The sequence below is a fragment of the Schistocerca nitens genome, chromosome 2 (genome assembly GCF_023898315.1).
Source record: "Schistocerca nitens isolate TAMUIC-IGC-003100 chromosome 2, iqSchNite1.1, whole genome shotgun sequence".
In the NCBI taxonomy this organism is placed as follows: Eukaryota; Metazoa; Arthropoda; class Insecta; order Orthoptera; family Acrididae; genus Schistocerca; species Schistocerca nitens.
In genome coordinates, this window is record NC_064615.1 from 292,110,165 (window position 1) to 293,263,597 (window position 1,153,433).

A 1,153,433-nucleotide genomic window follows, 5' to 3' on the forward strand; every position below is an offset into this window, starting at 1 on the left:
AGAAATTAGAATGCAAAATGTAAATAATTTAGGAGTAAACAAGACCACTTAACGAGTAACACAGTGACGGAAGAAAACTTGTTATCTTTCAGATTAAATCCTTTGATGAGCTAGGTTAAAAAAAAAAACACCCCAACAACACACACAAGTGCACACATGTACACATGCACTGGAAGGGGTGTCAGTACAGAGCAAGGGGAAACTGATAAACTGATGAGTGGGTTATGGGGGACATTGGGTTAGAGTAGATTGAGGCCAGGGGGATTATGGGAGTGAAGAATGGGTAACTCCCATCAGTGTAGTACAGAAAAGCTGAAGCTGCAGGGAAGGATGCAGATGGCCTGGGTTGTGAAGCAGCCATTGAACTCCAGCATGTTGTGCCACAGAGTGGTAAACTTTGTTCTTGGTCACAGTTTGGTGGTGATAGTTTATTTTGGTCGACAGCTGGTTGGGTGTCATACTGACATAAAAAGGTGTGCAGTGATTGCAGCTGAGTTGGTATATAACATGGCTGCTTTCACAAGTGACTCTGCCTCTGACAGGATAGGACAAGTGTGTTACAGGACTGGAGCAGGAAGTGCGGGGAGGATGGATTGGGCAGGTCTTGCACGTTGGTCATCCCTTGTTAAAGGGCAGGGATGGGGAGTGACATATGGATACAACAGGATGTTGTGTAGGCTGGATAGCTGACAGAATACCATTACGGAAAATATCTTTCATATGTTTTTATGAGCTAGCAATTTGACTTACTTATCACTATTATGCTCGCTATTGTTTCTGCCAATTTATATCCAATTGTCGCAAGAAAATGTCCACGATAAGAAGCAAAAAGAGCAACAAAGTAGGGAGAGGTGGTAGGAATATTGTGTGATTAAGAGGGAGAAAATGGCAGGGAGAAAATATTGTGTAGTGGAGAACAAGAGAAATAGAAATACAAAGAAAAAATTTAAAAATCAGTAAAAAGAAAATGACCACTCCCATTGCAACACTGAATGCATTTTGCCGCCATTGTGGACCAGTGCCTTGGTAAGGGACAAGTGGGGAATCATTCTAGTTACAATATGGGACACAAATGGGTAAATGCACTAATATAAGTGACTTGACAGAGGGCAAAGTGTTAACGGCCTAGCACCTCAGAAAGGGCATCTCTGAAATGAGGAACATGATAAGCTGTTCACATGCTACTGCAATGGGCATGTGGAAAGTCATTGAAGGACATTGAAATTGCGAGTAGGTAACAGAAAGTTGGACATAAATGCCTCATGACCAACTATGGAGGTCAGAAGCTTGCTTGCTCTGAAATGCCAAAATAGGCGGCAATTTGTTGCAAATCCGATGGCAGAGTATAATGTTTAGGCAGGTTCAGGTTTTTTGAATTATAAAATGTGATTTCACATCTGGAAGTCTCACATTTATTACATAATTCCAGGCTGTTATGCAGTGGCTGGATGAATTTCTTATTGAAAAACGAAGTTTTGTCTCCATCTGTGGAGAATGTCTTCAAGGGTGGTTTTAAGTTCTTTGAAAGTCTGACGCACACCCTGATTCAATATAAATCTAGTAGGAGCATGCAGAAACTGAATTTCACTTCAGTTTGTAGTGAGCCGGGGTATGCATCACTGCTTCGAAGAAGCTACAACTCACCCCCCCACCACCCCCCACCCCCCACCCACCCCCCGCCCCTCCTCCTCCCATTGATTTCCTCTGCTGATGGGGACAAAATATTGGGTTTTAATAAGAAATTCATCCTACCATGGCATGATAGCGTGGAGTATTTGAATAAGTTTGGCAAGTGTTTCGAGTGCACCATTCAGTGCACATTTTTGAACATTAGGCTCTGCAGCAGGCAACTCCTACATGTTTCCATGTTGATCCTAAAACATCATCAATTATGATTACAGTAGATATGGAATCATTGAAACTGGGCCATAGATCATTGGAAACTTGTAACCTGGTTGAGTGAATCATATTTGTTGTTGCCCCAGTTCAGTGATTGTTTCCAGATATGCCATCATCCAGGCTAATTGCTGCTGAAAACATGCACCATGCCTAGTACTTAGATCAGTGGAGGCAGTATTATACTGGGACCTGTGGTAGTAATTGAAGGCATCATAACAGCTGTGGACTATGTGAATATTATTGCAGACAAACTGTATCCCTTCCTGTTCGTTTTTCCTCCGACAGCAGTGGCAGGATAACTGTCCATGTCATAATGTCAGAGTTATGTTAAAGTTGTTTGAGGAGATTGATAGTGAACTCATGTTGATGTCTTGACCAGCTGATTCACTTGATATAAATCCATTGAACACATCACGGATACTGTTGGGTACTAGGTCCGTCCCCATAAACCACTGGCCCAAAACATGTGGGAACTTAGTGTTGCACATACTTCTGGTGTCACCTCTACATCTACATCTTCATCTTTGTGGTTACTCTGCAATTCACATTTAAGTGCCTGGCAGAGGGTTCATCGAACCATTTTCATACTACTCTACCATTCCACTCTCGAATGGAGCGTGGGGAAAAGGAACACCTAATTCTTTCCGTTCGAGCTCTGATTTCTCTTATTTTATTATGATGATCATTTCTCCCTACGAAGGTGGGTGTCAACAAAATATTTTCGCATTCGGAAGAGAAAGTTGGTGATTGAAATTTCGTAAATAGATCTCGCCGCAAAGAAAACCGCCTTTGTTTCAGTGACTGCCACCCCAACTCATGTATCATCTTAGTGACACAGTCACCCATATTGTGCGATAACACAAAATGAGCTGCCCTTCTTTGCACGTTTTCGATGTCCTCCGTCAGTCCTACCTGGTGAGGATCCCACACCACACAGCAATATTCCAGCAAAGGACGGACAAGTGTAATGTAGGCTGTCTCTTTAGTGGGTTTGTCGCATCTTCTAAGTGTTATGCCAACAAAGAGCAGTCTTTGTTTTGCCTTCCCCACAAAATTATCTATGTGGTCTTTCCAATTTAAGTTTCTCGTAATTGTAATTCCTAGGTGTTTAGTCCAATTGACAGCCCTTAAGATTTGTGCGATTTATTGTATACCCAAAATTTATCAGATTTCTTTTAGTACCCATGTTTATGACCTTGCACTTTTTTTGTTTAGTGCCAATTGCCACTTTTCGTACCATACAGAAATTCTCTCTGGATCATTTTGTAATTGGAATTGAACGTCTGATGATTTTACTAGACAGTAAATTACAGCATTGTCTGCAAACAATCTAAGGGGGCTGCTCAGATTATCACCTAGATCACTTATGTAAATAAGGACCAGCAGAGGGCCTATGACACTACCTTGCGGAATGCCAGATATCACTTCTGTTCTTATCGATTATTTACCATCTATCACTACGAACTGTGACCTCTCTGAGAGGAAATTACGAATTCAGTCACACAACTGAGACGATACTCCATATGCATGCAATTTGATTAGTAGTCGCTTGTAAGGAATGGTATCAAAAGCCTTCTGGAAATCTAGGAATATGGAATGATCTGAGATCCCTTGCCGACAGCACTCATTACGTCATGGGAATAAAGAGCTAGCTGTGTTGCACAAGAACGATATTTTCTGAATCCGTGTTAGTTGTGTATCAATAAGTCATTTTCTTCAAGGTGATTCATAATGTTTGAGTACAGTATATGCTCCAAAATCCTACAGCAAATTGAGGTCAGTGATATGGGTCTATAATTCAATGGGTTACTCCTATTTCCTTTCTTGAATATTGGTGTGACCTATGCTACTTTCCAGTCTTTAGGGACAGACCTTTCGTTGAGTGAGCAGTTGTATATGATTGCTAAGAAAGGTGCTATTGTTTCTGCTTACTCTGAAAGGAACCTGATTGGTATACCATCTGGACTGGAAGACTTGCCTTTCTTAAGTGATTTGAGTTGTTTCACAACACCTAAGATATCTACTTTTATGTCACCCATGCTAACAGCTGTTCTGGTTTCGAATTCTGGAATATTTACTTCATCTTCTTTCGTGAAGGAATTATGGGAATTGCATTTAGTAACTCCACTTTAGTGGCACCATCATTGGTAACATTTCCATCGCTATCGCGCAATGATGGTATTGACTGCTTTTGCCACTGGTGTACTTTACATATGACCAGAATCTCTTTGGGTTTTCTACCATATTTTGAGACAATGTTTCATTGTGGAAACTATTAAAAGCATCTCACATTGACATCTGCACTAAATTTCGAGCTTCCGTGAAACTTAGCCAGTCTTGGGGATTTTACGTTCTTCTGAATTTGGCACACTTTTTTCATTGCTTCTGCAACAGTGTTCTGATGTGTTTTGTGTACCATGGTGAATCAGTCCCGTCTCTTATTAACTTATGCGGTATGAATCTATCTATTGCTGTCGATACTGTATCTTTGAATTTAAGCCATATCTGGTCTACACTTACATAATTAGCTTGGAAGGAATGGAGACTCTCTCTTAGGAAGTCATCAAGCCAATTTTTATCTGCTGTTTTAAATAGACCTCCAGAAATCTACCAAAGACTTGGCAAATCCGTGCCTTGCAAAATTGCTACTGTGATGCGTTCTGCAACTGGACCAACATACTATTAAACAGGCGATCACAATGTTTTCGTTTATTAGTGTTTATAATATGCTGTAAACTTGGGTGGAGGACTATATAGTTCTTGAAGAAAGACAGCCTTTTATCTTTTGAGTAACTTTCCCTGCCAGCAATTTACTTGCTTGTCTCTAATCAATGACAACTTGTGATTTCAGTTAAGTTGAACTATTGCATATTTTGAAGTTGACAGTAAACTTATGGTGTCCCAATCCACCAGAAGGCATGGACCCAGACAACAGTCAGTAGGCAGTGCTCCTAAAAATTGCAAGCACTGCTGCTGCTGCCTCATCGTGATGCACAGGGGCCCGGACCTCAGTCCTGTTTCAGTTGCACTGTTGTATTGTTCATTGTATTCATCATTGTTTGGTTCCTGATATTTGTATGTCTAGGCTCTCAATTTGGTTCAGACTCGGAACTTGTAATTCTGCCGTGTTATCTTCATTGTCCATCCATTACTATTGTTACCTTTCTGTGGTTTTCAGCGACTCACCATTGATGCCCTCAGCTGGATGGCCAGTGTCTCCTGTTTGCGTCCAGTTCTGGTTACTAAACAACTTATTAACCATCTGATTTCATTCTTTATTCTTCCGTATCACTGCAGGCTGCTTCTGTAAATAGTACTGCAGCAGGCAGCAATACAGCAATTGGAGCTGTACTTGACTTGTCACTTCCCACTGCTTGGTCATATGCCAAACATGAATGTCAGTACTTGTACATGATTTTTGTAGGAGACAGAAACATTAAATTTCATATTTTTTATGAGTTAAGTATTGACACATCTGCTGAAAAATGATCTTTTGTGGACCTTACTCATATCAAACATGTTTTGGAAATATGTGTTGTCTTGTGAGGAAGTTTGGTAGTCAAGGCAAAAAGTATTTCAGAGAGTTGAATGATTTTTGGTATATGGCATGATCAATTCAAAACTGTTTCCCAGATAGGAAAATTTCATCTGTCTGAAAAACATTTACAGAATTCTAGCCCTAATTACAATTAAGATCAGATATTTTACTTGGTTAGAGCCACTAGAGAAGTCTGTACTGTAAGCGAATTTCAATATGTTTATGTGGTTTTTGTAGGCAATAGAGACATTAAGATAATTTAATAGAGACATTAAGGTAATTTAATATTGTCGTGGACTTCTATGGTGGCTATCTTCAGGCAGTAGCTGTTGTGACAATATTGCAACTTCAGATGCCAACTGATTTAAATTAGACAATATTGCTAATCTACTCATGCTGACACTGGAAGGAATTACGTATAGATTACTGTGTATACAAGTATGAGGGGGAAGAAAAAGAAAACAGCTACTTTGAAATAAAGCCACCACAATTCCTCCTGCACTGCTTGGCTGCTGTTCGTATATAACATTTCAAACAAAACGCTTATGTAACTCTACACAAACTTACCAGCTGTTTATATACTGGCAAAGTCAAGGTCTGTGAATAAAACCACAGGAGTTATGCTGAACTTACATTCCTGGGACCAAATTTTTGATAAATTGCAAGAGTAGCTAATGATTATTACTGACTTGTGATCTTCAAATTTGGAGTCTGTAACTAGCAATAAATTTCCCTACAAAAACTGAAGACCCTTAAAGCTACCTACGTGCTTTATTAATTATGTGCCATCATAGTAAGTCTAATTTAATTGTTGATTCACTATTTTTAGTACACTGTAATTGTCAGTGAAGCTCTTAACTTAATTTGAATACTTGTATACTAATAGTAATTTGTGTTGTTTCTGATTTTCGTATTTTCTGTTAACTTGCTTGTTAAAATAAAAAATTATCGTCATAAACTCTGTGTAGTAAAGCAAACCTTGTGATATAAAAAGAGAAAATTGTTCTACTTACCCAAAGCTTCAATTGATAGCATATGATATGCTACACATGCAAAATAACAAATCTTTTGACATAGAAGTTGCTTCTTCACCAGTGAATATCCAAATATGAGAAAGAAGGAAAAACATATGGTAAAATGATAAAGGTTGCAGCTATTAAAATACGAGGTGTATGAGAAAAGTAATGAGACTGATTTTTTATCCACCAAAGTTTTTATTTATTTATTTTTTTTCAAATGACAATATTGTCTCCTTCAGAGTAATTCCCGTTGACAGGTATACACCATCTCAGTTGTTGTTCCCAGTCTTGGCAGCAGCACTGAAAGGCTTCAACTGGTAGGGCCTTTAACATTTTGGTCACATTCTCTGGAGTCTCAAAATGAAATCCTTTTAAGACATTTTTCAGTTTCAGGAAAAGAAAAAAGCCACAAGCACTCAGAGCACTTGAGTATGGGGGCTTTGGAACAATAGGAATGCTTTTTGAGGTCAAAAATTAAATGTGGAAGTAGCCGTGTAACATGGGACATTGTGATGCAGCATTGACTTGTCTGCAATGTCTGGTCTTTCTCATTCACCCTTTTCCTGAGCCTTTCAAGGACATCTGTGTAAAATACTTGCTTGACAGTTTGTTCTGGAGGAACAAATTCTTTATGCATTATACTTGCACTGTCAGAAAGGCATATCAGCAGGTCTCCCTGAACAAGGTTCATCGTCAGCTTGTTAACGGCCTTTCAAAAATGATTTGTGTCAGTGAAAAACTCCTGATAAGGAATGTTTCCTCTAGGTCTGTTTCAACTTTTCAAAGATCACACTCCTGTATTCCCCAAGTTTAAAACAAAACTTAATGGCTTAATTGTCCCATTTTAGTAACTTAAAACAAAAACACAACTTCACCAGTAGTGCTCTCAAAAATCATGCACAGGCTGCACAAAAAGGATGAACTGTCAGGTCTACACAAGTAGAGCAACACAGCACCATCAGATAGCTCACAGTGTTGTCAGTCTCATTATTTTTCTCACACACGTTGTATGTCTTTTCAGAACTCTTAGTCAGGAGATTGATAGTATAGTAATAACTATAATAAGACTTCTGCTTCAAGTTGCCTATAGATCACAATCTCCAGGTGAGGTGCATCCTGCTAAAGTCCTGCTACCAAGAAAAATTCCTTCGTAGTAGGTACTATAAATTTACAGAATAAAATTAGAAATGCTGGAAGTGGATAGCCACACAATGAAAATGGACTGCAAAACAATATGTTCATAGATGAAATTGTGTTGTAAGTGTACACTGTTGAAATGGTAATGCTTGGCATTTTCTTCATATCCATGCTTACAACAAGTGTGGACTATGCCAAGCAAATGACAGTTTCAAAGCAGCTACTGTTTACTCATGTTAAGGATTTCAGATTTGTATCATTTATCAAATTCATGTAAAATATTATGAATATCAGTTAATATGATGGAAAACTTTCACATGAAGGAATAATTGAGGAATGGACAAGGATATAAATGTGGTGTGGAGTGCAAACACCTGTGTGAGTTAGTTTGACTTTAGGTCTCTCTGCGCATTTGCAAGTTAGGTTTAATTGTACTGCACAATTATGATATAAAAACTGTAATTTTACTGTTGCAGAAATTTAATTCTGATAGATACACAGGCTTTCCAGATACATCACTGCAGTGACTTGTTTCACTCATATTACAAACACATAGAAATTTTAACATAGCAGGATAATATCTCTGAACAAATTTTATTTTTTCAACAAATATGCGATTTAAATAGTATTTACAAACAGTGACAGGTTTTTGTCTTGTCATAAAATTACTTGTAAATAGTTTTGCACATAGCATTTCAAGCAGTTGGTTGGAATGTTTCACAGACATTTGAATTTGGAGAAATACATATAACATATGGTGGACAGTTTTTTTTAAGTAAATGTTAATGAAGTTAACATTTGTTTTAAACTAACACTATAGTGGCATGTGCGGTTTCCATTGCACTCATTTTAGTTGTTTCTCGAGTAGTGTTCCAGTGTAACACAGGTAAATGCAACCTGTTCGCCTGTTGATTCAGTCTATTTTTTGTCTGTTATGATCACATTTCTTGCCATCATAACTTCTTTTACAAAACAGCTGTTCTGTACTTGTAGTGCTATGTATATTTTATGGCATTCTTTGTAGGTGATCTTTACCAGAGTAGGAAAACTGGAAGGCATATCTTTAAATTATGAATGACAAATTTTAAGATCTTTGTTATGTATTTGACAGTATTTATACTTGGCATTGCTCACCATATCTTTGGCTTTTCATGTGTTAATTTACATTATGAGAAGAATATACACTGACATAATTTTTTGTAACTATGCAAGATGTAGGAAAATGTGGAATCATGGCTTTCAACATGCTTTCAGACAAAATCTTTTCTTTTGGTGACTATTAACTCTGCATCTATACTTCTTATAAAGAACATCTCTGACATTGCATAATGTTAAAAACAAAACACAAGTTTCTTCAATACATTCTGATTTTTCTCTATAAATTATGTCTATGAGAACTATATCATCGTACATAATATACTTACAGTTTAGCTCTATTAATCTACACTTAGTTACAATAAATAAAGAGTCAAAATAAAATAGCATTATCTATTGACTAGAATACATGCATCACAGCCAACAATGAATTTATATAAATGGAATATTTGGCACCCTTCAAAACTATGTATCTGTCATGTCAGTGAATGTAATTGTAATACAGAGGTAGGATCATTTCAGAAAACAATTCCAACAATTTTTTCCCCTCTCTTTTTCCTGGATGAATGAGTTTTTGAAGTGTTTTACATTCCAGGAGACGTACAGGTCACAAAGGTGTTATGCTGATACCTTTCCTGGAAAATATGAAATGAAATACTGCACAATTATTTAATCAACACAAATTGAAAAAACATATCAAATGAGATACTTTATAATTATAATTATTTAACTAATGCAAACTGGAAAGATAATGTCAATATGGTTAACTATTGCTGCTTTGTCGTGCATCAGTTAGAAAGAATTTTTTTTCTTTCTTTCTTTTCTCAGAAGCTTCATTCTGCTTGTTATTTTATATTGGTCAAACAAGAACACTTTTACACTTTTTGCCCAAATGTCTGAAGCTATAAAGAGTCTTTTTTAAGATAAAAAATATTGATATGACTCATAGAATGGGCCAAAAGGAATTAAACAAGTGAAGAAACCTGTAGCAAAACTGCTTTCTTCGTCAGCCACAAAATATAAAATATTCGATACTACCTTATGAGAAATAGCTCCTCGTTTTAGAGAGAAGTGTTCTCAGACCAAAAGAGACAGCGAATCCTATGGTTAGGAAGTTCACAACTTTGCAGAACTACTGCAGATGATACGAACCGACAGTGCAGAATTGTGGGACTGATTAAGTTCAGGATCCTAAAATTGGCCAGATATGTGATTAGGGTGCAAAAGATTGGTAAACATATGGTACCAGGTTGCATAATACCTGCACAAAGACTTGAAAAGAGAAGGATATACAGGGCAAAAGAAGGCCTACAAGCATTATATTTTTCGGATGATAGAGAATATGTGGAACCCTAATCATAGCATTCCATGGTTCCCTGTGCTGAGCACACAGAAAAAGAGAAGATAGGAAAGGGCAAAAAAATAATTTCATTGTACGACAACCAGAGAAGAAACTAGCATTCTTTGGGGAGATGATGCCATTGTTGAAGCAACAAAGTCTAGTCCATTATGCTCTGTCTGGAGTCACTTGCAGTGACATACAGAATATGCTATTCAGATATTGGTTTGGTGAGTGAAATCATCTTTTGTACTGCTAAGATGGGCTATGTCTGCACAACTTGTTTACAGTTGATTCATCTGTCTTTGTTGAATTTGAGCCAAAGTGCTACTATCTGATTATATAGGATATTGTAATTTATCCTCACTCTATCTCCTGGTGTGCCATAGTTACATATGTTAACAGATTAAATAAAATTGTGTTTGAGCCAGTTACATTTCCATAGATCGTTTGAACTACTCTTCTATCAAAGTGGTGTGGAACAACTTAGTCTACAAGATATATGTACATGGCTAGTTTAACATTAATGCATTAATGAATACATTTTGTATTTAAACAATGGAAACTGCAGGTAGTGGCCAGATATCCTGGAATTGGTGGTCGTGTATGAATGTATGCATGAGGTGTGCTTGCTTGTGTGTGTCTCTCTCTTTTCTTTATAGTATGTATTTTGTCCTATTCATGCAGCTACACCACTTGTTGTGGAATAGAATGAGCTGTCCAGGGGAAATGATTTTAAATTAGATTTAAAACTTGCTTCACTACCCATCACACATTGTATATTATTGCATAAATGTTCAAAAATTTTTGTAGCTGCATATTAAACTCCTTTCTAAGCCACTGTCAGCTTTAACAATGGGTAATAAAGATCATTTTTTCCCTCTAGTGTTGTAGGTATGGACATCACTGTCCCTCTCAAATTGTGATGGATTATTTATATCGAATTAATTAGTGAATATAAGTATTGTGACAATGCAAGTAGCTTGGCTAGCTCCTAGAAGAGGTACCCACATGACATTCATGGGTGAACACAACATATAATTCTTACTGCTTGCATTTGTGTAATCGATACATTCTTTCTAACTGATGAGTTGCCCCAGAAAATTATTCCATAAAGGCATTATTAAGTAGAAAAATGCAAAATATGTCAGGAAGTTAGCAGGTTAATACTTTTGTTTTCAAGATTATCAATCATGCAAAAAGCAAAAGTAGCAGAACTTAATTGTTTGAGAAGCCTCTTCCAGATCAAGTTTTCAATATGTACACTCAAAAATTTGGAACATTCTACCCTATTTACTGACTCATGCTCATGTGCTGTATCAATTGTTTTGCACAGAACTGAATGTAACTTCTTTTTTTCAAAATTTATGGATTGTCCATTTTCAGAGAATCACTTAATAATTCTTTGGAAAATATAATTTACAAACTCTTCTGTCGTTTTCTCTCCAATGGGATTTATTATAACACTAGTGTTGTCTACAAAAAGTACCAGTTTGGCTTGCTGAATTCCCATATGTAAGAAGTAGGAATGGAGCCAAAACTGAATCCTGTGGGACCTCCATTGTGATCTTGCCCCCCTCCCCCCCCCCTTTCCCTGCCAGTCATTTAAATTTTCTACCTTTCTGAGCTTTCCTGAATTATTCAGCACAAGATTTTGCATTGTTTGTCAAACAACCTGTGTGTAAAGCTGTCAGTTCAATAAAACTTGAGTTTTCTAAGAGTAACATGATCTACACAATCAAATGTCTTGAAAAGACCACAAAAAATATCAACTTTCAATATATTGTTATTTAATGGCTGTACTATTTGATGAGTGAATGTATGAATAGCATTGTCAGCCGAGCAGCCCTTCTGGAATCCAAACTGTGATGTTCTAAGTAAATTGTTTCCACTTAAGTGTGTGACTACTCTTGAGTACATTACTTTTTCAGATAGTACATTACTTTTTCAGATATTTTTGGGAAAAGACATCAGTAAGGAAATGGCTCAATAATTGTTTAAGTCTGTCTTGTCAACTTTCTTATGCAGTGGTTTAAGAATTGCATATTTTAACCTGCCTGGAAAAATTCCCTGTGCCAGTAACGCATTGCGTATATCCCTAAGGACATTACTTATCAAGTTGAAACAAGTTTTCAGAATTCTGTTTGATATTGTGTCAACCTCACATGAGCTTTTGTTTATTAGAATTTCATGAATTTCACTGAAGGACATTGGTGCTACTTCCAGTTGCTTAAAGTTTTGTGAAATGGTGTTTTTAATATACTCTCTTGCTTCTCCAAGTGAACCATTTAATCCTATATTTGCTGTTAAATTTATAAAGTGATTGTTAAAAGTACTTCTAACTTGTGAATTATCAGTCACAACATTGTCATTTAGTTTAATTGTTATGGAATCAGGTTTTTGTGACTAGATCTGTTCTTGAAATTGTTGACACAAATTAAGAAGGAAGGTGAGGAGATTAGTGTTTTATGCTGTACTAGTGACAAGAGAAAGAGCACAAGTTCTGATTAATTAAGAATAGAGAAGTGTATTGATGACATACTTTTCAAGGAACCATTCAGTGTTTTATGCCCTACTAGTGAGAAGAGAGAGTACAAGCTCTGATTAATTAAGAATGGTGAAGTATATCGATGTCATCGTTATCGAGGAACCATCCCAGTATTTTCTCTTAGTGATTTAGGGAAACCACGAAAAACCAAGTTGAATGGCCAGATAGGGATCTGAAGCCCTTTCCGCACAAATGTGAGACCATTTTCTTAACAACTGCATAACTGTGTTTGGTTTGAGACAGTTCAGGCAGCCAACATGAACCAATCAATTGAAAACCCAGAACTCCTTATCTCACATGTTCAAAATACTTGCTTTTTTTACTCAGTATATGTTTCTTATTGATCTTTGTAACAGTAAAACGTGCCACATACACTAACAAAGAAGTTGAAGTGTTTGGCAGTGGATATATGCATAAACAAGAAGTCAGGACTGTGCCTCAGCTTTCAAACTTGCATTCTTGGGGAAGCATTAATGTGTATACATAGATGTCTGTGATTCAGCTCACATGTGCTCTCACACAAGCAAACAATGTGAGGGTGAGTTTTCAGTCAGGTGATTACATGTGGCTGGATATAGGTGAAGAATTTTCCAGGACATATAATTTTGCAGGACACATAAAGTATATCCAGAGGACATGTTGCCTGTAATTGACAAAGTGCCAAGATGATCACTCTACTAGCAGAAGACTGCAGGTTGGTTCCCCATTCGCACCCCAGATAGGGCTGCCAAAAGGGAAGTTGTCCATGAAAAATAGATTCAATGACGAATGAAAGGGTAACATTCTATGAGTTGGGGTATGGAATGTCAGAAGTTTGATATGGTAGGAAAGCTACAAAATATGAAAAGAGAAATGCTAAGGCTCAATCTACACTCCTGGAAATGGAAAAAAGAACACATTGACACCGGTGTGTCAGACCCACCATACTTGCTCAGGACACTGCGAGAGGGCTGTACAAGCAATGATCACACGCACGGCACAGCGGACACACCAGGAACCGCGGTGTTGGCCGTCGAATGGCGCTAGCTGCGCAGCATTTGTGCACCGCCGCCGTCAGTGTCAGCCAGTTTGCCGTGGCATACGGAGCTCCATCGCAGTCTTTAACACTGGTAGCATGCCGCGATAGCGTGGACGTGAACCGTATGTGCAGTTGACGGACTTTGAGCGAGGGCGTATAGTGGGCATGCGGGAGGCCGGGTGGACGTACCGCCGAATTGCTCAACACGTGGGGCGTGAGGTCTCCACAGTACATCGATGTTGTCGCCAGTGGTCGGCGGAAGGTGCACGTGCCCGTCGACCTGGGACCGGACCGCAGCGACGCACGCATGCACGCCAAGACCGTAGGATCCTACGCAGTGCCGTAGGGGACCGCACCGCCACTTCCCAGCAAATTAGGGACACTGTTGCTCCTGGGGTATCGGCGAGGACCATTCGCAACCGTCTCCATGAAGCTGGGCTACGGTCCCGCACACCGTTAGGCCGTCTTCCGCTCACGCCCCAACATCGTGCAGCCCGCCCCCAGTGGTGTCGCGACAGGCGTGAATGGAGGGACGAATGGAGACGTGTCGTCTTCAGCGATGAGAGTCGCTTCTGCCTTGGTGCCAATGATGGTCGTATGCGTGTTTGGCGCCGTGCAGGTGAGCGCCACAATCAGGACTGCATACGACCGAGGCACACAGGGCCAACACCCGGCATCATGGTGTGGGGAGCGATCTCCTACACTGGCCGTACACCACTGGTGATCGTCGAGGGGACACTGAATAGTGCACGGTACATCCAAACCGTCATCGAACCCATCGCTCTACCATTCCTAGACCGGCAAGGGAACTTGCTGTTCCAACAGGACAATGCACGTCCGCATGTATCCCGTGCCACCCAACGTGCTCTAGAAGGTGTAAGTCAACTACCCTGGCCAGCAAGATCTCCGGATCTGTCCCCCATTGAGCATGTTTGGGACTGGATGAAGCGTCGTCTCACGCGGTCTGCACGTCCAGCACGAACGCTGGTCCAACTGAGGCACCAGGTGGAATTGGCATGGCAAGCCGTTCCACAGGACTACATCCAGCATCTCTACGATCGTCTCCATGGGAGAATAGCAGCCTGCATTGCTGCGAAAGGTGGATATACACTGTACTAATGCCGACATTGTGCATGCTCGTTGCCTGTGTCTATGTGCCTGTGGTTCTGTCAGTGTGATCATGTGATGCATCTGACCCCAGGAATGTGTCAATAAAGTTTCCCCTTCCTGGGACAATGAATTCACGGTGTTCTTATTTCAATTTCCAGGAGTGTATATATAATGGAGTTAGCGAAGTGAAGTGAATTTCTGATCCGATGAATATAGGGTAACATCAACAGCAAGGAAATTGATATAATGGGAGCAGTGTTTGTTATGAACAGGAAGCTAGGGCAGAGAGGGAGTTACTGTGACTGTTCAGTGATATGGTTTTTCTCTTCAGAATTGACAGCAAGCTAATGCTGACAACAAAAGTTTAGGTACATATGCCGACGTCACAAGCAGAACCTGGAGAGAGAAATAAAGTGTATGATATTGAACAGGTAATTCAGCATGTAAAGAGAGGTGAAAATTTGGTAATTACATTCACATATGTGAATATAATCTGCATTTTCGTAAAAAGAAAGGTTGGCCCTCAGTTTTAAAGAATATAACACCAGATCTAATTTTGTGCTTAGTTTTATGTATGTAATTGATTTTCTAATTTATCTTGGCTATTCCTAGTTAGTATCTTTTGTTATAGGGTGAAATCAGTAATTGTTTTGTAACTTAAATTCTATTGTTGATGTATAAACAAATATAAATCCTGTACTAATTATAAACATTTGCAAGACAAATTACTAGTAATCTTAAAGTGTCTGTTTGGCTCTATTCTAAAACACGTTAATTCCATAGTAATTAACAGCTTTATCAAAAGTATTGTTTGCATAACTACATTTATTAATTTCATGATTTAAACAAATAATTTGGCCTAACTCTCAGTGGAGAAGAAAGTGTTAAAAAGACGCAATCTTTCGATGTATTCAGTTACTTGAATGAGTTAAGTTTTAATTGTAATTTCTGTATATTTAACTTTAAACAATGTGTAGTTTCAGTACCTATTATTGTGATGATATATAAGGGCCCGATTTTTGTTCATGAGACAGTCAGTCCATGGTCGAGTTTCAGACGAGGAACCTGTGTTGGTTAGAATGACAACAATGCATAAACTTAACAGTAAAATAAGTGTTACACCAATAGGCTGTGTGTTAAAGCAATGACAGTGACCGTTCAATTTATTTAAAGGACTGTGAACTATGTGGTTATATTTTTACTGCTCGTAGATGTTCAACAGAAAACTATTGTAGCAGTATGTGGAGGTTTGCCTGAAAACTATTAATGAGGCTTATGGAAAGTTTAAACAGTAGTGCACTGGCCATACATATATAACTGTGTGTTACTGGGGGGTTATGCAAAGTGAAAGTAAACTACAGTGAAACACAGATGTGTACCTGTCGGCTACATTATTTACAGTAGTCAGTGGCCAAATTACAAACCCCATTTTTCAGCCAGTGTAACAACGCAGTACGTTGACACCGAGGACAACAAACGAAGAATTAAAAAGCAGGCAGAACTGCTACAAAGTATACATGGAAAAGGCTCGGGGATGTGGGAAAATTCCAGCTGGTTCACATCACGATCAGACAGAGATTTCAAAAGAGATATTGGATTTTAAGGCATACCCAGGAGCAGATTATAGGCTCATATCACAATTCAATAATGATGAAGAGAAGACTGTTGTTAAAGACAATTGTATTGAAGAATCACCATGGAAGGTAGTGCAATATTGAAGTACTGAAGATGTGGATACTGTGATAAGGCAGGCAGTTCAGTTGAAGAGAAGTGGACATATGTAAAAAGAGCTAGCACTAAAGGTGAAAAGAAAACAGTGGGTAATGGAAAGGTAGCTGCAAAGAAACCATGGATAATAGAAGAAATACTTCAGTTGATCAGTGAAAGGAGGACATACAAAATTGTTCACGGAAATTCAAGAATACAGAAATACACGTCAGTTAGGAATTAAATGAATTGAAAGGACACGGAAGCTAAGAAAAAACAGCTGTATGAAAAATGTGAGGAAACCAACAAAAGGATGACTGTCAGAAGGACAGACTCACAAGGAACTGCTTGAGTGCGAGGTCTCAAGTTCAGTCTTTAGCATGGTTCATTTGAAAGTGTTGTGTTAACAATTACAACAAGAAAAATATTAGTTGCTTATGACACAACATTTGCATAAGGAGAGCAACAGAAAATGAGTGTCCGGGAGGTGCTGTGATCAACCTTCTATGAGATGTACATATTATGCTTCACAAAATGGACATTGCTGATATTCAAGAAATGTTCAAAACAAACCATTAACTTGCACCATGAACGCCAAATGAAAAATGGCATGCTACAGTGATCACAAAGATTTACACCATCAAGATTGAAAGTGAACTCCTTGGGAGTGACGAACAGTGCAGGACGTTCAGCAAGGCATCCACTCTTAAAGAACACATATAGAATCTTATTGATGTAACAGGGCGATGAGAACTGGTGGAATGTGATGGCATGCACTAAATGTGAAACAATCTGTTGTGGAGCTTATCGTAAAACTAGCTATCCTATATTGCATAGCTACAGATAGCATGATAATATGTTTTATATGTATGGAAAAAACAAATATCCAGAGGCTGAATTTATCTAGTGGTTCCAGGTGGCATGAATTGCAATGTCACACACTTTTTAGGAGGGATAGTTTGTTCTAAAGGAGAATAATTTTTATATGTACACCAGGGATCTGGCAAAAGCAAGTTATTTTGATCAACTATTGGCCATAAGCAGAGCTCGTACTATAGTCGTAGTTCTCTTACACCCATTTCCCCATGCTTGCTGTGACGTAAATATTCCCTACCTTCTTTGCAAGATCTCACACACGAGACAGAATCGTAGAGGGCAAAGCACATCCAACTTCTTGCAGCTCAATAAATAACTTTCCAGCCAATTTGCCATCTAGATTAACTGTCAGCATAATTGGGTGCAAATTCTTTAAGGCAGTGGTGTTAGTTGATCTTGATACAACTCTCTTGGTACCTCTAGTTTCCAGGGTTCCTTTCACATGCATTTCCTCATCGAATCCTGACTTCCTTACTGAACAATGAGATAAGTTTGTTCACCTCATCTTCAAATTTTCAGGTAGATTCTGTAGTTTTCTGTGCATTGTCAAATTGATGTATTGTTTGAAATTTCACTACCTTACATCTTCAAATTCTCTTGTACTGTTTGAAGTTATGCAACCATCCACTGCCTCCCTTGAAATCACTGTAATATGCCATGTTCAATTTCATGTGCATAACGCTCCCCCCCATGAACCATGGGCCTTGCCATTGGTGGGGAGGCTTGCGTGCCTCAGCGATACAGATGGCCGTTCCGTAGGTGCAACCACAACGGAGGGGTATCTGTTGAGAGGCCAGACAAACATGTGGTTCCTGAAGAGGGGCAGCAGCCTTTTCAGTAGTTGCAGGGGCAACAGTCTGGATGATTGACTGATCTGGCCTTGTAACATTAACCAAAACGGCCTTGCTGTGCTGGTACTGCGAACGGCTGAAAGCAAGGGGAAACTACAGCCGTATTTTTTCCCGAGGACATGCAGCTTTACTGTATGATTAAATGACGATGGCGTCCTCTTGGGTAAAATATTCCGGAGGTAAAATAGTCCCCCATTCGGATCTCCGGGCGGGGACTACTCAGGAGGACGTCGTTATCAGGAGAAAGAAAACTGGCGTTCTACGGATCGGAGCATGGAATGTCAGATCCCTTAATCGGGCAGGTAGGTTAGAAAATTTAAAAAGGGAAATGGATAGGTTAAAGTTAGATATAGTGGGAATTAGTGAAGTTCGGTGGCAGGAGGAACAAGACTTTTGGTCAGGTGAACACAGGGTTATAAATACAAAATCAAATAGGGGTAATGCAGGAGTAGCTTTAATAATGAATAAAAAAATAGGAGTGCGGGTTAGCTACTACAAACAGCATAGTGAACGCATTATTGTGGCCAAGATAGACACGAAGCCCACTACAGTAGCACAAGTTTATATGCCAACTAGCTCTGCAGATGATGAAGAAATAGATGAAATGTATGACGAGATAAAAGAAATTATTCAGGTAGTGAAGGGAGACGAAAATTTAATAGTCATGGGTGACTGGAATTCGTCAGTAGGAAAAGGGAGAGAAGGAAACATAGTAGGTGAATATGGATTGGGGGGAAGAAATGAAAGAGGAAGCCGCCTTGTAGAATTTTGCACAGAGCATAACTTAATCATAACTAACACTTGGTTCAAGAATCATAAAAGAAGGTTGTATACCTGGAAGAATCCTGGAGATACTAAAAGGTATCAGATAGATTATATAATGGTAAGACAGAGATTTAGGAACCAGGTTTTAAATTGTAAGACATTTCCAGGGGCAGATGTGGATTCTGACCACTATCTATTGGTTAGATTAGATTAGATTAATACTAGTTCGATGGATCATGAATACGATATTTCGTAATGATGTGGAACGAGTCGAATTTTCCAATACATGACATAATTAGGTTAATTTAACAACATACTTAAGTTAATATAACAACTTTATTTTATTGTGTTTTTTTTTGTTTTTCTTTATTTTTTATTTTTATTTTTTTTTAATTTCTTTTTTTTAATATTTTTTTTCTTAATTTATATCTAAAAATTCCTCTATGGAGTAGAAGGAGTTGTCATTCAGAAATTCTTTTAATTTCTTCTTAAATACTTGTTGGTTATCTGTCAGACTTTTGATACTATTTGGTAAGTGACCAAAGACTTTAGTGCCAGTATAATTCACCCCTTTCTGTGCCAAAGTTAGATTTAATCTTGAATAGTGAAGATCATCCTTTCTCCTAGTATTGTAGTTATGCACACTGGTATTACTTTTGAATTGGGTTTGGTTGTTAATAACAAATTTCATAAGAGAGTATATATACTGAGAAGCTACTGTGAATATCCCTAGATCCTTAAATAAATGTCTGCAGGATGATCTTGGGTGGACTCCAGCTATTATTCTGATTACACGCTTTTGTGCAATAAATACTTTATTCCTCAGTGATGAATTACCCCAAAATATGATGCCATATGAAAGCAATGAGTGAAAATAGACGTAGTAAGCTAGTTTACTAAGATGTTTATCACCAAAATTTGCAATGACCCTTATTGCATAAGTAGCTGAACTCAAACGTTTCAGCAGATCATCAATGTGTTTCTTCCAATTTAATCTCTCATCAATGGACACACCTAAAAATTTGCAATATTCTACCTTAGCTATATGCTTCTGATTAAGGTCTATATTTATTAATGGCGTCATACCATTCACTGTACGGAACTGTATGTACTGTGTCTTATCGAAATTCAGTGAGAGTCCGTTTACAAGGAACCACTTAGTAATTTTCTGAAAGACAGTATTGACAATTTCATCAGTTAATTCTTGTTTGTCAGGTGTGATTACTATACTTGTATCATCAGCAAAGAGAACTAACTTTGCCTCTTCATGAATATAGAATGGCAAGTCATTAATATATAATAAGAACAACAAAGGACCCAAGACTGACCCTTGTGGAACCCCATTCTTGATAGTTCCCCAGTTTGAGGAATGTGCTGATCTTTGCATGTTACGAGAACTACTTATTTCTACTTTCTGCACTCTTCCAGTTAGGTACGAATTAAACCATTTGTGCACTGTCCCACTCATGCCACAATACTTGAGCTTGTCTAGCAGAATTTCATGATTTACACAATCAAAAGCCTTTGAGAGATCACAAAAAATCCCAATGGGTGGTGTTCGGTTATTCAGATCATTCAAAATTTGACTGGTGAAAGCATATATGGCATTTTCTGTTGAAAAACCTTTCTGGAAACCAAACTGACATTTTGTTAGTACTTCATTTTTACAGATATGTGAAGCTACTCTTGAATACATTACTTTCTCAAAAATTTTGGATAAAGCTGTTAGAAGGGAGATTGGACGGTAATTGTTGACATCAGATCTATCCCCCTTTTTATGCAAAGGTATAACAATAGCATATTTCAGTCTATCAGGGAAAATGCCCTGTTCCAGAGAGCTATTACACAGGTGGCTGAGAATCTTACTTATCTGTTGAGAACAAGCTTTTAGTATTTTGCTGGAAATGCCATCAATTCCATGTGAGTTTTTGCTTTTAAGCAAGTTTATTATTTTCCTAATTTCAGAGGGAGAAGTGGGTGAGATTTCAATTGTATCAAATTGCATAGGTATGGCCTCTTCCATTAATAGCCTAGCATCTTCTAATGAACACCTGGATCCTACTATATCCACAACATTTAGAAAATGATTATTAAAAATATTTTCAACTTCTGACTTTTTGTTCGTAAAGTTTTCATTCAATTTGATGGTAATACTGTCTTCCTCTGCTCTTGGTTGACTGTTTCTCTTTTAATAATATTCCAAATTGTTTTAATTTTATTATCAGAGTTGCTGATTTCAGACATGATACACATACTCCTGGATTTTTTAATAACTTTTCTTAATATAACACAGTAGTTTTTATAATTTTTGATAGTTTCTGGGTCACTACTCTTTCTTGCTGTCAGATACATTTCCCTTTTCCGGTTACAAGATATTTTTATACCCTTAGTAAGCCATGGTTTGTTACAAGGTTTCTTACGAGTATATTTAACTATTTTCTTGGGGAAGCAGTTTTCAAATGCATTTACAAAAATGTCATGAAATAAATTATATTTTAAATTGGCATCAGGTTCACGGTACACCTCATCCCAGTCTAACTGCTGTAGGCTTTCCCTGAAATTTGCAATTGTTAAATCGTTGACTGAATGTACTACTTTGGAGGACTGTTTAGTATTGCTGAATGGAGCTATGTCATATATTGTAACTAGCTGTGCACCATGATCAGAAAGACCATTCTCAACAGGCTGAGCATTTATCTGGTTAAACTTATCTTGGTCTATAAAGAAGTTATCTATCAGTGAGCTGCTATCCTTTACCACCCGAGTAGGAAAATCAATAACGGGTGTCAAATTGAAAGAACCGAGTAATACTTCAAGGTCATTTTTCCTATTACCCTCTTTCAGAGAATCTACATTGAAGTCCCCACAAATAATAATTTGCTTCCCCCTGTCTGACAGATAGCACAACAAGGAGTCCAAATTTTTCAGAAATAGATGAAAATTTCCTGATGGGGACCTATATACAGTTACAATTATAAATGTGCCTTTATTTAATTTAAGCTCACAGGCACATGCTTCTATATGTTTCTCTACACAAAACTTTTTTGTTTCTATACTTTTTGCACAATGATAACTTTTGACATATATGGCAACTCCTCCTTTCTCCATATTTTCTCTCATTACATGTGCAGAGAGCTTATATCCACTTACATTTACCTTATCCATGTAAGTAACAATGTGATGCTCAGACAGGCATAGTATATCTATTTCATTCTCAGCTTCTAAATCTTCTAAACAAACCAGAAGCTCATCTACTTTATTCTTTAAACTCCCAATATTTTGATGAAATATACTTACATTATTTTTAATTATACTTTTATGAGAACCTTTCCTTATTCTAACATTTGCAGTACTCTCCTGTCTGAGTTTCTCATTGTGCTTAGGCCTAGTTCCTATACCAGTGGTCACACGGTGTTCAGAGAGGCAGATTATGTCAACTGGGTTGGGTGACTTTAATTCATCAATGCAATTACCTAGGACTGAGATACAACTTGGTGGAGATAAAATTTCTGGTGATTGGTGAAAATTTATAATTGATAGCTGTGATTGGTGATCCAATGTGCTAGAATTATGCTGTTTAATTTCTTTCCTAAACTGAAGATTTGTTTCAATCCTGACCTCTCGTAGAACTTGACATCTTTCTGTCTTACCTATCCTAAAAAAGGTGCTGCTCCAACACCTGTAACCACTGGTATTTTACCATTCATGGCAGTGCCTCCCCCCCTTAAATTTCCTGCTATTACCCCAGCCAGTTTCCCCTTCCCTTTCCTGTTGAGATGTAGGCCGTGCCTGATATAGTCCCACCTACTGAGATAATCAACAGGAACCACACCAATATGAGCCCCCGCACCTGACCCAAGCAGCCGTTCCAACTCCAAATTAACTCTCCCAACAGAAGAGTTCAAATGAGGCCGGTCATGGCGTCTCAGGACAGATACAAATTCAACATTGGTGTGTCTCGATGCCGACGCAATCTTTACCAGGTCACACTCTATACTGTACCCAGAATCTCTGTCGATGCTGTTCCCTGGCCCTCCCACAATAACCACGGTGTCTTCCCTGGTAAATCCTTTACAGAGTGAACCTAAATCCTCTGTCACCTGATCCAGACTAGCACTTGGTTTGAAATAATTTGTGACCTGGTATTCTGGTCCTAATTCCTCCTGCAGAAGTTGGCCTACACCTCTGGCATGAGAACTGCCTAACAACAAAACTTTCTTCCTTTTCGATGACTTTCCTACATTCTTTTTCAATTTCCTATTGAAAGTTTGTTGTGTCCTGTCTACACCTACCTCTGCTTGAGGCTCATCAGTTTCTAACTGAAGCAACAGGTCAAACTTATTTTTGACATTCACCACAAAACTGTCAGACTTAGTTCTAGGCCTGTTCCTTCTGCTACCTGTTGCCACTTCCCACCTCTCTTTGCCCTTCTCCCTCCTTAACCTGTCCAGATCTTCCCTAGCCTGATCTAGCTCAGCCTGAAGGGCAGCAATTTTCCCCTCCTGTTCCACTATCTTCCTATCTCTGCTGCAAATCCTACATAACCACTGATGAGCCTGATCCACTTTCCCAACACCCACGCCACTGCAATCCCCCCAGTGAAAAAAACTACTACATCCATCACACCAAACCCCGGAACTAACAATTCTAAGGCACGTCAGGCACTTCTCACTCATGGCAAAAATAATACTTTAGCTAGAATAAATCAATTAAATTACCGAAAATCAAAAAAGACGTTACAAGAATTAAGCCTATTCACAAATGTATATAAGCAAGTTTCTGATTTAAAATTCCGCTGTTTTTCTGAGATCTGTATTAAAACAATGAAGGTATACGCTATTTATTATATATTTCACTCGATTGAATGAAAAAAAGGACAATTAAACGAGGTACTTTAACTTTGATTCTCCAAAAACGTTACGAGAATTAGGCCTATAAACAAATGTATATAGGCAAGTTTCTGATATAAAGTTACGCTGTTTTTCTGAAATCTGTATTAAAACAATGAAGTTACACGCTATTTACGGTAGTTTACTTATTTGTTACCGAGAAACTAGTTAAATTACCGTGAAACAATAAACAAACACGTTTACAAAATTTAAGCCTAAGCGCGACTTCGCGAAGTTACGATCTTTTCGTGTTTTCTGAAAAAATACGCAAAGAAAAGTCAAACCTTTAATGGCAAGACTAAACGATACACTAATGCACGTATTTAATTTGTTGTCGGCGTTAAACTAAATTATATTCCTGTCTAAATCACTTATCTTTCTGGAAATGGTTTCTGGCGTCACTTACACTGCAGATTGAAACTGAAGAAACTGCAAAAAGGTGGGAATTTAAGGAGATGGGGCCTGGATAAACTGAAAGTACCAGAGGTTGTAGAGAGTTTCAGGGAGAGGACAAGGGAAGAATTGACAGGAATGGGGGAAAGAAATACAGTAGACGAAGAATGGGTAGCTCTGAGGAATGAAGTAGTGAAGGCAGCAGACGATCAAGTAGGTAAAAAGACGAGGGCTAATAGAAATCCTTGGGTAACAGAAGAAATATTGAATTTAATTGATGAAAGGAGAAAATATAAAAATGCAGTAAATGAAGCAGGCAAAAAGGAATACAAACGTCTCAAAAATGAGATCGACAGGAAGTGCAAAATGGCTAAGCAAGGATGGCTAGAGGACAAATGGAAGGATGTAGAGGCTTGTCTCACTAGGGGTAAGATAGATACTGCCTACAGGAAAATTAAAGACACCTTTGGAGAGAAGAGAACCACTTGTATGAATATCAAGAGCTCAGATGGCAACCCAGTTCTAAGCAAAGAAGGGAAGGCAGAAAGGTGGAAGGAGTATATAGAGGGTTTATACAAGTGCAATGTACTTGAGGACAATATTATGGAAATGGAAGAGGATGTAGATGAAGACGAAATGGGAGATAAGATACTGTGTGAAGAATTTGTCAGAGCACTGAAAGACCTGAGTCGAAACAAGGCCCCGGGAGTAGATAACATTCCATTAGAACTACTGATGGCCTTGGGAGAGCCAGTCATGACAAAACTCTACCATCTGGTGAGCAAGATGTATGAGACAGGTGAAATACCCTCAGACTTCAAGAAGAATATAATAATTCCAATCCCAAAGAAAGCAGGTGTTGACAGATGTGAAAATTACCGAATTATCAGTTTAATAAGTCACAGCTGCAAAATACTAACGCGAAGTCTTTACAGACGAATGGAAAAACTGGTAGAAGCGGACCTCGGGGAAGATCAGTTTGGATTCCGTAGAAATGTTGGAACACGTGAGGCAATACTAACCTTATGACTTATCTTAGAAGAAAGATTAAGAAAAGGCAAACCTACATTTCTAGCTTTTGTAGACTTAGAGAAAGCTTTTGACAATGTTAACTGGAATACTCTCTTTCAAATTCTGAAGGTGGCAGGGGTAAAATACAGGGAGCGAAAGGCTATTTACAATTTGTACAGAAACCAGATGGCAGTTATAAGAGTCGAGGGGCATGAAAGGGAAGCAGTGGTTGGGAAGGGAGTGAGACAGGGTTGTAGCCTCTCCCCGATGTTATTCAATCTGTATATTGAGCAAGCAGTAAAGGAAACAAAAGAAAAATTCGGAGTAGGTATTAAAATTCATGGAGAAGAAGTAAAAACTTTGAGGTTCGCCGATGACATTGTAATTCTGTCAGAGACAGCAAAGGACTTGGAAGAGCTGTTGAACGGAATGGACAGTGTCTTGAAAGGAGGATATAAGATGAACATCAACAAAAGCAAAACGAGGATAATGGAATGTAGTCAAATTAAATCGGGTGATGCTGAGGGGATTAGATTAGGAAATGAGACACTTAAAGTAGTAAAGGAGTTTTGCTATTTATGGAGTAAAATAACTGATGATGGTCGAAGTAGAGAGGATATAAAATGTAGACTGGCAATGGCAAGGAAATCGTTTCTGAAGAAGAGGAATTTGTTAACATCGAGTATAGATTTAAGTGTCAGGAAGTCATTTCTGAAAGTATTTGTATGGAGTGTAGCCATGTATGGAAGTGAAACATGGACAATAACTAGTTTGGACAAGAAGAGAATGGAAGCTTTCGAAATGTGGTGCTACAGAAGAATGCTGAAGATAAGGTGGGTTGATCACGTAACTAATGAGGAGGTATTGAATAGGATTGGGGAGAAGAGAAGTTTGTGGCACAACTTGACTAGAAGAAGGGATCGGTCGGTAGGACATGTTTTGAGGCATCAAGGAATCACAAATTTAGCATTGGAGGGCAGCGTGGAGGGTAAAAATCGTAGAGGGAGACCAAGAGATGAATACACTAAGCAGATTCAGAAGGATGTAGGTTGCAGTAAGTACTGGGAGATGAAGAAGCTTGTACAGGATAGAGTAGCATGGAGAGCTGCATCAAACCAGTCTCAGGACTGAAGACCACCACAACAACAACTTAATATGTCACTATCGTGCACATCCTGTAAATTGCATCGGGTATCCTTGAAACATGCAAACACCAGTTTTTGTAACAAGTGTGCCTTGTCCTCCCTTGAATATCTGTAGTCTTTCTTATGCACTATATGCTAGTATTGCTGTAGACTAATTCAAGATCTGTTCATACAGCAATTGTTTTTTTTTACTATGCTGTGGATGATATTCCACGTGTGTAAGTATGTTTAGACCCACTTCTTGGACAACGATTGTCCTTAACTACGTTTCACTGGAGACAGGATTTGTGGTTCCCTGTCTGCCAAGGATGAGAACTACATGGCTCGACACCTGCTTCAGTACCACTTTCACTTGTTAAGCATATATCGTCGTCATTGTACTCCACATATTTTCTGTCTGCACAATCAAGCACATGCAACACCACACATTCCACTGGCTCATTCTCCAGAATCACTAATATTTCATCTGCCATTTTTTTCTCAGTTGCTTTGCTTATTGTTGCCATTTCCCTGCTTTGTATCAACACCACTAGCACTCTAGCTCTGTTGTGAGTTACTCACTGACTGAGCACTTCAAGTATGCTTCATAGCCTCATGCTGTTCTCACCATTGGATATCTCTAGTCCCAGCCCCTGTTACCATTAGAAGCCAACATTGTGCTAACATGGTAGGCAATAAGTGGGGTGCTGAATGCCATAAACGCCGGCCTCTGTGGCCGAGCGGTTCTAGGCACTTCAGTCTGGAACTGCGCTGCAGCTGTGGTCGCAGGTTTGAATTCTGCCTCAAGCATCAATGTGTGTGATGTCCTTAGGTTAGTTAGGTTTAAGTAGTTCTACATTCTAGGGGACTGATGACCTCAGATGTTAAGTCCCATAGCGCTCAGAGCCATTTGAATGCCGTAAATGTTATTGGCCTATTGTGACCTCACCCTCAAGGAGTTCCTTGTCAGCATATAGAAAAGTGAAAACAACTTCAGCACGAATTGTTTAAAATTTTGAGAAAAATGGGAGTAAGCTATAGGGAAAGGTGGTAATATACAATATGTACAAGAATCAAGAGGGAATAATAAGACTGGAAGACAAAGAATAAAGAGCTCAGACAAAAAATGGAATAAGACAGGGATTCAGTTTTTACCCTATTGTTCAGTGTTGTACATCAAAGAAGGAATGAGTGAAATAAAATAAATGTTGAGTGGGATTAAAATTCAGGGTGAAAAGACGTCAGTGGTAAGATCCTGATGACATTGCTATCATCGGTGAAGAAGAATTGCAGGATCTGTTGAATGGAATGAACAGTCTAACAGTAAAGAATATAGATTAAGAGCAAACTGAAGTAAGATAAAAGTAATGAGAAGTAGCAGAAGTGAGAACAGCGAGGAAGTTATCATCATAATTAGTGATACAAAGTAGATGAAGTTAAGGAATTCTGCTACCTTGGAAGCAAAATAACCCAAGACAGGCAAAGCAAGGATAACATAAAAAGCAGATTATCACAGGCAAAAAAGGCATTCCTGGCCAAGAGAAGCCTACTAGTATCCTTAATTTGAGGAAGAAATTTCTGAGAATGTACATTTGGAGCACAGTATTGAATGGTCATGAATTGTGGACTGTGGTAAAAACAGAACAGAAAACTATTGAAGCATTTGAGAGTGATGCTATAGAAGAATGTTAAAAATTAGTTGGGCTGATAAGATAAAGAAGGAGATGGTCTCCACAGAATTGGTGAGAAAGCAGCATATGGAAAACAATGACAAGTAGAAGGGACAGGATAAGACACTTGTTGAGACATCAGGGAGATTAGATGAGTAGATTGAGAAAAATAAATTATGGCACAGTGTCATTAAAACAAGGGATTGGTTGACAGAATATATCCTGAGCTGTGAGGGGCCAGCAGTTTGGTAATGGATGGAAGCGGAGGGGAGGAGGGAGGGGGATTATGGATGCAGACCAAGGCTCAAATACAGTAAGTAGATTAAAATGGATGTAGATTGTGGTAATTATGCAGAGATGATGAGATATACACAGGGTAGTTCAGTGTGAGGAGCTGCAGCAAAACAGTCTTTGGACTGAAGACCAGAACAACAACAATGTATGGTTTCCTGAGAATAGATGTTTCCTGCACTTAATTCTAATTTAACAGAGAGTAAAGTTGTAACTGTGTCACCTTTAGGCATAATAAGCAAAGGCAACTCACTCATTGATGTAGAGAGCAGTTTTGTTTGGTGACTTTTAAAACTGATCCAGTCAGAGTGATCAACATAAGTTTCTCAGTCCTTTAAGTTAAATAATTATTCTTTCTTACAGCTTAAGAAATTAGGGAAAAAACTGCAGTGCATGAAAATGACAACTCTTACCTGACTTTCTGACAGATGTCCAGTGATGTGCCATTTGTTGTCAGCAGGAGGGCGCTGAGAAGATGAGTGACTATTGCAGCTTACGTAATGGAGGCCTCTTGCGAGGTGATGCCCAGAAGCTGAGACACCTTGATGCTTTTCTCCATTTGTGAACACGTACGCCTAGCCTCTGGCACTCGTGGGCGTAAGCCATGAAAGATTCACAGTGACATCGGCCAGTTGGACATTCACACATGTCCACTATGCAAGCCCTGTACAAATACAGCCACAAATCACTATAGGTAACAAACTAGCAGATCTTTGCAGATATCATGATATTTAAAATGATATGAGGTAGTGGAAGGCTTACAATAGATCAGTACATTTACACTTCTGATAATCTGCTTTGTTATGTGGGGTAACCACTTTGAGATGACAGTGCTGTCAGCTTGTGTGCTGGAAATGAATTAGCCTTTTGTAGTGGATCCAGTGAGTAACTGGCTAGTGAAAATCTTGCCACTGAAAATACCTGCACTACCAGCAAAGGAAATCCAAAAAGAAAGAAATAGTTTATGAAAATAGGACAAAAAAGCAAGCAGGAAGGAGTGACATATGTCAGTGAGAGGAAATTAAGTCACAAAGAAGAGTAGTGGAAATCTGTGTGTACTAAGCTCTTGAACATTATCTTGACAAGGAGTTTTGGTACAGAGTGCTGTTACCTGTAGATGAATGACAGCAAAGCTGTAAGCATATCCACACTGGAACAGCTATCTCTAGAGCTTTTTCGACATTGTGTTTTAGAGTTGTTCTGTAGAGTTAAGTAATTTGAATACAGTGATATAGCAATCTGCATAGTTCCTGGAAGTGCTGTAACAAGTGTTTTCTTAGGTAAATTTCAATGCTTCCTAGAGAAACTTCAGAAAGAGGGTAAGAAAAAAGTGGCAATCACAGCAGACTTTGACTTTAATTTGTTAGTTGAAAGCACAAAATTTTGTGATTTAAATCAGAAATCTATTTCTAAGTTAATTTTTTATGCAAATAAGTACTGCTTAGACCTAGGTATTATGGATCAGTCTGCTCTGTTTATTGAGCTTCCAAAAGAAGGCAAACTTAAACCTCCAGAAATGTACATAAAAAGGAATTTCAGCAAAAGTAATGTGGGTATTTTCCACAATAATCTTAAGAATTGTAAGCAAGCTTGTAGACCACCGTTTTTCAAGCACCATAAACTATGACAAGTTATTGATTTGTTTGTAGATGTATTTAATGAATCTTTCCGCACCTAGTTTTCAGCAAAAGAAAGTAAGGAGTAAACTTAGTGGATTACACCAGAAATAAAAGTTGCTAGTGCCAGAAAGAAACAGCTCCACAGTGAGTTAAAATCAAAGAGAAATCCCGGTTTTGTTATTTACGTTTAAATGCTATAATTCTGTGTTGAAGAAAGTTGTTGTGCAGCTAAAATATTCCAAATAATACATTCAACCTCCAACATAAAAAAAACACAAAATCATTCAGTTAGAATTAGAAGCCAAAATCAAAAGATACTGAAAATTAGATTTGAAAATGATACTATAGTAAACCCTTTTGTCAAGTTGTTTCAATGTGTTCTTTTTAAATGTAATGAGATCAGTTGCAAATATGGAAGACTATCAAGACAAGACAAATGTGATAAGCTCTGAGAACATACAGGACACATATTTTGAAAAATTTGAGAAAATCATCTAAAGGGATGTGGAAAATGAAATGATGTCTTTAAAAAACAAAACCTCATCTGTGTGGGATGAAACATGGGTGGGGTGAAACATTCACAACTGTAATCAAGACCATGTATTATATTATTTCACAACCATCATCAGTTGTTATAAAACAAACTTTTGAGTAAGGATGTTTTCCAAATGCATTGAAATGTGACAGAATAAAACCATTATTAAAAAATGGATCGACAGAAGATATATGAATTACCATCCGATCTCTCTTCTGCTGGTCTTCTCTAAAGTGTTTGAAAAGATTGCAGCAAACAAGTTCAAAAATTTCTTACTATAAATGACATATTAAAAAAAAACTGTGGTTTTCAGCAGGGAAAAAGCAATGTAAATGCTGTCAATGAGTTTACTCAAAAAATGTGCTCTACATTAGATATGGGTAAAAAGGTCACAATAATGTTCTCTGATTCAGCAAACCTCTCTTCTTCTCTACAAATTATATATATACGGTATCAACAACACTGCTTTACAGCGGGTCAACTCTTACATACTTAACAGAGAGGAAACAAAGAGTAATTATAACTTCAAATTCAAGCAATTACTCTTCAAATTGGAAACGAATTTTCCAAAAAGTGCGACAAGGTGTGTCTAATCTTTTTCTACATAAAGGACCTACCACTTGGTATTGATGTTCATTCAGTTTTATTTACTAATGGTGCATCAGTTCTAATGGAAAATGAGATGTCTGCAAGAAATCCAGAAAGTGTCAAAAATGCTTTATAAAAACTTGAATCTTGGTTCCATCAAAACAGACTAAAACTAAATGTAACTAAAACTGAAATGATGCAGTTTGAAGCTAAATCATTAGAATGGAGCAAAAAACCCATGTAAAGTTCTTAGGCTTAAATCTGGATAAAAATTTAAATTGGAAAGTATACCTAGATTACTAAACAAATAAACTGAACAGCTGGGTATTTGCAATGTGTGTTTTGTCAGATGTCCACCTCCATAGCTGAATGGCCAGTGCGGCTGACTGCTGTGTAGAGAGTCCGGGTTCGTCGTCCAGTACTGCCAGGAGTTTTTCCTTGATGGGAGGACTGGAATGGGGTGCAATCAGCCTCATGATGTGAATTGAGGACCTACTTGACTGAGTAGTAGTGGCTCCAGGTCACAAAAACTGACAACAGCCAGAAGAATGGTGTTTTCAACCCACGACCATCCACACTGCATCCAGTAATACTATTGCCAGAGGTTGACATGGTGATCAGATGGTACCAGTGGGCCCTCCAGAACCATGAACGAAGTTAACATTTACATACGAACCAGAAACATGTGCTATTTTGAGTCAGTTATTTGTTGTGGTATAATCTTATGTGGCAATCCAGCAAATGTCACAAGGATGCTAGTATTACATCAGATGGTGCCAGTGGGCCCTCCAGGACCATGGATGGAGTTAACATTTACATATGAACCAGAACAATCTGCTACTTTGTGTCAGTTATTTTTTGTGGCATAACCTTATGTGGCAATCCAGCGAATGTCACAAGGGTCCTAGCATTACAAAAGCAAATAATTAGGATCACGTGTGTTGCCAAACAAAGGGTATCCTGTTGACCAATGTAAAAAAAATTAAAAATCCTCTCTATTCCCTTCCTTTACATATTTGAAGTGTTGTTGTTCTTCCATAGAAATCAACACATGCTAGACATTTTACATTTCTACCACAAGTACAGAACTCGTCAAAGAGAAAATTTTAAACTTCTGATGCACTGTTCAAAGCTCGATGTCAAACACCAGAGTACATGTGGTTAAAAGTTTACAATAAAATTAAAAGCAGTAATATATTTCCAGGACAGATAGAAATTCAGCATCATTTGTAATGTCATCTGTCTGTTTGATTGCATTGCAGATCTAGATCTCAACTGACAGTGCAGCTATAATGTGCGTTATAAGTAGACATGTAGACTGAGTGTAATTGTAACGACACATATTCCAACCTACCTCAGGCACATGCAAGCATTAGTCCAACTTCAGTCTGCATGTCCACTTATAACACACTAATTATAGCTGCACTCTCAGTGGAGATTTAAATCTGGAATGCAATCAAAAAGACAAAAGACATTATGACCAATGCCGATCATCTTTTGTGTCCTGGGTTACATCACGGTTGTGGAGCACAACCATCCCCTTGGAATCGAATGTGGTAATATATATAACATGAAACCTGGTTCACTTAAAAGATTGCTCTTTATTCTTCTGGTGGAAAAATGTTATTATTCTATTGAAGAATTCTTTGAGGACAGTTTCACAGTTTGTATCAGGGATTTACATATTTTATTTTTTGTATATTGGAAAGTATAGTACGTCTTTGTATAGCAGTGTCTCAGAAACATATAAAGAACAATGTAAATTTTTATATTTCTCTAAAAAATATTTTTGTTGTAATCCTTGACATGTCTCCTATACATAAAATCAAATGTTTGGAAAATTGTATGGAAGGAGATGAATAAATCACTTTGCAGTGACACAGGGCAACAGACTGGTGCATGAAATTAAGTTTTCCTATTTCTTTTTTGCGGATACTGAGACTACTAATGGCAATATAACAAATGATGGATTGCTACTCACCACATAGCAGAGATACAGAGTTGCAGACAGGCACAACAAAGACTACAAAACATGTAAGCTTTCCACCACAAGGCCTTATTCTGAAATGGACAAAACACACACACACACACTCACACATATCCATCCGCACATATACCAATGGATATGTGCGGATGGATGTGTGTGTGTGTGTGTGTGTGTGTGTGTGTGTGTGTGTGTATACCTGTCCCTTTTTCCCCCTAAGGTAAGTCTTTCTGCTCCCGGGATTGGAATGACTCCTTACCCTCTCCCTTAAAACCCACATCCTTTCGTCTTTCCCTCTCCTTCCCTCTTTCCTGACGAAGCAACAGTGGGTTGCGAAAGCTTGATATTTGTGTGTGTGTTTGTGTGTTTTTTATTGTGTCTATCTACCAGCACTTTCCCGTTTGGTAAGTCACAGCATCTTTTTTAATATATATATATTCACACAAAGACAGCTCACACATACATAACTTTCTGGATTTCGCACTGTTTGAGAACACTATTGACCTGTATCTTCCTAATGGGGCTGTTGAAGACTTGGTTCTTTAGTCATAGATCCTCTTGCTACTATTTATATGTAGCTTTTGTAACATTACTAAGTTTAACGTCATTTCATTATAGGTGGCCTAGGCAATAACCTACATTCAATAGAGATCTCTAACAAATTGTGAGATGAGAACTAGAGAATAATCCAGTTATTGCAAGATAGCTTCACTTAATGCTCTCTCTACACAAAATTATCAGGGTTAATCATGTAAAAATTACATTTATAGGGGGAATGACTGTGTTGATTATTTCAGCCTGTGAAATTCTCACACTTGTTTCTTAAGTATATAAGATATTAGGACAGTTGTCCAACTCAGTTTAATGACGAAATTTAGCGACAATAGCATATACAAATAGATAAATTTTTTTTCCCAAGGTAAGTATGGCACTTTCACAGTTAAAACATGTTGAAAATATTAGGGATGAATATTGATACAATGTTTCGTAAGATCTATTCATTACAAAATTAAAAGAGACGGAGAGATAAAGTATACAAAATAACAATAAACACACATTCTATTTCTGATAATGATATGAATATGGCACTGCTCAATGTAAATTGTATCAACTCAGTTTCCACTTTTCCAGACAAGACTGAAATCAAAAATTATGCTGCACAGCGTTCATATTCTATGAAGTGCATATACTGGATTTAAATAATGTAGGAGTGAAGGAAACAACTCACTGAATAGCAGAAGCATTGAATCTTTGGCAGACACACATAAAAGCATGAAACTTTGCTAGCTCTTGGACAGATCCTATATTGAATAGCTTGTGCATGTGTGCACCTGCGTGCTTGCTCCTCCCCCACCCCCCCATCCCCCCCCCAGCCCCCCCCTCCCCCACACACACACACATACACACACCGAGGTCCAGTGTAGGCTGTTATTATTGCATGGCAGGAAAACTTGGTAGACATGCTAATGTGTCAACGCAGAACCCATCCACACTGGAGAAACTGTTGGTTCCAGTTGTGGCCACCAGGTGAAAATCTGCTGCTGTGCACTGGTATGACATCAATATTGTCATTTGACAAGCCATAACATGAGTGAACAGTGTGGCTATTGAGAGGAGAGAAGGTGCACTGTTAGTGAAATTGTTTTATGTGAATGGCAACAATTACAGTGCTGCATTGAGAGAGTATTGAAAGGTCTGAGGAGAGACCCGATGCCATTAAATGGTTCAAAGAAGATAACAATGAAATTCAGACACACCAGTTAGCTTAGTGTGGCATCTGGAAGAGGAAGGCGTCCTATTCTGGTGGAAGTTATTGATGAGGTTGCTATTACTGTAACTGACCATGCAGCATGTTATCTGGGTATTGTTTATGCTTGATCAGTGTCAGAGGAATTGGCCATCACACGGTCAACAGTATGGAAGGTACTGTGGTTTATTTTACACTGGTATCCATACAAGATTCAGATGGTGCAGCAATTAAAACCCCATGATCTGTAGAAATGTTCTGAATGTGCTCTTTGTTTCTGGCATGGATCATAGTTGATGACAATTAGCCTGGCAATATTCTGTGGAGAGGCAAGGAACATTTTACACTACAGGGTGCAGTGATACAAAGAACTGCGAAATTTAGGATACTGATAAACCTCATGTTCTGCACAAAGAACCATTGCACTCACTGTATGTGACTGTGTGGTGTGATTCACAGGCAACTTTATCCTTGGTCCAGTCTTCTTTGAAAAGAATGCACCCAGAGATCCTGTCAGGTGTACCGTGATGTCTGCACATTATCGAGACCACCTTATAAAGAATGTGATTCCTGCTTTGGAAGAGCAGAACTGTGTGGAAACTACTGTTTTCATGCAAGCTGGGGCAACACCTCATGTTGCTCGCCAAGTGAAAGATCTGCTTATTGTAGCCTTCCTTGAACGTGTTATCTCCATAGGATTTCCAGCTGTTTGGCCTGAAAGATCACTTGACCTGAATTCATGTGACTTTCGGCTCTACGAATATCTAAAAGAACGCATTTACCAGGGACACGTTTGGTTTCTACCTGATCTGAAAGCCAGTATACAGGAACACATTGCTCAGATTCCACCGGAACTGCTGCGAACAACTGTTGATCACATCATTTTACAGCTGCAGCTTATTGGCGACATCTCTGGTGCTCATATTGAATAAATTGTGTAGACATTGAACTACTTGATTGGAATTTACTGCAAAAAAGTAGCAGTCAAATTCTGTGAACTACTGATGAGTGCTTTAGGTGAATCATTTGACAAAGGCTGCCTGAAAATTCAATTTTGTGAAATGAGTAAAATTTCTACAGCTAGTAACTACATCAGTTCACACAAACACACACACACACACACACACACACACACATATGCACTAAAAGGTAATGAGAAATTTTAAATTTTCATTTGTTACATGTGACTCACTGATAATATGTGTTGGGATTAAGTTTCTTGTGACACTCATTGAAGAGCTTCTCCTTGAGTGGAGCACACTGACGAACACTTCGTTGATGCACCTTAGGTTTCTGGCACTGTGGTTCCCTATTCAGTTGTTCCTGGGGGCGAGTGCATGATTTTGTTCCACCAACTCGCCATGACAGTCCAAACCTGTTTAAAGCAATAAAGAAATACAGTAAATGTCAGAATGTGAAGGACTGCAGCCACATCTATCTCGAAAAATGTACAGTGCTCTTTAAATGTTACAAAATTCTTATACTGCATAAGAGTTTCTCTCTCTCTCTCTTTTTCCCCTTCAATTCAGATCCCAGTGTAATAAATAAGTGACATTCTAAAAGCTTTGCAGACTGACTTGGTTTTCTCTAACTTGTGAACAGCTTAATACAAGCCATCCTCATTAATACTGTTTTGACAACTTCCGAGTGTCAGATGTGTTAAATGAAACTGTTTCTTTCAGTACTGATGACAGTATTTGAAGTATAGTGATGTGTTCATGTTGATGGTGCTGCAAGAGAAGGGAAAGCCTGATCTTCATGGAAAAGGAACAGTTTGAGAAGTACTTAAGCATAGAGAAGCAGTTACCTTGACTTATTTCTACATCTGCATGCCACATACTCAAGTATCATGTAGTGGTGTCATCGATCATCCCTTCATCCCAAGAAGTTCAAGAGCCAGCCATCTGGTGCAAAGGTCATGCTCATCCTGTTTTTTTATTACTGAGTCCCATTCCTCAATGGTTTCATGGAACTTGTATCTTAGTTACTGGGAAAAGGTACTGCACAGTGCTGGAGAAATTATGGCATGCAATTAAGGTGAAGCGTCTAGTACGACTGTGACAAGGGATGCTGCTGCTTCATGATAATAGGTTATGCCAACTCAAATAGGAGATCCTTGAGCACCTGACCTATAGTACTAATCTCTTCCCATGTAATTATCATGCCTTTGGTCCCTTAAAAAAGGCCTTGAAAGGTCGATGATTCCTGTTGGACAAGGATGTGTAGCAGCAGATAAGGACTTTTTCACACACCAGGACATGGTGTTTTATCAAACAGGTATCTCAAACCTGGTGTATGGGATGATTGCCTCAATGCTCACAGTGGTTACGCCTGATTGACATACTGATTATGGACTGTATGGCCTTCGAGCGGAAACGTTTTGATCACCCCTTATATAACCAAATAGGCTGCTGTAGCAAGATATGTAACAGTGTGTGGGGCTTGTATTGGGGGGGAAGGGATGGAAGCCATATATTTTAAGTACATGCAGCATAATAGTTTCAGTGTGCATTTTTCAGATGGCATTCATGTCACATATATACATTATACTGATACTAGACATATGTGACTGGACATCTATATACATTACACTGTTATTAGACTTGTCAGATTGGACCCCTGTGTGTTGGAAGTAAGAAAAGGAAGGAATTATATCATTTACATATTTCCTGTGGTTTTTAAGAGTTTTCCTGGAAGTATCTGCTCAAAAGGCAGTGGACGAGACATCAAAGAGTTTAAGAAACTAAAGTGCAAACATGATTGCATCATACATTTTGATAGTAATTGCATTATATGATAAACAGAACTTTCTTTACAGTTGTTACAAGTCGAGAATAGTTGGTGAAGGATTTCTTCGTGAGACAAACAATTTTTTCTTTTCAGTGCTTAGTCCTGCAAGTGAGCATTTTTCCAGATACTGAACAGTTATGTGTAGTGCCTCATATTGCATATTTTTTATTAAAAGAACAGGTGATGACTTGACTTAGAAACTGATTCTTTTTTGGTCTCAGGATAAGAGCACCTAATAGCATATGAATGACTCAAACACAAAATGTGACTGATAAATAGTACAGTGTTTATAAAACACTGTTACTGAATTTCCTATTTGCCAAATTCATTGCATTAAATTATTGAAAGCATAAATTTGTGATTTGGAAAAAAATTAATGCCTTATTTTACACTAGCACAGATGAATCTACAGCTTGAAATCTGATGTTGTAGGTGAATCTAATTGAATTTTGCACTGTATAAATTTGATGAACTTCCTACGGTGTAAATGTATTTTGCTTGATTCTGTTGTAAATGTGTATGAACTATGAACCTTTCTGCATCTGTGTCAAGGGCTTTACCACCATGGCGCAGTGTGAAGTCATCAGATGCCTTGCGATTGAAATTTCCACATAGTCCACACATTTTTCCTTTATATCGTTTAGGAACAGACACCTCCAAGAAACTGTTGCCATCCCATACAATCTTCACACCAATGAATGTTTCAACTTGAACACCATTGCGTGTTTTATTGACAGATATCTTATTGAGCAGTCTGTATGGGGGCTGCACACGCTTTCCATTCACTTTTACTCTCATGTTCTGTCCCAGATTTATCTTGAGCTCTCCAATCTGTAGACAAAAATATTTCTAAATTAATATTTGCTGTAAATTATAAGTAACTATTCATCAAAACTTTGCTTTCTTTTATTGGAAATAGTAAAATGTGTTGCATTTACAAAAGCTATATGTAAGTAATTTTTGTCAGCAGAAAGAAATTAGCAATGAGCATAAATTACTTATCCAAAAGAATTACTTCTGTCTCCCTCATTTCATATGGTAAAAAATGTGTGTTTTACCTTCATTGAAATGGTTTTTGTCCATGAGGATGCCTTGGTTGCTCTTGCATCATTTGTTACTCTGATACCAAAAGTGTGTGTTACACAGTCTGATGCCAGCTGGTATTTGCATGATCCTTGGAAACTGTAGAACTTCCCATCAAAAGTGCGATAATGTGGATCACCAAAAACTGTGCATACACCATCACCTGTAACAAAAGATATTGGTGACTTTGTATCTTAGAACATCATTTTTTTATTCATTGGCTTTTGATACGTTTTCTTCCTAAAGAAGGTAATACAAATTACAGTGAAGATGGTTTACATTATCATTACATGTATTTGAGGAAAACTGGATTTTAATGTTCCATCTATGATGAAGTCATTATAGGCAGAGCACAGGTTCAAATTGGACAAGTATGAGGGAGAAAATTGGTTATGTCCTTTTAAAAGAAATAATCTGGACATTTCCTTTAATTTTATTTGAAGAAACCACATAAACCTAAATGATCTGGGTGGCCAGATGGGTGAGGAGGGGTCTGCATCCCACTTCTCCTGAACATGATTTGTTTATTAGGTAAAGAAATTGTGTAGATGTCAGAAGTAACATAATTAAAATGGATTAAACTCCTGAGTATCCTGAAGAGTTGAACTCAGTATATTATTGATTTTGAATTCTGTGTGTCATCTTATACCCACTTCATAGCTTTTCACAAAAAAGAAGAAAGAAAAGCCATATGCTCTACAGTGGCTTCGTATGACCATTTCATTTGACATCAATGTGTGAGCACTGGATACAAGGGGGGAGGGGGATATGATGGGTACACAATAAATATTAAATAACAAGCTTTGAAAATTGCAGATTGGATTCAGGAGCCAAGTGGCCAATGTTTAGATTTAAGTATCTTTTATAGCCTATAAATTAAGGAGGGAAGGTCTCTCTTGCCATCCAGGTCTTGTTATCATTTTGTGTTGTGCCACAAGAGTTTTGTCTATTTCATTTTTATGGCTGTCATACTAAATGACAAGCAGAGGATAAATCCACATTCAAGAGAAGTTGCTTTAGCACTTTATTTCATGTTATGGCAAACTCTACTAACTTCAGATATTATAAGCTAGTGTTCTATTTATCCATTGGTATTGGTTTCTCGGATAAACAGTCCTACTTTTGTCTTCTCCCCACTGATAGCTTGATGTCCTGTGTCTTCTCAAAGACACTTTAAATTGTGCAAGTACTTAACACATTACGCCTACATTTTGATTCTAACCAGCTGTCAAGAGACCAAGTATTAGTAGGTTGAATTTCCTACGGTGATTTTATGCCACTTTTTGCACCTAGATAACTAGATTCTGAGTTTAACATGGGGACCTGTTTGTCTAACAAGGGGAAGGCCTCAGACACGGCCAACCGATTCAGCTCAAATTTGGCAGGTCGCTTGTGTACAACCTAAAACGAAGGAATCTAACATATTTTGGGTCAACACCCCCGCGTTATTGAGAAAATCATCCCTAAAGGTTATGACGAGCAATCGACTCAAAATTGGAGGGATCGATAGATAATTGTAAATAGAGCATTTTTCATAATCAGGTATAGGGTCCCAAACGCAAACTTTTCCAGAAATCGAGGAAAGAAATTACAACTGCCCCTTCTGTACCCACATGGTAAATGCTTGTCGCCGACTGCACTGATTACGCAACGGCCAAGACAACTGACTGGGAATCACCTGGGTAAGAATCTCGAAGAAACCAAGCGAATGTTATTCTTTTCGTTTGTATTTTTCCATATCTCAATTGATAGGGATAGGAGTAAGTAAATCAATAAGGAATGATAATAATAAGGTAGGCAGGCAAACTAATTTCCCAAACGCCTGAGTTAGTAAAGTATTAAACTTTTAAGCCTTGTCACATGAAAACAACTCCGAGTAAGAGTGCTGTGAATTCCTCATGAGGGATCACAGATAGCCAGTCGCGCGACGCTTCTTTACAGCGAGGCTCGGGACAGAATGCACGAGGAGAGAGTTATATTGTCCCGGTTGCCTCTTCGTCATATCATAGTTGTGAACCTGGAAGAGTGAAGGTGTCCAGCACGAGCCTTATAGAAGTTACTCGGAAACCATCATTAGGCTGTCGCGAACCTCGCGGATACATATAGTGATTTTTCCATCGTTAATGGGCCGAATGAAATACATTTTGTGAATGAATACAGTGTTCTTCCGTAAGTAACATAAGATGAGTACTGTATGTAGTTTGTACTAATTAGCTCGTCTGTTTATGCCGTAGTAACTACTTATTGTTTGTTGTGTCTTATGTTTTAGGTGCATGATCTGAATAATGGAGTATGTACACCCTTTGACTAGCCCTGTAATATATAGTTGGGAGCTTGTCACAGACAATAGCAAGCGGGAAGTTACCGACGCTGTGTTTTGGTTTGTAAAAGTGTTGCAAGACAGATGCATTATCAATGCACTACCGGAAGCAGGCAGTTCTGTTTATTGGCGTTCCAGATTAATAGGAGCGGCTACTGTGGAGCGGTATTTGGAGCTGATGAACAAAATGACGTTCGTTGATACTGAACTATTATACCATGAAGACAAAGCAGAAGGTGATTCAGTGAAAGATATACCGACTAGTGAATCGCAAAATGGTTGTAACACTTTCGAAATCTCCACATCACTGGGAATATGTGCTTCATCTGTTCCCGGTGAGTATTACGATCCGGTTACTAACTGATTGAACTACATTTTACGTTTGCTGCATCATTATCTTGGGCAATAAATTTCAAATCAGAGTATAAAATTCGTCAATGGCACGTCACTAAATAAGTCTCTCATAAGGAGGTACAAAATATAGAAGATATACGAAATTGGCGGCTCTTTTCAGCACGCAAACGGTGTCACTTATGACCGGTTTCAATTGTGATCAACACTGATCAAACAGGATGCAAGTATCAGGGGAACATTCTACGCACGTTATCGCATAAGGGAGAAAAACGAACCCTTGTCACAGTTGGTAGTAAAAACAAACTAACACATTTGTACATGGCGCAATATGATATCACAGCCTCTGTAAAAGTGTTGCCTAAGGTTTTCCTGTGTTTACTAGAAACGAATATTACATTTGGTCCTCGGGTTATAGAACAGATCAATCGTTTGACCGACTCGTTGAAAAATATTTACATTACCTGCTCCAAATCCAGGAAACTGATGAATGCGATTTACAGAACATTTCTTGAGAATGTTTTAAAACCACACGTTCCTGATAACATGTTTTGTCTAATATTGGATTCCTGGAGTGCACAAATTAATACTACAATATATGACACAGTGTTAGTAGCTGGTGAGGGTCAGCCGACGTGCACAGTAAAAGTATTACCGCCAAACTGCACACCTGTGTGCCAGCCCTGTGATGTTTATTTATATCGCCAGGTTAAAAACTTTATTTTCACACTTCAGAATTGCAGTGTGCTTCTGGAAACCCAGCGAGAATTGCACAACCACACGGATGCATTAGCTATTCACAGCATAATTCATAACCAACTTTCAGCACCAATTTTTCAGGCACTGATATTGTATGCGTGGTACGCATCAAAATTACTTCCCGAAAAAGACATATTTTTAAATGTAAACAGAGTCTGTTTTCTGCCGACTCTTCGGAAGGAACAGTGTAGCTGTCGAAAGATTGCATTCATTAGATGTTCTTGGTGCCGTGAGTAGATTTGTTTCGAATGTTTATATGACAAGTACCATCCCTCTAGTGGTTCGAAGAACATTGAGGACACGTTACAGTGACTGGAAGAGCCATTGTAAAGTGACCTGGAGTAACATTTTGGTTGTTTACCATCCCAAGAGGTTTGGGAAATTTATTGGCCTACCTTATTATTATTATTCCTTATTGATTTACCTACCTTATTAACCCTCCTATCCCTATCAATTGAGATATGGAAAAATACAAACGAAAAAAAGAACATGCGCTAGGTTTCTTCGTGACTCGAACCCGGGTTCTGCGATACCCAGTCACTTACCTTGGTTATTGCGCTATTTTTTTTTAATCTCATTTTTGTTCGATTTGTTTGTTGCATCTGCTCGGGGTGGATGTCGTAAGACATCTGTTTAAGTTCGTTGTTGATTGATTAACTCAGTTTTTTTATTACCCTCTGACCGAACACGCTGAGCTACCGTGCCGGCGCTATCGGTGCTGCCAGCGAGAAGCATTTACCATGTAGTTACAGAAGCGGCAGTTGTAAAAGTTTCTTACCTCGATTTCTGGAAAAGTATGCGTTTTCAGACCCCATACCTGATGATGAAAAATGCTCTATTTACAATGATCTATCAATCCCTCCAGTTTTGAACTGATTGCTCGTCATAACCTTTAGGGGTGATTTTCTCAAAAACGCGGGGGTGTTGACCCAAAATATGTTAGATTCCTTCGTTTTAGGTTGTACACAAGTGACCTGTCAAATCTGAGCCGAATCGGTTGGCCGTGTCTGAGGCCTTCCCCTTGTAAGAATATTTGAAACTGCCCAGAGCAAAATTTGCATTCAGTGACCTAAACTGTTTTGTAGACTGGTAGCATTAGCATTCCTTAGGTAATGGAATGTTTATCGTGAGGAAATATATAACTCAAACTGTAAAATAAATAATGTAGCTAACAAAATATGTAAGAAAGCAAGAAACTTGAAAAAGAAAAGCTTTTTAAAACATTATCATTGCAATTTTTTTTGCAAATAAACTTTTTTTGTCTGATATGTTCTAAGCATATAAAATATTAATTTTTCTGAAGCTCATACATACATAATACCTTTAAGCTTAGGTTGTGTTGAAGAACAATTCAAATTTACCTTTTCACTTTGTCATCAGAGACGTATCAATTAATAATGCCTATGAGTTAAGTTTTCTTGAGAATGGCAGTAAACAATACTATTTGTTGACAGATACAATAAAAGAAAATAGGGAAAGGCAAACAATCACCTGTATTTGGCAGCTCTGCATGTACACGCTGTAGGTTTTTTGTTGCCTTTCTTTATTTTTGCTTATTGTTTTTTTTTTTTTTTTAAATGACTGATCTGCTGCACATATTGAGCTCTAGAGCATGCAGTGTGTAGGCTTACTTACTTTCAACACAACGTGGGCAGCATTCATTGGCCTTGTGCTCCAGCTTGTAGTTGGGAGGACATGGGACATTTTGTTGAGGACACATCTGCATGACGCATCGCACCTGCCCCTGTCGGCATTCACATGAGTGACATGGACCAGGCTGCCACACATCACCATCCTGATCAGGGCAAGAACAACTCAGCACATGTACCATTTTCCAAATCGGCAAGAATATCTAGATACTGTCTGCTCATTTGATGGGATATTTTAGTTACTATATTTTGACAGTATAAAACATATTTGTTTATCGTTTTAGTGTTAAGCATATGAAAACAAGTACATAGGATTAAAATAATATGGAAAGTTCATCATGACTGCCCTCTATAGAAGTAATAGTTGTTAAAACCGATAAGAATTTGAAGAAAGGACATTAAATCTGATGCCTTGTGAACCAAGGGTCATGAGGTAGGAATGGGAGGAACCCGAACCTATGGTCAGGCGGCATGTTAATTACCTGAAACAGCATTGGGGTAACATATTGATGCAGATGTCTGAGCAAATAGTACCCATGTAATGGAAAGAGAGAAACAAACAGTTAATAAGACTAGAGTATTACTTTAAAAACTGAGGGGGGAGGGGGATCATGGAACAGCAGCCACTAGAGTAAAATAGAAATAAGAACTGGTGAAGGAAATCTAAGGAAACATGTAAAAGAAAAACAGGAGACAGAATAAGGGGAAATGAAGAAGCTGATCTTTATAAGATAATCTCATGGACAAGTTAAGCTTTTGATATGGAACTTAATATTGTGGCATATGATTCATTTACATCATAATGTACATTTTGTAATTATATGAATAGGTTACAGGAAGCAAGTCAAAATGTGTAACATAACTTCATTGGTATTGAACACAGCTAATGAGAAATGGGAGAATTTTAAAATTAGCACAACTTTTCATTGTGTACCCAGTAATACTAGTTTTGAACAACATCTTTTTCAAACAACCAGTAGGTTTTTTCCCTTCACTCCACTACTCACTGTTTCATGATTAAAATTTAAAATTGTCTTGTCCTCTGATTTGTTGTAGATTCTTGTCTTTATATGTTTGGGGGATAGGGAGGGGGGGGGGGCAGAGGGGTTGAGCATGTAATTGTAAATGATTAGCAAGGAGCATAAAATTATCTTTATTACCTAGTGAATTTTCAAAATGATTGTCCTTAAATAATTCTGATTTGCTGTATATGGAAATGACAATTTCATGGACATACAGGGAGGGTTCTTTTAATAATTAAAGGCTTTTAAATAAGAGTTATCTTGGATGTATAGTATGCATGTTCGTAATGATGGTTTCATGTAGTTTCATAATGGACAGCATGTCAGCTAAGTTTTCCCAAAACACAGTACCATACTTTATAACTGATTTGCAAATGATTATGTTACCCTATTTTCCATGTGTCAGTGTGTAAATTCAAATGCCTTTTTCTTTGATATATTGCAACAAGGAAAAGGTGTTTGAATTTATAAAATGCATAGCTGTAGAATTGATTAGTTAGATATCCAGCATGTTATTCCCAGTCTAAATTCTTATCTGTATTTAACTGAGTCAGCTTCAGTGAAGTCTTGATTTTTACGGCTCAATTTAATTCCACAGCATTTTGACTGTTTGTTCTTGACCTGTACCATATGGGTTTTTGAGGTGTTCATGGTCAACCTATTTAAATGAAAACATGTTTGTAGGCCTCTGAGTGGCAGGTAGCCTTGTCTGCCACCTCTAGTCCCTGCACGCTCTCCCAGGCAGCATTGCTTCCTCTTTCCCCACTCATACCGTGCATCCCTCCCTCTTCCTCATTCCACTGTGGGCTGTTGCTCCCATTCAGTGAGTTCAGTTGCAATCTGGCCTGAGCAGCCAGAGATAGCAGACATGTATGTGAGGTGTGCTTGCTAGGGTGAATGAATGTGTGTTGTTCTTTTTTGATGAAGGCTTTTTATGGAAACTAAATATGTTAGTCTTTTTGTTGTGTCTGTCTTCAACTCAATGTGTCTGTTCAGCCAATAATAACAAACACCAAGTACACATTATGTGCTGCAGCATCTGACACTAACTTGTATGGTCAACTGGAAGCTAAATAGAATGAATATTTTCCTTTGTCATTACATGCCTGCAAATTATTTGCTGTTGGTGTTTGAAGTACTTTTTATCAGTTCAGCTTTGAATTCAAACATTTTGTAGTATTTTTCTAGGTATTATCAACAGTCTGGGTTTGAATAACAACAACATGAATCAGGATAGATTGCTACTCACCACATAGAGCAAGCATTGAGCGGCAGACAGTTGCATTTAGAAGTAGACTGAGCTATCGGACAGAGTCGTTCTTTGGGTTCCTTTACACGCGCACAACTCTAACATACATGGCTACTGTTTACTCCTGGTAATGAGCAACTTGTGAGATTCTCCAAGCATTACAAACTGTAATCCATTACAGGCTGTTACTTGCCTGTCGCGTGATGTTGCCAGCAGTGCACGAGGCGTGGCTGGGGAGTGTGAGCCGGCAGCGGCCACAGCAGCGTCCTGGCGGGGGTGGCTCCTGGTTCTCTTCGGGGCAGTCCAGCACGGGACACACCTGCCAACATGATGCATGTGTACAGGTTGTAATAAATACCTCGTCTACCCACAACATATGTTGACTGGTGGGGAAAGCTAAACATATGACTGATATTGTGCAGTGTGTGCAGCTATTCCAAATAATGGAAAGATGCGTAACAGCAGTAAATGAATTTCCTATGTAATACTTTTAAAGTCTACAATTAAAGTGGCTGGTACTTACAACATGAAATTAAGCAGTCATATGAAGAAACTCTTTAAACCAGGATCCATAAACAAGTGCTCTCATAGCAAAACGTGTCTGAGAAAGTAAATAATTACGTTTTCTATGTGGTGGAAATAATTTTTTTTTTGTACAAACATTTTATTGATTCTCAAAACTGCGTATAATAAGTTGCATATCATATATTAGGTTAAAAATGTAGAAAAAGATTGTAATATACCATTTCTGGCCATCTGTATGCTCGTTATTTTGGCTGTTGGAGATGCCAGAGCCAGTTTAGGCATCTGACTTTGGCCAGACAGGAGATGGTGGGTCAACCTTTGTGTGTTGCGTCTAATGCTGTTTGTGCCTGGAGCCTATAAGGCTGACTTAAAGAATAGTGACTTCTCCCTGAAGAGAGATGTTTACCAGTAGATGTCAGTATGAAATAATCTTGTGAAAAAGTCTAAGCAAGAAGCAGTACTTTGCTGAGAAATGCTATTAGTGGGAGTGCGAAATCACCAATGAAAATATCTGTACATTTTGGTCCTGAAGTAGATTGGCTGAAGGGCCTAAATGTTAAAACAGTTCTGTGGCACTCTCTATGTATTTCGCAAGATCTGAGTTGATTCATGATCTATGGAACATGTATAAATGTAATGTAATGTAACACTGCCAGTCCTGGGTATAGGTCCTGTGTTTGGGATGGAGGTGCTGTTTTAAAGAAATATTCCTGAAGGTAGGAGTTAGGAAACCTTTGTGATCAATAAAGTCACTTTATCGAATACAGAAAGACTAAGAGAATTCAGAAGTGCATTCCTGTACAGAGGCATTGATTCCTGTTCAGCCATTTTATGATCTGGTAGGCGAGTGTTGCAGTTTAGTGAGCTTGCTTGTGACATAACCATGTCTGTACACAGAAAATTGGAATTATTTAAGGGTAATTATTTTGATAATTCACATAGGAAATAAAGATAATTTTATGTTGTGTGCTAAACATTTATAATTACATCCTCAGCCCCCAACATATAAAGATAAAAACACTGCAAGGAATAGGAAGACAAGACAGTTTTAATCATGAAGCAATGACTATTGGAATGAAGGGGAAAAATACTGGTACGAACAAGCTTCCTGTCAGAGTGTGGAACCATTGAGGTGATGTTCAATAAAAGTGACAGAATAGGTTCGGGTCTAACTGAAGACAATACATTTGGTTCTGTGGAAACTTCAAGTGATGTCTTTGTGAGAGTTTCTACCTACTGACTTTCAACTGCGATCCATTTTTCAGAGATTACATGGCATCACACAGAACCTCACTCGCAGCCGTGGTCAGAATCCTCGCATCGCGATGCACTGCTTGTGAGACAAATTATGTGATGCACTGATCCACAGATGGAATTGGATCCACATTATTTCCCCAAATTGCTACATATGTAAAATCAGTTTAAGTAAGGGTTTGTGGCCTCTCTTTGATCCGCCAGACGAGGTTGACCACCTAATGATTCCAGAGACAATAATTAATGCCCAGTAGCCATCAAATAACTGTCAAACATGTTCCGAGATCACGCCACTGGACTAGAAAATGTACACCACTAACAATTCATACGGTTCCTCCAACTGGATGCTAATACCTCCTGTCGATGAACTCCACAACAAAACAGAAACAAAATTCAAAGACAATAGGGAAAACACAACACAAAAACGCCACACTCATATTTCCACAGAAATGAAAATAATTTATTGGCTTCAACGAAAAACTCTCCAATCCTTCACGTTAAATGAAACACCACTGTCTAGCGAGCTGCTCGATCCCACACCCTAGCTTGAGGTCTCTGCCTACCCAGCGTGTATATGTTCGCTAAACGGCAACACTCTCCAAGAAAACAGGAAAAGTAAATTACTCTGTGATCACAAGAGAATCACCTTCTCCCGACATCCGAAATTCACTACGAAAACACCACCTCCGATCCATGCGGCACAAGACTTCTGCACCCCAAGCGGTCCGCCGGCCAACCTCCTCGATTTCGCGAACTCCAAACCACTCCATGAAATTATTTAAGATGTATGCGTTGCAGCCAGTCATAATCAAAAGCAGATAGTAGGAATTTTCATCGGCGATATACTGGTCAATCAGATGCAGATGCCATTGTCAGGGGTGAAAAAGCGATAAGCGAGAGAAAAAAGTCATATGATACATATTTTGCGTTTCAAAAAAAAAAAAAAAAAAAAAGAAGCATTTGTTTTAGAGGTGCTATTTATAGCCCTTCTGTAAGGTGCTGGTTTTTGCGATGACTTGTAAAAGTTCCTCTCCAAAGGATGTTGCAAAACACTGGTCATCACGGGGAAATCAAGCGACCTCGACCTTGTAGCCCGTCTTGTACGGCCGGACCACTGCCCATTTACGCGAATTAGGGAAAGACCGGTCCATTTACTGCACTGGAGAAAACCTCTTTCCCTGGAGTACAAACATCCACAGAAACGAGCAAACAGTCGCGCTCTGGAAGCGATACGTTAAAACTGTTATTGTGATTTGTTTTTGTGGAGATACTGCTATAAATCAAACTAGCAGTGAAAGCTTGTTCAAGGAATGTGTGTACTACTATCGTCACATTACTCTTTACTATTATCAGAATAAAGTGCTAACCCACAAGAGCTTTTCTGAGTTGCTGCGAGTTACATGTTTGGTTAAATTCGAAGACAAGAAAATACACTGAAGAGCCAAAGAAACTGGTACAGGCATGCGTATTCAAATACATAGCTAGGTAAACAAGCAGAATACGACGCTGCTGCCAGCAGAGACTATATACAGGGTGTTTCAGAAATGACCGGTATATTTGAAACGGCAATAAAAACTAAACGAGCAGCGATAGAAATACACCGTTTGTTGCAATATGCTTGGGACAACAGTACATTTTCAGGCGGACAAACTTTCAAAATTACAGTAGTTACAATTTTCAACAACAGATGGCGCTGCAAGTGATGTGAAAGATATAGAAGACAACGCAGTCTGTGGGTGCGCCATTCTGTATGTCGTCTTTCTGCTGTAAGCGTGTGTTGTTCACAACGTGCAAGTGTGCTGTAGACAACATGGTTTATTCCTTAGAACAGAGGATTTTTCTGGTGTTGGAATGCCACCGCCTAGAACACAGTGTTGTTGCAACAAGACAAGTTTTCAACGGAGGTTTACTTTAACCAAAGGACCGAAAAGCGATACAATAAAGGATCTGTTTGAAAAATTTCAACGGACTGGGAACGTGACGGATGAACGTGCTGGAAAGGTAGGGCGACCGCGTACGGCAACCACAGAGGGCAACGCGCAGCTAGTGCAGCAGGTGATCCAACAGCGGCCTCGGGTGTCCGTTCGCCGTGTTGCAGCTGCGGTCCAAATGACGCCAACGTCCACGTATCGTCTCATGCGCCAGAGTTTACACCTCTATCCAACAAAATTCAAACGCGGCAACCCCTCAGCGCCGCTACCATTGCTGCACAAGAGACATTCGCTAACGATATAGTGCACAGGATTGATGACGGCGATATGCATGTGGGCAGCATTTGGTTTACTGACGAAGCTTATTTTTACCTGGATGGCTTCGTCAATAAACAGAACTGGCGCATATGGGGAACCGAAAAGCCCCATGTTGCAGTCCCATCGTCCCTGCATCCTCAAAAAGTACTGGTCTGGGCCGCCATTTCTTCCAAAGGAATCATTGGCCCATTTTTCAGATCCGAAACGATTACTGCATCACGCTATCTGGACATTCTTCGTGAATTTGTGGCGGTACAAACTGCCTTAGACGACACTGCGAACACCTCGTGGTTTATGCAAGATGGTGCCCGGCCCCATCGCACGGCCGACGTCTTTAATTTCCTGAATGAATATTTCGATGATCGTGTGATGGCTTTGGGCTATCCGAAACATACAGGAGGCGGCGTGGATTGGCCTCCCTATTCGCCAGACATGAACCCCTGTGACTTCTTTCTGTGGGAACACTTGAAAGACCAGGTGTACCGCCAGAATCCAGAAACAATTGAACAGCTGAAGCAGTACATCGCATCTGCATGTGAAGCCATTCCGCCAGACACGTTGTCAAAGGTTTCGGGTAATTTCATTCAGAGACTACGCCATATTATTGCTACGCATGGTGGATATGTGGAAAATATCGTACTATAGAGTTTCCCAGACCGCAGCGCCATCTGTTGTTGAAAATTGTAACTACTGTAATTTCGAAAGTTTGTCTGCCTGAAAATGTACTGTTGTCCCAAGCATATTGCAACAAACGGTGTATTTCTATCGCTGCTCGTTTAGTTTTTATTGCCGTTTCAAATATACCGGTCATTTTTGAAACACCCTGTACAAGAAGTGCCTGGCGCAGTTGTTAGGTCGGTTATTGCTACTACAATGGCAGTTTATCAAGGTACAAGTGAGTCTGAACGTGGTGTTATAGTCGACGCACGAGCGATGGGACACAGCATCTCCGAGGTAGCGATGAAGCGGGGATTTTTCAGTACGACCATTACACAAGTGTATCGTGATTATCAGGAATCTGGTAAAACATCAAATCTCCGACATCGCTGCAGCCGGAAAGAGATCCTGCAAGAACTAGACCAACGACGACTGAAGAGAATCGTTCAACGGGACAGAAGTTCAACCCTTCCGTAAATTGCTGCATATTTCAATGCTGGGTCATCAACAAGTGGCAGCGTGCGAACCATTCAACGAAACATCATCGTTATGGGCTTTTGGAGCGGAAGGTCCACTCGTGTAACCTTGATGGATGCAGGAGACAAAGCTTTATGCCTCGCCTGGGCCCAACACCAACAATGGATTGTTGATGACGGGAAACATGTTACCTGGTCGGACGTGTCTCGTTTCTAATTGTATCGAGTGGGTGGACGTGTACGGGTACGGAGACGACCTCATGAATCCATGGACCCTGCACGTCAGCAGGGGACTGTTCAAGCTGATGGAGGCTCTGGAATGGTGTGGGGCGTGTGTAGTTGGAGTGATATGGAACCCCTGATACGTCTAGACAGGTGACAAGCACGTGAGCATCCTGTCTGATCACCTGCATCCACTCATGTCCGTTGTGCATTCCGACGGACTTGGGGGATTTCAGCAGGAAAATGCGACGCCCCACACGTCCAGAAATGCTACAAAGTGGCTCCAGGAACATTCTTCTGAGTTCAAATATATCCGCTGGCCACCAAACTCCATAGAAATGAACATTATTGAGAATATCTGCGATGCCTTGCAGCATGCTATTCAGAACAGATCTCCACCCCCTCGTACTCTTACGGATTTATGGACAGCCCTGCACGATTCGTGGTGTCAGTTCCCTCCAGCACTACTTGAGACATTAGTCGAGTCCATACTTCGTCGTTTTGCGGCACTTCTGCGTGTTCGCGGGGGCCCTACACGATATTAGGCAGATGTACCAGTTTCTTTGGCTCTTCTGTGTAAATACAGCAAGACAAAGTATAACAGCTAGTTGTAGTGGTACACATGAAAGAGCTTGTTACCAGCTTATGATACATTCGAGAAAAACGACAGTGTGATTAGATTATTCCAAACTAAGTTCGTAATCAGAACCTTCTGTCGACCCCTTCAAATGTGGTGCCTTATTTTCCCACGTTTAACCGAAGTTTTGTATGACGTAGTAACTAACGGATTAGACTGCCGCAGGTATTGTGTTCGTTGGCTTCCCAAATTCCTATGATTCATTACCTGCGTCGTCCAACTAGCAACAGCCCCGGCCCATTCCACCGGACATGATTTGTCTGCCTTGCCAGGCTCCCGTGAGTTTTTCAACCAGTCCACAGACGTGATCTCACACTTGTTTAATTCTTTAAATTCTATTCTGTTTCCTCGAGCCTCACCCCGTTGCACTTGGCGCACGGTGGTCTTGTACTTGGTCTTCACTACCCGATTCACGGCTTTTATGATACTTTTGAACGTACGAATTTCTAGTAAACACGCCCAATTTACTAACTGAACTCCTTCGCATACTGGTTACTTCACGAAGCTGCATGTCGGATGCAATTCTGTCATTGTTTCCTCCAGTTTCTGCATTCAGACAGCTTAACCCGTTGTCAGATACTATTTTGTATTTCATTTTTTTAACGTGGTAGAAACTTGCCTATAAAATCAGGAATTCTCAAGAAAACTGATTTTTCTGGAAAACTCAGAGAAATCTCTGGGTATTCTGAATGATTTAGGGAATTCTGGGAGACTAGGGTATTTGAACTGTTTGTTGGCGGAAAGATTGTTCTAAATGATACTGTTGCAAATCGCTTTGCTTCGGAGGCAATTGGTTGTGGAGTCGCGTATGGAGAGGTGAAGAAGTCCAATGAATTTTAGTAATGTTTCTTGCTTGATCGCGGCTACCTCCAGCATGCGGCTCGTTATTATGTTTGGGTTGTCGGGCTCCAGGTCATTTTTTCGTTGTATTATTGTATGAAAGAATATAACGTTTGAGTAAGGATTTGGTATGTGGATTTGAATGTTTGACAATGACAACCTGTAAGTCTTCGACTGTCATCATTTTTTATTTTTATTATTATTAATAAATAACTACAAACCAAAGCGGGCAGCGTAATAATTTCAAAAATTTTCTGCGGCTGTGGTACCTGTTCGAAGGAAAGTAATAGCTGCGAATTCGTCATTGGAATAAAAGCCATGGTAGTTTATTTAGTTTTATAACAGAAACATAAATAAGAATCTGAACTTGAAGACGGATGTTTTGCAGACCAGTTTTGAACATTCAGGATTCGGTTGTTTTTCAACAATTTCAATGTAAAGCAGTAACTTGTGGAATTTTCTTACATTGTTGTGCTCGAAGTTAACAAAGACCATAATGCAAAGACAGAGCCATTTGAGATGCGATTCGTCGTTACTGTCAAAGTCTACTGACACTACGTTCTAGGCACAAGAGTTCAAAGCGCGTTTCTGCGAGGATCTCTCATACAGCCGAGGTTGTCGCGCAATGACCAGGAACGGCGACTAAGGACGGTAACGGGCATTTCCAGGGACGGGAAAACTTTATAACATCCAGAATTGTTGACAAAACTGTAAATCCTAACTGAATATTGATGAATCACTGATAAGTGACTAGTAAACATTTCGTTCGCAGCCATAAAACGCAGAAATTAAAACTTGCTCTCACGTATATCAAAAACTGGTTCAGAGAAATTTGGAATTTCAACCTGGCAATCTCAGGGAACGAAGTAAAGTCGCCAAACGGTTAAGAAAGTAATTTCTAGTGTGGTTTCAAGTATGCTATATATATGTGTAAGCGAGTAGCACTTGTGTGAGGGGATGTACGTTCCAGCATCACTCTGGAACATATGAAGCAATCTTAACGAATCTTGGTACCATACGACATAGTACCAAGAGACTACTGCTATGTGTTTGACACCCTCAGCATCCCTGTTTGTGAGGCTGGGGAGTAATGGCTTGCAAATTAAAATAGCAACTTCACACATATATGATCTACTATCTGTAAAAATATCATGTTAGGATAACAAACCACTAGAGCCCTTTGGTATGGGTCGCGGCTATGAAAGGTTTACATGTGAAAATAATAGAACTGAAACCATATGTTAGTGCCGTATTCATGGTTTTTATAGTCTCAGCTTAAGATGTAAATGTACCACCTTTCTTTTTACTGTATAGATTTCATTCCTTTCCTGTCAAATATAAGACCATAGCAAGTAAGAGGGCAACGACAGACTATCAACTGACATGTCTGCCTTCGGAAAAAACGCTCCTGTCGGGGCACAAAAAAGACGAATGCGTTCCTCTTTAAAAGACTGCGACAGAAAAGTGGCGAACCAGCTCCCTCAATTCTCAGTCATCTTCCTCATCATACATTTTGGCATTCAACATAATCGCGCTCTTTCAACAAAGAACATTCTAAACCTTTTTGGCACGTCTTTCTTTGTGGTTAAGCCTTCATATTTAGCATCTCTCTCTCGCTGACACTGTCTTTGTAAGTCCCTCACATGCTGTCTCCTTTTTCTTCCGTTGATTTACAATATATCTTACTGCCACTCTCTCCTCTCTCACTTAGTCTCATGTTGTCGTTCTTTCCCATTGCCAGTGCCTCCAGCATACCTCGACATCTCCAAACTTTTGGGAGATCCCACTGCGTCCTCCATTGTACCTATGTGTTAAAGTTGGCCAATCTGGAAGGGTCCAGTACCCCCCTCCCTCGAGCCAATGTATTGTCTCTGCTCATTTGTATTTTAATATCCACTGTCTCCACTCTCTTTGGCTCCCACTGCTATTATCTACATCTACATGGATACTCTGTAAATCACATTTAAGTGCCTGGCAGAGGCTTCATCGAACAACCTTAACAATTCTCTGTTATTTCAATCTCGTACAGCGCGCGGAAAGAACGAACACCTATATCCTTCCGTACGAGCTCTGATTTCCCTTATTTTATCGTGGTGATCGTTGCTCCCTATGTAGGTCGGTGTCAGCAAAATATTTTCGCATTCGGAGGAGAAAGTTGGTGATAGGAATTTCGTGAGAAAATTCCGTCGCAACGAAAAACGCCTTCCTTTTAATGATGTCCAGCCCAAATCCTGTATCATTTCTGTGACCCACTCTCCCATATTTCGCGATCATACAAAACGTGCTGCCCTTCTTTGAACTTTTTCGATGTACTCCGTCAGTTCTATCTGGTAAGGATCCCACACCGCGCAGTAGTTTTCTAAAAGAAGACGGGCAAGTGTAGTGTAGGCAGTCTCCTTAGTAGGTATGTTACATTTTCTAAGCGTCCTGCCAATAAAACGCAGTCTTTGATTAGCCTTCCCCACAACATTTTCTGTGTGTTCCTTCCCATTTAAGTTGTTCGTAATTGTAATACCTAGGTATTTAGTTGAATTTACGGCTTTTAGATTAGACTGATTTATCGTATAACCGAAGTTTAACGAATTTCTTTTAGCACTCATGTGGATGACCTCACACTTTTAGTTATTTAGGGTCAACTGCCACTTTTCGCACAATTCCGATATTTCTTCTAAATCGTTTTGCAGTTCGTTTTGATCTTCTGATGACTTTATTAGTCGACAAACGACAGCGTCATCTGCAAACAACCTAAGACGGCTGCTCAAATTGTCTCCCAAATCGTTTTTATAGATAAGGAACAGCAATCACTTCCGTTTTACTCGATGACTTTCCGACAATTACTACGAACTGTGACCTCTCTAACAGGAAATCACAAATCCAGTCACATAACTGAGGCGGTATTCCATAAGCACGCAATTTCACTACAAGCCGCTTGTGTGGTACAGTGTCAAAAGCCTTCCTGAAATCCAGAAATACGGAATCGATCTGAAATCCCTTGTCAATAGTACTCAACACTTCATGTGAATAAAGAGCTAGTTGTGTTTTACAGGAAAGATGTTTTCTAAACCCATGTTGACTGTGTGTCAATAGACCGTTTTCTTCGAGATAATTCATAATGTTTGAACACAATATATGTTCCAAAATCCTGCTGCATACCGACGTTAACGATATGGACCTGTAATTTAGTGGATTACTCCTACTACCTTTCTTGAATATTAATGTGATCTGTGCAACTTTCCAGTCTTTGGGTACGGATCTTTCGTCGAGCGAACGGTTGTATATGGAGCTAATGCATCAGCATACTGCGAAAGGAACCTGATTGGTATATTGTCTGGATCAGAAGACTTGCTTTTATTAAGTGATTTAAGTTGCTTCACTACTCCGAGGATATTTACTTCTACGTTACTCATGTTGGCAGGTGTCCTTGATTCGAATTCTGGAATATTTACTTCATCTTCTTTTGTGAAGGCATTTCGGAAGGCTGTGTTTAGTAACTCTGCTTTGGCAGCACTGTCTTCGATAGTATCTCCATTGCTATCGCGTAGAGAAGGCATCGATTGTTTCTTGCCGCTAACATACTTCACATACAACCAGAATCTTTTTGGATTTTCTACCAGATTTCGAGACAAAGCTTCATTGTGGAAACTGTTATAAGCATCTCGCATTGAAGTCCGCGCTAAATTTCGAGCTTCTGTAACAGATGGCCAATCTTGGAGATTTTGCGTCTGTTTAAATTTGGCATGTTTGTTTCGTTGTTCTAACCCGTTTTGTGTACCAAGGAGGAGCAGCTCCTTCGTTTGTTAATTTATTTGGTATAAACCTCTCAATTGCTGCCGATACTATTTCTTTGAATTTAAGCCACATCTGGCCTACACTTACATTGTTAATTTGGAATGAGTGGAGATTGTCTCTCAGGAAGGCGTCAAGTGAATTTTTATCTGCTTTTTTGAATACTTATATTTTTCGCTTATTTTTGGAGGATTTGGGGATTACAATATTCAGTCTTGCTACGACAACCCTGTGTTCACTAATCCCTGTATCGGTTTTGATGCTCGTTATTAACTCTGGATTATTTGTTGCTAAGAGGTCGTGTGTTTCCACAACCGTTTACTATTCGCATGGGCTCATGAACTAAATGCTCGAAATAATTGTCAGAGAATGCGTTTAGCATAATTTCGGATGATATTTTATGCGTACCTCCGGAATTAAACATGTATTTTCGCCAACATATCGAGGGTAAATTAAAGTCACCACCAATTATTATCGTATGAGTCGGGTACGTGTTTGAAATCAAACTCAAGTTTTCTTTAAACCTTTCAGCAACTGGATCACCTGAATTGGGAGGTCGGTAAAAGGAACTGTTATTTTATTCCGGTTGCCAACAATGACCTCTGCCCATACTGTCTTCTTCCATCTCTCTTTCTCTTTCGCTGCCACTTTATATCTCCCACCATTACTGTCTCTTCTCTCTTTTTCTCGCACTGGCACCGCCTCCGCTCTCTTCCACCGACACTGTCTCTCTACTACTCCCTTTTAGCATAAAAAGTGCGAATATGTGCACATGGCAAAATTTTTGGTGAGGAATGCGGAACGAGGATTGTAGTAGCTGCTCACTCACTTTTCTGTCAGTGTCTTTTAAAGAGGAATATATTTTTCTTTTTTGTACTCCGAGATGAGCATCTTTCTGCTGGTTCCTTTGTCTTCACTGTTTCAGCAGGTTTGCTACTTGTGTAAAACGAATTCTGTATGTCAGTAAAATTTTGACATTTTATATACTTCGACGCATTTATATACTATGACACACATAAACAACACACAAGTACACATAATATAAGGTCAACACAACATCGTTTGCTTTACATTTTTCCTGAATACTTTGCTTATCGATTACAGTTCACCGAAAATGCCAGGCTTATGATTTCTGTCAAAAGAGTAAAAATGCTATTAGAAACATTTTACTGCATCTGTAGTCTTTCCAGTGTTACATAAGTTTTGGCAGTCATTTTAAGTTCTTTTCTGGAATGTGAAGACCATTTTAGCCCATTTTTTGTCACTGCAGTACCACTTTGGGCATATCTGTGTAGCCATTAAGTGCCCTCTATATAGAAAGTGCACGTCATCAAAATTATATTGGTGAAAATACTGCTGACTGAAAACATTGTTTGGTGACATCAGAACCCTTGCGATGACCCTAGAACCCTTCATGTGTTCACTACGTAATTAAAACTACATTTATGCCTCAGATAGGGCATTACGTAGATATTTTACATTCAAAGGACAGTAACTTTGAACTCCTGGACTTCGGTAAAGCATAACAATAGCGAAAAACGTTTCAAGGTTCCGTGGAAGATAATCTTAAGAACATATGATGCAAAATTTCGAAGATTTGCAATGAAGAGAAATTATAGAAGTGGCCATCTCCACAACTGATACTTTTCGTATCCAAAAACCATGATTTTTTCGGCGTTTTCTCAGAAACCTCCCATTAACAAATTGTACTAATATAAGCCGCCTGAGGTCCATCTTAGACGACACCCAATGCGAAGAACAACCGATTTGCTTCATTTTCTTGGACTGGAGGAAGTGTGGAATGCTTAAATTTTGACACTGTACTGTAGGATAGCTGCAGTATGGCCGTCGTTCCGATAGATATAGAAATGGTCGCTAGTCAAAGGGCTAACCAAAACATTTGAATTCTTTTCTCTGTGATCAATAGAACCTGAGATGCGACCAACTGAAAAATCGCATCTTTGTGCACGGCAGTTTGGAACATGTTGGCACCGCGCACGACTAAGACACAACGCTAAAGAAAAAAAGAGGATAGTCACGTGCAGGATAGATGACACTAACACAGTAAAGCAAAACCTTGATAATGGCCTCCATTCAGGGAGGAAGAAGTTCAACAAGTTTCTTGAGGTATGCCATTCGCAGTTGGACCTGCTCATCAATGATTAAATCCTGTAGAGCCACCTAATTGCTGGAACCTTAGTTGGTAAGTAGCATCCACTGTTCCAAGTAATCCTGAACATTTGCTATTGGTTTAAGATCGGATGATTTAAAAGGCCAGTGGACTTGCGGTGGCATGCTTCAGTGTACGAAAAACCAGGGAAGTATTGGTGTAGCCCTGTGAACATAGCTTTGTCATGCTGAAAGATGGGAATATTCACAGCAAACTCATCGTGTAAGAAATAAAACAAAGAACCACATTTGGTCACCGAAAATGTTGAAATAAACATCCTCGTTCATGTACACAGTAACCCGAAAGAGTGGTCCAAGACCCGATGCGAGAAACCCCCAAAATATAACAGAACCACGTCCAGCCTCAACTACAAATATTGTGGATAAAATATCTTATTGAGGAGTCGTGGCACTCGACGACTTGTATTATTTGAAGAAGAGGTGAAATCGTGAGTTGTCGGACGCCTCTGTGAGCAGTGGCGTTTTGGAAGGTACACATTGCACGCAGTTTGCTTTGCTATGTTCCCTCGGAAACTGTTTGAGATGGACCTGCTGGTGGATCTAAACCGACAGTTATTGGCAAGACACTCGTCCCTGACACTTGGTATCTTCTTAAGGTCACGGTGTAACGCCGGAAATGCATATCCTCCTATTTCCATCTATTGTACTGTAAATTTTTTCCTTATTTTGTTACCTGAATATATGACATTTCTGTGCCTTTATATATTGTAATTGTTTTACTATTTGTGTATATATATATATATATATATATATATATATATATATATATATATATATATATCGATGTATAATTGGTTTGTTTCGTAAATATTATTTGTATTTTTACGCTGGGTCTTGCCTAGGGAAAACTGCTATCGAACGATTACATCGATAGGTCGTGTGAAGAATCAAAGTGTGTAGGATCTTTGGTAGTGTGAACTCTGCCGCGTGGAGCGCGGGCAGAGAGGGAGTCTGGCGGGAGTAGCGAGTGGAGCAGGTGTGTTGTGTGTAGCTCCCGCGAGTTGCCGCGCTTTCGGCGTTTGGCAGCATGTAATTGCGCTCGACTTGCGATGATAGTTTCTGACATGGTTTCGCGGACGGGAAGCATTAGCTGGCGCACATCAAGAGCCCGTTTCGTCTGGTGACCGTGTTGAGAAGAAGGCGCGCCAACATCCAGCTTCTGCAACAGCGACGGCCGACAATGAGTGACTGTCGCCACCTCCTCGATCGACGGCTTCAAACCTTCAATCAACCAACAAGGAAGACTAAAAGCACGTAAAGTTTCAGAACTGTATGGCAGACCTCAGCTTTTCAAATTGTTCCATTTGCCTCGCAAAATTACAGCAACTTAGCATGAACCTTTGTTGCTCATTGTCCCAATTGCATTGCCAAGCAGGGTCCCTTCCTTTTCCGAAATGAACCCGAGTGTCGTCGAAATTCAAACGCCAGCATTAAAATAATATAATTAGATTTCACTGCTTTAATTTCAAAGTTCAGTTAAAGTATTCATAGCTGGCTACAATATTTAGATTACACAAGCACAAATTAAGAGTGCGAGTTTTGTTAGCATATTTTAGCTTACCTGTGACTGCAGCTCAGCTTGGTACGTACTAAATTTTACTATTGTTAATTGTTCAGAATCATTTAATTCAAGTTCAAAGTTAAATCTCTTGTTTCTAAATTGCGTAGAGTCAAGTTGCTTTTGAAATGATTGTTGAGGTAGTCCAAGACTAACCGTATTTTACTGGATTTCGATGTGCTTCAGAAAGAAAGCTCACTATTAACTTCAGTCACTAAATTAACTTTCGATTTTCCGGTTTTATTAATTCTTTTGCTAAATTAAGTCAGAGTGTAGCGAAATTTATTACTTCTGACAAACTTTCAGTTTTCACACTACACGTGTCAACCTTCAGTTGCCACGCTTCTAGTGCTAATTATATGTGTAATAACCTTTCTTTTTCAGTTACTATAGTAATTTTCCTTAGGACTGGCGACCGTGATTTCCCCCAAATCTCAAATATCTAATTACCGCTAGTTAATTGTTAACGTAACGGCCGCACATTGACTTTCTTTATTAACTTTACCCCTTTTCAAAATTAATTTCCACCAGTTTCATTTGCATTTTTCCTTTCATTTAGATGTAACCCTTTCCTCCCTCTTTACCGACAGATTAACTTCGGTGACGATTGCTTTCCCAAATTTCCATTAGGTACACGCGGTTTAATTTTTCACTGTCATTAAGGTCGATAAGTGAGGGGGAGGTTACACGTGGCGACCTGGTGACAGGACAATCATCAGATTTGAGGTTGTTCTGGACACGAATTTTGCATTGTGCAAATCTCGTAACAAAGTACTGTTTACGAAATGGTCGATACGTCAGCGAGAATATTAGTGTGAGGAATCCTAATTAGATTTGAGAATTGGCATTTATATTGAAAATTATTAAAATGAGTGAAGGCAACAATTACAAAAATTTGGTAGACTTGGATACGGAACAATCGGTCGAACAGTGGGAAACGCGCACCGCGGTACCCATTGTTCAGGGGCAGGCGGCTAGCATGAAAGACGCGACCGCCGAAACGCAACAAAGAGCAGAAATGGAATTGCAAACTTTAGAAAATGTTTCGGAATCGGAAGTGAAAATCAAATCGGAATCCCTTGATGACGAATACGGGGGGACAATTAAAGAGGAAGGCGCTACGGAAGTAAAACCGGTAGTTTCCGGGAATTTAACTGATTTATTGAATGTTTTGATCAACGAAATCAGGAGCCAATCGGTAGAAATTAAAGCTCTGTCTGCCAAGCAAGACGATCAGGCTGCCAAGCAAGATGATCAGGCTGCCAAGCAAGAAGCTCAGGCTGCCAAGCAAGAAGCTCAGGCTGCCAAGCAAGAAGCTCAGTCTGAAAAAATTGAACGAATGCTAGACAATCAGAACAAAGCTATTAATGTTGTTAACAACAATGTTGAAGTTGTTAACACAAAAGTTGATAAAATCAAAGACGATATTGTCGTGATTAATACCGAAATCGGTAATCTTAAACAGGAAATGATAGGCGATCAGGCGGAAATTGCGAGCATAAATACTCGTTTTGATTCCGAAATTAGCAGAATCGAGAAAAGTGTAGGAGACGCAGTTGCTCCGATCATCGAGAATAAGGTGACGGAACAAATTCAATTAGTGAGAAAAGAGGATCAACAGAAGGTGGAAACTGTAAAGGCTTTAGTATCCGAAGTAGATACCAAAGTGACGAAGCAGGCTAATACCTGCGAAGAGAAAAAGAGGGAAGTGGAAACGCTTGCGACAACCACTTGCCAGGTAATTACGAGAGTGTCGGAAATAGAAAAGAAACTTGACGAAAAACAGAGCTATGTGCCAATCTGTGCACATAGTTCGGAATTGTTGGCGAAAGAGGAACGGTTCGACCCCTTGAAAAAAGGCGGTATACACGCGACGGATTTCATTAAAAATTGTGAAAGAGTTTTACCCAGATCATGGACTAATGAGAGAAAAATTAATGCGGTTATTGATGTGTTGGCTGGTGATGCCAAGCGTTGGGGCTTAAACCTCAACATTACGAACCTGACTTTTGACGAGTTCAAAAATTTGTTTCTGGCTGAATACTGGTCAGAGCAAAAACAGCAAGGTGTCTGGCGCGAATTTGTCGTATCGAGGCCTTTCGATGCGACTTCGCGCGGCTCGATGAAGGAGTTTTGTGAGGGCTGGATCCGCAAATTGGAATATTTGTGTGATCGCCGCACGGAATCCGAAATAGTCTGGGAACTCTACAAGAAGCTTCCAGATGATACAAAACGCTACATAGGAAGCAATTACAGGACAATCAATGATTTCCTGGAAAGAGTTGAGGACGAGGACAATTGGCGCAATAATCGCGACAGTGGTGGAGGCCGTGGTAACAACAACGGGTACCACAACAACAACTATGGGAATAATGCATACCGCAATCTTGGCAGCAATAACAATAGTGGTTCGGGCCGTAATGACAATCGGTACGATGCAAATAATAACAGGAATGACGGAAACCAGTATTATGGTAGCGTGATACGGGCTTCGCAGAATAGTAATAACGCCAGAGTGTGTGATCAGCCGCCTCAGCAGCATCCGGGGAGCGTATCTGCTGGGACGAGACAGGGAAACCATTAGCCGCGCCGGTGAGGGGCCGACCGGGCGTGGAGAAATTTTGGCGGCCCAATAACAGTAGAAAACCGAGGTGTAGTCGTTATGAGAATTCCGTATGGAATAATCAACGGCGGGAGAGTGTGCCAGTGTTAGGAGAAAGGAGTGCGCCCACTAGTAGTAGATCAGCTGTAGACACGGCAGTAGAAAATACATTCACTGTCAGTGAGAACAATTTAAGTAGTGTTCCGGAAATCGATTATAAAGTGGCAGCTGTAATACCCACAGCGGAACTGGAGATTGGGTTTAAGAACGATTCGTAAGTGTTGAGAGAAGATCAGATGTCGGATAAATCGTCCGTCATCGAGCGAGGGGATGCAGAGAGGGATGAGGTCTGGTTAAGGCAGTTCGGTCGCTTATACGACGAACTAAGAGATTATAGGGGCCTGTATGGGAGAAGTGTTTATGGGGAGCGCGGGCAGGATTTGCCGCGTTTCGTCCCACAGGAAGATAGTATTTGTGAAGTGATAGAAAGTTCTGGCCCTAACCGGCAGACTTTACTAGAAATAGTTGATGTTAATGGGGAGCACGAGCAAGATTCGTCGTGTTTCGTCCCGCAGGAGTTGGATGTTGAAGTAGTAACGGAAAGTTCTGGCCCTAACCGGCAGACTTTAACGAAAATTATAGTGGTAGAAGTAGCCGACCCATCCGACGCAAAACTCCAGTTTAAACATTGCGAAAGTATTGAGGAGAAAGATTACGAGATTTTTAGTGATAGCCGGACACGATTGGTAGAAAAGCATGTGGATTACAGCGTGTATGAGGTTAGAGCTGACATTATACGGTCAGACGATGGCAGTGTGGGTTGCGCAGATCCAGGGGAAGTAATTGCAGATACTACTGGGCACATTCCTCCAGGTAGATTGGCAGATGAGATCGATCTGACCAAAGAGGAATCAACGAAGGTGACAATTAGTGAATCGATAGCAAAGCAACACTCACTAGTTGACGAGTTACAGGATAAGGTTTCGGTATTGGAGGCGAAGCTACAGACTAAGCCTCAGGACAAACGTGTTGAAATTAAAACTGTATGTGAACAGAGGCTGAAAAAGCCGCCAGATAAGCCGGATTTACGATCAAAGCCGGATGGTTTTTTCTGGAATGACCTGGATATAGACGAGGATTTATTGTGGGAAAATAAAGAAACAGTCGAGGACAAGTGTAGACAGGTAGTAGTGTCTGTTAATATGCACGACCTACAACTAAACGTGTTTATTGACACCGGTGCAGAATTGAGTGCTGTATCTGGGAAAATATTTAAGTTACTGAAAGACAGACCTGGCATCGTAGTTATGCCAGTAACAGGAGTGAAAATTATCGGTGCTACTGCGAAGGCCAGTAAACCGGTCACAAAACAGATTTTTGTCAACTTCGAGATATGTGGGGCACGATTTGAACAAGAGTTTGTCGTCGTGCCAGACTTAACTACGGAAGTAATTATTGGGTTAGATTGGCTATTAAAGTACCGTGCAGTGATTAATTGCGAAAGCAAAACTTTGACATGTACGTCACAAGATAAAACAATAGTAGTTAGTTTTGACGAGGCAGGAGACGGTGTGCATAGGCAATACCAGCCTATACACATTGTTAACTGGCCGGATGGTATTGATGTAGGTATGAGTTTGACCTGCCGTAACGTGAGGAATCTCGGCATTGACAATAGTGTAGAAAGTGAATTGGAAAGTATTGTAGACGGTGTGTCAAACGTAACACACGAACAAAGGCGAGGCCTGTATGAAGTGATAATGAGGAGTAAGAGTGTGTTTTCAGACAAACCGGGACTTGTGGAAGGATATAAATGCAAGTTGCATGTAATTCCGCACGAACCATTCTTCGTGGGACCGTATGCTATACCGCTGTCCAAAAAGGAAGCAGTGCAACGGGAGATAGATAAGATGATCGAATGGGGAGTGATTGAAAGAAGTACGAGTCCATACAATAACGGTTTGGTCATTGTAGCAAAACGGGATGGTAGTGTGCGTATTGTGATTGACGCACGCACGTTGAATAGGGTCGTTCAAGGTGAAACAGACAGACCAGAGAGTATGGAGGAGATTTTGCAACGTTTTCATGACGTTAAGTTCATGACTAGCCTCGATCTGACGGCTAGTTACTGGCAAATAGAACTCGAAGAAGAATCTAGGCCATACACTGCCTTCTTGTTTGCGGGCAGGTGTTATCAGTATAGAGTACTGCCGTTTGGACTTAATATATCTGTGTCCGTATTCATCAGGGCCCTAGATAAAGTGCTAGGACCGGCTTTGAGTTCAAGGTTAACTGTATATGTTGACGACCTATTGTTGGCCAGTGCCACTTGGCATGACCATTGTGACCTGTTAGATGAAGTTTTTAGAGCATTGCGCCGTGGCGGAATGACTCTAAAGCTAAAGAAATGCGAATTTGTAAAGCAGGAACTGAAATTTTTAGGGCATGTAATTACCACTGCTGGTATTACGAAGGACCCAGAGAAACTAGAGGCAATAAGGAATTGTCCTCCACCCAAGTCTAGGAAACAGTTAAAAAGTTTTCTAGGGCTCACAGGATTTTACCGTAAATTTGTAAAAGGACAAGTGTTAAATGATGAAAATTTGAATAACCTCTTACGCAAAAATGTTCCGTTTGTGTGGACTGACGGGTGTCAGGCCGCTTTCGAGAGATTAAAAGACGAGTTGTTAAGATCTAACATACTATTTCATCCTGATTTATCGCTACCCTTCCATCTGGGAACGGATTCGTCGAATTACGGGGTGGGGGTAGAACTGTTCCAAGAAGTTGGTAAAGGAGAGGATAAGGAACACCGGACGATAGCGTTCGCGAGTCGAACTTTATCAAAAAGTGAGCGAAACTACACGATTTCTGAGAAAGAGTGTCTCGCTATCGTGTGGGGATTCAAGAAGTTCAAAGGTTACCTATGGGACCGTAAGGTGATTATTCATACGGACCATAAGGCGCTCACTTATCTGAAGGATTGTAAACTACTTCACGAAAGACTGACTAGGTGGTCGCTGTATTTACAGCAATTTAACTATGACATCTGTTACGTAAAAGGGACCGACAATTGCGTTGCGGATGCGCTGTCGCGGTTGCCCGAGTCTAATCAAGATGTATTGAAAGAGGAGTCAGATGGAGTGGTCAAATTATACTATTTTAAAGAAGTTGAGGGACGCAAATTATTAGTGAACATCTGTAAGAATCTACGTCGTCATCAGAACGAGGATGGTTGTTTAAATATGGTGAAAACCCGATATGACGAAAGGAGTCTAGAAGGAGAGAAATTAAGGAAGTATTACAAGATATACGATCAAGTACATACGTAAGGGTGAAGATAGTAATATTTGGCGGGTATGCTGGCCCACCAAATTCGTCACGGAAATAATAGACTACTACCATTTGGCGTATGGTCACTGTGGACCGAAGAAATGTACGGAAAAGCTGTGTGAAGTAGTGCATTTTAACAACATGTTAAAACGCGTTACTGACAGAGTGAAAACTTGCGATTTATGTCAGAAGGTGAAGGTTACCAACTGTACGAGTCGTGGTCCTATGCAAAGTATAAGGCCTAACGACACCTTTGAATTACTGTGCGTGGATTTGTACGGACCTTTGCCCAAGTCATCAGGAAACTTTGCCTACATTTTAGTAGTTCTAGAAGCTTTTTCCAAGTTCATCAAGCTATACCCGATTAGGAAAGCTACAGCCAAAGCGGTCTATAGCAAGCTTGTGAACGATTATTTTGTTCATATTGGTAAGCCCAAGGCGGTTCTATCAGACAATGGGGCACAATTTACTTCTAAGTTGTGGAATGAAGGCATGGAAAGTAATGGGGTCGAGGTGATCCATATTTCAGCTTATTGTCCGGCTGGGAATCCCGCTGAGAGGTATATGCGCGAGCTAGGCCGACTTTGCCGTACCTATTGCCATCACAACCATAGGGCATGGGGCAAATATGTAGCAGTATTTGAGAGAATTATGAACACCTTGAGACATGAATCTACGGGATTTTCTCCAGAGGAAATCCTGTTGGATGACAGAAGTAAAAGTTTAGTGGAAGAGATAATCAAATTCCCTCCACGGATTGACATTAGTATTGATGTGAAAAAAGATCGTTTGCGAGAAGTAATGAAGCTAAAAGCTGATGCTCGCATACGTCGTCATGACGCTAAAGCGCGTTTTGCTAAGTTTGCAATCGGAGACTTAGTACTTGTAAAAGCTTATGAGAAGTCGAGTAAGATAGACAATGAAATCTCTAAATTTAAGTTTGTTTATAATGGACCATATAAAGTCATTGGTATACCTCACACAAATGCTTATTGCTTAGAGTATCCAAGCTCTGGAAAACGATTAGGTATAGGGAATATTGTAGACTTGAAATTGTACCAACCTAGAATTGATTAATACCACAGAATGGGTAATTTGTACAGTATGTGAATATAGAGTGTAAGATGTAAACGATTTGCTAGATTGTCATGCTTTTGCCTGACCAAGAGGTCATTAAAGAAGTTGTAATTAATAAGTAATTAATTTTGACTGAATGATTTAAGAGGAATTGATTAATAATCAATTGAAAAATCCAAGCTGCTAGTTTAAGTTTTCAGCTGAGTCACAGTAGATTAAGTAATGTAAATATGATTTTGTAACTAGCTGTAAGATTTCATGAATATGTGTTTTACTAGTCGTTGCTGATGTACTTAGACGCTGTTTTAAGTTTCAGGCTAGTACATGCGTGTGATGATGGACAGTGTTGAGTTATCCACTGTGATAGTGTTAATGGACTCCTTGAGATTACTCGGGAGTGAGTTTTTACCAAAGAATTCAGTGAAACGGACGTTCTGGAAATGCCGTTACAAGGGCGAGTGAGATCAAGCGTGCCGCACAGGCGGGCGCAACAATACTGACGAGGCGGAGCCGCTGTCGGCTTTTGTGCCGCCGTAGGCTCTCCGTGCCGCTCTCGGCATTCTTTCTACTTGCGGGTACGAAAGGCGGAATAGTTTTTCTTCCCGGACAGCTGATGTGAAAGAATTCTGCTGTCAATATTTATGTTTTTTTCGGTCTACTGAATATTATTGTCTTGTTTAGCGTTAAGTGGAATCTCATGACGAGATAATAATTATGAAAAGGTTATATAAAATGTGTATTCTATGTAATTAATAATTAATTTGCGTATTTTGATCTATCTGTTTTTATGACCATGTACTCTGATTGATTTTGTAAATAGTATTCCATTTCTTGATAGTGTTACGAATTTTAATGATTTTGAAGTAGCTAAACCATTTTCTATGCTTTCTATGAATTTTAATATGTTGTCAACCTGTTTTATTTTGTGCAAGATGACAGAGTGGAATAAGATTAGGACTGTCTCCACTCAATTTTTATGGTCTAAAAATTGATTTATGCTTAATTAGACGAATGCTAAATTTTGATGATGTTTTGAGCATATGCATTTCCGCTGTTTATTTTTTGGGACATTTTCTGAGTCTGTTTAGGTTACACGAACATCCTCAGACAATGTGGGGCACGTGTAACGCCGGAAATGCATATCCTCCTATTTCCATCTATTGTACTGTAAATTTTTTCCTTATTTTGTTACCTGAATATATGACATTTCTGTGCCTTTATATATTGTAATTGTTTTACTATTTGTATATATATATATATATATATATATATATATATATATATATGTCGATGTATAATTGGTTTGTTTCGTAAATATTATTTGTATTTTTACGCTGGGTCTTGCCTAGGGAAAACTGCTATCGAACGATTACATCGATAGGTCGTGTGAAGAATCAAAGTGTGTAGGATCTTTGGTAGTGTGAACTCTGCCGCGTGGAGCGCGGGCAGAGAGGGAGTCTGGCGGGAGTAGCGAGTGGAGCAGGTGTGTTGTGTGTAGCTCCCGCGAGTTGCCGCGCTTTCGGCGTTTGGCAGCATGTAATTGCGCTCGACTTGCGATGATAGTTTCTGACATGGTGTCGCGGACGGGAAGCATTAGCTGGCGCACATCAAGAGCCCGTTTCGTCTGGTGACCGTGTTGAGAAGAAGGCGCGCCAACATCCAGCTTCTGCAACAGCGACGGCCGACAATGAGTGACTGTCGCCACCTCCTCGATCGACGGCTTCAAACCTTCAATCAACCGACAAGGAAGACTAAAAGCACGTAAAGTTTCAGAACTGTATGGCAGACCTCAGCTTTTCAAATTGTTCCATTTGCCTCGCAAAATTACAGCAACTTAGCATGAACCTTTGTTGCTCATTGTCCCAATTGCATTGCCAAGCAGGGTCCCTTCCTTTTCCGAAATGAACCCGAGTGTCGTCGAAATTCAAACGCCAGCATTAAAATAATATAATTAGATTTCACTGCTTTAATTTCAAAGTTCAGTTAAAGTATTCATAGCTGGCTACAATATTTAGATTACACAAGCACAAATTAAGAGTGCGAGTTTTGTTAGCATATTTTAGCTTACCTGTGACTGCAGCTCAGCTTGGTACGTACTAAATTTTACTATTGTTAATTGTTCAGAATCATTTAATTCAAGTTCAAAGTTAAATCTCTTGTTTCTAAATTGCGTAGAGTCAAGTTGCTTTTGAAATGATTGTTGAGGTAGTCCAAGACTAGCCGTATTTTACTGGATTTCGATGTGCTTCAGAAAGAAAGCTCACTATTAACTTCAGTCACTAAATTAACTTTCGATTTTCCGGTTTTATTAATTCTTTTGCTAAATTAAGTCAGAGTGTAGCGAAATTTATTACTTCTGACAAACTTTCAGTTTTCACACTACACGTGTCAACCTTCAGTTGCCACGCTTCTAGTGCTAATTATATGTGTAATAACCTTTCTTTTTCAGTTACTATAGTAATTGTCCTTAGGACTGGCGACCGTGATTTCCCCCAAATCTCAAATATCTAATTACCGCTAGTTAATTGTTAACGTAACGGCCGCACATTGACTTTCTTTATTAACTTTACCCCTTTTCAAAATTAATTTCCACCAGTTTCATTTGCATTTTTCCTTTCATTTGGATGTAACCCTTTCCTCCCTCTTTACCGACAGATTAACTTCGGTGACGATTGCTTTCCCAAATTTCCATTAGGTACACGCGGTTTAATTTTTCACTGTCATTAAGGTCGATAAGTGAGGGGGAGGTTACAACGGTTCTTACATCATGTTACATGGCTGCGATTGGTACACCATTCCTAGTGGACACGTTGGACTGCCCTCGCTTATGCACCAACAAATGCGGAAACTTGATTCATGGTGCTGTCACTGGCACGTGCAAACACGGCAGCTCGTTTCTGTCACTCCGACGCCTTTTACTGCGCCGAATCCGTACGCATCTACAAGCCACTTCACTGCGACTTGCGACTTGCGTCAGCTGTGGAGGCCCGAATGGCTGCTTGCTTCCAGTTGCACATTGTCTGCAGCGCTCCAGAGCGACCACTGCGTGCTTTTAAGGCGATAACTGATATTTTTGTCCGGCGGGTATGCCTATGTTTTCCCTACTTGTGCACACGACTTTCACGTCACGGTCCGCTACCACACCCAAACCGACTGCCAGTTTTCACATCACAAGCGGCCTGAATGAACTGAGTTACCAGGTGAGATAAATACTGATAGGCCAATGGGGTCTCATGTTATTATTCCACCCAGTAGCAGACCGTGAGAAGGCATAGACTACGACTCTACTTGCTGGGTGCCACGGATGTGAATGGATATTGGGAAAGGTGGTAGAATTCGCAACACAAATAAAAGGTTTGGAAATAAGCACAAAGAGACATATTTTGAAATTAGCACAGAATGCCTTTCCGAGATTGACGTCTGAAATACTCCTCTGTGATACAGACAAGAGGGAGATTGAGTCAATAATTAAATCATTGAAGAGTAAGGACTCTCATGGTTATGATGGAGTGTCTAGTAGAATATTAAAATACTGTGCTGCACATGTTAGCCCTCTATTTAGTCATATTTGTAATTTTTCCTTTAGGAATGGTCAGTTTCCTCAGCGATTTAAGTACTCAGTAGTAAAGCCGCTTTATAAAAAGGGAGAAAGGGATAATTAGATAATTTTAGAACTATTTCTATGCCATCAGTGTTTGCAAAAGTTATCGAAAACGCTGTGTATGTAAGGTTAATTGATCATTTTATATCACACGATTTGTTATTTTTAGAAGTCGTTTGACAACTGAAAATACTATATTCTCTTTTCTCTGTGAGGTACTGGATGGGCTAAACAAAAAGTTTCGAACGCTTGGCGTATTTTTTGATTTAACAAAGGCATTTGACTATGTTGATCTCACAATATTGCTCCAGAAGTTGGACCATTACGGAATAAGGGGAGTAGCTCACAATTGGTTCACCTCTTACTTTAGCAACAGGCAGCAAAAGGTCATTATTCACAATGTTGATAACAGCTGTGATGTGGGATCTGAGTGGGGTACTGTCAAGTGGGGGGTGCCCCAGGGATCAGTGTTGGGGCCGCTCCTGTTCCTTATTTATAGAAATGATATGCCCTCTAGTATTATGGGTAACTCTAAAATATTTCTGTTTGCTGATGACACTAGCTTGGTTGTAAAGGATGTTGTGTGCAACATTGACTCGGTTTCAAGTAGTGCAGTACATGACCTCAGTTCATGGCTTGTAGAAAATAAACTAACGTTAAATCACAGTAAGACTCAGTTTTTACAGTTTCTAACACACAATTCAACAAAACCAGACGTTTTAATCTCACAGAACGGGCATATGATTAGTGAAACTGAACAGTTCAAATTCCTAGGTGTTCAGATAGATAGTAAACTGTCGTGGAAAGCCCACGTTCAGGAATTTGTTCAAAGACTTAATACTGCAATTTTCACTATTCGAACGGTATTGAAAGTGAGACTTCGACACGTAAATTAGTCTACTTTGCTTATTTTCATTCACTTATGCCGTATGATATTATGTTGTGGGGTAACTCTTCCCATTCTAGAAGGATATTTTTGGCTCAGAAACGGGCGGTTCGGGACCTCTTGTCGACCTCTGTTCACGAGTCTGGGTATTTTGACGTTGGCCTCTCAATATGTATATTCCTTATTGTCGTTTCTTGTTACCAATATTAGTTTATTTCCAACAATAAGCAGCTTTCACTCGATTAATACTCGGCAGAAATCAAACCTTCATTTGGATCGAACTTCCTTAACTCTTGTGCAAAAAGGTGTGCAGCTGCATCCATTTTCAATAAGCTGCCACTCGAATTCAAAAATCTTAGCAGTAATCCACGCACTTTCAAACTGAAACTGAAGAGTTTCCTCATGGGTCACTCCTTCTATTCTGTCGAGGAGTTCCTTGAAAAATTAAGCTGATTCTCATTGTATTGCTGATAGCGTTTGCTTAAACTTATGGACTGATTTTCTTTCAGGTTCATGAACGTTTATTTTTATCTGTTATTACTTTTATGTTGTAAGTTCATGTACTGACACGTTCCATGACCTTGGAAATTTGCTCCTCAATTTGGTCCTACGGAACTTGACATGTAAATAAATAAATAAATAAATAAATAAATAAACAACGGACCCTTAACTGAGGACACCCACTACTGACATAGACACATTCACAGAATGACATATAGAGGTAGTATTCACCTAAAGCTACATAAATTGAACTGAGAACACCTCGGAGTGAGACTACTGAACCATGAGAACCAGGGTTACGCAACCAAACGGGAGGGGGTCGCAGAATTCCGTGAACCTTACTGTATGTGTGGCGCTGCTGCTCTCTCGTAGTATCGCGAAATACCTGCGATCTCCAATCCACCGAAAAGGCGATCGAATCCGAGCATCATTATTAGACTGTGCCCGAAGCCACGAACCGTTAAGCCTTAACCGTCGCATGGCGGTCGCGGGCGAGACGGCCGCTAGTGGACCTTCCAAGCAGACGTTTCAGGACCGGCCTGGGAGGCGATGCTCGGGTGTTTTGTTAACTGGCCGGTGCCTCACACTAATGTGCCTACGACTGAAAAAACTCAGGAAGGTCAAGCGGCTAGATGTGGTCTGCACGGCCATAGACCTGGCTGCTTCCTTTTTGCCCCAGTCGTTTCCTCGCCTAGCGCAGCCTCGGCCGTTGGGATGCGGGGTGTTCTGTGTTTGTGCGCGCCTCAAACCGAAGGAGATGCTCCGTTTAAACTCGGAATCTTTTTAACGGCCGCTGCCATTGCGAACTGTTTAATAATTCCTCTCAGAATGAAGGCAGCCAAGATCTGTTTACAGATTTCGGCTCCTCTGTACGTAATTACTAGCATAAGGTTTCTTTCGTTTCTGTTATTATTTAGCTGCTTTAATTGGCTTTTGAATTTTTAGATACTTCGAAATAAAACTGGTACGGAAATTTTTGATACAGCAGAGCTTTGTTCCTTGTCGAAAGGTCCCGAATCCGTCACCTGATTTCATGTTCATTAATTACTCTCGATTCGTCGTTTGTTTCCGGCGTTTCGCAGCCGCCCACGAGCTCATCACTGTACGTGGCGTTCTTGGGAGGATTCGTAACACGATGTGTTACAGTGGGACGTAACACGATGTGTTAGAATGTGAATGCCTGGTATAGGCAGGGCCGGTTCGAGAACATTTTCCCGCACAAGCGACACATCATTTGGCACTCCTCCTTCCGTTCTTCCTTTCCTGATACAGGGTGTTTCAAAAAGGACTTAACAACTTTGAAAATTCATATAAGTTAATTACTAGTACCTGTAGAGGTGATTATAGTGTCAATCTGTATGGAAATACTTCAACTTTTGTTTCGCGTAGTTCGCTATTCCCGAATCGCACCGTAAGGAGCGCTAGAAGCAGTTGCGTTAAAGTTGGCTACCATCACTGAACCCGAGCGTGCTAGCTGTGTGTTTTGGTTTGAAGAAACCAAGTCGGCGACAACAGTTCAGCGTAATTTTAGTACCAAATACGCTAAAAATCCTCCTAGTAGGCCTGCAGTTTATGAGTGGCATAAATGTTCTGTAGAAACAGAGTGCTCGGTAGGACATGGGAAATCATCAGGTCGTCCAAGCACATCTGACGGCGTCGTCGAGCAAGTGAGACAGCGTTTTGTCAACAGCCCTACGTAATCGACCCGGCGTGCATCTCGCGAAACCGTGAATTCTATATACGACTGTTTGGCGTGTGCTGAAAAACCGTTTGCATTTGAAACCATATGATTGAAGATCGTACAAGCAATAAAAGACACTGAAAAAATTTCTCGCAAGAACTTCTGTGCGGATATGTTAAGTCGATTACATGTGGATGAACATTTCTTGGACAAAATCATCTTTTCTGACGAGTTTACTTTTCACGTAAGTGGCAAGGTTAATACACATAACTCTAGGATTTGGGGCAGTGAAAATCCACATCAAACATTGCAAGATGTTCGTGATAGCCCTAAACTGAAGGTTTTTTGTGCATTGAGCAAGAACGAAGTGTACGTCCCCTTTTTTTCCATGAGAGAACCATCAGCGGGATAGTGTACCTGGATATGTTGCAATAATTTTTGATACCACAGACCGATGAAGATGGCCAAGAACGAAATGTTTGCTTCATGCAAGATGGTGCACTACCCCATTCCCTGGCTGACGTCCGGTATTTTCTCAGTGAACGCTTTCCAGGTCAATGGATTGGCCGTGATGCGCCAATTGCATGGCCCCCACGTTCCTCAGACCTGACACCACTCGATTTTTTTATGCGGATTCATCAAGGATATTGTGTTTGTACCTCCTATGCCGGCTTCTCTACCTGAACTTAGAGCAAGACTTAGAGCAAGAATTTACGCCGCCACTGAGCAAGTTACACCTGCAATGCTACAGCGAGTTTGGGAAGAAATTGACTTCCGATGGGATGTGTGTAGGATAACCAAAGGAAGCCACATACAACATCTTTAGTTTAAAAAATATATACGAGGGCCGTTCAGAAAGTAACCTCCGGTTGATTTAAAAAAATACACCAAGTTAAATAAAAATATTTTAATATATACATCTTACAACTACATCTTTGCACTATTTTTCTACATAGTCTCCATAGCGATTGAGGCACTTATCGTATCTCTTCACAAGCTTTGAAATTCCTTATGCATAAAAATCACCCGCTTGTGCCTGGAGCCAGCCTGTGACCGCATCTTTGAGCTCTTCGTCGTCATCAAACCGCTGTGACCCGAGCCATTTCTTCAAATGCATGAAGAGGTGATAATCACTTGGCGCCAGGTCTGGGCTGTAAGGTGGATGGTTGGTAACGTCCCACTTGAAGGACTCAAGAAGGGCCGTTGTTCTGCGAGCAGAGTGAGGACGGGCGTTATCGTGCAAAAAAACGATACCGGAAGTCAGCATACCACGGCGTTTGTTCTGTATAGCTCGTCGTAACTTTTTTATTGTTTCACAGTACACGTCTTGATTAATGGTCGTACCACGTTCCATGAATTCAACCAACAACACCCCTTTGGCATCCCAAAACACCGTTGCCATCAGTTTTCTGACAGAAAAATCTTGCGAGGCTTTTCTTGGTTTGGTAGGCGAATTTGAATGTGCCCACATCTTTGATTGTTCTTTTGTCTCAGGGTTCACGTACTTAATCCAGGTTTCGTCACCAGTCACGATTCTGTTTAACAATGGTTCTCCTTCGTCCTCATAACGTGACAGAAAGTCTAATGCAGAGGCCATTCTTTGAGTTTTGTGGTGGTCGGTAAGAATTTTGGGCACCCATCGTGCACAGAACTTGCGGTAACCCAATCTTGCTGTCACTATCTCGTACAAGAGAGTCTTAGAAATCTGTGGAAAACCAGTAGACAACTCCGACATTGAGAAACGTCGATTTTCACGAACTTTTGTATCAACTGTCTGAACGAGTTCGTCAGTCACCAATGATGGTCTACCACTCCTCTCTTCATCATGAACGTTTTCTCGTCCACTTTTAAATAAACGTACCCATTCACGGACAACTCCTTCACTCATAACTCTTGGTCCGTACACGGCACAAAGCTCACGATGAATAGCTGCTGCAGAATATCCTTTGGCTGTAAAAAACCTTATGACAGCATGCACTTCACATTTGGCGGGGTTTTCTATTGCAGCACACATTTCAAACTGCCACAAAAACTAAACTAGTGCAGGTACGACGTTCACTCGACCACGGCTTGATGCCGACTGACCTGTTGAGTGCGTGAACGCACAGATGGCGTCGCTACTCCCCCCACAACCCGCACTGTGACCAATCGTAGGTTACTTTCTGAACCGCTCTCGTATATATAAAAAAAAAAAAAAAACTTGATGTGTTTCCCTACAAAATAGCAGCAAGCCCACCTCTCTATCTTCTTGTAATAAATTAATGTGAATTTTTGAAATTGTAAAGTCCTTTTTGGAAACATACTGTATATTATCTGCCGTTCTTTGGGGCTCTTGGTAAGCCGTTACAAACTGAATCAAATTTAGCGAGCATGGAAATGGGTTGTATTCGCTGTTATTATGAGAGACCCTGTGTACCACATCTGCATTGTTTACCTGGCATCCCTGAGTGCAGGGTGACTGGTCGGCTTACCTGCCTGTGGCAGACGGCGGTGCCGTTGCGGTGGCAGCGACACGTGGTGCAGGGGTCGGGCTCGGCGGCGGGGGTAGGCGCGCTGACGACGGAGCGGTGCGGGGGCGGCGGCGGCGGCAGGATGAGCATGCCGACGAGGCAGCGGCCGGCGGGCGGCAGCAGCAGCGCGCGGCTGCCCAGGCAGCGCGCGCAGCAGTCGCCGGCGGGCCGCACGCGGCGCTCGCGCGGGCACTGCAGCACGGGGCAGGCGCGCTTCTCGCACGAAAGCCGGCCGCCGGCGCCGCAGCGGCACTCTACGCACGCGTCTTGCGACGAGCGCACCGTCGACCCGGGAGACACCTGCCGGCCGTTCAGCTGGCAGCCTGCAACAGCGGCGGCAACAGGTGGCGGCGTCTGCCCTGCAGGCGAGGTACACGGTGACAGTTTCCGAACTACATAAAGTAAAATCGCCATAGCTTCTGAGCGGTTTGCGTCAGGACGCTCAAACTGCACGGCTGGCCGCGGGTCATGATGGGAATCAATATCCGCATGCACATGCGCCTTGTAGTTTGGATGGGTTCGTCAGCATGCAAAATTGGCGCATTTGGGGGACTGAGAATCCGCATTTCGCAATCGAGAAGTCCCATCATTCTCAATGGTTGATTGTGAAGTGTCCAGTCACGGAATAGTCGGTGCGATATTTCTTGATGGCACAGTGACTACCGAACGGTACGTGAAGGTTTTGGAAGATGATTTCATCCCTGTTATCCAAAGTGCCCCGATTTCGACAAGATGTGGTTCGAACAAGACGGAGCTCGACACCATCGAAGCAGGAGAGCGTTTGATGTTCTGGAGGAGCAGTTTGGGGACCGCATTCTGGCTCTGGGGTACCCGGAGGCCACTGGCATGGACCTCGATTGGCCGACATATTCTCAGGATCTGAACACATGCGACTCCTTTTTGTGGAGCTATATTAAAGACAAGATGTGCAGCAGCAACCCCAGAAGCGTTGCTGAGCTGAAAACAGCCATCCAGGAAGTCACGGACAGCCTCGATGTTCCGGCACTTCAGCGGGTCGTGCAGGATTTCGCTGCTCGCCTGCACCACATCATCGGTAATGATGGCAGGCACATTGAACATGTCAGAACCTTAATCCGGATATCTGTAGTCACGTTTACATGTCGAACAGAGTGTGTGCATACCTTAGTTTGTAACTAATTTATGTGAGACCTGAGTTTTCTCTTGGAGTGTACAATTTTCAAACAACCTACGTGAATTCAGCCAGGTAATATTACACCCCGCCATTTTCAAGGCACAAACTGCAACGGACAGGCGATGTACAAGCAAATTTAAAACCTCGGTTCTCAGAGTAATTCAGGAAAGATAACACACACACGACGAACACTAGTGCCACCAAAGATGACCAAAGTCAGAGGTGTCGATAGTGAAACATTACGAACTAGCAGGTGAGGTAACATTTACTCTGAGGTAACATTTACTCTGTCCCTCTGGTTTTTGACAAGGGAGAGAGCAGGATTTCAAGCAGAGTTTAAACAAAAACCTCCACCCCTGTTTACAAAGTTGCTCGCTCATTTAATCTCAACAGCTTCCTTAATAACACTGTCCCAATAGCTGGACGTGCATGCCAATATTTCGTTATTGTTATATAACATAAAGTGAGTGACCAGTATCTAATCAAATGTTCGACAATATAGGAGATCTTCTTATCTGCTGTAATCCTGTGTGTCGCTGCAAATATTACCTGGCTGAGTTCTCGTAAATTGTTTGAAAACTAATTTATGTTTTTTTTCATGTAGTTCAATAATTGTCACCCTGCACGAGCCTGTGCTAATATACGGTGATTCCGCGATGATGCTGCAAGCTTTCAGGGATGATGATATTTGGTTTGTGGGGCGCTCTGCTACGTGACTGGCCTCCAAAATTCCACAAAACTAAGTATGGGAAATTCGAGAGAGTTTCTTAGTTCAAGTTTTTAGACGAAACCGTTCGTGAAAGAGGTTTCAGGCTTACAGAAGACATCTATAACAAAAAACGCATTTCAGAAGACACCAAACGGAGACACTACAACAGTGTCAGCAAACGATAGCGTCTTTACGGGACTGAAAGACATGCTAAACAGAAACAGGGACACTAAAGATATTCAAAAGAGAGAATCAGGAAAATTTTAGGTCCAAATTATAATGAAGAAGGTAAATTCAGATGAAGAACAAATAAGGAAACTGAAAAATATACCTACATTTACTCGAATATGAAAAAATGCATATTAAATTTTTATGGTCGTGTTAAAAAAATGGAACCAACGAGAACAGACAGGTTATGGAATACTACGAAATCTGTAGTAAATCTAAATTTGAAACAATAAAATGGATCGATGCAGTTAAAGAAGACCTGAAGGAACCAGGAATAACACAATTTGATAAGCCAGACAGAATAAAATTTAGGCATAAAATTCTGCACTGAACACCTGGTGTGGCAAAAGAAAAGCGACAAAGACAGGCACAGCTTAGTGTGACGAGCGAAGAAGAGCCCATTCTAAGAGAATGAAAGTAATATAGGCACAAAGGGAAGGTGAACAAAACACTGACTATGCTCCTTGTTTTACAGTCCGTGGTCGAGTAGGGCCCAAATGTGAATGATTGTTACAGCCCCGAAGCGCTATAACAAATACGTGTGAAAAAGCGGCGCGCAGAATCGCGGTTTGATGTGGGAGGAGGGGGGCATTGTCTTGGTGCTCGGTTTCTATTTGAACTAGGAACACGGGACAAAAAGTGTTTGGTTTAGCCCGAACCACCGGCCATTTGTATAACCTTTCGGATACCTGTGATAGCTGTGTCACAGCATATCGGACGTGTCAAATGATTACATAAATGTGTCTAGTTTACTTATCAATCTATTTGTAACATTTGTTGTGGTAAAAGTTGACGGCTCGAACTTTAATTTCTGTAAATATGCACTTTTGTACTTTCTTGGTACAATTACGTATTCTATGTAAACCTGTGTTCGTGATGGCTAAATAGAGTACAAACTCTGGAGGCCAAATAAAACAATACGAAACAAAACAAATACTAAACAAGGTTTGAACGGCGAAACAGAGTCGGCGCCCTGGCAAACTGTGCCAATCGATTAACTCGTTTTGCAAAAGATTGCAGTTGGGCAGAAATTAATGTTCAACTAATGCTCCATTTGTATGTAGAGCATTCGGATTTGTGCAAATACATGCAAAACACGCGTTTTACTGGCAGATTTTTGAAGCGCGCTCCTTCCTTACTTTAAACTTGTACGAATCGGTTCAACTTTGGCACGAATGTAGATAAATGGATAAAGTCAAAACGAAACATTTTTATACAATAATCCTTATCCGTTGTCGAGATACAATGGCTGAAGTTCGAGCTAAATATACCATGTAAAATTCGTTCTTATGTGAACAGAATGAGCGGAAACGGTTCCTAGTGAATCAGAGAAAAATGCGTTATTACGATAAAATTGAAAACTCGCTTTCAAAAATCTAACTTCATTAGGATGTTACATATAAGAAAAACGTTTTTGAGTTTTTTTACGCGCGCCATTTTATGTATTTAACTAGTGCAAATCCGTTCAAATTTTGTAAGAAAGTAGGCAAGAACATGTAATTAATGGTCATCGTGTTTTGTGAAAGCCGTACCTGTTATCACCATACAAGCAATTTGGTTAGAAAGATATTAGAAAAACCTCTACCGAATCAGTCGGTCGCCACGAGTCAGCAAAAATCTACACCGGTTGCCAGGCTATGTCGGCCTAATGTCAAAATTACAGTACAGTAAAAGTTGGGAACCAGAATGAAAAATGCTCCTATCTTGGCACAAAAAAGGCGTATATGTCCTGGGGAGAGTTTGAGATATAAAAGAAGAGAACTAGCTTTTCGACTTATGTGGCAGCTTCAAAGACACTTAAATGAAAACATCTTGACATATTCGCGCCTTTCTACGAGTTAACCCTACTTCCCCGACATAGTGAGCTCTCTTAGTTGCAAGGTGTTGGCACATTTGCATCTTACAATTAATAAGCTGAAGTCCCTGATACTGTGCCCAAAATCCAGAAGATTTCCCAGGCACACTAAGCAATGTTTAATATGATATGGCTGAAGAGCATACACAGGGTGTCTCAAACCGTTTGGGTCAAATTGAAACACGTGATAATGGTTCTAAAAAACATTATTTTGAGACAGGGAGCAAATGGTCGGAAGTGTAAATTTATTGTGTTATGGAAATACACAGCATACACCGCATTAAAACAACTTAATACATAGTAATTGTTCAAAGCGACGACCGCCAGTCTCAAAGTATGCATGGCAACGGTGCATTAACTTCTGCTGCACTCTCTCAAAGATCCCTGCAGTCTTTTGTACTAGGGGACAGGCAGCCTCGACTCTATCAAGTAGGTCTTCATCTGTTTCTACGAGGGTTTCATACAACAAAGTCCTGACGCTGGAAAAAGTCCAGAGCAGTGAGGCCCGGCAGTTGCACTGGCCGTGGGACAGGGCCTCCCCTTCCAATCCAGTGGTAAGGGTACGTGTTGTTCAAGTGTTCGCGGGCATTAATATCGACGTGGGCTGGTGCACCGTCGTGTAGAAGTGACATCCTTTCGCCGACAACAAGGGGTACTTTCTCCAAGAACTGTGGCAGCGCATCTCAACAGGAACATTGAGACTGGGCGTCGTCGCTTTGAACAGTAACTGCGAGTTACGTTGTTATGCGGTGTGCTCTGTGTCTGTCCATAACACAATAAATATGTATTCCGACGATTGGTTCCGTATCTCAATATAATCGGTTATGGATCCACTGTCACCTGCTTCAGTTTCACTCAAAAGGTTTCAGACACGATATGTAATACGTAAAAAAGTTTTTCTGGGGAATAAGATTTCTGGGGGTGATTTCGTTCCTATTTCTACGTGTGGGTGTGTCGGGGGTGGGGTGGGGTGGGGGCGTAATTTTTTCCCAAGGGGACCACTTCACCCCAAAGGGGTCCATTTCGCCCCAAAGCCACCCCAGTGAGGGGTGTAAGAACAATAGACACAAATTTATATGCTTCTGGAGAGTGGGATGCATCTACAATTAGAAGTACTGGAGAGCAGGGGTGCATCTATAATAGCAAGTATCCCAGAGTGGGGATGCAGGCATCCTAAACTTTAATGACACGTTGCGGCATATTGCACGATATGACAAATGCTATGCCAGACAAGTCGAAAAGTTAGTTCCTTCTTTTACATCCTTAACTCTGCCCAGAACATATTCTCTTTTTTTGTGCTACAGTTAGAGCAGATTTCATTCTGGTAACAATAAATTTAAAACACTTTGCAAAAAACAGGAACGTTCTTAGAAGCAAACACAGCACTTCCACTAGAATGTTGAAGGACCAGCACTGGAGTCAAAAATTATTGTTGAATAGGTTTGGAGGGTGTAGGTATAAGCATAGTGATGATGATGATGATGATGATGATGTTCGGTTTGTGGGGCGCTCAACTGCACGGTCATCAGCGGCCATACAAAGTCCCAATTTTTACACACTCCATTTTTTACACAGTCCAATATAACCACTGTCCCGGGTGTCTTAATTTAATAAAATTAATATTCATTACGTTTGATAGTGATATAATTATTATTTTAATCATTTCAGAGGTTAGTTTATTTAAAATATCGGTTTTGGGGACAGATGTTGGAAGCTTTTCCACCTCTGAAGTTTTAAAAGCGGGGGCTAAATGACGATGAAAAGGTAAGGACATCACGAACACCCAGTCCCAGGGCAGAGAAAATCCCCAACTCGGCCGGGAATCGAACCCGGGACCCTGTGATCAAGAGGCAGCAACACTAGCCACTGACCACGGGCTACGGACTATAAGCATAGTGACCCGTAGGGTAGTATCTATGGGAATGAAGATAGGTGTTGTGGTGGATGGTGGGCACAGAAACGGAGGAAGAGTTTGGTGTGTGGGTGCGGCCGTAGTATGGAGAACACTTGGGGTAGGGAATACAAGGAGGGAAGAGGGATCCTAACATGTCGTGGCATAAGTGGGAAAGAAGTATAGTTGATAGGAAGGATAAATATCGAGGCAGGTTTCATTGTCTAGGAGAGGGAGTCAGTTGAAGTGTTGTTGATGTAGGATATCGAGCGTGTGTTAATATATAGGGTTGGTGGAATGTGTCCGTAGCGGCCCCAAAATAAAATGCCGTATGGTATAAGCGAATGAAAATAAGCGGCAGCATTAAGTCTTTGAACAAGATACTGAACGTGGGCTTTCCACGACAGTTTACTGTCTATTTGAGCACCTATAAATTTGAACTGTTCAATTTCACTAATCGTATGCCATTCTGTGAAATTAAAACGTCAGGTTTTGTTCAATTGTGTGTTAGAAAGGGAAAAAATTGAGTCTTACTGTGATTTAGTATTAGTTTATTTTCTACAAGCCATGAACTTATCTCATGAACTTCACTATTTGAAACAGGGCCAATGTTGCACACAACATCCTTTACTACCAAGCTAGTGTCATCTGCAATCAGAAATATTTTAGGATTACGGATAATACTAGAGGGCATATCATTTACATAAATAAGGAACATGAAATCTGCCTTGTCTGCCCGCATCTCGTGGTCGTGCGGTAGCGTTCTCGCTTCCCACGCCCGGGTTTCCGGGTTCGATTCCCGGCGGGGTCAGGGATTTTCTCTGCCTCGTGATGGCTGGGTGTTGTGTGATGTCCTTAGGTTAGTTACGTTTAAGTAGTTCTAAGTTCTAGAGGACTGATGACCATTGGTGTTAAGTCCCATAGTGCTCAGAGCCATTTTTTTTTTTCTGCCTTGTCTTGGTTTAGCTGTGGTTGTTCCTTCGCGTTTCCCCTTCGCAATCACATCAGCAATAGTCGACTAAGACAGCTCTGGAAGAGTGAAATGTTCCTGATGGACTCGTCAGCCAGGTGACTAGTCAACGTTCGAAGTGACCGACCTATTCTGCTGTCACTGCTTCTCTACTGACATCTGGTGGTCTATTTCGTATTACAGAGGGGTGTACGGATACTTTTGGGATCAGGTGGTGTATGACTCGCGCCCCAAACATCACTAAGAGCACTTGGACCAGCTGCAAGAGAGAGTTCACGCGTGGTCACGGAAATTCCGACTAAGAAACATCAGGAACGTTTCAAATGTACTCTCGTTTAGGAAGACCAGAGTTCAAAATTCCCACCCGACTATTCAGATTTAGGTTGCCTCTGCTGCCTTTAAATCGGCCAAATAGGGATGTTTCTTTGAAAGGAACACGGCAGATTTCCTCCAGTCCCGTTCTCCAGACCCAGAGCAGTGCTTCGTCACCAATGACCCTAGTGTCGACAGGACATTCAACTCTGATCTCCCGTCTTTCTATAGAGTAAACTGGACTTTAGTGCCGTCATAAAATTCTTTGTTTTCGTCAATTTATCGTCAACGGAAATTCATTCAAATTTGGTGGTGGCTTAGAGGGAGACTTTTCATTTTTACCTGTTGAGAGACGGACTGCTGAGTTCTAATGCAGCCGTTCGTCTCTTGAGGATATCAGCATTGTAGCACTGAGAACTTCAGCCACAGATGAAAACATCGAGAAAATGTATAGCACAATTCTGGACGAGCAGCGGTTGACAGTGTGTGCAGCGATTCCACACTCAAGTCAGAAGAAAGAGCCGTGTGCATTTTACTTGAAGAATAGACTATGAGAATGTATACCTGCAGATGGGTGCTGTCAATGGAAATGCGATCGTGAATTTCACAGTAATGTGGAAACGGGTGGCCGTATACAGCCTCAAGAGCGAGCAGCGCTTGTGTTGAGGGAGCTGGGTTTTCCGGAAGGACGCTGCGACAGCGGTATGGGAGCGCTGAGAATCACTACCCAGCCTAGCAGCGCAGCGTGCGGTGATTTACTTAGAGGCTGTTCGTGTGCGTTTCTTGCGTTGGTTGTATCAGTTACTAGCGTTACTTATATTATGTTTTCAGATCCGAGAGGAAGGCCGTAGGAAATGTAAGAAACGCTGCTTCCGAACGTATTCTATCATTAAATCTGTCTTGGTTGCTATTCAATTAGAGTCTAAGAAATATGCGAGGGTTTTTCGGAAAGTAAGGAACGATCGGTCGCGAAATGGAAACCAAAGTGAAAATCCGATGAAGTTTTGCACAGGTGTGTTGGAGAGTGTCTCTAGCCTACCCGTCGATCACATTACGTCGTTCTTTTTAGTTCTGAGCACACAGGGAGCGTATAAAGATACCTAAAACAATAGTGTCTCCCGTCAAGCACGAGGGCCTGGTGAGAAATTTCGTCTGAAGCTACGCAGCCAACATTGCATAACTGTCGCGCGTTTTCTTCATCAAGATAATTCTCAGCTGCGTTCTGTATGGGCAATGAAGATGCTCCTGCATCGTTTTCAATTCGAAATGTTCGATTACCCACAATACAGCCCGTACTTGTCTCCCTCTGAGTTTCATCTCTGCTCACATGAACCGCTGGCTGTGAAGACAACATTTTGGCACAGGCAATGAGCTGTAGGCCAGCGCAGAGAATTGGCGGAAAGCACTGGCGGCTGCCTTCTATAAAGAGGGTATTGGAAAGTTGGTACAACGCTACGACAAACGTCTAAGTCGGATCGGCGACTATGGAGATAAGTAGCTGGAAGCTGTAGCTAAATGTTGCAAATAAAACAGTTTTGATTTTCACTGTGGTTTCCATTTCGCGACCTATCGTTCCTTACTTTCCGAATAGCCCTCGTAGCTTAAAGTATTTGCGCAATGTTGTGCAGTACTGAAACTGAACCGAAAGCGGGGTACTGATTCTAGAGTTAAATGCGAAAAAGTTTTAAACGTTAAGAGAATAATCGACATTTCTCAATGCATCCCATCGCATCTCCCAGTGATAACCAGTTTTATTGTTTTTAAATAAGGGACCCTTTCAAATGCTTTGTAATTGCATCATACACATTTGAAAACCGTATTCAAATACATGCTTCCATTTAGGAGGAGACAGTCAAAATTGGTGATTTAAGACGATCGGGCACAGAGTTCTAATACTGCGTATACGTTTAACATACGGCCGCGCGCGTGTAGCCGTGCGGTCTAGAGCGCCTTGCCACGGTTCGCACGGCTCCTCCCTCGGGCATGGGTGTGTCTGTTGTCCTTAGCTTAAGTTAGTTTAAGTTAGATTAAGTAGTGTGTAAGCTTAGGGACCGATGACCTCAGCAGTTTGGTCCCATAGGAACTTACAACCACCATTAAACATACGAATCGCCGGCCGAAGTGGCCGTGCGGTTAAAGGCGCTGCAGTCTGGAACCGCAAGACCGCTACGGTCGCAGGTTCGAATCCTGCCTCGGGCATGGATGTTTGTGATGTCCTTAGGTTAGTTAGGTTTAACTAGTTCTAAGTTCTAGGGGACTAATGACCTCAGCAGTTGAGTCCCATAGTGCTCAGAGCCAAACATACGAATCCCATTTCAAATTCAGTCAGTCTTATGACTTTGGTTTTTATGCAGTTTGCTTTGTAATGTGATTTAAAAGGATGCAATATTATTCTGTATTTCATGTAGTGTTAACGCATTTATTGAAAAATGAACACCTACTGGACGTATCTCCGCACTGTGCCGCCTCTGATTAAAAAGCCGCACTGCGAAAGGGGCAGTGTATCTTTGCGACGTAGTTGGGTAAGGAGAGATGACTAGTCGTTTGTGGGCTTTAAGATTTATTCTTTTTATTGATTAAATTGGCAAAGGGTAAAACAATAACTGACGGAAAACATGCAGGTCTTCTGTACTTATTGTAGAAAGAAAATTCCCGAAAAAGCTTACTCGATTGTAGAAGGGAAAAAGCATATTTCACTAAGACAGTTCATTTGCTCACGAGCACACTTCGGGAGAAAGAAAACGGAAGTAGCTGAAGTAAGAGTTGTTGGAAAATGCGCCAAATCTGACACACTCTCAGTTTCACCGGTTTCCATATACAAACAAATCTGAGCCTGGAAAACGTACTGAGTCGAGTGAAGGGATTAAGGCAACAGCTGATTTTTACCTCGCCAGTCGCCTAGAATCGCAATACAAGAGCTGAATACAGTGCCTGGAAAAAATGTGGACAAACTACATTCACTTACTGCTGAAAAAGAAAGGAAGATAGATTGGCACCTTACTGCCCCGTTGAGATCGAGGTCATTAGAGAAAGAGTAGTGACTCCATTGGAGAAATCTGGCGACAGGAGCCAGCTGCGTTCATACTGAAGGAAACTACGTGAGACTGGCCTCAGAGCGGTCGTGCCCAGATCTGAACCCCCGTCTTTTCGGATAGATGTTTTCTGTTCCAACTCGTTCTGTGGTTTATCAAGATCTACAGTTACCAGAAGGTCTTCCCATTCTATTCGTAAAATGGTCTTCTCGGGAGGGGAGAGAAGGCTCCATGTGCGCTGTAATTGATCGTGTGCAACCTCGCCGCCAGTAAGAGCGACTAGCAGGCGGCTGCTACACGCTGCGCGACGACGTGTTCCTCAAATTGTGAGAGCATCATTCCACGTCGGCTGGAACAAGGGAATCTGCCGGGAACGCCACAGGTGTAGCGGGCGCGTCGCATTCCAGAAACACAAACACACGCACACACACACACACACACACACACGTGGGAGGCTGTGCCTCTGAAGCACCAGGGGTTAACGAGTGGCCCCGCGGCGATTTGGTTAGCCCTGCCGAGAAAAATAATGTTATTAGCCGGTCGTCTGTGTGGTCGGCCTGGCAAGTCAAACAACGGCCGCAGAGGCCACCAGCCCCCCCCCCTTCCCCCTGGCCACCCTGCCTCATCCCCGCCCCTCCCCAGCGGTCTCGTGTGGGAGCACACCTGGCCGAGCCGCGGGAACAAAGTGATTATTTGGCTTTCGTTTTTCACCGGCGGGCCCTTGTAGCGAGTTACACGTCGAGAGACGAAAGGTAACAGACCGCAGATAAAAATAGTCGGCGGGGGTTGCTGCGGTGAGTGGGCTGGGACACTGGCAAGGGAGGAAGGTTGGCCGGCGGGTAATTAATATATACACACACACACACACACACAAACACACACACACGCACACGGCGTGGACCACCCCGGCTGGGCTCGCAGGCGGCCATTAAAGCAGCTATCTATCATCGGCTGATGTCTTATTAGACGGCAGAGCAAATACAGACGCCGGGCGCGCCAGCTCTGTTATTTGGCCGACGACGGCCACCCGGATCCGCCACAGGTGATTGCGCCCTTCCGCCCTTCGCAGGGCCCGCCACCCCCCACAGCGCAGGGCTCTGCGATGTTCAGCAGACGCGGTGGGAGTCTACGAGTGGGGACAGATTCCTGTCTGTAGAGACACGGCAGTTTCCATTAAATGTTTCAGTCCCACCAACATGAAAAGAAATATAATTTTAAAAATATTCACATGATTCATCTTTATTATCATAGTAAACTACGAATACGAGAAGAAATTGACAAAAAGCAAACAATTATTTGTTTTAAGGAGGTGGTTTTGACTTCGGAACCACTAGGACATACAGCTTTCAATCACCCATCATTTCATGTGATTTCTCTGCAAGCAAAAAATGGTTCAAATGGCTCTGAACACTATGGGAATTAACATCTGAGGTCATCAGTGCCCTAGACTTACAACTACTTAAACCTAACTAACCTAAGGACATCACACACATACGCCCGAGGCAGGATTCTAACCTGCGACCGTAGCAGCAGCGCGGTTCCGGACTGAAGCGCCTAGAACCTCTCGGCCACGACGGCCAGCCTCTGAAAGCAAATTTGCATTTTTCGTAGACTCAGTCTCATATCTCGAAACTTCCATGAACTCGTGACGTCTAAAACGAGTTACAATCCTAAATAACAAGCAAGAATGAGCCTCAAATTTAATAAATTTTGTACCATAACTATATACTGCCACGGTGTTTTCATTTCCAAACCACTCATGAAACAGGAGTACAAACTAAAATTTACGTTTCAATAATTTTAGTAAAACGTCACACTGACGACATTCTCCAACAAACACGTAGCACAATATCCACTTTGAGCACTACAAGTGACTGCTACTCTCCTTGCAACAGCATCGATGATTTCATGCTAAGGTCCTCGGTACTTTAAAAAAATTAATAAAATAGTGGTTTCCGGCAGAAACTATAGCTACTCCACGGGTTAAAGCGGTGGCATCGTTATTTGGTGACCCAACTACTCCTCTGTATTCCCTACGCTAAATTGGTGTCTCAGTTCACGAACCCAGAAAGTTGCAGATAGCGCAATCTAAATGATTTAGTTGTGTTACAAAACTCCGAGAGCAAAGAGAACTTCACTGCAGATGTAACCGTCGCCAGAACGTCTTAGACAAACGAAAACTGAACGCAGCAAAACTTGGAGGAAGAAAAGCCCTGTATGAAGCGTTCTACGAATTTGAAAGTAAAATTCTGTCTGCCAGTCTCACAGGAAACCCTAAGGATTTTTGCACTTACGTTAATTCAGTAAACGGTTCAAAGCCATCTGACCAGACACTCCGTGACCACAAAGGCATCGCAACGGAGGGCCACAGATTCCTGGCAAACAGAATACAACATATCGTTTGCAACGGAGAAAAATTTTCAGACGTAAAAATAACTAAGGACGTACACCAAAGAAACGTTATAACACCATCTCTTTTGACAGAATGTATAAATGTGTAAGACACTAATTACGACGCATACAGAGGCATTTGAACAATCATTATTCTTGCCCTCTTGCCATCGCTAGACACTTGACCAGGAGGAAAACGTACATGCGCCCAGGAGGAGGTGGGACTGCAGGAAGACGTAGAAGAAATTCAAGGTAGGCGGCTAGATTTGTTACTGGCAGGTTCGAATAACACGTAAGTGTCACGGAGCTGCTTCGAGAACTCAAATGGGAATCCATGGAGGGAAGGCGACGTTCTTTTCGAGAAACACTATTGACAAAATTTAGAGAACCGGCATTTGAAGCTGACTGCCGAACGATTCAAATGCCACCAACATACATTACGCGGAAGAACCACGAAGATGAGATACGGGAAATTAAGGTTTGCCCTCGCACTGGCTGGCTCTGAGCACTATGCGACTTAACTTCTGAGGTCATCAGTCGCCTAGAACTTAGAACTAATTAAACCTAACTAACCTAAAGACAACACACACATCCATGCTCGAGGCAGGATTCGAACCTGCGACCGTAGGCGGTCGCTCGGTTCCAGACTGTAGCGCCTAGAACCGCACGGCCACTCCGGCCGGCGCCCTCGCACTATTTTCGAGTGGAACAGGTGAGGAGGGGGTGGGGGGGGGGTGGGGGGGGGGAGCAAATGTCAAGTAGTGGTACAGGGTACCCTCCGCCAAGTACCATGCGGTGGCTTGCGGATTATCTACCGGGTGGTTATTAATTAATCTTTCCCTGTTTGAGACGTTATAACAAGGAAAATAATTACTGTACCAGTACCAAACTTGGTAGCACTAATGTCTAGAGTTTGGGGGTGCAAGATTTCCATGCGTCACAGCGCCACCGGCCAGTTCCAACTATGGCCACCAGGTGCCGTGATCAGTCATCGTGATTCACAGCCTCACACACCTGACCAATCGCAGTGCACGTGTTCGCGTGTCAACATGAGCTTGGACAAAGGGAGCAGGGCATTACCGGTGAAGCTCTATTGTCAAACCAACAGTAACCCTGGAGCTGCACTTCAAGAATATTGCCGGCTGAGAGGATTACGAAAGAGTCCTCTTTCTCCACCTGCAGTTCAGGGCACGATGAACAAGTTCGAATCAGCTGGGGAACTGGGCGTCGCTCCGGGAAGAGGCCGACGACCGGGTGCACCACATGTGGTTGATGAAATCGCTGTTGCTATGGCAGACAACGCTACGCGCAATTCCCGATCGTCAGGCAGTGCGCGTGTTGCGTCACGACAGCTGGTCCACTGTACGGAAGCTGCTTCGAACCATTCTCAAATGGTATCCGTATAAGATGCGTGTGGTACAGCAGCTTGCACCATAGGACGTACAACAACGTGTTGACTTCGCTTTCTACTTTCTCGTAAGAACTGAAATTGACGAGGGCTGGCCCTGGACCATCCTGTGGATAGACGAAGCTCATTTTTCTCTGACGGGTGAGGTGAACACACAGAATCGCCAAGTATGGGGATCTTCACCTCCAATTACTGTGCGTGAAGTTCCTCTGTATGGTGAACGTGTCACCGTATGGTGTGGCTTCACGGCTACGTTCATCATTGGCTCATGCTTTTTTGAATAGGCTGGCGCTCAAGGACTAAAGACGTGCCGTGTGACTGGCCAGCGTTTCGCTAGTATGTGATACCCGACCTACAGTAGAGAGACGCATTGAACTCAACAGTTTTCATGCAAGATGGGGCCCCACCGCACATCGATCGGTTCCAAATGCTTGGCTGGCACGATCACCTGATCTGACTCTCTGTGATGTCTGGTTGTGGGGCTACCTGAAGGACAGGGTTCACCAGGGGAACAGTCACACGGGTGCTGATCTGAAGCGCAGCATATCAAGAGAGGTAGCCAGCATACCTTCGGACATGCTTCGTTCTGCTGTCCAGAATGCAATCCTGCGCTTTCGGGCACTTCTGGACTCCGATGAGCGCCGTATTGAGCCCCTTTTGTACCGGTATGTAATGGTATGATGTACCGTAGCAGCACATTAAAAGTGTTTCAATTGAAGTGACTCTGCATTATCTCTGTTCCCCATGTCCTTGACATTAATGCTACCAAGTTTGGTACTCGTACGGTAATTAGTTTCAGTGTTATAAAGTGTTAAATACGGAAAGTTTAATTATAACCACTTGGTATGAAGATGTAGATATGGGAGCACAGCGGGAAGAAACAGTTCAGTTGCATGGATATAACTTGAAAAAGTCGATTGTTTTACTTAGGATCAATAGTGTTTAGTGATGGCAATTCAGGTATGGTAGCAGCTGTAGAATGCAGATAGGTTGGATGAACTGTAAAAGGTCGTCAGACGTACCGTGCCAAGCATAAATCTGAAGACTATGGGAATGGTGTTTACGGAACAGCCAAAAATGCGGTCTTCTAATACTGAGGTGTCAGTCAGGTATTCCCTGTTGGAAAAAAGCTTCGGAATGTGTCTGTGTGTGTGTGTGGGGGGGGGGGGGGGGGAGGAATACGTTAAGAGGCACCGACAACGACACCATGTTTAAGGATCGCAGCTCTCGATTAGTTCGAGATGAGGGTTAAAACTTGACGGCGGTTACCCTGTACAGGAGAGGTGAGTCGGAAGTCGAGGCGCAGTTGGACTGTGCTAGGTTGCGCTGGGCGGGGCGGCGGCCGCTTACCTGGACAGGTGGCGCAGCATTGGCCGGCGGCGGGCGGCAGCGGGTCTCGGCAGGGCGCGTGGCAGCGGATCTGCGACTCGGTGACGATGCCCGCCTCGCAGCGGAACACCGTGCACGGGTCCTTGGCGTCCCGCCACTCGGAGCCGCTCGGGTGCTCCACGCCTTCGTGCACGCACCCTGCACACAGGTCCCGCCGGAGCTGTTAACACGGCTCAGCAGCAGGCGATAGTCCACAACACACAGCGAAAGTCCACCTGCTACTGAATCAGTGGGCATATCAGCACTACAGAACAAGGAGGCTCGCCTCTCGTATCTCTGTTCTAGGCAGGGCACAACAAAAAGGTCTGGCTAACCTTTCAGGAAACATTCTTCACCCATAGAAGAATAAAATGTGTTGTATGGATACGGGTTCGGGAACACTATATTTCCATATTAGAGCTCATTTTCTCTTCAGTAATCACATGCATCGAGCGAAACACAGAAACAAAACTTACCACAGTTACATGAAACGTTTTCTTATATACCAAATGCACAAATACGTCCGACCTCCTGTGGGAATCTCTTGAGTAGCGAACGGTAGTATAATGGACAGGGACTGCGGATAGGTAGCGGTCGGTGGGAGTGTGAATAGGCCACGAGGCGTGCCGAGTTAGTCGGTGCAGTTGCGATAACGCTTTGTTCCGGATGGCGGGTTCGAATCCCGGTCCGGTACACATTTTCGCTCGTCGCTGCTCATTCCGCTTAATGTCCTGCTGCAGCTGACGGCAGTGATTCCCCTTAAATTTAAATATATAGTGATCGAAATATCCCCTGGGTTCCGTTATTTACAATGTACAGTAAGCTGTAGTTCTTAGGTTCGCCGCCGTGACGGATGGTTAGGTAGCTCGACGCTCTCCGGAAACCCATTGGACTTTCATGTGTGGGTGCATCCGTAACCTCTTGTGTACGGAACCCCGGTACAAGAAGTACAGAGTCTTCGTGCCCGTATTGTGCAATGCAGTGAATCAATACGCAGATTTCCAGGGATACATCAGGGTGCCAGGGATCCATTGCTACATCAGATTGATGGAAGTATCCTTGCTAATGGAGGCCATTTTGAACATTTCGTTTAGAAAAGTGTTTCGTACTGTGCTGATACGTTCTATTTCTTTGTGTTTCCCACGATTCATGTGTTGATCTCTAACATGGAAATAGAGCATTTCTGGATTCATCTTTATGTAATACATTTTTTCCGTCTACAGGTAAGGAATTTCTCCTGAAAGCTTGGCCATACCTTTTTGTTACACCCTGTATTTTATTTTCTGCCACTGGCCAGTTTCGATAACACGGCCGTTTTCAAGCTATCCTAGAGGACATATCAAACAAGCTTTAAAACACAAATGTAATCAATTGATAATATCAAGATTAAAAACAAAAATACCAAAACTCTTAAGGGTGAAGCGAAACGATAGTCAATATCAGATGATAAAATGACTACAAACTATACTAATGCGCGTATGATCGGGGCTTAATATGTTGTCCAATCTTACACGCAGTCAAAGTAATCCACGTGCGCATAATTTGTTCATCAGACTCTGTACAGCGTGCTTCACAATTTCTGTTAGAGGCTTCTAACGGTTGAAAAGGGGACTTGGTAGATAAAGTCTTAATAAGGAACTCATGTACGGAAATCTACCGTTTAGATGTTTGAAGATCGGATCAGTTTCAAATCTCAGGCTTCACGGCACTCATACGGCGGAGACGTCGAGTTATGGCCTGTGTGCTCTACAGGAGGCCTCGTCACGGCTCATGTTTCGAGGACTCGTCGTTGGACGAGCCGTTTCTCGTAGCCATTCTTGTAGCCGGACATCATATGTCATAATTACAAAAGGAACTGGCGACAGCGCCCTATGCTCAGTGTGGTGTGCTTACCGTGAAGAGAGAGATCTGAAACTGATCAAATCGTCAAAGATTTTATATTCAGACGATACGATTCCGGTATGGTCCCCTGATTAAAACCTCATCTACTAAGTCCCCTCTACAGAATCATGTAACAGAAATTGGGAAACACCCTGTACAGTACAATGCAAGTTAGTGTCGATATAAGCACGAGATCAGTAAACAGTGATCTGTAGCAAAGACCCTTACCAGCAGGACGTGTGCAAACACTGAAGGCCAAACACCGGAAATTGGTCACCTCCACATCCCTCAGCACACTCTGTGAAATCTAATGTACTCATTCGAGCGCAGGTGAGTCCATTTTGACAACAACACCAGCATCTTCACTACTGGGCGGGAAATGAAGTATGTCCTGCCATAAGTACATGTGTGTAACCTTTAATCTTTTTATCATGTGGTATTGTACATGGGTTCTTCTCATTCTTAAATTTTTGGTATATTTTGTAATTTTTATGTAGTCATGTGACTGTGCGTGTTTTGAAAGATTCTTTGATGTATTTTGTAGTAGACCCTGAAAATAGTTGTGTGATCAACACTGGCCAACAGCATAAAATAAAATGTAGGACAGAAATCGACGGGTTGTAGAGCGTGCCTTGAGAAGATAACTGAGGATAGCAAACCATGTTCGAAAGAAGAACGCCTGCCCTTCCGTCAGCAAACGTGTCAGATAATGAGTTGCGATGCTGACACCCCTCTGCTTATCGGTCCACGCTGTGTTGCTGTGACAGGCGTAGATACGTTAGGCGCCATCTAACGTCCTAAAGTCCCCAACACATACTGGCGGCTCCATTACGGCTAGTTTACACGACGACATTAAGTTGCGAAGCTGATTTGGTGTTTTGCAGTGGACCAGTCGTTCCTAACCTTTCCGAGACCAGTTATCCTAAGTTCAATGAGATACTAGGTATTACAACCTCCTCCCCCCACGTCATCATCAACATTGGCACCTAACTAAACTTTAGAGTGAAAAGTAATTGTATTTCTAAAATAACGAAAGATGATTGATATTTAGTTTTTGTAACGTGTTTCAGTGAACCACGAGATAATGAGTCAGTGATGCAATTGGCGCTGCTTCTTTTTAACAACATTTTCTTGTAGAATATTGAAGCAATTCTCAGTGCATCGCGAGTGCTACCTCCAATTACTTCTCAGAAAAGAAAGTTCACTAATCGCATTGAGGGAAGACACTTATTGTTCCCTTGCACCACTCGTCTTCCTAGCGTCACTTGCTTCACCCACCCAGTGCGCCCGCATTTAAAATCAACCACATTAAAATGTGTGCACTATGCTTAGGCCTACTTTTTGTAAATTACTTGAACGGTCGACTCCTTATTGTGAACTGGCAGAAATTGAAAGAATTCAAGCTACCAATGCTTTGCGTCTGACCACTGCACCTAATAATAATAATAATAATAAATAATACAGTGTAGGCCCTACAGCAGCGTAGTAGCCATTACGCACGAGGGTTGCCCAGAAAGTAATTCACCGCCTTTTTTTTTCTCAGCCGAAACCAAAGATACGAATGCGAAACGTTACGCATGTATTATGTGAAGTCTCCAGAGTGAGCGCGCCAAGTTTCAGTCACTTCCGACAGATAGCGTAGCTGCAGGACATTTTCAAAATGGGGTCTGTAGGTTATGTATGTTACAAGCAACGTGCCGTCATTGAATTTCTCACTGCAGAGAAAGAAACTGTGGGGAATCTGCTATCGACAGAAGTACAGTTAGTCGCTGCACACGGAGGGTGAGGTCATCAGAAAGCGCTTCGGCGGAGCTCCGCGGTTGGCAGCGGTCGTGGAGACCATCCACGGCTGTCACACCTGACATGTTGCAGCGAGAAGATGTTGCCATTCGCGAGTTTGGGCCATTAAAGGATGGCATTCGTGGAAGGCATTTTGAGGACGATGAGGAGATGATTACCACAGTGAAGCACTGGCTCCGCCACCAGGACAAGGATTGCTATCAGATGGTTCATATGGCTCTAAGGACTTAACATCTGCCGGTCGCAGGTTCGAATCCTGCCTCGGGCATGGGTGTGTGTGATGTCCTTAGGTTAGTTAGGTTTACGTAGTTCTAAGTTCTATTGGACTGACGACCTCAGCAGTTAAGTCCCATAGTGCTCAGAGCCATTTGAACCATTTGAACCACTTAACATCTGAGGTCATCAGTCCCCTAGACTTAGAACTACTTAAACCTAACTAACCTAAGGACATCACACACATCCATGCCCGTGGCAGGATTCGAACCTGCAACCGTAGCAGCAGCGCGATTCCGGACAGAAGCGCCTAGAACCGCGCTGGCCACAACTGCCGGCGATTGCTATAGACAGGACATACACGCCCTTGTTTCGCGCTGGATGAAGGCCGTAGAACGGGATTGAGATTGCTTAGTAACATGGAGTGTATAGATAAAACACCATTCTTTCGTGTGTGTAATTCTCATTATGTTCAGTAAAGAATTGTTGAATAAAAAAAATACGGTGCATTACGTTCTGGGCAACCCTGGTATTTGTTGCCATGCTGTCAATTATTTCGTTTATTCTTGCGAAGTGAATAATGAACTAATTTCTGGTCCACAGTGGGAACTATCTACAACTCGAAGAAGACATATTCATGGGATATTTAAGCATATCTGAAGTACATGTCTGTGTTACTGTCCGCAGCTCGTGGTCTTGGGGTAGCGTTCTCGCTTCCCGCGCACGGGGTCCCGGATTCGCTTCCCGACGGGGTCAGGGATTTTCTCTGCCTCGTGATGACTGGGTGTTGTGTGTTCTTCATCATTTCATCATCATTGACTCCCAAGTTCCCGAAGTGGCGTCAGTGAAAAAGGACTTGCAACACGGCGGCCGAACTTCCCCGCATGGGGCCTCCCGGCCAACCATTCCATACGATCATTTCATTTTATTTTGTGTTTTACTGCCATAGATGCGTGGTTCAAAGTACTTAGTGTTGTATGCAGAGGGTGGACTATGTAAGGAAGATGTTCATACGTTTCGCACGCTGTAATCTCCGCCACATTGCGTCACAGTTAAAGCTAGTATCGGGGGGGGGGGGGGGGGGAATGTAATTATTGGTAACTTAAGTAATCAGTATTACAGTCGTACGAAATACTGATAACAGAAATGATCTTTTGAAAATAAATTAGTTTCATTACAAACAAATAACTGAACCATTTTGTATCCACCCCACAGAAAATTACATTCCCCCCCCCAGCTGTAAATACTCCCTGGTGGGGCGCTGTGGATGCAGCGGCACGAGTCCGCTCTTCAGTTTAGGCGTTTTGTGAGCATCAAAATCGTCTCTGAAATGTAAATTCTGGCAGCTGCATAAGTAGTGACAGAGTTAATACTCGTGTACATGAAGTAAGAGATGTGCTTTGAGTTCGTGGTTGACTTAAAAAATGACGTCAGCTCGGTTTTTCAGCGATTTTGCTGCAAGAAATTATTGTGGAAGATCCGATAAGCTATTTCGGCCCTCTGAGAATTGCATCATAACAGTTCACTTTTCTTTTCATGGTGCGACAAGGAAGAAAGATACCATAATGCGTGAGGCACTGTCGCCAGAACTGAAATTGCAATTCACATTGCGTTTTCTGGTAAGCGGGGATTCGTATCCGTCTTTACAGTAGGTGTTGCCTGTTCCACGGCCAGGCATTTTACTGGCAAGTGTTTTTCGTAGTTCATTAGTGTATGACTTTCTAGTGGTATGATTTTTGCTCTTCATCTCAGAGCTCGTCTGTCCAACCATTTCCAAGTCACCCAGCACGGCCACAAGTGCAGCAACACGTCGCTTCTTGCTCGTGTAGACTGCATCATTGAAACCCCACAAACACCCGTGCAAGCAGTAGATGTCCAAGAAGCGAACGATTTTTTCCGTTCCTCGCTTCATATTTAACATTATATACACGCTACCGACAGAACAGCTAACGTCAAACCACGCACGACTAATAGTTGGAAAAAGCTGATACAATTCAGTTTCGCCAGTGAATTGCGCAACCGCACGCCTCGAATAAGCAGTGGCCAACAGTTCAGTTTCGAAACTCGGGTTCGCAACCAGTTTCATCGTGTAAACCAGGCTTTACGAGAAGTTCTGTATGCGCTCCGTCAGCGTTGTAACTCAGTTTTGCTGCAGTGTGGGTGGCCTAGCGACAGGCGTTATGCTACGTGATTTGGACACTCAACAGCGCCGATGGATGGCGTTCCCGGAAACGGTCTGCTATCCTCAGTTTGTTCTCAAAGACACCCTCTACAGCCCCTCAAATTTGCCAGCATACAGACAAATGCTGCTCATCACATGTTTCATCCAATACCCATTGTCAACGATAAACGTCGGTTTGTTTTTCATTACAAGCAAAATGTCTTTTTAAGTGGAATATTATGTTCTTGTTCGATAAAAGTAAGACTTCGCCAACCAGAACTTAGACCATTGTTTCAGCAGATTTACATATCGGTCGGTGATTTTTCACTTTTGTCTCCGAGTAATGTGTATGCAACACTGAATTCTTACGTTACTTTGATCTTATTTACAGATTTGTCGAGGGCAGTACCCGAAACGACGTAATAAATGGACATATATTAAGAAATATGGACGGCGTGAATCGTAAAATAAAGTGTAACAAAGGGTTGTGGCAGACACTTAACTGTGAATTGCAGAGTAATCGAATAGATGTAGATGGGGCTATACCCATTAAAGTTTAGCGCCAAGTTTAACTGCCCAGCGAAGGTGCGGTGCACAGTGTACAAAGGATGGACAGAAATATGGAAACACCAAAAATACAACATATTATCTTACCTAATACGGTATAGGAAAACTGCTGGCATTCAAAACAGAATCCAGAGTTCTTGGAATGGATAAATACAGGCCATGTACAGTTTTCAGAGGAAACTTATTTATTCCATTCTTCCTGCAAAATATTTGTACTTTGGGGTTACGTTGATGGAGCTGGATAGTGGTCACGCACCCTTCTCTCCAAAGCAGGCAGCAAAGGCTGCAAAGGATACCTGGTGACTATGGTGTCCAGGGCAGGTGCCACAATTCATCCTCGTGCTCATAAATGTAGTCTGGGACGATGTGAGCTGTGTGACCATAGGTCCTGTCGGCTTGCAACACAGCATCACCATTGCGGAACAAACATTGTGTCATGGGATGGTCCTCATCAGCGAAAATGGTCACATAATCCGTGGCAATAAGGTGAGCTTGCAGAGCAGCCATTGGACCCATGGGATTTTTGTCCAAATCATTACCGAATCTCAGCTATGTTTCAGCATTGGGACGTAAACTCGGCCAAAAGTTGGAAACCGTGTGAAACAAGACTCATCCGGCCAAATGACATTCTTCCATTGCTTTGTAAACCAGGTTTTAAGGCTTGGGCATCTCGTTTTCCTGTTACAGGGATCTGAATCACTGATGAATGGATCTGGAACTCCAGTACGCCCTGTAATTCCCTGCTTATGGAGCCGCCTTCGTGTTGTCTTAGTACTGACAGGGTTCGAAGTACGACATTGAGTTCTGTAGTGACTTCTGCAGACGTCGTCTCCTTATTTTTCTTGAGTCGTGACTTCAATGACAGTCGTTCATGATCACTCAACACACATTTTCGTCCCCGTTGTGACTTACCAGGTTTAGAAGTATGAAACCTGAATTTCCCTGTAGATGGTGCTAGCAGTCAGAGTAGGGCCCGTGAGACCACGTCTATAGCGCCATCTGCTTCATGTAATGGCTGACGACGAATGTAAACACAGTAACCCAAGTTCCATACATCGTTATCTGTTTCAAACCCGTGAACATGTCGCGTTTCGTGCATACATACTACGATTTGCGGACAGCATTGGTTTTCCGTTATCATTTGAAGAAAGCTGTTGCAGAATCGCATCGAATGCTTGTCGGAGCTTTCGGTTAAACATGCTCTTCGGAAAACCTAGTGTTTCGAGTGATCCAAAAAATTCCAAAGTGGTGATTTTGACGTCAGAAACGATGAGCGAGCCGGCCGCGCGGGGTAGCCGTGCGGTCTTCGACGCCTTGCCACGATTTGCGTGGTCTCCCCCCCCCCCCCCGTCGGAGGTTCGAGTCCTCCCTAGGGCATGGGTGTGTGTGTGTTGTCCTTAGCGTAAATTAGTTTAAGTTAAATTAAGTAGTGTGCAGACGATATTGGATGTAGTTGATACTCAGACTCAACAACTCGCGGACACAATTGAATGTGACGCAGAAAGTCGTTTCTCTTCGGTTGAAAGCTTTGGGAAAGGTGCAGAAAGTGAGAAAATTGGTTCCGCATGACCTGAATGAAAGACAGCAGGCAAATCGAAAGACCACTTGTGAAACGCTGCTCGCCAAGAACAAAAGAAAGTCATTTCTCCAACGAATAGTGACAGGTGATGAAAAATGAATATATTTCGAGAATATTAAGCGTCGAAAATGATGGATGAATCCAGGCAAACCATCGACATCCACTGGAAGACCAACTCGCTTTGGAAAGAAGACAATGCTCTGTGTTTGGTGGGCTCAGAATGTGTCTTCAATTATGGGCTGCTAAACCTGGTGAAACTGTTAACACTGATCGCTACCAATAGCAAATGATCGATTTGAATCGAGCATTACGTGAAAAACGACCAGAATATGGAAAAGGCAACACAAAGTCATATTGCGCCATGATAACGTCCCATCACACAGCAAAATGGGTCAGGGAAACGATCGAGGCGTTCAGATGGGAAATACTAGGGCATACGGCTTATTCTCCAGACTTGGTTCCGTCCGACTGTCATCTATTTGCATCACTGGGACACGCTCTCGCTGAACAACGCTTCAGTTGATATGAAAATGTACGAAAATGGCTCGTTGACTTTGAATGCATTCATAGGCTGCCGGAGAGGTAGGAGAAATGTATAAATAGCAATGGAGATTATTTTGAAGCCAATACTGTTTATCAGTTGCAGACAACACACGTCTAATTATTGCAAATAAATTCCGGTTTCATACTTGTGCACCTGGTAGAGGATGAGACTTTCCCTGTATGCAATATACACTACTGGCCATTAAAATTGCTACTTCAAGAAGAAATGCAGATGATAATCGGATATTCATTGGACAAATATATTATACTAGAACTGACATGTGATTACATTTTCACGCAATTTGGGTGCATAGATCCTGAGAAATCAGTACCCAGAACAATCGCCTCCGGCAGTAGTAACGGCCTTGATACGCTTGGGCATTGAGTCAGAGCTTGGATGACGTGTACAGGTACAGCTGCCCATGCAGCTTCAACACGATACCACAGTTCATCAAGAGTAGTGACTGGCGTATTGTGACGAGCCAGTTGCTCGGCCACCATTGACCAGACGTTTTCAATTTGTGAGAGATCTGGAGAATGTGCTCGCCAGGGCAGCAGTCGAACATTTTCCGTACCCAGAAAGGCCCGTACAGAACCTGCAACATGCGGTCGTGCATTATCCTGCTGAAATGTAGGGTTTGTAGGGATCGAATGAAGGGTAGAGCCACGGGTCGTAACACATCTGAAATGTAACGTCCACTGTTCAAAGTGTCGTCAATGTGAACAAGAGGTGACCGAGATGTGTAATTAATGGCACCCCATACCATCACGCCGGGTGATACGCCAGTATGGCAATGACGAATACACGCGTCCAATGTGCGTTCACCGCGATGTCGCCAAACACGGATGCGACCATCATGATGCTGTAAACAGAACCTGGATTCATTCGAAAAAATGACGTTTGGCCATTCGTGCACTCAGGTTCGTCGTTGAGTACACCATCGCAGGCGCTCCTGTCTGTGTTGCAGCGTCAAGGGTAACCGCAGCCATGGTCTCCGAGCTGATAGTCCATGCTGCTGCAAACGTCGTCGAACTGTTCGTGCAGATGGTTGTTGTATTGCAAACGTCCCCATCTTTTGACTCAGGGATCGAGACGTGGCTGCACGATCCATTACAGCCATGCGGATAAGATGCCTGTCATCTCGACTGCAAGTGATACGAGGCCGTTGGGATCCAGCAAGACGTTCCGTTTTATCCTCCTGAACCCACCGATTCCATATTCTGCTAACAGTCATTGGATCTCGACCAACGCGAGCAGCAATGTCGCGATACGATAAACCGCAATCGCGATAGGCTACAATCCGAGCTTTATCAAAGTCAGAAACGTGATGGTACGTATTTCTCCTCCTTACACGAGGCATCACAACAACGTTTCACCAGGCAACGCCGGTCAACTGCTGTTTGTGTATGAGAAATCGGTTAGAAACTTTCCTCACGTCAGCACGTTGTATGTGTCGCCACCGGCGCCAACCTTGTGTGAATGCTCTGAAAAGCTAATCATTTGCATATCACAGCATCTTATTCCTGTCGGTTAAATTTCGCTTCTGTCGCACGTCATCTTCGTGGTGTGGCAATTTCAATGGCCAGTAGTGTATATATCTTCGATGTGGTGCCTCTTGAAACAGCATACACAGCTGTTTCCATATTTTTGTCCTCCCTCTGTACACTGCACTCGCCATACGAGCACCATCAGTTCGCACACGTTGGAATTCGCTTAGCTCCGAACAGTGCACTCGCAACTACACAGAACACCTTTCTGACCGCAACTGGCGCTGCCAACGTACTGAGAACCCTGCCAGGCTAGTATCGGCATTTATGTTCAAGAGTGCATTTCTCGCTGCGTGTGTCCATATTTTTGTCCGGCCCCTGCAACTTGCGGACAGACTGGAAGCTGTGGTGTGCTCTGTACTCACCCTTGCAGATGCGCCGGCAGCAGTTGTTCCTGGGATCGTCGACGAGCACGTGGCAGCCCTCGTGGCTGGGGCACTCCTGCGGCTGGCACTGCACTCGCCCGTTCTGGAACACAGTGGGGGAGCGCCTGCTTACGTTTACGGTCTGACAGCGACTGCAACCTGTCTGCGGCATCTTTACTGCGTCTCTACACAACTACACAGGCTGTATCAGGCGGATCAGCAGATACAGAGTGGCCAAAATAAAACTGGTTTGGCAAATATTTCATGCACCTTCAGCTAGGCTACCAAAGTTACATGTTCCGCACCTGGGAGTAAAGATCTACTCGTAAGGTGAGTTGCCTACATTATGGTGCACGAAGTATTTACCGAACCAATTTTATGAGAATTTTTCGACCCTGTATTTTAACGGATGATAGTGTAGACTGATTCGAATAGAACATTCCAGACAACATGCGCCCAATTATTTGTTATTGGTAAGAGAGATACAGTTGTTAGAATGAACCCATACAAAAACTAACAGAAGCTGCTAAGCAAAGTCGAATCATTAAGTTCAAAATAGATTTTCATAAATTCCACCAGCGACTTCAATGCGCCTTCTAATTCTTTTAACATCACCACGAGTAGCTCTGAGATCGTCTTGGCTTAGTTTTTCTTTGTAGAGTTCGCCTTTCAGTCATGCCCGTAGCCCATCATTGCCGATCCAACTTCTGCGGAACGTTAGGTTTAGATTGAATGTTACCTGACGACTAGAATGTTTAGGGTCCCCTACATGCTGGGAAAAAATACCCTCCTTGTAGGCAAAGGAACCTCTGCCAATAACGACGTAAGCAAGTTTCCGAAAAGACCTAGGCAATGGGACTCCGTAAGACGATGTGGAAACGCAACAGACTCAGTCAACTGATTATCTACCATACCACACCACACATTTACAGAGAAGTGTACCTGAAAATGTGTATCCACAGAAGTCTTCGTCAGATCACCGATGTGAATTACGAGTAATGTTGATACTTTCAAGAGTGACAATGCATTCAGCAATAAACAGTATTAATGGGATTACTCGGTGATTGGAAAAGTAACCAACAACAAAATTCCGATCGTTTACCTTCATCTACTTCTAACCATTCCTCCTGAACCATCCGGTATTTAACTCTAGCTGACTATTAACAGATAAAAATATCTACGGAATGAGCATTGCCTACACTGAGGTGACAAAAGTCCTAATATCGTGTCGCACCTTCTTTTGCCCGGCGTAGTGCAGCAGTTCGACGTGGTATGGAATCAACAAGTCGTTGCAAGTTCCTTACAGAAACACTGAGCAACGCTACCTCTACACCCGTCTATAATGGCGGAAGTGTTGCCGGTGCGGGATTTTGTGTACCAACTGACCTCTCGATTATGTCCCATAAATGTTCGATGGCTTTCATGTCGGGCTGTCGGGGTGGCCAAATCGTTCGCTTGAATTGCCCAGAATGTTCTTCAAACAAATTGCAAACAATTGTGGCTCTGTGACATGATGCATTGTCATCCATTTCATCGTTGTTTGGACACAGGAAGTCCACGAACGGCTGCAAATGGTCTCCAAATAGTTGAACATAACCAGAATCCAGTCCATTCCTTGTAAACACAGCCCAAACCATTATGGAACCACCACCAGCTTGAACAGTGCCTTGTTGACAACTTGCGTCCATGGCTTCGTGGGGTCCGACGACGACAGAAGGCAAAAAATTTAAACCGGTGCCCGCAAACAGCCTATGCCTCTCGAATAGCACCCAGATGGCCACTGAGTTTAAGACCCCCAACTTATGGACGATTCACAATCAATAGTGTCAAATGCCTTCACTGTGCGAGACACTGCGGTCACGTTTGGGATTATATCAAGGACACTAGCGCAAAATCTTGTGATCAAGAACTTTTCGCCGCAAACTGTCTTCCCGATGCCGCTCAAGGACAGTACAAGGGGCGACAATTTCTTCTTGCACCAGATTTAGAAACTGCTCATTGTTGTGAAGGGGGCACCAACTTGGAAGCTGTAAGCTAAGCTGTGACATGAGAGTCCTCCTTGATTATATGTACTAAAATTGAAAAACTAGAGCCGTCTTTACGATGTTATTTATTATATGGCTACCAGTTTCGGTGCTTCAGTGCACCATCTTCAGGCCTTAACTGACGCTGAGGGGTTAGCTCCAGTCATACACACGTCTCGTCAGTGGCCAACATCTATGAACTGGTTTTCGCCGACCACCGGTAACAACGATGTTCTGTCTCCAACCATCAATTACTAGTTGATGGCTACTAGTTGATGGCTGGAGACACAACATGATTATTACAGGCAGTCTACGAAAACAAGTTCAGCAACTAGTTGATGGCTAGAAACACAACATCATTGTTACAGGTAATCTGCGAAAATCAATTAATAGATGTTGGCCACTGACGAAACGTGTATATGACTGGAGTCAACTTCTCAGCGTCAATTAAGGCCTGAGGATGGTGTACTGAAGCACCAACACTGGTAGCCATACAACAAATAACGTCGTGAGGGCGGCTGTAGGTATTCCATTTTATTACACAAGTGAACAGCTGAGGTCCGTCAAACCTCCTCTCACACACTTTAGACATTGCGCCTGAAGAAATAGTTATATCGAGTGGCAAAAGAACAATAGTACATCGCAGAAAAGAAGGAGAAACATGGTGAACAGTGTAAAAAGGTCGGAACTCAAAATTGTGCTGATATGTAATAAAGCGGTAGTGCGACCTCCAGACGAGATGAGAAGAAACGCAGATCACAGAAAATCGTCCCACTGATGATGCCTTAGAGCAAGAAAAAGGCGAAACGCGTATGGGAAAAATAAATTAAGCGTCAGCAGGAAAAGGCGGTTTTATTTACAAAAGAAGTATAAATGTAGAAGTAACTTCAGGCGTTCCCCAGGACAGTGTGTTGGGATCGTTTCTGTTCATGTTGTATATTAATGAACTTCGGGACACTATAGACAATATAAATAGCAAAGTCAGAGTTTTCAGAGTTATCGCTGTTGTCTACAATGAAGTACTGTCTGAAAAAAAAAAAACTGCAGAAATACTCAGTCGGATCTTGGTTGGATTTCCGAGGTGTGCGAGTGGTTAAATGTTCATAAATATAAAACGAAAATCGTAGAATCCTATTTATTTGAGTCCCGGTTTTAGGATACTCGGGAAGTGCAATCAGTCTGCAAAGGAGATAACTCAGAATACACTCGTGCAGCCAGTCCTCGAGTACTGCTAAAAGTGTGTGGGACGCAAACCAAACAGGAGTAACAGGGGATACTGAACGTTTGGTCACACGTTTGTTTGACCGATGGAAGTGTCACAGCGGTGCTGAAGGAACTGAAGTGTCAGACTTTTGAAGACAGGTGCAAAGTAATTCGAGAAAGTTTCAAGAACCAACTTTAAGTGATCTATCTAGGAATATTCTACAAACCGCTTCGTATCTCTCCAGTACGGGTCGTGAGAACAAGATTAGAATAACGATAGTACTTGGAGGCGTTTAAGCAATCATTTTTATCGGCGCTCCATACATGAGTGGAACTGGAAGAAGCACTAACAAGTGGCACAGTAGTAAGTATCCTCTGCTATGCATTTCGCCGTGGTTTGCAGAGTGTGGATGTAGATGTGGACTGTTTCTTATTATATTCATGAGATGCTGTCGAATTTGTGGGAGCAGAAGTCTCTATCGTTTCGTATAGCCCGTCTAAAAAGGAAGGAAGATTTGATTTATCGTCCCGTCGACATCAATGTCATAAGAGATGGAACACAGCTCTGATTATGTCAAGGATGGGGAAGGAAGTCGGCTGTACCCTTTCAAAGGAACCATCTCGGCATTTGCCTGGAGCGATTTAGGGAATCACGGAAAACCTGAATCTGGATGGCCGGACGGAGGTTTCAACCGTCGTCCTCCCGAATGCGAGTCCAGTCTGCTAACCACTGCGCCACCAGGCTCGGTGGTCCGCCTAAAGGAGTCGCTTTCACGCATCCGGATTGTACGCGACATATTCCTCTAAGGAGGACATTTATTTTCCTCATGTGAGGAGATCTGTTATAGACTGCCAGGTATTGACGTTCAGTCTGTTGATGGATGACTCCAGAAGTACGAAATTCTCTCCGCAAGAATGCCTTCGCGCTTCAGTCTGGAACCACGCGACCGCTACGGTCGCAGTTTCAAATCCTGCCTTGGGGCATGGATGTGTTTGATGTCCTTAGGTTAGTTAGGTTTAAGTAGTTCTAATTTCCAGGGGACTGATGTCCCATAGTGCTCAGAGCCATTTGAACCCTTTTTTGAATGCCTTCGCCTCTTGAATTTGGTGTAGCTGTGGGTGGACGCCACTTCGACCTCGACCCTGGGCGTTGCTGAGGTCACGGGCCCGTCAGCTGCTTACGATAACCCGCCCGCCTGCAGAGGCGTCGCCTCCGTGGGCCAGGTCGCCCCCCTCAGCTCGTCAGGGAGCCCAAACTGCGCGGCCGGGCTTGTCGCGGTTGTAATCTGATGAATTATGTGTAATCGCCGGCCATTATGGTGTTTCCCCGTGTTCCGCATAACTTACCCGGGTGGCGCGCGCGGCATGTTGATGAGGCGAGGACGGCGCACGATCGGTCGGCCGGTCGCGACGGCGGCGCGCGGGACCCGCGCAGCCCGTCCGACCTGACGCCGCGATGCTTATCCAGCCGAGTCCGACTGCGCTCGCTCACACGCCAGCGACTGCCTGCCTCCGGCCGACGGCTCTAGACGGGACGCTCCACCAGTATAGGCGGACTGCTGGGAAACAGTTCGCTACTAGCTAGCCATATTCAAGGAAGGTAGCTCTTGAATGAATCTCTCACTCTGCACCACTGCGTTGAGCGTATATACTGTCCGGACAGCCATTTTTAAGGCGGATTGACCTCAACATACCGGGTGATAATACACTACTGGCCATTAAAATTGCTACACTACGAAGATGCCGTGCTACAGACGCGAAATTTAACCGACAGGAAGAAGATGCTGTGATATGCAAATGATTAGCTTTTCAGAGCATTCACACAAGGTTGGCGCCGGTGCGACACCTACAACGTGCTGACATGAGGAAAGTTTCCAACCGATTTCTCATATACAAACAGCAGTTGACCGGCGTTGCCTGGTGAAAAGTTGTTGTGATGCCTCGTGTAAGGAGGAGCAATGCGTTCCATCACGTTTCCGACATTCATAAAGGTCGGATTGTAGCCTATCGCGATCGCGGTTTATCGTATCGCGACATTGCTGCTCGCGTTGGTCGAGATCCAATGACTGTTAGCAGAATATGGAATCGGTGGGTTCAGGAGGGTAATACGGAACGCCGTGCTGGATCCCAATGGCCTCGTATCACTAGCAGTCGAGATGACAGGCATCTTATCCGCATGGCTGTAACGGATCGTGCAGCCACGTCTCGATCCCTGAGTCAACAGATGGGGACGTTTGCAAGACAACAACCATCTGCACGAACAGTTCGACGACGTTTGCAGCACAATGGACTATCAGCTCGGAGACCCTTCACGCTGCATCACAGACAGGAGCGCCTGCGATGGTGTACTCAAAGACGAACCTGGGTGCACGAATGGCAAAACGTCATTTTTTCGGATGAATCCAGGTTCTGTTAAATCATCATGATAGTCGCATCCGTGTTTGGCGACATCACGGTCAACACACATTGGAAGCGTGTATTCGTCATCGCCATACTGGCATATCACCCGGCGTGATGGTATGGGGTGCCATTGGTTACACGTCTCGGTCACCTCTTGTTCGCGTAGACGGTACTTTGAACAGTGGACGTCACATTTCAGATGTGTTACGACCAGTGGCTCTACCCTCCATTCGATCGCTGCGAAACCCTACATTTCAGCATGAAAATGCACGACCGCGTGCTGCAGATCCTGTACGGGCCTTTCTGGATACAGAAAATGTTCGACTTCTGCCGTGGCCAGCACATTCTCATGATCTCTTACCAACTGAAAACGTCTGGAGAATGGTGGCCGAGCAACTGGCTCGTCAAAATACGCCAGTCACTACTCTTGATGAACTGTGGTATCGTGTTGAAGCTGCATGGGCAGCTGTACCTGTACACGGCATCCAAGCTCTGTTTGACTCAATGCGCAGGCGTATCAAGGCCGTTATTACGGCCAGAGGTGATTGTTCTGGGTACTGATTTCTCAGGATCTATGCACCCAAATTGCGTGAAAATGTAATCACATGTCTATTCTAGTATGATATATTTGTCCAATGATTACCCGATTATCATCTGCATTTCTTCTTGGTGTATCAATTTTAATGGCCAGTAGTGTAATTAATCGTCGGCGGGGTAGACGCGCGGTCCGGGCGTCTTGTCACGGTCCGAGCGGCTTTCCCCCGTTGGAGATTCGTGTCCTCCCTCGGGGATAGGTGTGTGTGTGTGTGTGTGTGTGTGTGTGTGTGTGTGTGTGTGTCGTCCTTAGCGTACGTTAGTATAAGTTGGATTAAGTAGTGTGTAAGCTTAGGGACCGATGGCCTCAGCAGATCGGTTCCATAAGACCTTACCACAGATTTCCAGAAATAATTAAACTCTCCCTATTTAACACGTTATAATACGAAAACTTATTACCCTACGAGTACCAAACTTGGTAGCATTACTGTCAAGGACATGGGGAACAGGAATGATGCTGTCACTTCAACTGAAAAACTTTTAATTTGCTGCTACGGTACATCATACCATTACATACCGGTACAATAGGGGCTCAACACGGCGCCCATCAGTGACCAGAAGTGCCTGAAAGCGAAGGATTGCCTACTGGACAGCAGAACGAAGCATATCCGAAGGTATTCTGGCTACCTCTCTTGATATGCTGCGCTTCAGATCACCACACGTGTGAATGTTGCCCTGGTGACCTGTCCTTCAGGTAGCCCCACAACCAGACATCACAGAGAGTCAGATCAGGTGATCGTGCCAGCTAAGCATTTGGATTCCAAACGTGCTTCGGAGAAACACATGAGCTACACGAGCGATGTGCAGTGGGGCGACATCTTGCATGAAAACTGTTGAGCTGTATGCGTCTTTCTCCAGTAGGACAGGTATGACATCATTGAGAAGCATATCGCACTAACGCTGGACAGTCACACTGCACGTCTTTGGTCCTTGAGAGCCACCCAGTTCAGACTGGGCCAATGATGAAGGTAGCCGTGAAGCTACACCACACCTTCACCATACGCAGATCATGCACAGTGACTGTTGGTGAAGATCCCCACAGTCGGCTATTCTGCGTGTTTACCTCACCCGTCAGAGAAAAATGAGCTTCGTCTGTCCACAGGATGGTCCAGGGCCAGTCCTCGTAACCTTGAATCCTTGCGGGAAAGTGGAGAGCGAAATCAACAGGTCGTTGTGCCTGCTGTGGTGCAAGCTGCCGTACGACATGGATCTTGTAAGGATATGATTTGAGAACGGTTCGAAGCACCTTCCGTACAGTAGAACACGGGATATTCAAGCGTCGTGACACAGCACGCGCCCTTCCTGACTATCGGGAATTGCGCGCAGCGTTGTCTGCCATAGCAACAGCGATTTCATCAACCACATGTGGTGCACCCGGTCGTCGGCCTCTTCCCGGAGCCAAGCCCAGTTCTCCAGCTGTTTCGAACTTGCCAGCTGCTCGGTGAAATTACGCTGTAGTGCCATACATTCATCCAACGTCCGCCAATGTTTATAATTTTGCATTTTCCGTAGATACCTGTATGAATACCGATTTCTGACAAATTTACGCAACCCTTTCGTGGTGCGTTGCTTCTTTTGTCTTAGAATGTAATACTGACTGATTAAGAAACATTATTAGAAAGTTATGGTGTATATTTATTCACGAGATGTTACACTGATAATTTGTGAAATTTAAGAACAATGTGAATTTCTTCAGATGCTACGATAGTATAGCTAAATAAAAAGCTGATACGTGGGATTAAATACTCTCATATAGACAAATAATGATACAGGTAATTAACGTAAATAGCCTAAGTACGAAAGAGTAATACATCATACCATAAGGCCGATTTATAGCGGTATCTCAGTTGACTATGTGTCTTTATATCTTTATAGATGTTTTGTTTTGTTCGTTTGCAGTTTTCATTGTGTATTGTGCACAAAAAATGTGTGTGATGTTTAACATGTTGATTTTCTGCATGAGTGGACACAAGAGAGTCGTAAGTGGGATTTATTTCGAAATTTCGCCATTCACTCTACGAAAAATCTCGGGCGTTTTCACGTATTAAAGTAAGAACAATAGAACAAAGCGAAACCTTACACATCGAAAACTTCGCAGATGAATGGCATAGCACAACAAAAACGCAGCTGAAAATGGGAATCATCTGCGGAAACATGTTGTGCAAAATATAAATAAATAGAAAATCGCAGCAAAAAAGTTATTTTATATAAAAAACTTTATTAGAATTGTATCTTAAGTGTATGTGTTGAGTGAGATGGGTGGGTGTGTAGTGTGGCGTCATGTTTTGTGTTATATGAATGGAGCAGGGCAGGACGAAACACGGTGCCGGTACACGGCCTACTCCTCTTCAGTAACATCAAGGGGTCTGAAGAGCTTAACGTCCCCTTCCGACGGACAAGTCACCTCCAGTGGTGAAACACGCCCTCAGCTCACGAGACTCTGCGGAAGGGTCTGCCATTTAATCCGAAACATTTGCGCAAAAGCTGGTGATCAGGAAGTTTGCGCTGCCACGTCTCCTCCATATACAGGCCAAATACTGGTAGTAAAAAATTACCCCCACCGCCGTCATTACCACCACTTTCACAATCACTAACAACAAGAAGAACAACAACAACACCGGGATTCGAACCGGCTACCTCCGAATAGAGCACCACCGCTCTGATGTGCGTTGGCATCAGGTGTGGAGGTACGTAAGGTCCTCGATGACGGAAGTATAATGCTCGTATAATCATTAGTGGGAATATCAACTGAAATTACTAGCTACATTAAATCTTAATTTGCTTTGATACTCATAACAATGACTGTTAGCCCTAATGCATACGTGTTTAAAGAAGAAAAAAATTCTTACAGTATACTGTGGTTATTTTACTGCTTTGATGTAGTGGGTGTAAAATTATACAATCGGCTAGTTCCGAACCCTGCGCAACCGCACTGGCGCGGGTTACCGACCTCGATTTGTAGAAGCTGCTGGGCAAACTGTAGCCTCGCTACAGTCGCGAGCTGGTCCAGTGGCCACGTGCGTGCTGAGTGGACCGTTAGAGTGCGCTCGTGGCGACGAATAGGACGGGCTGGAGGGGGGGGAGGGGGACGGGGGCGGAGTGACCCCTGGACTAGGCTGGCCGCTGGCGCCCACACCTGCCGGCGCCAGGCGTGGCTGTGCAGACGCTGCCGCGTCACGGCGCACGCCCCAGATGTGGGTCAAGGACGCAGAGGTTGCGCGCCTGGTTCCGGGTGGGGCGCCACAGGCGGACGGTGAGAGGGAGGTGGTGGGGGGGGGGGGGGGGAGGGGGAGTGCCAGCAGGCCGGCGCCAGGCCTCGTTGTTTCGTGGCCGGCGGAGAGTGCCTCAACAGACCGAGCCAGCGGCGCGCGCGGCGCCATCTCGCCTCAAGAAGGCACGGCTGTTGGTCCCTTGTCGGGCATTAGTCTCCGTTATAAGTGTGTCGTTACTGCGAGTATACCCTCTAGAAGCAGAGCCGAATCAAGTGTATGCTACTGGGAAATGAGACATTGTGTGAAAATAAGGTGAGACCTTGAGCGGTCAGATGGACCAGAAACGGACGACGCGGCGCCGCTTACGAGGAGCACGAGCGTGCAACTCACGTACCTCGGATTCCAAATTGCCTCCGACAGCCTTGTGGGATGTGACGTAAGGTGGAGGATGGCCTACGAAGCAGTTAGGAGTCAAGCACCCGTCGTAACTGAAGTCCCAGTCCCTGGGGACTTGTGCAGGCAATACGTCGTGGGTGGAGCTGCCCAATGAGGAAACACGACCATATATCAAGGAGTCACTCCCGGCAGACGCCTCCCTTGGCGAAAACATGGCGAATAACTGGTGGGTCAAAGCAATGTGCACACTGCGCCATTGCTGCTCATTGCTAAACCCGACGTCTTTGCTCCCATTAAACCTCGGAGTTTTCCTGTACAAGATACGGCAACCCGCCTTCGACTGTGCAGTAGTAGTACGAAGCAACGCCGAATACATTAGTTTGGACCGTCTACAGTGAGTCCAAAACCGAGTTCTGACACTGTCATTGCGCCTGCCTCGGGATTTCCCATCGATGAAACTGCACCAGGCAGCCGGAACGCCTGTTGTCTGCGAGAGATTCAGACGTTACGTCGATTAATTGTAAGAGAAATCCAGAGTACCTCGCAGCCGATACATCAGCAACCTGCGACCACACATGCTGCGGCGGGGGGTGGGCTGCCCTCGTCCCTTCCAGCGTCCTAATTACATTTCTTTACGTGTGTTTCAGTTCGACACCACAGAAGATAAACAGAAGAAATGACGGTTGTATGGGTCAACCAGACGGTCTGTACGTTAGAGTCCAGAGGGCTCAGCCCTTCCAGATGAACGAAGGTCAAGGATTCCCTCTGAGAAGTTGTCGATGGTGACCTTGACAAGGTCCTTCTCGAAGCTGTGGCTCATGGCAACGCGGACTAGTTAAGGTATAATTTATTGGTGGCTCCCAAACACATTCCTCGTGATACTTCTGAAACAGTATTAATACTGCTCGCATGTCTTGCTTTAATACTAGATCAATGTTATAGGTTCTATGACACTGCTAAAGAACGTTTCTTTGGAGCTAGACAACATACACCACTAACAATACACTGTCTTCAAGTCGTTCTTTCCATCTCTACAGAAATCTTCTTATTAAAAAGGTTTATCTTCTGTGGTGTCGAACTGAAAAGCACACAAAGAAATCCAAAATTAGTACGCTGGAAGGGACGAGCTCAGCTTCTCCAGAGTTTGTGGCCACTAGGTAATGTTATGAAGCAGCGCCCTGGCGCTCAATTGCGGATGTATCGGTTTTGAGATACTCTTGATTTCTCTTACAATTAGAGCAAGAGGCACACCAAAACCAAAACACCTCAAACTGTCCCCGAAGAAAATGTTGGTTGTTTACATCAATTATATGTTCCGAGGTTCATCTGTCCTGCAAGCATCACCTCCAACCACCGTACCTCCAAAATCTACTACAAGGCCTAAGGTAAGGCTGCTATCAAACCGACGTTTAGTCTGAAAATCGTAGTGCCTAGCAGGTAGGGCACGGTCTTATCGTAGGTGTTCTCAGCAGCTCGTACTCTTGTGGTTATCGTTGCTGACTCTCGATTTCTGGGCTCTGGGTTCGATTCCCGGCAGGTTTGGGGATTTTTCTCCACTCGGAACTGGGTGTGTGTATTGCATCATCATTTCATCATTATCAATACGCAAGTTGTCGAAGTGCCATCAATTAAAAAGTCTTGCACCAGGCGACCCAGCAGGAAGATCCCAGCCACAAATGCCAAACGCACATTTCATTTCATTGCTGTTTTTCGCACAAACGTACCATGCCCACAGAAGAATGGAACCTCGAACGTTTTGATTTGTGTTCTGATATCCACATGCGTGATAGTTGGAAACGAAAGTAGAGTTTATTTTGCTTGTAAAATGGGAATAATGGACTGAGGGAAAATCGCAAAAGAAGATAATCGAAATGTTTGAGATGTGGTGCTACAGAAGAATGTCGAAAGTTAGGTGCGCCAGTAAAATCAGGAATCCCCACAGATTCGGCGGAGGAAGGTGACTATTCATCATAGTTTCAGAAATATAGTCTTCACCGGTAGTCTGAATGAACATCATAAAATTATGAGATTTGTTTTTGCTGACCATGGTCACGAATATGAAATCTTGTTGATAAATTAGAGCTTGTCTTTAGTGTGTCAATGACTCGGACGTCCTAAACCGAACTACGGTATCCCCGTGACGTAGGTAATCCTAATTAGGACAGGAACCTGACGCAATATGTTCACATCTGAAATCATACTAGCTTATCTATTTACTTCAAATGGCAAGATTAGGGGCTTCTGACGCTCTCTCACATCTACACAGACACGCAGAGTTTATTGAATAATATTGTGATATCGTCACTGTGATGTAACGATTGCAATAGTGTCGGTAATATAATTTTTTTCTGACTCAGCCGCACTGTATTTTTGTGAACATTGACAGGTTTCAGTGTCTTTTGAACCTTCATCTGATACAAAATAATTGGCTACATATGTAGGCCATTGTGAATTGCAGTATCATAAGCAGCTGACTCTAAAAACAAAAAATCAAAAAACAAAAACATGGCAGCGGTACGAAAGCAAACAAATGAGAATAAAAAGTTGACTGATCAGAAAAAGAGCGAGCAATAGTAGTGTAAAATTAGTTGTTGCGATAGAAGCAAGAACATAGAAATAGACAGGGATGAGGAAGTCATAGGTAGTGTTGATAATAGCACAGAAATAATGGTTCGCTGTTGGACAGGAGGTAGACTGCCGGGTTTTGGCGAGAGGAAAGCTACGCCAATGGTAACAGGTAAAACTTTTTGTCTCGTCTTAAACGCAGAGTGGTTTTGGTTAAGACCCAGGTTGCAGGGTAATTTGTTCCACAGTCGTATGGGTGAAACGGTGAAAGATTTAGTGTCATGCACAAGTGAAGGTGCTGGAAGTATCAGATCTGGTAATGCAGTTGTGGAATGAGGACAGTTATTTTAAGAGAGACGAGAGGTGCTGAGGACTCAGCGACTAAGAAAGCGACGAAACAAATAGAGAAAATCACGTCGCCCGTTTAGCCACACTCACGCGTGTCTTACGCGTTTACAGATAGCAAGGGTCGTCTGAAACCATCATTATTTGTGCCGTGTTGAGCTACATCATAGTAGGAAAGGCATGCCAGGACTAAAAAATGGACTTTCTCTTTTCTTTTTAGAAGGATAGGTTAACCCAAACATTTGGATTACATGTACATAAGAAGGAGATACCCCCCCATTTAGTGAAGAGTGTTCTTCCCATTTTATATGCTCATCCAAGATAATTCCGAGATCTCTTCATTGCTTATTGGTAGGGTAACTGGATGTTATCAACAAGTGCAGGAGGACTTGTTTGACGAAAAAGTCCTTTTACGACAGTTGATGCTGGTCTGACACTTATTCGAAAGAACGTAACCACGATAGGTCCTGGAAAAGATGGATAAGCAAAAATTAAAAAAAAAAAAGATATATGCATTTGTACCCTGCACGCGTTTCGAGCCGATTCTGTTCCTGAACTGGCATATCACGAACGACAATGAATTTTTATACCTAACGTACCAGCTGTAACACTTGAAACCACAAATACACAAGAACAAAAATTTCAGTCTTGAATCGTTCGACTATGTATGATTCTGGACTCAGAGACATACAGACAAAATTCGAAATATACCTGGTGATCAAAAAGTCAGTATAAATTTGAAAACTGAATAAATCACCGAATAATGTAGATAGAGAGGTAAAAATTGACACACATGCTTGGAACGACATGGGTTTTTATTAGAACAAAAAAAAATGGCTCTGAGCACTATGGGACTTAACATCTGTGGTCATCAGTCCCCTAGAACTTAGAACTACTTAAACCTAACTAACCTAAGGACATCACACACATCCATGCCCGAGGCAGGATTAGAACCTGCGACCGGAGCGGTCACGCGGTTCCAGACTGAAGCGCCTTTAACCGCACGGCCACACCGGCCGGCTTTTATTAGAAAAAAAAAGTATTGCTAGACACGTGAAAGATCTCTTGCGCGCGTCGTTTGGTGATGATCGTGTGCTCAGCCGCCACTCTCGTCATGCTTGGCCTCCCAGGTCCCCAGACCTCAGTCCGTGCGATTATTGGCTTTGGTGTTACCTAAAGTCGCAAGTGTATCGTGATCGACCGACATCTCTAGGGATGCTGAAAGACAACATCCGACGCCAATGCCTCACCATAAATCCGGATATGCTTTACAGTGCTGTTCACAACTTTATACCTCGACTACAGCTATTGCTGAGGAATGATGGTGGACATATTGAGCATTTCCTGTAAAGAACATCATATTTGCTTTGTCTTACTTTGTTATGCTAATTATTGCTATTCTGATCAGATGAAGCGCCATCTGTCGGACATTTTTTGACGTTTGTATTTTTTTGGTTCTAATAAAACCCCATGTCATTCGAAGCATTATTCCGTGATTTATTCAGTTTTCAAATTTATACTGACTTTTTGATCACCCGGTACATTTTTTAACCGTTCCACCGAATTCTTTTTGAGTCTACGAAATCGCTAACACTATGCGCCAGTGAATCGGTGACACAAGAATAATATTATTAGAATACTGTTCACAAATTGCTGCTTCTCTCAAACTATGTAAGAATTTTTTCATCTTGACTCACAGCCGAAATATATTTTTCAAACGGCAATAATTCGCTGCGTTCGCTGCCGTAATTTATACTAGAATATCGTTTTACTTTGTGAACTTCCAGCATGCTGGAGTAACTAGTGTCGACAACTTCTGTTAATAGAACGAAAAACGAGTCCAAGCTGCAAATACTTTATCTTTCATTTGATGTCTAGTTTCGGCCGAGACCCATTTTCAAATCAACGTAACGAAGTCGAAAATGGCATTTCCGAAGATGTCAAAAAAAGTGCAATGTACATTCACAATGCATACAGGTAACTAAGATGTCAAAAAAATAGTTATCTGTATGCTCTGTGAATGTATATTAGACTTTCTTTGACATTTTCGGAAACACCATTTTCGACTTTGATATCTTGATTTGAAAATGGGTCTCGGCCGGAAACTAGTTATCGAATGAAAAATAAAGTATTTGCAACTTGGACTGGTTTTTCGTTTTATTGATTTTATTTTGACTTTTTCACTTCTGGCCGGTTTGGTATGGTGTAATTCGCAAATGGACGGCCATACATTGTTAAAATGCAGTTGGTTGGGTGGACTTTAAAAATAAAAAAAACATGACACCAAGGCTTTTTTGAATAAAATTTTAAAGTGCGGCCAGCCAACTGCGTTTTAACAATGTATAGCCAACGTAGAGTTTCACTGTAATCGAAACACGTGCGTTTGAGGGGTTATACCACATATCTGAAAACGACTACACAGCCGAAACTGTGCAGTAGAAAAAATAGAAAAAACGCAAAACAAAAGGACATACAGGGTGATTCACGAAAATATGCAAATATTTTAATATGTTATCCTACAAGTAAAACTAAAGGAAAAAGTTCATATAAACGTAGGTCCGCAAATGTTTAGTTACGGAGTTACGGCTAATAACAGATTTTGCCTGAAAATTAGGAAATTCGCTAATACGAACCCATCGCAAAAATGTATGAGGTAAAAGTAAAGCACGATTTCGATTTATTCTGTTGTTATTGATCTGGTGAATTTAATAAAACATGTCCCAGACGTGTATCTGCAGTATTTTTCCGGAACATCCAGAGAAGCAAAGACGTAACTTCGTAAATTTTTTAATTTATTAACTACTTGACCCAACTTGTATTTTCTTTTTAATTCCTGACAATTGCACAAAGTTTTCAACAGAAGTTGTAGAGAATTTAATTTTGGAAAAATGATGGTAACAACGTTAATTGAAACTGTATGAATGTGTCAGATAATCTGCTTCTATTAACACCATAGCACCCTGTATTTTAACGGATGATAGTGTAGACCGATTCGAATAAAAATTTCAGACAACATGTGCCCAATTGTTTGTTATTGGTAAGAGAGATACAGTTATTAGAATGAACCCATACAAAAGCTTACAGAAGCTGCTAAGCAAAGCCGAATCAAAAATGGTTCAAATGGCTCTGAGCACTATGGGACTTAACTTCTGAGGTCATAAGTCCCCTAGAACTTAGAACTACTTAAACCTAACTAACCTAAGGACATCACACACATCCATGCCCGAGGCAGGATTCGAACCTGCGACCGTAGCGGCCACGCGGTTCCAGACTGAAGCGCCTAGAACCGCACGGCCACACCAGCCGGCCGCTAGGTAGAGAACCTGTCTCCCGTAACAATCGAAATACTCCGCTGCTGGTTTGTGCATTCGGAATCCTCCGAATTGAATAACGTACGCGATATTCGTTAACTGCAACCGTAGCATTACCATCACATTTGCCATAAATAAACACCATTTCGGCGTATTCCTCTGTCGTAAATCTGAAAGGCAACCTTATTTCATAAATAATCTACGAACTACAACAGTTACTGTGTGGTTTAACTTAAATACACTGCTGTTTTTATGTTCTTTCACTGAACAATAAAGAAAACTAACTCGTTTCAAGGTTAGGAAACGATTGAAACAACTCATTAACTGCGATAATGATCGAAGCAGAAGAAATGAATTAAAATTTGTGCTGCGGCCGGGATCAAACCCGGGTATCCTTGCTTGCTAGGGAGAAATGCTAACCATTACACTATTACCTAGCAAGCAAGAAGACCCGGGTTCGGGTCCCGGCCGCAGTACAAATTTTAATTCATTTCTTTTGCTTCGATCATTATCGTAGATAAAGAGTAGACTTCAGTGTCTCAGGGAAACATTTAATTGTAAGATCTATAAGATCAACTCATTAACGGTTGACAACAATGACATAAACGTTTCTACATTCTAAATGGAAAGAAAACAAATTTACTTGTTCTGGAAAACTACTGCAGATACACGTCTGGGACGTGTTTTATTAGATTCATCAGACCAATAACAACAAAATATAACGAAATCGTGCTTTGCTTTAACCTCGTAAAGTTTTGCGATGGCTTCATATTAGCGAAGTTGCTAAATTTCAGGCTGAATTTTTTATCAGCCAAACTCCGTAACTAAACATTTGCGGACCTATGTTTATATGAATTTCTTTCTTTAGTTTAATTGTAGAATAACATATTAACATATTTGCATATCTTCGTGAATCACCCTGTGTAATAGGAGCTACGGCAGCATGGGCGGTAAACTACTGTCACTCGAAAAAGCCGTAGCTTCGTTTTGTTCCAGCTGGTGATCCGTACCGGGCAGCCCGCGGTAGCGCCGGCTTAGTCCTAGCCGGGTCACCGGCAGCTGGAAACACTCGAGCACCCGTCGCCGTCGCTCTCCTTTTTTTGCCGCCCCCTGGAGGCGCCGCTTATGATTCAGCGCGGCGACCAGACGCGCCGTGCGGATGTTTGGCGACGCCACAGCCTTCCGCTGGCTGACTCACGCCGGTTCGACGCCCGAGCGCCGGGATCAACTTCGTCTGGCAGTGACCGCGTCACGGCTTCGCTGCTGACCGCATTCGGCAGGACTCTCGTTCTAAAAGCCTTGCGGCCAAACCAGCTCAGGTCCTCTCTGGTTTCCTTAGGTGACTTAAAGCGAATAACACAACTCTTCTTTTCGAAGAAAAAGAGACACTTTCCTTATCTATTGAGTGCTATTGGCAAGGGATTTCAAATTGATTCCGTGATTCTGGATTTCTAGAAGTCTTTTGCCACTGTACCACACAAGCGGTTTGTAGTGAAACTGCGCGCTTATGGAATATCGTCTCACAGGGTGAGGCCACGACATTTGGGACGCGGATTTACTGTAAACTTCGTACACTCGTAGTACTCCATGAGGACAACAAAATGTGTAACAAGTAGCGCGTACTTCTCAAGCGTTATTGAGAAAATCGCCAGATAATTTCGGTCGTTAAATATATACCTGTGCTTGGCCATTTTTACCATGAAGCGGCGGCAGCCGAGTGGTTAGCGTTCAAGCCCTGTGATCGATGGATCGAGTCCCGTTCGTCAGTTTTTTTTTATTTCTAACACAGTCTAACACATTTTCAGTATCACTTTATGCGTTTGGTCGTTTACTAGTCGATAATAAAAATTTGTAGACTGCCAAATAACATTATAAATTTAATAAAAGTTCATCCGATTACAAGTATTTTTCCCATTACATCAATTGTAATATAAATAGTAAAGAAAATGACTGTGTTAAAAATAAAAAAAACTGACGTACGGGACTCGATCCAGCGATTACGGGGCTTGAACGCTAACCACTCGGCTGCCGCCGATTCGTGGTAAAAATGGCCACACACAGGTATATATTTGAGTATCGAAATTATTTTGCGATTTTCTCAATAACGCTTGAGAAGTACGCGCTACTGCTTATACATTTTGTTGTCCTCATGGAGTACTATGAGTGTATGAAGTTTGCAGTAAATCCGCGTTCCAAACGTCGTGGCCTCCCCTTGTCAGTTATGTGACTGGATTCGTAATTTCCTGTCAGAGAGATCACAGTTCGTAGTAATTGACGAAAAGTCTTCGAGCAAGACAGAGGTGATTTCTGACGTTCCCCAAGGTAGTAATATAGGCCCTTTGCTGTTTCTTATTTATATAAACGATTTGGGAGACAATCTGAGCAGCCGTCTTAGGTTGTTATTAGCAGATGACACTGTCGTTTATCGACTTATAAAGTCATCAGAAGATCAAACATATTGCAAAACGATTTAGAAAAGATATCTTTGTGGTGCGAAAATTGGCAATTGGGCAATTGACTCTAAATAGCCGGCCGGTGTGGCCGAGCGGTTCTAGGCGCTTCAGTCTGGAACCGCGCGACCGCTACGGTCGCAGGTTCGAATCCTGCCTCGGACATGGATGTGTGTGATGTCCTTAGATTAGTTAGGTTTAAGTATTTCTAATTTCTGGGGGACTGATGACCTCAGATGTTAAGTCCCATAATGCTCAGAGCCATTTTTTTGACTCTAAATAATGAAAAGTGTGAGGTCATCCAAATGAGTGCTAAAAGAAATCCGTTAAACTTAGGTTACACGATAAATCAGTAAAATCTAAGGGCTGCAAATTCAACTAAATACCTAGGAATTACAATTGCGAACAACTTAAATAGGAAGGAACACAAAGAAAATGTCGTGGAGAAGGTTAACCAAAGACTGCGTTTTATTGGTAGGACACTTAGAAAATGTAACAGATCTACTAAGGAGACTGCCTACAGTATGCTTGTCTGTCCTCTTTTGAAATACTGCTGCGCGGTGTGGGATTCTTACCACAAAGGATTGACGGAGTACATCGAAAATGTTCAAAGTAGGGTAACACGTTTTGTATTATCGCGAAGTAGGAGAGACAGTGTCACTGAAATGATACAGGATTGGGGATGGACATCATTAAAACAATGGCGTTTTTCGTTATGGAGCAATCTTTTCACGAAATTCCAATCACCAGCTTTCTCCTGCGAATGTGAAAATATATTGTTGGCGCCGAGCTACATAGGGAGAAGCGATCACCGTCATAAAATAAAGGAAGTCAGAGCTCGTAAGGAAAGATATAGGTGTTCGTTCTTTCCGCGCGCTATACGAGATTGGGGTAACAGAGAATCGTGAAGGTGGTTCGATGAACCCTCTGCCAGGCACTTAAATGTGATTTGCAGAGTATCCATGTAGATGTAGATCTATGTTTTTCGTATCAGAGCTTGTATTCTGCCTCCAATGACTACGTCGTATTTCTTTCCTGCAGGTCCAGGTAATTGCCGCAAGTTGCCGCATATCCTGGTCTGTAGCAATTTTCACCTCCATCACTAGGTGTTGTAAGCGACGAAAGGCGTTGTGGGGGATTACTCAATTTTCTCTGCTCACTACATGCACTGAACAGCTGAACTAGCGCTGTAAGGGAATCGAAGCAGATGAACTTATTTAGCTCGTTTTATACACTGAAGTAACAAAAGTCTTGGGATATCTCTCAGCATCGTGTCGGACCTACTTTTGCGAGACGTAGAGCAGCAGCTCGACGTGACACGGTCCCAACAAGTCGCTGGAAGTCCCCTGCAGGAATATTGAGCTCTATACCGGTACATAATTGTGAAAGTGTTGTCGGTGCGGGATTTTGTGCACGAGATGACCTCTCGCTTATGTGCCATAGATAATCGATGGAATTAATGTCGGGCGACCTGGGTCGTCAACTCATTCGCTTGAATTGCCCAGAATGTCTTTCAAATGATAGAGTACAGCAGTCAGTCGTCCTTTCTTGCAGGTTTCATTCGTCAAATCTACATTTCGGCTAGTGCCTAACCATTATCAATGCACCATTTTATTGTATCTGTGCATGTTCTAATACGTCAGTCCCCTGATGTTCGGGATTCTGTCACATTTCTTTCAAGGCCACTCAATGTAGTCCATAATGTCCTTCAAACAAATCGGGAATAGTTGTGGCTCGCTCATATGGCGCACTGCCATCCATAAAAATTCCATCTTTGTTTGGGAACATGAAGTCCACGAACGGCTGCAAATGATCTCCAAATAGCGGAATGTAAAGAAAAATTCGGAGTAGGTATTAAAATCCATGGAGAAGAAATAAAAACTTTGAGGTTCGCCGATGAAATTGTAATTCTGTCATAGACAGCAAAGGACCTGGAAGAGCACTTGAACGGAATGGACAGTGTCTTGAAAGAAGGATTTAAGATGAAAATAAACAAAATCAAAACGAGGATAATGGAATGTAGTCGAATGAAGTCGGGTAACGCTGAGGTATTAGATTTGGAAATGAGACGCTTAAAGTAGTAAATGAGTTTTGCTATCTGGGGAGCAAAATAACTGATGATGGTCGAAGTAGAGAGGATATAAAATGTAGACTGGCAATGTCAAGGAAATCGTTTCTGAAGAAGAAAAATTTGTTAACATCTTGTATGGATTTAAGTGTCAGGAAGTCGTTTATGAAAGTATTTGTATGGAATGTAGCCATGTATGGATGTCAAACATGGACGATAAATAGTTTGGACAAGAAGAGAATAGAAGCTTTCGAAATGTGGTGCTACAGAAGAATGCTGAAGTTTAGATGGGTAGATCACATAACTAATGAGGAGGTATTGAACAGAAGTGGCGAAAAGAGAAATTTGTGGCACGACTTGACTAGAAGAAGGGATCGGATGGTAGGACATATTCTGAGGCGTCAAGGGATCACCAGTGTAGTACTAGAGGGCAGCGTGGAGGGTAAAAATCGTAGAGGGAGACCAAGAGATGAATACACTAAGCAGATTCAGAAGGAGGTAGGTTGCAGTAGGTACTGGGAGATGAAGAAGCTTGCCCAGGATAGAGTAGCATGGAGAGCTCCAGCAAACAAGTATCTTGACTGAAATGGCTCTGAGCACTATGGGACTTTACATCTGTGGTCATCAGTCCCCTAGAACTTAGAACTACTTAAACCTAACTAATCTAAGGACATCACAAACATCCATGCCCGAGGCAGGATTCGAACCTGCGACCGTAGCAGTGGCGCGGTTCCGGACTGAGCGCCTAGAACCGCTAGACCACCGCGGCCGGCTATCTTGACTGAAGACCACAACAACAGCAACTGTTTCCCTTCACTGATCGGTCAGTTCGACCAGAGGACGCAGTCCATTCTATGCAAACACAGCCCACACCATTACGTAGCAACCACCATCTTGGACAGTGCATTGTTGACAGCTTGGGTCCGTGGCTTTGTAGGGTCTGCACCACCCTCTAACTCTACCGTCGCTCTTACCAACTGAAATCGGGACTCATCTGACTAGGCCACGGTTTTCCTATCGTCTGCGGTCCAACCGACATGGTCACGAGCCCAGCAGAGGCGCTGCAGGCGATGTCGTGCTGTTAACAAGGGCACTCACGTCGGTCGTCTGCTGCCGTAGCCCATTAACGTCAGATTCCAAGGCACTGTCCTAACGGATACGTTCGTCGTACGTCCCACATTGACCTGGCCGGTTATTTCACGCAGTGTTGCTTGTCTGTCAGCAATGACAACTCTACGGAAATGTCGCTGCCGTCGGTTGTTAAATGGAGGTCATCGGCGACAGTGTTGTCCATGGTATGAGGTAATGCTTGAAAGTTGGTACTCTCGGCACACTGTTGATGCTGTCATCTCGGAATTTACTGAACTCACTAACGATTTCCGAACTGGAATGTCCCATGTGTCTAGCTCCAAGTATCATTTCTCGTTCAGAGCCTTTTAATTCTCGTCGTGCGACCATAATTACGTCGGAAACATTTCCAGCCGGCCGGAGTGGCCGAGCGGTTCTAGGAGCTACAGTCTGGAGCCGCGCGACCGCTACGGTCACAGGTTCGAATCTTGCCTCGCGCATGTATGTGTGTGATGTCCTTAGGTTTGTTAGGTTTAAGTAGTTCTAAGTTCTAGGGGACTGATGACCTCAGAAGTTAAGTCCCATAGTGCTCAGAGCCATTTTTTGAAACAGTTCCATTACTTGAGTACAGATGAAAGCTCCGTCAATCCACTGCACTTTTACGTCCTGTGTACGTGATACTACCGCCACCTGTATATGTGCATATCGGCATCCTGTGGCTTCTGTCACCTCAGTTAATCTGAAGTTGAGCTTACAATCGAGGCACACCACAGAGCAGCCTAGTTTCTCCCCCTGCGTATGTTCGTCAGTGCAGACGGTAATATAGTTGTGATATTTATGGAAGATTGTAAAGTAACATTTCCCGTGCTGCAGCGAACGACGGTTGCGCGTAACAGCGGAAGATCGTCAGCGGTACTGACCAGGGAAGAGCCCTCAAACGTTGGCGCGACAGCTACACTAAATCAATGGCCATGGACTTCACTCCAGTCCGCCACAATCAATGGAAGACGAATCTCTGACAGTGCCAGCCACACATGCAAGCGGAACGTCACAATCTCCAAACAAACGTTGGCCGAAGATCCGGAGGCAAAGGCGAACAGGCAATAGATCAACAAGTGGCCTCGAAAGCCTCTTCAGTTTATATTCTTTCATCTTTATCATCTCCTTTGCATTTATGCCGTGACACTGACGCGGGGAGCAAGCATTCTACACCGCCGCTTTTGTTTCACTGTAATGGAGTTCCTTCTTTTCCTCCTTCCCTACAGACATGCAGCTAGAGTGGTGCTTCTCGAACAGGTGTGAGTGAAGCTGGTCTGTAGGCCGGCTGCTTAGCGTTCATAAATATGTACAACGCAGTTCGCCGTGCGGTTAGCCGCAGGAAACCGCGCTGCGGCAAAAAGCCGCACTCACTCTCCGCAGCCGCCCGCACCCGCGCTTAGGGTTTCGCCATAATTTCCCACTCCAGACCGCTGCACACTCGCATGCAGCGGGGGTCGGCTTTCCAAAGACGCTCCTGCTTAACAGGATACGTCGCCACCTGCTACAATGTCGCTAATATCGATGTGAGGACATCTACATGTTGCGCAAGAAATACTCTCCGGATTAGTGTTAACAAATCGTATTGGGTGAGAACGCAACGGACAGAATTTCTCGGTTAAGAGATAATTAGAGCATAGACCTAATCTCTGGTAAGACTGACGTGGAGCAACTCGGTGAAGTCGTCAATATATATATTCTGTCTTTCGGTAGTCGATAGGTTAGTGGTATCTTAGGACCGGGTGCGCAAAATACTTCGGATAATATTTCGTACATCTTGAGATAAGAAATCCAACTTACATCATCCGCAGCCGTGGCAGATTATGTAAGTTGGGACGCCTATCTCAAGGTGCATGAAATATTTTCCGAGCCAGTTTTATTTTGCCCACCTCCACCTAGCACACTGGACTCGCATTCGGGAGGACGACGGTTCAATCCCGCGTCCGGCGATCCTGATTTAGGTTTTCCGTGATTTCCCTAAATCGCTCCAGGCAAATGCCGGGATGGTTCCTTTGAAAGGGCATGGCCGACTTCCTTCCCCGTCCTTCCCTAATCCGATGAGACCGATAACCTCGCTGTTTGGTCTCTTCCCGCAAACAATCCAATCCAATCTACCTCCACCTCGGTGACTAAGTAAAAGGCTTTTTTTTTTTTGTTCTCATAATTGTTTTCCTTCTTTTATTTTTCAAACATCCTCAGTGGCTTAAAATTCATGTTTTCCTTGGGAATAGCGCCACTGTAGATAATCGTGATTTACTTTACCAGACAAACATGTGGTTCCTGAAGAGGGGCAGCAGCCTTTTCAGTAGTTGCAGGGGCAACAGTCTGGATGACTGACTGATCTGGCCTTGTAACATTAACCAAAACGGCCTTGCTGAGCTGGTACTGCGAACGGTTGAAAGCAAGGGGAAACTACAGCCGTAATTTTTCCCGAGGACATGCAGCTCTACTGTATGATTAAATGATGATGGCGTCCTCTTGGGTAAAATATTCCGGAGGTAAAATAGTCCCCCATTCGGATCTCCGGGCGGGGACTACTCAGGAGGACGTCGTTATCAGAAGAAAGAAAACTGGCGTTCTACGGATCGGAGCGTGGAATGTCAGATCCCTTAATCGGGCAGGTAAGTTAGAAAATTTAAAAAGGGAAATGGATAGGTTAAAATTAGATATAGTGGGAATTAGTGAAGTTCGGTGGCAGAAGGAACAAGACTTTTGGTCAGGTGATTACAGGGTTATAAATACAAAATCAAATAGGGGTAATGCAGGAGTAGGTTTAATAATGAATAAAAAAATAGGAGTGCGGGTTAGCTACTACAAACAGCATAGTGAACGCATTATTGTGGCCAAGATAGACACAAAGCCCATGCCTACTACAGTAGTTCAAGTTTATATGCCAACTAGCTCTGCAGGTGATGAAGAAATTGATGAAATGTATGACGAGATAAAAGAAATTATTCAGGTAGTGAAGGGAGACGAAAATTTAATAGTCATGGGTGACTGGAATTCGTCAGTAGGAAAAGGGAGAGAAGGAAACATAGTAGGTGAATATGGATTGGGGGGAAGGAATGAAAGAGGAAGCCGCCTTGTAGAATTTTGCACAGAGCACAACTTAATCATAGCTAACACTTGGTTCAAGAATCATAAAAGAAGGTTGTATACCTGGAAGAATCCTGGAGATACTAAAAGGTATCAGATAGATTATATAATGGTAAGACAGAGATTTAGGAACCAGATTTTAAATTGTAAGACATTTCCTGGGGCAGATGTAGATTCTGACCACAATCTATTGGTTATGAACTGCAGATTGAAACTGAAGAAACTGCAAAAAGGTGGAGCCGGCCGCGGTGGTCTAGCGGTTCTGGCGCTGCAGTCCGGAACCGCGGGACTGCTACGGTCGCAGGTTCGAATCCTGCCTCGGGCATGGGTGTGTGTGATGTCCTTAGGTTAGTTAGGTTTAAGTAGTTCTAAGTTCTAGGGGACTTATGACCTAAGATGTTGAGTCCCATAGTGATCAGAGCCATTTGAACCATTTTTTTTGCAAAAAGGTGGGAATTTAAGGAGATGGGACCTGGATAAACTGAAAGAACCAGAGGTTGTAGAGAGTTTGAGGGAGAGCATAAGGGAACAATTGACAGGAATTGAGGAAAGAAATACAGTAGAAGAAGAATGGGTAGCTCTGAGGGATGAAGTAGTGAAGGCAGCACAGGATCAAGTAGGTAAAAAGACGAGGGCTAATAGAAATCCTTGGGTAACAGAAGAAATATTGAATTTAATTGATGAAAGGAGAAAATATAAAAATGCAGTAAATGAAGCAGACAAAAAGGAATACAAGCGTCTCAAAAATGAGATCGACAGGAAGTGCAAAATGGCTAAGCATGGATGGCTAGAGGACAAATGTAAGGATGTAGAGACTTGTATCACTAGGGGTAAGATAGATACTGCCTACAGGAAAATTAAAGAGACCTTTGGAGAGAAGAGAACCATTTGTATGAATATCAAGAGCTCAGATGGCAACCCAGTTCTAAGCAAAGAAGGGAAGGCAGAAAGGTGGAAGGAGTATATAGAGGGTTTATACAAGGGCGATGTACTTGAGGACAATATTATGGAAATGGAAGAGGATGTAGATGAAGACGAAATGGGAGATAAGATACTGCGTGAAGAGTTTGACAGAGCACTGAAAGACCTGAGTCGAGACAAGGCCCCGGGAGTAGACAACATTCCATTAGAACTACTGATGGCCTCGGGAGAGCCAGTCATGACAAAACTCTACCATCTGGTGAGCACGATGTATGAGACAGGCGAAATACCCTCAGACTTCAAGAAGAATATAATAATTCCAATCCCAAAGAAAGCAGGTGTTGACAGATGTGAAAATTACCGGACTATCAGTTTAATAAGTCACAGCTGCAAAATACTAACGCGAATTCTCTACAGACGAATGGAAAAACTGGTAGAAGCCGACCTCGGGGAAGATCAGTTTGGATTCCGTAGAAATGTTGGAACACGTGAGGCAATACTGACCTTACGACTTATCTTAGAAGCTAGATTAAGAAAAGGCAAACCTACGTTTCTAGCATTTGTTGACTTAGAGAAAGCTTTAGACAATGTTAACTGGAATACTCTCTTTCAAATTCTGAAGGTGGCAGGGGTAAAATACAGGGAGCGAAAGGCTATTTACAATTTGTACAGAAACCAGATGGCAGTTATAAGAGTCGAGGGGCATGAAAGGGAAGCAGTGGTTGGGAAAGGTGTGAGACAGGGTTGTAGCCTCTCCCCGATGTTATTCAATCTGTATATTGAGCAAGCAGTAAAGGAAACAAAAGAAAAATTCGGAGTAGGTATTAAAATCCATGGAGAAGAAGTAAAAACTTTGAGGTTCGCCGATGACATTGTAATTCTGTCAGAGACAGCAAAGGACTTGGAAGAGCAGTTGAACGGAATGGACAGTGTCTTGAAAGGAGGATATAAGATGAACATCAACAAAAGCAAAACGAGGATAATGGAATGTAGTCAAATTAAGACGGGTGATGCTGAGGGAATTAGGTTAGGAAATGAGACACTTAAAGTAGTAAAGGAGTTTTGCTATTTAGGGAGTAAAATAACTGATGATGGTCGAAGTAGAGAGGATATAAAATGTAGACTGGCAATGGCAAGGAAAGCGTTTCTCAAGAAGAGAAATTTGTTAACATCAAGTATAGATTTAAGTGTCAGGAAGTCGTTTCTGAAAGTATTTGTATGGAGTGTAGCCATGTATGGAAGTGAAACATGGACGATAACTAGTTTGGACAAGAAGAGAATAGAAGCTTTCGAAATGTGGTGTTACAGAAGAATGCTGAAGATAAGGTGGGTAGATCACGTAACTAATGAGGAGGTACTGAATAGGATTGGGGAGAAGAGAAGTTTGTGGCACAACTTGACTAGAAGAAGGGATCGGTTGGTAGGACATGTTTTGAGGCATCAAGGGATCACAAATTTAGCATTGGAGGGCAGCGTGGAGGGTAAAAATCGTAGAGGGAGACCAAGAGATGAATACACTAAGCAGATTCAGAAGGATGTAGGTTGCAGTAGGTACTGGGAGATGAAGAAGCTTGCACAGGATAGAGTAGCATGGAGAGCTGCATCAAACCAGTCTCAGGACTGAAGACCTCAACAACAACGAGGGATAAAGGCATTTGACTGTGTAAATAATGCTATCCTTTAAGTAGACTAGAATTACGGTGTAACAGAAAATGTTGCAGAATGTTTGTAAACCTGTCTCTCCGACAGAAAACGAAGGATGTCAGTAGGAAAGAGACGTGTATTAAGCTATCAGGTATCATACAACTGGGAACCAATAACATGTGGTGTCCCCCAGGGTTCCATCTTAGGGCCCTTCCTTTTTCTTGTGTATGTCAATGACCTTTCATTAGTAACATTACATGATCAAATATGTTTACAGCTGATACAAACATTGCAATAAACAGTAAACCAAGTATAACCTTAGAAAAATAGGCTAATGAAATGTTCATGGACATTAACAAATTACTCCTATCCAATTCTCTGTCACTAAACCTTGAAAAAACTTTCTATATGCAGTTCAGAACTTGTAAAAGGCTTCCTGCCAGTATGTGCCTAAAATATGACGACAAGCAGATAGAAGAAGTTAACAGTATTAAATGGCTCAAATGGTTGGTTCAAAATGGCTCTGAGGACTATGCGACTTAACTTCTGAGGTCATCAGTCGCCTAGAACGTAGAAGTAATTAAACCTAACTAACCTAAGGACGTCACACACATCCATGCCCGAGGCAGGATTCGAACCTGCGACCGTAGCGGTCGCTCGGCTCCAGACTGTAGCGCCTAGAACCGCACGGCCCAGTATTAAATTCTTGGGATTACAGCTTGATAATAATTTAACTGGGAGGAGCATACTAGGGAACTGCTGAAGCGTCTAAACAAATCTCTGTTTGCTATGCGAATGTTGTCAGACTTAGGTGACATAAAAATAAAAAAAAGCTAGTGTACTATGCTTACTTTCATTCCAGAACGTCATACAGGATTATTTTCTGGGGTAACTCATTAAGCCAAGCTAAAGTTGTCCGAGCACGAAAACGTGCAATACGAATTATTTGTGGTGCGAACTCAAGAACGTCCTGCACAGGGCCGTTTAAAAATGGTTCAAATGGCTCTGAGCACTATGGGACTTAACATCTATGGTCATCAGTCCCCTAGAACTTAGAACTACTTAAACCTAACTAACCTAAGGACAGCACACAACACCCAGCCATCACGAAGCAGAGAAAATCCCTGACCCCGCCGGGAATCGAACCCGGGAACCCGGGCGTGGGAAGCGAGAACGCTACCGCACGACCACGGGATGCGAGGCCGTTTAAGGAATTGGGGATACTGACTACTGCTTCCCAATTTATTTATTCCTTAATGAAATTTGTCGTTAAAAATATATCTTTTCTTTCAAACCTATAGTTCTGTTTGTGGAATCAGTACTAGAAAAACAAATAATTTTCACAAAGATTTAAAGTTACTTACATTGGTTCAGAAAGGTGTCCACTATTCGACAATACTCATTTTCAATAGCATGCCAACAGCCATAAAAAGTTTAACTAGTAATAAAATTCAGTTTGACAAGAGTGTAAATGGCTTTATTGGTGACCAACGCCTTCTACGCCACTTATGAATGTCTTAGCAGAACCGACTGATGGGTGTATGTTATTAATAATATCACTTAATGTGACTATGACCTACAATCATACTTCTGTACAAATTTTGTGCAGTAATGCGATCGTTGTAACTAAATGCTGTAAAAATGTTTTTTATTTAATTTTTCAGATGATACATGGCTACAACAGCCAAGAATTATAATACGCATCTAAGTGTACTGAACATTTAATATTTGGCGACAAGTTTTATATCGTTTTGAATGCAAATATGCTTAAAACTTTTTTTTTTGAACGATTCCACACCCACAAGGGCAATTTCATTTGAGATCAGTGGAAAGTACATTAGCATATCTGTTCTTATTTTGTAGATATTTATTGTGTATTCTTTTTTTCTGACATTTTTTTTTCAAATCGCAGAGGATCTCCTCAATATGGATCAACTGGAACGAAAAGTACATCTAATCTAATCGAAACTAATCTCCTCTGAACGAGATTCGCTGAAATGAAACGAAATGAGTGGTGGATGGACCTGAAATCAACGAAGATATAAGTACGTGAAATATCAGTGAAAAGCTTGTAGAAGGGATACCACACTCCTCCAATGACTCCGTCCCCCACTGCCGCTGTTCCTCCTAGCGTCTCTGTTACACTTTAATATGGTCCACAGTGGCCTATTACCATGTTAGCAGCGCATCTCTGAGTTCCTTTGGTGTCTGCTGTCGTGACTGTTTGATAAGGATACCAAACGCTCGAGGCATACTCTAGAGTTGGTTGCACTATCATGTTTTACACGATTTCGTTTACAGATATACCGCAACTTCCGAGAACCCTTCGAACAAATCTAAGACTCCCGTTTGTGTTCCCTAATACTGATTTTACCTTAATCGCTGCATATACATTCAGCTTAGAATCATAAAAGAAATGGTGGAAGAAATACTTTCCCATTTCAGCGACATTTCTCCCTCTGTCTAACAAGGGGAGGCCGCCAATTGTGAAATTCAGATTCGATTCATACTGCGCATAATAAAAGCTCATGGCCAGAGGTGTAATGTGGAAAAGCACCAAGATGCACTTCTCAGCCGTTGTCGAGAAAATCGACAGTTAAAAGAAACCGTTGCGGTGAAATACTCTCTACGATTTATAATTTCCTACAGCGTCGTGGCGCAGCGGTAAGCGCTCGGGTTCGTAATCCGAAGGTCGCCGGATCGAATCTCGCGCCATGCAACTTTTTGTTTAGTATTTCTTTTTTGTAAATAATATATATAAAATTCCCGGCAATCAGTTGCAACAATTATGAATATAATAAGTTGTTGAAAGTCGTTTGTCGTGGAAAAACTGGCGACTTCGAACATGATTATGTTTTCCGCAAACAAAGTTGTATTTCACAAATGTTATTAATTATCTTCATAATGTTTACACGTGTAGTTAACGGAAGACGTAGAAACGATATTCCGAAACGAATACGTATAGTGTAAGTCAAACGTTCGAATTAGAGACCCCTCGATATATATATATATATATATATATATATATATATATATATATATATATAAGAATTACAAATACTAAAAAAAAAAAGGTTGCATGGCGCGAGATTAGATCCGGCGACCTTCGGATTACGAACCCGAGCGCTTACCGCTGCGCCACGACGCTGTAGGAAATTATAAATCGTAGAGAGTATTTCACCGCAACGGTTTCTTTTAACTGTCGATTTTCTCGACAACGGCTGAGAAGTGCATCTTGGTGCTTTGCCTCATTACACCTCTGGCCATGAGCTTTTATTATGCGCAGTATGAATCGAATCTGAATTTCACAATTGGCGGCCTCCCCTTGTAAGAGATATACGCACTGAAACATGGCCAAGCGATGCACTCGGTAGTCTTTTTAGAAACAACCCACACACTCTAAAAACTTAGTGAGTAGACCTTATCGAGGTTTATCCGGTGTCAAAAGTGTACGGAAGTATACACGATGCATGGACTGGATTTGCACACAAGGGAAGCTACTGTCGTAAAAGTAGTGGCTTGTAGCGAGTGACGTCCTGCTACTGAACAAGGGCGTCCACCGCAGAAATGTGGAATTTCGTGACCTGAGCAGCTTTCGTGTATTGAACATTAGTGGCGAGTTTGAAACGAGATGTGTCGGTACATCAACGCGGATACTTGGATCTTGGTATTTTGTACCCAGCGACCCACCAGAAAGCCCTTGACGGACGCACATTGGCACTGGCTACTTGCACAGCCCGTCGTGAAATTGCTATCCCTGAAGGTTTAATACGAGGGACTGTTTGTCGGCCCTAAGCTGTGTGCTTACGCTGTGAAGAGTTCCATCAAAACGGATCACCCTAGCCGGCCGCGGTGGTCTAGCGGTTCTGGCGCTGCAGTCCGGAACCGCGGGACTGCTACGGTCGCAGGTTCGAATCCTGCCTCGGGCATGGGTGTGTGTGATGTCCTTAGGTTAGTTAGGTTTAAGTAATTCTAAGTTCTAGGGGACTTATGACCTAAGATGTTGAGTCCCATAGTGCTCAGAGCCATTTGAACCATTTTTTGGATCACCCTAGAGGCGGTGGGCGAGCAGTTGCCGTGAAACACCACGTATGAAAGCTGAGTCAAAACAAAGAAAGATTAGGGTTCAGAGAGCAGTCGACAACAAGATCGTTACCGGCAATGCACCAGCTCGGACAGGACAATACTGGGGAACGAAATCCGCCACGCTCCTTCCAATGTAACCGTTCCGGTATCAGTCTTGATTAAGAAAACTAATCAAGGTGTCCGGATGGAGGTTCGAACAAATGACTCCTCTCGAAAGGTGGCGTGTCCTGATGCTCGAGGAATTTGTGATGGTTGTGCGGAGATGGAATGTGACGAAATTTCTTTCGAGCCCAAGGTACTTCAGCTACTTTTCTGCTATCATATTCATTGGCTTCGCCATCTCACAACCACCCTGTTACATTCTAACGCAACCAAGATCCCAGACAAAGGTACAGATCAGTCTGTCACCACAAGGAGGTTTCCTTAGTGTGCCTGTACGCTGCCCTCGAAAAGCCGCTTATCCCAAAGAGAGTTCCAGGCTCCGCGGAAACGTTTCTCCGCAGAAGTATCACACCGAACGTGTTTCAACCCCGTGTTCGCGGCGGTCGAAGATCACACCTGGGTGGCTCGCTGTTACGACCATACTTTTGGAAATTGAGGTACGCTGCACAGAATATACTGCTGCTTCGTTCTAGTAGTCTACTACAAGGTAGTCAGCCACACGCGGCGCAGGTGTTGTGGATGCGCTGTTGAGACTCTCAGCACAGACAGACGGTGTCTTCTTCGCGTGTAGCTGGGGCACCGGACACACACTCACACACACACACACACACACACACACACACACACACACACACCACATTATTAAAGCTACTCTTCCGAGATGTTTTCTAGATTAAAAACCTTAATTTAGGAGTAGAAATATAAATTAAGCGCGGCATTACGCGTGGAGATTACGTAAGTAATGAGGTTGTTAAATTTAAGGTGGCTTGTGGAGCGGCCGGCGAGAGGACCGCGCCGCTCTGAATAGCGCAATCACCGCTCAGCTCGCGTCTGCCGCTGCCGCTCTCCGGAGAGACAAGCGCCGCAATTAAGCCCTCTCCCGGCACGGCACAGCACAGCACATAGCGTGGCATAGCACAGAGCAAAAGCAAAAGCAGAGGCAGAGGCAGAGGCGTGCCACAAGACAACGCGCTACTACTGTGCCAGCTCTCCACCATGCTCGAGGGTGGGACGGTTCGACACGAGGAGCGTCTGCCCTCAACTGGCCCTCCCTCGCCTTTGCTCTCGCCAAGAGGACAGCCCAAAACATCGCCGCCACCACAGACTCTCAACCAGTGTTGTCACTGTCGTCTTCCCTGCACAGCTATAGGATCGCCGAAACGAACGTTTTTGAAATGAGTAGTAGTTATATGTTTCAAACTGATGGAGCGCAGCAATCAGTCGTCCTTTCCTTTCAGGCTTTATTAAAGCAAATCTAGACCTCGGCTGGTGCCTAGCCATTACTTTGAAGGGGATTAGGGTCTCAAACCCGTAAGGTATTCGAAATGATTTTTCTGGCCAAAGGTCGGATACTTTTTAGACAGGCCTCGTATTCAAGGCACACTCGTGAAATTGTGGTACGGGAAAATCCCCACTTCATCGCTACCTCTGAGATGCTGTGTCCTATCGCTCGTGCGCCGATTATAACACTACCTTCAAACTCACTTAAATCTTGGTCACCTGCCACTGAAGCAGCAGTAACCGATCCAACAAATGCGCCACACACTTGTGGTCTTAAATAGGCGTTGCCGACCGCAGCACCCTATGTCTGTATTTGTATTCGCATGCCTATACCAGTTTCTTTGGCGCTTCAGTGTATTTCAGCAAATGGATGGGAACTTGGCAACAGATACCAGAAGTGCCAATTTGTCTACAATTACTGCAAGAGCAATTACGTCTCAAAGTCACTTTCCAAGAGCTTTAAACTCAAACATTACAAGTCAGCAGTGAGGTCCTCCGTGTTCTACGCCTCTGAATGCCTCTTGATGAACAGAAAGGGTCCATTCAGTGTGCTAGAGCTCAATGAGCGGATAATCCTAAGGCGAATACTAGGGGCATTAAGAGAAGGCATGGCACCTACAGGATCAGAAACAGTAAGATGTACCGTCACCAAGAAGTTATAGTCAGATTTGTGAGGAAAAGTCAGTGGCCTTCTATGGACATTTGAACCGCGTGAACCTCTGCAGACTCACAAATAGGATCTTCACCATGACAGGCGGAGGGAAAACCCCCTAGAACAAATGGATCACTACAGTGAAATCAGATCTGGCGCAACGTACCTCTAGGAGCCATATAAGACCATTCCAAATTCAAGCAGATCATCCTACAAGGTGTATATCCAGTGTCCCTTATTAACAAAGGGACACTAGGAACCAGCAGACCGAAGTGGACAGAGGAGTGGAAGCGAAATCTTTCTGGGCTAACAAGAAACAGAAGACCCGTATAAAGAGCCAAAACGAGCCCCGTGGACCTAAGTAGGCCCAAACGAAAAGAAGATGAAGAAGAATTAAGATAACTCCTGAAAGTTTCGATGTTTCTCGTGACTGTTCAAAACATGTGTTGCGAGTAGCACACCGAAAGAAAGAAGCTACCTGAATTTCACAGGCTCTGTTTCAGTAACAGGTGACAGTAGCGCCCTTCTAAGTACTTCGTCGCACTGCGCGCGCAGTCCTGGTGAAGCCTGAGTTCGGAACGAAGCATTTGCAGTTTCCATGGGCGCGAATTCTTTTTGTGTAACGCCTCAGACTTCCGCACTCACGTGAAAGTTGTTTCGCATGCGCCCAACGAGAACAGGATACACTCTCTGCAGATGTTTCCCATCGCACCTCGCAGCCGGAGACCGGTTCTTCCGTGGCGCGAGACGGTTGCGAAAAAATGTTGAATGATATGAAATACCAGAGACCGAAAAGGGGAAAACTTCAGTCTTAACCTGGAGCGAAGGTTAGTTAGTTGCATGTGCCATTGATTATATAGGCGATTCTTTATCGAAAAATGTGGAACGAGTGAGTTTACGGGAATGTATACGTGATTAGTGTTAACATTAATGGACAAATTTCTTTAGTCCCAATGACACAACAACACTTGAAAAAAAGGTAGGGCTTTTTAAATTGCTGCCACTTTTTAAGTTGAAATTCGTCAGTGGAATAGTAGGACTTGCCCAGGAGAAATGATTTTAAATTAGATTTAAAACTTGCGTTGATACCTGTCAGACATTTTATGTTACAATAAAGATTTTTGTTGCTGCATGTTGAACTCCTTTCTGAGTCACTTGAGCGCTTTAATAATAGATAATAAATGCCATTTTTCCCTCTAGTGTTGTCAGTATGGACATCACTCTTTTTCTCCAATTATGATAGGTACCTACATAACACCTGCTGGTAATCACCACATATTATTGTTACTTCTCCCATTTGTGCAGTCAATACTTTCTGTCTGAGTGATGAGCTACCCTAGAAAATTATTCCATAAGACATTCTAGAGTGGAAATATGTTTGTTTCCAAGATTAGCAATTATACGAAGACCAAAAGTAGCCGAACTTAATTGTTTGAGAAGCTCAGGTACATGCTTCTTACAGTTCAACTTTTCATCAACACGTACGTCTAAAAATTTGGAGCATTGTACCCGGATTACTGACTCCTGCTGATGTGCTACACCAATTGTTGATATGAATATTTGTTGTAGAGAACTGAATGGAGTGTACCACTTTTTTTCTTTCTTTCCAAAACTTAGAGAGAGCCCATTTTCGGAGAACCACTTTATAATTCTTTGGAAAACATCATTTAATACCTCTTCTGTTGCTTTATGTCTTGTGTGGATTTTTTATAATACTAGTATCGTCTGAAAATAGTACCAAGTCTACTTGTTGAATGTTAAGTGGAAGGTGGGTCAGAGAAACAGGAGCGGACCCGAAACTGAACACTGTGGGACTCCGTTTGTGATTTTTCCGTAGTCACTAAAATTTGACACATTTCGAAAGTTATTTGACTTATTAGGCACATGTTTATTAAGCCTGATTCGAACTAGCTGCGCATAAAACCATCAGTTCCATAAAACTTGAGTTTTTCTAAGGGAGTAATTTGATCTACAATTTACACTATCAAACGCCTTGGAAAGATCACAAGAAATACCATCTGGAGATATACTACTATTTAAGGCTTGTACTATTTGCTGAGTACCTCTGACAGGCACTTTATTGTGAATTGCAGAGTAATCACGTAGATGTAGATGTATAAATAGCATTCTCAGTCGAGAAAATCTTCTGAAATCCAAACTGTGATACTCTGTGTAAACTGTTTCCATTTAAGGCTGAGACTACTCTTGAGTACATTACTTTTTCGAATATGGAAAAAAAAAGATGTCACTAACGAAACTGGACGATAATTATTCAAGTATGTCTTGTCACATTTCTTATGAAGAGGCTAACCATTGCATATTTTAACGTGTGTGGAAAAATTCCCTGTGGCAGTGATGCATTACGTATATCACTAAAGACGTTACTTATTAAGTTGGAACATATTTTCAGAATTGTGTTTGAAATTCCACAACACCAGCTGAGCTCCTTTTTACAGAATTTTTATAATTCTATTAATTTGAGTGAAGGATGTTGGTGCTTCTTCTAGTTGCTTAAAGTTTTGGGGAATGACATTTTTAATATATTCTCTTGTTTCTTCAACTGAACAATTTAATCCTGTTTTTGCTGCTACCTTTAGTTTAACTATTAATGTTATTATTCTCATTATTGCTTTGTGTCATGATGTACATACTTCTTCACATTTAAGGACTTTTCTTAAAATACTATACTATTTTTCTGTAGTATGCAGGTAATGTCGGATCTTGACTTACTCTACGCGGAAAGTTTCCGTCTGCACCAGGGTACGCTAAATCTAAATATGCATAGAATCACACTTCGAGCCGAAATTTTAGTTCAGTTGTTACAATATTTCGCCACATTGCTCCATATAAATTTTGGAACGTTTGTGTCTGTAGGATTACCTAGCGATTTGGCGTTGTGGTAAGACAGTGGTTCAGATATCCACGAGTTCAGCCACATTTACGTTTTCCGCGGTTTCCGTGAATCACTTAAGGAGTGTTTGCTTTAGAAGAACTCTTCCGATTTCTTTCCTCGTTCTTTACAGTCCGAGCTAGTACGCCGTCCCTAATAACCACATCGCCGACACAGCGTTAGATCCTGACCGTTAGTCCTTAAGAAGGACTTTCAGCGATTTCTTTGCAGCGTCGCATCAGTGAGGTGGTGTTAGGCTTGCACTTTCAGGTTTTTCGCGGTAGAAAACATGGTTAATTTCACTAGCAAAAAGTGCCGTGGGTGGATTGTGTTACCTAGGGCTGTGGACAACACTGAAGCCAATGTAAAATTTGTGAAATGCATGAATGGACAGACAGGCGGACAGTGGAGCGCGTTATAGCGCCGCTACCGGGATACGGGGAGGCGAGTCGGCCGCGGGTCGAACACACCCAGCGGATTAACGGCGAGGGTTGGTGGTCGGGATAGCCTGGATGTGGTTTTTAGGTTGTTTCTCACGTCCACCTAGATAAATACTGGGCCGCTACCCACGTCCGCCCTCGGATACACGCTACGCAAGCATTTCAATGACTTTGTCACACTTGAATATGATATTTATTCTAGACGGCGGCAGATGGAGTACACAGATCCCGTCCCAGAGGGAACTGCTGGCCTCAGGAAGGACATCTGGCCATCAGTGATAATAACACATCCAAAGCCGTGATAACAGCCCGACTCCACAAAGAAACGATAAAAGGCAAACGTGAAGATATTTCTTTGGGCAACAAACTATCATAAGTTTCTAAAATACCCAGACTGAATAGAGGAAATGATTCTGCAATTGTTACATTAATAATTCAGTAAACTTATCGCAGCCCATGTAAACCACCTACCACATGATGACAACGACATCTACAAGAAGCAGTCAAATGAAAATGAGGCATATGAAAGAAAAATAAGTAAACTGATTATTGTTTCAAAAGTAATCGCCATAAGTGTTAAAACGTTATCACACTTTCCGACAAGACGGTCAGTGCCTTCATGGAAAATGTTTGAGGTTACCTACCTACTGTAACAATTAGAGGGTAATTTTTTTCTCTTCCAGATTGATTCTACCGATTCTAGTCTCACTGTTAATGAATCGCTCGATACCACTTTTTGTCAATATTTGCATAATTCTCGGTTTTTGCTGGAGTGCTGCTTTTTATTGTATTTATTCATTTTTTCTATTACTTTGTCCCATTGGATAACACTGGGGAAAATATTCGCTATGGTTATTATACGAAAATACGTGCATTCGAAAAAACTAATCATCCAAGTAACTTAAAACAAAATCAGATAAAAATAATTATTGTCAATACAAATTATATTTTACAGTAACACATAAACCTCTATTTTTCAAATGTACGAAATATATGTCACAAATTCTTTGAAAAATCACTTTTGATTTATGAGAACCTTTTGTTATAACCTGATTCCGTGTGGGACTGTCTGTTCTGTCTTTTGATCAGTGTGTGTTAAGTTACGGTTATGGCGCCACTCAGTTTATTTCGTCTCTATTTTATGAATCAATGTTAAATTTTAAAGATGTGAATCTGATCTGAAGAAACTATGTGATGAAAAGTTTGATAAGTATCATGTTTGGACTCAAGAAAGCCGGAGAAATCAATGTTACAGTGATAGAATATTAGTATTTCAGTCATTTCGTATGAAAGAAAATTAGTAGTTCAGTCATTTCGTAAAAAATCCAGACCACATTTATGGAAGGCAATAAATGTGTTGACACATAATACGCAGTGCTACCTTGATTGTACCTGGGAGTGCACCTTTTCGCCGGAACCAAATCGACGCCTGCACGGTACCAAGGTTGTTTCGAGTACGCTGCACAAGTTTCGCTGGGGAGCGTTTACAGATCCTCCATACAATCCTGATCACTCACAATGCGATTTCGGCATTTTTGGAACCGTGAAGAAAGACATTTTATGGCCGTTATTTTCTTCGGACGAATAGGTGCTCTTCTGGGCTTTTCTACGGAACTGCATTTTTCCATGAAGGCACTGACCATCTTGTCTCACAGTGAGGTAAATGTACTAACAGTTATGGATATAATTTTTTAAATAATAAACGGTTTCCTTAACTTTTTCCCATCGGTGTCGTTTTCATTTGGCTCCCTCTTATATTAAAGAATCCATAAGGGAGGAACGCATTTGTGAAGCTATAAAGGAGGTTTTGACCGTATATTTAGAATTGGCAATCGTAACGCTGAAGACAATAGCCATAAAGAACAAAGACTGAAGACTAGTTGCTACATCCCTCACGCCCCCTCCCTCCCCACCACCTCAACCCCTCCCCCACCGCGAAATAAAAAAGCTAATAAAGAAATAACTGTGGTTAAAGAATATATCAGTCTTATCGCCTCTGTTATTTTAGACGTATGTTGAAGAAGCAGTGCACGAAACCTTTCCAGTTCGTGGCACAGAAATGTGTGCTAGGATAACAGGTAGTATTGATAAGGTAAGTGAGGGAGATGGAAATGTAAGACGAAATGGATGGGTGGCGTAGAATCCAACTCGGAGAAAGGATGCTCACTATTAAGGCAAAAATAATGAACAAGAATACCAACGAGAATGTCAGCTCACTAAAGTTCAAAAATTTATGGAATAAAATGTAAATCCTCAATCTTTCTGCTGACTGGCAGGAACAATGCGCACGACGACCGAAGCGACATAGCGACCAGGTTGGAATTAGTAGCGGAGAAAACTTCTTTTGATAACGGAGATCAGCTGGTATGAACCACTGGCTTACAGTTCTAGATGAACTTGGTGGAATCAAAACACACCTGAGAAGGAAATTTGCACTGTGGAAAAATCAGATACTTAATAAATGGAAGCATTTGAAATATAGTAACAACAAGTTAAGAGCTAAGAGTACTGAACTAAACTTTACAAGGCAAAGTAAGCGCTAAACAGACTCTATAGTATATAGAGTACAACAAATAGTCCTTATTGCTGAGTAACGAAGCATTACACATATGTCGAAGGGAGGTACTAAAACACCAGAAAAGTAAGCTAACATTTTTGGTATACACATTGATAAGTATTTGGAGTCACTTGTGATGCATATTCTTAACTGTCTGAATTACGGGAGAGAGCAGTAGAGGTAAATATTCTTTGACGAGTGTTTGTTCCTCAGAAACGAACCACAACGATAATATGTTTCCTCCAGTTATGAATATCGAATCGCCGGCCGGTGTGGCTGAGCGGTTCTAGGCGCTTCAAAAAAATGGCTCTGAGCACTATGGGACTCAACTGCTGTGGTTATCAGTCCCCTAGAACTTAGAACTACTTAAACCTAACTAACCTAAGGACATCACACACATCCATGCCCGAGGCAGGATTCGAACCTGCGACCGTAGCAGTCGCACGGCTCCGGACTGCGCGTCTAGAACCGCGAGACCACCGCGGCCGGCCCAGGCGCTTCAGTCTGGAAACGGGCGACCGCTACGGTCGCAGGTTCGAATCCTGCCTTGGGCATGGATGTGTGTGATGTCCTTAGGTTAGTTAGGTTTAAGTAGTTCTAAGTTCTAGGGGACTGATGACCTGAGATGTTAAGTCCCATAGTGCTCAGAGCCATTTGAACCATTTGAATATCGAATTTTTGATAGCTAGGTATACTGAAATCGGCTTCACGCTATGTTTTTTTTTCTCCATAATTACGAACTTTAGTGGTAGCAGTCAATCTATATATTTAGAATACCTTAATTTATCTTCACATATGTCGAAACGGCTCAAGGAAGGCTCCATGAATGTTCGGCATGAAACCGTAAAAATACATGAAAAAATCACACCACCACATTCTACCCCGAGAGTTAGGTTCTTTCACCTGTTGCTAACTTCGGATTTCAGGTGTGGTTGGTTTCTTCACGTTGTCTGTGGCCTGTCCGTTCTGCAGAAGCCCAGAGTTGGAACTTATAAACTACAAGTACACAGCTATAGGCAACACGCAGCACTCCGCTGTCATACGTGAGATCTCCACTGCAGGCTGTTCGCCACAAGTGTATCATTTATGGAATGCATGTTGAGTGACGGGCGTGTATACCGAATTTGATTTTCTTTTTCTCCCAGTAGCGGCAGTAATTTGTCGAATACACCACTTTTCGTATGACTGAATGCCTGCAAGTACGAAACCATGCTACATTTACATGTGTGCGCCTTTTACTAACGGTGAAGTATTCCATGAAATGTATAGATTCTATGTTTACCGTCAACATAACCGAATACTGAAAGGGTATGGACAACGAAGGCAGACTGATCACTTTTATTAGCGGTACATTTGTGAACAGCAAACTTCCAGCGGATTGTAATGGGCCATAAAAGGTTATACTTCAACGTAAATTTAAAATTTTACGATTATGTCCTCTCTTTAATGATAAATAGGCATACTGTAATGCTTCTTCATAGCTTTACGCTCGTTTTCAGAAGCTAGTGATCGCAGGAATATCTGACACTGCTTATGTGACTTACCGACACTTTCCGCAGTCACAACGAACTGCAGCGCAAACTGGTCCACCCGGTCAGTGACACACAAATCCAAGCTAAATTGAACTGCGCGACGTCTGTTGCTATTCTAGAAGCACGACGGATGTTTCACAGAAAGGAAACATCGGAAGCACAAGAGGACCCCTGATGTCCTGAATACACACAACCGATTCATCAGTCGGAATCAGCAGCGCTCAGAGACTGTTGGCTGACTACGCAATAGTGTACAGGGAAGTGTCGTTGTTGGACAATCATCATAAGGAAATGCAGAAAGACATGGACAACATTTCTGCCTGGTAGAATGAATAGCAGCTATCCTTAAACGTGAATCAATGAAAGAGATTGCCAGTAACAGAAAGAACCCGACAGTGAATGCTTACAAGATTAGTCGTGAAAATCTCTAGTACTTCACATCGATATGATATGGAACGATCACGTACATCAGCATTGTGGAAGGGGAATGGAAGATTTAGATTTGCGGGAAGGATTATGGGAAAATTCAAGGCATCCTGTAAAGGAAATCGCATGCAAGACGCTAGTGCGACCAATTCAAATTGTTCCAATGTTTGGAGTGCTTATCGACGAGGCATTACAACAGACATCGAACGAATTCATAGACGCAGGTCTAGGTTCGTAAAAAGTCGTAATAGCTCGTACCAAAGCGCTAACACAAATGATGGGAGAATGACGTGGGAATTCTTCGAAGGAGGAAGACGCCGTAGTTCTCGACAAACTCTGTTGGGTAGCTTTAGGAACCTATGCTGCTGATCGTGAGTTCACCAGACAAAAAATGTCCGCAGCTCGAGGTCTAGTGGCTTGCGTTGCTGCCTCTGGATCACGGGGTCCCGAGTTCGATTCCCGACCGGGTTGGGGATTTTCTCTGCCCGGGGAATGGTTGTTTGTGTTGTCCTCATCACTTCATCATCATCATCATTCGTGACGGTGGCTAGATTGGACCGTGCAAGAAAATGGACTGTGTAAAAATTGGGACTTTGTACGGGTGCTGATGAGCGCGCAGTTGAGCGCCCCAAAATCAAACATCATCATCACCGGACAAAAAATTAGTCACTCCAGTGCGCATGCGCAGATGAATGGTTAAGCCTTTACAGAAGGAGCAGCGGTCGAGTCACGTGCTCTACAACGCGCGAATTGCCTCTACGTGAGCATAAGGAAGTTGCGATCAGCGAGACATTTATATTTCGAGCGGATATTGTACGTAAATATGGGTAAATGTAAGAAGTGACAGAATGGCAAAAAGAGGCATCGTGTTTGACCGTGCCCGTGCCCATGCGGTATATGAAATTGCTGGATTTTTTGGTGTCTCGCGGCGTACTGCTCAACGTGTCTACAAACAATGGTGTAACACACGAAACACGACGACAGAGTTTTGGTCCAGACTGAGGTGGACTGGAGAAGCGTTTCACGGCTTGTCAATCAAATTCGCTTTGAAACCCGACAGGAGTTGCTACAGGCAGTGTGAAGGTCCATTCCAACCTGTCTGCTGGAGAACATTGCGACGTTAAATGCATGCAATGAACATTTGGTCACCTCGCAAGAGGCCATTGCTCACACTGACCCATAAAGCTGCGCGTCTCCAAGAGGGTAGAAATCATCTAACGTGGACAGTAGTTGACTGTCGGAGTTTTTGCCTATATTCAGATGACGCATGTCGTCGAGCGCACCGAACGCCAAATGAAGCATTTCGTCCTGTATGTGTGCAAGGTCAGGTGCATGCCGGAGATGGGTCTGTGATGTTTTGGTGGTGTTTTTCTTATCATGAATTGGGCCCGCTGACTACTAACAGGAACCAGCATGTTTATTTGAATACTATGAGGGATCAGGTGCGGCCTTTCAGTCGCTATCTGACTGATGAGTATGCTATTGAAATGAAATGAAATGTGCCTCCCGTAGGGTCCACCGGTCGCCGGCGCAAGTCTTCGTCAGTCGTCGTGTCGATGAGGATGAAATGGTGATGAAGACAACACAAAATCCAGTCTCCGAGCGGAGAAAATGTCCGACCCAGCGGGGAATCGAACACGGGCCCTTGCAGCTCTCACAACTCAGCTATGGAGGCGGACAGTTGCTATTGGTACGACAATTTTTTAAGACGACAACAACAAAGTTCATCGCGCTGGAGAAATATATGACTGGTTTTAACACAGCCCCACCCTGTTACATTTCCACTGGCCTCCAAAATCACGTGACTTGAACCTCATAGTAAACTGCGGGCCATGTTGTAACAGTGGGAAAACGGCGATATCAGCATTCCCGCAATTTGGTTGAACTGCGCGATCAAATCCTCAGCGAGTGGTTTAATCTGGATCCGACGCACCTGCACAGCCTTGGGGATTCACTAGCTAACAGAAACCATGCGGTTATCAAGTCCAGCAGCGGAATTGCACGGCATTAAAAGTTGTTGTTGTTGTTGTGGTCTTCAGTCCAATGACTGCTTTGCTGCAGCTCTTCATGTTGCTCTGTCGTGTGCAAGTCTCTTCATCTCCGAGTAACTAATGCAACCTGCATCCTTATTAATCTGCTTATTGCATTCATCTCTTGGCCTGCTTCCGGTTTTTACCTCCCCCCCCCCCCCCCACGCTTCCCTCCAGTACTACATTGGCGACCCCATTGATACCTCAGAATGTGTCCTACCAACCGATCTCTTCTTCTAGTCAGCTTGTGCCACAAATTTCTTTTCTCGCCAGTTCTATTCAGTACCTTCTGATTAGTTATGTGATCTACCCATCTAATTCGAGCATTCTTCTGTAGCACCACATTTCAAAGGCTTCTATTCTCTCCTTGTGTAAACTGTTTATTGTCCATGCTTCACTTCCATACATCGCTACACTCCATACAAATAATTTCATAAAGGACTTCCTGACACTTAAATCCATACAAGATGTTAACAAATTTCTCTTTTTCAGAAACGCTTTCCTTGCCATTGCCACTCTACATTTTATACCCTCTCTACTTCGACCATCGTCAGTTATTTGGCTCCCCAAATAGCAAAACTCATCTGCTACTTTAACTGTCCCATTTAATAATCTAATTCCCTCAGCATCAACTCATTTAATCCGTCTACATTTCAGTATCCTCGTTTTGCTTTTGTTGATGTTCATCGTATATCGTCCTTTCAAGACACTGTCCATCCGTTCAGCTGCTCTTCCAACCACTTTCTTGTCTCTGACAGAATTACAATGTCATCAGCGAACGTGAAAGTTTTTATTTCTTCTCCCTGGACGTTTATTCCTATTCCAAATTTTTCTTTAGTTTCCTTTACAGCTTGCTCAATATACAGACTGAATAACATCGGGGATATGCTACAACCCTGTCTCACTCCCTTCTCAACCATTGCTTTCTTTTCGGACCACTCGATTCTTATAACTGCCATGTGTTTTCTGTACAAGTGGTGAATAGCCTTTTGATGCCTGTATTTTACACGTGCCATCTTCAGAACATGAAAGGGAGTACTCCAGTCAGCACTGTCAAAAGCTTTCTCCAAGTCTACAAATGCTACAAACGTAGGTTGGCCTTTCCTTAATCTATCTTCTAAGATAAGTCGTAGGGTCAGTATTGCCTCGCGGGTTCCAACATTTCTACGGAGTCCAAACTGATCTCCCACGGTCAACTTCTACCAGTTTTTCCATTTTTCTGTAAAGAATACTTCTCTAGGGCTGACTAATTTTTTGGTCGGCGAGTTTATATCTCACATATGAATCGTGAAAATTATATAACAAGGATTAAGGCACGTACGGAGGCACATGAACAATTTTTCCTTCATTAAATACGCAAATGGAATAGGAATAGGAATAGGAAAGAAAACCGAATAGGAAAGAAAACCGAAAATATTGGTACGCTATACCCTCCGCCGTGTACTGTACATTGAGTTGAGGAGTATGTATGTAAATATAGATGTCGAGTGGTGAACAATTTTTACGGACATATTACTGGAAAAGTTTGGATGAGCTACAGATAACGAAGAGTAGGAACACACAAAGCAGGATTTCTAGAGGAGACAATGGTCGCAGTTTACATCAAATCGTAATCACGGCGTTGAGTAACAAGTGTGAAGACACAAACTATTAACAGAGCACACAAGCCTTGGGAAACGGCGAATGAGGACAGAAACGCACAACTAAAACGATAAAAATATTTGACGTCCTCACAATAATTTGGTCTCTGTATGTGAACTGTGATTGTACAGAACTAAATAAGGCTACAAAGGCGATGGTGTCGTAAATCGTAAGTAGTGGTTATTGGCCCAGCTCTGCAGTGGCCTTCAGGGGCGGCTGCTGATCTCTTCATCGCGTGGGAACGTGGGAAGCCGCTTTACGGAATCACCCCGTGACGTCACTGCGTGCGAACGTTGTGTGAGAGTCCCCCAATCAGAGGCGTCCCGCCGCTCGAAGCTTATTAAGGCGGAAAATGGCGCCGGGCACGGAAATGAACGAAGCGGTGCTGGCCCAGCTTGTTTACATGTAAATCGGCGTGGCTCGGCCGTAGTTCTCCACGGGCGTCGATTACGCTTCATGAAGGAATCCCCTGCCGCTTTGCAAGTGCCCCATTACGGCAGCGAGCGTCGCGTCCGTTTCGTTTGAAGCGTACACGCCCGGTTGTTTCCACCCGTAACGACTTCATTTTGTCCGGTGCTACGTGACTTGGAAGCGGGCCTGCGGACGCGATCGCTTCTGCAAATGGCTTCATTACGCTTACCGCCTTCCTGTCGGAGGTTATCGTCTCGCTTATATTATGTGCTTTTCTTTGTCATTAACCTTCTCAGCCTTGACGAGTACTATCGGAATCATTGAGTTGAGTGGTATCAGAAACCCGTGAAACGTTTTCGAAAAGCTAAAGGCGTAGTTATACGCTGTTGGCCCATTAGAACTGCAGCAGCCAGCCGCGGTGGTCTAGCGGTTCTAGGCGCTCAGTCCGGAGCCGCGCGACTGCTACGGTCGCAGGTTCGAATCCTGCTTCGGGCATGGCTGTGTGTGATGTCCTTAGGTTAGTTAGGTTTAAGTAGTTCTAAGTTCTAGGGGACTGATGACCATAGATGTTAAGTCCCATAGTGCTCAGAGCCATTTGAACCATTTGAACCAGAACTGCAGCGCCATGAAGATGGTATAGAACAAACGTCAAATTGGCATGCGGTGTGCGGCATTTTTGGATACGCAAATGATTAGCATTTAAGCGGAACCGCCCGGAGTGGGCAGCAGGAAGAGATTAGTGTTTGACGTCCCGTCGATATCGAGGTCATTAGAGACGGAGCACAAGCTCGAAGTAGGGAAGGATGGGGAATGAAATCGGCCGTGCCTTTTCGAAGGAACCATCACGGCATTTGCCTGAAGCGATTTAATGAAATTACGGGAAACATAAATCTGAGTGGCCGGACGCGGGTATGATCCGTCGTCTTCCGGAATGTGAATCAACGTGCTGTCCACTATGCCGCCTCGCATGGTCCAGAATAGGTAGAGTGAAACCCAGTGCCTTCTGCATTTGCACGCAAGGAAAAATAAAGTGGCACGTTTCTTTTTCAGAATGTTTGTTGTTTGTGAGATGATGGCATTATGTGCTGTGTGAGAAGGAGAAACGTCGACAAGCAAGTTGAAATGGTTCCCACCAATGCCTATCCTTACCACTCAATTTCCACCCTCTCTAGTAGGACTGGAGTGAGCACGGTATTAATCTATAGGAAAAACAACTGCCGAAGGTCTACAAGTGTGACTGGATTCGTGATTTACTGTCAGAGGTGCAACAGTTCGCAGTGACTGACGGAAAGTCATCGAGTAAAACAGAAGTGATTTCTGGCGTTCCACAAGGTAGTGTTATAGGCCCTTTGCTGTTCCTTATGTGTGTAAATAATTTACAAGTCAATCTGAGCAGCCGTCTTAGGTTGTCTGCAGATGATACTGTCGTTTATCGTCTAGTAGTCATCAGAAGGTCAAAACAAATTGCAAAACGATTTAGAAATGATATCTGTATGGTGCGAAAATTTGTTGTTGATCATAAATAATGAAAAGTGTGAGGTCATCCACACGATTGCTAAAGGGACTCCGTTAAACTTCGGTTACACAATAAGTCAGTCAAATCTAAAGGCTGTAAATTCAACTAAATACCTAGGAATCACAATTGAGGAGCGCCGGAACAAAAACTGATAAATCCGCATTTGCTGTTAATGCAGAAAGTAACAAATAGTGATCTCTAAATGGCTCCACAAGCTATAAAAAGAAGAAACACACCATAAAACACTTGATGTCACGTTGTGCTGAAAATTATTTTGTGGCAGCACGTATTATTACTCCCGTATCTCCCCCCTACAGCTCAAACACGCGAATACAGAAAAAGTGGATATATCGGGTTTTGTTCCGGCGCTCCTCAATTAAGAACGACTTAAATTGGAAAGAACACACAGAAAATGTCAGCAGAACACTTCAAAGACGCAACTGAACTACTGAAGAGACAGCCTACACTACGCTTGTCCGTCCTCCTTTGGAGTACTGTTGCGCGGTGTGATATTCTTACCGGATAGGACTAAAGGCGTACATCGATCAAGTTCTTTGAACGTTTTGCATTATCGAGAAATGTGGGAGGGAGTGTTACTGAAATGATACAAGATTTGGGGCTGACATCATTAAAACAAAAGCGTCTTTCGTTGCGGCGGAATCTTCTCACGAAATTTCAGTCAGCAACTTCCGCCTCCGAATGCGAAAATATTTGTTGACGCTGACCTACATAGGGAAAAACGATCACCACGATAAAAAAGGGCGATAAAATAAGGGAAATAAGTGCTCGCACGGGAAGATATAGGTGTCCGTTTCTTCCTAGCTTTATTCGAGATTGAAATAATAAAAGTGGTTCGATGAACCCTCTGCCAGGCACTTAAGTGTGATTCGCGTATCCGTGTAGATGTAGATGAAGAACTCTCTTGTAATGCAGTTGCATCTTATGGCAGGGGCAGAGTGTTAGCAGTTTTTACTATCCGGAATAAGAAAACAAATTCTTAACTAGTAATATAATTTAAGTTCGTAGCGACAGCCCACAGTTAAGCAATGAAGGTGAGCCCCTGGTGTAGGGTGGATGTATCCATCACGGAAGACAGGTTCCCGCCCTGCCGTATGCTTTATAAGTCATTCGCTCGATGGGAAGTCGCTGTGACAAAACGACCACAGTTGTGTCCTATGAAGGTGGTCTGAGGCGAGATTCTTCGACGGGTCTGGCTCGCTGGCGACGCAAAGGCGAGACGCCTCGCTGCAGTTACGCGCCTCCCTACTATGTAACAATGGGCGCTTCTCGCTCGGGGCGGCCCTGTGGCTCCTAGAGAGTCGAGGCCGAGGGAATTACTCTCCTCGGACAGAAAGAGAAACCCTCTTTGTAGGATCCGATGCAAGTCTAACAACAGGATATTTTCTAAAAGTTTCGAAAATTCCCTGGAATTCAGCCTCAGACACGCACTGTCGCCCCATCCTTGTCTTCTTCGCTCACTAGTCTTACGTGGAATTTTTCCATTCGATTTTGCTAGTCGGGGATGATGGAATGACGGTCTCTATCAGTCCCATAGAATTGCCTCGGAAGTTTAAAGTAGGAGTATTATGAACCGAAAACAGCCTATCGTCTGATTGGCAGAATAACTGTTGTTCATGCGTGATTGGCTAGTAAACTAGCTTATGCGTTTTTCCTACGCCGAGTGGAGCTCTGACAGGAAGTACGAAAATTCATTCGGGTGCTAAAACTACTGAGGCAGAAGAGTCAATCGGATGTTGATCGCGAAAGGAGACAGACGCAGTATTCAACTCTGGTGTTAGAGTCTGATGGCAAGTGACCCGGTTATGCAGATGTTAGAAGTCATCTAACTTCTGCAGTTGGTATTGAGGGACATCAGTTCCCGATAGGAGCCCACTCTGGTTTAAGACGTGACTTCGGCTCTTCAGAGGGTGAACACTGCTTTGCCAAGCGAGATGACAGGTACGGCTAGGTATTGTTGATTCTGAGTAACAATCTGGAGAGTTTTTATGCCATTTAACTTTCGCAAACGCACTAAACTCTTTACCTACGGTTCGGATTAGTTGTTCATACGCACAGACTCATTTCCAAAGAACTACTAACGCAAATTCCAACTAGTTGGATTGGCTCTTTTTGCATGCTAGATTAACCTTTTTCTGGAACCATTATGTCGATCGATGCTATTGTTTTCGGTAACGCCAGAATGGTGCGAGCCTTGTGACACTGCTTACTAGAGGTGATGCCTTTAAATTCTTTTCTCTTGCTTGTTCCTCTTTGCGGCTCCCTCACATGAGATTATGTGTTGTGCCAGTAATCGGATAAGGATACTGCATTAATGATGTATCAACTCTATGTAATTTGTGCAGGCCAGTTGTTCAACTACAATGATGCTCATAAAATAAGGATAATTGCAGAATGTGGTGCCACACAACGTGGCACAACACAAAACTGGCACTAATAGCATAGGCACGTAGGGAACACACACGACACAGATCTGTAAGTCCACGGTATTGGTGATAAGTTGAGAAAACCGTCCCCAAAGACATGTGCTACAAAACGCCACTGTTTCCTGCGCATGTACTCCGACATCAATATGCGATATGATCAGCATGAACACGTACACAGGCCGCACAACGAGTTGGCATACTCTGGATCAGGTGGTCGAGCAGCTGCTGGGGTATAGTCTCCCATTCTTACACCAGTGCCTGTCGGAGCTCCTGAAGTGTGCTAGGGGTTTGAAGATGTGCTGAGATATGTCGACCGAGAGCATCCCAGACGTGCTCGATGGGGTTTAGGTCTGGAAAACAAGCAGGCCACTCCATTCACCTGATATCTTCTGTTTCAAGGTACTCCTCCACGATGGCAGCTCGGTGGGGCCGTGCGTTATCATCCATCAGGAGGAAGGTGGGACACACTGCACCCCTGAAAAGGCGGACATACTGGTGCAAAATGACGTCCCGATAAACCTGATCTGTTACAGTTCCTCTGCCAAAGACATGCAGGGGTGTACATGCACCAATCATAATCCCACCCCACACCATCAAACCACGACCTCCATACAGGTCCCTTTCAAGGACATTAAGGGGTTGGTATCTCGTTCCTGGTTCACTCCAGATGAAAACCCGGAGAGAATCATTGTTTAGACTGTACCTGGACTCGTCCGGGAACTTAACCTGGGACCACTGTTCCAATGACCATGTTCTGTGTTCTTGACACCAGGATTTACGGGCTCTCCTGTGATCAAGGGTCAATGGAATGCACCTTGTAGGTCTCCGGGCGAATAAACCATGTCTGTTCAGTCGTCTGTAAACTGTTTGTCTGGAGACAACTGTTCCAGTGGCTGCGGTAAGGTCCCGAGGAAGGCTACCTGCAGTACTCCGTGGCCGTCTGCGAGCACTGTTGGTCAGATATCGGTCTTTTGTGGTGTTTCACACTGTGGACGTCCCATACTGTAGCGCTTGGACACGCTTCCTGTCTGCTCGAATCGTTGCCATAATCTTGAGATCACACTTTGAGGCACACAGAGGGCCCGTGCTACGACCTGCTGTGTTTGACCAGCCACCAGTTGCTCTAGTATTCTAGTCATCAATATGTGTTCTTTGAGCCTTTTTTTAACACACAGTCACCATTAGCACATCTGAAAACGTCTGCACACTTACTCGCTGAACCGTACTCTGACATGCACCAACACACCTCTACGTATGTGAACTGCTGCCAGCGCCACCGTGCGACGACCGCAGGTCAGATGCACCGCATGGTCATACCCCGAGGTGATTTAATCCCGCAAACCGCCCACCAGAGCGTTGTTTCACCATGTATCAACATTATTCTTAATTTATGAGCATGAGTGTAGTAGAAGTAAGAAGTCGTGAGGATCATATAAACCAATGGTTTACAACCTGCAAGTAGTATAGTCCTCTACGTCACCGGCTAACGATTTAGATGATACCAGCAGTTGCAATTGAATGTGTCTCAAGTCAATTAGAACCTTCCAGGAGGCATTAAAAGTGCTGGAATCCGACAGTAGCAGGACCTTGACCAAATGAATTTAACCGTTTAGGTATATTGCTGTTCTCGTTAACTGGGATCATGTAAGTGTCATTCGAATATTTAACTGATGGGTTATGACTGAATTCCATATTCGAATGGCACTTATTGGGTTATGACTGATTTCACGGGGTCTCGGGTTCGATTCCCGGCCGGGTCGGGAATATTCTCCGCCCGAGGACTGGGTGTTGTCCTCATCACCTCATCATCACTCAGGAAGTGCCGCGACTGGAAATGGAAAGATTTGGAACTTTTATGGGCGCTGCTGACCACGATGTTGAGCGCCCCACAATCCAACACCATTCTCATCATCTATGATTTTACTAAAAGCCGGGTAGAATCTCAGCGGCTCCAAGCGACTAGCGCCCGAGAGGCTGTGCAGGATCGTACTACATTGTCACCAATCTTGAATCACGAAACGAGCTTGTTTGCAATAAGACGAACATCCAGATGGACATTGCGACGTCGTTTAGAGCACCACGTATTGTCAGCACGGCGACCACTATCGTAGCTGCTCATGACGCAGCAACAGAGAGGGGCGTGGAGACAGTGGTGCAGCCAGCAGCAACACTCCACCCACGAGTGGCACCAACTCATCTTCTCAGAGGGTTCCCGGTTCTGCGTAAGCGTCACGGTGGACTATTAATGTGTGAAAGCTCTGAGGAAAACGATCGTTACCGGACAGCATTTGCCATCGTGATACGGGCCCAGTACCTGGCGTGGCGGTATTGACTGGACAACACGGTCCTGTCTGGTCCGCATATCCAGCAATTTGGACAGCAACCGTTACATTTCTGACGGCTTGAGGCCGGCGGTTGTGCCCTGTTTTCGAGCTGTCTGTGGCGCTATCTTTCAATAATATAATGCAAGACCGCATGTTTCTGGTATTATTCTGAACTACCTACTGTTGCCGTAGGCACCTTGTTCACCAGACTTCTCATCCATTCAAAACATCCGGTCATGGGTTGCCGAGAGAGTTCCATCCCACCACTCACCAACCACTACGATTGGAGAAAGCTGGCACAAGTTGAAACAGCATGGAATGAGGCGCCAGTATCCGTCATCTTAGCGCTGCTGGGTTCGATGCTGAGTCAGTTTACAGCCGCTGTTGCTGCAGGAGGTGGCGGTTCTGTGTTCTAAATTTCGTACCCTGTATACAACTAAGTCACCTACAAACTTAATCTCGTATTGTACCCACTCTACTTCCTACAATCCATAAGTATAATTTTATTTGCTATCCTTTTTAATGCTGCAATTTTATAGTGAGTAATGTAGTTCCATGACCGTTCGACAGGCCACTGGGGACTATATACTCCGTAACACTCAGCTAATACTGCGCATTTTCGCTATTGTTTGATGAAGTATGCATGGCATTCAAACTTCTGGATGCACTTGAATGTTCCCAAAAATATAATCGGTTTAGTCTGAGGTGACAAAAAGCACGGGATACCTCCTAATATCGTGAAGAACCTCCTTTTCCTCGGCTCAGTTGAGGAACTCGACGCAGCATGAACTCAACAAGTCGTTGGAAGTCCCCTGCAGAAAGAGTGAGCCACAATGCCTTTAGAGCCGCCCATAACTGCGAAACTGTTGCGATGCAGGAGCTTGTGCACCTCTCGATTATGCCCCATAAATGTTCGATGGGATTCGCGTCGGGCGATCTGGGTGGCTGTCAAGAATCATCTCCAAACCAATCAAGAACAAAGGTGGCCCGGAAACATGGCGTATTTTCATTCATAAAAATTCATCGTTGTTTGGGAACATTAAGTTCATTAATCTCTGCAAATGGTCTCTAAGTAGCCTAATATAACCATTTCCAGTGAAGGATCGGTTCAATTGGACCGGAAGACCGAGTCGATTCCATGTAAACACAGGCCACACCATTCTGAAGGCATCACCAGCTCGCACAGTCCCTTGTCTACAACTTTGGTCTTTAATTTCGTGGGATCTGTGCATTAACTCTTACCAACTAAAATCGGGACTCATCCGACCAGGCCATGGTTTTCCAGTCGTCTAGGATCCAACCGATATGGTCATGAGTCCATTGACTCCAATTCCGCCGCACTATCGTAACGGATACGTTCATCGTAAGTCTCACATTGTATTCTGAGCTTATTTCACGCAGTGTTGCTTGTCTGTTAACACTGACAATTCTACACGATAGCCGCTGTTCTCGGTCGTTAAGTGAAGAATGTCGGCCACTGCGTTGTCCGTGGAAAGAGGTACTGCCTGAAACTTGCTGTTTTCGGCGCACTCTAGACACCGTGGATCTCGGAATATTGAATTACCTATTTCTGAAATAGAATGTCCCCTGTGTCTAGCTAGTTGCAACTATCATTTCGCGTTCAGAGTCTGTTAATTCCCGCCATGTGCCCCTAATCACGTCGTAAATCTCGCTTATGAATCACCTGGGTACAAATGACAGCTCCACCAACGCACTGCCCTTTTATACCTTGTGTACGCGATGCTACCGTCATCTGTATATGTGCATATCGCTGTACCATTACTTTTGTCATTTCAGCGTACAATAGTTACGCATTTCTTAACAATATTCATCCTGTGTCTTTAGAAACTCAAGCACTAGATTTCTGATAGCGTAACCATAAGCTCAAATATCTAGTCCCAAAATGTTTGAATCACCATTCTGCATCTGACCTTCTGCTTTGCTACTGGTTTCTTTTTTTGATAGTTATTGTATTTACTGTTAACTAAATTAAAGTAAAATTAATTCGTAAATTATGGTGTGCATCAATAACTACATCATTATTTAGCTCGTCTTTCTTAATATAAACCCGGACGTTCATACATTGTATGTCGCACTTGTAGGAATCTCAGAAATACCGGGAAGAGATATTTAAGAGGATTAAGGCTCTGACTGGGAAGACGGCGATAAAGAGGAAACATAGGACAAACAGGGTTGAAAAGGGAACATTTTGTGACCTACTTTTGAACATGGACTGTAACAGTGTGCATATGAAGTGTCAAATACGGCGTGATCAAGAAGACATTTTATTTGCTATGTGACTTTGAATAATAAACGAAAGTTCAAAAAAAGAAGAAAGCTTCATTGGTGACCTGTTCAAGGAAGGAAAGATGGACCGTACAAAGCCACTTACTCTATTCCAGACTGTTACCTTCTGTCCTTAGCTGATTTATAAAATTATTATCGAATGAGAAAACATTTTGCTTTTCCTTTGCTTTCCCAGACACAAAACCCAGTCACAATGATGCGAACTGAAATGGCTTTGGCCGCGCGGGGTAGCCGTACGGCCTGGGGCGCCTTGCCACGGTTCGCGTGGCTACCCCCGTCGGAGGTTCGAGTCCTCCCTCGGACATGGGCGTGTGTGTTATCCTTAGCGTAAGTTAGTTTAAGTTAGATTAGGTAAGTGTAAGCCTAGGACTGATGATCTTTACAGTTTGGTCCCATAGGAACTTGCCACATATTTCCAAATTTTAAATGGTTCGGAAATTTCTGAGTTGAATCGTCTATTAATGCAAAATGTTAGATAATACTGTTTTGTTAGAGGAAAAGGCAACATAACTTTGTCAGAATCTGAATCTACTTTAATGTTAGATGTTCGTACGTCTCGTACGAAAGGTTTCCTATGATATTTGTTAAATGGAATTAAAAAATACTTCAAAGATATATATTCTCACTCAGTCTGTATCAACTGTTATCCTAGTTAGTACAGACGTATTTGAAATGTAAACTTTTCGATTAACTCTGCATCTAATTGGGCTCAAATCTCAGCCATTGCCCACACAACATACACACATCCCTCTTTACATTTAAATTTAACTGAAATACGTTTGTTTCTACGCAGTAAATGTACTAATTTAGAGCCAGCCGGTGTGCCGTGCGGATCTAGGCGCTTCAGTCTGGAACCGCGAGACAGCTACGGTCGCAGGTTCGAATCCTGCCTCGGGCATGGATGGGTGTGATGTTCTTAGGTTAATTAGGTTTAAGTAGTTCTAAGTTCTAGGGGACTGTTGACCTCAGATGTTAAGCCCCATAGTGCTCAGAGCCATTTATTTTTACTAATTTAGAAATGCTTTAATAACAGGCATAGAAGCGTTCAACGTCCGACGTAAGAATATCTTGTACACCGGAAATATGATCAACACCTTACTCACACTTGATTGCGCAATGTAGTGCAACATTAAGCTTTTCAGGCTGTGAGGCTCAATAATCAGCTGTAATCAACACCATTAGTCACATTAATTGTGCAGTGTCGTGTAACATTAAGATTTTCAGGCTATGGGACACAACAATCACCTGTAATTTGTTTTTTACATTATTTCTCCTACCCTCGAGTGAAACAGGGTGTAACTGGGCGTCCCTGTGACATAAACGACGTGCTAGCTTCGCATGCGGTTGTAAATTATTGATAAAATTAGGTGAGTGTGCTGTGACAGCAGGCAGTGTCGGATGTGTTGACCGGATTAGAAATGCATTTTTTAAGAGCCATTTTGTGTCTGAATTGTCACACAATCAAAGTCGTCACTTGAGGATTTTGCTTTGATCTGTTATGGGGTAAAAAAGCGTCAGAGTACCATCGAAACAGCGGCTTCGGTCCTGCAGACATCTTAGCGATTCTTTCTCTCACGCGGGCGAACAGCCACGGCGCAGCTTCGAGACGGTCCCGGCGCGGCAATTCGAGACGAGTCTTTCCCACGGGCTGGCTGGCCGGCTGGCCGGCTCCTCGCTGTCACGTGACCACCGCCGACGGCGCACCTGCGCGCCACGCGGCCGGAATCTCAACTAGCTTCCAATTTATTTTACAGCCCCTTTAAATGCTTACGTACCCTCCCAATAAAATATATTGCCTTTCAAACGGTGACTATTCCCGCAATGTAGATTCCAATCGTCTCGCTGATGTACTGTGTTTATGGTTGCAAACGACAGCCGTGGAATTCGGAATAGACCCGTCCGTGTTGTGTTTCCATTAAGCGGCGGGCCGCGACCTTATAAATATCCCGAGCGCGCATGAATATGTACGTGCTGTCGCCGTTGCGGTGTTTGTTTGAAATATTCCCGCCCGGGTTATTTATTGGGCAGAGGCTACGGAATTCGGCTCCTCTTAACATCTTAACCGAGCAAGGGGTACCGCGAGGCGCTGAGTCTCAGCGCATGCGTCACTACTCTATACTATCTCTGCCATCCTGAAGCATTCACGCTAATAGCACACACTCCCGAAAACGAAGAATCGCACAAAGTACACTTTGCACATTATACTGCACCTACCGAGACTGAGTGTGCAAAACGAAATGACATAAATAAGCTGTCGCAGTGATTGATTAACACTTTACAGTGCGTTTCGGGGTATTAGCTCTCATCATCATGCAGTTCAGAATTTGATTTTATCTTCCCAATTTACATCACAACTACCTATGAAGAGCTACAAGCGTGCTGTATTGTGATTTGTTACTTACACCAGTCTGGTTTTCACTCCACTTTTCTTACATTTCTGTCGCTTCAAAAGAGATTACTGAGATCCTGACAGAGAAAAGTAAATCGCAACTCATGCATCTGTAAGGTGGGCCTTGTGTGAAGCCTACAATAATTTATAGTGACAGATCCTGGTCAAAGGCTTACGAAAATCTAGCCATACGTAAGGTCAGTCAACGGATCTGTCTAGTGTCGGAAACTGAAGATAGCAGACAGAAAGCAAAACCTTTTAATACCGCATTTAAAAATGCATTCACGCTTGAGGACACCACCGTAACTATGTTTGACCACCGTACAGACTAAAAAAGAGCGATAACGGTATTAATATCCCCAGCATTGAAAAATAATTATGAGTAGGTAAAGAAAAAAAAGAGTCCTGTTACGTTTTACATTGAACACGCCACGGAATTAACTCCTTTCACAGTTCAGATAGTTCAAATGGCTCTGAGCACTATGGGACTTAACTTCTAGGGTCATCAGTCGCCTAGATCTTAGAAGTACTTAAACCTAACTAACCTAAGGACATCACACACATCCATTCGAACCTGCGACCGTAGCGGTCGCGCGGTTCCAGACTGTAGCGCCTAGAACCGCTCGGCCACCCCTGCCAGCCACAGTTCAGATCTATCGAGATTGTAAAACAGTCTGTAGCAACGGGAGAGAGAACCGTAGAGTATTTGGTTATAAGATTGGCGAACATGTCGAGCGTGTCATAATGTATAAGTGTTTAGGAGTGACGCTGAGGAGCGATATGAAACGGGGCGACCGCGTAAAATCAGTTTTAGGGAAGCCAGTGGAACTCCTGGATTTGTTGAAGGGATTCTAGGAATGCGATGCATCGTTAAACGAAATAACAGACAAGACACTAGTGCAAACAATTCTAGTCCTTGTAAGGTAGGTACAACAGACTTCGAAAGAATTCAGAGACGCGCTGGGTTGGTATAGCTAAACCATACTATAATAGAAAGCGTCGGGAACTTACATCGGATTCCTTCGAAGAAAGACGCGTATAGTTGTAGCGAAACTCTGGTGCCTGAATTTAGAGAACATGTATTCGAAGATGAGTCTACGACTATTGCGCTACAATCAACGTATATCTGGCGTAGCGACATCGAGGAAAAGACAAGAGACATTCTGTCGCGTAAATAGGAGGAGGAGATTAGTGTTTAACGTCCCGTCGACAACGAGGTCATTAGAGACGGAGCGCAAGCTCGGGTGAGGGAAGGATGGGGAAGGAAATCGGTCGTGCCCTTTCAAAGGAACCATCCCGGCATTTGCCTGAAGCGATTTAGGGAAATCACGGAAAACCTAAATCAGGATGGCCGGAGACGCGATTGAACCGTCGTCCTCCCGAATGCGAGTCCAGTGTGCTAACCACTGCGCCACCTCGCTCGTTTTCGCGTAAATAGGCACACAGGCAAGCATTTTTCGCTCGGTCAATACGCGAATGGAACGGATTTGAAGATGTAGATGAATGGAAATTCACATTTGAAATAATTATATTGGACTGGAAGTTTATAGGAACGAATTCCCTGTCTGATTCTACGTCTACGTCCCAATTTTTTCTTTATCAATCACTGTGAAGCTCGTGGGTACTTTTTTTTTGTGCCCCAAATCAAGGTTTCTTTCCGTTCCATTCCCAGATGGAGTGTGGTAGGTACGGCCGTTCGCACATCAGTGGGCGAGCAGCTATTTGGCTGGTCTCATCTGCACGATCTCTACGGTGTAGAAACATAGAGACGCAGCACGCTCTAGGGAGATGTACGGCGTCTAACTTTGATTTCTCAACACTGCACTTACTCTGTTCATCAGCCAAACACGTCTGTGACCATTCGTTCACACAGTCTTTGTTTCTATAAGAATACGCTGGATGTATGTTGTCCGTGGATACGATTCCCACACACTTGAGCACTTTTCAAGCACATTTCGTACAAGCGTTTCGAATGCAATCGCTTTTAGAAAAAAAATAGCAGTCTCATACCAACTAATCTAAGTTTGCCGTTAGCTTTCAGCTGAGCCTACGTCGCCGTTTCGCTTGACATCTCCACGCGTTCTCACTTTCATATTATGACGTGACTGACTCGCTTTGTGACTTATTAATCCTGTAGTCAAAGAACACCACGCTTTCATATCTCGTGAAGTGCACAACTTTGAACCTCTCTGCATTAAGAGCTAGTTCCTAACCTCTGCACAAGGGTGATGTATTTTCTTGACCTATCTGAATATTACTTCAATTTCTACCGGACAGAATTTCTTCACAGATAACTGCATCATCCGCGAAAAGTCTGGAGCTGCAACCAGTAGATTCATCAAAGTCATAAATGTGTAACATAAACAGCAAGGGCTCCGTTAATGTTCGCTGGGTCGCAGCAGTGTCCGTAGAGTTTTCAGGCAGTGTGAAAAGACCGCTTTACACAGGTCAGGATATTATTTTTAGGATACGTTTGTTTTCATATACTAGTTAGTGATTATTTGACTTCACAGTGTTAAACCTTAGTCTCTATTAGTTATTCGACTGTAACGATGTACTAAAATAACGAATGCAATACGACTGTCAGTAATTAACGTAAGGAGTACAAGGCAGTTATTGTCACATGCTAAAGAAAAAACAGGAAGCTTATATATTTATGTTATTGTGAGTGATAATAACTAATTAGAATGACAGGCATGTACGGGTATACTGTAAGTTCACTGCAAAACACGTAAAAATAACAACTTAGCTGCTTAAATAGTTGGGCAATTAGAAGACAAAAGTACATATTAAAAAATTAATGGTTGTAAGAAGATTCTAGCTAACGAAAACCGCGTGCAGAACATTGAAATACTGACGTAGCGTGATTGCTATCAGTTAATAGTGTACACCATTCTCTCACAAAAACCACCAAGTCGGTTGTCCAGACATTACATCATTTGCTTCTCTGTACGGAGATACCCTGAGCTGTAGAATAAAACTTCATTGGTTTTTATGCTGCGTCATTTCGAATAAAATACTTGACCTTTCGACAGCTGTCTCTGCTGTCGTCATGAGGTGGAAACAACTGACGGCACCAAGAATGAAGATAAGCCACGCCCCGTTAAATGCGGCGTCGCTCTTCCATTGCATGGCGCGTGTGGTGTGCAGTGAGATGCGGGGGCGTCTGCGTGGGTCGACTAATTTGCACTGAGGCTTGTGCTTTGCGCTGGGCGCACTGCCACGTGAGAAAGAGGGAGCTTCAGAAATCTACTGTGGAAAAATGTAGCCTACAGAACGGGCACTAAATACAATTTCGTAAAAGGAAGGCCTATGTATCTTCAGATTGTGATCCCGATATAAAGGAGGCGGCTGAGATTAGGTTCAAAAATGGTTCAAATGGCTCTGAGCACTATGGGACTTAACATCTGAGGTCACCAATCCCCTAGAACTTAGAAATACTTAAACGTAACTAACCTAAGGACATTACACACATCCATGCCCGAGGCAGGATTCGAACCTGCGACCGTAGCGGTCGCGTGGTTCCAGACTGAAGCGCCTAGAACCGCTCGGCCACACCGGCCGGCCGGCTGAGATTAGGGTTAAATATCTGTATCTCCGTGAATACTCTGCAACTCACATGTAAATATTTGGTAGACGATCAATAGAACCACTTTCAGATTCATTTTCTCCCATCCCAGCCTCGAGCAGCACGTACGTAAATTGATTACCTAAGTCTTCCAGTGCCTCTTTTACGATGGGCACTTCTCCTTATGCAGATGATAGGCGATAAAATATTTTCGTATTCTGAGGAGAAAATTTGGTGATAGAAATTTCGTGAAAAGATGACACCTCAATGAAAATCTCCTTTGTTTTAATGACTGCCCCCAACGTGCTTATAATGTCCATGACAGTCTCTCCCCTGTTTCGCGAGCTGCCCTTTCTCGAACATTTTTAAAGGCCTGTACTGTACGGCGCAGCAGTACACTATGCGATCAAAACCATCCGCACACCTATTAGTGGACATTAGTACGGGCTGAACACCCTTCACCTTCATGATGTCTTGAACTCTGCTGGGAACAATTTCAACGAGGTCTCCGATGGTCTATGAAGAAATGGCAAACCTTTCTTCGTTAAGAGCCCAAACCGGAAAAGGTATAAAAGGTATTGATGTTGGACGGTGGAGTATGGGGCGCAGTCGACACTCCAACTCATCCCTGCGGTGTTCCATTGGGCTCAGGTAAGGACTCTTGGCGTGCCAGTCCATTTCAGGAATTTTATTGTCCACAAACCATTGCCTCACAGATGACAGGGCGTATTGTCATGCTGATAAAGGCTTCATCGTCAACGAATTGTTCCTCAGCGCTACAGAATACGCTATGGTATGACATGTATTCATATTCGTCCGCAATTAGCATCTAGCATTTTCTTGAGCGAAATAAGGGTACCACACACTGAGCGCGACAACCATCCCCATACTGTAACATCACCTCCTACATATTTCCTTATTGGCACTGCATATGACGACAGGTTACTTTCTTCAGACATTCACCAAAACCGAACCCTTCCATCGGACTGCCACAGGATATAGAGTGATCCATCACTCGAAATCACTTGTTTCCAGTCATCCACCGTCCAGTGGAATCGCTCTTTACAGCATGCCAAGCGTCGCTCGACTCTGGCTACAGAAATGTGGAGCTTTGGTGGAGCTGTTCTACCGCTGTATCGCATTCTTTCTAACTCGCTCCGCACAGTGACTTAGCTAGCTGGACAGTAACTAGCGGGTGATTCCTTCCGCTGATTTCATGGCATTTCGTCATCATCCCACGGCAATGCGCGCGGACTGTGTCCGTCAATATAAGAGGTCTGCATAGCCTTTGTTGTCCTGTGGTTGTTCCTTAGTGTTTCCACATCAAATCACATTTACAACAGTCATCTTGCGCAGCTTTGGAAGGGTTGAAATGTCCCTGGTGGATCTGTTACTCAGGTGACGTCCAGTGACGAGTCCAGGTTTGAAGTCATTGGGCTCCCATGACCGACTCGTTCTCCTGTTACCACTCCTCCGCTGATGACACAATATTCCCCGCCGCCTCTTATACTGACGGATCCCGCCTCTCGTGCCATCTGGTGGTCAATTTCCCATTGCGTACGGGTGTCCGGACACTTTTGATCAGATAGTGCACTCCAAAAGAGGAGGAACAAGCGTAGTGTATGCGGAGTCTGTAGTAGATTTATTGCATCTCGTAAGTGCAGTGAAATTCAGTCTTTTTCGTCCTTTTTTCGTCTTCCTACCATATTTTCCAATATAATTTGCTCGTAAATTTAAAACGTAAGTATTTAGCTTAATCGAGAAACTTTAAATTTTCGTTATTTATGGTGTGACCGAAATTTAGCGCATTCCTTTTAGTACCCGTGTGGAAGACATCGCACCTTTTATCGTTTAGAGTCAATTGACACGTTTCGCGCCTCACACATATCTTGTCTGTATGACCTTGGAATTGGTTTTGTTCTTCTGATGCTTTTACTAGACGGTGAACGACAGCATTATCTGCAAAATTTCTAAGAGGACTGCTCAGATTGTTCTAAATCTTTTACATAGATTGAGAACAGTAGAGGGTGTATAACACTTCTCTAGGGAGCGCTATATATCACTTCTCTTTTAATTGTTGACTTTCTGCCACTTGCTAATAACTGTTACCTTTCTGACAGGAAATCGCGAATGCAATCGTACGGCTGCGACAATACTCCATAGTCATACAATTTGATTACAAGGCACTTCGTAAGAAAAGTGGTCAAAAGCGTTCAGGAAATCTATAAATGTGAAATCCTCTGTGGATAGTCCGTTGTGTTTCAGAAGGATGATAGGTTCTGAGGCCGCGCTGGTTTTGGCTAGTAGACCGTTGTCGTCATAATGTCGGACCGAGCGAGGTGGCGCAAAAGGTTAGCACACTGGACTCGCATTCAGGAGAACGACGGTTCAAACCCGTGTCCGGCCATCCTGGTTTAGGTTTTCCATGGTTTCCCTAAATCGTTTCAGGCAAATGCCGGGATGGCTTCTTTGAAACGGTACAGCCGGCTTCCTTCCCCATTCTTCCCTGATCCGACGGGACCGATGACCTCGCTGTTTGGTCCCCTCCCCCAAATCCACCAAGTAACCATAACGCTGGAACACTGTATATGTTCCATAGACCTACTACTCATCTGGGTACCGAGCAGAAGGAGGCGGATGTCTGACGTTTGCGGGGAGACGAGCGGCAGTTCCAAAACTTGGCGCCGCGGTGGCGCATCACCCTGCGTGACGTCAGTCGGTCCCACGGAGGGCCGGAGCTGCCAGATGCTGCCCGACCCTCTTTCACGCGCGTGCGTCGTTTCGGCCCCCTCTACGAGCTTTCAGACGCTGCCGCTTGCCTCTATAACCGGACCATTATGCCACCTCTTTCATCAACTATTCTACTCCTAGAGACGGCTGTGGAAAGCTGGAGGTTTCAATTCGAAACGACGAGGCTAGAAAACAGAAGATATTTTGATCAGGCACGCCGCCGCGATAGACTTCCAGAAGATGTGAGCTGCTACCGGCTGCAGCTGCAGTGTTCATGTCTGAGGCTGGGCGTCCCGCGTGCGCCTTGTACTGTGGCGTTGATTACTGCGGCACACTGGGGAAAGAAGAGGGGAGCGGGGGGAGGCAGTGGCTGGAATGCGTGTCCGCCGTCCTGCGCATGCGTAATTACGCTCCGTTAATTTAGACTGGCCGCCGGGCGACGGCTATCTACAGGCGGCAGGGCAGCACCGTGCTCGACCCTGCGCAGTCGCTGCCGCTCTTGTCGAAAGCTCTCCTGCAGTGCTCAACAGCCGTCCTCCCCCCCTCGACCCTCATCCCTCCCCCCCGACCGCTATACCACTCTTTACCCAATTATTCATTTATATCCAAGTCACTAGGTACTTTATTTTAATGTAGCTCAGAGTGGCTGGTTCATCCAGTTTCAGTATTCCATTATTATGTGAATCAGTTTTATAAGTACGATTACATGTCGATTTCTCAATTAATATACACTCCTGGAAATGGAAAAAAGAACACATTGACACCGGTGTGTCAGACCCACCATACTTGCTCCGGACACTGCGAGAGGGCTGTACAAGCAATGATCACACGCACGGCACAGCGGACACACCAGGAACCGCGGTGTTGGCCGTCGAATGGCGCTAGCTGCGCAGCATTTGTGCACCGCCGCCGTCAGTGTCAGCCAGTTTGCCGTGGCATACGGAGCTCCATCGCAGTCTTTAACACTGGTAGCACGCCGCGACAGCGTGGACGTGAACCGTATGTGCAGTTGACGGACTTTGAGCGAGGGCGTATAGTGGGCATGCGGGAGGCCGGGTGGACGTACCGCCGAATTGCTCAACACGTGGGGCGTGAGGTCTCCACAGTACATCGATGTTGTCGCCAGTGGTCGGCGGAAGGTGCACGTGCCCGTCGACCTGGGACCGGACCGCAGCGACGCACGGATGCACGCCAAGACCGTAGGATCTTACGCAGTGCCGTAGGGGACCGCACCGCCACTTCCCAGCAAATTAGGGACACTGTTGCTCCTGGGGTATCGGCGAGGACCATTCGCAACCGTCTCCATGAAGCTGGGCTACGGTCCCGCACACCGTTAGGCCGTCTTCCGCTCACGCCCCAACATCGTGCAGCCCGCCTCCAGTGGTGTCGCGACAGGCGTGAATGGAGGGACGAATGGAGACGTGTCGTCTTCAGCGATGAGAGTCGCTTCTGCCTTGGTGCCAATGATGGTCGTATGCGTGTTTGGCGCCGTGCAGGTGAGCGCCACAATCAGGACTGCATACGACCGAGGCACACAGGGCCAACACCCGGCATCATGGTGTGGGGAGCGATCTCCTACACTGGCCGTACACCACTGGTGATCGTCGAGGGGACACTGAATAGTGCACGGTACATCCAAACCGTCATCGAACCCATCGTTCTACCATTCCTAGACCGGCAAGGGAACTTGCTGTTCCAGCAGGACAATGCACGTCCGCATGTATCCCGTGCCACCCTACGTGCTCTAGAAGGTGTAAGTCAACTACCCTGGCCAGCAAGATCTCCGGATCTGTCCCCCATTGAGCATGTTTGGGAGTGGATGAAGCGTCGTCTCACGCGGTCTGCACGTCCAGCACGAACGCTGGTCCAACTGAGGCGCCAGGTGGAAATGGCATGGCAAGCCGTTCCACAGGACTACATCCAGAGTCTCTACGATCGTCTCCATGGGAGAATAGCAGCCTGCATTGCTGCGAAAGGTGGATATACACTGTACTAGTGCCGACATTGTGCATGCTCTGTTGCCTGTGTCTATGTGCCTGTGGTTCTGTCAGTGTGATCATGTGATGTATCTGACCCCAGGAATGTGTCAATAAAGTTTCCCCTTCCTGGGACAATGAATTCACGGTGTTCTTATTTGAATTTCCAGGAGTGTATTTTTAAAAGTGTGACTCATCGTTTCAATAAAAGCATCTTTGACACCCGTGTATAAAACTGTTACCCAATAAACGTTCTCGCAGTGACTAGCTCTTTCCCCATTTTCACTGGTGGTCAAAAATGGTTCAAATGGCTCTCAGCACTATGGGACGTAACATCTGAAGTCATCAGTGCCCTAGAACTTAGAACTACTTAAACCTAACTAACCAAGGACACCACACACATCAATGCCCAAGGCAGGATTCGAACCTGGGACCGTAGCAGTCGCGTGGTTCCGGACTGAAGCGCCTAGAACCGCTCGGCCACCGCGGCCGGCTCACTGGTGGTCAGTCAGTTACACGTAACAGGGAACAAATTTCAGCAATTTCTTCTCTTAATTCGCTTTTTATTTACACAGTCCAGTCACCTTAATGTGACCAGTGCCTATGTTCAAAGTCAAGGCGCAATTATCATACACAGACGGCAGGTCGCAGCACTAGTATTCGACAGTCATTGTCGTAATCCGGAAATGGTGCGATTTATCTGGCGTCCAAACGGGCGTGATCATAGGCTTTTGGGCCAAGGGAGGAAGCATTTCCCAAATGGCTAAGTCTGTAAACTGCTCGTTAGGCGCCGTGGTCAAAGTACGTCGTGTTTGGCGAAATGGCGCTATCCAAAACCCATCAAGGCAGCCGGACCATAAACGACACGGACCGTAAGCGACAGGAGTGAGCGACAGGTGTGGAGATGTGTGCTGGCGAACAAATGGCTCAAATGGTTCAAATGGCTCTGAGCACTATGGTACTTGACATCTGAGGTCATCAGTCCCCTAGAACTTAGAACTACTTAAACCTAACTAACCTAAGGACATCACACACATCCCTGCCCGAGGCAGGATTCGAACTGCGACCGTAGCAGCCGCGTGGTTCCGGACTGAAGCCCCTAGAACCGCTCAGCCACACCGGCCGGCGCTGGTGAACAAATGTGCAGCTGTTGATAAGCTGACCGCCCAGATGAACCGAGGGGCTACCAACAGCGTCCAGTCAGCGACCGTTCAGCGATCAGTGCTGCGTATGGATTTCCGCAGCGGGCGCCTGGTTCACGCACCCACGCTCACCGCTGTTCGTCGCGCGACGAAGGCTGGAATTTGCGCGCCAATACCGCAACAGGACGCCCACGGAGTGACGACAAATTAATCACGTTTTATGCTCCATAGGACAGACGCTCACTGGCGCGAAGCGTCTCAAAGCAAACACCCTCCAACAATCGTCGGATGGCTCCAGGACGGGGGAGAGACCGTTATGGTCGGGGGAATGTTTTCGTGGCATTCCCTGGGTGATCTCCTTATTCTGGAAAGCACATTGGATCAACACAAGTATGCATCTGTCCTTGAGAATCATATCCACCCCTACATGCAGTTTTTTTCATCAGCACGGTGGCATCTACAAACAGGACAACGCAACGTGTCACACGCCTCGCAGTGCATGTGCGTGGTTCGAAGAGCACCAGGATGAATTTTCCGCACTCCCCGGATTTAACCCTATTCGAGAATGTGTGGGACTACCTCGATAGGGCTCTTCGCGTTATGGATAGACATGGCTCCACGTCCATTCCAGAAACTCAGTGACGCTCTTCCTGTACGTCTCGCAGCGCTCCATACAGCAATAGCTCATTATTCAGACTTTTGACAGGTGATCACGTTAATGTAACTGGACAGTGTAGTGTTTTGTGACTATACTATAATTTTGGTTCAAATGGCTCTGAGCACTATGGGACTCAACTGCTGAGGTCATAAGTCCCCTAGAACTCAGAACTACTTAAACCTAACTAACCTAAGGACAACACACACATCCATGCCCGAGGCAGGATTCGAACCTGCGACCGTAGCGGTCGCCATACTATAATTTTATTTAAGCGCGAGGAAAGGGCGTGGATGTGCATGCAGACATGCACCTTCCCATCTGTGGTTTTTGCTATGTATTTGAATATGTTGATAAGCAGCCACTGGCTGTGTTGTCATTGACTGATTAGTGATCGTATGGCATGGTTGGCTATTTCCCAGTGAACCTTTCCTTTGCGATCTATGAGAGTCGTGTGTTACGTTTCTGTTAAGTGCAGGTGACTACAAAAGGTGTGTGTAGTGCAAAGTCATCTTGGAGTTGTATGTTTATGAGAGGGAGAGGGTGAAACCAGGTGTCGGCACGCATTTCTTTACTAGTCAAAGAGGCGAACCCTAGCCCGCGTGTCCTGTTGGCGTAAGCTTCAACAGAATCAAAAATAGAATAAGGGTATATAACATGAAATAGTATTTACAGTTCATTTCCACATTTTTCTAGAAATTAATACTTTGCGTCCCCAAAAATGTAGAAAAAATATTACAAGATGTACTTCTGTGCATGTTTTTTCAGGCATAACAAATTTCGTCTGCCCATCGCTGTAACGCGATGACCGTATTTCGTTCTGTTGATGAGCCGTATAGATCGTGCTGGTCCTTCGTGATGTATTAGTGTTCATGATGCACCTGTCTGACGGCAATGTGAGGAGATTTGTTGTTGTACTTTGTCAGGATTGGGATAAGAGCAGTAGCTGCACGACTGGTAGAACCACATTTTACACCGCTAAGAAAATGTTGTAACTGATCGTGGATCCATATTCATAAAGGATATGTGGAGCCTCTCTAACGCGAGGATGCTAGTGGGAAACTGGTGTATTAATTTTTCTAGTCTGATGAACAAATTTACTTGCTGATTGCGCTGCCACTTACACGATACGAATATATTACTTAAATTGATTTTAGATGTCGGATCGTACGAACACGTTAGAGAATCGATGAGTCCTATCCTACGGAGGTCATTAGGGATGATTCGCGAGCTTTGTTTTACGGAAGCGCAGCCTCATGTTGCACGTTGGATATCGTCTACAGGATGTTCAGTCCATAAACAACCATCTTCTGTGAGAGCAGCTTGGAGATTGCCGTATTGGCGACCCCTCCGCCTTCGTATTTCTCCCTCTTGTCAATATCTGCATCCATACGCCGCAAACCACAGTGAAGCGAGTGGCAGTGTATACTGCCCCTGCCCACTGCACAATACGTTAGGGTTTCTTCCCATTCCATTAGCGTATGGAGCCCGGGAAGAATGCCCAAATGCGTGTAGAACTCTGTAATTACTGTAATTTCAATCTTTTTTGCTATCTGACGATACGATCTACATCCATCAAATATTTTATTTGAGGAAACGACTAATGTCTGAAGTAGTGCTAGAGGGAACTGACGCCTTGAATCCTGCAGGCTGTCCGTAAGTCCGTAAGAATGGCAAGGGGTGGAGATCTCTTCTGAAAAGCACGTTTAAAGGCATCCCAGATATACTCAATAATGTTCATGTCTGGGGACTTTGCGGGCAGCGGAAGTGTTTAAACTCAGAAGAGTGTTCCTGGAGCCACTCTGTAGCAATACTGAACGTGTGGGGTGTCGCATTGTCCTGTTGCAATTGCCCAATTCCGTTGGAATGCTCAGTGGGCATCAATGGACGTAGGTTATCATACAGGATGCTTACGTACGTGTCACCTATCGGAGTCGCATCTAAATGTATCAGGAGTCCCATATCACTCCAACTCCGCACGCTCCACTGCATTACAGAGCCTCCACCAGCTTGAACAGTACCCTGCTTACATGCAGGGTTCATGGATTCATGAGGTTGTCTCCGTACCCATACACGTCCATCCACTCGGAACAATTTGAAACGAGACTCGTCCGACCAGGCAACATGTTTCCAGTCATCAACAGTCCAGAGTCGGTGTTGACGGGCCCAGGCGAGGCGTACAGCTTTGTGTCGTGCAGTCATCAAGGGTACGCGAGTGGGCTTTCGGCTCCGAAAGCCCATATCGATGATGTTCCGTTGAATGGTTCGAACGCTGACACATGTTAATGGCCCAGCATTGAAATCTGCAGCAATTAGTGGAAGGGTTCCCTTCTGTCACGTTGAACGATTCTCTTCAGTCGTTATTTGTCCCGTTCTTGTAGGATCTTTTTCCACTCGCAGCGATGTCGGAGATATGATGTTTTACCGGATTCCTGATATTTGCGGTTCACTCGTGAAATGTTCGTACGGGAAAATCCCTACTTCATCGGTACCTCGAAGATGCTGTGTCCCATCGCTCGTGTGCCGACTATAACACCACGTTCAAACACACCTGCCATTTTAGCAGCAGTAACCGATCTAACAACTGCACCAGACACTTGTTGTCTTAGATATGCATTCCCGATCGCAGCACCGCATTCTGCCTGTTTGCCGGCCAGGTTGGCCAAGCGGTTCTAGGCGCTACAGTCTGGAACCGCCTTACCGCTACGATCGTAGGTTCGAATCCTGCCTCGGGCATGGATATGTGTGATGTCCTTAGGTTAGTTAGGTTTAAGTAGTTCTAAGTTCTAGGGGACTGATGACCTCAGAAGTTAAGTCCCATAGTGCTCAGAGCCATTTTGAATTCTGCCTGTTTAAATATCTCCGTATTTGAGTACGTTTGTCTATACCAGTTTCTTTGGCGCTTCAGAGAAGTGGTCTTCTTTTGGCCAGGATTGCTCCCATTGCCTTTGCTACTCTGCTTTTTATGTCCTCCTTGCTCCGTGAGTCACATGTCCTCTTTTCCTGTTCAACGTGCAAATGTACGGAGGAGAAAATGACTGCCTAAATTGATGAGCCAAAAAATTAGGGCCGCCTGCTTTAATAGCTTGTTTGTCCGTCTTTAAAACGAAATACATCACTGATTCTGCGTACCAAGGATCCGACAGTGTGTCGTAGGGTTGTGGAACTGTGTCGCATTATATGTCTACGCACAGGTTATGTAATACGCGTAGGTAAAGGGCCACTGATTTGCGTACTCGGTGACGGCGCCCAATGGCGCCCGATGGCGACCCAGATGGGTTCTATAGAATTTACATCAGGCCTATTTGGTAGACGAGACATCAACCTGAGTTCACTATAATGCTCCTCAAACAACTGTAGCACGGTTCTGGCTCCGAGACACGGACAATTATACTGCTGATAGATGGAATCGCCGTCGGGGAAGGCATTAAGCATAAAGGGATGCAAGTGGTTCGTGACTGTTCAAATGGCTCTGAGCACTACGCGACTTAACTTCCGAGGTCATCAGTCGCCTAGAACGTAGAACTAATTAAACCTAACTAACCTAAGGACATCACACACATCCATGCCCGAGGCAGGATTCGAACCTGCGACCGTAGCGGTCGCTCGGCTCCAGACTGTAGCGCCTAGAACCGCACGGCCACTACGGCCGGTCGGTTCGTGACTGTCAGCGTGTCTTCGATTACTACCGCAGATCCCATGCAAGCGCAGGAGAATGTCTCCCATAGCATAATACTGCTCTCGCCAACCTGCGTCCGCGACTCGTTGCAAGTTTCGATCTGCCGTTGACCTCGATGAAGGCGTTGACAACTGTTGACCTAGTGTAGCAAAATTGTGATCCACCCGGAGATCCATTGACCGACCGTCGAATCCTGATGGTCTCGTGCCCACTGCAATCGTAATTGACGATGTCGTTAGTCAACATGTGGACACGTAGGGGTGGTCTGCTGCGGAGCTCCATGTTCAACAATGTACGCCGAACGGTGTGCTACGAAACACTTGCGCGTTCACCAGCATTATGCTTTTTCGGCAGAGATGCCACATATCACTATCTATCCTACTTTACAGAGCAGACAAGCTCCCGAGGACGTCCAACCATTTAGCGACTAGTGGTAGTTTCTCTGTCCTCCTACCACTTTCCGTAGATGCTCACGATGGAAGCACGTGAACATCCGACCAACTTCGGCGTTTTAGAGACACTCATTCACAGGTTCCGTGTAATCACAATCCGCCCTTTGTCGAAGTCGCTTAACTCAATGGATTTGCGGCCTATATCTTCGCTAGGGTAACTTCCCATCCCCGCATGCTTCGCTTACATACGTTTGTTACCGCGTACGTTTGTTACCGCGTCACATGCCCACAGCGAGACCAGGCGGCATCTAACGTCGCGTTGAGCGGGGGTCGTAATGTTTTGGCTTATCAGTATATATGCCTACGTACGAACCCTATTTTCCGTTGTCTTCGTGGTCCTTACGCGAAATGTACGTTGGCGGTAGTACAATCGTCCTGTATTCAGCTGCAAACGCCTGTTCTCTTAATTTTAAACCTGCCTGAGTCACCATGTATCCTTCTACAACCACTTCACGATGGCACTTTCCCATGTACTACACCGTTATCAGCGTACAGTCCCAGATTGCTGCTCACTCTATCCGTCAGATTATTTATGTACACGAAGAACAAAAGCGGTCCTATTACACTTCCCTGGGGCACTCCTGACGATAACCCTGTGTCTGATGAACCGTTGCCATCGAGGACAAGGTACTTGGTATTATTACATAAGAAGTGTTCGAGTCACTGACATATTTTAATTAGTTAGTACGTTAGTTAGTTACATGTTCCATAGATAATCTTAACGATTTTTTTATCGAAATGATGTGTAACGCGTTAGTTTACAGGATATGTATACATGATTAGTGTTAACATTAATGTACACGTTATTATACAGAGTGTATATAAAGTTCGGAAACACTTTCAATTATTTATTGCACAAGAACTAAACATTGTACAGGTATCACACATATTGCATTTTGAAGAGAACGTCTGGAAGTTCTTTTTACAAACATTCGATATGCGAACCATGAGTGACCCGGCAGACGTCAATACGGTAATGGAATTCCTGCCATACTAACACTGGGACGCCCGCTTCTCTTTGCCGGGCACAAGCAACCCGTCGTAACGAATCTTTTGTGCCAGTGGTAAATGGCCTTCCTTGTTTGTGGCTTCTTACCATACTTGGTTCTAAACATCTGTTGAACAGCTGTAGCACACTTGTTTTTGTCGAACTCCAACACACAGAAAGCTAGCTCCACACCTTAACTACCCATGTTTGCGACTAGCGCTGACAATCGGCAAATTACCAAACTATGCTGTGGAGGTATTCATGAAAAAAAAAAAAAAAGACTTTCAGGGTTTCTCTTCAAACTGACATGTGTATAATATCTGTACAATGTTTGATTCTTGTGCAATAAATAATTGAAAGTGTTCCCGGACTTTATGTAAGCCCTGTATTTAGTCGTACTTATATAAATACACTTAATTTATCAGGTTCCAAGCAGAAAATCCTCACTGGAATAGAAGCAATTGAATAGGAAAAATGATTTAAATTAGATTTAAAACTTGTTTCGCTACCTTTCAGGCATTTTATGTTATTGTGCAAATGATCAAACATTTTTCTTGCTCCTTTCTGAACCACTGACAACTTTAACAATGGTTAATAAAGGTCACTTTTCCCCCTAGTGTTGTAGGTATGGACATGTCTGTTCCTCTCAAATTTGGATGGATTATTTATGACGAATTTCGTTCGCGCATATTTATACTACGACGGCGCAGTTAAAATGCCTAGCTCCTTGACGTCCGTGGGTGAACTTCACACGTTAGTCTTACTACTCAGTTTGGGGAGAAATCAAAACTTTCTTTTACTCTGTAAGATTTATTAAGTGGAAATATACAGAATATGTCTGGAGGTTGATACGGTAGTTTCCAAGATTATCAGTTACACAAAAAGCGAAAATAGCTAAATTTAATTGTTTCAGAAGCTCAGTAGTATGCTTAGTCCAGTTTGAGATTTTATCAGTACGTGCACCCGAAAATTTGGAGCAATCTGCGTTATTTACTGGCGCCTGATTACGTACTACATCAATTGTTGGTATCACTATTTGTTGTACAGAAGTTAATTAGTTTGCTTTTTTCAAAATCTTGAGAGATTATATTTTCAGAAAACCACTTAATAATTTTATGAAAAAAGTCACTTATCAAATCTTCTGTAGCTTTCTTTTTAATAGGATATATTACAAATGTAGTATCATCTGCAAAAATTACTAGTTTTGCTTGTTGAATGTTAAGTGAAAGGTCATTGTTAAGTGGACCTATAATTGAATCCTGTGGGATTCCTTTTGTGTTTTTTCCCAGTCATTAAAATTTTCTACCTTTCTGACATAATTTGAATTATTCAGCACAACATTTTTGCATTATGTTCGTTAAGTGTGGTTCAACCAGGTGTGCATAAAGCCATCTGTTCCATAAGGCTTGAGTTTTTCTAAGAGAGTAACACGACATACACATCAAATGCCTTGTAAAGCTCATAAAAATACAGGCTGGTGATATATTATTATTTAAGGCTTATACTGTTTGATGAGTGAACCTATAAATAGCATTCTCTGTCGAGCAACCACTCTGGGATTGAGACTGTGACATGCTAAGTAATTTGTTTCCACTGCAAGTGCGACTGCTTTGAGTACGTTACTTTTTAAAATATTCTGGAAAATGATGTGAGTTGTTTAAGTCTATCTTGTAAACTTTTTTTGCTGTGGTTTAAAATGGTATAGTTTAACCTGCCTGGAAAAATTTCCTGTGCCAGTGACCCATTACATATATCATTAAAGAGATTACTTTTTAATCGAGATACAAAGGAATTCAAGACATTAGGTGCCAGTGGGCATTGATTTAAGTCACTGGGGCAAGATGTAAATTTGTGCCGGGCCAGAACTGGAACCGTGGTATGATGCTTACTAGAAAGATGCGCTGACCACTACGCCATCCGGACACAGTGGTCGTCACGTCCGCATGGACCACCCTAGCACGCCTCCCATCGGGACCAAATTCTCAAGATATACCGCACATAAGTGATGTAGACCCCTTCCATTAGCCTCATTACTTGTGGTATTCCCGTAAGAAGTCGAGCTTGGTGTGCATTGTACATCGGTACTGAAGGCATCATTGGCCTCCATCACTTTATATGTGTGTGTATGATGTGTCTGAAAGAACAGACATCACCAATTTTTTACTTATTAAGTAAAAACAACTTTTCAGAATTCTGTTTGATATTCCATGAACCGCACATGAGCTTTTGTTTTTTAGATTTTTAGTAACTGCATTATTTTTAGTGAAGGAAGTTGGTGCTACTTCTAGTTGTTTAAAGTTTTGTAGAATGAAATTTTTTGTATATTCTCCTGCTTTTTCCACTGAACTATTTAATTCTGTTTTTGCTACTATATTTAGAAATTGATTGATAAAACTACTACCGAATTGTGAATTGTCACTCACAACGTTGCCGTTTAGTGTAATTGTTGTAGAATGTTGTACACTGACTAGCTGTCCTGTCTCCAGTTTCACAGTGTCCCATATAGTGCTTAATCTTATTATCCGCGTTATTTATTTGTGTCAGGATACTTCCGCACCTCCGTTGACACGATACGTTAACACACTATGATGAATCTTTGCAGTGTGTTTCTAGACACCGGAAGCAGAGGTTTCGCAGTCGCACGCCAGTGTTTTCCCCGTCCCCTGTTGTGGGAGCCACTGGCTGCGCCCGCTCGCCCCCACGGCTCCCGTCCTCTCCTCTCCTCTCCTCTCCTCTCCTCTCCACTGCTTTCCCTATCGCATTGCCACCGGTAACGGCTGCAACGCCCTCCTTTCACTGCAGATCAATTACGCATCGGTTTCCCCAAGTCTGTTCGCACCTCGTCTGTGGACCCATTTTCCGTGTTTCGCTTGTTTAAGCTTCTGGGTCACTTGTACACGGACTCATTAAAAATAACCGCTGATCGTTATAATGCGCGGGGCTGACAGTTACTGCCGACATTTACCGAGATAAATTGTTATTGTAATTCTCCGCGAGACTTGTATCGAGATTAAACAAAGTGGAAACTTATCCATTACGGCAAAGAACGTGACTGCTTAAAGTCGTTAATAATGTATAAATGGGCTGTCGAGCAGAAACGCTTTTGCATGAGCTGTGTCGCGTTATTCGGTTCATAAAAAAAAAAAAACAAAAAACGACGTAACAGGTTATGTTTGAAACGCGTTTCGGCGTAATGCAGGGTCACTTACAGTAATCAAAGAGCACAGAGTGGATTTGGAAACAACACGCAAAACTGCCGGAAATATCGTTTCCTGTGGTATATCCCTAATCGCCGCTGCCACACTGATGTTACGAAATGCCTCTGTATGAAAAGATGGCATAATTTTTCAGACGCTGATGCAATGGTCAACGTAGTTCTTTCCTATCATGCCCATGCGGTATTATTTTGGACTCTATTCAACAAGCTGAGTATTCTTACAGCGACATCATGGTACATCGACTTGCTCATTAGGTCTGTTGTAGACAAAAAAGCCTTGGCTAAAGGGATATAAAACATGAATTCAGCCAAAGCAAGACAGAAGAGCTATTCTGTATGGGTAAGTTTTCTTTCTTTTCACCATTAATCATATGATGCCACTCGCCACAACTCCCTCTCTTGTACCAACCCCTTTACGTCAGATTAGAGCTTCCACCCAACATTCTCGATTATTTGTTGGATTTATTCCAGCTACTCTCTTCGCTTACAGTTTTTGCCCTCTACGGTTCTCTCTGGTACAGCGGATGTTATTCCCTCACACCTTAAAACACGTCCTATCAAAATGGTTCAAATGGCTGTGAGCACTATGGGACTTAACTTCTGAGGTCATCAGTCCCCTAGAATTCAGAAATACTTAAACGTAACTAACCTAAGGACATCACACCCATCCATGCCCCAGGTAGGATTCGAACCTGCGACCGTAGCGGTCGCGCGGTTCCAGGCTGTAGCGCCTAGAACCGCTCGGCCACTCCTATCATCATGTCTGTCTTTTCGACACATTCCATTCCTCGCTAGTTTCGTGGAGAAACTCCTGATTTCCTGTCTTATCAGTCCATTTAATCTTCGACATCCTTCTGTAGCACCACATCTCATACGAATCGATTCTCTTCTTTTCTGGTTTTCTCACAGGCCTTCATATCTACACAATGCTGTTACCGATATGTATAATCTAACACATTTATTCCTCACTTTCAGGCAATTCCTGGGTGACCTTGCACTTTTATATGCTGAACAAAATACTGATGGCCGTTCACATGTGTGAGTTAGTTATGAGATGTTAACAACTACAGCCGCCAGCTAAGGCATGAAGACCGGTTAATTTGTCAACAGAGTTAGTGTGAAGGGGAAGCATTGATTCAGGACGGAAATTAAGACGTTCAGAATGGAAAATTCACAAAACACAAAATGTTAGTAGACCATGGCGACAATAACAGAACGTAACGATTGATGAGTCATATAACGCAGATACCAAAGCGTAACAGTTTAGAGGGATACGAAAGGGAACGATCACATAGGCTTAGCTGTAAGTAAAGTAGGGAGCGGACTGTGGTTCATCGGTGGGATACAGCGAAGGAAACTGCTGAAGAAACACTCATGCGACGCATTCAAGAATATTGCTTCGGTGTGTGGGACCCATACCAAGAGAACAAAGTTAGAATTTTAAAAGCATACAAATAAGCCTCTGTGGTCTAGGCGTAACGTCTCTGACTAGTAGTTAGGAAGTCCTAGGTCTTGAGTTGATATCGGTCACATATTTTGAATAAAAAACATGAGCAATGGCGATCGAAGACTCCCGGCATAAGCAGTCACCCTCGTTCTGCCAACAGCTTAGTCATAGGGGACGTAGAAGCTGGCAGAGGTTGAGGGCACCCTCTTTCCCTTGGGATTGGGATACTGCCCCCAAAAGGCGGAACAATCAGCAATGATCAAAAATCCACTCCTGGAAATTGAAATAAGAACACCGTGAATTCATTGTCCCAGGAAGGGGAAACTTTATTGACACATTCCTGCGGTCAGATACATCACATGATCACACTGACAGAACCACAGGCACATAGACACAGGCAACAGAGCATGCACAATGTCGGCACTAGTACAGTGTATATCCACCTTTCGCAGCAATGCAGGCCGCTATTCTCCCATGGAGACGATCGTAGAGATGCTGGATGTAGTCCTGTGGAACGGCTTGCCATGCCATTTCCACCTGGCGCCTCAGTTGGACCAGCGTTCGTGCTGGACGTGCAGATCGCGTGAGACGACGCTTCATCCAGTCCCAAACATGCTCAATGGGGGACAGATCCGGAGATCTTGCTGGCCAGGGTAGTTGACTTACACCTTCTAGAGCACGTTGGGTGGCACGGGATACATGCGGACGTGCATTGTCCTGTTGGAACAGCAAGTTCCCTTGCCGGTCTAGGAATGGTAGAACGATGGGTTCGATGACGGTTTGGATGTACCGTGCACTATTCAGTGTCCCCTCGACGATCACCAGTGGTGTACGGCCAGTGTAGGAGATCGCTCCCCACACCATGATGCCGGGTGTTGGCCCTGTGTGCCTCGGTCGTATGCAGTCCTGATTGTGGCGCTCACCTGCACGGCGCCAAACACGCATACGACCATCATTGGCACCAAGGCAGAAGCGACTCTCATCGCTGAAGACGACACGTCTCCATTCGTCCCTCCATTCACGCCTGTCGCGACACCACTGGAGGCGGGCTGCACGATGTTGGGGCGTGAGCGGAAGACGGCCTAACGGTGTGCGGGACCGTAGCCTAGCTTCATGGAGACGGTTGCGAATGGTCCTCGCCGATACCCCAGGAGCAACAGTGTCCCTAATTTGCTGGGAAGTGGCGGTGCGGTCCCCTACGGCACTGCGTAGGATCCTACGGTCTTGGCGTGCATCCGTGCGTCGCTGCGGTCCGGTCCCAGGTCGACGGGCACGTGCACCTTCCGCCGACCACTGGCGACAACATCGATGTACTGTGGAGACCTCACGCCCCACGTATTGAGCAATTCGGCGGTACGTCCACCCGGCCTCCCGCATGCCCACTATACGCCCTCGCTCAAAGTCCGTCAACTGCACATACGGTTCACGTCCACGCTGTCGCGGCATGCTACCAGTGTTAAAGACTGCGATGGAGCTCCGTATGCTACGGCAAACTGGCTGACACTGACGGCGGCGGTGCACAAATGCTGCGCAGCTAGCGCCATTCGACGGCCAACACCGCGGTTCCTGGTGTGTCCGCTGTGCCGTCCGTGTGATCATTGCTTGTACAGCCCTCTCGCAGTGTCCGGAGCAAGTATGGTGGGTCTGACACACCGGTGTCAATGTGTTCTTTTTTCCATTTCCAGGAGTGTATAAGGATACAGAGGGCAGTGTAAACCACTACATGTAAATTGAAGGGGGATCACTGCTGTCAGCTGCAGCTGGACATTAAACGGAACAAGCGGTGACGAGCGAAAAATATGTACCGGACAGGGATTAGAACCCGGGATCTCCTGCTTACTCCCCACACCCCAGCGAGAGCCACCTATCCGACGTGAGGCGGGCCGCGACAGTCCGTGCAGCTGCGATAACGGTGTGTCCCGGATTGCACAGTGGTTACCGCACCTGCCTAGCAAGCAGGAGATCCCGCGTGATGTCCCAATGCAGCAGACATCAGTAATCCCCCTTCAATTTACATGCAACATTTCACAGCTGCGGATTCTGCGTGGTGTCTATTCTTTCGGACATGTCAGAAAGAATAGACACCACGCATTCATATAATTCATATAAATGTAATCCGCTACATTAAACAAAAAATTATGTGTATCCACACGACATGTAGCCTGTAACTGAAAAAACGTCATGATGATCTCTCCGTTGCCAAAGATTCCAGATTTGTCCCCCATACGGTTCTCCGGGAAATGGCCGAGAGAAAAAAACTGAATAACCCATCAGTATGTTAGAACATCACTAATGAAACAGTAAAGGTCTACGAGTCGGAGCGCAGAACGTCAGAAACTAGAATGCGGTAGCGAAGCTAGAAAATGCGAAAATAGAAATGCAAAGGCTCAACTTAGGTATAGTAGGGGGTCAGTGAAACGCAATGGAAAGAAGATGAGAGTATATGGTTAGACGAATATAGGGTAATATCAACAGCAACGAGAGTAGGATTCGCTATGTATTGGAACTTACATTGAAGAGTAAGCTACTTTGAAAATTCGGTAATAGAATCATTCTCATGAGAATCTACAGTAAACCAACACCGACAACGTTAATTAAGGTATACAAGCCGACACCACAAGCAAAAGATGAATAGATAGGGGGACTATATGAGAGGTTTGAATGGGCACTCAGCGTGGAAAACGGAAACGTAAATATGAGGGATGGGAACGGTGGGGTAGGGGAAGTAACTAAAGAGATGCTACGATGAAATATGGGGTCAGTAATAGGAATGAGAGAAGAGAAAGATTAACTGAGATGTATAACAAACTTCAGCTAGAAATAACACATAGACTGTTCAAAAATCACAACAAAAGGAGGAACCATGTCATTTTTCCTATTACTTTTTCTGTTTTTAATTGATAGGTTGTCAGTATACTTTGTAGGTCAGTGTCTCAGCCACTCTTATTGACAGTGTAAAATACTACGTATCTGACCACATCGAAGTTTGAAGGTCGGGTTAGGCACTCGATAATACAAAAATGTTTAGGGTTCCGTAGAAACATCTGAAGCGGCTCGGTGGTTCAATGGATGTCTCAATACAATTTCAAAGGTCTGGTGTTCGAGACCCCTTGGATTCTAGGACGCTTTTTATCTCCAACTACACTTTCACTTCTGACAATGATTTTTTAGTGTGAGGAGTGCATGCTGGGTCTTGGTCGGTCCGTTTACGCTATAGGCCCACGTGTAAATAACTGGCTAAGATGGTTCAAAATGGTTCAAATGGCTCTGAGCACTATGGGACTTAACATCTATGGTCATCAGTCCCCTAGAACTTAGAACTACCTAAACCTAACTAACCTAAGGACAGCACACAACACCCAGTCATCACGAGGCAGAGAAAATCCCTGACCCCGCCGGGAATCGAACCCGGGAACCCGGGCGCGGGAAGCGAGAACGCTACCGCACGACCACGAGCTGCGGACACTGGCTAAGACAGTTTGCACATCAGAGAATGGCAACGGCATAGCACCTCCATCTGTACCTGCCTATCAATGCACTGCAGTGTTCAAATTAGCTTTCAGCTTCCGGAAAGATTTACTTGCATTACTTGATACCTGACTTTGAGAACCCAGTATAGTGGTAAGCCCCCACGTTCTCTAATTGGAGACAGTAAACGTTGTCGTATGGAATCAGAGGAAGAGTACATGTAGTCCTGCTGTACCTCGTTCCTTGCCATTAATACACTACTGGTCATTAAAATTGCTACACCACGAATATGACGTGCTACAGACGCGAAATTTAACCGTCAGGAAGAAGATGCTGTGATATGCAAATGATTAACTTTTCAGAACATTCACACAAGGTTGGCACCGGTGGCGACACCTACACCGTGCTGACATGAGGAAAGTTTCCAACCGATTTCTCATACACAAACAGCAGTTGACCGGCGTTGCCTGGTGAAATGTTGTTGTGATGCCTCGTCTAAGGAGGAGAAGTGCGTATCATCACTTTTCCGACTTTGATAAAGGTCGGATTGTAGCCTTTCGCGATTGCGGTTTATGGTATCTCGACATGGCTGCTCTCGTTGGTCGAGATCCAATGACTGTTAGCAGAATATGGGATCGGTGGGTTCAGGAGGGTAATACGGAACGCCGTGCTGGGTCCCAACGGCCTCGTATCATTAGCAGTCGAGATGACAGGCATCTTATCTTCATGGCTGTAACGGATCGTGCAGCCACGTCTCGATCCCTAGGTCAACAGATGGGGACGTTTGCAAGACAACGACCATCTGCACTAACAGTTCGACGACGTTTGCAGCAGCATGGACTATCAGCTCGGAGACCATGACCGCGGTTACCCTTGACGCTGCATCAGACAGGAGCGCCTGCGATGGTGTACTCAACGACGAACCTGGGTGCACGAATGGCAAAACGTCATTTTTTCATGAATCCAGGTTCTCTTTACAGCATCATGATGGTCAGATCCGTGGTTGGAGACATCGCGGTGAACCCACATTGGAAGCGTGTATTCGTCATCGCCATACTGGCGTATCACCCGGCGTGACAGTATGAGGTGCCATTGGTTACACGTCTCGGCCACCTTTTGTTCGCATTGACGGCACTTTGAACGGTGGACGTTACATTTCAGATGTGTTACGACCAGTGGCTCTACCCTTCATTCGATCCCTGCGAAACCCTACATTTCAGCAGGATAATCCACGACCGCATGTTGCAGGTCCTGTACGGGCCTTTCTGGGTACGGAAAATGTTCGACTGCTGCCCTGGCCAGCACATTCTCCAGATCTCTCACCAATTGAAAACGTCTGGTCAATGGTGGGTGAGCAACTGGCTCGTCACAATACGCCAGTCACTACTCTTGATGAACTGTGGTATCGTGTTGAAGCTGCATGGGCAGCTGTACCTGTACACGCCATCCAAGCTCTGTTTGACTCAATGCCCAGGCGTATCAAGGCTGTTATTACGGCCAGAGGTGGTTGTCCTGGGTACTGATTTCTCAGGACCTATGCACCCAAATTGCGTGAAAATATAATCACATGTCAGTTCTAGTATAATATATTTGTCCAATGAATACCCGTTTATCACCTGCATTTCTTCTTGATGTAGCAATTTTAATGGCCAGCAGTGTATCTGGGACCACAAAACATTGGCTTGGTTACTGGAGACTTATGTTCGGGAGATGTGGATCACTCGTCAACTCCCGCACTTCAGTCTGAAACACTGCGCGATCGTGTACGTCGTATACTACTTTATACTGTGGAATACGGGTGCTTTCTCTAGTTCCTTAAATGAGTCACACGCTTTGGCAAGACGTAGAGTGAAGCGGCGGCGCGTTAACGTGGCGGGCACTCACGGTAGACACCTTACCGCTAGCTATATGACCCGGGAGCAGCAGCAGTGAAAGTGGAGGCCCGCGCCGCGCCGCCTCGTCTGCTAGCTCCTGCGCCGAGAGTAGTTGCTTTCAGCTACCGGAATTGTATGCAGTTCCATCAGCAAGGAAATGCTGAAGTGGGGTGAAATTTGGAACAGAGGAAAGCGGTATCGGGTGGTGACATTATTACATCCTCAACCAGCAGACCAGGACATTTATCATCAAGTGGACTTAAAACGTTATTATAACCGTATGATCACCTATAGCACATTTATTATTGTTGATTTCGTTCGGCACTTCGATAAAGTTCAGGCTAATATTTATGAATTATGACGCCAAGTTGCCCTAGCACATACGAACGAAGTACTATACCACCTGTTGAGAACTTGCTTGGTCTTTGCACTTATTAAATGATTTTAGTAAGGATATACCTATTGTAAAACTATAATCATAATGAAATACCAAGGGAAAGATGGCAAGTGACTCCTCTCTCTCTCTCTCTCTCTCTCTCTCTCTCTCTCTGTCTCCCAAACAGGCACACACACACGTTCATTCAACTTCCACCGAAGTAAATTGTTCTGCAGTGTTGCATAAGCAACATGACAAGAGGCGTAAGAAATGTGTTGCGTGTTAAAAACACGAATTTTCTGCCGTCGACGATATTGTTCTTGTGAATTTTATATTGTTTTCACATGACAGTCAGATCAAAATGTCCACAAATTATAAATACATCATTAGGCACCATTAAAACTTGCGAAGGTATGCGCTCGACTGACATTATGTTTCAAGTATAGGAACGATCAAGGACATGTAAGTTTTCAGTTATTTGTTAGCCGAAAACAGTGCTGTCAAAGTACTGAAAATAGTAATGAAATTATTAGTATGAAAATTAAGTTTACGGTCTGAAACATTTTTTATCGTGCACTTGCAACTCGCATATCAATCAACGTTTAAGTGAAGGAAGCAACATATGTAATAGTTCTCTTTAGATTCTTGAAAACTTCGATTTACAATATTATATTATTTGGTTGTGCAGGATGGAGTATTTTGCTGGCAGTTTCGAAAAATACGCGAGAAGTTAGAATTCGCCAAAAAGGCCACAAGGCGCTGTCACAAGAGTGCAAAAGAGTTCGTCGCTGTACGACGCATTGTAGTCTCCACTCACCGTACACATACAGGAGAAGCAGTGGACGCCCACGACGTTGATGGCGTCTGCCGGCACTGGCTCACCCTCATTTTCGCACGTCTGTGTCGTTCCTGCAACAAAGCATTACTGCGTGTCAAAAATATTAAACAAGTTCTCCACTGAATAAGAGAGTATTCCAGCAACTGTTACGCCAGTTGGTGATATTCTCACAGTGAGTAGCTATCATTTTGTTTACGTCACACATATTTTGATAGTTCCCATCGTCGTTCATTTTAACACAACACATTTTCAGCTGTTGAGTTACGAAAGTATGCAGTATACTAGTTTACATTCTATATACTCGTAGAAGTGGTTCGAGAATTTATGGTAATGTCGCAGTTATTGTAATGATATTGATAACTGACAACATTAACTTGTTTATGTGGAACAATAGAAAGCCTAAGAGTAGATAATAATTCCAATGTATTTAAGGATTATTTTCATATTCTTTAACTTTGGTATCATATACAAACCACGTTTTCTCTATAAATTCGGTGTTATTGACATTATGAAGCTATATTACTCTCTATGAAGATAAACAGCGTACTGTTTGCTGGTTTCAAGCTATCGTCTGTAGTGTTATTAGGGAGACAGACGACCCTAAATGAGCACTTTTCTCTCAAATCAAAGCCTGCTACGAGCCGCTGAGATAGGCCAAATAAATATTGCTTGTCGCAATTTTTATGTGACACCTACAGCTATTTACGGGAAAATGCCAGTTTGTTTCTCGGTATAAACATTTTTTTAAATTGTATTCGCTCATTAGATAGAACAGTCCCAACGTATTCTAGGACGATATTCGGTTCTCTTCGTGATCTAATACTCTCGCCATCACAAGGTAACGCACAAACTTATAGATGCTGCAAAAAGTAAAAAAAAATAATTCCGCACACACTTAGTCAGCGAACATGAATTTTGTATCGTAGTGTTATAAAATTTGACATAGTTTTTAAAGACAGGTGCTCCTAATAAAATTTCATTATTTTTCGAAACAGCGCAGCTATAATGGTAGGAACGATGTTGATCTGAAGAAAGTTCTTGAACCACTCACTACGCATAAATGACTATTTTTACTGTAGGAAATAAGATGGCCCCCCATGAATAAAGAAACAAAAGGTAAACAAGAAGTCTTATGTTACTAGATTACTTTTAACAGAATAAAGGACAACTCATATGCAGTTCATATAACATTCCATAGAGAAAATGGTGAAATACGTAAAAGCAATACGAAATATACACTGAAAGTGTAACAAGGAATACAACAATTTAGAATTGCAGCAGTGCTATCGGTTGTCCTTTTCTTGCAAATTTTGAAGCGTATGGTTGATTTTTTACATATCCACCGGCAATCTAGTGCCGGAAATGTCTTAAAGGTTCAAACCTATTAACATTTTCCAAGCTTAGACAAGACCAGCAGCAACTAGAATCATAGCTAACAGATTTAACAACGAAACTTCCTGGAAGATCAAAACTGTGTGCCGGATCGACAATCGAACTCGGTTTAATAATTATCGTATGGACACTGATACATTGTTACACTGTTACAAATGAGAGAGAACAGAAAGCTACGATTCTGGAAATTTAGCGGGAACGTGTTCTGCGCTTATTTTACTTATAAGGGAACTAACGCTCGTTTTTGCATTTGAAAGATTAAGTTCGACCATATAGCCGATACTGAAAAATTCCGCTACTTAATAGCATTGTAATTTTTTTCTGGTGTCACCAACCAGAAGTTTGCGTTAGATTTAGACGTGGAAATGAAAAAAAAACTACTAAGGAAGGAATATTACTGTTCGTTGTACCGTCGACGATGTAGTCACTGAAATCGGTGCACGAGTTTGGGGAGCTCAAGAGGAAGGAATTTGACCTTGTCTTTCTCAAAGGAACCATGCAGGAATTCGATTTAAGCAATTCAGGGAAATCAGGACAACCGAACGGCATTAGTATGGAAGCAGTAACAGATTGATTAACTTTTTATTCCATCTTTTCATAATATAATGATGTAAAAGAAAATCGCAACACCAGGAAGGAGTTGTGCGATATAAACTGAAGTTGATAGTCGTGTTTCTGCATATGAAAGATAATGTCTGTTCCAGTTTCACGCCAGTCGGCGAAGAGTGGCGCTAGTGGCATGCAAATCAGTTTGCTTTAAATACACGCTGTAACGATCGTAAGCGTCAGTTACCTTTGAGACGACATGGTGAATTGGTCAAGCATGCCTTTAAGGTGACAAAGATACCATTACCAACACCTCGTCGAGTTTGAAAGTGGTCGTGCAATAGAGCTACCAGAAGCTAGGTGTTCCTTCTGCGATGTTGCAGAATGACTTACCAGGAATGTAGCCGCTGTACAGACTGCTGGCAGTGGTGGTCACGAGAATGTACGGTCGCACGAAGACCGGGCTCCGGACGGCCAGGTGATACAACCGAGAGGAAAGACCGTCGTCTTCGGCGTATGGTTCTGTCGCATCGTTTGGGTTGATTTGGAGGTAGGAGACCAAACTGCGAGGTCATCGGTCTCATCGGATAGAGAAGGATGGGGAAGGAAGTTGGGCGTCCCTTTCAAAGGTGATTTAGGGAAATCACGGAAAACCTAAATCAAGATGGTCGGACACGGGATTGAACCGTCGTCCTCCCGAATGCGAGTCCAGTGTGCTAACCACTGCGCCACCTCGCTCGGTGTGTCGCATCGTATTGCATCTGCAGCAGCGATTTGAGCAAGAATTGGCACCATAGTGACACACCGAACTGTTACAAATTGGTTACTTCAAGGACAGCTCCGAGCCAGACGCCCGGTAGCGTGCATTCCACTGACCCCAAAACCACCATTTACGACTACAGTCGTGTCAAGCGAGAGTGGAAGTCTGTTGTGTTTTCTGACGAAAGCTGGTTCTGCCTCGGTGTCAGTGATTGCCATGTGCGGGTTAGGTGGAGGCCAGTTGAGGACCTGCAATTAACTCGAGGATCTGCTCGATCACCAGAACTGTCTCCAATCGATCTCATATGGGACTCCATCGGACGATAACTCCAGTGTCACCCACAACCAGCATTAACCGTTCCCGTATTGACCGACCAAGTGCAACAGGCATGGAATTCTATTCCACAAACTGACATCCTGAGAAATACAGTGCATGCAATTTTACATGTCTGCATTCTGGCAGATACACCGGTTATTAATGTACAATCGTTTCACATTTGCAATGGCTTATGTCGCTCATACCGAGCCGTGGTAAAAATTGCTGTTTTGAAGAGCGCGCCGCAGCGCGTAGTGTGAAGCAGTCGCCCTCCGTTACTGGCGGTGGAGCCGCTGTGGCAATCGCAGCTTTGGTGTCTCCCTCTGGTGGGAAAGGGGAAAGGTTGCCTGTTCACGTGCATTTAAGGGACGCTATGAGCTCGCCAGTGGGTCAGTCTGGGTCAGTCTCTCGTCCCCGGCGTGCTAGTCTGTCTCTCGTCCGCATTTCTTAGGCAGTTAGTGTCTGTCTGTCGTTCGTATTAACCTTTGAAGCCGGCAAAATGAGAGTCTTTCCACTCCGCCAGTAGGAGAACACAGCGAGTGGTCGCCCGGTCGGGGCTTAGTTCCTGCATCTGAGTCTGCGCGTTAGGCCGCCGGTCTGCTCGAGTTTGCTCAGGCAATGGTCATTGGCGGTTGGATCGATCGGTTGGTCGGTCGCGCACTGAGACACAAGAAGACTTGTCCGTCTAGAGCGTCGGCGCATGTGAGGTCGCCACGTGAGTCCAGTGGGCCGTGGTGTATAGCGAGGGGTAGTGGCTTCGCGGCCGACACGAGAGCAACAGGAGTCAACCCACGACATCGGTCTGGCCGGTGCGAGCTGCGACGCCGTGAGACGGGAGATGGGCGCGCCTTCCTGCGTCCCTTGAAGCGGCTGGCAGCGGACGGTTCGGGGGAGCGATTTGGGGGTGCTGCGCCAGGTCTTCTCGAGAAATCGCAGTTTATTAGAAGTTAAGTGATTGGTGATATGTTGTTTGATTTACTTTTGTTAATTCTACCTGTTTTCTTGGTGAGGTCACCAGCCGTTTTGCTCTGTGCTCGTCCCACCATTCTTCTCCGTTTTCCCACCCGCGGGAAGGTGGTTGTTTATAAATTGGGTGGTCCGTTTTTCCCTTGTGGAGTAGGGGCGAGTTAGAGCAACCTGCGGTCCGGATTGTTCGGTAATCTCCCTATCAATATACCGTACGTTAGTAGCTGCCTCTGTCATGTTTGTCGGATTTGGTGTGTTAACGAATTTATTGCTTGGAGTGTAACGGCCTAGTACCTGAAATATGTTTTGATCTTTGGAAACTTGATATTATTGCCTATGATCTTGAGAGGCTGTATCTGTGTACTGTAGAACATTGTTTGGCCAAACTTGTAGAATTTTATATAAGATTTCATTTCATGGGCTTTTATTTAAATGATCAGTTTAGTATATAAAGTTGCCACCCTTTCACCGTAAGACTTTTCTTAGAAGTTGAGATCAAGTTGCACCTTCGGTGGCAAGGTTAATATTTTAATTGTTAGTGTTTTGTACCATTTCCATCCCTCCTACGGGGGTGCATAGTTTGTGTGCTTGTGTAAGTTGTTAAAACTCTTGGTTTAAAGTTAGCTGGTGTGTTGCAGATTTGCACCAGTGTAGTCTTTCAGAGGCTGTTGTGAGCGCTCGTATCTACGGCCGTGTCAAAAGGGAGCGGCAAGGTTCTCTGCCCGAAAGCTCATACAGTCAAAACTTATTTCTTTCTGCCTCTGAACAAATTATAACTTTGATATTTAGAGGGCGCTTTCCGATTACAAATTTAAATCTGTTTCTTTTAAAAAACGCTTTTAGGCACTATTAAAGTGAATAAAATTCCCATTTGTTAAAAGGAATTTGGTTATGATTTCATTAGTTACTCCCTGGCAACTACTTCCATGCTTACATAGTGTGATTTAATGTGTTAATGTTCTTGATGAATCGCGAGTAAATAAAATAAATTCTTAAGAATATTCTTTGAAAATAAATCACGGTTCACATACATTAACATATGATCTTGCATTGTTAATCACATAAATATTTTATATATGGAAGTGTATTCCCGAAATTTCATTACTCTACATTAATTATTTTTTGGTGTTGCGATTTTTTCCCGTGATGATTGGGTGTTGTGTGATGTCCTTAGGTTAGTTAGGTTTAAGTAGTTCTAAGTTCTAGGGGACTGATGACCATAGCTGTTAAGTCCCATAGTGCTCAGAGCCATTTGAACCATTTGATTTTTTTCCTCATTGTAAACATGTAAGATGAAATACGGAAACTGGCAAGGTGCAAAAATGATCTAGTAACCCTGAACGTATGCTACAATGTCCAAAAATGGGGCATATGAGTATATTTACCCGCAAATAAAAGTTATGATGTTATGATTATAGTTGCTTCTCACATGCTTACTAGCGAGTGTAGTCCTTGACAGGTTACACGAATGGACGAGGTGGGATACAGAACGTGGCAAAGATACTGTTGGTTATTCTGCTGCGTTAATTTTGAAAGGTGAGACTCACAGGGAACGGTCGTTTAGATTACAGCGTCGAGGCTTTGTTAATAGAAAATGGGGCAATGGAAAAGAAGTTGGATGGAGCCTCAAAGGTCATCTGATAGGAGCGGAGTTGTACAAATGAAATTAAGCCGTGTAGAGGAAAGCGAGCCGGTGTGTAGCACGGCGACCCGCGTTGTTTGTGTTGCAAGCGGGGCTCCTCGGCAAGCGCGATGGCCGGCCAGATTGCGGACACCTGCCCGCCTTTCAACACCTGTCCTGTCCGGAGCAGACCCTTTGCAGAGTTTCCAGACGAGTGCTGCTGGCGGCAGCACTTCTGCAGCGCTCGTGTCGCTGTGTCTGCAAAATAGCCCGGCCGCTCACTCGCTCTTAACTGGGGCCGTCCGGCAGCTGCGAGAGTGGGTGCAACCTTTTGTTGACGTTGTGGTCGGAGTACATTACGACGGCGTTCTTTCCTCGCGCGCTCGCCTCCCTAGAACCAGGTGGCGCGCCCGAGAAGTATTGGCGCAATTAGCGGTTTGGACGGTTGCGAAACATCGCGAGAAGCTGGCAGCCCGGCCGGCGTTCCGCTACGCTGAACACTGGCCGGAGGGTCGCGCTGAACACTTTGCGGCCGGCCGCGCCGTAGGGGCTGAGGCTACCGCCGAGGCAGACGCGTAACAGGCTGTAAAGTGATGGAGCTTTCACTCTGACCGCCCCTTTGTCTGTACGTGAAGAAGCACTGCAGGAAATGGGAAAGAGTAGCCTACGCCATAGCTACTGAGGTGCAGCAGAAATGACATTAGCGACATAGCTCCGCGTTCTGGCCCAGATGGGCCAATGGGGACCGACCGACCACCGTGTCATCGTTTGCAAAAGGCGTCAGTCGGAGGAAATGGAGGGAGATTAACGTTTAATGCCCCGTCGACAACGAGGTCGTTAGAGACGGAGCACGAGCTCGGGTTAGGGAAGGATGGAGAAGGAAAGCCGCCGTGCCCTTTCGAAGGACGCATCCCGGCATTTGACTTGCGGGGCTTTTCTGATCTAGAGTTCCGATTTTTACCTCATTTTCAACAATTTTTTGAGGCGAAATCAAAAGATAAATTAAACAACGCTTATATCCTTTTATTCATATATCTTTTATCTGCATTAAAAATAATTTTTTGTCCAAAAATATTAAGATGTTACTAAACAAAGTGTCGCCCAAGATCGTAATGCACGCCATGTACCGCTAGGCGCGTGGACCAGGTTCAGGTAACTGGATGGTCTGAAACAGACCTGACCAAAAAGTTATTAAAATATACGAGTATAGCTATGGTCAGAACCTCTGAAAAGTGAATAAATGTCATTTTTCACAAAGTGGCTGCTATTTGAAGAAACGTAAGAAAAATCGACTTTTCAAGCGTACATAAAAAATCGATATCTTGAAAATTGTTTAACTTTGAGAGGTTCCCACCAGTCAGTTCAGTTCTCGAGAAAAAATAGCTAAAGAGCATTAAAATCGGCCGAGTAGTTTTTCGGCAATCCAAACATCCACCAAACAATGTGACTTTTAGGAAATCGGCGTTTAAAGTTTTGGAAAGGGGTTTTGTCGGTTTTTTGGGACTTGCCATCAGCCTGTGAGGCCTGGAGCATCACCGCTTCCTTCCGGGCCGCAGATCTGGCTTCTTTACTGGCCGTAGACGCGCGGTGTTCTCAGTGTACAAGGCGGTCCGCGTTGCGCCTTCTGCAAAATTGGAACGACCTGTTGCCAAGTTGAATGCCTATGACTTCATGGTCTGTGAGAGTCCCATAAAGCCGTAGTTGAATATAACTGTACCGAGCGAGGTGGCGCAGTGGTTAGACACTGGACTCGCATTCAGGAGGAAGACGGTTCAATCACGCGTCCGGCCATCCTGATTTAGGTTTCCCGTGTTTCCCTAAATCGCTCCAGGCAAATGCCGGGATGGTTCCTTTGAAAGGGCACGGCCGACTTCCTTTCCCATCCTTCCCTAATCCGATGAGACGGATGACCTCGCTGTTTGGCCTCTTCCCCCCCCCCCCCCCCAAACAACCCCAACCCTAAGACGGAACAATAAGAAAGTTCCATTGAGGGCAGCACAAAAAGTGCTGAAACATGTTACGGCAAAGAAAAAGTAAACAAACGGTGTCTTCTATAAGGCGGAATATCTCTCCAAGAGAAATCGTTTTGATAAATCGCTTGTAATGCAACAATCGATCAAAATCGTAATATTGATACTGAATTTCAACGAGAATGTAATTATTATTGCGGATATTCGCAGTTGTATCCATCGATGTCCATTTCGGCGCGAGCTTTCATCCGCAAAATCAATGACACCGCGAATACCCACCTAAAGAGCGACTCTACTGGGTGAAGTAGGAGCCTACCTGTGCGCGCGGTGAGTAGATCCGGGTGCCCCGCGGGACCGGACTGCTGTGTGTGATGGGGCAACGGCAGAGGGCCGGCGCGCCGCGGCTGTACACCTGCGCCCAGCGCGGCACGCAGTACAGAGCGGAACGGCAGAGTGCGGCTTTCGCCGGCCGGCGTTACGCAAAGTGAAGGGCCAGGCGGAACAGCAGGTGGAAGGCAGCGAGGCGAAAGTCCTCCGGGCTGTGCAGATAACATCGCTGAGGCCGCAGCCGTAACCCTCGCCGTACAACAGCCACAATAAATACTGCCCACTGCAAGTCGCTATTGGGACACGCTCCGGGGCGTTCCGCTACCAGCCTCTGATATCTAATGTCCCTAAACCACTATCATTACTGTCGAATCAACGCTGGAGCACAAAGTAGCTGCAGTTCTAGCAGTTGCTTCTCGCAATTAACAGAACTTTATTTTCAGTTGTCGAGGTGAGGGTGCGTCTGATGGTGTACATCGGTGAGAAATCGTCTGCTACTGAAAATCTTCACGTGGAACCGTGTAGTGCATTCCGTTGAAACTGAAATATGAATTCAAAGGTCATCCACCAATCTCATCTCTGGGCCTCGAACATGTCGGTTTCTAGGACAAAGAGTTTTTCACATCACTCTTCCATTCGTAAGAAGTGCTCATAATAGTCGATTTTATGTTCTTATAGCGTCTTTCGTTTATGTTAAATACCTGTAACTCTTGTCTTATGTCTTCGTTCTTTATTTCAGCGCCGAGCATACAGTGAACCACGCACTGTGGGAAAACCGGAAAGGAAAAACGTAAAAGCGTTACAGCTGTATTGTTTTACACACACACACACACACACACACACACACACACACACACACACACACACACACACACACACACAAAATGCGCTCTTCTGCTCTCTCTCTGGCTCTGAGCACTATGGGACTTAACATCTATGGTCATCAGTCCCCTAGAACTTAGAACTACTTAAACCTAACTAACCTAAGGACATCACACAACACCCAGCCATCACGAGGCAGAGAAAATCCCTGACCCCGCCGGGAATCGAACCCGGGAACCCGGGCGTGGGAAGCGAGAACGCTACCGCACGACCACGAGATGCGGGCATGCGCTCTTCATAAGACAAGAAATGAGGAGAGAGTCACTGCAGAATCCGCGAGGAAAGCAATATGTGCAAAATGCTGACTGGAAGAAGGGACAAAACGGTAGGACATGTTTTAAGACCTCAGGAAACAACGCCATGGTATGAGAGGGAGTCGGAGGGGGAAAATATTATAGGGGAAAGACAAATACAGAACAGTGTTTTGATTAACATATTTGTTAGGACATCTGTGGTGTTCAGTGGCAGACCATTTGAATTATCTAAGTTTTTACGAATACGTCGTTGTGGTTTATCACTTACTTCCATCTTTCTGTCCTTTTCGTGTATCTATAGGTTCTTCTGGAGCTACTAAATGGACACTGTACGGGTTTCCCATCGGTAGGTCACATTCGTACATTTCCCTGCACAGAACAAATCGCCGGCCGCGGTGGTCCAGCGGTTCTAGGCGCTCAGTCCGGAACCGCGTGACTGCTACGGTCGCAGGTTCGAATCCTGCCTCGGACATGGATGGGTGTGCTGTCCTTAGGTTAGTTAGGTTTAAGTAGTTCTGACTTCTAGGGGACTGATGACCACAGACGTTAAGTCCCATAGTGCTCAGAGCCATTTGAACCATTTGAACCAATCCTGGTGCACACTGCACATGGTCTTGCTCACTTGCTGACTCGCCGACAAGGAAGATATCGAGCACGAAGGAATACAGATGCAGTTCACGTAGTTCACAGACCAAACCTTGCGGACACTTCTCAACGACTGTGTGGAAAGAGTATCTAGAGCACTGCATAAAGAGCAGAGCACTTGCAGCGACGAGAGAGTGGGCATCAACGAGCACAGGCGACAAATAATTCCAAGGAGAATACTAGCGAGAGAAATGACTATAGTATCGGTAGCACATCAGATAACAGCGGCGCAGGCAAAGACAGAGAAAGACAGAATAACACTAGAAGTGTAGTCAGCGAAGTATCACGAAAACAACTGCTAATAAGACGTAAGAGCAATGTACACACGCTGCTATGTAAATTAACCTAAAGTAGATTTAGAATCACGCCATCTGAGGGTAAGACGCTCAAAGTACTGCTGAGGTTCTCGCCCTCGGGTGGTGAATAGTAGTTGTAGTAGACCGGATGGAAGCTGTCCAAGAGCGATACGCTAGATGACTTTCTGAGGCACTCCCACCTAGACAGAATTGGCGCTAGCGTTCTATAAATCTAAACTCTTTTCTATTTTATTAATATATAAACTGTTATTTTAACCCTTCATTTCGCAACGCACTCTCAAGGAATATCAAAATTGCATAATGTTTTAAGTTTCGTCCTTGGATAGGCAATGGTACTTGTAAGCAACATGTAAGCTCTCACATATAGCGATATTCTGTTGTCTCTGGCGAAAAGTTTGTGAATAGTGTGCATATTCAGCAGATAACGTGCAAGGTTATGTGAGCGTCAGTTACTGGTGTATCAGTTTCTTTCGATTCTGTGGCGCTGTTTTTTAATGTGGAAACGAAAACTGCTTGTGAATGGAAAGAGGAAGTCTAGAAGGTGAGTTAGTACACCGACGTATTAGCGACTTCTTACCTGGGACATTGCAAATGGACTTATCTTTCCTGGGAAGAGGAGCCGTGGCGTTGAGTATTGGATTGACAACAGACTGGAAGAAGGAAACAGTGGCGCCTGGCCAGTGAATGAAATACGGTGTATGTGCAACCCTCAGTTGGCCCGAGTATGTGCCAAAAGCGAAGATACAGACTTTGCCCTCATAGATAGTCGACTGTAAAACGCGGAAAATGTGGAATTGTTTTAAGACATTTCACATGCAATAGTTCAAAATGCAACCTCTTTTTTCAGCCACAGGTACAACATTTAGTACCTTTATTAAAGCACCCATAGATTTTTTTGTGGACAGTGATACTTACACGTAACATACTGTTGTTTGAAACAATGTATATAAAATTGTCCACATATATATCTCTAATTTAAGTAACGTAATACTTTTTCTTCGCGATATTTCTGTTTGTGCCAAATAAAGGGTTAAGTGTTTCCGTTTCCCAATTAGTTTTACAAGTATTTAAAGTTGCAAGAGTGTTAAACTATGCTGAAACAGTAAGTTCATAATCTGTACAAGTACAATTTCACATTGAGAAAACACTATCTGTCTTGGTAACACTGAGGCAGGTCATTTGGAGATGGCAGCAAATGAAATAAAATAAAAAATTACAAGTCCACATCGTTCGATTAGTCTCCACACATCCCAGGGAAACGCTTGTGGTACCACGTAAGGCCCTATTTACCCATGGCCAAGTGCCCCTGCCGATATGTTGATTGAGAATCGGTGTTGATGCCCTCTTTCCTGAAGTGCTTGGGGATTTACATCTGCCAATACAAGCTGGTTATGGAATTCACATCACCATCTCTTGTGAATCCTTCCTCATCGGTAAATAAAATCTTGGTCATGAACAGTGGATCTGCGGCACACTTCTGCAACAGCCTTTGACAGAGCCGCCGCCGTCTGCCATGATGAGCCTGTGGCCGTTGGTCTGAACGTGCTGTGGATGATGTGGGTACAGGAGTTGTTCGTGAAGTACCCCCATAGTAGAGAGAGACACGCCTTCTGTTGCTGCTAATCGTCGCACACTGCTCCCAGGGGTTTCTTCCACCGAACGTAGCACACGCTCCTCCAAGTCAGGCGTGCGGACTGTGCGCCGCCTTCCACTGTCAGTCTTCCAAGGTGCGAGGGTACCTGTGTAAAAGTCTGCCAAACAGGCTATCAGGGGTCAGTGTCCGCTGTGGATATCTTTTAGCGTAGAAGACACGGGCTCGCAGGCTACGTCCATTTGCTAAACCACAGTGGAATATCGTTTCCGCAATTTCGCTTGTCGAGTAGAGGCTTCCATTGCTAACAAGTGGTGGAAGAGAGAAAATGTAAATGTACTATATCATCGAGCCCGCCCGGTTGGCCGTGAGGTCTAACGCACGGCTTTCCGGACTGGGAAGGAGCGCCTGGTCCCCGGCACGAATCCGCCCGGCGGATTAGTGTCGAGGTCCGATGAACCGGCCAGTCTGTGGACGGTTTTTAGGCGGTTTTCCATCTGCCTCGGCGAATGCGGGCTGGTTCCCCTTGTTCCGCCTCAGTTACACTCTGTCGGCGATTGCTGTGCAAACAAGTTCTCCACGTACGTGTACATCACCATTACTCTACCACGCAAACATAGGGGTTACACTCGTCTGGTGTGAGACGTTCCCGGGGGGGGGGGGGGGGGGGTTATCCTTGTCCACCGGAGGCCGAACAGCACAATAACTCTGGGTTCGGTGTGGGGCGGTAGAGGGACGAAGTGGACTGCGGTAGTCGTCATGGGGTTGTGGACCACTGCAGCTGCGGCGGGGACGGAGCCTCTCCGTTGTTTCTGGGTCCCCGGTTAACATACATACAATACAATACTATATCATCTGTACGTACAAACAGCGCAGTAATAGGAAACACATAAGTGAATCCGCGTTTGGAAGAAGGTAAAACACTATGATACATACCCATAGTTGACAGTACTGTATCCGGCCGGAGTGGCCGAGCGGTTCTTGGCGCTTCAGTCCGGAACCGCGCGACCGCTACGGTCGCAAGTTCGAATCCTGCCTCGGGCATGGATGTGTGTGATTTCCTTAGGTTAGTTAGGTTTAAGTAGTTCTAAGTTCTAGGGGACTGATGACATGAGATGTTAAGTCCCATAGTGGTCAGAGCCATTTGAACCATTTGACAGTACTGTACAATAATGCACATAAACGCGACGAAAACTGACGTAGCTTATAAAAAGACTTGAACCACAGAACTGACTGCAGACCATGTAATGATAGCTGGAGTACTGTGAGTAAGACATCATAATACCCTGCCGACACCTTTGACAAGGCGCCAATGCAACGACTGTGCTAATATCCGCAACCAGGCGTCTCGCAGCCCTTCCTATAAACATGTGTTTATCTCTGAAAGTATGCATCATTTCCGGACCCTTGTTTGCTGGACTTATTTTTCTTGCTTCGGTGAGTACTACCACCTCTCATAGTACTCGACCTTTTTTGTTTTTTTGAACATTAGTGTCCTAACTGACTGACTGACTCATCACCGCCCAGCCCAAACCGCTATTGATAGAAACTTGAAAAATGGAGAGTGTTGATCTCGCATTGTAGGCGTCGTTTAAGAAGGTTTTTTCGAAATTCCATGCCTAAGGGGATGAAATGGGGGATGAAATATTTTATGAACTATTTCATTATGCAAGCACTTTCATAGCTAAAGCTATGAAAGTTTGTATTTGGCTTCTCTGTTAGAAATTTAAAAAAAAAAAATCCGTGTTTCACTGTTTTTGGTGGTGATAAACTAGGGGATGAAAATTTTTAAGAAAACATTTCGTTATATTAAAAAAATTTTAAAGCTAGATCTATGACGATTGGTCTTTGACTTCTAGGCTGGAGATAAGGAAAATTGTGTTGTGGGATGGGAGGTTTTTATGGAAATATCTAGAGAAGAACCCAATAGGCATGATTAACGAAAACCTTGGACTCCAGCGACCAGAATCGCTTTCCGGTCAGAATTGTATTCGGAAAAGACCATGGTTCTATGGCCTTAATTAGCATGGAAAATTTACAAGTGCAGCAATTTGCGAGCAACTTAAAAATTCGATTAAAGGAAAACTAGAAAACAAAAACTCTGGCGGATCATATAGTCATTTACAGTCTACATGAGCGTAGCGGCGGGCGCTAAGTTAGAGTATATTTTGAACACGTTGAGGAAAGCGGTCCATGTGAATACTCGGCGTGGAGTACAGCTCGCGCAGAATACGGTGGCCGATTCACAGTGATCAGTTTTCGTCCAAAGCGCTGGGCGAGTTCATTCGTTTGTTCGGAAGGGAATGCCGATATGTGTTTGGCACCTTTCGACCGGTCAGCGATAACAGAATCAACACGCGCCCTGCAATATTTCTCAAGCGATTTTACAGAAACTATTCCGTAAAAAATCATTTTTGCTTTACTTATAGGTTTATATGTCAGGTTCATGATGGCGTGTCCATAATTTCGTTAATGGTCATAGTTATTATGATATTTACGTGAAAGTAAGACACTGGCCGAAATCCGGAAAAGCCGGCCAGACTGGCCTAGCGGTTCTAGGCGCTTCAGTCTGGAACCGCGCGACCGCTACGGTCGCGCAGGTTCGAATCCTGCCTCGCGCATGGATGTGTGTGTTTTCCTTGGGTTAGTTAGGTTTAAGTAGTTCTAAGTTCTAGGGGACTGATGACCTCAGATGTTAAGTCCCATAGTGCTCAGAGCCATTTGAACCATTTTTTTTTTTTTTTGAAATACGGAAAACAGTGCAGAGATTTGAACCATTTTTTTTTAAATACGGAAAACAGTGTAGAGAAAAACAGAGGTCGCTATGATTTTGCATTTGGTGCATATTACATAGTATGTTGTTGCGTATGAAATTTAGCTAACATATTGAATTTTTCTTTAGACTTGGGTAGATACGATGTAGCACACTCATTTGCGATCGCGCCGCGCCAGTGATAAGGCCAGAGTGAAATACCTACAGCATCCCTCATATTTGATAAACGTTTTCAGGTATCCAAATGAGATTTTGGAAAATGACAACGCGCAAAGACGAGAGTATTTTACCACATCGTCATTACGTAAAACTTCATTATCTACCGTGTTATTCCAATGACTACAGACTTTTTCAGTGAAAGAATGTAATTTTTAACAGTCATCGATAGCTGGTGAAATGAGATATGCTATGGATTTTGGTGCAACATATATGAAGACATTACACTTTTTTTTAAACAAAGATATTCTTTTAACTTTCCTCAGTTCCTCACTTAATAAACCACTTTTTCAGAATTCTCTCGCAAATGTTTCTGCGCGACTTGTTATCGAGGTAAGAGCGTCAACTCCGCTCTATTTTGGTAAAAGAAGCAAATCTTGACATGACAAGCAGATAAATTTGTAGGTTTTACTCAAAATTCGGCATCCATGACGCTTCTCTGGAAGTTACAAATGGTTAACTAGCCAGGCGAAAACAAATCACTGCATTTTCAGCGGAATTGTTTTTCGATACTAACGAGAGCAGAGGTGACAGTAGATCTGTTTGAATAATCAGCAGGCAAATGTGGAAGTGGAAGGCTGTAATCTGCCCCTCCTTCCTTCTTCCATCTATTGTCTACATTAGTCTTTTATGAAGATCTGAGAGGAGCTAAGATTGCAATAAACTTTCTAGTATACTTAGATTTTTAAGTAGAGTTGGCTCCAGTTTTTCTTGTCTAGGGATTTGATGCTTTCAGCTGAAAAGGTCACGTTAGAGGTCCTCTTGGTTGGATTGATCTAAATAAATTTGAAGATTGTTGCTGCAGAATTTTTGTTTATACGTTAATATATTTTCTCACATTTTAGTGTATCATACAGTCTTTTGATATTTCACATTAACAAAGCCGAAATTACATTGTTCGCAGAAAATACAAAATTACGTCCGATCACATCAGAGGCATGCATACGACTCTCACACTCTGCAGAAATAACCAATATTCCAAAGGATTTACAAGTTTTCTTAACAAATGAATTTCTTCTTGTTTCTGTTATACTATTAATTTCGATTATTATTTTACAAATGAATCGAGAAATAAATACAGTAAACAGTGCAGTATTGCGTGATTAATAATAGAAACTTTAAGTGTGCCAATAGTTTGTAATTTTAAATGTTTCTAAGAAAATGATTTTAATTGTACATTCAGAACTAGTACTTACCGAGTATAACACTGAGACTAAAACATGTTATTAAGTAATTCATTTTCACAAATTTTAGCTTAATATATAAGATACTGTGTATAAAATTATATGAAAGTCTCTAGAAAAGCAACTGAGATATTATTGACCTGTCCAAAATTTGAAAAATAATACTGGTATCGATGACTAGTGCCGAGAAAAAGTAGCCAGCCACGGTAGCCAAGCGGTTCTAGGCGCTTCAGTCCCGAACCGCGCGACTGCTACGGTCGCAGGTTCAATTCCTGCCTCGCGCATGGATGTGTGTGTTTTCCTTGGGTTAGTTAGGTTTAAGTAGTTCTAAGTTCTAGGGGACTGATGACCTCAGATGTTGAGTCCCATAGCGCTCAGAGCCATTTGAACGATTTTTTTTTTTTTTTTTTTTTTTAGAAAAAGTAATGCTAGAGGAGGAGGATGACAAGATGTCGTGTTACAAGGTGCCGCACTTGATATTTACAAAAAATGTGGGCGTTGACTTCAGTTTAGAACGGCACTTCCCCTCCAGCGCTCGGTATTTCCCCTACAGCGCCCTGAGCGACCCCCGACCACTGCCACTCTCCCCACGTTTCCCCAGCCGACTGCGCGTCTAGCGGCAACGGCACTTTACGCGCACTGTACTGGGGTGTTTTAAACTGGTGACGTCCTGGAGCGGGCGAGAGCGCCCGGTGCGCAGAATGTGAGTGGAATGGACAGCGGCGCACCTGGCTGGCCCTCGGCCGCTGTCCGCTGGCCGGCGCTGGCCGTAGCGGCGCACCGCATCGCATTGCCTCGCGGCTGTCCGGCTGTCGGCAAGGAATCCGGGCCAAGGTAGGCCGACGACCCGCGGCTGCGCGCAGCGGCAGACGGGGCGCAGGTGCGCTGCTGCCGCCGCCGCCGCCGCCGCCGCCTCTTCCTGGTCCAGCGGCGCGGCTGGCTGTTGCACAGGAGGCGGGCCGGCTGCCTCTGCACACCGCTCCACGGTCCCCGCAGTCTACCGCTGCTCAGCTGCGGCGCTCACTATCGTGTCTGTCAGCTGAGTGACTCCCACAATAAGACCGGCTTGCGAGTTAAGTCCGCTTTACACCGGATCCATTGCAAACTGGGGTGAATTCTCTCTGGTCTAAATGCTAGGCGAGCGCGTGCGAAATGCATCTACTATATCAATCTATGGAAGTCCATCCCACTGCATACGTGAGGGACTTCAACTGATGATATACACTGAAGAGCCAAAGAAACTGGTACACCTGCCTAGCCGCAGTGCGGATCGTGTAGAGTTATTAGGATCTACTGGTTTAATCCCGCTAATAACTCTACACGACCCGCACTGCGCTACAAACTATCACTGAAATTGTGGAACACCTGAGGATGAGTTTCCAGGCGGCTCGAAACCCGTCTTGGTATAATAGAAATTGAACCATCACAAGAGGCGACTGGTTGCAGCTATTTCTGAAAACCTTCGTCTAGGAAACATCTTGATGCACAACCATTCAAGTAGTACGTAAATGCTAGGCGGAGAAGTTACAAAAATGTCGCAAAATCTCTGTGTCACTTCTTTAGTGTTAGTTAGTAAGCCGGTCGGAGTGGCCGAGCGGTTCTAGGCGCTACAGTCTGGAATCGCGCGACCGCTACGGTCGCAGGTTCGAATCCTGCCTCTGGCATGGATGTGTGTGATGTCCTTAGGTTAGTTAGGTTTAAGTAGTTCTACGTTCTAGGGGACTGATGACCTCAGATGTTAAGTCCCATAGTGGTCAGAACCATTTGAACCATTTTTTTTGTTAGTTAGTAGGATCTATTGGTTTAATCCTGCTAATAACTCTACACGACCGCAAGCGCTACAAATGATCATTACCAGTTTTTGTCATCTAATGATGAGTCGCAAGTTGGCTGAATGCCAGTCACTGTACAATAAAAACTGAATTAGCACAAAAATCGACTGGCTCCAGTTATTTCTGAAAACCTTTGTTCATCACAGTCACAGTGTTCCAACATCCATAATGGATAAAAGTTTTTTTGTTTTCTGTTGATAAATTCTAGGAGGTGGTGGCTGACTGATCCGACAATATTTCATTGTTCGCAAAGTTACCAGTACTCTGCATTTCCGCAGCTTAATGAAGAGCACGGGCGCAAAAGGTTCACACTGGTACGAGAACATTAATTTTCTCGCCCTGGACGGCGGAGTTGCTGACGTGTGCAGTAAGACGACTGTCGGGATGGTGAGTACACTCTGTGCTTCCTTTCAGACCGCGCTGGTGTCTCTTCTGCCTTTTGTTTTGCTCGGGCGGACGCTCAGCTCGCATTAGCGTTCGGCCAGCGCCTCTTTTGTGAATGGCACTTCAGCGCCCAACAGCAATCGGAGACTTTCGCTGTATGCGAGCGAGCCGGCCGTGGTGGTCTCGCGGTTCTAGGCGCTCAGTCCGGAACCGCGCGACTGCTACGGTCGCAGGTTCGAATCCCGCCTCGGGCATGGATGTTTGTGGTGTCCTTAGGTTAGTTAGGTTTGAGTAGTTCTAAGTTCTAGGGGACTGATGACCATAGCTGTTAAGTCCCATAGTGCTCAGAGCCATTTGTATGCGAGCGGCGCGCTAATTGCTGCTCCTCCCCCCGCTAAGTGCATCTCTTTGTGTGCGGCCGCCGGGCGCTTTGTCGTCGCCGCGTGTGCGAGCGGCCGAGCAATGAATCTACCTCGCGAAACGCACGCACGCACGCACGCACACACACACACACACACACACACACACACACACACACACACACACACACACACACACACACACACACAGAATGGCGCACGAGACCGCCGTATGTGTCTCTCTCCTCTGCAACTCGCGGTACCAACCTCAAGGAAAAGTACCTCTTTAAGTGCGCAAGCTGTAACGCTTATCTGTTCCAAAGTCGCCAACATACCAGATGAAAAATTTCTGCTAGTATCGCTGTGGTCTAAATTAGGCCAATTGTGTTTATAAAGTCACGAAAGTCAAATATCTTTTATACGATTAATTGGTATTTATTCGTATGCAGATTCTTAGTTCTTGCCTACGATAAAAAGAAAGAACTGTCGCGTATCTTAAAGTGATACAATAGACATAAAACTGTGTCTAAAATGTTTGCCTCAGAACCGACCACAGCAATCGCTACATAGCAGCAGCGAATATTATTTAAATAATTCTTTGGCTTCTCTTTCACTGTTCGATGATTTGAAGGGAGTCCTTGCTAAAGTGCGTTGAAAAGTAAATTTAGTGTTAACGGCGGCAAATTAGCCTGGATGATGATCACAGAGTTAGTTGCGTTTACTATTAGACAAATGTAAGGGAAAAAACGACGCCAATAAACAACGTAACGTATAGTCTGTGTTGCGTCCGAAGGCTGCGTTACTAAGATGTTTTGTTTTACGCTGTTGACAACATCAAGAGCCAAACAGTTGTGGCATTGTAGCTGCCCGGTATGCGTGTGTTACTGCAAATAACCACCTCCATCATTTAAACATCAAGGTCCCTAGAATGCGACTTCAAGAAACATTCTGAGTTTCGTGTGTCATTTCTACTATAACACCTGATCGGTACCGGGATAAAATTTGGTGAGAGACAGAGAAAAACTTTTCTGACGTGTGTATGTTTACTTCCTCTTACCTCTCTTCACAGCTACGTACACACGATTTTTTTTTTTCGTGTGCATCTATGGCAAATTCCCTTTCGATTTATACGCGGTGGTCGTAAACAGTCTGAAAATATTTTTAAGGCTGTTGCAGGGTGGTTTGTGCTGAGAAATAGTTGTTAAGAAAAAAATTCGATACGTTGCGCCGTCTCCGAGTTAATTAGCACTGAAGCTAGTCAGTCAGGACATTGCGTGCGCAAATTTAAGCGGCTCGCAGTAGGCGGTGTTTCCAAAGGTGTTCTTCGTTTAGCTTCCTAAAACCGAACACGAGAGCGTCACAAAAATTGGACATGGGTCGGTAATAGGGATCGAATCCGAGCCAGAGACTGGGCTGTCTCGTTCGCCATCGTCTACGCTGTGACAACAACTGTATCTGGCCTGCATTTGCACGCGCAGCGGTATGATTGGCTAACTTCGAAAATAGCTGAAAATCGATGTTCTAAACTATTCACAAGCTGTACATCAGCTCGGATCCCCCACGTGCTACAGCACGAAAAGATTTACCCACACATCACACGACACAAACACTTCAATGGGCCCTCGTAAATGTGTTTGGACTTATTAAGTTTGTCTACGTTTCGTATATGGGACGCCAGCTCACATTCGTCGCCATGTACCCAATGTTCCACAAAAGTATTTCATGTAAATGCAGGCAGGATTTGCTATGGAAAAATCACGTACGCACTAACCTATTTTTTAAAGTTTCACAAATTTGAGTTCACACAGAACAAATCGAAAGTCACAGTTCACAATAAATTAATTTCAGAGTCTGGCCGAGTTTCTTAAGATCTTGGAGGCGGTTGAATAAACCCACGATTAATTGCGTGAGTTATGTTTAGAAAACCGTTAAAGTTCCACAGTAAATCAAACTATAAATTCCCCAATAGCCACACACTGAAACCTTATAAGTGCGGCTTGTATCACACTCAACCCGAAAGTAACAAATTCATCAGATGCCGGAAAATTCCTATGTCCGAAAGTAGGAACTCTGAATAATTCACATACGTGAACTTGCGACTATTTCATTGCTCGTCAGATAAAGTTTTCTGCTAAGACAGATTAACACAGCCTGACCGCCTTCAACGGCGTCCGAACCTAGACTCCCACTCCAAATTGCTATTCACCCAGGAAACCTCGCTCAAGCACACTACTGAACGTGAAAATTACTGAAATTCTTAATTTTAACCGTTTATACACACGTAATACATCAAATCACACGGAAATTTTCCGAGAAATATTATGCTGTTTTCAGTTTTATTTTATGTACCATAGTTTATTTATGAAAGTTTATTTATGAACTATAATTTCTGTGGTTTTCCTCCGTTTTCGGATTTATAAGTGTAAATATTAAGAAACAATTTAAATTATACAGTAAATAATTTCCTATATATCTAAAGTTTAGAGTACTGCGGCTACTTTAAATTTTCTCTATTAATTTAGTAAGGAAAGGTGTTTTTAATTGCTTCTCATTTAAATATGTGAATAATTTCAGTAAATCTAGTATCCCAGTCCGATACAGTTCTACAAAATGTACCCATAGAGACCACGTTTGTTGCAATTGTATAATGCGTTGCCGAGTTATTCACTTTTACATTTCAGGAATTACTTATAACATTTAACTCGCAGTAACTTATAACCTATTGCAGAAATCGAAGGGGAGTCTTCACACGCGTAATCGTTCATCGTTTACGCTACAAATGAGCCCTCAGTGACACGGGTTTTCCCCGTCATGCGGTCACCTTAGCGGCGGGTGGAAGTCCAGAGACAACTCCATCTGTGGAGAAGTGGCCCTCCACGTGCTCCTGTCAAGATGATTTCAGCTGTTAACACGAATATGACCCGATATTAGCCGCCGCCTGTGCGTCGTCGGCCACGTGTTTGTGATTGAAGAAAGTGTCTCTTCCCTTAACAGCAGGCTGTCGTGTTAAAATGTGCCCACAAATTGTTACTGTCAGGTCCTTTGGGTTAGGTTTGAACTTCGTTTGAAATTTTTACGTTTACATCCCTTTATCTGTGTGGCACCTTGTGTTTACCGTTTGTGCTGCGTTACCAATGCAGCCTGCCTTTTTTTTCTTGAGTGACTTGCCTTATTTAATCTACATCTACATCTACATTTATACTCCGCAAGCCACCCAACGGTGTGTGGTGGAGGGCACTTTACGTGCCACTGTCATTACCTCCCTTTCCTGTTCCAGTCGCGTATGGTTCGCGGAAAGAACGACTGCCGGAAAGCCTCCGTACGCGCTCGAATCTCTCCAATTTTACATTCATGATCTTCTGGGGAGGTATAAGTAGGGGGAAGCAATATATTCGGTACCTCATCCAGAAACGCACCCTCTCGAAACCTGGAAAGCAAGCTACACCGCGATGCAGAGCGCCTCTCTTGCAGAGTCTGCCACTTGTGTTTGCTAAATGTCTCCGTAACGCTATCACGCTTACCAAATAACCCTGTGACGAAACGTACAAGGCGAGGAGTATGTCAGAAATCTCGAGCAACAAGTACAGCGTCGAATGCTGCCCTGGAGGAGGGCGGTGCAACACCGCCGCCATCTAGCCGCAGTCCGCTCGCATCCTGCGGTCCGCTTCGCTCCGCCGTCCTTGGCCGGCGCTCCGCGTCGTCCCCCGCGTTATACAGTGTAGTAACGAGACGACGACGCGGCGCCCCACCCACGCCCCGGCACAGCCGCTCCTGACGGCTTCGCGAGAGAGCGGCACTCCAATTAAGACGTCCGCGGCGCCGCTGCGTTCTCGCCGCGCCGTACTAATTACACGTTTCGTCTCGCCTCTCATTTTTCGTGTCGTCATTTTATTTCCAGCGAGTAATGGTAAGTCCGTCTCTCGTTCCCAGGGCCGCTCCCAAAGGCGCGCTGGTAATTTATAGCCATCAGCGGCTGAAAGGAGCGCATTTGGACCGCCGATATCAGCGCGGGCCCGGCCTAATCGAACGGCTGGAGCGTGGCCAGCGCTGGACGCCAGAAAGGAATCGCCGCGTCACTGCGGGAATATCGTGTGCTGCGTCGTGTCGTGCCCTGAGCCCCCAGTCCTCAGCCTCGCTGTTCGCGGCGATGCGGCCGCAAGTGGCCACACCAGAAAGAGAGCAACGCGTTAGTCGCCCAGCACTACACGCGCACCACCTCAGGCCCCTTTGTACACGATCTACTTTCTTGTCTCACTTGACTACTCGAAACTAGTGCCTCTACTGCAGCGCCCCTGGCGTTTTATTCCCATACTGAGTCTCGTCTGTTTTGAGTGATCATTTTCGTTTGCACGTCAGCGCCAAAATTACCGGTACACACTAATTCAACAGGCAGCACAACTACATCCGAAATATTCCACGATTTGAATAAGCGGCAACGCTGCGACTGTTAGAATTCTTTGTTGGAGAACACGACCCGTTTCGCAAATCAAACGTGGATCTTCAGGTGCTTCACTGTATACAAAGCGATAAAGGAACTAACAGAAATTTAGCCATGCGAAGAAACGGACAAATAAAAGCGGGACAGTCTGTGTCTACTTACACTCAATAGATGAAAGGTTCTATTTAAACCAGATAAAGCCATTTCCAACATTTATATCCGGTATTACAAACATCTGCCTCACGAGTGTCCGAGCGTCTGTGATAAAATGTATTGGGGGGCTAAGGGCATCCCCAACCTCTACTGTAGACAGCCTGCGGAGGAAGTGTCCTTTTATGCCTTTGCATACAGTGAAGCACCTAGATGCAAGTTTAATTTGCGAAACCGGTCGTGTTCTACACAGTAACAAAGTCTAACCGTCGCAACGGTCCTGTTTATTCAAATTATAAAATTACCGGCGTTGTAACAGCTGCTGCTGTGCAGTGTGGCATCTGAATAGTGGAAGTGACTTTACGAGGGCCTTTCCTTATTACCCACGCCCCCAGCCCGCCGGAGTTTCGAGTCGTCCCTCGGGCATGAGTGAGTGTATTGTTCATAGCGTAAGCTAATTTAAGTATTGTGTAAGTCTAGGAACCAATGACCCCAGAAGATTGGTCCCTTAGGAATTCACAAACATTTGACATTTGACGGAAAACTCTAAATATACTAAATACTAACAAAATTTAGAAACAAGCAATGACAATAGAATTTATTGATGACAAAAGCAGAATTCACAGTGGAAGTTCTTAATAAAGGCTGTGTGGTAAACTGTTCACACTCCTAAGAAATGAAAGAATAGGAAAAATGCCGGCCGCTGTGGCCGAGCGGTTCTAGGCCCTTCAGTCCGGAACCGCGCTGTTGCTAAGGTCGCAGGTTCGAATCCTGCCTCGGGCATGGATGTGTGTGATGTCTTTAGGTTAGTTAGGTTTAAGTAGTTCTAAGTCCACGGGATTGATGACCTCAGATGTTAAGTCCCATAGTGCTTAGAACCAAGGAACAGTGTCATCTAAACATTTCAGAACATTTAAGAGGGCTATTCGGAAAGTAAGGTCCGGTCGGTCGCGAAATGGGAGCCGCTTGAAAATCAAACACGTTTTATTTGCAACAGTTAAGCTACATCTTCCAGCTACTTCTGTACATTGTCGTCGCTCAGACTGTTAGACATTTGTGTTTGCGTACTACCAACTTTCCGATACCCTCGTTACAGAAGGCAGCCACCTGCGCTTTTCGCCAATTCTCTACGCTGGTCTGCAGCTCGTTGTTTGAGCCAAAATGTCTACACGGCCATCGGTTCATGTGAGTTGAGAGGAAACTTACGGAGAGTCCATTACGGGCTCTACTGTGGATGATCAAACACTTCCCATCGGAAACGCTGCAGGAGCATCTTTATTGCCCCTGCAGCGTACGGACGAGAACTTTCATGAAAAAACAAATGCATTATGTAGGATTGCATGAAATCAGGCGAAGCCTCTTACCAGACGATAATACTTGGCGGAAGACACTATCGTTCTAGGCATCTTTACGTGCTCACTGTGCGCTCAGAACTGAAAAGAGCGACGTCTCGCGATCGACGGCCATACTAGAGACACTGCCCAACATATCTGTGCAAAGCTTCATTGGGTTTTCACTTTATTTCCCATTTCGCACCTAATCGGACCTAACTTTGCAAACAGACCTCTTACATTTATTTACTCGAGAAAGTACGTACTTGCAAATGCATCAGACAATTCGTAGAACGCAACAAATAGAACCTTTTGGCTTTATCCTTTGTACCTTCTTTTCTTGCTAAGTACCAAATAACAACGAAGATTACTTTTCTCGTCCAATAATTTTCACTTTCTCGCTGTTCAAATAATTTTAATTAAAACATGTTTATCTATGTACGTTCTAATTGATGCATAGTTGAGGTTTTTCTCTTAAAAGTAAACACTTCTTGCCTTCACATATTTCATCTCTCTTCTTCGAGAACACTACTAGGAAAAAACACCAGGACCCTGTGTGTCTTTTCAATGTACCCCTAAAAGAAAGCAACCAACACAATAAAGATTAAGAAGGCAAGAAAGCACAAGTTATATTTCCATAATAGCGATGAGCTGGATCAGAATAGGTTACAACAAGCGTTATCTGCTTCTCTCGTCGCCACTTGGTTGCGACGTATTCTTCTGTCTCTCCAGATTCAAACGAGGATAAGTCCACTCCAACAAAACTTCATCGTATTTCTTGCCAAGTCAAATCGCATTTGTATGCGCAGAATTTAGAAAAGCATACACTCCACTTCCATCTTCCTTACGAGGAAGATGAGTTCAGCGTATAAAACATTAATTGCACACACACTGATCGCTTTGGAGCGCTGTAGATGGCGTAAGTTTTAAACAATTCCACACGCCGAACTAAATCTGCAACCTTGGTGGTTGACACTGAAGCATCGTTTCAACTAAATGACCGTTACACGTGTTAGTTTGTCGATAAACAAACAAAAACGACGGCACAAAAAACAATGGTCTGAGCGAAGAAATCAAGCCTGTCGCTATTACCTTTGAAGGATAGTTTTGGTTGTTTCGAAAGTCCGTAAACACGCAAATCAAACAGTCTAAATCCCATCGAAACGATCTTTTTTCTTCAACAAACATTACCACTCAATCATTTTCCGGTGAATGTGCACTGGTTTGCGTTTACTTGTTTCTCTTTATTCTGTAGCCAAAAATTTTATGAATTGTCACAAGACAATCATCATTTTCAAAATTTCTTTGACACTCATTTGTTCGCTTTACCTTAAAAAAAAATCAGTTGCACGGTATGCCAGATTTTACCCGTCGCTGGAGTGTTTGTAGAAGTATTCTGACATTCAAATAGAGTTCGTTCTTTTTCAGTTGCTGCTTCTTTCACGTTAATTATAGTTATGAGTGTATTAACAGCGCGCGCTCATGTATTAGTTCACGGTCTCTGCCCCACTGTCAATAACACGTTTCCTCACCAGCAGCTGACTGACAGTGCTCACACTACAGGAAAAACTGGTTTGATGCAGCGCTCTGCGCTAGCGTATCCTGTGCAAGTATCTTCATCTCTGCATTACTACTGCAACCGACATCCGTCCCTATCTGCTTCCTCTGTTCAGGCTTTAATCTCCCTCTACAACTTTTACTACCCACACTTCGTTCCATTAGATAACTAACTATAAAATGTGACTACATCTGCATACATGCTCCGCAAACCACTGCGTAGTTCGTGGCGGAGGGTACTTGTACCAGTTTTCACTATTTTCTGTTGCTTCTGTTCGCGTATTCAGTGAGGAAAAAGTAACTCTATACATGCAACGGTACTCGCTCTAAATTCTGTTTTCTTATTCGCATGACCTCTAGGCAAAGATGATGGCAGCAGAAAAAAAACCACACATGTGTAATAAAATGCAACACCTAGAGCCGTCCTTGTGATGTCATTTACTGTATGGCTACCAGTTTCGGTGGTTCAGTGCACCATTTTCATGTCTTAGCAGATGCTATGGGGTTAACACCACCCATATGCACGATGCATCAGTCGCCAACATCTATAACTGGGTTTCGCAAATTACCTGCAACCGCGATGTTGTGTCTCCAACCATCAACATCGCGGTTACAGGTAGTTTGCGAAAACCAGTTATAGATGTTGGCCACTGATGCATCGTGTATACGGATGGTGTTAACCGCCTCAGCATCTCTTAACACATGAAGATGGTGCAGTGAAGCACGGAAACTCGTAGCCATACAAAAAATGACATCATAACGACGGCTGTAGGTGTTGCATTTTCTTACATAAATGTACGGCGGTAGTCCCCCAGATCTCCAATCATAAGGATGGACATACAAATAATAATAATAATGAAACTTCCTGGCAGATTAAAACTGTGTGCCCGACCGAGACTCGAACTCGGGACCTTTGCCTTTCGCGGGCAAGTGCTCTACCATCTGAGCTACCGAAGCACGACTCACGCCCGGCCTCACAGCTTTACTTCTGCCAGTATCTCGTCTCCTACCTTCCAAACTTTAGAGAAGCTCTCCTGCGAACCTCGCTGTGAGGCCGGGCGTGAGTCGTGCTTCGGTAGCTCAGATGGTAGAGCACTTGCCCGCGAAAGGCAAAGGTCCCGAGTTCGAGTCTCGGTCGGGCGCACAGTTTTAATCTGCCAGGAAGTTTCATATCAGCGCACATTCCGCTGCAGAGTGAAAATCTGCCGGCCGCGGTGGTCTAGCGGTTCTGGCGCTGCAGTCCGGAACCGCGGGACTGCTACGGTCGCAGGTTCGAATCCTGCCTCGGGCATGGGTGTGTGTGATAGGTTAGTTAGGTTTAAGTAGTTCTAAGTTCTAGGGGACTTATGACCTAAGATGAGTCCCATAGTGCTCAGAGCCATTTGAACCATTTTTTAGAGTGAAAATCTCATTCTGGAAATAATAATAATAATAATAATAATAATAATAATAATAATAATAATAATAATAATAATAATAATAATGACTGAAGTTAATATTTTGTAGATTGTTGGTAGGCATGTTATGGGGCGATATTTAGCTGGGTTTGCTGTGTCTGCTTGATCTTTAGGTTTCAGATAAGTTATTCCATGTGTAAGTGTATCAGGGAATATGCATGGGTCTGCAATGTAACTGTTAAATAATTTAGTTAGATGTGAATGTGTTGAGGTGAACTTCTTTAGCCAGAAATTTGCTATTTTATCATTTCCAGGGGCTGAGAAAGTAAAGAAATAATAATAATAAACCCCGTGGAGGCCCGGGAAAAGAATAGGCCTCCGGTATGTTCTGCCAGTCGTAAAAGGCGACGAAAAGAACAAACCACTAATAGGGCTAACCCCCCTTTTAGTGTGATTAGTTGGTTCAGGACAGAACTAAAGAAGCCTCGGACAAGCGCCGTCATGGTCGGGGACGGCGCTTGAACCCTATGCCCGCCCACAATGGTAACGACACTGCTAGCCAACTGGAAAATGATTTAAATCCAAATAGAGGTGTTTTGCAGGATATGCTTCCTGCAACCCACCCTAGAAGGAAAACAAAGACAGAGGATGAGATGGTCAGATGAAGTTAATCGACACCTCATGTTCTGTTATTACCAAGCAACAAACCTAGGAACCAACACAACTGGATACAGATCACAAGTATACACAACATTTATTACCAGATACCCAGAATTAAAATTTTTAACAGAACAACGTCTAGCTGATCAGATTCGTGTAATAATAAAAAATAACAGGATACCCCAGTCAGAATTAGAAAACATCAAACAACAAGTACAACAAATACTGGAACAAAATAATGTGCAATTAGAAGAAGAAGAAAATACAGTAATGGACTCAAACATCCCAGAGCAAACAAACAAAGAACAACACGCATCAATTAAACAATCAGAGGAAAATGAAATCTTAAGACATCCACCAGCACAAGCACAAATAGAACACGAAGTGACACACATGTTAGATATAGAAGAAAAATTTCAGTTGACATATATAGAATACAAAGACACAAATACAGACATTAGACCATTCTTGCATAGACCACCAAATAGCCCACAAGTCGAAACAACAATAAAAACTATCAACACAATCATACACAACAAAATAAATGAATACACAACTATGGAAGAGTTACAACTACTGGTTTATGTAGGAGCACTCACTACACTAAATATACACACTAGGCAGATATCAGAACCAACCAACACACAGAAGAAACCCACAAAACCAGCATGGCAACACAGGCTACAGATCAGAATAGAAAAACTGAGAAAAGACATCGGACAGTTAACACAATTTATAAGAAATGAAATATCAGACAAAAAACGAAAAAGGTTAGGTAAAGTCTCACAACAAGAAGCAATAGAGCAATTAGATGAAAAGAAGCAAAAATTACAAGCTTTGGCGAAACGACTTAGAAGATACAAAAAAAGTGAAAATAGAAGGAAACAAAACCAAACATTCAACACAAACCAAAAGAAATTTTACCAAACAATAGATAACACACACATAAAAATAGACAATCCACCAAACATAAGAGACATGGAACACTTCTGGAGCAGCATATGGTCAAACCCGGTACAACATAACAGGCATGCACGGTGGATACAAGCAGAAACAGATACATACAAGATGATACCACAAATGCCTGAAGTGATAATTTTGCAACATGAAGTCACCCGAGCAATAAATTCTACGCACAATTGGAAAGCCCCTGGAAATGATAAAATAACAAATTTCTGGCTAAAGAAGTTCACCTCAACACATTCACATCTAACTAAATTATTTAACAGTTACATTGCAGACCCATACATTTTCCCTGATACACTTACACATGGAATAACTTATCTGAAACCTAAAGATCAAGCAGACACAGCAAACCCAGCTAAATATCGCCCCATAACATGCCTACCAACAATCTACAAAATATTAACTTCAGTCATTACACAGAAATTAATGACACATACAACACAGAACAAAATTATAAATGAAGAACAAAAAGGCTGCTGCAAAGGAGCGCGAGGATGTAAAGAGCAACTGATAATAGATGCAGAGGTGACATATCAAGCTAAAACTAAACAAAGGTCTCTACACTACGCATACATTGATTACCAAAAAGCTTTTGATAGTGTACCCCACTCATGGTTACTACAAATATTGGAAATATACAAAGTAGATCCTAAATTGATACAGTTCCTAAACATAGTAATGAAAAATTGGAAAACCACACTTAATATCCAAACAAACTCTAATAATATCACATCACAGCCAATACAGATTAAGCGTGGAATATACCAAGGAGACTCATTAAGTCCTTTCTGGTTCTGCCTTGCTCTGAACCCACTATCCAACATGCTAAATAATACAAATTATGGATACAATATTACTGGAACATACCCACACAAAATCACACATTTGCTATACATGGATGATCTAAAACTACTGGCAGCAACAAATCAACAACTCAACCAATTACTAAAGATAACAGAAGTATTCAGCAATGATATAAGTATGGCGTTTGGAACAGACAAATGTAAGAAAAATAGCATAGTCAAGGGAAAACACACTAAACAAGATGATTACATATTGGATAACCACAGCGACTGCATAGAAGCGATGGAAAAAACGGATGCCTATAAATATCTAGGATACAGACAAAAAATAGGAATAGATAATACAAATATTAAAGAAGAACTAAAAGAAAAATATAGACAAAGACTAACAAAAATACCGAAAACAGAATTGACAGCAAGAAACAAGACCAAAGCTATAAATACTTATGCCATACCAATATTGACCTACTCATTTGGAGTAGTGAAATGGAGTAACACAGACCTAGAAGCACTCAATACACTTACACGATCACAATGCCATAAATATAGAATACATCACATACATTCAGCAACAGAAAGATTCACATTAAGCAGAAAGGAAGGAGGAAGGGGATTTATCGACATAAAAAACCTACATTATGGACAGGTAGACAATTTAAGAAAATTCTTTATAGAACGAGCAGAAACTAGCAAAATACACAAAGCAATCACCCATATAAATACATCGGCTACACCACTACAATTTCATAACCACCTCTACAACCCGTTAGACCACATAACATCAACAGATACGAAGAAAGTAAATTGGAAAAAGAAAACACTTCATGGCAAGCACCCGTATCATCTAACACAGCCACACATCGATCAAGACGCATCCAACACATGGCTAAGAAAAGGCAATATATACAGTGAGACAGAAGGATTCATGATTGCAATACAGGATCAAACAATAAACACCAGGTATTACAGCAAGCATATTATTAAAGATCCCAATACCACAACAGATAAATGCAGACTTTGTAAACAACAAATAGAAACAGTAGATCACATCACAAGCGGATGTACAATACTAGCAAATACAGAATACCCCAGAAGACATGACAATGTCGCAAAAATAATACATCAACAGCTTGCCTTACAACATAAACTTTTAAAACAACAAGTTCCTACATACAAGTATGCACCACAAAATGTACTGGAGAATGATGAATACAAATTATACTGGAACAGAACCATTATAACAGATAAAACAACACCACATAACAAACCTGACATCATACTCACCAATAAAAAGAAGAAATTAACACAACTAATAGAAATATCCATACCCAATACAACAAATATACAAAAGAAAACAGGAGAAAAAATTGAAAAATACATCCAGCTGGCTGAGGAAGTCAAAGACATGTGGCATCAGGATAAAGTTGACATCATACCAATTATACTATCAACTACAGGAGTCATACCACACAATATCCACCAGTACATCAATGCAATAGAGCTACATCCAAACGTATATATACAACTACAGAAATCAGTAATTATTGATACATGTTCAATTACCCGAAAGTTCCTAAATGCAATATAACACATACCATACAGTTAAAAGGAAGTGACGCCTGATCAAGGTCCGCGTCATTTTTCATTTTTTAACCAGACTTAACGTCTGAGAAAGTAAATAATAATAATAATAATAATAATAATAATAATAATAATAATAATAATAATAATAATAATAATAATAATAATAATAAACATGGTCTCCCAAACATGGTCGTATAACCCTCCACCTCTAACGCAAGTCTTGGCGATCAAACGGTGTGTATATCAGCGCGTTAAGTTGGGGCGACGTCGAGACGTCGCAGAATGGCAGAAAGGAGCCACGTAACACGAGATAAGAGCAGTGTCGTAAAGCTGTCCTAAGGCAGGGACGAGTGTAGCGCCTTGTCAGTTACAGTGCGTTCCAAGTCGGGCAATAATTTCTGGTTTCAGTCAATGCAGCTGCATCTCAACCAGCTTCCGAGCAAACATTGCGAAGGGAACTAAACCCATGGAGCATTTGGAGTGAGGCACCTCCCAAACGTCAATTGCTCGCAAGGGCACATAAAGCTTCACGTCTGAAATGGGCCAAACTAAATGTGATATCGTCCAGTGATCATGGTGGCACACCGAAGTCGGCAACACATATCGATACCACAGACGTTAGTGAAGTATGACGAAAAATCGTCGAGTAAAACAGGAGTGATTCTGGCCTTCCCGAAAGTAGTGTTATAGGCACTCCGATGTTTCTCATCTACATAAACGAATTAAGAGACAATCTGAGCAGCCCTCTTAGATTGTTTACAGATAATGCTCTCTTTTATCGTTTAGTAAAGTCGTAAAAAGATGAAAACAAATAGCGAATCTATTTAGAAAAGATATCTGCATGGCGCGAAAATTGGCAATTGACCGTAAATAATGAAAGTATGAGGTCATACATATGAATATTAAAAAGAATAAACTTCACTTAGACGATAAATCAATCAAATCTAAAGGCTGCAAATTTAACCAAATAGCTAGTAATTGCGGTTACAAACAACCTGAACTGGAAGGAACACATGGAAAATGTTGTGGAGAAGGTGAACGAAAGATTGTTTTATTGGCAGGACACTTAGAAGATGCAACAGATCTGGTAAAGAGACTGTCTACACTACGCTTGTCCGTCCTCTTTTGGAGTACTGCTGCGCGGTGTGGAGGGTCCTTACCAGATTGGATTAACGGAGTACATCGAAAAAGTTCAAAGAAGGGCACCACGTTCTGTATTTTTTAGAAGTAGGGGAGAGAGTGTCACGGACATCATACAGGATTTGGTATGGACATCACTGAAACAAAGGCGTTTCTCGTTGCGGCGGGATCTTCCCACGAAATTTCGATCACCAACTTTCTCCTCCGAATGCAAAAATATTTTGTTGACGTCGATCTTCACAGAGAGAAACGATCATAATTATAGAATAAGGGACATCACAGCTTACACGGAAAGATATAGGTGTTAGTATTTTCCGCGCTGGTGGAGTAATAGAGAATTATTGTGAAGGTGGTTCGATGAACCCACTGCCAGGCACTTAAGTGTGATTTTCAGAGTATCCTTGTAGATGAAGACGTATGGCAGGTGCTCCTGAATCCCACAGCTCCCCTCTAGCGCAGCAGCGCCCTCGCACTGGAGGTCAATATAGAGCTGAGCACGGAAGTACTCTGCCCCAGTTTGTGACGTCATATGAAGGAGTCAACGTCACAGTGTACCAACGAGTTGCTAAAGTTTCTGGTAGACTTGTACATTCGTACATACTGTATGTTGTGCTGCAAGAGAAGAGTTTGTGAATTAGTGCATCAAGTGGTGCTTTGCTAGTCGATGACACTTGCACATGATCCAGTACTCCTGTGGCAAAGAAATGTGTCAATTTAAAGTAAATCTTTTTCTGGTTTATGAAATTGAACTAATACTTCAGGTGTTCTAGTTTGATGAGCCTTCTCTCAGAGCCGTCAGAGAGCCCACAGTTATGGCCGATCGAAGGTAGTTTCGCCTGGTCACAGCACTAAACACAAAGTGGACAGAAGATCGCTCTAATAACGGCCGGCCCTGACGCCAGCGGCGAGTCGCGATTTTGCTCCTACTCGCATGATGCTAGGCGTCGCCCTTAGCCCGTAGGCTGTCGAGGTCGTAGTCTGGAGCGGAGGCGAGTCTGTGACGCTCTTTAGGAGTTTCTCGTACGAAGACGAAGGGTCACTCATTCGGGTTACTGTGCACAAGAACCAGAATGTTTGCGTATTTTAACATTCTAGCTGCCCTTTCTTCAGCATCTTCACGAGAAATATGCTGTGGACCCTCCCGTGTTCCACCATGAGAACTGCCCCTCTTCCTTCATCTCAAACCCCTCACCCTGTTCTCATATCTCTCTTCTTCTGTCTCTTCCTTCCCTCTTCCCCTCTCCATCTTTTCTCTCGCTCTCTTTCTGACTCTCCCCTCTCTTCACCCACCCCCCTCTCTGTCTCACAGAGACTAACTTACTGTTTATCTAGATACTTAGTAGGTCCCACACTTACATTGTGCGATACTTCTTTTTTGTCAGTCATACATGTGTTGTTGTATATTTGTGTTATTTTATGAAAAGTGTTTAGAGAAAGTTTGTAAATATATAAGTTACTATATTATCTACTTTACTGTGCCCTGACTATATTAATCAGGAGACCCAATAACCATGCATTTCGTATCATTTACAATTGATATTATCCTTTCATAATTGTTGCTCCACAATACTATTAGTATTAAATTTCACCAACCTGGGCAGAAGTGGTGCGCAATCCAAAATTATTTCTGTGCTGTGACCCGTCGTCTGCGCTTTATAACGCGGCTGTCGGCATTCTCTAATTTAGTAGTAGCGATTTACGCAAAAGTGTGACCGTGGGCATCGGTTCACCCAACGCCGTGGCATAAATTAATTTCAGATACACAGAAAAATACTGTTTCTTGCGGATGTACTGACAATTTTGAAATCAGTAATAAATAAAACTTTGACAGCATTGGATTGTTGGAGAAAGTTTCCAAACTATATCAAGTCGCTCTGGACTACCCAGTAACTTACAGGGATTGTACACTCAGTAACGACTCAGACTGTCACACGAACTACTAAACTACTACAGGGTGCAACACGCAAAAGCGGCGTGTAACATAACTGACGCTCCTCTTCTATCAAGTTTGAATGAAACTCCTCCAGGGATCCCAGATACACGCCACTGTTCACTGTCGTCTCAAGGAATATGGGCCCCATAACGCATGTGGTGGAAATGGCACACCTAACACCAACCTTCTCGCCATGTAAGAATACCTGGTGGATCGCGTGTGGATCTTCTGTCGACCAATACCGGTTGTTTTGGGAATTTATGTACCCAGACAAATGAAACCACGCCTCGTCACTCATGACGAGCCTTAGTGGCTCCAAGACACCACTGGCGAATTTCTCAACAGCCATGAACAGAAATCCACTCTCTTCTGCAGGTCAGGCTCCTTCAGTTCTTGCACTGTACTTATCCTATACGCTTTTAACTTCAGTCCCCTTAAAACACGTCTGCAACTGCTCTCACTCACATGAACCTGTCGACTCAGTCTTTTGGTTGACTTACGAGGAAGGACTTTCTTGTCGTTATCTCCTGCACCTGCCTCTTTAATTCAGGTGTGCAGGCAGGTAGTGGTCTGTTCCTGGGAGCATTTTGAACCGATCCTGTACGCCGCCATTTTTCAATCAATTCCTGTATGGTGCTTTTTGCTGTCACAGAACGTCCTGGAAATTTCTGCTGAAACAAATTCTTTGCTTTCACAAAAGATCCAGAGCGAATGAACGCTTCAACAATGGCAACGCGCTCGGGCATTATCACAGACTCACACTAACCCGGCTTCACACAACGAGGTCTTTTTCTCAGCTGGTTTCGACAAGTTTCACTGGTCTGCGGCTGCGGCTGCAGCTGCCTTACACAACAACCAAGTTCCGTGCAGTGTCGGTACATCAGAGGAAATGATAGTTCGTGCGCGACTTTGCGGACGGCGTTTCTCGTTTTCCATTATTACTGACGCGCGCGGAAGCACTGGAACATTACGTTGCCTACGAGGGGCTGGTTTCACGGACCGCTCCCTGCAATTATCAGTTACACAAAATACTTATTCATACGAGGAATACTGCACAGTTTTCGATTTCATCAGTTTTCTACAATGGCAAAACAGTACGTTTTATGTCATTCAGTGGCAAATGTTTTGTGACAGAGGGGTAAAAAAGTAGTCAGATAACGCGCGCATCCATTTGAGTATATACATTGATACTAAAATAATTCTTATTTCCTGGGAAACTGCACTTTACAAAGAGAAGGTTCACTTAGCTAGGTTGCTGTCGTCGTGTTTTTGTCGTAGATAACCTTCGCGTCCTTCATCGTTCATTTTATGGCAATGTCACATCAGTGATACCATAGTGTCTTCCTCGTCTTCCAATATCCAATATACTGCCATTTTCCAAGTAAATTTCCGTTGTGCATTCTTTTATCATCAGCAACACTTGCTCCTGGTGTATTTTATCACACACCAACTAACCGCCACAGAGTCTTACTGTACTCAAATATATTACAAAAATAAAGTCTTTGCCTGATGTGCAGCTCCTGTACAACTATGTTGTTATACATGCTGCATTTGCTTCCACTACATATTTAATGGTTTCTGCACTATTCAGCATATGAAAGAATTATTCACGGAAATAATAACAGCATTTACGAGTTTGTTCGTTCAGGAAAATGACAACATTTCTGCAAATAGTTATTTACGCTTCTAGAAAATGGCATTACATATTACATTCACAGAATAGTGGGGCCTAGTTTCAAATATCTCAAACTGCTATATGAACTGAAATTTACAGATATACGAATACAATTTATGCTGGTCTTCATGTTCTAAACGTGAGTGTTTCAAAATGTGTGCTAGTGTCTTGATGTAATGGTGTCACTGCAGCTTCATACTACGATGTGGCCTGTATCATTGCAGGATGTGATCCGGGAGCAAAAATCAAAATTGCTGGTGAAGAACTGCAAGGTGCGGAGCGGCGCGCTCGCAGACGAATGCCGGGACGCCGCACAGCGCCGGGTGCGGGCCCTGGGTCTTCCCCGACCCCAGCACCTCTCTGGTGTGGCCCGCGTGCTGTGTCGAGGCCAGGCCTCTCTGCAGCTCGACACCGCACCGACTGCAAGTGGAGCCAGCTAATTACGCGCCACAGCTTGCTACACTGGTTCCTAATTGACTATTTTTCTTTTTTAACTTTGCGATTCCATCAAGGCATCCGAAGTGTGATGTGACGTACTTGGCCACAAGCCGACGAGTTGGAGAGCGGCGCCTTCAGTGTGGTAGTATCACCCCAAAAAAGTAAGGGCAAGATCCAACATTTACCTGAGATTGAAACACGGACAGTCTGAAGACGAGGGCGTGACACTCGAAACCCTTACCTGCGTATTAACATCGCTTCACTATGTCACTATGTCTTGTCTGCTGAACAAACATAAAGACTGACGTCCATAACACGGATAATACCAAACAGTTTAAAAGAGTTGTTGTAAATGTACCCTAGCAGAGGATCAAACGTTTTACAGAAGGCATTTTATAAAAGATCTTCGAAAGACACAGGGCTGAGGCCAAGGTAAAGTCTGAATAGCCGTCGAGCTACGCTGACTGCTTGGTAGCGATGTTGACGGAGGTAGTTCCGGCATGAGCGGACACTGTATGGAAGGTGTTTCCATAAGAGCGTCCAAAAATTTAACAGGACACAGAGGATGCTCCACTGAACTATTCGAGGTCGGCAACTTGGGTCGGAGAAGCCAGCTTAAGGAGATAATAGGGATAAGATCACATTACTGTGTACTTTTTTAATATATTTTTGTGTAAGTTAGTCACGGTTAACTGCAAATACTATCATTGACACAATGAACGCACCATTTCGACTGTATCTTACAAAGTGTGCTCGAACTGACGGCCATCAACCTCAATTCAACCATGACACCGGCGAACTGACAAATATCCATTGTGTTGTCCTCATGTTGCCCAGGTCTCTTGTTTCTTCTTGCCAATCAACCAGCCTCCCGCATTCGTCGGTCGACAGAAATAAACACTCGTCGTGACGGTTGATGTCTGTTAGGAAATCGTTCCCTGTACAGCTTTACAGCAGCGAGAGCATTGTGATGTACTTCCTCATACAAAGGGTACATTTCATTGAGTTCTGCGAAACTGTACCGGTACTGCTGTATCGTATTGTACCATACGTCTTTGAAGCCGGCCGGTGTAACCGAGCGGTTCTAGGCGCTACAGTCTGGAACCGCGCGACCGCTACGGTCGCAGGTTCGAGTCCTGCCTCGGGCATGGATGTGTGTGACGTACTTAGGTTAGTTAGGTTCAACTAGTTCTAAGTTCTAGGGGACTGATGACCACAGCAGCTAAGTCTCATGGTGCTCAGAGCCATTTGAACCATTTTGAATGTCTTTGAATAGCACTGGGTAATGGATACGTCTGTCGTTGATTCGTAGCAAATTCTGTTGTGGGACAATGTAAATAGGACACAGAGCCACCTTATGAACAAGTAAAGTAAACAAAACCTGGAACATGCCTTCCTAGGAATCAGGCTAGTCCTCCTTGTTTCCTTGCAGGAAGTAAAGAGTGCACATGTACATAAACAGCACAGTACGTGTAAACTTGTACGCATGTTAATTGTAAATAAGCTGGAAAATAGTAATGCTAGACAAAGCCGGCTTCTCCAACCGCAAGTTACCTACCTCAAATTGTTCAGTGGAGCATTTTCTATGTCCTCTTGCACTTTTGCATGCTCATACGGAAACACGCAGTCTGACTGATGTCAATGCACGGTATGAGTGCAGAGCTGTAAAGGACGGGAATTTTTGCTTTACATGTGCACAGTTTATCGAGTCATGAAGCTGCAGCCTATACGAGCCGAAATTGATGTATAGCGATGCGTGTGGGCAAAACGTGGGCCACAGAGAACGGAACGCCTCATAAAGCCAGCAGGAGCTACGGTTAGCAAATACTGACACATACGCATCACTGGCGTGGCAGTGTGCGTAGAACGGAATATCAGTGAGTGGTCTGCAAAAACGAAAGACTATGGGAGGGTGTACTGGGCGCCGGGAGTCGAAGTCAGCTATAAAAAGCGGCACGAGACCAACAGTAGTCCAAAATCTGGTTGGGGTCCCGGCAGCGAGCACATATAACAAAACTCGCTCGTCGAGATATTGTGGACAAAATCAAAACGACAACGGCTCAATTCCTGGAAGGACGCTATTAATCGATTATATTGCAGAATATTGGTGAGCAATAAAATTGATCGTCTGCGGGACGCTTTAGGTTGGAAGCAGGAAGCCCAACGCATCTATTCATTCTTGATATCCACCAACCGTGGAACGTCAGACAGTAATTCTGTCCTACATCTAGGCTGTCGCGGAACATGGCTGGCCCCTGGGGCTACCCATGCCGTGTCGACCACGCCGCAGTGTTTTGGAGAGAATCGGTGTTTCCGTGTGCAGTTATTGCCAGGCAGCGGTCCGGGTCCAGATAGTGGCCGAAGCGATACCGTAGCGCACATTTTTAATAGCGGCGCCGCCGCGCGGCGATTACATAATAATTACGTGTGGCAACAGCGCTTCCGCGGCGCGCCGATAGAGGGCTCTGCGATAGGCGCCGCCGGCTTCCGGGAGCCTGCACGCAGCACGCTGCTACACGCACTTCTCGGAAGCCGGTCTCATTCCTAGTGGCGTGGTCCCGCGAAAAGTCTGCACCGCCGCCGTTTCAAGACACTGGAGCAAACAGCACCCTATTTCACAGCACTCTGGACAACGCAACTTCAGGCGATGCGAAACGTGTTTCTCGCGACGTCTGACGTCGCCTACAGTCTTCTTCTTCGACAGATTTTACACGATCTTCGACTCTGGACCTGATTTGAGTACTAAACTGTGTCATTTGGAATGGATATATTGTAACCAACTTGATTAAAAGAAGATATAGGTTGGCAGGAGACAATATGATGCATCAAGAAATAGTTGACGGGGCCGTTGTCCACAAGGAAATATTGTTCATTCGTTCACATTTCGTGGTTCCGTAAATGTGATCAGGAAGCACAACCTTCACAGATTTGGAGCGACTGAAGTTATACATTAAGAGAAAGAAGCATCTACTGCAGACTATTTCTGCAAACTATACTTAATACCAAATTATGACTAGTGCTAAAGACCTCAGTTTTTCTTGTCGTCTGACGATCTTAGTGAAAAGCAGAAAGGCCAGGACAAAATCTGCCCTTTGCCTAATAAATTGCAGCTCTCGTTAAACGTGGTAAATCTATTATTGAGCCCATAATTAAGCGAACCCGATGGTATCCAACATTGACGAACATCTGGTTCACGTCACATGAGTTACGTATTTAGGGGTAATGCTCATAATCAATATGAAACTGGTCGAACGCATAGAAGCTGTACTGGCTAAGGCGAATGGAAGGCTGATCTGTTAGGAGGTTTCTGGGAAAGGAGACAGCATACAAGACGCCGGAGCGACCACTTCTAGAGTTCTGTTCCAGCGTTCGCAGCCCTTGTCAAGTAGACACGACAGCAGGCATGGAACGCGCTAAGTCTGGTCCTAACGAGTCGGTACAGCTTGTATGAAAGTACGTGAAACACTGATAGGCAAACAACTGATTTAAATTTGTTTGACTGCCTAGCTAGTGCCCCATTCAGTAAACTACAACCATAGTGAAGTACATTAAGATAATAATTTTTATTAAATGAAGACAAATTGCAAGAAACTATTCTTGAGATGATAAGAAACAAGGTCATATGAACATATGACGAGAAATACTGTTGGAAGGGAAGTGGACCCACTTGAACGTGAAGATGCAAGATCTTTGACAGCGCGAGTTTGAATGACTGAAAGCATAAGTGAGAACATCCTAGGCCGGTCTTACCTCAAGACGACAAAAAGGCTGTTCACGACAACTGCCACTATCTGTGTCACTTAAAACGTGTCTGGGCCCTATTATCTACGCACTTGCCTCCCGACGACTCTGTAGGAAGGACACAATGCGCGCCCTCTTGAATGTGGAGCTAAAACTCTGTCACAGACAGAACATTCGCACTTGCCAGTCTGTCCTCAAGTGTGCTTTCAATTATTCAAACCTACACCGTCAAAGATCTTTTATCTCTACTTTCAAGTAGGGATGCCTCCCTTGGAAGATCATGGTACTCTCTTAGGAAAACTCAAGTTTTATGGAATTCATGGCTTTACACACAATTGGTCTGAATCATATCATTCAAACAGAATGCAAAGGGTTGTACTGAATAATTCACCAATGTAGGAAAGGTAGAAAATTTTAGTGACTGGGAAAAAAAAAACCAAAAAGGCAGTCCCACAGGGTTCAATTTTGGGTCCGCTCCTATTCTTTACATATATGAATTACCTTCCGCTTCACATTCAAAAGCAAAATTGTTCTTTCTGCAGAAAATACTACTACCATAATAAAACTCATTAGAGAGAGAATGCAACAGAAGACTTATTAAATAATATTTTCCAAAGAGTTATTAGGTGGTTCTCTGAAAATGGACTCTTTTTTGACAAAAAAAACCATATTGCATTCAGTTCTGTACAACAAGTAGAATCAAACCAACAACTGATGTAGCACAAATGCAGGAGTCAGTAAGTAGGGTAGAATTCTCCAGATTCATGGGTGTACATACAGATGAAAACTTGAAATGGAAAAAGCATATTACTGAGCTTCTGAAACAATTAAGTTCAGTTACTTTTGCTCTTCGTATAGTTGCTAATCTTGAAAACAAACATAGCAACCTCCTGACATATTTTGTATATTTCCACTCTAGAATGTCTTATGGAATAATTTTCTGGGGTAACTCATCACTCAGAAAGAAAATATTGATTGCACAAAAGCGAGAAGTAACAATAATATGTGGTGTTCACCCGCAGGTGTTATGTAGGTACCTCTTCAAGGAGTTGGGCATTTTAACTGTGCCGTCACAATACATATTATCACTAGTGAAATTGGTCGAAAATAATCCATCATAATTTGAGAAAAAAAGTAGCGTCCATACTCACAACACTAGAGGGAAAAATGACCTTTATTACCATTGTTAAAGCTGTCATTGGCTCAGAGAGGAGTTCTATACTCAGCAATAAAAATTTTTGATCATTTGCCCTAAAACATAAAATGTCTGACGGATCGCGAAGCAAGTTTTAAACCTAATTTAAAATCGTTTCTCATGGACCAGTCCTTCTGTTCTATTGACGAATTTCAACTTAAAAACTGGTAGCGAAAAAAAATTTTAAGTGTTGATACATGAGAAGGAATAAAATAATTCGTTCATTAATGTCAAAAGTAATCATGCATGAATACATATCCTGTAAACTGACTCATTCCACATCATTTCGATAAAGGAATCAGTGAAATGATCTACGGAACATGTAATTAACTGACTGCCTAACGCACTTCCGGCCACTTGTAAATATGCCTTTTTTGCGCCTTCTCACAGGTATCGTTCGTCCCCACGTAGCGAAATCATAGATACTCGCGAGGTGAACCTTAACTCCACCGACAAACTTCCGTAGGTAGGAGGACGACCCAAAACGAGAAAAATGGTAACCGTTCGCTAAAATGCATCAAGAGCTTGACCACTTGTTTAGTAGAAGAGACGTGTTTCACAGTAGCGAAGAGGAACAAGTGGTCATAGCCCTTAAGGTATGCATCTTGGAGACCATGTTTACAATTTTCTCTGCCACCATCGTATATCGTGTATAGAGATTATGAATAAAAAAAAGAGGTATTAGAGCGGGTACAAATGCATATAGCGGTCACTTTTTCCTCCACTGAGTACGCGAACAGCATGCGACAGAAAATAATGAAAATAGGTCCAAAGTACCAACCGCCACGAGCAGTACAGTGACTTGCGGAATATATGCGCACATGTAGTCACATGTAATAGTTAATTACCTAATGGAACGAAATTTGGGTGGTAAAAGTTTAAGATTGAAGCCTGAACAGAGGAAGTAGGTAGGGAGTGATGTCGGTTGCAGTAGTAATGCAGAGATGAAGATACTTGCACAGGATATGCTAGCGCAGAGCGCTGCATCAAACCAGTTTTTCCTGCCTTGTGGGCACTATCAGTCATCCCGTGGTAGGAAACCTGTTATTGACAGTGGGGCAGAAACCGTGAACTAACGCATAAGCGCGCGTTTTTAACACACTCATAACTATAATTAACGTGAAAGATGCAGCAACTAAAAACAGTAAACTGAGTTTCTTTATTTGAATGTCAGAATATTTCAACAAACACTCGAGCGACGCATAAAAACTCACGAAGCGTGAAAGTGAAATTTTTAAGAAAGGTAAACCAAACAAAGGAGAGTCAAAGAAGTTGTGATAATGGGATTGTCTTGCGACAATTTACAAAATTTTTGGCTGCAGAATAAAGTGAAACTAGTAAATACAAACCAATGCACCTTTACCTGAAAGTGTTTAAGAGGTTACTTTTGTTCAACAAGAAAGTTAGTATCGATGGGAGTCTCTAAGTTCTGTATTTAAGGACATTTAAAACAGAATTCAAACCGTTCTTTAAAGATAATAGCGACAGGTTTCATTTCTCCGCTCAGACTATTATCAATAAACTAAGAACACATGTAACAGTCATTTACACTGAAGAGCCAAAGAGACTGGTACACACGCGTAATAACGTGTAGGGCCCCCGCGAGCACGCAAAGTGCCGCATCACGACGTGGCATGGACTCGACTAATGTCTGAAGTAGTGCTGGAGGGAATTGACACCATGAGTCTTGCAGGGCTGCCCATAAATACGTAATAGTACGAGAGTGTGAAGATCTCGTCTGAACAGCACGTTCCAAGCCATCCCAGATATGCTCAATAATGTTTATGTGTGGGGAGTTTGGTGGCCAGGGGAAGTGTTTAAACTCAGAAGAGTGTTCCCAGAGCCACTCTATAGCAATTTCGGACGTGTGGGGTGTCGTATTGTCATGCTGGAACTGCGCAAGTCTATCGAAATGCACAATGGACATGAATGGATGTAGGTGATAAGACAGGATGCTTGCGTATGTGTCACCTGTCAGAGTCGTATCTAGAAGTATCAGGGATTCCATACCGCTCCAACGGTACACGCCCCACACCATTACAGAGCCTCCACCAGCTTGAACAGTCCCCTGCTGACATGCAGGTTCCTTGGATTCATGAGGTTCTCTCCACTCGATACAATTTGAAACGAGACTCCTCCGACCGGGCAACATGTTTCCTGTCATCAACAGTCCAATGTCGGTGTTGGCGGGCCCAGACGAGGTGTAAAGCTTTTTGTCATGCAGTCATCAAAAGTACACCCAATATCACTGGTGTTTCGTTGAATGGCTCACGTGCTGACACTTGGTGACGGCCCAGCATTGAAATCTGCAGCAATTTGTCACGTTGAACGGTTCTCCTCAGTCGTCGTTGGCCCCGTTCTTTCAGGATCTTTTCCCGGCCGCAGCGTTGTCGAGATTTGATGTTTCACCGGATTCCTCATATTCACGGTACCCTTGTGAAATGGTGTACGGGAAAATCCCCACTTCATCGCTACCTCGGAGATGCTGTGTCGCATCGCTCGTGCGCTGACTATAACAGCACGTTCAAACTCACTTACTTCTTGATAACCTGCCATTGTAGCAGCAGTAACTGATCTAACAACTGCGCCAGCTCTTGTTGTCTTATATAGTTGCGACCGCAGGGCAGTATTTTACCTGTTTACATATCTATGTATTTGAATACACATGCCTGTACCAGTTCCTTTGGCGCTCCAGTGTAATTGAAATGACTCTTCAATGTCAACCATTTCCATTTGAAACTGTTTAAAAATTAACGTTTCTAGTCATCGTGCAACCCTTGAACATATACTAAGCATGCGGTGACCTAGAATCATTATGAATGTTTCCCTGTTGCTGTTCGAGGCCTCCCTTCCACATTACGCCTCCCTGTGTTTTCCTCAAGCTAGGCAACCTATGGAGCGAAATCACTTCATCACGTCGTACGCCCATCCCGATGTAGCTCTCCCGTCGATGACCATTTAGCACACAGCCACGAATTTTATCGCTCCCACTTATAATTCTAAAGTGTTTGTTACACAAACACTGCACTCTTGTAATAATCTATAATTTTGCTCTTTTGTAACAAGTTGTTTGCAGATGTTGATTACAGCATTTATAAAACAGACTAGCGAACTCGGCAATGCTTCTCAGTAGCTAAATATGTATGGGAATCGAATATATATCCTAATCTCCTTCTCCATCCTCTGGCTGTCTATCTCCTCCTCCCTTCTCTTGGTCCATCTGCTCTTCCTCCCTCCCCCTCTCTGTCCATCACCTCTTCAGCCGACTTTCTGTCTATCTCCTCCTTCCCCTTTGTCTCTTTCCACTTCCTCTCCTCCTTCTCTGTCCATCTATTCTTCCCCCTCTCTCCAATCTCGAGCCTTGTTTATTGTTATTGCAAATTCAGATTCCATAGTAGTATTCTAATAATAAGCTGATGAGCCATAAATGAAACTTTTCTGTCTTTTGTGAAAACCGACTGCGAGGACGAAAATAAAACAGCACATTGTTGTCTGCACAATTTTTGTTTTCAAATATGTATAACGAAATAGAATATGTGCAGAAGAAACAATTTTTCTAATGGTTTAAATGTTTGATTCAGCTCTCCATGTTACTCTTACTGTGCGAGCCTCTTCATCTCCGAATAACTACTGCAACCTACTTACTATATTCATCTCTTGACCTCCCACTACGATTTTTACCCTCCCACGCTTCCCTCCAGTACTAAATTTGTGATCCCTTGGTGCTTCAGAGTGTGTCCAGTCAACCGATTCCTTCTTTTGGTCAAGTTGTGCCACAAATTTCTTGTCTCCCCAGTTCTACTCAGTACATCCTCATTAGTTGCGTGATACGAGGTGTGGCTAGAAAAAAGCCGGACTAGTACTGGTGAAACAATAAAACGAATGCAATAAGGCTGAAAGTCGCGTGGCCTGTCACGTGACTCTCGCTCCGCCTACTGCTCGAGTTTCATCTGCCTCCTGCACTCAGTCTGCCCGTGGCGTCTGTTTTAAGTAGTTGACGTTTTGTCTGTGCGTCGGAAAATGTTGAGTGTACAGAAAGAACAGCGTGTTAACATCAAATTTTGTTTCAAACTAGGAAAATCTGCAAGTGAAACGTTTGTAATGTTACAACAAGTGTACGGCGATGATTGTTTATCGCGAACACAAGTGTTTGAGTGGTTTAAACGATTTAAAGATGGCCGCGAAGATACCAGTGATGACACTCGCACTGGCAGACCACTGTCAGCAAAAACTGATGCAAACATTGAAAAAATCGGTAAACTTGTTCGACAAGATCGCCGTTTAACAATCAGAGCAGTGTCTGAGTTAACAGGAGTTGACAAGGAAAGTGTCGAACAAGTTTACCGATTTTTTCAATGTTTGCATCAGTTTTTGCTGACAATGGTCTGCCAGTGCGAGTGTCATCACTGGTGTCTTCGCGGCCATCTTTAAATCGTTTAAACCACTCAAACACTTGTGTTCGCGATAAACAATCATCGGCGTACACTTGTTGTAACATTACAAACGTTTCACTTGCAGATTTTCCTAGTTTGAAACAAAATTTGATGTTAACACGCTGTTCTTTCTGTACACTCAACATTTTCCGACGCACAGACAAAACGTCAACTACTTAAAACAGACGCCACGGGCAGACTGAGTGCAGGAGGCAGATGAAACTCGAGCAGTAGGCGGAGCGAGAGTCACGTGACAGGCCACGCGACTTTCAGCCTTATTGCATTCGTTTTATTGTTTCACCAGTACTAGTCCGGTTTTTTTCTAGCCACACCTCGTATACCCATCTAATCTTCAGCATTCTTCTGTAGCACCAATTCGAAACCTTCTATTCTGTTCCTGTCCAAGCTTTTTATCGACCACTCTTCGTTTCCATACAAGGCTACACTCCATACAAATACTTTGAGATAAATATTCATAACATTTTAATCTGTACCAAATGTTGAGAGACTTCTCTTCTTCAGAACCGCTTTTCTTTCTATTGTCAGTCTACGTTTTACATCCTGCCTACTTCGGCTATCGTCAGTCACTTTAAGTTTCTCGTTTCCTAATCTGATTCCCTCAGCATCACCTGACTTGTTCGACTACATTCTATAATCCTTGTCTTGCTTTTGTTGATGTTCATCTTATACCAACCTTTCGAGATGCTGTCCATTACGTTCAACTGCTCTTTCAAGTCCTTTGTTGTCTCTGACCCTCGTAGTTAAAACTGCTTGCGAGAAAGAAAACAGAACCCACACACGCTCACAACAGAGCAAAGCACGGCATTTTCTTTCTCACCGTTCGTTAAAAAACAAAAAATCTATACAGTATGGTTTCAAAAAATCGCCATGTCCATACGAATGTACTGTAAAATCTGAAGTAAATTCTCAAGAATTTTTCTAGATTCCTCTTTATATATTAAAAATGTACTCATGTATCAGAAAAATTGGAAATTTGTGGTAAGGTCTTATTGGGACCAAACTGCTGTGGTCATCGGTCCCTAAACTTACGCACTACTTAAAAACGGACGAGTGGCTGTAAATCGCTTTTGAACTTGTCCCGAAGTGTCCGTCTGCAGTATTAGTCAGTCACAGCTTCTCCTACGACTTGGCCCGGTACGCAGCTTTAATGTGCCACGAAATTTCAAAAAGAGCACGAACTTTTCTGCAGAGTGAAAATTCATTCTGGAAAAATCTCCTAGTCAGGCGGCAAAGGCACTTCTCCGTAATACCTTTTCTTCCAGGAGTGCTAGTCCCGGAAGTATGCAAATTTTGCGAAACTGAAAGGTAGCGGACAGGTACTGACAGAGTGAAGTTGTACTGAGGAGGGAGGTGGGGGGGAGTTGGGTTCCGAGTTTGAGTTCCGGTAATTAAGTGCTGTTTTCCAAGTCAGACACAAATTACGTATAGCTGACAAGCTTACAGGCTTTGCACTTCAGTCAAATCGTACTATTAAATACTCTAACGAGAAGTTACAGATAGTACTTAAAAACTATGCGAAACAAATTTACGAGAGCTTGCTTTAATGTAATCTTCTGTGCTTCAGATTTGTATTGCTCACGCAAAATGGCTCAAATGGCTCTGAGCACTATGGGACTTAACTGCTGTGGTCATCAGTCCCCTAGAACTTAGAACTACTTCAACCTAACTAACCTAAGGACATCACACACATCCATGCCCGAGGCAGGATTCGAACCTGCGACCGTAGCGGTCGCGCGGTTCCAGACTGTAGCGCCTAGAACAACTCGGCCACCCCGGTCGGCTGCTCACGCAAGGCAGGTGGTAGAAGAAGAACAAGAAGCAGGTGATGATAAAGAAAAAAACAGAAGATGTGAGTGGTGTTGTTTGAGCAGACGCTGAACTCTGCTGAGGTATTGTCCACAGAGCGCCGTGCTCGCGGATGGCGCCAGACTGCTGGCCGTTTATCTCTCGCGCTCCCCAGCTGTTCCGTCTTTAGCCTTGTCTTTATCTCATTGACCTCGGATGCTTTCTTCCGCTTAGGCGCTACGCGTTTCCGTACAAAATAACGGACCTCTTCCCAGGAGCATATCACACTAACGGTACATCTCGCAGAAGCCGCTTCCGGGTCCTAGGGATTCCTATACTTAAGTGACAATGTTTTTAAAGACTAATATTTGTATTTAACAACAAGAGCGAATTTAGGACGAACTATTCAACTGGCAATCACACTAGTAGCAAAATACTTAACGTATAGAACATGCATCTCTCTGTATAGCTGAGAATGGAGTTTTATATTCTGGTACAAAAGCATATAATAGGTTGTCAGTGTACATCAGACAGGAAACTGAAAATCCTAAAAACGGTCATAAACGAAATAGGTGAATACCTTTGTGTGCACCTCTTCCGCAGCTTATCTGAGCTCTTTAATCAAACTAAACGACTTATCAAAAGATGTTGTGAGGCGGATAGTCTAGGAGTTTTACAATTGGAAGTACCAAACGCATTGTTTAATGTTTTCCATTGGAGAATTGAACGTAGGAGGTATTCCCTCACGACACGCTCACTAGATACTTCTTAAACCAACGCCACAAGCTGCAACAGAGACAGTTTGTACAGTAGCAAGATTTTTTCTTACAATTGTTGTTTTTCGATAACATATCACGGCATTTCTTGGTATCATCGTTACTGAGTCTGTCTATCTTCCGCAAATATTTCCTAACGAGGGTGCATGTAGATGCTAACACTTCAGCATAATTGTGTACAAGAAGTTTTACACATTTATAGATACTTTGGATTGTGGATTTTCTTTGCCACCGGAACTCGGTTGGCTTTTTCGGTTGCATTTTCCCTGCAGTCAAGGTGCGTCTTGTTGGAATTGGCGCAAGGAAATCTCTCTTTCTTTCTGCTTTTCCATTTTCAAGTTACGCAAACACTTTCACTCAGTAAATAACACCACGAAGTGCACTCTTTTATTTCCAGTCAAACTGCCGAAACTAATAACTCAACAAGCAGTGGAAAACAAGACCTGCGCGATAATCTACACACCCCCTTGTTACTGGCACACGACTGGCGCTCGAACTAGGCAACTGCGGACGCTCAGCGTTGCCATTTTCGAGTGTTTAGACGGACAGCTCTAGGCGAGACTAGGCACAAGTGCGGCACCAGCGCGCTTGCAGCCACCTGTCATTACACCTGGTCAAAGCTATAGTTGCTGAACAACACAAAAATATGTGCTGGGGAATACCCTACTGGCCATTAAGATTACTACACCACGAAGATGACGTGCTACAAGCGCGAAATTTAACCGACAGCAAGAAGATGCTGTGATATGCAAATGATTAGCTTTTCAGAACATTCACACAAGATTGGCGCCGGTCGCGACACCTACAACGTGCTGACACGAGGAAAGTTTCCAACCGATTTCTCATACACAAACAGCAGTTGACCGGCGTTGCCTGGTGAAACGTTGTTGTGATGCCTCGTGTAAGGAGGAGAAATGCGTACCATCACGTTTGCGACTTTGATAAAGGTCGGATTGTAGCCCGTCGCGATTGCGGTTTATCGTATCACGACATTGCTGCTCGCGTTGGTCGATATCCAATGACTGTTAGCAGAATATGGAATCGGTGGTTTCAGGAGGGTAATACGGAACGCCGTGCTGGATCCCAACGGCCTCGTATCACTAGCAGTCGAGATGACAGGCATCTTATCCGCATGGCTGTAACGGATCGTGCAGCCACGCCTCGACCCCTGAGTCAACAGATGGGGACGTTTGCAAGACAACAACCATCTGCACGAACAGTTCGACGACGTTTGCAGCAGCATGGACTATCAGCTCGGAGACTATGGCTGCGGTTACCCTTGACGCTGCATCACAGACAGGAGCGCCTGCGATGGTGTACTCAACGACGAACCTGGGTGCACGAATGGCAAAACGTCATTTTTTCGGATGAATCCAGGTTCTGTTTACAGCATCATGATGGTCGCATCCGCGTTTGACGACATCGCGGTGAACGCACACTGGAAGCGTTTATTCGTCATCGCCATCCTGGCGTATCACCCGGCGTCATGGTATGCCATCGGTTACACGTCTCGGTCAGCTGTTGTTCGCATTGACGACACTTTGAACAGTGGACGTTACATTTCAGATTTGTTACGACCCGTGGCTCTACCCTTCATTCTATCCCTGCGAAACCCTACATTTCAGCAGGATAATCCACGACCTCATGTTGCAGGTCCTGTACGGGCCTTTCTGGATACAGAAAATGTTCGACTGCTGCCCTGGCCAGCACATTCTCCAGATCTCTCACCAATTGAAAACGTCTGGTCAATGGTGGCCGAGCAACTGGCTCGTCACAATACGCCAGTCACTACTCTTGATGAACTATGATATCGTGTTAAAGATGCATGGGCAGCTGTACGTGTACATGCCATCCAAGCTCTGTTTGACTCAATGCCCAGGTGTATCAAGGTCGTTATTACGGCCAGAAGTGGTTGTTCTGGGTTCTGATTTCTCAGGATCTATGCACCCAAATTGCGTGAAAATGTAATCACATGTCAGTTCTAGTATAATATATTTGTCCAATGAATACCCGTTTATAATCTGCATTTCTTCTTGGTGTAGCAATTTTAATGGCCAGTAGAGTATAAAGGAACGGAAGGACCCACCGCAGCACAGAGGAGACAGAGACAGGGACAGATAGAGGTCAGAGTTGTCCGTTGAGCGCAAAAGCGAGCTTCTGGAAGGCAGGTACGACGGCTGCTGCCGTCTATTCAGCGGCTCTGCAATTCGCCACAGACGTCATTAGTACGCGTGCCAAGTGCCTCCGCAGAACGCCACCAGACGGCAGCCCGCAGTCCGGCCTTTCACAGCCCGCCTTCCTTATCTGCTGCTCCATTCACAGCCAGGAGTGGACGGCCTCGCCCGCTGCTGACGATGGCAGGCTCGCACTGCCCGAAACGTCTCTCCGCTTCTTTCCGCAGGCGACCCGACGTCTGCAAAGGATGGACCCCCTCGCAGATTCTCAGTTGGGAACAACCACCTTTTCTGGTGATGCATATGACAGTTTAGTCAATAATTAACGCCAAAGTTTTTAAGGAACGACCTTTAGAAAGCGCCTGTGACGAGAAATGGAAGTCCGGAAGAGGCACGTAAGAATCTAGGGTACAAGAAGCACTATGCCACATCCGCTCGACACATTCGCTTAGCGGAGCTGCCCGCGAGGCCTAGAGAAAGTACGGCGTTTCCGAAGTTACTACGCTGTCTCACTTGGTTCAAGCTGAACCGTTTCGTGCATTATGCGATATACACTCCTGGAAATTGAAATAAGAACACCGTGAATTCATTGTCCCAGGAAGGGGAAACTTTATTGACATATTCCTGGAGTCAGATACATCACATGATCACACTGACAGAACCACAGGCACATAGACACAGGCAACAGAGCATGCACAATGTCGGCACTAGTACAGTGTATATCCACCTTTCGCAGCAATGCAGACTGCTATTCTCCCATGGAGACGATCGTAGAGATGCTGGATGTAGTCCTGTGGAACGGCTTGCCATGCCCTTTCCACCTGGCGCCTCAGTTGGACCAGCGTTCGTGCTGGACGTGCAGACCGCGTGAGACGACGCTTCATCCAGTCCCAAACATGCTCAATGGGGGACAGATCCGGAGATCTTGCTGGCCAGGGTAGTTGACTTACACCTTCTAGAGCACGTTGGGTGGCACGGGATACATGCGGACGTGCATTGTCCTGTTGGAACAGCAAGTTCCCTTGCCGGTCTAGGAATGGTAGAACGATGGGTTCGATGACGGTTTGGATGTACCGTGCACTATTCAGTGTCCCCTCGACAATCACCAGTGTTGTACGGCCAGTGTAGGAGATCGCTCCCCACACCATGAAGCCGGGTGTTGGCCCTGTGTGCCTCGGTCGTATGCAGTCCTGATTGTGGCGCTCACCTGCACGGCGCCAAACACGCATACGACCATCATTGGCACCAAGGCAGAAGCGACTCTCATCGCTGAAGACGACACGTCTCCATTCGTCCCTCCATTCACGCCTGTCGCGACACCACTGGAGGCGGGCTGCACGATGTTGGGGCGTGAGCGGAAGACGGCCTAACGGTGCGCGGGACCGTAGCCCAGCTTCATGGAGACGGTTGCGAATGGTCCTCGCCGATACCCCAGGAGCAACAGTGTCCCTAATTTGCTGGGAAGTGGCGGTGCGGTCCCCTACGGCACTGCGTAGGATCCTACGGTCTTGGCGTGCATCCGTGCGTCGCTGCGGTCCGGTCCCAGGTCGACGGGCACGTGCACCTTCCGCCGACCACTGGCGACAACATCGATGTACTGTGGAGACCTCACGCCCCACGTGTTGAGCAATTCGGCGGTACGTCCACCCGGCCTCCCGCATGCCCACTATACGCCCTCGCTCAAAGTCCGTCAACTGCACATACGGTTCACGTCCACGCTGTCGCGGCACGCTACCAGTGTTAAAGACTGCGATGGAGCTCCGTATGCCACGGCAAACTGGCTGACACTGACGGCGGCGGTGCACAAATGCTGCGCAGCTAGCGCCATTCGACGGCCAACACCGCGGTTCCTGGTGTGTCCGCTGTGCCGTGCGTGTGATCATTGCTTGTACAGCCCTCTCGCAGTGTCCGGAGCAAGTATGGTGGGTCTGACACACCGGTGTCAATGTGTTCTTTTTCCCATTTCCAGGAGTGTATGAGCTTCATTCAGAGGAAGCGTGTGCATCAAATCTCAGTTCTAACATTATTTTGCATAGGAATTAGTTAGTTCTACGTTTTTTCCACTTACAGTCTATTATAAGGAAATAACTCTGAAAATATTTGTTTTCATGAAATATTGTGCATAAATTGTTCAATACGAATTGTACGCCGTACGCTTCTCCACAGACATCGAGAAGTCTCCTAGTATGTACGACGGCCATTTTTTTCCAACCTCCGATCCGTCGCGAAATTTAAACTACAATGAAAATCGGGCGAAGCTTTAAACAATTGTGTTTGCGCAGTATATCTAATATGCCCGTCTTTCGCGTCATGTTGTACTTCTCAGTTCTGAGAGTACAATAAGAACGTACAGATACCTAGAAAATAGTGTCTCCCGCCAAGTGTGAGGTGCTTGCTGAGAGGTTTCGCCTGATTTCATGTAACCCACATAACGTAACTGCCAAGGATTTGTTATTTTTTTTTTCATGACAGTTCTCAGCTCACACTTTAGAAGCAACGAAGCATTCTCCATAGGAACTGCTTGATCACCCACCATAAGGCATGGACTTGGCTAGCGGTGATTTTCGTCTCTTCTCTCATATGAAACATATTGTCACACACAACGAGCTGAAGAGCAGCGCAAAGAACTGGAGGAAATATCAGGCGACTGCCTTCTATGACGAAGGTATTGGAAAATTGGTACCACGCTACAACAGAATGTCGAAGTCGGAGCAGCGACTTTGTAGAGAAGTATCTGCAAGGTGCAGCTATATGTTACAAATGAAAAATTTTTGTTCTTCACTGTCGAAACAACCTTTTGGAGGTTGAAAAAAAAAGTGCTGGTACAAAAACGAATGTATGCGTCTACGTAGCAGCGCATTACTGAATAACAGCAACAATTACAATGAAACTTGGAAATCATGTGTCTTGCTACCCCTATTTGTGGCGAGGGAGTTGGCGACGTTGTGACGCGTACGCGTAATCCTGGAACGCCTATTGCAGTTTTAATCAGTGATTCAAATAATTAAAAATCGTGCCAGTTAAATTTTTTCATGCATCGGATGACACAATTTAGGAGTCTACTCTCATTTTCGACTGCTATGAGAGTTTGCAAAGGAGCTGGACGTGATGTCTGCGTATCTGCCGTTCTGCTTCTCTTTCTCTGCACTCGCATTTCTATTTTCTCGAGGTAATCCTCATCAAACAAAAACTCCCAGAGACATAATTCATACTGTGAATATATAAGAAGAATTTTCAGCCCAACAAGTATTATTTTCATAGACGACTTTTCCTTCACAGAAATTTTTAATTTTGTAAATATATATATATATATATATATATATATATATATATATATATATATATATATATATATATATATATAATTTGGCTTCAGTGTGCCAGAAAAAAATTTAGATAGGAATATAAATTCGAAGTTCAAAACTTAAACAGAAGAAAGCTTTTCCATTTTTTCTTTGTAATTTTTTTCGTGCGCAAGGATAAAAAGTACTGTTGGTTTAGTGGATGGAGCTACAATACTGGAGGTGGAAGATTCGATTCCGTGTCTAAGTATATTTGTTTTTATTTGGAGTCTCTGTTGTACGGCATCTGTATTCTTAATAGCTAAGCAGCAATTTACAAATCACGTGCACTTACTTAATATTATTGTTTTTATTATTTCGTTTTTACAGACATACTTTGCCTGTAAGCGCTCACTCTCTTCTCTTACCAAGCACCGCCCTCCTCTTTGTCTTTCACTGAATGGTGGAAAACGTCATCACATGTCTCCTACTACAGTCGAACTCAGACTGCGGTATACCTTTCTGCCTTTTGTCACATCAACTGGCACGAACTACAAACCTCGTCACTGTCACTTCCGTTACATAACCTTAGAGATTAATATTAGAAATGGAGACAGGAACACGCGTGTTAGGTAATTCCCAAACTCTGTTACTGCTTACTTTGAGAGAAAAGTTGCACCTGAAAAGGGGGGGGGGGAGGGGTAGAAGCTGTGCTGGCTGAGGACAGGAAAGTATGGAGGTGTGCCGTGCGTGCTAAGATAGCAGAATGAAGGCTTAAAGGTAAAGTACTGCTTTAGAAATGCAATGATTAAAACGGCCGCTGCTTGTATTATGTGACTCTACTTGTTTTGTATAATACCTGCTGTAATTCCTATATGACGATTGCGAAGCTACACACCGCACCTCGCAGACAAAAATTAGCAAATAAAAAACAAATACGTCTACACCAGGAGTTGAAACATCTACATCGAGTATTCTGACAGACAGAAATCAGCCTCATGAAGACAACTGGGGAAGGAGACGAGGCGGTTCTTGTTCAGAAAACCCGACACCAACAACAGAGAGTGCTTTGCTGTCAGGGTACGATGAGATAAGCAGAGAACGACTCTCCTGTTGTCCGACATAACGTGATGCTCTGGGCGTAACCGGGGAGTAATGTTTCCAGTATTTTGGGGCATGGAGCAGGCCTGCTGCCTGTAACTTAGAGACAAATGGCGCGGACTCGCTAACATAGTCCGGTATTTGTGATCGCATAAAACTTTAGCCCAAGGCACTGGTTGCATACTCTGTTTTTATTTCACGCGTTTTCTCTGTTAGTCGACGCGGAGTGTGATTTACCAGAGAAGGAAGACGGACTGTGGAAGTCCTTGGTGTGCCAGAGTTACGTAGAGTTACTGAAGGTCGAGGTGGTGACAAAAAGAGGAAAATAAAAAGGTTGTGGCGCTATTTCTGCACGTACAAGAGGACGAAGAAGTTGCTTATATACTGGGAGTAAAAAATATCTATGTACTCAAAGATTTATAGTGTTTAGATGAGATAAAAAGAAACATATTTTTATGTGACATAAGCGTCGCAGGTGCACCGTTTTCCTTGAAAGTTTTGAAGCTGTCTTTGAACAGTGTTAAAACTGCCGTGTGATGGATATTATTTTAGAGATGTCGCGGAAAATGTCATCCGTTTACATTAATGCACAAATGGAATCTGCATGCAAATGACTGTCTCAAACGCTCAAAACACTCCGATGTGTGACGAATAACGGACAATTAGCTCTTCTGGCGCGTCTACCAGTGTCTCGTACACCAAAAGCTTCATCCAGCACCGCAAAAACAAATCCATAGGAGTGAGGTCAGGAGAACGCGGTTGACACGCAACATCTCGAAAACAGTGTTCATCACAAGGCAGTTTGAAGAGTTCTTTGAACATTGTTAATATTTAAGACTCATCAAACCTGTTTGTTTTACTAAAAAAAGTTCTTATGAATTGGTGGGATTCGTAGTGAGTGAGGACTCTTCAAGCCGAAAATGGACAAATGGCTCCGAGCACTATGGGACTTAACATCTGAGGTCATCAGGCTCCTAGAACTTAGAACTACTTAAACCTAACTAACCTAAGAACATCACACACATCCATGCCCGAGGCAGGATTCGAACCTGAGACCGTAGCGGTCGCGCGGTTCCAGACTGAAGCGCCTAGAACCGCTCGGCCACAGCGGCCGGCTCTTCAAGCCGCTTTAGTTCTTATGCAGCTCTTTATTGGAAACAGTACCGGTTTCGCACCGTTGCAGGTGAATCCTCAGGTGATGCAATGATTAGCCCTCAAACAATCGCGAAGCTGCGATGTTCCATAATTCAGTTGCAAATGGAAAAAGTTGATCCATTGTAGGCCGTTGTCAATAGTACAATTGGCATTAACCACCAGCAGGTGAATGTCAACGTGTGGGGTGATATGACCATTGAGCAAATGTGAAAACGGCGACTGTTTGTTACGGCAATACTACGGACTGATAATTGGTGCAATTGTACCAGAAGCTGACGTTGGCAAACATTCATCACGAGTTTGAGACTTCTCTGAACGTTACTGGCGTCAAGAGCTTCAAGGATCCCTAGCGGGGAAACGGTGCACATATAACACTTTTGTCACACAAAAGGAGTTTCTTTTCGTCTCCTCTAAACACTCTGAAATCTTGAACACGTAGTTTTAGCAAACTGTGTATATAGAGAGCATTTCCTTCCAAACTTTAATGTTTTCTCATTATTACTCCGATATCCACTGAGTTCTAACGACACCACTCTGTTCAGTCGGTTGAGCCGGTCGATGTGACCGAGCGGTTCTAGGCGCTTCAGTTCGGAACCGCGCTGCTGCTACGGTAGCAGGTTCGAATCCCTGCCTCGGGCATGGATGTGTGTGATGTCCTTAGGTTAGTTAGGTTTAAGTAGTTCTAAGTCTAGGGGACTGATGACCTCAGATGTTAAGTCCCATAGTGCTTAGAGCCATTTTTTGACTGTAGTGTGATTAGTGTCTTTTGAATAAAAGTGTCATTTCTTTTCGTCTCACTGCGTATTTCTGTCAGTTACATTCTGTACTGTACTTAACTGTAGCGGCTCCTTTTACGTACGATCCCAGTTTCAACTAGCTTTGTTACTTGCCAGTGATACATGGTGCGAAATTAACTTTCATCCTTAAGTTTTGCACGCCAGTGTAGTTGCCATTATGATGGGGCTGCTTGCACGCAGTAACTGTACAGAGTAGCTGCAGAACCAAATACGTAGCAGCTACTGCAATAGCAGATGGAAATACAGATTTGTATCAATGGACGATAATTTATCGACAAACTTTTTCAGTTCTTAACTGGAGCATGGAGACGCTGGGTGACGATACAGATCAGTGTTCATTTGCACTGATCTCTCTTTAAACCATGGTACAGTCCTAGGCCCAGTGAACGATGACTTATACACTTGCATAATGGGTAGTTGGGCTCTTTTTGAAGACAACTGCAAATGGGTCCTGAGACATTCGCTGAGGCACTCCCCTGTGTTGACGTACTAACTAACTAACTAACTGAGAACTGAGTGGAGCCGCGTGTCTGCTTGTGTGCATTTGTACGACGTCAGGTAGATGCGGGAAATAGTTCTTGTCTAAGACGAATTCTTTTGTTGGAGTTTAGACTTTTTTAAACTGCACCTGTGTCTAGGCAGCTCGCTGCTCTCCTATGTACGCTGTGTCGCGTCTCTTCTGGAGAACACAGCACCTGCAAATCGTTACACTCAGATAGAAGAGCAATACTCATAAACGGATCTTATTTGAACCAGCTCCGATTTGCTAAAGAGCCAGAAGAACATGAGCAATTGATGGATGAACTGAACAGGACACGTATGAAAGTAGGCGTGAAAGTTATTTACAGCAAGAACCGGTAGGGAAAAAACAATAATAATAATCACATGGCAGCAGTTGACAGATCTGAATAGTCAGGCCAACTGAAAACAATAATAATAAGAAGAAGTAGGATAAAATCCCGTAGAGCTCATTTGGAAAAACTAATACAGTTCTCAGAAGTAAATTCGCAGTGTGTGTTAAATGGAGTGCCATTGCATACTGTCAGTGATAGGGGTCCAGAATAGGGGGGGGGGGAGGGGAAGAGGAGTCACTTGTACTCCCTCCCCCTCCCCCCCCCCCCCTCCACGCCTGGAATCTGTAGTGCACGGTTGCGGTTCATTGCAGAATTCTCATACACCTCTAGAAACGAGTGAACAACCATCATTTCTCTGGGGCATGGTATGTTTTTTGTGTCACCTATAAAATTCTGTTCTTGTGGCATGAAAGTCTCGAGACCGACTAGCTTAAAAAAAAAAACCGGAAATTTTGCAGTATAAATTTCTGCAGACGCCCTTGTCGGTTGTTCTAACTTTAAAAAGTGAAACATAAACGTTAAATGCGCAAGCAATTCAGGGTTGTCCAACGGACAGTGGAAAGATTCTTGGTGGGCATAACAAGAAAGGTCAGAAAAACAAAAAGAAAAGAAATGTATAAGAGTTGAGAAAGTGATAGTGAGTGTTAAGAAACTGAAAGGGAGAGAGTCAGGGCATACAGCAATATTAAGTGACGTGAGATGGACTGAGGAGATTCTGTGTTGGGTCCGTCGTGACCAGAGCTGCCGCTCGACGTAATGGAAGATGAATTGACGAAACAAGGAAATAAGCAGGACAAACAGTTGCGGAAATCTGCTGATCGTGACGCAATACGGAGTTTGGAAAAGACCTATATCCAGAAGTGGATGACAGATGGGCAATGCTGATGATGATGACATAATGTGTGTATCCAAAGTTTTGTGCCCTATAGACCGAGCGATGTGGGACACTTCTTGTGGAGCCTATCGAGGTGCGGCTGCCGAAAGCTCGAGGATTTTATTCGCTTTGACGCATTTTGAATACTGAGAGGATTTATTCAGACTGTAAGCCGGCCACTGTGGCCGAGCAGTTCTAGGCGCTTCAGCCAGGAACCGCGCTGCTGCTACGGTCGCAGGTTCGAATCCTGCCTCGGGCATGTGTGTGATGTCCTTAGGTTAGTTAGGTTTAAGTAGTTCTCAGTGTAGGGGACTGATGACCTCAGATGTTAAGTCTCATAGTGTTTAGAGCCATTTGAACCATTATTCAGACTGTAAGTAGAGGAAAGGAATATGTGGAAAACACTGACACGGAAAAGAGACAGGATGATAGGAACCTTTTAAGACATCAGGGAATGACATCCATGGTACTAGAGAGAGCTGTAGAGCGCAAAAACTGGAGAGGAAGACAGAATTGCGTTGTTTGAGGGAGGAGACGAGACAGCGAGGTCATCGGTCTCATCGGATTAGAGAAGGAGGGGGAGGGAAGTCGGCAGTGCCCTTGGAAAGGAGTCATCGCGGCATTTGTCTGGAGCAATTTAGGGAAATCACGGAAAACCTAAATCAGGATGGCTAGAGGCGGGATTGAACCGTCGTCCTCCCGAATGTGAGTCCAGTGTGCTAACCACTGCGCCACCTCGCTCGATATAGGATGACAGAGACTGGAATACATACAGCAAATAACTGACGATGTATGTCTACTCTGAGATGAAGAGTTTGGCACAGGAGAGAAATTCGTAGCGGGTCGGATCAAACCAGTCAGAAGACTGACGACCAAAAAAAAGAAAAGAAATTTGTCTTACACCACGTGGCGAAATTCGTCTTCGCGTTCACATGGAAATTGCGGGCTGATTCTGATACCGAAATCTTCAGGGTCGCGCTACAATAAGATCAGCAAAACTCAGTGGTACTTTCCTGCTATCGTCAGCTCTCCGTTAAGGCCGCATCTGGCTTCCAACAGATCCGTAACTCATCTCCGATACGCGTGCGTAAGTATCGCAACGCACATACGACCGTTATTCGGCCAGAGACCCTCTAGCGATAAATGTCCCTCCAATGAATCAGTGTCGATGGAAGTAAAAAGAACGCTGCGCGATTCGCAGTTGGTTATCGCGCGGACCAGAGGGTATCACCCGGAGCAGAAGAGGCAGTTAGTTATCAATGGAGGCAGCTTTCCGCGACGTCGGAGCGACTGGAGCTCTCGAGGGGCCATTCATATGCTGAGAGTCCCGGCGTTCGTCATGTCAACAGGTCAACTTCTGCGCTAGTGGGGTACCTGATTGCGTTTCCTCGAAATAAAGTGCGTGTGGCGATTAAGTACTGAACTCATTACGGTCCATGCAAAACGTTCGCTAGGATGTCCACACCTTGTCCGTCCTGACCAGGCGCACTCAGCACCTAACAAACGGAGACTCTAAGTGTTGGAAAGTCTCCTCTAAAAGTATTCGGTTACAGTGTCACTGTACCCTCATTTTCGTTTTGCTAAGGGAGCCAACGCAACAAAAGTGTAAAACTCGTATTTTGCATTTGTTGTTTTATTTCTTACGGCTTTACGTTGATTCGTAATGAAACGATTAAAAAGGGATCGTCTTACTCTTGCAAGCATTGCGGCTTTGTGTTGTGCCATGTTTTGAAATGAATCATACGAAAAAGAGTTACTGAAACTTGTACCTTTTATTTTCATTGTAAACTCGTGATGCCCTCCATAAAAGAATAAACACGATTTTCCATGTTTTTAGTTTACTTAGGTTTTTTCCCTGTATACTTAAGATCTTTATCACAAGAAATGTAATTAATAATGTAATTACTTCAATTTATCGAGGACTCCGCAATTAAATTCTTTGCGCACAGTCATCTTTCTGCTACTGGAAGGAAAATTATATCGGGGCTCGGGAAGGTAAACGCTCGACTTGTGTGCTGTTCCGTTTCGGATGGGACGGGAGTGCGTAGGGGCAATACGCAATACCCGTTTTCATCTGAGAATAACGACGAAACAAATATGAGCGATGCGGTTTACTCGCGGAAAGGAAAGAAAAGGCGACACCAATGCCGCTTCAACTCGCAACACTACCACCGCTGTTATCAAAACATCCGTCGCTAGCAACGATTTTATTACATGGTGCTAATATTACGTCTTCGTTGTTAACGTTAGTGGTTCCGAACGGACGCTACAAATTTGATTATTAACGCTCAAAAGAAATTAGGCGAATCTTGTAACTTGAACGGAATGTTCGTTCATTTGTTCGATAGTTCCAAAAAATGTTCAAATGTGTGTGAAATCTTATTGGACTTAACTGCTAAGGTCATCAGTCCCTAAGCTTACACACTACTTACCCTAAATTATCCTAAGAACAAACACACACACCCATGCCTGAGGGAGGGTTCGAACCTCCGCCGTGATCAGCCGCACAGTCCATGACTGCAGCGCCTGGTCCGCTTGGCTAATCCCGCGCGGCTGTTCGATAGTTCGTTTCCTATTTTATGCACCACTTTGCTTGCTCACGTCGCTCATCGTGTTAAATGGATCCTTTTAAAAATGACTGATAGCTAACAGTTTCAATGATGGCTGAGAAACAAAGCGACGTCAACTTGTACAGGAACTGAAGCGAAACTAGGAGTTGTGGCCAGCTGCATTAACAGTCGCTCACCAACTGAACTGAACAATGAATCAAAAGCTAAGCTAGTGACAATGCTGCTGGCTTGCCTTCCACATCTTCAAACTGCATCCACTCCTTTTTTTTGTGACCTTGTCTATCGGAAATGAGCTTTGCGCAAATCAAGCCCTGGATATACAGGGTGAGTCGGGAGGAAAGGTACATGGTTTCAGGGGTGATAGTATTAGTGATTCTGAACAAAAAACGACATATGGACGTATGGCCTGTTCCGAATGGTTTCCGAGATAGAAGACATTTAAAATAACTTTTGTACGTTGTTTTTTAATAACTCGAAAACCGCACCATCCAGCGAAAACGTGTCGCAGTAAGACGTTAATCCGTATTAAATTTCCTACAAAAAAGGTCCCATTCATTTTTTTTCTCTAGAACTAATGGTTTGTGCGAAGAGAGCGCGAGAATGTTGATTAACTCGCTCGACGCACATGCGCTGTAGCTCAGAAATGGTTCAAATGGCTCTGAGCACTATGGGACTTACCATCGTAGGTCATCAGTCCCCTAGAACTTAGAACTACTTAGACCTAACTAAGGACATCACACACATCCATGCCCGAGGCAGGACTCGAACCGGCAACCGTAGCAGCAGCGCGGTTCCAGACTGAAACGCCTGGAATCGCTCGGCCACAATGGCCACTTTTTTTAATTTTTTTGTTGTTGTAGCCACATCTGCTCTAATCCTGTCGGAATAAGAAACAACATCCGCTCCTCTGCTGCTCTTTATGGATGCTGTAGGTTATGAGCTCCCATCATCTTCAGAGACAACGTCTCTACACCGCTATCAACTTTGTCCATCACCTCCACCCCCTCTCTTTGTCCATCTCCTCCACCACCCCTCAGTCTGTCCAACTCCTCCAGCCCCCCTCTCTGTCCATCTCCTGCTCCCTTCTCTCTCTGTCTATCTGCTTGTCGCCCCTCTGTCCATCTTTTCCTTCCCCCTTTCTGTCCATCTCCTCCCCTTGCGCCGTTCATTTCCTTTTCTCTTTCCATATCTCCTCTCCCTCTGTCTACTCATCTCTTCCTCCTCTGTCTGTATCCATCCCCTCCTTTTCCTTTCTCTGTCCATCTCCTCCTCCCCCCTCTCTCTGCCCATTTTCCCCTCCCCTCTCTCTGTCCATTCCCTTCTCTCCCCTATCTGTGTCCATCTCGTCCTTCCCCTCAGTGTATGACCACCACCTTTTCCCCCATTCTCTCTCCATGTTATCACGCTCACCTCGACAGGAGGCTGGTGTTCCTTACAAACATAACACGTCCTTCTACATCGTGGTTAATACATATCAAATTTCGTTGAAATCGTTCCAAGTGTTTGGGATGAGCTTTTTATTCGCGGCTTTATGGCCGTACGCACGTGTCAAATATATTTCACATAAATTCAGTGGGAAAGAGATATAAATGGATTGAGTGCCAAATAGGAGGAACAAAGTCAGAACAGGAGGACAGTTTCAAGTACTTAGGATGCATATTCTCACAGGATGGCATCATAGTGAAAGAACTGGAAGCGAGGTGTAGCAAAGCTAATGCAGTGAGCGCTCAGCTACGATCTACTCTCTTCTGCAAGAAGGAAGTCAGTACCAAGAGTAAGTTATCTGTGCACCGTTCAATCTTTCGACCAACTTTGTAGTATGGGAGCGAAGAAAAATGGTTCAAATGGCTCTGAGCACTATGGGACTCAACTGCTGAGGTCATTAGTCCCCTAGAACTTAGAACTAGTTAAACCTAACTAACCTAAGGACATCACAAACATCCATGCCCGAGGCAGGATTCGAACCTGCGACCGTAGCGGTCTTGCGGTTCCGGACTGCAGCGCCTTTAACCGCACGGCATGGGAGCGAAGACAAGGTGGATTCAGGTTACCTTATCAATAAGGTTGAGGTTACGGATATGAAAGTAGCTAGGATGACTGCAGGTACTAGTAGATGGGAACAATGGCAGGAGGGTGTCCACAATGAGGAAATCTGAGAAAAACTGGGAATGAACTCTATAGATGTAGCAGTCAGGGCGAACATGCTTAGATGGTGGGGTCATGTTACACGCATGGGAGAAGCAAGGTTACCCAAGAGACTCATAGGTTCAGCAGTAGAGGGTAGGAGGAGTCGGTGTAGACCAAGGAGAAGGTACCTGGATTCGGTTAAGAAAGATTTTGAAGTAATAGGCTTAACATCAGAAGAGGCACCAATGTTAGCACTGAATAGGAAATCATGGAGGAATTTTATAAGGGGGACTATGCTCCAGACTGATCGCTGAAAGGCATAATCAGTCTTAATTAATGATGATGATGATAAATTTAACATATTTCTCATGTTTGTGCACATATGTCACCTGTGTTTCTTGCGAATTTCGCCGTGCAGTGTGATTTTCAAGCAGCTCAGTGTTTATGACACCATATTTCCTGAACTATGTGCTACACAATTATATAATTCTGCAGGTACGTCCAGTGATACACCCGGCTACAGCTGAGTAATGTGTTGTGAATAGAGTTAGTAGTAAAGAGGTAATAATTCGAAACGTCGGCGGGTTGTCTCACGCATCTCAGCATTTGACGACATATTTCCTGAACTATGTGTCGTTGCATGACATATTTTTGTAGATACATTCAGTGGCATATATGGATACTATCTGCGAAAACTGCTGAGGATAGAATTTGTAAGAACGAAGTAATAAATCAAAACGTCTCGCGTGATGCGCCAGTTTTCCACGCATCTCAGTGTTTATGACGTCACATCTCCTGTAATGTGTGTCGTACAATGACATAATTTTGCTGGTACATTCAGTGGCATATGTGAATACTGTCTGCAAAATGTGTCGTGATTACGGTTGAAAATGAAGAAATAATCGGTTAAAACATCATGCTTCATGCGGCAGTTTTACTACATGAAGAGCGTATATCGTAAGTGATAAACTTTTTTCCTTTCATCATGTTGTGCGGGTCGTAGACAGAAAAAGTTTCGAAAACGTTTGAAATTACCTGTAAACTTTGTTGCAAGTCACTAACTGCTCTCATTCTTAAACAGTGGACGATAACTGAGCGTCATGGCCTACACTGCTTTTCCATCCCCACGCCCACACTTTTCATACGTATATGGTTCTTACCGCTACATCGATGATTTCTAGACAGTAAGTAATACGTGTGCCAAATTCAGATGAAATCAGTCCAGTGGTTTAGGAGGAGATGTGAAACGTACAAGCAACCATCCATACATACGTATTGTAGGTACAGCCATTTTTATAATATGTATGGATAGCTGGTTATGGAGGGAAGTGTGGGGATGAAAGATGTAGAGTGAGAGCAACACCCGAATACTGTTGTTTTTTTTTTGGGGAGGGGGGGGGGGGGACAGTGGGGGATTGTTCGGGGATAGATTCGTGATTATACTGGTTTGATGCAGTGCACTAGCAATTACTCTACTGTGTCTTTATCTCAGAGTAGCAGTTTCACCCAATGTCCTTAATCATTTGATCATTTGTTGGATATATTCCACTCTCTGTCATTGTCTTCAGGGCTATGGAAGATATTCCATGATGTCTAACACATGTCGTATAATTCTACCCCCTTTTTATCAATATTTTCTGCTTTCTTTGGTGATTCTACAGTGAACCTCCTCTTTTTGCCGTTTCTGTAGTGAACCTACTCGTTTATTATCTACACAGTTTTGAACATGCTTCTATAGCAGCACGTCTCAAATGCTTGGATTCTCTTCTGTTCCGGTTTTCCCACTGTCCGTGATTGACTACCACACAATGCTGTGTTCCAAATGCGCCTTCACAGATGAACCGTGATTTTAAACTTTCAGAATCTTTTCTTAAAGAATTTACTTTATGTACTGGCGATTCATCAAGAACATTGACACATTTAATCACACTAGGTGAGCGTGGAAGTAGTTGCCAGGAAGTAACTGATGGAAAATTACCTTTAACAAATGTGAATTTATTCCTAAAAGCTTTTTCGAAACAGATTTAAAATTATAAGCAGAAAAGCACACTCGATATATGAAGTCACAATTTAACAAATGTGAATTTTATTCCTAAAAGCCTTTTCAAAACAGACTTAAAATTATAAGCAGAAAATCACCCTCGAAATATCAAGTTACAGTTTTATTTAGAGGCAAGAACAATATTAACAGTAGGAGCCTTCGGTCTGAGAAGCTTGCCTGCTCCCTCTCAACACGGCCGTAGTCATGACCGCTCACAACAACTTCTGAAAGAGTACACTGGTGCAAATCTGCAACACACCAGATTACTTTAAACAAAAAATTATAACAACTCATACCAACGTGTAAACTATGCACCCCGTAAGGGGAATGGAAATGGTATAACCCTCAAGTTATTTGCCACCGAAAGTGCATTTTTTTTAATTTTTTGTAAAAGGACTCTTGCGGTGGAACGGTGGCAAGCTTATAACCTAAAATGTCTATTTAAATAAAACCCATAAAATGCAGACTTACATAAAATGCACAACATGCTCTACATTACACATATACCACCTCGCAAGATGATAAGCAAGATAGAAACATATTTCAATAATTCGGCCTTTAAGCAATAAATTCGTTAACACCGAATCCGACAAACATGACAGAGGCAGCTATTAACGTATGGCAGATTGACCGGGGGGGAGGTTACTAAACAACCCGAACCGCATTCATTCCTCAAGTTAAGGCCTATGTTTGATACCGGTAGACTGCTCTCGGCCAGGAATGCCCTCTTTGTCTGCGCTGGTCCGCTTTTTATGTCCTCACTTCGATCGTCGTGTGTTGTTTTGCTCCCAAGGTAGCAGAATTGATTCACTTCGTCTACTTCGTGACCCGCAATATTCTTATTTCGAATGCATAAGCAGGTCGAAATGGGTGTACGTCAGAGTTGGGCAGTGATGATGACGCTAACACAGGATAAGGAGAGTTGCAGACCACTACAGCGGGAAGCAACCTGCGCTGGGCGGCGCGTCCCTCTGGTGCGTGCGACGGCGCGGCGCTACCCAGCGTCCCGGGCCGGCGGCGCGCCGTGCAGTGCGGCGGCCTTGGCGGCCTTACGTAAGCGGCGCAGCGCAGGCCCGGGTCCAGACTAAACAGCGACCTCGCCACCAGCCGGGCACGTGCGCGCGCGCCGGCCACCTGCCGGGAGCAGCGGCCAGCTGCGGGCCACGCCGCGTCGCGCAGACACCTGCGGCCGCCCTACCACGTCTCGCAGCTGCCGCCGGCGTCAGGCGGCGAAACGGCCAAAAATCACGCCGCGAAAGAAACAGGTAGCGCTCGCCTAGGCGCGACTGCACGAGCAGCTCGCGATGCGGTAAGCGAGCTTCACCACCAGGTCCGCACTCTACACGGTACAGTCTAGACCAGGGGTTCCCAGCAAAATTTTCTCGAGGATCCCCTCATCGAACGTGATTGGTACCTTGTCATATCACAGTACCAAGTACCTAAAAAATCCAAATTAACATCTTTTTATACATTTTCTATTTTTGGTACTTAGAAAAAACATTGACGTATTCATTATTGAAAAAATATTGGACTTAAAATGTTTTTCAATTTAGCTCTCATTGTTATTGTTAAATTTTTGATTATTGCTCAAAAATGACTCTGAGCACTATGGGAGCACTGTGGTCATCAGTCCCCTAGAACTTAGAACTACTTAAACCTAACTAACCTAACGACATCACACACATCCATGCCCAAGGCAGGATTCGAACCTGCGACCGTAGCGGTCACACGGTTCCTGACTGAAGCGCCTTTAACCGCACGGCCACACCGGCCGGCTATTGCTCAAAATCTTTGTCTTCAAATCAGGGTGTTTAGTATAACAAACTCCTTAAAAAATAGAGTGTGCTTGTGTCAGTTGGCTCTAGGAAGACGCCAGACGCAGAATTTAGCGTTCGCTAAGCCCCTGCACATGCAGGAAGCGGCCAAAACAAAAAATCTGTTATCATACGAAATATATTTAATATATTTTTTATTCTAATAGCATCTTGCAGACCACCTGTTGGGAACCACTGGTCTAGACTACCAGTCAGGTAGTCTGGGTGTGTGTTGCGGGCGCGGGGGGCACACCGAGGTATCTGCCCCTCTGTCACGGGCGGCAATTTCAGGGGGTGCCAGATTCACGTTCTCGAAGGAGAAAACCATGTTTCACAAAGCGCCTAGCATCCAGCACACGTTGGTTTACCGATTATTCATATGATTTTGAAACGCATCCCAGTTGGTGTGTGAACGTTTTCAACACATTCTAAGTTGATTTCAAAACGAATCATAAGTTGATCTTTGAATGCATGCCCCGCGGGATTAGCCTAGCGGTCTACGGCGCTGCAGTCATGGACTGTGCGGCTGGTCCCGGCGGAGGTTCGAGTCCTCCCTCGGGCATGGGTGTGTGTGTATGTCCTTAGGATAATTTAGGTTAAGCAGTGTGTAAGCTTAGGGACTGATGACCTTAGCAGTTAAGTCCCATAAGATTTCACACACATTTTTCTTGTTCTTTTTTTAATGCATGCATCATGTACGTGATGTCCCTGCCAGGGAAGTCGCCGTCGCATCTAGAAATAAAAAAATTTTCCCAGACGAAAGGGGACGGGGCTATACGAGCTGAGCCGAATAAACCGGAACGGGTGAATGCCAATACTGCTTGTGTATGTGGTTGAGATTGGGTGTCCGGATGATCAACGTTGTTATAATGATTAACGAAATTCATATATTCAGACTACAAGAGTGGAAATAAACGACTAACAGGAATAAGAGGGAACAAAGATTACGGATCATCTCCACGGTGTGTCCAAGAAAATGAAATTCTGACAGAAAATTTTGGCCAGATCGCTGCACTCCTGAGGACCAGTTGTACAGTCCCCGGTTAGCAGCCGCTTAAGTTCTGTTCTGGAAGTAACGCGGAAAACGCGTTGTACGAACACGGAACAATGCCTAACCGGAGAATAATCGCGGGATAACTGAACCGGTGATTCTGGCAGCATTAGTGAAGTTAACCGAAGAATAAGTTCTGACAATGGCAGGAATAGTTACAAAGTTAGTGATGACAAGATTGTTAGAACAAGGAAGGAGAAGAAGCGGGGACATCACACAGATTATATGGAAGAATATGACGATTCCAAATTTATATAAAAATTTCGTACTACTATTTTTCGATCTCATGCTTGACAAACTGGAGCTTATCAATGAAATGTGAAACTATTTCCTAACATAAAACCTTTTGTTTGTAGTAGGCCTAATAGGCATTTGATATTGGTTCAAATGGCTCTAAGCACTATGGGACTTAACATCTGAGGTCATCAATCCCCTACACTTAGAACTATGTAAATCTAAATAACCTAAGGACATCACACACTTCCATGCCCGAGGCAGGATTCGAACCTGTGACCGTAGCAGCCGTGTGGTTCCGGACTGAAGCGCCTACAACCGCTCGGCCACCGCGGCCGGCTTTGATATTGATACCTCATCGATTATAGTCTGTCGTGTTATTTATGTAAATGATGTGCGTAAAAATGACTATTTGTGCCAAAAAAATTTCACTTATTTGGTATCTGTGCAACAAACTGGTCCACTGGGAGGAGGATAAGTACCATAGGACATTTTAATATCCACAGTCCTGAATGTAGATTTGATGGCTGCCATTACAAAATATACACGTTTGAATTCTACAGATCTAAATACAGTGACGTGGGATACAAGAATGCTGTGTGAAGAGGTGTGGCACTGCACTTAGGCACCCTAAGACCCAATAACATGTCTTACATTTCCTCCAACATATACGTTTCATATATCACACTCTTTGGAATGATGTACACTAAAAAATGAACATATTTTTGAAAAATCGATTTTTTTTAAATTATTGACGTCCTACCTCAAACTCTCGAAAGGGGTGAGGGTTCAGAAATATCAAAGATCCGGGTCTGCTACCAGTACTCGACAAAGCAAACTCCAGCGTGAACCAATGTGGTTACGTAGTTGGATACAGCCAAGCTCCAGTTCAGTGTAATGCACCTTGTTAGCCCGCACTGCAAATCTCGGAATGTGATCACCGAAAATCCCTCCGCGGGCATCAGTCTCCACTCCCTGGTGACGTCATTACATATTATTGACAATTGGCATTATCGACTGAAAACATAACGGAACTTGCAAGTAATGTGTTGAAGTTCATTAGTCGATGGTGCCCTGTCTATTGGATCTTTCAAATGGTGCCAGAATAAACGAGTGATGTGCGAATGAGACAGCACCGTCTCGAAAGCGTCAGCCTACATTATGTTCTAAGGAAAAAATTAAACGTCAAGATTAAAGTGCTAGAATAAAACGAAACGCGGATTTATACGCACTATACCGCAAATAAACGGTAACATAGTCCGAAGAGCTCCTGGAATCAGTTCACTTTTTCGGGTAATAACTGAAGTTAGGAAATATTCCTTACACATGTTCCGAGGATTGGTTTTGTGCGGTTTCAAAGCTCGCCCAGTTTGTGCAAGTCCTTTTATCGTACATGATTGCTGCAACCATCATCCACTTGAACGCGCTTATTCTATTGAAGCCGTGACAAAACTCTGTTAGATAAACATGGGTTCGTAAATGCGTTATTTCCATATCTCTACTCATTTTCTACAACTCCTAATACTCCGTTAATCGTAAATATGAAACAGTAACAGAACGTACCACCAATACAACATGAAACTATTTCTTGCGTTATGTGTTCAAAATACTTATTGTTCTTGTTGTGGTAGTTGTTATATTCACTGCAAAGACTGCTTTGATATAGCTCTCAACGCAAACATATCTGCTGCAAGCCTCTTTATCTCCACACAACTACTGCAACATGCATCCTTTTGAACTTAGATACTGCAGTCAAGCCTGGGTCTTCCTCTACAACTTCCCCCCCCCCCCCCCCCTTCTACTACTTCGCTCCATTCGTCTCTCAACTCCTTGATGCCTCAGGACGTCCCCAATCAACAGAGCTTTTCTTTTAGTCGTGCCATAAAGTCTTTTTTCCCCACATAGGTTCAGTACCTCCTCATCACTTATTCGATCTACACGCTCAGCCTTCAGAATTCTATCCTAGCACATCACTTCAAAAGTTCCCATTCTCTTCTCGTCTGAACTGTTTGTCAGCCACGTTTCGCTTCTGTGCAAGGCTACATTCCAGACAAATACTTTCAGAAAAAACTTCGTAACATTTAAATATATCGTAAACTACGTAAACTAGGGACACTCCCCTCCCCCCCCCCCCCCCCCCACGGCTTCACATGGGTAGAACTAAGTGTCTGTAGTTACACGACTTGTTTGGCATAGCAATTAATTTGTTGATGGGCCACTGAGTACAGCTATGATTTAAATTCAGAAAATAACATTATGTAACTGAATATAATCGCTTTCATGTAACTTAAAAAAGCAGCGCACACCAGGAAAGTTCTCAGAGGGCACGAATGTTATATGTTCCATATGTAATTGGTGTCTTGAGCACTGTCGTGTGGCAATTGTGGGAGATACGTCGCACTGCATCACCCGGTCCACCCGCCTGCAGTGCCACTTTGGCGCGAATTACGGCCACTTGCTGGCCGCCCAGCTGCATTCCAGTCCAGTGCGATGTACATATTCTTTGTGACCTTTTCCTGTGTATCTCAATCTAACATCACTATGAAGCACTCTATGCCAATCAACTTCAGTACTGAGCACCCTCTACCACACAACATTCGTACATAGTACCCCCTGCCTCGCAATATTAGTACACGGCGCCCTCTGTCACGCATCGTTAGTACGATACACCCTCTGTCGTGCAGAATTAATGCGAAGGACTCTTCACCTCCCAGCATTGTTAGAAGCATCCTCTGTCACACAACATTGGTGCGGAACACGTAACATCGGTATTCGCTCCTAGATGGCAATGGCACCGTTTTCACAATGGCGGGCGACTTTTCATCATTGTTCACGCAATTTGCACAAATACGCAAATAAAAAAAGTTTTGCATCACCCCGGTTGCCAGAACTCCTAAAGATAGACGTTGACCGTGGATATTGTATCACAGACACAGTGCCTTTGTTCAGAAATGTAACTAAACCCGCCCAAAGATGTAAACAACCATGCATTAGCAGCGCCTATTAGAAGGAGGAGGTCCGACAGCCCACCAGTTCCAGTCATTCCACCAGGAAGTTTGTCTGCAGTCCATCCATGCCTAGACAGCATTTCTACTTTGTGCCAGGAAGGGCTCTCAACAACGGAAGTGTCCAGGCGTCTCGAAGTGAACCGAAGCGCTGTTGTTCGGACATGGGGCAGATACAGAGAGACAGGAATTGTCGATGACATGCCTCGCTCAGGCCACTCAAGGGCTACTACTGCAGTGGATGACCGCTACCTGCGGATTATGGCTCGGATGAACCCTGACAGCAACGCCATCACGTTGATTAATGCTTTCCGTGCAGCCACAATATGTCGTGTTACGAGTCAAACTGTGTGCAACAGGCTGCATGATGCGTAACTTCACTCCCAACGCCCATGGCGAGGTCTATCTTTGCAACTACGACACGATACAGCGCGGTACAGATGGACGCAACAACATGGCGAATGGACCGCTCATGTATTGGCATCACGTTCTCTTCACCGATGAGTGCCGCATATGTCTCACCCAGACAATCGTCGGAGACGTGTTTGGAGGCAACCCGGTCAGACTGAACGCCTTAGACACACTGTCCAGCGAGTGCAGCAAGGTGGAGGTTCCCTGATGTTTTGGGGTGGCATTATGTGGGGCCGACGTACGCTGCTGGTGGTCATGGAAGGCGCCGTAGCGACTGTACGATACGTGAATACCATCCTCCGACCGATAGTGCAACCATATCAGCAGCATATTGGCACGGCATTCGTCTTCATGGACAACAATTCGCGCTCCCATGGTGCACTTCTTGTGAATGGCTTCCTGCAGGATAACGATATCGCTCGACTAGAGTCGCCAGCACGTCCTCCAGACATGAACCCTATCGAACATGCCTGGGATGGATTGAAAAAGGCTGTTTATGGACAACGTGATCCACCAACCACTCTGAGGAATCTACGCCGAATCGCCGTTGAGGAGTGGGACAATGTGGACCAACAGTGTCTTGACGATCTTGTTGATAGTATGCCACGACGAATTCAGGAATGCATCAATGCAAGAGGACGTGCTTCTGGGTATTAGAGGTACCAGTGTGTACAGCAATCTGGACCACCACCTCTAAAAGTCTCACTGTATGGTGGTATAACATGCAATGTGTGGTTATCATGAGCAATAGAAAGGGCGGAATTGATGTTTAAGTTGATCTCTATTCAAATTTTCTATACACGTTCCGGAACTCTCGGAACCGAGGTGATGCAAAACTTTTTTTGATGTATGTATTTATAAAATGTACACACGAACCTTCTTCGTAGATAATTTTATCTATTTCGATCAGCATTTTATGTCCTCTCTACTTCGGCTACCTTCGCCTATTTTCATTATAATCCGTTACCCTTATTTTACTTCGAACCTTTTTTCAAGACGCTATCGAGTCCACAGCCCAAAGCCCACTCAGCTGTTCTTTCAGGTCCTTTGCTGTCTCTGAAAATATTATAGTATCATCAGCTAATGTAAAATTTTTTGCTTCTTCTCCGCGAACTTCAGTTCTCTTTCCAAATGCCTATTTGCTTCCCTTGGCAGCTTACTCAATGTACAGGTTCAGCAATATCACGGACAGGTTACAAGCCTCCCTTCGTTACTACTGCTATCCTCTCGCTCTATTTGACTCTTACAATCGCAGTCTGGATTCTGTTCAAATTGTGGACAACCTTTCGCTCCGTGTACTGTGTCTCTGCTACTTTCAGAATTTCAAATACTTTCCAGGCAGCATTGTCGAAAGCTTTCTCTAAATTTGCAAATGCTTTGTGTAATTCTTCTGGTTGTCATATTTCTTAGGGCCTCCTGTTCTTCCATTCAGGATGTTGGTTACACTTCTATTCTCAAACGAGACAGCAGATGCTGGGTGACCAAACAGTTCTTCCGCAAAAATCGTCAAAGTTCTTGGGTTATCAACCTGGTATAGTTGTCAAATCACAAGTGACATGGTTCACAGCATTAAGTACACAAAAAAACAAAGTGTGAAAAAAATCAATAATTTCGACATGAGTACGCGTCGAAGTTCCGTAACTGAAATGGACGTGCACTTCTTAACCGACAACCATACGAGAATAAACGCAGAAACTGGTGGGAAAGACAAACTGTAATTAAGAATCGATTGAATTTGCTCGTAATATTAAAGGAGAAACGCGTCTGGAAATTAAATATTAGTATTGCTGAAAGAGAAAGGCGTTTGATTTAAATAATTTCTGCAGGAAACGACCACACCGGCAAACTAGTCAGGGAAGGTGTTTTCGCCGTACGCACCACGGAGAGTGGGCCCGTTGGCCCATCCTGGTTGGGGAGCTTCGGCCACTGCCGGGACGTGGCAGGCGTCCAAACGATGTCTCAGCGGATGGGTGGAGCATTTTTCACAGCAAACACTGCCACACGGCTTACTGCGTGCCCACTCGAGTTAGTTGATGATATCATGTGAGCGAGTGATATCATCCCCATTGTCTGCTGAAATACCAAAGGGCCCCAGGTAGTCTAAAGCACTCTCCTACAGTTGTTTTTATAGTCTGCGGGCACCACGAGGCTCCGTGTCGCTCAGCTCTGCTTCTTGTGAAACCAGTAAATGGCTTAAACTATAAACTCGGCATTGCCTGTCACAGACTGCCGTACTGGTGGAATCGTCTAAACCTTGAAACAGCGTCCAGTTCATGCGCTGCATTTACACATCTCTCCTTTTGTATGGCAGTCGTAATCACTGAAAAGTCCACAGTTTACTCTCGAGGCTTATAATCTGACGGAAACCTGCCCATTGCTCTTACCATCTTCATGGAACACGAATGGTATGGCGAGTTGCTGCCTGCCGTGGTGGTGGTGGGGGTGGGGGGGGGGGTGGGGTGGGGGGGGGGGTGGCGAGCGGATCTAGGTGCTACAGTCCGGAACCGCGCTGCTGCTACGGTCGCAGGTTCGAATCCTGCCTGGGGCATGGATGTGTGTGATGTCCTTAGGTTAGTTAGGTTTAAGTAGTTCTAAGTTCTAGGGGACTGATGACCTCAGAAGTTAAGTCCCATAGTGCTCAGAGCCATTTGCCCTTTTTTTTACAAGTTGCTGCCTCGTTTTTTCGCGCTCAATCCTCTCGACTGTACGCAAATTTGCGCTGTGGTGCAGTTCAGCCACAGGTGTATAAGACTGCGACCGAAGTAATGTTACTTGCAGTGTGCTTTACAGTGTATCATATTGCTCGAATAACTTTCCTGGGCCGCATTCTATGGCTCATGTATGAAATGTTACCAGTGAAGTTGTCGTGCTAGTTAACTTATTCGACAATACCCGCCACTGTCTTCATTAGGAAAACAACTCACCGACAAAGCTGTAATGGTATCACACATGGTTAGCAATGTCCACTATGACCACAGATTACACTGGTGCCAACGATGACACACCTCTAGCAGAGTCTTTGTTTTCGTCACTATGTATACAATTCGTAATACTCACTTCAGAGACACATAACACACTCACAATATACTTACACAGAACACATATGAACACATGTGATTGTGGTCTTGTCTAGGATAATGGAAAACACTGACCCAGAAATAAATCAAAATAGATGCAATCCTCTGGTACCGACCAAGGATTCTAGGACGCTTCCTGTTGGTTGTCAGGTGAATTGTGCAGCCTTTGAGGATCAGTTCGACCATTGTACCCCATTCTTTTCAACTCACTATTCACATTGTGCTAGCTAGATCGTTCGTAGCGCTTTGGAACTCAAGAGTGATTCCTTCCGCTGATTGCATGACTTTTTGTACAACCGCCCTCCGCAGTACTCGACGGTCTCCGTCCATCTATGCACGAGGTCTGCATGGTGACACCTCCCATTCATTCCAAACTGGGAACCTCTTAGCCCCTCTACAAGCACACAGGGCCATTTGGCTGAAAAGCATAGCGACTCTGTAATGGACTGGTCCTGAAACACCTCGGCGTCAAGTGCCTGTTTCCAAGGATTTGCTGTATCTCTATTTAACATATGGCAGGGTACAATCTATGTCTGGTCGAGAGAGTTCTCGTGTCTGTTCGTACACATGCGTTCCTCAACAGATTTTTTTTTCTAGTTTCCTGTACCTGACGCCGCTAATGTTCGGCAAAGCGCTGGGAAACGGTTCGAATATACTGTCCCACGTAACTACTGAGTACATTTGCAGGGAGTATTATAGTAGATGGGACTCTGTATCTCTTGTAGTGCAACGCCTATCGCATTAATTAACTGTACAGAGAGTTGAGCCATACTTGGATCGAATTCAGCTGTTCTAGGTCTGCTTTCAAGACGTTTTTCGGACATGTTCAGACGAATAGTGGTTCGTTTCACGTCTTTCCCTCAGTAAAAAGCGGCAACATAGACGGTGACCTGCCCGCGTGGTATCGCATAAAGAACTGACTGGGGAACAGAGAACTGACGCAACTCTGGATGCAACCCGGCCAGGGTTGGTGTCGGCTTCAGTTGGTTTTTCACATCCATTTGGAGAGTGATGGGCGCACACACACACACACACACACACACACACACACACACACACACACACACAATAACTTATTCGTAACGGACGGATTGCAGTTGTCGCGGGTATGGGGCGACACACACACTCACACACAATAACTTGTCAATAACTTGTTAGTAACGGACGGGTTGCAGTTGTCGGGGGTTTGAGGTGACAGGGAAGTGAGCAACTGGTGGACGACCGTTGGTCTGGTACACCGACCTCCGTGACGTGGCTTTTAGACGGTTTTCCACGCCAGTTTAAGCAAGTGATGGGCTGTTCCCCAACCTCAGCTTCAGCAAACACAAACAGTAAAAACACGACAACACAAAGAACAAAGTTCACACGATTCACAAACAGATGGCGCACACGATTTTATTCCCCCCGTTCAGATGATGACTGTGGCCAGAAGAAGGGCATCTGTCCACAATTCTAATACGAAGTAAATTGTGCAGAATTGCCGATCTCTCTCCTGGCTTCTGCAGCAGCACAGGAACACCAAAACGTTCGCGCCATATTTGTCCATTTTACAAAATTCAGTTGCATTGCTGTTTATTGACATAGCAACATGCGAAAAACAAGTTTGTGTTTGTAGTTGAACTTGTCACACTGTGCACGAAATATTTTTTCTTAATTATTGCTCAACATGTATACGAGGGAGCTTAGACTGAGGTGACAAAAGTCATGGGAAACCTCCTTGTATCGTGTCGGACTTCCTTTGCCCGCCGTAGTGCAGCAACTCGAGGTGGCATGGACTCAACAAGTCGTTACAAGTCCCCTGCAGAAATACCGAGCCATGCTGCCTCTGTAGCCGTCGAAATTTACGAAGTGTTGCGGTTGCCAGATTTTGTGCGCGAACTCGGTTACGTCCCGTAAATCTTCGATGGGGTTCATGTTGGACGATCTGGGTGGCCAAATCATTCTCTCGAATTGTCCAGAGTGTTGTTCAAACCAATCGTGAACAATTGTGGCCTTGTGACATGACACCGTTCTTTGGAAACATTATCTCCGTGAATGGCTGTAAGTGGTCTCCAAGTAACCGAACACGTATAATCATATATCTTGCCAATGATCGGTTCAGCTGAACCAGAGGACCTAGTCACAGCCCACATCGTTGTGGAGTCACCACCACCTTTCACAGCGCCTTGTTGACAACTTGGGTCAATGATTTCGTGGGGTCTGCGGTACACCGCATCCTACAATCAGCTCTTACCACTGACCAGGCCACGGTTTTCCAGACGTTGAGGGTCCAACCGATATGGTCACGAGCTCAGGAGAAGCGCTGCAAGCGATGTCGTGCTGTTACCAAAGGCACTCGCGTCGGTCGTCTGCTACCACAACCCATTAACGCCACATTTCGCCACACTGTCCTAACGGATACGTTCGTCGTACGTCACATACTGCTTTCTGCGGTTATTTCACGCAGTGTTGCTTGTGTGTAAGCACTGGCAGATCTACACAAGCGCCGCTGATCTCAGAAGTTAAGTGAAAGCCGTCGGCTACTGCTTCATCCGTGGTGAGAGGCAATGCCTGAAATTTGGTATTCTCGGCACACTCTTGACACTGTGGATCTCGAAATATTGAAGTCCCTAACGATTGGAGTCTCCCATGCGTCTAGCTGCAACTAACATCCCGCCTTAAAAGTCCGTTAATTTTGTGGGGCGGCCGTAATACGACGGACATCTTATCACGTGAATCAGTTGAGTACAAATGACAGCTCCGCCAATGCACTGCCCTTTTATACCTTGTGTACGCAACACTACCGCCATCTGTATACTCGTATGTGCTTGTCACTCAACGATGTTACTCCAGGCGGGTGTAAAATGAATGTGCGCAACGGAAAATACTGAACGCGAAAATCAACATTTGGCCCTGTGTGACTACCCCCTGAAGCAAATCCTAGGATCTCTCAGTTGTGATATTATTTCCTCCTTCTTGTTCTTTAACATACAGATTACAACCTAAACATAAATGAATGACTAAGGGAACTAGTAACTACTAAATGATAAATGTTGTTTCTGCTTATACATTTATTGTAGATTAGAAACCCCTTTATATTACAAATGTTTATACTTCCTAACTAACATTACTGATCAATTCTCAAATCTGCCCCTTTTTATGGCTACACTATCTGATATAAATAATGCGAGATGACTGACATGATCTACGTATCAAACACTAGAAGACACTACTTTCAAAGATAATCTACAGTGGTGTGCAACCTCAGTGGGAATAAAACTTACGTCATCACAGCTGTTTAGCCTTATACCCGTAATAAGCCGGAGCAATTAGCAATATCACCGTATGTACTGTGTCTGGTACGACGGAATGATGGTTCTCGCACACATCTATGACGATGGAAGAACTCCAGCCACAAAATAAACTAAATAAACTCTTTCAAACGCTAGGACGGCTGAAGGCGGTCCTCTGACTAGTATACTCTGCTACTGTCTTCTCATCTTTGTTTCTACAGACAAGAAACGCAACGGAATTCAGATAACGTCTCTACGTGATATAGACAGAAGAATTTCTCTCAATCACTGAACGCTCCATACTCAACGACGACTCCCTACCCGGAGGCGAAGTCCAGAATCGTATAAGTTCGCAACATTACAGTGCCTAACCGTTCTAAATAAAAAATCTCCTGAGAGCAAAGACAGCAAGTCCGTCTGTACCAACAAAAGTTGATTCTGAGCGACTGTCAAACATGGCCGCTCTAAACGGAAGACCTCATTTTCTCCACCGCTGGCTTCCCATCGCAGCTTGGCTCCCCTCTCTCGTAACTGCAGTAGGGGAATCATATTCTCCAAACCACGGAATATTCTCCCTCTCTACAGATTCTTCCGATCGCCGACGAACCATATTTTAGTCTTTTGTCGTCCGGCGCGGAAAGTTTGCGAGGAAATACCTATCCACGTTAATTAGGAATTCATACAATGGTACGCTTCTCAGAGTAAAAATCCTCGGAAATAACCCAGCCTGCGTGATTTCCGAAGTAACGCTTACTTGTTCCTCTCTGCTGCATCCAAGATTTTCAGAGTTTCCGGTTATCCTTGAGGCCTAGCTTCCATTTCCGGCCAGCCGCCACTCTATTGTGCTTCAGCGCTCAGGTGCCCCGACCGTCCGGCTAGGGCTACTTCCTCTGTTAAGCATGACCAACACGCCTGTGCGGGCTTTTCCACTCAGTCCCTCAGTTACGCCTGCCGTTTCATTTCCACTGGCGTTCCAACCTCTACTTGTGTAGGCAATCATTCATCACGACGTTTTGATAATAAAGACACTCCATTACCTTTCTTGCAATAAGCGTTAACAACTATTTACAAGGTGTATGTGACAATGTTCAAAAATGGTTCATATTGCCCTAAGCACTATGGGACTTAACATCTGAGGTCATCAGTCCCCGAGACTTAGAACTACTTCAACTTAACTAATCTAAGGACATCACACACATCCATGCCCGAGGCAGGATTCGAACCTGCGACCGCAGCGGTCGCGCGGTTCCAGACTGTAGCGCCTAGAACCGCTCGGTGTGACAATGTCAGTCTTCTTTAAATATTCATATAGGAATATGCGACGTACAACCTATCAAGTGATACCTAATTCCGGTTGTAAACCACGATAAAGTATGTAGATGAGTGTTTGTAAGGTGCGAAATTATAGCCACCTTCACATCGCTATCCGAAGACGTTTGTCACCTGAGCCGGCCGAAGTGGCCGTGCGGTTAAAGGCACTGCAGTCTGGAACCGCAAGACCGCTACGGTCGCAGGTTCGAATCCTGCCTCGGGCATGGATGTTTGTGATGTCCTTAGGTTAGTTAGGTTTAACTAGTTCTAAGTTCTAGGGGACTAATGACCTCAGCAGTTGAGTCCCATAGTGCTCAGAGCCACCATTTTTTGTCACCTGAGTGTGGTAAGTAGTTCGTAGTTCGCTGTCTTCCTGGACGCTGGTGATGGACAGATGCGTTCCCGCAAATCGCCCGGCACCTTCTGTCCGTTTGTAATGGCTCCGGAGATTTATCGCAGGAGATTAATTGTCACTGTCAAAGAGCCGCCTGGCGTTATTTATCACCGCTGCGATGGGGTAAACCTTGAGCTACGTCTTCGCACTCCTAGGCGCTTACGACCTAAAACTTTACTTCAAGAGAGCTCAGAGCGCAACGTACCATCCACATTGTCATTGTTAAAGAGGGAGACGTTACTCAGCTAGACAATGACTCGAGCAACGGGTAGCATGTGAGGTCAGAAGTAGAAATCTACCCTTGAGAAGTTGATGAACGTATCCGGGTATTAGGGCAGAAGTGATCTTGAGAAAACGCGGGAATATTAAGAAGACTGCCATGTGATCCGAAACCTGTTGCTTCTGAAGATGACAGTCGCTCTACCTAGGTTTGCAAGTCTCGCCCGAGACTCTAAGGTGGACTCATAGTTCAGCAAAATTTTTGTCAAGTAGTGAGAAATTTTGTTATGGCTGTTGACAAGAGCGTATCTTGTAACGCAGAGGTGTTTAGTTTCCTTAAAACCCTTCATCAGGTATTGTCGCGTTATCATGTATAAAAAATACGAAATACTGAAGTAACCAGCGTTTCGGCAGTTTCACGGCGGATCAACTCAGGGTCTACACTGTCATAGTGTTCAGCTAACAGTGAATGCCAGAAGATTTGAAGAAGATCCTAGCATACGGGTCGAAACTTTGATCGTGTAGGAGAAACTGGTGAAGTGCGTGACGCGACCTAAGAAGCTGGACTATTTTACTATCAAAATCCGTTTTGTCGATGGGTTCAAGTGATGGCTACTGCGCTCTGGAACTCAAAGTGGGACAGATTGACTCTTAAAAAAATAAATGCGGTTTATCTGTATGAATGGCTATGACAGCTTTGAAGTGTTAAAGCACTGTGGTCTTCCGTTAGTGTCGGAAATTCCGACGTCCAGTGGGTATACCACTACTTATATGTGTCTGTTGACACGCACGTTTTAAAGTTCGCTGCCTATCGACTGTTGATAATCCCTTGGACGGCTGGGTACTTTGCTGCAAATGTTAATAAATCCTCTACTTTGAATATAAGTAGTAATTACGAATGATTCAGTTTACTGAAATAAGTCAATAGCGTTTGTTTTAATTTTTTAGGAGCCTTATATTTTCCTCTCATTCCGTTACAGAAATCGCTCCTTTCTCTTAGACCAAATAATAGATTTTGAAAATCAAGTTTCACAAAGTTCATAGTGAGATGGGCATTATTACATTTTCAGTGGTTATTGCTCACAAGGATTTCGTCCTGTTTAATTTTACATGTCATTTTTTAAGATACTTCAGCATCGTTGTACAGCACAATGAATATTATAAAAGAGTAATTGCATATGAGTTGCGATACGCACTGGGTAGACCGGATTCCTCTACGTCATTAATATTCTATCACTTTCATAACACTAGATGTGTTGCTTTCAAATCTGGGATAATTTCCTGCTCATAAATAATGAATAATAGCGCAACATCCTTGTCCAAGTATCTGATTAGCGTCCAAACCTTCAGTGTTCTGCTTACAGCTAAATAAATATTTCATTCGACGACGTTGTAACTGCTGCTACAACTTTCTCTCATCATTACAATTCCAAACAACCGCCTAGTGCTGTAGCGATCGCAGATAAACTGATGGCTCTATAAAGCACTTCCCACTCGCTAAGGCCACTCATAGTGGAGAAACATGGACACACCTGTTGGCTAAATTCCAAACGCATTTCTGCTTGTGTAACGCAAACAGTGATGTAATTGCCTACGGCGATATGTGTTGTTCCACTTCATTTAGTTCGACACAAGAATTTCTTCCAGCAAGTGAAAAGCGTCCGACGGGTAGCAACGCTAGAAGTATCGGGTCAGACATGTGCGTGATCCGAGTTTTTTGCTGGTAGACGCTATTCTGGACTGTGGACGATTAATCAGGAACAGAGCAGGTCTAAGAAAATAAGCACGCTGCTCGAATTTTGACGACTCGGTACAGTCTCTGGGAAAATCTACACGGATGTACATCTGCATTTGCACACATACTCCGCAAACCAACATCCCGTATGTGAGGAGGCATACTTTTGCTATTATGAGCACTATCATTTATCCCTCTTCTGCACCATCCATGAACAACGCGCGAGAGAAATGATTTTCGGTAAGTTTCGTTACGAGCACTAATCTCTCTGATTTGTCTCGTTTCAACGTTTCACGAGATGTGTGAACCAGGAGTTAATATGATGGGCGACTTTTCTTGGAACGTACGTTTACCGAATTTCATCAGTAACCTCTCTGAGATGCAAATCGCCACTCTTTTAGGTTGAGTTGGAGGACAATCAACGTACCGCTCTTCTGCTTGCCAGACGATCCCGTGACGAAACACGCAACTCTTTCTTTGGATGTTCTTTATCTCTTCCATCTCCTAGTCGGTCCTGAATGCCCCAGACTGACGAGTAATATTCAACACTCGGTGACTCGACCAAACGAGCGTATTTACTTCTTTCGCGGGAATCTTTGCATAAAAAAGACGCAATACTTTTTACAGAAAGCTGCTGGGCGAATTCACGCACCAGCATTCGAGACAGGCTGTAAATCTATTCTGTTGTCTCCAACGCAAGTCGTAGACGGAGAGAAATAAGAAGAACAAAAAACAAGGAGAGCTCAAGTCCTTCTTGCGAGTTCTTCAATCGAAAGTTGATAGTGGCGTAGAGAGGTTTTCTCTGAAGATGATGGGAGCTCATAACCTAGAGCATCCATAAAGGGCAGCAGAGGAGAGGATGGTGTGTTGCAGAGAAATGACAGAAATGATAGTTGTCCAGTCACAAGGCGAGGCAAGGCCCCAGTAGATGGAGCCCTAAGTTGGTACCCTGAATTTTTGAGGGGGCACAACAGGAGTATAAGAGACATCAGAAGAGATGGCTTCATGACTCTCAGAATAACCTGATTGTAAAGGATGGCACGTGTGGAGTGGTTGAAGACAGCTTGCGGCAGCCGACGGATAGCGGCGAGTAGAACAGGAATGGAGGAACACCTGTTGTCATCGCGTGATGTGTCTTCGGTATCCAGAGCAACTGCTACGCAACATTTAACACGATTTCCACAATCACTTATTGTGTGAGACCCAGCTTTTTACGTTTGCTCGTGAGATCCAGAAGGGAGCGGTAGCATTATAAAACCAGTGAAAAAACAAGTATATATCTCGATGGGTAATTTGTTAAAATGACCGGTTTCGGGCTACGTGTAGGAAATTTTCAGACAGCATCATCAGCTGAAGTTCATGATGCACAGAACAGTCACTAAAACCACTCAAAAAATGTTACCAAAATTTCTGAATGGGTAGCTTTGCTCAGGTAGATGCCGCGCTTCCTCACTTTCTCAAAAACCTTCAACACTGTGCGGTATGTCGCTTTTAATAGAAAGAGTCGGGCGCATTTTCTCCGGTGCTTCAGAAAATATTTGCAATTTCGTTTTTGTGAAGAGTAGCTGGAGTTAGCCCAAGCAAGCTGTGCTCATCACGTCTTTCATGCGACGCCAAGCGTCGACGGAAAGACTCGGTTTGTTTCCAGCTACAAGCAAAACTATTTTTAAAGTGGAATTTTACGTGCACATTCGACAGATCTGTTCCAGGCTAGTCTGGTTCGATATCTTTTTATCGATACATGTTAACAGCGACAGTAAAACTCGAAGAACGAAAAGCTACCTAGCAGCGACTGCATTAGCGCTGCCGGCAGCAGTCAGCGCGGGCAACGGTGCTGCTGGGTAGCTTTTCGTTCTTCGAGTTTTACTGTCGCTGTTAACATGTATCGATAAAAAGATATCGAACCAGACTAGCCTGGAACAGATCTGTCGAATGTGCACGTAAAATTCCACTTTAAAAATAGTTTTGCTTGTAGCTGGAAACAAACCGAGTCTTTTCGTCGACACTATTCGTCGTATGAGAAACGGATGGGTATTATTTGTTAGGGCTGATGCCACCCACAGAACGTCAAAAACGAAATTCCAAATGTCTGCTGAAACAGCGGACAAAATGTCCCTGACTCATCTTAGAAGGGACGTCGTACATGTGTATATGTCTGCACGTACGGATTCGTTAAGTTACCGTGAGAATGTAGCAGAAATATGCGTTGGGAAACATAACAAGGAAGATGTTGTTGACTGAGACACCATGAAGGGTAGGTTCAGCTGCCTCATCTGAAAGAGTTTTCCCCTTCCCATACAACGCTCGCTACCCTCGTGATGTAAGAGTGTTTTATCTTAAGTATACCTGTTACCTGTAGGGGACTGTAATGGCTGTGTGTGTGCTATGATGATGAGAGCAGGACGAGGGTGAAACCTGCTACTGCCACACAGCCTACGCCTCTTGAATACCAGTAACGCAACCGCCGGGTTCAACATTCCCATCCGACGGACGGATCACCTTCAGCAGCATCGATTGCCTCACTTCATAAGACACCGAGAAGTTTGGAATTTAATGCTAGACTTTGGGGGCAAAGTCTGGTGATCAATACCTTTAAGGCACTCCGCTCTATTCCCCTTGCCTACCAAATACTGGTTAGGAAAATTTTTCCACTCTTAGGATTTCAAACTGCTACCTTCGAGTCGAGCACCAGCACACAGGAGGGCGTTAACCAGTTCGGCTGCAGAGACTGGGCACCTGCGAGAGCGTTACTCACAAAATTCCAAGAGCCCACGTTCCTTCATCCAGCGTAGTATAATGAGCCAAGGCATTAGGACCGCCTGTTAATTAGCGTGATGTTCTCCACCTTCGGAACGCAGTAAAGCAGCGATTCTAAGTGAAATGGATTCGACAAGCCTTTGGTAGGTTTCCGGAAGCATATGAGAGCAAACACTTAAAGCAAAGGTCAGGCAGTTCCCGTACATTACGGACTGGTGGCCTGTGGGCGCTGAGCTGGCGCACTGTAGCGTCTCCGATGTTTCCATCGAGTTCAGATCAGGCGAGCATGGTGGCCAAAACATCAAAGTGAGTTCACAACAGTGCTCTTTGCAGGCTTACATCCCATAGATGTTCGGCTCACATGCGGTTCCTCTTCGTCTAAATGTCTTGGCTCAAACTCGTCTAGGGGTTGAACCGCACGTGTCGCATTACACGCCCTAAATTAGACACTTGTGACCCTTTGGCTAAATTGTCTGGCTTATGGCAAGTTTGCAAAATTGTATGAAATTTACAACGTTAATATAACATATAACAACAGTAATAATAATGTCGAGAACTAAGTTAACCACTCATAAATGATGTAGGCCACACAGTTGCGATTTGGTTAGAAAAACGTTTATTCAGAACGAAAACTAATAGCGAAAGTGGTCGAACATAGAATTACTATTAAACTCGAGCGCGTATACATTTGACACAGTTCGATCGTTCACAGTCCCATCGAGAATTACAAGTTCCATACTCCACCTCGTTAACTTGTAAGTAGGCTGTTTAGAAGTAAGCTGTTTAGGTTTTTTTATTGGTAACGCCACGTAGCGCTCTGTATGAAAATCACTGGCTGTGCTGTGTGCAGTCTGTGGCTAGTTTGCATTGTTGTCTGCCACTGTAGCGTTGGGCAGTTGGCTGTTAACAGCGCGTAGCGTTGCGCAGTTGGAGGTGAGCCGCCAGCAATGGTTCATCGTTCAATGTGTTCAATGTGTTTTGTGTGTGGGAAATGATGATCTGATGCTTAACTGAAAATACTGATAATTTAAATTTACTATATCTTTTAAACAAATAAAATTACAGAGTTGATATTTACAACATCTGTCATTTTAATGATGCTCTTCTATATGAAATGTCGATCGTTAAAGCCGGCCGCGGTGGTCTAGCGGTTCTAGGCGCTCAGTCAGGAACCACGCGACTGCTACGGTTGCAGGTTCGAATCCTGCCTCGGGCATGGATGTGTGTGATGTCCTTAGGTTAGTTAGGTTTAAGTAGTTCTAAGTTCTAGGGGACTTATGACCACAGATGTTGAGTCCCATAGTGCTCAGAGCCATCTGAACCATTTTTTTTTGTCGATCGTTAAGATCGAGCAAAGGGTTCAGTTTTAGCATTCAGGTCTTTGTTACAAAACTTGTTAATTTCAATTTAACAGTAAATCCTAAACTATTATAGATATGATCAATATTCAAATTTTATTGGGATCACTATGAAACTTTATGGAGGATGGCAGATTAAAATTACTGTGGCTTCATTCCCTGAATTACTACATAATTAAATAGTTTTCGTAAATGTTTCCCTTTATGGCCAATCTTAGGCCTGCCATATTTAACGCTCCTACGTCTCCCTGGCCACAAACAGCTTCTACGGGGTTTCCCTATGACGTAGGTTCTCGTCTGTCTCACTTGCACACTACAGTGCTTAGGCCTCATTCAGCATAATAGACGCCTGTGAATTTCCCCATCTCATGGCGAATCTGCGCTCTTTGTGGCACACGATCCTGGACGACAAGGTTCGTTTCACAATTCCTGAAGGCTGACTCTTCGGCCATATAGTTAAATGAGAGCGAAAAGCTCGTTAACTCGCATCCTCAAACCACTGTTTCTGGACTTGTGATACAGATAAATGGCATGCTGGAAGTAGCCATTGCCGTTGGGAAAGACATCAGACATGAGGGGTTGCAGGTGGTCCGCAATAATGTTCAAATAGTCCACAGTTGTCATGTTGGATCGAATTACTACCAAAGGTCCCACGAAAGTGTAGGCGAATGCCCACAAACCATAATACTGTCCCAAATATGTGAAATCTTATGGGACTTAACTGCTAAGGTCATCAATCCCTAAGCGAACACACTACTTAATCTAAATTATCCTAAGGACAAACACACACACCCATGCCCGAGGGAGGACTCGAACCTCCGCCGGGACCAGCCGCACAGTCCACGACTGCAGCGCCCAAGACCGCTCGGCTAATCCCGCGCGGTGTAATACTGCCCCCACCGGCCTGTAACCATACTGCAGTAGAAGTTTGAAGCAGCCGTTCACCTGTACGAGGGCGTATCAAAAGACGACCAATGACGTGGTGTAACAAGGAACGTGATTCATCCGACCAAGAGACACGTTTCCATTGATCCACGGTCGAATCACGATATACCCGAGCCGACTGCTACTGTAACTGACGATATCGTCGAGTCGACACAGGTGCACGGGTGCTGAGGAGTCCCATCGTCAGCCGTGTGTACTAGACGGTGTGGTCCGAAACACTTGTGCTTGCACCAGCATTCTAGTCCCGCCTGCCAGCTATCCTGCTATACACAGTGGGCAAGCATCCGGCATCCGGCTTCCGCATCCTGTGATGAATCGTGGACGTCTAACGTCTGGTTTCGCGGTCCTTCAGCCACTTGCCGTAGACGCCCACGAGAGTAGCGCGAAAAGTGCTCATCACCTTCACCTTTTCGATATGCCCGTTCCCAGGCCACACAATCTGCCGTTTGTCAAAGTCGCTTATGTCGTTGGATTTCCCCATTTGCGGTCCAGGTAGTCGGTGGAAAAATTCTCCATTCGTCTCAGCTCCGGTCACATACTCTCCCGAGAGCGTCACGTGCCGGCAAAGCAACACAGTGGCTTTTCTTATTTCTTTATTTTGGCTTTGGGTTACAAGGATCATACAGCTAACAATGATTATAAAGCACCAAAGAAACATGATCGCACAAAAGCGGAATAGCAAAAAATTACTAAATTAGCATACAAACATACTCTTAAAGTAAAATACAAGCGCAATTGGACGAACACCACACAGCTGGCTGCTGTGATGACAATGACATTGCAGCAGAATTACAAACAGCACTTGAGAGCAACATTATGACAAACATGCAATGCTGTTCTAGTGAAGGACAAAATCGTGCATGGGCAAACGCCGTACATCATACTAAAAGTACAACAATAGCTGAAGAACAAAACTTCAAATAACATCATATAACAATATCAGAAATGTAGCATACAGACAGACATACTTAAAGTGAAAGAAGGCCGGCCGGAGTGGGGAGGGGGTAACCTCTCGCAACCGGTTTCTTATACTAGTCTGACTGTGCAGCCATCTATTTGTAACTTGCTTATAAGAGGGGTTAAGATCTGCTACTTCCGTTGTGTCCTTATCGCAGTGTCCAGGCGTGATAGCCTCCAACCGATAAAGGTTTGTGGGGTAACAGCAGTGAACAATCCTCATGGTGGCATCCAGTCTCTCGGTGACCAGAGGTTATAATGTTTCTGCTCGTCAGTGTACGTGTCACGTAAAAGCCGTGACAACAACTCTGAGAAGTTCGGAACCGTACAACGGCTTTGTTCTCACGTTCCATCTGTGAATGGAGTAGAGAGGACGGATGTCATAGTAGTACAGCTATGTTAGAAACCCTCTGCCTAGCACTGTTCAGTGGCTTACAGGGGTGTTTACCCGCGGACGGTCGACCTCTGCAATTGGCGAGTCGCGTCGCGGCGCCGCCCCGCCCTGGCGGCTCATAACTGCCGACGCGAGACGGCGGGCGTCATCGGCTCGTTGCCGGCGGGTTCCACGCACCGCTGGCATGTGTTCGCGCCCGCCGCGCCCGTTTACGCTATGCCGTTTGTTTTCCCACCAATCACGCGTGGCTGCGCTTTGATCCTTTAACACTTAGCTGGTAGACGTAAACCGTCGTCACCGCCACCCCGCGATAGCTGTAAACCGCGCGGCGCGCCAATCCCGCGCCTTCTTACAAACTTTGTTGCTGTCGCACGGCTCAATTTCTCCTCCACAAATAAACTCGCCCGCTGGGCCTTTCTTTGGCGTACTTTTCGGTCGCAGCCGTAATATTCTCGCCGCGGAAGCTGGGCCTCTCCGTCCGCCACGGCGGGCCGCCCGCCGCAAGTTTCTGAGTGTGACGCAAAAGTTTATCCAGACTTCCTGCTCCGTCCGTCCTTTTATTGCTCGTCAGCAGCAAAAAGCATATCGTCCCGCCGGCGACCGGTCCCTATGAAGTGGGCCAACGGCCCATTGTCCGCGGCGAACGGCGGCGCTAGCGGAGAATTTACTGCGAGCGGTGCAGAGGCAGAGGCAGAGGCAGGAGGGCCCACTCCATTTGTTTTGTTCTCCTTCTTCTTCGGATGAGGAAAGCACTGCTCTGTCTTCGACCACAGCATCCAAGTCGGACATCTTCTGAGCAAAGTCACCACATCGCTACTAATGGAGTTCGCCTTTGAGCAGCAGTTTTATTTCACGTTGCTGTTTGATGTTGGAAAAATTTGTCAAATTCTAGACATGCCACTGGATTCTCCGAAAGAATTTATTTCAGTTTGAAAGCGACTGTGCATCCGGTCTCTTTCTAAGAACTTACCTCGGAGGAGCACCCGAGAAAAGAGAAAAATGCCACTGACGTAACAAAGAAGAAAAAGGGGAGCTGCGGGTGGACGTGGCGTCGACATGTAGGTCATTACAGACGGAGCACAGACCCGGGAGAAATAGGTAAAAGGACATAATAGTTCGTTATATCTGCAATATTCCTCTTAAACGATCGAGGGAGACCGCAGATCAAAAAGATGTAATAGCAAATGTAGGCGCGAAATATCTTCACACGACGAAATTACGTTCAGTTATAAAGTGATATTTTAAATCGCCAACGAAATTCACATTAACATAATTAAGTTACAGGTCACGAACTATCAGTACACGATGATGTACAGAGCGTCCTGCATAACGGTATAATGTTAAATTAAGGCAATGACACCAACAAACGAACACGGTCATTAGGTTTAATTTTCTTATTTCAAGTATCACTTAAATGTTACATTTCACAGATCTGAATAAAGAAAACCCACTGAGGATGGCACAATGGTGTTGAAACATGTTTGGGTCATACGAAAAACAGCGAAACTTCCTGGCGGATTAAAACTGTGTGACACACCGGGACTCGAACTCTGAACTATCCCGTTTCGCAGTCAAGTGCTCTACCGACTTTTTTTTTAAATCCAATTTGTTCGTTATTGTTCGTTCTATTCGTTCGGAGTGGACGTCCCATGACGCTTGTACAAGATCATTGTTTATCCATTAACTCAGTTTTTTATTACAGAGGGCAGCTAACCCTCTATCCCAACACGCTGAGCTACCGTGCCGGCTTATTTTTAAATTGTGGTGAGTTCTGATGGGACCAAACAGCTGAGGTCATTGGTTCCTTGCCTTACACTCTATTTAGTCTAACTTAAAAGTTACTCTAAGGACAACACACACACACCCATGCCCGAGGCAGGGCCCAAACCTCCGACGGGGGGGGGGGGGGGGGGGGAGCCGCGCGCCCGAGACCATGCGGCTACCCCGTGCGGCTACCGAGCTACCCAAGCACGACTCACGACCCCTCCTCACAGCTTCGCTCCCACCAGTACCTCGTCTCCTATCTCGGTCAGACACAGTTTTAATCCGTCAGGAAGTTTCATATCAGTGCACACTGCACAGCGAAAATTTCATTCGAGAAAACAGTATTTTTCATAACAAGCGGATCTTACATTGAACAAAAAAATCGAAGTTTCTCTCTGTTTTACGGCTACGCCGCATAATTTTCTAAATGCATACTGAGGTAAGCCCTTTCGTGACAGAAGAACATCACGCGCAATTCTTTGCCGTTTTTTGAGTAACACGATTGTGCATGTTAATCCTTCCATTGGTCTGGTGTATTATCTTTACCAAAGCTCAACATCCTGACGAATTATTGCCGCCCTTTTCTCAAGATATGTAAGTGTTATGACGAGGTTTATATTGAAGTAATGAGTTTGATGGTTTAAAAAAAGTGTGGATAAAAATCTTACGTGAATTTTCCTTTACAAATTACCGATTTGTGCCCATTACCGACCCATCTTCAGATCTAAATATACAGAAAATTGAGTACAAAAGGTGAACAATAAAAAATACATTCCGTACCTGAATTTCCATCGTGCAATACATAACAATCAAAAACACTGTTCAATGTGTGACATTTGTTACACATCGTCGTATTTTGTAGAGCTAAGTCAAAAAATTCAAATGTGTGTGAAATCTTATGGGACTTAACTGCTAAGGTCATCAGTCCCTAAGCTTACACACTACTTATCCTAAATTATCCTAAGGACAAACACACACACCCACGCCCGAGGGAGGACTCGAACCTCCGCCGGCACCAGCCGCACAGTCCATGACTGCAGCGCCCTTAGAGCTAAGTCACCCTATCCTATACATATAACGGGAAAATATTACAACGTGACACAATAAAAAATGCAAAAATATGTGTTGAGTAATATGAAGTACCTTACCTAAAGTGAAAGTCTTATTTGATTACATAAGTTGACAATGTCAATCACTAATTAATTGTTGTTACAGTGCCCATTTTGCCACATATTCGAGAGTTGCCCAGAAAGTAACTAACAACATTTTTTCTTCAAGAATTCTTTATTGAATATAATGAAAATTTCAGACGTGAAAGAACGGTTTTTTCTTTACACCTTACTTTTCCACGTAATCTCCATCTCATTCCATGGCGTTCCTCCAGCGCGAAACAAGGACGTGTATGCCCTGTTGGTCCCAATACTTTCCACGAATGGCAGCCGTGGATGGTCTCCCGGCCGCGCAAAACGTGGAGCTCCGCCGAACCGTCTTCTGATGACCTCACCCTCCGTGCTCAGCGACTTACTGTACTTCTGTCGACAGCAGATGTTCCATAGAATTTGCGCAAAAGTTTGTGAATATTTCCCACAGTTTGTTTCTCTTCAGTGAGAAATTCAATAACGGCACGTTGCTTGTAACGTACATCACCTAAGGACGCCATTTTGAAACTGTCCTGCAGCAACGCTTTCTGTCGGAACTGACGGAAAATTGGCGCGCTCACTCAGGACACTTCAAATAATACGTACGCAACGGTTTGCATTCGTAGCATTATTTTCGGCTGAGAAAAAAAAATGCGGTGCATTACTTTCTGGGCAACCCTCGTATGTTGAAACGATCGACAGCAATGGTAATTGCATCGCCCATGAGTGGATGTAAACTCATATCAGGAACAAGGAAGTTTATGTGCGATATTTGTCAGCCAACTGGCAATACGAAAACTCTGCTGCCAGAGAGTACTACCATCCAACTAATTTAATACAGACCTCACTCTAATAAGACAAAGTTTGTTAATGTAACGATTTTTTTTATAAATTATGTAAATGGAAGAAATAATATTCATATCAGTTCATGTGTAGTAACTAAACACTCATTAGTCATTGGCTTATTGTACTTTGACATATGTAGTACATGTCATGCTATATTCTGTGACAAATAGCTAAATAGAAGGTTACTTCGATAAAATTCTTCACTTACGAGATTATATTATGTCTTTGTAACACTTAATGGCTCAGTTGTACTACGGCTGGTTCGCCACATACACTCTGGTTAGTTACCATAGTCACTGATCAAGCTGATTGCAGCTGGCACCTAGACCACATGGTTGCGATATTACATCGTCCTAATATTCCCCATTGCGAATTTATGTTGTTTTTAGTTAGTAGTATTGCTCTATTTTTTGTATTTAAAATAATGTTCTGTTTCCAGTCGTAACTCCCTGACAGTTAGTACTTCCTGTTTTTCATTATTTTTATTAATTAACGAACACGTAAGAGTCAGTGTTTATTTACTATAAATATACTGATATGAATATTATTTCTCACATTTACACAATTTAAATTTATAAAAAAAAATTGCGTTGTATTAACATCCTTTGTCTTATTAGAGTCACGTCTGTACTAAATTAGTCGGGTGATACCGTGTCTGGTAGCGAGAGATTTCGTGTAGCCATGACCCTACACCTCAGCCAGTTGGCTGACAGCTGTCACAAAAATTTCCTTGTTCCTGAATGAATGTTATAAATGATAGCTTGTTTACACCCACTCATGGGCGATGCAACAATCATTGCTGTCGATCGTTTGTACACTTTAGGTAAGGTACTTCATATTACTCACCATACATTTTTGCAGTTTTTATTGTGTCACGTTGTAATATTTTCCCGTTATACCTGTAGGATTTTTTATTTAACTAGAGTGACTTAGCCCTAAAAATATGTCGATATGCAATGCGTGTCACACACTAAACAGCGTTTTATATTGGTATGTATTGCACAATGGAAATTGAAGTATGAAATGTACTTTTTACTGTTCACTTATTTTACTCAATTTTCTGTACTTTTAGATCTGAAGATAGCTCGGCAATGAGCCGAAACCAGTAATCAGTAAAGGAAATTTGCGATCTTGACGTAGGATTTCTATCCACACATGTTGTAAATCAACAGATCGCACATCTCTCTCGATTGACAATGCAAAAGAATAATAGAGTTTTTTGGTATCGCAACGCATCATGTACCGAACGTCATATATCTTCTTGGCAAGTTTATAAAAATTAAGTCCAACATCCCCGTAAGTATAAGGATCAGCGACTCATATAACTATACACACGTTGTTTGTTTTCCTTGCCTGGTCGCATTACATCCGAGTCCGAGAACTGGCTTCAGATGTTATACAAGCCCTGAGTCGATTCCTAGAGTCACACGTCACTCGTAAACACATTATGTTGCCGGGAGATCCTGTGGTACTCTACTAGACTCGCAGAAGAATGAAGCTGTAAGACAAGAGCTGCAAATTGGAGAGAGCCGGGCAAAGTGTTTTACGGTACCTGATGATGGTCTGTGGACCGAAACTGCTTATGTAATAAAGGAATTTTTATCAGCTGCTCTTACTGGTGAATCACAACGTTTCACAAATATTTACGAGGTGTGGGGCACACTAACTTCTTGAAATATAAACAGGAGTCCATCTTTTTACTAGGCAGTTGCGAGACCATAGCTGTTCAATGTAAATGTCAAATCAGAACACCTACATCCGCCTAAATTTCCAGTTTCATTTTATTCGTGCAACCAGTTTCAGCGTTACATTACGCCATCTTTAGGCACCGTGTAGGAAGAACCCACCCCTTGTACAGTCAAAACAGGAACCAGAATTCAGTTATTAGTATCCGTAGACTGCTTCTTACACAGCGGTGCCTTCGATGCTCACTTGCCGACCGAGTTTGAAATGTATGCTCGTCTTGTGTACGTTTCCAACTTATCTGCATCTTTTGGAGATTATTTGCGGTAATAGACGCTTTGTTTTTCTAACTTCATCGAAATTGTTCACTTCAAGTGTGTAATGACAAGCTGGTTACGCTTTCCTTCGGCCTGATAATAGTCTGCAGATAGAAACCGGTAGCATTGAGCATAAAAATAAACAGCTGATGGTCATCTATAATGAACTTTCACTAGGGTTGTCTCCGACCTGAGGCAGCTGGTGGTACGACGGAAATACGATGCAGGTATAAAACCAGCGTAAACATCAGAAAGGTCTTACAGATGTCAACAAAACAACTACTCATTCCAGGGCACTGCGCACGGAAGCCGAAATAGCGGAACTCCTTCGTAAATGATTAATAATAGTGACTTAAAATTATAATACCTATTATTTTCGATGTAAAACAAGTAGATATAATACTACAACTGTCTTTTAACTTTAGTTAGTACTGACAAGAGAAACTCCGCATCCCACATCCCCTCCAATTTGGTGGTAAGATGACCCAGTGGCTAGCCCGTTAAAAACTGAACAAAGATCAAACATGAAAAGAGGAAGAAGGTGTACTGAATTGTGGAAAAAGAAGCAAAATAGAAACAGTGAACGGTCCAGGTTCAAGATGTCCATCATTGTGGGTACTTCTGCACCAATGGCGTCTTGGTTATGTGGTTACAGTGTTTGGACTCTGAAGTGGACACTCCCTGTTCAAACCTCGCTCTTCCTCCCTTTTTTTGACAAAATTATGAGCTGTTCATCCGGTTATTGGCATGTCTGTTCGCTGCATTCAGATTTGTCTCCGTGTCGTGGTGCAATGTTCGTTCGCAACAGCGAGGTGTAAGAAAAGGTACCTACCGACATACGTACCTTGTATTTGCTCTACTCAAGTGCCACATGTTCTGACTCTTGCATTCCATTTTGCAAGTTTCAACTCTTGAATTCCTTCGTTGTAACATAGTTCGCACCTCACTTATTTGTTGTTTTCATTGCTGTGAGAGACCTATGCGGCATCTCGCATACTTTCACTATTCATCACATTTACTTGTGACGGTAATATATTCTTACCACATGACTCATATTCTGTAACCAATGTAGAGTATGACAAAATGTCTCTAAGCACTATGGGACTTCCCCTAGACTTAGAACTACTTAAACCTGAGGGTATCACACACATCCATGCCCGAGGCAGGATTCGAATCTGCGACCGTAGCAACAGCGCGGTTCCGGACTGAAGCGCCTAGAACCGCTCGGCCACACCGGCCGGCTAGAGTATGACAGTTGCCAAGACTACAGAAGGAGAAAAGACCCGTCAATGACCGGACGGAAAGTTCATAATTTTGTGAAGTAAGAAAAAAATTGAGCCCACGAGCGAGATCTGAAAACAGATCTTCCCCTTCGCAGTCCTAGACCGTGGCCACATAACCACGACGCCGTAGCTACACAATTACGCTCGATGCTGCACAGCCGGCCGAAGTGGCCCTGCGGTTCTAGGCGCTGCAGTCTGGAACCGCGAGACCGCTACGGTCGCAGGTTCGAATCCTGCCTCGAGCATTGATGTCTGTGATGTCCTTAGGTTAGTTAGGTTTAACTAGTTCTAAGTTCTAGGGGACTAATGACCTCAGAAGTTGAGTCCCATAGTGCTCAGAGCCATTTGAACCATTTTTGATGCTGCACATCTTGAGCTTGGACTTTTCGCTGTTTCTATTTTGCTTCTTTTCTCACAGTTCAGTACACCTCCTGTGCTAGCGTAAGCTGTCGCCAGCACACCGGACGGCAAAGGTATAGCGCAAAGATCGATAGTAGGCACTGTATCAAGCGCTACTGTCACGAGAGACGCCAGAGACACACTGACAACCAACATACCGCCAACGTCCTCTCGACAGCAAGTATTTTGACCGCCACCGCTGACCGAAGGGCCTCACTAGTTCGACTCTCTAGTCCAGGCTGGCGTCTGTCATTCATTCTGTGAGCGGCATAGTTCAGCACAGTACGTAGCGACTAGATTGTGTAATAGCAAAATTACCGATATAGTGAGCAAGAGGACTATTACTGATGAGCTTGTACCACGAACATGGACGCTATACGAGTTAAGTAGCAGCTTCTTATAGAGAACCGTATTAATCCACGCGTGCATTTGTGTTGTCGATAGAGGATATCAGCCACCCATAACAACATCCTCTCCCTTGCTTCCTACGGTTCAAGACTCTACGGTGGCGACCTTCTTCCTGTTTTCATGCTTGATCTGTGTTGAGTTTCTGATGGGCTATCACTAAATCTGGGGGGGGGGGGGGGGCGGCGAGGGGGTGAGCGATGGTGTGATTCCCTTGTGAGGATATCCGCGTCCACGCAGACCTGTAAATTTCTGCCCAGTTTGACGGTCGGCAACAAGGTGAGAGTCGACTTCCTTCGTTATTCTCTCCCGTCGCCAGCTACTCACCTTTTGCCACTGGTGTGGCACTAGCCGCTGACCTTCCCATTACGGTATGGCGCCCTTTGTGTGGGGCCTTTGTGTTTCCCTGGCGGGCACTTAGAGATTTACGACGCTCGCCGTGCCGAGGGGTAACGACGGCCCCCGCGACAGTGTGGGACGTGCCGATGTCGCGGATGCCCAGTTATGGGGCGGCGCCAGCGCTGCGCCGGACTGCTGAGCGGCGTCGGTAAGAAGCGGATGGCCGGCCGCGGAGGTCGGCGCCAAGCTTCCGTAACAGGTGGCGGCGCCAGCGGCGGCGGCGGAAGCCGTGGCGCCCGGCAGGCGTCGCGTGCTGCGTGCGCCGTACAAGGTAAAGGCCGGCTGGCGTGGTCTAGACTAGAGCAGACAGGCTAGCCTAGGCTACCCGCCGGCGGCACGCGCCCACAGCCGGTCGCGCATGCGCCTCAGGTGCGACGCCATATCGGTCGTTCCAGACGCCGGCGCCAGCGACCGCTTTTTATCGCCGGCGGCCATAGTCGCAGACGCCCTGCGACGAATACTGGATGACGGGTCGCGGGAGTGCAGCTAGCCTGGGCGGTCGTAGCTGGGCCAAAGGCACTGCTGTCCTTCAATTATTCCAGCACACTGGACGATAGAACGAATCTTTCCTTCTGAAAAGGAGCGTACTCTGGTTTCAGACTTCTTGGCAAGCTGAAGCTGGACCAGGACATGAGTTTGGTGTCCTTACCAGATAGGACGTGGAGGAATTAAAGAGATTAGCTGTCAGTGGACAGTGATTTATATCGATGGGGCAAGTTGAAAATTTGAGCCGGACCGCATCTCCTGCCGTACTAGGCAGTTGCGCTGACCCCTGCACCATCCGGACGCAGTGGTCACCAGAACGGCGCCTCAGCACGCCACCTGTCAGATCCAGATTCTCAACTTATACCACACACTACTGGTGTAATGTCCCTGCTCATTACCCTCATTTCTTGCACTTGCAAGGTGCCTCTTACGTAAGGAAGACATTTTTACCATTTTAATAAATTATTGTCTCTTACTGATGTATTCACGATAGTTAGGAAGTGCTGTAGTCCGTAGCCGGCCATGAGTCGGAGAGCATTTCCCACGCTGGCTGGCTAGGTGACGAAGCGACCATATGTCGCGCGTAGTGGGGTGGGGCTCGGCGCTGGACCGTAGCAACAATCGTCAGCCTGGGAAATACACATGACGGGAAGTACCGCCATCTTGGCACCAAAGTCACCGATGTTGTTTATTTATATTTAATAATTAAAGTCATTTATGACAACATGAATACTAGGAGGAGCCTCTAGATGTTTCTCGCATTCGGGAGGACGACGGTTCAATCCCGCGTCTGGCCATCCTGATTAAGGTTTTCCGTGATTTCCCTAAATCGCTCCAGCCAAATGCCGGGTTGGTTCCTTTAAAAAGGGCACGGCCGTCTTCCTTCCCCGTCGTTCCCTAATCCGATGACACCGATGACCTCGCTGTTTGGTCTTTTCCCCCAAACAAACCAACCCAGCCCCTCTGGATGTTTAAAACTATTTATCATAATTTTGCCTCGTTGAAATTCACACCCGTTCATTAACAAATGCATATCTTAGTAAGTACGAACTTGATCGGAAATCCACGAACTGTGACGAAACTAGTAAGATATACAGACTGCATGCCAAAGTCGGCAGTCGGCGTTAAGAGCTCTTCCTGTCTTGTTCGATGGTAGCCATGCTCTCGGTTACGAGTAGTTTGTGACATGAGTGTTTCATTATTGATCTAATAGGAATAAAAGTGATATTACGGCATTCTGAATGTTAATTTCGAGTAAATAGATACCCCAAAGTTGATCGACAGCAGTTTCAGGTAATTAGCTTCCACCGACAGAGACATCCAATGCGCCAATGAAGAATCTGCACGGGACGACATTTACGAGAGCTGCACCGCGCACAGGTAGGAGGAAATCCTACAGCACGACCCACCAAGGCGGATCAACGAAGGTCCGACTTACACTCGCAGATTCCGGGTGGAAATGCTGAACAGTTATACTGTACGTCACATATACCACCCTCTACGGACTCGCGGCCAAGCTGAGTAATAACAGTGTCAGTTTAGAAGCGAGGGGATCTTGCACACTGACGAGGTCTCTGACCGTTATTGTCTTGATTACATACGAGATCTGTTCAAAAAATTCCGGAAATACGTCCGCAAAATTTTTCTATGCTTATCTTTTACTCATTGTGGACGGTCTCCTTCGAAACTCTCTCCTCCACAATTGATACACCGTTCCCAACGCCGTTTCCACTTCCGGAAGCAGTCTTGGTACGCCCCCTGCTGGAACGCGCGAAGCGTCATCTGATAATTTTCTTTTGTCTCGCCAGTCGTTGCTAATCTTCGTCCTTTCAATGGAGTTTTCAACTTTGTAAATACAAAAAAGTCCGTAGGGCCAGGTCTGGAGAGTACGGAGGATGAGGCAGCACGGTGATTTCGTTCTTGGCCCCATAGTCACGCAACAACAGGAATGAATGTGCTGGTGCGTTATCTTGATGTTAGAGCCACGAATTGTCTCGCCACATTTCAGGTCGTTTCCTTCTCACATTTTCTTGCAGGGGTTGCAACACGTCTCGATAAGCATTAACAGCTTGTCTCTATGGCACGATTTCATGATGAACTAATCCTTCAAAGTCATTTAAAACTTCCGATATGGCTTTGACATTGGACATGACCTCACGAGCTTTTTTTGGTCTCGGAGAACCTTTCCCGACAAATTGTGAAGATTGAATTTTGGTCCCAATATTAAAACCGTGGACCCACGTCTGATCACCAGTTATGAATCTCTTAAGGAGCATTTCGTTCTCATTTGCGCGATACAAAATCTCTTCACAGATTGCGAGGCGAAGGTCTTTCTGGTCTTGACTCATGAGACAATGGACGAACTTGGCGGCAACACGATGCATTCCGAAATGCTGTGTCAGGATTTCATAACGTGATGCAACTGAAATGTTACATTCTTCTGCGATCTCACGGGCAGTCAGTGTTCGATTGGCGCGCACTATTACGTTGACGTTCCTGACATCAGCGTCGTCGGTAGACGTCGAAGTGCGTCCTGAACGAGAGTCATCTTTAACTTCCGTCCGGCCGTTTTTAAACCTGGTGAATCACTCCTAAAACAGCATGAGCACTCTTCACCGTAGGCTTCCTGCATCACTTGGTATGTCTCTGTAACGGTTTTCGTTCCACGCAAAATTTAATGCAGACTCGTTGCCCCTCTATCTCTGCCATCACGAAATTCGCAAATTGTGCGACACAACGTTCTACTAGCCGGCCGTTGTGGTCGAGCGGTTCTAGGCGCTTCAGTCTGGAACTACGCGACCGCTACGGTCGCTGTTTCGAATCCTGCCTCGGGCATGGATGTTTGTGATGTCCTTAGTTAGGTTTAAGTAGTTCTAAGTTCTAGGGGACTGATGACCTAAGATGTTAAGTCCCATAGTGCTCAGAGCCATTTTGTTTTCTAAGTGTTCTGCCAATAAAACCCAGTCTTTGGAGTACCTTCCCTACAATATTATCTATGATATCGTTCCAATTTAAGTAGTTCGTAATTGTATTTCCTATGTATTTAGCTGACTTGACAGCATTTAGATTTGTGTGTTTTATCGTGTAACCGAAATCTAACAGATTTCATTTATTTTCTCATGTGTATGACTTCACATTTTTCATTACTTAGGTTCAAATGGCTCTGAGCACTATGGGACTTAACATCTGAGATCATCAGTCCCATAGAACTTAGAACTACTTAAACCTAACTAACCTAACGACATCGCAGACATCCATGCCCCTGGCAGGATTCGAACCTGCGACCGTAGCGTTAGCGCGTTTCCATACTGAAGCGCCTAGAACCGCTCGACCACAACGGCCGGCCATTACTTTGAGATAACTGGCACTTTGTGCACCATACAGATGTCGTGTCTAAGCAATTTTGCAATTGGTTTTAATTATTTGACGAATGTACAAGACTCTAATGAAAGCATCATCTGCAAACAACCTAAGAAGACTGCTCAGATTGTCTCCTAAACAGTTTACATAGATTGGGAACAGCAGAGAACCTATCACACTTCCTTGGGAGACACCAGCTATCACTTCTGTTTTAACTGATGTTTTTCTGTCAGTACGACGGGAAATCACGAGACCTGTTACAGAAGTGAGACCACATTTCATACGCGCGCAATTTGGTTGGTGCCGCTTATGAGGAATCGTATCTAGAAATATGGAGTCGATAACACTCATTACTACGTCTGAATAAAGAATAGTTGTATTGCACAGGAACGATATTTTCTGAACCCATGCTGACTATGTCTCAATACAGCGTTTACTTCGAAATAATTGACTATGTTCGAACAGGGTATATATTATAAAAATCTACTTCAAATCGACGTCAGTGCTATGGAGTGTAAGTCTGTCAGCAAATAATTGCGGACGTCACCTGCTAGTGTTTCTCTGACACAAAGACAAAAGTTTGATGACCGCCCTCCTCCCCTCCCCACCCCCACTTAAACAAAAGGGAGCCAACAACCTTGCTTTGACTCGCAAGACGTCAACTTGCGGGAACTACAAACCCGAATGTGGACTGCCCTGTGGCCTCCCAACGGCAGTCAGACAGGCAACACTCTGCCTCCCACTCGTCCCTTGCAACTGCCGCAGAAAAAAAATCCACAGAGAGAAAACAGGGTGAATACTGAAAATTGTCAGGTGAAGTCAGAAAACATCACCGCACTTCAAGATTTCACAGAAACTAACTTATTGGACTCGATTATATCTTCCAAGTTTATCTCATTCATTAAAAATCACATCAGCTACTAATGAATCCACAACCTCATTAAATCGCAAGCATTGCCTACAAAACCAGGAAATGACCAAACGCCTTCCAAAGCCCGAAACAGAAGCACACTTGAGAATTACTTTACGCTTTCTGTATTGCAAACCAAACACGGTTGATCACTAACAATCACTACCTAGCGACGTTCTAACACAGTCTCCGTCCCACAGCCCCCCTCCTCCCCCCCTCCGGTAGTTGCCTTCTCCAGCTGGGAGGTCTGCCGGCTAATCCTCCTATCCTGCTAGATTCCCACAACTAGCAAAAATGTTTAAACATTCTGCTCTCCAAACCATTAGCCTCAGCGGCAGAGGTGTTCTCATTCGCCATCTTCTGCTCTCGCTTCCAAGACGCCTCTAGAAAGTGCTGCTTTCCGTGGATGTGTCTGCAACCGGTGATGAAAAACACCCGCGCTCGTGGTAAATTAACTCGCCCCGAAGCCAGCCCAGCGGGTTCGGATTACAAACCACTTTAGGTGGATCAGGGAAACCAGCTAGAAGCTGGTAATAACGATTCCACCAGGTACTGGATCTTTTAGCCCTGAAACAAAAGTGAATGGTAAGTCAGCGGACAAAATACTAAGGCCAGAACAGAATGTTCGCTTCGAAGCCCTGTAGACAGTGCAGCGCTGGAAGCAGGTTTTCATGCGACGCTACACCGCTGACGTAAGCCATGACAGTGAAGTGATGTGTGTGTGTGTGAGTTGTACGGGATGAGCGCAATAAGATGAGACGCCTTAGAGACATAACAGACTGTAAGAAACGAGCTAACGTGTTAGGCCATGAATCAGACCACATCGTGTATGAAGTTGACAGATCTGTTGGAGTACCGTCACGGAGTATCCAAAATGACTACGAGGAATGGTATCGGATCCGCGGACATGAAAAACTACACAACACCAGCGGTTCAGGTTCACCGTTCTACTACAAGGAATGGTATCGCATCCAAAACCATGAAAAACAACGCAAGACAAACGGTTCGCGTCCAGAGGTCTTCAGTGGGGCAAATAGCACAGAAACGGAACAATGGATGGCAGTTGACAGAGTCGTACGGGTGGAGAGGGCGTGCTGCGGTCCGACCAGTCGCCGTTTTGCATCTGTTCAAAAGACTCAAGGCGTCGAATGCACTGTCTGTGTAACAAGGCATTTAACCTGCAGCGTGTGGAGGCTTTTTGAGGCAGGATTTGGTTGCAGGATTTGGTTTTATGATGTTTTGGGGCTGTTCTTCGGATATGACTTGGCCCATAGCCATTCTGGTGACCGTGAACATTAAACAACAACTTGAAACGGGAAGAGGTCCAACACTGGGTAGTTTGCTAAGCGTCATTCACCATGCATTTCATAGTGGATTTCAGAGTACGTTTGCAGATGAGTATGCTATGGATATCCCCCTGTTCCGACATAACAGCTGTGTTTACGTGCCTCAGCACAAAAACTACTGTCCGATGAACACCTGTTTGATGGGCACTCACGCACCCTACCGCACGTTGACTGGTCTGCTAATACACCCGATCTTAATGCCGCAGAAAATTACTGTGCCTATTTGGAACAGCGATGAGTGACCATCCAGGCCGTCATGTGCTGTTGCCATTTTTCGGGGCGCACTCAGCCTCGTGGTGCCAATTGAGGAGCTACTCGACCGAATACTAGCGGCTTCGGTCAAGAATACCATCATAAGAACCGGGAGAGCGGTGTGCTGACCCCACGCCCCTCCTATCCGCATCCTCCACTGAGGATGACACGGCGGTCGGATGGTCCCGGTAGGCCACTCGTGGCCTTAAGACGAAGTGCTTAACTTAACTTATTTGGGACAGAGAGTAAACACAGCCGTCCCCCGCAATTTGGTAGCTCTGTGGAGTCTAATGATTATTGGTGGCTTCAGCCGGATGTGGCATCCCTGATGAGACTTGTGGACTCTCTCCATCCCTGAAAGGAGGCTGCTACTAACGGTAGAGGCGGTGTTACACGGTGCCTCCAGGGGACGGCCAGTTTTTTTGTCTGATTGTGCTTATGTTACCGAGAAAACCCGCTGCCTCCGGCTCGAGTGTCACAGAGCTCGTTCACTCTGCCACAGAGACGAGATTCGGCCACACGCCGTGTTGGTAGAGAGCAGCTCCATCCAGCTGTCTGTGGCGGTCACTCCGGAGACAAAAGCGGGCTGTGCCCGCGGCAGTCGGCAGCTGCCGTGTCCACAGCAGAGTCAACACGTCCGCGTTCCGGCAGCTGTTGACCGCCGGCTATTAGGCGTATTTAGTCAAGACGCGGCGCCTAATTAGCCGGCCGGCGCACCTGAGTCAACACGGCGCGCGGTCTCCTTCCGCGCCGCGCCGACTCACCGCGGGCCGTGATTCTGCGCCTCGTCTCCTGCTCGTCCGCGTAGCAGAGCCGCTAGCGGGTCAGAGGATCGACCCGGCGGCTGCTGCGCGACGCGAACTTCGTGACGTCACTAGGTACGTTTCGACGACCGACACAGTCGTCCGTCTCCTTCAGGTGCTGCGAGGTGTGCTGGAGCCCAGGCAACACATGAAAGACTGGTCGGTCGTCGAAATGTCGTCCATAGAAATGGAGTCGAATGGTCAGTTGGACACCCGAAGGCGCGCCTTAAATGCGGACGAGTCACTTGGGATGCTGGCGTGTCGGAGCGCGAGTGGTTTGGCGGTCAGCCACGTGGCGCTGCTGGGCGCCGACAGCAGCGGACGCTGGCGTAAACAGGCGGCGGCGGGGGGGGGGGGGGGGGGGGGGCGTCGCGACGACGGACTCTGAGGCAACGTGTCGCTGGGGCAGCGCCGGGCCCTCTTTGTTCGGCTCCGTGTCAGCGACGCGTTTATGCCAGAGGCGTAAACAATCTTTTAGTTAGCCGTGATACTTTCAGACAAAATGTTTCTTTTCTAGCGATCAGCTACAGAAGCATGAAGGAGTGTGGACAGATGTGGCGTCTTGGGAGGGGAAACGGCTGGTCGGTATCAAAGACATGCTTAGATGAAAACAAGAACTGTGTAACGTCTTCTCGACTTGCTTCCACAGTTATTTCAAATTTCTTCAAAGCTGTTATTTCTACCGTGACTGTGTATTTCCATGCCATAATGTTTATTTAAACTATTGATAAATTTTTGCTGTAGAGCCTTTTTCTAGCGGATATACCGAGCGAGGTGGCCCAGTTGTTAGCACACTGGACTGGCATTCGAGAGGACGACTGTTCAAAGCCGGGATGGTTCCTTTGAAACGGCACGGCCCCATCCTTCCCTAAGTACACTGTTACCGATGTGATATTGAAGAGGAAACGTGAAGGGACACGTACAGCACAAAAGCGTACAGACCGACCTCGTCTGTTGACTGACAGAGACCGCCGACAGTTGTAGAGGGTCGTAATGTGTAACAGGCGGACATCTATCCAGACCATCACACAGGAATTCCTAACTGCATCAGGATCCAAAAATGTTCAAATGTGTGTGAAATCTTATGGGACTTAACTGCTAAGGTCATCAGTACCTAAGCTTACACACTACTTAACCTAAATTATCCTAAGGACAAACACACACACCCATGCCTTGAGGGAGGACTCGAACCTCCGCCAGGACCAGGCGCACTGCAGCGCCTTAGACCGCTCGGCTAATCCCGCGCTGCCGCATCATGATCCACTGCAAGTACTGTGACAGTTAGGTGGGAGGTGAGAAAACTTAGATTTCATGGTCGAGCGGCTGTTCATAAGCCACACGTCACGCCGGTAAATGCCAAATGACGCCTCGCTTGGTGTAAGGAGCATAAACATTGGACGATTGAACAGTGGAAAACCGTTGTGTGGAGTGACGAATCACGGTACACAATGTGGCAATCCGATGGCAGGTTGTAGGTATGGCGAATGCCCAGTGAGCATTATCTGCCAGCGAGTGTAGTGCCAACAGTAAAATTCGGAGGTGGTGGTGCTATGTTGCGGTCGTGTTTTTAATGGAGGGGGCTTGCACACCTTGTTGTTTTGCGTGGCACTATCACAGCACATGCCTACATTGATGTTTTAAGCACCTTCTTGCTTCCCACTGTTGAAGAGCAATTCGAGGATGGCGATTACATCTTTCAACACGGCCTGTGTCGGAATGGTTACACGACAGTAACATCCCTGTAATGCACTGGCTTGCACAGAGTCCTGGCCTGAATCCTATAGAACACCTTTGGGATGTTTTGGAACGAAGACTTCGTGCCAGGCCTGACCGACTTACATCGATGCCTCTCCTTAGTGCAGCACTCCGTGAAGAATGGGCTCCTATTCCCCAAAAAACATTCCAGCACATGATTGAACTTATGCCTGTGAGAGTGGTAGCTGTCATCAAGGCTGAGGGTGAGCCAATACCATATTGAATTCCAGCATTACCGATGGAGGGCGCCACGAATTTGTAAGTATTTTTCAGCCAGGTGTCCGGATACTTGTGATCACATGGTGTATGGTGGAGGCAGATAGGACATGTAGCCAGACGAATAGGCGAGGAAACTTCTTTCCTGGATCCATATACCCGGTGTCCCTCCTATGGGTCGTCAGGCGCTTTTTCTCAGATGTTTCGGCAGATCTTTGTAATTTTATTTTTGCAACGTGTAGCTGGAGTCATACCAAATAAACCCTGCTCATTGCGTCCTTCATACGATGTCCAGCATAACAGAAACCGTCGGTTTGTTTCCCGTTACAAAGAAAATGATTTTTAAATCGGAATCTTACCTGCATTTTCGATAGAGGTGTCCCAAATTCGTCTAGTGCGTTATTCAGTTTATTGATTTGTATTGACGGGGACAACAAAACACGAAGAACAGAGAGTACTACAGCAGCGACCGAACAGCACTTCTGCATGGGCTATGGACAGAAAAGTGTAGCGTCTGTTTTTGGCAAAATTCGCATCTATTTTTTGCAAAATTTTCGTATACTTTTGTCGAAATTCGCATCTATTTTCTTTGTTTGTAAATGATTAAATGCACAAATTTAGAGCCGGCCGAAGTGGCCGTGCGGTTAAAGGCGCTGCAGTCTGGAACCGCAAGACCGCTACGGTCGCAGGTTCGAATCCTGCCTCGGGCATGGATGTTTGTGATGTCCTTAGGTTAGTTAGGTTTAACTAGTTCTAAGTTCTAGGGGACTACTGACCTCAGCAGTTGAGTCCCATAGTGCTCAGAGCCATTTGAGCCACAAATTTAGAAGGTTGTCAAGCTACATGAGTGAAGACAAACAAATTATTAGTTCTTTGAAATTGAGTGTTAAAAAAAGTGCTGATTGGGAACTTTTTGACTGGAATGTTTGCAAAAATGCAGCACCTTTTTGTTCCGAAATGACATTTGTTTCCTTAGTTTGACTGTATTTAAGCTTTTAAAAATGATTGTTCTGTTGAAAAACATCAGAATTTTTCCGCCAGTGAAGTGAATGCGTTTGCGAGATAAGGTATTTCTGGACATTATTTGTCTTTTCCCGCCCAACTTGAAGAGTAAAAAAATCTGCAGGCTACGAATTTCGACCTTTCATGGTCATTCATAGCTCCACGACCCATGTTTTACAACGCTGCAGATAAAACTGACAAGGCATTTAGCGTAGACGTAGAACCGAACGTTCGGCAATTAGATTTTAACGTTAGGGGAAGAATTTCGGCGCTGTCGAAAAACTTTACAGATTTCGTTTTCCAATCACTATGGCTCAGAGGGAATCGAAATCCATAGTGGACCAGGATTAGTCACTTCACTTTTTTCAAAATAAGAAAAGAAAAAAAGGAACGCACAACACAAAGCATTCTGGGACGGCTACCGCGCAATTGCTTGTTGAAGTTATAAGTCTATTGTTAACGACGTAATTCAGGCCCGACCTCTAGCGGTATCGATGCAACAACAGTTCAAAACATCCGCCACCTAATAGGCCACGATAAAACTGTCCGCTTTATAGTATATTTTGAGCTTTAGCTAACAAACTAACGTACGCGTTTGTGTTAGGTCCCATGGCTGAATACTACACTGTATCAAGCGACGTGTATCATACCATTCAACGGTCCACAGCAATTGGCGTGCCACCAGGTCACTGAGCGCATTTATACACTTTACTTTGCAAGTAGGTTCTTGCGCACGTTATCTTTCCAAACTGGACTCCGCCAGATTATGTACAATGCCAGTACAGATTTTGCATTAAGAAGATAAAGCTATTTCAAACTAGCTCTGATAAATAGATCATCTGGAGACAATTGGCAATGAACAGCGTCTATCAAAAATATCGCGTATTGGCATTTTGAGGCAGAATTCGCATCTGTTCCCATTTATAGCAAAATGTGAATTTTTCCGGTTCCTTTGCATGGCGGTGGCGGTCAGTGCGGTCTTGCCGCTGTTGGAGTACTGGCTATTCTTCGTGCTGTACTGTCCCTGTTAACACTCATCGATAAAACGAATGTCGCACTAGACTAATGTGGGACATCTCTATGTAGTGGGCACGTAAAACTCCACTTTGACAGTAATTTTTTTTGTAACGGGAAACGAACCGACGCTTTTCGTCGACGTTTGGCGTGGCATGAAAGAGGTGATTAGTGCTATTCGTTTGGGGTGACACCAGCTACAAAATGCAAAAGTAGTGTCCTGCTGAAACACCGGAGAAAATGCGGCTGACTACTCTCAGGAGAGACACCCTGTGTATAACAGACAGTAACAACGTCCTAATGAAAAGCTGGCCGATCACATTAGAGAAATCAAGAACTAACACGGATGCATACAGCCGAAGACTAGCGCTTGGATAAGCGTAGAAGGGTCCTTCATCTAATAAACTGTGGTGGTGGTGATGCTGGCGATGACGATAAAAAAGAGGGTGATGATCGTGATGATGATGATGGTTAAGAAGTGTAAACATAGTGCTCGTCACAGCAAGGCTGGTTAAAGAATACGGTCCCTTTAAACAGCGAGCGTCTAACCGCACAGTCGGTTACGACTTGTATGGGATCTCTGATGCAAAACGCAGATGAACACGGCAATCCAATTCCGGAGCGTATCTGTCCCCGAGGGAAAGGCTGCGGAAACAATGGCCGGCCGGTACTGCTGCACTGTGGGCGGCACGCCTTTTCATCAGCGATATTGCAGCGGTCTTCCTCCCCCGTCCGCAGAATGGCCGCCGCTGATAAATTTTTATTGCCGTGCCGCGCTCATTCTGCTTTCGTCCGCTGCGATCCGATTGCGTCGCTAAATTGCTTTCTGCACGCACGCACTCCATCCATAAAGTTAGATTGCCTTCACACAACGCATTACGCCATTAGTCCGGACAAGGCTGGTACTCTTGCAGAGGAACATCCACTGCGGCCACTGCGTGCGTTCACGTTTACACACGGAAACTACACGTAACTGCCCACTTCATCTCGATGTTTTCATTCTGTTACAGAACACGTAAGAGCGACGACTCTAGACGTCGCCACAAACGTTGTGAGAAAACTTACGACCTCCTTAATGGTAACACACAATTGCATGTTTCCTTTTCAGCACACCGTAAACTCAATATACTTTTTCGCAAGCACTGTCTTAAATACGAAACCTGGGCAAATTGTTCGGTCACTTTTCTCTTAATTTTTATTTGTTTAATTCCAAATATGATGACCTGGAGATAACCGATTGGTGTTTTGGTGAGGCACGCAATTTCCACCATCAGAAAGGTGCATCAGGGCGTGGACTTCTCTTCGTGATATGTAAACTGTGTGTCACCGCCGTGAGTAAATTACAAGCCAATCTGAGGTGTATAACGGGCGATAATAAAATTGAAACTGATAGCATAAGCCTTGGCATGGTACGTTTTGTCATGAAATTCATGCAGTGAATACCAAACTTTTTTGTGCGGCCGGCCGCGGTGGTCTCGCGGTTAAGGCGCTCAGTCCGGAACCGCGCGACTGCTACGGTCGCAGGTTCGAATCCTGCCTCGGGCATGGATGTGTGTGATGTCCTTAGGTTAGTTAGGTTTAAGTAGTTCTAAGTTCTAGGGGACTGATGACCACAGATGTTAAGTCCCATAGTGCTCAGAGCCATTTGAACCATTTTTTTTTTTTTTTTTTGTGCGAGACAGATTTGAAATTTTATTCAGAGTTTTATTTCAAATATTACCGTAGTGACTGGGAGCTTCATAAACTTCATTTAAGCTCTGATGTGTGGACAGTGGCCTGTTATTCTTAAATTCATGCTATGTTGAAGTAACTGATCTTAATTCTAATGTTAGTGGTATCCACTTCCCTATTCCCCTAAGATGTTTTACAAAAGGAATCACCAATTTATACAGATGCAAAGGATATGTTGTTAGATATTTTTGTTTTACAAATGATACGAAAGGTCTCTGTGTCCTAATCTATGCAACAGCTTAACTGCGTCTTTTGTTTTTTATTTTTATGGTTTTTTATTTTATTTTTATTTATTTTTTGCAGTACTAATGCTCCGCTGAGGTGTGTGTTGTAAGTAGGCTGTTTAGGTTTTTTTTTATTGGTAACGCCACCTCTGTATGAAAATTACTGGCTGTGCTGTGTGCAGTCTGTGGCTGCTTTGCATTGTTGTAATACTCGCCATTGTAGTGTTAGGCAGCTGGCTGCGAACAGCGCGTAGCGTTGCGCAGTTGGAGGTGAGCCGCCAGCAGTGGTGGATGTGTGGAGAGAGATGGCGGAGTTTTGAAATTTGTCATGAACTGCTATATTTATAAATGATGATATCAAGGTAAATACATTGTTTGTTCTCTATTAATATCTTTCATTTGCTAACTATCCCTATCAGTAGTTAGTGCCTTCCATAGTTTGAATCTTTTATTTCGCTAGCAGTAGTGGCGCTTTCTGTATTGCAGTAGTGGGAGTAACCAAGATTTTTGTGAGGTAAGTGATTTGTGAAAAGTACAGGTTAATGTTAGTCAGGGCCCATTGTTTTGTAGGGATTATTGAAAGTCAGATTGCGTTGCGCTAACAAAATATTGTGCGTCAGATTAAGCACAGTCTTGTATATAATTGTTCAAAGGGGACGTTTCATATGTCGACCCTTAGCCTAGGATACCTCACTGGAATCTTCTGATTTTTTTCTTGTAGTTTGTGTAATTAGTGTAACTATTGTTTATTGCTAGCGCGTAATTGTAGAGAGAATCTCCTTTGTAGTTGCAGTCTTTCATTGTTGTACAGTAAAACAGTTGTGGCATGCATGTAGATTTGCACCAAGTATTTCGCAGCTGCAATTAACTAGATATTATTTTCAGTGCTATGTTAATGTGTTCTCTTATTTTTGCTCTTCAAATTGTGCTTTTCTGTGTTATCGTGTGAAATATTGTGACAATAATGGCGTGTGAAAAACGTAATACTAGGCTCCAAAGTAAACTGAGAAATGACAGTGAAGACGAAAGCAGTGTGTTAGCGCCGCAGAGTAATGAATTAACTAATGTTCAAAGTAGTAATTTGGTAATTGTGCATAGGGAAATGGAGCGGGCGGCAAACAATGGCGTGGACAGTGAAACAATTAGTGAAGAGGGAAGCATTATCGATCGATCGGTCGGCAACAGCTCGCCTCAGGAATCGGGAATGACAGAGCACAATATTGCAAATACTGTAGACTCAGGTTTTGGGTTCTCACCGTTTTCTCAAATGAGTCAAGACACATTTTCTGCTTGTCAAAATGTGAATGTTGCCAGTGCAACTTCACTGCCTAAAAGTACTGAGGAACATGTTTCAGACACCAGTGCATTGTTATTACAATTAATGCAACAAATGGGACAAAGGCTACAAAAGTTAGACACAATGGAACAAAATCTTCAAAAGTTAGACACAATGGAACAAAATCTTCAAAAGTTGGACACAATGGAACAACACCAGAGACAAACACAGCAACAGTTAGACGCAATGGAACAAAATCTTCACACCACGCTTGAACAAACACGTGAAGATTTAACTACTGAGTTACATAACATCGTATCGAAATGTCAAAAAGTCTGTAATGACGTAAAAACACAAATTTGTGAGCATTTTCAACCTATTTTTTCGCGGCATGAAAATGCATTACAGAATCACGAAGCAGCCATAAAAGAACTGCAAACCATTGTTCATGAAAATCATGAGACCTTGTCGGCTAAAATTGACTCAGTTGCATCTACCGATTCGGTTACGCAACTTGCAAAAACTCAAGAAAACTTAAAGGACACAGTAGATTCGATTTCAACACAAATGGACACTCTGAAACTTGGTTCAGAAAAACACACTGAGGAAATGTGTTCACTATCAGAGAAAGTAGCCGAACTTTCGGATCAGTTCACTAACTTATCTACGAAGGTAGATGATAATCTGAACGACACAAAACCGGTAGTCTTTAATGACACAGAAGAGTGCGAACAAATTAGGAAACTGAAACAAAATCTGAATCAAATTAATACGCAACACCAAAGAGAAATCCGGGAAGTACAAGATCAGCTGACACAGGTAATACAAGAATTACGTATTTCAGAGAACACTCGCGCCCCAATACGTGAAGAGGGACTTAGAAATACGGAAAAGCCGCAAAATAATAACACAGGGCATTTCGGAAGTTATGAAAGAAACTGGCAATGTACACCGAATTTTGAGATGGAACGGCCGACACGACCTAACAATGACCGATATGCGACTCGCCGACACGATGATTTTGACTATAAGCTGTTCATTACTACACGTAAATTCAAAACGTTTAAGAATTCTGGCAACGACATTCATCCACAAGCGTGGCTCCATCAATTCTCTCATTGTTTTCCTCCCAACTGGTCGTTAGAACACAGATTAGAATTTATGTGTGGCTACTTAGAGAATGAACCAGCTGTAAGAATGCGATCGGTCATTCACGATTGCCACAGTGAAGGAGAATTTTACCATGCCTTCCTCTCAGCATATTGGTCTCAAGCCACACAAGACCGAGTAAAACATGGCATCATAATGATGAAACATTTCGAACAATCTGAATTCTCCAGTCTTGTGAAATATTTTGAAGACATGTTGCACAAGAATCAGTACCTGTCAAACCCATACAGCCCCTCAGAACTCATCCGCATTTGCTTAATCAAATTACCTGAACATTTACGACATATTATTTTAGCAGGACGTTGCAAAGAACACATTGAGGCTTTTCAGGGACTGTTACAAGAACTGGAATTTGACACTGACAATCGCGGAACGCACGAGCACAACAATTACAGATCACATCCGTCGCAATTCCGCGATGAAAGAAATAGTAACTGGACGCGACACGGCTATTCTCACAACACAAATCGTGACCAAAACAGACACCACCCGTATGACAACCGTTGGCAGAGTAGTAATAATTACAGGGAAAGATCACCTCTCCACGGTAATGATTATCACAGAGACAATCAGAGAAACAGACAATATGGGAACCAAAATAAATATTATCAGGGGAATAACTTTAGACGCAACGGTCCAGCGCGCAGTTTCGATTCAGGGAGAAATTCTCCACCACGTGACCGACAAGAAAGAAACTATGGCATCTACCGACATGACGACAGACGATATGATCGTAACGAAAGACCTGAATTGCATCAGAACTGGCGGGATTCAAACAGAGCTGGGCCCTCTCGGCAAGGCGAATTTGTAGAAGTTCGGTCTCCTAATCCCAATAACGACGCGCGCCAACAAAGAAATAGACAATGACTCGCACAGCAGGCAGCCGCATGCGCCGGCTGGCTGGGAGAAAAATAACATAGACGCTAACCTTGAGAAAAATTCCAGTATTCTTTACCGACTTATACCGCATTCTGCACCACATTTCAAATGTAAAACCGTTTATTGAAAGATAATCTGCTTTTTAACTTTGTCTTTGCCATAAAACTTTTCAATTGACGCTACTAGTACGCTTTGTCACACTGAGAAACTGTTAACATGCAACAATGTTTTGAAGTTAAATATCCAATCAAGAACCTAGGGAACATTTCTAAACAGAAACTACGAATGCATTGTTATAGTGAACAGACGTCACAGTGTTATTGTGTGTGTACATTCTTGCTTGTTAGTTGCACGATTACGTAACAACTATAAGGCTTACATACTTAGAACATATACTGCTAATGAGATTTTAATGCAACATTTTGGTTTACTTGAAAAGACATTCCTTATTTGAAGTAGTTTGTGTGAGATTAAAGATGACTTAGTATTTGGTTTCTGTGAAAGATACACGATTTTATCACGACGCTACTAATGTGTGACACAATTTACAATGTTGCTTTTGCGCTGTATCTGTTTTATATCTGCACAGTTTTCTGAATTCTTTTGGAAAGAAAAACATGTTTTGTAGTAACTTTTGTGGTATAGCTACAATGAGACTGCCTTTTCTGTAGCACAACAATACGTTACATTATAGTACTTTCTTGATCACGGTCAGGTACGTAATAACTAAGATATCTATTCACAAAGCATTTCATTTTTGTGTATCGTGAGGTAAGTACATTGACTTCTGCAGAACTTAGCTTTCGGAGGACGATAACTACGACACTTCCACAGAGATTATCTTACAACAAGACGCACAGTTTAGCGCTACAGTACACGCATTTGAGTGATTAATTTTGTACTCAAAACATTTATTTTTAAAGATATTTGAAGTACAATGATACAAAGGTATTCCATGATACATTTCATTCCATTGCTGTAATCTGTAACACCTGAGGGTATTATTCATTTATCCTCAGAGGGGTACACGCTTACTTTGTGTACCATGTGTGTGGCAACCACAAGGAGCCCTAGCTAATATGGTATTTGCTTATACAACTTTACACATCGGTACCATATTTCTCTAACACAAAATTACACAGCTATCTGATCATTTAACTGAGAGATAAACATTTTTTTTTTACTACATCAGTGACACAGGTTTACGCAATTAAACAGTTGGATAACTTCACACTTATGAAATTGTATTTTGTCTGTACTTTGTGAAATGCTCGTATTTTTTCGGAACCATTGTGATACTATGAGAGCTTTGAATGATATATTTGGTATGGGATCATGATTTTTAAAGTACGATTGAGGTAGATGACACTATTGAAATGAGCAGAGAATTTTTTTTTTGGTTTTGAAATTATTGGAGGAAGCTACGACGATTTTGAGAATTGACTGAGATGTTATGATATTATTACGACGACTATGTGTACTATGCTGTTGAGATATGTTTATGATCAATAAGATGATGCTACCGTATATGAGGAATAAGAAGTATGTTGGAAACCAAGAATCGTACTTTAAGAGTTATGAAATGTGTGTAAATGTGTGACTGTATCACAATGCTGACGAATATTTTTTTTGGACACTTATATTTATAGGATTTTGTTTCTACAGATTTGCAACGCTAATTCTTGACCTGTGAAATATTTTTATATGAGACTGTCGCTGTAGCGAAAACTGCTGTCGTAAATATTTCGTTAAGAAAGGTAAGTGACCGTGAAGTAATTCGTTGTGAGCGGCCAGGTGTGTCAGACGCCTGGAGAAAAAGCCATTATTGCGAGCCCTTTTCAGCGGCACAGGTAGAAAAAAAAAGGGAGGCCATTATCCTCCTATTGACGTTCCTTTGTAGAGAGCATCGCAAAAACGACACGGTCGAACTTGAAAACATATGTTGACACTGTGGAGCTCTTAATTTACGATATTTACTGAAATGCCTAATGAAATGACGAGAAATATTTTACATCTGCACACCTGATTATGACAAGCATCTTTCTACGAGAATTGAGAGAATTTCTACTAACTTATGAAATGTCACATGACTATTGAATGATATTTTTATGCTTTGGTTTGCGTAATTGCTTATTTCATTTGATATCTAGTTTCTAGCTGCACTGCAGCATTGGTTAAAACAAAATTTTATAGATGTACTAATATAAATATTTTCTGTCTACAGATCGAGTAAATAATAATTTTTTCAAAAAAAAAAAATGAGGGAGCACAAAAATACATTTACTTTTGCAGGAACTGCAATCATAGTTTTCTTTTCAAGTACTTGTTAATTTCTTTTGTAGAATAAATTGTGATGCATCACTCTAGTGTTAAGATGTGACATAGGTATTAGACATGGCCATTTTTAGTGTAATACTTTTTCTGCTTGAACTTTGTCATGTTTAGGTATAAGTTATGCTGTTTGCCAGGCATAGTGCTACTGAATTTTAATTTGTGTTACTCTGCTAAGCCAGATTTATTTTTCTTGTTTGCTGCACATTGCCTTACATTAGTCGTAATATTGCAATTGCTTCGCTAATTTCTAAAATGCTGCTTCCTTTGCAAATCTGCACTTTTTTGTCATTGCTGTTTGCGTTAATAGTTTTATGTGCTGCTGCATTGCCTCGTCCCTTAGTTTAGCATCTGAGCTCAGTAGATTAAAGTTAGCTTAAGAGGGGGTAGACTATATAAGAAAATAGTCGTGATGAATGGAAAGAAATGCATTGAAGGTATATGAAAACGTTTTGGGCCAAAATGAGTATTGTACAATGATCCATAATTATTTTGAAAGAAATATGAATAGAATACAGGAAGGAGGTTTAGATAGGACTTTTTGGGAATAATGATGAATGAAGGGAGATCTCCAAGAAGTAAAGAAGTTTTGGTTGCAAATACTGCAGTAAAACAAACCCTGTCATTTCCCCCTGTGTTATTCTGGTATGTGTTTGTGTACTCTTGTATATTTGTGTTTTTCCTATCTTTATGTGTTTAGCTAATAAGATTTATGTTGTAGAATTTTTCAAATACTATGTTATTTTCTTTGTAAAGATGTTTAGACATTATTTATTCTGTTCTGTGTTAATGCTTAGGTGTGAAGTTGATGTTTCAAAAGTTATTCTGATCTTTTATGTATGAACTTATGTCATAATTCCTGTAACACTGATGTATATGTTTATTTCTATTCTTTTGTAAAGCCCCTATTACCGCAAATGTTATTTGTATTGTTATGTTCTTTACTGATGTGTTTTGTACCTTTGTTATTGTGTTCTTATGTTATAAAATTGTACTTGTCACCAGTTCATCGTATTATTAACTTGTAAGTTACATTTCACTGCACACATTTCTGTTGGTCATAGTATATGGACAATATGTGAGAAGTAGGGACTGTTAGTGTTTGCACATGTGTTAATAATTCAGCAAGGGACTGGATAACAGCATTGCTGGTTCTAAGGACAATTAAAAAACTTTGTGAGTGCACAAGTGGTGGTTTATTGGGCTTGCTATATTATCCGCAAGACTCTTCAATGGTGATTGTGCACCTGCACAGTCACAACGGATGGCTGCTGGCCATCTCTACACGGACTAAAGTGGGTCTGCATCTTTGATGATCCATCAATACCATTATTTCTACAAGGACTGCAGTGGGTCTGCACCTCTGGTGGCCCACCAATACCGTAATTTCTACCAGGACTACAGTGGGTCTGCTCTGTGATGACCTACCCACCAATACTCTTCAAAACTTCGACTGACTCTGTTGTGGGTTTGCTCTGTTGTGGCCCTTTACCTGTCAGCATATCAAGAGTCAGCACTGTCTTTCCGTTGGAAGGACAACGCTACTTCTTCAAGACTGCATGGAAATCCACTACTTCCGTGTGCATTTTCTTTTACTGCTCAGACTTTGAGAAAAACACTGCAATCTGATGAATGATCAGGACTGTCTTTATGGACTGTGAGAAAATTTTAGCTTTTGACCAACATTGTATCAATAAGTGTGTGCATTTGATTTCTTTGTTATTGTAATTACGATTATGAAAAATTTTAACAAATCTGTAGTGGCCACTGCCCAAAACCATTTGTAAAATTTTTTGTGGGGAGCATGGGGGCTATGTAAGTAGGCTGTTTAGGTTTTTTTATTGGTAACGCCACCTCTGTATGAAAATTACTGGCTGTGCTGTGTGCAGTCTGTGGCTGCTTTGCATTGTTGTAATACTCGCCATTGTAGTGTTAGGCAGCTGGCTGCGAACAGCGCGTAGCGTTGCGCAGTTGGAGGTGAGCCGCCAGCAGTGGTGGATGTGTGGAGAGAGATGGCGGAGTTTTGAAATTTGTCATGAACTGCTATATTTATAAATGATGATATCTAGGTAAATACATTGTTTGTTCTCTATTAATACCTTTCATTTGCTAACTATCCCTATCAGTAGTTAGTGCCTTCCATAGTTTGAATCTTTTATTTCGCTAGCAGTAGTGGCGCTTTCTGTATTGCAGTAGTGGGAGTAACCAAGATTTTTGTGAGGTAAGTGATTTGTGAAAAGTACAGGTTAATGTTAGTCAGGGCCCATTGTTTTGTAGGGATTATTGAAAGTCAGATTGCGTTGCGCTAACAAAATATTGTGCGTCAGTTTAAGCACAGTCTTGTATATAATTGTTCAAAGGGGACGTTTCAGTGTCTGCAGAACACTCGCAATTGCGCACCATAACTAACACATGGGTGAACCGTGCCACTACATTACATTTCAATGATTTTCTCTGGAGACCTGCTGTTGACAGCCGCCTGAGTACATGTTAAAAAACCGTACTTTTTCCACATATAAAAATTTTGGATACTGGAGTTGCCTGTCCATGTTATACATTGTTTCAGTGCATATACTGACGGGAACAGAGATGACGAGCGTGAGAATAAAATCAGAGGACATATTTAATCTCCCGTTATAGCGAACCACCGCAAGAAGTTTCTTGGCTGTCGCTATACAAAATCCCGCTTCCTGCTTCTCTCATAATCTCTCTCAAATAAATTACTTTCTCAGGCACCTCCATAAAATAATAAACTGTAGTATGTTAACAAAATTACTTGTATCTTTATTACTTTGTTAAGAGCTTTCTGCCGGCCGGTGTGGCCGAGCGGTTCTAAGCACTATAGTCTTGAACCGCGCGACCGCTCCGGTCGCAGGTTCGAATCCTGCCTCGAGCATGGATGTTTGTGATGTCCTTAGGTTGGTTAGGTTTAAGTGCTTCTACGTCTAGGGGACTGATGATCTCAGAAGTTAAGTTCCATGGTGCTCAGAGCCATTTGAACCATTAAGAGCTTTCTCACTGGAACAGTCTGCAAGGTGCAACAGAACCAAAATTTATAGACGACTACATTTCTGTTAAACGAGCAAAATGATGTGACATTATTTACAATAAGTTATTGTCTTCACGATGAAATCTGCATGCCGTGCTTCTACGAACCTTGAGAATGTTTCTTTTTTTTCATGTGCTACTAGTCTTCTAGCCGCAGGCTGAAGCAAGGAAAAAAAATTGCTGAATTACTTCGACGCTAGATTTCTTTAAAATTCAGTATAGACTGCTAATTCTACACAAATGGTACAGAAATTTTGCATTACTTTGTGCAATTTTTAGTAATTCTTGTAACTGTCACACATTTGAACGCTGTAAAACCAGTACTACGCTGTCAAATGTATTTGGCAATCTGTATTACTAAACGAGCATCCAAGAACTCAAATCCAGTTGCAGGTTGCCTATCTAACGGCTTCTAGGGGCAACAAAAATTTGGTTTTCAATGTTTCACGTTTTGACCGAATTAAAAAATTTCAAATGCTGTCGTAAACTGCTCATTGAGACGTATTCTCTTATGTTAAAAGTGTGACACAATAAGACAAACATAACAGCCATAAACTGTGTGTTTGGTTTGAAGCAGAGTAACTGATGTTGCACAAATACGCAGATTTTATTAATCCAGAATCTGAGAATGAGAACAGTTTGCGTATTCCAATAATCTTCGCACATAATTCCAGACCTTTACGAAACTTTTCCTCGCTGACACCCCGCACAAACAATGTAATGAACGACGCTTATCGATAACTACATGTTCGCAGTTTATGCAGTTAAATTTTAAAGTAGGCCATGACTTCTTAATTATTACCGGTTTACTGCGAACCATTCACAACACATATTGCAGACGATATCCACATATACCACTGAGTGCACAATTATATCATTGTGCTTCGCAAAGTTAAGGAGATTTGGTGTCATAGGGATTGCGATGTGTAATAAACCAGCTTTTGCTTAAGAGGAACGGCAATTGCCTACACTACTTTAATCCAGTGTTTCGTACTGAGAACACTTAGGGAATTACAACGAACATTAAACATAATTTCAAAACTTTTCCAAGCTTTTTTTCCTTATAAGCTTACCGTCAAATACTGAAAACATTAACTCATTTGTAAAGTAATCGGATGTTTGAAGCTGTTTCCTGCATAGGAGTTCGATTCTTTAAGGAATCTGTGGTGTAATGGTCCTTTATGAAAGCTGAGACTACGTTCTAACAAAGGACGTCATAAAAGTACACAGTACACCAGAATGCTCTGTCAAACACTTTGTCAAACGTCTTCTATAAAAGGTATTTGACAAAGTTATTTTACAGCGTACGAGGAGAGTCAAATGAAAACATTAAAAGTGTAATTAAAATCGACCTTTCGCGATACTATTCTGTAAGTTGGCAGTGCTGTTGACAACAGTGTGAGGAATGCCGACAGGCGGCAGAATACTACGGACAACAAAGACGCAGCCACAGTAGCAGTTCAGAATGGTTGGCCCACTTGTGACGTGCACCAAGGAAGAACAGCGTTCTGTCATACATTCTCTGAGCAGGGAAGGTACGAAGCCTATTGAAGTCCATCGGCGAATCGCTGCAGTGAGTGTATGAGTGGAGCTGAAAGCTCGGAAATGGCATCACTTCTGTGACAGACGCTCAGCGCCAGGGTCAGACACACCGCGTTGGGTCAACAGAGTGTACTGCAGCAATTGAAACCGTTGTGATGGAAAATTGCCGTTTGACGGTAGATGGGCAAGCAGCAGATCTGAACTTTAGTCAAGGCTCAGCCCAACACATCGTTCGTGAAGTGCTTAAATTTCGCGAAGTGTCTGCGGGATGGGTGCCACGGCAGCTCACTCCAGAACTGAAAGGCGACACGTTGACGCCTGTGAAGAACTTTTGCGCTGCTTTGATGCTGAAGTTGATGGCTTCTTCGTGATAATCGTTACAGGAGACAAAACCTGAGTACACTACCACCAACCCCAAACAAAGAGAACAAGCAAGGAATCATGCCATTCCTCACGAACAAAATCCAAGAAGTTCCGGACGCTGCCATCTGCGGGAGAGGTTTTGGTGACACTCTTTTGGGATGAATGAGGCATTGTCTTGGAACATTACACCACTAAGGCAAAAACCTTCAGCACTGTGTCATATTGCAATGCTCAGCTCGGGCCTGCAATAAGATCAAAGCAACGTTGACTTCTGACTAGAGGTGCCATTTTGCAACGTGACAATGCTCGGCCTCATACTGCCCGTGCAACACTTCGATCGAGATACACTATGTGATCAAAGGTATCCGGAAACTTGGCTGAAAATGACTTACAAGTTCGTGTCGCCCTCCATCGTTAATGCTGAAATTCAATATGGTTCACCGGGCATTCGCCATACACACCCTGCCATCGGATCTCCACATTGTATACCGTGATTCGTCACTCCACACAACGTATTTCCACTGTTCAATCGTCAAATGCTTATGCTTCTTACACCAAGCGAGGCGTCGTTTGGCATTTACCGGCGTGATGTGTGGCTTATGAGCAGCCGCTCGACCATGAAATCCAAGTTTTCTCACCTCCCGCCTAACTGTCATAGTACTTGCAGTGGATCCTGATGCAGTTTGGAATTCCTGTGTGATGGTCTGGATAGATGTCTGGCTATTACACATTACGACCCTCTTCAACTGTCGGCGATCTCTGTCAGTCAACAGACGAGGTCGCCCTGTATGCTTTTGTGCTGTACGTTCAAAAATGGCTCTGAGCACTATGGGACTTAACATTTGTGGTCATCAGTCCCCTAGAACTTAGAACTACTTATACCTAACTAACCTAAGGACATCACACACATCCATGCCCGAGGCAGGATTCGAACCTGCGACCGTAGCATGTGCTGTACGTGTCCCTTCACGTTTCCTCTTCACTATCACATCGGAAAGAGTGGACCTAGGGATGTTTAGGAGTGTGGAAATCTCGCGTACAGACGTATGACACGAGTGACACCCAAACACCTGACCACGTTCCAAGTCCGTGACATCCGCTGAGCGCCCCATTCTGCTCTCTCGTGATGTCTAATGACTACTGAGGTCGTTGATTTGGAGTGCCTGCCAGTAGGTGGCGACACAAGGCACCTAATATGAAAACAACTTTTTTGGGGGGGGAGTCCGGATACCCGGATACTTTTGATCACATAGTGTAGAAGCAGTAAGGGCAAGAGAGAGAGGAGTCGGTGGAAATGAAAAATACGGATGAATGGGCCTGGTCACCATACATGGGCTTGGGGGTTCTGGATCCTCCCAGATTGCCGAACTTTAACACGTTGGTGTAGGGCAGGGGTCTCCAAACGTTTTAGTCCACGGGCCACATTGACTCCTACACGAAGTCATAAGGGCCAAGATCTACCTAGTGGGATTAAAGCACCCTAGCACTCCATGATCACCGTAATATAAGGCTAAAGGAAAGATGAAATCGCAAAAATTTAAGGTTGTGGAAATAGCTAGCACTGAAACGAGCTACGATTTTTAATTAATTACATAATTTTGATTGGTGGACGTACCTGACCGAAATTCTGGCGTATTTTATTATGGCGAATTTCACCGACAAAAAAGTATTTCACTGCACATTCTTCACGAAAGCGTCCTACAAAGTTAACGAAATCTCAAAATCATTGTTAGCAACACTATTAATGCAAGACGTAACATACGTAGAGTATGTCAACGCATTGTTATTTCAAGCGGCACAACAATAAGTTTAGTTATGTAGTCTTGTAGCGAGCAGCAGAGCTAATGTCGCGGTGTATTGGTCGCGATAGGCCTCGAAACTCAATTGTTGGCAGTATAGGTACCACCTCAAATATTTGGCGGGCCGGATACCGGGGATGTCCGGCCAGCTAACGCGAGCCCGTTTGCCGGCTCTCGCGGGCCGGTTTCGGCCCGCGGGCCGTAGTTTGCAGACCCCTGGTGTAGGGTATGGCGTATTTCGGAGCAAAATTTTAAGGACATGGGTAGAGGAGAAAAAAATTAATTGGACGCTCAGAATTTTTGAGTAATGAAGTTAAGAAAAGTACTGAAGAAATCCATTTGACTCCCTCTAGTGATACAATCTTAAGTGGACGTCATGACCTCGACGTGCCCCATTTCGTGACGAGCCCTATAATTTATGTACGGCTACTTTTGCGGTTAAATATGTAGCAGGATAGTGAAGTTCGGGGATTGGCAGGTCTGAATGTTGAAACAGCCCCGTCAGACAGTACGTCTGCTCCGCGCGCATTCCTCGGCACACGGGTCGGCATCGGAGCGCAAAACACAAAGCAGCTGCATATAGCGGTGGGCGGGAAGTGGGAGTGCAAGCGGCACACGCAGAGGAGCGGGCAGTCGCATTCCTGCATGTGCCTACCTGCTGGGCGACCTGCGATGCGGACGCAGATAAGCGGGAGACCTCCCGGGGGCGGAACGGAAGGAGCGGCGGACCAGCCGGCGAGCGCCGACAAAGGCGTGGCGCGCCTCCCGCCAAATGCGAAAAGCTTGTAGTGCGGGCCCGCTGGGCGGCGCTTTGACGCGTGGGCGGCGGGTGGCTAGGCGGCGCTCCGCGGCGCCGCCGCCGGGGACAGGAAAGGAATGCTGCCGGAGGCGGGGGCCCGCTCTATCTGCTGCCGGCCGTGCTGCCTGCTGACGTCTCCATCGGGGGGTCGAGCGCAGGGGAGGGGGCGGCGGAACGCCTCCCTGTAGGGCGTGACACGCCGCTCGTCTAGGAGTAGGGGGTGGGGGGTGGGGTATTGGAGTGTTGCGGGCGCGCGCACATATACACACACACCTGACGAAACTGGCAGATGCAACAGTTGTAGAGCTCACGTGCGGAATGAGATGCGTAATGCGCAGCACCCCATTCTACTCTGAAGTGCCAAACAAACTGGTATAGGCATGCGTATTCAAATACAGAGATATGTAAACAGGCAAAATACGGCGCTGCCGTCGGCAACGCCTATGTAAGACAACAAGCGTCTGACGCAATTTTAATCAAATGGCAGTGAGCACTATGGGACTTAACATCTGAGGTCATCAGTCCCCTAGAACTTAGAACTACTTAAACCTAACTAACCTAAGGACAGCATAAACATCCATGCCCGAGGCGGATTCGAACCTGCGACCGTAGTGATCGCGCGGTTCCAGACTGAAGCGTCTGGCGCAATTATTAGACCGGTTACTGCTGCTACAACGGCGGGTTACCGTGATTTAAGTGAGTTTGGTGTTATAGTCGGCGCACGATCGGAGGGACACAGCATCTCAGAAGTAACGATGAAGAACGGATTTTTCCGTACGACGATTCCACGAGTGTACCGTGAATATCAGGAATCCGGTAAAACATCAAATCTCCGACATAGCTGCGGCCGGCGAAAGATCCTGCAAGAACGAGACCAACGACGACTGAAGAGAATCGTTCAACGTGACAGAAATGCAACCCTTCCGCAGATCGTTGCAAATTTCAGTGTTGGGCCATCAACAAGTGTCAGCGTGCGAACCATTGAACGCAACACCATCCATATGGGCTTTCGGAGCAGAAGGCCAACTCGTGTACTCTTCATGACTGCACGACACAAAGCTTTACGCCTCGCCTGGGCCCATCAACACCGACACTGGACTGTTGATGACTGGAAACGTGTTGCATGGTCGGACGAGTCTCGTTCCAAGTTTTATCGAGCGGATGGACGCGTACGGTTACGGAGACAACCTCATGAATCCGTGGGCCCTGCCTGTCAGCAGAGGACTGTTCAAGCTGGTGAGGCTGTGTGTTGGCGTGGGGCGTATGCTGTTGGCGCGATATGGGACCTCTGATACCTCTAGGTGGCACGTATCATCTACTTCTATTCATGTCCACCGTGCATTACACTGCAACACCTCACACGTTCAGAACTGATACAGTGAGGCTCCAGGAGCATTCTTCTGAGTTTAAATACTTCCCGTTGGCGACCAAACTCCCCAGACATGAACACAACTGAGCACATCTGGGATGCCTTGCAATGTGCTCTTGAGAAGAGATCTCCAACACCTCGTACTATTAGGGATTTATGGATAGCCCTGTTGTATTCATGGTGTCAGTTCCCTCCAGCACTACTTCAGACATTAGTCGAGTCCCTTCCACGTCGTGTTGCGGCACTTCTGCCTGCTCGCGGGGACCCTACACAATCTTAGGCAGTACCTAACAGTTTACATGGCTCTTCGCTGTATTACACGAACGGTTCAACATATCGAAACGAATTTGTCTTCGTGGCTACCATCCGCCGCAAGTACAGGAATACTCATTTTCTAATGGAAAACCACCTTTTCTTGCTGCGGTGTACTTTATTTCTTCCAGACGCCTTTCAAACAAGAACCATATAATTGAAATTTACAGTAACCCCAAAACAACTTACGTTATCATTCCGCAATCCTCGAACCACCCACACTCACTGAGCCGTGTCGGCTCGTTCTATCTTCTTACATCTTTGCCTAATGGCGCGATCCGGCTCTGTCTTGTCGCTGAGTGGCGCTTTGGTCGCCTGTTAGTTGAGTATCTGGCTGTAGTTCCTTGGAGCGGCTTGTTGACCACATGGGCCACGCTCTCATTCAGCTTCTTGTCTTGGTCTGGGCATTCTTATGTGTTTTACGATTATTATGCATGAATTATATGTTTACTTGTTTGCTCTAGGCTTTCCCAGTTGTCCGTAGCGTTTGGAGGCGCTGCCCCGGGGTGTTACTTGTTACCCGCCGGTTGCTGGGAGTAGCCTGTCCGCGTCGGGTGTGTACGTGCGCGCAGGCGGAGGGCCGCTTTCCGTCTCACTGTAGCCTCTGAGACACTGCAACTTCGTGGCTTGCTACGGCATACCTCATAAGTTGAGTTTCTACCTCGTAACAATCGGGTGTTAATTTAATCACTAGTGCCCGTTATTGTAAACGATCCTACACTACTGGCCGTTAAAATTGTTACACCAAGAAGAAATGTAGATGATAAACGGGTATTCATTGGACAAATATATTATAATAGAACTGACATGTGATTACATTTTCACGCAATTTGAGTGCATAGATCCTGAGAAATCAGTACCCAGAACAACTACCTATGGCCATAATAACGGCCTTGATACGCCTGGGCATTGAGTCAAACAGAGCTTGGATGGCGTGTATAGGTACAGGTGCCCATGCAGCTTCAACACGATACCACAGTTCATCAAGAGTAGTGACTGGCGTATTGTGACGAGCCTGTTGCTCGGCCACCATTCACCAGACGTTTTCAGTTGGTGAGAGATCTGGAGAATGTGCTGGCCAGGGCAGCAGTCGAACATTTTCTGTATCCAGAAAGGCCTGTATAGGACCTGCAACATGCGGTCGTGCGTTATCCTGATGAAATGTAGGGTTTCGCAGGGATCGAATGAAGAGTAGAGCCACGGATCGTAACACATACGAAATGTAACGTCCACTGTTCAAAGTGCCGTCAATGCAAACAAGAGGTGACCGAGACGTGTAACCAATGGCACCCCATACCATCACGCCGGGTGATACGCCAGTATGGCGATGACGAATACACGCTTCCAATGTGCGTTCACCGCGATGTCACCAAACACGGATGCGACCATCATGATGCTGTAAACAGAACCTGGATTCATCCGAAAAAATGACGTTTTGCCATTCGTGCACCCAGGTTCGTCGTCGAGTACACCATCCCATGCGCTCCTGTCTGTGATGCAGCGTCAAGGGTAACCGCAGCCATAGTCTCCGAGCTGATAGTCCATGCTGCTGCAAACGTCGTCGAACTGTTCGTGCAGATGGTTGTTGTCTTGCAAACGTCCCCATCTGTTGACTCAGGGGTCGAGGCGTGGCTGCACGATCCGTTACTGCCATGCGGATAAGATGCCTGTCATCTCGACTGCTAGTGATACGAGGCCGTTGGGATCCAGCACGGCGTTCCGTATTACCCTCCTGAACTCACCGATTCCATATTCTGCTAACAGTCATTGGATATCGACCAACGCGAGCAGCAATGTCGCGATACGATAAACCGCAATCGCGATAGGCTACAATCCGACCTTTATCAAAGTCGGAAACGTGATGGCACGCATTTCTCCTCCTTACACGAGGCATCACAACAACGTTTCACCAGGCAACGCCGGTCAACTGCTGTTTGTGTATGAGAAATTGGTTGGAAACTTTCCTCATGTCAGCACGTTGTAGGTGTCGCCACCGGCGCCAACCTTGTGTGAATGCTCTGAAAAGGTAATCATTTGCATATCACAGCATCTTCTTCCTGTCGGTTAAATTTCGCGTCTGTAGCACGTCATCTTCGTGGTGTAACAATTTTAATGGCCAGTAGTGTATGCAAACCTACCCCTTCCATGTTTTCCCTGTTTGAAGTTTGGTTATAAGCAGTAATAGTAACATTGATGAATTCTCAATTGTTAAATGGTATTTTATTATTTTTCCACGTCAGTACCTTGATTGTGGTCAAGGGGCTTCTCTGATTGATCAAATATCGGATATTTGTATTGACACAAGGCTTGTGTAATTTTATGTTACTACAATTGTTGTGATTTATGTTCATTAATGTCAAGCACCCTCTTTGGCCAGGCAGATGTTGGAATTATAATCTTTACTCCTCATTGCTGTCATTGTTTGCCCAGCGCTAAGCGCGTGTTTGTGTTATATTCGATTGTACTACTTGTTCTTCCTACATTGATGCATTTAGTCGTTTAAACTAAATAATTAATCATCTATTCGCTCAACTGAAAAAATTCGAACTAATTTCCTGAATCACTTGTATTTCACGTCTTTTAGGCACCTGTTCAATAAAAGATTGTTGCACTTTTGGGAAATAACAAATGACTTGTGATAAGTGGCCTGCACCTTTCCCAAAGAAAGGGCGGCAAAGAACCCAGCGGGCGCACACCTTTGAGTACCCCACCAGGTGTACTAGTGACTCAGCATTATTAACAGAGACAAGTTGTGCAGCGTGGGATTTGATTGTGATTCGTCGATCACCTCGAATGAGAGTGTTCGCACGTCCCAACGGTTGTGTGCAACCCGCCGGCACCCAGGAGTTCTATCAGGTTTGCACGACCTTGTTGCGATGATGACAAAAGCCTCGCCCAACGAGTCATCGTGCTTTTGTTCACTGTCAGATCTATCCTGCAAGCACCTATGAATACATGCGATGTCTGGTTTTTCGCCAAAAGAAACTCAATGAAAGCTCTCTGCTTGGTAGCACATCCGTTACACACGCCATTTTGAAGGCACATATAGCGCCGCCTCCTGCCGGAACTCCATGAATCTATAGGGGCTGGAGCGGATATATTTTACGATCTCCCACTACAAATTCCGCATTTTTTCAACCGAAATTGGCCTAGAAAAAATGTGTTGCATTACTTATCGAACGTCTCTCGTGTTTTGTCGAGATCTGACAACAATAAAGCACTTTTTACCGTACAAAATTTCCTCATAGATAATTGTAACATAAGTGAAAGGCCTGAAATTAAAACTAAAGTATAACATAGATTTATAACCTGAGCAACAGAGGTCCTATTTGACACACCAGATGTTGCTTCAGCTTCTGTTGACGATTCCCAGTCCATTATAAACATGCCGTTTCCTGCTCGACGTTGTAGAGACAGCAGAATCGACTTGATTATGTAGTATTTGTAATCTTCCCCGTTCAAAATACGTATTTCCTGCATACGTATCTAACCAAACATGATAAAAATTTGTTTCAGCTAACGCTGTACTAAACGAAGCAGTGATACTATTTGAAGTCTGTCCTTACCGAAGATTAGATGCAGGCAATAATGTTGACCCATTTCTCAAACTTTAATTTCTATGGTACCTGTGAAGCTAAAAATTACCTCTTTCGTCTGAGGACAGACACAGAAGGAGAGGTGAACCAGAGACGTGCAATTTTTAAGTAGTCGTAAAGGGGTATTTAAAAGCTGAAATGAATATAGTGTAAACACTTCTCATTCTGGAATTACAACACGCATTTGATAGAATAATGATCTAAACAAAGATTCTCTCACCGATTCGGCGTCCTCCAACGTTGCACGGAGGACGTCAGCTTTAGAGCTCTGAAATTCTGACGTGATGAATCACGTCGGCGTGCAAGGCATTCGGATATGACAGAATATAGCGGCCTCCGTGCCGCCATGTCTGATGGAATTACTCACCAAGCTCTGACGCAGCGGTGAACGCCATTAGGTTTAATGACCACCTACCTGCAAAATAAAGAGACAGAACGTAAATTACGTGATCCATCACGAATCAGTACAAGCAAATTACGTAATAACTGCTATGAATACATAGTAGCCAAGGATATCCTTTGATGATACGTCGCATAATGTCCTCAGTTAGTGAAAGCTACACTTAATTACGACCCAGAGATTTTACTTCTCAAACAACGCAACAGCAAAGACATGTGCATAGAAATAAATACCATATTGCTGTTATATAAATTCGATAGTTAGGAACAAAATTTACTACACTTTTACCGTCCTATTATCCACTCTGATTGGGAAAAAAGAAATTTAAAAGTATTTCATCCATAAGGGTTTTTTGAAACGTGACGCTTTAAATACTACACCAAAAATATCGACATTTCTTCTTCAGTTACTTCATATGTAGAAACAGCATGCGTCATGACACAATTCGGTGGATCTTTCTCTTCATATAACGCGTCAAATAATCTTTCCGTCTTACGCTGGCTGCCAACAATATGTCACATGTACAGCGTTACAGAATTTAAACATAATGGATACAATCAGACGATGACGATTTTGTGGCCATCGAAATGGGCGGTGAGTTTAAATAAAGAGTAACTGAGGCAAGAAATCGATATTAATTGTGCAAAGGAAATTATTCTGCCGAAAACTCGTGGTTTTTATCCTCAACCACCGCCGCAATTACACTGCAGGCTATCTATAGTAAGCTGCAGGTTGGCAACCCGCAGAACAAACAACATAGTGTTTCAGTATTGTGGTGCCGTCCCTTTTATAATCGCAAAAAGACACGTATCAAACAGTTTTGTATGGGCTAATGCTGGTGAATTTTTCAGTGGACTGCTGACATGAGTTAACCCATCATTTAGTTCTCAAAACCCGCACTCCTTTGCGTCTAAGTTCCAGTGGCGCTGCACGGTCAAATGCATGGTGCTTCAGTTACCAAAATCACAAAGACTTTTAAGAGGATGGTCAATAGTGGAACTTTTGCAGTCTGAATCGAATTCGACTTCGTTAAAAGCTTGCTTCTTTCGTACCTCTGGTCATCCAGAGCAGGACCCATAACTTATTTTTATTTCATGCCGCCAGTGGCAGATCCTTGAGCTCTTTAAAGTGGAGAAACCGTTTTCAGATACTTTTGTTCACTAACGATATTTGCGTGAAACATAGAAGATGTCTTAACATACACAGTGTCTGACAGATAGCTCACTGACGTATTCGAAGATCATACAACTGCGGTGTTCGCTTTACCGGAAAATTCATAAATCTGTTATATAATTGCGTTTTTATAAAAATACCAATATATTTTTAGAAAAAAAATACTTTTTGATTGTAATAATTGTACTGCTAACAAATTCTTAAGTTACAATATGTCAGTTTTAAAATGGGATACTGATTTCTACATGGACACGAACCTAAACTTTTGTTCCTTTTTTAAAATATAGTTGTTCATAACGAGGTTAATAAATATTGTTGAATATATTAATCATTTCAGTGCCTTTCATTTTTTTATTTTCATCGGTTCATTAAGTCATGAAATTGCTGAGAATGCATTTATAGAGTTAAATAATGAAACTAAATACTGCATAGATTGTTTTTCGTTAATTGATCTAAAATGCTAGTTTTTCTATATTACAAAAAATTTCCTCTGACAGAACCTGCACCACAGATACAGTGGATCCTGAGTATATGAACTGTTCAATGCAAACGACCTCCAATATGTCAGTCAGCAACGTAGCAGCAGACCTTTCTCAGTGGGCCAGATGTGGTTGACACCCTCAGCCTTGATTTTTTTGGGTTACCATAATTTTGAAAAGGGAACAAATGCCATAAGGTAAACAGTCGAAAGAAAGAACATTTTTTAATGACAAGGAAAACGTGAGGTTATTAGAGGCAGAGCCAGCCGAAGTGGCCGTGCGGTTAAAGGCGCTGCAGTCTGGAACCGCAAGACCGCTACGGTCGCAGGTTCGAATCCTGCCTCGGGCATGGATGTTTGTGATGTCCTTAGGTTAGTTAGGTTTAACTAGTTCTAAGTTCTAGGGGACTAATGACCTCAGCAGTTGAGTCCCATAGTGCTCAGAGCCATTTGAACCATTTTTTTATTAGAGGCAGACGACAAACTCAGACGTGGGAAGGGTGTAGACGCAAACACTGGTGTTCACATCCAAGGGTACAGGGAAATCCTTTTCTCAAGCACGGGTACTGTTGCCAATGTTTTCCCTCGCTCGGTGTAAACAGACAGATATCCTCGCCAAATCATGCCAGTTGCTTTCCTTCTGAAAGATGTGATGTACTGGTTACAGCAGAAAAAAAAATGTTCATTCATACAATTTACAGAGAAAAAAAGTATATCAATAGAAATTGTGCAGTTTAAATGCGAATGTGAACGAAACTTGAGAATGCGAATCAGAGATGCCATGTTTAGCGTGTGCTCGTGTGGAAGTCGTCAACAGAATAATACCCATTAATGAAGACCGAATTCGGATTAGAAATATATACATCTCAGTCAGCATAAGGCGGCACCGCTTTCTTAATTATGTCAACATACCTTGATTTCATCCAGGAAAATATTTTTATTTATTTATTTATTTATTTATTTGCTTGACTCAGTTTCGCCACGTGAAATTATATTTAGCGATAATTGCTCCGGGTAACATAGCTTGTGTATACATTACACAATAATTATGATATTCACACTACTTATACAATAATAATGTGAAAAGAAAGGAATTTTTTATGTAGGCGTCAGGTTTGATGCAACTGCAAAGATGTGAGGAGAGAGGAGTCACCCTTCGGTAGAGTTCTTGCCCTTCACACAAATGGTTTCCAGCTGCATATTTACTTCTTGCAATTATCTAGCCTGAGTCACGCAGTACATCGGCCGTAGCTGCATCAGTAGTGTTGGTAATATTCGTGGGTAGAGGAATTCCCGCATCGATCAATGCCGTTTTAACTCTGTCAGGTAGTCCTTCGAACCTTGAGCATCCCAATATGGTATGGCGAAGAATGTAGTAATACGATACGCGAATTAGGGTCAGTCATTTAAAACAAGGCAATTTTCGTTGCAGCGAGATCTTTTCAAGTAATGTCAGTCACCAATCTTCTCCTACAATGTCACAATATATTCTCGACTCTCACATACGTAGGGAGAAATGACCATCGTAATAAAATAAGAGAAATTAAGTGTTTATTTTTGCCACGAGTGGAACGGTCAAGAGTTGGTCAGAAAGCGTTTCTATGAACCCTGTGTCAAGCACTTAAGCGTAAATTACAGAGCAGTAGTGCAGATGTAGACGTAATAGACTACAGCCCTCTACGTGTAGCTCCCGTAAAGACCACGAAGGCAGGAGTAGGCTTGTTTGAGCACGCACGGGGCGTCTAGTAGTCATCCAAGCTGCGGTCCGTACGCGAATATTGCCCGAAGAAGCCCTAACATCTTATGCCCTCTGCTATTCACTTCGCAGTGCCTTGCAGAACATGTATGTAGGTGTCGATGCAAGAGAAGCCAATCCTGTCATCTTGTACAGTTGCGGTGGGAAACATCAATGTACCGACACCATGAGTGTTATTTTAGATGCATGAGGTTTAGATTAACATCTTCAACTTTTCTATTCCTGTCTTCCTCAGTTGGGTATAATATTACTGTGTGTCGATACCTTTTTTCCGCGCGGTTTCAGGCGCCATGTTACGGATTGCACGGCCCCTCCCGCAGGAGGTTAGAGTCCTCCCTCGGGCACGGGGGTGTGTGTATTTCTTACCCTAAGTTAATTTAAGTAGTGTGTAAGTCTAGGGACCGATGACCTCAGCAGTTTGGTCCCTTAGGAATTCACACACATTTGAACATTCATACACATTTTTTGTTTTTTGCGACCGTCTAATCACAATTGAATTAAACTCAATTATTGCGCCATACGCATTTCGCCTTTATTCTTAGCAAGTCATTTTTAGCGGCGTGGAATATGTACATATGTTTGTTTATACTATTTCGTTTACATTTAGGACGTTGTATATGTAGGTTACAAACAGTTCTGGCATTTTTTGCTTTTCTACAATATAGTAATAATTTAAAGTTATACTTACAGCTTTCGTGAATGTTGGTCTATATGTGCTTTTGTTCCTTTGTTACAGCTGTTCTTCTTCTTATAACTGCCATTTGAAAGGCGGTTTTCACAATTCACAGCACAAGAAATTGAACACTTATTTTGATGTTATGTTTTGCTAGGTATTGGCAACTGTCGAATGTTTTGCCAACTATCGAATGTTTGTACCAAATATTGAGTGTATTTTTGTGATATCTATCTGTGACCTGTGTGTATGTGTGTGTGTGTGTGTGTGTGTGTGTGTGTGTGTGTGTGTGTGTGCGTGTTTGTTTGTGGGATTATCTATATGTATAAATATAGGCTACTGTAGAAGTCTTGCTAGGTAAAAGTCGAAACGCGTGTGGCACAAAAGCTCTGTTACATACAGTTGTCATTAATAGTTCCACCATAAAAATTATCAACATAATGTTTGGATTAGTCTAAAAGAATCGTCACGTTATGGCTATGGGGCTGCATTTATGCATTGTCACCCACTTTGTCAACTAGGAGAAGAGCAACAATTCATTGCACTCCGGTGACACACGCTGTAAGTCGTAAAGTGCATAACGATAGATCAATATGTAGAGTCTCTTCTTCAAAAGAGATGCAGAGGTGATTTGCTGAAAGCAGTATCTTTTAAACCCAATAGACCTGACTGACTGCAAATATGTTGCCGGGAAACGGTCTTCAGTGGAAAATTGGATCGCTGGAACGTGCAGTCGATACTTGAGAACGGCGGTGTAAGTGTTTAGTGAATAGCGCAGTTCCTCACGGACAACGCGTGGCGCTGCTGCCGCAGTTCCCGGCAAAAAAACGCGAGTCTAGTTGACGGCCAGGGCTGATCGGTCGCGGTGCTTATTGGTTGCCGCCTACACCCGGCCTGCCTTTATCCGAGGCTGCTTTGTGGTCTGGGCGTGGTCGGGCAAGGCAGGCTGGGAACGGCCCGGCCCGCTCATTGAAATGACCACCTGGCCGCAATTTTCACAACGGTCCTCGCATTTTCACGGTAGGCAGCACCGAGATATCGCCCTTGTGGTGCGCGGACGCGGCAGGGACCCCGAGCGAAAGGGTGAGTCGAGAAAAGGGAGTAAAAGGAGGAGAGACAGAGAGAGAGAGGAAAAAAAAGATGAGTAACCGGCCGATAAAGAGGGAAGTCGCCTGAGAGAGGGAGGGAGGGAGGGGGCGTGAATAGCGGCCTGCGATTCGCAACGCGGTTGCGCGCATAATGCCGCGCCGAAGGACAGGAGCCGAGGAGGGCCGCGCTGCGCCGAACCGAGGTAAGGTGCAGAGTCCGCACTACACTTCAGACTGCAGCGAGGGCCCTGTGCCGGCCGCTGTGGCCGAGCGGTTCTAGGCGCTTCAGTCTGGAACCGCGCGACCACTACAGTCGCAGGTTCGAATCCTGCCTCGGGCATGATGTATGTGATGTTCTGAGGTTAGTTAGGTTTAAGTAGTTATAAGTCTAGGGGACTGATGACCTCAGATGTTAAGTCCCATAGTGCTCGGAGCCATTTGAACCATTTGAGGGCCCTGTCCGGTGCGGCACCTAGCCATAGATCGGGAACCCCTCTACAGAGGAAACGGCTCGTCTTTCCTACATGTAGCACTGGGTGGTCATAATTAAACTGACGGTGTTCCGAAAGCTGCAGTGCGGGGTGCATACATCACAGGACGCTGAAACATCGTGGCCATGTTCATTAATCAGTGCGCTCAGGAAGTATACTGAAAAGAAAAAAGTTCCACTTTCTGACAGTAGGTGAAGATTAGGGATGGTATAGCCACCATTGTTGTGCCCTTCTCATCTCTTTCTTTCTCCTCTCCATCATAGCTTCGAATTTTACCATTCTATTTCTCTTCCTCTAACCTAGCTACCTCTTCTATATCTCTTTCACCCCATTCTATCGTCTTATGTCTCTTCTCGATGTGAATAACTCACAAGCTGCAAGAACATAACGAGAAAATTCCCAACTAGCAATAGGACTGACATTCACAAAAGAAATATATGTTTACTTTCATATACATAGTCACTATTATTATTATTATTATTATTCTTGATTGTTATAATTATTTTTTGATTGTTATAATTATCCTTGTACTACTGTTATAATCTCTATTTTTTTCTTTAACATTAATACTGTATAACACGTGGTATGTCCATAATGTTCTGTACAAACTGAAATTCGTTCAATCTGAGTATACCTGGTTAGGTGTAAGAGAGGGCCTGAAGGCCCTAATCTTACCAGGTAAAATAAATGCATAAATAAATAAATAGGCGCTGTAAGCAGTGAGTAGGCGGAAGTTTCCTGTTTTGATGTCAGTATATTGTTTGTCGTTTGGAGAAGCGTATTGATAAGTTTTGTAAAGTGACTGTTGGTGTAAAGGGTTAAGAAGGTTGAATTTTTCCATACGAAATGCAAAGGCTATTGAAAAGAAAGACCACGCACTGCTGGTAAAGTTGTTTTATTAGAACGGGAGTAATACCGGTGCTGCATTGTGAGAATACTGCCTACAGAAACAGGTGTTAAGTGGCGAAATGTCAATAAATGGGCTAATGAATAAGATCAAGAATTTTGAAGAAGAATGTAAATTAGGTGTTGCGGCGGGGAGGGGAAGGCCGCCCATTCCAAAGGCAGTTGTTGAAGTTGCTGTAGCTAAAGCCGACCGTGCAGGACATGCCTCAAATTGTGCAGAAAGTGGTCGAGCTCTCTCATGGGAATTGTCTCTCCCCTTGACAGCTATTCAAAAGATTGTGCGGCGCATTTTACACAGGTATTCCTACAAAATTCGTAATTTGAACCAAATGAAGCTATGTATGGAAATGAATGACATGGGCCTCGAATATCTTTTGGTTGGATGAGGCACATTTCAATCTGTACGGTGCCGTGAATGCACAGAGCAGTCGGATTTGGGGTTCAACTCCGCCACATGTTGCGCAGAAATACACACTGCACTCAGCTTAGGTGACTTTGTGATGTGGTTTCATAAACTTCTACACTCTCGGTCGGTTTTCTTCGAGAAGACGTACACCTTTAGGTGTACATGTTATAAGAACCGCCTTGTGCAACATGCGATTTCAAGCTTTGCAAGAACTCAACCGTATCCATACCACTATTTTCATGCAAGATGGGGTGGCACCACACGTCGCTTCCCAGGTGAAAGATATGCTTCTAGAAAAACCTTCGCTAACAACCACATCATCTCTAGGCGGTTTCAAAATGTGTGGCCTTCCAGATCCCCTGACCTAAAAGGTGACTTATGTTTGTGGGGATATATGAAACACCGTGTCTATCAGGGATGTATCCGGAATCTTGTTGACCTGAAGGATAGCATATGACGAAACATCGCTCTGATCACACCGGATATGCTACGAGCAGGTGTCGACCATGCCGTGTTAGGGATGGAACGTGTTGCTGAGTTGGGAGACCATACTGAACGCATGTTGTAATCATATCCTAAAGAACGTGCTGGAACCACTATTATCATGCGTTTGGCATTCCTCCCCTTCTCTTGTACACACACCAGATTCTGACTGCTTGCAGGGCCGTATTTTTACCTGGTGGTGGAAAGAAAAACTTTTTTTTCAACGCGGGCGCACAGATTAATGAACATAACTGTTATGTGTAAGCGTCCTGCTATGTATATAAAGTACAGCACTTGGAGTACCGTCAGTTTAATTATAACCACCCGGTACAACATCTAATCAACACCTATCAGTGGGTATTAATAATGGGTGTGATCCCTCTTGGCATTTCTGACGGCTTCGACTCTGCTGGTGACCCTTTCAGTGAAGCATCTGAATGACTTTGGAGGAATGGCGGCCTGTTCTTTCTCTACAGCCGAAATCAGAGAAGGCAGTGATGTTGGACTCTGTGGTCTGCAACACAGTCGACGCTCTAACTCGTCACAAAGGTGTTCTCTTAGGTTCAGGTCGGGACTCTGGGTAGGCCAGTCCATTTGAAGAATCTTATTCTCTACAAAACATTGCGTTACAGGTGTGCTGCTTCATAACACCGTGCATTGTCTTGAAATAAACAGGAATCGCCTCTGAACTGTTCTTCTACTGAACGCAGTACACAGTCATATCATTTCGCATTTATCGGCATTTAGTGCCAAGAATCTGATTTGTATCCTCTGTTACTTTTAATATACATAATTCATCTCTCACTTGCCGTTTCGAACGATTTTTTTCCCTTTTTGTGGATGATAGAACTATGGGAACAGAAAGATGTACCAGTCGCTTTACTAAAACGGCAGTTATGGAAATATTTGATACCATCGACAGATGGTATAGGGCAGATGGATTTTGGTTAAACTTTGGCAGAACTCAGTACAAACAATAAGTAATAATCAAAGCAGCCCAAAAGCTGTAAAAATCGTTTATTTCATGAAATGAAAGATGTGTCAGTTTCTCTGTCTACAGATGGATTACAATCATGACTGAAAAACCCATACCCTAGGTTTAATTTTGCACCTTACTTCAGCTTTTTACAGTACGCTAGATTACCCCTATAGCTGAGTAAAAAATGAAGATATTTACATTTGACAATTAGTTACAGAGTGTCCTGTTTTTGGGAAATTCAACTTATAGTGATAATATTTTAAGAAAACAGTAGCATGTTATAAGAATTATATTTGATGTTGGCTCCAGCAAAGATCTCTTAAAAATATGCTTTTCGTGTATTTTGACAAATAATTCACAAATCATATATCCTAATGTCCCTTACAGTTATCAGAAGCTCCATTTTTTCAAAAATCATGAATGTAACACTAGGTTCATGGCTCTGAGCACTATGGGACTTAACATCTATGGTCATCAGTCCCCTAGAACTTAGAACTACTTAAACCTAACTAACCTAAGGACAGCACACAACACCCAGCCATCACGAGGCAGAGAAAATCCCTGACCCCGCCGGACACTAGGTTCATGAAGAGACTCCATAAATACTTCAAGTGGTCATCATCAGCACCTAAACAGTTAGGTAAATGGCTAAACTTATATTAAACAACCAAGCAGAACGTATTAAATGTCTTGTAGCTATCATGGTGAATTTATTTTAAGACTGAATTAAAGACCATTCTGTTACGATTTAAATAATGAAAACTGAACCATTTACTTATTTGCTATGGAATCTGCCGTTGTAGCGTATCTGCACAAAACTCTTTGAAACTGATGTTTTTTAGGCTGTTTTGTAGTAAGCTGTTGAATGAAATAATATTTCAGCCAAGCGAGGCAGCCGCGCGGTCTAAGCCGTCTTGTCACGGTCCGCGCGGCTCACCTCGTCGGAAGTTCGAGTACTCTCTCGGGCATGGGTGTGTGTGACGTCCTAAGCGTAAGTTAGTTTAAGTTAGAGTAAATAGTGTATAAGGCTAGGGACCGATGACCTCAGCAGTTTTGTCTTATAAGACCTTACCACAAATTTAATTTTTTTAATATTTCAGAATCTCAAGATGTTATAAAGTTCGTACATCTTTGTTTTCTTGAGACATCCCAAAGACATGGAATGTGACTGATGTGACGCAAAAAATGAAACACGGATACAATGTCAGACGATTGTTAGAATTTACTAAACAGATCAAAGATGCACGTCATGGTATAGACCAAACTCATATTCGTACGGAACGGAGTAAATATGCCTTTCTCAATATCCAGAGTTAGATTTTCCGTAATTTCCATAAAGCACCAGAGGCTAACGGCCAGCTGCGTACCTCATACATTACTGAATTCTAGATTGTGCTCCGACACTAATCATCCTCTCGTCGACGTGACGTTAAACTCTGATCTTCCTCCGTTCATCGTGCACCTATTACCATGGAATGTAACTGCGCTGAATTGTTAATAAACGAATTACGGGTGCTGTCTTCGGTAGGGCAATACCTTGTTGTAGAAGTGCTCAACATTGATTTCAGAGGATGAGCTAATCTTACGTTTTTTCTTTGGCTCCATGACTGAAAAGTGCTGTAAATATATTTATTCGCTTCGAAGAAACAGTAACCTCAGACATTATGTTGGTTTCTCGATCAGAATGTAACAAACATACGATCTTAAATGTCCTGTCTATAAAGAACACTAAATCATCACAATTTCTCCTAGATACTCGAAATACTGTCTGCTGAAAGTCTCGAAATGAAAGAAAAATTAGCACTAGCATATCTGGTAATTCCATTGTGTTCACATGTACAAACCTAATACATAAGAATATTTGCTTTCCGGAGCACGCGTTGCCTCTGGCTAAGACGCCTGCGAGGAAGACTGCCCGAAACACATCTTCGTCTACCCGGAGCTCTTGTTTACAAGGAATGCCTAATTGGTTTCGCCTTCTCTCCATAACTCCGGGCATTTTAGGGTGAGATTCCTCCGATTTTCTCTGAATGGGGGTCGAATTGGAGGGTGTAAGTATGTTTATGGTTGGCCCCCTTCCACTCCTCCCTAAATAAAAGACCGCCGGGGTCATTACTACCTGCTACATCTACATAATAGGCTCTGATAGCATCAGACTGGATCTCACTGGGTGGAAAACACGCACCAAAAAATTACGTCTCAGGCTGAGTAGCGGGAAGAGACGTTGTAAGGGGTCCGCAGGCCCTTACTACTAAATTTGCGCTCACACAGGTCGACAGGGCAACTATCGAGCAGTGTGTGCACGTCGCGAGAGCTAGAGGGGGTTCACCGGAGTGCCGAGTGCGGCTTGGGTAGATTCCCGCGAGGCGGGAAGAACTGGGCGGAGAGGAGGTAGAGTGTGGAGAGTGCCGAGTCAGGGTGTGGTAGGTTCCCGCGAGGCGGGCAGAGCTGTGCAGAAGCCAGCAGTTGAATTAATGTAAATTATCGACAAAGGGAGTGGCCATCGCCGCGGTTTAACCCCTTTGTGTTAGTATTATACGGGAAAGTGAGAAAGTTTAATTGCAGAGTGATTTCAGTGATATTAAGTGCCGCTATTGAACTTCCGCGTCTACCGCGCCGGCATTACTTGGATTACAGTGATTGGATGTTGCGTGTGACGATTAAGAATAACTAAAGAAACCTGTGCTGAGATTAGCCGTCATTAACAGTGTATTGACGAAGGCAGTGGCTGTCTCCTTATTTTGTGCTTTTGCTGAGAATATAGATCTTGTTTGTGAAACTGTGTTGTGTCCTTCTTACCACCAAACAGTACGTATTACCATATTTGCGAAGGACAATACGGAATGTAACATCCCCTGAGCAGTCCAATCCGATTGCCAGCCCATTAGGTACACGGTCACATTAATCAATTATCTAATTTTGGGCTGCTATTTAGATCCCCAACGAGCGGGAACAATAACATAAATAAAAGGGTTCTGTTACAACGTACAGCGAACGGTGGGGGCTTTACATGGGTTCTCGTACTTGTCAACAGACCTGCAAAACTATATCTCTCTATTTTAACGGAGTTTTCCGTGAGTGTTAGGTGGACAAATTCCAATTTACGGTTCAAAATGTAACATTTATTTATTTAACACTAACTGGTATTAAACAACAATCGACTAGCAGTCTCAAAGACACTAATGTGCAAGAACGAAACCAAACGTAACTGGACAGTATCTACAAAAAAAATGGTTCAAGTGGCTCTGAGCACTATGGGACTTAACTTCTGAGGTCATCAATCCCCTAGAACTTAGAACTACTTACACCTAACTAAACTAAGGACATCACACACATCCATGCCCGAGGCAGGATCCTGAGAAATCAGCACCCAAAACAACCACCTCTGGCTGTAATAACGGCCTTGATACGCCTGGGCAGGCGGCCGTGGTGGCCGAGCGGTTCTAGGCGCTCAGTCTGGAACCGTGCGACCGCTACGGTCGCAGGTTCGAATCCTGCCTCGGGGATGGATGTGTGTGATGTCCTTAGGTTAGTTAGGTTTAAGTAGTTCTAAGTTCTAGGGGACTGATGATTTCAGAAGTTAAGTCCCATAGTGCTCAGAGCCATTTGAGCCACTCCGGCCGGCACAGTATCTACAGTCAAACCTTTACGCAGGAAGTGTCACACTGAATGCTCATTGCTGTTGGTATGTATCACGTAGGCTGATCAGTCAAAACGTTATGACTCCCTGCTTAACAATGTGTAGGACCACCTCTGGAACGAGATACAGCAGCTATTTACGAGGCGTGTTTTTTAAGTAAATACCGTTTTGAAATTAAAAAAAGACGTGCTAAGATATCTCAATAATTTTATTTTTACATGAAAGCCTGTACCTTAATCTACGCACTGACGACATTACAGTCTGATTCTTCCTTGTTTACGTTGTGTACTGAGTGTTTAAGATGCCTCCGATAATCATGAGTCCCGCCGACTGTGAAGTACGGGCTGTTATAAGATTTCTTAGTGCTAAAGGCCTAAAAGCGATCGATATTCATCGTGAGATGTGTGCAGCTTACGGAGAAAACATTATGAGTGATGGAATGGTAAGAAAGTAGGTGAGAGTATTTAAAGATGGCCGCACAAATGTGTATGATGAACAACGGAGTGGGCGTCCTTCGGTCGTTAATGAAAGTTTGGTGCATTGTCCATTGACAATAAGGTGGGAGAAAACAGACGCTTTACGATTTCCTCCCTGTGGGATGACTTTCCTAATGTTTCTCGTAATGTTTTGTATGACATTGTGACCGAACACTTGAATTACCGAAAATTGTGCGCACGTTGGGTACCGAAAATGTTGACGGATGTGCACAAAACCAAGAGCAACAGTCCATGGAAGTTGAGCAAGGGCATTGTTTTGCTGCAAGACAATGCCCGTCCGCATGTGGCGAATCAGACCAAGATCTCATCATATCTTTTCGATGGGAAACTCTAGATCATCCTCCGTACAGCCCCGATCCTGCGCCCCGTGACTACCATCTGTTCCTGCACTTGAAGAAACATCTGGGCGGTCAGCGTCTTCAAGACGATGACGAAGTCAAAACAGTGGTGATGCAGTGGTTAACAAGTCAGGTGGCAGACTTCTATGAGGAGGTTATTAACAAACTGGTACAACGTTATGACAAGTACCTCAATATTGACGGAAATTATGTAGGAAAGTAGATTAAGGTACAGGCTTTCATGTAAAAATAAAATTATTGAGATATCTTAGCACGTCTTTTTTTTAATTTCAACACGGTACTTACTTAAAAAACACGCCTCGTACGTGGCATGGATTCGACAAGTTCTTAGTAGGTTTTTGGAGGTGTGCGCCATCAGATATCTACGCACAGGTGAGGCAGGTACCGTAAAGTATGGATCGGTGGTTTGTGGGCTCTGAGATGGCGTCCGATGGTGTCTTAGGTGCGCTCCATCGAGTTCAAATAGGCAAATTTGGTCTCCGAGACAACAAAGGAATGCACTATCATACTCCTCAAACTGCTGTAGCGCGGTTCGGTCTTCTGACACAAACTGTTATTCTGCGGAAAGATGCCATCATCGACGATGTAAACAACAACGATGAAGGTAACAGGTGGCCCGCAATAATGTGCACACAGTTTAAAGTAACAATGGTGGCTTGGACTACTACCACAGCTCCCTCCGAAAACCAGGTGAACGCCATAACACAGTACTGCCTCAACTGGCCTGCGACCTTGGGGTGGTGCAGGTTTCTCGCAGCCCTTGGCCTGGGTTACGCGGCGTATCCAGATATGACATCGAACGCATGTGACAAGGAATATGATTCACCCGACCAGTCGGCACGATTTCATCTCGATGATCCAGCGCGCGGTGCAATCGTTAAAGATGGTGTCGTTGGGTCAACAACAGGTCAGGTACTGAAGTGTGGACGTGTGGACGCAAAATCAGTAGTATATACTGACAGCCGAAGTACACTTCGTGACCCTGTTAAGACCGTGAACAAAATATCAGGTAGTAAATTGTGAGGTGTGTTTGCAGGAAGATTGTTAAACAAAAATTAAAGGACAAGAAACACACTGAAATGGGTACCATTATAAGGTACAAATTATCAAAATAACTGTACCTACATCCCTAGCATCTAGTACATTATTTTTTGCACCAGAGCTAGCTGTAAATAATACCGTATTATGGTAACATAATGACAGTGTAAGAAAGCCAGAGCGTTAAATTAGTTTGCAGAATGAATGCTTCGAAGAGAAATAGACAATGTTTGCACTCTACATGTTGTTTCGGTAAGAGCATGCAGAACAATATGAGGTTGTGAACCTGGGGTCGGAGATAACAGGAATAAAATTGCATTTCTGTGTACTTTTTTATTTACATTAGTTACAGTTAACAGAAAATACAACCATTGACACAATGAACTTACTATTTGTACTGTATTTTACAAAGTGTGCTGAAATTGACGGCCATCAACCTCAATGCAAGCATGACATCGGCGATCATGATTCTGGTGCATCTGACAAATTTCCCTGGCGTGGTCCTCATGTTGCCAGCTCTCTCGTTTTTTCTTCGCAATGAACCAATCTTCCGCACTCGTCGATCGAGAGAAAAAACACTCGTCGTGACGGTCCGCCTGCTTAGCTGGGTGGTAACGTGCTTGCCTCCCATGCACTGGGCCCTGGTTCGAGTACCGACCGGGTTGGAGATTTTTCTCCGCTCGGAGACTGGGTATTGTGTTGTTCTCACCGTCATTTCATCCTCATAAACGGCCGCGAGTCACCCAATGTGGCGCCGAATGAAGTAAGACTTGCAATTGTCGGCCGAACTCCCCCGAATAGGGGCCTCCCGGCCAACGATGCCACACGCTCATGTCTATTTCGTCCTGACGGATGACACCTCTTAGGAAATCGTTTCCTGTACAGCCTTTCAGCAGCGAGAGCGTTGCAACGTTTTTCGCCATACACAAAGTGCATGTCAGTGGGTTCTGCGAAAATGTACCGGTACTACTCCATCTACTGAACTGTACGTCTCTGGATAGCACTGAGTAATGAATGGGTCTGTCGTTGATTCATAGCACGTTCTGTCGTGGGACAGTGTAAATATGATAGAATAGAGCCACCTTATGGACAGGTAAAGTAAACAAAACTTGCAGCATGACTTCCTGGAAATCAGGCTCGTCGTTCTTGTTTCCTTGTAGGAAATAAAAAATGTAGATGTAGATAAACAGCACTTTACGTGTAAACTTGTACTCGTGTTATTTGTAAATAAGCTGGAAAACATTAACGCTAGGCAAAACCGTAGACAAGTTAACTTCCATATCTCCTTAAGTTCGCTTCTCCGATCCCAAGTCTTCTACCTTAAATTGTTCGGTGGAGCATTCTCTATGTTGTACGAATATAAAGAAAATCTAGACATTGTAATAGAAGAAAACAGTACAAGGGGCATAAGAGGAACATATGAATCGCAATAAAGACGTAAATGGGCAGAAACTGTAGTCAAAACACAAAATTCTAGTAAGAAAAGTTTGGAGATTCCATTGGGAGAAAGAGTACAATCCCATAAAATTTAGTTGTTCTACAATTTATCGAGTTGTTACCTAATGACCTAATTATCCGAAAAGTGATTAGTTGTAATAATTATTAGCAGAATTTGCTTTAGGTTACAAAAGCAAGTCTTCCGTGATAAATTCGCACTTCAGAACAACCATCTATAAAGGTTATAAAACTATGTTGTTACCACTGGAACACTCATAGTGTCTTCTGGAGAAACTTCAATAATCTACTGAGGAACATTGACAACCTTCACATTCCTTACATAAAGAAAAATAATCACGCTCAGTTATTTGATGCACTGTTGACAAGCACGAAGGTTAAAACTGAAGAATTATTCATTTGGGACATTTGTGGGTAGCAATAGATGCAAGTGCTGAATGTGACTGAGCATATCACCAAGCGCGGCGCTGCAGCGGACGTATTTATAAACGATGCCTAGTAAACAAACAGCCGAGGTCGGGGTGCCGCACGACAGTGCGACCGCACTCGACTCACAGACAGCCGGTTCGAGCGCTGGTGGCTCCAAAAATCTCATCGCCTGTGCCTGGTCGACAGTACGAGGGGTGGTACTGGCACAAGATTTATCATCACTGGAATTTTCGCTAACGTCTTGGGTCAGATTCCACACCTCTCCGCAGTGTCTGTGTAGCGGGTCTACGTGGCGCTATTGGTGCTGATCTGTTCGTCGTTTGGGGACGTTAAGCTCGGAAACCCCATTGGTGCTACTCGAGAGGAATAGGTTGTGTGCCGGCAGCAGGTTACGTCTCCATCCTGCTCCCATCATCGTACATCATAGGCATGACACCACGCTATACGCACACCCTTTACAGTCAACTACACTCGACACACTGAAGACACAACTCTGACACACCATGAAGGAATGGTCCACTGCGCGCGTAGGGAGAGAACGTTTTACGATTAGGCTGGTGACCCTACTCTACGGGGTCACTGACACCCAAATCTCCAGAAGTGAGACCCCACATCGGTACTGAACGTCATAGGTCGATAAAGTATTAACCAGACCTCTCATTTAGTTCGTGCTACGTGCTGTGGTCCAGTAGAACATGCGTAAACTGTAATTAAAAGTAACACCAGAAATACGGAGCACAGGAAAGTCGTATCTGCGAGTAACTGGTTTGTAGATTTCACGCGAGTGACTTGGTGGAGCTTGAGGTGGTCGTGTCAAAGGTCCCGCCTTCAAATTCCACTGATGACCGTATGTTTTAATAGTTTACACATGAAACTATTACATGGGAGAATATTTTCCTGACATGTGAAAGGACTTTTCGGAGTTTGTGGCAGAGTTCTTTTGGCAGTCTGCTTCGCTCCGTTAGGTGAAAATAGCAAACCTTGGAATACATTTGTATAGATAGATGTGGTGTTCTGTCAGACATGTGCGACAAAACAGACACCATTCGTGATGAAGCAGCTAGTGCATTTTTAGTTCCACGGATAAACATAAACAATCGGAACATTAGAGTAGAGAAACAACTGCGTCACACATGCAGAATTCTTAATAGTCCCATATCACACTTTCCCGTATAATAAAGTAAAAAAAGAGAAAATTGTCATCATTGGGGTATGAAACCGGGACCCTTGCTACGACGTCTAAAGCTCTACCCACTTCCCCACGAAAGCAATACATATTAGTTACAGTTACGCTTTTCCTGTGCTCCGTAGTTCTGGAGCTACTTTTAATTTACGTTTACGCCCGTTCTGTTGGACTACAGCACACAGTACGGACTAAATCGGAGTTTTGGTTGATATTCTATCGACATACAAAGTTCGGTACCGATCTGAGTGTCTGACATCTGGAGATTGAGCCAGCAAAATGATTCAAATGGTTCAAATGGCTCTGAGCACTATGGGACTCAACTGCTGTGGTCATCAGTCCCCTAGAACTTAGAACTACTTAAACCTAACTAACCTAAGGACATCACACACATCCATGCCCGAGGCAGGATTCGAACCTGCGACCGTAGCAGTCACACGGTTCCGGACTGCGCGTCTAGAACCGCGAGACCACCGCGGCCGGCAGCAAAATGATACGACTCTTTCTTTCTTCTTTTTTACTTAAGGAACCACCCCTCCATTAAGGTCGTAGACTACATATACTATGCGTGGTGTAGAGTCTGTACAAAATTGTTCCTCCTGGCACGTATTGCTGACAGGTGTTTCATACGGTAGCGTCTCCCACTTTGAGGGATTCTAATCCGTTAATAATTCTCAGCTTCGCTTCTTGCTGTCGGCGCGAGTATTAAAGAAGAGCAGCAGTTGTGCCGCGGTACGGGAGTGCAGTTACCGCGCGCGGCCAGACAATTAGGCCTGCGACTCCCGGCGGACAAATCCTCGCGCTCGGCTGGACGCTGCCGAATTAGCGGCCCTGTAATTTGGGAGGCTCGTAAAGCAGCAGAGGTCCGGGCCGGAGTTTATTAGGAGGTCAGCGCGGCCGGGCTCTGTCGCAGCACTGCTCGCCGCCATCCCACGGGCCCGCGGGCTCTGTTTACCTGCAGGGCCGGGCAGCGGGAATGTCTTCTTTAACTGTAATCACGCATACTAATGCCTGCCCCGGCGTGCAATTAGACACTCGGGCGGTCATTACTTCAGCTAATATTTCTGGCCACGCCCCCTCGCTCGGAAGGGTTTAATAACACATTATATCTCGGACGCTGCTGGGCTGGCAAGGAAACGCATTTCTGTGCCAGCACTTTTCCCCCTCCCCTTCTGGCCAATTAGTGCCAGGATGTTCGTCCACTCAGTGGCAGCGGCCCACAGAATATTACACGCGCACATTCGATGCCAAAACCACTCGTGATTGCGTCTCACAGTCTGAATATTTCATTACAACATCACACATTTTCTGGTGTAGTGGGCAAGCTACTAATTTGGTATAACGCGTTTCGGCAGCACGTCACCATCCTAAGGGGTGAAGCCAGCTTCTTCGTATCTCTCTCACTCACTTTCTCTCTCTCTCTCTCTCCCTCTCCTTTTGCCTCCAGCCTCTCGCATCTGTCTATTAATGCCAATCAAATAGTGTCATCTATGTATGATTTTACTGCTGTAGCCAATATGATTATTGTACTTCAAGTCTGTAACATTTCATCTGATTGTTATTAACAAGTATGAAGTTTAAGCCATTTTAACATTTCACCTGACTGTATAAACGAGTACGAATATTAAGCTGTTTTAACTTGTCAAAATTGTATTTATATGCCACCTGAAATACACACACACACACACATATATTCGACACCTCAAAACAAACACCTCCAAATGCTTTAAAGAATTATTCTGTAATAATGTTGTTACAATGTATATTCTTTGCACTTTGCGATTATGTCTTCTCTTCTACTATACGAACCTTGCACCCAGCAGATTCCAGACGCCATATTTGTTTACAAATGTGTCAGTATACATGTGATGTGTTACGACAGCGTAAGGAACCTGTGACCTGAAGGTATTCTAGTTTACTTATTTTATGTTTACCATTAGATATCAGTTTAATTTTTTGTCAGAAGAAATCCAAAACCATGTTCTTCAAAATGGTGCAAATGGCTCTGAGCACTATGGGACTCAACTGCTGTGGTCATAAGTCCCCTAGAACTTAGAACTACTTAAACCTAACTAACCTAAGGAGAGCACACAACACCCAGCCATCACGAGGCAGAGAAAATCCCTGACCCCGCCGGGAATTGAACCCGGGAACCCGGGCGTGGGAAGCGAGAACGCTACCGCACGACCACGAGATGCGGGCTAAAATCATGTTCTGAAATAGTATCTTGTTTCTCCACTAGCCAGTGCCACAAGTTCCTCCAAAAATCGTAACACAACACACACACAAATGTCATTCTAACTAATGTAAATCCACCCGATGATGGAGGTTTAAACCTTTGAAATGCGTCGTGGAAATAAATAAAACGGTGACTGGTAACAGTAAACTTGTTGTTTCATTTAATGTTGTTTCATTTAATGTCAATAACAGTTACGGTAAAGCCTAACCTAAAAATGTTCTCATTTAAAGTCATCGTGTTATACCTCTTTGCCGCATAAATATAGCGTAAATTAGGATTTAGTCTTGGACAGAAAAAACAGCCTTATCTTTTCTCTATTTGCTCACGTACGCTTCGAGATGTTACAACGTCTCCAGTGGGTTTCACGTATTCTACTGTAAAATATAAGCAAATGATCGAAGAAAGTCCATGAAATTTGGTATTTTAGTAATCAGATTCGCTCACAGCTGGAAACATAGATGTAAATGAACAGGCAGATCCAGTCTTCCTAAATTTCCCAAAGGCGTTCTAAACCGTACCTCATCTTCGAGTATAAACAAACTTAGGATGATACCTGTTGTGATCAGGCGAAACCACTTTCGTTCGGCCGCAACTGTTGGTTCTCTGATTGGTCTGGAAGAGTGCTCATCATACTAGAACGCTTGAAGAACTGCTTCACTTTATTTCATAAATGAATAAAGAAAATTGCTTAACTTTGCCACAATTCTTTGCTACAGGAGTACTGGATAATTTACTACTGTCATGCACTAGCAAAGCATCACTTGATGCACTAATTAACAAACTCTTCTCTTGAGGAACAATGTTCAATACTGACAATGGTACATGTCCATCTGAAACTTCAACTGTCACTGTCCTACTCGTCCGCCCCCGGTAGCTGAGTGGTCAGCGCGACGGAATGTCAATCCTAAGGGCCCAGGTTCGATTCCCGTCTGGGTCGGAGATTTTCTCCGATCAGGGGTTGGGTGTTGTGTTGTCCTAATCATCATCATTTCATCCCCATCAACGTGCAAGTCGCTGGAGTGGCGTCAAATCGAAAAACTTGCACCCGGCGAACGATCTACCTAACGAGACTGCAGCAGCTGAGGTCTCCAAGTGGGGGGAGAACCACTTGCTTGCTCGACATTATATTGACCTCAGCGTGAGGGCGCTGCTGTGCTGAGGGGGGCAGTGTGGTCTTCACGTGCACCTCCCACACACTGTTGCAGATTGCAAAGAGCCCTTGCTAATCTCCATTGCATCGATTCGTGTTGCGACTTCGGTGTGGCAACGTGATCTCTGAAGAGTACCACAATATTTAATATATTCTCTTATAGTTGACAGACGTTAATAATTGACTAATAAAACCCGCACAGTATGTTGGACTGGGCAACGAATGTTCTACACAAACGAAAATTGCACTGTGTGTGTTTCACTCAAAAATGGATAAATTCAAGATCCACATCAACATCCAAACTCTACAAAACCACTGTGAAGTGCATGACAGAGAGCACTACCCATTTTATCAGTTATTAGAGCATCTTTCCATTCCTTGGAGCACAGGAGGAGTGATTGCTCAAATACGACCTGTAATTAATTTAATCTTGTCCTCGCGATGCCTACGTGAGCCAAGTGTAGAGGACTGTAGTATATTGCTAGATTTATCATTTTAAGCTGCTTTCGTTTGTGGGCTTTCTCGGAATAGTTTGCGTCATTTCAAACCGTTTGCAATTTCAGTTACTCCAGCAGCTCTGTGACACTTTTCCATGGTCAGACAAACATGTGACCATTTGTGTTGCCTTTCTCTGTATACGTTCGATATCCCTCTCATTCCTGTTTGGTACAGGTCCGACACACTTGAGCAGTATTCTAGCATGGATCGTACGAGTGTTTTGCAAGCATTCTTCTTAGTAGACATTGTATTTCCCGAGTATTCCACCAACGAACCGAAGTTTGTCACCTGTTTTACCTGCTACTGAGCCTATGTAATCGTTCCATTTTTTATCTTTACAAATTGTTACACCCGTGTATTTGTATCAATTGATAGACTCCAATACTGATTCTTGGATATTAAAATCATAGGACACTACGTTTTCTCTTTCTCTGAGATGCACAGTGTGGTGTCACCGCCAGACACCACACTTGCTAGGTGGTAGCCTTTAAATCGGCCGCGGTCCGTTAGTATACGTCGGACCCGCGTGTCGCCACTATCAGTGATTGCAGACCGAGCGCCGCCACACGGCAGGTCTAGAGAGACTTCCTAGCACTCGCCTAGTTGTACAACCGACTTTGCTAGTGATGGTTCACTGACAAAATACACTCTCATTTGCCGAGATGATAGTTTAGCATAGCCTTCAGCTACGTCATTTGCTACGACCTAGCAAGCCGCCATTATCAGTTACTATTGATATTGATTCATGTACCGTCAAGACCGACGTCCTTCATTAACGGATTAAAGTTAAGTATTCCACCCGCTACGTCTGTTTTTCTAAATTCTAATTTCCTTGTCCTGTTCCAGACCTCACGCCAGCCTGCGTGAGCTAAAACGCGTGCCTTTCGGCCTCCTCTAGTAACACGGTGTTGGCTCTCCTGCCAACCAAAACACAGTTTTACATTTCTGAACATTTAAAGCAAGTTGACAATCTATGCACTACTTTGAAATCTTATCAACATCTGATTGAATATTTATGCATCTTGTTTCAGACATGCCAACGGCCTTGCCGCAGTGGTAACACCGGTTCTTTCCAGATTGCCGAAGTTAAGCGGTGTCGGGCTTGGCTAGCACTTGGACGGGTCGTCCGCAGCTCGTGGTCGCGCGGTAGCGTTCTCGCTTCCCGCGCCCGGGTTCCCGGGTTCGATTCCCGGCGGGGTCAGGGATTTTCTCTGCCTCGTGATGACTGGGTGTTGTGTGATGTCCTTAGGTTAGTTAGGTTTAAGTAGTTCTAAGTTCTAGGGGACTGATGACCATAAATGTTAAGCCCCGTAGTGCTCAGAGCCACTTGGACGGGTCACCGTCCGGGTCTGCCGCGTGCTGTTGGCAAGCGGGGTGCAGTCAGCCTTGTGAGGCCAATTGAGGAGCTACTTGACTAAGTATAAGCGGCACTGTTCACGAAAACTGGCAACGGCCGGCAGAGCGGTGTGCTGAACACATGCCCCTCCGTATCTACATTCGGTGACGCCTACAGGCTGACGATGACACGGCGGCCGGCCGGTACCATTGGAACTTCAAGACCTGTCCGGACTGTGTTCGTTTGTTTGTTACAGACATAATCTCATTATATAACGGCATTATCTGCGAAAAGTATGAGGTTGCTATTAATACTGCCCACAAGATCAGTAATACAGAGCATAAACAGCAAGAGGCCCAACAAGCTTCCCTGGGTCACACCTGTTTAATTCTGCATCTATCGATGACTCTCCATTCACGATAATTCGTGCGATGTGCCCACCAAAAAATCTTCAAAAAACTTTCAAATGGCTCTGAGCACTATGGGACTTAACTTCTGAGGTCATCAGTCCCCTAGAACTTAGAACTACTTAAACTTAACTAACATAAGGACATCACACACATCCATGCCTGAGGGAGGATTCGAACCTGCGACCGTAGCGGTCACGCGATTCCAGACTGTGGCGCATAAGACCGCTCGGCCACCCCGGCCGGCTAAAAATCTTCAGTCCAGTCGGAAATTTATCCTTATCGACCGTGGTTTTGAGAATAAGGTTGGCGTGGTACGGAAGTCAAGAAATACTCCATCGACGTGACTGCTTTGATCCATGTCTTTCAGAATGTCTTGTGAGGAAAGCGCGAGTTGTGTATCACATGAACGATGTTTCCAGAATTCATGCATTTGGGACTGAGGTCATTCTCCTCAACGCCTATAACAAAGAGATGCCGGTACTGTTTGATTAAGAGGTTAGTAGGTAACATGTTCAGGACATCAAATGGTATACATATGTGGTATATGAAATGGGACGAACACTGGAAATCGGTGTTAGGAAAGGCGAATGGAAGACTTAGATTTGGTAGAAAAGTTCTGGGAAAGCGTAATGAATCTGTGAAAGAAGTGACCTACATAACGCTGGAGCGACGAGTTCTAGAGTATTGTTCCGGAACGTTTGGAGTCTTCGTCAAGTAGTGTGGCTGTTGGACAAATGAAAAGAGAAAGAAGTGCAGCTAGGAGAGGATAGTAATGTTGGTTCGCTGTTTGACGCAGAGAAACTTGCCTTATATGACACTTTAATGTTTTAAGGAAAATATATATGGCTGACAGAAGGAAGAGCTTTAGCTCTTTCCTAAACGCAACAGGTCACTGAACTGATGCTTGCGGGGTAGCTGGTTCAGGAGGCGGACTGCAACAACATGGAAAGAGTTTACGAATGTTTTTGCTTTATGGATGGACACAACTAGAGTATTATTCGACCGAGAGCTCATGTTGCGAGTATCATGTGATACGTGATACTTTGGTGCATGAGTAGTGAGGAGCCGATAGAGTAGACTCAGCATGTGGTAGTCAGTCTGGTCGCAACCATCCTAACTGGACGTGGGAAGCACCGATATGGTCGAACAGCGGATGTCGCAGATGCAACACACCAAACCTTAACAAGTTTTCACTACTGGTACCATGATGCATTACACTGAAGTGACAAAAGTCATAGTACAGTGATATATACATACGGCGGTAGTATCACATACGCAAGATATAAAAGGTCAATACATTAGCAGGGCTGCCATCTGATGCATGTGACAAGGTTTCCGACGTGATTACGGCCGCACGACGGGAATTAACAGACTTTGTAAGCAGAGAGGTAGTTGGAGCTAGATGCATGGGACATTCCATTTCGTAAATTGTTAGGTAATTCAATATTTCACAAACCACAGTGTCAAGTGAGTGTCGAGAACATCAGATTTCAGGCATTACCTCTCACCACAGACAACGCAGTGGCCAACGGCCTTCACTTAACGACCCAGAGCAGCGGCGTTCGCCTAGAGTTGTCAGTGCTCACAGACAAGCAACTACGCGAAATAACCGCAGAAATCAATGTGGGACGTATCTGTTAGGACAGTGCGACGAAATGTGCGTTAGTGCTCTATGGCGGCAGTCGACTGGCGCAAATGCCTTTGCTAACGGCACGAGATCGCCTGCAGCGCATCTGCTGGGTTCACGACGATACCAGTTGGACACTAAACGGCTGGGAAACGGTGGGATGGATTCGGAATGAGATTTTCACTCTGCAGAGGAGTGTGCGCTGATATGAAACTTCCTGGCAGATTAAAACTGTGTGCTGGACCAAGACTCGAACTCGGGACCATTCCCTTTCGCGGCAAGTTAGAGCACTTGCCCGCGAAAGGCAATGGCCCCGATTTCGAGTCTCGGTCCGGCACACAGTTTTAATCTGCCAGGAAGTTTCATATCAGCGCACACTCCGCTGCAGAGTGAAATTTCTCATTCTGGAAACATTCCCCAGGCTGTGGCCAAGCCATGTCTCCGCAATATCGTTTCTTCTAGGAGAGCTGGCTCTGCAAGGTTCGCAGAAGAGCTTCTGTAAAGTTTGGAAGGTAGGGGACGAAGTACCGGCAGAATTGAAGCTGTGAGGAAGGGTGGTGAGTCGTGCTTGGGTAGCTCGGTTAGAGCACTTGCCTGCGAAAGGCAATGGTCCCGAGTTCGAGTCTCGGTCCGGCACACAGTTATAATCTGCCAGGGAGTTTCAACGGTGGGATGGTCACTTGAATCCCGATTCCAGTTGATAAAGAGCTGATGGTAGGATTCGAGTGTGGCGCAGACACCACGAAACCATGGACCCAAGTTGTCAACAAGGCGCTGTGTAATGGGCCGTGTCAAGGGGCAACAATTGTCCGCGATTGGTTTGAAGGACATTCTGGACAATTCGAGCAAATGTTTGACCACCCAGATCGCCCGATATGAGTCCCATCGAACATTTATGGGACATAATCGAGAGGGGAGTTCGTGTTCAAAATCCTGCACCGGCAACATTTTTGCAGTTATGGACAGCTATGGAGGCAGCATGGGAATTCCAAAGACTTGTTGAGTCGATGCCACATCGATTGCTGCACGACGCCGGACAAAAGGAGGTCCTGCACGATATTACGGAGATATCCCATGAGTCTGCTCACCCCAGTGTACTTCGTAGTAGTGAAGATTCGGAAACAGAAATGATTGCACATGTTTACGCTTCACATAATGTGAATAATGTGCAGTGATATCAGTATGTTCTGCCCAACTAAAGAGCTAATGCGAATTTATGCACCAGTTTCTGATACGATATTGAGATACTGTGGCGAAGAACATGAGGCAAAGTTTACGGAATTCTGGACTAATTACGAGGGTAATCACAAAAGTAAGGTCTCCTATTTTTTTATAAGTACATAGGCCTGTTTATTTCTACAATGGTTACATCAGTTTACGGCTTAAACATTTAGCTCTTTGTCGACATAATCACCATTTCTGTCGATGCATTTTTTGTAGACGCTGTGGCTTTTTTTGTTTGCTCATGTCATACAAGCTCGCCGCACTGCTATTCAGAAAGTTATAAACCTCTTCTTTCACCTCGTCGTCGAAGCTGAATCGCTGGGACCACAATTAACGCCGACAGGTACTGTGAGACTCTGAAAAAATTCAAACGGCCAATTCAGAACCGGAGAAGAGGAAGCAAGGGCGTACACATTCTCGCCCACACATCGCTCGGCAAATCGTTGGTCTCCTGAAACAGTTTCAGTGGAACATAATCACCACCCACCCTATAGTCCTGACTTGGCGCCCGGTGACTATCACCTGTTCCCTAGGTTAAAAGAACATCTGGCCGGAAGCGATTCTTCTCCTTCGACGAGGTAGAAGAAGAGATTCATAACTTTCTGAACAGCACGGTGACGAGCTGGTATGACATGGGCATACAAAAACTGCCACAGCGTCTACAAAAGTGCATCGACAGAAATGGTGATTATGTCGAAAAGTAGATAAATGTCCAAGTTGTAAACTGATATAAACCGTTGTAGAAATACACAGGTCTATGTACTTATAAAAAAATAGGAGACCTTACTTTTGGGATTACCCTCGTAATTTTCGATGGGGTACTAAAATAACTTGGGACTTTTTCGCATCTAGTACAACTTCAAGGTTTTGCTCCTATCTGAAAACTGAAGAAAAATGGTCACTCATCTGATTGATGGTCACTCATTTAAAGATGTTATCATTGATATTGTGTGAAGGTGGAGGCCGTCGGCATGGACGACGAAATCGACGAGATCTCATTGATATACGAAGAGAACAACTGTGAACCCAAGACTGACGCTTGTGGCATTCCTGAGAAAAGTTGCTTCCAGGACGCTGTCTATCTCCCGAGTACTCCTGCTTACTCGCCCTCTGCACCCCTTGGAGTGCCGCAGCCTCAGATACATGTGCTCCTACCGGCACGCCCGGCCCCCATCACAGGTGAGCGGAACCCCGCTAATTATAGCGCCGCTGTTACGCAACGCGGCGCCTGACGTCACGGCCTGTGCTGTGCTGAGCGGTGTCGGTGTCGTGTCGCGACTCCGGTGTCGCGCTGGACGGCTCTGCTTTCAGCGCGCTTCCGCACAGCCGCGCTGAATCACCGGCCACCAGCAACAGCGCCGGCACCGGGGTCGCCTACAGCAGGGAGCTGACGCCAACTCACGAGCAGTTAGCTCAAACTTACCGTTGCTACAGTACAAAGTACCCTCTGTTACGCACTTTGACTACAAATGTACACTGATGCGCCAGAGAAACTGGTATAGGGCTGCCTACTCAATTACAGAGATATGTAAACAGGCGGAATACGGTGCTGCGGTCGGCAACGCCTATATATAAGGCAACAAGTGTCTGGTGCAGCTGTTGGATCGGTTGCTGCTGCTACAATGGCAGGTTATCAAGATTGAAGTGAGTTTGAACGTGATGTTATAGTCGGCACACGAGCGACGCAACACAGCATCTCCGAGGTAGCGACGAAGTGGGTATTTTCCCGTATGACCATTTCACGAGTGTACCGTGAGTATCAGAAATCCGGTATAACATTAAATTTCTGATATCGCTACAGGCGGAAAGCGATCCTGCAAGAACGGCAACGACGGCTGAAGAGAATCGTTCAACGGGACAGAAGTTCAACCCTTCCGCAAATTGCTGCAGATTTCAATGCTGGGCCATCAACAAGTGGCAGCGTGCGAACCATTCAACGAAACATCATCGATATGGGCTTTCAGAGTCGAAGGTACACTCGTGTACCCTTGATGACTTCACGACACAGAGCTTTACGCCTCGCCTGGGCCCGTCAACACCGACATTGGACTGATGATGACTGGAAACGTGTTGCCTGGTAGGACGAATCTCGTTTCAAGTTGTATAGAGCTGGTGGAGTCTCTGTAATGGTGTGGGGCGTGTGCAGTTGGAGTGATATGTGACCCCTGATACGTCTAGATACGACCCTGACAGGTAACACGCACGTAAGCATCCTGTCTGATTACCTGCATCCATTCATATCCATTGTACACTCCGACGGACTTGAGCAAATCCAGCAGGACACTGTGACACCTCACACGTCCAGAATTACTGCAGAGCGGCTCCAGGAACACTCTTCTGAATTTAAACACTTCCGCTGGCCACAAAACCCGCCCTACATGAACATTATTGAGCATATCTGGGATACCTTGCAACGTGATGTTCAGAAGAGATCTCCACCCCCTCGTACTCTCACGGATTTATGGGCAGCCCCCAGGACTCCTGGTGTCAGTTCCCTCCAGCACAACTTCAGACATAGTCGAGTCCATGCTAGGTCGTGTTGTGGCACTTCTGCGTGCTCGCGGCGGCCCTACACGATATTAGGCAGGTGTACCAGTTTCTTTGGCTCTTCAATGTAAATAGTACGAGGCCGTGAAGGAGTTGGGGGCTGACCGAAGGAAACGGTGGAAGCGGCCAAGCCGATGCGGAATTTGCGACTGCTGCGCTCCATACGTGTATTTCCGATCCTGCCGTTGTAGCCTGTGAGGGAACGGAAGAGTTGGTCGTTTCACGAAACAGAGACAACACTGGTATTGGAAATTGGAAATTTTTGTTAAGTTCCTATGGGACCAAACTGCTAAGGTCATCGGTCTCTAGGCTTACACACTACTTAATCTAACTTACACCAACACTAACTACAACACACACACTCAAACCCAGGGAGGACTCGAACCTCTGACGAGGGGACCGCGCGGCCCGTGGCAAGGCACCAAAGACCGCTGGCCACCCCGCACTGGTATTGCTTTCTACCCATCAGAGCAACATTTTCTGAGAAAACGCCTCTGCTTTTGTAATCTTGAGATGAATTACTTTTGCTTATTTGAAAATAAAGACGAAATTTATTTTCAGCGAGACTGACACGGTGCACAGCAAATAGCCTTCTGGAAGGGGCTAATCAAATTGGTGCACCATCCCCTTACTAACTTGAGAGGTATCTTCGTATTTGGAAATTCAAAAACTTACCAAATTACTACTGATACTTTTCACAGATTAAAGCCTTCACATATAACTATCAACTATTATGTGTTCTGTATGTACTAAAATTATAGTAATTGTCAAATATGCCGCGACTGTAATATGGAGCTGGTTTCATATAAAGTACATCAAATGTTAATTAAAAAGATAAATGCTTTACGTATATACTCCGCAAGCCACTCTAATGTAAATGCTGACTGATTACTTCATACGTGTATCATCTGTCTCCCGTTTTATTCCATTTTCTTTCTGGGTGAGGGGTATGTGGCTACCAATAGGCATCTGTATGGACCCTAATCTCTCGTATTTTCATAATCTCTGTGCGAGATAGACAAGGATGGTAGTGGCAGCTAAGTATTTTCCGAAAGCTGGTTCCTTAAATTTACCGAAAAAATTGTTTCACGAGAAGTACGTCGTCTTTCTTCCAAGTTCAATTTCTCCGAAAGCTCCTGGTACACTTTCGCATTGGTTACAATGACCCGTTAGAGTCCCAGCTTTGCGTCCCACAATTCATTCGACGTGCATTGTCTTGTCTATTTGATAACGACTCAAAAACAACAGAACTGGTCGCACATTTTTCGTAAACGCGATTTCGTTTAGAGGCGTACTGCACATACCGAGAACCCTTCCAACTAATCTTGCTTTATCACCCGGCCATACTCATTTTACGTTATTACCCCCACTTCATATCTTGCTATATCCCCTAAGTACTTAAACGACTTGACGTGCTCCAGACGTTACCAGCTATCTTGTAATCGAGTACTATCAGGCTATTTCTCTTTTTTATGGGAATTATCTTACATTTGTCCACATGGTAAAAGAGCTATCATACATTATAACAACTGAAATGTTCATCGAAGTCTTTCAGCCTTTCCTTACGATCGCTGAATGATAATTCTTTCATGTAGATGACAGCATCGTAAGCGAGCAAGGTCGCAGTGCCGCTGATCCTATCTAGTCGTAGTGGCAACTGACTGTAAATGTAAATATTAGCGCACAGCCCTTTCTCTCTCATCGTACCGTCCTTTTACAAAGGCGGCGGAGTCGGTACTCTATGAGCAGGTAGCTGCAGCACCTTCGATCCATCGTCAGCGATGGCCGCGTTACTGGAAGACGACGCCGCTGCCCTGCTGCCTTGTCTCGTGAGGACCGATGACGCAGAGAGTGTGTGTTCCTCCGCCCCCGCGGCCGGCGGCCCCCCTTGTGGAAATTCTCCCCCGCCCCCTGCCCCCCGGGGTCCGGCGCGCCGCCGGTGGGCCTTCGCTTTGTTTTCCTTTTGGCCGGCCGCCGGCTGTCGCCCGCATTTTTTCCCAGGGCAATTAGCGGCTGAGGCATCCGCAGGTAGCGGCGGCGCGCCTGCTTCCGCCGTCAGCCCGTGGCCCGGCCCGTCAGCCGGGAACCCAACCTCATTGGGCCTAAATAACCCTAACCCAGCCCGGCGTACAGCATTCAGGTACCCTGTTAACATAACCCAATCAAATTTGCGGCCAGGAACGATCGAGGAAAGGTCCACCAATCTCCGTGTCCGCACTCCTCAACTTGCCCTGCACGTAGAGCAGCAAAGGGCTCTTACGTTATGTTTCACTTCATAACCACCGACGAACAGGAATGGGGATGCTCCAACAAGAACTGTTGCTCCAAAACTTTTAAAATCGGAAGCGATCATAATTCATTTTCTGTGTGACGCAATCACAAAAAATGTTACTTACGACCGGACCTTGAGAAAGCACAACGGAAAACATGACAATGCAAAGGTCACTCAGCAGATCTGTGTTTCATTCTTTTAACAAATGGCTCAAGTGGCTCTGAGCACTATGGGACTTAACATCTGAGGTCATCAGTCCCCTAGAACTTAGAACTACTTAAAACCTAACTAACCTAAGGACATCACACACATCCATGCCCGAGGCAGGATTCGAATCTGCGACCGTAGCGGTCGCGCGGCTCCAGACTGAAGCGCCTAGAACCGCTCGGCCACACCAGCCGGCCATTCTTTTAACATCAGAAGTCTACATGTTTAGTGTGTAGTTGAGAAAATGGCTTGTTACGAGCATCTGAAAAAGTCTTTTGTACTGGGGGTGTAGAGTTTATCTCCAAAAAACCTACAATCCTACCTTCAAAGCTGTAGTCACTTAAAACAAAATTGCTACCGTCATTAACAGTTAATATCCATGCTTGCAATGACTGGTTTTTTCCGATTTCCGTGTGATTTGGCCTAGTGGTTGCATAACAACCTCTTTGTTGCTTCGTGTTCTGGCATTTCAGTAACAAAACCATACCTTGGATTGTGAATGTCCTAACTCATCGATATATCTTCCAGAAATCGAAGTCTCTTCCTCTCGTGACTTCTTATTGGGCTAGTTCAGAATCTTATGTACATCTAAACGAGTGTCGTTCGGAGGTCCAGAATGATACGCGTTTGAACTGAGCACCTCACAGTCTTTGATCTTAAGCCTTCCTCGGCAATATGTTGATTTCTGTTTCAACATGCCAAATCCCAGACCCCTCCACACGCACACCATTCGTTTACGCCTTCTATCCCTGGTGCATAACCGACGTCAGCGTAGTAACTATGGCGGCAGCTTGAGCCAACCATTGTAAGCAATAGACGTGCCTGCGACCAGTCAATACTGGGCAGGCAGTGTTAAGTAGTGGACGTGCAGTCGTGGCGAGTGAGCGTTGTTGTGTCAAACATCACAATGGAGCAACATCTCTGCATCGAGTGTTCAAGGCATTCTCCAGAATGTTCTGAAGAATAAAAAGTGTGCGTGAAGTTTGTTCCGCAGACTATGACTCCTGAACAAAAACGACGACGCGTGGTCGACTCCCATAACTTGATTGTAATGTAAAACGCTGACATTTATTTCCTGGTAAAAAAATTATCATGGATGAAGGAACTTGGTATTATTAACATGATGCTACCAGAAAAAAGTGCTGAAATTCACGCGAAGAGTCAACGCTTTGACAACATAATCGACAGTCAATCCAATGTGACACACGAGTTGAAGACCATCCCAAAGAAAGGCTCTTCTGACAGTTTCACTGTGTTGTATCAATGTTCTGTGCGCAGAACTCTGTTTGGGTGGGTGGGAGGTAGATGGGTGTAGAAAACCCGAAGCATTAAAACTACCATCGTAACTTTTCTCTATTTTCTATCATTCCAGTTTCTATCCGTTCTGCACTGACAGGGTAAGAGTAACCTTCAGAATGGCCACACGACTAACTGGACTTACAAGCACACAAACATACGAGACGTACGAAATGAACGCTTCGGAAGTTAAGAGTCGTGCACTCGCTGGGGTGGACGAGGACTTTCTTAGTGCATGTAAAATGTGAAGCATAGGAAGCGTTCCCGCTGGGTGAGGTTTCTGAGTACAGGTACGCAATGACTTAACGTCAGTGAGCAAACAGTTTCCTGGAATATCGGCCCTAAATTTCGCAGATTTTTGGTTGGACGCAAATTTGATTGGGTGCAGTTTTCCGATATTGCTGAATATCAGCGCCATGGATCAAACCACCTCCATGCTGTCGACAGCCTTACAACTTGAGCGGGCACAGTCCAGGCCGGCCGGTGTGGCCGAGCGGTTCTAGGCACTATAGTCTGGAACCGCGCTACCGCTACCGTCGCAGGTTCGAATCCTGCCTCGGGCATGGATGTGTGTGATGTCCTTAGGTTAGTTAGGTTTAAGTAGTTCTAAGTTCTAGGGGACTGATGACCTCAGAAGTTAACTCCCATAATGCTCAGAGTCATTTGAACACAGTCCTGATGCGGTCCTTCCCTTCACAGCTGTGAACCTAGTTGGAGCGACAAAATAGATCTTAGAACCCTATGAGGAGAACCCTATGAGGATTCGACCCCAGGCCTGTGTGTTGATGATTAACAACTTGCCATGTAGCTACCGAGTCTTAATCAATTAATAACCGCTACGGTCGCAGGTTCGAATCCCGCCTCGGGCATGTATGTGTGTGATGTCATTAGGTTAGTTAGGTTTAAGTAGTTCTAAGTTCTAGGGGACTGATAACCTCAGAAGTTAAGTGCCATAGTGGTCAGAGCCATTTGAACCATTTTGAATTAATAACCTAGAACAATAAAATTATGAGATAGAAATTGTGGGCAATAGTTACGCCACCAGAAGAGATATTTAGTATTGGCGATAGACACAAGTACTCACACGCCACTATCTTACTTCGGATAGGACAGAAGTATAGGTTGGGAACTGTTAGGGTTGGGGTGGGGGTTGGGTTCTTTGGGGAAGGAGACCAGACAGCGAGGTCATGGGTCTCATCGGGTTAGGGAAGGACGGGGAAGGAAGTCGGCAGTGTCCTTTGAAAGGAACCATCCCGGCATTTGCCTGGAGCGATTTAGGGAAATCACGGATAACCTAAATCAGGATGGCCGGAGGGGAACTGTTAAAAAGGGAGAGCCGCTCACTCGTTTCGTAGGCTGAGAGGGACCCACCTGATGTGAGGACGAGGGGATTGTGATGGCTGATAGCAGTGTTATGCCCTTCTTACACCTATGTAGTTCTTTAGAGGATACAGGAGCGAGGAACAAATGCCGTTCATGAACAGAGAATTCAGATATTTATTTATTCTGCACCTAATATCAAACAGTAAAAGTACTATATAACTTTGTCGCTGTAGTAGCTGCGTCAGTCGCTAACAGTAGATTTGAATGTAGAAGTATACACTGATATAAAGAATTTATAAATTTGTCACTTTCAGTGCAATGTGTACCCCGAAGATATCGAGCCCTGGCACTATGAAGTCTGTAAATGTTATTCAAGTGGCAAATACACCAAAAAGGACTAAGTACATGAATGTTCGAACTTGAGTACACCCGCTGCTGGAGCTCCGGAGAGGGGATGCTTGCATCTCGTTGGCAGCGGCGTAATCGTTGGTGGTAGCGCCCTCTTGCCGCGGTGGCGGCTGTTGGATACGCTGGGGCGTAACTGGCAGCGCTGGGGTTTGAAAGTGCGGCCGACTGGATGGCGGCCGATACAGCAAGGAGCATGTCTGCCGAGAGGTACAGGAGGGCGGTTCGTGTCCCTATACGGCCATCTACATTCAGCTCTTCCGTCTGTTCCCTAAATCACTTAGGAAAATGCCGGTAGGGGTCCTTCGGGAGGATATTGTCGATTTCTTTCTGTGTTGTTCTCCAATTCGTCCATAATGACCACTTCGTCGACGGGACGTTTAACCATAATCCACCTTCCTCTGCCGCTGTTGGCAGTTTTGTGTTTAGCCCTGACCTAGATCTTGAGATCTTCCAAGGTTATTCTCTCAAGAAGTAGAAATTTTATTTTACTTCACTGACGGTCCGTCAACTGTCTGTATTTCAGTTTTTATTGGCCTACACGTATTTAGGAGCGAAAAATGCACCCCTATCTTTCACAAGTTAATTTAGCCTCTCGATCACGGTGACGAAGTAGTGTCTGAATTTAGCGAAGATCTGCTTCACTATTCATCCACTGTGGTCTCCTTCTACGCAGACACTATTTACGTTTCTGACACAATGAAAGTCTACACCGATCGTCCGGTTCTGTACTATGTAACTGATAAGATTTTTAAGTCTACATCGGTTGTAGAACGTATATGTTAGAGTCCTATGCACATAAATTTTACTGTGTTCTAGATTATAGCCAAAGAAACAAGCCGGATAGAAAGTTGTGAAGTGCATTTTTGCAAACAAGAGGATGAAAACACGGCTAGGTACGAACATCGATTGAAACGAAATGGTGGGGCGGCTGGGTAGTCGGGTTGGCCAACGGAGACTGATGCGAGCGATTCTGGCGTCTAATGGCAACATTAGGGGAGCTGCGCTGTAGTGGCGAATTGCAAGTATGTGGCAACTGCGATCGCTAAAAGCTTGCACAAGGCGAGTAGCGATTACCTACTAGCCCGTGATTACTATCTTTTGGAGCGCAGTTAGGCCGTTAATCACGGCCGTCAGCCGCGCTGATGTACGACCCGCGGCAGAAACTTAGGAAAAATCGGCGTGCTTAATTCATAGAGCCGAGGCAGCTCCATAAAAATGAGGAGCCGAGAGCTGGCCGGAGAATTACTGGGTGCTGCGAGAGCCGCGCTTAATCCGAGATAATCTCCACCGTAATTGCGTGTAATCGAGAACCTCCGAAGGCCGGCGGTTTTCCCACGAAGGACAGAAGGAAAGACCAGCAGCCCCGGGGCGAATCGTACGTGATTCACCAGAGATTTATTATTCCATTAGCAAAGAAAACTATGTTGGATCGCGTTTTACGCGTTCATTTTTTTTTTTACTTTTTTTTCGACGGCCACTCTCCGTTTTAAAAAGATGCGGCGGTCATTTTCTTCCGCCTTTACAGATTGTAATCAGCTGAAAACACAACGGTAGCTCGGTTAATTGATTTTCCTGGCGTTTTCTTTTTCATTTAATTACGCCGGCGACGCGGATCTGATAGGCGCCGTACGGCCGGCTAGTGGTATCGGCTTTAATTGGCCGTAATAAATGACGCCCCGCAGCAGGTGCTGATTAGGTCACCCCGCGCCCTGGCGGTGCGGTGACGGCGCGTAATGGGAAGATGACAGCAGGGTGGAGGGGAGGGGGGTGCCCTAGGTCTGCTGTCCACTGCGCAGCGGAAACTACAAGACTAGCGTGGCTTCGGCACTTAACACTGTGCGTACAAGCTGGCCACAGGAGATCCGAACACTCTATGAGGATAACGAGAAGAGTGAGTCGAGAATCTCAAAGCGTTGTGGAACATCCCTAACAAGAGCCTCTGAAAATAGACAGTTGTCAAGGAAACGGGGACGAAGATTTTCATTCCAAGTAGTGGGCCCAACACAACATCCAGTCGTACAGAGTCACTACTTTTTTTTAAAAAACATTTGGCATTTCGTGTATGTAACATATAGGCAACACCACATTATAAAACGACGGACAAAGATCACAACACCAAGAAGGAGTTTTGTAACACAAACGAACGTTGTTCGGCATCTTTCTACATCTGAAAGATAAGGTCCATTAAAATTTCGCCCCAGTCGCATAAGAGTGGCGCCACTGAGACTTGTTTGATGCACCTCTCCATGCTACTCTATCCTGTGCAAGCTGCTTCATCTCCCAGTACTTACTGCAACCTACATCTTTCTGAATCTGCTTAGTGTATTCATCTCTTGGTCTCCCTCTACGATTTTTACCCTCCACGCTGCCCTCCAATGCTAAATCCCTTGATGCCTCAGAACATGTCCTACCAACCGGTCCCTTCTTCTTGTCAAGTTGTGCCACAGACTCCTCTTCTCCCCAATTCTATTCAGTACCTCCTCATTAGTTATGTGATCTACCCAACTAATCTTCATTCTTCTGTAGCACCACATTTCGAAAGCTTCTATTCTCTTCTTGTCCAAACTATTTATCGTCCATGTTTCACTTCCAAGCATGGCTACACTCCATACAAATACTTCCAGAAACGTCTTCCTGATACTTAAATCTATACTCGATGTTATCAAATTTCTCTTCTTCAGAAACGCTTTCCTTGCCATTGCCAGTCTACATTTTATATCCTCTCTACTTCGACCATCATCAATTATTTTGCTCCCCAAATAGCAGAACTCCTTTACTAGTTTAAGTGTCCCATTTCCTAGTGGCGCCACTAGGAGGATGCAGATCAGGTTTCCTTTATATACACGCTGTAACGGTCGTGAGCGTAGTTACCTTCGAGATAGGGCGTGGTGCGTAGATGTTAGTCAAGAATGCCTTTAAGGCGACAAAGAGACCATTACCAACACCTCAGTGAGTATGAATGAGGTCGTGTAATAGGATACGAGAAGCTGGATGTTCCCTCTGCAATAATGCAGAAAGAGTTGGCAGGAATTTAGCCGCTGTACGTTATTGCTGGCAGCGGTGCTTAAAAATGTACGGCCACGAGAAGACCAGGCTCCGGACGGCTATGTGGCACTACCGACAGAGGCGACGATCGTGTTCGGCGTATAGCCCTGGCGCATCGTACTGCACCTGCAGCAGCAATCTGAGCAGCAGTTGGCACTGCAATGACACAACGAACTGTTACAAATCGGTTACTTCAAGGACAGATCCGACCCAGACGCCGCCTAGCGTGCATTCCACTGACCGCAGACGACCGCCATTTAAGACTCTCTGTAAAGCTCACTGGAGGACAGCGCGGAGGTCTGTTGTATTCCTGATGAAAGCTGGTTCTGCCTCGGTGTTAGTGGTGGCCATGGGTCGGTTAGAAGCAGACCAGATGAGCACCTGCAACCAACCTGTCTGTGCGCAGGACACACTCGACCTACACCTGGAGTTACGGTCTGGGGTGCAATTTCGTGTGACAGCAGGAACACTCACGCAGCCTTACTTCAAATTTGAACGTCAGTCTGGGGATTCACCTCTTGTGCTGCCATTCATGAACAGCGTTCCACGGGGTGTTTTCCAACTGGATAACGTTCACCCACATATCGTTGCTGTAACCCAACATTCTCTACAGAGTGTCAACGTGTTGCCTTGGCCTGCTCTATCACCAGATCTGTCTCCAGTCGACCACATGTGGTAGATGATCGGACAACAGTATTAACGTTCCTATATTAAGGGGAGTTAGAACGGAAATAATTTTTTTCCCGGATTTTTATCTCATTATAAAATTTGCAGTTTTCCGAATAAAATGATATATAAAATTACCGATTTTATTAGATCTTGAAGTAATGCACGTAAAAATTTTAAAACTTTATTTATCTAAAAATTTTAAAAATTTATACTTAAATAAATAAAAAAAATACTTCCTATGTGAAGTATTTTATTTTATTTTTTCAAAATAATCTAAACCAGTTGAAAGTTTTAAAATTTTTATGTGCGTTACTTCAAGATCTAATAAAATCGGTAATTTTTATATAGAAGGCTGTGGATTGCTTTGTTATAGAGGTTATATTACGTGTTTGTATTGGTAGCAATGTCAAAAACGTTATCGTATCGTTCAATAGTATAAACACGTGTTGTATGTCGAAGTGATAACGTTTCTCCAAGGAAAAGTGGATTGGTAAAGCTCTCAAAAAGTAAAGTATGACGCCAAAACAAAGTATTTTTAAGAAACGTGCGTTTCATGGAAATAGGTAAAGGGAAACATTGTGTGCAACATGTGGCGTGTGACGTTACAGACAATGAAATACAGGCAAACTCGTCAGTATCTAGAGAAACACCCATTAGTGCTTCGAAGATTAAAATAAAACGTTGTGATACACAGTTTTCTCAAAACTAAAGTGAAGTAAATGGCAGGCTAGGTTATATTCTGACAGATTTACATATCCTAACAAATGTGTTACTTGAACGTGTGTGTTGTAAAATACATGGGGGGGGGGGGGGGGGGCTAGTTAGCTTACATGAAGACAGTGAGGTATCAAATGGACTAGCCAGGTAACGTATCATTAATTGTACCAGTTGTAAATATACTCATTCATTTTGGAATTCTGATAAGTGTAAAGATAATTATTTTGAAGTAAATGTTAGGTTGTTTTGTGGATTGAGAGCCATTGGCAAAGGACATACAGCAGCAGAAGCAATGTGTGCCGTGATGAATATGCCATGCTCACCTTGTAAAATCGACAAGTGTGCAGGATTTATTGGAGCTGCTGTAGAATCTGTTGCATGTGAGTCAATGAAGGGTGCTGCAAACGAAGCTGTTGAAATAAATGATGGTATGACTGACATACTAGTAGCTTTTGATGGCACTCGGCAGAAGCGCGGCTACAGTTCTAAGAATTCTGTTGCTACGGTGGTGAATGTGGATACTGGAAAGGTAAGAGATTTCCAGATTTTAATAAAACATTGTTATAAGTGTAATTCATGGAAAGAAGAAGGGCATATCTGTGACAGGAATTATGAAGGAACAAGTGGAGGTATGGAGGCCTCTGCAACTATAGAAATTTTCAGTCGATCTGTGAACAAAACGAGAGTGTGTTACACTAAGTTCTTAGCTGATGGCATATAACAGTGTAGTAGCCTCTCAGCCTTATGCAGAGAAGATTAGCACAAAACTGGAACGTGTTGGTCATGTCCAGAAGAGGTTGGGCACCAGGTTGAGGAAGTTGAAACAAAGTTTGAGAGACAAAAAACTTTCTGATGGTAAAACCATAAGAGGCAGGCTGACAGACAAAATGATTGATGAACTACAACAGCATTATGGGATGGCCATTAGAAATAATACTGACGATTTGTTGAAAATGAAGCAGGCCATATGGGATACCTTCTTCCACAGACTGTAACTGATGAAAAACCAGTACACCACCTTTACCCTCCTGGACCTGATTCATGGAGCAATTACCACAATGTCCACTACTCAAACAGTTCATACAGCCATAAACATTCCGTACCAGCAGCAGTCACTGATATCGTAAAACGTATTTAAGAGACCTGAGAAATCCTGAATTACTGAAGAAATGTCTGCATGGCCAGACTCAACATCCCAATGAGTCATTCAATACTCATATATGAAGTCGCTTACCAAACAATGTTTTTATTGGAATGAAGACACTAAAGTGGGGGGTCAGTGATGCTGTTATTGCTTTTAATGATGGCAACATTGGTAGTGTGAAAGTGCTACAGCAGATGGCATATAACTGCATCAGAGAATTTGGACAGATGGACAAGGTTCACATTGATAAAGCAGAGTATGCAGCACAGTTGGCCACTAAGGAGTCCAGAAAGCAGAAAAGAAGAAAAAACTTGGAAAGAGATCAAGAGGATGATGTACAGGGTGGTGCAGGGTGCTTCTGAATGACTAAAAATAGAAAATTAAGCCTCAATTAAGTGAGTTACAGTCTTTTGAAACTTTAGAAGCCATTCCTGAAAATTTACATTTTCTGTTGCATTTTTCCCAATATCTTAGAAACCTCTTCGAGTAGAGTATTCAAATTTTCAGGGAGTAATAACATGCATATCCTGAGTCTACTGAACTAAAAGAAGAACATAATGTTAGGTATAATTATAATTATTTAGGATAATGTACAAAGAAGTACACAAAATTTTAACTGTGTAATTAAAAAATTGTATTTTCGAAAGAGTGGCTGAAATGCAATTATTGTAGTTCAGTAGACTCAGAACATACAGTTTAATGTCCTGTAAAAGTTTCATGTCAATGGTTACAATGGTTCCTGAAATACAGGAAAGCTAAGTCACTAAATTTAACATTCTCGGGATAGTGTTCCAGCTCCCGTTAACCAACCAAGTGCATGGAACTGCATCCTACAAACTGACATCCAGGACCTGTACAAGATAACACAAGCACATTTACATGCTTGGATTCAGCAGTCTAGTGGTTACACAGGTTATTAATGTACCACATTTCATATTTGAGCTTATCTCACTCTTACATTGACCTGTGATTTAATTACTTACAGATGTCATCGAGACAAAGGTATTCCCAGAACTTTATTACCCTACATTAATTTTTGGTTTTGGAGTTGCCATGTTTTCTATCAGTGTATTTGTAGCACATCTGACGATTACAAAGAAAAAGAGTGTGTGCTGCTATGTACGGAACACATAATGACTGTTAAGTATATGTAGAAAGAAAAACTGTTTGACCCAACTGGATATTTATCCATTGTTTATTTATTTCAAATTTAAAGATCTGTTACCTGATATTTTAAAACAGATTGTACATATTACAGTTTCCATTTGTCGTCTTTTTTGTAAGTTTTCTCAACATTTGACACAGAATTATACTTTTTCAAAAATAACGATAATTTCGGGTTGAAACATAGATATCAAAAGTGAGCTTGTATCGGCGAGAGGAGTTCCCAGATGGGTGGGGAGAGGAGGAGGATTGGGAGAGGGGGGACGGGTAGGTTTCTTGGAAGGAGAGATTATCCACAGGGAGTCATTATTTGCCTAGCAGAACAAAAGGGTAAGGATCAGTCAGTCGAAAGAGAACAATAGGTTTGCCCCAGAATGTATATTTTCCTCTGATGTAGGCAACCCATACTAACAAAATGCGTTTGTGCTGCTGTCACCCTACTCTTCACATAGATCGTTGGGATACACCTCGTCCCTCCTGTGGGGGTGACAGGAAAGACATTCTGACCATTCCTTAACTTAATCATGCCAGTTCCATTAATAACTATGTCGATGTAGCGTAGGTGCACCCTAAAGGCACTACAAAAAACAGGAGACAGTAAAACTGTTTAAAACAGAAACATTGGTACGAACACTACACCGTATTACCAGCCGTGGTCCTACAGGAGGTAGGCTAATTATATGGGGAGATGCAAGGTAGCTTCGTCACCGAAGCATGACGCAACTTTGCATTTTCAGGCTAGCAAATGGTTTCCAGATGAGAAACAAGTCATAAGACTGGATATTGAGCTCGATACCTTCATATATGCAGTCTGACACCTAACTACTTAGCCAATGAGGCACTTGTATCTTACAGTACCTTGAATAGTCTATTATTATTTTGCAAGTTTTCAAAATTCAATGGGAGGATAGTGATGATATTAATGGCAAACAGGTGTTTTTAATTTGCATAGAACAAGGCTGCGTGTTGATCGCGTTAACACTCACAGAAAAACATTACAAGATTTATATGATCTTCTGCTGTTGAGCCGGTGGCAGGCGGGCCTAGTCCAAAGTGTAGGAACGTCATGTTTCGTTCCGAATTGGGCGGCCTGTCGCGCCGTGAACACTCCAACTTATTGGAGGAGTAGTGTAAAAGCTGTTAAGATAGGTGGCAGAAGCACGCGATAACGGTATCAGCACCCAATCTCCGTATATGCAGTCTGTAAGTACAGCCAAAACCAAGGAACGATTGATGAGCATCTCCGTATAGATATTCCAAGGTCCAGTCCTTTATCCAGAGAACCGCTCGAGACTTTGTGGCAGGAAAATATTCCAGCACTGGGGAAAGAATGGGCTCTGAGCCAGTAACATGAGGCGGCATTCGTAGAAAACACGCGACCATTTGTCACCCCAACAACCAGAGATCCTCAACGGCTACACCTCCGAATCTGTGATGATCATTGTCTACACTACGACAGACGCGCAGAGAGGAGAATCCGCCAGTCCTACGGCATGGAGCCGCTGATTAGTTGGATACTTCCCACAGTTCGCATAATACCAAGTCGATCTGGTAGAGTCGGAAAGAAGCTGTGATGAATGTGCCGCCAAATCAACAATTGGAACTTGCTTTCTACGTTGCTACAGGGGACACCACGCAGGAAAAGGACGCAGAAATCCTTCGCCCACGGCCAGCGAGTTTGTGACAGTTCGGCGCGAGCTTAGCTTCCACAGCGAAGGCCGCGATGAGTGCAAACGCGAGCCCGATGCTACCGACCGGGACCATCGGAGAGGGACGCTGGCGAAAGAACGACAAGTAAATGTTCCGTAATGGAGGCCTCGACACTGCGCCATTTTTTACACATCGTGGCCACGTAAACTGCCGTACGTTCGTAAGACCAAGCCCTCTTGTAATAGGGGGGGAGTAAGTGCGTCACTTTGGAGATGGGTCCAGCCGTCAGAAAACGTATATAACGTCCTATCGTAATCGGCATCGTCAGAACCTGTGCAATATGAACCATTCTGGATGCCACATAAGCATTCTGATAGGCAACACGCTGTAAAGGATCGAGACAGTTTAGGGAGTTGTGACCGATCGTCATACGTTAAACTTGTAACTGGACATCCTTGTCTAGGATTACTTTTCCTCAATAGTAGTTACCGATACCAGTATTATTTTTCGAATTTTGGACAGGTCAATATTACCTCAGTTGCTTTTCTGAAAACTTTTATATAATTTTATACACAGTATGTTACTCTTTAAGCTAACATTTATGAAAATGAATTACTTTATAAAAAATTTTGGTCTCGATGTTACGATCGTTAAGTACTAGCTCTGAATGTACAGTTAAAATTATTTTCTTAGAAACATTTGAAATTACGAAATATTTGCACACTTAAAATTTCAAATATTAATTACGCAATCCTGCATTGTTTTGCTATGTTTGTTTCTGGATTCATTTATGAAATAATATTCGAAATTAATAATGTAACACAAACTAGTAGATATTCATTTGTTAAGAAAAATTGTAAACCCTTTGGAATATTGTTATTTCCGCAGAGTGAGAGAGTCGTAAGTATGTCACTGATGTGATCGGACGTATTTTTGTATTTTTGTGCCAACAATTTAATATCGGATTTGTTAATGTGAAAAATCAGAAGAACATATGATATATTAAAATGTGATAAAATATATTAACGTAAATACAAAAATTCAATCCAACCGTGAGGACCTACAACGTGAGAATTTCAGCTTCAACAATCAGACCTCAAGACACGAAGAACTCGAGGCATCTCAACATGACAAGCTAAGTAAACTTGAAAGTTTGTTTTAATCTTCGCTCCTCTGTAATCTTCATAAAAGACTTTAATGTGGACAATAGCTGGAAGAAGGAAGGAGGGGGCAGACTACAAACTCTCAGAACTTGACGAAAGTTGACCGCCACTGTAGGGCGCATTGACGTAAAGGTGATCGCAAGACAGCAGAACATCGAATGGCAGATATTGAGATAACCGATCTCGGAACTGAAAAGCAGCTACAATAGCTTAGTAGTGGTTCAAATGGCTCTGAGCACTATGGGACTCAACATCTTAGGTCATAAGTCCCCTAGAACTTAGAACTAATTAAACCTAACTAGCCTAAGGACATCACACACACCCATGCTCGAGGCAGGATTCGAACCTGCGACCGTAGCAGTCCCGCGGTTCCGGACTGCAGCGCCAGAACCGCACGGCCAGCTTAGTAGTGGAAAGGTTTCAGGACTAGATGAGACACCTATAAGATTCTTTAAAGAGTATGCGAAAGAACTTTGTCCCCTTTTAGCAATAATTTCTTGTAGATGGCTTGAGCAACGAAAGGTACCTAACGACTGGAAAAAAGCGCAGGTCACTCCCGTTTTTAAGGAACGCCGTAAGACAAATCCACACAATTATAGACCTATATCGTTGACGTCAATCCCTTGTAGAATTATAGAACATGTTTTATGCTCAAGAATTATGACGTTTTGGAAAATGAAGATCTCCTCTATAAAAAATCAGCGTGGATTCCGCAAACAGAGATCCTGCGTAACTGAGCTCTCTCTGTTCCTCCATGAGATCCACAGCGCAGTGGACAACGGCGCTCAGGTTGATGCCGTGTTCCTTGATTTCAGTGAGGCATCTGACACCGGCCCGCATTGCCATTTAATGAAAAAATACGAGCTTACGGAGTATCGGAGCAGACCTGCGATTTGATTCAAGACTTTCTTGCGGATAGAACTCAATACGTCGCTCTTAACGGAACTAAATCGACAGATGTAAAGGTAATATCCGAAGTACCACAGGCAAGTGTAATAGGACCGTTGCTGCTTACAATATATATAAATGATCTAGTAGAAAGCGTCGGATGCTCTTTAAGACTATTCGCAATGATGCAGCTGTCTATACCAAAGTAGCAACGCCAGAAGATAGTAAGAATTTGCAGAACGAGCTGCAGAGAATTGATGAATGGTGCACACTCTGGCAGTTGACCCTCAACGTAAATAAATGCAACATATTGCGCATACATAGGAAATGAAGTCCACTAATGTACAGCTATAGCATGAATGACAAACGGTTGAAGAATGCGTCTGCCGGTAAATATCTAGGCGTGACAATCCAGAGAGACATCAAGTGCAATGATCATATGAAACAGATAGTGGGAAAGGCAGACATCAGATTCATCGGAAGAATCTTAAGTCAACCACGATAGAAGTGGTTTATAAGGCGCTTGTTCGCCCGATTCTTGAGTACTGTTCATCTATCTGGGATCCTTGTCAGGTAGGACTGATAGAGGAGACCGAGAAGATCCAACGAAGAGCGGTGCGTTTCGTAACGGAGTAGTTTTGCTGGAGAGAGAGCGTTACGGAGATCTAAACAAATTAAACTGGCAGATGTTACAAGAGGGGCGTTGTGCATCACGGAGAGAGTTACTATTGAAATTTCGGGTCAGCAGTTTCCAGGAGGAGTCGGACAACATATTAATTCCCTCCACATACATCTCACGTATTGACCACGAGGAGAAAATTCGAGAAATTACAGCCAATACAAAGGCTTACCGAGAATCATTCTCCCCACGCACTATTCGCGAGTAGAACAGGGTTGGAGAGATCAGATAGTGGTACTGAAAGTACCCTCCGCCACACACCATTATGAGGCTTACAGAGTATGATGTAGATGTAGATGTAGATGTAGATAGCAGAGATGTTGGACACAGGACAGGGCGACAGATCTTCCGAGGCTGTCCCGCAATTATAGTCAGAGCCGTGACCACTAGACCTCCAGGGCCGACAGTCTGCGAACTGGCGACACAGACAGTCGCAACTAATGGCTGAACAGTAAGCAGCTAGCTGTTAGTTGCATATGAAAACAGACAGTTCAGTTCTACAGAATCGTACTTCAGAGGTAGTCTTTCATCGCACGGGGCAGTGGACAAACTGTGTGTATGTATAGACTGAGTACATTTATGCGCTGGAAGGAAAAAAAAAAATAAACGCACACTCATTGTAAGCTTCACACTTTACCCCCGTAGAGGCAGGAGGACAGACATGGAGCGCGTTTAGCGCCTCCTCCTCCTAGCACGACGGCGGACACCGGTCGCCCACCCTGGCCGATAGACTGAGTCGCCCCGTCCTGTACAGCGAGCGGGGCGTAAAGAGCCAGAGACACGGCGGGGATATTTTAATTAGGCGCGTGTTGCGTGCTGAGCGCGGCATTCCGGGCGCGATGCGTCCGCCGATAGCGCGGCTGACACAATGGCGGCGGGAGGCGCGGGCGGCGCGGCGCGAGGCGAGGCAGATTAAAACGCGCCGAGCGGCCTTCGGTAAAATCCTTCTTGTTGGAGCATTTTTGTTCCAAAGGCCGTGTAACTAAGTAGGGCAAACAATGGCTGTTTTGGAATGTGTCAGCCAGGAATTTGATAAATTGAGATTCGGGTATTCATACAAGTTCTCGGCCCGGCTGTTAATAACTGACCCGAGAGATCATAATTTGTGACTTAATGTATTCCGACCGCCACGGATAAAAAAAAAGGACGAAAAGAAAAAGAATATGGACCGGTGGAGTGGAAGTCGGATGCTGACAAAAACTTCCATCACAAGGGATGTGTTGTCGGGTAGTTTTTCGAAATATGGGACTTTTTGCAATTCGTGGGAAGGGTAAAGTAATCGTCCTACTACACATTAAGTATACTGTACATTATATTTGGGAAGAGTATCGTTTTGTAGTACACACTGATTTTGAAAGCACAAATTAAACTTTGGCGGGGATCATCACAATGCAAAAGCAAGCGAAATTTTTTTCGCGATATTGTGTCATGTTATACTTCCAACGAAACCGAGTAATATTTTCACAGACACATTGCACACGCTAGATGGAGCCTACGGAAAACCCTCTTACTCACAGATATGCATCTCTTATTGCATTACACGAAACATTTCACCCACTGAGAGCTAATCTACATTTTTCTAGTTCTTATTCTTCGCTTTTGTGTAAGTCAATGTTTATTGAATTTCATCGTGTTGAGAAATTTGAAGGAGCTATCTCTATTACTTGGTAAAACTTTCTTAATCCAAATCACATGAAATTCCTTTATCTACAAACAACTGGTTTCGACACACTATGCTGTCATCTTCAAGTCTTCAAAATTTTATGTTATTTAATGTGTTATTTTCTAATTGGACCTCATGCCAAATCGGTATGCAGATGAAGTGTAGCACATAATATAAAGTTTTGTCATAAATAATATATTTAAAATTCAGAAGAATCTTGTGCATACGGCCATGTCCATATACGTAGCGCTCGCAGAGGATTGTTACGTCATAAAAACACAGTATACAAGAAAATGTATGACCATGTCCATATACATAACAATCAGCTGTGAGCACTACGTTGAACACGATCATAGGTACAGGTGTTTCCTGATTTTAAATGTTTCATTCATGACAGACCTTTACATTATGTGCTACATTTTATCTATATGACATTTTGGCATGAGGTCCAACACAAAATCAAAACATTTTATAACATAATTTTTTGAAGGTCTGAAGATCACAGCAAAGTCTGTCAAAATGGTTGTTTGTAAATGAAGAAATTTTGAGCAATCTTGGATTTAGAAAATTTTTACCAAGTCGATGTCGACACTAGGAATCTGCGCTCCTCCTATAGCAAGGTTGCTTGTTGCAATTCTGAACATATGATGTACAGAATACAAAGCAATCGAATTATGGAGAGTACTGTTGATTTAACATGGAGACGTGCGCCTTGAACAAAGTGAAGTGTCGGCCTGAACGGTAGCACTTCACGCTATTCGAGGAAACAAACCTCGCGTCTTTTCTAGTACGTTCTTGTCAAACTTTACTCTCGTTTCCTTTCGTCTTCGAATCGAAGCGAGAACTGCGTGTCATACAGTAGAATTAACAAGCCCATTACCTAGTGAAAATTTAAGTACACGTATTAAACAAAAAGAGTTCAGAGGAATCCAGTCTCGCCTATACCATTCGGACTTATAAAATAATACACACTGAAGCGCCAAAGAAACTGGTATAGGCACGCGTATTTAAATACGGAGATACGTAAAGAGGCAGAATACGGCGCTGCAGTCGGCAACGTCTATACAAGATAAAAAGAGTGTGGCGTAGTTGTTAGATCGGTTACTGCTGCTGCAATGGCAGTTTATCAACACATTAAGTGAGTTTGAACGTGGTGTTATAGTCGACGCACGAGCGATGGGACACAGCATCTCCGAGGTGGCGATGAAGTGGGAATTTACTCTTACGACCATTTCACAAGTGTACTGTGGATATCAGGAATCCGGTAAAACATAAAATCTCCGACATCACTGCTAGCGGAAAAAGGTCCTGCAAGAACGGCACCAACGACGACTGAAAGGAATCGTTCAGCACAATAGATGTGGAACCCTCCCGCAAATTCCTGCATATTTTAGTGCAGGGTCATTAACAAGTGGCAGCGTGCGAACCATTCAACGAAACATCATCGACATCGGCTTTCGGAGCCGAAGGCCCACTCGTGTACCCTTGACGACTCGCTTGGGCACGTCAACACAGGAATTGGACTGTTGATGACTGGAAACATGTTGCCTGGTCGGACGAGTCTCGTTTCAAATTATATCGAGCGGATGGACTTGGACGGGTATGGAGACAACCTCATGAATCCATGGACCCTTCATGTCAGCAGGTGAATGTTCAAGATAGTGGAGGCTCCGTAATGATGTAGTGCGTGTGCAGTTGGAGTGATATGGGGCCACTGATACATCTAGATACAACTATGGCAGGTGACACGTATGTAAGTATCCTGTCTGATAACCTACATCCATTCATGTCCATTATGCATTCCAACGGACTTGGGAAATTTCAGCAGGACAATGCGACACCCCACAAGTCCAGAATTGCCACAGAGTGGCTCTTGGAACACTTCTGAGTTTAAACACTTCCGCTGGCCACAAAACTCCCCAGACATGAGCATATCTGGGATGCCTTGCAATGTGCTGTTCAGTAGAGATCTCCACCTCCTCGTACTCTTACGGATTTACGGACAGTCCTGCATGATTCACGGTGTCGGTTCCCTCCAGCACTACTTCAGACACTAGTCGAGTCCATGTCACGTCGTGCTGCGGTACTTCTCCGTGCTCGCGGGGGCTCTACACTATATTAGGCAGGTGTAGCAATTTCTTTGGCTCATCAGTGTAAAATATAGATAGTTACATAATTATCTTTAATTTTGTAGGCTACTCGTGATGCTTGATATGAACAGCTGAAACGTGTTTGGCTGAAAATGAAACAACCATTCTGTTGCAAAGGGGCCGGCCGCGGTGGCCGTGCGGTTCTAGGCACGTCAGTCCGGAACCGCGTGACTGCTACGGTCGCAGGTTCGAATCCTGCCTCGGGCATGGATGTGTGTGATGTCCTTAGGTTAGTTAGGTTTAATTAGTTCTAAGTTCTAGGGGACTGATCAGATGTTGAGTCCCATAGTGCTCAGAGCCATTTGAACCATTTTTGTTGCAAAGGACGGATAATATTTGTTCTTACCTACATGATAAACATAATTAAGATCAAAGGTGTCGGATCTGCGTTGTGTGGCGCTGGTTAAAATACGGCTCTTAGTTTGAAACTGCGGGAAACGCATATTGTTCCTCGTACTGTTTCCACTGTGCAGTCCGGACCATGCGGCGCGACGCTTTTCACTGTCGCCTGCCGACGCACGCGCGTCAAAACAAATTTCACGGCCCGCTTCGCGCAGTGATGGATGCCAGATCCTCTCGCTGCTGACACAGACGCATTGGCGAGGAAGCAAGAGCGGAGAAGACGGTGTCTTCACAGCCGCCCGTCGCTCGGCGCTTGTTTCGCTGCCGTATCTAATGGCGTGCCGACTGCTAAGCTGACTGTCTGACACACACTGTGCAGTTGTCTCGGTAACCTGCTCTGTTTCAGAAAATTGTCGAACGTTCCGAGTGCTGGTCTGATCACATGAGGTGGGAGAGAGAGTGGTTATTAAACAGGACAAGCAAGCAGCAAGAAATTGCTTTGACTTTGCTGAAGGAAACATTCCACCTTCCGCCTGAGGAGTTTTCGGCCTGCGAGCAGAGGTATGGAGCTCCCGACACCATCCCGCCAAAGAGTCCCGAATATTTAACTCCTTTAAAACATTCATTGTAAATTGCGGACGCAACACAACAAGTAATTTTAGTCTGGAATGAAACTTTGACTCTGTAGCGGAGTGTGAATTGGTTACAATTTGCTCTGGGTGTATCGTTCCTTCTAGGAGTGCTGGTTCAGCTGTACACGCAGGGCAGCTATTGTGAGGGCTGTAAAATTGGGAAGAGCTCTAGTCGAAAGCTGTGAGGGCAAGCCTGATGGTGTGTCGTTACTGATTGGCGGCAAAAGTATTATTTGGTGTCACACTGTACTTTTTCGTTTTCTTTCTTATTCTTTTTTATGAAGTCCAAGAAAATAATACATATTGTATTTCAGGTCTTTATCGTTCATACAGTCTACTTAACAAAAATTTGCCAGCATAAGTTGCACCTACAACGAAACTGAATAAATCATTCTTATCATTAATATAAATTTCATTGCTTGTTTATCATGTAGATAACGACAAATGTTTTCAGTGTTTTGCTGTGGACTGCTTATGTTTTCTTAACCAAACATGCTGCCATATTCATGCTAAGCATCAACGGTAGTTTTTATTTTTCTGTTCTTTTTATGTGTCCATTGGTTCTTTTGTGGCGCTAGATGCACACAATAAAAGTTTCCAGTAAATGCGTTTCAGTCATGCGTTTCATCACTCGCAACGTTTCCTGCTGAAGACTGCACCTTACCTTGTCCTTGAGCAAGACACCTAGCAGACTGGTATCCCTAACCTGTAAATGATCAGTAGTTTGGAAATTATAACATGACTTCGTTAAAGTACAGTTTGCAAAATCAAAATAAAGATGTCGCTAATCCCATCTGATTAGCCAGGCATTGAAACAATAAGTTGACAGTTATTAATCACAATTTATTTTAAACTTTCAGGCAAATTAAGGCTTTGACGAGGGGCCGTAAATCGTGCTTGCGTACCTCACCTGGCAGAGCACCTTGCCCGCGAAAGGTAAAGACCCCGAGTTCGAGTCCCGGTCCGGCACACTGTTCTAATCTGCCAGGAAGTCTCATATCAGGGTATATTCCGCTGCAGAGTGAAAAATTCATTCTGGGAGCAGTTCATTTATTTCAACGACGCGTTTCAGAATTTTAAACGTCCATTATCAGGCGCAGTTACGTGACTAATCATAGCTACAATTTACTGAGACATGACTCACAACATATCCTCTCACACACCATATATATGTAAATTTAAAGCTCGAGGAAATAAATAACGTGTGACTCGAAAGAGTAAAGTTGTTTCATCGCTGGTTATGAAGATGGTGATGACTGTTGCATTATTTTAATATGGTGCGTTCACTATGTGCAGTTTGCGCAAAACTCTGGAAGCTTGTCAGCTCTCCTAGTGGTTGTGCTGGTGTAGTGATGAAGTAAGCGAGATTTTACTGTGATGCAGACCCTACCTCCCTGGAGAGCTGAGTTACAACTATTGGTTTGTACTATCTTTAGGTAGTGACTTTAACGTATTTGGGCGAAAGAAGTAAACGAAACTACGTACAAGTTGTTCTTATTTGCTGTGTTGTATGTCTCACACCGAGAGCAGGGGAAACCAAAAATGAAACTTGTTCTTCTAAATGGATGAAATGCTGTGAGACTGTAAGTATGTTAGTCTATGTTCATTTCCTGTACTATAAAGTTCATTCTATCCCTCAAGCTGTTACCAGTACCGATAATGAAAGTAATACATTTGCTAATGGAAGATATTTTTTTTGTACGTACTGCGTGAGTATTTGTGAAGAATATAATAAAATTAATTCACACAGTTTTTTTACAAGTAGAACAAACGAAAAATGAATTGGAAAATTTAAAAAAATATTAGAAAAACGGTCGGAAGACTGTTAACGAGCTGTTATGGACAACTGATTTTACGTAAAGCAGCATGATCTGTGGAAAACACTACTGGCCATTAAAATTGCTACACCAAGAAGAAATGCAGATGATAAACGGGTATTCATTGGACAAATATATTATACTAGAACTGACATGTGATTACATTTTCACGCAGTTTGCGTGCATAGATCCTGAGAAATCAGAACCCAACCACCTCTGGCCGTAATAGCGGCCTTGATACGGCTGGGCATTGAGGCAAACAAAGCATGGATGGCGTGTACAGGTACAGCTGCCCATGCAGCTTCAACACGATACCACAGTTCATCAAGCGTAGTGACTGGCGTATTGTGACGAGCCAGTTGTTCGGCCACCATTGACCAGACGTTTTCAATTGGTGAGAGATCTGGAGAATGTGCTGGCCAGGGCAGCAGTCGAAAATCTTCTGTATCCAGAAAGGCCTGTACAGGACCTGCAACATGCGGTCGTGCATTATCCTGCTGAAATGTAGGGTTTCGCAGGGATCGAATGAAGGTTAGAGCAACGGGTCGTAACACATATGAAATGTAACGTCCACTGTTCAAAGTGCCGTCAATGCAAACAAGAGGTGACCGAGACGTGTAACCAATGGCACCCCATACCATCACGCCGGGTGATACGCCAGTATGGCGATGACGAATACACGCTTCCAATTTGCGTTCACCGCGATGTCGGCAAACACAGATGCGACCATCATGATGCTGTAAACAGAACCTGTATTCATCCGAAAAAATGACGTTTTGCCATTCGTGCACCCAGGTTCGTCGATGAATACACCATCGCATGCGCAACTGTGTGATTCAGCGTCAAGGGTAACCGCAGCCATGGTCTCCGAGCTGATAGTCCATGCTGCTGCAAACGTCGTCGAACTGTTCGTGCAGATGGTTGTCTTGCAAACGTCCCCATCTCTTGACTCTGTGATCGAGACGTGGCTGCACGATCCGTTACAGCCATGCGGATAAGATGCCTGTCATCTCGACTGCTAGTGATACGAGACCGTTGGGATCCAGCACGGCGTACCGTATTACCCTCCTGAACCCACCGATTCCATATTCTGCTAACAGTCATTGGATCTCGACCAACCGAGCAGCAATGTCGCGATACGATAAACCGCAATCGCGATAGGCTACAATCCGACCTTTATCAAAGTTTGAAAAGTGATGGTACGCATTTCTCCTCCTTACACTAGGCATCACAACAACGTTTCATCAGGCAACGCCGGTCAACTGCTGTTTGTGTATGAGAAATCGGTGGGTAACTTTCCTCATGTCAGGACGTTGTAGATGTCGCCACCGGCGCCAAAACATTCTGTGAATGCTCTGAAAAGCTAATCATTTGCATATCACAGCATCTTCTTCCTGTCGGTTAAATTTCGTGTATGTAGCACGTCATCTTCGTGGTGTAGCAATTTTAATGGCCAGTAGTGTAATTCTGCAGTGCTTAGAGCAATGTTAACCAAAAATATGAAGTAAATAGCCCAAGTGATACATTCTTACGTCTTTATTTTTATATAGACACAGCAAAGCTATAATTTAAAGGGATTTATATAAACCAAAGTTTAGTAATAAAACCTCGGCTGCTGTATATGATCTATTGAATAAATTGGAGCAGCTAAGTGAAAGAATCGCAGTACGTTTCCACATCTACAACGAACTCAATACGACAAACAGAAAACTTTCACCGACAAGAAACTTTATCCTTTATTTACCTTCATTCTGTGAGAGCCTAGGAAGAGTCTATGACGAATAGTGAAGAGAGTATGTCACTCTAAGCTAAGGAGAAAGGTTACGGAACAAATATCTCTACAAAGTGACCACAATGAAGCAAAGTAGTGAACACGATGACGAAGTTCGCTCCGACGCCCATTGCGTTTGCTCGCTCACTGCTACTGCGTTGCGGCGGGACGTGACGGTAAAGTACGAGTGTGAAAGGAACACTATACTGGGCAGAAACAACTTGCAGGCAGCTGGAGGACGTTCTCCACCGACAAACGGTCCCGCCTGCCACCTGTTGAGCACTGATGGTAAACCGGCCGGCAGTGTTTGCCCATATGCAGCGGATGCACCAGCTTCGCCGACGGCTCAGCATATATTTCTTGCGGCCAGACAGTCAAGCTGCGGCAATTTAGCTGCCGGAAGACTGCGGGCTGACGCTCCTTCGATAGGCCAGCAGTTGGCGATGTCTGCAGAAGCAACGTTAATTGCGGTCGCTTTTGGCCTTCCCCGAGCTGCCTGTAGCTACGGCCGTCGGTAAGTAATACCGAATCCAGGCGTTTGCAGGTGATCCGCTGTCTTTCCCCACCTGTAAGAACTAATGCCTGTCGGGGACACTGAGTAGGTGAACCGCTGACACTTTTGAGATTGTTGGTATGCCATTTGAAATTGGATTTGTGGAAAAAACAGGTAACATTCAGAGAAGGGCTGCGCGATTCGTCATCGGAAGAGAGACAAGGAAATGCACAGTACTCTCGAGTATGATACATTACAGGCGTCTCCTACGCATAGAGTATGCCCCTGTTACTCAAGCTTTACAAAGAGCAAGCAGTAACAGAGACCAAGAAGAACTCTGAAAAGGGACCTGAAGGTCAGCTAGAAGAAAGAAAAACTTTGGAGTTTGTGGACGACATTTTTTCTCGGAAATGCAAAGGACTTGGAATAGCAATTAAGCAGAATGGTTCAAATGGCTCTGAGCACTATGGGACTCAACTTCTGAGGTCATCAGTCCCCTAGAACTTAGAACTACTTAAACCTAACTAACCTAAGGACATCACACACATCCATGCCCGAGGCAGGATTCGAACCTGCGACCGTAGCAGTCGCGCGGTTCCGGACTGAAGCGCCTAGAACCGCTTGGCCACCGCGGCTGGCAATAAAAATTTAAAATAAATAACGAAAACGGTGGAACCTGTACGACGAGGTGTGTGCTAGGAATGAGACAGCACTTCTTCACTGTGTGGCAGGATTAGGAAGAAAGAGAAATGAGGGTAGTGCAGGTTGTACCCTCCGCCGCACACCGTACCGCGGCTCGCAGAGCACAGTTTAATGCATATATTATTTTAATTCATTGCCGTGTCTAACACGAAAGCGTTTAGTATCTACCAGCGTCACCGGTTTGTCGTGAGTAGGTGGCGGCGTCCTCTATTGCTGGATATGCAGTTTTCTCTAGCCGCCGGAGACCCGTCGCACCGGCATCGCCAGTAGGCGCCACGTTACACCAATTCCTGTCGTGTCCGGTCATTAGGAGTCTGCCGGCTGTCAGCTAATAGCAGGCGGCGCTCGTTACGGGACACTCCAGCTCCAGCGGCAAATGGCGCGCGTCCTCCTGGAGGATCCGCAGGTGCGGGAGAGGCAAAAAACTGGCCTTCCGCCGATGGCCGCCCACCTGGGCCCACCAGCTGCCGCCACTCTCCGCGCTTTGTTTACGCTGGACGTTCCGGAGGCTTCCTGCAGGGCGGCTTCTGGGGCCTCGGTGCTTCGCCCGTCTCACACGGAGCAAGGTTCGCCGCAAGTTTGCCATCTCGCGTGCATGCCTACCGGCTTGCAGGGAAAGGAACCGGCTATCTTCCACGGTGCAAGATCGGCAGTTAGTTGTGTTGTGATCGGCTGCATGTTGTATCGAACGAAGATGGCTGCTTCAGGTACAGATGGTCAGAGCAAACTGGCGTTATTAGCTCTTTTGGTGCTAAACGATGCAGAAATGCATGGTAATGAGAGAAGAAGAAAGAAAGAATGCACGAAAAACTGGACTAAAAGGAGAAACGCTGGAAAAGGTGTGCTCTCCATGCTTCATAAAGAGTTAAGGTTAGCTGGCATAGTCCGCAGCTCGTGGTCGTGCGGTAGCGTTCTCGCTTCCCGCGCCCGGGTTCCCGGGTTCGATTCCCGGCGGAGTCAGGGATTTTCTCTGCCTCGTGATGACTGGTTGTTGTGTGATGTCCTTAGATTAGTTAGGTTTAAGTAGTTCTAAGTTCTAGGGGACTGACGACCATAGATGTCCCATAGTGCTCAGAGCCATCTGAACCATTTTGTTAGTTCGCATAACACCTACTTTTGTTTGAAAAGTATCACCATTTCATTACTGTTTGACTTTATAAATACAGGGTGTTACAAAAAGGTACGGCCAACTTTCAGGAAACATTCCTCACATACAAATAAAGAAAAGACGTTATGTGGACATGTGTCCGGAAACGCTTAATTTCCGTGTTAGAGCTCATTTTAGTTTCGTCAGTATGTACTGTACTTCCTCGATTCACCGTCACATGTGTGGGCTGACGAGAATCCGCACGCAATTGTGCAATCACGTCATAACACAGATTTTCCGTGAACGTTTGGGCAGGCATTGTTGGTGATGTCTTGATTGGGCCCCATGTTCTTCCACCTACGCGCAATGGAGCACCTTATCATGATTTCATACGGGATACTCTACCCGTGCTGCTAGAGCATGCCGGCCGTTGTGTCTGAGCGGTTCTAGGCGCTTCAGTCTGGAATCGCGCGACCGCTACGGTCGCAGGTTCGAATCCTGCCTCGGGCATGGATGTGTGTGACGTCCTTAGGTTAGTCAGGTTTAAGTAGTTCCAAGTTCTAGGGGACTGATGACCTCAGATGTTAAGTCCCATAGTGCTCAGAGCCATTTGAACCATTTTAGCCATTTGCTAGAACATGTGCCTTTACAAGTATGACACAACATGTGGTTCATGCACGATGGAGCTCCTGCACATTTCAGTCGAAGTGTTCGTACGCTTCTCAACAACAGATTCGGTGACCGATGGATCGGTATAGGCGGACCAATTCCATGGCCTCCACGCTCTCCTGACCTCAACCCTCTTGACTTTCATTTATGGGGGCATTTGAAAGCTCTTATCTACGCAACCCTGGTACCAAATGTAGAGACTCTTTGTGCTCGTATTGTGGACGGCTGTGATACAATACGCCATTCTCCAGGGCTGCATCAGCGCATCAGGGATTCCATGCGACGGAGGGTGGATGCATGTATCCTCGCTAACGGAGGACATTTTGAACATTTCCTGTAACAAAGTGTTTGAAGTCACGCTGATACGTTCTGTTGCTGTTTGTTTCCATTCCATGATTAATGTGATTTGAAGAGAAGTAATAAAATGAGCTCTAACATGGAAAGTAAGCGTTTCCGGACACATGTCCACATAACATATTTTCTTTCTTTGTGTGTGAGGAATGTTTCCTGAAAGTTTGGCCGTACCTTTTTGTAACACCCTGTGTACCAATAATGACTGTTATATACGACTTTATTTTATAGGATAGAAGATCGTACATCCTTTGCAAATTTTATACGAATGGATGTATATGGTCGAACAAGACACACTGCATTTGCAACTCTTTCGAGTTCTTCTGCACGCAAGTGTTTATTATAATAGTTTGCGCTTTTCACGACGTACAGACACTGTTCTTCGCTATAAGTACATATCAATGCTTCAATCGCTTCCTTGGACCAATGCGGTGCCATTATTTGATAATTATAAGAACTTCCTACTGCACCTCACAACAGCAGAAAAGCGACTTTCAACAAAGGCTTTCCACGCCAGCTTCCCGCGTCTGACGTCACAAACGAAACCTCTCATGATTGGCCAACGCAGGTAGCACACAGGGAACCTTACAAGAAAAATAGCACCGGACCTATCCTGTAAATCTTAGAAGGTAAACAACCAAGGTAGCCCGCTAGCAGACGACGGAGCCCGCAAGGAAGACGTAGCGCGAGCCAGCAAGGAAACTTACAGCGAATCTTGCTCCGTGTGAGACGGGCTTCAGCGAGGCACTCACAGCGGAGGAATGGCGACGGCCGCCGGCTGGTAATACCCAGCTCCTTTCCATGGACAAGGATTAGCGAACTGCTGCGTCGCATCGCACCCATACTCCTAACCACTTATGAAATCACAAGTAAGGTGAAATTAAATTACGTTTTGTAATGCAGTACATTATTACAAAGTTAACATTTTTTCATATTTTTATGCGCAACAATTGTAATTATTTAATTTTTATTTTAACAAGTATTGCGTATATGATGCTGCTTTTTCTCATTCTCATTTGGAGAGAGTGATTGCCCCAGTCTACCAAAATTCGTTCCCTACAGCTCGTGAAGTGGCCGCGATTACGTCTGCCACACCAGCCAAAAACCGTAAGATGGACTGCAGGAAGTCGCACAGACGTTGCTCTTTGTTTCTTTATAATAACTTTTGTAAATGTTTTCGTTGCATTGATAAAATTTTCGCCGGCCGCGGTGGTCTCGCGGTTCTAGGCGAGCAGTCCGGAACCGTGCGACTGCTACGGTCGCAGGTTCGAATCCTGCCTCGGGCACGGATGTGTGTGATGTCCTTAGGTTAGTTAGGTTTAAGTAGTTCTAAGTTCTAGGGGACTAATGACCACAGCAGTTGAGTCCCATAGTGCTCAGAGCCATTTGAACCATTTTTTTTGAACCATAAAATTTTCAAGAAAATGAATGTTCAGTTGTTGATTTGCTATCTATGCAAAAGTAAATGATGTTTCACAGTTCCTGTTAAAGGCCTCTAGTCGTTCTAGAGGTGACATAGTAGATGAAGTTCTGATACGAAACTCATGTCCGGAAATGTAACATTCGAATGTGGAATAAGTTTGAGGGTCGGATCACTTCCAAATCTCTACGCACACGTTGATCGCTGGCCTGTGTGCTCTGCAGGAGCCCATAACACGGCTAATGTTTCGAGTATATTATACGAATGCGCGGTTTCTGTTTTTTTCGGACAAGTACGTCCGATCTCCTATGAGAATCTCAGAGTAGCGAGCACGGAGTAGATGCACAGGGATTACGGATAGGTAGCGCTTGGTGGGAGTGTGGGTTGGCCGCGAGGCTTGGCTTGCCGAGATAAGCAAAACTTTGTTACTAGCTTTACTTTCTCGCCAGCAACATACTAGGGATGTTCATTACGTACTGCAATACATTTCTGTTCTGAAAGCAAGTAGGATTTATTGAGTATTCTATTATTCCTGACTCTTTTGGCTACAACACCCTACTTTTCGACATCACCGTTCAATGTGATGGCCTTACGCCACGGGAGGTACCAGTCTGCTGGTAGACATCGCAGCCAACGTCTTGCTACACCGATAACCTCCCTAATATACATGTACTACTCCCAGAGAAGTGTATGCCTCATTGGACCAAACACACAGAAGTCGGATGGTGCGAGAACCGGGCTCTCGGGTGCGTTGACTTGTGTGAGGTCTTCTATTGTCATAGACAAGGAGAAGTCTTTTGCATTTTAGTGCCGACGAACACGCTGAAGTGGAAGCTGCAGTTTCGTGGTCGAAACACAGTACACCTCCGACTTCATCGTTGCACCATGATGGATGACATCAGGATAACCGCTTCAGAGGCGATGACTTTACGAACTGAGGGTGGGGCTTTGAAGTTTTTCTTCGGAGGAGAGTTGGTGTGGCGCCACTCTATGGACTGCCATTTTTTTTCGATTAGAAGTGATTAACCCATGTTTCATAGCCTGTGATGATTTTCGACAAAAAATTGTCACGATCGGCGCTGTAACGCGAAAGCGATTCCACAAAGACGGCCCGCCGTTGCTCTTTGTGGTCTTCTGTTAGGCGATGAGGAACGCAGCGTGCACAAATCTTTGATTACCCCAACTGCTGGACGAGTGTTACGTCCCATAGTGCTTAGAGCCATTTGAACCATCTTATTGAGATCACAAAGCTCGAGTGGACAACACTGGACATCCACCCTACAGCCCCGATCAGGCACTTTGTGCTTACCACCTTTTCGGTAACCTGATGTAATCTCTTCGCATAACGAGACTTGAAGATGATAACTCCCTTGAGAAGGCTCTAAATAGCGGCTCAAACGAGCCTGTCCTGACTTCAACGCTGCAGGTATACAGAGCTTAGGTCCACGATGGCCTAAGATAGTTCAAAGGGAGCGGAGATCATGTGATAAAATTTTGTCTGTCAAGAATGTATCAACGTACTATAAGAAATACCAGCACTGACAACAGAGACGTCCAGCTGTGCAGCGAGGTGTTTGACTGTGATCCGTTGATCACCTCGAATGAGAGTGTCTGTAGGTTCCAACATTGCAACAGTCGCAGTCGTGTGCGGCTGGCCGGCACGTGTGTGATACGACAGTTCAAATCAAATGGTTCAAATGGCTCTGAGCACTATGGGACTTAACTGCTGAGGTCATCAGTCCCCTAGAACTTAGAACTACTTAAACCTAACTAACCTAAGGACGTCACACACATCCACGCCCGAGGCAGGCTTCGAACCTGCGACCGTACCGGTCGCGCGGTTCCAGACTGTAGCGCCTAGAACCGCTCGGTCACTCCGGATAGGACAGTTTTGCGCGACCTTGTTGTGATCACGACTGACGCCTCGCCCAACGACTCAACGTGCTTTTCTTCACTGCCAGGTCTCCGTAGAGATTCTGCAAGCGTCTACGAATATCTGCGATGCTTTGGTTTTCTGCCAAAAGAAACTCGATGACAACTATCTGCTTGGAACGCACTTCCGTTACAAACAACATTTTGGAGGCACATACAGCGCCGTCACGTATCGGAACCTGCTGAAACTATAAGGACTGAGGCGGGAATATTCCGAGAGGTACAACAAATTCCACATTTTTTCTACCGAAATTGGCCGAAGAAAGATGTCTACATCTACAACTACATCCATACTCTGCAAGCCATCTGACGGTGAGTGACGGAGGGTAACTTGAGTACCTCTATCGGTTCTCCCTTCTATTCCAGTCTCGTATTGTTCGTGGAAAGAAAGATTGTCGGTATGCCTCCGTGTGGGCTCTAATCTCTCTGATTTTATCCTCATGGTCTCTTCGCGAGGTATACGTAGGAGGGACCAATATACTGCTTGACTCCTCGGTGAAGGTATGTCCTTGAAACTTCAACAAAAGCCCGGACCGAGCTTCTGACCGTCTCTCTTCCAGAGTCTTCCACTGGAGTTTATCCATTATCTCCGTAACGTTTTCGCGATTACCAAATAGTGCTGTAACGAAGTGCCGGTCGGAGTGGCCGTGCGATTCTAGGCGCTACAGTCTGGAACCGAGCGACCGCTACGGTCGCAGGTTCGAATCCTGCCTCGGGCATGGATGTGTGTGATGTCCTTAGGTTAGGTAGGTTTCATTAGTTCTAAGTTCTAGGACACTGATGACCTCAGAAGTTAAGTCGCATAGTGCTCAGAGCCATTTGAACCATTTTTTTTTTGTAACGAAGGTCGCTACTCTCCATTGGATCTTGTCTATCTCTTCTATCAATCCTATCTGGTACGGATCCCATACCGTTGAGCAGTATTCAATCAGTGGGCGTACAAGTGTTCGTTTTCAGACTGCATTTCCTTAGGATCCTTCCAATGAATCTCAGTCTGGCATCTGCTTTACCGACGATTAATTTTATATGGTCATTCCATTTTAAATCACTCCTAATGCGTATTCCCAGATAATTTATGGAATTAACTGCTTGCAGTTGCTGACCTGCTATATTGTAGCTACATGGTAACGGATCTTTCTTTCTGTGTATTCGCAGCACATTACACTTGTCTACATTGAGATTCAATTACCATTCCGTGCACCATGCGTCAATTCGTTGCAGATACTCCTGCATTTCAGTACAATTTTCCATTGTTACAACCTCACGATGTACTACAGCATCATCCGCAAAAAGCCTCAGTGAACTTCCGATGTTATCCACAAGGTCATTTATATATATTGTGAATAGCAACGGTCCTGCGACACTCCCCCGCGGCATTACTTATTGAACGCCCCTTGTATATTGGTTCTAGCAAATTGCACCATTCTGGCGGTACTGTGCGAAGAAGCCTATGTAGACGTACTCGGTGTTCAAACGTAGAGACCGAGAGGGACAACGTCAAGTTGCAGACTTTGGCGACTGCAGGAGCCGGCGCCGCAGCCGGTGATTAGTCGTCATTAGACAGGGGGAGGGGGAGGGGGGGGGAGGGCAGACGCCAGGCGCCGCCCCTGCCGACAAATTGCGGCGGCGCCGGCGGCCGCGGGCCCAGCCCGGGCGTGCGCCGCTGAGGGACCGCCGGGCAGACACGCGACGCTACTTCGCGCGGGTCACGTGGCGCCGGCACAGCTGATGAGCTGTTGCACGTAGTCGGCGGTACTGCTGCTGCCGCAGGCGGAGAGCTAGTCGCAGGCCGGCCGCAGCGGACGGAGCAGACAGAGCGGTCGTATTACGATCCGGGCAGAGCCAGCCGGCGGTACAGTGCTCGAGTATCAATACGAGAGAGTCACAAAGTTCGAATCATCACCGGCAAAAATCAGAGTTACGTAATTAATTTTGTTGTTTTTTGTATGGAAACGTAGGCTTCCGCGGCCGTTGTCACAGGCAATAAAATTCTTCTGGGTTTGAGGCCGCATTGTCGTCTGTAAAATTCCGACGTTTCGGCGACTGTTGCAAGGCGCCTTCCTCAGAGTGTATTGCTAACTGCTTTACAGATTGACAATTTTGTTGTTTGGTTCAAATGGCTCTGAGCACTATGGGACTTAACTGCTGAGGTCATCAGTACCCTAGAACTTAGAACCACTTAAACCTAACTAACCTAAGGACATCACACACACCCATGTCCGGAGCAGGATGCGAACCTGCGACCGTAGCGGTCGCTCGGCTCCAGACTGTAGCGCCTAGAACCGCTCGGCCACTCCGGCCGGCTTTTGTTGTTTGTTCGTACGTAGGTGTCTGCAGTCCTGCTAAACATTAACATCCCTCCCGCCACGGCATCATAGCACGCCGCTAGAGGTACAAACACATTTTTTGAGTCATCAGCCTTCTGACTGGTCTGATGCGGACCGACACGAATTCTTCTCCTGTGGCAACCTCTTCATCCAGAGTAGCACTTGAAGCCTACGTTCTCAATTACCTGCTCCATGTATTTCAACCTCTGTCTTCTTCCCCTGCTGATTTCAGCCTCAGCATTTCCCTCTAATACCACTAAAGTTATTCCCTGATGCCCTAACAGATGTCCTATCACTTTCTCTCTTCTCCTTGTAAGTGTTTTCCATATATTCCTTTCCTATTCTCCTGAGACTCTCCTCATTCCTTACCTTATCAGTCCACCTATTGCATAGTATTGTACTCGAATTGTATGGAAGTGGGGACCTACAAACGACGGTAAGTCTTCGTCCCCGCCGTAGCCCTCAGCGGTTCACAACCCCTGCATGGTAGTGTAATGATGAGCCGCGCGGAGTGTCCGCGCGGTTTGAGGCGGCACGTCACGGACTGCGGGTCCCCTGCCGCCGGAGGTTCGAGTCCTCCCTCGGGCATAGGTGTGTGTGCGTGTTGTTCTTAGCATAAGTTAGTTTAAGTAGTGTGTAAGTCTAGGGACCGATGACCTTAGCAGTTTGGTCCCTTAGGAATTAACACACATTCGAACATTCGAACATTCAGTAATGTGGTGTAGGCGTACGTGGAGAAAGTGTTTGCGCAGCAATCGCCGACATAGTGTAACTCAAGCGGAATAACGGGAACCAGCCCGCAGTCGCCAAGGCAGATGGGAAACCGCCTTAAAAACCATCCACAGACTAACCGGCACACCGGACCTCGACACTGAACCGCCGGGCGGATTCGTGCCGGGGACCGGCACGCCTTCCCGGCCGGAAAGCAGTGCGTTACACCGCACGGCTAACCGGGCGGGATTAGTCCACCTAGCTTTCAACATTCTGCTGTAGCACCACATCTCAAATGCGTCTATCCTTTCATTTTCCGGTTTTCCGCAGTCGAAGTTTTACGACCGTACAATGTTGTGCTCCAATTCGTACATTCTCAGAAATTTCTTCTTCAAGTCAAGGCCTGTGTTTGGTGCTAATAGACTTCTCTTCGCCATAAATGTCCTTTTTGTCCCTGCCACAAATCTATACGTATATTCCGCCAGTCATTTCCTTCCCTTTTCCACATGCAAATGGAGCGAGGAAATGGTTCAAATGGCTCTGAGCACTATGGGACTTAACATCTGAGGTCATCAGTCCCCTAGAACTTAGGACTACTTAAACCTAACTAACCTAAGGACATCACACACATCCATACCCGAGGCAGGATTCGAACCTGCGACCGTAGCGGTCGCGCGGTTCCAGATTGTAGCGCCTAGAACCGCTCGGCCACTTCGGCAGGCCGGAGCGAGGAAAAAACGACCATCTACATTCTTCTGTAATAGCCATAATTTCCCTTATATTCTCTTCACGGACCTTATACTGTATGAACGTTGCAGGCAGTAGGATCGTTCTTCAGTCTGTCGCCAATGCCGGGGTCTCCAGATTTCCTCAACAGTACATCTGGAGAACAGAACATAGACGAAAGATACGATCCACATCAAAATCCAATCAGTGGAATATAACATTATTGCTACTTTCATAACTACACATTGTAAACATATAGCACCAGATTAAATGAACTGCCAAATAAATGTCAAATCGTACTTCATAGCAAACGAAATATCAAATAGGTGACAAAACGTATTAGACAATGGCAGTTCACTACAGCTGCAACATGCACATCACGTCAGACTAGACGTAAGCACCAATGTTCTATTCCAATGTATAATAATTCACATGCACAACCACCACATGTGTAGATAATTCCACAATTGTTGTATTCGCAGGTCTCTTGAGAATGGCAGTAAAACCGAAGCAGCTGTAGTAATAAAGAATATTAACGTTATTGCAGCTAGTCTGCACAGTATCTTTTTAAAATGACGTATTATGACATATATTACGCTGCTGGCCCAGTCGAAAGAAAAACATTTCTCCAGAGATTCCGACTTCACGAAGCATCTCCGTAATACTCGCGCCTGGCCGAACCTAGCGGTAACAAATCTAGTAGCCCGCCTCTGATTTCCTTCGATCTCTTTCTTTAATCTGGCGAGGTGGGCATCTCATACACTCGAGATACACTCACGAATGGATCGTGAAAGTGTTATATGCGTCGTCTCCTTTATAGATGAACCACTAACATTGTGTTCGAATAATATAGTATTGTTTTTGCTGCTCATCTGCACTAACTTCCACTTTTCTACATATAGTGCTAACTGTCATTTGTTACATGAAATAGATATTCTATCCAATTGATTCTGTCTCCTTCTAGAGGCAATCAAACACATTACAGCGTTATCAGTAAACAGTCGCAAAATGTTGCTCACCCTATAACTTGCAGTATCGTGCGCCACGGGAAATGTTGCAGCTGTGTCGACCAATTCAGAAGGCTAAAGAGGGTGCTGGGCTGCGCAGTTTTGTTCTAGGTCCTCTAGCTGCGTGCTATGGTACTATGGCAAGGTAACTTCAATGTGTGCGCCAAGACTTCAAACAAACAAAAAATTATTCATGTAATTCTACATTTTCGAGATGATGATTAAAATTTAACGACCATTCCTAGTAGACAGAAATACAAATCCTTGCGCTCATTTGACAAAAGGGAGCAAATGCACTTTCTGACCGTCTTTCTAGTACACATTAGGTGCGACGTGGAGCACACTTCCTCTGACAATACTACTGTGTTTATAATCGCTAACTGCATTATATTTTCACAATCATTTATCGCTTCTTTCACTTCTGGCAATATTTCATTGATGTGAAAAACGCCGAGTTGCACCGTGGTATGGTATCCACTCTCTAAGTCAGGTTAAGGTAAGGTTGGCAGAAGAAAACTACAAACGAAAGGAAACGGGACAATGCTAGTAAAGCCCTGTGTTGCACAAACCTACTTTTAATAAAGACAGCATTTTAAAGTCGATGCGAAGATCAGGCGTGTCGCAGGTGTTGTAACAGCATAGAAACAAAACGACGGATTATTTGAGTCCCTACAAGTTTCATACGAGTAACATATTATTTTAACGTATTTCGCCAAACACAATAATGCTTCTTTGTTCTTACATACAAAAAGACTACTTTTATGCACTGAAGAGCCAAAGAAACTGGTACACCTGCCTATAACCGTGTAGGGCCTACGCGAGCGCGCCGAAGTCCCACAACGCGACTTGGCATGGACTCGAATAACGTCTAAAGTAGTGCTAGAGCGAGTTGACACCGTGAATCCTGCAGGGCTGTCCATAAATCCGTAAGAGTACGAGGGGGTGCAGATCTCTTCTGAAGAGCACGTTGCAAGGCATCCCAGGTATGCTCAATAATGTTCGCGTCTGGGGAGTCTGGTGACAAGCGGAAGTGCTTAAACTCAGAAGAGTGTTCCTGGAGTCACTCTGTAGCAATACTGAACGTGTGGGGTTGTAGTATTTTCCTACTGGAATTACCGAAGTCCGTCGGAATGCACAATGGACATGAATAGATGCAGGATGATCGGACAGGAAGCATACGTACGTGTCATCTGTCAGAGTCGTATCTAGACGTATCAGCGGTCCCATATCACTCCAACTGAACTCGCCCCACACCATCACAGATCCTCCACCAGCTTTAACAGCTGACATGAAGGGGCCGGCCGGAGTGACCGAGCGGTTCTAGGCGCTACAGTCTGGAACCGCGCGACAGCTCCGGTCGCATTTTCGAATCCTGCCTCGGGCATGGATGTGTGTGATGTCGTTAGGTTAGTTAGGTTTAAGTAGTTCTAATATCTAGGGGACTGATGACCACAGAAGTTAACTCCCATAGTGCTCAGAGCCATTTGATGGTTCAAATGGCTCTGAGCACTATGGGACTTAACATCTTAGGTCATCAGTCCCCTAGAACTTAGAAATAGTTAAACCTAACTAACCTAAGGACATCACACACATCCATGCCCGAGGCAGGATTCGAACCTGCGACCGTAGCAGTCGCGCGGTTCCGGACTGCGCGCCTAGAACCGCGAGACCACTGCGGCCGGCAGAGCCATTTGAACCATTTGATTTGACATGCAGGGTCCATTGATTCATGAGGTTGTCTCCATGCCCGTACACGTCCATCCACTCGATACAATTTGAAACGAGACTAGTCCGACCAGGTAAGATGGGAGTGTAGATCTCTCCTGAACAGCACGTTGCAAGGTATCCCAAATATGCTCAATGTCTGGGGAGTTTGGTGACCAGCGGAAGTGTTTAACCTCAGAAGAGTGTTCCTGGAGCCACTCTGTAGCAATCCTGGAAGTTTCGGGTGCCGCATTGTACTGCTGGAATTGCCCCAGACTGTCGGAATACACAATGGACATGAATGGATGCAGGTGATCGGACACAATGGTTACGTACGTGTCACCTGTGAGAGTCGTATCTAAACGTGTCAGGAGTCCCATATCACTCCAACTACACAGGCCCCACGCCGTTGCAGAGCCTCCACCAGCTTGAACAGTACCCTGCTGACATGCAGGGTCCATGGATTCATGAGGTTTTCGTATCCATACACGTACACCCGCTTGATACAATTTGAAACGAGACTCTTCCGTCCAGGCAAGATGTTTCCAGTCATCAACAGTCCAATGTCGGTGTTGACGGGCCCAGGCGAGGCGTTAAGCTTTGTGTCTTGCATTCATCAAGGGTACACGAGTGGGCCTTCGGCTCCGAAAGCCCAAATCGTTGATGTTTCTTTTAATGATTCGCATGCTGACACTTGTTGATGGCCCTGCACTGAAATCTACAGCAATTTGCGGAAGTGTTGCTCTTCTGTGATGTTGAAAGATTCTCTTCAGTTGTCGTTCGTCCCGTTCTTGCAGGACTTTTTTCCGCCCTCAGCGATTTCGAAGATTTGATGTTCTGTCGGATTCCTGATATTCACGGTGCAGTCGTCAAATGGTCGTACGGGAAAATCCCCACTTCATCGCTACATCGGAGATGCTGTGTTCCACCGCTCGTGCGCCGACTATAACATCACGTTGAAACTCACCTAAATCTTGGTAACCAGCCATTGTAGCAGCAGTAACCAATTTAACAACTGCGCCACATACTTGTCTTATCTAGGCAATGCCGACCGCAGCGCATTATTCTGCCTGTTTACCTCTCTCTATAGTTGAATACGTATGCCTGTAACAGTTCCTTTGGCGCTTCAGTGTAGTAGTTACTTAATTCTGTCTGCTTTTTCAGGCCAAAATAAACAGCAGTTCTTTAAATAAAATCGGTCTTTGGAAACCCAATAGTTGCATCGTCTTCGCAAACTAAATATGCTTATGTTATACTTAAAACAAAGACAGTCTTATGCACATTTCATCGGTGAGAGTTTGGATAGTATATATTTCCATGCTGTCAAACGACAGCAAAAGATTTTAATCGATTACCTACTCTGAATTGATAAGCAATCCGAAGCACACATACGAGGGGCGTTCAGAAAGTAAGCTCCGATCGGTCGCGAAATGGAAACGACTGTGAAAATCCGATAAAGCTTTGCACACAGATGTGTTGGGTAGTGTCTCTAGTATAACCCCAGTTAGCATCACGTCGCTCTTCTCATTTCTGAGCTCGCAGTGAGTGCCTAAAGATGTCTAGAAAATAGTGTCTGCCGCCAAGTACGAGGGCCCGGTGAGAAATTTCGCCTGAAGCTATGCAGCTAACATTACATAACTGTCGTGCTGTTTCTTCTTCAAGACAATTCTCAGCCGCATTCTGCAGGGGCAATGAAGATGCTCCTGCATCGTTTTCAAATGGAAATGTGAGATTACCCACAATACAGTCCGCAATTGTCTCCCCCTGAGTTTCATCTCTGGTCACATGAACCGCTGTCTTTGAAGACAACATTTTGACACAGACAACGAGGTGTAGGCCAGCGTGGAGAATTGGCGGAAAGCACTGGCGGCTGCCTTCTATGATGAGGCTATTGAAAAGTTGGTACAACGCTATGACAAAAGTCTAAGTCAGAACGGCGACTACGTAGAGAAGTAGCTGAAAGGTGTAGCTAATTGTTACAAGTAAAACATTTCTGATGTTCACTGTGGTTTCAATTTGGCAATCAATCGGAGCTTACTTTCTGAACAGGCCTCGTAGATACGATATTTTTTGTATATTTCAGAATCAAAATCTGTCCAACTTCTGATCAGAACAGAAGGCAGTCAGACAAATCCTCCTATATGAACTTTCTACGCTTGCTGTCCGACCAGAGCAGGTTCGGGAACTCCGATTGAAATTAGCGAAAATTACGCCTCTGGAAATCCACCCCGTGAACAGCGCAATCAACAAGCAGAGGCCAACGATGACGGCGGGCTTGGGTTGTACCAGAGTCGAGGACCAGTCGAAAGTAATTTCTGTCAAACTGTCCCAGGCTGTGATTCATTAGAATCCAAAGGAGATGAAACTAATCCGCGAAAGAAGTGACTTACAACGACCGATTCTTCTACATCTACATCTACATTCATACTCCGCAAGCCACCCAACGGTGTGTGGCGGAGGGCACTTTACGTGCCACTGTCGTTACCTCCCTTTCCTGTTCCAGTCGCGTATGGTTCGCGGGAAGAACGACTGTCTGAAAGCCTCCGTGCGCGCTCTAATCTCTCTAATTTTACATTCGTGATCTCCTCGGGAGGTATAAGTAGGGGGAAGCAATATACTTGATACCTCATCCAGAAACGCACCCTCTCGAAACCTGGCGAGCAAGCTACACCGCGATGCAGAGCGCCTCTCTTGCAGAGTCTGCCACTTGAGTTTATCAAACATCTCCGTAACGCTATCACGGTTACCAAATAACCCTGTGACGAAACGCGCCGCTCTTCTTTGGATCTTCTCTATCTCCTCCGTCAACCCGATCTGGTACGGATCCCACACTGATGAGCAATACTCAAGTTTTCATCGTTCCACATTTAAGGTTCCTAGGCACACCCGAGGTGACACCAGCTCTCGGATAAGTTAACAACAAATCTCTGTTCCAGAAATATCTCCCACAGTGTCAAACTGCAGACAGGATAGCTAGCGATTTTTCACTCAGTACTGTCGTATAGAACAATCTCTTCTGGCCAAAGACCATTTATCCTACAGAAGCGTACAGTAAGAGTATTGGGAAACGTTAATATCTGAACACCTTGCGGAAGTCCTTTTAGGGACTTACTTTTCTTAAGGGTCAATACATATACTCCCTCACTGTTTATGTATTTAATAACAAAAGTGAGATTGAGATGATATACGCAATTCACAACCACAATACCAGAAGTAAAAATTATTTACATGTAGACAAATCCTCATTATGTATACAACACGGATAAACTTGCCGTAACACAAGAAGCAACAAAACAATTCCAAAATGAATTAATAATAACTGAACTGGCATGCAATATCTGGGCAATTCACCGTTGCAACAAACAAATCACAAAACACTTGGTTCACCCAGCAATAAAAAGAGAATATGGTGGAATGAAAAAATTGAAAACGTGGTAACAGCAAGGTCAGAAACATGGAGAAGTGGGACACGTTCTGGGAACAATGAACACAATGAGCAATTTAAACAACAAAGAAGGGAACATCTAGAATAATACGGAGAATCAAAAAATGGTTTGCAAAAAATCACAACTTGTCGAAATGCAAGGAAACTTCACAAATTATAATTCCAGAAATTTTTGTGAGACCTTCAAGAATAAATTATAGGACTGCCAACAACCGAGTATTTTCTTCAAAAATGAAAGAGTTAGAATTGTCTTAAAGAATACGCAAAACCGTGAAAGACCTGCAAAATATATTAATAAACTGTTAAATTGGCTAGAACCGTGTCATAAACTGAAATTCTCATACTTTCGTGAGAATAAGGAAGGTATGCTACCAATCATTGCAGAAATCAAAGAAATAATTAAAACTCTCACAAGTAACGAAGCCAGTGAACACGATTCCGTACCATATCAACTTCTGACATGGTCTCAGACAAAGATTAGAAAATATTTGCAGATAGTTTCTCAGGGAGCTGTTAAAGCAGAGTAGATTCCAGAAGAATCATAAGAAACGTAACACAAGAGGCATCAATAACTACACAGGGACATATTTTCTACTAGTTACCTATAAATCATTTTAAACAAGTCTACTGAAAAGAACTAAAAGAACACTCGACTGACAGCTAAACAATATCAAGGAAGTTTTAGAAAAGGTATCTCCTGCTCAGGATAGATATTCAATCTGGAACGTATAAACCTTCACAGACTGGTGAATTCTAAAAACATAGTTGTGACATTTGTGGATTTCAAGAAAGCTTTGTTTCTCATCACACGGGAAACTCAGAACAAATAAATCCGAGAATTTGGTGTTAAAACCAAATTGCAAATCTAATGTGAAGAATACTTACAGACACAGTCTCAAAGGCAAATTGCATGGGCGAAATTTATAAGCCCTTCAAAATAAATACAGTGGTAAGACAAGATTATCATCAGTTAATTGTGTATTATACACACACTAAGTAATCTGGTAAGCGTCGGAGTGAGTAGTTTAGCGCTAGTCGTAATTTTTTGTCGGAAGCTTTATGCAATTAACCTGCAATTTCTGTTCTGCCTTTAATGAATAACTTGTATGATTCCAAGAAAAATCCACGAAAATATTACTACCCCTCACATGCATCTAGTAAAGTGACCATGATGGCAGATTCAAGGGAATTTGGGACCTTAAAAGAGGATAATCGACACTGTTTCTTATCCGCAAAATGAAAAAAAAAAAAAGGGTTCGGCGTGGACTGTGTGTTATAAATGTAAGTGTGGGTAAAGACATTACTGAGTGAACTGCAACAATTCTATAAAAGCAGGGTCAGACGTACGATATAGATGTCAGAGCTATTAAATTATTACTATGTCAGAGCCATTAAATTATTACTTAAACACAGAAAAAGCAAACGTTAGCGGTTCTTAGTGAGTCTGTGCATATCTTCCGAGCAGCCAAGTGCAGGCAGATTCTTTTTAAAGCGCCAGTTAGCTATCGTGGCGCCGGAGACACCTCTGGTAAAAATGGCGTCTTTTATCTGGTCCGCCAGCGCTAGGGTTCAACGATCCTGGCAGCGGCACGCTGCGGTCAACCTGAACTGACAAATAACACTGATTACTGAGATCCATTATTATCGAAGCGTGGACGGCCTTGGCAGTGTATCACAAGTTCGTCATAGAATGGTATTTTTATGGAGATAGGTGCACTGGTTTCTATCCGGAATTAACTCATTATGTCGCCAAGCCGGGGCTTGAGTTTGCTCTGGAAATTGCCGACGTTTGGAGCTGAGGTTATGTAATTTCATTGCAATCGTAGACAGAATAAAGCTCAGGAAACTCTGGAAAGTAAGAGAAACTAACGAAGAAATTAATTTGTACTGGCAAAAAAATTACCTCATAACGATCTTTATTATTCTGCAGCTTAACAGTGTGACGTCATCCGTAGAGACATCAAATGTATGCTGATAAAATGTTGTTCTGCATTTCTTGATGTTCCACTGCTGTGAGGACACTACGAGTCACTGTTTTGCTCGAGAAAAATCATTCAGCACTCACAGACATCCACAACACAAATCATTATAAACACCGGCAAAAACAATTACATGAAAAGAAAATAATAAACGACTAAAATTACAGGTAACATAACCTATTTCTGATGTGTTGTATTGTAACTGTAAATGAATAGCTGTCTTAATATGAACTTTAATGGAGAAATAGTTACGGGAGATATTAATGGTACTCGGTAATTTTGGTGTCGTTTATCGCATATAAGTATTAAAGCGATGGTGAAATCAAATACTGAAGTAATATTACATGTTTATTGACCCAGAAATATAGTTCTTTAAGAAATACAGCAACCATCCCCTGTTTTATGAAAAAATACATAAAAACGTGCTTGGTTGCTGTATGTAAATAAAAAAGTAGAATCCACCGGCAAGAAATACAGAAACCAGAAACTGGTTAAATTAATTACCTTCTAAATATTACCTTCGACTAACTGTAAACAATTGCGAGGATAATTCCTTTCACAATTTGTGTATTGTTAATAAATTAACTTTAATAACGGTTTCAGCAATATATTTCAGTTTCATTCCACTTAGTGAAGATTGTTAATTTTTATCACGCGTGTTATTGACTGTCACATGTTCCAAAGATGTACGTGTCGCAGCGTTCTCTCACCTCAGACTGCTGTGGCTGCAGCTACCTCTTTGGATCGCCTGTTGAACTCACTAAGATGGCGTAGCGCCTATGTTTATTTGACTTGAATACACATCAGAATTATTACGGAAGCATTTAGGCCACAAATCGAATGAAACATCATTTCTGAAAAGTACTAACAAATTCGGACGTATTTATGTAGTTCCTTATTAAACAAATTGATATTCTATGCTCTTATGAAAGGTTTGCTTACAAGGGAACCGCCCCATCGCACCCCCCTCAGATTTAGTTAAAAGTTGGCACAGTGGATAGGCCTTGAAAAACTGAACACAGATCAATCTAGAAAACAGGAAGAAGTTTTGTGGAACTACGAAAAAATAAGCAAAATATACAACTGAGTAATCCATGTGCAACATAAGCAACATCAAGGACAACTTGTGTGCAGGAGCGCCGTGGTCTCGTGGTTAGCTTGATCAGCTGCAAAACGAAAGGTCGTTGGTTCAAATCCTCCTTCGACTGAATATTTTAATTTTTTATTTTCAGACAATTATGTGACGCACATGCCGTCACCAGTGTCGTATAGAATATATCAGACGTGTTTTCCTGTGGAGGAATCGGTTGACTTATGACCTTGCTATCAAATGTTATCGGTTCCCATTGGAGAGGCACGTCCTTTCGTCTACTAATCGCACGGTTTTGCGGTGCGGTCGCAAAACACAAACACTAAACTTATTACAGTGAACAGAGACGTCAATGAACGAACGGACATATCATAACTTTGCGAAAAAAAAAAAAGAAATAAACTTTTCACTTGAGGGAAGACTTGAACAAAGGACCTTTCGTTCCGCAGCTGCTCACGCTAACGACGGGACCACGGGACCACGGCGCTTCTGAGTCTACGCTGTACACGAAGTTGCTTATCTTGCGCATGGACTACTCAGCTCGTATATTTGGCTTATTTTTTTCGTAGTTCCACACAACTTCTTCGTGTTTTCTCGATTGATCTGTGTTCAGTTTTTCAAGGCCTATCCACTGTGCTAACTTATAACTAAATCTGAGGGGGGTGCGATGGGGAGGTTCCCTTGTTAGTAAATTAAATAGTCCTCACCATTATTAATTGAAAAGGTGTCACCACAAAGAACTTTCTTTCTCCACCTTTAGTACGTACAGCAATGTCTCTATGTTCAGAGATCGTTACCAAAACCTCAACAAGCTTTCATCATTTGAAATGACAAAGTCTTTACTCGACTTTTTTTACATTGTTTGCTATGTGCCTTTGTATCGATCCACATTCTCATACATTCAATGTTCACTGTAGCCAACGTGGAAAACAGTCTCACACCAACGCCATTAAATATGAAAATCTATGGAGCGAGAATAGCGAGCTGCACCAATATCAAACAATAAATGTTACGCGACTTCCGGTATTACGATGTTTCCACATTATTAGCAAAAGACCGAAAGTCTAACGTTACGGTATTTGAACTGTTTTTAAAAATTTATTTTTTGTAACAACAACGGGAAAAAACCTTTTTTGGGTATCGAAGTGTTTACGCAATAGATATTCTCAGTCTACATCCAACCAAAACTGGCATTCTAGGGGTCGAAGCGCGGGATGCTAAATTCCTTAACGGGACAGGCATATTAGAAAAAATTGAGAAAGTGAAATGGATAGGTCTCAGATATAGTGGGAATTAGTGAAGTTCGGAGGCAGGAGAAAACGGACTTCCGGTGAGGTGAGTACAGGATTATGAATACAATAATCAGACGGCAGTTACAAGAGCTGAAGGGCATTAAAGGGAAGCGGCGGTTGAGAAGAGAGTGAGACATGGTTGAGGCCTATCCCTGATGATGTTCAGTCTTTATATTCAGCAAAGAATAAAGGAACCTAAAGAAAACTTGGGAGAAGGAACTAAAGTTCATGAAGCAGAAATTAAAACCTGGTGGTTTGCAGATGACACTGAAATTCTGACAGAAACAGAGAAGGATTTGGAAGAGCAGTCGAACGGAATAAACAGTGTCTTGAAAGGAGTATATAAGATGAACATCAACAAAAGCAAACCAAGGGTAATGGTATGTGGTGGAATTAAATCAGGCGATGCTGAGGGAATTAGATTAGGAACGAGACACAAAGTTGTGGATGAGTTTTATTATTTGGCTAGCAAAATAAACGTTGATGGCCGAAGTAGAGAGGATATAAATTATAGACTTGTAGTGACGATAAACGTGTTTATGAAGGAAAGGCTCTGAGCACTATGGGACTTAACATCTATGGTCATCAGTCCCCTAGAACTTAGAGCTACTTAAACCTAACTAAGCTAAGGACAGCACAGAACACCCAGTCATCACGAGGCAGAGAAATTCCCTGACCCCGCCGGGAATCGAACCCGGGAACACGGGCGTGGGAAGCGAGAACGCTACCGCACGACCACGAGCTGCGGACCATGAAGGAAAGAAATTTGTTAACATCGAATATAGATTTAAGTGTTACGTCGAATATAGATTTAAGTGTTACTACGTCTTTCTGAAAGAACTCATATGTAGTGTAGCCATGTGTGGAAGTGAAACGTCGACGATGTGCAGTTGAGACAAGAACAGATTAGAGGTTTTTGAAATGTGGTGCTACAGAAGAATGCTGGAGATTAGATGGTAAACCACGTAACTAATGAGTGACGCTATCGAAGGATGCTGAAGATTAGATGGAAAATCTTGTAGCTAATGAGCAGGTACTGAATCACATTGGGGAGAAAAGAAATTTTCGGCACAACTTGACTAAAAGAACGGATGGACTGACAGGACACTTCATGAGGCATCAAGGAATTGTAACTCTGGTAATAGAGGGTTCAAATGGCTCTGAGCACTATGGGACTCAACATCTGAGGTCATCAGTCCCCTAGAACTTAGAGCTACTTAAACCTAACTAACCTAAGGACATTACACACATCGATGGCCGAGGCAGGATTCGAACCTGCGACCGTAGCAGTCACGCGGTTCCGGACTGAAGTGCCTAGAACCGCACGGCCACCGTGGCCGGCGTAATGGAGGGAAGTGTGTATGTGTGTGTGTGTGTGTGGTGGGGGGGGGGGTAAAATTGTTGAAGGAGACCAAGGGACGAGTACAGTTCGCAGGCACAAACAGTTCCAGTAGTTATGCTGAAACGAAGAGGCTGATGTAGGACAGAATAGGGTGTCGGGCTGCATCAAAGCAGTCCTCAGACTGAAAACCACAACAGCAACAACAACAACAACGTGATCAACTTTTTTCTTTCTGACCACCCACCAAAGATCGCTTTCTTTCACCGAATTTATATTTAAGTGTTAATTTCTCTGTACGTAGCATTTAACAATAAATATGGCACACAAAAGTTCATATGGAATTCACGTATGTTGCATTTTCATAAGGCAGGAGTATTAGCAGCATTTCATGTTAGACATATTTACCTTAAGACAAGGGATAACGACACAGTATAGGCTCGGTGAAAGGCCTGCTGACTGAGGGAGGGATGAATGTTCCAGTCCCAAGGGTTACATTCAGGAGGTTGGAGGTTTCACTTAATTGTCTTCTCTCTGCGGGCTGCCTTACTCCCTTCACGCAAATGTGAGGGTAATTCCTCGAACGAGGCAACAGTTGATGCCCTCCGACTGAATCTTTCTATAACGTCTCGATGTGAATGGGAGCCAAAATTCAAATTGTAGCTAATCTAGCGAACCGTGGATACGGGGTGACAGTTATTGAACTATACGAAAAAAAACGTAAATTAGTTACAAACTACTGCGTGCACACACATTATTCAACATGCAAACGTCACTTCGGACATTCTGGTTTAGGTTATGCCATGTTCGATATGCCTGCCATCATTGGCGACGATGTGGCGCAGACGAATAGCGAAATTCTGCATTACCCGCTGAAGTGCCGGAACATCGAAGCTGTCGATGACCTCCGGAATGGCTGTTCTCAGCTTAACCTTGGTTTTGGGGTTATTGTTGTACCCATTTTCTTTTATCTAGCGCCACAAAAAGGAATCATATGTGTTCAGATCCGGAGAACATGGCGGCCAATCGAGGCCCATGCCAGTGGCCTCCGGGCATCCCAAGCCAGAATGCGGTCCCCAGAGTGCTCTTCCAAGATATCAAACACTCTCCTGCTTCGACGGGGTCAGCTCCGCCTTGCTTGAACTACATCTTGTCGAAACCAGGGTCATTCTGGATAATGGGGATGAAATCATCTTACAAAACCTTCACGTACCGTTTGGTAGTCACCCTGCTATCAATTATTATTCCGCAACTGGACATTGCACACCACACAGTTAGCCGTTGAGAATGAAGAGACTTCTAGAGAGCGAAATGATGATTCTCCATCTCCCAAATGCGTCAGTTTTGCATATTTCGAACCCATCCAAATGAAAGTGAGCTTTGTCACTAAACCAAACCATAATCCGCATACTAATTCCCATCATGCCTGCGCCAACTGTGCTGTTTGGACGTCCGTTCACAGGTTATGACGATTTTATTTCGCATAGTGCAATAATTGTCATGTTGTACGTATGTCTAGTGGTAGCAGTGGCAAACTGAATCACAATGAATGTTTTCACAGTTCGGGGTGGAAGAACTTGATAGAATACTTTATACCTAAATTTGTGCTTCAGATTCTCTGGGTTCAATACATGTAAATATGGAAGGGAATTAATTTTTTTTTGTACATTTGAATGTTGTCTTTGACTATAGGTCCTGCCACTTTAATTGCAGAATCCCACACTACATTTTTGGAAATCAGGCGAAAAGAAGTTACGAATAATTGTCGAGGGTCATTAGAGACAAGCTCGGAGTCAAGAAGAATGAGCTTATTCTTTCAGAGGAACCATCCAGACATTTGTCTTAAGCTGTGTTGGGGAACCGCGGAAAACATGAACCTGAAAGGCCGGAACTGAAGCTCTGTCTTTCTGAGTCTTCTGAGTAACTCATCGGGATCAATATAAGAATTTCTCATGCTTTCGTTGAGTAACCATCTAGGCGTTCAAATGATCAAAAGTAGCCTATTTGACATGATGCAGTTAATATTGATGTACCATGTATGAGGATTACATTTCTTGAAGCAAATGAAATGAAGAACTTACTTGACGCAAGTGGAGAAAATGCAAATATAATATTTTATTACCATCTCATAAGCTGTGCAAGAAAATTTCTGCTCGAGATACGAAATAACCATTTTCTAACAATGACAACAGAACCTAAATTTTGGAGTTCCATATTATTTCTTCAGCAAGCAACAAAAAGCACAAAAGTATTTAAGATTCTGAATTTTTTTTTTTTTTTGGCCGGACGGAGTGGCCGAGCGGTTCTAGGCGCTTCAGTCTGGGACCGCGCGACCGCAACGGTCGCAGGTTCGAATCCTGCCTCGGGCATGGATGTATGTGATGTCCTTAGGTTAGTTACTTTTAAGTAGTTCTAAGTTCTAAGGGACTGATGACTTCAGATGTTAAGTCCCATAGTGCTCAGAGCCATTTGAACCATTTTTTAATTTTTTTATGGAAGACTTCACTGCAGCGCTGTGGCTACAGAAGTGTAACGACCCCACATTATATTCTTCAGCTACTTGTCGTTTTATTCACGTCTTGTAGATGAAAGACTATTAAACAATGTCGTCTATACAGCGACGATGGAGAATACCGCTCGGAAACGAGGTAGAATCTAAAACTTGTAACTGAATGCGTCGAAACCAAGTTCCAATATTAACTGCGGTTACTATAGTCGTTTATAGTTTTCGGATCAAAGCAACGAATTGTTATTGAAGCACTGGAATCCAAATGTAATGGGATCGTATCCTAACACGGTGCACAACTAGTAGTTAAGAACTGTTCCTCCTCATTCAGTGACAATCAGAGAAGTAACTTCGAAAAAGTATTCACTGTCTTGCTCGCGGCAAAAACTTGGAGTATTTCCCTGTAAGATGTAGCAAGTCGCTGCGATTTCTTTTACCGAAGTGGGAAAAACTTCCGCGTGTTTGCGCTGATGTTATCGGCCCGTTAAGCACGACCTCGTTTCTGGCGTTGACCAGGAACGGAGACCGTACTGGGGAAATTTTCAGGCGTTCGCAACAAATGCCTGGCGCCACCGCCGCATAAACACGCGCCGTCACGGTTTCGCTGACTCGGAACCAGCGGGCGGCCTATCTGCCAGAAAAACAAGGCGGGCGCACATCACACAGCACACCACAGCACACTGCAGGCACACATCACACAGCACACCTCGGCACGGCACGGCGCGGCGCTGAAGGCTGAGAAAGAAGCGTAGGTCCCTGCCGGTCTATCTCGCGAAAAAACACCACCAGCTTGACACATTTTAAGAAGGAAAAAAGCACTTGCAAGACATTATTCCCAACAATAGATCGCGCGCGAAAACTGGAGCCACAATTATGATAGTACGATTTACGAACTTTTGAACATACAGCTTTCAAATTTTCGGTCGCATCGATTATTGTCACTCGCCCCGCCACATTCCAGTCGCTTAATGCCCGAGCCTGAAGTACAGGGTGATTATAACTAAACTTTCGTTACTTGAGCGAGTGCAGACGGAAAAATATTAACCGTAAGCATACCCAGATTGATAGAAATGCTGCTCAGGCTGTGCACTGCAGGATTTGTGTTGTTAGTGGCGTTAGTGTCATGAATTGCAGTGAGGCACATAGGATTGCTGCTCAGACGGTGCACTGCAGGATTTGTGTTGTTGGTGGTGTTAGTGTCACAACCTGCAGTCAGGGATGTAGGAATGCTGCTCAGACTGTGCATTGCAGGATTTGTGTTGTTAGTGGTGTTAGCGTCATGACCTACACTCAGCGACCTAGGAATGCTAATCAGACTGTGCAATGCAGCATTTGTGTTGTTAGTGGTATTAGTTCATGACCTGCAGTCAGGGATGTAGGAATGCTGCTCAGCCTGTGTACTGCAGGGTTTATGTTATTAGTGGTGTTAGTGCATGATTTTGAGTCAGGAACATAGAATTGCTGCTCAGACTGTGCAGTGCAGGATTTGTGTTGTTAGTTGTGTTGGTGTCACAACCTTCTGTCAGAGACGCAGGAATACTGCTCAGACTGTGCACTGCAAAAAAATGGTTCAAATGGCTCTGAGCACTATGGGACTCAACTGCTGTGGTCATAAGTCCCCTAGAACTTAGAACTACTTAAACCTAACTAACCTAAGGACATCACACACATCCATGCCCGAGGCAGGATTCCAACCTGCGACCGTAGCGGTCGTGCGGTTCCAGACTGTAGCGCCTTTAACCGCTCGGCCACTCCGGCCGGCTTGTGCACTGCAGGATTTGTGTTGTTAGTTGTGTTGGTGTCACAACCTTCTGTCAGAGACGTAGGAATACTGCTCAGACTGCACCACAGAATTTGTGTTGTTAGTGACGTTGTATCACGATTTACAGTCATGCACATAGGATTGCTGCTAGGACTGTGCAGTGCAGGATTTGCGTTGTTAGTGGTGTTAGTGTAAGTATTGTAGCCACTCGCCGGTATTAGTACGGCGACGTAGGGTTGAAACAAAATCCTCACAGTGCATTACAGTTCCAGGATATCAACATGGTCTAGACAAGGCGAGTAGGGCCTTGATCGTAAATCTGTTTTACTGAAACAACAGCTGTAACCTTTCCGCACCACGGTTGAAGAACACAATCCGAAGTAATTGGCGATATGCGACTTGCTCTGGTAGAGGGCCGACGGCCAGTTGTAACAGAAATTGTTGAAGAAGTTACTGTTGTCATGGCTCAGAATACTGGACGGAATGTGCGACCTTCAAGCAATGCAGGAGCTGTGTCACGACAGCTGAACATTCCGTAGTCCGCCGTTCTAAAAGTGTTGCGATCAATTGTGAAATGGTATTTCTATTGCGATTCCTGACTGACGTGGATGCAGCTCGTCGTCACTCTGAGCAACGTTTGTAACCTGGAAAGTGAACACCACACTCAATTAATAGATTGTGTAACAGCTAAAGTTATTTCTTTCAATTGTTTATTCGTCATTTATCTTCCGCATCTCCTTACAAATTTTCCACAAACTTTCATTCTCCTATGAACACTCGTTTTCATGGCGCCACTGTCAAGTACGAAAGTTTAATTATAACAAGCCCGTTCTATGCAGCGGAGCAAGAGGTTTGTGAAAGACTGTTCTGATATTAGTAATATGCTTTGATCATTGTGTCAAAGTGCGCGGTTTCTAACCTATAACCGATTCCAGAGACTTCTTTGCTTTGAACATTTTACTATTTAATTGTCAACTACCCCATTTCATTGGCACGGTAGCCACAGTGGCTATTCTTGGCAAACCGGGACGGTGAAATAAACGGAGAACTTAATAGTAAACACCATCTGTTGTCCTTGCAATGTTTTTACTATCCCTCTGTACCTATCGAAATCACTGTTTCATCAGAGCTTTCTGTTTTGTTTATTTCTTTTGCATATGACGTCACAATGAAGTCTCTCCCATAGTTTGTTTACACTGTTATATCAACGTACACGGTCATGTGATGTCATATAGAACAGAAAGCAGCAAAAGATCCTTACATAACAATAGATAGATGGACTCTATACGAACAGAAATATTGGTGAACAGTGCAGTAGTATAACAAGTCAGCCATTTTGATTATCTGGAGTCTGGTACCAGTTGCAAGTATGATATAGAGATAAGACGGTAGCTGAATTTGGAAACGTGTGGAACAATAAACAGCTACTTTACAGATAAAAACGGCTCTGAGCACTATGGGACTTAACATCTATGGTCATCAGTCCCCTAGAACTTAGAACTACTTAAAACTAACTAACCTAAGGACATCACACACATTCATGCCCGAGGCAGGCTTCGAACCTGCGACCGTAGCGGTCACGCGGTTCCAGACTGAAGCGCCTAGAACCGCACGGCCACACCGGCCGGCCTTTACAGATAACACAGAAAGAATTACAAGTACGAAGTTTTATTAACTGATGGCCGTCCTCACATTTCTCTGCCGAAGTAAGTCGTGGGTCGTTCATCAATGACAAGAAAGTAGGATCCATGCAGCCAGAATGAGATTTCTTAGGGCTGTGAAAGGGTAAAAATCAAAACTGAAGACAACAGAAGTAAATGGAATGAGCATCAAGACAAAATGAACAGCGGCAGACTACCTTGCAAAGCCAGAAACTGTAATCAATAGGACGAAGAAATCTGGAGATTCCAAGAAGCAAAAGATGGGCACCGTAACAAGAAAACGCCTATTAGTGAAGTGGAGAATGAGAAGAAGAACATGATGACGATGATGATGCACTGGCACAGCATAAACGCTAGAAAGACAGCAGATACATTTTGCTATTAAGTTTTCCACGTATCCGCTTCACGTCGGGGAAAACAACCGCACATTGTTTTGGTTTTATTTGTCACGTGATAAGTTTTTTCTGCCCTGTTTCCCGTCTGTTTGGTAGCATCACGTGGATCCTGAGTGCTGTATGGTAGCAAAAGCGTTATTTATTTATTTTTAAATCACCCTGATAGCGAATGTTTTTGAGAAAACTTGATCTCAGTGTCCTGTTTTGTCATGTTCGAAAGCTCATACATGGAACGGTGTCTACGTAAACAAACAGTCTGGCACAACCTACGATTCCCCACTGATGGCTTTTCAGTAACTGATTCAGATTGGTGAGTAGTACAGGCACCTAGCGGGAGAGTCCGTCAACAAAAACTCTCAGTCGTAAGTCGGGAACGTCTTAAAAAAAGTTAACAATATTTATGACGTATACTTTAAGTGAAAATATATAAGTTGTTTGGTTTTCAAATTGTTTTAGAGACATAGCAGATTGCGCGAAATCCCGCATTGTGAACGCAGGCACGATGGACACTTGTCCGAGAACCGAATACATTAGGTTATTGCTCGGAAAAGATCTCGGTTCTCTGACGAGAATTCGTTTTCCCCGAAGTTTCGGTCCCACCGATCGCTACGGCGCGCCGATGGGCTGCTGCCACTACTTCCCCGTGCTGGGCAGGTTGCGTGTTGCCGGGGGCCTTGCGTCAGCAGGCGGCTGCGTTCTCCACGGGTTGGCGCGCTGCTATCTACGCAGATACAAGAGTCCCGGCCGCTAAATAGGCCAAGGTCTGCTCACAGCCAGGCCGCTCTGGCTGCCTTCATGGGCCTTCCTAGCATCTCGCTTGGCGGCCGCATGTGCGGACCGTGTATAGGAATAATGACCGAGTTGGGAGTGTGGAAAGGTAGTGCGTCAGAACTTCATTTCTGTTTTATACTTATAAGTTCGCAGGCTCCCACGGTGGTGTCATTTCCATTGTCATCATATCTTAACCACAAAAAGAGCGACAAGACAGACCCTAATAACCACAGAAGTATCTCATTATTACCGGTCACCTACAAAATTCTCTCCAAGGCATTACTCAACGGACTAGAACGACAAGCTGATATAAAGATAGTTGAATACCAACCGGGCTTCAGAAAAGGAAGGTCTTGTATTGAAGGCTCCTGAGGGTCAGACAGACGACCAACAATGTAGCCACATTTGTGGACTTTAAGATGGCCTAAGACTCCATAGACAGGCAGATACTCTTTGACGCTGTAGACGAATATGAAATAAACAGAAAAACTGGGATACTTAATAAAAAAGACACTTACAGACACCGCATCCAGAATAAAATTTATGGGAGAAATCTCAGACCCATTCGAGATACGTACAGCGGTCAGACAAGGAGATGGTCTCTCATTGCTTTTATTCAACATGGTCCTGGACAAAATAATCTAACAATGGGAAGAAAAAGTGAAAGTAATTCAGATAGGAAGAATGTGTGCAAACAAGACGATTATGAAATGCCTGGCAACTGCAAATGACCTGGCAGTACTCGGCAACAACAGACAACAAGCACTGCACCCTCACACAACGTCTCTGCGAAAACAGGCCTACAGATATCACCTGAGAAGACGCAGAACATGGAAAGAAAGAAAAACAACAAAAAATGGTTCAAATGGCTCTAAGCACTATGAGACCTAACATCTGAGGTTCAAATGGTTCAAATGGCTCTGAGCACTATGGGACTTAACTTCTGAGGTCATCAGTCCACTAGAATTTAGAACTACTTAAACCTAAATAACCTAAGGACATCACACACATCCATGCCCGAGGCAGAATTCGAACCTGCGACCGTAGCGGTCGCGCGGTTCCAGACTGAAGCGCCTAGAACCACTCGGCCACCCCGGTCGGCGAAAAACAGCAAGCAAGCCATGTACACAAAATACGGAAAAGCTGTGCGCTGATATGAAACTTCCTGGTAGATTAAAACTGTGTGCCGGACCGAGACTCGAACTCGGGACCTTTGCCTTTAGCGAGCAAATGCTTTACCATATGAGCTACCCAAGCACGACTCACGCCCTGTCCTCACAGCGGAAAGGTTAACAGAGTGGAAAAATTCAAATATCTTGGGGAATATATACAAATAGAAGAATCATCACCCAAAATACAAAGAATAGAAAAACCTCTGAAAGTGTGCAAACTGACATGGACGCACTACAATAAAATAAATATTGCAAGACAGGCTAAACTCAGGCACTACAGTGCAGTTGTACTGTCAGAAGCACACTACGCATCAGAAACAGCTGCAATCGGAGCATAAGGCATTACAGACAAAGAAAAAATAGTACGTAAAATCCTCAGAAAAAATTTTGGAGCAGTAAACGGAGATGGTATATGGATGAAGACCAACCAAAGAATTAAATGAACACACAGACAGGCTCACAGGCATGATCAGAAAACGCCGACTAATATTCTATGGACACTTCTATAGAATGAACAACAGCAACAGACTGATGTAGTAAATAGTTAAATAAAAAAGACAAATGGGATCAAGAAATAGGAGAAGGCTTAAAACAAGCAGGGATCAGTATTGAAATGATATATGGAAGAGAGAAATTCAGAAACAAAATTATGAACATGAAATTTGAAGTAAAAGAAAGGAAGAAAACAGGGAGAATACAGGGAGAATATGGGCAGAGCAAAGGAGACAGGAACACAGCCAAAGAATGAACAGGTTTTGGGAATAAAAAGAAGAAGGAAAAAATGAATAATCATGTAACATTCAAGTTAGCCAAGTTAGCCACTGTCATATATATATATATCTGTGTGAGTGTGTCGTTACATTGTTATAGATTTTCCTGTGTTTGTTTATTCTTCTTTACTTGCGTGTACAGAAAGTTTGCTGGGCACCTGTAGTCGTTCAAGGGCAAATTTTGCTTCATATTTGAATATTTTAAAATGTTGGCGGTTAGTTTTAACAAACAGCGAATTTAGTGTTAGGTGAAACTGTGGTGGGAAGGGTTCCTCACAATGGAAGGATGGAGTCCCCATCTGGTTGCTTCAGCGCTCAAAAGGTTTACAGCAAAAAACAATTTTATTGAGACCAACCAAACAGATACTATTTAAATATTTACCACGATTTAATTAATTACTATCATATAGATATCAGCGTACATACCCTCAACAAACAACCAGTGCTGACTGAATAGTCAGCTGCAGGGCTAGTTGATAGAGAAGTTACCTGAGTGTCTCACACACAGCTGCTGTCAATTACCAACACCTGTCATTGCACTGAAAACAGGAACTGTTTTTTTTTTCGTTTTGTTTTACGAACAGTAACGATAATATTTAAACGGAGCCAGGCAAGACAACAGCCTCCAATAAACAGTTTTACGGAATTAAAGTCGATGATCACTTAATGCACAATTACCGACAGCTACATGCACTGAATTTTAGGAGAATTTCTCCTGCACAGCTGCAAACACCTGTAATTACGTTGAAATCAAAAGTATAGATTTTTTATAGGTAGCAAACAATGATATTTAACCGTAGACAGGAGCTTCCAATAAACAGCCTTACCACATTATCTTATTAAGCAACCAGGTATAGTTTTTTTTTGGGGGGGGGGGGGGGGGATCAGGAACTACTTAATGCACTGAACAAGCTTAGCAAAGTTTCTCATATACAAGTGCCATTAAACATAAAACACCTGTCATTACATTTAAATCAGAAGTACAGATTTTTATCAGCAGGAACTCTGACATTTAAAGGAATAATGAATTTTGACAACTAACATTATTAAGCAGCAAGACCTAGAATTTCTAGACAAGATCGGTGACCACTAATTGGACAGTAACAGACAGTTAACTTCACTAAATAAATTTAGGATAATATTTCACAAACAGCTTCCATTAATTAGGAAACTCGTTTCATAGAATGAAATTAAGTACAGGTTTTTCATAAGCAACAAGTAAGTATTTTAAAAAAAGGGGGAAGGACAGGCAAGACAGCAGCCTTCAATAAACAATTATAGCAAATAACCTTATCGTGTTGGGACTGATCATGCGTGAAGGTAACACCAAATCCGCCAGAAGGTGAAAGAGGAGGAGGAGACGTGAGAGGCAAAGGCAGCTCACTTATATTGGGCTGGACGGGGCCGTTCTTCCACTTCTTAAGACGCCAAGAGACTGGACCGCCTCCTTTAGCGTCGAACCGGTCAAAAACAACTCCAATTATGCGGGAAAGACGATGATGTTGGGTTTGTGGGGCGCTCAACTGCACGGTCATCATCACCCGTACAAAGTCCCACTTTTAACACAGTCCATTTTTTACACAACCCAATTTGTCCAAGAATGGTGATGAAGGTAATGAAATTATGAGGACAACACAAACAGCCGGACCCCGGGCAGAGAAAATCCCCAACCCGGCCGGGAATCGAACCCGGGACCCCATGATCCAGAGGCAGCAACGCTAGCCACTAGACCAGGAGCTGCGGATGCAAAGTTAAGAGGCTAAGACGATCCTGGAGGGTGTAAATCGAGCCCGTACGGCTCATTTACTTTCCACGAGATGGCTGAATTTGCAACACGAAAGCATGTAACGATGCACCATTTCTTTCTTGTTTTAAGGAATTAGTGTCGTCTTACCAGGAAGTTCTTCCTCAGAAATAGTGTTATTTCTGGGCAGATGTTAAATTCAAATACGTGACTATACACAAGTGATTTCAGTCATCTTATAAGTCATGGTAAAAATAGATAAATCCACAAAAATGGAAACTGAAACTCGAGGTGTGGTACAATTAAATGCCATTGACAGTGTATTCACTGATGTAGTCACTGAGAGCATTGAAACTTTAACTAACGATGTCTGAAGTAAATGTCTGAAGATGGCCTTGTAAGACGAAAACAGGTTAACACAATAAAAGTAATACTGTAGAACAAAATCAAACTAGCGCTTTTCATTTATTATTTTAACTCACAAAATTGAATCGCGTGCTGAAACCGCAATAATTAGTCAAATGGTTAGTACAATACAAGATTCAACTTCCGTAATGTATCACTGTTTAGTGGACCTGATGAAAGTAAGTGAAATGAGATGTCAAGTCAATCATCAACTCAATTAAAGTAATTGCCAAACCAATTGTCGAGTGAAATACAAAATGAAACGTCATCCAAACATGACGATCTGTGTAATGTGATGTCCTCTCAATTAAACGAAGTTGATAACTGACGTAACAAATTTAATGTTATAACAAAATGACACACGACTAAATTGGAGCAGAAAGAAGATACGAAAACGCCCATCACTTTGGCCTTCTTGCTATATTTCGGTGCCATATCGTCAAGAATCGGAAGAGTCCTTAACTGTGTTTTTCGACCATCTGCAAAACTGAGGAACCTGTTGGGTTCGGTTAAGGATGATCTTGGCCTGAGGAAACGTGTTGTATATAAGATTCCTTGTCATCGTGGGGTAGCGTATATAGGCCAGACATGTCACAAAGTACAAGAACGCCTCTATGAACATGAGTGTCATACACACCTACGCCAACCGAAGAAGTCGGCAATTCCAGAGCACTGGCTGAATACAGGGCATCTCATGATTTATGAAAATACTGAAGTTTTACTCCGGCATTATCTTTCTGCGACTGTGTCATTAAGGAAGCGATACATATCCGTGCAGCTGATAATCTCATCAACAGGGATGCGGGATTTCAATTGAACACAGCCTGGTACGCTGCATAGTCTGCCATTCAAGATTTTCGACAACTTTTTTTTGTAACGCCTAGCCGCACTGTTAGTAAACATAGCGTACAGCGCACACGCAGGAGGGCCGCTTTGTGATTTTCGGCAGAGGGCGTTTGAGTATGGCGCCATAGATCAAAAAAAGGTTTGCATCACCCCGGTTCCCAGAACTTCTGAAGACAGAAGTTGACTGTGGACACTGATTCACAGACACAGTCCCTTTGACTGTTCAGAGATGTCACTAAATCCGCCCAAAGGGGGTCTGACAGCCGATCAGTTCCAGTCATTCCACCAGGAAGGAGGCACACGGATCGTGTTGTCAGTAGTTCAACCATGCCTAGACGGTCAATACCGCGGTTCGATCACATCCGCATTATTACTTTGTGCCTGGAATGACTCTCAACAAGGGAAGCGTCCAGGCGTCTCCGAGTGAACCAAAGCGATGTTGTTCGGACATGGAGGAGATACAGAGAGACAGGAACTGTAGTTGACATGCCTCGCTCAGGCCGCCCAAGGGCTACTACTGCAGTGGATGACGGCTACCTACGGATTATTGCTCGGAGGAACCCTGACTGCAACGTCACAATGTTGAATAATGATTTTCGTGCAGCCACAGGACGTCGTGTTACGACTCAAACTCTGCGCAATAGGCTGCATGATGCGCAACTTCACTCCAGACGTCCATGGCGATGTCCATCTTGGCAACCACGATACCATGCAGCGCGGTACAGATGGGCCCAACAACATGCCGAATGGACCGCTCAGGATTGCCATCACGTTCTCTTGACCCCTGATTGTCGGATATGCCTTCAAGTAGACAATCGTCGGAGACGAGTTTGGAGGCAACCCGGTTAGGCTGAACGCATTAGGCACAGTGTCCAGCGAGTGCAGCAAAGTGGAGGTTCCCTGATGTTTTGGGGTGGCATTATGTGGGGCCGACGTATGCCACTGTTGGTCATGGAAGGCGTCGTAACGGCTGTACAATACGTGAATGCTGTCCTCTGACCGATAGTTCAACCATATGGGCAGCATACTGGTGAGGCATTCGTCTTCATGGACGACAATTCGCGCCCCCATCGTGCACATCTTGTGAATGATCACCTTCAGGATAACGACATCGCTCGACTAGAGTGGCCAGCATGTTCTCCGGACATGAACGCTATCGAATATGCCTGGGACAGATTGAAACGGGCTGTTTATGGACGACGTGACCCACCAACCTCTCTGAGGGATCTACACCGAATCGCCGTTGAGGATTGGGACAATCTGGACCAACAGTGCCTTGATGAAGTTGTGTATAGTATGCCAAGGCGAAAACAGGCATGCATCAATGCAAGAGGACGTGCTACGGGTATTAGAGGTACCGTTGTGTACAGCAACCTGGACCACCAACTCTGAAGGTCTCTCTGTATGGTGGTACAACATGCGATGCGTGGTTTTCATGAGCAATAAAAAGGGCAGAAATGATGTTTATGTTGATCTCTATTCCAATTTTCTGTACAGGTTCCGGAACTCTCGGGACCGAGGTGAGGTATAACTTTTTTTGATGTGTGTATATGCAAATCATTGCGCATGCGTAATTTCCGGGCTTGCGCATTCTATGTACAGGGGTGTCGACTTGAGGATACCGTCAGTCGTATCTAGTCATCAGTAACGTTCAACCACCTGAAGATGTCGGTCAGTCGCTCCGAGGAATTTGCACAACGTCATCGGGCGGCAAACCCTTGAAGGCTATTTACAAAATGAACTTCGTCTGCACAGGCAGTAAGATCTTTCCGTTTAAGCGACTGAAGCTACCCACTGGCGTGTTCAAGCCAACACTGTGGAATGACTCTTCCTTTAACCAAGCTTGGATGCACTCATTTCTCACTCAACAACGTCGGCCTTTATGGAAACACAAAAGAACTCCGGACCTTGAGACGATTTCCGGTCTCGGTACAGTCTGCAGACAATCGGCGCATCGGCGCCAGTGGTATGTGCTGGAGGGTCCTTGCACAAGGCACTTGACCCCGGCCCGTCGAGTGACGCGCAAGTTCGCACGGCGTGCCTAATCTCCGTCACCCTTTACAGCCCATTTAACACTCGTCGCAAGGTTATCCGCAGACCTCCGGACTTAATGACTCTCCCATCAGTCGCACAAGTGGGCGCCGGGTGTCGCAAACACTCGTAAAATTTATCGGAAAAAAAGGGAAAAAGACCGGGAGAGTGCAAACGCAAATTTAAACGTTCGTAAAACGTCGGAATCGCAGTCGAAGACGGAGAGTGTAGAGGACTCCGTGGTGATACGGGGAGCTATAAACGTTGTTTATTCACAGCTCATTGCTGTTGACGGTAATTTATTGGTGTCTGTGTGGACAAGTTGTCTACGCTACAAACACAGATATCGAAACTCTGCTTGGCAACCGCTTTCTGTCATGAGCTGTTAAGGTCAGTACGTCCACCTCCCCTGTTTCATCTCCTCCTTAGCCCGTCCATTTGAAACCACTTGAAACAAAGTTTCATACATAGTCGTCTTCAGTACATAGTTGTTGATAATATGTAATGGGACCAATTTAAAATAGAGTGACTATATAAAACCAGTTGTAGGAAATACAGACAGCAAACTACGATACTTTGAGACAGCCCTACCCACCCACTCACCACGGTACTTCAATAAACTACCATTCTTGAGTATCGTTCAGCTATTTAGCAGAGAAGCTCAATATGACATAAACAAGACCGGAGTGTTCCGTCAAGGGTACGTGATGAACATGATTAGAATAGTACAAATTCCGCCATTGTCCTGTCTGTCACTCCAAAGGTCTAAACTCACCGCATGCCTTTGCAACAGATTTGGGACATTTATGAGACAATCTCCTTTTCGACTGTAAAAAGTGACAGTGTGTAGCTAGAGTTTCGTTGTATGAAAACTGCGGTTCAGTAGTTTTGGTACACTACATAAATGACGTAGGAACTGCTCGCTTTGGTAGGGAAAGAAAAATAAATGAATGTGTAGGAGAGAGAATGAGAGCCGGCGACTTCTCCTCGTTTTTTTTTTTCTTTTTGTTTGTCTGGTTGATTGTTTGATACACAATTACAACCGTACATCATTCAGTGTTAGTTCATTGCTTATTTTAACCACTACAGAATATAAATTGCATTGTAAATCTAATAAAAACTAGGTGATCGCTAACTTCTGCGCCTTTATGTAATCAAAGGCATATATAAGAAACTGGTATAGGCATGCATATTCAAATACATATATATATATATATATATATATATATATATATATATAAACAGGCAGAATATGCCGCTGCGGTCGACATTGTCTATATAAAACAACAATTATCCGGCGCAGTTGTTCGATAAGTTACTGCTGCTACAATGGCAGGTTATCAAGATTTAAGTGAGTTTGAATGTGGTGTTATAGTCGGCGCACGAGCGGTGGATACAGTATTTACGAGGTAGCAATGAAATGGGGATTTTCCCGTGTGACAATTTCACGAGTGTACCGTGAATATCAGGAATCAAGTGAAGCATCAAATCTCCGATATCGTTGCGACCGGTAAAAGGGTCCTGCAAGAACGATGCCAAAGACGACTGAAGAGAATCTTTCAACGTGACAGAAGTGCAACCCTTCCGCAAATTGTTGCAGATTTCAATGCTGGGCCATCAACAAGTGTCAGCGTGCGAACCATTCCACGAAATATCATCGATATGGGCTTTCGGAGCCGAAGCCCCAATCGTGTATCCTTGATGACTGCAAGTCATAAAGCTTTGCGCCTCGCCTGGGCCCGTCAACACCGACATTGGACTGTTGATGACTGGAAACATGTTGCCTGGTTGAACGAGTCTCATTTCAAATTGTGTCAAGCGTATGGACGTGTACGCTTTTGAAGACAACCTCATGAATCCATGAACCCTGCATGTCAGCAAGGGACTGTTCAAGCTGGTGGAGGCTCTGTAATGGTGTGGGACCTGTGATATGGGACCCCTGACACGGTTAGATACGACTCTGACAGGTGACAAGTACGTGAGCATTCTGTCCGATCACCTGTATCCATTAATATCCACTATGCATTCCGATGGACTTGAGCAATTCCAGCACTACAATGCGACACCCGACACGTCCAGAATTGCTATAGAGTGGCTCCATGAACACTCTTCTGAGGTTAAACACTACCTCTGGTCATCAAACCCCCTAGGCATTGAGCATATCTGGGATGCCTTGCAATGTGCTGTTTAGGAGAGATCTCTACTCCATCGTACTCTTACGGATTTATGGACTACCCTGCAGGACTCATGATGTCAATTCCCTCCAACACTACTTCAGACATTTATCGAGTTCATGCGACGTCGTGTTACGGCACTTCTGCGTGCTCGCAGAATCCCTACACGCTTTAGGCAGGTGTACCAGTTTCTCTGGCTCTTCAGTATATAAAACTATTGTCGTTGTTTTGTAGTTTTGTACTCAATATAACGTTGTTGATCATGATCAAAGACAATAGGTTCTTACTGATAAATGCGAAAGTGTTGATGAATAACGAAACATGTTTGATACATGTTCGACGAAGTACTGAAGCGACATTAGATATATTTTTGTGTTTCATTTTTTCATGTTACATTTTGTTTATGAAATTGTATTTTTAGTGATGTATGATAAATCTGTATTGTTTTCTTTGTTCTTACTAAACATCACAACGTTTTACGTTCCAAATCAACAATTTTTGAATGAAGCCCGAATGAAAAATTGAAAATTTCAGTTTTGCTATAAACACTGTATATTGTTAGACCACAGACAATAGGATAACTAGGTAGAAAATTGTTCTGTAGGTTACCCAGCCATTCATATATCCTCACTCAGATTCTAGGCGATTCACCGCTTCCGGTTTTAGGGGGGTCTAGTAAGACACTGATTGCATAAGTAAAGAAAGAGATAGTTATGAGGTAACGCCCGATAGCTATGCAACACAACTAACTTACAGGTAACGCGGGTGCGACCTTAACTGACCAAAGCTAAGAGTAAAAGTGCAGTAGTCTACGCTTGCTGGTAGTAGTCTACGTAGTTTTACAACTCTTATGTGTAGCTCAGTGTGATTCTCATTCCACTCATACATTTCTGTAATAACAAACGATGTAATTACAGGATCTACAGCCTGCACAGGCACAGTGGCAGTCCACAACTGTGCGAAGGAAGCTTCAGGGAACACGACGCTTTCTGCGAGAACAGCTAGTCCTGCGTGATGCCGTCAGCAGCTGGTGACTGCCCGACTTGATCTGCTCGCGGTCTGCGCTGAGCGTCTGACGAGCGCCTTTCATCTACGTGACGTCAGGCACGCAGAACAGTGGAGGCTTTGTCTGTGGGCGAAATAGCACCGGCGACACAAAGTACCCGAAAAACCGTGCGCGTGGTATTAAGGCTCTCTTGCCAACATATTTTCGCAGGCGCGGCTAGCCTCTAGCACTTGACGCCTTCATACGAAAAATACCCTTAGAACGCCGTTCTTAGAGGACAGGCATAATCGGAAGGAAGACCAGCATTAAACGTCCCGTCGCCAACAGGGCACTGGAGACGGGGTACAGGCTCGAACGACGAAAAGGGAAATTGACCGTGTTCAAGGAACCATCGCGCTGTCCGCTTATAGCGTAATAACGGAAAGTCTAAATCTGTACGCTTCGCACTCCAATCGTCCCGATACGGCCACCATCAGAGGCAGGGGCAGCGTCCGCCAAACCTCAAGCTAGAATGGTAGAAGTGGTAGAGCGGCACGATTCGTGTCAATGAGCAGCTAGAAAACCGTTTGTAGCCCTATGGCTCCACTCTCAGGCAACGCAGTTATGTGCAGACAGATCAGAAACTTGTTACGCAATCCGACCAGCGCGTGATGCAAGGTAGCCGACTTTAAAGATAAATAAATGCAACGCAATGCTCGTAAACAGGTAATAATGTTCAGTATCGAGTGCGTAATCGGAGATCAGGCAATTGAATGATTCACAAATATCAAGTATGTAAAAGTATGTAAAAGTATCTGTCGGGAGTGGTTTATGGTGGGACAACCACGTAAATATAGTCACGAAGAGAGCTGCCGCCACACTCACTACTGTCAGAGAAATAGACTGGTTTCATGCAGCTCTCCTTGTTACCCTATCCTGTGCAAACCTCTTCATCGCTGCGTACCTATGGCCTCGTACGTCTAGTTGAACTTGTTTACTGTGTTCTAGCCTTGGTCTCCCTCTGCAATTTTATTCACCACATTTACTTCTAGTACTGAATTGACGGTTCCTCAGTGTCTCACTCGGAATGCGTCCTATCAACCGATGCGTTCTCTAAGTCAAGTTGTGCCACAATTTAATCTTTTCTCCGAGTTTATCCCGTGGTGGTGGTAAGTTCCTATGGGACCAAACTGCTCAGATCATCGGTCCCTAAGCCGGCCATGGTGGCCGAGTAGTTCTAGGCGCTCCAGACCGGAACCACGCTGCTGCAACGGTCGCAGGTTCGAATCCTGCCACGGGCATGGATGTGTGTGATGTCCTTAGGTTTAAGTAGTTCTAAGTCTAGGGGACTGATGACCTCCGATGTTGAGTCCCATAGTGCTCAGAGCCATTTGAACCATCTTTTTTCATCGGTCTCTAGGCTTACACACAACTTAATCTGACTTAAACTATCTTACGCTAAGGACAACACACAAAACCATGCCCGAGGGAGGAATCTAACTTCCAACAGGGGAGCCGCGTGAACCATGGCGAGGCGCCTGAGACCGCGCAGCTACCCCGCCCGGTTTTTTTTGTCCCGTATCTCCTCATCAGTTGCTCCATGTGTCCATGCAATCTACAACTTTCTTCTGCAGCACCACATATCAAAGCTTTAATTATATTCTCGTCTGAACTTCCTATCGTCCACATTTCAATTCCTTACGAAGCTACATACCAAGTAAGGAACTTCAGATAACGGAAGAATCGTAAGGGAGTGTAACTCTCATGCGAAAGAGGGCGCCTACAAAGCCATTGTTCGAGATGTTATTGAGGATTATTCTGTTGCCTGGTTGTTTTGGGGGTAGGGGACCAAACAGCGAGGTCATCGGTCCCACCGGATTAGGGAAGGACGGGGAAGGAAGTCAGCTGTGTCCTTTCCAAGGAACCATCCCGGAATTTGCCTGGAGTGATTGAGGGAATTCACGGAAAACCTAAATCAGAATGGTAGGACGCGGGATTGAATCGTCGTTCTTCCGATTGCGAGTTCAGTGCAATAATCACAGCGCCACCCCGCTGGGTAAGGATTATTCGTCTGTGATCCTTACTATGGAAGGTTAACGTAAGAGACAGAAAAACAGTGATACAAAAGCTACACGTTTCGTTACAGAGTAGTTCGGTCAGCTTGAGACTGGCGAAAATATACCGGGTGATCAAAAAGTCAGTATAAATTTGAAAACTGAATAAATCACGGAATAATGTAGATAGAGAGGTACAAATTGACACATGCTTGGAATGACATGGGGTTTTGTTAGAACCAAAAAAATACAAAAGTTCAAAAAATGTCCGACAGATGGCGCTTCATCTGATCAGAATAGCAATAATTAGCATAACAAAGTAAGACAAAGCAAAGATGATGTTCTTTACAGGAAATGCTCAATATGTCCACCATCATTCCCCAACAATAGCTGTAGTCGAAGAATAATGTTGTGAACAGCACTGTAAAGCATGTGCAGAGTTATGGTGAGGCATTGGCGTCGGATGTTGTCTTTCAACATCCCTAGAGATGTTCGTCGATCACGATACACTTGCGACTTCAGGTAACCCCAAAGCCAATAATCGCACGGACTGAGGTTTGGGGACCTGGAAAGCCAAGCATGACGAAAGTGGCGGCTGAGCACACGATCGTTACCAAACGACGAAAGCAAGAGATCTTTCACGCGTCTAGCAATATGGGGTGGAGCGCCATCCTGCATAAACATCGTACGTTCCAGCAGGTGTTTATCAGCCAGGCTGGGGATGATGCGATTCTGTAACATATCGGCGTACCTCTCACCCGTCACTGACCTTTTGCTGTCCAGCTCCATCTGTCGGACATTTTGTGAACTTTGTTTCTTTTTTGGTTCTAATAAAACCCCATGTCATTCCAAGCATGTGTGTCAATTTTTACCTCTCTATCTACACTATTCCGTGGTTTATTAAGTTTTCAAATTTATACTGACTTTTTGATCACCCGGTACTTAGCAACGTCAGCGGACCAACGCTGCAAGAACGGATTGTACTTTGCGGGTGGCCTTACTAATGGAATTCCGAGAGCTCCGTTCGACAACGACTTTAAAATCAAATAAGTTCGTGTGTACCAGGACATACAGGGGCACCGTTCCATGCGCTAATGCGATTATGGGCTGTTGCTTGCGGAATATTGATGTAATGTCCTCGGTTGTGGTTTCTGATCCTTAATAGGTTCCGCCAAGAAGTCTTCGAAATAATTTTGAAACACTCTGTGTAATCAGTATATATATATATATATATATATATATATATATATATATATATGTGTGTGTGTGTGTGTGTGTGTGTGTGTGTGTGTGTGAGAGAGAGAGAGAGAGAGAGAGAGAGAGAGAGAGAGAGAGTCTTAGAAGCACAAAGCTGCTGAAACCGCACAACTTATTCCTTCTAGACCCGCGTGAGCAGCCCAGTAGGCCGCAGTCGGGCTGGTGTGAAACGTATCCCCCCGTTAGCGCGCAGGCTCTTGTGTGGTCCGGTGACTAAGTCTGCGTCCGAGTGTCTCCCGATATCGCAGGCAGGCAGGAGCTGGTAGGGAAATTTGTGGCTGCCTCGGTGACCTCATCGCTCTGTGGGCGTCGCCGGCATTTCAGTGTCGGGTGTCAGACCGAGGGCGCCAGAACGGCAGACAATGCGGCCCGGCCGCGGACCACTGTCCGAAGGCGAGGCGGTTCGTCCGCGTCACCCGATACCGCGGCGTGGCCCGGTGCGGCTGTTCCAGCCGAGGCGGCCACAGTGTAGGCAGGCAGCAGGGGCCGCTGCTATCCACGCCCACCTCCAGCTGAAGCCAGGGCGCGTAGCGGGGCAGCGGCGAAAACTCGGTCGGCCCGACGCGGGTGTGTCTCCGGTAAAACGGTGTACGGAAATGACCCTCTTACTTCAACTCATCGAACTTATAAACTGAAGCGCCAAAGAAACTGGTATAGGCATTCGCATTCACATACAGAGGTATGTAAACGGGCAAAATACGGCGCCGCTGTCGGCAACGCCTATATAAGGCAACAAGTGTTTGGTGCAGTTGTTAGATCGTTTACTGCTGCTACAACGGCAGATCATCAAGTTTTAAGTGAGTTTCAACGCGGTGTTATAGTCGGCGCACGAGCGATGGGACGCAGCATCTCCGAGCTAGTGACGAAGTAAGGATTTTCCCGTATGACCATTTTACAAACGTACCGTGAATATCAGGAATCGGTAAAACATCAAATCTCCGATATCGCTGCGGCCGGAAACAAGAACCTAAGCGAACGGGATCAACGACGACTAAAGCGAATCGTTCAGCGTGACAGAAATGCAACTCTTCGGCAGATTGCTGCAGATTTCAATGCTGGGCCATCAACAAGTCACACTGGACTCGCATTCGGGAGGACGACGGTTCAATCCCGCGTCCGGCCATCCTGATTTAGGTTTTCCGTGATTTCCAAAATCGCTCCAGGCAAATGCCGGGATGGTTCCTTTGAAAGGGCACGGCCCTCTTCCTTCCCCGTCCTTCCCTAAACCGATGAGACCGATGACCTCGCAGTTTGGTCTCTTCCCCCAAAACAACCCAACCATCAACAAGTGGCAGCGTGCGAACCATTCAAGGAAATATCATCGATATGGGCTTTCGGCCCACTCGTTTACCCTTGATGACTGCGCGAGACAAAGGTCTATGCCACGCCTGGGCCCATCAACACCGACATTGGACTGATGATGACTGGAAACATGTGTCGTGGTCGCACGAGTCTCGTTTCAATTTGTATCGAGCGGATGCACACAGCCTCATGAATCCATGGACCTGCATGTCAACAGGGGGCTGTTCAAGCTGGTAGAAGCTCTGTGATGGTGTGGGGCGTGTGCACTTGGAGTGATAGGGGATCCCTGATACATCTAGATACGACGCTGACAGGTGACACGCATGTCAGCATTCTGTCTGGTCACCTGCACCCATTCGTGTCCATTGTGCATTCCGACGTACTTTGTCAATTACAGTAGGACAATGCGACACCACACATGTCCAGAATTGCTACTTAGTTGCTCCAGAAACACTCTTCTGAGTTTAAACACTTCCACTAGCCACCAGACTCCCCAGACATGAACATTATTGAGCATGTCTAGGATGCCTTGCATTGTGTTGTTCAGAAGAGATCTCCACCCGTTCGTACTCTTACGGATTTATTGAAAGTCCTGCAGGATTCGTGGTGCCAGTTGCCTCCAGCACGGCTTCAGACATTAATCGAGTCACTACCACGTTGTGTTGCCGCGCTTCTGTGTGCTCGCGGGGATCATACACGATATTAGGCAGATGTACGGTTTCTTCAGTGCAGACAGTTGTCAGTACGTATTTAGACACGAAATACTTTCCCCGGGCCGGAAGGATACTCATCATCATGCAATGGAAAACGTAAGTTGTTGACGCGAAATCTTATTCGTTAACCCTTCGACTACCAACGGGACGTGTGCGACCCACGAAAGGTTATCAGAGAACCAATTGAACTATGTTCCTTATTATTGTCACGTACGTGTCCCACAGGTAAACGGAAGCCTACTAATGGTTAGCAGAATTCTTATAATTACAGGTTGTTCCTATAGGTTGTGCTATTCTCAAGTTTTTATTGTTAACCCTGGTCCCTGTATTGTCATATCGTATTAGTTCGCACCTGCAGATAGGCAAAGCAGTTACCAGATTCGCAAAGCGGGGTGCCTTCGGACTTCGCCGGACACATAGCGTCAACGACTTGCACTCACGAACATGCCACATCACAAGCGAAGCCCACTGCGAGCACCTGTAGTGCAACCTACAAACTTGGAGAAGTGATGTGTCCACTGATGGGCGTCTGTTTTCAGTATGTCTTGTGAAACCCCTGAAAGTACTTATGAATTATCCTTTATGTCTTATCCTCGCTCCCCCCCTCCCTCCCCGCCCCTCCACCTCCCAATCACCTTGGAAAACGAAATGACTGGAAATATTGTTTTGATATTGTTACTTCTGACTAAGACAGTAATTTTAAATAACCGTACTGTAATGTTCTTGAAATGAAATTTGTAGTCAAAGATTTAAGCATGGTCTACAGGGGTTGATGGAGGGGAGGGATTTGGGAGGGGGGGGGGCTCAATTCAGATATTTACACAATAAAAACCCGACTTCAGTTGGTGGCAATTGAAGCAGATGTTTATTCTATAAATATGTTCCTCAGTTACGGATGTTCATCTGACCAAATATTTTGTGAATTCAGATAGCTTTAAGCATTCGTGGCACTTTAGCGATGGGACTGCCCCTAGGTGGCTGGCTCTGAGCACTATGGGACTCAACTGCTGAGGTCATTAGTCCCCTAGAACTTAGAACTAGTTAAACCTAACTAACCTAAGGACATCACAAACATCCATGCCCGAGGCAGGATTCGAACCTGCGACCGTAGCAGTCTTGCGGTTCCAGACTGCAGCGCCTTTAACCGCACGGCCACTTCGGCCGGCTGCCCCTAGGTAACCCGCCACACTAAAAATAACTTGATATACTGGCACGATATGACATTAAACTGCTCCCTATCCTGTACGAGTTATTTGTTAGCAGTGAATTTCTGAATTTGGTGACGACTGTCGCGGCCACTTTTTCATTAAGTGTGCCATTCGATCTTTCCTGACCACAGTTAAACCGACTTACTGCTGTACGTCTAAACGAATGGCTTCTGACAAGACTTTAAAATCAAATCGCGAGACGTCACAGGAACGATTTGTGTGGGCAGGCGAATGACCTGAGAATATCGCTCTAAGGACGCCAGGCTCATTTCGCGCTGTTTACTCGATGCAAGAGATTGCCTTTGACCCTCGTATGATTAAGAAAGGAAAACAGTCAGGCTCTCTCAACACAAAATGCTTGCACGATAGGGCAGGCAGCGTACTCGCCTATCTAAATAACAAACATATCGTCTCACGTGCGGTTAAAGGCGCTTCAGTCTGGAACCGCGTGACCGCTACGGTCGCAGGTTCGAATCCTGCCTCGGGCATGGATGTGTGTGATGTCCTTAGGTTAGTTAGGTTTAATTAGTTCTAAGTTCTAGGCGACTGATGACCTCAGAAGTTGAGTCGCATAGTGCTCAGAGCCATTTGAACCATATCGTCTCACGATGGACTGAGCTGAGAGTATCGTTCCGAACATTCTTTGTTTACCAATCCACGAGTGACCGACATTTATACCAGAAGGATTCAGTGTGAATTGGTTCTTGACTACGAGGGCGTCAGGAATTTGCTTTAAACTTCGGCGTGGTTGCTTGGCTGGGCGATGCTATTCAGACAACCTAATTGCGATTTCAATGTTGTTTTCAGCCATTAATTACAAACTTATAGCTGAGCACAATTGTAACTATATAGGTCCGTAGTACGTTTAAAAACGTACTATCTTCCACTTGTGGTTACATTTAAATTATTTAATTTCATCTGAAGTAAACAAAAACGAACAAAGTTTCAAGCGAGGTAACACAACTTTCTTTCTCCTGTCTTTGTTAAATAAAGTTTATTTTGTTTCGCATTTATTTACCTTGGCAATATTAGGGCCAACGTGTCCTCTCTTACATCTGACCAGGCAGTGAGTTCACATAAAGACACAGATACAATAGTTACAAGCAACTGTGACATAAACAGCAGAAAACAGTTCCGGTATATTACGGGAATAGCTAATTACAATAAAATTAAATTGTTGCACAACTTTAAGAGAGTTGTTCTCTTTTACTGTATTTATCATGTGTTGCTGAGCGTAGAGGGAGACTGTAGTTCTATGCACTCGAATCATCTGAGTGTGTGAAAAGAGTAATGGAGATAATTAGTTACGCTACACAATTTATTTCTTTTATTAGAAGAGTTAATAGTTTCTTGGTTAGACTCGAAATTGTCTTGTGTTTACTTAGTTGAATCGATAACCTGTAAATTTGCGTCATTAATCATGCAACAGTAATTCAGCGAAATCATTTAGTAGTCAAATGCAGGAGCTTACAGTTTGTGTCATTCAGAGACGATTTCCACTTTGTGAAGCAGTCACACATCTTTTCTGCCATTTTGTAATTAATTTGCGTATTCATTGCGTGGTACCAGGTGTAGAAATATGAAACCGAAATTTGGTTGAAATCATTACACGTCTGCTGTTTGAAACTGATAAACAATATTTTATTCAAAATAATCTTCATTGCTATTTATGCATTTCTTCCACCTCTCCGGCAGGCTATGAATGCCACGACAAAATAAAATAAAAAATGAATAAATAAAAAAAGTTCTTCTTTTGAAGCGAACCAGTCAACGAGCCATTTTCGTACATTTTCATACGAACTGGAGCGTTGTTCAGCGAGGGCGTGTCCCAGTGATGCAAATAGATGATAATCGGACGGAGCCAAGTCTGGAGAATAAGCCGCATGCCCTAGTATTTCCCAACTGAACGCCTCGATCGTTTTCCTGACCAGTTTTTCTGTGTATGATGGGGCATTATCATGAAGCAATATACTTTGTGTTGCCTTTTTTCATATTCCGGTCATTTTTTACGTAATCCTCGATCTAAATCGATCATATGCCGTTGGCAGTGATCAATGTTAATGGTTTCACCAGGTTTTAGCATCCTTCTGATCCCTCCAAACACACAGCATTGTGTTCATTCCAAAGCGATTTGGTCTTGCAGAGGATGTCGATGATTTGCCTGGATTCACCCATGATTTAGGACGCTTAGGATTCTGAAAATATATCCATTTTCCATCACCTGTCACTATTCGTTGGAGAAACGACTTAATGTTGTATCTGAGGGGTAGAATTTCACAACTGGTCTTTCGATTTGCTTGCTGTCTTTCATTCAGTTCAAATGGCTCTGAGCGCTATGGGACTTAACATCTGAGGTCATCAGTCCCCTAGAACTTAGAAGCACTTAAACCTAACTAACCTAAGGACATCACACACACCCATGCCCGAGGCAGGATTCGAACCTGCGACCGTAGCGGTCGCGCGGTTCCAGACTGTAGCGCCTAGAACCGCTCGGCCACTCCGGTCGGCCTTTCATTCAGTTCATGCGGAACCCATTTTCCCAATTTCTGCACCTTTCTCATAGCTTTCAACCGAAGATAAAGGGCTTTCTGAGTCACATTCAATTGTTCCGCGAGTTCCTGTTAGAGTCTGAGTATCGTCTTGATCCAGTAAGGCCTGCAATCTGTTGTCTTCGAGCTTTTTCGGTGGTTTCGGTGGTTTCGCGTGTTCGCCGTTTCTCTCGTCAAAACCACCCCTTTTTGAATTTTTTGAACTACTAGAAACACTGTTTTTTGCTAAGAGCATGTTCGCCGAAAGTTTCGACAAGCATTCGATGCGATTCTACAGCAGTTTTCTTCAAATGATAATATAAAACCAATGCTGTCCGCAAATTGTACTTCGTAGACACAAAACTCGACATTTTTACGGGTTTGAAACAGGTACCAATGTGTGGAACAAGGGTTACTTTGTGTTGACATTTGTCGTCAGTCATTACATGATGACGCTGCAGACGCAGTCTCACGGGCTAGCACCATCTATAGGGAATTTCCGGTTTCATGCTTCTACACTCGGCAAACGACCGCATCATTGGTAACTAATCTAAGGAGACTTCTCAGTTTGTTTACTGATGCATTTGTGCAGATCAAGAACAGCAGGAGGCCTATCGCACTTTCTTGGATAACGCCAGGAATGACTCTAGTTTCACCAAATGAGTTCTCGCCAGTTACCCGATTTTTCATAGATACCCAATTTCATTAGAAATAAGATTGTTCCTGTCAAACGCGCAGCTTTAGAAAACATTAGCTACTTCGAGTATTAACGACGCGGTTCAGACGTCGTATGAAACTGGGCAGGCAACACCAGTTGATAATTCTGTTCGGTCCACGCACCTTTTTTTCTGGCACTGGAGCCAGTTTCAATAACAGCGTTCGCGATCAGGTTACCCGCTGCATATTTCATACTGTTGGCACGCTCGCTGGCGCCAGGCCATCGGCCAATTAACGCGCCAGTGACCTGTGCCACGCCCTAGCCGTAATCCTGAATGAAGCGAAATGAATTACCTGGGTGACTGGCGCCAGTGGCCCGCCTCCTACGCGGAATTTGAATTGCACCAGTCTCGTTTGGCGTCGCAGGTCGACCGAGGGCAGGGCGACAACAGCTGGACTTGACGTGGCCACTGGCGGGGCGCCGGAAGCTAGCGCTGCAAAGAGGGCGAGTCGCAAAGTTTCAATTACAGCTTCGAATAAACTCAGTTACGTAATTAACTGACTGTTTTATAGGCACGTGTCCGCAGCGCTGGTACACATTCTGTTGCGGCGTAAAGTGAAGCGCCGGCACGCCAGTCGGGAACAACAGAGCAGAGAAGGCTGTGAGAAGCGGTCAGCCAATCGCGTGCTGACCGACCTCCCTTACAGAACGACAACGCGACAGCAGAGGCCCCTGGGTGAAGAGGATCTAAGCGGCACACCCGACTGGTGCGGTCCGGTTCATAGCAGCTTCAAGATTAGCCCCTTGGATAGCAGTGTCAACGTTTGGCTGTCCGATAGCAGTTCAGGACAGACTTTTGTCAGTTAGAGATCAGCAGTTACTGCAAAGACTGATTATTTCGTATGTCGCCATTTGCTTGAGACACATCTGTGTAGTTGCCAAAGTTAAGTATCTGTAACTGTCGTTTTGTAACAAAACTCATTAATACGAGTTGTTTGATTGTTTGTCTAGCGAACCGAGTATGCGGGCTCCTTAGACACAAAACATTCAGATCTCCGCGCCACTAGAGGACGTAAAACAAAATGGCGCAACTCTCTGATAAAGTGTACATGGACTGCGTTCCTCTGGCGCAACCCGTTGTAAGATTTGTAGTTTAATTTTGATCTTCAATGAAAATGATATGAGTTTCATATATTTTCATTGTAATTGTCATTTTTCATATTTGTACGCTAAACATTTTTCAAAGAGTGCATTTCGATAGTCGATATGTTAGCCACAGAGGTTCTGACAACGGAAACTCACCATCGCACCCCGCTCAGATTTAATGGTAAGAGGGCCCAGTTGACAATCCGTCAAAAAAATGAACACAGATCAAGCACGAGAACAGGAAGAAGGTATACTGAACTGTGAAAAAAAAGCAAAATAGGAACAATGAACGGTCCAAGTACAACAAGTGGGATTTAAAGCAGCACAGAAGAGCCACGGAGTCGTGGTTAAGTGCTAACAGTGTTGGACTGTAAAGCGCACTTTTTTTTCGCTGTCGCCGTATACAAATTGGTATGAAGTCCGTTTGCAGCAGCGAGGTATAAGGAATGGGCCTGTAATAAAAGCTGTTTGTGCACAGCTACTCTATTAGCAACCGAAAAGGAAGTAGCTGTCGAATGGGAACCACAAAGTTTTGATGACAAGGCGACAAGTCAACCGAATGCTCCACCGGAAAACACATCCAGTGTGTCGTACACGGCATTAGTGACAGTACGTGTGTCTTGTGATAGGAATCTCTTATCGACACAGCTAATTTGTACGCCTGGTGAGTGAGTGAGATTTGCCTCCTTGCCCGATTTACGTGTTCGTATGAAAGTGAACCTGTTCACTCCCAGGGAAATGATGAAAACATAATAGTTTGTTACGTAAGCTGCAACAAATGAACGCAGCAGTTTCACAACCACACAGTTTCCTCTGCGCTCTGTCAAAACATATGTTTTTAACGTTTTTGAATTTGCGTTCCGTTTTGGAAGTCTTCACTATTGAATTCTTTTGTTGTAACATAGTTCACACGAGATTATTTGTTGTTTTCGTTTCTGTGAGGCATGTATGTGGTATCTCGCCTGCTCTCACTACTCATCAAATTTACTTGCGACGGTAATGTAGTCTTACCATATGACTCGTATTGTATAACCAAAGTATGGTATGACAGCTGCCAAGAGTACAGAACGAGAACAAACATTTCAGTGACCGGACCGACAGTTCAAAATTTTGTGACAAAAATAAACGACACGAAACAGTTGTGAAACTGAGTCGTCCGTGTCGCAGTCCAATACAGTGACCACTTAACCATGACAGCTTAACTTCTCTTCACAGGGCAATTTTTCCGTAGAATCTCTTTGGTGATTTATTCTTTCAGTATTTCATTAGAAATATCATATAGTTTCATTCTGTTGGCTTTGTGAGTTGGAATTGCAAGTTACGTATTGTGACGTCACGGATTGTAGCACTGTTCGCTCCTGCACAATACGTGGTTTCCAGGGATAGCACATTTAGTTTACATTTTTGGTTTTCTAATTACTTTCACAAAGTTAATTAAAAATACACTTATACAGTCTTAGATCTGGCGACTCTTCTATAAGACAGCGTTTCCGTAACTACACCACTTGGCTTGTTCATTATTACAACACTGATACACGAGTTGTAAAGAACAGCGCCGGCCGCGGTGGTCTCGCGGTTCTAGGCGCGCAGTCCGGAACCGTGCGACTGCTACGGTCGCAGGTTCGAATCCTGCCTCGGGCATGGATGTGTGTGATGTCCTTAGGTTAGTTAGGTTTAAGTAGTTCTAAGTTCTAGGGGACTAATGACCACAGCAGTTGAGTCCCATAGTGCTCAGAGCCATTTGAACCATTTTGTAAAGAACAGCAGTTAAGTCCAGTCCAGTTCAGGTTCAGTTCTAAAGTTTAAACACAGAAAAAAAGTTACAAGGTTAACAGCTCCCCTACTGAATGCCCCCAACGACTGTCATCCATCGTCGCCATTGGTACAGTGACGCCAAATAGAAAGAATGGAGGCAGTGTTTGCGACAAAACATTTGTCGACGAAGAGTTTACATCTGATTGTAAGTCCATTAACCTAACCGATCATCTACATCGGATAATTTACTTGTGTTTTGGTGTAAGTGAGGAAAAACTGTCCTATACGATTTCTCTGGCGCGTGACTGAAAGACACCAGTAACAGACCACGCACCTCTAGCCAGGAAAATGAACTTACTGCCTTTGCTGGTATGACCTCAGCTGCATGTGCTGATATTTCCGGTAGCCACAGTCAAGGTCTTCTGCCAGTTATGTGGTCGCCAACACCGTACTTTTACCTAGAATCTAGACTCAATGTTTTCTCGCAGCTATTTTTATACGGAATCTTGAAGTTGCGTGCTAACAAACTGCTGTAGTCTTGTCCACAGAGCAAGAAGCTTTCCCAAGAGAAATGCACAAATCCACGTTGAAATCTGCCTTAACCATAATCCTAGTTGGAGAGGGCTCCCTCAGACAGCTCTTTGTGTTTTTTCTCTCTACATAATTACATGTAGTTTCTCTCCGTAAGATAATATCTTTCTAACTTTTGCACCTAAACACACATATGCCAGCGCTGCCACGCAAGTGTGCCAGCACACACACACACACACACACACACACACACACACAGAGCGAGAGAGAGAGAGAGAGAGAGAGAGAGACGCACACACACACACACACACACACACAGGCAGAGAGAGAGAGAGAGAAAGAGAGAGAGAGAGACGCACGCACGCGCGCTAGCGGCCCCCCCCCCCCACACACACACACACAAAGCAAGAGAAAGAGAGAGAGAGAGAGAGAGGTGGAGTGACAGCTGCGTGAGCACACTTCTGTTCTTATAGAACTTACAGCAAAAATATCATCTGGCAACTTGTAGTGCTGAAGTCATTTGACACCTACTGCGTTCCCCTTCCACACTATAATACTTGCAGTAATTCTTCGATGTGTTATATCTTCCTTTTTTTCCTCTGTTTGGGACGGCTAAATGTATATACGGGTTCTTTACAGCATACTTAAAAATGATATAGGATTATAATATGGTCAACACTTTTGAGGCTTCACTCGAAGTTTAGTGAGAGGTTATGTACATTTTAACTAATGATCTATCGTCATGTAAACCAGCACTAAATATAGCAAATTTGTATGTTTACATATATGTGATGATTTCTTTTTCAGTTATCTGCTGTATCAGGCGAGTGAGCTCGCTCGCTGTACGTCAAGAAACAGATTTGTTCTGCTGTAGCGTACAATTTACCGTACTCATAATCTGAGACGGGACGACAATCCGTTAATAAAAATCATCTTCTATTTGAATATGATAGATGGGGACCTAGGTAACATTATTTTTGCGATATAATCGAGTTGTGTGTCCCATAAGTGCTTTCCGTGTCTTTTGGTGGTTTTGGAACAATGTTTTCGACAAGTGATATCAAGCAAACGAGCGTCTAGTTTGCTGCAGGAGTAACATCGTAATAACTTTACGTGTTAAAATACCGGCAAGTAGCTGAAAGTAGGTCCTCAGGAATTAACTGGTTTAGCGGTGGTACATGTCAGGGTACAAAGGAGATGGCAAATGACAACACGAGAAGACAAGGAGGTGTCGCATCGCGTTCTCGGCACAGCCAGTCTCAGTTTAGAATATTATCCAGCTATTTTTGTACGGGTACGGACACAGCCTCATGAATCCATGGACCCTGCATGTCAGCAAGGGACTGTTCAAGCTGGTGGAGGCTCTGTAACGGTGTGGGGCGTGTGCAGTTGGAGTGATATGGGACCCCTGATACGCCTAGATACGACTCTGACGGGTGACGCGTACGTAAGCATTCTGTCTTATCACCTGCATCCATTCATGTCCATTGTGAATTCCAACGGACTTGGGCAGTAGCAGCAGGACAGTGCGACATCCCATACGTACAGAAATGCTACAGAGTGGCTCCAGGGACGCTCTTCTGAGGTTAAACATTTCCGCTGGCCACCAAACCCCCAGACATGAACATTATTGTACTTATCTGGGATGCCTTGGAACGTGCTGTTCAGAAGAGATCTCCATCCCCCAGTACTCTTACAGATTTATGCACAGCCCTGCAGGATTCTTGATGTCAGTTCCCTGCTGCACTGCTTCAGACATTAGTCCATGCCAGGTCATGTTTGGGCACTTCTGCGTGGTCGCGGGGACCTATTTGATATTAAGCAGGTGGACCAGTTTCTTTGGGAAGTCATTGGGCAGGGGCACAACAAATGTAGTGCGTGGACGGTAAATTGGGAATGTGGGTCTCACGGGAAGCGTGCCAGAGATGTCCCTGCAGTCCCACTATTCTCTGTGTTCTCGGTGGCTCAAAATGGTTCAAATGGCTCTGAGCACTATGGGACTTAACATCTGCGGTCATCAGTCCCCTAGAACTTAGAACTACTTAAACCTAACTAACCTAAGGACACCACACTCACATCCATGCCCGAGGCAAGATTCGAACCTGCGACCGTAGCGGTCGCGCGGTTCCAGACTGTAGCGCCTAGAACCGCTCGGCCACCCCGGCCGGCGGTGGCTCAGACGGATAGAGCATCTGCCATGTAAGTAGGATATGCAGGGTTCGAGTCCCGGTCGACGCGCACATTTTCAAGTGTCCCCGTTGATATTTATCAACGGCTGTAAGCAGCCAAACATCTGGATTTCATTGTAAATGCATAGTTTATTTGGCTCTTCAGTGTAGTACAGGGGTGAATTTTTGCTGAATTATGTATGAAATATTTCAACAAAGACACTACAGTTTTAGGGTATCTGCAGACATTAGTCGAGTCCATGCCACGTCGTGTTAAGGTACTTCTGTGTACTCGCGGGCGCCCTACACGATATTAGGCAGGTGCACCAGTTTCTTTGGCTCCTCAGTGTAGAATAGGGGTGAATTTTGTGACATATTTCAACAAAAACACTACATGCAATTTTGTCATATGATGACATGATGGAGACCGTGGCTATTGTTTGAAGACAAATGTTGATGGTGTTGGGACAGCAACCAGCCACAAATTTACTTTCAGTTCCTTTATTCAATGGGTACCGTTACCAGTTTCGAATCGTTGTGATTCATCCTCACACGGTCTACACGCTTTCTTTATGACATGTGGTGTATTTTTTACAGATTGATTGTCGTAAAATATAAATAATACATAATTATAAACATGCCACACACAGATGGTTGCGTTACAGATTTTCGTTGCATGTGACTTACGTGAAATGTCTGCTTGGAGTGTTTGTTTTCATAACATTCGTCCAACAGATGTGAATACATTCCCACTGCATTCTTATTGTTGCACAAGTAAATTTTTCTCACTGAACACTTTAGATTTGTCACTGAGAAGATTTCTGTACGCACCACATGTTTTGATACATACAAAGAGCTTACAAACATATGAGTATCAAAGGTGCTATGATATATCGTAACATTTGACGATGATGTCCTATGTTTGGAAAGGATCATATATTCATTTACGCAACTGTAATGCCTGTTACACTAGTACAGAGGCATTGATTTTTTGAGTTGATATTGTTACATTAATTTATATATATATAGTACTCTAGGTAAAATAGTACATCATTATTTAATTACATTTAGCATCACGAGAATTATAGTAACATATAAATTTGCTACTTGATCTGCAGATAGGCGTACTAATATTATTTGCTTTGGAGGTTGGAAAATAATTTTCGGAAATTTTTCAGGAAAGGGGTGTTAGCTAACACCGTTTGTTCATTAAGGATATAGTCTGGGGTGCTGATTTTGTGTGTGTGTGTGTATTTCTATTTCTTCTAATATATTCATAGTGGCTCCTTTTTCTGTTAGATGTAAAATTTTTAAGTTGTCCTCAATGTTTCCCACTGAATGGTTTTCTTCAACAATATGGGCTGCAAATTGCGGATTTGTTCAAGTTGCCAAGTCTTAAAGCATCAATGTGTTCTTTATCTCAAATTTCAAAACTCCTGCCTGTCTATACAATGTAGAATTTTGGGCATGTATCGTATTTGAGTTTGTATATTCCTGATTTACGGTAGGGACTCTTGGAGGTATTTACATCATTGATTACTTTTTGTTGTAATTTATTATTTATGGAAAAGCTGATTGTGATATTTTTCTTTTTAAATAAGTTTGCTATCTGGTATGAAAGTGTGCCTATGTATGGGAGAGTAGCATATATAGGTTTGGCTTCTGTGGCACATTGATTTGGCTTGAAGTGACTGAAGTTTTAGGTTATCTGCAGATGTTCTGTTCGAGCGACAATGTAGTAAGTAACTGTTTAAAAACATAAACCGGTCACGTAAGATTTTTCCGGAGATGTAGTGACAGTCATACAAAATCTTTAGATTGTGCCCCAGGTAATCAGTAAGTGAAATTCAGTATTTTTTGTGTGACTGTGAGAAAGCAGTTTGCCGTAACTGAAGGAGTCTTAGATAAGAGACCGAACAGTAGACATCTCCACCCTGCTGAAGTCGAGTAGTCGTCGAGAAAACCACGTGCAGGTTTGGTGCGGACGTCAGCGCTGCATCCGTTTTAAGCCCGCGCGCATTCGTGCGTGTCGCGTGTAGCGGCTGCGCATAATCGCATTAAGCAAAACAGCGTGTTTACTTTGCTTTTATTTGCGACGCACGCTCGCTTTAGATTCCTCGCCAGCAGTGTGCTGTGTTGCCCGGCGGCGAAGCGAGGCACGGAAAAAAAAGACGAGGAGAAGTGAGACAGAGAGGGCGAGAGGCTGTTTTATTGCGAGAAACATTTACATGCGAATCGAAAACATAAAAATAAATGTCCCCAGCAGCACGGCAAGAAGTCGCCGCCGCGGCCGGCGGTCGTTTCGTATGCGGCGATAGCGCGCGCCGATGTATTCGCACATAATTTATGCAGAAATCTGTAAACATTCGGGGAGAGGGAGGCGGCGAGTCTTATGGAAATGGGCGATTTGTCCGGGGGCGTTTCAATGGACCATTCCGTGCACCGAGGCCCGGCTAATAAAGCAGCAGAGACCGGCGCGGCCATTTGCATACAAAGATGCCGAATCCCGCGCGGCACGCGACCTGCCGCCGCACCGCCTTCCTGCGGACAATATGCTCACCTCGGCTCACACGTGGATAGCCCCCCCCCCCCCCCCCCTCCACGCGTTCTGTGGCCGGCGACAAGTGACGAAGGCGCTGTTTGTACTTCGGCGTCAACTGTGCTTGCCATTGACGAACGACAGTATGCGTTCAGTGGCAAGAAACGGGAAGCCACTGGACGGGCTGTCGGTGGTCGGATGATGAAACCTAAGCTGTGCATTTGTCTCCGTACAGTGACGGCCCACATTCTGGCACACCGCAGACTGAAACTTCCTGGCACATTAAAACTGTGTGCCGGACCGAGACTCGAACTCGGGACCTTTGCCTTCCGCGGGCAAGTGCTCTACCAACCGAGCTACCCAAGCACGACTCACGCCCCGTCCTCGCAGCTTTACTCCTGCCAGTACCTCGTCTCCTACCTTCCAAATTTTACATTCTCATTCTGGAAACATCCCCCAGGCTGTGGCTAAGCCATGTCTCCGCAATATCCTTTCTTCCAAGAGTACTAGCTCTGCAAGGTTCGCAGGAGAGCTTCTGTAAAGTTTGGAAGGTAGGAGACGAGGTACTGGCAGAAGTAAAGCTCCGAGGACGGGGCGTGTGTCGTGCTTGGGTAGCTGAGTTGGTAGAGCACTTGCCCGCGAAAGGCAAAGATCACGAGTTCGAGTCTCGGTCCGGCACACAGTTTTAATGTGCCAGGAAGTTTCATATCAGCGCACACTCCGCTGCAGAGTGAGAATATCATTCTGGAAACACCGCAGACTGTTGGCTTCCAGGTATGGTTCTGCGGAGGCCAAGGCTCGCGAGAAAAACAGGCCATACCGCGTACGTCACAGCGCTTGATACTACAGGTCTTGCCGTGCGTTTACATCCATGCAGGCTCCCGACAGCACACGACAAGTAGCTTCAGTGGGTACCTTTGCATTGACATATTGATTTCCCGTGGGCGTTGCACGCACCAAACGTTGGCCAAGTAGGGCGGACAAGGCGACTAATATGACGTCATAAGTTCGTCGCGGGGACCGTTTCTCTCGCGCGCTCCGGCGGAGGCGATGTGACGTCAGACACCCGTCACCGCCCTGTGCGGGGGCTTACGCGTGTGGAAACACTGTCTCTGCGATACTGTCGAGCCCGGAAACTTGAAGTGGAAGACTAAGTTAAGGAATTCCGTTACCTTGCGAGGACAGTAACGCACGACGGTAGAAGCAAGAAATATTTACCGAGCAATCTATCACAAGGAAAGAGAGTCTACTGGTTTCCACCAGGTTTAAATAGAGAAAGGAATTTTGACAACGTACATCAGGAGAACACAATAGACTGCGCGAAAAACGGAAGACAAGATAATCGAAGCATCTTAAGTGTAATACTAGAGAACAAGATACAAAATGAAGTTCTCCACAGTATCGCCGAAGTAAGAAAAGTGTAAAACACAGAGTAGAGCAAGAGAGAGGGTGCAGATCATGTGTTAAGAAATCAAAGTAACTCCCATGGTAATAGAGCGATCCGCGGAAGGAAGAAACTATAGGGACAGACAGAGATTCGAATGTATGTGAATGACAAAAACTGAGGACGTATCGTCTAAGCGCTATTCTGACAGGGGAAAAAAAGAAAAAAAAAGTGGTATTCTCTGAATAGAACAGAGAGTCATAGCTGCCATCGAACAACTCATTCAAACACCTCCATACAACAGTTTCTATGGATACAAAATGGATCGACCACATAGTCTCAGTAGCAGGTAAAGCAGAAGGCAGAATATGGTTCCTAGGCAGAATACTAGGGCAATGCAGTCAGTTCACAAAGGAGACTGCAAACTAAACGTTCATGCAACCCGTCTTAGAATACTGCTCAAGTGAGCGAGACCCTGCAAAGTGACTAACAGGGGACATTCTACAGGTACAAAAAAGGACGGTTTGTTCGACCCATGGGACGGTGTCACGAAGACGCTTGATCATAGACGGAAAACTATCTAGAATGTTTCTAGAATCAACTTTAAGTGATGAATCTAGGAATATACACTCCTGGAAACTGAAATAACAACACCGTGAATTCATTGTCCCAGGAAGGGGAAACTTTATTGACACATTCCTGGGGTCAGATACATCACATGATCACACTGACAGAACCACAGGCACATAGACACAGGCAACAGAGCATGCACAATGTCGGCACTAGTACAGTGTATATCCACCTTTCGCAGCAATGCAGGCTGCTATTCTCCCATGGAGACGATCGTAGAGATGCTGGATGTAGTCCTGTGGAACGGCTTGCCATGCCATTTCCACCTGGCGCCTCAGTTGGACCAGCGTTCGTGCCGGACGTGCAGACCGCGTGAGACGACGCTTCATCCAGTCCCAAACATGCTCAATGGGGGACAGATCCGGAGATCTTGCTGGCCAGGGTAGTTGACTTACACCTTCTAGAGCACGTTGGGTGGCACGGGATACATGCGGACGTGCATTGTCCTGTTGGAACAGCAAGTTCCCTTGCCGGTCTAGGAATGGTAGAACGATGGGTTCGATGACGGTTTGGATGTACCGTGCACTATTCAGTGTCCCCTCGACGATCACCAGTGGTGTACGGCCAGTGTAGGAGATCGCTCCCCACACCATGATGCCGGGTGTTGGCCCTGTATGCCTCGGTCGTATGCAGTCCTGATTGTGGCGCTCACCTGCACGGCGCCAAACACGCATACGACCATCATTGGCACCAAGGCAGAAGCGACTCTCATCGCTGAAGACGACACGTCTCCATTCGTCCCTCCATTCACGCCTGTCGCGACACCACTGGAGGCGGGCTGCACGATGTTGGGGCGTGAGCGGAAGACGGCCTAACGGTGTGCGGGACCGTAGCCCAGCTTCATGGAGACGGTTGCGAATGGTCCTCGCCGATACCCCAGGAGCAACAGTGTCCCTAATTTGCTGGGAAGTGGCGGTGCGTTCCCCTACGGCACTGCGTAGGATCCTACGGTCTTGGCGTGCATCCGTGCGTCGCTGCGGTCCGGTCCCAGGTCGACGGGCACGTGCACCTTCCGCCGACCACTGGCGACAACATCGATGTACTGTGGAGACCTCACGCCCCACGTGTTGAGCAATTCGGCGGTACGTCCACCCGGCCTCCCGCATGCCCACTATACGCCCTCGCTCAAAGTCCGTCAACTGCACATACGGTTCACGTCCACGCTGTCGCGGCATGCTACCAGTGTTAAAGACTGCGATGGAGCTCCGTATGCCACGGCAAACTGGCTGGCACTGACGGCGGCGGTGCACAAATGCTGCGCAGCTAGCGCCATTCGACGGCCAACACCGCGGTTCCTGGTGTGTCCGCTGTGCCGTGCGTGTGATCATTGCTTGTACAGCCCTCTCGCAGTGTCCGGAGCAAGTATGGTGGGTCTGACACACCGGTGTCAATGTGTTCTTTTTTCCATTTCCAGGAGTGTATTACTGCTCCCTAAACACCGCACCGATAGGGATTGCGAAGACAGGATCAGACTAATTACAACAAGCACGGAAGCATTTAAGCAATCAGTCTCATCGCGCTCCATACATGGATGGAACAGGAGAAATCTTTAATAAACGGTACAGTGGAACGTCCCCTTGCTGCGCTCATCACAATGGTTCGCAATGCAAAGGAAATGGTGGTGGCACGCAATAAAGAAGCCAGAAGACGAACAAAAAATATCTTTTTTGTAAAATTTCAAGGATACTACACATTTCTTGAGTTCCTGAAACTCTTTCAAAACATTGACACACTGAGAAGGTGGAGGTGACTTCCGGTGTTCATGGTCAGGATGCGTCGTCCAGCCTGCATATGATGGGCCAGACTTTCCCTAATCCTCCGAAATGAGTTGTGTTCGGGGCCTGCTATGTTAGCTTAAGTTCGAGTGATTTTCCCTTGATGGGAGCTGCTTCCGAGGTTTTTGGAAAGCCGAGGCAGGAAGCGCTCGGTGATGAAGAATCCTACTACCGGAAACGGAAAAGCGGCAACGACGAAATGCCTGCATTTTTCTCGAGAGTCTGACCTGCTGGAAGGCTTGAATGTTAAAACGATTTCGTGGAGCAATTTGGAGTTCACGAAATCGAGGAGTCGGACAGCAGCCGTCGTGGAGACCAGGCGGCAATTAGATAGGCCTATGGGAGTGAGTCAATGGTTTGAACTCCGCCCGAACAGGCCATGCAGACCCAACGGCACCGACCGATCGCCGTGTCATCCTCAGACCACGTACGTCACTGGATGCGGATACGGAGGGGTATGTGGTCAGCACACCGCTCTCCCTGCCGTATCTCAGTTTACGAGACTGGAGCCGCTACTTCTCAATCAAGTAGCTCCTCAGTTTGCCTCACAAGGGCTGAGCGCATCCCGCTTGCCAGAAGCGCTCGGCAGATTGGATGGTCACCCATCCAAGTGCTAGTCCGGTCCGACGGCGATTAACTTCGGTGACCTGACGGGAACCTGTGTTACCACTGCGGCAAAGCCACTGCCGATCCGATGGTTTAAGAGTGTCTATGTCCGACAGGTAGTCTGTGACGGTCAGTCGTCAGCAAAGTTGCTCTGAAAGGGCAGCAGAATGCTTTCAAGGAGTACGCAAGTAGCTTGCAGTCGGCTTAGTCACTTTCAGGAATTGCGATGCAGTGAGCGAATGCGTGCTCGGTAAGGAGATGTCTCGTATCAGGCGCGGACCCAGGTGATTTCTAATGCACGAGGCGCTCGTTGCCGTGGAAGCTTTCAGTCTGGTACTTTTATGTGTCTCCTTTTCCTTATTTTAGACTTTAGATCCGATAATGTGCTTTGTTTATGGAAGAGGTTACGAGTAGGTACCAGTTGCAGACGACGCATTGGCAGTTAGCGACATTGTTTTTGGAGTTGTTGTCGGATCTCCAAATCTTGGGGAATGTGGGCAAATAGGTATGGAGCAAAATCATTGGTCCTGGAGTACTGACATGCTTAACAATGTCTCGTGCTACAAAAGGAGCCTGCAGACCCTTGTTTTAGATTCGTTTTAATAGTGTGGAAATATACAGAACATTATTTAGTTGCAATAGGTTTCACAGCCACGATTAATTTCATGAATGATTTCACTTTGCCATACTGCCAACCCATCCTCCTAATTTTTTTTTTGTTGACTACTACGTAGTTTTAGTTCTATAGCCACTCTCACGTGCGTGTATTGCACTTGATGTGCTTGTCTATTGGAAAGTTGCGCAGATCACACCAATATTCAAGAAAAGTAGTGGGATAATCCACTAAATTACAGGGCAATAGCATCAACGTCGATATCCAGCAGGATTTTCGAACGTATGCTGTGTACGAAAATTACGAATTAGGTCGAAGAGAACGGTCTGTTGACACAGAGTCAACACTGTTTTAGAAAACATCGTTCTTACGAAACACAGCTAGCTCTTTACTCACTCGAAGTGTTGAGTGCTTTTGGCAAGGGATTTCAAATTGATACCGCATTCCAAGATTTCCAGAAGGCTTGTGACACTGTACCAAACAAGCGGCCTGTAGTGAAGTTGGGTGCTTGTGGAATATCGTCTCAGTTACGCGGCTGGATTCGTGATTTCCTGTCAGTGAGGTAACAGTTTATAATAACTGACGGAAAGTCATCGAGTAAAACAGAAATGATTTCTGGCGTTCCCCAAGGGAATGTTATATGCCCTATGCTGTTCCTTACCTACGTAAACGATTTAGGAGACAATCTGAGGTTGTTTGCAGATGATGTAGACGTTTATCTTCTAGTAAAAAGTCATCAGAAGATCAAAACAAATGGCAAAACTATTTAGAAAAGATTTCTGTATGGTGCGAAAGTTGGCAGTTGATCCTAAATAACGAAAAGTATGAGATCATCCACATGAGTGCTAAAAGGAATCCGTTAAACTTCGATTAGACGATAAATCAGTGAAATATGAAGGCCGTAAATTCAACTAAATATCTAGGAATTACGAATAACTCAAATTGTAAAGAGCACATAGGAAATGCTATGGGGAAAGGAAACCGAAAACTGCGTTTCATTGGTAGAACACTTAGAAAATGTAACCGACCTTGAGACTGCCTGCACAACGCTTGTCCCTCCTCTTTTACAGTGCTTATGCGTGGTGTGGGATCCTTACCAGATAGGACTGACGGAGTACATCGAAAAAGTTCAAAGAAGGGCAGCACGTTTTGTACTATCGAGAAATAGAAGAGAGAGTGTCACTGACATGATACAGGATTTAGGGTGGTTATCATTAAAACAAAGGCGTATTCCATTGCGGCGGAATCTTCTCACGAAATTTCAATTACCAACTTTATCCTCCGAATGCGAAAATATTTTGCTTACGCCGACCTACATGTGGAAAAACGATCAGAATTATACACTACTGTCCATTAAAATTGCTACACCACGAAGATGACGTGCTACATACGCGACATTTAACCGACAGGAAGAAGATGCTATGATAAGCTTTCCAGAGCATTCACGCAAGATTGGCGCCGGTGGTGAAACTTACAACGTGCTGACATGTGGAAAGTTTCCAACCGATTTCTCATACACAAACAGCAGTTGACCGGCGTTGCCTGGTGAAATGTTGTTGTGATGCCTCGTGTAAGGAGGAGAAATACGTACCATTACGTTACCGACTTTAATAAAGGTCGGATTGTAGCCTATCGCGATTGCGGTTTATCGTGTCGCGACATTGCTGCTCGCGTTGGTCGAGATCGAATGACTGTTAGCAGAATATGGAATCGGTGGGTTCAGGAGGGTAATACGGAACGCCGTGCTGGATCCCAACGGCCTCTATCACTAGCAGTCGAGATGACAGGCATCTTATCCACATGGCTGTAACGAATCGTGCAGCCACGTCTCGATCCCTGAGTCAACAGATGCAAGACAACAACCATCTGCACGAAGAGTTCGACAACGTTTGCAGCAGCATGGACTATCAGCTCGGAGACCATGGTTGCGGTTACCCTTGACGCTGCATCACAGACTGGAGTGCCTGCGATGATGTACTCAACGATGGGTGCACGAATGGCAAAACGTCATTTTTTCGGATGAATCCAGGTTCTGTTTACAGCATCATGATGGTCGCATTCGTGTTTGGCGACATCGCGGAGAACGCACATTGGAAGCGTGTATTCGTCACCGCCATACTTGCGTATCAGCCGGCGTGATGCTATGGGGAGCCATTGGTTACACGTCTCGGTCACCTCTTGTTCGCATTGACGGCACTTTGAACAGTGGACGTTACATTTCAGATGTGTTACGACCCGTGGCTCTTCCCTTCATTCGATCCCTGCGAAACCCTACATTTCAGCAGGATAATGCAACACCAGATGTTGCAGGTCCTGTACGGGCCTTTCTGGATACAGAAAATGTTCGACTGCTGCCCTGGCCAGCACATTCTCCAGATCATTCACCAACTGAAAACATCTCGTCAATGGTGGCGGAGCAACTGGCTCGTCACAATACGCCAGTCACTACTCTTGATGAACTGTGGTATCGTGTTGAAGCTGCATGGGCAGCTGTACCTGTACACGCCATCCAAACTCTGTTTGGCTCAATGCCCAGGCGTATGAAGGCCGTTATTACGGCCAGAGGTGGTTGTTCTGGGTACTGATTTCTCAGGATCTATGCACCCAAATTGCATGAAAATGTAATCACATGTCAGTTCTAGTATAATATGTTTGTCCAATGAATACTCGTTTATCATCTGCATTTCTTCTTGGTGTAGCAATTTTAATGGCCAGTAGTGTAAAATAAGGGAAATGAGAGCTCGCACGGAAGGTTATAGGTTTTCTTCTTCGTGCTGTTCGAGAGTGGAATAACAGAGCATTATTGTGAAGATGGTTCGATGAACCCTCTGCCAGGGTCTTAAGTATGATTTGCGAAGTATCAATGTAGATGTACGTCATTCAATCTTAGAGGTAGAGTGTACGGTAAACCAACTTTACACTTAAAGGCGTGATTCTAAGTGCTAGGAAAACAGGAGCTACACAGCGTAGTCACTGACAAGTGTAAGGGTGTACTGAACTATGACAATGGGACTGTGAATGAAGTTGCCAGTGTGAATCTGTGGACCAGTCCGTAGCGTAATTTGTCTCCCGCGCCTGCAAGTCGGCAGGACTGCGTAGCAGGCCGGAGAGGGTGGTGAACCGCCACACCTTGCGGACCGCGGTCGAGCAGGCGCAGTTTATCGTGTACAGTGGAGCCGCTGCGGCGCCGCCGCCAGCAGTTTGCGCGATCTAACAGCTCGCGGTTTTTGCGCGCCGCAACGCGTTTCGCAGCCTCCGGACGCCACAAGGCGGGCCTGTCGTACGGAGTGGCGCCGGCCTGCGTGCCGCCGCATCCATCACGCTGGCCCACATAGCGGCGGCGGCGGCGGCGCCCGCGCGCTGCGTGCGTGGCGATGGAAGACGACACGGGCGCGTGCAAGCCAGCACGAGCCACAGAACAAATCGACAGTGACCACCAGCATCCGCTTGCCTCCCTGAACAAGGGGTTACATTTCTAACATTTTGGACAGTTTATCGCGTATTTCAATACTGCACTGAAGAGCAAAGAAACTGGTTCACCTGCCTAATATCGTTTAGGGTTCCCGCGAACACGCAGAAGTGCCGCAACACGATATGGCACGGATTCGACTAATGTCTGAAGTAGTGCTGGAGGAAAAAAAAACGGTTCAAATGGCTCTGAGCACTATGGGAGGTCATCAGTCCCCTAGTCTTACAACTAGTTAAACCTAACTAACCTAAGGACATCACACACATGCATGCCCGAGGCAGGATTCGAACCTGCGACCGTAGCAGCAGCGCTGTTCCGGACTGAAGCGCCTAGAACCGCTCGGCCACAACGGCCGGCAGTGCTGGAGGGAATTGACACCACGAATCCTGCAGGGCTGTCCATAAATGCGTAAGGATATGAGTGGGTGGAGATCTCTTCTGAACAGTACGTTGCAAGTCATCTCAGATATGCTCAGCAATGCCCATGTCTGCGGACTTTGGTGGCCAGCGAAAGTCTGTAAACTCAGAAGAATGTTCCTGGAGCCACTCTGTAGCAATTATGGACTTGTGAGGTGTCGCATTGTCCTGCTGGAATTGCACGAGTCCGTCGGAATGCACAATGGACATCAATGGATACAGGTGATCAGACAGTGTGCTTACGTACGTGTCACCTGCCAGAGTCGTATTTAGATATATCAGGGGTCCCATATCACTCCAACTGCACATTCCGCATACCATTACAGAGCCTCCACCAGCTTGTACAGTCCCCTGCTGACATGTTGGGTCCGTGCATTCGTGAGGTTGTCTCTACACCAGTACCCACCCATCCGCTAGATACAATTTGAAACGAGACTCATCCGACCAGGCAACATGTTTCCAGTCATCACCAGTCCAGTGTTGGTGTTGATGGGTCCCGGCGAGGAATAAACCTTGTGTCGTGCAGTCATCAAGGGTATACGACTGGACCTTCGGCTTCGAAAGCCCATATCGATGATGTTTCCTTGAATGGTTCCCACTATTGCATTTCTTGATGGCCCAGCATTGAAATCTGCAGAAATTTGCGGAAGGGCCGCACTTCTGTCACGTTGAACGATTCTCTTCAGTCGTCGTTGGTCCTGTTCTTTGAGAATCTTTTTCCGGCCGCAGCGATCGCAGCGATGTCGGGGATTTGATGTTTTGTCGGATTCCTGATATTCACGGTACACTCGTGAAATGGTCGTACGTGAAAATCTCCACTTCATCGGTACTTCGGAGATGCTGTGTCCTATCGCTCGTGCGCCGACTGTAACACCACGTTCAAATTCATTTAAATCTTGATAACCTGCCATTGTAGCAGTAGTAATCGATCTAACAACTGCCCCAGAAATTTGTTGTCTTATGTAGGCGTTGCCGACGGCAGGGCCGTATTCTGCCCGTTTACATATCTCCGTATTTGAATACGCATGCCTATACCAGTTTCTATGGCGCTTCAGTGTAGCTATGTATCGAATAGTAGCGTCCTCAAAGGTCGGAATCATACCTTTGACGCCTGTACGTGGACAAAGTTGTAATATTCAGTTTATATTCGCAAGTTTAATAAAGAAAATAAAGTTTTTTAATCAGTCGAGGGGCGTTTAATAAGTAACGCAACATTTCTTTTCTCAGCGAGTTTCGGTTTACAAAATCCGGAATTTTTTGTGGGACATCGTGGAACATTCCCACTTCAGGCTCTACAGTTTTATGAAAAACGGCGCTATACATAACCTTCAAAAAAGACGTCTGTAATGGAGGTGCCGGGCTCTGCTACGAACTTGTGACGTCACTCTAGTCGGCTTCTGCGCCACACTGTTAGGGCTCAGCTCCGTGCAATGAAATCAATATTTAATTGAAAATGTACCCACTAAAGGTTTTAACTTTGTCATGTGCTGTCGAGAACTTGCACGCATTTAAATATGCTGTCAAGAATTATTGAAATCGTCTGGAACAGCTACTCGCTCCCCGCTGGAGGCGGCCGTCATACACATAAGACCTGCTGTGTCAAGTCGTGTGACGTACGCGACAGGGCCTGTCTTTCTCGTGCGCCTTGCGGAGGGGTGTTCCCAGCACAGAGCTGTTACTGAATTTCTTTTGGTGGAATACCAGAGCATCGCAGATGCAGACAGGTGCATGCATAATGTCTGCGGAGACCTGGCAGTGAACATAAACACGGTCAGTCGTTGCGAGACGGTTGTCATCATCCCAACAATGTCACGGAAATCTGTACGATCGCCCGCGTGCCGTGACTCCCACGATGTTGGGACGTACGAACGTTCATCTGTTTGGTCCAATGAAGAATGCACTCTGCGGGAAGCAGTCCGTGGGTGATGAGGGGGTTACTGATGCAGCAACACATTGGCTCCGGCGTCGACCAGTACAGTGGGCATACAGACCCTCCCAGTAAGAAGGAGTAAGGCCATCGCACTGAACAGACATTGTGCTGGAAAATGGGGTTTTGTAGCCAAATGGGTGGGGAATAATGAGTGTATTGCAATCCTAAATAAAATCAACCTACTTTGAGACAAAAGTGTTACATTATTTACTCCTACTACCGTTTTTGCAACTTGCAAAACTAATAGACTGTGAAAAAATTTAAACATAAAAATTACTTAATCTTCTTTGATAATACCAAAATTCCTCTAAGAAACCGAAAACCCATCTAACCTTCTACTGAATACAAAATGCCATATAATCTAAACAATCTGTATATTTATAAAAAGTAATTACCTGCTGAGAATTCATAGCTCATGAGGGATCTTAGCAGACGGCGTATTCGTAATGCACTTTAAATAGCCTCAAACTTATTGTGTTGAGATGCCGCCCGTGCTTAAAATATTTAAATTGCTTCGTATATCAAAATTCTGTAGTACATCTTATTTCGACAGATGTTGAAACTAGAGTTTTATTTGGATTTTTACAACACTAAAGTAATACACAAAACTTAGAGCGTCAGTGTAAGAGAAAAGTAAACATTAAAACGTAACTTTCTTTTCAGAAGTTTCAAAGCAGCTACTGAGTTCATGTTCCTTCTACTGTTAAACACAGGAACTTGAAATTTTTATGACTGTTGGTGATTACGTAGGTGTAGAACTATTATATGAAAATGACGACTGACTAGGTCACTTTTTACACAAATCTGGTTTGTCATGGGCCACTTGCATAGGAAGATAAAACTGTGCTGCTACGGTCGCAGGTTCGAATCCTGCCTCGGGCATGGATGTGTGTGATGTCCTTAGGTTAGTTAGGTATCGGTAGTTCTTAAGACTAGGGGACTGCTGACCTCAGATGTTAAGTCCCATAGTGTTTAGAGCCATTTGAACCATTCGATTAAACTGTGAACATATTAATGACTCTTTACTAAGTGCACCATTTCCGGCACTGAGACGCCAGAGAGGAAGACTTTGTTTTTACTTTGCAGAATGCAGACGTAACTTTTGTTAAACGCGTCTATCTCGTAGTACCACTCAACAGTGGCTCTTACAGTGACATGTCTGTCATTTTCAGCTAATATCTGCCTGCTCATTCAGTAAAACATAGAATTCAACTAAATTTAAGGCCAGCGTTTCATTTACGACAAAACTGATCGATTATGCTCAGTACTGTACAGCAAAGATTACAAACTACGCAGTTTCAATGCCCACGAGAACTACGTTACTTGTCATGGGCTTGCTAGATTTTTCTCGCAAAGCACGGGGTCGTTAGGGCTGCACTTCCATCCACATGATAATTCCGGTCGAAATTCCGAGTAACCTTTCAGACTAGAGGTAACGGGAGAGATCACGAGACAACATTGAAAGGTGGACGTAAATATCTCTTTTTGGAAAGTTGGCTATTGATTCTGCTGTTTGCGTGCACACAGGAACTCTTAGCTTGAGATATTCTTATCGTGAGTGATAGCGAGCGAACAGTTGTTGAGAGTTGTACAACGCAGTGGCGTGGAGAGAAGCCGCACGCCGGCCGGAATGGCCGTGCGGTTCTAGGCGCTGCAGTCTGGAGCCGAGCGACCGCTGCGGTCGCAGGTTCGAATCCTGCCTCGGGCATGGATGTGTGTGATGTCCTTAGGTTAGTTAGGTTTAAGTAGTTCTAAGTTCTAGGCGACTGATGACCTCAGAAGTTAAGTCACATAGGGCTCAGAGCCATTTGAACCAATTTTTGAAGCCGCACGTAAGGAGAGGTCGCAGCCTGCCCTCATCCTGCTAGTGGCGCCGGAGCAGATTTTGGTATTAATTGAGGTTTTTTGGTAATTTGCCTTTTTGTGTACGTAGTTGTTGCACGCTTGTCCCTCTAGGGTTTCTGTCAGTTTCGTGTATGCATACATTGAAAGTAACTTTCATATGTTTGTTCTGACCAGATATGTGATTATTCATTACAGGCATTGTGCAGTAATTAGTTTTTTGCTAATCAAACTGTCCAAGGAAAAGAAAGGCCTAAGTAAAGTTTGTCAGTGTGTTAATCGTCAATTTTGAGAATATAGTAAATTAAAAGGTTTTATTCATTCCTTTAATTTCTTACATCGCTTAAGGCTGGGTGACTGAAACGCTCTTGACCATTTAATTTCTATAAAAAAAAGAAAAAAAGGGGTAGTTGCATCAGTGGTTGTGACCATGCATTTCACTCTGCATTGATCGCGGTATTTCTTTTGAATTATTTTAGCATATTGCTGGGTGCAGAATTTTCATGCAGTTGCAGCGGCAAGAGGAAGTAAGTTGTCTGTTGCGTGTAGGAGCATTACAGTATAATTGTTAGGAGACGTTAGCCAGTATTTGAAAATATTGTCCGATACAAGAGAATTGATTTTTCGTGATTTGCAGGAAGAGTAATTAATTTATGTTTTTTGTTTCTATTAAAATACTGAAATGTCCGATAGTAGAAATTTCCAGAAAATGCTTGAATACTGACGTGTCGGAATGAGGGTTTTCAGAATATAAGTTGTACGGCTACATATCAGATTATATGATGACGGTAGTAAAGTTTGACTAGACGGCCTAGCAATTTTTAGAAACAAGTACAGATAACGATAATGTCAGAGATAGAGCTTTACACATTTCCGTACATCCGTTGCCATAATAATAACTTTCGACAGCAAAACTATCACCTGGCTAATCATAATAATAATTATTGACAGTAAAACTTTCACAGTGGCTCAGAGCTCGCTCAAGCGACGCTCGTCGCGTTTTTTTACACCAGGTGGGTGACAAGACATCTGGGAGCACATTCCTCCCAAACCTACACTATTTTAATTTCATTCGTCACAAAACATGCTTTCGGAAATCGTATAATTACATCAGGAATTATAATAAAGCTACTGCACCTGAAAAGTCTTTTTCATGCGTGGCACAAGGGGTTTCGAGAGCCGAATTAGATGCTGCGCTGAGTTCGCAGCTTTTTCGAGCGAAATAACTTGTGAGACTTTTCCCGGGATTGCAACCGGATCTGCAATATAATATTTGCTGTCGCTTCCAGTTGCTGGGATCGTGTTGGCCTGAAGCCCATTGAAATTGGACTGGGTCACAATGTTTTTAACAGGAAGAAAGGGCTATTCTCTGAGCACGTCGTGGAACCCTTCGCTGTCCCGCATTTAAACACTACAGTCTTTGACTCGACCACCAGAATATTTTGACGATTGTTAACGGCAGCGAAACCTTGTTTTTGTTTGCCTTCGCTGCAAGTGGCGCTGCTCGTATTGTCTGCAACGGCGGCAATACTCGGGTACTTGGTGAGGCACGCGTGAAGCACTATCTGCTTGCCGATACAGGGTGACCCAGGAGAAATGGTCAGTATTAGGGTGGGTTTTCCTCCCATTCGTAAAAACTGTCACACTGCTGACACAGAATATTAACTAACAAGACAGGTGCGTCAATACTTGAACACTGCGAAAGTATCTTCTCCCACTACTTTCCACAAAAGGAGTATACAAAATCCTTAGCACATACGGTCAAGTATACAGAGCAACTGAGTAAAGAGGCATTCACACTAAGCTTAAGGAACATAAGATTAATTTTCGTCTTGGAAATACAGACAAATGGGCTGCAGCATATCATTCAGTGGGACCAGGGGATCACCAAATTGGTGTCCCGGATACTATCGTTTTATCAAGAGCCAATTGTTGCCGTGTTAGGATGTACGGAGAGGCCATAGAAATTCAATAGCATAAAAAGCAGCTTAAAGAGAAGAAGGATTGAAACTAGAGAACGTGTGGCCTTAGTGCTGTTCCACACTACAATGACCGTAACGTACGACGGCGCGAATCCGCGACCTGACATTGAGTGAATTGCTACGTTTGTTTAAGCTAGAAACTACTTCTAGTGGCTTTATAATCACTTGTGATGTCTCCGCCAATAGGAGACGGAACGTTAGGGCAAGAAATGCGCCTTGGACTACGGCCTGGTAGCCAAAAAACAAAAGCAACGAGGACAAAAAGGCTGCGTTGTACGAGAGAGGCTGGCGTCCATTCGGAGACGCTGTATCAGTTTGCAACAGGTTAGGTCGTGAGACGCATCTCCCCGGCAGCTTATCGAAAGAAATAGAGCGGGAGCCCGCGGCTGAGCCGGAGTGATTTTATCCCGGCGGCTATGACTGTGCGGAAAGCGCTCATTAATCTTTCTAAGGCACCTCCAAAAGAGCTGCGCGCCGATTTGGCTGGCCGGGGCCTCCCTCGCTTTTTGCAGAGCGCCCGGCGGTCGGCCGGTCAATAACAAACGTGCGAGTGCCGTGACCGCCGCCGGTTCGTTGCACCCGAGCCGATATCCGCCCCCTGGCTCCGACTCTGCGGCGCTGTGAATAATCCGCCGGCGAGAGGAATTAACTGCCAGACGCGGCGCACACGTCGGAAGACAATGCGGCTATAAACGTTAGCGCCCCGCTGTCGGTAAAAATGAAGATATAAAGGTCGCCGACGGCCACTCGGTGAACAATTACCGACGCGGGCGCGAGAGCTATAAAAGTTAACAGAGGCGCGAGTGCGCGCTAGGCTAGATAAGGAAGGGCAGCCGTCGGCAGAACCGCGGCGTGCCGTGTGTGCTCCTATAGTAGTTCCGCGTTGTCAATCAGCCGCTTCCAGCTGCTCTCGTTAGCATTTCAAAACAGTCGCCGTGCCGCTGCGCCGTTGGCCTGCTTATCTCGGCTTCCCCGGTACGGGAGGAGGCTCTGCCCTTTCCGGCCGCGCAGCCGCAGCACATTTGTACAAGTCAATCGCACCGGCCGCGGGTAGGACGCTGGCTCGAGAGAAATTTGTACCGATCCCACCTGCGGAAGCGGATTGCCGTGAGCTGTCTGCCTACACGGCTAGCAGATGTGTATCGCCAGGAACAGCGTTCCGCTCCTCATTACAAAAGTAAATGTAGGAGCTCTATACAGCGCTGCGCACTCTCGGAAAAGTTCTTACTCCCATACGCAGGCATTACACGCTCTATTGTTTTGGTCAAGTCATCCTGACAATTTTCAGAATCGTGCTGCGCAACTGCCTCATTCAGTCCCTTTTGCCACAAGCGTTTGAGAAGCGGCAGTTATTTGTGGTGAATATCTGTCTCTCCCACAGGGTTCAGTTTTGGTACCACTCTTTGTACAGCTCATCCACCACTCGACATATGTCAGACATTATGCGAGGGTTGGAACTTCAACAGTGGCAACTCTTTATTTACAGCTCGTACAAAATAGATACGTGTTTCAAAGTTTTACTGACCATCAAAGTAGTCACCAGCATTGTGTATAACCCGTTGACAGCGATGTGGAAGTCGTAGGATACTCTAAGCAGTACCAGCTGTGTTGACAGTTCGAGCGGCGCGGTGTATTGCCCGACGAATTTGTAGCAGTTCTGAAGCGAATGCCGTGAAGTGTTTCCTTCAGTTTAGAAATCGAATTGAACTCACGAGGGCTTAAGTCAGGGGAGTGCAGCAGGTGGTACAGCATTTAGCAGCCCCACAGTCACACAAATAAGTAACAGCTTGTACTGTACGTGCTTGAGCATTGTGCTGCAGAAAGTATCACTTCTGTCTCTAAGCTGATCGTAGGTTGTGTTCCAAAAATGAACAGCATAAAGACAGAAGTGATGACACTTTCTGCAGGACCTCACCATCAGTTTGCAGGACAATGCTCAAGCACGTACAGTGCAAGCTGTTACTGATTTGTTTCACTGATGGGGCTGCTAAGTTCTGTACCACCTACTGCACTCCCCTGACTTAAGCCCTCGTGAGTTCAATTCGATTTCTAAACTGAAGGAAACACTTCACGACATTCGCTTCAGAACTGCTACAAATTTGTAGGGCATTAGACCGCGCCCCTCGACCTGTCAACACAACTGGCACTGCTGAGAGTATCCTACGACTTCCACATCGCTGGCAGCGGGTTATACACAATGCTGGTGACTATTTTGAAGGACAGTAAAACTTTGAAACATTTATCTGTTTTGTACGAGATGTAAATAAGTAGTTGCTACTATTAATGTTCACACCCTCGTGTATACTTTAAGGAAGTCTCAAGAAGGTACAATTAATCAATCCTGTTGATTATATAGCAACAGAAAAAAGTCGTTAATAATGTTTTTCATATAATTTCTTAAAGGACTACATGATCCTTCATTCTGTACAACAAATAGTATATTACCGACGAGTAAGAGAGCGCATGAACGAGAGTCAGCGAACACGGCGCAATGTCGTGAATTTTCCATTGTGTATACTGACAAAAATATGATTTGCAAGAATCATCCTATTCACTTTCTTACAAACCTAGGTTCAGCAAATTTTACTATTTGCGTCAATTGCCAGTTCTTTTTACGCATAACAATCCTAACGTATTTCGTTATTTCAACTCATTAATGCTTTGTGGCATAATTTCCCGTGATGGCACAACTTAGCAACAAAGACTGACCGTATGACAGCGAGTGGTGATAACAACACGTATCGGTCACCCACCACCGACTTTCACGAGTTAGGCATATGTTACCTCAACTTCCCACGGTAACTTTTTGTTGGAAGAGGAAATGTCTACTGCACAAAGCGCAGAAAATTAGCAGACGAAACTCATTTACCAGTTATTTTTGTTTGCACAATGATTTAGTCAGCAATTAAGGTAGAAGTTTGCAACATACAGGAGCAAGTTTTGGAAATCGCCTATCGCCGGAACAAGTGAGCGCAAGCGGGTGTCTGAAGAGGCATGTGTGTCCCGCTAGACACTTCATCCGCCATACTGAATACCGCTCCCCGGCCAAGTCGCGGCATGTACAGACCTCTGTCGCTTAGTTCACGACCGAAAGTCTTCCTACATTTTGAAAGCAACGTGTTTCATTTAGATGAACAGGCTCCACGAAACCTTACGGTTTGATCATTTTACGTATGAATTAAAGCAGTCTCAAATTCTTCCAATCTGTTATTTATGGGCTACAGAAAAATTCTTTGTTTAGCTGACAAACGGTACTTTTCAGTTCCTTCCAACGCTATCTATACGTTGTTTCGTCCCCGTTCACATAGACAGGTCACACTGAACACTCGGTAATAAAGTTCGTCATAAATAATTCATCACAATTCGATAAGAAAAGTGGTGTTTACAGCCACAACACTGGAAGAAGAACTGACTTCCATCACTCATCACTAACGCTATAGCTGGCACAGAAAGGAGATCAACATGCAGGGACGGAAATTTAAAATTTTTAGTGGCAGCAAATCATATTTTATAGATGAGCCGAAATCGTTTCTTCTGCACATGTACTTCTAATCAACACCCGAATTCTCATTTACGAACTAATAGCATGGGTAGTACAGAAGACAAAGATGTTTGGTTTTGTACAAACTTGCAGCATGCTGTTGTTAAGTCAGCCATATATCACTTTGATTACTGCAGGTGCAGTTCCTGTACATGGGCTATCATCTGTATTTGTCAAACTTACAGGACGGATGGTCTAAAAATGGACACAGGTGTCTGAAGCTAATGACCATAAGAAAAGATACTTCCCGATGCAACTTATGACGGAGCTACAACCATTTATTTCAGTTTATTTTTGTTGTAAACGTTTAGTATGTTTTGCTAGTGAAAGAATAATATGCTCATTTTTATTAAATTTGAGTCATTTTGTTATTTAATCATCTGTAAATGGCCAGCATACACACAAATTCTGCGTACCTAACCTGTAAACTGACTCGTTCCACATCATTTCGATACAAATTATCCAATAATCTACGGCACATTTAATTAAACAGCTAAATTAACTCTGTATAGTTGAAATGGTTTTCTACAGATTAATTTATTGACTTTTAATTATTTACGTTGCTTCAGAAAAATACGAGGGGTGTTCAAAAAGTAAGGCAACATATATTTTCTCCATCAGTTTTGGTTGAAAAAAATGCAGAATTTGTTGTCTTCCTTCTTCAGCCCCGATAGTTCCATGAAGCTCCGATAGGTGGCGACCCTCGTCTGCAAAGCAGGCGCATTCTAAGCCGGCAGCTGTCACTGAGTTTGTTATGGCAGACAACCAGTTTACGGAGAGCTGACAGTGAACAAAAGCACAGTGAGTCTTTGGGCGACGCGTCTGTCATCATCGCAACAGTGTCTCTCAAACCAGTCCGACCTCGCGCGTGGCGGGCGGCCGCACACAGTTATGACTCTTGCAATGTTGGAACGAACGGACTCTCTCATTCGAAATGATCGACGTATCACAATCAGACAAGTCAGTGCACAACTGGACGTCTCTACTGGTAGTACTGACTTATTCGTCCACCATTTTGGGCATTAAACGTCTGTGCCCGCTGGGTTCCTCGCCGCCTAATAGAACGCCATAGCGAATAACGTACGACCATCTGTACAGAGTGCTATCACATTAAGATGCTGATGTCGATAGTTTTTTGTTGAACATCGTCACAGGCGATGAAACATGAGTTCGTCACTTCGGACCGGAAACAAAACGGAAGTCCATGGAGTGGCACCACGTACCGTCTTTCGTCGGAAAGAAAAATTCAAAGCCTACAAAGTCATGGCGACAGTCTGCTGAGACTCTAAAGATGATATTTTGTGTCTGATGTCTTCTCTTGTGGTGCAAAGATCAACTCTGAAGTGTATTGTGCTATCCTCATGGAACTGAAGAAACGATTTCAGTGTGTTCGTAGGGACAAAAACGCAAACGGACTTTTCCTTCTCCATGACGCACATAGCCTCACACAAGTCTGCGCACCCCAGAGGAGCTCACAGAACTTCATGGGGCTCTTCTTCCTCATCCAAGATATAACCCGGAACTCGTACATATATTGACACTTTGTTGTTTTATAGTATGTGCTCAATAAACTTCATTTCCTTATAGCATAGCACTCCGTCTTCAGGCCACAAGTGACCCATCGGGACCATGAGACCGCCGTACAGAGGTACTAATTTTGTAAGACAGTATACTATAAGATAGTATACTATAAGACGCGACCAAAAAGTTTTCGTTTGATGGCGTTGCTGCAGCGTATGCACAACATAGCGCGACTTTGATGATGGTGTATAAGCACCGACATGTAGGTGAGGGATCAGTGTCGCATTAGCGTCTTTCCGACGTGCCTGCTGTAAATGCAGAAACTTGAACTGTAGCGACGTTATTACCAAATGCGTCTAAAAAGGACCAACGTACTGTTATTCTTTTCTTCGCTGCCGAAGGACGAACGCCGGTGGACATCCGTTGTAGAGTGAAGAATGCATCTGGGGCAGCATGTCTGTCGAAAACCATTGTCGTGGGCTGCTGCTGCTTCATGATAACGCACGTCTCCATATCGCGAATGTCGTACCGTAGAAGTTACGTCAACTCAACTCCAGCACCTGCCCTGTAGTCCTAATCTCTTCCCATGCGATTACCACGCTTTCAGTCCCTTAAAAAAGGTCTTGAAAAGTCGATGCTTCCTGTCAGCCGAGGTTGTGCAGCTGGCAGTTACGGACTTCTTCGTGCACCAGGACACAACGGTTTACCAAACGGGAAACTTCAACCTGATACATTGGGGGGATGATTGCCTGAATGCTCACGGCAATTTCGCCTGATTGGCATACTGCTTATGGACTGTACGGTCTTCGAACAAGCTTTTTCATTGCCCCTTATAATATATTATATGCTTAGTGAGTCGGTACGGCTCGCTATTTAATTTTTTTTTTTAAACAACACCCCCTCCCCCTTCACAGTACGCGCCGCGATGTCAATATCGAGATCGGATTGGAGTCTCTGGTCGCCGCATATCTTTGGCGAGCTGGCGGACAGTACGAGGAACAGGGGGCTTGCTGGGAGTTAGTGCTGGACTGTGCCTGAGGAGCGACGCCGATGTCGGAGGGTAAGGCAGCTTGGTCGGTGGGCCCCGTGGAAGCAGTCCGTTGGGGACGGAACGCCGTTGGCTCGAAGATCCCAGTATGGAGGGCCGGTGTTGTCCCGATGGCGATGATCCTGTGGGCATTCAACGGCTGAGAAGTGATCTTTTGGTTCTGCCCTTGGATTCCGACGAAGAATAACGGCAAGTTTGGTGTATGAGGGGAACATAGGAATCCTATAAAGATTTGTTTTAATCATGAGATGTAACTCATAATGTGGTGCTGATTGATATCTGCACGGAAAAAGGAGAATAAAATAAAATAAGTGTTAAACAATGAGAAAACCTATGTTCATTGTCTGTAAGTATCAGTGCGATTAAGACGTCGCGTGTGTACTGATAGAAACAGTGCACCTTCGCATTTTCACGTTTTCCCGAAGACGCGTAAACATCTTTCCGGTAAACCTTTTGCGGATACTACTAACCTGCTTGATGCCACGGATTGGTGGAAGTACTAAGTGATCGTATAATATGGGATTATTTAAACTATCCCTGAAATACGAGCATGCTTCACAATGCGCAATCCCACTAAGTGAAGCAATTAAGAGTACATAGCACACGTCATACATTGTGTTTTAGTAACTTTTATACGGTGACCACTCTTTACTTTTGGAAGCATCGTCATAGGTGAAAGATGTGTAGAATCATGAGCAGACGAGTTGTTTACAGTGAGTATACTACGAAGACTCAAAGGACGGATGCAAAACTAAAGAGGAACCATCACAAACATTGTCTTCAAATGGTTCAAATGCCTCTAAGCACTATGCCACTTAACATCTGAGGTCAACAGTCCCCTGGACTTAGAACTACTTAAACCTAACTAACCCAGGGACATCACACACATCCATGCCCGAGGCAGGATTCGAACCTGGGACCGCAGCAGCAGCGCGGTTCCGGACTGAAGCGCCTAGAACCGCTCGGCCACAGCGGCCGACCATTTTCTTCAGTTTTTCAAACAGATCGCCTTCCGAAACAAGATACGCTACTATTCTAATACGAGCAAAGAGAGACATCATACATATGGAATTAGGACCTGTCGACGTCCAGCTCGTTGGCTTTTGTCCGCCAAACACAAACCAGTCGTGTAAGTGTTAATGGTGTCTACATGGCTAGTTCCTCAATAAAAATAAAATGAAACGTACAGAGTTCTTAATGTGTCTTCGTTTAAGTTGGATGAAGGTTCACTCGGAAAAAGAGAACCAAATAAAATACATTTTATTAATTCTCGGTACAGGGTAGCCTGGGAGAATATCACATACATGTTATTACGTAGCATGCAAACAGAGGGCTTCACCTAGCTGGGAAAAGATAGGGAGGTCGCAGTTTCTCTGCATCTTGCTGTCGCCATATAGCAGCTGAGCAGTTCACATTACAGTGTACTCGCAAATTTTATCCACCGCCGATCGAGCGAGGTGCTACAGCGTCAAGATATTCTCCTGACATTCAAAAGGCTAGGAGATCAAATTCCTATACAGCTATACTCTTTCTCCTCAGAATGAAACGGTGGAAAATTATTTATTGGCTTATTTCTTCGGTTTACGGGAGAAATGTATTATCTATTCTATCCTTAGGAGAATGTAGTATTGAAACAGAATAATCGTAGTATGGATAAGTCGCAAGGACGGTTCCATGGCTAATACTCTTTCTTGTCAACCAAAAAAAGGCGAATAAGGGTTTTTTCAAATGGAACGCTATTATCTATTTTTACGGTATTGGAAAGCTATCTGAAACATGGCTGCAGTGATATAAAGCTTTTTAATGTTGGCGTTGAAACTAAAATATGAGACGCCTGAGCTGAAACTCAGAGACAACGCGATAGGAGTACGCTGTTCCGCTAGTTGCACGTAGCGTCGGATCTCGGCGGTCGTCATGCCGGAGGCCCACGGCCAGGAAAATACTGCAGTGAGAAAAAAACTGGCATCTAATAAGCGCTGCCCAGCCCTATCCGTTCAACGCAACACTTCTGCAGAGCAGAAATAAGATCCGTATTACAGTATAAAATTTCTATGACGAAGTTGCGTTGTCAAATATATTTGCTGTAGTGAAATAGGGAACTTTTGTGAAATGTTATCTTTCGTCAAACTCATTTGATAAGTTCTAGCGCCTCGCCCTAGATTTTATCAAAGAAAGTGCTCGTCTTCTGTTTACTGCAAGTGACTGGCGTGCATAAAGACACCGTGAAGCCACTGTGTGGTGTGTGTATATATTGAATGGAGAAGCGCATTCGAAATGCAAAAGTCATACTTTGGTGCTTATTGTGGCGCTATCAACATGGAAAACCGTTTTATAATCTGGAATGAAGTAAAATGATTTTCGTTTTTTAGGTAGGGAGATGGAAATCCATTTTTTCTTCAAAGAGAATTAGAATAGTCTGCACTGACAGATTTGTATAAGTCGAAAGCAGGAAACATGTAAGCCAAGTTCACTGTCACCGCTGACGTTTATTTGTCCACTGAATAGGGAATTAAAGCCGGCCGAAGTGGCCGTGCGGTTAAAGGCGCTGCTGTCTGGAACCGCAAGACCGCTACGGTCGCAGGTTCGAATCCTGCCTCGGGCATGGATGTTTGTGATGTCCTTAGGTTAGTTAGGTTTAACTAGTTCTAAGTTCTAGGGGACTAATGACCTCAGCTGTTGAGTCCCATAGTGCTCAGAGCCATTTGAACCATTTTTAGGGAATTAAAGAACTGTTGTTATTTGTCAGAGACAGATAATTAGCTCAGTACGTTTCACTGCTGATGCAGCAGTGACAGCTGAAACTGAATAGGAACTGACTTTTGCGCTAAATGCAATGGAACACTTGCTAGCTGTAGGTTAAGAGAATATGCACTTGTGGCAGAAAGCGTCATAGGCGCACGCGCTAGAGGACTACACGTCGCATCCTGGAAAGAGAAACTCGAAAGGAGCTTTTATGAGACGGGAGTGAACACGGCGTACTCATCACGAAGTTGGAGAAGGAAGGGCAGCACTTCGTTGTCGAAATACCTTTCTTCGTTTTCACGGTGACGTGATTAAGTGGGCTTAAGTAATGATAGGAAAACATCCCCAAAGTATTAAAGGAGCACGTCCAGCCTGAACTACGCCGCGGGATGAAAACCTCAGAGAGATGTCACTGCACTGGACACCTGGCATCATTAAAAAAGAGTGGCGAAAACATGATTCATCCAACTATACTAAACGGCTCCAGACATCCACTGTCGAGTTTCTTTGTTATTTGGACTCTGTCTCGCTGTATGGGCAATGGCCGTTTGCGAGGCATGCGATTCCAGATGTACGTAAAAAAAATGGTTCAAATGGCTCTGAGCACTATGGGACATAACTTCTGAGGTCATCAGTCCCCTAGAACTTAGAACTACTTAAATCTAAGTAACCTAAGGACATCACACACAACCATGCCCGAGGCAGGATTCGAACCTGCGACAGTAGCGGTCGCGCGGTTCCAGACTGTACCCCTAGAACCGCTCGGCCAGTCTGGCCGGCTGTACGTAAAAACTAAAATAAATTCCGCCCTAACAGGCCATGAAGGCCCGACGGTACCGACCGGCCGCCGTGTCATCCCAGCTCACAGGCTTCAATGAATGCGGATATGGACCACATGTACATTTCGTTTATTTATCCTGTGGCAATTCACATACAAAGATTACAAAACTACTACACGTCAACATGTAACCACAGCTCTCGAGCATAAATTGACAGAAATGACAACAGCTATGTATGGAGATCTCGTGCGGGACATGTCGATACAACATGAGCAACTGTCTGTCGTTCCGCACCACAGTCACAGGATGGTGATGAAGATTTCCCCCACTTGTACAGACTGTCTGCATATCGGCCATGGCCCGTGTATATGCGATTCAGGGTAGTTCAAAGCGCCCGAGGCTGGTTGAAACCAGGGTGTTTCTTCTGGACGCAAAGCAGCTTTAGGCGTTGAGGCTGACAACTTTGTTGGCAGCAGCGTTTCCATTCATCGATGGTACTGAATTCAGTTTCCGTGAGAGTCCTGGTTGTGATGACAGTGGGATGTCTTGATCTCAGTCTTTTTCACTCCGCAGGGAATACATCGTTCAATATTGATAAGTCGGTGTTAACAGCAATCTTCTCGTACTCACTCAGTAGCGCGTTCTTCCCTCCGACATCAGGAGGTGGAATGTAGCTCAAGATAGGCAGCCAATATATGGGAGTAGATCGTATCGACCCACTAACAATATGCATGGCCTCGTTAAGTTGTACGTCTATCTTTCTTACTTGCCAGACAGGAGCACAGTACTCTGCTCCTGAGTATACCAAACAGAGTGCTGACACCCGGAGAGTGTCTGCTGACGATCCCCAGCGAGAGCCGCAGAGTGTATGGAGAATGTTGTTTGTGGTTTTGAGCTTAGCTGATATTCGCATCAACTGCTCCTTACAAGAAAGTGTACTATATGAAGTGATCCCAAGGTATTTTGGATGGATATTATGATTTAAGTTTGTCTCCCTCAAAATAGACATCGAGGGGTCTGAGTGACAGTCTATTGTGCAGAAGAAAGCAGGAATCCTGTGTTTTATTTGACTTTGGTTGTAACCTTCATTTACGGAAATAGTGACTTAAGGTGTCTAGATCAGAAGTTAGGATTTCTTCAGTTATTTCAAAGGTTTTGTGTTGGGTAGCTATTGCCCAGTCGTCTGCACAGCCAAACTTTCTGGACTGTGTTGGAGGAATATCACATATTTATAAATTAATCAAGAGACGAACAAGGACGAATTCGTGCGGTAAACCTATTACTGAATACTTTTGGGCAGCTAGTGTCTTTTCTGTAGTTACTGCTAAATGTGCTTTCGGCTGACATGTTGTCAATTAGTTTGGCTGTCCGTTTGCATGGGACGAATTGTAATAATTTATAACTCAGTCGATGCCTCCAAAAAGTGCACGCAGGTCCTTTGCAATTTTCGCTCGGATGCCGATTGGCACGTACCTGCATTCATCATGATCGGTAGTTCCTATCTGGTGCGAAGCCGACTGTCACTAACAAGGCTTGACGCTCTTGGTTAGGGGTTTCATACCGTCTCTACTCTTACTCCATGCTACATGGCGGTGTGTGGTTCAGCATTCCTTGTAGACATGTTGGACAGTCCGCGTTGATACAAGAACAAATCGGGCAACTTCATACACGGCGTGGTCAAGGGGACGTCCAAACGCGACAGCTCCTCTCTGCCATTCTTCCACATCTCCACGCTGACCCTTCTGAACTGTGCTGTTTCCACACAACCGACCGGCACACACACACCACTTAGCAGACATGACTTACGTCAGCGCTGGATTGTCACGTGACTATCTACAGCGCTGCAAAGGGACCAGTCAGCGCTTTAAGAGAGTCACTAATATTCTGTTCGGTGAGCTTATTAACGTTATTCGTGGCTGATACGTAACCGCTTCCCTCGAAAAATACGGTGGAAGGATGTCTTCGTTGTGGGTAATATCGTAATGCGGGAGACGACGTCCGAAACAACTTTTTTGCTTGATGACGTTTCCAACCTACCGAGCGTATTCATCATCGGAGTCTAATTTGCTGAAAATAAATCAGGCGTCAGTGTCTCGAGAATGCTGCAGGAGCCGGAACTGCGCAGCGCGCGACCAAATGTTTTGAACCTTTTTTTGCGAGTGAAACGCAGCACCCATAAATAAAATGTCACGTCTCAGCTTCCTGAGCACTGCCACCAGGTTGTTACCCTCCTGGAAAGACATTCCGTACTAACCTTCTGTACGTAAGGGAAACCAGAACGGATAGACTGCGACGTTCCTTCAACAACTTAGGCATTAGGAACGGAGGAGGAGTTAGTCCAAACTCTAAAGAATGCGAGGAGCGGAACTGTCGCGCTTTCCTGAGGGACTCAGCCAGTGATCAGGCCACCTCATGTGGAGAACTGCAGGAAACCGTGGAAACCGGATTACACGACAGGAATGTCTTTCCTCCCACAACGATCTGCTGCGCTTATGTCCGGGAGAAATACAACATCAAGAAGGGATACACGCGTCTAAAATGAATTTTATGCCACAAATTACTGTTTGCTGTTTGACAGAAAGGAATTTGGTGGTATGCAAGTGATTTTCGTGTCAGATATGATTGTACGAAGATATGGACGACACAACACCCAGTTCCCGAGCGGAGGAAACCTCCAATCCGGTCGTGAATCGAACCCGGGCCCCTTCGGCTACCAACCAGGCGCACTGACTCCGCACACTCAAATCCCCAGATGTCAGACAGTCGGTTCGGTACCGAACGTTGTATATCTACAGAGTATCAGCCAAAACTCCGATATAGTTTGTGGTATGAACTGTTCTCCAGGAGAACATGCGAAAACGGCAAATAATATGTAACGTCTGACAAACGGAGCACAAGAAAACCATAGCTCTGAGGTTCTCTAGTGTAGAGCTGCCATGTAAAGGTCGTTAGGGCGTTAGTTCGTTGTATCAAGGGTCTCGAGTTGGAGCCCTGGTTATGCTAGTTTTTGTACTGTAGTAGATCTGAAACTGTTACATGGGACAAAACTTTTCTGACACGAAAAAGTACTGTTCTGAGTTTATGGCAATGTTTTATCAGCAGTCCGCTTTCGCTTCGTTTGTTTGAAAGTAGCAAGCCTATAGAACATATTTGTAGTTTCACAGAATAACCAACAATCGAAATAGAAGAATAAAGAATCAATTGCATCAAATGTGCGGAAGTATTAATAGTAATAATAATAGCAATGATAACAACAATTATTATTATGTATATTACAGTAATAATAATTATTACTATCAATACTTCTGCACATGGAATGCTATAGTTTCTGTATTCTTCTGTTCCGATTGTTCATGTTTTTTACGTGGAACTACAAAAGTACTTCCAAATAAATGAAGCGAAAGCGGGATTCTAATAAAACATTGCCATAAACTCAGAACAGTACTTTTACATGTCAAGGACATACTGTGCCATGTAACAGTTTCACACGTACTGCAGTGGAAAATCTGCCAAAGTCAGGGCTCGAACCCGGGAGTCTTGGTGCAATCAACTAAATCCCTACCGACTTCCCCACGGGAGCTCTGCCCGCCAAACACTTACAGTTAATGGTTATCTTATTAACATCAGGACTGATGGTCACGAAGTAGATGAATTAAGGAGCTCTGCTACCTAGGCAGCAAAGTAAGCAATGAGTAGACTAGCACTGGCAAAAAGGGAATTCCTGGCCAAGAGAAGTCTACTAGTATCAAACATAGGCCTTAATTGGAGGAAGAAATTTCTGAAAATGTACGTTTGGCGAAGAGCATTGTATGGCAGTGAAACATGGACTGTGGGAAACCCGGAACAGAAGAGAGTGTGTGTGTGTTGGGGTTTATGGGCGCTCAACATCGAGGTCATCAGCGCCCTGGAACAGAAGAGAATCGAAGCATTTGAGATGCGATGCTATGGAGGAATGTTGCAAAACAGGTGGACTGATAAGGTAAGGAATAAGGAGGTTCTGCGCAGAATCGGAGAGGAAAGGAACATGTTGAAAACACTAACTAGGAGAAGGGACCGGATGGTAGTACATCTCTTAAGATTGGTTCAAATGGCTCTGAGCACTATGGGACTTAACATCTGAGGTCATCAGTCCCCTAGAACTTAGAACTACTTAAACCTAACTAACCTAAGGACATCACACACATCAATGCCCGAGGCAGGATTCAAACCTGCGACCTTAGCAGTCACACGGTTCCGGACTGATGCGCCTGGAACCGCTCGGTCACCGTGGCCGGCATCTCTTAAGACATCAAGGAATGACTTCCATGGTACTAGAGGTAGCTGTAGAGGGTGAAAACTGTATAGGAAGACAGAGATTGGAATACATCCAGTAGACAATTGAGGACGTAGGTTGCAAGTGCTACTCTGAGATGAAGAGGTTGGCACAGAACAGGTATTCGTGGCGGGCCGCATCAAACCAGTCAGCAGACCGATGACTCAAAAAAAAGTGCTCCGTAGGTCAGGTGTTACTTATTACTCACGTTTAAACACGTTTTCCTGGACGAAAGCATATAAGCACATAGCACAAACTATATTGGTATACAATGTTCGGTACCGATCTGACTGTCTAACATCCGGAGGTTTGGGAGTCAGCTACCGAGGCGGACCACACTGAAGTTCGTCAACCACGCAGTTCAACACTGCTGGCTGCCAGGTTGTGGTCACAATGGTGCGATCCAGCAAGTATGCGGCAGTCAGTCCGAAACTGGTAGAAGTGTGTCTTGCTGGAACAGGCGCAGACCGTCGATGAGTTGGGGTGCAGCAAGTTAGCTGGAGAAGTGTACTAAACCAGCCTCGGGGCTAAACCTGGCGGGATCGGACTTCACTGCAGAGTTCCTCGTGCAGTTGGTGGAGCAGAGCAGAGCTCAAGGTGAGGGCCGACGCCCTAATTCCCGGCCTGTTGCGGGTCCTGGCGTCCCTCGTTAGGGAGCCTGGCAGCGCCGTCACCTGGCCGCGCCGCGCCGTTTCGTGGTCTGTCCAATGAGCGCAGTGCGCCGTGCTTAATTACCGGCAGGGCGGTCCGTTCAGCTGCCGGGTGGCCGGTCTGCATAGAGAGCGGGGGCGGCGACGACACGACAGCTGGGGCCGCCGCCGAAAACCCGCCTCCGGATATCTCTAATGCGACACTCCACTTGTCTCCAACATTGGCCTTAATTTGAGGAACGAATCTGGAGCATCACATTGTCTGCAAGTGGACCGCAGACTACAGGAGAACAGGAGAAGATGAAAATCAGGCGTTTGGCATGTGCTGTTAAAGGGAAATACTGAAAACCGAGTGGACTGGAAAGATAATAAATCAGGGGGTTCTCCGCACAATCGGGGGTGGAAAAGACTATCTTTTCGTTTAAAAAATCGATTTTTTAAAATTGCATTTTTGGATCCATAAAAGTGTTTAGAATCCACCCCTGAAACGGTTTTTCCGAATACGGAACGGAAATGCTTATCATTCGCGGTTGAACAAAAAATGCATCTGCCTGAAATCGGCCTTTTTCACGCACCAGTTTTTTTCTTTCGGAGGACGAGTTATTGTACCGGTGCTTGGGAGGAAACACACAAAATTCAAACGAAAGTTTGAACGTGTGTCTTTGGAAGTTAGCCGCCAAGCAATTGCATTCTCGTGCGAATACTGGAGATTGCGACTTTTCTGGCAGTGAGCAGCTTCAACGAAGGGTATTCACAATTCTGAAGACCATGACAACTATGGACGTCACCCTGGGACTCTATTCGACACAGTTCGCCAAGCATTCGGACGACCACCGAATACAAGCGGCAGAAAACCACTTGTCACCGGCCGTACGAGCGGCTCTGGAGCAGCGCAGGATGGACCAGATCGAGCAGAACGCCCTCTATGAGGAAGAGTTAGGACTAGTTTATGGATCCGGAATAGCAGATTGAACGTAAGTTGTATAATGTTGCATTTATATGCAGTCAAAACGTCAAACGCGTTTTTCTCGAAATGACTTTCTTTTTAACGCGCGGTGTGGTAACTTCAAATCTACTGAACCGATTGGCATGATTCTTTGTTTCCGACGAAGCTAACTAAATTGTCTAGGACTTGTATCACTTTTATTCCGATCCATCAACTATAAATTAATCGATGAAAAAAACCCTTTTTTTTCAAATGGCCGCCATTTTGTTTCCTATGGTCCAAATAAATTAAGTGAGGTACAACTCCTAAAGAATCTTATATACCTCGCTAACGTCAACTCAATTTTGATTTCAGACGAGCCGGCTGACCTGTGACATACCGCACGTGGAGAAATTTTGTTTCGTTCCGACGGCACTTCCGCCTTTGCTCTTCGACATTTGCGGTCGAAAAAATTCCAGTTTGTAGAGAAAATATCAGTAAACATTTTGACCAAATTTGACTTTGATATCTGTAACACATCCCGAGAAAAAAATTCTCAAAAAACATGCTTTTTTCAGGCCAAAGATAGTAAACCTCCCCTTGAAGCTACATGGTAGTAGAGGGAGCCGTAAAGGTCGATGACTATAGGGGAAGACAGAGACTGGAGAACCTCCAGCAAATAACCGGGGACGTAGGTTGAAAGTGCTTCTGTGAGACGAAGACATAGCGCAGGGGAGGAAATACATTAAACCAGTCAGCAGACTGATGATAAATAAAAAAAAAAGATAAATGTTTAGCACAACAACTGTAGTCACTAAAACTACCAGTTTTGGTCAATCAACAGACCGTCTTCAGAGATGCGTCCGGTCACGGTCATTTGTATCTTGATCAACGCTGTACACTAACTGCTTCAAAATTATGGATTGCAGCTGAGTAATAAATCTATACGTTATGCAACATGTTAAGAGGGCGATGTAAATAACCAGACTGAATATGAAAAAAACTGAGAGGAGGCTGATATGGACATGAAACCTACGCCACTGACAAACGTTCTACTTTGCTGCTAAGTTATACACTAATTTAATGTCAGTATATTTCTTTTCCCATAAAACTCTTGCGGTTTATACAGCGTGTCAGGTTGTAAATTAAGTGCCAACGTTTCAGTCACTGTCGTAAGTGACCTTCATTACGGTATTCAGACTGCTTTTCTTTTTCTTTTCTGTTTTTAAAGGTCACATATTCTTACTAAAGATATTAGTGCACAAAACTAGAAAAAAGACCTATAATCTTATGTCTTCAAGCGCTCCTTTTCAAGGAATTCTGAACTCGTTCGAAGTTCCGCATATGTACAGGGTGTTACGGGTATAAGTGCAGACGTTGTAATCACTGGTACCTTAATCTATACCCACTTCACTGCGTTAGTTCTTCCTCTGCGTCACGGGATCCCGGGTTCGATTCCCGGCCGGGTTTGAGGTTTTCTCTGCCCGGGGACTGGGTGTGTGTTGTCCTGATCTTTTCATAATAATCATCATCATCATCATTATCATCCGTAACAGTGGCTCGATTGGACTGTGTACAAATTGGACTGTGCAAAAATTTGAACTTTGTATGGCCGCTGATTACCGCGCAGTTGAACGCCCCACAAACCAAAAATTATCATCATCATCACTGTGTTAGTTGAGTTCCTCTGTCCGCAACACTTTCCCCGCAAACACAGACCGGGCGAAGTGGCGTAGTAGTTAACTTACTGAACTCGCATTCGGGAGGACGACGGTTCAAACCCGCGTCTGGGCGTCTGGCCATCCTCATTTAGGTTTTCCGTGATTGCCCCAAGTCGCTTCAGGCAAATGCCGGGATGGTTCCTTTGAAAGGACACGGCCGATTTCCTTCCCCATTCCTCCCTACTCCGAGCTTGTGCTCCGTCCCTAATGACCTCGTTGTCGTCGGGACGTTAAAGGCTAATCTTCTCCTCCTCCGCAAACACATAGCATAATTTACTACACGATATTTTCTGCACGGTCGTAACTGCACCACTAAGTGGACTATGCCGTCATTATAGAGTAACCGTTTTGCGTCCACTAATCCACACCTCCTTCCCAGAGGAAAACAAGTACTGACGGATTGCTCTTGCCACATATACTTCGAGATACCACAGCAGACCTAAAAAATTCCACCGCAAGTAATTATAATTATTAGTCTGCAAATTAAGTAAATACTGATCTAATGTTTTTCAGTACTCTGTCCTCATCATCAGTAAGAATATATACAGGGTGAAGCGAAATTCGCGCACTCGGGCTTCGCAGCGCGACTCCTTACATCCCAGCGATAAAAAAAAATGGGTCTCACAATGTCTCCGGCGAATACATCCAGCAGAAAACGGATGTTAAAGAGCGGTAATCTGGCAACACTGTAACTGCATGTATGGTAACTATCTCTGTCAGGAGATGTTAATTTTGCTGTACTGTGGGTGCAGTGGATAGAATTTTGGGTTAGCATGCAGGAGGTCGAAGTTTGACCCTAGGTTGGTACGCATATTTTTTATTTGCTAATTTCATTCTGACATATTATACTGTAATACACACCGTTTCATAGGTGGAATGTATCCTAAATTTACAACATTTTGTAACGCTGAACATTACAAACACGTGGTTAGACAAATAAATAGACAGTTGAAACAAATGACCTATCATAGGACAGAATAACTACAAAAACAATATCAGTTTCGAGATGCTAACGATGAGATGATAGCACAGTACAATAACACAACATCTACTTGTCATTTATACTACATGTAATATGAGCGCTCAGATGTCGCGCATTAGCAACCAGTGACAGTAGTGATGTCCAAATTAACGACCTCATGACATTCACAACAGAATACTTTGTCCACAGAACAACAAATGCTCAAAGCGACCACCCTGTACGTCCAAACGCTGCGCAACCTGCCGGATCATACAGCTCTAGACCCTTCGCAGATATTCTGCATCCACAGTAAAAAGAGCGGCATGAACACGCACTACCAATTCTTCCATATTCGTCAGCAGAGTAGAGTACACGTGCTCCTTCAGTTGTCCCCACAGGAAGAAATCCAGAGGATTTAGGTCAGGTGAATGCGGTGGCCATACAACTGGACCTCCACGTCCGAGCCATTTCCCTGGCTGAAATGTTCTGTCCAAATACTGTCGCACATTAATTTCAGAGTGTGAAGGAGCACCATCATGTTGGAACCATATCCTCTGCCAAACATGTAGTGGAACATCTTCCAGTGCATCAGGCAGATAGTTTGAGAGGAATGCATGGTACCTTCTGCAGTCAACCGATTAGGTAATATACGAGGTGCGGCTAGAAAAAAACCGGACTGATGCTGGAAAAAACATTTATTTACAATTATTTACAATTTCATGTTATCTCCTTCAATGTACTCTCCTCCTCGGTCTCTACACCGCTCCATACGAATTTTCCACTGTTCATAGCAATGCTGCAGATCATTTTCGGTAAGTCCATACATTACTTCCGTCGCTTTTTCTTTTACTGCTTCAACAGTCTCAAATCTAGTTCCTTTCAAAGCTGACTTTAGGGAAAAGAAAAAAGTCACAGGGGGCCAAATCAGGTGAGTAGGGTGGATGATCTAAGATGGGAATGTTGTGTTTTGCCAAAAACGTCTTCACTGACAACGCACTGTGAGCTGGGGCATTGTCTTGGTGAAGGATCCATGACTTTTTTCTCCACAAATCGTTCCGTTTTCTCCGTACTCGCTCACGTAGGGTAGCCAGGACGCTAATGTAGTAATGCTGATTCACTGTTTGTCCCTCTGGTAACCAATCAATGTGCACAATCCCTTTGATGTCAAAAAAAAAAAAAAAAAAAACAGTCATCATTGCCTTGAATTTCGATTTTGACATTCGTGATTTTTTTTGTCGTGGAGAACCAGGAGTTTTCCAATGCATCGATTGGCGTTTAGTTTCGGGATCGTAAGTAAAAAACCACGATTCATCGCAAGTAATAACATTTTGTAAGAAGGTGGGATCACTTTCAATGTTTTCCAGGATGTCAGAACAAATCATTCTTCGGCGTTCCTTCTGTTCAATTGTGAGACACTTTGGAACCATTTTTGAACACACTTTGTTCATGTTGAAACTTTCGTGAAGAATCTGCCTAACACTTTCCTTGTCAACTCCTGTTAACTCAGACACTGCTCTGATTGTTAAACGGCGATCTTGTCGAACAAGTTTACCGATTTTTTCAATGTTTGCATCAGTTTTTGCTGACAATGGTCTGCCAGTGCGAGTGTCATCACTGGTGTCTTCGCGGCCATCTTTAAATCGTTTAAACCACTCAAACACTTGTGTTCGCGATAAACAATCATCGCCGTACACTTGTTGTAACATTACAAACGTTTCACTTGCAGATTTTCCTAGTTTGAAACAAAATTTGATGTTAACACGCTGTTATTTCTGTACACTCAACATTTTCCGACGCACAGACAAAACGTCAACTACTTAAAACAGACGCCACGGGCAGACTGAGTGCAGGAGGCAGATGAAACTCGAGCAGTAGGCGGAGCGAGAGTCACGTGACAGGCCACGCGACTTTCAGCCTTATTGCATTCGTTTTATTGTTTCACCAGTACTAGTCCGGTTTTTTTCTAGCCACACCTCGTATAGGGACCCAAACACCTGTCGCCCAATATTCTGGCTCAGACGTTAATACCAAAGCGAATTTGATATCTATGGTCGCAGGTGACGTACAGGTTAACCTCACACCAATGGTAGGCATTGTGCGTATTGAAGACACCCTCAAGAGTGAATGCTGCTTCATCCGGCCATATTATGGTTTTTACGAAGTCGTCGTTGGCTTCCTGTTCTTGTTGGAAAGCACGTTGCTAGTCCTACTGGTAACGTAAGTCCCTAACGATATGTAATGGACCTGAACGAGGTAAGAATAATACTTGGTACTAATTTATGGTACCGTAGAAGAAGGATACAAAGAAAACAGATTTCACATCTAGTAAATGAAGTGGTGCGAATAAATTCACACCCACGACGTGGAAAGGGTTGTTTTAAAAGCTGACCAGTCTTCCACTTCTACAATTGTAGTATGTTAGTGCAAATGTTTTCTAGAGGACCGTCTGCAGTCGTTGTTGACGATTAAGACGCCAGGTGCCGTATCACCTGGACTACATTTACCAAATTAAAAACATGTGCTTCAAACCAGGATCGAACCATTTGCCTCTTGCATGCTAACCCAAAACTCTATCCACTGCACCGACTGTACAGCGGAACTAATATGTGCTGCCAGAGGTAGTTATCACACATGTGGTTACAGTGTTGCCAGATTGCCACTCTTTAACGTCCTTTTCCTGCTGGATGTACTTGCCGGACGAAATTTTGTGACACACTTTTTTTTTTTTTATTGCTGGCATGTAAGGAGTCGCGCTGCGAAGCCCGAGTGCGTGAATTTCGCTTCACCCTGTATATATATCACGAGGCGGAACCGCCAGTGTAAAAGAGCCGAAGAGTATTTTGTTGTCAGTAAAGAAGCAGTAACACGTGGACAGAAGAGCTCAATGACCTCGGAAGTGTCATCATTGGATATCACCCGAGTGAGGTCCATCAAGGACATTTCAACGCTTCTAAAGCTGCTTAAGTCGACTGTTGATGAAGTTAGTGCGTAGTGCGTAAGCGGAGGAAGACCCGCAGACCCCATTTGTCGACGCACAGGGACCGTCGACCATTGCGAAGTGTGGTTGTAAAAAATGCCATGAAATCAGCAGAAGCGGTGAGTCGTGAGATACTAAGTATTAGCACCAGTTCAGTAACACTATGACTGAGCGTAGGGAGTTAAAGAGAATGGCGTACAACGATCGAGTAACTCCTCGTTGGCCACGTATTTCTGTAGTTTATACTTGAGATGATGGAAAGGGCGACGCCACGGGAAAGTACGTGCATGCAAACGTACGATTTGCGGTGATGAATCACGCTGTATCCTGTGGAAATCCGATGGAAGGGTTCCTGGAGAACATTACCTGGCATTGTGCGTAGTGCCAACGGTGAAGTATGGAGGAGGCAGAGTTTTAGTATCGGGGTATTTTTGTGGTTATGGCATGGTCCCTTTATTGTGCTTAAGAAAACGCTAAACGCGGAAGGTTATGAATACATTTTAGAGCATTGGATAGGATACGATGATTGTTATCAGCATGACAATGCATCCAGTCATAAAGCAGAAACTTTGAGGCAATGGTTCTTGGACGATGATATTCCTGAAACCGATTGATCTGCCCAGAATCTCGACCAGAAGCCTATGGAACACCTTTAGGATGACTTTGACTTTGCTCCAGACTTTCAGCGTTCAACATTACCAACAGCAATGGTTTCGGCTCCTGAAGAAGAATGGGCTGCCGTATCTAGACAGACATTGACATCTCATTGAAGGTGTTCCCAACAGAGTTCAAGCAGTCCAGATTGCGAAGGGTGCAGTTGGACTGAGGATGGCTCGAGCAAACCCGATCACTAAAAATAAATAAAAATGCGACCCTCACAATATGAAGATTACTTTTTGAATATCGATTTGAGAGGTTCCATAGGTGCTACGTCTAAAATTATTGTCTCAAGATTGCATATTTCTAGTTGCATTAGCTATACACTGTCGCTGACTACAAAAATACGAATGAAACCCTTTCTGTTATATGACAGAACATTACAGTTTTTAGGTTCTCGCGACACTAATTTTTTTCTTAAAAAATCTTTATTCAATCCAATAATATCATACATAACAACCCACCACCTTACACATTAGTGGGTCTTAACATCGACAATACAATTCAATGATGTTAGCAGCATTTTCTAATTCTAGTTTTAATCTACTTACATGCTACAGGAAATGATGAGTTAGTTATTTAATGGGTAAGAACTAATCTCTACTCTAATCTAACTGTTCTAGAAGCTACTTCCGGCAGCGTTACAGGCGTGCCAGTTGTTGTATAAACCTACTATGTGGCCGTGCCCACCGAGCTAATCCCAGTGGGCATGTCCCTGGCACCGGGCTGGCTCTTACAAAATCGCTGCAGGTTCTGTTTGGAGATGTCCTATCTACTTCCTACTGAGAGTTATCTATCTACTAGGTCACTATCGGTGTGCAGTTGTCAAGTTCAGGTGTTAGCGCACCTTCCCCCTGTTCCAGGACGTGGCGGATTCCTACCGTCACGACGATTGGCCAATCCACGCCCTGGCGGAATGGGATAGGTCGCACTGAGTCATGTGATCAATAGTTCATTTGTTTTCCCTACGATATTCTTGTAGGACTTCTGCCGATACCTCGCTGCCAAGGCGGTTTATGATGTCAAATATGGTCGGGTTTCTGATTAAGTGATGGGTCTCACTGTTTGGTAGCTGGTTTCTTAGGTCGCTGGCTACGTCATCGAAGATAGGGCACTCGTAGATCACGTGATCCGGAGTGCCCAGTTCGGCTCCGCAGTCACACGAGGGCGTAGCCCTTTCCCCGAACCGGCAAAGATATGCCGGGTACGGTCCATGACCTGTGAGGAAGTGCAGCAGACCCTTACTTGGTTCTTTGATGTTTGGGAGTAGTTGGTAAGTCCTTCTGCCTGTTTCCTCTCTGTCTCAGAGTTCTTGCCATCGCTCTTCTCCTCTTCTTTTAGTTGCAAACTTATCCCCCAACCGCACACCCAGAATGCTCTCGGTTTTTTCTATTTCTCCCCTTTTTACCCAATACCAGGCCGCTGTTACCGAATTTTGATGTCGAGCGGACACACCCCTATGAGTATTAGTAGTGCCCCTCCCTGAGATGTTCTATATGCTCCGATGGAACGTAGAAGCATGTTGCGCTGCATCCTCTTCACTACCCTCGGCAGCCTGTGTGCCCAGACCCTGGGTCCGTAACCCACGATGGAAGCAAGAATGGGGTTATGGTATAACTTTATGAGTTCTGGTGGAAAGTGAAATCTGCTGTGTCCTATCGTGATGAGGTTGTTCAGAGCTTCTAATGATCTTTGAGTTGTCGTTTCGATGTGCTTGGCAAAACTCCATCTTTCGTCAATTATCACTACCAGATACCGGGCCTCGCGACGCCGAATTACTGGTGAGCCCTCAATCCTCACTGTTGGATTTCTGGCCAATTGGCCTTTCAGTAGTAGGTATATCGACTTGTTAGGCGCTATGGTCATTTTCGTTTTGTGGCACCACTGTGTGAGAATAGATAATGCCCTGTTAATCTTGGGTTCGAGATCTTCGCGACTCCGGGCACCAACCAGCGGAAGGAGGTCGTCCGCGTAGGCTGTCAACTCTAGCACATCCGCAGTGGTCACTAAAATTTTGCAAACCGTGAGTGTCGAGGCTGCTCCTCTCGTATTATCAGAGTACATTCACTCCAGCCAACAGGGCCGCGGTTACGCAAACACGCGGAAAGGCAGCGCGCGTGTGACGGCGCGCCTGCTGGGCGTCGCTTGGGCCAACTGCCGGGACGCCGCGCCGGGACGCTTCTGGGCGGACACGCCCGCGCCTATCGGACGCCCATCGTGTTGCCGCTGCAGCCGGTGACACGGGCCATCAATCCCTGTGACGTCCCGGGTGGCTTCCCGGAATCCGCCGGAGCACTTTGCAGCTGCTGCGAGGCGCGGCTTGATGTATGGGACGTACGGAGGCGATTGTTTTGGAGCCCGGCGCGCCGGCCACATCCGGGTCGATAGCACGCTCACTGGCTGACAAATGAAGTGCGTCCGTTGTCGGTGGCAAGAAACATCGCTACTTAGAGGAAAAGTCTTCCTTCTCTTCCCATTAATGTTGTAACCCACTTATGTGCTTCCAGAGTTGTTTGTTGGATTTTTATCCTTTTCACCAGTTAGATGCTGCCTACCACTGTTTCTTATCCCGTGCTAACCTCTCTACGTGAGAGCAGCAGTTATATTCAGCACACCAAGTACTTGTGATTGCAAGCTTCCTCAGCGTATTCCAATCTTCATATCTTCTATGGTGATCAGCCGAGTGGTGTCGCAAGGTTTCGATGAGTTCCGTATCCATCATCTTCAAGCGAATCGTAGGGATGTTGTGTTCCATCTATCCGCAACATTTCGATGAGCGCATATACAAGGTGACAATCATTGAACTATATGAAATAAAATCGTCGTAATTTCTGAACGATTTGCATTAGAACGTTCAAAGTGAAAGGTTGGCCGTGCGGCATGATGGAAATTAGTATGCGCATGCATGGTTTGGTTTAGCGACGAAGTCAACTTTCGTTTGGGTGGGTTCGTCAATAAGCAAAATTGGCGCATTTGGGGAACTGAAGTCCGCATTTCGCGGTTGAGAAGTCTCCTCACCGTCAACGGGTGATTGTGTGGTGTCGAATGTGTGTCGAAATAATCGGTGCGATATTACTTGATGGCACTGTGACTACCGAACGGTAAGTGAAGGTTTTGGAAGACAATTTCAGCCACATTAGCCAAAGTGACCCTGATTTCGACAAAATGTGGTTCACACAAAACGGAGCTTGTGTGTTTGATGTCCTGGAGGAGCACTTTGGGGACCGTATTCTGGGGTAACCAGAGGCCACTGGCATAGGTCTCCATTGGCCGCCATATTCTCCGGATCTGAACACATGTGACTCTTTTTTGTAAGGCTATATTAAAGATAAGGTGTACAGCAATAATCCCAAAACCACTGCTGAGCTGAAAACAACCATTCAGGAGGTTATCGACAGCATCGATGTTCCGACACTTCAGCGGGTCATGCAGAATTTCGCTTTTTGCCTCCGCCACATCATCGCCAATGATAACAGGCATATCGAACATGTCGTAACCTAAATACGAATATCGGTAGTGACGTTTTCATGTTGAACATAAGATAATGGATAAAACTGAGCTAGAAAGCGAGACAAATTAATTAAAATAGGAGGCTATTTTTATTTTACGGGCGGCTCGTATTGCCGCCGCATGCTTGAGTCGTGCTGGCCTGAACCGGTTGGTCTAATTGCTCGCCGGAACCCCGGGATGAATTCCTGAAGTAAAGCGACCGTGCCATTGTATGAGCTACGAGATGGGCAGATAGTGTGTCGCCGTGCGCTAAGCAAAACGCCGACTGCACGGCGTATCTGATAACATATCCAAATTGAAAGAGTCCGTACCGAGCATGCTGGGACCCGACCCCCAAGGACAGGCGGCTACCTGCCTGCTAGAACAGCTCACCGCAGAGAAAGAAGGAAAAAATCGTATGATATCTACAAAATTTAATAGGCAGTTCATTTAAGTCGCTGTCTCATTTCAGAGGTACAGATGAAACTGACGAATTCATAAGGGAAGAATGCGTTCATTCTTCATATCTGTTCGAATAACACAACTAGCGTCACCGCATCTTCTTTATACGGAGAAATAAAATGGGTGCTCCACAGGGTTCGATCGTAGGTCCATTATTGTTCTTGCTCCATGTTAATGATCTAAAAATGAGTTTCAATCAGGGGGCGAAATTAATCCTTTCTGTAGGAGCCAAAAGCTTTATTGTGGAGCCTAACAAAGACGCATCCACAGGGAAAATAGTAAATGGTGTTTTTGTTGTTAAATTAATCGAGTGATTCCGCTTATTCAATTTCGTACTGACAAAAAAACACATTTCCTACAGTTTGCATGCAAACTGAAGAGCGAGCAGTTGAGTCGCCCCTCTTTCTCCACTGCTCCGTCCCATAGATCAATTACAGGCTGTTACACAATAGTATTCTCACTCTTCCACGGCGCATACGTTAAATGAATGACAACGCAGGAATTTCATTTTTCGGTTAATGTGTCAACAGCAAGTGGAGTGCAGGAATTAATAACTATTGTAACTAATGCCACAAACGCACGCGAACAGATACCATGAAAATCAGCGAACACCGCAGAGGGTTGCTAAACGGAAGACAGATTTTAGTGTGGCTGTACAGCAGTTGTGGCATTTTCCTGGGAAAGACCAGTCCCCACAATCACCAGCACAACCTCCATCGATGACTCTTTTTCAGGTTACAGACTGGTTATGTTAACGATCCCAGTATAATAAACACTTTAAAAACCTCGAAGTACTGGGATGTGTGTATTGATGAAAACTGGGAAAACCATACAGCAGACCTGATGAAACGTTTATACTATAACAACAATTTTCAGCTTTGGGGACATGTACTTGTTTTTATTTATTTATTCGTATGGCTCAAACGCAGTTTAAAACTACAGGTATATGACATTAGTAATTCTATATACAGGGTGTCCCATTTACCTTGACCACTCTAAATAATTCTTTAGCCGTCAGGGGGACATCAGTCAGCATGATTTCCTGCGTCGTAGCTTTGTTTTTTACAAATATATCAACAACGGTATGAATTTTTTAAATGGCACCCTATACTTCTTCATCGGTAATTTAATTCGTCTCTTGAAGACCTATTCAAAAAGCGTCACAGCATACTATTCCCTGAAAAACAACGTTATTAATTACATAACACAACATTGACGTTGACGCTCCCAGCGGCTAGTGCAGGTACTCGGGGTAATGGAACACATCCACGTGCGGACGTTGACAGAGGACAAATGTAAACATAAGTAGAATGCATACCCGACATTCCGTCAACCATCGTCAGTTGAAGAGTTGTGTCAGTAGAATGTACACCAACGTACATGTGCACCAGTGTATCGGTGTCCAGAGTCACCACTTTGAGGGCCTTTGAATGTTCTACTCCTCGGCAATGGTACAGTACAGTCAAAGTCAATTTTGTGTTACGTTTTTACTTGGTTTCCATTTGTTTTCTGGCAACTCTAGCAAATGGACGAATTTGTTATCCCGGGCTCAAAGTCAAAGTTGCGTTATGTAATTAATAACGTTGTGTTTCAGTGAATGGTATAATGTGATACATTTTTGAATAGGTCTTTAGGAGAGGAAATGAATTACCGAATAAAAAATACAGGGTGCCATTTAAAAAAGTCATACCGCTGTTCATATCTTTGTAAAAAACAAAGCTACAACGGAAGCCATCAAGCTGATTGATGTCCCCCTGACGGCTAAAGAACATTTGTTTGAAACATTTTGTAATTTGCATCTGGACAAACAGTTATTTGGGGGGGGGGGGTGTTAAGATAAATGGGACATCCTGTATAACAGGAATATGAAAATACAAAACTACATAGAAAACTAACTAAATGTCAATATCTAGGCTCCTAATCCACATAAGAGCCGTATTATCAGCTTTCGTGAGGTCGCTCCAACTCCCCTGGTAGGAACGCAAGGGGCATTCATCTCTAAAGTGCTTCATTGTCTGGTTCGGAGCCCCACTGTCACAAATCGGAGACTCTGTAGCACCTCATTTGTAAAGAGAGTCTGCGCATCGGTCATGCCCAGTGCGAGTTCTGTTCAGTTTGACCCACAGTTTTCTGTCGACTTGTGTGCCAGCAGCATCACAGTTATACTTTCGGAACCACTCACGCTCTTCAGGATTTTCAAAAGGTGACAGCTCTGGTCCCACAAGTCTCTCACTCCGGTATTACTTGTATCTCCTTGTAGATAAAGATATTGACTTAGTTCTAATCCAGGAAACACATGTACTTGTAAATCAGTAAGTTAACGTAATTTCATTTTCTGATCTCCTATTCGACAGTATTGTGGTCTGCCTTCCCTTAGGCAAGAAGTATTCTTCGCACAACAGAAAGTAATTGGGGGTGTGTGTAGGGTTCTCACACGAACAACTTGTAGGTATCTGTTTAACTAATCGGATAGTATTAATAGCGCACCCTCACAGTACTTTATTGACTGATGAAATTGATGATCAGCAATCCACTGCAGTTTGACAGTAACAGAGATGTTCGCCAGTACAGTACTAGAAGGAAAAACGGTATTGACTTCCCTCCAGAAAACATAACTTTACCAAGAAACGAGTGAGATGGACGGATGTAAAACTTCTTGATAAGGTGGCCCTTGAAAATAAAACTAACTTACTTCGATATCTGAATAATCCCATAGGGATGGAAACGTGCATTGATTCACACTCTGCATACAAGAGGCAATGAGGCAACCTTGCTACGAAGTACCTGTGAGGAAACTACGTCCTTCACAGAAATCACCATGGGTTCCGAAAACGGAGATCGTGAGAAACTCGGCCCGTACTGTCCCCGCACGATGTCTTCAGTGCCACGAGTAGAGGAAACCAGTTTCCAAGCTTTCACGTCGACAACTACTAAGATGCCGGCCAGAGTGGCCGAGCGGTTCTAGGCGCTACAATCTGGAATCGCGCGACCGCTACGGTCGCAGGTTCGAATCCTGCCTCGGGCATGGATGTGTGTGATGTCCTTAGGTTAGTTAGGTTTAACTAGTTCTAAGTTCTAGGGGACTAATGACCTCAGCAGTTGAGTTCCATAGTACTCAGAGCCATTTGAACCATTTGAACTAATGTGTACCGTGTCCCAGCGGAATTCATGACTAAGCTGAAAGTATTAGCTGCTATATCTCACATATGATGGATGCAGACAGCTACAAGCAAACTGTACGGTGTGCAGTTATAAGTTTTAGTGGATGCTCGAACAATACACAACTGCGTTGTTGGCCTTTCTTGTCCTTCTTAGCCAGCGCCCCGTTCTAATGGTTCAGTGTTGACGTAGTATTCAGATATAGCCCTCTCATTTTTTTCCTCCGTTCTCCATATTAACTAATGAGTCAAGAGGTAAGCAGGTGACGGAAGCGCCGAATTAGTTGGTAGGATTACACGGCAGCTTTTGCTCTTGGAGAGTGGCACACTAACCGACGACCGCGTTCCGTTTCAGACGTTGCGAGAAGTCTGTCCGGGTGGACTTTACGGCCGACCCGCGGTAATAACTGGCAGGCAGTGGGGCGACTTCTGCTGTGCGTTAAACACTTTACGGCTGTTGCCGTGCGCCGTGTTTTGACAGCGACCCGCGGGGAACATGGTGATGGCGCGGTTGTGAAGCGTTCGCGTGACTATCGCGGGATATCGGCCGGCCTAACTGGCGCAACTGCCAAGCTCCGGAATGATCTCACCACAGCAGGTCTCGTTACCTTCTGTGTACCGTGTGTAACTTACTGGCGCCGGTTCAGTTTACGGCGGTGCCTGTCTGGTCCATTGTTTCAAAGAAAATACTCTCTCATTGCGACATAGTCACCGATGTGTGGCGCGTTGTGATACTTGGGGGGGGGGGGGGGGGGGGAAGGCGGGGGAAGACTGTGGTTTCGTGTAAACTGGACGCATCAGGCGACACAGTTGATCCGTACAGTATATTGCTTGTCTTTTTCTTTTTTCTTTTTTTGTGTAGGCCGAAATGGTTGTAACTCCCAGGGTGTCCGACCTCCTTTCATTTGTCTGTCTGCGATTTCCGTGGGCGTCTTAGAGTCAGAGACGTGGGAAACCCCTCGATGGGAAAGCCCTCGATTGAGTTTGAAACTCTCTGATCCCCGCATTGCTGGGCTAATTTCTCTATCCACTTGTTAAGTGCCGTGGCAGACGAAGCGATTCTACGTCAAGCACGATGAACGTTCAAGGTGAGAGGACACCAACACAGATGATACATTTCCTGACTCCATCAGATGTTGGCCGGTAGTGCGTGGTAGCGATGATAACAGTGTCTTTCCACTTCTTTAGGTGCGTATAACCACCACTGTCTAAACTCCATGGCCGGCCACTTACACACAACTCTTCCGACAGAATTTTCAGATCGTCTAAACTATTTATCTGGAAGGCTGCACGTTCACTCAATCAGCTGCCGCAAACATTTCCTGACAGGTGTTCGTGTGTCACTGCTTCGTACTCACGCTACGCTGTACCGAATAATCAACAGAAAGACCACGGCTGTGTCTCGCTTTATACAGCACACAAAACAAACAAAGGGAGGAGATAAGGTGTAAATTCCCATTATCAGTGATAGATCATTGAAAGGGAGGATCCGCGCGCTACACTTCAATCTGAAGTTATTCAAACGTTACAGAGTGAGTGAAAGATTTTGTATGGAATTCTGTCAGTAATTGGTCGATACATACACATCACGGAACCGTTCTGTACCACCACCAGACGGATTTAATGTTATTTTACACTAGGTAAAACATACAACGGTTTCCCAGAAAGTAATGCACCGCATTTTTTCTCAGCCATAAACAATGCTACGAATGCGAAAAGTTACGTATGTCCACTCCTGGAAATGGAAAAAAGAACACATTGACACCGGTGTGTCAGACCCACCATACTTGCTCCGGACACTGCGAGAGGGCTGTACAAGCAATGATCACACGCACGGCACAGCGGACACACCAGGAACCGCGGTGTTGGCCGTCGAATGGCGCTAGCTGCGCAGCATTTGTGCACCGCCGCCGTCAGTGTCAGCCAGTTTGCCGTGGCATACGGAGCTCCATCGCAGTCTTTAACACTGGTAGCATGCCGCGACAGCGTGGACGTGAACCGTATGTGCAGTTGACGGACTTTGAGCGAGGGCGTATAGTGGGCATGCGGGAGGCCGGGTGGACGTACCGCCGAATTGCTCAACACGTGGGGCGTGAGGTCTCCACAGTACATCGATGTTGTCGCCAGTGGTCGGCGGAAGGTGCACGTGCCCGTCGACCTGGGACCGGACCGCAGCGACGCACGGATGCACGCCAAGACCGTAGGATCCTACGCAGTGCCGTAGGGGACCGCACCGCCACTTCCCAGCAAATTAGGGACACTGTTGCTCCTGGGGTATCGGCGAGGACCATTCGCAACCGTCTCCATGAAGCTGGGCTACGGTCCCGCACACCGTTAGGCCGTCTTCCGCTCACGCCCCAACATCGTGCAGCCCGCCTCCAGTGGTGTCGCGACAGGCGTGAATGGAGGGACGAATGGAGACGTGTCGTCTTCAGCGATGAGAGTCGCTTCTGCCTTGGTGCCAGTGATGGTCGTATGCGTGTTTGGCGCCGTGCAGGTGAGCGCCACAATCAGGACTGCATACGACCGAGGCACACAGGGCCAACACCCGGCATCATGGTGTGGGGAGCGATCTCCTACACTGGCCGTACACCACTGGTGATCGTCGAGGGGACACTGAATAGTGCACGGTACATCCAAACCGTCATCGAACCCATCGTTCTACCATTCCTAGACCGGCAAGGGAACTTGCTGTTCCAACAGGACAATGCACGTCCGCATGTATCCCGTGCCACCCAACGTGCTCTAGAAGGTGTAAGTCAACTACCCTGGCCAGCAAGATCTCCGGATCTGTCCCCCATTGAGCATGTTTGGGACTGGATGAAGCGTCGTCTCACGCGGTCTGCACGTCCAGCACGAACGCTGGTCCAACTGAGGCGCCAGGTGGAAATGGCATGGCAAGCCGTTCCACAGGACTACATCCAGCATCTCTACGATCGTCTCCATGGGAGAATAGCAGCCTGCATTGCTGCGAAAGGTGGATATACACTGTACTAGTGCCGACATTGTGCATGCTCTGTTGCCTGTGTCTATGTGTCTGTGGTTCTGTCAGTGTGATCATGTGATGTATCTGACCCCAGGAATGTGTCAATAAAGTTTCCCCTTCCTGGGACAATGAATTCACGGTGTTCTTATTTCAATTTCCAGGAGTGTATTATTTGAAGTCTACTGAGTGGGCGCGCCAAGTTTCCGTCACTTCAGACAGATAACGTAGCAGCAGGACAGTTTCAAAATGGCGTGTGTAGGTGGTGTACATTACAAGCAACGCTGCAGGGAAAGAAACTGTGGAGACAGAAGTACAGTTAGTCGCAGGGCACGGAGGGCGAGGTCATCAGAAGGCGTTTCGGCGGAGCTCCACGATTTGCAACGGTCGGGGAGACCATCCACGGTTGTCACTCCTGGCACACCTGACGTAGCCCCCTCGGACTTCCACTTGTCTGGGCCAGTAAAGGATGCCATTCGTGAAAGGCATTTTGAGGACGATGAGGAGATGATTCACACAGTGAAGCACTCGTAGTAATCTCGATCATTTTTAATGTCATCTAGCGTTCCTCTCTCTCTGTTGTCTTCGATCTTCTCTTAGAATACTGTTCGTTGTATGCAGTTTCGCCGCTATATATGTCCCATTCCGTTAGAACTACTTAAACCTAACTAACCTAAGGACAACACTCACATCCATACCCGGGGCAGGATTCGAACCTGCGACCGTAGCAGTCGCGCGGTTGCGGACTGAAGCGCCTAGAACCGCTCGGCCACCACGGCCGGCCCTCAACATGTCGTAGGGTCAGTATTGCCTCGCGTGTTCCTACATTTCTCCGGAATCCTAAGTCCGCTTCTACCAGTTTTTCCACTCTTCTATAAGGGATTTGTGTAAGTAAGTTGCAGGCGTGACTTATTTAACTGATAGTTCGGTAATTCTCACAGCTGTAAGCAGCTCCATTCTTTGGAATTGGGATTATTATATTTTTCTTGAAGTCTGAGGGTATTTCGCTTGTCTCATACATCTTGCTCACCAGATGGAAGAGTTTAGTCATGGCTGGCTCTCCCAAGGTTATCAGTAGCTCTAACGGAATGGGACATATATAGCGGCGAAACTGCATACAACGAACAGTATTCTAACAAGGGAACCTCCCCATCGCACCCCCCTCAGATTTAGTTATAAGTTGGCACAGTGGATAGGCCTTGAAAAACTGAACACAGATCAATCGAGAAAACAGGAAGAAGTTGTGTAGAACTATGAAAAAAATAAGCAAAATATATAAACTGAGTAGTCCGTGCGCAAGATAAGCAACATTAAGGACAGAGTGAGCTCAGGAATGCCGTGGTCCCGTGGTTAGCGTGAGCAGCTGCGGAACGAGAGGTCCTTGGTTCAAGTCTTCCCTCGAGTGAGAAGTTTACTTTCTTTATTTTTGCCAAGTTATGATCTGTCCGTTCGTTCATTGACGTCTCTGTTCACTGTAATAAGTTTAGTGTCTGTGTTTTGCGACCGCACCGCAAAACCGTGCGTCTAGTAGACGATAGGACGTGCCTCTCCAATGGGAATCGAAAACATTTGATCGCAAGGTCATATGTCAACCGATTCCTCCACAGGAAAGCACGTCTGATACATTTTATACGACACTGGTGACGGCATGTGCATCACATGACAGGAATATGTTGTCGTCCCACCCAACTTGTACACTTGGCGAATGGGTAAAAAGATTCTTCTACCTTGCCCGATTTAGGTTCTTGTGGATGTGATAATCACTCCCAAAAAAGTGATGAAAACATAAGAGTTTGTTACATAAACTGCAACAAATGAATGCAACAGTTTCACAGTCGCACAATTTTTCCTGTGCTCTGTCAAAACATATGTTTTTAACGTTTTCAAATTTTTCCGTGCGTATACCGTCGAATCCTGCATATGTCCAAGCAAATCTGAACATGTCCTGGAATTTTGGAGAGCGAAGTTGATTATATAAAAAATTAAAATTTTCACTCGAAGGAAGATTCGACGCAAGTACCTCACGTTCCGCAGCTGCTCACGCTAACCACGGGACCACAACACTGCAGTGCTTGCACCATCCTTGATGTTGCGTATTTAGCCGTGGGCTACTCAGTTTGTGTATTTTGCTTATTTTTTTATAGTTCCACACAACTTCTTCCTGTTTTCTCGATTGATCTGTGTTCGGTTTTTCAAGGCCTATCCACTGTGCCAACTTATAACTAAATCTGAGGGGGGCGCGATGGGGAGGTTCCCTTGTAAGAGAAGATCGAAGACAACTGAGAGAGAGGAACGCTAGATGACATTAAAAATGATCGAGATTACTACGAGACTGAGCACATGTGGTCGGTACCCGTAATGTGATAGGTCTACCAAAGAAGAAGAAGCAGTCCTGAGAATATTGTGCTGAAATCTTAGTATTATGGCTCATTGCGAAAAGTTTCTGTGTTCCGTTGGAACGTATATGGGTGCTGTAATTTAGGACTGAAAGAGAAGATGGGACAAGTTTGACGGCGCCGCTGGACTTGTAAGCTGTCCGTTTAGTATCTCGCAGACACTGCGAGATTTCGAGTGTGCAGGCGACGTCCCGCCTGGGAGAAGAGGAGCCGTTGCGAAAGTTCCGAGCGGCAGTATTCCCGACGCCGCCCGCTATCGCCGCCATTTATTCCGCTTAACGGCCATAAACGCACCACGGCAGAGATAAGGGCGAGCACGAACGACTTTCGACTGCCGTTCCCACTTCCGTTGCGCTCGCTAAATCGATCACGGAAAGAGAGTGAACCATACTTATATCGCATTGACAGTCTCTTCCACCGCTCCACTGACAGAACAGTGTTGTGTTTGAGGAACGACATGTGTGAGTGCGAACAACTTGCTGTTGATGAAAGTCATCCGCGCTTCGAGGCTTCTTTGATTTTACCAAGAGAGCACCAGTTAACACAGCCTGGGTGTACTGCCTGAATCCAAATAACCAGATTTGTGGCGCGCGGGGTGGCCGCTCCGTCTTGGGCGTCTTGTCACAGTCCGCGCGGCTCTCCCCGTCGGAGGTTCGAGTCCTTCCTAAGGCATGGGTGTGTGTGTTGTCTTTAGCGTAAACTAGTTTAAGTTAGATTAAGTGGTGCATAAGCTTACGGACCGATGACCTCAGCAGTTTGATCCCATAAGACCGTGCCACAAATTTCCAAACATTTCCAAATAACCAGATTTGTCTACACAGTGCGTGTTCGTACTGGTTCGTTCTGCTATAGTTTGCCGAATAACGGTGAAACTTATACGTCCAATCAAACAATGGACGCTCCAGGTAGGAATATCAAGATCGTAGGAAAACAAAGAATCCTACTTACCGTAAAGAAGACTCGTTAAGTTTCAGACGGGTGCAATTAAAAGACGCACATAGCTTTCGGCCACAGCCTGCGTCAGTAAAGACACACACACACGCACACACACATACACAAAATATTCACCACATCTCTCTCTCTCTCTCTCTCTCTCTCTCTGTGTGTGTGTGTGTGTGTGTGTGTGTGTCTGTGTGTGTGTGTGTTTGTATGTGTGTCTTTACTGACGAAGGCTGTGGCCGAAAGCTGTCTGTATCTTTTAATAGTACCTGTCTGCAATTGACGTGTCTTTTTTACGGTAAGTACCAATCTATCTTTCCCTAAGTTGTTGATAAACTTATGCATCCAGTAGACCCAGAACAAGGGCACAGTAACCGTGGCCGAAACGTTGCTTTCTCCAGCATAGTTTTTTACCTCATGACGCCGTACGATACTCCGAAAAGTTACGTCAACTATCTCTCTACCATCCCACTCTCTAACAATGTGTGTCGAAAAATGAATGCTTAAATCATGAAAACTTAATTCTTTTTGTTCGATTTCTGATTTCCCTGTGTAGCTTCGCGACAATATTTTCACATCGAGAGGAATTATCACGCCTTTGTTTTAATGATTGCCTCTCCAACTCGCTTATCATATCCGTGACACTCTATCCTGCCACAATAATACAAAACGAGCTGCTCTTCTTTGGACATTTTCGATGTTCTCCGTCAGTGATATCTTGTAAGCTTCCCATACCGCACAGCAATGTTATGGCGAAAGATGGAGAAGCGAAGTGTTACGACGCAAAAAAAGCACAATCGAGTGCAACAAGACTCCAGAAAAAATGCGTAACGTAATGTGTTTTCGTCATCCAGTTCTGTTTTTACCGACCAGCTTTTGCGTCAGTAACGAGCATTTCAGTTCGTTATGCCCCATCTATTAATAACTGCAGTTCTTTGTCTGATGTTACCTCCTACAAAGATCTCTAATTACTGTTTCTATCTCCAAACAGTACGGAAGGCGCTTTGAGAACTTACGCCAGATCCGCAGTTCTAAAAACAATAGGAAGATTAAGAACAATCTGAGGTCGGTTTCGGGAAAACACACGTTCTTCCTGTATGATGCGCTGATGACCTCTGTGTTGAACGGCTGTAAACAGCGCTTCTATACGACATGCTGACCATGTTGATGTCCTTTGCTGAAGCAGCATCTGACGAAGTCTCTTGTGCTACTAATGATGAATTTAATACCGTACGCGTTTAAATCCAGTTAGGGTTTAACGTTCCATAGACTAAGATGCCATTCGAGACGGAACAGAAGTTCGGATGGATTGGAAAACGAAAGTGGCTGCGCCCTCTCGCAGGAACCTTCCCGAATTCGCCCTAAGCGCTTTGCGGAAACCGTAGATAATTTAAACCAAGGTGAGAAAATCCATGGGATAGCTCGTAATATCGTGTCAGACCACATTTTGTTTGGCGTATGCAGCAACTCGACGCAGCATCGACTGAACAAGGCGTTGGAAGCCCCCTGCAGAAATACTGAGCCTTGCTGCATTTAACAGCCGTCCGTAATAGCGAAAGGTTTGCCGATGCCGAATTTTGTGCACCAACCGACCTCTCAATGATGTCCCATAAATGAGATTCACGTCGGACGATCTGGGTGGTCAAATAAAAAAAAAATGTTCAAATGCGTGTGAAATCTTGTGGGACTTAACTGCTAAGGTCATCAGTCCCTAAGCTTACACACTACTTAACCTAAATTATCGTAAGGATAAACACACACACCCATGCCCGAGGGAGGACTCGAACCTCCGCCGGGACCAGCCGCACAGTCTGTGACTGCAGCGCCGTAGACCGCTCGGCTAATCCCACGCGGCGTGGCCAAATCATTCGCTCGTGTTGTCCAGAATGTTCTTCAAACCAGTGCCATCGTTATTTGGGAATATGAAGCCCATCAATGGCTAAAAAGGTCTGCGAGTAGCCGAACATAATCATTTCCAGTCAATGAGCAGTTCAGATGGACCAGAGGACCCTCTAAACACAGGCCACACCAGCTTGCACAATGCTTTGTTCAGAACTTCGGTCCATGGCTTCACGGTGTCTGAGCCTCACTCGAACCCTACCATCAGCTCTTGCCAACTGAAATCGGCACTCATCTGACCAGGCCACGGTTTTCCAGTCGTCTAGGGTCCAACGGATATGGGCAAGACCCCAGAAGAGGCGCTGCAGGCGATGTCATGAAGAGGCGCTCGAGTCGGTCGTCTGCTGCCGTAGGACATTAATGCCAAATTTTTCCGCACTGCCCTAACGGATACGTTCGTCGTGCGTCCCACATTGATTTATGGAGTTATTTCACGTAGTGTGGCTTGTCTATTAGCACTGACAATTCCAAGCAAGTAATTAAGTGACAGCCGTCGGCCACTGTTTTGTCCGTAGTGAGGGGTAGCGCCTGAAATTTGGTATTCTCGCCACTCTCTTGACACTGTGGATCTCCGAATACTGAATTCCCTAATGATATACGCGACAGAGTGTCCCATGCATCTAGCTCCAGCTACCATTCCACGTTCAGAGTCCGTTGATTCTCGTTGTGCGGCGGTAATCACGTTGAAAACCTTTTCACATGAATCACCTGAGTGCAAATGACAGCTCCGCTAATGCATTGCCCTTTTATACGTTATGTGGGAATACTACTGCCATCTGAAAATGTGCATATCGCTATCCCATGACTTTTCAAATGGTTCAAATGGTTCTTAGCACTATGGGACTTAACTTCTGAGGTCATCAGTCCCCTAGACTTAGAACTACTTAAACCTAACTAACCTAAGGACATCACACTCATCCATGCCCGAGGCAAGATTCGAACCTGCGGCCTCAGCAGCAGCGCGGCTCCGGACTGAAGCGCCTTGAACCGCTCGGCCACAGAGGCTGGCCCGTGACTTTTTTCACCTCAGTGTTAATTGGGGGGTCGGAAGGGTATCTGCAGCGCCATTATCTCGAATACAAGTCCCATGTCTTGCTACATCACTCGATAAGTTAAATGTGCATCGGATAATGTACTACTGTGAAACTTCATTATACGAGGTGTGGCTAGAAAAAAACCGGACTAGTACTGGTGAAACAATAAAACGAATGCAATAAGGCTGAAAGTCGCGTGGCCTGTCACGTGACTCTCGCTCCGCCTACTGCTCGAGTTTCATCTGCCTCCTGCACTCAGTCTACCCGTGGCGTCTGTTTTAAGTAGTTGACGTTTTGTCTGTGCGTCGGAAAATGTTGAGTGTACAGAAAGAACAGCGTGTTAACATCAAATTTTGTTTCAAACTAGGAAAATCTGCAAGTGAAACGTTTGTAATGTTACAACAAGTGTACGGCGATGATTGTTTATCGCGAACACAAGTGTTTGAGTGGTTTAAACGATTTAAAGATGGCCGCGAAGACACCAGTGATGACACTCGCACTGGCAGACCATTGTCAGCAAAAACTGATGCAAACATTGAAAAAATCGGTAAACTTGTTCGACAAGATCGCCGTTTAACAATCAGAGCAGTGTCTGAGTTAACAGGAGTTGACAAGGAAAGTGTTAGGCAGATTCTTCATGAAAGTTTCAACATGAACAAAGTGTGTTCAAAAATGGTTCCAAAGTGTCTCACAATTGAACAGAAGGAACGCCGAAGAATGATTTGTTCTGACATCCTGGAAAACATTGAAAGTGATCCCACCTTTTACAAAATGTTATTACTTGCGATGAATCGTGGTTTTTTACTTACGATCCCGAAACTAAACGCCAATCGATGCATTGGAAAACTCCTGGTTCTCCACGACAAAAAAAAGCACGAATGTCAAAATCGAAATTCAAGGCAATGATGATTGTTTTTTTTTTTGACATCAAAGGGATTGTGCACATTGATTGGGTACCAGAGGGACAAACAGTGAATCAGCATTACTACATTAGCGTCCTGGCTACCTTACGTGAGCGAGTACGGAGAAAACGGAACGATTTGTGGAGAAAAAAGTCATGGATCCTTCACCAAGACAATGCCCCAGCTCACAGTGCGTTGTCAGTGAAGACGTTTTTGGCAAAACACAACATTCCAATCTTAGATCATCCACCCTACTCACCTGATTTGGCCCCCTGTGACTTTTTTCTTTTCCCTAAAGTCAAGTCAGCTTTGAAAGGAACTAGATTTGAGACTGTTGAAGCAGTAAAAGAAAAAGCGACGGAAGTAATGTATGGACTTACCGAAAATGATCTGCAGCATTGCTATGAACAGTGGAAAATTCGTATGGAGCGGTGTAGAGACCGAAGAGGAGAGTACATTGAAGGAGATAACATGAAATTGTAAATAATTGTAAATAAATGTTTTTTCCAGCATCAGTCCGGTTTTTTTCTACCCGCACCTCGTAAGGCTGTCAATATTCTCCAGATCCTTTGAGTCTAAAGGAACACAGGTTTACTGAATCAGTGTTTACACGAAGTCACAAACGTGCGAATTATCGATAATTAGGTGGAACATTAAGAATAGATATCAACAGCTAGTTGCTTTATTTGTCGAACTTCGTGAATCATTCATGTGAAATAAAAACCACAGTTTTTAAAGGGGGCTACCACAATATCTGTTAGTCCCTGGCGCGGAAGAGGAATGGTGGTTGACATATCACCGCCAGTAGACCTCGAAGAGAAATTACGTTGTTCGACGGTCACTGAGTTACTGCCGAAATTACTAAGTCTTCTTTTCCTTTTTCTCCTTTTCCGTCTGACGTGAACGATCCGATTTATTAACTTAATTGGCGGGACAGTCTCTTCGAATGACCGATGAAAAACCACTGCTGGAACGGCTTCAGCAGTGGTTTCGGGCCGTGAAGGAGGCCCTGCACGAGGGTTGGAGCGATTTGGGGGGAGGGGAGGGAGGGAGGGACTTGGTGGAGGTTGGGAGGGTGAGAAGGGGAGGGGTGGGGGTAGGGCGAGAGACTGCAGGGTGGGCGTGGCGAGAGCGCCGATTTACGACCAATTGGATCGCGATATACGAGAGCCGGGCGCGCTCACCTAATGCCGGAGCGCCCATAACATGCATCACGGGTGACACGTTTTTAAATATTTGTTTTCCCTAACAAACTGCCGGTAACGGCGCTATGCAAATGCCGTGCGTGCCGCACCGGCCGCGATTAACAGCGGCTAAGAGCGGCCGGCCGCGTTATTGATAACTGAGGAGATGCCCGCAGTGCCGAAACGGCGGCGCTGACGGACGGCCGGAGAAAGCGGCGGCGGGCCGCCACTTAGCAGCCGTTTGTCTCCCGGGGGATCCCCCGGCCGGCGTCAGGCGAGACGCTCTCGTCGTCGAGTTCTCCTCTCGCTCTTCCGGGCGCGTCGCGATGAATAAGTGGCGAAATGTGACAGCCATACACAACGTCGGCGGCGACGTCCCGGCGCCCTATCTCGGCCTCAGAGGCCGAAGTATTGCGGGAAATAGCGAGGAAAATGTGGCCGTCAAAACAAGTCCAAGGGATTACGGAGCTCGGATTATCTCGACAGATAAGGATCGCAGCTGTGGATTGTGTAGGTAGTAAGAGTAGGGGGAGGGATGGGAGGGGAAGCTTCGACCTGCGACGTAGCGTTATTGTCACGTGCGGCGTCAAACGTGCTGAAGCAGATATTCACGATGACTCAAAAAGGACTTACAACTTTGGAATGAAATAGAAATTTATTCACATAACTTACGGAATATGTAGATGTGTAATTTTGTAGCGAACAGCTTGAAGTTTGATTCGCTTAGTGCGTCAGTACCCCATTCCGCCATCAGGAGCGCCCGCACAGTGCACAGTTAGAATGGCTACTTTCGCTGGTGCGTCCTCGCAGTGAGTTTTGATTTCATGAAAAGAACTCTGCAACGACTGTTCTGCGTAAATTTTGCACCGAATACGCTGAAGAACCTCCAGGTAAGCCTACAATTTACTCTCGGGACAAGAACTTTATTGAGACTGGCTTTTCACTGCGACATAATAAATCACCACGTCGCCTACGTGTTTAATGACTTTGTCGAACATGTTAGGGAGAGCTTTGCCCGCAGTCCACAAAAATCAATGCGACGTGCTTCTCGCGAAACTGGCATTCCACAAAAAAAAATGTTTGGGGAGTACCGCGTAGACACTTGACCATACAGACTCACAACGGCGCAGTACATTGGTGATGCGGATTAGGTTGCTCGTGGGGAATTCTGTGCGGAAATTTTGCATCGGATACAGGCCGACGATTCTTTCCGGAACATAATAATCAACGCCGCGCGGGATTAGCCTAGCGGTCTAGGGCGCTGCAGTCATGGACAGTGCGGCTGGTCCTGGCGGAGGTTCGAGTCCTCCCTCGGGCATGGGTGTATGTGTTTGTCCTTAGGATACTTTAGATTACGTAGTGTACAAGCTTAGTGACTGATGACCTTAGCAGTTAAGTCCCTTAAGATTTCACACACATTTGAACTTTTTGAACATAATAATCTTCGGCAATGAGTCACCATTTTATAGCAGTGGCATTGTGAACACTCACAACAGCAGAATTTGGGCAGCGAAAATCCACATGCAACCCTGCAAAGCATTCGTGACAACTCCAAAGTTAATATGCTTTGTGCTCTTAGCAAATTGAAAGTGTACTGCCCTTTCTTCCTATTGGAGAAAAATATCACTGGTATTGCGTATCTCGATATGCTTGAAAACTTTTTAATTCCACAGATTGATTAAGATGAGAGAGATGGGATGGTTTACTACCAGCAAGACAGTGCACCACCTCATTTCCTCACGGAAGTTAGACGTTTCCCCGATAATCACTTCCCACGTCCGTGGATTGGCCGTGGAGGGCCAATCGCATGGCCACCTCGCTCCCCAGACTTGACACTGGATTTTTCCCTCCGGTGTTACATTTAAGACCGTGTGTATGTTCCTCCCCTACCAAACGATTTATCCGACGTGAAAAATTGGATCTACGCTGCCACTGCCCAAGTTACGCCCTATTTGGTAGAACGAGTATGGGAAGAAATTGATCACCAGTGGAATGTTTGTCGCGTCACAAATGGTAGTTACATAGAACCAAAATAACTTGCAGTTGTTTAAAAAAAATGCCTTTTGCATGCTGCACATCGAACTTTTTATTTTTATTTATGCACCCAGACGCGTTTCGCCGTTTTTATAAGTTATCTTCAGTGGGTGTCCTGAAATATTACATTATTTGTCCTTTTTACAAATAGGTTATGGTTTCACATCTAGGTTATAGATTTAAAAACAGTTCCTTACAGTTCCTTAACTTTTTTTTTTTTACGAAATCTATAACTTAGATGTGAAACCATAACCTATGTGTAAAAAGGACAAATCATGTAATATTTCAGGACACTCACAGAAGATGCCTTGTAAAAAAGGCGAAACGCGTCTGGGTGCATAAATAAAAATAAAAAGTTCGATGTGCAGCATGCAAAAGGCATTTTATTTGAACCAACTGCAATTTATATACAGCTGCTGCGAAAATGGCCACTACAAGAAACGTGTTAACCAAAATAGCACTTGACACTTATCTGAAACTTAATGTTGTTTACTACAAAAGACACACCGATTCTGTAAGTTATCTCAATAAATTTCTATATCATTCCAAAGTTGTGAAGTCCTTTTCGACTCAACCTGTACAGTAGATCGAAGAACCGATGATAGTGTATTTGATTCTGTTTTGCGGAATGTAGTCTGAGGTTCCGACTGATCTGTGAGTAGGAAACTGAAAGGTTGCATGTGAGCTGACGAAGTCAGCTAATTTAAGTAGGAAGTATTGACTGCGATGGCACATACGGTACACGTCATCACGATTTAAGCCATACATTTTCCTCTATACAATACAGGGAGGCACAAGACATCGAACTATCGAAGACCCTGGTAAATAAGCAAATTAGGGATAATCTACTTAATAGTTACTGTGCTGTAGATAATAGTTAAGTGATTTGTATCGCTTACTTATAAAACCTGTTTACAAACACGGATGAACGAAGTCCAGGAAACTTATGAAAGGAAAGGAAATGAAACAACAAGATAAAAAGTTACCATAGCTAATCCTGGGAAAGATTCATTGCTAATGCTGAACGTGACAGACAGAATATAAATACTGCAAACAGTAATACAGTAACAGCAAATCAGTTGATACAAAATTACAGAAATTTATGGAACGATGAAGTCGATGTAGAAAGTTGATGCAGAAAGTTATTATATAAAAACTGATAATAAGTCTGTAGGACAAGTAGACATAAAAGAATTAAAATCACCCCTAATGCAACAAAGAAGAAAAAAGAAACAGAAAAGCTACTGTCCTGGATGGAATTAATGCTGAATTGATCAAATATGGAGGAATCAATTTGGGATTTGACTTTCGCTATTTTTTAAATGCCTGTTGGAAGATTTGTTCCATACCTGAAGAATGAAACACAGCTAAATTTATATACATATTTAAAAATAGGCAATAGCAACGAAACATGAAATTGCAGACTAAGTTTACTAGAATGCATATATAAAGTTTTACGAGAAAATTCTTAATCGAAGGTCTAAACGACTGCTGATACACTACTTTCAGAAGAACAACCAGACTTCAGGAGGAGACGCTCGTGGTATGATGTGTTTGTAATATGTCAAATTATTCAACAACGTCGGGAATTTGGTTTAGAAACGTAACTAGGATTAAGAGAAAGCCATTGATAAGGTACAAAGACTCGTTTTTCAGAAAATTTTAGAAATAGAAGGTTTTCGTAAACAGCTTATTAATACCAATGAGAATCTACGAGTATATGTAAATACGAAAAAGTTATAATTTCAGATTCGGAAACATAAGATGAAATTGTAATAAACGAAGGTGTTGGACAAGGGTGTAGTCTATCGCCCACTTTATTTCATTTATATGTTGACCACCTGTTATGAAGTGGAAACATAAAGTACAGAATTGAAGTACAGTTAGGAATTAAAATAGGATCTAGCTTCTCATTAATACTCTGTTATAGAATAAATTTCTTTCATTTCAAGTCTTGTAGATTCCCAAACTGCCGGTTTGGATCAGGAATCACCATCTTCAGATCTGTTTTATAAAAACTTGTCCTAATGTACTGGAGCCGTAGTGGCATTTGACGATGCCACTATGGCCCCAGTATATTAGGACATGTTTTTATAAAACAGACCTGAAGATAGCCATCGCTGACCGAAACCGGTAGTTTGAGAATCTACAAGTTTGTGACCATAGACCTGAAATAAAAGAAATTTATTCTACTTTTTCGGGTCACCATTGCATTCGCGACTATGTCGCAATTTGCGATACTCTATTATATACTGGCGACAAATAATTGTACAGGAAACAGAAGATAATTTACAAAGAGGATTATAGAGATTGAGACAAAACGCAATATACTACAATTTAAGTTCACCTGCGGATAAGACAAAATTAACGACTTTCAAGACGGAAAATAATAATAAATGAGAAAATTTTGAAACACGTAATCCAATTCAGTTATATAGGGTATGATAATTACCTTAAAGAATGCAAAGACGTTGAGAAGGTTACTAGATTTCAAATTATCTGAGGAACAACTGTAAGATGAAAAACAAGAAAGGAAACACAAATAAAATTCTATAACGTTGTAGCCTCGCCTACTCTTGTATATTGTTCCGAACCATGGACAGTATGAAAAAAAGAAAAATCGCAAATACAAGTTGCAGAGATGAAGTTCATAAGACATTCTCTGTAAAAAATGAATAAAGTAAGGAATGAAACAATCAGGTTTAAGAATCTGTTCAGTTAAAGACGAGATACAAGAGAATAGAATGAAATGGATCATGTTGATAGAATGATTTGAAATAGTTTACCAAATAAATATATGAACTGTCGGCCAATTGGAAAGAGAGAACTAGGAAGACATCGCAGCAGGTGGACGGACAACGGAGAGCAGAACAGGAGACTATAACACTTAACCCTTAGAAGATTATGATGACCATGATGATGATGATGGATAGATGCCTAAAGCCGAACGCTAGTGACTAGAAACGTGTCTCCAACAAATTAATAAGAATTATAATCCTTAGACACTGGTACGTACATATAACGTAAAAATGAAAACTACATACAATGTATACATTTAATACACCGCCTTCATTGCTTCAAAGTGTGAGTGCTGTGATATCTGGTGTCTTGCATGCACAAGGTCGATAGCTGACTCATTTTGGAGAGCGGAATATTTCAGTTACACTTTGAGTGCATACAACAAAGGTCTGATTACAGATTTGTTTCACAATGTTGCGATTTGATACCAGACATAATTAATACATTGAGTTCCCTGAATATCTGTGAGGGAACCCATTATACATATCCAGCACTTACTTCTTATGTTACATATCAGCTTGGTCATTCTAGTATAGACGACACTGGGCGTCAAACTACGTCGGCACTGGTTATCGAGTATAAGTAAAGGCTATTGTTTTAATGAATAGTGAGGTAATTGACATAGTCATATTAAAACATTAATACGTTACAGGAAGATTTTAATGCCAAAAACAACCTTTACGTAGGGCACGAAAGTGAAAAAGCTGTATCGGCAAACTATTCTTAAAATTTTCTACTTTAGAGGAGAAGTAGCTGTTGAAATGTCACTCATGTTGCCCAACCTTTTTTTTGTCTTTTTTATTGCAACTACCTTCAGCGGAAAAATTATGAATAGCGATTCCAAAAAAATCAAAGCGAAAGCCCCCTTTTAAAATTGTACTATGTTAATTTACATCAAAATTTGTAGCCCTGTCGTCCTCAGTTGCGTATAATATTACGGTGCGTTGATAGTTCTTACTCTTGGACCGTCTAATTACAACTGAAGAACACACAATTCTCGTGCCATGCATATTTCGCTTTTTTCTTTGCCGGGCATCATCAGTGCCCTCGAATATGTAGATATTTCTGTGCATACTATTTAGTTTACATTCTGTGACGATGTATATGTAGGTAATAAACAGATCTGGCGGTTTACTTTTCTATAATGCAGTAATAATTTAAAGGCTTACTTTTAGGTTTCGTGGATGTCATTCTACATGCTGTGTTTTTGTTCCGGTTTTGGCGCTCTATTTCTTATACCGGTAATTGATATTTGATATTTTGTTTTTCGGACTTCACAGGACCAGAGTATATGTAGATATTGCAGGCCAGCCTTGCAAAGAGTAAAGGCGAAACCCTTATGACACGAAAACTGTGTTTCATTCCATTGTAATTCGACGGTCCAAAAGTAAAAATTATCAACATACAGTAATATGTTAATTTTCGTTTGTATCTGGCTTTCACCCGAAATTATTGTCAGTGAGAATGTCTGTCGACTCACGAGCGACGCCGGCCGGAGTGGGCGAGCGGTTCTAGGCGCTCAGTCAGGAACCGCGCGACCGCTACGGTCGCAGGTTCGAATCCTACCTCGGGCATGGATGTGTGTGATGTCTTTAGGTTAGTTAGGTTTAAGTGGTTCTAAGTTCTAGGGGACTGATGACCCCAGATGTTAAGTCCCATAGTGCTCAGAGCCATTTGTACCAAATAACCAAACGCTCTCACACTTTCCCGTGGAATAACACTAGACGCAGACAAATGAGGGTAGACAAATTTTCTCTTGGGGCGGGAGCATGGGGAGAGGAGAGGGGTGGTCGGAAGGGGTGCGGAGAAGGGTTGGAGACAGAAAGGTCGTCCGGTATCGTTGCCGACCCCGTGGCGTCACAGGACAAAGTACGCGAAGAACATATACTAGTAAGCAGTGGGCGAAACAAAAGTGGGCCTGAAAATATTTCACGCACATTAAAATAGGCAACCCAACTTAACTTCGGTTCCGGCCGCATATAATGTAAGTTCGGTTGTCTTGTTTTAAGGTGCACGAAATATTTTCAGGACTAGTATTGTTTTGCCCACCCAGCAGTTTCATTGTAGACTTGTACATGTTGTGTTTGTCTGTACCTTTCATGACACTTCCAATTTGAATAGTGAAATAAATACAGAATACAAGCAGTCCTACAGACGGTGAATCTGAGGCGTAACGCTATTGACTGCAAGAAGAGTGTTGTCATTAACGTGCACAGGGACAGTTCTGGGACTCATGTGTCTTCTAGATATACAGGGTGATTCAAAAAGAATACCACAACTTTAAAAATGTGTATTTAATGAAAGAAACATAATATAACCTTCTGTTATACATCATTACAAAGAGTATTTAAAAAGGTTTTTTTTCACTCAAAAACAAGTTCAGAGATGTTCAATATGGCCCCCTCCAGACACTCGAGCAATATCAACCCGATACTCCAACTCGTTCCACACTCTCTGTAGCATATCAGGCGTAACAGTTTGGATAGCTGCTGTTATTTCTCGTTTCAAATCATCAATGGTGGCTGGGAGAGGTGGCCGAAACACCATATCCTTAACATACACCCATAAGAAAAAATCACAGGGGGTAAGATCAGGGCTTCTTGGAGGCCAGTGATGAAGTGCTCTGTCACGGGCTGCCTGGCGGCCGATCCATCGCCTCGGGTAGTTGACGTTCAGGTAGTTACGGACAGATAAGTGCCAATGTGGTGGCGCTCCATCCTGCTGAAATATGAATTGTTGTGCTTCTTGTTCGAGCTGAGGGAACAGCCAATTCTCTAACATCTCCAGATACTGTAGTCCAGTTACTGCTTGCTGGATGCGTGCTACATTTTCATCACTCGTTCTCGGCCGTCCAGAACTTTTCCCTTTGCACAAACACCCACTCTCTGTAAACTGTTTATACCAACGTTTAATACACCACCTATCAGGAGGTTTAACACCATACTTCGTTCGAAATGCACGCTGAACAACTGTCGTCGATTCACTTCTGCCGTACTCAATAACACAAAAAGCTTTCTGTTGAGCGGTCGCCATCTTAGCATCAACTGACGCTGACGCCTAGTCAACAGCGCCTCAAGCGAACAAATGTACAACTAAATGAAACTTTATAGCTCCCTTAATTCGCCGACAGATAGTGCTTAGCTCTGCCTTTTGTCGTTGCAGAGTTTTAAATTCCTAAAGCTGTGGTATTGTTTTTGAATCACCCTGTATTTCGCCACAAGACCGCATCGTAACTGGTATCAGACGTCATGGCGCGAACACAGCAGATTTCTTCCCGAGTTCGCCTCTTGTCGCCGTCACTCATGTTCTTCGATACAGTGCTCAGCTGCTGATCGCGCCCGCCTGGAGTGTGAGAGGTGAGGCGGCAGGTGGCAGCAGTACAGACGCAGTGCAGTACAGTACAGAGAGAGACGGGTACTCACCGTTGATGAGGGAGCCGGCGGCGAGACCGCAGGCGGCCAGCAGCACGAGGGAAGGGGCCAGCATGGCGGCCGGGCTCTGCTTGGCGACCTGCGAACACGAGGAGGACACGTCCATACACTTGTCTACAACCCGGCAGGGGCGCTGCGCGCTCGGTTGTGCGCCTTGGCGGACTCGCCACCGAAACTCACTAAGTAACGTCCTCAGTGATACAGGAAAAGCAACACTGTGTGTACTTTTCCAGACAGGTTAAAATATGCAACTATTAAACCATTTTGTAAGGAATAGAGGGTCTATACAGGGGCGATGTTCTTGAGGACAATATTATGGAAATGGAAGAGGATGTAGATGAAGATGAAATGGGAGACACGATACTGCGTGAAGAGTTCGACAGAGCACTGAAAGACTTGAGTCGAAACAAGGCCCCGGGAGTAGACAACATTCCATTAGAACTACTGATAGCCTTGGGAGAGCCAGTCAAATTCTACCATCTGGTGAGCAAGATGTACGAGACAGGCGAAATACCCTCAGACTTCAAAAAGAATATAATAATTCCAAACCCAAATAAAACAGGTGTTGACAGATGTGAAAATTACCGAACTATCAGTTTAATAAGTCACAGCTGCAAAATACTAACGCGAATTCTTTACAGACGAATGGAAAAACTGGTAGAAGCCGACCTTGGGGAAGATCAGTTTGGATTCCCTAGAAATGTTGGAACACGTGAGGCAATACTGACCCTACAACTTATCTTAGAAGAAAGATTAAGGAAAGGCAGACCTACATTTCTAGCATTTGTAGACTTAGAGAAAGCTTTTGACAATGTTGACTGGAATACTCTCTTTGAAATTCTGAAGGTGGCAGGGGTAAAATACAGGGAGCGAAAGGCTATTTACAATTTGTACAGAAACCAGATGGCAGTTATAAGAGTCGAGGGACATGAAAGGGAAGCAGTGATTAGGAAGGGAGTGAGAGAGGGTTGTACCCTATCCCCGATGTTATTCAATCTGTATATTGAGCAAGTAGTAAAGGAAACAAGAGAAAAATTCGGAGTAGTAATTAAAATCCATGGAGAAGAAATAAAAACTTTGAGGTTCGCCGATGACAATGTAATTCTGTCAGAGACAGCAAAGGATCTGGAAGAGCAGCTGAATGGGTTGGACAGTGTCTTAAGAGGAGGATATAAAGATGGACAACAACAAAAGCAAAACGAGGATAATGGAATGTGGTCGAATTAAGTCGGGTGATGCTGAGGGATTTAGATTAGGAAATGAGACACTTAAAGTAGTAAATGAGTTTTGCTATTTGGGGAGCAAAATAACTGATGATGGTCGAAGTAGAGAGGATATAAAATGTAGACTAGCAATGGCAAGGAAACCGTTTCTGAAGAAGAGAAATTTGTTAACATCGAGTATAGATTTAAGTGTCAGGAAGTCGTTTCTGAAAGTATTTGTATGGAGTGTAGCCATGTATGGAAGTGAAACATGGACGATAACGAGTTTGGACAAAAAGAGAATAGAAGCTTTCGAAATGTGGTGCTACAGAAGAATGCTGAAGATTAGATGGATAGAGCACATAACTAATGAGGAGATATTGAATAGATTTGGGGAGAAGAGGGGTTTGTGGCACAACTTGACTAGAATAAGGGATCGGTTGGTAGGACATGTTCTGAGGCATCAATGAGTCACCAATTTAGTACTGTAGGGCAGCGTGGAGGGTAAAAATCATAGAACGAGACCAAGAGATGAATACACTAATCAGATTCAGAAGGATGTAGGTTGCAGTAGGTACTGGGAGATGAAGAAGCTTTCACAGGATAGAAAAGCACATAGAGATGCATCAAACCAGTCTCAGGACTGACAACAACAACAACAACAACAACATAAGGAATATGACAAGGAAAACTTAAATAATTATAGTCCAGTTTCCTTACTGACTGCAGCCCTTGTGGCCGAGTGGTTCTAGGCGCGTCAATCCGGAACCGTGTGACCGCTACGGTCGCAGGTTCGAATCCTGCCTCGGGCATGGATGTGTTGTAAGTAGGCTGTTTAGGTTTTTTTAATGGTAACGCCACGTAGCGCTCTGTATGAAAATCACTGTCTGTGCTGTGTGCAGTCTGTGGCTGGGTAGCATTGTTGGGATTTGCTATTGTAGTGTTGGGCAGTTGGCTGTTAACAGCACGTAGCGTTGCGCAGTGGGAGGTGAGCTGTCAGCAGTGGTGGATGTGGTGAAGTGAGATGGCGGGTTTTTGAGAATGGATAATAATCTGGAGGTGTGTCCGTCAGAAACAGTACATTTGTAAGAATGGATGTCATGAACTGCTATATATATTATGACTGTTAAGGTAAATACATTGTTTGTTCTCTATTAAAATCTTTCATTTGCTAAATATGCCTATCAGTAGTTAGTGCCTTCCATAGTTTCAATGTCTTATTTAGCTGGCAGTAGTGGCGCTCGCTGTATTGCAGTAGTTCGAGTAACGAAGATTTTTGTGAGGTAAGTGATTTGTGAAAGGTGTAGGTTAATGTTAGTCAGGGCCATCCTTTTGTAGGGATTTTTGAAAGTCAGATTGCGTTGTGCTAAAAATATTGTGTGTCAGTTTAGTGTTGATCAGAATAGGTAAAGAGCGAAATGTCTGAGTGCATTCAGTTCTGCTCAGCTGTTTGAAAATCAAATAATGTAAGACGTTTATCAGTACAGTAATTAATTAATTTTTCTAAGGGGACATTTCATATGGCGACCCTGCCAGGATACCTCACTGGAATCTTCTGACTTTTTCTTGTAATTTGTGCAATTAGTGCAGCCTTTGTTTATTGCTAGTGTGTAATTGTAGAGAGAATTTCCTTTGTAGTTGTAGTTTTTCATTCTTGTACAGTAAAACAGTTGTGGCATGCATGTAGATTTGCACCAAGTATTTCACAGCTGCGCTTGCAATTAATGAGATATTATTTTGAATGCTATGTTAATGTTTTTCTTATTTTGCTCTTCAAATTGTGCTTTTCTGTGTTGTCGTGTGAAATATTGTGACAATAATTGCGTGCGAAAAACGTAATACTAGGCTCCAAAGTAAACTGAGAAATGACAGTGAAGACGAAAGCAGTGTGTTAGCGCCACCGTGTAATGAATTAACTAATGTTCAAAGTAGTAATTTAGTAATTGTGCATAGGGAAATGGAGCAGGCTGCAAATAATGGTGTAAGCAGTGAAAGAATTAGTGAGCAGGAAAGTATTATCGATCGATCGGTCGGCAACAGCTTGCCTCAGGAATCCGAAATGACAGGACACAAAGTTGCGAATACTGTAGATTCAGGTTTTGCGTCCTCGCCATTTTCTCAAATAAGTCAAGACACATTTTCTGCTTTTCAAAATGCGAATATTGCCGGTTCAAATGCATTGCGAAATAGCACTGAGGAACATGTTTCAGACAACAGTGAATTGTTATTACAATTAATGCAACAAATGGAACAAAAGTTTCAAAAGTTAGACACAATGGAACAAAATCTTCAAAAGTTAGACAAACTGGAACAACACCAGAGACAAACACAGCAACAGTTAGACACAATGGAACAAAATCAGAGACAAACACAGCAAAAGCTTCAAAAGTTAGACACAATGGAACAAAATCAGAGACAAACACAGCAAAAACTTCAAAAGTTAGACACCACACTTGAACAAACACGTGAAGATTTAACTACTGAGCTACATAACACTGAATCGAAATGTCAAAAAGTCTGTAATGACGTAAAAACACAAATTTGGGAGCATTTTCAACCTATTTTTTCGCGGCATGAAAATGCATTACAGAATCATGAAACAGCCATAAAAGAACTGCAAACCATTGTTCATGAAAATCATGAGACCTTGTGCGCTAAAATTGACTCAGTTGCATCTACCGATTCGGTTACGCTACTTGCAAAAACTCAGGAAAACTTAAAGGACACAGTAGATACGATTTCAACATGAATGGACACTTTGAAACTTGGTTCAGTAAAACACACTGAGGAAAGAAGTACACTATCGGAGAATGTAGCCGAACTTTCGGATCAGTTCACTAACTTATCTGCAAAGGTAGATGATGATATGACTGACACAAGACCCGTAGCCATCACTGACACAGAAGAGTATGAACGAATTAAGAAACTCAAACAAACTCAGAATCAAATTAATACGCAACACAAAAGAGAAATCCGGGAAGTACAAGATCAGTTGGCACAAGTAATACAAGAATTACATATTGTAGAGGACACTCGCGCTCCAATACGGGAAGAGGGACATAGAAATACGGAACAGCCACAAAATAATAACACGGGGCACTTCGGAAGTTATGAAAGAAATTGGCAAGGTACACCGAATTTTGAGATGGAACCGCCGAAACGACGTAACAATGACCGACATGCGACTCGCTGACATGATGATTTTGGCTATAAGCTGTTTATTACTGCACATAAATTCAAAACATTTAAGAATTCCGGCAACGGCATTAATCCATAATCGTGGCTTCATCAATTCTCTCATTGTTTTCCTCCCAACTGGTCATTAGAGCACAGATTAGAATTTATGTGTGGCTATTTAGAGAATGAACCAGCTGTAAGAATGCGATCGGTCATTCACGATTGCCACAGTGAAGGAGAATTTTATCATGCCTTCCTCTCAGCATATTGGTCTCAAGCTACACAAGACCGAGTAAAACATAGCATCATAATGATGAAATATTTCGAACAATCTGAATTCTCCAGTCTTGTGAAATATTTTGAAGACATGTTGCACAAGAATCAGTACCTGTCAAACCCATACAGCCCCTCAGAACTGATCCACATTTGCTTAATCAAATTACCTGAAGATTTACGACATATTATTTTGGCAGGATGTTGCAAAGACGACATTGAAGCTTTTCAGGGACTCTTACAAGAATTAGAAATTGACACTGACAATCGCGGAACGCGAAAACAGGAACACAACAATTACAGGTCACATCCATCGCAATTCCGCGATGAAAGGAATAATAACTGGACACGACAAGGCTATTCTCACAACACAAATCGTGACCAAAACAGACACCACCCTTATGACAACCGTTGACAGAGTAGTAATAATTACAGGGAAAGATCACCTCTCCGCGGTAGTGACTATCACAGAGACAATCAGAGAAACAGACAATATGGGAACCAAACTAATTATTATCAAGGGAGACAGAAAAGACGCAACGGGCCAGCGCGCAGTTCCGATTCAGGGAGAAATTCTCCACCACGTGACCGACAAGAAAGAAACTATGGAATCTACCGACATGACGACAGACGATATGATCGTAACGACAGACCTGAATTGCATCAGAACTGGCGGGATTCAAACAGGGCAGGGCCCTCTTGACAAGGTGAATTTGTAGAAGTTAGGTCTCCCAATCCCAATAAGGACGCACGCCAACAAAGAGATAGTAGACAATAACTAGCACAGCAGGCAGCCATGTGCGCCGGCTGGCTGAGAGAAAAATAACATAGACGCTAACCTTGAGAAAAATTCCAGTATTCTTTACCGACGTATACCGCATGATAATTGCGTTCAAGTTGAAACTCTGAGTACTATGAAGAGTAAAGGATTGCACCACATTTCACATGTAAAACCGTTTATTGAGAGATAATCTGTTTTTTTAACTTAGTCTTTGCTATAAAATTTTTCACTTCACGTTACTAGTACTCTTTGTCACGCTTAGAAACTGTTAACATGCAGCTACGTTTTAAAATAAACTATCCAGTCTACAACCTAGGGAACATATTCAGACAGTAATTACGAAGGCATTGTTATAGGGAACAGACGACACAGTGTTATTGTGTGTGTATATTCTTGCTTGTTAGTTGCACGATTACGTAACAACTATAAGGCTTACATACTTAGAACATATACTGCTAACGAGATTTTAATGCAACATTTTGGTTTAGTTGAGAAGGCATTCTTTATTTGAAGTACTTTCTGTGAGATTAAAGATGACTTAGTATTTGGTTTCTTTGACAGCTACACGATTATATCACGACGCTACTAATATGTGACACAATTTACTTTGTTGCTTTTGCGGTGTTTCTGTTTTATGTCTGCACCGTTTTTCTGAATTCTTCTGGAAAGGAAAAACATGTTTTAGTAGTAACTTTTGTGGTATAGCTACAATGAGACAGCCTTTTCCGTAGCACAACAATACGTCACAGCACAGTACTTTCTTCATTACGGCAATAAGCGTAATAACTAAGATATCTATACGCAAAGCATTTCACTTTTGTTTATCATGAGGTAAGTACATTGGCTTCTGCAGAACGTAGCTTTCGGAGGACGATAACTACGACACTTCCACAGAGATTATCTTACAACAAGACGCACAGTTTAGCGCTACAGTACACATATTTGAGTGATTAATTTTGTACTTAAAACATTTATTTTTAAAGATTTTTGAATTACAATGATACAAAGGTTTTCCGTGATACGTTTCATTCCATTGCTGTAAACTGTAACACCTGAGGGTATAATTACATTAATCCTCAGGGGCTACACGCCAACTTTGTGTACCATGTGTTTGGCAAGCACAAGGAGCCCTAGATAATGTGGTATTTGCTTATACAACTTTATACATCGGTACCATATTTCTCTAACACATAAATTACACAGCTATCTGATCATTTAACTGAGAGAGACAAACATTTTTTTGCTGCATCAGTGACAGATCTTTACGCAGTTACACAGTTGGATAACTTCACACTTATGAAATTGTATTTTGTCTGTACTTTGTGAACTGTTCATATATTTTCGGAACCATTGTGATACCATGAGAGCTTTGAATGATGTATTTGGTAAGGGATCATGATTTTTGAAGTACGTTTGAGGTAGATGACTTTATTGAAGGTCTTGAAATTATTGAAAGAAGCTGCGACGATTCTGAGATGCGACTGACTCTGATTTATGAAAAGGATGTTGGAAACCAAGAATCGTACTTTAAGAGTTATGAAATGTGTGTATATGCGTGAATGTATCACAATGCCGGCGAAAATTTTTTGGACACTGTTATATTTACAGGATTTTGTTTCTACACATTTGTAATGCGAATTCTCGACCTCTGAAATTTTTTATATGAGACTGTCACTGTAGTGCAAACTGCTGTCATAAACATTTCGGTAAGGAAGCTAAGTGACCCAGGTGGCGCACAGGTGTGCCAGTAGCCTGCAGAAAAAGCCATTAGGTAAAAAAAAAGTGTCATTATCCTCGCTATTGACATTTCTTTGTAGAAAGCGTCGCAAATGCGACACGCTTAAACTTGAAAACATATGATTACACTGTGGAGCTCTTAATTTATATTTGCTAAAATGCCTAATGAAATGATGAGAAACATTTTACATCTATTGTCTTTCTAGTTGAGAGATTGCTCATTTTGTTTAATATCTAGGTTCTAGCTGCACTGCAGCATTGATTAAAATAAAATTTTATAGATGTACTAATATAAATATTTTCTGTCTACAGATCCAGTAAATAATAATTTTGTGATATACTTCCAAAAAAATGAGGGAGCACAAAAAGACATTTCCCTTCACAGGAACTGCATACATAATTTTCTTTTCAAGAACTTGGTAATTTATTTCATAGAATAAGTTTTTGTGGTGCACCACTTTAATTACATAGACATTAAGATGTGAATAGACATTTCCCTTATCTGCATTGTTGTCTTTAGTGTACTATTTTTTCTGCTTGAGCTTTGTCATGTTTAGATATTAGTTATTGCATTTGCTGTTGCTTTTTGCCAGGCATAGTGCTACTAAATTTCACTTTATATTACTCTGTTTTTACTACTGATTTATTTTTCTTGTTGCTGCACATTGGCTCATATTAGTTGTAATGTTGCATTTGCTTGGTAATTTAGATTTACTGTAGCTTGCTTTGCCAATTTCCATTTTTTTGTCATTGCTGTTTGTGTTAATTGTTTTGTGCTGTTGCATTGCCTCGTCCCTGAGTTTAGCATCTGAGCTCAGTAGATTTAGTTAGCTTAAGAGGGGTAGACTATATAAGAGAATGAGTTGCGATGAGTTGCGATGAATTGGAAGAAATGCATTGAGAAGTTTTACGAAAAAAGTACAGAAAGCAGGTATAGAGAGCACTTTTTGAAATAATGAAGAACGAAGGGAGATCTCCAAGAAGTGAAGAAAGTTTTGTTTGCAAGATACTGCAGTAAAACAAACCCTGTCCTTTCCCTTTCTGTTATTCCGCTATGTGTTTGTGTACTCTTGTATATTTGTGTTCTTCCTGTCTTAATGTGTTTATCTGATGAGAGTTACATTGTAGAATTTTTCTGATAATATGTTATTTACTTTGTAAAGATGTTTAGACATTATTTATTCTGTTTTGTTGCTCATATGTGGAGGTGATGTTTCAAAAGTTATTCTGATCTATATGTATGTACTTATGTCATAATTCTTGTAACACTGATGTATATGTTTATTTCTATTCTTTTGTAAAGCCTGTGTTACTACAAATGTTATCTGTACTGTTATGTTCTTTAATGATGTATTTTGTACCATTGTAATTGTATTCTTATATTGTAAATTTATAATTGTATAGACGCTAGTTCTTCAAATTAAGTATCATTTCACTGCACACGTTTCTGTTGGTCGTAATATATGCACAGTATGTGAGAAGTTGGGATTGTTAGTGCTTGCACATGTGTTGATAATTCAGCAAGGGACTGGATAAGAGCATTGCTGGTTCTAAGGACATTCTAAAAACTTTGTGAGTGCACAAGTGGTGGTTTATGGACTCGCTATATTCTCCGCAAGACTCTTCGATGGTGATTGTGCACCTGCACAGTCGCAACAGATGGCTGTTGGCCGTCTCTACAAGGACTACAGTGGGTCTGCACCTTTGATGACCCACCAATACCATTATTTCTACAAGGACCGCAGTGGGTCTGCACCTCTGATGGCCCACCAATACCATAATATCTACCAGAACTGCAGTGGGTCTGCTCTGTGATGACCTACCTACCAATATTCTTCAAAACTTCGACTGACTCTGCTGTAGGTTTGCTCTGTTGTGGACCATTACCTGTCTGCATGTCAAGAGTCAGCACTGTCTTTCCGTTGGAAGGACAACACTACTACTTCAAGACTGCATGGAAATCCACTACTTCTGTGTGCAATTTCTTTTACTAATGAGACTTTGTGAAAAAAACTATAATTACTATTATGATGAATGATCAGGACTGTCTTTATGGACTGTGAGAAAATTTTAGCTTTTGACCAACATTGTATCAATAAGTGTGTGCATTTGATTTCTTTGTTATTGTAATTATGATTATGAAAAATTTTTTCAAATGTGTATTGGTCACTGCCCAAAACAATTTGTAAAATTTTTTGTGGGGAGCATGGGGGCTATGTAAGTAGGCTGTTTAGGTTTTTTTAATGGTAACGCCACGTAGCGCTCTGTATGAAAATCACTGTCTGTGCTGTGTGCAGTCTGTGGCTGGGTGGCATTGTTGGGATTTGCTATTGTAGTGTTGGGCAGTTGGCTGTTAACAGCACGTAGCGTTGTGCAGTGGGAGGTGAGCCGTCAGCAGTGGTGGATGTGGTGAAGTGAGATGGCGGGTTTTTGAGAATGGATAATCTGGAGGTGTGTCCATCAGAAACAGTACATTTGTAAGAATGGATGTCATGAACTGCTATATATATTATGACTGTTAAGGTAAATAAATTGTTTGTTCTCTATTAAAATCTTTCATTTGCTAAGTATGCCTATCAGTAGTTAGTGCCTTCCGTAGTTTGAATCTTTTATTTAGCTGGGAGTAGTGGCGCTCGCTGTATTGCAGTAGTTCGAGTAACGAAGATTTTTGTGAGGTAAGTGATTTGTAAAAGGTATAAGTTAATGTTAGTCAGGACCATCCTTTTGTAGGGATTTTTGAAAGTCAGATTGCGTTGCGCTAAAAATATTGTGTGTCAGTTTAGTGTTGATCAGAATAGGTAAAGAGCGAAATGTCTGAGTGCGTTCAGTTCTGCTCAGTTGTTTGAAAATCAAATAATGTAAGAGGTTTATCAGTGCAGTAATTAATTAATTTTTCTAAGGGGACGTTTCAGTATGTGATGTACTTAGGTTAGTTAAGTTTAATTAGTTCTAAGTTCTAGGGGACTGATGACCTCAAATGTTAAGTCCCATAGTGCTCAGAGACATTTGAACCTTACTGACTTTTCCATCTCTCACTTAATGAATAATACACTCTTCTCACGCAGTGCAGAAAATATAAAACCAGTGTTTTAAAAAGTTGTCGACAGGACACAGGATCGATGAGTGGGAGTAAGCGTGTGGGGTGGCGTGAGCAGCTTTGGGTATCGGCTGTGAGGGAACGGCTCGGCCCCTCGTGGCCGGACCAGCCATTCGATGGCCGGCGTCCGGCGGAACGCCGTAACTCACGCCGGCAGTTCAGCCCACAAGTCAGGGCCGGCCTGGACCGCAGCCAGCGGCCGCGTCTCCCGACCCAGGGTCGTTCCCAAACACAGTAAATATTATTGGTACGAAATGAAGAACCGAAAGCTACTCCCCATCTCGGATACTCCCTTTCTGAACTGCTTTCTCCTAAAATTGCTTGTGGGGCTCTTAAGACCTCCTGTGGAAACGCAGTGTTAATTTTAGAAGTAAGAAGGGTTCTTTTGAGTTTAAATAATCGAAATTTACGGTCAAAGTTACGCGAAGTAGATCTCTGAGAACCGTTTTCTTCACAATATCTCCATTGTTACTGCGGTCACGTACTGTTTCCGCATAACCAGCGACTGGAGCAACATCTGGAGGTGTACGGTTGAAAGTTGAGAACACGGCTCGAAGCCTGACGAGCTCTCGGAGAATAACCATAATTTATTTTGAAATTATTTACTGTTACTTTTAGGTAAATAATTTAGAATAGAACACATGGGACAGACATGTAAAAATTTCACAATAAGGTACTCTGAACATTTAATAGCATTGAAAATCGACAGCGCACATTACAAAATTCCAGACTACCTCACTGAAAACAGCTATCGCCCCAGAGGCATAGAAAAAGACCTCCAGCCCTCAAGACACAGTAAATCTGTACCATTTATTAACGACAGAAGGAAACTAACACACCTAAACGTCATTAAACAGGGCAAAAAAGTCATCCATGATCAAACAGTAGTCTGCAACAGAAAATTATTCAACAATTTAACAGAACTATCAAACAAAATATGCGCTCCCACACGCACAGACACATATGAGCTCACACACACACACACACACACACACATTCGCGCGCGCACCTAGCCAAACCCACGCTCACACTCTCTCTGTCTCTCTCTCTCTCTCTCCCTCTCTCTCTCTCTCTCTCTCTCTCTCTCTCACACACACACACAAACACAACTGAACAAATTCAAACTTCGAGGCCGCCAACTGCAAACAAGACAGTGAAACAAACGACTGTCAACACTGCGTCTGGAACGCAAATGTACAGTCAAAAGTGTCTGTAAGGCACAGCAAAATAGTAACATTCATAATTCGCGAATGACCATGAGAAAACTTAAGTAAACGCTGTTATAAATCCGCAACAGATTCTATCAATAGCAAATCACACCATATACTACTCCAAATCAAAACCTCAATAAACTTTACCGATGTTCGCTGGTAACTTTAAACATATAATCAAAAACAACAACACATTTATCAGGCAAATAATAGCCAAGTAGAGCTCAGGGCAGGTTCGCTACTGAACTGTTTATCATCAAAAAGAGGCATATGCAACTATTTTACCGAATTTCTTAGTTTAGAGGTTATATTTTAAACAAAAAAAAAACAGTTCAGACGTTAATATATCATCCTTGTGTTGCAGATGACATGCTGTGTTAATATATATTTGCGTCTGATTTCTGTTGGGAGCCACAGGACATACATAAGGTAAAAAAAGGCCAAGTACACTATCTAGTCAAAAGTATCTCGACACCAGTTAGTGGACATTAATATGAGGAGGGTCCACTCCGTCTTTACGACGGTTTGAAGTCTCCTGTGGATATTTTCTGAAAGGATGTGGAGGTATGACAGCCAGTTCTTCCTCATGAGCCGCGCGGGCTAGTCGCGCGATCGAGGCGCCTTGTCACGGTTCACACTTCTGCCCCCCGGCGGAGGTTAGAGTCCTCCCTCGGCCATGGGTGTGTGTGTCGTCCTTAGCGTAAGTTAGTTTAAGTTAGATTAAGTAGTGTGTAAGCATACGGACCGATGAACTCAGAAGGTTGGTCCCACAGGTACTTACCACAAATTTGCAAATTCGCCAAGAGCCGCAATTAGAAAACATAGGGTTCAAAAATGGCTCTGAGCACTATGGGACTTAACTTCTAAGGTCATCAGTCCCCTAGAACTTAGAACTACTTAAACCTAACTAACCTAAGGACACCACACACGTCCACGCCCGAGGCAGGATTCGAACCTGCGACCGCAGCGGTAGAAAATATAGGGTCTGGAGCAAAGTCGATGTTGTAACTCATCCCAAAGGTGTTGCACTGGCTTCAGGTGACGTGTCTGCGCAAGCTACTCCGTTTCAGAAATTGTATCCTCCACAAACCCCATAGATGTTCCTTTGTGACAGGGTGCATTGTCATGTTGATACCAATAAACACGATCTCCAAACTTTTTCTCTACTGCACAGAGTACACAACGGTGTAAAATGTTTCCCTGCAAGAAGGCGGACCCTCTGCAATTCTAGTTTTCTATCGTATTTTGGAGGGGGCTTTATGATTGTAAATATCAAAGCGAATAAAAAAAGAAGAGCCACTGTGAACGCGACCCCAGGCTGTGTGTGGGGGCCACGCACGGCTGCCCCGGTGCCAGGAAGTGCGTGTGAGGCGGCGCTATCCCCCGGCATCGCACGCACCGCGGCCGACAGCGTGCTGGGCCTCTGCCAGGGGCGCCGACGCACTGCGTGCTGACCTCGTGTAACCCCGGCGCCGCCGTCGCGACGCTACAGGGGGCGGCGGGTGACGTCAGACTGACCCCGTGTAGCGCCGGCAGCACTCTGCACTGCTCCAGACATCCCGGACACGGCCGTGTCCCCGGTCCCAGACGACGATCTGTCATCTGGCACGTAGCGCCGCTTGGCAGGACGACAAACTGTGCCACTGGGTGAAGTGCGTCATTCATAACGCACGCTGCGTGGCTGGAACACAGATCCACTGAGGAATCCATAAACTACGCGAGAGAGAGCGACGCGTGGCATCACTAAGCAGCACAGGCAGAGAGATTTATTCAGACTGCACTCACTCTCCGTAGATGGAATGGCGGGACCGTAGCAGCCTGGGTAACTAGGAATAAAATGTTCGACCTGTTTCACTGAACTGACTTATTCTTCAGGCTGTAGCTCCTGCTGTGATTAAGTAGACTGTTTGCCAATAACGGCACCATTTGCGGAAATACAGGAAGATTCGACCGAACTACTTTATGGTCTTGTCCCGCTCCCCCCCCCCTTCCCCCTTCCCCTCTCGTACCAATCCCGAGTCGCCGACATTAGTAACCGTTTGCGCACTGTTATGATCCCTTGTGCCAACTTTTACACTGAAAGTAAACTTTCAGATCGAAAATCCCTAACCATTACTTTTTTTCCTTTCTACGAGAGGTAAATAAGAGATTCATAAAAAGTTAGAGAAAGATGAGTCTGCAACAAGTTATCTAATGAGTACAAGGTTGGTAATCGACAGTTACTGACATAAAAAAACCAAAGACGAGTTCACAAATTTTTGCTTCTAGGTTCATTCTACTGATGGATCGACAAGTCCTAAAACTATGAGGTTCGCTGCTGCTGTCTACGAGTGGGTGCTTTACACAGAAATCATCACGAAACCTCTCTCTGGTTCTACTCTGTGTGAAAAGGTAATTCAATTTACTGAAAATCATGGATGGCCATCGAATTTTAAAACAGGCACCGACTTGTTAAAACGCTTAAGCCAAGGCACGGTATTTCTGAGCTTCAAATGCAAACAGAAAACCTGTCTACGGATTCTTTCAAAACAAAACTAAGGGACGTATTAAACGTAGAAGATTATACTCCCGGGGTCGATTACAATACTGACAAACTGGGCTCAATTAGAAAGCTTTCCTACGAAAACTTCTTACTTCACGTCGTGAATTAGTAGCATCTGGTAACAAAGAAAGCAAGCATAGTATTAATGCTTTAGCTTGTGCTAATGCTACTGGTCGGCACCAACTGCCTACGTCATTGGTAAATGTAACATGTACATCTACATCTACGTCTACATTTATACTCCGCAAGCCACCCAAAGGTGTGTGACGGAGGGCACTTTCCGTCCCATTGTCATTACCTCCCTTTCCTGTTCCAGTCGCGTATGGTTCGCGGGAAGAACGACTGCCGGAAAGCCTCCATGCGCGCTCGAATCTCTCTAATTTTACATTCGTGATCTCCTCAGGAGGTATAAATAGGGGGAAGCAATATATTCGATACCTCATCCAGAAACGCACCCTCTCGATACCTGGACAGCAAGCTACACCGCGATGCAGAGAGCCTCTCTTGCAGAGTCTGCCACTTGGGTTTGCTAAACATCTCCGTAACGCTAGCACGCTTACCAAATAACCCTGTGACGAAACGCGCCCCTCTTCTTTGGATCTTCTCTATCTCCTCTGTCAACACGATCTGTTACGGATCCCACACTGATGAGCAATACTCAAGTACATATAAAAAATGGTTCAAATGGCTCTGAGCGCTATGGGACTTAACTTATGAGGTCATCAGTCCCCTAGAACTTAGAATACTTAAACCTAACTAACCTAAGGACGTCACACACATCCATGCCCGAGGCAGGGTTCGAACCTGCGACCGTAGCTGTCGCGCGGTTCCAGACCGAAGCGCCTAGAACCGCTCGGCCCGGCCACACACGCCGGCAAGTGTATATCGAACGCGTGTTTTGTAAGCCATCTCCTTTGTTGATGAACTACATTTTCTAAGGACTCTTCCAATGAATTCAACCTGGCACCCGCCTTACCAACAATTAATTTTATATGATCATTTCACTTCAGATCGTTCCGTACGCATACTCACACATGTTTTACAGAAGTAACTGCTACCATTGTTTGTTCCGATATCATATATACAATAAAGGTTCCTTCTTTCTATGTATTCGCAATACATTACATTTGTTTATCTTAAGAGTCAGTTGCCACTCCCTGCACCAAGTGCCTATCCGCTGCAGATCTTCCTGCATTTCGCTGTAATTTTCTAATGCTGCAACTTCTCTGTATACTACAGCATCATCCGCGAAAAGCCGCATGGAACTTCCGATACCATCTAAGAAATCGCGTTGTTTCAATCACGTTACTATGACTATGATACCTGTTGTTTACACTTCACAAAAGAGCGCCTGTATGGACAGGACGATTTTCATGGAATGGCTTATGTTACGTTTTTGTAATCTATGTAAAAGTTCATCAGTTAAAGAATGACAAAAGGGAGAAAACATGATTGTTCCTTGAAAAAGCATCATCTCATCCATCATGTGATACATTACAGGTAAAGGACGAGTTCAGAAACGTGATGTTTCTTCCGTCTAACGTTATTCTCTTATTGCAGCCCCTGGATCAAGGCGTTATTGAGACTCTCAAACAACACTGCAAAAGAGAAATGTTACGTAAATTACGGTTACAAAGGAAAGTGGACGGAGAAGAAAATCTTATGAAATCATAAAAAATTTCGAAGGCGCATCCTACATGATAGGAATAGCGGGTGATAAGAGTAAAGGAACAGAATTTGAAAAAAAAGGCCTTGAATAAAATTTTGTGTATGGTGGAAAGTTCTCAAAGTCTAACTGGAAATAACGAATAGAATATGATCGTAATACTCAACATGCTAAAAGAACTCAGTTGCCATGGATGTGAGGAAGACGACGTTCAAGAATGGTTGAATATCGACGTTGCACATCCTGGACACCAGATCACGCAGCATAGCGAAACTGTAAACCTCGTCACTTGTAAAGATGACGTCGCCAGCATCTCATCAACTAGTAGTCCAGAAAGTGAAGCTAAAAATATACCTGCTGCTGCTGGAAATATACCGGTTGTCTGTGAAGCATTTGCATGTTCAGATACAGCCTTGTGATGGTTTGAAGCTTAAAGTGAGAGCGACCAGTATCAGTTATCTGTCTCGAAAAAAGTGCCTGGCTTACCTGCTCGTAAGCGAGTAGGCTCGCTTAGACACAAAAATGAAGCATTTTTTAAAGTGTTAATTCCATACATATGTACTATACATGCAAAATTCATATGCATGGTATATTTATCGTTTACTAGGCTGTATTACATATATTCCTACCTTACTTGTCTTTGTAAGAATAAAATATATGTATTTCCATTGGTAAATAGGTAAATAAAAAATTACAGGTCGATTATTCGAATAAAGTGATTTTCCGAAGACCCATGTCACCTAATTAGTTCGGAAAGTCGGCGCTCTACTGTCATGTAAATTCTTCACCTGCTGTAACCTGAAGATTGAAGCCGGTTTTAATTTCATCCGTACCTTGATATAAACGACGTACGAGTTTTAATTTAACAATATGGGAAAAGGTTTCGCTTCACTCACACTTCAAACGTTAGTCACTTTAAAGTCTTGTAACGTGTAAGTTAGCTCTCGTGCGCTACTGCTGTTCGCCGTTGTGGCCTCAAAGGCCAGTTTGCGTTTCTACATCTACATCTACATATATACTCCGCGAGCCACCTTACGGTGTGTGGCGGAGGGTACTTATTGTACCACTATCTGATCCCCCCTTCCCTGTTCCATTCACGAATTGTGCGTGGGAAGAACGACTGCTTGTAAGTCTCCGTATTTGCTCTAATTTCTCGGATCTTTTCGTTGTGATCATTACGCGAGATATATGTGGGCGGTAGTAATATGTTGCCCATCTCTTCCCGGAATGTGCTCTCTCGTAATTTCGATAATAAACCTCTCCGTATTGCGTAACGCCTTTCTTGAAGTGTCCGCCACTGGAGCTTGTTCAGCATCTCCGTAACGCTCTCGCGCTGACTAAATGTCCCCATGACGAATCGCGCTGCTTTTCGCTGGATCATGTCTATCTCTTCTATTAATCCAACCTGGTAAGGGTCCCATACTGATGAACAATACTCAAGAATCGGACGAACAAGCGTTTTGTAAGCTACTTCTTTCGTCGATGAGTCACATTTTCTTAGAATTCTTCCTATGAATCTCAACCTGGCGCCTGCTTTTCCCACTATTTGTTTTATGTGATCATTCCACTTCAGATCGCTCCGGATAGTAACTCCTAAGTATTTTACGGTCGTTACCGCTTCCAATGATTTACCACCTATGGCATAATCGTACTGGAATGGATTTCTGCCCCTATGTATGCGCATTATATTACATTTATCTACGTTTAGGGAAAGCTGCCAGCTGTCGCACCATTCATTAATCCTCTGCAGGTCTTCCTGGAGTACGTACGAGTCTTCTGATGTTGCTACTTTCTTGTAGACAACCGTGTCATCTGCAAATAGCCTCACGGAGCTACCGATGTTGTCAACTAAGTCATTTATGTATATTGTAAACAATAAAGGTCCTATCACGCTTCCTTGCGGTACTCCCGAAATTACCTCTACATCTGCAGATTTTGAACCGTTAAGAATGACATGTTGTGTTCTTTCTTCTAGGAAATCCTGAATCCAATCACAAACCTGGTCCGATATTCCGTAAGCACGTATTTTTTTCACTAAACGTAAGTGCGGAACCGTATCAAATGCCTTCCTGAAGTCCAGGAATACGGCATCAATCTGCTCGCCAGTGTCTACGGCACTGTGAATTTCTTGGGCAAATAGGGCGAGCTGGGTTTCACATGATCTCTGTTTGCGGAATCCATGTTGGTTATGATGAAGGAGATTTGTATTATCTAAGAACGTCATAATACGAGAACACAAAACATGTTCCATTATTCTACAACAGATTGACGTAAGTGAAATAGGCCTATAATTATTCGCATCTGATTTATGACCCTTCTTGAAAATGGGAACGACCTGTGCTTTCTTCCAGTCGCTAGGTACTTTACGTTCTTCCAGAGATCTACGATAAATTGCTGATAGAAAGGGGGCAAGTTCTTTAGCATAATCACTGTAGAATCTTAAGGGTATCTCGTCTGGTCCGGATGCTTTTCCGCTACTAAGTGATAGCAGTTGTTTTTCAATTCCGATATCGTTTATTTCAATATTTTCCATTTTGGCGTCCGTGCGACGGCTGAAGTCAGGGACCGTGTTACGATTTTCCGCAGTGAAACAGTTTCGGAACACTGAATTCAGTATTTCTGCCTTTCTTCGGTCGTCCTCTGTTTCGGTGCCATCGTGGTCAACGAGTGACTGAATAGGGGATTTAGATCCGCTTACCGATTTTACATATGACCAAAACTTTTTAGGGTTCTTGTTTAGATTGTTTGCCAATGTTTTATGTTCGAATTCGTTGAATGCTTCTCTCATTGCTCTCTTTACGCTCTTTTTCGCTTCGTTCAGCTTTTCCTTATCAGCTATGATTCGACTACTCTTAAACCTATGGTGAAGCTTTCTTTGTTTCCGTAGTACCTTTCGTACATGATTGTTATACCACGGTGGATCTTTCCCCTCGCTTTGGACCTTAGTCGGTACGAACTTATCTAAGGCGTACTGGACGATGTTTCTGAATTTTTTCCATTTTTGTTCCACATCCTCTTCCTCAGAAATGAACGTTTGATGGTGGTCACTCAGATATTCTGCGATTTGTGCCCTATCACTCTTGTTAAGCAAATAGATTTTCCTTCCTTTCTTGGCATTTCTTATTACACTTGTAGTCATTGATGCAACCACTGACTTATGATCACTGATACCCTCTTCTACATTCACGGAGTCGAAAAGTTCCGGTCTATTTGTTGCTATGAGGTCTAAAACGTTAGCTTCACGAGTTGGTTCTCTAACTATCTGCTCGAAGTAATTCTCGGACAAGGCAGTCAGGATAATGTCACAAGAGTCTCTGTCCCTGGCTCCAGTTCTGATTGTGTGACTATCCCATTCTATACCTGGTAGATTGAAGTCTCCCCCTATTACAATAGTATGATCACGAAACTTCTTCACGACGTTCTGCAGGTTCTCTCTGAGGCGCTCAACTACTACGGTTGCTGATGCAGGTGGCCTATAGAAGCATCCGACTATCATATCTGACCCACCTTTGATACTTAACTTAACCCAGATTATTTCACATTCGCATTCGCTAATAACTTCACTGGATATTATTGAATTCTTTACTGCTATAAATACTCCTCCACCATTGGCGTTTATCCTATCCTTGCGGTATATATTCCATTCTGTGTCTAGGATTTCGTTACTGTTCACTTCCGGTTTTAACCAACTTTCCGTTCCTAATACTATATGCGCACTATTTCCTTCAATAAGAGATACTAATTCAGGAACCTTGCCCTGGATACTCCTGCAGTTTACCAATATTACGTTAACTTTTCCTGTTTTTGGTCTCTGAGGACGGACGTTCTTTATCAACGATGATAATGTTCTCTCTGGTAAGCCGTCAGGTATTTTATCGTTTCGCCCAAGGGGGGGTCCCTCTAACCTAAAAAACCCCCGTGTGCACGCCACACGTACTCTGCTACCCTAGTAGCTGCTTCCGGTGTGTAGTGCACGCCTGACCTGTCTAGGGGGGCCCTACAGTTCTCCACCCAATAACGGAGGTCGATGAATTTGCAACCATTATAGTCGCAGAGTCGTCTGAGCCTCTGGTTTAGACCCTCCACACGGCTCCAAACCAGAGGACCGCGATCGACTCTGGGCACTATGCTGCAGATATTAAGCTCAGCTTGCACTCCGCGTGCGATGCTGGTTGTCTTCACCAAATCAGCCAGCCGCCGGAAGGAACCAAGGATGGCCTCAGAACCCAAGCGGCAGGCGTCATTCGTTCCGACATGTGCTACTATCTGCAGCCGGTCACACCCAGTGCGTTCAATAGCTGCCGGAAGGGCCTCCTCCACATTACGGACGAGACCCCCCGGCGTTTGCAGTGGAAGCGCTTTTGTTCGGGGTAAAACTGATTCCCCACTTATTTTGAGCGATCGCATCAACCACTTATGCTATTCAAGGACGCCTCCATGACCGATCCAAACTTCCATATGTCACGTAGTCACAATCCTTAAACTAACACAATTCGTGATTCTCGCACAGCGAGACAAATATTATGTCGTCATTTTAGCCCGTCGAGGCATGGATACGTCATTGATGGTTACAGTATCTGTGTTTATACAGTGTCTGTATTTCACATTGCAATGACGTTCAGACATTCATGTGTGACAAACAGCTGACATCAATCCGGATTCTCGGAATGTGATATGTTTGGTGATCGTGGGTTAGTTTTGGCCGCACACGTACAATTAACCGTTGTCAAATGTAAAGTGCAATTGTTTATTCTTCATTGATGGATTTCCAGAACATATGCGAGTGTATCTTCGAGTTTGTGGTGCGTCATTCGGAACTCGCCTTACTACCTACGTTATTAACATAAGCACGATAAGGTGCAGTCTGGACAGTGAACGGATGCAGTCTACGTTCCCTCGAAATGTCTATGACTGATATAAACCGTGTCGTGCTATAGCTCGATATTAGTGAACATGCATATGCAACAGGCACGTATTATTTTGTTATGCGCCATGTACAGGTATTTCTATAATAATAATAATAATAATAATAATAATAATAACAGTACCGATGCGCTGATTCAGTGCGAGATGCGCTTACGCCCGTTTAAGCGCAGAACTGAGTTGCCACTGGCGCGTCCCATTGGCATGTGTGGCGCAGCCGGCGCATGCGCAGTGGCACGCGTCGCGTCTCGTCGCTTCTGCGGCGCCGCCGGGCCCCGCTATCTGCCGCCGGCCATCTGCTGCCCCGCTGCCAGGGACGGGGCACGCGGCGACGGCACCCAGCCACCCAGCACGCGCGTCCAAAGCACCCGCAGCCATCTACCAGACTCCGCTCCCGCGACTCCTGATCGAGCGCTGACGCGGCCCGCGCCGTCCACTCACTGTGCCAGTCAGTCGGTTTTGCTACGTGAACCCCACAAAGAAACCATACAACTGACCGTGTGGCCCTGTCAACCTTCCTCACTACTCACCATAGGCGTCCGCAAGAGGGAGGAGCCAAGTGGGCACCTCCCCCACACCGGCCCACTGGAATCTGGAGTACAGAACTTTTATTCGTATACCGAATGGATCACCGACAACAGCATATCAGAATTTCTTTGTGTCACCTGTCGAACTGTTCTTCTGGCATGACATATCTCGAAACACCCCAAATCGTACCTGTAAAAAATGGCAGTTTTAAAGTTTTACTACCCTTCCACCTCATCCCGGGAAAACTTCTGCAGACGCAAGTGCTGCCCACACCGTGGTACCTGTCTCTGTCAGCCGGGCGGGTCTCGCTCTGTGATAAGCATTGTCCGTTCACGGATTATTGAAATGGACCCTGTCGCTATCCGCTACCACTCGGAAAAACCCTCATTTGTTTCCTGAAACATATAACCGCCATTTAACTGTACAACAGGTTTTATTCCTCAGTCTAGATTTCGACCTTAGGCCGTTATCAAGTGTGACAAGTACTATTCGTCATATAGACTTCAGTAGTAACCAAGTCAACGTCAAAACATTTATCTTCGGTCACACATGTTATACGTGTTTTGACGATGACTTGGGTTCTACTCAAGAATAATGATGTATAATACGTGTAAAACTTGATAATGAGCAAAGCCCGAAATCTAGATTGTGGAAGAAAACCTGTTGTACAATTAAATGTCGGTTATATCTTCCAGAAAGTTTTATATGACTGTCGCTCCATACAAAAGTAAAATCATTAGTCTCATTTGTGATCTATTGATCTGATGGAATTATATTTTCCTGGAGGCATAAGAGTCCAAACTTTATCTTCCATGAGGACAGAAGCTATAGAGTCGAGCTCAAGTCTCGGCCTTGGCACAAACTTTAATCATTACTTCACCTATATGGAAAGACGGGTAAAACACAATATGTACAAGACCGAAGACAGGATCATTAAGACTGGAGGACCAAGAAAAGTGCTCGGACTGAAAAGGCTGTAGGGCGTGGTTGTAGTCTTTCACTCTACTGTTTCAAGAGTGGAATTAAAAATTAGGTTGGCTCAAAAATGGCCCTGAGCACTATGGGACTTAACTTCAAAAATGGTTCAAATGACTCTGAGCACTATGGGACTCAACTGCTGAGGTCATTAGTCCCCTAGAACTTAGAACTAGTTAAACCTAACTAACCTAAGGACATCACAAACATCCATGCCCGAGGCAGGATTCGAACCTGCGACCGTAGCGGTCTTGCGGTTCCAGACTGCAGCGCCTTTAACCGCACGGCCACTTCGGCCGGCGGACTTAACTTCTGAGGTCATCAGTCCTCTAGAACTTAGAACTACTTAAACCTAACTAACCTAAGGACATCACACACATCCATGCCCGAGGCAGACTGGAGCGCCTAGAACCGCTCGGCCACACCGGGCGGCAAAATTCAGGTTGACAGGAGAGAAGTAGAAGAAACGAGAAGAAAGAGAAACTTAATGTCAGAATTGGGGATCATGAAGCAGATAAAGTCAAGGAATTCTACCACGTAGGCAGCGATGGTGGACGGAACACAGAGAACATAAAAAGCAGACTAGCACTGGCAGACGGGCATTATTGTCCAAGAGAAGTCTAGTAGTATCAAACATAGGCCTCAATTTGCGGAAGAAATTTATGAGAGTGTATTTTGGAGCACATCATTGTATGGAACTGAAACATAGTTTGTGGGAAAGTCGGGACAGAAGAGAATGGAGGCATTAGAGACGTGGTGCTGCAGAAGAATCTTGAAAATTAGGTGGACTGATAAGGCATGGACTGATAAGGTTACGAATGAGTAGGTTCTCCGTAGAATCGGCGAGGAAAGGATTACATGGAAAACACCGACAGGAAGAATGGACACGACGTCTGTTAAGCCATCAGGGAATAACGCCATAGTACTAGAATAAAAACTGTAGAGGCAGACAGAGATTGGAATACATCCAGCAAATAGCTGAGTAAGTAGGTTGCAAGTGCTACTGTCTTCCAGACGAAAAGGTTGGCAAAGGAGAGGAATTCATAAAATGCCGCTTCACACTAGTCAGAAGACTGATGACTGAAAAAATGGGGCGCAGACTGAACTGGCAGTATTCAGATATCGGTCGAACGAGGGTTGTGTGACTACCTGCTACATGCCGTGAGTATTCTTCAAATGAATCGCTCGCAGTCTTTCATCTACCTTTCCTACGGTTTGGTTTTAATGGTCGTACAATTATACATCAGTCAGCAAGCATACTCCCAGATGTCTAAAGGCTGTGATTGTTTCCAGTGCCGTTCGAAAGTGGGAAATTATAGAACAGTGTGTCTTTCCGTCTACTGATATGCGTTACGTTTGTTTATGCCGAGGGCCAACTGCTAATTTCTGATTCAAAATGGCTCTGAGCACTATGGGACTTAACATCTATGGTCATCAGTCCCCTAGAACTTAGAACTGCTTAAACCTAACTAACCTAAGGACATCACAAAACACCCAGTCATCACGAGGCAGAGAAAAGCCCTGACCCCGCCGGGAATCGAACCCGGGAACCCGGGCGTGGGAAGCGAGAACGCTACCGCACGACCACGAGCTGCGGACGCTAATTTCTGAACCAAGCATCGATTACCTGCAGGTTTCGTGAATTTTGTTAAGAAAAAGAAAAAAGACCTTCACTTATCTCATTTTACAGTCATGATTATTATTCCTGATGTACTGGGTGATTCAAAAAGAAAGAACAGATTTCAGCTTACGAGTTACAGTTACTGCAGAAATTGGTTCCCATCGACCTAACAGAAGGAACGAATTTTGCATTTCAGTTCTCCAAGATAGGGCAGAGGACAATTTTTCGGAAAGAATCGCAGTTTCATCTATCGGGTAAAGTAAACCGCCATGCGCTAAGAATTTCGGGATCACAAAGTCTTGGTGTCGTCGTCGAACATGAAAGGGATCCAACTAAACTGAAAATGTTTTGCACCGTTTTTGTCCACAAAGTTTATGAAACTGCTGTGTACCACTTGAAATGGCTCTGAGCACTATGGACTTAACATCTGAGGTCATCAGTCCCCTAGAACTAAGAACTACTTAAACCTAACGAACCTAAGGACATGACACACATCCATGCCCGAGGCAGGATTCGAACCTGCGACCGTAGCGGACGCGCGGTTCCAGACTGGAGCGCCTAGAACGGCTCGGCCGCACCGGCCGGCCATACCACTTTATACACAACGGTAAGAAGAGACGGGTACAGAGTGGTACAGAGACTGCCATCGCAGTAAAACTGGACAGGGACAAGCAAGTGCAGTGAACAGAATGTTTATTTAACTTGTATTTATCCAAGTATACACAGACACATTACAAATAACGTATCAAGGAAAAGAGTCCAGCTCTCAGTGTCAACAAGGAAGACGTTCTCAGAACTAAAACCGAAACGATGATACAAACAGTCCTGTTGAAGGAACATCCGCAGCTGAGCATTATACCAGAGTTTGAAAATACCGCTTCAGTTGCGAAGTTCTTTTATTACCACACGACCGGTTTCGGGCTCTTATAAGCCCATCTTCAGGTGTCGTTAACTTTGTGCTGTGGCCCCCGAGCGCCGCGGTGGACGTGTACTAGGCGAGGTGTGCTACCTATTGAGAGGTGGCATGCCTTTAGATGCAGAGAGTGACTTGCCCCCTCTCATATTTATATCTTACTCTGAGTAATTCGATTTGGGGAAGTATGGCCGAGGATTGTCATTACAAGGCTAGTATTAAGAACTCAGAAGATATGAATATTTTCCTCTCCAATTGCATGCTGTGAAAAGTTGCTATTGCTTCACACGCGGACTTCCCATGCAGCGTCTCTCGTCACCCGGGTGGTCCAGTGACAGGCGGGTACTGTTGATCTTGAAAGGGTTATGCCGACGGGTGCGAGGGAGTCGAGTGGATGCCGACATTGTCATAAGAGCGGGGGCGACACACCCACAGGGGCCTGAAGGAGCTGGGGCTAGAGATTCCGTTACTTCGCAGAAACTTTGTGAAAACACTTTCTGACGGACATCCAGCGAGGCGTGGGTATGACTTGGGTTCCCAGGCAGTCTTGGCGGGCAAATTCTCGCGTTTTCTGCAAAATCATAACTGTGATTGGCTTGCTCAGGGGATAGCTCCGTGACGTAGCAAAATCGGCACAGAAATTGGCGCCAAGTTTCTCCATTGGTGGAATAACAGTAGTTCGGCAATAGAGTGGAATTTTCCGCCGGTTTTCGAGTTGCTGATTGGCACGTTTTAACCACGGCCACTGTCGTTCTGTGTTCAACTTGTACGAGTGCTCTTGAGACAGTCGTCTCTCGCCTTTCGGTCGGAGTAGGTTACAGGACTGAGCTCTCGCTGTTCAGGACAGCCTGCCTTCCGTTGGCTGTCTAATATACTTTTATTTAACTGTAACTGTTTGACGAAGTTGCTGAAGTTTCGACTTCAACGTAACTTTCCGAGTACAGTTGGCAACTGAGCATTCTGCGTACAAACGGCCTATGTTGTCCGTCTTGAACAGTTTTGGCTAAAGTTGATTGTATCGGAGTTACTGTGTGACTTCGCTTGTTAAAATCAATCACTGTACCGTCAGTGATTGTGTAGCGAGCCTTCGTCGTCTCCCTCAGAGGCGCATTTGTGTTGCTAGAAAGTCTTTATTTTGGAGAAACCAGACCAGGATAATTTGTTTCGGGCTATACTCGCGACATTATCATCACCACGACGAGACGTCGAAGCAACCAGCCATCGCCTCCGGTATGCCAGATCGTGTCCTTGCAGTTAAGAAGACAGCTTGGTAATGTATGTCCGCAGCAGCGGCAGATTAGGGAATTTTGCTCTGTGATAATCAGAGCTCAGCAGAGCGCGCCTGTTCCCGTCTTTTCTAACGTGGTTCTGTCTTGGGTGTTCATTGTCTGAATTCTCACTACAGTAGCAGCAATTAATGTTGGGTTGGGTGGGTATTTCTCTTAAGATTTGAGTTGCAAGGAATTGGCTCCACATACCACTTGGTCATAAATGTCACAATCTAGTTTATGGACAACTTCACATTCACAGCATTTATTTGAGTATCCAATTTGATGTATTGTAAATATTTCATGTTTTTTGTTTATTATTTTGAGTTTAGTCATAGTAAATCAAATTGTTATTTTGGACAGAACTTTCATTCTGTTGATCGGTAGAGCAACCCTTTCATTTCTCACTACGTTAATGAAACTTTCCTTTATCAAATTAAATTATAGCAGGTGCCAAACTGTTTTCTACTCCACTTGCAGGGTCGATTACAGTCAGTTGGCGTTTCTTCTTAATCCATGTGCAACAACAAAAGTCGGAGTTAGAAAAGGGGAGGCTTGAAGCATCATTTCCATATGAAGATTCTAGAAGAATTTAATGTTAAATACAATGCTAGCCCTGGCACCTCGCACTATGAGCACAGAACAGGGACAGACAACTGCAGAGGTATTTTCAACCCCTGGGACAAACGATGACGTCGGAGCTGTGACTAGGTGGCGTTTGCATAGCATCGCTTAGCGAAGAGGCTCGAAGTGCAAGTGGGCGCTGGCTGTGTGCTGCCGCTAGCTGTCCAGTGCGGAGCCGCCGAAAGCGTGGCTCAGTGGGAGCGCACCATTGGACCCGCCAGATTCCGTGCGGCCGCTACTGGCGTCTGACGGAAGCGTGCAATTCTGTTTGCAGTTTTGATGCCCGTGTGGTGGTATCGACACGTGATTGCCCGAGACCTTTCATTTTTATGGTGGAAACTGTGACAGGAATGTCATAGCTGGACATGCTGCTAAATTCGATGTTTCCTCGACTTAAAAAAAATTGCTCTGAGCACTATGGGACTTAACTTCTAAGGTCATCAGTCCCCTAGAACTTAGAACTACTTAAACCTAACTAACCTAAGGACATCACACACATCCATGCCCGAGGCAGGATACGAACCTGCGACCTTAGCGGTAGCGCGGTTCCAGACTGTAGCGCCTAGAACAGTCCTCAACTTCACGAAGATTCAAACGATTTCATTTTTATGCTTGACGGCACCCTGTCTCCCTGAGGTGCGATGTTAACAACACTATCTGACAACATTGGAGGAGGTGGAGGACGATATCCTGTTCATTGCTTTTGCCACCGCCAGGTCACCAGACGCCACACTTTGCGATTCTTTTCTGCGAGGCTGCATGGCTGTCTTTGTACCACCTATGGCAGCTACTCTACAAGAACTGAGAAGTCGAACTGTTGAAGCTGTCGATCCAGTAAACAGGTACCTGTCGATTCGTACGTGGAACGAAATGGACTACAGTTTCGATGTTTCTCGAGCAATGAGTGTATGGTATAGTATCTGTGCGAACGTAAAACTTTCAACTTTCCTCTGTCCTGTGAAATGTGGCCTGCGTTTCTATCTTTCATAGTTTATCTGTAATAGACAACTGAAACTTGCAGAATGAGGTTTTCACCCTGCAACGGAGTGTGCGCTGATATGAAACTTCCTGGCAGATTAAAACTGTGTGCCAGACCGAGACTCGAACCCGGGATCTTTGCCTTTCGCGGGCAAGTGCTCTACCAACTGAGCTACCCAAGCACGACTCACGCCCCGTCCTCACAGCTTTACTTCTGCCAGTACCTTGTCACCTACCTTCCAAACTTTACAGAAGCTCTCCTGCGAACCTAGCAGAACTAGCACTCCTGAAAGAAAGGATATTATCGGAAACATCCCCCAGGTTGTAGCTAAGCCATGTCTCCGCATAATCCTTTCTTTCAGGAGTGCTAATTCTGCAAGGTTCGCAGGAGACCTTCTGTAAAGTTTGGGAGATGAGGTACTGGCAGAAGTAAAGCTGTGACGACGGGGCGTGAGTCGTGCTTGGGTAGCTCAGTTGGTAGAGCACTTGCCCGCGAAAGGCAAAGTTCCCGAGTCCGAATCTCCGTTCGGCACACAGTTTTAATCTGCAAGTAAGTTTCAAGTGAAATCTGTTCTTTCTTTCTGAATCACCCTGTATGTAGGAGTACTTGAAAAGCCTCAAGGCAGGTGTTCAGCAGTACGCGACGGGCTAGGTAACGGAGGCGCCGCGGCAGCCCGGGCCGGGGCTCTGTTCTTACTTTGTAGCCGCTGGCCAGTGGAGGGCGCGGGTTACGGAAGGCGCTTGGCCGCCCGCCTGACAGTTAATCGCTACCGCCGGCGAATGCGGAATCCGGACGGGCGTCGGCCCGCCAGGCCGGTGCGTGGCGCGGCAGAGCACTTCGCAGCACAGCACGGCGCGGCATAGCTGGGCGTCCGCGCGCCGTGCTTTATGCCGCCACCTCTTGGCCGGCCGCGCCGCTGCGCAACCTGCCAACCCTTTTTTTCTTTTCGCTTCGCCAACGTTCCGCAGCTGGAGCGGGTTTCTTGCATACTAATATCCTAATTCTTCTGTCTTTGTCTGCTCTAACCGGATTAAGGAATCGAGAAAGCACACACGGGATAACTTTGAACTTTTAAAATCTACACTCTCGCATTTACTAATGTACTGAAACCTAGAATATGATTAATCCCAAAAATAGCGCAAAACTCTCATTTAGGAAAAGAGGCTCTTGAAGCCTGAGAGTATGCAGAAATCATTTTCCAAAATTTTTGAGAGGGTGAGATATTCTAGACGGTCTCGTGAACTGATATACGGCCAGGAGAACAACTTGCTGACCACATGCTCCTCCATAGCCGCATCCAGTGACGCCTGTGCTCTGAGGATGACACGGCGGCCGGTCGATACCGTTTGGCCTTCCAAAGGCTGTTCGGCCTGAGTAGTAAAGTTAATAGTTGTATTCTAGCATAGTATCTCACCTTAGCAAGGGGAAACTACAGCCGTAATTTTTCCCGAGGGCATGCAGCTTTATTGTATGGTTAAAATGAGTGTAGCCACGTATGGAAGTGAAACATGGACGATAAATAGTTTGGAAAAGAAGAGAATAGAAGCTTACGAAATGTGGTGCTACAGAAGAGTACTGAAGATTAGATGGGTAGATCACATAACTAATGAGGTGGTATTGAATAGAATTGCGAACAAGAGGAGTTTGTGGCACAACTTGACTAGAAGAAAGGATTGGTTGGTAGGACATGTTCTGAGGCATCAAGGGATCACCAATTTAGTATTGGAGGGCAGCGTGGAGGGTAAAAATCGTAGAGGGAGACCAAGAGATGAATACCCTAAGGAGATTCAGAAGGATGTAGGCTGCAGTATGTACTGGGAGATGAAGCAGCTTGCACAGGATAGAGTAGCATGGAGAGCTCCATTAAACCAGTCTGAGGACTGAAGAACACAACATCAACAACATCTCACCTTCGCTACAATAATATCCTCATTAAATCGCAGTTTGCGGATTCAGAAGAGTTACTCTACTGAAAATGCTGTTTACAAGTTCACTCGGCAGATTTTGCAAGCATTAAATACTAAAATAACTATCTAAGGCATAAGACTGTATGAATCACAGAATTTTCCTAGATAAATTGAAGTTTTTTGGGACTGGTGGTATAGCCAACCAATGGATAACGTTGTATCTGACCAAAAGAATGCAGAAAGTAATACTTTGTAATCCAACCATTATAGTCCGGGGACATAATTCTGACTGTTCATAAATCGCCCCGCGGGATTAACTGAGCGGTCTAAGGCGCTGCAGTCATGGACGGTGCGGCTGCTCCCGGCGGAGGTTCGAGTCCCCTCTCATTTAGGTTAAGTAGTGTGTAAGCTTAGGGACTGATGACCTTAGCAGTTAAGTCCCATAAGATTTCACACACATTTGAACATTTTTGTTCAGAAATCGCGATGAGGTTCTCCAAGGCTCAGTCTTAGTTCCACTGTTATTCCTCATGTATTGTATGTAGGCGATCTTCCATCTAATACATAACAAGTAGAATTATTTCTTTTCGCACATTGTAATCAGTCCAAGTACACATACAGAAACAGAAGAAATGGTAAACGAAGTTCTTAGAAGCATCACTGACGGTTTTTCTGCGAATGGTGTCACCCTCAATTTTAAAAAGACAACATATTCAGTTCTCCACATCTAGGAGTACTACGTCGATGACAAGTGTAACAGATGGTGAGGATATAATACATATGGTGGAAACTTCAAAATTCTTACGTGTTCAAATCGATGATAATTTAAACTGGAAAAAGCCCAATTCCGAACTCCTAGAACAACTTAGTTTAATCATATTTGGACCTACAATCGTTGCAGATCTCGGGAGAGAGAAATCAGAAAGTTGAGATATTTTTCATATTTTCGTTCAATAATGTGATGTAGAATAATGTTTTGGGGTAACTCATAAGAAAGAAAGTCTTCGTTGCTGATAAACGTGCTGTAAGAATAATATGTGGCGCTCACCCACGATCATCTTGAAACCTATTTGACCAGGTGAACATCCGCAACTGAGGAACATATTTGTAGAAGAAAAATCCACTTCAGTTGCTAGCTATTTTCTTAATTTATTTTACGATAGGTCATGGACGGGAAAGTGACGTTCATTACTTCACAATGAGGTTGTTTCTAGCACAAAAAGATTTGCACAATGCTGCATCATCAATTTTCGATCATTTACCCAGTGACATAAAATCTCTGACAGACAGCAAAGTAAAATTTGAAAACAAACTGAGAAAATTTCACCTTCTTGCTTTCCGTACAAGAATTTCTATTATTCCAACGTGGTGGGTAGGAATTACTAGTTAACATTCATTAAAAAAGTTAGAAATGTTGAGAATGTAACCATATGTACATATTACTTTGCGATGTGAACGGAATTTGACTGGTTCCACATCATTACGATTTATCGTGCAAAACTAACACCCATCTCATATATTCCTCATACCGGATGCAATACTTTTGGTATGGCTGTTTCTCTCAATAATGCCAAGAGAATCCAATCTACCGGAGGAAACGTGTCTCGTCTTGGGTCTTTCAATGCTGTATCAAATTGTTCTTGCTGTGTTACATCTCCCATCTAATCTTTATTGACTTCGTTTTCCCTTTCCATAATATTGTCCTCAAGTTCTTTCTTTTATATACCTTACTACAGAAGTGCCGTCTGACCTCGTAATGTTCATACAGCTACTTCTCTTTCCTCCATAAATTTCTATGTTTCTCCTGTTCCAAATTTATTTTTCTACATACCGTTTAAATCTTGCAATGCATGTATCTTTTACAGGTTTCAAGTTTTCTTTCATCAGGTGCGGATCCAAAAGAGGGGGGGGGGGGAGGAGGGGAGGGGGGGCGGTGGGGATCTGGATATAACGAACCCCTTTCGCAAAATTAGTTTGTAGTTTTCGAACAAACAGCGTGCGGTCAAAAAATAACGAAAAGTTTCTGAAAATAGTTTATTTTTTTGTCTACGTCAACATTATCCCCTTCAAAACAGTCCCCATTAGAAATTACACACTTGTGTCGGTGCTTTTTCCATACGCCGAAACTCTTCTGGAACTCGATTTTTGGGATAGATTTCCGTTTTCTTTTAGCGATGCGTCTGTCGTCACGCCTTTGCTTGTAAAACGACTGCTCTTTAAAGTTTTCTTCCTTTTTTCGAACATAAAAAGGTGACATTGCTCCATCTCTGGCGAAAAGGGCGGCTGGGGCCTTACTGCAGTATTGCCTACGCCCAAAACGTCAATAGTAAGCAACGAAGAGTGAGAAGTTGCATTATTGTGATGCATAAATTCAGACCTTTTTTCGGATTGGTTCTCGCAAACGGCGTTGTACTTGCAAGTAGTGTTCCTTATTGATCGTTCGTCTTCGTGGCTAGAACTTGTTCTTTAAATCGAACAGGGTGAGCATATTGTTCACATTTCATTGCACTTATCGAGCTTTTCTCGGCCTTGGCTATCCAGAAAACTTCCACTGGCAGGACTGAACCTTATCTTCGATAACACATCCATAATGCCATCTTTCATCATCCGTTATGAAACGTTTCAACAGCTCTGCATCGCTGTTGGCTTCATCTAGCATCTCTTAAGCAACTTACATTCGCCACAGTTTGTTATTGTAAATTCAACAATTTTGGAGCAAACTATGCTACCACACGTTTCACAGCCAAAACATCCGAAAAAAACGTCATGGCATGAGCGAATTGATATGCCCAGATAAGGGTGATTCAGCGAACCTTCATATCCATTTCTTTAACATTTTTGACGATTTCATAAGTTGATGGGACACTCACGGAAAGCAATGTTTAACATTTCTAAAACTTCGTTGCACTTTACTCCATGGTTACAGAAAAATTTGGTAAAAATCTTTCAATAGCCAGGGTTGCAGAAGTTTGTCTTTATTTTTGGTAATGGTTACGATGGATATAATTGTCATCTTCCAACCTTCAAAAAAAGTTTTATTAAACGTCCATGAAAAGCAATTAACCGGAGTCTCTGTTACCGTCGTTGAGGTTCCATTCCAAGCGGCCATCTCGGATCTTTTCATGTCTAGCTCGACGTCCATTCAAGGTGACGAATTCAGATGAACAGCTCCGTGTGTAAAATAAACGCGCACTCGAGCGGAGAAACGACGTCATTGTGAAAGGCTATTCAAATTTCGCGCCAATCGGGTAAGAGAGGCGCTAGTAGCGCCACTATGTGGATGCAAATCAGGTTCGTTTTAAACACGCAGTGTAACGGCCGTGAGCGCTAGTTACCTTTGAGACTGGATACGGTGAGATGATGTTAGTCAGGAATGCCTTTAAAGCGACAAAGACGCCGCTATCAGCACCCGTCGCTGAGATGTGCAGCCGCGAGAAGGACGTACCCGCGCTTGCTAGCGACGCGAAGGGTGTGGCAGATCGCCGTCCGGCCGCGCTAGCGCCGTCGGCGGCCCCATCTGGCCCCCCACTTACGACGACCAATGCTATGGCTATGGATTTGATGGACACAGCTCCGGGAACCTTGAAGACAACGCTGTCTGCTCCGCTCCCCGATTCTGAAGATGAGAGCTCCACCGCCCCTCAGCCACGCGGACGAAGCGGGAAACAGAAGAGGAGGGCAACAGCCGCGACGTCCGTTGTTCGCAGCTCGCCGATCGAGAAGAGGGCCAAGCAAGATTTCGCCCCTGACACCGACGGTTTTGTCCCGGCCCGGCGAACTGCAAGACGCATGCAGTCCTCGACGACGCTTCCAACTGCCGTCGCCAACTCATTCGACGCTCTCGCTGACGCGCCGGACCAGCTACCACGCGATCCTGCGACAAGGAAAGATTCCCATCTTCCACCGGTGGTCCTCCAGTTTCGGCCGCCCTATGGGGAACTGCAGAAGTTGTTGCGCAGCTGGACAACGGCCGTGTACACCGTGAAGCCTGCCGGGCGTGACTTGTACAGGGTCACACTCCGCACTGCTGACGATTATCGCCGGGTCACTCAGGAGGCGTCTCAGCGTGGTATCCCATTCTATACCCACGCTTCCGCACCTGACAAGGTCTTGAAGATTGTAATCCGCGACCTCCCGTTCAACATGGAAGCCGATCACCTGCATCGTGAACTCGCTGACCTGGGCTTCTACATCCGGGCAGTCGTGAAGATGAAGTCGCCTAAATCACGCGATGATTTGCCGCTCTTCCTGGTCGTCTGCTCCACCGTGGAGAACCGCAAACTCTACCAACTGACGCGGGTCGCCGACGTTCCGGTTCAGACCGAAGATCTTCGCTCCCGGAGAGGCCCTGTGCAGTGCTTTCGCTGCCAGGGGATCAATCACGTCGCGCGCCACTGCTCAACGCCGGACAGATGTGTTAAATGCGCCGGCGCCCACGCAGGACGTGCGTGCCCCCGTCCGCCCACCGAGAAGCCGACATGTGCACTCTGTGGCGGTGCTCACGTGGCCAGCTATCGTGGGTGTGAGGTGTGGAAGCGTGCCATCGCTCGCCAACGTGGCCAAACGCCAGCGCCACGTCCGAAGAAGCCAGCAACGAGACGGCCCGGCGTCTCTTTCGCGGCGGCAACGTCAGGGGCGCCCTCCGCCGTCCCGGCTGCGTCGGCTGCTCCTGCTCCTGCCGCATCCGAGGCCGTGCCGCCACCTGCGGCTCCTGCGCCTCCACCACAGCTGCTAGTGGCGGACCCGGGTACTGCCTCTCCCGGGACGTCAGCCGGACCACGACCCGCCGACCGCCGGCGCGGGGGTCGCCGCCCCGTGGGTGCCCAGCGCTCAGCACCGTCCGTCGAGCAGCCCCAGGTGGACTCTCACAGCGAAGCAGCCACGCCTCCCCCTTCCAGCGACGGGGCCGCGCCGGCTGCCTCCACCGCTGACCTGGCCAACCTCGTCGCGCAGCTCAATGCCCTGGTGACCAGTGCTACGAAGTTGATTGAAGTCCTGTCGCAGCAACTCACCGCTGCAGTGCCGCTGGCCTCTCCGGCCCCGACCGCTGTCAACACTCACCAGTTGACCGTGGGCAGGGTTAGAGGGCTCACGGTCGTCGCGTGGAATGCCAACGGCGTCCGCACTCAAGCTGGCGAACGTCGCCAATTTCTTCGAGATGAAGCCGTCGACGTCTGCCTTACCAACGAAACTCACCTGAAGCCTGGGGTCGACGTCAGGGCGGCCAACTACTCCAGCTATCACACCGATCGACTGACGGCGGGTGGTGGGACAGCCGTTTACGTCCGCAATGGCATTCGTCACCACGTGATACGACTTCCGCCACTGGCATCGCTGGAGGCCACTGGTGTCGTCTTTCACACCTCGGCGGGCGCCATCACGTTTATCGCTGCCTAACGACCGCCGTCTCGTCCACTGGACCCTGCTGACATCGATGCTCTGCTCTCCTTGACGTCTTTGAGGCTGCGTTTACGCCGATCGAAGACCCGACCGACGCTGCCCACGACGACCTGGTTGCTGACCGGCTCCCACGCTACTTGGAGGCACGCGACGACGATGACGTCATTGAAGAGACGACGGCGGAGGAGGTGTCGTCCATCCTGCGTGCCCTGAACCCCAGGAAAGCTGCGGGCCCAGACGAAGTTTCCAACGCCCTACTCCAGAAGTTGCCGCCGGTGGCTGTCACTCATCTCGCCGACGTCTTTAATGTAATGCTCCGGTCCTGCAGTTTTCCTCAGTCCTGGAAGCATGCAGAGATCGTGGCGATTCCGAAGATGGGTGAGGATCTGCGTCAGCCTGCGAACTACAGACCTATTAGTTTACTGCCGGCCGTCTCCAAGGTCTTCGAAAGGGTGTACATCAGGCGGCTGCAGCGCCACGTTGACGAGGAAGGCCTCCTGCCCGAAGAGCAGTTCGGCTTTCGCAGGGGCCACTCGTCAGTTCACCAACTCCTTCGGCTAGTGGAAGATGCGTTCGTCGCCCTCGAGCAGCGCGAGTTCTTCGGCGCGGTGTTCCTGGAAGTGTCGCGTGCTTTCGACAGTGTATGGCACCGCGGCCTCTTATTCAAACTTTTTGAACTTGGGGTTCCGACGTCGCACGTCCGTCTCATCCGTTCCTATCTTGCCGATAGGACCTTCCATGTGCGGGCCGCGCATGGCTTGTCCTCCGTCCGCCGCATCAATGCCGGTGTGCCACATGGCTCGGTCTTGGGGCCACTCCTGTACTCGCTGCACACTTCTGATGCGCCGAAGATCGACCGTGTGCGGCTCGCCCTGTACGCGGATGACACGGCTCTATATACGAGGAGCCTCAATGCCGCCGTCATGCGCTGCCGTCTGCAGCTCGCCTTTGACACCCTGGCAGCCTGGGCAGTCAAGTGGCGTCTACAATTCAATGGGGCCAAGACGCAGTTCCTGATCGTCACCAGGCGACTCGTTCCTGCAGGTCTGCAACCGCTCACGGTCGGTGGCAGCCCTGTCCCGTGGCGTCCAACGGCGGATTACCTCGGCGTCACCATCGACCGCCGACTCACGTGGGTTCCGCACATCCGCGATGTGAAGACCAAAGTGCGGAACAGGCTCCGCATCCTGTACCCGGTGCTGAACCCCGACTCCCAACTACCACCGCGGCTGGGCATCACTCTCTGCAAGGCGCTGCTCCGCCCTGTACTCCAATACGCCGCCGTCGTCTGGGGGAACGCCGCCGACACGAACCTGCAGAAGCTGGAGACGCTGCAGAATCGCATCCTTCGGCTGGCCTTACACCTGCCTTACGATTTCCACACCGCTTATCTTCACGACATCGCGGAAGTACCTCTGCTCCGTGACCTCTTCCAGGCGACCGCCCGCACCTTTTACGAACGTGCAGGCCGGTCACACAACGCCCAAATCCGGACGCTGGGCCGCAAACTGCCGCGCAGTGTCACCACCCGCTGGCCCCACCTGCTCGCTACATAGCTAGCACTGCAGAACTGTGCTGAGGAGACACCCAAGAAGACAATCTACATGTGAAGACGCATTACATCGGCATGCATGGGAGGCAAAGCAATAACTGCTGCGAACTCCATCACACATCGGAGGACAAGTTATCTCCGTGCAGATCCACGTGAGCTATCAGCACCTTAATGAGTTTGAACCAGTTCGTGTAATACAGCTTGATGTTCCTTCTGCGATATTGCAGAAAGACTTTAGTCACTGTACACGATTGCTGGCAGCGGTGCTCACGAGAATGTACGGTCGCAGGAATACTGGTCTCTGGATAGTCTATCCCGAGAGGGAATACCACCATGTTGAGCGTTATGGCTCTGGCGCATCGTACTGCATCTGCAGTAGCAATTTTAGCAGCAAAAAATGGTTCACATGGCTCTGAGCACTATGGGACTTAACATCTGAGGTCATCAGTCCCCTAGAACTTAGAACTACTTAAACCTAACTAACCTAAGGACATCACACACATCCATACCCGAGGCAGGATTCGAACCTGCGACCGTAGCGGTCGCGCGGTTCCAGACTGAAGCGCTTAGAACCGCTCGACCACCACGGCCGGCGGGACCATGTCAGTTAGATTTGGAAATTAATATTTCTGCTTTCTGTCTGCTGTCTTGTTTCACCACCAGACAGATCCAAGAGATTTTCAATGGACTGTATTATTTTTCCTTGCTAGTCAGAAGAGTTCAGATGGCAATTGGATAAGGTTACGTGGAGATGATAGTGAACTGACAGACGACCACAAACATGTCCAATATCATCTATCTGAATAGGCTGCTAAATTTATGCAGTACTATGCTACATGGTCACGATACTCCTGTAACTGTGAAAAATTTTATTCTGCAGCATTTACAGTTTATAATGGAGAAAATTCTTGCACTCTCAGATTCGCATTGGCTGCTCTCTGTTTGAATACTACCTCATATTATTATTCAGTGACATAGATTTGGAGGCGGGTTATATTGTACAAAAATTTACTGTTGAACTACGGGTTCGTTCTTGCTGGTACTGTCTTTATACTTTTGTTGTGCGAAAATCGTTACTCAGCCAGCTAAGGTCATTCGTATCACGATACTCTACAGTTATTTCTTGGTAGCAGGCGTCTGTGTTTAGGAAAGACCAAATGTTGATCGTACCACAGACCAATACAAACGTCTTATGAAAAACGCAGTTAGAATTCCTAAAAAACGAGATAAGAGTTGGAAAATCTGAACTCAGTCACAAAGGTCGTAAAATTGCAATTTATGTAGAATGTATTAGAAAATAGGCAAATCTAGTATGAGCTCTCAGCATCCCAGCAATAAGAAGGGACACAAATGTTCAAATGTGTGTAAAATCTTATGGGACTTAACTGCTAAGGTCATCAGTCCCTAAGCTTACACACCGCTTAACCTAAATTATCCTAAGGACAAACACACAAAACCAATGCCCGAGGGAGGACTCGAACCTCCACCGGGACCAGCGGCACAGTCCATGACTGTAGCGCCTTAGACATTTTATTCAGTTTCTTTTTTTTTGTTGATCTCATTCTGTTCCGTATTGTTCGTTGAGTTTGTTCGTGGCGGACGTCCGATGACAGTAAGTCAGCCGGCTTCAGTGGTGTCAAGCGAAAGCTCATTGGAGAGCAGGGTGGGGGTCTGTCGTGTTTTCTGATGAAAGCTGGTTCTGCGTCGGTGCCAGTGATGGGTGTGTGATTGTTAGGAGGTGGTCAGGTGACGGCCTGCAACCAACCTGTCTGCGTGCTAGACAAACTGGACCTACACCTAGTGTTAAGGACTGTGGTGCGATTTCTTATGACAGCAGGAGCACTCCCGTGGCTATCCCACGCACCCTGACAGCAAATCTACAAGTCAATCTGGTGATTCGACCTGTTGTATTACCATTCATGCACGGCATTCCAGGGGGGTGTTTTCCAACAAGATAACCCTTGCCCAGATACCGCTGTTGTAACCCAACATGCTCTACAGAGTGTCGAAATGTAGCCTTGGCTTGCTCGATCACCAGATCTGTCTCCAGTTGAACACATATGGAACATCATCGGACGATAACTCTTGCGTCATCCACAAACAGCACTATCGTCCCTACACTGACCGACCAAGTGCAACAGGCGTGGAACTCCATCCCGCAAACTTACATCCGGCACCTGTACAACACGATGCATGCACGTTTGCATACTGGATTTCAACATATTGGTAATTATACGGGTTATTGGCCGCGCGGGATTAGCCGAGCGGTCTGGGGCGCTGCAGTCATGAACTGTGCGGCTGGTCCCGGCGGAGGTTCGAGTCCTCCCTCGGGCATGGGTGTGTGTGTTCTTCCTTAGGATAATTTAGGTTACGTAGTGTGTAAGCTTAGGGACTGATGACCTTAGCAGTTAAGTCCCATAAGATTTCACACACATTTGAACATTTTTTTGAACGGGTTATTAATGTACCAGTATTTTACATTTGCAATGCCATACCTCGCGCTTGCATTAACCTGTAATCTTGCAATGATTGTCACTTAAATATTTTACGTAGACAAATGTAGTCCAGAAACTTCATTACTCTACGTTAATTATATTTTGGTGTTGCGATTTTTTCTCTGACAGTGTATTTTTCAAACACATAAACTGATTATTTGCTAGGACATTGGATAATTGCTAAATGACTTTCACGGTGGAAGAGTAGCTGTCGGGGATCACCCAGAGCGTGTACATCACCCGTACTGATTTTATGAAGACAAGTAAAGGTTGGCCTTACCAGACAGGTCTACGTTTCTGAGTTTAATACTAAGTGGGTTATATACGCGTGTGAGCAAGCAGGCGGACATTTACGAGGGTAATATCTCCTGTACGATGGATTCGACGCGTAACGTTTGAGCGAGTAGTAAACGGAGTAACAACGCAGCGTGCGTCGCGTCTCAGCTGTGCAGCGCCGCTGCGGAACTGGGCGGTGCGTCCCGCCCTGGTGCCCTGCTGCTGTCGGCTTACAGTGACGTTAATTGCGAGTCGCAAATCAGTCATCGCGGCACACAACTCATGCACGGTTGACGTTATCGTGTGCTTAATGAGCAATGAAAACCACAGCAAACACTAATTAACGTTTCACGTTCGCCTTTTTTATGGTACAAGTTTACCGCCCCCCCCCCCCCCCCCCATTTGCGAGGCGATCAAATAGCGACCCGCAATTCAGCCTCTTCGACAAGTGGATGAAATATGGCTTTCAAAAGAGCGTCTGTTATCGGGTTTATCAAGCAATAGCAGTTTTTTTTCCCTCATCGTCGTCTTCTGAATGCTACAGCTCAGTGATGTATGGCTCTATAACGTTTGACGGAGACTCATTCCATACTCTTATCTCTATCACTGCAGTGTCTGTGCGGTATGTAATAAGGGGGAAATGCTACGCTCTTCCGCGAAGGGAGGTTAACCACATTGTAGACCAGCCCTCTGAGCAGCATACGACGCCATTGTTGTACAGTATGCCAGAAGGGGTTACTGTCAATTATTTATGTACAGGCTGCTCAGGACTTCCGTTAGATGCTGTGGAAAGCCTTTATTTTCAATTTCCTCTTGCCGCCTACTTTGTTTGTCGCTCTCGAATGCGTCGCTACAGTAAGTGATTATAATTTGCCTTTCAGAATTAAATACGCATCTTTTAACTGTCACTTACAGTTTCTCAAAAATTGTGTCTTTGAATGAACGACATATATGAAAACCATTATGTCCTTCTAATAGTGTTCTGTCATCTTTTCAACTCTTGGAATTATAATTGGGTTCCAGGTCCGTCATACAAACAACTGCTTTTTATATAAAGCCACACATGTTTCAGCACTCCTGTGCCTTCGTCAGTGGCTAGTCAATTTTGTAAAATGAAAACATGTTTCGAGTAATAATTATTCTAACGAAATTAGATGAAAACACATTTCTCGTCTGCTGTTTTCATTATCTTATTTTTCTACATTGTTGGGTTATGTAGGACTCTCTGTACATTACTGTACGTATATTGGTAGCTTGTCACCTGCAATTAAACGATGCTACTGTGAGTTTTGTTAGCGAGTTAAAAAAAATCACATTATCCATGAACTTAATTTTGTTGTGAGGAAATATTCCGTGACTGTGTTTTTCGATTACTTACTGTTAGTTTCGAAATATCCACTCTCATCTGCATTCTCATCTGTGCATGCTTTTCAATATCAGAGCTGCATATCCTCACGAAATACACAGAAGAGCCAAAGAAACTGGTACACCTGCCTAATATCGTGTAGGGCCCCCGCGAGCACGCAGAAGTGCCGCAAAACGAAATGGCACGGACTCGACTAATGTCTGAAGTAGTGCTGGAGGGAACTGACTCCATGAATCCAGCAGGGCCGTCGATAAATCCGTAAGAGTATAAGGGGTGGAGATCTCTTCTGAACAGCAAGTTGCAAGGCATATGAAATATGCTAAATATTGTTCATGTATGGGGAGTTTGGTGGCCAGCGGAAGGGTTTAAACTCGGTAGCAATTCTGGATGTGTGGAGTGTCGCATTGTCCTGTTAGAATTGCTCAAGTCCGTGAGAATGAACAATGGTTATGAATTTACTCAGGTGATCAGACAGGATGCTTATGTATGTGTCACCTGACGGAGTCGTATGTAGACGCATCAGGAGTCCCACATCACTCCAACTGCACGCGCCCTGCACCATTACAGAGCCTCCACTAGCTTGGACAGTCCCCTACTGACATGCAGGGTCCATGGTTTCATGAGGTTGTCTCCATACCCGTACACGTCCATGCGCTCGATACAAGTTGAAAGAAGGCTCGTCCGACCAGGCAACATGTTTCCAGTCATCAACAGGCTAATGCCAGTGTTGTTGGGCCCAAGTAAGACATAAAGCTTTGTGTCGTGCAGGCATCAAGGGTACACGAATGGGCCTTCGCTCCGAAAGCCCATATCGATGTTTCGTTCAATGGTTCCCACGCTGACACTCGCTGACGGCCCATCATTGAAATCTGCAACAATTTGCGGAAGCGTTGTACTTCTGTCACGTTGAACGATTCTCTTCAGTTGTCGTTGGTACCATTCTGGCAGGATATTCTTCCGGCCGCAGCGATGTGGCAGATTTCATGTTTTACGTCATTCCTGATACGATAAACACGCGAAATGGTCGTACGGGAAAGTCCCCACTTCATCGCTTCCCCGGAGATGCTGTGTTCCATCGCTCATGCTCCGACTATAACACCACGTTCAAACTCACTGAAATCTTGGTAACCTGTCATTGTAGCAGCAGTAACCGATCTAACAACTTCGCCAGACACTTGTTGTCGTATATAGGGGTTGCCGAATACAGCCCGTTATTGTGCTTGTTTACATATCTCTGTATTTGAGTACGCTTGCCTGAACCAGTTTCCTTGGCGCTTCGGTGTATAACGAAACTAGTTTCTCGTTGCTTTAAGCCGTTCGCAGCACCGATGTAGCAATTATATGACCGTTGATAGTACAAGGCCAGATCAGTAATCCGGGCTGTTGCCCTTGCAACTACTGAAAGGGCTGCTACTCCTCTTCGTGAGCCATATGTCAGACGTCTCCACAGATACCCATCGGACGTGGCAGATCCTGCGGCACGGCAATTTTTGTCACAGATGCACGGAAACCGCCACGCCTCGGCAGCGTCCATGGTTCGTGGGAGAAAGGGGAGGTGGGATAAATTTCCTGCCTAGGTTTTCTCATGTTGAGATACTAGACGAAGCGATTTGTTTCACTTGGTAAAAAGCCTTTTGAGACGCCCTCCTTAACCCGCAGGACAGGACATATTATATAAATTATGGAAAGGGGCTAAAATAAGGGGCTGTCAGTTACTTAGAACTTCAAACACTAACGGTCACTTAGGTGGGACAGGCAATCGACCCGCTGGGAACCCAATCGACAGACAGCCAACAGACCAATGATCAAGATCAGTTCCGCTCCACTCTTTCACCAAAACTTAAACGATGCTAACAGCGGTGACTGGAACAACAAGCAGGACGGATCACAGACAACCCACAAGCGGTTGACGACTCAAATACACGTCGTCTAATCAGACGACCGACCAAACGGCCAAGCAAGGTCGTTGCCAATCAAACGTGTGTGTCGGCAATCGTCGGGCGACTGATGGCTATCCTGTCCTTCCTCGCTACTCCACGCCAACCGACCAATTCAGAGCCAGTACGCCGACAACCCTTAAATAACTTGTCAGTCAAACAACATAAGCTACACACAGTTTCACGAACACTTGCACGAAGAACTGGACAATGCTAACGGCAGTGACTGACCAAAACAAGGACGAATCACGAGTTGGCACACACAGCCAACCCATAAGCGATCTCCGGCCAAATATACGTCGTCCGACAAGACGACCGACCGACGATCAACCAAAGTGGCCCCCACTCAAATCACGTGTGTCTGCAATCATCGGCGAGTGATGGCTATCCGCGCCTCCCTCGCGCTGCATGCCCCACTGGTGCTACAACGCGACTGCGCCAACCGACCAACTGCTACATATCAGCACGGAGACAGCACGAAAATAACTGGGCAGTAAACATCACAGGCTACACACAATTGCACAAACTCTTGGACGAAGAACGCGACCAATGCTAAAAGGAGTGACTGTGCAATCACCAGGACGAACCACGAGTTGGGACACACACCGCCAACCCATAAGCGACCGGCGAGAAAATACACGTCGTCCGGTAAGACGACCAACCGACGATCAACCAAGACCGTCCCCAGCCATGTGTGGCGGCAACGGTCGGGCGAGGAATGGCTATCCGAACCTCACTGTCGCTCCAACCCGACCGAACTTCTTCCGCGTCCCAACTGTCCTATTGCCAGGGCCGAACTGCACTGCTGGGGCGTTCCAACAGACTGCCAGACATACGACGATCCGGAAATTCCATTGGCCGCTACAGAGAAGACAGTGCACTTATCGATACGCGCTGCTGCTGCCGCCCACGAGCAAGTAAGGCAGGAAGTTAGTGACGCCAGTAAATGGAATAAGAAAACGAGGCGGCAGTACCGTAATAGAAGATGAGAATAAATGCGATAAACGCGAGCCGTGCACAGCTTAGATTTCAATAGCCAAGATCCCATAAATTCTTCATAACTTTTTGCAACGTTTTTCGACAGTTAAAACGGTCATCTTTAAGTCCACAAAAATTATTTTGAGGACTACACCACACATTTACATAGAGGCGTTTTTGAAAATTTGTCACCACGAAGACACATGGGTTTTCGTCCGTCCCGAGATGTGAGTTACGTGTCCTTCTGATACCGTCACGATCTCTTCGCTCGAGAAATAAAATCCCCGTAACTAGCCGTATCTAGGTGTTTCTACACACGTCAAAACAAGTTTTGCATCACCCCGGTTACGAGAATTCCGGAGCCTGTACAGAAAACTAGAATGGATAACAACATCAACATCATTTCCGCTCATTTTATTGCTCATGAAAACCACACACTGCGTGTTGTACCACCATACAGTGAGACCTTCAGAGGTGGTGATCCAGATTGCTGTACACACCGGTATCTCTAATACCCAACAGCACATCCTCTTGCATTGATGCATGCCTGTATTCGTTGTGGCATACTATTCACAAGTTCATCAAGGCATTGTTGGTCCAGATTGTCCCACTTCTCAATGGCGATTCGGCGTAGATCCCTCAGAGTGGTTGGTGGGTCACGTCGTCCGTAAACAGCCCTTTTCAACCTATCCCAGGCATAATCGATAGGGTTCATGTCTGGAGAACATACTGGCCACTCTTCTAGAGCGATGTCGTTATCCTGAAGGAAGTCATTCACAAGATGTACACGATGGGGGCACCAACTGTCGTCCATGAAGACGAATGCCTCGCCAATATGCTGCCGATATAATTGCACCATCGGTAGGAGGATAGCATTCACCTATCGTACAGCCGTTCCATGACCACCAGTGGCATGGGTCGGCCCCACATAATGCCACCCCAAAACATCAGGGAACCTCCAACTTGCTGCACTCGCTGGACAGTGTGTCTAAAGCGTTCAGCATGACCAGGTTGTCTCCAAACACGTCTCCGACGATCGTCTTGTTGAAGGCATATGCGGCACTCATCGGTGAAGAGAACGTGATGCCAATACCGAGCGGTCCATTGGGCATGTTGATGGGACCATCTGTACCGCGCTGCATGGTGTCGTGGTTGCAAAGATGGACCTCGCCATGGACGTCTGGAGTGAAGTTGTGCATCATGCGGCCTATTTGGCACAGTTTGAGTCGTAACAAGACATCCTGTGGCTGCATGAAAAGCATTATTCAACATGGTGGCATTGCTGTCAGGGTTCCTCCGAGCCATAATCCGTAGGTAGCGGTCATCCACTGCAGTAGTAGCTCTTGGGTGGCCTGAGCGAGGCATGTCAACGACAGTTCCTGTCTCTCCGTACCTGCCCCATGTCCGATCAACATCGCTTCGGTTCACTCCGATACACCTGGACACTTCCCTTGTTGAGAGTCATTCCTGGCACAAAGTAAGAATGCGGACGCGATCGAACCACGGTATTGACCGTCTAGGTATGGATGAACGACGGATAACACGAGCCATGTGCCTCCTTCCTGGTGGAATGACGAACTGATCGGCTCTCTGACCCTCTCCGTCTAATAGGGAGTGTGTCTGTGATATAATACCCACAGGCAACATCTGTCTTCAGGAGTTCTGGGAACCGGGTTGATGCAAAACTTTTTTTTTATGTGTGTATAAGAATTGGACAAATATTTTACGGAGTGGTATATTCGACTTAGTATATACTCCCATGCTGTAACATATTTGCTACTCCTTATGAAACGCCCTGTCTGTTAACTTGGGAATGATGCAGGCCACACAGAGCAAGAGGATTAATCGGTACGGAAAAATGCTTCTACGGTTTAAGGTAACTCCTACCAAAATTGTATGAACCATGTCGAACCAATATAAGCACTTCACGACAAGTTTGAAAATTTGTTGCCACTTCTTCTTCAGGCTGATTCTGGGTTTGTGCTCAGTTTAGAACAACCGATATATTTTTGTAGCAAAAAACAGCGAGCCCAGACCGCAAATGCTATTAATTCTTATGGCGTGGTAATCGGTTTCAGTCGTACATAGACAATCTTCAGACCAGTAATGTCTCCATTGGTGACGTTTGGACCCTTTGCGCGAAGCTATAGTAAGCGCAGGAAGAACCTGTCGTCAACTTCAGTTTTTGTTGCACCATTACACAAGTCGCCGGCGTTCCGGTTATGAGTTCCATACATTTTTGAAGTTATAATTCTTATTGGTGTATCCGTAATACTCTGTTGCAGATGTACGCTACATGAATTTTCCATTCTTTTACCCTTCCTTTCGGTGTGTCACGACCACGTGCATCAAGGAGTTAACTCACAGACGACACATGTTATTCTAGACTATTACATAGTCCCCTTTTCAGTCGCTTAACATTGATCACATGCTCTCCGATCATCGGCTGCTTATGTGATTATCCTCTCATGTAACTTTCCAGCTCGTGAACGTTGGTTTGGAGCCAACTATATTGATAAGTCCATGGTATAGCGCGGTAAACCTCAAGACACATAATACCATAACACGAAATGTTTAAGATAATTACAGAGAATACTGACCATTTTTCTTTCACTGTCTTCGTTAGCATACTTCTGAAGAACGGCGTAATGCCCGATAGTCGTTCGGCAAGGTCTGACATGATCATTTACATCACACAGCTTCACTCGGTATTACTACACCAAATATGGCCATTAAATCGACTATATTACCTGAGACACACGCGAAGCTATCTTCGACAGTATTCGTCAACAACTACTCGGATTCCACAGGACCAGCGCTTGGAACAGCCACCCACCTGCAACAGAAAGAGAAATTGTATAATTTTTAGTGTCTAAATACAGTTCTGTACTAAAACTTCAGTGAAGCCTAAAATATATTAATTGCAGCCTGAGATATATTAATTATAAACTGTAAGAAAATATTTATTAGTTTATTTAGGATATTGGCGATTTGACTTCTCACATACTTACAAAAAATATTAATACGTTCTGACTACAGGCATCGAAATACCTCGCAACGCCAACTGGGTACACCACACATGTGCGGGGTGGAAGGGGGTGTCTTACGTACGTGAGCTCAGTGCATTTTCGTCGGTATTCACATGAAGATGGCCCGGGAGACTTTGAGCCGAAATGTCGTGGTAGCAAGTTGCAGACATCCGGCAGTTCTCCCGAAATTTTATGGAAGAAAAGCGACGTAGCTCACGCGAAACTGTTTTGCTCATATTCAGAGAACCAGTATCAGAGGAAGACTATGAGAGAAAGCTGCTGCCCCATCGCATATCTCGCGTACAGATGATTAGAATAAGAGATCAGGGCCCTTGCATAGGCATATAGACAGTTGCTTCTTCCTAGGTCAATAAGCAAGTGGGACAGGAAAGAAAATCGCTAACCATTAGCAATGGCGGAGCTATTATCACTTGCTTGTGGCATAATCGCTGTCTACCTGCCAGTAAATATTAAAATAGTTTGTTCCACGGTATGTGGTTTCTTTTTTTACCTACGTCCGTTACTGTAAGAGGCTCTCGAGTTCCAAATGGTAGGAGTTTTCACGGGAGGGTACACATGTTTGTTTGACCTACAGCGGAGTGCCGGCAAACAAATTAGGGACGCAGCCAGATAGTGTAGGGCAGATAGTTGCGTTATGTAAGGTGATCTCGTGCGGTCAACATTCTTCTGCCGCAGAAAGCAGCTGGCGGCAGCAGAGAGCAGCTCGCCAACACTTGGCTCATGCGAAATTTCTTCCAGCTTTGCAGCTGCGTATGCGGCCTAAACGTCCCGGAAATAACACCCGTTCACATAATTCGTTTATGAAAGACTTCAGGCATAATTAAATATGGACGTTTTATACAAACTAATGATTAGCGTAGTTGGATTCTGAAGCTGTGGTATGAGGTTCGACTTCTGGTAACCATCACAAATTATCATGGCATGGCATGTTCTGGAGTAGTGTTCTCACACACATGCAAGGCCAACGAGAAGCTGAGATGCAAGCACCAATATTGACATGAAAGCCATTGAATTCGCTAGCCTTTTACGTTTCACTGCTCAGCATATGAACTTTATGTCATTATGCCAATATTTTGTTTTCGGTTTATGTGTCTTAATTCTTTGGTGAGGAGGTCGAAACTACGAATATGAGTATTTTTCGAGCCAAGTATTTTATTAACTGAAAAGTCGTTACCATTTTTCGACTCTCTCGTTGTTCATTTAATTTAAGAAAAAATCGTGGTCTACATGTGTAAGTCCAGATATTTCTGTTGGTGACTGAGGACAGTGTACTATAAAACACTTCATCACTACTTACGTTATTTATAGAGTAATTTATAGAGTAATAATAATAATAATAGCTATTAAAAGTCACATGTTTTTGGGTTGGGTAGTGTATCTGAGTACATGCGGCAAGAGCAAGCCTTTAACGCTTATTTTCCCCTGGACAGCAGGTCAGCTGTTGAAATGTGGATGCAAAATGTTTAGTTCCAGGAAGGGCTCTCCACAAGGGAAGTGTCTAGGCGTCTCGGAGTGAACCAAAGCGATGTTGTTCGGACGTGGAGCAGATACAGAGAGACAGGAAATGTCGATGGCATGCCTCGCTCAGGCCGCTTAGGGGCTACTGCTGCAGTGGATGACCGCTACCTACGGATTATGGCTCGGAGGAAACTTGACAGCAACGCCACTATGTTAAATAAAGCTTTTGGTGCAGCCACAGACGTCGTGTTACTACTCAAACTGTGCGCAGCAGGCTGCATGATGCGCAACTTCACTCCCGACGTCCATGGCGAGGTCCATCTTTGCAACCACGACACCATGCAGCGCGGTACTGATGGCCCTAACAACATGCCGAATGGACCGCTCAGGATTGGTATCACGTTCTCTTCACCAATAAGTGTCGTATATGCTTTCAACCAGACAATCGTCGGAGAGGTGTTTGGAGGCAACCCGGTCATGCTGAACGCCTTAGACACACTGTCCAGCGAGTGCAGCAAGGTAGAGAGGTTCCCTGATGTTTTGGGGTGGCATTATGTGGGGCCGACGTACGCCGCTGGTGGTCATGGAAGGCGCCGTAACGGCTGTAGTATATGTGAATGCCACCCTCCCACCGATAGTGCAACCATATCGGCAGCATATTGGCGAGGCCTTCGTCTTCACGGACAACAATTCGCACCCCCCATGGTGCACATCTTGTGAAAGACTTCCTTCAGGATAACGATATCGCTCGAGAAGAGTGACCAGCAAGTTCTCCAGACATGAACCCTATCGCTCATGCCTGGGATAGATTGAAAAGGGATGTTTATGGACGACGTGACCCTCCAACCACTCTGAGGGATCTACGCCGAAACGCTGTTGAGGAGTAGGCACCTTGATGTACTTGTGGACAGTATGCCATGACGAATACAGGCATGCATCAATGCAAGATGACGTGCTACTGGGCATTAGAGATACCGATGTGTACAAAATCTGGACCACCACCTCTGAAGGTCTCGCTGTATGGTGGTACAACATGCAATGTGTGGTTTTCATGAGCAACAGAAAGGGCGGAAATGATGTTTATGTTGATCTCTATTCCAATTTTCTGTAAAGGTTCCGGAACTCTTGGAACGGAGGTGATAATACTTGTTTTGATGTGTTTATTTTACCAACATAACGCTAACAGCTGCATGAGGGAAGCCGTGTTGGGTATTCATCACGAATCCATCGTAAGACAAAGTTTTGTTAGCAATAAATATTACACAGTACATGAACATAACGTGTGTGTACTCCATGACAATGTCATATTAAAAACTCCGCTGCCCAAGATAAATTATTACGCACATGTTATTAGTTGTCACTTTTACTAAAAGTTTCAAATTGGTGAATTTCTTTAATTTTTTTAATTTTATATTTAATTTCGATTCTGAATTTTTAATTTTATTTCTGATACAAACAATAACTTTATTCAGTCTAATTTGTCATACAGTTTTTACACACAGCTCTTATTCAAGCATATTTCACGGGAACAACATCTGAAATATATCAGAGGTGTGCATCTTCATGTCCTACGTACGAATTCCATTGGTAAGGCACTGTACTCACATCTGGTAGGGCAGTTTTTCTATAAATCGCTTAAACCAAATACCGCTGTACTTCCTAAAAAAAAATGACATGACGAATTTCTTTCACCATCCTTCCTCAATCCCAGTTTCGGCTCCATCCCTAAAGACGTCGACGTCATTTAAGGTTTAACCCTATAACCTGTCTTCCATTCCGTCTTTCAGATTGACAAAGGACTGTACAAGCAGACAGATGAGGATATTTTCATATATCGTACCTTAAGATGTACACGCTTCTATGTGCTGGTTGTTTTTTCTGTGTCGAACGGTCTTCCCACAAATATGTCACGTAATTTACAGCCTGATGTCTTTCGCATGGTCGTAACTGCACCACAAAGTGGATAACACTTGTGAGCATAGGCTAACTGTTTTGCGTCCGTGCACCTACACTTCATCACCCGATCTGCTCTGCAGGACGAAATAAGCACTAATGGATTGCTCTTGCCTCTTGCCACTAACCAACCTAAAAATATACTAAATGGTTCAAATGGCTCTGAGCACTATGGGACTCAACTGCTGTGGTCATAAGTCCCCTAGAACTTAGAACTACTTAAACCTAACTAACCTAAGGACAGCACACAACACCCAGCCATCACGAGGCAGAGAAAATCCCTGACCCCGCCGGGAATCGAACCCGGGAACCCGGGAGTGGGAAGCGAGAACGCTACCGTACGACCACGAGATGCGGGCAAAAATATACTATTCGTAATAGCTATAATTATTAGTCTGCAAATGACGTAAATACTGATAGAATCTTGTTCAGTATACTGTTCTCAGTGAACATCAAAAACACCTGCAAATACAACTTGGTTCCAATGGCTCTGAGCAATATGGGACTTAACTTCCGAGGTCATCAGTCCCCTAGAACTTAGAACTGCTTAAACCTAACTAACCTAAGGATATCACACACATCCATGCCTGAGGCAGAATTCGAACCTGCGACCGTAGCGGTCGCGCGGTTCCAGACTGTAGCGCCTAGAACCGCTCGGCCACTCCATCCGGCGCAAATACAACTGTTACACTCTCTACAAGCAGCATTTCCTTAGTGGTCTTCCAACGAATCAGATTTAGGTAACCGTCACAACCACAACTGCAGCAGTGTATTAAAGACTGTTATTGCTCATCGGTAATGTGGCTAAAAATGTCAGGAGTTCTGTGGCGTTCTGACTGATGTTGTTATACACACGGAAAATTGTGTCGAAATGTGGGCAAACCTGCAGCGGATCAATGCTTGCTAGAGGGGCTGGTAGCTGACAGAAACAAAACATGTTGCTGATCACTAGGCGACCATGTCTTGGGAACTGTGTGATATGACATTTCTAGGAATATGTTTCCGGACAACGTGGGAGTGGAACGATCACATGAATAATACTGGTTATATAAACGGGTTCACCCGCAAAAACTGTTGCTTACAAAATGCGCATTCCAGCAGTTCGGCCGGCCGCGGTGGTCTCGCGGTTCTAGGCGCGCAGTCCGGAACCGTGCGACTGTTACGGTCGCAGGTTCGAATCCTGCCTCGGGCATGGATGTGTGTGATGTCCTTAGGTTAGTTAGGTTTAAGTAGTTCTAAGTTCTAGGGGACTTATGACCACAGCAGTTGAGTCCCATAGTGCTCAGAGCCATTTGAACCATTTGAACCAGCAGTTCGTGAGTACTGCTCGTCATTCTAGATGCCTTACCGGGTACGGTTGTCAATAGAAGAGATTGGGAGGAGCCAGCTAAGAGCATGTAACGACACAGTTACGTCAAGACAGTAACATACACGTGAAGTCACTCAATTGAGAAACATAAAATCACAGCAGAATTTTAATTTGCGAGTTTATTAATTTCAATCCATAATGAAAACTATAATATTCCCAAGTATGGACCACTGTTCTCCAACCATAAGCAGTAACGCCATCTGGTAGTATCATAAGAAACTGCATGCATAAATATCGTCATTTCTGTGTAAGCCTTCAGTATTTGTGGATAATATTATTTGTGTAATTAGTTATTTCAAAAGTTAAACTGTACTGAAAACTAAAATGTGTGTTATAAGGAAACAAACTATATAAAACATTTATTGGAATTGTACGAGAGCTGCACTGATTTCACAGACTTTCTTTATCGTAAAAACTTAAAGACTGTAGTGGACTATGGCGGTTGGCTCTTTGTGGCAATGGCGTGTGTTCTGTGTGCAACTGTGAGCATTCTGTGATGATCGATGAAATGCGTGTGGAAGAATATATACATAACGTGGCTTTATATGGAGATACTGCAATATAACTGATTTCTTTTTTCATTTATTTTCACACCCTTTCATCACAAACTGTTTTCGCTCTCAACTAATTACTATAAAGTTTTATTACGAGCGTGCTGTTTGAGCCATTGCAGTAAATTATTCAGTTTAGTACCTGCACTCCTTTGTGTTTGTGAGTATTTATTTTGATTAATCTATGGATAGTATTTTAATGCGCTTGATTCAAAATGGTTCAAATGGCTCTGAGCACTATGGGACTTAACAGCTATGGTCATCAGTCCCCTAGAACTTAGAACTACTTAAACCTAACTAACCTAAGGACATCACACAACACCCAGCCATCACGAGGCAGAGAAAATCCCTGACCCCGCCGGGAATCGAACCCGGGAACCCGGCCGTGGGAAGCGAGAACGCTACCGCACGACCACGAGATGCGGGCAATGCGCTTGAATGACAGTGCGAATGGTTATTATAGTTTTAAGGTTATTAGATTATTATGGGATCCAGTAAGCCAGTGTCGTGCACATCGTTAACTACTCAATGTCAACCTTCCATTTGTAACAACAGTTTTGTTTCACTCTAATTAGCCACTGTCAGTAAGTGATCATAAAAGTGAAATAATTTTACCGCGCATACTGAAATTTAGTTATAGCTAGGCGTCGGGTAGTCCGATGTCTTCACGGTCATAAAATGGTTCAAATGGCTCTGAGCACTATGGGACTCAACTGCTGGGGTCATAAGTCCCCTAGAACTTAGAACTACTTAAACCTAACTAACCTAAGGACAGCACACAACACCCAGCCATCACGAGGCAGAGAAAATCCCTGACGCCGCCGGGAATCGAACCCGGGAACCCGGGCGTGGGAAGCGAGAACGCTACCGCACGACCACGAGATGCGGGCTCACGGTCATATTTTCAATAAATTAATGTCTTTCATAGAAAGTTCCGACGGCTGCGTTATATGAGGAGAGCCATTCTTGAAAGAAACAGCAATACGAAATCGGTAACAGCACGCTTGGAGTACCCTTCACGACATACGTATGGGATCTTGCGTAGTGTTGATATAGGTGCCTCACTTTAAATCTGTCTCGACTTGATAGTGTTAAGAATAAGACAAACATATGACGCAGAAAGGAATGAGAGGGGTATCTAACGCAAGAAATTTTTATATTTTTTTTTATTAAAACATGATTATGTTGTTGAGAGATGTGGAAGACTAATTTGGCTGTGTCCGACAAAGACTACACTGAGTAGTAGCTACTATCAAGTTACTGTACAAGAGGATATGGATAGAGCGCAAATGATGAACGCTTCAAAGGCGGTGCGGATGGACTGCGGGCAAAATTTTCTCTTGATTACAATAACCCTGGGTTCGGTGTGGGGATGGACGAAGCCTCGACTGAGAGTTGTGTGCTGTCCTTAGGTTAGTTAGGTTTAAGTAGTTCTAAGTTCTAGGGAACTGATGACCATAGATGTTAAGTCCCATAGTGCTCAGAGCCATTTCAACCATTTGACGAAGCCTCTCTGTCGTTTCTATGTCACAATACACAACCTTTTGTGAGGATAAATATACAGTTACACTGCGGATGCAAACTGTTCGTTATCTTTGACGCAGCCACATTGTGCATGCAGGTCCCCCAACTTTCTTGCGACGTGACAGCTGACGACTTTTAGAGATTCTGTCGGCTCCTCGACGTTGACGCAAGCGAGACGTGTGTGTCTGGCACTGTTTGACAGACTGACGTGCCGCATCTCCACGCTGCTTTATACGGAGCCCCAGCACTGACGACAGCGGCCGCAGCAGCGCCACAGAGACGCCCGTCAACGTCGCTTTTCGCCAGCCTCCATCTGAATGCCGGCCGAAATTGCCGGCGAGCGCAGAATACTTGAGCGGGACGTTTAGCCGGCAACAAAGGAACTGCTTGCGTTCTCACCGCGCCGGACAGTCGTTGCCCGGTCGTTAAACAGGGCTGGCGGCCGGCATTCCAATGCGCGCCGATGATGACGGCCGGTGGGAAGGGACGCCGTGCCCCCCATCCTGGCTGGACGCCTACTCCTCCCTGCGGGCGACGCCAATCACTTACAAGTTTATTCCGGGAAGTTTCGGGATTGCAGCCGTTTTACATCGACTACTTGCCACGGCTGACAGCCATCTTCAGGTGGGAGTTTTGCATGGGAGACTGCTACTTCATACCAGTATACGAAAAATTTACGTGGAGGCGCAAGCACAAAGGCAACCGCTACAAGAGTGACCTCTGTCGATTTTCGCGCCCTGTTCGATAATTGCTCCCTCTATGACGCGCAGGCGCATGCGTAAGGGTGAAACCACATGTGCACTCTGTTTCGGAATACGCACTCGCGAAATCAAAATTCAGAAGTCCAAATTAATAAGATTAACTGTCGCTAGACGTGTCATTAGTCATAAAATATTTTCTTTGTGAAGACATTAAAGAAACCACTGGGTCCCACGACTTGTGCAGATGAAAGCCGCCCTCATGATTAATAAGATCTTCCGCCAAACGTATTTCCAGCGATTCCTTAATAACACAGGCCAACGAATAATTTTTTTTGAAAACGTTTTTTTTCTTTGTTAGCTGATCTTCATAGATTTTTACGAGCTGAATCCAAATCTAGCCTTCGTTTTTTGTATCACCCATAGTTTTCGCGCAATATGCTTTATACTATATAGTATAAAAATCCTATGCTTTGTTACAACATAAGCTATGTTTATATTTACAGTTGTTGTTGTTGTTGTTGTTGTGGTCTTCAGTCCTGAGACTGGTTTGATGCAGCTCTCCATGCTACTCTATCCTGTGCAAGCTTCTTCATCTCCCAGTACCTACTGCAACCTACATCCTTCTGAATCTGCTTAGTGTATTCATCTCTTGGTCTCCCTCTACAATTTTTACCCTCCACGCTGCCCTCCAATGCTAAATTTGTGATCCCTTGATGCCTCAAAACATGTCCTACCAACCGATCCCTTCTTCTAGTCAAGTTGTGCCACAAACTTCTCTTCTCCCCAATCCTATTCAACACCTCCTCATTAGTTACGTGATCTACCCACCTTATCTTCAGCATTCTTCTGTAGCACCACATTTCGAAAGCTTCTATTCTCTTCTTGTCCAAACTGGTTATCGTCCATGTTTCACTTCCATACATGGCTACACTCCATACAAATACTTTCAGAAACGACTTCCTGACACTTAAATCTATATTTGATGTTAACAAATTTCTCTTCTTCAGAAACGATTTCCTTGCCATTGCCAGTCTACATTTTATATCCTCTCTACTTCGACCATCATCAGTTATTTTACTCCCTAAATAGCAAAACTCCTTTACTACTTTAAGTGTCTCATTTCCTAATCTAATGCCCTCAGCATCACCCGATTTAATTTGACTACATTCCATTATCCTCGTTTTGCTTTTGTTGATGTTCATCTTATATCCTCCTTTCAAGACACTGTCCATTCCGTTCAACTGCTCTTCCAAGTCCTTTGCTGTCTCTGACAGAATTACAATGTCATCGGCGAACCTCAAAGTTTTTACTTCTTCTCCATGAATTTTAATACCTACTCCGAATTTTTCTTTTGTTTCCTCTACTGCTTGCTCAATATACAGATTGAATAACATCGGGGAGAGGCTACAACCCTGTCTCACTCCTTTCCCAACCACTGCTTCCCTTTCATGCCCCTCGACTCTTATAACTGCCATCTGGTTTCTGTACAAATTGTAAATAGCCTTTCGCTCCCTGTATTTTACCCCTGCCACCTTCAGAATTTGAAAGAGAGTATTCCAGTTAACGTTGTCAAAAGCTTTCTCTAAGTCTACAAATGCTAGAAACGTAGGTTTGCCTTTTCTTAATCTTTCTTCTAAGATAAGTCGTAAGGTTAGTATTGCCTCACGTGTTCCAACATTTCTACGGAATCCAAACTGATCTTCGCCGAGGTCCGCTTCTACCAGTTTTTCCATTCGTCTGTAAAGAATTCGTGTTACTATTTTTCAGCTGTGGCTTATTAAACTGATAGTTCGGTAATTTTCACATCTGTCAACACCTGCTTTCTTTGGTATTGGAATTATTATATTCTTCTTGAAGTCTGTGGGTATTTCGCCTGTCTCATACATCTTGCTCACCAGATGGTAGAGTTTTGTCATGACTGGCTCTCCCAAGGCCATCAGTAGTTCTAACGGAATGTTGTCTACTCCCGGGGCCTTGTTTCGACTCAGGTCTTTAAGTGCTCTGTCAAACTCTTCACGCAGTATCTTATCTCCCATTTCATCTTCATCTACATCCTCTTCCATTTCCATAATATTGTCCTCAAGTACATCGTCCTTGTATAAACCCTCTATATACTCCTTCCACCTTTCTGCCTTCCCTTCTTTGCTTAGAACTGGGTTGCCATCTGAGATCTTGATATTCATACAAGTGGTTCTCTTCTCTCCAAATGGTTCAAATGGTTCAAATGGCTCTGAGCACTATGGGACTCAACTGCTGAGGTCATTAGTCCCCTAGAACTTAGAACTAGTTAAACCTAACTAACCGAAGGACATCACAAACATCCATGCCCGAGGCAGGATTCGAACCTGCGACCGTAGCGGTCTTGCGGTTCCAGACTGCAGCGCCTTTAACCGCACGGCCACTTCGGCCGGCTCTCTTCTCTCCAAAGGTCTCTTTAATTTTCCTGTTGGCAGTATCTATCTTACCCCTAGTGAGACAAGCCTCTACATCCTTACATTTGTCCTCTAGCCATCGCTGCTTAGCCATTTTGCACTTTCTGTCGATCTCATTTTTGAGACGCTTGTATTCCCTTTTGCCTGCTTCATTTACTGCATTTTTATATTTTCTCCTTTCATCAATTAAATTCAATATTTCTTCTGTTACCCAAGGATTTCTATTAGCCCTCGTCTTTTTACCTACTTGATCCTCTGCTGCCTTCACTACTTCATCCCTCAGAGCTACCCATTCTTCTTCTACTGTACTTCTTTCCTCCATTCCTGTCAATTGTTCCCTTATGCTCTCCCTGAAACTCTCTACAACCTGTGGTTCTTTCAGTTTATCCAGGTCCCATCTCCTTAAATTCCCACCTTTTTGCAGTTTCTTCAGTTTCAATCTGCAGTTCATAACCAATAGATTGTGGTCAGAATCCACATCTGCCCCTGGAAATGTCTTACAATTTAAAACCTGGTTCCTAAATCTCTGTCTTACCATTATATAATCTATCTGATACCTATTAGTATCTCCAGGATTCTTCCAGGTATACAGCCTTCTTTTATGATTCTTGAACCAAGTGTTAGCTATGATTAAGTTATGCTCTGTGCAAAATTCTACAAGGCGGCTTCCTCTTTCATTTCTTCCCCCCAATCCATATTCACCTACTATGTTTCCTTCTCTCCCTTTTCCTACTGACGAATTCCAGTCACCCATGACTATTAAATTTTCGTCTCCCTTCACTACCTGAATAATTTCTTTTATCTCGTCATACATTTCATCAATTTCTTCATCATCTGCAGAGCTAGTTGGCATATAAACTTGTACTACTGTAGTAGGCATGGGCTTTGTGTCTATCTTGGCCACAATAATGCGTTCACTATGCTGTTTGTAGTAGCTAACCCGCACTCCTATTTTTTTATTCATTATTAAACCTACTCCTGCATTACCCCTATTTGATTTTGTATTTATAACCCTGTAATCACCTGACCAAAAATCTTGTTCCTCCTGCCACCGAACTTCACTAATTCCCACTATATCTAACTTTAACCTATCCATTTCCCTTTTTAAATTTTCTAACGCTCCGATCCGTAGAATGCCAGTTTTCTTTCTCCTGATAACGACGTCCTCTTGAGTAGTCCCCGCCCGGAGATCCGAATGGGGGACTATTTTACCTCCGGAATATTTTACCCAAGAGGACGCCATCATCATTTAATCATACAGTAAAGCTGCATGTCGTCGGGAAAAATTACGGCTGTAGTTTCCCCTTGCTTTCAGCCGTTCGCAGTACCAGCACAGCAAGGCCGTTTTGGTTAATGTTACAAGGCCAGATCAGTCAATCATCCAGACTGTTGCCCCTGCAACTACTGAAAAGGCTGCTGCCCCTCTTCAGGTACCACATGTTTGTCTGGCCTCTCAACAGATACCCCTACGTTGTGGTTGCACCTACGGTACGGCCATCTGTATCGCTGAGGCACGCAAGCCTCCCCACCAACGGCAAGGTCCATGGTTCATGGGGGAAGATATTTACAGTAAGCTTCAAAGAAAAAAGATAAAGGAAATACAAACCAGTTCCAGCTGACAAGTGAATCCGCTATTAACACATATCATTGTTTCAGGTATATTTACAGTAAGCTACCTGAAACAATGATATGTGTTAATAGCGGATTCACTTGTCAGCTGGAACTAGTTTGTATTTTCTTTATCTTTTTTCTTTGAAGCTTCTTGTGTAGCTTTTTCTACGATGAGTCGCTTGCTGAACTTCTTGGTGAAGTGACCGACAGTAGTCCCCCATCACGTTGGTGTTCCAGCGGCCTTGGTAGCGTTTTTCAATCACTTTAACGTCCTGGTGAAAACGCTCTCCTTGCTCCTCACTAACATCTCCCATATTGTCTGGGAAGTAATCAAGGTGACTGTTCAAAAAGTGAACTTTCAGGCTCATTAAACATCCTGAAGTTTTAAATTTCTTTAACATTGTAGCTATAATAGAAATATATTCTGGCTCTTTTTCATGTCATAACAACTTTGTAACGACTTGCTTGAATGATACCCATGCTTCTTTCTCATTTAAGGTCATTGTGGATTCAAAGTTAACACCAAACATCAATTTTCTCATGTCAGGTCCGACAAAGACGCATTCTTTTAGTTTATCTTCTGAAAGATGCGGAAACATTTGGCAGAGATACTTAAAACATAGTCCAACTTTAGGCAAGGCCGTTACAAACTTTTTCATGAGGCCTAACTTTAAATGTAGAGGTGGTAGGATCACGTTTTTTGGATTTACAAGGTTTTTGCGTAGAATGTTCTTCTCACCAGATTTTAAGGACTCCCTCACAGGCCAGTTTTTTCTGCACTAGTGTTGATCTCTAGCCTTACTGTCCCATTCACACAAGAAACATGGAAATTTGGTAAATCTACCTTGCTGACCAAGGAGCATGCATGTTACTTTTAGATCGCCACATATCATACAACCATGAGCAGAATAGCCTATTTTATTTACCACTCTTTTCTTTCATATGTACAGAATGTCCAACAGGTGTAGATGCATATATTTTAGCATTGTGTAATAAAACAGCCTTTAAACTAGTTTTGGATGAATCAATAAACAGCCTCCGGTCTTCCTTTTTGTACTCAATACCAACCTCATTCATCAGACTGGCAATGTCTGAGCAGTACACTAAACCATCTTCTTGTTGAAAAAACTTGTAAAATTGCTGCTCTCTCTTTCTATACATGTATATGGTGGTTACAACTGCCAGTAAGTTCTTTTCTTTTAATCTAGAGCCAAGAAATTCAGCTTTTTTTTCCTTTAAGCTCAGATCCCTAACCAAATCGTTAAGTTCGGTCTGAGTAAACAATTTGGGCTCTAGACTTTCTGCATTACAATGGAACCCATCATCATCTGGTTCATGTAAATCAGATTGTACATCAGAAAATACTTCTGTTGGAATAGAATTTAAATCATCTGGTGGTTCAGGAACCGGCAAATCTACACCATGCCCTACTGGTCGGATGGTGGACAGAAGATTAGGGTAGCTCATTACCTTCTTGTTTTTCGAACTATGACCAGTAATATCAACACTGCAAAAGTAGCAATCATCTGAATGATTTATTGGCTCCCTCCATATCAAAGGAACAGAAAATGTAAAGGCTTTTTTTCTCCTTTTTGGACCATTTTCTCTTATCTTCAATACACACATAACATTCTTTATGCGGCGCCCAAAATTTATCTTGATCGCCAAGTTTAGATCCAAAGTATGTTTCTTTGGTGTTTTTTAATCACAAATTCACCACAAATATAACAAAAACTGTCAGCAGAGTTTCTACAACCACGATTAGACATTGTACTGAGCACAACTACAGGAAACGGGAAAGCAAGGCTAGATTGACAGTAAACAAAACACCTTCTGTTAACACAGAAATAGAATCGACCTTTTTTTGCCAGCAAATATTTTTCAGCAGTGCTACCAACGTCATCTACATTCATCACACCTCCTTTTAAAATTATTTTGACAATATAAAAACTGTTGAATCCTTTAAAAAATCGCTTAATTTCTTAAATTTAACTATAAAATGTGAAGAAATGGTGGGTGATACAGGTTTTTAAGTATCATATATGGATTTCACACCCTAAAAAACATAAGAGTAAGGTATTTTCAACAAAAAAGTTTTTCCATTGTTGGCCTGTGTAATTGAATCCCAGAAGAATCTGGTCGAAATCCATGGACTGTCCTGTGGAGGTACAATATTTGGCTGTGGCTGGCTTACTGAGCAGTGAAAAGCGAGTGTGGCGATCATGTTCAAAGCATCTTTCACGCACTGTGCGCGTTGTCTGACCAATGTATAGTACGCTTTGCTACACTGGCAGGATATTCTGTAGATTACAGTCCTCCGAGACGCCGGATCATCCTTTGCCGAACCGAGAAGAGCATATATTTTTTTGTAGATCGGGGAAAGATTACATTGATACAATGTTTCCTTAAGATTCTGCTTAATTTCGGCGAAATATTAGCGACGTACGGGAGGAACGCCCAGGACTTGAATCGCTCCTTCTGCTTTTCATGTTGAGGGTAGCCACGTTTCTTCTTCCCTAAAGCTGTGATGACCTGATCTGGAGAACATTCATTATCTTTGAAGACACATCGGACGTCTTCCAGTTCCTTTGCAAGGCTGCCTCCGCCAGACACAACTTGTGCCCGTTACACCAACGGTCGAAGAACGCCCGTAGTTTGTGATGCCTGCAGATACAGAGCCATACGTGCAGGCTTACGACAAACGGAATGCCCATCTACTATCCGAACGACCAAGACATACAGGAGCCGCAGATATCCGCCCTTCTCCACTTCCATCCTAAATTTGCATTTAATTCAGGTTAGTTACTGACGTGAACTACCAATGTCCAGCGTGAAACATTCATCTGAAAATGGCTGAAATATCGTGGCAAGAAGTCGATGTAACCCGGCGGCATTGCCGGAACTTCTTGGAATATTCTGTACTTTAGGAAAACTTCAAGAATCACTTTCCAGGTTTCTTTCATGGCGCGCAAAGAAATTTCTTTCCCAACAGAAACGCACTCAAATGTGGTGTCAAATATATTAGTTTACAACGTTTCAGGAACGAGAGAAGAGCCAAAGCCCTACTTATTTACGTCACCGGAACCAGTCAGATGCATTAATTTCCGACCAGTGTTTGACAGGAGGACATGATCGCTGTTCGTAATACCACAACACCACAGTGGCTCAGGAATCATCGGTTTTACGTTCACTACTGTTTGTGAAAATTGCACCATCCAAAAGGAATAGTGTGAATACGTCCAAAACCGGAGGATGTGTGGGGAACTGAAAAGAACTATAAGAAGTGACGAAGATTGCAGAAATACAGCGAGTACGTAGGCCCAGCGGCACCGTTACCGCACATATCAGTATTACAATACCCAGTCAGTGGAGAGCCGAGCCGTCAAAGAAGTGGAAACGTGCAACCGCGTACCGGTATGCCTCGGAGACGTCAAAGAGCGGAATACCAGCACGTGAATAAGTTCCATTGGGGCAGGACCTTAGGCCTCGGGGACACAGGTTTGTCTCACTGCAGAATTCCTGCTGGTATAGGGCACACTGTTTTAAAAGTGATACGTGCGTGGAAAGAACAATGCCGTAAACAATGATGAACGGGTACTAGACCATACAAGATTACCACCGCGCTGGATGACCGCCATCATGTCAGATTGTCCGCAGCCGACAAAACAGCTCCATTGCGTCGATGTCGGAGCACTGCAAGGGCTGTGGACCTGTCTGCGTCGACGTTCCGATGGCGCCTGCTGAGGTCTGCACTCGTGCCTCTCATGTCACTACATCGACTTCCATTGACCAAAAACTACCAACGCAGACTGCAGTGTCTCCCAGCTTCAGGCAGTGTTGGCTTCGGTCACACAGCTTGAGGCTGTTGCCAATGGGCATCACTGTGGGGGTCCGGATGGGGGTTTGTCGGGGACGGCCAGCTCGTCCCACGCATCCCCCGATCGGACTACGACTGTGGTTGCCCGGGATACTGCCCGCATTGAGGCTGATCCCTCACCTGTGGTAGAGTGGGAGGTCGTCTCAAGGTGTGGCAGGGGGCGAAAGACATTCCGGAGGGCTGAACGGAAGGCCTCTCCAGTTTGTCTGACGAACCGGTTTTAGGCTCTGTCTCAGGCTGATACTGATCTTCGGCCTGACATGGCTGCTTGTCCTGTTCCAGAGGTTGCCCCTCAGTCTGCAAGATCCGGGCGGTCGCAGAGGGTAGTTGGGAGCTCCAACGTCAGGCGCGTAATGGGGCCCCTTAGGAATATGGCAGCAAGAGAGGGGAAGAAAACCAATGTGCACTCCGTGTGCATACCGGGGGGAGTCATTCCAGATGTGGAAAGGGTCCTTCAGGATGCCATGAAGGTTCAAAAATGGTTCAAATGGCTCTGAGCACTATGGGACTCAACTGCTGAGGTCATTAGTCCCCTAGAACTTAGAACTAGTTAAACCTAACTAACCTAAGGACATCACAAACATCCATGCCCGAGGCAGGATTCGAACCTGCGACCGTAGTGGTCTTGCGGCTCCAGACTGCAGCGCCTTTAACCGCACGGCCACTTCGGCCGGCTCCATGAAGGGTACAGGGTGCACCCATCTGCAGGTGGTCGCTCATGTCGGCACCAATGATGTGTGTCGCTATGGATCGGAGGAAATCCTCTCTGGCTTCCGGCGGCTATCTGATTTGGTGAAGACTGCCAGTCTCGCTAGCGGGATGAAAGCAGAGCTCACCATCTGCAGCATCGTCGACAGGACTGACTGCGGACCTTTGGTACAGAGCCGAGTGGAGGGTCTGAATCAGAGGCTGAGACGGTTCTGCGACCATGTGGGCTGCAGATTCCTCGACTTGCGCCATAGGGTGGTGGGGTTTCGGGTTCCGCTGGATAGGTCAGGAGTCCACTACACGCAACAAGCGGCTACACGGGTAGCAGGGGTTGTGTGGCGTGGGCTGGGCGGTTTTTTAGGTTAGATGGCCTTGGGCAAGTACAGAAAGGGCAACAGCCTCAACGGGTGCAGGGCAAAGTCAGGACATGCGGGGACCAAGCAGCAGTCGGTATTGTAATTGTAAACTGTCGAAGCTGCGTTGGTAAAGTACCGGAACTTCAAGCGCTGATAGAAAGCACCGAAGCCGAAATTGTTATAGGTACAGAAAGCTGGTTGAAGCCAGAGATAAATTCTGCCGAAATTTTTACAAAGGTACAGACGGTGTTTAGGAAGGATAGATTGCATGCAACCGGTGGTGGAGTGTTCGTCGCTGTTAGTAGGAGTTTATCCTGTAGTGAAATAGAAGTGGATAGTTCCTGTGAATTATTATGGGTGGAGGTTACACTCAACAACCGAGCTAGGTTAATAATTGGCTCCTTTTACCGACCTCCCGACTCAGCAACATTAGTGGCAGAACAACTGAGAGAAAATGTGGAATACATTTCACATAAATTTTCTCAGCATGTTATAGTCTTAGGTGGAGATTTCAATTTACCAGATATAGACTGGGACACTCAGATGTTTAGGACTGGTGGTAGGGACAGAGCATCGAGTGACATTATACTGAGTGCACTATCCGAAAATTACCTCGAGCAATTAAACAGAGAACCGACTCGTGGAGATAACATCTTGGACCTACTGATAACAAACAGACCCGAACTTGTCGGCTCTGTATGTACAGAACAGGGAATCAGTGATCATAAGGCCGTTGCAGCATCCCTGAATATGGAAGTTAGTAGGAATATAAAAAAAAGGAGGAAGGTTTATCTGTTTAGCAAGAGTAATAGAATGCAGGTTTCAGACTACCTAACAGATCAAAACGAAAATTTCTGTTCCGACACTGACAATGTTGAGTGTTTATGGAAAAAGTTAAAGGCAATCGTAAAATGCGTTATAGACAGGTACGTGCCGAGTAAAACTGTGAGGGACGGGAAAAACCCACCGTGGTACAACAACAAAGTTAGGAAACTACTGCGAAAGCAAAGAGAGCTTCACTCCAAGTTTAAACACAGCCAAAACCTCTCAGACAAACAGAAGCTAAACGATGTCAAAGTTAGCGTAAGGAGGGCTATGCGTGAAGCGTTCAGTGAATTCGAAAGTAAAATTCTATGTACCGAATTGACAGAAAATCCTAGGAAGCTCTGGTCTTACGTTAAATCAGTAAGTGGCTCGAAACAGCATATCCAGACACTCCGGGATGATGATGGCATTGAAACACAGGATGACACGCGTAAAGCTGAAATACTAAACACCTTTTTCCAAAGCTGTATCACAGAGGAAGACCGCACTGCAGTTCCTTCTCTAAATCCTCGCACAAACGAAAAAATGGCTGACATCGAAATAAGTGTCCAGGGAATAGAAAAGCAACTGGAATCACTCAACCGAGGAAAGTCCACTGGACCTGACGGGATACCATTTCGATTCTACACAGAGTACGCGAAAGAACTTGCCCCCTTCTAACAGCCGTGTACCGCAAGTCTCTAGAGAAACGGAGGGTTCCAAATGATTGGAAAAGAGCACAGGTAGTCCCAGTCTTCAAGAAGGGTCGTCGAGCAGATGCGCAAAACTATAGACCTATATCTCTGACGTCGATCTGTTGTAGAATTTTAGAACATGTTTTTTGCTCGAGTATCATGTCGTTTTTGGAAACCCAGAATCTACTCTGTAGGAATCAACATGGATTTCGGAAACAGCGATCGTGTGAGACCCAACTCGCTTTATTTGTTCATGAGACCCAGAAAATATTACATACAGGCTCCCAGGTAGATGCTATTTTTCTTGACTTCCGGAAGGCGTTCGATACAGTTCCGCACTGTCGCCTGATAAACAAAGTAAGAGCCTACGGAATATCAGACCAGCTGTGTGGCTGGATTGAAGAGTTTTTAGCAAACAGAACACAGCATGTTGTTATCAATGGAGAGACGTCTACAGACGTTAAAGTAACGTCTGGCGTGCCACAGGGGAGTGTTATGGGACCATTGCTTTTCACAATATATATAAATGACCTAGTAGATAGTGTCGGAAGTCCCATGCGGCTTTTCGCGGATGATGCTGTAGTATACAGAGAAGTTGCAGCATTAGAAAATTGTAGCGAAATGCAAGAAGATCTGCAGCGGATAGGCACTTGGTGCAGGGAGTGGCAACTGACCCTTAACATAGACAAATGTAATGTATTGCGAATACTTAGAAAGAAAGATCCTTTATTGTATGATTATATGATAGCGGAACAAACACTGGTAGCAGTTAACTTCTGTAAAATATCTGGGAGCATGCGTGCGGAACGATTTGAAGTGGAATGATCATATAAAATTAATTGTTGGTAAGGCGGGTACCAGGTTGAGATTCATTGGGAGAGTGCTTAGAGAATGTAGTCCATCAACAAAGGAGGTGGCTTACAAAACACTCGTTCGACCTATACTTGAGTATTGCTCATCAGTGTGGGATCCGTACCAGATCGGGTTGGCGGAGGAGATAGAGAAGATCCAAAGAAGAGCGGCGCGTTTCGTCACAGGGTTATTTGGTAACCGTGATAGCGGTACGGAGATGTTTAACAAACCCAAGTGGCAGACTGCAAGAGGGGCGCTCTGCATCGCGGTGTAGCTTGCTCGCCAGGTTTCGAGAGGGTGCGTTTCTGGATGATGTATCGAATATATTGCTTCCCCCTACTTATACCTCCCGAGGAGATCACGAATGTAAAATTAGAGAGCTTAGAGCGCGCACAAAGGCTTTCAGACAGTCGTTCTTCCCGCGAACCATACGCGAATGGAACAGGAAAGGGAGGTAATGACAGTGGCACATAAAGTGCCCTCCGCCACACACCGTTGGGTGGCTTGCGGAGTATAAATGTAGATGTAGATGTAGATGTAGAACACTGTCACTGGAGTGAGGAATGGAAAAATTCAGTGTTTACAAACGAGACTTGCTTCAAGATGTCCTGCAGTGATGGCAGACCAGACGCTGCCTTCGTGAACACAGTCGGACAGACCGCATAGCTGAGCGCCATAGAGGACAAAAATTAAGTGTGATGAAACTTCCTGGCAGATTAAAACTGTGTGCCCGACCGAGACTCGAACTCGGGACCTTTGCCTTTCGCGGGCTAGTGCTCTACCATCTGAGCTACCGAAGCACGACTCACGCCCGGTACTCACAGCTTTACTTCTGCCAGTATCTCGTCTCCTACCTTCCAAACTTTACAGAAGCTCTCCTGCGAACCTTACAAAACTAGCACTCCTGGCAGAAGTAAAGCTGTGAGTACCGGGCGTGAGTCGTGCTTCGGTAGCTCAGATGGTAGAGCACTTGTCCGCGAAAGGCAAAGGTCCGAGTCTCGGTCGGGCACACAGTTTTAATCTGCCAGGAAGTTTCATATCAGCGCATACCCCGCTGCAGAGTGAAAATCTCATTCTGGGATCAAGTGTTATGGTTTAGAGCGTCATTGGCTATAGCGTGCATCTCGTCTCCTATTGAAGGCAACCTAGCAGCAAACGCTGCATCAGGGAGGTCGTATAACCCCGGGGACTGCCTCTCAAGCAGGAAACTCCACATGCCATTTTTCGGCAGGGCAATGACTGGTCACATGTAGCGACGGACGTGCAAGCCTTCTCCAAAGAATGACGGATGAAGCTGCTTCCCTGGCCTGCACATTCGCTTAACAGGTCGCTCACTGAACTTCTTCGTTGTGCTCCTCATGAAACCATTGCCTCTGCTTTGTGGACGCGCCTACAAACTGTCCCAGCACCATACCCAGGGCCACGACATAAGGAAGCTCTAATTGCAGCACATGGTGACTTCATATCATCAAAGGCGCGAATTCTTTTTATTCGCACATTGTCGTGTCCCTAATCTGCGGAATACATTTCATTGTAATCACATGTCTCTTTCTTGGTGTTGTAATTTACACAAACTGTGTATATTTAGTGTACATCCAAACTAAAAGGGCTATTCGGAAAGTAAGGTCCGATCGGTCACGAAATGGAAACCACAGTGAAAATCAATAATGTTTTATTTGCAACAGTTAGCTACACCTTCCACCTACTACTCCACCTAGTCGCCGCTCTGACTGAGACATTTGTCGTAGCATTGTACCAGCTTTCCTGTATCCTCGTCATAGGAGGCAGCCACCTCTGCTGTCGGCCAGTTATCTGCGCTGATATGCAGCTCGTTGTCTGTGCCAGAATATGGTCTTCATAGCCAGCGGTTCAATCGGCAGAGATGACAGTCAGAAGGAGTCACGTCCCAGCCGTATGGTGGGTGATCGAACACTTCCCATCGAAAACGCTGCAAGAGCGTCGTCATTGCCCTTGCAGTGTGCGGCCTAGAATTGTCATGAAGAAGGACACGCATGACAGTAACGTTATGTGGGTTACATCAAATCAGGCGAAACCTCTCACAGGCACTCATTCTTGGCGGGAGACCCTATTTTCTGTGCATCTTAAGGTGCTCACTGTGGACTCAGAACTGAAAAGAACGACGTGACGCGTGTGGTAGGCGTACCAGAGGTACTGTACAACACATCTATGTGGATTTTCACCATCGTTTCCATTTCGCGGCCGTTCGGACTTTACTTCCCTAGTAGCCTTCGTAGTCATATATAACGTCTTGTAGACAGTATTTGCAAGTGGACAGATACATTACGTCTTCCTGCATTTCCACCATACAGTTAACAGCACAGCACATCGTTCTGTAATGTTGTTTAGTAACACATTTATAAAAGCCGTGATTTTTATTTTGATAGAGAGTTAACTTAATATTTATTTACTTATGCACTTTCTTCGACTGCCAAGATTACAGTCTGTGACCCTCTTTAACGTCTAACCAGGTATCTTCGGTAAGTTGACACTGTGTTAAATGAAGTACGCGAACACTACCTATCTATTAATAACCAGAGCAGTAATTAATATGCGATATTTCAAAAGAATCAGTCTAATTTACACTGCGTTAAGTAATTCCATCGAAACATATCTATCGAATGCGAGTAATGGCGTCTGCAGGGTGACAGTTACGGAAGTATATGGAAACAAAAAAAAACAAATTAGTTACGAACTACGGCATCCACACACTTATTCAACATGCAAACGTCACTACCGATATTCGAATTTAGGTTACGACATGTTCGATATGCCTGCCATCATTGGCGATTATGTGGCGCAGGCAAATAGCGAAATTCTGCATGACCCGCTGAAGTGTCGGAACATCGATGGTGTCGACGACCTTCTGAATGGCTTTTTTCAGCTCATCAGTTATTTTGGAGTTATTGCTGTACACCTTGTCTTTGATATACCTCCACAAAAAGGAGTCGCGTGTGTTCCGATCCGGAGAATATGGCCGACATTGTCGCACCGATTATTCCGTGACTGGACATTGCACACCACACAGTCACCCGTTGAGGGTGAAGGGACTTCTCGGTCGCGAAATGCGGATTCTCAGTCCCCCATATGCGTCAACTTTGCGTATTGACGAACCCATCCAAATGAAATTGGGCTTCGTCGGTAAATGAAACCATGCATGCGCATACTAATTCCCATCATGCCCCGCGACCAACCGTGCAGTTTGAACGTCCTAACGCAAACCGTTCAGAAGTTATGATGATTTTATTTTATAGAGTTCAATGATTGTCACCCTGTACATTACCGAACGAAACGGGTCCCAGTTGCAGATTGTCTGTCTAACGGCTTCCAGGGATTACAAAAATTTTTATTTTCAGTATTTCACGTAAGAATTTTTGACAGAATTTCAAAATTTAGTATGCTGTCGTTATCTACTCATAATATTATGTTTATGTTTTAACACAATAAATCAAGCATTGAAGGGTTCCGGAAACTGCTTACAATTTCATCATTATACGATACTTAGTTCGGGAGATATGACGTTATAAACATTGAGATGCGTAAAAAAACTACCTTCTCTTAAAACGCAGCGCATATTACCAGCATTATACCACGGGGAATAAGTCAAAAATAATGAATCAAACACAATTAGGGTTCTGCGTCCTCAAAAATAAAGATTTTAGATGCTATACGTCAAATATTTAACACAGTAACTCAGACTTTTGAAGCTGTGTCATGTTATCGATTTCTGTTCTCGTAACAATCGGTGATGGGTGGTCTTGTGATGTATACAAAGTGTATAGTACCGTGCGGAAGGAATCATAACTGGAAAAGAAGTTGGCGGAAAGTAAGGACTAATACGATAGGGCTAGCAGATGAGGAAGAGAAAAGGAAAGGGAAATAGGTAATGATAATGTTGAAAATCTGACAGGAATACTGGGTAGCTATTTGGTGGAAGGGAGACATGTTGGTAGCAAGAAAGACAACTGGGATATGACGACAGGAAAACGAAGACGTTGATATCGTGCAAAACTTTAATCTAGTCTTGAATGCAGAGAGGATTCGACTAAGACGCAGGTTACAGAGTCATTTGTTGCAGAATCATAGGACTGAAATGGGAAAGGGGCGGAGAAAGGATTTATGTATTGGTACATCGAAGACTCTGTACGTTACAAATACCGTATTGCAGTTTTGGAATGATGATACTTACCTGAGCTGGAGTACTGGAGCCACCGATACCTGACAAAGTGATGAAGTACCGGTAAGCAGAGCGCGGCGAACTCATGTCTGGTCTCCGGTCGCATCGACCGGTAGAAATGGTGTAATCAAACAAATGTATGTTACTACATACATGTCCTACGGAACCATTCTTAGCTAGCTTGAGTCGTCTGGAATTTTCATCATTTGTGCCGTATCGTCCTACATGAGAGTCATGCACACTCAGCAGGATTGTGCAAACAGTACCAGTTTTTTTTAAGTGGAAATGTTTTTCTAAATTATTGGACTGCATTCAAGCAAGAGAGACATTTCCCACGCCCTGAGACAACTTGCCCTTCCCAGTTTTAAGCGTTCCTGCCGAGATCGTTCGCTCTTTATTCGCCTTTACATTCATTTTAAACTAATAAGTGTTCAACCATTTTCTGTTGTTTTAAAGCTTAATTAGGTGCTACTCTTTGTTGGAGTGACATCATCTTTTGTACACGGGTAACGGCCTCAGAAAGGTTGGGGATCACTGCAGACCAGTCCTGCCCTGGGACACGCATCCGTGGTTCTACGAAACCGTAGCGCTAGCAGAAGCCTAGTCTCGAGCACTTGCCCAGCGACAGCATGTGGCTGCGGCCATCTGGCCGGCCAGTAAATCCGGCTCCCAGCTGCTCCGCAGCAGTAGAGCGGTTGTGGGGGAGGTGGGGGGGGGGGGGGTGCCCTTGCCCCTGGAGAGCGGCACCGCCAGCTGAGGCCGGCGACCTTGCAACAGGTGGGCGCCGCCTGGCGCCAGGTGTGCTGGCGCCACTAGACAGGTTCCCCACAGCTGAGCGCCGCCGCCGCCGCTCCGGACCGCTCGTCTCTCTTTGTTCTTAACGTCTCTGTGACAGCTGTCCTTGCACTACAACAACAAACAAAACATTTCGGCCCCACGCAGAGACAGCTCTGAAAAACTTTACATATCGTTTTCATTTTGTTGTTGTACGTTGCGCAATCGAGCGTTACAAGCAAACTTATGTTATTTACAATTATTACTCACAAAACTGCACACGAACGTGTCATTTGCTGTCGAAATTTAACAAACTAATTAAAGTAACTTCAACAAACAAAGCATTGAAAGTAAAATTTACTGAGGATCTACCAAAACCTTTCGAAATAAAATCAGGAGTAAGACAGGGAGATGGTTCATCACCCCTAATTTTTCAACTACGTCTTAGAGAAGGCAACGAGGGAATGGAGGAAGTCCATCAGTGCTAAGGGTATTCAACTAGGAAGAAACCCAAAGAATATCACCATAGATTGTCTAACATTTGCAGATGACATGGCATTACTTACTGACTCGCTGGACAGTGTCAAAGAACAAAACACAGAACTACAGAAACAAGCGGACAAAACAGGACTAAATATGTCATTTCAAAACACCATAACAAATATGAATTATACCCCTTCATATCTTAAAATTCATAATAATAAAACAAGCTGTTTTAAATACCTACGAGGTTGGATAACAAGCAACACAAAAGAAAAGATAGTAATAGAAAACAGAGTAAATAAAATGTAAAGGGCATTCCAAATGACAAAAGACATATATAACAAAAAAACTTTGTCCTGGAACAGAAACGTAAGACACTATCAAACAGCGGTAAGGTCTGAAACACTGTGTGCAGCAGAAACACTTAAACTAACAATATTTTGGGATATTGAAAAACTGGAAAAAAACTGAAAGAAGAATTCTGATGAAAATATTGGGACCAAGAATTAATAGTAACGTTGAATAAAAAGTAAGATCAAACAGAGAGTTCCATTTGAAAATGTCCGCCCCCGGTAGCTGAGTAGTCAGCGCGACAGAATGTCAAACCTAAGGCCCTGGTTCGATTCCTGCCTGGGGCGGAGATTTTCTCCGCTCGGGACTGGGTGTTGTGTTGTCCTAATCATCATCATTTCACCCCCATCGACGCGCAACTCGCCGAAGTGGCGTCAAATCGAAAAACTTGCACCCGGCGAAAGGTCTACCCTACGGGAGGCCCTGGTCACACGACATTTATTTATTTGATGATCGTAAATGTAACTGATGTTATGAGGAAAATCAGTTTTTTGGACGCACACACCGAATGGATAGTAACAGACTAAGCAAACAGATCTTCAACTTACTAAACAGCTACAAAGGCAAACCCACATGCTTCACCGAAACTGAAAAAGATATGAAAAACACAGCATTTCCGGAAAGAAAGAGATCTGCTAAAGGAAGAAAGTGGACCCAGAAAGAAAAAGAACGATACTCTCGAACAATGAACGAAGTTTGGGCGCAACGGAAATTAAACACAATGAAGAAAAAACCAAAGTTGATTTATCGTGCGCTCCAAAAGGGTTATTCGAATAAATATAAAATACAGTACCTAAACTTCTTATAATTTTAAATGATTAATGGAACATGAAGACAGTGACTCACCGTAATATGCCTCAATTACACTATAGAAACTAATTCTTAAAGAAAAATCACATTGCCGCTTTCCAGCTGCAGTTTATTCGTTTTTTGTTTGTGTTATTGTGATCTTCAGTACAAAGACTGATTTGATGCAGCTCTTCACGCAAATCTATCCCGTGCATGTCTCTTCAACTACTGCAAACGACGTCCACTTGAACATGAGTTTGGATTCCCCTTACAATCCCCCCCACACACACACACTTTCCCCCAATTAACTGACGGTTTGTTGATGCTTCTGGATCTGTTCTATCTACCGACCCTTATCTTTTTAGTCACAGTGTACATTAAATTTCTTTTTTACCCAGTTCAGTAGAGTTGTTTCTCGTTCGTCACGCGATCAGCCTTTCTAACCCTCAGCGTTTTTCCGTGGTACCACATATCAAAAGCACCCATTCTCTCATCTATTCTCTTCTTGTCTGGACTGCTTATAGTTAACGTATCGCTTCCGTTCAAGACTACACTACAGGAAACAAGTCCTACAAGATTTCCTAACATTTTCTATTCAGTTTTACACCGGTTTTCTTTTTTTAGAAAATACTTTCTTGCTATTCCATACCTACATTTTATATCCTCTCTACTTATCATATATCATAAGATTATGTTGTCCAACTGGCAAAACCTCATTTCATAATCTTCCTTCCGGAATATAGGCTAATTTAATTTAACTACATTCCATTTACTTTGTCGTAGTTTTGTTGACACTCATCTTAGAACCTCTTCTACATCAATGACCTTGCAAGTCTTTGATGTTTCTAGCAAAACTGCGATGTCATCGGTAAATCTCAGTTTTTTTCATCCGTTTGAATTTTCTCTTCCCAAATTTCTCCTGGGTTGTCTTTACTGTTTGCTGAATGTGCAGACTGAATAACATCAGACTGCAGCCTTGCCTCACTCCCTTTTCAACCAGTGTCTCCTTTCACTTCCTTCGACTGTTACAACAGTAGGTTGCTTTCTGAACGAAAGTGAGAAAGCTACAGAAATGCGTTTACTCTACCTTATAACTGCTTTTATTGCCACGCAATTTGTCTTATTTTAGACTGCAGCTAAAATGAATGCAGTTCCTTTCTAAAATGTACAGGGTGTCTCAAAAGATACAGTACAGTTTTGTGTGTGATAGCATCCAGACTAATTAAGACTTTGTTTCACTTATGTGACACTCTATCTCATAAAGTTTTTAAGGAGGAGGAGGAGGAGGAGGAGATTAGTGTTTAACGTCCCGTCGACAACGAGGTCATTAGAGACGGAGCGCAAGCTCGGGTGAGGGAAGGATAGGGAAGGAAATCGGCCGTGCCCTTTCAAAGGAACCATCCCGGCATTTGCCTGAAGCGATTTAGGGAAATCACGGAAAACCTAAATCAGGATGGCCGGAGACGGGATTGAACCGTCGTCCTCCCGAATGCGAGTCCAATGTGCTAACCACTGCGCCACCTCGCTCGGTAAAGTTTTTAAGCCTTTCAATAACTTTCAACTTGTGCGCCTTTTGTGACATGCACGTCACCCAGTTATTCTAGCTCCATCCACACTCGGCGTAAAATTTCCGCATCAACTCTGGCAATGGCAGCAACGTTTCCGTGCTATAAATCATTGATATGTTTGATAGGCGTTTGGTAGTCTTTGTTCTTGACGTACCCCTGTAGAAAGAAGCCCATCGGTGCAATTTCATGAGAGATGTAAGGCCAGGGAAATGAACCGGCCCTACCAGTCCAACGATCTGTAAACACCTGGTTCAGGACAGATGTGGCGGTGCAACATCTCTTGTTGAGTCACACATAGACGAAACTTTGTGAGTTTTTCTGTCACATAAGCCGAACTTGGTGTGAATATCGCAGTTTTTTGGGTGCCATAACATGCTGAAGCTGTAGCGTACCTTTTGAAACAATGTGTATTTTAAAATAATAAGCGTCGTACCATCACACACTATGGTTATAAAGAAAACGATAATGTGCCTGTTGTGTGAATAATATCTCAGGGTTGCTTTCAGGGGTATTAGCAGTTGCTTCCAGACTACCAGAACATTTGTACTCGGTCCTCTACAGGAGTGCTGTACTGCATTTCATTTGCAGGGAATATGTGGCTAATGATTTGATGCTTGAGACCATGGCATTGCGGAGACAATACTAGATTAAACCAGCAGTTGGTTCGAATGAGTCGGGCATCTACTGGCAAAGGCTCTACGGTGTTCCAGCAGAAGTGCAGCGCTTCACTTAAGGTCTGGGAGAAAAAGAGCCCCACAGCGGGAGTAACCTCTCTATCCATGTCTTCTTCAAAAGTCGCCCCAGGAATTTTTTACATTTGTCTAGCCACGTCGCATTCTTTGGCCTCCTACTCGAATGTTTGTTCGCTTCTTTTGCAGCTGTTTCGTAATAGTCTGTTTAATCACACTAGAAACGCAATAAAGAATGTATATTCTAGGAACATTCCTCAGTAATTCTGATCTGTCGATATAGACAAGCCCCGAATCGTACTGGCAAGGAGACCACATACGAATCGGATTTTTGTAATTTATTACATTTGTGGCACATGAAGTTCATAACTCAAACGTCAGGTCAATGCAACTGTCAAAATTCTCGAAAAATCGAGCTTGAAGGGTTTTGAGAATCTTTAATAACATAATGTAAGGCTGAGTTTTCGACAGGCGGCGTGGCTGTGTGGTATAAAGCATGCTTGCCACGTAGGGTGTGGAGGGAGGGGAGATAGGTTCAGTTCCTGGCCGATGCAAATTTTTAAACAGATATGCATGTTCTACGGGCATTTCCGTGAAGTGTGCAATACATGAACCTGATTAAAAAAAGCTCATTAGCGCTCGAGACTATTAATCGTTGGATCGCTCATTCGGGTCCCGTTTGGGTCATTATTTTTTGCATTTTTTTCTGTTCAGTTCGACTACCTACCTTAGTTGAATCCGAAATTTGTGAAATATATTTTGATTAATACCTGTAATTGTCATTTTCTTGTATCTAATTATATATCACACACAAACATTCAGCTTTAATAGCAAGTATAATATCTTAATTACCGATAAAAGATATTTGCTGAAGACATTGCAAATTAATTTTTTCTTCTTTATGCATATTACGCTACACGGAAACGCTCGTGGAACATGTGCCTTAGTTTAAAAGCTGAGGATGGCCAAGAATCGAACCCAGTCCGCATACGTGGCAGGCGAGCATACTATGACAAAGCTGTGCGGTCCGGAGAACGATCTTACTTTACGGCATTAACGACAATCTACAAAGTTCAAAGACGATCTTTTTCTGGAGTATTTTTGCGAGTTAAGTCGAACTGACTTGAGTGATTTGAGTTCTGAAATAGTATACAAAAATCCGATTGTTGTGTGGTCTGCTTATGAGCCGCAAATCTTTTTCCTACTAGGCTAGTCCACCGAGAATTATGGCTGACGTTGCAGGCCAGTAAGGAGTCTTGGGTCCGCTCGCTCAAACCTGCCCAAACTACTAGTTTCCTCAACGCGCATACAGCGTCATCGTCTGTGGAGCTGCTTGCCTGTATGTCTCTGAGCACCGCCCCTCCCCCTCCTCCCCCCCTTAAAAATACATGTTTTGTTTTGTACGGCTGCTTAAGACGGCTGCTTTCTGTGCTTCGTGCATCTGGATAAACTTGAATAGTTGACAGTCATAAATAATTTGTTTTGAACGTTTTGTCGCTGAGGGGATTCATACAAATTGGGTATGGTAAGTGACATTCGACGCGTTGCAGCATTTTTAGTAGCTAAGGGCTGTGAGGCTGACTTTATATGAGCTAGTACGTCTCTTGAGGTGGTCCTCGTGAAAGACGTCTCGCAATAGCCACCATAGGATATTGGACAATTAGATATTAAAGGATTATGAAACACCTGACATCACACGAGTATCGAAGGAATGAGTTCGCTGCATTTACATGATGAATTAACTATGAGAAAGCTTCAAGGTGAACCATGTTATTGCGTAGCATAGGATTCAGTACTAGTAGGTGATCTGACCTAACCCTGAGAAGACGTTGTGCAATATCTCGTAACTGCTGGTCATACTGTGCGACATGTATCTTCGAGCTACAGTAGAATGAATTCGTCGCATACGAACAGAGAAAAATCGACTTTTAACCAAGTTTGCAGTGATACAGAGGCGGAGCGAATGCTTCCTTGGAAAGGCGAACAAAATAGTAGTCTACTTAACGTCCAAGTAATCTGCAGCTAATTATTTCGCGGAAAATAATAGTAGGCCGGGAGAAGCACGTCGAAAGTCGGCTATATAAATAAATATAGCGATAACGCGAAATCGGTGGCGCAGCGATGAAAAATAACAGTGAAAGTAACCAGAATTTCTTCGAAGCAACTCAAAAAAGTTGTTGCTTTGCCGTAAACATAAGCATATTGGTGGCAAGTTTCTGAGAGAACAGCTAGAATAGCACAGCACAATCTGTCCATTCGAGCCGCTGTAGCCTGAGACAAATGGTTTAAAGCGTGGAAATGGCAGTGGGTTTAGGACGCAGCGTTCTGCAACGCGGGCGGTAGGGGGGGGGGGGGGGGAGGCGGACGAGCGAGCAGATGGCGAACACTTTCCTGCCCGTTTGGCTGCGACTTGGCCGTGGCGAGTATCAGCTGCGCTTACCTGAAAAGCGAGCGGCCAGCCGTGGGTAGGCAGGCGCAAAGCGACGACGCGGGAGCGGTTCAACCGACGGAGGCAACTCTACACAAAAAGCCCATTGGCTCTCACTTAAACTGCTCCAAGCACGGCTTTGAAGTTGAAAGCCGCTCTCGCTTCTTATCCATTGTCAGCAATCGTATAACCCTTCGGACAAACAGTTATTTCGTCGGAAACTTTTCATGTGAAACATTAGCGCTGTTGCCTCCGACGCACCCAAGAATTCTACTGGTTTCCGCTCCTTCATTGATCAGCGAGAATCATGTGTACTTCTCCAGTTATTTCTTTGATAATCGTATCTTCTGTGGGTCGTAGGCGATCCCTCTGAAATACCGATGTCCCACCACTTTTAAATCCGTTCAAGTGATGTTGAAGGGTCCCCTTAAACAGTATCCAATTTCGCTTTTATTCGCCACCTGTTTCCACATGCAAAACCTAAAACAGAGATTTACCTAAATAGCTGCATCGCCACTGTAAAGCAGGACCAAGGCTTCACTACAGTAATCAGGTTCAAAAGGGTGTAGCTAGGCAGAAGTGAAGAGGCTTGCACTGAATAAACCGGCGTTGAGATCAGCAGCAAGCCAGTTCTTGGTCTGAAGATCATGACAAGAACACAATCGAAACTCTTACATATCAATGAGTGCCCTTTTTGTTTTAACGTAGCTAGCCAGATGGTCGAACAAACAAACACACACACACACACACACACACACACACACACACACACACACATATATATATATATATATATATATATATATATATATATATATATATATACACACTGGTAACACCAACTTTCGTTAGCAATATCCGTCGTGAAACTCGTTCGCAGGTGTATGTGTGCAGTCCCGGAACAAACTGAAATGCGCGCTCCACAGTACCGAAGTACGCCGTAGAGAGACCGCAGCATACCTCCTCTGTTTCAGTGGGCTGCGTCATTTCGCCTCCGCTGTTCTAGCAGCCTGATTGGCACTATCGCGATGGGATTTCAATTTTTACCTGCAGCACGGGTGTCTACCTGTAAAAAAGAGTAACTACTTTTTTTGGAGGTGATAAATAAAACTTTATGACTATCTCTCGCATTAATTAGTAGTACGGGTAAGGTGATAGTGGGTAGGGAGCAAGTAAGGAAGTAAATGTTCTGATTAAAAGTGGTTCAAGCGGTGAAAGTTGACAACTGCGTGGGAATAATAAGGAACGGCAAACGTCGTGCACTATGTTTCAAATAAATTCGAGTAATTTTCTTGGACGGTCTCGTAAACTGACATACGACCAGGACAGGCGTGCGGACCACATGCCCCTCCGTATCCACATCCAGTGACCCATGTGGGCTGAGGATGACACGGCGGCCCGTCGGTACTGTTGGGCCTTCGTGGCCTGTTCAGCCGGAGTTAAGTTTAATTTTCTTGGGAACAATGAAGAATATCGCTAAACGTAGAGTGGAAATCGTATTAGAACAATTGTATTTATTGCGAGTGCAAAATATAACTGATTCAGTTTAAATGCTAGTGAAATAAGCAGTGACTATACCTACGTATTTCGCTGCTTGTAAATAATTGAATGTAGATCATTCTCTGTTGACTACTTAAATTAAAATGGAGAACTTTCAAACTGTACTTGAATCGAAGCAGGGACCGTGCATGGCACACGATCGCAGCTCCTAACCTCGCCACGTTTACCTATACGTGAGCTGTACTGTACTCGCAACTAAATTATTATCCTTAATTAAATTTATGACGGATAGAATTACTCTAATATAGAATAACAGAAGCGGTGCAACGTCATAAGCGTCACGGATAATTCTTTGGGTTTTTAAATCTACATCTTCAGCAAAATGAAAAGTAATATTTGTTTCTGTTCTCTGGGAGTAGTTATTTTGACACTCATGTACCACCTTCAGTGGTCTCATTTCATTTTTGAAACTTCGGCAACTGTGAATAGGTAATTCTACATGCTCTCTTGGCTTTATGCGTTTTAAGGCTTGACAGCAAGTCATGTTTTCCTGTCGTTCTGCACACCTTCGTGTGCTTACCTCTTGGTTGTTTTTATACGAATGTAACTAATATTTTTTTATCTTCATGTACAGCAGTTTAAGTATCAATTAATAACTTCGGTCCGCCTCCTTCCTTTGTTTATTTTTTCCAGTAGTCTATTTCGCCCCATGCTTTCGTTTCCTTTCTTCCGTCCACGCTGTTCCAGATTTCTTATCTGTTCTGCCTTGAAAGACTTTTAAATATAGTACCTTATTCTTAAAAAGATTTCCTCTTTTGTTTCCGCTCCCTTCTTGTTGTTTCTTTCTGTTATTCTATTATTATTATTATTATTTGCATGTGAACCTTGTTGGATCACTCAATGCATTTAGATTCGTTTCACTGGTCTCCTTTTCTTGAGTTATTTTTCTTTCTCCAGCAGTCCTTTAGCAACCTCATTCTCTATCCTTACTAACCAACGGTTTAATTTTCTACTGAACAGGTTCCTGGATACTACTTTCATTGTTGGGTTGTGTCAAGGTGCTTTCTAACTTGCCGGGGTCATGCATGATATGTTATTTGATTTCCCTATATACATCATAATCTTGTGTGCAAGCCACATTGTTGGCATTGTTGGGATTTTTTCAACACGTGTATTAAATTTTAATCGTAGTTTTGTAAATCTGCTGTCATGTTTTATGATTCCTTTTTTATTTCAGTCTACTTCCGTCCTCTGCTTTTTTTCCTATGCCAAGCATTTCCCTCATAATCGTACGTTCTACATTCGGCATGTTTCTCGCATTGCATTTTCTGTTGAGATTTTAAGCGTCACTCGCGTACAGAATTTCAGGTTTGATCACCGCTTAGTTATGTCCAACCTTTGTATGTGCGAGCGTGCAGTTCTTTGTTATATTTGTCACACGGTCTTCCATACTCTCTCGTCAGTTTCTGTCATCGGATTGTCTGTGCTTCCTTCCTATCCCTTTGGTTCTCTGGTCTCACTGAAGTATTTGAAGTGTGTGACCACTACATAGTTTTTCACACCTCTCCCACTGTACTCTTATTCGGTATCATACGTTTTCATCTACAGAAACGATATTTATGGTAACCATGCGATACCGCACTTATCGAGAGTGGGAAGGTTGTACCATTAATGTAGTTTCCAAATAAAACGAGCCCCAATGAATATGACACGCAGGTATCGAAACAATTGTGGGAAAATAATGTTTTCGAAGAGGAAAACTATTGTATTTTGCAGAAACACAGGCGAGGCGGTGAGGACAATAAGGGCCTAAAACACACAGTCGTCAGTTTTTAGACTGTAGCCTGCATGCAAGCTCCCGACATTTGTTAATCTTATGGCGAACTAGCTTTCTCAGTGGTGAACATTTGTGGAAATCTGTCTCGTCAATTCCTCCGATATTCACTTCCATATGGACCCAAAGCACTAATTTTCAATGCTGTAGGAACGCTCAGTGGCTGCATTGACACCCATTTCTTCAAAAAGTCTGGAAGCTCTCAGGGGAATGCCTCACGACATTCCATGATTTCAGCATTCCAGTTTGTGAACCGGACACTGAGAATACCAAAACCTTTAAGAATGTTACCAGCTTCACTAGCAAACCAGAATTTGATGTCTGTGGTTACAATGTACTCGTACAGTTCATAAATTTTACAATCATGTTTTTACCGGGCTGCCATTAGCTGTTGTTTAAAACAACATATTCTTCATTGGAATCGTGGGAGGCCACCATTTTCTTGAAGTCACACCAAGGAGACCACAATTTATTTTTACAGAGTTTATAGATGCCTTGCAAAATACAAATACTTAGCTGGAAAAATACGTATGCAAATACGTAAGAGCAAGACTAATATCAATCCCGAAACAGAAAGACTTAATAAAATACAAGATCAAACTTGAAATACATAGACTTAACAAAACTACTAGATTTCGTGCCTGAAGCGAATAGACTGTTTCATGTTAACCTCAAGACGGGGAATGTGCTTAATGGAAATGATGATCTCCGGGGGGCATGGAGGGCTGGGATGCGACATATTTGCGTGTGTCGTGTATTTAGTATCTGTTACTTGTGTTGTGAGTCTAGTTTCACATTAATTGCAAACGACACAACACTCAAAGAGACATTATTACCAGTAGCCTGTGTATGAAAGTTTCGCTGATTAACATTAAACCTAGTAGTGTACACTTCTGAAAATGTCGCACGAATTGTACACTAGGATCACAGTCAGCCTCAATTTTTTTCTTGAGAAACTGCCTGAAAACAGAATATTTTATAATGAAAGTGGACTCTTATGTATTAAACTTATTTTATTTCTCCTGCCTCTTGTACTTTTTCAATCAATATTAGTATTAACACATCCAAAATTCGAGACTAAGTAAAAGCAGTCATGGAAACTTTTCAGTGAAGAAACCTGAAAGTGGTCCGGATCTAAAGACATTATTTGCAGTAAAATTAGATGAAGGTGCTATTGATTTAATGAAATGCACATATTACACGAATATTTTGAGGTGCTTTCAATTATTCATAAATCCTTCATCCATTACTCTTGGAATATGGATTAAAAGTTATCGGCAAAACAATGACTATTCTCTCCGTGGACGACTGTATTTTTTTCATAGCTAGACTGGCTAGTTTCGCCATTGTCCATAACTACCGTAGGAATGTCAGCTTCAGAATCACTTCCATCACGAAATTAACTTTCGTGACATTCACAATTGAGTTCTTCTAACAATGCTTCCCGTAAAGCATCTTCCGTTAGTAAAATGTCATTCCTACGCGCTTTTTCACATAAATGAACTCTACACTCAGAGACAAAACAGTTAAACAGCGTATACTCCAAGATCACAGTGACGCTATAAAAATATTTCTGTCAAATTAATTAGACGACAATGGCTCACAACTTCGGACGTCCGTCCTCTACTTAGTCAATGCTGAATTTACATTGATGGATGCAAGACGTGTGTGTGCGGTGGCGCATGCACGATAACAAACAAAAAATTGCAGGGTCAGACTGACCCTGGTGTACACTTCTAGTGTTAATAATGGTAACCCTAAATGTTAACTAGAATTCATAACAAAGTGGGTACGTTATCTTTTATAGGTAATATAGGATCCTGGGACTTGGTTAAAAAGAAGTTTTTGCATGTCCATCCTTATGATTGGAGGTCTGGGGGACTACGGCCGTTCACTACTGTAAGAAAATGAAATATCTACAGCAGTCCTTACGATGTTATTTACTGTACGGCGAGCAGTTTCGGTGCTTCAGTGCACCATCTTCAGGCCTTAGCTTATGCACAGGGCGTTAACACCATCTGTATAGACTCTTCATCACTGGCAAACAAGCCGGCCGGTGTGGCCGAGCGGTTCTGGGCACTACGGTTGCAAGTTCGGCAAGTTCGAATCCTGCCTCGGGCATGGATGTGTCTGATGTCCTTAGGTTAGTTAGGTTTAAGTAGTTCTAAGTTCTAGGGGACTGATGACCTCAGATGTTAAGTCAGACAATGCTCAGAGCCATTTTAACCATTTTTTGAACTGGCCAACATCTACAGCTATTTTTCGCAGGCTACCAGTAAACGTGATGTTGTCTCTCCAACGATCAGATAACCTTCAACGTTGGAGAGACAACATCGAGTTTACACTTAGTCTACAAAAACTAGTTATGGATGTTGGTCACTGATGCTACCCTCTGCATCAGCTAAGGCCTGAAGATGGTGGACTGAAGCATCGAAACTGGTAGCCGTACAGTAAAGGACATCATAAGGACGGCTGTATCATCTAATGCCTGAAGATGGTGGACTGAAGCATCGAAACTGGTAGCCGTACAGTAAGGGACATCATAAGGACGGCTGTATCAGCTAATGTCTGAAGATGGTGGACTGAAGCATCGAAACTGGTAGCCGTACAGCAAAGGACATCATAAGGACGGCTGTAGGTGTTTCATTTACTTACATGGCTAAAAACAAGTCAGACTTCTCAGACAGGTGGTTTCTCTACAAACGTCTGTGGGTGTAAGTACCTGAAATGTAAATCGCAAACACGGAGACGTCAAAATCAATACGAGCTTCTGAACCCCAGCACGACGGTTGTGGCGGGCAGCAGAAAGGACAGTGAGTGCCTGTTGGACGAAGTCGCGAGCTGCCGGTGTTTACTCCTGGGCTGGCCGCCGCTGCATAGTACAGTATAGCATAGCTGTAGCAGCCCGCTGCCTGCCACTGCCTGCCGTGTCCAGCGGGGCGAGGCGCCACTCGTTCGCATTCCGGGCCGAGCCGGCGGCGGCGGCGGCGGCTATCTGGCCCGCATCTGGCGGACGGCCGCCGCATTCCTCGCGCACGCGCCACACACGCACACGCACGCACTGGCGGAACGCGCGCGCGCATACGCAAAGCCGGCCTTGGCCCCGGCGGCAGCGCGCTCTCCGCGGACAAATTGTGGCTTTTAATTGACCGCGTCTACCTCCTCACTGCAAATTATCTCTTATCGACTGCACCATTTAACTTTGTCGCTTATTTTACAAAGCTAACTAGGGCATCGTGTAAACTGCTATTTATTGCTCGACGACAGTAGAGCCGGTAGTAGCGGAAACTGCCTGGGTCACGTGGCCAGGTACAGCCGTGTTCCAGATAAAAAAAAGACCCCGCGAAACCCTACATTTGAGCAGGACAATGCACGACCGCATGTTGCAGGTCCTGTACTGGCCTTTCTGGATACAGAAAATGTTAGACTGTTGCCCTGGCCAGCGCATTCCCCAGATCTCTCACCAATTGAAAACGTCTGGTCAATGGTGGCCAAACAACTGGCTCGTCACAATACGCTAGTCACTACTCTTGATGAACTGTGGTATTGTGGTGAAGCTGCATGGGCAGCTGTACATGTACACGCCATCCAAGCTCTTCAAATGGTTGGTTCAAATGGCTCTGAGCACTATGGGACTTAACATCTATGGTCATCAGTCCCCTAGAACTTAGAACTACTTAAACCTAACTAACCTAAGGACATCCAAGCTCTGTTTGACTCATGCCAAGGCGTATCAAGGCCGTTATTACGGTCAGATGTGGTTGTTCTTGGTACTGATTTCTTAGGATCTATGCACCCAAATTGCGTGAAAATGTAATCACATGTCAGTTCTAGTATAATATATTTGTCCAATGAATATCCGTTTATCATCTGCATTTCTTCTTGGTGTAGCTATTTTAATGGCCAGTAGTGTATATGAGTTGCACTTTCCCAGAATTCTCCCTATAAACCGAATTCGACCACTAGCTTTCCCCACAACCCCTCACGTGCTCGTTACATTTCACGCTGTTTTGCAACGTTACGCCTACACACACACCACTAATAATGTACTCGAACGTTAGATGGTTGTTTTTCCAACTCATCTGCATTAACTTACGTGTTCCCACAATGAAGGGAAGCTATCGTTCCTCACAGCATGATACACACTATACTGACTGCAGTGGTAATCAATATATAGAAGCAAAGTGTGCAGAACGAATTTTCCATTAATAACATGGAAACAGGGTGAATCACCTGAAACTTGCACCGCAAATACTGCGGAAATGGGAAGTACTTTTGATGTGCGGTTTTCACAGACTGGGTTACTAGTCAGGGGTTCATATTGTTAGCCAAACAACAGTTTGTAAAATACTTAGAAAGTGCATTTTTGTGTAAAGATGCACTTTTCCAAATGGAACTATGCCTATTGACATTAACGGATTAAAAGTAGCGTCAATTATAATATGAATGGTGTTTGTTGCAGGATTCCATTGCGAGTCGTTTACGACATATTGTATTTTGAAAAGTTCCCGCACCAACAATTGTATAATACCTGTGGTGACACTCACTAAAGAACACCAAAAGTTAAAAAAAAATGGTTCAAATGGCTCTGAGCACTATGGGACTTAACATCTGAGGTCATCAGTCCCCTAGAACTTAGGACTACTGAAACCTAACTAACCTAAGGACATCACACACATCCATGTCCGAGGCAGGATTCGAACGTGCGACCTTAGCAGTCCCGCGGTTCCGGACTGAAGTACCTAGAACCACTCGGCCACAACGGCCGGCAACTGTAACCAGTGACGAGACAACTGATCATCACAGGTTGTGTTCAGAACGCCCACCGGCAGTGGCGGTACACGCTTCCAGTCTGGTATGGAACAACTGCTGCACGTGTTAACATTTCAGCGGAGATGGCCGAGCAGGCTGCAGTAATTCGTCGCTGCATAGCATAGGGTTTAGTTGGTATGCCATTGTAGATAGCCTCTTTCAGCTTTCCCCACAGCAAAATGTCTACAGGCCTCAAATCCGAGAACGGGCCGACCGACGTTAGGGTCCTCTTACCTCCAATCAAAGATTTGGAAACAACTCATGAAGACATGCTGTAGTACTTCGTGCACTATGGACTGGACAGCCATCATTTCGGTACCACAGGTTTCTCCTAATCTGCAGAGGAATGTGTTCTAGCATCCGTGTGAGATGGTTCCTTAGGAGGCTGTGATACTTGTGCGCGTTGTGTTCCGTCTATGAAAATCTGGCCCATGAGCTGGTGCTTCACTATCCCACAGCACACGTATACGCTCCATGGACGCTGGCGGAGACAGCGTGGATTGGTAACAGACAAATAGTGCATGTTTTGGTGATTTATCTGGCAGTGATTGGTAAATGAGGCTTCATCACTAAACAGTATACAAAATACATCTGGAGTATCCCGTCTTAATGCCCATGTACAGAAGTTAACACGATTCTCATAATCGTTTCCATTCAGCTCTCGATGGAGAGAGACGTGGTAGGGATGGAACCTTTGTCGACAGAGAATGCGTAGGACACTTTCCTGACTCACGCCACTTCCTCGTGCCATTGCGCGGGAGCCAGCGTGCGGATCAACTGCAACAGCTGCAAGAACATTAATTTCCCCCTCTTCTGCCAACACTTGTTTCCTTCTGTTACGTTGTTTAGGTGTTACATTACCACTTTTGCGTAACTAGCTGAAGAGGCTGGTTGACGTCATTTGGGATATCTTGCCGCATACACCGTAACTGCAAACGCCATGAGCACGACTTTTTCTTTTTCTTTTTTTTTTCATTGGTAACTCCCATCGCCACTCACGACCTACTTCTTGGATTGTCACACAGTGAGTAGCAAGTCGCAATGAACTGAAGGAACACACAAGCACACTGTAAGCAGACATGGAAATGGGAATGAGCGTTTGGCGTCATTGGCCGGGAGGCCCTTGCGGGGCAGGTCCGGCCGCCTAGGTGCAGGTCTTATTACATTCGACGCCACACTGGGCGACCTGCGTGCCGGATGGGGATGAAATGATGATGATGAAGACAACACAACACCCAGTCCCTGAGCGGAGAAAATCCCCGACCCAGCCGGGAATCGAACCCGGGCCCGTAGGACGGCAGTCCATCAGGCTGACCACTTTTTTTTTTTAATCTCATTTTGTTCGGTTTCGTTCGTTGCATCTGCTCGGGGCGGACGTCGTAAGACATCCGTTTAAGTTCGTTGTTGATCGATTAACTCAGTTTTTTATTACAGAGGGCAACTAACCCTCTGACCGAACACGCTGAGCTATCGTTCCGGCTGAGCACTCAGCTATCGGGGCGGACTAAGCAGACATAACAAATCGCACCTAGCAACTACCCAGGTTGAAAATGGAAAACAAGTGTCAGTGTGGGAACTGTTTCAAAATACGATATCTCGTAAATATCTCGCACAAGAATTCTGCAACAAACGCCACGGATATTCTAAACTACCCTAATTTTAGTTCGTTAATGTCAGCAGGCATTGTTCCATTTAAAAACTGTATGTTTGCACAACAATACTCTTTGTAAGCGTTACTACAATCTGTTGAGTGGCTAACAATACGGGCCTCTGACTATCAACCCAGTCTGCGAAAACCGGACATCAATAGCACTTCTCATTTCCGCAATATATGCGGTGCAGGTATTAGGTGGTTCACCCTGTATATCTAATTCGGCAGTAATTTCGGCGAAATCATGAGCAGTACAGCGAAACACTAATTTTGCTGGATCTTCACAGCTTTTGTCACACAGAATTGAGCTTCAAGACCAGCAAGGGAAGTCTGAGAAAATGTCCTGTTATGGGATTTGAATTGAAATGGCGTTCCAATGAATGAGTCAGATAGACCAGTGTGCAGAACAGCATCATACCACTCTTCAGACTAAAGAGCACCATAACAATAACAGATATCTAGCAAACGTCACTTCTAGAAAGGCGAACTACATTAGAATTTTACGAATACAAGCATCGAAAATAAATCGGCCACTGATTTGTCTAGAAAAAACATGCATTCAAAAACATTGCACTGTGAGCAGATACTATGCAGGGTGAAAATTAATAAAACAGACAAACTGTAGGGACGGATTCCTGAGTGCAAATGGAGAAGAAGAGGTCGTATGGTCATGTGTCCGGAAATTTATCGTTGCCACAGCAGATGGCGCCGACGAATGACAGTTCCTCTGACCACATGCCGTGCGTTCCTTGTGTTTTGCAGACTGTGTGATTGACACACAATACTGTAAATAGCCAGTTCTGCTATAGATTGCTTCGTCGGTAAAGAGGACTGCTGACAGAAATTCCGTAACTGTAATGGTTTGGTGCAAAAACCATCGACAAGATCCTTCCCGTAGAGTGAAATCAGCTGCTGGTAGTCCCTGCACTCGTTTCAGGTGACAGGAATGGTAGCGGTTGCAGGATACACATAATCGTACTTCTGCCTACAACATTTTGCGGATAACGTGCCTCGAGTTTGTTCTAGGGTTCGTCACAGATCTGGTGCACGCACAATCCACCGCCTTCCTGCGCTTTTGTTTGTCTGAAGGGATCCATGATCACAGAAACGCCCAAAAAGGGCTCGAACTGCCGTGTGATGTGGTTGGCGTCTGTGAAGGTACTTGTTTTGGTATAGCCTTGCCGCCTGTTTCCGTCTGCTTGGTCGTACACAGATACCATCATGCTTGTTCCCGCCACGAACACGGGACCGTTCTGCTGCTTATAGTACGCTGCGTCGATCACACAGCCTGCAACACGCAAGGAACACGCGGTACATGGTCAGAGGAACTACCATTCATCTGCGCCATCTACCGTGGCTACGATCCTTTTCCAGACGCATGTTCACAGGACCTTTTTTCCTCCATTTCCTGTCATTAATTCGTCGCTTCGACCCGTGGTCTAGGGGTAGCGTCTTTGATTCATAATCTAAACGTCTGCGGTCCCGGGTTCGATCCCCGCCACTGCCTAAATTTTGATAAATAATCAGCATTGGCGGCCGAAGACTTCCGGCATAAGAAGTCAGCCTCATTCTGCCAACGGCCTTGTCAAAGAGGGCGGAGGAGCGGATAGAGGTTCAGGGCACTCTCTTGTCCCAGGGGTGGGAAATTGCCCCTAAAGGCGGAAGAATCAGCAATGATCAACGACATGAGGATGCAGACGGCAATGGAAACCACTGCATTAAAGACACGTAACGTGTATCCACAGGACATGTGGCCTGTAATTGAAGAAGTGTCATGATGATCTCTCCATTGGCAAAAGATTCCGGAATAGTCCCCCATTCGGATCTCCGGGAGGGGACTGCCTAAGGGGAGGTTACCATGAGAAAAAGATTGAATAATCAACGAAAGGATAACGTTCTACGAGTCGGGGCGTGGAATGTCAGAAGCTTGAAGATGGTAGGGAAACTAGAGAATCTGAAAAGGGAAATGCAAAGGCTCAATCTAGATATAGTAGGGGTCAGTGAAGTGAAGTGGAAGGAAGACAAGGATTTCTGGTCAGATGAGTATCGGGTAATATCAACAGCAGCAGAAAATGGTATAACAGGTGTAGGATTCGTTATGAATAGGGAGATAGGGCAGGGGGTGTGTTACTGTGAACAGTTCAGTGACCGGGTTGTTCTAATCAGAATCGACAGCAGACCAACACCGACAACGATAATTCAGGTATACATGCCGACGTCGCAAGCTGAAGATGAACAGATAGAGAAAGTGTATGAGGATATTGAAAGGGTAATGCAGTACGCAAATGGGGACGAAAATCTAATAGTCATGGGCGACTGGAATGCAGTTGTAGGGGAAGGAGTAGAAGAAAAGGTTACAGGAGAATATGGGCTTGGGACGAGGAATGAAAGAGGAGAAAGACTAATTGAGTTCTGTAACAAGTTACAGCTAGTAATAGCGAATACCCTGTTCAAGAATCACAAGAGGAGGAGGTATACTTGGAAAAGGCCGGGAGATACGGGAAGATTTCAATTAGATTACATCATGGTCAGACAGAGATTCCGATATCAGATACTGGATTGTAAGGCGTACCCAGGAGCAGATATAGACTCAGATCACAATATAGTAGTGATGAAGAGTAGGCTGAAGTTCAACACAATCAATATGCAAAGAAGTGGGATACGGAAGTACTAAGGAATGACGAGATACGTTTGAAGTTCTCTAACGCTATAGATACAGCAATAAGGAATAGCGCAGTAGGCAGTACAGTTGACGAGGAATGGACATCTCTAAAAAGGGCCATCACAGAAGTTGGGAAGGAAAACATAGGTACAAAGAAGGTAGCTGCGAAGAAACCATGGGTAACAGAAGAAATACTTCAGTTGATTGATGAAAGGAGGAAGTACAAACATGTTCCGGGAAAATCAGGAAAACAGAAATACAAGTCGCTGAGGAATGAAATAAATAGGAAGTGCAGGGAAGCTAAGACGAAATGGCTGCAGGAAAAATGTGAAGACATCGAAAAAGATATGATTGTCGGAAGGACAGACTCAGCATACAGGAAAGTCAAAACAACCTTTGGTGACATTAAAAGCAAAGGTGGTAACACTAAGAGTGCAACGGGAATTAGACTGTTAAATGCAGAGGAGAGAACAGATAGGTGGAAAGAATACATTGAAAGTCTCTATGAGGGTGAAGATTTGTCTGATGTGATAGAAGAAGAAACAGGAGTCGATTTAGAAGAGATAGGGGATCCAGTATTAGAATCGGAATTTAAAAGAGCTTTGGAGGACTTACGGTCAAATAAGGCAGAAGGGATAGATAACATTCCGTCAGAATTTCTAAAATCATTGGGGGAAGTGGCAACAAAACGACTATTCACATTGGTATGTAGAATATATGAGTCTGGCGACATACCATCTGACTGTCGGAAAAGCATCATCCACACAATTCCGAAGACGGCAAGAGCTGACAAGTGCGAGAATTATCGCACAATCAGCTTAACAGCTCATGCATCGAAGCTGCTTACAAGAATAATATACAGAAGAATGGAAAAGAAAATTGAGAATGCGCTAGGTGACGATCAGTTTGGCTTTAGGAAAAGTAAAGGGACGAGAGAGGCAATTCTGACGTTACGGCTAATAATGGAAGCAAGGCTAAAGAAAAATCAAGACACTTTCATAGGATTTGTCGACCTGGACAAAGCGTTCGACAATATAAAATGGTGCAAGCTGTTCGAGATTCTGAAAAAAGTAGGGGTAAGCTAGAGGGAGAGACGGGTCATATACAATATGTACAACAACCAAGAGGGAATAATAACAGTGGACGATCAAGAACGAAGTGCTCATATTAAGAAGGGTGTAAGACAAGGCTGTAGCCTTTCGACCCTACTCTTCAATATGTACATCGAGGAAGCAATGATGGAAATAAAAGAAAGGTTCAGGAGTGGAATTAAAATACAAGGTGAGAGGATATCAATGACACGATTCGCTGATGACATTGCTATCCTGAGTGAAAGTGAAGAAGAATTAAATGAACTGCTGAACGGAATGAACAGTCTAATGAGTACACAGTATGGTTTGAGAGTAAATCGGAGAAAGACGAAGGTAATGATAAGTAGTAGAAATGAGAACAGCGAGAAACTTAACATCAGGATTGATAGTCACGATGTCAATGAAGTTAAGGAATTCTGCTACCTAGGCAGTAAAATAACCAATGACGGAGGGAGCAAGGAGGACATCAAAAGCAGACTTGCTATGGCAAAAAAGGCATTTCTGGCCAAGAGAAGTCTACTAATATCAAATACCGGCCTTAACTTGAGGAAGAAATTTCTGAGGATGTACGTCTGGAGTACAGCATTGTATGGTAGTGAAACATGGACTGTGGGAAAACCGGAACAGAAGATAATCGAAGCATTTGAGATGTGGTGCTATAGACGAATGTTGAAAATTAGGTGGACTGATAAGGTAAGGAATGAGGAGGTTCTACGCAGAATCGTAGAGGAAAGGAATATGTGGAAAACACTGATAAGGAGAAGGGACAGGATCATAGGACATCTGCTAAGACATGAGGGAAGGACTTCCATGGTACTAGAGGGAGCTATAGAGGGCAAAAACTGTAGAGGAAGACAGAGATTGGAATACGTCGAGCAAATAATTTAGGACGTAGGTTGCAAGTGCTACTCTGAGATGAAGAGGTTAGCACAGGAAAGGAATTCGTGGCGGGCCGCATCAAACCAGTCAGTAGACTGATGACCAAAAAAAAAAAATTCGTCGCTGAAGTTTGTCGCTTTTATTAATGTTCACCCTATATAAGTGATGTTAAGCGCGGTCGGGCGTGGCCCGCGCTTGGATGGTTGACCACCCGGGCCTCCAAGCACTGTTGCCATTTTTCGGGGTGCTCTCAGCCTCGTGATGCCAATTGAGGAGCTACTCGACCGAATAGTAGCGGCTCCGGTCAAAGAATACCATCATAACGACCGGGAGAGCGGTGTACTGACCACACGCCCCTCCTATCCGTATTGAGGATGACTCGGCGGTCGGATGGTCCCGATAGGCCACTTGCGGCCTGAAGACGGAGTGCTATATAACTGATACTGTGCAAGGGGTTTCGTCATACAAAAGCGCCGATTAATGTTTAATTCTTGTCTTATGCGGGTAATTTTCAAATAAAATGTATTACTAACTTACAAATTATTGCACTTAGCTAGGGAATAGAACATTAGAGCGCCAGAGTCTACGCCGTTACTACCTGATCCTAACAAGTGACGAACTTCGGACGTAAAGACAACGGTGCTGCCACCCTTGCCGGGTCTCCAATTCGCTTTAATGAGCAATACAGCTCGTTACTGATTGTAGGCGATTGGTGGCTCATCTTCAGATATTTTCATCTTACAAGGGAACCTCCCCATCGCACCCCCCTCAGATTTAGTTATAAGTTGGCACAGTGGATAGGCCTTGAAAAACTGAACACAGATCAATCGAGAAAACAAGAAGAAGTTCTGTGGAACCGTGAAAAAAATTAGTAAAATATTCAAACTGAGTAGTCCATATGTAGGATAGGTTTGCAACATCAAGGAGAATGCGAGCGCTGCAGCGCCGTGGTCCCGTGGTTAGCGTGAGTAGCTGCGGAACGAGAGGTCCTTGGTTCAAGTCTTCCCTCGACTGAAAATTTTACTTTCTTTATTTTTGCAAAGCTATGATCTGTTCGTTCGTTCATTGACGTTTCTGTTTACTGCAATAATTTTAGTGTCTGTGTTTTGCGACCGCACCGCAAAACCGTGCGATTAGTAGACGAAAGGACGTGCCTCTCCACTGGGAACCGAAAACATTTGATCGCAAGGTCATAGGTCAACCGATTCCTCCACGGGAAAACACGTCTGATATATTCTATACGACACTGGTGACGGCATGTGCGTCACATGACAGGAATATGTTGTCGACCCACCTAACTTGTACCCTTAGCGAATGGGTAAAAAGATTCTTCTACCTTGCCCGATTTAGGTTTTCCTGTAGATGTGATAATCACTCCCAAAATAGTGATGAAAACATAAGAGTTTGTCACATAAACTGAAAATAAAAAATTAAAATTTTCAGTCGAAGGAAGACTTGAACCTAGAACCACTCGTTCCGTAGCTGCTCTCGCTAACTACAGGACCACGGCGCACATAAGCTCCCACTGTCCTTGATGTTGCCTATCTTCGCATGGACTACTAAGTTTGTATATTTTCTAATTTTTTTCATAGTTCCACACAAGTTCTTCCTGTTTTCTCGATTGATCTGTGTTCAGTTTCTCAAGGTCTATCCAATGTGCCAACTTATAACTAAATCTGAGGGGGGTGCGATGGGGAGGTTCCCTTGTTAGTTACACTTTGAGACAACTTCGTCGCCTGTCTCAGGCTGTCTCAGTATTGAAATACTTGGCATGGAAATTCAGGAAGTTACTTACAGTTCCATAAACTTTATGCTGAACTATTCTTCTGCTCTTCAGACCGAAAATTGGTCAAATGCAACATCCTGGCAGATTAAAACTGTGTGCCGGACCGAGACTCGAACTCGGGACCTTTGCCTTTCGCGGGCAACTGAGTTACCCAAGCATGACTCCCACCCCGTCCTCACAGCTTTACTTCTACCTCGCCTCCTGCCTTCCAAGTAAGCTGCGACTTGTGCTTGGGTAGCTCAGTTGGTAGAGCACTTGCCCGCGAAAGGCAAAGGTCCCGAGTTCGAGTCTCGGTCCAGCACACAGTTTTATTATGCCAGGAAGTTTCATATCAGCGCACACCTCGCTGCAGAGTGAAAATCTCATTCTGGTCAAATGCAGCTTTTCATGCTAACCACCCTCCCCCGCCCTCCTTCCAGCTCCACTCCCACCCCCTCCCCCACTCTCTTCATCTCCGCTTGCTTTCTTCAGCATGCGTGCATATTTTAGTTGCTCTGGTGATACACGCCTTTGAGCCGCTACTGAAGCGGCGCGGTTCGCTGCACTCCTCTCAGCGGTGCAGCATAGGGTCCGCAGAGCGCAGCTAATAGTGAGCGAGCCGGCGTTGGCATTCAGTGCGCATGCGTGTCTGCCCGTGGACCGGACTTCCCCATCACTGTCACCGCGACATGTGGCGCCCCACGTGCCGCGGAATATAAACGCTCCCTCCCAGCGGCACAGGACGCAACAGCACGAGAAAGGTAAAACCTGGGCCGCTTCTCACATCCAGCTTTCAGGTAGTTTCTTGCTAAAGAGGCGGCAGGAGACAGGCACAATTATATGCTCTGTTTTAGGTAAACAGGATCGGTACCTGTTTCATCAGCTCAAGCAGAAAAGGAAGGAAAGGAGGAATAGCTTTTAACGCCCCGTTGACGACGGTGTTATTAGGGACAGAGAGCAAGCAAATGCCTTGTCCATTCTAAAGAACCACTGCAGCATCCGGCATAAGCGAGTTAGGAAAATCACGGAAGACGTAAATCTGGAGGGCCGAACGGAAATTTGAATTTCTTCGCCCACTCCGCGGGCGACGTTCTCGTTTCTTATCTTATTAGTGAACCCAGTTTTGAGCAGCCTCCTGCAGCACCATTTCAAAAATGTTTCGATTTCCTTATTTTCCAGCAGCCCATAATACACTTTGTAATGGATCGATGATATCGTACTCGGTATTATTGACTGTATATTCGCACACGTCAGTGTAAATAGTTTGACATTTTGGGCTTTCAGAGCTGTAGAGGCCATGGTGCCAGCGTTACTTTCTCTTCACCATTGTGGCCATACAATCAAAGTGAGTTTCCCCACCACCGGCTTGGTGTAAAGAAGGTGATCAATCGAGCAGACACGGCTACAGCGCAGCACCAACCTCGTGTTTATTAATGTGCCTCATTTTGTAATTTGACTTGAGTTTTGTAGAATTTTGTTCTCTGGTAATTTTATTGTTATTTATGTCAGTCGTTAGATTAGATAAATATCTGTTAACCTCAGATTTGACTCAGATTTCAAGATCCTTTACATTGTTCTACAACTTTTCCATGGTTAGGAGGCGACCCACCAATAATAATTGTAACCTGGTGACCACGTAAACGTATTGTTCTCACCGTGACGGCGGTATCATTGTGCACAGTGGCCAATCTCAACGATCATTCTCTCGTTCTCTTATTCAGTGAGTGTAACGAGCATTGCACTCGCTCGCCTTGCTTCATTATAAGTCAGTTTATTGACTTGGGAGAGTTGTATCGATTTTTCGAAGGATTGAAAGTTTTCTGTGTGTTTTTTCATGACTGTGCGGCTAACGATCTTGCATATTCAGTCGCAATAACCAGCAACATTGCATACAAAATAAATTATCAATATTAACATGCAGCTATACACTGATCAGGCAGAATATTATGACCTCCTAACTAACAGCCGCTATAATCACGTTTGGCACGGATAACAGCGGCGACGCGTCATGGCATGGAAGCAATGAGGCCTCGGTGGGTCGCTGGAGGGAGTTGGCGCACATCTACACACGCAAGCCACCTAATTCCCGGAAAGGGGGGGGGGGAGGGGGTCGGTGTGCTCTGCTGCCACATTCAGTCACGTACGAGATGTGTTCGAGTCGGTTCAGATGTGGCGAGTTGGAGAACCAGCATATCAACTCACTACTGTGTTCCAAGAAGCATTCCATCACACTCCTGGCCTTGTGACATGGTACATTGTCTTATTGAAAAATTCCACTGCCGGCGGGAAACATGGTCATCATGAAGGGGTATACGTGGTCTGGAACCAGTGTACGATACCCCTTGGCCGCCATGGTGCCTGGCACCAGTTCCACTGGACCCAGGGATGACCGCGTGATTTTCCTCACAGCATAATGGAGCCGCCGCTAGCTGCAACTGTCAAGGAGGTCTTCCCCTGTAAGACGACGGATTCACAGCCTTCCATTGGGATCAGGATGCATCAGACCATGCAACAGTCTGTCACTGTGCCAATGCCCAGTGCCGACAGTCACGTGCCCAGTTCAGTAGTAGTTCCTTATGTCTTGGTGTTAGCATTGGCACCTGTATGGGTCGTCGTCTGCAGAGGCCCGTCATTAGGAGTGTTCAACACACTGTGTGATCACATTTGTAACCTGCCCAGCATTGATGTGAGATGTTAGTTCCGCCACAGTTCGACACCTGTCCTGTTTTACCAGTCTGGCCAGCCTACATCTGTAATGAGGGATGGCCGCCCAACCCCATGACGTCTGGACTTGGTTTCACCTCGGTTTCGCCACGTGTTGAAGACATTCACCACAGCACTCGTCCAACACCCTGTAATGCCACAACGAAGCATAGCCAAGGCACATCAGTTGAATAAGTGAACGCCCATGCCATCTGTTGGATAGCTGCGCAAACAAAAGCACAGGTGCTTCCGTCTGGCGGCAGTCAAATGAAATAGCGCTACGAGTAAGACAGTATCTGAATAGTGCTGCGCTCGGACGACGAAATAAAGAAGCATTAAACTAGGATAATATTATTACGTATAGTAAAAATATTAATTTAATATTAGTTTAAAATTTGTAATTGAATATGGTAATGTTATGGTATGTCCATTTGTAAATAGAGAACTTGGCATAGTGTAAATTAATGTTTAAATGTGAGGGAAATCCACGAGAACGCGGACAATGCGGGTTGGCACGTGAATTTGGCGTAGAGAGAGAGATGAGTTCTGGAACTGTTCAGATGCAGAACAGAGATTACGCGGCGCGAAAGTGACGGTTTAAGTACGGTAGGGTAACGTTGCTTATAGACAGTTAAAAGTGAGCTTACAACAAACACGAACTGGATTTGTGGTGTGTCAGTAAGTCAAATGGACAATAAGGCTTGCAGGATGCAACATTTCGACGGAGACGGCTTGTGAGCGATATAGTTGCTGTTCACGCTCAAAAAGCACATGGCACACCTTGTGGAAGTCTGCGTAATTGACGACGGACTGCAGCGACCAGCAGCAAGGTATGAAGTGACCAGTGTCTGCAGCTAATGTTGCAATGTGATCTTACTGCCATATGAGATCCATTGATGAGCTCACGCCAGCATAAGCAACGAACTAGTAGTTATCGCACGACAGTGTTTTCATGAACAGTGCATTTTATACCGCCGCTATAACAAGTACATTTATCCGTAGCGAACCAGTTTATGTATTTATCAAGTCAAGTTCTCTATAGTGTAACGTCTGAGTGATATAATAAGTTTGTGATTCAAAGTGCATTCCACGAGTGTCATCAATTATTTACAGAAAATAGTTCATTATTATCCCAAATCCATCAATCACTGTGTGTGTGCAACAATACCAGTAAAAAGGCTATATTACGTGAGTATCAGCGTATTAATGCAACAAGAGGATATAATCGGAGTTAACGCCGAAAATTTCCAACAAACGCCGGATTATACAACTGACAGAAGACGCCAGGTACTGTGCCACATTAATTACAGTTCAACTCGATGTGGTGGCTTTTCAGTACATTATCAACGTAAAAACTCATTCAGTTTCATTAGAACAAAATGATTCTAAAGCAGTGGCGTAGCGTGGTTGTAAAGTTGGGGAGACTCTACATTTATTATAGGTAGACAAAATAGTACAATAAACAATAATTTAAACAAATGAAACAAAATGCATCAAATAAAAGAACAAGAACAACAACAACTACTACTACCACCACTACCGCCGCCAGTAATAATAATAATAATAATAATAATAACTAACTTGTTCAAGAAACGATGACAAATTTGTAGAACTCCAGCAGCAAGAGAAGAAGCAATTATGTTTTCTTGTATACAAGTGCAATGCGCCTGTCTTTTCTTTCCACGAATGAGTCTATAACTCGGTCTACAAAGATCTGATCACTGGATAACTCTCCAAGTACTGTCTTTTCTATTGCTAACGTGCTCAAACACGACATCCGGGTGTTGGACATTGAATTCCTTAAATAGTTCTTCACTCGTTTAAGAGTACACATGCTTCGTTCACTGCCTGCTGTAGTTGCAGGTAGGGTGAAAACCAAACGCAGGAACTTCGTTGTTTCTTCATAAACAGAGTCTGAATCATTGTTGACAATGTACTTTAAGAGTATTCTTGGAGATAAGTGTTTTTTCACATCAGCGTATATGTTACACAGTACATTTTCAAGTTGTTCTTGTTTGAAAAATGGGTACTGTTCTAATAACAGAAGCAGTTTCAACTTTGGAAATTCTTTTTGATAGTTCGGGAAACACTTTTCGTTCGAAAGTTCACAAACTGAATTTTGGGAAACTCTTGAAATCTTCTTTCCATCTGAACAATTTGCAAATCCAGTATCTCGTAAGTTAGTGCCCTGAGAGATGTCTTTTGACTGTCACGGAATGATAAGTTGCTATTCAAACACAAACTGCATTTAATGCATTCATCAACGAATGTTTCCGTTCTTAATTGCCGTAAGTTTCTGAAAACAGTTCTTATTTCGTCGTGGTGAGCTGTTATGCTGACAGATTTTGAATGAAGAACATAAAAGAATTGAACAACATAAACAAAGCAGCCTCGGTAGAAACAAAGCAAGTAGACAAACGTAGGATCATCCATCCGTCGTTTCATTCTCACAGCACAGCTCAAAGATTCTGGGTCCCACTGAGAGTCTGTATCATCAATTGTATAATTAAAAACACTATATAGGTCTGAGAAATGACTAGATATTGTTCAAACTACCCTGGAATGAAAGTTCCAGTGAGTGTTTCTTGTATGTGGCAGCTTAAATCCTTTCTCGTAGCAATACAGTTCGTTCTGATGATTTGCTGAAAAACTAATGGAATGCAGTAAAATCACTTACAAACATGCGTACTTTTCGTATGATTTTGGAGGCATGTAACAGTACCAAAATCAGTTGGTGTGCGTAACAATGAATAAACAGCGCATAGGGACAGAACTGCTTCACCAATTGTTGTAATCCTCTTTTTCTCTGCCCGCCATTACGGAAGCGCCATCATATGTTTGACTAACCACTTTTCTTTCCACATTCCATTCTTTCAATACTGCATGAATAATGTTTGATAAGCCATCAGCAGTTTTATCTCCAGCAACATCGTAATATCCAACGAATCTTTCCTCAATTTTGTCTGCAATACAGTATCTGAATATTATACTCATTTGACTCTTGCATGACACTCCTAATATTTCATCAGCTTGAATCGAAATGAAATTGCAGTTCTGAATTTCAGATCTTATTTTCTCATTAACTGCCAGAGTTATCATTTCTATTACATCATTCTGTATATCTGGAGAAGTTCCTTTAAAGGTTGAAGATGATAACAGATGGTCTTGGATTAACTGCTCTCCTTGAGCTAGTAAATTCAAAACTCTCCTGTTGTATGCAACTTGTTCGTTGTATTTTATTGCTGTCAGACGAGCGGCTTCAGAAAGGGCGTGCTCAAGTCTACTTTTGTCCAATAACTGAAATGATTCTTTGTTCTGCAGGTGACGTTTTGATATCTGATGCTTTGGTGCTTTCCAGTCAACGTTCTTTATTGTACAAATGCCCTCATTGCACCATTCCTTTTCACCACAAAACAGAAGATATTTATAACAATATAATCTGTTATTAACTGCATTCGCACTCGGCCAAGTATATTCTCGTACCAGGCTGTCTGAAAAGTGAGTTTTTGTTTGGCTTCACTTAAAACTACACTGAGTATAGGAGTAGGTCGTTTGTCCTTCAATTCGCACTTTTTTTCGTACGGTATGTTAATGTAGAAAAAGGCGTTTTTAATAAAAATTCAGTTGCTGGCTCACTCATGTTGGCGACACGACGAAAATATGCACTAAAATCTCACAAGAATCACTGTGAACACAAACCGCGCGACTGTTCACTTCCGTGTTAAAATCGTGCATAGAAGCGGCAGAGACTAGTCTCGATACCTGCCAGCAAGTGCAGCGCACCGGCCTTCGTGGAAGAGGGGAAGTGGAGGGGGCGCAGGCGCACACAGCCAGCTAAGGGAAGGGAGGCAGAGACTGGGAGCAGTCGAGTCTCAAGCAGGCAGATACACCAATACTCAGGGTGCGGCGCGGGCTACAAAACTCATGTCTTCGCACATTTAGAGCTCTTAGCAGAAAGTTATTTATATTTTTGTTATGAATTGCTATTGAATCTTTTGTAAGCACGAATACAGGGGAGACGAAGTCTCAAAGTCTCCCCTCACGCTACGCCACTGTTCTAAAGTAATGTTTTTGACATCTCTAGTAACCATCAGTTCTATAGGGTTCATTGATTATTCAATTAAAGAATTTATTGCCACGAAGTACTCATTGTACCTTCAGTACAATGCAAATTCGGTAACATTAAAATCATTACTGATAGTTGGTGTAGATCAATCTAACTTATAGCAAGTTCAAGTATTTATCATATGTGCGTGTATATTGTGTTACGTAAATGTTGTTCGCCTGCTAGGAGTTAGTGCATTCTGTTCAGTCACTTCAAAGAGGTTATTTTTGTTAATGAAAATCAGAATTCATTTAACATTCGATTTCTTGTACGCCCTCGCCAATATTTATTCAGTAATTCCGTGTAGTAGTCTGAACTACATAGCAAAGCTATTCAGGCTTATTACACGCGATAGCCGCTTTCCAGATGTCCGATGCCGCATGGTCTAAAAAATATTACAGTACATTCGGATTGTGGCATCGCAACCCCGACAACTGGTGCAGTTTCTGAGATGCTTGTGCCGAGCCTCCGGGCCATCAACAATTCTCCTTCGGTCAAACTCAAACAGATCGCGCGCCTTTCCTATTCTACACGCGGACAGCACGCTCACTGATACCACATGCACGGTGCGTGCGTCTGACTAGCAGTCATTCTTCAACAGGTGACGCTGCTGTCGCCTGGACGGGTTTATATCGATAGCAGGTCGGTAGTCATAATGTTCTGGCTGATCAGTGCATTATCATTGTAACCTCTCCCTCATCATGCCATTTGTCCTTATCCGTTTGCCATGGACACAGACTCATATTAGGCTGCTTCTCATTTCAGTGAACAGCTTTGGCCAAACTAGAAGATCGGAGAATTGCAACCACTATGCAAAGTTGTGTCCAGACACACATCTTCAGAAATTTGTTCCTAAGTTAAAGTGTACATTTGATGATAGCACGAGGAATTGACTGTTCTTTGCTTCGTCAGCCGTGCGTTATTTCGCTTCCAGGTAGAAGAAATCCTTTTCTTCTATTACGTAGTCCTTATTTTTGATAGTTTTATCGTTAATATCATTTCGCAGACCTAGGTAGAAGTACATAAGGTAGGTCGTCACTAATATGGCTGTAGGTTGCAAATTGGTAGGAATGGAAAACTGCATCAGACCAGCTTAAGCGCTGGTGAGCTAAACAACCGTCTTTCCGAGTATCGACGCTGCGGTGAGCAAATGGTGTTTGTCTGGAGCCAATTCCGTTTGCCGCAGCAACTTGGTGATTGCAGGTATCGCGAATTAATTAAGTCGATCGCATCTCCGGAGGCAGACAATGGGAAGCGCAGCCTTCGGCGCAGCGCCGTGTTTACGCAGCGGTCATGACGAAACAAAAGCGGAGCGCAGCGCGCGCGCGGACGGCTCGTTACGGCGGCTTCGGCACGGCCTTCGCCGCCGCTAGACATTCAATAGACGCCAATTAGTTTCGCAGCAATTGAAGACTTCCTGTGGCCGCCGGCCGATACCATCTCGGTGAGCTCCGCGGCCGCAATAACGGATTTATTGCGCAGAATCGACTCTATTCGCAGGCGCTAGCGCCCGCTTCCACTTCGTGTAAGGACGGACTAGGCAGTCCAGAAGGGCAGAAAGGGGATGTAAGTGTGATAAGACATCCTCACGTCTCACTATAATTCCCATATTCTGACACTAAAGAGTACCAAGTACTTGGAATGCACAAATGAAAGGTTGTGATGTCACTGCGAGTATTCAACCGACTGGGAATGGGTCACAGCGATTCAGGGAGTATTTTGAAACCGAATTTCGACTACATAAATTTACTTCAAACAAGGGAATATGCTCGGCTGGCTCGAGATGCTAAAAGCTGCATTATAATGACACAAATGGGAAACAACACACATGTATTTAGCAACGTGTAAAACCTTCTTTATCTGTTAAACTGCAGAGATTTAGATTAGGAAATAAGACCCTAAAAGAATTAGTTTTGTCGTTTGAGCAGTAAATTAACTGACGCTGGGCTGGCCGTTGTGGCCGAGTGGTTCTAGGCGCTTCAGTCTGGAACCGCACGACCGCTACTGTCGCAGGTTCTAATCCTGCCTCGGGCATGGGTGTGTGTGATGACCTTAGGTTAGTTAGGTTCAAGTAGTTCTAAGTTCTAGGGGACTTATGACCTCAGATGTTAAGTCCCATAGTGCTCAGAGCCATTTGAACCATTTTTTTAACTGACGCTGGGAGAAGTAGACAGAATACAAAGTGAGTAGTAGTAAAAAGTATTTCGGAGAAACAGAAATATCTGAACAAAAACTTAAGTGTTAGGAAGTCTTTTCTGAACCTTTTGGAGCGTAGCCTGTGGAAAAGTCAAACGTGGACGATGCGTAGATCAGACAAGAAGGGACATAAGCTTTTGAAATATGGTGCTAAGGAAAAATCCTAGAGATTAGATGCGTAGATTGGATGCTACTGAGGATATACTGAGTATGATTGTGGAAAGAAGAAAGTTTTAGCACGGCTACACTTAAAGAAGGGATAGATTGACTGATCAAATCCTAACCAGTCAGTAGATCGAGTAACTAATTACTAAATCGGACTGGGAAGAAGTGAAATGTGAGGCACTCCTTGACTAAAAGAGGTGACTAGGTTAAGGCTACAGAGGGAGATCAGGACTTGTTAAATGCAGTTGACAGGTCCAAATAGACGTGGTCTATGTTGCAGTAGGTATGGTGATTCTGTGAGGGGGACCTTTCTCCGTAGCCTGGTGTTCTTGCTGGGACAAGTAGCTGTTAGCAAGTAGCATACAGGAACACTGAATCTATTTACTGTCGTGCAGTGACGCACTCCGTGCTGTAGTCTACGACACTTGTTACTAGGAACTAGTAATATGGGATTGTGGGTCCGCTTTGATGCAAAACGCTTTTGTTATTTATTTATTCCCAGACTAGTTTCAGCGACACATATCGGCATCACCAGTGGGTTCCTTGATTCTATAACATGCAGAAAGAGCACAGATAAAAAACGTTGTAAAACATTATTATATTTGGTTCCAAATATATCTTTCTGTCAACAATTTCATAATATCCTATTTTACTATAGGTAATAGCATGGTTTTACGATTGGTGCTGCTGTGACATATAGTGAAGAAGGTATTATGAAATTATTCACAGAAAATAGTGCCGCGTGGGATTAGCCGAGCGGTCTAAGGCGTTGCACTCATGGACTGTGCGGCTGGTGCCGGCGGAGGTTCGAGTCCTCCCGCGGGCATGGGTGTGTGTGTTTGTCTTTATGATAATTTAGGTTAAGTAGTGTGTAAGCTTTGGGACTGATGACCTTAGCAGTTAGGTCCCATAAGATTTCACACACATTTGAACAGAAAATACGAGGCCTGTTCAGAAAGTAAGCTCCGATTGATTGCCAAATTGAAACCACAGTGAACATCAGAAATGTTTTACTTGTAACAATTAGCTACACCTTTCAGCTACTTCTCTACGTAGTCGCCGTTCTGACTTAGACTTTTGTCATAGCGTTGTACCAACTTTTCAATAGCCTCATCATAGAAGGCAGCCGCCAGTGCTTTCCGCCAATTCTCCACGCTGGCCTACACCTCGTTGTCTGTGTCAAAATGTTGTCTTCAAAGACAGCGGTTCATGTGACCAGAGATGAAAATCAGGGGGAGACAATTGCGGACTGTATTGTGGGTAATCTCACATTTCCATTTGAAAACGATGCAGGAGCATCTTCATTGCCCCTGCAGAATGCGGCTGAGAATTGTCTTGAAGAAGAAACAGCACGACAGTTATGTAATGTTAGCTGCATAGCTTCAGGCGAAATTTCTCACCAGGCCCTCGTACTTGGCGGCAGACACTATTTTCTAGACATCTTTACGCACTCACTGCGAGCTCAGAAATGAGAAGAGCGACGTGATGCTAACTGGGGTTATACTAGAGACACTACCCAACACATCTGTGCAAAGCTTTATCGGATTTTCACAGTCGTTTCCATTTCGCGACCGATCGGAGCTTACTTTCTGAACGCCCCTCGTAGTATTTGGAACCAAACAGTAGACATGCAATAATGTTTGATAACTGTGCTATTCCCGCATGTTTTAGGATCAAAGAATCCATCTATGATGGCGATATTGGTCGCTGAAACTATTTTGAGAATAAATAAATAAATAAATAACGAAAGGGTTTTCATCAAGGCGGACCTACAGTATCATGTTGTTTTTGTATGCAAACACGGACCAAATAGTTCAAATGGCTCTTAGCACTATGCGACTTAACTTCTGAGGTCATCAGTCGCCTAGAACTTAGAACTAATTAAACCTAACCAACCTAAGGAAATCACACACATCCATGCCCGAGGCAGGATTCGAACCTGCGACAGTAGCGGTCGCTCGGTTCCAGACTGCAGCGCCTAGTACCGCACGATCACTCTGGCCATCAACACGGACCAACGGAAGAGTTTAAAAGATAAAATTATAGTTTTAATAAATGTTAAAAGATTGAAAAAATTGCGACCACCTATTTTTATGGTATTTTATTTTGTTTTTACCAGTCTGAATTGCCCGTCTTCGGACAAGGCCTTGGTCAGGCTGGAATCTGACAGTTTGGTTCTGAATTGGCGTAGCTAACGCATATGAAGGCAAAAAAACCGGTTGTGATGAGAGACTGATCTGTAGCTTAGCCCAAGAGCTCGGGTAGGTTGGAATGAGACACTTGAGAGTTGCCGAAAACAACTATGTGACAGCAAAAAAACCGCCTAGAGTGTCATGGGCTCCGCAGAAATTTCGGTGCATTCTGTGTATCCACATAACTGCCACGAAGTCTGTTGGAGTAATTATGCTGAGACGAGAAGGTTTGCACAGCACAAACTAGTAGGCACAGCTGCACCAGCTGTATCACGAGAATGTTCTCAGTGATCTGCTGCGATCCGCCACAGTTTCCTATCCTGTGACAAACTCAACAACAGAACAGTGGAAGCCGTTCGACATTTTATGATACTGAGTACTAACAACTCGGTTGAGAGTACAGTCACATGTACTGTATTCACTTAAATGCCATAGCATCAATGAACGTTTTACTGAGCCAGTATCTTACAATGGACAGTGAAGATGGAGCTGGGTTGTCGTTGTCTTGTCTTGATTGTAGGTATTTTAACATGTGGTCCTCTTGGAATGTGGCGTCATCGTGTTTGCAGATCCCGAAGTAAATTGTACTTAGTGCTGCCGGAGTACGCTAGCTCTTACTTTGATTTATTTGAATAAGACGGCGACGAAGCTTCTGTTCAATTATTATATTCTGGTCACTTATAAGAATATCGATTGATAACCAACACCTCGCTTCAAGAAGACATAGGTCGTTTAAAATTAATTTAAGTAGTTCATAGTCACTACGTGCGATACTAATGATGTTTATTACTCACGCTACAGCATAGGCAACATCGACGTAATTATCTGGCCTGCACTATTGATTCTGATTTGTAATTATAGGTTTATAAAGTTTATTGTCTCTCCTATTTTTTTTATTCTTTAGATATGCCAATAAATATTCATTAACAAGTTATCGAAATGTTCCAGCTAGCTCAAAGTTTACGTCAGACCAGAGATTCTAACAGTCTGCAGTAATGAAATTTTGTGCTAACACTTGAATGTTGGTATCGATGCTGTTAATTTTTGCAAACAGTCACACTAAAATGCAGTTGATTTCACCTTTTATTTTCCACTTCATAATTTAACGTCAAATATCATAAATCTTCAGTCCTAATCAATAAACAATATATCTTTGTCTCTCTTTTATGTATTCAAGTCTCTGAAATTACATCTGTGGACGATGAAAATTACACCGGCTTGAAAAGCGCAGGTAATACTTTTGTAAAATGATCGGTACGCTTTTTAAAATACGAGGGCCGTTCAGAAAGTAACCTCCGGTTGATTTAAAAAAATACACCAAGTTAAATAAAAATATTTTAATATATACATCTTACAACTACATCTTTGCACTATTTTCCTACATAGTCTCCATAGCGATTGAGGCACTTATCGTATCTCTTCACAAGCTTTGAAATTCCTTCTGCATAAAAATCACCCGCTTGTGCCTGGAGCCAGCCTGTGACCGCATCTTTGAGCTCTTCGTCGTCATCAAACCGCTGTGACCCGAGCCATTTCTTCAAATGCATGAAGAGGTGATAATCACTTGGCGCCCGGTCTGGGCTGTAAGGTGGATGGTTGATAACGTCCCACTTGAAGGACTCAGGAAGGGCCGTTGTTCTGCGAGCAGAGTGAGGACGGGCGTTATCGTGCAAAAAACGATATCGGAAGTCAGCATACCACGGCGTTTGTTCTGTATAGCCCGTCGTAACTTTTTTATTGTTTCACAGTACACGTCTTGATTAATGGTCGTACCACGTTCCATGAATTCAACCAACAACACCCCTTTGGCATCCCAAAACACCGTTGCCATCAGTTTTCTGGCAGAAAAATCTTGCGAGGCTTTTCTTGGTTTGGTAGGCGAATTTGAATGTGCCCACATCTTTGATTGTTCTTTTGTCTCAGGGTTCACGTACTTAATCCAGGTTTCGTCACCGGTCACTATTCTGTTTAACAATGGTTCTCCTTCGTCCTCATAACGTGACAGAAAGTCTAATGCAGAGGCCATTCTTTGAGTTTTATGGTGGTCGGTAAGAATTTTGGGCACCGATCGTGCACAGAACTTACGGTAACCCAATCTTGCTGTCACTATCTCGTACAAGAGAGTCTTAGAAATCTGTGGAAAACCAGTAGACAACTCCGACATTGAGAAACGTCGATTTTCACGAACTTTTGCATCAACTGTCTGAACGAGTTCGTCAGTCACCAATGATGGTCTACCACTCCTCTCTCCATCATGAACGTTTTCTCGTCCACTTTTAAATAAACGTACCCATTCACGGACAACTCCTTCACTCATAACTCTTGGTCCGTACACGGCACAAAGCTCACGATGAATAGCTGCTGCAGAATATCCTTTGGCTGTAAAAAACCTTATGACAGCACGCACTTCACATTTGGCGGGGTTTTCTATTGCAGCACACATTTCAAACTGCCACAAAAACTAAACTAGCGCAGGTACGACGTTCACTCGACCACGGCTTGATGCCGACTGACCTGTTGAGTGCGTGAACGCACATATGGCGTCGCTACTCCCCCCACAACCCGCACTGTGACCAATCGGAGGTTACTTTCTGAACCGCCCTCGTAAATTGGTACATTTCCAGTACTTCACCCCAAACATCACGTAATAGTAGCAATAGGAACAACAATAACAGCCGAAATCGCAGGACAGGAATCGGAACAGAAATCATAATAATAATAATAAGCTAGAAATGATGGTTAAGTACATATGCACGCAAAAAGAAAACTACGATATTAGAGCTTTGTTCTCTTATAACTTTACGTTCCTTTCAATATATATTTTTACTGAAATAATTTAAATAATGGTCATAAGGGTAATGGTGGGGGTAAATGGTAACAAAGGCTATTAACAAAGGTACGAGCATATGGAATTAGTTCACAGATATGTGACTCTCTCGAAGATTTCTTAACTAATAGAACCCAGTATACTGTCGTCGACGGAGTGTCCCATGGAAGTGTGGTAGGACCGCTGTTGGTCTCTATATACGTAAATGATTAGGCGGATGGGGTGTGCAGCGATCTGAGGTTGTTTGCTCATGATGCCGTCGTGTACGGTAAGGTGTCCAAGTTGAGCGGCTGTAGGAAGATGCAAGACAATTTAGACAAAATTTCCAGTTGGTGTGATGAATGGTAGATAACAATGAATATGGAAAAGTAAGTTAATGCAGATGAAATGGCTCTGAGCACTATGGGACTTAACATCTGAGGTCATCAGTCCCCTATAACTTAGAACTACTTAAACCTAACTAACCTAAGGACATCACACACATCCATGCCAGAGGCAGGATTCGAACCTGCGACCGTAGCGGTCGCGCGGTTCCAGAGTGTAGCGCCTAGAACCGCTCAGCCAGACCGGCCCGCAATGCAGATGAATAGGAAGAACAAACCTGTAAAATTTGGAAACGTTGTTACTAGTGTCCTGCTTGAAACAGCCAACTCATTTAAATATTTGGGCGTAACGTTGCAAACATATATGAGGTGGAACGAGCATGTGAGAACTGTCGTAAAGAAGCCGAATGGTCGACTTCGATCCGTTGTGGGAGTTTTAGGAAAGAATGGTTCACCTGTAGAGGAGACGGTATATAGGTCGCTGGTGCGACCTGTTATGGAGTACTGCTCGACAATTTGGGTTCCATACCAGGTCGAATTGAAGACAGGCATCGAAGCAGTTCAGAGGCGGGCTGCTAGATTTGTTACCGGTAGAGCCGGCCGGGGTGGCAGAGCGGTTCTAGGCGCTACAGTCTGGAAACGCGCGACCGCTACGGTAGCAGGTTCGAATCCTGCCTGGGGCATGGATGTGTGTGATGTCCTTAGGTTAGTTAAGTTTACGTACTTCTAAGTTCTAGGGGACGGATGACCTTAGAAGTTAAGTCCCATAGTGCTCAGAGCCATCTCATCTGTTACCGGTAGGTTTGAACAACGCTTCAGTGTTACGGAGGTGCTTCGAGAACTGAAATGAGGATCCTTGTAGGGAAGGCGACGGTCTTTTCGAGAACCGCTGTTGAGAAAATTTGGAGGACCGGCATCTGAAGCTGACTGGCGAACAATGATACTGCCACCAACTTACATTGTGTGTAAGGACAACGAAGATAAGATGCGAGAAATTAGGGCGCATACCCAGGCATATAGAAAGTAGTTTTCCCTCTGTCTGTTTGTGAGTGGAATAGGAAGGGAAATGGCTAGTAGTGGTACAAGGCACCCTCCGCCACGCGCCGACCTGTGACTTTCGGAGTATCTATGCAGATGTAGATGTATAATTAAAAATTATTATGAAAGTAACAATTACTGAAATATTTATCTAACACTGACGGAAATGCGCGTGCGCCCCAACGTAGTATATGCAATCACAACGCACTCCAGCGGCAGCTGGGCGATGTTTCTAGTTCGTAAATCACACTGTTCACTAAACGGGCGCGCATAAAATTCCCACGTTAGCTCTATTAAAACGCGCATTTCCTCCATTGCCCATATGCTGGTCACGTTGTTCTATATGTAATATACACAAATAAAAACTTCAATACTCATGTATATGTTTTAAGACGAAAAGGGAAGTACCATGTCCAGTAAATAAGGACACAGGCTTATAAAAGTTCCATTACAAACAGTGCGATACAAATTTGCAATACTTCTCCACATAAGATGAACGTTATTTCATCATTCCCAAGATTTAGTAAAACCCTAAGGTCAGTCTCACTTGATCACTGTTCCTACCCAGTAGCAGAATCTTTGCAACATGTGAATTACGAAACGTAAAAGAAAAAGGGGCAAAATATCTTTATACAGGCAGCGCAAGGTGACCTGTAGATTAAGCCAATCGAACAAACTCACTCCTCAAAAAAAGGTGAACTTATATTTACATAACATCAAATATTATAGTATATACCTATACTAAACTAATAATAAAGCATCAGAACCTAATAAAAACGCAAATGTTGGGAAAAAAAATTAAATCGTGGCGAGACGCGAACTACCGCCCTGTTATACATCTCGGTACTAAATCAGTGACGCTACTCACTACTCTAAACTAACGACGCAGTTTGGTTGCAAATGTCGCATGTTCCACTTGCTAAAAACTTTAATCCTAGCTATGTTACTAATTAAAATTTAATTATAACAAATTGTACCAAGAACAATGCGTTTTTGATGGATCCTCAGTGTATCGTTACCTTCAAATAGCATACCCTCATAATACGCAAGTTACAATAATTGTTTTGCCACGAATATTATGTTTTCCATTATTTTATTGCAATGAGTCACACAGTTAACAACGGGTTTTCAAGTTATTCTCAATTTGCTGGTGCTCAGAAACGGCTTATATACGCATAAGCTTGAACTGAATGCCAATATGGCGCCTCACAACTCTGTGCTGAAGGGAGACAGCGTGCGTGTGACGTAGGTGGCGTTGTGCCATCTGATTGGTCAACGCTCAGACTCACGCTCAGAATATCTGACTTGCTAGATATTGCTCTGCACGTTCGGAAAGACTCCCGAACGTACTGTTCCGTGCTATGACGTCAGAAACTCGGCACGCTCAACGCTCGGAAGCACGGTCCGTGTGGCGACGGCTTAACGGAGCGTAATAGAGCAAGCGACGTTTCCAGTGGACATCAGACTGCATCAGCAGTACTACGCCGCTGTCGCTTAGAGGAAGATGCCGCCGTCGGGTGGTCGCCGTGCCGCGGTTGGCGCAGTTGGCTTCGAGTGGCGGATCGTCAATCGGTGTGTGTGTGTGTGTGTGTGTGTGTGTGTGTGTGTGTGTGTGTGTGTCCGCCGCCGATATCGGGCCCCGCTATGCGCCGCGCCGCCCTTGGCCTTGGGGTGGCCGCGTATCGCCTGCGGCCGTGATTTATGGCGGCTCGCGTTGCGATCCCTGGACCGCTTAACTGCGCCGCGGACGCCACCGACGCCCACGCACGCAGCGACGGCGACGCCCGGCGGCGCGGAGCAGAACGGGACTCTGAAGGGGCGGCGGTGGCCGCTCTTCTGCGCCCTCCCTACCTCCCCCCCCCTCCCCCCGCCTACACGTGTTCACCTGCCAGTGCTATAGTACCCGTGTGCACGTCCAAGGCTACGACGACAGTGCTGCCCACACAATTCATCAGCATAATATTTTTCAAAAAATATCGATATATATCGGTAATACATTTCCCACCATATACCGATAGATCTATATCAGATTCGTAATATAGAGTGCCGATATTTTTATTTCATTTTATAGTTTTTTCACATTTTTGGTAAATATTCAAAGCTGTTTTTTTTAAGTTGTAGTAGAACGAAATTTTACACTCACTCTGTGAAGTAGTCTTACTAGTTTTTGAGCTTTCATCACGTCCAATGTTTCGTTTTTGACTGTGTGAAGCCGGCCGCGGTGGTCTAGCGGTTCTAGGCGCTCAGTCAGGAACCGCGCGACTACTACGGTCGCAGGTTCGAACCCTGCCTGGGGCATGGATGTGTGTGATGTCCTTAGGTTGGTTAGGTTTAAGTAGTTCTAAGTTCTAGGGGACTTATGACCACAGATGTTGAGTCCCATAGTGCTCAGAGCCATTTGAACCATTTTTGACTGTGTGAAGCAAATACATGTGGCACAAAACAAGAAGTCCGATTGCACTGGGGGGTGGGGGGGGGGGGGGGGTGGGGTGAATGCAACAATAACATTTCCGTTGTGAAGAAATAGAGTACCAGTTGCGTTAAAAAACAATTTTTAACCCAACCAGTGTGGTATGTGTTCACATTGGCATTCTTCAAAAATAGTTGCTGAAAGTGATGAACAAAAATCTAAATGACAAGACTAGTCCATGAGAAGGATGGAGGCGTCTGAGGGGAAATCCTGACGTAACTGGCGCTCGTCGCTACCAGCACAGACTGCAACGTTTAGCGTCGCCACGCAGTACTGACACTACAACTGCTAGGTTGCTGGCGTTGGCAAAAATAAAAAAAAGTCAGGGAAGTTGACATGAAGTATTCCGGACAAATCCGATATGTGACGAAACTTAACGACGGGCACCTTTTATTGTGCCACTTACCTACAGTTAGCAAAGTGGTTATCGCCAAGTGTGAACGTGCATTGTTTTCCTTTCGATTCTTTATCTTAGAGGTACAGACAAAATGGTTCAAATGGCTCTGAGCGCTATGGGACTTAACTTCTGAGGTCATCAGTCCCCTAGAACTTAGATCTACTTAAACCTAACTAACCTAAGGACATCACACACATCCATGCCCGAGGCAGGATTCGAACCTGCGACCGTAGCAGGACTGAAGCGCCTAGAATCCCTCGGCCACAGCGGCCGGCTGAGAGGTATAGACAGGCTGCTAGCTTATTGATGTGAAGAATATCTAGTGATAAATCAATTATTAAATATAGAGCTCTAAAACCGGCAGTATATTTACTATGTGCAGTCGATATTTTTATAGGCAGGCACGTCGATATCTTTTCTGTCGACATATTGTTTTTTTCAACATATCGAGAGCAAATAATGAAATTTCTTAAATATCGACAGATCGGATTCCCGATATTTTTAAAAATATCAACAGTCCTTGCACATATTCCACTGATTCACATTGATGTATGTTTCAGAAATAAACCGTATCTGAACTTCTATTTAGAGATATCAGTTCACATCTTGAGATGTGTATCTACAAGATAAGAAGCATACAATCGATATTGTGGTAAAAACCGGATACCTATCGTAATAAGTAACCTTACATTATGATCCGAGCTCTATAACAACCTATATGAAATATTAGCACGTCAGTAAAACGTGAAGTCTATGATATGCGTAGAAATGGGACTCAACTTCCTCAAAATAAAATACTGTTACCGGCAACAAGCACGGTATCAGAGGTCAAACTGACCAGTTGAAAAACTGCCATGTTAACAGCGCGTTGACCTTCAATGAAAGTTTCTCCTACTAACGATGAAAATCCGATGTTTAAAGAAATTAATGGAATATTGCCTTAGTTTTATGACCTTCGTTCTCTTTGATTGCTTATGAAGGATGTAATGTTATTTTACCTATACGTCCTGTGTGGATGTTGTCATATATAAAGAAGATTTTAAACATGTGTTGAGTCATTACGGCAATTACACTAACTAAGAACATTTTTGAGACCTGAAGATGGCTCGTGTGTACTGAAACTAGCAAGCAAAATAAAATTTATTTGCGATCTTCACTTCAAGGATTTACAATTCTTAATATAGTACAAGATTACTTTTGAGATAATAAACTGTTCACTTGCTTTTTTCCATCGTTTTCATATGACTGACCCTTCTAGAATACTGCCTGTGAGCAACCGACACCAAATAGGACTAACAGAGGATACTGAACGAATAAAAACAAGTGCAACATGAATCGTCAGAAGCTTCCAGACCAGATTTTTGCTCTGCAGCGGAGTCTGCGCTTATTCAAAATTCCTGGCAGAATAAAACTGTATGCTGGACTAGGATTCGAGAATGGGAGCTTTGCCTTTTGCTGGCAGACGCGCGAGGTTCGTGTCCCACTGCGTCACACGGTTTTAAATTGCCAAAAATTTTGAACCACGGGAAAATAAAGCGGAAACGCTGAAACATTTGAGTAGCCAGACGATTCAACATATAAGCCAACTCTCCCGTAGAAGTCTCCTTGCAACTTTTTACGAGCGAGTGTTAGAAACATACTACAGCCGTCGTCGCATCGCTCCCTTAGGGACCACGGAAACAAGCTTAAAGTGGAGCGCTCACAGAGACATCTAAACAGTTGTTGTGCCCGCACTTCATATTCGAGTGGAACGTGAAGACTCGTAATACGCGACGTAGTACTCTCCGGCCACGCAGTTCACTGTCCTTCGCAGAGGATGGATGTGGTTGTGTATGAAAGGCAAATAGGTTGGACCCACTGACTGGCCACAGCTCATTCAACTTCCTTTACCTACTGGAGATGGAATGGCTGACGTTGCATCTAGAGGAGAGTTCGCCACTGTCGCAATTCGGTAGTCCTAGTATTGCTGTTGCTCGAATCACTCGAAGCGTTGTCCTGCTGAAATCGCGTCTGGTACACATGGGCTTAAATTGCAATGTTTATATTTTGTTTCGTCATCTTTACGGAGCGCTCTCTGTTCACTGGAAAAAAATGTGATGCTTATTGTTCTACGTAAAATTTCACACCAGACACCGACGTTTTGTATTTGGAAAGGGAACAGGTGTCTCTAATGCGAATCTCACGTAGGCTAAAAGCGAGTTCGGTGCATTACCGTAGCCATCAGGGTGGAACTAAAACTGCCCCGGATAGCCGCGGGCGTTAACAAGCCGCTTTCGGAATTCGGGGAGAGGGGAGGTACATAACGAGGGCCTATACGCCACCAGTCCTGGAAATGCTCTTTTGGTGGTTTCCCACAGCCCACGAGGTGGAAGCCTGGGTGGTACCCACGTCTCGCAACTTTTACACGATTCGCAAACGTTTAGACACTCAGGAAGGGCATCCGGCCAGCCCCTACCACTAACGTTGCTAAATCCAAAAATTAGCACGCCGACGCCGTAAAGATACGCCATAAAGGCCAGGAAAAAGGAAGATCAATGTAGAAGCATCCTTCACCAGACCAGTAGGGAATAATGAGCCCACCGCCATCTGGAGTTACTGATGACATACAGCACTGAATTCAGGCAATAACTGTTAAATAGTGCTAATTATACACGAATGCGTCTTTAAACATTTACGCAATGTCGTGTGAGCACTACGAATAGAGAGAGATGAGAGTCGCTAAATTGGCATCGCACAGACTTCGTCGTACTCTACAATGAACATGTTGCTTTCCGACAGTCCAGCTTTTATAGTATGAACCCTTTCAGTGGGGCACTTTCGGCTGCTTCTGCCACATTTCAGTGATCTATAACTTATCATACAGGTACATCCACAGGGTACTGTTCTGTGAAGGCATTCAGAGTTACAGCGTAACTGGCTCACCTGACTGACAGTGAGCGCTTCCTGATGTGATGAATAAAACCATTTTTGCCCCAGTGAAACAAAGATAGTTACAGTAATCATATATTTGTAACGAAAAGATCTCTGTTACCGACAAAGAACAAATCTCTATTTGCAACTCCCGGCTGGGTCGGGGAATTTTCTCTGACCAGGGACTGGGTGTTGTGCTGTCATCTCCATCAGCCTATCATCCTCATCGACTGCAGGTCGCCGAAGTGGCGTCAAATTGAAAGACCAGCATCCGTCGAACAGCCTGCCCGACGGGGGGCCCTAGCCACACGATTAAATAAATAAAACCGGTTTCAATCGAGGCGATCAATATAGTACAAATAGATTAGTGAAAAGTCATCCTACGTCCCAGGGAAAATGCAGTTCTAACAGAGTAATGTGAGTACACTATCTGTTCCTGTGGTCTCTGCTGCTATGTGTGGTGTGTATTCCGCAGAATTTATTTTCATTGCCGAGCGAGGTGCGGCAGTAGTCAGCACACTGGACTCGCATTCGGGAGGACGACGGTTCAAACCCGCGTCCGACCATCCTGATTTAGATTTTCCGTGGTTTCCGTAAATCGCTTCAGGAAAATGCCGGGATGATTCGTTTGGAAGGGCAGGGTCGAATTCCTTCCCCAGCCTTCCCTAATTCGATGGGACCGATGACCTCGCTGTTTGGTTCCCTCCCCCAAATCACTCAACCAGTGAAACAATGTTTCTTCCATTACTGACACCAGAGTAAGAATGACACCATCCAGGCTGCTATGAAAATTTTTTATGTTCCTTGTCATAATATTAGAATAACTTCTTCAACTCCTAGCAGATGGAGCCTCAAGCGATTCTGAAGAGTTAAAAGATGTTAATTGCACGCGTCAGTTGTCTCCGCCAAAAGTTCTGGACTCTTAGGTATCGTGATACGAGAAATTACGGCTCGTACGGGGGTGTACGAATATTCGTTTTTCCCTCGCTCTATGACAGGAAATGACTAATAGTGTTGCAGAATGCCTTCCGCCACGCATCATTCGGTGGCTTGCGCAGTATCTTATACGACACTAATTTGAGCCATAAAACGGTGACGTTTCTTAGTGATATGAACATTTTGTAACCAGGAACAGTAAGTCATTGATGATCTCTTCTACCGAAGCAGCCAGCAAATAAATACACACATCAAAAAAAGTTTTGCATCACCTCGGTTCCGAGAGTTCCGGAACCTGTACAGAAAATTGGAATAGAGATCAACATAAACATCAATTCCACCGTACAGCGAGACCTTCAGAGGTAGTCGTCCAGATTGCTGTACACACCGGTATCTATAATACCCAGTAGAACGTCCTCTTGCATTGATGCAAGCCTGCATTCGTCGTGGCATCCTATCCACAAGTTCATCAAGGTGTCCCACTCCTCAACGGGGACCGGCGTAGATCCCTCAGAGTGGTTGGTCATATTCGATAGGGTTCATGTCTGGAGAACATGCTGGCCACTATAGTCGAGCGATGTCGTTATCCTGAAGGAAGTGATTCACAAGATGTGAACGATGGGGAGCGCGAACTGTCGTCCACGAAGACGAATGTCTCACCAATATGTTGCCCATATGGTTGAACTATCGGTCAGAGGATAGCATTCACGTATCGTACAGCCGTTACGACGCCTTCCATGACCAACAGTGGCGTACGTCGGCCCCACATAATGCCACCCCAAAACAGCAGGAAACCTCTACCTTGCTGCACTCGCTGGACAGTGTGCCTAAGGCGTTCAGGCTGACAAGGTTGCCTCCAAACACGTCTCCGACGATTGTCTGGTTGAAGGCATGTGCGAGAATCATCGGTGAAGAGAACATCATGCCAATCCTCAGCGGTCCATTCGGCATGTTGTTGGGCCCATCTGTACCGCGCTGCATGGTGTCGTGTTTGCGCATCATGCAGCCTATTGCGCACAGATTGAATCGTAACACGACGTCCTATGTCTGCACGAAAAGCATTGTTCAACAGAGTGGCGTTGCTGTCAGGATTGCCCCGAGCCGTAATCCGTAGGTAGCGGTCATCCACTGCAGTAGTAGCCCTAGGGCAGCCTGAGCGAGACATGTCATCGACAGTCCCTGTCTCTCTGTATCTGCCCCATGTTCGAACAACATCGCTTTGGTTCGGTCCCCACGCCTGGACACTTCCCTTGTTGAGAGCCCTTCCTGGCACAAAGTAACAATGCGGACCCGGTCGAAACGCAGTATTGACCGTCCAGGCATGGTGGAGCTACAGACAACACGAGCCGTGTACCTCCTTCCTGATGGAATGACTGGAACTGATCGGCTGTCGGACCCTCTCCGTCTAATACGCGCTGCTCATGCTTGGTTGTTTACATCTTTGGGCGGGTTTAGTGGCATCTTTGAAGAGTCAAAGGGACTGTGCCTGTGATACAATATCCACAGTCAATGTCTATCTCCAGGAGCTCTGGGAACCGGGGTGACGCAAAACTTTTTTTGATGCGTGTATTGGCCGGCCGTGGTGGCAGAGCGGTTCTAGGCGCTTCAGTCCGAAACCGCGCGACTGCTACGGTCGCAGGTTCGAATTCTGACTAGGGCATGGATGTGTGTGATGGTCTTTCGTTAGTTAGGTTTAAGTAGTTCTAACTTCTAGGTGACTGATGACCTCAGATGTTAAGTCCCATAGAGCTCAGAGACATTTGAACCATTTTGATATGTGTATTTGTTTCCATTATTCGCTGTCGGTGGTATATTAGTGTGACTTTATTTACATTCGTACGAGCTGTGGGGCACTACATGCAGCTAATACACAAAAAAAGCATCATTTATGCAGCAAAAACGCAATATTACTCCTTAAGGTTGCGTCACGTTTTCGAACAGCCATTAGTACCGTACTCTGGAGATGGGAGCCGCGAGTGGAATGGAAAGTATGGCGCCTAGCCGGCAGTGAGCACTGTATGTGTGTGTGTGTGTGTGGCGCCGGCGCCGTGGTCTCGCGGCGCTCGTCTCACGTTACAAGTATGCCTGGCGGTTGTTTTTGTGCGGCCGCCGGCCGCTCCGCGCAGCTCGCGGCCCGCCGTACGCCGTATCGCATCGCAGCTCTTTGCTTCCGCTACGGGCGCCGTGTTCCCCACCTCTCAGGCAGCGCGGAGCTGCGCGACCGCCCCACCTCGCGCCACAAGGTGCATTCCGCAGAACGCGCTTCACGCTCGGGAGCTGTCTCCGCCACGTACTGGCCGACTTTGTGTCTTGGACAGATACACTGCCGGAGGGAAAAAAATGCGAAACCCTCAAGGACCAGGCCATTTCTTGACAAGTGAGGTAATGTAGTTTATCATTGTAGGAGTATATGATAGCAAATCAGACCAAATGAAACCAAACGTGACAGTGGAAGGTGCCCAGACAGTCGCTTCAATACACAGTATATCCCTCTCTGCAGGCGACGCCGTCCTGTTTTCTCGCAAGAAAATGATCATAAACGTTTAGTATTTTATCCATTCTCAGCATCTGCAGTCGTACGTCGCCTAATGATAAGCAACAAGTTGCATAAAATAAATTTAATTTCATTACCCAATTCGGCCACTTAGTGCCCTTATTCAGTAGTTTATAGTTATCACACTGCTTGCGAGTCTCAAGAATAACATGCATAGAGCAAAGTATCATGGTCATGTCATGCCACTTGGCCATGGTATTTTGCCATATGCATCTTATTGTTGACACTCACAAATAATGCAATAGGTATAACGTTCTGAAGATGGGTACTACTAAAGGAAACCTCCCCCGTCGTACCCCCCCCCCCCCCCTCAGATTTAGTGATAAGATGACTCAGCGGACAGCCCGTCATAAACTGAACACAGATGAAGCCTGCAAACATGTAGAAGGTGTACTGAACTGTGGAAGAAGAAGCGAAATAGAACAAGTGTACTGGTCAAGCTCAACATGTGTAACATCGAGTGAATTTGAAGAGCCATGGTATAGTGGGTATTTGGTGTTGGACTGCGAAGGGGGAGACCGGTGCTCGAATCTCTGTAGTGCCCCATTTCTTTTTTTCCCTCACAGAAATATAAACTGTCCGTCCGCTCATTGACGTGTCTGTTCGTTGTAGTCCAACGTGTATCTGTGTCGTGGTATACCGTCGGTTTGCAACAGCGACGCGTGAGTAAGGCACTTCCTGACGTACACTCGTGGACAAAACGAGCGAGACCCCTCGCCTTTCCGTTATGCTGATCCGCACACCTTTAAAGTCTGCTGTGGTGTCACAGCCAGACACCACACGTCCTAGGTGGTAGCTTAAATCGGCCGCGGTCCTGTAGTACATGTCGGACCCGCGTGTCGCCACTGTGTGATCGCAAACCTAGCGCCACCACAAGGCAGGTCTCGAGAGACTGACTCGAACTCAGCCCAGTTGTACGGACGACAGTGCTAGCGACTAGACGTACGAAGCCTTTCTCTCTCATTAGCCGAGAGACAGAATAGCCTTCAGCTAAGTTAACGGCATCGAACTAGCAAGGCGCCATTAGCCTTACAGTGATTGTAATTAGAGTCTCACTTGTGTTCACCATAGAGATGTACAAGAAGAAATTAAAGATAAGTATATGAGAAACTCCGTTCTTTTCTTCATAGCATTAATTACGTATCCTGTTCCAGTACTTCACGCCCGTCTGCGTTAGTCTCGCGTGCCTTTTTAAGCCACCTCTATCTACAAGGTGTTGGCCCAGCTGCCGACACATCATCTGCTACACCGTATAACAGGCAAGGCGACGAAGTGCTACCAACATACTATACACAAGCGTGAAATTGACAAACTATCCGAACTTTGTTGGACTGTTTTAGTCATGTGTAAGACTATACGAGGGTTGGAACTTAAATAGTGGTAACTATTTATTCACAACCGATACAAAAGAGTTACATGTTTGCACCTGTTACTGTCCTTCAAAGTAGCCACCAGCGTCGTGTAGAACCCCGTTGCCATCGATGTGGAAGGCGTAGTATACCGTTAGTAGAGCCTAGTCTGTTGATGGTGCGAATGGAGCGGTTTACTGCCTGTCGAATCTCTGGAACAATTCTGAAGCGAAAGCCACGAAGTGGTTCCTTCATCTTCGGAATCAAATCAAAGTCACAAGGACTTTGGATGGTACAGTATTTCCCAGACCCATCGACCGAACAGAGCAGCGACAGCTTGTGCTGTATGCGCCAGCGCATTGTCGTGCAAAATGATCGGTGGGTTGTGCAGAAAGTGTCGCCGTTTCTTTCGCAAAGCCGGTCTCAGGTGATGCTCCAAAAACGAACAGTAATACTGTGCATTGACGGTCTGGCGTGGAGGAACGTTATGTGTTAGGATAACACCAACACAGTCGTACCATCAGCAGAACAGGCTCCGTTAACGGTATACTACGCCTTCCACATCGCTGACAACGGGTTCTACACAACGCTGGTGACTACTTTGAAAGACAGTAACAGTTGCAAACATGTAACTCTTTTGTATCGGTTGTGAATAAATAGTTGCCACTATTTAAGTTCCGATCTTCGTATTAATGCTGATTGGTGTGTGAAACGCAACACGTAAATATAAGATCTAAATGAAAGAAGAAACGCTAATTAGTAAGAACTATACTAATGAAAATGAATTTCAGCTTATCGAGGTAACACAACTGTTCTAGTAAGACAAAGTACCCCAGATCGTTACGAATTAGCAAAATATGCGCATTCGGCCGCGAAACGATTTGTGTCAACGTTCTGACCAGTCATAGTGGATTTCCGTTTTAATTTCTTAATTCTTTATTACCGGCTCTATTCGCCACACGGTTTACAGACGGTACCGACATATATCGCTGAAAATGCCTGCAAAATTATGTCATTGCAGGACACATAGTTCGAAACATATAACGTCACTGGTATAGTGTGGCACTGAGTCAAATGCCCTTGGTTTTCCATAAATATTGTATCATTTAATTAGTTAGTTAAAAAGTTCCACAGATCATCATTATGTCGATTATTCTTTTGATCAGGATAAGGTGCAACGAGTGAGATAAAGGATGTGCATCTATGATTAGCTTCAGTGGATGGGTACATGCTCACTATTTAAAAGTTCCAAAATGGCACACTGACATATTTAAAATTAATGAACGTCTTATATTTCATCCTAGTATTGCAGCTACACTATAAAATAATTTTATTGAAATTTACGCAAAAGTTCGTCTACGGAATAAGAGAAGTTCCCCAGAAGAAAGGTTAGATTTAAAACTTGCTTTACTATCTGTCAGAAATTTTATGTTACTCGGAAAAGCACCAAAAACTTATGTTCATACGTACTGAACTCGTTTCTGAGCCGCTGACAGCCTTAATAATGAGTAATACAGAGCTGTTTACTTCCATACACATCGATATTCTTCTCAAATTGTGATGGATGAATCACGAAGAGTTTCATTAGCGAATAAATGTATTGCGAAGTTGCAGTCAAAATACTTTGCTTTACTCCTTGAAGAGGGACCTGCAAGATGACGCCGGATGAACAACACACAGTATCCTCACTGCTCTCTTTTGCGCAATCAGAACTTTCTTTTCTAAGAGATAAGTTACTTCAGAAAATTATTCTACAAGACATTAATCAGTGGAGGCAAGCAGAATATATCATAACTTTGATTGGTGTGTTTCTAAGATGAACAATAATACAAAGAGCAAAACACACTGAATTGCAGGTAAGCGATACGTTTCTTCTATTTCTGGTTTTTACCAATATTCAAAAATTTGAAATAATCTGTCTTGTTTACTGGCTTCTGTTCATGCACTCCATCACTTGTTGGTATGACTGTTAGTTTTACACAACTGGATACAATATCTTCCCTCAAAATCAATGGAGAGTCCGTTTTCAGAGGAAGACGTAATAACCGTTTGAAAAGCATTATTGACAATTTATTCTGTTGCTCTGTCGCTGTTTTGATTTATTGTAACAGTAGTAACGTTCGCAAAGTGGCAATTTCGCATCATGAATGTTAAGTGGAAGAAAAACTGAGCCCTGTGGGATTGACTTCGTGGTTACCTCTTTACCACTAAAATATTCCCTTATTCGAACAAACTGTCTTATTACTTTGATAAATCACTTTGAGGATTTCACGTGTCAAAATCTTGAGCTGCGTTTCGCACGAATGGTCTTTAAGTCATGAGAGGTGCATTTTAGAAAGGTCTCACGAGTTGTGCCGACACCCGAAGGAAGCGAGTGCGAGTGGGTTCCGGCGAGCAGGAGCAGCCGGCAGCCGCGAACTGCGCAGAGTCGCGGTCCAGATGTTCTCGGAACCTGTTCCCAGGTGGCGGCGGGCGAAGACCGGGGCGGCGGTGTCGACGTTGTCTGCGACTGCGCCCTCAGGACGGCCAGGCGACGTCGCACCGCGGCGCTGCTGCACGGCGTACTTCCACCTCTGGCACTGTGGTCGGCACACACTGGACTAGCACTCGCGAGGACGACGGTTCCATTCCACGTCCGGCCGTCCAGATTCAGGTTTTCCGTGACGTCCCTAAATAGCTCCAGGCAAAGGCCGAGCTGGTTCCTTTGAAAGGTCACGGCCGATTTCCATCCTCATCTTTGAAACATTCCGAATGTGTGCTCTGTCTCTAATGATCTTGATGCCGACGGCATGTGAAACCCTATCTTCCTCCCTTCCGTCTCTGGTCAATGCTGACGGAACACAGCTCAATGATGTTTAATATTCCTGACATACAGCATGCCCATTCTTTGGGGTCAAAAGAAATACGGTAGGTACAAGATGTTTAACCCTAGGACGCCTAAGGGGGGGGGGGTCGCTAAACCCACAATTTTTTTATGTCCCCTGCGTTTGTCCAAGTAACTTTCATAGAACATATTCCCTTTGAGTTATTGTTTGTTGGCTATTTTATGAAACGTTTGTGTCAAAATAATTTATAGAAAATTCCTGCTTTGAAAGAAAAAAATAAATAAACTTATTACGGGTGCAACAAACCCCCTCCTTAGGCTTCCGTGCTATAGAAAATTTCCCTTAGTAGGATTTCGTATTTCTCATCTCTACAACAATGCAAGTTAATTTCTTGTTAGTTGCTATTCTTGATATTCACAACAATCGGTTTACTTTCAGAGGAAGTGACTGTTGATGTCAGTCAGCTGTTATTGGCTCTGAGCACTATGGGACATAACATCTGAGGTCATCAGTCCCCTAGAACTTAGAACTACTTAAACCTAACTAACCTAAGGACATCACACACATCCATGCCCGAGGCAGGATTCGAACCTGCGACCGTAGCAGTCTCGCGGTTCCGGACTGAAGCGCCTAGAACCGTTCGGCCACCGCGGCCGGCCCAGCTGTTATTCATCTTGTAAACTTGCAGTGAGTTAGTGCAGTTCCCAACACGTAGGCCTCCAGTAACTTTGGTGTCCTACACAGCAAAAACGAAACCAAGTAGAAACTTACTGATGTTTGGCAACAGTGCACCAAGATAAAGGCACTGTTGGAGGAGAGAAGAATAAAACCGAGATAAATGCATATTATAATTCCACTACAGGTGGAATTGATACCATTGATCAAATGGCGCGTATGTAGACCTGCAAGAGGGGAACAAAGAGATGGCCTCTATCTGTATTTTACTCTCTCATCGAGATTTGTGCTACCAATGCAACCACCATATACATCCAGCAACATCCAAGATGGAATGAAAAGAAAGGCAACAAACGGAAACTTTATCTTCTGCAAGCTGGGATGGAGCTTGTGAAATTGGAGGTAGAAGAAAGAAGTGCCAATGCAAGAGGGTTATCTAACCAAATTGTTCAATCAACGGAGACTATTGTACAAAAGAAAATCAAAGAAGTGACAACAGAAGCACGTCAGCCTCCTGCAGGGAAAGGTCGGTGCCATATTTGTGTAAGAAAAGCTAAAACAAAGAAGCAGAAGTACAACAATCTAAGTAAACCAAAACAGTATTGTGGACAATGTCATAAACATGTGTGTACACACATTCAGAAATAATTGTGAAGTGTGTCTCTTGCCTTGAAATTGCTTGTATTTTGTATTGCAATATGTAAATATTTTATTCACTCAATCCAATATTTATAACAATTAACAACATTTATAAACCGATGCCTTAGTTAAAACACATAAACCATTTTGAAAGCTGTGGGCTCACCGAACCCCCCCCCCCCCCCCCTTAGGCATCCAAGTTAGAAAAAAAGGCTTGGGCGTCCTAGGGCGCGCAGATACGTAAATTGAAGGGGGATTGATGCTGTCAGCTGCAACAGGTCATGAAGAGAAATCAGCGGCGACGAACGAAAATGTGTACTGGAGCGGGATATCCTGCTTACTAGGTAGGTGCGGTAACGACTGCGCCATCCGGGACACAGCGCGGCCGATCCACACTATCGCCGAGCGCCACCTACCAGCAGTCCCTGACCACTATACTCCTGTTCGCTACTCGGAGATTCCCATAGGAGGTCGGACTATTTGTGCTCAAATAATTTGATTGACCTAGCTGGGTGGGCACTGGATCTACCTTCTTGAGTGCGGATTCACAAATACGTCGGATTGACAGCAGTGATCCGCCCTTACTTTACACATAATGTCTCCCAGCTGCAGATTCTGTGTGGTGTCTGTTATTTCGGACAGATACCGCGCATTCCAGATAGTTGCGAAAAGTTATGTTAAACGACAGGTAAAGAATAGCCTCGAATGAAAAAAAACCATACGTTAATTACTTTGTAAAGCTTTGATGCACAATAGAGAGACGTGCTCGAACTCGCCTTAGTCGCCGGACGGACCTCTCACACCGTCCTCCACGCTCCGTTACCACGCCATAACACGCCCCGTTCCCCATCAACAACCTCGAGCAAAGATCTTAGTGGGCTCAAACCAGAGGGACATCACACGACAGATCGAGCTAGTGGCGCCAGGAATTCTAAAGGCGACGCCGGCAACCCCACCACAGCTCAGGCAGTTTGCCAACAAGTGGCCACGAAAGCCTTGTAATCAGATGTTGCTAAGCAGTGTAGGAGTGGACATGACGCTTCTGACAAAACTAACGCCGCGGTAAAACAAGTGTAGCCATCTGAGGATGGGAGTGATAGTCCGAAACCGGTAATGGAAATAGAACAAAAGTCTTTTTAGAGCATTTGTGGTTGATTGCATTCTCCATTTACGAGCCTTCAATGAAAAACCGCAAGATTCAGCACGGATAAAGTAAGAGCCCTGCCCAAATTAAACTGCTAGTGCGGTGAGTGTGCGCCCGCAGCCCCGCCTCCACAACAGGCGTCACCTGAGCCGTCCTTCCGGCGGCGGGCTCGTCACCGCAGGCCGACCACCCGCGCCGCGTCGCGCCGCGCGCACACAGCAGGTGTCGGGTGTCGCGGCCTTCCGGGAAAGCTCTGTCCTCTGTCCTCTCCTGCACTGTCCACTAACCTCCTCTCTTTCTCTCTCTGGCCGCCGCTTGTTGCGACTTCCGGCCGCTGCGCTGCGTCTGTTGCGCCGCTCGCCGTGGGGAGTCCAGCCGGCCAACTCGCGGACTCGCGAAATGCTTCCGGCCAGCTCTGGTTACCTGCAACGGTGTCCCTGGTGAACTGCTGGTACGGATACCCGTTACAGCCCAGCGCTAGGGTGCGGGCTTCCGCTCCACTCGCCCCTTCGCTAAAACAACCGCCACAGCGGGCTGACACGCTCACACCCGCTACAGGGCATCGGATCAACAGGTGGCTGCACTTTAGATTGTGCAACAGGGGTGTCTCGAGGAACAAACTGAGCATGGGAACGCGTGCCCGAAAAACGCCGTCCGATGTCGTTTCCATACCGGTCATCACCTGCTGCTAAGGCCACCCCTTTCGGCAACTATCGTGAGTTTGTACGCTGACAACGCAAATTCTCGCAACGGACAGTGGATCGATCTGTCGCGTCCACGCTATAGAGACCGATAAGGGCAGCATCGCCGTATTAAACTCGCATTTGTTGCCGAAGGAGTAGTCTAGAGGCAAGATCTGACGCCTATAACTTCCACACCCCATAAAGTTGTTGCATAACGCTTCCGACATGGGTTCCCGTCCTCCATTTCTACTTCACGACGTTCTCAACAGCTTTTACAAGTTTGCTGGTTTCGTTTCGTCATACCCTGCAGAGCTCGTCACTACCGTAAGCAGGTCAAGGTCATGTCACCAGAAAATTTTAATCATTAATAAAAATTCCGAACAAAATAACGTTAACTCAGCATTTTTGTTTAGAATACGAAGGCACGCTCTCCACAGGCTTATCTTGATTAACTTCTTGCGAAAAACTAAAAATTGATGTTGGAAATCGCTCACAAAAAATTGTCGTTTCAACGAATGTCAGAAACTAGGATCACCAAGCTGTATGGTTCAAATGGCTCTAAGCACTAAGGGAATTAACATCTTAGCTCATCAATCCCCTAGACTTAGAACTACTTAAACCTAACTAACCTAAGGACATCACACACGTCCATGCCCGAGGCAGGATTCGAACCTGCGACCGTAGCAGCAGCGCGGTTCCGGACTGAAGGGCCTAGAATCGCTCGGCCACAGCGGCTGGCAAGCAGTATGAAGAAAAAAAAAAGTGGAACGATCACGAACTTTACAGGCGCATGCGATGCATTTTATATCGTGAAAAGGTAGTTCTTTGATGAAAAATAATGAAACACTGTAAGAAATGTAAATTTTGTCTCAGTAAAAAAAAAAAAAAAAAACATCGCTCAAAAGTTTGTATTCCGCTGGACCTCGTGGAAACTTCCAGGGAGAAAGTTGTTACGACTGTGGCCAAATCAATTTTTGTGTCTTACGGTATTCTGCCGGCTGTCTTTGGAAGATGCCGTACACGGCAAGACGGATGGACTCTCATAGCGCTGTCACGAAACATATTCCGATGACTTTAAATGCGAACATTTTTAGGTTAGGCTTTACCGTGACTGTTACTGACATTAAATGAAACAACAAGTTCACTGTTACCAGTCACACACACACAAATGTAATACTTACTAATGTAAATCCACCCGATGATGGAGGTTTAAACCTTCGAAACGCGTCGTGGAAATAAATAAAACGGTGACTGGTAACAGTGAACTTGTTGTTTCATTGAATGTCAGTAACAGTCACGGTAAAGTCTAACCTAAAAATGTTCGCAATTAAAGTTAATCTGCCCAGTCAGGCAATCACGGCTATTTTCGAGTACAAAAACAGTGCTGAAGAAGGTCGCAATGACGACACAACACAAACGCTTCAATAGGAATTGTCTCAAGAATAACGTCATCCCAAATTATGTCAAGATTGACATCAAAACAAACACAACAACTGCGAAGAAAACACTGGATTAAAAAACAAATGTTCAATACACAGCTTTATAATGCAGAATTGCAGTTGGGAAAGTTGCTTCATAGATTAGAATATGATTCCATAACCAAAAAAGTCAAAGAGTACACCGAGTTCATCGTACAGAAAAGGAAAACTACACAGAAGAAAAAACTAGCCAATCTTATAAAGCAACAATTACCTCCCAAACCGAACCAAAACAACCAAAAGAAACACACATTCTACACACCCTTCCTCAACAACACGAACAAAACATTCACTGCAGAAGAAGAGGCACTACTCTGCAAAGGCTTAAAACACAATGCTCAAGCCCCGCTGGACCAAAAGAACCAAGAAAAGCTCATCATTAGTGTCATACAGATCTCGACCATCGCCTTTAAGAAGCAAACTGACAGAATATCAGCCTGCCACAAAATTAACGAAATCATTGAAAAGGAAATTGCAAAACCATTCCCAGCATACAAGAAAAGAGAAGAAGCCCTTGCACGCACCATTAAGACTAAATTAAACGTGAATAACGCAATAATTGTAAAAGCTGACAAGGGCAACACAACTGTTGTAATGGACAGAACAACATACATAGAAAAATCTTTAGACTTCTTCCTAACCAGCAACATAACTGAAATACATAAAGATCCAACAGCCAGAATACAAAAGGAGATTAAACACATTTCAAACAACATTAAATTTCTACTCACCATCCAAGAAGCAAGAAACATTGTAACAATGAGCCCACAAGCACCTTGCCTTAGATCACAACCAAAGATCCACAAAAACGGGACCCCCATCAGGCCCATAGTGAACTGTAGGAACAGCCCAACATTCAAGCTCAATAAAATACTCTTCAGAATTCTCAAACAAGCATACACGTTCAATAATGAGAGAACACTTAAAAACACAACAGAATTTACACAATATGTCAAAAACATACAAGTACCTGATGGAGCCACACTTGCCTCATTTGACATACAAAACCTATATTCCTCTGTGGCAATAGATCCCACACTACAGATAATTAATGCCAACCTACATAAAGACAAAAAAATCCCTTCAACTGACATTAATGAACTAATGGACCTGCTTGAATTCACACTTTCACACAACTATTTTAAATTTAACAATAAAATCTACAAACAAACAGATGGTCTGGCAATGGGCTCAAGTCTATCCGGATTGCTAGCAGAAATATTTATAAGTAACCTAGAAGACAAAATCCTGAATTCCAATCACCACCTCCTCAAAAATATAATCTACTACTACAGATATGTAGATAATACCATCATTTTAATCAAAGGCAATAAAGATGACATCAGTGAGTTGAATCAGTTTTTCAACAACTCCCATGAAAACAAAATTCACAGTTGAACACCAAAAAGATGACAGTATAAATTTCCTGGACCTTACCATTAGAATAAAGAATAACAGACATCAGTTTGAAATTTATCGGAAGCCTACCACAACACATACCACAATCCACAACTCCTCTTGCCACCCTGCAGCACACAAAATGGCAGCATTCCGGTACATGATTAAGAGAGCTATCCAACTACCACTCTCAGAAGATAAATGTGATCAAGAAACTGAAATAATAAAACAAACAGCTATTAAAAATGGTTATAACAGCTCCATAGTAGACACCCTAAAACACTCAATAATGGCAAAGGAATCACAACAGAAAAAAACAAAAAGAAAATAACATCTTCCATACAATCCCCTTTCTGGGTAACATTTCATACCAGATTGCCAATGTCTTCAAACGGGAAGGCATAAGCATATCCTTTACAAAAGACAACAAGACTGGACAGAAGTTACCCCACAACATCGGCACACAAAACCCACTTCATCTCACAGGTGTGTACAAAATTGAATGTTTGGACTGTGACTGCTTCTACATAGGCCAGACAGGCAGATCATTTGAGATTAGGTTTAAGGAACACATGGCAGCACTAAAACAAAAAATATCACACATCAGCAATAGCTACCCACCTGCATGAAACAAAACACCATGTTAACAACACAAGTATTAGCATCCTACACATCCAACCAAAAGGCAGAAAACTAGACATCCTTGAAACACTTCAAATATACAAACATCAAATGAAACAACCAGAATCCATCTTAAATGACAAAAATGACAATATTTACAATAGTATCATCTCCGTTTTCAGCAAATGCCTACACTCTTAAAAATGCACACACACACACACACACCTAATATTTACCATAAATATTGACAGCTGCCAAGAGTACAAGAGATTGACCTCATTCACAGATAATTCATCACACCAACAGCTTGTACCCCTTGTCAGCTTAAAACTGTATGTACATCAACTACTCTCACAAATGTATATCTATCTGCATATTTTATAGCATTAACCAATGTATCACCCCAACCTTTAGGCAGCTAATATGTGCAACATGCAATCTTAAGACTCCTTGCCATGTAAATGTTTGCTCTCATATAATCACTCTTTTCTCTCTCTCTCTCTCCCTCTCACTGACACACACACACACACACACACACACACACACACACACACACACACACACACACACACACACACTTTTTCTCTCTATCTACCTCTCTTTCTGCCTCCAGCCCCTCACTTCACATCTGTTTATTAATCCCAATCAAAGAGTGTAATGTATGTATGATTTTACTGTTGCAGCCAATATGATCATTGTAATTAAAGTCTGTAATATTCCACCTAATTTTTATCAACAAGTATGAAGTTTAAGCCATTTTAACATTTCACCTGATTGTATAAACGAGTACGAATGTTTGCTGTTTTAACTTGTCAGAATTGGATTTATATACAACCTGAAGTACACACACATATATTTGACACCTCAAAACAAACACCGCCAAATGCTTAAAGCAATTATTCTGTAATAATGTTGTTACGATGTATATTCTTTGCACTTTGCGATTATGTCTTCTCTTCTGCTATACGAATCTTGCACCCAGCTGATTCCAGACGCCATATTTGTTTACAAATGTGGCAGTATACATGTGATGTGTTACGACAGCAAAAGGAACATGTGACCACTGAAGGTACTGTAGATTACTTATTTAATGTTTACCATTAGATATCAGTTTAATTTTTCGTCAAAAGTAATCCTAAACCATATTCTGAAATAGTGTCTCGTTTCTCCACTAGGCAGTGCCACAAGTTCCTCCAAAATCGTAACACAACACACACACAAATGTAATACTTACTAATGTAAATCCACCCGATGATGGAGGTTTAAACCTTCGAAACGCGTCGTGGAAATAAATAAAACGGTGACTGGTAACAGTGAACTTGTTGTTTCATTTAATATTCCGATGACTAGCTTTAACAGGGGAGAGAATAATCCCATACCTTCCAAAAATATTGTATTTGAACTTCCTTCAGACTCCGCATCTCTGTACCTACCAACCTTCATACTGAAATGCTGTAACACAAGGGGAAGGCAACTGCAATGGATTAGATCCATGAACACATAAATTTTGAACGTGAACAAAGTAAACATCAGGCGTACGTAAATACCGAAATGTATCGGGAGACCAGCCGGTGACGGTGATACCACAGTAACTCAGACGCCCTGCCCTGAGCTGCCTACTGTCATGATGAAGACTCTCTCTACTAATCTTAACATTATTTTGTCTGTCACGATCCAAGGAGCCTTGGGTAGCACTGGTTGTGCCTGCAAAGATTTCTGTTTTCTTCAATTTTTGATACCGACACTTACTTTGGCGCAACGCTTTTCGTCACCACGCTACCGTCATCAGACGGCCATCTACTAATTACGTATTATTTGGTCTGATTAAATTTGTCATACTAGCGGCATCGGACTTGAAAGACGACTTGAACGGAATGGATATTCTCTTGAAAAAAAGTTATAAGGTTAGCATTAACGAAAAAAAACAAGACAATAATGTAATGAACTGTAAATGGAGCCAGATGATGGTAGGGGAATTAGATTGGTTATTGCAAGAAAACAGCTTCTGAAAAGGAAAAATTTGTTAGTATCTAATTTAAATTTAAGGGTTAGGAAATCTGAAAGTATTTGTATGGAGAGCAGACTTGTACAGGGGTGAAACATGGTCGATAAAAATTTCAGACAAGAAGAGAAAAGAATCTTTGGAAATCTGGTATTACAGAACAGTGTTGAAGAACATATGGGCGCCGCCCGGGGTGGCCGAGCGGTTCTAGACGCTACAGTCTGGAACCACGCTCCCGCTACGGTCCCAGGTTCGAATCCTGCCTCGGGCATGGGTGTGTGTGATGTCCTTGGGTTAGTTAGGTTTAAGTAGGTCTAAGTTCTAGGGGACTGATGACCTCAGAAGTTAAGTCCCATAGTGCTCAGAGCCATTTGAACCATTTGAACATACGTGGAGATTTAATAACTAGTGAGAAGGTACTGAATTGAATCGAGAGTAAAAGAACTTTATGGCATAACTAAAATAAGAGATTTATACTAGAGCAGATCCTGACCATCGGGGAATCGTCATTTTGATAATGGAGGAAAATCTGAGGGGAAAGAGCTGTGGAGGAAGACCAAGATTAATACAGTAAGTAAGTTCAAAATGATGCAGGTCGCAGTAGTTATTTGGAGACTAGGAGGCTTGCACAGGATAGAGTAGCGTGGAGAGCTGCGTCAAACCAGTCTTCGGACTGAAGACCGAAACGAAAACAACATGCGGTATTTTTTATTGTTGTTCAAATGGTTCAAATGGTTCTGAGCACTATGGGACTTAACATCTGTGGTCATCAGTCCCCTAGAACATAGAACTACTTAAACCTAACTAACCTAAGGACATCACACACATCCATGCCCGAGGCAGTATTCGAACCTGCGACCGTAGCAGTCGCGCGGTTCCGGACTGCGCGCCTAGAACCGCTAGACCACCGCGGCCGGCCTATTGTTGTTGGTTGTGCCACTGAGGTTAGGTGGCGAAATCTCATTGGCTCCACATAAATAATTTACAGTGAATTACATTACAACATTTTGCACCTATTTATAATTTGTAATAATCGGAAAAACTTTTATGTCCGATGAGGACACTTATCCTTTTTCCACATCACGACAGCAATCATCGAACAGATTCATAGACTTGCTGCTAGCATCGTAACACGTCGAGTACTGATACGGCGTTTGGAGATATCAAGAAATTCAGAGATCTCAGTAGACCTGTACATCCCACACGAATTTCGAACCTCCGGAAAGAAAGTGACCTAGTTCTGGGGAAACCTGTTGGATAAATTTAGAGAACTCGAATTCGTGTAAGACTGTCCGACTGTCCTTTCCTTGCCCAGCTGGAATTTCAATGATATTCTAACTGCGTACGGAGGCATATAGATGAACATTTTTCACTAGCTCTGTACGCGGACGGAACAAGACCGGAATTGACAGTAAGAATGCTCCACCACGCACGGTCGAGCACTCTTGCGGAGTACGTTGGACGTAAAACCAAACAGAAATGGCAAAGATACTTGTTGTCAGTCCTCTGCCGGTACGCGAGTGACCTCAGTTTCTCCTAGCGCTAACGACGGAGCTCGGCCGCTCACGTGGGTCTACTGCTGCTGAATTGGATGGGAGGCCACACAGAGCGCTGCGCAGGTGCGTTTTACGGTTCGCCGTACTCCGCGGTGGTCGAGGCGTGAGGCGGCAGGGGAATGCTATACAGAACCGTGCTTGGGATGTGCAAACACGCATAATGGTATACCTGCTGGCTGCACTCGCGAAGTACTTCACAGAAACGCATCGGTCTGCAGGACGGGGAGGGTGGGGGGAACTGCTATTTGTCGCTGTCGTGTGCTCTGTGACCAACCGCCACAGTGTAAGGAAACTGACCCGCATGTTAATTGGATTCTATGTTTGACATCATATCAGCTCAAGAACGACGAACGCTTCAAGGCGTTGTATGTGGAAGTAGAAAAACTGACAGTGTAAACTGTATACAGATTCAAAAAATTCTTAGATCGTAATAGATCAATACCTACCTACATAACACTGCAAACAGAACATAACGCATTGATATTTTAGTAAACTAAGAAAACATAGCAAGGAAGAAAAACAAACAATAGCCACGTGACGAGAATAAGTTACAAACTGATATATACACACTGACGGAAAAAAAGTCTCAAAACCAAGAAGGAGTTTGCGTCATAAACGAAAGTTGGTAGGCGTCTTCCTACGTTTGAAAGATGACGTCTATTCAAATTTCGTGCAAGTCGCCTAAGAGTGGCGACAGTAGCGCCACTATGAGGATGCATGTCAGGTTTGCTTTAAATACACTCTGCGACGGTCGTTAGCGTTAGTTACCTTTGAGATTGGGCGTGGTGAGCTGATGCTACTCAAGAGTGCTTTTAAGGCGACGAAGACGTCATTGTCAGCACCGCTCTGACTTTGAACGAGGTCCTGTAACAGGGCTACCAGAAGCTTGATGTCCCTTTTGCGATTTGCAGAAAGATTTGGCAGGAATGTAGCCACTGTATATGATTGCTGGCACCGGTGGTCACAACAATGTACGGTCGCAAGAAGACCGGGCTCCGGACGGCCACGTGCCATTACCAAGAGTAAACACCATCGTGTTCGGGGTATGGCTCTAATATCGTACTGCATCTGTAGACAATCTGAACAGCAGTTGGCACTAGAGTGATGAACTGTTACAAATCGGTTACTTCAAAGACACTTCCGAACCAGACGCCTAGTAGCGTGCATTCCACTGTTTGCAACTGTAGTGGTTTCAGGAGAGAGCTGGTTCTGCCTCGGCACCAGTGATGACTGTGTGTTGGTTGCCTGCATTCTTGAGGGCCTGCAAGCAACATCTCTGCGTGCTAGACGCACTGGGTCTACATCTGGAGTTATGGTCTGGGGTGCGATTTCGTAAGACACCATCAGCACTGTCGTGGTTATCCAATGCACCCTGACTGCAAATCTACACGTCAGTCTGGTGATTCGACCTGTTGTGCTGCCATTCACGAAGAGCATTCCAGAGGGTATTTTCCAACAGGATAACGCTCGCCCAACTAGCGCTGTTGTAACCCAACAAGCTCTGCAGAGTGTCGACACGTTGCCTTGGCCTGATCGATCACCAGATCTGTCTCCATTTGAGCAGATATGGTCATCATCGGACGGCAGTTACAGCGTCATCCCCAAACAGCATTAATCGCCCCTGTTGTTGACCGATCAAGTGCAACAGGCGCGGAACTACATCCCACAGACTGGCGTCCGGTAACTGTACAACACAATGCATGCACGTTTGGAAGCATGCATTCAACATTCTGATGGTTACACCGTTTACCAGTGTAACCGTCATTTCACATTTGCAATGGCTTATCTCACGCTTACATTAACCTGTGATATATATATATATATATATATATATATATATATATATATATATATATATATATATATATATATATATATAAATCACAGGTTAGTGTATATATATATATGCAGGGGAGGTTGTCCTTGAGAAATAGCCGGCCGAAGTGGCCGTGCGGTTAAAGGCGCTGCAGTCTGGAACCGCAAGACCGCTACGGTCGCAGGTTCGAATCCTGCCTCGGGCATGGATGTTTGTGATGTCCTTAGGTTAGTTAGGTTTAACTAGTTCTAAGTTCTAGGGGACTAATGACCTCAGCAGTTGAGTCCCATAGTGCTCAGAGCCATTTGAACCTTGAGAAATAATTTTTCAGAAAACGACCTGTTTGGCTAACCTGATGATAAATAATTAGTAAACGGCGCAATGTATCGAGATTTTATCTTAACAATTATTTTCTGCACAACCTCCCCTGCAACAGTCATACAAATTATTTCTGATCACCCTATATATGCACGATGTCGCAAGAAACACCGAAAAACTTTGGGGAGAGGTTCCTTACACTAAAACAAGGAAAAAATTTGGTAAACAAGGGCACTAAAGCACGTACCTTTAGAGATATTAGCACTTGTTCATCTTCGATACTATGTAACACGTCTCTTCTACCACAAGGTCTTTGCTTTTCATATTTTTTTTTTTTTTTGGAGGAGGGGGGGGGGGAGAGAAGTACGGGTAAAAACAAGAAGAAAATGTTCAGCAACATGGGCTTAAAATGGATATGAGCACTTTTTCAGAAGAAATGTGTTCACACTAGCAAGGGTGAACAAGTGCTTCGTTTTAGAATCCATGTTTAGTAGACTGTTTTACTGATTTCTGTATAAGGAACCTGTCCCTAAACTCTGTCAGTTTTTTGGGGGGGTGGGGGAGGGGGGGGCGGGACACCATGTACACAGAGCGAAGTTCAGAAGTGCGCGACAACGCTGAAGGCTTGGAAAAATTACTTGCTTAGTCATGCGAACAAGAATGACAGAAAATAGTGAAAGAGTTCATGAACATGATGAAACATTATTGAGCGATGTCATTTACACGGTCCAGTAACAGTAACGTGACCACAACCTGTCATGGCCGTCAACGTACATCGACCACTCACAGAGGGCAGGTGGCAGCACTAGCAGTGCAGTGTGTATAAATCGTGTCGGGGGTACGCGGAAATACTGTGCAGTAGTTGTCGTGATACGGAAACCGAGCGATTTATTTGATGTCCGAAAGGGCATGGTCATTGACTTTCGGGACCAAGGGTGGAAGCGTTTCCGAAGCGCCTGAGTTTGTAAACTGTTCGCTAGACGCCGTGATTGAAGTATACTGTGCATGGAAAAATAGAGCCGTCCAAAATCGGCGCCGAGGCAACTGCAGGGCACCGCGGACCATAGATGACAGGGGTGAATGACAACTGCGGAGATGTGTGCGGGCGAATAGATATAGGAAGCGAATACGGATACGGCCGGGAAATGAGATGTTGCAACTCTTCCAACGTGTTGGTAATCGTGGCAGAGAAGGCTAGGGTATAGCTGGGACAAAACCTGTTGAGGCCGAGGAAACCTCGACTCCGCAGCGGGCACGACTGGCCAGCCACGTTCTGCAGCTTTCTACGGGCCACAGATGGACGCCGCGGGCGGTGAAGCTCAGTTACATCCATACAATGGTGCAGCATGACTCGACCGAGGTTGAGCCGCCTCCAAGTCGTTTCTCTATGGGCACTGACCGCTCGCACCAACTTGACGTTCGGTGTCGAAGTGTGCCCTTCCAGCAGGAGGGTCCGTCTGCCTTATTAAGGGGGGTAGGACGTCAAACGGGCCGTCTTGGAGCAGGAGAGACACCACAGGACATTTTACCTTCCACTGTCAATACTTTTACGAATAAATTCATAAAATTTGTCAGCATTTCCAGGAAGGATTCAGGATTCACAACCATAGCAGTGTAAGTTTAAAAAATAATAAAAAAATAAATATTTTTACATGTGAAAGTTCATCATTTTTTAACTTCTATTGGCTGCGTTTGTTGCTATAGGTACACGTTTCTTCATAAGTAAGATAGATTCTTCGTTGAATTTTGCACAGCATACAAACCATACATACAGGTGTATGAAACTCTAGAAATTATTTAATTTATGAAAAAATGAATGTGCTGTTACATTTTAAACTTCATGTTTAGAAAAAACTCAAATTTTATAATTAATTATCTCAATTTTTACCACAGTTTTTAATAGATTAGGAAAATTCTAGAGTTTCATACACCTGTAAGTTTGGTTTGTATGCTGTGCAAAATTCATCGAATAATCTCCCTTACTTACGAAGAAAAGTGTACCTATAGCAACAAATGCAGCCAATGGTAAGTGAAAAAAAGGTGAAATACAAATGTAAAAAAATAAATTATTTTCTTATATTTTTGAACTTCCACAACTATAAGTGTAAATCCTGAATCATTTCTGGTCATTCTGACAAAGTTTTATGAATTCAGTTTTAAAGGTATAGACTGTGGAAATTAAAAATTCCTGTGGTGTCTCTCCTGCTCCAAGTCGTCCCGTTTGACGTCCTACCCCCCCCCCCCCCCCCCTTAAGCGGTAGGTTTTCCTCGCCCATGTGCCAAATGGCGGTGGGTAACGTTAAGTACGAGGATGACAAAGCGAGAGCACCTTAGTTATACTGATGTTCAAAATACGATTGCCACGTCTGTACGTAACTGATGCAAGAATGCTACATCTGTAAGAAGAGTGCGGCTACACGAGTATTCCGACTGTGCCAGCCGCCCGCACACAGCCTGGAACTGGCTCGGCGGTAAGCAGAGCGCATCCTCGCACGGCCCCTGGCGTTCGCCGACATCTGCGGCCGTGGTTTTCGCCGGCAGCGCCACACGACTTCCCTCTCGCCTCGGCTGCTATCTGGGGGCGCTGAACCCGCCGCCGCTGCCGCTGCTTATCACGTGGCCGCCGCCTCTCGCTACCAGCCAGCCCAGTAGCTCAGCTCCAGCCGGCCCGGCCCGGCTCAGCTGCGCGCCTTCATCGCCGCGAGGATTTTCCTCCCGTCTCCTCTCCTGGTCTCTCCTCCCTTCTGCTCCTCTCTCTCCTTTCCCTTTCACCGTTGCGCAAATCTGCCGGCAGCGCAGCACACACATGCGCCTGTTCCCCTCTGGCCGGTCAGCAAAGGGAGCGGAACGGCCGCTAGGTGGTCACGAGTTCGCTGCCCGGACACAGGCTGCCACCTAGGTAATGCCACTGTATATATGGCGGCCTGCTGGTACCCTTGCATGCTGGTCCGTTATACTGTGTAGCTACACTACGGAGAATTAAGGCTCCGCAACATTGCACATACAGCTAATTGCCTACTGCTGTTCCTCGGGGAATCGTGCTAGGACCAAAACTAATCGTGAAAAAATGTGATTAGCGTATATCTGAGTTGGTACTCAAAAGTAATCTCAAAACAACGAAACTTAAGCAATGGCTTTATTAGAATGTACCCTCAGACATCTAAAATAATTAATTGTAATGATACTCGTGTCATTACAACAATGTAGTGAATACTTCAGTACTGTATTCTCCCGAATGCCCCACAAAGATCAGAAAAGGACAACTCAGGAAACTAGAAATAAAGGACAGAAAGACGCTCAAAAAAATCTGGGTAGTGTACACATTATCACACACAACAAGGATCTTCACGTACACCTAGAGTGTATTATAGTAGCAGTGACGCTAATCTTCTGTGGTCATGTACTCAGGATGGATAATAATAGACTGCCGTCAAACATCTTCAGCACCGTCTCTAGTGGGAAAACGGCTCTGAGCACTATGGAACTTCACATCGGAGGTCATCAGTCCCCTAAAACTTAGAACTACTTAAACCTAACTAACCTAAGAACATCACACACATCCATGCCCGAGCCAGGATTCGAACCTGCGACCGTAGCGGTCGCGTGGTTCCAGACTGAAGCACCTAGAACCACTCGGCCACTCCGGCCGGTAAAATGACTAGTCCCGAGCGGACAAGACTAGTAAGGAAATACTGCAAACAACTACGAACTGACCATAACAAAACTCAGTACTGAATTCTTATCAGAACACCAGGTTACCTCCCGTCAGGAACAGCAGTAAAAGCGCCAGCCACAATGAGAGAGCACTGTGCCAAAGCAAAGCTTCTCTGAATTAAGAACTACATGGACCAATGTATGTCTGACCGGCATATAATAATAACCGCTGATAATAAACAAGACGATCAATTTTAGCTACACTATGTGATCAAAAGTATCCGGACACCTGGCTGAAAAGACTTACACGTTCGTGGCGCCCTCCATCGGTAATGCTGGAATTCAGTATGGTGTTAGCCCACCCTTAGCCCTGATGATAGCTTACACTCTCGCAGGCATACATTCAGTAAGGTGCTGGAAGGTTTCTTGAAGATTGGCAGCCCATTATTCACGGAGTTCTGCACTGAGGAGAGGTATCGATGTCGGTCGGTGGGGCCTGGCATGAAGTCGGCGTTCCAAAACATCCCAAAGGTGTTCTCTGGGATTCAGGTCAGGACTCTGCAGGCCAGTCCATTACAGGGATGTTATTGTCGTGTAGCCACTCCGCCACAGGCCGTTCATTAGGAACAGATGCTCGATCGTGTTGAAAGATGCAATCGCCATCCCCGAATTACTCTTCAACAGTGGGAAGCAAGAAGGTGCTTAAAACATCAACGTAAGCCTGTGCTGCGATAGTGCTAAGCAAAGCAACAAGGGGTGCAGTCCCCCTCCATGAAAAACGCGACCACACCATAACAACACCGCCTCCGAATTTTACTGTTGGCACTACACACGCTGGCAGACGACGTTCACATAGCATTTTCCATACCTACACCCTCCAATCGGATCGCCACATTGTGTACCGTGATTAGCCACTCCACACAACGATTTTCCACTGTTCAATCGTCCAATGTTTACGCTCCTTACACCAAGCGAGGCGTCGTTTGGAATTTACCGGCGTGACGTGTGGCTTATGAGCAGCTGCTAGACGATGAAACCCAAGTTTTCTCACTTCCCGCCTAACTGTTGTATTTGTAGTGGATCCTGATGCAGTTTGGTATTCCTGTGTGATGGTCTGGACAGATGTCTGTCTATTACACATCATGATCCTCTTCAACTGTCGGCGGTCTCTTGTCAGTCAACAGACAAGGTCGGCCTGTACGATTTTGTGGTGAACGTGTCCCTTCACGTTTCCACTTCGCTATCACATCGAAAGTAGTGGACCTACGGGTTTTTAGGAGTGTACAAATCTCGCGTACAGACGTGTGACACAAGACACACCCAATCACCTGATGACTTTCGGAGACAGTGAGTTCCGCGGAGCGCCCCTTTCTGCTCTCTCACGATGTCTAATGTCTACTGAAGTTGCTGATATGGAGTAACTGACAGTATGTGGCAGCACAATGCAGCTAATATGAAAAGCGTATGTTTTTGGAGGTGTCAGGATACTTTTGATCACATGGTGTATTTGTAGCCTAATGTCAGTTACAACTGTCACAATGATAAACACATAAACCTAACAGATTTAAAGCTATGTTCGGAGTAGTCTCAAAGGGAAAACAAGACTAGAAACACCACTAAAATTTTATAAACGTACTTCTGTATGGTTGCTTCTTTATGGAAGCGTAACATGGATAATGACCAGAATGAATGAAAACGCCACTGAGATAGCAGAGATGAAATATCTTAGATCAAACAAACTATATACACTAGAATGAGATTTTCACTCTGCAGCGGAGTGTGCGCTGATATGAAACTTCCTGGCAGATTAAAACTGTGTGCCCGACCGAGACTCGAACTCGGGACCTTTGCCTTTCGCGGGCAAGTGCTCTACCAACTGAGCTACCGAAGCACGACTTATGCCCGGTACTCACAGCTTTACTTCTGCCAGTACCTTGTCTCCTACCTTCCAAACTTTACAGAAGCTCTCCTGCGAACCTTTCAGAACTAGCACTCCTGAAAGAAAGGATATAGCGGAGACATGGCTTAGCCACAGCCTGGGCACACTCCGCTGCAGAGTGAAAATCTCATTCTGGAAACATCCCCCAGGCTGTGGCTAAGCCATGTCTCCGCTATATCCTTTCTTTCAGGAGTGCTAGTTCTGCAAGGTTCGCAGGAGAGCTTCTGTAAAGTTTGGAAGGTAGGAGACGAGGTACTGGCAGAAGTAAAGCTGTGAGTACCGGGCGTGAGTCGTGCTTCGGTAGCTCAGTTGGTAGAGCACTTGCCCGCGAAAGGCAAAGGTCACGAGTTCGAGTCTCGGTCGTGCACACAGTTTTAATCTGCCAGGAAGTTTCAAACTATATACACTATTGGATAAGATAAGAAATGATGTAGTGGGAGAATTGTTTAAATTGTTTTCAAAACCAGTTATAAAAGTATAAGTTAGTAAAGGGAATTAGTAGAATCTTTTAAACAAAATGAAATGTGCCAAAAATATTTTGCTGCTGCAGCTCACTGCATCAAGAAAGATGACAATGATTGGAACCGGAAATAGTTACAAAACTTAAAACACGTTGAGAAGGAATAAGAAAAAGTAATCAGTTAGATGCTTCCTATTTCGTTTTGTTTATAAAACAAGTACAGAAACAACATTAACCTTGTGCTTCTTAGTCAAGTTAATTAGTGACGCTTTTGATAAGCTGCATTTTTAAAAAATTAGAAATGACGAACGCGTGGTGCGAAATTATAGCGTCACCGATGAAGGACTCACATATTTTAAATAGATTTCTTAAGTATAGTGTCTGCCTGCTTAGCTGTATGGTATAACGTGTTGGTCTAGCATGCAGCGGTACCGTTTTCGATTCCCAGCCGGGTTGGAGATTTTCTCCACTTGTGGACTGGGTGTTATGTTGTGTTGTCCAAATCGTCTTTTCATCATCATCATCATCACCGTCACGCCAGTCGCCCAATGTAGCGTCATCTGAAATAAGACTTGCAAACCTGTGACCGATGTTCCCCGACTGGGGCCTCCCGGCCAACAATACCACATGATCATTTCATTATTTTTTTTCTTAAATATATTCTGATAAGCCAAAATTTGGTTAGTAGTTACGTTACATACCGCCATGTTACACGCTACAATTGGGAGCTCTCTACCGACAGAGTGGTGTAAATATCTAGATTTTAAGCTTAAAGATGTGGAAATTTAATAACATTCGTTTTATTTAATAAGCTTTACGAGTTTTCACGTAAAGAATTTGGAGCCGTTACGTTTCTTTACAGCCTCGTACGCTTCCTTAAGATTCGTCGAGAGTCTCAGCCTTGCATCTGCTTTGCCAACAAGTATTATTTAGTTCTAACACCTTGGAAAAGTCTTACGGTAGCTATTGTTTGCTGTCAGTTATTACGCAAGTGTGACCGAACAGTAATGGGTCTTTCTACTTGGTTATGGTTCATACGTTGCAGTTATTTATATTGAGATCCAAATAGCAACCCTTGCATTTTTGCACGGGAACTGAACACCCATACACCTCTTCTAGATTCTTCTCCCTGCTAGAAGCTTCTATTCAGAGGCTTGTTTCAGTTCTGTTTCGGGGGCGCTCGTGCTCTGAATGTGCACAATGAAACACTCTCGCGAAATCTGCCTCTTTCTTTAACCCTGCTGCATCATTCGGGCCGCATAAATTTTAATGCAAGTTGCGGCAATTAAATTTAGAAACGAGAGAGCCCTTAGGAAAATGAAGAAATGAAACCAGATTTACGAGAAGCGGAAAAAGTAAATTATTCGCCGGCCGAGTAGGCGAACTGGCGCGCCCGCGTCCGAACAAGAGCGCTAACGCCGATGGGCGCCCAGCAGCAGCAGTTTTATAAAGTAATCCCACACATCATTAGCATCGGCGAAACACGGCGCGTAAATCTCGTTCGGGACGTATCCCGCTGCCACGCAAACTACATTATGCGTGTAATTTACCGCCTCTGGTCGCGGGCGCCGCCTGGCCCCGGCTTCCCCTCGTTCTTATTGGGTGTAGGGGCGCACTGGCAGCGGGCAGCTTGTTTTTGCCACCGCCGCGCTAGCACGCGCGCGCCTCTCCCGAGCAATTAGCAGAGTAAAGAGAGGCCGGTCAGAGCGTCTGCGCCCGCGTGCCGCGGACCGTCTGCCCTGCCGTAGGCTGCTGCTGCTGCAAGAAACGTGGCTGGCTCGCTTCCAGCGTGGAGCGCGGTCCGCCTGCCGGCCGCCACGCGGCAACCCGCACAGCACGGACGTCGCGCGGGCACGCGGGCCGTGTTTACATCCGTCCATCACGCACTCGTGACGTGCGCACGCACTTCTTCTAGGTCGGCGCCGGGAATCTACACGACAGAAAACACTCTCAGCGTCAGCTCCAAACTGTTCCGTGAAAATACAGGATGACAATTAATGAACTGTATGAAATAAACTTCTGAACGGTTTGCGTTAGAACATTCAAACTGCACGGTTGGCCGTGGGGCATGATGGGAATTAGTATGCATGACTACGGTTTGATTTAGCGACGAAGCCCGCTTTCATTTGGATGGGTTCGCCAATAAGCAAAATTGGCGCATTTGGGGGACTGAGAACCCGCATTTCGCGATCGAGAAGTCTCTTTCATTTTCAACAGGTGACTGTGTGGTATGCAATGTCCAGTCACGGAATAATCGGTACGATATTCCTTGATGACAAGGTGACTACCGAACGGTACGTGAAGGTTTTGGAAGATGATTTCATCCCCATTATTTAAAGTGACCCCGATTTCGACAAAATGTGGTTCGTGCAAGACGGAGCTCGATCCCATCACAGCAAGAGAATGATGTCCTGGAGGAGTACTTTGGGGACCGCATTCTGGCATGGGCGTCAATTGGCCGCCATGTTTTCCGTGTCTGAACACAAGCGACCCCTTTTTGTGAGGCTATATTAAAGACGAGTTGTACAGCAATAACCCCAAAACCATTGCCGAGCTGAGAACAGCCATTCAGCAGATCATCGACAGCATCGATGTTCCGACATTTCAGCGGGTCATGCAGAATTTCACTGTTCGCCTGCGCCACATCATCGCCAAACATGGTAGGCACATCGAACATGTCACAGCCTCAATCTGAATATCTGTAGTGACGTTTACATGTTGAATAAAATGTTTGCACGCCGTAATTTGTAAGTAACTTCCTTTATATATATATATATATATATATATATATATATATATATATATATATATATATATAAATCAATAATTGACACCCTGTAACTGTCACGTTCGAGTGCCTCTGGACGCCTTCGATCCTCACAATGTGAGGAGAGTTGCAATGACCTTATCTAAAACACTTGAACAAAAATGACTTCTACTACTCATTATTAAAACCGTCGGTGACTCAGAAAGGAGTTCAATATGCCGCGACGAAGATTTTTGATCTCTTACCAAATAACATACAATATCTGACAGGTAGTGAAGCAAATTTTAAATCTTACCTAAAATCAATTTTAAGCCCAACTGCTTCTATTCCATAGAGGAAGTTTTATTTTATAAACTGGTAGACTAACAAAACTGTTGCAAGTGTAGTTGCAAGAAGAAACCTGAAAAATAATACGTTTGTCGAAGTTAAATTTAGGTCAGTAGACCATTAGCTGACCATACAGGGGTGGATTTTCGGGCCAATGGTGTTTAAGGCGGATTCTTGAGCACCTGCAGTCCTCGTCCGTGTGTTAGTGGAGCCACGGTCTACAGACCGCTACCCGCAGCTTTGGGAACTGCTGATCCCGCCTCCCAGGAGGTACACCAGAGGTGTACACATTGCGCTTTTAACCTGCCCATGCTTGCCTATCAGCCACGCAGGCAGGCAGCTGCACGTTGTCAGCAGAACGGGCAAGCTGCCTTAGACCCATCCAAGCCAGGATATGCACACCCCAAGCAGGCTGCAAGAGTCTCGCTTGCCTGCCCGTCTACCTGCTGTGCTGCGTTTTCGTTGTATTGTTATGCAAAGATTTCCGACCGTGATAAAAATATTAGAGTATCGCGTGATGAGGCTCAATGAAATATTTATTCCTTTTGGCTCTTTGTAGACCAGAAAATTGTAGATTTTATTTGTCCTTTTTTCTTTTCTGTGTATTTGGGGCTATTTGTTTATTTCGGTGTGAACGGTTTCCTCTGCATCTTCACCCTCTTTCAACTAGCACTGGCTATTTTCAATTCGAACCATCATCAGGTTACCTTCAACACCTGTTTCCTGTTGTAATGAGAACCACCTCTGAAAGTCGGGATCCTTTGCATCTAAGAACTTGAAGATGTCTTATTATATTGCAATGCCAACTAAAGTAAGGTTCTAGAAGTCTATTTTCTGTAACCTTAGCGTGTTACAGCCAAATATGACGCCAGTTATACCAATTTTAATTATTTTTTCCAGGATGTGTATGGCTGGTTTGCTGAATTCGTTCTTGGCGGCCGAAGTAGTTCACTTTGAATTCCTCAAATGCATGTTTGGAAACACAAAGTTTGTTTTCCGTATCATGTTAATCTAAAAAGCACATATCTGAAAGAAGAAGCTTTTGCCTTCACACTAAGCTTTCTTCGAACTACGTTGCATACCACCAGAATGAGGTTTTTCCTATTTCTGTCAATGTTTCCCATAAAGTTAGAAAGTCTATATACAGCTTAATGTCCTCAAGTCCTTAGCACACAATTCCACATATTAGTGCTCTTTCAAAATATTTACAGATGAGGAACCAGCTGGTCAACTTACAAACATGTCGTAACATAATCGAGGTTCCCGAATGAATGTTTAGTAACTTTTTACACAGTTTACATTGCAGGACACGTACCGATTTATTTGAATCTGCCTCATACACACACGAAAACTTTTCTCCTGCTGGACTCTGTACTCTGTTCCCTGACTGATGTACATTCCCCCAGTCTTAATTTTTCCTCAGCCTTCTTTTAGGCTTGTTTTATTCGTTATCCAGATCCCACCGTTATGCAGACGGGCTGTGTCAGTTGTAGCAGGCTGAACAGGTCCCATGTAGCTAGAGGAAACAAAAGTTGGTCTGCTTTAACCACTTGCTTTAAGAACGGTGTTTCAGTACAAATGCACTCTTGTGTCTGCCTTGAGGCAGGCTGACCTGCTTTAATGGTTGCGACGGGGATAGCTGCATTCAAGGTTGGAAGGAGAACTTATCAACCTCTGAGGTACACAAACGGGCGGCGCTTTGCGACTGGCCTCCTCCAGCCAAACCGTCAGTTTTCCGCGAGCCGGTGGCTGACACGCTACTCCGACATAACGGCACTCTCACGTCCACTACCTCACAATCTTTCTCAAATGATGTTAAAGAAACTATTCCTTAAAAACAAATGATATTTATGCCAGTTATAGCTTTGTAGCTCAGCTTCATGCCTATCATTTGGCAAATGGGCATAGTTATTGCGATATTTCGCATATAAGTAACGCACTATGTAAAATCCGAGAAGTTTTCAATGAAAAATATGGGTCGCCATGAATCTGCGTTTGGTGTATATTAGACCATATATCCAAATGAGAATTAAAGTGGTTTTGTAGTAAGGTAAGTAAGGAAATTACACATTAATATTTATATCTAGAATGTGCGTTTTGGCTTGATTTGTTCTCAGTTCCTTGTTTAATAAACCACAGTTTCAGGATTCTGTCCTATTTGCTCCATTACGATGTCAGCGGGGTGACAATATGTAAACTCAGCTTTGTTCTGACAAAAGAAGCAAATTTTAACATGGCAACAAGAGGAATGTAGGTGACAGTCGAAATGCGTGGTTTTCAGGTTACATTAACTTTTAATTACTAGAAGCATAATAACAATGATGACATTAAACAACTTATACAACTGTACCGTAAAATAACTCGTTGCGAAAATTGACACATGAACATTATACAAACAAGAATGTAACAAATATGGCGTGCAAAGAGAATGTTGAAACATTTTTAGATAGTATTCCAGCTGTGAACCAATGTGATGTAAAAACTAACAACATTACCAAACGAGGGAATATCACAAAAACATGTGAGCGAAAATCGGACATAATATATAGGAAGTAACAACAAAATCTTTTGCAATTAACTGTTTTTAGATGCAGAAAGCAAGCCAGATTGTAAAAATGTTTCATTGCAGCCCAATGATGATGCTTTATTTCAATAAAACGAAACGAATTTCGTGACAAAAATACGCATTTTCATGTAGTGGCAGCGGCAGAGTTAAAACAGCTTCAATAATTTGTGAAGTAATCTCAGAACTGTAGTGATCGCCAATAACATATATACGTTTATTATGACAGGCTATTACCCATAACTGTGTTATGTCCATTATTTTACAGGTATTGCGAATTACTATACCTAAAAGGCTCAAAGAGCCAGCGACTGCCACAAATTTCTTACTAGCATCGCCTATACATTCCCTCGAAGATATAAGCTCCTTTCAAAGAGCGAAAATGTATTACAACAAATAAAATGCCTATAAAACTTCGTACTGTACAACGTACAGTGGCAACTCCTGAAATCCGCCGCCCGTGGCCTCTGGCCTATCGTGCATGCAGGGCAGTCCTGCGTCTTCGGATAAATAGCGAAAACCCGCCACTCTGTGACCACACACTAACAGATGCAACCTGCGAGCAGATGAGAGAGCTATATCCAACGGGCGGGAACAGCAGGATAGTGGGAAACGACGGACCTCTGATCGGTGAGCAAGATCCGTCAAAACTGGCCAGTCGCGGAAATTCGCCCGTGTATCGCCAGCCACTTAGGAACTTGTAAGTGGCCAAAATGAAGCGATCCTCTGAAAATAATCACGTATACCTATCCTGTAAATTAACTCGTTCCACGCCATTTCGTTATAAAATCGTTCAAATGTTCTATGGAATATGTAGCTAGTTAACTAACATCAGCAAAGTCGCAGTATACTGTATTACGTGAAAGACTACACACTTCTTCACACTGTACTTTGCTGACGCTAACTTTGCAGTTTCTGAATACACATTCCATCGCTCTTGATAAGTTTTGATTTCGTACGTTGTAAAAAAAAATATCTTCATATAACTTTGCGTGATTTTAACTACGTGATTAAGTCGTATGACAGGATACTAGTAGTTATCAGGTATTCCTGTGTTAACCTATTACACTGAATAAATAAAAATGGGGTAAGCATGCGAGACATATCTGATAATGAACTGTGTATTCTGAAATCGATAACATCAGTTGTATGAATGATTAGCATCAATAAACAGGAGACTGAGGAAGTCTACAATCTTATGCATAATAAAATCCTTGCTGTCACTGCGTGTTGCATTTGATCGCTTCCTCTGAATGCTCTTCCGTCCTTATCTTCTATTTTCCTCCATACATCCTTCTAAAATACTTTCTATAACACAACCATACCTCAGTATTTGCCCATTAAGTCTCTTTTACTTCATTAAATTACTTTCGGTAATTGCTTATCATCTCCCACTGTCCGTAGCATCTCTTTCTTTGACGCTCTGCCTGCCTGTTTTAATTTCTTTCATTGATCGGCGAGTTTATATTCAAGAAGCCTCACGTCTTCTCTAGCTTCGGCCATACAATGGGACTCTACAAACGGAAAACTTTATCAGCCTCTTCCTTAATCGGATTCATTGCAAAACTTTGTTTAAAGAGTTGAAGAGTGACCATCTGAGAACATCTAACAATCGATTGTGCACATTAAGAAAAACATTATTACTTATTAGACGAAAAGCTCTAATTGTGGCCGTGGAACAAGTGCCAAAACTAACCTACACGTACACAGAAAAAGCAAAGAAAATACTCTGTAATCCTACAAGATCATGCCAGTATACATCAACAAAAATTGGAGTAACTAACAGAAAAAGTTTGAAGTACCGTAGATCTGAAAACTACAATAAGTGTAAAATAATACCTAAAGAACATATCGAACAGAGAGCAGCACAAATTAATATTAGACTCCTTTAAGGTGGATCTCGTAATTTGCATTACACAGATTAAGAATGTAAAGGCTGGTCATGGAACACTTTCCATACAACATAGTTTTTTATATTCCTCAAACATTCCGTAAGCTACAACTTTCTGTCGCTGTTACTGAAATTTTTTTGAATTTTTTCACGCAGCGTTTCCACAAAAGAAGTCATGGTTTAAGCAGTCATTACATGGAGCATACACCGGCCGCGGTGGTCTCGCGGTTCTAGGCGCGCAGTCCGGAACCGTGCGACTGCTACGTTCGCAGGTTCGAATCCTGCCTCGGGCATGGACGTGTGTGATGTCCTTAGGTTAGTTAGGTTTAAGTAGTTCTAAGTTCTAGGGGACTGATGACCACAGCAGTTGAGTCCCATAGTGCTCAGAGCCATTTGAACCATTTTGAACATGGAGCATACTGTCCAGTGCTAGTAAAGGGATTCGTTTATCAAATATACATCAATTCCTCATAACGTTAAATCATGTTTACGTTCTACATTTCAAGCTGTTCTAGGCGTTGGAGTTTCTACTTCTTGCTATTATTATGAAAATGTTTATACATTTACTGATTTTCAGCCGAACATTATTTACACCGTATGTGATTCACTAACAGGGGTCATGCGATGAAGCGAGTGTTCCAAAACAACCTTGGTGCCACTCAGTGGCATCTTCCGGCAACTGCGTAACTGACCTCCGATGCTGCAACCGGAAGAGGGATGACGAAAACATAATGCAGCTGCTGGTACGACGGTAAGAGAGCAGTGTGTACCTAAAACTGTGAGGAACAATAACAGGGGGCACGCGTCGCCATCTTTCGACCTTGAGCTGCCCACATCGCGTTCACCTTCTCGAGATCGCTGCGCATCTCAGGCCGATACGAATTGGTAGTAATACTGATTTAAACTGATTACTATTACAAATAGCTGATATTGTCGGTTTGAGAGATAATGAATTAAATGTAAAGAAAGCTTCAGATATGAAGATTTTATTTCCTTGATCCTGGTTTCGACAGCACTAAGCTGCCATCGCATGGCATGATTTCGTAACCTGTACGGTATCTGCTGACGGCAGCTTATTCCTGTCGAAACTAATAATCCAGTGTACCTATGCCCGATCAAGGAAATAAAAAAAAATCATATCTGAACTTTCTTTACATTGAATTCATTATCACTATTATGTCGCATGTAATGCGTATAGAAGAAAATAATGTGTCACAGTTGTGTAACTCTTAAGCACATGATAATGTTATTGCGCATATCGACAGATCTGCCCTTAGGTATAAGTAACGCAGTAGACTTTCACCTGCGATGTAATTATTACTGCAGATTTCCACCGTAGTCAACCGACAAAATTTAGGACGTATATTTTCCGAGTATTTTAGCGTAAGAAATTTAAAAATTTAAATTCGTGGTAAGATCTTATGGGACCATACTGCTTAGGTCGTCGGTAACTAAGCTTACACACTACTTCAACTTAAACTAACTTACGCTATGGATAACACAAACACTCGTGCCCGAGGGAGGACTCGAACCTCCGACGGGGTTTAGGGTAAGGGACACGTAGTCCCTTGCCGAATAACAAAGGAGTTATCATTTAATCGGTTTATTACACCGTTGCCGGCCGCGGTGGCCGAGCGGTTCTAGGCGCTTCAGTCCGGAACCGCGCGACTGCTACGGTCGCAGGTTCGAATCCTGCCTCGGGCATGGATGTGTGTGATGTCCTTAGGTCAGTTAGGTTTAAGTAGTTCTAAGTTCTAGGAGACTGATGACCTCAGATGTTAAGTCCCATAGTGCTCAGAGCAATTTGAACCATTTTTTTTATTACACCGTTTATCTTTGCTTTTGTGAAAGAGATTCACAACCACTGAGAAAATCTGGAATATGGAACCACCGAAATGTCCAATAATACACAGAGCAACGCAACAACCGTCAGACAACAAGCGTCAGACGAAACACGTACACTGATAATAATTTTATCTTACAACTCTTCCACTGGTCCATGTTTGCGTACAAAAACAACAATACGGGAATTGTGAGTCCACCTTGATGCAAAATACTTTTCTTATTCATTTATTTCCTTCCCAGACTAGTATCAGCGACAAATATCGCCATCGTCAGTGGATTCTTTAATTCTAAAACGTGCAGAAACATTACTACGCGTGTACTGCTTGTTTTTTAAATGTTGTTTTCTCTCAGAAATTTCTTAATACCTTATTTACTATAAGTCACGGCATGGTTTTAAAAACTGTTGTCGCTGTTTGCGGCATGTTTCCTGTGGTTTTCTGTTGCCGTTTTCTCGGTATACATCATGTCATCTGCAGCTGTGTGAGCGGCTATTGGTAAACAAATACGAAAACGTGAACTTATGTATGTGAGCGTTCTCAAACTGGGATTCCTGATATACGTAGGTTCACGGTTTTGTATTTATTTACTAATAGCCGCTCACACGGTTGAAATGCATATCTGGCAACTCTTCGCTAGTAAACATATCCACGGTGCTGTGTATTGCTGTTAAAGTACACTTTGTGATCAAAAGTATCCGGACACCCCCAATAACATACGTATTTCATATTAGGTGCATTGAGCTGCCACTTACTGCCAGGTACCCCACATTAGCGTCCTCAATTGTCGTTAGACATCGTGAGATAGCAGAATGGGGCGCTTCGCGGAACTCACGGATTTCGGACGTGGTCAGATGATTGGGTGTCACTTGCATCATACGTCTGTACGCGAGATTTGCACACTCCTAGAAATCCCTAGATCCATTGTTTCTGATGTGATAGTGAAGTGGGAACGTGAAGGGACACGTACAGCACAAAAACGCACAGGCCGACCTCGTCTGTTGACTGACAGAGACCGCCGACAGTTGAAGACAGAGACCGCCGACAGTTGAAGAGGGTCGTAATGTGTAATAGATATCTATCCAGACCATTACACAGGAATTCCAAACTGAGCCAGGATCCACTGCAAGTAGTATGACAGTTAGGCGGGAGGTGAGAAAACTTGGATTTCATGGTCGAGCGGCTGCTCATAAGCCACACATCACGTCGGTAAATGCCAAACGACGCCTCGCTTGGTGTAAGGAGCATAAACATTGGACGATTGAACAGTAGAAAATCGTTGTGTGGATTGACGAATCACAGTACACAATGTGGCGATCCGATGGCAGGGTGTGGGTACGGAGAATGCCCGGTGTGTAGTGCCAACAGTAAAATTCTGAGGCGGTAGTGCTCTGGTGAGGTCGTGTTTTTCATGGAAGGGGCTTGCAACCCTCGTTTTCATGCGTGGCACTATCACAGTACAGACCTACATTGATGTTTTAAGCACCTTCTAGCTTTCCACTGTTGAAGAGTAATTCGGGGATGGCGAATGCATCTTTCAACACGATCGAGCATCTGTTCCTAACGCACGGCCTGTGGCGGGGTGGTTACACGACAGTAGCATCCCTGTAATGGACTGGCCTGCACAGAATCATGATCTGAATCCTATAGAACGCCTCTGGGATGTTTTGGAACGCCGACTTCGTGCCAAGCCTCACCGACCGACATCGATTCCTCTCCTCAGTGCAGCACTCCGTGAAGAATGGGCTGCCATTCCCCTAGAAATCTTCCAGCACCTGATTGAACGAATGCCTGGGAGAGTGGAAGCTGTCATCAAGGCTAAGGGTTGGCCAACACCGTACTGAATTCCAGCATTACCGATGTAGAGTGCCACGAACTTGTAAGTCATATTGAGCCAGGTGTCCGGATACTTTTGATCACATAATATACATAGTGGAAATTACGGTTGCCAGTAGCAAGTACCGCGAGGCAATGGAACAAATTTGTTTAGAAACAAGACACTCAGAGGACACCGTGACGTTTGCACTGCTCTGCAGATGTTTTCGGAGCAGCACAGACCCGAAAACAGCTGCCGCTACAGCGTACCGCGTTCGAGATATAAAGCTGTGCCAGTCCCACATCGAGTACGTGCGACGGATTAACGACCGTGGCTTTACTGCACTGGCCAACCTGACTGGTTTTCAGGTGGTTTCCCACTCTCGTGTAGGCAAATGCCGGACCGGTCGCCACTTTCCGCCTCAGAAAATACGATACACAAACAGTTAAAATACGATCACACACGGAACAAGAGTTTACACCGTTGAGACAGACATGGGGCACATTCCCCTCCTTAGGCGACTCGTGACTGTGCCGTCACGAAGTGCATCAGGTCGCAAAGTTAAAATAAATTTGACAAACGTTGGGTACGGATGAGAGCGTACCAGACAGGCTATGCGCTAACGAATAAAAAAGTTAATGATTTATGAAAACTGTCTCAAGCGGTATTGTTACACATTTATTTTGTTACGACCGGTTTCGCTTCTTTGAACACCTTCAGGTTGTCGAGTTGTCTGATGTGATGACATACGACAAGCAGTCCATCTACATCTTGAATTCAGCACAACTCGGCAACCTGAAGGTGTTCGAAGAAACGAAACCCGTCGTAACACAACAAATGCTGAGGTGGCTTTCATTGACCATTGACATCAATGGCGGCTGGCGGCTCAACATGATCAAGGGGGGAAAAAAAGTACACATGTAAAGATAAATGCGGATGAGGAATAAAAGGAAGTGCAAATGTCTTGAAATAATCCACCAAAATATTCAGAAAATATTCCTGAACAACTTCCGAAATCTTGTTTGCGGAGTTTCTGTGTTCAACCTGTAAAGGCGGATATCCGCAGACCTCTAAACCAGTAGCTGCAGAGCCTGGACGACGCCTTTACGCAGCAGTGAATGCCATCACTGAGACTACCTGTACGTGTGTGTGTGTGTGTGTGTGTGTGTGTGTGTTTGCAGCGCGAAGCGTGCGTTTGCCTGACGTTGGCGGACTGACTGGCCGGCTATCTGATGAGCAGAAGGGGTGGAGAGGGGGCGGTAGTGGTAGCGGTGAGCCGAGTGCACGGAGAGAGAGAGAGAGAGAGAGAGAGAGAGAGAGAGAGAGAGGCATGCGTGGAATCCGTGCCGGCCGGCCTCACGGGAAAGTCGCCAGCGCTCGGCGCACTTCGGCTCCACTCGGAGCAGCTCGGCCGCGCTCAGCTGTCCGCTCGCTACGCGCGCGTCTCTCTGGCCGACAACACATGTACATGCATGCAGCGGGCATTCTCCGCTCTTCTGGAGCCCCGCTCACCCCGGGGCCGACATAAGCGAACGAACATTAGCAGAACGACTCGCCGCTGTTCACGAGCGTTCTTTACACTGTTGCTGTGTACAGGCGTCTACACTGCAGAGGTAGGAAAGGAATACCAGAAAACTAGCACCGAATCGTGCAATCACTATGAAAGCGAAATAAATTAGTAAGAGATGGTACTGATCCCCCATGGTACGCAAAGCAGGCCAGAACACTCTCGCAGAAGCAACGAAGGAAGCATGCCAGATTCATAAGAATGAAAAATTGCCAAGACTGGCAAAGTTTTACAAAAGCTGGAAAATTAGCGCGAACTTCGGTGCGATACGCTTTTAATAGTTACTCTGTCTCCAAACCTGGCAGAAAACTCAAAGATGTTCTGGTCGTATGTATAGTACACCAGCAGCAAAACGCAATCAATACCTTCACTGTGCATTAACAATGGCTACGTTATCGATGACAGCGCCACTAGGGCAGAGTTCCCAAACGCAGTTTTCACAGATTCCTTCGCCAAAGATCACGAAGTAAATATTTCAGAATTCGAATCAAGAACAACTGCCAACATGAGTAACTTATATGTAGATATGTTCAGTGTAGTGAAGCAGCTTAAATAATTAAAAAAAAAAAAAAAAAAAAAAACGAGGCCTCTGCTCCCGATTGCACACCAGTCAGGTTCCTGATACAAAAGCTCCATACTTAGCACTCGCATACAACCGCTCGCTCAACGAAAGAACTGTAGCTAAAGAGTGGAAATGTTGCACAGGTCATACGAACGCCAAAGAAAGAAAATATGAGTAACCCATCAATTACAGTCTCATATCGCTAACGTCGATTTGCAGTCGGCTTTGGAACATATAATGTTTTCAGACATTATGAATTGCGTCGAAGAAAACGATTTATTGACAAACAGCCGACACGGATTCAGAAAATATCGTTCTTGAGAAACACAGCAAGCTCTTTATTCTCACGAAATAGTCAGTGTTATCGGTAGGGTACTTCAAACTGATTCCATGTTTTTAGATTTCCAGAATGGTTTTGCCACCGTTCCTCACAAGCGACTTCTAATCACATTCCGTGCCTATGGAGTATCATTTCAGTTGTGCGACTGGATGCGTGAATTCCTGTCAGAAAGGCCACAGTTCGAAACAATTGACAGAAGGTCATCGAGTAAAACGGGAGTGATATCTGGCGTTCTCCAAGGAAGGAGACCCTCAGCTGCTTCTGCTCTATGTAAATGATTTGCGAAACAATGAGAGCAGCCCTCTTGGATTGTTTGCAAGTGATGCTGTCATTTTCCGTCTCTTAAAGTCATGAGTTGATCAAAACCAATTGCAAAATGATTTGGACACGATTTCTGGATGGTCCAAAAAGTGATAATTGACTCTATATAATGAAAAGTGTGAACTCATTCACGTGACTAATAAAACGAATCTGCTCAATTTCGGTTACACTATGAATCACACAAATATAAAGGCTGTAAATTCAGCTAAATACTCAGGTATTACAATTACGTATAACTTCAGTTGGAACGATCACATAGATAGTGTTGTGGATAAAGCAAACTAAAGACTGCGATTTATTGGTAGAACACTATGTTATTAGTTTACAGTAATTAGCATAATGTATACATAACCGCCTAATATCAAGGAATTTTTTGTGGTAATCCTTTTTAGAAGAAAAATGTAGCAGCTTGTGCCCTCTTCCCTCTGTTCCCGCCTGATGGAAGCAAGTTATTGATCACCTCGTCTTCCTCACGTTCGCCCCACTGGACATTTGGGTACATCGACAGTTTTCAACAAAACATATTTCTGTTAGGTCAGAAATCTGCGCTGCGTCCGCCTCCGTGGGTGATTGAGCGGTTTTCTCCTTAGTGTGAATATTACATCGAGGTTCACTCAGTCTGTGGTACACATTGAGGAGCTGCATGATTGAGAAGGAGCGACTCCACTGTCTGCATAGCCGACAACTGCAGCGACAGCGGTTTGCTGATCACACGCCCTTCCACACCGCATCCGAATGGCGCCACGCGGCAGAGGGTGACATTGCGGCCGGTCGGTCGACATTGAGTAGCTCTCTGGGCGTCGTCATTTAGTTTGCACTTTGTGCCGTAGATCTCCCGGATTTCTCGAGCATTTCCAGTATTTTTGACCGTGTGTTAGCAACATTAACTTGCCTCCTGACTGGCCTACGCCTCACACAACTCACATTAACAACTTACAAGGGAACCTCCCCATCGCACCCCCCTCAGATTTAGTTATAGTTTGGCACAGTGGGTAGGCCTTGAAAAACTGAACACAGATCAGTCGAGAAAGCAGGAAGAAGTTGTGTGAAACTATGAAAAAAATTAGTAAAATATACAAACTGAGTAGTCCATGCGCAAGATAGGCAACATCAAGGAATATATAATCTCTGGAGCGCCGTGGTCCCGTGGTTAGCGTGAGTAGCTGCGGAACAAAAGGTCCTTGGTTCAAGTCTTCCCTCAACTGAAAATTTTACTTTCTTTATTTTCGCAAAGTTATGATCTGTCCGTTCGTTCATTGACGTCTCTGTTCACTGTAATAAGTTTAGTGTCTGTGTTTTGCGACCGCACCGCAAAACCGTGCGATTAGTAGACGAAAGCACGTGCCTCTCCAATGAGAACCGAAACATTTGATCGCAAGGTCATAGGTCAATCGATTCCTCCACAGGAAAACACGTCTGATATATTCTATACGACACTGGTGACGGCATGTGCGTCACATGACAGGAATATGATGTCGACCCACCTAACTTGTACACTTAGCGAATGGGTAAAAAGATTCTTCTACCTTGCCCGATTTAGATTTTCTTGTGGATGTGATAATCACTCCCAAAAGAGTGATAAAAACATAAGAGTTTGTCACATAAACTGAAAATAAAAAATTAAACTTTTCACTCGAGGGAAGACTTGAACCTAGGACCTTTCGTTCCGTAACTGCTCTCGCTAACCACGGGACAGCGGCGCTCCTTTACTCCCATTGTCCTTGATGTTGCCCATCATCGCATGGACTACTCAGTTTGTATATTTTACTAACTTTTTTCATAGTTCCACACAACTTCTTCCTGTTTTCTCGATTGATCTGTGTTCAGGCCTATCCACTGTGCCAACTTATAACTAAATCTGAGGGGGGTGCGACGGGGAGGTTCCCTTGTTAGTGCCAAAGTGAATGCCTACATTTGTACACACGAGGGCGATTGGCGAAGCGCGGAGTGCGCCAATTCCCTGTTATGATTCGCAGACAGTAGTCCAGGCGAAAGTAACCAAGTACTGGAATGAACACACACGAGAGTTATTCCTATATTTTTATTTATCACTTACAAAAAAGTTATGTAGTTAATTTTTTGAGGTACAAGCCTGGATTTCTTGTACTCGTTGCAGTCCACGCCAACACCTATAGTCGAGTCAACGCAAAATGGCGCAGCTCACTGGTAACGTCGAATAGCGTAGGGGTGATTCGTTTCCCGCAAAAGTGGAAATGTTACAGCTGCCTCAGGACAGTCCAGACGAGTAAAGCCACCTCTTACAAGAGATGCGCAATAAATATTTCCCAAAGTAGCATCAGATTATCAAACACACGTCTGGGGAAGGATCAGATGTCCGAACAGGAGACAGAAGAGTTTGTGAAGTCCGAACAGGTTTAAAAGTCTAATCCATATGGCTCCTGTTAACGAGAGGAAGAGGAGATACGCCTTTGGAGCGTAGTATTATTCTAACAGATACACCTATCTTTACAGCCGCAGGTAGGATAATAACTGTGAGAGTATTTTCATTTCTTTATTCGTCGTTTGACAATTATAGCCAGTTATCTCTATAGTTGAAATCCGCCATAAAGTATCATACATTCGCGGACGATAGTAAAAATGTTACTATTTGCTACATACTGATATACTCAACAAAAAAGATAAAAAAAAACGCACTACGAAGAAAATATCCGAATGGGACGGGAATCGGTGGATGTGATTACAATTTCAGGAAAATTGGATGAATTATTCAAGAGAAAGAGCTTCGAAAACGCAGCAAGTCAGTCTCTGGCACTTACGCAGGCATTTATTCGGCTTGCCGTTGATTGGTGCATCGTTTTCTTTTTTTCGTTTTTTGGTGTTAGAGTGTATTTCGAGAAAAAATAATTCTTTCGATTACAAAATTCCTGTTCACCGTTGCCCCATTAGACAGCAATCCCCATGCCACTATTGCTTCGATATACCACATGGTATATGATCCAGTTTATAAGTACGCGTCAAAACAGTGAGGTCCAAAAATGTGAGTTATTTTTCACGTGTGCTTTTCTCTACGTCCGGTCGCCACGAACGACGGACCGGTACTGAAACGAACACCCTTTATAACTTTTCAAAATGAGGCCAAACTACTGGTTGTGAGTCTCATCTTGATCACATTATTAAAGTTTGAAATTACTTCTATAGAATCTGTCACTGAACTTGGACGAGATTGCCTTATCACGTCGGACATTGGTTTCAACAACGCTGTGTTATGGCTTTTCTCACTTTGTCTTTTAAGTTGCGCATGTAAGACGTTGATGCGAATTTCACGGTACGTGGAAATGCCCAGTGAACATGGTAGGAGAGTACCGAATCATACTTAGGATCTTGAAAATAAGTCAGTATCTCAATATCTTACGAAACTGCGGACCTCTGTTTATGGTTCAGTACGTTACACAAAACATGCGTACAGTAATATACGGTTCGCAAGACTGAAATTTTTCAGATGTCTTCTGCAGTCACTACTCAATTTCTCACCCATACGAGAAGCTTTTCCCACTGAAGTTATGTAGTTAAGAAAAATGGTTCAGATGGCTCTAAGCACTATGGGACTTAACATCTGAGGTTATCAGTCCCCTAGAACTTAGAACTACTTAAACCTAACTAACCTAAGGACATCAGACACATCCATGCCCGAGGCAGGATTCGAAACTGCGACCGTAGCGGTCGCGCGGTTCCGGACTGAAGCGCCTAGAACCGCTCAGTCACAGAGGCCGGCTGCAGTTAAGAGTTCGATTAGATTATTAGCGGTACCACTATGGGAAATATGTTTATATCAATTACAAAAGATGCGTTTTGTATATGTACCGTGAGTATGAAAGAAATGTGTGTGAAATCTTATGGGACTTAACTGCTAAGGTCATCAGTCCCTAAGCTTACACACTACTTAACCTTAATTATACTAAGGACAAACACACACACACCCATGCCCGAGGGAGGACTCGAACCGCCGCCTGGACTACCCGCACAGTCCATGACTGCAGCGCCTAACACCGCTCGGCTAATTTGGCGCGGCTACCGTGAGTAACAGCCCTTCAGCTGGCATTGCGTGCGTTTACACACACATGTGCTCTACACTACCTCTAGTACAGGGTGTTTCAAAAATGACCGGTATATTTGAAACGGCAATAAAAACTAAACGAGCAGCGATAGAAATACACCGTTTGTTGCAATATGCTTGGGACAACAGTAAATTTTCAGGCAGACAAACCTTCGAAATTACAGTAGTTACAATTTTCAACAACAGATGGCGCTGCGGTCTGGGAAACTCTATAGTACGATATTTTCCACATATCCACCATGCGTAGCAATAATATGGCGTAGTCTCTGAATGAAATTACCCGAAACCTTTGACAACGTGTCTGGCGGAATGGCTTCACATGCAGATGAGATGTACTGCTTCAGCTGTTCAATTGTTTCTGGATTCTGGCGGTACACCTGGTCTTTCAAGTGTCCCCACAGAAAGAAGTCACAGGGGTTCATGTCTGGCGAATAGGGAGGCCAATCCACGCCGCCTCCTGTATGTTTCGGATAGCCCAAAGCAATATTCATTCAGGAAATTAAAGACGTCGGCCGTGCGATGTGGCCGGGCATCATCTTGCATAAACCACGAGGTGTTCGCAGTGTCGTCTAAGGCAGTTTGTACCACCACAAATTCACGAAGAATGTCCAGATAGCGTGATGCAGTAATCGTTTCGGATCTGAAAAATGGGCCAATGATTCCTTTGGAAGACATGGCGGCCCAGACCAGTACTTTTTGAGGATGCAGGGACGATGGGACTGCAACATGGGGCTTTTCGGTTCCCCATATGCGCCAGTTCTGTTTATTGACGAAGCCGTCCAGGTAAAAATAAGCTTCGTCAGTAAACCAAATGCTGCCCACATGCATATTGCCGTCATCAATCCTGTGCACTATATCGTTAGCGAATGTCTCTCGTGCAGCAATGGTAGCGGCGCTGAGGGGTTGCCGCGTTTGAATTTTGTATGGATAGAGGTGTAAACTCTGGCGCATGAGACGATACGTGGACGTTGGCGTCATTTGGACTGCAGCTGCAACACGGCGAACGGAAACCCGAGGCCGCTGTTGGATCACCTGCTGCACTAGCTGCGCGTTGCCCTCTGTGGTTGCCATACGCGGTCGCCCTACCTTTCCAGCACGTTCATCCGTCACGTTCCCAGTCCGTTGAAATTTTTCAAACAGATCCTTTATTGTATCGCTTTTCGGTCCTTTGGTTACATTAAACCTCCGTTGAAAACTTCGTCTTGTTGCAACAACACTGTGTTCTAGGCGGTGGAATTCCAACACCAGAAAAATCCTCTGTTCCAAGGAATAAACCATGTTGTCTACAGCACACTTGCACGTTGTGAACAGCACACGCTTACAGCAGAAAGACGACGTACAGAATGGCGCACCCACAGACTGCGTTGTCTTCTATATCTTTCACATCACTTGCAGCGCCATCTGTTGTTGAAAATTGTAACTACTGTAATTTCGAAAGTTTGTCCGCCTGAAAATGTACTGTTGTCCCAAGCATATTGCAACAAACGGTGTATTTCTATCGCTGCTCGTTTAGTTTTTATTTCCGTTTCAAATATACCGGTCATTTTTGAATCACCCTGTATATTCTTTACGTGAACTCCCAACAGCAATGCCATCTCTCACGATAACGGCCCAAATATTCTGAATTTCACTGAACTTTTGAACTTTTCTCGACTGCTTCACCCTGCCGACAATAAACGATACAGTGCCCTTGAGGTTGATTCCTGAAGATGGAAATCGGTTACAACACGGCGTTAGTCAGTTGTGGAGGTTGCATAACGGAGCTGTGTCAGGAGGAAGAGCTTTTTGTTTTTGTGGCGACGACTCTAGCGCTGCCGATAAGCGACTCCAGGAAGCAGAGCCTGGGCAGTTAGTCAGCCCGGGCCCGGCTCCGCCTGACTCACGGGGCGCTCGCTACGAGACGCGGCCGGCCTGAGCGAGCCGTATACACCGCCGTACCCTGCTGGCGTGGCGGGTTGTTTTCGTCCGCCACACCGTGAATCAGCGGCCGCGTCCACACGGTCGCCAACTGGCGAATCTGCCTCCGGCCATCTCTCATGTAAAGTTCCGCGATACCTTGTGTGCAAAATTACACACAGTCGTGCCGGACTTTGTACTGCTGAACATATGTTGCTCACTAGGCCTCACTGTTCTTACTCTTTGAGTATAATCTTTACAGCTATGGTAGTTGTTTCTTTATGTTGATGATGATTTATGATGAAGGTGACTTATGATGAAAATGATTGTTTACGAAAATTATCCATGGTTCATTATGGTGATGATTAATGTTAATACACTACTGGCCATCAAAATTGCTGCACCACGAAGATGACGTGCTACAGACACGAAATTTAACCGACAGGAAGAAGATGCTGTGATATGCAAATGATTAGCTTTTCAGAGCATTCACACACGGTTGGCGCCGGTGGCGACACCTACAACGTGCTGACATGAAGAAAGTTTCCAACCGATTTCTCATACACAAACAGCAGTTGACCGGCGTTGCCTGGTGAAACGTCGATGTGATGCCTTGTGTAAGGAGGAGAAATGCGTACCATCACGTTTCCGACTTTGATAAAGGTCGGAGTGTAGCCTATCGCGACATTGCTGCTCGCGTTGGTCGAGATCCAATGACTCTTAGCAGAATAAGGAATCGGTGGGTTCATGAGAGTAATACGGAACGCCGTGCTGGATCCCAACGGCCTCGTATCACTAGCAGTCGAGATAACAGGCATCTTATCCGCATGGCTGTAACGGATCGTGCAGCCACGTCTCGATCCCTGAGTCAACAGATGGGGACGTTTGCAAGACAACAACCGTCTGCACGAACAGTTCGACGACATTTGCAGCAGCATGGACTATCAGCTCTGAGACCATGGCTGCGGTTTCCCTTGACGGTGCATCACAGACAGGAGCGACTGCGATGGTGTACTCAACGACGAACCTGGGTGCACGAATGGCAAAACGTAATTTTTTCGGATGAATCCAGGTTCTGTTTACAGCATCATGATGTTCGCATCCGTGTTTGGCGACATCGTGGTGAACGCACATTGGAAGCGTGTATTCCTCATCGCCATACTGGCGTATCACCCGGCGTGATGGTATGTGGTGCCATTGCTTACACGTCTCGGTCATCTCTTGTTTGCATTGACGGCACTTTGAACAGTGGACGTTACGTTTCAGATGTGTTCCGACCCGTGGCTCTACCCTTCATTCTATCCCTGCGAAACCCTACATTTCAGCAGGATAATGCACGACCGCAAGTTGCAGGTCCTGTACGAGCCTTTCTGGATAAAGAAAATGTTCGACTGCTGCCCTGGCCAGCATATTCTCCAGATCTCTCACCAACTGAAAACGTCTGGTCAATGGTGGCAGAGCAACTAGCTCGTCACAATACGCCAGTCACTACTCTTGATGAACTGTGGTACCGTGTTGAAGCTGCATGGGCAGCTGTACCTGTACACGCCATGCAAGCTCTGCTTGACTCAATGCCCAGGCGTATCAAAGCCGTTATTACGGCCAGAGGTGGTTGTTCTGGGTACTGATTTCTCAGGATCTATGCACCCAAATTGCGTGAAAATGTAATCACATGTCAGTTCTAGTATAATATATTTGTCCAATGAATACCCGTTTATCATCTGCATTTCTTCTTGGTGTAGTAATTTTAATGGGCACTAGTGTAGTATTCTCTCTGGAGTAACTGGTCATTAGAATCTTGTTTTAAATACCTAGAGAGAAGTGAGGTTGAATACATTTAAAACCTTACGTATGCAACTAACACTTTTGGTTGACTACTTTAGCTTGACGCACATTGCACTAGCTCATGAGATGGTCCAAACTCGGATCGAAACTGTGTGCTGTATTGACTACCATTGGCCGGCTTCAGCATGATTTTTAGTGGTTTCCCATGTTAGTTTAGGCAAATGTCGGGCTGACTACCTACCTTCACCTCCCCACTCCTTCCTTCCCGATTCTTCCCCAGTCTCAGTCTCAGCCTCAGAAAAACACTCATGATATATACACACTCTTTTCATTGTACGTTGCGGTCTCTTATCATATTTTCCTGTGTTTTGAGAGTCATCAACATAGAACGTACAGCAGTGGCGACAAAGCAGGTGTTGACAAACTGCCTGTTGGCTTCTGTGCCACGTTCTTCGCTCGACGTTTGTTTGAGATTTTTCTGACGTTTCAGCAGCACGATTGGCCGGCGGTGTCGGAACTTTACCGTCTATTGCTGGTGGTGGACTGAAGCTGAACTCGCGGCTGTAGACAATATGCACCTGGAGCGCCAACGTCCAAAGGCTTTTCCGCGGTCATTTGCAATGCGGTACTCCTCTTGCTCCTTGCAACGATCGTTCGCTGCCGCCAGGAGCCGATTATCTTGAGGCTTTCTTCTTCCTTGCTGATGCTATTCGTGCTGGTGAAGCGTCAGAAAAATCGTCAGACAAACGTCGGCGAAGAACTCGAGACAGAAGCCAACAGGCAGTGAAACCTACAATTATGAATAAATGGATGTAAGGCGAAAGGTTATCACCCACGTACCATTAGGACCCACGTACCGTCATTTTCCATTTCCTGTTACTACCTTATTGACGTAAATACCTCTGAAACAGATGTGCGTTTGGCAGTCACAATTTCAGTTAGTTACAACACAGACCGAGTAAGATATCAGATCTCAATAATAGGGCAACAAAAGCAGGAAGCCTGCAAGCTAACATCCCAAAGATGTTCGGGCTCACATGCGGTTCCTCTTCGTCGAAATGTCTTGGCTCTAACTCGTCTAGGGTTGAACCGCACGTGTGGTATTACACGTCCTAAATTAGCAACTTGCGACCGTCTGGTTAAATTGTCTGGCTGATGGCAGTTTGCCAAATACAAAGTTAACAAACATATAATAACAGTAATAATAATATAGGGAACTAAATTAAGAACCCATAAATGATGGAGGCCACACAGTTGCGATTTGGTTAGAATAATGTTTATTCAGGAAGCAAACTAATAGCGAAAGTGGTCGTATTTAGAGCTACTGTCACACTGGAGCGCATATCCACTTGACACAGTTCGATCATTCACAATCTCATGGCGAAATACAAGTCATCTACGCGAAAAGTTAAGAGTTCACACCAGGCGCGCGGCTGCTCACCGCTCAGAGACTAAGTCCCGCGACACCATACAACGCCAAATTTTCTAAGTCGTTTCGCTTCCTAGCTACCTAAAGACGGACTGTCGGCTTTCGCGTCTCAATCTGAACTGTACCCTTTGGTGTCTCCAACCGAACTGTCCACTTTCGTGTGTGCACCAGCACTCTCCCTCTGCCCGTCCACGGCCGCGATTCCCGCACGCCGAATGTCCTCGCTCAACTGACTAGGACAGTTCCCTTTCCTGAAGCCGTCCATCTGATTGGCTACACCTTATTCTACATTTTAACACATTAAATTATCAAATCTTGACCACTTTCACGTTCTAAATAAAGGAACAATAATATCCATTATATAATAAACGTTAAATTCTTTTACATAAAACCAATACAATTTCCTTCTTAGCTTTGAAAGTTACGGCCAGTAGGCTAGCACCAATGTGCTTTCTGATAAATAAATAATGAACAAAAGAAACTATTATTCACTAAACTTTACTACAAATATTCTATTACCTAATGATTCAATAAGGTGTCATGCTGTCATAAAAAAAAAAATGGTTCAAATGCCTCTGAGCACTATGGGACTTAACTCCTGAGGTCATCAGTCCCGTAGAACTTAGAACTACCTAAACCTAATTAACCTAAGGACATCACACACATCCATGCCCGAGGCAGGATTTGAACCTGCGACTGTAGCGGTCGCTCGGTTCCAGACTGTAGCGCCGAGAACCGCTCGGCCGGCTCATGCTGTCATCGTTCAATGTGTTTTGTGTGGAGGAAATGATGATCTGATGCTTAAATGTTAATTTAAATTTACTGTATCTTTTAAAGTTACAGAGTTGATACTTACAACGTTTGTCATTTTAATGATGTGCTTCTATATGAAATGTCGATGGTTAAGGTCGACCAAAGCGTTCAGATTTTAGCATTCAGGTCTTTGTTACAAAACTTGTTAATTTCACTTTAACAGTAAATCCTAAACTATTATAGATATGATCAATATTCAAGTATTTTTGGGATCACCATGAAAATTTGTGGAGGATGGCAGATTGAAGTTACTGTGGCTTGATTCCCTGCATTACTACGGAATTAAATAATTTCATAAATATTTCCCTTTATGGCCGATCTTAGGTCCGCCATATTTAACACTCCTATGCTTCCCTGGGTTTCTCTATGACGTAGGTTCTCATCTGTCTCACTTGCACACTACAGCACTTAAGCCTCATTCAGCACAACAGACGCCTGTGATTTCCCCATCTCGTGGTGAATCTGCTCCCTTTCTGGTACACGGTGCTGGACGACAGGGTTAGTTTCACAATTTCTGAACGCTGACTCTTACGGCCATACACTTAAATGAGAGCGAAATGCTTGTTAACTCGTAACGTGAATGGTGTATATCAGTTTTGTCCTACTACAAATATCACACATACACTGATGATTTCCAGTCGTAATAAACCTGAAGACAGCTATCGCGAATCTCAGTACCGAACTGTGGAGGCAGGTCGTAAGGTTACAGCTCTACCCATTGAAAACCCAAGCGGTACTGGTTGGTCATTCTAGGCTCATTAGACTCAAGAATCCGGAATCTCATCTTTAACTCTGAAGTGGAAAAATATCTACTTCTCTCATGCAACCAAGTATCTAAGAGTAATTATAGCCTAAAATATAAATTGGACTGATCACGTAACTACAGTCTGCAAGAAGGCATCAGCATCTCTCCATACCTTACGAATGTAAAAACCTATTACTTCTTGACCTGGAATGGAAACTAGTACAAACGCTTATACTTCTAATTATTAGTTACAGCGATGTTATCCTGCATGGTCTTTGTCGGGAAAGCTCAGCGCACCTGGAACTGGTTATCAACCCCTGTGTTCGTTATCTCTGTGGTGTTCGACCCTTTGATCGCATAATGCATCATGTCACAAGGTGAGGAGTTTGCCGAATTGATTTGAGGAACATAGTGGCGAAATCCAACTGATGTGCTGGCCCTCCAACTCGCCATATCTGAACCCGATCGAACGTATCTGGGACGTGATAGAATGTGACGTCATAGCTCATCGCCCCTCTCCTCGGAATTTACGGGAATTAGGTGACTTGTGGTGTGTGTGTGTGTGTGTGTGCTCATTGTTTCCATGCCACGACGCGTCGCCGCTGTTATCCGTGCCAAAGGTGGACATTCTGGCTATTAGGTAGGTGGTCATAATGTTGTGGCTGATCAGTGTAACTTGAAACTGTGTACGTGTCTTTGTTGTTTAGTCTTGGTGCCATATTCAGACCGCGATACTCACGGTCAGGCGGCATTTGTACACAGGCATTTTTACACTGGTGCCTAATACAAGACACTACTTCAGCAATGCTGTCAACGCTGCCACAACTTTCAAAATGGACTGTACCAAGCTGTTAGTTCAATCCTTCTTTCGCTGCTCAAATTTTCAATATTACTATACTATATCTACAAATACCTTTGGAAACGATATTTCCATCGTAGAGGACTACAGTCAGGTAAAATTTTTTAAAAGAAACTTCCGCTATTTGACTGTCAGTTGTTTAGTTATTTTACCCAATCATGATTTTGGCTTTATAGGCGTTCTCAACCGCCTGTCTAAACGTTAAAATGTGTCTGGCTGTACGTGACAAGTCAAAAACAGGTCACATGTATTTCAACATGCACTTGAGAATTACTATAAAGCCGAAAATGAAGAATTAAGACTCAAATGGCGGAAATTTCTTAAAAAAAAGAGAATTTTGGAAAGAATTTTATAAAAAACTCTCTGTCAGAAACCCAGACCAATTGTTTCGACGAGCAACCCTCAACGGAGTTCTGGAGGTGGTGTCGTTCATGGGTAGCTCAGATGGGGATAGCACTGACTGCGAAAGGCAAATTCGGAGGGTGAAGCCCCGATTCAGCACACACTTTTAATCTCTTGGGAGGTTTTAAAACGGCGCACACTCCGCTGCAGAGTGAGATACTGTTGTTTGAGAAATTTCAGTCTAGCTTAAGTACTTTATAATACTCTTCCGATTTATTCCCCTCGAGACCTTACACGCTTTACTGTCTTCAACTATACGCATCCGAGCTGCTCTTACATGTTTTTTAATTCCATATATTCAAGTCCTGTCATCTTTTCAACTCCTTGAATCTAGAGCACGAAACGCAGCTTGGTGAAGACGATGACACAGTCTCAAAACATATATCTGTACATTATATGCATTTTTGTTGTATTGAGCCCCACTTCACAGTAGACTCTAGCACACTTTCTCTCGTCAGTGAGCAGATACTCTGTATTTTAACAACTTTAAGCACTCTCAACATTCCTTTACCATGACCTGTGACTTCATTTTTGAAATTTCCTCTGAGTGATTGAAAATGGTGTGATGGAACACATGGAAACAAATTTGTCGGAAAGTCTTATACACCAGAATGGAGATTTAAATTTAAACAAAGTTTGAGGTCCAGTGCTCATTTTATTACCATCTCGCTAGTCTCTAACAGAGCTGGAGAACTATGAGCGGAAGAACAGTGCGGGTTCTGGCAAACTAATGATCACCGAAGGGCACGGCGGGTGACGGGAGTCAAACTCGACTATAAACAGCGGGCGGCACCGACAGTACTTCACAGTGTGGATTAAGTCCAGGCACGAAATTACACATAGCAGCACAACTCGCAACACCTGAAAAAGACGTCAGTGTCACCATAAAATTGGAAACAACAGCTCGGTTGAAATTCCGAGAACAAACAACTTGGGCACCGCTATCTCGTGTGTTTTATCAGTCCTGTGCGCGTGTATGTGGTATGGAATCTGTCACGGAACCGCGAATTAGCTCGAACTGAAATGTGAATCAGCCGACACCAAACGCTGACTGCCGTGGGGCCGGCTTCCAATCTCCCACGACTCGCGGTTTCGACTGCACGTGAGTAACAACGTGCTGTAACGCGTCCTCGGGCATGGATGTGTGTGATGTCCTTAGGCTAGTTAGGTTTAAGTAGTTCTAAGTTCTAGGGGACTGATGACCTCAGAAGTTAAGTCCCACAGTGCTCAGAGCCATTTGAACCATTTGTAACGCGTCGAGCCCGGGGCGCCTCGCTAGGGCCGGCGTCCTCTGGAAGCGGAGAGCACGGAGGCTGGAGGGAGGGAGGCAGACCGCATTCGGTGTTGTTAGCGCCGTCCTGATCCGTGCTCAGCCTCGCTGACACACGCGGGGTGGTGGCCATCCTGTCCAAACAGCCGCCGGCGGTCACCCTGGCTGACGTGGCGCTTCTGCAAACCCGCTCTTATCACGGCGCACACTCACGCGGAAATGTCAAGGCCCAGGCGGGCACACTCACAGATATTTGCCCTAACAATATGCTCTCTAAATGCTATGAGACAGAATCTCCTCACTTTTCTCAGAGACCCAATAACATGCGGAAAGTACTGGAGGCGATTACTCACCTAACAGTGTATACAATTTACTCAGGTCTCATTTCAACCCTGGCAGGCGTCCTCGAAGGATCTGTTCTGCCGCTGTTGCTTTATCTCCTGTACACAGCCGACGTTCTTAAACCATCCTCTCCTGTGTACCTACTGAAGTATGATGATTACACCGTTTGTTTGGCTATCCTTCACACTTTATACTCCTTCCTATGAGCCCTCCAAATCCACATGTAACCGATGGTACTGGCTGGCTCTGAGCACTATGGGACTCAACTGCTGAGGTCATTAGTCCCCTAGAACTTAGAACTAGTTAAACCTAACTAACCTAAGGACATCACAAACATCCATGCCCGAGGCAGGATTCGAACCTGCGACCGTAGCGGTCTTGCGGTTCCAGACTGCAGCGCCTTTAACCGATGGTACTGCTTTATAAATACTGTCAGGTGACAACTGTAGGAACAACCTGAAGAGTTTTCCGTCCGCAAGACTTCTACCTCACACTAAACAACCGACCATTTCACGAAATACTAAAACACCAGTACACTCGACCAAGAGCTAACTTGGAACTTCCACCCACTACCTATGCAGATGAAAACGTGTAAAAAACACAAACTACTGAAATTATTAACTGGCCGAACATGGAGACGAAATTCCGCGACTATGGTACATACCTAGAAGACCCTCCGTCTCATTCTTACGTATGCACATGTTATATCTTTCCAAATTTTCCCAGTCCCTCTAAATCCTTGAACGCTACAACCTCCACCTCATTTTGCACACATGTTTAACCTCGCACACACATACCCAGTGCAGCTGATAAAGGAGCCACATTTCGTCAAACTCAAGCAATACGTTCGCCTGTCTCCCAGCCCCCCCCCCCCCCCCAAAAAAAAAAATCTCCCGTCTTTGAGAATCTTGTTCTGCTGTCGCGTCTCCACCACCACGGTACACATTCCTTACATCTCCAGAAGTTCCATTTGCTTTTATAGGGTAACTTCAGCCACCTTCCAGACCATTAAATCATTCCTGAGACATACCCCATCCTGTCAACTATTGTAGAACCTGCCCATTCCCTCCAGTTCCAAATGAGGGTGAGCCAGAGCTCTGACTCACCCTTTTTTCGCATAACTGATATCCTAGCTTACTTCTACCGTCTATTACTGTTCGTTTGATTCTTCCCAAAACTCACACCTCATACTATTTTCAAATCACTTCGTCCATAATCGCATCACCTATAAACGCTAACAGGTTAAAGACTATGCATATCACCAACGTCTCATTACACTTCAAATCATCTTTTTTACTCTTATCAAAGGGATTAATGTACTTAAATTGCTTCATTGAAATGCAGAAAAACGACATGGTTGCTGCCAACGGAACTTCTACTGAAGGAAAGGAAATAACAAATTAAACACACACACACACACACACAAAATAGCGCACATATCTGTTAGACCGTTAGATTTGCAGATCAGAGCCTTATTAGGACGAATTTTGCTCGTGCCATTTGATTTTTTTATTCTCTCTTTTCATTAGACTGAGTAAATAAGGAAAAAACAAAGAGATTGACGGCTAGCGTTACCCATGTAGAAATTAAGTTCCAGTCCGGTTTGAGCTAACGAGAAAAGGTAGACTGCTGTATACGTCTACGTCTATAGTCCAAAAGCTACCTTACGGTACGTGATGGAAGGTACTTTCCTCTCTCTTCACTCGTGAATGGCTCGTTGCCACAACGATTCTCGACCAACTTCCGCACGAACTCTAAATTTCTCTGATTTTTTGTTGTTATTTCGTGAAACATATTTGGAAGGAAGTAATATGTCGCGTGATTCTTCACATCGTCTTTTCAAGACAACATCCGTTCCATTCAACTGTCCTTCCATGTCCCTTGCCGTCTTTAACATAATTACAGGCTCATCGGCCGGCCGCGGTGGTCTCGCGGTTCTAGGCGCGCAGCCCGGAACCGCGCGACTGCTACGGTCGCAGGTTCGAATCCTGCCTCGGGCATGGATGTGTGTGATGTCCTTAGGTTAGTTAGGTTTAAGTAGTTCTAAGTTCTAGGGGACTGATGACCACAGCTGTTAAGTCCCATTGAACAATTTTTTACAGGCTCATCGGCAAACATCAAAGCTTTTATTTCTTCACCGTGAGCTTCAATTCCTTTTAGAAATTTTTCTTTGGCTTCCTTTCGTGCTTGCTGAGTATACAGAATGGATACAACTGTGAGTCAGTCCCTAGTCAACCACTGGTCCCTTTTCATGTCCGGTATAGAGGGCGTATGCGATGTTTACAACGCACCACAGTGGAGCAGAGGATATCGGGTGCTTGTGGTCTATCAAGCAGGGAAACTGCCTAAAACTGATGTAGAAAAACCACCTCAGCTACAGCGCAAGTACGTCGCGCAAGGTTTTCAGTATTCTCTCGCTCTCTTCGAGCAAACTATTAGTCGTACAAAAAAATGGATAGGAAATTTTGTTTAGAAAGTTAATGTAGTTTAACTTTATGTCGGTATACGTTGTCACAAAGACCGCTGTTTTCGAGTTACTCAGTAAAAATGTACAGAACTGATCTGCAAACACAACCATCACCCCACATTCACCTCCGCACCGGCCAGGGTTTGTAGTATGTTGTTCACGGCACTCCATCCGAGCACTGCACAAAAATTTGTGATTACACGAATTACTTCCCATGGTCTCCAATGACCTTGCTATTGTGGCACCATCTTATTCGTGCACTTATAAATTGTAAAACTGACGTTTGTGTGAATTTGACCTCACAATTTTGTGATCCTTACAGACATAGGATTGTTTGTCTGGCATTTTCACTATGAAACTATTGTGCTTGTTAAGTTTAGCTTGAACTGTAAGCGTAATTAGTGTCATCACAACCTTTACACAAGTCTGTTTTGTTTCATTAGCCACAGGGGAAAGTTTAAACTAACTGTGACAACGAAATAGATGACCAAGTAGATGGAATAATAGCCAATCAATGGAGACCAAAAAGGGTCGAATACGGGAAATAATTCCTGTTGTCTCAAAATTTTTTGTACATTTCAAAATGGTTCAAATGGTTCTGAGCACTATGGGACTCAACTTCTGAGGTCATCAGTCCCCTAGAACATAGAACTACTTAAACCTAACTAACCTAAGGGACATCACACACATCCATGCCCAAGGCAGGATTCGAACCTGCGACCGTAGCGGTCGCGCGGTTCCAGACTGCAGCGCCTAGAACCGCTCGGCCACTCCGGCCGGCAAACCATCCACAGACTGGCCGGTTCACCGGACCTCGACACAAATCCGCCGGGCGGATTCGTGCCGGGGACCAGGTGCTCCTTCCCGCCCTGAATGCCGTGCGTTAGACCGCAGGGCCAACTGGGCGGGCTTTTGTACCGTGGTAGGAGGGAGTGTCATGAACAACACGTTAAAAATGTTGAGAGTCTGGAGATCACTTTTCAATATTTTTCTTGGGTAACTCGGAAACCGCGACCTCTAGTGGTACGTACTCCAATATGAAATTAGACTAATTAAATCTCATACAAAAAAGATTGTATTCTTTTTTTTCTAGGATTAACACTTTGCGCGAAGAGAGCGAGAGAATACTGAAGATGTCATGCGACGCTCATGCACTGTAGCTCAGGCGGTTTTCGTAGGCCAATTCGATACAGTTTCCCGACTTGATAGACGACAAGTGTCTTATATCAAACTGTTGGTCTCGACTTCCTCTACTCCGTTCTGTTACATTGTGAACAGTTATTGTTTACAACCTGTGTACTGTTCAAAAACGTTCAGATGCGTGTGAAATCTTATGGGACATAACTGCTTAGGTCATCAGTCCTTACGCTTAGACAGTACTTAACCTACATTATCCTAAGGACAAACACACACACCCATGCCTGAGGGAGGACTCGAACCTCCGCCGGGACCAGCCGCACAATCCATGACTGCAGCGTCCTAGACCGCTCGGCTAATCCCGCGTGGCCTGTGTAATGTTAACAGTAATATATTATGCGGACAATGTATCGTGGTAGTTTTAGGTGGGGAGTGTTTTGAACTACGATTGCGAAACATACCGGCAGAGGTCGGGCGTGAACTACCACAGCCAACCGCAGCAAACAATAGCGCTGTAGCCACAGAAAAATGCTCTGTGCACTGTAATGTGTCACGTTTGCTTGTCCCCCCCCCCCCCCCCTGCTTCCTATTTTGCAATGAGTGAAGAGACTAATTCTGGTGTATGAAGGGATTCGAATGCGACTCTCACCATAGCAACAGGAATTAGCGAACCTTATGAGTGTTATGTCAGTTGTGCTTTTGGCGGAAGCACAGAACGCGGACGTACGATGGCAGCCCTTCGAGAAGGGGGGTGGAACTTCTCCCCGCACCGCCCCCACCCTCTCCTCCTGGCAGTCTAAGTTCTCGTTTGTTTACGGTCGCGGCCGACTGCCACGATGCACTGTCCGCATTAATATCTGTACGGAGATGGGGAGGGTGGGTCAGTTTCCGTCCCTTTAAGAACTATGTGCTGAGTTCTGCTTCCTAGGAAGTCTCGGATGCAGTCACAAATCCTTACTCATTACGTTATCAATCCGGACTAGGAGCAGGCTTCGCGGAGCCACCTGAACAGGCGAGGACAGGAGCGGAGGAGCCGGTCGCCGTCGCTCGCGAATGGCGGACGCAGGCATTCGCGGAATGCTGAACGCTGGCCGCGGCGTCAAGTAGTGGTGCGTGGCGCGGCGTGGCTTTCCTCGAACGCCGCGGCTGAGTGAGTGGGGTTGAGGCTGCTGTCGCCGCCGCTGCCGCTGGCACCTGCGCGCCGGTCGCCGAACCCGTCACCCGACACACGGGACACGCAGCACAGTACTCGCTACAGCCCACACCACCGCCCTCTGCCCTTCTACACGTGTCTCAGTAGCCCTGTACTTCAGCACACTGCTGATACCTGTCCGCACCACTGTCTCTTTCCCCAGTAGCTAGTAGCTTATCTCTCTGGAAGAGGACGGGGAAAAACAGGCACATAGATAGGTAAATACTGAGAGATGGTGGGGAGGGAGAGAAGGAGGGAGGGAGGGAGAGAGAGAGAGAGAGAGAGAGAAAGAGAGAGAGAGGAGAAGAGAAGAGAGAGAGGGAGGGAGTGGACGTGAAGAGGAGAGAGGGAGTGAGAGAGAGAGAGAGAGGGAGAGAGAGAGAGAAAGAAAGAGGAAGAAAGGGAGGAGAAGAGAGAGAGGGAGGAAGTGGACGTGAAGAGGAGAGAGAGGGAGAGAGAGAGGGGGCGGAGAAGAGAGAGAGGGAGGTAGTGGACGTGAAGAGGAGAGATAGAGAGAAGAAGAAGAACAAGAAGAGCAGAGAGATAGTGAGAGAGAGAGAGAGAGAGAGAGAGAGAGAGAGAGAGAGAGAGATGGGGTGATCATAGGGATGGGGCGATTTAAAGTCCTGTTGACATTGTATTGTATTGTATTGTATTGTATGTTAACCGGGGACCTAGAAACGACGGAGAGACTCCGTCCCCGCCGCAACCGCAGTGGTCCACAACCCGATGACGACTACCGCAGTCCACTTCACCCCTCCGCCGCCCCACACCGAACCCAGGGTTATTCTGCGGTTCGGCCCCCGGTGGACCCCCCAGGGAACGTCTCACACCAGACGAGTGTAACCCCTATGTTTGGGTGGTAGAGTAATGGTGGTGTACGCATACGTGGAGAACTTGTTTGCGCAGCAACCACCGACACAGTGTAAGTGAGGCGGAACAAGGCGAACCAGCCCGCATTCGCCGAGGCAGATGGAAAACCGCCTAAAAACCATCCACAGACTGGCCGGTTCACCGGACCTCGACACAAATCCGCCGGGCGGATTCGTGCCGGGGACCAGGCGCTCCTTCCCGCCCGGAAAGCCGTGCGTTAGACCGCACGGCAAACCGGGCGGACGCCTGTTGACATTAGTGTCATTGGAATTCAGCACGGCAGCATGTAATGTCACCTTCCAAAATGTCAGTGACGCCCATAAAAGAGCACACTGACTGCTTTGGAGCGCTGTTGATAGGACCAGGCGATACTGTGACTCTCGATGAGTCGGCGTGGAGGCGTGACAGAATGGCTGAATCGAGATATCGTGTTTGGACTTCCTCCTGAACGCACTCTGAATGAAGCTGCCCAGTTTGTTGGCGTATACTAGCTAGTTGGTTGGTTGGTCGTTTGGGGAAGGAGACCAGACAGCGTGGTCATCGGTCTCATCGGATTAGGGAAGGATGGGGAAGGACGTCGGCCGTGCCCTTTCAGAGGAACCATCCCGGCATTTGCCTGGACTGATTGAGGGAAATCACGGAAAACCCAAATCAGGATGGCCGGACGCGGGATTGAACCGTCGTCCTCCCGAATGCGAGTCCAGTGTCTAACCACTGCGCCACCTCGCTCGGTACTAGCTAGTACTAGCAGAATTTTACTGCGAAACTCCGGGAGACTGTGCCCTCTTTCGTTTCTATTTCCGAACACGTTTTCTCTTGCGTTCCGTAAGTATAGCGTTCCTATCCCCCGTCATTATATTACTTTAGTCTCCCTTTGAATACTGAGCTGCTCGTTCAGTTCTCTCGCCAACTCCATCACAGTGATCAGTAATAGAGTCTGATATCACGGGCATCCGTTCGGAGCGATTTAAGGTGAAACGTCTACGTTAATTCAGTGACGTCCTAGGCATACGTCAATCGAGCATCATTAAAAGAAAACCGAGGAATTGTATTGACGATGGAGATCAACCTGCCGGACCAGCTACCGACTACTGAAACTGAGCGACAGATTAAAACTGTGTGGCGGAAAGGGAATCTAATACTAGCCATTGACTTTCGCGGACGATGTCGAGCCATCGCTTCCAAACTTACATGCACTCTTCTTTGCTGCAAACCTTGCTACAGTAGCGAACATTGAAGAAACTATATAGTACAGGAGTCTGCAGGCTGTGGTTAGGCCGTATCTTAGGCAAGAGAGTTTGTGTGAGGTTTGAAAGATACCAAACGATTACAGATGACTCTTGAGCCATACTTTCAATATGTATGAAGAAACATGTTAGTTCTCTCAACACATTTGCTGCGTAATGAAATGATGGCAAGACTAGACAAATGCGGGTGATTAGGTGCTCCCGGTGACGAGCAGGCCGTTGGAGAACTCACAGGGAGAGGTCCCCAGTGGTCGGATCGACTTTTTGAAACCATTTATACTGTGATATACGTTATGGTTCCACATATTAAACCCCGCAACCATTCATCCTAGTAAACCCTCGTTTGTGAGTAATCGATAGAAAAATATTCGGAATTTTGCGTGATGCTATACAGCTGTAAAAAAGTTAAGTTTTCGGGACAGGTTGCATAACGTAATGGTGCTAGTACTAGGCTCACGTGTTAGAAGTAGTGGGTTCGAATTTCGTCATACGCTTTGAAATTGTTATTTTTAAATTTCTATCCAAATGACTTTGCTGATTATTGTTATTCAGTTAATTGATTGGAATGTATTTTTTGTTTAATTTCTAATCTTTTGTCACGTCATTTTAATCACCATAATAACTTTTTCAGTTGCTCTCATTTTTAATTTCAATCATTTGTCTTCCAATTGGAATCTTTGTACATGTGATTTAAATGATTGCCATATACAGTATTAACATCAATTTCTGTTTGGTCATCCCATATTTTCGTCCATGTTATTGCAATCATCATTTTTATTTCTCGTTTTGGTTGACTTTCGCTTCTGTTATAACCCCCTTCTTTCTTTAACTCTATTTCTGCGTTAGTTTGCTCATAGTGCTGTAAGAGTTTTTGTTTAAAATGCTTATATGATGATTACCATCCAAGAAGATGTACATCTCGTAATGAAAATCACATTTTTGACACCACTGCACGTATTTTGTTTTTTAATCGATAGATCGCCAATTTTAGTTGTCTAAATATTATGACAGATAACTAAAAACTATTAATTAACTTCATATGAACAAAGATTCCAACTCGAAAATTAAAAACGAGAGCAACTGGAAACGTTAATACGGTGATTCGAATGACGTGACAAAGGACGATAAATAAAAAAAATACATTTAAACGTATTAATTCAGTAAAAATAATGATCAATGTCATTCCGGTAAAGATTTACAAATGAAAAAATTTCGAGGCACTTGAGTTTAGAAACCAGAATCTCTTGCATATGATGTTAACATCGTTACCATTATCATTACGCTGAGCAAGCAGCTCGTAGAAGACTATATATTTGAAGTTGTAGTCAAACAAAATTCCGAAATTTTTTTTTCGTTGATTTCTCGCTAACAAGTGTCCTCCAGGATGAACGGTTGTTGGGTGTAATGCCTGGGGCCTTATCCTACATAACTGTATAGATGGTTTCAAAAAGCGGTTTCCACCGCTGAGGAACTAAGCTTCTTAGACAAATATGCGCATAACTGGAAAATGTCTGTCGCCTACGTTGACAAAAAATGGCTCTGAGCACTATGGGACTCAACATCTTAGGTCATAAGTCCCCTAGAACTTAGAACTACTTAAACCTAACTAACCTAAGGACATCACACACACCCATGCCCGAGGCAGGATTCGAACCTGCGACCGTAGCTGTCCCGCGGTTCCGGACTGCAGCGCCAGAACCGCTAGACCACCGCGGCCGGCCTCCTACGTTGACAAACAAACTTCACAGAGTGTTTGCACATACAGCTTTCGTGAAGAAACAATATGCGGCAATTCATGAAACTCGTTTTGTCATATCCCAATGTATCAGGCTTTACCGAGGGATCAAAGGCGATTCTGCGCTCGCCGTGCGGACGCGCATAAACTGCTGCAGATGCCGCCCTGCTGAGACTTGCAAATGGCGCGGACAATCTCCGCGGCCGGTGCGCTGCCGCATGTGTGCTACATGTGTGCCCGCTCTACGTGACGTGCGTGCGGCCGGCAGCCCGGCGCGCACACGCGGCGACGGACGTCATGTCCCCGCGGTGACAGCGTCCCGTCCCGCTTTTGTCCGCCCCGACGACACGACGAGACGACGAGACTCGCTGTCCGCTGCCTGCTATCGCACATTAATAACCATTGCTATTGTCCTCAGCTGCAGGTAAAGTGCGCTCTTCTTGTAGACAAAAGATGCGCTACTCGTCTTTCCAACTCACATTTTCTGTTCGTTGACCTGTGTTTCGACCCATTCCTATTCACGTCTTGAGACATCTATGAAATGACATAACTTTAACCAACTCCCAACGTCGGAGGACATCCTTCCTGATCTGACATTCTGTTTTCCTCTTCACACCGAGGTAGTTTCTCTTCCTCCGCTCCCCACTACTCTTGTTTCCAGATTCGTACTCATTTACTATAACTCCTTCCCCAAACGTTTCCAGGTCAATCACCCACACCTGCAATCCTCCGTATCATTGCCCTTTACGCTATCCCCCAAAAAGCGTCACCATACATCTTACTTTCCCGAAATGCAGGTTCTCTGTGGCTTGAATTACCACCCATATCACTTAAATATTGTGACCCTATTTTAGTCTTAAACATTCGGAAAATTGCCTCGTTAGTATTTTCTCTTAAACCATTTATCTTCTTTGTCCTGGCCATATCGTGTGACTTCACTACATCGACAAGTTAGTCTGGATTTGGCAATGTTAATAGTAGACGGTGGGCAGACAAGCTTTATCCTTTTTATCATCAACTCCCCCTCCCCCCCCCCCCACCTACCCCACCAACTCGCGGGACGGAACTTGTGTATCCATCTGTCTGCTTCTAATGTTATCCCACGTGAAAGTGTGTGGACGTTTCTGAAACATTTGCGAATGCTGTAACTGAGACAGGCTGTGGGCGCCAGACCGGTATTCACCTACTCCGATGAGGAAAACAGCCTAAATGCCAGAACCAGACATTGGACTCGCAATCGGGAGGACGACGGTTCAATCCCGCGTCCGGCCATCCTGATTTAGGTTTTCCGTGATTTTCCCAAATCTCTTCAGGCAAATGCCGGGATGGTTCCTTTGAAAGGGCACGGCCGACTTCCTTCTCCGTCCTTCCCTAATCCGATGAGACCGATGACCTCGCTGTTTGGTCTCTTCCCCCAAAAAACAACAACAACATCCCAGATCCAGGCTGGCTGGCACACCCGCCCCTTGCCATTGTCTTTAACCTGCCGCGCGAATTCTACCCGGGACCGGCGAGCCACCCGGAATCCCGAAAGTGCACATGGCTGTTCGTAAGGCTCCCATAAACCCACAATTAAATATTAAAATTTGGGAATGATTAATTTACCACACTAAAAAAATTAGTTGATTGTTATCACAATTCACCACCAGCGGCACTTGCATGTCACCATGTGCTTTGTGGCTAATCCTCGTGACATTGTGAACGTCCCTAATGATGAAATGTAAGATTTTCAAGATTTTTCGAAGGCGATTTAGTTTCGGGAGCTGTCCTAAGCTGACCATATACTCTTCGGTTCTAACTTCAAGCTGAAGTCGCGAGTCGAGCCTTCGTTCAGACACTAATGTAGATTTTAAACGTGCAGTAGCTACGTGTGTGACCATACTTGCAGGAATCGGAAGCGTGTGTAACAACTGTAAAAATAATGACGAATGACATATGCTGGAATTAGTGAGCTGGCTATAAGCCCGAGCTGCTGAACGCATCTGCGTTTTTGTTATTACTTGTTCAACCCACAACGATACAGGTGACCCAAATCGTCAGCTGACAATAGGCTGTTGCACTCCAGTCAGAGGCAGCCTGTTCGAACGTTGGTTGTTGATGAAATTTCTATAATCAGAGATTGTGGCCGAGAAAAGTGTTCTCACACCAACTTTCTCCAAATTTCTGAATTAAACTGCACACATACCCACAGTACCTTGTGAAGTGAGGGTATGTGACAGCGCTGATGGCGATCCGTCCGTCGAGTGGAGACCTTAAGCTCAGTGGCCTCCTTGGTGATATTAGAGAGGAGTAGGCAACGTATCGGCACCGGGATTCACCCTCTCCTTCATCTTCTACTTCTACATCTACATGGATACTCTGCAGATCACATTTAAGTGCCGGGCAGAGGGTTCATCGAACCACCTTCACAATTCTGTATTATTGCAATCTCAAAAAATGGTTCAAATGGCTCTGAGCACTATGGGACTCAACTGCTGCGGTCATTAGTCCCCTAGAACTTAGAACTAGTTAAACCTAACTAACCTAAGGACATCACAAACATCCATGCCCGAGGCAGGATTCGAACCTGCGACCGTAGCGGTCTTGCGGTTCCAGACTGCAGCGCCTTTAACCGCACGGCCACTTCGGCCGGCTATTGCAATCTCGTATAGCGCGAAGAAAGAACGAACACCTGTATTTTTCCGTACGAGCTCTGATTTCCCTTATTTTATCGTGGTGATCGTTCCTCCCTATGTAGGTCGGTGTCAACAAAATATTTTCGCATTCGGAGGAAAAAGTTGGTGATTGGAATTTCGTGAGAAGACTCTGTCGCAACGAAAAACGCCTTTGTTTTAATTGTCCAGCCCAAATCCTGTATCATTTCAGTGACACTCTCTCCCATATTTTCGCGATAATACAAAACGTGCTACCCTTCTTTGAACTTTTTCGATGTACTCCGTCAATCCTATCTGGTAAGGATTCCACGCCGCGCAGCAGTATTCTGAAACAGGACGGTCAAGTGTAGTTAGGCAATCTCCTTAGTAAGTCTGTTACATTTTCTACGTGTACTGCCAATAAAACGCAGTCTTTGGTTAGACTTTATTTTCTATGTATTCCTTGCAAAAAAAAAAATGGTTCAAATGGCTCTGAGCACTATGGGACTTAACATCTGAGGTCATCAGTCCCCTAGAACTTAGAACTACTTAAACCTAACTAACCTAAGGACATCACACACATCCATGCCCGAGGCAGGATTCGAACCTGCGACCGTAGCAGTCGCGCGGTTCCGGACTGTATTCCTTGCAATTTAAGTTGTTCTTAATTGTAATTCCTAGGTATTTAGTTGAATTTATGGCCTTCAGATTTGACTGATTTATTGCGCAATCGAAGTTTAACGAATTCCTTTTAGCACTCATGTGGATGCCCTCACACTTTTCGTTATTTAGGGTCAACTGCCACTTTTCGCACCATCCCGATATTTCTTCTACATCGTTTTGCAGTTTGTTTTGATCTTCTGATGACTTTATTAGCCGACAAATGACAGCGTCATCTGCAATTACCTAAGACGGCTGCTTAGATTGTCTCTCAAATCGTTTATATAGATAAGTAACAGCAGAAGGCCTGTAACACTACCTTGGGGAACGCCAGAAATCACTTCTGTTTTACTCGATGACTTTCCGTCAGTTACTACGAACTGTGTCCGCAGCTCGTGGTCTTGTGGTAGCGTTCTCGCTTCCCGCGCCCTGGTTCCCGGGTTCGATTCCCGGCGGGGTCAGGGATATTCTCTGCCTCGTGATGACTGGGTGTTGTGTGCTGTCCCTAGGTTAGTTAAAGTAGTTCTAAGTTCTAGGGGACTGATGACCATAGTGCTCAGAGCCACTACGAACTGTGACCTCTCTGACAGGAAATCACTAATCCAGTCACATAACTGACACGATATTTCATATGCACGCAATTTCACTACAAGCCATCTGTGTGGTACAATGTCAAAAGCCTTCCGAAAATCCAGAAATACGAAATCGATCTGAAATCCCTTGTCAGTAGCACTCAGCACTTCATCCTAATAAAGAGTAAGTTGTGTTTCACAATAACGATGTTTTCTAATTCCATCATCATCATCATCATCATACTACACAACAACAACACCAAAGTGTACGATCACTTATCGCAGTCATCCACGAAGACACGCTTCACACGTTCAAACAAGGTTTTTCGAGTATGCGCTGTTTGTGTTTTGCAAGAGCTTCTTTCCGTGTCACTTTCTTTAACTGGATCAGGAATAAAACACATTGATTGATGTAAAAATAATATTCACCACAAGTTTAAAGGCTGCTTGTACCTCATCTTCTAGTGGGCGGCCTGTTTCATCTTTGATGATTTAATCGTGGTCTTCATGGCAACATTTTGAACGAGACCCATGAAATTTATGTAGCGTGACCGTCACTGATGTAAAACGCCTTTACACGTGATAAGACAAATTGAAACATCACAGTTACAGGTAGTCTACCTAAACCAGGTATGCTGGCCATTGGTGCATTGTATATATGGATCCTGATAACACGTTCAGCATCAGCTAAAGCCTGAAGATGGTACACTGAAGCACCGAAACTGATAGCTACACAATAAATGACACTTTAAGGTGTTTCATTTTCTAACAATAGTAAACGGCCCTAGTACCCCAGACCTCCACAGCCACCAGGATGGACATACAAAACTTGATAAGACAAAGTCCACGGATCCGATCATGGATAAAATAAATGACACAGGTGGTTGTAACCAGAATGTTTTACTTGCTATTTAATGGGTAATATCCACGGGCGTAGCCTCAAGTCCCAAATCATCCTTGTTATTCAGTACTTCGTGGGACATGTGACATGACTTCAGCCCTTAGGTACTCAGAGAAAGAAAAACCGCTAGCACTGGCCATCCGATTTCATTAGGCAATTGGCTTTTGAAAATTCTCCGCATTTACAATTTCGATCTACAGCAGTAATTTTCTTCGTATCTTGTTCCTTCAAAGATTTCTTATTCTGTGAGAGCGGTTATCCAATCGCGCTCTGTCGATACTGATTCAGGCATCAATCATTTTCGGTGAATGCATGGGGAGGGTGAGGGCGTGGGTAAGGGGGAGAGGAGAGTTTCTTCAACGTAAGACGACCACTTCTTTACTCCGCTCGCTTCCAAATGTGCTCCTGCGGCCTTTCTAATGACATCGACGTGAACGACTTTCCTCATTAAACTGTGGACCCCCCCTCGCTACATTGGGCTGCAGTGTTGCGGGTAGTGTGGCCGACTATTGTCAATTTAATGAGGATTCCCTAACGCTAAATCCCACCGGACGCCGTGGACGAGCGGTTCTAGGCCCTTCAGTGCGAAACCCGCGGCTGCTACGGTCGCAGGTTCGAATCCTGCATCGGGCATGGATGTGTGTGACGTCCTTAGGTTAGTTAGGTCTAAGTAGTTCAAATCTAGGTTACTGATGACCTCAGATGTTAAGTCCCATAGTGCTTAGAGCCACTTCATTCCAAAACATGTATTTATTTACAGCCTCAAGGGCGCTACTCATCGATGAACAACACAACAGTTGCACGACACGCCGTGTTTCCACAGTCCTTATGGTTAAGTTGTTGCACCAACGACACTTTCTAGGGATGCATTCCAAGTCCCTGGAGCAGCATTCTCCTTACTCTTCAATAGGAGTCCCAAGGACAGAGCAGTGCTTCTTTCTCCGAGGCCAAGGAGATTGCTCCATATGCTCTCTCGTTGTGTGAGCGTTTCGATGCGTTCCGACATCTTAGGCAGAGCTGCAACTTACTAACAATGTTGCTTACATTGTATGTCGTGGACCAGGCAGTATTTGTTTTAATGTTGACGGAGTAGCTTTTTAGCTTGAAATCAAAAGCAAAGTCGGTGTTTGACGAGGAAGGACAGCGAGCGAGACGCGCCTGCTAAATCCTCCTCGCGTCTCTACCGGGAGAGGTGGCGCAGTGGGAGGACGAGGCTTACACTCCGGAGGACGGCCTTTCGAATCCCCGTCGGGCCATCCAGATTTACACTTTGCAGGATTTCCCTTAAACGCAAATGCCGGAATAGTTCGACTGTCAGGACACGGCCGTTTTCCTTTCCAAGCCTCCTCCAGTGCGAGTTGCTGTTCCGTCCCCAATGACCTCCTCGACGACGGGACGTTAAAGCCTCCTATTTCTTCCTGTTCACTTTCTTTGCGCCCTCCCCCCCCCCCCGCCCCACTTATTCTCTTTAAATGCCGTAGGCATAAAAATTAATCAAGTGGTTGTTAACTATTAATTTGTTCAATTTTCTTTTAGATATCTTGGTTATATATTATTTACGATTTAAGCTTATAGTTTTCCCCTGTCTCAATAATAAATTGTTTCAAAAAACTATGCCACTGAACTGCGTTAACTGAATTTTGTTAGCACTGCCATTTTCGGCCGTAAGCCAACATGTGGTACGAAAATCACACATTTCATTTATTACAAATGAAATGTAATAAGTCATTTTCGTACTAGATGTTGGCTTACGGCCGAAACCGGTAGTGCTAATAATGCAGTTCAGTGTCATGATCTTCCTGATAAACATATCGACTGTTGAAAATTGCCTGAAAAAAACCTATATAAATAATAAATCGTTTAGTGAGCTCAAGGAAATGTTCTACTCTGTACGTTTTCGCATGTTTATTCGCCGATAATTATAACTAAAAATGACATGGAAAATGTCACTACGATCTTCCTCCCCATTTCCACCCCCTCCCACTCCTCTCTCTCTCTCTCTCTCTCTCTCTCTCTCTCTCACACACACACACACACACACAATACTGGAATATTTTGCTGAAACCGCGTGCGTGCACGCACACTTGCACTTACAAACACTACTCCCAACCTATTGGAATATTTGAATAAAAAGAACAAACTTTGTTGCCGGCCGAAGTGGCCGTGCGGTTAAAGGCGCTGCAGTCTGGAACCGCAAGACCGCTACGGTCGCAGGTTCGAATCCTGCCTCGGGCATGGATGTTTGTGATGTCCTTAGGTTAGTTAGGTTTAACTAGTTCTAAGTTCTAGGGGACTAATGACCTCAGCAGTTGAGTCCCATAGTGCTCAGAGCCATTTGAACCATTTGAACAAACTTTGTTCTACAACAGACCGCTATCCACTCTCAGTAGTAGGGAATGTCTACATCTACATGGATACTCTGCAAATCACACTTCAGTGCCATAAGCAAGCAAAATCCACTACAAACCAATTGTGTGTACAATGTCAAAAGTCTTTTGGAAATCTAGAAATACAGAATCAATTTGAAATCTCTTGTGAATAGCACTCAACACCTCGTGTGTGTAAAGAGCTAGTTGTGGTTCACAAGAACGATGTTTTCTAAATCTACGTTGACCAACTGTCAATAATGTTCGAACATAATATATGTTGCAGAAAGCTGCTGCATATCGATGTTAATGAAATGGGTTGTAATTTAATGGATTACATCTACTACCTTTCTTGACTATTGGTGTGAAAAGTTGTGAAAAAAATAAAAAATGGAACTCTTGACGTTATTTTCGTATCTACAAACTGATCCCTGCTGATGTTTTTCGTTTCGCAGAGTTACAAAGTCTTATGTAAAAGACGCGCCCGCGGGTTTTAGGCATTGCACAACTTGTACCTTGTCTGAAATACGATAATTCTGATGTATATCACGGATTTTCGCAGCGAAGGTAGCGTGTGTACGTTTGTTGTAGCTGTGAAAACCGTGTATCGAATAGCGTGGGCAGCACTGTGAGACTGCAATTGGCCGTTGTCCAAGGGGAAAATATCGTCGAAGAGTGACTGTACAATGTAAGTGGATTCAGAACGACTTCGACTAAATTCCTGTTCTATAGAACGAATGAGAATTAGCTTCAAATGCGGATAAAAATATGTTAACGAGGTTGGATGGAAGAAAGAGTTCCCTAATGTTCTAATACTTCGTTAGCGATAAGCTGTTGAACTCAGCCACGTCAATTAAATGCACTAATGGCCATTAAAATTGATACACCACGAAGATGACGTGCTACAGACGCGAAATTTAACCGACAGGAAGAAGATGCTGTGATATGCAAATGATTAGCTTTTCAGAGCATTTACACAAGGTTGGCGCCGGTGGCGACACCTACAACGTGCTGACATTAGCAATGTTTTCAACCGATTTCTCATACACAAACAGCAGTTGACCGGCGTTGCCTGGTGAAACGTTGTTGTGATGCCTCGTGTAAGGAGGAGAAATGTGTACCATCACGTTTCCGACTTTGTAAATGTCGGATTGTAGCCTATCGCGATTGCGCTTTATCGTCTGACGACATTGCCGCTCGCGTTGCTCGAGATCCAATGACTGTTAGCAGAATATGGAATCGGTGGGTTCAGGAGGGTAATACGGAACTCCGTGCTGGGTTCCAACGGTCTGGTATCACTAGCAGTCGAGATGACAGGCATCTTATCGGCGTGGCTGTAACGGATCGAGCCGGCCAGAGTGGACGAGCGGTTCTAGGCGCTACAGTCTGGAACCGCGCGACCGCTACGGTCGCAGGTTCGAATCCTGCCTCGGGCATGGATGTGTGTGATGTCCTTAGGTTAGTTAGGTTTAAATAGTTCTAAGTTATAGGGGACTGATGACCTCAGAAAACACTACTCCCAACCTATTGGAATATTTGAATAAAAAGAACAAACTTTGTTCTGCAACAGACCGCTATCCACTCTTTTTGTAACGGATCGTGCAGCCACGTCTCGATCCCTGAGTCAACAGATGGGCTCGTTTGCAAGACAACCATCTGCATGAACAGTTGGACGACGTTTGCAGCAGCATGGGCTATCAGCTCGGAGACCATGGCTGCGGTTACCCTTGACGCAGCGTCACAGACAGGAGCACCTGCGATGGTGTACTCAACGACATACCTGGGTGCACGAATGGCAAAACGTCATTTTTTCGGATGAATCCAGGTTCTGTTTACAGCATCACGATGGTCGCATCCGTGTTTGGGGACATCGCGGTGAACGCACATTGGAAGAGTGTATTCGTCATCGCGATACTGTCGTATCACCCGGCGTGATGGTATGGGGTGCCATTGGTTGCACGTCTCGGTCACCTCTTGTTCGCATTGACGGCACTTTAAACAGTGGACGTTACATTTCAGATGTGTTACGACCCTTGGCTTTACCCTTCATTCGATCACTGCGACACCGTACATTTCAGCAGGATAATGCACGACAGCATGTTGCAGGTCCTGTACGGGCCTTTCTGGATACGGATGTACGACTGCTGCCCTGGCCTCCAGATCTCTCACCAATTGAAAACGTCTGGTCAGTGGTGGCCAAGTAACTGGCTCGTCACAATATGCCAGGCACTACTTTTGATGAACTGTGGTATCGTGTTGAAGCTGCACGGGCAGCTGTAACTGTACACGCCATCCAAGCTCTGTTTGACTCAATGCCCAGGCGTATCAAGGCCGTTATTACGGCTAGAGGTGGTTGTTCTGGGTACTGATTTCTCAGGGTCTAAGAACCCAAATTGCGTGAAAATGTAATCACATGTCAGTTCTAGTATAATATATTTGTCCAATGAATACCCGTTTATCATCTGCATTTATTCTTGGTGTAGCAATTTTAATGGCCAGTGGTGTAGTCTAGTAGCAATGTTGGCGAGACGACATGACACGGAGTGAGCACTTAGGATCAGCTGTAGGGAAGGCGAGTGCCCGACCATGGTTCATGGGGATTTATTGGGACAGTTTAGAGAATGTGTAGCGCACTAGCTAATGTCTGGTTGCAATCAGGGATAACGGTCTAAGAAAGGTTCTGCAGCTACTGTAACGGGGAGCTATGCGCCCTGGAAGTGTGGCAGGAGCGAGGCAGCTGTGCCGTCGGCGTGCCACGTCTGAAGCGCGAATGTCGGGCGCCGCTTTGAAACGGCGCCAGTGAATCAGGCCTTTGTGTGGCGTCACACATACACACACACACACACACACACATATTAGCGCTCCGACCCGTCTCATAACGGCCTCATAGCTCAGACACGTTCCACTTTCCACAAAGTTGCCCGCAAATTTTATTCTGCATTTCTTTCCGTTTTAACGTATATTTACGCATACTGAAAGGTAGCTCAGACTTAACATAATATACACTTTTCGTACATCATTCTCTCTCTGTCCTCGCGTTTACCCTGCCGTATTGGATCCTCTGCTCCCACGAATTTGTCAAATTTATTTATTCTATTTTAACTTCGTGGTCAGATGTCCATGCTGTCGCCTTAGCCTTTGCTAAGCGAAGTAGGCAAGTTGTATGCACCTCTGCCTATAAATCGTGCAGACCTAGCTCCGTACGCTCCCGCATGTTAACTGTTGGCGCAGTATGATCTGTGAATGGAAGACGAAGAACGAAGTGCTCGGATTAAGAAGGATGTAAGACAGGGATGTAGTGTTTCGTCCCTACTGTTCAATCTGTACGTCGAAGAACAATGATGGAAATAAAAGGAAGGTTCAGGAATGGAATTAAAATTCAAGGTGAAAGAATATCAATGATACGGTTCGATGATGACATTGTTATGCTCAGTGACATAGAAGAAGAATTACAGCACCTGCTGAATGGAATGAACTGTCTAATGAGTACAGAATATGGACTGAGAGTAAATCGAAGAGAGACGAAAGTAATGAGAAGTAGTAGAAATGAGAACAGGGAGAAAGTTAACATCAGGATTGCTGATCACAATGTAGATGGAGTTAAGGAATTCAGATACCTAGCCAGTAGACGGACGGACGGAGCAAGGTGGACATCAAAAGCAGATTAGCACTGCCAAAAGGGCATCCCTGGCCAAGAGAAGTGTACCAGTACTAAACATAGGTCTTAATTTCAGGAAGAAATTTATGAGAATGTGCGTTTGGAGAAAAACATTGCATGCTAGTGAAACATTGTCTGTACGAAAATCAGAACAGAAGAGAAACGTTTGAGATGTGCTGCTACAGAAGATGGACTGATAAGGTAAGGAATGAGGAGGTTCTCCGCAGAATTAACGAGGAAAAGAACGTATGGAAAACACTAACAAGGAGAAGAGACAGAATGATAAGACATGTGTTAAGGTATCATGGAGTAACTCCCTTGGTACTGGAGGGAGCGCCGGCCGCGGTGGCCGTGCGGTTCTAGGCGCTGCAGTCCGGAACCGCGGGACTGCTACGGTCGCAGGTTCGAATCCTGCCTCGGTCATGGATGTGTGTGATGTCCTTAGGTTAGTTAGGTTTAAGTAGTTCTAAGTTCTAGGGGACTGATGACCTAAGATAAGTCCCATAGTGCTCAAAGCCATTTGAACCACTGGAGGGAGCTGTAGAGGCCATAATCTGTAGAGGAAGAATACATCCAGCAAATAATTGACGACGTAGGCTGAAAGTGCTACTCTGAGATGAAGAGGTTGGCACTGGAGAGGAATTCGTTGTGGGCCGCATTAAACCAGTCAGGAGACCGATGACTAAAAAAAAAAAAAATCTGGATGCATGTAGCGTCTGGTAACGTAGCGGTAAAGTGTCTGGAAGTTTAGAAGTCGCGGAAACGGACCACGGATTTTTCAGTCTTGCCTTCACCTCTGAACGAAGCGAGGCATCGCCAGAAATAACACATGGTTTGGATTCCGCGTTAAACTGTAGGTTCCTTTCCCCGGTAGGATAACTGGAATTGGTTAGCGGCACGCACCCAAATGGCGCCCACTAGGAACACTTGCAACAGGCCATTAAGTCACAGGAAGTTATTATTACTATTATCTACAAACATAACTAGGTCTTTTTTTACTGATTTTTTCTTCAGTTTACGCTTGCCTCTGATAGGCCATTTGTTTTAATAGCAACATTTTTCTTTTGTTAATTCAAACAGATAACAACACATGACTCCATGCTTCACATTCAGTTTCAGTTCTGAACATTTACTGCCCCTTAGGGCCACTTTTTATCCACAGTGACGTAACATGTCTTGTAGTGGACGGTACGCACGAAATGAAGCCATCAGACATAACGTGAAAGCACTGCACTGCTTGGCGTCGGTTCTTTTTACAAGCAGATTTATCCTGTAACTGAGCGATCTCTGTTGAGCCAGGAGATCAAAATACCTCAGCCCACGCACGCAAGTTTCCCAAAAGCTCCTGCTCGCATAGCTTAACGCACAAAGCGCTACCTTAGGAGACTGGGAGCTGAGACATACACGAATCCAGCCCTCGCGGTGGTGAGCGAATGCCGGTCTGTTACTACGGCCTCCTGAGTGTGTTTCCTCGCTCGTTTAGACAAATGCTAGACTCGTCCCCAATCTTCGACTCCAGAATAGGATAAACGAACATTTATGATTCGATAGCACAAAGAAAAAATTTACACGTCTCACATAGGTGACGCACTCGACTTATCTCTCCTATTATTAACCGATAACTGTGTCATCAGAATTGAGCATCCGAACATAAAGTTAAAAAAGAAGGGAAACACAGCCTATCAAATAATGAAAACAAAAAAATTCTAACAGCGTAGCAGATCAACTGAAAATTCAACTGTGAAGCCCTAAAAGAAACGGCTACTTATCAGTATTTAAGGCATTTAGTAAATAAACCCACTACAACAATTGATAACCCATGTTGTTGGTGAAGCAAAACTGTGCCGTCACACGTGCATTTCTGTGCCTGTAGTTATAAATTCACCCATATCATTATCCCAAGTTGTCAGTCATATGTCAACCAAGTTAAGTTGAAATTTATCCATCTTCCGGCCACAACAGTAAACAACGAATGCTTTGAATCGACAAACTGGGGACAAATTTCTACTGGCGTTAACTTCAGTGAAAATGGCCGAAAGTCCAAAATGATAAATGGCATAAATTAAATTGAAAAAAGTGACTACTCATGAATTTGCAAGTTATCTTCTTACTGACCTAGTGTCACATTCACAGATTACCACCTTTTCCCAAACAAAAAAAGACTTCTCCTTAACGTGTCTGTAGGTCTCAGAAATACCAAAAGGCCGATACTATACAAAAGGTTTTAGATGTTCACATTGGCCACGTCGCTTTCTTTTAAACATTGAAGTTTATTACACTCAAACACTCGCGTAAAATCTTTGACGACAAAACCGATTCTGACTTATAAGTCATTTCCAGCAGTTAATGGATTATTCTTGGCGTAAGGCTGCATCAATATACGCGACGAGTCCCAACTAGGGTGAAGTTCCCTCTTTATTATTAAAACGGTTTAACATATGGTACCAAAATGTGCTTGCTGAAAGTGACTGTGCAACTCGCAACAGGGTCTTACGTTATTTTCTAGCCTTAAATGCACCTATTAATTACCTGCATAGTGGGGTTCAGAATTTACGGACTAACGACCCAGCTTCCCTGAGCAATTCTCGTCAGCTTTGCGGTTGGCACAGACACAATTCTTTCTTTTCTGTGAAGATCCACTCACCTGTAACAGAAAAGAAGGGAATATTAGTAGGAAACACGACTTTCATAGCCTCTAAAAACATGTTTACATTGTATACTGAGGTGAAACCTTTATGTGGTTCATACAATGCAGACTTTCACTGCCGGTGATTACTTCAGATAAGACTTTTAGGCTGACACGCCGTGGTCTACATACAAAACTATTTCCTGACGATCATCTCCGACTGCGGGAAACATCTTCGGAGATAAAACGGCCATTGCATCAACGGCACAGAATTTATAGAGCTGACGATTCGTCACGTAAAGCCTCCAGAAGCCTTGAAGCTGCCCTAGAAGCTGTTGTCATTTTATCTCCGAAGACGTCTGCGTCAACAGGAAACGAAATAGCAATTAGTAGTTTTATGAACGGTCGTCAAAATGAAACTGGTGCGAAAATGACGCTGATGTGGAAATGACGCTTGTTAATGAACAGGAGAACAGCTCGTCACAGAAAATGCTGGAAACCGTGATTCCGATGCACCAATCGGTTGCTGCCAAATTTCTGCGCATACGCATCTCCCACATGTTCTGTCCTTAATACTTTGCTGTTCTATTACGTCTGATGAGAGGAAAAGGCGCGTTTAATGACCAGCTGAATGCAAAGGAAAGTGGTGCTAAGAACAAAGCAGCGCGTCTTCATTGTCGAGTGTAAGGCGAAGTTCACGTGTGGGGGAAAGCTTGCGCAAGAGTTCAAGACTGGAAGTGTTTTGGCAGAAGCAATACAATGTAAAACTTAGTGGCAAAATATTGCGAAACGGGTTCTGTAGCGAATAAAAGACCTAAGTATCCGGAAAGAGCTCGAACACCAGATAACTCTCCTCGAGTCTCATTGTAAATATTTTCCGAGTCACGTTTATTTTGCCCACACTGTATTTCGACCTTGGCATCTCAGCCGTGAACTGTTAACAAAAGCTTCCCGGGACTGTCACCGAAAATGGGCAGCTACGAATCCCGATTTGTGTGGCTACAGTGAATGCCTCAGGAACGTTGTAACTGTGCGTTGTTATTCGGCCGTTAGACCGTTGTAATGGGTGCATTACTGAAGAATGCGCTGCCACAGTCGCGTCAACAGGTCGGGACTCGCCGCCGTCTGGTGGGCGCCATTAAGAGCCGCTACGACATTCTGAGTCAGCGGCGTAACTGTAGTGGTACGAAATACACTCCTGGAAATTGAAATAAGAACACTGTGAATTCATTGTCCCAGGAATGGGAAACTTTATTGACACATTCCTGGGGTCAGATACATCACATGATCACACTGACAGAACCACAGGCACATAGACACAGGCAACAGAGCATGCACAATGTCGGCACTAGTGCAGTGTATATCCACCTTTCGCAGCAATGCAGGCTGCTATTCTCCCATGGAGACGATCGTAGAGATGCTGGATGTAGTCCTGTGGAACGGCCTGCCATGCCATTTCCACCTGGTGCCTCAGTTGGACCAGCGTTCTTGCTGGACGTGCAGACCGCGTGAGACGACGCTTCATCCAGTCCCAAACATGCTCAATGGGGGACAGATCCGGAGATCTTGCTGGCCAGGGTAGTTGACTTACACCTTCTAGAGCACGTTGGGTGGCACGGGATACATGCGGACGTGCATTGTCCTGTTGGAACAGCAAGTTCCCTTGCCGGTCTAGGAATGGTAGAACGATGGGTTCGATGACGGTTTGGATGTACCGTGCACTATTCAGTGTCCCCTCGACGATCACCAGTGGTGTACGGCCAGTGTAGGAGATCGTTCCCCACACCATGATGCCGGGTGTTGGCCCTGTGTGCCTCGGTCGTATGCAGTCCTGATTGTGGCGCTCACCTGCACGGCGCCAAACACGCATACGACCATCATTGGCACCAAGGCAGAAGCGACTGTCATCGCTGAAGACGACACGTCTCCATTCGTCCCTCCATTCACGCCTGTCGCGACACCACTGGAGGCGGGCTGCACGATGTTGGGGCGTGAGCGGAAGACGGCCTAACGGTGTGCGGGACCGTAGCCCAGCTTCATGGAGACGGTTGCGAATGGTCCTCGCCGATACCCCAGGAGCAACAGTGTCCCTAATTTGCTGGGAAGTGGCGGTGCGGTCCCCTACGGCACTGCGTAGGATCCTACGGTCTTGGCGTGCATCCATGCGTCGCTGCGGTCCGGTCCCAGGTCGACGGGCACGTGCACCTTCCGCCGACCACTGGCGACAACATCGATGTACTGTGGAGACCTCACGCCCCACGTGTTGAGCAATTCGGCGGTACGTCCACCCGGCATCCCGCATGCCCACTATACGCCCTCGCTCAAAGTCCGTCAACTGCACATACGGTTCACGTCCACGCTGTCGCGGCTTGCTACCAGTGTTAAAGACTGCGATGGAGCTCCGTATGCCACGGCAAACTGGCTGACACTGACGGCGGCGGTGCACAAATGCTGCGCAGCTAGCGCCATTCGACGGCCAACACCGCGGTTCCTGGTGTGTCCGCTGTGCCGTGCGTGTGATCGTTTCTTGTACAGCCCTCTCGCAGTGTCCGGAGCAAGTATGGTGGGTCTGACACACCGGTGTCAATGTGCTCTTTTTTCCATTTCCAGGAGTGTAGATTCCACAGTTCTGCTTCTACGAGAAACGTCTCATCCTCGTCCTCTTCCGCAGAAAGTAATGGCGGTAGGTATCCCTACTTCCACGTGTTCTGTCTTCTACCACACTGTAGCGCTTACCGTCAAACCTTTTTTACGTTGAAACAGGATCGTCAAGGAGAAATAACACTTCACCCTTATCTTGCCCACATGAAAAATATGCACAAGTGAACTGCCTGCCTCCGTGCACTCTGTTCCAATTGATACATATTTGGAGCGTTCTATCATGTTACAATATTCTACAAATAAACAATTCCCAGAACCTCCCAAAAGTCAAATATTCAAAAATAAATAATTGTAGGAGGGGGGTACTGCTCGTAGTTATACACACGTCTCAAGGAGACGGCTGTAAATGCCACACCAGGCCATACGACGTATACCACCTTGTGCTACTAAGGGAAACTCACCATCGCGTCCCCATCGGATTTAGTGGTAAGACAAACTGAACACAGATCAGACATGAAAATAGGAAGAATGTGTACTGAACTATGAAACAAGAAGCAAAATAGAAACAGTGAACGGTCCAAGCTCAACATGTGCAAGATGGAGCGAACATAAATAGCCACGGCGTCGTGGTTATCCGGTTACCGTGTTGGACGGCGAAGCCGGAGATTCGGGTTCTAATCTCATGCCGCAATTTTTTTTTTTTCACGAAGTGATGACTATCTGTCCCTCCGGTCATTGACGTGTATGTTCGCTGTGTTCAAATTTGTGTCAGTGTCGTGGTGTAACGTCCGTTTGCAAGACCGAGGTGAGAAGAAAGAACCTCCAGACGTAAGTACCTCCTATTTTCTCAACACAAGTGCCACATGTTATGACACTTGCGTTCTGTTTTCGAGTTTTTGACTTTTGAATTCCTTTGTTGTAACATAGTTCACATCCGTTTATTTGTCGTTTTTATTTCTGTGAGAGGTATATGCAGCATCTCGCAACGGTAATATATTCTTATCATTCGACTCATATTCTATAACCAATGTTTAGTATGACAACTACCAAGACTACAGAAGGAGAGCAGATACGTCGTCGACAGGACGGAAAGTTCATAATTTTATGAAAAAAAAAGATTGAACACGGATCTCCTGCTTTGCAGTCCAACACGAAGGTGGTCCTCAACGATGTTCACGTAGTCTGCTACTGTCACGGTGCCTTCGGCTGCTGCCACAGATCACTTGGAAGCATTAGATACGATACCCAACGGCAGGATGTTATCGAAGGAAGGAGCATACGGAACTGTTTCCCAGATACGTGAGTGGTTCGAAGACTAATAGAACCCACTATGTTGTCCTCGACGGCGAGGGTTGATCAAAGACAAGGCTATCTTCAGCAATGCCCCAGGGAAGTGCGATAGGAGAGATATTATTTTCTGTATACAGAAACGATTTGGCGGACATTTGTTGACATTTTGTGTGATTATACCGTGAATTAGACACATCACAGGGAAACAGCAGTTTACTGCTTTAATTTTGGACACAAGTGTAGTTACAACTGTGGCCGAAAGTTGTCAGCTTCTTGTGGACTGTGAAATTATCAAGCAGTTAAAACTGTATATTTGGGAAACAAAACTGTATTTATTGCAGCTGTTCAACTATTGCTAATTTGTTGAATTCTTAATGTGAATGATGGTGTGAATGTGAGGTATTAAATCAATGAATATTTCTCTGTGTATTAACTGCGTATACCTTAGCGTGAGAAATGTGTACAGAGAGAGTGAGTTATACTGAGGAGAAATCGCAGAGTGCAACCAGCCAGTTTAAGGGGCTGAGAAACAAGAGACATTTTACGATAATTTAGTTGCTTAAAGAGGGAGTTATTTTCATATTTGTGGATTTTATAAATTTGTTCTTTTGATGAATTGTTCATAAAAACTACTAAGTTGTGGTTCGTCGAAATGGTTGGTCAAAACTACAAGATCGCGCGGTTTAAAACTAGTATTGGATTGATCACGATGTATACCAGCCAGTCGGACGACCATATGTTCGCCCGTATTTTGTGGACTAAGAGGATTGCTTTGTGGAGCCTAGGTCCGGTTCGGATATCAGCCGTGAATATGTTCGGACGTAGGTATAAGGAGCTCTGAATAGAGTGATAATTTTGCGGAATGATTAAAACGTGACAGTGGAGTGCCCGAAAGAGGACGCGAACGTGTGAAAAAGACGAACACTTCAGACTCCGATTTCAAAATGTAAACTGTGACTTTTGAATAACCAAAATCGAGTGGCGTGTTATACACGTCGTGAGCGTAGACTGGACATTCGTAGTGGTCAAATTCTGTAATATTTCAGTGAGCATTCTGTCACAGACAATCCGTTTGTTACTTTTTTTTTATATCAGGTTCGCTTAGCCACCATAAGTGGTTATAACGAGTGAATGTGATTGCGTGTCAATGTCGAAAGTATAACTTTGAATTAGAATGGACTTGGAAGAGTTTTGCATCAAACAAATGACAATTCAGTAGTTAGCTGATGGCTGCAGACATAACATCGCTGTTACAGTAGCCTTTGGAAGCAGTTTATCGATACTGACCACTGACAGGATGGTGTATGCGATTAGAGTTCACCCCCCTCAGCGTCAGCCTGAATGAAACTAAACTCGGATGATGTGTAAAACAGAGCAACAGTAATGATTAAAACTGCAGAGAGTTCACGTGAGTCCAATAGAGCCATGTCTTGTGTAGATGCAAAGATTAATGTTACTCCAGAGACAATTATTGAAGATCTAAAAAAAGAAGCCGAAACTACAAACCAAGTACCAGTAAGCATCGTCGATTTTAAATCGACATCAGAAAGAACACAGAGAACCTTTAACCGAATATGAGACATATTCTAATGTCTCTGAGAACTGCGACTTCCAAGACACTAGAGATAAACGTTGTAGGAACACATAAGAATTACAATACGGGAAATATATTACAGAGTACATCGGGCGTACATAGAAAAAGGCAAAAAGAGGGTTTCCGAATGGTCGAAAGACTGATTACGTTTTTGTTTTCTTTTGTTTTTTATCAATCTTCAGACTGGTTTGATGCGGTCCATCACGAACTGCTCTCCTGTGCCGACCTCTTCATCACAGAGTAGCACTTGCAACCTACGTCCTCAATTATTTGCTGGATGTATTCCAATCTCTGTCTTCCTCTACAGTTTTTGCCTTCTACAGCTCCCTCTAGTACCAAGGAAGTCATTCCCTGATGACTTAACAGATGTCCTATCATCCTGACCCTTCTCCTTGTCAGTGTTTTCCACTTATTCCTTTCCTTTCCGGTTCTACGCAGATCCTCCTCATTCGTCACCTTATCAGTCCAACTAATTTTCAACATTCGTTTATAGCACGACATCTCAAATGCTTCGATTCTCTTCTGTTCCAGCTTTCCCCAAGTCCACTTTACGCTACCATACAATGCAGTGTTCCAAACGTACATTCTCAAAAATTTCTTTCTCAAATTAAAGCCTATGTTTGATACTAGTAGACTTCTCTTGACCAGGAACGCCATTTTTGCCACTGCTAGTCTACTTTTGATGTCCTCCTTGCACCGCCCATCATTAGTTATTCTTCTGCCTACATTGCAGAATTCCAGTTTAGACAAGAAGAGAATAGAAGCCTTCGAAATGTGGTGCTACAGAAGAATGCTGAAGATTAGATGGGTAGATAACATAACTAAAAAGGAGGTATTGAATAGAATTGGAGAGAAGAGAAATTTGTGGCACAACTTGACTAGAAGAAGGGATCGGTTGGTAGGGCATATTCTGAGGCATCAAGGGATCACCAATTTAGTATTGGAGGGCAGAGTGGAGGGTAAAAATCGTAGAGGGAGACCAAGAGATGAATACACTAAACAGATTCAGAAGGATGTAGGTTGCAGTAGGTACTGGGTGATGAAGAAGCTTGCACAGAATCGAGTAGCATGGAGAGCTGCATCAAACCAGTCTCTGGACTGAAGGCCACAACAACAACAACAACAACATCTACTTCATGATCATCAATCCTGATGTGAAGTTTCTCGTTGTTCTCATTTCTGCTACTTTTCATTACTATTGTCTTTCTTCGATTTACTCTCAACCCATATTCTGTACTCATTACAGTGTTCATTCCATTCAGCATATCATGTAAATCTTCTTCTCTTTCACTTAAGACAGCAATATGTCATCGGCGAATCATATCGTTGATATCCTTTCGCGTTGAATTTTAATTCCACTTCTGAACCTTTCTTTTATTTCCATCATTGCTTCTTCGATGTACAGATTGAACAGTAGGGGCGAAAGACTACATCCCTGTCGTACATCCTTCGTAATCAGAGCACTTTGTTGTCCTTGGTCGTCCACTCTTATTATTCCATCTTGGCTCTTGTACATATTGTGCATTACCAGTTCTTCCCTATACCTTACCCCTATTTTTCTCAGAATTTCGAACATATGCACGCTCCTTTCATGATTAACGCGTGCATCCGCTATTGCTCGGAGCTCTCTGACCTCGCCCGAGACACGCAGCTCGGTCGTGGTTGAGTCACGTACTCGTAACGAGTCACGGAATCGTCGTTGTTTCTGCGCGAAGAGTACCGAACATTTACGATCTCGAGTAAATCCGTGAAGCAGACGCACCCACTCCTTGCCGCGCATAAACCAGGATACGGCCTGAGCGCAACTGAGACCACGCGCAACACAATGCCGCACTCCACAAACGTCGTCGCCATGATGAGAACAAAGCAAGTATTAGTGCGCGACAGTTCGTCGACCTTGAAGGCTGTGTCCTTACGGTGTGAGGAGATTCAATCGAAACTCTGTCAGTTCAGCAGCAGTGGACGAGCAGTTTCTGTTCTAGTGCTTCGCCGGAAAATTCCGCCGCTACCGAAATGAGACAGATGTGGCAAATTCATGTAATTAACAAATGGTTCAAATGGCTCTAAGCACTAAGGGACTAAGGAACATCTGAGGTCATCTTTCCCCTAGACTTAGAACTACTTAAACCTAACTAACCTAAGGACATCACACACATCCATGCCCGAGACAGGATTCGAACCTGCGACCGTAGTAGCAGCGTGGTTCCGGACTGAAGCGCCTAGAACCGCTCGGCCACAGCACCCGGCAAGTACTTAACAAGTGACTTTAGTTAATGATGGTCGCCTCCAAAGCAGAACCGTTTCGACTTGACACGTGTCTATGTCCGCCCCTCTTGTTGCTCAAAAAGTTTCTGCTAGTCGTTTTCTGTGAGGCTGCCGACGAGTTCCGCTGCTATTGTCAGTTTATGCGTATCGAAATATGTTTGGCAGTGAGTCTAAAAAGCTAATGACCGCAATATTTCGTGACCGATATTACGGGAAAATGCGTGTTGTACTTAACTTCTGTAAACGTGTTCGCGGTTGCGTATATGGATAACCATCACCTGTAAAATGTAATGAAGACAACGAAAATTTGTGCCGCAACGGGAGTCGAATTCGGATTTCCCGATTACCACGACCTGTCTTCCTACCATTAGACAACCTGAACACGCTTCAAGGCCAGTCGAAAACTTCCATATGCTGTCAATCATGTTTCTGCAACCTGCACTCGTACAACCATTATGTACATTGCTGCACAGGGGAGACATTTTACTTGAAAGTCGCTTATCAGTTGTCGGCGGATAAATACAACATTCCAGTACCTGCGTTGTTCAGAAGCACGATGCATCTATATCTGCAGGAACTTCGCATCGTACTTTTGAACAACACATGCACTTAACTTCCAGGTTCTGCATGAAGGTTGAGAGAATTGTGTTCTTTAGACGCCATATGAAACCTTCAGCTTTACTACTTTCTTATGTTACTTTACTTGGCCTTCGGTGCTGCTGCATCACAGAGCCGTCAGATTGTACAATAAATTTTCAAATTAAAAAATACGGGGTGGTCAGAAACAGTCTAAAAACCTTGAAAGGGTGTTGCAGGCGAGGTTGTGCCGCGATATAATTCTTAAGAAATAATTCGATACGTACGCTGTTTACGAGTTATTTAGCATTGAAGTTAGGTAATCACGTCATTTCGCACGCAAATTCAGGAACATATAGGAGTTAGAATGCGGTGTTGCGCAGACATCTGTGGGTTCGTGGGTTGCCACGTGTCCATATATTCAATACTTATTAAAATGCGCTGTTTTCCGGAAGCGATAAATTTAAGCTAGGTGAGAAAAAGCAATATTTGTTCGGTTTGAGGAAATCAAACGAAAAACGAGTTTGGTGACACTATCTCTGACAGACTGCTTGAATACGCGCGCGACTATCTGCTTGGCTAACTTCAATGCTAAGTAACTCGGAAACAGCGCAAATAACGAATTTTTTTCTTAACAATTATTTCTCAGCAGAACCTCCCCAGCATCACACTTACAAGTTTTTCGGGCTGTTTCTATTCACCCCCGTACATTGATAAGAAACTTGTTCCGAGCACGTTTTGGTGATTTTCACAATTTGTTTCTAAGGATTGCAAATTGGTAAATGCAACGGATGCACAATGAGCAAGAGACCGATAATAATTAGGTTAATAGTATTTGTTCATGTGTTTTGCTATTTGAGTTGTAAAATAGTTGAGGATTGCGGTAATGGAGAGGATATAAAATTTAGAAAGACATTGGTAAGAAAGCGTTTCCGAAGAGAAATTTGTTAACATCGAATTTAATTATCAGGACGTCTTCTCTGAAGGTATTTGTCTGTAGCGTAGCCAAGTACACAGGCGAAATGTAGACTCTAAACTTTTCAGACAAGACTAAAGTAGAAGCTTTTCAGTGCTACAGAAGCATGCAGAAGATTAGATGGGTAGATCGGAAAAGTATTGAGGCTGTACTCAATAGAACTGGGTGAAAAGGAATTTTTGGGGCAACTTGACTAAAAGGTGCGTTTGGCAGATAGGACGCATCGTGACACATCAAGAAATCGACAGTCTAATAATGGAGTCGAGTATGGGCGGTAAATACTGTAGAAGGAGGTCAAGGTTTGGCTATATTAAGTAGTTTCAATTGGACGTAGGTCGCGGTATGTATTCGGAGATGGAAAGGCTTGCACAGGGTAGAGTAGCGTGGAAAGCTGCATCAAACCAGTCTTCTGGCTTGAAACCACAACAACGACAAGGGAAGACTTTCGTTTAACAGTGAGAGAAAGCAAAAGAAAGCAATCTCAGGCTTCAGCAATATAAATTACGAATTTATATTTCTAAAGCACAAATTTCATTACATACGTCTAAAAATTCTGAATTTTTGATCCAAGAAGAACTGAAAATTAAGAACGATTGGTATTTCTGGATCATTTTTCAAGTTTCAGAATGGATGGTCCTGCCCCTTACGGATGAATGAATAACATCCCCCGTTCCTTGGTCGCCTTAACGGGCGTTGTATCTGAAACGTAGTACGTCCTAATGTTATGTCCAGCGCTGATTTCGACAACGGCTTAACCTTGGTTAAGAGATGCTGGTTCGTTGTTGGTCGGCTGGAATGTAGCGAGTGGAAAGCTAAGCCAAACACAGCAGGAAAGGCACTATTCTCCCCTTCAGTGCTGCCTCGTTTTATACCGGGTATCCCTCCTAAGAGTTGTCAGACGAATTTTCTCTAGTGTTTTGGCAGCTATCTGGAACTTCCTTTTGGCAACGTCTGGCTGGAGTCATCCCAGAAAGATTCTGCTCATCGTGTCTTTCATGCGACGACCGGCGTCGACGGGAAGCGTCGATTTGTTTCGCGTTAGAAGCAAAATGGTTTTTAAAGTGTTTGTACGTGACTATTCTACGTAGCGATCCAAGATTAGTGCGTTATTCGTGTTATCGATATATGTTAACAGAGACAGAAAAACAGGAGAATAAGCAGTACTCCAACAGCGGCTGAGCACCGGTGCTGCATGGCGGTAGCAGTCAGTGAGGGCCAGGGTGGTGCTGTCGCTGCTAGGATACCGGTTGTTGTTTGTCTTTCACTGTTCACTGTACATATCGATAAAATGAATATCGAAATAATCTGGGACCACTCTGTAGAATAGAGACGTAAAAATTCCACGCTTTTCACTGACGCTGGACTTGCACGAAAGGCGTGATGAGCAGGGCTGCCTACTTGTACACGTTGCAAAAAAGAAATTGCAGATATCTGCCGAAACACTAGAAAAAATTCGGCTGATGACTCCCAGGATACCCTGTACATCTGACTGTAGCAACATTATATTTCAACTTCGGAAACAGAAACTTTCAGATGATAAAGTGTGAAGCAATCTAAATAAAAGAAACCACTTAAAATACCTCAGTCGTCAGAACAACTGATAAGTCGAACCTCCATAAAAATTGTAAAGCGTATTCAGTCGAATACAACTTGAACTGGAACTCGAGTGACAAAATTTGATAGGTTATTGACGGATATTTTCTGAATATTTGCGCCCGTGGTTTCCGGTGGTTTATTACGGAGTAAATGTGTTTGGTTTGATTTCTTACCTCAATTTTCCTTTGTGTCTGTTCTGCAGTGAAAATATCTGCACAACAGTTGAAATGACAATTGTATGCAGTTCGTGCCTTCTTTGGAAAGGAACTTTTGCGATCAGCTCACAACACTAACGCCCACCTTATTCTTCGCCCTCAGGCTTCTATTCAGTGGTACTGCTCTGCTCTGTCTCGTGTTGGTTTTTCCGCGAGTTTTAGTCGTACGCTAAACGGTGATACACAGCAGTATGGACAGGTTTACTGATCGTGAGTCGACCGATAGGGATCTCCTTAATGCGTTTTCTGAATCCAGTGGAAGATCGTCACAACGAACAAAGAAGCTACGGTGAAGTGTTTCCGGAAAGAAGGCAACCACATCACGCTACTTCTGCGTTTTGCATGTTGTTGAATTACTAATTTTCTGCGTTGTACCTTTTGGTGATGCATATTACAAGCTCGGGCGACAAACCGAATAAACCACAATTTCATTAATCTGTAACGAGCCACCGGAGACGACGGGTGCCTACTACAATAATACTCAGAAAATATCCATGAATAACATTTGATGTTCAAATGTTCAAATGTGTGTGAAATCTTATGGGACTTAACTGCTAAGGTCATCAGTCCCTAAGCTTACACCTACTTAACCTACATTATCCTAAGGACAAATACACACACCCATGCCCGAGGGAGGACTCGAACCTCCGCCAGGACCAGCCGCACAGTCCACGACTGCACCGCCTCAGACCGCTCTGCTAAACCCGCGCGGCTACAACATTTGAAGTTTAGTTTGTGGCGATCGGGTTCACTCTCTGACACTATTGTTGCGAGTCAGTTCAAATCCTTGACAGCGGGCAATTTTTATTTTTTTATTCCGTCTTAAATTAATGTTCCTTTCTGTTTCATTTACGGCTGTTTGTAGTCCTTGTATTAGACGCAGCTACAGAGCTACGATGGGGAAAACGCCGGAGCAGCGGTGCTAAGCATGGTGGTTCAGAGCCCCGTGGCGCCCCTAAGTAGCTCAAGACGAACGCCGGGATGGCTCCTTTGAAAGAACACGCCCCGTTTCCATCCTCCATTCGAACTTGTTCTTTGTCTCACTTTACATTGTCGTTGACGGGGCGTTAGAGATTATACTTCGTTCATCTTAAGTGCAAACATAATGTAAACAAATAGAAATTCAATGACTGATGTTATTGAGCTCTTGGAGGTAGGTCCAACCTACGTATTAGATATTTTATTACAGTGTCATTGTAAATGAAAGTTTAAGATAGTCTAATGTCTTAACAGCCATCAAGGTTTTTCTTAGTCATGCTTTAGCTACGTAGTTTTTACCTTAAAAACCGAGTACAGTTGCAGGCTCTGTAAAAGCTACTTCTGCTCTGATTATCGTGCTGTCAATACGTAATGTGAAATGTGAAAATGGCTCACACTTCTTCATGCACTGAAGTAAAACATTCACGGATCACCGTCAAAAATGATGAGAAACAAGTTGTTCTTAATGTTTTTCACAAAATTACAGAGAAAATAGGCATTTAAGTTTTTCGAAAAACTCTGTTTACTAAATGGAACGCATTTTGGATAATATACGTGGCTTAATCGGTAGCGTTGAAGTTTCGTATTGTGTGTCACTGGTTTCCTTCTTTTTTCGATCACTTCGATTATTTGCACATTCAAATGTGAAATTCATCAATTAAATGCTAATTAACACATACTTAGTCATCATTTTTATGAAAAATGCACATCTTTCTTTCCGATTACGTATCGCACGCAAAAACCAAGTTTTCACCGTAAATATAAATTATTAATTATAGATATTTTATAAAAGATTGTTAAAGTCTCTTAAGTTACGAAAACATTACACAATTAAACTTTTGGGAGAAAAATGAAAAATCAAATACTCTTTATTTTGATGACTCCATTGTCTTACACCAGACATGTTGTCTCACAACAGCGAGAGTGATAAGCGTCGGAGAAATACGAAAAACAGTTTTCACGGCATCGAGCACACCATACAATTTCCGCATTTTCACAGTTGCAACTGTATCACTGCAGTATGAATACCACTGCAGTATGAATCTAACAGAATTGATCTGGAGCCAAATTAAGGGATTTATTGCGAGAAATAACAAGATATTTAAGCTGCCACACGTACAGGAACTAATGCACGATGCTTTGTAACACGTCACCGCCGAATGTTGGCGGGATACATACGGAACGTCATAAAAGAAGGTTAGAAAAGTGGCGCTTGGACGGCTTTGTGGAGCCTGTTGTCGATCGACTCCTTATCAACGTAGCAGATGACATTTCCAGTAATGAAATTTGTTCCTTGGAGACGGATATGGAAGAAGTTCAGAAAGTAGAAGAGAACTGGCTGTAATACCTTCAATATTTAACTGTATGGTGAAATATGTAAATATGCTTTTACGTCACACATAGCTCACGCAGAAAAATTACCATCTGTTTAAGTTAGGAATTTTCAACACTCTTGCTTTTATTTACAATACTATTTTAGCTGAGGTAGAGAGAGAGCATGCTTGTTTCCGTATGGTGACCTGAGTAGCGTATTGCCGGAGTTTTGCCTTGTATCATTTCATTCTGTTTAGAAACTAAATGGCAGTCGATACTATATTTTTTCTCTGATCGTCTCATTTTACGTCTTAACTGCAATTGTTCACTTCATTGGCGGTTAGATTAGCCCACCTGGTCAGTGCTGTCCAAGTTAAATGCGCTGCTAAACCTACTATCTCTTGTTGCTGAGTCGATGAGCGCGTAACGCACAGCACAAAATGTAAGCTTATTGTCGTATTCGAGGCAGCTTGGCTGAAACGAAATCCAGTGAGGATCAAGCAAACGCGAAAGATTACACGGTGTAATGTTTACATCAGATTTATTCCTAGTATGAACACAGTAGAGTATTGCTGCCTTTCTTTTCGTGATTGGTGCTATTTGTCTAGAGTTATCCGCGTGATCTGTTACGGGGCAGACACGTAAAATAAACGGTAAATACGGCCGTCTGCTGTTTGCTTGGAAACGGCCCGAGAGTGCGGCGTCACGCTCCCTACAGCAGTTGTTTGACATTTACCCGGCCGCCGGCGCCGGCGCTGGCAATGCGCTTATGAAGCCCGGCGCTCGTAATTGCCGAGTAGCTGGCAATTTGAGCGCTTTCGCGGACAAACCGGGCAATACCGCTCGCGGTGAACAAAGCGCCGCGACGCGGCTAATTGCAGTACTGAGCGGGGCCGGCTGCAACTGAGACTTAATTAGAGGCTGTTGTGCAGCGCGGGATTAACCTGCGCGCATCACGACTACCAGAGAGACGCCTCGGTGTCGTTCAAGCGCGCACTTCTCTGAGTGAACGCGGCTGCTCGTAATGCGCAGCGCTGGGCCGAAAGAGGCGCAACGACCACCCGAGAAGCACTGGTCGCGCTTTACGACTACGTGCTCCGCCGTAAGATCGGTCTCGGCGCAGGACAGGGCGTGTGACATTCCGCTGTGACCGAGTTCTCTCACTTTCCGATAATTGTCGCTAGTGTGTCTAGCGTGTACATGACTCACCACACATGCTCAGTGGTAAGGTACCGGCTTCCTTGAAATGGAATGAGCCACTTTCCCGTGGACATAGTCAACATTAAAGTCTAATGGCCTGCTGTACGATGATTTTCGACATTCCTTATTCGTTATGATTGTTGACTCTGATTTGATATTGAACACAGTTTACTGTCAAGCTTGTTGACAGTGTCAACGAGGATAGACGCGATCTGTAGTAATTTTTTTTATTTGTGTTGTTGTAGTTGTGGTCTCCAGTCCAGAGACTGGTTTGATGCAGCTCTCCACGCTACTCTATCCTGCGCAAGCATCTTCATCTCTCATAACTGCTGGAACCTACATCCCTCTGAACTAATTACTCTATTCATCCCTTGGTCTCCGCGCGACCGCGACGGTCGCAGGTTCGAATCCTGCCTCGGGCATGGATGTGTGTGATGTCCTTAGGTTAGTTAGGTTTAAGTAGTTCTAAGTTCTAGGGGACTGATAACCTCAGAAGTTGAGGCCCATAGTGCTCAGAGCCATTTGAACCATTTGAGCCTTGGTCTGCCTCTGCGATTTTTATCCCTCACGCTTCCCTCCAGTACTAAATTGGTGATCCCTTTACGTCTCAGAATGTGTCCTACTAACCGATCCCTTGTTTTAGAGAGGTTGTACCACAAATTTCTCTCCTCCCCAATTCTATTCAGTACCTCCTCATTAGTTACTTGATCTACCCACATAATCTTCAGCATTCTTCTGGAGCACCGCATTTCGAATGCTTCTGTTCTCTTCTTATTTAAGCTGTTTATCGTCCACATTTCACTTCCATACATGGCTACACTCCATTTTTACAGATACTTTTTTTTAAAAAAGGAAAGACTTCCTGGGACTTAAATCTGTACTCGATGTTAACAAATTTCTCTTCTTCAGAAACGCTCTTCTTGCCATTGCCAGTCTACATTATATATCCTTTGCACTTCGACAGACATCAGTTATTTTGCTCCCCAAATAGCAAGACTCATCTACCACTTTAAGTGCCTCATTTCCTAATTTAATCCCCTCAGCATCACCTTATTTAATGTCCGCCCCCGGTAGCTGAGTGGTAGCCGGCACAGTAGCTCAGCGTGTTCGGTCAGAGGGTTAGCCGCCCTCTGTAATAAAAAACTGAGTGAACGGATCAACGAACAACCTGAACGGGTGTCATCGGACGCCCGCCACGAACAAAGTCCAGGAACAAAATAGAACAAAATGAGATTGAAAAAAGAAAAGTGATCAGTGCGACAGACTGTTAATCCTAAGGGCCGGGGTTCGATTCCGGGCTGGGTCGGAGATTTTCTCCGCTCAGAGACTGGGTGTTGTGTTGTCCTAATCATTATCATTGCATCCCTATCGACGCGCAAGTCACCGAAATGGCGTCAAATCGAAAGACTTGCACCCGGCGAACGGTCTACCCGATGGGAGGCTCTAGTCACACCACATTTACATTTACCTTATTTAATTCGACCACATTCCATTATCCTCGTTTTACTTTTGTTGATGTGCATCTTATATCTTCCTTTCAACACACCGTCCATTCCGTTCAACTTCTCTTCCAAGTCCTTTGCTTTCTCTGACAGAATTACAATATCATGGGCAAACCTCAAAGTTTTTATTTCTTCTCCGTGGATTTTAATTCCTGCTCCAAATTTTTCTTTTGTTTCCTCTCCTGCTTGCTGAGTATACAGATCGAATAACATCAGGGATAGACTACAACCTCGTCTCAGTCCCTTCTCAGCCACTGCTTCCCTTTGGTGCCCCTCGACTCATATTTATATTAGGGACTGACAACCCATCAAGTCAAGATTGCACATTAAATCATATTTATTTCGTCTGATAACAGATCATGAAACGCCCTTGATTAGTGTTAATACCATTCCGACTTCACACATCTTTAAATTCTTCCTTAAACTGACAGTAATATAGATTACATAGTTAAAACAGCTTTTCAGTGTTCCTGGCCAGTGTATTTGAAAGGTCGTTATGCCGTTACAGTTTGGTACCTAATATACTCATAATATCAAACAGAGAGCATCATATCTATATTTTGCTGTAATGAACAAACTACGAGCTACGAAATATCAGACCAGTTGTTTGACTACACGGAAGAGTCACTAAGAAGTAGAACAGAGCATGTTCACTGATGAGCCAAAACATTATGACCACCTAATTAAAAGCATGCTGGTCCACTTCTGGAACGCACTTTAGCAATCAGTCAGCGTGCCATGGATTCGGTGATTACTTGATAGGTTTCCAGAGGTTTTTGGCACTAGAGGCGTACGAACAGGTGACACACTTCCCCTAATTTACGGGCGGTTGGTTTGTGGGCGCGGAGCCGGCACCCGATAGTGTCCCAATTGATTTTCATGGGATTCAGATAAACCAAATTTGATGGCTAAGCCATCAAAGTGAGTTTACTACCGTGCTCCCCAAACTAGTGCAGCATGGTTCTGGCCTTGTGACACGAACAGTTATCCTGATGGAAGATGCCACCGGTTTTGGGGAAGACATCAAAACGTAAGGTGTTACAGGTGGTCCCTAATAATGTTCACATACAGATAAGTCACAACGGTATAAAATTGTAGTAAAATGTAGGAAGACCTGCAGAGGACACACGTTTTGGTGCAGATATTGGAAATTGACTCTTAACAAAAATAAAAGTAGGCGGAAGTACCCGATAATTTATGATTAAAAGGTTATACAATAATCACTGAAAGCAGTCAGATCCATTAAATAACTAGGAGTATGTGCACGGAACGATTTCAAGTTGAATGGCCACACAAAAAGTAATCGTGGGAGACGCGCATGTCTGACTGAGATTCATTCGCAGCACCCTCAGGAATCGTAGTCCTTGAATCCTCATATTGCCCATCTGACTGGAAATGTGAATGTATAGGAAATGCGGAACATCAAAACAAGAGCAGCGCGGTTCGTCACGTAATAGTTTAGTAAACGCTAGAGTGTCACGCACATCCTCAGCCGACTCCAGTGACACACGCTGCAAGAGAAGCGTTGCGCATAGAAGTCTGATTTCAAGGTTAGAGTTTCGAGAGCGTACGTTCTTCGAAGAGTGAACCGGTACACTGATTTCTAGTACGTGTATCTCGCGAAAAGACCAAGAAGTAGAAATTAGAGAGATCAGAGCTGGTACTGAGGTTTTGCAACGCTCATTCTTCCCGTGCACTACTCGCGACTGGAACGGGGGAATTGCCACTGGTACCCAAAGTACCCTCCACCACACTCCATAATGTTGTACAGACGTAGACTAGAGTACATCATAGTAATCATCGTTATCAGCATCTGTTTCACATCCTCCGATGTATGAGGAACTCCATCAAACGGCGTTCGGCGTTGGATATTTTCCTCGATTTACGCACATTGCATTACGTTTATTTACGTTTAGTCAGCTGCCAATATTTCAACGAGCCGCAAATTACCTGCAACTGTCTCTGGATTTCGTAATATTTTTTCTAATGATAACACCTCCCTTAACACTACTGAAAACGACAGTGGTTCTAGGGCAGGGATGTAGGGGGAGGGTGCGAATCAGGTGGATCAGGGTATTATGAATAGGACATTCGTAGAGGCGAGAACCCTATTTGAAAATGTTCTCCACAAAAGGGGACGAAACGCTGGGTTTCTCCAGGAAATTTATTCGACCATTGCAATACAGCCCAAAACTTAAGTGTAACCCAATATACATTGCCAGCAAAAAATAGGCACCTGGAAAGATGACGTCGATTTCGATCCAATGATGGCATATGCCACCTGAGGGATAGTAGATGTACTGATAATGGCTACAAATTTATCCGCCAATAGATATTGCAGCGGCATAGCTACCAGAGCATCATATGTGTCTACCCTTTAATAGGAAACTCTCACAGCTAGAAGGTTCAGTCTGGTGCAAACGAGTGAAGCACGCAGCGAACCACGACATGGAGACGCGCTCGTGCTTACTATAGCCAAATGAGTGGGTTTGAATGGGGTCAGATTATGGCCTTCCGAGTGGCAGGATGGTCCTCCGGAGAAGTAGAGCGTCAGTAGTTTAACAATGCTGGTATCAGTGCTCACGTGAACACTCTCACACCTGTAAATGAGGTTCAAGATGTCCACGCAGCACAGACGCCACGTCGTAAGAGCAGCAGTGGCAGATTGTACAGCTAGCATAGCACAGGTAAGAAGGCTTGGGAGCCCAGTCCAGTGGGACTACTGGCACGCACACCACTCGCCCCACGGCATGGACGCACTCAGCTCGACTGGCACCGTCAGAGGATCACTAGAAAATGGAAAGGCGCGCCGTGGTGTTCAGTGATGAAAGCAAATTCTGCCTGCACGCCAGTGATGGTCGTTTGTGCTCACGACTCAGACATGGTGAGTGCTATCTTGTAGAGTGAATTTGCCCAAGCCACCCTTCTCCCCCTCGCCCTCCGCCACTCCCCCCCCCCCCCCCCTTGTCTTATAGTTTGGGATGCGATAAGCTGCAACTGTCGTTCACCTTTAGTGTTTCTGGAGGGAACGCAAATCAACACTCGGCAGTGCGGAATGTTGTTAGACCTGTTCTTTTCCGTTCTTGCAACAGGAAGGTGGTGTGTTGTTCCAACAGTATAATGCTCGTCCACACACTGCGAGTGAAACTCAACGTACTCTGCAAGGCGTGCAGCAACTTCCCTGGCCAGCTCGATGTCCACGCTTGTCTCCAGTCAAGCACATGTGGGATATGACGGCACGAAAAGTGACTCGTGCGAGTCGCCGACCAACAACTCTACGTGAAGTCGAGCAATCATGGAACAACGTATTCCAGGACAGTATTCCGCCCGTGGGGGCCACAGCACATACAGATATGTGTGTTTCAGCATGGGTCGATACCTGGTACATCTGAACTGCTTGTAATAATTGCTCTTCAAATGTAATCATTTCGCCGCGCGGGATTAGCCGAGCGGTCTCGGCCGCTGCAGTCATAGACTGTGCGGCTGGTCCCGGCGGAGGTTCGGGTCCTCCCTCTGGCATGGGTGTGTGTGTTTGTCCTTAGGATAATTTAGGTTAAGTAGTGTGTAAGCTTAGGGACTGATGACCTTAGCAGTTAAGTCCCATAAGATATCACACACATTTGAACATTTTTGTAATCATTTCATACATATGCATTGTTACAAGAATAAATCTTGAGTGAATTGGAAACCTGTAAAAGAGTGTACTACTATTTCCGGGAGGTATATGTTCCATAATTGTGCACGAATTAATTACCCCGCAGTGATCTATGTGAGGATACGCTTTCAGCTGATGTTCATAAGCCTGAGGAATCTCTCGATGTGAAACTGATTCTGACGACGCTGACCGTTGTGGAACTGCGCATGCGCGTGCGGTTCTGCACCGCGACTTCGGACGGGAAGTTGTGCGCGCTTTCCGCAGCACTAAAAAACAAAATCCTTAATCTTATCTCGCTTATCGCCGGCCCTGCGGAAGATAATTACAGACCGCTAATTTCCTCTACAAAATTGGTTTTGGCCGACTGAGAGCGGCTGACTGCACGGGGGTTTCGTCAACGTGCGGCTCTGCTTGGTACACACATTCAAGAGCTGCGTTTTATAGCCGTGTCGTACATCTCACGCGATAAATTACCAAGACGATCTCTTCAATATTATAATTGACTGCACTTTTCGAAAATGCTGTTGTTTATCTTTTTGTTTAATATGTTTAAAAGCCGGCCGAAGTGGCCGTGCGGTTAAAGGCGCTGCAGTCTGGAACCGCAAGACCGCTACGGTCGCAGGTTCGAATCCTGCCTCGGGTATGGATGTTTGTGATGTCCTTAGGTTAGTTAGGTTTAACTAGTTCTAAGTTCTAGGGGACTAATGACCTCAGCAGTTGAGTCCCATAGTGCTCAGAGCCATTTGAATCAACCATATGTTTAAAATTAGGTAAATGAGAATTAATGAAAAACCTAGCCTACCTGATAATAAGATCATAGATAATGCGTCCTTGTGGCGCTACGGTCAGAAAAGAATATGTGAAGACCGCGCGTAATCCTGTGCCCGTGAAGAGTATGTAGCAAGAATTTTCGTGATTTAGGAAGTCATTCGCGACATGCCAGGAATTTTGTAGATGGTGCACCATTCTTCCACAATGTCAACTTCGTAGCGATGTAGCATGCAAGAATTTAGAGTGTTTATTGTAACAAGTGTTTAAAATATTATTTCTGCTTCTTTTCCACTCTGTATTAATTCACTCCTACTCGTCTTCTGTACTTTCTTACTTCCCATTCCAGGATAGGCTATTAGCCTGTACTGACCTCAGTTTTCATGCCATCTCTTCATTGGCTGACCAACATCTCTTCTTCTGCTAACATTACATCTACGGCCAAAATTCGGAAAACTGTTGTCCTCCATTCTAAAAATATGGTTTTCCCAATTCTGTTGTTTCGGGGGATTTCTATCATTCAAAGAGAACGTATTTAATTGCTACTTTCTCTCTTCAAAAATGGTTCAAATGGCTCTCAGCAGTATGAGACTTAACTGCTGAGGTCATCAGCCCCCTAGAACTTAGAACTACTTAAACCTAACTAACCTAAGGACATCACACACATCCATTCCCGAGGCAGGATTCGAACCTGCGACCGTAGCGGTCGCGGGGTTCCAGACTGTAGCGCCTAGAACCGCTCGGCCACCCCGGCCGGCTATTCTTCACTGGTCGCCGCATCATTCGACACATATAGTTGAAAAGAGAGAGAAAAACGACACACCACCAAGGAATTATATCCGGATGGGACGGAATGGGTAGATGTGATGTATACGTACAGACAGACATATAATTACAATTTCAAGGAAATTGGATGAGTCATTGAAGAGAAAGAGCTCCACAAATGGAGCGTTGGTCCAAGTGTGACCCTTATGCATGAAGTCATTAGGCTTGGCCGTGGGCGACAGAGTTGTTTGATGTCCTCCTTAGGGATATCGTGCCAAATTTTGTACGACTGGAACCTTAGATCGTCAGAATCCCGAGCTGGTTGGAGGACCGTCCTCTTAACGCTACAAACGTTCTCAGTTGGGAGGAGATCCGGCGACCTTGCTGGCCAAGCTAAGGTCTGCCAAGGAAGAAGACAAGCAGTAGAAACTCTCACCGTGTGCAAGCGGGCATTATCTTGCTGAAATGTAAGCCCATGCAACAAAACGGGGCTTTGAATATCGTGAACGTAGCGCTGTGCTGTAAGGGCCCCACGGATGACAAACAAAGGGACCCTGCTATGAAATCGAAGGGCTGCCCAGACCATCACTCCTGGCTGTCGAGCCGGACGGCGGGCGGCAGTTAGGTTCGTATCCCACCGCTGTCTGAGGCATTTCCAGACACGTCTTCTCTGATCATAGCGGCTCAGTTCGAAGCGAAACTCATCACTGAATACAGTCTTGCTCCAATCGATGAGATTCCAGGCCGAATATTCCCAGCACCACTGAAAAGGCTTGTTGTTATTCAGATATCAACGGTAGATGGCTCAAGTGGCACCGTGAGGTCAGTTCCCCTTCTGTGAGTCGCCTATTAAAGGTCCTTGCGGGCACTGAATCACCAGTTGCACGTCGGATCGACGATAATGGTGAATCCGAGGCTCTGACTGCCTTTCTGACGACTGCTCTGTCCTCACGTTCTGTCGTCTGACCACTTCCTTCTTGACGCTGTGTTCGGCCATGTTTAATCCATTCCTGCCAACATCGTCGAAAAGTGGCACTACTTCTGCTCAGACGTTGAGCGATTTGCCGATTACCCCAGCTGGCTTCTTCGAATCTAACTACACGCCCTCTTTCAAATGCTGACATCTGCGTCTACTGTTCACGTGCCTGTCTGCGAGGTATTGTTACTGTCCAAATGAGCCCGCGGAATGAAATTCGAAAAGACATTATACCCTGACATCGACACGTCCATCGTTTACTATCCTTGCCAGCTGCGCCGTGAAGTTTCGCTGCGGCATCACACATTCATCCATCGGCTGCCGAAGTTTACAGTTTGGCGTTTTCGGTTGGCACCTTTATGAATATCGATTTTTGACCAATTTGCATCACTCCTTCTTGGTGCGTTGTTTTCTTCTTTTGGCTTACAGTGTATATCAAACTGATAATTTTTTTCTTCTCTTTGTCATCATCAATAAAAGATAAATCACAACTAAGATAACTAAAGCTTGTAACTTGATCTGTCGTTGACTGTCAGTTATTACGTTGGCTCTAATTGGGAAATTTCTTATCGCGCCGTATCTAAAAATTATAATTTTCAAAATTTGATATTTGGCACATGTAATCACTGCCGGTCCTTGTGGCCGAGCGGTTCTAGGCGCTTCAGTCCGGAACCGCGCGGTTGCTGCAGTCGCAGGTTCGAATCCTGCCTCGGACATGGATGTGTGTGATCTCCTTAGCACTATGGGACTTAACATCTGAGGTCATCAGTCCCCTAGAACTTAGAACTACTTAAACCTAACTAACCTAAGGACATCACATACATCCATGCCCGAGGCAGGATTCGAACCTGCGACCGTAGCGGTCACGCGGTTCCAGACTGTAGCGACTAGAACCGCTCGGCCACTCCGGCCGGCCGTAATAGAGTAAGAGAAATTAGTCGTGTTCGATTTTCCCACGCGCTGTTCTGGAATGGAACGGTAGAGCAATAGTCTGACGGTGGTTCGATGAACCCTCTTCCAGGCACTTAAGTGTGAACTGCAGAGTAAGCAGTAGGTTAAGTGCACACACCTCCACGCACCCGTCCCTGATCGGCTGTCGTTTTATGGCATTTCTGAGCTGTGGTTATCTCGAAACTATGTTCATGATCTATGTTCATAGCCTCACTCTGATCTTCTTTCTAGGTTGCTTTCCTCACGCCTATCTCTACATTGCTTGTCGATGACTTTCAGGTACGCTTTTTCGGAATTAATGGCTATTTGAGAAGCAATAAAGTGTTTTTACGACAATCTCTCTCTCTCTCTCTCTCTCTCTCTCTCTCTCTCTCTCACACACACACACACACACACACACAAACACAAAACACAGTTTGAGATCTACTTTAATGGACCACTGTCCTGTGCATTTCCCAGAGCAGGTCGTACTTTCATTGAGACACACTAAAGAAATCGCCAGTTGGCAACGTCCTGAGTGGATGCTATGCTGGATACGGCCTCTGCCGACGTATCCGCGCCGGACGCGTCCTGTTGCATTCTGCGAATTGTTTACTGCTCCGACGCGTGCGTCGCTGACTCCACAAATTCCCATATCTATTGGTCGGCCAACGCAACGCCAGGAAATGATAAAGCGTTCGATGGCCTGCATCAGGATATTTCCGTCGATGATATCCGAGCGCAATATCCTTCCGTGCGTCACAGCCTGTTATGATGTCCGTATCTCCCGCAACTGAAGCGGTAAACATTTGTGCAAAAATATTCATGAAATCATTACTTCCATACGTACCGATTCTTAATCTTCACCATCTATCTCTAATCAATTGTCTGGCTGTCTTTCCTTTCCATCGCCATTTAATAATTACGGAACGACTGGTGTCGAAACAAGGAGGAGGTACATGGACACTGCACCGTGATATTTTATTTTTAATATGTGTACATTAGCCATATAACAAGTGGTTTGAAATTATGCCCAAGAGGTCTGACAAACTGTACAAGGTACCGGAAGTGTCACGTTGAGAATAAAATACCATGACCAGAACCCACATCCATTGATGCCACAGAGCACCGAGGCGCTTTAGCCTGGAACCGCGCTGCTGTTACGGTCGCAGGTTCGAATCCTGCCTCGGGCATGGACGTGTATGACGTCCTTAGGTTAATTAGGTTTTTTATTTTTATTTTTTTTTGAGAGCCCAGAATTTTGATTCAGCGCCTCGACAGTCCAAGCCCATTAAGGCCGTTTAAACTATTGTCTCTGTAAAAATTCGGTGAAGTGGTGAAGCGAAACAAGCGCTGTATCGTGTGTGAGATACAGAGGCGAACGAGTGTGCCGGGACTCAATCCACTTCACTGTTAGTAGCGTCACCTCACCTTAACGGTCTGCGCGTAGCGCACAAGCTTTTGCACCAGTATAAAATTAAAAGTCAAAATTTCCGTTTAAAACTTTGTCAACATATATTTTATTGTAATAACGTTTTAAATATCAAGTCTTAATGCATTTAAACTTATAGTTACTGTAAAAATGCAGTTTTAAGAAAAAAATAAGTGGCGCGAAATAATAAAGCTAGAAAGCCACAATTTGGTCAGAATGTGCCTATGGAGGTCAGAAATAAGTGGCGCAAGTTTCAAAGTAAAAGAATGAAAATTACAACCGGAATACACGTTTTTAAGAAAAATGGAAGGCGCTTGAAACTGGACTTAGAAACGTAAAAATTTGTTTTATGCTTCAGTTCACCCTAGAAATAATAACTAAGAGACCACGTTAAGCTATCTCTTATAGTTTTTGAGTAATTGAATGAAAACCACATTTGTAACTAAAATATACCCATTTGTAGTAGATTAAGTACCTGTAATTTTAATGATAGAAAATTTTGGTTACAGCACGTGGTAAAACATATTAAATAATAGAGCTATACCAAATTTATAACTTTAATAGTAATAACATCCAATACAAGTTCTAGTAAATGTATGTTTCAGACGTAACGATCTACCGTTATTTCTAGTGTAAAAATTCTAGACGGCAAAGTTTGTATTCGAGCAAGCTGAAACTTTTTCTGTGTGTTCAAACAACTTACCTAAATACATGTAAAAGTTAAGAAGATTCCAAATTAATTCATAACTTTGTTATTAAGGATTATGTGTCCGAGAAAGCTGTCGTACTGAGGCTGCTGCCGTGTACATTGGCAGATAACAACAGGTATTCTCTCGGCCGCTGCGGCATATACATAAATAGAGCCCGAGAGGTAGGAAAAAGGTTCACTTCGCACCCAGCCACTGTAAGATCCACGCGTGCTAAACGTCGGATTGCGCTAGTGTTCCGTCCGTGATAATTACAAATCCGCGTGGCAAGTGGTGACTAGTATTTCCACTTTTGTGGAGAGCATTTATTTTGAACATTTATTTGAGTATTGTTAGTCTGGGCGTAGGACAAGTTAGTAGAGACGTACCGTAGAGGTCGATTCTGAACTGACAATAGTGCTCTTTAAGAAGAGAAACATTTACTGTCAATTGAACCTAGTGACTGACGAAGTGTTGTACGTGAGATACTTCACTCAATATACGTATGAACTAGAACATTATACTTTCATTCATAATCATAGCCCTGATCCCGCAAAGCAGAAGGAGAATAGAAACATTTCTTTCAGTGGGCTGGAACAAAACGTGGCCGTGCAGCCTGGAAACTAAGGTCAGTACGTTCTCCATCGCTTTGTGGCTGACCATAAAAATAGTTGCCAGGCTTGCGTGAGAAAGACGGCGTGTTATACAATCAACCAACTAAATAATTAAACCCGCCGCCCCACAGAGGGACGGGCATCAATATCTGTTAATACACTCAGACATCGCAAACCATCCTACGGTGTGTTTTGGAGGGTACATGTTGTAGTTCTGTCATTTCCCTTCTTCCTGTTTGATTCGCGAATGGTGCACGGGTTGTGTTGTCATGGCGCAGTGATAAGATAGTCAACCCGTTTCCATGAGGGTTCAGCTGAAATCTTGTAATGGTACAGTTTTATGCGTTTTTGTTATTCTCTACTGAAATATTAATTTCAATTATTAAGCTCAGAAAATATTAATCTCAAACTGTTGCTGATTGATGGTAGATGGGCTAAAAGTAAATGAAAAACCCTTTTATGGATAAAAAACACAGTCTTGGTTGCGGAGGTTTTTATTTTCAAATTTCAATGACGCGTTTCGCCTTTGGTGGGCATCTTTAAATTATAGAAACTGATCACGGCGCACGCCGTCTGTAAAATGATTACACGATGCAAATGCATCGGCAAAATGCGGTTGGGATATCGAAACGTTGATAATCCCTAATGCCCGTCAAGTGAGATCTTTTTCAGGACGGTGTGCGTTGTCACTAGTTTCTCTAATCTGAAGATGCCTACCAAAAGCGAAACGCGTCACTGAAATTTGAAAACATAAACCTCCGCAACCAAGTCCGTATTTTCATCTCAAATTTTAAACTGACTGCTGTATCAGCCGAAATGATGGAATGGAAGAAAAATGCTATTGTTAGTAATTTTGGAAAAATCTGTCAAACGTTAAGAACATTCGAGCTGCCGCTCAGGTACGAGTTTCGGGTAATGTTGTATTCCGAAGACTGATTTGGTTGCGGTGGATGCGCGGAACAACTGCATGAGCAGTTTCTCAATTACGTTCCTTCTAGACTGACGTGTTTATACCTGCGCCAGATTAGAGCTAATGCAATTACTATTAATACTGCGGTTGTAGTCTTCAGTCCGAAGACTCGTTTGATGCAGTAGTCCACGCTACTCTATTCCGTGCAAGCCTCTTCATCTCCGTAAAACTATGTCCTTTTGAACCAGGTTACTGTATTCCTCTCCTGGTCTCCCTCTACAATTTTTTGCTCTCACATTTCCATACAGCACTAAATCGGTGATACCTTTATGTTTCAGATTGAGTCCTACTAACCGATTCCCTCTTTTAGTCAAGTTGTGCTAAGAATGCCTTCTCAGTCCAATTCTATTGAGTAGTCAAGCGATCTACTCATATAATCTTCAGTACTATTCTCTAGAACCACATTGCAAAAGATTCCAATCACTTGTTGTCAAAAATGTTTATCGTCCACATTCCACTTTCATACATACATTAGCCCGCATCTCGTGGTCGTGCGGTAGCGTTCTCGCTTCCCACGCCCGGATTCCCGGGTTCGATTCCCGGCGGGGTCAGGGATTTTCTCTGCCTCGTGATGGCTGGGTGTTGTGTGCTGTCCTTAGGTTAGTTAGGTTTAAGTAGTTCTAAGTTCTAGGGGACTGATGACCATAGATGTTAAGTCCCATAGTGCTCAGAGCCATTTGATTTGAACCATACATACATTAAGTGATCAAAACTATCCGGAAACCCCCAAAAAACATACTTTCTCATATTAGGGGCATTGTGCTGCCATCTACTGCCTGTTACTCCATGTCAGCGACCTCAGTAGTCATTCGACATCGTGAGAAAGCAGAACGGTGCGCTCCGCGGAACTCACGGACTTCGAACGTGGTCAGGTGCTTGGGTGTCACCTGTGCCATACTTCTGCACGCTAGATGTACACACTCCTAAACATCCCTTGGTCCACTGCTCCGATGTGATAGTGAAGTGGAAACGTGAAGGGACACGTACAGCACAAAAGCGTACAGGTCGACCTCGTCTGTTGACTGACAGAGACCGCCGACAGTGGAAAAGAGTCGTAATGTGTAACAGGCAGACATCTATCCAGACCATCACACAGGAATTACAAATTTCATCAGAATCCACTGCAAGCACCATGACAGTTTAAGTGGGAGGTGAGGAAACTTGTATTTCCTGGTCGAGCAGCTGTTCATGAGCCACACTTCACGCCGGTAAATGCCAAACGACGCCTCGCTTGGTGTAAGCAGCCTAAACATTGAACGACTGAACAGTGGAAAAACGTTGTGGAGGGACGAATCACGGTATGCAATGTGGCGATCCGATGGCAGATTGTAGGTATGGGGAATGTGCGGTGAGCATTATCTGCCAGCGTGTGTAGCGCGAACAGTAAAATTCGGAGCTGGTGGTGGTATGTTGCGGTAGTGTTTTTAATGGAGGGGGCTTGCAACCCTTGTTGTTTTGTGTGGCACTATCACAGCACAGGCCCCGACTATAACACCACGTTCAACGTCCCTTAAATCTTGATAACCTGCTATTGTAGCTGCAGTAACCGATCTGACAACTGCGCCAGGTGTTGCCGACCGCATCGCCGTATTCTGCCTGTTTACATATCTCTGTATTTGAATACGCATGCGTATACAAGTTTCTTTGGCGCTTCAGTGTAGAGAGCGGGACGTGTTAATTACAGCGAAGCCCGTGCATAAACGCTCTGTATGCATTCGACAGTTCAAGCAGTGCGGTGTTTAACGGAGGTTGTTAAACCGATTAGTGTGACATTCCATATGGTATGGCAACATGTCTGCAAAACCTTTGAGTGTTTACGATTGTGCACGGGCAGTTGGACAACTCGAAGCCAGTCATAGTGTCCCTACTGTGGGCATTAGTAATGCGTGTGTCCAGATGTGTCACCTCGTAACTGAAAAGTTAGCTGAAGGTGGAAATGCTACACGAAAGCAAGCTGCTGGTCATTACATGGACCGCGCCTCACGGTGGCAAATGATTCTGGCCAAGAGTTAGTGGCAAGTGATTCTGGCGACAATTTACTGTGGAGAGAGAGAGAGGGTAACACGTCAGACACCAGACCTCTGGCGTGGCTCTCCACACAGTCGCGGTTGGCGTTCGTACCATGCGGCTGCCCGGCGGCGGGGTTTCCGCCAAATTGCAGTAACTGGAAATCTTGCCTGACTGTCCCGACCGAATGTTATGTAACATCAAGTACTACAATTTTCAACGCCTGAAGATGGGATTTTAAAATCTCGAAATCGGTCGTGGTTTAAGTAAATACACTCACGTACAGAAAAAAATAGAACGCCTTGAAACACTAGAGATAGGACGTTCATGTTCACAGGAGTGTACATTGTTATGTTCTGCAGAAATTTCAGTCACCTTGCTTCAGCATGGGTCGTGTTGCCTAGTAGGCACAGCGTTCGCCATGGGCCCCGATTACTTGTTCTATGCGTGATGGCATCGACACGTATAAGACGAGAAAGGCGTCCTGTGGTATAGCCCCCCATGCTACATTCAACTAGTTGCAAAGTTATTCTGTGATGGTTGGCAATGAATCACAGCGCTGCAGCCGTCGTTTCATCATATGCCACACATTTTCGATTGGCGGCAAGTCTGGTGATCTGTAGCGCCAGGGCAAAAGGCTTACATCCTGTGACACCAAGAAAGCACGTGTTCGTGCAGCAGCATGTGGTCGTGCATTGTCTTGCTGAAAAATGGCGTGTGGGGTGTTGTGCAGGAAGAGAAAGGCCACGAGTCTCAGTATGTCATTCACATAGGTCACCCTGGTCACAGTCTCCCTGACACGCGCCAGTTATGGTTTTTAGTTTGACACAACGGCACCACAAGGCCTTGAGTTGGCACTGTATGCCTTACGCGAATGCAGTCACTACGATGCCGCTCGCCCTGTCTGCGGCGAACCAAAATGCGGCCATACATTTCAAACAAACACAACCTGGATTCGTCCGAAAACGCTATCTGCTGTCATTCCTGTCCCCAGCGACGTCGTTCCTCACATCATTTCCGTCTAGCCTTTTTCTGCACATTCGTCAAAGGTATTCGGAGAAGTGGACGACGTGTACGTAAGGCGTGCCGTAATGAACGACAACGGACTGTCACCCCTGATGGTGAACGATGTGTTACACTGTTCCACCGTTGCGCCGGAGCCGAGGGGGACGCAGATCTGTCCTGCAGTGTCATTTGGATGAGGCCATCTCGTCGTGTTCCACGGCCTTCCGTGAACAATTCTGTACACACGCGTTGCACTGCCGAAACACCTCGTCCAACACGAACAGCAGTTTCCCGGATGGATGCATCACATTCTCTCATGCCAATAATGCGTCCTTTTTCAGACTCACTGATTTGACGGTAAGGTTCGCATATACTGCTGCGAGGCATCCTGAGTGTCTGATCAAGTCACAGTCATTATGTCCGGTTTATAGTGACATCGACAGCCGCAGGCACATTTTACTAGTCGGTGGTGTTGCGCCGCGATATCGATGTTGACCTTCAACCGGCGGACCGACATTGTTCAAACGCTAATCATTTCTGCAGAACATATTAATGTACGTGTCCTGTGAATATGAACGTTCTATACATGTTCTGTGACTATGAACGTCCCATCTGTAGTCTCTCAAGGTGTTCTGATTTCTCCTGAACATGAGTGCATTAGTAAAACTGAAGCCGATCTCTCTAAATTATCATGCCTCGGTGTTGCCGATGTCCTACGTACCTAATCTTGGGCACCACAAAATATGCACGAACGTGATCGACATGGCCTGGGCGTTATCATGTGGGCAGACATAGACCGAACACCGCTGCATACCTTTGCGAGAGGTATCATTACAAAAGATTTCCCATGTGGTGAAATATGTGCCATACTTTGTTATAAACATACCACGCCACCTCTATAATATATGTACTGTGTTTCAGTTGCCCATCAGTGCCTGTGATTATCCCGAGCTAACGTCTCTGTTCCTAACCAATTGTCAAGCAGTCTGTCACAGATATCCATAGCCGTTTTTATTTCTATACACTTTTTTGTACTGAACGGTTCATGATATCGAATCGCATTTTTCGGCAAATCATAGTATGGACAGGGGAAGAGACTTTGTTAGCTGGCTATCACTGTTAACTCTCACATAAGCCGCGAGGTAGAAACTGTCTGCTGACGTGACGGTAGAAGAAGTGGACATCAATCTGGAAGAAGCAGAGGTTATAGCATTACAGTTTGATAGAGCTTTGGAAGACTTGCGAGGGATGGAGAAAATTCCTTCGGAAGTTCTAAAATCCTTGGAGGAAGGGGCATTATTCAGGTTAGTGCGCAGTGTCTTTCAGACTGGAGACGCGCCATCTGACTTCCGCTAAAATATCACCGCTGAAGATATCAGAGCCAGATAAATGCGGGAATTGTTGGACAATCAGGCTGAAAGCTCACTTACTGACAGGAATAATAAACATACGCTTAGTTTTGCATTAGAAAGCGAGGCAGTTCTGGCATTGCGTTTGATAATGGAAGAAGTACGTAGGAAAAGCCGCGCGGGATTAGCCGATGGTCTGCGGCGCTGCAGTCATGGACTGTGCGGCTGATCCCGGCGGAGGTTCGAGTCCTCCCTCGGGAATGGGTGTGTGTGTTTGTCCTTAGGATAATTAAGGTTAAGTAGTGTGTAAGCTTAGGGACTGATGACCTTAGCAGTTAAGTCCCATAAGATTTCGCACACATTTGAACACGTAGGAAAAATCGAACGACCTTCATTGGAGCTTTCCACCTAAAAACGCGTTCGACAACTTAAAGTAAAACAAGATGTTTGAAATTGTCAGAAAATAGGTATAAGATATAGGGAAGCACGGTTAATTTACAATATTTAGGCCCTACAAGAAGCAAGAGAGAAATAAAAAAGAATGAAAGATGAACACAGAAGTGCTCACGTTGAAAAAGACGTTGGGCAGGGATGCAGTTTCCACTGCTCTTGTTCAGCCTGCATATAGAACAAGCGATGGTGGAGAAAAAAGTATGTTTACGGAGTGGGATTGATATTTAGAGTGAAAATACATCAATGATAAAAATTACAGGTCCTCCTGAATGTCTACTGATCGCAGAATACGTAATGAAAGCAAATTAAAAAAAAAGACGAAAGTAGTGAAGAGTAACGATAAACATAACATTTGAACTGGGGACGATATTCTAGATGAAGTGAAAGAATCCTCCTAACCTGGCAGTAGAATAATGCATAACGGACGAAGCAAGCAACGATGATATCAGAATTAGACTAGCGCAGGACAGAGAACATTCCTCGCAAAATGAAGTTCACTAGCAACAAACATCGGCCCTAACTTGAGGAAGATGCTTTTGAGAATGTAAGTCTGGAGTCCAGCATTGTATGGTGGGGAACCGTGGGCAGTGGCGAAACCGGAAAAGATGGGTGTTTTAGTGTTGGAGACTGATTTTACAGATGAATTCTGAAAATTAAATGCCGGCCGGTGTGGCCGAGCGGTTCTAGGCGCTTCAGTCTGGAACAGCGCGACCGCTACGGTCGCAGGTTCGAATCCTGCCTCGGGCATGGATGTGTGTGATGTCCTTAGGTTACTTAGGTTTAAGTAGTTCTAAGTTCTAGGGGACTGATGACCTCAGATGTTAAGTCCCATAGTGCTCGGAGCCATTTGAGCCATTTTGAAAATTAAATTGACTGATAAGGCAAGAGAAAAGAAGGCTATACGTAAATCAATCGAACAGAGGATTAGATAGATAACAATAGAAGAAGGAACAGGGTGATGAGACATGTATTAAATATTGAATGCATGATCTGAGGGCGAATAAATACTTTTACATGAAGGCTGTCATACTGCCACCACGTTGTCTTTTATTTATTTCGTGAGCACTACTCGGGGTTAGGATGTATTCTTAGCTTCATGAGAAGTAATAATAGGTCAACGGTATGGTGTGTTTGTTTAACGTGCTAACATGACTCGTCTATCACGAATGCCAGTGAGCTGACAATCCGAGAAAAGTCAGCGAAGAAAGCGAAAAGAGTTACTGATTGCATGCCGCGTGTGAGCTGGCATATTTTACGGGTCGACGGCACGGAACCCTTCGCTAGCATCTGAATGTGCGGTTCACGTGTCTACATCATCACATGTGTTGACCTGCACTTGATGGAGTGACTCGAAAGAGATTTGAAGTTGAGAACAGAGAGCTGTCTCCAAACATGCCTGTTTATTCGTGCTCTAGTTTCGTAAATTCTAAATTTGTGGTAAGATCTTATGGGAGCAATCTGCTTAGATCATCGGTCCCTAGACGTACACACTACTTAATCTAATTTACGCTATGAACAACACACACATCCATGCCAGAGGGAGGACTCGAACCTCCGACGGGGGGAGCCACGCTGACCGTGACAAGGCGCCTGAGACCGTGCGGCTACCCTGCGCGGCTCTAGTTTCGCTTGTGTATATATACAGGGTGTAAGGGGTACAGGTATTGTGATCATTTCATGTGCACCCACTTCAGCGTGTTAGGTGCTTTTTTCTCTGTTGCAAACAATTTTCCTGCAAAAGCATCACATAATTTACTATCCAATGTTTTTTGCATGGTCGTAACTGTTCCACGAAGTGCCCTACGCCTGTCAGTAGAGACTACCCGTTTTGCGTCCATGCGACCACACATCAAAACCTGACCTGCTGACCATGGCTAGCATGAGCCACTCGTACTTGGAGGCACTAACCAACACAAAAACATACTGTTGGTAAAGCTCTAATTATTAGTCTGCAAACGAAGTAAATACTGAATTTAATGTTGTTCAGTACTGTCCCGAATCGTCAACATAAATATCTGCACGTGTACCCCTGACACATTGTATATATACTTTTGGATTAAAGGAGACCAATCACCGAAAAACAGAAGTGTTGATGAGTTGTTTATAGGCACACACAAAAGAAAGGATATATCTAGCTTGTGCTTGTGCTTGTGTGTGTGTGTGTGTCTCTGTACGCGCGCGCGCGAGCGTGCGCACACGTACATGCACGCTTGTGACAATTTTCACATAGTTATTGATCCATTAGTATGTCAGTCTTGATCAATTTTGTTGTAGTTATTGATCAATTTTGTTATAATTGTTACTCAGTTTTGCTGTAGTTGTTGATCAATTTTGGTTTAATCGTTGATCAGATTTTATGTATCTTTTGATTATTTGTCACAAAACTGTTGATAAGTTTAGAAGAAGTTATTATGAGTATTCATTTAGTTATTAATCAATCCTGGCTAAAACGCTGTTTAGTTGTAATGTTGTTGATGAGCCACAGTTGTTGAGAACCTTTAAGGAAGCTGTTGATCACTGCCGGCCGCTGTGGCCGAGCGGTCCTAGGCACTTCAGTCTGGAACCGCGAGACCGCTACGGTCGCAGGTTCGAATCCTGCTTCTGTCATGGATACGTGTGATGTCCTTAGTTAAGTTTACGTAGTTCTACGTTCTAGGGGACTGATGACCTCAGATGTTAAATCCCATAGTGCTCAGAGCCTTTTTGGTTGTTGTTGATCACTTTTGATGTAGTTGTTGATTATTTTTTATGTGTCTTATAATCGTTTTCGACGTATCATTTTTATCAGTTTCAGTTTTGACATAGATGTGATAAGTTTTCACATAGGTGTTGCTCATTTCTAAGAAACACACTTTCTCGAGGACTGTCAGTGGATAATGTATCGGAGGAACGTCTCCAGAGATTACCTGAGACTATTTATACAACTTTATCATATATAGGCAATTGAGAGAGACCTACCTGAAGTACTTCATCTGTAAGATGGACCTTCTCCTTTTAGCGGCGACAAGAATTTGTCCATGCAGTATCGAAACTAGTAGATTATTTTGCAGCATAGATACATAACAGTGCAATGCACTGTACAGGGCCACGTCACAGTGTGGATGCCTAGATCGATGTGGGTACTGCGCTGCCTGAGGGATAACTGCAAAGGGCTCTGTGACATGCAGCATTGAGAAATAGTTAAAATAAACAATAATAATGCGTCACGGTCTACGAAAAGACTATTACAGCCAATGAAGCATTTACTGTTGCAGTTTACCATGTGATTCCCGGAACAAGGTGCGCTGTGTCTAACGCTGATGGTGCACATGATGTAGTCAGCAGTTGTACTTTATACGCCATTTAAAGCGATTCGCACTGCTTAGGATGTGTCCAACATATATAAACAGTTGTGCTATTGTGTGCCGTGTTTGTATGATGTAGCATGCGTCTGTGAGCAATATGTGTAAGGACATGGTCTTCTACACAAGGTGATTTATGTTTTTAAATATTTTAGCAATGACAAACCTTTCATAATGTGCTGATTTTTATCCACTTCACATCTTGTGCGTGAGGTTCAGCGTGAAATGAAGATGTTTTACAACAGAAAGATTTTATGACACGAAGATGACAGCGAATCAGTTGAAACCGGTTGTCTTAAATAAAGAAATATTTTATGTGATTTTGGCTGTTGAATGGTCTTACCCGATTGAATATGTGCTTTTAAAGGTGGCCTCTGCGGCAGATCTTCTTCATGTACACTATTTGAATCGTTCGATGTACTGCATGGTTGACTGAGATGAACAGCCGTACCCAAGTCCGAAAGTGGAATTAAATAACTGCGAAATCGATAACAAAAAGTAAATATGAGCATCATAAATAAAGACAGCTGGGCAAAACACTCCCATATTATTCCCATTTGAGTTGCCTGCCCTTAGCTTTTAACATGGCTTATAGCGATCTGTAGCAGGTCTCTAAACTCATTCGAAGTCTGCTGCCGTTACACGTAGAGGTATAAATGATACGAGGGTTTCAAGAAATTACCCGCTGATCTTCTAATCGATATCGGATTTTTTATCCAACTGTGAAGAGAACTGCCATTTCGCAAAAATTAAGTCTTATCGCCCGTCGACCTCTACGTGGATACAGACACTGCTAAGCACGCTAGATAAAAATGAAAAATGAGAATATTCCTGGCCCGCAGGTGACGACGTGTGGTTGCGGTTGCTTGAGTGCTTGAGTAGGAAGATTCGCCAGTGGGAGAAGAGGGGAAATGAGGGAAGGGGCCGGGGGGGGGGGGGGGGGAGCGGCGGCGGGAAGGTTGTAGATATAGATGTAGATGTAGCTGTAGCACTGGTGGCAGAGGGACTTCCAGGATGCGGTGGCGCCACTGCGGGCGAAACTCCCAGAAGGGCCTCGGGGAAGGTAGGTACAGCTTTCATATTCATAATCAGGGGAAAGCACTCGCCTTGCGCCGTAGGAAAAAAAAAAGCCAGCCATCAGTGCTCAGTGTACAGACTCAGCGTCTCCTGTGTCGTTTCTGTCAGGCAGAAGTGTACACTGCCGTACATAACTTACGCTGGCTACACACGACTTATGCTGGCTGCACATGATGCAAAAGCACTTGCTCTGCCTCATAAATAGTACCGATATCAGTGTCATTTTGTTTTTATTATACTGCCAGATATTATGAAGCACACAACCCCAGTTTATACGGTGTGTTCAAATGTTCAAATGTGTGTGAAACCTTATGGGACTTAACTGCTAAGGTCATCAGTCCCTAAGCTTACACACTACTTAACCTAAATTATCCTAAGGACAAACACCCATGCCCGAGGGAGGACTCGAACCTCCGCCGGGACCAGCCGCACAGTCCATCACTGCAGCGCCCAGACCGCTCGGCTAATCCCGCGCGGCTAAACGGTGTGCTCTGCACCTACAGCAACATGTAACACCCGCGAAGCGCCCTACTGTACGTGGTGGAGGGTAGCCTACATTGTGTACCGCTGTCACTTCCGCCGTTTCCTGTTACGGTCACGAATACTACGCAGGAAGAAAGACTCTTGGTGAGCCTCCGAATAAGTTTGAATTTCTCTAATTTTACCTAAATGGTCTTCTCAGGAGATATGTGTAGAAGGTGTCCATATGTCTAGAAACGTAGGCACTTGGAATTTTAACCCCTAATTCATAAAGCACGTTGAACATCTCCGTGGTGATTTCTCGCTTTCTAAACGAATCTATACCGAACCACTCTGTTCTCCTTCGGATCTTCTCTACTTCCCCTCAATCCTACGTGGAGAATGTCTCACACTGACGAATAACATCAGAAGAGTCTTCTAAACAACAACTGCAAACAACAGGTACCACATTTACTCTTAATTATCTTTTGCGTTTAGGGGCTAAATTCTGCACGGTGTCATGTTCACTCAGCGTCTGTTCTGTCATACCACATGCGTTGCAAAAGGGGGAGAGTGGGGGAGCAACGTGAGGCACTCTCCCCTCCGCCCCCCCCCCCCCCCCTCCAGCTCCGCCTGTAATCTGGAGCACAGAGCTTTTATGTTCTACAGAATCCTGGACCACTTCTGGAAGTGATTTCCCGTGGTTCCGCTGAACCCTTCATTATGTGGCTGTCCGCAATGACACGTAGTGGCATTAGCAGTTGCTGCGTAACATATGTCTGAGAGACTCATTTACTGTATATCAGAACTGGAGATTTTTGGGTCTTGTGTCCCTGGAAAAATGTCTGCCGACGCCAGTGATCAGTTAGTGTAATTTTGCTTCTACTCTTCGCTGAATACGAGGTCTGTCAAAAAAATTCCAGAACACTCGTAGTTTCGCGCCAATGGTGTATTGGAGCGAAATTCGGTTGGTATTCCTACACACGCCTGTGTTTAATTTGTAAGTGCCGAAAATTTCATTCTTGTATGTCTGTTATTGTTCAGTGTTAAATTGAGTAGAATGTAGTGTCACACAGTCTGCGAATTTCGAGATGGCAGAGTAACAGAAACAGCGCGTCAGCATTAATTGTTACGTGACACTCAAGAAAACCTTTACAGAGACACTCAAAATGATACAGAAAGCCTACGGTTGTGAGTGCTTAAGCCGTACTCCGTGTTACGAATGGTTCACACGGTTTAAAACGACCGAACGAAAGTTAAAGACGACCCTTACTGAAGATGCCCTTCGACGTCTACCAATACGCTCATGTCAGGAACGTCAACGAAATTGTGCGTGTCAATTGAAGGCTGACTGTCCGAGAGAGTGTAGAAGAATGTAACTTTTTTGTTGGATCATGTCACGAAATCATGATACAGCATCTTGAAATGCATCGTGTTGCCGCCAAGTTCGTCCCACAGCTTGTGAGTCAAGACCGGAAAGACGTTCGCCTCGTAATCTGTGAAGAACTTTTGGATCGCGCAACTGACAACGAGATGTTGCTTAAGAGAATCATAACTGGTGGTGAGACGTGGGTCTACGGTTTTAACGTTCAATCTTCACAATGGGCTACAACGGCCGACTGACGACGATATGTTCCTTAAGAGAATCTTAACTGGTGATGAGGCCTGGGTACACGGTTTTAGTCCGGAACCGCGCTGCTGCTACGGTCGCATGTTCGAATCCTGCCTCGGGCATGGACGTGCGTGCTGTCCTTAGGTTAGTTAGTTTTAAGTAGTTCTAAGTCTAAGGGATTGATGACCTCAGATGTGAAGTCCCATAGTGCTCAGAGCCATTTGAACCATTTGAACCATCTCGTTGTCATTTGCGCGATCCAAAAGCTCTTCACAGATTCTGAAGCGAACGTCTTTCTGGACCTGACTCATAAGCTGTGGGACGAACTTGGCGGCAACACGATGCATTTCAAGATGCTGTATCATGATTTGGTGACATGATCCAACAGAAGAGTTACATTCTTCTGCACTCTCTCTCTCTATTCCTCAGGTCAAGTCAAATCCATGCTGATAGTACAGCTGTTAATCGATAGTACTGTCGGGAGTCTTGCGACGCCTGCGAGAACATTTGAGAAGGAAACGGCCTGAAATGTGGCGAGACAATTGATGACTCTTGCATCACGATGACGCACCAGCATATTCATCCCTGTGAGTGCGTGACTATTGCACAAGAAACGAAATCACCATGCTGCCTCATCCTCCGTACTGCCCAGACCTGGGCCCTGTGGACATTTTTTTTAATTTAAGAAGTTGAAAATCCCGTTAAAATCACGAAGATTTTCAACGATAGACGAGATAAAAGCAAATTGGCGAACGGCGCCTCGCGTGAACCAGCAAGAGGCGTACCAAGACTGCTTCCGGAAGTAGAAACGGCGTTGGGAGCGGTGTGTCAGCTGTGGAGGAGAGTATTTCCAAGGAGACCATGCACAATAATGAAAAGGTGAGCGTAAAACGGACCTCCTATACCACCACATATTCGATGTGCGAATATTTGAAGTAAGTTAAAAGGATGTCAGTGTGAGATCAGAATCGAAAATTGCGTTCGACTAACGGCGCAGTAGCCGAGTGCTCGTATCGCACAAGGAGATCGAAGAGCGCAAAAAGAAACGGGAGCAGAGCAGTGCAGTGCGGGCTGCGCCGTGCTCCCCCCACAGGCGGGAAGGCCGCCGATCCCGGCTATCGGAACGCGCGTAACTCAGGGCCGCGGCGCGTGAAGCACCGCCACTGTGCGCCGGGCCTCTGACACAGCGCGCAGATTTATGCGGCCAGCTCCAAGTTTCTTTAAATGTGACTGTGCTATAACAACCGCCGGTGTGTTTACCAGCTTCACTCAGATTAAAGCTAAAAACTTTTTCCTTTTTTTCCCCAGAGTGACGCTCGGATGTAGTATGCCCATGAGCATCTGGTTTAGATACGCCCCACCAAAACCATGGCGGCGTCGCTTCGTGGCACGGACTCTATGGGATACAGAAAGGGTTGTGGATTCTCCAGATGTACATGGTCGGACAGTATAGGCTTTTGTACTGTTTGCCGCTCAGAAATAATAGAATACTTATCATCAGCTCCCGTTTATCGTATGTAAACATCGTCCAGAGAGAATACCTTCGCCAACTGCACGAACGGCGACCTCTTGGAAAGGGGGAAGTGGGAGTAGCCAATTCAATTGAAAAATTTAGGAAGTGATTAAAAATTTCAACAACTTAAGTAGTCCGATGATATACACTCCTGGAAATTGAAATAAGAACACCGTGAATTCATTGTCCCAGGAAGGGGAAACTTTATTGACACATTCCTGGGGTCAGATACATCACATGATCACACTGACAGAACCACAGGCACATAGACACAGGCAACAGAGCATGCACAATGTCGGCACTAGTACAGTGTATATCCACCTTTCGCAGCAATGCAGGCTGCTATTCTCCCATGGAGACGATCGTAGAGATGCTGGATGTAGTCCTGTGGAACGGCTTGCCATGCCATTTCCACCTGGCGCCTCAGTTGGACCAGCGTTCGTGCTGGACGTGCAGACCGCGTGAGACGACGCTTCATCCAGTCCCAAACATGCTCAATGGGGGACAGATCCGGAGATCTTGCTGGCCAGGGTAGTTGACTTACACCTTCTAGAGCACGTTGGGTGGCACGGGATACATGCGGACGTGCATTGTCCTGTTGGAACAGCAAGTTCCCTTGCCGGTCTAGGAATGGTAGAAAAAAATGGTTCAAATGGCTCTGGGCACTATGGGACTTAACATCTATGGTCATCAGTCCCCTAGAACTTAGAACTACTTAAACCTAACTAACCTAAGGACAGCACACAACACCCAGCCATCACGAGGCAGAGAAAATCCCTGACCCCGCCGGCAATCGAACCCGGGAACCCGGGCGTGGGGAATGGTAGAACGATGGGTTCGATGACGGTTTGGATGTACCGTACACTATTCAGTGTCCCCTCGACGATCACCAGTGGTGTACGGCTAGAGTAGGAGATCGCTCCCCACACCATGATGCCGGGTGTTGGCCCTATGTGCCTCGGTCGTATGCAGTCCTGATTGTGGCGCTCACCTGCACGGCGCCAAACACGCATACGACCATCATTGGCACCAAGGCAGAAGCGACTCTCATCGCTGAAGACGACACGTCTCCATTCGTCCCTCCATTCACGCCTGTCGCGACACCACTGGAGGCGGGCTGCACGATGTTGGGGCGTGAGCGGAAGACGGCCTAACGGTGTGCGGGACCGTAGCCCAGCTTCATGGAGACGGTTGCGAATGGTCCTCGCCGATACCCCAGGAGCAACAGTGTCCCTAATTTGCTGGGAAGTGGCGGTGCGGTCCCCTACGGCACAGCGTAGGATCCTACGGTCTTGGCGTGCATCCGTGCGTCGCTGCGGTCCGGTCCCAGGTCGACGGGCACGTGCACCTTCCGCCGACCACTGGCGACAACATCGATGTACTGTGGAGACCTCACGCCCCACGTGTTGAGCAATTCGGCGGTACGTCCACCCGGCCTCCCGCATGCCCACTATACGCCCTCGCTCAAAGTCCGTCAACTGCACATACGGTTCACGTCCACGCTGTCGCGGCATGCTACCAGTGTTAAAGACTGCGATGGAGCTCCGTATGCCACGGCAAACTGTCTGACACTGACGGCGGCGGTGCACAAATGCTGCGCAGCTAGCGCTATTCGACGGCCAACACCGCGGTTCCTGGTGTGTCCGCTGTGCCGTGCGTGTGATCATTGCTTGTACAGCCCTCTCGCAGTGTCCGGAGCAAGTATGGTGGGTCTGACACACCGGTGTCAATGTGTTCTTTTTTCCATTTCCAGGAGTGTATAATGGCAAGATAGCCGAGAAAACTGGGAAGGGAATACATCCAGCATCTTTTGAAGAGGGATATTCTACAGAATAGGGACGTCCCAGTGGAATGTAAAAAAGAGTTGTATATTCAACTTATTTCATATAATTACGTCTAGTTGGTACATGGACTACAACAAAAAGGGAAGAGAGCAGAAGGCAAACAAAGAGAGATGGAATGATTTAGAGGTATCAAAGCAAGACAAGAAAGGATAGGACCAGAAATGAGACCAGAAAACGGTTGGGAATCTTGAATCTTCAGGAATAGAAAGAAACAACAAAGAGTAATGTAGACAACAAATAATGAGAATTGGAAAGAAGTATTTTCGGTAAACTTAACTGGGAAGAGACAACGAGGACGATCTAAAAAGAAACGGCCAAATACAGTAAGGGAGGGATGGCGGAGAGACAGAGAACAACGGCGGTCCATGTTGCACTACCTGACCCAGGAAGGTGGAAACGGGCAAAGTGGAAGAAGAAGGAGGAGGAGGAGGAGGAGGAGAATAAGTATCCAGCGGATCTGTAAGTGCACCACCGTGCCTTGCACGGAGATCTTTACATCTCCATGACCGCATTGACGTCTTGTTGACCATCTCTGGTGTTATGCTCCGAAGGCCTCCCTCTACCCTTTTCCGTAACTCCTCGTTAGTCTTGGACACCATAACAATTTGTTTGGTGTGGTATGTTTCGGACACCTTGGTGGCTATTTCAGTATGACTGGAGGTGTTGCTGAACTTAGCACAATTCAGTGACCTAGAAATTCTTCACCACGGATCTCACGCACCTAAATAACAACGTATTCTAGAGATACGTCCTGCAGAAATCGCACGTGATCCGTAATTTCCTACGCTTGCAAGATGTCCAAAATTAATCTTGCCAAGTAAAATGAATTAGTAATAAATAAAATCGTCCAAGTAGGTAAAGTATAACATGAGTCAGGTTTCTTTCAAAGTCTTGCACGTAATTATTTTCCTTATACCATAAAACCTGCGTGAACAATCATATATCGCACATTCATCAGAAAATAAAAGTACTAAGCGAGACACAGCATTTGAAAATTGTACCAACAATGCTCGGTAGGCTGCAATTTGTGGCTTCCTGATGTCGAATAATTAATTACCAAACATTGGTCTAAACCATTTCATTTACAAATCTTGCATTGTTGACGACGGTACTTGAAGTTCAGCTCCTCTTTCGCAAATGGCTTCCACTGGAGACTGCTCAAGTGATTGAGCGACAGTGACACACGTTCCCTCTCCCGTTTTCTTGCGACCACATTGTCACCTCCCAGTTAAGTTTACCGAAAATACTTCTTTCCAATTCTCATTATTTGTTGGTTTAGGACTTGGAGCCTTGACAAACCGCTCTGTAAACGGCCTCATCATCTCTGTCATTGTCCGCCCAGTCCGTGGACGTCCGTGTAACCACACACAAGCCGCTAATGACTTCTCAACAATGCAGCTGAGTCCACTTATATCAGCGACGGCTTCACAACCGGAAAAGGTAACACTGAAAGAAATACAACATTGACAACAATGCTTTTCTTTAGCTTCAAGCATGCGACACAAATAAAACAAATCTTTATTTGCGTTCTTACAGAAAGTCAAGATAGGAATGGTAACTTCTCGGAGCTACGGTAAAAACAACGAAAGCCTTGTACGGTACTGCTGTCTACGAGATCTTGAGTGGGCTCAGCCGCCGAATCGGAAAGTATTTTGTTTCTCCGAACTCAATGGCCACTTCCTACTCGTTGCATGGAGTTCTTTCTCACTGTTCAGTGTAGGCCACTGACATAGACGTGTGTATAGTGTGGCACCGTGTAAAGATGGTAGAATGAAGAGGAGGCATCTGTATTTTGTGTCGTCATGTAATGATTGTAGAATGAAGAGGGTGAAACTAAGGTTCAAATGGCTCTGAGCACTACGGGACTTAACATCTGAGGTCATCAGTCCCATCGAACAGAGAACTTTTTTTATTTTTTTGGTCCCCGCCACGAATTCCTTTCCTGTGCTAACCTCTTCATCTCAGAGTAGCACTTGCAACCTACGTCCTCAATTATATTTGCTTGACGTATTCCAATCTCTGTCTTCCTCTACAGTTTTTGCCCTCTACAGCTCCCTCTAGTACCATGGAAGTCATTCCCTCATGTCTTAGCCGGCCGCTGGTGGCCGAGCGGTTCTGGCGCTACAGCCTGGAACCGCGCGACCGCTACGGTCACAGGTTCGAATCCTGCCTCGGGCATGGATGTGTGTGTTGTCCTTAGGTTAGTTAGGTTTAAGTAGTTCTAAGTTCTAGGGGACTTCTGACCTCAGTAGTTGAGTCCCATAGTGCTCAGAGCCATTTGAACCATTTGAACCTCATGTCTTAGCAGATGACCTATCATCCTGACCCTTCTCCTTATCAGTGTTTTCCACATATTCCTTTCCACTCCGATTCTGCGTAGAACCTACTCATTCCTTACCTTATCAGTCCACCTAATTTTCAACATTCGTCTACAGCACCACATCTCAAATGCTTCGATTCTCTGCTGTTCCGGTTTTCCCACAGTCCATGTTTCACTACCATACAATGCTGTACTCCAGACGTACATCCTCAGAAATTTCTTCCTCAAATTAAGGCCGGTATTTGATATTAGTAGACTTCTCATGGCCAGAAATGCCTTTTTTGCCATAGCGAGTCTGCTTTTGATGTCCTCCTTGCTCCGTCCGTCATTGGTTATTTTACTGCCTAGGTAGCAGAATTCCTTAACTTCATTGACTTCGTGACCATCAATCCTGATGTTAAGTTTCTCGCTGTTCTCATTTCTACTACTTCTCATTACCTTCGTCTTTCTCCGATTTACTCTCAAACCATACTGTGTACTCATTAGGTTGTTCATTCCGTTCAGCAGATCATTTAATTCTTCTTCACTTTCACTCAGGATAGCAATCTCATCAGCGAATCGTATCATTGATATATTTCACCTTGCATTTTAATACCACTCCTGAACCTTTCTTTTATTTCCATCATTGCTTCCTCGATGTACAGATTGAAGAGTAGGGGCGAAAGGCTACAACCTTGTCTTACACCCTTCTTAATACGAGCACTTCGTTCTTGATGGTCCACTCTTATTATTCGCTCTTGGTTGTTGTACATATTGTATATGACCCGTCTCTCCCTATAGCTTACCCCTACTTTTTTCAGAATCTCGAACGGCTTGCACCATTTTATATTGTCGAACGCTTTTTCCAGGTCGACAAATCCTGTGAAAGTGTCTTGATTTTTCTTTAGCCTTGCTTCCATTATTAGCCGTAACGTCAGAATTGCCTCTCTCGTCCCTTTACTTTTCCTAAAGCCAAACTGATCGTCACCTAGCGCATTCTCAATTTTCTTTTCCATTCTTGTGTATATTATTCTTGTAAGCAGCTTCGATGCATGAGCTGTTAAGCTGATTGTGCGATAATTCTCGCACTTGTCAGCTCTTGCCGTCTTCGGAATTGTGTGGATGATGCTTTTCCGAAAGTCAGATGGTATGTCGCCAGACTCATATATTCTACACACCAACGTGAATAGTCGTTTTGTTGCCACTTCCCCCAATGATTTTAGAAATTCTGATGGAATGTTATCTATCCCTTCTGCCTTATTTGACCGTAAGTCCTCCAAAGCTCTTTTAAATTCCGATTCTAATAGTGGATCCCCTATCTCTTCTAAATCGACTCCTGTTTCTTCTTCTATCACATCAGACAAATCTTCACCCTCATAGAGGCTTTCAATGTATTCTTTCCACCTATCTGCTCTCTCCTCTGCATTTAACAGTGGAATTCCCGTTGCACTCTTCATGTTACCACCGTTGCTTTTAATGTCACCAAAGGTTGTTTTGACTTTCCTGTATGTTGAGTCTGTCCTTCCGACAATCATATCTTTTTCGATGTCTTCACATTTTTCCTGCAGCCATTTCGTCTTAGCTTCCCTGCACTTCCTGTTTATTTCATTCCTCAGCGACTTGTATTTCTGTATTCCTGATTTTCCCGGGACATGTTTGTACTTCCTCCTTTCATCAATCAACTGAAGTATTTCTTCTGTTACCCACGGTTTCTTCGCAGCTACCTTCTTTGTACCTATGTTTTCCTTCCCAACTTCTGTGATGGCCCTTTTTAGAGATGTCCATTCCTCTTCAACTGTACTGCCTACTGCGCTCTTCCTTATTGCTGTATCTAAAGCGTAGAGAACTTCAAACGTATCTCATCATTCCTTAGTACTTCCGTATCCCACTTCTTTGCGTATTGATTCTTCCTGACTGTCTTGAACTTCAGCCTACTCTTCATCACTACTATATTGTGATCTGAGTCTATATCTGCTCCTGGGTACGCCTTACAGTCCAGTATCTGATTTCGGAATCTCTGTGTGACCATGATGTAATCTAATTGAAATCTTCCCGTATCTCCCGGCCTTTTCCAAGTATACCTCCTCCTCTTGTGATTCTTGAACAGGGTATTCGCTATTACTAGCTGAAACTTGTTACAGAACTCAATTAGTCTTTCTCCTCTTTCATTCCTTGTCCCAAGCCCATATTCTCCTGTAACCTTTTCTTCTACTCCTTCCCCTACAACTGCATTCCAGTCGCCCATGACTATTAGATTTTCGTCCCCCTTTGCATATTGCATTACCCTTTCAATATCCTCATACACTTTCTCTATCTGTTCATCTTCAGCTTGCGACGTCGGCATGTATACCTGAACTATCGTTGTCGGTGTTGATCTGCTGTCGATTCTGATTAGAACAACCCGGTCACCGAACTGTTCACAGTAACACACCCTCTGCCCTACCTTCCTATTCATAACGAATCCTACACCTGTTATACCATTTTCTGCTGCTGTTGATATTACCCGATACTCATCTGACCAGAAATCAATCCTTGTCTTCCTTCCACTTCACTTCACTGACCCCTACTATATCTAGATTGAGCCTTTGCATATCCCTTTTCAGATTTTCTAGTTTCCCTACCACGTCCAAGCTTCTGACATTCCACGCCCCGACTCGTAGAACGTTATCCTTTCGTTGATTATTCAATCTTTTTCTCATGGTAACCTCCCCCTTGGCAGTCCCCTCCCGGAGATCCGAATGGGGGACTATTCCGGAATCTTTTGCCAATGGAGAGATCATCATGACACTTCTTCAATTACAGGCCACATGTCCTGTGGATACACGTTACGTGTCTTTAATGCAGTGGTTTCCATTGCCTTCTGTATCCTCATGTCGTTGATCATTGCTGATTCTTCCGCCTTTAGGGGCAATTGCCCACCCCTAGGACGAGAGAGTGCCCTGAACCTCTATCCGCTCCTCCGCCATCTTTGACAAGGCCGTTGGCAGAATGAGGCTGACTTCTTATGCCGGATGTCTTCGACCGCCAATGCTGATTATTTATCAAAATTTAGGCAATGGCGGGGATCCAACCCGGGACCGAAGACGTTTTGATTATGAATCAGAGACGCTACCCCTAGACCACGGGTCACTTGGAACTGAGAGCTACTTAAACCTAACTAACCTAAGGACATCACACACATCCATACCCGAGGCAGGATTCGAACCTGCGACCGTAGCGGTCGCGCAGTTCCAGACTGAAGCGCCTAGAACCGCTCGGCCACAACTAAGTTTTGTTACACAGCCTACTCCTCCAAAACAGCGCCAAGCATCTACCAGCTTTTGCCTCCTCATCTGAAGATCAGTCCAGAGGACTTGTACACATTCTTCGGGGACAAAAATTTTTCAAATCCATGTTCAAGAGCAGAGTGATAGAAAAAAAAAAGAAGAAACAGAGAGAGAGAGAGAAACTGGATATGCAGACAGAAAAATCAATAACCCTCCTCCCTTTAATATCTTCAACATTTCGCGGGCTGTCAGCATCTGTGTAAATATTAATTTTAATTCTAATAATGAACTGCCTCAGTTGCACCGTTTACCTAGGATTTACCTAGGTTTCAGTTGGGATAACCCAACCTTCTTCAGAATAACAGTATCTAACTGAGTTCCAGTACAGCACTCGTGGCTGCCGCATCGCGGTCGCGAAGTGGGGCCGAGGCAGTGCCAGATACGTTTTACAGTCTGACGATAATTTCATGGATTTGTAGTTTTAGCTTGACGATGTCTACTATTGGAAAACGATAGATACTGTTATTCTGAAGAAGGTTGGGTTATCCCGACTGAAAACTAGGTAAATTCTAGGTAAACGGTGCAACTGAGGCTGTTCGTTATTAAAATTAAAATTAACATCTTCCATTTAATGAACTAGTAGGGCGTGCTGAAAAGTAATGCCTCCGAATTTTTAATGTGAAAACTCTTAAGTTTATTGAATAAAACAAACTTTATTAACATTCTACATATTTGCAGCCTCTGGCGCTAGAGGGGCACCGAATTATAGCGTGTAACACGGCGGTGTGTAACGTACTCCGTCGCCGCGTGGAAACAGCATGCTGTAATCGAGTTTTGAGTTCGAAGGCTTCGTACAATCATGTAGCATCCTCTGTTTCAGCATGACAATGCCAGACCATACACAAGACTGCGACTTCTGCAACAATCCGACGCCATGAGTTCATTCACATCGATCATCCTCCATACAGTCCCGACTCTGCCCCATCCGATTTCATCTGTTCCCCCCCCCCCCCCCCATGAACCATGGACCTTACCGTTGGTGGGGAGGCTTGCGTGCCTCAGCGATTCAGATAGCCGTACCGTAGGTACAACCACAACGGAGGGGTATCTGTTGAGAGGCCAGACAAACGTGTGGTTCCTGAATAGGGGCAGCAGCCTTTTCAGTAGTTGCAAGGGCAACAGTCTGGATGATTGACTGATCTGGCCTTGTAACAATAACCAAAACGGCCTTGCTGTGCTGGTACTGCGAACGGCTGAAAGCAAGGGGAAACTACGGCCGTAATTTTTCCCGAGGGCATGCAGCTTTACTGTATGATTAAATCATGATGGCGTCCTCTGGGGTAAAATATTCCGGAGGTAAAATAGTCCCCCATTCGCATCTCCGGGCGGGGACTACTCAAGAGGATGTCGTTATCAGGAGAAAGAAAACTGGCGTTCTACGGATCGGAGCGTGGAATGTCAGGTCCCTTAATCGGGCAGGTAGGTTAGAAAATTTGAAAAGGGAAATGGATAGGTTAAAGTTAGATATAGTGGGAATTAGCGAAGTTCGGTGGCAGGAGGAACAAGACTTCTGGTCAGGTGACTACAGGGTTATAAACAAGAAGTCAAATAGGGGTAATGCAGGAGTAGGTTTAATAATGAATAGGAAAATAGGAACGCGGGTAAGCTACTACAAACAGCTTAGTGAACGCATTATTGTGGCCAAGATAGATACGAAGCCCACACCTACTACAGTAGTACAAGTTTATATGCCAACTAGCTCTGCAGATGACGAAGAAATTGAAGAAATCTATGATGAAATAAAAGAAATTATTCAGATAGTGAAGGGAGACGAAAATTTAATAGTCATGGGTGACTGGAATTCGAGTGTAGGAAAAGGGAGAGAAGGAAACGTAGTAGGTGAATATGGATTGGGGCTAAGAAATGAAAGAGGAAGCCGCCTGGTAGAATTTTGCACAGAGCACAACTTAAACATAGCTAACACTCGGTTTAAGAATCATGATAGAAGGTTGTATACATGGAAGAACCCTGGAGATACTAAAAGGTATCAGATAGATTATATAATGGTAAGACAGAGATTTAGGAACCGGGTTTTAAATTGTAAGACATTTCCAGGGGCAGATGTGGACTCTGACCACAATCTATTGGTTATGACCTGTAGATTAAAACTGAAGAAACTGCAAAAAGGTGGGAATTTAAGGAGATGGGACCTGGATAAACTGAAAGAACCAGAGGTTGTACAGAGTTTCAGGGAGAGCATAAGGGAACAATTGACAGAAATGGGGGAAAGAAATACAGTAGGAGAAGAATGGGTAGCTTTGAGGGATGAAGTAGTGAAGGCAGCAGAGGATCAAGTAGGTAAAAAGACGAGGGCTAGTAGAAATCCTTGGGTAACAGAAGAAATATTGAGTTTAATTGATGAAAGGAGAAAATATAAAAATGCAGTAAATGAAGCAGGCAAAAAGGAATACAAACGTCTCAAAAATGAGATCGACAGGAAGTGCAAAATGGCTAAGCAGGGATGGCTAGAGGACAACTGTAAGGCTGTAGAGGCTTATCTTACTAGGGGTAAGATAGATACTGCCTACAGGAAAATTAAAGAGACCTTTGGAGAAAACAGAACCACTTGTATGAATATCAAGAGCTCAAATGGAAACCCAGTTCTAAGCAAAGAAGGGAAAGCAAAAAGGTGGAAGGAGTATATAGAGGGTCTATACAAGGGCGATGTACTTGAGGACTAAATTATGGAAATGGAAGAGGATGTAGATGAAGATGAAATGGGAGATACGATACTGCGTGAAGAGTTTGACAGAGCACTGAAAGACCTGAGTCGAAACAAGGCCCTCGGAGTAGACAACATTCCATTGGAACTACTGGCGGCCTTGGGAGAGCCAGTCCTGACAAAACTCTACCATCTGGTGAGCAAGATGTATGAAACAGGCGAAAAACCCTCAGACTTCAAGAAGAATATAATAATTCCAATCCCAAAGAAAGCAGGTGTTGAGAGATGTGAGAATTACCGAACAATCAGTTTAATAAGCCACAGTTGCAAAATACTAACACGAATTCTTTACAGACGAATGGAAAAACTAGTAGAAGCCGACCTCGGGGAAGATAAGTTTGGATTCCGTAGAAATACTGGAACACGAGAGGCAATACTGACCTTACGACTTATCTTAGAAGAAAGATTAAGGAAAGGCAAACCTACGTTTCTAGCATTTGTAGGCTTAGAGAAAGCTTTTGACAATGTTGAATGGAATACTCTCTTTCAAATTCTAAAGGTGGCAGGGGTAAAATACAGGGAGCGAAAGGCTATTTACAATTTGTACAGAAACCAGATGGCAGTTATAAGAGTCGAGGGACATGTAAGGGAAGCAGTGGTTGGGAAGGGAGTAAGACAGGGTTGTAGCCTCTCCCCGATGTTATTCAATCTGTATATTGAGCAAGCAGTAAAGGAAACAAAAGAACAATTCGGAGTAGGTATTAAAATCCATGGAGAAGAAATAAAAACTTTGAGGTTTGCCGATGACATTGTAATTCTGTCAGAGACAGCAAAGGACTTGGAAGAGCAGTTGAACGGAATGGATGGTGTCTTGAAGGGAGGATATAAGATGAACATCAACAAAAGCAAAACGAGGATAATGCAATGTAGTCGAATTAAGTCGGGTGATGTTGAGGGTATTAGATTAGGAAATGAGACACTTAAAGTAGTAAAGGAGTTTTGCTATTTGGGGAGCAAAATAACTGACGATGGTCGAAGTAGAGAGGATATAAAATGTAGACTGGCAATGGCAAGGAAAGCGTTTCTGAAGAAGAGAAATTTGTTAACATCGAGTATAGATTTAAGTGTCAGGAAGTCATTTCTGAAAGTATTTGTATGGAGTGTAGCCATGTATGGAAGTGAAACATGGACGGTAAATAGTTTGGACAAGAAGAGAATAGAAGCTTTCGAAATGTGGTGCTACAGAAGAATGCTGAAGATTAGATGGTTAGATCACATAACTAATGAGGAGGTATTGAATAGAATTGGGGAGGAGTTTGTGGCACAACTTGACAAGAAGAAGGGATCGGTTGGTAGGACATGTTCTGAGGCATCAAGGGATCACCAATTTAGTATTGGAGGGCAGCGTGGAGGGTAAAAATCGTAGGGGGAGACCAAGAGATGAATGCACTAAGCTGATTCAGAAGGATGTAGGTTGCAGTAGGTACTGGGAGATGAAGAAGCTTGCACAGGATAGAGTAGCATGGAGAGCTGCATCAAACCAGTCTCAGGACTGAAGACCACAACAAGAACAACAACAAAGAACGATTTCGAGGACTTGACTTTGATAGTGAGGAAACGGTGCAAACTGAGGCAACGTTGTGTCTCTGCCAATAAAGTCAAACATTCTACAGTGACGGTACCAACAAAGTGCTCTCTCATTAGGAGAAATGTGTTCGTCGCCAGGGTAACTATATAGAGAAATATATATGTCGACATGAAGAATAAAGATGAAGGATGTTAATAACATTTGTTTCATTTAAAAAGTTTACGAGTTTCTACACAGAAAATTCGGAGGAATACTTTTCAGCACCACCACATAATAACTGCCATGAAAGAAGTTTCGACAATAGAATTCGTTTTGATAATGTTTGCTGCATTTTGACTCCTGTAAGTCTACTTCTAACGTTGCGAAACCTGCAGAATTCTTTTTTTCTTTGCTACTACTCATATTACAGATTATATAACGTAAGACACGATAATCATAAAAAATATTTTATTGATGTAGTGAGATTGTTAAAAACTATTAATAATACGTAATTTATTTCATCTGTAATCTGAGTGACAGACGTATTTGTCGACATGAATGACACTAGGGCAGTACGACAATGGTGAGGAGATGGTGACGACCTTTAGATTGTTTTTTGTCATCGTCACCGCGAATGTAACTTCATGTCACACCATTTTTCTACTGCAAGTAAGGCGTTCTTATTGATTCACCTACTATTATCTGCTACAAATATTCTCCGAAACGCATACAGCTATATAAACTAAAATATTTTTTCTACATTTTCGAATATAATGTAGTATTGGAGACTATTCTCCTTGCATACGCGTTTCTAACACTCACAGGCAACTAAACAGAAAATTGGAAAATACAATCAGTCAAGTTTGATAGCCAGCTGAGAGGCATATTGGTTAGTTGGCGTCATCGTCTGTTCCTCGAAAGCTTATTTCAGGTCACGGAAGCACTGCATGGCAATGTCCATCGACTGTAGATCACGTTGAAGACTTTTGAAGGTGACGTTATAAATACAGTGTCTGGGTGAGAGCATATGTGTGTGATTCCATTATGTACTGGGCTACATCGTTTGCTGTGTGGTTAGGGTGGAGAAGGATCCCTTTACATGAAGTGACAGAGGAGTACTGTGAATTCAACTGATGAAATGATTTGATAACACTTTACAGAGGCTTTCTGAGTTTTTGTTTTTGTTGTCACAGATTGTTGGCTCATCTGATATGGCTGTTTGGTGTGGATCGGCGTGGAGTCTGGGGCTGCAGTGTTTAGGCTATTTCTTCGCAGCGACTGCAACTTTTTCAGCGGACGTCTGCTGTCATGGACCAGACCTCACACCCATACAACACTGTGCGCAAAATTACTTGTCTCCATAACTTTAACTTAATATGTTCTATCACAGATGCTCTTACTGAGCGGGTACGTCCGATTTAATGCAGAGAAGCTGCCAGTTCTGTAAATTCATCGTCAAAAAGTTAATATCTTACCTATCAGAATTCTTAAATCAATCGCGAAATTATTTCATTGCACGTTTCCGCCTCCAACATAAACCTGAAATCAGGGAGTCTCACTTTCGTAATGAGTACGACAGCAACACTTTAGTTGTCGTTTTTGATATTCCAGACTTTAGGTAAGTTTGTGAGGGAATCTCCTTTGTATGAAATTACGGATGCAACTGCTCTTAAAAACAACCGTAATCGTTTGCTCAAACGTGTCCTTTCCTTCCAGGCATTTTCTGTACAAAAGGAAATACCCTGGCAAGTCATAAAATAGTTTGCAACTCGTGAAGCTCTATTCAGTTCCACATTTCTGAAGCAAAGTCCACTTGACTCGCTGCCTAAGAGGCCACCCAGCGATTATCTCGCGAAAAGCGCACTTGTTACGTCTTTTTATCTACACAGCTGTCACACGAGTTTGACAAGGAAATGAGTAATCTGGCAAGCATTTTCATTCGCGGCCTTTTAACGGCCGAGAAATGTATGTCTGAAAAATGCAAACAACGCTGTTAAATATAGTCACTGGTGATCTCAGAGTGGCGACAGGAACAACAAAAACTAGCGCAGCGCCACTGCCCTTTTGTGAAGTGGCGAATTCACCAGACGGCAGACGGGACTCGGCTGACAGGGTACGACGCAAAGAATGGGAGGGGTTAACATCCCCTCTATGACCAGGTCGTTAGAGATGAAGGACATATTCAGACCGGTCAAAGGTTGGGGATGATATAGGCTGTGTCTTTTCAACAAAAACATAGCATCCCTCCAAGTTTAGTAGTATTTTTATTCATGTGCGAATAACTCTTTGAAGGATGGTGGACATGTCGTAGTATTAATGTGTCATAACGGGAAAAGAACTCCTAGACAGATTTTGTGGTAACTGGTAAACAGTCGGTAGGTTTGACTCAATGGTCGAGCTTCGCATTACACCCCCATCGTCATAGGATATTCCAATGGTCTAGCGTTTGCATTATCGCACGTTTATCTTACGAGAAATTTTAAAGTCAACGTTAAGAAGTGCCAAAAGCGATCAGCTCCAACGAAAAAAAAAAAAAAAACCGAACAGGACTTTCCTTGTAAGAAATGTAAAGTAATTTTTGATTTGCTACAGGCCGTAATTTTAATTTTCGAGTTACTCAAGAACGACGTACAAAATTTACCTTCAAACACACTCCCAGTCCATCGACATCGTTAGGGGTGCAGCTGAATATTAGATAGATAGATAGAGAGAGAGAGAGAGAGAGAGAGAGAGACGCACACACGATTCACGATTCAACGTTTCGGCTTACGTAAACGTTAAGTTACGTGGTTCCTTCCCCCTTTGCCAGAAACCTCATTTCGATATCTTGAAACGTTCACGAAATAAAAGCGGTGCAAGGTTTGAGTGAATCACGCTCTATATGGGCATTAACGTACCTACAGGTCTAGTTTGACTAGGATGGGACAGGTAGTCGGTCGTGGCCTCGGACCCATCCCGGCAATTACACGAATTAATTTAGGGAAAGACCAGAAAAACCTAATTCAGGATTTCGAGTTGTAGGTTACAGCCTCCATCCCATCGAATGCAAGGCCAGTCTGTTAATAAGACCGCGATCTCTTTCAGTTGACCCTTAATGTACAATAATATTTTGTTTATACATCCCCGTAAAGAAGTAATTTCAAAATAAAAAAAGTTAGCGCTACTCTGTTCATTCTTTTTTCGACACCAGTCACTGGGTATCTATTATATACACATCTATACTCATCTCTGTTCTATAAATCACTGTGAAGTTCGTGGCAGAGAGTACTTTTTATTGTATTAGGCATTCACGTAAGGGACGAACAAGTGTTTTGTATGCGACTATCTGGCTGACAAACTGTAATTTCCCAGTACGGTGCCATCGAATTGTATCCTACATTTGCTTACCTATTACGGAGCCTATTTGGTAATTGGACCTCACATAGCTACACACTGTTACAGTACTACATGAACCTCATTCATCCTACATTCAAAGAATACCACACTTTTACGTTTCATGCAGGGCATAACTTTGCACTTCAGTACATTCACAACGAATTACCAATATTTTCATCAGTATTGTATTTTGTAGGGAGGCAACTGGATATTACTGTAAATTTTACCTCATAAATAAGTGTGTCATTTTTGAAAGGTGTGAGACTTAAACTAGTGATATCCGCTAAGTCATTAATGTGTAAAGAGGGATACACTAGTTATTACTTCTGTGCCTCTAAGATAACTCTCCATCCAGGGTAACGTGCTGCGTCCTACGAGAAACCAAGGAAACCTCAAATCTCTTTGGCCGCACTTGTGTTTAAAGCCCGACATTCTCGGGTGTGATTCCAGTACGTTCGCCGTTTCACCGTTTGGCTCCTTGCTGATACATGGAACCAGTGACCGCGTAGGCGGTGCTGTGGTAAATGGCGACCCCTCAAAGCGGTCAGCAAGCTGTTGATTCACACAGTATCCGTCCCGATAAACTCATAGCCCAGCCGAATTTTAGAGCAACCAAAAGCGAATTTTACGACCTACAGGAGAACTGAGCTAACGCCAATACCACTCAGCAGTTTCATAAGTCGAGTGTTAAAAGTTGTGGTATGGGCTTAGCTATTCTTGATATCAGTCATGTAAATGCATCTGAGGCGATGACTGGAATGCATCAGGATAGATGCTTTGGGGATCAACAAAACTGATTTTCCTGAGTAGCGCGCTACCACACAAGCTAGTGGAGGCATTAGGCCATCCTGGCAAGAATAATGGCATTAATAACAAAGTGACCGCTCTTTAACCAGTGTATAGATAAAGAGGCGACTTCAGTAAGGGGGCTGAAATGGGTAGAAGCTTCAGTAGTTGTTTAGAGATAAAGAGGCTTACACAGGATAAAGTAGCTTGAGGAACTGTATCGAGTCAGTCTTCGGACTGAATACCGCATCAACATAAAGTAATAGGAACATGGGAAGAAAACCAGAAGTTAATTACCTGAGCCAATCACTTTTTGAAAAACTTTAAAACTTACAGAAACTGAAGGCTTCGACTTTCGCCTTCTAGAGAATAAAATTGTTTTGTGTATGATATATTTGTTTGGATGGCCATCTTCTAAAGTAGCTATTATTATCATTTAATATTTTTATGTCTCAAATGCGCTACGATTTAAGAGTGTTTTACACCAGACGCGTTTCAATTTGATTTACAAAGCATCATGAGCGATCGTTGGTGTTTACTGTAAAAGAAAGGCCGGCCGCTGTGGCCGAGCGGTTCTAGGCGCTTCAGTCCGAAACTGCGCTGCTGCTGCCGTCGCAGGTTCGAATCCTGCCTCAGGGATGGATGTGTGTGATGTCCTTAGGTTAGTTAGGTTTAAGTAGTTCTAAGTCTAGGGGGCTGATGACCTCAGATATTAAGTCCCATAGTGCTTAGAGCCATTTGAACCATTTTGTAAAAGAAAAGCAATAAGCATCAGTGACCACTCTTGATGTTTTATGAACAAAATTGAAACGCGTCTGGTGTAAAACGCTCTTAAGTATCGGCACATTTAATTCAGAAATAAGATCTAATATTTGACATAATGTATAAAAGTTATGAATCTTAGTAACAAGGCAGAAATTATGACTTCAAAGCAAAATCAACAGTGAGATGGTGCATTGTTCATAATGATATCATCCTCGAACATCTGTTCATATTTTATTCCTTAGAGTCTGATAAGAATAACGATGATTCAGCGTATAAATGAAAGAGGTTTAACAGTTCTTGTGGGATTACTCAACTAACGCTTTGACACAAATGAATGGTAAATTTACGTTCGACAACACTGTGGTTCTGCCTTTATTAACGCATGAAAGCGAGATCTGGATGTTGGGGTTCAAGGAAGAAAGTGGAACATTAGCAACGGAAACGCACTCCATGGAGTACAGAAGGTGAGAACCTTAGGTTTTTCACGTGAGGTAACTGTTGACTCGTTAAAAGTATTCTCAATCTCTTTTCATTTAGGCCAGGAGGTCATAAGACAAAGAGCATCGCGAATTCGCTGCTATATTAACCTCTGAGATACAGGCATCAATTTTGTCTTTGTTTTCAATGTAACTATGACTTTTTGCGACATAATAGCAGAAATATATGAGAAACATTTAGTAGTATAGCTCTTTCAGAGATCTGACAAGAAATTCCCTGGACAACAACAAGTTCACAACCTAATTCATTCTATGATTTTATTGGAACACAAGTCATCGGTGTAAGTTTGTGTACGAGTGAATATGTCATGTATTGGAGGCTGGATCAAGGCAGCAGTCCACATATAAAACAAACTAAAAATAAATTCCAAAGTAAAAAATACACTGAATTCAAGTACTTTTATACTGTCATTGCAGCCGTTTAAGTCGCACGCCGCCCGAAAGATTAGCAAAATTTGAAATTTGTGGTAAATTCCTATTGGACCAAACTGCTGAGGTCATCGGTCCCTAGGCATACATTCTACTTAATATAACTTAAACTAACTTACGCTAAGGACAAAACACACACGCACCCATGCCCGAGGGAGGACTGGAACCTCCGACGGGGGAAGCAGCGCGAACCGTGGCAAGGCGACCCAGACCTCGCGGCTACCCCCACGGGGCCCAGAAACTTGCACCGCCAAGACAAGCGACAAGTGATGTTTACGCCGTGAAAACAATTGCTTTATTAGGCTACGAAAATCTCGCTGAACGATTTTCAGTGATATGACATTGTCTTTGGTCAAAACAATGTCAAAACGTTTTAACCTCTCAATCGAGAGGCGGGTACCAGTTTCTCCGGAGACCAGAAATATACCCAATTTCATTTGGTTCTTAACAGCGTACGAGTATATCGTAACGCGTAATGTTAAAAGGTAACTGAAATTAGGAACGCCGCCGATTATGACAGTGATTCCGTGTTTGAGAGGGCAAGATGATAAAGATGTAAACATTCAGCATCAAACAGGGGCACGTAGTACCATTGAATAAATCATTGTTAGGTAGCTGTTGACATTCGGTTTGCACGGCATTGGCGACGTCAAAAAAACCAAGGCTGTGGGAAAATATCCAAGAAGGGAGTGTGCATCTTACGATGGAAGTAGTTACTATAATTACCGGTACTAGGTACCCGCCCCGGGTTGGCACGGGTAGCACAGAATATCTACGGCCGGACTTCTTGTCTGGCTTAGCTGTAACAAATTATGTGCACCAACCTTCCTCGTGAATCAGCATACCTCTTAGAGACAGGGACATGTAGTGCCTGCAGTAGTCCTCCTCAGATTAGCCAGGAAAAACACGGCGGGAGACTTCAGTTTATAATGCGAGGTGATGTACGTAGGAAGGTACGTGCACCTTCGCTAAAAACCAGGTCTTATTACTTGAGCTTTTCTTCTCAGCAGGAGTTACTTTGTAAAAGTTATTCGTAGGTGATAGAGACATGAACGATACGACGACACTGAAAAGGTAGTTTGGTAGAATGAGATTTTCACTCTGCAGTGGAGTGTGCGCTGATATGAAACTTCCTGGCAGATTAAAACTGTGTGCCCGACCGAGACTCGAACTCGGGACCTTTGCCTTTTGCGGGCAAGTGCTCTACCATCTGAGCTACCGAAGCACGACTCACGACCGGTCCTCACAGCTTTACTTCTGCCAGTATCTCGTCTCCTACCTTCCAAACTTTACAGAAGCTCTCCTGCGAACCTTGCAGAACTAGCACTCCTGAAAGAAAGGATATTGCGGAGACATGGCTTAGCCACAGCCTGGGGGATTTTCCAGAACGAGATTTTCACTCTGCACTTGCCCGCGAAAGGCAAAGGTCCCGAGTTCGAGTCGCGGTCGGGCTCACAGTTTTAATCTGGCAGGAAGTTTCAGGTAGGTTGGTGTTTAACGTGCCGTCGACGACTATATCGTTGGAGACATTCAGAGCAGTGACGACGTAGAAAGAAACCGACCGTGACTTCGTCAAGGGAAGAAGCACAGCATTCAGCTGAGCCAATGCGGACAGAATGTTTTCGTTTTTCTTCCGTTAACCCGTTTTGGTTCCCAAAACGATTAACAGTACTCAAGGATTGATTGAACGAAGATTTAGTAAGCGACGTCTTTCTTGTGTGAATTACACTTCCTTACAATTCTCTCGATAAATCTACGTGTGGCATATTCCTTCCCCACGACTAGATGTATGTCATCATTGACTTAAAATGACTAGACAGAGCCTCGTAGGTACAATAATGTTGTGATAGATTCCAGCAACTGATCGCCGACCGCAGAGCTAATCGTCTGCTTACGCTGATTAAATTACATCTGTTTCGATTTACAGTCAACTGGCAGTCTATCCATAAGGTGGTGATTACCTAAAAGTCTCTCTGCATTTTGAACACGTTCCCAACTGCAACATTTGAATCTAAACCGCGTAGTCTGCGAGCAGTTTAACAGAACAGCAGACTTTATCCGCCACGTCGTTTTCACATGTCGAGAACAATAGCGGTCCTGTCACTCCATCTTGTGGTATGCTGGGCACAGAACTGCAGACTTTATCCGCCACGTCGTTTTCACATGTCGAGAACAATAGCGGTCCTGTCACTCCATCTTGTGGTATGCTGGGCGCTACCCTCGCCTTTGATGATGCCCAGTAAGAACGATTTACCGAGTTCTGTATTTAAAAAAAAAAAAAAAGTTCAAATGGCTCTGAGCACTATGGGACTTAACTTCTGAGGTCATCAGTCCCCTAGAACTTAGAACTACTTAAACCTAACTAACCTAAGGACGTCACAAACATCCAAGCCCGAGGCAGGATTCGAACCTGCGACCGTAGCGGTCACGCGGCTGCAGACTGTAGCGCCTAGTACCGCTCGGCCACTCCGGCCGGCAGTTCTGTCTCCTGTGAGATCTTATCTTCAGTCGTACTTCTCTCAAGTATTTCTGTAACCAAGCGGCGTGGCATGGCGCTTAAATGCTGGTCTCGCAATTAGGAGTGTCCAAATGTTAGCGGCAACCCACCCTTTTGGAACATTTTTAGGTCCACTGATAAAAGCGCGTACATCGGTGGTAAGTGAATGAATGTGACATTTCGTACTACATGGAAAATGCATGTTTTCGGAAACAGCTGCGTTGTAAACGCTCAATAACCAAGTGCGACGCAGCCATCTGAAAATGGGCAAAATGTTCGAAACGAATACTGGCAAGGAAGAATAGAATCTAAAACAATATAAAACTTTCATAATGGATAAATGTGGGACACTGCATTACTGCTGAACAAAAGATTTCGAATTAACTGCAAACAGTCTCATTTGTGATGGTTCAGTTATTATTAAAGCATGATCTATTACAAGTAGCCTAGCGGCTTATCATCAAATGGTACATGTTTTTAATGATTGTTTATAGCATTTTGGAAGTCTTTCTTTAGCTGTGTCAAGATAGAAAAAATGAAGCAAGTAAACATTTAACGTGGCGAGATGTTAGGAAATATCTACATGATAAGGTCGACTTGAAGGCATTAGTCACAGTTGTTAGCATCCATGGATTTAACCCTGGTGCGCGTCTCACTCTGGAAAATATAATTTATGTTTTCCAGTCATGTTAGTTTCACAGCAATACACAAACATTGCCATGGAGAACAACTATTACGTGCAAATCAGGCCGTAGACAAACCACAGTGTTGAAAGATTTTGTGTTGCAGCAGAGATTTTCATGGTCGGAACTCCAATGCCCACATTTTCGAAAGTTGCACACTGATGACAGTGGACATATACAGGGCTATTACAAATTATTGAAGCGATTTCATAAATTCACTGTAGCTCCATTCATTGACATATGGTCACGACACACTACAGATACGTAGAAAAACTCATAAAGTTTTGTTCGGCTGAAGCCGCACTTCAGATTTCTGCCGCCAGAGCGCTCGAGAGCGCAGTGAGACAAACTGGCGACAGGAGCCGAGAAAGCGTATGTCGTGCTTGAAATGCACTCACATCAGTCAGTCATAACAGTGCAACGACACTTCAGGACGAAGTTCAACAAAGACACACCAACTGCTAACTCCATTCGGCGATGGTATGCGCAGTGTAGAGCTTCTGGATGCCTCTGTAAGGGGAAATCAACGGCTCGGCCTGCAGTGAGCGAAGAAACGGTTGAACGCGTGCGGGCAAGTTTCACGCGTAGCCCGCGGAAGTCGACGAATAAAGCAAGCAGGGAGCTAGACGTACCACAGCCGACGGTTTGGAAAATCTTACGGAAAAGGCTAAAGCAGAAGCCTTACCGTTTACAATTGCTACAAGCCCTGACACCCGATGACAAAGTCAAACGCTTTGAATTTTCGGCGCGGTTGCAACAGCTCATGGAAGGGGATGCTTTCAGTGCGAAACTTGTTTTCAGTGATGAAGCAACATTTTTTCTTAATGATGAAGTGAACAGACACAATGTGCGAATCTGGGCGGTAGAGAATTTTCACGCATTCGTGCAGCAAATTCGCAATTCACCAAAAGTTAACGTGTTTTGTGCAGTCTCACGGTTTAAAGTTTACGGCCCCTTTTTCTTCTGCGAAAAAAACGTTACAGGACACGTGTATCTGGACATGCTGGAAAATTGGCTCATGCCACAACTGGAGACCGACAGCGCCGACGTCATATTTCAACAGGATGGTGCTCCACCGCACTTCCATCATGATTTTCGGCATTTCTTGAACAGGAGATTGGAAAACCGATGGATCGGTCGTGGTGGAGATCATAATCAGCAATTCATGTCATGGCCTCCACGCTCTCCCGACTTAACCCCATACGATTTCTTTCTGTGGGGTTCTGTGAAAGATTCAGTGTTTAAACCTCCTCTACCAAGAAATGTGCCAGAACTGCGAGCTCGCATCAACGATGCTTTCGAACTCATTGATGGGGACATGCTGCGCCGAGTGTGGGAGGAACTTGATTATCGGCTTGATGCCTAACGAATCACTAAAGGGGCACATATCGAACATTTGTGAATACCTAAAAAAACTTTTTGAGTTTTTGTATGTGTGTGCATTGTGAAAATATCTCAAATAATAAAGTTATTGTAGAGCTGTGAAATCGCTTCAATCATTTGTAATAACCCTGTACATGGTGTTCCAGAAATGTTGCGAGAAAGTTCGAGGGTTCAAATGGCTCTGAGCACTATGGGACTCAACTGCTGAGGTTATTAGTCCCCTAGAACTTAGAACTAGTTAAACCTAACTAACCTAAGGACATCACAAACATCCATGCCCGAGGCAGGATTCGAACCTGCGACCGTAGCGGTCTTGCGGTTCCAGACTGCAGCACCTTTAACCGCACGGCCACTTCGGCCGGCCAAAGTTCGAGGGGTTTAGAGGGTGTCTTGAGGAACGAATCTAGAATGGGAACCCGTGTCCGGAAACGTCGTCCAACGATGCTACTGAGCATTGGTAGCTGAGTGGTCAGCGCGACAGACTGTCAATCCAAAGGGCCCGGGTTCGATTCCCGGCTGGGTCGGAGATTTTCTCCGCTCAGGGACTGGGTGTTGTCCTAATCATCATCATTTCATCCCCATCGACGCGCAAGTCGCCGAAGTGGCGTCAAATCGAAAGACTTGCACCAGGCGAACGGTCTACCCGACGGGAGGCCTTCGTCACACGACATACACTCCTGGAAATTGAAATAAGAACACCGTGAATTCATTGTCCCAGGAAGGGGAAACTTTATTGACACATTCCTGGGGTCAGATACATCACATGATCACACTGACAGAACCACAGGCACATAGACACAGGCAACAGAGCATGCACAATGTCGGCACTAGTACAGTGTATATCCACCTTTCGCAGCAATGCAGGCTGCTATTCTCCCATGGAGACGATCGTAGAGATGCTGGATGTAGTCCTGTGGAACGGGTTGCCATGCCATTTCCACCTGGCGCCTCAGTTGGACCAGCGTTCGTGCCGGACGTGCAGACCGCGTGAGACGACGCTTCATCCAGTCCCAAACATGCTCAATGGGGGACAGATCCGGAGATCTTGCTGGCCAGGGTAGTTGACTTACACCTTCTAGAGCACGTTGGGTGGCACGGGATACATGCGGACGTGCATTGTCCTGTTGGAACAGCAAGTTCCCTTGCCGGTCTAGGAATGGTAGAACGATGGGTTCGATGACGGTTTGGATGTACCGTGCACTATTCAGTGTCCCCTCGACGATCACCAGTGGTGTACGGCCAGTGTAGGCGATCGCTCCCCACACCATGATGCCGGGTGTTGGCCCTGTGTGCCTCGGTCGTATGCAGTCCTGATTGTGGCGCTCACCTGCACGGCGCCAAACACGCATACGACCATCATTGGCACCAAGGCAGAAGCGACTCTCATCGCTGAAGACGACACGTCTCCATTCGTCCCTCCATTCACGCCTGTCGCGACACCACTGGAGGCGGGCTGCACGATGTTGGGGCGTGAGCGGAAGACGGCCTAACGGTGTGCGGGACCGTAGTCCAGCTTCATGGAGACGGTTGCGAATGGTCCTCGCCGATACCCCAGGAGCAACAGTGTCCCTAATTTGCTGGGAAGTGGCGGTGCGGTCCCCTACGGCACTGCGTAGGATCCTACGGTCTTGGCGTGCATCCGTGCGTCGCTGCGGTCCGGTCCCAGGTCGACGGGCACGTGCACCTTCCGCCGACCACTGGCGACAACATCGATGTACTGTGGAGACCTCACGCCCCACGTGTTGAGCAATTCGGCGGTACGTCCACCCGGCCTCCCGCATGCCCACTATACGCCCTCGCTCAAAGCCCGTCAACTGCACATACGGTTCACGTCCACGCTGTCGCGGCATGCTACCAGTGTTAAAGACTGCGATGGAGCTCCGTATGCCACGGCAAACTGGCTGACACTGACGGCGGCGGAGCACAAATGCTGCGCAGCTAGCGCCATTCGACGGCCAACACCGCGGTTCCTGGTGTGTCCGCTGTGCCGTGCGTGTGATCATTGCTTGTACAGCCCTCTCGCAGTGTCCGGAGCAAGTATGGTGGGTCTGACACACCGGTGTCAATGTGTTCTTTTTTCCATTTCCAGGAGTGTATTTCCAGGCACTGGCGCCTGCCACTAGGCCACACGTTCGGCAGCAAACGTGACTTTGTACGCTGACAGACCATAGGGAGAACATATATGAAGATGGCTTCTGTTCTTTCGGACATGTTCGAAAGAACAGATACCATCCTCTTATAGTTAGGGCTAACCGGCCATTGACCTTCTTCTTCTGTGCTGTATGCACGCGCATTGCCCGAACTCTTACGGGACTCAGTAAGATTGTCTGCCGCGACTAATGAGTGTAATGGGCAGGGGCACTACGAATGTAGTGTGTGGACATTAAGTTGGGAATGTGGGTTTCACGGGGAGCGTGCAAGGGATAAATCCCTGCAGTCGCTCTATCCTCTGTGCCCTCGGTGCTCAGATGGATTGAGCGTCTACCATGTAAGCAGGAGATCCCGGGTTCGAGTCCCGGTCGGGGCATACATTTTCAACTGTCCCCGTTGATGTATATCAACGCCTGTCGACTGCTTAGGGTCTTGATTTAATTATCATTTCATTGTAGGGTGTCCGCAGCTAGTGGTCTTGCGGTAGCGTTCTCACTACCCGCGCACAGGGTCCCGGGTTCGATTCCCGGCGAGGTCAGGGTTTTTCCTGCCTCGAGATGACTGGGTGTTGTTGTGTCGTCTTCATCATCAACATTCATCCCCATTACGGTCGGAGGAAGGCAATGGCAAACCACCTCCACTAGGACCTTGCCTAGTGCAGCGGTGCGGGTCTCCCGCATCGTCTCCTACGCTCCTCGGAGTATGGGACCGCATCATCACCATAATCATCGTAGGGAGAACGTCTCGCAACGTCGTTTGTTATTCAGTGATAACAATTGATTGCTTCTATTACTAGTCGAGCGATGACTACTGCAAAGATAGGTCTTGCCTCCTATGAATGCGATATTCCGTTGCCTTAGCCGATGACAGTTTCGGACATAGGTTCCCATCCGCAGTTTATTTTTCTCCTGGAATCCTCAGTGTTTTTTCGGTATATATCTTGGGAAAGAATATAACAACGAATATCGCTTTTTACTAGTCCCAGTTCTTCTGTACTTCAAAATAGCAACCAGACCATAACGACTAGAAAATATGAATAATGGAATCAAACGCAGCCATTTAAAATCAGATGAAACGAATACATCAAGAAGCGCTACTAGAAGAAGTTATTGTTACGAACAATATCGCAGTTCTAAACCTAAGAGTAGGAAGTACAGAAATGAGCAGTTTTGAAATGCTATGGTAAAAAAGAATGCTGAAGATTAGATGAGTAGGTCATGTAACTAATGAGGAGGTGCTGAGTCGAGTTGGACAAAAAAGAAATTTGTGGTACAGCTTGACTAAAAGAAGGCATAGAACACATTCTGAGGCATGAAGGAATTGTCAGTTTGGAACTGGAGCGAAGTGTAAGGGGTAAAAATGGTTGAGCGAGTCCAAGGAACGAATGCAGTAACCAGATTCAAACGGATGTATGTTGCAGAAGTTATTCTAAGATGAAGAGGCTTACGGAAGGACTGCCTATGGAATATGCAGGGAGACAGATGGTAGCAGGAAGAACTTCGTAATAACACGGATAGCATTTCAGAAAAGGACTTCTGAATGCCTGTTATCTCCGGTGTGTGAACTTTCAAAAAATGGCTCTGAGCACTATGGGACTTAACTTCGGAGGTCATCAGTCCCCTAGAACTTATAACTACTTAAACCTAACTAACCTAAGGACATCACACACATCCATGCCCGAGGCAGGATTCGAAACTGCGGACGTAGCGGTCCCGCGGTTCCAGACCGTAGCGCCTAGAACCGTTCGGCCTCTCCGGCCGGCGCATGTGAACTGCTCGTACGAAGGGAAATTACGCAGAAGAGGCAGCATTCTGTTCGGCAACCATTTGTGCGTATCGTACAAAAGTGCACAGGCCAAGATGCCGCAGGAGGCAAAAAAACTGCACGCTGTGGTGGCTCTGCAGGGGAAGAAGCTGTATGCAGAGCCCCGCGAGTGCATTGGCACCGCAGCTGCAAATACTTCGCGCTGTGTGCGGTGCGGAGCGGTAACAGATTCACGGCGAGTGGCCCGCAACCTCTTCCGAGGTTTTGCCAGACACGGGGGACACAGTGCACTTTCATTCCCATCCGATACACGCGTTCAAACATTTTTTGCTGGAGGTGTCTTCTAATTACTTGCTACTGGGATTGTAAAACTAACGGAGGCTACCGTGGACTACGATTGTTTTCCTAGTAGCTTTGGTCAGTTAAGCTCGTAGCCGCATTACGTGACGTTAGGTGTGTTCCATATATCGAGCGTTACCTCGTTCCGATCGCTGTGTATGGGTATGCGATTAATCTTTCACTATGTTTCCCTAGAAACGGGGTGCGGTAAGCCGTCTACGAATTGAGTGAGGATATACAAAAGGGCACGTAATCTACGAAACATTTTTGTTCTACATAGTTATCCTGCTGCCTGTTATTTAAAAGTAGACAGTAATTACAGCAAAACTGAAACTGTCAGTGTTGAAACCAGGTTTTATTCGAAAATTGCTGATTTGTAACGTGAAACTCAAGGATGTTGCAGCAAAAATAAAATAAAAACAATACAGATTTATCATGTAGCGCTAGAAAACGCAATTTCCTCATAAAAAGGTAAAATTAAAAAAGAGACGCATATCAAACATTGTTTCAATACTTCGACGAGCTTATATAAAACATGTTTGTGTTTTTCACAGACTTTAAAACTTATCAGTAATAACAGGAAACTCTTACCTTTCATCATGATGGTGAAAGTTCTACTGAGTAGAGAATAGTGACAAAAATTATATAGATTCTTTATGTTTGTGCATGTGAACCGTACTTGCATCAGAAGTAATTGCTTTGGTTACATAGAAGCGCATAAGTTACGCGATCAACTCATTTTTATTTCTTATAAAATGCAATTTATATTTTGGAAGCCTATAAGATACTCAGTGCAGTAACAGCAAACGATATGCTGTTTTAATTATGTGCAAAACAAACAAACAAATAAACAAAAAACAAAGAGAAGCCGTCGAATCCAGTTCCTCTCTCACACATCCATTTATGTTTCTTTCCCTACCAATGCTAGCAGTACTACTGATAATCCTACCATTCACTACGCAGTTTATGCACTGGACCAAAACGACCGAACTGTAGTTTTGGTAGAGCGCAGCTTTGCTTGCTACAGTGATATCGATCAGGCTCGAGCATTTTGGCGGCTGTGGCAGATGACCTATCTACGTCATTGTATTAACGACGTATGATGTACAAGGTGTCCATAAAGTCCTGCTAGCATTTAACTATTAGAGACAGAGAATCGTGATTTGTTGTGAAACGTTAAACAGTTTTTAATTTTTTTTACTTTTTCCTTTGTTACAGATCTGACATAGAGTGCATTAAAATGAATATTATCATATAAATTACGTGTTTCCACGGACGTTTCATGGTGCTGTGACGCACGCTCTGTCAGACATCATTCTGATCTCGTAAATGTTGGTCAACAACACGAGTGTGACTTTACAAGTTTTTTACGAACGCACCCTACATTGTCCTATTGAGATGTGACATTAGTATTGTCTTAAAATTTATCGTTTGCTACAACTAAAAACAATGGCAGCTCAGAAATTGTAGGAGTAGATCCGTTGCAATGAGAGCTACGAGAAACAGGGTAGTGGAGGGTTGGAAACTTCATGCGAAAGTTTGCATTGGATGAGTTTTAACGATTTCCGTGAAGATGTCACTCAGTAACAATGCCTCTAACCATTTGGTTCAGCTTTGGGTAATCAGCCACCTTCAGGGCCTCGAACATTTCTTAAGTAATAGAAATCGGTATGTTGTCCTCGACGGCGAGTGTTCATCAGAGACAAGGATATCGTGAGGAGTGCCCCAGGGAAGTGTGATAGGACCGATGTTGTTCTCTACATGCATAATTGGTCTGACGGATTGGGTGAGCAACAATTTGCGACTGTTTGCTAACGATGCCGTAGTGAACGAGAAGGTGACGTTGTTGAGCGACTGTAGGAGGACACAGGATGACTCAAAAAAGATTTCTATTTGGCATAATGAATGGCTGCTTTCTCTAAATGTAGAAAAATCTAAATTAATGCAGATGAGTAGGAAAAAGAGTTCTCTACCGTTCGAATACAGTATTAGAGGTCTGTTACTTGGCACAGTCACCCAGATTAAATATCTAGGCGTAGCGTTGCAGAGCGATATGTAGTGGTACAAGCATTAACAGTGGTGGAAGCGGAAGCCAATCTTCGGCTTTGATTTATTGCGAGAATTCTAGGAAAGTGTACCTCATCTATAGGCGACTGGAGAAAAAGCGCACGTGACTCCTACATATGACAGGCGTAAAAGAACGGACAATTAGAGACCAATATCCTTAACATCGGTTTGCTGCATAATTCTAGAGCATATCCTGTGGTCGAATGTAATAAATTTCCTAGAAACCGAAAAGCTCATGTCCATGGATGAAACATCGCTCGTGCGAAACCCAGCTTGCTCTTTTCTCACATGATACACCGCGAATTATGGATAAAGGGCAACAGGCAGATTCCATAATTCTAGATTTCCGAAAAGCAGACTGTTAACGAAGGTACGTGCATACGGAATAGGCTCGCAGATATCTGTCTGGCTCGAAGACTTCTTAATTATTAGAACCCGGTATGTTTCCCTCGACGGCGAGTGTTCACCGGAGACGTGGGTAACATCGGGAGTGCGCCAAACTGCGATACGACTGTTACTACATTAATGATCTGGCGGACAGGGTGGGCAGAAATCAGCGGCTGTTCGTTCGTGTTGCTATGTTGTACAGGAAGGTGTCGGAGATAAGTGACTTGTGGTTGATACAAGATGACCTAGACAAAATTTCTAGTTGGCGTGATGAATGCCAGATGTCTCTTATTGTAGAAAAATGTGATTTAATTCAGATGAGTAGGGAAAACAAACTCGTAATGTTCGGATACAGCATTAATAGTGTCCCGCTTGACACAGTCACGTTGTTTAAATACCTGGGCGTTATGTTGCGAAGCGATATGAACGAGCATGTGAAGAGTGTGGTAGGAGAGACGAACGGTCGACTTCAGTTTACTGGGAGAACTTTTGAAAGGTGTGCTTCATCTGTAATGGAGACCGCATGTACGACGCTAGTGCGACTTATTCTTGAGTACTGCACGAATGTTTGGGATCCGCACCAGGTCGGATTGAAAGAAGACATCGAAGCAACTCAGAGGCGGGCTGCTAGATTTGTTGCCAGTAGGTTCGATCAGCGTGCGAGTGTTACGGGCATGCTTCGGAAACTCAAATGCGAGTCCCTGGATGGAAGAAGACATTCGTTTCGAAGAACACTACTGAGAAAATTTAGATAACCGACATCTGAAGCTGCCTGCAGAACAATCCTACTGCCGACAACATACATTTTGCGCAGGGACCACGAAAATAAGATACGAGAAATTAGCGCTCAAATGGAAGAATATAGACAGTCGCTTTTTCCTCGCTCTGTCTGCGAATGGAACAGAAAAGGAAACGACTACTGTTCGTAGAGGGTACCCTCCGCCAGGCACCGTACGGTGGCTTGAGGAGTATGTATGTGGATGTAGATGTATGAAGCAGATCGCATATAGAGCACTAGTGCGACCTCTTCTTGAGTACTGCTCGAGTGTTTGGAATCCCCACGAGGTCGGATTAAATGAAGATTTCGTGTCGCTAGGTTTGCTATCGGTAGGTTCGATCAACACGCAAGCATTTCGGAGATGGTTCGGCAACTCAGGCGAGAATTCCTGTAGGGAAGACGACTTTCTTTTCACGAAATGCTGTCGAGGAAACTTAGAGAACTAGCATTTGCGGCTGACTGCCCACCAAAGCACATTTCTTGTAAGGAGCATAATAAAAAAAGATAGGAGAAATTAAGGTTCTTACGGAGGCTTGTAGACAATTGGTTTTTCCCTCGCTCTATTTGCGAGAGGAACAGAAAAGGAAATTGCTACTACTACTACTACTAGTAGAGGACCTTCCGTCTTGCCCTATATGAAGGCTTGCGGGGTATGTATTTAGAAATGTGTAGAAAATATTTTTACAATGGGTTTCAAGACTTCATCGCGGTTGTGCTTCCGTCAGCGATGAACCAGAAAGATCTGTTCGCGATGGATTCCGCGCAAACTGACCAAAGCTCAAAAACGATGATGGAAAGATATGTCGAGGAAATGCAAAAGCCGTATACAACGTCTAAAGTTGAGACACAACTTTTATAGATTCATAAGAGCCGGAAACCAAGCAGCAGCAAACTGTTAGGGCACTGCAAGATGAGCCTAAACCAACAGATGTGGATCCTTCGCGAAGTACTTCTATGAAGATGATCACTTGTCTATTTACTTAATGTCGTGACGATTGCTTTAGAGGATCCTGAATCGTATACAACATTTTGTTTGTCAAAAGTCACTGATGACGCTAGGAAAGCCAACTGAAAACGCAGCATTATTAATCACAGTAATGCCAGGTGTCAGGTGTCTGGCGGAAGGTGTTCTGGCTGATCCCCCATTCCCGTTCCACTTGCGAATGGTGCGTACGAAGAATGATTGTCGCTAATCCTCTGTAGTAGCACTAATTTCTCGAATTTTCACGTAAGACCAAAATCTCTTAGAGGTTTTAGTCAGATTGTTTGGCACAATTTTATGTTCAAAGTCATTTAACGCTTCTCTCATTGGTCTCCTTACGCTTATTTTCGCTTCGCTCAGCTTTTGCATGTCAACTAGGTTTTAGACTTCTCTTCAATCTGTGATGAAGCTCTCTTTGTCAACGTAACAGTTTTCTAACACGGCTATTAAATCATCGTGGGTCTTTCCCATCCCTAAAGACCTTGCTCGAAACATACTTGTCTAAGGCATATTGAACGATGCTTTTCAACTTTTTCCATTTGTGCTCCACATTCACCCCCAGCACTGAATATTTAATACTGATTATTCAGATACTGTGAAATTCGTGTCCTGTCATTCTTGCTAAGCAAAAATATTCTCCTACCTTTCTTATATTCCTTGTTATACATGCCGTCACAGCCTTGTGATCACTGATACCTTACTCTGAGTTAAATGATTCGGGAAGTTCACGTCTGGTTCTTGCTATGGGGTCAAAGACGTTACCTTTTCGAGATGGTTCTCTAATTATCGAAGTAATTTTTGGGCAAGACATTCATAATAGCGTCACACGAACCCCTGTCTCTAGCACCAGTTTTGATAGCAAGACTATCCCAATCTACACCTGGCAAGGTTAGGTCACACCCTATAACAACAGGCATGATCAGGATACCTACTCACGAAATTGTACAAGTTCTCTCTGAAGGTCTCTACCTCTACATGTCCTGACGCTGGCAGTCTATAAAAGCTTTCGATTACCATTTTTGATTCACTATTGATGCTCAACTTCACATCGCGGGATATTGTTGAATTCTTTAATGCGATAAATACGCTGCTACGAGTACGTTAAGCAATTAATTATCTGACGCCCAAAAATATCGAATTAATATCTCATTGCCAGTATTCGGCTGGTTAAATACACGACGACTTCTTTTCGTTTCCTTACGTCAAACAAAATATGCAAGATAATGAAGCACCTGCCAGCGAAAGACAAAAGTCCCGGGTTCAAGTCCCGGCTAACCACACAGTTTTAATCTGCCAAGAAGTTTTAAAAGATACGACGAGAATGACTTTTATCACCTCAAGGACCTATCGAATACTTCCAATGTTCCTGAGACAGCAACATGAAGAGTGGAAAAATGTTTCCAGAAGTGGTTCCAACGAATGCAAAAGTGTGCAAATTTTAAATACGAATATTTTAAGAAATAATAAACTGATTTTTATCAAAAAAATTTTTCTTTCATTGTTTCTGTAAAATAAAGAAACTCGGCCATCAAATTAGTCTGCACATTTAAGTGCCTCTTTTTCGCTGTAATTTTACTAGACTAATACCGGTGGGATTTGGTGTATTGAGTGGGAGTGTCGAATGTGAAGTCGAATACATGTTCACCGCGAAAATAAAAGAATGTGGAAAGAGAGAAACCATTAGAAATGGATGCAGCTGCCCATCGGTGTTCACAATTTAAATTCGTTCAGAGGAATTCCCACTCACAATTCGTCCAAAAATGTCTCGTAGCGCACAAATTTGGAGGGAGTTTGCCCAACTCACAAATTACACACCCTGTCGTTCCATGAATTCTTAGCAGAATAACAAAACAAAATCGCAACACTGGATGTAGGTTGTATTCTTACACACCACTATCTAGGTAACAGCGACTGATGTGAACGTTATGTCTTTTATCTGTAGTCGTAAGTAAACCCATTTGCTGAATGCAGAAAACAAGGCGGGATTTTCTCAGTAATTATTTGCACTAAAAGATGAGCTTGAAACTTCACGCAGAAAATGGAAATTTCGAGCTGGCTGTAGTTGCAAGAATGAGTGAAAGCCGACTCCAGCATATTACACTTATTTTCACAAAATTAATGCGCGGTACACAGGAAAAAACGTACTGTGAAAAGTCTCTTATCATAAATTAAAAATAAGAAATGCTAGGATGCACTGCCTAAATTTTGATAAATAATCAGCATTGGCGGCCGAAGACTTCCGGCATAAGAAGTCAGCCTCATTCTACCAACGGCCTTGTCAAAGAGGGCGCAGGAGCGGATAGAGGTTCAGGGCACTCTCTTGTCCTAGGGGTGGGAAATTGCCCCTAAAGGCGGAAGAATCAGCAATGATCAACGACATGAGGATGCAGAAGGCAATGGAAACCACTGCATTAAAGACACGTAACGTGTATACACAGGACATGTGGCCTGTATTTGAAGAAGTGTCATGATGATCTCTCCATTGGAAAAAGATTCCGGAATAATCCCCCATTCGGATCTCCGGGAGGGGACTGATAAGGGGGAGATTACCATGAGAAAAAGATTGAATAATCAACGAAAGGATAACGTTCTACGAGTCGGGGCGTGGAATGTCAGAAGCTTGAACGTGGTAGGGAAACTAGAAAATCTGAAAAGGGAAATGCAAAGGCTCAATCTAGATATAGTAGGGGTCAGTGAAGTGAAGTGGAAGGAAGACAAGGATTTCTGGTCAGATGAGTATCGGGTAATATCAACAGCAGCAGAAAATGGTATAACAGGTGTAGGATTCGTTATGAATAGGAAGGTAGGGCAGAGGGTGTGTTTCTGTGAACAGTTCAGTGACCGGGTTGTTCTAATCAGAATCGACAGCAGACCAACACCGACAACGATAGTTCAGGTATACATGCCGATGTCGCAAGCTGAAGATGAACAGATAGAGAAAGTGTATGAGGATATTCAAAGGGTAATGCAGTATGTAAAGGGGGACGAAAATCTAATAGTCATGGCGACTGGAATGCAGTTGTAGGGGAAGGAGTAGAAGAAAAGGTTACAGGAGAATATGGGCTTGGGACAAGGAATGAAAGAGGAGAAAAACTAATTGAGTTCTGTAACAAGTTTCAGCTAGTAATAGCGAATACCCTGTTCAAGAGTCACAAGAGGAGGAGGTATACTTGGAAAAGACCGGGAGATACGGAAGATTTCAATTAGATTACATCATGGTCAGACAGAGATTCCGAAATCAGATAGTGGATTGTAAGGCGTACCCAGGAGCAGATATAGACTCAGATCACAATATAGTAGTGATGAAGAGTAGGCTGAAGTTCAAGACAGTCGGGAATAATCAATATGCAAAGAAGTGGGATACGGAAGTACTAAGGAATGATGAGATACGTTTGAAGTTCTCTAACGCTATAGATACAGCAATAAGGAATAGCGCAGTAGGCAGTACAGTTGAAGAGGAATGGACATCTCTAAAAAGGGCCATCACAGAAGTTGGGAAGGAAAACATAGGTACAAAGAAGGTAGCTGCGAAGAAACCATGGGTAACAGAAGAAATACTTCAGTTGATTGATGAAAGGAGGAAGTACAAACATGTCCCGGGAAAATCAGGAATACAGAAATACAAGTCGCTGAGGAATGAAATAAATAGGAAGTGCAGGGAAGCTAAGACGAAATGGCTGCAGGAAAGATGTGAAGACATCGGAAAAGATATGATTGTCGGAAGGACAGACTCAGCATACAGGAAAGTCAAAACAATCTTTGGTGACATTAAAAGCAACGGTGGTAACATTAAGAGTGCAACGGGAATTCCACTGTTAAATGCAGAGGAGAGAGCAGATAGGTGGAAAGAATACATTGAAAGCCTCTATGAGGGTGAGGATTTGTCTGCTGTGATAGAAGAAGAAACAGGAGTCGATTTAGAAGAGATGGGGGATCCAGTATTAGAATCGGAATTTAAAAGAACTTTGGAGGAGTTACGGTCAAATAAGGCAGAAGGGATAGATAACATTCCATCAGAATTTCTAAAATCATTGGGGGAAGTGGCAACAAAACGACTATTCACGTTGGTGTGTAGAATATATGAGTCTGGCGATATACCATCTGACTTTCGGAAAAGCATCATCCACACAATTCCGAAGACGGCAAGAGCTGACAAGTGCGAGAATTATCGCACAATCAGCTTAACAGCTCATGCATCGAAGCTGCTTACAAGAATAATATACAGAAGAATGGAAAAGAAAATTGAGAATGCGCTAGGTGACGATCAGTTTGGCTTTAGGAAAAGTAAAGGGACGAGAGAGGCAATTCTGACGTTACGGCTAATAATGGAAGCAAGGCTAAAGAAAAATCAAGACACTTTCATAGGATTTTTCGACCTGGAAAAAGCGTTCGACAATATAAAATGGTGCAAGCTGTTCGAGATTCTGAAAAAAGTAGGGGTAAGCTATAGGGCGAGACGGGTCATATACAATATGTACAACAACCAAGAGGGAATAATAAGAGTGGACGATCAAGAACGATGTGCTCATATTAAGAAGGGTGTAAGACAAGGCTGTAGCCTTTCGCCCCTACTATTCAATCTGTACATCGAGGAAGCAATGATGGAAATAAAAGAAACGTTCAGGAGTGGAATTAAAACGCAAGGTGAAAGGATATCAATGATACGATTCGCTGATGACATTGCTATCCTGAGTGAAAGTGAAGAAGAATTAAATGATCTGCTGAACGGAATGAACAGTCTAATGAGTACGCAGTATGGTTTGAGAGTAAATCGGAGAAAGACGAAGGTAATGAGAAGTAGTAGAAATGAGAACAGCGAGAAACTTAACATCAGGATTGATGGTCACGAAGTCAATGAAGTTAAGGAATTCTGCTACCTAGGCAGTAAAATAACCAATGACGGACGGAGCAAGAGGACATCAAAAGCAGACTCGCTATGGCAAAAAAGGCATTTCTGGCCAAGACAAGTCTACTAATATCAAATACCGGCCTTAATTTGAGGAAGACATTTCTGAGGATGTACGTCTGGAGTACAGCATTGTATGGTAGTGAAACATGGACTGTGGGAAAACCGGAACAGAAGAGTATCGAAGCATTTGAGATGTGGTGCTATAGACGAATGTTGAAAATTAGATGGACTGATAAGGTAAAGAATGAGGAGGTTCTACGCAGAATCGGAGAGGAAAGGAATATGTAGAAAACACTGATAAGGAGAAGGGACGGGATGATAGGTCATCTGCTAAGACATGAGGGAATGACTTCCATGGTACTAGAGGGAGCTGTAGAGGGCAAAAACTGTAGAGGAAGACAGAGATTGGAATACGTCAAGCAAATAATTGAGGACGTAGGTTGCAAGTGCTACTCTGAGATGAAGAGGTTAGCACAGGAAAGGAATTCGTGGCGGGCCGCATCAAACCAGTCAGTAGACTGTTGACAAAAAAAAAAAAAAAAAAAAAAAAAAACAAACAAAACAAAAAAAATGCAATGAGGGTCGTTTTGCAGAAATGATTAAAGACAGTGGAACAGAACACTAATTCCTTGTTAAAGTACTAATTAGTGCTCTAATAAACCATATTTTTCGACACTGATTTTACGTCAAGTAATTCGAGGAATGCTTTATGAAACAGAATCTGCGAGACAACAAAGTTGAAACATCCCTCATTGTATTTTCCACACAGATCACGGGGTCCCGGGTTCGATTCCGGCCGGGTCAGTGATTTTCTGCGGCCCGGGACTGGGTGTTTGGGCTGTTCTCATCATCTTATCATCATTCGGGAAGTGCTGAGATTGGATATGGAAAGATGTGGAACTTGTACGGGCGCTGATGACCACGAATTGAGCGCCCCACAAACCATCATCATCATCATCATCATCATTCACACGTGAAAACTCGAAAAATAAACAAAAGAGTTTTAGGATTTAAATCAGTTTCTATCTACATGATCAGGAAGACACCCATCCAGTTTAGACAAACTCTGCACTTCACGTTATTGCGCATTTAAAAAATGGTTCAAATGGCTCTGAGCACTGTGGGACTTAACTTCTGAGGTCATCAGTCCCCTAGAACTTAGAACTAGTTAAACGTAACTAACCTAAGGACATCACACACATTCATACCCGAGGCAGGATTCGAACCTGCGACCGCAGCGGTCGCGCGGCTCCAGACTGTAGCACCTAGAACCGCTCGACCACTCAGGCCGGCTATTGCGCATTTAAACAAGAATGGTTACACTGCAGTAGAATGACAGAAACGAAATTCTCTCAGCGATTTATGTTGTAAGAAAGGTTCAGATCTTTTCACAGATTGCAATGAGAAAAATGACTACTTAATCTGCTCGCAATGCAGGATGTAATGTTAATAAACTGGCATGATTATTAGAAGGTTACGACGCACGCGTGTGCGAAGGAAAACTGAAACAGGTATTCTTTTACTGAAAATGATAAACTCTTTGGGGTTGATCTATCGTATGTAATAAATAGAAGGTATTAACGTGTTGCGTCAAACTGACTTTTAGATTATTGGTTACAAAAAAATAAAATGTGAGAGTTGACAAAATAGTCTAAGATACGTTAACAATCATTTAACTTCCGAGAACACTCTTAGCCGTCTCCAGTTCGTGTATCATAAGTAACTGATCGAATCTATGTGCTGCATGAATCCGCCGAGGAAAGAAAATTTGATTGTAGTGAAAGCGCTTGTGTGTCAAACTGACGAGCACCGATTGACAGTTCCGCAACTGCAAGCGTACCAGTCAGAGAAATTCTCAGAGAAATAGCATGTTGTCACCATCTTGAAGAAAAATGACACTCTTGCGGTTAGGGCGTAGTCTATACTACGTCTCTTCGAAAATCTGACACTTCGAAGACAAACACCAACGATTCGAAAATTCTTCTAATACTTAGTAGCATGAAATTATTTCGGCTAATCTATTGCATTTAGTATGCCAAATCGACACTATCATCGAGAAACTGTGATATGAAAATACTTTGTCGTGACGAACGCGCTCGTCTGGCTGACAGACAACTAGTTGTTCGAGGCGCAAATCCACTCACGAGTGTTAGCGAAAATCTCTGAGGAATGCATTGTTGATACCACATTGGAGAAAAATGGATTTCTTACGGCTGGTGTATCGCCTGCACCCAGACAGAGCTTGCGTAACGTGTGATAAATTGAAGTTCTTGGTACATCGGACACTTCGAAAACACGCGTCAAGCTGAACAGATAAGTTGTCGGGTACGTAAGTGCATGAATGAAATTTTCTGATACGCTATCAGTGTGTAATGAACAAGCCATTGCTGCAACAGGGGAAATTGACCTCTCGAACGAAGAGCATCTGGATCTGTACTCAAAGAACAAAAGCGAAGTGTGTGGCAGAGGGTAATTTCTATCACAGCTTATGACGAGTATTTTTCAGGGATGCTCTTACACAGAGCGATCTGTTTTTATATAATTTTATCTGTACAATCTCTGCTTAATATTCCTAGTTTCCAACCTGGAATGCAGTTTTTTTTTATCTTTGTGAACAGCTTCTCTAGAGTTTTACAGTGACTTTCTTCGAGTGTAAGTTTGCAGTCAAGCGAGCTTGTGACTGTTCGTATCGCTCTTCTGTGTACAAGCTCGATGTCACCTGTTAATCCGATGTGATAAGGGTCCTATACACCCACCAAGTTTTAAATAAGGGCCATAAAAGTGTTTTGTATGTAATCTTTCTTGCAGACAAATTACAGTCTCCCAATATCTTACAAATGAATCGTAGCCTATAGTTTGTGGTTGTTGCGTTTCATACCTCTACACAGTGTTGCTTCCAAATGTTTACTCGAGATGGCATACTCTGGTTTTGAGTAATTAATTCCGTACCTGAAAACTGACACACTTTTACGTTTTTCGCGAAGACCCAACTTTGTATTTCTCTACATCAAGAGCAAGTTGTCAATGTTGGTATCGAGCTGATATTTTTTCAATAGGATACTGAAATTTGCCCGCGTAGGAAAGATTCGGGATTCCAGTCCCGAACCGGCCCGCAGTTTTAGTCTTCCAGGAAACTTGAAGACGACGCAACACACTGGATATTATTGCAATTTTACGGGATAGTGTTTCCTCAGAAATAAATGCATCATCTAACAAAAATCTGAGACTGCAACAAAAAGTATGCGCTCGGTTGTCGATGTGAACACGAAAAAGACTGGTCCTATTACCCATCCCTCGGGCACCACAGCTATTATAGACGATTATCTCTCCGGGAGAATATGCAACTTCTTGAACTGTCGGAAAAGTTTCGATCCAGCGGATGTCGCCAGCGCAACACTGGAGGAATGGTCACAGAAGAAGAACGTTGGCTGTAGTGTATGTCGGACAGTTACGAGAAAGCTGATACGTGTGAGTTTCGGCGTGCGGCGGCGACGTTGCAGCGGCGTGCCGAGAGGAGAGTAAACATTATAGCGGAGCTGTCACACGGCGCGTGTGTGGAGAGGCGGGGACACGCGTCGCACAGTACCTTGGCTCGGCGAGGCAGCAGCGGGTCAGCGGGCAGCTGGCTGGCGTCCGTATGGCAGCTGGTCTGCGCGCCGAGCACGTGACACGCGGCGACCTGGAACTGGAGGCGCTGGAGCCGTCCGGAGAGCACAGTCCGCAGCGCGCGGCGACCGGCCGTCCACTGGCCGCGGGCTGGCGCGGCCGCCGCCGCCACGCCGGCCCGGCCTGCCCCCACCACCTCCCCCACTCTCCCCCTCCCCCACTCTCTCTCTCTCTCGTTACTCTCTCCAGACACGCGCACTGGCCGCGCGGCCTCCGCTACCAGCGGCCGCAATTATCGCTGCCGGCACGGGACTGCGACCGCCACGGCGTCCGTGCGGCAGCGACTGGCCCCACAATTACGATAATCCAGTCGAGGCGAGGCGCCACTCTGCTTTCTTTTCCCCTCTGGCGTCTTTTCTCCGCCGCCTCAGGCGTCTTTCCTTCCTCCCATCCCAAAGACTGTACAATGACACCTTCTCCTGTACAAAAAAAAGGCACACTACTTCGTCTTGGATCGATCTGGCCAACTTTGACCAACCTAAGGCACTCAGCGGCTCTTTCTAATGAAATTTCTCGACTGTACGGAAGCTGCACTCAGTTCCTATAAACCACCTGCCCAGTATACCGTGACCCACCCGCACACTGGTAATCCTCGTCCACGGGAAACTGTCCCTGCGCCCAGCGTGTTGCGCTGTGCCACCCTGTCAGAACCATGTTGACGGCGCCGTGCAGCTCACCAGCAACGTAAACATACTACTGTAGACGGTGGTGGTTGATTTAAACTTTAAACGCTGGTTTTCTTTTACGACGCGTACCCTGTCTTAATATGAAAAATGACATGCGTTGTTACCTTAAAATTCGTTTGGTTTTGTTACGCAAGTCATTTTAATATACGCTCATATGTATAATTTGGCAACGGCATTGCGGCAGTGGTAATACCGGTTCCAGTCACATCACCGAAGTTAAGCGCTGTCGGGTTTGGCTATCACTTGGATGGGTGACCGTCCGGATCTGTCAAGCTCTCTGGGCAAGCAGGGTGCGCTCAGCGCTTATGAGGCAATTGAGGAGCTACTTGGCTCAGAAGCTGCAGCTCCGGTCGCCAAAACTGACAACGGCCGGGAGACCACATGCTTCCCACATCCGCATCCAGTGAAGCCTCTCCAATGAGGACACGTCGGTCGATCGATACCGTCGGATCTTCAGAGGCCTGTTTAGACGGAGTTTATAGAGTTTTAGACATGTAAAAGTTGAGGATGAAAATAACTTCCGCGTGATCTGTCACTGCCAATTAACATACCTCGATGAAACTTGCACCGTACTGTTACAGGTGACTGAAAGAAATACGCCAATGAGACGAACAGGAATGTCACATTTATTCAAAGACAATAATTACACTGACGTCACCGCGATTCATGATGGTCTCCGGCACGTTACAAAAGGCGGGACATGGTTCTTAATAGGTTGTGTGATCACCACGGACGGCAAAGCATGCTCAGCCACGTGCTCCCATGCTGGCCATAAGGTTCTTTAGGAGTTCTTTTGGTAGGGCGTTCCATTCCGACACCAACGTGGTTGACACCTGCTGGACATCGTTAAGCTGCGCGGAGTGCTGCACGGTTAGAGGCGCCATGTCACTGATTGCGCGGCCCCTCCCGCCGGAGGTTCGAGTTCTCCCTCGGGCATGTGTGTGTGTGTTGTTCTTAGCATAAGTTAGTTTAAGTAGTGTGTAAGTCTAGGGACCGATGACCTCAGCAGTTTGGTCCCACAGGAATTCACAAAGATTTGAACATTTGGACATCGTTGGTGCATGTGGACGTGCTGTTGTACTCAGTCTGCCCCAGTTCCGTTAGAATTGTGACTACTAAAAATAAAGGTAATGGATTATGTTCACAAGATCACTGTATTATTCGAAATAATCTCTCCCTGAATCAACAAACAGGTAAGACCGTTTCAAAAGTGTTTCAAAACTGGTAGTATGGTCCTTTTTTGGAACTGCATTTAGTACTGTATTACTATTTCCTTGGGTATTCTCAGTTGGATCCTAATTATGGCCTTTCAGCCTCAACTTCACTTCGGGAAACAATTAGTAGTCAGCTGGGGCAAAATCCAGCGAATACGGCCAGTGATCCAAGACTGTGATCCTTTTGCTGACGAAAAAGTAGCAAACGACATTCGCTTTGTGGGCTGGGGCACTGTCGTGGAGGAGCGACCAGCAACCTGCCTCTCGATAGTCAATGAATTCTCGCACAAAAACGATGAAGGACTCAAAAAAAAAATGATATTGTCTCGCTGCTCCACGGCCATTTTACGACAAGTTCCGGTTCATTCGCAGCCAGGAAGTGAAGCTAGCAGTTTGACTTTCTACATGGTTGTCATTGAAACTCCAAGGATCATAACACCACATCTCGCTACCAGATAGTATTGCAGTTTTGAATTTTACACAAGCAGTCCTAACGGAACTGGGATACAAGGTGTATGTCTCCCCAACACATCCATCACGTGCTTGATGGGGTTTAAGTCGGAGGCACGGGCAATCCACACCATTCGCTGAATATGCTCTCATTTGTAGGCCTCCTACACCTGAGCAGTTCGATGGAATCAGAGCCGAATGCACCCTTACAATGACGCTCGTGGGGAAGGAGTAGAGCGTCATAATAACTTTGACTGGTGAGTGTACCGTGTTCAGAAATTAGGAGGTTAGTACGTCCACGCAAAATAATGTCTCCGCATACCGTAACAACTGCGCCACCAAAGCGCCCATGTTAGTGTTGATGGATGCATTAAGTGTTCCCAACTCTCGGCGTATGACGGTAGGTCCAGCTTTTTCGAACATAACCGTTTTGGTGGTCCATCTGTTACGGTGCTGTTATCTTTGAAGACGACGCGCTCACCAGTGAAATGTTGTATTTGTGAAATAATGGTCAGTACGGGATCCTTAGCAGATGGGATCCTTAGGATATCAAAAAGCTCAAAGAAGGGCACCTCGTTGTGTATTATCGCGAAACAGAGTAGAGGGTGTCACGGATATGATAAGGGAGCTGCGGGGCCCATCATTATAACAAAGGCGTGTTTCGTTGCGGCGAGATCTGTCCACGAAAGCCGGCCGCGATAGCCGAGCGGTTCTAGGCGCTTCAATGCGGAACCGCGCGACTGCTATGGTCGCGGGTTCGAATCCTACCTCGGGCATGGATGAATGTGATGTCCTTAGGTTAGTTAGGTCTAAGTAGTTCTAAGTCTAGGTGACTGATGACCTCAGATGTTAAGTCCCATAGTGCTCAGAGCCATTTGAACGATTTTTGTGCACGAAATTTTCAGTCGCCAATTTCCTCCTCCGAAAGCGAAAATATTTTATTGGCGCCCACCTACGCAGGAATAAATAAGAGAAATCCGAGTTCGCTCATTTTTCTCACGTTCTGTTCGAGAATGGAGCGCTAGTAAAATAGATGTCTTCGTATTGCACCAAAAACTTAGGTGTGAATTGCAAAGTAATCATGTAGCTATAGATGTAGAGCCCTGCATGGAGCTGAGCTGGTCTGCTGGTTCACTGTGATGCAGAGCGATCACAACAGACAGCAAACTCTTCTAAACTGGATATAATCTATGTGTCTGTAAAACAGCTTGCGAGAAAGAGTACGGAAGAGACCGTTAAGTAGGGAAACACGGATTAAATGCAAACGCAGGAGAGAAAAATTGTCTGTTACACACTGAGGTGACAGGAGTCATGGAACAGCAATCAGATATACAGATTGCTGGAGTGTGGAGTACAGACGGTATAAAAGGGCAGTCCGTTGGGGGAGCTGTCATTTGTACTCAGGTGATTCACGTGAAAAGTTTGCTACGTGATTATGGCACAACGGAGAACGCGGAACGGTATTTGGAGCTACGGAACATTCCATTTCGGAAATCTTTAGGGAATCCATAATGTCAAGCGTGTGCCGAGAATACCAAATTTCCGGCATCTCTCACCACATACAACACCATGATCAACGGCCTTCATCAATGACCGAGAGCATCAGCGTTTGCGTATAGTAGTTGTTAGTGCTAACAGAAAAGCAACACTGTGTGTAATAACATCATAAACCAATGTGGTACGTAAAACGAACGTATCCGTTAGGACAATGCCGCGAAATTTGGCGACAATGGGCTATGGCAGCAGACGACTGACGTGAGTGCTTTGATAACAGCACGACATCGCTGCAGCGCATTTCCTGGGCTCGTGACTACAGTGGCTGGATCCTAGACGACTGGAAAACCGCGGGCTGGTCAGATGAGTCTCGATTTCAGTTGATAAAAGCTGATGGTAGGGTTCGAGTGCAGCACAGGTTGTCAAGGAAGGCACTGCGAAAGCTGGTAGTGGCTCCAGAATTGTGTGGGCTGTGTTTATTCGGGTCCATCTGAACCGATCATTCACTGAAAATTGTTATGCTCGGTTACTTGCAGACCATTTTAGGGGGGGGGGGGGGTAGGACGTCAAACTGGCCGACTCGGAGCAGGAGAGGCACCACAGACATTTTAATTTCCACTGTCTATACTTTTACAAATAAAAACATAACAAAATAATTTTTTACATGTGAAATTTCATCATTTTTTCACTTACTGTTGGTTGCATTTGTTGCTATAGGTACACTTTTCTTCACAAGTAAGAGAAATTCTTCGATGAATTTAGCACAGCATACAAACTATACTTACAGGTGTATGAAACTCTAGAATTTATGTAATATATGAAAAAGTGAATGAGGTGTAATATTTTAAACTTTATGTTTAGAAAAAACTCGATTTAATAGTTAATTATCTCAATTTTTACCACAGTTTTTAATAGATTTGGAAAATTCTTGACTCTCAGACACTTATAAGTATGGCTTGTATGCTGTGCAAAATTCATCGAAGAATCTCTCTTACTTATGAATAAAACTGTACTTATAGCAACAAATGCAGCCAATAGTAAGTAAAAAAATGAGGAAATTTCATATGTAAAAAAATATTTTGCTATATTTTTGAACTTCCACTGCTATAAGTGTGAATCCTGAATCCTTCCTGGCCATGCTGACAAAGTTTTATGAATTTATTTGTAAAACTATTGACAGTGGCAATTAAAATGTCCTGTGGTACCTCTCCTGCTCCAAGTGGGCCCGTTTGACGTCCTACCCCCCTTAAGCCATTCACGGACTTTATGTTCCCAAATAAGGATGGAATCTTAAGGGATGACAATGCGCCGTGTCACCAGGCCACAATTGTCTTCGATTCGTTTGAAGAACATTCTGGAGAGATAGAGCGAATGATTTGGCTACCCGTCGAACATTTATGGGGCGAAATTGAGAGATCAGTTGGTGAACAAAATCCTGCACCGACAAAACTTTCGCAATTATGGAGGGCTATAGATGCAGCATGGCTCAGTAACTCTAAGGTGGACTTGAACTTTCCACGCCGAGTTGCTGCACTACTCCCGGCTAAAGGAGGTCCTTTTCGTTACTACGAGGTGTCCCAAGAGTTTTGTAACCTCGTTGTAATTAGGACAACGCTTAGCATTATAACCACTGAAGACACACTGCTTCTGGACAAGGCAATGTATCAGAAAATAGGAAAGAAAGCGTACTGGTGGTTAGCAGAGAACTCCACATACTGCGTGATGTCGAGGTGAAACGAGACAAACGTGTCAAATTGCGGGCATTACATTATCACGAAACGTAACTAAACACAGAAACATCAAAAATAAAATGAAACTTTGCAAGATTCTTGACAGATATTATAGCGCATTAACTTATCATTTTGAGACAAATACAGCGTAAAATTTCAAAGCACAGTCACAGCCGGAAGAAATAGGGTACAACTGCTACAAATAATCGTTTTATAGACTTTGCTTCCAAAGATCACAAATAATATGCCTAATGCGTACTCCCACAAATTTGAGACTGCAAAATTAAATGTGAATATATGTTAACAATATGTATAATTATTTATAGAGTGATAGTGCGAAATGTTTTATTCGAGCAGTAATGCCTGAGATAAAGAAGTCGCCTGAGGTTCTAGTGAGGCTACGCTCCTGTATGTGTCGCATCAGAGGCAGCGCGTGACTCATTGCCGTGTGGACACTGTACCAACACTGCTGCAATTACAAGCTGCAACGCATATGTGCATCGACCGGTTGCCACCTTCACGGGGTCCCGTCGTTACTGCTTACGTTTCTGTACGTTTCCGTAGGTGACATTCGTATCTGGAGATTTTATTAGCAGATCTACGCTCCAAATACAGTGGTCTTGTCCAAAGTAGAAGTACATAAAAAAATTGCGAATTTCTACGAGCAGCCGGCCGATGTGGCCGAGCGGTTCTAGGCGCTACAGTCTGGAACCTTGCGACCGCTACGGACGCAGGCTCGAATTCTGCCTCGGGAATGGGTGTGTGTGGTGTCCTTAGGTTAGTTAGGTTTAAGTAGTTCTAAGTTCTAGGGGACTGATGACCTCAGATGTTAAATCCCATAGTGCTAAGAGCCATTTGAACCATTTTCTTTCTACGAGCAACCAAGATAAATCGATCCTTACGTGCTAATGAAAAATAAAAGCAAGTGAGTGAAGCAAAACACATGACAATATACACGGTGTTTCACAGTTCCTCTTACAGGCTTTCTTGAGCCGTAGAGCGGGCTTAATGGATGAAGTTTTGATGATAAAGCAACATCCGAAAATGTACCGTTTGGATGTAAAATAAGTTTGAAGGTCGGATCACTTTCAAATCTTCCGCTTCACGGTACGAACACAAGCTGAGAAGAGGACGCCATCACCAATCCCTGTCGTAATTATAACGCCACGTATAATTTTCGTCCGACTACAAAAACGGTTGCGAGAAACTGATCTCTCAACTGGGAGGTTTGACTGCGGTGCTCCGCGTGCGCGCCGCGCTCTCGACTTCGCCACATAAAAGAGAATCCGACGACGGGTTCCCGAAACTTTCGCCGTGCCATGGGCTCCTGCAGAGCACACAGGCCACGTCTCCACTGTATGCATACCATGGAGCGGGAGATTCGAAAGTGATCCCTTCTTCAAACTTATTTTACATTCAAATGGTACATTTCCGAACACGGGTCATTACCAAACTTTGTCTACCAAGTCTCCTCAACAACCCTGAAGTCTGTAATAGGAATTTTGTAACGTCCTGTACATACGTGGCTTGTAGGCAACAATCTGGGATTGTGGGTCCCCCTTGATGCAAAACACTTTCGTTATTTACTTATTTATTCCCAAACTAGCTTTAGCAACAAACATCGTCATCATCAGTGGGTCAAATGGTTCAAATGGCTCTGAGCACTATGGGACTTAACTTCTGAGGTCATCAGTCCCCTAGAACTTAGAACTACTTAAACCTAACTACCCTAAGGACATCACAAACATCCATGCCCGAGGCAGGATTCGAACCTGCGACCGTAGCGGTCGCGCGGTTCCAGACTGTAGCACCTAGAACCGCTCGGCCACCTTGGCCGGCTATCAGTGGGTCCTTTGATTCTTATTTACTATATGTCACAACACGGTTTTACGATTGTTGGAGCTGTTTCCGGCATATTTCCAGCGGTTTTTTTTCCCTTTTATGTCGGCATGCATCAAGTCATCTGCAAGTTCGTTGGATGGCTTGCAGTTACTTTTAGACAAAAAACGCAGAAGATACGCCTGAAACAGCAGTAACAATCATGAAATCATGAAACCAGCTGCAACGTATGGTAAATAAGAATCAAAGAACCCACTGATGATGATGATATTTGTCGCTGAAACTAGTTTGGGATTAAGTAAATAAATAACAAAAGTGTTTTGCATCAAGGGGGACCTGCCATCCCACGTTGTTTTTGTATGCAAACACGGACTAGTGGAAGAGTCTCGAGATAAAATGATATGATTTATAGACTTTATTTCTGATGGTTTGCAATATTTCTAAGCAGGACTAGACAGAAGACTCACATAATGATGACTTGTTATAATTACTTTCGAATATAAGGTCAGCATATTAGTTAGTTTCATGTTCCATGGATCATTTGTGCGATAAATCGTAGTGATTTGCAACGAGTCATTTCACATTTACGTCACAAATTATTACGTAAATATATAATTTACGAGTGGGATTTTTTTGAAAGACACAGAGATGAGAGTTACTAATTCCAGCTTACTACTTTTCATAGATTACAATAACAGAAATTCTTCTACGGAATGTAAGAAGTTCTCAAGGAGTAACTTTTAGTTTATTTTCCAATTTTACTTTCCGATCTGTCTGGCATTTTGTATCACTGCGCGAGTGATCGAATATTTTGGTCGAAGCACACTGTACCAATTTTTGTACTAAAGTCAATGCAGCTTAATGAATGTCATTATATCTTCTGGTATTGTAATTATGTACCTGATTGTTCCTTTTCAACAGCAGTGGATTGATTAAAACGAACATCATGAGAGAATAAATATATTGTGAAGCAATGATAAAGATACCTAACTCCTTAATCAGATGCCTATAAGATGATCGTGGGTGAGTACCACATGTTATTCTCACAAGAGGTAAAGGACGCTACTAGGCATGGGTGGTATGTGCGCCCTTGCCTTTCTTCCACCGACCTTTGAACAGCATCATCCTGCCAGTCAAAGGGGGGACCTACAGATAATGCGGACTTTGGACCACTGTGCGACTCGGAATTCCTCAGCAAACATTGCCAGAGGTGGCGGCGTCGCGCAGAACTCGCCCTGCAGCGTCCGCTTCCGCTGGCTGCGCCCCTAACTATCGCGGCTTAGGCAGCCCGCCACACTCCCTAGTCCTCTATTGTGTAAGAAGGGAATATCGCAGTGCCACGTCACCCGCCAGACGCTTCGGTGGGTTTCCGTCACTACTAGACTTTCTATACAACTTAGCAGTTGCTTACAGAAAGTCAGCAGTTCTGCACGCCGAAATGCGGCGGTGACGTTGGAAGTGGAAACGGCTAAAGAAACGAATTTCATCGTGTAAAATATGGAAAACTGTGCTGTTTATTCAGGAAGACGGACTATAAGACGGATTTTTTTCTTCGAAAAATTGCCTCCAAAATTTAGGTGCTTTTGCACTCGAAATTAATATAAAAATATCCAGAGTTCGATTTAAAATTCTCGCCAGTCTAAAAAAAGGCCGCGGGAAACTTATCTCCGTCTGGCAACATTGGCTACAACTGGCAACAGTAGTGCACCGATGCGACGATTATGAGTTGCGGATATTCACAAGCTTGCTAACACTGTCTTCCTACCGTCCCTCCATCACAAATTAAGAACACTGTCTAGCCTATAATGCGTCATTGCAGTCTACAGTTCCAGTGAACTTGAATTGAAAGTGATTTGCGTTATCGGTAACAGTACAATATTTTTGTTAGTAGCTAGTTTGGTAACGGAAGAAAATAAATGTATGCCTATGATGCGGGCCACAAATTGAAAGTAATAGCATATGCACAAGAAAATAAAACAGAGCAGCTGAAAAGCATTTCGGCCCTCCATCAACAGAAAAAAACCATTCGCGATTGGCGGGATAGTATAGAGAAACTGAAAAAACTGAGGAAGATTACATGTGCAAATAGAGGACTGAATGAAAATGCCCAAATCCATAAGATGACGATTTTCAGGGCTTTTAAAGGTCATTTTGTAACTGTGTTTTGCTATACAGGCTGCACTGTGGGTAGGGTTCTTTTATTATGTAAAATTTTGCATATTGGACAACTGTTCTTTATGTTTCCATGATTATGTGTAACTCATGTCTGGTCCACAATGTGGCAATGGTTTGTAACCTGTGGGATGGGGCAGTATAACATAACCCTCCCCCCCCCCCCCCCCCGCCCCGCTCCCGTCGCCCCATCTCTCTAACCCCCTGCAGTAGGGAATTATCTATATTTCGATATTCTCTTCGACAATTCGTGCGGGAATGTAAGTGTACTTTCATATCGCTAGTTTAGTTGTGGAGTATCTTCGCGCGCAGCCGCGTCTAGAGAGTCGAGCACGGGACACGAAACTGTTATGTTGTGTAGTGTGTAGCTCTGCATATAAGAAGCATTGTTAGTATTCAGGTTGAAGTGTTGCTACAAGTGCTATTACAGTAAAGGGATTAAATATAGAAGTAATTCAAAATAAAGTGCGTAAAGATGTAATTAAAAATGAATAGTGCCGCCGATAATGTATTTGTGTATCCTCTCTTTGCGTGTTGCACAGTATCAATCATCCGTGCCGTGTTCGGTCTCCCAGAGTGAACTGATGTGAATCAGTAGAAATTAGTTACCATAAAAGAGTGCAGTCAAGTGCCAGTGTCTTGTAGTGAGTGTGAGGAAGTGTGTTCGATCATCGCGTTTCCGCATTGACAACAATCAGCCGCGCCGCGACGGTTTTCATAAACCTCTCTTTCAGACGATAATTTGGAAGCAAACCACGCATAACGCAGCATTTCCTTAAATATCGGCGCTGATAATTGGTCATGCAGTAACGACTGTATTTTAATAGCGTCTTCACGAGAATCAATTTCTCGTTCTCTTTTGATTCAATACGAACAATTTTGAAGACACGGACAATCATACATTTTCACTATCAGTTTATGCGTTTGGTCGTTTACTAATCAATCGTTATGAATATTATATTATTTGTTATAGTAAAAATTTGTAGACTGCCAAATAAAATTGTAAATTTAATAAAAGTTCATCCGATTACACGTATTTTTCACATTGTATCAATTGTACGAGGTGTGGCTAGAAAAAAACCGGACTAGTACTGGTGAAACAATAAAACGAATGCAATAAGGCCGAAAGTCGCGTGGCCTGTCACGTGACTCTCGCTCCGCCTACCGTTCGAGTTTCATCTGCCTCCTGCACTCAGTCTGCCCGTGGCGTCTGTTTTAAGTAGTTGATGTTTTCTCTGTGCGTCGGAAAATGTTGAGTGTACAGAAAGAACAGCGTGTTAACATCAAATTTTGTTTCAAACTAGGAAAATCTGCAAGTGAAACGTTTGTAATGTTACAACAAGTGTACGGCGATGATTGTTTATCGCGAACACAAGTGTTTGAGTGGTTTAAACGATTTAAAGATGGCCGCGAAGACACCAGTGATGACACTCGCACTGGCAGACCATTGTCAGCAAAAACTGATGCAAACATTGAAAAAATCGGTAAACTTGTTCGACAAGATCGCCGTTTAACAATCAGAGCAGTGTCTGAGTTAACAGGAGTTGACAAGGAAAGTGTTAGGCAGATTCTTCATGAAAGTTTCAACATGAACAAAGTGTGTTAAAAAATGGTTCCAAAGTGTCTCACAATTGAACAGAAGGAACGCCGAAGAGTGATTTGTTCTGACGTCCTGGAAAACATTGAAAGTGATCCCACCTTCTTACAAAATGTTATTACTTGCGATGAATCGTGGTTTTTTACTTACGATCCCGAAACTAAACGCCAATCGATGCATTGGAAAACTCCTGGTTCTCCACGACAAAAAAAAGCACGAATGTCAAAATCGAAATTCAAGGCAATGATGATTGTTTTTTTTTTTTTTTTTTTTTTTTTTGACATCAAAGGGATTGTGCACATTGATTGGGTACCAGAGGGACAAACAGTGAATCAGCACTACTACATTAGCGTCCTGGCTACCCTATGTGAGCGAGTACGGAGAAAACGGAATGATTTGTGGAGAAAAAAGTCATGGATCCTTCACCAAGACAATGCCCCAGCTCACAGTGCGTTGTCAGTGAAGACGTTTTTGGCAAAACACAACATTCCCATCTTAGATCATCCACCCTACTCGCCTGATTTGGCCCCCTGTGACTTTTTTCTTTTCCCTAAAGTCAAGTCAGCTTTGAAAGGAACTAGATTTGAGACTGTTGAAGCAGTAAAAGAAAAAGCGACGGAAGTAATGTATGGACTTACCGAAAATGATCTGCAGCATTGCTATGAACAGTGGAAAATTCGTATGGAGCGGTGTAGAGACCGAGGAGGAGAGTACATTGAAGGCCGGCCGAAGTGGCCGTGCGGTTAAAGGCGCTGCAGTCTGGAACCACAAGACCGCTACTGTCGCAGGTTCGAATCCTGCCTCGGGCATGGATGTTTGTGATGTCCTTAGGTTAGTTAGGTTTAACTAGTTCTAAGTTCTAGGGGACTAATGACCTCAGCAGTTGAGTCCCATAGTGCTCAGAGCCATTTGAACCATTTTAGTACATTGAAGAAGATAACATGAAATTGTAAATAATTGTAAATAAATGTTTTTTCCAGCATCAGTCCGGTTTTTTTCTAGCCGAACCTCGTAATATAAATACTAAAGAAACTTACTGTGTTAGAAATTAAAAAAGCTGATGAGCGGTACTCGATCCATCGATCCAGTTATTACGGGGCTTGAACGCTAACCACTCGGCTGCCGCCGCTTCATGGTAAAAATGGCCAAGCACAGGTATATATTTGACGACCGAAATTATCTTGCGATTTTCTCAATAACGCTTGAGAAGTACGCGCTACTGCTTACACATTTTGTTGTCCTCATGGAGTACTACGAGTGTACGAAGTTTGCAGTAAATCCTCGTTCCAAACGTCGCGGCCTCCCCTTGTAAGTTTGGAGTGGGCGTGGCCGCACGGGCCACTCGGCAAGCCGGGGCTCGTCAGCAACCGGTTGGTGCCGAACATTAGCTGGAGCAAGAGGGGTAGCCCCAGTGCGTGGTTCAGGCCGAACACGTGTCTGGGAATACCATGTTGACACTGTGTCAAGGCCTGTGATTTGTCTCGATGAGGAAGATTTGTGTGCTGGGAGTGCCAAAAATGGCGGTCTTTGAGAAACCATAATGGCAGACATTTCACAGTTCATGCAGAAATTAATAATAGCCAGAGGAATCATGATACCTTAAAAGGAAATATGTACATTAACATTATTTGCACGACGATTCTCATAGGGGTAATCAGATTTTCAATATCTTTATTAGTTTAAATGTTATTATCTTACTGTAAATTGCATAAGTAACACCCAGCAACGAGTTTCCAAAATCTAAAAGTTTCATCTGATTTTGTTGATTCGCTCTAGCGAATCACAGCGCTCGTTACTTCGGTAGGCGACTACCGAAGTCAATGGAGAGACTGTTCGGCAGTGGGGGAGGGGTATCGGGTGGCACAGGACACGTGGAGTGCTGAAAGGGAAGGCGCGAAGGACAGTCGCAGCAAATACTTGGAGAGTGTTGAGCAGTTTGCGCTTGGTCACAGGAGATAGAAATATTTCGTAGTGCCGACTTGTGCGCTTGTGAGATTTCCGTGGCTTCTGCAGTGAAGACGTAGTATGCGTTTAGAAGTGAATATCTCGTGAGCTATATTGTTATTCACAAGTAATTAGGTGAAGTAGGAATCTATTGTTTCCCTGTTATTCAACTTATATTTTATTTAATTGCTGGACCATCGACACCAATAAGTGTTTTGCAGTAATAAACAGCATGCTTAAAGGTACTTCTGCTATCGTACTCATCATTTAAAGTCGTTAAAATAGTACCTGCAGATTTTATTTAATTGCAATCTTTCATTTATAAATTTCTACGTTACATTCAAAATTCGCAATTGCCGAGTGATGGGAACCTTCGACCATTCGATTCATGTGTATATTCATATTGTATACTGTAGACTCAGCAGTATGTAGCAACTACGTATACGAGGTAATGACAGTGGCACGTAAAGTGCCCTCCGCCACACACCGTTGGGTGGCTTGCGGAGTATAAATGTAGATGTAGATGTAGCCCTTAGACAATCAAACCAGCCAAAACTTTTAATATTTCAGCTCTGAATCTGAGGGTACGTAGTTGAGGGTCGCATTTTTTTTAAATGAAAGCCCGCACCATTTCGAAGTTACTGAGGTCTTCTGACGACGTATTTTGCTATTACTGCTTCTCTACTGAGAACACAAAATTACCTGCCGCCTTTTATACGTCGAATGCGCCTCACGTGACATCTAGTGGTCAATTCCGTATTACGTAGGGTGTTCGGGTATTTTTGATCAGTTACTGTAAATATATAAACAGCAAACGGCAATATACTAATTTTCGTCTGTTTTACCATGAGACGCAATGCTGTATATATTAGTGACGTATTTTATATATTTTTATACTGTTCAGCACACATATAACTAATTAATGTATGAACATTTATTAGATTACATGTTTCCATTTAACGAAATGTCAGTTCTTGAAAAAAGGTTTAACTGGTAATTGGTTCAGTAACTGCAAATCTTCAGTTTCGTTTATCAGTCTAATTTTTCCCAACGAACGATGAAGTGCTCTGTCCGAAGTTACTTTCTACTTTCAAGAAATCAAAATATTTCTGGAGATTATTTGGAAATGGAATTAAACTTCATGGAAAAGAAACTAAAATTTAAAGTTTGCCGATGATATTCTAATTTTAAGGCGTCAAAGGAGTAGGAAGACTAGTTAAACCGAATGGATACTGTCTTAAAATGAAGTTTTATGATAAACATCAGCAAAAGTGAGGGATTAAGGAGCATAGCCGAACTAAATTAGAAGATGCAGAGGAACATAAATCAGGAAATGAGATACCAAAAAAAAAGTAGGAGATAAGTTTCACTATTTAGGTAGAAAAATAACTATGGCAGCGATAAAGAGGATATAAAATGTAGCAATTAGCGTCGAACAGAAATGTGTTAGAATGGCTGTTTTTGTACATGTTTGTTATATGAAATAAAGACGAATGAGAAACGGCACATACAAGACGAGAACGGAAACTTGAGAACCATGGTGCTGTGGAAACATGCTGAAGGTTACAAGGGCAGATCGAGTAACTAACAACGAGGCACTGAATCTAACTGAAGGCAAGATTAATTTATAGCAAAAATTGATTAAATCGTGAGGTAAGTTGATGGGATGCATCCTGAGACATTAAGGGAATAATTAATTAGGGAATCAAGAGAAGCACAGGGACGGGTGAGGGATTTATATAGGGTATCTTTCCTAAGGGTCGTCAGGCGTATTTTCTCTGGTGTTTAGGCAGATATTGGCAATTTAGTTTTTGCAGTGTGTGGCTGGAGTCAGCCCAAACAACACTGCTCATCAGCTCTTTCGTGCGATGCCCATGACTCACAGAAAGTGTCGCTTTGTTTCCCGTTAAGAGCAAAGTGTTTTTTTTTAAAGCGGAATTGCACGTGCCCGTTCAATTGAGAGCTCCCATATTACTCTAACGCGATATTTGTTTTATCGATGTATGTTAACAGCGACAATAAAACACTAAGTAAACCAGTACTCAGCACTGGTTATTCCTTGTCTTTCACTGTCGCTTTTAACAGAAATCGGTAAAACGGATGTCACACTAGTTCTAATTTTAGACCACTCAATCGAATGGGCATGTAAATTTCCACTCTAAAAATCGAGACCATCCGACCGCGCGTGTCATCCTCAGACGAGGATGCGGATAGGAGGGGCATGTGGTCAGCACACCGCTCTCCCGGTCGTTATGATGATTTTCTTTGACCGGAGCCGCTACTATTCGGTCGAGTTGCTCCTCAATTGGCATCACGAGGCCGAGTGCACCCCGAAAAATGCCAACAGCACACGGCGATCCGGATGGTCACTCATCCAAGAGCCGGCCACGCCCGACAGAGCTTAACTTCGATGATCTGACGGGAACCGGTGTATCCACTGCGGCAAGGCCATTGCCATTTTCTCTTGAATAACTCATCCAGTTTATCTGAAATTGGGATCACTTGTTTGTCTGTACATGTAAATCACATGTACCGATATCTGCTCCATTCAGATAATTCTTTTGCGTTGCGTCGCCTTTTTTTATGTCACCCAAGCAACGGAAAGTAGCACGATTGGAAAAACGACCAGATCAATCCAGTAGTTAGCAATAGTAGAAGGCAATCTGATGTGAAATTACGGAAGTCTTATATGCACGTGTATTAGGACCTTTTTGGGGAACGAATATCTCCACAAAACAAAATCAGTATGGTGTCGCAAACACAGAGCTTGTGAAACTCATCTACTTCTTCTCGCCCAAATAATCCAGGGAACGGGAGACAATGGCTTCCAGGTTGATTACCTGTTCGTCGACTTTTGGAAGGCATTCGATACAGCTCTGCACTGTCGTTTAGTGAACAAAATACGAACAATCCAATATTCGTCCAGATCTATGAATCAGTTAAAGACTTTCTAGCAGGCACATGTCGTTTTTAACGGGACGGAATCGGTAAATGTAAAACTGACTTCTGAAGTACCCAAAAGTGCATTCTAGACCAATTGCTGTTTATAGTGAGTATAATATAAGACGGTCCAGGAGGAATTTTCAACATTCAGGGGTATGACATGAACGACCATTCGAAGCAAAAAGCGTAGTAAACATGTACTCTAAAATGCATACCTTAAGAGCTACGAGAACTTGATCAGTAGAAGAGACCATGTTTACTCGACGTCTTTTCCCTGTTTTGGTCTATACTACCACCGCAAAATGTAGAAAGCAAAGAGCTTGCAGTACAAGAGATTCGTTTCACCGTACCGAAGACGAAGAAATTTTCATAGCTCTTAAGGTATACATTTTAGAGCACATGTTTACTGCGCTTTTCTGTTTCGAATGACCGTTCCTGTCATAATACAGACACCTAATACAAGTGTCCATGTGTGCACGCTCTTGCGACTGTTCGCGAACAATGCGGTTGCCCAGAAGAAAGTCGCAGCGCCACAAGACTAGCAAGATCCGCTGCTCGGCACCTTTGTCAGGAAGCATTAATAGAAGAGATAGAGAAGGGCAAAAGAAGATCAGTGTGATTCATTTCTGGTTAGTTCCGGGAGCAATATCGCTTTACAAAGATACTCAAGAAACTCCAGCGGCAGACGCTACAAGATGGGTGTTATGTATTAGAGAGTGGCTTTTTGTTGAAATTGCAAGTGCGTATGTTCATAGAAGGGTCTAGAAATATATTACTTCCTCTCCCTTTTTTCACGTGAAATGATCACCACGAGAAAATCAGAAAAATTAGGACGTTCCACAAGGGGAGGCCGCCAATTGTGAAATTCAGATTCGATTCATACTGCGCATAATAAAAGCTCATGGCCAGAGGTGTGATGTGGCAAAGCACCAAGATGCACTTCTCAGCCGTTGTCGAGAAAATAGACAGTTAAAAGAAACCGTTGCGGTGAAATTCTACGATTAATAATTTTGTACAGCATCGTGGCGCAGCGCTAAGCGCTCGAGTTCTTAATCCGGAAGTCGCCGAATCGAATCTCACGCCATGAATTTTTTTTATTAGTTTTTTGTAATTCAAATATATATATATATATATATATATATATATATATATATATATATATATATAAACTATTAATGAATTGCTTATGCATGTTGGTGAAGGCGGATCGTTCTCCAATTGTACCGCCTCCATTTTTCCGTTTGTTTAACAGGGTGTACCAAAGCTCTCCCGTCCGCACTGATTTTCAACGATGTTATAAGTTGCGCTAGGGACCGCACCTACCTTCTTTCGAAGTTAGCAGGCAACTACGCTGTTATGCGGCTGCTCGTTTCGGCCCATTCAACATCTGTCCTTCAAGTGTAACGAGCGAGCAACGGAGTTTATATTTCATACCTGCCACAGCAAATTTGTGTTCGTGGGGTCTCTGTTCTAATTCGAACGTTTGACTTACGCTATACGTATTCGTTTCGGAATATCGTTTCTGTGGTGTCACCGCTAGACACCACACTTGCAAGGTGGTAACTTAAATCGGCCGCGGTCCTGTAGTACATGTCGGACCCGCGTGTCGCCACTGTGTAATCGCAATCCTAGCGCCACCACATGGCAGGTCAGAAGACACGGACTAGACCTCGCCTCAGTTGTACGGACGACATAGCTTGCGACCAGACCTACCAAGTCTTCCTCTCATTTGCCGAGAGACTGATAGAATAGCCTTCAGCTTATTCCATAGCTACTACCTAGCAAGGCGCCATTTGTATCAGTGCTTATAGCTTACTACTATTCAAGAGATGTATTCCAACAAGAGAATAAAGTTAAGTATATTATTCCAGCTACGTACTTTTCTTCTTATTCATTAATAAGTCTCATGTTCCAGTACTTCACGCCCGTCTGCGTTAGTTTAGCGTGCACTTTCAGCCACTTCGATCTACAAGGTGTTGGCCCAGCTGCCGACACATCACATGGCGACGAGAGAAAGTGTTTTTTCTGCTTTGGACTGATTTGTTCTTTTTCCCTTTTTGTGCTCTGATTTGCTTGTGTCATGGCTTCGCCACAATCTCCAGATGTACTGTCCGAATTTTTTCGCTTGCAGAATCAGCAGACGCAGGCGTTATTGGAAGCCCTTGGACAGCTCGTCCAGGGTCAACGTGCGCTGCAAACCGATGCGGCAGCCGCCGCTTCATCGTTACCGCAGCCACACAACGCTGTCGCACCGCCATTTAGGCCCTTTGAGGCCACGTGCGAAACCTGGACTGAGTGGGCCAGCCAGTTCCAGTTTCACCTAGCAGCATACAGAATTCAAGGTAAAGAGCGGCAGCCGTTTTTGCTTTCTTGTGTCGGTGTGTCTACCTACCGTGTGATAGTGAAATTGTTTCCCCGACGCGACGTAGCAACTCTGTCCTACGAAGAAATTTTGTCTGCTTTAGATGCCTATTTCAAAGAAACAGTCAATGTAGTTGCAAAACGGTATACGTTCTTTCGTACAAAACGTACGGCCGGTCAGACTAATCGGGAGTGGGTTGCAACTTTGCAAGGACTTACTAGGGAGTGTGCCTTTGAATGTGACTGTGGCCTCCCATATTCAGATACTATGGTGCGTGATGCAATAGCACAGAACGTTTCTGATGTTCGCATACGGGAACAGATTTTGAAACTCGTAAATCCCTCCCTTCAACAAGTGATAGACATATTGGATAGGCAAGACACACTTGACTTTGCTCAGGACTCATTTGAAACTTCGCCAGCAGTGTGTCACATTAATCGGCCCGCCGGGCCCGCTGCACGGGACGCTAAGCGGCCCTCGCGCCCGTCGCAGCCGCGCTCGCAAACACGTGCGCCGCGTACGCAAGCAACTGCAGTGAAATCATGCCCGCGGTGTGCAACTAGACATTCGCGTGAAAATTGCCCGTCACGCCAAGCTATTTGCTTTTACTGTCAAAAGAAAGGACATGTACAAAGTGTTTGCCAGAAAAAGCTTAGATCAGACAATCGCAATAATTCCAGGCCTTTTGCTTCGCGCCGGAATCGAACCCAGGACAATCAGGCTCGTGGACCTTCGCCCATGGACATTAATGTAGTTCATTCCCACCCGTCCAGTGACACTTTAGCTAACAGTGACTGTGTTCATCCCACCCAAAGTGTGTGTCGACGTCGCAGGAAATCCCGTAAAGTCGCAAGTGCTTCTGTACCTGTATCAGTTCAATTTGCACGTGACAGTCGCTCTTGTCGTCAGCAGGACAATAAACTTTTTGTGGACTTAGACTTTGAAGGCAAAGTGATCCCATTCCAGCTCGATACCGGAGCTGCAGTTTCATTGCTCAATCACGACACGTACAACCAACTGGGCCAACCGCCATTGCGTGCCGCAAATGTTAAGTTAACTAGTTACTCAGGACAGCCGATCCCTGTGTTAGGACAGTGCAGCCTTATTGCAACATACAAGGGACAAACAAAACTTGTATCATTTTACGTTCTTCGTTCTTCTAGTGCAGTGAACTTGTTTGGCTTAGATTTGTTTCAATTGTTTAATTTGTCTATAGTAAATCAGGTCCTATCAGTGAATCAGACTGTGCCTTCCGCCAGTGTTTCTAGTCTTTGTGAAGAATTTGCAGACATTTTTGCACCGGGCCTTGGTTGCGCTAAGAACTATGCTGCACATTTGGAATTGAAAGACAACGCGCAACCGAAATTTTTCAGAGCGCGCCATGTTCCCCACGCATTGCGTGATGAGGTCGCAAGAACATTGGCCGAGTTAGAATCTCAAGGTGTAATTGAACGTGTGCAGGCTTCTCTCTGGGCCTCACCCTTAGTAATTTTGCCAAAACCTTCCGGAAAATTGAGACTTTGTGTGGACTTCAAGGCCACTGTGAATCCACAACTTGTGACTGCTACTTTTCCTTTGCCCCGCCCGGAAGATCTTTTTGACAAACTGTGCCCGGGAAAATATTTTTCAAAATTGGACCTAGCAGATGCGTACTTGCAGATACCTGTGGACGAAGACTCCCAGCGCGTCTTGGTGGTAAACACGCATCTTGGCTTGTATCGCTTCAAAAGACTGCCATTCGGGTGTGCCTCCGCCCCTGCATTGTTTCAGCAATATTTACAAACTATTTGTGCGTCGGTCCCTACTGCTGCGAACTATCTGGACGATATTGTGATCTCAGGACAGACAGAAGCAGAACATTTGCAAAATCTCCGAACATTATTTCAGGTCTTGCGTCAGAATGGTCTTCGCTTGAGAAAGGACTAATGTGTGTTCTTTGCTCGGGACTTACCCTACCTGGGGCATGTCATAAATGCCCAAGGTATACATCCGAGTCCAGAGCACCTCCGTGCCATACAGGACTTACCTGCTCCGCAAGATTTGAAACAGCTACAGAGTGTGTTGGGTACAATAAATTATTATCATAAATTTTTGCGCAATGCTTCTTCCATTTCAGCTCCGCTTCATCGCTTACGCCGTAAAGGTGTTCCGTTCGTCTGGACGACGGAATGCGAACGCGCCTTTCGCCAGTTGAAATCGGCGTTACTTTCAAATACTTGCCTTACGCCATTCGATCCCCGAATACCCCTTTTGTTGATGGTAGATGCATCGGATTTCGGGATCGGTGCTGTGCTTGCACACAAAGATGGCTCGCATGATCGCCCTATTGCCTTTGCGTCAAAATTGCTCTCATCTGCGCAAAGAAATTATTCACAAATAGAGAAAGAAGCTTTCGCTCTCGTGTTTGGTGTTACCAAGTTCCATGACTTCTTGTATGGTCGTCACTTTACCATCATCACGGACCACAAACCTTTGACATCGCTTTTTCATCCGACCAAGCCTGTACCTCCACGTACAGCGCAGAAATTCATTCGCTGGTCACTTTTTCTCTCGCAGTACCGCTACGATATCTTGTATCGGTCCACTGCTAAGCACGGCAACGCTGATGCGTTGTCCCGTTTGCCTGTTGCTGAGGATAAGGCATTCGAGTCTTCCGAACTTGCTTGCATGTTCATTGATTCGGAAGCCGATGACGTGGTCGCATCGTTTCCGATTGATTTTCGTCGTGTAGCTACAGCCACAGCTGCTGACCCTGTCCTTGCTACTGTTTTGCGTTTTGTTGCTACGCAATGGCCCTTGTCAAAGTCACGGATCGAGGATCCGTTGGTTCGCCGTTTTTTTGCTCACAAGGAGAGACTTTTTGTTCGACGTGGTGTTTTGTTGTTGCGTTCCGATAATGATCAATCCCGAGTCGTAGTCCCACGTTCGTTACAGTCATCTGTCTTAAAGCTTCTCCACCAAGGACATTGGGGTATAGTGCGTACGAAACAACTTGCTCGTCAGCACTGTACTTGGTTCGGAATCGATGCTGCGATTACAAATATGTGCTCCTCTTGCGTGGCGTGTGCCGAACAACACTCCGCACCGCCGCGGAAATTCTTTGCATGGCCGAAAGCCACCTCCCCTTGGCAACGCTTGCACATCGATTTTGCTGGTCCATTCTGGAATGCTCGATGGTTAGTTGTGGTCGATGCTTTCAGTAATTTTCCTTTTGTTGTCCGGATGTCTTCCACGACGTCTTCTGCCACAATCCAAGCCTTGTCTGCCATCTTTTGCCTTGAAGGTCTTCCGCAGACTATTGTTTCCGACAATGGCCCACACTTCATGTCCGCAGAATTTCAGTCATTCTGCCAGGCCAATGGTATTCAACATCTGACGTCCGCGCCGTTTTCGCCTCAGTCAAACGGTGCCGCTGAACGATTGGTCCGGACTTTCAAGTCACAGATGTTGAAATTGCAAGAGTCTCATTCTCGGGAGGACGCTTTGTTGCTCTTTTTGTCTTCGTATCGCTCTCAGCCCCGCGATGGTCGCTCGCCGGCTGAATTGCTCCATGGTCGTCCTCATCGTACCCTGATGTCTTTGCTGCATCCGCCGCATCAGGTTCCTGTGCAGCGGCAGACTCCTGCTTTTGCTCCTGGCGACGTTGTCTATTATCGCACCTATCGCGGTTCACGGCGTTGGCTCGCAGGGCGCATTCTTCGCTGCCTCGGCCGCGCGATGTATTTGGTTTTGGGGGCCTCTGGTGAGGTGCGTCGGCATCTCAATCAGCTGCGCCTCTGTCGTCGCCTCGGTTCTGCCGCTCCCCGTCTGCTTTCAGCGACGGAGCCGTCAGGTCAGCGCCTTGGGGACCCATCTACTGGCTCGCCTCATCCCCAGGTGTTACCGACGCTGCCTTCCATTTTGCCCCATGGCGTCGCGCCGCCGCCGCCGCCGCAGCAGCCGCCGCAGCTGCCGCCGGCGCCGCCCGCAGTGGACGCTTCGCTGCAGCCGCCACGCGCCTCCCTGGGTCGCGCGCCGCCGCTCGCTTCCCGTGACCAGCTGTCCTCCGCCATGGACCTCTTGCCCGCTCCGGACCAGATGTCGTCTTCGCCCGTCGGCTTCCCCGACGCAATGGAGGTCGACTCTTCGGCCCCTCGTGTATCATTACGTGCGCCTACACCTCATGTTGACGTGCACCCTGGACTAGGTTTGCAGGCGTTTCCTAGCTCCCCTCGGACCGAATGGCCGGGTGCGGGTGGCACGGCCTCGCCTGTTGTTAGGCTCCCCACCTCATCGCATACGTCAACATGGGGTCCTCCCCACGGCGGGCGGAAGCCTTATCTCACGACCGTTCGCCGATTTGCGGGGGAGGAATGTGGTGTCACCGCTAGACACCACACTTGCAAGGTGGTAACTTAAATCGGCCGCGGTCCTGTAGTACATGTCGGACCCGCGTGTCGCCACTGTGTAATCGCAATCCTAGCGCCACCACATGGCAGGTCAGAAGACACGGACTAGACCTCGCCTCAGTTGTACGGACGACATAGCTTGCGACCAGACCTACCAAGTCTTCCTCTCATTTGCCGAGAGACTGATAGAATAGCCTTCAGCTTATTCCATAGCTACTACCTAGCAAGGCGCCATTTGTATCAGTGCTTATAGCTTACTACTATTCAAGAGATGTATTCCAACAAGAGAATAAAGTTAAGTATATTATTCCAGCTACGTACTTTTCTTCTTATTCATTAATAAGTCTCATGTTCCAGTACTTCACGCCCGTCTGCGTTAGTTTAGCGTGCACTTTCAGCCACTTCGATCTACAAGGTGTTGGCCCAGCTGCCGACACATCAGTTTCTACGTCTTCCGTTAACATTATTAAGACAATTAATAACATTTGTGAAATACAACTTTGTTTGCGGAAAACATAATGATGTTGGAAGTCGCCAGTTTTTCCACGAGAAACGACTTTCAACAACTTATTATATGCATAATTGTTGCAACTGATTGCCGGGAATTATATATATATATATATATATATATATATATATATATATATATATATATATATGTGTGTGTGTGTGTTTGTACACATTTGAATTACAAAAAACAAATACTACAAAAATAAAAAAAGGTTGCATGGCGCGAGATTCGATCCGGCGACCTTTGGATTACGAACCCGAGCGCTTACCGCTGCACCACGACGCTGTAAGAAAACTATTAGTCGTAGAGAGTATTTCACCGCAACGGTTTCTTTCAACTGTCGATTTTCTCGACAACGGCTGAGAAGTGCATCTTGGTGCTTTGCCACATTACACCTCTGGCCATGAGCTTTTATTATGTGCAGTATGAATCGAATCTGAATTTCACAATTGGCGGCCTCCCCTTGTCAGTCTCCTCTTTCAGTTCATAACCTCTATATTGTTAGCCATACTACATTGAGAGAAGGAGATAGCAACACCAAGAAAGGGTTGTACGACATAAACTAAACTTGGTAGGCGTGTTTCTACACGACATTTCGCGCCAGTCGCATAAGATGGCACTTGTTGCGCCACTACGAGGATGCAAATCTGGTTTGATTTAAATACACGCTGTAGCGGCCGTCAACGTTACTTTCTTGTGAAATTAGACGTGGTGAGTTGATTTCAGGCAAGAATGCCTTTAAGACGACAAAGACGCCATTACCAACACCTCAATGAGTTTGAACGAAGTCGTGTAATAGGGCTACGAGAAGCTGGATGTTCCTTCTGGGATACTCCAGAAAGACTTGGTAGGGATATAGCCACTGTACACGATTGCTGGCAGCAGTGGTGAAGAGAATGTACGGTCGCAAGAAGACCGGGCTCCGGACGGACACGCGCCACTACCGTGAGGGAAGACCATCGCGTTCGGTGTATGGCTCTGGCGCATCGTACTACATCTGCAGCAGCAATTTGAGCAGCAGTTGGCATCACAGTCATACGACGAACTGTTACGAATCGGGTGTTTCAAGGACAGCTCCGTGTTAGGCGCCCTGAATGTGCATTCCACTCGCCCTAAACAACCACCACTTGCGGCGTCAGTAGTGTTAAGTGTGGGATTATTGGAGGGCAGGGTGGAGGTCTATTGTGTTTTCCGATGAAAATTGGTTCTGTCTTGGTGCCAGTGATGGCCGTGTAGAGATTGAAAGTAGGCCAGTTGAGGGCCTGCAACCAACCTGTCTAATGCTAGACATACTAGACCTACACCTGGAGTTATGGTGTGGGTGTGATTTCTGTTGACAGTATAACTGGTTAGCCCACGAACCCTGACTGCAAATTTGTACGTCGATATGGTGATTCGACCTGTTGTGCACCGCATTCAATTTGGTGTTTTCTAACAGGATAACGCTCGTCTATATCCTCAGACTTATAGAATAATATAATAATTCCAATCCCAAAGAAAGCAGGTGTTGACAGATGTGAAAATTACCGAACTATCAGTTTAATAAGTCACAGCTGCAAAATACTAACGCGAATTCTTTACAGACGAATGGAAAAACTGGTAGAAGCCGACCTCGGCGAAGATCAGTTTGGATTCCGTAGAAATGTTGGAACACGTGAGGCAATACTGATCCTACGACTTATCTTAGAAAATAGATTAAGGAAACGCAAACCTACATTTCTAGCATTTGTAGACTTAGAGAAAGCTTTTGACAATGTTGACTGGAATACTCTCTTGCAAATCCTGAAGGTGGCACCGGTAAAATAAAGGGAGCGAAAGGCTATTTACGATTTGTACAGAAACCAGATGGCAGTTATAAGAGTCGAGGGGCATGAAAGGGAAGTAGTGATTGGGAAGGGAGTGAGACAGGGTTGTAGCCTCTCCCCGATGTTATTCAATCTGTATATTGAGCAATCAGTAAAGGAAACAAAACAAAAATTCGGAGTAGGTATTAAAGTCCATGGAGAAGAAATAAAAACGTTGAGGTTCGCCGATGACATTGTAATTCTGTCAGAGACAGCAAAGGACTTGGAAGAGCAGTTGAACGGAATGGACAGTGTCTTGAAAGGGGGATATAAGATGAACATCAACAAAAGCAAAACGGGGATAATGGAATGTAGTCGAATTAAGTCGGGTGATGCTGAGCGAATTAGATTAGGAAATGAGACACTTAAAGTAGTAAAGGAGTTTTGCTATTTGGGGAGCAAAATAACTAATGATGGTAGAAGTAGAGAGGATATAAAATGTAGACTGGCAATGGCAAGGAAAGCGTTTCTGAAGAAGAAAAATTTGTTAACATCGAGTATACATTTAAGTGTCAGGAAGTCGTTTCTGAAAGTATTTGTATGGAGTGTAGCCATGTATGGAAGTGAAACATGGACGATAAATAGTTTGGACAAGAAGAGAATAGAAGCTTTCGAAATGTGGTGCTACAGAAGAATGCTGAAGATTAGATGGGTAGATCACATAACTAATGAGGAGGTATTGAATAGAATTGGGGAGGAGTTTGTGGCACAACTTGACAAGAAGAAGGGACCGCTTGGTAGGACATGTTCTGAGGCACTAAGGGATCACAAATTTTGTACTGGAGGGCAGCGTGGAGGGTAAAAATCGTATAGGGAGATCAAGAGATGAATACACTAAGCAGATTTAGACAGATGTAGGTTGCAGTAAGTGCTGGGAGATGAAGAAGCTTGCACAGGATAGAGAAGCGTGGAGAGCTGCATCAAACCAGTCTCAGGACTGAAGACAACAACAACAACGCTCGTCTAGAAGCCAACATGCTCTACAGAGTGTCGACATATTTTTGGGTTGCTCGATCACCAGATCAGTCTCCAATCGAGAGCATTTGGGACATCATCGGATGACAACTCCAGTGTCATCCACAACCAGCATTAACTGTCCCTGTAAGACTATGGACCAACCAATGGTGCTACAGGCATGGAACTGCATCCCAAAAACGGATGTCCAGCACCTGTACAACACAATGCATGCACGTATGCATGCTTGACTTTATCATTCGGCGGTGACAGACGATATGCAGCATTTCACATTTGCAGTGGCTTATCTCCCTTTTACATTTATCTGTTATCTTCAACGTTAATACCTTAAATATGTTACCTAGACAAATATATTCCCGAAATTTCATTACTCTAAATTATACAGTTTTATACACGGCTCTTATTCAGCAACCGTATACTAGTATCGACGTAGAATTATACAGTCAACCAGTTGCAGCTAACTGGTAGATACATTGACCTAGGTTTCGACATCTACTAGTGGTGTCTTCATCAGAATTCTGGTTGCAATCGGTCGGCTGTATAATCTTATGTTGTTACTCTAAATTATTTTTTGATGTTGGGATTTTTTGCTCGTCAGTGTACGTTTAGAATAGTTCCTCTGACGTCTTAGGAAAATAACGTTCATCAGCTCAGGGTGAACCGACATAGGTTAGACATTTTGTGATCGCAGCTTCTGGAAATTCTGCAGATGCTGATGCTCACTTTACGAAGTCGAAAATTCCACCACACTCTAGGGTGCTCGTAAATTACGCTTGCTCCGACGAGGCTAGTAGGTATCATATTACAATTTTGACAGATGGATACGTTACTTATAATTGTTGTGTAGCCGTCTCCCTACATTCTCTCTTTTTTACACAATACTCTAACACTCACTGTTATTCCAACATTCTCCCAATTATACCCCGCCTATGTGTTTGCCGCTTGAGATACCGCCTTAGCTTCTAGCGCTAACTTGAGGCATCTATTGTTACCGGCACACAGTGCCGTCTCAGGAACCCCAGGCGACGTGATTTGGAGACAACATCGAACAGTTTGATGGTCTGGTAGTAGCTTTCACGGTAGTTGCGCTTGCGTCCTTGACAACGGCCATCCACAACGCTCTGGCAAGTCGCAACATGGTGGCGTTCCGCCGTTCTTGAGATAAGGTAACAGAAGCTCTGCGAACAGCTGCCATGTTTTATCGTGCGAAGCATCCGCGTCTACGTCGTTAGCCGCAAAATCTTCAATATTCCAGCAGCTAGAAATAAAAGGTTTAACGTCCCCTCGATGACAGGGTCATACTGCACAAGTAAACAGTCGAATCCTTTCCGAAGCGTCCGTTGCAATAGTTCAGAAGGAATCTTCACTCTGCAGTGGGTTATGCACTCATTTAAAACTCATTGGCAAACAAAACTGTGTACCACACCAGGGGCTCGAATCTGGGACTTTCGCCTCTGTGCTAACCTTGTAACGACCGTGTTACCTCGCTTGGTAGGTGAGTTGGAATCGCTGTTCCAGAACACATATGCGACTGGAACGAAGGGTAGAAGACGTTTCATACAGCTACGAGTAACTACTCTGACGGCATATTTTTAAAACACTCTGTTCTTTCTTTCGATTAATTGTTTCGAAGCTTTTGTCCGACTTCAGGTGGCTGCACTGCACATACATGTCGAATTAGTAGCCAGTTGTTGAGTGTTTGCAGCGTCATCAGGGTAAAAACAAAGTCCTGTTGTTTCAAAAAACGTGCGTTTTCCATGTAGGCACAACATTTTTTATCAGCTCAATCATCAGAACTTAGACAGAGTGGCACTTGCACTCTGAACAGCCTGATTTCACGTTGGCATTGCATGGTCCAAGTTGTACTGGAACCACTGGAACCACACAGGGCGGATATAACAGGCAATTAAGACTCACCTGCGCACAGAACGTAGTACGTTGTTCTTGAGAAGTAGAGAAGTGTCGAGGTCTGCAGATGGACCGCGGCACCGCCGTGACTCAACGCCTGCCGGGTTGAAAGCCTCCAGCGGCTGTCCTAATTTACACTGACGCTCTAAAGAAACTGGTATAGGCAAGCGTATTCAAATACAGAAATACGCAAACAGGCAGAATACGGCGCTGTTTTCGGCAACGCCTATATAAGACAACAAGTGTCCGGTGCAGTTGTTAGATCGGTTACTGCCGCTGCAATGGTAGGTTATCAAGATTTAAGTGAGTTTGAACCTGGCGTTACAGTTGGCACATGAGCGATGGGACCCAGAATCTCCGAGGTGGCGATGAAGGGGGGATTTTCCCGTACTACCATTTCACGAGTGTACCGTGAATATCAGGAATCCGGTAAAACATCAGATCTCCGACATCGTTGCGACCGGAAAAAAATCATGCAATAACGTGACAGGAGTGCAACCCTTCCTCAAACTGCTGCAGATTTCAATGCTGGGCCATCACCAAGTATCATCAGCGTGCATACCATTCAACGGAACATCATCGATGTGGGCTTTCGGAGCTGAAGGCTCACTCATGCACGCCTGCCCCCCCCCCCTCCCCCCCCAACACCGACGTTTCAAATTGTATCGAGTGATCGAGAGGATGGACGAGTACGTGTATGGAGACAACCTCATGAAATCACGGGCCCTGCATGTCAGCAGGGGACTGTTCAAGCTGGCGGAGGCTCTGTAATGGTGTGGGGCGTGTGCAGTTGGAGTGATATGGGATCCCTGATACGTCTAGATACGACCCTGACAGGTAACAAGCACGTAAGCATCCTGTCTGATTACCTGCATCCATTCATGTCCATTGTGCATTCCGACGGGCAATTGGAGCAGGACAAAGCGATACCCCACACGTCCAAAATTACTACAGAGTGGCACCAGGTACACTCATCTGAATTTAAACACTTCCATTGGCTGCCAGACTTCCCAGAGATGAACATTATTGAGAAGAGATCTCCACACCCTCGTACTCTTACGGATTTATGGACAGACCTGCAGGATTCATGGTGTCAATTCCCTTCAGCACTACTTCAGACATTAGTCGAGTCCATGCCACGTCGTTTTTCGGCACTTCTGCGTCCTCGTGGGGGGCCAATACAGTATTAGGGAGGTGTACCTGTTTATTTGCCTCTTCAGTGTAAAAACTGAAGAAACAACTGACGGAGAAGTGGTTAGGGGAAAAGTATTGAATATTTCAAATTCTCTTGTTGTCGAGAACACTATTCTGTAAAATACGTGATTAAAAACTGAGGATTGTCAGGTGTAAATCATTTGAAAAACGTCGCAAAAATATGAATGCAGTCAGCCTCCATATCCATCAATTTGCTTATCACAGCATGGTACCTGTTATGGCCGCTTCTTTTGTGTTGCGCTGCCAGCAGAATAGTCTGAACGTTTAAAGCTTTGCTCGCTGCAATGCTGGGCAGAGTTCCCCCTCAGGAGGACTACCTCACCGATTTCAGGCAAAGCACACATGTTCTGCTGCCCCACCAGACACTTTCTCGTTTCCCCTTGGACATCCGTTACTTTCGTCATCTTAAGAAAGTCATTATAAATATAGAAGTAGGAATTGTGATTGAATTCTCTCTGCCCATTCCAATGCGGAGCTCGTTTTCTGTCAATGTAAAACTTTTGACTACTTATAAGGCATTTTCGAGCTCCGTCCCAAACTTCCAAATCATGTTCAATTTTTGTGGTAGAATGATTTAGTGTTCACACTTTTTCAAGTATACATTTGCTCCGCGAATTGAACTTAGAAGCTGTTCCTCGTCTGCCATATGTACAATTTACAACAGTCATTGTACATCATCTTACACATTCCTGATTCCCAAAACTGTATTTGTATTTTATGGTTAAGCCTGAATTTTAGCATGTTATTTGTTCGGAAACTTGTTTCTAGTGGAGAGGCGGCCTTAATAACCTATATACACTAGAACGACTCAGGCTGTTGCGAGACTGCCACTTCGCTCTTTTTTGTAATTAATTGCTCGTATTCATCAGCCAGTGTGACAGATTTTTCCGTTTTTCTTCTCCATTGATTCAAACTTTCGTATCCAAATGGGTGATACAAATGATTGCAGAGATCAAGTCATCCCTCTATAAAATAAAATCTGACTGACTCTGAGTGCCGGCCGCGGTGGTCTAGCGGTTCTAGGCGCTCAGTCCGGACCCGCGCGACTGCTACGGTCGCAGGTTCGAATCCTGCCTCGGGCATGGATGTGTGTGATGTCCTTAGGTTAGTTAGGTTTAAGTAGTTCTAAGTTCTAGGGGACTGATGACCACAGATGTTAAGTCTCATAGTGCTCAGAGCCATTTGAACCATTTGACTCTGAGTATTTAGTTTGCATGGAGTGCTGGGCAGGATAATTTGGCAGCTAGGAGCCACTTGCTAACTGTGGGCTGGAGAGGTGCTCCCAGGAGACAGTTAACGGGAAATACACTGATGATCCAAATCTTATGACCACTTACTTAATAGCTTGTTTGTCCGTCTTTGGAACGAAATAAGCCAATGATTCTGCGTATCAGGCTCTGAGCACTATGGGACTCAACTGCTGTGGTCATAAGTCCCCGAGAACGTAGAACTACTTAAACCTAACTAACCTAAGGACAGCACACAACACCCAGCCATCACGAGGCAGAGAAAATCCCTGACCCCGCCGGGAATCGAACCCGGGAACCCGGGCGTGGGAAGCGAGAACGCTACCGCACGACCACGAGATGCGGGCTCTGCGTATCAGGGACACGACAGTTTGTTGCTAGGTTAGTGGAGGTATGTGGCCCTAGATGTCTACGTATAGGTCATGTAATTCGCATAAATAAAAGGCCGCCGATTTTCGTACGTTTTATGGCGTCCAGTAGCGATCCAGATGGCTTCCATAGGATTTTCTTCAGGGGAATTTGCTCTCTGAGACATTAACGTCAGTTCATAATAATACTCTTCAAACCTCTGTTGCACGGTTCTGGCTCCGAGACACGGACAACTATACTGCTGAACGATGACATCGCCATCGGGAAAGACATGAAGCATGAAGGGATGCAGGTGGTTGGCAGATGTCGGCCTGTCTTCGATTACTGCGACAGGTCCCATGCAAGCGCTGCACGTTTCGAGTCGCCCTCCACCTCGATGACGGCGATTGTGGAGACGACCATAGGCCTAGTGTTGCAAAACTGTGATTCACCCGAAGAGCCGGCACGTTTCCATTAATCGATGGTCTAATCCCTATGGTCGCGTGCCCACTGCAATCGTAATTAATAGTGTCGTTGGATCAACATGTGAACGTGAAGGGGTAGTCGGCTGAGGAGTTCCATGTGCAACAATGTACGATGAACGGTGTGCTCCAAAGCACTTGTGCGTGCACCAGCATTGTGCTCTTTTGGCAGAGATGCCACAGATCACTATCTATCCTAGTTTACAGAACAGACAAGCCTCAGAACCCGATATTCTGTAACTACCCTAGTGGTAGTTTCACTGTCCTTCTACCTCTTTCCGTAGATGTCAGTAGCAAGTGAACGTTCGACCAGAATCGTAGCTATCGAGAATCTCATTCGCAGGCTGTGCGTAATAACTATCTGCCTTTTGTCAAAGTAGCTTATCTCAATGGATTTGCCCATTTGTAGCCCACATTTTCGCTAGGGTGACCCGGCGCTTCTGTCTGCTTAAATATATATCGATCATTTCACCTGCCCGCAAAACCAACAGACGGCATCAAATGTCTGGCGGGCAGGTGTCACCGAATAGCCCTTAGCAGTGTGCCCCAATCAGAAAGCTGGAACCGTGCGTGGCCTGTGAATTTCTTTACGCGGTGTCCTACACATCTAAAATGGCATCACGCTCTGCTTGTTGGACGCAGGATGGATAATGGTCGTGGAAGAATGATGTGTGGGTGGTAGGAGAAAGAGATAAAATCTCGTCTGGCTTGTTGGACTGCATATTGGCGACACCTTTTAAAAAGCCAGTGGGCGACGTTTTGACACCAGACCACAGAGTTTGCCGACCTGAGCACTGCAGAAAATTGCGGGAACAACAGTGGTTGGTCAGTACTAAAAAACAACTCAAAAGGGGGATTGGATCATATTTTCTGGGAAAAGACACCGCAGCTCCTATTCACACCGGCTGGCGCATAAACGTTTATCTAGATTGAGAGGTTGTCGCTAAATTTTTAAGGCTTTTCCATCTTGAAAAAAACATGAGCTTGGCTGGTTTTTAAATAAGCCGTTTCGGAGAAGAGAGAGCATGTTTTGATCGAGGTATCCCATTGGGATAACCACGAACAACTTTTTGATTGGAAAATGAATATGTTTTGGCGCTTTTCTCTGCCGAACTGGGACTAGAGAGGATTTCTCGGACAATTAGCTTTTAGACTAACAATCGATCGGATTATAGAGACACTTGTACTGTATTGTATATCAACTGGGGCATAGAAACGACGGAGAGACTGCGTCTCTGCCGCAGCCGCAGTGGTCCACAACCCCACGACGACTAGCGCAGTCCCCTTCACCCCTCTGCCGCCCCAAACCGAACCACTCTTTCAGGGTTATTGTGCGGTTCGGCCCCCGGTGGACCCCCCCGCCCCCTCCCGCAGGGAACGTTTCACACCAGGCGAGTGTAACCCCTATGTTTGCGTGGTAGAGTAATGGGGGTGTACGCGTACGTGGAGAACTTTTTTGCGCAGCAATCGCTGACATGGTGTAGCTGAGGTAGAATAAGGGGGACCAGCCGGCATTCGCCGAGGCAGATGGAAAACCGCCTAAAAACCATCCACAGACTGGCTGGCTCACCGGATCTCGACACAAGTGCGCCGGGCGGATTCGTGCAGGGGATCAGGCGCTCCTTCCCAATCCGGAATATAGACACTTACTTGCACATTAGATTTGGACATGAACGCTAGACTGAAAAATCTAGAGGTATATTTGAAGGATGCAGTCTTCAGATGGGGCTCGTGTCCATCACCGAACACTCACCCGTTAGTGACAAGGCGGTGAATGCAGTCCAAGTTGCACTGAAGAGGAAATACGGTAAGAACTTGCTGCCATGGCGAAGGGCAGCTGAGGGCTGTTAGGAATATGGAGGGCCTTATTTCAGAATTTCGCAAAGTGTTAGTGGCTCACTAATGATTCAGACACTTTGAGGTTTTGCATGCGATATCCTGTCACCCAATGGCAGACCTATGCAGACATCAAGTCCTCACCGGAATCGTGCATTTGGTCTGTTTGATGAACCTTGCTGAGTTCTTAGTGTTGCAGTGGCCTCTAACTGAGTCTGTTAACAATTTTTACTTCTGATTGTTCGGAACTGATAACGTGTTTTTATCTAACCACGTTTGTCCTGTTTCAATTTGTGGTTATAAAAAAACTGAACAACTTGGACCACTCTTTAATTGCAGTAGCTAGGCGAATTCAATAACGCCTTATTACGACTGATTTTTTGTAAGGACCACTTTGAAAGAGCCATTAATTTTCTAACATTTCCGTTACGTAAAGATTTTCTGTTCACATCTGCGTCTGCAAGGAGCGATCGGAATCTCGATAGAGTCCAGTCGATGCAGATCAAAATGGCAGCAGAGTAAAGAAGCTGCGAGCTCAGTGGCACCTTACAACACTATTAAAATAATTCATAGGGATGGAAAAATTGGAGAACCAGTTTAGTAGCATTCGATCACAGTGTTCATAGTGTAATAAATGGTTCAAATGGTTCTGAGCACTATGGGACTCAACATCTGAGGTCATTAGTCCCCTAGAACTTAGAAATACTTAAACCTAACCAGCCTAAGGAGATCACACACATCCATGCCCGAGGCAGGATTCGAACCTCCGACCGTAGCGGTCGCGCGGTTCCAGACTGAAGCACCTAGAACGGCTCGGCCACACCGACCGGAATAGTGTAATAGTTCCCATTTCTGTTCGTAGTGTAATAGTTCCCTTTGCGTCACAGTACTTCCGGTAATTTTCTCAGCTACAGAACAGCAATACAATTTCAGTGAAAATAATTGAGAAGTTTAGAAAGGATGTAATACCATGAAACGAAAACTACTCATAGTAGATGCAGTGGAGTGAATATATTGTGAAACTGAAAAAAATCAGGTTAGAATTCTGGTCTCGCACTAGGTTTAAGTTGTTACAAAATATCCAGGCTAGTGGAACGAAACCTACCCTGACGGAAAAAAAAAAATCACAACACCAAGAAGGAATTGTGCGACATAAACGAAAGTTGGTAGTTGTGTTTCTACATCTGAAAGTGCCAGTAGCATAAGAGTAGCGCTAGTAGTGCCACTACGAGGATGCCAACCAGGTTTGTCTTAAATACACGCTGTAACAGTCGTGAGCATAGTTACCTTTGAGATTGGACGTGGTGAGCTGATGTCAGTCAGGAATCCTTTTAAGGGCGCAAAGGCACCTCACTGAGTTTCATCGAGGTCCTGTAATATGGCTACGAGAAGCTTGATGTTCCCTCTGCAGAGAGACTTGGAAGGAATGTAACCTCAGTACATGGTTGTTGACAGCAGTGCGCACGAGAATGTACGGACGGAAGATGACCGAGATCCTGACGGCCACGTGCCACTACCGAGAGGGAAGACCATAGTGTTCGGCGTATAGCTGTAGTGCAAACGACCGTATCTGCTGCAGCAATCCGAGCAGCAGTTGGCACCACCGTGACAGAACCAACTCTTACAAATCAGTCACTTCAGGGACAGCTCCGAGCCGAATGCCCTGTAGCGTGCATTCTACCGACACGAAACCACCGCCATTTGCCAAGCGAAAGCCATTGGAGGCCAGGATGGAGGTTTGTAACGTTTTATGATGAAAGCTGGTTCCGCCTCGGTGTCAGTAATAGCCGTGTGTTAATGAGAAGGAAGCAAGCTGAGGACGTGCTACCAACCTATCTGCCAGATACTCTCACTGGATCTACACCTGGAGTTTTGGTGTGGGGCGCGATTTCGTATGACAGAAGGAGCACTCTTCTAGTTATCCCATGCATCCTGACCGCACGTCTGTACGTTAGTCTGGTGATTGGAACTGTTATGCTGCCATTCATGACCCGCATCCAAAGAATGGTTCAAATGGCTCTGAGCACTATGGGACTTAACATCTGAGGTAATCAGTCCTCTAGAACTAAGAACTGCTGAAACCTAACTAACCTAAGGACATCACACACATCCATGCCCGAGGCAGGATTCGAACCTGCGACCGTAGCGGTCGCGTGGTTCCAGACTGAAGCGCCTAGAACTGCTCGGCCACAGCGGCCGGGTCCGCAGCTCGTGGTCGTGCGGTAGCGTTCTCTCTTCCCGCGCCCGGGTTCCCGGGTTCGATTCCCGGCGGGGTTAGGGATTTTCTCTGCCTCGTGATGGCTGGGTGTTGTGTGCTGTCCTTAGGTTAGTTAGGTTTAAGTAGTTCTAAGTTCTAGGGGACTGATGACCATAGATGTTAAGTCCCATAGTGCTCAGAGCCATTAGAACTATTTGAACAGCGGCCGGCACCCGCATTCCTTTTGGTGTTTTCCAATAGGATAACGCTCGCTCACATACCGCTGTCGTAAGTCAACATGCTCTACAGTGTGTCGACAAGTTGCCTTGGGCTGCTTGATCACCAGGTCTGTCTCCGGTCGAGCGCATACGGGACATCATTGGGCGACAACTGGAGCGTCATACACAACCAGCATTAATCGTTCCTTTTCTGACCAAACCAGGTGCAACAGACATGGAACTCCATCACAGAAACTGGCATCCCGCACCTGTAGAGCACAATGCATGTACGTTGTCTTGCGTGCATTCAACGTTCTGGCGGCTACACCGGTTATTAACGTACCAGAATTTCACATGTACAGTGGCTCATTTCGCGCTTACATTAACCTGTGATCTTACAAAGTTAATCATTTAACTATGGTACCTAGACAAATGTATTCCCAAAATTTCATATAAACACTCCGCCATCAGGCCACAAATGGCCCATCGGGACCATCCAACCGCCGTGTCATCCTCAGCAGAGGATGCGGAGAGGAGGGGCGTGTGGTCAGCACCCCGCTCTCCTGGTCGTTACGATGGTGTTCTTTGACCGGAGCCGCGACTATTCGGTCAAGTAGCTCCTCAACTGTCATCACGAGGCTGAATGCACCCCGCAAAATGGCAACAGCGCATGGCGGCCCGGATCGTCACCCATCCAAGTGCCGACCACGCCCGACAGCGCTTAACTTCGGTGATCTGACGGGAACTGTGGCAAGGCCGTTGCCTCAAAATTTCATTAGTCTACATTAATTATTTTTTGGTGTTGCGGTTTTTTTCCGATGATGTGGCAGGTTCGGCCTGGTTTTAGAAATTCACAGCCGCGAATGCACTTCGCGGATGCAGGTGGCGTTTTCTCGACAGCGGCGCTGCAGTCGAGGAGCGGTGAACAGCGGACGAGCGGCGCACTTGGCGCGCGAAACAAAAGCACAGAGCGCGCCGGCTCGGCACTGGCTCACGGGCGCGCGTGCCGCCGCGTGCGCCGGCGGAAGCTTGTGAGGCGAGGCACGTTTCACGCCGCGCAATTACGCGCGCGTACCGAGTACCGGGCGCCGGGCGCGTGGTACCGGCCACCGGGTAACCCGTCTGTCGCAAGCCGCCTTTGTCCTCGGGCCCCGCTTTTGCAGCCGCAATCGGGAGCGACAGGGGTGCTGTTGTCCACGGAAACGTGCTGCCGCATGATCGCCCGAGAGTCAATTCAGCAGTCAGGAACGTTGTTAATTCGCGTAAAGAAGTTTGCTTCGAATGCGCCTTTGCGAGAGTGTCCAGCCCCTCCCTTTCTTCATTGGCAACGAGATGGAGCTTCAATTAGTCACGAGCAATACTGCGGAACAATAAGCGCCAGCAGAATGCGAGAGAGGTAAGTCGCTGTTTTGTACGGGGAAGACATGTGCATTCGCGGAATTTCGGAAAAAGAGAAGGAAGGCCAGGGATTAACTTTCCGTCGCCGTCTAGGTCGTGGAACAGAAGGTGGAGACTTGCACCTCTGCATTAAAGCTTCAACTTGGACGTGAAACGAGCGAATTTCCTAAGAGTGGTTTCCGAGAAAATCAAAGACGCCGGTTCTACTTCTAGTCAGACACGTGGAATCCAACACAATGGCTTGCCTGCCGAGCGATATGTTAGTAAACTGGTTGTGATCGTGAAACGATGAAGCAGAGAGCTGTCGTTCTGAACTTATTAAAGTGGATTGTCAGCTGTATTACTGAGACAAGACAGCAAATTTCTGTACTGTTGATTGGCGACTCCATGGAGTGCTGTGTGCACAACGACCATATATGTTAAATTAAAAGGAAGGTCAGCGTTGGCCGTAATATTTTTATGGATAGAAGAATCGATTTTCGATCACATCGTGATCACCTTCAGTGCTGTACAAATTAAACTCAGACACTGGTATCAAGTTATCAATAACCAAAACTGAGAAGCGATCACAATAACTCAATCGATTCTGCTATCAATAAAACATCAATATTACGGCCAACGCTGACCTTCCTTGTAATTTCTGTACTGTGTTGAGAGTATCAGTGATGTCAAGAGGTAAATTGTAAAGCTGTCTAACTTTTAAAACGTCAGCTTACCGTATCACTGACGAGATAATTGATGCCGTAATTGGTGTCCCTGGAATCCGGAAGGAAAAAATCGGGGAGAAGTGGCGCTAAAGTGCAATCGGTTTTTTCGGCAGGCGTTTTTTGTTGACTGGAGAAAATAGAATCGAGAGACGAGAGCCACATTTGGACGGGAGCCTGGAGCTGGCAGCCGTCTGGTGTGAATGGGGGATGGCGTGAGTAGAATCGCGAAACAGTGTAGGTCTCGGCAGCGAGCCACCATCCGGCCAATGAAACAACTTCACGTGTGTTCGATGTGACTGGGTGTGAAATACTGTCACGCACTGTGGTGCGAAGTGAATACCACACTTCAGGGGAAATAGCATACTGAGTTTTCTAAAGAATAGCTACTGGCGCGCGCACTACCACTTGAATATCTTTCCAGTGCTGGGGTGTCGTTGGTGGGTGTGGCGAATATTTCATCACCTATGATTTGCTGATTGGACAGAATTCATTCAACTGAAATTGAAAAAATGATTTTTGTTATTCTGTAAATAGTAATTTATTTTTTTGTCAATACTCGGTGATATGACTGGACGAAACTACAATCATCCGGCCATAACTGTGGATTTTTTGATTGCTCTAGGAGGTGGCTCACGAAACACTCACTTTATTACACTCATTCGGTAGATGTGATCTGCATGAGCAGACAAACAAATACGTTTGTCCACCTCTGGCCCTTATGCAAGCTAGTATTCGGCATGGCATTGACTGGTATGTTTATTGGGGAAGTCCTCCTGAGATACACCGTGCCATATTCTGTTCAACTGGAGAGGTCAAAATTCCGAACTTTTTTTAGGGCGCTGCCTATAAAGCTCCAAACGTTCTCCATTGGGGAGAGATCCGGCGGCCTTGTTGGCCAAGGAAGGGTTTGGTAAGCACGAAGAAAGCAATAGAAACTCTTGCCGTGTACCGGCGGACATTATCTTGTTGAAGTATAATCCCAAGCTGGCTTGACATGTGTAAGTGGGCTGCTTCTGTGTTGGCAGCGCTGTGTAGCGGTTTGCATTGGATCTCTGACTGCGTTTTCTTTGTAAGAGACTCTGTGGCTGCTTGGAATCGTTGTTGGAAGAAAACGCCAGTAGTGTTGGGCAGTTAGTTGTAAGTTAGTCGCCAGCAGTGATGGAAGTACTTTTGGGCATTTGGAGGTGAACAGCCAGCAGTGATGGATGTAAATGTGAGAATTTAGCATTGATGGAGGGTACAGGTCTGAAGTGTTAGCGTAGGCTAACGATCCGTACATGTTCGACTTGGAGACTGAATATTATTCATGATTATATGCCTTTGTACAAGATATTCGTGTCTGAAGTGGATGTCACATTATTAAGGTAAAAAATAGATTATTTGGTTTGCAACAAAATCTCTCCTTTGCTAACCACATGCCTATTAGTAGTTAGTGGCTTTAACAGTTAAAATCTTTTATTTGGCTGGCAGTACTGACGCTCGCTGTATTGCAGTAGTTCGCGTAATGAAGATTTTTGTAAGGTAAGTGTTTAATAAAATGTATAGGTTATTGTTAGGATTGCTTCTTATTCAGGGCCATTCTCTTGTATTAATTATTTGAAGTCAGGTTGAAATTTTTTGAGCAGTCAGATTGCGTTGCGCTAGAATATTGTGGGTCAGTGTTGACATGATAAGAAAAAGTAAAGATAAAGTAGGCTCAGTACGTTCAGTTTTACTCAGCTGTTTCAGAATTCAATAACGTAGAAGTTTTATCTTATCAGTCATTCGGCAGTTTAAGTACAGCCACACACATTTACAACCGAAGTTTCACATGAAGGGTAATAAAACAGGGCGTACAATATCATAGACATACCGCTTTGCTTTAAGGCTGCAGCAGATGACAACCTATAACACTCCTGTCCTCTGTTACTACTGCATCATAACCTCAATGCTAGAAACAGGTTGTGACATAAAACTATTTTGTAAAAGCAATTATGGTACAAAGCAACAGAGCAGTGTTACCCTCTGAGAGGAATTTTGTTATGTTGACCGTGTTGTCCCTAACGGAGGTGGCTTATCGGAAATGAAAGTCAGAATTACGTAAATATTTAAACAGTGACAAACAAAATATTGCCTATCTGCACTGTTTAACGGATAAGGAAAACGGCCGCCAGCCTAACTAGGCAAGAGAATGATTAACATTCTCGTTTAAGAAAGTAGGTATAAGTAACTATAACGGACAAACACAACCTAAACTTGGCTACACGCGAGTGCAATGAACTCTGACGCACACATATGTTTTAAGATCGAAGCTAACAACTGGAGCAACACAAACTATTTGCAAAATTATAACAGGTACAGAAAAACACTATCACTTTCAGGGCTTACACAAATTGAGTGGTCTTTATACTGTTAATATGCACACAAGAGAGACAAGCACTTAGTAATCATGAACATATAATTTCCTACTATGCAGTTTTCTACTTTTACTACCGTGAGACATAAAATTAACATTAATGTAAGATACTGACCCACTTTCTGAGATCAACAACCGGCAGTAATGTGATCATTTACTAAGCAAAACTCTATAAGCCTCAGTCTTGAGGGATTTTAATTTGAAGTTGGCAACAACACATTAATAAACATTTTTACTAAGAATGTTATTTTCAGCAAGCATCATTAACTCTAACTCACTCTCTTGCCACATTAACTTTAACTTTCACTTTACTATGTTCAAGAGGCATTAATCAGAAAACTGGATTTTTAACGTACTTTCAGTAAGGACACTCGGTAATCACTTTAGTTCAAACAGAGAGGACCCTGAGAGGTGTTATGATGAGGAGAAAAGTCAAGGTAGGTACATAAATTCAGATATAAATTACCTTATATTTCAGCACATTAGCACATCCATTAAGCTGATCCTTCGCTGTACATCATTATAGTGTTACATTGCAATGATTGCGCAATGTGGTGGCAACTACATGTTGGTAGGTGGAATCGCAGGCAGAATTGCTGGACTCTGTCATTTCTTGGTGGCGAAGATAGATAGAAATTCCAGAATAGTTCCGGCTATTTATCCATCCATCAGAGGCCTTAGAAAGTAGCAGGAAAAATCTCTCTCGGAACCAGCACCATATGCGTCTTTTACATGGCAGTGCACGGACTCGTAGCTCATCTCCGACTGCTGGCTCGTCCCCGACTGACTCTTGTTCCACATTTTCTACCTAGGCCAACCACAATTTGCGCGCGCTACACAGTTCCGTTCCCGAGGGGAACCACTACACCTTTTACATACAGAATAACTAAGAGCCCTAAGTGAAGGTCAGCAGTTTACATAACAGCAAACAAACACATTAAATAAAACAGAACATTTTCACATACTGACACTTCTACAAAAAAATTATTCACACAGAATTAAAATTATATACAGTAAGTTTTGTTCCCTCCAAATGGGACAAAGTATTTACAGTACAGATACACTACTTTGCATTGAAACAAACTACGACATCAAAGTTTTAACAAAGAAAAGAGTATACAATTTTGTGTTATCTATTCAATCAAAAACATTTACAGGTTCTTAACGATGTAATATTAAATGAAAAAAAAAAGCAAAATAGATGAGTAGAGCATTAGAGCTATGGTGTTACACATGCCCCATGTTTCGTTGAAGTTTCCCGTCAGGGATACTTCAAGGAAACATCCATAACACCAAAGTGGTGTTGGCTGCAAAAAAAAAAAAAAAAAAAAAAAAAAAAAAAAAAAAAATCATCCAACTTCAGTTGGGAGAGAAAAAAAAAGAACACACATTGCAAATATACAGTATATACACTAAGAAATGCATACATTTCTTCCAAAAACATCCTCAAAATAATACATTTACAGAAATTTTCATATTCACACTAGTTTAAGGAAACTAATTTTCATCATTACACAAAATAGCTTTAAGCATGTTCATTTCATACACACACAGTTCAAATAACTGACAAACGGTACACAAACTGATCTACATGTAAGTAGAATCGGTAAAGCCTTTAAATAATATAAAAAAAATTAAACACGTATACAATAGCACAGAACATTTTGACTTAACAAAGCAGAAATTTGTCTTTCAATATTTTTAAAGGAATGTAAATATCCAGACACACAAGCATGTTAATGATCACAGTACATTTTGCAAGGTTCAGCAATTAATGGAATGTAAAAAAAAATCATTTTGCATCCACATATGTACCAATATCTACACAAAACAGCTATGAGAAATTTTTCCAACTGATTGCTTAAACACAAAATTAGCGTTTCAAGGTTCTCTCAAAACAATTAACTTTAAAGCTGCTCTTCATTAATAGCAGTCCAAAATGTTTGTTGCACACAGACAGTCCAAAACTTTAAGTTATTCCAAAAAAGCTAGCATCAAAACATCTACATCCATTTGAATGAGAATGTATACATATTTTTTGATAAATTTTCACTGACTTCAGAAAGAATAGTCAGTTCATAACACATTGACCAATAAACCTAACTAAGTTCACTGCTTGCCTCAGCACTAGCAGTCCATGTTACACATTCTGCCCATTATTGTTTTGGCAGTCTTTACCTATAAATATTTAAGCACAAAACACAATTTAGATTAAAAACACTAAAGAAAACACATTTTTAAATTGACACACTGCCCCATCCTCTAGGTTTGGCAGTTCGTGACCACTTAACTTCTTGCCCCACAATGGCAAGTCCTTTGGCTACTACTCACACAGTATATTTGGTAGCCCTCAACTTCAGGACCACAGCATTTTTGTTGTTTTGTCTTGTTTTACTGCCCAACAACATACTTTTGAGCAGTTTATTGTCATCATCTTTGTGTTTTCATCATTACATCACATCTTTGCTAACATTTGCTTTAATGGTACAAAATATAAAACCTGCAACTTTGAAACAGTAATTAGACACTGGCAACAAAACCATTTCTTTTCAAATGACAACAACAGGAGACATATGCATTAATCAAGAACATTTTAAATGACATTTTTGGAATAATAACAATGTTCAGGGGTTATTTGAGAGTCCCTGATTTATGGTTTTTCTCCCCATTTTCTTACTCAGTAATATTTCTTTTAAACACAGTATCAGGTCATCAGATATGTCAAGCTCAGAACAATTATATTACATCCTACTGTAAGTGACTTCTGCCTACTCTTTGTGGCACTGGACACATATATCTCATATCTACTTTACACATATTAATCAGGTTTCTCCCCTAAGTTTTCACACAGAACATTTTTCACCACCGTTCTTACCCATTTCTATACAACCATCTTTATACATTAATCATATTAGATTATTCATTATAAACGTTACCTTTATTCACACTTACATCTTTCTGCATAGAATATTTACTTTAACTGCATGTTCCTATTCCTTTTTACTGTACCCACTATACTTTCATTATTCTTGGTCATTTTCTAGTGTACCCAATTTAATTATTCATTTACTTGTCCACAAAAAAATTACGCAGTATCTTACATTATTTTCACACTTTTCGATTTATTCTGAGAGAGAAGAAGGAAAGAAGACAGTAAAAGTTCTGAATGATGAAGAGGAAGGTTGGATGCATGAAAAGAAACGGAAGTAGTGCTGACAACGACTCGGGTCCCTGGTGCTCGTCAGGCACCTGACAATGCAAAGAGTGCATGTCCCCTGAGGCTACTACATTTCATTCATCATTGGTTTCTGTGGACATACAACTTCAGGTCGACTATATTTCTAACTCCTAAAGGCTTCCTTGACTTAGGGTACACAAGAAAATAAGCATTTGCATGTGGAGTTCCTTGCACTTCAAAAGGCCCATTATAAATGTATTTGAATTTAGAAATTTCATTATTAATTTCACTAGACTTTTCATGGGTCTTCACTAAAACATAATCTCCAAGCTTAAATTTAGTTGTTTTGAGGTTATTATCATGCCTTTTAGATCTAGCGGCCGCTTTCTCTTTCATTCTTTTCTTAACTAACTCTTTTTTCTCATGCAGGTTAGTTCCTACAATAGGAGGGAATTGCAAGATCTCTTCAATAATACTTTTGCTTTTACGGTCCAACAGAATTTCTTCAGGGGTAAAACCGGTGGTTTCATCGTATAAGGTGTTCATGGTCTTTTCAAAGTCATTTACAAATCTGCCCCAAGCCTTATGGTTATGGTGACAGTAGGTTCTACCTAACCTTCCTAATTCACGCATATATCTTTCGACAGGGTTACTAGCTGGGTGGTAAGCTGAAATATATTTAACTTGAACACCATGTTGCTTCATGCCTTCCTTCCAGACTTTTGAGATAAACTGTGGTCCATTATCAGACAAAATTGCTTTAGGTTTACCAATGGTGTTAAAATACTCAGTCATCTTGCTAAAGACTGCTTTAGCAGTGGCTTTCCTAATTGGATATAATTTAATAAATTTGGAGAACACTTCCAACACTACAACAATATAAGACCAATTACCTGAGGTTTTTGGTAACGGACCATACAAATCCACTGACAGTAATTCTAATGTGTCCTCTGGTATTGTATTCTGCATGAAACCTTGATTTACTCTATTTGTTACTTTTGCCCTCTGACATACATCACAAGATCTTATTCTCTCAGTAATTTTCTTAGTAGCACCTACGTTAATCGCAACCACATCAGTTAACTTTTTATTCACTTCTTGGGACCACAATGCCCTAAGGCAAGATGAAAATAATCAATCACTTCAGTCTCAAATTGCCTAGGCCAACACACCTTCTATTCTTCAGTGCTGGTATTCTTTCTCCTGTACAAAACTCCATTAAATATCTTGTAAAATCTACTGATTTGTGGGAAATTAGGGTAACTAAAATTAATTTTCACTGACTTCCAAATTTCATCCTCATTCTGGTGGAACCTCATACTTTTACAAATTTGCTCAATTCTTTTCCTACCTGGAACCTCCTTAATATATCTTATATGAAATTTGCCATCTTCATTACATTCCCTTGGTAAGTTGTTCATACCTTCAGGCAACTGTGATAAAGCGTCAGCTACATAATTGTCACTACCTTTAATATACAATATCTCATAATCAAACTGTTGTAAGTACAGGGCCCATCGACTCAACCTACCGGTAAACAGTCGACAGTTTTTTAAAAAGGTTAATGCCTTGTGGTCTGTATGAATTATAGTTTTATGCCCCCATAAATAAATCCTAAATTTCTTTAATCCCCAAATGATTGCTAAGGCCTCTTTCTCTGAAATAGTATAGTTTTTCTCATATTTAGTTAAAGTCCTACTAGCAAAAGCAATGGTATTATGTTCTGTTTCCCCAGATTTTATGTTTTCCTGATATATTTCAACACCAATACCATAAGCACTACTGTCTGTAATCATGTGGAATGGCTTACTTAAAACTGGGTGATGTAAAATGTTTTCCCTTACTAACTCAGTTTTCAAATTTTCAAAATCTTTCTGACATTCAGATGTCCAAATATATACACTATTTTTCTTTAACAAGCTATTCAAATGTGGGCTGTTAAAAGCTTGCTCTTTCACAAATTTGTGATAGATCCCACACAGACCTAAAAACGCTTTCAACTGTTTCCTGTTCTTTGGAGGAGGGCACTTTTCAATAGCATTAAGCTTTTCTGGGTCCTTGCCAATCCCAGATGTGGTTATTACATGTCCTAAAAACTTAATTTCTTGTCTCACAAATTCACACTTTTTTAACTTTAGAGTCATGCCCCCTGCTTGAAGAGCAATAAGGGTTTTGTTTAACAGATCACAATGCTCCTCCCAGTTATCAGTAGCAATCAATAGGTCATCTACATATACAGTCAATTTGCCACAAAGTTCTTTTCGTAATACAGAATCCAAAGCCCTAATGAAAACAGAAACAGAAGTATTTAAACCAAATGGTACAACTTTGTATTGGTAACATTTTCCTGCAAATAAAAAAGCTGTATATTTCCTAGAATCTTTGTGTAATGGGATCTGCCAATATCCAACAGTGAGGTCTAAACTAGTTAGATACTTTACATTATGGAACTTTTGTAATAAATCATCTAAATTTTCAGGCCTGTCTACTTCTCTCCTGACAATTTTATTCAATGTCCGTGCTTCAATGACTACTCTTACACCTCCATCCTTTTTATTGACTATAATAAGTGGACTATTGTATTCACTATTGCTTCTTTCTATTACCCCCCACTCCAACATTTTATCAATTTCAGCTTGTACTGCTTCTTTCTTAGCTATAGGTATTGGATATGGTCTGACAAAGAATGGTTCATGTTCCAGGATATCCATACGGTATTCAAAGTTGTTTACGACACCTGGTTTATCAGAGAACACTCTCTTATTACTATTCAAGATATCAAATAAATCATCTTTCTGTTCACATGATATTCCTTGGATAACATCAACAATTTCCCCAAAACTGTCAGTTTTTTGATCATCCTGCAATAAACCTCTCACATGGTATATTTCGTATAGTTGGGATAAACCATCTTTTTCAGATTCTATTTTTAACAAAATGGGTTCTACATTCACAGCTTGGACCTGGTTGTCACCTTCAAATTTAATTTCTATTGTCTCGGTTTCCCTATTAATCTTAACAGTTCCACGACTACAATCTAAAATTACTTTTTCCTTATCTAGCCAATCAATACCTAGAATCATTTCAGCACTTAGTTCAGGGACCACTAAAAAATCATGTTCAAATTTTTGGTTTCCTATTTCAAAGTCCATCAATACTTGTTTTTGAATGGGCTTGCTGGACCTACCAGTAGCTCCTATAATTTTCACTCCACTAACAGACATTATTACTAACCCTGGTTTACATGAAATATGATCAAAGAATGATTCTGATATGGCACTGATTTGGGATCCTGTGTCTAAAAGTACTTGCAGTTCAGTGTTACAAACATTTACAGGTATTATAGTTTGTTTAATAATTCTCTGTTCCTTTTCCTCCTGTTCTTCCCATAACAAATCCTGCTCAACCATAATGTCTTTCCAGGAAATATTACCTACTGATTTCGAGTGGAATATCAGGTGGCTTTTTGGGTTTGTGGACCTCTACATCTTTACAGATCTTTAACAGTTCACGTTCTACTATATTTATCTCTGGACATTCTTTAGGTTTCTGTAAATCTATTTCTGTCATTACATTAAGTAAAGCCTGCCCTAATATAGTGTCATCCGGCGGCTCTTTCGGTTACACATTCCGGATTTTGTTTCGAAAAGATGTCGTTAATTTGTTCGTAACCTCTTTCTGTAAAGGTATAATTATGTTTGTATACCTCCGAAAACTCATCTGTATCTGAATCTGTCGTCTCTCCTTCGTCTGAGCTATCACTAGGTTCTATTTCGTTATCAGATTCGAGCAGTAAGGCAACTTTTAAACAGTGAGGCAGATTATCACTAGATGTTTCAGCCACTTCGTTTTTCGACTCATTTTCTACACAATGCACATCGTTTGGACAGTCAGGCACTACTGTTATATCACTTTGAACGATTTCAGCCTTAACTTCATACTTAGTATAATCGTCATATACTTTGATAACTTTCATTTCATTTTCTTCCATACTGTCATTTTCAGGTAATCGTGCGAAATTCTTACTAGACCCTTCTGCATCAGAACCATAAAACACCTTTCCATCAACAACAATTTTGTCGGCACTGTTTATAATGCAATGTTCACTAACGTCCTCCTTTACACCATTTTCATCTATTTTTAATTGTGCACACGTCTTTTGCGTGGCATATTCTACCTCCCTTTCCTCTTTATTCATCATAACCTCCCCCACATCTACGTCTTTTACCTCATACACATCATTAACAGTGCCAATATTCCCCTTTCCACTCGCCATTTCTGTCTCCCTTTCATTCTTTAATAAAGTCTTTTAGCACGATTTCGATACTGAGTTATCTTTATCATATGACATATTAACTTTATTTCCATTTTTATATTCATTTACTACTGAAACCGGCCATCGGAAGTGTCCGATCCCGCCTCTTCTGTCTCTCTCTCTACGGCAGCCATCTTGTTCTGTCGTCTGCCATTTGTGCGTGCTGCCAAGTGCAATATATGCTGCTCCGGCAACCGCTGGCCCGAGCACGAACGGTCACGTGACTTCGCACTGGGAACGCCACTATGTATCACTCCGCGCCCGTCTGCTATAGGCGCGCCCTTAACCTTCCTGCCCCGTAGTTTACATTTTTCCTTCTCGAATCTAATATTTGACATCTTTTCTTTGGGCCCAAAACCGGTTTCCGCGTGAATCCGGCCCGTAACACACGCGGTTTTCAGTTTTCCATTTCGTCTCTATTTTGGAAATTCCGCGGCATGTATCCTCTGCCGCGCGTAGTATAATTTCCTCTACCTCTCGCGCGACCTCTCTGAATTGTGTTTACACAAAACCTATCATTTTCATGTCGTTCAGCTTGGTCATTACTTTCTCGCAAATGAATGTTGTTATTATGAGGACGGGGCTCGCGATTCCTTCGCCAGTGATCTTCATCCTCTACCCTTTCCAAAAACGCAGAAAAACTTCTGTGTGTACTTCCAACATATCGTTTAGAATCCTCAGGCAGTTTCTGCCAAAGAACCCAAACGATCTCAGCTTCAGTCCTTCTAGCCTTCAAATGTATCAGTTTTCTGTACCATGATTCGCTGAATTCTTTCATGGTTTGCCTACCTCTGACATCAAACAGTCTGGCCATTAGAAATTCACGCCACAACTGGTCTTGGTTTTGTTCTGACCAGTATTCGTCAATAAATTTTTGCTTAAAATTTTCAAAAGACATCTGGTTTGTATCCAGATTCAACCCCCACCTTTTTGCTTCTCCCGTTAATGCACTGATTACAACATTAATTTTTTCCTGGTCGGACAAATATTCAGGAAAATTACTTTCGCAATTATTTATAAAGTCTAGGGGGTGCCATCCGTTATGTCTCTTTGCAGGGTCGAATTTCTCTTCGCCCTCTAATATTTTACTGAAAGGGATCCTTTCTGTAAATTGTGGAGGTCCTGTTTGTATTTTTCTTTCCAAGTCATACATTTTGTCTTGGATTTGTGAAGTGTTATGGTCACACTTCTTTTCGCAATTAACAATCTGTTTGGTTAGTTCCCTACTTTTTTCTGTTACAGATTGTTTAATCTGTGCAAATTCTGCGTTACATTCTGTTTGTATCTCGGATTTAATACCGAATACCTTTTCATCCACTTTAGTACAGACTAAGGGTTCTATTTGATCTTGGATTTTAATTACTTCAGTGTCAAATCTTTCATTAATGTCATCAATTTGTCCCTGTATGTTGGCAATATTGCCATTGATGACAGTAATTTCGCTTTTGAGGTTTTTAATTTCATTACTCACAATGTCTACTTTTACATCAACCTTCTCAATCTGTTTACTAAGATTCTTGCCCTGCTCTTGCATTTGTTTACTAATATCACTACCCTGTATTGTAATTAGCTGCCTTTGTTCTGCATTTTGTTGCCCCAGTGCTGCGATTTGTGCATTAATATTGTCACTGTGTGCTGCAAATTGCGCAGCATTTTGTTGTCCCTGTGCTGCAATTTGTGCATTAATATTGTCACTGTGTGCTGCAAATTGCGCAGACGGTATTCTAAGTAAATCAGTCAGATCTGGTGGCTTTTCACTTTTGGTTTCTACCGCATTTTCAGGTTCGAGTCCTACTTCCCTCTCAGTTTCTGGTGATTCGAACATATCCCGCGATTCATTAACATAGCCACTGTCTTCCACAACATTGCTCATATTGTCTTCCTTAGTACGGGCGACATTCATAGCTTCTATCTGTTTATTGACATCGGCGTGGTAGCGTACGTAATTTAACTCGCGCGTAATGCCATCTGTTGGTGTGCTGCCTGAACTGTTCTCGATCGCATTCTGCTCTCGCGTATCTAGGTTCACTTCTAGTTTCCTGTCCATTTTAATTACTGTTAAGTATCAATACCTTTTATTTTAAATTTAAACTGAACTTTCATTACCCGTTCTGTCAAATAAATTACAGGTTCATGCCGCTGGACGTTTTATGTTCACTATATGTTTGTAAAATGCTAACTATTTATAATTTTTTTTTTTCGCTTGTCAGTGCAAATCGGACAACGTCCTGTCACGCGGCGCCACGTATAACACTCCTGTCCTCTATCACTACTGCATCATAACCTCAATGCTAGAAACAGGTTGTGACATAAAACTATTTTGTAAAAGCAATTATGGTACAAAGCAACAGAGCAGTGTTACCCTCTGAGAGGAATTTTGTTATGTTGACCGTGTTGTCCCTAACGGAGGTGGCTTATCGGAAATGAAAGTCAGAATTACGTAAATATTTAAACAGTGACAAACAAAATATTGCCTATCTGCACTGTTTAACGGATAAAGAAAACGGCCGCCAGCCCAAATAGGCAAGAGAATGATTAACATTCTCGTTTAAGAAAGTGGGTATAAGTAACTATAACGGACAAACACAACCTAAACTTGGCTACACGCGAGTGCAATGAACTCTGACGCACACATATGTTTTAAGATCGAAGCTAACAACTGGAGCAACACAAACTATTTGCAAAATTATAACAGGTACAGAAAAACACTATCACTTTCAGGGCTTACACAAATTGAGTGGTCTTTATACTGTTAATATGCACACAAGAGAGACAAGCACTTAGTAATCATGAACATATAATTTCCTACTATGCAGTTTTCTACTTTTACTACCGTGAGACATAAAATTAACATTAATGTAAGATACTGACCCACTTTCTGAGATCAACAACCGGCAGTAATGTGATCATTTACTAAGCAAAACTCTATAAGCCTCAGTCTTGAGGGATTTTAATTTGAAGTTGGCAACAACACATTAATAAACATTTTTACTAAGAATGTTATTTTCAGCAAGCATCATTAACTCTAACTCACTCTCTTGCCACATTAACTTTAACTTTCACTTTACTATGTTCAAGAGGCATTAATCAGAAAACTGGATTTTTAACGTACTTTCAGTAAGGACACTCGGTAATCACTTTAGTTCAAACGGAGAGGACCCTGAGAGATGTTATGATGAGGAGAAAAGTCAAGGTAGGTACATAAATTCAGATATAAATTACCTTATATTTCAGCACATTAGCACATCCATTAAGCTGATCCTTCGTTGTACATCATTATAGTGTTACATTGCAATGACTGCGCAATGTGGTGGCAACTACATGTTGGTAGGTGGAATCGCAGGCAGAATTGCTGGACTCTGTCATTTCCTGGTGGCGAAGATAGATACAAATTCCAGAATAGTTCCGGCTATTTATCCATCCATCAGAGGCCTTAGAAAGTAGCAGGAAAAACCTCTCTCGGAACCAGCACCATATTCGTCTTTTACATGGCAGTGCACGGACTCGTAGCTCATCTCCTACTGCTGGCTCGTCCCCGACTGACTCTTGTTCCACCTTTTCTACCTAGGCCAACCACAATTTGCGCGCGCTACACAGTTCCGTTCCCGAGGGGAACCACTACACCTTTTACATACAGAATAACTAAGAGCCCTAAGTGAAGGTCAGCAGTTTACATAACAGCAAACAAACACATTAAATAAAACAGAACATTTTCACATACTGACACTTCTACAAAAAAATTATTCACACAGAATTAAAATTATATACAGTAAGTTTTGTTCCCTCCAAATGGGACAAAGTATTTACAGTACAGATACACTACTTTGCATTGAAACAAACTACGACATCAAAGTGTTAACAAAGAAAAGAGTATACAATTTTGTGTTATCTATTCAATCAAAAACATTTACAGGTTCTTAACGATGTAATATTAAATGAAAAAAAAGCAAAATAGATGAGTAGAGCATTAGAGCTATGGTGTTACAAACCGACGAGGTCCTGATGTGAAAATCAATGGGACCGCAGACTGTCGGATCGTATGGGGGGCAAGAGTCAGGTTGGTATTTAACCGCTCTCTGGGGCGTCTCCAGACAAGTCTTCGCTGGTCATCAGGGTTCAGTTTGAAGACAATTCTACTCCAGTCGATGAGATTCCAGGCCGAAGATGTGTCTGAAGATGCCTCAGGCAGTGGATGGATACCAACCTGATTGTCGTTCACAATAGGCCCCGACAACCAGGAGTGATGGTCTGAGGCTCCATTTCATTTCACTGCAGGACTCCACTGGCTGTGATCCGCGGTGTCCTTACAGTACAGCGATATGTCGTTGATATTGTACGCCCCATTTTGTTGCCCATCATGGCAAGTCATCCTGGGCATACATTTCAGCAAGATAATGCCCCTGCGGTCTTGGCGAGGGATTCTATCGCTTGTCTTCATCCTTACCAAACCCTACCTTGAGCAGCGAGATTGCTGGATCTCTCTCCAGCTGAGAAGTTTGGAGCATTATGGGCAGGGCTCCATAACCAGCTGGGGATTTTGACGATGTAGTGTCGCAATTGGACAGAATTTGGCATGATGTTACTGAGGAGGACATCGAACAACTGAATCAATCAATCCCAAGCCGAGTAACACCTTGAATAAGGTCAAGAGAAGAACCAACGTATTATTGGCTTGCTCAGTTTATGAAGCTCTTTCTCTTGGATTAATTATCCACTTTCTCTGAGAATGTAATTATCTGTTTGTTTACAGATCTGTACATGTAAATTATGTCTCCTAATTTCTGTCCATTTTGATAATTTCTTCATAGCGCATCTTTCTTTTAAAGCATCACTTTAAGCACTATTTAGCAAACTATGAATTTATCTTGGAACTCTTCCATTTGGTCCGTGTTTGCATAGAAAAACAGTAATATCAGAAATTGAGTCCGCCTTGATGCAAAACACCTTGTTTTTCGTTTATTTCTTTATTATCCCAAACTAGTTTCGGCGACAAATATCACCAGTGGTTTTTTAAAAATCTAAAACATGCAGAAAATAGCATAGTTATACAAACACAGGAAAACTTTATTACATTTCTACTATTCGTCTTTTGAAATATTGTGTTCTATTGATACTTTCATACTACCTTATTGTTTTACAGCATGTTTTAAGCAATTATTGGCGCTGTTTGTGACATATTTTCTGTGCTCTTTTTTCTGTTGCCGTTTTTTTACTTAGCGAACATCATGTCATCTGCAACCATGTGAGGGGCTGTTAGTAAACAAATACTAAAAGGTGAACTTCGTATGTCAGCAATATATACTTGGCGTTGTGGTAGTGTTATGGAAACCAGCTGTTTGGTGTGTACTGAGCTGTTACTTAGCTATTCGTGTACTCACGTTCGTTGCATCAAGGCAGACTCAATTTCTATTGCAATTAGCAAACTCTTCTGCTGAAGTACAATTTTCAACATTTGCAAAAGTACATTTCCATTTGAGACATGAATAACACTTTTATCCTACTATGATGTTGACTGTCTCAGTTGAGGTCACGAACTGGCGCTGAGCACTTTCAAGGTCGGTTCTATACTGACTTCTGTGTAAGGGTGCTGCAGTGCTGAGATAGAAGGCGTGTCTTCTTCAGCCTCGCCCGTTCGTCATTGCGGATTGCAGCGAGACATCGATAATGTCTGGTGTATCGATGTTCTGTGACGTTAGGACGGTACCACATGCCTATCTGAGTATCCTAATCTCTCCTGTTCTCAAGATGCCTACATGAGGTATACGATGGTGTCAATATAATGTTCACATGGTCTTCTTCAGGTGTCGCGCGAGAATTTCCTCGTGTTTCTGTCAAGGATTCACATTTAAGTTACCCGCGAATTTTTTTACTCTTCCGTAAGGGCTATACTGTCCACTTACGATCCCAGCGGCGCATCTCTGACATCGTTCCATGTCTGATGTCACGTCTGCTTGATGAGGACTCCCGACATCTTCTGCAGATTCACTGAATAGTTGACGTATTAGCCTTTGGTCGGTGTCTCGGATGAAGCTGAAACTCGAGAAACAGACACAGAGGACGAAAACGTTTTTTATGGCCATGTGTCCGGAAGTGCTTCGTTTCCATATTAGAGCTCATTTGATCTCTCTCTTAATAAGCACATTAATGATGGGAAACACACAGGTACAGAACGAACCAGCATTACATGAAACGTTTCTTACATGAAATGTTCAAATTACTCTACTGGTTACGTTTGGTTAAAATGCACGGTATATTGTAATTCTGAGGTTTACAAGCGACTAAATTCATTCTTTATACTGACATGCGACTAACATCATTCCTCTGTTAACATCATTCCTCTGTTAGCATCAGCCGGCCGCGGTGGTCTAGCGGTTCTGGCGCTGCAGTCCGGAACCGCGGGACTGCTACGGTCGCAGGTTCGAATCCTGCCTCGGGCATGGGTGTGTGTGATGTCCTTAGGTTGGTTAGGTTTAAGTAGTTCTAAGTTCTAGGGGACTTATGACCTAAGATGTTGAGTCCCATAGTGCTCAGAGCCACTGAACCATTTTTTTCTGTTAGCATCAAGAATGTAGCACCAGCTGTTCAGTGTTCATCACGGACTTTCCAGAACGATGGTGTCCCGTCAGGAGGCCGTTTGAAGCGGGATCCCTAGAAAGAAAAGGACACCTCCACTGGAGGAGGAATGTCTTCATGTAGTTGACGACAATGCTAGTGTCAGCGTAAGGCAGTTAACTGCAGCTATTGATGTTGACCACGTGACTGACTGAATAGCGCTACATGAGAACCTGCTGTATTCTTGCCATGTACAACGCGTGCAGGAACTATCAGCAGCTGATTGTCTATCACGAGTACACTTCTGCTAAAGGTCCATTCAACAATGAGTCACCTCTCACTTAACGGCATTGTTGGTGACTGTTAGGGCCTCATGTTCTTCACCCAGGCACGACGTAGAAACTTACTATGCTTTCTTATAGAAAGCTCTACCTGTCCTACTAGAAAAAGTGTCTTTACGAGTGCGATAGAACACGTACTTCATGTACGATGAAGGACCTATTCACATCAATGGCAATGTTCGCAGGCTTCTTTCTAATAAGTGACTCCATGACAGATGGATAGGAGGAGGCGGATCAATTCCTTGGCTGCCACGCTCCTCGGACCTAAACCCACTAGATTTATTTGTAGGTGCATTTGAAAGCTCTTATGCACAGAACCCCGGTACAAGATGTACAGAGTCTTCGTTCCCGTACTGTGAACACCGAGCGAGGTGGCGCAGTGGCTAGCACACTGGACTCGCATTCGGGAGGGCGACGGTTCAATCCCGTCTCCGGCCATCCTGATTTAGGTTTTCCGTGATTTCCCTAAATCCTTTCAGGCAAATGCCGGGATGGTTCCTTTCAAAGGGCACGGCCGATTTCCTTCCCCATCCTTCTCTAACCCGAGCTTGCGCTCCGTCTCTAATGACCTCGTTGTCGACGGGACGTTAAACACTAATATCCTCCTCCTCCTGCTCTCGTACTGTGGAAGGCTGTGAAACAATACACAATTCTCCAGGGATACATTAGAGCGACAGCTATTCAACGCGACAGCGGGTTGATGCACGTTCCTTGCTATCGGAGGGAATTTTGAACATTTCCTTTAGGATACTGTTTTCTACTGTGATGATAGTATTTTTCTGTGTGTTTCCGATGATTAACGTGTTTATGAAGAGAAGTAGAAAATGAGTTCTAATATGGAAATAAAGCGTTTTCGGACCCATAGACCTTTTTGTTAATCCTTGTATTGCAGGTGTGCTTAGATAGCGGTCAGACGAACCAGCGGCTAGGCGTTTATTGTGAGCTGGAACCAGGAAATACCCAGCAAGGGGCAATGAAACGTTTTTCAGAACTGGGAATATTTATCACAGTACTACTCACGAGTTTTTGCGGTAATCAAACACTGATAAGGTAGTAGTAACCACAACCGTGTTGCGTATTTTAAATTTAGAATTTAAGGATTAGGTTGTGTAATTGTAGTCTTAGATTTCGACACGAGGCTGACAGACTGGAGAGAAGGCAGCGTTCCACTTTTTATCTGATTTTCTGAAAGATGTAGATAAGATTAAGTTGGTACTCCACACTGTTTTGAGCTCCGTAGCAGTTTGACTGCTACTAAAATTCATAGAACTGATCACTGGACTGGATCTGTAATTGTCAGCAAATATTTAAATAATAATTTACACACTGGGAAAAATTTGCATACGTTTGTTACCAAAAGCGTAGAAAAACATTCGGTACTGGCTGCTTACAAATATACACATAATGACCACATTACGACCACCTACTTAAAAGCGTGTTGGTCCACTTCTGAAACGCAATCCAGCAGTGATTCTGCGTGCCATGATTCACCAAGTACTTGATAGGTTTCCATAGGTCTGCGGCACCAGATGCCTACGCACACGTCACACATTTCCAGTAATTTATGGGCGGTTGGTTTGTGGGTGCGGAGCTGCCGCCCGTTAACGTCCCAGATGAGGTTCATCGGATTCACATAAGCCGAGTTTGATGGCCATGGCACCAGCTGGAGTTCACTATCAAACCTTTGCAGCACGATTCTGGCCTTCTGCTGGAAGATGCCACCACTTTTGGAGAAGATATCGAGCATAATGGATTACAGGTGGTCCCCAAAACGTTCACTTAGTTCACGGCTGTCACGGTGCCTTCGATTACTTGCGTAGGTCTCATAGAAACCCAGGTGAATGTCACCAATAACATAATACTACTCCCGCCGGCCTGCGTCCTTGTCGCGCTGCATGTTCCGAGGAGCCGCTCGCCTGGATGACGGCTTACCTGCACACGACCATCGATCTGGTTTATCAGTTCATACGACCAGGCGGCACTGTGCCACTGATCCGCCCTCCACTCTCGATGATCCCGTTCCCACTGTAATCATAACTGACGATGTTGGGGTCAACATGGGAACACGAAGGGTGTTCTCCGGCGGAACACCATGTCCGACACTGTGCGCTGAACGGTGAGCTCCAAAACACCTGTGCCTGCGCCAGCACTGTACTCTGTCGTCAGATCTTCCACAGATCGCCGCCTATCCTGCTGCAGAGAGCAGGCAGGCCTCCGCTTCCTGAGTTCTGTGATGAGATATGGACGTCCAATCTCTTGTAGCCCACTTGTGGTTTCAGCACTCTTCAACCACTTCCCACAGACGCTCACGACAGCAGCACGCCAACAGACGTCCAGCTTCGCCGTTTCCGAGATGCTCGCTCCCAGACACTGGGCCACAACTGTCTGGATTTTGTGAAAGCCATCTAAGTCGTCGGATTTCCACATTTGTGCCACTTATTGTCGCTAGAATGATTCCCTATTGGTCTCCGCTCCACTCATATACTTCTATTACCGCGTCACGTGACCTCAGCACTACCAGGCAGTATACAAACTCGCGGTGGGCGGTGACCATAGTGTTTTGGCTCATCACTGTATAATTTAAGAAGCACATTTTCGCGATTCCTATAGGAAATGCCCTGAAAAACTCTCTGCACTATTTCAAAGAAGTGTTCGCAGGATAGAGTTTGTTTCGGCATCTCCAAAATGCACATCTCACTAGAATTTGGTTCGGCGTATCAGAAATACACGTCTGTCTCACTTCATTTAATTAAAAAAGAAAGTTGTATGTCGTTTTTGGCTGAACTTCAACAACCTAACCGTAAAGAAAATTTGTGGTAAGTTCTTATGGCCAAACTACTGAGGTCATCGGTCCCTAGGCCTCCACACTACTTAACCTAACTTAAACTAACCTACGCTAAGGACAACACACACGCCCATGCCCGAGGGAGAATTCGAGCCTCCGACGGGGTGAGCCGCGTGAACCATGGCAAGGCGCTAATTGTAAAGGGTGACCCAGCCTCCTGTGCCCGACGAGGTCATTAGTGAGGGAGCACAAGCTCGCGTTGTGGGAGGTTGGGGAAGGAAATCGGCCGCGCTCTCTCAAAGGAACTATCCCGACATTTGACTTAAGCGATTTAGGGAAAGCACCGAAAACCTAAATGTGGGTGCCCGGTCGTTGGTCTAAACCAACACCCTCTTGATTCCGAGTCCAGTGTGCAGCGTTACGACATAATTTTAAAGCGATTATCCTGCCACTGGGGGACTTTGATATGACCTTTTTCGTAGGGGTCGTGGTCACCTGGTCGTAGTCTGCCCCTCTTTCTTGTGCCATTAGTCTTCTGACTGGTTTGATGTGGCCTGCCCCGAATTCCTCTCCTGGGCCAACCTATTCATGTCAGAGTAGCGTTGCAACCTGCGTACTCAACAATCTGCTGAATGTATTCCAATTTCTGTGTTCCTCTACATTTCTCCCTCTACAGCTTCCTCTCGTACCATGGAAGGCATTCCCTGATGTTTTAACAAATGCCCTGTCATCCTGTCCTTCCTCCTTGTCAGTGTTTTCCACATATTCTTTTCCTTTCCTATTCTGCGCAGAACCTCCTCACTCCTTACCCTATCTGTCCACCTAATTTTCAAAAATGGTTCAAATGGCTCTGAGCACTATGAGACTTAACATCTGAAGTCATCAGTTCCCTAGAACTTAGAACTACTTAAACTTAGCTGACCTAAGGACATCACGCACATCGATGCCCGAGGCAGGATTCGAACCTGCGACCGTAGCGGTCGCGCGGTTCCAGACTGAAGCGCCTAGAACTGCTCGGCCACACCGGCCGGCACCTAATTTTCAACATTCGTCTGTAGCAGTACATCTCAAATGCTTCGACTCTCTTCTGTTCCGTTTTTCTCACAGCCCATGTCTGTCCCTATCAAAAAAAAAAATTAACTATGTCTCACTGACGCCCCTAGTCAGGTAAGTTTCTAAGGCTAGATGTATAGCGTACATATAACGTCATCCAACAACGTGGTTAGAAATTCAAATCACCACTATTTATTAAATCAGTTCTACACATGCAAGAATGGACTGGTGAAGACTAATGTAGTTGCAGTCGTAATACTGACCTCCATATGACTCGAGAACCCATAAGGTGTTTTAAAATCACTAAACATTTAAATAAAACAGGTTGTATTATTTTTTCATTGACACGTGCCAAAGTTCACGGAAGTAAAAAGCTTCAAAATTGTTAGGTTGCTGCATAAGGTCTTAGCGCTTTCATTTTGCGTGTGGTATTCCTGTTGCTATGGGTTTATTTATCGATTGTCACTTTTATTTGTAGTTCACTGTTGCTATTTAAGTTTACATATTGTCATTTGGAGATAGCGTGTGGGGCTGTGTACACTACAAATTGGAGTGCGTTTTCCGACATATTCTTCTGTTTGAGTTCAGTAGAGGGGTGACTTTAGCAGGGACAGCCACAAACGTATTAATTCACAATGATCCAAGTGAGTATACTCGAGAACTGTCCGACGTGGTGAACTGTGGTCATTTCACCATTGTGCGACATTTACATGCAATGGAGATGGTTAAAAATTTGGGTTTGTGGATACCGTATGCTTGCCGGCCGCGGTGGTCTAGCGGTTCTAGGCGCTCAGTCCGGAACCGCGCGACTGCTACGGTCGCAGGTTCGAATCCTGCCTCGGGCATGGATGTGTGTGATGTCCTTAGGTTAGTTAGGTTTAACTAGTTCTAAGTTCTAGGGGACTGATGACCACAGATGTTAAGTCCCATAGTGCTCAGAGCCATTTGAACCATTTTGATACCGTATGCTCTTAGCCAAAATCACAAAAATCAGCGAATGGTCATATGTGCATCTCTGCTCGCTCGCCTTCAGTTGTCTCGTGAACAACACCGAACATTCCTTTCCTGTATCGTTACCGGTGACCAGAAATGGTATCATTAAGCTAACACGAGGAAAAGAAAAGAATGGTTGAGCCCAAACAGAGCAGCAACTTCCCATACGAAGACCTGCGCGCATCCACAACAGATAATGTTATGCATTTGGTGGAACGGCGACGATGCGGTGTACTACCTCGACGTGTAACCACCATTGCAGATATTTATTGTCAGCAACCGAGACGTCTTGCAGACGGAGTCCGAGAACATATCAGGAAGACTGCGTGACGTGATGCTACTCCTCGATAACGCCAGTCTGCAATATGCTAGATTGACAAAAACCAATACACAGCAGTTGGGTTGGGAAGTCATTCCGCATCCAAGTTGTTCACCTCATCTTGCGCCCTCAGATTTTCACATTTTCCGCTATTTATCGAACATCCTTAAGGAAACTTCCTTTCCGGATAAAATTGCTCTCCGAACATGGCTCGGCGATTTCTTCGTCTCAAAACTACGTGATTTTTACAGTCGCGGATCCGAAAAGTTATCCCACCGTTGGCAGACTATTGTAAATAGTGAAGGAGAACATATTATTGATGGCTAATGTCTACGTTATGTGTCTCTATTATATTTTTTAAACTTATGGAAAAACGCTACGAACTTAAGCACAGATCTAGAATAACTTTCGACTCTGCGAAATAATTCAAGGTGAAGAGCAGCTCTAAACCATAATAACACGCGTCCAGCTGACTGCCTGGCACGCTACGTCCTCGTAGAGTTAAAGTCCTGACTCACAGTGCTCGCGAAACATCTCAAGCGCCCACAGACGAAACTCCAAGTGGTTAAATCAGCACCCAGAGGAACACAGATCTTGCCTTTTTAAATGTTTCCGACTAATATGTTATAATAAATCTTAAAATGAGTAGTTAATCCACAATCGCAATTAAAGTGAAAGCAAATTTCACGTAACGAAGACTGTTTTTAGTTCTATGTACCGTGCCTGGAACATCTACAGCATATGTAAGTAGCACGTCTTATAGGAAATGGGCTACGCTTTCTGCTGGTGTCACCGAAATTTATGTAGCTCTGTCAGAGTTTAAATTATGGGCAACGCTATGCATAAAGCTAATGAATTAAGTAGAAACAGCCATTAAATAAAATTTACAACAGTCGCTTCATAATTAATTACTATTTTTCTGTGGGTTTTTACGGTGGGACGCAAAAAAGGTTTCAAATTCTAAATCACTGATGCGAATAACGAACTGTGGAATTTATCCGTAATTACGTTAGTAGCAGAAAAAGCAGAACGTTTTTACACACTAATAATCAGTCATGCAATATATCACTAATCATCATTACTCCATTGCACACTGATTTCATTACTCCATTCCATACTGATTTGTTTTGGCTCATCAGATTTATGACTGGTTCGAAGCGGCCCGCCATGAATTCCTCTCCTGTGCCAACCTCTTCATCTCAGAGTAGCACTTGCAACCTACGTCCTCAATTATTTGCTCGGTGTATTTAAGTCTCTGTCTTCCTCTACAGTTTTTGCCCTCTACAGCGCCCTATAGTACCATGAAAGTCATTCCCTGGTGTCTTAACAGAAGTTCTATCATCCTGTTCCTTATCTTTGTCAATGTTTTCCAGATATTCCCTTCCTCTCCGATTCTGTGCAGAAGCTCCTCATTCGTCTGCTTACCAGTGCACCTAATTTTTAACATTCGTCTATTTCAAATGCATCGATTCTCTTCTGCTCCAGTCTTCCCACAGTCCGTGTTTCACTACCGTACAATTCTGTGCTCCAAATGTACATTCTCAGAAATTTCTTCCTCTAATTAATGCCTGTGTTTGACACTAGTAGACTTCTATTGAGTAGGAATGCCCTTTTTGCCAGTATTAGTCGGTTTTCGACGTCCTCCTTGCTCCGACCGTCGTTGGTTACCTAGGCAGCATATTTCCTTAACTTCATTTACTTCGTGATCATCAATCCTGATGTTACGTTTCTTGCTGTTCTCACTTCTGCTACCTCTCATTCCTTTCGTCTTTCTTCGATTTACTTTCAAACCGTATTTTGTTGTACTCATTAGACTATTCATTCCATTTTGCAGATCATGTAATTTTTCTTCACTTTCACTCAGCATAGCAATGTCATCAGCGAATCGTACCGTTGATATCCTTTCACCTTGAATTTTAATTCTACTTCTGAACCTTTCTTTTATTTCCATCATTGCTTCCTCGGTGTAGAGATTGAACAGTGGGGGCGAAAGACTACATCCCTATCTTACACCCTTCTTAAGTCGAGCAGTTCGTTCTTGGTTGTTCACCCTTATTAGTCTCTCTTGGCTCTTGTACATATTATGTATTACACATCTCTCCCTATAGCTCACCCCTATTTTTCTCGGAATTTCTAATAATTTGCACCATCTTCCAGGTCGACAAGTCCTCTGAACGTGTTTTGAGTTTTCTTTACTCATGCTTCCATTATCAAAAATTGTTGAAATGGCTCTAAGCACTATGGGACTTAACATCTGAGGTCATCAGTCCCCTAGACGTAGAACTACTGAAACCTAACTAACCTAAGGACATGACAAACATCCATGCCCGAGGCAGGATTCGAATCTGCGACGTAGCAACAGCGCAGCTACGGAATGAAGTACCTAGAACCGCTCAGCCACAGCGTCGGGCCTTCCATTATTAACCGGAACGTAAGAATTGCCCCTCTGATGCCTTTACCTTTCCTAAAGCCAAAATGATCGTGATAGAGCAGTTAATTGCCCATTATGATTTCTGATAACAGATACACCGTACAACTGCTTGTGAAGCACACATGCAAATTCAGGTGGATAACACAACAAAAATGTGTAGAAGCTAGTTTGCCGAAAGGTCGACTGTCAAAGCAGCGCCTTGAAGTGTGATTGTCCACTAAGTCGACTGTCGTAAAGGTAACGGATAACGGTGCCCGCCAGCTTTCGTGGACTGTGGAAAATTAGCACAGCGCCATCCTGGACGTCGTAGCCTGCACATCTCGTGGGTGAGCCAGGAAATCAAAGCTACGAGAGGCTCTTAGCGACCAGGCCGATGGCGGGGTATCTCGAAGTTTACTCGCAATAAAACATAACAACACAAAGGGTCCTTAAGGAGGACATGAAATGCCGAGTGCGGCTATAAAACACGTTTATAGGCTGATACGGCGGCGCAGTGATGAAGGGTAAGCACGCTAACTGCAGAAACCGGAAGACAAAGCGACCGCATGCGGCTAGACGACAGCTTTCACAACAGACAGGAATACGGCCCCGAGTAACGGGCAGGCCGCTTTTGACCGGGAAGGGAAGGCACACCCGCGCTTCCATCCACTCAGATCCGGCGTCATTGTCTCCAGAACAGTTAGCGGCGCCACAAGAACGCGGTTAGCGCGAGGCGAATTCTAGTTCGCTAGCGCGCGGAAAGCGGGACGGTGTTCGCACAATAGTTTCCTTCTTCCACGATGTCGTGATGGTATTTACGCCCATATGGCCTCGCTAATAGCATACAACATTACTCTAGCCTTGGTAATGGCATCATTTCCTCGGGTCCTCAAGTTTCTTCAGGTATGCCCAATCTAGCCAAGTAAAGGAAATAAAAATACATAGTAACCATAGGTATTACAGTAAATTGTCGTAGCCGGATTAGAAAAGAACCTGAGCATCAGATGCCAAAAAATGCACTGAAGCACAAATCGTTACACATACTAAAAGCTGGCTAAAGCTGCACGAAATGTCAGCCGAAATTTTGAACAAAGGACCTGACGGTGTTATGAAAGGATAGATAAAAAACAGTTGGTGGTGGCGTGTTTGTTGCCGTTCGAAGTAATCTTACAGCGAAATTGAAGAAAATAGTTCTTCTGAGTTAGTATGGGTACAGATTATACCTGACAATCGGAATAAATTAATAATTAGTTCCTTTTACCGATCTCCAGACTCAGTTGCTGGTCGCTGGCCGGAGTGGCCGAGCGGTTCTAGGCGCTACAGTCTGGAACCGCGCGGCCGCTACGGTCGCAGGTTCGAATCCTGCCTCGGGCATGGATGTGTGTGATGTCCTTAGGTTAGTTAGGTTTAAGTAGTTCTAAGTCCTAGGGGACTGATGACCTCAGAAGTTAAGTCCCATAGCGCTCAGAGCCATTTGAACCAATCAGTTGCTAGTCAGTTCAAAGGAAACTTCCCTTTCAAATAGATAATCCACTCATAGAATCAAACTTGGTGGTGATTTCAGTCTGCCCTCGACATGTTAGCGAAAATACGTGTTTAAAGTCGGTGGTAAGCATAAAACGTCGTTAGAAATCGTAACAAGCGCTCTCTCCGGAAATTATTTTGAACAGTTACTTCTACATCTATATCTACGTAGATACTCAGCAAGCCGCCGTAGGGACCGTGGCGGAGGGTTCCCTCTACCACTATTTGTCATTTACCCACCTGTTCCACTCGCAAATAGAGCGACGGGAAAACTTCAGAAACCCACCCGAAACATAACACATGCTGCAAAAACATATTCGACCTCTTAGCAACGAATAATCGCTAGGAAACATGAAGCATTATGACGGATACAGGGCTTAGTCGTTGTAGCGCCTAAAATACTATAACGTCGAAACCCATCAAAAGTAAACAAAAAATATATCTATATAAAAGAGCAGATACAAATTCACTCGAACCCTTCCTAAGACACAGCTTCCATTCCTTTCCAACTAACCACAAGCGTAGAGCAGATGTGGCTTAAATTCAGAGAAATAGTATCGATAGCAGTGGAGAGATTTATACCAGATAAATTAATAAGATACTGAACTGACACTAAACAGATCAGAACACTGTTTAAAAAATGCAAAATTTAAAATAACGCAAAATCAGCAAGTCTGGCGAAGTTGCTCAGAAGCTCGAAATTTAACGTGATTTCACTGCGAAAGTCTTTTAGTAGTTTCCACAACGGAACTCTGTCTCAAAAAGTCCAAAGATATTCTGGTCGTATGTGAAGTACACCAGGGGCAAGACGCAAACAATACCTTCACCTGTGCGATAGCTGTAGTAATGTTACCAGTGTCAGTGCCAATAAAACGAGGTTACTAAATGTCAGTTTCCGAAATTCTTTCACCAAAGAAGACGAAGTAAATTTTCCAGAATTCTAATCAAGAATTTCTACCAACATGGGTGACTTAGAAGTAGATAACCCCTCTGTAGCAAACAGCTTAAATCACTGTGCACGAATCCTTTCAGAGTATGCTGATACACAAACTCCGCATTTACACAATGCTCGCTCGACAAAAGACTGGAGAGCTACTCAGGTAGCACCAGTACTGAAGAAAGATTGTAGGAGTAATCTGATGGATTACGGATGCATATCACTGACGGAGTCTGGAACACATACTGTGTTCAAACATAATTACGTCGAGGTGTATCTGCTGATACACGTCATTCAGAAAATACCGTTCTTGTGAAACACAACTATCTCTTTATTCTGATGAAATAATGAGTGCTATGGACAGGGGAACTCAAATTGATTTCATATTATTCTAGATTTCTAGAAGACTTTTGACACCGTTCCTTACAAGTGAAATTAACAAAGTTTTATGCTATGGAGTATCGTCTGAATTGTGCAACTGGATTCGTAATTTCGTGTCACAAGGGTCACAGTTCATACGAACTGACGGAAATCGTCGAATAAAACAGAAGTGAGGTTCGGCGTACCCCGCGGAAGTGTTAGAAGCCCTCTGCGGTTTCTAATCTACATAAATGATTTTGGACACAGTTCGAGCGGCCATCTTAGATTGTTTGCAGATGATGCTGTATTTACAGCCTAGTAAAGACATCAGCAGATTAAAATCAATTGCAAAATGATTTAAATATAGATATTTGGAATCATATTATTTACGCCTAGTAAAGACATCAGCTGATCAAAACTAATTGCAAAATGATTTAAATATCCTATCAGTAGAACGCAAGTAATTGATTTAAAAAGTCTAGTAACATGGTTGTCCATTTTCTAGTAACATGGTTGTCCATTTACTATGGTTGTCCGAGAAAAAAAATCATCTCGGGACAATGTTTTTTTGGAAAAGTAGACATTACCGCTGCGCGTATTGACATAGCGAGCGCGAATCGCAAGCACACGGGCCACGACGGCCTGCGTGCTTGAGTCACTGTAATACGCCGATCGTCGACAGTCGTCGCGTTACCTGTGCAGACGTTACTGAAACTCTGTTAAACGTTAGGATGGAAGGGAGATGTATTACCACTGAACTATACGAGATTTATTTAAATTATGGCGAGGCAAAAGATGTTGATAGGTCAACTGCACGAATTTTTCCAGAATGCTTCCCACAACGAAGACTTCCTGTACGATCAACATTTCTTACTGTTCACCACGCTACATTTATTCCTATTATTTTGCGATTCTTTCGTAACAAAGTAGAGTAGTTATCTTTACCTTTAATTCTGTGTGCTAAACGTATTGTTTGTTCCGATACGCTTTCGTTTCATTATTAAGTAAGTCGCGATAGAATACAGCTTACCAGTAGGTATTTAATTTGCATAGATCGAAAGATACTGGTCCTTTACTACACAGCGTGGAAGGCAGAGGCCCACAGTGCGAAGAAAGTACGTTGGAAGTTGAGGAACAATTTCTGGACCACATCCACGAAGGTCTTATTCTGAGTACTAGGAAGCTTCCTTATAACATTCAACGCTTACAGACATTGAAAGAGTAAGATTTCCCTCCGCGACGGGAATTCTCGGAGTGGTTCTTGTTACCAAGTGTCCAGCATGATTTTGTAAACAAAATGCTTGTCACAAACGAGGCGTGTTTCACTCGAGACAGAATAACTAATTTCCATAGAACGTGCACGTGGAGTGTTCACAAGGAGACAAACACCACAACATTAAAGGCATTAGTAACACGAAAATAACGCGATACATACTATTTTCGTTCGGAAATGCACAATAAACTAAAATAAAAAATTACGTTTTGCTGTTTGCAGATGACAAGTTGTAGATTGTGTAGCAGACTCACAGCTACCAGCATAAACATTCAATAGTTTCATGGCGGGTGTGTAAACTAATGCATACATCCACCATTTTTCCAAACAAGCTATAAAACCAGAACTTATAGATATACTGTAATAAACAACGTACAATACATCAGCCCAGTAATACATATCTCATCTGTGAACTGTAAACAAACCGTGTATAATATTTGACAAGAATCACTTCATTCATAAATGTAACTATTTTGACCAAATGTTTTCTCTAGAAGTAATATGTAAGAACAGTTTTACAGAAAGGAAATAAAGTAACCCACTGAAATATCACAAAAAGTGCTAAAACATGTCTGGATGAAACAAATCTCTAAAGGTGTCTTGCATAAGGTGGAATTCCTCGTTCAACTAATCGACAGACTAATTCAGGAGGAAAGTTTGTGTATATAATTTGTTACCGCTACGCGAGACAAGTCAGCCGGTCGCACATAATTAGGTCTCCCGGGCAGATCGTTTGTTAATGTTTGAAGTACAACATTAGGCACGGTAGAAAATAACGAAACTTTGCTCGCTGTGCTTGTGCATTACAGCAGAAAGAATACATAAATATATTTTGAAGTGATTTGCAAAATTTTGTTTTTATGATTGTCTGAAGACTGTTGCAGCTCTCCATGCCAGCCTGTTCTCTGCGTCAGGTTGGAATCCATAGGGAAACAGCTGTACGCAGCGACTGTATTCATTTCACGTAGTAAGGGGAACAGCACTCAGTACTACATGATATTTATTGCAAATCTAAAAAATTTGGAAATTTGTGGTGAGATCTTACGGGACCAAACTGCTGAGGTAATCGCTCGATAAGCTTACACACTACTCTAGCAAAAAATAACTTACGCTAAAGGCAACACACACACACACACACACACACACACACACACACACGTATGCCCGAGGGTGGACTCGAACCTCCGACGGCAGGTGCAGCGCGAACCGTGACAGGACGCCTCAGTCCGCGCGGCTGCAAATCTAGATTTTGGGCTCTGTGTAGCTTCAGTGTAGTAAATGTAAGTAAAGACACTAAAAACACTTGTATATGCAAATAGTCCCAACTGGACTATTCATGTCAGACTCTGTTAATCCATTGCGGACGTGGGACAGCGGCTGGTCGAATATTTAACAAAGAAATTCGCCAAATAGCCGTGCAAATTGAGAAGTTATTTTATTTAGTTTTTGCGGCAATTCAATACGTCATGTACCAGCACATGCCCCAGATGCACCTCAAAAAATTGTCGATATTGACATATTGGGGCCCTCTATTTCTGGATGTCGTGAATTTCTTCGAAGACTGCAGGTAAGTTCAGTTGCAGTCAAGTTTTCGATGAAAGCACTTTAGAATTCACGACATCCAGAAACAGGTGGCCTCAGTGGGGCAATAACGATAATTTTGGAAAGGTGTATATCGGGACTGAAGGTGGCATATTGAATTTCCGAAACTCGTGGCGAAAACTTAAGTAACTTCTCAATTTGCAAGGGTGTTTGGCGAATTCCTTTGTAAAAATTCGTGTCAGAGGCAGAGTTCACAAATGACAGATCGGAAACATTCACACATGTGAGCATAAGCTCTTCTTTACAGTAAGAATTATTACATTCTCCTGGAAGTACTTCGCCAGTCTCGCTTATGTTGCATACCAGATGGAACAGTTTAGATAGTCGTCTGTCCCAAGATCACAATAGTTCTGATGGGCTATCTACTCCATGGCCCTCTTCCGACCTAAGTCTTTCAGTGCTTCGTCAAATTCTTCTCCAGTTTCATACCTCTCATTGCATCTCCATCTCCTTCCCTCTCTATAATATTGTCTTGAAATTTATTTCCATTATATAGCTCATGTATATACTTAATTAGTTTTACCTTCCAGCCTTCCTATTTCACTGCAATTTCTTCAGTTTCAGTCTGTGGTTCATAACCAACAAATTATGGTGAGGGATGCTAATCTTCCCCTGGAAATGTTTTCTAATTTAAGACCTAGTTTCGAAATCTCTGTCTTATCATTATTTAATCTTTCTGAAATCTTTCAGTGTCTGCAGGCTGCTTCCATGCCCAAAACTTTCTTTCATGAAAAGAAGTATTAACGAAGGTTAGATTGTGTTTCGTGTACAGTTTGGCCAGATGGCTTCCTCTTTCATTCATTTCCTCCGCTCCGTATTCATCTACCCTTTTTTTCCTTCTTGTACTTTTCCTGCTATAGAATTCCATTTTCCATCGGAATTAAACTCTAATTTTCCTTAACTAAATATCTAATTTATATCTCATCATAAATTGTCTCAACCTCTTCATTATCCTTGGAATTAGTAGTGATACAAACTTGCACTAGTGTGGTGGGTGTTAGCTTCCCGTTTATCTTGGCTACGATAATGTGTTCATTATTCTGTTCATAGTAGCTTACCAGAATTCCCAGTTTCCTATTCATTTATAGGACATATTCCTGTATTACCCCTATTTGATTTGGCATTTGTAACCCTGTATTCACCTGACCAATAGTCCTGTTCTTTCCGTCACCGTGATTCACTCATTTCCACAATATCTATATTCAATCTACCCATCTCTTTTTTAAAATTCTCTGCCCACTCGATTTAGGAATCTATCATTACACCCTCCGACCCGTAGAAGGCCAGTTTTGTTTTTCCTGATGACATCATCTTCCTGTATAGCCTTCCTCCGGAGTTCCTAATGGGGGATTATTTTTACCTCCGGAATATTTTGCCCAATATAATGCCATCATAATTAAGATACACAGTAAAGCCACAAGTCCTTGTGAAATGAGATGCTGGTGTTTCACTGAATATTTCGAGTCATTCCTCGTATTTGTCTCGGTTGCTTCTTAATTGTTCTCGGTCTTGGTGTTTCCTGTTGCTGTCTACATCAGTTCAGAATGAAAATGCACTTCTGCTCTGTAAGGTATCAGTCAGATTCTAGTATTTTATTCTTGCCGAAGTTGACGCTCACGATCCTTTTTTATTTATTTATTTTCTTATTTTAATTACTTTTTTCCCAACTCGAATGCTTGTGCATTGTGCGTGGGCTCGGCCACGCCGTTTTCTTAATGGATTAGAGACAGCAGTTTATTGTCATTAATATGATTTTGTGTTCTCGACGCTGTTAAGTAAAAATTTCGCCGCTTATGTTTGTCCTCCGATGTGCCGAATAGTCTCCTATTGTTCCCTTGTGTTGGCCCTCACTTCCAGTCTGTGTATCGTAATCACCTACGAGTGTCTTCATTTGTCCGGTTCTTATGCTTTTCAGCGTGTTATCTTCCCTCTCTTAGAAACTGTTCATTGTATTGTATTTTGTATTGTATGTTAACCGGGGGCCTAGAAACGACGGAGAGTCTCTGCCCCGCCGCAGCTGCAGTGGTCCACAACCCCACGACGACTACCGCAGTCCACTTCACCCCTCCGCCATCCCACACCGAACCACTCTTTCAGAGTTCATGTGCGGTTCGGCCCCCCTGTGGACTCCACCCCCGCCCCTCCCCCCAGGGACGTCTGACACCAGACTACTGTAACCCCTATGTTTGCGTGATAGAGTAATGGTGGTGTAGGCGTACGTGGAGAACGTTTTTTCCGCAGCAGTCGCCGATATAGTGTAGCTGAGGCGGAATAAGGGGAACGAACCTGCATTCGCCGAGGCAGATGGAAAACCGCCTAAAAACCATCCACAGACTGGCCGGCTCACCGGACCTTGACACAAGTCCGCCGGGTGGTTTCGTGCCGGGGCATGGCGTCCCTTCCAAACCCGCAAAGCCGTGCGTTAGACCGCACGGCTAAGAATGCCGGACATTTGCCACACCGGACATTCGCCACACCGGATATTTGCCACACTTGCCCCTTCGCCAGGTAGCTTGCCTTCGCCAGGTAGCTTGAGTAGCGATCCCTCAGGTAAGGGACGCCTTTCCCCGCACTACCTCTGTCCGCTTTCAAACTGCCGTCTCCACATCTTACTCGATACAACCAGTACGTAAGGGACCTTCTTCATCGACATCTTGGCCAAATACAGAGCTTCTTTTCCGAAATCGAAATATTTATAACTTTTGGGAAACGAAAGCAATACCGACGATTATGTCAGTATGTAATTAATTCTGCCAAGTATAAATATAGATTCCTCTGTCTATACGGTAGCTTCCTTTCACGATGAAACGAGAATGCGAATGTACGCTAATTATTTCTTTCTGATCACTGCATTGGTGCCTACTTTAATTAGTACAACTGCATACCCAAAAGACAACAGGGAAAGAATAAATGGGTTTGTGAATGTTTGAAAAGAAGATCGTCGTACTCCATATTAATTTACTCTCCAAAAACATTAGTTAATGAAGTGTAGCGAGACAATGTTCAAAACGTAACTGAAAACACGTTCACTAAATAGAGATAAGAACATCTATGATTGACATGTCATCTAAAGTCGACTTACAATTTTAAAATGTTAGAAATAAGGAAATGAAGTAATACAGAATGCTACGCTTGTAACGTATATTGTTGTTCTACATTGTTTAGCTCTGGTATTTACAGGGTCACAGAGAAAGCATCCTAGGTTTCGGAGCGAAAAGCCGCAATTGTAATGATCTGCACTACAACAGAAACAAGAAGTACAACTTAAGGAAAAATAATGTAAGCTCACAATCGATTTTGAAGCTGATAGTTCCTGTGACTTAGTATGGGCAGAGGTTATATTCGACAACCGGAATAAATTAATAACTGGCTCCTTTTACCGACCCACTGTCTCACATGAAACACTTGCTTAACAGTTAAAAGAAAGGAAAACTTGAGTCTCATCACAAATAGGTACCCTACTCATACAATTATAGTTGACTGTTACTTCAATCTACCTTCCGCATGTTGACAAAAATACAAAATGGCTCTGAGCACTATGGGACTTAACATCTATGGTCATCAGTCCCCTAGAACTTAGAACTACTTAAACCTAACTAACCTAAGGACATCACACAACACCCAGTCATCACGAGGTAGAGAAAATCCCAGACCCCACCGGGAATCGAACCCGGGAACCCGGGCGCGGGAAGCGAGAACGCTACCGCACGACCACGAGCTGCGGACCGACAAAAATATATTTTCATACCCTATTGTAAATAGAAAACAACTTGCGTAATTGTTCTAAATGCTTTTTTAAATTATTTTTAACAATTAGTTGACGAGGCCATTCAAATTGTAAATGGCTACGCCGGCGGCGATGATCTCGCGGTTCTAGGCGCTCAGTCCGGAACCGCGCGACTGCTACGGTCGCAGGTTCGAATCCTGCCTCGGGCATGGATGTGTGTGATGTCCTTAGGTTAGTTAGGTTTAAGTAGTTCTAAGTTCTAGGGGACTGATGACCACAGATGTTAAGTCCCATAGTGCTCACAGCCATTTGAACCATTTGTAAATGGTTACGAAAACACACTTGAACTCTTAGCCACAAATAATCCTGAGCATCACGACGGATACAGGAATTAGTGAACACGCAGTCGTAGCGAGGCTCACTTCCGTAACAAAAAAATTCACCAAAACTAAACGCGAAATATATCTATTTATAAAATCAGCTAAACATTCGGGTGACGTCTTTCCAAGAGGTAGTCTCCAATCCTTCCAAACTATGTAAGTGAAGACCATATGTGGCATAAGTTCAAAGAAATAGTATCAACAGCACTCGAGATATTCATACCAAATAAATTAATAAGAGACGGAACTGATCCCGCATGGTACACAAAACACGACAGAAAGCTGTAGCAGGAGCACCGCAAAAGGCACGTATAATTTAGATGAACGCAAAATCTCCAAGATTGGTGAAGTTTTACTGAGGCTCGAAATTTGGTGCGGATTTCAATGCGAGATGCATTTAATAGCTTCCACAACGAAACTCGCTCTAGAAATGTGGCGGAAAATCCAAAGAGATACTGGTCCCATGTTAAGTAAACCAGCGGAAAGGCTCAGTAAGTACCTATACTGCGCGACAGCGATGGTAATGTTACTGTAGACAGTGCCACTAAAGTGGAGTTAGTAAATGCATTTTCCGAAATTCCTTCACCAAAGAAGACGAAGTAAATATTCCAGAATTCGAAATGAGAAGAGCTGGAAACATAATTTAGGAGTAGATATCCCTGGTGTTGCAAAGCAACTGAAATTACACTGTCAGTGACAGAGGAAATGATCAAATATCTTTTCAAAAAGTCTGTAATCTATAAGAAAAGTAGGTCTAATACATTTGATTCTGATGTTCTTTAGTAACAATTAATTTTCAGTAGTAAGCTCCTTACTTTTCTGACCTGTTTAAAGATAATCAACAATTTAGTAAGAAATGTTAATTTTTAAAGGACTATATTCAAATGTGCTTAAGTAGATTTACATCTACTATAAATGTTTGCAGCTAAACTTAAATAAAAAATATTTTAGGTGCCAAAATTGTCAACCTTAGGATCAGATCAGTTTTGGGATGTCAATTTTAGGTGCAATTCAAAGGTTAAGTTCCCATTTCCTTTCACAAAAGCGTATACTATCAGTTTAACAAACCATGATATTTTAGGTGATAGTTGCGATTCTGAAGCTTCAGAAAACTATTTTAGAACTCACAATTATTTAATAGTATGGCCATAATACTGGAAGGTAGAAAAAAGTTATCTTAACGTGACAACAATAGGGATACTTTTGTGAGGCTTGAAACACTTTTTAATTTTTACATTAAAGGCTGATTCGCATCACACTTTGCACAGGCTTTGGACCGTGAAAATGATAAATGACCATCTACCATTCTGGCGTGTGTAAAATCAGCCTAAACACGCTGAACTAATGTACACTCTATTTACAATTACAACTTAATATTAGCTCCGATAATGCTGCTTCAATGTTTTAATAATTTTATCTTAGTAATCTGCGAGGACTCAGTGGTCTTCATAGCTTTTAATACATTTTTAACGTATTTTAGTTCAGTTTCTAAATATGGGCAATGGCTTTCAAGCAAGGCCTAATGTTGCCAGTCTCTTCATAATTCTTTACGATTCCCTCTATCATGTCGTCCAGCTCCAAGTACTTCTTCTTCCTCTTCTTACCTTCAAGATTCATTTCCAATTTCATGTACATGCAGTTTGTGAGCTCTGCTTCCTTTTTCAAGCACTCGACCAAATAGTTGATTCTAGGGTGAGGGTTTCCAATAATACTATTTATTTTATTTTGCCACCCTTCAACAGCATTCGTCGTTCGGTGCCTTTTTCCGTAACAGTCCCACATTTCTATTGCGATATTCTCATTCTCTAGCCAGGTATCCACAAAGTAGTCAAGAAAATGAGAGAACCTTCCGTTATCAGGAGCTTCTGCATGAATCTCAATCCATCCATTGCTTACGTCCTCCGGTTTTACAACTGCCAGCGCTGCACACACGCTGACGTGAAGTCTTAAATCCTCGTTCTAGCGGTACTCCTCAGTTAGACCGAAAACTTTAATTCTTCTCCATAAACTCTTCTTCATATGGAAATAGAATCCATATATTTCAGTTGTGGGAAAAACTTGACGAATGGTCGATATCGCAGCTGCCTCAAAGTCCACCTTTACTTGTTTAGGACACCACTCAGACACTGCCTGTTTTATCAGACGAAACAGACGAACATATGTGTCTTTCTTCTTATTAGGGAGCAGTGCAAATACAATAGGAAGAATGTTTGTTTCTTTAATTGGGCCTCCTAAGTCTACGTGTATGGTGAAGGTCTGTACAAACTGCTTGCTGCATCTCTTAAATGTTCCATCCATAAGAAAATGGGCACATGTTTTTAAAATTTATTTTCCTTTGCTTCATTATTCTCGCCTCTAATCGATGGTCTTCCAGAAGAAAACTACTCCCATCTCCCATTTTTAATAGATCTTCATGAATATCAATTTCATAAGAGTTCTTAGGCTCTTGTTGGTTCCCCCGCTCTTGACTCCGTCGACGACGCATGGTTCTCTTAATAGATTCTGAATTAGGCATCACTGTAACAAAGTCACCAACTGTATTATGTAGATTTCCCATTTCATCCGCGTATATCTCCGATAACTTCTCGAGACCTTCTCTCCGCCCTTTCCACTTGCTTTCTCACTTTCAGAGCTGCATCGTCAGGTGGTCCACAGAGATGTTCTAATAGGCTCAACACTTCTGCGTTCCTCGAAAGCAGCTTTCCCTTGCAATGATCCGCTTTTCGGGGTAAACACATCCATCTAACAACACCTTCTTTAGATTCCCTCTGTTTAAGATACGCGTAACCTTTGTAATAAGGAGAAGGCCTGCCCTTGTTTGTTGTAATATCTTCCATACTGATGTCACGTTCGGAACTTCGAAATCAAACTGGGCGGCCGGGTGAGGTGGCGGAGGAGGGGGGAGGGGGGGGGGACAAGGGACCCGACCCTTCGGAGCAGGTAAAACCGTGGCAAATGTCCGGTGTGGCGGTGTGGCAAATGTCCGGACACCACGGCTAACCGGGTGGGCTTTAACTGTCCATCACTTTCTTGTCCTTCCTGTTCATGCTTTTAGTAGGGGCGTGTCCGTTTTGATATTGCATGCTTTTTGTTTCCTTCTCCGATCGCCAATGTTGATTCCCTATACGGCCTGCTCTTCACTTCAGGTATGCCACACTCGTGCCTCTTGTCTATCGTGAGCCCCGTAGCAAAACGCTTAGGTATGTGTCTGTACTTCCCCAAACTGATTCATGGTTTTACTTACAGAGCTGCGGAGCCTTCTGATTTCACTGTATCTTGCTTCTTGCAGCTCGTGTACTACAAGTCTCATTAATTCTGTGCACGTTTATGGCACTCAATCTGAAAGAATAACAATAAAAACTGGATTTGAATCCGTGGTCTAGTAGGTGCTTATGAAAAATAGTGCAACTGCGAGAATTCTTCCATAATATCCATTTCTTCACCTTATGACTATCTTATCAACACAGAGGCTGTGTGCATCATATTCTCATGGCTTCTTTTTTCCATCTATAGCTCATTTGTCGTGTTTGGCAATATGTCTTTTGCGGACTGAATCAACACCCGGCAAAAACACCGTAACTAAGACACCGTAACTCATCTGTCGCTTTATTTAATGTCAACATAGTTGACTATTTCAAAAATGATTTATGCATACGAAAATTGGATCTCTAATCTATTAAAAAGAACGCCGTGTAATAACCGAAAGTGTCTCACCATATATTTCACTACATTGACATCACCATTTTTAATTGAAAATGACGTAATTAATAACTTCATTTTACAAGAAAATGGAATGGCTGCAACTTTAAACCGACATATTGAAAGTTGCACTTGAGATAAGAATAACGTTCTATCATGTCGGATCCGATATCAAGATCGTTAGTGAGACTTGGAACAAAAATGAGGGAAAGATTGCACAACAGATGATTGCCAAGGCTATTAAGCAATTAATTACTTTCGAGATGGGAGTGTACTCTATGACATAGTTCTGGAGTTGAAAAGAGAAGTCAACAAGAAAGTCAAAGGTGGGCTCCATACATATTTCGCGAAGTACATCGTTACATTACAGACACCTACGTTGGTCAGTCGAACTGAGATATTAATTATACTACGTCCTGACCTGATTATGGTGTAAATAACATTCAACAAAAGATTCTGTTTGTCAGTAGCGTCTTGGTCAGTCTGGCGTGTGGTAGTTCGTCGTGTCATTTACAGGGTCCACCGACGTTCCTCGATAGATCAGCTGAATATCTGGCGTTGGGTTTTCTTTCTTAGAACACGAAAATACGAGAAAATATTATTTGCTCGTTTAGCTCTTGTAGAAAGTCATGTAGAGTTCGAGTTGTGTGTAATCGTTTTCATTATTTATTCGAAACTTCGACATTAGGACTTTCAGGTTTTATTTATTCATTTATTTATTTCCTACGTCATACTCCTCCACCTGTACACCTCTTAGGGCTGTCGAGGGTTGTGGGCTTCATGGTATTTTTTGACCGGAAAGTAACTCACACGTGCCCTAAGTGTGATTGATACCACAGCCCGAGTGGAAACAGTTTCGCCTTCATTGTTGTTCTGCAACTTATTGGCAAAAGTCTATCAAAATCTGAACGCATGACTGGATTTTCAGGTCTAGCACTGTGGCATTCTTAAGACATAAGCATTTTTGTATGTATTCCAAGTCTTTTATGTGCAAGGAGTGAAGAAGACACATCAACGGATACATTGTCCGAATAAATAACGACCATGTCGGGTGTAAATGTGCACTGCTTGTAGTTTCTGATATACCGGGTGATCAAAAAGTCAGTATAAATTTGTGAACTTAATAAACCACGGAATAACGTAGATAGAGAGCTAAAAATTGACACACATGCTTGGAATGACATGGGGTTTTATCAGAATAAAAAAAAACACCCCATATTGCTAGACGCGTAAAAGATCTCTTGCGCGCGTCGTTTGGCGATGATCGTGTGCTCAGCCGCCACTTTCGTCATGCTTGGCCTCCCAGGTCCCCAGACCTCAGTCCGTACGATTATTGGCTTTGGGTTTACCTTAAGTCACAAGAGTATCGTGATCGACCGACATCTCTAGCGATGCTGAAAGACAACATCCGACGCCAATGCCTCACCATAACTCCGGACATGCTTTACAGTGCTGTTCACAACATTATTCTTCGACTACAGCTATTGTTGAGGAATGATGGTGGACATATTGAGCATTTTCTGTAAAGAACATCATCTTTGCTTTGTCTTACTTTGTTATGATAATTATTGCTATTCTGATCAGATGAAGCGCCATCTGTCGGACATTTTTTGAAAGTTTGTATTTTTTTGGTTCTAATAAAACCCCATGTCATTCTAAGCATGTGTGTCAATTTGTACCTCTGTATCTACATTATACCGAGATTTATTCAGTTTTCAAATTTTTACTGACTTTTTGATCACCCGGTATATACTTAGTAGTAGATTGTGTCAGCATCCATACTTTCATCTTAAAACACGCTAAACTTTAAAACTGGGCAAACAAAGTACTTATTTTAACCAAACTGCCTGTTGAAAACAATGAATTTCTTTGAATTTATCGTGCCTACCCAGAAGATATCAATAATTTATCTTCACCAGTTCTTGTATGTCTTGCTCTCTTCGCCTTGCCAGTACAGTCATTTTCTTGGGAACATGGAATACGGTAAACATCTTATGTTGGAAGTGGATCGTGCTAACCTAAAAACTGACCAATCGGTCACTGATTTTTAATGTGTCACTAATTTTGGATATTCTAAGCGTGATGTCGTTTCTGATCATGACACTTGGAATTCCTTAGAGGGTCTTCTCCGCTGTTCGCGAACTCAATGGAAACGATGAGTTTTTATGTTTGGTTGGCTGGTTGATTTGGGGGAGGGGTTCAAACAGCGAGGTCATCAGTCCCATGGGTTAGGGAAGGACGGCGAAGGAAGTTTGCCGTGCCCTTTCAAAGGAATCATCCGGGCATTTGCCTCAAGCGATTTAGGGAAATCACGGAAAACCTAAATCAGGATGTCATCCTCCCGAATGCGAGTCCGGTGTGCTAACCATTGCGCCACCTAGTTCGGTGAGATTTTATGGTTTACGCACCATCACATTAGCACTTAGACGTATGAACTAGCTTAGGTGGCATTACATAAGACAAATAGATGACTACAAAATATCGTCACTTAACCCCGACCGATTTGTGCTCATGGGGGAATGTACAAAATGTTGTGTGGCGTAAAAAGCCAGCTGGGCCAGCAGAACGCTGGGAATAAATATCCATAAATTTTACCAGAGATGTCATTAGGAATCCTTCATCCAAGGGTGCACTGTCGAATTTACACGTTGTTGGGATTGCCTCAATATCTCCTTGTGCCACAAGCTACGACGTTTATAACAAAATGCAGTAGCCGTGCAAAGCGTGTTTTTTTAGCCTAGTGAGCCACTTGAAAGCCATTGTAAAGAGACAAAAGAACAAATCCGCACTGACTCACTGATAAAGAGATTGCGGAAACTATTCACGGGCACAAAGGAGCTGCGCTCTCGAGTGGCTGATGTAACAGGTGGGCCGGCCGTGTGATCGCCGGCGAGCAGGGTTCCCGGGGCCCTGCCTCCTTTGTTGACCGACGGGCGATAACAGAACTGGCTAATCTCGCACGATCTGCTGCTGTGACGGCCGTGACGACAGCTCCTGTCGCCGGGCCTCGTCGCGCTGATTAAGCTGCCATTTGCATAGGGCCTTCTTTGTTTGCTACGCCGCGTTAACCATTTCGTAAGGTGTAAACACGTGACGAAGTGTGGGGCAGGACCACGACGTTTGTAGCTTTTCTCACACAATGACAACACTGGCTGTCTTTGTCTCGTCACTATAGGCGTAGTTAGCAGCGTACCTGTTGCGAAGTTCACGTGCGTTTCCTGCCTTACTCCCACATGCCACCCATATCAACGTTTGAATCCATACATTACATGTCACATTTTGCTGTGTTGGTTTAGGGTACTTTGGATATATAGTGTGTAGTACATATTACACTGAAGAGTGATAGAAACTGGTACATCTATCTAATATCGTGTAGGGCCGCCTCGGGCACACAGAAGTGCCGCAACACGACGTGACATGAACTCGACTAATGTCTGAAGTAGTGCTGGAAGGAACGGACATCATGAATCCTGCAGGACTATCCATAAATCCGTAAGAGTACGACAGGGTGGAGATGTCTTCTGAAAAGCACGTTGCAAGGCGTCCCATGTAAGCTCAGTAATGTTCATGATTGGGGAGTTTGGTGGCTAGCGGAAGTGGTTAAATTCAGAAGAGTGTTCCTGGAGCCATACTGTAGTAATTCTGGACATGTGGGGTGTCGCATTGTCTTTATGGAATTGGCCAAGTCCATCGCAATGCACAATGGAGATGAATAGATGCTGTGATCAGACAGGATGCTTACATACGTGTCACCTGTCAGAGTCGTATCTAGACGTATGACGGGTCCCATATCACCCCGACTGCACACACCCAACACCGTTACAACACCTCAACCAGCTGGAACAGTCCCCCGTTGACATGCAGGGTCCATGGATTCATGTAGTTGTCTCCATACCCGTATACGTCCATCAGCTGGATACAATTTGAAACGAGACTCGTCCGACCTGGCAGCATGTTTCCAGTCATCAACAGCCAGATGTCGGTGTTGGGAAAGGGGGGGGGGGGGGGGGGATGGAGCGCAGGCGAGGCGTAAAGCTTTGTGTCGAGCAGTCATCAAGGGTAAACGAGTGGGCCTTCAGCTCAGAAAGCCCATATCGACGATGTTCCGTTGAATGGTACGTACGCTGACACTTGTTGATGGCCCAGCACTGTAATCTGCAGCAATTTGCCGAAGGGTTGCACTCCTGTCACGTTGAGCGGTTGTCTTCAGTCGTCGTTGGTCCCGTTCTTGCAGGATCTTTTACCGGCCGCAGCGATGTAGGAGATCTGATGTTTTAGCGGATTCCCGACAGTCACAATACACTCGTGAAATGATCGTAAGGGAAAATCCTCACTTCATCGCTAACTCGGGGATGCTGTGACCATCGCTCGTGCGCCGACTATTACACCACGTTCAAACTCACTTAAATGTTGATAACCTGCCATTGTAGCAGCAGTAACCGATCTAACAACTGCACCAGGCACTTGTTGTCTTTTATAGGCGTTGCCGACGACAGCGCCGTATTCTGTCGGTTTACATATCTCTGTATTTGAATACACATGCCTATACCAGTTTCTTTGGCGCTTCAATGTATATCTGCGAAGAGACAGACGACGAGACACAGTGACTGAGAAGGAGACAAAACCACTCGCTGATCCATAGCGTTATTCTATTTATGCAATGATCGATGGTGCAATTAATTTTGAAAAAGGATTATTACACGAACAAATCAAATATCATCATCATAGAAAAGATATTGTGCAAGTTTATTTAACGATAATGTATTTACTTATGTACTTACTTTGGTCGCTGTGTCATTCAGAGGAAGTCTTTGTCAGTTGCGCATGAACACCAAGATCATGCGATACTAGTTGGTAGTGATTTTAACATATGATTTTAACATACAGAGTATAGATAGACTTATAGACTGGGACGTGTATGGATTCATTGCAGAGGGTACAGACAGACAGTCTTGTGAAGTACGCTTCAACACGTTTTCCGAAAACTATCTTGAGCAGTTAGTTCGGCAGCCCACACGCAATGGAAATACCTTGGACCTTATAGCTAAAAACAGGCCAGACCAGACGGGGATTAGTGATCGTGATGTCATCATAGCGACTATGGTTACGAAAGTTAATGAATCAGTCAAAAGGACTAGGGGAGTGATTCTGCTAGAAAGAACAGTTAAGCAAAAAAAATGGTTCAAATGGCTCTGAGCACTATGGGACTCAACTGCTGAGGTCATAAGTCCCCTAGAACTTAGAACTACTTAAACCTAACTAACCTAAGGACATCACACACATCCAAGCCGGAGGCAGGATTCGAACCTGCGACCGTAGCAGTCGCGCGGCTCCGGACTGAGCGCCTAGAACAAACAGTTAAGCAGTTGTTAGCACCTCACTTAATCAATGAAATGCAATCATTTAGTTCCAGAATGATGCACATAGACGAATTATGCGCAAAGTTTAAACAGAATGTAAATCGTGCTCTGGACAAGTATGTGCCTAGTAAGAGTATTAAGGGCGGAAAATACCCACCATGGAAAGATCCACCATGATTTAACGAAATTTAGAAAATGCTGAGGAAGCAAAGGCTGTTGCACTCTCGGTTCAAAAGAGGACGCGAAAATAATGAGAGGGATTAGTAGAGATTCTCGCGTCTGTGAAAAGATCTATGCGCGATGCATACAGCGGCTAACACCATCATACTTTGGCAAAAGATCCGGCAGTGAACCAAAAAAAAGTTTTGGTCCTATGTAATATTGCTGAGCGAGTCTAAGACTTCCATCCAGTCACTCGTTGATCAGTCTGTTTTGCCAGCAGAAGATAGCAAAAGATAGGCCGAAGTTTTAAATACCACATTTTAAAAAATCGTTCAGGCGGGAGAATCGTACAAACATGGATGCCATACTAATAAGCATCCTTGATGTAGAGAATCGACTGAAGAGATGAAAACAAGTAAGTCCCCATGACCAGATGGAATCCCAGTTCGGCTTTACATATACTCTACGTCATTGGTACCTTACTTAGTTTGAATTTATCGAGATATCTCGACCAGTGTAAAGCGCCAAGTCACTGGAAAAGAGCGCAGGTGACTCATGCTCGTATATAAGTGTAAAAGAACGGACCCGCAAAGTTACAGACCAATATCCTTAACATCGCTTTGGTGCAGAATTATAGAGCATCTTATGCGTTCGAATATAACTATGGATGAAGGTGAACAGGGAGATTCTATCTTTCTAGATTTCTGAAAAGCATCCGACACAGTGCCCACTGCAGACTGTTAACCAAGGTACGAGCATACCGACTAGTATGCTCTAGTTGGTGTGAGGAATGGCAGCTCGCTCTGAATGTAGAAAAATGTAAGTTAATGCAGATGAGGAGGAAAAACAAACGCGTAATGTTTGGATAGAGTACTATTAGGTCCAGCTTGAAATAGTTACGTCGTTTAAAAATCTTGGCGCAATGCTGCGAAGTGATGTGAGATGGAGCGAACATGTGAATATTGTGGTAGAGAAGGAGACCACATATAGGACGCTAGTGCGACCTAATCTTGAATACTCCTCGAGTGTGTGGGATTCGCACCAGGTCTGATTGAAAGAAGACCTTGAAGAAGTTCAAGTGCGACCTGGTAGATTTGTTACTTTTAGGTTTGATTAGCATGCTACGGATATGCTTCGCGAACTCAAGTGGGAATGCCTGGAAGGAAGAAGACTACTGAGAAAGTTTAGAGAAACGGTATTTGAAGCTGACTGAAGAACAATCCTACTGCCACCAACTTACGTTTTGCGAAGATAATATTCGAAGAATCAGGGCTCATACGGAGGCATATAGACAGTCATTTTTACCTCGCTCTATCTGCGAGCAAAGTAAGTTCCTTACTAAAGAAAGCGACTAGTGACCGTACAGCATACCGTTCGCCACGCACCATACGGTGGCTTGCGAAGCATGTATGTAGCTGTAGATGTAGACAGTATTACACCATCTAATCGCTAGTATACAGACAACCCGTTGCAATGCAGAACTGACCTTTAGATGTCATGAGTGGCAGGGCCTCCAGAGTAGTAGGGAGATGGGGTTGTCAGTGCAGTTTTGGCATCAAATTGATATGCAATTTAATTAAACTGATAATTAATTCCCCCCCCCCCCACACCTACCTTTACCACCGGCCATGTCCACTCCCAACCACAGACGATGTCATGACTTTGTCTCAGCTGCCACGTGGGCCCCAGCTACCCAGCCCCAGCCCCCTCCCCCCTCCCCCCTCACCCCTCCCCACCATACCTCTCCTCCCCCCTCACCCACGTACCCTATTGGCTGGAATTCCGAATTTTGGCTGAAATTTCGAATTTTGGTGGGAATTTCTTTGTCCCATGTCTGTGCTGATACCCCACTCCACTCACCACCCAGGATTTGGCGGGAAATTAAAATTGTCAGCGCCCTTTCCGGGACTCAAACCTTGGTACTTCTGGATGGAAAGCCCAAGTGCACCTCGCTAACACAATTATACCACCAGAGGCACTTGGAATTCTTGGGAAATTACGAATGACAGTGCCCTTTCTGGGAATCGAACTGTGGTTCTACTGTATGGAAAGCCCATGTGCACCCCCAACACATGAAAACTGTCCAGATTCAAGAGAGGAAGGTTAGGTTAGTGTGCTTTATTTATTTGGGTCGGGAAAATGAAGTAAACATAGGTTCCAATTAAGTAAATAATCATAAAGATCAAGCCTAATTACACCACCACATGCGTAGTGATACACAAGGACAGCATAGGACTGCAATACAGCTCAAAAACTGATGATACTATACTACTGGTGTTCCCTGCTGGAAAAAAATGTCGCAATACCACTTGAAACTAGTGACAGACATGATAAAACTCTACCCTTCACCTACAAGCTGGCCGGAAAAAGGCAGGGGTGTAAGGTACTATCTTTATTCTTTTTGGCTCGGAATATATTCAACTGATGAGATGCTGGTATTGGACAGAGAGGAGTTTAAAAAGTGTATTACTTGTAAGCATACAGCTGAGGGCAGTATCTATCGGTGTTTGACGTCAGAATTTGCTACACAAGCCTGCTCTAAAGCCACCCTGCAGCCCAGGCAGCCGAAGCCAATACACGTTACCACAACGGATGGAAAAAATGCATCACAGTTCTAATTACACTTCAAAATTGTCGTGAAAAAACCAGCACTCGTGATGAATGGGTCATAATGCAACACATGTACTGGGGAAAATCATCGTACCAAAAGATTGCAGAGGGGCGGTAGTTGAACATGCTTTCTCATCGACAGGCGTCCACAAACTGTCGAAAATCGAGGCTCTCTTGCCTCTCCTCATGCCTCCCTCCCTCCCTCCATCTCAGTCTAGCACCTGCCTTTCTTCCAAATTGTGTTATGTGATTGTCCAATTTAAATCACTACGTTTGCTTAGTCCCAGGTATTTAATGGATATGACAACATCCTGTGACTGTTCGAGTATCGTGCAAACGGGTCTTTGTGCTCGTTTATTTGTAACAAGTTAACTTTGTTGATGTTGAGTATCAGCTGCCAGTCCCTGAAGCAACGTTCGACCCCGGCAATGTTGATTGCAACACTTGTCTTATACTCTTTCATCCAAACCAAAAATTTCATATTGTGTGAATTTCATTTTTTATACGTAATACATAAGAGTATTCACGACAACAGTTACAATATTGCTGATGATTCCGCTTATGTAATATTATTCTTCTGATTTTATATTATAGAAATGCTGTAAGAAATCCACACTTCAAATGTTAAAGGATTTAAATAAATAATCCCACAGTTGCACCGAGCGAGGTGGCGCAGTGGTTAGCACACTGGACTCGCATTCGGGAGGACGACGGTTCAATCCCGTCTCCAGCCATCCTGGTTTAGGTTTTCCGTGATTTCCCTAAATCGCTCCAGGCAAATGCCGGGATGGTTCCTTTGAAAGGGCACGGCCGATTTCCTTCCCAATCCTTCCCTAACCCGAGCATGAGCTCCGTCTCTAATGACCTCGTTGTCGACGGGACGTTAAACACTAACCACCACCACCACCACACTTGCTGTTGCAAATTGAGGATCGATAGTAAATAAACATGGTAGTAGGATAATAGGTTTCATGGGAAACCAACTCCTTTGGCTAATTCCTAAATCCTGTCGCATATCAACATAAGAAGAAAGGAAAGAAAGGAAGATTAGGATTTAACGTCCCATCTACAACGAGGTCACTTGTCCTTTCAGAGAAACCATCCCTGCATTTGCCTGAGGTGATTGAGAGAAATCGCGGAAAACCTAAATCTGGCTGGCGGGAAGCGGATTTGAACCGCTGTCCTCCCGAATGCGAGTCAGTGGTGTTAATCACGGCGCCACCTCGCACAGTACGAATACAGGAAACTGTTGATAATGTTAACGTCCTGTTAAATGACTATTAACACAGCAGTTGCTGGAAGATTTACACGTATAATGATACTCCAATCACATCAGTTGAAATAATATTACTAAAACATAAATTAGAATGTTAAATCCTCTAGAACTTTTAAACTACTGAAGATTCGCCAAATCTAAAGACAGTTTTGCAATCAGCACGTAAATTCCTTTGAGACGAGACACTAAGAAATTCTCAGTCCTTTTAAATTTAATGACTTTTAGCTTACGTTGTTTTTCAACGACGGCAGACGGATTTCAGAATATAATACCAGACACAAGTATGGTTGCTAGGGCATTAATATACTGTACTTTCACACTGGTTTTGTGTGCAACAGAAAAAGTCTTGTAACTGGATATTACATTTAGCACTGTGAACGGCAGATACACTTTTACTCTGAAACGTTTTTTAGAAGGGTGAATCCACCATTGTTGCTCCCCTATTGTTTGGAGAATAAATGCAGCCTCTGTGAGCTGCGGCACGTCCGGTTAAAACTCTCTGGTTTCAACAGTCAGATATGGCGTTGCTCATTTCGAGGGCATAGCGTGCCAGTCGTGGTTGTCATTCAGAGTTGGCCGGATTTGTCATATATATCTTTGAAGAGCTGCTATAACCTGTGTTCAGTCGTGTGCTCGAATAATATTTAAAGTTAGCGCGAGTGTAAGAAATGCCGCCCTAGAATGAATGACTTCTGAAAGCAAATTGTTAGAATATCGTGGCGCGACATGATTCCGATTTCATAACTGTCATCTACAATGGAGAATAGTTACTTCTTAGTCTTCGTACTTTCTGTACGTCATCCACCAGTTACTTAGAGTCATTAATTAATTAACGATTTTTCTCAAAGAAGTGAAGCAGGGGGACTGACATCACTCTGTTGCAGAGTTACGAAATATGTTCTATGCTCACGCAGTGTGACCTTTTGGAAGAACGACTGTTCAGTTCTATAAATGTCAACATGTATTCCGCAAACAGAGATCTTCTGTTTTTTTCGCACTTGAGATCCAGCGAGCTGTAGACAGCTGTATCAAGATCGACGCTGTGTTCCTTGACTGTGGGAGGCATTCGGTATAGTTTCATACTGTGGCTTAGAGAACAAAGTACGAGCTTACAGATTATTGGACCAAATTTGTGATTGGAGTCAGAATGTCTGTTCCGTCGATGGGACTGGGAAGTACTGTACCATCCACCATACTCCCCGGACTCAAGTGCTTGTGACTTTGATTTGATTCCGAAGATGAAGGAACCACTTCGTGGCATTCGCTTCAGAACTGTTCCCGAGATTCGACAGGCAGTAGACCGCTCCATTCGCACCATCAACAGAACAGGCTCTGCTAACTGTATACTACCCCTTCCACATCGCTGGCAACAGGTTCTACACAACGCTGGTGACTACTTCGAAGGACAATAACAGGTGAAAACATGTAACTCTTTTCTATCGGTTGTGAATAAATAGTTCCAACCCTCGTGTATATGATCAAGTGAGTAACATCGGAAGTTTAGTAGGGCTGTTCTCAGATAATTCTATTGTAGATAGGAAAGTTGCAACAAAAATGTTTTCAAAATAAAGAAACACTCTCAGAGGGAGGTTCGACGCACGCTACAATGAAGTTCTGTCTATCGTTAACACGAAATGAAGCGTACTGAACATAAATATGCGGAAAGTTCTACTGTTGATGAATTACACTAATGGCAACCAATCACTGCACACACAATAAAAACCATAAAAATCCTGGGAGTGTGCATCTGGTCGACCTAAGGTAAGACGATCATATAAAACTGATTACAGCAAAAGCATACGCCAGACTGAGACTTATCGGAGGAATGTTAAAGAAAATCTGAGGAAATCTTCGACCAACCGATTCTTGTATATTGACCAAAAGTGTGGAAATTTTACCTTGTTGGGTTAATAAAGAATACAGAGAAAGTAAAAACAGGGGCGGCATGTTTCGTCCCGGTTTCCTTTACTAACCGCGAGAGCATTATGGAGATGCTCATTCAACTCCAGTGATAGAAGCTACAAAAGAAGCGTTCTGTATCATGGAAAAGTCTTCTGGGAAAATTGAAAGAGTGTAGGTTCAAAGAAGGGTTACGCAACACATTACTTCCTCGCCCACGCATCACACAAAGTGACTAGACGGGAAAATCAGTGAAATCAGAACTCATTAAGAGGCTTACGGACAAACGTTTGTCCCGCACATTTTCGAACCGAACACGAAAACGGTGAAACGACAGTGATACTAAAAGTTCCCTCCACCACACACTGTAGGACAGCTTACATTTTTACAGACTACTAGCAATGATGATTTGCGGTCCTAAGAGATAAGAGGACTGACGCGTCACGCACGCATTGTCATCTGTCTACATCAAGATGTTCTGATTATGCTAGAAGTGCTTACTGGCTACAGCAGTCGAGATACATATTTGTCAAGAGGTGACTATAAGTGAAGTAAAAGGGATTAGCTCGTCCTACTAAATCGTTGTTTTCATAAATGAGATATTGGACAGATTCTTTAAGCCGCATTCAACAGTGACTGACGTTTGTCAAATAGCTTACCACTTTTTCTAACTGTTGGAATCAACAGGCGTAACCACAGTGAAATATAAAATTTTCCCAGTGTGTAGACTCTTCCATAATATTTCAGGCCGACTGCCGGATATCTATAAATTACTGACTCGATATTTGGGCGTAGTGTCTTCTGGCCATTATCTGGCAGTTCGTCGGAAATTTCATGGAAGAAAAGTACTCATAATTGGTCATCAAAATACGCAGTTAAATATTTTTCACACTAGTGGAGGTTACTTACCGTTCTTCCATTGTTTACGGTTGTTGTCTCTTACTCCGCGATGACAATGGCCAACATGTTCATGGCGAAACTTCCAGTTGTAGACACACAGTGGACTAACATTAACTAAAACTGATATTTCTCATTAATATTCATTTCGACTCGAAATGGAAAAGTTATGACGACGCCACCATCAGTAAACAAATATTTACGTAGAAAAATTGTTTTCCGTCGGCACTGTCACTGCCTAGAAGTTAATTTATATACAAACACTGTTAATAAATTTACAGCATCCATACTGTAGCAGTTAAACTATGAAGTACGCGTTTCATTTAGCATTTACTGGATAAGCGTACTGACCTGTGAACATTTGAAGCTCATTGTAATTCCGCCATTATCGTTTTCCCAACACACCGTAACTTAATTTCTGTTGTAAATTAATTGCGCGTACAGTTTACATTGATACCAGCCAACATGCACAGCGTATATCATTTAATTTTCTATTTACGATGCAGTTTAATTTGGTATATGAGTGAAATAACTTCCCAGTTTGGCGTCACCAGTTAGTTGTAAGCGCAACGACGTAATTATTGAGCGCCAGCGATGTTACAACTTTATTTCTGTTTGCCTGGCTAGAGTAGAACCACAGTCTAACAAATACATTCACGATACTCTCTGGTGTGAAAGGTGTTACTGTTTGGTAGCTAGAGCGACACTAGCGCTCCAGGCGGTGGGAAAAAATAAAGTCACATGCGTCATAATGGTGATGTTTGTTTTTAATTATTTTCTACTTAATCAACGGAATAGTCGTTGTTTATGCGTCAAATGCTTTAGTAAAGTACCATGAGACACGAATTATGAAAAGTCTGCCGAATGACACTGATTATGCGATAAAGCTGCAATTCATTCATGAAAAATAGTTTCGAATATATTTGCAGCTTATTCCGATGAAAGCAATAGAATATATAGACACATTTCATGCATGAGAAGAATTTATTTCTGTAGTTGTCTGTTGTTATTATCTTAGACACAGGCCTTGAAACTTACAAAATTATAATGGAGTCCAATGATTCGTCCTTTCTTACATTTTACTCGACTTCTTGATATACGAATATTTTTGTTTCAAAAGCGATTTAGCAAATGTTGAGGAATTCGTTTCTCCTGTGTTAGGAAACAGTTTTTTACGACTTATATCACGTCCTTATGGTTGTCCCTTAAGCTAGAGTTTTGGTAACTTATTTAATACGTTAAATAATGTAGCTATTACGTTCCATATAGGTGTCCTACGTTCCACATTCACTGATTTGGCTCAAAGTGTAGCGAGCAAAATTCTGCTTTGTTGGATAAATATACGACGTCTTTCTGTAAAAGGTCAGATCTTCTTACGTTTACTCGTAATTTTTTATTAAAGGTGAAAACGTTATTCCGAAAATATCTACACATTACAAGAGAATAATAAATAAACTGTCCTGTAATGTACCGTTTCTTATCTCCCAGGGCCCTTAGGGAATTAAATAATCACAAATGTGTAATTTTTAGATATTGTTGATTTTTATGGCACTGGATACACTCCCTATTGTAATATCATGTTACAAATCAATATAAACTTTAGTATTCGTACACATCCCATATCATATTCAGAAGTGTAGCTTGCTGGCCACTTGGGGCGCTGCTACCGCTAGGGATAACAAAAACGAGATGGAGTGTCGTGACTGTTATGTTAAACTGTGGTAGAATGTGGTACAACGGCCTTTGGAGTGAGCATAGCCTTCTCTCAGACGTAATTGACTAGATTGGCAGTACCGTGTACACTGTCACTTGTGTCAACGACCTCAACACTTTAGAATCTCAATATGGCGGCGAGTGTAAAGTTCGTTTAAACAACTGTTTATTTACCGATAAAAGAGTTGTAAGAAATGGAGATATTAATCCGTTACCTCTAGAATTTGGACTTAATGTTCAATATATGCATCGAGTTTGACTGTAATTTCTCATGCAGTAGATGAAAGATTCAAGGAAAGGAACATTTCTCCATGCATGAAAAACTAGAAACATCTCACGTATTTTTGCGTTAGTACTGTATGTAAGCCGAAATAATTGCTTTATAGTTTGTCTAATCTGAAATACCGGCAGTGTTTAAATACTTCGTGTATATTTTAAAGAGTTTAATAAATCTATTTTTAACAGACGTAGATTAATGTTGTGTTATAACCACTTTTGATTAACTCCGTCTTTTTTCCGAATAGTATGCTCGGTATGAAAGTGATCCTCTAAGTAGAACGTGCTATTTGTCGTTGAAAACAACTGTCTTTGTTCATTTGAGTGTTCTTACGAAAGTAAAAATCTGCTTTAAACCTGTGTATATGTAACTTGACGTTCTTCTCATAATGCTATTCTACATGTGCAGTATGTTTTAAACTCAAATACTGCAAAATATTTGCTCAACTGCAGAATTTGGTTAGACCACCTCTTAAAGCTTACAGCATCATTTCGCCTCAGAAAATCCTAGTAGTACTGTACAAAAATATCCTGAGACCACCGTCTTACCTCACCAAACGTCAGATTTCAGTAAAAGATGCGTCTTTGCCATTCTAGTAATGTATGTCTGTGAGCCTACTACGCATGTAATGAACAACCTGCGATTATCATATGACTTTGCTATACTGTTATTTGTTCCCGGCCGGCCGCGGTGGCCGTGCGGTTCTGGCGCTGCAGTCCGGAACCGCGGGACTGCTACGGTCGCAGGTTCGAATCCTGCCTCGGGCATGGGCGTGTGTGATGTCCTTCGGTTAGTTAGGTTTAAGTAGTTCTAAGCTCTAGGGGACTTATGACCTAAGATGTTGAGTCCCATAGTGCTCAGAGCCATTTGAACATTTTTGTTCCCGCTTTACACAAAAATGGAAACACAAATATTACATAAATTTGCCCGTTTTCACGCATTTGTTTATTTGTAATTACAATGTCGTATTTCTATTGTTGCTACAGATGTAAAGAGAGATTTGTGAAAGGAAGAACAGTTAGCTGCTTTTCATAGAAAGGTAACATAGTATCAGTAATACATTGAAGCTCCAAAGAAACTGGTAGAAGCATGCGTAGTCAAATAGAGAGATATGTAAATAGGCTGAATACGGCGCTGCTGTCGCAATGCCTATATAAGACGACAAGTGTCTGGCGCATTTGTTAGATCAGTTTCTGCTGCTACAGAGGCAGATTATTAACATTTAATGGAGTCTGATAGTGGTGTTACAATCGGCCCACGAGCAATGGGACACAGAATCTCCAAGGTAGCAACGAAGTGAGGACTTTCCCGTACGACCATTTCGCGAGTGTGCCGTGAATACTAGGAATCAGGTAAAACATCAAATCTCCGATATCGCTACGGCTGGAAAAAGATCCTGCAAGAAAGGTACCAACGACGACTGAAGATAGTCGTTCAACGTCACAGAAGTGCAACCCTTCCGCAAATTGCAGCAAATTTCAATGCTAGGACACTGGACCATCAACAAGTGTCAGCGAGCGAATCATTCAACGAAGCGTCATCGATATGGGCTTTCAGGGCCGAAGGTCCACTCGTGTACCCTTGATGACTGCACGACACAAAGATTTACGTCTCGCCTGATCCCCTCAACACTGACATTGGACTGTTGATGACTAGAAATAGGTTGCCTGGTCGGACCAGTCTCGTTTCAAATTGTATCGAGCTGATGCACGTGTACGGGTATGGAGACAACCTAAAGAAACCCTGTCAACAGAGAAATGTTCTAGCTGGTGGAGGTTCTGTAATGGCGTGGGGCGTGTGCAGTTGTAGTTATATGGGCCCTTCATATGCCTGGATACGACTCTGACAGGTGACTTGTAAGCATCCTGTCTGATCACCTGTATCCATTCATGTCCATTGTGCATTCCGACGGACTTGGGCAACTCAAGCAGGACAATGCGACACACCACAGGTCCAGAATTGCTACAGAATGGGTCCAGAAACACTCTTGTGATTTTAAACACTTCCGCTGGCCACCAAACTCCCCAGACATGAACATTATTGAGCGTATCTGGGATGCCTTGCAACCTGATGTTCAGAAGAGATCTCCTCTCCCTTGTACTCTTACTCAGTTACGGGCAGCCCTGCAGGATTCATGGTGTCAGTTCCTTCCAGCACCAGCACTTCTTCAGACATTAATCGAGACCATGCCATGGCGTGTTGCGGCAATTTTGCGTGCTCGTTGAGGCCCTAAGCAATGTTAGGCAGGTGCACCATTTTATTTGGCTCTCCAGTGTAGTAAGCGGCGGTTTATGCCTTGAAAATCATCGAGTTACAGTGTGGTTAGGGCATAATGTAATAAGGATTATTTTGTGAATCTGTGATCATGTATTTATCAATTTTGGTGTTGTTGTTGTGGTCTTTAGTCCAGAGACTGATTTGATGCAGCTCTCCATGCTACTCTATCCTGTGCAAGCTTCTTCATCTCGCAGTACCTACTGCAACCTACATCCTTCTGTATGTGTTTAGTGTATTCATCTCTTGGTCTCCCTCTACGATTTTTACCCTCCACGCTGCCCTCCAATGCTAAATTTGTGATCCCTTGATGCCTCGGAACATGTCCTACCAACCGGTCCCTTTTTCTTGTCAACTTGTTCCACAAACTCCTCTTCTCCCCAGTTCTATTCAATACCTCCTCATTAGTTATGTGATCTACCCATCCAATCCTCAGCATTCTTCTGTAGCACCACATTTCAAAAGCTTCTATTCTCTTCTTGTCCAAACTATTATCGTCTATGTTTCACTTCCATAGATGGCTACACTCAATACAAATACTTTCAGAAACGACTTCCTGACACTTAAATCTATACTCGATGTTAACAAATTTCTGTTCTTCAGAAACGCTTTCCTTGCCATTGCCAGTCTATATTTTATATCGTCTCTACTTCGACCATCATCAGTTATTTTGCTTCCCAAATAGCAAAACTTCTCTACTACTTTAGGTGTCTCATTTCCTAATCTAATTCCCTCAGCATCACCTGACTTTATTCCACTAAATTCCATTATCCTCGTTTTGCTTTTGTTGATGTTCATCTTATATCCTCGTTTCAAGACACTGTCTATTCCGTTCAACTGCTCTTCCAAGTCCTTTACTGTCTCTAACAGAATTACAATGTCATCGGCGAACCTCAAAGTTTTTATTTCTTCTCCATGGATTTTAATACCTACTCCGAATTTTTCTTTTGTTTCCTTTACTGCTTGCTCAATATACAGATCGAATAACATCGGGGAGAGGCTACAACCCTGTCTCACTCCCTTCCCAACCACTGCTTCCCTTTCATGTCCCTCGACTCTTATAACTGCCATCTGGTTTCTGTACAAATTGTAAACAGCCTTTCGCTCCCTGTATTTTATCCCTGCCACCTTTAGAATTTCAAAGAGAGTATTCCAGTCAACACTGACAAAAACTTTCTCTAAGTCTCTAAATGTCTCGTTTCTCTAAATGCTAGAAACGTAGGTTTGCCTTTCCTTAATCTTTCTTCTAAGATAAGTCGTAAGGTCAGTATTGCCTCACATGATCCAATATTTCTAAGGAATCCAAACTGATCTTCCCCGAGGTCCGCTTCTACCAGTTTTTCCATTCGTCTGTAAAAAATTCGTGTTAGTATTTTGCAGCTGTGACTTATTCGACTGATAGTTCAGACAGCTTCAAATGCCTGAACTTCAAATTTTCTGAATAGTGTTTCTCAAAAATAACGTCGCCTTCCCACCAGCGATTCGCGTTTGAGTTCTCGAAGCATCTCCGTAACACTTCTCACAATTAACCGAAGTCGACCATTCGCCTTCCCTACCACAGTTATTACATGCTGTTTCCATTTCATATCCCTTTGCAACGTTACACCCACATATTTAAACGCCTTGAATGTGTCAAGCAGGGCACTAGTAATACTGTATCCGAACGTTACGTGTTTGTTCTTCCTGCTCATCCGCATTCAATTACAGTACATTTTTCCACATTTAGAACTGGGTGTAATTCATCACACCAACTAGAAATTTGGTCTAAATCGTCTTTTATCTTCCTACAGTTCTCAACTTCGACACCCTACCGTGCACCACAGCATTATCAGCCAACAAGTGCATATTGCTGCCCACCGTGTCCGCTGAATCAGTTTTGTATACAGATTATAAGAGCGGTCCTGTCACACTCCTGACAATACCCTGGTCTGACGGACACTCGCCGTCGAGGACATCCAGTTATACACTTTCTAACAATGACGCCATTATTGATTTTGCAGTTTCAGTAATTACGTTTGAAAAATGTTTCATTTAGTCAAGTTTACTCACGTGTAGAAACAGTATAAACACGACTATTTCCTTCATCCATACAAATTAGGCAAAAGATAATGATAACATTTTGAAATTACATCAGATAAGCGGAATATACCATGATTTTGACAATTTTGTTAATTACACAACAACAAAATTAAGTATGGTGTTCCTACCATGTTTTCGACATACATTTAAACAGTTTTCAACTAATGTTGACAGTAAACTTCCCATTCCGGCCTGTTACGTTTCGTAATGCAGTTAAGAGACTGCTTTGCAAGTACGCTATTCTGCAATTGTGATTTATTTATTGTTCATGTAGGTAACCGAGGACCTGCAGTTATACAATGCATAGTTCCCTGACTCTGTTCTTTTAGTTGCGTGTTGACATTCCTGGGCTTCAAAATGGTTCAAATGGCTCTGAGCACTATGCGACTTAACTTCAGAGGTCATCAGTCGCCTAGAACTTAGAACTAATTAAACCTAACTATCCTAAGGACATCACACACATCCATGCCAGAGGCAGGATTCGAACCTGCGACCGTAGCGGTCGCTCTGTTCCAGACTATAGCGCCTAGAACCGCACGGCCACACCGGCCGGCATTCCTGGACTTGCAAGGAATTAAATAAAGCGATTCACTATAACATAACATGTAAACATTCTATGTTCTGTCTTTGGATTAAGATTTTTTTTTTAAATTTTAGCCGGCCGGAGTGGCCGAGCGGTTCTAGGCGCTACAGTCTGGAACCGCGCGACCGCTACGGTCACACGTTCGAATCCTGCCTCTGGCATGGATGTGTGTGATGTCCTTAGGTTAGTTAGGTTTAAGTAGTTCTAAGTTCTATGGGACTGATGACCTCAGATTTGTATATAAATTTCTGCCATCTCAGCCGTTTTCTGCTCTTTAATTCATCTTTTAATTGCTTTATTTTGTTCGAGTACTATGTATAATTCCTTGATATCCCTGTGTGAATACGGCTGTAGGTTTTGCCCAATGGCAAATGCCCATTGTCCCAGAAGTACCTCGTCCTTAACTAATCTGCCTGCGTATGCAGTTCTACTGCAGTGTATATAAATAAAATATCTAATCGTGCTGTGACCCCATGAATCGTTAGGTGAAGTTAATAACATAAATTGTACAGGTCACTGTGTATTTAGATACTAGTATTTGTTCAAAATGGACGTCTCAGTTTCCTTACACGTAGTATAATTTAGCGAAGTCGAGTAGGATATGCTACTAAATGAATCTCATAGGATGCTTTGAATTCTAAAAAGTCATGCCTCGACCCATACAGTACATGACAATGTAACAATTATTTCATGCTCCCTTTTTCTTAAAACAGTGCCAACCTCTTTCGGTAACATGTGTCTGTGGATTTCTAGGGAACTGATCTAGCTTCCAGGCATCATTTCGTTTTTCGATGCCTTTCTAAATTGCTTGCATTTCTCATCAAGTCAACAAGTCATTGTAGCGAGTGCATCTTGATCTGATTGAAACACACTTTTGTAAGTCCAAAATTCGGAGTTTTGTTGTTTAAATTAGTTGAATATTCTGCCAGCCGAATTTGACACCATTTTTGCTGTTCAGAAATTTAGTTTTGATTTCTTACTCTCAGTTTTCGAGCTGATTGTGATTAGAGAGAAAGTTCCGCCTCAGTTCTGTCTGTTTTCCCGTCAGTAACTCAGTAATTTACTGTTTATATCTCATAGCTTTATTTCCTGCAGATTGTGTGAAGAAGCATTGGTTTTTAAATTACTTAGGACCGGTTCACGACTGCTTGCTGCGATCACTACCTGCGCTTTTGAACTCAACCTTGTGCTGATGAATTCGTTCATCCTGTCATCTTCAGACGTTCTAGGATCTTCTACAGACTTCACATTGCAGAAGTTGTTCTGATAAACATCTACTTCAGCAACTCCTGTAACATTTGCCATAGTGTTAGCCACAGTCACATAACAATGTAACTATCAGTGTTACTTCAATAAATATGTTGTGACTACTTAACATTCATATGGTTCAAATGGCTCTGAGCACTATGGGACTTAACATCGGAGGTCATCAGTCCCCTAGAACTTAGAACTACTTAAACCTAACTAACCTAAGGACATCACACACATCCATGTCCGAGGCAGGATTCGAACCTGCGACCGTAGCAGTCGCGCGGTTCCGCACTGAAGCGCCTAGAACCGCTTGGCCACCGCGGCCGGCTAACATTCATACCGTAATGGAACTGGGACCTAAATTTTAAAAACTATTCTCGAATTCCGGCCTGGTACGAATTTACGGTAGTCAAAACATATTCATTACATTGCAAGTTCTGGAGTTCCGATCAGATTTCATTGATATAATTTTCTGTTACTGCATCTTCTTTTAATTCATCACTGTCAATCCAATCATTTCATTTCAGTGAATCACTTTTCAAATGATTCTGTTTGTTCAGAATAACCAGTTCATTCTAACAAAGTGAATATCTTATAACTCTTTTAGCTGTAGTCACTATTCACTATTCTTCGATGGGAATAGAGGAGTTAAGAGCTCCATGGTGTGCTCCTGTGCACGTTACCGCCACGCTAACTATATTATTGCGTCCAATATGCATCTGTTGTCTCAGAAGCATGCTTTGTGTCTCGACGTACTGGCATTTAAGGCGTCTTCCTCCTTCAGTAGCCATGTCGCAGTTCTCATTACAATGGGTATAATAATTCTCGGATTTCAAGGACTGATAATCACAATTACCATCAATGTACTGCGATGTAGATAACACCCATTTATTGTCTTGCGTCATAAACCATACTGAAATTAACAAAACCTTCTCTTTAGATGTATGTGCCTTTCTATGTTAATAATTGTTTCCTAAATAAACAAAATTCTGCAGCACGAACATCAGTTTACTTCAGAATACAGTGGTAGATCGGGGGCGGGGGAGGGAGGGGGAGGAGGGGATGAGAGGGCGGGGTTGTACTTTATTGTTGTTATTACTAAAATCCAGGCATCTGTGGTACATTAAATGTGGAGGTGAGGATATGTTATTGTAGAACCGTGGACCTGCTCCTGTAAGAACGAAGTTGACAATGTACCGTCATTCCGTGCTGACAATACTTTTCATTCAATTACCAATTAAACATTGAAGCAAAGATAATTTCTACCTTGCTCGTCTTAATTAAGGTTGACAAGACGTTTTACAATGAATATAAATATAAATAAATAAAAATAAAATAACAAAATAATATAACCTATTTTTTTAATAGGGGAAAAAGTGCGGCAACATTTCCCGTAACAAAAAAATGGTTCAAATGGCTCTGAGCACTATGGGACTCAACTGCTGTGGTCATAAGTCCCCTAGAACTTAGAACTACTTAAACCTAACTAACCTAAGGACAGCACACAACACCCAGCCATCACGAGGCAGAGAAAATCCCTGACCCCGCCGGGAATCGAACCCGGGAACCCGGGCGTGGGAAGCGAGAACGCTACCGCACGACCACGAGATGCGGGCTTCCCGTAACAGAAGTTGCTCAAATACAAAAAGGTAACATGCTGAAGTATTTATGAGAGACAGTTTGAGAAAATAGGTATGAAAAATCTGTTATAGATGAAAGAACACATAAAACAGAAAGAGGATTTGGAACAGCAAAGATTGGTTTCAATACGAAGGGGATACTTAGGAATGTAGAAGTAATAGATACAACGTAGAAGGGAAACCAGCACAGCTTCATCCAGCCTAGTGCCTGTGACTACGTAATACACAAGACAAACTAGAAGTATTGGAAAGGCGAACTGTGAGGAAAATGTAGTTCCATTAAGAATATCGGGTAAATAAACAAAAATAACAGAAACAAACGGGAAAGGAAGACTGATATGTTTTGGACATTTATGCTGAGTACACTACAACAGAGTAATGACACAGATGTACAAGTTGCCGATCGGTCGAAAAATTGATGTAAAGTTGAACCTCACAGGTTTAAACAGAGAGAGAGAGGGGGGGGGGGGGGAGGCAGGGAGAGAGTGAGAAACGGTCAAGTTCGAGTAGGACCCGCACACTAAACGAACTTAGAAGTATATATACGTACGGTTCATACATCTTGACAATCGATGAGTGCAACGATTTTTGCCTGTTATCGATATCGATACTGGCAAATTATTGGAGCCGGAAATTTCAAGACCGTATCAAAATCTCTACAGTATTTCTTCAGACTAGCCCGAATGTACAAAAAGAAGCGAGCAGGAGACTTCAGCTTATATATGTAGAGACAGAAGTTTTAATAGAACATTATTTATTTATTTAATAAAATATGACTGCAACTTACATTTTATGTTTGCATGCGGTAATGTTCGTTTGTTATGCTCTTTACGAGTGATGAATACAATGTGTTGGTACGTTCCTATGGGACCAAACTGCTGAGGTCATCGAAATGGCTCTAAGCACTATGGGACTTAACATCTGATATCATCAGTCCCCAAGCCTTACAACTAATTAAACCTAAACTAAGGACATCACACACATCCATGCCCGAGGCACGATTCGAACCTGCGACCGTAGCAGTCTCGCGGTTCCGCACTGAAGCGCCTAGAACCGCTCGGTCACAGCGGCCGGCTGAGGTCATCGGTCCCTGGGCTAACACCCTACTTAATCTTACTTACACTACACTACTGGCCATTAAAATTGCTACACCACGATGACGTGCTACAGACGCAAAATTTAACCGACAGGAAGAAGATGCTGTGAAATGCAAATGATTATTAGCTTTTCAGAGCATTCAACAGGGTGCGATTTGTGCTTTTACCAGTGGGGGGGGGGCATGTCTTAGGGGATTAGTAGAATTATATATGTTACTAGCTTGGACCGTGGCGTTACGCATGGTTAAACAGCTATTTATAAATAGATGTTAATGCCGAAACTCACTATTGACGCGTATGCACTATCAGAAAAGCCATCCCTTGTTATATCTTTAAAAGTACATTATAGGTAAAGCTTATTTAGAAAATCATCTACATACGGGTACAGATATACGAGGGGAATTCAAAAAGTAGAGGCACATTTGTGAAAAGTTGTACTTATTCTGATGATAGAAAACTGAGACATATTAATAGTATTAATAGTAAGACTTATTGAAAACTTTCAGTGTTCGACTCCACAAATTTAAATTATATGTAAAGTTTTAGTCCAGTGCGTGGGAAATAAACATCCCAGGTTGGGCTGCATAAACTTAAACCAGAGGAGGGGATGGTCTGATGCAGAGGGGGGGAAATCCCCCCCATCCCCCCCTGAAAATCGCACACTGGCATTCACACAAGGTTGGCGCCGATGGTGACACCTACAACGTGCTGACATGAGGAAAGTTCACAGCCGATTTCTCATACACAAACAGCAGTTGACCGGCGTTGCCTGGTGAAACGTTGTTGTGATACCTTGTGTAAGGAGGAGAAATGCGCACCATCACGTTCCCGACTTTGATAAACGTCGGATTGTAGCCTATCGTGATTGCGTTTTAACGTATCGCGACATTTCTGACGCGTTGGTCGAGATCCAATGACTGTTAGCAGAATATGTAATCGGTGGGTTCAGGAGGGTAATAAACGGAACGCCGAGATGGTTCTCACCGGCCTCGCTCCCTGAGTCAACAGATGGGGACGTTTGCTAGACAACAGCCATCTGCACGAATCGTTCGACGACGTTTGCAGCAGCATGGACTATCAGCTCGGAGACCATGGCTGAGGTTACCCTTGACGCTGCATCACAGAAAGGAGCGCATGCGATCGTGTACTCAACGATGAACCTGGGTGCACGAATGGCAAAACGTCATTTTTTTTTGGACGAATTCAGGTTCTGTTTACAGCATCATGATGGTCGCATCCGTGTTTGGCGACATCGCGGTGAACGCATATTGGAAGCGCGTATTCGTCATCGCCATACTGGCATATCACCCGACGTGATGGTGTGGGGAGCCATTGCTTACACGTCTGGGTCATCGCTTGTTCGCATTGACGGCACTTTGAAAAGTGAACGTTACATTTCAGCTGTGTTACGACCCGTGGCTCTACCCTTCATTCGATCCCTGCGAAACCCTACATTTCAGTAGGATAATGCACGACCGCATGTTGCAGGTCCTGTACGGGCCTTTCTGGATACTGAAAATGTTCGACTGCTGCCCTGGCCAGCACATTCTCCAGATCTCTCACCAACTGAAAACATCTCGTCAATATTGGCCGAGCAACTGGCTCGTCACAATACGCCAGTAACTACTCTTGATGAACTGTGGTATCGTGTTGAAGCTGCATCGGCAGCTGTACCTGTACACGCCATCCAAGCTTTGTTTGACTCAATGCCTAGGCGTATCAAGGCCATTATTACGGCCAGAGGTGGTTGTTCTGGGTACTGATTTCTCAGGATCTATGCACCCAAATTACGTGACAATGTAATCACATGTCAGTTCTAGTATAATATACGAGGGCAGTTCAATAAGTAATGCAACACATTTTTTTTCTCGGCCAATTTTGGTTGAAAAAACCGGAAATTTCTTGTGGAATATTTTCAAACATTCCCGCTTCGTCTCGTATAGTTTCATTGACTTCCGACAGGTGGCAGCGCTGTACGGAGCTGTTAAAATGGCGTCTGTAACGGATGTGCGTTGCAAACAACGGGCATTGATCGAGTTTCTTTTGGCGGAAAACCAGGGCATCTCAGATATTCATAGGCGCTTGCAGAATGTCTACGGTGATCTGGCAGTGGACAAAAGCACGGTGAGTCGTTGGGCAAAGCGTGTGTGATCATCGCCGCAAGGTCAAGCAAGACTGACTGATCTCCCGCGTGCGGGCCGGCCGTGCACAGCTGTGACTCCTGCAATGGCGGAGCGTGCGAACACACTCGTTCGAGATGATGGACGGATCACCATCAAACAACTCAGTGCTCAACTTGACATCTCTGTTGGTAGTGCTGTCACAATTGTTAACCAGTTGGGATATTCAAAGGTTTGTTCCCGCTGGGTCCCTCGTTGTCTAACCGAACACCATAAAGAGCAAAGGAGAACCATCTGTGCGGAATTGCTTGCTCGTCATGTGGCTGAGGGTGACAATTTCTTGTCAAAGATTGTTACAGGCGATGAAACATGGGTTCATCACTTCGAACCTGAAACAAAACGGCAATCAATGGAGTGGCGCCACACCCACTCCCCTACCAAGAAAAAGTTTGAAGCCATACCCTCAGCCGATAAAGTCTCGGTTACAGTCTTCTGGGACGCTGAAGGGATTATTCTGTTCGATGTCCTTCCCCATGGTCAAACGATCAACTCTGAAGTGTATTGTGCTACTCTTCAGAAATTGAAGAAACGACTTCAGCGTGTTCGTAGGCACAAAAATCAGAACGAACTTCTCCTTCTTCGTGACAACGCAAGACCTCACACAAGTCTTTGCACCCGAGAGGAGCTCACAAAACTTCAGTGGACTGTTCTTCCTCATGCACCCTACAGCCCCGATCTCGCACCGTCGGATTTCCATATGTTTGGCCCAATGAAGGACGCAATCCGTGGGACGCACTACGCGGATGATGAAGAAGTTATTGATGCAGTACGACGTTGGCTCCGACATCGACCAGTGGAATGGTACCGTGCAGGCATACAGGCCCTCATTTCAAGGTGGCGTAAGGCCGTAGCACTGAATGGAGATTAAGTTGAAAAATAGTGTTGTGTAGCTAAAAGATTGGGGAATAACCTGGTGTATTTCAATGCTGAATAAAACAACCCCTGTTTCAGAAAAAAAATGTGTTGCATTACTTATTGAACTGCCCTCGTATTTGTCCAATGAATACCCGTTTATCATCTGCATTTCTTCTTGGTGTAGCAATTTCAATGGCCAGTAGTGTAACTTACGCTAAAGACTAAAGACAACACACACACATGCCCGAGGGCGGACTCGAATGCCCGATGGGAGGAAGAAGTGCGAACCGTGGCAAGGCCCCTGAGACCGCACGGTTACCCCGCGCGGAGAATGCAATGTATGTTCAAATGGCAGAAAAATAAGTTTTATGTGATATAATTACAATTTAACGAATATCAGAATCTTTCCTTTACTTGTACTGTTAAACCATGCTTCCTGCCGAATTTCAGGATTCGAGATTTGCGAGTGTCAAAATTTATGAAATAAATGACCGCGCGTTTGACTGTATTGAGTTAAAAATTTAAATTTTTTACAACGCCAAGGGACCATATGTGAAATAAATTTGAAGTTGATACATCTATCCGTAACTGAGAAAAAGCGTTCTTAACAATCGGACAGACAGACTGACAACAAAGTTGTCCTAAAAGGCTTCTGTTTTTACAGATTGAGCCACGGAACCCCTATAAAGAAGCAAGGGAACGAAATATTTCCAAAAGCGAACTGCTGAAACTAGGTGTCCCCAAGATAACAGCACTAAGAGAAAAGTTGTGAAGTGGTCTGAAGGAAGAGAAAATTGAAAAACATACTGGAGGAAAAGAAAAAATGCAAATGAGAATGAACTGAAACTGGCACTTGGTTCCTACCTTTCAAAGCGAAAAGAATAAAAAAAATATCAATATTTACATTTTTCTCGTGTCTTGTTGGCATGATGCTAACTCCAACAAAATACTAACACGCACATTTATAAAGAAAAATGAAGCAATGAAACGTCGGTATTCGTAAACGAGATGATGTGGCTCCAACAGCAGAGTCAGCTGGTGTCAACAACAAAGATGCCGGCAGCAGCTGACACCAGGAGTGTCTTCCAGCGAGACTCTGGAATGCGGCTCTATCTGGAGATAGGCGCGTAACTGTCCCAGCTGCGCCGCTGCTATCTGTGCAGCGAGTGCTGCCGAGGCTAGGCAAGGCACGCGGGGCAACTGCACCACTGGCGGACAACGGGCGCGAGTGTGGCGTGGCACGGCGGACTGCAGGGGGCTCAGCAAGTACCGGAAACCATTCACTAAGATTTATGCCTATATTCACCTCGTCAGAAGGTTAGAGGAACATTAGTGAAAGCGAAACATGGATAATGCGATGTAGTCGAAATAAATCAGGCGATGCTGAACGAATTAGGTTAGGAAATGAGACACTAATAGTGTCAGATATGTTTTTCTGTTTGCACACCAAAATAACTGTTGGTGTCCGAAGTAGAGAGGATGAGAAGGATAGATTGCCAATAACAAGAGAAATTTGATAGCATGGAATATTAACTGAAGTACTAGGAAGTCTTTTCTGAAAGTATTTCTTTTGCGTGTAGCATTGTATAGAAATGAAACGTCGACGATGAACAGTTCAGACAGGAAGGAAATAATAGCTTTTGAAATGAAGTACTACGGAGGAATGCTATTAGTGGTACAAATCTATAACCAGTGAAGAAATACTGAGTTAAAGTGAAAAAATGAACGTTATGGCACAAAAAAGAAAAGAGATGAGGTAATAGGAGACGTAGCGAGACAGCAGTGAATCGTCACTTTGGAAAGGTAGGAAAGAGTGGGGGTAAAAATTGTAGACCATGACTTAACTATGGCAAGGCACGTTCAGTTTTTATTTAACCTGATCAGATGGATGTAGGATAGAGAGCTGTCGTTACTGATATATTATGCAGAGATGAAGAGACTTGGCCAAGATAGACTAACTTGGAGAACTGCATCGAAGCAGTATTTCGGCTGATGACTATAACAGAATTTATGTGTTTGCAATATTTACCACGAGTTTTTGAAATAGAGTTTCCTTATGGCCTCACTAACTGAACCTCGTGATGCGAATATTGTTTTGAAACTAGCACTTGAATTTTTCAGACTATCTTCCATCCAGTAGTGATGGTCTGTGGCGCCATTTTTTTTTTTTACATTGGTTGAGATCCGTGGCATCCTTATAACACAGCTGTACGTCGACGTTATTCTGCGTCCCGTTTTGTTGCCCTCCCTAGCAAGCCATCCTGGGCGTACATTTCAGCAAGATAATGCGCGCCCACACACGGAGAGTGTCTCTGCTATTTGTCTTCGTGCTTGCCAAACCCTACCTTGGTCAGCAAGGTGGCCGGATCTCTCCCCAGTTGAGAACGCTTGGAGAATTATGGGCAGGGCACACCAACCAGTTCGGATTTTCACCATATAACGCGCCAGTTGCACAGAACTTGGTACTATATCTCTCAGGAGGAAATCAAATAACTCGGTCGCTCAGTGCCAAGCCGAACAACTGCTTGCATAAGGGACAGAGTTGGATCAACGCGTTATGGATTCGCATAGTTTGTGTAGCTCTTTCTCTTGAATAAATCACTCAATGTTTTGGAAATTGTAATCATTTCATTGTCTATATATGTACATTATACTACCGATTTCCGTTCAGCGGTACGCACGTCACGGCAACACGCCAAACGTTCCATAGTCCGGTTGCTGTTGCTCTCGAGCCAGTTGTGCGGCACGAGACATAATGTGGCAGGGTGTCCTTTACTTGTACTCGGATGCCAGGCACAGACGTGAAGGGGTTACAATGTGTTTGTTCCACAAAAGGGTGATTGTCGGTTGTGGTAGCAGACGTAGTCCACCAGAACCTCACGTTTCCGTGCAGTTCAACCTTGGGTTTCTGTTACATTCGAATGCCCTGCAAATCTCATTATTTCACGATTCGATCGGCTGGCAAAAATGAGTCCACAAAGAGGGTCCTAAAACTGTGTTACGTGCTGATAACGCTGTCTCATAGACGTACGCAGCATCTCAGTGTGCTCCACAGTGATCGCTCATCACTTGACGCTGTTCACGTCCCTTGTAGACCCTACCAAACCTGGATTTTTTTGAGTCATCAGTCTTCCGACTCGTTAGATGCTGCCCGCCACCTCCTGTGCCAACCTCTTCAACTCAGACTAGCACTTGAAACCTACGTCCTCAACTATCTGCTGGATGTATTCCAATTTCTGTCTTCCTCTTCTGTTTTTGCAATCTACAGCTCCCTCTAGTACCATAGAAGTCAGTGGCTCTGGCTCTGAGCACTATGGGACTTAACATCTATGGTCAGCAGTCCTCTAGAACATAGAACTACTTAAACCTAACTAACCTAAGGACATCACACAACACCCAGTCATCACGAGGCAGAGAAAATCCCTGACCCCGCCGGGAATCGAACCCGGGAACCCGGGCGCGGGAAGCGAGAACGCTACCGCACGACCACGAGCTGCTGATGTCTTAACAGATGTCCTATCCTCTTGCCCCTTCTCCTTGTAAGTATTTTCCACATATTCCTTTCCTCTCCGCTTCTGTGCATAACGTCCTCATTCATTACCTTATCAGTCCACTAAATTTCACCATTAGTCTGTAGCACCACTTCTCAAATGCTTCGATTCCCTTTTCTTCCGTTTTACCCAAGTTCCATGTTTCACTACCATACAATGCTGTGATCCAAACGTACATTCTCAGAAATTTCTTCCTTAATTTAAGGCCTATGTTTGATACTAGTAGAATTCTCTTGGCCAGGAATGCCCTTAATGCCAGTGCTAGTCTGCTTTTGATGTCCTCCTTGCTCCATCCGTCATTGGTTTTTATTCTGCCTAAGTGGTATAATTTATTAATTTCATCAACATCGTGACCATCAATCCTAATATTAAGTTTTTCGATGTTCTCATTTCTGCTACTTTTAATTATTTTCTTATTTCTTCGATTTACTCTCAGTCCATATTCTGTACTCAATAGACTCTTCATTCCATTCAGCAGATATTGTAGTTCTCCTTTACTCTCACTGGAGATAGCAATGTCATCAACGTATCGTATCATTGATATCCTTTCACATTGAATTTTAATTCCGCTCCTGAACCTTTCTTTTATTACCATTATTGCTTCTTCGATCTACAGATTGAACATTAGGGGCGAAAGACTACATCCCTGTCTTACACCCGTTTTAATCCGAGCATTTCGTTGTTAGTCGTATACTCTTATTATTCATGTATATATTGTATATTACCCCTCCCTCCCTATAGCTTACCCCTATTTTTCTCAGTATTTCGAACGTCTTGCACCACTTTACATTGTCGAACGCTTTTTTCAGAACGAAAAATCCTTTGAACGTGTCTTGATTTTTCCTTAGCCTTGCTTCTATTATCAACTGCAACGTCAGAATTGCCTCTCTGGCATCTTTGCCTTTCCTAAAGCCAAACTGATCGTCACCTAAAACATCCTTAATTTTCTTTTCCATTCTTCTGTATATTACTCTTGTCAGCATCTTGGATGCATGCGCTGTCAGGCTGATTGTGCGAATTCCGAAAGTCAGATAGTATGTCGTCAGACTCATACTTTCTACACAACAACGTTGATAGTACTTTTATTGCCATTTCTCCTAATGACTTTAGAAATTCTGATGGAATGTTATCTACCCCTTCTGCCTGATTTGACCTTACGTTCTCCAATGCTGATTCTAATGCTGGATCCCCTATCTCTTCTTAATCGCCTCCCTTTTCTTCTCCTATACATCAGACAAATCGTACCCCCATAGAGGCCTTCAGTGTACAGTCATGCTCAAAAGTATCCGAACGACCTGAATTGCATTTCGCCTGATTCGCATGTAACCCACTTTAACGAAATCGGACGATGTCGAATTCGTTAAAGAATGAATAATAAATTTTATCTTTTTGCTTTTAAGTTAATTTTCTTTCGTGCGAACTTTGTTGTAGAACCACTCTCTTATTTTCGTGTGGTAATAAAAAATTTTACTTTCTTAAGAATTACGTACATTTAAAGAAAAATATTACGTGCACTCATATTAACTGGATAATAATATTTAGTTGAGAATTGAGTCCTTTAGATCATTCGGCCTTGGCATACACTTTCCTGATGCAGTGGGTTTTTTGTTAAATATTTTTACTGAATTTTATCCCGGCAATAGCCATAGAACACAAGATTATCTCTATCAGCAGAAAATGTTTTAATTATTGCCAAGCCGATATTTATCACTGATCAAACCTACTTCACTACGCATTTGAGTTATTTTAAAGAACCAAACTGTTTAAATTTCAATGTTAACTAACATTAACTATCCGCCTACGAATGCACAAACGTATAATTAATTCAAATTTTATCAGCCACAGGATCGCTGAAAAGGAAGAACAATTTCTTAATTCACTATTGATTTTTATGCATCTGTTCCCGATTTACGGGTTTGATAATTTTTTAAATGTGCCGCCTCTTCAGATCTGCGATTGTTGGTCGCGGCACAGCCCAGCAACACCGCTAAAAAATGCTGAAAAATTCTTAAAGAAATTTTATAGATGACGTGGGCAAGCTAATTTACATAAATAATTCACACTTTTGATAAATACTGATATATTTAGCTCAAACAACAATTCAACTCACATTAATTCGTAACGCATCGTCTAATGGCGGCTAAGTCCAGACAGAGACAAAAGAAGTCTACACATTCGTTAAAAGCTTCTTCACAGCGTCCTACCTCGATCACGTCAGAACAGAGACGACCAAAGAATACATAATGTTTAGTCCTTATATAGCATTTCCCGACTATTAACATTTCTTTGTAAATTATTCTTTTCTGGCAAATTTTTATATCTCTGATACCGTAAATACTGACACATTTTACATTCACATATTAAATACAGAAAAATTCCTATCCTAAATACAGAGAAATATTACAATAAAACATAATGAGAATAACAAACGTATTTTATACCACATTCAGTAATATTTTTGTTGAATAATTACGATGTATATACAACTTGCCCAGAGCGGCGTATATGGTACAAATAAACTGTGAAAATGCCAGGGAACGTTACATTGCCCCCTGGCAGCATTTGGCAAAGAGTTTTTACACTTTGACACAATGGTGCCAGTAACGTTCTTTATACTTCTGTATGTTTTACGGAATGGCTCTTTTATTTAGTCCCAGGGTTATATAAGTTCATGGCTCCCCCATTTGGGCGTAGGCAAACAGGAAACCTGGGCAAAACTGTGCCGGAGCCCAGCCATCCCAGTTGGTTTATAGTCAATATTGTCTTTTTAACAGTTATTCATTTGAATTAAATTAGCAGTTTGTCACAAACGGGTTTACACAATTACACAATATCACAGTCACATACAGTTCAATGGAAGGTTTTTTGTGTGTGATACTATTATTCTTGTGATACACTACAAAGTCACTTGTCCTAGGATATATCACTCACGGACATACATAGTAAATGTTCAATGTTTATCGAAATGAAGTCATTAACATGTTATTCAGTTTATGTGAACATTTCAAAAAGGTCAATAATGTTGTATTTGGTGAGCGGTGCGGAGTGACTGTTGGGCGGCGCTCGGCGCGGCGCGCTGACTCCGTGTAGGTCACCGCCCCCGGCGTTGACAGCTACGGCGCGGAGGGGTGTGGCTGTCTGGTCTGCTACGGGCTGCTGTGGCCGCTGCATAGCTGATGTAGCCGGATGCGCGTTGGGTATCAGCTCGCCCGTGCGACGTCTTCTCGCGGTGCTCCAGGAAACATGCAACAAGTTCACAAACAGTGTACTATCCTTATAGGCATTTTTCCTGCTGTGGGAAAGAACGCACACAGTTAGTGGTAGTTATTACTCAGTAGGCCTTCACTAGTCTGGTTTGCACAATGTTTCGTTGTCACAGTAACACTTTTATGGGCACACGCAAGTTTTCACCTTAGGACAAAATCAAAATGTATTTCTGTAGTCAATGCGCTTTCCTAGCGTCCCTTGACACAGAAAGAGTTAAAGTTTGACACTAAGTTGATCCACCGTCCGTTATCGGTTCACTGTTCGTGTCGTGCTAGTTCCTTGTCCACTTGCACACACGGTGATGATACAGTTTTTTATTACTTATACACAACTACTCCGTGATGTATTGCTGCAGGTTTAACAGTCACTGTCTGTCTCTGCCGCACAATACTGCACTTTTGTTAAAGTTCCTTTATTTTTATTTACAATGTCCGCTGCTCAATTTTGTTTGTAACAGCACATTCGTAACTCTTTACCAAGGTGTGAGATTTGCGTACATGGTAACAAATATTCAAAATTCGTATTAGTTTGCCCATAGTCATCTATTAGTCATCGATTAGATTTTATTTGTGCATTCCAGCCGGATTCAGGCATATTGTTCAATAACTCCTTTGTACTCATGTCACACTTTACTATCAACGTCCTACGTAACTACAGTGTAGTCTCTGTAGGCAAAAATTTACTTGGACTGTGTCTGGCTAGCTCCTTTTAACTGATTGAATATGCACATGCTTCAATTGAAGCTTCTTTGTGCGTAACTTTGCGCTACATAAATTTGCAACAAGTTTGCCTCCCGTGGTGCCCTCGGGTCACTACTGGGTACATTATTTTCTCTGATAACATTGGTGAGATAATAAAGTTCTCAGGGCATCATATTACTGATATTATTCTGGGTTCGAGTCTGTCAATCTGACAGCTACACATATATACATACATACACATAATAGAAAAGATTGTGCCAAGAAATATTTCAAATTTGACACACATATTATAAATTATGTAGTACACTAACTAATCCTTACTAAAATGTTCTTCTTGACTGAACTTTGTCACAGCTTAACACTACAAATAATTGCACTAATCAGATTATCTGTGCAAACATTTAGAGCATGGTTTAGATAACACAAATTAAAAGAGTACATAACATAAATATCCATACACATGAGAAAGTCAATCATATTCTTATAACTAAACACTTCTACACTAGTACATACACTATTAATGTTCATTTTACAAAAGAGTGGTGTCCACATAGGACTATTAGTCTTTTAGTGTAGGAATGCTTTTACATCCTTACGCGAATACAGTCCCCGTACTCTCCCTGAGTGGGGGTCTGCTAAGAGATAGCTACACTCATGTGGCACACTTACTACTCTAAAAGGTCCATTGTACACCAATTGCCACTTGCTATTCTGTTTCAAGGATGCCGAGGACTTAGGGTGATTGCGTAAGAGTACCAAGTCCCCAACACTAAATTTTTGGTTATTCGTCACATGTCGGTTATATTTTTCTTTCCTTTTCTGAGCGCACCTGGTAAGGTTGCACCCTGCTTTTCTTATCTTCCATCTCGTGTGTTTATATGCAATGTATAACCTGAAAAATTTATTTAACTCTCCAAATGTTCTCTCTACTATTTCCTATTCGGACCAAGGAATGGAGTATGAGGCTCGACAGTAAGTTTTGTGAGGCTTTACCTCGATATTGTACTGATATCCCTTAACAATTCCTGGTCGTTCTGAAAATACCTCTGCATAATTAAATAATAACTGTACCAAATCCTGCTGTTGCATAGAATTCAAATTTTCGGACTGTGATACTTTGTTCACTAATGCGTCCATATTCGCTTCTGATTGATCACCTTGTACGTTAGGATAATAGAGATTCTGTCCTAGACAATGATTGTCTAAATGTAGTATCGACTGATTCCTACATTTTATATTAATAGCATTACATTTAGGTACAGGTACCTCTCCGGATCTGAGCATGGACAATTCTATTCTCCTACCAGCATTCATCAAACTTAATTTTCCCCGAGAAAGGTCGATTATTGCGTCCCTTTCTCTTAAAAAATCTACCCCCAAAATGCAGGCTACCTTTAAACCCTTTACTACCAGGAATGAGCTCGCTATGGCTTCTTCCCCTATATACATCTCTACCCGCACTTGGAGTTTAATTATTTGTCGCTGTGCACTTATGGCTCCAGTGACTTTACAATTATTCACGGGAAAAGTCAGCATACGCCTTTCCTTCCCCAGTACCTTGAATAAGTCCATACTCATAACACTGACAGTAGCACCCGTATCTACAACCGCTTGCACATCAATATTATTAATTTTGATCTCTATTATCGCTTGTACTTTGTCTTTGTGCTCCTTTATGCATGTGGATGGTTCAGTTATTAGTTCGTCTCCCATCTGTACCCCGTCATTGTACCTAAGGATACAGATTTTGTTCGGCGTTTTGTTCTGTGTCGGGCTGCTCTCACTCCAAACCTCAGCCGACGATGGAGAGCGTATCTCGGCTGCATCTAGTTTGTTGAATTATTGCTAGTGGATGGGCGTGGCTGCTCTGTGTCACTGACCTCCACTATGTGCACGTTGTGTTGCGTCGGCCGCCACGGTTGCGCAATTGGCGCATTTTGTGGTGGCGGTCGGTTATTGTCATATCTATCACTGTTTTGCCGGTCCGGACTGGGCCTCTGGTTCTGTGGCCAAGTTCGGTTTGCATCATTATAAGTGTTAGTGTTGTACGGCCCCCTGGCATTTTTCCATCTATGATTGCTTGGTGGGCCTGTTTCATACCGGTCATCGAACCTCCTCTTTCGGTCATTATTCACCGGCGGACTATTGCCATTCCGGTCTCTACCTCTATTTCCGTTTTGTGCATACTCTTGTCTCCTATTATTACCTCCGCCGTTTACATTACTTGGTGGAGGCGTGTTATTTCTACCATTTCTATAACCGTTTCCGTTATTTCTAGCCTGTTCAGAGGCTGCCTTAACGTCCTCCTGAATCAGGTCAATTGAGTCCAGAACAGACAAGAAATGTTCCATATCATTTTCAGGCACGTGTATAAGCTTTTCCTTTACATGTATCGGCAAGTGTGATTTCAAAAGTCTGATCAAATCCCGGGATGAAATCTGTTCGTCCCAGTAACGGGTCTTGTTAATGTACTTCTCAAAATATTTTCGCAAATTGCCTAGTCGTGGAGAATACGGCTCTGGATTATATACTTCCTTCCGTAATCTCTCCTGAATACATGTTGACCAATATTTGGCCAAGAATGCCTTTTCGAATTGCTCATATGTATCACAACTGTCAGCTGCTTCGGTTGCCCATAATGCAGCATCTCCTTGTATGTAAGACATAACAAACTGTATTTTCTGGGTATGACTCCAAACGCTAGGCAAAATGTTTCTAAATCCCTTGATAAACACTACAGGGTGAACAGATTTCTTCTCCGTTGTAAAGATCTGAAACTGTCGGTTCCTAATCAGACTTTCTTCAATCACTACTTTGGAATGACATTTATTTGTTCCGCTTACATTGGTTGCATGTTCTGTCTCGCAGTCGCAATTTTTTACTGCAGTATTTATATGCCTATCATTGTTGGACCTGGCTGGCGTGACACACGCCTGCGCATCGTCATGCCGCAAGCTTAGCTCCATTTCGGCAAGACGGCGGTCCACACTCCGCTGCCACAGCGGAATGTCCTTTTGCACTATCTTTTTAAGATTTTGCACATTCTTAAAGAAATTTTATAGATAACGTGGGCAAGCTAATTTACATAAATAATTCACACTTTTGATAAATACTGATATATTTAGCTCAAACAACAATTCAACTCACATTAATTCGTAACGCATCGTCTAATGGCGGCTAAGTCCAGACAGAGACAAAAGAAGTCTACACATTCGTTAAAAGCTTCTTCACAGCGTCCTACCTCGATCACGTCAGAACAGAGACGACCAAAGAATACATAATGTTTAGTCCTTATATAGCATTTCCCGACTATTAACATTTCTTTGTAAATTACTCTTTTCTGGCAAATTTTTATATCTCTGATACCGTAAATACTGACACATTTTACATTCACATATTAAATACAGAAAAATTCCTATCCTAAATACAGAGAAATATTACAATAAAACATAATGAGAATAACAAACGTATTTTATACCACATTCAGTAATATTTTTGTTGAATAATTACGATGTATATACAACTTGCCCAGAGCGGCGTATATGGTACAAATAAACTGTGAAATGCCAGGGAACGTTACACCACATAACGCAGCTGTCTAGTAGGTCCTCTAATCGCTCCTTGGTACGGTCGTTTTGACTATTGAAAATGGTTCCAACAAGTCACCACATGAAAACACTGGTCTGCATCGTCATAACTCAACATGTAAAGTAATACCACGATACTAGAAATATCAGGGAACACCTTATCACAGATAAGACTGTCCTTAAGGATTGTAAGCACACATTTATTGCAATAAATGACATACCTGAAATGTTACCACTCTCATTATTACATCAGATAGGTAATGCACGTAGTAAGTTCATCGTATTCATGATTTCCTCTTCAAAGTAACATACCGCACTTGTTATTTAGCACAAAAGACATTAAAAATTTAAGTTATTCACGAGCAGATAGTTGAGAATATGTATGAACTTCAAATGACATGACGAACCGTCTCGTTCTGCATATGGATTCAAACCCAGGTCATGCAGACTAAGATTTCGTGACTGATGGAAACTAACAGTCATTCCTGACTTGGCATATAAAGAATGATATACCTCGATTTTAGACAGAATCACTTAGCAAATATCAACTTTAAATTACATAAAGTAAACATTTTTAACGGACGCGAATTCCTACCCAGCACCTATTGACCCTGTTAACGAACTACGAGAGGTGTTAAATATTGCTTCTTCACAAGTAACTTACTTGAAATGCCGTGCGGTAAAGTTTTGTGTTGGACAGCGATTCGAACCCAGAACCTAATAGGGTTGTTATAGAAGCACAATCAACTGTGACATATCGGATTTTCTCGGCAGTAGCTAACTGGGAATCGAACCCCACACATATCGTTTCTACACACAAGCAGACGCCAGCTACCGAATTTTTCTCCACCAGCAGCTCGGACTAACATCCTTGAACTTACAGTGATCTCGCAAATAGTTATATGACTCACTGGGAGTAAAAAAATCAGATATCGTTAGTGTTGACAACGAATGAAAATGCATTAAAAATCAAAATTATTATCCACCAGCAGATAGGTGTTCTAATGCTAGAGCTTGATAATTCATAATGAAAACCTTAGTGCCGGGCCAGGATTCGAACCCATTCACGCGTAATATGTGGAGATGTTGAGGAATCTGCAGTTTTGAACAAACAGCAAATTGTAGTCGAGCTGTATTGTCACGAAGGGATCAAATTCCGCATTAAGAGCGGTCTGAGTTGCATTCCCAGTTCAGAACCTATTTTATCGGCATACAGAAGCTCAAATAAAAGATGGATGACATAGCTAGTATAAGAAAGTAGATAGTGTCGGAAATTCCATGCGGCTTTTCGCGAATGATGCTGTAGTATACAGAGAAGTTGCAGCATTAGAAATTTGTAGCGAAATGCAGGAAGATCTGCAGCGGATAGGCACTTGGTGCAGGGAGTGGCAACTGACCCTTAACATATACAAATGTAATGTATTGCGAATACATAGAAAGAAGGACCCTTTATTGTATGATTATATGATAGCGGAACAGACACTGGTAGCAGTTACTTCTGTAAAATATCTGGGAGTATTTGAAGTGGAATGATCTTATAAAATTAATTGTTGGTAAGGCGGGCACCAGGTTGAGATTCATTGGGAGAGTGCTTAGAAAATGTAGTCCATCAACAAAGGAGGTGGCTTACAAAACACTCGTTCGACCTATACTTGAGTATTGCTCATCAGTGTGGGATCCGTACCAGACCGGGTTGACGGAGGAGATAGAGAAGATCCAAAGAAGAGCGGCGCGTTTCGTCACAGGGTTATTTGGTAACCGTGATAGCGTTACGGAGATGTTTAGCAAACTCAAGTGGCAGACTCTACAAGAGAGGCGCTCTGCATCGCGGTGTAGCTTGCTCGCCAGGTTTCAAGAGGGTGCGTTTCTGGATGAGGTATCGAATATATTGTTTCACCCTACTTATACCTCCCGAGGAGATCACGAATGTAAAATTAGAGAGATTAGAGCATGCACGGAGGTTTTCAGACAGTCGTTCTTCCCGCGAACCATACGCGACTGGAACAGAAAAGGGAGGTAATGACAGTGGCACGTAAAGTGCCCTCCGCCACATACCTTTGGGTGGCTTGCGGAGTATAAATGTAGATGTAGATGTAGATACTGGTGACAGAGTTTCTACATGTCGCCATTCCTGACTTTATTGTGGTTCACCCTAACGTCTACTTGGCAGAGAAGGAATATCATGTTTAATGTGAATTTCAGACCACAGTGCTACTATACCTTCTTCACTTGGCATAGCCAGAAGAGAATAGAATCTGTCTCTCCCTATCAAAAATCATGGGCACAAAATGAAATCGAACCTAGACCGTGAGTATGTGAACCCATCATCTATCCACCAGACCACCACATCCTCTACTCTGTGCCTTATTTTTCTATCATAACACTGATGCCGCACACTCAGTGACAATTCTGACACACTGGCTCCCTGTAGTGGTTTGCTGCATGTTCAGTACATTCATTTGTTTGGTTGACCGAATCGCCATGAACTAGCTGCCTCAGCCATCCAATGTATACATTCGACTCTATTTTGTAATCACCGAAATAAAATTATGTAAGTGCCACCTACACAGAACTGCCTACGGTGTAGGATGCAGAAATTTAAATAGGAAGTGTTCCTTTCCACTTGAGCTATTCTATTGCCCTATCTGTTTGTTGAAAACGTCGTGCAGTGCAAAGAAAAGCTGTACCTGTCTGTCTTGCAGAAGTCTAGATCCGGCTGTATGCATTATCTCACAGCACTGTGGAAAGCGGAAGTTCTGGAGGCACTGTTATTGACTGCTGTAGGTGCTGTAACTCTGTGTTAGCTGGTAGCTTGATGGGAAGCGTTGTGCACTGTAGATAAGATCTCGTGAATTCGTATACATTCACTGCTACATTTTTTAAAACGCAATTCTGCTGTCTGCTGAAGTTATCAATCTAATGGATCTTTGAACATAATTCCCTTCACTTCTCAGCCAAAAATAGCTGCATGTGAAAAAAGAGGTAACTTCTGCGACATTTTGTCTTTTCAGGTTTAATAGATGGCCAGGCAGAAGATGCATCTCGAAAGATTTTTATTTTTATTTGTTTGTTGTGCTCGACTATCGGAGAGGCACGAAAACGTCCGTGAACGAGTTTTTTTAATTTTGAGTAAAGTTACGAAAGAAATATAAAAATAACTATGAGACTTACTGATTTATGATGCTTAGTTAGCAGTCAGTCCTGAGTATTATTAGTAACTACGCTCCAGTCCCTAAACCTAGTTACAGAAATGCGTATCAGACACATTATGTAGTAGCCGCGTCTTTGAGACGCCAGCTATGGTCACTTCCCAGCCCGCTGTAAGATCACATCGGTTCATCTTCTTCCTGCTGGTAATGTAACTGAGATTTGGCAACAAGGCAAGCTATGTTTGCCAACACTGTGATCTACGAGTTACTTCCTGGTGTGCACGGGATTAAGCCTCAAAGTTCACTTGATTTTTCCTGTCATTTCCATTGAATAATTGAGTTATTTTCGCTTGAGGTGTAACAGAAGATTTTAAATTTACGGTTTTCAGCCCAGGAAAGTAGTTTCACGTGAAAATCGCAACTAATCTCGTCCTTTAAATAGCGGCTTACGAGTTCTAGCCACTATTGGCCTTGTAAGAGGAGGACATGACACATACCTCTTCGCCTGCTCTGTGATGATGTGCTGACCTGTGGAAAAACGTCTGTTATGGTTCGTGATTCCAGTCTCACTGATCGTAACGTTTTTTTCCCTTCTATGAAAGAGCTACAAGCGGTCAGATCAAACATCGATAAGCAAATCGCAAGAAAATACACTCCTGGAAATGGAAAAAAGAACACATTGACACCGGTGTGTCAGACCCACCATACTTGCTCCGGACACTGCGAGAGGGCTGTACAAGCAATGATCACACGCACGGCACAGCGGACACACCAGGAACCGCGGTGTTGGCCGTCGAATGGCGCTAGCTGCGCAGCATTTGTGCACCGCCGCCGTCAGTGTCAGCCAGTTTGCCGTGGCATACGGAGCTCCATCGCAGTCTTTAACACTGGTAGCATGCCGCGACAGCGTGGACGTGAACCGTATGTGCAGTTGACGGACTTTGAGCGAGGGCGAATAGTGGGCATGCGGGAGGCCGGGTGGACGTACCGCCGAATTGCTCAACACGTGGGGCGTGAGGTCTCCACAGTACATCGATGTTGTCGCCAGTGGTCGGCGGAAGGTGCACGTGCCCGTCGACCTGGGACCGGACCGCAGCGACGCACGGATGCACGCCAAGACCGTAGGATCCTACGCAGTGCCGTAGGGGACCGCACCGCCACTTCCCAGCAAATTAGGGACACTGTTGCTCCTGGGGTATCGGCGAGGACCATTCGCAACCGTCTCCATGAAGCTGGGCTACGGTCCCGCACACCGTTAGGCCGTCTTCCGCTCACGCCCCAACATCGTGCAGCCCGCCTCCAGTGGTGTCGCGACAGGCGTGAATGGAGGGATGAATGGAGACGTGTCGTCTTCAGCGATGAGAGTCGCTTCTGCCTTGGTGCCAATGATGGTCGTATGCGTGTTTGGCACCGTGCAGGTGAGCGCCACAATCAGGACTGCATACGACCGAGGCACACAGGGCCAACACCCGGCATCATGGTGTGGGGAGCGATCTCCTACACTGGTCGTACACCACTGGTGATCGTCGAGGGGACACTGAATAGTGCACGGTACATCCAAACCGTCATCGAACCCATCGTTCTACCATTCCTAGACCGGCAAGGGAACTTGCTGTTCCAACAGGACAATGCACGTCCGCATGTATCCCGTGCCACCCAACGTGCTCTAGAAGGTGTAAGTCAACTACCCTGGCCAGCAAGATCTCCGGATCTGTCCCCCATTGAGCATGTTTGGGACTGGATGAAGCGTCGTCTCACGCGGTCTGCACGTCCAGCACGAACGCTGGTCCAACTGAGGCGCCAGGTGGAAATGGCATGGCAAGCCGTTCCACAGGACTACATCCAGCATCTCTACGATCGTCTCCATGGGAGAATAGCAGCCTGCATTGCTGCGAAAGGTGGATATACACTGTACTAGTGCCGACATTGTGCATGCTCTGTTGCCTGTGTCTATGTGCCTGTGGTTCTGTCAGTGTGATCATGTGATGTATCTGACCCCAGGAATGTGTCAATAAAGTTTCCCCTTCCTGGGACAATGAATTCACGGTGTTCTTATTTCAATTTCCAGGAGTGTACTTTCAGCTCATTGCGAAATGGTGAAAAACTTACAATGCTGCACGACAGGTAACGCCTCTTTCCGCTGCTGACAAGCAAATTTTGGGTTTCTAGGAACACATAACTTTATTTATGAAATACCACATCTGCATACCTGTTGAGTATGACACAGCATACCAATTAAACACAGATCCAATCGAAATCTAAGTGAGTAGTATTTTACAAATTAATGCCGATAGAGGCATGCTTGTGTACAGACACTCAGTTTTATTCAAACAGACTTTCATCGTAAGGTTATCGTGGGTAGTTTCATTTCATTTCTTATAACAAAGTGCACAGTTTTCGTAAGGGTTCTTTTAGTGTTGTAAAAACAATAATAAACATGAGAGAGAAATTAAGCATCAATGATATATGCGAATTCTCTGATGTTATCTATTACAGTCTGAAAATGCACATGCAGTTTATTGATTACATGCACGTAGAAAACTTGTTCTGACTTAAAGCTGTGGAACAAGGTTTGAAGAAGAATAAAATGCCACTACCATACGAAAGCTAATGTAGAAACTACTCTTCTGACTATTTTGGCACGACGCGCTCTCCCCATACATAATACAAACGTTTCGAGATGCATCTGCTGCCTGACTGTCTATTAAACCTGAAAAGAACAAAATGTCGCAGAAGTTAGCCCTTTTCCCATCAAGCTACCAGCTAACACAGAGTTACAGCACCTCCAGAAGTCAATAACAGTGCCTCCAGAACTTCCGCTTTCCACAGTACTGTGAGATAATACATACAGCCGGATCTAGACTTCTGACAGACAGACAGTTACAGCTTTTCTTGTGCACTACATGCCGGTTTCAATAAATAGATAGCGCAACAGAGTAGCTCAAGTGGAAAGGAACACTTCCTATTTAAATTTCTGCATCCTACACCGTAGGCAGTTCTGTGTAGGTGGCGCATAATTTTATTTCGGTGATTACAAAATAGAGTCGAATGTATGCACTGAATAGCTGAGGCAGCTAGTTCATGGCGATTCGGTCAACCAAACAAATGAATGTACTGAACATGCAGCAAACCACTACAGGGAGCCAGTGTGTCAGAATTGTCACTGAGTGTGCCGCATCCGTGTTATGATAGAAAAATAAGGCACAGAGTAGAGGATGTGGTGGTCTGGTGGATAGATGATGGGTTCACATACTCACGGTCTAGGTTCGATTTCATTTTGTGCCCATGATTTTTGATAGGGAGAGAGATTCTATTCTCTTCTGGCTATGCCAAGTGAAGAAGGTATAGTAGCACTGTGGTGTGAAATTCACATTAAACATGATATTCCTTCTCTGCCAAGTAGACGATAGGGTGAACCACAATAAAGTCAGGAGTGGCAACATGTAGAAACTCTATCACCAGTATCCTTTCTTACACTAGTTATTTATTTTTAGTGACGAAACAAACGCTATGTAGGGTCACAGGACACTTATTCCATCTTTTATTTGAGCTTCTGTATGCCGATAAAATAGGTTCTGAACTGGGAATGCAACTCAGACCGCCCTTAACGCGGAATTTGATCCCTTCGTGATAATACAGCTCGACTACAATTTGTTGTTTGTTCAAAACTGCAGATTCCTCAACATCTCCACATATTGCGCGTGAATGGGTTCGAATCCTGGCCCGGCACTAAGGTTTTCATTATGAATTATCAAGCTCTAGCATGAGAACACCTATCTGCTGGTGGATAATAATTTTGATTTTTAATGCATTTTCATTCGTTGTCAACACTAACGGTATCTGATTTTTTTACTCCCAGTGAGTCATATAACTATTTGCGAGATCACTGTAAGGTCAAGGATGTTAGTCCGAGCTGCTGGTGGAGAGAAATTCGGTAGCTGGCGTCTGCTTGTGTGTAGAAACGATATGTGTGGGGTTCGATTCCCAGTTAGCACTGAACTCTTCGTCATATTATTTCTAGTTCAAGCATGCTCACATGCCGCTGCTGGTGTAACAAACCCATATTTAACGTTAGTTTTCTCGAGAATATAACAGCGATAGGTGCCGGGTTGGAGTCCTGGGAAGGAAAAAGTGAATGTTTCGTCTCGTCATTTCAGTTAAAACATCTAGCTACTGCCGAGAAAATCCGATATATCACAGTTGATTGTGCTTCGATAACAACCCGATTAGGTTCTGGGTTCGAATCCTTGTCCAACACAAAACTTTACCGCACGGCATTTCAAGTAAGTTACTTGTGAAGAAGCAATATTCAACACCTCTCGAAGTTCGTTAACAGGGGCAATAGGTGCTGGGTAGGAATTCGCGTCCGTTAAAAATGTTTACTTTATGTAATTTAAAGTTGATATTTACTAGTTGATTCTGTCTAAAATCGAGGTATATCACTCTTTATATGCCAAGTCAGGAATGACTGTTAGTTTCCATCAGTCACGAAATCTTAGTCTGCATGACATGGGTTTGAATCCATAAGCAGAACGAGACGGTTCTTCGTGTCATTTGAAGTTCATACATATTCTCAACTATCTGCTCGTGAATAACTTAAATTTTTAATGTCATTTTGTGATAAATAACAAGTACGGTATGTTACTTTGAAGAGGAAATCATGAATACGGCGAACTTACTACGTGCATTACCTATCTGACGTAATAATGAGAGTGGTAACATTACAGATATGTCCTTTATTGCAGTAAATGTGAGCTTACAATCCTTAAGGACAGTCTTATCTGTGATAAGGTGTTCCCTGATATTTCTAGTATCATGGTATTACTTTACATGTTGAGTTATTACGATGCAGAGCAGTGTTTTCTAGTGGTGACGTGCTGGAACCATTTTCAGTAGTCAAACGACTGTACCAAGGAGCGATTAGAGGACCTGCTAGACAGCTGCGTTATGTGGGTTGCATTCGAATCAGGTGAAATGCAATTCAGGTCGTTCGGATACTTTTGAGCACGACTGTACTCTTTCCACCTATCTTCTCACTCCTCTGTATTTAACAATGGAATTTCGGTTGCACTCTTAATGCTACCACTCTTAATATTACTTGTTTTTAATTTTACCGAAGATTGTATTGAATTTCCTATATGCTGAGTCAGTCCTTCCGACTATCATTTGTTTTTTGATTTCTCCACTCATTTCATGCAGCCATTTCGTCTTAGCTTCCCTGCAATTCCTATTTATTTCATTTCCAGCTACTTGTATTTCCGTATTTCTGAATTTCCCTGAACATGTTTGTACTTCCTTCTTCCATCGATCAGCTAAGTATTTCTTCTGTTGCCCATGGTTTCTTTGTAATTGCTTTCTTTGCTATGTTTTTCTTTCCAGTTTCTGAGAGTGTCCTTTTTAGAGATGTCGATTCCTCTTCAACTGTAGTGCCAACTGGACTATTCTTTATTGCTTTTTCTATAGCCTTAGAGATATCAAAGCGTATCTCGTCATTCATTAGTACTTTCGTATCCCACTTCTTTTCGTATGGACTCTTCCTGATTAATGTCTTAAAATTCAGCCTTCTCTTCAGCGCTACTGCAATGAGATCCGAGTCTATATCTGCTCCTGCGTACACCTTGTAATCCAGAATCTGATTTCGGAATCTCTGTCTGACCATGATGTAATATAACTGAAATCTTACCGTATCACCCGGCCTTTTCGTATACATCCTCCTCTTGTGATTCTTGTACAGAATATTCGCTATTACTAGAGGAAGCTTGTTATAGAACTCAATTAGTCTTTCTCGTCTGTCATTCCTTGTCCCAAACTTGTATTCTCCTGTAACCTTTTCCTCTACTCCTTCCCCTATAATTGCATTCCAGTCGCCCATGACTATTATATTTTCGTCCCCCTTTACGTACTGTATTACCCTTTCAGTATCCTCATATACTTTCTCTAGCTCCTCCTCTTCAGCTTGCGACTTCGGGATGTATACCTGTACTGTCGTTGTCGGTGTTGGTTTGCTGCCGTTTCTGATAAGAATAACCCTATCACTAAATGTTCACAGTAACACACTCTCTGCCCTACCTTCTTATTCATAACGAATCGCACTCCTGTTATACCATTTTCCGCTGCTGTTGATATTATCCTACACTCGTCTGACCATAAATCCTTGTCTTCTCTCCATTTCACTTCACTGACCCCTAGTATGTCTAGATTCAGCATTTGCATTTCCCTTTTCAGGTTTTCTATTTTCCCTACCACGTTCAAGCTTCTGACACTCCACGCGCCGACTCGTAGAACGTTATCCTTTCAGTGTTTACTCACCCTTTTTCTCATGGCCACCTCCCTCTTTGCAGTCCCCTCCCGGAGATCCGATTGGGGGACTGTTCCGGAATTTTTTGTCAATGGAGGGATCATCATGACACTTTTTCAATTATAGGTCACATCTCCTGTGGATACACGTTACGTGTCTTTAACGTAGTCTTTTGCACTGCCTTCTGCATCTTCATGCCGTTGATCATTGCTGATTCTTGCGGCTTTATGGGCAGTTTCCCACCCATAGGAGAAGAGAGTGCCCTGAACCTCTGTCCGCTCCTCCGCCCTCTTTGACAAGGCCGTTGGCAGAATGAGGGTGACTTCTTACTCCGGAAGTCTTCGTCCGCCAATGTTGATTATTAATCATAATTTAAGCGGTGGCGGGTTTCGAGCCCGGGGCCGAGGACGTTTTTGTTTTGAATCAAAGACACTACACGTAGAGCAAAGCTGGTAACAATACTAAATACGACGAACACTAATGCACTCTGGAGGCCGTTCTTACTGTCACAGTCAGTGGGAATTCCAGTCACGCACACACCCGCCGAACGTTGGTACGTTTACTAAGGTACACCGACATGCAACCTTGTCTTCTTTGTGCTTCACACATCTTGTCAGGCAGTGTATTTTAGTTGTGTAGTTTATGGTATTAAGCATGCAATAAAGGGCAGTCAAACGAAAAAAAGAGATAGATCGTAAACAGGTAAATAAGTTGCTTATTATTTCCAAAGTAATCGCTGTAACTCTTAACACATTTAACCCATTGTGAGACAAGACGGTCAGTGCTTACATGGAAAAATGTTTGCGGTAGCCAAGCGTACACATCTTCGTCCGAAGTAAATCGGTGCCCACGAAATTCTTTCTTGAGGTAACCATGTGGGGAGAGGTCGGGACTATATGGGGGAAGTGCAAGAGCTTTCCGGAGAACCTTCTGCAGTCGAAACAGCCTTGGAAACCTGAGCTCGAATATTTCGCTGGCAGTCATCTCTTCCCATGCGATTTACATGTGTCTCGCGGCCAGAGGAAAGACATTCGTGATCGTCAATTTGTTTCGGACGATGGGGTGCACGCTTGGGTACTTTTCCGTGAAGGTATTGACCGTCTTGTCTCTCAGTGGTATAAATGTATTAACAGTTATGGGGATTAGTTTCGAAGTAATAAACAATGTATTTACTTTTTTCCCATATGTATCGTTTGCATTTGATTGTCCCTATAGATCTTAAGAATGACTTCTCCTTTTATTCTGAATGGAAAGAAGAGCTATTTTGGAGTCAGAACACTATCAAGAAAGGAAGGGAAATTAGCCTTTAACGTCCCGTCAACAAGGTCATCAGACGTGGAGTACAAGCTCGGAGCCGGCCGGAGTGACCGAGCTGTTCTAGGCACTTCAGTCTGGAACCGCGCGACCGCTACGGTCGCAGGTTCGAATCCTGCCTCGGGCATGGAGATGTGTGATGTCCGTAGGTTAGTTAGGTTTAAGTAGTTCTAAGTTCTAGAGGACTGATGACCACAGATGTTGAGTCCCATAGTGCTCAGAGCCATTTGAACCATTTTTTTACAAGCTCGGATTTGTTGAAGAAAGGTTGAGGAAACTGAGCGTGACCTCAACAAGAGCTATCCCGGGATATGCCTCAGTCGATTCAGTGAAACCACGGAGAACGTAAATAACAGTGGACAGACGCCGTCTTCCGGACTGCGGCTTTCCCCCGGCTAGCGTTCGGGTCGTCTTGCGGGCCCCTGACGGCTGCCACACGCCCGCCACCTCCAGCGGCCTGCCCGCCACTGACCTTTCACGACTGAAGATCCCAGGTGATAGGGCGGGAGCAACAGACGGCTCTGCGAGGAGCAAACGACGTTCTTCCTCTCTCAGACCCAGCAACCTAACTCTGTGGAAAGACAGGACGTACTTCTTGGCCATTGTGGAGAACAGACGTGTTCTTCATAGTCTGTCTCCATTCCCGCATACACTACATGTTAGAATGAAGAAGGTCAGTAATCGCATGTTTTTTGTTATCTGTGTACGTATCGACTGCTTGTAAAGACATTGCTTTCCCCGAAAGTCGATAATTTTTTTCTTTTGTGCATTACCTTATCATAGTACGTATGTATCATTTACTTCAACTATTCTTTATTTGTTAATACGTCACATTGTTTCTTCATTTATTTTGGCACTGTTTTATATATTATATTGTACGAATATGAATGTTCTGGTTTTATATGCTTTGTAAATCTTTGGTTAGGCTAGGAGAAGTAATGTGTCAAGATAGAGAGCGAACGACTATCGACAGAGAGCGTGCGAGTTGTGGTGGTATCGTTGCCGGTTCGCGGGTGGAGTAACGTTGGAAAGTTCGGCGTGAAAGACGGTGATACGCCGAGGAACAATTAATTACAGTGCGTCCGCTGTGTTAATAGGAGATCGTGCATTATTCAGTGAACAGTAAAAAAATGGTTCAAATGGCTCTGAGGACTATGGGACTTAACTTCTGAGGTCATCAGTCCCCTAGAACTTAGAACTACTTAAACCTAACTAATCTAAGGACATCACACACATCCATGCCCGAGGCACAATTCGAACCTGAGACCGTAGCGGTCGCGCGGTTCCAGACGGTAGCGCCTAGAACCGCTCGGCCACCCCGGCCTGCTAAGTGAACAGTAAAACGTGGAAAGTATATCGAGTGTTTGCGGTGACGATTTTACATACTGTGTGAACTTGTGACAATTAGCCGTGAACCAGCCACCATTGTCCTGTGGAGACACTAACTATTAGAATTGGGTGAAAGTGGAACAAACCAAAATTTTAAGTAAAATAACAGTGCTGTGATTTGATCAAGAAACGTTTATTATATCATCCAAACTGTCTTAAAGACGACGACGTAAATTGAACTGATGTTTAACGGACTGTTATAGTGATATACACATGTGACTGCTTTCCTGTGGCAACACGGTGAAAGAACTGTGCGAAGTATTGGCATTAACCGGCTATATATCGTAAATACTAAAGATATTGCATAATTCCGACCTACCCGCACCGCGTGATTAATAAACTTTTAATAATAAAACGCCGCGCGCGTAACGACGACGCCCACACTGGAATTATTATTATCGCGCCAGTGCTGCCAGCTGATTCGACTACAACGGAGACGTGGACCACCGCCGTACCTGGAATATTAATGAAACAGGAGGATTTATCATTATCTTCACGCCACGAACCAAGATTAACTTCACACATCGTCCTCGCGGACCACCGCTGACGTCATCGCACTGCCTGCAGCAACAGTTAAGACATTAAAAGAAAATTATTACGCTCTCTCTCGTTTCAAAATTAAAGACAATTGCAGTTAAATTATCTATTTTAAAAATACTGTCACAATATCAAGGTTCAATTTTGTTTAGTTCCAATAAATATTCTTACCATTATTTCGTCTTGTTGACAGTGTTGAAAACCCGCCAAATTAAAGTTCAATTAATAATTTTCTTTCAAAATTCTTCTCAGACATTTTGCTGCTCATCATCATTTTATATTAATGTTGGTGTGTAAATTCTTTTGGAGGGAGTATATATTTTATTTTTTGTGCAGTAAAGTTAGCTACCATAAAATTACTTATATTACCAGCTGATGCTGTCAGCCATTACTGCTTGAAAACTGACCAATAGTATTTTTGCACCTATTTTCTCATTGGCTGTCGGCTTCAAAACAAAATTACGAATTTCGTGGGCATCTAGCAGATGCGCGATGTCTATGTAGGCCCCTACAATTTTCTTTCTCTCTCTCTCTTTTTTTAATTTATTTTTTTATACTGCGTTAAGGTGACTTTAATTGTTCAATTGCCCCCCGCTAAAGTGAGTTATCGTTGTAACTATATAATAATTGTACTGATTTACCTAATTTATTTTTTTAGTACGTAAACATTGGCGTACCATATTTAGATTAAAATTGACGTCTTATTGGCCCCACATAAGATTCTGCACGTTCTGACAAAGACTACGTCAATTTTTTTTTCTTTCGTCCATGACTAACAGGGGTAGTCAGATTCCTTGTATAGGTCATGTTTTATTATTTAAAAGGGGTTTGTTTTTAGAAGTGGAGAACCAGTTTCTTTACATGCTCCAGAAATTATCTCTTTTGCTCATCACTTTTCTGACTGATTTGACGCGGCCCGCCATGAATTCCTCTCCTGTGCCAACCTCTTCATCTCAGAGTAGCACTTGCAACCTACGTCCTCAATTATTTGCTGGATGTATTCCAATCTCTGTCTTCCTCTACAGTTTTTGCCCTTTACAGCTCCCTCTAGTACCATGGAAGTCATTTCCTTATGTCTTAATAGGTGTCCTATCGTCCTGTCCCTTCTTGTTATCAGTGCTTTCCACATATATCTTTCCTCTCCAATTCTGCGCAGTACCTCGTCATTCCTTACCTTATCAGTTCACCTAATTTTTAACATTCCTCTGTAACACCTTCAGAACTATAGCCGATGTATCTGGCAACGTGAACTGACGCGAGTGTAGTATAAAAGCAGTGAACGGCTGTCTTGCAAACAGCGCAACTGCATGTACTGTTCAGATGTGAAATTTAGATTTAATTAGGGCAGCACGTTTAATGAACCCACACTTGCTGTACCTGTACAGGCGACAAACGTCTAGCCATCAGAGACAGATTGGGGGAAAAAAATATGTACCAGTCGGCAGAATAACTCAGACGAGATCTCCTGGCCAATACTGGCACCCTGTCATTTCATGACGTTAGTGTAAGTATGCGTTTAGAATGTTTGTCTCAAATGATCGACCACAAGTTCTACAAAAGCTTTATGAAAAGGCTATACAGCAAAAAAAAAAAAAAAAAAAAAAAAAAAAAAAAAAAAAAAAAAAAAAAAAAAAACCGCAGAACGAGTCCACATTTGTGGCAAGAGAGATAATGATTCTTTCACAGTTGTAAAATGCCTGCCCGTTTAGCGTTCCAATTAGCGAGTTTCAGCCAAATGAATAAGACTATCTTACTATTTAAGGTAAAAAATAAGTAGGAGAAGGGATCGTATGACAGGATAAATCTTGAGGCATTAAGGAATCCTCTGTTTGGTAATGGAAGTAAGTGTGGTTGATAAAAATTGTAGAGGGGGACCAAGAGATGGATACAGTAAGAAGATTCAGATGGATGAAAGGCGCAGTAGTTTCGCAGCGCTGAAGAGGCTTCTACAGGATAGAGTATCGTGGAGAGTTGCATCAAAAACAGTAAATCCCGGAGATATAAACGTCTAACATGATTTCAAACCTCGTTTTGAATGGAGGATACCCGTGTATGCACTACGGCTAAACTGATTTATACGGACAAGGCGTGAAGATCGGTATTTCACAGCATGTTGTGTCTACAAAATCTGTAAGAATCCCCTCATGAAGGCACATGTCACTCACTGTTGTGGAAAACACCCTTTAGAGCAATGTTATATCTGGCTCTGCATTAAAACAACAAATACACGGTATCGCTGGCGGTAGAGACAAAAACATTTCAGGGAGTGCGTTGATAGGCAGTCGTTATCACGATCGAGTTATCAGATGTCTGTACAAAGGTCAAGCGGGTCGACGCTATTCGCAGAAATCGCTGGCCGCTGTTTGGAGCAGCTCTGGCTTTGTCTACATTCAGAGAATGGGGGAAGGGCGGTCAGGGTGTAGAAAGTCCCATTGACGACGCTGTCGTTAGAGCGTGACAACAGTTGCTGATAGCAGAGCACAAAGGATCCCGTGGGACAGCAAACGCCCCGCCCTCTTTACAGAGGATGTCTTCTGAAGTGACAACCACAGAAATCCTATATCTAGAGGATAACACCGGTATTTGTAGTACGACCCTCGCTATTGTACATCTAGTGTCGCAAATCGACATTTCATCACTTAGTTGTTCCTTCGATAATGGCAACTGGAGTCGCTTGGAAAGCAGAGATAATAGAAAATATCATACTCGCCCTTCAAGAAGTATCTCGGGAAGATGGTCGTGAAAACAAGAAGAACAGTGGTATTTAATCAGGCTTTCTGCCTGCAGTCCGTACTGGACTCGAAGTGGAAGAAACACAGACATGTGGTATTAAATGAAACAACAAGTTTACTGTTACCAGTCACCGTTTTATTTATTTGCACGACGCGTTTCAAAGGTTTAAACCTCAATCACCGGGTGGATTTACATTATTTAGTACGAAATTTGTGTGTGTTTTGTGTTACGATTTTTGGAGGAACTTGTGGCACTGCCTAGTGGAGAAACAAGACACTATTTCAGAACATGGCTTTGGATTTCTTCTGACAAAAAATTAAACTGATATCTAATGGTAAACATAAAATAAGTAAAACAGAGTACCTCCAGTGGTCAGAGGTTCCTATTCGCTGTAGTAACACATCACATGTGTGCTGTCACATTTGTAAACAAATATGGCGTCTGGAATCTGCTGGGTGCAAGGTTCGAATAGCAGAAGAGTAGACATAATCGCAATGTACATAGAATATACATCGTAACAACATTATTACAGAATAATTATTTAAAGGATTTGGAGATGTTTGTTTTGAGGTATCGAATATACAGGGCTATTACAAATGATTGAAGCGATTTCATAAATTCACTGTAGCTCCATTCATTGACATATGGTCACGACACACTACAGATACGTAGAAAAACTCATAAAGTTTTGTTCGGCTGAAGCCGCACTTCAGGTTTCTGCCGCCAGAGCGCTCGAGAGTGCAGTGAGACAAAATGGCGACAGGAGCCGAGAAAGCGTATGTCGTGCTTGAAATGCACTCACATCAGTCAGTCATAACAGTGCAACGACACTTCAGGACGAAGTTCAACAAAGATCCACCAACTGCTAACTCCATTCGGCGATGGTATGCGCAGTTTAAAGCTTCTGGATGCCTCTGTAAGGGGAAATCAACGGGTCGGCCTGCAGTGAGCGAAGAAACGGTTGAACGCGTGCGGGCAAGTTTCACGCGTAGCCCGCGGAAGTCGACGAATAAAGCAAGCAGGGAGCTAAACGTATCACAGCCGACGGTTTGGAAAATCTTACGGAAAAGGCTAAAGCAGAGGCCTTACCGTTTACAATTGCTACAAGCCCTCACACCCGATGACAAAGTCAAACGCTTTGAATTTTCGGCGCGGTTGCAACAGCTCATGGAAGAGGATGCGTTCAGTGCGAAACTTGTTTTCAGTGATGAAGCAACATTTTTTCTTAATGGTGAAGTGTTTAAACCTCCTCTACCAAGAAACGTGCCAGAACTGCGAGCTCTCATCAACTATGCTTTCGAACTCATTGATGGGGACATGCTGCGCCGAGTGTGGGAAGAACTTGATTATCGACTTGATGTCTGCCGAATCACTAAAGGGGCACATATCGAACATTTGTGAATGCCTAAAAAAACTTTTTGAGTTTTTTTTGTGTGCAAAGCATTGTGAAAATATCTCAAATAATAAAGTTATTGTAGAGCTGTGAAATCGCTTCAATCATTTGTAATAACCCTGTATGTGTGTGTACTTCAGGTGACATATAAATATGATTTTGACAAGTTAAAACAGCTGAACATTCGTACTCGTTTATACAACCATATGACATGTTAAAATGGCTTAAATTTCATACTTGTTAATAATAATTAGGTGAAATGTTACAGACTTTGCATGCTAAGAACTCTCCGCCATGCATTTCTCAGTCGTTTGCAGAGTATGTATGTAGAGTTAGAGAAGCTCAATCGATAACATCGAATGACATCGACACCTACTGATTGTATTCGGTCGCTGGCAACGTTAGGGTGCAAGCAGCGCTGTGCTCAAAAGTCTACGTTTACTAAAGCTGAAGTTACAAAGCAGAGTTCACGGCCGTTGAAATGTCGTGTTTAGTTATACATGAAACAATCTTGTTTTTTTCATATTTTATTTTAGTACTATTGTTGGCGTCTGAAAAACATTCAGTAACAAGATATACACTGACGATACAAAATATTATGATCACCTGTTTAGTAGCGTGTTGGGCAATATAATGCAATATATCACCGATTCCCCGTATCATCGATTCTGCAGTTCGATGGTAGATATTTGAAGCTATGTGGTACCAGGTATCTACGCACAGGTCATGTAATTCCCGTAAATAACTGGCCACTGATTTGTGATGGCACTCGATAGCCACACTGATGTGAACCGTCGGATCCACATCAGGCGGATTTGGTGGCCAAGACATTAACGTGATTTCACTATCGTTTTCCGCGAAGCACTGTAGCACGATTCTGGCTTCGAGACACAGACAATTATATTGCTGAAAGATGACATCGACGTCAGGGAAGACATCACGCATCAAGGAATGCAGGTTATCCGCAGCTGACACGGTGTCTTCGATTACTTTCACAGGTCCCACGCAAGCGCAGAAGAACGTCTATCGTAGCATAATACCGCTCCGACCAGCCTGCGTCCGTGGCGCGGTGCACGTTTCGAGCAGCCGGTAGCCTAGATGACGGCGTTTCTGCAGACGACCATCGAGCTGGTGCAGCAAAAACGTGATTCATCCGACAAGCCGACACGTTTCCAATGATACACGGTCTAATCTCGATGGTTCCTACACACTACAATCACAACTGACGGTGTTGCTGGGCCAACAAGTGAACACTGTTGTTCAACAATGTGCGCTGAATGGTGCACTCCAAAACACATGTGATCTTCGTACATCCATATTTAAAATGGATTAAGGTGGGACACAGCTGGTATAATTTTTATAAAAAATGAAATTCCTCCAGCTGTACAAGAGGTTTTATATTTACTTCGCTACTAGGTGCGACTTTGCATCAACGCCATCTTCATGAAGATGGCGTTGACGCAACGTCGAAACTAGTAGCGAAGTAAATATAAAATCTTAAGTACAGCTGGAAGAATTTCATTTTTAATAAAAACACATGTGCGGCCACCGGCACTGCGCTCTTTTGCCAGAGGTGCCAAGGACAAGCAGAAAAGCCTCCAAATCCCAAGTTCTATGAAGAGTCGTGGACGTCTAGCCATTTAGGGTCTAGTGGTAGTTTCACTGTCCGTCCATCATTTTCCGTAGATCCTCACGACAGTAGTACGTGAAGCTTCAACCAGCTTCGCCATTTTCGAGAAACTCGTTCACAGACTCTGCGCAATAATAATCTGCTCTTTGGAGAAGTCGCTTATCTGAGTGCTTTTCTCCATTTGCAGAGCATATCTTCGCTAGGGTCATCTCTCATCCGTCTCTGATCGGCTTACGTACTTTTATTACTGCGTCACGTGCCCGCAAACCGGCCAGGAGGTTGGTTCTGGGCACTATGGGACTTAACATCTGTGGTCATCAGTCCCCTAGAACTTAGAACTACTTAAACCTAACTAACCTAAGGACATCACACACATCCATGCCCGAGGCAGGATTCGAACCTGCGACCGTAGCAGTCGCGCGGTTCCGGACTGCGTGCCTAGAACCGCTAGATCACCGCGGCCGGCCCCACCAGGAGGCATCCAACCTTGCAGCGGATAGTGGTCATAATGCTTTCGCGAGTCAGTGTATTTCTATGCCTACGTATTAAGCAGCTCGCATCAGCCACCTAGTCGAGGTTGCGTGCACGATAAACTGATGAACCAAAACCGCATCAGCACTGACCACAGAGGAATCGAATGCCACGCGCTGTCGTTGTGGACATATAGTGCGGCAAAGAAAATATACAAGCGTAGCAGAGGCGAATGGGGAATCATTCTAGCTGCGGGAGTCGTCGCAAATGGGGAAATTCACTGACATAAGCGATTTTGAGAAAGGGCAGACCATTATGGCTCAGCGTCTGGGAGCGAACATCTGAGAAACGGCAAAACTTGTCGGCTGTTTGCTTGCCACTGTGGCGAGCGCCTATGAAAAACAGCTGAAGGGCAGTTAAACTTAGAGTAGGTGACAAGGTGTGGGACGCCCACACCTCACTGGACGTGCATCTCGGCGGTTTACCCGCTCAGGAAAGCAGAACAGGCTGCGATCTGTCGCAAATCTGACGGCAGAGTACAGTGCTGGTGGAGACACAAGGCTTTCGGAGTACACCGTTCAGCGTACTCTGCTGAACACATGCCAGCGCAGCGGACAGCTCCCATGTTGACCCAACGATATCGTCAGTTATGATCACGGTGGTCACGGGATCGACAATGTACTGTGGATCTATGGAGCGAGTCGCCTGGTCGGACGATTCACGTTCCTTATTTGCACCAGGTGGATGGTCCTGTCCAGACACGACAGCGTCCTGGTGAACGGTCGCTGGAAACATACACCACGTCACGGAAGCAGGCCAGTGAGGACAGTATATTGCTATGGGGGAGGGATATTCACCTTGGCTTCCATGGGACCTGTGCTAGTAATGGAAAACACCATGACAACTGTGGGCAACGTGAATGATGTTGAGAGCCACTTGCAGAGAAAACATTTTCTTCTTTATTTTTTTTTCAATTGAAGTCCACAAGTACTTGTAGTAAGGATATTAGTGCACCGCAAAAATAAACAAATAGAAAAATGCAAGCCACTCTCAATCCATATTCTGCACTAATTATACTGTTTTTTCCATTCAACTTTCTGATTTACTAAGTTTTTTAATACTACATACATGTAGAAGTCATTTGGTTAACATTAAATGAAATTCTAGTGAACACTACAGACTTTATTAGCTATTCACAAATCACAATAGAGACTGAAAGTAAACAGAATGCATTGTTTAGTATTCGCTAAGTTTGACGAAAGCTTGGTGGTAACTTTTGAAGGTCAATTTGTATATGACTGGACTCTGATATTTGAAAGGAAGAAGTATTTTCCTAAGTTGCATGCTGCACTAAATATAGTGAATAGATATAAACTCTATGTGCCACCTCAGAATAATATAAAATAATTAATGCACTTTAGTTACTAAATTTGCTTAATGCGAAACTAACATTGTTCCTACGAAACTGTCCTGGCTGTGCACAAATAAGAGTACAAATATTCCATCCGCACCGAGGATCTTCACAATGAATACCGCCTTGAAACCCTCAAGGAACAGGAACTCGAGACACTCGAACAGTCCTTTTATCTTTACTCTGGGGAACTATGATCACAACCACAGGTGGAAGCATAAGCGGCCAAAGACATTGTTAGCTGGGGCATAACCACCTATGGCGAGTTAACATACACTCACAAGCGACAACATCATGGTTCAAATGGCTCTGAGCACTATGGGACTTAACATATGAGGTCATCAGTCCCTTAGAACTTAGAACTACTTAAACCTAACTAACCTAAGGACATCACACGCATCCATGCCCGAGGCAGGATTCGAACCTGCGACCGTAGTGGTCGCGCGGTTCCAGACTGTAGCGCCTAGAACCGCTCGGCCACCGCGGCCGGCGCGACAGCATCGGTAAGCATTTGCACATCAGAAATACTGACTGGATATGCCAGGTGCTGTCACAGCAGGGACGCCGACAAGCTAGCACACTGAATCACAAATAATACTAACAAAGCCTACCCTTCCGTGACCTGTCTCAGACAGCAAGAAAACCGCTACTGCTCTTACAACCCGACTCAACTATCACAGAGGTGTTTTTCCCCCTTGGCTCTTGCCTTGGTATTTTTTTTCCTCTGCCTTTCAAACCGCTACCCTTCGTTCAACTTTCGACCCAATCTAACTCGAGATGAGCACATATTAGTGGCTAATCATAATCAGACGTATGGAAACATCGCAGTACCCACATCCTGCGAGACCTCAGTTAGTGGAAACTAACCAATATGCAGAGTGGCGTAGACCTTTTGTGTTGGCCATCATGCCGGTGCGGGCGTGGAGGAGCTCCATTATATATATATAATGGATCTTATATATAAGATCCATTAGAATCGTGCTTTTCCATATATACAAGAACTTAAAGCAGCTGGGACACACGGAAACTTTAGAAAATGTAGTATACGTACTTTTCACTACTTCTGAAACTTGACCTAGATATAGAAAGCAATCCTTAAAAAATGGCTCTGAGCACTACGGGACTCAACTGCTGAGGTCATTAGTCCCCTAGAACTTAGAACTAGTTAAACCTAACTAACCTAAGGACATCACACACACCCATGCCCGAGGCAGGATTCGAACCTGCGACTGTAGCGGTCTCGCGGTTCCAGACTGCAGCGCCAGAACCGCGCGGCCACTTCGGCCGGCAGCAATCCTTAATATCCTCATTTACGTACAGTATGTATTTACTGAATTCGGATTTTATATAAGGTATTTCGGATACTTTGTTTTGTTTTTTGAGTATAAATAGAAATTTCCCTTAACATTTTGAAAATTTAATAATATCCACGCATATACACAAATAACATGATTAAGTATTCCATAGTTTTAGTACAATTTGTTATTTTCTATTTAGTACGAGGGCTATCCACAAAGTACATTACGTTTTGGAATTAAAAATATATAAAGTATTGGAAATTTTTTTATTATATAGAGATGAAAGTCACACTTAAATACTACTTTTCTATATAGTTGCCATTTAAATTAAGGCACTTATCGTAGCTATGGACAAGCTTGGAAATTCCTTCGTCGTAAAATTCGGCCGCCTGCGCCTTCAACCACGTGGTTACCTCTTTTGGGACAGAAAAGGTGCGATTTTTGTGGATTTCCTGGAAAGAGGCACTACAATAAAGTCTCAAAGGTATTGCCAAACTCTGCACAACCTCAGAAGAGCAATACAAAACAAGTGCAGGGGAAAGTTGGGCTCAAAGATCTTGCTGATTCACGACAACGCCCGGGTCCACACGGCAAATGCCACTCGTGAAGTTCTCGAATCTTTTAAGTGGGAGTTGTTTCCTCATCCGCCGTGCAGTCCCGACCTGGCACCGAGCGACTTCCACTTATTCCCAACAATGAAGAAGTGGTTGGCTATGCAGCGTTTTGATGACGACGCACAGGTTCAAGAAGAGGTAACCACGTGGTTGAAGGCGCAGGCGGCCGAATTTTACGACGAAGGAATTTCCAAGCTCGTCCATCGCTACGATAAGTGCCTTAATTTAAATGGCAAATATGTAGAAAAGTAGTATTGAAGTGTGGCTTTCACCTGTATATAATAAAATTTTTTTCCAATACTTTATTTATTTTTAATTCCAAAACGTAATGTACTTTGTGGATAGCCCTCGTATTTTATAGCAAAAGACTACTTGAAAAAAAAATTCGGTTTGTAGGCAGATGAAAGGTACATAGCTTAATATCCGAAATCGTGTTACAGCACCGAAGAGCATATTCATTTCTGTCAACAATGCTGGAAGCAACTTGTAGTGCCAACAATGCAAGATTATACGGATGGCAACTAGCTGTAGAGTGTATAAAGGAGTTGAAATCTGGTTTCACAGGATAGAGCGGCTCAGGTTATGGTTGTGGAGGGGACCATAATCAGCTACTGTCAGTTGCACAAACACACAAACTTTTATTTTCCTAAGAACCACTTAATTACACATTGCCTTAAAAGGATCAAAGTAAAACAATACGGCTGAAGGGCTAGTTAATAAAACTAGAGATACCTCCTGGGCTGAAAGCCCTGAACAGAAGTTATTAAAAAATTGCTTTAAATAATACACACGGCTGAAGGCCTTACTTAAAAAAAATTTCACGTAAATACTCGGCTGAAGGCCACAAACAAGACATTGAACAACTCTGGGATTGGGGCCAGGGTAGCAAGAATTCAGATAGAGCAAATTTAAAAAAATCGTTTTAAACAAATGAATCTTCAAATTTTAATTTAAGACGGCTGAAGGCCTTATCTTAAAAATACTTTACGTAAAAGCTCGGCTGAAGGCCACACACTGGACACTGAACAACTCAGGGCTTACGGACTGGATAACAAGAATTTCGGGTAGAACAAACTTTCAAAATTTAGTTTTTAAACAAATCAATCTTCAAATTTTAATGTAAGTCAGCTGAAGGCCTTATTTTAAAATTAAAACAACGTAAATTAATAGACGGCTGAAGGCCTCGCACAGTACTTCAGACTAAAATGAAAACCAACAGAACAGTGGTGCTCAGAAGTGTTCCAAGAGTCGGCCTGAGGACGTAGCTCTAACGTAAGGTGAGGTGAGGTGAGACAGACAGCCAAGAGTAAGGAGATAGGCAGCCAAGAGTAAGGCTAAATAATCGGATGGCAACCCGACCCAGGGACGGCTGAAGGACCGACCAACAACCTAATCGATTCCCTTTGGTCGACCATCGGCACGACAACTGAAAGTATCAGCCGAGGACGAAGATAGCACCAGCACTACATCTTCAAAATTGGCGTCTAGAAACAGCCAAGGCACAATGACCACTCTAAGACAAAAATATGAACGAACAACTAAAAGGTTGTCGAACTAGACGCTGTGTCGGATAGCATCAACACGGCGAGCAAAAACACACCGCCGAAAAACTACACTAACGATCAGGGCAGGTAATTGGGGCGTTAACGGCCACAAGGCAGAAAATACCGCTGGTGCACTTCACTGATAAGTCACAACCAATTTAATATTAAAGACCATACAGGAAGATGGCTGCCAAATTTCGCGGACTCCAACACACGATACGTTGCTGCTAGCCGGAATGGCCCAGGAAGCAACAACCGGCAATGAACGAAGAGCTGTCACAGCAGTTGAGGTTTCATAACAGGTTAACTGATCACTCAACTTCAGTGTCCAGGTTCGGTGGGCAACGAACTTTGTTGCTCTCGCAGCTAGTGCCTCACAAATCCGACCGCTCGTGCACGCTGCCAGCGGTCCCGGCCTGACATCGCGCCGCGGAGACTTCCTCGCTGCTCTGTCCCAACCGACCGACTGCCACACACACCACCACACGGAAATATAGCGGCCACACCAAAGATGGTACAGCAGTACTAGTATCAATAAGCGCTGCTGCTGCCACTGACGGAGGCAAGTCAGCAACTTGTTGTGGTAGTAACTCAGGGAGAAACAAGACGCCACTCGATTGTGACGAAATGCCAAAGAACAAACGGCATCAAGGCGAGCCGGCCACGGCTCAGGAGTACTGCAATTTTTGATGTTGTGACGTATCGATATTGTACTGCTCACTCATCGCCGGCTTCTAGAGCTTTCGGAGCCAAGCACACTTTGTCTCTGAGGGAGCATAATGACAACAATGCACCAGCGTTGTGGTCACGCGCTGTCTCGGTGTGTGCGCGGAGAGTCTGTGTTGGGGTCCCGCATGGAACGGTCGCGCGCAGAAGCATCGCGGATAATTAGTGGCAAGAATATGGTAGAAAGTGGAATCAGTAGTTGAAAGTATCACGTTGATTTGTAAAGGAAAGGTATTTCAGCAAATCAGTTATTTTGCGGAAAGGTGCGCGGGATCGAAGATTTATGGCTAATACAGTGTTGTTTAGAAACATGTTAATAGTGGAAAGTAAAATGCAAGAGCTTCCTTTAGCAATGATTACTTGTTTGGCTAATGTTCAAACTCAACGTAGTAATCGTTATTTTGATGTTGATGTGAAACAAATATAACTGGTAAACGAGACCGGGTGAACGTGGGCATTGTTAGGGAAGTATGTAACGCGCAAAATGAACAATAACTCAAAGTAATTTGACTTGTACTTTATCACTTCAAATTCACATTCTTCAGTGAGTTACAACATCAGCTCACCTCATCGCCACCATATGCTGTCATGGTGTGACGGTCTAAGGATGGTCAAAAACGGACCGAGACCGTTTACAATCAAGATAAATGTTTTTGAAGTCGAGTTGTTTGTGTGCATTCTTAAAATTGTTCATAATTTAATTAAGTCATTTCAATATTTGAAAGCCTGCATCGTCGCTGGTCGCTGGGGCTCATCACTGAAGACAATTCTGTTCCAGTCACTGACATTTCTGGCCGCAGACGTGTGTGGAGACACCCCATACAGCAATGGGATGCCAACCTGTCGCCCAACATACAGCCGACAACCAGGAGTGACGGTCTGAGCTGCCATTCCTATCACAGCAGCACCCCTTTGGTTACAAACCCCCAACACATATCACACTGCCAGTTCCTTCGGGGACCATCGAACTGACAAACCTACAACGACACGGCTATGTTACAGGAGCAGCAGCTGGCCCAGGAGACATCGTCGGCCCAGCAGCAGCAGCGCTCACCTCCTCGACAGGACTGATCATTCCATTACAATCTGGCATTGCTTCTATGGTACTGATGCGTGATACCCAACCGCTAACATAACCTTACCTTGCACGATCTGTCGCAGATAGCAAGAAACCGCTACAGCCCTTACTACCCAACCTGACACTGTCGCAGAGGTTTTTCTACCCCTTGGCACTTGCCTTGGCACTTTTTTCCCTCTGCCCTTCAAACCGCTCTTCTTTCATGCTTGATTCTGTCGAGCGTTTTCGACCACTTCTATCACCCAGATGCGCCCGTATTAATGGGTAACCCTACCCAGACGTACGGATAACATCGCAGTCCCTCGCTCCTGCCATCTCCTTGATTCTAAATATTAACAATGCAGAGGTGACAGTAGACCTTTTGAGTTGGTCACCATGCTTGTGCGAGCGTGGAGGGGCTCACACCTTAGTTAAAAAAAGGTTGTCATCCGCAGCATTCTTACAGCACAGCGGTTCGTCGACGATGTTCTCCGCCCCATTTTGTTGCCCATCATGGCTAACCATCCTGGGCTTACATTTCAGTACGATAAAACACGCCCACACACGGCGAGAGGTTCTAATGCCTGTCTTCGTGTTTGCTAACCATACCTTGGCCATCAAGGTCACTGGATGTCTCCCCAATTCAGAACGTTTCGAGTATTATGGGCAGGACCCTACAACCAGGTCAGGATTTTGACCATATAACGTGCCAATTGAACAGAACTCGGCACGATACCCCGCAGGAGGATATCCAAGAACTGTATCAATCAGTGGCAAGCCTAATAACTGCTTTCATAATGGCCAGAGAGACCAACGCATTACTGATATGCTCAGATTGTGAAGCTCTTTCTCTTGAATATATCATCCAATTTTACTGTAATTGTAACCATTTGTTTATCTGTAAATTACATAACATCTGCGATTTCCATCCTATTCGTTGTCTTCTCCTCAGGATATACGTTATCAAAACTAAAGGGACAGACTTATTATACTTGTCTCTTGCTGCAGGACACAGTTTACATTTTGTTACCGTAACGTCCCATATACAGGGCGTCCGATTTATGTTGACCACCCTAAATAACTGTTTGTCCAGATGCAAATTACAAAAAGTTTCAAGCAAATGTTCTTTAGCCGTCAGGGGGACATCAATCAGCATGATAGCCTTTGTTGTAGCTTTGTTTTTTACAAAGATATGAACACCGGTCAGTTTTTTAAATGGCACCCTGTATTTTTTATTCGGTAATTGATTTCTTCTCATAAAGACCTATTCAAAAATGTATCACAGTGTACCATTCATTGAAACACAACGTTATTAATTACATAACACAACATTGACGTTGACGCTCCCAGCGCTTAGTGTAGGTACTCGGGGTAATGGAGCACATCCACGTGCTGACGTTGACAGAGGACAAATGTAAACATAAGTGGAATGCACACCCGTGATTACGTCAACCATTGTCAGTTGAAGAGTTGTGTGAGTAGAATGTACACCAACGAAGAGAAGGTAGAAATGCTACTCATCTATGGGGAATGTAAGTAGCAGAACAGTTATTGCAATTCCGTTTTCTTATGTATGAGTACATTTAGTACAGTAGTTTAGTCCTTTTAAATACTGCTGTATAGAATAGCATACGGTAAAGGCTGTCCTTCCTACAAACTGCATCGACATAAAGTTTCTTTTATTGTTGTTATTGAAGGTAGGCGAAATGCTACGCAAGCAGCGGAACTGTACAGAGAGCGATATCCTGACAAGAACCCACCTTCCAGACGCATGTTTTCCCGTCCAGTTGCTACGCTTCAGGAAACGGGAAGTTTCAACCCACGACAACGCAATCGTCGTAGCACTCGCACAGACTAAGCTGCCGAATTTACTGTTCTCGCTTCCGTTGCAATGAATCCTCATGTAAGCACACGACAGCTTGAACACGAGACTGGCATTCCTAAAACCAGTGTACATCGTATTCTTACACGTCACCGATTCCATCCTTACCGTGTACGCCTACATCAAGAATTGCATGGGAATGATTTCCAGAATCGTGTACAGTTCTGTCAGTAGGCACAGCAGCAAATCCTCGCCAACCCAAAGTTCTTCTCCAATGTTCTATCTACCGATGAAAGTTCCTTCTCAAACAAAGGACAGGCAAATGCAAGGAACATGCACTGTTGGTCCAGCGACAACACACGATGGCGTAGACAGGTGGAACATCAGCCTCAATGGAGACGTAACATCTGGTGTGGGATGCTTGGTACTACAATTATTGGCCCCTTTTTCATCAATGGTAGTGTAAGCGGCACAGCGTATGCCAATTTCCTCAGATGAATTCTTCCTCCTCTTCTGGATGAAGTGCCACTAAGAACCAGAATGCTTATGTGGTATCAACACCATGGATGTCCAGCACATAATGCCTTGCGTGCACGTCGTATTCTGAACCGAAGGTATCCTGCCAGATGGATTGGTCGAGGAGGAACAGTTACTTGGCCTGCTAGGTCTCCTGATTTAAATCCTCTGGACTTTTTTCTTTTGGGATGCATTAAAGACGTTGTCTATAGCTATATTCCAACAACTCCAGAGGACTTGCAGGAACGTATCGTGCTTGCTTGTAATTCTCTTCAGCAGGCAACACTGGAAGCAGTAAATAATTCTATCATTCAACAAGTGCACCAGAATATCGGTGTACAGGGTCACCACTTTGAGCACATTTGAATGTTCTACTCCTGGGCAGAGGTACAGGAGAGTCAAAGTCCATTTTGTATTATGTTTTCACTTGGTTTTCATTTGTTTTCTGACAACTCCAGCAAGTAGACGAATTTTTGGTCCCGGGCTCAAAGTAAATGTTGTGTTATGTAATTAATAACGTTGTGTTTCAGTGAATGGTACACTGTGATACGTTTTTGAATAGGTTTTTAGAAAATGAATTACCGAATAAAAATAGAGGGTGCCATTTAAAGAAGTCATGCCGCTGTTCATATCTTTGTAGAAAAAAAGCTACAATGAAGGCAATCCTGCTGATTGATGTCCCTCTGACGGCTAAAGAGCATTTGTTTGAAACATTTTGTAATTTACATCTGGACAGACAGTTATTTAGGGTGGTCAAGATAAATGGGACACTCTGTGCATTACAAGTGGCTCCTATATTCGAGCGCTCTTGTGCGAGCTTCTGACGACTTTCGTCTGGGCCCGGCGCGCTCTTTGTTTGATGTTAGAATTACTCTGTGTAGCGAGCTCCATGTAAGTATTAATACGAAAGTTGCTTTACTATTAAGCAGTTGTTTAGTGACACATAACTTGGAGCTGTCTGACGAAATAGTTTCATTAGAAATAAAAATTCTACTTCTACAGCTAGGAGTGCTTCTGTTGCTAATCAACTGACGAGATCTCATAATACAGGTAACAGATACTAAGAGTACAAAACATCCAGCTGAGGAATTCTGTCAACATGATTTATGTTGCTGGAAGGAGAAGAGGATGATACAAGAGCTGCTCCTTGCCTTAGCATCTGCAACAATAAGCCTGAGAGTGGCAAAAATATTGCAGCAAAACGTCGCATGCAGGTCGCATATGTCGAGGAGTAACAAGGAAAAACGGTAATGTTGATGAAAATCCGCTACCAGTCACTTTATCCTTTATTTTTACAGATTCTAACGATAGACATTATGGATAAAATTAATGAAAAGGGCTTCTCTACTGCGATGTAGACGGATGAGTTTCAAAAGCGAGCGAAGCGTTCGTTGTCAGGGCACAGTGCGCTCGCTTCACGTCTGCGTGTCAGAACCTGCCGGTCGGTCACTCAGGCTTATTGGGCAGCTGTGTTACTGTGTTTGTCTGGGTGTGCTGGTGAGTGAGACCAGTATGCTGCAGTTGGCTTATAGACGCCAGTGGCGGACAAATGGAGGGCTACATTCTTCTGTTCGGCACAGTCGGCTACCCTGTAACGAAAAGACTAAGATCCCAGTACTGCAATACAAGCGCAGCGTAACCAAGTCAGTGTTACAAAGTGATTATTTATTGGTCTTGTAACTGTATGTAGCAATGCCAGTAATTACCGGGTGCCTCTGGATGCTTACCACTATTACGATGTTGTTGTTTCGAAAAAGTGTGTAATATGTTGGTTGGCTTTCCTTTAGATTCATATATTTTTCACTTTATTGTCATGCGGAACATGTTACTGTGATTTTTTTCCTCAGCTTTAACTCCTCATTAACTTGCCTTTAAAATACTTCGTCCACAATGGACTCGATGGCTTCGTCCGATTAGCTTATACACAAACAACATAAATTTTATGCTTGTCGCACTTTACGTCCACATCTGCTTTACACGAGCCATCTCGTAGGGTGTGGCGTAGGGTACATCTGCTATTATTTACATCCACTTTGCGTTTCAACGGTCTCGAAATCAAAACGAAAAAGATTTCGATTTTTTTATGTGCACGTCGCAGGCAGTGGTGAGATGAAAAGGTTGAACCTCATAGGGCACAGCTGGCGAAATCCGTTATATACATACACATATTTGTAGAAATTGTACTTATTGAGAGACAGAACTGAATTTTCCTTGTAGTTTGTCGTTCAGCATTTACTATCACTAAACGGTCAACAGACCGAGGTAAAAATATCTCATTTATTTATTTGTATGTTATATGGACCATAATTGTGACCTCTTGCTATCAAGCGAGAATTACAATTACAATGTATTCTCTCAAGCAAAAAGTGGGACGAATGCTGGCTGTTTACAATACTTTATATTTTTACATTACTCTTAAACTATTCTTAAATTTTTTGCGTACTGTTATTTATACTTAACTATATTGAATCTCTCCCTGCCAAACATCAACCACACACACACAAACACACACACACACACACAGACACACACAAGCACACACACACACACACACACACACACACACATTGTATTTAAACTAAATCCATTCCTTTATCGTTCAAAGCAGATATTATCTCGCAAACACTTTCTGTAAACAGTTCTCATATTCATTATATTTCTCAAAGTCTATGCTTACTGCAACAAGGTGGCAGAATACCATAATCTGTTGCCAGTGTCCACAGTGTATAGTTAAAAGTTGCCAGTTTAATTAGTCTCCTTGTACCTAACACGTAATCCTATGATGCAGGCAGCTACAGCACCTGTTAAAAGTTGTGGATCGTATACATATAATCGTATACATATGGTATACATAGCAGTAAACCATTTTTTCGTTCAACTAGTGCACCAGTGTATCGGTGTCCAGGGCCACCACTTTGAGCACCTTTGAATGTTCTACTCCTGGGCAGTGGTACAGGAGAGTCAAAGTCAATTTTGCAATTTTGTATTATGTAGCCTGCTGAAGAGTCTGCTGAAGAGAATTACAAGCAAGCACGATACGTTCTTGCATGTCCTCTGGAGTTGGTGGACTATCGCGATAGACAATGTCTTTAATGTACCCCCAAAGAAAGAAGTCCAGAGGATTAAAATCAGTGCCACGGACATGATACGCGAATTGGGATGCCAGTCATTAAAACAACGACATTTTTCGTTGTGGCAGGATCTTCTCATGAAATTTCAATCACCAACTTTGCCCTCAGAGTGTATACGAGTGTATACAGGGAGTATACATATCGTATATATATAATCACGACGAAGAACAGGACTTTCGTCGTGGTGACTTGAAATTCCTGAAACTATACGTTTAGATGGCAGCACGTTTTAAAAATGTAACATAAGCAATGGGAAACACCTAGAACAAGAAACTGGAAGCTTTTCAAATGTGGGTCTCATAGACAAATATTAAATGTTTAACGGATTGAAGCACTGCGAGAGTTAGGTGCGAGAGACGATACGCAGGGATTACAATTAAACTTGAATTTGCATGTAGAGACTATCTTGGAAGTTTTGAGAGAAACAATGATACAGTAGGAAAACAGAAGTGTTATCTCTTGCGTCCAGTTGTGGGACGGTGGTCATAATCTTTTACTTACCATCTCGAGAAAATGGAATGACTAACTCTTATTTGTTTGAAGATACATATGTGTAGTCCTGGAACACCCTGAAACCTCGGAACCTCCGGGCCACAGAACCGTAGCACGCCGGTAGATAGTCAAGACAAAATTGCGCAGCCCACTGATAACCAATAAAAACGAAACATTAATTACGCAACTCTGGTTTTTCGAGGTGGTACGTGAAACTTTATAACTACCCCTCCTATTTAGGAGATGCATTTATTTACGGTGCAAATTAATATCTAATGTAGAGAGCAGAGTCTCTTCTTCTCGTACTGAAATGACAGTGTCGTGCGAAGCGATTTGTGTTTCACGATTCACAGCTGTTGCTGAATGAAAACAGAGCGAACATTAATATGTCAATGCACTGATATGTATTGATGTTGCAGCTCTCTTATCTACTTTATTTACGTTGCCGAGAAAAGAGCAGATGTAGCGAAAGAAGAGCTGCACTCGTAATGGAAACTAAGAGCAAAATATTGTTCGTCCATTAACTGCGCGGTCCCTCTCATAGTATCCTCTCACTACGATGCAAAGACCCGTAAAGCTCAGCCGGGAGACAGATGCTGATTGCGTGGCTTACACGAGTCAGAGTGAAAACAGCAGGAATTTGAGAGCTTTCTGATTCCCCACGAGAGATCTGAGCCATACGTCATTATTGAGAACCAAAGCAGATTTAGAAAATGTAGTTCTTGTAAAACAGTGCTAGCTCATAATTTCACGAAATGATGAGTGATATTAACAGGAGATATAAAATTGATTGCATATTTTTGTTTTTAGATTTACGGAAAGCTTTTCAGAGCGTTCCTCACAAGCTATTTCTAATCAAGTTGCGTGACTATGGACTGTCGTGTCAGCTGTAGGACTGGAATTGTGATTTCCTGTTAGAAAGGTCATAGTTCGTGGTAGCCGACGAAAAGTCATCGAGTAAGACAGAAGTAACATCTGGTGTTCCCTCTGCTGTTCCTGAGCTACATAAATGATCCAGGAGACAATCTGAGTAGTACTTTTAGACTGTCTGCCGATGATGCTGTCATTTACCCTCTTATAAAGTCATCAGACGATCAAAAAAATTTGCAAAACGATTTAAACAAGATATCTGTAGGGTGCGAAAATCGGCAATTGACTCTAAATAATGAAAAATATGAAGTCATGCACATGAGTGCCAAAAGGAAACCGCAAAATTTCGGTTACCGGACGTACCAGACAAATCTAAAGGCTGCAAATTCAACTAAATACTTAGGGATCACATAGATAATATTGAGGGTAAAGCACACCAAAGACTACGATTTGTTGGTAGAACACTGACAAAATGGAAGAAGTCTACTAAAGAGATTCCCTACACTTCGCTTGTACGTCTTTTTCTAGAGTACTGCTGTGCAGTGTGGGATCCACACCAGGTTGGCTCGACGGAGGACATCGATAAAGTTTAAATTCTATCGCGAAATAGGGGAGAGAGTGCCACGGACATGATAAGCGAATTGGGATGTCAGTCATTAAAACAAAGACATTTTTCGTTATGGCAGGATCTTCTCATGAAATTTCAATCGCCAACTTTGTGCTCAGAGTGTGAAAACACTTTTTTGGCGGCCACTTACACATGAAGGAATGAGCAGCATAAGAAAATAAGAGAAATCAGAGCTCACACAGAAAGATTTAAGTGTTCGTTTTTCCTGTGCGTTGTTCGAGAGTGGAACCGTAGAGAAATGGCTTGAAGGTGGTTTGATGAACCTTCGGCCAGGCACTTAATTGTGAATTGCAGAGTAATCATGTAGATGTTGATGAACTGTGGTAAATGGTCTTTGATAACCTGAATATCCTCTGATGAAGCTAACGTCTGAGCTGATCCCGCACACGTTTTGTTGAGGCCAGATCTGGCGATCTTGCCAGCCAGGGAGAACCTCAACATCATGCAAACCATACACAGAGACACGTTGTAGACGAGTTTTACTATTGGAAACATGGTATCACGATACTGTCACAAGAGAGATAAAGATCAGGGTGCAAGGTGTCCATGACGCAACGTTCAAACGTCAGGGTCTCTCAGTCACAAGCAACAACTATCTGAAGCCAACCCAATGGGTCCTCATACTCGCCGAGAATAACACCGCTGTGGTTCTCCAACACATTGGAAGAGCAGGATTTCTACCCTGGTAGCTGCCATACTACCTGACAAAGGTCAGGTAGAGTAGTGCATTACCATGATACGTCACTGAACACAGTACGACGACATTCATCAGCAGTCCATGCTTCCCAGTCACGGTACCACTCCAAATGCAGCCATCTGTGTTGTGGTGTCAATGACGGCCTACACATGGGGTGGTGTTCCTCTGCTGCTATTCTCCGATGGATGGTGTGGGATGGCAGAGAATGTTGTAGTGACTCAATCACTTGTTGTCGGCTGGCTGGAGTGGCCGAGCTGTTCTAGGCGCTTAAGTCTGGAACCGCAAGACCGCTATGGTCGCAGGTTCAAATCCTGCCTCGGGCATGGATGTGTGTGATGTCCTTAGTTTAGTTAGGTTTAAATAGTTCTAATTTCTAGGGGACTGATGACCTCATATGTTAAGTCCCATGGTGCTCAGAGCCATTTGAACCATTTTATGAAAACTTTGACAACAAGTACGGGAGAGGCTTGTAGCAACTTGAAGCGGTGTGTGCCTTGAGCCAGCAGCATATCTCTGGTGTTTACTCTCTGGCTGCAGTCTTCTTCACACCAAAGGCTGCCTACTATTAGTATATCCCGCTGTTGTTACAGGGGTAACGCTAGTTTCAGAGCAATTCCTGCAAACGTGACATCATTTTGAGGCCATACACGATATCGACGACCATACCATATAAGCGGCTATATACTTTCTTTAGCATTCGATATGGGGTGCTCACAAGATTTCATGCATGCATACGAAAGAATCAGGGTGTCCCACTCAAGCCTCCCTGATTTCAAAGACCCAAAAAAGAAACCACAATAGATATGACAATGAAAAATGTACCACATTGTAAAGCATCTCAAAGAATTTATCTATCATCGATACACCTTTACGTGTGAACCATTTGTAGCACAAAGAATATCTAGTATACATTCAGTTTCTTGCCAAGTTCCTTGTAACATTTCCTCTGTTATTGTTGCATTCGCATTAGCGATATGATGTCCACTTTGGTCGCATACACACAGTCCTTCATGAAGCCCTACATGAAGAAATCGAGTGGCGTAATATCAGGTGAATGTGGTGGCCAGGTAGTGGGTCCTCCACATCCAATCCAACGATTAGGAAATTTCCTATCCAGGAATTTGCGAACAGCCATTGACCAATGCGGCGGAGCTCCATCTTGTTGAAAAATGATGTTGGGTTGCAAGTCTTGTATCTGAGAGCACACAAACTGCTCCAACATGTCCAGATACACTGACCCATTCACTGTTTGTTCTGTGAAGAAGAACAGTCCCCACCAGACGTTTAGTTTAAGGCTATCACGAACATGTTCAACGACAACTTGCGGATTTTGCGAACCCCAAATTCTAACATTATGCCTAGTAACCCTTCCTTATAGATGAAAGGTTGCCTCATCTGATAATAAACATCTTTCCAGGAAGCTGGCATCCATATCAATACACTGCAGCATATCCACAGCAAACTGTTATCGGTGTGGTTTGTCGTTCGTCGTCAGACGTTGAAGAATTTGCACTTTGTAAGCAGACATGAGAAGACGCTAGTGAATTACACGATGCAATGTTGATAGATGTACATCAAGTTGCCTAGATGCTTGACGAACTGACTGACGTGGGCTTCTGAGAAACGTTTGTCTGATGTCCTCCAATGTCTCTTCTGAAACCCGGTAACGTGCACTGCCAGAATATTTCAGAACACTTCCTGTTGCCAGAAACTTCCTATACCATTCCTTAATTGTTTTCACATCAGGTGGATCACATTCATACACACGACGATAATTTCTTTGCACAGAAATCGGCGATTTTGTTTGTGCAAACTACACTACTGCTTGCGCGCGCTGCTGTGGAGCCGCCATTTTCACTTCATGCGACCATGCTGCACTCTGGCTACGATACTTGACACTTCTGACGCGGGAATATAAATTCTTTGAGATGCTCTACAATGTGGTACATTTTTCATTGTCGTATCTACTGTATACAGAAACACGTCATTGTTGGAATGATTTATTATAATTATCGCTGTAATAAAGTGTCACGTAATGATGCACTGGCTTTAATGCCTTCACATAAGAGAGCTGTCTTGGGAGTGAGTTTTATCACCAATACTTTAAAATTAAGAATGAAACACACTTGTTTTGTAATTTGCAGTATGTCGTGTCAGCGTGACGGAGCACTGAAACGTTATCACAAACGCATCACTATTATCATTAAATTTCACTTTATAACGATCAATGATACAATGCCTGAAGATAAAATATGGTAACCATGACCGGAGTTAAACATCGCATAGTTAATGGCATGGTTTCAAAAAATGTTCAAATGTGTGTAAGTTCTTAAGGGACCAAACTGCAGACGTCATCGGTCCCTAGGCTTAGACACTACTTAAACTAACTAAAACTAACTTATGCTAAGAACAACACACACACACCCACGACCGAGGGAGGACTCGAACCTCCGGCGGGAGGGGCCGCGCAGTCAGTGACATGGCGCCTCTAAATGCGCGCCCGGTTTCTAGAGTGGAATGTTGTTGGTTCGCATCCCGTTACATGCCATTTGTTTCATGTCAGCGTCGTTAGTTCGTTCTGTTGCTTCCTTATGAATGTAATACAAGTGTGCTTTGCAGTATTGGATGTTATTTACATTCAATCTAATCTGAGAACGCAGGTTGAAATAAATACAGAGGGGTCGAAAAAATGTATCCACTGTTTAAATGTCCATAACTTGCAAACTAATTGACGGAGTTGTCTCATTTTTGGTGAAAGTGTAGCTTAAAGTCCACCATTAACATCCACATACAAACGATGTCGCCTAACTGCAGCACGAACTACTGACTGCAACGTGTTCAGGTGGATATTTGCACATGAATGTACGATGGATTCTCGAAGTTCATCCAATGTGCGTGGCTTTTGTCGATAAACGACGTCCTTTAGTGTTCCCCACAGGTAAAAGTCCAGAGGAGTTAGGTCTGGGGAAAGTGGTGGATACTCCACAGCACCTCTACGGCCTATCCATCTTCCTGGTAGATTTTCGTCGAGATAGGTACTGACACGATTTTGATAGTGTGCTGGGGCACCATCTTGTTGAAAGTAAACTCTTCCGCCTCCATACAAGTTTCGGATGGCAGGTAAAATGGATGTCTGAAGCTTCTGAAGGTACACCTCACAGGTAACTGTGCCGTCAAAGAAGAATGGCCCAATCAAGCCCCGGTAAGACAACCCACACCACACATTTATCCTGGCAAATTCACGGCTTTGTCTACATGGACGTTCGGATTTTCGGCGGCCCAGTAGATACAGTTGTCGTGGTTTACTGTACCACTGAGTTTGAACTGTGCCTCATCAGACCACACAATCATCTCGGCAAACTCTTCATCGTTGCGCACCATGTTAGTAATCCACTCGCAGTACTCCTTTCTACGATCTGGGTTGTCCTCGTTCATTGCGTGTAGCAATCGTGGGATGTAGCACTTCCACTTTGCTGTCTTCGAAACACTAAAGGATGTCGTTTATCGACAAAAGCCACGCACATTGGATGAACTTAGAGAATCCATCGTACATTCATGTGCAAATATCCAACTGAACACGTCGCAGTCAGTAGTTCGTGCTGCAGTTCGGCGCATCGTTTGTGTGTGGATGTTAATGGTGACCATTTCGAACACCTACAGTGCTATCTTTAAGTTGGACTTTAAGCTACACTTTCACCAAAAATGAGACAGCTCCGTCAATTAGTTTGTAAGTTATGGACTTTTAAACAGTGGATACATTTTTTTTGGACCCCTCTGTATTTAGCGATTTCCGAGTATTTGATTAGGCAAGAAACTAAGAGAACAGCTTTAATTTCTCTGACTGAAACGAGCGGCAGTAAAATTCATATTTTTCCTTCTCACAATAGTTGGCTCTTTATTTCCGAATATATAGTGTTTGGTTAGGGAGTAATCTAAGGACAGCTTAAATTGCTGCGAGTGAATCGAGGAGCAATAATATTGATATTCTTCCTTTTCATAAAGTCTATAGTCGATCATCCCGTCGTCGATATTGTGCATGACATCAAAATGAAGTCACGTTTGCGGGCATTGTGAAACGAGCATTACCCTCGTTACGAGAGCAAGGAACAGTTATTTAAGTTTCCTACATATATCGTTTGTCTTTCTTTAACCTAAAAGTAGTTTTTATGTTCTTAATTGTATGTTATTCCAGATACATACACAAAAATAAAATTAAAGTTAATTGGTTAATAATTATGACAGAAATTTATCTCACTAACCATGCTGTGAATTTTGCAATCATTTTATTATTTTACGTTCTGTTAATCCTTTATCTAACTGGGAGGGAAATTGTACGTTGAGCCAGTTGATGATACTGCACCATGATCATTCCTTAAGATGCTTTGTAAAATACATTTATAATATGGCAATAGAGATTAACAATATTGAAATACTACATAGGCTTCAAACAATAAAGCAATATGTTGCTTTTAAATATTAACATAAATTTTTAGTTATACTTTGTTAACAATAAAAATTTCTTTTATGTGAGTTTATTTGGATGTTCAGATAATTAGCCCCGTACTTATCTTCAGTGAAGTCTATTCGTAATATGTGATTTGCCCACGTTTTTGAAGTTGTGGCTCATGGTACGAGACCACAGTGTACTTGGGTCAAATATAACATTTTGAAAAATTATCTCTACGATACAGTTTTTGAATAAGTAGATTATGTATTGTCATTTATTTGATAGGAAATTAGACAAGTAATTAAACGGTTAAATGAGCACACTAAAAATTCAATTATTGTGTCTGCAACGAACATCCTAAGGAAAACGTACCCAAGGTACAAGCCCTACCCCTATACCTGCCCTCATGTTCCCATTCAGCCCATCACTGTGCCACTGTCACATGTGAGTACCCCTGCGATCTGGATGCTGCACTATTCGATTAGCCGGGTAAATGGAGACCCACAATTGCACCACTTTCAAATTTTGTCAGCTGCTGATAAAGCTGTCTCAGAAGAGTGCGTGGCATCTTCGTGTTGCTCACAGCGGTACTCAACACCTGACGCTGTTGACGCCCTTTGCATTCCATACCAAGCCCGGTAACAACACTAAACACGAACAACATTAATGCACTCTGCTGGCAGTCCACCTACCACAGAGAATAGCAACTCTGACCATTTACATACCCGCTGATGGTGTGACCGTGTACGAGGTTACCCTGACATTGCACCATGTCGTCTGTGTGCTTCGCTTTTATTGTCCGGTAGTCTATGCTGTGTCAGCATTGCAGAATAACTTCACAAAATTTGCTAAGGAAAATTTGCTCACTTGAAAAATCAACGGGATATGTAATTCTTCAAAGAAAGAAGTGACATACACCAAAACTCGTGCGACTGGTTCTCGAGTACTGTCCTATAAGACCCTTTTGCGGTTCCCCAGAATTTCTGTTTAAAAGAGTAAACCACCATTTGACTGTGTATTACTGTATTTATCAAATGTACTATCTAGATTTATGCTTTTATGCCATTATCAAGAACAACAATTTGTTATGGACTGCCTTAATAGATACGACATAATAATGCTCTAACAACTTTTAGCGTTGTACTTGATAATGACATAATAGCCGAAAACTAGATAGTGCAGAAGATAAATATAGTAATTTTTTCATGAGTCATTAGTCTTCTGATTGGTCTGATACGGCCCGCCACGAATTCCTCTCCTATCCCAACCTCTTCATCTCACAGTAGGACTTGCAACCAAGGTCCTCAATTATTTCCTGGCTGTATTAGAATCTCTACAGTTTTTGCCCTCTACAGCTCCCTCTAGTACCATGGAAGCCATTCCCTGATGTCTTAACAGATGGTCCTATCATCCTGTACCCCCTCCTTGTCAGTGTTTTCCACATATTCCTTTCCTCTCCGATTCTGCGCAGAACCTCCTCATCCTTTACCTTATCAGTCCACTTAATTTTCTACATTCGTGTGTAGGACCACATCTCAAGTGCTTCGATTCTCTTCTGTTCCGGTGTTCCCACAGTCCACGTTTCACTACCATACAATGCTGTACTCCATACGTACAGACGTACACTCTCAGGAATTTCTTCCTCAAATTAAGACCTATGTTTGATATTAGTAGACTTCTCTTCGCCAGGAATGTTCTTTTTGCCTCTGATAGTCTGCTTTTGATGTCTTTCTTGCTCTGATTGTCATTGGTTATTTTACTGCCTAGGTATCTGAATTCCTTGACCTCATCTACTTCGTGACCATCAAACCTAATGTTCAGTTTCTCGCTGTTCTCATTTCTGCTTCTTCTCATTACTTTTGCCTTCCGTCGATTTACTCTCAATCCATATTCTGTACTCTTTGGATTGTTCATATTGTAAATAGGCTGTATAGGTTTTTATGTCGGTAACGCCACGAAGCGCTCTTTATTAATATCGCTGACTGCGCTGTGTGCAGTCTGTGGCTGGTTGGACTCGTTGGAAGTTATTCGCCAGTGTAGTGTCGGGCAGTTGGATGTAAACAGCCCGTGGCGTTGGGCAGTTGGAGGTGAGCCGCCAGCATTGGTGGATGTGGGGAGAGAGATGCCGTAGTTCTGAGATGTTAATATGAGCGGACGATCTGGACTTGGGTCCGTCAGAAAAAGAAAATTTTTTAAACTGGATGTCACGAATTTATTTATATATTATGACTTTTGAAAACCATTAAGGTAAATACATTGTTTGTTCTCTGTCAAAATCTTTAATTTGCTAACTATATGCCTGTAAATAGTTAGTGCCTTCAGTAGTTAGAATCTTTTATTTAGCTGGCAGTATTGACCCTTGTTGTATTGCAGTAGTTCGGGTAACGAAGATTATTGTGAGATAAGTGATTCATGAAGGGCATAGGTTATTGTTAGTCAGGGCTATTCTTTTGTAGGGATTATTGAAAGTCAGATTAAGTTGTGCTCAAATATTGTGTGTCAGTTCAGAAACGTTGAGAATAAGTTAAGAGAAAACAGTCTCAGTATGTTCAGTTTCACTCTGGAGTTTGAAAATCAAGTAACGTAGATGTTTTACCTGCACAGTCACTCTTTATATTCAAAGGGGAAGTTTCAATATCACTGAGCAGATCATGTAATTCTTCTTCACTTTCACTCAGGATAGTAATGTCATCAGCGAATCGTATCATTGATATCCTTTACCTTTAATTTTAATTCCTTCTTGACCCTATCTTTTATTTCTATCATCGCTTCTTCAATGCGTAGAATGAAGACTACATTCCTATCTTACGCCCTTTTTAAACTGAGCACTTCATTCCTGGTATTCCACTGTTATTATTCCCTCTTGGCTCTCGTACATATTGTCTGATACCCGTCTTTCCTTATAGCTGACCCCTATCTTTCTCAGGATTTCGAACATCTTACAGCCGTTTTACACTGTCGAACGCTTTTTCCCGGTCGACATGTCCTATGAACGTGTCTTGATTTTTCTTTAGTCTTGCTTTCATTATAATTCGCAACGTCAGAGTTGCCTCTCTGGTGCCTTTACCTTTCCTAAAACCAAACTGATCGTCATCTAACACATCCTCAATTTTCTTTTCTATTCTGTATATTATTCTTGTCAGCAACTTGGATGCATGAGCTGTTAAGCTGACTGTGCGATAATCCACACACCTGTCAGTTCTTATAGTAATACACAGTCAAATGGAAATTTACTCTTTTAAACAGCGTTGCACGTCTGTGTCTCAATACCATCGAAACCTTTCTACTTTTACATCTGTTGACTTCGTCCCCTAACCGACGACGTGCGCAATTCCATTCGCTAGAAAGTCCTGGCTAGTAAGTCGTGAACCCAGTCACAAATCTGCTCCGATACTCCATTCGTTAGTCGGCGCTGCGGAACCGTATCGATTACCTTCCGGAAGTGAAGCAAGAGGGAAGGAACCCGCGCACCGGTGTCTCCCCATTCCCGGTGGAGCACACGCAGCAGAGCTCTGGCAGGTACCCGCGCGGCCACGTGGGTTGCACGTGGGCTGTTTTTGAGGTCGTGATAAGGCGGCGCTTCCGCGGCACCTGCGCCCCTGATAAACAGGAAGCCGGGCGTCGAGCCGGGGACCGCGATAGCGCCGCCTCTTCCCAGGGTCAGAGACCTCCACAGCACTCCGCGTCCCAACCCGCCTCGCCACAACATAAGCGAACCGCTCTTCCTGGAACACGCCGTGCTAAAACTATTCGTTTCCCAGAAAGGGTCTTCCGGCGTCTCTGCTGTAAAACGACCCAACGGTAAACAGACCTCCGCATCTTAATGAAAAACTGTTTTGTTTCGTCTTGGGCAGTAATCTTGCGATACGGTATCAGCTCTGCTGCGCACCGGCAGACTGGCCTCTTAGCATAAAACACAGGTCTGTTCGCGCTGAGGTTACAGCGGAGGCGCGATTACAGATGAGCAACACACGAGATTACTGATACCGAGGCAGATGGAAACCTCTCGTTAAAGGCAAGCATTTGTCATATTCTGCTCCTCTGCTGAAGCAGAATGCTGTCAGAACCCCTGGTAAATCAAAACTTGTTTATATCTTCATCCACATGTGTATTGTTAAGAAAACAAACGCTGTATGGCTCAGAGGACTTACGGTACTACGATCGTTTCCCACCTTTCCTTCGACTGTTATCTTTTTCACCATTAAATATGAAACTTTTCTGCGAAGAAAATGTGAAAAATTGCTGTGTCACTTGGCATGTCGCCGTTTCACACCATGCACCCATTTGACTAGGCTAGTTTGTCTGTTTTCTGTAACGTGTTCCAAATAGTTCAAATGGCTCTGAGCACTATGGGACTTAACATCTGAGGTCATCAGTCCCCTAGAACTTAGAACTACTTAAAACTAACTAACCTAAGGACATCACATATATCCATGCCCGAGGCAGGATTCGGACCTGCGACCGGAAGAGGAAGAAATTTCTGAAAATGTATGCCTGGAGTACAACATTGTATGGTAGTGAAACATGGACTGTGAGAAAACCGGAACAGAAGAGAATACAAACATCTGAGATGTGGTGCTACAGACGAATGTTGAAAATTAGGTGGACTGATAAGGTAAGGAATGTGGAGGTTCTGCTTGGAATCGGAGAGGAAAATAATATGTGGACAACACTGGTAAGGAGAAGAGACAGGATAATACGACATCTTTTAAGACATGACGGAATGACTTTCATGGTACTAGAGGGAGCTGTAGGGTGCAAAAACTGTATAGCAAGATACACATTGGAATACATCCAGCAAATTACTGAGGACGTAGGTTGCAAGTGCTACTCTGAGATGATGATGTTGGCACATGAGAGGAATTAGTGGCAGACCGCATCAAACCAGTCAGAAGACTGATGGCCTAAAGAAAATAAAAAAAAAAACAGATGAAATTGTACGGCTGAACGCTAGCAGGCCCAGCGGTCAGGGAGCGCCTCAGCGCCTGTCTGGCCGACCGGTTACGGGCGAGTCCAGGTACAAAGGCGAAGAGCGCCGCCGCAAATGGGTAAATCCCAAAGCTGGAAAGTTGGGCGGCTGTTGCTTCCAACGCCTCTGTGCAGGGGATGCATCAAAAATGGTGGAGTGCCTGACAAGCCAAAAGATCGCCTCGTACAGCTCTTTGAGAATCTATAACAATTCACAGTCAAGTATTAAAGCAAATCTTAATACATCTACGATCTGAGAAAAATGAGGCGCATCCAGTGACGCAACATTATTTTAAATTTCATTCAGTCACGCTCCCTGATGACAGTTATGTCGAAATAAAAAGAAAGAGTTGAAATTATGTGTAAAACTTGTAAGTCAGTAAGGGCACTCACGTTTTAATAGTTGACGAATAGTGTCTTGGTAATTTGCGCGCCATGAGTTACACCGCCTCAATACATACACATGGTTTCCAACTTGTACTACTTGTCTTACTGTGTTAAGCCTTTGACATACGATTAAACTTCTTAATGAGCAGGTTATGACAGCATTTTCAATTTTTAAATTCGGTCACTATTTAAATGAAATTTTGAAAATCAAATATTTGTTTCCCCTGGAAGTCGTTAGATGAGGAATCTGCAACTCGGACCGTGCACTGTGCACTCGGCTATCCATTGAGAATGAAGATAACTAATGAGGAGGTACTGACTCGAGATAGGGAAAACAGAAATATTGATATAATTCGACTAAAAGAAGGGATAGAGGGATTGGACACGCCCTGAGCCACCGAGGAATCGCCACTTTAGTGATGGAGAGAAGTGTGGGATTGAAAATTTTAGAGGGATCAAGGCTTGATTACAGTGAGCAGGTTCAAATCGATATACGTTGCGGTAACTATGAAGAGATGGAAAGACTTAACATGTCCTCACGCGTGACGCGTTTGCCAACACTGACTGTGGCGAAACAAGCGCTGTATCATTTGAGAGATACAGAGGCGAGCGAGTGTGCCGGGTCTCGCCCCAGTTCACTGCTAGTAGCGCCATGTCACCATAATCGTCTGTGCGTAACACACAAGTATTGCACCATAATTAAGAATGAAATTAAAAGTTAAAGTTGCTTTTTCAAACTTTGTCAACATAGCATATCAGCATATGCAAATTTTGCTACAAATGTTTAAACAGTCAAGTATCAGGTTGATTAGGTCAATACTTTTACCTAAATACATCGTTTCAAGAAAAAAAAGTGGCGCTAAATAATAAAGCTAAGAAGCCAGAAATTGGTCATAATGTGCAGATGTCAAAATTAACTGGTACAAGAGATTAAAGCAATATTTTGGTCAGAATCCACGTTTTTAAGTAAAATTGAAGGCGCTAAATATTAGACTTAGAAATGTGAAAATATATATGACGCTTCAGTTCAACATAGAAATAATAACTAAGCGACCCCATTAAGCTACCTCTAATAGTTTTCGAGTGATTTACTGAGAACTAAATTTCGAGGATCAAAAAAGCCCTTATTTGTAGTAGATTAAGTATCTGTTATATTAACGCTAGAAAGTTTTGGTTACAGCACGTGATGAAACCTATAAAATAATACAGCTATAACAATTTTTAGGACCTTGATGTTAATAAGAACGAATATAAGGTCTCTTAAAGTTGTAGTTCAGAGGTCATGTTCTATTGTCAGTTCTGTTCTAAAAATTCTAAATGGATAAGTTTTAATGCAAGCGAGCTAAAACGTCTTCTATGATTTTAACCAACTTAACTACATTCATACAAAAATTACGAAGATTCTAAATTGATTCATAACATTGTTATTAAATACTGTGTGTCCGAGAAAGCGGCCGTTTAGAGACTGCTACCGTGTGCATAGGGCGGATGACAGCAGTTGTTCCCTTGGCCGTCCGCTGCGCCACATATACATAAATGCAGCCCGAGAGGCAAGACTAGGATTCACTTCGCACCCAGCCACCGTAAGATCCGCCGCTTCAGTCAAACGCAGGAGTGCGCGCTGCCTAGGATGACGTCAGAGAAAGTCTGTTACAAAATGCTTATTTTCAGTAGTGAACCCGTGAGGACTGTACGCCGTCCTGGATCGCTTAGATTTCGCAAAAGTAACTGTTAGTGTGCCACCCGTAATGTTAACAAATCCGTGTATCAAGTGGTGGCAATTACTTTCCATTTTTGTGGCGAGCATTGATTTTGATTATCAGTAGTCAGGGTGAAAGACGATTCAGTAGGAACTTACCGTAGAGGTCGCCTCTGAATTGCACATAGTGTTGTTTAGGATAGAGAGATTTACTGTCAGTATGAACATAATGAATATTACAATGTTGTGCGTGTGAAACTTTACCAAATTATGTATCGAATGGCTCTGAGCACTATGGGACTTAACATCTATGGTCATCAGTCCCCTAGAACTTAGAAATACTTAAACCTAACTAACCGAAGGACATCACACAACACCCAGCCATCACGAGGCAGAGAAAATCCCTGACCCCGCCGGGAATCGAAACCGGGAACCCGGGCGTGGGAAGCGAGAACGCTACCGCACGACCACGAGCTGCGGGCTCCAAATTATGTATCAATTAGAACTCAAAATCTTCATTTTTAATCATAGACCTGATCCCGCTGAGCAAATAGAGAATATAAACACTTCTTTCAGTGGGCTGGACAAAAACGTGGACTTGCAGACTGGGAACCAAGGTCAATGTGTTCTCCATCGCTTTCTGGCTGACTACAGAAATAGTTGCCAGGCTCTCGTAAAAGACGGCGAACAATATTTACAACAATTCCAATTTCCTCCTTTTTTTTTTGGTCATCAGCCTACTGACTGGTTTGATGCGGCCCGCCACGAATTCCTTTCCTGTGCTAACCTCTTCATCTCAGAGTAGCACTTGCAACCTACGTCCTCAATTATTTGCTTGACGTATTCCAATCTCTGTCTTCCTCTACAGTTTTTGCCCTCTACAGCTCCCTCTAGTACCATGGAAGTCATTCCCTCATGTCTTAGCAGATGTCCTATCATCCTGTCCCTTCTCCTTATCAGTGTTTTCCACATATTCCTTTCCTCTCCGATTCTGCGTAGAACCTCCTCATTCCTTACCTTATCAGTCCAATTAAATTTCAACATTCGTCTATAGCACCACATCTCAAATGCTTCGATACTCTTCTGTTCCGGTTTTCCCACAGTCCATGTTTCACTACCATACAATACTGTACTCCAGACGTACATCCTCAGAAATTTCTTCCTCAAATTAAGGCCGGTATTTGATATTAGTAGACTTCTCTTGGCCAGAAATGCCTTTTTTGCCATAGCGAGTCTACTTTTGATGTCTTCCTTGCTCCGTCCGTCATTGGTTATTTTACTGCCTAGGTAGCAGAATTCCTTTACTTCATTGACTTCGTGACCATCAATCCTGATGTTAAGTTTCTCGCTGTTCTCATTTCTACTACTTCTCATTACCTTCGTCTTTCTCCGATTTACTCTCAAACCATACTGTGTACTCATTAGACTGTTCATTCCGTTCAGCAGATCATTTAATTCTTCTTCACTTTCACTCAGGATAGCAATGTCATCAGCGAATCGTATCATTGATATCCTTTCACCTTGTATTTTAATTCCACACCTGAACCTTTCTTTTATTTCCATCATTGTTTCCTCGATGTACAGATTGAAGAGTAGGGGCGAAAGGCTACAGCCTTGTCTTACACCCTTCTTAATACGAGCACTTCGTTCTTGATCGTCCACTCTTATTATTCCCTCTTGGTTGTTGCACATATTGTATATGACCCGTCTCTCCCTATAGCTTACCCCTACTTTTTTCAGAATCTCGAACAGCTTGCACCATTTTATATTGTCGAACGCTTTTTCCAGGTCGACAAATCCTATGAAAGTGTCTTGATTTTTCTTTAGCCTTGCTTCCATTATTAGCCGAAACGTCAGAATTGCCTCTCTCGTCCCTTTACTTTTCCTAAAGCCAAACTGATCGTCACCTAGCGCATTCTCAATTTTCTTTTCCATCTTCTGTATATTATTCTTGTAAGCAGCTTCGATGCATGAACTGTTAAGCTGATTGTGCGACAATTCTCGCACTTGTCAGCTCTTGCCGTCTTCGGAATTGTGTAGATGATGCTTTTCCGAAAGTCAGATGGTATGTCGCCAGACTCATATATTCTACACACCAACGTGAATAGTCGTATTGTTGCCACTTCTCCCAATGATTGTAGAAATTCTGATGGAATGTTATCTGTCCCTTCTGCGTTATTTGACCGTAAGTCCTCCAAAGCTCTTTCAAATTCCGATTCTAATACTGGATCCTCTATCTCTTCTAAATCGACTCCTGTTTCTTCTTCTATCACATCAGACAAATCTTCACCCTCATAGAGGCTTTCAATGTATTCTTTCCACCTATCTGCTCTCTCCTCTGCATTTAACAGTCCAATTCCCGTTGCACTCTTAATGCTACCACCGTTGCTTTTAATGTCACCAAAGGTTGTTTTGACTTTCGTGTATGCTGAGTCTGTCCTTTCGACAATCATATCTTTTTCGATGTCTTCACATTTTTCCTGCAGCCATTTCGTCTTAGCTTCCCTGCACTTCCTATTTATTTCATTCCTCAGCGAGTTGTATTTCTGTATTCCTGATTTTCCCGGAACATGTTTGTACTTCCTCCTTTCATCAATCAACTGAAGTATTTCTTCTGTTACCCATGGTTTCTTCGCAGCTACCTTCTTTGTACCTATGTTTTCCTTCCCAACTTCTGTGATGGCCCTTTTTAGAGATGTCCATTCCTCTTCAACTGTACTGCCTACTGCGCTATTCCTTATTGCTGTATCTATAGCGTTACAGAACTTCAAACGTATCTCGTCATTTCTTAGTACTTCCGTATCCCACTTCTTTGCGTATTGGTTCTCCCTGACTAATGTCTTGGACTTCAGCCTAAACTTCATCACTACTATATTGTGATCTGAGTCTATGTCTGCTCCTGGGTACGCCTTACAATCCAGTATCTGATTTCGGAATCTCTGTTTGACCATGATGTAATCTAATTGAAATCTTCCGCATCTCCCGGCCTTTTCCAAGTATACCTCCTCCTCTTGTGATTCTTGAACAGGGTATTCGCTATTACTAGCTGAAACTTGTTACAGAACTCAATTAGTCTTTCTCCTTTTTCATTCCTCGTCCCAAGCCCATATTCTCCTGTAACCTTTTCTTCTGCTCCTTCCCCTACAACCGCGTTCCAAACCCTTATGACTATTAAGTTTTCATCTCCATTTACTTCCTGTGTCAGCCTTTCAATATCCTTATACACTTTCTCTATCTCATCAACTTCGGCATGTAAACCTAACTGTCGTTGTCGGTGTCGGTTTGCTGTCGATTCTGATAAGAACAAGCCTACCATTGAACTGTTCACTGTAGCACACTCTCTGCCCTACCTTCCTAGTCATAACGAATCCTAATCCTGTTATACCACTTTCCGCAGTTGTTAATAGTACCCTATACACATCTGACCAGAAATCCTTGTCTTCTTTCCATTTCACTTCACTGACCCCTACCATATCTAGATTGAGCCTTTGCATTTCCGTTTTCAGATTTTCTAGTTTCCCTACCACGTTCAAGCTTCTGACATTCCACGCCCCGACTCGTAGAACGTTATCCTTTCGTTGATTATTCAATCTTTTTCTCATGGTAACCTCCCCCTTGGCAGTCCCCTCCTGGAGATCCGAATGGGGGACTATTCCGGAATCTTTGGCGATGGAGAGATCATCATGACACTTCTTCAATTACAGGCGACATGTCCTGTGGATACACGTTACGTGTCTTTAATGCAGTTGTTTCCATTGCCTTCTGCATCCTCATGTCGTTGATCATTTCTGATTCTTCCGCCTTTAGGTGCAATTTCCCACCCCTAGGACAAGAGAGTGCCCTGAACCTCTATCCGCTCCTCCGCCCTCTTTGACAAGGCCGTTGGCAGAATGAGGCTGACTTCTTATGCCGGAAGTCTTCGGCCGCCAATGCTGATTATTTATCAAAATTTAGGCAGTGGCGGGGATCGAACCCGGGACCGAAGACGTTTTGATTATGAATCAAAGACGCTCCCCGTCCTATGACTAATTATTATTATATTATGATAATCAACCCACCACCCCACATAACGTCGAGCTGTGCGAGTTTTGTGACGTCGCTTCCTGCTATTTGGCGTCGAGGATTAATTTCGTCGCATGAAACACCAAATAAGTGCTGCGATATTTTGGCAGAGTGCAGCGAATGATCTCTGCTTCACCAGCAGAACTCATGAGACACTTCACTGTACTGGCCGTTTTCAGTTCAAGCCCATATTTGTTCGGTTTTCAATTATAACTTAATCTCTACGAATATACGCTGTTTCTAAGCACACCAGGACGCTGAGGCTCTCTCGAAAACGCATCGTCGTTGGCACGAGTTTTTGTAAAGAAGTAACGGGAATTTTCTCATTTAGTTGTTTTTTTTTTTTTAGTTATAACTCGCGTATTTTGAAAGTGCCTCTATTTAAGGCAACGGCACATTGATAATTCATCAAGAACGCACCGCTGTTGGTGGGATTTGTTATAATTAAGTGTCATTTAATAACACGTCGGCGAAAAAAGCCTTCTCAACACCGTAACATAAAATAAAAGGTTGTTTGTCGTAGAACTACAGCATAGTATAGTTGGTCGAGGTCTGTGTGGAGCAGGTTCAAAAAATGGTTCAAATGGCTCTGAACACTATGGGACTTAACTTCTAAGCCCATCAGTTCCCTAGAATTTAGAACTACTTAAACCTAACTAACCTAAGGACATCACACACATCAATGCCCGAGGCAGGTTTCGAACCTGCGACCGTAGAGTGTGGAGCAGGTTTGTGCCTTACTGCATTAAGACTTTTTTACCCCCGCTTTTTTTTAAAAGATTGCGGGACTTTCTTGATAAGTTAAAATTTCTTTATATCCGTCGTTATGCGAATATATGTGCATACTTTCTGAGAACTGATTTTGAACGATCTTTTGTGATGTGCTACAAGCTAGTGTGGTTAGTGACTGGACACGGAACTTTCCTTTTCATTTTATAGCATTTTCATGGACGTCGGTCTTCAGGCTTCCTCGGCGAGGCATGGTCATCTTGGAAAACCGGGTTTTCTGCCGGCAATCCGTGTCAGACTTGCACGATATGCGTTCGCGTAATTCGAAATCTTCATCAAGTGCTCCCTGAAGCTGAGCCTCAGGGCTGGTTCAAATGGCTTTGAGCACTATGGGACTCAACTGCCGAGGTCATTAGTCCCCTAGAACTTAGAACTAGTTAAACCTAACTAACCTAAGGACATCACAAACATCCATGCCCGAGGCAGGATTCGAACCTGCGACCGTAGCGGTCTTGCGGTTCCAGACTGCAGCGCCTTTAACCGCACGGCCACTTCGGCCGGCTGAGCCTCAGGGAGCAGTTGATGAAGATTACGAGTTATACGATGGACAAATCGTCCAAGTGGACGAGGATTACTGGCAGAAAGCTCGATTTTCCAACATTTTCATGGATGCTGAAGATTTTATTTATGTGTACTACAGGAATATCAACATGAGTAGCATATGGACAAAGGAGAAATCGTGCGTTTTTATAGAGCTAGCGCCGTAATTTTACGCGTGTCCATTTTCGTAAAGATACTGTGTGGTTTTCGCACCAGACAAGTGCCGTTGGAGAGAATTGCAGTTACGAATCGCGCTAACCAGAGGATTCCGTGTGAGGCGGGAGCTGTGCCTCGTGAGGATAGATTTTTCCCTTCTCGTCCACATCAACGTTAACTGCCTCATCCAGTGTGAGGACGAATTCACACGCGATTGACTGGAGTGTGGTGAGTCTACCGACTGAAGGCCACATCAGCAGCTGCTGTTACGTTTATTTTTGCCCTGGCCTCGTACCTAACGAACGCTTTATTCTCTGCTAGAGCAATCAGAATCAGAAACTGAGAGCAGTCATCTCGCAGATGCAGCAGGTGTACACACATCCGGCAAGAACCTTGCACAGCCCCCTGTTCAATATCGCCCACGCTTATTAATCGTCGGCGCAATTACGTTTTCGGTCTGCGAAGGTGAGAGAATATAATGACTCCGTATTAAGCGTAATGCCCCGCGGGAGCGCACGGTGTAATGGGAACGCAACGCAACAGACGGGTGAGTGTACAAAATACACGGGCGATTCGAGTGTAGCCTCTCTGCGTGTCTCATTACCGGCCGCTCTAGCGGGACACCCCGCTAACACATCGCGCTACGTGATTCCCAGCACTGCGCTCCCGACCTGCGGATAATTACGGCATAAGTGGCCGTGATTGAGCATGTACTTCGATACAGCATTATTGCCGTGAATTTAAACGCAGGCATTTCCCGTGCAAGGACGTTTTGCGAGATGTAGGGCTATTGGAACGTAATGGCCTGATGTAACGCGCTGCCGTCTGAAGACTTTCGGTTTCGCCTACTTCCGTCGCTATTAATTCGCTCTCCCGCTCCCCCATCCCAAAAGTGGTTAATATTCAGAGGAAGCTAACTCAATTGGGACGTGCTACTAATTAAATAAATGCTTGGAAAAAAGTTAACAACTAAGAGAAGTTTAGTTATTTAAAACACATTTGTAAATGTGTACGAATTAGAATATAATAAATAGTCAGTGTTTCTTTCTTTTTTCCCTACAGCTACACTACGCAAGTCTCCTTACGGTATGTGACGGAGCTACTTCTGGGACCACCACCACCCTTCATTCGTGAATAGTGGATGAGATGGTTAAAATGGCTCTAAGCACTATGGGACTTAACATCCGAGGTCATCAGTCCCCTAGACTTAGAACTACTTAAACCTAACTAACCTAAGGACATCACACACATCCATGCCCGAGGCAGGATTCGAATCTGCGACCGTAGCAGCAGCGCGGTTCCGGACTGAAGCGCCTAGAACCGCTCGGTCACAGCGGCCGGCAGGTGGATGGGAAGAGCGAATATCCGCAAGCCTACACGAATTCTAATTTACCTGAGTTTCTCGTCGTGGTGTGTTGCTTCGCTCGTCTTGGAACGCACAGTTTTTGAATTTGAACCGCAAACCTCAGCGTGAAGTACAATGCCTCTATTGTTCCGTCTACCCCGGAGTTATGAGCATTGCTCCAACTCTCTTGTGCTTACTATAACAACCGACTGTAGCAACCGGCGACGAAATCTGCCAGTGATCTTTGGATCCTCTCGCCCTCTTTTAGTAATCCTGCCTGATAGAAGTCCCAGGCTGACTAGAAATCTCAAGAATCGGTAAAATTAACGTCTTGTAAGTTAATTCCTCGTAGGAACATTTCTAAATCTCTGTTTATATTATTAAAACATCACTTTGTTTAAACAGTTCAAAGCAGTTTATTAAAAATTATTGTAATGACACCAGAAACAGAATGGGGAATCTACGAGTCGGAGCCTGCTATGTTAGATCCCTTAATCGGATAGAAAGGAAATTTAAAAAGAGAAATGAATGGTTTCAAGTACATACAGTGGGATTCAGTGAATTTCGGGCGCAGAAGAACGGGAGTTCTAGTCAGGTGAGTACTGGTTATAAATACATAATAAAATAGGAGCAGATCTAATAATCAATAAGGAAATAGAAATGCAGGTAACTTACTATGAGCAGCATAGTGAATGCATTATCGTATCCAAGACTGACACGAAGCCAACACCCGCTACACTACTACTGTTTTATGTGCCAACTAGCACAGCAGATGATCAAGAGGTTGGAACAATGTATGATCAGATAAAAGAAATTATTCAAATAGTTAAGAAAGAGCAAAATTTAATTGTGATGACGGACTGGGGTTCGACATTAGGACAGAAAGAGAAGAAAAAAGGGTGGAGAATATGGGCTGGGGGAAAGGACAGAAAGAGGGAGCCGCCTGGTAGAATTTTGCACGGAACGTCATGTAATCATCGGTAAAACTTGGTTTAGGAATCATCAAAGAAAGTTGTACCCGTGGAAAAGATCTGGAGATACAGGAAGGCTTCCTATTGATTACAGGGTGTTCAGGAAGAGATTTCTGGATCAGATTTTTAACTGAAACAAATTTCATAGAATGCACGTTTGGAGCACAGCATTGTATGGTAGTGAAACATGGGCAGTTGGGAAACCAGAACAGGAGAGAATCGAAGCATTTGAGATGTGGTGATACGAAAGAATGTCGAAAATTACGTTGACTGATAAGGTAAGGAATGGGGAGCTTCTCCGCAGAGTCGGTGAGGACTATCTGGAAATAGGGAGAGGTTGATAGGACATGTGTTGAGACACCATGGAATAACGTCCATGGCAGTAGAGGAAACTGTAGGGCGTTAAAACTGTAGGGGAAGACATAAACTGGAGTATATGCAGAAAATAATTGAGGACGTAGGCTGCTGGTGCTACTCTGAGATGAAGAGGTTGGCACAGGAGAGGAATTCGTGGCGGACCGCATCAAACCAATCAGAGGATTGATCACTCACTGAAACTGGAGAAATTGTAACAACTTAGAAACTAAGGAGATGGGATATGGATGCGCCGAAAGAACCAGAGGTTGAGAGTTCTTCAGGCAGCATTAGGCAACGATTGACTGAAACAGGATAAAGGAATACAGCAGAAGACGACTGGGTAGGACAGGTGAAATATTGAAACCAGCAGAACATCAAATACTTAAAAGACAAGGCCTGGTAGAAAATTTTGGCTATCACAGTGATTTTAAATGACGAAAGGAGGAAATATAAAAATGGAGCAAGTGCAGCAGGTGAAAGGGAATACAAATGCCTAAAAATGAGATTGAGGGGAACTGCAAAAAGGCTAAGCAGTGATTACAGGACAAATATAAAGATATAGAAGAGTGTATAACTAGAGAAAGACAGATACCGCCTACAGGAGGACTGGAGAGGCCTCTGGTGATAAGAGAAGCAGCTGTATGAACATCAGGAGCTTAGTAAAACAACTAATACCAAGAAAAGATGTGAGAGCCGACAGATGGAAGGAATGTATGGAGCGGAAATGAACTAGAAGGAGGTATTATACACATATCAAAAAACGTTTTGCATCATCTCGGTTCAGAGAGTACTGGAACCTGTACAGAAAATTGGAATAGAGATCAACATAAACATTATATCCGCCCTTTTAATTGTTCATGAAAACCACACATTGCGTGTTGTACCACCAAACAACGAGACCTTCAGAGGTGATGGTCCAGATTGCTGCACACACCAGTACCTATACTACCCACTAGCACGTCCTCTTGCATTGATGCATGCCTGTATTTGTCGTGGCACACTATCCACAAGTTGATCAAGGCACTGTTGGTCCAGAGTGTCCCTCTCCTCAATAGCGACTCGGCGTAGATCCCTCAGAGTCGTTGGTTGGTCAAGTCGTCCATAAACAGCCCTTTACAAACTATCTCAGGAATGTTCGATAGGTTCATGTCTGGAGAACATGTTGGCCATTCTAGTCGAGCGATGTCGTAATCCTGAAGGAAGTTATTCACAAGATGTGCACGTTGGGGGCGCCAATTGTCGCCCATGAAGACGAATGCTTCGCCAATATGCTGCCGATATGGTTGCATTACCGGCAGGAGGATGGCATTCACGTATCGTACAGCCGTTACGGCGCCTTCCATGACCACCAGCGGCGTACGTCGGCCCCACATAATGCCACCCAAAAACAAAAGGAAACCTCCGCCTTGCTGCACTAGCTGGACAGTTAGTCTAAGGCGTTTAGCCTAACCGGGTTGCCTCCAAACTCGTCTCCGACGATTGTCTGGTTGAAGGTATTTGTGACACTCATCAGTGAAGAGAACGTGATGTCAATCCTGAGCGGTCCATTCGGCATGTTGTTGTGCCCATCTGTACCGCACTGCATGGTGTCATGGTTGCAAAAATAGACCTCGCCATGGACGTCGGGAGTGAAGTTGCACATCATGCAGCCTGTTGCGCACAGTTCGAGTCGTAACACGACGTCCTGTGGCTGCACGAGAAGCATTATTCAACATGGTGGCGTTGCTGTCAGAGTTCCTCCGAGCCATAATCCGAAGGTAGCGGTCATCCACTGCAGTAGTGGCCCTTGGGTGGCCTGAACGAGGCATGTTATCGACAGTTCCTGTCTCTGCGTGTCTCCTCCCTGTCTGAACAGCATCGCTTAGATTCACTCTGAGGCGCCTGGACCCTTCCTTTGTTGAGAGCTCTTCCTGGCACAAAGTGACAATGCGGACGCGATCGAACCGCAGTACTGACAGTCTAGGCATGGTTGAACTACAGACAACACGAGCCGTGTACCTCCTTCCTGGTGGAATGACTGGAACTAATCAGCTGTCAGACCCCCTTCGTGTAATAGGCGCTGCTCATACATGGTTGCTTAAATCTTTGGGAGGATTTAGTGACATTTCTGAAGAGTCAAAGAGACTGTGTCTGTGATACAATATCACAGTCAACGTCTATCTTCAGGAGTTCTGAGCACCGGGGTGATGCAAAACAATTTTCGATGTGTGTAGAACGGGAAGAGGATGTAGATGAAGATGAAATAGGAGATATAATACTGATAGAAGAATTTGTCAGAGCACTGAAAGTGAAACTAGGCCTGGAGTGATGACGTTCCGTCACAACTACTGATAACTTTGGCCGGCCGGTGTGGCCGTGCGGTTCTAGGCACTTCAGTCTGGAACCGCGAGACCGCTACGGTCGCAGGTTCTAATCCTGCCTCGGGCATGGATTTGTAGCGTATTCTCAATATTCTTCATTGTATACAGTGTGCAAGCAGTAAAAGAAACCAAAGAAAACTTTGTGGAAGGAACTGAATTTCAGTGAGAGGAATTCAAAACTTCGAGGTTTGTCGAAGATGTTGTAATTCTGTCACAGACAGCAAATAACTTTTAAGAGCATTTGAGCAGAATGGACAGCGTCTTGAAAGGAGAATATAAGATGAACATCAACAAAAGCAATACAAATGTAATGGAAAAGCCGAATTAAATCAGGCGATGCTGAGGGAATTAGAGTAGGAAATGAGACACTTAAAGTAATAGATGAGGTTTTGCTATTTCGGCAGGAAAATAACTGATGATGGCCGAAGCAGAGAGGATATAAAATGTAGACTGGCAATGACAAGAAAAGCGTTTCTGAAGAAGTGAATATAGATTTAAATGTTAGGAGATCTTTTCTGAAAGTATTTGTTTGAAGTGTAACCATGTATGGAAATGGAACATGGATTATGAACAGTATAGACAAGAAGAGAATAGAAGCTTTTGAAATGTGGTGCTACAGAAGAATGCTGAATATTCAATGGGTAGATCACATAACTAAGAAGGAGGTACTGAAAAGAACTGGGGAGAAGAGGAATTGGTGGCACAACTTGACCAGAAGAAGGGATCGGTTGGTAAGACATGTTCTGAGGCATGAAGGGACCACCTATTTAGAACTGGAGGGAAGGGTAGAGGGTAAAAATCGTAAAGGGAGACCAAGAGATGAATGCACTAAGCAAATTCAGAAGGATGTAGGGTGCAGTAGTTACTCGGAGATAAAGAGGCTTGCGCAGGAGAATAGCATGGAGAGCAGCATCAAACCAGTCTCTGAACTGAAGACCACAACAACAACATACTGGGTAGACGCAATAAACTTAGCTGTAGGTCAAAGAAGATAATTATTGTGCAAATGAAATCAGTTGTAACGTATGATCGTAATCGTGCGAATAACACATACAATATCCTCTATTACTGGTTGACACTGCTGCATTCAAGTAGACTATTTGCAACTAAACAAATATATTAGTTAGTCCCTAATACAGACACTGTTACAGATGAAAAGATCTAAATTACCCACAACAGCACAGTTAAGCTTGAGGATCCATGATCATTATTTTCCTATCGGGTGTTAATAATGCATTTACTTTTGAAAAAAATTTTGTTCCCGGTCCTGAATAATCTGTGATGAAGGTATTTATATTTTCTTTCTTATATTGCACTCGCGATTGCCAAATTACTAGCTCTGCATGTTCCAACACCTGTTTGGAAACTCGGGTGTTAATAATGCATTTACTTTTGAAAAAAAAAAAAATTGTTTCCGGTCCTGAATAATCTGTGATGAAGGTATTTATATTTTCTTTCTTATATTGCACTCGCGATTGCCAAATTACTAGCCCTGCATGTTCCAACACCTGTTTGGAAACTCTTCTTCTGAGAGTGAGTAAGTGCCATAAAAATTTTCCACCTGGTCTTTTAGATGGTTCTTGATTCTGGAAGAGAGCAGTCATCCTCATCTACGGTGGACTGATGATCTCTGTTTGGCCACTCATTTGACAACAACTGTTTTTGTTATTCTTTCTTCTTCTCGGCACTTATATCTTCTTGGTTCTGCCATATTGTAATCAGAGCTTCACAAAGGAGAAATCACTGAATTCTGCAATTGCGTAATTTGGTGATATTCATGAATAGATATTAACCAAACATTTCAGGATAGCTGTTCCATGGATCTATGTTACGTCCAATGAAGATAATGCTATCATAACGGTGCACAGATAAAGATTGGTCTCCCACTGTTACTTAATCCTAGTCTTCAGTTCAGAAAGATCGCAGTTGGTAGCAACTGACGGGAAGTCTTCGAGTGAAACAGAAGTGATACCTCGGGTTCCCCAAGAAAGTGCTTTAGGTGCTCTGCTCTTATTCATTCATTTCATTGTTGCCCTTATGGACAGTGTTTGAACTCGAAAATCACATGATGACACAATTTTCACTTCTTTCCTCTCTTCCTCTTCTCTTCCCAAAATCTCTTCATCCTTTGGCTGTGCTCCTGTTTCCTTTGCTCTGTCCATAATGTTCCTGTCTTCTTTCTCTACTTTACAATAAATTTTGCACTCCTAACTTTGTTTCTGAAGTATTTCCTGTCTCCTATCATTTGCCTGTTGATCCCTATCTGCCTTAAGTCTTCGTCTATTTCATGATACCAATTTGTTTTCTTGCTTGAGCTGTTTACTACATCAAAAATTTTCTTTGTAAGTCGGTTGTTGTCCATTCTCTGTATGTGCCCATAGAAAGTTAATCTGCGTTTTCTGATCGCGTCTGTTAGTCTGTCAGTGTGCTGGTACAGCTCTTTGGTAGGTCGCTTCATCCATATGCCATCTCTGTGAATTGGTCCAAATATTTTTCTGAGAATTTTGCGTTCTATTTTTTCTGTGTCTATGATGCCTGATGCTCCAATTGTGGTTGTTTCTGACGCGTACAATGCTTCTGGTAATACAACTGTTTTGTAGTGCCTAAGTTTGGCCTGCCTCGATATGCTTTTCTTATTATAATGTGACCATGTGAGTTTGTATGCCTTCTGGAGTTTCTTCGTTCGTTCCATGTTAGCCGCCTTGTTTGATCCTCCCATTTGTATGTACTCCCCTAAATACTTAAATTTTTCGACTCTTTCTACGGATCCATATACAGTATGCATGGTGTGTACATTGTTGGTCTGTCGTTCCATATATTGTGTCTTCTCGTAAGATACCTGCAGACCTGTTTTGGCATGCAAGCATTCCAGTGCTTCCTTTGCCTCCTGTGTATTATTGCTGAGTATGGCTATATCATCTGCAAATGCCAGACATTTTATGATTGTTTTGGTTTCACGTGTTCTTCCCAGCTGTATTCCTTTAACTTGTTCCTCCCACTGCTTGATAATTTTGTCTAACACCATGTTGAACAGGATTGGTGAGAGCCCGTCTCCTTGTCGGACACCTGTGTGTATGTGGAAGGGTTCCGAAATTTCTCCCATGAACTTAATCTTGGAGGTAGTGTCTGTAAGCGTCTGTTGTATAAGTGTCCTGGTTTTTCTGTCGATACCATATTCTTCCAGTACGTCAAAGAGTGTCTGTCTGTCTATGGAATCATATGCTTTTTTAAAGTCCACAAAGGTAACTACAGTGTTTCTTGCCTGTCTGACTTTCAAAAGTGTTCTCAAGTTCCAGATCTGTTCGATGCATGATCTCCCTTTTCTGAAGCCCGCCTGGTATTCCCCAATTTGCAGATCTGCTTGTGGTTCTAGTCTGTTTAATAGCACCTTAGAGAAAATTTTGTATGTAACTGGTACTAGCGAAATGCCTCTGTAATTGTTTGGATCTGACTTATCACCCTTTTTATGTAACGGATGGATCAATGCACATTTCCATTCCTCTGGCACTTTCTCTGTGATCCAAATTTCGGAGATAATCTTATGGATTTTTTTGGTGATGTTTTCATCTTGGAGTTTCCAGATCTCGGCGATAATACCATCTTCTCCGGCAGCTCTGTTATTTTTCATTTGTTTTATGATTTCCTCTATCTCTTCTATTGTGGGTGGATCAGAATCGGCATTAGATGTGGTCTTTTGGAACGTTAATTTTCCTGTAGGTTTTTTGCAATTAAGAAGTTTATCAAAGTAATGTTTGAGAATTTTACAGTTTTCTTTTGTGTTTGTTTCCAGGGATCCATCTGTTCTTCGGAAGCAGAGGCTAGGGGGTTGATAGCCCTTAATATTTTCTTTGAAAGTTCTGTAAAAATTTCTTGTGTTATTTCTTTTGAAATCTTCCTCAATTTCTTTTAGTCTGTTATTGTCATATGCTCGTTTTTCCCTTCTGATTTCCTTCGATGCTAGTTTCTGAACTTCGTGAAATTCTTTCCATGTTTCTGAAATTCTGTAGCTACTGAACTTGTCCCATGCTTGCTTTCTTCTCTCAATGGCTTCATCACAATTTGCGTTCCACCACCGATGTTTGCGTTTTCTAGGTGGTTGTCCCCAGCACATAGTCTTCTGAACTGCCTTCGCCAGATCTGTCCATGTGTCTATTGAATGCCTATTAATTTCTTCAACGATTTTATCCCTGTTTATCTTCAAGTATTCCGGATCAGGTTTGACTATTTTGTTTTGCGCTGTCTGTTTCAGTCTTGGGATTGGCCTAATCTTAACTTGTAGCAAATAATGATCAGACTCGAAGACTCCTTTACGTGTTCTGACATTTAGAATTTCCCGCGAATTTTTCTTGGATATGGCCACATGATCAATCTGAAATTCTCCCCACACTGTGTTGGGTGCTTTCCATGTTGTAAGTTTTCGTCTTGGTTTTTGAAATTGTGTTGACATGATTTTGAGGTTAAAGTTTTGACAATATTTTATGAGGTGTTCCCCATTTCTGTTCGTGCGAATATGTGCTGAGTATGGGCCTGTTATTTCTCTGAATTTTCTCTCCTTACCAAGCTGCGCATTGAAATCACCCATTAAAATTTTCACATGTCTTTCTGGTACGTTGTTAGTTACTTCCTCCATGTCTTCCCAGAAGTCTTCAATTTCTTGTGGCTTCTTTCTGCTCTTATTAATTTATATAAATAATTTAGGAGACAATTTGACCAATGCTCTTAGAGTTTTTGCAAATTATGCTGTCGTTTGCCGTTTAGTAAACTCGTCAGAAGATCATATGAATTATGAAATAATTTACACAATATATCTGGTGGTGTGAAAAATGGCAATTGACAATGATGTATGTGGTCGTCTACATGAGTAGTAAAAAGAATTCCGTTAAATTTCGGTTACAGGATAAATCACATAAAGTCTGTCAGGTCAGCTAAATACCTAGGGATTACAATTACGAACAACTTAAAAAGAGACTGTCACATAGTAAATGTTGTGTGGAAGGGAACCAAAGATTGACATTCCATTGGCAGAACACGTGGAAGATGCAATAAACCTTAGAGACTGCCTACACTGTAATTCTCCGTACTTTTTTGGAGTGCTGCTGCACGGTACAGGATCCTTGCAAGACAGAACTGACTGAGTACATTGAGAAAATTCAGAGAAAGGCAGTTCGTTTTGTATTATCGCGAAATGGGGGATAGAGTGTCACCGTCGTGATAAGCGAGCTGGAGGTGTCAATCATTAGAACTGAGGCGTTTTTAGTTGCACCGAGATTTTGGACGAAATTTAAGGCTTCAGTCAACACCTTTCTCATCCGAATTAAAAAAAAAAAAAAAAGTTGACTCGCATCTTCGTAGGGAGAAACCACCATCTTAACAAAGTAAGAGAAATGAGAGCACTCACGGAAAGATTTTAGTATTAATTCTTCAAAATGTTAAAATGTGTGTGAATTCCTTAGGGACCAAACTGCTGATGTCATCGGTCCCTAGACTTACACACTACCTAAACTAACTTATGCTAAAAACAACACACACACACACACAAATGGTTCAAATGGCTCTGAGCACTATGGGACTCAACTGCTGAGGTCATTAGTCCCCTAGAACTTAGAACAAGTTAAACCTAACTAACCTAAGGACATCACAAACATCCATGCCCGAGGCAGGATTCGAACCTGCGACCGTAGCGGTCTTGCGGTTCCAGACTGCAGCGCCTTTAACCGCACGGCCACTTCGGCCGGCACACACTCACACACACACACACACATTTAGGACTCGAACCTCCGGCGGGAGTGGTCGCGCAATCCGTGACATGGCGCGTGAAACCGCGCGGCCACTCCGACATTAATTCTTCCCACGTGCTATTCGAGAGTGGGACGGTCGACAAATAGTCTGGAAATTACCTCTGTGTATCCTCTGCGAATAGCTTTTGTGTGAATTGCAGAGTGTTTACGTAGAGATAGATGTAGATGTAAATCAATAACACAATAAACTGCACGGGAAGAAACACAATGGGCAGACATTGTTCTGTATGGCTGATACGACCTTATGTCCACGAGTGCCAAAGAGCAGTACGGATCCAAGCGGCTATGCGCGGCAGCTCACTGAAGATACTAATTACCTGGTACAAATAAATATGTAACAAATCGTGCCCGAGGAAACAAGTGATAAGTGGCTTAGAGAGGATCTCGTAATTGCTGGCTACGTACGCGAGATGGACGTGCAATAAACTCAGCGATATGTCAACGTCACGTACATTCCGACCCCATTACTCTCCATCAGTGCAAACTCAGTGTGGAGGATATGCTCTGTCAGCATTTGAAATGAAATACTCCGTGTATTGCAGGCCGTCTTTCAGACGGTCATGAAGTGATGATTATTTCCTCGCAGCATGAAGTTAAATGCCAGTTTCAATAATGTCGACCTTTGATCTCTTTTGTCAATAAATTGCACAATATTGTTGACCGTTGTTCTACGATTAAACAACCAGATTTAAAATTAAGCTAGTAGTTGGCAGAAAGTTCCGGTACCATGCCGTATCACAAATCGCCTGAACTAAGTGATTTTTATTTTTTATTTTATTTATTTATTTATTGGTGCTGCCGTGCCCTACAATGACAATGAAGATCGTTGTAGCCAGAGTGAACACCGCAACATAAAAAATGGTTCAAATGGCTCTGAGCACTATGGGACTTAACTTCTGAGGTCATCAGTCCCCTAGAACTTAGAACTACTTAAACCTAACTAACCTAAGGACATAACACACATCCATGCCCGAGGCAGGATTCGAACCTGCGACCGTAGCGGTCGCGCGGTTCCAGACTGTAGCGCCTAGAACCGCTCGGCCACTGCGGCCGCCACCGTAACATAAAACCCGATGATAATTAAGAGACTTATACGAAATAAATCAGTAAGGGATAGAACAGATCCCTCGTGTTACACAAAACAGGTCCGAACATCTTTGCCCAAGCGGAGAAAAATGCTTGCCGCGTTCAAAAGAACACAAAATCTTTAAGATCTGCAATGTTTTACAGAAACTCGAAATTTAGCTCGGGTTTCAGCGTGAGTTGCTTTCAGTAGTTTCCACAACGAACCTGGCAGAAAATTCAAAGAGATTCTGGTCGTATGTAAAGTACACCAGCGGCAAGACATAATCAATACCTTCAAAGCGCCAGAAGAATGATAGTAGTATAGGTTAGGCGTTGTGATGCAGTCTGCATTGTTGCCAGACTTTCCTTTTTCTCCTTTCCCTTATGATCTCATCGATGAAATCATGTAAGATTGCAGATCTGTCCCCGTTCCCACACCTCTGATATAGTCCAATTGTCATATGTATAAAGTGGTGGAAAATTCAAAAAATGGTAGGAAATTTAAAATTGACAGTGTTTGCCCCCACTCCTGACATATCACTGTGGAAGCGGTCAATTGTCCTACGTACAAAGGAAGTGGTAGGAAATTAAAAAATCCAAGATGGAGTATCGTCCTCTTGGTGTGAAACATCCCTATGGCATCATAATCGAAGATGATGGACCAGGGGATACTAGTGCAGTACTATGACGTCGGAATATAAAATGGCAATTGAAGATGGCGAACCTGGAGATTCTGGTGCAGCCCTATGTTGTCGTATCCAAGATGACCTGGGGATGCTAGGCATGGTTGGCAGATCACTTAAATCCAAAATGGTTGATACTAGGAAAACCTGCGTGGATGTCAGATCTGCATCTACATCTACATACTGTAACGTCTAGTAATAAACAAAGACAATATATTGTGTAATAATGAGAATATTAGATGTGTCATATTGTGTCATTGTGTAAAATTATGTATTTTTTCTTTATTATTTATTTCTGAGAACGTCTGCGTCGGCGAGTAATAAGACCGACACAGAAGATAAATGTTGTACAGAGATCACAAAATGAATTAGTATATAATGCATGATGTAAAGTAAAGTCTTTGTCTTCTTAATCTGGAAGCTGTGAGAGAAAGATCTCCTGTTGTTGTCGTAGAGAGCGAGAAGGTAGCATTCTTTTGTCGAGATTGGGAATTGTACGCCATTACGTGTGCATTTACACAGGTCTGTAATTGTTGAGATATTTAAATGTTTCAATAGAGTTGTTTAAATGAAAACGTGTAATGGCGTAATGGCGTACACACGTAATGGCGTACAATTCCCAATCTCGACAAAAGAATGCTACCTTCTCGCTCTCTACGACAACAACAGGAGATCTTTCTCTCACAGCTTCCAGATTAAGAAGACAAAGACTTTACTTTACATCATGCATTATATACTAATTCATTTTGTGATCTCTGTACAACATTTATCTTCTGTGTCGGTCTTATTACTCGCCGACGCAGACGTTCTCAGAAATAAATAATAAAGAAAAAATACATAATTTTACACAATGACACAATATGACACATCTAATATTCTCATTATTACACAATATATTGTCTTTGTTTATTACTAGACGTTACAATGCCCCCTGGCAGCAATTGACTAACGTTGAAAATGTTCGGCAATATGCTGCCACTAACGTCTGTTTAGTTATTGTCTGTTACTTTTGTTGGAACATTCACTTTACACTACTCAGTTCTTTTACACTGTAGGTTTAATTACACTTTGTATACTGTTCTTACACTTTGCGAGGTGACCGTCAACCTAGTCCCAGGGTCATTACATTTATTTGGCTCCCCCATTCGGGCTACGTGCGATCAGAAAACCTGGGAAAACTGCGCCGGAGCCATGGTCATCTCACCAAAAGTTCAAACTCTATTCAATGTTCACATATAACAAAGGCTATTTGTGATAGTATGCTACACTTTTAGTCTCTTTGTTATCAACATAATACTTGTGTTCTGGATTGTAATGTAAGTCACTTATTACACATTTTTACAATAGTATAATGAATCGTCCTTGCATTTACTCGCGACAGTTGGTTTAAAATGTCTAGCATTCGTGCGAGTATCCTTCATCAACATGACGAAAACATATTAGATCGATACATCACTAAATCCATGAATATTTTGAGTTTGTGTTGGATAACAACAAAAAAATGTTTATCACGTCTTTTCGTGTCCATTAAACACTTCTCATGTTAGTACATTAAACACATAGTTCATAGTTCATTTGAGTGACAACAATGTGGTATGGAGCTGGCGGCGCGAAGCAATTGTTGAGTAGCGTCGTCTGGAACGCCGCGTACCGACGGTCGCTGGGTTCGACGACCGGCTCTCAATAACATCGACGTCGTGCTGGCGTGGCGCCCACGCAGTCGCAAACCGCGCTGAACCATTCGCTGGTATCGGCGAGTGGCAGTGGTTTACCGCGACCGGCTGGATGGCGGCACGGCACTCGTCTCTGCTTCTCCGCATGGCTCCCCGTCGTAGCGCATGAAACAAATATTCCACAACGGTGTACTGTCTTTAAGGACACAGATTACTAGCTTCAATAATAGCTTGCACATTTTCGTTATTATCTTTCTTACATTCGTGCGGCTCATTCAGTAGCTCTTTATCCATACTAACACCTTCGTTGTATCGCAGCATGCGTATCCCAGGTATATTACTATTACTCGAGTTGCTCTCACTCCATCCCTCGGCCGTCGATGGAGAGCATATCGAGGCCGATTCTAGTTTGTTGGATTAATTACTTGTGAGGTACTTGGACGGTTATTGTCCGCGACCTCCACTATATGTACATTCTGATTTGTAGGCCGCCACTGCTGCGCAATAGGCGCGTTTTGTGGTGGTGGTCTATTGTTGTCATACCGGTCACTAGCCTGTCGTTCTGGGCTTCTACGCTGATTCTGTTGCCAATTTCGATTACTATCATTATAATTGCTCTGCCACTGACCTCGCGCATTTTTCCAGCGGTTGGTCCCTGACATTCCGTATTCGTACCTGTCGTCAAATCGACGCTTTTTGTTATAAATTGGTTGTCCATACCCGTTCTGGCCTCTACCGTTACTACCATTTTGCGATTGTTCTTGTCGCTTGCTACCACCCCCACCATTTCCATGGTTGTGGTTCTGTGCACTACTATTTCTATCGTGTTTACATCCTGACCCATTATTCCGCGAGTGATCGCACGCTGATTTTGCGTCTTCCTGTATCAAGTCTATGGAATCTAGGACCGACAGGAAGTTTTCCATGTCGCTTTCTGGTACATGTATTAATTTCTCCTTGATATGAATAGGTAAATGTGATTTTAGTAGTCTTACTATGTCTCTTGGTGATATAGGCTCGTCCCAGTAGCGCGTTTTGTTTATATATTTTTCAAAATACCGCCTCAAATTCCCAAGACGGGGTGAGTACGGTTCGGGATTATATACCTCTTTTCTTAGTCGCTCTTGTATACAAGGCGACCAATATTTTGACAAAAATGCCCTTTCAAACTGTTCGTATGTCTTGCAGCTGTCTGCTACTTCTGTAGCCCATAGCGCTGCGTCACCTTGAATGTACGACATTACGTATTGTATTTTCTGTGTTTCGTTCCATACACTGGGTAAGATATTTTTAAAGCTTTTTATGAATACTACTGGGTGTACTGATTTCCTTTCAGTAGTAAATGTTTGAAATTGCCTATTTTTAATTAAACTTTCTTCCACTAATATTTTTGAACTACATGGGTTTGCTGCTGGGACATATGCTGTGTGCTCCGAACCGGAGCTACAGCTCTTCGCATTATCGACTACAGATTCCCCATTGTTGTATCGCATATAAGTTTGTGCGTTGCCAAAACCATGGGCTTTTGGCGACAGAGGTTCCTGTTCCACATGTTTCCTGCTTTGTGCTAAACCTTTCTCCAGTTCGGATATCCGTTTGTTAACATTCACTTGCCACTGCGGAATATCCTCACTGAGTATTTGTTTCATTGTTTGCACATCATTCTGTACTTGACTATTTGCTGCGGTACTGAATGATTCAGAATCTCTATTTGCTATGGCTGCTTCTACTTTAGACTTAATATTCGTGTCAATCTCACTCTCCTTCACTTCTAGCCATGAGTTAAATTCTGTTTCAATTTTATTTGCCTGTTCATTCCACTTCTGCTCTACAAGCTGTGTGGAATCTATTTCGAGCTTTTCTACTCTGTTGGCTAATACACCTATTTCGTCTACCATGTTAGTGTTTGCTACTTGCAGGTTGTTGACCTGTTCAGTCAGCTCCTGCACGGCCCTAGGTATCGACTCATAATTCTTTTTCATATCTGCTATCTCTTTTTTCATACTTTCTATCGATTGCACAAGTTGCTGGTCTCGCTCAGCTTGCTGGCGATCTCGCTCTTCTAGCCTGCGATCTCGCTCAGCTTGCTTGCGATCTCGCTCGGCTTGCTGTTGCGCAAATTCTGCCTGGTAATTTAGCACACGCTCTAATATAGCCTGAATTGAATACCCACCAGGCAGATTACCACTCTCTGGTTCCTGCTTTTCTGATGGTGGTACAATTTCTTTATCTACATCGACTTGATAACTAGTGGGCGGAGGCACTACTTCCTGTGCCCCTGCCCCCCCATTTTCGCCTGTTATATCCTCAAAGAGAGTACTAGTACTACTTGAGGCACCCGGTTCCACATTTCCTTCACTAGCTAATTGTTGTTCCTCAGTATCCATATTGCTTGGACGTTGACTACGCAACTTAACCATATTCCTAAATTGCTTACTAAAACACAAAATCTAACAGTTTTTCCCCTTGCACACAAAATACATCACTTTATATACACTACACTGCACACTAAAAATTACTATCTACCACCACTTTGTCCTGTCACAAATACTAACATCAAACTACGTACAATATGCACACCACTAGCGATATGAGATTACTCCACTGGAGCTCAACTTCTACCAACAGGACAACTACACTGTAGTCTTACCTTTAATTTATCTTATCTCGGGGTTCGGCTGCCCCCCGGATTACGTAGTCGTTAGAGCTTCTCAGTACTATCAGGATCGTCTTCTCAGACTCGCTTGCAGTAGTGCGTTTTGTCATGAAAGAGTGTTTGCACATTCATTAATACATAGCATAGATCATGATATACATACATACATTTAACACTAAATACATATATATCTATACATACATAACAATAGACACTGAAAGAAAAATACATAAAATTTTATAATTGTGGCCACTGCAAATTCGGGCCCCACGTTTTTGGGCGACAGTTTCCCGTCCCGACTACTCTTTCGTTAATTGTTTTTATAAATTGTTAGTCTCTTTGGTTCATTTATTTATTTTTTAATTATTATTATTAGCGTAACAACGCATATATGGAAAGAGTGACGAGAAATTCTTTTAACAATGCTGTGCCTTTAATTTCTTTATCATCGTTACCTTTTAGTAAAATAAAATGTATCTATGGAAGTCTTATTGTTCTGGATCTGGCCTACAATTTAAAGAACAATTTTTAGTAACTGCAACTCATGCTAAGGATCAATATATCTTTCCTACTTCATAGTTATTCAAAGTTGAAATTACTGTTTTATGATCACTGATGTTACAGTTCGTACAATCGTTCAAAAACACAAGTTTGCAGTGGATTTTATTTCTTACTAGAATGCTGTTTCATACCACGACTAGCCCAAGAACATGAGACTCTCATTAAAGAAAATTACGTTATCACTATAAAATTTAGCCAGATCAGAACGGAGCACAGCAAGATTCCTATCAGATTCGGTAAGTACATTAAATTATTTGCACTGTAATTTATATCCTATCAGCAGCCCGCGTCAACCTGCAACACATCATAAAATCTGCTGATCTTCACTGCCAGTCTGGGAGCTAAAAGAAATAATATTATTCTACTATTAATTTACCGCTTCCTTGCGGTATACTCGACGATATTGTAAGTCGTTTAAATACGCCGCGGCAGCGGCTCTTCTTTCTCCACACAGCTCAGCTCCACAGATAATAATTTTTTTTATATAACTGAAAAATATCTTAACAGGATGGGATAATACATACGGGTAAAGGCACTGTACAATGGGTGGGGTACCTTATGCAACCACTGGTCATTTCGTTTCCTGTTCCACTCGCAAATATAGAGAGGGAAAATCTACTGCGTATATGTCGCCGTACAAGCCCTAAGTATATGTAGGTGGTAGTATAATCGTTCTGCAGTCAGCTTCAAAAGTCAGTTCTATAAATTTTCTCAACTGTGTTCCACAAAAAGATCGTCACCTTCCCTCCACGAATTCCCATTTGTGCTCATAAAGTTTCTCTTTTGATCAGACCTACCGGTAGCAAAGCTAGCAACTTGCCTCTGAATTTCTTCCATGTCTTCCTTTCGTCCGACCCGTCGCAGAGCCCAAACACTGAAGTAGTATTCAAGAACGGGGCACACTAGTGTTCTATATCCTGTCTCCTTTACAAATGCCCCACAGTTCCTTAGATTTCTTCTTCTTGTTGGTGTTGTTGTGATCTTCAGTCCAGAGACTGGTTTGATGCAGCTCTTCATGCTACTCTGTCCTGTGCAAGCTCCTTCATCTCCCAGTACCTACTGCAACCTACATCCTTATGAATCTGTTTAGTGTATTCATCTCATGGTCTCCCTCTACGATTTTTACCCTCCACACTGCCCTCCAATACTAAACTGGTGATCGCTTGATGCCTCAGAATATGTCCTATCAACCGACCCCTTCTTCTAGTCAAGTTGTGCCACAAACTTCTCCCCAGTCCTATTCAATACTTCCTCATTAGTTATGTGATCTACCCATCTAATCTTCAGCATTCTTCTGTAGCACCACATTTCAAAAGCTTCTATTCTCTTCTTGTCCAAACTATTTATCGTCCACGTTTCACTTCCATACATGGCTACACTCCATACAACTACTTTCAGAAACGACTTCCTGACACTTAAATCTATACTCGATGTTAACAAATTTCTCTTCTTCAGAAACGCTTTCCTTGCCATTGCCAGTCTACATTTTATATCCTCTCTACTTCGACCATCATCAGTTATTTTTCTCCCCAAATAGCAAAACGCCTTTACTACTTTAAGTGTCTCATTTTCTAATCTAATTCCCTCAGCATCACCCGATTTAATATGACTACATTCCATTATCCTCATTTTGCTTTTGTTGATGTTCATCTTATATCGTCCTTTCAAGACCCGGTCCATTCCGTTCAACTGCTCTTCCAAGTCCTTTGCTGTCTCTGACAGAATTACAATGTCATCGGCAAACCTCAAAGTTTATATTTCTTCTCCATGGATTTTAATACCTACTCCGAATTTTTCTTTTGTTTCCTTCACTGCTTGCTCAATATAGAGATTCAATAACATCGGGGATAGGCTACAACCCTGTCCCAATCCCTTCCCAACCACTGCTTCCCTTTCATATCCCTCGACTCTTATAACTGCCATCCGGTTTCTGTACAAATTGTAAAAAGCTTTTCGCTCCCTGTATTTTACACCTGCCACCTTCAGAATTTGATAGAGAGTATTCCAGTCAATATTGTCAAAAGCTTTCTCTAAGTCTACAAATGCTAGAAACGTAGGTTTGCCTTTCCTTAATCTAGCTTCTAAGATAAGTCGTAGGGTCAGTATTGCCTCAAGTGTTCCGATATTTCTACGGAATCCAAACTGATCTTCCCCGAGGTCGGCTTCTACTAATTTTTCCATTCGTCTGTAAAGAATTCGCGTTAGTATTTTGCAGCCGTGAGTTATTAAACTGATAGTTCGGTAATTTTTACATCTGTCAACACCTGATTTCTTTGGGATTGGAATTATTATATTCTTCTTGAAGTCTGAGGGTATTTCGCCTGTGTCATACATCTTGCTCACCAGATGGTAGAGTTTTGTCAGGACTGGCTCTCCCAAGGCTGTCAGTAGATCTAATGGAATGTTGTCTACTCCCGGGGCTTTGTTTCGATTCAGGTCTTTCAGTGCTCTGTCAAACTCTTCACGCAGTACTATTTCATCCTCATCTACATCCTCTACCATTTCCAAAATATTGCCCTCAAGTACATCGCCCTTGTATTGAACCTCTATATACTCCTTCCACCTTTCTGCTTTCCCTTCTTTGCTTAGAACTGGGTTTCCATCTGAGCTCTTGATATTCATACAAGTGGTTCTCTTTTCTCCAAAGTCTTTAATTTTCCTGTGGGCAGTATCTATCTTACCCCTGGTGAGATAAGCCTCTACATCCTCTCATTTGTCCTCTAGCCATCCCTGCTTAGCCATTTTGCACTTCCTGTCGATCTCATTTTTGAGACGTTTGTATTCCTTTTTGCCTGCTTCTTTTACTACATTTTTATATTTTCTCCTTTCATCAATTAAATTCAATATTTCTTCTGTTACCCAAGGATTTCTCCTAGCCCTTGTCTTTTTACCTATTTGATCCTCTGCTGCCTTCACTACTTCATCCCTCAAAGCTACCCATTCTTCTTCTACTGTATTTCTTTCCCCCATACCTGCCATTTGTTCCCTTACGCTCTCCCTGAAACTCTGTACAACCTCTGGTTTAGTCAGTTTATCCAGGTCCCATCTCCTTAAATTCCCACCTTTTTTGCAGTTTCTTCAGTTTTAATCTACAATTCATAACCAATAGATTGTGGTTAGAGTCCACATCTGCCCCTGTAAATGTCTTACAATTTATAACCTGGTTCATAAATCTCTATCTTACCATTATACAGGGTGATTCAAAAAGAATACCACAACTTTAGGAATTTAAAACTCTGCAACGACAAAAGGCAGAGCTAAGCACTATCTGTCGGCGAATTAAGGGAGCTATAAAGTTTCATTTAGTTGTACATTTGTTCGCTTGAGGCGCTGTTGACTAGGCGTCAGCGTCAGTTGATGCTAAGATGGCGACCGCTCAACAGAAAGCTTTTTGTGTTATTGAGTACGGCAGAAGTGAATCGACGACAGTTGTTCAGCGTGCATTTCGAACGAAGTATGGTGTTAAACCTCCTGATAGGTGGTGTATTAAACGTTGGTATAAACAGTTTACAGAGAATGGGTGTTAGTGCAAAGGGAAAAGTTCTGGACGGCCGAGAACGAGTGCATCCAGCAAGCAGTAACTGGACTACAGTATCTGGAGATGTTAGAGAATTGGCTGTTCCCTCAGCTCGAACAAGAAGCACAACAATTCATATTTCAGCAGGATGGAGCGCCACCACATTGGCACTTATCTGTCCGTAACTACCTGAACGTCAACTACCCGAGGCGATGGATCGGCCGCCAGGCAGCCCGTGACAGAGCATTCATCACTGGCCTCCAAGAAGCCCTGATCTTACCCCCTGCGATTTTTTCTTATGGGGGTATGTTAAGGATATGGTGTTTCGGCCACCTCTCCCAGCTACCATTGATAATTTGAAACGAGAAATAACAGCAGCTATCCAAACTGTTACGCCTGATATGCTACAGAGAGTGTGGAACGAGTTGAAGTATCGGGTTGATATTGCTCGAGTGTCTGGAGGGGGCCATATTGAACATCTCTGAACTTGTTTTTGAGTGAAAAAAACCTTTTTAAATGCTCTTTGTAATGATGTATAACAGAAGGTTATATTATGTTTCTTTCATTAAATACACATTTTTAAAGTTGTGGTATTCTTTTTGAATCACCCTGTATAATCTATCTGAAATCTGTCAGTATCTCCAGGCTTCTTCCATGTATACAATCTTCTTTTATGATTCTTGAACCAAGTGTTAGCTATGATTAAGTTGTGCTCTGTGCAAAATTCTACCAGGCGGCTTCCTCTTTCATTTCTTAGCCCCAATCCATATTCACCTACTACGTTTCCTTCTCTCCCTTTTCCTACTACCGAATTCCAGTCACCCATAACTACGAGGCCTGTTCAGAAAATAAGCTCCGATTGATTGCCAAATTGAAACCACAGTGAACATCAGAAATGTTTTACTTGTAACAATTAGCTACACCTTTCAGCTACTTCTCTACGTAGTCGCCGTTCTGACTTAGACTTTTGTCATAGCGTTGTACCAACTTTTCAATAGCCTCATCATAGAAGGCAGCCGCCAGTGCTTTCCGCCAATTCTCCACGCTGGCCTACACCTCGTTGTCTGTGTCAAAATGTTGTCTTCAAAGACAGCGGTTCATGTGACCAGAGATGAAACTCAGGGGGAGACAATTGCGGACTGTATTGTGGGTAATCTCACATTTCCATTTGAAAACGATGCAGGAGCATCTTCATTGCCCCTGCAGAATGCGGCTGAGAATTGTCTTGAAGAAGAAACAGCACGACAGTTATGTAATGTTAGCTGCATAGCTTCAGGCGAAATTTCTCGCCAGGCCCTCGTACTTGGCGGCAGACACTATTTCAAATGGTTCAAATGGCTCTGAGCACTATGGGACTTAACTTCTAAGGTCATCAGTCCCCTAGAACTTAGAACTACTTAAACCTAACTAACCTAAGGACATCACTCACATCCATGCCCGAGGCAGGATTCGAACCTGCGACCGTAGCGGTCACGCGGTTCCAGACTGAAGCGCCTAGAACCGCACGGCCACACCGGCCGGCCCAGACACTATTTTCTAGACATCTTTACGCACTCACTGCGAGCTCAGAAATGAGAAGAGCGACGTGATGCTAACTGGGGTTATATTAGAGACACTACCCAACACATCTGTGCAAAGCTTTATCGGATTTTCATAGTCGTTTCCATTTCGCGACCGATCGGAGCTTACTTTCTGAACGCCCCTCGTATTAAACTTTCGTCTCCCTTCACTATCTGAATAATTTCTTTTATTTCGTCATACATTTCTTCAATTTCTTCGTCATCTGCAGAGCTAGTTGGCATACAAACTTGTACTACTGTAGTAGGCGTGGGCTTCGTATCTATCTTGGCCACAATAATGCGTTCACTATGCTGTTTGTAGTAGCTTACCGGCATTCCTATTTTCCTATTCATTATTAAACCTACTCCTGCCTTTCGCCTTCCCTAGTACAGTCCTTACATGCTCTGCCCATTTGAGATCGCTTTGCAACGCTACTCCTAGATATTTAGTCGCTGGTACTGTTCAAGCTGCGGTTTACTGATAGTGTATGCCAACATCACGGGATGGATTTTCCTACTCATCTACACGAAGTTATGGTCTACATTCACAGCTAGCTGCCCTTCTATCTAAGTCATCTCCTATCCTGCTAGTCACTCAGTGTGGCACCTTCCCGTATACCACAGCGCTGCTAGCGAACAACCGTAGGCTGCTGCTCACCCTGTCTGTCACGTATCATTTACGTCTATGGAGAGCAATATCAGTGGTCCTCTCCCACTTACTTGGAGCACTGCTGTATGTTATAAGTACAGAATCGAGTCCTAAGATTACCACGTCGGGAGATCATATCACTGGTTAACCCGTCCCTATGACGTTGTTCTTTTAAGCTCAAGCAATTGCCCTTGTGACAAATTACGTACAGTGTATAGCAATAAGACAGGAATCTTTATGTCTTCATTTAAACGAAACGTCACTGCGAGAGAGCCAGAGCCCCTTCCACGGTCATTAAGTTTGTGATCACCGGACCGCTCGTGAGGTTCGTCGTCTGCGTGCTGAGCGCTCCGCTGCCACCACGTCGCTGCCATTCCGTGTGCAGTAGCCGACTACTAGTCAACCAGCCAACTGAGTTCGGCCGCGCAAGTGGAGGATGGTAAGCTGTTTGTGATGGCGCCGCAGCGTAGCCCAAATGACCAAAGCTAAAATGTTGGGGAAATTTGAAAAGTGCCTTAGCCTCTGTTCAAAATTTACGCGAAATCCGTGCGTGGAACGGGATTTTTATGAGGGTAAAGCACAGTAACCGAGTTGCGCAAGACATGATGCATTTCTTTGTCTCTTTATGTTGCGTTTGGAGTACCAGTAAGAGATATTTCCTGGGTGAAAGCACTAAGGTATCACCAGCTACAGTGCAGCCCCATCTAACAACTGGGTGTTGAACACAGTAGTTCATTGCCACACCACAGGGTTGCAGTCCGTTCATAAACGGACGGCCCCTGTCAGATATCGCACCACCTCCAGCCAGCCATGTGATGTAGGCGTATTGTAACATGAGACGGAACGTGCATGTGAGAACTGTGGTAGGAAAGGCGAATGCTCGACTTCGATTTATTGGGAGAATTTTAGGACCTTAGTGCGACCTGTTCTTGAGTACTGCACGACTGTTTGGAATCCGTACCAGGTCACATTCAAGGAAGACATCTAAGCAATTCAGAGGTGGGATGCTGGATTTGTTACGGTAGGTTCGAGCAACACGTAAGTGTTTCGGAGATGCTTCGGTAGCTCAAATGGGAATTCCTGGAGGGAAGGCTACGTTCTCTTCGAGAAACACTAGTGAGAAAATTTAGAGAACCGGCATCTGAAGCTGCCTACCGAGCGATTCTACTGCCACCAAGATACAGTGGGGCCCATACGAAGGCAACAGACAGTCGTTTTTTTCTCTCTCTGTTTGTAAGTGGAACAAGAAAGGAATTGACAAGTAGTGGCACAGGATACCCTCTGCCAAGGACAGTGGCTTGCGGAGTATCTACACTACTGGCCATTAGAATTGCTACACCAAGAAGAAATGCAGATGAGAAACGGGTATTCATTGCACAAATATATTATACTAGAACTGACATGTGATTACATTTTCACGCAATTTGGGTGCATATATCCCGAGAAATCAGTTCAGTCTGGAACCGCGTGACCGCTCCGGTCGCAGGTTCGAATCCTGCCTCGGGCATGGATGTGTGTGATGTCCTTAGTTAGTTAGGTTTAATTAGTTCTAAGTTCTAGGCGACTGATGACCTCAGAAGTTAAGTCGCATAGTGCTCAGAGCCATTTGAACCATTTTGAGAAATCAGTACCCAGAACAACCACCTCTGGCCGAATATCGGCCTTGATACGCCTGGGCATTGAGTCAAACAGAGCTTGGATGGCGTGTACAGGTACAGCTGCCGATGCAGCTTCAACACGATACCACAGTTCATCAAGAGTAGTGACTGGCGTATTGTGACGAGCCAGTTGCTCGGCCACCATTGCCCAGACGCTTTCAATTGGTGAAAGATCTGGAGGATGTGCTGGCCAGGGCAGCACTCGAACATTTTCTGTATCCAGAAAGGCCCGTACAGGACCTGCAACATGCGGTCGTGCATTATCCTGCTGAAATGTAGGATTTCCCAGGGATCGAATGAAGGGTAGAGCCACAGGACGTAATACATCTGAAATGTAACGCCCACTGTTCAAAGTGCCGTCAATGCGAACAAGAGGTGACCGTGATGTGTAACCAATGGCACCCAATACCATCACGCTGGGCGATACGCCAATATGGCGATGACGAATACACGCTTCCAATGTGCGTTCACCGCGATGTCACCAAACACGGTGCGTCCATCATGATGCTGTAAACAGAACCTGGATTCATCCGAAAAAATGACGTTTTACCATATGTGCAACCAGGTTCGTCGTTGAGTACACCATCGTAGGCGCTCCTGTCTGTGATACAGCGTCAAGGGTAACCGCAGCTGCTGCAAACGTCGTCGAACTGTTCGTGCAAATGGTTGTTGTCTTGCAAACATCCCCATCTGTTGACTCACGGATCGAGACCTGGCTGCACGATCCGTTACAGCTATGCGGATAAGATGCGTGTCATCTCGACTGCTAGTGATACGAGGCCGTTGGGATCCAGCACGGCGTTCCGTATTACCCTCCTGAATCCACCGATCCCATATTCTGCTAACAGTCATTGGATCTCGACCAACGCGAGCAGCAATGTCGCGATACGATAAACCACAATCGCAGTAGGCTACAATCCGACCTTTATCGAAGTCGGAAACGTGATGGTACGTATTTATCCTCCTTACACGAGGCATCACAACAACGTTTCACCAGGCACCGCAGGTCAACTGCTGTTTATGTATGAGAAATCGGTTGGAAACTTTCTTCATGTCAGTACGTTGTAGGTGTCGCCTCCGGCGCCAACTTTGTGTGAATGCTCTGAAAAGCTAATCATTTGCTTATCACAGCATCTTCTTCCTGTCGGTTAAATTTCGCGGCTGTAGCACCTCATCTTCGTGGTGTAGCAGTTTTAATGGCCAGTAGTGTGTATAGATGTAGATGTGGCTGCGCAGCACCTTGACCGATCCATCTCACGCGTCGCCACAGCCGTCCGGGTAGAGAACAGCCCATGGGGAGGTTGGCTGCATCACGTCGTTTGACCACTGAGCTGAAGAGAGACTCGCCACCCACCCACGTCACTTGAGGAAGACATCAAAACAATTTGGAGGTGTTGTAACGTACCTACAACAAATAAAGCCTACTTTCATCTGTGAAAATGGACTCGATAAGCAACCTGAGCTATCAGTAAGCGGAATATAACCTGCGTAACACTGCGTACGTGCTGTATGAGTGTCAGCTTCACTGTCATTTAAGCTCTCAACAGATCGTTACATAAAAAACTTAAAACTAACATTTGGATAAGGTATATGACTGCGTATTTGAATATGAAAAACTACAGGAACAAATGAACCTGTAACAATGAATCAATGAATACCTAGCCGGCCGCTGTGGCCTAGGGGTTCTAGGCTCTTCAGTCTGGAACCGCGCGACCGCTACGGTTGCATGTTCGAATCCTGCCTCGGGCATGGATGTGTGTGATGTCCTTAGGTTGGTTAAGTCTAAGTAGTTCTAAGTTCTGGGGGACTGATAACCTCAAATGTTAAGTTCCATAGTACTCAGAGCCATTTAAACCAATGAATACCTAAGCTATCTGACTGTGTATTTGAATAAGGATTTACAAGTGGTACAGAATCAGGATTGTGTAACGAATTTACTGGATTAGGGTACATGAACTGTTGAGGTGTGTCAGTGTCTCTGTTTGGTCGTACGTTTTGTACTCACCTCTTTAGATGACTGCCTTTCTCTAAGCGGTTTACGGTAATTCGCAGCAGCATGCAGAAACAGCGGCCAAAGCTTATTATTAATAAGGATGAATTTAATAAGAATGAGTTTGATTCGGTCCTGTTCATTACTAAATAACTTGTAAGAATGGATTTCATAAATTAAATCTCTTTAAAAACTTCAGAAATCATCATGACCAATAATAGTTTGACAAGTATTAATAATGGCAAAATGCCTGACAATGACCTTATAAGTATAATAATGGCTGAGTGCCAGATTAACAAATTATTTCAATTTCAAAGTTACATTAACATTTAATAATCACAGTATATTTATGAATTAGATATGGAGAATAGTTATTATTTGGAGGATATGGAGGCTTCTTTAACTGACAAGCAAAATATGAGATTATTGCAAACTCGAACTAACAATCACGAGCCCAACCCTGCAATTGCGCTTTACGCTATGCTTGCGAATTTTACCTTGAATTCCATCTTCAAGCGTAGTTAAGCCATCTAAATCTCTCCTGGCCATATAAATGAAATCAGGCCCTGAGTGTGGCAAGATCTGCCACCACCGACATGAGGGAAGCGTGACGTCTTCTGTCTCCGAGCTCTCGACCAACACTACCGAAATTTTACTTTCGCAGACAGACCTCATCTCACAATAATGCTTAGAATCGCCCTCTCATGTTTCGCCCTCAGATTGTAACTACTGATACCTGAGTGCTTATTTATTTCCATATAGAATCGCAGAATCTTACACAATGCAAGGAACAGCCTTAAGTTGGCTTTATTGTTTTCGATACTCAAAGTAAGATTTAATCAATGTAATGGAGAGTTCTGACACACTTCTTACAGTGTTAAGGTGTTCTTTTCGTGAGACATTATTCAGGAAGTTTATAGTTGCGGCAGACGATATTTTAATGTTCTGGTTTCATGAATTGAGAAATATCTAGGACAGAAAGTTTGAGTGGCATATCGTGTAATTATTGCCTGTGGTTTTTCTCAATTGATGGAAAAGTATCGCCGACTACAGTAGGATGCTGTTGAGGTGGATTTGGAAGGATCATTGGGATGTGAGAAGGTGTGGATGGACAGCAAGGAAGGTAATGTCGTCAGCACACATAAGAAAGTACAGAGGAAGGGTAGTTAAAGAGATAAAGGAGCGCCGACAGAACCAATCCCTATTGTGCGGCTGTAGTTGGGTGGAAGGTGCGGAAATGTTTTTGTTTATTGGATGAAAGAATCGTTTCGTTAGCTATCAAGCTTAGGTGATGCTAGACTTCAAAAAAGGTCTTTTGAGGTGTTTGAACCCAGAATAAATTAGTGGCTCACCAACCTTCCGTAACAACGTTAAAAATTAAATTAGAGAACCACCATTTCCGAATATTCGGCGCTTTTAATGAAGGGACAGTTACCTATGTGTCGTTATCATGAATATTCACGTGAAACGATTACAAAGTGGATGTTGCGTAGGAAGTAGAGAGTGGTGAAGCAGCGAGTCTTAAACAATGTTTTACGCATTTTAGTGAGAGTGAAGATGAGATAGTTCTCGGCATCGGGCTTGGCAGTAAGAGAATTATTTAGATCTCACTTTGCTCCGTAATTTCAAAAACGCAGATAAGAGCTTGGAATTTCGATTGTTATCTACATTGTCAGAAGCATGTGTCAGCTCACACAAGTACTTCAAAGAATTTGAGATAAAAACGTTACATCTAGTGTCGTAAGACGCACTGATTCACTAACGCATGAACGAGTAATTGCTGTCGTGAGTCCAGTACTTCATATTGTCCATACTGTCTCCAATGTTAGCGGACGTCGTACCATCTGCAGGGTGCTTCAAGCGCGTTGGGACACAGTCTCATATATAACTATAATCACGCACACAGCTTCACAACGCTTTATCTGATCGAGTTTGCCTAGGTAACAGTAATCTTGGTAAAACAGCAAAGCTATCGACTGAACCGCAGTGATTTTCACTTTTTGAGCTTACATAAATCATCATCGTAGTCGTCATCTATCAGTAATTATGGGCGATTTGTTGCTCTCAGCGTAGAAGGATTATTTATTCCATTTACAATTCGCAGCTCTTAAATTTGTCTTATTGAGGTCTCTATTGCACAATTTCACGTCGTTAGCTAATATCTAGTAACATTAGTGAAGGTGGCATTTAGACTCGTTCCTCTGGACATTTCTGTATATCAATGTACCATTATGTATAGCCCCAGTCTGTAACACCACAACCCAGCGCCTCACGTATTTTTCAGCTACTTGATTTCTCGAACTTATAACGGTTTTTTGTATATAAAAAATATCTGTTAATGAATTTTGTTAGTAATTAGTGTTTATCAAAATTAATGTATGTGCACAGGATAAATGAGAATTATTTATATCATATAATTGTAGCAAACACGCCACATGTCAGGGAAATTTTTATTGTATAAAGCACAGAGAATATTTTTCGCGTACCAATAATATCTTTGCCTCGAATGCGCACAGTCGTAAAGGTGAAGGCAGAGAGTTAGTTGTGAAGTATCAATGATGTGGAGCAGATGTATGTGTCGGCACGCAAATGCCAAACTGTTTTGCGTCGAAATTTTGTTGTTCTAATATGTCAGCAGACAAATAGTAACCGAGCAAGTATGTGGGCACAGCATATGGTCGCAAGAATATTTTGATAGTAATGAAGAATACCGTGTGTCCCAAATTTATTCAACCTAGTCGATAATGAAGAAGAGCCTGTTGCCAGTAATGGATCTCACAGTAAGCAGTACTTGGCACTAGAAGCAACGCATCACAAAGTAAAACCCAGGCAGTATTTTGTAGCTCTATAATAGGCACGGCGGGGTCTTAGTAGCTTTACAAACATTATAGTGTGCTTATTCAAAGAACAGACTTGTCGAGAGGAACTTCATTGATCCGAATCGTTCATCATAAGCAGGGTACTATACTTTCAGCGTAAATTACGAGAAAGACATAACTGAAAGAAATTGTGAAAAAGAAGCCAAACCTAGTTAAATTTCCAGTTGATTTTCAACCAGGTCCTTATTGTGTTCAATAGCAGTTGGACTACAGTGCAAACTATAAAACTGAAATTTATGACAAGCGAATGTTTGCTTTCTTGTAGTCAAAGTAGTTTTACAATTTTATGTTTCATTTTGTAAATGATATTATGTGTGTACGCCTACGTAGCATCAGTACCGAGAAGTAGTTGTTGCCATGGATGAAAGTTATTACGGCATTAATCTGAAACGCAGTCATTTACAAAGTAGTAAGTAAAGAATGGTAAACTATTTTTGTCTCGGTTAGGCCATTTTTTAAAACAAATAGCGTTATCGTGAGTTACGTAATGTAGTGCCATTTCCATAATGTGTTGTTAGTCATTACTTATTGTTGGTGACCATTAAAGTAACTAACATCATTGCATTCCAAATCAACGTCTTTTGTGTTCATGTCACACTTGTTTTTTTGCATGTAAGTAGCATGTGTGCATATCGTCCAGCTGCTGCTTTGTCCTTCTCACACGATATTTACGTGATTTCAAAATCATTACAATCTTTTACCATACTTAACTTTTGCTTGTTTATGAAGCTAGCGACAGTTTTATTCCGCGATCTAAATTCATTCAAACTATTTTCTGGCATTCAAAATTACGGCTAACTACAGTTGAACTCCAGTTTACTACTATGTTTCACACTTCGTTCGTTGTTGTACGTAGTAACAAACACTCGTGCGACAGGTGTCAGGTTGTAACAATCTATATTCTATCGGTAAGTATTTATCTTCAGGTTCGATGCCTTGTTTCCACTAACAAAGGGGCATTGGGTACACATGCAACAATAAAATCTTACACACAAAGATAGAGTATAGGTACGCTATAAATGTTCATCGATGCTGAAGCACTCAAGGAAGATTTAACTGTCATACGTGAGCCATTATTTTATTTTTTTTTTATCTTGGACATCTGAATATCTACTCCTAGCTTTTTGGAGCTGAATTTTTACTATCGTTTCCATCACAAATATTCCACCCAATTCTATTAGGCATCTTCAGTGAACGTATTGATTTTTTAATGTTTCGTGCGCTATGTGGAGCTCGGTAGTTCCGTCGCAAGTACCTGATTACGGAGCCGAGGGCCACGAGTTCGATTCGCGGCTGTTCACACCTACATTCACAACCGTACTCCCGAAGTCACATTACTGTGTGTGGTGGAGGGTACTTTGTGTACGAGTGTCATTCCACACTTTTGCTGTGAATGATTTGCGGGAAGAACGATCTCTTCAATTTACCTTCACGGTCTATTCCCGAAATCTGTATAGGAGGAAGAAATACTTGTACATCAGCTGACATTTCTAGGGACGTACTCTCTCGAAAACTTAGTTTGTACTCTCTCAAAAATTTAGTAGTAAACCACACCATGATGCAGTAAACCTCCCTTGCAGCGTCTGCCACTGGAATTAGCTGAGCGTCTCCATAACACACTCGCGCTTACTACGTAACTGAACTTGTAAAGAAAAGTGTTGCTCTCCTTTGGATCTCTATTTCCCTTATCAATCCTATCTAATACGGATACTATACTGACGAGCAATATTAAAGTGTTGGTGGAACGAGAGTTTTGTAACCTGACTCGTTTGCGGATAGAGTCCATTTTCTAATCAATGTCTGTTTGGCATCTGCCTTACCTGCGATTAGTTTTATGTGGTCGCTCTACTCTAAATCACTTCGCACTCACATTGCTAGATATTTTGTGCATATCTCTGCTTACAGTGATTGTTTTGCAGTTGTGTAATCTTGCATTAAGGAATCTATGAGCCTACTCATGATCAATACGTTGCACTTGCCAGTCCCTGCACCAAAAGGCGGTACCCTGCTCGTTTCCTGCGTTTCGCTACAGTTTTCAACCGTTGCGACTTCTCTGTATACAACAGCATCGTCCGCGAAAGGTGTCATGGAATCTCCGACTTTATCCACTAGGTCATTTATACACACACCAACAAAAGTTTTGCATCACCCCGGTTCCCAGGATTCCTGAAGATAGACGTTGACTGTGGATATTGTATCACAGACACAGTCCCTTTGACTGTTCAGAGATGTCACTAAAAGCGCCCAAAGATGTAAACAACCACGCATGAGCAGCGCCTATTCGACGGCGGGAGTCCGACAGCCGATCAGTTCCAGTCATTCCACCAGGAAGGAGCTATACAGCTCGTGTTGTCGGTAGTTCAACCATGCCTAGATGGTTAATACAGCGATTTGATGGCGTCTACATTGTTACTTTGTGCCACGAAGGGCTCTCAACAAGCGGAGTATCGAGGCGTCTCAGAGTGAACCAAAGCGATGTTGTTCGGACATGGAGGAGATACAGAGAGACAGGAACTGTCGATGACATGGCTCGCTCAGGCCGCCCAAGGGCTATTACTGTAGTGGATGATTGCAAACTACGGATTATGGCTCGGAAGAACCCTGACAGAAAAGGCTCCATGCTGAATAATGCTTTTCGTGCAGCCACAGGACGTCGAGTTACGACTCAAACTGTGCGCAATAGGCTGCATGATGCGCAACTTCACTCCCGACGTCCATGGCGAGGTCCATCTTTGCAACCAAGATACCATGCAGCGCGGTACAGATGAGCCCAACAACATGCCGAATGAACCGCTAAGGACTGGCATCACGTCCTCTTCACAGATAAGTGTCGCATATGGCTTCAACCAGATAATCGTCGGAGACGCGTTTGGTGCAACCCGGTCAGGCTGAAAGCCTTAGACACACTGTCCAGCGAGTGCAGCAAGGCGGAGGTTCCCTGTTGTTTTGGGGTGGCATTATGTGGGGCTGACGTACGTCGCTGGTGGTCATGGAATGCGCCGTAACGGCTGTACGATACGTGAATGCCATCCTCCGACCGATAGTGCAACCACATCGGCAGCATATTGGCGAGGCATTCGTATTCATGGACGACATTTCGCGCCTCCATCTTGTACATCTTGTGAATGACTTCCTTCAGGATAACGACATCGCTCGACTAGAGTGGCCAGCATGTTCTCCAGACATGAACCCTGTCGAACATGGTCGGCCGAAGTGGCCGTGCGGTTAAAGGCGCTGCAGTCTGGAACCGCAAGACCGCTACGGTCGCAGGTTCGAATCCTGCCTCGGGCATGGATGTTTGTGATGTCCTTAGGTTCGTTAGGTTTAACTAGTTCTAAGTTCTAGGGGACTAATGACCTCAGCAGTTGAGTCCCATAGTGCTCAGAGCCAGCCTGTCGAACATGCTTGGGATAGATTGAAAAGCGCTGTTTATGGACGACGTGACACTCCAACCACTCAGAGCGATCTAAGCCGAATCGCCGTTGAGAAGCGGGACAATCGAGACCAAAAGCGCCTTGAAGAACTTGTGGATAGTATTCCATGACGAATACAGGCATGCATCAATTCAAGAGGACGTGCTACTAGGTACAGGTTCCGGATTTCTCAGAACCGAGGTGATGCAAAACATTTTTAAAGTGTGTGTATACTGCGAAAAGTAATGCTCCAGTATTCCTCCATTTGGGTATGTCTGAAGTTAGCTTTACGTGTGAAGATTTTTCTCCGTTGAGAATGAGGTGCTGCGTTCGGTTTGTACTGACTTTTCAGTCTAGTCACACAGTATGTGTGATATTCCGTACGGTCGTATTGTGTTTTGTAGGTAGCAGTGCGGATCTCTACGGAATACTTTCCGGAAGTCAAGGAGCAGGGCATCAACCTGGGCGCCGGTATCTAGTGCTGACGTGTGTCGTGGACGAATAGGAGAACTGGGTTTCATACCATCGTTGTTTTCGGAAGCCATGTGGATTCCTACAGAGGAAGTTCTTGTCTCCATATCCGTCAGAATACGGTAGCATAAAACGTTCCAAAATTGTGCAACATACTGACGTTATAGGTATGACCCTATGCTTTCGTGCCTCTGTTCTATGATCCTTCTACAAAAGAGGATTGACCTGTGATTTTTTCCAATCATTGGAACGGTGCGCTCCACCAGCGACCTAACGGTACACTGTTACTAGATCAAGAGCAGCCTTTTGCATGCTCTACGCAGAATCGTACTGGTATGCCGTCAGGTCCAGTGGCCTTTCATCTTTTAAGTTATTTCACTTCCTTTTCTATTCCAGTGTCACATATTTCGATACAATTTCGCTGTTCATGCTACACTCAAAGAAGGAACTACAGTGTGATCTTTTTCAGTGAACGGTTTTGCAAACATATGTGTAGTTTTTCGGCATTCTCTGCTTCATCCTCAGTTTTGAAGCCATTGTAATGGCAGAGTGTTTGGAGAGATGGCTTTGATACGTTTACTGATTTCCTGTCAAGTCCATAGACAGAATTATACTTTCGAAATCTTTGAATGCTTTATGCGTAGGTCTCCGTATGCAAATTTTGGCTTTGTTTAGGTTTACTTTGTCTGTAAGGCTTTGGTATCGTTTAAATTTGCAGTGAAGTTCTCTTTGCATTCGTAACAGTTTTCTAACACGGCAATCGAATCATCGGTTCTTTTCCATTCCTCATAACTTTAGTCGAAATATACGCATCTGAAGCATATCGTTCATGTGGTTGGGTAAGTCATCTCACATCTGAGGAAGACAACGGCGTACCACAACCAATAGAAGTATGCCAAGCATTGATCTGTGTTGTTTCAACCATCCTTCAAATTGATCACTGCTTTGCTTCATGTTCCACATGTGGCCATTGGTTGTCGTGTAAATCTTTCTCGACTCAAAACCATTTCATAAGTTTCCGATCAACTGTACGTCACTGCAAATAACATTGCTATGCAGGGCACTTGGCCTTACTATTACTTCATAATGTAAGTTAGTGAACTGACAGATGTCTGAAGTTCTCAAGGCCGTTCGATAGCTTATCAACTAATGCTGCCAGTATTGAGGCTATACCACAGTAGTAACCTTACGGCCATTGCTGGAGTAGTTGCAATCTTTGGGCACACAATATGCACTTCGAACACCCCTCTGACGTGCGCTAAGGAAAGAGAACATCATAAACAGTTCTCAACGCGAGACTGAAAGCAGCCTGATAGTATCGCAGACATGTAAGGAAAGTATGTAAGTGGGACGTAAGCGAATGGACGAAGATCATCGGCCGGCCAGAGTGACCGTGCGGTTCTAGGCGCTACAGTCTGGAACCGAGCGACCGCTACGGTCGCAGGTTCGAATCCTGCCTCGGGCATGGATGTGTGTGATGTCCTTAGGTTAGTTAGGTTTAATTCGTTCTAAGTTCTAGGCGACTGATGGCTTTAGAAGTTAAGTCGCATAGTGCTCAGAGCCATTTGAACCATTTGAACAAAGATCATCCGAGGAAACAGATACTACCGAATAAGGGATCTACACTACAAAAACTACAAAGAGTTGCTGGAAGAGGCAATTCAGAGACATTCTGTGCACTTCATCACAAGAACGAAGAGCAACAGCCGGGCAACAACGACATATCGGCATCACGGAACTCTGGCACAGATATAAGGTTGCCAGGACGTTGATGAATGAGAACTGAGTTTTAGTACAGCAGTGCAGGTGATAGAATTGCGGACCTTATATTTGCTCTCATGCTCTTCATCGCAGTGCTGGAAGAATTAATGCAAAGTTTCCTTACATGCCACGAATACATTAGTGAGCCAAAACATTATGACCGCATGCATAATAGCTTGTTTGTCTTTGAAACGAAATACAACACTGATTCTGCGTATCTGGGATTCGACAGTTTGTTGGCGGGTTTGTGGAGATGGTCTTAGACTGGGTCATGTAATTCGCGTAAATAGCGGGCCGCTGATTTGCGTACGCGGTGATGACACCCGGCAGCAACCCAGGTGAGTTTCACAGGATTTACATCAGGCGAATCTGGTCGCCGAGACGTGAGCCCTCTATAACGCTCCTCAAATCGCTGGAGCATGGTTCTGACTCAGAGCCACGGACAATTATACAACTGAAAGATGACATCGCCGTCGGTGAAGACATCAAGCATGAAGGGATGCAGGTCGTTCACAGCTGTCAGCGTGTCTTCGATCACTGCGACAGGTCCCATGCAAGCGTAGAATGTCTCCCATACAATAATACTGCTCCCACCAGCTTGCGTCCGTGACGCGCTGCACTTTTCGAGCCGCCGTTTACCTCGATGACGGCGTTTGTGGAGGCGACCATCGACCTAGAGTAGCACAAACGTGATTCAGCCAAAGAGCCGCCACATTTCCATTGATTGACGGTCGAATCCCGGTGGTCCCGTGTCCACTGTAACCGTAATTGACGATGTCGTTGGGTCATCATGTGAACACGTAGGGTTGGTCTGCTGCAGAGCTCAATGTGCAACGATGAACGATGAATACTGTGCTCCGAAACACTTGTGCGTGCGCCAACATTGCGCTGTTTCGGCAGAGATGCCACAGATTACTATTTATTCTACTTTACATAGAAGACAAGCCTTCGAACCTCACGTTCGTCGAAGAGTCGTAGACGTCAAACCGTTTAGCGAGTACTGGAGTACTACTGTCCATTTACCTCTTCCCACAGATGCTCACGACAGTAGCACGTGAATATTCGACCAGCTTCTCCATTTCTAGATCCTCGTTCACAGGCTCTCGATTATCTCAATGAATTTCCCCATTGTCAGTCCGTATCTTCGCTAGAGTGATCCTCCGTCCGTGTCTGCTTGGCTTACATACTTTTGTTCCCACGACACGTGCCTGCAACGGCACCACGTGGCATCCAACGTCGCAGTGTACAGTGGTCTTTATGCTTTGGCTGATTAGTGTATGGCACCAGTAGGTGATATGGCCTCAAACACGCAAAGACAAAAATAAAGAGGAAATCATTGTAGCGACGAGACGGGCTGCAAATGCGGAAATCCACCGACACAAGCGACGTTGACAAAGCACTGACTGCTATAGCGCGGCGCGTGGAAACGATGATCTCGGAAAATGGCGAAGGTGTTCGGCTGTAATCATTCGTAGGCGACAAGCTGTCGGGCGTCCAAGCCTCATCACAGAACGTCGATGTCGCGGGCTTGCCCCCTCTGCAAAGCAGGATAGGCAGCGGCGATCTGTGGCAGACTAGACGGAAGAGCAGAATGCTGGTGCAATCACACGTGTTTTAGAGCACACCGTTCAATGGGTCTCTGCAGCTAGACGACCCCTAGGTGTTCTCATATCGAGCCCTCATCATCGGCAATTACGATTACAGTGGGCACAGGCTCAACGAGACTGAATCGTGAATCATTGACGACGTATCATCTGGTCAGATGAATCACGTTACACGAGACCGATGATCATATCTGTATACGGCGTCAGGGAGGAGTACGGCTGCTCTAAACATGCGCCACACCACGCAAGCAGGCCGTTGGGGGTACTTTTATGCTATGGGGAACTCATCTGGGCTTCCATTGGATCTGTGGATCCGTCGTAGTAATCGAAGGCACTTAGGCAACTGTGGCCTACGTAAATTCTACTGCGTACCACCTCATTTTTTTCGTGTTTGATGTCTTCAGTGACTATGGTGACATCTTCTTTCAGCGGTGTAACTGTCCGTTTCACATGGCGGGATCGTGCTACAGGGATTTGAGGAGCATGGCGGTGAAATTAGGTTGATGTCTTGGCCACCAAATTCGCCTGACCGGAATTCGGTGGAGAACATCTGTGACACTATCGTGCACTAGCTGCGTGCCCAGAAACCAACGGCCAGTAGCTTACGGGAACTGCATGACCTACCTGTAGGTGACACCTGTCTCCATATCTTGTCGGATCCATACCACACAGAATGCCGACCGCGGTGGCCACGCGGTTCTAGGCGCTGCAGTCCGGAACCGCGCGACTGCTACGGTCGCAGGTTCGAATCCTGCCTCGGGCATGGATGTGTGTGATGTCCTGAGGTTAGTTAGATTTAAGTAGTTCTAAGTTCTAGAGGACTGATGACCTCAGATGTTAAGTCCCATAGTGCTCAGAGCCATTTGAACCACACAGAATCGCTACCTTGTTGCCTCACCAGTGCGCGTTGAAAAATAATAATTGACGCACTTTGGAATAAAGACACTGTTAATGTCTGGAGAAACTTCTCTTAAGACTCGATTACCCTTCTTTCAGGGTAGGAATAACGAATATCGTTCATCCTCCTTCGCTTGTATGCCGTACAGAGTTTGCAGCTAAATGAGGATAACAACTCGCAAAGATATGTGTAAGGATTCCTACCACGCTCCATCTGTGAATACTGGGGGGAGGGGGGGTGGGGAATAAACCTTATGGTATGATAAAAAGCAATATCCTCCTCGCAGTTCACGGTGATTCAGAAAGTGCATATGTAGATACGTATTGGGTCTTGACACAGGGACCTTTGTGGCACCATCAGACCAATCAGATGTCTTGGAGAGCTACTGATAGTAAGATTGGGCGACAGAGCAAGAGGGACAGAAGACACTGGGCCCCTGCTCTCCTCTCCAGTACGGAACTGCCTCAGCTGGAGCCGCTGGAACTTCTGGAACCGGTCGCGAGGGCCCGCGGCGCGGCCTTGCAGCCAGTGGCCGGCCGGTCTTCTTCTCTTTTGCAGGCCTTCCAGCCGCACACTCCAGCTCCGCTAGCTGCGCCGTCCTGGCCTCTGGACTCCAGGAACTCAGGTCAGCTCTAGGCGACCTGGCTTGTGGCGTACCATCGTTAAGACTGAATGCGCAGTTCTCTAATTACGACAATGCGGGCACGCGAAGGGATGTGATGTGACCTATTTCCAGATCTGTGGTTACCAAGGCCGTCTTTAGTCTTCAACAAATTTCCTTCGCACGGAATTTGTGAGGTTTCGGCGGAAATCTTTTCCTGTATCATTCGCTGACTTTACTGCGTTCATGTGTATGTGACGTATTAGGAAAAGTAAGGAAGTACACAACCGTTTTATCGTATCAGAAACACAATCACCACATTATTCACTAACGATGCTGTTGTCTGCATGAAGCCACCGTCGTTTGATGATCATAAGAAAACGCAAAGACTTGCGTGTAATTTTCACTGGGCACAATGAATGGCATTTCTCGCTAGATTTCTTCTGACTAAAGTGACGTGAATTTATAATATTGCAACTGCACAGTCACAAATAGGGATTCCGACAAGGTGCCAGAAAAACGGAGGTTTCCTACGTTCACCTAAATAATAAACTTGCTGGAAAAGAAAACTCAACATACAATTTGAAAACACTGTACTTACAATAAAATGTCAAAATATGTGGTGATAACCACAGACATAGCTTTGTGTGTGAGAGAGTGCCTCACAAAAACAGCTAGTCATCTAAAAGCGATGTGATACAATCTGCGTAGCTTCGCCATCCAACCTGAATTCTGCCCTGAGTCTTTTATTCTCAACTACTGGGGATTGCTGGTGATATCAAACCAGCCCCTAAGTAATGGCTAACAGTACAAGCCAAATTCCATTCCTTTAATTACGATGTGTAAATGCCCTCACGAACGAATAAGAAGAGATCATGTATAACAGAAATCTGCAAGTCTATCAAGATATCTATGACACCAGCTCGAAAAAAAGATAGAGGGAAAAAAAAAGCAAAGCAGGGATTTGCTGTGAAAGACAAGTCACCAACGCATGGACCGAAGAATGAACTGGACAACAACATGATAATATACCCTTATGACCCAAAAACCATCACAAAACATGGCCATTGCTGAACAGGATTGGAGACTACCATGGTGTATATACATTTATTTTGCTTAGTTGGGTTGAGCAACCGTTCCCACTTTGTGTTTACGAAGAATCACAAACCATCAGTCACATTATGGAAGAACGAGCCGCAACTTCATAAGATGGTAGGGTTGAAGACTTCCTGCTGGCGATCCCAGAGTGGATATATTACGAAAATGGCCTAGACTAGACTAGTGGCGTTCCTAAAATGTTGCCGGCCGGGGTGGCCGAGCGGTTCTAGGCGCTACAGTCTGTCGCAGGTTCGAATCCTGCCTCGGGCACGGATGTGTGTCATGTCCTTAGGTTAGTTAGGTTTAAGTAGTTCTAAGTTCTAGGGGACTGATGACCTCAGAAGTTAAGTCCCATAGTGCTCAGAGCCATTTGAACCAGTTGAACTTAAAATTTTCAGATGTGTGTGAATTCCTAAGGGACCAAAATGCTGAGGTCACCGGTTCCTAGACTTACACACTACTTAAACTAACTTATGCTAGGAATAACACACACACAGACATACACACACCCATGCCCGAGGGAGAACTCAAACCTCCTGCGGGAGCAGCCGCGCAGTCCCTCACATGGCGCCTAAAGCCGCGTGGCCACTCCGCGCGGCGTGGCTTTCTTCGTTGTGTGTTACACAACAGCCTAGCGTAAATTGCTGCATTCGCTTTCTTAAATAACAACTATGCCAGGCATTTACTGAACTACACATTCCATAAAAACTTGACTTGTCTAATAGAATATTACTACTGAAGCAATCAAATGCCTTACATACGTCACAGAAGATCCCACCTGACGATATGTTCTGATGTAAAGAGTTTATTATGCGCTCCATAAGAATGTAGACAACAGACTCAGAAGAAGGGCACTTTTGAAATTCAGACCGTGATTCGCTAGGTATCTTAGTACTGAACGGGTTTGTGGCACTCTTGGAGTACATCACCTTTTCAAAACTTTTAGAAAATGATAGTACATTACCTTTCCAAAAATTTAAAAAAACGATGTAAGAAGTGACTCTGAGCGGTAGTTATTTATATCGGTGGAGTCACCATTATTATAGAGAGGCCTTACAGTGGCATATTTCAACCTGAATTAACGATACATTGTGTAAGTATCTACTAACACTGCACACTATAAGGTGAAACACGTCTGTCGAGTGGAGGACAGGTAAGTCCCAGATACCACTGCTTTTCACTCATTTTATCAGAATCAGTACCATGTTTGTACCGATCGATGAAAAACTGGTGCTGATCTACATCTGCATCTACATCTTACGCCGCAAACCATCTAACGGTGTGTGGTGGAGGGTATTTCTTGGACCTTGTTCCACTCGCGAATGGCGCTTGGGAAGATTGATTGTAGGTAAGCCTCTGTATTAGCTCTTATTTTTCAGTTTTTCTCGTCGTGTCATTTAGCGAGGTGTATATGGGTGGAAGTAATACGTTGTCCTACTCATCCCGGAAAGTACTCTCTCGGTATTTCAATAGCAAACCTCTCCGTGACGAGCAATACCTCTCTTCTAGCGTCTGCCACTTGTTTGTTGACCATGTCTGTAACGCTCTCGCACTGGCCAAACCATCCCGTGACGAAGTGCGTCGCTCTTCGTTGGATCTTCTCCATCTCTATTATCAGTCCGAGCTGGTAAGGAGCCCAGATTGACGAACGATACTCAAGAATCGGTGTAACAAGTGTCTTGTGTGCCATTTCCTTCGTGGAAGCAAGAATGCTCTCCTTTCCTCTTCGCCCAGCCTTTGTGTGACAGCCCGGTTTTGACGTCTTTTAAATGAGTGATGAAGCTCTTTGTTTACGTAGCAGTTTTATAACCCGGCTAATGAACCACGTTAGGTCTTTCCCATCCCTCAAGGCCTTGTGTTGAACGTACTTGTTTCAGCCCCGCTGAACGATGATTTAGAAATTTTTGCATTTGTGCTCCACATGTTCGTCCTCAGTACCGAATGTTTGATGTTGAGTACTCAGACACTTTGTAATTTGCATCCTGTCATTCTTGCTAAACATAAATATCACCCTGACGTTATTAACGTTCACTTTAAAACCCGTAGTCATAGTTGCTGTCACAGCCTTACGATGACAGATACCTTTCACTTCGTTTACTGATTAGATAAGTTTAGGTCTCTTTGTTGCTGGCAAGTCTAAGACATTAACTTCGCGAGCTCGAAGTAATTTTCCGAGAAGACATCCAGAACAATGTCTCTGCCATCACTTTTGATGCAGTCACTCCCCTACCTCTACCGCCCCCAACCTATTACCACAGAATGATCAGGAAAATTACTAACGATATTCTGCAAGTTGTCTCTGAAGGGCTCTATCGCTATCACTGCCCACCAGGCGTTCTATAAAAGCATCCATTTGCCGTTTTTGACCGACCTTAGATATTTCACTTCATCCAGATTATTTTATATTCGGAATCCGTGATAACATTGGTAGATTTTATCTAACTGATTATTGCAATAAATACACCGCCACGGTTGGAGACTGACTGACCTAGCCTTACGATGAATATTCTAGCCTGAACTTAGGATTTCCTCGCAATTAACTTCCGGTTTCAACCAACTTTCTGTTATTAATAGTATGAGGCCATTACAACCTCCAATAAACGGTACTAATTCTGGCATCTTTTCCTGGATTTTCCTGCAGTTTATTAATATCATAGTAATCTTTTTCGTGTCCGATCTGTGAGGAAGAGCATTCCTGAGAACATTGTGACTGATGTAACTTCGATCTTGGTGGGGGGAGGGCATTTCTTTAACTCACAAATATGGGTGATATATGTGATAGCAAAAACGAGGCTCTAACACATGTACTAAATTCCCTCCATCTCTGTAGTTAGTCGTCTGTCCATCCAGATTTAGGTTTTCAGTGATTTTCCTAAACCGCTCCAGGCAAATGCCGGGATGGTTCCTTTCAAAGGGCACGCCGATTTTCTTTCCCAGCTTTGGCACAATCCGAGTTTATGCTCCGTCTCTAATCACCTCGATGTCGACGGGAAGTTAAACCTAGTAGTGGGGAAAGCTCATGCCAGACTCAGATTCATAGGAAGAACCTTAAGGAAATGTAACTCTCCCACGAAGGAAGTGGCGTAAAAGGCGTTTGTTTAACCGATTGTTGAGTATTGTTGATCTATATGGGATCCCTGTCAGGTACGACTCATAGAAGAGATAGAGAAGGTCCAACGAAGAGCGGCTCGCTTCTTCACGGGATGGTTTGGTCAGTGCGAGAGCGTTACAGAGATGGTCAACAAACTTAAGTGGCAGACTCTAGAAGAGAGGTGTTGTGCATCACGAAGACGTTTACTATTGAAATTTCGAAAGGGAACTTTCCGGAAGAGTAGGACAACATATTCCTTCCCCCCACATACGACTTGCTTAGTGACGACAAGGAGAAACTTCGAGAAATTAGAGCCAATACGCAGGCTTACCGACGATTATACTTCTCACGCGCTATTCGAGAGTGGAACAGGGAAGGAGGGCCCAGTTAGTAGTACGAAAAGTACCCTCTGTCACGCACCATTGGGTGGCTGCGGAGTATGACGTAGATATAGATGTCCTGTACTTTTTGCGCTGTATGAGTCTGATGGAGCCTTGGATGAGTCCTCACGGAAGGACGGGATAGGGAACGCTGCGGGCCAGCCCGGAAGCGGAGTGGGGCCCCTCTGGTTCAAAAATGGTTCAAATGGCTCTGAGCACTATGGGACATAACATCTGTGGTCATCAGTCCCCTAGAACTTAGAACTACTTAAACCTATCTAACCTAAGGACATCACACACATCCATGCCCGAGGCAGGATTCGAACCTGCGACCGTAGCGGTCACGCGGTTCCAGACTGAAGCGCCTAGAACCGCACGGCCACACCGGCCGGAGGCCCCTCTGGAAGACGTCGCAATTGCGCGTTTCTTTGGTCCGTTGCATCTGAACTTGAGTAGGTTCCTTGATTTAAAAACTGATCAGAGATTCGAGGGCTCATCTGTGACCGAACCGAGTCTGTCTTTTGCGTGCGGATTTAATTTGACTTTCCGGCACGTTCGGGCTTATCACTGCACAGCCATCCGCGGTTATGCATTTTCGAGAATGACTTACCGAGATGCAGGTTACTCCCGGCCCACTTGTTACTTGTACACTTGGCAAAACCAATCCACTTCCGATTTAACGGCGTTGCAATGTTCACAAATGGTAGTGCTCTCACTTTGTAATTCATTGCCCACGTAAATATAGATTAAATATCTGCTTACGAGCAGTTATGTCGCTAGACGGAATGGTAGGACTGGGTTAAGCTGTGAGTGGTTCTTCCTTCTTGATAAAATAATTTTTATTTTATTCAAAAAAGTTCTGCATATTTATTTTCTCACAAAAATATCATAATTTAGAAATTTAAAAGACGATTACTTTTTCCAGGCCAAAGCTGTTACAATATGGGCAAACAAATCAGCTTTGTAGCTTTTCAACGAGAGGAATTTACTCAACATTAAAACGCTCACGTAACAGTACGAAATTCCACTACAGTGAAAACACTTGAAGTATCAATGTTGCTTCGTAATAAAGAACTGATTTAAAATACATACATATTAAATGGTACATACGAAACCATTACGCAAGGACAAAATTCTACATCAAATCTTTAAAGAATTTTTATAATCCAAATAAGCGTCACCTGCAACTTGAGAGTTAAATAAGGAACGGGTTGATTGCACAGAAAAAAAAAGTTCAAATGTGTGTGAAATCTTATGGGACTTAACCGCTAAGGTCATCAGTCCCTAAGCTTAGACACTACTAAACATAAATTATCCTAAGGACAAACAAACACACACCCATGCCCGAGGGAAGACTCTAACCTCCGCCGGGACCAGCCGCACAGTCCATGACTGCAGCGCCTGAGACCGCTCGGCTAATCCCGCACGGCAATTGCATAGAAGATAAAGAAAACTCAAATGACATCAGTTCCAGTGGCCAAAAGAACAAGAATCTGAAAAAGTAGGAAATCGAGAATTTACAGATATGAAGCACAGTTGGAAGGCAAGTACGGAATCAAAAATGGCTCTGAGCACTATGGGAATTAACATCTGTGGTCATCAGTCCCCTAGAACTTAGAACTACTTAAACCTAACTAACCTAAGGACATCACACACATCCATGCCCGAGGCAGGATTCGAACCTGCGACCGTAGCGGTCACGCGGTTCCAGACTGAAGCGCCTAGAACCGCACGGCCACATCGGCCGGCTGGCAAGTACTGATTTTATACGTGTGTTTATCAGGCTGAATTTACTCAGTACACAAACCAGCGTACACCACTTAGTAACGTCTGCAAACGTGCAACACTAGAGAACCGCCCTGTCTAGTAAAACACCCACACAGGCAATTCCGCTATCTCGAGGTTCTGCCTCGGTAAGAGACAGCCAGATAACCCTGAAGCAAACTGCAGCCAGTGTCGCTCTATCGCAAGTCTTCGGCCAACACCTTCTTCCTTGTTGTTCCCATCCAGCGTCGCAGCCACGGCCGCTTTCACTACTGAGCTCTGGCCCTGGTAGACACTCACTCGCTGTCCAAGACCAGACTCCTCGTACTGCCAGCTGTTCTGCAAAGGTTCTCTCGGTGACGCCTGTTTTGCGATTCACATGGCGCAACGCAGACACACGCAGCTGCTCAACTGTGTACGCTGCGCAATGGGGCGGGTTTTAACGGGAGGAGGCTGCGTGAAGTCTTGTGACGGCTTAGGAATGATTGTAATAAATTGAGTTTAAATTGGGTCAGCACTTTTAATTCAGTGGTTTCATGAAATCTCATTTTAGTTGTTAAACATTTAACGCTTTTTGTAAGAACCAACACCTGGAACTCATTTTCGATGGCCATTCCATTCATATTGTTCAATCCGTTACGCAGCAAATCATTACCTGTCTGAGTTCACGGGAAGTGATCTGTCTCTCGGTCGGTCCTCCCGATAAATGTCACTCTTGCAGCAAAAACACCAGCTACCTTAGTTGGCGTCTTACAGTGGCTACATCCTTTTAGTGTCTTACTGGAGATACCCACCTAGTATGAACTTTTACTTGAAAGCTAGCCTCTACTTTTGAACTGAACCTGTCAGTTCATATAAGATTAAGGACCTCTGCTCTGCTCTGAAACATATCACCAGACAATGAACGTTCTTCTTAGCTACCCTGCCGTCGACTGAAGTCACACACTTGGCTGTGTGCGGTGCGAGAAACGAATTACTCGTGTATTGCTCCGCGTATTTGATTGGAAACTTTTACTGATGAAGCCGGATTAATTGTCTGCACAGCTACGTTGCCAAATAAATATAAGTAAAGATCGCCACCATCACTTCGAACCGTAAGACAGGGTTAAACCTCCTAACTCAAAAGTCAGCAACGAAAAGGCCCTGTAGCTCTGTAACTACTTTCGGGAATCATCTCGAGGTCTGACCTCTGTACTGGAATATGTTCGCTACTAACTGTTCAACACTCCACCTTCAACTGGCTATTAGCATCTTCCGTTGGTAATAAACACAACAAAATAGGAACACAGTTCGAAAGGCAAAACGTAACACAAATCTACAACACCCCAGTTTGCACGGAAGCAATTCAGATTTATTGATATGAATTAACCCTAGCCAAGTCCCCCACTTTTGTCCAACACCATCTCCAGCTACCTAATGGCTCTAAGCCATGCTATTAGGTCTCTCCTTTTACCGAACAAATTCACACTCACTAATCCGCAACGTCGGCAGAGCAAAAAAGGGAAGTACCTGACCAGAATACCATGCCCGCGCCTTTAAACACAGTCCGAATTCTCTGTTTTCCATGCTGCGCTGAGCAACTTGGTTGGTAACAAAGCATCCCCTACTCGGTGCTTCTGAAATATACAACCGAAACACCAGCTCCGCCCCAGAAGACACATGGCCTCCACACTCCATCAGAGTTGCCGGCCTGTTTTCAATTTCGCGAGCTCCACACGACACCGCGAAATTATTTATCACATATGTTATTCAGCCTGTCAGAATTACGAACAGGATTTAGGGCTTGTGATTGCCCATTTCTTACTCCTACGTACAGTTCTTTGGTAAGGTACCGTCTCCTTTCTCTGCAACGGCCGTCATGGTGTCCCTACAGGCCAGCCTAGTCGGGTCCAATCCGCACGCAGTAGGAGGATTGCGGACAAACCAGCCCACGTTCTCCAGGCCGAAGAGAAAAAAACCCTTCCCCTCGCCCGCTGGAAACTGTCAGAGGTTCAAAAATGGCTCTGAGCACTGTGGGACTTAACTGCTGTGGTCATCAGTCCTCTAGAACTTAGAACTGCTTAAGCCTTACTAACCTAAAGACATCACACACATCCATGCCCGAGGCGGGATTCGAACCTGCGACCGTAGCGGTCGCGCGGTTCCAGACTGTAGCGCCTAGAACCGCTCGTCCACCCCGGCCGGCCTGCCTGAGGTACGAGCAATAGCGAAGAGGGATAGCGCACGTTGACGACCAGGCAATGATGAGTTACACAGTCCCACATTTTCGGGCAAAGTTATTTTCGAATGATAACAAGATGTTGGAGTGGAAAAATTTATGCAAGGTGAAGGAACAATACCTAGCAGCCTAGTGCTTACGGAGGCCACATATTCCAGCTATTGACTGAAAATAAAAACTGGCATAGCTACATTTCTAATGTACAGAAGTCTATCGAGATGATATAAACCCATTAAATAATTTATGAAAGAAAACAATTAAAACTGATGTCACTTAAAATTAAAACTGTTCATGATTCACAAAAATTATTGTATAATGGCAAAAATGAAACGGCTAATCAATGCAGGGTAGGTCAGTCCTACTACCTCATTCCTTCAGTTGTCAAAGCCACTAGACTAACAAGCTAATTAAGAAGAAAAAATAAAAAAGATTGTCTATTTAAGTATAAAGAAATCTATAATTGTCGCGGAAAATCCGTTGAAAATGCGGAGTCTATATTTCTCAAAATAGGAAGCAAAGAACATCAATAAAATGTAGCAAAAAACACAAACAGTAACTGCCATTTGTAAAACAACAGAGCACAATAGACATCGTAAAAACAATGCTGTCGTTGCGAGTGCGTCTTTACGTCCTGGGAACGCACTTACAAACATTCATGTTCGACCCCTGGTTAGAGTACGTTGCTACCGTTGTCCACTACATCTACATCTACATCTACATTTATACTCCGCGAGCCACACAACGGTGTGTGGCGGAGGGCACGCAATGCTTCTCCTCCACTGCAGTCTTAGGGAGATTTCAGGAAACACGCGGCCGTTTACATTTCCTTCGGTACCCGTTTCCACCTCCAAATTATCCTGGAGCGCTCTAAAACGAGCGATAGCAACGTAAGCGTTTAATGCCTCGTCAACAACGAGATCGTTAGAGACGGCACGAACGAGCGTTCTAACTTCTGCTTTACTGGCGCTCTGCTGTGAGTGTAGTTGTTCTTCCAAACGGCAGTCCATACGAGCGAACCAACTGCGATTTTACCTGCGATTAGTTGTAATCGGTAATGAAACTATGTACAGCTGTGTTTAAACAGAATAGCCCCATGTAGTCGTAGGTTCTAGCAGCACAGCTAATTCGCTGCAAATAATAACCTGTGGCTGTGGTGCGGTTGAATAATGTTTATTCGAGGAAGGACATTTCATTTAAACGAGAAGTTTTCCTATGATCGTCAGTTAAAGACCCTCATCAGTTGCTTTAAAGTTACGTTGAGAGCGTTACGAGAGTGATGGCAAATCCCCAAACTAAATACTCATCAAAGACTCGCGAAAGCCGGCCGCTCTGGACGAGCGGTTCTAGGCGCTTCAGTCTGGAACCGCACGACCGCTGCGGTCGCAGGTTCGAATCCTGCCTCGGGCGTGGATGTGTGTGACGTCCCTAGGTTAGTTAAGTTTAAGTAGTTCTAAGTTCTAGGGGACTGATGACCTCAGATGTTAAGTTCGATAGTGTTCAGAGCCATTTGAACCACTATTTTTTTCTTCTTGACTCGCAAAAACTAAGTCCATTTCTTGATCACATTACCGAAATATTCTCCAGCTCAAAATAGTTCAGAGTTCAATACGGTGATTTACAAATTAACACACGTGATACGAAGAGCGGTAACCTATACTTCCGTAATATAAGCGGTGCACATTCAGAGCTCTTGTGAGTTAGTCCCTTCAAAAGCTAGGGTACTGTAGCGGCCATTCACCGCCCGGAATCAATCACCTACACCACTCAATCACCTACACCATTGAATCGCCGGCCGGGGTGGCCGAGCGGTTCTAGGCGCTCAGTCCGGAACCGTGCGACTGCTACGGTCGCAGGTTCGAATCCTGCCTCGGGCATGGATGTGTGTGATGTCCATAGGTTAGTTAGGTTTAAGTAGTTCTAAGTTCTAGGGGACTGATGACCTCAGACGTTAAGTTCGATAGTGTTCAGAGCCATTTGAACCACTATTTTTTTTTCTTGACTCGCAAAAACTAAGTCCATTTCTTGATCACATTACCGAAATATTCTCCAGCTCAAAATAGTTCAGAGTTCAATACGGTGATTTACAAATTAACACACGTGATACGAAGAGCGGTAACCTATACTTCCGTAATATAAGCGGTGCACATTCAGAGCTCTTGTGAGTTAGTCCCTTCAAAAGCTAGGGTACTGTAGCGGCCATTCACCGCCCGGAATCAATCACCTACACCACTCAATCACCTACACCATTGAATCGCCGGCCGGGGTGGCCGAGCGGTTCTAGGCGCTCAGTCCGGAACCGTGCGACTGCTACGGTCGCAGGTTCGAATCCTGCCTCGGGCATGGATGTGTGTGATGTCCATAGGTTAGTTACGTTTAAGTAGTTCTAGGTTCTAGGTGACTGATGACCTAAGATGTTAAGTCCCATAGTGCTCAGAGCCATTTGAACCATTTTTTTGCTGAGTGCACCCCTCTTGTCAACAGTGCTCGGCAGACCGGGTGATCACCTATCCAAGTGCTAGCCCAGCCTGACAGCACTTAACTTCGGTGATATGACGGAAACCGGTGTTACCACTGCGACGAATACACAAATATGACAAAATATGAGGTATTCATACTGCAAACATTTGCTGTGTAAGTTTGGAGAATACGATGTTCTGACAAACGTTTGTATAATGAAAATGCCGTTAAAACGTAATAAATCAATAAATAATATAAATACAGATACGTAGCTTTCAGAGACGATAGCTGCAGTGCAACGTTATCATCTGAGATGCCGTTTGTTGAGATCTCATGAAACGATTAAAAATAGTTAATTCAGATGTTCACAGTAAAATATTAACTTCTGCAGTTTTAAAAATATTGATATATTTTTGTGTCTTTGGATGTGGCTCATTCTTCGGAGATCCCAGATGTATTCAGATTTGCATTAATATCTGACTGTGAGTTACTGTCGAATCTCCGAGCTGCAACTTAGCCATCTTTAATATTTTATTAACTGACACACCGCCTGTTCCTGGAGTGTGCACCGCCGTAGCTGAGTGGACAGCGCTCCAGTTTGTCATGCTGGGAGGCCCGGGTTCCATTTCCGGCTGGGTTGGAGATTTTCTCCGCTCAGGGACTGGGTGTTTGTGTCGTCTTCATCATCATCATTTCATCCTCATCGACGCCCAAGTCACCGAAGTGGCGTCACCTCAAAAGACTTGTGCCAGGCGATCAGGTTTACCCGTCAGGATGCTCTCGCTACACGACATTTCATTTCATTTCCTGGAGCATCTCCTGAACAACGGATGTGCAAGTAACAGTGAAACTTCTGCGTTTAATTCTGAAACTGCTGAATGCAACAGTGAAACTGAACGTACTGGCTCTTTGCTTGTTTTTATCATTTCGCTGATGTACAGAATTTTCCCTGCCAAATACAACTCAAACTTATCCTGTTCATTAAAACCCACAATATACGAGGGTTGGAACTTAAATAGTGGCACCTATTTATTTACCGATACAAGAGAGTTACATGTTTGCACCTGTTACTGTCCCTTAAAGTAGTCACCAGCGTTGTGTAGAACCCGTTGCCAGTGATGTGGAAGGCGTATTATACCGTTAGCAGAGCCTGTTCTGTTGATGGTGCGAATGGGGCGGTCTACTGCCTGACGAATCTCTGGAACGGTTCTGAAGCAAATGCCACGAAGTGGTGCCAGTGGTGCCTTCATCTTCGGAATCAAATTTAAATCACAAGGACTTAAGTCCGGGGAGTATGGTGGATGGTACAGTACTTCCCAGTCCCATCGACCGAACAGAGCAGCCACAGCTTGCGCTGTATGCGCCCGCGCATTGTCGTGCAAAATGATGGGTGAGTTGCGCAGAAAGTGTCACCGCTTCTTTCGCAAAGCTGGTCGCAGGCGATGCTCCAAAAACGAACAGCAATACTGCGCACTGACGGTCTGCCGTGGAGGAACGTAATACGTTAGGATAACACTAACACAGTCATACACGAGAACACCATAACTTTCACCATAATGGAGCTCTGAAGCACTTTCGACTTCCACAGCGACCCAAAATGACGCCATTCGTTGGATTGGCGTTTCAATTTTGGCTCGTACGATGTGGCCCATGTCTCATCAAGTGCTCCAAGTGCGTCTGAGGATCGTCGTAAGGCATCCATTTCCGAATTTCCATCAAGTCATGCGGTACCCATCGTGATGCAATTTTTCGCATGCCCAGGCGTTCCTTCAGGATGCGAAGCACAGTCATACGTGCTAATCCGGTTTCGTGGGCAAGCTCACGAATCGTATGCCGTCGATCACTGTCCACTAACGCGGCAACAACATGCAATTCTTCAGAGAAGCTAGGAAGACCAGCCCGATGCATGTCTCCCACAGTCTGCCGACCTTCGTTGAAGGCTTTTACCCAACGTGCCACTGTCCTGTACGGCAATGCCGATTCCCCGTAAAAGAAAATGCGCACGTGAGTATTGGACCACTGTACAGTATTGAAGAGATAGTGTCGTGCTCCCCATGGAAACACAGTGCTCTTGACATCAAGATTTCAGTTGAGATTGGTAATGGGCCACAACACACCAGACCCACAGCAGAGTCAGTCGAAGTCTTGAAGAATATCGGTAGAACTGGTATGTCACCAGAGCAGACCCACAGTATTCATTGTAGAGGTTATGATAGTATGGGCCACCAAAGTTGCAGACCCACTGTAGTCCTTGTAGAAAATGTGGTAGTAGTGGGCCACAAAAGTGCAGACCCACTGTAGTCCTTGTAGAGATGGCCGGCAACCATCCGTTGCGACTGTGCGGGTGCACAATCACAACTGAAGAGTCTTGAGTATAATATAGCAAGTGCACTCGCTAATTTTTTGCCATATTCTTAGAACCAGCAATGCTGTTAAGCAGTCCGTTGCTCAATTATCACACACGTGCAAGCACTAACACAATCAAATAACCTCTGAAATTTTATACATACGGTTGAACAACAGACAAATGTGTGCAGTAAAATGAATCCCTACTATTTATCTAACCTGGAGAACTGGTGTCTATAAAATTACAATTTTACAGCATAAGAATACAATTACAAGAGTAAAGAAAACATCATTACAGTCAAGAACATGATAATACAGATAACATTTGTAGTAATACAGGCTTTACAAAAAGAGTAGAAATAAGCATATATTCGAGTATTACAGGAATTATGACATAAGTAAATAAATGAAAAATGAGAATATCCTTGGAAACATTAACTTGACACATGAGCATTAAAAGAAAACATAACAGAATAAATAATATCTGAACATCTTTCCAAACTAAAGAATGTGGTATAAAACTATTGCTTGGATTTGAGGATAAGAGTATTCCTCATTATAGTGAATTCAGCTTAGTATAAGAAGAAAAAATAATTCTACCTAATTTATCTTATCAGGTAAACACACAGAGACAGGAAGAACACAGACACACAAGGGTACACACAAACATAGCAGAATTACATAAAAGGAAAGGACAGGATCTGTTTTCAGTGTAAAATTTAGTGCTGTAGTACTTCTAGTCAGCATCTTATACCTCTGTTTCATTTTTATCTTTAATAATATACACTCCTGGAAATTGAAATAAGAACACCGTGAATTCATTGTCCCAGGAAGGGGAAACTTTATTGACACATTCCTGGGGTCAGATACATCACATGATCACACTGACAGAACCACAGGCACATAGACACAGGCAACAGAGCATGCACAATGTCGGCACTAGTACAGTGTATATCCACCTTTCGCAGCAATGCAGGCTGCTATTCTCCCATGGAGACGATCGTAGAGATGCTGGATGTAGTCCTGTGGAACGGCTTGCCATGCCATTTCCACTTGGCGCCTCAGTTGGACCAGCGTTCGTGCTGGACGTGCAGACCGCGTGAGACGACGCTTCATCCAGTCCCAAACATGCTCAATGGGGGACAGATCCGGAGATCTTGCTGGCCAGGGTAGTTGACTTACACCTTCTAGAGCACGTTGGGTGGCACGGGATACATGCGGACGTGCATTGTCCTGTTGGAACAGGAAGTTCCCTTGCCGGTCTAGGAATGGTAGAACGATGGGTTCGATGACGGTTTGGATGTACCGTGCACTATTCAGTGTCCCCTCGACGATCACCAGCGGTGTACGGCCAGTGTAGGAGATCGCTCCCCACACCATGATGCCGGTTGTTGGCCCTGTGTGCCTCGGTCGTATGCAGTCCTGATTGTGGCGCTCACCTGCACGGCGCCAAACACGCATACGACCATCATTGGCACCAAGGCAGAAGCGACTCTCATCGCTGAAGACGACACGTCTCCATTCGTCCCTCCATTCACGCCTGTCGCGACACCACTGGAGGCGGGCTGCACGTCCACCCGGCCTCCCGCATGCCCACTATACGCCCTCGCTCAAAGTCCGTCAACTGCACATACGGTTCACGTCCACGCTGTCGCGGCATGCTACCAGTGTTAAAGACTGCGATGGAGCTCCGTATGCCACGGCAAACTGGCTGACACTGACGGCGGCGGTGCACAAATGCTGCGCAGCTAGCGCCATTCGACGGCCAACACCGGGGTTCCTGGTGTGTCCGCTGTGCCGTGCGTGTGATCATTGCTTGTACAGCCCTCTCGCAGTGTCCGGAGCAAGTATGGTGGGTCTGACACACCGGTGTCAATGTGTTCTTTTTTCCATTTCCAGGAGTGTATTTCATGCTCATGCCGCCTTTACTTTCAGCCAAAACTACTCCATTTCCAACCAAAACTTCATTTACCTCTCTTACTTCAACATTCGTTCCCACAAAAAAGTCCTATCTAAGCATTCTTTCTGTATTCATTTTTTCAACCAGTGTTTATACTTCCATATTCTTCTTACCTCATAATTCGTTTCCAAGAAAATCCTACCTAAACCTGTTGTCACTATTCCCTACTTATCTCTGTTCATTTCCTCTTTCAAAATAGTTGTTCCTCATTATACAATACTCTTTGGCCAGACCTTTTCCTTATAGCTTCTCAATGCACTTCTTCCCAACTCATCATAACTCATTTTCTTACATAGCATACCCCTCTTAAACTAACTTCAACCTCCTGAGCTCAGTTACATAAACTAGAGAACAGGGATGAGGTAATGCAGCAGCACAAAACAATTAACACAAACAACAATGAAAAATTCAAAATGGCAAATCAAGCAACAGCATATGTAAATTAGCAAAAAAAATGCAACATTACAATACAAGGCAATATGCAGCAAACAAGGAAAATAAGTCAGTGGTAAAACTGGCTTAGCACCATAATACAATATAAAACTCAGCAGAACATTGCCTGACACATAGCAGCAGCAAGTGCAATAACTAATACCTAAACATGACAAAGCACAAGCAGAAAAAATATTACACTAAAGACAGCAATGCAGGTAAAGGAAATATACATGTAAACTTACAATAGCATATGCGCATCTGCGATCATCAAAACTCCCATGTGAAATGCAATGATTCTGTGTCATATCTTAACAATAAAGTGATGCAACACAACAACTTATTATACCAAAAAGATTACCAAGTCCTTGAAAAGAAAATTATGCATGCAGTTCCTGTTACTATTCCCTTCTCCTTCTAAATGTTCTTTCCTTTTCAAGTGCTCCCCTCTTTTTTAAAGAAAGTGGATCATAAAATTATTATTTAATGAATCAGTTGACAGAAAGTTTTCACATTAACATATTTATTAAATTTTATTTTATAAAACCAATGCTCCATGGCAACTATAAACTAGATAGCAAATAAAATAAGCAAATATGTACAAGGCAAAGCATAAAACATTATTCAGTAGCTATGTGGCATTACATAAGTCAGTAGAAATTCTCTCAACTCTCGTAGAGAGAGACTTGTCATAATCAGGTGTGTAGACGTAAGTATATTTCTCATCAATTCATAAGCATTTCAGTAAGTAGCACAAAGTACGAGCTCCAAAGTGTAATAATTTGTTTACAAGTACTAGTGTGTCATGTTTGTGGTATAGTCTGCAAAGAAATGTCCGTAGTGAGGTCAATGGACTCTCCTTTCTACAGCTGTGCAAGTGCTTGTCGGAGTGCATTAAGCTTAAAAATGGCTAAAGCGACACCGTTAAAGTTGACAGGTAACACAACAACGGGTTTTTCCAGGTGGCTAGCGCGCAGCCAGGAGCAGCAGAGCATTGCGTCAAGGTCACATATACTCTTTACCGAAATATTTATGACAGAAGTGTCAGCTACAATGATAGTTTGATACCAATAAAGAATTCCACAGGTTGAAAAATTACAGGAGAAGTGTATGGAAACGAAATCTCATCAATAACAGTGTCCAAAAATTTTCGTCGGAATTCTGGTTCTCACATACACATATATACTCATATTTCATAGCTCTTAAAGTACAATTCTTGGTTTTCAACATTATTTTCCACAACCAGAGTCCCTAACCACTATTCATTATTCATATAGATATTTGTCGTTACTGCTTCAATACTTCATCATAATGAACACGTAGCATAATCACATTCCTCATATAACATCACCTTATTGATGATAAACGTATCTCAACATCATAATAAACACTGCCTTTGTAAGACTATCGTCATAACACATCAATCAAATCTCAAAATCATCCAGTAATCTCAAAACCATAAAAAATTCTCATCTCGTTTCAATAGTGTCAACCCTCAAACATACTTCAAAAATCATTATACCATACAAAATGCATCACTCAAATCTCTCACAGTATCACAATGGTTCCGAAAATATATGAACAGTTCACAAAGTAAGACGAAGTACAATTTCATAAATGCAAAGTAATCGATCTGTGTAATTATGTAAATATGTGTCAGAGATGTAGTAAAAGAAATATTTATCTCTCTCAGTTAAATGATCAGATAGCTTTGTAATTCTGTGTTAGAGAAATATGGTACCGATGTGCAAAATTCTATAAGCAAATAGCATATTAGCAAGGGCTCCTTGCGCTTGCCACATGCATGTTACACAAAGTAGGTGCACCCCCATGAGCGATATAGTAATTTATACCTCAGATGTTACAGATTAAAACTGTGGAATGAAATGTATCATCGAAAACCTTCTCTGTATCATTGTAGTACCAAGTACAAAAAGAAATCACTCAAATATGTGTCATGTAGCGCTAAACTATGCTTCTCACTGTAAGAAAATTTCTGTCATTGCTTAACGGTAAAAATATGCCAAGTGTCGTAGTTGTCGTCGCTCATAAACCAAGTTCTCCAAAAATCGATGTACTTACCTTGTCATATACGAAAGTAAATTACTATGCATATAAATGTCGTAGTTATTACATTCATTCCCATGACCTTGAAAGTACTGCACTGTAACGTATTGTCGTGTTACGAAAATAACTGTCTCACTGTAGCTATGCCACGAAAGTCATTACCAAAACGTGTTTTACTTTTCAGAAGAACGCAGAAAAACTGTGCTAACATAAAACGGATTCAGCATAAATCCAAGAAAGAAAATTGTATTACTCATAAGTAGCGTCGTACTGTAATCGTATAGCTGTCAAACAAACCAAATACTGTGTGATCTGTGACCCCTCAGAAAGTACTTTAAATAAAAATGTCTTTTCAAGTAAACCGAAATGTTGGAGTAAAATCTCATTATCAGTATATGTTCCAAGAATGTGGACGTTATAGTCATGAGTTAATCGTGGAACTAAGAAGCAAAAATGTAGACACAATAAGACTATGTTGTCCGTTCCCTATGAAAATGTACTCATAAAATTACTATCTTAATAAATTCCATAGGTTCTTCATTACATAGCTGACTTCAAAACATCGCTGCATGCTAAATGTGACAAAGTGTAGCAATAACGTGAAACGAAAAATTTAATAACAACGAATAAGTCAGGAAGCAAATTATTTCTCAATAAACGGTTTTACACGATAAATGTGGTATAATCTTTGTTAATTTGTTTTTTGGTACTCTAATGACCAGTTAGGAGGAAAGCAATAAGAAAATTGATGAAGCCAAGCCTATGGATGAATGTTATTAGTTGAATTCTTGAATGTTTTAAATTTACGCGTTGTGACGAACAGCTTTTAGTCATAATCATCATGGCGATGAGTAGCAAATTAGTGATACTTACATCATGTCGGCGTTCCATCTCAAAATTCGGTACACCCTGCCAACTCCTTTCAAGATCTTCGAAATACCATGTATTATTGCGGTGTGACTTTTGTGTCATAACCGTATCTACTGTTTCCTTAAGGTTTTCCTGATATTTTACAAGTTGCGTGACCGTATCGGTAGATGCAGCTGAGTCAGTTTTAGTTTGCAAGGCGTCGTGATTTTCGTGAACAATGATCTGCAATTCTTTTATGGCTGCTTCATGATTCTGTAATGCGTTTTCATGTCGAGAAAAAAATAGGCTGAAAATGCTCCCAAATTTGTGTTTCTACATCTTCAGAAACCTTTAGATATTCCGATTCGATTTTAAGAAGCTCAGCAGTTAAATCTTCAAGTGTTTGCTCATGCGTTGTGTCTAACTTTTGAAGCTGTTGCTGTGTTTGTTTCTGATTTTGTTCCATTGCGCCTAACTTCCGAAGATTTTGTTCCATTGGGCCTAACTTTTGAAGCTGTTGCTGTATTCGCTCCATTTGTTGCTGTGCCTGTTTCTGATTTTGTATTAATTGCAATAACAATGCATTACTGACCGAAACATGTTCCTCTGTGCTTTTCGTCAGTGCGTTTGCATCGGCAGTTTTCGTAGTTTGAAAACCAGAGAGTGTGTCTTGACTTAATTAAGAAAAGTGTAATGACGCAAAACCTGAATTTGCAAGACTTCATTCTGCTATTCCGCATTCCTGTGGCGAACAGTTACTCACCGATCGATCGACTGTAGTTCCGAGTTCACTGATTGTTTCCATATCTACACCGCTATTTACTACCTGGTCCATGTCCCTATGCACAATTATCAAATTACTTTCTTGAACAATTGTCAATTCGTTACAAGGTCGTGCTAACACGCTACGCTCGTCGTCATCGTCATTTGTCAATTTACTTTGCAGCCTAGTATTAAGTTTTTCATACGCCATGATTATCACACTATTTCACTCGATAACACACAAAAAGCAATTTGAAAAGCAAAAATAAGAAGATACACTAAAACTGCACTGAAAATAATAAACATCTAATTAGTTGCAAACGCGACTGCGAAATACTTGGTGCAAATCCACGTGCATGCCACAACTGTTTTGCTCATTACAATATAGTACAACAATAAGGAACTACAACTACTAAGGAAATCCCATATACAATTTTGAGCTATTAGTGAACAATAACTAATTTTTAATCATGCACTATTTATTCAAACTACAAAAAAATCAGGAGATTCCAGTGAAGTATCCTCGGCTAAGGGTCGACAGGTGAAACTTCTACGTTTAATTCTGAAACTGCTGAATGCAACGGAGTGGAACTGAACCTACTGTCTCTTTGCCTGTTTTTATCATTTCACTGACCTATAGAATTTTCCCTGATAAATATAACTCAAACTTATCCTATTCATTTATGACCCGCAATATACAAAAGCAACACAATCTGACTGCAAATGATTAACACAAAAGAATGGCCCTGGATTAGAAGGAATCCCAACAATAACCTACACTTTTTTATGACGCACTTACCTCACAGAAAATATTCATTACACGAGGTACAACAAGTTTGCCATGCAGAAACTACAACCAACTAAATAAAAAGATTGTAACTACTGTAGGCTCTAACTAGTAACAGGCATTTGGTTAGCAAAGCAGAGATTTTGTTGCAGAGCAAACAATGCGTTCAAAAGAGTTTACCTTAATCAGGTGACATCCAGTTCCAAAAATTATATAACCATCAATAATTCCATTTCCCAGACATTAGCAAATACATCAGTCATCATTTTACAATCCATTTCCAACCAATATTAAACCTCTATGACGGACACACGTCCAAACCGTCCGTTCGTGCTAACACTGCTATCCTCCATCACTGCTAACTATTAACTTCCAACTGCGAGTCCGTCCAGCCAGAGTCTCTTACAGAGGGCGCACTGCGCTGTCAGTGATATCAATGCAGTCTATAGCGCTGCCAACATACAAATATACAAACAGGCTACTTACAACAGCCATACAAATTTCCAGCTTCGGGATTTTCCCCACATTCCGTCCTTTGCTAAAGCACGTGGTTCGCTACCGTCGTTCTATCGGCATTGGGGCCGCACGCGTTTGCAAACGAATCCACCACACCTTGCACTAATTCTAGGTGGCTTTTTAGCTTGCCTATATACGGGTAACATCACAACGTTAAAAACGTTTCATGGGCGTGTGACCAATCACGCTTGATTCTAAAGTATTGCCACCTCTCTCCCCCCCTGCCCCCTCCCCCATTCCCCTCTCTCCCCCCTCCTCCAATGAGCCTTAGCGTTACTATCTATGATCTGGGAGGTAGGTCAAACTTACGTCTTGCGTAAAAATTCTAACGCACTTTTAGTTATACTGACGTCCACAACCATCGCCAACTCCTTGCGTTCCTCACTGGGCCATTTTTCCGAAACCAACTGCTTACCCATTTAGGTCCTGTCAACACCAGTACTCAGTAATTGGGGACGCACACAACCTACAATCATTCTGACTCGACTCTGTTGCACCCTGATTGTTTCTATTGAGAGGGTCCTGTAGCCATCTTTCATTAGTCCGGTAGCCCATTTTCACTAGCATTTCTCTTTCTTTTCCTTGTTTCTCTTTCCTCATAACTCTCATAGTGATGTGATTGAATGAATGTGGTTATGTGTCACGTCTCTACTTGTGAGAAATCCACCTGCGTTAGGTTGGTGGCGGAAATATCATCTTTGGGTTTTCCGGGCCACGCGGAGCGTGGAAGAGGCTGGAGAGGTAAAAGGGAGACAGTCTGCCGCCGGTACGGCAAGCGTTCACAGCTGTGTTCCAGTCGAAGAAGGGTGAGTTAGACTGCCCGCGTGGCGCGTTGTTACTTGGCGAGAGGAGAGCTGTTAGCTTTCGGTCTCGCTTTTCAAATCTGAAAGATTGCTTTGCCTTGTCGCAGCAAGGAACGCAAAACTTAGGCAGATTCTTCTTTTAGTAAATTTCTGTAGCAGACTTGGATCCGTCGGAAGAGCGCCACACAAAGGTGTCGATAAGAAGTGAGCAGTCGCTTCTGTATGAATGTCTGTTTGCCTTCAGCTGTGCCTATATAAGCTTTCATTTTTAAAATATTAATAGCTTTGCCTTCTCGTAAATTTTCCTTGCTTTATGTGTCTTTCGTCTGTGGGGAGCCAACGACGTGGTTGAACATTAGAGTTTGTTGGGCTACCGTCATCACTGACTGTCCGATCTCATGTTTGTTTTTAAAGAATGTTAACTGGTCATGATTCCGTGATGTGATATTGTTGCAACTTGGCCACGATACCTAGAAATTGCGTCTCCACGAACCACATGGGCACCCGGGTGTACTGCGAAACGTGTACCGTTTCACGAGTTATTGCGATCAGCTATCAGGCAACAGCAGTTGTATGAATGATTCACACCAGTGCTTTTGGGTGTAGATTATAACGGTGAATGTATCGATGCTTTTCTTTTAATGTCTTAGGAATTAATGTTATCAGGAATTGTGTACATGCCTCACATCCATATCTTAGGAATAAATGATTTTATCCACAATTTTCTCTTGTATTCCGAGGTTACGTTTTTGCACCTAAGCCACTCATCTCGTAGCTTTCCCCTTAGCACATCCAACACGTTTCCTTACACACAGGTCCAGTGATTAGTTTCCCCTTTTATTTTACAACAAATGCTTTACATTATGTCTTATTTTTGGGTGAGTTGCTGGGAGCTGATCTTATGCACAGTGTTCATGCATTTTCTATTTTGTTTTAAATGTGTGATTCTCGCGGACAGTGCGCGGGCAATACTATTGATTACATCGCATCCCCTATCAGCGATATCACGACGTATGAATTTTTATGAGTTTTTGGTCTTTGATCAAATTAATTTACTTGCCGACTCGGCCAAACCTTTGATTAGTTGTATGGTTAGAGTCGGTGGCGACCCTAATCTTAACGCAATAACCCGGAGAAACTGGTTAGTTACACTATTTCTGACAGAGTCAACTAATTGCAGCAAGCCTGTTTCGCCCAAGAAGAAACTATCATCAAAAAAATGATACAATATCCTGGAAGAAAAAGCTAAATGCAACATACCTGTTACTCCTCTAACGTTGATATCTGACAGGGTGCAACTTATTACCTCCTGAATTTGTTTGCCTGTCAATCGTCTGAACTAGTGGATCATGAAATGGTCGTAATGCTCGTGCTTCATGCGCATGTAAGGTCGGCCGAACGGAAATGAATTATAACAAAGCCCTGCTATAGAAATGTTGCAGCCGAAATACTACATATGATTCAGTCCGACCACGCATAGACGTGGCATACATTTTATGAGCATACTGTAAGTGGCGACTATTCGGAGGCGTGGCAGATGGATTGTGTGTCAGGAGGCACTCTCCCAGTTCTCCACTTGCCCGTTCCTCATGGAAAAGGAGTTGGTTGTAACCTGTGTACGCCGGTGGGCGCAGTAAAAGAAGAGTGACTTTTAAGCATTTATTTCTACAAATACATCTCTCCTCTAGCGATGCTACGGCGGTCCTCTGCCGCTGCTTGTCCGGGTGCGCAGCGAGCGCCCGGCAGCTACTCAGTAAGTGGATGCTGCGTCTCCACCCTCCGCACTCGATGAAGGAGGCGTGTGCGTATGTGGCCTACACACTCCGGCCCAGGAGGTCCTCGATCCCCTCCCGTAACTGTGGCTCATCTCTGCTCTCCGAACCACGATGACGGTTGTCGTGTGCTCGAGAAGTGCGCCGACCCTGGGCTGCAACGCAGGTAGGCCCCGTAGCTCCGCTTAAGTGTCAGGAACGCTGGTGCCCTGGCCCAAGTCTACACGGAAGAACCCCAGGCCTTTCCATCTGCGTTGGAAGCTGCTAACAGCGCGGAACTCGTGACTGGTGCTTATGGAGAGATAAGACATCTCTCCGGCGGCTATTGGCGGTGTTGAGTTCGAGCAGGAAATCTGCAACAGACTTATATCTAGCGTTAATACCGTGTCAGGGAATCGAGTACGCGCGTCCTGTACATCATCGATCCTTCTGACCGACTCCCCTCTGATCTCAATGCTGGAGTATTTACGGTGTGAAATATCGGCTGGTGTTGACCAAACGTTTTTTGTAATGACCGCATAGGCTTTCCTAATGAGCATGTATCAGCGATTTATATCGCGCCCTATTTGCTTAACACATTTGTTATACCAACAGACTGGTCCGTAACAATATTCAGTGCGCTTCTTGGGTTAGCGACGCGGCTCCTTACTTCACGTAAGAAGGTGATATAATATTTCTCAGTCGTATTGCTTTACTAAGCTCCTGCTGATGCTAGCTAGCTAGCCAGTTCGGGCAAAGCGGTGATGTCCTGCTTTCCGTCTGACCCGCTAACGTCATGAAACGCTGTCGTTTCGTGTCGCGCTTGTTGACATTCCCGCAAGGAACACCAAGTGAACGAGGTCTCGCAATTATGAAATTCAACGGCCAGCTGCCTCGTACACGGTTAGTACGTAATAATACTTACTCTCTTATAAGTTGGTCTTAATAAACTTTCTGATTAACCTTTTGACGGGAATAATCTCACGAGGCGGGAAGTAATGAAACGAGGGAGATAGAAACATTGACGAGACAGATTCTTGTGGTACTGTCCATTAACTGTGGGTGGACAAATAACCCACGTAAAGTACTTCAGCTAATTTAGAAAACGAATGATGATTGTTAGTCCCTTACATGTAATGGCTGTATGCGGCAAAATCAAATTACAGGGGAGTAGCCAGCACGTATAAGTAAGAGGAAAATGGAGAGTTGCTTAAAAATGGGACAACGTCTGTGAGGAAGCAAGCGACATATCTGGATGTCTATGGTGACGAGTGAGAGATAGCTTCACCCCTGCCCTCTCCCCTCATAGTCACTCCCACCTGGCAAGGTCAATCCAGCAGCGCCTGACACATACCATATACAGCGAATAAATCTTTTGTGAAATTAAATGTTTAAAGATTGTTACAAAACTTGGTCAGATTAAGTAACATTAAGCTAATGTCAAATGACGTGACCTGCTGATTTGTTCCCCCAAAAACCCACTTTCGACGGCTTTTCAAAAAATGCATAATAAAAAGTAGAAAGTTGTACTTTTGGAATTAGGTTCAGTTTTTAGAAAACATTCTGCAGAGGCTTTCATGAACCTACCCCTTTTATGTTTGGACTTATTAGGTAAAAACCAATTATAGTACAAAAGTTTGTAAAAAAGAGTTAGATTAACTAACTTTTGTAATTTATCTACATAACTAAAATAACAGCACTCTTTAATATATGTAACGATGAAACTGTGCCAACTTCCACGATCATACTGTAATTTAACTAAGGTACAGAAATTAGAAAGGAGACAGTTTAGAGGACACTATCTACCCTTGGTTCCTTTTGAAAAATTCTGGAAGTTTTACATCATCGAACCGAGAATTTAACACAAGATAAAAGAAGTACTGATTTACTGAAAGAAATACTGGAATCTTTGTTACTGTTAAACTAACAACGATATAAGCAATTTTGTAGTCAAATAGGGTGCCAGATGGGTACTGCTCCTGGCACCAGAATCAATCTAACAGCAGGTGTTCCGTTCGTTGTGCACACTGAGAGTCTGTAAAGACCATTGTAGTGATATATATATATATATATATATATATATATATATATATATATATATATATATTTATTTATTTATTTATTTAAATTGGGAATTCGTACTGCGTCAAGTGAATACATATGTCAATCTGTGGTGCATGTCAGGGAAAACATTACTAAATAGTGCACTAACAGTTCTATTCACAATCCTGGAACCTGAGCTAGTTTGGAGTTCCATTTACACAAGAAAACAAACAAATAACTCAAAAAAGCATTTTATATCGAGAGATAAAAATGTGTAATAAATGGCCAAAGGAAGTGAAAAAGATTACAACACACTTTTTTTTAAAAAAGGCAACTGGCACGTTCTTCATAGGTAGTGCATATTACACTGTTAAAGATTACATAGAGGACTCAGAGCAGTGAATAGTAATGAAAGGGGTGTACTGCACCACTTTGTCACATTTCAAAACATGGTTATGGTTTACTGCTTACACAAGGATCACGTGTCAAGATGTATAACGCATGACAGTACTGTCCGCTGGCTTAGTTTTTCAGAGGGACAGTTGAGTCTGGGATCCAGAACTGAGGCAAGGGGCACAGCAGCATCTTGTCAGTTCAGGAGTCATAGGTGGGTGTCCTAGTTTGAGCAGCAGTGAAGGTTGGAGCTGTGTTTCACATTACAAGTGATCGGAAACAATCCAGGAGTCACCAGCGGATGTCCTCGGTGTGTGGGCAGTGACGAAGGAAACTATGTTTTATATTTCACTCATCATGAAACAGTTTGTATGTAAATCAAGAAACATTACTCATTAGAGAATTGCCGAATGCGGCAACGCAGCTGTTAGAACACTAACCTCATATTAGGGAGGATGTAGCTGTTCTGTCCAGCCATCCTGATCTGGCTTTTCCATGGTTATCCTGGATACTATGGCAAACGCTTGGATGGTTCCTTAATCAAGGCCACGGACGACCATCTGTCCTATCCCAGCAGGCTACCTGTCCTACCCAATTAAACCGTGTTAAGTGTGTTGTCTTTTATATTTTGTCCTACTGATTGGCATTGTATTACCTTGAAAAATTCTATGTCATTGTGAGATGATCCTTGGATGAATAAAGATATTTAATCAGATAAATAAACTAATGTCTCTTCGCTTGAGAGGTTATTCGATCGTCGTCAGTCATACATGATTTGTTACGCACCGCTACATAATGTGCCGTTATTCTGTCCACGACAGAGTCCACTAAGCCTCGGGGATGGCGCTAAAGACGACTGACATAAGGTTTTTTCTTTCTTCAATCGAATGAGATATTGCGGTAATTTACTGCAAATGTGCAAAAGTGAAATTTCATGGATTAATAATTTACTAGAAAGCACGTGTTTCGTTTTCGATGTTGGGGTTTATGTCACCCACTATATTATAGGAAACCATGTGGAAAGTGGCGCTAATTACCCTTCATCTTTAAGGCGAGCAATTAACTTCACGTAACTAACAGTCGGGATAATAGCTACCACTCTTGGGACTTAGAACAGAATACCTCTTTGAACTGTGTCGACTGCTGAGTACGATAGAAAAAATTTTAATTATTTGCAAAATTAATACTTGTGTATGTCAGTTGTATACCAGAAAGTGCTGCTTCGTTAAACGGCAGCAGACTTTTATTTGTCATCATAGTTTCTGATTCCTTTGCATTATTCTTAGAGTTGGAACATTTCATTTCAACTTCTATTTGACACATCTTATTATTTATTACTTCATCAATTTTTTTCTGGGATGTTACAAAATTTAGTTTTCATCTGCATATCTCAAAACCTCTATACTCATTTACATTAACACAAGATACGCTTTCCTTATCATACACAGTAAAATTTGATTCATCCCCACAAGCTGCATTTATGGTATATGTAGCTTCCATTAATCTGTTGCAACTTTCATCAGGGTGTCCATAAATTTTATCTTTCCAGTTGTCTCTCAATATTAACCCACCACATAATCCTGGAATTATAGTTACATGAACACTATGAGCTTACTGTTTGCACCAACAGCTACAATAATTCTTACCCTTTGTATCGGCGTTTCCAGAGTAATCGTTCCCTCTATTATTTTCAAATAAAGTTCCTCATTAATTAAAAAATGTGATTTCCGGAATCTAAAATTCCTGAAATGTCTGTACCATGTATTTCTACCATTAATGTGAGCTGATAGAATTCATTTATCTCATTTTCATTCTCAAATATTACTTTTCCTTAATAACATCCCTTTTGTAATATCCTCAGTAAGTAACATTTATTGGTAAATGTTCTACATCAATTCTCAGTTGGACTGCATCGAAACCCCCAATTAGTTTTCTTGATCTGGCCCATCCATTTCTCTTGGCTCTATTCTTTCCTCCTTATTTCTTACCCCTCCTTGATTATGCCCATAATTATTATGATAACCGCCATGAATCCATCCATGCCTCTGTTAGTTGCTTGTCTAAAATTGTCACTACAATCATCCCTTCATCTTTCATCGTTATTACCTCGTCTCTATCTGAAAGCTCTCCATCCTTCTCTACCGAGTATGGTAGTGCAGTGGTTGGCACACTGGATTTGCATTCAGGACGGCGACGGTTCAAACCCACATCTGGCCATCCTGATACAGATTTTCCGTGATTTCCCTAAATCGCTTAAGGCAAATAATTCGAAATGGCACGACCGACTTCCTTCTCCATCCTTCCATAATTCGAGATTGTGCTCTGTCTCTAACGACCATGTTGTTGACAGGTCGTTAAACGTTAACCTCTCCCTCCAGCCTTCTTTGTGCTAATGAACGACAGACAAAGAATACAGCTGCTCAAAATTCTTTTTCAGACTCCTTATTAACTACTGTTGCACACTTACTAGCAACTTGTCCTTTAATGGATCATCCAAATATATACAAAATCTTCTCTCAGTAGTTTTGAAGAAATTGTGGGTAACTTTGACATCAACTATCAGCAAAGGTTCCTCTCATGAAAATGTCACTATGCACATTGCTTTGTGCGATGTTTGACCAATATTGGCTTACAAACTCATTAACAGATTCCTCATATATTTTATATGAGGACTCCATTTTCATTCCCCATGACAGTGCATCACTGATCAATATAGTGACAAAAATCAATTTCTTTCTATCATCCCATGATTTAGGTAAAGCATTATCAAGTTGTCTCATGAAAGCAACAGGATGAATAGGACCTCATGTCAAAACTTGTGGAACTCACAAACCCACAAGAAACTATAATTAATTGCCTCATAATAACCTACTCCTATTTTGTTTTCTTTTTCAATTTCAGCTCCATACTTAATTCCTCCTTATTAACGTGAACATTTTCAGTCAAAAAATTTTAAATTTCACTTATTTTTACGAAAATCTCAGCTGCCTTGTTATTACACTGAGATTTGATATTACTCGTGTACATATATACATACTCGTATAATCATATTTAGTACAATAATTTTCTGTCTACTTACTTGATTTCTGGCACACAGCTTTTGTCTTATCAAAGCAAAATTTAGCAGTTTGATCTGATTTGTGTACCACTTTCTCAAAATGAGATGATAAATTCACTAAGTTGAACATCACGATCCCCAGTTTTAGTTTCATGTTTCTACATTTTGTTTTCATTACACAATTCTTTTCTGACATTTCCTCTTTTGTTTTTCCTAGTGGCTGACTCACCTGATCTGTTCTGGTGTTCAATTTTTTACAGTCTTTTGTCGACACATTTTCCATGCGTGTCATTTGGTACCCAGTTTTAGCCAATTCTGTTTTAACTTCCTTATTTCATATTTTGCAAAATTTGCCCAGCTGATCAATTCACTCATTAGTTGCTTTTAGTTCTTTTTAATTCCCTATGCAATTATTTTAATAAATCTCTCCTAGTTTGATCAATCTTGTTACTTTATTCCACCTGCTTGTCGTTGATGTGGTCTTCAGTCCGAAGACTGGTTCATTGCACCTCTCCAGGCTACTCCATCGTGTGCGAGCCTGTTTATCTCCGAATAACTGCTGTAACCTACATCTTTCTGAACCCACTTATTGTATTCATCTCTTGGGCTCCCTCTGGGATTTTTACCACCCACACTTTCCTCCAATACAAAACTGGTGATCACTTGCTGTATCACAATGTGTTGTCGAATCCCTGCCACGGAGAATCGCTAGAGTTTTGCGTCCGAACTGTGCACCAACACGTTATTATGCAGATGTTCATAATGCTGTCGTTCATCAGTGGTTTTTAAACCCCGTATTTGTGAATCTGGGAACAGTCCGGGCTAACTTCTTCATGATTCGAGCGTGCAGTGATGGTGTTATTGCGCCGACACTAATCCCTCCCCTCTGCGACGTGCGGCGAGCATAGGTACTGGTGTAGGGCTGCGTTACTGCACCCCTTAGTGGGGTGTTTTAGGAAGGGGTGGCAGCAAAACGGTTGTTGCTGTGCAGAATTCCCCGTGTATTAAATGTTAAAACCTGATTCAGAAAATTAATAATGAAACACACACTCGTAAGAGCGAAGCCAAATTACTGAATACAAACGTATTAATAAACGCAGTGAAATGGTAAGGCCCTGGGTGTAGGACCTAAAGGGAGAAATGCATACTATAAAAATGAAAATGTTTAAAGATGTTAACAAACACAGGATTTGAGTGAAGTTATTAATTTATTCCGATAAAGCACAAATATAGAAAAAATATAAAAATCTACGAAGAACTCTAGATTTAAGTGTTAGGAAGTCTTTTCTGAAAGCATTTGTCTGGAGTGTAGCCTTGTATGGAAGTGAAATGTGGACAAACAGTTTAGATAAAAAGAGAGTAGAAACTTTCGAAATGTGGTGTTACAGAAGAATGCTCAAGATTAGATGGATAGATCACGTAACTAATAAGGAGGTACTGAATGGAATTGGGGAGAAGAGGAATTTATAGCACAACTTGAGCAAAAGAAGGAATCGGTCGCCAGGACACATTCTGAGATATCAAGGGATCAACAATTTGGTACTGGACGGGAGTGTAGGCGGTAAAAATCGTAGAGGGAGACCAAGAAATGAATACAGTAAGCAGATTTAGAAGGATGTAGGTTGCAATAGTTACTCGGAGATGAAGAGGCTTTCAAAGGATGGAGTAGCATGGAGAGCTGTATCAAAACAGTCTTCGGATTGAAGACCACAACAACAACAACAACAACAACCAAGAACTCCAAGCAAAATGAATCTTCCTGCATTACTTCAAAAGTTCATAGGGCAGCTGTAAATGCAATTGACGTTCTGAAAATAACTCATGATTTCCTACCGATTCATTAGAGTGACCGCCTGGCTGAATGTTAAACCGAAAAGACGCATGTATTTGCCAGTGCACTGATGGGTGTAGAACAGATAACTGCAATGTTCAGACTGAATTCTGACCATGGACTGTCCTAACTTGCCAGTGTTGCTATTCTTCACACCATAAATTATCAGCGGAAGATGAATATCGTGTTGGCTCCGTCTTTGGGTTTCTGAAGTGCGGCAATAGGATCGCACTTCCGCCGACTCATCCAATTGGCTGCTGGAGTGGAGACTGCAGCCTGCAGAAATGCTTTCAGTACCACAACCCACCTCAAAGATCTTCTTTGTCTATTAGAAGCGAGCAGTCTGCTCATTTCTTCCTGCCAAGACAACATAACCACGAATCATTTTCCCCCTCTGTGTCCACTGTTGTGTCGGCAGACTTGCCAACACTACGCACACTAATTGAAAGAGGCGGCCAAGATGTACGCGCTAACTCACGAAGGATGGAGTGAGGTCTGAAACAGGAGACTTAATGAATGTGATAAAGAAAATACGTATCTTTGGAATATACTTAACTTTTAATACATCCTTGTATACATCGTTCTTGATGAGACATTTGGAGATTGTGGCGATACAAGTGACTCTTTATATACAAGCTATTTAAGGCTAATGGCGCCTTGCTAAGTCGTAGCCGTTAGCTGAAGGCTATTCTAACTGTCTCTCGGCAAATGAGAGAAATGGCTTCGTCCGTATAGTCGCTAGCAACGTCGTCGTACAACTGGGGCGAGTTCTCGTACGTCTCTCGAGACCTGCCGTGTGGTGGCGCTCGGTCTGCGATCACACAGTGGCGACACGCGAGTCCGACATGTACTAATGGACCGCGGCCGATTTAAGCTTCCACCTAGCAAGTGTGGTGTCTGGCAGTGACACCACATCCACCAGTGGGGTAACTGCTCTTTCAGCAGAAATCCCGCCAAGAAAGCGTGTCACGTAAAATCTCCGATGACTTGTCTAACCTCCCCTCTTCTCTACAGAAAACTTCTCTCTATGTGATCTACCTCGTGACGTCACATGTACTTTCATCAATCGGCGTTTATCGAGTCCAGCAGTTAGTCTCACTTCTCAGGTCCTGGGTAAGTTAAAAAGCTGTGCCCAGGGCTACCCACTAATTCTGTGGTCTCTTCATGGTTTTTCGAGATTGTTATCTCTGGAAGGCATTATCCTGAAAATGGCAGAATATCATCATCTTGCTGATACAAGTTCCTTCTCTCATCCTACAGCTCTGCCCTACTGGCCAGAGTAGACATACTACAAAACTGAACAACAACTTCAATAGGCTGGGGGCCACCTGGTCATGCAACAAATAGCTTCCAAGCTGCGACCTGGCCCAGCGCCATTTCTGCGAACACCCCTGTTACATACCAAGCCCAGTTTTTTTTCTGGTCCCGCATAGCGTGTACTCAGCCCATCGAGCGTGCGATCGCCAAACACTCTCAGAAAAGCAAAGATCAGACCCAAACCAGCTTAAATGTGGAAACGCTAATTAAGGCAAGAAGTTACTAAGAAGTCAACAAGTATTGTCACTGTAGCCGTATTTACCCTCCAAAGCTGTTATTCTTAGATTCATCATACCTGTCACTGAAATTAATTCTCATATTGACTGAAAAGAGGCAAACTGAGTGGATTGCCGCCTTCCGGCTGCCCGTTACTGAAATGGTGAATGAGTCACTATGCTGCGTGCTATCTACCTGCTGAAGCAGTCCGCCACAGTCGACACCGATCCTTCCTGTTCTGGCTGTCTGCTAGCGGTGGTTTTCCCAAAATCAAGGTGTTCAAGGTACATCGATGGTGCGGTTGTTACGGAAGAGTCCAATCCAAATCACGAGGAACGTTCCAAACGTCGAACATTCACCGGCTGGACGTGACGTCGTCGCGTGAAACTGTTTATGACGGTAAAACGTGACACTCATAAACCTTATTACAATAATTGTTCACTATTATTTATACTGTGAAGTTTGTGGTGACGTCTCCATCTCTAGTGTAATAAGAAGTCTAGATTAGGTTGATAGGTGATAATTTGGTTGTGTGTTCAAGCTTAGGAATAGGAATTACAGAAAGCTATTTATAGGACCGCAGGTCCTGGTCTGTAGAGTACCCGAAGTCTGTTTTTCAATCGGAGGTGTAATTTGCTTGCTCAGCTGCTGTGATTTCGTACGAAGTTATCACAGCACTCGTATCTGTGAATCAGCGGTCACGTTTTAGTCAGCATGTTGAATGAGGCTGCCATTAACTTCGTAAGGAGGAGGATGACATTAATCAAGATGAAATGTTTAAGAATGTTATCGACAGCAATCAGTGCGTGGGAAACTTTTATTACACCCGCTCTGATCAAGAGCGTTGTGAAAAGAAGTGCGAAGTGGTTGTTTGAGGAACATCGTTGAGCTTAGACATTTCAGAGACTTGGAAAAAAAAAAGGACCTAATGAATAAGGACTCATTCCTGTTCCTGTGCACAGAATTAGTGAATGTTTTGTCAGCAGCCACTGACTTTATAGGAGAGCCTTCCCAACTAGATGAGAGAATGGGTCTAGTAGTTCACAAATTAGTCATTTCTGCACGATATACGGTTGGTTGGCAAAAGATTCCAGTTAGTTAATTCAAGAAATATGTTAACACTTGCATATACTAAGCCCTTCCACAGACGTACAGTGAATGTTTTCCTTGAAGATAATAAATCATCCGATAGACTCACACTAGTTTTAAAACAAAAAGGCCACGCTGACCAGTTTCCTCAGCCGTGGCAGTGAACCAAGGCGTCTGTTTTACGATATTAGGCTGCGCGATGCCGTCCGAAACCGGTCATTTCGTTAGGAACTGTTGTCAGTGTTTTCCTGTCCTGCTCTGCCTAGGTAAAACACCGTTTATGATCACTCGCATCGGCCGTAACGCAGAGGCCGGAAGAACGAACAGGCGGGTCCCGAGGTCAATGGCAGCTGAGGTAACGAAGTGAAAGGTTAACCAAAAGGAAGTATAGACTGTAGCAAAGTCGTCTTACGTGTATACATACAGCCTAGGGAGCAATCCGAATGGGAAACTTAATTAATAAAAAAATGGTTCAAATGGCTCTGAGCACTATGAGACCTAACTTCTGAGATCATCAGTCCCCTAGAACTTAGAACTACTTAAACCTAACTAACCTAAGGACATCACACACATCCATGCCCGAGGCAGGATTCGAACCTGCGACCGTAGCGGTCGCGTGGTTCCAGACTGAAGCGCCTTTAACCGCACGGCCACTTCGGCCGGCTGGAACTGGAGGGAATGTGCGGCAACATTTCCCGTAACATAAGTTGCTCAAATACAAAAAGCTAACATGCTGAAGTATTTATGAGAGACAGTTTGAGAAAATAGGTATGAAAAATCTGTTATAGATGAAAGAACACATAAAACAGAAAGAGGATTTGGAACAGCAAAGATTGGTTTCAATACGAAGGGGATACTTAGGAATGTAGAAGTAATAGATACAACGTAGAAGGGAAACCAGCACCGCTTCATCCAGCCTAGTGCCTGTGACTACGTAATACACAAGACAAACTAGAAGCATTGGAAAGGCGAACTGTGAGGAAAATGTAGTTCCATTAAGAATATCGGGTAAATAAACAAAAATAACAGAAACAAACGGGAAAGGAAGACTGATATGTTTTGGACATTTATACTGAGTACACTACAACAGAGTAATGACACAGATGTACAAGTTGCCGATCAGACGAGAAATTGATGTAAAGTTGAGCCTCACAGGTTTAAACAGAGAGAGAGAGGGGGGGGGGGGAGGCAGGGAGAGAGTGAGAAACGGTCAAGTTCGAGTAGGACCCGCACACTAAACGAACTTAGAAGTATATATACGTACGGTTCATACATCTTGACAATCGATGAGTGCAACGATTTTTGCCTGTTATCGATATCGATACTGGCAAATTATTGGAGCCGGAAATTTCAAGACCGTATCAAAATCTCTACAGTATTTCTTCAGACTAGCCCGAATGTACAAAAATAAGCGAACAGGGGACTTCAGCTCACATATGTAGAGACAGAAGTTTTAATAGAACATTATTTATTTATTTAATAAAATATGACTGCAACTTACATTTTATGTTTGCATGCGGTAATGTTCGTTTGTTATGCGCTTTACGAGTGATGAATACAATGTGTTGGTACGTTCCTATGGTACCAAACTGCTGAGGTCATCGAAATGGCTCTAAGCACTATGGGGACTTTACATCTGAGATCATCAGTCCCCAAGCCTTACAACTAATTAAACCTAAACTAAGGACATCACACACATCCATACCCGAGGTAGGATTCGAACCTGCGACCGTAGCGGACTCGCGGTTCCAGACTGTAGCGCCTAGAACCGCTCGGCCACTCCGGCCGGCCCTTAATACAGGCAAGGTCAAAATTCTACTGATCAATGGCATTCGCTAAACGTATCAATGTTTACAGACAGCCTCGCGTAAGTGGAGGGCTGTAAACAGCTGCCACTCGCTGGAGCTAGCTGCGCCCAGGGTATCAAGCCGGGTTATCTCCGACTTGTCTTCCATACCGATACTCGCACTGGTGACGAATCCGAATCACTGTCGGGTGCTAATGCTCTGTCCCTTTTAATATCCGTGTGTAGTTTCTTTAAATGTTGCTTGTATTGCCACTGTAGCCTGAATATGAGGTTTGTATCTTGACTAGATGAAGGGATCGGTTGGTAGGACATGTTTTGAGGCATCAAGGGATCACAAATTTAGCAGTGGAGAGCAGCGTGGAGGGTAAAAATCGTAGAGGGAGACCAAGAGATCAATACACTAAGCAGATTCAGAAGGATGTAGGTTGAAGTAGGTACTGGGAGATGAAGAAGCTTGCACAGGATAGAGTAGCATGGAGAGCTGCATCAAACCAGTCTCAGGACTGAAGACCACAACAACAACAACAAAATCTCTAAACATGTTGTTTCATTAAAGAATTTAAGTAAATAACAACATTTTCATATTTTCGTACTGTCTAAACAGCCCCGTCAATATAGATTTAAACTGTAGAATTTTCAGACTGGATATTAGCATGTTTATTTGAAATATCGCATTTTGAAACCCATTTAAAGGTACTAATAGTTGTCTGGCTACCAGGAGTGGGGGGTGGGGGGGGTAGGTGGGGGTTGGGCAGCGTTCTTGCTCTTGAGTTTGCCGAAGAAGAGAAAGCAGCGCATTGGACCCTCTGCCCTCTCCCCTTTCCGTTCTAACTGAAGCAGCGGCTGCGGCGGCATCTCCAAAGGCGCGGGGAGCCCTGCCCCGCACTCTGTGCAGCGGGTGTGCGGCCACGCGCCGCCAGGAATGCTTGGCCGGTGAGGAGCAGGGGGAAGGGGAGAGGAGAAAGCCATACGTATACTCTCTCCTCCGCCCCCCCCCCCCCCCTGCTAGAGGTTGCGCCTGCGCAGGCGCCACCTGTCCTGGCGCCACCTGCTTCGCTGCCTCTGCCGTGCCGGACCTTCCGTCCCCCCCCCCCCCCCCCCCCCTGCGCCCTACGCACCTGACCTCAAACTGATGCCGGATCCGGTAAACACTTCCGTATCCGATGTTCCCCTCCTTCCTCACTACCTGCAGCAGCTTGCTCACAAGTTTCGCTTGCGCTGTGGGTTTCCTTCTCGCTTCAGTGCAGGTAACGATTTTGTCGCTGAACTGTTGGTGCCCACATTGTACATTACCTCGTTGATAGCAAAGGGCATACCCCGGACTTCACCCACCGGAAAATGTGGAGGGGGGGGGGGGGAGCGGGACTCGAAGAGGGGCCAATCCAAATGGTTCTGGGTACATTCGCTGTTATAGTTGGAGTCACGACCGATGGCGGTCCAGTTTAGACTTGTCCTGCGCACCTACGTCACTTATTTTCCAACAGCCAATGAGCGTTCAGTAGTGTTTTGAGCACTCTCCTGTGAATGCCGTAGCTAGGTGAACATTAAAAGTGATCGTAGCGAGTCGTTTAGAAAATTTCGATTCCATTTGTTGCGAATTATCATCGTTCATTGTGGGATCAAGTAATAAAACCTGCATAAGCAAGCGAGAGATGTAGTTTGCAGGAGGTAAGCATTCTTCAAGAGGAGAAAACTGTCGCTTAGAATCGTCAACAACGCAATAACTGTCCGTGTCTCGACATGTGGGAACCGCGGTCGTTCGTGGATCGGGCTGTAATCAATATCCGTTACGTGTTATGGCTTTCTTCAAACGTACTGAGTTAATACGTCTGTCTGCCTCACGACGACGGACTGGTGTTCTGTTTCAGAAAAGTGTCACATGAAGTGAAAGGTATCTGTGTAACGAGATATTGTTTGAAAAAAAAATAATAATATGAGAAATCACAGTTAAAGTGACATGTTTTTTTTTTTTTCTTTTTTCAACTAGCGTATCTTTGAATGTAAATATCAAGAGAAATCACAGTTGTTCGGAGCATCTTTGCATGCGTTAACATACAAGTGATACGTATTCTTTGATTATTAAATTGTTGTAGTATTACTGAGTAGAGCTCGGGCGAGCGAAGGAGTCGGAAGCAGTTGTTGGCCAGAGAGAGGGAGAGAGAGACAGAGAGAGAGTTGTGTCATGACAGAGTGAGAAGCATGGTTGGCGGTATGCCGAACAGAAATTTTCATTTCAGATGTTCCGTGACGTGTAATTTGAGCATAAACAATGATTTTTGGGTGGGCCCTATAAAGAGCCAGTACTCTGTGGTAAGGTAATTCGTACTGAGTTTATTAGCTGCACCCACCAGTGCAGTAATATTGTGTTGGTATCCAGGAAGACTTTTCATTCATGCGTTCTGAATTCTAATTAGTTTCCGCCACCAAGACTAATTTAAAGTGTTTCATCAGGAATCAAAAACAGTAAATTTTACATAGTTAAAAATGTATGCCAAAAATGGCTCTGAGCACTACGGGACTTAACATCTGAGATCATCAGTCCCCTAGAACTTAGAACTACTTAAACCTAACTAACCTAACCATCCATGCCCTAGGCAGGATTCGAACCTGCGACCGTAGCGGTCGCGCGGTTCCAGACTGAAGCGCCTAGAACCGCTCGGCCACTCCGGCCGGCTAAAATGTATGTCAAAAGTATTTTATGGTGTATGACAACGCTAAGGAACAGTTTTCAACGTGGCTGTCTTTCAGCAACCGTATATATGTTTCAGTGGAGAAATAACACAGCCAACCGGTTGCAATAACTGTTTAATATATTTACTTAGGTTTCGACACCTCTAAGGATCTCTTCATCAGAATGAAAATTTAAAAGCAGTAAGGTTACATTGCAAGAAGGCAGTTCTCATGATGACATCCTTAGAGGTGTCGAAACCTAGGTAAATATATTAAATAATTATTTATAACCGGCTGGTTGTGTTATTTCTCCATTCAAAAGAATGTTACGAAACGTTTCACTGAAGCTCATCTTCACTATTTAAATGAAAAATGTGTTTGGTAAAAAGTTTAATTTCACACCTTGCACCATTGCGTGAACAGTGATTATCATTTTTGAAAAAAGGACAACAAAAACGTAATTTCCAATGCATCTAGGTGAAAGAGTTAAAAAGGAAACTGCCGTGCAGTAATTCATTTCAGCTCGTCATTTTTGCGGTTCACACTGAGTAGAGTCGAGTTATCCAGTGCCCAGGTATCAGAAACGACTGTCATTTACAAAATTTCATATGAGTTCAGCAGATGCGTTTTTATAAAAGGGTGCATTTTCGTTATGCAACAGTTACGCACTGTGTATGATTGTTTTATGACAATGGCATTCTGACTATTACAGAAGGCTCTTCTTTGTTTTTAATTTCATTTACTGACCGTAAGATCAATTAAAATCACGCATCTAAAATGTAATTTGCATAAATATGTCCGTGTTTGGAAGTAGGATAGCAAAGGTGGTTCTAGATCGATACTGTAATTGGAATATTAAAAGTATTGGCTTTCACATTGTTAGCCAGAGGTTTTGGCACACACACAGTTTTCAGTTAACTAGTTTCACCCTCTTAAATAGTGTAGTTGCTATGGGAGGTAGTACTGGCCAAAGCTAAGAGATAAGTTGCTGTAACGATGTGTCCAGAAACCAATACGTGGTCATATTTACTCTCTCTCCCATCTGTTCAAATGGTTCAAATGGCTCTGAGCACTATGGGACTTAACATCTATGGTCATCAGTCCCCTAGAGCTTAGAACTACTTAAACCTAACTAACCTAAGGACAGCACACAACACCCAGTCATCACGAGGCAGAGAAAATCCCTGACCCCGCCGGGAATCGAACACGGGAACCCGGGCGTGGGAAGCGAGAACGCTACCGCACTCTCCCATCTGTCTTTTGACAGAAAATTATCACTTGTTCCGAAATTGTTTCACAGAGGATGATCCCACTGCAGTGCCTCCCTTAAATCGTCGCACGAACAACAAAGTAGCTGATATCGAAATAATTAACTGTGGGATAGATAATAAACTATAATCGTTCAGTAGAGGGAAGGCTACTGAATTTGAGGGGATTTCAATAAGATTCTACACAGAGTATGGGAAAGATTTGCCCCACTTCTAGCAGCAATGGAATGTAGGTCTCTGGGGGAGCGAAGTGTTCCTGATGATTGGAAAAAAGCATAGGTCATTTCCATATTGAAGAAGGGTCGTCAAACAGACGCACTAAACTGTAGGCCTTCATGTCTAACGTCGGTCTGTAAGGATTTTGGAACATCTTTTATGGTCGCGTGTTATGACATTTCTGGGGATCGGAAATCTGCTCTCTACGAATTAACATGGATGCCGGACACGATGATAGTGTGAAACCCAGATCGCTCTGTTCGCCTAAGTGATCCAGAAAGCAGTAGATACAGGCTCCTAGGTAGATGCCACGTTCCCTGACTTCATTAATGCTTTCGATTTAGTTCCGTACTACCACCAAATAAAATACAAGCGTACAGAATATAAGACCACCTGTGTGTTTGGAGGGATGGGTTTCTAGCGAACAGAACAGAGTGTCTTCGGGCGTACCGCAAGGGAGTGTTAAAGTTATATTAAAGATACGCACAGACACGTTGGAACATTTATATTCTTATAATATTTGAATTCACTGACATTTATAGCTAAACAAAAAGTGGGAGTCTTAGACTACACCTTTACAACGGATACTCTTTGTTCAACAACCGGGCTCGGTGACCGAGCGGTTCTAGGCGCTTCAGTTTGGAACCGCGCTACTGCTACGGACACAGGTTCGATTCCTGCCTCGGGCATGGATGTATGTGTTGTCCTTAGGTTAGTTAGGTTTACGTAGATCTAAGTTCTAGGGGACTGATGACCTCAGAAGTTAAGTCCCATAGTGCTAAGAGCCATTTATTTCTTTGTTTAACAACATCGGTCTATATGTTTGTGAGAACTACATTAATGTCGTCCTAACCGCCGTCTGCTTCACGTCTGCTATGCAGCGGGATACCTTAATTTAAGTATTAACTGTATTTTTCTTACTTGTCACTTCTTCTTCCGTGTGTTTTTGCTTTTAGGAAGCTTTAATTGTCGATTGCTATTAATAGTGTTCCATAGATTTCGTGTTTGTTTTGAATACAGTCAGAGAGAGTCCCTTTAGACAACCATAGTGCCAGTAGTGCTAGTGTTTGTTTTAATATAGTCCAGAGACAGGTAGTGCTATTCATTGTTTTCTACAAGAAGTGTCTAGTTTAGTGAATTAGCAGTCTAGTTAAAAGTTGATTAACTCTCTACAGTAAATTGATTTCTTAGGATGGATAGGATGTGTGACTGCTGTGTACGGACGCAGGAGGAGCTGGCCACTGTTCGCGAACAGCTGAACGTGTTGATGGCCGCGGTCAGCCGCCTTCAGGCTGCTGCCTCGGAGTGTAGCGGCAGTGGGGAGTCTGGTGCGTCGCAAGGTACACCCCAGGTGTTACATGCTTCACCCAATGTCCCTGCTGTCGAGACATCTTCGCGGGTACCGGGCGCGGTTGGGCCAGCCTCTCCCCAAGGGGAGTGGCGGGTTCAGCGGCGTTCGCGGCGCACGAGGCGGAGGGTAAATGTGTAGGCTGGCCGTGTGGCATCGCCCGCTCTGCCTGTGAGTGGACATGTGGCTGCTCCTACAGCAAGGTCCGAGCAGGCACACGGGGGGAGGGGTTTATTAGTTATTGGGAGCTCCAACGGTAGGCGGGTGATGGAGCCCCTTAGGGAAATAGCGGAAAGGTCGGGGAAGAAGGCTAGTGTTCACTCTGCCTGCTTGCCGGGGGGTCTCATCCGAGATGTGGAGGAGGCCCTACCGGCGGCGACAGAGAGCACTGGGTGCACCCGACTGCAAATTGTTGCTCATGTCGGCACCAATGACACCTGCCGTCTGGGTTCAGAGGTCATCCTCAGTTCGTACAGGCGGTTTGCGGAATTGGTGAAGGCGGAAAGCCTCGCTCGCGGGGTGGAATCAGAGCTAACTATTTGTAGTATCGTTCCCAGAACCGATCGCGGTCCTCTGGTTTGGAGCCGAGTGGAAGGCTTAAACCAGAGGCTCAGACGATTCTGTGGAGATCTGGGGTGCAAATTTCTCGACCTCCGCTATCGGGTGGAGAAATGTAGGGTCCCCCTGAATAGGTCAGGCGTGCACTACACGCCGGAAGCGGCTACAAGGGTAGCGGAGTACGTGTGGAGTGCACATGGGGGTTTTTTAGGTTAGAGAATTCCCTCCCTAGGCCCGACAAGACGCCTCCTGAGACGCGGCAAGGTAGGAGTAGGCAAAATGCAACAGGGAATAACAATATTAATGTGCTAATAGTAAACTGCAGGAGCGTCTATAGAAAGGTCCCAGAACTGCTCTCATTAATAAACGGTCACACAGAAAGTTGGCTGAAACCAGACGTAAACAGTAATGAAATCCTAAACTCAGATTGGAATGTATACCGCAGAGGTATGACAGTGGACAGTGAAGGGGGAGGCGTGTTTATAGCGATAAGAAGTGCAATAGTATCGAAGGAAATTGATGGAGATCCGAAATGTGAGATGATTTGGGTGAAGGTCACGGTTAAAGCAGGCTCAGACATGGTAATTGGATGTTTCTATAGGCCCCCTGGCTCAGCAGCTGTTGTGACTGAGCACCTGAAGGATAATTTGGAAAATATTTCGAGTAGATTTCCCCACCATGTTATAGTTCTGGGTGGAGATTTTAATTTGCCGGATATAGACTGGGAGACTCAAACGTTCATAACGGGTGGCAGGGACAATGAATCCAGTGAACTTTTTTTAAGTGCTTTATGTGAAAACTACCTTGAGCAGTTAAACAGAGAACCGACTCGTGGCGATAACATATTGACCTTCTGGTGACAAACAGACCCGAACTATTTGAAGCAGTTAACGCAGAACAGGGAATCAGCGATCATAAAGCGGTTACGGCATCGATGATTTCAGACGTAAATAGAAATACTAAAAAAGGTAGGAAGATTTTTCTGTTTAGCAAAAGTGACAAAAAGCAGATTACAGAGTACCTGACGGCTCAACACAAAAGTTTTGTGTCAAGTGCAGATAGTGTTGAGGATCAGTGGACAAAGTTCAAAACCATCGTACAATATGCGTTAGATGAGTATGTGCCAAGCAAGATGGTAAGAGATGGAAAAGAGCCACCGTGGTACAAAAACCGAGCTAGAAAACTGCTGCGGAAGCAACGGGAACTTCACAGCAAACATAAACATAGCCAAAGCCTTGCAGACAAACAAAAATTACGCGAAGCGAAATGTAGTGTGAGAGGGCTATGCGAGAGGCGTTCAATGAATTCGAAAGTAAAGTTCTATGTACTGACTTGGCAGAAAATCCTAAGAAATTTTGGTCTTATGTCAAAGCGGTAGGTGGAGCAAAACAAAATGTCCAGACACTCTGACCAAAATAGTACTGAAACAGAGGATGACAGACTAAAGGCCGAAATACTAAATGTCTTTTTCCAGAGCTGTTTCACAGAGGAAGACTGCACTGTAGTTCCTTCTCTAGATTGTCGCACAGATGACAAAATGCTAGATATCGAAATAGGCGACAGAGGGATAGAGAAACAATTAAAATTGCTCAAAAGAGGAAAGGCCGCTGGACCTGATGGGATACCAGTTCGATTTTACACAGAGTACGCGAAGGAACTTGCCCCCCTTCTTGCAGCGGTGTACCGTAGGTCTCTAGAAGAGCGTAGCGTTCCAAAGGATTGGAAAAGGGCACAGGTCATCCCCGTTTTCAAGAAGGGACGTCGAACAGATGTGCAGAACTATAGGCCTATATCTCTAACGTCGATCAGTTGTAGAATTTTGGAACACGTATTATGTTCGAGTATAATGACTTTTCTGGAGACTAGAAATCTACTCTGTAGGAATCAGCATGGGTTTCGAAAAAGACGGTCGGGTGAAACCCAGCTCGCGCTATTCGTCCACGAGACTCAGAGGGCCATAGACACGGGTTCCCAGGTAGATGCCGTGTTTCTTGACTTCCGCAAGGCGTTCGATACAGTTCCCCACAGTCGTTTAATGAACAAAGTAAGAGCATATGGACTATCAGACCAATTGTGTGATTGGATTGAGGAGTTCCTAGATAACAGAACGCAGCATGTCATTCTCAATGGAGAGAAGTCTTCCGAAGTAAGAGTGATTTCAGGTGTGCCGCAGGGGAGTGTCATAGGACCGTTGCTATTCACAATATACATAAATGACCTGGTGGATGACGTCGGAAGTTCATTGGGGCTTTTTGCAGATGATGCTGTGGTGTATCGAGAGGTTGTAACAATGGAAAATTGTACTGAAATGCAGGAGGATCTGCAGCGGATTGACGCATGGTGCAGGGAATGGCAATTGAATCTCAATGTAGACAAGTGTAATGTGCTGCGAATACATAGAAAGATAGATCCCTTATCATTTAGCTACAAAATAGCAGGTCAGCAACTGGAAGCAGTTAATTCCATAAATTATCTGGGAGTACGCATTAGGAGTGATTTAAAATGGAATGATCATATAAAGTTGATCGTAGGTAAAGCAGATGCCAGACTGAGATTCATTGGAAGAATCCTAAGGAAATGCAATCCGAAAACAAAGGAAGTAGGTTACAGTACGCTTGTTCGCCCACTGCTTGAATACTGCTCAGCAGTGAGGGATCCGTACCAGATAGGGTTGATAGAAGAGATAGAGAAGATTCAACGGAGAGCAGCGCGCTTCGTTACAGGATCATTTAGTAATCGCGAAAGCGTTACGGAGATGATAGATAAACTCCAGTGGAAGACTCCGCAGGAGAGACGCTCAGTATCTCGGTAAGGGCTTTTGTTAAAGTTTCGAGAACATACCTTCATCGAAGAGTCGAGCAGTATATTGCTCCCTCCTACGTATATCTCGCGAAGAGACCATGAGGATAAAATCAGAGAGATTAGAGCCCACACAGAAGCGTACCGACAATCCTTCTTTCCACGAACAATACGAGACTGGAATAGAAGGGAGAACCGATAGAGGTACTCAGGGTACCCTCCGCCACACACCGTCAGGTGGCTTGCGGAGTATGGATGTAGATGTAGATGTAATGACAACGAATAATATTTATTCACATTCTTAATCCTGCTTTCTGCGTGATTCAGAAAGTTACAAGGCGAGTATATGAATACAGCTCCATTGACTTTGAGTTGTGCAGTAAATTTAATTTCTTTCTGCGTCAGAACCCAGCGCGTGAAATGTAAATCATTCTTTACGAACATGTTTTAGGTCATTAGATGTAGCAAAGAGATTAGGTCACCACTTGACTGAAAGTTCGTTTACACTATTTCAATTCAGGCCAAACGTCGCACTGTATTAGAACTTTATTAGCGGTTTTCAAAGATATTCGGAGGAAACCTTGAAGAACTTCGTGGAGATTTGAGTGGATAAATGAGTCTCTGAAGACGTGGGAAAGAGAACGGAAACGGATCTCACTGATGACAATATGCGAAAGAGGTACACGTCGCTGTCGATGCTGGGGAGGAAGCAGAAGCCGTCGATCTCGTGCCGGCCTGCAGCAGCGAGGCACGAGCAGCGGGATTCCCTCACGGGTCTGTACTGCGTGGATTCACCGCGAGCGGAGCAAACAGGCGAGCGCGTGACGTAACGCAGAGCTGGCGCGTAATTCCTCGAAACACACCTGCACGCAGCCGACGGCTTCTTGCCCGTCGAGAGCTGTTTCCGCCACGCAGTTCTATCCTGCTTCACTTAAAAACAGAGGCTCTCATAGCCGGGGATGGGGGTGGGGGCGTGGGTGTGGTGGTGGGGGGTGGGTGTGGGGGGGAAGGAGCGGGCTGTGTCTGCAGCTGCGCCTAGTGAGAATTCATTTAGCTTATTAATATTAAAAAAGACCTGTAACCGCAGGATTCGGATGTTTATGACCTAAAATACCTGCAAAATTATCACTTAAATCTTTTCGTGCGAGCTCTGATGTTTTTTATTTTATTACGATGATAATTCCTTCCTATTCTAGTGGGTACCAACAAAATATTTTCACACTTTGAGGAGAAAGTTGTTGACTGGAATTTCATGAGAATATCCTGCCGCAACTGCAAACACCTTTGTTTTAACGACTGCTATTCGTGATCATATCCGTGGCGCTCTCTCTCTTTTTCGCGATAATACAAAACGAACTACCCTTCTCTGAAGTTTTTCGATGTCCTCTGTCAATCCTATCTGATGCGAATCTCACACAGCACAGCAATACTCCAACAAAGGGCGGGCAAGCGTGGTGTAAACAGTCTCTAGCACACCTGTTGCATTTTCTTAGTGTCCTGCCAATAAATAGCAGTCTTTGGTTTGCTCTACCCACAACATTATCTGTATGAACTTTGCAATTTAGCCGGCCGGAGTGGCCGAGCCGTTCTAGGCGCTACAGTCTGGAACCACGCGACCGCTACGGTCGCAGGTTCGAATCCTGCCCCGACCATGGATGTGTGTGATGTCCTTAGGTTAGTTAGATTTAAGTAGTTCTAAGTTCTAGGGGACTGATGACCTCAGAAGTTAAGTCCCATAAGGCTCAGAGCCATTTGAACCATTTTTGCAGTTTAAGTTATTTGTAACTGTAATCCCTATGTATTTAGGTGAATTTACAGCTTTCAGATTTGTTTCATTTATTTTGTAATCGAAATTTGGCGGATTTCGTTTAGTCCTCATGTTGATGACTTCACACTTTTCATTATTTAGAGTCGATTGTCACTTTTCGCGCAATAAGTCTAAAGTATTTGCGATTTGTTTTGGTCACCTTACGACTTTATAAGACCATAAATGATAGCAACATCTGCTAACAATATAAGAGGGCTGGTCAGATTGTCTCCTAAATCGTTTCTGTACATCAGGAACAAGAGAGTGCTATAACAGTTCTTTGAGGAACGCTGGATATCACTTCTGCTTTGCACTACGATTTCCCATCGATTACTATACACTGTGGCCTTTCTTACAGGGAATTATGAATCTAGTCACACGACTGAATCGATACTCCATAGTCACGCAATTTGGTTAGAAGTCTCGTCTTAAGAAGAGTGTCAAAAGACCTCTGGAAATTTAAAAATATGCAATCAACTTGTCACTCACTGTTGGTGGTACTTCATGAGAGTAAAGAGCTATTTGTGTTTCATAATAACGATATATTCTGAATCTGTGTTGGTTGTTCGTCAATAAATCGTTTTCTTCGAGGTAACTCTTCGAACACAGTATATGTTCAAAAAACCTTCTACAAATTGACAGCGCTGTAATTCAGCGGATTAGTCCTATTTCCTTTCTTGAGTATTCGTGTGACTTATGCAACTTTCCATTCTTTGGGTATGGAACTTTCGACGAGTGTGCGGTTGCATAGAGCTGTTGTATCAGCATACTCTCAAAGGAACCTGACTGGTGCCGGTCGGTGTGGCCGAGCGGTTCTAGGCGCTTCAGTCTGGAACCGTGCGATCGCTACGGTCGCAGGTTCGAATCCTGCCTCGGGCATGAATGTGAGTGAAGTCCTTAGATTAGTTAGGTTTAAGTAGTTCTAAGTTCTAGGGGACTGACCTCAGATGTTAAGTCCCATAGTGCTTAGAGCCATTTTTTGAACCTGACTGGTGTACAATGTGGACAAGAGGACTTGACATTATTAAGTGATTTAAGGTGCTTCGCTACATCGCTACTGAGTTACACACGTTGGCAGTTGTTCTTGATTCGAATTCTGAAATATTTACTTCGTCTTCTTTGGTGAAGGAATTTCGGAAAACTGTATTTAGTAACTCAGCTTTAGTGGCAAAGCCATCCGTGACATCACCATTGTTATACCGCAGTGAAAGTATTGATTGTCTATTTACGCTGAAGTACTTCACATACGACCAGAATCTCTTAGGATTTTATGCCAGATTTTGAAACGTAGTTTAGTTGTGGAAACTATTAAAAGCATCTCGCATTGAAGTTCGCTCTAAATTTCGAACTTATGTAAAACTTTGCCAGTCTTGGGGATTTGGCATCCTTTCCAATTTGGCATGATCTTTCGTTGCTTCTGCAACAGTGTTCAGCGTTGTTGGTGTACCATGGTCGATCAATACCATCTTTTATTAATTAATATACAAAGTGTTTGAAAATGAATATCGGGGTTTTAACACTTTATAATATTTATTATATTAAACTTACAGTTATAAATGATATGGCAAATGAAAGAGCAACTCAAACAGTTCTACCAAGAACCTTATAAACGTTCAATGTGAGCACCATTTGTCACACGGCACACATCAAGTATATAGCCGAGTTCTTTCCAAACGTTGATAGGTGTGTCTTCAATGATTGTAGCAGCAGCTGCTTCAATCCGGTTTCTTAATTCAGGGAGGTCTGGTGGTAGCGGAGGCCCGTACACACGATCCTTGATGAAGCCCCAAAGGAAAAAATCGCATGGCGTTAGGTCGGGTGAACGTGGAGGCCACGCAAAGCAAGCCCTGTCATTGGATCCCTTGCGGCCTATCCAGCGCTTGGGTACAGACCTGATGTGTGCCGTGTGACAAATGGTGCTCACATTGAATGTTTATAAGGTTCATGGTAAGTGTTTGAGTTGCTCTTTTATTTGACATATCATTTATATCTTAAGTTTAATGTAATAAATATTATAAAGCGTTAAAACCCCGATATTCATTTATAAACACCCTGTATTATACACTGAGGTGTCAAAAGTCATGAGATACCTCCTGATATCGTGTCAGACCTCCCTGTGCCCGCCGTAGTGTAACACCTCGACTGGCATCGACTCAACGGGATTCATGTGTGGCCGGCCGGTGTGGCCGAGCGGTTCTAGGCGCTTCAGTCTGGAACCGCGCTGCCGCTACGGTCGCAGGTTCGAATCCTGCCTCGGGCGTGGATGTGTGTGACGTCCCTAGGTTAGTTAGGTTTAAGTAGTTCTAAGTCTAGGAGACTGATGACCTCAGATGTTAAATCCCGTGGTGCTTAGAGCCATTTTTGATTCACCTGGGGTGATCTGGGTGGCCAAATCATTCGTTCCAGTTATCCAGAATGTTCTACACACCAATTGTGAACAATTTTGGCCCGGTGACACGGCGCGTTGTCATCTATAAAAATTCCAAAGTTGCTTGGGAACGTAAGTCCATGAATGGCTGCAAATGTTCTTCAAGTAGCCGAACGTAACTACACTCCTGGAAATGGAAAAAAGAACACATTGACACCGGTGTGTCAGACCCGCCATACTTGCTCCGGACACTGCGAGAGGGCTGTACAAGCAATGATCACACGCACGGCACAGCGGACACACCAGGAACCGCGGTGTTGGCCGTCGAATGGCGCTAGCTGCGCAGCATTTGTGCACCGCCGCCGTCAGTGTCAGCCAGTTTGCCGTGGCATACGGAGCTCCATCGCAGTCTTTAACACTGGTAGCATGCCGCGACAGCGTGGACGTGAACCGTATGTGCAGTTGACGGACTTTGAGCGAGGGCGTATAGTGGGCATGCGGGAGGCCGGGTGGACGTACCGCCGAATTGCTCAACACGTGGGGCGTGAGGTCTCCACAGTACATCGATGTTGTCGCCAGTGGTCGGCGGAAGGTGCACGTGCCCGTCGACCTGGGACCGGACCGCAGCGACGCACGGATGCACGCCAAGACCGTAGGATCCTACGCAGTGCCGTAGGGGACCGCACCGCCACTTCCCAGCAAATTAGGGACACGGTTGCTCCTGGGGTATCGGCGAGGACCATTCGCAACCGTCTCCATGAAGCTGGGCTACGGTCCCGCACACCGTTAGGCCGTCTTCCGCTCACGCCCCAACATCGTGCAGCCCGACTCCAGTGGTGTCGCGACAGGCGTGAATGGAGGGACGAATGGAGACGTGTCGTCTTCAGCGATGAGAGTCGCTTCTGCCTTGGTGCCAATGATGGTCATATGCGTGTTTGGCGCCGTGCAGGTGAGCGCCACAATCAGGACTGCATACGACCGAGGCACACAGGGCCAACAACCGGCATCATGGTGTGGGGAGCGATCTCCTACACTGGCCGTACACCGCTGGTGATCGTCGAAGGGACACTGAATAGTGCACGGTACATCCAAACCGTCATCGAACCCATCGTTGTACCATTCCTAGACCGGCAAGGGAACTTGCTGTTCCAACAGGACAATGCACGTCCGCATGTATCCCGTGCCACCCAACGTGCTCTAGAAGGTGTAAGTCAACTACCCTGGCCAGCAAGATCTCCGGATCTGTCCCCCATTGAGCATGTTTGGGACTGGATGAAGCGTCGTCTCACGCGGTCTGCACGTCCAGCACGAACGCTGGTCCAACTGAGGCGCCAGGTGGAAATGGCATGGCAAGCCGTTCCACAGGACTACATCCAGCATCTCTACGATCGTCTCCATGGGAGAATAGCAGCCTGCATTGCTGCGAAAGGTGGATATACACTGTACTAGTGCCGACATTGTGCATGCTCTGTTGCCTGTGTCTATGTGCCTGTGGTTCTGCCAGTGTGATCATGTGATGTATCTGACCCCAGGAATGTGTCAATAAAGTTTCCCCTTCCTGGGACAATGAATTCACGGTGTTCTTATTTCAATTTCCAGGAGTGTATTTCCAGTCAATGATCGGTTCAGTTAGACCACAGGGCCTAGCCCATTCCATGTAAATACAGCCCACATGGTTACTGAGCCACCACCATCTTACACAGTACGTTGTTGACAACTTCGGGCCATGGCTTCGTGGGGTCTGCGCTACTCTCGAACCCTACCAAAAGCTCTTATCAACTGACGTCGGGACTTACCTGACCAAGCCGTGTTTGTCAAGGTGTCTGTGGTCAAAGCGATATGGCCACGAGCCGAAATGGCGAGCTGCAGGCGATGTCGTGCTGTTGGCAAAGGCGCTCGCTTCTGTCGTCTGCTGCAACAGCCCACCGACGCAAATTTCGCCGCACTGTCATGACGGATACGTTCGTTGTAGGTTCTATAGTAATTTCTTCGATTATTTCACGCAGTGCTGCATGTCTGTTAGTAATGATAACTCTAGTCAAACGCCGCAGCTCGGGGTCGTTAAGTAAAGGCTGTCAGCCGCTGCGTTTTCCACGGTGACAGGTAACGCATGAAATGTTATTCCCGGCACTGTCTTGACACTGTGGATCTCGGCACGCTCTTGACGCTGTGGATCTCGAAATATTGAATTCCCTAACGAGTTCCGAAACAGAATGTCCCATGCGTCTAGCTCCAACTGCCATTCTACGTTCAAAGTTTTTTAATTCACGTCGTGAGACCATAATAACGTCGGACACCTTTCCTTACCATTCATATGAGTACAAATGACAGCTCTGGCAATGCACTGCCATTTTACAGTTTGTGTACGCGATACTACCGCCGTTTGTATACGTGCATACGGATATCCCATGATTTTTGCCACCTCAATGTGTCAATACTATTTCGTTGAATATAAATCAGATCCAGTGTACGCTTACATAGTCAGATTGGAAGAAGAGGTGACTGTCTCTTAGAAATGCTTCAAGCGAATTTATGTCTGCTTCCTTAAATAGATGTATTTTGCGTTTTTTTGGTGGGTTTTATGTTACGGAATTTAGTGGTCATTAATCTCTGTATCCGTCTGATGCTCCAAATTTGCTTGTCATTATTTGCTGCAAATAGGTCAAGTATGCTTTCGCATCCATTTAAACTTCGAGTGGGCTCCTGAACTAATTGTACAAAATATTTTTCTGAGAATTGATTGCCGCGCGAAGCGGGTGTGTGGTTAGAGGCGCCATGTCACTAATTGCGTGGCCCCTCCCGCCGGAGGTTCGAGTCCTCCCTCGGGCATGGGTGTCTGTGTTGTTCTCAGCATAAGTTAGATTAAGTTAGTTTAAGTAGTGTGTAAATCTAGGGACCGATGACCTCAGCAGTTTGGTCCCTTAGGAATTCACACATATTTGAACATTTTGAGAATGGATTCAGAACGATTTCCGAAGACGTTTTATATCCACACCGAATTTAAACATGTATTTTTGCCACCATATCGAGGAGAGATTGAAGTCTCCACCAACTACAATCGTGTAATCGGGATATGTAATGCGCCACCCTTTACATACGACTACCTCGTAGGAGATATGCTGTATGAACAATCTCTAGCAGCAGTGTAATTCGTAGGTGAAAAACAACGTCAGACAATGTAGCCCACTCTCGTAATACTACAATAAGTTGCACTTACAAGACCTTGCCTACGCTCAACGACGTAATCTGTGTGACTTGAAATAATCGTCTGTACTAACACGTCAAGTAAGATCTGATATTCAGCTTCTTCTCTGTAAATCACACTACTGCTCGTTATAACATCACTATTCACAAAAGGATGAACACAATAAAACGTTTCGTGGTATAATGGGGTCAGTGGATATTAAGTGCAACAACGCGTCTCACTGTCAGCGTTCACTAGATTCGGAAGATGAAGTACCACCAAAGCTGGTATCAGTCACCAGAAAAATACTAAATGCGGGAGCCTACGGACAGTAGGAATGATATATTTACTTTACCAATAACAGGAACCTACAGCGAAGCTTACTCTTTGTAGTCTTACAACTACTTTCTCAAGTATGTATGTAGCAGAAACGTATATAACTGATGAATATGTCACATAGATCCGTTGCATCTTGTAGTTGCTCCTCTTTTAAAGCTTCAACGAATAGTCGTATATACAAGCAATCAGTGTGAATGTTATAAATTTTTACGTAAACTGGAGAATACGTTCACAAGGCAAAGATATAATTTAATACTGTTATGGGAGCCTTTATATTTTATGAAGTAACAGCTTTTTCATGAGATGAGAAAACATTTTATTTTCCAAGCACAGATCAAAAACTAACAAGAATAAACAACTGGTAACCAAGCCGACTACGGCAAAGATAAATATCTATCAGCTGCAGCTTTCATCCGCTGTTTTTGGCGCAGTGGATAAAAGACGTCGCCACATCGGCCTCCCTCCCTTTGAAACCGGGTGCACCAAGTATGTGGGGACACTTGCACTTGATTTCTCTACCAGCTCTCGTGAAAACATCTGGTGCAGGCAATGGCTGCTCCTGTTCTGCACTTGCTGCTTCGTTGTCCTCTTCTGAAACCGAGGGCTCGGCAAGACTCTCTGCTGTTTCTTTGGCCTCCACGTTTGAGGGTGATTTTGCAGACAGAGGAAGGAGTGTACCCTCTTCGGTGTAAGCAGGTTTAAGCCGCTCAATTGAGACTGTCTCTTCTTTACCATCCTTATCGATGTTGAAGCTGTGACTTCCTCTTGTGATTACCTTGTATGGTCCAGAGTAAGGCGAAACAAACAGCGGACGCACCGTATCATCCCTAAGCCACACGTGGGACGTTGCTTGCAGGTCTTTATGTACAAACACTCTCCGGTCTCCATGTCTGACAGGGTTAGTGGGTTTGATGTTTCTCATTCTAACGCTGAGTTGCCTCGCGAATTGCGTTCATAGCTCAGGGGCGAACGGCTGTGTAGATGCTGGAAGGATAAATTCTCCAGGAACTCTCAATTGCTCGCCATAAACCAATTCTGCGGAAGAGCATTGTAAGTCTTCCTTCACGGCCGTTCTCAATCCGAGAAGGGCCAGCGGTAGTGCTTCAGGCCATGAAGTGGAACTACACATTAATGCAGCTTTGAGCGTGCGGTGTAGTCGTTCCACCATTCCATTACTAGATGGATGATAGCTTGTGGTGCGTAGGTGGTTGCACCCACACAGTAGTAAAAGTTAATTGAAAAGTTGGCTTTCAAACTGCCTTCCGCGATCTGTTGTTATGTTTTGCGGAACGCCAAACCTGGAGAACCATGAATGCAACAGTGCTTTTGCAACCGACTCCGCAGAAATGTCTTGTATTACAACTACTTCTGGCCACCTGGTAAAACGATCAATGATTGTGAGCAAATAGCGTTGTTCTGAAGAGCATGATAGCGGGCCCACAATGTCCACATGTATATGTGAAAATCTTGCAGATGGCGTCGGGAAGTCAGAAATAGGTGCAAAGACATGTCTGCTGATTTTATTACGCTGGAATGTTAGGCATGCACGCGCCCATGCACGACAATCTTTTTGTATTCCAGGCCACACTACTTTGGAGGAAGCTAACTTGGCTGTAGCTCGTACTCCTGGATGTGATAGGTTATGTAGTGCACTATAAATCTCGCGACGATATTGTTTTGGTATGTAAGGTCGCTCCTTTCCTTTTGCTACATCGCACCAAATTCCGTCTGGAACATTTGGGACAGACACACGTCTGAGCTGCAGCGCAGTTCTCTGTTCCTCTATTAGACGGCGCAAGAAAGGATCTTCTCGTTGTTTAGACGCTAACTCGGTCCAACGAATTGAATTTAAACTGGCACAATTCCTAGACAGCCAATCTGCGACCAGGTTGTCTTTTCCTGAAATGTGACGCACGTCAGTTGTGAACTGTGCAATGTACTCGACTTGCCTGCACTGACGTGGTGAATTGAGCTCTGTGTCTCGTTGAAATATAGCTACTAACGGCTTGTGATCGGTAAAAATTGCAAAGTGCCTCCCTTCGACAGACGTGCGAAAATGGTTTATGGATAAGTAAATAGCAAGCAATCCACGGTCAATAGCACTCCATTTTTGCTGCAGTCGAGTCGGGTTTTTAGAGAAAAATGCGAGCGGCTGCCATCTGCCATCAACTTCTTGCTGTAGCGCTGCACTCACTGCTGTTTGGCTCGCATCAACCATGAGCGCTAAAGGAGCGCTCAATCTTGGATGTCCCAGTAGTGTTGCCCGAGAAAGACATTTCTTTAAGTCATGGAAAGCTGCTTCAGCATCTGGACTCCATGAAATTTTACGATTTCCTGTTGTATTTTTACCTGCAAGTAACGTTGTGAGTGGGTCTTGGGCGGCAGCTAATTTAGGTAAGTGACGTCTGTAATAGTTGAGCATGCCTAAAAATCTGCGAAGTCCTTTGTAAGTTATGGGAAGGGGCATCTGTTGTACTGCTTCAACCCGCTCAGGCAAAGGTGACAGGCCGGCTGCTGCAACCAAATATCCCAGGAACTTAACCTCGCGTTTTCCAAACGTGCACTTTGTTTCGTTAATAATTATGCCATACTCTGTCAGATGGCGGAAAAGCTGCCGCAGATGTTCGACATGCTGATATACAGAACCAGAGAATACTAAAATGTCGTCCAAATAACAAAATACGAATAGTAATTCTCGAAGCACCTCATGCATGAATCTTTGCCATGTTTGGGCAGCGTTCCTGAGGCCAAATGGCATAAAATTGTACTCAAACAAACAGAATGGTGTGATAACTGCTGTTTTTTAATGTCACATGGAGCCATGGGAATCTGGGAAAATACTTTGGCGCAATCAATCACACTAAATATTTTGGCATTGCTAATCGTACTGTTAAAATCAGTCACATTGGGTACTGGGTAGCGGTCGGGAATTGTGCGGGCATTGAGCGCCCTGTAGTCTCCACATACTCTCCATGAATTGTCTTTTTTACGGACAATGTGAATTGGAGATGTCCATGAACTATCAGACCTACTTACAGTACCTGTTTTTAGAAGTCTGTCGAACTCAGCTCGCGCCGTGAGCAGCATCTCTGGAGGCAGACGCCGCGGGCGGAAGGCAACGGGTTGACCTTGTGTCGTGCTGATGTGGTGTTGAGTGTTGTGTCTGCATTTCCTGATTGCGTTGACGGGTTCGGTAAGTGCTGGAAAGTCTTGAAGCAGTTTACCAAAAAGTGATTCCTCCGACAGTGCTCTGATATTGCCTACAGTATACGAATCGTTACGACAGTCGGGGGTCTTCTTGCATGACGCACACGTGTGCGCCCCGCTTAGTTGCGGGTACGAAATCGTATCACAATATCCCGACGCGGATGACGCGGTAGAGGAGCCGGAAATCTTCGTGCGGAAAGACACGGGCACATCGCACTGCACTTGAACCGACGCGGAAGACGCAGTAGGCACTATCCCTTCTGTGGGAACTGTCACCAAACGACGGTTAACCAGGTCGGGCATAAGTCGGTAGTTCCGTAAAAAGTCCGCTCCAATTATAGGAATCGCCACATCAGCAACCAAAAAAGTCCATTTTGGATGGAAGTTGGAATTCAGATGTAATGCCAACTGTTTCTCACCATAGGTAGATATTCTGGAATTGTTTGCCGCAGTCAGCACACGTTGCGTTGTTGTCGTGAGTATATCACCTCTCTTTCTTAGATAAACACTGACTTCTGAACGTGTGTCAATCAGAAACTTCTCACCTGAAGAGAGGTCCAACACGAACAATCGGTGTGATTGGTTGACTGCAGATACCGTGGCGTTTTCACCTCTTTGAATCACGCTATGACTCGGGCGCCTATGTTGTTGTTGACGAACGTTAGCGCCCTTCAACGCCCGCCTTTTAACTTTGGGTAGCTGCAGGGTTGAATACATTGACGGGCAGTGTTACCGAAGCGTCTGTGGTACCAGCACCATTGATCTGTCAAATCCTGTTGGATAGCATTTCTTCGTCCTTTCCAACTGCGACTTCGTAGCTGGTGGTGGAGTGAAGTTACTTGCACGTTGAGTTCTGCCACTTGCGCTGCCAGTTGCTGTATGGTGGGTTCGGTCGATGAGCACTGCTGTTGGGAAGTATTATTGGATGTTCCTGGCTCACTGACGTCAGATTCCATCACACTACACGTTCTTGGGCCTCTATCCTGGCTGTAGTTGAATTCGGAACACGCAGAAACGTCCGTTAAGGTGTTTGCGATGGTGTCTGCCTTTCTTGCTAAGACTTGCAATGGTAAGTCTGTTTCTGCTGCAATGACGGCACGGATGCTGGCAGGAAGTTTACGAAGGCATATTAGACGTAAAGACTCTTCAGCTAGGAGTTCCGGGCCGGCTAATGTACGTAAGGCTTTGAGTACTTGTGACGGAGTCTTCTCGCCCAAATCTTCGTATGCGAAAATTTTTTGTAGTCGCACATCTGGTGACAACGTATAATGCTGTATGAGGGCTTCCTTTAGCACAAAGTAATTTTGTTGCGACAAGGTTTCTTCTACTTGCTCTATCACTTCTAAATTTAGATGTGAAACCACTATATTAAATTTGTCAGTGTTGTTAGACACCCCACGCTGCCGAAATATGCATACAGCCTGCGTAAACCAAAGCTGGGGGCGCGTCGGCCAGAACGTGGAAAGCTTAACATTTCCGTGTCGCGCGTAGGTACTCCCATCTTTTGCGTTAACATCTGTCGTTCCGTTTTGTGGCGAATCAAAGGGCGTGGACAGCGATCCTTGGTCGAACAGACTGTAGTCTTCAATCTTGATTCCACTGCCCCATGCTTTTGTCTCTGAATTCATTATTCTCGTCGGTATATATATATTTTTTATGCTTCTGCTACGATTTTTCGGGGTCACCACTATGGGAGCCTTTATATTTTATGAAGTAACAGGTTTTTTATGACATGAGAAAATTTTCCAAGCACAGATCAAAACCCAACAAGAATAAACAACTCGTAACCAAGCCGACTACGGCAAAGATAAATATCTATCAGCTGCAGCTTTCACCCGCTGTTTTTGGCGCAGTGGATAAATGACGTCGCCACATTGTTCACCTTCCGTTGTCAATCAATGATAACCTCTATAAGCAGGGCCTTGATAATACAATGTCCTTGACTCCATTGAAGTTTTATCTTAATAAACTATTTCGTCAATCTCAACATTTCAGAATTAAATGGAATCACTTTTAATGAATAATTAATTACTTTTCAATAAAACGTAAACTACGTTTCCCTGTCTGAATTAAGATAAACTATCTTTCTTTTCGTTGCAAGTTATTCACTGAGAAATACTATTCCTTCTCTTTAGGTTTTTAATTTCTTTGAACTATCCTTTTACCAATGTGACCTTTGGATTTAATTTGATACGAAAAAATATATTCGAGATATTAGCCTGCTTTGAAATAAACTTTTGAATTTTTCTTGTATTAGTTTATGAATAAAGGACAGGTCGGGTACTGATTTTTTCAGTTTAAAACAGTTCATTCTTCATTTCCAGCAGTTAATTTGTTCACAGGTACAAGTCAGCCACAAGGCGCTACATCTCCACGGCCTGGTTGTTTGCATTAGGAAAATGCTGACCCTCGCTTACAATGACCCACGTCGCCAACCACTACTTCTAGTGTATCACCAGTCGGCGGTAGTTCCCTCTCCCGTCCTAATAATGATCTGCACCAGGTTAGTAATGGGATGGCAGAGATAAATTATGTGGTGACTGAGGACACTTTTGAAGAGTGAATCTGCTTTCTTTCAAACTGGGAACCCAGCAGGGGATACAAAGACCCAGTAGGGTTTGTGAAGTCGTGCCTTCCCCTGCTGGAGAGAGATCTGACTGTCCATCAAGTGCAGGACAGTGCAGTTCTGTGAGCTCACGCCCCCCAAACAAGGCAGTGTTCCAGAGGAGACCAAGCATCACCTATGTTTGGGAGTGGTATCATGGAGCACCTCAATCGCTATGTGGTTTGAAGATTTCACCTTGAGTGCTATAAGAGACATGTTTTCTAAAATGCATGTCAGAGGCCCAGGTAAAGCACTCAGCCAAGTAATATACCCCGGCATCCACAAGGATGTCCATAATTCAGTCAGTGGAGGCTCCAGCTGTATGAAGCTTCCTGATGATACAGCTAACAAGAAGAGATGTATTAATGTTATAAACGATGCTCAGTATTGCTTTGCATGGTCAATTCCAACTTTGAAAAAATATTAAAAGGGGCATCCAGAGTACTTATCTCAATAGGCGGAGGTATTGACGTTTGCGGGTTGTATAAGTTTAACGGTATCAAGTTCTCCATTAACCCGGGATCTACCGAAATTTTAGGCGCAGAATACTGATAATTCAGTTCATGTCTATACATTGGATAAGTGCAAGTCAGATGAAGGTGAAGTTTCGAACAGAGTCGTTGGACCCGTCCATTTATCGGAATTTTACAGCTCATCGCAAGATGCGTGTGAACATTCTATTATTCTCAGATGAAGAAAATAAGAAGAAAGACTATTACTATTACTGCTGCATAAAGGACATCTCCCACTTCCTCTCCCTCTCTATAAACAGCATATTTGCTTGAGGTGCCTGAGTGCCTTCTCCACAAGTGACTTTTTAGTAAACCGACATGTGTTACAATGTATACCGAGGAAAACAAATTCTTAAAGTTTAAGAAGGCCTTTGTAGTTTATGCTAATTTCAATGTTTCCTCGCTCTTGTGACACACTGTGAAGGTAACCCTACACCCTCACATACAACCTTCATAGAAAGACACCTACTACAAGCGGTAGCGTCCCAGGTTGTGTGTACACATGATTAAAATCTTAACAGTCACAAACCATATGTTGGGGGTAGTCCCGCTATTTGGTTGCCCACTGTGCTGGAGAAACTTTCGTGGGAGATTGATAAGCTTTACAGCACCATCGTTTCCATAACTGAGGCAAAGGAGAATAATGATTTCTGCATCAAAGCTGTTGACTGTCGTCCCCTATTCCCCTATCAAACGGCCTTTTCCAAGTGTACCTTGTCCCATTGTGATTCTTGAACAGAGTATTCGCTATTACTAGCTGAAATTTATTACAGAACGCAAGTAGTCTTTCTCCTCTCTGATTCCTTGTCGCAAGCCCATACTCTAACATTTTCTTCTATTCCTTTCCTTGCAACTGCATTCCAGCCCCCATTTTCATTTGCCTTTACGTACCGTATTATCTTTTTAATGGAAAAATAATGGTAGAAATACACTGGCATTCAGAACTTTCAAAAGCTTTAAATGCTGCTCATCCAACACAGTAATGTGTGACATTTTCCATATTATTTTACTGACGGTGATTTCAGTCTCCTCTTGAGCTCGTTGAAGATATTATAAGAGTTGTTATCTGTTGCACTCTGTATCAGAGTTAAGTTCCAAGTCTATGTATGTCCATCCTTCTGATTGGAGGTTTGTGGGACTTCGGGCGTTCACTTTTGTAATTAAATGGAACACCTACAGCCGTCCTTGGATTGTTATTAATTGTATGGTTACCAGTTTCGGTACTTCAGTACAAAATTTCAGCGTTTGTTAAGGCCTGAAGATGGTGTATTGAAGCACCGAAACTGTTAACCATGTAATAAATAACATCGTAATGGCGGCTGTAGGTGTTCCATTTTATTACATACAGAATAATTTCCTGTTTAGCATTCCAAATAATTCACTGCTTCTTTTCAAAGTACCCCATAAGCAGTTTTAGAGGTGTACAAGCAGTATATCTCTTGTACTCTTCCATAGTTCTACCTACAGGGTCATCTATGAACCATCCAGGATCTTCTAAATAGCTCCGATCCGAGAGAGAAGCAGAGGCATACATTTTACGAGTTGATTCTATGCCTGCATTGCATGTACGGTCTGTCTCGACCCCATTCACTTCACATCGTATCTCAAGAAACACGAACACTAAAGCATTACATGTAAGGATCGAGACCACTGTAGCAGTACCACCCCTTTTCGTAAATGGTCCATCAAGATATATAAAACTCTTGCTTGTGAGGGTTGAAGCATCTTGGCGTTGGATGAGAAATCTAATTTCATCATTCTTGTTACATGTGGTTAAAAAACATATTTCATACATGAAGTATTCTCGACGTATAATACGCTCGGCTTATTCTATCAGGTTAGTTATATCGAATGAGGTCATTGCGAGGTTCATACGTAGAAACTCATAGTTTGCATTTGTTACCACATTGCTGTTCTGCTGTAAAGTGCCGCACTGACAGTTGCGTGTTGTGGTTTTATGCATTACACCCATCCTGTATTCATTGACAATACACAGACGCTGGGTGCTGGTGGCTTCTGCGAGTCCCGGCTGATTGAACGAGACCACTGTAGCAGTACCACCCCTTTTCTTAAATGGTCCATCAAGATATATAAAACTCTTGCTTGTGAGGGTTGAAGCATCTTGGCGTTGGATGAGAAATCTAATTTCATCATTCTTGTTACATGTGGTTAAAAAACATATTTCATACATGAAGTATTCTCGACGTATAATACGCTCGGCTTATTCTATCAGGTTAGTTATATCGAATGAGGTCATTGCGAGGTTCATACGTAGAAACTCATAGTTTGCATTTGTTACCACATTGCTGTTCTGCTGTAAAGTGCCGCACTGACAGTTGCGTGTTGTGGTTTTATGCATTACACCCATCCTGTATTCATTGACAATACACAGACGCTGGGTGCTGGTGGCTTCTGCGAGTCCCGGCTGATTGAACGAGACCACTGTAGCAGTACCACCCCTTTTCTTAAATGGTCCATCAAGATATATAAAACTCTTGCTTGTGAGGGTTGAAGCATCTTGGCGTTGGATGAGAAATCTAATTTCATCATTCTTGTTACATGTGGTTAAAAAACATATTTCATACATGAAGTATTCTCGACGTATAATACGCTCGGCTTATTCTATCAGGTTAGTTATATCGAATGAGGTCATTGCGAGGTTCATACGTAGAAACTCATAGTTTGCATTTGTTACCACATTGCTGTTCTGCTGTAAAGTGCCGCACTGACAGTTGCGTGTTGTGGTTTTATGCATTACACCCATCCTGTATTCATTGACAATACACAGACACTGGGTGCTGGTGGCTTCTGCGAGTCCCGGCTGATTAAACGAGACCACTGTAGCAGTACCACCCCTTTTCTTAAATGGTCCATCAAGATATATAAAACTCTTGCTTGTGAGGGTTGAAGCATCTTGGCGTTGGATGAGAAATCTAATTTCATCATTCTTGTTACATGTGGTTAAAAAACATATTTCATACATGAAGTATTCTCGACGTATAATACGCTCGGCTTATTCTATCAGGTTAGTTATATCGAATGAGGTCATTGCGAGGTTCATACGTAGAAACTCATAGTTTGCATTTGTTACCACATTGCTGTTCTGCTGTAAAGTGCCGCACTGACAGTTGCGTGTTGTGGTTTTATGCATTACACCCATCCTGTATTCATTGACAATACACAGACGCTGGGTGCTGGTGGCTTCTGCGAGTCCCGGCTGATTGAACGAGACCACTGTAGCAGTACCACCCCTTTTCTTAAATGGTCCATCAAGATATATAAAACTCTTGCTTGTGAGGGTTGAAGCATCTTGGCGTTGGATGAGAAATCTAATTTCATCATTCTTGTTACATGTGGTTAAATAACATATTTCATACATGAAGTATTCTCGACGTATAATACGCTCGGCTTATTCTATCAGGTTAGTTATATCGAATGAGGTCATTGCGAGGTTCATACGTAGAAACTCATAGTTTGCATTTGTTACCACATTGCTGTTCTGCTGTAAAGTGCCGCACTGACAGTTGCGTGTTGTGGTTTTATGCATTACACCCATCCTGTATTCATTGACAATACACAGACGCTGGGTGCTGGTGGCTTCTGCGAGTCCCGGCTGATTGAACGAGACCACTGTAGCAGTACCACCCCTTTTCTTAAATGGTCCATCAAGATATATAAAACTCTTGCTTGTGAGGGTTGAAGCATCTTGGCGTTGGATGAGAAATCTAATTTCATCATTCTTGTTACATGTGGTTAAAAAACATATTTCATACATGAAGTATTCTCGACGTATAATACGCTCGGCTTATTCTATCAGGTTAGTTATATCGAATGAGGTCATTGCGAGGTTCATACGTAGAAACTCATAGTTTGCATTTGTTACCACATTGCTGTTCTGCTGTAAAGTGCCGCACTGACAGTTGCGTGTTGTGGTTTTATGCATTACACCCATCCTGTATTCATTGACAATACACAGACGCTGGGTGCTGGTGGCTTCTGCGAGTCCCGGCTGATTGAACGAGACCACTGTAGCAGTACCACCCCTTTTCTTAAATGGTCCATCAAGATATATAAAACTCTTGCTTGTGAGGGTTGAAGCATCTTGGCGTTGGATGAGAAATCTAATTTCATCATTCTTGTTACATGTGGTTAAAAAACATATTTCATACATGAAGTATTCTCGACGTATAATACGCTCGGCTTATTCTATCAGGTTAGTTATATCGAATGAGGTCATTGCGAGGTTCATACGTAGAAACTCATAGTTTGCATTTGTTACCACATTGCTGTTCTGCTGTAAAGTGCCGCACTGACAGTTGCGTGTTGTGGTTTTATGCATTACACCCATCCTGTATTCATTGACAATACACAGACGCTGGGTGCTGGTGGCTTCTGCGAGTCCCGGCTGATTGAACGAGACCACTGTAGCAGTACCACCCCTTTTCTTAAATGGTCCATCAAGATATATAAAACTCTTGCTTGTGAGGGTTGAAGCATCTTGGCGTTGGATGAGAAATCTAATTTCATCATTCTTGTTACATGTGGTTAAAAAACATATGTCATACATGAAGTATTCTCGACGTATAATACGCTCGGCTTATTCTATCAGGTTAGTTATATCGAATGAGGTCATTGCGAGGTTCATACGTAGAAACTCATAGTTTGCATTTGTTACCACATTGCTGTTCTGCTGTGAAGTGCCGCACTGACAGTTGCGTGTTGTGGTTTTATGCATTACACCCATCCTGTATTCATTGACAATACACAGGTGCTGGGTGTTGGTGGCTTCAGCGAGTCCCGGCTGATTGAACGTCACTGACACTTCCGCTCCTGAAGGTTCCAGCAAGTTGGAGGTCATCGTCGTCGCTTCCGCCTCCGACAGCTCCCAGCAGGTTGAGTGTCGCCGTTGCTTCCATGTCCTTGCATATTCGAGGTCACTGCTGGTTCTGCTTTAGTTATAGTTGTACAATGATTTCCTCACCACGAGAGTCGAAAACTCCATTATCCTGGTCCACAACAAACAGCTCCAGGTCGTCCAATGTCTGAACTGGTACTGGGAGGTGCGTAATATTGGTAGGGGTCGCAGTTATCTTACACCCTGTTGCAACTGACAGGAGGAATCTGTAAATTGTATGAATCAATTTATTGTTGAGATAGGAGTTAACTGCTATGTTACACTCGACATTGATTGTACTGACACAAAGTATATCCTCTGACTGGTCGGATCTTCAAAATTTATTATGGTCCTTCTTCAAAATCTATCCTTATGTGAAATACAGTAGTTGTCCTACTGAACCTTTTTGGTTAAAGTCTTTATTTCAGATTTAAGTGTACTGATGTTTGCACATAGCACAACCCCTTTTCTAGACCGTTAAAAATGTCGCTTAAACCATCAATATCATATGTACTAGGTTCTACTTCCACAATTTCTTTTCTACTATTAATTTCCAGATGAAGTTTATTGTTAGCCTATGTGATATTCAGAATAAAGTTGTATGTCCCCGTCCAATCAGTACAATATTCCACTTTCCATTGCTACATTAATCGATGGGAGATAATTTGCACGTAATACTGACGATTGGATTTTTAAAGTCGGCCGGCCGGTGTGGCCGAGCGGTTCTAGGCGCTTCAGTCTGGAACCGCGCGACCGCTACGAATCCTGCCTCGGGCATGGATGTGTGTGATGTCCTTAGGTTAGTTAGCTTTAAGCAGTTCTAAGTTCTAGGGGATTGATGACCTCAGATCTTAAGTTCCATAGTGCTCAGAGCCATTTGAACGATTTTTTTTTTAAGTCATAGTATACGACACTGCATCTGAACCTCAACTGATGAGTGGATGCTTAATGTACCTTTTGTACACTGAAGAGCCAAACTGTTACACCTGCCTAATATCGTGTAGGGCCCCAGCGAGCACGCAGAAGTGTCGCAGCACGACGTGGCATGTCTGGAGTAGCGCTGGAGGGAACTGACATCATGAATCCTGCAGGGCTGTCCATAAATCCGTAAGAGTACGAGGGCGTGGAGATCTCTTCTCAACAGCACGTTGCATGACACCCCAGATACGCTCAACAATGTTCATGTATGGGGAGTATGGTGGCCAGTGGAAGTGTTTTAACTCAGAAGAGTGTTCTTGGAGCCTGCCTGTAGGAATTCTGGACGTGTGGGGTGTCGCATTGTCCTGCTGGAATTGCCCAAGACAGTCGGAATGCACAATGTACATGAATGGGCGCAGGTGATCAGACAGGGTGCTTACGTAGGTGTCACCTGTGAGAGTCGTATCTAGACGTATCAGGGGTCCCGTATCACTCCAACTGCACGCCCCCCCCCCCCCCCCCCCCACGACATTATAGAGCCTCCACCAGCTTGAACAGTCCCCTGCTGACATGCAGGGTCCACGGATTCATGAGGTTGTCTCCATACCCGTACAGTCCCTCCGCTCCATACAATTTGAAACGAGACTCGTCCGACCAGGCGACATGTTTTCAGTCATCAACAGTCCATTGTAGGTGCTGACGGATCCAGAGGAGTCGTAGTGCTTTGTGTCGCTCGGTCGTCAAGGATACATGATTAGGCCTTCCACTCCGAAAGCCTATATCGATGATGTTTCGTTGAATGCATCGTATCTGACACTTAGAGGTGGTCCAGCATTGAAATCTGCAGTAATTTGCGGAAGGATTGCACTTCAATCACGTTGAACGATTCTCTTCGGTCCTCGTTGGCCCCGTTCTTGCAGGATCTTTTTCCGGCGGCAGCGATGTCGGAGACTGATGTTTTAGCGGATTCCTGATATTCATGGCACACTCGTGAAATGGTCGTACAGGAATATCCCCACTTCATTGCTACCTCGGAGATGATATGTCCCACGCTCGTGCGCCGCCTGTAACTCCACGTTCAAACTCACTTAAATCCGTTGAGCCGTGGCGGCTGGCGCTAGGGTGTTCTACGTGCATCGCTGATATCGATATTCGGCTATCTTTGACTGCTCCCGCCGGTGGTTCTCCGGGTGAACGTGTGACGGGAGAGTCTCCGGTCGGCGTTCAACGAGCCAACTTGTGTTGAAACCAAGCCGGCGTCCCTAACCGTATTGCATGGGCCTTGCCGTGCTCGCCGCCCTTGTCTTTTGGCGTGCTGGATGTACGGTGCCGATCGTTAGACGCCTTGATGTGCAAAATTGTGGTGGATTCTTCGTCTCACGCTGAGCAGCTTCTCAGCTCATAATTTGCAAGCTCCAAGTTACATATGACTTTTATTCTGTGTTTAACTAATAGGTTTGTTGAAACTTATTGTGGCGTGGGTAGCTGCCGGAGATGATTCTGAACTTGGCTCCACAGTGGCTATTTTAAGGAGGCTGATATTCCTCATTTCGTTTGTCAACATCTTTGGAGCGTGTGTTTTAAGTGGTTTTCATGCAATACAAGTTAAGTATTAGGACATATTGACCGCTTGGAGACTGGTTGCCGTTGTGTACGCGCCCGGCAGCCGTAGAGTTAATGGTTTAATCATTTGTCACGCAGGATTTGGTGTGTTTATTTAATGTTGACTGGAAGTGATCTCTGAGTTTCCTGCTTATTTACTGGGAGACGGGTAACGTTAGAGTATTGCTCCACAACAATTTTGGGGCATGCTTATTATATATTCCAGTGTGGCTGCGATTTGACCTTGTTTTCATTGCAATCTATTTGTGCTGCAGGCCATTTGTTAAGTCTGCTTGTTTCCTAGTGTCGGTGCGGTTATGGATTCTTGTCAGGACCGCTCATTGTGAGGCCGGTCGGACTGTACATAAATATATACCGCCAGCTAGTGAGCCCGTGCACAAGCCGTGGGGAGTCAACGCTCGTATTGCTTGCCGGCCGTAGCGTTATTGCTTCCAAATACTGCTGTGGGCCTTAACGCTGTTCTCTAAAGTTAAGTGCAATTTGGGAATCATTCTGAGTCATTATGTCCATTATTTAAGTGAGACCACTTTGTTAATATTTGCGTTTCTGTAAGTTATTTTACTGGTTGAGTTATTACTAGACATTCTTATTTAACACTTATGTTAATCATTTGAGTATCTTTAATGAATGTGCAACTTGTTATTTTTCCTGTGTGCCAGTTTTGCGACCTTGGTTGGCCCACTTTGCATTTTTAGTGTAAGCATGTTTCACTGTTGACCTTTATGTGGGCAGTTCAGTTTTATTAAGCTTTATGACCCTTGTTTTTTTTAATGCAGTTGTAGTATTATGTGGCTGTGTAACTTTGGGTTGGAAGTGTACAGCGTTACTAGTTATTTGACATATGACCAAACAAGAACGATTGTTTATGATTGATTATTCACCGTTCCTACTTCTATGATTTTGGTTTCGGACGCAAAATATGATTCTTATTCGTGTTTATCTAATTCAGTTAAAGTGAAGATTTGTATATGGAATCAGTAAGAGGTCGAACGTCCGAATTGAAGTTTATAATAAAGTCTGATTTGAGTCAAATTAAAATTGTAAAACAATCACAAACTTGTCCATCACCCCGTGATCCCGGGCTTCCTGTTTCCTTTAAATAACTGTAGTGAGATTGTAAATTTTGATTTTCTAAAGAATTGAGTAGTACCACTGTTCATCTTCATAACCTGCCATTGTAGCAGCATTAACTGATCTAACAACTGCGCCAGACCGCAGCACCGCATTCTGCCTGTTTACATATATCTGTATTTGAATACACATGCCTATACCAGTTTCTTTGGTGCTTCATTGTATATCCTTCTTCGTGAACGTTAGGAGGAACTTGGTGCACACGTCTCCATGCAGGTGAGTATTAAAGTCTTGGTGTCGATGAAAATTGTAGAACACACATCTTCTGTCGGTGTAACTCTTCTGGTGGTTGAAAACCTCTTTATGAATCTAAATAGTAGACGATATTTGTATTTTTCGTAACATCTAAGTTCACAGTTCTACATTCTTTGGATTCCAACATAGTCTACTGTAAGCATCCCACATAAACATACCTGATTTTTCCTTAACAAACTTGAGAAGATCTGTGTTTGTAAGTGGGCTATCTAGTAGGCTGGCTAACGGGCTTTTTTCATTTATGAAGAGACCTAGTCCTTTATTGTATGGTTTCAGGCATAGTCCTTTTCCGATTGCTACTGCTTACATTATACAGGGTGTTACAAAAAGGTACGGCTAAACTTTCAGCAAACATTCCTCACACAAAAAGAAATAAAATATGTTATGTGGACATGTGTCCGGAAACACTTACTTTCCATGTTAGAGCTCATTTTATTACTTCTCTTCAAATCACATTAATCATGGAATGGAAACACACAGCAACAGAACGTACCAGCGTGACTTCAAACACTTTGTTACAGGAAATGTTCAAAATGTCCTCCGTTTGCGAGGATACATGCATCCACCCTCCGTCGCATGGAATCCCTGATGCGCTGATGCAGCCCTGGAGAATGCCGTATTGTATCACAGCCGTCCAAAATATGAGCACGAAGAGTCTCTACATTTGCGTAGACAAGAGCTTTCAAATGCCCCCATAAATGAAAATCAAGAGGGTTGAGGTCAGGAGAGTGTGGAGGCCATGGAACTGGTCCGCCTCTACCAATCCATCTGTCACCGAATCTGTTGTTGAGAAGCGTACGAACACTTCGACCGAAATGTACAGGAGCTCCATCGCGCATGAACCACATGTTGTGTCGTACTTGTAAAGCTACATGTTCTAGCAGCACAGGTAGAGTATCCCGTATGAAATAATGATAACGTACTCCATTGAGCGTAGGTGGAAGAACGAAACTAAAATGAGCTCTAACATGGAAATTAAGCGTTTCCGGACACATGTCCACATAACATCTTTTCTTTATTTGTGTGTGAGTAATGTTTCCTGAAAGTTTGGCCGTATCTTTTTGTAACACCCTGTATGATTATGTCTCCTTGCCTCCTGTAGTTCCTCCTTGGAGTTCTGTGCATACTTGACTGTTCTGGCAACAGCCGCAGCACCACCAGCCAGTGAAGCCATCACTGAGAGACCTACGAGCGCAGGAATGAAGAAGGGAATAATTCTGGCTGCTGTCTTGGGTATCGGTACAACCTGGTTGCTTTAACTGCCTTTAATACTTCAGGATGGTTTTAACATACACCGCTGTAAGGACATAGTTTTTTAAACACCTCTTCCCTGGGTTCTTCTCGTTCTTTATCGCTGTCTTCTTCTTCTTCTTCTCCTTTTTCTTCTTCAGTGAAAGACATGCCTCGTTCATAACTTGCTTGAAATTCACACCCAACCCCAACTTAATTTTACCATGCTGCAGTGCGCTGCCCTATACCAATACCCTTTGTTGCACGTATTGCCTTGTCTTTATCAGTTAAAAATCGATCTGCAGCGTAATGTCCTGGAAAATCTTTATGTTTTACGTATGCAGTGTTGTGTTCCAAACATGCCTTGTTAACAGGTTAAGCCCCTTTATCGCCAGGAGTAGCCCCCTTATCGACAGAAGCCAAAGTGTTTTGAAGCTTTGTACCAGGTCTGCAATAGATATACCCTGGAATAAGCAATCCAACTGGAAGTTTGCCGAGAATACCACCATCTCCTATAGTGTGTCTCATGATGTGCATGTTATGCTACTGTGGTGGTTGTTCTGTGCACCCCATTATACAACAGATTGTTGGCGTCAATTCAGCTGGTTTGTGTTGCAGGAAAACCAAGCCATTTAACTAATGCTCTATTCGCTCAACATCTAACGACACATATCAGGAGAAACACCTGTGGTTCTGAGCTCTTCTGTAACTTTTCTTTGTTAAAGCGTCCTCAACTTTCACTGTCAGAGCTAACCTTTAAGATGTAAGTTGTGGGAGTTCATCTCTTCACTCTGGAAACTGTGAACATTTCACTCGACCAATTTGCGAGGTGTGACTTCTGAAATGCTGCCGTATGTTTTGAGATATATGGTAAATCATTTGAAGCCATTTCGACTGTTTTTCGAATGTGACTGTCTCAAAAATTTGTAAAGGGTTTTTAACTGCCTCCACCAGTCACAAAATTTGTTAACTGATGTTAACGTACTGCCTTGTCTTTATCAGCAAAAATTCGATCTGCAGCGTGATGTCGTGGGAAATCTTTATGTTTTATGTTTGCAATGTTGTGTTCCAAACATGCCTTGTCAACAGATTAATCTCCTTATCGCCAGGAGACATGTTTCGAGGGTATATCTCATCATCAGGCATATGGCATTACAAAAACAATTTTACAATAGGATCATGCAGATGTTAAACAGTCTTTTCATAAATGCTGTGGTTATCCTGTGGAAGAAGAGAAAACCTAGTAAGAAGCGATGTCACTTTGTAAGATGGACTGATGTTTGCATGAAATTGTATTGTAACAGTCACCCACTTTGTTCTTATGGCGTGGGAATCTGGTTGTGATGATCTGAGGTGTTTCCATTTCTGTGGCACTCTTGGCTTTTTTGATCACTGTTCACAAATTTTCACAAACGTACGAGTAACTTGGAAACACGATCAGAGAAACAAATCTATAGTCGCAGTGGGCAAGATGGCCGTCAAAATACAGCAGGTTTCGATTTTACTATCGATCTGTCGGTCTATGCGGTGTCAAATGTTTATAAAGTCTTCTGCACATCTTGTTATCGTATTAAAGATGTAGGTTGACGAAATACATTACACATTGAGCACCTGTTACAACATTATTGTACAAATTTTGATATAAAAACTATTTACTTTATTCATTTTTAAATTATTGCTGGGGCTAGAGTCAAATGACTGTGATGTTAGTATCTTTTATTCTAAAAGTATTGTAGTGAAATTGGAAAATGAATGTGAATTTTTTAAGTCTGTCATTTCATTCATGATCTCGTTATACCCCATGTGGCCATGGACGAATTTTTCCATTTCTTCCAATATGTCCATTTTCCAGCTCATTTCTAAATTATGTAATACTTTGGGATCGTTGTCTATTGTAACGCTGTGTCCTGTTTCATTTATATGTTTCGCTATAGCTGACTTATTCGGTTTGCCAGGTCTGAAACAGTCAATGCTTTCTTTAAAATGGGTTTTAAAATTTCTTCCCGTTTGGCCAATATAATAATTGTTGCAATGACTGCATGTAATTTTATAAATTCTTGATTTGTTCAGTTTCTCTGTAGGCTGTGAGATGGCATGTATCAGTTTCTTTTTTAAGTTGTTGTTGGTGTCAAAGGTTATCCTGATATCTGTTTTTTTAAACAGCTTGGCTATTTGGTCTGATATGACACCTAAATATGGTAACGTTATATACTTGGGTTTTTGGATGTTGTGTGAGGAAGCTGTGTCAAATTGTTTGTTGTCATTTGTAGTTGTGCATTGTGAAAGTGTGTCTACTTGATGTTTGTGATAGCCATTATTATGTGCAATGTACGAGGGTGAGTCAAATGAAAACCTTAAATTTGTAATAACAAATCGAAATTTCGCGCCGTTATCCTGTAAGTTGGTAAGCATGCTACAGACAGCGTGCAGAATGGCCTGTAGGTGGCAGCATAGTGCAAATGCACACATACCGTCGCAGTATCAGTATAAAGATGGTCGCCCCACTTGCGACTTTCACCAGCGATGAACAGCGTGCTATTATTCGGTTTTTGCTTAGTGAAGATGTGAAACCTATTGAAACTTTTCGACGAATGAAGGTTCAGTACGGTGATTCATGTTTGTCACAGCAGCAAGTCTACGAATGGAGTGGGGAGTTCACAAATGGTGTGACTTCAGTGGAAGATGCTCCTCGTCCAGGTCAGGCACAACGAGTTGTGACTCCACAAAACATTGCAGCAGTTGAAACCATAGTGAAGGAAAACCGCCGAGTGACACTAAATGACATTGCTGCATCTTTAAAGATTAGTCATGGGTCAGCACACCGCATTGTGCATGGTGTGCTCCAGTTTCACAGTGTGTCTGCAAGATGGGTGCCAGGGTATCTGACTCCTGAAATGAGAGAACGACGTGTTGATGCTTGTGAAGAACTTCTTCGGAGCTTTGAAATAAAAGGTGATGGCTTCCTTGCAAGAATCGTTACTGGGGACGAAACCTGGATTCACTTCCACCAAGCGGAAACGAAGAGAGCGAACAAGGAATGGCTCCATTCCTCATCACCAAAACCAAAGAAGTTTCGAACAGAACCACCAGCAGCGAGGGTTATGCTGACTCTCTTTTGGGAAGAAAAAGGCGTCATTTTGGAGCATTACATGCCTAGAGGGATCATTGTCATCAGTGCGTCATGCACAGATCTCCTAAAAATCATCTGCGGCCTGCAATGAAATCAAAGCGACGTGGATTGCTGTCACCAGGTGTCCCTTTGCAACATGACAATGCAAGCTGCCCGTACAACAGTTGCAACACTCACGGACCTGCATTTTGAATGTCTTCCTCATCCACCATACTCAGCAGACCTTGCCCCAAGTGATTTCCATATGTTTGGACCACTCAAAGACGCAATGAGAGGAACGTAGTTCCATTCTGATGAAGAGGTACGCCATGCGGTGCATGAGTGGTTGCGCAGATTACTAAAAGAATTTATTTCTAAAGGATTTATGCACTTTGTAAGCGCTGGAGGGCTTGCATTGAGTGTGGGGGAGATTATGTTGCGAAGTGATACAGATTTGTACCACTTCTGCACAATAAATGATTTAAAAAAAATATTTAAGGTTTTCATTTGACTCACCCTCGTATTTGATAGTAATCATTTCTGTCTGATAGCTGGCAGCATTGAGTGGGAATTAACTGTTCTCTGTTTAAGAAGGATCTGAAAGCAGCTTGTTTATGTGCATTGGGATGTGTGGAAGATTTATAATGACTGTGTCTGTGTATGTTGGTTTCCTGTATACAATGATATTTAGGGTTTGGTCTGTGTTAGTTATTGTCATGCCCAGAAATTTAATTTTGGTATCTTTCTCATATTCTATGGTGAACTCGATGTTATTGTGTAAATTATTGAACCTTTTTAATAGAGTGTCTATTTCTTCATCAATTCCATTGTATACAATTAATGTGTCATCAACATATCTGCAGTAGTGTACAGTTTTCTGGCTTATTATGTCTGTTGTTGAGAAGTTTATTTTCAAGGTGGTTAATGAAAATTTCTGCAATGATTCTACTTAGAGGACTTCCCATTGGTAGACCTACATCTTGTTTGTACATTTTACCATTAAATGTGAAATAATTGTGTGAAAGGACAAGTTCTAGCAGTTCTATTATTTCAACTACTTCAGCTGTGGACATAGTCTGACCTCTTAAGGGGAACTGGAACGATGAAAATGATAAAATTAACGTTTTTTTGTTTTTTGCATTATAAAATTATTTGGAGTTTTCTGAATAAGACAAATCTAGTTCCACCCTTCTAAGTGAATTCTAAGTGTGTTTTTTACCGCTGCAAACTTGACGCACCATGTAAACGGCTGTAGTGACTTGGTGTGTCACTCTGACGGCGCTGCTCGCTGGCTGCAAGCAGGGTTTTGTTTCCCAACGTTGTATGGCTTTATCACTGTCACAAGTGACTGTTCATATCGGTAAACATAAACGCTATACCGTGTGTGTTGACTTGTGGAGTTTGCTATGTGTTGTTTAACTGTTCAACTTTGCATATTTGACGAATTTTGCTCATACCTGTTTTACTTATTTGGTTTGTGGATAACAACATTGCCTCGTGTCAGCAATCGAGTGTTTAAGAAAAGGCACAGTAAGTGGAAAAAAATCTTTTGTTGTTTCGAAGGGAAATACTGCTCAGACTGCTTCATTGACTACTCCAAATGAATGTGATAGAACTTCTTCCAGCAAGAAACTTTGTGACAGCAAAGAAAATTTGAAAACTATGAAAGTGACAGTAATGATGTCAATGAAATAATTAACATTTCCTTGCTCTCTAATATTTTGAAACATCATGTATTATGCCAAGTTTGCAAAGAAAGAAGACTGGAATTGAAAATAACTTCACACATTGGTTTGGCGTGTAAAATGTTATTGAAGTGTAATAAATGTGCTGCAGAAGTTTCGTTTTCTAATTCTAACAGTATTCCTCGTAGTGGTAATAGTGGAAAGAAGGTGTATGATATAAATGTTAAGCTAGTGTATGGCTTGCGTTGCATTGGCAAGGGCAGTGCTGCAGGGACAATGTTATACGGAATTATGAACTTGCCAAAACCACCAACCAAGTACGGATTTTATAATGAATTGGTGGGATATTCTGCTGAAGATATTGTTCAAACAACGACGAAGAAAGCAAGCCGTGTCAGATAATGGGAATTGTAGAGATTTAATAGTTGCTTTAGATGGATCATAGCAACATATAAGTCATAAATCTCTAAATGGAGTTGTGACAGCTACTTGATGTAATTAAGCCCATATTCAGAGATTTATCACAGCCAAGTTTATTGGAAAAGTGTTTACATAGGAAAACACAAAATCCAAATGAAAGTGTAAATAATTTTATTTGGATTCCCAAAAGAGTGTTGTACAGACAAAAACATTGCATTTTGGAGTGTATGATGCAGTGGCAACATACAGCGAAGGAAACATTATGAAATGTGATGTGCTGAAACGTTTAGGTTTCCAACCAGGACACAACACCATTTCCACAATGCGCCTAATTGATGAAGAAAGATTAAGAGGTGCAGGAGGAAGAGACAAAAGCCTACAACATGCAGCAAAAGGGAAGAAAAGACCGGTGAAAAGGAAACTAGCACTGAAAGAAGAAGAGGATGCTGATAATCCATCATAAGGGACAGGAATGTATTAAAAAACTTTGGAAGTCATTTCCCGTAACTTTAAAATTTTCATCTTTGAGGAACCTTTTCTCAAAAACTGCTAACAGTATCTCAATGAAATTTATAAACAATATTGTTTACTTCTTTTTCTTCATTTTTATTACAAATTGGAAAAAAAAACATTGTACAATTCAAGAGTTATAGAAGAAATAGTGCAAAATTTTAGAGAAAAAATAACCATCTGTTTGAAGAAAATGTAAAACAAAAACCAATAAATATTTCTTAACATGGCATTATAGCTTTGTAGAGAAATATTCACTGAACATGTAGTCCAAATTTCAGAGCAATATGTTTAATGGTTTTAGAAAAAATGTTCCTTCCATTTGCTAAAATTAGCACAGAGGAGATGGATTGTTCCGTTTCCCCTTAATAAATTATATTTGATTATATCTATGGATTCTTTGATGGGGTATTCTGCTATATAAGTGTACTAGCTCATCTCCCTCGTCGTAAATATCATCGCAACGGGTCTGCCACGCCTTAAGAACAAAGTGAGTGTCTGGTACAAAAAATTTTCAAGCAAGCATCAGTCCAGCTTACAAAATGACACTGCCCCTTGCTAGGTTTTCTTTTCTTCCACAGGATAACCACAGTATTTATGAAAAGACTGTTTAACATCTACATGATCCTATTGTAAAATTGTTTTTGTAATGCCATATAGCTTGATGTTGAGCGATATCCTTGAAACATGTCACACAATAAATAAACAATACATTAGTTAACAAATTTTGTGACTGGTCGCGACAGTTAAAAAACCTTTACATATATGACAAATCACCCACATCAAATTTTTCTTTGCATGAATCCAACATTTTAATACGTTAGTATATCGCATCTATGGGTCTATTATCACAAACATCGATTGATCTCATTTTTATTGTGCTATTTCTTGTTCGATTATACTGTGCATTTATTTCTGGCAGGATATCCATCTATTTATGTGAACTATGAAGATTAAAGCACATCCACATTCGAGCTTTTATTGTTCTGTTTAGATCTGTCACAAGATTCTCTTTCAGGTGGGTGAAGGTTGAATAGTGATGTATTCCATGCCTCTGCATCAGTGTCCTGCAATACCTATAGTAAAACTCTACTCCATGATCGGTTTGGAGGTTTTCAGGCCATCGATTTTCCCCTGTCTGCAAGAATGCTCAAACACCTCTGTGACATCCCTAGTCATTTTTGTCTTGACAGGTATTCCCAGGCAAATTTAGAGTATGTATCAATGACTATTAAAACATATTTGAATCCATTATTCATTTGTGATCTACAAGATCACCCAACCTTAAGTCATCCAAACCTCTAATGATAACAAGCCTCTGAGGGTATGTTTTGTATGCTCATTTGTGCAGTTCTAGAACTACTATCTCCATACTTATTTGACTACACCTCTCTCTCTCTCTCTCTCTCTCTCTCTCTCTCTCTCTCTCTCTCTCTCTAAGCTCAGAGATTATTGAAACAACATCATTTGAATTATCAGCTGATGCCATGAGTGGTTGTAATCTATCTATTAACTTACAGGGATCGTCATACTGGGGGGAGGGGATTTGAGCACCTGATATAGGTTTCATAACAGTCCTGTATTTTGCACTGCACCAGTTTCCCGCTTTCCTTTGTTCATCTGTCAATTGAGGTATTTCACCATACATCTCCAGATCTTTGGGTGAATAATTTACAGTTTCTGCAGGATTTAGGAAAATGCGATTCATTAGATAATTTGGTCTTTGAAATTGCATATCGCTTGTCTGTGATGTTATTTTCTATTAAACTATGTCTTGCTTGATTATACTGTGCAGTTATTTCTAAGAAGATATCCATCCATTTGTATGAACTACAAAGACTAAGGCACAACCCCAAGCTGGCAGTAAGAGAATAGATACCAAATGTTTTGGGTATCCTACCATTGCTGTGATGGTTAATTAAATTGGCAACTGCACTGATGTTGTTTTATAATTCGCTGAGAGTTCATTGAATGATTCAGTAGCTAGTGTAAAGGTTTCTCTCAGTGTCTGCTCTCAATCCAAATGCCCTAACCCTAGCAGTCATAACTTCCTCTCGAACAACCTTTTGTGCCATGATAACCTTATGCTTAATTGACATCTCCTTATATACTAAGTGGGCTCCTTCACAGGATGCACTTTATATACTTTCCTATCTACCTTTGCAGTTAAGTCACGTACATTCTTTTGAGTTCTGTCAACCTTTTTGGTTAAGTCATTTACTTTCTTTTCATGTGGAGCATTCCTAAACATTTAATGCAATGATATTTTTCAGTAGTTGCTGTAAATACATCTCTAGATCCTTAACTTTATGTTCAAGAGGCTGAAATTTTCTGTCTATGTATCGATGAATTTCTAGATTAGATTGTATACACTTTTTGTTCCTTAGACCCAAAAATGAGATGATTCTCGTGGATATGGAACAAGCCAGAAAGTACAAAATAAAAAACGTAAAACATCTTAATATAATACTCACTACCCTAAGCATCTGACAGTAGGTAGTCAAAATAAGTGAATACATCACAGTAAACTGAACTTGCTAATATTTACAGAATTAATACCCTGTCAGAATGAAACATAGTTATGTACTTTTAATGAATTTATCATACACAAAATACCTAATCTTGACTGTTGTGACAAACTGCTGTCAAAAATTAATCTAACAGACATTTCTACTTATGCTGGTCTAACAGTTCCCATTAAGATACTCATCTTTAGAGCAGAAGGAGTTGCCTATCAGAAAGTCTTTCAAGCATTGTTTAAACTGTGCTTTATCTGAAATCAATTTCTTATTGTTGCTGTCAATTTATTGAAAATGTCAAGGTAAGTGATTTTAGGTCTTTATGTAACTTGTTCTTATTCTTATTATTGATACTATGTATTCAGCTAGTGTTTGAAAATAGAGATACATTACTTGCAAAAAATTTCGTTAAGGAATAAATAAACTGAGAAGCAGTGGTTAGAATACAATGTTCCTTGAAGAGGTTCCTACATTATGCTCTTGAATTTACACCACAAATGAGTTACCCCAGAATATGATCCTGCATAACATAATGGAATGAAAGTAAGCAAAGTGTACAAGTTTTTTCTATATTTATCTCTCTTACATCTGACATTACTCTCATTGCAAATACAGGCTTGTTTAGGCACATCAGAAATTCTGTGGTGTGCCCTTCCCAACTGAATTTATTATTGAGAAATTTAACACTTTCAGCCTCTTTGATCTCCATGTTTTCTTATTCTATGCACATGCAGGAAGGAAATGTCTTACAGCTTCTGAACTGCATATTTGAAAGTTAAGTGACAGTGAATTAGCTTTAAACCATTTATTAATGTCAGTGAAAATTTGATAAGCAGCTTTTTCTAAATCTCTACTTGACTTGCTACTTATTGCAATTTGTGTATCATCTGCAAACAAAACAAACTTAGCATCTGCAATGTAACAGATGAGAGGTCATTAATGTACACAAGAAAAAGCAACAGACGCAAGATGTAATCTTGAGGAACACCACATGTAATCAATTCAACTCAGATGAAGACTGACTTTTACAGCACTGGTACTTTGCAACAACACCCTTTGTTTCCTGTTAGTTTGATTCGACTCAAACCATTTCGTAGCACTGCCGGTGACACTTTAATATTCTAATTTACTTAAGAGAATTCTGTGATTCACACAGTCACAGGCTTTTGACAGGTCACAAAAATGCCAGAAGCCTCTAATTTGTTATCTAATGGATTAAGTACATTCTCACTGTACATGTAAATAGCTTTCTCTGTATTGGAACCCTTAAGGAACCTACACTGTGACTTGGAAAATATATTATTTGCAATTTGATGCTAAGGAGATGCATGAATGCAACTTTTTCAAATATTTTCAAGTAAACTGGAAAAAGTGAAAATGGTTGATAGTTTGATGGCATCTTTTTATCCACCTTCTTGTAAGAAGGCTTAACTTCAGCATATCTTAGAAAGTCTGGAAATGTTTTGCTGATAAGAGGTTGATTACAAAAATAACTTAAGACAGAATTCATCTTGTTTGAACACTCTTTCATTAGCTTTGTTGATCTATTATCATAAACACTAGAATACTTAGATTTTAAGGATTTTATGATGAATGCTACTTCATTGGGAGATGTGTCATTTTTATTCTACTGAAGTTATCTGTAAAGATTTGTCTCAGGCACTCCATTACACTTTTTACTGAACCTGGTAACACCAAGCTGTCAGTAACAGAAACGAAGTGCTTGTTTAAGAGGTTTCCTACATTGTTGCCAATGTGTCATTTATTTTTAGAGCTACCTGTTCCTCTTCCATTGTGGCCCAATGTCTCTGTCTTCACTTTGTTGCATATAATTTGATTTTTGTTGCCTGATGTAATTATCTTTTCCTCATAATAAAGCTGCTTAGATTTCATGATTACTTGCTTCAGTATTTCATAATATTCTTTGTAATGATTTACAATGCTGATCTCAGAGCTGTTCCTAGATAGTAAATAAAGTCTCCCTTCTGTCCCACATGATATCTTTATGTTTCATCTAGCTTTGGGGAAAACAATTTTCGAAAGAGGAAGTAATTTTAATAATAATTGCTTCGTATTTTCCATTTGAGTCAGAGGGACTGTGAACATCTATCCAGTTCTTCTCTTTGAGCAATCTCCTAAACTTCTCAATTTTGACTGATTTATTACCCTCCTGTACTCAGATTTAATAGATTTCTTATCCTGACAAGTGTTAACATTTAACACAAGGTTCTGCATACCATGATCAGATAGCACATTTACTTTTGGTTTTTTGATGTGACTTTTTACCTAGATCTGTCTACAAAGATATTATTAATAGCAGTCTCAGAACATTTACATACCCTAGTTGCAAAGTGTACAGTAGGAACTAAACTGAATGACAGTGTTACTGATTGCAATAATTGTTCACTGACAGAGGCTTTTCAATAAATCCACATTAAAATCATCAGTGACGAATATTTCTTTATTTCACACTGTGAGATGGCACAACAGAGCTTCCAGATTTTTTGTGAAGAGGTTAAAGTTTCCCAAAGGAGCTCTGTATGTACTTATTATTATAAAGGACTTAATACTACTGCACAAGCTTCTAAGTGCTGCTCTGAGCAATTTTTATTAATATCAATATTTTTGAAATCAAAAGGGTTTCTTACAAATGTGGCAACTCGTCCTTTCTCCATATTTTCTGTACAGAGGTAGGAAGCTAACTTGAATCCAGTAACATCTAACATATCTTCTCTATATGCACCCATCCTCTTGGGTGGAGAGCCGAAGATGCATGTAAACCTGTCTGTCATATAATGTACACCAATGTACCAACATCTCTCATAGCTTATATATATATATATATATATATATATATATATATATATATATATATATATATATATATATTTGCAGCTGTGCTATATCTACCATAACTCAATTTTCTTGCTGAATCAATAATAAGAAATCCATACTGTGTGTGATTCCTGCAATCTCCACATAATCTTATAAGTTTATTGGATGACATCAATTCCTATATGAGCTGGGTAGGTGTTCTTTGAATTCATATTGTCTTGTTTGAAGGCTATAATGAGGATTTCATTATACTGCACCAAATGTTTTGAAATTCTGGAGTATGTCTGACACAAATAAAAATACATCAACACCTATATTATGACCAAAACAGAATTATCTTTGAATGTTGATCTGGTTATCTGTGGCAACATCAACAAATATGAACACTATGTTTGGGTTTGCTTTTTATATTGGGAGGATGTCACTGTTCTGACTGTTGTGTGTGTTATACTATCGACACTTCATAATAATTGTTGTAAAAGTTGATATTTAGACTGAAACAATGTTTTTGAAGATACATGTACATTGTCAAAGCTGAGACCATTGGAGTGTGTTAACAGTGACATGAGAACATTTGTCTTGCCACAGCTGGAACGGACCTGCAATTATAGCTTGTATGTTATCAGGCTGCTGGTTTTCTACTCCATCACAAGACGAATCACTTACAACAAAGTTCTTGTGTTGAGAATGCTTCACACACCCTGCTATGATACCAACTACAATGGGTTTTGGCATACATTGGGGTTTTATAGGAAAAAAGCAAATAATATTATATGTAGCCACTGTAGCACAATCACTTTACCAACTGAGCCACCATGGCTACAGAAGTATTTGCACCCCTGATTATTTAATCTATCATGAGTGAAGGCGTTGGTTGTTGTGGTGAGGACATGCTTCAAGAAGTCTGGTGCTGTTAGACATTGCTGTGAAAATATTGGTGTTAGCAACATTATTACTGTGGTAATCTAGACATTGCACAGAAAATACATACATTATTATGAGAGGTATGAAAAAACAAAAACAAACATGGTTTGTGATACATCCATTTTTTCATTTAGAAACTGTACATTGGATTCACTACATGCAAAAAATTTCTGGTTCTTTCTTTATCTTCTTCACAACTGTACAATATTTACCAAATAAAGCTTTCCCGTGTGGTCTAAATTCAGCTTGCCCCTGAAACTGATGGGTGCATCATACAACTCAGGTATAAAAAGGGTACATTTAGCGCAGATGGCTTTTGTGTCTATGGAGGTCCACTTTGGCACTACACTGATATGTGAACTGAAGCACTGTTCTAAATCATCCACATGTACACTACGCACACAAAGATAATTCACAATGTAATTGAACATGGATTGAGTGTTCAGCAGCCAGCATTTCAGTCTCTCCAACACAAAAGATGACACCACACTTAGACAGTATAAGTTCATAATGGTGGCAAGCTGTAGACAAAATGGACAGGTACCCTGGTTTCATCCTGAGTGTAGCATCATCACACACAGTTGTAATGGATAGCATTAGAGCAGTACAGTATATGACCAGCAGAGAACGAGATGCATAACAGTCAGTAGTCATTTATACATTTATGTAGGGTATATTGCAACGTAGTTCATCGCATTTCTACTCAGTGAGCCACACTTTAACACTCATCGGCACATTTGTTTATCTCCAGCACAAAACAACAGTCACTGTTTGCTGATGCTTATATAGCAATATTTAGATGCATTGGTCCACTAGCAGTTAAATTATGTCAAAGTAAAAAGCAGAAGCACATTGGGAGCAACTGTCATGTTCTTACCCATAGCATATGCACTCTATCCATGCACTACCACCAGAGTGTCCAGGGACAGTATGTATGTCAAAGCCCAGTACCTACCTGCACCCTACTGTTTAGGACCACCAGCACACTTCTGTGAACTGGTGGTGGGATGAGTTTTATTTTGTTTATTTCTTACACTTCAAGTTCTGTAGGACCAAACTGATGAGCAAATCTTCAAGGTCATGGAACGTGTCAGTACATGAAATTACAACATAAAAGTAATAACAGATAAAAATAAAATACTTATGAACCTGAAAAATGTTACCCTAAGTTTAAGTAAACACAACAACAATACAACAAGAATTAGCTTAATTTGTCAAGGAACTCCTCGACAGAATAGAAGGAGTGACCCATGAGGAAACTCTTCAGTTTCGATTTGAAAGCACATGGATTACTGCTAAGAATTTTGAATTCTTGTGGTAGCTTACTGAAAATGGCTGTAGCAGAGTACTGCACACGTTTCTGCACAAGAGTTAAGGAAGTCCAATCCAAATGCAGATTTGATTTCTTCTGAGTATTAACTGAGTGAAAGCTGCTTATTCTTGGGAATAAGCTAATATTGTTAACAAGAAATGACAATAAGGAATATATATATTGAGAGCCCTATGTCAAAACACACAGATTCATGAACAAGGGTCTACAAGAGGTTTGTGAACTTACACCACTTTTTTCCCAAACCTCCAGTTTCTGAGCCAAAAATATCCTCTTAGAATAGGAAGATTTACCCCAAAATATAATACCATATGACATAAGTGAATGAAAATGAGCAAAGTACACGAATTTTCGTGTCGGACGATCACTTACTTCATACACCATTCGAATAGTAAAAATGGTAGCATTAAGTCTTTGAACAAGATCCTGAACATGAGCTTTCCACAACAGTTTACTATCTATCTGAACACCTAGAAATCTGAACTGTTCAGTTTCACAAATCATATGCCAATTCTGTGAAATTAAAACATCTTACTGTGATTTAGCCTTAGTTTATGTTCTACAAACCATGAACTTACATCATGAACTGCACTATTTGAAACTGAGCCAATGTTGCACACAACATCATTTACTGTCATCAGCAAACAGGAATATTTTAGAGTTACATATAATACTAGAGGCCATATCATTTATATAAATAACGAACAGGAGTGCCCTCAACACTGAGGAGTGGCCGTGCGGTTCTAGGCGCTACAGTCTGGAACCGAGCGGCCGCTACGGTCGCAGGTTCGAATCCTGCCTCGGGCACGGATGTGTGTGATGTCCTTAGTTAGGTTTAATTAGTTCTAAGTTCTAGGCGACTGATGACCTCAGAAGTTAAGTCGCATAGTGCTCAGAGCCATTTGAACCATTTGAACCCAACACTGATCCCTGGGGCACCCCACATTTGCAACACCCCACTTAGACTCCACACCACAGCCATTGTCAACACTGTGAATAATGACCTTTTGCTGTCTGTGGCTAAAGTAAGAGGGGAACCAATTGTGAGCTACTCCCTGACTCCCTGTATTCCATAATGATCCAACTTCTGGAGAAATATTTTGTGGTCAACACAATCAAACACCTTAGTTAATTAAAAAATACGCCTAGCGTTCGAAAACATTTTTAACCCATCCAGTACGTCACAGAGGAAAGAGAATATAGCATTTTAAGTTGTTGTACGACTTTTAAAGCCGAACTGTACATTTGATAGCAAATCATGTGATATAAAATGATAAATTATCCTTACATACACAGCCTTTTCAATAACTTCAGCAAACGCTGATGGCTTATAAATAGGTCTAAAATTGTCTACATTTCCCTTTCTCCCTTTTCATAAAGCGGTTTTACTACTGCGTACTTTAATCATTCAGGAAACTGACCATTCCTAAAGGAAAAATTACAAATACGACTAAATACAGGGCTACATGTGCAGCACAGTACTTTAATATTCTGCTAGGCACACCATCGTATTCATGAATGTCCTTAGTTTTCAGTGATTTAATTATGGGCTCAGTCTGTCCATTGTCTGTATCACAGAAGAGTATTTCAGACATCAATCCTGGAAAGGCATTTGCCAAGAGAGTTATATGATTTCCTGTAGAAACTAAATTTTTATTTAGTTCACCAGCAATGCTCAGAAAATGATTGTTAAATACTGTACATATATCTGATTTATCAGTAACAGAAATATATTTAGTATGAACTGACTTTATATCATTGACCTTGTGCTGCTGACCAGACACTTCCTTTGCAACTGACCATATGGTTTTATTTTTATCCTGTGAATTAGCTATTCTATTTGCGTATCACATGCTTTTTGGCTTCCTAATAACATTTTTAAGCACCTTACAGTACTGTTTGTAATAGGCTACTGTAGCTTGATTGTGACTACTTCTAACATTTTGATATAATTCCCACTTTGGTCTACATGATATCCTAATCCCACCAGTCAGTCATCCAGGAAGCCTTTTACTGCTAGTACCCTGTTTAGAACGTTCTAATGGAAAGCAACTCTCAAAAAGCACGATAAATGTGTTAAGGAAAGCATTATATTTGTCATCTATTTTATCAGCACTATAAACATCCTGCCACTCTTGTTCCTTGTTGAGGTTTAAAAAACTCTCTATTGCTGTTGGATTAACTTTCCTACATAGTTTGTAAATATATGTAACATTTGTTTGAGTACAAAAGCCTTTCAGTGTTAAAATTTGTGCATCATGGTCTGAATGGCCAATTTTACTGTCAGACTGCCCATCTAGTAATTAAGAAGGAATAAAAATAATACATATGGCTGTGCTTCTGTTCTCCTGCACCCTAGTTGGAAAAAACGTAGTCTTCATCTGATCATATGAATTTAGGAGATCTACAAAATCCTTTTTCTTGCGCCATCATATACAAAATTAATACTGAAGTCACCACATGTAACTACAAGTAATTTCTGGTTCTTCCTATAAAGTGAATCAAGAACCCTCTCTAGATTGAGCAGAAATGCTCTGAAGTCAGAGTTAGGGGACCTATTACCAACAACAATTAGCAATTTAGTTTCACTAATACAACACTCAGATATCTGTTCAGTGCAGTGCCACGATACTTCTATGGACTCAAATGGAATACTGTTTTTTACGTACTTGGCCACTTCCCCACCCCACAAGGAACTCCTTGAAAAATAGCCACCTAATCTGTATCCTGGTAAAGGAAGCCTCTGAATTGTCAAATTATTTAAGTGGTGCTCTGATATACCAATAATTTCAGAGTCGATATCTGTAAGCAGTTCACTAACTTTAATACCTCTTATATTTTGATGAAAATGCTAATTCCTTCTCTACTTGGAAACATGACGTTCTCTGAAGGTGAGCTCTTAGTTAGAGGGACTTCCTTTAAGCAGGTATACCTGTCAGCTGACTTCAATCTAAAAAAGGTGTAGCTCTAACACCAACTACTACAGGAATTTTTCCATGAGTGATCCCACCACCACCCACTACACTATCACCTATTAACATTGCCAGCCTCCTCTTCCCATTCAGGTGCAAGCCATGCCTAGTGAAACCCAATCTGCTGATAGACTTAACTGGCACCACTGCAATGTAACCCATGACTTACGCCATCATTGCCTCCTGTAGCCCATGTCAACGTGCCTAACAGCCACATTAAGGTGAGGCCGATCATGACGCTGAAACAGTTGCACGAAATGCACATTAGTGCTACCAGTTTGTGTAGCTGTCTTTACCAGGTCATTTTCATCACACAAATCGATGGGCGGAACAGGCATCAGAGTCCAGCAGTGACCTGGATCTTGCTGTATAGAACTGTCAGCAGCACACTTTTGTGAGGGCTAGGCTGGGTGACTTCCTCACACAAATCTATTAGTGGAACAGACATTGGCAGGTCCTTGCTATGCTTCAGCATGCTGACCGGGTGCACTATAGGATCCCACATGGTCGCCACATGTCCACAAACGTTGGAGAACATTGCAGGTGCTGACATTTTGGACCTCGCTGCCGGTATCATCATGTTGGCTGTCACCTCTGCGTGTCTAGACAATTCGAAGGCTGCTGAACAAGGTGGAAGAACCACCACTGCAGGAACAAGACCTGAACAAACAACAATAATAATAATAATAACTACAGACAAAGATATAATATTCAGTATTGACTTTTCTGCTTCTACCCATTCTGCAGGGTGGCGCTGGTGTCTCAACTGCTGCAGCTGACTCTTCATGGTTCTTCTTCTTCCACTGACCCACCACTTTATATCCACTCAAGTTGTGATCGTGTGGCGAGATGCAGCATCCTCGCTAATTTCTGGGAAATACAACATTCCTATGGGCTCTCATCATCGTTTTCTTTCATCCAGAACATCAGTATTTCCAGCACCCCCTGGTTTTTAGAACTAGCCACTCGGTGTGGAGCTGTTCAAGGGGACACAACCACTATTCCCGCCATTTTCCAGTTAGCGGGAGAGGAGGGAGAGGGAAAGGAAAGGGCAAAGTGGGAGAGGGGAGGAGAAAGTAGGAAAGTGGGTGACGTCAGCAGTGATGTCACCAGTGGCATCATCAGTGCAATGATGAAACATCTTGAATAAATTTGGCAACAATGCAGACTGTCTAAGTATCAGCTTTATTCCACCGCCCCATCACTGCAGGAGTCAGCTGTGTGCAGGTGGCTGATCAGACAGGTTTGTGTGAACTTGTTGTGATGATGAAAACACCTTGTTTGATGACCGACCACGCTTTTGTTCACTCCAAGGCCTCCATAGACATTATGAAAGGCCTGTGAATACCTGTGACGGTCTTGTTTCCTGCCAAAAGGAAGTTAGTAACAGCTCTCTGCTTGGAACGCAGCACTGTTGCAGAAGCCATTTTGCAGGTTACCAATAGCGTCGCCATCTATCTGAACTTCATGAACCAACAGTGGCCGGAACGAAAATGTTCTATGATGTACCACAGCAAATTTTGCATTTATTTTTCTTTTTAAACGAAAGTGGCTGATAATGAAATGTGTTGCGGCTGATAGGACACATCTTGAGACATGAAGCATGGGGGTAACAATTGTAGAGGGAGACCAAGAGATGAATACAGTAAGGAGATTCAGAAGGATGTAGGATGCAGTAGTTAATTGGAGATGAAGGGGCTTGTACAGGATGGAGTAGTCAAGGACTGAAGACCACAACAACAAACAACTTATTCAATACCTCTCGTATTACGGATTGCTGGAGGCATTAGGAGTTCAGCAAATGAGCACGTAGTCCTGTTAGATGACGTAGACTTTGACTTTAGGAAAAATAAAAGCACCAGGGAGACACAGAAGAAGCAATGACGGAAGTAAAAGAAGGTTCACGGGTGGGATAAAAATTCAGTGTGAATGAAAATCACTGATAAGATTCGATGGTGAAATTGGTATCTTCAATGAAGACAGTGAAGAATTACGGAATGTATTGAAGGGAATGAAGGGTCTAGTGAGTACAGAATATAGTTTCTTCGGTTTACAGACGAAGGTAATGAAAAGAACCGGAAATCAGAAAAGCGAGAAGCTTAATATGAAAACTGGTGATCGTGAAGTAGACAAAGTTAAGAAGTTCTACACTGGAAGCGAAATAATCCATCAGGGACGAAGCAAGGAGGATATAAAAAACAAACTTAAACTGAGCAAGAGGGCGTTCCTGGCCAAAGGAAGTGTAGTAGTATGATACACAAGAGTTAATTTGAGGAAGAAATTTCTGAGAAGCTGCATTTGGAAGACAACATTGTATGACAGTGAATCGTGGCTGTGAGTAAATCGCAACAAAGGGGAATCGAAGCGTTTTGGGTGTGGTAGGGAAAAATGTTGAAAGTTAGATGGACAGATAAGATAAGGAAAGAAGGTTCTCCTCAGAAAGGAACATAATAATATGGAAAATCTTGACAGGAAGAAGCGACAGGATTCCAATTCTTGAACACGTCCTACCTCGTTCTACATGTGCTGTGGACGTGCATACGCGCTTCGCATGGGTTTTCCATCAGTGCCATGGAACCCTGTAAGCCTCCTGAGCCGCTGACGTCTCATTGCTGCTAACAAGTTAATCCCGTATCTCGGTGAATAAATGATATTCGCGTATTTATCATACAAAAGATGTGCCTCATTGCGTGCTGTCATTTGTAGAAAACTCGTTTCAATATCTTGGACCGTTTATGAGGTATGGCGATTGTAGAGAGAACATGTTTTTCGATGCACATGGCCGCGAGTGGGATCGTCTGGCGCGACCGCCCTTCGTGCTTAAAACCCAATAGCTCGAGAACCAAATGAGATACCGTTCGGCTCTCAGTTTTAAATAAATTACTATACCTTAACTACATTTCATTCACTGCAATGTATGAGCTAAAATTTACCATACACAAAGTTTAAGCAAAGCGCTTTTAACGCAGCAAACTTTTTAAAATTTCTTGCTGTGTTTTACTTAATTTTATGCAGTACAGTAAGTATGACGGTTAACGAAGAGAAATTCGGTTCTCCATAATGAAACACTGGACAATAATTGTTTCAAATCGGCCGGAACTCCGTCACTCATTACAGGCACTAGCATCTGGCAAGCAGTACAGCCATAACAAAAGTCACCCTCAGCATGGAATGCAGAGAGGACATCTGTGGCAGCGAAAGGGTTAGCACATCAGGGAACAACCCACACGATACTAGAAGGTGTTGCAGAGGGTGAAAACAGAGGAAGACAGAGATTGGAGTACATCCAGCAAATAATTTAGGTCGCAGGGTTAAGTGCTACTCTGAGATGAAGCGGTTGGCACAGCGGAGGATTTCGTGGCGGGCCGCGTCAGACCTGCCAGAAGACTGATGAATAAATAGGAAAAATGTCTGCTGGGTCGTCCGGACGGACGTGCTGAGTCGGGACGCCGCCCGCCGCTGTGCACTGTACAGTATTCCGCGCAGCGGCCTGCAGCACCGCAGGCTGACACGAGCGACGCCGCCTCCATTACGCGTCGCGCTGCCCGCCGTATCGACCCAGATCAACAGGGCGGCGTGGCGTGGGGCGTCGCGACGCCGCGGGACGCCCACGCACTGCGGCGGCGTGGGCGGCGGCGGAGCGCGCGGGCCGTGGCGGCGCCGGCGCCAGCAGGGGTGGCAGCAGCGGCGGCGGCAGCTGCGGGGGCGGCGTCGCCGGCGTCGGCGTCTGCGTCCGCCTCGGCTGGGCATGCAGATGAGCCGCGGCATCGATCCCTGGGCGTTCCGCTCAGTCTGCATGCCTTGGATAATCAGCAGCCCAGTTCACCGTGCCTCCCCTCGGAGTGTGCAGTACTTCATTCATTCTCGTTCGGGGGAGGACGCTTGCAGCTGTGCCAGAACGCCATTGCTCATACTGCCTTAGCTGAGGCCGCTGGAGGTGGGCTGTGAGATGCCTTGGGAACGATAGAATGTTTCATCACAGTAACAACTGGAATCTGTCATCTCCATAATGGTGTGAGCTGTGTTTACATGGAATGATCTGGGTACTCTGGTCCAATTGAACCGATCATTGACTGGAAATGGTTCTGTACGGCTAATTGATGACCATTTGTAGCCCTTCGTGGACTTAATGTTCCCTAACAACGACGTAATTCTTATGGATCACAGCATGCCGTGTCATTGAGCCGCAGCTGTTCGTGATTGGTTTGAAGCAAGGGCGGATTAAAGGGGGGGGGGGGATTTGAAACTCAATTAAAATCAAATGGTAATTTTTGTAATCTGCGCCTAACCTAAGCAATCGAATTTAGAGTCTAGGTCAGTGGATTTAGTCATTTAATTCAATATTAACCAAGCCATCTTACTTTGTGTGCCCAGGAGAATGTACTACTTGCACCAGTCACTTGTGCTGCCCCCCCCCCCCCCTGTTCGAATTGTGGCGCCAAATATTAGCAAGGCTTACCAATTTGCCACAGTACCACGCTTTACAAAACGAATCTTGCAAAAATACAACTGTCAACAAATCGAGAACTACAGTTTTAAAAGTATCTTATTCTGATTTCAGTTTATTTTCTTTTAATTTGCTTATCAACTCTGTGTTAACAAGAGGCTTATGAGCTCGTTTCTATGTGTTAACAATTGTATAAAAGAATTTGCTCAGAAAACAGTTGTGAAAGCTACACATTTCAATAAATTTAAAAGTTTGTGTCTAAAATAAAACATATTTTTGCAATTGTTTGATATTTGTAAGTATCAAAACAGTTTAAAACAATAATTTCTGAAGGCTTTTTCTCTTAATTTTCAAGAAGAGGGTCTTCCTTCTCTTCTAGGAAACAGCATCCATCCGCTAAATTTCATTGATACGCCCCTGGTTTGGAGAACATTCTGCACAGTTCAAGCTTATGATTTTGCCATCCAGACCGCCCGACATGAATCCCATCGAACATTGACATAATCAAGAGGTGAATTCGTGAACAACATCCTGCACCGGCAGCACTTTCGCAGTTAGGGACGGCTGTAGACGGAGCGTTACTCAGTGTTTCTGTAGGGGACTACCAACGATTTGTTGCGACAATGCCACGTCGAGTTACTGCGCTGCCACAGGGAAAATTAGGTCCGACCCGTAGTTAGGAGGTGTCCCATGACAGTAGGTGCACAACTTTACCGCTTTACTTGTATACGACATGTGCAAATTGTCAAACCTACTGGTCATAAGATTCCATTAAAGTTCTTGTGCTAAAGCGAGATAAGACAAGACAATTACTCATCTCATAGCTCAAATGTTAAGGCAATAATGTTTTCTATCTTACTTGTGTTAATGTCAATAAATACTGTTGGCAACAAATTTGAGTTTGAGTTAACACCATGTTACAGTGCGAGAGTATTGGAACAACCTGTGTACCATTCCAAAGTACCGTTATCCAACATGGCGGCGATGATGTCATCCAAGATGGCGGCCGAGACGTCAAACAGAATGGCGGATTTTGGCGGGAAGTTTGAATTTTGGTGGGGAAGTGCCAGGCTTCCCTCGCCCGGAAAAATGGCGCGAAGTTCAAATTCCAGCATGATAATGCATCACACCACGCTTATCTCTACTAAGCAAAGAAAATGGCGGGAAAAGAGGACTTATCTTTATTATTTAACCAATTTCAAGCGGTTGTGTTATCCACTGGTTCTGGACTCCAACTGGCTTAGTTCATATCGTCGCCACCAGAGGACGTCACCGTGACGTCAGGTGATGACGCAAGTAGCGTTATTCAAGATGGCCATACCCAGTGTGTTCACCACAAGCTCCAGAGCCCAACTGGCTTAGTTCATATCGGTGCCACCAGAGGGCGCTCTCCTGGCGTCAGATCATGAAGCAAATACCGGTATTCAAGATGACGGCACCTGGTCACCGCGAGTTCCAGAGCTCAGGTGACTTCGTTCATACCGTGGCCACCAGAGAGCGAAGTCAGGTGATGACACAAGATTGTCTGCTCCCTCTCGCACGCGCAGTACCCTCCCGATCGCTCACGCAACATAATTCCGAAGATATACACTGGAAATTATTTCTCTACAAACCCGAAACTTTATCTATCTGGAGCGTGCTCTAGACTACTGATTAACTAGAAACAAACACATTAAAAATCATATTTCCACTCTAGGATACCGAAGTCTATCATCTAACATTCCAAATCAACCATATAGTTCACAAGTCAACTAACGCCTTTCCCATGTCTAGGGAACAGGCAAACGAGTCTCCCACACGCCACATTCGATCTTGTCTCAACTAAATAAACTGCCGAAATGTGCACAAACAGTCAACCGAACAATTTACATGGGAGGGAATAACACTCCATCGCAACCATACCATCTTCTCAAAGTTCGACTTGATCACGAAAGCCGCCCAACACATACTAAGTGTTAGTTCGCTATCTGGTCGTCTAGACGAGGGCAAAGTTAATCCATATACATCCCTACAATCCAATAGGCCTCTGCATTCGACCGGATGCTGTTGTTAACAGCAAACGTGAATCATTACCACGACGGACTTTGCATGCATGGAATGATACCGGAAAACTGGTCTCATATATGTTTATGATTATACTGGGAATTAAATGTTACCATCGCGCTCTCAATTGAACGGCATTTGAGAATGAGCGAAGTATCGGAAATACACCCTCTGGAAATAGCTGTACCTTCCTTACAACTGGACATACTCCCTCCTTTGCTATCACAGTACTCCAAGTCAAATCTTTACCTTCTCTACAACAGGGCATAGTCATCTCGTTTCCATAAACACACATACTTTATAAACTTGATGCTCAAATGCTAACATATCACGCACCCAACAATATTAGTAAGGATATTACTTCGTCAATAACTTATTGCCTACCGTACCAAATAATACTGATCGAAAATCAGCGATAGACGTGTATTGTTCTTTCGAGTCCCACCACTGTGTCTTAGAAAGAGACACGTAATCGGCGAGATGTTAAAGAAAAAACCGATCCCAGCAACTACTGCATGTTACTGTCACCATCAGTCTTGGTTCTACAGGTGCAGCCCAGGGATAAAATCACTGAACTTTGAAAGTGATTCGGCTAAGGAACATGGTATGTACGCGGTATTTGCGACTCCCTCACCCCCCGCCCCCCCCCTCCCACCAACTAGACAATTCTTTAGTATTTGTAACGCACTCTGTCTCGACATCATATCATATGTTCCGCTATATACACACGGAGTTATAGGCGATGACTGATTGAGAAGGAACACAAACAGTAGTAGTAGATGTTGTGCTGACTGAGGTCATAAGAAGAATAATGTACAACAGCTTCTCAGATCTCTAGTGTTACGCTATATGTTCGAAATGATGTCAATCATTTCGAATCACCTCCCACCATTCAAGAACATACATGCATCGGACTACAACCACTATTTAACCATACTTCTGGAACTCTCATAACTCCAAACGAGTCACCCTTCCCGGACCTAGCTTCTACAGTAAAATACCAACGTGGTTTTAGTCGCCCTCTACACATCGTACAACTGCTCCCATTTCTACAGCTTCGCGCATGTGATCAGTCCAATTTAATTCTGTACTGAACAGTAGTCAGAGAGCGACATATCCACCACCTTCAGCAACCTCTGTAGAAACAGAACAACCTGAATTTCTGCGACAGGACCGTGTTTTGACCATTCGGTGGAAATGCACGCAATGTGGTACTTCCCCAAACTATATACAAGTACTACAGATCCACGTCCATTCAAATCAATCAGCCCAACAGATAAAAGTCACGAACTATAAAAGCTCATACGATTTAGAAGTCACCAACGCACTGATGCGGGTGCAATGACGCATAGCTGCGGTCGGGCTCCAGCGAGAGGAAACATATTTCACAATACTTCCCACAATTGCGTAGCGTGCAGCCGTCCAAGCATTCCTAGCGGTATAACCCCTTACTCACCGACTCTCACCTCAAACTGCTACTGCTACTGCCGCTGTATGTATGACACGATTCGATTAATTATACAGACACCGCCAATGCGACTTTAAAATTTGATGACCTATACTCTAAGCGAAGGATCGTATGATACGATCCCTCTAGTCCTGTTTAGTTGTCTCAAACACTGTTTTCTAACACGCTTTTGTACAACGCCAAACATTTCGTTTTTCTGCAACGACTTCGATGCCTGTCTCGTGTTCTAAACTAACATTAAGACGCCCTGATACACGGATCTCATAGAAAACTAGACATCGCACAGTGTAAAACATTTTATTACTGCAACTTCCATAACACGGGACACTCAGTGGATGATTTTAAATAAAAGAGAGTTACAATATATCGAAACTAGAAGAGTTTGGCTACGTTGCGGAGAGTTTCCAAACTGATGTCCGAAATCGAATGACGACCTATACATTTAAACTCATATGTCACACTGACGAAATAGATGATGACTCTGATTTCCATTTCGAGTGATCCCTCATTTTGAACCCATGTACGCGATCATTGTTTCGCTGCTAGCAACCCCCCAAAAGCTCTCACCCACACACAAAACTCATTCCCCAACTCAAACAAGCGCAATCAGTCAATCATTATGTGGTAACCAACAGCGCACCAATGCACGGACGGGATGGAAAAGACACCGCCGATGTACTGTAATATTAAGCAACACAGTTGACAGCGCGAACAATTTTAGCAATTTTACAGTAACTTCAATACTGGCCAATGATGTGACAGCATGTTTCCCTCAATTCCAGTTTCATAGCTAAACCACCCATTCTCTACTTTGCGAGCATCAGTGCGAACCTGGATAGATGACTTTGCAGTACGTCCATTCAGTGTAAATTCGCGAACACATAAACGATCAAAGTGTACCAGACAGCACTTTACATATTTCTAAGACCTCGAGCATAGTGATTGATTTACGATCTATCTCTATGCGTAATGGAGTCACAGAGCATTCTAGCTGTCTTAGGGTAAAAGACGACCCTCACACTGTCATTGACCAACCCGCCCTGCAGCACAGTTACCGAATTAAATTGCAACCGATCAGAACAAGGCCGCTACACTCCACGTCTCGTGAATGAATAGAGCGTTCCGAGTCCTAACCTGTCCAAGTGCACGACATTTCACGAGATGTGGTCATATCGAGGAGCTTAGCACTCCTTATCGATGTGCAGCAACAGATTTCAAAGTGCCGTGATGTAATAGCAGACAGTTAAGAAGAACAAGAAAGGAATCATTTTTATACGCGATCGAGCTCCAAACTGACGGAGTTCGGTGCTTTTTTACGTAAATCAACCAAGCTACCAACTCTAAAGTATTGCTCTAGAGTCTAGGATCGGTACCTAGAAGGTACTGGTAAGAGAGAGATCATAAACACAGGCACTCCTAAGGCTACAACGTTCTGCACTTAAAAACGGACTATAATGTTAGATCACTTGCCTTTCCGACCTATCAGATTTATCGAATGTAGCGCCGGTAATATTGCAATCTGAGAAATATATTTCAGGCGCATGATAAACATCCTTCTTCACGGTTTCTCTACGCTGAACTAACTTGTCGAAACGTAAAACGAAAAAACTACTTCCCTAAAGCATTTTCTTTGCACGATACGAGCACAATATTGCTTTGCGGAGTTGTATAGTGTACACCTTTCACACCCAATCATGATTCAGAAATTATACGATTACCGCATCAGGCCTATATAAAATGATAGTTAGTAGCAGGGGATACCTCCTACAAGGAAAGAGATAAACGCATAGCAGCAGCGTCCGACACGTGAAAATTAGAAGTTGTTCCGTCACTAACTCTGTAAACAGCACATCTGTCAGGCAAATGTGTACACCGGGATTGCAGCGCTTTACAAGCTCCTACCGCTAACTTAGTCACTACGATGAAGTTTCGACTTTACACTCAAGATGCGACATGGGGGGATCACATAGATCAAAGTTCGTTAGAGGAATGTGTCAAATTTCATCACACATGAGATTGATGTCCTCTGATGACCGACAGCTTTACCGTTAACGATCGCAAGTAGACAGTGATTTAAAGCACATACGGAACACATACGTAGCTGTATACGTGTAGAACGCAGGCTATGTCACGTGACTGATCCATCCGGACAGAACAGCGGGAAAAAAATTGACCTGCAGCAACTTCTCCTTCTCTAGAATGAACCAATCAGCCATTAAATCGTACCTCGTTACAACTCTAATTCAATCGATCAACCCGTCCACTCTCCGTTACCCTTTAACACAGATGCAAGTAAGTTTAGAGCTGAATCGATCCCTGTCATCCTCAAAAGCACCAAATACAGTAGTCAACTCGCGTGTATCACTGGTACCTCATAGATATACAGTATAATACTGCCTTAACAGAAAAAATTAACTGCATCTGTTGACTCAGGGATCGAGACGGGGCCGCACGATCCGTTACAGCCATGCTGATAAGATGCCTGTCATCTCGACTGCTGGTTATACGAGGCCGTTGGGATCCATCACGGCGTTCCGTATTACCCTCCTGAACCCACCGATTCCATATTCTGCTAACAGTAATTGGATCTCGACCAACGCGAGCAGCAATGTCGCGATACGATAAACCGCAATCGCGATAGGCTACAATCCGACCTTTATCAAAGTCGGAAACGTGGTGGTACGCATTTCCCCTCCTTACACGAGGCATCACAACAACATTTCACCAGGCAAAGCCGGTCAGCTGCTGTTTGTGTATGAGAAATCGGTTGGAAACTTTCCTCATATCAGCACGTTGTAGGTGTCGCCACCGGCGCCAACTTAGTGTAAATGCTCTGAAAATCTAATCATTTGCATATCACAGCATCTTCTTCCTGTCGGTTAAATTTCGCGTCTGTAGCACGTCATTTTCGTGGTGTAGCAATTTTAACCCCCCCATGAACCATGGACCTTGCTGTTGGTGGGGAGGCTTGCGTGCCTCAGCGATGCAGATAGCCGTACCGTAGGTGCAACCACAACGGAGGGGTATCTGTTGAGAGGCCAGACAAACGTGTGGTTCCTGAAGAGGGGCAGCAGCCTGGATGATTGACTGATCTGGCCTTGTAACAATAACCAAAACGGCCTTGCTGTGCTGGTACTGCGAACGGCTGAAAGCAAGGGGAAACTACAGCCATAATTTTTCCCGAGGACATGCAGCTTTACTGTATGATTAAATGATGATGGCGTCCTCTTGGATAAAATATTCCGGAGGTAAAATAGTCCCCCATTCGGATCTCCGGGCGGGGACTACTCAAGAGGATGTCGTTATCAGGAGAAAGAAAACTGGCGTTCTACGGGTCGGAGCGTGGAATGTCAGATCCCTTAATCGGGCAGGTAGGTTAGAAAATTTAAAAAGGGAAATGGATAGGTTAAAGTTAGATATAGTGGGAATTGGTGAAGTTCGGTGGCAGGAGGAACAAGACTTCTGGTCAAGTGACTACAGGGTTATAAACACAAAATCAAATAGGGGTAATGCAGGAGTAGGTTTAATAATGAATAGGAAAATAGGAATGCCGGTAAGCTACTACAAACAGCATAGTGAACGCATTATTGTGGCCAAGATAGATACGAAGCCCACACCTACTACAGTAGTACAAGTTTATATGCCAACTAGCTCTGCAGATGACGAAGAAATTGAAGAAATGTATGATGAAATAAAAGAAATTATTCAGATAGTGAAGGGAGACGAAAATTTAATAGTCATGGGTGACTGGAATTCGAGTGTAGGAAAAGGGAGAGAAGGAAACGTAGTAGGTGAATATGGATTGGGGCTAAGAAATGAAAGAGGAAGCCGCCTTGTAGAATTTTGCACAGAGCATAACTTAATCATAGCTAACACTTGGTTTAAGAATCATGATAGAAGGTTGTATACATGGAAGAACCCTGGAGATACTAAAAGGTATCAGATAGATTATATAATGGTAAGACAGAGATTTAGGAACCAGGTTTTAAATTGTAAGATATTTCCAGGGGTAGATGTGGACTCTGACCACAATCTATTGGTTATGAACTGTAGATTAAAACTGAAGAAACTGCAAAAAGGTGGGAATTTAAGGAGATGGGACCTGGATAAACTGAAAGAACCAGAGGTTGTAGAGAGTTTCAGGGAGAGCATAAGGGAACAATTGACAGGAATGGGGGAAAGAAATGCAGTAGAAGAAGAATGGGTAGCTTTGAGGGATTAAGTAGTGAAGGCAGCAGAGGATCAAGTAGGTAAAAAGACGAGGTCTAGTAGAAATCCTTGGGTAACAGAAGAAATATTGTATTTAATTGATGAAAGGAGAAAATATAAAAATGCGGTAAATGAAGCAGGCAAAAAGGAATACAAACGTCTCAAAAATGAGATCGACAGGAAGTGCAAAATGGCTCAGCAGGGATGGCTAGAGGACAAATGTAAGGATGTAGAGGCTTATCTCACTAGGGGTAAGATAGATACTGCCTACAGGAAAATTAAAGAGACCTTTGGAGATAAGAGAACGACTTGTATGAATATCAAGAGCTCAGATGGAAACCCAGTTCTAAGCAAGGAAGGGAAAGCAGAAAGGTGGAAGGAGTATATAGAGGGTCTATACAAGGGCGATGTACTTGAGGACAATATTATGGAAATGGAAGAGGATGTAGATGAAGATGAAATGGGAGATACGACACTGCGTGAAGAGTTTGACAGAACACTGAAAGACCTGAGTCGAAACAAGGCCCCCGGAGTAGACAACATTCCATTGGAACTACTGACGGCCTTGGGAGAGCCAGTCCTGAAAAAACTCTACCATCTGGTGAGCAAGATGTATGAAACAGGCGAAATACCCTCAGACTTCAAGAAGAATATAATAATTCCAATCCCAAAGAAAGCAGGTGTTGACAGATGTGAAAATTACCGAACCATCAGTTTAATAAGTCACAGCTGCAAAATACTAACGCGAATTCTTTACAGACGAATGGAAAAACTAATAGAAACCAACCTCGGGGAAGATCAGTTTGGATTCCGTAGAAACACTGGAACACGTGAGGCAATACTGACCTTACGACTTATCTTAGAAGAAAGATTAAGGAAAGGCAAACCTACGTTTCTAGCATTTGTAGACTTAGAGAAAGCTTTTGACAATGTTGACTGGAATACTCTCTTTCAAATTCTAAAGGTGGCAGGGGTAAAATACAGGGAGCGAAAGGCTATTTACAATTTGTACAGAAACCAGATGGCAGTTATAAGAGTCGAGGGACATGAAATGGAAGCATTGGTTGGGAAGGGAGTAAGACAGGGTTGTAGCCTCTCCCCGATGTTATTCAATCTGTATATTGAGCAAGCAGTAAAGGAAACAAAAGAAAAATTCGGAGTAGGTATTAAAATCCATGGAGAAGAAATAAAAACTTTGAGGTTCGCCGATGACATTGTAATTCTGTCAGAGACAGCAAAGGACTTGGAAGAGCAGTTGAATGGAATGGACAGTGTCTTAAAAGGAGGATATAAGATGAACATCAACAAAAGCAAAACGAGGATAATGGAATGTAGTCGAATTAAGTCGGGTGATGCTGATGGAATTAGATTAGGAAATGAGACACTTAAAGTAATAAAGGAGTTTTGCTATTTGGGGAGCAAAATAACTGATGATGGTCGAAGTAGAGAGGATATAAAATGTAGACTGGCAATGGCAAGGAAAGCGTTTCTGAAGAAGAGAAATTTGTTAACATCGAGTATAGATTTAAGTGTCAGGAAGTCATTTCTGAAAGTATTTGTATGGAGTGTAGCCATGTATGGAAGTGAAACATAGACGATAAATAGTTTGGACAAGAAGAGAATAGAAGCTTTCGTAATGTGGTGCTACAGAAGAATGCTGAAGATTAGATGGGTAGATCACATAACTAATGAGGAAGTACTGAATAGGATTGGGGAGAAGAGAAGTTTGTGGCACAACTTGACCAGAGGACGGGATCGGTTGGTAGGACATGTTCTGAGGCATCAAGGGATCACCAATTTAGTATTGGAGGGCAGCGTGGAGGGTAAAAATCGTAGAGGGAGACCAAGAGATGAATACACTAAGCAGATTCAGAAGGATGTAGGTTGCAGTAGGTACTGGGAGATGAAGAAGCTTGCACAGGATAGAGTAGCATGGAGAGCTGCATCAAACCAGTCTCAGGACTGAAGACCACAACAACAACAACAACAACAACAGCAATTTTAATGGTCAGTAGTGTATATTAGATCAATTCCCTCCTCATTTTCCGCAGTTCTACCGATTTTATGTCAGATCTGTCCATGCGATCGCGACATAAGCGCTCGTCCCCTGTTCAAAAATTGATTGTAAATGAACACAGATGCCAACACCCAAGTCAAATGCGCTGATCGGAAGGCGTAATATAGCACTGTACTCGACTGTACCCAGTCACCTCCACATTCTGGGAGCGTTTGCTCTGTTTTCTATATGTCTGTGTATATGCACGCCTCGCCGAAGGCTCTCAGGACTCAGTCCTCTCCCATGGTGGACAAACTTCCAACGTAGAATAGGTGTCCGGACGTAACGTGTGTTTGGTCCACCCGCGAACCCTATCGCGGATGTGGCGTGTAGTGGATCCGCCTCCGAACATAGCTCCGAATACATAGTCCACGGCAGATCCACACTCGAACGCTAACTTGGATGTGATATATTGTGGATCTGCATCCCAACACCGCTTCGTACACTGCGCGTGGTGGATCCACATTCAAACACTATCCCATGCGTGGCATGTTGTGGATCCGCATCTGAACACTCTTCCGGATATTACACGTAGCGGATCCACATTCGAACTCTAACTCAGGTCTACTGCAGGTCTGAGAGACTTCGGCGAGGCGTGCATGTACACAGACATATAGGAAACAGAGCAAACGCTCCCCGAAAGTGCGAGTGACTGGATACAGTCGAGTACAGTGCTATATTACGCCTTCCGAACAGTGCATTTGAGTTAGGTGTTGGCATCAGTGTTACAATTACAATCAGATTTAGAACACGGAAAGAGCTCTTATGTCGTGAGCGCATGGGCAGATCTGATATAAAATCGGTAGAACTGCGAAAAATGAGGAGGGAATAGGTATAAATTGATCTAATATGCACCAAAATGCGGTGAAATTTAGGAAGTACTTGTGTATCTTCTGGTTCGCGCGGAACAGTTTGTACATGGGAACAAGTATGCGGTAACAAGAGGAATCCGAGAAAACGTTGACATCAAAACGAAGGGAATCAGGGAGGCAGTCAATATTTTCTGTTGAGGCAGTATTATACTGTATATCTATTGAGGTACCAGTTGTCCAGAAGAAACCATCTCATTCAGAGGTAATGTCGTACCTCGATTCGTAAAGTGGGTATAGTTATTAACATGGATAGTTGTGTGCCCTGTAGAACCAAGAGTGATGGTGACAGTAACATGCAGTAGTTGCTAGGATCGGTTTTTTCTTTAACATCTCGCCGGTTACGTGTCTCTTTCTAGGACACAGTGGAAGGACTCGAAAGAAGAACTTAAGAGAGGTACATGCTCATCGCTGATTTTCGATCAGTATTATTGGGTATGGTAGGCAATCAGTTATTGACGAAGTAATATACTTACTAATATTGGTGGGTGCGTGATTTGTTAGCATTTGTGCATCAGGTTTATAAAGTATGTTTGTGGAAACGAGATGACTATGCTCTGTTGTAGGGAAGGTAAGGATTTGACTTGGAGCACTGTGATAGCAAAGGGGGGGGGGGGAGTATGTCCGGTTGTAAGGAAGGTAAAGCTATTTCCAGAGCCACTGCCGACAAGAGGGTGTATTTGCGATACTTCGCTCATTCTCGAATGCCGTTCAATTGAGAGCGCGATGGCTCAAATGGCTCTGAGCACCATGGGACATAACTGCTGAGGTCATCAGTCCATTAGAACTTAGAACTACTTAAACCTAACTAACCTAAGGACTTCACACACATCCATGCCCGAGGCAGGATTCGAACCTGCGACCGTAGCGGTCGCGAAGTTCCAGACTGTAGCGCTTAGAACCGCTCGGCCACTTCGGCCGGCCGCGATGGTAACATTTAATTCGGAGTATAATCATAAACATATATACGACGAGTTTTCCGGTATGATTCCATGTATGCAAAGTCCGTGGTGCTAATGATTCACGTTTGCTGTTAACAACAGCATCCGTGAAAATGCAGAGGCCTATTGGATTGTAGGAATGTATATGAGCTAACTTTGCCCTTGTCTAGACGACCAGATAGCGAACTTTTACTTAGTATGTGTCGGGCGGCTTTCGTGATCGAGTGGAACTCTGAGAAGATGGCATGATTGCGATGGAGTCTTATTCCCTCCCATGTAAATTGTTCGGTAGACTGTTTGTGCACATTTCGCGCGATTATTTAGTTGAGACAAGATCGAATTTGGTGTGTGGGAGACACGTTTGCCTGTTCTCTAGACATGGGAAAGTCCTTAGTTGACTTGTGAACTATATGGATGATTTGGGATCTGTTAGATGATAGACTTCGGCATTCGAGAGTGGTAATATAGTTTTTAATGTGTTTGTTCGTAGTTACTCAGTCTTCTAGAGCACGCTCCATGTAGATAACGTTTCGGGTTTGTAGAGAAATAATTTGCAGTGTATGTCTTCGGAATTACGTTGCGTGAGCGATCGGGAGGCTACTGCTGTGTGCTTGATATCGAGAAGTACGGCCAAAATGATATAATATTATGTCGAAAATAAGTGTGTTCTTGTAATACCAGAGTCTGGAGATGCCTGTAGAAACGCAAGCAAGCAGGCAGGTCCGGACCAGAAAGAGTAGCGCGTTTGTACCGATGGGGAGACGAATGTGTCTTAGTACGAGGTGCATTCAAGTTCTAAGGCCTCCGATTTTTTTTCTAATTAACTACTCACCCGAAATCGATGAAACTGGCGTTACTTCTCGACGTAATCGCCCTGCAGACGTACACATTTTTCACAACGCTGACGCAATGATTCCATGGCAGCGGCGAAGGCTTCTTTAGGAGTCTGTTTTGACCACTGGAAAATCGCTGAGGCAATAGCAGCACGACTGGCGAATGTGCGGCCACGGAGAGTGTCATTGTTGGAAAAAGCCAAAAGTCACTAGGAGCCAGGTCAGGTGAGTAGGGAGCAAGAGGAATCACTTCAAAGTTGTTATCACGAAGAAACTCTTGCGTAACGTTGGCTCGATGTGTGGGTGCGTTGTCTTGGTGAAACAGCACACGCGCTGCCTTTCCCGGACGGTTTTTTTGCAGTGCAGGAAGGAATTTGTTCTTCAAAACATTTTCGTAGGATGCACCTGTTACCGTAGTGCCCTTTGGAACGCAATGGGTAAGGATTACGCCCTCGCTGTCCCAGAACATGGACACCATAATTTTTTCAGCACTGGCGGTTACCCGAAATTTTTTTGGTGGCGGTGAATCTGTGTGCTTCCATTGAGCTGACCGGCGCTTTGTTTCTGGATTGAAAAATGGCATCCACGTCTCATCCATTGTCACAACCGACGAAAAGAAAGTCCCATTCGTGCTGTCGTTGCGCGTCAACATTGCTTGGCAACATGCCACACGGGCAGCCGTGTGGTCGTCCGTCAGCATTCGTGGCACCCACCTGGATGACACTTTTCGCATTTTCAGGTCGTCATGCAGGATTGTGTGCACAGATCCCACAGAAATGCCAACTCTGGAGGCGATCTGTTCAACAGTCATTCGGCGATCCCCCAAAACAATTCCCTCCACTTTCTCGATCGTGTCGTCAGACCGGCTTGTGCGAGCCTGAGGTTGTTTCGGTTTGTTGTCACACGATGTTCTGCCTTCATTAAACTGTCGCACCCATGAACGCACTTTCGACACTTCCATAACTCCATCACCACATGTCTCCTTCAACTGTCGATGAATTTGAATTGGTTTCACACCACGCAAATTCAGAAAACGAATGATTGCACGCTGTTCGAGTAAGGAAAACGTCGCCATTTTAAGTATTTAAAACAGTTCTCATTCTCGCCGCTGGCCGTAAAATTCCATCTGCCGTACGGTGCTGCCATCTCTGGGACGTATTGACAATGAACGCGGCCTCATTTTAAAACAATGCGCATGTTTTTATCTCTTTCCAGTCCAGAGAAAAAAATCAGAGGCCTTAGAACTTGAATGCACCTCGTACATCAGTTTTGAGAGTGACTTCTGTTCGCTGATGTAAGAGGAATCATTTTGTAAGGTGGGGGATATGAATTGCATGTTTACTAGATCGAGACGGTACTCGATAATATATTGCCGGGATGGAGATAGGTTTCACGCTCTAATATCCTTGCGAGTCTCGCATGTATTTGATGATCTGTAGACAACTTTGCGAAGTTTAATTGTCGGTGCAATATGGTGATCAGAGTAAAATAGTTTATTACCGCTGAATGTCGTGTCTGTAGAATGACAGAAAAGGTTGACGGTGCTTCCCTATCGGTGTCAGACTATAGCAGCAATTGTAATATTTACTTCTAGTTGTAGTGGTAAATATATTCCTGGCTTCGAATATTCTTCTGAGTATAATATGTATTTTATGATCTGTAGACAACTTTGCGGGTTTAACTGTCAATGCAATTTAGCGATGTGTGGAATATAATTTTGCCTCTGAAAGGTCCCGAAAGAACAGGTAGATGGTCCTTCGATACCGGCGGCACAGTAATTCGTCGGGTAAACTCTATAAGAGCTAATCATAATGCTTCATCGTTTGTGCTGGTATATAGGAGCGTAGGGTAACACGTTAGGATCGCTGGGGAGAGTGCATTCGACGTTATTTTCGAAAACAGGTTCTGTTAGGGTAAGAATTTCCGTGCATACAAGCTGAGACATGAAGAAAGCGAGGGTTAAATATTTCTGGAACAGTATAGAATTGTCGAGAGGTTGACTTGGCTGTTATTTTTTTTTTTACAAAGAGATGTCATGTAAGAATAATATTAGGAACGTTATTAGATGCGTTTGTAAGTATGTGCGTGCACTTGGCGGTGTTGCGTCAGTCACGCTGGGTAGTTATGCATGGTTAAACGCGTGTGTCATGTCGCGTTAGGAGCAATGCGCCCTGAGCTGTTGTGTCATAGGCGGTAAAGACATCTGCTGCTACGAGGTGTCTCGCATATGGGGGCTGTGCCGTGGAATTCTGCGACGTCAGTATAACGGTGACTGTATAGACCAGACTTTCACCTGCGTTCGGCGGCCGCACCTCGGGGCTGTGACGGTGTGCGGTCCTGAACGGACGCCTGTGTGTGCATTGACAGCTGACGGCTGCATCGACCGCAAGCACGCGGACCAGCTTCTAGCGTTTGCGCCCGGTAAATATATCTTCGCTCCCGTCTGATCGCGTCATAATCGGCGTCTAGGTGAACACGTATTGCGATAGCAATTTCTCAGAAATGAAGTATGAAAAGGATGTGGCCGCTTGCGGGACCTGAGCGGTAGCCTGTGCGTGGTTTGACAGCTAACGACCGCGTCACTTCGCAGTCCTGTGGACAGGGTGTGGCGTGTTGATTGCATTATTTTGCGATCAGGTATGTAGCCTGTGAAATGCGCTATTTGGACAGTTTACGAGTACTTAGCCTGTCTGCACATGACTGTGCTGTATTATTTAGGAGCAGTTTGCAGGTCTGTACTGAAATTATTTCGGAAAATTAGGAGTTGTTTGCGTGTCTGCAGACTGTGTATTGTGAGCGCAAGCATAAGATGGAGAGTGTTTTGCCTCAATGTGATAAATATATTCGATCTCTAAATAAAATGTTCGAAAGTAAATAGAGTGGACTCCTTCCTTACTCTCCCCAGCAGCTTAGCGCAGCCTGAGTAGTTTTAGCATAATTCCCGCCCCCTACAGACCACCATGTGGAATTAGGTCATAGGAGGGATGACGGTACGATGTGATGGCAGTAATGTGTACAATGCCAGTTGGACAGTAAATCTCGTGTCGTGACACCGCCTGCAAAATAAGGCTTGTGTTGAGATCTGTTTTCCCGCCATTTCGCCCCACCATCTTGGATGACGTCATGTGCTGTATAATTTAGTACACTTTAGTACATGTTAGTGCACGTTAGCCCGCCAACATGGGTCGGTAAGGGGACATGGTGCTTGGTTGAGGATCGTGGTGGAGAATTTAACTATTTGATTCCCAGTCCAGGTGGGTGAAAATTGATTCCAAGTCCTGGGTTCTATGAAGTCGAATCACGCGACTAATGCAGTAGCCAATAGGAGTGCAGCCTTATAGGGGTTGGGGGTGCTAGGTCATGAATGAATACCGCTCTTATAGTGGGAAAATGTCGACCTTCAACTGATCATTGAAAACTGAACTTGTAAATGGACTTATTGAATATGATTAAAATTAAAATGGAATTAAGTACTTAGGTAATTGATAGGTTAGATGAGTGATGTTGGTGTCACTTGTGTTCAGTTAACTGGTTAGCATATTTACAGACTATGCCCGGCGCGAGTATAAAGGTGCGGGCTTGAGGCTGTGATGTCGGTTATAACGCGCCCTCGAGAGAGAGTACACGAACTTCATCTACATCTACATCTACATCTACATGACTACTCTGCAATTCACATTTAAGTGCTTGGCAGAGGGTTCATCGAACCACAATCATACTATCTCTCTACCATTCCACTCCCGAACAGCGCGCGGGAAAAACGAACACCTACACCTTTCTGTTCGAGCTCTGATTTCTCTTATTTTATTTTGATAATCATTCCTACCTATGTAGGTTGGGCTCAACAAAATATTTTCGCATTCGGAAGAGAAAGTTGGTGACTGAAATTTCGTAAATAGATCTCGCCGCGACGAAAAACGTCTTTGCTTTAATGACTTCCATCCCAATTCACGTATCATATCTGCCACACTCTCTCCCCTATTACGTGATAATACAAAACGAGCTGCCCTTTTTTGCACCCTTTCGATGTCCTCCGTAAATCCCAACTGGTAAGGATCCCACACCGCGCAGCAATATTCTAACAGAGGACGAACGAGTGTAGTGTAAGCTGTCTCTTTAGTGGACTTGTTGCATCTTCTAAGTGTCCTGCCAATGAAACGCAACCTTTGGCTCGCCTTCCCCACAGTATTATCTATGTGGTGTTTCCAACTGAAGTTGTTCGTAATTTTAACACCCAGGTACTTAGTTGAATTGACAGCCTTGAGAATTGTACTATTTATCTAGTAATCGAATTCCAACGGATTTCTTTTGGAACTCATGTGGATCACCTCACACTTTTCGTTGTTTTGCGTCAACTGCCACCTGCCACACCATACAGCAATCTTTACTAAATCGCTTTGCAACTGATACTGGTCTTCGGATGACCTTACTAGACGGTAAATTACAGCATCATCTGCGAACAACCTAAGAGAACTGCTCAGATTGTCACCCAGGTCATTTATATAGACCAGGAACAGCAGATGTCCCAGGACGCTTCCCTGGGGAACACCTGATATCACTTCAGTTTTACTCGATGATTTGCCGTCTATTACTACGAACTGCGACCTTCCTGACAGGAAATCACGAATCCAGTCGCACAACTGAGACGATACCCCATAGTCCCGCAGCTTGATTAGAAGTCGCTTGTGAGGAACGGTGTCAAAAGCTTTTCGGAAATCTAGAAATACGGAATCAACTTGAGATCCCCTGTCGTTAGCGGCCATTAGTTCGTGCGTTGCACAAAAACGATGTTTTCTGAAATCATGCTGATTACGTATCAATAGATCGTTCCCTTCGAGGTGATTCATAATGTTTGAATACAATATGTGCTCCAAAACTCTACTGCAAACCGACGTCAATGATATAGGTCTGTAGATCAATGGTTTACTCCTACTACCCTTCTTAAACACTGGTGCGACCTGCGCAATTTTCCAATCTGTAGGTACAGATCTATCGGTGAGCGAGCGGTTGTATATGATTGCTAAGTAGGGAGCTATTGTATCAGCGTAATCTGAAAGGAACCTAATCGGTATACGATCTGGACCTGAAGACTTGCCCGTATCAAGCGATTTGAGTTGCTTCGCAACCCCTAAAGTATCTACTTCTAAGAAACTCATGCTAGCAGCTGTTCGTGTTTCAAATTCTGGAATATTCCATTCGTCTTCCCTGGTGAAGGAATTTCGGAAAACTGCGTTCAATAACTCCGCTTTAGCGGCACAGTCGTCGTTAACAGTACCATCGGCACTGCACAGCGAAGGTATTGACTGCGTCTTGCCGCTTGTGTACTTTACATACGACCAGACTTTCTTCGGATTTTCTACCAAATTTCGAGACAATGTTTCGTTGTGGAACCTATTAAAGGCATCTCGCATTGAATTCCGTGCCATACTTCGCGCGTCTGTAAATTTTAGCCAATCTTCGGGATTTCGCGTTCTTCTGAACTTCGCATGCTTTTTCCGTTGCCTCTGCAACAGCGTTCGGACCTGTTTTGTGTACCACGGGGGATCAGTTCCATCTGTTACCAATTTATGAGGTATGAATGTCTCAATTGCTGTTGCTACTATATCTTTGAATTTGAGCCACATCTCGTCTACATTTGCATAGTCAGTTCGGAAGGAATGGAGATTGTCTCTTAGGAAGGCTTCTAGTGACACTTTATCCGCTTTTTTAAATAAAATTATTTTGCGTTTGTTTCTGGTGGATTTGGAAGAAACAGTATTGAGCCTAGCTACAACGACCTTGTGATCATTAATCCCTGTATCAGTCATGATGCTCTCTATGAGCTCTGGATTGTTTGTGGCTAAGAGGTCAAGTGTGTTTTCGCAACCATTTACAATTCGCGTGGGTTCGTGGACTAACTGCTCGAAATAATTTTCGGAGAAAGCATTTAGGACTATCTCGGAAGATGTTTTCTGCCTACCACCGGTTTTGAACAAGTATTTTTGCCAACATATCGAGGGATGGTTGAAGTCCCCACCAACTATAACCGTATGAGTGGGGTATTTATTTGTTACGAGACTCAAATTTTCTCTGAACTGTTGAGCAACTATATCATCGGAGTCTGGGGGTCGGTAGAAGGAGCCAATTAGTAACTTAGTTCGGCTGTTAAGTATAACCTCCACCCATACCAATTCGCACAGAGTATCTACTTCGACTTCACTACAAGATAAACCCCTACGGACAGACACAAACACTCCACCACCAATTCTGCCTAATCTATCTTTCCTGAACACCGCCTGAGACTTCGTAAAAATGTCTGCAGAACTTATTTCAGGCTTTAGCCAGCTTTCTGTACCTATAACGATTTCAGCTTCTGTGCTTTCTATTAGCGCTTGAAGCTCAGGGACTTTCCCAGCACAACTACAACAATTTACAACCACAATTCCGACTGTTCCTTGATCCAAGCACGTCCTGTATTTGCCATGCACCCTTTGAGATAGCAGCCCACCCCGTACTTTCCTGAGGCCTTCTAACCTAAAAAACCGCCCAGTCCACGCTACACAGCCTCTGCTACCCATGTAGCCGCCGGCTGATTGTAGTGAACTCCTGACCTATTCAGCGGAACCCGAAACCCCACCACCAAATGGCGCAAGTCAAGGAATCTGCAGCCAACACGGTCGCAAAGCCGTCTGAGCCTCTGATTCAGACCCTCCACCCGGCTCTGCACCAAAGGTCCACAGTCGGTTCTGTTATCGATGATGCAGATGGTGAGCTCTGCCTTCATCTCGTAAGCAAGACCGGCAGCCTTCACCAAATCAGATAGCCGCTGGAATCCAGAGAGAATTCCTCAGATCCAAAGCGACAAACGTCATTAGTGCCGACATGTGCCACCACCTGCAGCTGGCTGCGCCCTGTGCTCTTCATGGCATCCTGAAGGACCCTTTCCACATCAGGAATGACTCCACCCGGAATGCACACGGAGTTCACACTGGATTTCTTCCCCTCCTTAACCGCCATATCCCTAAGGGGCCCCATTACGCGCCTCTTGTGTCATTACCTAACTTCACGGTAGAGCCATCTGGTGGCCACGATATGAACTAAGTCACTTGGGCTCTGGAGCTCGCGGTGAACACACTGGGTGCCGTCATCTTGAATACCGGTACTTGCGTCATGATCTGACGTCAGGAGAACGCCCTCTGGTGGCGACGAAATGAACTAAGCCAGTTGGATTCAGACCCAGTAGAGAACACGCCTGCTTGAAATTGGTTAAATAATAAAGATAAGTCCTTTTTTCCCGCCATTTTCTTTGCTTAGTAGAGATAAGTGTGGTGTGATGCATTCGCATGTTGGCATTTGAACTTCGCGCCATTTTTCTGGGCGAGGGGGCGTAGCACCTTCCCGCCAAAATACATCTTCTTGATTGACGTAACGGCCGCCATCTTGGATGACGTCACCGCCGCCATCTTGGCTAACGGTACTTTGGAATGGTATGCAGGTTGTTCCAATACTTGCAAGAATGTATACCACTCTCTACAAGCATCGACATCTGCATCTATGTAGATACATACCCCTCTGCATGGCAGAAGGTACCTTGGGCCACTACCAGTCGCTTCCTTTCCTGTTTCTGATTTCAAAGTAATTCCGAATTTCTAGACTTCCAGAAGGCTTTTGACACTGTACCTCGCAAACGGCTTGTAATCAGATAGCGTGCTCATGGATTATTGTCTCGGTTATGCTATTGGATACATTATTTCCTGTCAGAGAGGTCACAGTTTTAGTAACTGAGGCAAAGTCATCGAGTAATACGGAAGCGATTTCTGGCGTTTCCCAACGTAGTGTTATAGGCCTTCTGCTGTCATTTAATTGTATAAATGACCTAGGACACAAACTGAACAGCCATCTTAGACTATTTGCAGATGACGCTGTCGTTTACTGTCTTGTAAAGTCATCAGAAGATGTAAAGAAATTGTAAAATGATTTAGAAAACATATCCGTACAGTGGGAAATTTGGAAATTGCCCCTAAATAGTGAAAAGTGTGACGTCATGAACATGAATACTAAATGGGATGCGCTAAACTTCGGTTACACGGTAAATCAATCAAATTTGAATGCCGTAAATTCAACCAAAAACCTACCAATTGCAATTACGAACGACTTAAATTGGAAATAGCACATAGACCATGTTGCGGGGAAGGCGAACCAAAATCTGCATTTTATTGGCAGGAGACTGGAAAATGTAACAGATCTACTAAAGAGATTTCCTACACTGTGCTTGCCAGTCTTCTCTTAGAAAGCTGCTGCGCGGTGTGGGATGGTTACCGGATAGAACTAACGGAGAACATGGAGAATGGTATTTAAAATCCGTCTTGATTTCAAATTTTTTATTATTCATATTACCGGTTTCGGTTCATTCAGAACCATCTTCAGATCTGATATTTCAGTTACAGGAGTAACCTGTCCAAATCCAGCAACTTTCACGTGCTACGTAGCATCTATGATGAAATAGAGTGAAAATTATTCTAAAAGCCATTGAGCATGCAGGTTACATAGCCACAGGTTAAAATTAGGTGAATTTTCAACACCGAGAACGTATACTATAATTTAACAGTCGCTAAAATCAATAGCAATGTTTTGTTTAATCCAAGTTGTGATTACTCAATCGTAGACAAAATATCAGTACAGTAATATGATGACATTTAAGACACCCGAGACGGAAATATATTGCCTTACTATTTGGTCTATGTCTATGACTTTAATTTGAATATTGTTTTATCCATGATGGACCTTGTGAATGTCACAGCCATTAATGATGGTTGGTGAATGGCTCAACAAGACATAAAAATTTTTTAAAACGTTTTATTTCAGTCTCACAAACGGTTTTGGGCTACTATGCTGGTCTCCAGATGGTTAATACTTTCAGTTACATAGATATTTTGATCATGGTATATTGTCTGCGCCTACATTGCACAAGAATATTTGGATATTTAATACCACTTTGTATGCTGCTTCATTAACCAAAACACGATAAACTGTTTGCATTTATTTTGATATAATGTGAAATACTTGTATTCACTCATGTAAGCGCCATTAGATCGTGATTTGTTTTGTTGTGTTCCATATGGTTCTCCAAGTCGATGTATACTCGTATGTTATTGAATTGCAAACAGCAGACATATTGCAAATAAATTACTGTGGCGCACTTCATAATATTCTTATTGTCAGTGTTGAGCGTCACATAAGTGCTATGCCCTTGATATTTTTGTTTAAAATGCTAACTTCATTCCTTAAGCAAAGATACAAAGATTTCATCCCTTTTCCTATTGAGCAGGGATGTAAACGGAACGAAGATGGTGTGTGGGATATGCGAAATGCAACATTTTAATAACACAAAAGTTATTGCGCTCTAAGAGGGAACATATTATTACCATCATTATTATTTTAATGCAGCTGTCAGCGGAAAATTTGACTAAATATTTAAAGCCAACTGATCGTATACCATAAATTAGACATACGTGAACACACATTCATACATACAGACATCCGAATATGACTACAAAAATGTTGGTTAGGGAAATACAGAATTAAAGGAGGGGAGGGTGCGATGAGAGCAAATATTTGTTCATCTTTATACCTTACATTTACACAATTTTATACCGATATCATAAATATGTTTTATTTTTGTGCAGCACTCTAATGTTAGATGTCCGAGTTGTGTTTAATTTCTGTGAACAGACCAAGGAAAAAATTGTTTATTAGCTGGCTTCAGCTGCTGATTTAAAATATATTGTGAAGAACTGATTTCACAAACCACCAGTAGAAAAGGAACTGATTGCATGCATCCCCTTCCCAGGTGCAATCTCACAACAAGTTGGCAATTTTTTCCGAAGGAGTTCAAACAAATTCCTGCACCGATAAACACTGTGCCTAGACCTTGAAAAATCAAAAATTTACGAGATTTTTTATGCTAACTACCCCAGATTTTGTCTTGGATGGACTGGCAGAAGCTCAGTACAATATATTGTGAAAACATGGATGCCTTAAAATTAAAAAGAAAGCTGTAATAGCCACTCACATAAATCAATATGATGAATCTTTTTCTAACATTAATGACAACGTACAGATATTACACACCTCTTAGAAAGACAAGCAAATGGTCCTCCTACAGGAACTAGAAACATGTACTCACAGCCTGAGTTCACCCTAGTACATTCTAAATGAGCACCTGGAGCTAGCCAATAAACAATTTCTACATAATTTCCTTGGTCTGCACACAGAAATAAAACACAACTTGGACGCCTAACAGTCAGAGCTCTGAAAAAGAAACAAAATATGTTTCTGATTTCACTATAACGTTCTATAAATTTCAGTTTTCATGGTGAACAGATGTCTGCTCTCATCCCACCCTCCCCCTTTTAAATTTTGCGTTTCACTCAACCAACTTGTTTGTAATAATATTCAGATGCGTGTGTGTGTGTGTGTGTACACATGTCTAATTTTTAGTATCCATACAGTTGGATTTAAAATATTTCGTCAAATGTTTGTTAACAGTTGCATTACATAACAATAACAATAATAACAATAATAATAATAATAATAAAGTTTACTCTTAAACTGCAAACATTATTCTGTTACTATCATGTTGCATTTTGCGCATCTCACACATTATCTTTGCTCTGTTTAGACCTTTCTTCAATAGGAAATGGATCTTTTCTTAGTGGACAATCTTTGCATTATACACGAAAACATCAAATGTATAGCACATTTGTTAATCTCAACACTGAGATTAAGAATACTATCAAGTGTGCCACGGTAATTTATTTACAATATGTTTTCTGTTTGCAATTCAAGAACATATACATCGATCTGAAAACACTATGGACGCCAACAAAACAAATCGCCTCTTACAGGAACTTACGTACGTGAATATAACTATTTCACCTTACGTCTAAATAAATGCAAGCACTATACCGTGTTTTGTTTAATGAAACAACTAATAAAGTAGCACTAAATATTCAAATACTGCTGTGCACTGCTGGAGCAGATGACGTGCTGTTGACGAAAACATCTTTGTACGAGGCAGGGTGAGAAATAAGTTACCAGATCTTTACATTTTTTAAGAACAAGTATGTTTTTAAAAAATTACAGGGTCTTGTTAATATACATTCTCTTCTATGTTTCCACTTATTCACCATGTGGTGAGCCATGGCAGACGCTTCTCTATGCTCTGCTCGCAGAACTGTCCCATTAGCTGCTTCCTCCACTTCAGAACCCCTTTCTGTGCATGCTCGCTGGTTAAAAATTTAAGTACACTTATATGTGTCTTCAGGGAGGTGAAAAGTTGATAATATGTAGGCGTCAAGTCAGGGGAATATGAGGTGAGTGATTCAAAACATACCAACCGAGTGAGTTGAAGAGCGCCTCAGTTTCAAAGGCTGTGTGAGGACGAACTTATCGTACATATTGCTCTATTTAGTATGCCCGCCGGCCGGAGTGGCCGAGCGTTTCTAGGCGCTACAGTCTGGAACCGCGCGACCGCTACGGTCGGAGGTTCGAATCCTGCCTCGGGCATGGATGTGTGTGATGTCCTTAGGTTAGTTAGGTTTAAGTAGTTCTAAGTTCTAGGGGACTGATGACCTCAGCAGTTAAGTCCTATAGTGCTCAGATCCATTTTTTTTAGTATGCCCCTTCTTTTGTTTTTAATGCTCCTTTTGAGTTTTTTAGGGTTTCAAAATGCCGTTGTGCATTGATGGTCTCTCCTTGAAGCAGAAACTCGAAAAAATAGTGTGTAAAACATTGAGGCCATAACGGTTTTGTCCGCAATTTTTTGGGAGATGGGGAACTGTCGTGACACCACTGTGACGACTGGCTTTGTTTCAGGCGCGTAATGAGCCAACCACATTTTATCTCCAGTCACAATAGAGCTCAGAAAATCCTCCTTCCAATTCAAGTCGCTCACGAAACTCAGGGGCACTATTCACCCTATTTTTCTTGTAGTGGTCTGACAGCTGTTTTGGGACCCATCCGGCGCACAGTTTCCTGTGAGTTTCTGTTTCTCCCATAAGAGAGTTCTGCAAAGCTGTGTTAAAATCACAGTAATTTCATCCACAGTGAATCGGCGGTCTCCACCATCAGTTTCCTCTTTTTTTCCACTAAACTCCCTAAAACACTTAAACATACTCGTTATGTTCATAACAGCTTCGCCGTAAATCGACTTGATTCGCAAAAAAATTTCGGTATTTCTTATTCCTTTCCCGAGTAGGAAGCGGATCGCAGCATGTGGCTCGCACTGGTCAGGAAATCCCCCTCTACCACACAGTGTGTCATCCTTAGTAACTGAAATTATTAGTCATATGAAGATGGACCTGACAGTCTGGAAACGGTTATGATTATAATCTTATATAAAATTACAATAATTTAAAAAACTCCTATAATAGTTTTAAATTTTAGAACATTTTCTATTTATTGTCTCAATCACACTTAATTTTTCTTTTTTTCTGAGTTTCGGTATTTTATACATTGAAACGTCTACTTAGTTATTACGGCACTGTGCAGGCTCTTTGTTTCAGTTGCTGTTACAAGCAGCGAGGTTATACATAACAGATTTTATCTGAAGACTTAAAGCAAGAATAGTATTGACAATACAACAATGTTGCACACTGCTAGTGAATTTATAATACTAAATGTGATCTGACGATGGCATTTATGCTACCGAAACTGGTCAAAAAAAGAGAAAAAAAGGAAAAATGTAAAACGGGACTAATGGTAAGGGCGAGTGAAATAATATAAAGAAAATGTTTATAATTTTATATTTGATTATCTGCTTACAATCTCTTTTTTCTGTTCTGCTATTCTGACACCGTAAGATATATTCGTTTATCGTTGATGCTATTTTTCATGTAACTGGAGATTACAAAGTGAGTTCACGTACTACCATGTGCCGGTAACGCTCCCTCTGGTCCGGGGATCCCCCCCTCTATCACTCAGTGTCGCCAACCTTCATAACTGAAAATATGAAAATACTACGCATCTGAAGATGAGCATGGTAGCACATACCGGTTATAGCACTGAACTAAACATTTTGAAAAGTAGTTGTGGCTGTTTGCGTCATTCACCAACTTTACTTTGATCTATGACCTGTAGGTCTGACAACATGGTATACGAGTAATGCTGTCATGTTGTTTGCATGAACAATACAATTGAAAATTCGGAAAATTTTAGTATGTGAAAGGTGCATCTGAAGATCGGGCTGGCACTCCAGAAATCGACTACGCATCGAAGACATTAAAACCCATGCTTACAGCACTGATTGTTCTCAGGCAAAAAAGCTCCATCAAAAAGCAAAATGACATCGGTTTTTGTCCCAAGACCGGGTCAACACTTGTTCAATGTGCTGTTCACCATTTTCTGCCACAAACTGAAATCGAGAAACAGAATGTTCCACAACAGTTGGGAGCGTCTCAGGGGTCACGTTCAGAATGCCATGCGCAGTGTGTGCCTTCATTTCAGCTACGTTCATAATTGGAGCACTCAACGCAACCTCTTCCAGATAACCCCACAGCCCGAAATGACACAGATTAAGATCAAATGATCTGGACCGCCAGGCCGTAGGGAAATGAAGGCTGACAACTCTAGCACTTCCGAAACGCCTCTGTACCAGCCGCTTCCCTGGCAGAACAATGTATGGAGGAGTGACGTTTTGCGTAAAAATAATCCTGCGCACACATCCACGCTGTTGAAGGCTTGGAATGAAGTTGGTGCACAAAAGACTCTCATAGCGTTTACCACTTGCGGTACAGGAAACAGGACCCACACGACTCATATCCTCAAAGAAATATGGTGCTGCGTTCAACGATGCAGTCAACCTACACCACACAGTCAACTTCGCAGAATGAAGGGGTATCGGTTGACGTGAGTGCGAATTTTCCGTTAACCGTTGAAAGGTGGCTACACTGAGCCACAGCGCCAGAGATCGCTAGAGAGCATTGTTCCGCCGCCTCCACTGGCAGTGATTATTGAGATGTCGTAGTGGGCAGTGCTTGTCCAGGACTCGTAGTAGTCAGTTCGTGTTCAGATGTGCTAGTAGAGTGCTTGCTGAGATGTGATACTGAAAAGTTCTTGTTGAGATGTGGTAATAGCGAGTCGGTGTGGAGATATATTGTAATGATTAGAGTGATTTTGGTCAATATATGAAGGTAACGAAACTTGATTTATTTTTCATTATTTCCATGTTTTAAATAATGCGTCATTACAGGTTCAGTCAACAAAGCATCTGGCTTGTGTTCTTGTATTAGAGTGTAATTCTGGTTTTCTTGAGTAATTATGGTATTTCTATTTTCTTTAATTAATTCAGTATAAATGATATTTAAAATTTCTTGTGTTGTTGAAGAAGAACCGTGCCAGATGCGTACGTTGAGTCATACTTCCACACACAGAACAGTTACACTTGTGCTTTGGTTTCGTAGGTTTTATAGTTGCTGGGGACTTAATTAATTAATTGTGTTAATGAAAATTTCCATTTCATTCTTTGTTATTGTTCTATGCAGTCAGATAGCGTAATAATAATAGTCAGGGCCAACCGTTACGAGACTTCGTAACCGAACAGACAGTTACTGAAACAAAAAATTAAAATTATTTGCATTTTATTTTAATTAAGCCCCCATGCACCGTATTCTGAAATTCTGCGTATTGACACGTCCTCCGAGATGAAAATGGGCTTCGTTTGTCCACAGATTGTTTTATGACCATTCATTGACCACTTTGTGAAGATTTGTCTAATTATGAGAGATAATTTCCTTCTCTCCTTTCGTTTCCTTTGCTTCCTTTTACTCTGTACGTACAGCTTTGATTATTTCGAATATTATTTTTGTTTCGCCCTGTAATAGGAAATGCGACTATGTTTTACTTTATTGGCATTGATACATGAAACTTTTGCATACTCATTTAAAAGGAGATTCAATATATGCTTCATTTTCCTTGTAATGCTTTTGTAAAATGCGCTGTAGGAAACCAAATGTAGTATGCAGCACTGCTGTATGAACTGAGATGCGACAGCGATATCGATGTTTGACATCGGACAGTGAAGGGTAGTCAGGTGGGCGGTGTCGCGACGTATGCGCGGTTGATGTTGTCTAAATGTGCTAGACAGAATCTTACAAAAACTTAAACTAAACTTCAACGTGAAGGTTGGGGAACAAAATTTTAGACTGTGTGTTTCGTGGAGTACTATAAAAACCAATTCCAATGTTTGCACTAATAGACTGTGATTGTCGTTATGGGAAGTGAACTGTTTGCAGCTAACCAAACAGTACAGACTAATATATTTTCGAGTTACTATCTCGCATGTTACTGAATGAGCTGCTGCACGTGCTAAAACATTAAGGATCGCTTTGGAGACTTGCAAACTGATTGTGACGTGTGCCACTGTTTTCGTAATCTTGATTGCTAGAATTGTACTGATTTTTATAAAGCGATCAGCGGGTGGAATTAAATATTATACTGTTTCAAAACTGTGTGCGAAACATTAGAAACAGAAACGTTCGTGTATGGAATGTTGTAATCGCTCACGTACAAAATTGGATCTACACGACGATTACGTCCGACCAGCCTGTGACCACAAAAACGCAAAGGAAGGCAATACTGTTGCATGGTGGAGCCTATACCAATCAAGAGGATGTATCCATCGCAATTTAATGACCAATGGAGTCGTAGTAATTACAGCGCCAGTACCAACGAGCTGCAACGCCGAGTGCTCTCCTTTATAAAGACTGAAATCATTTTAAACACTTCCAAATGTAATTTATTTTTGCTTTGTAACGAACTTCTCTCAATATGTGCTTTCCTTAAATAAATGTAGACCTAGTTATTGTAACGTGTATTTGCAACCAGTGTTGTCATTATTAATTTCACCACAAACAGTAGGTATTGTATTTGCTACCTCTTCATTTTTGCTTTATCTTACTGTAGCTGTTATACGATGTGTTTGTTCCGTATTCTTTTGGAGGGGGTATTTTCATGTTTGTGGACACTGTTTTGTCAGACATATTAGGTGTTTTGTTGTGGTGTACGCCAGCCCGCGTAAGTTGCGGTGTCAGCCATTACGTTATGAACGCTTACCAATCACAGCAAAGCTACTCCCTCGCTATTGGTGCAAGGCACGCCACAGGTGGGAACTTTGAATCTGACAGCTATTAACTGCGTAAACTGTGATTACATTCAATAAGAAGTGATATTACGGCATTCCCATTACTATTAAAACAAAGGGGTTTTCGTTGCGAGGGAGTCTTCTCACGAAATTTCAATCACCAACATTCCCCTCCGAATGCGAAAATATTTTGTTGACGCCGACCTACATAGGCAGAAACGAACATCAAAATAAAGTAAGGGTAATCAGAGCTCACACGGGAAGATATAGGTACCCGTTTTTTCCGCGCTGTTCGAGTTGAAATAATAGGGAATTTAAAGGTGATTCGATGAACCCTCGGCCAGGCACTTCGTGTGATTTGCAGAGTATCCACATAGATGTAGATGTAGGAGTGCGAGTTTATTTGGCTTTTACACTTACAAATAATTAAAATTATAGTAGTTTCCTTAATTATTCACGAATTTTTTTACTAGAGTTTCTTTTTTTATGTTCTTTTGGGTGTTCGTTGCAAACTCTGACGTGGTTACTTTCGTTAAGTTTGGGAGGTGAAACGGGATTCTTTTGACTTCAAATAATCGAAATTCCCGGTCAGAATTACGCAAAAGGGATCTCTGAGAACCACTTTTTTCACAAATTTATTCGAACAAGAAATTCCAAAGCGGACGTTTATCTTGCTGATAGGTCAACAGGAATCAACTCCTGATCGTAGATGATTAGATATTTTAAATTTTAGGTACTGTGCTCGCAGGCGTGTCCAATGTTCGGGCAGTTCCCTCTGGGCTGAACGTTTGGACACCACTACTCGACCCCTCCTACAGCGCTGTGGCCACATCTTCGACAGACGTCGGATAAACTTCTTTCCTCCCTCTGCCACATTTCACTTCAAAATAATCTCTCTTTTCGAATTCTGTAATGTTTTCTGCAGACCATTAGCAACCGAGCGAGGTGGCGCAGTGGTTAGACACTGGACTCGCATTCGGGAGGACGACGGTTCAATCCCGCGTCCGGCCATCCTGATTTAGGTTTTCCGTGATTTCCCTAAATCGCTCCAAGCAAATGCCGGGATGGTTCCTTTCAAAGGGCACGGCTGACTTCCTTCCCCATCCTTCCCTAATCCGATGAGACCGATGACCTCGCTGTCTGGTCTCCTTCCCCAAACCAACCAACCAACCATTAGCAGACATCGGAACAATGCCTTCTTCATACCCTTGAATGAGCGACACTTCTGCAAGGCTACTGGCACACAGTCGCCGTTCTTGTTAGAGACCTTTAACGGCAGGCCGCGATCCTTAAAGGAGACAGTCATCTTTGGTGTCTCGGAAGCAAACTGAGCAAGGCGGTGTGCTGCTCGTCTGTTAGCGTGCATGTTCTGACGCTTACAGCTCTATCCGAAATGGCAACTTCAGAAGCAGGTTCTGGGAACCCATCTCGAGGGAAGCTTTTCTGCTGCAACGACAGTAATGATAGGTGTCCTGAAAGCCATTTCTTTATGTGAGAACCTTTCAGCCGTTACTCGACAGTTTGTACTGCCCGTTATAAAATATGCTATGAATGTAACTGAACTGATAAAGAAAAGTGAAGCAATCTGTACCAGCGTCATGTAACACTGTAAAGCATCTGATGATGGCAGCATTCTGCAGAAACGCATCGCTCTAATAGATATTAGAAAAAAAAGTGTACTGAAGCAGTAAAAATTTTTTCGTAAATTTTGAACAGTACCTATAAGGGAACAATTCTGCATGTGTTATGCATTGTACAGTCCTCTTTCACAACAGATTGCACACATGGTGATCAGAACTAGAAAAGTAAAGTGAGAAAACGTTACATATTTATTATTTCATCGTAAAATTTAATACTCCACATTTTACTTAAAGGTAGACACAATTTATAGGTTATACATTACTCGCTTACAATAACTAGACCTCCAGTGGTATGTTACACATCAAATTAAGTACAAAATGTGGTGTTTTAAACCTATAGTGACAATGTTACTGCTCAAAATGCTATCGGAAAAGAAGTCTTAATTTATGTTATGTGATAGGTACAGATTATTATTATAACTATTAACGCCAAGAGTGTTTTACACGCAAACGCGTCTTTAGACACTATTATTACAATGTAAGCAGAACCTATCTCATCGTTTTGCAAAACTGCCTTTGAGCAGTTGTTACAAAATGTTTATAACACTGCAACTGCATTTGCGTAGCTTGTACGATCAAATACCAAGTTTGGCTTATTACGTACTGCACCCCTGCAGAACAAATTAGTCCTGTCACGGAAAAGCCACGTATAACACTACTATATGCTACCGCTTACCATTACCTTAAAGCTGGAGACAGGTTGTGAAATAAAACAATCTTGTTAAAGCAATTATGGCATAACGTAACAGAGCAGTGTTACCCTCTGAGAGGAATTTTGTTATGTTGACCGTGTTGTACCTAACGGAGGTGGCTTATCGGAAGTGAAAGTCAGAATTACGTAAATATCCAAACAGTAACAAATAACGTTTTACCTAGCTACACTGTTTAAAGAATAGGGAAAACAGTCGCCAGCCTAATTAGGCAAGAGAAAGATTAACGTTCTTGTTTAAGAAAGTAGGTATGAGTAACTTTAACGGACAAACACAACCTATATTTTGCCACTCGCGAGTGCAATGAACTCTGATACCTGCATATGTTCACGGTTAAGATTGGAAGCTAACAGAGCAGAACAAACTATTTGCGTAAATATAACGGATAACGTAACACACTATTACTTTCAGGGCTTATTCAAACTAAATGGTCTTTATAACATTACTATAAATATTCACTGCAGAATCCTAAATTGGACATAGGTTAAGTATTATTTTTCAAACACTTTCCTAATTGATATAGAATTATAAATGTTGTTCACTACAAAATTATGAACTGGTCACAGGTTAAGTCTCTCTCAGTTAAATACTTTACTATTTAAAATGAAAATTAATTGGAATTCCCTAATAGGTTTCTTCTCACTGTCTTTTGAATAAAGAAATTATTGTTTTCATAAATAGTGGTAAAGGATAACCTGTGGCTCTTATTACACTATTAATATGCACTTTCAATACCCGAAAGAAACAAGTGCTTAGCAAGCAAATATAACTTTGCACAACTGCAATTCACGACTTTTGCTGCAGTGAGACCCAATGTTGACAAATTTACAAGAAACTGACTCACCTTTTAAAATTTACTACAGACAGCAATGAGAATATTTACCAAGCAAAACTTTATAAGCCTCAGTCTTAAGAACTTTTAATTTTGAAGTTGACAACAACATATTAATTAGCAGTTTTAATAGGAAAATTAATTTCAGCAAACATCATTTACTTTAACTCACTCTCTTGCCACATTAGCTTTAACTTTCTTTTTACTCTGTTGTAGAGGCATTAATTAGCAAAACACTGGGTTTTAATGTTCTTTCAGTAAGGACACTTGGTAATCACTTTAGTTCAAACGGAGAGGAACCTGAGAGGTGTTGTGATAAGGAAAAAAAATCAAGGTAGGTACATGAATTCAATTATAAGTTACCTTATATTTGAGCACACTAACACATCCAATAAGCTGACCCTTCACTGTACATTATTATAGTATTCCGTTACAGTGATTGAGCAATGTGGTGGCAACTGCATGTTGGTAGGTGGATTTACAGGCAGAATTTCTGGACTCTGTCCCTTCTTGGTGGCGATGATGGATACCAATTCCAGAATCGTTCTAGCTATTTATCCATCCATCCGAGGCATTGGACAGTGGCAGAAAAAGCCTCTCTCGGAACCAGCACAATATACAACTTTTACATGGCAGTGCACAGTTTGGTAACTCGTCCCCGACTGACTCTCAGTTCCACCTTTTCTACCTAGCCCAACCACAATTTTCGCGCGCTACACAGTTCCGTTCCCGAGGGGAACCACAACAGCTTGTACATCCAGAATAACTAAGAACCCTAAGTGAGGATCAGCAGTTTACATAACAGCAACCAAAGGCATTAAATAAAACAGAACATTTGCACTTATTGACATTTCTTCAAAAAATTATTCACACAGAAATTACAATTATATACAGTAAGTATTGTTCCCTCCAAATGGAACAAAGAATTTAAATGACAGATGTACTACATTGCATAGAATCAAACCACGACATCAAAGTTTTAACAAAGAAAGGAGTATACAATTTTATGTTATCGATTCAATTAAACACATTTACAGAAACTCAACGATGTAACATTAAATAAAATAAAACGCAAAAATAAATCAATAGAGTATTAGAGCTATGGTGTTACATGTTATTATTCTTCATTTGCTTGAAGGACAAAACAAGCATTCTTTTCTCCCTGGAGGTGATTGTAGTTTCTGCTGCTGCTGCTGTTACTGCTTAGGTGAAGTTCCTCAAGAAAATCACCCAGTGTGTTGGTATCAAAACAAGACACAACGTCATCCATAGAGTAATAATTTCCCTTGGTGAAACGCGAGACTGGCACTGGAGAGGGCCAGTGTGGTACAAACTAACACTCTTCTTTGACTGATTGGCATTTCATCTAAGATTCTAGACTATAGGCTACAGAAAACAGGTACATCATACTGAACATACGTACTGTTTACGAAATGAGTATTAGGGTCACGAAGCGCCTAGAGTCAGGCAATAAACGACGCAGCCATTGTAAGAACGTTTGCTATGAAGCTTCTAAAGAACATGTGACGCTGATGTGTCCTGACTGGAAGGAATCCCGAAGAGATACCAAGTGCAACAGTAAATTTTTGTAGGTTGAGTGATCTATAAGTACAGTGCACATGCCTCGTCGGTGCAGTCCGAGTTCACTGAGAGAAAGAAATGAAAATTAAAAAAAAAAAAAAAAAGATTGCGGTACTGTGCATAATCGTTCGTGGTTATGTGTACAGCAGGGAGCGTTTAACACGCTTTTCAGTACGTCGTGTGCGGCCGTGTACACACACGCATGCATACACACACACACACACACATACACACACACACACACACACACACACACACACACATCTGAGACTACGTGCGTGTCGGCGCGTGCGGCCTGTTTGTGTCCGTCGCGACCACTTGCGGCGTGTTGTGACGGCCCGCCTTAGCGAAGCAAACACGGCAGGCGGCACTCGTTCGGCAGCGGGAAAGGTCGCGCCCGCCGTGCCGCGACCAGAGGAGAGAAGAGCAAAGCGCAGTCGATGCTACATCAAGTACGTCTCAGACAGGGCGCAGAGCGGAGACGCGGAGATGCACCAAGCACGTACCCTGATAGCGAGTATCCTTTAAACGCCTCCATTCATCATTGATAAGCGTCCCTCTACACCTAGACCTACATTTACAATTGTACTCTGCGAGCCACGTTGCGATTTACGATGTTTTATTTTCTCTCTTTCTCTCTCTCTCTCTCATGACCTACTGCCATCTCTGCATACTGATTACGTTTCACTAAGTGAGGTCTTTCAGGAGATGGCTTGGTGCAAATAGCTCTGAGCACTATGGGACTTAACTTCTGAGGTCATCAGTCCCCTAGAACTTAGAACTACTTAAACCTAACTAACCTAAGGACATCACACATATCCATACCCGAGGCAGGATTCGAACCTGCGACCGTAGCGGTCGCGCGGTTCCAGACTGTAGCGCCTAGAACCGCTCGGCCACTCCGGCCGGCTCGCAGGAGATGGGTACTGCGATTTTTGAGTACGTCTGGTTATGATTAGCCACTAATATGCGCTCAGATGGAGGTAGACTGGGTCGAAAGTTGAAGGAAGGGTAGCTGTTTTAAAGGCAGAGGAAGAAAAGAGCCAAGGCAAGAGCCAAGGGAAAAAACCCCTCTGTGATAGTTGGGTCGGGTTGTAAGAGCAGTAGCGCTTTTATTGCTGCCTCCGACAGGTCATACAAGGGTAGATTTTGTTAGTAGTGAATGTCATGCAGGTGGATACATCTGACGTTGTGAAGCGTTGTTACTCGGTGGCTGCAGGTGGGTACCAATGTTGACTTCTTGACCAGCATCAGCATACCTCTTGGGTTCATCATCAGTTTATGTCCGATAGGTCTTGTATCGGATTCACAGTGTGGGGTAGTGGTTGGTTGGTTGTTTTAAAAAAGGGGGGGGGAGGGAGCCGACTGCTAGGTCATCGGTTCCTCGGTCCGATTAAAATAATTCCACGTGGGAGGGAGCAAAATAATCGAGACATACAAAACACAGCTGGAAGAAAGGAGAAAACCACAAGAATGACAGAAGGATAACAAACACTAAAATGGATAAAATCGGACAAGAAAACCGCAGAGAGACGCAAGAAACATGTAGGAGAGGTCAAAACAAGAGAGCAGATTACCATGGTTGGCTGACCATGAGAATAGAAAGGAAACGCCAGCCACTCTGGAGCACATTAAAACCTCCACCCTAAAAGCACTAGGGTGGAGGACGCAGAGGAAGAAAGGACATGCGCTAAAACTTATATCAAATGATAAAACCCAACCTCACGAATAAAACGTAAAACTAAATCTACTGTTGAGGCATTGTCGCCCAACACCAAAGATAGGGTGCTGGGAAAGTTAAAACTCCGCTGCAGAGCGGCTGAAAGTGGGCAGTCCAGGAAGAGGTGGACGACCGTCATTTGTCAGCCACAGCGACACCGAGGTGGGTCCTCGCGACGGAGAAGGTAACCATGCGTTAGCCACGCATGGCCAATGCGGAGCCGGCAGAGGAGAACTGGTTCCCTGCGAGAGGGCTGCATGGAAGACTTCCACACATTCGTAGCCTCCTTAATGACACGCAGTTTGTTGTGAGTACTGTTATGCCATTCCGAAAGCCGAGAAACCCTGCGTCTTAAAAAAGAACGTAGGTCAGTTTCGGAGACGCCCACCTCCAGAAGCGGTTTCCGAGTAACCTGTTTGGCCAGCCTATCGGCAAGTTCGTTGCCTGGGATTCCGACGTGTCCTGGGGTCCACACAAACACCACTGAACGACGGGACCGTTCCAGGGCATAGATGGACTTCTGAATGGACGGTACCAAAGGATGACGAGGGTAGTACTGGTCGATAGCTTGCAGGCTGCTCAAGGAGTCAGTACACAGGAGAAATGACTCACCAGGACATGAGCGGATGTGCTCAAGAGTACGAGATATGGCCGCCAGCTCTGCAGTGAAAACACTGCAGCCATCTGGAAAGGAGTGCTACTCAATATGTCCTCCACGAACATACGCAAAGCCTACGTGACCATCAGCCATCGAGCAGTCGGTGTAAATCACTTTATGTCCGCGGTACGTGCCGAGAATCAAGAGGAAGTGATAGTGGAGAGCAGCAGGCATAACGGAGTCCTTAGGGCCATGCGAAAGATCCAGAAGAATCTGTGGCCTAGGTGTAAATCATGGAAGTGTACGTGAATGGACCTCGAGGAGAGGTGGTAACGGGAAGCCGTTCAGATAGAAGGGACCGAACGCGAACCGCAGTCGTAAGCCCAGACCTGGGCCGCCGATGCGGGAGATGAACCGCCGTGGTTGGGAAAAGGAGACGGTAATTCGGATGCGCAGGAGAACTACAAACGTGTGCAACGTAACTGGCGAGCAGTTGTGCACGCCTAACCTTCAATGGAGGGACTCCGGCCTCGACCAGGAGACTGGTCACCGGACTCGTTCTAAAAGCTCCTGTCGCTAGGCAAACGCCACAGTGGTGCACTGGGTCGAGTAAATGCAACGCTAAGGGTGCCGCCGAACGGTAAACCAGACTCCCATGGTCAAGGCTGGACTGAACAAGGGCTCTGTAGAGTTGCAGCAGCATAGGGCGATATGCACCCCAGTTGGTGTCGCTCAGGCAGCGGAGGGCAATGAGCTGCTGCCAGCACTTCCGCCTAAGCTGACGAAGGTAAGGTAGCCAAGTCAATCGGGCGTCGAAAACCAGTCCTAAGAATCGATATGTCTCCACTACAGTGAGTGGATCTTCATGAAGGTAAAGTTCTGGCTCTGGATGAACGGTGCGACGCCGACAGAAATGCAAGACACACGACTTCGCGGTTGAAAACTGGAAGCCGTGGGCTAGAGGCCATGACTGCGCCTTATGAATGGCTCCCTGTAGAAGCCGCTCAGTAACACCAGCACTGGAGGAGCAGTATGAAATGCAGAAGTCATCCGCATACAGAGAGGTTGAGACCGACGACCCTACAGCTGCTGCTAGACCGTTAATAGCCACTAAAAATAGAGAGACAATCTATACAGAGCCCTGGAGAACGCCATTCTCCTGAATACGGGGGGAACTATGGGAGGCACTGACTTGGACACGGAAAGTACGGAGCGACAGGAAGTTTTGGATAAAAATCGGGAGCGGGCTGTGGAGACCCCACTCATACAATGTGGCAAGGATATTATGTCGCCAGGTGATGTCGTATGCTTTACGTAAGTAAAGAAAGACGATAACCAGATGTAGGCGTCTGTAAAAGGCTGTTCGGATGGAATACTCGAGGGACACGAGATTGTCAGTAGTAGAGTGACCCTGGTGGAAGCTGCCCTGACATGGAGCCAGTAGGCCACGTGACTCCACGACCCAACCCAACCGCTGACACACCACACATTCCAGCAGCTTATAAAGAAAGCTGATGAGACTGATAGCTATCCACATCAAGCGGGTTTTTGCCAGGTTAAAGCACTGGTATGATGGTGCTCTCTCGCCATTGCGATGGAAACACGCCATCGCACTAGATCCAGTCGAGGATCACCAGGAGATGTCGCTTGTAGTCAGGCGAGAGATGTTTAATCACCTGACTGTGGATGCGATCCGACCCAGGAGCTGTCAGGGCAATGTGCAAGGGCGCTGAGGAGCTCCCACTTTGTAAATGGGGCGTTATAGGGTTCACTGTGGCGTGTAGTGAACGAGAGGACTTTCCTTTCAATTAGCCATTTGAGGGTGCCAAAGGCTGGGGGTAGTCCCCCGAAGCAGAGGCTCGAGCATAGTGCTCAGTAAAGTGCTCGGCAATCACGTTTGCTTCGGTAGATAACATGTCATTGATGTTAATGCTAGGGACACCTGTTGGGGTCTGGTACCCAAAAAGACGTTTTATCTTTGTCCAGACGGGAAGGTGACGTATGGCACCCAATGGTCGACACATACCTCTCCCAACTGTCCTGTTTCCGTCGTTTTATAAGCTGGCGAACGAGAGCACGGGGCCACTTAAAGGATATTAAGTGCTCTAGGGAAGGGTGCCGCTTATGTCGCTGTACAGCTCGCCGACGCTCTTTAATTGCCTCAGCGACTTCCGGCGACCACCAAGGGACTGTCTTTCGCCAGGGGCACCCTAAAGAACGAGGGATTGTCCGCCGCAGAAACGATCGTTGTACTGACCTGCTCTAAGACAACATCGATGGCACCATGTGGGAGAGATTCATCAGTGACAGCTACGTGAAGGCTTTCCAGTATGCCTTGTTTAAAGCCCATCTGGGTCCCATCCATGGACATTACGCCGTGGGAATGACAGGAAGATGGGGAAGTGGTCACTACCACACAGGTCGTCATGTGCTCTTCAGTGGATAGATGGGAGAAGGCCAGGGCCGCAAACCGAGAGATTAATGACCGAATATGTGCCATGTGCCACACTGAAATGTGTGGGGGCACCTGTATTTAAGTGACAGAGATCGAGTTGTGACAGTAAATTTTCGACCTCCCTACCTCGGCCAATAAGCATGGCGCCACCCCACAAGGGGTTATGCGTGTCAAAATCTCCCAAAAGTAGGAAAGGTTTAGGGAGTTGATCAATCAGTGCAGCCAATACGTTCAGGGTTACTGCACCATCTGGAGGAAGATTTACATTGCAGACAGTTATTTCCTGCGTCGTACTTATTCTGACAGCCACAGCTTCAAGAAGGGTTTGAAGGTGCACAGGTTCACTACATACTGAGTTCGGGACATAGACGCAAACTCCACCTGACACTCTATTACAGTCGCTACGGTTCCTGTAATATCCCTTATAACCGCAGAGGACAGGTGAAATGTGTATTCTTATAGGACGACTATCCAATGAGTTCCACCCAATAATATCCAAACAGCAGACTCTGTACACAATTTATTAAATTTCCAACACTAAATACATTTAAATAACAACAAATTCATATAACTTACAAAACTTAACAAATGGTTAAAGAGTGAGCTTTAAATACAATAACGGCGGCTTGCCACCATAAAATCGAGAACCTTTTACAATAGTGCTTTTAGAGTTTATCCAAAAGACAAAATCCAATAATAAGTTAACTTGTCATTACAATTTAAAATGATTTATATAAAAAACTTTGAGAAAGATAATGGCGCTTGGCACCATAAAACGAAAGAAACGCAACGCACAACCAATAAATATAATAACAAAATAATAATTTGGTACAACTAAAGAGCGAGGACAACTTCCAACGCAATCACAGACGAGCGAGCTCTCAACACTTCGGAGCCTTCCCACTAGAAACGGTCCCCGAAATAAACCGCTGGGAGCTCCCCGACATGCCTCCCACAACTGCCCATCACTTACGCACCTTGGTTATGTTCCGTAACACACGACAGATATCAACACAAGATAAATTCAAAAATACAATATAACATCCCGACAGCACATGATAACCACGGCGCCGTTAGATCGGGCGCTCTTAACAAGTGCCGGAAACCAACACACACAAATCTTAATAAACAATTCTCGCTTCTTAAAACAAAACAGTAAAAGCCAAGCGCACATGAATAGTCAAACCACTGTCTTAGAAGTGCTTTAACGACACCAAACGCGACTATTCCACCAAGTTAATAACAACACTATGAGATAAAAATACAGAACATACCACTAAATGCTGTTACACAACCAAATTGACTAGATCGTGTTGTTCAGGTCCCAGAAGACCACATATACCAAGCAGCAGTAATTCACTATGTATGTACTGTACAAAACCGTCCTTCTGAGGCAGACTTTACCTAACACATCGACTGCCAAATGTACCTTATACGAGGTGTGGCTAGAAAAAAACCGGACTAGTACTGGTGAAACAATAAAACGAATGCAATAAGGCTGAAAGTCGCGTGGCCTGTCACGTGACTCTCGCTCCGCCTACTGCTCGAGTTTCATCTGCCTCCTGCACTCAGTCTGCCCGTGGCGTCTGTTTTAAGTAGTTGACGTTTTGTCTGTGCGTCGGAAAATGTTGAGTGTACAGAAAGAACAGCGTGTTAACATCAAATTTTGTTTCAAACTAGGAAAATCTGCAAGTGAAACGTTTGTAATGTTACAACAAGTGTACGGCGATGATTGTTTATCGCGAACACAAGTGTTTGAGTGGTTTAAACGATTTAAAGATGGCCGCGAAGACACCAGTGATGACACTCGCACTGGCAGACCATTGTCAGCAAAAACTGATGCAAACATTGAAAAAATCGGTAAACTTGTTCGACAAGATCGCCGTTTAACAATCAGAGCAGTCAGTGTCTGAGTTAACAGGAGTTGATAAGGAAAGTGTCGAACAAGTTTACCGATTTTTTCAATGTTTGCATCAGTTTTTGCTGACAATGGTCTGCCAGTGCGAGTGTCATCACTGGTGTCTTCGCGGCCATCTTTAAATCGTTTAAACCACTCAAACACTTGTGTTCGCGATAAACAATCATCGCCGTACACTTGTTGTAACATTACAAACGTTTCACTTGCAGATTTTCCTAGTTTGAAACAAAATTTGATGTTAACACGCTGTTCTTTCTGTACACTCAACATTTTCCGACGCACAGACAAAACGTCAACTGCTTAAAACAGACGCCACGGGCAGACTGAGTGCAGGAGGCAGATGAAACTCGAGCAGTAGGCGGAGCGAGAGTCACGTGACAGGCCACGCGACTTTCAGCCTTATGGCATTCGTTTTATTGTTTCACCAGTACTAGTCCGGTTTTTTTCTAGCCACACCTCGTATGAACGCAACTCCGGGCAGGACTCCAGTTGAGCAAATAAATTAGTACCAACAAATATCGTAACGAGCCACACACACAGCAAAAAGTTCCAACAACACCGTCCCACATCAGAAAAGTTCAGAAACCGCTGCTGGAGCTTCCAAGGGAAAATCTGAAGAGCCAACCGAGCCCACACCCTAACCTGGCAGACGACTCCAAAATACTAGTTGTCTCCGGGCCAGAGTATCACAGGACCCCACCGGACCTCCACATCAGACAGGCAGGAAGAACAAGTACGCCCACTCCAATCAATCACAACCGCATGGCCAGCACAGCGCCCCAGAGCACTCTGCTCATATCGCGAGGCACAACAACCTTAGCGCTAGTCACTAGCAGGTCAGGCAGAGCGAACTTCACGTTCCGTGCAATACCCGGAAAACCAACTACCCTCTTGCTTTCCGCCAGCCATCGCAAACACACGCCAGCGACGTCATAGCAAATCGCCACCGGAGCGCCACCCGCACCAGGACAGCGACCTATAATCAAATGGTTCAAATGGCTCTGAGCACTATGGGACTTAACATCTATTGTCATCAGTCCCCTAGAACTTAGAACTACTTAAACCTAACTAACCTAAGGACAGCACACAACACCCAGCCATCACGAGGCAGAGAAAATCCCTGACCCCGCCGGGAATCGAACCCGGGAACCCGGGCGTGGGAAGCGAGAACGCTACCGCACGACCACGAGCTGCGGACGACCTATAATCGATTACAGTGCGCGCTCTGAAGAAGATCACAGGTTAACGGCGCGCGCCATATCAGCAGGGATCCGCATTACCGGGAACCAGGTTTCCTGGAGGGCAACGCAGAAAGCAGGTGTAAAGCTTAACAGGTGCCTTAGCTTAGCCAGGTGATGGGAAAACCGCCGCAATTCCACTGGAGGATTACGTGATCGTGAGACAGGGAAGGCATGAAACACTCAGTAAGGCAGTCTGTGTCTCAGGGTCACCTGCTGCCACCAGATGAGTACCTGTGCGAATGATATCCTTTGTGTCTGAGGCCCCAGCGAGATCTAGGTCCTTAGCAGACGCCAGAATCTCCACCTCATCCTCAGACTCAGAGCCTGTAGGTAGTGGTGGTGTGGGGGCTACCGCAGTGCCTTGGTTCTTGGGCGTCTATTCCTTTTTAGGTTTCTCTCGCTGCTCCTTAGGTTTGTCCGGCTGGGAGGGCTTCACTAAAAAACAAAATGTCGTGCGACTAGGGCCTCCCGTCGGGTAGACCATTCGCCTGGTCCAAGTCTTTCTATTTGACGCCACTTCGGCGACTTGCGCGTCGATGAGGATGAAATGATGATGATTAGGACAACACAACACCCAGTCCCTGAGCGGAGAAAATCTCTGGCTCAGCCGGAAATCTAACCCGTGCCCTTAGGATTGACATTCTGTCGCGCTGACCACTCAGCTACCGGGGGCGGACAGGGCTTTAGTGATTCAGTCTCATGGAGTGAGGAGGACTGTGAAGCCCTACAACCAGTACGCTTCTCTGGCTGAGAAGTGGGGACTGACGTCCCTAATGGTTGGGGCGGTGGGGGGGGGGGGTAGTGTTGCTCCTGAAGTAGGTTGTGCAAGAGGAAAAGGGAGGGAAGTGCCCCCCACTATCAAGGGGGCAGGTACGCTTCTCTGGCTGAGAAGTGGGGACTGACGTCCCTAATGGTTGGGGCGGTGGGGGGGGGGGGGTAGTGTTGCTCCTGAAGTAGGTTGTGCAAGAGGAAAAGGGAGGGAAGTGCCCCCCACTATCAAGGGGGCAGGTGGAGCCTGACAGCTCTGAGAGCCAACTGTAGGTGGTAGAACGGAACATGGTAGAACCGTTGTCGTAGCGGCGGCGTAAGTTGACGTAATATGCACAGGATGTAGCCTTATTTTCTCTTAGCCTCAGTGTAGGTCAGTCGGTCCAGAGTCTTGTATTCCATTTTTTTTTCTTTCTGGAGAACCCTGCAGTTTGGGGAGCAAGGTGAATGGTGCTCTCCACAGTTGACACAGATGGGAGGCAGGGCATAGTTTGTGTCGGGATGTGAAGGACATCCACAATCCCGACTGGTGACGCTGGAAGTACAGCGGGAAGTCACTTGGCCGAATTTGGAGAACTTGAGGTACCGCATCGGGGGAGGGATATATGGCTTTATGTCACAGCGGTAGACCATCACCCTCGAAGACCAAGATGGAGGCACCAGTGGCAACATGATTATCCTTAGACTCCGGTGGACGCACCCAACGAAATGGACACTTCGCCCCCTCTAAATTGGCGTGCAGCTCACAGTCAGACTGCAAAAGAAGGTCCCTGTGAAATATGATACCCTGGACCATGTTTAAGTTCTTATGGGGCGTGATGGAAACAGAAACATCCCCCAGCTTGTCACAGGCGAGTAGTGTCTGTAACTGGATAGAGGATGCTGTTTTGATCAAGACCGACCCTGACCGCATTTTGGACAAGCCTTACACCTCCCCAAATTTGTCCTCTAAATGCTCCACAAAAAACTGAGGTTTCATTGACAAGAAAGATTCCCCATCCACTCTTGTACATACGAGGTACTGAGGTGAATAAGCTTCACTGCCATCCTTAGCCTGGCGTTCCTCCCATTCCTCCCATTCTGTGGGTATGGGGGGGGGGGGGCGGTGGAACGATCTGGGGTCATATTTCTTAGCATTGAAGTTAGACCTTGACCACTTAGAGACTGCTGGTGTTTGACCACCAGCAAGAGATGACGTACTACGATTCACGGCGTGTCATCTGCCCTGATGCCACCCACTCTGACCAGTGGCACTCCCCACAGGCACCATCCAGGCAAAGGCCACCGGGCAGGATGGCCATTGCCAGGAGTCCTGATGCCTCAGGGTGATGGGCATCTACTCCTTGGCATACGTGGGGAGTTAACGGCGCAGGCATCAGCAGAGCATCCCTCAGTGGCCAGGGGGCTACAACCAAGAGGGTACATGGTGGCACCACCACATTTTTTTCAATCTTTCATCTTTCACTGAAACTGTAAATATACAATGAGACAGTCTATGGATCATAAAACTCGCATGTAACTACGGAAATTAAGCGATAGAATCCACAGGTGAACGTGTAGTGTGGTATGACGTGTAATCGCATCATGCGACCCTTTTCTCGACGAGACTCCAATAACTACTAACTTTTTGTCGGACATATGCGAGCCAGAACTGTATCACCGACCAATCAACATTTGCCAACAAGATGTTGCACAATTAGACTGTCGACTGAGCATTCGTATTCTCCTACATCAAACATTTAGAGACCGGTCGACGGAAAGCTGTGATCCAATACCGTTGCTACCACTACATTGACGAGATATCATTTCGTTCGATTTCTTTTCTACCGTAACGTTGAAGAACTCGTGTATCGAACAAAAGAGCAGTAAGTCACTGACCTCAAACAGAGCTTCATCGCCACCACTGATGAGGGTCTGCTACGAATATAGCAAGAAATCGAACACTGTCTTCATCTGCTTCGTGCAACTGGATGTGGCCATAGAGCAGTGTGTTCATTGGGGCAAAGATTAAATATGTGTGTCCTAGGCCGGCCGGTGTGGCCGTGCGGTTCTAAGCGCTTCAGTTTGGAACCGCGTGACCGCTACGGTCGCAGGTTCGAATCCTGCCTCGGGCATGGATGTGTGTGATGTCCTTAGGTTAGTTAGTTTTAAGTAGTTCTAAGTTCTAGGGGACTGATGACCTCAGATGTTGAGTCCCATAGTGCTCAGAGCCATTTGAACCATTTTGTGTGTCCTATTCTGTAATTTCACATATTCATCTTTTTATTTGGCTATGTAAAAGTCGTATAACACTCACCGCGAATTTATTCGTGGCAAGAACGACGTGTTTGCTTCTCTTGCATATTTCGGACAGTACGAGGAAAGACACTTACCAGAGGAAAACCATTAGGAACAGGGAGCTGCTCACGTAGTGTGTATTACAAGACTGTGACCTAATTCTTGTCGGAACATTTCTCGAGGTTCAGAATTTAGGTCATAAATAGCGATACACTTCGATCAGACTTTGCACGTCTGGGACGCATCAAGACGGTATGTTTTCAGCGCTTTGTTTGTGGCACTACGGAAATCTCCATCACACTTATCGAGAACGTCGTAATGGAGGCGAAGCTGGTATTTACGGGCGCCCTTCTACGTTCCTGACAGATCCTTGAATCAGTCCTGAAGTGTCGATCCTTTGAAGCCTAGTTGCGTAACCGGTGCGAAATTTTGTTAGAGGACGGCTGCAAAACATTTTGCAAAGCTCATTCAAGTTTGCTTGCAGGTTTCCCATCGGAATCATTACGCTTCCACTCCACGAATGAGTGCAAAAATGCAAAAGGAACAAAGGAAAAAGAGGGTCTCTTAAACTTAAAAACTCGCAAAAGTTGAAAGTGCAACCAATTTTAAAGATTTTTATGTCCCTTCGTCTCTTCCCCCAACCCCCCCCCCCCCACCCCCCACCCTCCGGCTCATCAACCGCCACCGCTCGCTCCTACACCCCCTGCACGCGCGCGCACGCACACACACACACACACACACACACACATACACACACACACACACATCGAGAGAAAACTAAATCTATATTGCACCCTTACATTCAGCATCAGGGAGCATTTTAATGAATAATTAATTAATTAATTAATTAAAATTTTTCTAGGTGTTGTGCCCCGTCATTTAATAAAACTTCAGTTTTAAACTTAAAATCAACGTTTAGACCGTATTACAACGGCTTCCTCAGGGAAAGTCTTGCCGTGAGGAAGGCCTTTGTAATAAGGTCTAAACGTTGGTTTCAAGTTTATAATTAAATTACTTTATACTACGACGCAGTATAACACCCAGAAGAATCATAATCGTCATGAAACTGGCCGTGGAAGCCTATGTAGTTCTGTCAGGGATCATTTTCTTACTGACATCCGCCAAGCTTCAACAGCACTTTTCCAGATGTGTGATGTTTCGATTACTGTTGCAGAGGCGGCCGCGGTGGCCGATCCGTTCTAGGCGCTTCAGTCCGGAACCGCGCGACTTCTATGGTCGCAGGTTCGAATCCTGCCTCGGGCATGGATGTGTGTGCTGTCCTTAGGTTAGTGAGGTTTAAGTAGTTCTAACTTCTAGGGGACTGATGACCTCAGAAGTCCCATAGTGCTCAGAGCCTTTTGAACTGTTGCAGATATTTTTGTCAAGGTGATGTTTTATTCAACACTATCTGTACCCACCATGCGTTGAAATGTCACTTTTCTTTCTAGGTAGGAACACTTGCACAAAGCACACACATTTAAATGCACAGAATAAAGAATTTTCAATATTAAATTAAATTTGAAGAACTTTATTCAAGCGCTTTGCGATATACAATATTTGCTATCTTCGTGTCTTCTGCAATAACAAATAATAATAATAATCGTCCCACTCGTGCGTATAAAATCATAAATGGTACGTGAAAAGCATGGATTTTCAAAATTTAATGCACAAACTTGAATCCTTTGACCTTGCCCCTTGTTGTTGGTCATTGAGAATGCTAGTCGAACGAGGAACTACAGTCGTTTGCAATTATATGGCATGTCGATGGGAATGGTGGAAATACGAGGAAGCAGCATATCATCTCCTTTTGACTTGCCATTCAGAATTGTTACGTCGCTGACATTTGGCATCAATTTTTTGACAGCGAGCGTGGTTCCATCGCACAATCGTGTCACGCCCTTTCTTCTCGAAACCCTCAGACATAGGCGTGCTATGAGTGCGTTATTGTGGCAGTAAATTTTTCCAAATAGCAAGTTATAGATAAAAAAGTTTGGTAGAAATTCCTCTAGTCGTTACAGAGATATTTGCTGACTCTCTTTGCACCTCCAGCTCCACTGCCGTTCCTACCCCAACTCTAAGGATGAAACCTAATTGTCAGTGTCAGTGATAAGTCTAGCGACCCCGGAAACTGTGGATTTTATGTTAATAGGGCCGTTACCTAACATTTTTGGATATCAAGTCTTCTCTCCCCTAACCCCTACCCCTAGCAGTTGAGCTATATTACCCTCATAACATTTTTATACAAATAGTGAGTCATTTATAAGGGACAGTCAAATGAAAACGGCACAGATGGCTAAAAAGTAAGCAAAGTGTTATTGTTTCAAAAGTAATCGTCATAATTGCCAACACATTTATCACACTGTGAGACAAGTCGGTCACTGTCTTCACGGAAAAATTTATTTATTTATTTACATTTTTTGCATGTAGGCCATCAAGTTGATGCCTTTTGCAAACGTCATACATAGGTTGAGTAGATTACTATAGGTAGCACTTACATACAGTAATGGTACATACGTTTGTTTCAGTATTCTAATTATATTATGTGCTACAAGAGAAGGCAAGTAGATTAGAATTCGTTGAGTGAAAATAAACATTTATTTACTAAGAAGACTTTTAACTTCCTTTGGAACAGCTTTGGTTCACAAGTTTTCAAACCTTGTGGCAGCTTGTTGAAACATATCTGTCCATTAATACAAGGAGTGTTATCTTAATTACAGAATGTATGTACAGCCACATCGGCTGCATAAAATTGTCAAATTGACCATGGTTTCGACAGCATTAAGGCGGTCTTCATTAGAATAAAAATCACGTAGCATTACATGTAATCACACCGTAGGTGAGACAAATTTGAGCAAAAATGCTGTTGGCAAATTGAAATTATCACAAGAATAAAATTTAAACTGTGAAAATATAACATGTTTGTCAATGGGAATAAAATGTTCCGTCGAAAAACAGTGGCAGTCGCGAGATCGGTTAGGGCCAAAACTGCATCAAACCGCCGCTACTGTCACACCAGAGAGCTGCCTTGGCCTGTTAGCACGTAGCTTAGAATTTCTTCATTATTTTGGGCTGCAGACTCTGTCGTTGCCTTCAAAATCGACATCTTTAGCTGGCCTATTTTTTATTGATTAACTGCTGAATTAGTCGTGCTTGACTCACAGTGGACCGAAGATAATTCTTAATTAATTCGAAAAAAAGAATTCTCTTACACAGTGCTATAGAAACAGAGTTAAGAAAAATATTAACGACAACATACACTTGGGAAGATTGCGAAATTTCTGCAAGGATACCGTCTTCAGGTATCTCATAATAATTGGCAACTGATTTTTGTGTAATTACGGGAGGTTTCATTCCTGAAGTTTTAATCAAAGAGAAGGAACTCAAACGATATATATATATATATATATATATATATATATATATATATATATATATATATATATATATATATATGCCATGGTTTTGCAACGTGTATCGAATTCTTGTAGAAAGCTGTCAATCGACTCCTAACATTGACCTTCTCGGCTCACAGCGTTCTGTATAGTATGGCTTCAAAATGCCATCTCGGAAATCCCTAGGTAGCGTCCCTCAACTCTCCTACCTGCTGGACGAGGGGATCCTTGCTCGAGACATTCTGGCGCAAATTTCACTGGGCGCAGTTTTCAGTACACCCCTTCAACCTGTACCAGATAAAACTACGAGGGTCGTTCAATAAGTAATGTCCCACATTTTTTTCTCAGAACACATTTACTTTTAAGAGTCAGAATTGGTTAGAAAATACATCAACATGTGTTGTCCACGCCCTATTTTTTTTTTCTCAGAACATATTTATTTTTAAGAGTCAGAATTTGGTTAGAATATACATCAACATGTGTTGTCCACGTCCTATTTTTCTACGTAGTCTCCATCACGTTCTACGGCCGTACACCAATGTTGTGGAAGAGCATGTATTACCTGCTGGTAAAAGCTCTTGTCCTGTAGACGTAGCCACGCTTTCACTGCGTGACTGACACTCTCGTCATCTTCAAAGTGTGTTCTCTGAGGCCTCTCCGTCGGTCTCAAAACGCTCCAACAATTCAAGTGAAATGGCCTTTCTTTGAATCTTGTGGTCCGCTGAGAGCATCCGTGGAACACTTCGGAAACGCGTCCTTGAATATCCGATCATAGCAAACTCACTTCCAATGCCGACCGACAACTGTAGAGCCAGCTGCCGAGTTGTCATGATCCGGTCGGCACGAATAATGGGATCCGCACGATTCTGCAGATTTGGAACATTGGCCACTACGTCCCGAGCGTTTCTGCATTTCCTGAGGCTGTAACTTTCGTTATCCATCGCCCAACCGTGCTCCTATCAGCTGCATACACTGCACACAAACGTTTATCGATGATCACCACGGTCTCTTTTTCTGCACAAAAGAATTCAATAACAGCACCCTGCTTGTAACGTGAGTCATATTTAGACGGCATATTGACGCTGTACTACGGCTCTGCCATCTGCCGGAACGGTTCGAAACTTCACCGGCGCACAGAACAAATTTCAAATGTGAAGCACCAACAAGGACGTTTATCTATGTATTTCTTTCTTTCTTTCTTTCGCTTACGCCATAGTCCCGCAATGATCGCAGGGTCGGCGTGGTTCCAACGGATTTGGAAAGGTTAGTTTTAGGGGTAGCCGGATGCCCTTACTGTCGCCACCCCGTACCCCCCAGGATGGAATCAGAGTACCCCAGCTGTCTACATCTAGTGTAAATCGTGGAATAGTGCGAACGTGTTTCACTTGTCTGCGACGCGTGTAACTGAGGCTGAACGTGGGTTAAAAATGGTTCAAATGGCTCTGAGCACTATGAGACTTAACTGCTGTGGTCATGAGTCGCCTAGAACTAAGAACTACTTAAACCTAACTAACCTAAGGACATTACACACACCCATGCCCGAGACAGGATTCGAACCTGCGACCGTAGCGGTCGCGCGGTTCTAGACTGTAGCACCAAGAACCGCTCGACCACTCCGGACCCAGGAACGTGGAGACCAGCCCGGTATTCACCTAGCGGGATGTGGAAAACCGCCTAAAAACCACATCCAGACTGGCCGGCACACCGGCCCTCGTTGTTAATGCTCCGGGTGGGTTCGATCTGGGGCCGGCGCACCTACTCGAGTCCAGGAAGCAGCACTTTAGCGCTCTCGGCTACCCTGGCGAGTGACGTTTGTCTATGTATATTAATGACGTTTTTTTAAAAAAAATGTGGGTCATTACTTATTGAACGACCCTCGTATAAACAACTAATGTAACTATATATGACGGTAGTATCTGTTCCCGAAAGAACAGTTAGTGTAGATGAGCATGCAGCTTTGCTAGAATGAAGCGATAATTAAATGGACACCCGACTCCAACCAGGCGTTGATATACTTCATTGGGGACATGTTGAAAATGTGTGCCCCGACCGGGACTCGAACCCGGGATCTCCTGCTTATATGGCAGACGCCCTATCCATCTGAGAAGTAATGTGTGTGTGTGTGTGTGTGTGTGTGTGTGTGTGTGTAGCTTAATGCAACTGACGACTTTATTTGAGTGTGAGCAGGGAACCCGCTGCCTGCCAGCTGTTACCGTAGGCAGTTTAGGGGAAGCACGCGGCGGCGAGTTACAGCGGACTATTAGCGCGGCAGCTCCCGGATACTTGGTAGGGGCCCAGCTGCGGCGGTGTGGGCCGCCTAGTCTGCACGGCGAGGGCGCGAGGTGGGCGGCGTTAATATTAGCGGCGGCCGGCCGCTTTGGTGGGCGGCGCGTGACAACTTGTTGATGCTTCCTGGAAGCCGGCGCAGAGTACGTGCCGCGGCCCAAGGGTGCGCAGGACGCGCGACGTAAACATCCTGCGGCCAAGGCGGCCACCGGGCCAGCGGCAGAACCTGCCGGTTCTGCTCTGTGTCCCGGCGCGCGCTAAATCCGGAACGCGCAGACATTGTGGCAGGACCGCCACAACTTTGTGCTCGGCCGCCACGGCCGGCCGCCGGCCACCGCCACCGACTCTGGGCGCCCCGGCCGTTACTGGCAGGTGCCGGCGCCTGCACCGCAGGGACTGTCGCAGCTACCGATGTTGTAGAAGCGTGCTTGCTCATTCTACAATCAGGTGACAAAAGTCATGGGATAACCGATGGCTTTCGATCTTCCACCATAATCGGCTCCATCAACATGAGGTGGCATATATGAGGTAGCCAAGGAGGTGGAAACGTGGGTTCTACTATGCCAAGACTGCTTGGTAGCTACAACAGGAAAACACAACGAGTACAGAATCAGAAAGTACACTCTGGCCATTAAAATTGCAGATGATAAACGGGTATTCATTGGACAAATATATTATGCTAAAACATATCTGATTACATTTTCAAGCAATTTGGGTGCATAGATCCTGAGAAATCAGTACCCAGAACAACCACCCGTGGCCGTAATAACGGCCTTGCTACGCCTGGGCATTGAGTCAACAGAGCTTGGATAGCGTGTACAGGTACAGCTGCCCATGCAGCTTCAACACGATACCACAGTTCATCAAGAGTAGTGACCGGCGTATTGTGACGAGCCAGTTGCTCGGCCACCAATGACCAGACGTTTTCAGTTGGTGAGAGATCTGGAGAATGTGCTGGCCAGGGCAGCAGTCGAACATTTTCTTTATCCAGAAAGGCCCGTACAGGACCTGCAACATGCGGTCGTGCATTATCCTGCTGAAATGCAGGGTTTCGCTGGGATCGAATGATGAGTAGAGCCACGGGGTCATAACACATCTTAAATGTAACGTCCACTGTTCAAAGTGCCGTCAATGTGAACAAGATGTGACCGAGACATGTAACCAGTGGCATCCCATACCATCACGCCGGGTGATACGCCAGTATAGGGATGACAAATATACGCTTCCAATGTGCGTTCACCGCGCTGCCGCCAAACACGGATGCGACCATCATAATGCTGTAAACAGAACCTGGATTCATCAGAAAAAATTACGTTTGGCTTTCGTGCACCCAGGTTCGTCGTTGAGTACACCATCGCAGGCGCTCCTGTCTGTGATGCAGCGTCAAGGGTAACCGCAGCCATGGTCTCCGAGCTGATAGTCCATGCTGCTGCAAACGCCGTCGAACTGTTCGTGCAGATGGCTGTTGTCTTGCAAACGTCCCCATCTGTTGACTCAGGGATCGAGACGTGGCTGCACAATCCGTTACAGCCATGCGGATAAGATGCCAGTCATCTCGACTGCTAGTGATACGAGGTCGTTGGGATCCAGCACGGCGTTCCGTATTAAGGTCGGGACACACACGTCCGGGCCGTGTCAGGGCCGAGCGTCGGACGAGTGACGGCCGTGCTCCGGTCCGTTCCTGCAGGGGCCACACAAGACCGGGGCACGTCCGTGTCTTTGTCGTTCCTTGTAGTGACTCGGACGCGGTGATCTGTGTTTCTGTTTTTGAAAGCTGTAAAACATGTTCACTTACTTTCGTAATAGTGAATTAGGACATATAGCACTTGCTTCAGACGAAGAGGAAAAAGAACGAAGGGAAACAAGAAGAAGAAAATTATTGATCCACAGTGCCTGGAAAACAAGACCAGTACAGGGAGAGTTTCGAACATTATTTTCTCATCTCATAGATGATGAGACTAAGTTGACTCATGTTATAATTTTATTGCAATAGTCGTGGGAGCGTACGGAAAATACTCTGATGGAGGCATTCTAGTAAATTCAAACCTTGGAAAGTCATTGGAAAACAATACGCTTAGCGTCCCAAAAGGTAAAACTTTACCCGGAACTGATGTTGAACTTCCAATGGTAATTGTAGGCGATGAAGCTTTTCCTCTCACAACATACTTGATGCGACCATATCCTGGCAGGAACTTAACAAATGACAAGTCTATTTAATGATCGTTTGAGTCGGGCAAGAAGAATATCCGAAAATGCATTCGGTATATCGCAACAGAAATTTCGAATATTTAGAAGAATCCTTCAGGGAGATCCTAATAACCTTACAATGATTGTGACGGCTGCGTGTGTACTGTACAACTTTATTCGAAAAATGGAAGGTTATAGGGTGCCCGAACAGAGGATGGATCAAAAGGAAACTGCTGAGGGATCCGGAAGATCGTCAGATCTTCGAAACCTACCTCGAATTCGTGGGAGATCAACAGATGCTGCATTTTCTGTACGAGAACAACTCAAAAAATTCCTGAATTCTCCACAAGGGACTGTGGAATGGCAAGAACATGTCGCCATGGCGATATAACGATGACATAAACCAAACATCAGTTTGTAAAATAAAAAGTAAATAAATATCTTTCGGGTATTAAAACTAGTATAGTTTTTATCTTACCTTTGACTTGTAGATCTGTTGCAATTGTCTTCCAAACTCTGTCTTTGTACTCGATATTCCTGTAGTTTTCACTTCCCTGATCGTAAAGAACAGGAAACTTACAAACTTCTTTTATTAGTCGTTCCACATCCATGTTTTGTGCACAGAACAGTCCTGCGCAGTTGCACAGCTCACAAGACAATTCTACCGTCAGGCCGTGTCCGTCACGTCAAAAATTAAACACGGCGAATCCCGCCCGGCCCGGCCCCGGCCCGTTGACGTTCCCCGTGCACGGCCCGGTCAAGTGGGGCCCGCTACGCTACATTTGTTTTAATGTTGTATTTCGTTGTCCGGGTGACGGCCGATAGTCAGACGTGTCTCGGCACAGACACGGTCCGGACATGTGTGTCCCGACCTTTACCCTCCTGAAACCACCGATTCCATATTGTGCTAACAGTCATTGGATCTCGACCTACGCGAGCAGCAATGTCGCGATACGATAAACCGCAATCGTGATAGGCTACAGTCCGACCTTTATCAGAGTCGGAAACATGACGGTACGCATTTCCTCCTCCTTACATGAGGCATCACAACAACGTTTCACCAGGCAACGCAGGTCAACTGCTGTTTGTGTATGAGAAATCGGTTGGAACTTCCCTCATGTCAGCATGTTGTAGGTGTCACCACCGGCGCCAACCTTGTGTGAATGCTCTGAAAAGCTAATCATTTGCATATCACAGCATCTTCTTCCCTTCGGTTAAATTTCGCGTCTGTAGCACGTCATCTTCGTGGTGTAGCAATTTTAATGGCCAGTAGTGTATTTATTACTTAACTTTGCTGTAATCCATGATTAGTTTGTTGACAATTACAGAAGACGCGACTAGACTAAGCGTCTGTAGAATGACAGAATTTACAAGTCACAAATCTTGTAGTGACGAATTAATCTCTCGTAATCTTCAATGTCGAATCCGGTGAATTTGAAGACTAACTTGGAACTGGGCTACAAAGACTTGATGACAGCAATGACTAAGCTGCAGACGATAACTGACTAACGTCGGCGCTGGCTTACCACTGAGCGCGGCTACGAACTGTAGACTGGCACAACTGCTCTACTCTCCTGCTGCTCATGACAAGTGGCCTAATGGCGCCTCGCGGCGAGCGTAAGTACTGCGACCGGCTGTGTACTCTTTGGCTAACACAGTCGTTCTTCTGTTCCGTTTATCGAGAGAATGGCATCCGGCGGATCGATCTCTCAGGCGGCGGTGTGGCCGTATGACTGACGACATCACAATAAAGATATGCACATACACAGATTCCAGTAGAATCACGTACACAAGTTATAAAAGGGCAGTGCATTGGTGGAGCTGTCATTTGTACCCAGGTGATTCACGCGAAATAGATTCCCCACGTGATTATAGTCGCACGACGGGAATTAACATACTTCGAACGTGGAATGATACTTAGAGATAGAAGCACTGGACATTCCATTTCGTAAATCGTTAGGGAAATCAATATTCCGAATCCACAGTGTCACGAATGTGTAGAGAACACCAGATTTCAGGCAATATCTCTCACTATGGACAACGCAGTGGCCGACATCCTTCTTTTAACGACAGAGCAGTGTAGAGTTGTCAGTGGTAACAGACAAGCATTAATGCGTGAAATAACAGCAGAAATCAATACAGCACATACAACGAACGTATCCATTAGGACAGTGCGGCGAAATTTGGCGTTAATGGGCTACGGCAGCAGAGGCAGTGTATTCCCCTTTCACACAAATAAATTGGTAAATGGGTGTATAGGGTCTAATTCAAATTATTTTTAAGTAATGTAGAAGAACCAAAAGTAAAAAATAGGAGTGGAAAACCTAGAACGAAGTGGTAGGATTAGAAACGGTTGGTCAATCTACTCATCGAAGAAGCAATCACTAAAATGAAAAAATATTCGAGAGTGTAATTAAAATTAGAAATGAAATGTTTCCAATGATAACATTCGCTGATGACTTCATTGTTCTCAGCAAAAGTGACGAAGAACTGCATGACATGTAAAACGGAATGGACAGTCTAAAGAAGGCGCACTATGGTTTGGCAGTAACCAGTTGAAAGGCAAAGTGATAAGGAGTAGCAGAAATGAGGTTGGTGAAAAGAATTAAACTAAAAATTTGGGATCACGGAGTAGACGAAGTGATGAAAGGAATTCTGCTGGCTTGGAAGCAAAGTAAAATGACAGACTAACAAAGACGGACATAAAGAGCAGAGAGGTAAGGAAGACATTCCTGGTCAAAAGAAGTGAACTGGTAACAGGCATTGGCTTTAATATGGGGAAAAAGTTTCTGGGAGGATACGTTTGGAGGACTAGCTAACATGAAACAGAGGGTGTCGTTGCGAAATATCTGTACAGTAAGCAGTCAATCTTCATCTGATTGGGAATTAATAACATGTGTTTTCCTCTAGGTTCCATCTTGGGTCCAATGCTTTTTCTTGTGTACATTAATGACCTTTCGTCTGTTACATTGCCAGATGCTAAGTTTGTTTTGTTTGTAGATGATACAAACATTGCAAGAAGTAGCAAGACAAGTACAGATTTAGAAACAGCTGACAATCAAATTTTGACTGACATTCGTTTGCATAGGTCCTTTGTCCGTTCGAAACTCGACTATAGTTGCTTTATTTATGCGTCTGCACGCCCATCGAAAATGGTTCAAATGGCTCTGAGCACTATGGGACTTAACATCTGAGGTCATCAGTCCCCTAGAACTTAGAACTACTTAAACCCAACTAAACTAAGGACAACACACACATCCATGCCCGAGGCAGGATTCGAACCTGCGACCGCAGCGGTCGCGCGGTTCCAGACTGAAGCGCCTAGAACCGCTTGGCCACCACGGCCGGCTGCACGCCCATCCCTCTTACGCCGTCTCAACAATATCCACCATCGTGGGACCTGTTCGGCCACGGGCGCCTTTTACATCAGCCCGATTGAGAGTCTGAATGCAGAAGCTGCTGAACTACCACTGTCTTACCGCCATGACTTTCTCCTCAAAAGGTATGCATGCCGTTTGTGTGCAATGTGTTGCCACCCCTCCTATGCCTCCTTCTTTGATGATTCCTTTGATCGTCAGGATGGGGCTCGTCCCTCTTCTCTGTTACCTCTTGGAGTCCGCTTTTGCCACTTGCTATGGTGGCTTAACTTCACACTACCTGCAACTTTCGCCGTGGGTGTGAACCCATCACCACCTTGGCTTCGTGAAGCGGCCTATGTTAACCTTGGCCTTCATTCGCTTGCTAAGGACACTAATCCAGCCCCGGTCTATCGCCTCCAGTTTCACGACCTTCACATGGTACTTCGCAATAGCACCTTTGTCTACACTGATGACTCTCGGACTGACCGTGGGGTCGGGTGTGCCTTCATCATTGGCACCCTTGTCTTTCGATATCGGCTTCTGGAGCACTCGTCAGTGTTTACAGCCGACCTCTTTGCCGTGTATCAGTCCACGGAGTACATTCGGCGACAGAGCCTTTCCAGTTGTGTCTGCTCAGACTCACTCAGTGCCCTCCGAAGCCAATGTGCGATGTACACTTCTCATCCCTTAGTGCAGCGGTTCAAGGCAAACTGTCACTTGCTCAATCTTCGTGGAGCCAGTGTCATGTTTCTGTGGGTCCCTGGCATGTCGGTCTGCCAGGGAACTAGGCTAATGACGCTGCTGCCAGGTCTTCAGTCCTCTTACCTCAGCCCGCAAGTACCTATATTCCCTCCAAATATCTCTGTGTGGCCATCTGTCTGGAGATGGTGTCCCTTTGGCATCGCCAACGGTCCTCCCTCCACAGGAATAAACTTGGGCTCATTAAGCTAGTCCCAGCGCCTTGGACGACCTCCTCTCGGCCCCTCGGCCCTCCCGCCGGGAGGAGATTCTGTAACTCATCTGCTTATTGGGCACTGCCTTTTTAGCCATTGTCATTTGCTAAGTGGCGCTACCGCATCATTTTGTACACATCGTGCCCAAATTTTAACTGTCCACTACTTCCTTCTCGAATGCTCTTTTTTTAACGATTTACGTTCCAGCTTGTGTTTGCCATTTATCAGCTTAGCGAATGACGCGCGGGCTGTCGACCGCGTTTTACTTTTTACCCGCCGAAGCAATATGGCGAAGGCCATTTAATTTTTAGTTTTGGACCTCCATTTCTGCATGGTGTTTTTTAGCCGTTTTTCCACGTGCCGGTTTTAAGCTGCCTCCTATTCTGTCCATTGGGACTGACGTATAGTCGTTTAACTCCTCTCTGTGATCTATAGTTTTGACTTGGGCGCGTACGACCCCTGCTGTTTTTTGCACCCTAAAGCAAACCAAAACAAAACATAAATCCGTAAGAGTACGAGGGGGTGGAGATCTCTTCTGAACAGCATGTTGCAAGGCTCCTAGATATGCCCAATAACGTTCATATTTGGGGAGTTTGGTGGCTAGTGGAAGTGTTTAAACTCAGAAGAGTGTTTCTGGAACCATTCTGTAGCAATTCTGAACGTGTGGGGTGTCGCATTTGCTGGAATTACGGAAGTCCGTTGCAATGCACAAAGGACATGAATGGATGCAGTTGATCAGGCAGAATACTTGCGTACGTGTGACCTATCAGAGTCGAATCTAGACGTATCAGGGATCCCATATCACTCCAACTGCAGACGGTCCAGACCATTACAGAACCTCCACCAGCTGGAACAGCTCGCTGCTGACATGCTGGGTGCATGGGTTCATAAGATTCTCTCCATACCCGTATATGTCCATCTGCTCGATGCAATGTGAAGCGAGACTCGTCCGACCAGGCAACATGTTTCTAGTCATTAACAGTCCAATGTCGGTGTTGATGGGCCCAAGTGAGGCCTAAAGCTTTGTGTCGTGCAGTCATCAAGGGTACACGAGTCGGCCTTCAGCTCCAAAAGCCTGTGTCGATGATGTTTCATTGAATGGTTCGCATGCTAACACTTACTGATGGCCCAGCACTGAAATCTGCAGCAATTTGCGGAAGGGTTGCACTTCCGTCATGTTGAGCGATTCTCTTCAGTCGTCGTCGGACCCGTTCTTGCAGGATCTTTTTCCGTCCGCAGCGATATCGGAGATTTGATGCTTCACGGTACACTCGTGAAATGGTTGTACGGGAAAATCCTTACTTCATCGCTACCTCGGAGACGCTGTACCCTATCGCTCGGGCGCCGACTATAACACCACGTTTCGCGTTCTCAAATGTAACAGGATACGAGGGCTACGTTAGTGACATCATAAATATAGTCCGTGAAATCCACTGATGTTGATTGCAGAGAGCAGTTGTAGCTACAGAAGAAACATTCGTGCTTTTTTTTTTTTTCTACTGTTGGAAAAATGTTACGCAGGGCTGTCTGCTGCGTCAGAGGAGTACGGTTTCGCTGCATAGCGTGTGGCGTGCGCTTCGGACACGCGCAGTGCACGCTGATTTGCATCAGTACAATGGACAACGCGGCCGTCATACGGCACGGCGCAGACTGCCTGCTTCTGGAGGCTGCGCCAGACCCGCGTGGGAGGCACGCCCTCTGTCCCGACACGCAACAGCCTGTGGCTGCCTACTTTGCGTTTCTCGTCACGCCAGAGGGAGTCAAGGTGTAACGTTGTCGCCCATCTCGGCTATAAATAAACTTTCTTTTTTGGGAGGGGGGAGGGAGATTATCGGTCTCCAGTTTCGTACAGTGCTCCAAGAATTCCTCTCCTGTGCTAACCTCTTCAGAGTAGCATTTGCATCCAATGACCTCCACTATTTTTGGATATATTACGATCTTACCCTCTACAATTGCATCTATTAGCATGAAAGTTATTCCTTGATGTGTTAACACATGTTTTGTCGTCCTCTTCCTTTTTATTGTCAATCTGCATCCCATTTTCCTCTTCTCGCCAATTCTGCGGAACAACTTCTCGTTTATCAATCCAATTCTTAAAAAAAAAAAAAAAAAAAAAACGGTTCAAGGTTCAGATGGCTCTATGCATAAGCACTATGGAACTTAACACCTGAGGTCATCAGTCCCAGAGACTTAGAACTACTTAAACCTAACTAACCTAAGGGCATCACACACATCCATATCCGAGGCAGGATTCGAACCTGCGACCGTAGCAGCAGCGCGGTTCCGGACTGAAGCGCCTAGAACAGCTCGGCCACAGCGGCCGGCTCAAATTTTCGACATCCTTCTATAGCACTACATCATAATAACTTCGACTCTAGTTTCTCCGGTTTTCCCACAGTCCATGACTCACTTCCACACAAATCTGTCTAGAGTAGATTACATTAAATTCAGTTTTCGTTCCATAGACCCAAAAAATGAGATGATTCTAGTGAGCGTGGAACACATCAGAAAGTATAACGTAAAAATCATAATACATTTGAGTATAATACTTACTACCCTGATCATTTGTCAGATGATTCTCAAAATAGGTGAATACAATACAGTAAACTGAAACAGAATTAATACCCTGTCAGAATGAAACATACTTATGTACTATTAATAAATTTATCATACACACAATACCTAATCTTGATTGTTGTGACCAAGTGCTGTCAAAACTGAAATCTAAAAGACATTTTTACTTAAGCTGGCCTAATAGTCTCTGTTAAGATATTCATCTATAGACTAGCCTATCAGAAAGTCTTTCAAATTCTGTTCAAACCGTGCTTTATCTGAAACCAAACTTTTAATGGTTGTCGGCAATTTATTGAAAATGTCTGTTCCTGAATACTGGACCCCCTTTTGGACCAAGGTAAGTGATTTTAGCTCTTTATGTAGATTCTTCTTATTCCTAGCATTGATACTATGTATTGAGCTATTGCTTGGAAATAGAGATATATTACTTGCAACGAATTTCACTAAGGAATAAATATACTGAGAAGCAGTGGTTAGAATACAATGTTCCTTGATCAGGTTTCTACATGATGTTCTCGAATTACATCACAAATTATTCTTATTACACTTTTTTGTAGGCTAAAAACTTTTGCTCGGTTTGATGAGTTACCCAAGAATATTGTGGTATCGATAGCAACGATGCCACGGAATAGTTTCTCAAGTTGGCACACCGAGAGACACCGACGACAGCGCCCTCTAGCCGGTGCTGTCGAGGTCTACGAGCTCCGCGACTGCTTCAGCCCTTATCATCACGTGCAGCCAGCCAGGACACTTTGCTTCAGCATCACACCTGAGAGGCACCCACATGCCTTGCTCATACTGTGGCATCAAGCAGTCAGGAGTGGATTCACTCCTATTTATCAAGTAACATGAGCTCTAGTACTCACAATTAAGTTACAAATTATTCTCCTGTTTGAATATTACGCAACGGAAACGGACAACGCACATCTGACTATTAGGAATATACACAACTCTGATTATTCACTACGCTCTGGCAATACCACATTTTCTTTCTTACCAAACGGCTTTGATCAACACGTGGCCATCGCACTGAATATGAATGGCGCACACATTATAAATTCTGGGTACCATGACTACACACTACTCGAAGAACAAGGCCACCAATCTTATTCTTTTCACTATCCTTTTTATTCCGATAAATTATATTATGATTCAAAGATTAAACACACCATTACATTTTCTACAACAATTACACACGAGAAACTCCGCCCAGTGGGCATGGCTTTACATTGGTGATTCTCTATCTTGTGGTCTCGTAATTATCTAACACTACAGTGCACTTTCTGGATAGTATGGTGGATCTTTTGCTATATCTCACACTTCGACTCTCACACCCATCATCACGAAAATTTGCTCCAGACCGAGCGGTACAAAAGGAACATGCATAACCCACTGCCTCTGAACCTATCTAACTACTCTCCCATGCAAACCAAACATATTTAAATTACATGAAATACACCACACTGGCAACATGGAATACAACACAAGGAATAGTCACAACGTTATAATCACATCACTTTCAGCTTTCCCACTGCAATTAGTATTCATCCCAGTTTCACACGACACTGCCCCACTTCGTAGCTTTTCTTTCCTACTATGAACTCTGGAGGACATATGCACGTCTTCCTGTGTAATGCAAGCCAAGTGGCGTTGCTGGATAGGCAGCTGACTCACCTTGCTTCACTCTCAGAGTATTATAGTTTGAATCAAGCGTCACACGCAAACATAACACGCAAAGTAATATTAAGAACGTATTCATCACACACGCGAGTCCTCAACTGATACCATGGACGAGTACTTCTCCTTATGTTTTGTCTCATACACAGATTGAGACTCACACAGTACTCACCACGTGGAAGTGCTCGTCTCTAATTTCATGTCCTGCACACGCCATTTCTTTAATATTTCCAACTTATAGTACACACGCCAGTAATTCAGCTTAACTTAAGTACTCGGAAGTATTGCAACTTATTGCTACACGTGGTTTCACTGTGACCGTTGGTCACTTCCGAAGATTACTACGATACCCTGCCTGATATTTAATTCTCCCCACAAAACTTCCTGAAATAGATAAATTGTTATTCCAAACTACTCTTAAGTATTCCACATGCATACCATTCTCTCTTCTCTTTTGTCTTTACGGAGCACACCTAAGACAGGTCTTACCAACACAAGATCCAGCGCCCGAGTGCTGAAACATGGCCGTTCTTCAGGTCACCTCGCACCTCCGTCGAGGTGGGGGAAGACCATGCTACCCATTCGTCAGCCACATTTCAGGCGCTCAAAGCTCAGGTAATTTTCATCTCTTTGTTTCCACGACGGGTGACCAAAGGACCGTCTCAAATATGATCATATATCGCACATTCACTATCTGCGGTTAGCGGACGACCATACGTTCATTCATTTCACAGATGTCACCAAATTTGGTGTAGGGATTTATTTTGTGGGAGTGCACATGTGATCAATTAAATAAATAAATTGTCCTTCTTTCCTACACTGGTATCCGGCTTCGGTGTATTAAGTGAAATTGCGTTATTATTACAAAAAAATATGTTGTTCTGACCAGAATAACGAAGAATGTTGTACCTATTTTCAATGTCGGGCGGTACTGTACCCTTTCACACCTACGTACAAAGTTATGTAATCGTTTATCACCTCGTTTTTGCACCAGTAAACCACTTTCGTGCAATACCGACTTGTATTACCTTTTCCCGTTCCTACCCACGCGCCGCCCCCCAGGCGGGGCACAAAAAATATGATCCTGTAATGACATAATGGAATGTAAGTAAGAAAAGTATGCAAGTTTTTTTATATTCATATCTCCTACACCTGACGTCATTCTCCCTGCAAATACAGACAGGGTCTTTGAATCATTAGCCTCGTTGCGTTTAAGTTTTGTAGAAGATGAGTGGGAAGATGATTGACTCATCACGAGGAAATCCACCATGATTGCCAGCGTCTCCGATGGTGCGTTCCTTCCAACAGGGGGCACGCACCTTAGGTTCACACCTCAGGTCACACCTCCCGAGCACCTAACGGAGGGACCAAACGGCAATTTGGGAAGGTTACAGCTCGGGCAATCACCCCTCCCTGGGCCTGGCCTGTTAACACGGGGTACGTGCGAACCCTACCTGTCGACCGCAGCTGGGAATTACGCGTTACCCAGTCATCTGTCACGCGTCAGACGCGTGAGCTGGCCTTCAGGAGCGCACAGGGAGGAAGAAGAAAAAAGGGAATTCTCAAACGCCGAAGCGGAGGAATGAGAGGAGAAGGAAAACGAAGAAAGGAAAAGGGAGCGAAAAACAAAGGTGAGACTCTTCGCACGTCACCGACAGAATGCAGAACATTCCCAAGAATCCCCCAGAAATGTTCCCCAAGGGAGGGGAAAAAGAATAGAAAGAGGATAGACATGCAGCACAGAAGGGAAAAAGTGCTCCAAAGGCAGGGGCCCGTGGTAGCCAAGCACGAACTCACAAAAGAGTGGCGAGCCCCCTGGGGGAACGGATTTATGGGCAGCCCTGTAGGATTCATGGTCAGTTCCCTCCAGCACTTCTTCACACATTAGTCGAGTCCATGCTACGTCGTGTTGCGGCACTTCTGCGTGCTCTCGGGGGGGGGGGGGGGGGGGGCTACACGATAACAGTTTCATTGGCTCTTCAGTGTATATGTACTGCCTCATTCCTCTTGGAACGTGCGTTCTCGTGGTTTGAACTGTAAGCTTCTGCATGATGTATTGTTTCCTGAAGCGTTTACCATTGTAGTTGGAAAAGTGACGCTCTCCGTATAGCAAGTTGCGTGCCGCTGTTGTTTAGATTTTCTTCATTCGCTTTACTAATGCTTGGTCTAGAAACAGCCTAACCTGCTAGAGAATTACATTTCCTAATGATTCCTCCAATCAATCTCTTTATGAAGTCTACTTTTTCTACTGGACCCAGTTTTTAGTGGCTGGCAGAGAAAGGCTGAATTTTAGCAACTGACTAAGTTGGGAGAATAACCTTTATTGAAGAATTCATTTGCGATTGTAATATCGAATGCTACTTCGTAGATGCGAGCATATCAGCTTAACAGACAACGTCAGGCACCACGCATAAGTATAAGAACCAGGGCCCTTTTACAACGTTACCACCTTTCAAATACGACAGACAGCACAACAAGACTAGAGACGTTATATGAGAAAAAGTACCACCACAGCTGTATATTGAGAAAGCCTTTATTACGTCACACTACTTGTTTCGGTGGCACATTGCAGCCATCCTCAGTCCCTGTTTATCAAAGAATAATAACACAATTCCCGTCTTTGAAAACAAACAACTATAAAAGAACGAACACTTAAATTTATGGTACTCTTGTATATTAGCCGAAGTAACCTTAAGGTAATATTCTACGTAGTACTAATGGAGCACACATGTCAATACCTCCATTTTCTTCTGCTCTAGACCAGAAACGTATAAGCCTATAAAACACAGACACAGAATGAACCTGAATCACAGTCACAAAACACGTGGCTCTCGTCATATATGAAAACAATGGACATCTAAAAAGCAACTTTCGCTCCTTTCAAACCAAATCATTATAACAACGCAATATACCACCGTTATAAATTTAACAAAGGGTTTCAAATATCAGACATGATCCAACTAAAACTGTTCATTAATGTTTAAAGACATATGCCAAAGGTGCATACCTAATACAAGAACCTAACGGTAAAAGTGAAACCAACCTGGTACAGGCTGACCACAGACCCATTGCAAAAATGGAGACATTGACAAATCTGCTGTATTGATACTTCGTAGAATATTACCTTAAGGTTACTTCAGCTAATACATAAGAGTACCATAAATTTAGGTGTTCGTTGTTTTGTAGCTTTTTATTTTCCAAATGTTAACATTGTGTCATCGGTCTTTCATAAACAGGGTCTGAGGATGCCACCGAAACTAGTCGTGTGATAGAATAAAGACATTCCCAAGATACAGTTGTGGTGGAACTTTTTCTCACATACATCATCAGCTGAAGTCGCTCGTCCATACAATAAGATGGACATCTATAAACTAGAGATCTTGTATCAAAGATATTCTGGAAAGATTTTACTTTGAAATTCCATAAACGCAGTTTTAACAAATTAATGTAGTGTTTTTAAAAATTAAAATCGACAGATTGTCATTTAATAAAATGAAAAACTAGCTCCAAATTCTACCATTGCCTGAAAAGTGAACTTTAATCATTGTAGCAATGAAATCTTAGTTTAAATGATCAGTATCAACACTTGCCTAGCCGGCCGGGGTGGCCGAGCGGTTCTAGGCGCTACAGTCTGGAACCGCGCGGCCGCTACGGTCGCAGGTTCGAATCCTGCCTCGGGCATGGATGTGTGTTATGTCCTTAGGTTAGTTAGGTTTAAGTAATTCTAAGTTCTAGGGGACTGATGACCTCAGAAGTTAAGTCCCATAGTGCTCAGAGCCATTTGAACCATTTGAACACTTGTCTTTTTTAAACAGGCTTCTACCTTAAAATTAATTAAGTTGCATTCAACTTATTCTCGCCGACGAGAACTGCCCCACCATAACAAATTACACCATATTTTACAGACCTTAGCAATTTACACCACGTTTAACAGCTTTAAACATGTGGTCATCGATCACCACAGGACAAAACAGCAGACAACTACGAGCTCCCACTGCACCATCTCAACGGTGCAGTGTTACGTACTTTGCTATCTACATGCAAAAGAATCATCCCAACTACTTTTCTCTCGCGTAGCTTAACGCTTATTAAGATGAATATATTGTGAAATAGGCCAGCTGAACAGAGCTAGGTTTACATAGCTACCATTACGACTCATAACTAAGCAGCTATCCTAAAAGACGTGGTGCACCACATGTAGTTAAGAATTAGGGGCAACCCTATTGGGCGCAAGAAAATGTCTTATATTCGCACTTTAAATTAGAAACACACTGGCACTAATATCAAAAGGCCACGCCATTTGTGCCTTACCTCAAATAATGAATTCTTCGGTTCTTTGCTCACACTGAATGATACAAACTGCCAGAACTCTTCCTACTATATTTCACCAGAATATATATGGCATGTAATACTTTCACAGGCAGTGACGTTAACGGCGCAATCCTCCGCTTTTACCTCGCGTGTGGCGCTGGAGAGACAAGTCCGAGCAAGAATCGTAAATTTAAGCTTGCTCGATCAACACTCATGCATAAACCTGTAATCACGTTCCGCCTCAGGAGTATAAAACGTCAAGTGAAGAACTCTTATAGCAATAAGCACAGACAGAGAGAAACGGAGAATTGACGACCCACGGCTTGCTGTTATCCTCATGTCAATGACAAAATAACAGCAATACCCCGTGATGACGGTGCAAGAACTGACGTGGGCCGCTCTGCCGTGCTAGCAGCTGGCATCAGAGACAGACAACACTGACCTTGCTCCGCGCCTGTCGAAGGTGCACATAGCCGACTAAACAAAGCTCATAATTAATTTGTAACGTCTCCTGTCCAGAAGCTTCCACAGAATTCCAGTCCTGGTCGCTGCACACCCTACGGCACCTCTTTTCACCATAAGATAATTTCCCCAAGCAAGTGAACACTCGCCATAACAGCCAAGGAGCTCGCAGTAGCGGCAGCCCTGTACAAAAGCCAAACTGCGCACCACTTGCAACTCCATCGACCAGAGCGTGTCTACAGAGAGCTAACAGCAACTACCGCGACGACGCTGGACTAAGCGGATAGCAGACCCAAGGTGCGGTTTAGCATAATGAATGGTATTCATTCAACAACCGGGTATCTGCCTCTTGCGTCAAAGACCCCCTACACTACTGTGATACCACTGCTGTCGAACAGATAATTCAATAAATCATGTGGAAACCACATGTTCAAGAACTGCGGATCAGTGGCGTGGCCACACATACTCTTAACACCTTGCCCTGTTATGCCCGAGCCGCACTAGACTACTTCCGCTATAAACAGGGAGGCCTTACTTGGAAAAAAGGGACAGTGCCGGCAGGGTACTCCTTGCCTCGGCCGTCCACCGCGTATTCGCCACATTTTCAAAAGATCATTACTGTTACCAGAATTTTGTAAGACTCTTAAACTGATAATTGAAGTTACCAATAATTGCTTTTTCTCAGTTAGTAACATTAATGCGGTGAAGGTTATGGGTTCCTCGTGTAGTCCACCCACTATAGACAGACATATGTCGTGCTTTGTCCCGTACATCGCTGATGATAAGAGTCAGACATATACGTAACAAATGATAAATATCCCATGAGACTGCCTTCTTCTTCTCTGCCTCGTGATGACTGGGTGTTGTGTGCTGTCCTTAGGTTAGTTAGGTTTAAGCAGTTCTAAGTTCTAGGGGACTGATGACCATAGATGTTAAGTCCCATAGTGCTCAGAGTCATTTGAACCAAACTGTCTTCTCCAAGTTGTAGATAGTACTTGCAGTAGTCCAGAAATTGCCCCATTACAAACAGATAAATGAATTATCTGACAGCTTGACACAGCAGTAACTACACAAGGGCTACTACAGCACTGTACACAATATTATTATTATTATTACTATTACTATTAGCGGATGTAGTCAGGCATAAAGCATTAACAGCGTGATGTTGTTCAATTTATGCCAGTTCATAAGTAAGGAGCGCAGCTATGAAGATATTTACGAACAGTTAGTATAGTGCACACATCTGAACTTATTTGATTTTAAATAGGGCTGTGGTGTGCAGGTCAAGCAAGTGCAGCAGTAGAGAGTAATAAATGGAGGGAAAGCATGTTTTGTAACAAGTGTCTACCTTCACTCTGGAAAGTTAGCTTTCTTTTCTGGAAGGAGATGTGGGTGGTACTTGCGATGCACCAGGAATTCCTTTGTCCTTTTCTCTAACACACACGCACGCAAACACATACAAATTAAATATCGTTCATCTTTGATCATTTTAAAAATAAAAGTGTTGCAAGACAAGTCTTTCATTCTACAATTTAGCTAGGTGTTAAAGTTGGTGATAATGTGGAGGAGGATGGAATGGAACAGATGGCAGGGGTGGGGGAGGGGAAGGGGGGAGGTACTAGCTAATGTCTGATTGAAGTCAGGGGTAGCGGTGTGAGACAGGTCGGGAACCACTGACCTAGAAGCTAGATGGCGATCTGCGCTGACATGTGTGGCAGCTGCTACGCGAACGCCTTAATTCAGATCCCCGGAACGATGGATATGCAACACACACTAAAAAAATGTATACGATTTTTTAGTGAGTATGCGTTGTTATTTCTAGATACTGATGGCTGTTACAGTTGCCAGTGATTTACAGTCTACTGGATTATCTAAAAAATGCACATAAACAACTTAAGGTTGGCTAAAGGTATGATAGCAAAATTTTATCACTCTAGTTTTCATAACGCTATTAGTATTGTGTCGGCCTTCATCAGAGATGGAGCTATCGATTTACACAAACTGGTAAAAACATCCAGACACCCTTACATTATGTAAAATCGAGCACTGGACGTCACGAAAAGCGGGCCTGCTAGTATAGAAGGAGGCGCGGAGTATTGTGCTGTCAGCACAGAAGCACTACACAGTCACATTTGGTCGGCCAGGAGAGGCCAGTCACTTCGAACTACGATCAACCATTAGACGTCACCTGAGTAACAGATCTATCGGGAACGTTGTAAGCCCTTTTAAAGCTGCCCAAGTCGACTGTTGCTGATGTGACTTAAAGTGGAAAAGCAAAGAAGGAACCACAGTTAAACCAAGAGCAAACAGACTTCATATACAGAGGGACTGGTACCATTGAGCATGGTAGTCACGTTTCCAAAAAAATTGTAAGAAATCAGGAGAATAAATCACTCGTGAGGTCCAAAGAGCTACCAGGAGTCTAGCTAGCACAATGATTGTGAGCAGAGTATTAAAAAGAATGGGGGTGGAAAGGAAGGAAAGAAGTTCCATGGCCTGTTGCAGGAATCCAAAATCATGTGTACACACGCTTGCAGATTAATAGAACTCTTTATTTCTAAAAAGGGAAGAAACACAACTTCTCGTTATGTAGTGGCTTGATATGCTTCCTGTGCCTCCTACATGCAATAACTTTTGCTCTCTATTGCCACTCGCAGAACGCAGGCTAAGTATCGACTTCCCATTACTCATTACTGATGCTCTCGAAGTCTGTAACCGAAGTGGGCCCGACCAGCGATACGTGGCTTGTTAAGTCAGCGTTGATAGCAATCGCTGAACTCTGTCTTCCTGGAGGAGTGGAGCTGCCTACTCTTTCCATTGGCGCAGGTCAGCGTCTTCTTGATGCCGTTTCGCGGCGCTGAGCTTGTCGGTGTGCAGCCGGAGCTTTAAGAATGCACACGATGAATGACTGGAACCAAACGATTTGGAGTGATGTATCACGTGACAGCCTGTGGCCATGGAGAAAACTACCTCTCCTCATGTGTAGTAGCAACAGTGAAGTACGGAAGAGCCGGTGTTTGACATGGGGGTGTTTTTCGTGGTTAGGGTGTGCTCCCCTTATTGCACTTAAAAAATCACTAGCTGAGGAAGGATATGAGCACAGTTCACAGTGTTGTGTATTGCGTACATCAAACGAACATTTCAGAGACGATCTTTGTATCAGCTTAACAATTCACACTGTTGTTATGGTTTGCTTCCGGTCGTTCTGCCGAGTTTTTGTTTCCATTTAATGCACAATTGGTTCAAATGAGTCTCAGCGCTATGGGACTTAACTTCTAAGGTCATCAGTCCCCTAGGACTTAGAACTACCGTAGCGGTCGCGCGGTTCCAGACTGTAGCGTCTAGAACCGCTCGGTCACTCAAGCCGGTTTTATGCACAAAATGGAAAGAACAACTGTGCAGAACACCCGGAAGGTACTATTAATCAATCACACTGAGAAAACTTAAGACATCACACCATACCATAAAACAGCATCGGTGATGCAGTGGTTTGAGAACAAAAACACTCCTGAAATGAACTGACCTGAATCCAATAGAGCAATGAGTCAGGACAACGACTTCGCTCCAAAATCCAGAGTCCAACATCACTACCTTCTCTGATTTCGGTGATGAACAATGGACTTCCACTCCTCTACAGCCATACAGAGACTTAAGCAGTGAAGGATTAGTAGTGTTGCAGGCGAAGGTTCGACACAGCCCATAGTAGTTTTCACTAACAGGTGTGCACATACTTTTGATCAGATAGTGTACCTCAAGCAGGAGAATCTTTGGGCTCGAGATGCAAGTGAGTTTCTCTGTTTTCTTTGATGGAGTTTGTCAGGGAAGTTGATTCTGTAGCCTTAAATGTAGTTATAACCTGTTGTGCGAGCGTTTGGTCATTTCTACCGCTGGCGCTAATTATCAGTCGATATTAATGCCGCATTCATGATATATTATGGTAGTGGAATTTTCATTAGTTGGTTTTCATGGGTTCCACACTATAATATCAACGTGTATAGTGGCTAACTGGTAATTCGACTCATTTTATGGTCCACATGGACGTCCTTGTTTCCCATATACTTCCGTTATAGCGTTTTACGCTCTTACTCTACCTGTTTCCTCAGTGCCTCTTGTAATTACAGTTGATGTATGAATTCGCGAGGCTTGCACTTTCAGTAAGTCGTGGTCTCGCATTTTGTGCCTTTACTATTTGGCCCTGTGTACATTGTCATAATTGAAACCTGATTTGTTTTATATAAACTGACTTACACTACATGTAATAATTTGAATCACATCGTCTAGTGGTTTCTTAACTCAAGCTCCTAGTTTTAGGTGTCCTTCCCTTGGTCACAATCTCACTTTTTTTGTAACCGACCGAGCGGCGTACATTGCACACCCGAGTACGTGGGTTTCTTATCTTCCAATATATGAGGTAAGCTTTGCAGTGCACGAATCTGAGAGATGCAGAACAGGCAGAGCAAAAAGTTCATCCGCTGCACATAATCACTTCTGTAATCAGAAGTATTTTCAATTTGTGGCCATAATTCTGTCAGTAAATTCGTGTTCTTTTCAAAGAAAGAGTTCAGTGCACGCGGATAATGCTGCATTCAAGACAGATTAAGGTCTAAGCTATAGGCTGTTGAATGATTCTGCTGTAAGAATCAAATTAATTTCAGTGTAAATCAGGGCAGTAATTTACAAGTACTTTCCCAGATACGAGTTTCAGAAAAAGTTTAAAATACAAACATAACGAATTCCAGTCAGTACAAGTCAGGCCAATTAAATTTTCACACTTCAAAGCACGTTATCGAACAGGACATGATTAACAATATTCACAGACAGACGGTGCTTGTGAATTCCCTTCCTTCAGTTGGATGTTCAGTTCAAAGTTCAAGTAAAATAAATTTACAGTATGCAAAAGCTACGAAAAAAATTCCGGCCGAATAATAATTAATCTTCCCATCTGTTTAAGTTCTGTGCGTCATACGTATTCGTTTTTAGCCAGCTGGCAGACCCTACACGAAGCATCCATCGTCAACAGGTCTTTCCCCACTTGTCTACAATCTTCCTGCATTTCGAAATTCGTACATACAGCGGTCTCACCTGTGTACAGCCCCACCGACCTTCCGACGTCGCCCACCAAGTACAGCGTGTTTCATATGAAGTAACTCAGAAATAATAAAGTAATATTTGTATAGGTAGGAAAAAAGTAAGAAATATTACTCTTTCTGCGAAGTTGTGAAATAGTTTAGTTAGTTATCTTCCAGAGAGTTACAACAACGTATAATTTTTTTAAGGAACGTCATTTTTTCTGTAATGCAGCTGAAATATTTAAACCGAATAAAAATAAGTAAAATTTAATTAGTGTGCTAGAGACATTCCAAGTTTTAGGGCTGGATGCAAGATGTTGTACATAACTGACTTTGTTCAGATGGATGTTCTGGTAGCAGAATGTCCACTGAACTGGAGCGTTCGAACGAGTGTCCCTTTTGCCGAATTCACAACTCAGTTGCGTTTTAAATGGCCCGCGGACGAGACGTAAAGCTGCTGCCGTCACAGAGCGACAAGTTTCCTCGAAAAAATGTTTGCAAATATGTTCTATTAGTTTTTAAATTGCTTCTTTACTCTGTCCTGTACAGGGCAGCTCAGAATGCACAAGCAAACGAGTTTCGGTCTGCGATGTATATTCATGTGGAAGTAATTTGACAGACACATCCAGCATGTATAGTGCCATGTTGCCGACGGTTACCGACACGATGTGAATGAAACAGGCGTGGCTTATGGAACGAGATATCCTGCTCGAAGAGTTCCATTAGGAATTGCGTTCTTACGTGCTGAATAGCGACTTCGAGAAACAAACTGTCTGAGAAGGCACGGCGCTAATAGACGATCAGTAAGAAGTGCGTGTATGGAAGTGTTTGTTTTAGTATTATACATTAGATGCCAGATACTAGACAATAACTGGGAGCAAAATCAGGATACCTTCTGTATGTATATTGACTTCAACAAAACTTATGACAGCTTAGTGAGAGAGGAGATATGGAGGATAATGACAGAGTATGGCATACCGGACAAGCTGATAAGGCTAACTGAAATGTGTCTGATAAAATCAAACTGTAGAGTGAAAGTACTGGGGGTGGGGGAAGGAGAATTCTCAGAAACATTTGAGGTAAAAACATCAATGAGGCAGGGAGATTTAATATCACCGACACTGTTCAATTTGGAACTCAACGACATCCTGAGGAGAGTAACACGAGAATGTGCAGGCGTCGCCATAGGCAAAAAGATAAATGTTCTGGCTTTCGCAGATGATATTGTGAAGGAGGAGGAGGAGGAGTTTAGTGTTTAACGTCCCGTCAACAACAAGGTCATTAGAGACGGAGCACAAGCTCGGATTAGGGAGCAATGGGGAAGGAAATCGGCAGTGCCCTTTCAAAGGAACCATCCCGGCATTCACCTGAAGCGATTTAGGGAAATCACGAAAACCTAAATCAGGACGGCCGGACGCGGGTTTGAACCGGATGATATTGTGGTGAGAGGAAGGAACATGGAAGACCTGTAGAAAATGTACTGATGGAAGAAGCTAAGAAACTATGTGTAAGTATAAATGAAAATAAAACAAAGATCATGGTAAAAGCAAGAAGAGTTCAGTTAGGACCAAACCATTTAACAATCAGGAACCTAACAATACAGATGACAGAATCATTAACGTACCTCAATGCCGACATCAACCAACGAAACCTTATACAGGAAGAGATCATAACGAGAATTCAAGCGGGGGGGGGGGGGGGGGGGGACATATCTAGGAGCTACACGTAACATTACAAGATCTAAGTTACTATCCAGGCAGGCAAAAATAAGTGTATATCAGACCATAATCAAACCAATAGTGTGCTATTCAAGCAACATATGGATCCTAAAAAAACAAGCACAGAAATAAAAAAAATGTTTCAAATGGTTCTGAGCACTATGGGACTCAACTGCTGAGGTCATAAGTCCCCTAGAACTTAGAACTACTTAAACCTAACTAACCTAAGGACAACACAAACATCCATGCCCGAGGCAGGATTCTAACCTGCGACCGTAGCGGTCGCGCGGTTCCAGACTGTAGCGCCAGAACCGCTCGGCCACCAGCGGCCGGCAGCACAGAAATAGCTCATCACTTATGAAAATGAAGTACTGAGAAAAATATCTATGGACCTGTGAAAGAAAATGAACAGTGGAGACTAAGGAAAGCCGTGCATAGTGGCCGCGCGGTTTGAGGCGCCATGCCACGGATTGCGCGGCTCCTCCCGCCGGAGGTTCGAGTCCTCCCTTGGGCATGGGTGTGTTTGTTGCACTTAGCATAAGTTAGTTTAAGTAGTGTATAAGTCTAGGAACCGATGGCCTCAGCAGTTTGGTCCCTCGGGAATTCACACACATTTGAACATTTTTTGGATTGAGGAAAACCAGAGAACTCAGACAATTATAGCCACTATCTGACTTCGTAGCGAGTGTGAAAACTAAAAAACTTGTGTGGTACGGATATGTGAGGACGAGAGGAGTGAACATGGTAATAAAGCAGTTATCGATGGAGAAACCGAAGAACGAGATGGAAGGATAATACCATGGGAGACGTGTAGATACAGGATCTGGGAGATGAAGATGCAGTTGATAGAAAAGTGTTGAAGGCTTCAAGCCTAAGGATCGGTTGTGGTTTGTGTGTTATAAACTACACTCCTCGTGTAAGATTACGATAAATGTCAGCCTTACATCTGTCTCGCGAGAGTGCACGATTAGAAGTTTTACCACCAGTCGCAAACGTAGGATCTGCATGGCAACGATTTCAGTCAGGGAATTTGCGAATGGGCCTGAATAATTTCACTCTGCAGGCCTTACAAATGAGGACTCCAGATTCACAAATTATGGTGCAGTGAACTGTCAATATGAACACAGACAGGTTACTGGAAAATCCTATATGGTTACGTCACATCAGTCGCCAAAGGGGGTGTTGCACGAATGTGTGGTGTGGAAGTCTTGTGAGGCCATCGGTCCACACCACATCGCAGGTACTGTGACGCTTGAGACGTATCGAGATGTTATCACGTAACGGTATAGAAGAGTGGTTAACACGTCGTTATAGCATTCGGGAAGACAGCGGTTCAAATCAGCATCCGTCATTCTGCTGTAGGTTTTCCACGATTCCCTAAATCGCTTAAGGCAAATGCCAGGACAGTTCTTTTGACAGAGCACGACGGATTTCCTTCCCCTCACTTCGTTAATCATAGCGTGTCCCGTATGTAATAACATTAAACAAAAACATTCCTTCCTTCCTTCTCTCCTGCGAGCTGTTGACGTCTACAATGATCTCTTTGTCGACAGGACGTTAAGTAGTATCCTTCCTTCTTTACTTCTTTTCTTCGAGCTGTTGTCGTCGACAATTTGGGTACTCTCTTTGAAAATATCATTTTTGACGGCATTAAATGCTGTATGTGAATGCAGCACGACGGTCACCCAGCCCCTAGTGCATGTGATGGCCTCCAAGTACTGAACGGCAGATTTCTTCGAGGATGGTTAGCTCGCCGTGGTCTTCAGAAATGGCCTTCACAGCTTCTCGATTTAACCCCGGTAGATATCTGTTTATGATTATGCCTAAAGAATCGTAAGTTCATGCCAGCGAACGCACAGCCTCAGATGTCTTCAAACAGCGCAACGAGGAACCTTGTCGCACTGTGACACCAACAACGTCTACTGTGCCACCAACAACTTGACGTCTGCAGATTGGTTAGAAGACGCATTGAGTTATGCATTCAGGAAAGGAGACATTCATTTCAAAACCTCACTTAAAAAAACATTCCGCCAGCAGTACATCAATATGAACAAACAAAAGTATTTTCAGCGTGTTGCATACACCCCTAAAGCTCCGCAAGCTAAAACTCGTAGATGGGTGATTCAAATCGATTTGTATGCAGTTAGGTTCAGTACATCAGCTGCGTGATGGAAAAAGAAGGCTGTGTTTTAAAAAATAAATCTTGTTGCTGCAGCTTTCTGGAAGATAAATAAATATGTTCGTATCTCTGCCGAAAAGCAATGTTTCTCACATTTCCCAATCTAAATAAATATTTTTTTCATCTACATCTACATGGAAACTCTGCAAATCACATTCAAGTGCCTGGCAGAGGGCATCCTATATATATAAATACATACAATGTGTAATAACAATATACCGACAGACTCCAAGGGGTTGTAGATGGTGCCGTAAGGAAGGAATTAATGGCTGGAACCCATATCTGTATACATTATCCAATAAATCGATGGAGTCCATCGAGAGTACAGGGAAGAACACCCTTTCGACGGCAAATGTGAGTTAAACACGTCACTGCACTTACGTCCTCTGCAGTGTTGCTGTGACAGGTGTGGACGGCCCTGGAACACATGCTCGCAGGTCCACTGCGGGGACCGCAGCCGGCGTCACCACTCGCTATTGCTGCACACAGAGTAGCCTAATCGACAGGCGTTACGATCCGCAGTTTAGACTGTTTTTATTACTTCCTCGATATTTTTGATATTCAGGATGTAACGGGTAGAAGTACAGAAACATTTATATGTGGTATGCTTGTGTGTGTTGGTTGTTTTTTCTCTGCATCACAAACTTTTACGACCTGATGTTCTCTACGTGATCGCTCTGCACAACTAAGTGGACTGCACCTGTCAGTATAGATTGCCGTTTTGTGTCTTGTGTCTACAATTTGGCACTTGAGGTGCTGCCCATGGTAAACTAAGCATTAATGGCTTGCTGCTGCCACATGTGAAGAGCTTATTTCAACAGTGGCACAAGTCCATTACCTCCATTTGTCTGCCTATAATGCTTCTGAAATTAATAAATCCAAACGAACAGAAAGAAAAGTTCGACTCTAGCAAGAATCCATATGCTTGAATATTTCTGGTATCTCAACTGCAGATTTTTCAGCGCTCGTTTAACTTTAGGACTCTGTATCTCAATATGAACAAAAATGGACTTGTACCACTACTGAAATAAGCCCTTCATGTACTTCTAGGTATTAATCAACCTACAAACATATGAATTGTAATGGCTATAATTATTAGTCTGCAGAGGGCGTAAATACTGATGTAATGTTGTTCAGTAGACCGTCCTCAGTAGCCAATAGAAATATCTGCATTTATACCAGTTGCACCTTCTATATCGATATCGTTGATATATACTGGAATATCCTGTATATATATCAAAACGGAGCGTTATAAGACCATTACTGTTCACGATTACACATGTGACAATTTCTCCCGTTAAGAACGATTCCGAACTCTAGCTGCTAGGATACTCAATACGTTCACAAGGCTCAATTACGCTACAATATTGCGTAAGATCTATTGCCTTCTGTAAGTTAACAGCGTTTCACATATTTTCAGTCTAACAAGAGTTTTATAAGCCAGTCATTTCGTGGATGAATCACATTTCCTTAATATTCTTATAATATATCTCAGCCTGGCACACACTTTTCTTAACAATGTGTTTCATGTGGTCATTTCAATTTAAGTAGATCCTGACACTTACCGTTCCCAATGACTTCCCAGTGATTGTTTGCCATTGGCGTAAATGAACAGTAACAGATCTCTCCACCTATTTACGCACAATTCTTTACACTTGTTTACGCTCAGCTCAAATTCCAGTACCTGGACCAATCGTCGTTTCTCTTTGGGTCTTACTGCATTTCGCTGCGCGCTGAAACCTTCCATTAGGCAACAAGACCGTCCGCAAAACGCCTCATGGGGCTTCCGACGTCTTCCACTAAATAATTTATACATATTTTATACAGTAGTGGGTATATAACGTTCCTCTGAGGGACTGAAGACGTTACCTCTGCATCGTCGAGTTCATCCCTTTGAAAATTAGTTGGTCTGACAGGAAATGCGATTCGGTGAGAACAGAAATGTGTGGAAAACACTAAAGGGAAGACGGACCGGGATGACAGAACATGCGTTCAGACATTAGGGAGTCGCTTTCATAGTACTAGAGGGAGTTGTAGAGGGTGAAAGCAGCGGGGGAATCCAGAGATTGGTATACATCTAACAAATGTTTGAGACGTATGTTGTAACTGCTACTCTGAGACGAAGAGGTTGGCGCGACAGGAGAGGAGTTCGTCGTGGTCCGCATCGAAGCAGTCTGAAACTGACGACTCAAAAAAAAAAAAAAAAAAAAAAAAAAAAAAAAAAAAAAGTTCAATTGACATATTGAGTTCTGTCACTTAGAATTTTCTGAATCCAGTCAAAAGTATGGTCTGATACTAGGTAATCTAGTGTTTTGTTCACTAAACGGCAGTGTCGAGCTGTATCGAAAGCCTTACGGAAGTCAAGCAATGCGGCATCAACGAATTTTAGTCAAGTGTCTGGAACCCACATCAGGTCGTACGAACAAGGGCGGAACTTTTACGAAGCGGGACATTGCGAATAGTGACAGGCTTAACTTTAACATCTTTTGGTTACGCTTTAAGCAGAATCTTGTTGACGTCGAATGAAAAAATACGTTTACTGTTACCAGTCACAATTTACTTATTTCCACCCTGCGTTTCAAAGGTTTAAACGTCGATCACCAAGTGGATTTATTTGGGTAAGTGCGACATGTGTATGTTGTACTTCGTCTCCAGTGGTCATATGCTTCTTTTTTAGTCATCTCACATCACATGCGCTATCATACTTTGTAAACACTGTAGTAAGTCAGAAAAAGGAGAGTAACTATTACTGACCGATTGATATTTGTGTCCTCTGCTTATTTTTATTTTTCTTTAGTTGTGTTTTGATTTTGTTAACGAATGTTTGAATTATATCGATGTCCTACTAATTATTTTCGCCTATTCTGATTTTGCCAAGGACCGACAGCAACAGAAAACGACAGTTTTAGAAAATTAGTCAAGTGTTTATAACCTTTACTAGATAGGGTTATCAGGCGGTGGTGGACGTACAGAAAGGGCAGCTCCAGTCCAACGAGAGAGCATTACTGAGATGCGGTTCAAATCAGCATCCGTCATTCTGGTGTAGGTTTTCCACGATTCCCTAAATCGCTTAAGGAAAATGCCAGGACAGTTCTTTTGACAGAGCACGACGGATTGAAAATAAATGACAACTGCCTTGTGAAAGGTTAGTTGCTTACAAAGGTTTAAGACAAAGTATTGCGAACTGTAGGAACACACTATAACTCCATGCGTATCGCTTACACAGATAGTACGAAGATGAGATTATGTTGACTATGGCGCATACGGGGAGCAATTAAGAAATCATTCTTGCCGGTTTCATACACGAATAAGGCGGATAGAAGAACCCTTCATACGTCGTATACTGGGAAGTACCTCCTCCAATACACTCCATAGTGGTTTGCACAGACGTACTAGCATAGCAGTAACAACTTTCATGCGCTCACGAAGTGCTTTTCAGTACATCTGTAGCAAATAAATTTCCAAGAGGATTTATTTGCGCATGTTGAAAAGGCATGGCTAGATTCGGACATTAAATCTGAGGAAAAAGCATTGGTCGTGATGTACGAGTATACACTGACGCCGATGCAGTACGGACGGAAGAAAGAAAGAGAACTGAACGGAAGCCAGGAGCAGCTCTGGAGGGCCCGTTCATAACTCGGTGCCGGCGGGAGCTTTACGGCGTTCATACCACAATGGCTTCCTGGAGCGGCTCCAGCGCATCTGCACTGGAGGCGAGCCGAGCCGGGGCGGCTTGCACTCGGCCCCGCCCCCTCGCCTGGAACTGGACCGAATCCAGCCGCCTCGCAGATGCGCCGATCCTGGTCCTTCTCCAGGGAGAGACTTCTCCTTGAACTCAGTCATTCAACTCTGGACTCCCTATTCCACTCTGTCCTGTCTTCCTCTCCCACTGTGCACTGGCGAAAGCTTTACTCGGGTACACCCCTACACATATAGCTATCAACAGGCAAAACAGTATGGTTTGAGGCCAAACGAAGAGAGAACGTCACTGAAGAAAATTTATATTGTAAGGTGGCATCATTTTGAGCGACATTACAACTACCACTCCGGAAGTATAAACATCGAGACAGGAAACCATTAACGATACTGACATCACCTAGGGATCCTAATTTGTAGCAGAATATCTGCACGTTGGGCGATAGTGAAGCTGACGGGAGGCTGGCAGGAGAACGGGAAAGACATAAGCGTGGCAGGCAGGCCTGAGAGCTGAAGACAACAGCGCCCGTAAGCTACTCTGGAAACCCCAGGCGGGTGGACCGTGGCTTAGCGGGAGCCACGTGGCCGAGGACAAGGAGAAGACACAAGGGCTCGCTCACAAAACGCGTGGCGGCGTGTAGGTGGTTTTCCCAACGGCCGGAGCGGAAGCTTCTGGAACAGTCTGGAAGCTTCTAGAAGCTTCGGGCGGTTGCAAAAATGAGATTGGTCGGCGCTGGGAAACGAACGCTTTCCAGCAACATGATTGGCCACACACATTGAAAGGGGGAAGGAAAAAAGAACAGGAGCTACGAAAAAGCGTGGCGACTGAGAAAGACTTGTTCCTGGAGCGTCGAGGAGAGAGGTTGGTCCTGGCGAGGTGTGCGACCTCGTTACTGGGACAGAGTACTTGTAGCGAGAGCCTGAGGATCGTCTGGTGTTCCACGGCAGCCGTGGAGGTGCCCACGGAAGCTTTTGGTGAAGTAGTATTTATGTTATCTCGCTGAGCCGAGAACCTTTGCAGCGATAAGCGTCAGATCACTGTAGTGGTCGTGCGAGGGAAGTAAAGTAAATTGATGATCACGTGTCTTTTTCGTTCTATGCTGAGGCTTCACGTTGATAGTCGCGAGTGTAGTTCTAAATATAATTGCAATTGCCATTGCTGATGTCAGTATTCCGCTCTTGAATTAACGACGGCGATTATATATCACAGGACAGTGCCAGACAGAGCGATTACCAAATGTGAATAGGCAGAACTATAATGTTGCTCGTACTGTGTAATCTTGAATAGAGTGAATTGCAGAAGAGTAAAGAATTTAACACTACTGAGTGTATCATTTCATACCTAGTACTTTCCTTTGTCATTTTATTATGTCCTTATTTGTGTATTTCATGTTTGCAACCACCTGGTGGAGGCAGTGTTTGTAGGTCAGCACATCTGAACATTCTAGCGTATACTGAGGATATGGTTAAAAACTAATCAGATTTGCATACGACTAGTTAACGTCACATATAGAGAAAAGGATAAGCTTATCCTTCTGGAGAGCGTATAAGTGTCAGCGCGACAAATTAGCGTTATAAAATCCGTTGTGCAAAATTTTTCACTTATACGTTCGGCTCTCAGGCTTAACCATCAGCAGAAAAGAGCAAAACAGAAGCGGTAGCTTACAATATATATCACTAAAACATTCTGAAGCCACGATCGCATAAATATTCGTTTATTTAAAACAACCAGTGTTGACAAAATTTGCTATCATTTTCAGGTCTTAAAATTTTTTGTTATGAAACGTGTGCGTTTAAAGTTGGACCTCACGTCAAGGAGTCATATGGATAAAAGAAGGTTTGTCATAATGTGCTGGTTTTCATCCACATGACACCTTGGCCTGAAGTCCAATTTCAAATGAACACATTTCATAACAAAAACATTTTTAAAACCTGAAGATGACAGCAAAGTCTGCCGAAAGCGGCTGTTTTAAATAAACAGATAATTATGCGATCTTGGCTTTAGTATGTTTCTTGCAAGTAAAACAGAGAACTCCTTCTGTCTCCTCAAAATAAGAAACTTCAGTCATATACACTGAAGCGCCAAAAAAACTGGTACAGGCATGAGTATTTAAATACTGAGATACGTAAACAGGCAGAATACGGCGCTTCTGTCCGCAACGCCTACATAAGACAATAATTGTCCGGCGCAGTTTTTGGAGCGGTTACTGCTGCTACAATGGCAGGTTATCAAGATTTAAGTGAGTTTTAACGTAGTGTCATAGTCGGCGCACGAGTGATGGGACACAGCTTCTCCGAAGTGGCGATAAAGTGGAGACTTTCCGTACGACCGATTCACGAGTGCACCGTGAATATCAGGAATCCGAGAAAACATCAAATCTCCGACATCGCTGTAGCCAGAAAAATATCCTGCAAGAACGGGACCAACGAAAATTGAAGAGAATCGTTCAACGTGACAGAAGTGCTGCCCTTCGGCAAATTGCTGCAGATTTCAATGCTAGGCCATCAACAAGTGTCAGCATGCGAACCATTCAACGAAACATCGTTGATATGGGCTTTTGGAACCGAAGACCCACTCGTGTACCCTTGATGACTGCACGACACAAATCTTTACGCCTCACCTGGGTCCGTAAACACCGACACTGGACTGTTGATGATTGGAAACATGTTGCCTGGTCGAATGAGTCTCGTTTATAATTGTATCGAGCGGGTGGACATGTACGGGTATGGAGACAGCCTCACTAATCCATTGACCCTGCATCTCAGCAGGCGACCGTTCAACCTGGTGGAGGCTCTGTAATGGTGTGGGGCGTGTGCAGATGCAGTGATATGGGACTCCTGATACGTCTAGATACTACTCTGACAGGTGACACTACGTAAACATCATGTCTGATCACCTGCATCGATTCAAGTCCATTGTGCATTCCGACGGACTTGGACAATTCTAGCAGAACAGTGGGACACCGCACATGTCCAGAATTCCTACAGAATGGCTCCAGCAAGACTCTGAGTTTAAACATTTCCGTTGGCCACCGAACTCCCGTGACATGAACATTAATGAGCATATCTGGGATGCATTGCAACATGCTGTTCAGAAGAGGTCTCCATCCCCTCGCACTCTTATGGATTTATAAACGAAATTTATGGACAGCCCTGCAGGTGTCAATTCCCTCCAGACTTCAGACATTAATCGAGTGCATGCCACGTCGTGTTGCGGCACTTCTGAGTGCTCGCGGAGGCCCTACACGATATAAGGCCAATTTCTTTAGCTCTACAGTGTATATTACGTCTTACTTAACGTATTCCTAATAGATTTCTGGAACTGAATTCATCGAACAAAATATTTGTCGCCGCTCAAAAGAACACACAAATCCCTTGTAGCGCTGTAAGTGGTATGACCGTCCATTTCTGATTCAGTTCATGGCAGTGAAGTAATGTGTATGTACGTACCAATCGGCTGTATGGAATCGTCGTATGAATACAAGTCAAAGTGAATAACTGGCAGGAAGGATCTACGGTATTCTGGCGTGCCCATAACTACATCGTGAATGAAGTGTATGAACTCTGACTGTCCAACTTGTCTACAAGGACACTCGCAACCATAAAATACAGCGTAAGAACAGCGATCATAAAACGATCCGAAGAGGGCCGGAGATAACTCTCACTTCTTGTCAATGACAGTAGTTTTCCAACCCGACAGGGATTGTTGCTGTTAGCGAATTCAGGTCCGTATCAAGCAGTTTGCGAGGGAACACTGCACCTCTTATTATGGACTTATGGAATCGGGTTCCTCGCTAAAGAGCATTGCTCACAGCGGTACATGAGAAACTGGAAATTTGTGGTAAGGACTATGGAACCAAGCTGCGGAGGTCATCAGTGCCTAGGCAGTACATGAAGCTACACGTAATTAATGGGCCAAACAAAGCATAAACTGTACAGTACCTGACTGGTGACGGGTAGTGCGGACCGATGAACTGCGATGTTGCCTCCGAAGCCCCAATGGGCGCTTCACTTGCACTGTAGCTCAGACATGAGGCGGTTCTGTGATGTTTTGTGGATCTCTTTCGTACCATGCCTTGAGACCACTCATTCGGGTTACCCCGAACGTGAATCGAGATATTTATTTCAGAACTGCCGATGCCAGCTGTTGCCTTTCCCCCTTCACCTGTGTTCAGCCCCACTTACCAAGGTTGCAGCCGTGTTCACACGCCTGCTCGCATTCGTTCGTGGCTTGCCGAATACTCAGATGTGATGGTACCTCGACTGGCACACTAATTCACCCGATCTTCATCCTGCAGAAAATATCTGGGTCTCATTGGAATAGCGGATGAAATGTAGAAATCCATAAGGACTTTTGCGACCCAATGGGGACACAGTTTACAACAAATTTAAGCAATTTTTGAAAATCTCATGCAAAACTGTTTTTGAAATTTGTGGAAATTCATCAAAGAGCGTTCTTATTGTGGATCGTCTGTTATTACGAATTTTCTTATTCAGTTTAGCAACCAAAGCATCAATGACAAAGGAGGGCAGTCCACTCCGTACCCCGTACTTCATCATTAAACTATCTCATCCACTTTCTCACCACTCAATCAGTTATTACATTTCCACCATAAATCTCTATAAGTTGACCAAAAATGTCAGCTGGTTTTACACTCTTTGCGTTCAGAAACTCTGCTACAGAAGGCACTTCAAAGTCGTCGGGCTCAAAGATTATCTTACACATGTTGAACGATGACTGACAAATGTAAACGCAGCACAATACGGCTGTTATGGTGTCAGTGGAAAGACAGTGCACTAGAGATACGAGTGAGAATGTGCGGAACTGTGACACAAGTACTGTGGTGTCGTTAGTACGAAATAAAATATAAGATAGCGAGAAGTTAAATCTGCAGTACGTATACTTGGGGGAAGGAAATGGAAATACGGAAGGATCTGAACAAAATTCCTATTTGGCCCATGCCTTTAGACGTGGATAAATTGGAGACAATGCCCATAGGAAAGGAAAATAATCCGGCAGTATCAGATTATAAGAAAATCGGCGAACATTTGAAGGTCGTCAGATCGTTATTAGAGATAGATGCTGCAGCACTAAGGCGTTTGGCTACCGTATTTGATGTCCATACACCTCTTAAAGTTTACACTGTAACAAGCTGGCAAAGTTAAAGTAACAAAAATGGACAGATGCAGTTGATATTAATTGGTACGACTGTGAGAACTTTTAAGAGCTACAGAAGAGCGATGGAAAATGTACTTAGACCCGTATGATCATCACATTGAACAGATATGTGGAAATGTTGGCTACTAATTTATGTCGTGGCCAACTTAAAGTGACCATAACATAAGATGGGAGGTACATGTGGAGATAAGTCGAAAAGAGCACATAAACTTAGTCCGTGGTAACTGTCTCGGTTACGCACTTTTATTTTAAATACATTCACGTCTTTTTTTCCGACAACAGAAGAAAGAGATGTGCACCAGTCGCTCGCCAAATGTTGTTTGACAACCGCCAGGTAACTGCTGTTAATCGTCGTCACACGCTGAAAAAATTTATTTCGTACAACAAGAAAACTGTAAGCGTTTCGTAACCCACATAATAGCCCGTCGTTAGCTCCGGTATAGTTTGTGACACCTCGGCTCCTATTGGCTGCCAGATGAGAGCGGTCGGCATCCGCTGTCTTCGGGCACTCGCAGCCGCCTGCTGCGATAACTCGATTCCCACACGCCCTGGACGGACGGGGGCTGAGAGGCTCCCACACAGGCAGGATCTCCTGTTTCGCCCCCATTACGGGCTACCGAGTGGCGAAGTCGACTTCTCTCAACGAAGGTCCCAGTTCACAAACAACTGGAGCACATCACTGTAACTGCTGCATTTAATCTATATTTTACGACTACACCGGTCGCGTAAAAGGTACAGACCGTCGCAGTCGCGGATCAATAAACAGTCGCCAATATACATTACATTTCTTTGAAGTATAAGAACACAGGTTGACGCGTGCTGCAACTATACCGCGTTACAGCAACTCGTAACTTGCACTCTCCAGCAACATTACCGTGACGACCTGTCAAGAGCACGAGGAACCGCCTTTTGCAGCGCGGACTGCTGCGAGACGTGCAGGAGAGTCATTGAGGTTCTGCAGGTACCGACAGAGATGTGCAGCCATGCCGACTCCAGTGCCGTGGCCAGCTGCGGTTGAGAATTGACAGCATGAACAGCCCGATCGAGGTGGTCCCACACATTCTCGATTTGGTTTAAATCCAGGACTTTGGAGGCAAAGGAAGTGCGGTAAACTCATCCTGGTGCTCTTTGAACCACTGAAAGGTTCCCGCTTAACGTCCTTGCCTAGGGACGCCAGATGAAAGTTGATGTCGTCAAGCCCTGAATGAAAATTGCACAACGGATAACTGGGGAGGGGAGCTTGAGAGCGCCACCTAGAGAGCGTGCCCTTTCTGTACGATACAAGGGAAGGGGCTGGAGGGCTCACACGCTGATGTGTGGCTCCCCGCATTCTATATCTTTTATTTTAAATGAATTCCTTTAACTTGACTTCTTTGTGATTTTTAAAGGTATGTTAAAGATTGATGACAATTGATTACCTATTTATTTTAAACATTATCACTCGATTTTACAGCGATTGCAGTAATTGTTCCAGTTTACAGATATTACAATTTTACAACTTATAGCTCGGGTATATTATATACTAATCTACACGCACATTTCTATGGGTAAGACGGAATTGCGTTGGCCAAATGTTTACCACCAAAGTCTTCCAATATTTTACATAGGACATCCACTATGTGAGGAGGATAACGGGCAAACTGGGGACCAGATACATTAACACAGGGGGTTAAATTTCCGAAATTAAACGAGAACTTTCATTTCCTTACACAATCCGAAACTGGAAATAAAAGAATTAGTACAAATATTAAAATACCTCTGTTCCATGAGTGAACATTGAGACAGACGCACTGATGGCACGTCTGCTCACTTACCCGTCTTCTGTAACACTCTTCGCGAATATGGCGGGCACCCGGAGGTCTTCCTGGGCCCCGGTGGAGGGGCTGGTCGAAACAGTTGGCCGTGACCAACCTCTCCACCCCAAATCTTGTTACACTGTAACGTCTTTGACTTTTACCTGCCTGTGATGTCTCTCTGATCCCCTACCCAGGAGTGAGGTTGGCACTACTATGCTACAGAACTACTTCCCAACCAAGATTTGGTCACGCTTTACGGAAAGGTGTGAGGAGGATTAGGAAAGTTCATGTGCAGATTCACATTCACGTACAAGAAATGCATAATACACGTCACATATAAATACGTATTATGAAGCCTGAGAAATACAAACAGAGGCGGCTCTGCCGCCAATTTTATTGCACGACGCGGCCGGCCGCGGGTGCAACACAACCCATGTGGACGGGTGGAAAGAAATGTGTCAGGCTTCATAATACACACACACACACACACACACACACACACACACACACACACACACATATATATATATATATATATATATATATATATATATATTCACTCTTATGCCCTTTTAGCGCATGGTGACTGGTGACGTTGATGCACCTGATGTGTTTTGTGTTTTGTCTGGTGACGAGCCACTTGGCTACCTTAAGAGAGCGGATTGCCTCTGGCGCGGCCGTCTTCAGGCCGAAACTGGTAGCTCAAGAAAATAACAGTTTGGAAATCAGACGGCTGAAAGGTGTCTGATATGACATTCTTTACTTAACGGCCGAATTCCACAACCATCTCTGAGAAGGTGGACATACAGAGTCCAACAGCCATCCGCCCCATGAAGCATAAACGTGATTCATCTGAAAAGGCCACCTGTCGGCACTCAGTGACGTCCAGTTGCGGTACTGGCGTGCAAATTCTAGCCTTCATCGCCGATGAACAGCGGTCAGTATAGGTGCATGAGCCAGGCGCCTGATGTGGACAACAACGTTCGCTGAACGGTCGTTGAGGTGGCACTGTTGGTAGCAGCTTGGTCCCTCTGGGCGGTAAACTGGTGCACAGTTGCTCGCCTATTCCCCCTTACACTTATATGTAGACGTCGTTCACCTACGGCCCAGGGTGCGCCACAGGTATCTCGGCGCCGGGTTTGCATCCCGCCATTTTGCCATGGGCTGTATACTCTCAACACGGTGGCAGGCGGACAACTTACAAATTTAGCCGTTTCGGAAATGCTTCCGACCTTTGGCACGAAAGCCAGTGATCATGCCCTTTGGACGTCAGATAACACACTCCGTTTCCAGATTACGATAATGACTGCACTGTTTTCCGCATGTCCCCGACACGCTTTAAGTATCCTCCACTGCTAGTGCTGCTAACCGCCACCTTTGATTGGTTACTGCTTCATCTGCGCTCCCCGACTGCATGGCTGACCGTACAAGAGTAATCTCTGGTAGAGCTGATGATGTGCAACATTTGTGAAATTCGTTCACTTATATCCTTACTCAAACTGTTTTATCGACGGGCCAGCTGCCTCCCTTTCCTGTAACACTCTTCCTCATGGCATCTCTCTCTGTACTAAGTTCGCGACAAACCCATAGCAGATGATCTACTGTTTTGATCATCCTCTCCGCAAGGGGCTAGCCTGAACCGATGGTAGCAAGACTTTAATTTTTCTTGCCTAGTTAACATTGTTGAAACATTAGGTGACTGCAGTACATTTATGGAAGGACGAAAAGTCTCGAAAAAATCTTTTGTGGTCGCCCCTTTTGTAGTTTCAGCCTATTCTCTTTCCCATTTTTTCTATCGCAGTGCATCTTAACTTTCTTTTGATCACAAACGAAGGGATTCTGTTACAGCTTTGCGTTGCATTTTCTCGAACAGCTTGTTCCGCAGACTTGTCTGCCAGTTCATTCCCAGGAGTTCCTACATGTGCTTTCGTCCATTCGAAGTTAATAAGCCATTTTCTCTACTGCAGTTCCCTAATTTTTTTCTAATCTCTTCTATCAAATAGTTATGATTCTTGGAATTTTTTAATGAATCCAGCATAATTATACTGTCCGTGCGTATTACAGGTGCCATTTTAACATTTTTTTCTGGTAAGTTCTCTAGTTTAAGGCTCGCAAGATTTTTTTTTCTTTTTTTTTTTTGCGGTTAAGGTTAATCCAGATGTCTATCGGGGGCCAGATTTTTTCCCAGTTCTCAGCTGGATTTGTGTACTCAACGCTATATTGTACGATGTATATAGAACTACTTCAGGTTCTGTGATAACAGTTGCAGTATTAGTTTCCGCATGAACTTTTGCTGTCAGATTCTGGTCTACTTCCTTTAAGTTATGTAAGTCCGTATTCGGTAAATACGAGGGGCGGTCGAAAAGTTTCTAGCACGAGATAGTTACCGTAATATTTCACACAAACAAACCAATTACTTTAATGGTGACCCTTTGTGGGTATGAAAGTCAAATTTCGGAGCTCCAGCTACGTTAGTTCTGCCGCAAGAATGTGTTGTATACTGCAGCGTAAGCAAAATGGCGAATATCGATAAAACCAAGAACCGTGCTGTTATTGTATATCTTCATTTGAAGGGAATGACGCCAAGGAAATCGCGGAGGGCATGCGGTATACAGTTAAGGACAGTGCTCCGTCATATGCAACAGTGAAAAATTGGGTGTCCGACTTCAGATGTGGAAGAAGAAGTGCGGGAGACGCGCCAAGGAGCGGAAGGCCCGCCGCAGTTGCCACTGATGGAACAGTGACTGCAATTCACGATACGATTTTGCAGGATCCTCGAACAACGCAGCACTACATTGAAACCACATTTGGAATCTCCTGTGGGGGTGCTCATGACATTGTTGTGGATATTTTAGGAATGCGGAAAGTTTCATCTCGGTCCCGAAAGACCTAACTGCAAATCAGAGACGTGAACGTGTTCAGTGTCGTGAAGAAATTGTTCGCCAATTTGAGGCGGGTGAAGACGGCTTTCTTGCAAGCTACGTGACAATGGGCGAAACGTGGGTTTACCACTTTTATCCTGAGACAAAATAAGTCACAACAATGGAACCATGCTACATCCCCTACCCCAAAAAATTTCCAGGTGCAAAAACCAGCCGATAAATTGATGGCATCGGTTTTCTGGGATGCAGAAGGGGTAATTACGGTGGATTACCTGCAAAAGGGTGGAATTGTCAGTGCATCATACTCTTGCACCCTCCTGCGCCGTTTGAGAGAAGAGATATAGAAAAAAAGGCGCGGAAATTTGGCGCGGGGAGTTCTTTTAATTCAGGACAACGCATCGGTGCACGAAGCCCTCGCGACACTTGAAACTCTGCGTGACTGCGGGTTCGAATTGTTACGTCATTTCTACAAATACTGCATCTTCGTCGGATAAGCGGCTGATCATTACGGAATCAATACCTTTGTTGGTTATCAGTAGAGACTGGATTACATGCATAATAAAAACCTTGAAATAAGCATGCAAATATGTATGAAAAATGCTTAAAAAAGCATGAAAAGTGTCTCAATATACAAGATCAAATAATAAGAAAAAATGGTACTTACTGCGTGCATTATATCTCAAAGTCAAACCTGTGCATATCAGCTACGAGGAAGAGCGCCAGCCACACAAAAAATAGCTGCATTTAGAACGCTGATATCATTTTCTGAATACTTTCTGGTAGAGGTTAGGAAGGGGGCCTTTCTGGGACTATTTTCTAAAAACTTGCAAGATGGGGACGCATACCGCGTTTCAAGAATAGTTCCTTCTTTGCTATTGTTGTCGGGTACGATCGAGTGAGTAGCTGTGAAACAATCTATATGCACAAGACCAACAACGAGACATATCGCACGCAGAGGGGTACACTCAAAAACTCCGTATTTCATTTAAGAATTAAAATAAAATCATGAATTTTTTTGAGCAGCATTAACTTTTAATTAATACTATTGGACCAAAGCATCGTTTACAAAAAAATGGCTCTGAGCACTATGGGACTCAACTGCTGTGGTCATAAGTCCCCTAGAACTTAGAACTACTTAAACCTAACTAACCTAAGGACAGCACACAACACCCAGCCATCACGAGGCAGAGAAAATCCCTGACCCCGCCGGGAATCGAACCCGGGAACCCGGGCGTGGGAAGCGAGAACGCTACCGCACGACCACGAGATGCGGGCAAGCATCGTTTACAATTTATTTTACATTTTTCTACTACTGTAAAAGTAAACGACTAAGTACTGTTCGAAATGTTCAGTAGTAAGATTGTGTCTTCGATTACTCAAAAGATTTTCATAAACAGGAAAGGAAATTCCTACATCAAATAAAGTAACTGGGCGGTATTTGAATTTGGGTGCTATGTTGGCAATTATCGTTTCTGGTAAATTTCACCCGTCCCATTAATAAAACTATCAATTGGCACAAAGTTTCAATGCCTTGGTTATTGTTTAAAATGTTTTCAAACTTTTCTTTAAGTTTTCTTGGGAATACCTCCGGCAAACAGGAGTTCACTAGAATAATTTCATTCATTAACTTTCGGCCTGAATCTCTTCGAAGTAGGATCCGCCCGGAGATCCGAATGGGAACTTAGTTTACCTCCGGAATATTTTACTTCAAAGGGACCCATGACCAGCAGTTTCAATCTGCAGTTTATAACCAATAAATTAAGATAGTAGTACATATTTGCCCCACATATGTTTTTCAGTTAAAACTGGTTAGGAAGTCTGTTTGTCATTTCGTAAGCCAACGGCCCGCCGCAATGGTAACACCGGTTCCCGTCTGATCACAGGAGTTAAGCGCTGCCGGGCTTGGCTGGCACCTGGATGGGTCACCGTCCGGGTCTGCCGGGAGTGTTGGCAAGCTCAGCCATTTTGAGGCCAATTGAGGAGCTACTTGGCCGAGAAATACCTGTACCGGTCACGAAAACTGACAACGGCTGAGAGAGGTATGCTGATCACATGCTCCTCCGTATCCGCATCCGGTGACGCCTAATGTCTGAGGATGACAGCGGCCAGTCGGTATCGTTGGGCCTTCAACGCCTTTTCGGACGGCTTTTTTTTATTTTTATTTTTTTAGAATTTCATAAAATATTTGAATCTTTCTTGTGTCTCCATGTCTCTTCCACCTTATCCATCTCCTTTCATCATGTGATTCTACTTTTTTGTTTTTTTTTTATCATTAGCGATAGTTAAATTAATCTTTTTGCAAAATTCGAACATCCCCAAAATTTCATGAGAAGATCCTGCCCCAAACGCTTTGCTTTTAATGACTGCCACCACAATTCATGTATCATATCCGTAGCACTCTCTCACCTATGTCGTGATAATACAAAACGATCTGCCCTTCTCTGAAAGTTTTGGATGTTCCCCGTCAATCCTACGTGGTACGGAAACCATACGGCACAGCGATACTACAGAAGAAGGCGGGAAAGTGTAATGTAAGCAGTCTTTTTGATAGACTTGTTCCATTTTCTAATTGCCTCCCAATGAATCGTAGTCTTTGCTTTGCTTTCTCCATAACATAATCTATGTGATCATCCCAATTTAAATTATTCGTGACTGCAATACCTAAGTATTTAGTTAAATTTACAGTGTTTAGATTTGTATGATTTATCCCGTAACGGAAATTTAGTGGATTGTTTTAGTACTCATGTGGATGACGTTACACCTTTCATCTGATGGGGTCAATCGCCACTTTCCACACCGTACAGATATCCTGTCTAAATCAGTTTACTATTACTCTGTGACTTGACTTTGCAATTGATTTAGATCATCTGATGACTTCACAAAACGATAAATAACAGTATCATCTACAAATAATCTAAGTGTCCCACTTAGATTGTCTCCTAAATCGTTTATGTAGATTACGTAGGTACAACAGAGGACCTATAACACTTCACTGAGGAATGCCAGATAAAACTCTCATTTTGGTCGATGAGTTTCGATCAGTTACTACGAACTGTGACCTGTCTGACAGGAAATGACGAATCCACTTGCACAGCTGAGGCGCCACTCCTTAGGCAGACAATTTCATTAGAAGTCGCTGGTGAGGAACGGTGTCAAAAGCCTTCTGGAAATTTAAAGATATATGTAGAATGAGTTTGACGTCCCCTGTCGATAACACTTCTTACAGAGTGATAATTAAGAGTTGGTTGTGTTTCACAAGAAAGATATTTTATGAATCCATATTCTCTACTTGCCAATAAATGATTTTCTTTGAGGTAGTTCGCAATTTTCGAGGACAGTGTATGTTCCAAAATCATACTGCAAATCGACGTTAGTGATATGGCTATTGATGTGACTTGTGCAACTTTCCTATCTTTGGGTTCGGATCTTTGTATGAGCGAGCGGTTGTACGTGTTTGCTGAGAATGGAGCTATTGTATCGGCATACTCTGAAAAGAACCTGAACTTGTATAGAATCTGGATCGGTGGTCTTGTCTTTAATAAGTAATTTAAGCTCCTTCGCTACGCTGAGGATATCTACTTATAAATTACTCATGTTGGCAATTGTTCTTGATGCTCTGCAAACCACTCTGAAGCGCAGCGCAGAGAATACTTCCAATTGTGCACGAATTTTCTAGGCGTTACATTCGCATATGGAGTACGAAAAGAATGACTGACTCTATTTCTGCTTGCTAGTCGCAATTAGGCAAATTTCTTCTTAGTTCTTACGGGAGTAATTCGTAGGGGTTGCAATTTGTTTCACGACTTCTCACATACTGCTGTTTCTTGAAACTTAATAAGCAGTTTTTCGCGTAATGGTCTGCAAGATCTTCAATCGTCTGTCAGTTTAGGAATTTCAGCAAATCACTAGCTCTGTTCGTGGATCAAAAGGTCCTATGACAATCCATATTGCCTTCTCTGTATGCATTCAGTATCCCCCGATAGTCCTATTTGCTACAGATCCCATTTCTTTTTTCTTCATTTTTTCGGTCGTAGTCTTGATGCGGCCCGCCACGAATTCCGCTCCTGTGCCAGCCTCTTCATCCCAGAGTAGCATCTGCGACCTGCGTCCTCAATTATTTACTGGATGTATTCCAATCTTTGTCTTCCTCTACAGTTTTGTCCTTGTACAGCTCCCTCTAGCACCATGGAAGTCAGTAACTGATGTCTTAACAGATGTCCTATCACTCTGTCCCTTCTCGTTGTCAGTGTTTTCACATTTTCCTTTCCCCATCCGATTCTGCGAAGAACCTCCTCATTGGTCACCTTATCAGTCCTCCTGAATTTCAACATTCGTCTGTATCACCACGTCTCAAATGCTTCGATTCTCCTCTGTTCCGGTTTACCCACGATCCATGTTCCACTACCATACAATGCTGTACTCCAGACGTACAGACGTACACTCTCAGGAATTTCTTCCTCAAATTAAGGCCTATGTTTGGCTAGGAATGCTCTTTTTGCCAGTGCTAGTCTACTTTTGATGTCCTCCTTGCTCCACCCGTCGTTGGTTATTTTGCTGTCTATGTTGTAGAATTGTATACCTTCATCTACTTCGTGACCATCAATCCTGATGCTAAATTTCTCGCTGTCCTTATTTCAGCTACTTCTCATTACTTTCATCTTTCTGCGATTTATTGTCAATCCATATTCTGTACTCATTAGACTGTTCATTCCATCCAGCAGATCACGTAATTCTTCTTTACTTTCACTCAGGACAGCAATGTCATCAGCGAATCGTATTACTGATATCCTTTCACCTTACATTTTAGTTCAACTCCTGAACCTTTCTTTTATTTCCCTCATTGCTTCTTCGATGTACAGATTGAACAGTACATCCCTGTCTGTTATTATTCCGCCTTGGCTCTTGTACATACTGTATATTACCTGTCTCTCCCTAGAGCTTAGTCTTATTCTTCTCAGAATTTAGTACATCTTGCACCATTTTACATTGTCGATCTCTTTTTCCAGGTCGACAAATCCTTCCTTTAGTCTCGCTTCCTTTATCAACTGCAACGCCAGAATTTTCTCTCTGATCCCTTTACCTTTCGTAAAGCCAAACTGATCGTCATCTAACACATCCTCGACTTTCATTTCCATTTTTCTGTATATTATTCTTGTCAGCAAGTAGGATCCATGATCTCTTATGCTGACTGTGCCATAATTCTCGCACTTGTCAGCTCTTTCAGTCTTCGGAATTGTGTCGATGATATTTTTCCGAAAGTCAGACTGTATATTATCAGACTCATAGATTCTACACACCAACGTGAACAGTCGTTTTGTTGCCACTTCCCTTAATTATTTCAGAAATTCTGATGGGTTGTTATCTATCCTTTCTGACTTATTTGACCTTAAGTCCTCCAAAGATCTCTTAAATTCTGATTCTAATACTAGAGTCCCTATTTCGACTCCGCCGACGGAGCCCATACACCAGCAGTGTTCTACTCGTAGAACTGACACGGGTGGTTTTTTTAGCAGTCTCCTTTGAAGACCAACTACGTATCACTAGTACCCCGGGTATCCTACGAATAAACCTAGGTCTGCCACCTGTCTTACGTACGAATGAGAATCTCTGATCGTTCATATCCCAACATACTGATAAATGTGTGAAATGACTTATTCCGACTATGACATGTTAAAATTGTAGTCATAGTGTTTTGTGAAGTGCAAAATTTTACAATGCCGAACGTTTAAAGCACGTAATCAATTTTTCCATGAGTCTGAAATCTTATCAATATCTAAATGAATATTTATGTAGCTTCTTTAATTTTATCTCGTTGTTCCCTTTTAACTCATAGACACATACTTCTGTATATTTAATGGCGTGTGACTTTGTCCACTGAAAATCCAGCGAATATTAGAACAGTAATGTGCTACTTAAGTAACATGTATATCAATCGACAGTCCACATACTAAGCGCTATACCACTAGAAGTCTTCCCGTAATTATCTATGATTTTCTAGGTGACGACTTCCCTATACGGACTGCCATCAAATGGGAACATTTAACTTTTAGTTCATACCAGATTGGCCAAATAGGCCAAGCGTGCTGGAATTTTAATAGGTATTCCAAGCAGCTGACAATCTCTAGAACTGACAAGACATGCTCCATTTTTGCAGATCATCTCATAGAGAGAAACTAAACCTCCGAAGCCATGTTGAAACTGATGAGGTCTAAAGTGAAAATTATAGTCTCTACCAAATACATACAACTACCATGCACAAAATCAGTAACAGAAAGAAGCTAAGATTGGAATGAATACACAACACTATGTGACAAACACTTCCTCTTCTGACACACTGATACTGTAGTTATAGAATACTACATTCTTTCATATTTTCGGTCAAACTATATTTTGTACACAGCCACAGGCTCAAAATGTCAGTTTTGACAAAATAGCACTACTTTATTTCGTTTTGTGAATAGCACAATTTTTCCATTTTTGAGTATTTAAAGCAAGTTGTTAAGCTTCGAATCGCGTTAAAATCTAGTCAGTATCTGATTGAGTATTTGTGCAGCCTCTTTCAGGCACGCAGTGGTTACCACACCGGACTTGCATTCGGGAGGACGACGGTTCAAATCCGCGTCCGGCCATCCTGCTTTAGGTTTTCCGTGATTTCCCTAAATATCGCTTCAGAAAATTGCCGGGATGGTTCCTTTGAAAGGACACGGCCGATTTCCCTCTTTATCCTTCCCTAATCTGAGCTTCTGCTCCGTCTGTAAAGACCTCCTTGTCGACGGGACGTTGAACGCTAATCTCCTCCTCCTCTTCCTCCCTCTTCTTACAGGCAGTTCTTCGTTAAAAAGGGTGCTCCAAAAGTCACTACGATGTTATAACTGTAAATAACGCTTTCGTTTATCAACAGTTTCCATTTTGTTTCATTAAAGAGTGCTGAACTTTTCGATGGCCAATTTCCCTCCCTTCCTCCGACACAACAATAAGAATAAATAAGAAAGATATTATTAGTTATAACACCCTCTCGACATTTGGTCCACAGGATAAATAACTGCATCATCTGTGGAAAGTCGGAGATTACTGTCAATACTGTCTACAAATTGTTAACCTACAACATGAACAGAAAGCGTCCCAACACACTTCTTAGGGCAGGCCCTGAGTTACTTCTACATCTGTCTATGGCTCTCCATTAAAGATAATATACTGCATCCCCCCCTACCAACAAATCCTCAGTCCAGTCACAAATTTCGCTTGACACCACACACAATCAATCGTATTTCTGATAGTAAGCATACGCTTTCCGGAAATCAAGAAGTACTGCATCTACTTGATTGCCTTGATCCATGGCTTTCAATAGACATAAGTGGTGTGAGAAATTTGCGAGATGGATTCAGATAATTGGTGTTTTAGGAATCCATGTTGGTTGACAAGGAGGAGGTCATTGTTTGTTATCAAATGCCATGGTCATATGCTTCTTAGTGTTTGTACAGACACTATGAACCACAAGACAATGGCATTTTGCTGTATGCATTTTATTGTTGACACTCGCAAATAATGCGATAGGTATAACCTTCTGAAGAAATGTACTGGGTTTCTTTTGCAACTGATTGCTTATTATTTCGTTATAAGTAGCGGGTTGAGTTGGCTGACCACCCGAAACTTGTCATGACAATACCAGACGGCGAACGAAGATGCTGAATTAGACCAGGGGCGAGGGCAGCAGGGACGTGGTAACCTATACCCACACTTTGAAAACCACTGTGAAGTGCACGATAGAGGATACTTCCAACTGTACCAGTTACCAGGGCTTCTTCCTGTTCCGCTTACGTATGGAGCGTGGGAAAAATGATTGTTTAAGCGCCTCTGTGGATGCAGTATTAATCTAATTTTGTATTCGCGACCGCTATGGGAACGATGCGTAGGGGTTTCACTACAATCCTAGAGTCATCACTTAATGTTGATTCTAGAAACTTTGTAAGAAGGCTTTCATGGGGATAGTTTCTGTCTCTCTTCAAAAATCTGCCAGTTCAATTCTTTCAGTGTCATCCGTGAGCTCTTCCCGTGGGTTAAGCAAACCTGTGACCATTCCTGCTCCCATCCTTTCCGTAAGTTCAATGTCTCCTGTTCGAACTATTTGATACAGGTCCCAACAATATTCTAGGACGGGTTGCACGAATATTTTGTATCGAATGTCCTTTGTAAACTCATTGGACTTCCACAGTATTATACCGGTGAACCGAAGTCTGACACCTGCTCTACTAACGACTGAGGTAATGTGATCGCTCCATTTCATATCTCAAGAACTTGTTAGACGCAGCGATTTGTATGAGTGGTTGATTGCAGTTGTGACCCAATGATACTGTAGTTTTGGGATACTATGTTCTTTCGTTTTGTGAAGTTCACAGGATTTCATTCTGGAACTTTTACAGTAAGTTGTCAAACTTTGTACCACTTTGGAAATATTATCAAGATACGACTGAATATTTGATCAGCCTTTTCCAGACAGTAATTCATCACAGATAACGGCATCATCTGCGTAAATTCTAAGGTTACTACTAATAATGCCTGCATGGTCATTAATATCCAACATTAATAGTAAGGATCCTGGCTTCCTGGGGAACGTGTGAAATTACTTTCACTTCTGTCTGTATCTCTCCATCCAAGGTAACATGTTGCTTCCTCCCTAGCAAAAGATCCTCAGTCCATTCAAGAATTTCGCTTGATATCCCATGCACTTGCACTTTCGCTTGTTTGCGAGTGTCAACAATGCAACAGGTATAACCTTCTGAAGAAGGGCACCAAGTGCACGAAACCGATAAAGGAATTAAATTTCTTTTATGTAACTGGTTGCCTATTATTTCATTATACACGACTACAGTTGCTGATGATGGATAAAATACTAGACGTTCGGTAATAACCATATGGTACTGAGTTTAAAGGCTTTTAGGAAGCCGAGAAATACTGCACATGTTTGACTATTTCTATCAGGTCTTCAGGATGTAACGCGACGTAATTGCGGTTTCAGTTGATCGAAATTTTCGGAATCCTTGTTTGTTGAGATGGGGGATCTCACTCTGTTCGAGGTACCTGATTATATTTGAGCTCAGATTATGTTCAAAAATTCTACGCAAATGGATGTCACCAGTGCTATACGACGGTAATTTTACAGATCAAGTCTGCTACTCTTTTTGTAGGGGAGTGTGACCTATACTTTATTCCAACTCGGGGGCACAGTTTTTTGTTCGAATTATATTTTATGATTAACTCATTTCTTGACTCGACTGCATTAATTCTTGAGAGCTTATACATACGGCACAAAACTGTGATGTAAGTGGCTCACCGCTACTCGCTACTGCGGTAGCAGCCTCCGCCCCCGCCGCCACCAGCTGCTCGCTGCCGCCCCCTGGCCTCTGGAATTTCGAGTGCCTGCGGGTGTGTGCCGTCGCTATCTTTACCGCCAGCGCCGGCGCGCCCTGCATTACGGGGTAGCGCTGCCCTATCCCGCTCTCCGGCCCTTATCTCGCTGGCCCTGCGAGTGACACGGGACAAGCCTGTGTGAACCGGGCGATAATGCGTGTTCCTTAAAACGGCCGGCCGCCACATGACGAGCGCGCGTTTGTAGCGCCACTGAGCCTGATTTACTGTGTCCCTCCCCCCTCCTCTTCCCTCTTACCCTCGACCCTCTCGAGTCCGCATTCTCGAGTTGTATAAGACAAACAATTAGGTCGTGCCCCAAAGTGGCTGACTATGGCCTCTTTACGGCCAGACAACACTTCATCTGTGTCTGGTGCACCAGTGCGGCGTATCCCGCAATTCGATGTTTAGTTTACAAAAGTCAGGCCCCATCAGTAGTTTTTCAAATCCACAACTTGCCCGTCTTTGCACAGACGCGGATCAGTTCTTTGCTTGACGTGAGTAGAAAAATGAAGGACAAGAACTTTTAGTAATGTTTGCGTATTATCGCCCAGTATAAAAACAAAGTGTACGACAGCACAGAGTCAGCGCTGCTCTGAGAGCACATCCATAACACGCAACGTAACGTGTCCGCTGTGGAGCGTATGTATTCGTATTATTTAATAATATCGAAAAATCGGAATCACTGGCCTAACTATCGCAATTCTCTCCAAAACTGCGCAGACAAGTGCTCACCTTCATCTGGAGCTGTTACTTTTATTCTGCTGGCCTGTGACATCATTCCCTAGGCGTCAAACAAGCACGACGTTAGAATTACGTTCCATGTAACTTGTAACTGTGTTGATGCCAATTATGTGGGTAATTAAGTGCGTGTAAATGATATTACGTGTCCCTCACTAATTTCCAGCTCTGTTCGCATGAGAACTGTGTGTTTACTACATTGACTGAGCCGTGTTGAAAGGGGCATGGAAGGTAAAAACATAAAAAATTACTAGCAAAATGCCAAAATAAAAGTCAAACAGAGTATTATTACGACGTGGAAAGCTAAGAAGCTCATAGAGTCACCAATACAAGCCATAGCTGACTATGGTGATGCTATTCTCCAAGTACTTTCGTACGAAAACTCGAGTGGGTTAGAACAGGCAATGAATGCTTATGTACGATACAATTGCGACGTTCACTGCCTACAAGCAGTTATCATGGATGCGTGCAGAGACTATCGTACCGTATGAGTGCTCAACCGTCTTCTCGATCACTGCACTCTCTCTTATTTATCTTCAACTGATACACTTCCGTCTGAACAGAACAGCAGAAATACTCGCCCTCAATAACATTAAATCTTCTCTTTACCAACACATAACACTGTCACGTTCTCTAAATTATTTTTTGTAGCAGGAACCTGACTTTGGAACAATATCCTCAAAATATCAGAGAAATTAAATCCCTTTCAAACTTGAAAAGACATCTAAAGACCCACGAATCAGAAAAGCCATCTCTCTCACACCAGCTCTCCCACATTCTGTGCGGCTTAAACTCGTCATTTTCCCCTCCCCCCCCTCTCCCACACCTTTTAGTCTCCATTGTGGGAAGAGTGTAAACTCTGTTCCTTCCTAACAGTAGTCATTGCCACTTTCAGTTCAACCTTCTCTTTCTTTATACTATCGGCTTCTGACAATACTAAACATGTCTTCAAATGTGTTAAACTAATCTATATCATCTTAATTTTTACTCTTCACTATTGTTGTTATTATTTATTATGATTAGTGTCAATAACTATTACATTGTTACTATCATTAATAATATTGTTATTATTGTGCATCTTTAGTATGTGTTGTTCCTGGTAAAACGTAACAGGGAGCCTCAAGGCCCTGACCTGGTCAGGCTAAGTAAGCACTAAAAAATTAAGCGTATAACACGTTCCCGTTTGGTTAGAGGATTACGTAAGAGAAACTGGATTTCATCTAGGCAGAGTATTATGGAAGTTATCGATGTACCATTTGTGTATGTTTTAGTTAATAAATATTAATTAAAACATCGTATTTTAAGTAAAAGTAGTTGTCAGAATACAGGCAATTTAACCAAGTGTTTGCACTGAAATATCTTAATTGCCACAGGTTTCTCCTTACGGCACATATACAACTGTTATTCATTCTCAATGATAAAATCCACTCTCGCTGTAAAAATTATTTATTTATAAAAACGAAAACATCACTCGGTTTAAGGACATATGTTGGACCTTGAGGTATATATTAAAATGTGAGTCCACAAACGAAGCATAACTAAGTTTAAAATAGCTTAAAATATATTAAAGTAACGCATCCCTGGTACATCACATGCAAGAGATGTCCTTTTCAATTCTAGGCTTTCTGGCAAACACGGGTTAGAAGAGAATATTCTCTTGCCTCTCATATCATCAGGGATGCACTATTTTAACATATTTTAACCTTAGTTATGCATCCTTTGTGGTCTCACATTTTAATATGCACCTGAAGAGGGGACATATGCCCTGAAACCGGGTAGTGCTTTCCTGTTAAGAAATAAATAATTATTACAACTATAGTGGATATTATCTTCGACGACACCTTAATTGCTTCAAAATGCTTTCCTAAATAAATTTCAATGACGTATAGTGTTCTGTAATGACATTTTGGAGTATTAGTTACTGGAAGCCATCTCTCCACAAAACTTATTTATTCATTTACTTATTTTGTTTTACATGTTAAGGATTTAGATAACACAAAAAATGCTGTCACTAACCCTTTCGGTAAGTGGATTTCACCAGAAATCTGTTGCACGAGATCCAGGTGCTGATGTAATTTCTGACATTGTGCGCATGGAGCTCCGCCTTGACCTTACCCTAGGATTTTGGGTTCATATCCAAACAGGTGGTGTTTGAGGCGGATTTGTTGCCTCTTTTTCTCCAGTTCTGCGACCGTTCTTCTGTGGATATAAGGTGGCGCTGTACATATAATTTGATTACTTTTGCCAGCCGCGGTGGTCTCGCGGTTCTAGGCGCGCAGTCCGGAACCGTGCGACTGCTACGGTCGCAGGTTCGAATCCTGCCTCGGGCATGGATGTGTGTGATGTCCTTAGGTTAGTTAGGTTTAAGTAGTTCTAAGTTCTAGGGGACTTATGACCACAGCAGTTGAGTCCCATAGTGCTCAGAGCCATTTGAACCATTTTTGATTACTTTTGGTGACAGAAGTCGGTTGTGACGGCTAGTCACAGTACGTCCAATTTCAGTCGACGCCGTATCCACCTTTTCGGCATGTGTGGAGTTTCGCCAAACTGGTGCTGCCTGCGTATTCGGCTACAGGAAAGCGTAGTGCCAGAGCAGATGTACAGAGCACGTTTGGCTGTGAGTCCCAGGTGGTGGCATTAATTTTAAGGATGATGTTGCTCTGGACACATGCTGTAAGCTTTGCATCTTCGCAATGATCTTCGAATGTGAGACTACGATCCAACTTTTCTCTAAGGTGTTTTGTAGTATCATTGTGCCACAGTTACTGCCCTCTCCAGATCATATTTAACTTCCTCCAGCCTTTGCGATTTCTCAGATGAAAGGCACACACCTGCATCTTTCCGGGCCTTGGGTTTAGGTTCAAATGGTCCTGAGCACTATGGGACTTAACATCGGAGGTCATGAGTCCCCTAGAACTTAGAACTACTTAAACCTAACTAACCTAAGAACATCACACACATCTATGCCCGAGGCAGGATTCGAACACGCGACCATAGCGGTCACGCGGTTCCAGACTGAAGCGCCTAGAACCGCTCGGCCATCCCGGCCGGCCCAGATGTGAGGAAGCGCAGATCAGCAAATCGTAAGTAATTACTTTTTTACAAAAAATCGCAAAGTGAAATGTTTGATTATCTATAACTAACAAAACTATATCGTTATGACAACGCTAGTTGCTAAAGTCTTCAACGGCTGCAGCCAGCTTCATCTCCAATTTCGCAAAGGTTTTGCCTTGAGCATCTGCTGCTTGAACTGCATAAGTAAATGTTCTTGTCCCTGGGTTGATTGATTGGTCGTTTGTGTAGATGTTGCAGGGTTGCCAATACACTACCCTGAGGGAGACAATTTTTCAGGGTCCTCCATCGGATCGCCTAATTATGAAGAGTAGCATAAAACCTCCTGTTTCACAGAAATCACTGGATAAATGTGTTAAACTGGTAATCAGAAAGTGGTTCAAATGGCTCTGAGCACTATGGGACCTAACTTCTGAGGTCTTCAGTCCCCTAGAACTTAGAACTACTTAAACCTAACTAACCTAATGACATCACACACATCCATGCCCGGGGCATGATTCGAACCTGCGACCTTAGCGGTCGCGCGGTTCCAGACTGTAGCACCTAGAACCGTTCGGCCACCAAGGCTGGCAAACTGGTAATAAGTTTTGCAACTGAATATACCTTTCTAACCAACTACCTGTGGTCGACAGTGTCGTACTTTGCTGGCACATGTATGCATTCCACTCCTGTAAGATGTCCTCTTTCGTATCCATCTTCTTTGTACTATGTTATGGTTCAAATGGCTCTGAGCGCTATGGGACTTAACATCTATTGTCATCAGTCCCCTAGAACTTAGAACTACTTAAACCTAACTAACCTAAGGACACCACACAACACCGAGTCATAACGAGGCAGAGAAAATCCCAGACCCCGCCGGGAATCGAACCCGGGAACCCGGGCGCGTGAAACGAGAACGCTACCGCACGACCACGAGCTGCGGACTACTATGTTATGTTAAGGAACTGATCTCAATATGACTCTCATGGGCGGAAACCAGATTTCTCATTTATAATGTTTTTATCAAAATGTCGTGAGATGCGCTTGAGGATCAGGCTTGACAAAACTTTATACAGTTGTCTAACAGGTTGGAAATGATTCTTATCCGTTGGTTGCCGGCCGGAGTGGCCGAGCGGTTCTAGGCGCTACAGTCTGGAACCTCGCGACCGCTACTGTCGCAGGTTCGAATCCTGCCTCGGGCATGGACGTGTGTGATGTCCTTAGGTTAGTTAGGTTTAAGTAGTTCTAAGTTCTAGGGGACAGATGACCTCAGAAGTTAAGTCCCATGGTGCTCAGAGCCATTTGAACCATTTTGATCCGTCGGTTCTTCCACAGGCTTCAGCAATGCTACAACTTTGGCTTTGCTCCAGATCTTACGACTCTCTAATTTTGAAACACAAGTGTTCATTGATTTAAGATACATTCTACATCCACATCTACAAATGTATTCCACAAGCCTGTGTACGGTGCGTGGCGGAGGGTACCTTTTCATTTGGTTTCCTGTTCCACTCATAAACAGAGCGAGGGAATAACGGCTGCCTGTGTGGCTCCGTACGAGCCCTAATTTCATGTATCTTATCTTTGTGATCCTTACTCGGAATTTACGTTAGGGGCAGCGGAATCGTTCTGCAGTCAGCTTCAAATGCTGGTTCGTGTTCCGTGAAACGAACGTCTCCTTCGCTCAAGGGATTCCCATTTGAGTTACCGAAGCGTTTCTGTAATACTTACTTATTGATACATAATCAACACGGATTCAGAAAATATCGTTCTTGTGGAACACAGCTATCTCTTTATTCCCATGAAGTAATGAGTGCTGTCGACAAGGGATCTCAGATCGATTCCATATTCCTAGATTTCCAGAAGGCTTTTCATACCGTTCCTCACAAGCGACTATTAATCAAATTGCATGCATATGGAGTATCGTCTCAGTTGTGTGATTGGATTCGTGATTTCCTCTCAGATAGGTGACAGTTCATAGTGATAGACGGTAAATCATCGAGTAGAATATAAGTGGTATCTGGCGTTCCGCAAGGTAGTGTCATAGGCTCTCTGCTGTTCCTGATTTACATAAATGATCTAGGTGATAATCTGAGCAGCCACCTTAGATTGTTTGTAGATGATGCTGTAATTTACCGTCCAGGAAAATCATCAGACGATCAATTCCAATTACAAAATGATCAAGAGAGAATTTCTTCATGGTGCGGAAAGTGGCAATTAGCATTAAAAAAAGAAAAGTGCTAGGTCATCCACACGGGTACTAAAAGAAATACGATAAATTTTGGGCATACGATAAATCGCACAAATCTAAGTGCTGTCAATTCGACTAAATACCTAGGAATTACAATTACGAGCAACTAAAATGTGAAAGACCACATAGATAATATTGTGGGGAAGGCGAAACAAAGACTGCGCTTTGTTGACAGAACACTTAGAAGATGCGACAAACCCACTAAAGAGACAACCTACATTACACTTGTCCGTCCTCTGCTGGAATATTGCTGCGCGGTGTGGGATCCTTACCAGGTACGATTGACGGAGAACATCGAAAAAGTGCAAAGAAGGGCAGCCCGTTCCGTGTTATCGCGCTATAAGGGTGAGAGTGTCACTGACATGATACGCGAGTTGGGGTGGCAGTCACTGAAACAAAGGCGGTTTTCTTTGCGGCGAGATCTATTTACGAAATTTCAATCACCAACTTTCTCTTCCGAATGCGAAATTATTTTGTTGACACCCTCCTACGTAGGGAGAAATGATCATCATAATAAAATAAGAGAAATCAGAGCTCGAACGGAAAGATTTAGGTGTTCCTTTTCCCACGCACCATTCGAGAGTGGAATGGTAGAGAAGAAGTATGAAAATGGTTCGATGAACCGTCTGCCACGCACGTAAGTGTGAATTGCAGAGTAACCATGTAGATGTAGATGTAGATACTTGCGCGTTCTCCGAACCTAACGGTAACAAATCTAGCAGCCCGCCTCTGAACTGCTTCAAGGTGGTCTTCTGATCTGACGTGGTAGCAATGCCAAACATCCGAGTAGTACACAAGAATAGGTCGCAATAGTTTTCTTTATGCTGTCTTCTTTAAAGATGAACCACACTTTCCCAAAATTCTTCCAACAAACTGAAGTCGACCATTCACCTTCCCTACTACAATCCTTACATGTTCATTCCATTTCATATCGCTTTGCAGCATTGCGCCTAAATATTTAATCGACGTAACTCAGTCAAGCAGCACACTCCTAATGCTGCGTTCTATTTTACAGGACCGTGTTTCGTGCTCATCTGCGTTACCTTAAATATTTCTGCATTTAAAACTAGATTTAAGTCATCTTGTATCTTCTTTCACTCAACTTCGATACCTTTCCAATATACTATCAGTAAACCACAGCATATTGCTACGCACTCTGTCCGCAAGATAATTTATGTATACAAAAAATAGCAGGGGTCCTATCACACTTCCCTGTGGCACTCATGACGATACCTTTATCTCTGATGAACATTCGCCGTCGAGGACACCATACTGGGTTCTATTACTTAAGAAGTCTTCGAGCCATTCGTATCTCTGGCAACATATTCCGCACGCTCGTACTTTCGTTAACAGTCTGCAGTAGGACACAGTGTCAAATGCTTTTTGGAAATCTAAGAATATGGAATGTACCTACAGTCCTTCATCCATGGTTCCCAGTATATCATGTGAGAAAAAGCAAGCTGAGTTTCACACGAACGATTCTGTCTAAAATCGTGCAGATTCGTGGGCAGAAGATTTTCCCTCCCAAGGAAACTTATTAGAACTGAGAATCTGTTCAAGGATTCTGCAGCAAACCGATGTTAAAGATATCGGTCTCCAATTTTGCGGGTCCGGTCTTTTACCCTTCTTATATACAGGTGACACCTGCGCTTCTTTCCAGTCGCTTGTGACTTTGTGCTGGGCGAGAGATTAGCGATAAATGCAGGTTGATAGCGGTCCAAAGCTGTAGAATTCTCTTTGTAAAATCGAATTAGGATTCCATCAGGACCTGGCGACTTATTTATTTTCAACTGTTTCAGTCGTTTCTCTATGCCAGAGATGGGTATTAATATATTCTCCAAACGGGAGTGTGTGCCGTAGTGACACAGCGGTATGTTTGCACGATTCTTCTGCGTAAATGATTCCTTAAATGCTAAATTTAAAACGTTAGCTTTTCTTTTGCTATCCTTTACTACCATATTAGACTGGTCAACGAGTGACTGGATAGAAGCCTTACATGTGATTAGCAATTTATGTATAACCAGAATTTTCTTAGGTTCTTGGCAAGATATTTTGCTAAGATGTCACGGTGGCAGTAGTTGTGTGCTTCGCTCATCGGTCTTTTTACAAACGCACAAATTTCTACTAACTTTCGCCTGTCGCCAATTGCGTGTGCTCTTTTGAACCTTTGGTTTCTCATTATCTTCCGAATTTCGTTGTTGAACCACGAATGGTCTCTTCCGTCGTTAATCCATTTAGTCGACACATATTTCTTCAGAGCACGATTCACAATCAGTTCATGCTTTGCCAAGTATTCCTCTACGACCATCACGCTGGAATTAAATGACATCAATTCATTGCTTTGTTACTGGCCAAAACATTTTGATTATTATTATGTCACTGCGAATAAGAAGTGTTTCATATTTCCAGTACTAGTTAATAAAGCTAAATCTAAAGTAAAGCCAAAAGAGAAAACGAACATGTAAAATCGAACCAGCGAAGAATACTGATTAATTAAAATAAACTAAAGTAAATCGACATGGGAATGAACGCATAATTACAAGTAAAGTTATGTAATGAGTGAAAGTTTCTGTTGCGTTGCATCAGAACCGACTTTTATCACGTAAAATTTTAAGTTAAAGTTTCATTGATCTCGTACTGATGAAAAGAGTCGCGAGTTCAGCAGAACTGTATCTCCCTTGTAGGGAACTATCAGACGGTAAACCAGGAAGTAACGACCATTCGGCTTTAATAGATGCGGGAAACATAATTTTTAACTAAAACATGTAACAAATTTCCGTCATACTTTCATACATAATCACAGAGATTTTAAAGATTTCTCTGTTTTTGACGACACGCAGCAGCAGATACCGATTTTTACGGCACATGTTACATTTAATTATATACTCCTTTCATGTATTACTTTAAATAACTAAGATGACAGATCATAATGTTTTTCATTCTGCTTTTAGGTCTGGTAATGGGGTGATTAAGATGAAAATACCTACGTTTTCTAGAATGC

General features: G+C 43.7%; 1 protein-coding gene across 1 annotated transcript; it reads right to left on the reverse strand.

Annotated features, from left to right (window-relative positions):
• Window positions 1-8,173: 8,173 nt before the first annotated feature.
• Window positions 8,174-756,293, reverse strand: LOC126236045 (BMP-binding endothelial regulator protein). Its single transcript, XM_049945081.1, has 13 exons — window positions 756,147-756,293; window positions 487,452-487,539; window positions 185,346-185,437; window positions 102,536-102,638; window positions 91,861-92,037; window positions 76,523-76,884; window positions 46,170-46,295; window positions 43,692-43,851; window positions 38,602-38,789; window positions 38,076-38,374; window positions 35,946-36,128; window positions 28,694-28,944; window positions 8,174-9,323 (listed from the first exon to the last, which is right to left on the reverse strand). The coding sequence occupies exons 2-12, from the start codon at window positions 487,513-487,515 to the stop codon at window positions 28,764-28,766; spliced, it is 1,935 nt and encodes a 644-aa protein (XP_049801038.1). The 5' UTR covers window positions 487,516-487,539; window positions 756,147-756,293; the 3' UTR covers window positions 8,174-9,323; window positions 28,694-28,763.
• Window positions 756,294-1,153,433: the final 397,140 nt, after the last annotated feature.

Coding starts and splice junctions, on each gene's coding strand:
- LOC126236045 (XM_049945081.1), bottom strand. CDS start 487,515: ATGCTGGCCCCTTCCCTCGTGCTGCTGGCCGCCTGCGGTCTCGCCGCC. Junction 38,790..43,691: donor CTGCCCACGTTGTGTTGAAA/GTAAGTAAGCCT, acceptor CTTTTGTTACAG/GTGATGGTGTATGCACAGTT. Junction 38,375..38,601: donor CAAAAACCATTTCAATGAAG/GTAAAACACACA, acceptor TTTTGTCTACAG/ATTGGAGAGCTCAAGATAAA.